The 923,899-nt window shown below is 51.2% G+C and overlaps 26 protein-coding genes and 4 long non-coding RNA genes across 71 annotated transcripts; 13 read left to right on the plus strand and 17 right to left on the minus strand.

Annotated features, from left to right (window-relative positions):
• The first annotated feature begins 127,359 nt into the window (after positions 1-127,359).
• On the plus strand, positions 127,360-140,959 carry LOC138730675 (polymeric immunoglobulin receptor-like). 4 transcript variants are annotated; one of them, XM_069876084.1, is made up of 12 exons: positions 127,360-127,557; positions 127,908-128,255; positions 128,723-129,070; positions 129,517-129,864; positions 130,394-130,741; positions 135,150-135,497; positions 135,848-136,168; positions 136,655-136,984; positions 138,657-138,723; positions 139,467-139,582; positions 139,973-140,022; positions 140,476-140,959. In XM_069876084.1, exons 1-12 carry the CDS (start codon positions 127,515-127,517, stop codon positions 140,692-140,694), a joined length of 2,886 nt encoding a protein of 961 aa, XP_069732185.1. In that variant the 5' UTR covers positions 127,360-127,514; the 3' UTR covers positions 140,695-140,959. The 4 variants fall into 4 exon arrangements, with proteins under 4 accessions (XP_069732185.1, XP_069732187.1, XP_069732188.1 ...); XM_069876086.1 differs by lacking the exon at positions 130,394-130,741 and having other exon boundaries at positions 127,361-127,557; XM_069876087.1 differs by lacking the exon at positions 129,517-129,864 and having other exon boundaries at positions 127,364-127,557.
• A 1,682-nt stretch (positions 140,960-142,641) lies between these two features.
• LOC138730474 (triggering receptor expressed on myeloid cells 2-like) lies at positions 142,642-147,942 on the plus strand. The gene is made up of 4 exons (XM_069875679.1): positions 142,642-142,825; positions 145,335-145,679; positions 146,001-146,055; positions 146,483-147,942. Exons 1-4 carry the CDS (start codon positions 142,642-142,644, stop codon positions 146,697-146,699), a joined length of 801 nt encoding a protein of 266 aa, XP_069731780.1. The 3' UTR covers positions 146,700-147,942.
• An 8,326-nt stretch (positions 147,943-156,268) lies between these two features.
• LOC138730768 (nuclear transcription factor Y subunit alpha-like) lies at positions 156,269-161,729 on the minus strand. The gene is made up of 8 exons (XM_069876247.1): positions 161,607-161,729; positions 160,449-160,554; positions 160,077-160,243; positions 158,575-158,680; positions 158,221-158,387; positions 157,255-157,431; positions 156,804-156,906; positions 156,269-156,506 (listed from the first exon to the last, which is right to left on the minus strand). Exons 1-8 carry the CDS (start codon positions 161,727-161,729, stop codon positions 156,460-156,462), a joined length of 996 nt encoding a protein of 331 aa, XP_069732348.1. The 3' UTR covers positions 156,269-156,459.
• A 2,630-nt stretch (positions 161,730-164,359) lies between these two features.
• Positions 164,360-179,486, minus strand: LOC138730634 (nuclear transcription factor Y subunit alpha). 14 transcript variants are annotated; one of them, XM_069875977.1, is made up of 10 exons: positions 179,359-179,486; positions 175,208-175,329; positions 173,099-173,179; positions 170,604-170,750; positions 169,220-169,351; positions 168,501-168,606; positions 168,189-168,355; positions 167,251-167,424; positions 166,803-166,904; positions 164,360-166,047 (listed from the first exon to the last, which is right to left on the minus strand). In XM_069875977.1, the coding sequence occupies exons 2-10, from the start codon at positions 175,280-175,282 to the stop codon at positions 165,994-165,996; spliced, it is 1,038 nt and encodes a 345-aa protein (XP_069732078.1). In that variant the 5' UTR covers positions 175,283-175,329; positions 179,359-179,486; the 3' UTR covers positions 164,360-165,993. The 14 variants fall into 14 exon arrangements, with proteins under 14 accessions (XP_069732078.1, XP_069732076.1, XP_069732077.1 ...); XM_069875975.1 differs by having other exon boundaries at positions 173,096-173,179; XM_069875976.1 differs by having other exon boundaries at positions 173,099-173,182.
• A 319-nt stretch (positions 179,487-179,805) lies between these two features.
• On the plus strand, positions 179,806-182,933 carry OARD1 (O-acyl-ADP-ribose deacylase 1). 3 transcript variants are annotated; one of them, XM_069876000.1, is made up of 6 exons: positions 179,806-179,812; positions 180,515-180,582; positions 181,101-181,245; positions 181,398-181,456; positions 181,803-181,915; positions 182,245-182,933. In XM_069876000.1, exons 2-6 carry the CDS (start codon positions 180,547-180,549, stop codon positions 182,345-182,347), a joined length of 456 nt encoding a protein of 151 aa, XP_069732101.1. In that variant the 5' UTR covers positions 179,806-179,812; positions 180,515-180,546; the 3' UTR covers positions 182,348-182,933. The 3 variants fall into 3 exon arrangements, with proteins under 3 accessions (XP_069732101.1, XP_069732097.1, XP_069732100.1); XM_069875996.1 differs by lacking the exon at positions 179,806-179,812 and adding an exon at positions 179,836-179,944; XM_069875999.1 differs by lacking the exon at positions 179,806-179,812 and adding an exon at positions 179,868-179,940.
• Positions 182,934-184,738: 1,805 nt separating this feature from the next.
• Positions 184,739-194,225, minus strand: APOBEC2 (apolipoprotein B mRNA editing enzyme catalytic subunit 2). The gene is made up of 3 exons (XM_069875990.1): positions 193,824-194,225; positions 185,924-186,471; positions 184,739-185,364 (listed from the first exon to the last, which is right to left on the minus strand). Exons 1-2 carry the CDS (start codon positions 193,949-193,951, stop codon positions 185,931-185,933), a joined length of 669 nt encoding a protein of 222 aa, XP_069732091.1. The 5' UTR covers positions 193,952-194,225; the 3' UTR covers positions 184,739-185,364; positions 185,924-185,930.
• LOC138730649 (uncharacterized) lies at positions 192,321-201,225 on the plus strand. 2 transcript variants are annotated; one of them, XR_011339060.1, is made up of 6 exons: positions 192,321-192,615; positions 194,886-195,005; positions 197,412-197,607; positions 200,036-200,154; positions 200,376-200,540; positions 201,115-201,225. It is a non-coding gene; the product is annotated as an uncharacterized lncRNA (long non-coding RNA). The 2 variants fall into 2 exon arrangements; XR_011339059.1 differs by lacking the exons at positions 192,321-192,615; positions 194,886-195,005 and adding an exon at positions 195,194-196,129 and having other exon boundaries at positions 196,989-197,607.
• A 1,186-nt stretch (positions 201,226-202,411) lies between these two features.
• Positions 202,412-208,243, minus strand: LOC138730644 (translocator protein-like). The gene is made up of 4 exons (XM_069876003.1): positions 208,074-208,243; positions 206,001-206,207; positions 205,007-205,145; positions 202,412-203,619 (listed from the first exon to the last, which is right to left on the minus strand). Exons 2-4 carry the CDS (start codon positions 206,171-206,173, stop codon positions 203,437-203,439), a joined length of 495 nt encoding a protein of 164 aa, XP_069732104.1. The 5' UTR covers positions 206,174-206,207; positions 208,074-208,243; the 3' UTR covers positions 202,412-203,436.
• Positions 208,244-218,196: 9,953 nt separating this feature from the next.
• On the minus strand, positions 218,197-233,428 carry BAK1 (BCL2 antagonist/killer 1). Of its 2 annotated transcripts, none has more exons than XM_069875994.1 (5): positions 233,315-233,428; positions 226,187-226,319; positions 225,927-226,070; positions 223,648-223,828; positions 218,197-223,506 (listed from the first exon to the last, which is right to left on the minus strand). In XM_069875994.1, exons 1-5 carry the CDS (start codon positions 233,400-233,402, stop codon positions 223,402-223,404), a joined length of 651 nt encoding a protein of 216 aa, XP_069732095.1. In that variant the 5' UTR covers positions 233,403-233,428; the 3' UTR covers positions 218,197-223,401. The 2 variants fall into 2 exon arrangements, with proteins under 2 accessions (XP_069732095.1, XP_069732094.1); XM_069875993.1 differs by having other exon boundaries at positions 226,187-226,322; positions 233,315-233,424.
• A 26,930-nt stretch (positions 233,429-260,358) lies between these two features.
• ITPR3 (inositol 1,4,5-trisphosphate receptor type 3) lies at positions 260,359-308,768 on the plus strand. Its single transcript, XM_069875937.1, has 58 exons — positions 260,359-260,789; positions 269,762-269,832; positions 274,374-274,495; positions 278,036-278,122; positions 278,287-278,445; positions 278,564-278,662; positions 278,793-278,876; positions 279,799-279,945; positions 280,647-280,742; positions 281,952-282,002; positions 282,582-282,724; positions 283,036-283,135; positions 283,404-283,564; positions 284,934-285,075; positions 285,298-285,459; positions 285,909-286,081; positions 286,207-286,326; positions 286,474-286,656; positions 286,741-286,992; positions 287,266-287,410; positions 287,577-287,724; positions 288,042-288,238; positions 288,796-288,925; positions 289,210-289,267; positions 289,477-289,642; positions 289,808-289,972; positions 290,184-290,252; positions 290,713-290,838; positions 291,174-291,296; positions 291,470-291,670; positions 291,879-292,130; positions 292,224-292,349; positions 292,641-292,766; positions 292,882-293,002; positions 293,755-293,939; positions 294,076-294,224; positions 294,407-294,515; positions 294,653-294,743; positions 294,958-295,127; positions 295,790-295,964; positions 296,044-296,228; positions 296,731-296,931; positions 297,644-297,754; positions 298,029-298,124; positions 298,381-298,482; positions 299,647-299,733; positions 300,377-300,487; positions 300,933-301,125; positions 302,091-302,216; positions 302,737-302,909; positions 303,023-303,187; positions 303,684-303,876; positions 304,744-304,839; positions 305,026-305,150; positions 305,567-305,732; positions 306,441-306,601; positions 307,102-307,263; positions 307,908-308,768. Exons 1-58 carry the CDS (start codon positions 260,701-260,703, stop codon positions 307,974-307,976), a joined length of 7,995 nt encoding a protein of 2,664 aa, XP_069732038.1. The 5' UTR covers positions 260,359-260,700; the 3' UTR covers positions 307,977-308,768.
• Positions 308,769-309,821: 1,053 nt separating this feature from the next.
• UQCC2 (ubiquinol-cytochrome c reductase complex assembly factor 2) lies at positions 309,822-314,813 on the minus strand. The gene is made up of 4 exons (XM_069876005.1): positions 314,663-314,813; positions 311,132-311,206; positions 310,705-310,774; positions 309,822-310,001 (listed from the first exon to the last, which is right to left on the minus strand). The coding sequence occupies exons 1-4, from the start codon at positions 314,798-314,800 to the stop codon at positions 309,907-309,909; spliced, it is 378 nt and encodes a 125-aa protein (XP_069732106.1). The 5' UTR covers positions 314,801-314,813; the 3' UTR covers positions 309,822-309,906.
• Positions 314,814-316,331: 1,518 nt separating this feature from the next.
• IP6K3 (inositol hexakisphosphate kinase 3) lies at positions 316,332-335,185 on the minus strand. 2 transcript variants are annotated; one of them, XM_069875970.1, is made up of 6 exons: positions 334,956-335,185; positions 330,131-330,437; positions 323,394-323,610; positions 321,684-321,856; positions 320,121-320,296; positions 316,332-317,822 (listed from the first exon to the last, which is right to left on the minus strand). In XM_069875970.1, the coding sequence occupies exons 2-6, from the start codon at positions 330,327-330,329 to the stop codon at positions 317,373-317,375; spliced, it is 1,215 nt and encodes a 404-aa protein (XP_069732071.1). In that variant the 5' UTR covers positions 330,330-330,437; positions 334,956-335,185; the 3' UTR covers positions 316,332-317,372. The 2 variants fall into 2 exon arrangements, with proteins under 2 accessions (XP_069732071.1, XP_069732072.1); XM_069875971.1 differs by lacking the exon at positions 334,956-335,185 and adding an exon at positions 333,207-333,225.
• Positions 335,186-339,016: 3,831 nt separating this feature from the next.
• LOC138730651 (uncharacterized) lies at positions 339,017-340,180 on the plus strand. The gene is made up of 2 exons (XR_011339062.1): positions 339,017-339,252; positions 339,844-340,180. It is a non-coding gene; the product is annotated as an uncharacterized lncRNA (long non-coding RNA).
• Positions 340,181-342,599: 2,419 nt separating this feature from the next.
• Positions 342,600-355,657, minus strand: LEMD2 (LEM domain nuclear envelope protein 2). Its single transcript, XM_069875956.1, has 9 exons — positions 354,074-355,657; positions 352,690-352,730; positions 351,904-351,979; positions 350,563-350,639; positions 349,833-349,912; positions 347,368-347,513; positions 346,229-346,330; positions 346,037-346,139; positions 342,600-344,886 (listed from the first exon to the last, which is right to left on the minus strand). Exons 1-9 carry the CDS (start codon positions 355,614-355,616, stop codon positions 344,736-344,738), a joined length of 2,319 nt encoding a protein of 772 aa, XP_069732057.1. The 5' UTR covers positions 355,617-355,657; the 3' UTR covers positions 342,600-344,735.
• On the minus strand, positions 342,600-410,128 carry LOC138730650 (uncharacterized). The gene is made up of 2 exons (XR_011339061.1): positions 410,074-410,128; positions 342,600-343,406 (listed from the first exon to the last, which is right to left on the minus strand). It is a non-coding gene; the product is annotated as an uncharacterized lncRNA (long non-coding RNA).
• Positions 362,157-367,037, minus strand: MLN (motilin). Its single transcript, XM_069875827.1, has 4 exons — positions 366,860-367,037; positions 365,183-365,299; positions 363,822-363,930; positions 362,157-362,279 (listed from the first exon to the last, which is right to left on the minus strand). The coding sequence occupies exons 1-4, from the start codon at positions 366,977-366,979 to the stop codon at positions 362,272-362,274; spliced, it is 354 nt and encodes a 117-aa protein (XP_069731928.1). The 5' UTR covers positions 366,980-367,037; the 3' UTR covers positions 362,157-362,271.
• On the plus strand, positions 382,890-387,859 carry LOC138730432 (green-sensitive opsin). Its single transcript, XM_069875595.1, has 5 exons — positions 382,890-383,325; positions 385,154-385,322; positions 386,719-386,884; positions 386,998-387,237; positions 387,488-387,859. Exons 1-5 carry the CDS (start codon positions 382,965-382,967, stop codon positions 387,617-387,619), a joined length of 1,068 nt encoding a protein of 355 aa, XP_069731696.1. The 5' UTR covers positions 382,890-382,964; the 3' UTR covers positions 387,620-387,859.
• A 20,141-nt stretch (positions 410,129-430,269) lies between the features above and the next one.
• On the plus strand, positions 430,270-687,034 carry LOC138730648 (uncharacterized). Its single transcript, XR_011339058.1, has 3 exons — positions 430,270-430,430; positions 612,872-612,966; positions 687,025-687,034. It is a non-coding gene; the product is annotated as an uncharacterized lncRNA (long non-coding RNA).
• Positions 501,580-559,188, minus strand: GRM4 (glutamate metabotropic receptor 4). Its single transcript, XM_069875955.1, has 11 exons — positions 559,137-559,188; positions 549,673-550,443; positions 539,520-539,736; positions 527,140-527,275; positions 523,882-524,036; positions 523,002-523,142; positions 515,155-515,355; positions 513,858-513,994; positions 512,377-513,312; positions 505,571-505,817; positions 501,580-501,758 (listed from the first exon to the last, which is right to left on the minus strand). Exons 2-11 carry the CDS (start codon positions 550,189-550,191, stop codon positions 501,709-501,711), a joined length of 2,739 nt encoding a protein of 912 aa, XP_069732056.1. The 5' UTR covers positions 550,192-550,443; positions 559,137-559,188; the 3' UTR covers positions 501,580-501,708.
• On the plus strand, positions 581,134-593,299 carry HMGA1 (high mobility group AT-hook 1). 7 transcript variants are annotated; one of them, XM_069875926.1, is made up of 6 exons: positions 581,134-581,267; positions 581,502-581,657; positions 588,457-588,562; positions 589,420-589,507; positions 590,450-590,490; positions 592,219-593,299. In XM_069875926.1, exons 3-6 carry the CDS (start codon positions 588,461-588,463, stop codon positions 592,273-592,275), a joined length of 288 nt encoding a protein of 95 aa, XP_069732027.1. In that variant the 5' UTR covers positions 581,134-581,267; positions 581,502-581,657; positions 588,457-588,460; the 3' UTR covers positions 592,276-593,299. The 7 variants fall into 7 exon arrangements, with proteins under 7 accessions (XP_069732027.1, XP_069732025.1, XP_069732026.1 ...); XM_069875924.1 differs by having other exon boundaries at positions 581,136-581,267; positions 589,420-589,503; positions 590,440-590,490; positions 592,222-593,299; XM_069875925.1 differs by having other exon boundaries at positions 581,140-581,267; positions 589,423-589,503; positions 590,440-590,490; positions 592,222-593,299.
• On the minus strand, positions 593,774-600,978 carry SMIM29 (small integral membrane protein 29). The gene is made up of 4 exons (XM_069876241.1): positions 600,917-600,978; positions 600,626-600,779; positions 600,517-600,538; positions 593,774-593,876 (listed from the first exon to the last, which is right to left on the minus strand). Exons 2-4 carry the CDS (start codon positions 600,738-600,740, stop codon positions 593,774-593,776), a joined length of 240 nt encoding a protein of 79 aa, XP_069732342.1. The 5' UTR covers positions 600,741-600,779; positions 600,917-600,978.
• On the minus strand, positions 611,406-635,833 carry NUDT3 (nudix hydrolase 3). Its single transcript, XM_069876001.1, has 5 exons — positions 635,504-635,833; positions 622,334-622,444; positions 614,068-614,112; positions 613,350-613,434; positions 611,406-612,162 (listed from the first exon to the last, which is right to left on the minus strand). The coding sequence occupies exons 1-5, from the start codon at positions 635,600-635,602 to the stop codon at positions 611,993-611,995; spliced, it is 510 nt and encodes a 169-aa protein (XP_069732102.1). The 5' UTR covers positions 635,603-635,833; the 3' UTR covers positions 611,406-611,992.
• Positions 638,492-645,933, minus strand: RPS10 (ribosomal protein S10). Its single transcript, XM_069876002.1, has 6 exons — positions 645,836-645,933; positions 644,588-644,737; positions 643,964-644,135; positions 640,450-640,527; positions 639,620-639,675; positions 638,492-638,580 (listed from the first exon to the last, which is right to left on the minus strand). The coding sequence occupies exons 2-6, from the start codon at positions 644,735-644,737 to the stop codon at positions 638,539-638,541; spliced, it is 498 nt and encodes a 165-aa protein (XP_069732103.1). The 5' UTR covers positions 645,836-645,933; the 3' UTR covers positions 638,492-638,538.
• Positions 647,581-665,547, plus strand: PACSIN1 (protein kinase C and casein kinase substrate in neurons 1). 2 transcript variants are annotated; one of them, XM_069875963.1, is made up of 10 exons: positions 647,581-647,625; positions 661,444-661,576; positions 661,913-662,069; positions 662,203-662,438; positions 662,597-662,752; positions 663,019-663,194; positions 663,686-663,806; positions 663,889-664,013; positions 664,268-664,461; positions 665,068-665,547. In XM_069875963.1, exons 2-10 carry the CDS (start codon positions 661,514-661,516, stop codon positions 665,175-665,177), a joined length of 1,338 nt encoding a protein of 445 aa, XP_069732064.1. In that variant the 5' UTR covers positions 647,581-647,625; positions 661,444-661,513; the 3' UTR covers positions 665,178-665,547. The 2 variants fall into 2 exon arrangements, with proteins under 2 accessions (XP_069732064.1, XP_069732063.1); XM_069875962.1 differs by lacking the exon at positions 647,581-647,625 and adding an exon at positions 655,238-655,391.
• ILRUN (inflammation and lipid regulator with UBA-like and NBR1-like domains) lies at positions 647,837-729,501 on the minus strand. Of its 3 annotated transcripts, XR_011339057.1 has the most exons (6): positions 729,275-729,499; positions 712,990-713,144; positions 709,399-709,596; positions 706,133-706,461; positions 695,466-697,572; positions 647,837-647,851 (listed from the first exon to the last, which is right to left on the minus strand). XR_011339057.1 is itself a non-coding variant. In XM_069875988.1 (5 exons), the coding sequence occupies exons 1-5, from the start codon at positions 729,430-729,432 to the stop codon at positions 697,537-697,539; spliced, it is 876 nt and encodes a 291-aa protein (XP_069732089.1). In that variant the 5' UTR covers positions 729,433-729,499; the 3' UTR covers positions 695,290-697,536. The 3 variants fall into 3 exon arrangements, 2 of the variants coding, with proteins under 2 accessions (XP_069732089.1, XP_069732088.1); XM_069875988.1 differs by lacking the exon at positions 647,837-647,851 and having other exon boundaries at positions 695,290-697,572; XM_069875987.1 differs by lacking the exons at positions 647,837-647,851; positions 695,466-697,572 and adding an exon at positions 700,869-701,379 and having other exon boundaries at positions 729,275-729,501.
• Positions 669,042-677,430, minus strand: SPDEF (SAM pointed domain containing ETS transcription factor). Its single transcript, XM_069875879.1, has 6 exons — positions 677,323-677,430; positions 671,340-671,795; positions 670,591-670,788; positions 670,457-670,504; positions 669,923-670,063; positions 669,042-669,829 (listed from the first exon to the last, which is right to left on the minus strand). Exons 2-6 carry the CDS (start codon positions 671,767-671,769, stop codon positions 669,651-669,653), a joined length of 996 nt encoding a protein of 331 aa, XP_069731980.1. The 5' UTR covers positions 671,770-671,795; positions 677,323-677,430; the 3' UTR covers positions 669,042-669,650.
• A 2,233-nt stretch (positions 729,502-731,734) lies between the features above and the next one.
• SNRPC (small nuclear ribonucleoprotein polypeptide C) lies at positions 731,735-737,886 on the plus strand. The gene is made up of 6 exons (XM_069876004.1): positions 731,735-731,806; positions 732,870-732,912; positions 733,295-733,403; positions 734,727-734,816; positions 735,429-735,533; positions 737,508-737,886. The coding sequence occupies exons 1-6, from the start codon at positions 731,799-731,801 to the stop codon at positions 737,630-737,632; spliced, it is 480 nt and encodes a 159-aa protein (XP_069732105.1). The 5' UTR covers positions 731,735-731,798; the 3' UTR covers positions 737,633-737,886.
• Positions 737,887-739,727: 1,841 nt separating this feature from the next.
• On the plus strand, positions 739,728-775,283 carry BLTP3A (bridge-like lipid transfer protein family member 3A). 3 transcript variants are annotated; one of them, XR_011339053.1, is made up of 22 exons: positions 739,728-739,835; positions 753,327-753,489; positions 754,810-754,848; positions 755,275-755,366; positions 755,572-755,761; positions 756,111-756,251; positions 756,718-756,888; positions 758,366-758,543; positions 759,505-759,591; positions 760,339-760,503; positions 760,997-761,139; positions 761,886-762,027; positions 762,494-762,687; positions 763,402-764,951; positions 766,039-766,235; positions 766,734-766,885; positions 766,994-767,141; positions 768,358-768,629; positions 769,594-769,702; positions 770,458-770,573; positions 771,956-773,460; positions 773,817-775,283. XR_011339053.1 is itself a non-coding variant. In XM_069875939.1 (21 exons), the coding sequence occupies exons 1-21, from the start codon at positions 739,792-739,794 to the stop codon at positions 772,079-772,081; spliced, it is 4,419 nt and encodes a 1,472-aa protein (XP_069732040.1). In that variant the 5' UTR covers positions 739,728-739,791; the 3' UTR covers positions 772,082-775,283. The 3 variants fall into 3 exon arrangements, 1 of the variants encoding a protein (XP_069732040.1); XR_011339054.1 differs by having other exon boundaries at positions 771,956-772,556; XM_069875939.1 differs by having other exon boundaries at positions 771,956-775,283.
• A 277-nt stretch (positions 775,284-775,560) lies between these two features.
• On the minus strand, positions 775,561-780,329 carry TAF11 (TATA-box binding protein associated factor 11). The gene is made up of 5 exons (XM_069875991.1): positions 780,126-780,329; positions 778,257-778,393; positions 777,670-777,757; positions 777,014-777,110; positions 775,561-776,019 (listed from the first exon to the last, which is right to left on the minus strand). Exons 1-5 carry the CDS (start codon positions 780,327-780,329, stop codon positions 775,889-775,891), a joined length of 657 nt encoding a protein of 218 aa, XP_069732092.1. The 3' UTR covers positions 775,561-775,888.
• A 1,271-nt stretch (positions 780,330-781,600) lies between these two features.
• On the plus strand, positions 781,601-907,367 carry ANKS1A (ankyrin repeat and sterile alpha motif domain containing 1A). Of its 10 annotated transcripts, none has more exons than XM_069875942.1 (26): positions 781,601-781,815; positions 813,651-813,731; positions 814,485-814,641; positions 816,487-816,549; positions 821,927-822,223; positions 822,896-822,971; positions 823,279-823,380; positions 824,958-825,053; positions 825,210-825,406; positions 827,899-827,991; positions 835,856-835,973; positions 844,234-844,805; positions 867,700-867,766; positions 875,813-875,919; positions 892,969-893,067; positions 893,432-893,584; positions 893,734-893,841; positions 896,538-896,702; positions 897,078-897,203; positions 897,399-897,470; positions 898,397-898,483; positions 898,860-898,997; positions 900,176-900,346; positions 900,787-900,885; positions 901,542-901,639; positions 903,022-907,367. In XM_069875942.1, the coding sequence occupies exons 1-26, from the start codon at positions 781,619-781,621 to the stop codon at positions 903,029-903,031; spliced, it is 3,549 nt and encodes a 1,182-aa protein (XP_069732043.1). In that variant the 5' UTR covers positions 781,601-781,618; the 3' UTR covers positions 903,032-907,367. The 10 variants fall into 10 exon arrangements, 9 of the variants coding, with proteins under 9 accessions (XP_069732043.1, XP_069732044.1, XP_069732046.1 ...); XM_069875943.1 differs by having other exon boundaries at positions 904,265-907,367; XR_011339055.1 differs by having other exon boundaries at positions 900,787-901,639; positions 904,265-907,367.
• The last annotated feature ends 16,532 nt before the right edge of the window (positions 907,368-923,899 follow it).

Here is a 923,899-nt window from a genome sequence, read left to right on the forward strand (position 1 = left end):
TTGGGAGACACACACACACACACACACAATAACAGCCCCCCCCAGATTATTTGGGACACACACCTCCCCCCTGTGATTTTGGGACACACACATACCCCCCCCCCCTTACTCCCCCCCCAATTATTTGGGACACACACACATCATCTTCCCCCCCCCCCAATTATTTGGGAGACACACACACAATAACCCCCCCCCCCCAAATTATTTGGGACACACACCTTCCCCCTGTGATTTTGGGACACACACATACCCCCCCCCCCCCCAATTATTTGGGACACCCTCCCTCCCTTCCTTCCCCCCCCCCCCCAGATTATTTGGGAGAGACACACACTATTATCCACCCCCTTCCATTATTTGGGACACAAATATCTACCCCCCCTGTGATTTTGGGACACCCCCCCCTTTCTCCCCCCCCCCAATTATTGGGGACACACACACACGTATCTTCCTCCCTCCTAGATTATTTGGGAGGCACACACACTATTATGCCCCCCCAATTATTTGGGGAACACACACACTATTATCTATTATCCCCCCCACCAATTATTTGGGACACGCAAACATCTACAACCCCCCCACCTGTGATTTTGGGACACCCCCCCCTTTCTCCCCCCCCCCCCCAATTATTTGGGACACACAAACACCTACACACCCCCCCATGATTTTGGGACACCCCCCCCCTTTCTCCCCCCCCCCCCAATTATTGGGGATACACACACACGTATCTTCCTCCCCCCTAGATTATTTGGGAGGCACACACACTATTATGCCCCCCCCCAATTATTTGGGGGACACACACACTATTATCTATTATCCCCCCCACCAATTATTTGGGACACGCAAACATCTACAACCCCCCCCCGTGATTTTGGGACACCCCCCCCTTTCTCCCCCCCCCCCAATTATTGGGGACACACACACATATCTACCTCCACCCCCCCCCTCATGATTTTGGGGACACACACACATCTTCCTCCCACCCAGCTTATTTGGAAGGCACATGCACACAATTATCCCCCTCCCCAATTATTTGGGGTACACACACATCTCTCTGCCTGTGACTTTTGGGACACACCCTCCCCCCTTTCTCCCCCCTCCCTGCCCCCCCCCAGTTATTGGGGACACACACACATCTACACCCCCCCCCCCCCATTTTTTTGTGGGACATACACACAGACATCCCCCCCTCCCAATTATTTGGGACACAGATACATCTCCCCCCCAGCCCTTTTTTGGGGGGGACACACACATATCTCCCCCTGCTCTCCCATTTTGGGACACACACACTCACATACACCCCTTTTTGGGGGGGACAGACAGACACACACATATATACACATCCTCCCCCCCCATTTTTGGGACACCGCCCCCCCTCCTGCTCCAGTTCCACGTGCCCCAGTCTCTTCCCCTCTCCCCATCCACTTTTTTTGCTCATTAACACCTGTGTTAATTGGTTTCTGCTCTGTGATGAAGTGATGCCCTGGGGCTGGGTGGGGGTTCAAGGGGGGGAAACTGAGGGTTCCTTTTATTTTGGGGGGGGGGAAGCGTGTGTGTGTGTGTGTCCCTCCAGTGCAATGTGCCCCACTCTCCTCTCCCCTCCCCATCCACGTTGTGCTCATTAACGCCTGTGCTAATTGGTTTCTGCTGCAGCAAACTGGTGCCCTGGGGCTGGGTGGAGGTTTGCCAGAGGGAAACTGAGGCACAGGGTGGGGCAGGGGGGATGCCAGGATTGCTGGACCCAACCCAGCACCTGGATGTTGGATCCAGTGAGGATGCTGGACCCACACATCTGGATGGAGACCCTAAACCTCCACGAGGATGCTGGATGCACACATCTGGATGGAGACCCCAAACCTCCACGAGGATGCTGGACCCACACATCTGGATGGAGACCCTAAACCGCCACGAGGATGCTGGACCCACACATCTGGATGGAGACCCTAAACCTCCATGAGGATGCTGGACCCACACATCTGGATGGAGACCCTAAACTTCCATGAGGATGCTGGACCCACACATCTGGATGGAGACCCTAAACCGCCACGAGGATGCTGGACCCACACATCTGGATGGGGCCCTTGGCTGAGCAGAGCCTGTGTCAGGGTGCTGGACCCAAACCATCCCCCAGATACTGGACCCAAACATCTGGATGGAGACCCCAAACCTCCCCGCAGGGACCTGAGCAGTTGGGGATGGATGGTCCAAACCTCACATGGAAGGAGTGAAATAAAATTTTTGCCTCAAAGCCAGCATGTTCCAGTAGTGCTGAAGTGTGACCACTTCATATTTTTTACGTCAAAAAACTCTTTTTAAAAAAAATTTCCATTTTTATGGACAGATAAAATAGTTTTCAAAGGTGAAACTGGAATGAAAAGGATTTCAACACATTGGGATATTTTTCTATAACTTAATTTTTTATGGGAAAACTGTTTTCTTTTTTTAAAAAAGTAATCTTTTCTCTCATGAGAAGTCCATATCTGGGAATTCGTGTGTGATGGAAAAGCTGTTTCCTCCCTAGGTACAGGCTCTGGTGGCCCCAGTGAAGTTCCCAGCAAACCCATCAGATTTGCTCCTCAAAACTCTTTCTTTGAGGGGACAAAGAGGGGAGGGCAATGAAGCTGGGAAAGAGTCTGGAGAACAAGCCTTGTGAGGAGCAGTTGAGGGACCTGGGGGTGTTTAGCCTGGAGAAGAGGAGGCTGAGGGGAGACCTCATTGCTCTCTGGAGCTCCTGGAGAGGAGATTTGAGCCAGGCGACTGCTGAGCTCCTCAAGGCACCTTGAGTCACTGCCTGCCCTTGGCTGAGATGATGCTCTGAAGGGTTCAAGGAGTTTGGCTTCCCTCATGGATACGTAAAAGCTGTTTTCCAGTTCACTTCCCCAATTCTGTACCCTTATAACTGACTTTATGAGTTGTTCACCCAAATATCAGCCTACAAAACCCATAACACACAAGTTTTTAATCCCAAACTGGTGTTTTCCTGAGTGAAAAACAGCTTTGAGGGCCAAGCCTCATCAAACCTGCACTTGCTCTCTTTTCTCACCATAAGAATAGAATCATAGAATCATAGAATCATAGAATGGTTTGGGTTGGAAGGGACCTTAAAGATCATCCAGTTCCAACCCCCCTGGGATGGGCAGGGACACCTCCCACTAAATCAAGCTGCCCAAGGCCCCTTTGAAGACATCAAATAACATCTGAGTGTGAAGGATTTGGTCTTCCACCAAGACCAAGGGGAGTTGGAGAACTGAGTGTAGCCTGAAGATCCCTCTGTGTTCATCTGTGTCAGCCAGGAAAAAAAATAAAACTGGAGTGAGCAGATACGGTTTGACTGGGCTTCGGTCAGGGATTTGTATGGCATCTTGCATGGTGGGGTTTGGTCTCTGAGGGACCACCTTGCTCCTACCAATAGGAAAACTGATGGGGATATTAGGGAAGGCCAGGAGATCCCCAGGAGAGCAACAGCAAGAGAGGCCACGGATGCTCCAGGAATGCTGGGAGGGGCTCTGGATCAGGGAGGGCAGGGATGGGATGAGGGGGAATGGTTTTCAGATGAAAGAGGGGAGATGGAGATGAGACCTTGGGAAGAAATGTTTTGCTGTGAGGGTGGGGAGGCCCTGGAACAGGTTGCCCAGGGAAGATGTGGCTGCTCCATCCCTGGAGGGGTTCAAGGCCAGGTTGGATGGGGCTTGGAGCCCCTGATCCAGTGGGAGGTGTCCCTGCCTCCCAGGGTGGGACTGGATGGGCTTTGAGGTCCCTTCCAACCCAAACCATTCATGCTCATGACACAGCGCTGAACTCCTAAAAGACAGAGAGAAAGAAGGGGAAAAAACTTCCTTTATTTTGCAAGAGGCAACGCTTCGGGCGTGTATCATCTCCAAAAGGGGATAGCAGAGGCAGCGGGATTTATAGCCCTTGGATTAAACATTTCACATAACATCTGGTTATAAAGCACTGAGACACGTGGCTGAGGAGCAGGAGTTGGTGTGGGGTAAGCGCTGGGTGCCAAACGTAGTGTTTGTTGTCTCTTCTAGGACACTTACACCTTCCAGCTCTTCCCAGCTCATCCTCACTCTTCTGCAATAAATTCCCAAACTCTTATCTGTGGGAAATTGTTTTTCCTGGAGTACTTGGTTTTTTTTTTTTTAGTTTTTTTTCTCCTCCTTTTCTAACCAGAACACTGAAAACCTTTAAAAAGTGAAAATTTTCAACCAAAGGGTTTGGATCCTGGGGTTACCTGGAATGGAAACATTCTCAGTTGGCTGCAAGGTTGAAAGAAAGCTGAAATCTTCCATGGCAAAGATCAGTTTGGGTTTGTTCTAAATCCTACTTAAGGCAAAGCTGCTCTGAACCGGGCAGCATCCTCATCCTTGCAGAAAAATCCTCTCCAAACTGGATCCAAAGCCTGTTTGCCACAGGTTCTGGAGTGGCCATCTCTGGTGGAGAACATCAGACCTGAAGTCCATCTGCTTTCTGTTTTCCTTCCATGGGATGAGTAATTTCAAGAAGAAATCCTTTTCTGAAGAAGTTAATTTCAAAAAAACTTGTATTTGATGATGTGAACAATTCCCCTGAACTTCCCTGCTTCCTGCCCTGTCTAGGATTCTCTTCCTCCTTCTTTCAAGGCAAAGAAAAAGGAAAAAAAACATATGGGAGGAAGAGAGAGAAAGAGGAGAAAGAGGAGAAAGAGGAGAAAGAGGAGAAAGAGGAGAAAGAGGAGAAAGAGGAAAATCTGGAGTGTGAAAACAGGGAGAACAAGAGAAGAAATCAACTTTTTCCCTCCCAGAGTAGTGTCTTGGGGAGGGAGCTGTGCGCTGACACAGCTAAACCCAAGTTCCCAACCCCTCCATCGTGAAAATTTCATCAAATGAGCAGAAATACTGGGTTTTTCCACCCAAATTCCACACCAGCCACTTTCAGGTGGAACCCAGCCCTCTGTCTCACTCCCTTGCCTCCCCCAGGGTCCAGAGCTGAGCCCCCAGGGTTCATCTCAGCAGTGTTTGCACCCAGGGCATCCCTGTGCGATGTGGCAAGCAGAGAGGGATGCAGGATCCATCCTCTTTGGGATAAACCTACAGCTCTGGACGCTGCATCCACTGCCGGCACAGGGTTGCTGGAGCCGGGGGTCCCAAGGAGACCCCCAAACCCCCTGAAGGAGGATGCTGGCGTGGTCGCACGCCCCACTCAACCCATGCTCACAGGCCACTGAGCGCCCAGAGGAATCCAGCTTTGCCTGGACGTGCTGGCAGGAGCGTGGCCAAGATCTTGGACCCCGCGCTCGCCTCTTGCGTAAGGCAAAGAAATGATGCACCGAGTTACTGTAAGTGATGAGAGGCTCCTGGCTCCCTTTTAAAGCGACAGGCTGCTGTCTGCATGGGGTCCAGCATCATAGAATCATAGAATCACCAGGTTGGAAAAGACCCACCGGATCATCGAGTCCAACCATTCCCATCAAACACTAAACCATCGCTCCCCTCTGCCCCGGCCAGCGTGACCCCAAATCCCCCCAGAGAAGGGGGGATCCCGACACCCGCAGGGGCTGGTGGCTCCACGTCAGCCCTGAATGCGAAGAGGGAGATGAGGTGGGGAAAGTTACGGGGGGTGCAGCACCCCAATCACAGCCTCTGACCATGGACAGGGTGCAGCAGCCCCTCTGGCTTGTGTCTGTGCTGTGCCTCAGTTTCCCCTCCTTGCACAGACAGACGGGGGGCTCAACCAGGCTTTGATGAGCTTAAGCTCGTGTTTAAGGGAGAGACAGCGGAGAAGTGAAAACACCGATGCCTGGGCTCGCTGCTCCTACACAGGGAGGAAAGGATGTGGAGAGCTGGGTTCTCCAGTCAGAGACTGATTTTCCTTCGTGCCTGCAAAGCTTCGGTGCAGGAAAGAAAGGAGCCAGGGAGCGGAGGGGCCACAGATCATCCCTGATGGAGCTGAAACCCTTGGATCGCCTGCGTGCCGTGCCACCAGCACAGCAAGACACAGGGACACAGGACACCACCTTCTCTCTCCCCACCAGCATATGCCGTGGTTTGAGGGTTTTTTTCCCCTTTCCATTCTTCTCTCTTAATTTTTTTTTTTTTCACTTATCTGCTTTTCCAATAACGTTACTCATCCCGAGCAGGACGTCTGCGTTCACCACTCGCTGTGTTTGTCTGCATTGTTTCCTTCGGGGAGATGCTCACCCGCACACGGTGACTACTCGTCTGAGTCGTCACGGTGCCGAGCGTCGGGGATTACTCACAGCGTTAAGGTTTGAGAAAGGAGGGGAAGGGGGGGAGAGGCCAGATTTGGCACTTTGTCTGCAGTTGTTCATTTCTCACTCTTTGATATGTTTTTTTTCCCCTCCTCTCTTTCTTCTTCTGCCAATGCTCTCCATCCCAGCTCTTGGAGCTCCCTCCTCCTTTCCAGTGCATCTGGCTGAATCCCTGGATGTAAAACAGTTTCTGCTGTGCTGTCCCATGGGGGCAAAGAGGCTCCCTGTCCTCTCCCAGATGGGAGAACTGCTCCTTCCCTTTGGGACCCCTCCTGCCCATACTCCCCACTCCACAGTTGCCCATTTCTGCTCACTCTTAGCCTAATTTTCCCCATGTCTTTGCCACGATGTCGTCACACAGCACCAAACCACTGCAAGACAAACTGTTTTGCTCAAGCTGGACCAGAGCTGACCTCAAAATCCCCTCATTGATTCTTCCAAAGATTCAAACTCAATGTATGAAACCTTTCCTTCCAAAGAAGACCCAAACCCCGTGTGCAAATCCTCTTCTTCCAAAGAAGATCCAAACCCAATATATGTAACCTCTTCTTCCAAAGAAGACACAAACCCTGTGTGTAGAACCTCTTCTTCCAAAGAAGACTCAAACCCAACGTATGTAACCTCTTCTTCCAAAGACCCAAACCCAGTGTGTAGAACCTCTTCTTCCAAAGAAGATCCAAACCCAATGTATATAACCTCTTCTTCCAAGGAAGACCCAAACCCAATGTATATAACCTCTTCTTCCAAAGAAGACCCCAACCCAGTGTGTAAAACCTCTTCTTCCAAAGAAGACCCCAACCCAGTGTGTAAAACCTCTTCTTCCAAAGAAGATCCAAACCCCACGTATAAAACCTCTCTGCCCAAAGAAGACCCAAACCCGATACATAAAACCTCAGCCATCGTTAGGCAGAATGGAGTGATAAAAAGGGGAAAAGCAGCACCCAAAACACCCTGGATCCATGTTTCTGCCCTCGGGCTGATGTATGAATTACCATGTTTGCAATGCTGGGTCACAACCTGCTGTTTTCAGTGCGTGCTTGGGCAGACTCAACAGAAAAGCATTTGGGACGCGGTCCTTCCCTTTTCTCTGTGCAAACCCGCGGCAGATCAATGAATATTTTAACAAAGAAATATTTCATTAAAAGAGTTGATTGCTTAATGAACTGTCCCTGTGAGCCATCAAAATGCAATGGTGTTTTTTTTTTTTTTTCCTCGCTTTAACGAAGGCGAAGATTCATATCACGAAGAACTGGCTTATCAAATTACCGTAATAGCCTGTGTAGACCAAGCCCGTGGAGCGATGCGGGGAGGCTGGGAACGCAGCTCTACGTGCTCCTCAGGTGTTTTTAGATGATGCTGAACAAGATGGGACCAGTCCAGAGTTCCTGGGCACTACTGCAACATGATCCGTAAGTAACAGCAGTTGGGATAGCATGAGGCAGGTCTGTTTTCCTTTGGGCTGCTGATATTTGAAGGGAAAGAATCATAGAATAGAATCATGGAATCACCAGGTTGGAAGAGACCCACCAGATCATGGAGTCCAACCATTCCCATCAAACACTAAACCATGTCCCTCAGCACCTCGTCCACCCGCCCCTTAAACCCCTCCAGGGAAGGTGACTCAACCCCCTCCCTGGGAAGCCTGTTAAGAGAATCATTCATTGTTGTTTTCCCATCTAAAGAACATCGTGATGAAGGGGACAGCATCTGGTTCATGAAAAGACAGTTCTGATGCCTGAGTTCACAAGTTTGTTGCTCAGAGCAGTGGTGGCTGCCCCATCCCTGGAGGGGTTCAAGGCCAGGTTGGATGGCGCTTGGAGCAACTTGATCCAGTGGGAGGTGTCCCTGCCCATGGCAGGGGGTGGAACTGGATGGGCTTTGAGGTGCCTTCCAATTCAAACCATTCCATGGTTCTATGGAATGGAAAAAAAGCTCAGCAAAGCTCTGCTGGATTTGCACCAAGGCTCCAGCCTTGCTGACCTGGCTGCATGAGAATCTTGGGTGATTAAAACAAGAAAGGCATCCGAAGGCGATTCCCCTGGTTCTTCTGGGCAGGATATCAGCTCACCTTTCTTGCTCCTTTTTCAAGTTTCCATTGCATTGCCTTTAGGAAGTTTATCAAGGAAAATATTCCTTTTCATCTCAGGTTCCAGAAGGGTTCTGCTTAGGGTGAGAGCTGCCAGGGCGTGATGCTCGCCGGGCTCCGGGCCGGGCACGGCTGGCAGCAGCAGAGTCATTAGCAGGCGGGAAATGAGCAATAACCTGACAAGAAACGACCAATTTTCCATCAATTAGAGCGAAGCCTCTTTTTGTCTTTTTGTAAAATTAAGTTTTGCTGCCTGGTGATTACTTTGGTCTGATGACAATTCATTAAAATTTACATGAGGAAGATGCTAGCGGCGCAGCTGGGAGGAGGAAAGGCAGAGAAGCAGCCAGAGCTCAGGTTGCGAGTGCACAGAGAGAAACGTGGGTTTGGAGGCAGGATCTAGAGGTCAGGATCTGGCCTGTTTAATGCTCCAGCAGCAGGACAGGACATGGAAGAAGAGGAATGCAGCCCCTAAAAGCAGAGTAACAGGAAGCCATCCCCACTCGATCTCTGGCTGGAGCACAAAAGCGCTTTGTTTGGGGCTGGACTTTGGCTCCTCTGCATCCTCGCTCTGGTTTAATGATGCTGCAGCATCACCAGGTCCAGCACCAGCTGGGGATCCTGGTTGGGGTCACAGAGCAGCTCCTGTGATCTTGGAGGCAACAGAGACCCAGCCCACGGCTGTGACCACTGTGCCCTGGGTCCAGCTCCTCAACATCTGCAGAGGTGTCACAGATGGGGATGGGATGGAAGCAGAGCTTTGAATTCAACACATGTTGGACCAGGAATGGGTAGCAGCAGGAGTGAGCTGGTCCTGCAGGAGCAGATGTGGAAATCACCGCCAGCACCTTGAGCAACTGCCCAAACGAGACCCAACTTAAAGAGTGAGGAGAAAATATGCACCAAGTTTTGCATTTACAGATAGAAATTTTGCAGATACTCACAGAGGGTGTACAGAGGAGGCTACAGAGATGACCTGAGGGCTGGAGCACCTCCCATACGAGGACAGGCTGAGAGAGTTGGAGTTGAGAGAAGTGAAGACTGCAGGGAGACCTTTGAGGAGCTTCTAGTACTGAAATGGGCTCCAGGAAAGTTGGGGAGGGGCTCTTGATCAGGGAGGGCAGGGAGAGGATGAGGGGAATGGTTTTCAGCTGAAAGAGGGGAGATTGAGATGAGATCTTAGGAAGAAATCTTTTCCTGTGAGAGTAGGGAGGCCCTGGGCCAGGTTTCATGGAGAAGTGGTGGCTGCCCCATCCCTGGAGGTGTTCAAGGCCAGGTTGGATGGGGCTTGGAGCAACCTGATCCAGCGAGGGTGAACCTAGATGGGTTTTGATGTCCCTTCTGAGCCAAACCATTCTATGATTATGTGATTCTGTGTGTGTGTGAGCACACAGGCACAGGATCCTTTAGAAATTAAGTCAAACAATGTGTCAGAGCCACCTCTGTGGCAGGATCATCCCTCCTTATCCCCCAATTCCCCAAAACCAAAGGCAGAAGGTTTTTAGGCTCAACTCGCACACATCCTATCTGTGCTTGAGCGGGCACTGGGGGCTCTAACACTACAGGAGCCCCCCTCAAGTATACTTTGCATTTCCAAAAACTTCCCTGTGAGAGCCTAACCCCAAGCTTTCGCTTTTCTTTGCCTACTTGTAATGTTTCCCAGTGATTCCAAGCCTGGCGCCCATCCATACTGGTTTTCTGCAGAAAGGAGCTGCCTGTGCAATCCCCTCCCAGAGAAATGGGCAGGGATTAGATCATCAGATGGTGATTGCGAAAGGCAAGTGAATATTTACTGTAAGAGGGCTTTGAATCAGCAAGGCGGGTGTTTAAGTGCTAAGTCAATGGGATGGGAGAACGCGTTGCTGTGTTGGGCTGAATCAGAGCTCTCCCTGCAGTCCCAGCTCTCTCGGGACATAAACCCAAATCCCCACCTTGCAGGAGGGTAGAAACATCCAGGTTTGAAGGTTACAAAACTTTAATGGGAATCATAGAATCATAAAACAATTCAGGTTGGAAGAGACCTTAAAGATCATCCAGTTCCAACCACCTGCTTCTCATCGACCAGCACCCCCAAATCCTTCTTGGCAGGGCTGCTCTAATAAAAATAAAATAAAAGTCAGGTTCTCATCAGATTCTTTCTTTTTTCTTCCCAAAACTCACTGCAAGATTAGAAAGGGTTGAATCTGCCGTTGTTTCGAGCTGGATACAGCACCCACTGAGTGTATGGGATGATTTGCTCCCTGCACTTTTTAATCCCTCTACTTCTAACTTGATTTGCATGAGGTTTCCTCACAAGCCATAAAAACTGGGGGTTCCCATTGAAAAACTTTTCATGTTCTTGCATGACCTCTGTTCAACAATGACCTAATTTTGCTCAAACTTCGGCAACTACTATTCCTGAGGTGGGAGGAGGAGTGGCAGTCAAAATTGGGTCAATTTTCATTAAAAATGCTTCCGTTTACTAATAATTTTTCATTTGTTGAAAGGGCTTGGATCTGCTCAAAACACCGCTCGGCACAGAGGGGATGGCAGCCGTTCCTGACTTGAGAAATGGGTTAATCTTCTTGGGAAATCACTCGTCACCACTGTTGATGCTCAAGGACTTTCTGGCTCTTTGCTAAGACACTGCAAGGCTCAGAAGGGCGCAGTGCCCCACGAGGGGACCTGAGGGTCCGGCATTGGGTACAAGGACAAGGATGGATGGGGCTTCTCGAAGCTTGGCTGTGGTGGTTGTACCCATGTCGCACGCGTAACTCACTCTTGGGTTCATGAACATGAGCTGCGCGTTGACCAGGGTGGTTTGAGTTCAGGAAAGATGCGGGAGGGAAACACGAAAGCAACCGGGAGGCTGAAGCATCCCATACTCTGACCTAATTCAGAGCCTAATCCCAAGCCTGCCCTAATCAGAGAGATCTGAATCTTCGAGTCTGATCCCCCTCCCAGTAACGCAAATGGGAATGTGCAGCGGGATTCGGGAGACGGGGGCCAGCTGCTGTGCATCCACAAAGGGAAGGAACCACAGCTCGGGGTGTGGGAAGGGATCGTGACCTTGGGTCAAGTCCCTGGAGAGGCCAGGGCTGCAAAACTTCACTTTTAGAATCATAGAATCACCAGGTTGGAAGAGACCCGCCGGATCATCAAGTCCAAACATCCCTATCAAACACTAAACCATGTCCCTCAGCATCTCGTCCACTCGTCCCTTAAACCCCTCCAGGGAAGGGGACTCAACCCCCTCCCTGGGAGCCTCTGCCAGGGACCAATGACACTTTCTGTGAAAAAGGGGGACAGAGCCCCCAGACTCTGTGGTGAAACCCTGTGCGGGCTACGGGGTGGGTGAAAGCTGGCAATAAAACCAGCTGAAAATGGAGCGAGGTGGAGAAGGAAGCAAAGCAAAGCGCTCGGCTCTCAGATGGTTCCTGCCGCCGCTTCTCAAATGTGCAAATTATGCAGCCATTTCACGGGACACTTAGGAGTCAATTTGCAACGCGGCTCAAGGGGGAAATTGGGCACATAATTCCCTTGAACAATAACCGGGAGCAGCCCCGCTTCATTGAACTCCAAGCCTGCACCTAGTTAGCGCTCGCCGAAGGGAGGATGCTGCGGGTGCTGGGGCCACGTGCCCACATCCCACCCAACCCTGGTGGCGAGGACGTAAGCTCCACCAGGAGAGGTTTAGGCTGAACATTAGGAAAAAAATTTTCACAGAAAGGGTGATTGGGCACTGGAACAGGCTGATCAGGGAGGGGGTTGAGTCCCCTTCCCTGGAGGGGTTTAAGGGACGGGTGGACGAGGTGCTGAGGGACATGGGTTAGTGATTGATGGGAATGGTTGGACTCGATGATCCGGTGGGTCTCTTCCAACCTGGTGATTCTATCTATGAAGGTGAGTTGAGGGTTTGGTCTCCTTTGGAAAGCAGCTGCTGGGGTGGCGCACGCCAGCTCGCACACACGCGCCATCGGGCTCCGGCAGCCCCGAGCACAGTGGCAGCAGGCTGTTCTCATTACAGCCCAATGAGGCTGTTTACTCACCCAGCTGGAGACAGTTAGAGAGTGATAAATAATGAAAGAGAAAACATGATTTTCCCCTCTGTGGTTTCTATTTGTGTAACCATATGTCACAGCTCAATACGGCAGCATTTTTTTCTGCTTTATTCAGGAAAGAGTGGATTTTTTCCATAGAGCGGCTATTTTTTTTCCCAACTTTTTTTTTCTTTCTGGTGCAGTGACAAAAGTATTTCTGTTTGTTCTCCTGTAATACTCACTCATATTCAGTCTCCTTAAAGTCTGGCTTGTCCCAGAAACTGCAGAGGTTTGATAGGACTGTACTCAGCTTCTTTTCAAATACCTGTCACAGGGCTGTAGGGAGAAGAAACAGCTGAGAACAGGCTGGGGGAGAAACAAAACCGAGCGAGGCCTGCGAGAAGAGTGAATCTCACATCTCTCAGGCTTCATACCAGAGGATAACACATATTTGAGTTCTCCCTGGCAAGGGAAGGAAGGTTTGATGAGTGATAACTGGGATATTTTTGCAAGCGAGGCTCTCTGAGAGCTTTGCAAGGGTCACAGAGCATCGCTCCTGCTGTTTCGCACACAGGGAAACTGAGGCAGGGCCCTGCAAAGGTGTGATCCAGGCAGAGACACGCACCCCAGGCATCTGCGCTCACTGCCCTTCCAGTGCTGAAAGGGGCTCCAGGAAAGCTGGAAAAAGCTCTGGATCAAGGTGGGCAGGGATGGGATGAGGGGGAATGGTTTTCAGCTGAAAGAGGAGAGATTGAGATGAGATTTTGAGAAGAAATGTTTTGCTGTGAGGGTGGGGAGGCCCTGGAACAGGTTTCTTGGAGGAGTGGTGGCTGCTCCATCCCTGGAGGGGTTCAAGGCCAGGTTGGATGGGGCTTGGAGCCCCTGATCCAGTGGGAGGTGTCCCTGCCCATAGCAGGGGTGGGAAGTGGATGGGTTTTGAGGTCCCTTCCACCCAAACCACTCCATGATTCTATGATGTGTCTGGTAGCGGCAGAAGTGGAGTTTTAACTGGGGGAGAAGCAGCTTGTTGAGGAAAGGAGGCAGCTGGGAGGGTGAAGGAGAAGATCTTAGACGAGCACAGCTCTTTCCCTGAGGAAAAGCCCTCCCAGCCGGGATTGGCATCAGGAAGAGCTCAGCATGCACCCCCAGCTCTGTGCGGGCCCTGGGGAGGGCAGGTCCCTGCAATGCCCCTCACCCTTCCCGCAAGGCACCACACATCTTCCTCCTGCAATTATCCCCCTGGCTTCCCCCAGCACCACAGCTTGGCTGCCAGTGTCTCTTCTCCTGCCATGGCCCTGGAGCCTGCAGCCTATTGTTCCGAGGTCTTGGCACTCTCTGCTGCTCAGTTTCCCCTCGGAATGCTCTCCTCCAGGGGCATGCGATGTATTCTTTTTTGCCCTAGCAAGTTCCCCGGCTTCATAACATCTTCTTCCCTCAAGATACATCGTTTTGGGAGAGCAATTATCCGAGTGACTTCATCCATGTCTGCGGCATGAGGTCACCAACGTTCAGGGAGCTGCGCACCTATCCTGGTCCAACGGGGTGTGCCGGGGAGCTCAGCTCATCCCCATCCAGCATCTGGGCTCCATCCAGAGCCCGATCCCATCACTGAGGAAATTAATTGTGGCACAATAATTGTTTAGCCTGGAGAAGAGGAGGCTGAGGGGAGACCTCATTGCTCTCTCCAACTCCCTGAAAGGAGGTTGTGGAGAGGAGGGAGCTGGCCTCTTCTCCCAAGTGACAGGGGACAGGATGAGAGGGAATGGCCTTAAGCTCCACCAGGGGAGGGTCAGGCTGGACATTAGGAAAAAATATTTCATGGGAAGGGTCATTGGTCCCTGGCAGAGGCTGCCCAGGGAGGGGCTTGAGTCACCTTCCCTGGAGGGGTTTAAGGGACGGGTGGACAAGGTGTTGAGGGACATGGTTTAGTGTTTGATAGGAATGGTTGGACTCAATGATCTGGTGGGTCTCTTCCAACCTGGTGATTCTATTCTATGCTAATTCCCAGAGGCCAAATCGGGTACTGATTGGAACTGGATGGGCTTTAAGGTCCCTACCAACTCAAACCATTCTATGATTCCTGCCTTATGCTCTGTCCTGGGCTTTGGTGGAGCCGTGCTGGGACTGAATGTGCCCCTTTGTCATGGAACGGCACTGAGTATTGTATCTCCTTCGCACAGACCTCTGAAACGAGACCCTCTGACCCACCGCTCCACCTGCCTTCGACGGGGTCCAAGTCCCACGACTCTGTGTGTAATCACGGCGTGTACACGATGTTAGTGGTGCTACCTAATCTCTGCGATCAGAATCCCAAAGCCTGGGCTGCGTTTGAATTATCTCAATTAAATTTAGCAAACACACCTCCTCATACAGCTGATCACTTTTTAAAAGGGCTGGAAAACATTTCTCCAGAGGTTTTCTCTGTAATAATCCCAGCCTGCCTGAAAGGGAGAAGATCATCTTCTGCTCCTCAAGCCCTGCACACCCACACAGGTACATGTGGACACATATTATGCGGGTGTTTACACAGCACTTCGCTTTGCTGGTTCCTCCATCTGCTCTAGTGATACCCAGCAGTGACTGGTTTATGTCGAGACTGGCATTTCCTCAACACCCTCCAGTTCTCAGAGGTGAGGTCACATCACGGTTGGCGAAAATGTCCTGAAATTCACTCAAATGCTGCAAAGCCAGCAATTACCCAGAGCAGAACCTTCACATTCCAGCAAAACCACCCAGCTCCAAGCCTGAACCACATGCTGAATGTCTGAACACTTCTAGTGTTGACAGAGCTGTCCTTCTTTAAAGCAGTTTAAATCAGTATCTTCTTACTTCAGGTCACGATGAGCTCTCACCACAGGGCTTGAGCTGGAGACCGGGGGGAGGATGGACCCTTCTGGTTCCCCTGACTCCCATTCTGCCCCAGCAATCTTTACAGCCTTCCACAAGCAACCCAAATCCTCTCCTCAGGCCACCAGGTCCTGCTCCTCCCTCGGCAAGCATCAAAAAATAAGAGCTGGGACTTTGTTGCAGGTTAATTGGGGTTATTTCTTATTAAAGGCTCTTAGCCTCTGTAAACCCAACCCTTGCTGCAGAGCATCAGTGGCTTCGACGTGCTTTCTTAATACCTCTTTTGGCACAGAGAGGGACTGTGCTCAGTAAAGGAGTTGTGGGTGCTTCCCTTATCATCTCCTGTGGCCCCAGGTGACTCTGCTGGCCAACGTGGGATGAGACAAGTCTTCATCCATGTCACCTCCTGCTGTGAATCACATCAGCCTGGAGGTGACAAAACACAAGGCAAGGATTTCCTTGTGTTGAACACCAGTGTAGGTGCCATCCTGGAGATCACCTAGATGGCATCTGGAGGGAGCTGTCAGCCTCTGGAGACGTTCTCCATCAGCTGGGAACTGCATCTAACACAATTGCATGGGAATATCACAACAGCTCCCTCCAGATAAGGTCTCTTCCTACAGGAAAGCTGGGGAGGGACTCTTGATCAAGGAGAGCAGGGACAGGATGAAGGGGAATGGTTTTCAGCTGAAAGAGGGGAGATGGAGTTGAGATCTTAGGAAGAAATGTTTTGCTGTGAGGGTGGAGAGAACCTGACCCATGTTGCCCAGAGCAGTGGTGGCTGCCCCATCCCTGGAGGGGTTCAGGGCCAGGTTGGATGGGGCTTGGAGCCCCTGATCCAGTGGGAGGTGTCCCTGCCCATGGCAGGGGTGGGAAGTGGATGGGCTTTGAGGTCCCTTCCAACCCAAAGCATTCCATGGTTCTATGATTCCACGATCTCACATCACCAAACTTCCAGCCCCAACCTCCACAGCTACATCAGATGGTGACTGTGCTAGGAAGCATAAAGACTCTCCATGGCTTTTTCCAGTCCTGGCTGTGCAAACTCCCCAACCCCTGCTCCTGCTGGCTGCGTTTTCCTCTGCATCCCCCTCCACCTTCCCACCGCCTGGGACAGCACCTCCTGGGTTAACAGGAGGGCGATTGGATGGAAAAGGCCCTTTTATATCGTAACAGAAGATACAGAGAAGAAAAAGCACTAGAATCATTTATCTGGCTCACAGTTTCACTCATGCCCTCGGCTTTAGGCCAACGCGAGATATTAAGAGGTAAATCGGCCAAGTCATGCTATACAAACAATTCAAAAAAGAAAGATATTTTGAAGCTCTTCAGGAATCCAGCCCTCCCTCCCTGAGCCCCTCTGGGTTACTGCTGGATTCAGCCAGGTTTGTAGCCCACTCTACAATGATCCATGGGCGTTCAAAAAAGCCGGAGAACCTAAACCAAACAACAGGGCTCAGGTTTCGCATGGGGAATGCTCAGTGGTGCAAGTGCCTCCGCACCAGCCAGGTACCTCACAGAGCATCCCTGGGGCAGCAGTGACAACCTGGACGCTCACTCCGTGTGCTCAAACCAGCTGGGATGCTCTGCCCTGGCCCATCAACCTACCTGTACGGAGCAGGGAAGAACAAGGGAAATTTCCCAGGGGAGAAAACGCCTTTATAGAATCACAGAATGTGCTGAGTTGGAAGGGACCGACCAAGAATTGAGTCCAACTCCTGCTCCTGCACAGAACAACCCCAACATTCACATGAGGGTGTTGGCCAAATGCTTCTGGCATATCGTAAGGCTCAGTGCTGTGGCTGCTTCTCCGGGAGCTTCTCCGGTGCTCCACCACCCTCTGGGAGAAGAATCTTTTCCTTCTGTCCAACCTAATCCTCACCTGGCTCATCTTCTTGGACAGACAGTTTGTTCCTCTTAACATTGCGGGATTTGTTGTAGTGGTGCTAAAAGATGGATCTCTCCAGCCACACCACACCGCTGGGCTGCTCCAAAGAGGGTGGTGGGCAAAGGCAGTTCCTCCAACACCTCCATTCCACCCTGGAGGGGTTCAAGGCCAGGTTGGATGGGGCTTGGAGCCCCTGATCCAGTGGGAGGTGTCCCTGCTCCTGGTAGGGGGTGGGAAGCAGATGGGCTTTAAGGTGCCTTCGAACCCAAACCATAACATGATTCTATGATTTTAACTTCCCAGGAACTAGGTATGTTCAACAACACAACTGTGTTTTATTGCTTACAACATCTAAATGAATGAGGTTTTGTTATTTATTAAAGGGCTACTGGAAATGTCTTTCCATTTGTGTTCCTGTGTCTTGAGCAGTTCATTAAAAAGCTCACCTTTCCCATCATAAAAGCCACGTACGCCGGCTAATAAAATCCAAACAGGTACTATTAAAGTCCCCACATACAGAATGGAAAACCCACCCACAGCCCAAGTGCCTACATAAAACACAGAGAAACCTTCCTGCCACTGCACTGACTGCTCAGATATGAGTGACAACAGTCTGGGGAGAGCACACCCGTGCCTGGGGGTCTCCTGGTTGGCTCTAGCAGGGAGATAGAATCTCTCCGTGAGATTATAACTGAGCATATTTTCCATCTTGAAGGTCCTACAGATGCTGTTCCTTTCCTTCCTGCAATGCCCAACAGGTTCAAATTTGGGGAGATACATCACCAGGAGTCCCAGGGGCTGCCAGCTTATTGCACAGGATGGAACTGGATGGGCTTTAATGTCCCTTCCCACCCAAACCATTTTATGATTCTATGACAGGTTGAGCAAAATAATCCAGCAAAATCAGAATACACCACCTCAGGGTGATGGTTTCGTCTCCCCACTGGGCACCAGTGCCAGGACCAGCAAGAGGCAGCATCATCCTTTCTCTTCATCACCCTTTGCTCTTGGCTGATCCCCACGAAATGGTCAGAGACCACAGCCACCTGCCCCAAACCCCGGCTGCTGCACTGGAACATCTGCCAGCAGAGCATCCCAACCCCAGTTCTCCCTCCGCCTGCATCCTCCTCCCGGGAATCCCAGCGCTTCGCTGGAGGGCACGGAGTGAATCAGCCAGTAACACAGAAATCTCCGAGTCCTCTTTAGACATCCCAGGAGGAGGCAGATCTGAGGGAAGGCAGCGGAGAAGACGCCTGCAGCAATGTCAGTGCTAGAACAGCCGGGCTGACAGGATTCAGAGCGGGGATTAAGGTTGGGATCAGGGATGTGGGGAAAATGAAAAAAGACTCTGGCTTTCAGACGCGCCTCCGCTGTGTTTGTCTTCTTGTTTGCTCGGGAGGAGGACGGGCTCCCGGCTTTAAAAGGCTCCCGATCGCCTTCCCGAAGAGGCCGGTGTTCACCTCAGATCGGCGAGGATGCTGTGGGCACCTTCTGCCATCGCTGGTGCAGCTGGACCAGTGGCAGCAGGGAGAGGCTGGGTGGATCGGACACTGTCCCATGGGAGGACGCATTAAGCAGCACGGAGCAGCCGTGGGTGCCCGAGGAGTATCTGCCTTCTCCTGGGGGCTTCTGAAATTTCATTTCCTGACCAAACTGTTCCCACTTCCATTCTCCACAGGGCTCCTCTGCCACGACGTCTCTGCTCCCCCCCCCCAGGCAGGGGCAGCGGGCACACCAGGGTGGTGACAACTTTCTTCCCAGCTGCAAATCCCTTTGCTCTAAGGTGGCATTTTATCGCAAATGCCTCTGCTAAAAAGCAGGACTGCGGGTCATGGAAACCTCAAGGAGAGCAAGAAAGGAGGAGAAAAAGCCAGGCTAATTACAGAGCTCAATTAGGTGCAGGAAACTGGGAGCTGCTGCAGGGAGCACCTCACTCCCCACGGCTGCTCACTTTCCACCTTGTCATCAAGAAAAGACGCAGCCACTTGTCACCCAGTGGCACAGCTTTGCTCTGCTTCCCCTGCCATGGATATCCACCCTGGCGAGCTGAATTGGAGGTCCCCCTTTCCAAAGGCTTCCTCCTCCCCCAGTTTCAGCCCTTCAAAAAAAATCACAGAGATCAGCCTCCAAAGGGCAAGCGCTGCTGCATTTTCCTTGGGCAAGCAGGGGAAGAGAGCAGACAGCAAAAGTTTGATGTTAGGGAAAGCAAAACCTACCCCAAAATTGCTTTTCTGAGAAGGTCCCACCCACCTCTGACCCAGATGGAGCAGGCTGAGGGTCCGTGCCTGGGCTCAGCCCTCCATCTCCCCCAGGTCTGCTATAGCAATCCCAGGCACAGGATGCTCCCAGCCCGCTCCTCCTGCTCTTATCTCAGGAGGAGGGAAGGGGCTGCAGGATCCCTGGGCCCCAAACACTCTCCAGAGCACCAGCAGGGATGCTTTAATCCACAGGCTCTGTGAACGCCTGCCGTCCAGGCAATATTCCCAGTCAAAGCAAAGCTGAACTCTCTTCCCTTTAGCCTATTTCTCTCCCTCTTGCCTTTTCCCCCCTTCTCTCTTATCTCCGCACAGACCATTAACTTTCTCCCCAGTGATTCCAACCCTCCTTGAGGCTTCTTCGCCTGCTGTTTTGGAGGTTTTCAGCCCTTGCTCGCGCCCAGTTGCGAAGCCCCACGCAGCCCCAGAGCTGCTCGCAAGACACCCGTACGGTTCGACCTACTCCAACATCCTTCTCCGCTTTACGACTCCAACTCTTTCATCTCAAAGCTCCCTCCTTTTCCCCATCGAGCTACAAAAGGCACCAAGTTATTCCTTAGCATCCCTCTTTCCCCTTCTCCCCTCTCTGTGATGCGCAGGATCCAACCCTCTGTTTTCCAAGGGGTTTTTTTCCTTCTTTCCTGCCCCTCTCCCCATCTTTTTTTTTTTTTTTTTGTATTTAAGTTTTTCTTTTAACTTTCAAGGTCAACACGGACAGACAATGCCACCAGTGCCTGTTTGATATGTGAGCGCTATTGGCGTCCATTGCCACGGTTTCCGTGGTAACACAGTAACCATTAATTTTCAATTAAAGTAGACAAAAAGCCCGATGACAGCTCCAGGTCTGCTGAAGATGTCAAGAATCCGTATTAATATACAGCAAGAGAGCATAATTGTGTGTCCATCTTCCCGAGCAACGAAAATGGAGGGATAATTACCAGCTAGAAAGCCACTCTGTAATTTTGTTCTTACTGTCACCACAACCCTACATATTAGCATAAATTAAAAGCAGGGTTTATTGTTACCAAAGTGCATTGATATTTCCAGCCTATTTTCTTCCTTTTAACTGTTTGTTGTTGATGAGTGACTCCTGGACACATGGTGGGTGAGCCCACAGGAGCATTCGAGATGCCAGAAAGTAATGGATGAAGCTTTGCGATGCCACCCAGGTGGAAAGAAGGGAAGAGGAGCACGATGATGCATGGAGGTGGGTAGAGAAATCCACATCAATCTCTTCCATCCTCTGGATCCTCCCTGGAGAGCTCCCGTCCCCAGCGTGGTCCATCCCAGCTCAGCTCCTCCACGTGTCCCCATTGCCACCTCGCTGGGCTTCGCCTTGGAGCTGGAAGGGGTGTAAGTCCCCGACTGCTGCGCGCTTGGTGACAGCCGCTGAATTCATGAATTTAAGTGAATGGAAAAAAGCGGGTTCCTTGTATCATATCCAGAGAAAGCTGTCCTTCAAAAGGAAATTTAGTGTAATTACCCTTAAGGGAGCGATCCTCACTCAGTCAGTCACAACACTGACCTGCTGCTAGGATCTGACAGGGAAATTACAGGCTGTGTACTCAACAAAAGGGGCTTCCTTCCTTCTTAGAGGAAAGATGAAATGCCGAGGTTTGAAAAGAAAAGTATTGGCTTTGCGGTTTTAAATCAGTATCTCACACAGGGCTTTCCTTTGCACAGAAAGGAGAAGGGGTGGAGGAGAACCAAGCCAGGAGGGGAACGGGTATTTTATAGGCGAGAAAAAGAACCAAGAAGCTCCAGACTCCATCTGAGCAAGAAAAGTGGTTTCTCAGGACTGGCTTTGTGGTTAGCAGCAAGGCGATGGGCATGGCAAAGAGGTGAGAAGGGCTTCGCAAGGGGTTTGCTGCAAGTAAGCCTGACACATCTCCATCCTTCTGCAGGACCAGCATCATTGTACGAGGCCAAGACAAGCCCTGTGCCTCTGCACTGTCACTGCCCCAGGATCTAACCCGAGGTTGCTTCACACAGACCCCCAGGACTGGGTAGGGGGGATCAAAACCTCCCCCTCAGGTGCTGCCACCACTCCAAGCAGTGCCTAGCTCAAAGAAACCTCTGTTGTTCCCTCTCACACGTAAGGAGTGACTAAAGCCCTCTCTGATCCACCCGTTCGCATCTACAGGGACTCAGATGATGAATTCCCAGAGGACTAGAAAAGACAATCATAACATCTATGATTAAAGGCGTGGGGATTAGTCGGAATAAATTGATACTCAGAAAAATACACAAATAGATTATTAAGCAATCAATTTGTAAGGAGCTAAAAGATAATGGCGAGGAGATGGCTTTGTCTAGAATGCCGCGCCAAGGCAATTTCTTTCTGCACCGAGGCAGCTGGCCCGGCACAAAGAGGAAGAGCAGCAGATGTGGTGCAGGCTGACTCCAGGGAGGCTTTGGTGTAGCCTCCCCAATATTCTTCTAAGCAAATAAAGGTAACATGGTCTGGAGATGAAATCCTCATCCTGGAGAAGAACAGCTGGGTGGGAAACCACACTAGGAGTTATCAGCTCACTATTGAACCAAGAGGGCTTTCTCAGGGCTTGGGTGGGAGGGATCATCCCCAGCCTGGTTAATATTTTTGGTGGTGAGTCAGTTTGCACGCAGAGAGTACGTGTGCAATGTCTGTGAGAACACCCTGAGAGGGGACAAGGTTGGCGTTCAAAACCATCTCGATAAGAGGAATGAATGACCTCACGAGTTGCAGTCAGACCAAAGGGGCAGGGAAGGAGAAGCAAAAAGCTGAACTTTTTTTTTACCAAAGGCTGGTGAGCCAGTGGTACAGAGATTTATATTTGATTGCAAGCTTGCTATGAACCATCAAATTGCCAAGCACAGACAGGATGAGAAGAGCTGCAGGGGGATGCTCCAAGGAGGGCTTGGCCAGGTACCCTGCTGCCCAACAGGAGGGAGACTGGCAAACCAGACAGAGCTCAAAAACTAGCAGAGAAGCAATGATAAGAGGTTTGGAAAACATGACCCACAGAGGAGAGGCTGGAGGAGCTTTGTCTGTTTAGTCTAGCCCGGAGAGAGCCCAGGAGGGCAGCTGATAACAGCCGTACACAATGAAAGGTTGCTGTGATGAGGAGAAAGATCAACTGCTCCCCATATTCCCAGCACTGCAGGAGCAGAAAGGGGCTTCACTTGCAGGGGAGAAGCTTTAGGATATGGAAAACTTCGTATGAAAGCACTCCAACATGCAACCAAGAAGGATCACAGTCTTCTCCATAGTAAGACTTAAGAGAATGGAAGGAGGTGTTGATGCCACCTGACCCTCTGAGCATCCTCTCCCAGGCAGCTCTGCCCTGACTCGCAGGAAACCAGAGGCTCCAGCCCTCACAAAGTGACAGAGGCTGCTCACCCCAAGCTCGTCTTGAACATTAATGTCCACAGTAGGACTGAAATGAGGATTTCTGTAACGAACTTTGAGGTGCCTCAGCAGCCAGGTGACCTGACCAAGCAGTTGGGTAAGGAGGGCACGTACAGAAACCACTGCTAGCTAGGGCCAAACAAACATCTCAAAAGCGGGTCAGCTTCAGCAATCTTTCAGAGTAGAAATCCAGAGCAGGCTGAGAGCATCTTATTTGTGCAGCTCAGAAGTGGTGGATGGGGGAGTTTCAAACGGGTTTATTTGGAGAACATTCAGAGCCTCTAAGATACAACAGCAGTTTTAAAAGCTCAAAACAGGATCATCTGATTTTCTGTAAACAAAACCATCCCTTGAAGTTATGGATTTTTTTTCATTCAAACCCCATTTCATGCTAATTAAAGTATGTTTCTAGTCTATTTGTGGATAGAATTTGTTTTAAACTGTGGGATTTACGCTGATTTTGGATCTAGACGATGCTTGTAAGACCTAGGGGTCACAACAGTGTGAATTCTCAAAACACAGCATGTTAGGGTAGCAGTCAGTATAAATTTCTGGCTATAAAACACTACATACAATTATTATGCCCATTTTCAGTCTTACCTGCAGCTCTGAGGAATCGTTACCCAAGTCAAGGCTCACCTTCCAGACCAAGTGCTCCTGGGATCACATTGTGATACGCACATGAACCTCATCCATCTTACGAGGAGCTAAAGACCACAGTGCTGACATAGTGCTCTAGAGAGCATAAATACCACTACAGGGAGAAACACTCTATCTCTCCAGAGAAACACAAAATTTGGACTGAGCCCCTTTTATCCAGTTGCCCCTGGGCTGCCCGAGCTGGAAGCTGCGAGCATTGGCTGGACTCAAAATGCCCTGGGTGAAATCAGCTGGTGTAAATTGGTGCTGCTCCACCAGCACCAGCGTTAAGATGCTGATTTAAACCAGCTGAAGGCTTAGCTCTCAGCATTTTATTTCCACCTGACAAAGCCAGCTGTTTGCAGCGCTTTCCCTTCCCGTACCCAGCAGATGTGTAGAACATTCTGATCCTGATGCCAGAATCTGTCCTAGGAGTGGCAGAAGGAGCATTGAGTACAGCTGGAAGGTTTGTAAGTGCTGCTGGGATCTCTCAGGACAAGGGAAGATGCTATAAGCATTATTCACGTGCCCAGCTCAGCTGATGGATATTGCACACTCTCCCAGTCTAGGAAACAGGCCAAATTCTGCTTCTCGTTACACAAGGGTAAATGTAGAGCAAGTCCCTTCTGGCTGCACCTCCTTCCCAGAGACAGGCTGCAAAGCATCCACGTTTTGTTTAGTTTGGTTGGGGGGAAAAATCCCATCAGATGATTTACAGGGGCAGGTCTGAAAGGGAAGGTGACAGAACCGGCTTGTCGCCAGGAAAGTCTTGGCTCCCCTCCTTGCTGGAATGTTCTCCCTGGTGGGTAGGTGAGGGCAGACAGACCCTTCAAACCTCCCCCTTGCAGGTGCTGAGCTGCGGTGCTGGGGTGCACACGTGGCTAGGATGGGCTGCAGGCAAAGTCCGCTCTTAGATCTTAAACCAGGGGAAGCAATGCCAGAAATCCGAGAGCTGGAGCACCTCCTATATGAGGACAGGCTGAGAGAGTTGGGTTTGTTCAGCTTGGAGATAAGAAGACCCCCAGGAGATCTTATAGTGACCTTCCAGTACCTGAAAGGAGCCTACAAGATAGCTGGAGAGGGACTATTCATAAAGGCTTGTGGTGATAGGAAGAGGGGGAATGAGTACAAACTGGAGAGGGGCAGATTTAGGCTGGATATAAGGAAGAATTTCTTCACCAGAGGAGTGGTGAGACACTGGCACAGGTTGCCCAGGGAAGTTGTGATTTCCCCAAGGCCGTTTCCAGCTGCAGCTGAAGGCTCTGCTGTTGACTTTGAGCTCCTGTGTCAGCTCCAGGCTGTCGCATGGCCAAGGGCGATGTGGGCTGAATTTCACTTGCCTGCTTCCAGGGGTTGCGCATCCTTCCTTAGAATCATGGAATCACCAGGTTGGAAGAGACCCACCGCATCATCGAGTCCAACCATTCCCATCAATCACTAAACCGTGTCCCTCAGCACTTCATCCACTCATCCCTTAAACCCCTCCAGGGAAGGGGACTCAACCCCCTCCCTGGGCAGCATCTTCCTTCGTCCCGTTCCCTCCCTGTGACTTATTTAGCTTGCAGGCTATCCAAGGCGAGGAATCCCTCACCAGACATTTATCTACGCGGTGCCTGGCACGGCGATCTCAGCCGGGACCTCAGCACAGCGGAGAAACACCGATGCTCACCCACCGCCCTCGCACACCCACTTGGCTTTGTCCTCAACCCCAGCCCAGCCCCTCAACACCAGCCCCTCCAGCTCTCAAAACACCCCAGTTCATAGCTAGTAAAGGGTCAAAAAACTCAGCTCTCCTTTCCCCCCCTCGATATAAATACCAGCCTACCAGTCGACACAGAGTACATACATCTTAAACAAACACTTGGCCAGGCTGTTTATCTCCACAGCCTTTAAACAAACTCTTTCAAAGGTTTCTGCTGATATGAGAGATTTACTGAAAACCATTCGCCCTTCTTAAAAGCCTCTCAGTTTATGCTGCTATGGGTGAAACGAATAGTGTTTTAGCCTGGAGTTTTCTATCTTCTGACCGCATGTTTATCCTAGGGGCCACTGCCGGCTTTGATAGGAGAGCAGCACGGACACAAATCTTTATGAGGGGAAAATATAAAATAAACCCAGAGACTGGGTGCGTGCGTGCGTATGCGCGCGTGTGTGTGGCACGGGTGGAGGGCACCGGCCAGGGAGGAGTGAATGACAAGTTTTATCTGTGTTAGTGTCATGTTCAGCATCTCCACTCCTTGGGTCCAGCATCCCACCTTGCTATCCCGTGGCGCACATGATGCCCATGAAATTTTTCATCCCAGCGGTCGTTGCGGGGCTCCCTGGGATTATATATTTGTCGGAGCTCTCTGCAGTGCCTGCGATAGGCAGCTCGGCATCTCCACGGGGCACGATGCTGCCGTCACGCGGATTGGTTTGCGGAGCAGGTTCCATTAAACCACCGGCCAAAACGGAGAGACAGCAGAGTTACTGCTAGAGCAGCGAGGGTGTCTGCACAGCCTGAGGCACTTTATAGCGTCTCAGTGCATTTTCAGCCCCATTTCACAGGTGGGGAACCTGAGACAGAGGGAAATTATGTGCTCAAGGACACTTGAGAAGTAAATGGGAGGAACTGGATCTGAGTTTAAGTACTAGATGGTCCTGCTCCAAGTGAGGCTGATCTGCTGCTTCTGATTCCAAAATATGAAGACGAAATGGGAGAAGACAGATTGGAAATGCTTTTGGAAGAGCTGAACCATTCAGTGGGAAAAGCTTTTGCCTACAGTGCTCAAAAATTACACCTTGATTTTAACTGGGGCCTTTCAAATCTTGCCGTGACTGCTCCAGGTTTCAACCAAATCCAGAGGTTCTCACACAAGTTAGAATCATAGAATAGTTTGGGTTGGAAGGGACCTTAAAGATCATCCAGTTCCAACCCCCTGCGATGGGCAGGGACACCTCCCGCTGGATCAGGGGCTCCAAGCTCCATCCAACCTGGCCTTGAACCCCTCCAGGGATGGGGCAGCCAGAACTTCTCTGGGCAACCTGTTCCAGGACCTCACTGCTCTCACAGTGAAGAAATTCCTGCTTATCCAGTCTAAATCTGCCCCTCTCCAGTTTATCCCCATTGCCCCTTGACCTACCGCCACAAGCCTTTGTGAACCATCCCATGCAGCTCTACCATGATGTCCCCATGAATAAAGACAGTCCCTGCCTCGACCCCCCTGCAGTCTAGCAGCAGGGTGAAACATTCTTTCTCCTTTCTTTCAAGTAGTTCACACCATTTTCTCCAGTGTTTTCCAAGGAGATGACCGAGCCTTCGATTTGCTTCTGCTGCAACGTGCCATGAAGGGAAGGAATCTGTTCCCTCGCTTCCAGCAGCCCTGGGCTTTGCAGCGTTACGTGTCATTTCTTATTTACCGTCCTCCCTCGCTTATGACACACTCAGGTAGAGACCTGTTTGTTGTCAGCATGACACCCACGTCGGTAAACAAGGCGAGTTTACCCAGCCATCAATCAGGGAGTTATCGACAGCAGGCACCGCTTTCCGATGGCGAGAGCAACCTCGGGGTGGGTGAGAGCTTGGAGCCAGCACAGGCGATGCTCTGTTATCCAATATCCTTGGGATCTCTGCCACACAGCCAGAGGACGAAGTTCTGCTCTTGGACCACAGAAACTCATCTCCCCGTGACGCAGGTCCTGCACAGAGAAGGCTACAATCAAGTCTTTGCTCCTAAAGGTTTTATTTTATTGCTCTGTGAGTATTTCCCCCTCTCCCGCCGTGGCTCTCTGGATCTCCCAGGGTTTTAGCAAGCCGGAGTGAACAAAGCCACACAACAGGGTTCAGAGTAAACACTGGCTACCATGAGACTCCTGATAACACGGCAAAAGCTCTGGCCACTCAGCCACACTTGGAGATACAACCTCACTGCTTGGAAAGCAGAAGAATAAAGAAAACCCCAACAAATTTATTTGGAACAGCCATTACAGCACCACAGCATGGTTTTTTAGCCCATCTCGGAATAAGCTAGAGGCCTCACCTGGGATTTGTGAGTGCTGACACTGGTGGTACCACTTTTCCATCCATCCTCCATCCCCTCAGCTCAATACAGGAGAAATTCAGATGCTTCTGGGTCTCCTGTGAGATCCAGGTCTCTCTGGCTCTCCCGGGGTCTGAGGCTGCTGGGAGGGAGGGGGATGAAGAAGACGGTTCCCAGATGTGTCTCTGCACCACCTCGCACAGAAAGACACGGAGACAGGGTGACCCTGGCTTCTCTGGGGATGAAAGGTGGTTTTGTATGCTCTGCATTTAGAAGAAACCCGGCAAAAGAGCAAAGGTCAGGGGAGAAATGCTGGTATTTATTTATACAGGAGAGCTTTGCGAACAACATGTATTTGGGAGCCTTTCAAAACAACAGAACTCGCCCTTCAGAGCTGCTAAACCAGTTTGGTAGCGACACTCCTGCACATACACACGCAGGGAGAGGCGTGGGCAGAGGGACACCAGCAGAGCATGTGGAAGGGCAGCTGGAAAAGCATCAACCCACCGGCGTACAAGAACTCGCCCCCAATCCTGGGGCTTCAGGGCAGCCAGATGGGACCCTCCAGTTTCCCTCTGTAGCACAGGATTAGCCCCATCCCCAGGGTGCTGGTTAACCCAGGCCTGACGCTGGGGTGAGGGGCAGGATAAGCTTAGCCCTACATGGAAACCAAGAGGAAAAGCAAAGAGCTGCCTGGTCCTGACCTCTCGTGCGCATGGAGAAACCTTGGAGTGCTGCCCCCGCAGCTTTTCAGACCCTGGATTTGCTTGGATGGGGTGGGCAGGTGTTTCTCCATGGGAATGGTCGGACTCAATGATCCAGTGGGTCTCTTCCAACCTGGTGATTCTATGATTCTATGAATCTGAGAGCCTGGGGTGCTCAGACTCTCTGCACCAAGCCCACAGTGCTCAGCCCTCAAATCAGTAGCCACTTCTGAGAACTGGTGGTCATAATGTAGAGCAAGGAGCCTTTGTGAGAGAGCAGAGCCCAGCCAGGGTCCCGGTGGAAGAAGGGGCCCCCAGCCCTTAACAACCACCTCCCTTCAAATGGCAACTCCCTTATTTTATCACCCTCTTACAGCTCTGGCCGAGCACCCAGTGAATCCCACAGCTGTGCAAATAGGAGCCTGTCTGCTAGCTCCGTTGTCCTGATGGTTTTTGTAGCTCAGAGAGAAGTCGTTTGATACAAGAAAAGCTTTCTCTGAAGCCTCTAGCTGCTGTCCTGAGGAGGATAAGGTGTGCACCCATCCGGATGGGTTCGCCTGTCGGTGTTTTGGTGAGCAGAGCTCTCTGTGGTGGCTGCCTCAGTGCCACCAGGGCATCATCGGTTGTTCCTGCTCTGTTTACCGCTTGCCCAGCTCCTGGGAAGGCAAAACCACACTGGTGGAGTCTTGAGGGGTTTCTGGGCACTCTGCGAATAAATGTAAGCTGGTAACAGCAGCATGAGCAGCAGCCTTCTCTGAGCTGTGACTATAACAGCTCAGATTTGCTCTCCCCATCTTTTTTTTGTGGGGATCCTACCCACTGAATGAATGGCCAACACCCCAATGACTCAGCCACAGCCAGGACTTCATAGAACCATAGAATCATAGAATCACCAGGTTGGAAGAGACCCACTGGATCATCGAGTCCAACCATTCCCATCAATCACTAAACCATGTCCCTCAGCACCTCGTCCACCTGTCCCTTAAACCCCTCCAGCGAAGGGGACTCAAACCCCTCCCTGGGCAGCCCCTGCCACTGCCCAATCACCCTTTCCATGAAAAATTTTTTCCTGATGTCCAATCTGAACCTCCCCTGTTGGAGCTTGAGGCCATTCCCTCTCGTCCTGTCCCCTGTCCCTTGGGAGAAGAGCCCAGCTCCCTCCTCTCCACAACCTCCTTTCAGGTAGTTGGAGAGAGCAACGAGGTCTTGAGATCAAAACAATAAATCCAGGCAAAAGCTTTGGCCAAAACATGGCGAGGCAGACTTGGAAGTGCTCCCGCAGCGCCGCTGGGGATCAGTAGCTCATTTATTTGCACACCCCTGCTCTCCCTGCTGGGATGCACACCCCGATGGGCAACTCAACCCCAAGAACATCCCTCTCGCACCACCATCCACACACAGTTCAGGGCTGGCGATGAGCAAAACCCATGGGTAGCAGCAAGGTGGCCGCGACGGTTCCCGGCACGAGCGCAACGGAGCCCCGCTGCCGGCGAAACGTGGGTAGCACAGACGGGCCCTTGAGCATAAACCGAAGAGAAGACTTTTTGTTCGCATGTGTTGGCTCAGCTCAAATAACTCATCGGGGACCCAAGCTGCAGGCTGGAAAGGGAAGAAACTCTCTCCAGATGAAAGGATGTCAGAAAATTGTATTTAGTCAACTGCGTGTGTGTGTTAGAAAGGGGCGGAGGGAGGAAGGGGCCGCGGAGGCTGTTACTGTGACTGACTTTCTGACTTCTTAACTTGTCAGCATATCCTAAAGTTAAAAATGCACATGCACACAGGACTGCAGCCAAAGAGGCTGTCTAGCCGCAAATCCAGATGTGGGGGCCACTGCGCAGCCAGCCAGCCCCGCTCTCCCTGAAACGACTTTCAGACTAAACAATTGTGACTTGGCTGTGAGAGGCAGCGCAATTCCAGATGCTGCTTTCCTTTCACGTTGTTTTAATTGGGCTGGCAGGCGCAAGGGCTCTTTCAGTGAGAGGAAAGCTTCCCCATGGGACCGCAATGTTTTGGCAAAGCTCCCACGCTGCTACCTTAAGAGAGAGAGGGAGAGAAGGAGGGAGAGGAGAGAAGGGGAGGCTGGGAGGTGGTGGTGGGGAGAAAAATTGAGAGTGACTTTCCAAGGTGTTTACTGCTGCGAACGGCTGCCGCTTTGCGTTTTTATCTGCTGAAATTCTCACCTTTTTTTTTTTTTTTTCCTTTCGGTTTGGTTTGTTTAACATCACCCTGGAAAAAATAAACCACACAGGACACGAGGCCGTGCTGGGAAATGGGGACTTGTCCCACGGTAGCCTGGCAGCAGTGCCAGGACAGCCTGACCATCCTGGGAAGGTGGTACCTGGGATTTGTGCAGAATCTGAGAGCTACAGAGGGTTTCCCTGCTGGCCATCCTCATGATGCTGTCCTGGGGCTGCTTGCCAGGAGTTTACAGTCACCACAACCCCAGCATCGAGCTGGATGGAGCCTTTGGGTTCGCCCTTCTTGCCCTGGCAGAGCAGGAAGTGATACAGGAGGTTAAGTCACAGCAAATCTCCTCCAAAGTAGAGTAGGTGCTGACATCCAGACTCTGCTCCATAGGGGAAAACCCACATCTGGGTGCTGAACACCCTCGTTCTGTCTTACCTTGACTCCCCCAGCAGCAAACCCACTTTATCTGGCATAAACAAGTCAAACAAACCTATTTGGATACCCCTCATCGCCATCCACACTGCTCCCCTTTTCATCCCCCTTCACCTGCTGCGCTCCCAAGGAAAAGGGCTTCATCCCTGAGGAAACAGGGCTCTGTCCTCACAGGGTTAACCCAGCACGGTCCTTCCTCTGTGGGGTGAGACCCCAAATGCTCTTTTAACTGCCTTGAAGTGGTGTGCCGGCCCCGCAGCCCGCTGCCAGTGGGTGAGTCAATAGCACAATTTTAGCCTGGGCCGGGCTCCTCTCCCAAAGCCAAGCTGAGCCAAGGGAGGCACAGCCGACACCGAGATGGGATTTTAAGGTGGAGTCTGGAAAAAAAAACCTAGGAGCCCCACAGGGAGCACGGGAGGCGAGAGAGGAGCGTGGAGCTGGAGCATCGTCCCCACTGGAGAATCATAGAATCGTAGAATCATGGAAGAGTTTGGGTTGGAAGGGACCTTAAAGATCATCCAGTCCCATCCCTGCCATGGGCAGGGACACCTCCCACTGGATCAGGGACTCCAAGCCCCATCCAACCTGGCCTTGAACACCTCCAGGGATGGGGCAGCCACCCTGTTCCAGGGCCTTCCCACCCTCAAAGTGAAGAAATTCCTGCTTAAGTCTAGTCTAAATCTGCCCCTCTCCAGTTTATCCCCATTGCCCCTTGTCCTATCACCACAAGCCTTTGTGGACAGTTCCTCCCCAGCTTTCCTGGAGCCCCTTCAGGTACTAGAAGGTCGCTATAAGGTCTCCTCAGAGCCTTCTCTCCTCCAGGCTGAACAACCCCAACTCCCTCAGACATGGTTGTGGCAAAAAGCACCTCCTGGCAGCACCCGGCCACTTGCGAAGCCCACAGGAATGCAAAAATATGACTTTGCTGTTTTTTGGGGAGACGCTAAAATCCTGGAGAACTCTGCCCAGCCATGAAAAAAGGGTTGGCATCCCCGTCCCCTTTGGTGGTGCCACAGGGATGCTGCTCTGGGGCTGCGCAGCTCCCCTGGCTTGTTTTCCTTCAAATCACGAGGTCTGGATTATAGAATCAGAAAATAATTTGGGTTGGAAGGGACCTCAAAGCCCATCCAGTCCCACCCCTGCCGTGGGCAGGGACACCTCCCACTGGATCAGGGGCTCCAAGCCCCATCCAACCTTGCCTTGAACATCTCTAGGGATGGGGCAGCCACCGCTGCTCTGGGTGACCAGTTCCAGTGTCTCTATTCCCACTGGATACTGTCGTTTGAGGTTCAGGAAAGGTCCATCATGGGCCTCCTCCATCCAGCGCTTCCAGGAGCGACAGGTACTTCTGAGTCATGAAATACAAGGCAAAAATAAAGAACCCTTTTGGGGTCGGGGGCTCTGACAACACAAACGGAGCGAGGAACTGGAATTGCTGTCCCAAATCCAGGCTGGCTCCTTGGCCAAGGGCGCTGGGAATGGTAAAAAATAATCAGGAAGGTTTTCTAGACAGGAAAAAAAAAAAGTCCCAAACACATCCTTAGCCTGCACTGTTACAAGTCCCTTAACTCTTCCCCCCCCAAAATGGGCAGGGAAATAAGGTGTTTTTTTGCTTTGGTTTGTTTGGGGGGGGTTGTTTGTTTTGTTTGTTTTAAAACTCTGGCCTCATTAATTTCCTACAAAAAAAAAAAAATTTCCCCCCCCAATAAAAAGCAAACATGGAAAGAAAAACAAACTATTAGAAAAGAGAGGAGGGAGGAAATGTTATTTAAAAGGTTACCAGACCACATCATTTTCCAATGATATTATATACTCCCTGCAGTATCCAAAATATATATGGGCCTTGGGCCAAGAATGTGAAAAAAAAAGAAGAAGAAGAAGAAAAAAGAAGAAAAAAAAAAAACCCCACCCAGCGCAGACACAACATCTGGACAGAGGCTGAACAAAACCTCCATTTATCACACTTAATCCTGCAATGAAGCAGTCAACAGTTTACTTCTCTTTTGCTAATTTAGCTGCTTTCATGCTTCCGAGGTGGAAAAGCCAGAGTAAAAGCTTTGAATTAAGTGTCACTTTACGAAGCTACTTCTCTTTTTTCTCTTCTTTATTTTTTTTTTTCATAAAACTCGATTTTCCCTTCTTTTTAAAATCCCATTCTTTTATTAATTCCACCTTCCCTGCCCCCTCCTGGTTTGTTTTTGCTGGGATCAGCCAAAAAATCCAGTGGCACAGCCCCTGAATCCTGCCCCGGTTCCCACCCAGACACACACAAACCCCACGAGGGTGGGATTTGGGTCCGGAATGGGTCCAGCACCAGTTGGATTTGCAGCTATTTGGTTAATCCAGAAGCCAGGGGACTGGTTCAGCTGCCCAAACTCAGCTGTGAGTGCCCAGAACCAGCCCCCAGGCTGGAAAAATGTGAGCCACGGAGTTTATATTGCCCACGAGGTGTGTGCACATAAAACTGTTCTCAGCTAGAAACCACCTCGGAGTGGGGTTTTCAATGGAAAATTGGGTTTCTCCCACACCAGTATGGGTGGCGAGGGCTTCTTGTGTGTGCAATGTGCCTTTTTCCTCGGGAATCGCTCAACTTCTCATTGAAAACCAAACCACACCAGGGCCCCCCGCTTCCCTTCCAAAAAGTTGGTGGCCGTTCTGGGAAATTCAGAGGCCGAGGTCCAGGTGCATCCCCCCACTGTTGAGTTTTGGGGTTGCTCTGAGATGGATTTGTCTTCTCCCCTGAAAACAACTCAAGCTTTCAGTAGAGACACCCCCTGCCCCCACGCATTTCCTGACCCACTGCGGTGCAAACACGAGTTCATACATCTGTCTGCCTGCTCTCTTCTACCCCCACGGCTCCTACAATTAATTACAGAGGCAGATTTGGCTGTTCTTGGAGAAGACGCTCTTCCTTCCGACGAGCTATAAAGTACCTGACACTTTGTTAGGGGGGTGGTGATGATAACAACAACCACGGCATTAACCACAGCACATCTCCATCCCCCCAGGAGTTATGGATTCCAGAGGATTCTTCTTCAGCTGCTTAAATACAACCGCATGAGCCCAAATTCAGGCTCTTGAGTTGGAAAAACATTGGCTGCTGAAACTCCATTGCCCTCCCTGGCCCAGGTTGCCCAGAGAACGGGTGGCTGCCCCATCCCTGGAGGTGTTCAAGGCCAGGTTGGATGGGGCTTGGAGCAACCTGATTCATAGACTCGTAGAACGGTTTGGGTTGGAAAGGACCTCAAAGTCCATCCAGTTCCACCCCCTGCCATGGGCAGGGACACCTCCCACTGGATCCATTCTATGATTCTATGAAAGGATGAGTGGTTTAGGGCTTGCAGGGAGGAGGCTGGATTGTCTCATCCCAATGGTTAATTAAACTTACAGAGCAAAGCCCAGTTGCCAAGAGAAACTGGGCTCCTTCCATCACCAGTATGGACTAGGCACAGTCTTTGCAGGAGAAGAGCGTAAAATATCCTTGCATATTGAGCTGGGCCAAGGTATTTACACATATTTAATAAACACAGTTATTTGTCTGCTCTTGTAGCTTCTTCAGATTATTTTTGTTGTGTCAAGAGCAAAAGATACAATAAATATCCACCCTCAGAGGCTTAATTAATATTTGTTAAGACCAAAATCTCATGAACTGCAGAGCGCCCTGCCTGTTTTGAGCTGAACATTATCAGACAGTGCTTAATGCAGCGTGGGGAATTAGGTTTATTTTGGGGGCTGTCTGGTTCTCTGCTGTTGTTACATATGTGGTGTTGCCATTGTTTCCCTCGACTTGATGTGGTTTCACGTGTGTGTCGAAGGCTGCCTTGTCTCTATAGACGCTCCTTATTACTGTTTTATAAACTGGAAGAATAATGAACCAACTAACAAAGTGAGAGCTTTAAGATCTGCTAAGAAAATGCCTCGTGTGGTGGGAAATGCACAAATAGGAACAGCTCATCCAGAGCAGCTTGCGGATCCTGAAGGCTGGTATGCAGCAGTGACACACGCTGCATACCTTGTCTAACAGACACATCAATACAAGATTAGATAAGGAACAGCACATCCAGGCTGTCTAGAGTGAAAAAAATATAAGCGATGTACCTGGCTTTGAAAAACAGAAGTGGAAAATTGCCGGCATAGAATAGTTTGGGTGGGAAGGGAGCTTAAAGATCATCCAGTTCCAACCCTCCTGCCATGAGCAGGGACACCTCCCACTGGATCAGGGGCTCCAAGCCCCATCCAACCTGGTCTTGAACCCCTCCAGGGATGGGGCAGCCACAGATTCCCTGGGCAAAGTCACAGAACTGAGTTCAGCCCTTTGGAATGGGAGGCACAAGTGATAACAGCCAGGCCTTTTCTCTTTGGAGATGTCAATCTCTGCTCCCAGCTCCCTCTCACAGCTAGAATTTAGTCCTCACTTCTTGTCCTGGACCCATACGGGAGGGAAGTCATCTCTACCAGCCTCAGCTTCCCCTGGTGCATGGTGTGGTCATGCCTCCAGCATACCAGCCCTGCACACGACCCCCCGAGTCCCTGCCTCCTTCAGAGCACAGCCATGTCCAGCTTTGGGTTGAGCTCCTGCGACACCCCCTTACAAAACCCACAAAATATTGAAGTGTGACAGAATGAACCCTGTCTGCTGCTTCCTGGACCCGCCTGTTAAGTTGAAGCGCAGGCATTTCCCATTTTTCTCCATCCCAGCAAACTTTTGCAAGGCTTCGAGCTATTTCCATGCAGGGTTTTCCCCATCTCTTTCCAGAAGCTTGCCTCAAATGGAAACAAGAAAGCCATCCTGCCCCACAAAACTTGTTTCCTTACATATCTTGCTCAATTCTGCCAGCTGTAGGCATTGAGATGAGTTATATTTTGATAGAACTTAGTGCATCTAAGCATCCTGTCACAAGCACAGCAATTGTCGGCTCAATGTGTCCCAGCCAGCTGACGATAATAAATAATCACATTATCTTTTCTTTTTTTTTGCAAACACAAAGTCTGGCAGCCTGCACGCTTTTTACCACCAAGGGCACGGCCGGACCAGGGACCCCCCAGCCCCGACTCGCAGAGGCCACGGCTGCGCTCGCCGTCCCCACGGCCTCCCCGGCATGACGTAACCGCCGCTGCATTCCCACGGCTCTCCAGTGCACAGACAGACTATTTCGACCCTAGCCTGTCGCTCTGGGGTCATCCGTTCATGTTTACTGTAGGGGAAGGAGGCTGCTGCAAACATTCCTCCTTGGTGCCTCACCCCGGTGGGAGCTCTCCCACCGCATCCGACAGCCCGGGTGCCCTGGGAAAGGCTTCTCCATGCGGCACCGAGCTCTGCCCACCTCGTGCAGGTGGGAAAAAGGCCTCAGATGGAGTTTCAGAGACCCTTTTGTTGCAATAAGGTTGGTGGGGTGCAGGATGGATTCAGGTGGCTGGCTGGGGTTCAGGTGGGGTTACAGACTAGGAGAAGTCTGGCTGGAAACTGCCTGGAGGAGAAGGACCTGGGGGTGTTGGTTGACAGCGACTGACCATGAGCCAGCAGGGGCCCAGGTGGCCAAGAAGGCCAATGGCATCTTGGCTTGGATCAGAAACGGCGTGGCCAGCAGGGCCAGGGAGGTTCTTCTCCCTCTGGACTCGGCACTGGGGAGACCGCTCCTCAAATCCTGTGTTCAGTTGTGGGCCCCTCACCACAAGAAGGATGTTGAGGCTCTGGAGCGAGTCCAGAGAAGAGCAACGAAGCTGGGGAGGGGGCTGGAGAACAGGCCTGATGAGGAACGGCTGAGAGAGCTGGGGGTGTTTAGCCTGGAGAAGAGGAGGCTGAGGGGAGACCTCATTGCTCTCTCCAACTGCCTGAGAGGAGGTTGTGGAGAGGAGGGAGCTGGGCTCTTTTCCCAAGGGACAGGGGACAGGACGAGAGGGAATGGCCTCAAGCTCCACCAGGGGAGGTTCAGGCTGGACATCAGGAAAAAATTTTTCACAGAAAGGGTGATTGGGCACTGGCAGAGGCTGCCCAGGGAGGGGGTTGAGTCACCTTCCCTGGAGGGGTTTAAGGGACGGGTGGACGAGGTGCTGAGGGACATGGGTTAGTGATTGATGGGAATGGTTGGACTCGATGATCCGGTGGGTCTCTTCCAACCTGGTGAGTCTATGATTCTATGATCAGACCCATGAGCCTTCATATGAAATGCCTGACCATGCTGTCTTCTTCCTACCTTGGAGTGGGCTGCGTTTCCTCAGAGCACGGCTGTGCCAGGAATGTGTCCCTGATCCTTTTGCATCCTCATGCTGAGGGTCCACTGCAGCAGCACCACTAGGCAGGGGGTTATGACCCTTAGCTCTGTCCCCAAACCATCTGGCAAACCCCCTCCTGGGGCATTCTCTCCCCTCCGTACATCCTGCCCCAGCATACAGATGGTCTGGGAAGCACAGCGAGCTGTGGCAATGATGCCCTGCTCTCAGCATCCCTTCCTCAGGGTGAGAAGCTCCCCCTGAACCTTTCCAGCAGGGAAACCCCCTCACCCATCCCTCAGGAGCTGCTGCCTGTCCTTGCTGTCCCTCACCCCCCACAGAGGAGCTGCGAAGGGAGGGCAGGAGGTGGATGGGAGAGGTCACCAAGGAGAGCAAACATCCCAGCTGTGCCAACCAAGCTGTGGGCTTGTTCTCCAGCTGCTGCACAAAGATCTCACTCGGACCCTCCTTTGCTAGACCTTGGTGTGCCGTTTCCATGCCCGGGTTTTGGCAGGAGGGTTGTGCTCCTTGTGAGCTTCGAGGAGTAAATTTGGCCCCACTGGAGAGAGAAGCTCAGTCCCTGAGCCAAGCTGGGAGCATCACTTCTTGGGCTGGTACAAAAGGGATGTTCGCTTGATGTTTGGTAACTCACTGACATGGACCCAGTCCCCAAATCCACTCATTCCCAAACCCACCCATTCCCTCCCATGCACAAAAATTGCCCCAGAATATCAGTCTGTCAAATCAAGGCAAAAATAAGCTTTCTGCTCAGATGGGAAGCTCCTCTCCCCAATTCTAGGAAGGGAATTGCTTCCCCTCCTGCTTAGCCAGGGTTCCTCGTGGGAGAGGGACCTCCGGAGCTGCCTGGCTGCTGTCTGCGCTGCGTGGCTGGTATTTACAGAGGCAGCGCGGGGCTGCTGGGGCGAACGCTGTGCAAACAGGCTCTGGGAGGATCTCCCACCCTGGAGAGCCTACGGACTAATTGGAACAAAGGAAACCTTTGCGGAAAGGGGACAAAGAGCCACCAAGTGCCTTTCCAAAGGCCACCTGTGGCAGGGATGGAGCTGAGGACACTCAGAGTCCAAGTCACGGTGGGGTTGGTGCTACCTGTCCCCCAGGCAGCCCGGTGACACGGGTGATGTGTGTCCAGACGTTCTGAGAGCAGAGAGGGCAAGTGCAGGGAGGGGAAACGGGGAGTGGGTTGTTCCATGTGCCCGTTTTTTTCTCCAGATTCCCCCTTTCCCTCTGCTGTGCCGTGCCAGGCTGTGCAAACACACTACTCCTTCTTTTCTGGCCTCCCTCTCAGCTGGGGGAGATCATAGAATCATGGAATCAGAATTTTCTGAGTTGGAAGAGACCCACAAGGATCATCGAGTCCAACTTCTGTCCATGCATAGAACAACTACGCCCCACGGCCTCATCCAGCAAAGCCCCCTTGAAGAGTCCAAGCAAGGCAAATCCCAGTTCCAGCTCCTCACACACCCCCGTGTATGCCACAACCCCCCAGTTTTCCTGCTTTCTGCTAAGAAAAGTAAGAAGAGACCCTCCGGGCCAGATAGTTTTGTTGCATCAAACGCTGTGGTCCAAGTGGACAACTTGCATCCAGACCAACTCCAGCTGAGCATCCCTGGAGAAACGCCTCCCACGAACCTTGATAGGAATGGTTGGACTCAATGATCCGGTGGGTCTCTTCCAACCTGGTTATTCTATGATTCTATGAATCCAGCCTGAGCCACCTCCATGGCCGCTGATGCTTTCGAGCAGCCTCTTTAAGGTTGTTGTCTCACGCAGTTTTCTTTTTCTCGTATTTAATATTAATAGTAATGACTGTGGCAGTAAGATAATAAGCTTCAGTCAGATTAGAAGGGGGTCGGCTCTTATCTGTGACTGCTGAAGACGCATGTCTTTCACCTGCTCCTTTAATATATCCCATCTTTCATTCCTACCGCCGAGCCCCCTCCCACTGTCCTAGAACAAAAGGGGTATTATTGTCCAGGGTCTTTTCAGGCTGGAGCCAGGAAGACCTCCTCCTCCCCCAGCCGCTCCCCGAATGTGCAGCAGTTTGAAATGAGCCTTTTTCCTTCCCCGGCAGGAGATTAGCTCGGTTTGACAAGGCGGTGAACTTTAGGCAGGGTGAAATAGGGTCTCCTTGGGGAGTGGAGGCAGTTCAGCCCTGACTAATTCTGACAAAGAGAGGCACCAGGAAAAAAAAAAATCCCTTCCAAAAAAAAAAAATTAAAATAAGAAAAACAACTGAGCTGGAGAGGAGGCAGAGAGGGGGAGGATTGGAGGGAGGGTGGAAGGAGGGATGGGAGGCCAGAGGGCACGTTCCCGAGTGGGGTTGGGCTGGAGCTCTGGGGTTTGCTTCCCCTGGGTCTGGTCTTGGAGGAGCGAATCTTACAGAACTTTGAGCAGCTTCCAGTAGGGAAAGGGGCTCCAGGAAAGCTGGGGAGGGGCTCTTGACCAGGGAGGGCAGGGATAGGATGAGGGGGAATGGTTTTCAGCTGGAAGAGGGGAGATTGCGATGAGATCTTAGGAAGAAATGTTTTGCTGTGAGGGTGGGGAGGCCCTGGAACAGGTTTCTTGGAGAAGTGGTGGCTGCCCCATCCCTGGAGGGGTTCAAGGCCAGGTTGGATGGGGCTTGGAGCCCCTGATCCCATGGGAGGCATCCCTGCCCGTGGCAAGGGATGGAACTGGATGGGCTTTGAGGTCCCTTCCAGCCCAAACCATTCTATGATCCTGTGATTCTATGATAATCACATCCCTATGACTCCCCAGCCAACTCTGACCCAGCACAGCATGAACGGCCACCACAGGGAACCCACGACTCTGGGCTGGTTTTCTTCTGAAATCCCCTTTTTTATATTTTTACAAGATCTTTGGAAACCCTGTAAAGTCAGCGCTGTGGTGGTGGTACCCAGACTCGCAGCTGCCTTTTAAAATGAAATGTCAGGCTGCTTTGGCTGAGGTAAATGGTTTAAACAAAAAAAGAAAAACAACAAAACCCAGAACCAAAAAGTGAAAATCAGAATTTGAAAAAAGAAACCAAACTGTTTTCATTTCCAAATGCTGTTTGTGCATCAGAGGCTGGAGTCTGTGCAGAGACTTGTGATCGTGACGTGCCCAGGGTGGAGAGGGTGTGGATGGAGCTGGGGAGTGACGTGGGTGAGGGATTAAAATGAAGAGACTGGAAGAGGAAAAAGCAAACCGTTTCATATCGCAGCCTAGTCCAGGGGTGTCTTCCATCACGAAAAAAGGTCCCATAGTGGTCCATGTCATATGGATGGGGCATGAAACCAGAAATAGCCTGGAGTGATTTCCTGGGTCAGAGGGACACAAGGGAGGGCACCGTGTTCTTCTGCAGTGGAGAAACTTTCAATTTTAATAGGCTTTTAATTTGCAAACATTTGCAGGCGAGAAGTTCTGTGTCAGTCTTCCCCACGCTGCCTTTAGATACACGCAAACATTGCTTCTGTGTGGATGTCCTCACGAACACGTGTGCATGCACATCTACTCTAACTAGAACAACAGGAACGTGGTATGAGGTCTCAGCACCTTGAAATCCCCCATCGAAGGGGAGAAGACAAGGAAGAGGCCACACAGACCATGCTGAGCGCAGGAGAGGTCTGACCCAGCTGCAGAGACCCGGACAAGGCTAAGTCTAGACCTCAGGTGCTGGATTATCTTGTCTCTCAAAATGCCTTTTTAGCCCCATGAAAAGGGACTCTCGTGCCAACTTGTCCCCGAACACGCCAGCGAACTGTCACTCGGGATGTTCCTCTGTGAGCTCTGAGTTTGGATTTAGGACCTAGACAGCAAACCACGGCTGCTGGTAGCAATTCTTGCAGATGTCCTGGCCCATTTGTGCAGAGAGATGTGCTGTCTGAGGACAGCCCCAGCCTTCCTCCCAGCCTGCTGCTGGCTCCCTTCGCCACCACTCGCCTCCGGACCCGTAGCACCCGTGTCCCATTGGTGCAGGGTGAGGAAACGACCTCCAGCACTGCATCCCTCCAGGAATCACCCCTCCACCCATCCTTTTGCTCCCAGCATCCCAGTCCCTGTCCTGCAAGATGTGCCGCATTGTGCAGGACATTTCCTGCCAGTGGCTCGGCAAACCCCCTGAAATCTCCCTGTCCTGCCAAGAGATTCCTCCCTAATGCTCATTAAGCCGCTTGCAAATCCCTGGCTGAACATGGCTGCACAAGTTTAATAAAGCAAAAGACAGATGCCATCAATCATGTGGACCCGCCACACATCTGGGGGAAATCCAGGGCCATTACTCTCCTTTCTTCTCCTCACCTTCATGTCCCAGCAGTCAATACCCTGGGAGTTACGCAGGGCAGGTCTGCTCCCCTCCTGGGTTTATTCCACCCGCTCTGCTCCTCCATCCCCTGGGGTCCTGCCCCTGCTCCCCATCAACTGAGACCCAAACCTTGCATGGGTGCTAAAGGGGTTTTAACGTGTCACATGAGGTGTTTTCCCCTGGGCAGTGGGGTTTCCATCTCACAGTCAAAGTTTCTGCCCTTTGAAATGAGCAGGGAAGCCCTCACGAAGGGCCAAGAGCAGAGGAAGGACCTCACCACCCCGCTTGGTTGTGCAAAGCAAGACAGGGGCCAAAGGAAGAAGAAGACTAGGGGAAAAAGGACAGGAGGAGGCAGAAGGAAAGCAGAGACTGGGGCTTTATCCATGCATTTTCACATTGCACTCTTTTTCATTTTCAGCGTTGCCTCCTGCTTGGAAGTGGCAGGAGCAGGGAGGAAGACAATCCCCTCAGCAGGGCACAACTCGCAGGTTTGTGGTTCAAATTCAGATGATGGCACTCACGCTCCCCATCTGGAACAAATCCACGCCTCTACTCAAATGCTTCCTTCAGGTGGGAGACAACATTTATGGAGCAGATGTTCCCTGTGGAGGAGTCAGGACCTCACTGGTGTCTGAGCAATGCTTGGCCCCAGTATGCACTTCATTTAGGAAACGCGGCTTTCTTTTAGCACAGCAAACCTCTGCTGCGCCTCAGACACAGACTTGCTAAGAAAAGCTTCTATTTATTTGTTTTATGAGTTCCTGCCTTTTAAAGATCTTTGTTTAAAAACACACATTGCAGCTAATCAGGTCATCACAGGCAACAGAGCTTCCCACACATTAGTCCAGACTCCAGTTTCTTTTTGCATTTGCAGCCCTGTAGTAAATTGAGAGGGCGGTGAGAGCAGTGAGGTTGGCTGGTGGATTGACTGATCCATCTACCCTGCTTTCTTTTTGAGCAATCAGAGATAACTTGGCATCTGAGGGTAGCCAAGCTGCACGCCTTGAAAATGTTGCAGTGTTGGTGTGTGGACGTGCATGGATGTGGATTCTGTAGGAGTCTCCGTGGTGGAAGATTGGTGAAGATCCAGCCATCACTTGCTTCTGAGTAGGTACTCTCAGCTGTGCAGATTTCTCCAGATCTCCAAGATGAGCTGGTGTCACCAGGAGGGCACAGAATCATAGAATCACCAGGTTGGAAGACACCCACCAGATCATCGAGTCCAACCATTCCTATCACACACTAAACCATGTCCTTCAGCCAGGTCTTCCCTATTTCCAAGTGTGGGTGGGAGCACAGCTTTGCAAGAAAAAAACATCACTTGGGATGGAGAAAGGGACACATAAAGATCCTCATTAGGCTAAAATCAGGCCAAGACACATAGTGGGATAGACACAACTTCCAAAGAACCTCAAGGCCACACCAAGCATAGTGAGAAGAACTACGGGACAATGGGCATGTCCTGCTTCTGCCCCAAACCTGCTTGAACACCTTCCCTGGAGGTGTTTATGGGATGGGCGGATGAGGTGCTGAGGGGCATGGTTTAGTGTTTGATGGGAATGGTTGGACTCGATGATCTGATGGGTCTTTTCCAACCTAGTGATTCTATGATTCTATGAAAGTGAGGGTTATACCTCTCTTCTCAGTGCACCCCTGGGCTGCGACGGGAAATTCCTGTCTATTTGCACGGTGTTGAGACCACAGGGAAGCCAGGAAAATAGCCCAGCAGGAGCTACTGCTTAACTAAGCTAAATGTTAACTAGAGTGGTCGTTAAAGATTTAGGGAGGCTCTTCCCCCACTGAGTCTCCAGGGCTGGCGCTGTCATCCATCCCCTGGGTGCCGACGGCATCGCCTTGACTGGCAGCTCCGAGTGATAGACAAATAGATCTGGCAGGCAGGACGGCACTTTGGCTCCCGCACAAAGTTCTGCCAACCGCCAAACACCCTTCTCATTGCTGTTTTGTGAAAGCCTCGATGTGTATTTATCAAAAAGGAAAAAAAAAAAACCACAACAGAGAAATGGAAGGATTTGATGAGTTGATCTTCTTATGCACGCCCGTGCTTACCATCGAGGATGTGTTATTGACTATTACAGCGTCATGGGACTGGAATAATGTACGGGGTTTACTTCATTTTTGTTTTCATCAGCCACAGAGGGGTCTAATGTTAGAGCTGAACAGTTTAGTGTATCCAGCTGGGATGTCAAGGTTCCAGGGTCCCTTTCCCAGCTTGTGGAGGGGGAATTCATGTGTGGTTGCAGAGCACACAAAAGCCAATCTCTTCTCTCAGCCCAGCAAAGGGAGCAGGGTGGATCTGGGAGAAGTCACGCCAAGTTGTGTTTCTTCAGCAGTCAATGGGGAAGATGATGCCCGTTTCCCAAGAGGTTGATAGAATCACAGAACGGTTTGAGTTGGAAGGGACTTTAAAGCCCATCCAGTTCCACCCCCTGCTATGGGCAGGGACACCTCCCACTGGATCAGGGGCTCCAAGCCCCATCCAACCTGGCCTTGAACACCTCCAGGGATGGGGCAGCCACAATTTGTCTGGGCTACCTGTTCCAGTGCCTCCCTGCTGTCATTGTGAAGAAATTCTTCCTTACATCTAGGTTTTTTTTGTTTTGTTTTGAGGGGCAGACTTAGGCTAGACATAAAAGAGGAGGTGGAAGCCTCCTCGCAGGCTTCCCCCTTGCTCCTTTGGCTCAGACCACACCATCAAACCGAGCATAAGGGAGTCATAGAATAGTTTGGGTTGGAAGGGACCCTAAAGATCATCTAGGAAGTTGATTAGAGGAGGGTGCTGGGCTCTTCTCCCAAGTGACAGGGGACAGGACGAGACGGAATGGCCTCAAGCTCTGCCAGGGGAAGTTCAGGCTGCACATAAGGAAAACTTTTTCATGGAAAGGGTCATTGGGCAGTGGCAGAGGCTGCCCAGGGAGGGGGTTGAGTCACCTTCCCTGGAGGGGTTTAAGGGATGAGTGGATGACGTGCTGAGGGACATGGTTTAGTGATTGATGGGAATGGTTGGACTCAATGATCCGGTGGGACTTTTCCAACCTGGTGATTCTATGATTGACTCTATTTCCAACCCCCCTACCATGGGCAGGGACACCTCCCACATGGGCAGGGACACGTCCCACAGAATACAGAAAAATAAAAAGACCTCGGTGCCCCGTTTTCTCCCCGCTCTCCGTGGGCGCAGGGAGGGAAGCGTTTGGGCCAGAGCCCATGAAGGACCAGGCTGATTTGAGCAGGAGCCACGCAGTCCGGTTGGGTAACGGCACGGGACGCCCGCCAAGTCGCACATGTGGGATAGATTAGGCACAGTGGCTTAGAAGGGCTCCTCTCGCTGCCACTCACCTATCCGCCCGTGTGGCAGAGGGGATGGCAGAAAGGTTTTCACAGCTGGAATAAATTGCAGGGAGGAGGAGGAGGAGGGGTTTGGGAGAGACAAAAAACAACATTGAACTCAAGATGGAAGAAAGACAGTATTAGCGGAGGTAATGGAGAAAATATGTGTGTGTGTGTGAGAGAGGGTATTTTATTTACAGTCTGTTTGTTTGGTGTTGCCCACACACGGTGAAAGCTGGGCAGCGGCTGGACTCCAAAATCCCAGCAGGCGCTTTGGCTTGGAGAGGTAAGGAAAAGTAGAAAGAGGGGAAAAGAAGGGAAGAGGAAAATACAGAAAGGAGAAAGAAGTGGGATTCGAAAAGGAAACACTCAAGTGACACTTGTTTGGACAGGGAAGGCATTTAGTGGATGGAGTGTTGGAAGATCGCTGGGGCTGCCTGTGCCTCTGCTCATAACGGAGATGGCTGGATGGGAAGATCTCTGGACATTTGCTCACCTCCTCCAGCAAACCTGAGTGGTTGGTGAGGCCTTCCTTAGGGGATTTCAAAGCAAGAATGCACTCTCCATCCTTCCAGAGCTGAGCCAGCCATGGTTTCTGGGCAGAAGTCTGCATTGCTGCCTGGCCTGTGAGCAGAGGCTGGGGAGCCCTCCCCTGAGCCCAACATCATGCTTAACATCAGGACATCCTGCAGCCCCTGCAGAGCCAGTATCCCAGCTCTCAGATCTTGGGTTTGGGAAGCCAGAGCTCAGTGTTACCCTCCCCAGGACTTCCCTGAATCCCATGGATGCTCCCAGCACAGTGAAAGTTACTCCTCCTCAAGACCTCTCCATGTGGTCCCCACTGAGGGTGACACTAGCTCTCAATTGCTGGTCATTAGCTGGCTTTACCCAGCCATTCCCTCCAAACTTGCCATAATTTAGAAGTGAAAAGAGGTCCAAGAGCTGCACCACCCACCAGAACCCTCAATATCTGCCTTGGGCTGAGGGAATGGGAGAGGAGAAGAGGAAAGTGCGCTTGGATGACAGTGGCATTGCCACCTGAGGAGCCCCAGCAGCCACCACCGACCCCTCTGTGCATCCCTGGGGGGGGATAAGACAACCTAGAACTCCCCAGTGAAAGGTTTTATTCTTCACCCTCTCCCCCATGTCATGAAATATCGGAATTAATATAATAACACACCTTAATAATATTATCCCTTGTCGAGTCCATAAAAGTCCCCTCTTGCATTATGGCATTTGAGAGACTATTAAGTTTTAAGGCCACGAGACCTCCGTGAAGGAGAGAAGTCATTTCCATATTTTTTTACTCTCTTTGGAGCGGGCTGGGGTTTATTGGGAAGTCAGCAATCGGGGATTGACGAGGCTCCTGCACGGTGGCATGTGAGCCACCACACTCACTGGGGAAAGCAGCACTCAAGGCAGTGCTGATGGGGGCAATGAGACCAGGGTTTGAGATCCTCTTGTGCCTTTCAAAGCCTCTACATGTCTGAGCAGTCAAATATCCCACCTGAGCACAATGTAACTGGATAAATGAAGCACCCTGTGCTCCAGAGCAGACCTGCTTGTTGTTTATTTTCTATCTCTCCAGCAGCAGGGATGGGGGAATGCTAAATATTTTCACTTATATCTCATAGGAAAACAGCTCACCTGTCCTGTGTGCCTCTGCTGGTTCTGCCCCCGTGTGAGAGCAGAAATAATGCCCCGATCACACAAATAGTCATAGAACCATAGACTCACCAGGTTGGAAAAGACCCACCGGATCATCGAGTCCAACCATTCCCATCAATCACTAAACCATGTCCCTCGTCCACCTGTCCCTTAAACCCCTCCAGGGAAGGGGACTCAACCCCCTCCCTGGGCAGCCTCTGCCACTGCCCAATGACCCTTTCCGTGAAAAATTTTTTCCTAATGTTTAGCCTGAACCTCCCCTGGTGGAGCTTGAGGCCATTCCCTCTCGTCCTGTCCCCTGTCCCTTGGGAGAAGAGCCCAGCTCCCTCTTCTCCACAACCTCCTTTCAGGTAGTTGGAGAGAGCAATGAGGTCTCCCCTCAGCCTCCTCTTCTTCCTGCACAGGCAGAGAGACCTTGTCCTCCGGAAGGCTTGGTGCATGCACAGATTGCAGGCACAGGCAGGGCTGAGACACTGCTTGTTTTTCCCAAAATTCATTCCAGAAGTGACCTGAGTATTCTCTAAAATCTAGAGCTCTAAGGATTTTGGATATGGTCAGCTCACTGCCGCTGGCTAGATTTGGGGGCTATTTGGCTTGAATCACTTACTGCTCAGCAATGAGGCACAGAACTAAGCAAGACAGAGGCTTGGTTCATGGGGTCATTTGCAAGCAGGTAGTTTGGCATGTGCACAGCCTCGCTGACAAGTGGATATCGCTGTTTATGAAGCCCAGAACTGCATTTGGTTTAGATGTAGCAAAGCACTTTGCTAAGCAGGGATGGACTTCACCCCACTCTCTGAGTTAAGCAGGTGCTTATGCACTTTGCTGCATTGGAGGCACAGAAATCATCATGAGCGCAGAGCAAACGCAGCCGTCTGTGTCCTCCCTCCAGCCCCAGGACACGAGCTGCCATCCAGGCAAGGGATCCCATCAATGCTGATCATCATCTGATGGTTGTGGGGCAGAAGGAGGGACAAGACTCTGTTCAGCAGTGCCCAGCGACAGGACAAGGTCAATGGGCATAAACTGGAGCCCAGGGAGTTCCACGTGGGCAGGAGGAAAAACATCTCTCCTGTGGGTGGCAGAGTGCTGGAACAGGCTGCCCTGGGAAGGTAGGGAGTCTCCTTCTCTGGAGATATTCAGAGGGTTGGAACTGGGTGATCTTTAAGGTCCCATCCAACCCAAACTATTCTATGATTCTCCAAACGCACCTGGACTTGTGCCTGTGCAGCTGGTGGCGGTGACCCTGATGCAGCCTGTATGTGCTCCAGAGGGTCCTTCCAATCCCAGCATCTCAGGATTCTGTGAAATGCAGCTGGAAGTGAACGCTCTTCCTCTGGGGCGGCTCTGCAAAAACACAGAGAAGGTGAGAAACTCAGCATTTTGCATCAAAACGAGTGCAGTGACTGCACTGGGGTCCCTTCTGCTGAGAGCAAGCAGCAAAACAGAAAGGGTGTGCTGTCCTCTGTTCCTTACCCTTTCATTTCTGCTCCCCTTAATTTAAAAGCAAAACCCCAGCAGGGTTAAAATGCAAAGATCTGGTCCTGCTCTGGTGACACAAAGCTGGTTTTTGAGGGGAGCTCTGGTGCAGCAAGAGGTGCTCAGACTGTGTGTGCCAGGAGAGAAAAGGGGTTTGCAGAGCTCACGGTTAATAACGTGCTGGCCTTTGGGGGTTTCCTTCCCAATTTTGATGCGCTGTAAGAATTTCAGGGATTCTCCCCAAAGAGAAGCAAGGGTTGGCAGCCTAAACCTGATGGCGCGGTGGGAAGCCAGGAGGACCTTCACTGAAAGGCAAAGGAGATAAAAAAGCCAAGTGAAAGGCGCACATCAGTAATAATGGTCCCTCGGTGAGCGCAAGCCAGAGGAAAGCCAAAGCGAATGATGAAAGGAAAGGAGGATGTAAAATTTTCCTTCCCTTTAGCAGAAGCATCACAGTGATTTTAAGCAGCCGATTCGATTCAGAGAACTCTGTACTCCAGATTTCTGACTCTGCTGAAGGCAGCAGAGTTTGTGATTTACCCCCAAGTTAAGGGGCTCTGAATCACACTATTTTACCTGCTCTTTCCTGGGTTGCTCTCTCAGCCTGTGCCATGCAGGGAATTCAGCATCAGCACTGGGATCTCAGAGCTGCAGTCTCCTCACCTCTGTTCGTGGTGTTGCCAAAGGAGGGGGTCTGGAGAAATGTGTCTTTTTATTCTCAAGCATAATTTTACAATTAAAAAATACCCTCCACCTTCACTAAAAAACAAATAAAACATCCTTCTGACTGCCAAGAAGACTTTGAAAATGTGACCAGCCTCAAAAAAAAAAAAAACCAACCCAGAAGGCCAATTAAAAAAAACCCTTTCACATTTATTATTATGTAAAATCTCATGCTCTTTAGGGCAATCTCATGATTATGAAGGGGTCAGGGGAACTGATTTATGATTAGAGAGCTCTTGGCATCGGCAATATTGTATATGTTTTAATTTTGAACCTTAATAATCCATCCAATATGCAGCACTTGATCATGACACTCATTTCTCACATATAATTTGCCAAGACTCTACGCATCACCTTCACCTTCTAACACCGACACCCGCCTGTGCCGCACCGAGGAGCCGTGAAACCCCTTCCCTGCACCAAAGTCAAATGCAAACCAACTTTTTCCTTCTGAATCAACCCTTCCTGATAAAAAAACCCAGCAGGACGCAGTGCTGCTGCCGTGCCGTGCAGCCCTAGGGTGGCTGTGAGCATCTCGCTCCCCTTTCATGCACCGCAAAAAGCTGCTTTCTGCAGCAGAGCTAGAGCAGCCAGTGCTCTCACCACCAAGCTGAAGGGATAACCAGGCATTTCCCTGGATTTTTTTGTGAATTCTTGTCCTGAAAGGGAATAAGGAAGCCTGAAGTCTTCTAAAAATCTTATACATGCAAAGATTTGTTGCTTTTGCTCATTGGTGTTGATCTCAAGGTGCCTCGTGTCTTGCACAGAAGCATCAAATACCAAGCGCAGCGAGCGAGCGCGTTGGGCAACAGTGCCCTGACGTGAATTGAATTACAACCGGGGTCTGTTGGAGTGAAAAAAGGGGAAATCAGGGCTGGTGGGTTACTACCAGGCTGAGGAAGAGACCCCACTTCCCTGGAAACCTCAATTGGTGAGGACACACGAAGTGTAGAGCTGGATGGAGGTGGCTCGAGGTCTGTCCTGCTCTGATTCACCAGGATTCCCTTTCAAACGAACCCGAGCTGTGACTTCCCTGCCCAGGATGCCCTCCTCGTCTCCGTGGCCGTCTCCCCTCTCCTTCTCCCATTCGAGGTGTTTATTTAATTGTTTTCCCTACTCCTCAGTGGCAGCGCTTTCCCTGCCATTAAACCCTGCCGTCCGCGTTCTGACTGTGTAATTTAAAGCTATAGTTAAATTATGACTTCTCTGAACCTGTTGTGGCACTGACGCATAACCCTAATTAAATGATCACATCCATTCTAAAGCCAGTCTTTTCTCCCCTCAAACGTTAATTACAACATAAGAGGCTTTAATGGCTCGCCTCACCTCCAGCTCCTCGAAAGAAAGGTCATGCGATTAATTTTCGTCATTAATCTTTTCCCAATGTGGACATTGTGCTGTCACTGGAGCCTATTAAACCCCCTTTGTCCCCCTCCCCTTCTTCTCCCTTCTCCCCCCTCCATTTCTCCCCCCAGCCCTACGTGAATGAGAGAACAAAAATATTTAAGCTCCACTTTGGCTCTGGTCCTCTCTCGGGGTGAGCGGGGCTTGGGATGGCGGCAGTAGAAGACTCGTTGGGAGATGTCCCACATCCCACCATTGACCTGAGAGCGAGCTGAGAACGGGGACGTGGATCTACTGCATAGGGGACAGTTTGGAGGTGGTGGGGACCCCCTCAAGAACCATACAAGGGTCCAGGTGTAGTAATGTGAGGGCATGGCCACCTCCTTGGTGGTGGAGATCTCCTCGAGAGCTGCACAAAACCCTGAGGTGGCAAATAGAGGGTATGGCCACCTCCTTGGTGGTGGAGATCTCCTCGAGAGCTGCACAAAACCCTGGGGTGGCAAATAGAGGGTATGGCCACCTCCTTGGTGGTGGAGATCTCCTCGAGAGCTGCACAAAGCCCTGGGGTGGCAACTTGAGGGTCTTGGTGGCGGAGGCCACTGAGGCAACTGCTGAACAGACCTCTGGCTAGAAAAACACGGAGAGTTTGAGGCAAGAGGGTTATGGGGCAGAAGGAGAGATTCAAAGAGGCTGCAGAGCCCGTCTGTGCCTGTCCAGAGTGGGCAAGGCACTGGGAGCAAAGCCCAGCCCCGCAGAAGAAGCCTCCTGGTGCACAGCAGCTGCTGAACCAGCATTGGCGGTGGGGCCTGCGTCAAGGCCCCCCTTTTTTTTGATTTTCCAAAGGAAATGGGCGTTTTTCTAAACTCCACAAAATTGCCTTCAGTGACTTAATCCCCCAAACCTCGGAGCAGGTTTTATTTCAACCTGCACCAGGCAGGCCCTTGTTCCTTGGAAGAGGGGTGGCTGGGGAGCAGAGCACACGTTTAGCTAATTTGCAGTATTGTTTCAGCTGAAACGAAGGTCTGAATAATTCCCTTTTATGCCGGGTGACGTAATCGGGGAACAAGTTGCTGCATGGAGGGGGCTGGCAGCGCACACGGCACCGTTTGAAATGGCTGCTTAAGGCAAGAAAAAACGCCCCGGGATCGATGGCGCAACCGAGTCCAAACGGCACCGTGTCCCTGGACTCGCAGCGTGCCCCAGTTTGGAGGGGCTGAGAACGTTCCTGAAGGGTATGACCCACTTCCCAGTCCTCCCTCCATCTCTCTGACATCCTTTCTTGCTATTCCCAAGGACGACGACTCATGGGGGAAAATCCTGGAGTATTTTAATAAAGAGGAGACAGATGGTAGTCACCTCGCTGGGTAAATATGTTAGTGGGAAGTGGTCCAATAGCACGGTGATGAAAATAGAATAGAAGAGAGACGAGATGATCCTTTTTTCTCCTGGCCTGTATTAGAAACAGCGTGGCCGGCAGGAGCAGGGAAGTTATTCTTCCCCTGTATTCAGCATTGGTGAGGACACACCTCGAATTCTGGGATCAATTTTGGGTCCCTCACTACAAGAAGGACATTGAAGGGCCAGAGCGCATCTGGCAAAGGGCAACGAAGCTCATGAAAGGTCTAGAGACCAGGTCTTGTGAGGAGTGGGTGAAGAGATTGGGGTTATTTAGCCTGGAGAAGAGAAGGCTGAGGGGAGACCTCACGCTCTCTGCAGCTCCTGAATAGGAGGTTGGAGCCACGTGGCTGTTGGTCAAGTAACAAGCCATATGACAAGAGGAAATGGCCTCAAGACGTGCCAGGGGAGGTTTAGATTGGATATTAGGAACAATTTCTTCCCTGAAAGGGTTCTCAGGCCCTGGCAGAAGCTGCCCAAGGCAGTGGTGGAGTCCCCATGCCTGGAGGTGTTTAAAAGACGAGTAGATGAGATGCTCAAGGATGTGGTTCAGTGGTGGACAGGTACGGTTGGACTCGATGATCTCAAAGGTTTTTTCCAAGAAAATGATTCTCTGATTCTACTATTTTGACCAGGATCCTGCTTTTGAATGTACTGCTAACTGCCTCCATCTCACCTTCCAGGGTCTCTGTGGATTTTGACATATATCAGCACACTTGCTGGATTCAAATCCCTCTCCCCACAAAGGGCAGGGTGCTCACAGCCTGACCCCCTGGCTGCACCTCACCAGCAGGTTTTGAGCTCTTTCTGCGCTCTGGGTTTGCGTGTGGCTAATCTCTCTTGCTCCAGACCCGGGCTGAGCAAGGCGAGGAAGCCTGGATGTGCTTTTGCCAGAGGATTTGTTGGCAGCAAGGGCAGAGCAAACATCTCGGGATGGAGCTGGCAAAACCCACCTGGATTTTGGAATTGCAAGGGTGAAGGCAGGATGCCAAACCTGTCTGAGTGTCTGTGGGTTGCAGCCACACAAATAGAAACCTCTGCTCCTCGTGAGACCTTTGGGCTCCTTCCCATGGGCATTAGGGATGGTGAAATTCCCAGAAAAGGGTAGTGAACAGCCTTGGGAAGGAGCAGACGCAGCAATATTCCTCTCTGGGTTGGGAACCCTGTCCTGTGGAAGCCCTTGGTGAGACGGGGATGAGCAAGGGGATCTCGGTGCCTCCCACATGGTGAGTTCAATTGGTAAATGCCTGATGTTGTGGGAGGGAGTTCACTGTGGGGCTCCCGGGCTAAAATTAGCTCCGCGAACTTCCAGAGGATCCTCTCCACTGAAACAAGCCATGTGCACATGCAGAGATATCAGGCAAGCATCTGCATGCACAGCTTTGCTGATGTCTCGGCACAGCCTGGGACTGACAACGGAGTTACAGGGAAAAGAGAGGATGGCAAGTGTGGAAACAGCATCCCCAGCCAGTGTAAATGACTCCAATTCTGCTGAGATCATCAGACCTACACTGATAGTCACCCACTGGGCCTTCTCACCTTGAATGATGCTGAACTTTAAAAAAAAAATTTTCACAGAAAGGGTCATTGGTCCCTGGCAGAGGCTGCCCAGGGAGGGGGTTGAGTCCCCTTCCCTGGAGGGGTTTAAGGGACGGGTGGACGAGGTGCTGAGGGACATGGGTTAGTGATTGATGGGAATGGTTGGACTCGATGATCTGGTGGGTCTCTTCCAACCTGGTGATTCTGTGATTCTAAATTGCTTGATAAGAGAACAACAGCAAAAATATGATCTCTGTGCAAGCCTCAGTCACTATAATAAAAATGATTAATACATTTCCGACTATCATTTTATTGTTAGAAAACAAACAGCTGATGGATAAAAGCCTTCCCATAGACTCTAGTGTACTGGAGCACAGGAACATTGCAGTGCACCGACAATAAATTTCACACCAACTACAGAAAATAACTGTGTTCTCCATCTAAAGAGGTGAAGAAAGCAATCTTTTACCCCTAGGCTAATTTTTGGTTGCTGATTCTCTCTATGCATTTCTCTCACCTAAGCAAGACGGGGCAGCTGGAGATGTGTCAGTAAGCACAAACCCTCTTTCAAGACACACCAGTGTCATGGACAAGGCTAGTTAGTTGGTGGCCTGAGGACTGGAGTTGATCCAGAGCTGGACCTGAACTGGGTGATTGATTTAGTGTTGTGAGCACTCGCTCCATAAATACAGGTGGTGGCAGCTCCAGGCTCAGGAAAGCCTGGGTGCTTGGTCAAGGGAAGTCTTTGTGGTCTCTGATGTAGGTGAATTTCTTTTTCCTGCTAACCAGCCAACAAGGGGAAAAGCAACATCCGTCAAAAGAGATTTGAGAATGCAGATTTTTTTCCAAGAAATTCACGGCTGAGTCGCTGTCAAGGGGTAGATTTCTTCATGGCTGGGCAAAACCGGCCAGCAGAATCAAAGGGAGATGTAGCCCCGACGGGGCACTACACGTGCGAATAACAACAGCATCAGCAGCGTAAGGTGCTACATTGACCCAGGAGGTCCCTGTCAGAGGCAGAAATCGCTGCTCCCCATAATCTTCATGTTGCAAAATTACAGCCTGGAGACCTGTGTCCCTCTTTTGCTGCAGAGATAGGTTTGTCACTATAAAATCCGCATCAGGCTTTCTGACACCCCGGGTGCTGAGGGCGTCTGCTACTTGCAGCTCAGATGATCATAATGGTTCTTTCTGGCTTTAAAAGCCAACGAGTAGGAAAATTCAGCTCTGAAGGCAGACCTGGTTCTCACAGGTGATGGTGCAGAACCCAGCCTGGCTCTGCTGGGAGCACTGGGACCCGTGTGCAGGTCTGAGTCTCTCCAGACACAGAAAGAATGATAAATGATGGAATCATAGAATCATGGAATGGTTTGGGTTGGAAGGCACCTCAAAGCCCATCCAGTTCCACCCCTGCCCTGGGCAGGGACACCTCCCACTGGATCAGGGGCTCCAAGCCCCATCCAACCTGGCCTTGAACCCCTCCAGGGATGGGGCAGCCACCCCTGCTCTGGGCGACTTGGGCCAGGGCCTCCCCACACTCACAGCAAAACATTTCTTCCTAAAATCTCATCTCAATCTCCCCTCTTTCAGCTTAAAATGTTCTCCCTCATCCTGTCCCCACACTCCCTGATCAAGAGCCCCTCTCCAGCTTTCCCGGAGCCCCTAATATATCTGGGCTCCTCTCTTAACTGGAGTTTGGGGATCAAGGCAGGCAGTAGGGTGACCCCGCTTTTCTTTTGTGCTCTCTCCCCCACAACCCCTCACCCCAGGACGTGGGCAGCAGCCAGCGGGGCAGCATGCATCAAGACACACCAGAATAAAAGCAAAGCTGCTGAGAATCATAGAATCACCAGGTTGGAAGAGACCCACCGGATCATCGAGTCCAACCATTCCCATCAATCACTAACCCATGTCCCTCAGCACCTCATCCACCCGTCCCTTAAACCCCTCCGGGGAAGGGGACTCAACCCCCTCCCTGGGCAGCCTCTGCCTGTACCCAATGACCCTTTCCGGGAAAAATTTTTTCCTAATGTTCAGCCTAAACCTCCCCTGGTGGAGCTTGAGGCCGTTCCCTCTCGTCCTGTCCCCTGTCCCTTGGGAGAAGAGCCCAGCTCCCTCCTCTCCACAACCTCCTCTCAGGGAGTTGGAGAGAGCAATGAGGTCTCCCCTCAGCCTCCTCTTCTCCAGGCTAAACACCCCCAGCTCTCTCAGCCGCTCCTGGCTGGCAGCAGATGGCAGCTGCAGCTCCTGCCAAAACCCTCTTGCACCAGCGACGGTGGCAAAACCCTTCTCACTCCAGACCTGCCAGGAGCCCGCCCCAGCTCGGACACCCGGCTTTTTTTTTCCCTCTTTGTCCCAAGGACATTGGGGACATCACGTCCGCAGTGCTCTGTGTAGCAGGATAATAATAATTAATAACCATTAGCAACAATAAGGATAATACCAGCGCCGGGCCGGACTGACTGTGCAGAAGAGCCACTTTTTTTTTTTCACTTTAATGAAAACAATGATTTGACTTTGAAGAAAGTGACTTTTTTTTTTTTAAGTGAAAGCTGAATCCTCTCTCCTGCCCCCCCTCCTTCTTCACCCCCTCCCTCCTTTTTTTTTTTTTTAACTCTCCTTTTTTCTTTTTCTTTTAATACTCTGCGTTCTATCATGCAAATCCCCTTTCAAATTATGAGAGTATTAGAGCCATCAGCGGTAATGTCACCGCCACAAAATGAGAGCAGGGACTTAAGCACCTAACGAACAATGAAATGTGCGAGCCCTGGGACAGGACAATTAAGAACTGGGCTTAGCCAGCCAGGGAAATTTATTGCTATCAAATCCATATTTCTATTTTCCCCCTGAACAGTAACCTATTTGAATATGATTAAAGGGTTTCATTAGAGCCGAGAGAAAGGCCCGTGTCCCGCCGTTCCCTGTGAGCTCACAAACACGCGCTCTGCAGACCGCGCTTCGGGGAGGAGGAGGATGGAGAAGGAGGGGAGGAAGGAGCGGAGACGTCCGTGGGATGGATGTCCGGGTCACCGGCTCCGGAGAGGGACAAGGGTTGGGAGCTGGACGGCTGGCACGGGGCCTTTGTGAGAGCAGCGACAACCAGAGATCACTCTTGTCATCCCTCGGTGTCCCCAAAGGTGCTGGAGCACTGAGAGGAGGAGAGCTCATGGTTGGAAGGCATGGGCTGCAGGAGACCATAGAATCATAGAATCATAGAATCATAGAATCATAGAATCACCAGGTTGGAAAAGACCCACTGGATCATCGAGTCCAACCATGGTGCCAGGGAAAGAGGGAGGTGAGGAAGGAGCCATGGGGCAGGCAGGACCCAACACCTGCTGCGCGTTGGAGGGACCCGGCATCACTGGGGGCTGCTGAATGAGGGATAAATCATCAGGGTGACCTCACATCCCCCAGAGCCGTGACTGTTCTCATGTCAGGAACGACAGGAACGTGGGGCAGTGCAGACCAGAAGATGGGGGCGCAGACCCGCCTTCCTCCCTTACCCACACCCAGGGTCAGTCTGAGCAGTCAGTCAGGAGCTGGTGGAGAAGACAATAAGGTCTGACCAGACGCAAAAGAGTATTGAGGAACACTAATAGTTTCAACGCTGTTTCCTTGGAGCACAGTGTCTGTGCCCTGGGCAAACCCCCAGCACCATCCAAACCCCTAAATGCAGCATCGCAACAGCTTTTCAGTCTAAACCTCCTGTCCTGCTTCTTAGCCCCCTATTACCACCTTGGAGCGTTCCCATCACTTCAGAGCCCCTAACGCTCACTCTTTTTGCCACGAGAGAAGTCTAGTCTCCTGCTTTACTATTTATTCACTCACCATTCCCACACTACAGTGTATTTATCAGAAAAGCCAAGTCCCAGCTCACCAAATCTTCTTTCAACTGGGCAATATTTCCAGGCTCGATTGAGCCAGTCATGTTTTGCACCTCAGCATTTGCTCTTGCTGCAGAGATTGTGTCACAGGAGCTGGGATGGACAGAAGTGAGATGGAGAGAGAAAAAAGGGAAGCTGTGCTGCTTTTTTCAGCTTAGCAAATTTGAGAAAATGAAGAACAAAACTTTTGGAGAGAAAGAAAGAAAGAAAGCAGGTCTGTCCCCTTGTGTAACAGCTTGAATTGTTCCATAAACGTGCTCTTTGCCATCGATATTTTGCTTGTAATTAGTCCAGAAAAGCAATAACAATATAAGAGTTTTTGATACTACTTTGCTGTTGTTATTTTTGGAAGAGCTTGGCCTCTACGAGTGCATTACACACCTTTCCAAGGCAGTTTATCCCAAGTCACTGTTCCACCAAGGCACCTGAAATCCCTGTCTGCCTCCCTCCCCTGCACCTGGAGAGCTGTTGATTTTACACACACGTATTTAATTCCAGACTACTGAGTGATCTGAATTGCCAGTATCTGTTTATATCATATGGTTTTAAAAGAAAAGAGAGGTTTGAACTCAGATTTGAATTTCTCTCTCTCTTCCTTTTTCGAGCAAATATGGATTAATTTCTCCTCGGTATTTCTCACCCAATTCCCCCTCCTGCATGTGCAAATCCCAGCAAGGGTTGGAGCCAGGGCTGGCATGGAGAGGATGGCCCCACTCCCATCCTTCGGATATCCCAGGAGAGGATCCTGGAGGCACAGGGCTGAGGATGACAAGCAGGGGTGTGTTCCCCTGTTCCTTCAGCCCATCCAACCCCTAGGGACAATCCTGCCATTAAAAAGGTGCGGGTGTTGCTGTCACAGGGTCCTTCTCCCTGACTGGAGAAGCACTGGAGGTGCTGCAAGCTTGGAAGCTGCAGGAAGGTGCTGCTGATATCTTGAACAGGAGGTGGCTGCACGTTGTGCTGGGTGATGGTGGTGGATGTTACGATCTTATAGTGACCTTCCAGTACCTGAAGGGGCTACAAGAAAGCTGGGGAGGGACTGTTCACAAAGGCTTGGAGCGATAGGACGAGGGGCAATGGGGATAAACTGGAGAGGGGCAGATTTAGACTAGACATAAGGAAGAATTTCTTCACGATGAGAGTGGGGAGGCCCTGGAACAGGTTGCCCAGGGAAATTGTGGCTGCCCCATCCCTGGAGGTGTTCAAGGCCAGGTTGGATGGGGCTTGGAGCCCCTGATCCAGTGGGAGGTGTCCCTTCCGGGGAAGGGAGGGAGGTTAGAACTGGATGGGCTTTAAGGTCCCTTCCAACCCAAACCATTCTATGATTCTATGATTCTGTGCTGCAGACACCCAGACAGATTCTGGGGGACTCGCTAATTTATTTTGAATACTCACTGATTTGGGAAAGCCTCACAGTTCAGGGCAGTGTTTAAGCATGTAGCTAAGTCCCATTAGAGTTACAGGGACTTACGGACACGCTTAAGTTAAGCATGCGTTTAAACATTTTCCTGACCAGATGCCAACGATAATAATTAGCGGACCTCCTGGCAATTACAGAACCCTAGGTTTTAAGGCCAGGAAGAAACCTGCCGTCTCTCTGCTGCGACCTCCTGCACTGCGCAGCCCCGAGGATGCAGCAGAGGGTTTCTGACACGGTACCCAACATGCAACACGTGTCGCATCCTTCCTCCCACACCCACGTCGCCTGGTCCCAACACCTCACCTCCCCGTGCAAGAGAAGAAGAGGAGCACGCTTCTTCTTTAACTACAGCTCCACAACGAGCTGACCCTTCGCCTTGCCGGGGGGATGGATGCTGGGCAGCAGGGAGGGTTGGCAGAGCCCCGCGGTCCCTCGGGAGCCGCTGCCAACCAAGCTGACGTGCGAGGTAGCTTTGTTCCTTCAGCAGGTCGCCCTGCACCGGAGCCCTCCTACCGCTGCCTCCCCCACCCCGGCGAGGCATCACAGCTCCTAACGAAACGGAACTGCTGCCAGATGAAATATATTACTATTAAATACTTAATTCTTCTAGTGAGCGGAGAGCAGCCAGTATGAATACGATTATTAAAGAAAATTACTTTGGCTGATCAGATATTTCTGCATACTAATTTCTGACCCTTCTTTCCTCTCTGCTTGCTTCTCATCCCTTAGAGACCAGGACAGATAAAATTCCATCACAAATAGCTGATTACTGGGGCTTGCATTAAAATCAAATTTTTTTTCCTCTCAGTGCTAATGTCCTTGCCTAAAGTAGAGGCAGCGGCTGTCAGAAAAAAAAAAAAAAAGCCTAGAGATTGGTCTAGATCTGAATATCCCTGAACTTTCAGGCTGCCAGTGTTATCGTCTAGATCCAAATCATAGAATAGAATCATAGAATAACCAGGTTGGAAGAGACCCACCAGATCATTGAGTCCAACCATAATGTTGGACCAAATATTGAAGTTGCCTCTCTTACCAGCTGGGCTGGGAGGTTTTGGCAGGGATGCCCACAGCTTGCAGGTTCAGTCCCTGCTGCCAGCTCCCCGCAGCCCTCACCCCTGCCCTGTTCCTGCTCCAGCCTGGCTTGCTGGGTTGTTTTCAGGCTGCTCCAGCCAACGTTACCTGGTCACTGGTGAACCAGGCAAAGGCTAAAGAGTGCTGATAGAAGTGGGTGGACTTCTAGTACCTGAAGGGGCTACAAGAAAGCTGGGGGGGGGACTGTTCACAAAGGCTTGTGGTGATAGGACAAGGAGCAACGGGTATAAACTGGAGAGCGGCAGATTTAGACTAGACATAAGGAAGAATTTCTTCACCATGAGAGTGGGGAGGCCCTGGGACAGGGCAGGGGGAAGTTGTGACTCCCCCATCCCTGGAGGTGTTCAAGGCCAGGTTGGATGAGGCTTTGATTCCCCTGATTTAGTGGGAGGTGTCCCTGCCCATTGCAGAGGGGTGGAACTGGATGATCTTTAAGGTCCCTTCCAACCCAAACTATTCTATGATTCTACGACTGAACAGGGCAGGCAATGGGACAAGCACTGTCTTAGTCCTTGATGGAGGGTTCAGATCCATGTGCTTTCACCCTCTTTCCCTGCTCCTTTCCCATTTCAACGGGCCGATAGATGTAGGACCTACACAAGTGTGTGCTCTGGGTGCAACCAGGCACAGGGTTAAAGCTCAGGAGGTGCAGCTGAGTCAGGTCCGTGGGCTGAATATTGCTGGGGACAAATGATGGCTCAGAGAAGCAGCATCCAGAAAGCAGGAGACCTGCTCCAACACAGCCTCGTGCATCGCTGCTTTGGGGGAGCTTCATCCCTTTTGCACGTTTTCATAGAATCATGGCATGGTTTGGTTTGGAAGGGACCTCAAAGATCATCCACACTTTCTCTTCTTATTGAGTTCAGCCAACTTCCTTCAAGTGTCTGCATCTCCCACCTATTACCCAGGCCACAGGCAACCTGTCACGACACAAGGATGCCACTAAAAATAATTCACTCCTGTCTCACGCCTTCCCCACCACCTCCCCCCGCTAACGTTACCCAACCTGGAAGGCTCCAATTTACCTGCTTTTAAATAAAGACACTTGTAAAGGTGTCACGGTGCTGAAGCCCTAATTACAGCCTGAGCATGTTAATTCCTGGCACTGGCTCCGCAAGCGCTTGTCGCAATGGGGGATCCTGTCTGCCCTCGTCCTCTCCCCCTGCAAAGTGCATGTGGGAGTGGGAAGGGAGCAGGCGCCTGCACGAGCCAGAGCAATCGAGAGAACCAAAGCTCAACTCCAACCTCCAGAGCTCGCTGGGAAGCGATCCCTTTGGGAGGGTGAATCCCACGAGGTTTAATTCCATGTCTGACCACGCTGGACTCACAACCAAGGATGTGTCGCTGCACTGGGGAAGGGGAAAGGGAAAATCCCTTTGCAGAGGGTCTCCTTTGCTTCCCAGCTGCACCAAAGCCAGGCTTGGGGCCATGCCTGTTGTCCCCAGCTTTGGGGACCATCTGGGAGCCCCTGGGCTGCCACGCACAGCGCTGTGGCGGCTCAGGGAAGTGTGTGCACAAGGACGAGAAATGTTTGTTTTTCCTTATTGACTTTCTCCGAATAAATGCGGGCCAGGCAGAAAGGGGCTCCGGCAGCAGCTGTTTACCAAGTGTTTGTGATAAAAAGCCTTCTCCATAGGAACAGGTGGCAACGGGACCGTCTGCAGGAAGCACCGAGAGGGGCCTCTGCAGCCGCCACTGCCAGCTCTTCACAGCAAAGGAGAAAATGTATTTTTAACCCAGCCCTGGGTGCAGCCAGGCACGGGGTTAAAGCTCGGGGGTGCACCCGAGTGAGGCACGTGGGCTGAATATTGCTAAGGACAAACGATGGCCCTGCTCCAACACAGCCATGTGCATCGCTGCTTGGGGGGCTTTGCCCCTTTTGCATGTTTTCACGGTATTGTGGAATGGTTTGGGTTGAAAGGGACCTCAAAGCCCATCCAGTTGCACCCCCTGCCATAGGCAGGGACACCTCCCACTGGATCAGGGGCTCCAAGCCCCATCCAACCTGGCCTTGAACCCCTCCAGGGATGGGGCAGCCACCACTGCTCTGGGCAGCCTGGGCCAGGGCCTCCTCAACCTCACAATAAAACATTTCTTCCTAAGATCTCATCTCAATCTCCCCTATTTCGGCTGAAAACTATTCCCCCTCATCATATCCCTGCACCTCATGATCCAGAGCCCCTCCCCAGCTTCCCCAGAGCCCCTTTCCATACTAGAAGCTGCTCTAAGGTCTCCCTTATGAACCTCTATGAATCTACGAATTGATATAATAAGTGCTGCCTGTTATTGCTGTTGTGATAAGAGATACAGAGAGCTGGGTTTCCACACCTTCTGCCTTTAAACCAGTCAATATTTTATCTATTATTTCCTCTATTAGCTACTATACGTAGGAATGTCATTGTTACCTCAGACCTACACTTGTTTTGGTGAGTTAGCAGCAAAGAGGGATGGTGGAATAATCATGAAGCGGGGGGTAGGAGACTGGAGAAAGGAGTTGGGGTAGGAGGAAAAAAAGGGAGTTATCAGAGGAGGAGAAAAGAAAGGAAAGTGTAGCTGTACCTTGGTACCATCCCTGGTCTGGGTCCTGCTGTAAAGGTAGAAAGAAGAAAGGGGAACAAATGCTGAAATGAGCAGGGAGAAGAGATAGGAAAAGAAATGAAGATAGGAGATGACATATGGAAGATACTGGCACCGCTCGGGAAAAGACAACAAACTTCAGCAGCTGATGGACGGGGCACTTGGAGAACAAGAAGAAGCCTTAGGAGCAAATAAACCTGACCCAGGGAACACGTTCCAGCCCTTGGAGCTCTTGGCCACAAGATCTCAAGAGCTTGGCAGGATTAAAACATAGTTTGGACATTTATGTGGATAACGAGAATGCCCAATGTCGTGGAAATGAGTCAAGAGGCTGGAAAGATGCTAATCCCCCCTCTTGCAAGCCAGATGAACTCTGAGGCTTGAATTTATCTTAAGTGATCCCTTTGCACTGATTTATTCCCCATTTCAGGCTGAAATGAGGGCCACCTAACCTGGAAAAAATGGTTTCCAGAAGATGCAGTGCTTTTCTTCCTTTGTACTGTTGAGGGGAAAGCGTAAGTTCCCAAACCCTTCTCTTCAGCAGCTCGATCTAGTTGGGAAATGCCATCTTTTTTTGTGCTTGGGGGGAAAAAAGAAGGCTAAAATAATAACAATAATAAAAAGGCTCTCATTTTTATGTGGTTTTGAGTGCACAAACATGAGGAACAGTCCTTGCAGAGAAAGATACTTTATCATTTAGCAATGAAGGCAAGGTTTATGTGCATAAAACCCAGCGATTTTGCTTCTTGTTCCGACAGGAGCTTCCACTAAACCTGAAAGTCTCTTTCCACCGAGGGTAGAAGAGAGATGAGGAAGAACAAAACCACATCACTGGGAAAGGACGAGCCCCATGGCTGGCACGGGGCCGTGGGCGCACGAGTGATGGGACCGCGGTGGAGATTTTTCCCAGGGCCCCTTCCCTGTGCCTCCGCGCAGACCGAGGTTTAAGCCTGTCACCTGCTTCCTTGCCAGGGAGCAGGACTGTTAACTTCTGCTGACACGGGCACGGAGCAGCCCCTCCCCGTGCTTGATAACTCATGGCAGCAACACTTGCACAAATCTTTAATTGTTTAGTTTAAAGAATTGTGTTTTGACCGCAAGGGGATTTTGGCTGGAGCTCAAGAACTGATAATGATATTTTGCTGCCAAGTTGTCTTCTTGGCTCTCCCTGTGTTAATGTTCAGTTACAAGGAGCTCCAATTAACTGCATCGGCTCGCACCGAGGGAGAGAAGCGAGAGCGGGAGACAGATCTTGTCTGTTTGTGAGAGACAGAGGAAGGAAGGAAGGAAGGAAGGAAGGAAGGAGAAAGAGAGGAAGGAAGGGAGGAAGGAAGGGACAAAGGGAGGGAGGAAGGGATGAAGGGAGGGAGGGAGGGTGGGAGGGAGGAAGGAAGGAAGGAAGGAAGGAAGGAAGGAAGGAAGGAAGGAAGGAAGGAAGGAAGGAAGGAAGGAAGGAAGGAAGGAAGGAAGGAAGAAAGGAAAGGAGGAAGGAAGGAAGGGAGGAAGGAAGGAAGGAAGGGAGGAAGGAAGGGAGGAAGGGAGGGAGGGAGGGAAAGGGAAGGAAGAGGGAGAGGGAAAGGAAAGGGAAAGGGAAAGGGAAAGGGAAAGGAAAAAAGGGAAAAAAGGGAAAAAAGGGAAAAAGGGAAAAGGGAAAAGGGAAAAGGGAAAAGGGAAAAGGGAAAAGGGAAGGGAAATGGAAAGGGAAGGGAGAGGAAAAAAGGGAAAAAAGGAAAAAAGGGAAAAGGGAAAAGGGAAAAGGGAAAAGGGAAAAGGGAAGGGAAATGGAAAGGAAAGGGGGGGGAGAGGGAGGGGAAGAGGGAAAGGGAAAGGGAAAGGGAAAGGGAAAGGGAAAGGGAAAGGAAAAAAGGGAAAAAGAAGGGAAATGGAAAGGAAAGGGAGAGGGAGAGGGAGAGGGAGAGGGAGAGGGAGAGGGAAAGGAAAAAAGGGAAATGGAAAGGGAAAGGAAAAGGGAAAGGGAAAGGGAAAGGGAAAGGGAAAGGAAAAAAGGGAAAGGGAAAGGGAAAGGGAAAGGGAAAAAGGGAAAGGGAAAGGGAAAGGGAAAGGGAAAGGGAAAGGGAAAGGGAAAGGGAAAGGGAAAGGGAAAGGGAAAGGGAAAGGGGAGGTTTGAACCTCACCCCGGGGCCCAAAGGCTGCAGCAGTGCTTTGGACCAGCTGCCTCCTCCGAGAGGACACGTTTCAGCTTGTTTGGGGGCTTTGGGAGATCCAAGGGGGGGATCTCTGGCCCGAGCCGAGGCTGTGCCCTGGACGGCTTGGGGAGAGGGTCAGATCCTGCCCTGCCGGCTCACGTTACACGAACCCGAAGACAGGAAGATTTAAGACTGGAGATGCCACACAGTACAGTGTGTTGTTTGTCTGCCTTTGAAATAGGAGTTAGCGGGAGCGGGAGGGAGGGAGGCACCAGCCTGTTCCCTGCCTCACAGTTCCTTTCTGGCATCGAGGGGAATTGCATTGACTCTCTTTGCCTCTGTTGCTTCAGGTGCAGCTATGTTTTCTTACATGTTAATTTTTTCCTGTTTTATTATCCTGTCCCTCAGCTGCTACCAGAAACCCTCCACCGGCTTGGGGAACGTTTCCTTCAGCCAGCAGCTGGGATGCATTTGGCCACTGCTGCCGGGGGGTTGGGTGCATCTTGGGGTGCAAGGATAGGTGGCTCCTGCTGCCACCAGCCCCGAGAGGGACTCAAGCAAAGAAAATCCCTTCCCAGCGGTGCTCAGGGTTGGCTCTGACCCCAGGAGCACCGGTGTGAGTAGGGATTTCCCCTGAAGCCCGTGTATTTGTCTGAGATGAGAACATCTCTTGGTGAGATGCCCGCTGCCCTGGGGACCTGTCCCAGCCGCTACAAACCACAAGCAGGATGGTGCCACCTCGAGAGGGCCCTCACACCCTCAGGTGTTTGTCATGTCAGCTGCTTTGCCCTGCCAAAATGGGTTGGAAAAGGAGCCATGCTTGGAAAAATGAGTCAGGAGCGAGACTGCTCATGTTGTCCCTGCATCCAGCCAGCGCATCGGAGATATCGCCATCCCTCAGACCCACCACGTCACCCCTCTCGTGGTCCCTTGGGTGCTCTGCGTTGCCTTTGGAAAAAAAAAATAACTCTTCCTAGTCATTAACTACACAAGAAGCATAAGCAGATTAAGGCTGAGTGCTGCGAATATCCCCCAGCAGGAACCTCTGAGCAATTCGTTCCTTCGCCGGGAAGCAGGAGCCCTTTCCCTGCCCTGACCTTTTCCTGGCCCAGGTCACAAATTCTCTGGGGCAGAGTCTCTCTGCTCCAACGCGTCCGTGCAGCACGGTGGGCTGGGAGGAGCGGGGTCGGCGCAGGAAAACGCTCCAGAGTGCAAAGGAGAAAGAGGTGGATGCAGTGCAATACCCAGCTCCAGGTCTGTAGCCCAGGGAAGGACAGAGCTGAGATCCCTACCTGCTCCCAGACAAGGATCCAGCTGCAGGCGGAGCCGGAGGCATGAGAAAAATCTTCCATTTACATTTTAATTTCAATAAACTTGTTTTATTTTGTGTTTTATTGCAGAGCTGGTGCAATAAAAGCATCCATTAGCCCCAGGGAAGCTCTCTTTGCATTAGGAGGTTTCTCAATCAGAGTTGGGGCAGGACAGCCACGTGGCATCCTGGTTTATCACCAAACCTGCTTAGCGCTCCACAAAAGAGAGGTCTCCGTGATGTAAACCCAATGCGTAAGCCTTGAAATGCAACTTAGGTTCCTTTAGTCAAACAAACCACAAGGATAAACCTCCTGCAGGTAAGCACTGGGTGTAGCCTCCTTAGTACAGCTCCAGACCCTCCCTTCAGCATTTCAAACCATGAGTCAGATTGAGCCCAAACCCAGAGACCAACTTTAAAAAGCATGTAGGGGATTTTTTTAAAAAGTAGAAACTGTTTATTCTGTGTGGTTTTTCTTATTTTACTTTTCTCCCTTTTAAAATGCAAAACTTCTGGGTGTGCTTTTTCAAGCTTTCCTCTTTATTTTAATGGAAGATGCTCTCCTTCCAAGTCAATAAAGACACCCAGGACACAGATTACCATTTGGCCCTCTGCTCGTCTGCTGGGTTAATTTCAGCTAAATTATAAGCAGAGAATGATTGATTATTGTGATGATTAAGAATTTATCCTCATATAATACCTTTCATCTGCAGAGGCACGCTAGATATTACAGCAATAGGTACAGGGAAAAGTCAGGGGTTGATTCCAATCGCAAGCCAGTGGGAAAGAGCACGAATATCCTGATTCTGCTTCAGAGAGGGCAAAGACACGGACAGAGGACAAAGTGGTGGAGGCAGCACGGATTTACTTGGAGTGAATGTCAAGGCAGCAATGAAGCAGGTACCATAGTCCTAACTAGGCATTTGCATCAGTTTTATTGATGGGAAGGTGTATAAAACCTCAGCTTGATCCTGCCAGAGCTAAATGCAGCGATCCCTCCATCCTGCTCTTGCACATTTGTCAGATTGCACAACGACACACGCATGGTCCACCCTTGTAGCCTCCACAAACATGAACGTGCTGGTCAACCCAGCAATGAATCATGGTGTTTTTTTCTCCAGGCTTGGTGGTACAGGAGAAACGACTGTTGGTTTGGGTCTGAAATGGATGGGAGGTGCTGGGTACCATGATGCAGGTCTTAGATGGTCAGGTCAGTCTTCATTCAAACCTCCTGAACCTGTCAGTCCAGGCTGTGAGTCTGCATGGACATCTCCCTCTTATTTATCTATCCTACTTTGTATTTCCAACCGGCTTATTTGTTAGCACCAGCTCAGCCACAAATGTGAGGCAGGAAGGCTCATCCCATGGAGGTGAAAAGGGGATTTTGCTGGGCAGCTCAGAAGAGTTAAGGCTCTGCTTGGAAATCCACCAGCAAGGACCAGCTGACATCATTGTCCTCACTGGAGGGAGATCCCTGGTGGTCCATGTTATGGAATAAGCTCACGTGTGGACAGCACTGAAAGATCCTGGACATGCCCACAACATTTAACAAGGCCAAATGCCAGGTCCTGCACTTGGGGCACAACAACCCTGAGCAGCTACAGACTAGGAGAAGTCTGGCTGGGAACTGCCTGGAGGAGAGGAACCTGGGGGTGTTGGTTGACAGCGACTGACCATGAGCCAGCAGGGGCCCAGGTGGCCAAGAAGGCCAATGGCATCTTGGCTTGGATCAGAAACGGCGTGGCCAGCAGGGCCAGGGAGGTTCTTGTCCCTCTGGACTCGGCACTGGTGAGACCAAATCTCAAATCCTGTGTTCAGTTCTGGGCCCCTCACCACAAGAAGGATGTTGAGGCTCTGGAGCGAGTCCAGAGAAGAGCAACAAAGCTGGTGAGGGGGCTGGAGAACAGGCCTGATGAGGAACGGCTGAGAGAGCTGGGGGTGTTTGGCCTGGAGAAGAGGAGGCTGAGGGGAGACCTCATTGCTCTCTGCAACTCCCTGAAAGGAGGTTGTGGAGAGGAGGGAGCTGGGCTCTTCTCCCAAGTGACAGGGGACAGGACGAGAGGGAATGGCCAGGGGAGGGTCAGGCTGAACATCAGGAAAAAATTTTCATGGAAAGGGTCATTGGGCACTGGCAGAGGCTGCCCAGGGAGGGGGTTGAGTCCCCTTCCCTGGAGGTGTTGAAGGGACGGGTGGATGAGGTGCTGAGGGACATGGTTTAGTGTTTGATGGGAATGGTTGGACTCAATGATCTGGTGGGTCTTTTCCAACCTGGTGATTCTATGACTCTATGATTTCAATTCCTCCCCAGCATCTCTGCTGCCCACCCGGGGTCTGGCAGAGTTTAATGGGTTGCAGCCAGCCTTTTGGGGGATCTCCCACCTTCCCCCCGTTCCTTCCCTTCCCACTGGTGATGGATTTATTTCTTGAGCGGAAAAGACAGTTGGGCTTTCACAAACGCATCTGATAGCGGCGCAGTAGGACAGGAAGATCCCACCCGCGGGGCCACTACGCTCCTCGAAGCCCCCTAAGCTGCCCCTCACTCCATCCTGGCCCATCGCCACCCCTTTCCCGGCCTCAGACAGTCCTCAAACAACAACTGTCTGCCTGCCCGGCTAATCCCTCACAGGTGACCTCAAGACAGCCGACGCCTCTCACTAAACTCTCACATTCCTCCGTGCCGCTTTAACCCCTCCGGCACCGCATCCCGACCCCCAGAGCTGGAGGCTGTGTTGGGATCCCATCTTGGGGGACCCTTCCCTACACACTCGCCTTCCCCATGGGGCTGGGAGACGCCCGATGCTGCCTGGATCATCCCCTTCCCAGAGCTCCCGGTCAGAGGTTAAAAGCCTAATGTATTATTATAAAGCCAAAAAGAAAAAGCCTCGCATTCTCCCCTATAAATCTTCCTAACAACCTCGGCACATGTGGGAGCCAGACCGTGCCCCAGCCTCTCCCCTCGGCTTCGCTCCCGTACCCGCTGCGCTGCATTTCATCGCCGCAGCGAGGGGCAGCCCTGCAACAGCATCTGCAGCCGGGAGCGAGGGACGGTTCCGTGGGCACGGTGGGCAGGAACAGCAGGCAGAGCTCTATCCTGACCCAGCCTGGTCCTTCTTCCACTGTCCCTGGCTCCCCGGGCAGCTGCTCCTTGCCTGTTGCTCTGGAAGAAGGAAGGATGCTTTTGCATCTTTGGCCAGCAATGATCATAGAATCATAGAATCACCAGGTTGGAAGAGACCCACCAGATCATTGAGTCCAACCATTCCTATCAATCACTAAACCATGTCCCTCAGCACCTCATCCACCCGTCCCTTAAACCCCTCCAGGGAAGGGGACTCAACCCCCTCCCTGGGCAGCCTCTGCCACTGCCCAGCGACCCTTTCTGTGAAAATTTTTTTCCTAATGTTCAGCCTAAACCTCCCCTGGTGGAGCTTGAGGCCATTCCCTCTCGTCCTGTCCCCTGTCCCTTGGGAGAAGAGCCCAGCTCCCTCCTCTCCACACCCTCCTTTTAGGTAGTTGTAGAGAGCAATGAGGTCCTCAGCAGGATGTCCCAGGCTAGGCAGGTCCTTCTGCACAGCTTTCTGATGTCTCAGCCACAGGGCAACGGGACTGCAGAAATTTCAAGGCTGGGGATGACAGGGAAGCTTAGAGGATCGAATGGAAGCAGGACTTGGTGGCACCATGCGGCGCTGCAGCCCTGCTCAGGTGCCTGGATAGAGCTGTCCTGGCCCACAGCATCCCCAGAGCATCCCTCTCCTCTATCTGAGCGGACAGCAGCTCTGCCATCTCTCCTCCCTATCACTCTGTGCTTTCATCTTTTTTTTCTCTTTAACTCAAGCAAGACCTCAGGAACCAAATGACTTCTAGTGTAAATAACCTGGCTTCAGCAGGTCCGTGCTGGTAACGCTGGACCACCGGCTGTTTGATCAATGGTGAGCGTTTAATACCTGTGTGGAGATTTGCTACAGCATGACAACAGCTGTGGGGAACAAAGGCTCGGCTTTTCTCTTCCTCTCCTCTTCTTTTTTTTTTTTTTCCTAATATATACATATATTTTTTAGGAGCGATGCCAAAGTTTCCAGAGATCAAAGTAAAAGCAGCGTCCAGAGATGATGGAGACAATAAAACGGAAGAAAGAAAGAGAAAGGGGGAAAGAGAAGCAGGCTGAGAGGGGAAGGTTGAGAGCGGAGGCTGTGCCGTGCCCTCTGCTGGCTGCGCTGGGGCGTGGGGTACCCCGTACCCCATCCCGTCTCCAGCAGGATACCCTGCGAGACCCCCTGACACAACCTCAGGAGGATGAGGGGTTTCCCTTCTTGTCCTGACCCGTCCTGCACCTACCCAAGGAGGTGATGGCGAGGGGATGCGACTCCTGCTTGTGCCTCTCAGTGCAACGTGTGCAGATAAGGGAGAAGAAACAAAGACAGGACCCCAAAACCAGGGCCCCAGGCTCTCCTCATGGATGCCAGCATGGGGAGATGAGTCAGGGCACAGAGCGCAGTGGGAACGGGGCGAGGGGAGGCTTTCAAAGCCAGACAAGGTTGACCTCACCAGCAGGGAGGATGAGGAGCCTGGGCAGCTTTGCCTGGCAGCTGGGGACAGTTGCTGCTGTCAGGTTTGTACCCAAAGACACGGTGGTTTCCTCCAGAGCAGAGCAATATTCTTTCCCCCTTCATGGACACCTTTCAGAGATGCCCCAAAAGTCAGCCCCAAGGCCCAGAGACCCCAGGAATGATCCGCAAACACAACACACGGCCCATCCCTGACAAACATCTCCGTTGGTTTCAATTAGCTGGGGTTTGTTTTTTAACTTCCTTCGTTGCATCCTCCACATTTTCCCCCAGACTTCAAGCAAGCCTGAAACTCCAACCAAACAGAGGTCTATAAATCATGGCCATTTCCCAAGCTTTTGCATCCCAGCCAAGAGGAGCCATTGATTTATTCTTATTTTTGAAGCAAACCGGTCCCTGGGCCAATACTTGTTGGAAAGCCGGAACAGATCCAGACCAGAGTAAACTGCTGTCATCCCCTCCAACACCCAAACTCCAGACCCAAGAACCCGTCACCTTCTCCAACCCAGGTCATGGTTTGGGGTCTTTAAGGAAACCGACAGAGTTGGGCAAGATTAGGGGAACTCTTTTACTCAGGTCCTCTGCCTTATTGGGGCAGGGCTGGACTCCTCCAGCATTGCACCAAGGAGCAAGTGACACCTCTACAGAAGTTATTCTTTCCCTTTGGAAGCCCTGTAGAAACAGCTTCCCCCGTATCATAGAACCATAGAATCACCAGTTGGAAGAGACCCACCAGACCATTGAGTCCAACCATTCCCATCAATCACTAACCCATGTCCCTCAGCACTTTGTCCACCCATCCCTTAAACCCCTCCAGGGAAGGTGACTCAACCCCCTCCCTGGGCAGCCTCTGCCACTGCCCAATGACCCTTTCCATGAAAAATTTCTTCCTCACGTTCAGACTGAACCTCCCCTGGTGGAGCTTGAGGCCGTTCCCTCTCGTCCTGTCCCCTGTCCCTTGGGAGAAGAGCCCAGCTCCCTCCTCTCCACAACCTCCTCTCAGGCAGTTGCAGAGAGCAATGAGGTCTCCCCTCAGCCTCCTCTTCTCCAGGCTAAACACCCCCAGCTCTCTCAGCCGTTCCTCATCAGGCCTGTTCTCCAGCCCCCTCACCAGCTTCGTTGATCTTCTCTGGACTCGCTCCAGAGCCTCAACATCCTTCTTGTGGTGAGGAGCCCAGAACTGAGCACAGGATTCGAGGTTTGGTCTCACCAGTGCCGAGTCCAGAGGGAGAATGACCTCCCTGGACCTGCTGGCCACGTCGTTTCTGATCCAAGCCAAGATGCCATTGGCCTTCTTGGCCACCTGGGCCCCTGCTGGCTCATGTTCAGTCGCTGTCAACCAACACCCCCAGGTCCCTCTCCTCCAGGCAGTTCCCAGCCAGACTTCTCCTAGTCTGTAGCTGCTCAGGGTTGTTGTGCCCCAAGTGCAGGACCTGGCATTTGGCCTTGTTAAACCTCATGCCGTTGGTCTCAGCCCAGCGGTCCAGCTTGAGCCAAACAAGAGAGCAGAGAAGCAATTCTTGTTACTGCTCAGCTCTTCCCTCCATCAGATCTGCCTTTAACTCCCCTGCTTTAAATTCTCAGAGTGGTGCGAAAGCAGCTTTCTCACCTGGACGTGCCGAGCAGGCTCTTTCTGAGAAGAAAGGCCCGCAAACAAACAAACCAGCAGGATTTGTCTGTGAACAAACTGTGAACTGCGACAGAGTGCCTTTCAACCTCCAAATCCACCTAAGCACCGAGTGCCAGCTGCGGATCGATCGTGCTGATCAAAAAAATGAATATTTGTTTCAAGGGCTCGCCCAGTATCCCCAAGACACTGGTTACTCGGTAACTTATTCTGTAAACATCCAAGGGTGGCTCACTCAACTTTCACAAGGTATTTGCTCTCGGCTCTACTTTCTTAAGGCTGTTTTTGAGCTCTGCCATCCAGCTCTTCCCTCCCCACCTTTGGCTTAGCCGGCTCAGCAGCTGCAGCCCAGCAGATATTTGGGTTGGGACAGAGGTTTGGTCCTGACTGCTTGATCTGGGCAGAAGGAGGACTTTAATCCTGACCATTAGGAAATCGTGGCTCACGTCTCCTCCACCTGAGATAGCAAGCTTCAAAACCATCAAGAAAAAACAGTGTTTACTTCCTGGGTTTCACATCGCTCCAGCTCATATTTTTAAGCTTTATCACAAGGACAAGAAAATATTTTTTTTATATAAAAAGGGAAAGAGAGGAGATTTTCACGTAACCACATGATTCCCGAGGCTTTAAAATCTCCAGATTTTGGGAGACTCACAATAAAAATCCTAAGGATTGGTAAGATCTTAGGCTGCTTAGTTTGGCTGGGCAATGTGGCCCCAAGCTCCAAAGAGCCCACAGGGAAAGGTTTGAGCCCAGGATTAATCCAAGGCACAGGACCCGTTTTCAGCTGAGTCTTTGGTGTTGGCTTGTTTCTTGGAAGAGCTGAAAAAACCCTATTGCAACAGCCTCTGTGAACGCCAGCGAGCTCTGGATTTGAGCAAATCAAACCCTGTGACGTTTTCCCTCCCAGCTTGCTTGTGTTGCACCGAGCAGCCATGCAGCACCCGGAAAGCAGGTCCCCAGCAGGTCAGACCAGCCTTGCCTGGGCAATCAGGCTCTGTGTACCTGAGCTGGCCCTGGACTGCTCAATAAGTGGAAGATTCAGCTCCTCTGACTCAAGCTCAAGCACATCTCCCTGCCTCTCCCCAGCCTGAGACACCCGCCACGACCTGCTCCTATGAGCGAGAGGTGATGGAGAGCAGTGATGCTGATGAACAGGCCACCGTCTACTGCCAGCGGCCAAGTCCCCAGCTGGTGGTGGCTTTGAGGGTCTGTCCATAGATTCATGGAATGGTTTGGGTTGGAAGGGATCTCAAAGCCCAGCCAGGTTCAACCCCCTGCCATGGGCAGGGACACCTCCTGCTGGATCAGAGGCTCCAAGCTCCAACCTGGCCTTGGACACCTCCAGGGATGGGGCAGCCAACACTGTTCTGGGCAACCTCACAGGCAAACATTTCTCCCTAAGATCTCATCTGAATCTCCCCTCTTTCAGCTGAAAGCTCTTCCTCTTCATCCTGTCCCTGCCCTCCCTCATCAAGAACCCCTCCCAGCATTCCTGTAGTCCTTTTGAAGCTCTGGAAGCTGCTCTAAGGTCTCCCCTCCCATCCCTGCAGCCACAGTGCCTGCGAGAGGACTGAAACTGAGGGCAAAAGGCTTATCGCCCTCTGAGCCTGGCGCAAAATCCATCGATATCAGTGTCTTGCCTTAGCCAATCCTGAGAGATAAGTGAATCCCCCGCGCTGTCTGACAGGCGGGTAGACATTAATAATTATGTACTATTTAAGGCTGATTGAAAATGAAGAGGTGGAGGTGTTGGGACAGATGTGGCAGTGCCAGATGGATTGTGATTAGATTAGCACCGTTCCATTTGACGGGATCTGAACCATGCTTTAATCATTTATTGTGAAAGCTCAGCTCTGCGCCGGCACACGGGCGTGCGTGGCCCTCTCCGTTGCTCTGCTCTTGCGACATTTGTTAGTTTGGATCACCCCGCTAGAAGTTGTCTTGACTCCAAACGTGTTGTGTTTACAGCCGGTATTTCAAACCCCGATCGCTCCCCTCTGCCTCTCATCTCCTTGTTTGTACAAAGCCTCCTGCAATTGCTGAGCTGAGCCTGTTAGTCACTGCCGTCGTATAAACAACCCAGGCAAGCAGTCATCTCCTCTGCCATGAAACGAGTCACGTAAGTGATGAGCAGGACCCTGACCAAAGAAGGGCCCAGCGGGCAAAACTCAAAGCAGAGCTGGACGTGCTCCTGGAGCAGCATTTACACCCCCTCTGCTGTCTCCACTCCCAGCTGGATTCCACCTTGTGCCATCCCCACGTCCTTTGGTGAGGATCCTGCTCCTCTATGAGCGCTCGGATACATCAAACAGCGCTTCGCCAGAGGATGCCGCGGGACCGAAGCCGTCGGCTGCATTACAGAACTACGCAGCGGCCCGGAAGGACAAGGGAAAAATAAAATAAAATGCCAGTATCCACTTGAGATCCCTGGAGCAATAAAAGGAGGCAGAACAGGATTACCTGGGTAACTGGAAACTCGCTCAAGACCCTCACTGGCGGTGTCATGCAATTTTAATTATCGTAAGTGGTCTGGATCTCAATGGATGGAAAAACTTATTATTGTTATTATTCCCGTCAAACGTGATAGGTTTTAGTTAAACACACATCCATATCTATTAATCATGCAACATTTAAGATGGAGCCAAAGTGATTAGCCAAGATTTAGACTGCAGGGATCACCTTAAAATAAGACATAATGCAGTAGCCTGCCTACAGTCCCCATTCAGCCATTTGTTTTTAGATTTTATTCTTCCTTCGATCTTAAACTCGGGTTATGCAGGGGATGAACAAACCCCTGAAAGGTTCCCGAAACTTTCAGATCCCAAAGTCCAGCTTCCCTGCATCCTGACAAGCAGTTCTGGCTGGATTTGTGTCTGATCCAATGTTACAGAGGTGGTTGCATCTCAGAGCCGATGAAAGAGGCTTCTGCATCTATGTGACGTTTGTGAAGCACGTCCAGATGAAAGGCAGACTAACTGTAAGCTATTATTATACTGTCTAATATAGTTTAATATGTGTGCACTACTTTCTATAGAGTGCAATACAATCAAAACCACATTACTTCTCCATGTGGGTAGTGTTCCTGCATTGACTTGTTTCCAAAACAGATGTGAATTCTTAGCGAGGTCTCCCGCCCCTCTCCTGAAAGAGGATAAAATGTCTTCTTAGCTGATGTATGCAAAACCAAATGGCCCATAGGAACAAAACTGCCATTTCCAAGTAGGGCAGGGGTTTGTGTGACCCAGTGTCCCATGCTGAACCTCAGCTGTTCCCACATGTTTCCAAAATGGGTACAAAGAGAGCTCATCATGAGTGAGAATGGGATAATTCAGCTAGCTGTTGGCCCTAGCCTCAGCCATCCATGCTGGTCCATGCCCCAAAGCACAGAGTTAGAGCCTGTTATTCCCTTTAATGCAGCTTGAGAAGTTTGGAGGTTGTTTTGGTGATGCTTTCTACTGTTTTCTAGACCTCTTTGTAGCCCTGGCCTCAAAACCTCAAAGTCTGCTCAGCTCTAGAAAGAGCAGTCAAATAACTGGAATCCCCTGCAGATCTACTCCCCATTTTCCAGAGTTTGGAGAGGACCATTCTGCCAGTCCTGCCCAAAAGGCTCAGGTAAAGCTGAAGAGGCTTCCCCTGAGGGTTTAGAGCTGGTGTCCTGGGTTGGGACCTCTCTCATCACACTGTGGTTCTTGCAGTGTCCATGGATGGCTCCAAACCATCAACAAAGCATCACGGGGGTCCGTGCCTGCTCTGATGGGTCTCTCTGAGGTTCTGTGCCTCATTGCCCAAAGAAGTTGTGGCTGCCCTGGCCCTGGAGGTGTTCAAGGCCAGGCTGGATGGGGCTTTCAGCAACCTAATTCATGGTATGGGGGATGGAACTGAATGATCTTTAAGGTTCTTTCCAACCCAAACCATCGCATGAGTCTATGATTCTATGATTTCAGGTGTCCTGGAGCTGGGGAGGGGGGGACTAGGGGGATCCAGGCTTGCCCCACTGTAGCTAAGCCCCCTGCTATCGTTTCCCAGGCAGCGTGCTCTTGGATCAGTGGAGGAGCACAGGATACATCCAATGGGGCAGAATTCCCAAGCAACCCAGCTGAAACCTGCTGCACACAGGCTACGGATGCCTCTGTTTTCACACAGCCTGGAAGGGGCTTTCCATCAGGAAATGCTGAGTTCCTGTCTAAAGGACACTCCCTTCTTCCAGGCTGGGTTGATAAATGAGAGATGGGGACTGGGTAGATCCCCGTGTAAGATTAGAGCATCCAAGGACCAGGGGTTGAGCAGCTGGTGTGAGCTCAGAGTCAGCAGCAGGGCAAGGAGAAGAGCTGGGCTCCAGCGAGCATCCCAGGAGAGAGCTCTGACGGAGGGAGGAGTTAGGATAACAGCAGTAGAAGGTGTAGGCAGTCCCAGGATGGGACAAGGAGACAGCCAAGCCCTACAATCCACCCTTTCCCATTCTCAGCAGCTGCACCTTGCACGGCTTCCCGCTCGCAGCTCGCTCCCCCTGCTCCGGCCACCTTCCCACCGGGCCCCGACGCGCTCCCCGCCACACGCTGGCTGCCAGCCCAGCCCAGCGGCTGCAAGCAGTGGGTCTCGCTGCTTTACTCCTGTTTACAGAAATGGGAATTTGCATGATGAAAATAACCTGGGACGGATTTTGATTTTACTGCCCTTGGCAGAAAGCTCGGAAAAAAACGGTGCATAGTCAATTACTGGAATTTTTAAACACAAATAATATTTTATGTGATCAGCAGGCTGGCTCAGGGCCTGGGCACAGCGCTCCAACGGCACTTATGAAAGGAACAAGCCATCAATTGTGCTGCCGCGCACAGGAGCCTGTGGGCAGGTGCAGCCTGTGTTGACCTTAGCGCACGCAGCCCTCTCGGCTCGCTTAACCCGTGCGGCATGGGACGGAGATTTGCAAGGCTCAAACTTGGCTCTTGCTGCCTTGTGTTGGCTGGAAATTCCTTCCCTCCCGCCCTTTTTCCATCAGAAACCCAAGGAAGCATCATCTCTTGGTAGACACGGAGAGGGGGGATGCACAAGGTTTGAGATGCTCATTCCTGAGGCTGGTGGCGCAGAGTGAGGCGCTGCCCATCGCTCCTCGCCAAAGCCATCCCAGAGAGCTGGGGCCCATCCCTGTGGCAGCTTCCGTACCTGTTGCTGGCAGGGAAGGGGTTAACCAAAGCAGGGGCCCCATGCATTTCCCCCAAATCCCCACCATCCTGGCAGGCTCCCCAAACCAACAGCCCTGGGACCTCATTCCCAGAAACGCTCGAGCCGCGAAGGCGGGTTCCGGGAAGAACCTGCACAAGCCAGCGAAGCCGTAACGTGGTGCAGGAACCTCCCTGGCAGCCACAGACCCTCCCGGGACGTGTTACTGGGATCAAGGGAATTAGGGGAATTACACTCCCCTCGCTGTTAGGCAGCTGGGGCGAGGACAAGCAGCAAAACCATATCAGCAAGGCTGAGAGTCCTGTTTATCCATTGAGGTACTTATATGGTTTCTATCCCCTGAGAGGGAAAGCGAGCGAGATGACTTAGGGAAGCAGAACAATATTAATTCATTAATTTATCACAAATACTTTTGAGTTTAAAGCGCTGGGCAGTGAAAGGGCTTTAAATTTCCAGGACTACTGCCAGTTTCCTCCTACTCTGCTGTACTCACTTTAAGACCTCGCCCCATGGGTCCCCTTGGCAAACGCTGGGCTGTGGGGTGCGTTCGGTATCGCTGCTTTCTGCAACTTCATTGTGCAAGTGCCTTGAGCTCCAGAGCCCCGAGCAGCCGGGGCTGGAGTGGAAGAGCTGCTGGCAGAGGCTGGAGGGTGTCATCCCTTGGAAAAGCCACTACTTCAAACAACTTCAGCTGAGGATGAGGAGAATTGCCTGCCTGCTTTCTTCAGAAATAGGCTTTCAGGAAAAAAAAAAAAAAGTGCTATTGTTGTTGTTCCAGGGCCAAGGGGAAGAAAAATTCCTTTCTGGTTTAAGGATCTCTAACACCTGGGTAGAGTTTCACTTCTCTCAGCTGCCTGCTTCAAGGTTTGATAGCTACTTCCTAATAACTCAGGGCTGGATCCAAAGCTCACTAAGTCAGCAAGATTCTTTCCATTCATCTAACGCTGATCAGACCTTTCTTGGCTGATTTGAAATCATTTGACACCCTGAGTGTGTGTGTGTACAGGTAAGAGCGAGAGACTGTTTTCAAGTGACTTCAGCAATGACTTTTTCATGTGCACGGCGCAAAGATCGATTGCAAAAGCAGCTCCCTGGGAGTTTCTGTGTGCCGGTCGCGCTGTGCAGGGGCTGTTGCGTTCGCCTCTCCCAGCTGGACACACGCACAAGTGTTTCCTGCCTGGCACACGGGCACTGCTGGCCCGCTCCCTGCCCTTGGGAAGGCTCTGCCCCTGGGTGAGGGCAGGAGGAGGCTCTCTGGCACAGGCAGGGTGTGCGACGCGCTCGTGGCCTCCGTCCAGTAGATTTCAGCTGTTTGTTCCCAGCTGGTGCAGGTGAAAGGGGTTGGGATGGAGAAGGCGCAGCTCTGCAGGAAGTGGTCTGGGTGACTAAGCTGGATGCTCTCCTCTGAGCCAGGGCCATCCCCAGGCCACAGGGACCGTGCAAGCCCTGTGCTCGCCGCGGCTTTCTCCACCCCATCTGCACTAACCCCGCTTGTTTCTTGGAAGGGATCTCTTGGCCAGCTGCAGCAATTGCAGAAGCTAGAAAAGCATCGCAGGAAGAGCTGTGTGAACCCCTGGCCTGGCTGAAACTGCATTCCTCTCTATCCCTCAACCAAATTGTTATGCCCGGTTGCTATGAGTTGCTAAACAGATGCTGCAGTGCCCCCAGCGAGGGCTGCATCTCATTAGGGAAAGAAATGAACCCTTTCAACAGTGGTCACAATCTGTAAAGGCTTTGGGATCTGTCCAGACCTCGGTGGTGGTCAGCAAGGGCTGACTCTACACCCATAAAAAAGGCTTTGGGTCCCAGAAATTCAACACAAGGCAGTCTTTGAGGGAGGATGGCAACATCTGAGCTGGGTTGGAGAAAACAGCTGGGAAGGAAGAAGCCTGAGCAAGAGGTCACAGACATTCCTTCCCCACTCCAAGAGGAGTCCTGGCAAAAGCATGACCTCTTGAGTGGGGTCTTTCACGTTGCACTGTCCCAGCCTTGATGGACTTCTGGAGACTTTGAGCAACCTGATCCAGTGGGAGGTGGAAGTTGGAGGCAGGGAGGTTGGAACTGGATGCGCTTGAAGGTCCCTTCCAACCCAAACCATTCTGCGATTCTACGACTCGTCCACAGCACAAAATCCATGCATTGACTGCTCTATACATGGATGAAAACATCTGCAGTCAGTCTGTGATCATTTATGCGCACAACACACCTGACGGGTACGCAAGGATTTGTGTCCAGAGGCACGAAGTGCATGAAGAAATTCATCTCCTGCACCGTGTGGGCTTGGCATGAGCAAATCCACCTGCGACACGCTCAGGGGGTCTGTTAGAGCAATGCTTGAGCAAGAAGAGAGTGGGGTGGACACTGAAACGCTGGCAGGTGATGGCACCCGGCGGCCTGCGAGAGGACGGTGCCGGCTCTGCGTGCACACTGACAAGCACACGTTCCCTGTGCACAAGCCCCTGTGTGTGCCCAAGGGCTGTTTGTGCCCGCACACGCGCGTGCGCAGAGCGTGTGAGCCTCCACGTATAAACACAGCAGCAGGGAGAGCGCTTGCAGCCCCCAAACTTGGCATTCCCCGCGCAGCGCAGTTGCAAGGTTAAGTAAATATCTGACTGCGAGCTGAGGAAATGAGTCAAAAAACATTGAGAAAGAAGAAACCCAGATCTCCGGAGAGACAAACTCTACGCACGGCCTGTCCTTATTGTGACTGCATATTCCCAGCTTTCCTCCTCCCAACCAAGCCTCCTTGACCTGCTTCTTTTCAAACCGCCACCAACTCTTCACGCCAAGGGAATGAGCAGAAGAGAAAAGAAAGCCCAGGCAGCTCCCAGCCCACCTCTGCCACCAACCCACCAGGGCTCTGCCTGCCTCTCGCATCCTTTTGCACCATCCTCTGTGCCCTGGCACAAAGAAGGGGCTGCACCTCTTCCCTGAATCTCACTTTCATCTGCAACATGTTACGGCAGGAGGAGTTCCCTCGTTTACCTGGGGAAATCCCAGAGCTGGGAAAACGTGCCCAGGTGATGACAACCCCCTCACACTCTCTGACAACCAAAGGGTGAGCGGTGAGCGCTCTTTGAGTGGCATCCAGAAAAGGAGATGCAGCGTCTCCAAGACGTCTAAAAAAAAGGCTGAGAATAAAACAAAAACAGCAATCACGCCTGATGGGAGAGGAATTGGATTCTGGCTTCCCCTCTGCTTCTCCCCTCCTCCCTCATCCTTCTGGAGGACCACGCTGAATGCAGCTGGCTTAGTTTGGCTAATTGGCTCTGCCAATCAAGTGTCAATCAGGCCAGCTCTCCCAGGCATTCCTGCCCGGATGAGAGGAGTGTTAAATCTGAGGGACTGCGGGCTGGGAAAGCAAAGGTGACCAGCAGCTTCTGATGTGGTTTGAGGAAGGCAGTAAGCCTGATGGGTTTGCAAAGGGCAAATGCTGGAGTTGCTCTCTAGTACTCATTTACTGTTTGAGCCTAGACAATTTGGTGCCTCAGTTTCCCCTTTCCTAATGGGACCAAGGCTGACTACAGGGACCACAGAGGAGCACTGCTGGCTGCCAAGACTAAAAACACAGGTCTGAAAAGCCCCACGTTTTCCTGAGCGTGCAGATTTAAGGATCTATTCTTTGTTCCACGCATGGCCCTGGGGTCACTGTCCCCTCCTCTGGCAAGGGCTACTAAGAAACCGGGTGCCAGATAAAAAGGAAACTTCCCCTTTCTCCTCTAGGAGGGTGAGTGAAGGGTTAATCCTAGGAAGTTTTTTGAGAGTAGATGGCAAAGGTTGGCAGAGATCCCCTTTCTGTGTCACAGCAAGGAAGCGGTTAAGCCGGAGGTGCCACCTGGGAAGTGGAGACAGGCCTGAAGATGCTTTGCCAGTTACTTCACTGTATAAACAGCTTTTCCTTTCTGTCCCCCACCACTACCTCTCGTGATACACTAATTATCCGAAGCACAAACCAGACAGGAAAGAAAAAAGAGAGAAAGGAAGAAAGAACGGATTCTGGTGCTGCTTTTCACTGCGCATCGAGAGATCTGGCAGCAGCGCGGGGAGGGGACAGATGCTGCTGCTCTGTTTGCCCGAAAACAAAGGACGAGAAGATTACACTTGGATTTTGAGTTTGTTTATGGTGAGATCAAACCCTCTGCAATCTCTTGTCTGGCTTTCAAGTGGCAAGAGCCTCAGGCTCCGGACTGCGGGGATACAGCCTCCTCACTGTGGGCTTTGTGGGAGCGTGGCCAGGTGGGTACCTGCCTGGACAACGGTAGCTCTGCCTCTGGCCACCCCCGAGGACCGAGTTCACGAGCTGGGCACTGCTTTCTGCTGCTGCTTTCTCAGGTTTCTCCCCATTTTCCAGCAGCGGAAACTCTTTTCTTGTGGGTACTTTTTCAGCTTTCTCCTCCTTTTATGGGAGGGGAAACTGAGGCACAGGGTAATTCAGCCCACGCATCCTGAGCAGTGGGTGGGGAAAAGATGCATGGGCATAGTGGGGAGGAAGCAGGGTAAGCAGGCAGGGCTGTGAGGACCTGCGGAAGGATGCTTTCCATTTAATTTGTTGATGCTTGGAATTAAGGGATGGCCTGACATGGCTGTGAAGGACCGCATAGTGGAAACCTCACATTTGCTGGTGCTGGTCCAAAGCCACCCTGCTTGGTCCACACACCAAATCCTTCTCCCCTAGGTGTCATCGGGCTCATGAGGAAAGCCTTGAACCCCTCCTTCTTTCAACCACTCCACAGAGCATCAGCCAGGGATCCCCTAAAGAGCCCTGCAGGACCAACTAGCCCCAGGAGGGTCCTCAGGGTCTCCTGCTCCCCAAACTAGAAGTGTGTGCACAAGCACTCAAGGAGGGCCAGCAGGGCTGCCACATCTCTCCTACAGCACTCAAGTGTCCTCACTTCGCTCCTCGCACTGGACGCAAAGAAAAAAGGCAACAGAATCAAGCTTTCCAGCAAAACTTTCTGATGCTTTAACCCCAAATTTCAGCCAAACATGTCTGGTGACGAAGGAGTTAAAAGCTCTGGGCCGAGCAGTTCTTTAGCCTGTGGCTTCTTTCCCCCCTTCTCCCTCCCTGGTTTACAAAAAAACCCACATTATCAAAAACCTGCCTGGAATCCTGTCAGCCAGTGACACAGAAAATTCACATTGCGGAGGCTGCCAGGGCGACAACAAATAGCAACAGTAAATACAGCTGCCTGGAGCTCCCGGCTGGTGCCCAGCCCGCGGGCTGCGGATCAGGAAGGGCGTCACGCTTCAACATGACATGCACTGCCTCCAGATTTCTAGAGGACGCTCTGCTTTCTTGTTGCCTCTCCTCTGGTCTCTGCTCGGGTGCCAGCAGCTCCCAAACTTGTCCTTTGGAAGCCTCCTGCCCCAGCAAGTGCAACCAGCTGGCTCCTTCCCTTTGAGGCACTTCAGATCCCTCCTTTGCTCTTTCATCCTACAGGAAAGCTGGGGAGGGCAGGGATAGGACGAGGGGGAATGGTTTTCAGCTGCAAGAGGGAAGATTGACATGAGATCTTAGGGAGAAATGCTTTTCTGTGAGGGTGGGGAGGCCCTGGCCCAGGTTGCCCAGAGCAGTGGTGGCTGCCCCATCCCTGGAGGGGTTCCAGGCCAGGTTGGATGGGGCTTGGAGCCCCTGATCCAGTGGGAGGTGTCCCTGCCCATGGCAGCAGCTTGGAACTGGACGGGCTTTGAGGTCCCTTCCAACCCAAACCATTCCATGGTGGTACTGCAGACCTTCCCCTCCTCAAGCAGCTGCCCAGCGAGATGTCCATCTGTGTAGGCCAGGGCAGTCCCTGGGGGCCAGAGGTCCCAGCCCCAGCAGGGTGCAGAGCCTTGGCAGCCCCTCCTGATCTTCTGAGGCTCTAGGCAGGATATAGAATGTTTACAGATATAGATATAGATTAGGATATAGATATGTTTACAGAGAAATCTCTGCCCTTTCCGCTGAGGAGCAGCTCAGCTATTCCTTTGCTTGATGCTGCATCTCTACCTACCACCTCTACCCGTGCATCCTCACTGCCTTCCCCTTCCTCCTTTTTGCATACTCCCTTTTCCTCCCCTCTCCAGCCATCCCTCAGCACTTCACACAGCTGCCACACTCACATTAGCAACAGGTAACGGGGCCACATCTGTCCTGAAACCAGTAATTCTAAAGGATATATATTTTTCCAGCATCACTTCTTTTCCAAGTCGTGGCAGGTTCCCGGCACCGCTCTGCAGATCTGATGTTTATTTTAAGTCAGTTGCCGGGTGGAAGCTGTATCCCTGCAGTTCCTGTTCTTAATCTCTGGTTTTTTCTCCTCTTTTGCTTTCTTTCCTCCCTCTTGCCCCGGGTTTACAAAGTTTAATTTGTCACCAGGGTCACTGAAGCAGCTGCAGGAGGAGGTATGGTGGGGATTGGGACCACATCGCTGCCTGTTGGAGTGAGAGAGGAGATGACCAGAGGACAGGGGCTGCAGAAGAAGGCTCCTGGAAGCTCCCAGCAAGCGCTAAACTAGGTTCCTGCTGCTCCCCACCTCCTCGGTGCAGCCCCAGATTGCTGAGATGGAGGAGCCTGTCCTGGTGCTGCTTTAACTGCTCATCTTTCCCATGCTTTACACCTTGAACCTCACCCATGGAAATGAACCTGACTCCACTTAAAATCAGCACCACAAACCCCACCATTGAATCAAAGCAATGAACACAGAGGTAGAATTAAAAGGCAATTACATAAAAGTTGGGAAAGCTTCCTCTTGGCTTAGCAGGAGGGCGCGGAGCAAGCCTGGACATCCACACAAATAACTGCCTCCACTGGGTGATTTTATACCAAACTGCTAATTGCCGCGTTACCCAAAAGGGAATCCAGCAGGCGGCTGCGCGGGTTCCTTGTGTCTGAGAGGGGCTGGTTGTTATTAATTGCTTGTGTTACAGTAGCCCCAGGAAGATCCAGGACGGCCCCTCTAAGCCACGCTGCTCCCACAGGGAGACGCCACAACACAAGGGAGGAAGAAGCATTGCCAGATGCCACCAAGGTCACAGCAGGCGAGTGGCAGGGACAGAAAAACAAGGGTCTTCTGCCTCCCACCTCAGGCTCTTGGCATTACACGTCTGCCTCCCAGGCGGGGAAAGGAGAGGAAGATGGTGAGGATGCAGACAATGGGCTTCCTGAGGGGTTTGGGAGGTGAGATTTGTGAGGCTCTGTCTTGGAGAAGCTTGCAGGAAGGGTGAAAGAAGAATGAAACCCCTCCTTCAGTTGACTGGAAATCTGTCTTGCTGGTGATGGCAGAGATTTTCTTCTGCTGGTCCACAGAGAGGAGGGTCTCTTCTCTCAGAGACACTGCAGAGACCTTGGGAAGGTGCCCCATGCTGCTAAAAGTGGTGGAGTTTTGTGTCCCAAGCACAGGCAAGGGGATTTTCAGTGCTCATGGGGAAAATTTCTTGCAGGCACTGGTTACCCACCTTGGACATCGTGCTGCTGATGTGGCCGCTGGTGCGAACTGGGAGGAGAGGCGATGCTCTGAAGGGGACAAGCCCAGCATTACCAAAGGCACAATCCTCCCAGAAGAGCATCTACTGAACATCCCGTGTCTCCCAGGGCTCTGTGCCTGCTCTCAAGGCTTTGCATGGCAGCAATTCATCCCAAAAGCTAAGGACAGGGAGCAAGGCAAGCCCACAGGACAGTGGGGAGGCGATTACAAGGCCTCCCGGCTCATTCCCTGCCTAAGAGAGGGCTGAGCGCAGTGGAAGGAAGAAAGAGCAAAGCCAGGAAAACTCCTTCCCCATCATATTTACTGAACTGCTCTGAGTTATGACTGGAGGCCAAGATCTGGCTTCAGGCGATTGCCTAAATCATTTAGGAGCTGACAAGGTAGGGAGGGGGGAAAATGTTCTTGTAATTCTTCAGTCTGAGGTACATTAAGGAGCCATAAGCCATGTCGAGAGCTTGAATTACATTAGAGAGATTATCCTGTTACAGTTCATAATCCTGGATAATATACCATCCTGCAGCACACCTGCCAATGATAAATCTCGCCTCGTAATGGGGCAGTCGTGACCCCGGCGGTCCTGCAGCCCTCTTGGCATGGAGTGGTAGCACCATGCAGACAGATGGAGTCAAGAGGGAGAGCACCGAGGAATAACAGCCTGGCAGTGGTGTCTGCACTGAGGGAAATTCATAGCCGGGCAGCTCCTCGTGGTTCACAGGGAGCTGTGATTCACCAAGCTGCAGCAGGTCCTTGTCAGCCCGAGGACAACACAGGTATGGGGTGAGAGGGATCTATAAGGAAGGACACCTGGGGTCACCTGTCTCGAAAAGGCACACTGGGATCCAGGGATGGGGTTGGGGTGGTGCCCCATGCCAAATCCACAGGAGAAGGAGGGGAGCCTGGCAGCCAGATGGAGCACAGCACCTCAGGCCAGAGCCAGACACTGCCCTGAAAAGTGGGCATTTCTGTAACAAGGCATCATATGTTTTTCAGTGAGAAATGGGGAGGGATGTGGCTGAGTCCAAAGGGATGAGAGAGAAAATCAGCCCTATGAAACAGCCTCTCCTTTCGGAGCAGGCTGCCGCAAGGATTTAAGCTGTCCTGGTTCCTCTGGAAAAGTGGATCAGGAGTGGAATTGGCAGCTTGGAGATCTTAGGAGTGGTGGAGTCTCCCAGTGGGACACTGCCTCCAGGCTTTTAGCCCTTTCTGTCAGTGGCATTTGGCTGCCCAGAAAGGAGGAGCTGTGCCAGAGACCAAATGCTGCAAAGTGCCATCTTGGGGGTCCTTGGGCTGTGGGTTTGGGGGACAGCAGACACTGCTGGGTCTCTGGGATCTCCAGCTCTGCTGCAAGACATTTGCCCTTCTCCAGTATGTACAACTGCCATTCTCATGCATTAGAGAACTACCCCGAGACCTTTCCTCTTCTCTCTGCGGCACAAACCTGTCTGTAATCTTTTACAAGCAAGTCCCAGGCCACCTCGTGTCTCCTCTTTTAGCTTTTACACCCCCGACTGTTCAGCCTTGGGCATCTCCCACCTGTGCCGTCCTGCTTCACGGATTGCAGCTCCCAGGCTAACAAGCCCCTGTTATTTAGGATCTCCCAGCCCAAGCTACTTTTTTGCCCTCAAGACCATAAATCCTGCTGTCCACCTTGCTGTGAATGGATCATGCAAACACGACCAGGCAGCTCCTGCTTCTCTGCTAGGCAGCCTCTCCTTCCTGCAGCCCACGTTTCCCTGCACTGAAAACTGCAGCTGCTCCATTGAAGTCTCCCCACACATCCCAGGGGAAAATGCTCCATCCCTGAGGTCAGCCAGCTCCTGATTTTGCCAAGGGCTGCTCCTGTAACCTGCATCGACCCGCTGATTACAGAGGGATGACATCAATTTACGCTAAACCCCCAAAGGAAGGGAATGGGACCGTGTCCACCCACTCCTGGATGTCTCCTCTTCCCTTCTGCCCCTCTCCAGACCTGCCTCCTGCTCCCTCTACCCTTGATCTTTTCTTTAACAGCCGCTCACTTCCAGGCTGCTCCTCTCTGATCTGGGGTTAAGCAGCTCCCATGAATTACTGTCGGCTCTCTGCTGGCTGCCAGCCTCCAGCCAAGGTAAATCCCTCTTGCTCTCTCTTCCCCACCACCCATCACCTGCACTGGCCCCAGCTCTGGGGTCTGCACAGTGTAAAGAAAGAGCCCCTCTATCCTGCAGGGATTTGCAATCTCCCCTGTGGCCCTGGAGGATACTTGACAGAGCCTCTTCTCTCAGGCTTGTGTGTTTTGTTTAAGTGCTTTGAGATAAAGCCCTTTTATCGCTTAAGAGCTTGGTTGCCCTGGTTTCTTCCTCTGGCCTGAAGGCCATTCTTTTCCTCCCTCTTGTTTTTGACCTCAGGTTCAAGAGTGCTAGACCTCCCTGGTTTAGAGGAGACCTTGGCGGCCAGCGCAACAGCCACTGTGGGAAAAGGCAGGGCAAGAGTTGGAGAGAGCTGCCAAAGGCCCAGGTGGCTCCGGCAACGGTTCCCAAACTATTTAGGAAAGTAGGAAGGAAAGAAAAGCAAGAGCAGAGCAGACTTCCACACTTTTCCACTGTTCTCTCTTCCTTCTATCTCTTTTTCTCCCTCTTACTTCCTTTAGTGATTGATGGGAATGGTTGGACTCGATGATCCGGTGGGTCTCTTCCAACTTGGTGATTCTATGATTCTTTACACCTCCATCCTCTCTCACTCCTCCCACTTTCCTGCCCCTCCTTTCTCTGGCTGTGCCTCCCTTTCTCCCTTTTTCTCACCCTTGTTTTGCTTTCCTTCCCTCCTTCTCTCTCCTCTCTCTCCCCCTTCCCCTGCGGCTTGCCAACTGCCAGCAGATGACATCTCCTTTCATGTTTGGGGCTGAGCGGAGGCTCTGAATGTTCGTTTGATTCCGTTAAGATAATAGCTGGTTCACTGTCAGACGCAGACTGATCAGTTAAAACCTTAATCACTGCCTGTCTACTCACATGGCACTTATTTTTTAAGAGATTAATCCCCTAAGCACTGCACCAGCATACATTCAGGCTCAAAGAAAAGGGTGGGTTTTTATTATTATTTGATGCATTTACTGGGTTTTTTTTTGCTCTTTAAAAAAAAAAAAAAACCACAACAACCTGCATCCCCCTTCCCATCTTTTTTAATCTGATGCTCAGCAGACAACTGGGGTTGTTTAGCCTGGAGAAGAGGAGGCTGAGGGGAGACCTCATTGCTCTCTCCAACTCCCTGAGAGGAGGTTGTGGAGAGGAGGGAGCTGGGCTCTTCTCCCAAGGGACAGGGGACAGGACGAGAGGGAATGGCCTCAAGCTCCACCAGGGGAGGGTCAGGCTGGACATTAGGAAAAAACTTTTCACAGAAAGGGTCATTGGGCACTGGCAGAGGCTGCCCAGGGAGGGGGTTGAGTCCCCTTCCCTGGAGGGGTTTAAGGGACGGGTGGACGAGGTGCTGAGGGACATGGTTTAGTGATTGATGGGAATGGTTGGACTCGATGATCCAGTGGGTCTTTTCCAACCTGGTGATTCTATGATTCTATAAACTGACCTTTGCCACCCCAGCACGATGCCTCTCGCCTCCTGCCAGACACGCACAGAGGCTGGAGGTGCCAATGGGAGACGTAGGTGATGCCGCTCCTGCCTTGGCTTTTGGGAGCTGAAGGGATATTTGCAGGACTGTAGATTAAACCTAGTCAGGGACTCAGGAGAACTGGGCTCCATCCCCGCTTCCGCATTCAGCACCCGCGTCTCTTTTCCCTTCCTGACTGAGATGCAGGAAACGGCTCTGGATAAACATCGAAGACTCCACAGCTCAAGCAAGAGGCCTCCCTTAGCACATCAAAGGCGGCTGGGGAAGTTAGGTGTCCACGTCTGACTAGGATTTAGGTAAAGCTCCTTTAAAGCGCCTCGGCTTAGCACCTGCCTGCATTAAAGCAGAGCCTCCTCTCCAGGCAGGCTGTGCCACCGCGCGCCCAGCATTCCCAGCCACAGCACAACCACAGCCTGAAGCCGCTGCCAGCACTGCACTGGCACTACCAAGCCCTAACCACCAAAACCCAAGAGAACAGCCAGCTTCAACCTCCTCCTGAGCTAGGATTTTAATTAACGGAGAGCACCGCATCCCCCTCAACCCATTTGATGTTACAGTAGGTACAGAGAAAGAAATGGGATGGTGATAGGGGACCTGGCTCCCCAAATGCCCCAGGGCAGCAGCACCAACCTGCTCTTTGGCAGCATTTGGCTTTCAACATTTCACAAAGGAGGTTGCGATTTTCACCTCCTTCTTTGAAGGGAAACGGGTGCTGAAAGCCTCAGAACCACCCTGCAGGTGAGGACAGAGCTTGCCAGACGTGTTTCCCATATCACCCAGACACGATTCTGCTTTTCCTCCCTCTATGAGACCCAGTCCTGGAGCTGAGCTGGGCTGGGGAAGCAGGCGGTTGGGAAGGCAGTGGTTTTTCTTTACCCCTTCAACATCCCTGGAGAAGCAAGGCAATGTCTTCTGAGTGCTAAAGGTCTGTGAAAAGTTTTCTTTACGTTTGACTTGTGATCAAAGAAGGAAGATAAGTACCACCCCCAAGGCCAAGGTTTGCTTTAGCACTTGTAAAGAAAGTTCAAGAAAAGCAAATCCTTTACGAACTCGTAGCTAACAGTTTTCAGACTCCCACTCTCTGTAACAGCTTTAGAAATGACTGATTTCTGCATCCATCTCACTGTGGCCACCACACTCCTGAGTGCCCGGTGTCTTGACCTGCCTCTCGCTCGAGGTCATGGCTTTATTTGCATGATGTACAGCATTAGGGACATGGCAGTCCAGGCACACGCGAGGGGTCCCAGAGGTCAGTCCTTGGCTCAGAGGGTGCTGGTGGCCCCCATGCCCTGACCAGCACAGCAAGCGCAGCTCCCCCATGTGCTACCCCACACTTCCTATAGAAGGGCTTCTCTCCTGGGCCTCCTCGTGCTGGGCAAGGTCTGCAAAAGCTGCTTTTGTGACAAACCAGCTTCCAGAGAGCAACTTCTGCAAAAGGAGAAGCAACTTCTGCAGCCAGGGTTTTGCAGCCTCATTCTGCCCCTCTATTCCTCTCTTGTGAGACCCCATCTGGAGGACAGTGTCCAGATCTGGAATCCCCAACATAAGAAGGAGATGGAGCTGTTGGAACGGGTCCAGAGGAGGCTACAAGGATGATCCGAGGGCTGGAGCACCTCCCGTACGAGGACAGGCTGAGAGAGTTGGGGTTGTTCAGCCTGGAAGAGAAAAAGCTCCATGGAGACCTTCTAGCAACCTTCCAGTACCTGAAGAGGACCAACAAGAAAACTGGGGAGGGACTGTTCACAAAGGCTTGGAGTGATAGGACGAGGGGCAATGGGTAAAAACTGGAGAGGGGAACATTTAGACTAGACATAAGGAAGAATTTCTTCATCATGAGGGTGAGGAGGCCCTGGAACAGGTTGCCCAGAGAAGTTGTGGCTGCCCCATCCCTGGAGGGGTTCAAGGCCAGGTTGGATGGGGCTTGGAGCCCCTGACACAGGGGGAGGTGTCCCTGCCCATGGTAGGGGCGTGGAACTGGATGATCTTTGAGGTCCCTTCCAACTCAAATTATTCTATGATTCTATGATCCTGGAGCTTTCATTTCCATGTCCTCCTTCTAACCCCTCACCTGAAAATCCATTGCAGCAGCACCAGCAGTGTCACCAGCTCCTGGATAAAAGAGGTGAAATCACTGGCAGCAAGAGATGACTCAGAATTTGGTAAAATAAAATTGGAAATATATGAGATGAGGGTTTTTTCAACTGCCTTTGATGTTTCCTATTTAAAATGAAAATGTAGTGAGAGAACAGGCTCTGAGTGTATTTTGGCAATTTTTGGTGAAATAAAACTAAGCTGTCAAAAGGATCTGTATTCATATATAGAAGCAGAGTTCAACTGCAGACCTTATTCTGCTTATTCCCCAAGATATTCTTGAGGCCAGGGTTCGTTGGAGTTGGAAAAAAGCAGAAAGAAAAAAAATACATGGAAATTGAAATAAATGACACCCAGAATCATAGAGATCAAGTCAAAGAAAAGAAAAGAAAGTGATGCAAAGAGGAAAGCAGTCTCCAGCTAATGGAGATTAGGAGGAAACTCTCCCAAAGGACTGGTTGTCCCATAAATTAATCGAATCGATAGTGGCGCAGACCTCGGTCACAGGGTCCCGAATCATCGCACTAAGTGCTACAAGTGTGTGAGTGCCCTCCACGAAGCAGCTGGGGCTGCCCACTCCAGAGATTGCACCCCAGGCAGACGGAGCCCAGATCCAAACTGACCATCCACCCGTTTCAAAGCAATTCTGAAAAAAGGCTGTAGCAGCAAAAGAGTGAAACCACATGGATCTGCTCTTGGGGAAAGGGTGCTGGCTCTAACAAAAGCCTGACTCGACTTTGATCTTGTATCTTAGTCCTGGCAAGAGGTTTTCTAGGATGCGTACAAGTCTTCAGACACACCAGAAGCAATCACCAGTGTTCATTCAGGCCAGAAAGTTATTGCCACCACTGCCTGCGTAGAGAGGAGCAGCTGGGGTTCACAGTAAATGCTCTTCTCTGCAGGTTTGTGTTAACAGAACAGCCTGCAAAGTGGATTCATTCTTTTTTTTTTTGTGGGAGTAAGTGCTATTCTAAGCTACAGGTCCCATACCTTCAGGGTGAGCGTATCGCTGGGACCAGAGCTCCAGCTCTGCCCCATGGTGTGGTCTGGTGCGAAAACTGTTTGGGTTTGAGTCTCTTCTTCGGCAGCATCTAGCAGCAGGACGGTGAGTTCTGTGGTGGGGCGGACGTTTTGAGGCGGTGGGAGCTTCCCGGAGCCGGGAAAATCCCAGAAAAATAAAAAACCCAGGCGGGGGTCCTGACAGCCCCACACGCCGGTCCCGCGCGGTGCCTGACGGGAGGGGGCGGTCCCGGCAGCTACCGCGGGAGATTTAAACGCGGAGCAGCCATTAACACTGCTTCTTCGGCAGCATCTAGCAGCAGGACGGTGAGTTCTGTGGTGGGGCGGACGTTTTGAGGCGGTGGGAGCTTCCCGGAGCCGGGAAAATCCCAGAAAAATAAAAAACCCAGGCGGGGGTCCTGACAGCCCCACACGCCGGTCCCGCGCGGTGCCTGACGGGAGGGGGCGGTCCCGGCAGCTACCGCGGGAGATTTAAACGCGGAGCAGCCATTAACACTGCTTCTTCGGCAGCATCTAGCAGCAGGACGGTGAGTTCTGTGGTGGGGCGGACGTTTTGAGGCGGTGGGAGCTTCCCGGAGCCGGGAAAATCCCAGAAAAATAAAAAACCCAGGCGGGGGTCCTGACAGCCCCACACGCCGGTCCCGCGCGGTGCCTGACGGGAGGGGGCGGTCCCGGCAGCTACCGCGGGAGATTTAAACGCGGAGCAGCCATTAACACTGCTTCTTCGGCAGCATCTAGCAGCAGGACGGTGAGTTCTGTGGTGGGGCGGACGTTTTGAGGCGGTGGGAGCTTCCCGGAGCCGGGAAAATCCCAGAAAAATAAAAAACCCAGGCGGGGGTCCTGACAGCCCCACACGCCGGTCCCGCGCGGTGCCTGACGGGAGGGGGCGGTCCCGGCAGCTACCGCGGGAGATTTAAACGCGGAGCAGCCATTAACACTGCTTCTTCGGCAGCATCTAGCAGCAGGACGGTGAGTTCTGTGGTGGGGCGGACGTTTTGAGGCGGTGGGAGCTTCCCGGAGCCGGGAAAATCCCAGAAAAATAAAAAACCCAGGCGGGGGTCCTGACAGCCCCACACGCCGGTCCCGCGCGGTGCCTGACGGGAGGGGGCGGTCCCGGCAGCTACCGCGGGAGATTTAAACTGCGCCCCTGGGAGCACCGCGACCTGGAGCACGGCGAAGAGGAGCGTGGCAAAGAGGTGCGGGGCAGTTTGAGCGGCAGTTCGAGCGGGCAGGGCGAGAAGGCAGGGCGCAGAGAGGACCTAGAGAGAGGACACCGAAGACCATGGTGGCCACCCGTCAGAAGGTTAAAGCTGCTCCGTGTGCTGCAGCAGGCAGGGTGGATGCTGCCACCCAGACGGAGCCACAGTGGGTGCATGCAGCTACCCAGACCCTGGGCTGCAGGCAGTGCCCCCCTCCCACACTGGCTCGTGCCTCTGGTCCTGGCTCCACTTGTGAAAGCTGTGCTCGAGTGGGGGAACTCCTTCACATGGTGAAGGAGCTAAGAGAGGAGGTGAAGAGACTGAGGACCATCAGGGAGTGTGAGAGGGAGATTGACCAGTGGAGCAGGGCCCTCTCACAAACTCAGCAGCCTGCTGGGGCTGGGGTGTCCGAACATCATCCACCTGCAAACTGCAGGGTTGGGGGAACAAGAGATGGGGAATGGCAGCAAGTTCCTGCCAGAGGAAGGAAACCTACTCCCCTCACTCATACAGCAAAGCCCCAGATCCCCCTGGCGAACAAGTACCAGGTGCTGCAGGTGGAATCCAGCCCTGAGGATGAGGATGGTGGCTCCCACAGCCTAGAATCCTTCCCTAGGCTGCACCATTCTCAGAGAAAGATAAAAACATCCTCCATCAAGAAGAAGAGGAGGGTGATTGTTGTAGGGGACTCCCTCCTAAAAGGAACGGAGGGACCCATTTGCAGACCGGACCCGCTCCACAGAGAGGTCTGCTGCTTACCGGGTGCATCAGGGAAGGAGGTGGCTAGAAAACTTCCTTCCCTGGTTCACGAAACAGACTACTATCCTTTGATAGTGGTCCAAACTGGTAATGATGACCTAACAAACAAAAAAGCCAAAGCCATCAAGAATGGCTTCAGGGCAATTGGGAAAGTGATGGAGGGCTCTGGGGCACAAGTAGTATTCTGCTCCATCCCAATGCTAAATAGAGAGGAGGGGGAAGCCAGGATGAAGAATTCGATTAATACCTGGCTCCGAGCCTGGTGCGAGGAGAGGGGCTTTGGCTTTTTTGATCATGGGGGGGCTCACGCACCCCCAGGCTTTCTCGCTAAGGGCGGGACACATGGGTCTCCTGGGGGGGCTAAAGCCCTTGCCAGAAACCTAGCCAAGCTCATAAATCGAGCTTTAAACTAGATGTGAAGGGGGAGGGGGTTGAGCCCAGGCTAGACAGGAACGAGCCTGGATGTGGGGAATTGGTGATTGGGAGAGGGTGCGCGGGCGAGGACCACCAGTACCTCACCGCACAAAAAGTGGGGGAGAACACACCTCGGGGTGTTAAGGGAGATGCAGGCACTCTGGTGTCAACTACTCCAGTTACCAGGCAGTTGGGAACGAACCCTGTTCCCTCTAGGAGGGCTGAAGGCTCGGCAGCTCAGCTGAAGTGCATTTACACCAATGCACGCAGCATGGGAAATAAGAAGGAAGAGCTGGAAGCTGTCGTAGGGCAAGGGGCCTATGATGTCGTTGCCATCACGGAAACGTGGTGGGACGACTCATATAACTGGAGTACGGCTATGGTGGGGTATAAGCTTTTCAGACGGGACAGGAAGGGTAGGAGAGGAGGTGGGGTAGCCCTCTTTGTAAGGGAGGACTTGGACATCACTGAGATGGATTGTGGAGATGAGGAGGTTGAGTGCCTGTGGGTCAAAATCAGAGGAGCCCACCAGAAGGGAGATTTTGTGATGGGAGTCTGTTACAGACCACCCAACCAAGGAGAAGCAGCTGATGAGCTCTTCTATAAACAGCTGGGGTTAATCTCTAGATCGATGCCTCTCGTTCTGGTGGGTGACTTCAATCTGCCTGATATCTGCTGGGTGTACAACACAGCAGAAAGGAAGCAGTCTAGGAGGTTCCTGGAGTGCGTGGGAGATAACTTCCTTGCACAGTTGGTGAATGAACCAACCAGGGAAGGTGCCCTCCTGGACCTCCTGTTGGTGAACAGAGAAGGCCTTGTAGGGGATGTGGCGGTAGGTGGACGCCTAGGACTAAGCGATCATGAGATTATAAAATTTTCTGTTCTAGGTGAAGTGAAGAGGGTGGTTAGCAAGACCGTAACATTAAATTTCCAGAGGGCAGACTTTGATCTCTTCAGCAGGCTGGTTGGTGAAGTCTCATGGGAGACAGTACTCAAGGGCAAGGGAGCCCAGGAGGGCTGGGAGCTCTTCAAAGGGGTGGTCCTAGCAGCTCAGGAGAAAGCCATCCCTGTGGTCCGGAAAAAAAGCCGGCAGGGGAGAAAGCCAGCTTGGTTGAATAGAGAGATCTTGAGGGTTATCAAGAAGAAAAGAAATGTTTATGGCCTCTGGAAGAAGGGACAGGCCTCTTGGGTGGACTACAGGAGGGAAGTGAGATTGTGTAGGGAAAAAATCAGAAGGGCTAAGGCTCAGCTAGAAATTGGATTGGCCAAGTCAGTGAAAGATAACAAAAAATCTTTCTACAAATATATAAATAATAAAAGGAGGACTAGGGAGACCATACAGTCCCTATTGGACACAGAAGGGACAACAGTAACAGGGGATGAGGAAAAGGCTGAGGTACTTAATGCCTTCTTTGCCTCAGTCTTTAGTCGTAAGGAGGGTCGTTCCGTCTGTGTACAAACCCAGGAGCTAGAGGAGCATAATGAGGCTCCCGTGATCCAAGAGGAGGTGGTCAGAGCCTTGCTAGCCCGACTGGACAGTCACAAGTCTATGGGGCCGGACGGGATTCACCCTAGGGTACTGAAGGAGCTGGCGGATGTGCTGGCCAAACCCCTTTCCATCATCTTCCAACAGTCCTGGAAGACTGGGGAAGTCCCACTGGACTGGAGGCTGGCTGATGTTGTGCCCATCTACAAAAAGGGCCGCAGGGAGGACCCAGGAAACTACAGGCCTGTCAGTCTGACCTCAGTGCCAGGGAAAGTCATGGAACAGGTGATCTTGAGTGCTATCATGAAGCACATGCAAGAGAACCGGGTGATCAGGCCCAGTCAACATGGATTCACAAAAGGCAGGTCTTGCCAGACTAACCTGATCGCCTTCTATGACAAAGTGACCCGGCTACTGGATGAGGGAAAGGCTGTGGATGTGGTCTTCCTGGACTTCAGCAAAGCCTTTGACACAGTTTCTCACAGCGTTCTGCTTGAGAAACTGTCAGCCTCTGGGCTGGACAGGCACACACTCTCCTGGGTGGAAAACTGGTTGGATGGCCGGGCCCAGAGAGTGGTGGTAAATGGTGTGAAATCCAGCTGGAGGCCAGTGACAAGTGGGGTTCCCCAGGGCTCAGTGCTGGGTCCAGCCCTGTTCAATGTCTTCATCAATGATCTGGATGAAGGCATCGAGTGCACCCTGAGCAAGTTTGCGGACGACACTAAGCTGGGTGGAAGTGTCGATCTGCTGGAGGGTCGGGAGGCTCTGCAAAGGGATCTGAACAGGCTGGACCGCTGGGCAGAGTCCAACGGCATGAGGTTTAACAAGGCCAAATGCCGGGTCCTGCACTTGGGGCACAACAACCCTATGCAGTGCTACAGACTGGGAGAAGTCTGTCTAGAAAGCTGCCTGGAGGAGAGGGACCTGGGTGTGTTGGTTGACAGCCGACTGAATATGAGCCAGCAGTGTGCCCAGGTGGCCAAGAAGGCCAATGGCATCTTGGCTTGTATCAGAAACGGCGTGACCAGCAGGTCCAGGGAGGTTATCCTCCCTCTGTACTCGGCACTGGTGAGACCGCTCCTCGAATACTGTGTTCAGTTCTGGGCCCCTCACCACAAGAAGGATGTTGAGGCTCTGGAGAGAGTCCAGAGAAGAGCAACAAAGCTGGTGAAAGGGCTGGAGAACAGGCCTTATGAGGAGCGGCTGAGAGAGCTGGGGTTGTTTAGCCTGGAGAAGAGGAGGCTGAGGGGTGACCTCATTGCTCTCTACAACTACTTGAAAGGACGTTGTAGAGAGGAGGGTGCTGGCCTCTTCTCCCAAGTGACAGGGGACAGGACAAGAGGGAATGGCTTCAAGCTCCGCCAGGGGAGGTTTAGGCTAGACGTTAGGAAAAAATTCTTTACAGAAAGGGTCATTGGGCACTGGAACAGGCTGCCCAGGGAGGTGGTTGAGTCACCTTCCCTGGAGGTGTTTAAGGCACGGGTGGACGAGGTGCTGAGGGATATGGTTTAGTGTTTGGTAGGAACGGTTGGACTCGGTGATCCGGTGGGTCTCTTCCAACCTGGTTATTCTGTGATTCTGTGATTCTGTGATTCTGGCCTTAGGTATGTGAAGCCAGGCGGCTGCATTACTCTCTTCCTGACCTACAGTCTAAGAAAAGCTTGCTGCCCTGCAAACAACATCACAGGGTTATTTAGAGCGCTCCAGTACTCGATGACATTTTAGCACGCTATTTGTTAAAGAAATCCAGGTAGCTGTTTTATCCGAACAACTACACCTTTGCTCAGAGGTCTCTGCTCTGCAAGGCTAACACTGTTGCATAGCTGGAGTCTACAGAGATCCTTAATCCACCCTGGAAAGCAGATTAAACTTCCTCCTCCGTTATCAAACTGCAAGAGGATCCTGCTCTGCCTGACCCTAAAACACAGGGTGTTCGCCACGCTCAGAATAAGCAGCCTGGCACGCTCAGGCTGAGCTGCTCGCTAACGCAGAGCCACAGGGACTTTGCAGAGGCACTTCATTAATAAAAAATTCATACTCATCCAAATAAGCTCATGTTCTAAATTTGCCAGAATGAGAGAGAGCCAACTGCCCACGCCTCCCTCTGCCCACATCGCTCCGACAGAGGAAAGGCTGCAAAAAGCTTCTCTTTCTGCTGCCAGCATGGATCCTACGAGCCCCAGCTCCTAAAGCCGTGGCCGTAACGCCACGCTCACAACTGCAAACCCACAGCATCTCCCGCAGCGCTCGTCTTTCCCGTGGAATCTCTCCCTGTATGCAAACAGGGCTTTCTCCTCCATGCTTCAGAAAAGGAACATTTTAAAAGCAAACCTTCAACTTAAATGTTAAGATACCACGGAAACAACGATCCCGTTACTTTGGTGGTTATTTACTCGCGTTGCTCTGGCTGTGCTCATTGCTTCCCAGCTAGAGTTGAGCTTTGCATTTAAGGTTGGTATTAATAAATAATAGCTATGAAACAACAATACGCCTCTTGCCATCTTAATTATAGATGTGATCTCCATCCCAGGGCCTTCACATGCCTCCTTGCTCACACCACTGCTGGCCAGGGTTAACCAGCTCCTTCACACAGAGGGGAAATCACTGCACGTGGAGCTTACAGGAGCTTCCCAGGGATATTTAAGAGTTTAACTCCCACTGAAACTGCAAATTGCTCCAAGGCTCCCAGCCTAAGAGACTTGCCCAAGCCTGTGGAGTACAACAGTGTTTCCCTCATGTTCACACCCTAACTGCGAGAACCTCCTTTTGGTATCTCAGGATCTCGAGACCATTTAAAAGCATTAATAAACAAACTAAAGCAGAGAAGGGGCCATCTCTGCTCCTCAAAGGGGCACTGATGCAAAGAGACAGATGAAGTAACTCAGACAAGATCGCATTAAGATTTGCTGGAAGCTCTGAAATCTGAGCGCCTGTCTCCTTGTTCCCATCCCAGTGCCTTGACCTCCAGGACCATCTTTGCTCTCTCGGCAAATGAAAATAAGGCAGGGTATGACAGATTGACCAGCCAAGCTTCCTGGAGGTATTTCCCACAGATTGTTGCTCAGACATACAATGAAAGCGATAAATATCCCAGTGGGAAATATATGGCACCTCATCTCCCGCTTGTGTCGCTGTGAAGAGCTGGGGATAAATTTTAAAAAGGCCCTTTCCCTCTTAGGGGATAAATCCTTCAGGACCAATCCTCTGGTGGGAAGCAGAGAACAACTAGAAAACCCCATGACCCTGCGTGAAACCGTGGAGTCAACAAGTGGTCAAGCAGAGGTCAAGAGGCCAGAGCGGGGCCAAAAAAGGATGCTTTCTGCCAGGCCCATCTGCTGGTGAACAGACAGCAATCACCCAAAAGGTGCAGCCCGGATCAAGCTCCAGGACTCAACTGTTTCTTCCCCCAGACAGTAGCAATTCTCATAATCAAGCAGTTGACTCCAATTACGCCTTCCTCTCATTACAGCCGAGGGGATGGACGCAGCCACGGCAGCGAAGGGAAAGTTCGCAGCCATGTCGCCTTTGCATATCTTAATCTAAAATGACAGGGTGTGACACGGGGGGCCGGTGACCCTGCCAGCCTTCAGCTGTTCGTGTGGCAACAATTTCCAGCACCAAATTACTCCCAGGCAGGGCTTGATTGGAGGTTCAAGGCAGCAGGAGAGAGAAACCATTTAGGGGACTGAAACATTCTTCATAGCCCTATTTAAATACAATTTACATTCCAGGCTTTGCTGTTTGTGCATTGTTAATTGCACCTTGTACCTTAGTTTATTTTAGAGTTGAAGGGTTTTTTTCTTTGCTGTTGTTTTTCAAAGACATGCTTGCTTGCTTGCTTTTTTTCTTTTTTTCCTAAGGGGCTGTTGTTCTCAGAATATAGTTCTATTTCCTGGAAGGGAAAATAGATTAGTAGATTTAAAGGCCAGACGGGACAAACAGATCATCTAGGTGACCTCCGAGAGAAGACAGGCCAAGACATTTTACTTAGTAATTCCTGTGTCTTGAATTGTCCAGACTTAACCTAATACCTTACGTTGACTAAAATACCCTTCCAGAAAGGCAGTCTCGATCCAAAGACACAAAGAGTCATGTAAGTCACTAGTTCCTGGAGAAGCAAGTTCCAATGTTGCCTGGAGAAGGTACAGGCAGAGATAGGAACAGCTGGAGGGACAGCACGGGTGCTCAGATCCAGCCTGTTTCCATGGTGGCATCTCAGCTTCAGCTGAAATCTGGCACCCACTGTGCTTGAGAGAGAGAATCATAGAATCACTAGGTTGGAAAAGTCCTCTTAGGTCATTGAGTCCAACCATTCCTCTCTGCCACTAAACCATGTCCCCAAGCACCCAGAGAAGAACGCTAACCCAAGAGAGCTCACTAGCAAAAACAGGACAGGCTGGTGAGCCAGTAGAGGATGAGATTAAATGGTTAGACCTTGATAAATGGATAATTGTGAGCCATTTTCATCATCATCCACGGACCAAAGAGTTGTTGGTAGGAAATATAACAACATGGGAACAGAAAATGATTTAGATTTGGGGAAAAAATGCAACAGAGAGTGTTTCTGGTCTGAGAGGCTTTTTTCGTTCTATTGAAGTGGGATGTACAAACTAAAGTAAGAGCATCCACACAGCTTTTTGGATTATTAAAATATGGTGCAGACATCAGATTTAACTCCTAGTCCTAAAGCCTGTGGACACTTGCAATGAACCCTCTCTTCTGCGTGGTGCTAAAGAGCAGGTGAAATCCAGGCAATACAGCTGACTTTCCTAATTAAAATCCCATGTTTTTTCCCTAAGTATGCATTATTGCATGATACCACACATTGAGGAAGCTAAGAGAAGCCTCATTTTCCAATATTTTCTAATATTACTTTAAGATGTACAGTGTTAGTTGTCTTGTGTGAATTTGATTGAATGACAACATGAAGCTCTCTACACAGGAAGGACATGGATCTGTTTGAATCATAGAATCACCAGGTTGGAAGAGACCCACTGGATCATCGAGTCCAACCATTCCCATCAATCACTAAACCATGTCCCTCAGCACCTCGTCCCCCCGTCCCTTAAACCCCTCCAGGGAAGGTGACTCAACCCCCTCCCTGGGAAGCCTGTTCCAGTGCCCAATGACCCTTTCTGCCATTTGAGTGGGTCCAGAGAAGGCCATGGAGATGATACGAGGGCTGGAGCACCTCCTGTATGAGGACAGGCTGAGAGGGTTGGGGTTCTTCAGCCTGGAGAAGAGAAGGCTCCAGAGAGACCTTATAGCACTCTTCCAGTACTGAGAAGGGCTCCAGGAAAGCTGAGGAGGGGCTCTTGATTAAGGAGTGCAGGGATAGGATGAGGGGAATGGTTTTCAGCTGGAAGAGGGGAGATTGAGATGAGATCTTAGGAAGAAATGTTTTGCTGTGAGGGTGGGGAGGCCCTGGAACAGGTTGCCCAGAGCAGCGGTGGCTGCCCCATCCCTGGAGGGGTTCAAGGCCAGGTTGGATGGGGCTTGGAGCCCCTGATCCAGTGGGAGGTGTCCCTGCAGGGGGTGGAAGTGGATCAGCTTTGAGGTCCCTTCCAATCAAACCACTCCATGATGCTATGGACAGAAGATCCTACCTCTACCAGTGTAGATGTTTCAGTCTTCATATGAACAGTATGAACTGATCAAGAGCTGACTTCTAACCTGGTGATAACCTGAAGTAAAAAGTTGTCACTAGTTCCTTTTCCTCAGCTACGCAGAAGGAGTGATTGCAGAGGTGGAAAATGGATTCTGAATTTCCAAATGGGTGGAATTTCAGATCTCAGGTCTGCCTGCAGAAAACCCAACTCCAACCAAAACATCTGTTGGGGGACCAGAGGGGTAAAACACTGCAGAACTTCTCACTCCTCTTTTTCCAGCTTGTTCTATGGGGGTTGAAAAGTTGATGTCTTTTGCAAGCGTAGTGGATTATTTGTGACAGTGGGCTCTCCACCAGGTTAAGAGCCAACTCTGGATGCCTGGTAGCTGGACCCGGGACCCGTTCCTGAGCTTTGACTTAGTTGTACGACTCTGAAAACAAGGGATTGTCATGCAGGTGACAGCAAGGAGGAAGGCAAAAGTGCCCAATGAAATGCCCTGTCACTTGGGAAAGGTCGGATTCTGCCCTGAACGACACCACGGAGCAGTGTCAGCTCCCAGCTATTTTGGCATTCTTTTCTTTGAGCCCCATCTGCTGGAGTCCCATGATTTTATGGCAAGTTTTATCTTCTATTCGTTTGTTCATATTCAAAAAGCACATTTTTAGCTTTTGCAGCCAAGGGCAGAAGCCATAAACCCTAAAATCTGAATGAAAGAAAAATTATCAGATCTGAGGAGTTTCAGGATAGTCCCATAATTTCACAGTTTCTGGATGTTGGCAGCTGGGAGTATCTGGTGCTGCCACTGGTAAAAATAACCTCATGGGCCTGGTTCTCATTTACATGAAGGTCCCTCCACAGCTCAATCTGGCAGCGTTGGAAGCTGATGGGATATAAAAAGAGGTGTTGGTGTAAATGACAGCTAAGCCCACTTGACCCCATCGAGCCTACTCCTAATTTACTCCAGCTCTGGGGAGGTCCAAGTCAGACATCAGCTCAGGAAAGCTCGACGGAGAGACAGACAAATGTACGCCACAACCTGCTGCTGCTCCAGAGGCCTCCAAGCCAATTATTTTGGTGATCTCACTCCTCCCTTCCTTCTTCTTTCTCTCCCCCTTTTCCCATCACGTGCTTGCTTCCAGCACACGCACGTCCTTCTGCAACAAAAAGCAGCGCCGCAGAGGAATGTGGAGGGTTTGAAAGCCCCCTGAGAGCAGGTAGATCCATCTGAGCGAGAGCGCCTGCCTCCTCCAAGTCAGGAGGGAAAGGCGGGAGGAGATCGGTTTACATAAGTGCTTTGCCATATGAAGAAATAATTTAGTGGTATTAATAGAGGTTAAAGTTTCCCAGGAATCTAAAACAGGCCCTGCAGACACAGGTGGGTTCTTTCACTCACAAGGATGGGGAGAGTAACCCAACTCCCTCTGGTAAGGGGAGACCAGAGGGCAGTGAGGGGCAGAGGGTGCGGTGGGTCGCACTGCTGGCCGGCTGATTTACTGTGGGGTGGGATCATAGAATCATTTGGGTTGGAAGGGACCTCAAAGATCATCCAGTTCCAACCCTCCTGCCATAGGCAGGGACACCTCTCACTGGATCAGGGGCTCCAAGCCCCATCCAACCTGGTCTTGAACACCTCCAAGGATGAGGCAGCCACCACTGCTCTGGGCAACCTGTTCCAGGGCCTCCCCACCCTCACAATAAAGAGTTTCTTCCCAATATCTAACCTAAGACACTACAGACCAATCTGAGATCACCTCCCGCTTTGGCAGGAAGCCCCAGCTGACGCCCAGCTATGATTCATCTCCAGTGTCTCCTGTTGAGCAGGACTTCATCCCTACTAAATGGATAAAATGGCATTAAGCACAGAGGGGGCTACAAGCAAGAGGGTATTGAGCCTAAATCCCACTTTGTTTAGATTAGGATCTGAGATATCTTTGCTGCTTCTCAAACACAGAGCTTTGTACAACCCAGGAAGTTTTACACCACCCCAAAAATAATAATCTCTCAGAGCTCTAGTGATTATGGTGTTTTTACCCTACAAAACACATGGGACAAAGCTCCAGCCCAACCTACATCAGGTTGTGCTGCTTTGCACTGATTCGGGATGTGGCCCACAGCCTCCAGATCACAGACCTTCCCAGAACACGTGGCTGCTGTTCTGCTCCGGAAGGGACTCACAAAGAAATAAGAATTTGTTAATTTATCTTTTTCCACTGAAAAGCAGTTAAACCTCCTAAGACACTTTTTCCAGACATCTAAATCCTTTAAAAATATTCTCTAGACTCCATAAAACTTACATTTTCCCTGGGTTCTCCCGTGAGTTATTAAAAAACTGAAGTCCCCACCTTAAGAGCTTAGAGTTTGGTCATGATCAGAAAACCAACTATGCAGAATGGCACCTTCTTGTGCATTCAGAGAGACATGTGCTGATTTAGCAGGGAATATCAAAGGGAACTGCAGGACCAGCACAGCCAAAGGAGAACAGCCAAAACACTAAAAAGAGAGATAAGTGATTTTTGGGGTATCCAGGCTAAGACACATTGATGGATCCATGTTTGAGATGGCAAGCAGCTTAGTGCACTCTGAAAATGCAGGTGCTTTGACTGACACCCTGGATTGGCACAACAAGGTGTGTAGCCGTTGGAAATTATCATCACAGCGTTACTGTTACTGCTCTGGTGCAACGTGGAGCCACTCGGTCCCAGCAGAGGTACCTGTATGGAGCCTGTGCATGGACAACAGGTCACTCACACGTTGCTGGGGGAGGGCTCAAAGCCACCCCTGTGTAGCAGGACAAGCAAATAATAGATTCTGAATAGCTTGGGTTGGAAAGGACCTTAAAGATCATCTAGTTCCAACCCCCCTGCAATGGGAAGGGACACCTCCCACTGGATCAGGGGCTCCAAGCCCCATCCAACCTGGCCTTGAACCCCTCCAGGGATGGGGCAGCCACCACTGCTCTGGGCAACCTCTTCCAATACCTCACCACTCTCATAGTGAAGAAATTCCTCCTTATGTCTAGTCTAAATCTGCCCCTCTCCAGTTTATACCCATTGCCCCTCATCCTATGACAACAAGACTTTGTGAACAGTCCCTCCCCAGCTTTCCTGGAGCCCCTTCAGATACTGGAGGCTGCTATAAGGTCTCCTCGGAGCCTTCTCTTCTCCAAGCTGTACAACCCCAACTCTCTCAAATTGCCCTCGTACAGGAGATGCTCCAGCCCTTGGATCATCCTTGTAGCCTCCTCTGGACCCATTCCAACAGCTCCATCTCCTTCTTACGTTGGGGATTCCAGAACTGGACACAATCCTCCAGATGAGGTCTCACAAGCGAAGAACAGAGGGGCAGAATCCCCTCCCTCGCCCTGCTGGCCACGCTGCTTTGGATGCAGCCCAGGACACGGTTGGTTTCTGGGCTGCGAGCGCACATTGCCCACTCACTTTGAGCTTCTCGGTCGGCAATGACATGGTTCTCAAAGGACACCCAGCACAGAGCGACTTCAGCAAGTCAGAAGAGGGTGTTTTTTATTTTTCTTTAGCTGCTTTTCTAGACCAGAACCGTGCTCCAACGCTGCTGGAATCAAAGGGATCGCAATCCCTTCCCTGGTTCCCTTAAACATCAGTACGTCTGGGGCACGAACTCTGCCAACAGCAGCTCCTGCAAAGTGCTCCGCTCTTTATTTTTTTTCTCCTCCCTCGTTTAAAAGCTTTCTCTCTACCTCCTTGCTCTTCCTTCGCTCCCTGTCTGCCTCCCCGTAGCCTCCCAGAAGCACTGGCATGTTTTTAACCCAGGCATGAAACAATCCCACAGCCCCAGATTGTGATGTTTCAGATAACATACGGAGAATGTAAATCCTGTCAGCAAGTGCAACAGCCATAAAAGGCTAAAATGGATTCCTGTGGATTAGAAATAAAACACAGAAAGGGCCCTGTTCTCTCACTTTCCTCATCTCCCAACCTCCTCTGCCTCCCCCAGTTCTCCCTCTCCTCAGTCCCCTTAAAAAATTGCCTGGAAATGCAAGGGGCGAGTTTGGGGGTTTTGTTGTTTGGTGTTTTTTTTACATCAACTTAAAAGAAAAATAAAATACATTCCAGGAAAAGGACTGCTGCTAAGAAAACTAAAACCAGAAAATGCTTAAAGATGTTTTAATGACTTAAACACAGGGCCGGGATTGTGTCTAAAAGTTTCCACATTTGTAAAAGGGGGAAAAAAGAAAAAAAAAGGCAGCAAATTCAATATTAAATGTCCCCCTTCCCCAGTAGCAGGGCTGCTGTATTTCTTTCTTTCTCGAAGAGTCCAATTTAAGTGGCGGGTTATTAACACGGCCAGAACGAACAGACACGAACCTACATTTAAGCAAAGTCGATGCTTCAATTCCAACCCAGAAAGGCACAACGAAAAACACTCCTAAAAATAATGAAGGCCACGTGAGTGCGGGTCCGAGGGGCTGTTAACAAGCAGCTGACAAGTTTCTGCTCTAGGATTTAGACCCTCATTTAGGAGGAGATTAGCAGAAATCTTCCTTCTAATTACAGAACAAGCCCAGCGAGCTCGCCCGCCCCGAATTCGCTGTGTTGGGGGGAGGCATGTGGCCCGCTGGGTTGACAAAGCCACCCAACAGCCAGAGGTGCGGTTCGAGCGCCGCTTCAAAGCCTCGGGGTGAGGCGAGCGGGGTCAGTCCTCAGCTCCCTTCTGAAGGCAAGCCATGTAATTTGTCACGACCGGTAGCTTGTGTTGTGGAGGGGTCTGACCGCTGATCCAGCATGAAGGGCTGAATCGGATCCTTTCAGGGAGCAGACAGCGCGGTTCTTCTAGGTCACGGCAGAGGTTAGGGCAGGGCCCTCCAGCTGCCTGCCGTGGATTTGGCCTTCGGATACGTTCAAAGGGAGATGTGGGGAAAGATTTTGGCACTGGTGAGACCGCTCCTCGAATCCTGTGTTCAGTTGTGGGCCCCTCCCCACAAGAAGGATGTTGAGGCTCTGGAGCGAGTCCAGAGAAGAGCAACGAAGCTGGTGAGGGGGCTGGAGAACAGGCCTGATGAGGAACGGCTGAGAGAGCTGGGGGTGTTTAGCCTGGAGAAGAGGAGGCTGAGGGGAGACCTCATTGCTCTCTCCAACTCCCTGAAAGGAGGTTGTGGAGAGGAGGGAGCTGGGCTCTTCTTCCAAGTGGCAGGGGACAGGACAAGAGGGAATGGCCTCAAGCTCCACCAGGGGAGGGTCAGGCTGGACATCAGGAAAAAATTTTCACAGAAAGGGTCATTGGTCCCTGGCAGAGGCTGCCCAGGGAGGGGGTTGAGTCCCCTTCCCTGGAGGGGTTTAAGGGATGGGTGGACGAGGTGCTGAGGGACATGGGTTAGTGTTTGATGGGAATGGTTGGACTCAGTGATCTGGTGGGTCTTTTCCAACCTGGTGATTCTATGAAAACAACTCCAATCCCTAACAACAGTGGGGTAGGAAATTTTTCATTATTTCAGAGCATAAACATTCCCTAGGTAGGAGTTCTAGGAGGCTCCTGTGTCTCATCTAGAGCTTTCCTCTCCTGATTCCACATCCCATCCCTATGCCTCCCAGCTTCACTGTCAGCCTGTCTCCAGAGGGTGAGAGCCCGCTGAGAAGCCAGAACTGCCCAGAAGTGTCAGATGGACAAATCCTAGATAGGACAAGGACATGCTGACTGAGGTTGAAGAACCATCCAAAGGTGCATGTCCCTAAGGAATTCCTGAAGGAAAAAGAGAGGAACAAGGGGAGATTCTCATAGTTCATCACAGTTCTCCAGTGACTTCCACAGGGTCCAACCCTCCACTGGGGACAAAGAAAGGGGTTGAAATAAACCCCTCCTGGACAGAACACAGAAGTATGGTGAACTTGCCAGATCATGTGATTGTGTAACGCAGCCTTCAGCAGAGCCACACCAATTTATACCACTGAAAACCTCCCTTCCAATCTGCAGCGTGGCCAGGAAACCAGCTGCCACAGGAGCCATTCATGGTGAGAAAACTAAATGGGGTTGGTTTCTTTTTCCTGAAGTCAGACCTGATGGACCAAGGCTTTGAGAGGTGGAGTGTCCTCTCCTGCAGGGACTTTCTGGGAAAACAAGCCAGTGTGGGACCCAGAGATCTACCAAGGCTCTGCTGAAAGTGACCCCCCTGCTCTCCACCCCATTTCTCCACAGCAGGCAGGACCTGCTGAGTCTTGAGCCCCAAACTGCTCCTCAGTAGCCTCTCTGACCAACTCTTTCCATCTTCACCCAAAAGCCCATTTCTCTTTGCAATTCAGCGTTGGGGAAAGGTCGTTGGCTTTTTTTACTGAGAACGTGCGAGCGTGTTTCAAACCTAGATTTCCATCCAAAAGAGTAGGAGGCCGTAGTCAGACTTCCCAGACCACAAAGACACACAGCTCAATCTCTTTCCAACCTGAGTTTCCATTGTATTCTTCCCAGACGGACTTTTAAAACACATATATGCATGTGTGAGGATGTGTGTCAGCGCGTGAACGCGTGTGTTTTTCTCCTCTTAAAAAAAAAAAAAAGGAAGAATAGAATAAAAGGAGAGTGAGCGAGGGAGGCTTTTTGGAGGTTAATAAACCAACCTGCTGCCAAGTTGGATATGTGTGTGGAAGGGGGCAGTTGGGGGTTTTAATCCCAGTTTTTGATAAATAGAAGACATTCTAGTCATAATAAAACGTGTTTTACACTTGAGGAGGGGAACAAGGGGAGAAAAAAAAGGAAAGTTTTGGCCAGGCACTGCAAGCTCCTGAGCCCAAACAATGAGGTTAAGAAACATAACTGTAACGCATTAGTAAATTGACAATGAAATTGCAGTTACTTCACTGGCTCTTTATTAAATAAACACAGCCTGAAATGGACCTGTCTGCCCCGGAGGTATTTGTATAGGGTTCATATTACTAACTCAACAGTGCTGCTAAGGCGCTCTCGGGCACTACACACCCCGGAGTGCAAACACATTCCAGAGCAGACCCTGCAAGGTGGGGCCGACCTTGCTTTTCCCCTTGTCACTTTTTCCCTTTTGGTTAGACCCTGGATTTTATAGCCACTGGCTGCTACCATGACATTTTATCTCCAGTCGCTGCTCCTTTTGGGACCTGCTGAGAGAATGGTGCGAATACACACACGTAGACTCTCTCCCACACCCCATGCCCTTCTTCCTGCCCGTGGAAAAAGGTCTTCCTCTCCTAGGATTCATATTGCCCCCAGCTCCCTCAGTTCCTCATGAGTGATCAGCCCTTCCCATCTGTTCACAGTCCCAAGAAAAGCAAACCATACAGCCAGTGACAGCACGCACAGGTCAAGTCAACAGCATCAGAACAGCATCACAACCCAAAACCCTCCTGCCACGCGTCTCCACACAAGGGGCTTTCAAAAACACAGCTCCATCTTCATCCTCCTCTATACTGACCTAATCAACAGTCCTGATACTCATGCCATAGCCTTACCAGCAACCAAAGCCAACAAGAATCACAGAATCATGGAGTTGTTTGGGTTAGAAGGGACCTCAAAGCCCATCCAGTTCCATCCCTGCCATGGGCAGGGACACCTCCGACTGGATCAGGGGCTCCAAGCCCATCCAACCTGGCCTTGAACCCCTCCAGGGATGGGGCAGCCACCACTGCTCTGGGCAACCTAGGCCAGAGCCTCCCCACCCTCACAGCAAAACATTTCTTCCTAACATCTCATCTCAATCTCCCCTCTTTCAGCTGAAAACCATTCCCCCTCATCCTATCCCTGCCTTCTCTGATCAACAGCCCCTCCCCAGCTTTCCTGGAGCCCCTTTCAGTACTGGAAGAGTGCTATAAGATCTCCCCTTAATATTGTTGTAATCAACAATGAGAAGCTATTGCATTTGGAGATACAGCTGCAACTCACATGCAAGGTGAAAAGCCACCTTACAAAACCTTCACCTGCAGCTCTACCTAACCATCAATAGGTCTGAGCCCAGCCAAATCCCAGTCCCGCTCCCACAGGCGAGCTCCAGTAATCCATCCCCACACATGTATGTGCTGGAGACAATAGGAACTCCAGCATGCTCAGCACCTTCTGAGGCCTTGAACCGCTGCCAACATCCTTTGGAGATGCGCCAAACCCGTTCATAAGATGTGAAGGATAGAGATTCTCAGCAGCCCATGGGGTCTGTAGCAGGCTGTGCTACTGTTAGCTCGCATGGTCACGACACGCTTTCCCCCTTGTTCGAAGACATACCTCCTGTGGAGGCAGGTTTTCACAGTGAGGAATTCCATTCCTGTCTGCAAGCAGAGTGAAAGCACTCTACTCTTCTTTCATATGTGACCAAAACAAAAAAAAGCAGTGGGTTAAGCGTTTTCTTGCTCCCACTGTCATCAAGGGCTTTATGGGAAAACATGTGACTCGCAAAGGTAAAATACAGAGACAGGACAGAATCTTGTAGAACACAGAATTTATCTGTGACTAATCAGAATAGAACAGTTTGGGTTGGAAGGGACCTTAAAGATCATCCAGTTGCAACCCCTGCCATGGGCAGGGACACCTCCCACTAGATCAGGTTGCTCCAGGCCTCATCCAACCCGGCCTTGGACACCTCCAGGGATGGGGCAAGCCACAATTTCCCTGGACAACATGTTCCAGTTCCTCTCCACTCTCATTGTGAAGAAATTCCTCCTTATGTCTAGTCTAAATCTGCCCCTCTCCAGTTTATCCCCATTGCCCCTCGTCCTATCACTCCAAGCCTTTGTGAACAGTCCCTCCCCAGCTTTCTTGTAGCCCCTTTCAGCACTGGAAACTGCTCTAAGGTCTCCTCTGAGCCTTCTCATCTCTAGACTGAACAACCTCAACTCTCTCAGCCTGCCCTCTTATGGGAGGTGCTCCAGCCCTCTGATCATCTTTGTAACCTCCTCTGGACCCACTTTCCATCCAACCAGTCTTGACCTAGACTTGAAATTTCCCCAGAAGCTCGATGCTCATGTTTTCAAACCTTCGTGCAGGAGAAAAGTCTGATGTGATGAGGAAGTGTACTAAAATTCAGCATTTCTGGAGCAATTTCTTCAACACCTTCTACACAAACTTTAGCCTTGGAACTAGAGCAAGGCCACCCAGCCTGCAGAGAGCAGCCAAGTGGACAAAGAGAAAGCGGAGATGCAGCCACCAATGGGAATTTTAGTGATATGGAAGGAGAGTTGGATATTTTGTGAACACGCCTCACCAACACAGGGGACAGAACACTAAAGCACAGTACAATAACACAAGTGGCTTTACTAAACCTGAGTGCCAAAGACAAGGGTAGGGATGCTTTGCAGGTCACAGAGATGGATGTAGGGACCACTGGATTGTGATGATTTGGGCTCCATGTCTTTGTCCCTTCTCCTCAGGTGCCAAACTGCACTTAAATCCATCAGGATCAAACCCACACCAAGCATTTTCTTAGTCATCCTGTTTTTCCATATGAGCAAATGGTGTTGTTGGCACATCCAGCCTTTGGAAGGGCTTACCCAGGCAGGGAGAGGCAGTAAATTCTCAGACTGTTTGGGATCTTTAAAGCGAGACTAGATGTCTCTCCCTAACAGACAATGCCCCAGCTCCACCAGGGCCTGCTCGGAGTGCGCAGGAGCAGTGGGTGGAAATCCCTGGCCGGCTGGATGCCGGAGGTCAGCGCAGCCGCTCCAAGGGATTCCGTCTGGCCTCGCAGCTGAATGTGAAATCAAAGAGACGCCTCCACCCTTGCCAAAAGCAGTTTTAATTTTGCAAGGAGAACGAAAAGGAGAACTTTCTACTGAGCTCTTTCATTCATAGAGACTGGTGGATTTTTTAGTGGTTTCCCCCCCCCCCCCCCCCCCAATCATTGAAGCCTCCAAGTTTCCCTCTGGAAATTCCATCCTGGGATGGTTTTCTCTTTGAGTTACCTTTTACAAATTCCTCAGGTGCAACCTAAAGGCCTCCAGGGGCCAGGATGGAAAAGCTTTGTGGATTTAAGTGGATGCAAATAGGGAGATGCCCTAGTCATGCATTCCAGCTGCCTTTGACAGGAGTCAGCTATGGCTGTGGATGGGAGGGAAGGTGGCTCTGCCCAGCACTCACAGAAATATTGTTGAAATAAAAACTAAGAGTAAAGAAGTACCTTGGGTATCCAAAGATTGTTTAAAGCATACAAATATTGCACAAAGGTCCTGCGAGCCTTGTTTCCTGCTCCTGTTAAAACAGGAATCGCCAGAGCTGGGGAGCTGGAGCCAGCGAGCCCAGTACTTCTCTCCAGAGGCACGATGTTCGGACAAGCTATGGCAAGTGGTAGTGACATGGCAGCATTAGCTTCAGCTTTCGTGTTGGTTTACCTTAACTAAAAATATCCATCACTGGTGGCCAAATTGGGAGCCTTCAGCAATAAAACTAAGAGTTGAGGCAGCTTGGACTGATATCTTGTCTTCTCTTTCTACAAACAGAAAAGTATAACACCTGGGTTCAGCTCCCAGTCCTGGCACGGTGGAGAGCAGGTCCACAGCACATGGGGGCTAACCAGCTCTTTAAAGGGGTTCTAACCCTTTCCTAACTGGGACAGGATGAAGAGCTCAATTGTAAGAAATTCTTATCCTTTGTGGGCAAGTCATAGAATCACAGAATAGTTTGTGCTGGAAGGAACCTTAAAGACCATACGGTTCCAACCCCACTGTGATGGGCAGGGACACATCCCCTGGCCCAGGTTGCTCCAAGCCCCATCCAACCTGGCCTTGAACACCTCCAGGGATGAGGCAGCCACAACAAGTCATAAGAAATATTTTAAGACACACCTTACAGTGAGTAATACCAGTCACTTCTCATCATGTCCCGCTTTCCCCATCCATCCAGGTGGTTTTACACATCCTCTATTCCTCAGCGCGGTTTGTCCCTGCTCTCAAAAAGCCCCCACTACCCCCTCACCCATTTTCTAGGCATTCACTTGACATCTGGTAGAGAGGGCTATAAGCCTCCCCGCAATGAAATCTTACCCTGCCTCTTTTTCCAGCCTGTCTGACAGAGAACAAGTCAGCTGTGGGCCTCACCAACAATTTTAAACAAAAACCCACAATCCAGCAGGTCAGGCCATTTTAGCATATGTACCTTTTATTTGTAGCGGACTGTTAATAATTAAGTGATGCCTTTCATACAGACATTTACAATAATTTAACCTTGCCCTTGCTGTGTAATTTATTCTTTGCAGAAGCCAATAAAAATAAAGGCCCCATATTTCGTCTCTCTCTCATACATATATATTTATATATATATACACACACGCATATCCAGAATAGTGTAATAGGTTTCACATATTGTTCCATAGGTATCATTAGGGTAACGGAGCCAAGTGTCTCAGTTCATATGACTCTCTTTATGGGTGCCTTACAATCCACATAAAATTGAGTTTATGTTTCCTCTCCATCCATCGATTCCAAAACAAGAGGAGGAAGGGTTTTCTCTCTCTCTCTTTCTCTTTTTTCCTTCTTAGTTCCAGTCCTCATTGCATCAAATCCAAAATTTGCCCTTGGTGGTAAAGACCAAACTTTAAAAACCCAATAATTACCAGCTGGGCATCATTTACATCTCTTGCAATATCTTACCTCTGACTGTGACAAGTATTAAAAGCTTCAGGAAAGAGGTTTGAGTGATGCCCATGGTAGACGAGTATCAAATTGCCTGGTCAGGGAGCAAAACCCTCCCTAAGTTTGTGAGTCATTCGTCCTGTTTCTAAAGCCCCAGAACAGAGAACCCAGCAGGTAAGCGGAATAGGAGCAAGGGAAGGGACTAAAACCAGAGATTTATTTCCTCTCCAAAAAAAAAGAAAAAAAAAGGACAGGATAAAAAAAAAAAGAGCCAAAACTAGTACTATTGGCTCCGCTTCCCCAGAAAGTCCTAAAGAGGCTACACAGAGAAACAGAAGAAAAATATTTTCCCCTAAAGAAACATTAGTGAAAACACATTTATTAAAGCACAAAAAATTCCATAACACTTAAGAGACCTGATGCTCTGGAAAGCGCAGGGCTTACTGCTGTGCATAAGCCAGCGAGGCTGATACGCGGCTGCGAGCCATGCAGGCTTGGTGCTCCAGCAAGGAGGAGCTGCAGAGCCTGCTCTGCCAGTCCACACACCCCACACCCAACCAGGGCGACCAGCACAGCCCAGCTCAGCCTGATCCAGGCACCTATGGAATGGAAAGTCACCTGGACTATAGTGTTTCCAAGGAAGGATGAGCTCTACTGTCATTCCTGAGTTCTAACCTACTCTCACAAGGCTCCTGCATTAGACATTCCATCTTCATACAGGCAACAGTTCAATGTTTAGCAATCACGCTACAGAGGCGTAGCCAAGACACACACAAGCACTACGGATCTCCTAGAACCTACAGATCATATTTGCTTCCCCATACGCCCATAGTAACTCTGTAGAACGTTTCCATTCACTCTCAGCTACAGCCTTTTGCTGAAGTCCTTTAGAGCAGCAGCTCCTAAGGGACAGGAACAGAAAGGGTCATTGGGCAGTGGCAGAGGCTGCCCAGGGAGAGGGTTGAGTCCCCTTCCCTGGAGGGGTTTAAGGGAGGGGTGGACGAGGTGCTGAGGGACATGGTTTAGTGATTGATAGAAATGGTTGGACTCGATGATCCGATGGGTCTCTTCCAACCTGGTGATTCTATGATTCTATGTCAGGTCAGATGGGAGCGACCTTTCTCAAATGGGGAGGACAGTCTTTGCTCAGGAGCTTGCAGGGCTCCTAGAGAGGGCTTTAAACCAGATGTGAAGAGGGAATGGGATAATATCAGCCTCACCTATGACAAGCGGTGAGAGGACAGACAATAGTTGGAGGGATGGGGTGCTGCTATGGGCCCTCCACTTGCTGTTGGAGCTGTTGGGTTGGAACTAGATGATCTTTAAGGTCCCGTCCAACCCAAACTACTCTATGATTCCATGTCCATACCATTACTGTTATTATTGAGGTGGAGAAAGGGGCAGAGACAACACAGCTACCGGTCTGTGGTCAGCTTGTGGTGCATGGCAGCTCGGTCTGCATGAGGTGATGGAAAACTTTCTCCAGCATCAGGTGTTGCTGCTGAGTGTGAGCTACTCCGGTTACACCCTCGACAAGTGTTATAAACACACAGGCACAATCTAAATATTTATGGCACATGAAACCTCCCGTCTGCTGTTCCTCAGCAGAGAGAAGAGAGGAGGGAGGGGGAGTTAAGAGGTGATTATTGTGCAGGGCCTGTAAAATCAAAATATGGAATCAAGCTGTATTCAGTCCCCAGGAAGGGTCACCACAGAGAGGAGCCAGGTGTTGGTTCCTGGACATTGCTCCGAGAGGTTTGCCACAGGCTGGGCTCAGCTGGCAGAAAGCACCCAGCTCCCACTGGCTGAAACACTCCTATTTTACACCAGATGGAAATACGGCCCCGGTTTCGTGGTCTCTCTTTTCCTCTCAAGCACCTCCTGAGAGATTGATTGCCACACTTATAAAACCTTTCTGGGGCTGGGAAGGAGTGAAGCAGGCTGGGAAATTAGTTCTCTGCCCTTGACAAAAGTTATGCTAGCATTTGTTTTCTTATTCTTTCTCTTTTTTTTTTTTTTCCTCAAATCTCTGGGGGTTTTGTTAAAGACTGAAAAAGAGAAAAAAAAAAAAAAAGACCCAGACTAGGGTAGTTCAATGTGTGTCTGTAACACTTGCCCATTGATCCAGCCTGTGAAGCACTGAATATCTGAGGGAGATAGGACTGTCTTGCCAGAAAGAAGCTGCGTTAGGAGAAATGCTCGACTTCACAAACTTTGGGAAGTTAGTATGGATTGAAAAGGCCCCACCAACTGAAATCCTGTCTGTGCCGGTCTCTGGTGCCAGCAAACACCTTTTCAGCCCATCACATCACAACAGCAGGAATCGGGGACAAGGTGTTTACTGCTACACACAGATTTGGTTGGGTAGCTAGACAGCCCACCACCAACTATCTCCTCCAGGTCATCCCAGAGGGACTTGAGGAGGAGAACAGACTGCAAGTACATTTTCAGGACCATAACACACCACAGTTCCTCAGGATCTGTGTGCCCACAAGATGAAGAATGTGGAGGGCGAGAGCATCATCCTCTCTGATAACATAAATTCAACTGGGAACATCAACTTATGACTGGCTTGAGCACACAACCCCTTTGGAAGGGGGCCAGGAGAGCAGGCAGATAGGCTCCCAAGCTGCTGCCCAGAATCCTAGTTCAGATTTGCATTATAATTAGAAGAAAAAGGCAATATAGCATGCAGCTCCTCTACTGCAGTGTCAGTAACTATTTTGGTGGGTCTGACTGAAGGCTTGGCCATGGAAGTAAGGCGAGTCCTTCCTCCACATGTAGGAGCTGCCACTTGCTGCGTTCCAAAAGACCAATTGATTTCTATCAGGAAGAACGAGACCACAAAGAGTGATCGTTTCCCAGCTCCTGATGACTTTGGTTTCTGGTTGCCAGAGAACCAGCACATGGGAGTTTGCATTCTGCTCTGTTTTCAAGGGAGTGTGTTCAGTTAAGGTGGGGCCCCCAAAGTTATTTTTAGTTCAGCACAAATAACGGAGCAGAAAGCTTTGCAGTTTTTTCCTGAAAGAGTCCCATGATCAAAATAAAAAAAAAATCTAGGCTATTTAAGCTCTGATCGGGAATTTATACAACCTTTCACCTTGATTCATGCTGGCATTGGGGAGTTTGAGCACAAATCGGTGACAGCAGTGGGAGGATTAGCAGGAAGAAATGCATGGGGCACGGTTGAGGTGATACCAATTGAGACCTCAACTTTCTGACCCAAATACGGGCTCAGTTTCTTCTCAGATCTGCTCTGCAAAGTTGCTGAAGAGCAACTCTTGACTTCAAGGAAGAGCTCCAGTGCCTCAAAGGGCTGAGGGCTTGCTGTTGCCAAATGAGAGTAAACAAGCCAATTTCCACGTCCCCCGGAACTGCAAGCACTTCCATAATCACTCAGGAGAAAGTTGAAGTGGAGCCGGGCCTTAGGAATAACAAAGCCAGGGCACGTTCTAGTTGGCACACCCAGCTGGATGTTTACACTCACACCCACAGAGGCGCCAACCCCAATCTCCTTCCATTGCAATGACAGGCCTGGCTTTGCAGGGCTTCCTAAGGCATAACACCTCCTGCCCTGCAAAGGAATTTGACTCCCAGAAGGCTGAGAACGTTTTCTATAGCAATCTGCAGCTGAGCAAGACGCTATTTTCCGTGTTTCAAACACACAAAGTGAGACATCATCTCCTGCTTACATTCCATAAGCCACACACCACCTCTGTCAAAAGCTGGAACGAAGGTACCGACTTCTTATGGACTCACCAGGGTTGACTCAGTGAGACATGGGGTAGCTTTTGAATTCCTCTTATTCTGTACTTCTAGGGTCTCTCATTTAAATCTCTCCACAGTCATCCCAGGGAAACAAAGCGTCATCCTCCAGGGACAGCTCAGCTGACGACAGTAAAGCTACTGTGGACATTAAGAAGTCTCTGCGCTACCCCGTGTCTGAGTTCAAATCTCAAATAAGCCAAACCCCTCCAGCTCAAACTAACAGACACATCTGCCAACAGCTTCTTTTCATTTTTTGGAACTACTCTACAGATTATTTCATTGCCAAGAAAAAGAAGAGATATTTATGATGGGGACTGAAAAGCCTTGACATTCCAAGTCCGATACTCCAGGGTGTAAACTGGAGCCGCTCCAGTGACTCAAAGGGACACCGCCAATTTACACAGGTTAAGCAGGCTCTCCAGTTTTACCTGCCTGGCTCTCCAGCACACACAGACAATTCAAGGCAGCTTATTGAAATATTGCACAAATATCTGCTGCTTTTTCCTCCTGAGGCATGTGGTTGGAAAAGAAATATCAAGGTACAAATGGAAGTAAAACCAGACATTTTCACCTACCTTAAATATAGAGGTAGCCAGTCCTGCAGCTTTAGCACGAAGATGGAAAGCTGGATAGACAAAGCACACCTGCTGGTAGAGTCCTTCCTTGGAGACACTAGATCCATACTGTAAACCAGGAGAAACCAAATCTTTAGTCTGCGAGTATTAAACCCAGGTAAAGTAGGGTGGGGTTTCAATACCAAAGCAACAGGTGAATGGAGTTACACAGATAGAGAAAACCTGTGCTTAATGTTCTGCAGGTGCTTACATTTACATAAAGTGCAGCTCAGTGAGTTCCCTCACTTTCCTGTCCTGAGGTTCTTCACAAAGAGTTCCCCCAAGTGGGTCTCGTTTAGGATCAGGGCCTTATTTACCCTTCAGGGAGGTTCTTTTGATCTGTCAGTCTCCTGGCTTTCATTATGACCAAGACATCCTTTTGAGAAGGGTAAGGAAATGTGTATTAAATAATGACCTTTAGTCTTTGGCATTAAAAGAAGCAGCATGCAATCAACAGAAAATGTATGTGCACGACGACAACGTGCAGCTGAGGCCCCTCCTGGAGGTGTGCACCAACAAATACCGGATTGTGCGTTAGCAAACACGTACACGGATGAATAATGTTACTTGTGGTCATAGTCCCCATCATCCTGAATGATTCACGTGGGTATTGTGACCCCGTGACTGCTGCAGGATCACGCCCTGCGTGCTCCAAAGAGCAGTTTTAGAAATATCATAGAATCATGGAATGGTTTGGCTTGGAAGGGACCTTGAAGATCATGAAGTTCCTACCCCTGTGATAGGCAGGGACACCTCCTGCTAGATCAGGGGCTCCAAGCCTCATCCAGCCTGGCCTTGAACACCTTGAACAGGGATGGAGCAGCCACCACTGCTCTGGGCAACCTGTTCCAGAGCCTCCCCACTCTCATTGTGAAGAAACACATCCAATCCCTTAAAAAAATGCAAACCAGTTGTGACCTCCTGGCCTCCTGCGAGTTTAATGGGGAGTTTTGTCTGCACAAGGAACAATTCCTTTGTTAGATTGGAACATGCTGAATTTAATCTCAGAATGAATTTTTATGGCCAAGACATAACCCACCCTTGAAAAGAGAGAGAGAGTTTCTAATGGCAAGGCTGACACAATCTGAATTATAGAGCTATAAATGACAGCACTTTAATCATCCGATTAAAGTGACCAATCGCTTCTAACACGGAGGAGCTGGAGCCAGAGCTGGTGGAGCAGGTGGAAAGATCCTCCATTGGCTTCACATCAGGCCCAGAGTGTTCATAGATTTCAACTCTTTTATATTCCTTTCAAGCCTTATTCAGCTAGATATTTTAACACGTGCTAAATATTTATTGTTCGTGTGACCTGGAACTCTTCTCATGTTTCAGATTAGGTCTGGGTGTAACTATTTTGCCAACGGGTACTCGCAAGAGCTGGTTTAAAGAGGCTCTTACTTGAATTTCATCTCATATTTTACTGAGCTTTTTGGTGCTACCCTAGTTGCTTTAATGCAGTTTGCCACCTTTTGTTAAAACACACATTGCAGAGGTTTTAATTGTGTGGCTTAAAAAAAAGAAAAACTAGCTTTCCAGTTACTTGGGGTTTCATTTTCTTTTTTTTTCACATTTGGAGATGAGCAAAAGACACAAAAGAAGAGAAAAAAAATGGAAGGTTGAAAATTATTTGGTTTAAGGGAAAAAACCATATTTTTGGCAATGAAATCAGGAAAAGCAGCAGGGTTTTTGAATAGTGAAGCTCAGCAGCTAAGCCAGGGAAAAAAACCTGAGCTCTGAAACTTTACCTTCCTTTAATTATACAGGTGACATTTCAGACACTTAGTCTGATTTTTTTTTTGCATCTGCATATTGAAAACACCCTTTTAAAAATACTTTAAAAAAATAGCTGCTACAGAACATTTATTTAGTGAAAAGTAAATCTTATAAAAATTCAATTGCAAAGTAGTTAAGGTATTTGAATTTTTTTTAAAGAAGAAGAATCCCAAGAAAGCAAGTATTTGATGGCTAATAATCTCATTTCAATATAATAGGACCTTTCTTTTGCAAAGAGCAAGACAGGTTAAAAGATATAATTATGACTTTGCAAACTCTCCCAAGTGCTAGGAGATCATCTGACAGTTCTGATCCCGGGCTCAGCTCTCAAAGGGGAAAAGTCTTTGTCTAGTTAGAGAGTTAAAGAGACAGGATCCCTATTCCACCCTCTGCCTACATTGCAATTTAACTGTCAAAAAAATCCAAGCTGCAAAATTGTCTTATTCCAACACAGCACAAGAAAAAGAGGAGAGGTTTGAGACTGACCTGTCAAAAGCACCCTCTTTAAAAATGTATAATATATTTTAAATATTTTTTTTTCCGGAGGTACTTAAAGGTTAAAGATGTGCCAAAGAAGTAGGATGGATTTTTTTTTTTCCCCCCACTTCACTAAAGCTTTTTAAAACAATTAAAACAAAAAAAAATTGTTTCAAAATTAGGGATCATCAGTGTAAAAAAAAAATCCCCTGAAGATCAAAAGGAACACATTAGAATCACATTAATTCTGATTTAAAGGAAAAAAAAGGAGAATAAATCCCCTTTTTCAATGGAAAGAGAAACTTGGAGGACATTTAAATAGTGTTTTCATTGTCAAAATTTACAGGAAGGTGGAGCAGAGTGTTGGGAAGAGACAGAGACCAAGCAAGCACCGAGCCATGCGGGGAGATCCAGAGGGTGCTGCTGACAGCTCATCCTCGATATTCTTGGGCTCTTTACAGCTTTGCTTTTTTTAATGTTTCAAAATAGTGAAAGAAGGAGGGGAAAACATTTTTTCCCCCCGAGTAACCAAACAAAAGATGCCAGTTCTTTAGCAGGGGGGTTTCCAAGGAGCCACAAACAAACAATTCCAAACCTTTATAACCAAATATAGCTGGTAAACAGGCAGCTGGATGGGACCGAAGGCTTTGACACGGGGCCACCCGGCTGGCATTCTGCAGCGCTGGGAGCACGTGGCGTTGGACCAAAGCAGGAGAAATCTGTGGGACCTCAGCTGTGTTTCCCTCCTCCAGGGCAGCCTCAGCAGGATCAGGCCCTGAAGAGCGTTAGGAAAGCCAGTGGGAGCCTGGGGGCTGCAGGGATGGTGGGATCTATCAGCATGGGAGATGAGTGTTTATCTCTTGAGCAGGCAACATGCTACCCTGAGCAGGGGCCAAATTCCCTACTATTCATAGAATCAACAAGTTGGAAAAGTCCTCTTGGATCATTGAGTCCAACCATACTACCTGCCACTAACCCATGTCCCTCAGCACCTCGTCCACCCATCCCTTAAACCTCTCCAGGGATGGTGACTCAACCCCCTCCCTGGGCAGCCTCTGCCAGTGCCCAATGACCTTTTCCCTGAAAAATTGTTTCCTGATATCCAGTCTGAGCCTCTCCTGGCAGGGCTTGAGGCCATTCCCTCTCATCCTGTCCCCTGTCACTTGGGAGAAGAGCCCAGCTCCCTCCTCTCAACCTCCTTTCAGGGAGTTGGAGAGAGCAATGAGGTCTCCCCTCAGCCTCCTCTTCTCCAGGCTAAACACCCCCAGTTCCTTCAATTGCTCTTCTCTGGACACACTTACTGCAAGCCAGAAGGGAGCCCTTTATAAATCAGGAGTCAATTCCTTGGAGACAAAAGTTTCCCCATCTGACACAAAGCAAGAATGAGGGAGTTCAGGTCCGTTCATCCACCTCCATCAAGCCCCAGCAAACACCTCAATGAACTGGAACCACTGAAAAGGTTCTCCCCTCACCTTATAGTCTTTATTTGCTGCCAGGGGAGCTTATCCTCCAAGGAACCAGCTGGGTTTTTCTCCCTCCTAATCAGCAAATTGTAACCTGCTTCTTCCCACGTGTGGCTTGACTGATGGTCCTGGCCGGTTCACACCAGGAATTGCACACACCTGGCATGAACAGGTAAGGGCACCAGCAAGACAATTGGCATAAAATTCAACCTCCTCACCCCTTCACCTCTACAAAATGTTCTCCCTTTCCAGTCCTCTTCACTCTGTCATTTCCAGGTGGATGAGGAAATGGATGAGCTTTGCAACAACACTGAACGTCACCAACAGACTTGGGAACAGCACTTGCGTAGCGGTGCTTATCTGCAATATTTTAATATATATAAAACCGGTAAATTGAAGTGTGACCACACTAAAAAAAACCAAAATGGGTGGAGATCTCTTTAAAGCATCTTTGCAACTTGATTTGCATCCCTCCTGCTGCGTTAGGGAGCAAGTCGCAGTCTGATGTTTCCATAGGACCTGCAGGGTGACGGGGTTTTAAGTATTACTCACTAAAAATTAAAGCCAAACTGGACTCCCGCCCTAGGAAACTTGCCAGATTTCTGCTCTTAGAGGAATGATAAGCCTTTGGGATGCTGCTTTTCTGACTGTGCAAAATCAGGGTCAAGTCTGGGATAAGAGCTCCTCATTAAATAGCTCAAATCCGGCTTCCTTTAACCCAGAGGGAAGTCTTCCTCTAAGAGCAAGACCAGAACCAACCAGCAAGAGGAAGGGGTGCTCCTGGCAGCCCAAAGGGCTTATACTATGGCAGAGGGCTTTTCAGAAAGTGTTGCTTTCACATATGTTGATTATAGGAAGACAAGAAAGCCTTTCCCATCCTCCTCTTTAAGCTCTGGTCCCATATTCTCCTCAGTTTGCCCCAGCCTTTCAAGGGATGGTGTAACCAAGAGCAGGACCTGGGCCTCCTTGGTGAATGCGGGATGCTAAAGCTGGTTTCTTCATGCTGCTGGAAAGCTGCTATGCTTCTGTCCACACATGAACCAAATCTCATCCGCTTTGCACGTTTTCCCCTTAATCCAACCTGTTTTCTAGCTCATCTTTTCTTGTTTGTGACCATCTGGAAGAGCTTGTGCTTAGGGGACAGTCTAGTTGCTTGGTTATGACAGCACCAAGGTCGCTGTAGGTGTCAGAAGAGAATTCCTGCTGTGAAAATCAGGGATGTAGTTCTGAGGAGACATGGATAGTGGGGAATAAGACAGTTTGAGTGTTACCTGGTGAGGAAACATAGAATGGCAGAGAGCCATGCCCCCACCAACTCACTCAACACGTAGTAAATGTGTAGCAGGAGCAAAAACGTACACACAGAGGGAGAGGAAGTCAGCATGTATAACCCCATGAAGTCACAAAACGTGACCCGTGCTTCATAGAATCATAGAATCACCAGGTTGGAAAAGACCCACCGGATCATGGAGTCCAACTATTCCTACCAAACACTAAACCATGTCCCTCAGCACCTCGTCCACCCGTCCCTTAAACCCCTCCAGCGAAGGTGACTCAAGCCCCTCCCTGGGCAGCCTCTGCCAGGGCCCAATGACCCTTTCCATGAAAATTTTTTTCCTAATGTTCAGCCTAAACCTCCCCTGGTGGAGCTTGAGGCCATTCCCTCTCGTCCTGTCCCCTGTCCCTTGGGAGAAGAGCCCAGCTCCCTCCTCTCCACAACCGCCTTTCAGGTAGTTGGAGAGAGCAATGAGGTCTCCCCTCAGCCTCCTCTTCTCCAGGTCAAACCCAGTGCTTGGGTTTGGGTTTACCATTTTCACCACAATATCTTCCTTCTTTCCTTCCTCCCTATTGCTGCAGAAACCACCTTTATCATCTGAACATCCCCAACGCCCTTTTACAACTGGCACCATCTCCCTGGTGATCCAAACCAAAGACGGTGTTTCACATGGATAGCTTTGCCAGGATTTTGTTGGAGAAGGGGAATTTGCAGGTGGTGTGAAGCTAGCGATGCAGAGCGTGACCCTGCAGAAGCAGAGTTCCTGTCCTCGGAGCAATGTCTCACCAACAAACGAGACAATTTCAGCTGAGCCGTGAGCTGAGCTGCCTTCAGGCTGGGACGGGCTCAGGCGACGTCCCCTCTCTGCAGTCGGTCCCCCCTCAGCGCTCAGCACACGTTTCGGTTTGATTGATTTTGTAATTGCTCGTTTAATTGAACAGTTACAGCAACACTATCAGGAAAAGGTTTCAGGGCTGGGAAGGGGGGTGGGAAGGGTTGGGGGTGGAAGGGGAATTGGAGCTGGGGAATGAGCAAAATGGGTTTTTCCCTTTCTCTTAAGGCAAAACCAGAGAGAAGAGGCAGCGAGGAGCTGAGTTGCCTTTAGCAGGCACTGAGGAGAGGGAGGGCAGAAAACAATAAATTATTGAAAGAGAAGAAGAAAAATGAGAAGTGGGTTGAAAAGTGTGGCAGGGCCAGAGGGTCCCAGGGACTGCTTAGCCTCTAACTGACATCCTCTTCCTGCTAGCTGTGAATGCTGGCATGAGGAAAGCTGGGTTGCTGTGAGAGCTGGAAGGGGAGACGCAGGAGAAGGTGGGAGAAGATGCCTATGTGCCTAAATAAAAAATGTGGGAGCAAGATGGAGAGACAGTGAAGAACGTACCTTGGGTCAGAGATGCTGCGAAGAGCAGAGTGTATGAAAACAAAACAGATGTGTATGGGGTGGTCTGCATCTCAAGCACATAACAGGGGGTAAAGGGGGGGCTGGTGGTGTAGCACATCCTTGTGTGAGAGCTAAACCTCCAGGAAATGAGAGAATGGACCGGCAGGTATAGCTAGGAAAGCTGGAGAGCACAAGAGTGAAGGGAGAGTCCACTTAGAATCATATAGAATCATAGAATAACCAGGTTGGAAGAGACCCACTGGATCATCGACTCCACTTATTTCAAAGCCGAGTGAGAAAAGTGGTGAGAGAGATGGAAGATGAACAGAGACCTCTGCAAAAGGAGGTGAACATGAGAGAAATTGGGGCACACACTGTGATATGAGGCAGCCCCTTCTGTGCACATCTGGGGCCGCGTGGGCGCTGCTTCCACAAGCCTGCGCACTTTTCCAAGCGTTTCCACCTCTGATCTGCATAGAGCTGCCTAGAAGGGTTTCCGAGAGCGGGGCACAGCCTCTAGGAGTTGGCACGGTGGGTGTTGGCATCGCTTTTCAGAGCATGTTCATGTACATCCGTGGGCATGGATATGTGTAAACCCACTCTGAGTGGTGGGCATAGCCCACCTCTGCTTCCACGGGTCTGGATGTGACAGCGTCGCTGGGTGCCCCTCTGTGGTATGCGTGTGTCTGAGCGAGGAGCGTGTGCTTGTTGGGTGTGTGTCAGGAAAAGGACAGGAGAATCCAGACAGGGTCAGGGGGGAAGGTGCACGCAGAGGCCATGGTGCAGCTCCACAGCAAAGCAGATCAAGTTTCAGGAGAGCCTGGAGCTCGGGCTGGAGGGGGACAGGAGGTGGGCTCCGCTGCCTGCATTCCCTGGCAGGCAGCACAAGGCAGGTTTAAAGAATATCCTTCCATTTAGGAGTTTGTTTATTATTCTTAACTAAGCAGCTCAGACAGGCAAGCCGGCAACACCGTATCCACACTAACTTCCCAGGAAGGCAGGGAAGGGAGGGACAGGAAGGCAGATTTCCAGACTAGGGGACAAAGGGAGTTATGTACTGCTGGGCTAGGGAAGGGGGCAAAACCGCTTTGCCAAGTATTTAGAAAGAGAGTGGAAGAGACTTGGCTTTGGGATGTTGGAGTGGAGCCTGGGTGGGGTGCAGCTGGAGTGTGGCAAACAGGATAGCTGACTCGCTGTTCCAAAATCCAGCAGCACCTTTGGGTTGGCTGCTCCTCTTATGCTTAAGAACTTCAGATTTTTGTCTGAAATTCCTTAGAACCAGGAACAGAGCCTTGGCTGCATCTTTTCTAGGGAGGAGTGATCTCTCCTCTCTCCTGTTAAAATCCACTCATCCCATCAAGAACCAGAGGGCATAGGTGATCTGTCATAATATAAATTCCCTCACCTTGCAGGTGTGTCCATACGAGGGAGTTAATGCACATCACCCAGTTCTGTTTTGGCTTGTCTGGCCCATCTAAAATGTTTTCAGCTACTGCAGCGACGACCGAGAACACAGCAACCTAGACAGAAAGGAGAGATGTGTTGGTGTGAGTTTCTCATGGGGACAGACCACACGCATCTGTGGGCTCCCTGGAAGCACAGGTGATGGAGAAAGGAAGAGTTCTGCATGTCTACCCCCAGAGTTGTCCTCCACGCTGCTTGTGCACGTGTGCCAGCTCAGCCAAACACTGTCCAGATGTGCAGAGCTCCACGGATCAGCATTTTCCAGCCTGCAACTTCTATGTTTCTAGACTTCAGACACCCCAACCCTACCCCGGGTGTAAAAGGGAGAGTTGGCATCCTTGCAGCACAGGGCTGAAAAGCAAGGACTATTTTTGCCATTTGCCAAGTGCCGATGTGCGCGCTCACACTGTCATGAAAATGAGGTCAGGGAAGGGCATCCAGTTCGACAGCATAAATCAAGGACGAAAGTCGAGTGGAAGCCTGTGAATACTCAGGAGATCAGGGGGTGGCCGGGGGAGCAGAAGAAGGGCTAATGAGACCGAGAATGCCACACGCGGGTGAAGCGGGGAGTAACAGTGAATGAAAGCAGCCAAACGGTGGCAGCCAAAACAGAAGGCAGGAAAGCCCAGCCTCAGGTCCTTTATCCTGTGCTATAACCAATGCCTCGTGTTAACTCACAGGATTATTCTGCCAGAACAGGCAGAAAGGCTCCACACCCTCCAGGCCCAACCCGCTGACAGGAAACCTTTCACTGGAAAGTTGCTTGCATTCAGTGCAAAACGCCTCTCGCTTCTGTTAGCAATTTGTTCCCCATCACAAGCATTCCTGGGAGAAGCGTGGCGGGGTAGGAAACGGGCCAGGAGGGCTGCGTACAGGGTGCTTCCACCTGGCAACCTGGTTAATACCACAATGGAGCAGCCAGCCAGCCTTTCACCACCTCTCGCTCTCCTCCATGTCCCTCCTTCTGCCTTTCACCACCTCCCTCTCCATTTCTCTCCGTTCCCCTCCTTGTTGCCAGCCTCCTCTTTTCTTTTCTCTGCTTCCTTTCTTCTTTCATCCCTTTATTTTTCGGCTGCTGTGTGCTCTTGGCACACTTGGACCTCACGTTCTCCTCCGTGTCTGCAGGCCTCCCAAACTCATCACACCTGCGTTCCACCACACTCTCTGCTGGGGCAAAGCTCAGCACTTTCTCCCTGGGTTTGGTTTGAGCCTCCAAAATGCTTTTTGTGATCCATCTTTCCCCAGCGCTCTCTGGACAGAAGTCTCCCTTTCTCCCTCTTCCCTTCCCCCTTCTCTTTCTCTCCCTCACATAATATTTTCCATATGAAGAAGCCTTCCTGAAGCCGCACACTGCCCTCTCGGCGAGTCTTAGGCGGGTTAGAGGAGACCCTGGGAGCCTTTAATCCTCTCTCTCTCTCTCGCTTGCTTTCATCCTCAGCCACAGCTGGACGCCCCATTGATGTGGAACAGACCAAACACCAGGCCTCTTGCTAAGCTGCTGCTGTGGGGCCTCTTCTCCTTTAGAGCCAAGCGGAGCCATGGCCCATGTCCTGCTTGCAGAGTGCCTGTCCCCTGTGCCCAGCAGCCCCCGCACGCACAGACAATCATAGAACCATTTGGGTTGGAAGGGACCTTAAAGATCATCCAGTTCCACCCCCTGCCATGGGCAGTGACACCTCCCACTGGATCAGGGGCTCCAACCCCATCCAACCTGGCCTTGAACCCCTCCAGGGATGGGGCAGCCACAACTTCCCTGGACAACGTGTTAAAGGATGATGAGAGAATGAGAAGGAGCTGTTGGAATAGGTCCAGATCTACAGGGATGATCAGAAGGCTGCAGCACCTCCTGTACGAGGACAGGCTGAGAGAGTTGGGGTTCTTCAGCCTGGAGAAGAGAAGGCTCTGAGGAGACTTTCTAGTGACCTTCCAGCACCTGAAGGGGCTCCAGGAAAGCTGGGGAGGGACTGTTCACAAAGGCTTGTGGTGATAGGATGAGGGGCAATGGGGATAAACTGGAGAAGGGCAGGTTTAGGATAGATATAAGGAAGAATTTCTTCACTGTGAGAGAGGTGAGGCCCTGGAACAGGTTGCTCTGAGAACTGTGCAGCACACACTAGAGGGGCTCTCGTGGGCACCCGCATCCCAGAGCCAGGGGACACAGGGGCAGCTCCCGGCAGCTGGCAAGCAGGGATGGGGCTGGTTTGCTGAAGCCCCTTCCTGCAGCCCCCCCCGCCCTTCTCGGCCCCCCATTCCTGATCTTCCTGTGCCCTCTAGTGGCCCCGCGTGGCAAAACCAGCCGGGCCCACAGGAGGGGCTCTGGAGGGACAGGATGAGGGGGAATGGTTTTCAGCTGAAAGAGGAGAGATCCAGGTGGGATCTTAGGAAGAAATGTTTTCCTCTGAGGGTGGGGAGGCCCTGGTTGCCCAGGGAGGTTGTGGTTGCCCCATCCCTGGAAGTGTTTCAGGCTTTGAGCAACCTGGTCCAGTGAGAGGTGTCCCTGCCCGTGGCCGGGGATGGAACTGGGTGGGCTTGGAGGTCCCTTCCAACCCAAACCTTTCCATGATTCTGTGATTCAGCAATAAGAATAAATCATGATGAAGCAAGGAATTCTACAGGAGGTGACAGTAAAGCACATGGTTTCATCCAAAGGGATCTGAACAGGCTGGATCCATGGGCTGAGACCAATGGGATGAGGTTTAACAAGGCCAAATGCCGGGTCCTGCCCTTGGGGCACAACAACCCTGAGCAGCTCCAGACTAGGAGAAGTCTGGCTGGAAACTGCCTGGAGGAGAGGGACCTGGGGGTGTTGGTTGACAGCGACTGACCATGAGCCAGCAGGGGCCCAGGTGGCCAAGAAGGCCAATGGCATCTTGGCTTGGATCACAAACAGTGTGACCAGCAGGGCCAGGGAGGTTATTCTCGCTCTGTACTCGGCACTGGTGAGACCAAACCTCGAATCCTGGCTTGCAAATAAATCTTCCAAATAAAGGAAATTATGCTGGCTAGTTTCATAGGTGAGTGTCTCTCTCTTTTTTTTTTTTCTTACATGCAGAAACTCCTTTCTCCTCACATTCCTTGCAGAAGAAGTCACTTCCCAGGATGGTTGCCCCACACACTACACCTCTTATCTGCTCTCTGCACTCCACAGTTCATTTTACCCACCAGTCTGCTCCTGACTCCCGACATCATCTCCAGTTCCTGAATCATACTGAGGAACCAGATGGACAAGCAGAGCTAGGAAGTTGTGTTTAGCTGTCCACTTTCATAATGAACTGTCAGTCAGCTGGTGTGGTTCTGATGTGAGGGCAGAGCGTGGCAATGGCCAGGCGAGAGCAGCAAAGGGCCTTCGCCATCAGGACGGGCCAAGCTCTGCTCCCAGCCACTTCCCCAAATGCACTCTGAAATTATCTTACAATGTGTTGCAAAGCTCAGTGAAGCATTTCCGTAAAGTGACAAGACCTCAGCACTTCCTCCAGCAGCACGACTTGGATGTGGGAGCGCTCGCAAGGCAGACGCCTTCGACCGGGGCGGGTCGGGCACCCCCAGCAATGCCCCTGCCCTCGGCTTGAGGACGGTCATGGAGCTGAGAGCCCTCCTCCTGCTGCCGCTCTGCTTCCCAGGTAAGAGAAGGGCTGGGCACGCCTGGGGCTTCCCACACCCCCAGGGGCAGGGGGACACCCGTCCCACACTGGCAGGACTCTGAGCTGGGCAACTCGAGGCACGGATGGGGATGGAAGGGGCAGTCCCGGTTGCTCCACATCTCAACAACGCCCACCAGAAAGCCCAGAAACCAACCTCCCCCTGTCCCAGCAGGGGCTGTGAGCAGGGTAAATGGATCTCAGTTTTCAGAGCACCTCCAGACATAAATGCCTGAGGAGAAGGGCGAAGGCAGAGCTGCCTGTGCCCTTCACGAGCCTGTGGGCAGCCCTGCATCAGCCCCCGTCTCCCTCACCACGTCTGTTATTTACAGCTCTGCAAGCCCAAGCTCCTCATGATGAAGAGAGAAAACCAGAAGGAAGCACTCTGCAAATCCAGTGTCCTTACACACAAGAGGTTGACCAGAGGAGAAAAGCCTGGTGCCGCATGACAGAAGGACAATGTGAGGTCTTAGCGCTGACAAAGATCCCAATCTATTACCCATTCATAACACAGGACACAAAGGGGAAAGTAACCTTAAAGGACAACGGGACATATAGGATACTGTACGTCACCATGACCAACCTGCAGCCACAGGACTCAGGCACATACGCCTGTGTTTACGTTATTGGCAATTCCAATTACTTTTTACTAAAGACGATCTCACTGAATGTTTTCAGGGGTGAGTACCTGTTTCCCTACACAAACTCAAGTCCTGTCAGAAAGCAATGTCATTCTTTCCCTGGTCCATCCTCCCCTTCCACGTAGCTGAGCAGCTTCCCCCATCCCCACAGCCCCCAGAAGAAGAGAAGCTCAGCTCCAGACACTGTGCCATGCACGGCTCCTTTTAGGCTTGAAGCTCCGACACCTCGAGCATACATGTATCTGTAGGTTTTCAATCAAAGCTAGAGGGGGTTAAACCACAGCTGTGGTCCAGCTCCAAATTCATCAATGCCCACAAGAAACCAGCCTTCCCCTTTTCCAAGCAGGTGCTCTGAGCAGGGAAAATGCATCTCCATTTTTGGAGCATCTCCAGACACAAGTGCTCATGTGCTGGGGGAACCTCACCTGAGGCAGAGTTCACCTGTGCCTGTTGGGAGCCTCTGGGCAGCCCTGCACCCTCTCCCTTACCACGTCTGTTATTTACAGCTCTCCAAGCCCGACCACCTGATGCAGAAGAGAGATGGTCAGAAGGAAGCACTCTGCAAATCCAGTGTCCTTACATGGCATGGGCTGCTGAAAGGAAGAAAGGCTGGTGCCGCGTGAAAGATGATGAATGTGAGCTCCTAGGGGAGATGCTCGATCCAACACAACAACCAGACAGAACCCGTGCCACAAACGGGAAAGTTACCATAGCTGACATCAGCTGGAATACAAGCCTGTCCATCACCATGACCAACCTGCAGGTAGAGGACGCAGGCACATACTCCTGTGTTTACCATTCCAACAATTCCAGGTACATTCCACTAAAGATGATCTCACTGAAGGTTTTCAAAGGTGAGTACCTTTTTCCCCTCACAAACTCAAGTCTTGTCAGGAAGCAACATCATTCCTTCCCTGCTCCACCCCCCTCTCCCACATAGCTGAGCAGCTTCCCCAGAAGAAGAGAAGCTCAGCTCCAGACTCTGCACCATGCACGGCTCCTTTTAGGCTTGAAGTTCCAACACCTCTAGCATACATGTGTCTGTAGGTTTTCAATCAAAGCTAATGGGGGTTAAACTACAGCTCAAAACTCAACAATGCCCACAAGAAACCAGCCTTCCCCTTTCCAAGCAGGAGCTTTCAGCAGGGGGAATAGATCTCAGTTTTCAGAGCACCTCCAGACACAAGTGCCTGTGGAGGAAGGTTGAAGGCAGATGGCCCGTGATGGCCCGTGCCCATCACAAGCCTGTGGGCAGCACTGCATCGGCACCCCTCTCCCTCACCACGTCTGTTATTTACAGCTCTGCAAGCCCAAGCTTCTCATGACGAAGAGAGACAACCAGAAGGAAGCACTCTGCAACTCCAGTGTCCTTACACAGAACAGGCTGAACCGTGGAGAAAAGCCTGGTGCCGCATGACAGAAGGACAATGTGAGGTCTTAGTGCTGGTCAGACAAAAATATCCGTACCCATACAGAAGACCAGAATCGAACAGGAGAGTAACCATAGGGGACTACTGGGCCTATAGGACAGTGTTCGTCTGGATGACCAACCTGCAAGCAGAGGACTCGGGCACGTACTCCTGTGTTTACTTTATGGACAGTTCCACATACATTCCATTTAAGACGATCTCACTGAAAGTTTTCAGAGGTGAGTACCTGTTACCCTACACGAACTCACATCCTGTCAGAAAGCAACGTAGTTCCTCCCATGGTCCACCCTCCTCTCCCACACAGCTGAGCATCTTCCCCAAACCCCACGGCCCCCACGTTCCCCAGCCCCGCTCGCGCTGAGAAGGAGCCCCACAGCAAGGCCAGCTGGAGCACGGCATGGGGACAAAAGCCTGGTGTCAGAGGGAAGCTCAGCTCCAGACACTGCACCATGCATGAAGCCTTTTAGGCCTGAAGCTTCAACACCTCTAGCATAAATGTGTCAGTGGGTTTTCAATCAAGTAAGTGGGGATTAAACCACAGCTGTAGTCCCAGCTCAAATCTCAACAATGCCCACCACAAACCCTCCCCTTTCCAAGCACATGACACTGGATCTCAGTATTAAAGCATCTCCAGACACAAGTGCCCATGTGCTGGGGGAACCTCACCTGAGGCAGAGTTCACCTGTGCCTGTTGGGAGCCTCTGGGCAGCCCTGCATCCTCTCCCTCACCACGTCTGTTATTTACAGCTCTCCAAGCCCGAGCACCTGATGCAGAAGAGAGATGGTCAGAAGGAAGCACTCTGCAAATCCAGTGTCCTTACACGGCATGGGCTGCTGAGAGGAAGAAAGGCTGGTGCCGCGTGAAAGATGATGAATGTGAGCTCCTAGGGGAGATGCTCGATCCAACACAACAACCAAACAGAACCCGTGCCACAAACGGGAAAGTTACCATAGCTGACATCAGCTGGAATACAAGCCTGTCCATCACCATGACCAACCTGCAGGTAGAGGACTCAGGCACATACGCCTGTGCTTACCGTTCCAACCGTTCCAGGTACATTCCACTAAAGACGATCACTCTGAAGGTTTTCAAAGGTGAGTACCTGACTGGCCGCACCGCTTTGCTTTGTTTCCTGTCATTGCATGGGTCAGTCCTTTCTCTGAATGTATTTTACCTGCAGAGGGAACATCAAACAGCTTTCCTAATGCCTCTCCAATGAATCCCTTTAACTCCAGTGAAACAACTATCAATTGTGAGGAAGAAATGAAGCAAAACAGGTGAGTTGCCCCTCGCTGCTAAGTGAAAGAGGCAGCACAGGCTCCTCTGAACACTGGAGGGGACAAAAGGGCAGGATCTGCCCTCTCTGTCCCCAGGAGAGGAAAGAACCCCCTTTTTTATCAGCAAACAGACAGAATTTGGTAATCTCATTTATCTCACAGTTGCAAAAGAACTTGAGAAAGTCCTTCACCAAAAAGTGACCAAGAAGTTGTGACATCATGGGGCAAAGAGAAAACATTTCTCACTCTAGAAATTGGCAAGCAGAAAAGAACAGGTTAAAAAGAATAGGGAAAAAAAGAATAGGTGTCATTGCAATCCACATGGCAAAAGAAACAGCTGCAAAGATCCCATCCTAGACACATCACCAGGTGGAGCAGTTGGCTGGGTTTCTCTGTGCCTCCCCCTCAGATGAAAACAAAGGAGAACCCATAGAAACATATATCAGAAATGGAATCGATTCAAAATGGAAAAACAAATAGTTCTTGATCCTTATGTGGAACGTGGGCCTCTGAAACAGGAGGATATGGAGCTCTTTAACTTACAGCATGGCTAGCATCATCTTCCATCCTTCTTGCATCGTTGAGTCTTCACACATCTTACAGTCTGTGTAAAAAGATCCACACTCTTTCCAATTCTCCATCCTCGTCATGGACATGAGCTATTAAAGTGCTCCTTTCAGCAGTTTGCTGTGTTGGGAAGATACCTCAACAACAATCAATCTGCAGAATCCCAACTGCCCATGGTCAGGAGAGCTTAAGCTTCCATGGTGCCAAACAGGCACCAGTAGAATGGTGCTTAGGGCAGATTTGACCTCCTCTGTAAACTCATTTGAGTCTCCCTTAACCATGATCCCTGCTGGATTCCCTCTGGATGAAGAAAGTGCTACAATTCCATGAAGTTCTTTCGCTTCTTGTGGAATCACTCCATCTCTCTGGATATAGTCTGCTGCTCTGGTGGGTTTTTTAACCCGTGTGGGTTTAGAGGTGGTTTTATATAAAATTTGTTCATTTTTTCTAGCTTGCAGATGTTCACTTGGCCTGTCATTGGTCTCATGAGCAGCAAGATCTTGGCAGCAGCCATCCTAGTGATCCTCACCAGAATGAGGATGAGGAAATCCACAGTGGAGGCATCCAGTGGACAGTAAGCAGCAAAATCACAGTGCAAAAGAACAAGTCGTCTCCAGAAGGGGAACCCCCATCTCGGTGGGATGCAAGCCGTGTGGGTGCTTAGCCCAAAACAGGGCAAGTCCTTGCTCACCAAAGCGTTTCAACACGGGCAAGCGCACGTAATTGAATCCCGTGCAGGGAAACAATGAAAAACAGCAGGAGACAGACACCGACAGACACACTGAGATGCTGCCCTTGAGCTGATCAGGGAAGGAAAAGGAAGAAAGCAGTGAAGAGGCTGAGGAGGAAATATCCTGTGCTCTACAGAGACAGGTTTTCCCCTCTTTTTCCCTAATGTCTACTGCATTTCTCAAAAGCAACTCTTCCAACTGCACCTCTCTTGGTTGCTAGGGCTGATGTTCCACATCAGTTTAGACCTTGATGTGGTATAAATCTCACTGGGTCTAAAAGCAGGCAGGGAATTGTTTCTCGCCCTGTTTGCTCAGTAACAAGCACCCTGGTGTGAAATTCTACAACAGCCTAAATACCTCCTAACACATAAAGCCTCCCGTCCACAAGGCTCAGGGTTGGTCTCTGTGGGCAGTCCGTGTGTCTCTGGTTCCTGGATGTTCCAATGAACCTGCAAGGCACGGGGAGTGTTTTTCCCCACCAGGAAACATCAGCTGCTTCTCCCCTCGTGGGACTGAAGTCTCAACGCTTCCCGGCTAACGGATGTTTCATGAAAATCTTTTCCCTCTTTCTGTCCAGGGCGGGAGATAACTGGAGAGGAGGAAGTTAAGAGATGCGCTGAAGGGACACCCTGTGCCAAAGGCAGCTCTATTCCCCAGGTCAAAGAAGTCTCTTCCACCAAGCCAGAGCCCAAGCTACACCCGCTGCCAGCCTGCCAGGCTCTCCTCAGGCCAGGCCTCAAACATCTTCCAGCATGGAACAACACAAAGTCAAAAGGGACTTTGAGAGAGGGAAAACACAGTTTCCTATTGCCTCTATTAATGCTCCCTTTCCTCCTCCTCTTTCTACTCCTGCCATCCCCAGCCCAGCCTCAGCTCCTCATCTCCTCTTGGCCAGCACAGGCGGGACGAGGGCTGTAAGGACCCATGGAGCTGCCCCGGCAGCCTGGCCGCGCTCTGCCACCAGCACTCCCGTAGCGCCACAGCCCCTTGGGAGCAGCCCTGCTGGGGCCACAGAGCAAGGTCTCAGCCCAGAGCAACCACACTTCCCACAGAGCTCTGCCAACACTCTCAGCTTCCCCATGACCTCCTCCTGGGGCTCTACGAGCTTGCCCACAGCAAATAAAATGTGCAAAAGCCAAATGGTTCTGGTCTGGTCTCTCCCGGTGGGCGCTCTGGGGGTGGCACCCCTGGGGCTCCGTGCACGGCACAGCACAGGGCACAAGGGCACTGGCCAGCAGGGGAGAGATGGGGATCCCAAACGGCATGGCCCACGCAGACACAGTCCTGAACTCCTTGCCACCCTGGCTTGGAAGAGACCTTCAAGCAAGGGCCTGGGCAGAGGCGGCCTTGGGAGCCCAGAGAAAAGGGCTAGGTCAGGGCAAAGGACCTGCCCCATCTTTCGTGGCTCAGCACAACCAGGGGAGTGTCGTGCTGCTGCTGGCGTGAGGGCAGAGCGTGGCAATGGCCAGGCGAGAGCAGCAAAGGGCCTTCGCCATCAGGACGGGCCAAGCTCTGCGCCCAGCCACTTCCCCAAATGCACTCTGAAATTATCTTACAATGTGTTGCAAAGCTCAGTGAAGCATTTCCGTAAAGCGACAAGACCTCAGCACTTCCTCCAGCAGCACGACTTGGATGTGGGAGCGCTCACAAGGCAGACGCCTTCGACCGGGGCGGGTCGGGCACCCCCAGCAATGCCCCTGCCCTCGGCTTGAGGACGGTCATGGAGCTGAGAGCCCTCCTCCTGCTGCCGCTCTGCTTCCCAGGTAAGAGAAGGGCTGGGCACGCCTGGGGCTTCCCGCACCCCCGGGGCAGGGGGACACCCGTCCCACACTGGCAGGACTCTGAGCTGGGCAACTCGAGGCACGGATGGGGATGGAAGGGGCAGTCCCGGTTGCTCCACATCTCAACAACGCCCACCAGAAAGCCCAGAAACCAACCTCCTCCTGTCCCAGCAGGGGCTGTGAGCAGGGTAAATGGATCTCAGTTTTCAGAGCACCTCCAGACACAAATGCCTGTGGAGAAGGGTGAAGGCAGAGCTGCCTGTGCCCTTCATGAGCCTGTGGGCAGCCCTGCATCAGCCCCCGTCTCCCTCACCACGTCTGTTATTTACAGCTCTGCAAGCCCAAGCTCCTCATGATGAAGAGAGACGACGAGAAGGAAGCACTCTGGAAATCCAGTGTCCTTACACACATGAGGTTGACCAGAGGAGAAAAGCCTGGTGCCGCATAACAGAAGGACAATGTGAGGTCTTAGCGCTGACAATGATCCCAATCTATTACCCATTCATAACACAGGACACAAAGAGGAAAGTAACCTTAAAGGACAACGGGACATATAGGATACTGTACGTCACCATGACCAACCTGCAGCCAGAGGACTCAGGCACATACGCCTGTGTTTACCGTGCTGACAATTCCAATTACTTTCCACTAAGGACAATCTCACTGAATGTTTTCAGGGGTGAGTACCTGTTTCCCTACACAAACTCAAGTCCTGTCAGAAAGCAATGTCATTCTTTCCCTGGTCCATCCTCCCCTTCCACGTAGCTGAGCAGCTTCCCCCATCCCCACAGCCCCCAGAAGAAGAGAAGCTCAGCTCCAGACACTGTGCCATGCACGGCTCCTTTTAGGCTTGAAGCTCCGACACCTCGAGCATACATGTTTCTGTAGGTTTTCAATCAAAGCTAGAGGGGGTTAAACCACAGCTGTGGTCCAGCTCCAAATTCATCAATGCCCACAAGAAACCAGCCTTCCCCTTTTCCAAGCAGGTGCTCTGAGCAGGGGAAATGCATCTCCATTTTTGGAGCATCTCCAGACACAAGTGCCCATGTGCTGGGGGAACCTCACCTGAGGCAGAGTTCACCTGTGCCTGTTGGGAGCCTCTGGGCAGCCCTGCATCCTCTCCCTCACCACGTCTGTTATTTACAGCTCTCCAAGCCCGACCACCTGATGCAGAAGAGAGATGGTCAGAAGGAAGCACTCTGCAAATCCAGTGTCCTTACATGGCATGGGCTGCTGAGAGGAAGAAAGGCTGGTGCCGCGTGAAAGATGATGAATGTGAGCTCCTAGGGGAGATGCTCGATCCAACACAACAACCAAACAGAACCCGTGCCACAAACGGGAAAGTTACCATATCTGACATCAGGTGGAATACAAGCCTGTCCATCACCATGACCAACCTGCAGGTAGAGGACGCAGGCACATACTCCTGTGTTTACCGTTCTGACAATTCCAGGTACATTCCACTAAAGACGATCTCACTGCGGGTTTTCAAAGGTGAGTACCTTTTCCCCCTCACAAACTTAAGTCTCGTCAGGAAGCAACATCCTTAATTCCCTGCTCTGTCCCCCTCTCCCATACAGCTAAGAAGCTTCCCCGATCCCCACAGCCCCCACCCTCCCCAGCGCCACTCACGCAGGCACGCTGGGAAGGAGCCCCAGAGACATACCTGGCCCTGCTCTCAGCTCCCTCTCCTCCTGCCCCGTGTCAGCCCTGCCCTGGCTGACCGGCCGGCCCCGAGGCAGCTGCCCAGGGCAGAGTTTAGCCCAGGTGCCCAGCTCCGGGCAGGGGACGGTGCCCGTGTGCCCACAGCTCATGGGTCAGTGACCACACGTGCTGCTTTGCAGAGCTGTACAAGACAGAGCTGGACAGGCTCTCTGTGCGGTGCCCGTACAGCAAGCAGGAGTACGGCAGGAGGCCAAAAGCCTGGTGTCGGAGAGGTGGTCAGACTCCATGTACACCTGTAGCGAGGACAGATTTCCCTTCAACACGGCACAACATCAAAGATCTAAAAGCCAGATCAACGATCCAGGATGACACTCAGAATAGCACCATCACCATCACCATGGAGAAGCTGCAGGCACAGGACACCGGCATGTACTGGTGTGCACTCTACGAATACCCTGCTCCCACCTGGATAATGGAGGTCAGCCTCTCTGTGTCCAAGAGTGAGTACCAACTGGCCACCACCTGTGGGTATTGTTGTTTCAGCCCCACTTCCCCTCCTTGCTCTCCCTCCTGTCCAGTGCCGCAACACCGAGGAGCCTTGTGCTCCTTTCCAGGGATTCCAGGAGCATCTTCCCCAGCTCAGCACTTGGCTGGCCCAGGCTGGGTGCTGCTGGAAACCTCCCCCGCTGCCAGGCATTGTTCTCGCTCTGGCCCTGCAAATGCCACCTCTCCCAGGTCCTTGTCTCCCAAGCACTGCTGGCTCTGCTCCTGTGAGCATGTGGTCCTTGGGGGAACCAGAGTAAGGGGACAGTCTAGGACTCACCCCTGCAGGAGTTTTTCTGGGTCCAGTTCCCTTGTGCTCCTCATGTCTAGAGGGAGAAAGAGATCCAGGGAACGTTCAGCCCACAGCCCGTATTCCAGTGATGGGGAAGGGGTGCCACTGTGTCTGCTTCGGGATCTCACCAAACATGCCTGGTCTTTTCCAGGGATCCAACAACGCACAGCCAAGGAGATGGACGACGTCTCTGTCCAGTGTCGGTACAGCACCACAGACTACGGGGCTGTCAGCAAAGCCTGGTGCAAAGAGGGAGAGACAGAAGTATGCACCATACTGGTCACCACAAATAAGAAGTCCTACAGGAACCACCACGCACCTCAGCAAGACAGATTCAGGATCCAGGACGACACCCAGCAAGGGATTGTCACCATCACCATGGAGAAGCTGCAGGCACAGGACTCTGGCATCTACTGGTGTGCGCTTGATGAAAAGGGTCAGCTTTTCCGGATGGAGGAGGTTACGCTCAATATTTCCGAGGGTAAGCACAGACTTGTAGGGAAATAGGGTGGGTTGTAGATTCTAGACTCGCTTTCCTGCTCTCCCCCACTAGTCTGTGCACTGCCCAGCTTACACCACCTCCCACCTTACATCTGGATGGACCTCCAGGCCCAAACCCACCTCCTTGTACCTTCTCACACCGCCCATGCTATGGATTTGCACCAACCACTATCATGGGCTCTGGTGCTTCTTTTATCTGAGAGCAGCTTCATAGAATCATAGAATTTTCTGAGTTGGAAGAGACCTACAAGGTCATCAAGTCCAACTTCTGCCATGCATAGAACAACCCCAATATTCATACCATGTGTCCGAGGGCATTGTCCAAATGCTTCTGGAATATTGTCAGGCTTGGCACGGTGACTGCTTCCCTGGGAGCTGTTCCAGTGCTCCACCACCCTCTGGGTGAAGAATCTTTTCCTAATGTCCAACCTAACCCTCCTGTGGCATCTTCCTGCCATTTCCTTGGATGCTGTCATTTGTCACACGTCAGAAATGATCAGCACCTGTTCCTCCCCTGGAGAAGAAGCTGCAGACCGTAATGAGATCTCCCTTCAGTCTCTTCCAGGCTGAGCAGACTGAGTGACTTCAGCTGCCCCTCATACAGTTTCCCCTCTAAACCCCTCACCAACTCCATGTCCTTCTCTGGACACTTTCCAGTAACTTTTTACCCTTTTCATCCTATAACACCTTAAACTGCACCCAGTACTCAAGGTGGGGTCACACCACTGCGGAGCAGAGCAGGACAATCCTCTCCCTCACCCAGCTGGTGATGCTGTGCTGGATGCACCCCAGGATGCAGTTGCCCTCTTGGCTTCCAGGGCACGCTGCTGTCGACCAGAACCCCAAGATCCATTCCCATAGGGCTGCTCTCCAGCCTCTTGCTCCCCAGTCTGTCATCCAGTCTTCTTCGCAGAGGAGTTCTTGTCACTCACTCCCACAATAACGGTTCTGACCCTTTACAGTAACTCCTCCCTTGGATTTCAAAGCCTATTACGACCTTCATGTTTGGCTGCCAAGGGGCTAACCTTTAGATTTTTTAGTGTTAGGTTTCATTTCAGCACGATGTTTTAACAACAAGTGATAACTCTTGGGCACCTGATTGTGACAGAGCAGCACTGTGCTGCAGCCTGTTGGCCTGGACATTGGGAGGGCAGCGCTGAAGGGATCTGGCAATCCAGAAACAGAGAGAGAGGACAGTGTAATTCATCGTCTTAAAGACAATGCAGTTTCTAAGTGAGCAGGCTCATGCACACACAACTTTCCACGGGCACCGAAACAGTCCTGGAAGCAATTTTTACAGCTGAGTCCTCCACAGACAATGCTGTTCACTTCTGTTAACACACAGGGTTGTTAAATTCTTCATTGCTACCAGAAGATCTTGCATTTACACCACTTCCTTCTGCCACATCTTGGGGTGGATACACAGAAGAGGACTCCCGTTGAGCTCCTTGCACCTCCATCCCATGTTTAAACCTTTGTGTCACTCTGCTTGCTGCCAGCAGGTCTTAATGACGCAGGTTACAGGTGGGGCAGCTTGTCTGTGTTGGGTGTCACATCCATTTACACCCACGCTAGCAACAGCGGGGGAGTTTACTGGTAAATGCAAAGCAGCCCAGTAGTGACTGTTCTCCTCTCCATGTTTGTGACTGCAGCATTGCCGGAAACCACTTTGTCAAACACCAGTGAGTCAGTCCCTCCTGGCAGCACCCCAGCACCAAGGTAAGGCCTAGAGAAAGGCTCTGGATGTTCTGAAGACTCCTGATTAACAGGGGAATTAGGTATGACAGGTAACCTTTCCAGTGATGGCCTCTCCTCTTCCAGCTTCTGCCTAGAGTGCAACGACAAAGGGAGAAGCAGATTGATGAAATCCAGTCACAGCTTTCTGAGGAAGTAGATGCCTACTCACTTCTTCCTTTTTATCTCTTTGACCTGTGCTCTTTGCAGCAAGAAAAACCCCATGTTCTGCCCCTCTGCCTTTCTGTCTTGACTTTGCTCCCTCCTGGCCAGGGATAGTTAAGAGTGAGATAGTCCTTGGCTGCTATTTTATCCTTCTATTTACCAGGCTGTTAAAAGTAAAGGATTTTCTTCCCCTTTGGATGTTTGCTGTCACAAGCACTACAGCAGCAACCAAGAGTACAACCGTACACCAGCTCCCATTGCACCAGGTGAACGAAAACACAGGAGGAAAAGACAGCATCTCTTCCAGAGAGCCTGGAATTGTGCTCTGAACTTTGAACGGTGCCTTGTGTTTAAAGCCTAGAAAGTAGTTTAAGAAAAGCTCAGAAGGCATACACAGGTAGAAAAAGCAAGATAGAATTGCTGCAGGAGAACCAGACCCTCCTTCCACGTGCATAAAAGCTATTTCTGCCCCTTTTATTGGTCGCTGTTTGGTAATGAGCTGTGCCAGCGTCGTGCTGTGCTACCACCTAACACCAGAAACTCTTCTGCTCTATTGGCTTCAGCTCAGATGTAAACACCTTCATCCTGCTCTCTGTGGTCCTGAGCATCCTGTTCATCCTGGCACTCATCAGCTTGATAACACTGGGCATCAGGTGTCGCAAACAGCAGAAGAGAAGAGGTATGTGGAGAATGGTGATGCCTTGGGTTCTAGTCTGTACTAAACAAGGCCTTCTCCAGCCACCACTTTCCCATTCCAGTGCCCTGGAGAATATAAGGTGGGGTGCAGCCTCGGAAGCCTCAAGGAGGGCTCCTTGCTGTGTTCTTCTCTCACAATAAGTCAAATCCATTTTCCTCAGCATCTGCCAGAACATCTCCTAACATGTTAGAGGAGAAATAAAGTGAGCGCAACACGCTCACCAGCTTGAGGGTAGATGGGTCCCACTGACACCCCCATCGCTTCCCAAAGCAATCCCACAGCCTTCCTCAGAACTCTTGAAGCACAGGCAGTGCCCAGGCATTTAATGGACTTCCCTACTTCTAAAACCTCTGATTTTGACTCATTCCAAAGGTAACAGACAGGAAGAGGACACCTATAGCAAACCAGAGGACACAGCACAGGTGAGGAAAACAATAGATTTCCTATGCGGTACCCGAATCCCTTACCTGTCTGTGAGGAGGTGGCTGACCCATCTGATGAGGACCTTGGTGCTCATTTTTGGCTGTGAGCAGGAGGGGAGATGGTATTTAATGTCACCAGAGCCAAGAAGGTTCCTAGCCGGAGAGAGAGTTGGGGGTAATTAATGTAAGGAAACTCCAGTACAAAAAACCCACAGTGGACCAAATTCCAGAAATCTCTGAGAAATTACTCAAAAACTAGAATCCAGTTTAGATGCTGAGGTTGTAACCTGTATGAAGCAGAGGTGATGAAGGAAAAAGTTTTCTGTTCTTACCCCTCTGTCATGATCTTTTACATTGCTTCTCCTTTCCTCCTCTGGAAATCTTGTTCTTTGGATTAAACCTGCAGCCTGGCATTGCATCATACTGACAAGTGTTTTCCTTTTATTTTCACAGCTTTACAGCAGTGAAAGAAGGGAAAGTCCTAAGGATGACAGCAAAGACCTAAAATATGCTACCCTGGACTTTAAATCCAAACCCAAACCCAAACCCATCCCTGAGGATTCTCTCTACTGTAATGTTGAACCCAGTCAGGCTTGCAGAAAACCCCAAGATGAATATGTGGAATATGCCGTCATTGCACTCAAGCAGTTACCGACAAACAACAAAGGATGAAGCAAGGAATCCTAAACCAATACAGAAAAGGGAAAAAAGAACTGGAATACAAAGTAGGAATGGGGAGTAGAAGGTGTGTGGATGGACACTGAGGAAAGACCTAAGTTTTTGCTGCCTATGCATCTTAAGACCTCCTTCCTTTTAGAGGTCAGTAGAGAATTTTGCTGCAAGTGTGCAGATTCTCTCGGGTCAGACAAAGGTTGTTCTCAGGATCTTTTGTGTACCCGCTTTTTTTCAATCCCATTAAAATGCAGACTCTTCTGAAGAGGCAGGTGTGGAGGACTGACCTTTTGAAAAAGAGCAATATGTGTCTGGATGGGTTTGGTATCTTAATTATGTTCACTGGTAGAAACTATCCCACTCCTAAGGGTTCAGCTGCTACGGCCAAACTCATTCCAGTACTGTAGGGATAAAACTCTAACCTTACTATGACCGGGTTCATTTGCCATGCAATGAGTGAGGGATATGAGCACTGGACTAGAGGAGTAAGCAGAACCAGCATCTATCTGAAGACAAATAGCCTGAGGGCGTCTTGCAACATAATGATATGTTGTACTGCAAACTATGCAACTTGAGGGCTGTGCTGTAAGAATCTGAGCTCCAGAAGAAGTCTTGTAGCTACAAAACAACAGTGCATAACTAAGATGTATACTTTTTCAGACAAGGCAGACTCCCCTATAACCTAAATTTACTTGTCTGCTTAGGGAAGGAGTAAGATGGTAAGAGGCTTTCAAACTGAAGCTAAATGTTTAACTTTAGATGAAGAAATAGAGTGCGCATGCTGGAATTTGGGGTAGGAGGGAATGAAACTGTCTTATGCCCTCTGCTCCCCATAAACACACAAACTGGCTGCTTAAGCTGAGGTAGCGTGGAATCAAGATAAGGAGGAGGAACCAAACATGAGTATTTCTAGAGAAAGGGGAAAAGGAAACAACCTCTAGTATTGCACTAGAGGAGTAGACAGGGTGCTGGGATGTTTTTTGGGACAGAATTTGCCTTGCTGTGCTAGACACGAGGACAAGCCCCGAGACAGACACGAGGAAGGACAGTGGACAGTGGCACAGAGCAAGAAATGAGAGGCCGTGCAAAGGAGCTGCAGGAAGTATGACACAGAGAGCAGAGGAAGAAGAAGAATGAGCCTAAGAGGGCTGGTGTCAACATAAGCTGATAGAACAGAAGGGACATGTTAGTAATTAAGAGTGGATTATTTATAGATGTAAATGTCCCAGAAAGCCAGGGGCACAATATCTTTACGGTTCTACTTCTACCTTAGATCTTAGGAAAAAATGTTTTGCTTGTGAGGCCAGAGTCTATTGGCAATTGCAGGGAAGGTTTCCATGTAAAAAAAGATTCAAGTTCTAGCCCAGACACATCACACCAGTTTGCTAACACTAAAGGAGGCTCCCTTAACTGCTGTCCTGAACTGCTGCATCAGTCCAGCACTGACGTGCCCTGAACCAATGTCCCCAGCCCCTGATCTTGCACCCTTTCAGCTACCTACAAAATAAAGATGTCTGGTTTACTCATCTAAAGCACCTCACAGCTTCACCCAGCCCAGTGTTCTTGTCCTCAATTACACGTCAAATGGGACTGCTTCATGCACAGGCTCTTCTAAACCTTCTTTCACCTGAAGATAAACTCCAAGACTACGTCCTTCCCCTCCACCCTCACGATGCTGACTGAGCTACTGCAGAGCCCTGGTGAGAGCCACCCCATCTTTTGGGGCTTTCCAGCAATGCACCCCATGCAAAGCCTGCACATGAAACCCACTTGGGTAGACAGGCACCGTTCCTGAGCCGACAGGGGCTCCCAGCACCGTGGTTTCGGGCCATCACATGATGTTCTCTTTCAGGCTGTCTAGACTAAACTGTGGTTGTGAGTGGGCAATGCTGATGCCTGAATTTTCAGCCCATGAGAGAAATGCCCATCCCTGGTGAACTACTTAATATGCAGGATGACAAAGATGCCAAGTTCCTGTGCTCATTCCTTCCGGCAGAGCAAGGAGGCAAGGATAGCAAGCTGCTCTTGGGCAAGAGCCTTTTTCACTTTTCTCCAGAGTCCTCTTTTCCCCTTTTCTGCTCAGCTGACATGAAGAAGCTCGTGCACCTCATCTTCTTGGTCTTCTTGTCAGGTAAGAAAGCCTTGGGTTTCAGTGAAAGACAGGGTAAAGGATTAGGGCAGAACTTAGTCTCTACCTGCACCTCGTATGCAGTTACTGATAATGCTATAGGAAAAGGCTGCACAGGTCTGGAAACACATTAGCACTGGCTGGAGGCAAAGGCATCAGGGTTGTAGCTTGCAGTTCTTTGGAAGACAAATACAAGGAGTTATTATGGGTAGAGAGACTTACTGCCTGTCCATACGCTGCAAGGTCCAGTAGATTGCAAGTAAAGGGAACCCGGAGCTCTACAGCGTGTTCTGTCCTCTATTCTTCTTCCCCAGCTTTATTGCAGGGATGTCAGGCTCCTTCCTTGGAGTTTGTTTTTATCCCTCAATTTAAGGAAGGGCCACCAATGATCCAGGTACTCAGCTTTTCTCACAAGGATGCTTTCCAGTCAGGACAGGAGATGCTGCTGACAGGAGTCTTGTGTGCCTTCTCAGAATGCCATGTGAAATTGCAAAATCCTATGTGTTTACACTTGCAGAGCTTTGAAAGTAACTTGCAGCATCTAGGGCTCAGGAGGAAGCAAGGTTCATCTGAAATGAGAAACAAGGCACAGAACCCAGCCGATATTCCCAGCTAGCAGCCCTCTCTCTCCAGCCACATTTTGGAGATCCAGTACTTGCTGCAGCGCACAGAAAAGCAGCAGATTCAGGCTTTGGGAGCACAGAAATGTGTCTCAAAAACCTGAGTAAGTTTGGAAAAAATGTCCTCTATCCTTTTTTTTCAGTAGCACACAAGAAGGAAGGAGGAACCCAAACAGTAAATGGTTTGTCAGCAGAACTGATAGAAAAGAAAATGACACAAAGTTTTCCACAGGGGCATCAGCTAATCTTCACTGCTGTGATTCTGCTCAGAAGTGTTTTGGCCATTTTTTTCTATTTAAAACAAAGCAAAAACCCTAAACCCTAGGGTCATTCCAGAAACTGAAGGTGCAGAACTGGAGGTGAGAACTGGTCCGCAAGAGAAAGAGGACAGGGAATCAAAATGTTTAGCAGGATTGTCCAGGACTAGAGATGTAGATACATAAGCCTTCACTGAAACAACTGAGTGGAGCAAGACAGCATAAAGACTTGTAGGTGTTTGATACTTGGAGAGCACAGATCCATTTTTATGCTTACTTCTAGGCAATCCCAAAAGACCTTCAGATGTTTTAGTTTACAATTCACTTCAAATGGTTGATATTATGTTAAGAAGTATTATTTACAGGCTCAGCCAGCACAAAGTCCTCACAAGAGCCCATTTTTTTAATGTGCTTCTGTTCTATCATTACTTAGGTTTTCACAGAAGGTACTAGCCTCTGAATCTTTTCACTAGATATAAGAGATTTCCAAATACCACATTGCTCTGTTGCCTGCAAGTATTAATAGCTCCGACTGTTCCTGCTGCCTTTGCTTGGTAGAAAGAGGAATGAAAATTAGAAATAAGGATGTAAGACAAAACCAAAAAGGCAAGCAGCCAATGACCGGTTGTCAACATGATTAAGAATATTAGAAGATAGGGGGGGAAGAAAATTGCTAACCCCCTGGATTTGGATATTAGGAGTGGGATTAAGAAGTAAACTCCTAAAGAACTAGCTGGGCCCTGGTTTGTAGGCATCACTTTGATTCTAGTGTTTTCCTGGGCTGTGTCGCTTCTGTCTGGCTCTGTAAAAACAGCCTTAAAACGGACATTAACTTAATGGGTATTTACTGCAAAAGACCTTACCTACAGCAGTGGTTACTCCAGAGCCAAACCTGCATCTATGAATGTAAGTGGAAGGGCCAAGCTCAAGGCTAGAACCTGCTGCAAGCTGCCCTGCTGCAGCTGTACGCATGTAAGTGGGTTGGAGGTTGCAAAGTGGGGGTGTTACCGCAAGACCCATCAAATGAGATTTACACAGAAACCATTTGTCATTATTGGGTCAAGCTACGTTTTCATGAGCCGCCTTGTGAAAAGAGCTTTTAAAAACCAAGACAGCTTGCCTAGTGCCAACTCAATCGACCTGAATGCCCAGCTTCGTCCTCCTCAGGACCAGAGGAAAATCCAAGTTTATATTTATTTCGCTAATCATGCTGACAGACTGCTTTGCCTTACGAGCCCAGTGATCACACAAAGTGTGACGTGGTTGAGCTTCAGACTGCAGTCCAGACCAGTAACCATGGGGCCGGAAGGACCAACATATCCTGAGCTTCAGAAAATGTGCAAATACGAACGAACCTGATACCTCTTCCTTCCCTCAGTCCCCCCAACAAGAACGGCAACAGCTAAATAACAGCAGGCAGAGAGATCACTACAATTGTATTTCAGGGAAGCCTGAACCAAGACCCTGAGTCTGAGTACACTTTACCATTCACGGGGGAGCCAAACGAGGGAGCCAAACGGTTGACAACAGCCACCGCTGGACTTGGACAAGATGAGAATGACATTTAACTTCAGTATAGTGGTAAAGAATAGATATGAAAGAGTCTTGGCTCACCACTTCCTCCTTCTCTTCTAGCATTCTGTGGTGCAGATAACATCACTATGGTGTACGGAATGGAGGGGGGCACCATTTCTGTCAACTGCACCTATAACCCCTGGCAGCAGCGGTGGAGAGAAAAGAGCTGGTGCAAGCAGATCGATGAGACCAGGTGCCAACATGTGGTGAGCGCCCGACGCTTCTGGCTGCCTTTCTTAAAGAACAGGAACGGCACAACCTCCATCAGGGACAACGTCCACGAAGGGGTCCTGACGGTGACCATGAAGCAGCTCAAGAAGCAGGATGCTGGGTTGTACCAGTGCAAAACTCATTTCCTGGGGGAAACAAACAGCTTAAGGAAGGTGCAAGTGGAAGTGCTGACAGGTACGTCCTTTGGCTCTGAGTCTCATGAGTTCCTGGATTCCCAGTTAAATTTCACATGTGTCTGCAGATGCTAAGGATGTACTTTAATAAACGTCCACTTTTGTCCTGCTCTATAGAGGTACCGTGTTCCATTGCCTCTTTTTAGTTCCTGATTTACAGTAACATGACCTCAGTGTTATTGGACACATCATCCCCTTGTTGCTAGCAGCCCATTGCCTAACTTCACCTTGGTTATCTACGCCACACTGTGGAACTGGTGTTGGTGTCACCAATATCACCCAGGAACACCTGCAGACTAAACTGTTCTATTTCTGTCACCAGCTGTCCTGGACACCCAAGTGCCAGAGGAGCCTCGTGCTGTGCAGAGCATCTCCAGGTAAGCCATAAAACTCCTTCTCAAGCTGCGATCTTGCAAGGATTAAGCCAGATTAGCATCACCAACCCCATTTGAAGCTGAGGAACACCACCATGGGCATATTCTCTACCTGCCCCTTATCCACAACAACACTCAGAGCTGCTGCGTGGTTTCTGAACAGCAGCTAATCTGAACAGCTGCCTAATCCAGAAAAGGCAATGCTTCAATGCCAAGCAAAACAACTCATGTAGATCATAATTTATCCATATGCAAGATCTTGCATTTAAAACCTGTTATGGTCGTTCTAAGCTCCCAGGCTCTGTTGTGAACAGGCAGGGACTGCCTGTTGCAGGAGATCTTACCATCTTCACATTGCAAGAGTTGCTTTAAAGGTTTAACTACTCCCATCATGGCTAAGTTTTATTGTTGTATTTATGGCTACCCACAGCATCCCTCCTGAAGCTGATTTCACAGTCTTCTATAGCATCACTGGGATCCTGGTTGCTAAGTTCCTGGTGGCTGTGCTGATCTTTATCATGGGAAACATTTGGAAGAGCAGAGAAACAGAGCGAAAGAACCCAGGCTTGAACGAGCAACAGACTCTCTCTTTCACTGGTGGCCTCACATACGATGGAATCAGCCCTGTCTGGGAGAGCACTGCTTAGGGCCAAACCAAAGGGAACCAACATGGAAATAAATATCAGGAATTTGCAGGCAGTTTTGCCACCTGCCATAAGAAGATCACCTACTAGACATAGGTATTGATGAACCTATCCGTCTAGAGAGGGAACATCACCACCTCTTCTCATTGGTGATGACCAACTTTTACCAACACAACTGAACTGAAAAGATGCCGCCGGTAATACCTGATCCTAATGGAAGATGATGGGATTGAGGGCCGGGGAAGAGGAGGAATATGAAGTCTTTCTGTCAAGAGATCCAGCACAGACTTTGTGCAGAGATGCTTCCCTAGTCGCAGTAAAGCTGAGAGAGCTCTGCTCAGTTTTCCCCCATCTCATTGCTAAGCCAGAAAAAAATCTTTGCTGCTCCATACAGCTACTGGGAAATGCTTTGTCATAAATAAAACTACCAGTGAACATAAATAGAACTTCAGGTAATACATTGCAGTGAGCTCGTGTTGAACAACTCAGAAACACAGCCATAATGTAAAAATGGAAAGAATGTTTTGTCTCAAATCTCCAAGAAACTTCTCCTGATTCTTTGAAGAGTAGTGTTTAAGAACTCAGAGCTTTTTTTCAAGGTGTACTACACACCTCTACAAAACACTCAAACCATGAAGTATAACTAGAACTTGATAGTTTATATTGAAAGCTAATATTTTGTCTAGAAATCAGCTTTTTAACTCATAATCCACCCTGTAAAGCTTTTGACACACTTTTGGCAGTGCAGTGCTCTGCTATCTCTCCAGCAGCTGCACCAGCCACCAGGCAGAGTCAGTCTAACTCATTCCCAGCATCATCCCACCAGGGTCTGAATTCAGACTCATCAGCTTCACAGCATCTCAGAGCAGTGCCATGTGAGAGATTCTGTGTTTCCAAGACGATGGATGCTAAATCCCAAAGACTGCCTCAGACAGCGTGGATCCTTGTTGAATAGTCACTGTGGAAAACTGTAAGGAACTGCAGAATAGAAAAGAAAGGGATGTGAAGTCTACACCCAGGTCTGAGCCTGCTTCCTTATTTCTCAAATGATTTTGCAAGCAAAGAATAAACTGTCTCTCTGCAGTTCTCTCTGTATTTCTTCTACCCCCCCAAAGGGATGTTGCCAACATGTGATCGTTGTTCACCACTCCCCAAAGCGAAGCTGCATTTAGCTCTCCCAAGAAAATCCCAAACCCAAGAGCATTCACACTACTTTTTCTCACACAGCCTGCAGCACTCAATAAAATCAAATGGATTATCTGACTTGGTGTGGATTCATGATACAGGGCTGCTATAAAACAAGGGAAGGTGTTCAAGGCCAGGTTGGATGGGGCCTTGGGCAGCCTGATCCAGGGATGGGGCACCCACAACCTCCCTGGGCAACCTCACCACCCTCATAGTGAAGAAATTCCTCCTTATGCTTAGTCTAAATCTGCCCCTCTCCAGTTTATACCTATTGTCCCTAACCCTATCCCTACAAGCCTTTGTAAACAGCTACTCCCCAGCTTCCTTGTAGCCTCTTCAAGTACTGGAAGGTTGCTATAAGATCTCCTCGGAGCTTTGCCTCCTTGGAATCACCACTCCATGTTCTTTAGGACTTATAAGGTTATTTGCAAAAGAAGAAAGGAACTCCCTCTCCCTCCAGTGCTCCTATTCTACGACAGCCAAATCAGGAAACTTCAACATTTTATTTGGTGCAAATCGTGTCCTGAATTAGATGTCGACCTATTATCAGAGGTAGCTCTGATCAAAGCATCATTAAAGTAGGAAGGACTGAAATGATGAATTACTTCTCATGGAAAATTATTAGAGTGTGGCTGAAAAGGCTCCAACTTAATGACTCAGGGGAATATAATCCTGAGAGCCATTTCCAGGGGAGAAACAAACTACTGAATAGGATTATGCTGGAAGTTTGGGGGTAGTTAATCAAAAAATTAACTATCTTCTAGAAGTCAGCAATTTCTTACCACTTGACAAGAAAGATGGCAGGTCAATGTTAAAGAGCTCTCTTCTGAGCCTGGAAATTTCCTGAGGCACAGATAATTCCTGAATTTCTTTTTATTTTTAAACAGATTTTTGATACAGAGTAATGGTGCAAACACATTGCAGCCAATTTAGGGGAGGATGGCTTGGCTCCACTGCCTGATGAAGTTTTACATTTACATCAGCAGATAAAACAGACTCCAGGCAATGTGAATCTTTGCCTGAATTTCTACCTGAGTTCATCTCTCTGACACTGCTCCTTTGTGTTTGTTTTAACACTTTGTTTCCTTTTCTGCTTGTAGCCAGCATGGGAAGCAGGAGAAGAGAAGACACTTAGTGGAAGTTATTCTTTGATTTTTCTGATGTGACTGAAAAACAGGCATTTGAATCACAAGATGCATTTTTTCCTAAGATGCTGCCTTTCTAACAGCATTCAAGTGCCCAAATAAGTGATTTGGTTTTCGTATCATTCTCTAAATTGGTAAGAAATTTCATGGCTGGCCTGTACCTTCAACAAAACCTGCCTTCTGCAGGAGCTGTCTTTCCCCTTTGATCTGTCACAGGACCCAAACTTGTAAGGAAAGCAGAAAGCAAATATTCACTGACAGCTGTTGCTGCACCTTTCTACCTAATCCCTTAAAGGTGAGGAAGTAGAGTTTGTGTGAGAGAAGTTTCCTAAACTTCTCTGAGCACACATTCCTTTTTTCCCATGCATCCTCTCCCCTCTTTCCCAGTTTCGTGATGCAAGGAGGAAATACGTGGGTTTGTAGATGAACTAAGACTAATATTCGTAAGCAAAAAAAAATGCTGAAGTTCTTTTGAACTTCTCATTCTTTGTTGGTCTTCAGAAGAACGGAATAAACAAAGCCAGTAGAATATAAGGTGGGGAACTGAATGACAGTGGAATATAAGCTGTCATAGCGCACCTACCTCAGCCGAATCCTGAAGATGTTAGATATGTCAACACACAGCCTTCACCAGAAGTTTTCTTCCATGCTTGAGACCCACCAGGCAAATCCAGTTCCCTCAGAGGTTGCGGAATATGATGCTGTTACCTTCAGAGCCACAACTCCACATTCTGGAACTGAAAAGAGGGAAAAAAAGGTCCATCTAAACAAAGCAGCACAAAGCCTTGGGTGTATTCACAGAATTTTGCTGAATTACACTTAGGAACAATCCATTTGTCCAGAGGAGGCTACAAAGATGGAGCACCTCCCATTTGAGGACAGTCTGAGAGAGTCGGGGTTGTTCAGCCTGGAGAAGAGAAGTCTCCAAGGAGACCTTAGAGCAGCTTCCAATACCTGAAGGGGCTACAAGAAAGCTGGGGAGGGACTGTTCACAAATGTGTAGTGATAGGACGAGGGGCAATGGGGATAAACTGGAGAGGGGCAGATTTAGACTAGACATAAGGAAGAATTTCTTCACGATGAGAGTGGGGAGGCCCTGGGACAGGTCGCCCAGGGAAATTGTGGCTGCCCCATCCCTGGAGGGGTTCAAGGCCAGGTTGGATGGGGCTTGGAGCCCCTAATCCAGTGGGAGGTGTCCCTGCCCATCACAGGGGAGAGGAGCTGGATGGGCTTTAAGGTCCCTTCCAACCCAAACTTTTCTATGATTCTATGAATATGATACAAAAATGGTTTTAAATTTTGGTATTAAGATTGCAAGAAGACTCTAGCCTAGGGAGTACTGGATGACAAGGAAGAACAGGAATGTGAAAAGGCAGACAATATGTCCATGAATCACATGAACTGCCCTCTGCCTTTGGGTGCTTGTACAGTTCTGAAGGGTGAGGAGAGAGAGAAAGGGGAGAAAAGAAGGAATCTGTTGACTGATCTGATGAGGCTACAACACACCCATTTTTTTTGCCATTATATCTTATAACTCTTTGTTCTATTGCAATTTCTCTGAAAACACAGCTACATAATAAAGCCTATTAACAGCTAACGAAATCAGTTTCCAGCTTCCCGAAGAGGTTTGCATGATTGCATTCTTCGCTTCCTGTCCCAGCTTCCCATTTTCTGTTCTTGCATATTGCTATTTCCTTTTTTAATCTCTCCCATTTTTTTGATCACCACCACATTGACCAACTTGGGAAAGAATTAACGACTGACGTCTTTGTGTTTTGGGTCACTTTTTGAGACGTTACAAGTGTTGGTATGGGGACCATACCATTAAGGTCTAAAATGATACACATCAGGAAAGACAAATAGTGAACAGAAAAGGCTGCAGGATAAAAATTCAACTCCTTTTGTAGCCTGTTTGATTCTTTAAAAGCACAGTCCTTACTGAAGGTGATCTGTTCTCATATGAGGAATTTGAGGGTGTTTCTAGGGACAGCTTATCTCTATGAGAGGCATCAGGCCTCTGCCGCAAAATGTAGAAGTGGAACTGCCTGATTTCAAATAAAGAAGAAATAAACAAGAAACATTGTCAAGACCTTCAGAATTTGTAACATCTTACGGGTATTTTCCTTCTGTGCAAAGGGTGGAGATGTGCCAGTAACCTGAACTGCTTACAAGGAAGGAAGACTTGTCGTAAGACCTAGTTTAGATTGGCATGTTTAGTAATTAAGTCGGGAAAGCACCAGCAGCCCCTTCAGTCTCCTTCTGTTCTGCTGTGGACCCACGTTCAGGAAGGGTCTAACTTAGGTACAAGCAGCCTTGGGACACTTGGGACATTATGACCCTGGCCCTGTCTTCAGATAAGCTTGACAGACAGCTAGTTAGTGACCTAGTTCTACATCGGCTGTCGAACAGTGGTGAAGACATTCATCTGGCTAATGTTTCACACATCCTCCCAGCTTCTTTCAGTTTATGGTAGCAGGAAAATACATTATGGCATTTTCAGAACTGGGCATATCAGAAGGACAGGGCACAGATGACAGGATGTAAGAGGACAGGTGTGTTTTCTATGACTGAGGTTATAGAATCAGAATAATAGAATAACCAGGTTGGAAGAGACCCTCCGGATCATCGAGTCCAACCATTCCCATCAATCACTAAACCATGTCCCTGAGCACGTCGTCCACCCGTCCCTTAAACCCCTCCAGGGAAGGTGACACAACCCCCTCCCTGGGCAGCCTCTGCCAGGGACCAATGACCCTTTCCCTGAAAATTTTTTTCCTAATGTCCAGCCTAAACCTCCCCTGGTGGAGCTTGAGGCCATTCCCTCTCGTCCTGTCCCCTGTCCCTTGGGAGAAGAGCCCAGCTCCCTCCTCTCCACAACCTCCTCTCAGGGAGTTGGAGAGAGCAATGAGGTCTCCCCTCAGCCTCCTCTTCTCCAGGCTAAACACCCCCAGCTCTCTCAGCCGCTCCTCATAAGGCCTGTTCTCCAGCCCCCTCACCAGCTTTGTTGCTCTTCTCTGGACTTGTTCCAGTCAATACATTCTATTTCAGCGCCTCCAGACATCTCCTCTGTCCTTTTACAGGACTCCTAGTTAAAACTCACTCCAAACCTAAACATTCTCTGCAGCCTGTGCTGGAATAGTTATTTGCTTCTTTGTCACACTTCAAAAGTGGTAAACACCGAGCACTGTTTTAATCTCTAATAGGGAGAAAACGAATATTCACGTGACAAATAGCTGCACACCTTCATCTGTTACCTCCTGTTCACTGCCAGCAGCTCTCATCCTAAGTGTACTGTAACAACATAGCAGTTGTATAATAAACTATAAATTACAGAGATTCTTTTAATCATCACAGCATTGCACCATCTAAGTGCTCTCCCGTAGCAGCTTTCAAATTGGGGAAAATGTATCATATACAAAAGAAGCCACGGAGATTTGATCAAAAGGCAGAGATGAAAAGGACGATGTTTTATGAAGCATTACGTAAAACCATACAGTTCTGCTCCGTGTCTTGAAAGCCCCACAGAACGCAAAATGGGAAAGGAAAGTGAATTCTGGATATAATGCTTGAGTGCAAAACTACAGACACCAAGGAGTCTCCGCTAGGCCAGATGAAGCTGGCTCATTCATACCTTTCCTCCTTCGCTGCAAGTAACCGAAACGTGAGAACGTTTCTGGAACAAATGATTGTGTCTAACTTCTCCAAGTACAAAGGATCAGGGATTTGTTACATGAAGAACCTAAAGAAAGAAAAAACTCAGCATATCAACCTTATTCGCTTCACATTAGGAACACAAAATTATATTCATTCTATTCACTCCAGAATACTCATTCAATTCTTCTCAACTTCCTGCCCTACTTCTATTCCATGCCCTGCAGTTGCAAAATATGGATCATCACAAAGGAAAATTAAGTAAAACAGGACAAGACCCTGGCAACTGTAACTAGCCAAGATTAGCAGATAGAGGAACATCTCTCCAAAGTGAGGGATTATTTTAAATTAGCCTGTTCCTGTTCTTCTTCGGATTTGAAAAGAATTTCAAATTAAGAATAAAGGAAAAAGCTGCAAAAATCAATATCTGAGTGGTTCTGTTTTCATACCACTTTAACAATTCCACAATTCTATACTCAGGAGCTTCCCAGCTACAGATGGGACACAGTGTGACTACTGAGCACTTCCTCTCTACCAGACTCACCATGAAATTTCCACACACCTGAAGGAATAATAAACCAGCTGCCCAGCTTGGTGCTGCCTTCCTTCCCTGCCCCAGCTAAGGGAGGGTTAAAGCCATCCAGTTCCATGCCCCCTGCCATGGGCAGGGACACCTCTCGCTGGATCAGGGGCTCCAAGCCCCATCCAACCTGGCCTTGAACCCCTCCAGGGATGGGGCAGCCACCTCTACTCTGGCAACCTGGGCCAGGGCCTCCCCACCCTCACAGCAAAATATTTCTTCCTCCCAGTATCTAATCTAAACATCATCTTTTTATAAGACCCCTTTAAGTATTAAAAGGCCACAATAAGGTCTCCCCAGAGCCTTCTCTTCTCCAGGCTGAAAAACTCCAACTCTCAGCCTGTCCTCGTACAGCAGGTGCCCTTGGATAACTCCAGAGCCTCAACATCCTTCTTGTGGTGAGGGGGCCATAACCATTCCACCTGAACTGACAATGTTCCCAGCAACTGGCAGCGTCCCTGTGACTGTCCCTTGGCTGCTACTGGTGGTATTGGTGTTGGCTCCTGTTTGGACAATTTGGGCTCCAGCCAGGCTGGCTGCGGGAATGGTGATCGTGCCTGTAACAGGGACTGTAACTTTAAGAAAATAAAACAGAAAAGAAAAACAAAACAACCAAAAACACGCACACAGAAAGAAGGGAACACCATTAGTCCCACTTGTGGTTATTACTCACTCATCAGTCCACAATAGAAAAGGATCTAGAAACACTTTGGAAATCATTAACCGACTTTCTTTAACTCTCTTCCATTAACTCTCCTTTATCCTAATCCACTCTTCTATGCACTCCCAAAGTGGAGTTCTTGCTCAAGTATACTGAATCTATAAAAAATTCTCATTTAATTACTACAGGTTTGAATTGGAGGATGCCTCAATTCAACAGATTTACCCAGGACAAAGAGAGCAGACTTTTCTGGTAACAGCACGGCCAGTGACTCCAATCTCAACAAGCACACACTGCCTTTAGAGTGAACACACACAACCCAAAGCAACTGAAAAACTGAACGGCAGCACTCAGGCTTTCACATCACTATTTAAAGTAGCAACTAGAAAACTTCCTATATAACAAATCCATAGCTGTTAAAATGCGTTCTACAACCATGGATCGGAACCATGGAAGTGTATCCTGTATTGTTAAATACACAGACAGGAGTAAGCAAACGGAAACCATTTAATTGGAAATTGTTAAAAGAGATTCAAAAAGCCACAAAAGAGAACGAATTAACTGCTCCGGAGCCAAGCCACCCGGCAGAGGTTTTCACCCCCACCCCCCATTCCAGGTCCCACGGAGCGGCTCGCCGCGAGGGTCCACTGCCCTGGGCTGAGGGAGGGCCGCTCGCCACCGCTGCTGCCACGAAACCCACGCAGCTCCAGCATTACAGAAGGGGCTGTTAACAGATACAATAAGAAATAGTTTGATTAAACAACGTTGTAGCAGTTCAAGAATCGAGACAGTTTAAATAATGCAATTTTACAACAGATGCGGCTTTTTGTTTTATCAAACCCTTATAAAGATACCTGATTTTGAAAGTTGTAACAGGCATGACCTGGTGTTTATAGATAGTGTTTATATGTATATATATGTATATATTATGGTGTTTATAGATAGATCAAAGGATGTGCTTGACAAGCAAGTAGACAACTGAGCAGTTAAAGAAACCTTAATTTTACAATCAATCAGTGACAAAAAATCCTAATGACAAATACAGAAAGATATGGTGTGGTCTGAAAACCCCTACAACAACAGCTGGGATCACTACCTATCAAGCACAGCTGATGGCTACCGCCCTGACTGTACACCGGACAGAAAGGCTTTTGTTATAGATGCAAGTTTTACTGAAATAAATCAAGCAAGGGAAATTATATACGGGGGGATGGAAGTTTTAACTCAACTGACCAGTCCGTGATTAACTACAAAAATCATGAATTTGCAAACTACAGTACTCACAGAGCAAAGAAGAACAATATATTGCCATAAGTGAAATATTTGTTAGACAATCGATATAAGCCTTATTAGATAATGCATGTACATATTTTAAGTGCTGTATGTTCCCGGTACCGTGTGTAGTTTGAATATCCTTAGCATTGAAAAATTGTGGATCCAATAGTGATAACCAACAATTGCATGAATGTATTCAGCTGGCTTTGAAATGAGTGGTCGTGTGTGTGTGTTTGAAGCGCTTCAAACGTTTGTAAGACTTACAAATTGGTTTTGATTAATCTTGAAAATATATATCTGGGACCTTTCAATCTCAAATGTCCACTAAGCCAGCAAACAGGTAGATTTACCTGGGGATCTTTGGAATGAAAGGTTTCCGAAGGAAAAATTTTAAAATACCTAGCAAAACATAGCAGTTGTATGTGTGTGAGTGTCCATGTCCCCCCCCGCCTTTTCTCCTTCCTTTCTAAGTTTTTTTTTTCTTTTAGCTTTGCAGAAGTCCAGAGGAGTTAACAGTGTTATCTCTCTAGGGGAATGCCAATTTGTGAGAACACTCTGCATTCCAGTGTCCCTCTTCAGCAATTGCTGGGTCCTAGTGCAGACAACCGTTAGGGATAATTGAGCAAATGACAGAGGAAAATTCAAATGATTCATTATGAATTATTGAGTGGATATTCTTACCGTATCAACCAAAAAATACTATAACCACTAGACTCGAGCTGTTTGGTCAAATGATTATGAAAGGCAGAAAAAAAGTAAGGTATAAAATGTGTTGTGAACTTCGATTAAATGGCTTCACTTGGATCATACTGATCACTGCGTGTTGTCCCGTATTTTCTTCCGTCATGGGTCTATCGCATGCAGGTGATACACGGAGAGCCTGTGAAATGCATTCAAGATGGGAGGAGTTGGGCATGGGAGGATGCAAGCATCACCTGTTCAAATGCTTATGAACAACAGCTTCCGCCTCCAAATTTCAAATCAGTAAGAACGGAGTAAGCTTAAAATCTGTAACGAGATATGGAGTTAAAGACATGCTTTATCAACATACTCAGCCAAAAGCCAGCTAAAGTTTCTACTTGTTGAGAGAACTGCAGGGAAAACCTCCACCATGTATTGAAAACGTGGTGCTTGTTCTGTAGAAAGGGTAGGCTGTGACACAATGATTGTTGAATTGAAAGACGCACTCGGTGTACTGAGAAGGTAGGACAGGCTTGCAGAAGGGATGGGAATTTTATTCAGTTACCTTTTCTCTTTAAGCAGTGGCTAGGAGACTCCCATCATCTGCGTCATGGCTTCTTCTGAGTTGGATCCTACATGTACAAAGCACATATATCGTAACGGCAATATAACCATTCTCTGTTTGTAAAAGGAAGAGAATACATTTCTATCAATATCCCTATAATTTCATTACTCAAGGCAAACAGACACTTGCTCTCCACAAGAAACGAGACATGAGGTTTCTTTACAATGCTTGAAACAAATTCAAAGGCAGAAGGACAAAGACAAGCAGCCCCATACAGAACAAACAAAGCAGCACAAAGACACCTCTAAAGCTCATTCTGAAGGGCTGAACGTGGCACTTGTCCAACGAACACACAAAATTCTACTCGCCTGCATGTGAGGGCTGTCTTTCTCCTTTGAGATGAAACGTCCACCTTCTCCCCGCTCCCTGGCCATGGCATGACGGTGTCGGGATTCATGCAAGTATTTCTGCAACAACATGAAGGAGGCGATGAGAGACCAGCCCACTATTTCTAGTGCAGTTCTTCCAGTAGGGGACATTCCTGACTGCTAGAAAAGCCTCCCCAGCCCCTGACCTTCACCAAAGTTAAAATGCTTACAGTAAATGCCGATTTGTACTTCATCTACACACACTCTCTCAACAGTTAAAAGCACGAAAGGAAGAAGGACGACCATCAAGCTTAGAAATTTACTCTGATGTTGCTTATGAAAAACAACAACAACTAACAACTGAAGAACATTTTAAGATTCGAGTCCTCATTTTCCAGCACAGAGGGGTTTCAGCAACCCTGTATTAGATCCGAGTTGTACTCTCACCCTTCGTTGTACAGGAAGTTTTCCCTCTGCCTCCAGCTTAGCCCGTGCCTGCCTCCTCTTCAGGATCCGATGATACTGCTTGGGATTGACATAGGTGACGGGCTCTTCTCCCAGTGTTTCTGCTCCAGGCAAGAGTGTTCCCTGGAAAGCAGGGACCGATCCAGCTCCAGATACCATCTGGAAAATGGTACAAAAATAAGGCTTTAGTACTTGCAGCTTAGAATGCAAAGTGAAGGCCAAAAGTAATTATAAAAAAAAAAAGTTAAAATGGCAAGTGTTTGGGTTTTGTTCAGAAACTGCAGCAAACAAAACCGAAAGGAGTAATAAAGCCATTCTCAAACTGCAGAGCAGATTTAAACAAACCAATTACACATCAATTCTGCCTGCGTTTTTTCTGATAAAGGTAAATTTCATCACAATACACAATTCTATGACCACGTTACTGCTTCTTGTACAACACAGCACACAGGACATGCCAATTGCTTCCCTTTCTTTATGGACATCACTTATTTGATTTATATGAGAGTTTAGGAGCACTTCTTCAGCAAACGAGGCTCGCAGAGCTGCTGACACCTACTGCGGACAAACAGTAACAGTCAAGCCAAAGGCCTCACTGCAAAGAAACCAGAACTGGAAAAAAAGCCTTCTGCCGAGTCATTGAAACAAATACTGAGGGATCCTCAAGAACATCAAAGATCGAGTCACCCTTTTCAAAACTCTGCCTATCAGTTAACAGCTGATCTTGAATTTCAGTTACTAGATGTCTGACCTCAGGGATCTGCTCCAGGAGAGACAAAGTACAGAACACTGAGATCGCAATCACACACACGCCATCAGAACAGAAAACCTTTGAACCCATGGGAGTTACCAAGAAGACTGACCATGCTAAGGTGACATCAATCTCACACAACACTTTGTGTACGGGCACCTTAGGGCTCAACCACTAGTGGAAAGTTCAATACATACCATAACCATTCCACCTGAACTGACAACATTTCCAGCAACTGGCAGTGTCCCTGTGACTGTCCCTTGGCCGCTACTGGTGGTACTGGTGTTGGCTCCCATTAGGACAACTTGGGCTCCAGCCAGGCTGGCTGCGGGAATGGTGATCATGCCTGTAACAGGGACTATAACTTTAAGAAAATAAAACACAAAAGAAAAATAAAACACAAAAGAAAAACAAAAGAACCAAAAACACGCACACAGAAAGAAGGGAACACCATTAGTCCCACTTCTGGTTATTACTCACTCATCAGTCCACAATAGAAAAGGATCTAGAAACACTTTGGAAATCATTAACCGACTTCCACCACCTCATACCTTGTTGCAGAATGGTTCCATCAGCGTTAACTGGCTGATAGACTATGGTCTGGCCCTCAGTGGCTTGTGCTACCTGTTGGCTTTGAACTGCTATTTGCTGCTCTGTCTAAACAAAACAGGGAACATAAGAACTTCACAAACTGATGCTTTTTCAAGTTTTACAATTCCTGCAATAACACACGCTGCTTAAGGGAGTTCAGGCAACTATTTCTTTTGCTTTGTTACGAGCATCAAGAAATAGGATGGAGCACAAACCAACTTTGTTGCACCTAACGGTCTCTGAGCAAGGAGCCCAGAACCTGTACGTGCCACAGAGGAGAAAAGGCAGCTTCAGGGCGGCAGAGACCCCATCCCTGGAGGGGTTCAAAACCACATGGTCGTGGTGCTTGGGGACATGGTTTAGCAGGCATGGTGTGGTTGGGCTAACCGTTGGACTGGATGAGCTTAGAGGTCTTTCTCAACCTTAATGATTCCATGATCAGAGAATCACACTGTTGGAAAAGACCTCTATGATCACCAAGTACAACTATTCCTACCAAATACTAAACCACGTCCCTCAGCACCTCGTCCACCCATTCCTTAAACTCCTCCAGGGATGGTGACTCAACCACCTCCCTGGGCAGCCTCTGCCACTGCCCAATGACCCTTTCAGTGAATAATTTTTTCCTAATGTCCAATCTGAACCTCCCCAGCACAGCTTGAGGCCATTCCCTCTCATCCATCACCTGTCACTTGGGAGAAGGGACCAGCACCCTCCTCTACAACCTCCTCTCAGAGGTTCCTGTGCCGAGGGCTGAAAAGAGCAGAACATCTGCAAAAGGCAGCCAAACCTCATTCTTGGTTTGAACAATTTTATTAGCTGAATAGTGTAAACAGTACTTACAATCGCCTCTATTAAAGACCAAAATACACTTGAAAAAACGCATAGTATAAAAGAAACTGTAAACTTTTAACTATATACAAACTTTGTCTGACATGACATTACTCTTGGTACCTTCCCACAGCCATTCACAAAGAAGTTTTCCTTCTCCCCCTCTTTTTACAATGGAAGCATTTGAAACTATTTTGCATCACTGGAGGAGCATTTCCCACATCCCCTTCGCTATACTCATATAAAACTGGATGTCGATCTGTTCACTGCTCCAGGGCTTTTTGGGTCAATCAACCACACTTCTCCTTCTCCATGAGCCTCATTGAAACCAATACCGCGGGATCCTCAAGAAAATCAAAGATCGAGTCACCCTTTTCAAAACTCTGCCTATCAGTTAACAGCTGATCTTGAATTTCAGTTACTAGATGTCTGACCTCAGGGATCTGCTCCAGGAGAGACAAAGTACAGAACACTGAGATCGCAATCGCACACACGCCATCAGAACAGAAAACCTTTGAACCCATGGGAGTTACCAAGAAGACTGACCATGCTAAGGTGACATCAATCTCACACAACACTTTGTGTACGGGCACCTTAGGGCTCAACCACTAGTGGAAAGTTCAATACATACCATAACCATTCCACCTGAACTGACAACATTTCCAGCAACTGGAAGCGTCACTGTAACTGTCCTTTGGCCGCTACTGGTGGTACTGGTGTTGGCTCCTGTTTGGACAACTTGGGCTCCAGCCAAGCTGGCTGCGGGAATGGTGATCATGGATGTAACAGGGACTGTAACTTTAAGAAAATAAAACACAAAAGAAAAATAAAACACAAAAGAAAAATAAAACACAAAAGAAAAACAAAAGAACCAAAAACACGCACACAGAAAGAAGGGAACACCATTAGTCCCACTTCTGGTTATTACTCACTCATCAGTCCACAATAGAAAAAGATCTAGAAACACTTTGGAAATCAATAACCGACTTCCACCACCTCATACCTTGTTGCAGAATGGTTCCATCAGCGTTAACTGGCTGATAGACTATGGTCTGGCCCTCAGTGGCTTGTGCTACCTGTTGGCTTTGAACTGCTATTTGCTGCTGTGTCTAAACAAAACAGGGAACATAAGAGCTTCACAAACTGATGCTTTTTCAAGTTTTACAATTCCTGCAATAACACATGCTGCTTAAGGGAGTTCAGGCAACTATTTCTTTTGCTTTGTTACGAGCATCAAGAAATAGGATGGAGCACAAACCAACTTTGTTGCACCTAACGGTCTCTGAGCAAGGAGCCCAGAACCTGTACGTGCCACAGAGGAGAAAAGGCAGCTTCAGGGCGGCAGAGACCCCATCCCTGGAGGGGTTCAAAACCACATGGTCGTGGTGCTTGGGGACATGGTTTAGCAGGCATGGTGTGGTTGGGCTAACCGTTGGACTGGATGAGCTTAGAGGTCTTTCTCAACCTTAATGATTCCATGATCAGAGAATCACACTGTTGGAAAAGACCTCTTTGATCACCAAGTACACCTATTCCTACCAAATACTAAACCACGTCCCTCAGCACCTCGTCCACCCATTCCTTAAACTCCTCCAGGGATGGTGACTCAACCCCCTCCCTGGGCAGCCTCTGCCACTGCCCAATGACCCTTTCAGTGAATAATTTTTTCCTAATGTCCAATCTGAACCTCCCCAGCACAGCTTGAGGCCATTCCCTCTCATCCATCACCTGTCACTTGGGAGAAGGGACCAGCACCCTCCTCTACAACCTCCTTTCAGGTAGTTGGAGAGAGCAATGAGGTCTCCCCTCAGCCTCCTCTTCTCCAGGCTAAACACCCCCAGCTCTCTCAGCCGTTCCTCATCAGGCCTGTTCTCCAGCCCCTTCACCAGCCTTGTTGCTCTTCTCTGGACTCGCTCCAGAGCCTCAACATCCTTCTTGTGGTGAGGGGGCCAGAACTGAACCCAGGATTCAAGGTGCGGCCTCACCAGCGCAGAGTCCAAGGCAGAATCACCTCCCTGGATTCCCTGGATTCCCTACCCAGGAGCTGCCCAGATGGGACACAGTGTAACTACTGGGCACTTCATGTCCAGAACAGAAACTTTTCCTTTGAAGCACACTCTCTCTCCTCCCAGCCCAGACTCACCACACGCTTTTCACCCACCTGAAGGATACTCGAGGGCTGCGCTGCCCAGCGTGGCTCTGCCTTCCTTCCCTTTCCCAGCTCAGAGAGGTTGGCGGCAGCTGTCCCGGGCTCCGAGGGAAAAGGCAAATCCTTCTTTTCCATCCTGCCTACAGCCCTTCCTGAGGCAGCCCAGCCCCTGCCTGCAGAGTCCATCTTGAGGGAGGGAGAGCAGCAGGGCAAAATGGAGGCACCTGCACCAGCCAAGCAGAAGTGCCCCACAGCAACACCCGCCCAATCGGCACGCAGGGAGGGAAAGGCCAGCTCCCCACAGCCAATTGGTTTCCAGCTCTCTCCAGCAGCCAGAGTGAGGGGACCCATCCCCTCAGGTAGAGTGGGCTGAACACCAGCACTCTGAGCCCTTCCCCACAGTGGGTGCAGGGAAACTTGTCAGCTGCTCGGTGTTTCTCAGCAGTGCCAAAACTGCTGGCTGCCCTCACAGCTCCCTCCGCACTACCGCCTCACCTCTTCGCCTCATCATTCCCCCCTCTCACTTCTGCCATCTGATGAATCACAGAACAGTTTGGGTTGGAAGGGACCTCAAAACCCATCCAGTTCCAACCCCCTGCCATGGGCAGGGACACTTCCCACTGGATCAGGCTGACCAAACCCCCACCAACCTGGACTTGAACACCTCCAGGGATGGCACAGCCACCACTGCTCCGGGCAACCCCACCCTCACAGGAAAACATTTCTTCCTCCCTGTATCTAATCTAAACATCTTCTCTTTCAGTTTAAAACCATTTCTCTTTGTCTGATTGCTACAGGCCCTGCTAAAAAGATTTCCTATCCGTCTTTTACAAGCCCCATTTAAGTATTTAAGGGCCACAATAAGGTCTCCCCACAGCCTTAGCTTCTCCACGCTAAACAACCGCAACTCTCAGCCTGTCCTCGTACAGCAGGTGCTCCAGCTCTCGGATCATCTTTGCGGCCTCCTCTGCACACTCTCCAGCAGCTCCGTGTCCTTCCTGTGCCGAGGGCTGAAAAGAGCAGAACATCTGCAAAAGGCAGCCAAACCTCATTCTTGGTTTGAACATTTTTATTAGCTGAATAGTGTAAACAGTACTTACAATCGCCTCTATTAAAGACCAAAATACACTTGAAAAAATGCATAGTATAAAAGAAATTATAAACTTTTAACTATATACAAACTTTGTCTGACATGATGTTACTCTCTGTACCCTCCCACAGCCATTCACGAAGAAAAGATATTATTCCCCACCCCTCTTTTTACAATGGAAGGATTTGAAACTATTTTGCATCACGGGAGGAGCATTTTCCACATCTCCTTCTCTACACTCATAAAACTGGATTTCGATCTGTTCGCTGCTCCAGGGCTTTTTGGGTCAACCAACCACACTTTTCCTTCTCCGCAAGCTTCTCCTTTCTCCTCATCTACTCTTTCATGCACTGCCAAAGTGGAATTTTTGCTCCAAGTGTAGCAAATCCATAAAGAATTCTCATTTAATTACTACAGGTGTGAATTTGAGGATGCCTCAATTTAACAGATTTACCCAGGACAAAGAAAGCAGATTTTTTTTTTGGTAACACAGCACGACCAGTGACTCCAATCTCAACAAGCAAACACTGCTCTTAGAAATGAACACACATAACCCAAAGCAAATGAAAAACTGAATGGCAGCACTCAGGCTTTCAGATCAGTAATGAGAAAACTTATTATATAACAAATCCATAGGTCTAAATCAGAACCTATATATGAGGGGCTTAGCTGGGAAAAAAGTTCTAGCGATTTAGAAGTTTACAAGTTCTTTAAGAAAACTAAACGCTCATTAAAAAAAAATCAAAAACCAAACTGCAGCATATGAATATGGACTGACAAAATGTACATACGCTCTCAAGAACTATATACAAAAATGCTGCAAGTTCAACTAAAGCCAGTTTTTTGTTATTCCTTCACTAAGAGAGCTACACGTTTCCTGAAATGGGTGACCTCACGAGAAACATGAGGTAAGGATTTCACAGATGCCAACTGAAGAGAATAAGCACCATGCTCGAATTGGCCATGTATTTTAAGGCGGAAGCAACCAAAGGCACCAAAGATGCCACCAAAGCAATGGAGGTAAACAAACACCTTTTCAATCATTAGAAAAAAAATACAAATACTTGTGAGCAGAGTGATAGATTTTTAAGGTAATTTAAGTCAAAATGAAAAGTTTATTTGCACATCAAGAACCCAGGCTGCTTCTTCGAATTGCTTCAGGCGCCACCCATCATACACCAAGCAGGCTCTCCCTCACCACACCTCATCAGCTGCGTAAGGGGAAGGATACGGAGCTAAACATTCAGAAACATGAACTGAACTGCATTTAGAAAAGCCAGCTGCCTAACTACAAACACCCAATCTGTGCTGCTGCTTTGCTCTTTCACTGGCTACGCACCTCCACCCACAGCTCAGCTAAACACTGTCACCCTTCGTATGCAGGCAGGCGCTCTCTTCCTCAAGATTATCTGCTGCCAAGGGAGACTCTAGCGCTGCACGCTTCTGCTCTCTCCTCTCGCATTCCTTCCCATCTTCTCAGGCTCCTAACCACAATATTGGTCTCTTCTAGCCAAAGCAAACTCAGCTTTCAAGGCGCTGTCTTTTTATATCCTCCCAGGTCTTCTACAACTTGCTCTTTTGTCCTCCTTCTTGCATTTAGTCACAACCTTTCAACAAATGGAAAAGACATAGGAGAGAGATAGTACAGATTGCATTTTCCAAGCCGCATTTCCTCTTTTTGTCACTTGAAAACAGACTCCACTGAAATTAAACCCATCTCTCCCATCCTTGGATGCCTTCTCCAAATACACCCCATCCTCTGCTACTTTAGCACCTCCCTCACTGACAATGCCAGGTAGTATTTCCAATCCCACAATTAACTGTTGGGACGTAGTTTTGTGTTCTACAGAACACAAAGTGGAAGGGATGGGTCTATTGCATGCAGGTGATACACGGAGAGCCTGTGAAATGCATTCAAGATGGGAGGAGTTGGGCATGGGAGGATGCAAGCATCACCTGTTCAAATGCTTATGAACAACAGCTTCCGCCTCCAAATTTCAAATCAGTAAGAACGGAGTAAGCTTAAAATCTGTAATGAGCTACGGAGTTAAAGATATGTTTTGTCGAGTTACTCAGCAAAAAGCCAGCTAGAGGTGATGAAAATGCTTTTCAAATTGTAAGTACTGCTCCTTCATTAAGTGCTACTTTTTTTTTTTTTTCTCAAAGAGGATAGTCTATAAAAAGCCTGGAGAGTTCATCAATTTGTGCCTTTCTCCAGTCACATCAGGATGAGCTGAGTTGAGTCACCCGCTGCTTCTGCTGTCACTAAACAATCCCTCACTCTGTGCAGAACGAGAACTGCAGAACTGATTTAGGACAGACGTCAAGGAACACCGTCACAAAGCTGGTCAAATGCTGTCACTCTGAGACTGCAGATCTTGTCTTTTCTCGAGGAACCATGCACTGGACTGACAGGTTAGAAAGACGATTAAAAAAAAAATCCTTTGGAAGCGACTCCCTTCACAGTTTTAACCCTTTTTAGACTAGCATCCCCTTTTCTTCCAAAGCACTATATACTGGCAATAAACATACCAAAAAACACCACAAGATTGCTTTAACTAATCAAATCCTTATCCCTGCATCACCCTCTCCCCTCTTACTTCTTGGAACGGATACACAGCACATCAAGTCCTGTAATCATCCTGAAACATTTCTATCACTGGGACAGGCTGGCTGACCTTTTCCCAGAGAAGAGGTTGCTGTTTACACATCTTACAAGCTGGAACTTAAGAGAACCCCCCTTCAGTTTATGCCTGTTTCCAAAGTGCACGTTCAACAACAGGGAACAGTCCCAGTGACAATGAAGTCCAAAGGTGTAGGGAGCGGATGGAAACCAAATCTTTGCTGGGAAAACAAGAGAACTGTGGTGTAGCCACAGCCTGCAATAAACAGCATTGTGACTGTACAGAAGGCCCACCACTCCAAGAGGTCTCTGCTGGCCCTTCGGCATGTCAGTCTGTGCTGATCACCATGAGTGGCACACACTCATTCTCATCCATCCACGGCCAGTTAATGCAAAGGACGTTGAAGAGAGGGAAAAAAAAAAAGACATGAACAGTCAGACTCCGAAATCCCTGCGGTGGATCAGAAGAGTATATCAAGAATGTCGTTAAGTTCCTATTTGTTGAGTCAACTGCAGTTAAAATCTCAATCACGTTGTGAAAACGTGGCGCTTGTTCTGTAGAAAAGGGTAGGCTGTGATACGGCAATCGTCCCATTGAAAGACTCACTTCACACACTGGGAAGGTTGGACAGACTCGCAGAAGGGATGGGAACATTACTCAGTTACTTTTTCTCTTTCTGCAGTGGTTAGGAGACTCTGATCATCTGTGTCATGGCTTCTTCATTGGTCTGAGTTGGATCCTAAAGATACAAAGCACATATGTTGTAACTGCAACATTCTTCCGTAACACAAGAGAGGAACATGCACACAGTCAAGAGGAGATAGTCCCACCTGCTCCCTCTCTCTCTGAGCCTGACATTATTCCTGGATTTCACACAAGAGTAAAAGTTCCTAGTAACATGATGTTTCTGGTTATAGGGCAGACCCAGTAGTGGTCTGGAATTTGGGAAGGATTCCACTTCAGAATATCTTCCACTCAAGCCATATGACGGCTTTAAAGCACTAATCAACACCAAAATTTGCTAAATTCTACTCTATTGTGTCCCTTTCTTTGAAAATATGTCCTTACACGTTACGTAAAACAACAGGCAGCTAAGAATCAGAAAAACAATATTTAAATTTTTCATCAGATGTAAGATAAAGTGTTTCTACCTTTAATTCATACCCTAAAAAATACCTCCGGTATGCAACCAGAACAACTGCAGAGATGGCATTTCTTAAGGAGAAATATAAGCATTCACTATTGGCAAAAGGAAGAGAATACATTTCTATCAATATCCCTATAATTTCATTACTCAAGGCAAACAGACACTTGCTCTCCACAAGAAACGAGACATGAGGTTTCTTTACAATGCTTGAAACAAATTCAAAGGCAGAAGGACAAAGACAAGCAGCCCCATACAGAACAAACAAAGCAGCACAAAGACACCTCTAAAGCTCATTCTGAAGGGCTGAATGCGGCACTTGTCTAACGAACACACAAAATTCTACTCGCCTGCATGTGAGGGCTGTCTTTCTCCTTTGGTGAGAAGAAACGTCCACCTTCTCCCCGCTTCCTGGCCATGGCATGACGGTGTCGGGATTCATGCAAGTATTTCTGCAACAATATGAAGGAGGCGATGAGAGACCAGCCCACTATTTCTAGTGCAGTTCTTCCAGTAGGGGACATTCCTGACTGCTAGAAAAGCCTCACCAGTTCCCACCGTTCCCCAAACGTGAAAACCTAACAATAAATACCTATTTGCACTTCAGCTACACACACACGCACACCAGTTAAAAGCATGAAAGGAAGCAGGACGACCACCAAGCTTAAAAATTTACTCTGATGTTGCTTATGAAAAACAACAACTAATAACTGAGGAACACTTTAAGATTCAAGTCCTCAGTTTCCAGCAGAGAGAGGGTTTCAGCAACCCTGTATTAGATCCAAGTTGTAGTCTCACCCTTCTTTCTTTGGGAATTTTTCCCTCTGCTTCCAGCTTAGCCCGTGCCTGCCTCCTCTTCAGGATCCGATGATACTGCTTGGCATTTACATAAAGAGGCTCCTCTTCCAGCATTTCTGCTCCAGGCAAGGGTATTCTCTGGATAGCTGGGACTGATCCAGCCCCAGGTACCATCTGTACAGAGAAGAGTAAGGTTCTTGCAGCTCAGAATGCAAAGTGAAGGCAAAAAGTAATTACAAAGAGTTAAAATGGCAAGTATTTGGGTTTTGTTCAGAAACTGCAGCAAACAAATCCGAAAGGAGTAATAAAGCCATTCTCAAACTGCAGAGCAGATTTAAACAAACCAATTACACATCAATTCTGCCTGCGTTTTTTCTGATAAAGGTAAATACACAATTCTATGACCACATTACTGCTTCTTGTACAACACAGCACACAGGACATGCCAATTGCTTCCCTTTCTCTCTGGATATCACTTATTGGATTGTTATCATAGTTTCAGGGCACTTCTTCAGCAAATGCGGCTCGTAGAGCTGCTGACACCTACTGGGGACAAACAGTAACAGTCAAGTCAAAAGGTCTCACTGCAAAGAAACCAGAACTGGAAAAAAAAGCCTTCTGCCGAGTCACTGAAACAAATACTGAGGGATCCTCAAGAAAATCAAATATTGAGTCACCCTTTTCAAAACTCTGCCTATCAGTTAACAGCTCATCTTGAATTTCAGTTACTAGATGTCTGACCTCAGGGATCTGCTCCAGGAGAGACAAAGTACAGAACACTGAGATCGCAATCGCACACACGCCATCAGAACAGAAAACCTTTGAACCCATGGTAGTTACCAAGAAGACTGACCATGCTAAGGTGACATCAATCTCACACAACACTTTGTGTACGGGCACCTTAGGGCTCAACCACTAGTGGAAAGTTCAATACATACCATAACCATTCCACCTGAATTGACAACGTTCCCAGCAACTGGCAGCGTCACTGTGACTGTCCCTTGGCCGCTGCTGGTGGTATTGGTGTTGGCTCCTGTTTGGACAATTTGGGCTCCAGCCAGGCTGGCTGCGGGAATGGTGATCATGCCTGTAACAGGGACTGTAACTTTAAGAAAATAAAAGACAAAAGAAAAACAAAACAACCAAAAACACGCACACAGAAAGAAGGGAACACCATTAGTCCCACTTCTGGTTTTTATTCACTCATTCTTCTACAATATAAAAACATCTAGAAACCACCAAGTTCATACCTTGTTGCAGAATGGTTCCATCAGCGTTAACTGGCTGATAGACTATGGTCTGGCCCTCAGTGGCTTGTGCTACCTGTTGGCCTTGAACTGCTATTTGCTGCTGTGTCTAAACAAAACAGAGAACACAGGAACTTCACAAACTGATGTTTTTTCAAGTTTTACAATTCCTGCATTAACACATGGTGCTTAAGGGGGTTCAGGCATCTATTTCTTTCGCTTTGTTACCAGCATCAAGAAATAGGATGGAGCACAAACCAACTGAGCAGTAGAGAAAATACCTAAAGCACCTATTTCTTACAGTCATATTTAATACTGAAAGAAACTCGTTCTAGGTTTCCTGTCTGTCAATGAGAAACGAAGAACCATTCTGCACAGAAATTTAATTCTGCTCCTAAACAAAAGGATCAGCAGAAAACCTAGGTATGACTAAAGCACTTCACAAAGTGGTACAAGTATGGCAGTACTTCAGCATTTCAAACTTCAACAAACAGACAAAACCCACAAACCAATAAAATACAGAAACACAATGGATAGAGACATGCAATCTATCTAGTCTGCCCCAGAGTTAGGTATGCAAACTCTACAAAAACATGGAATTTATTCTCAAGTTCTCCTCAGTATTAATAATTCCTCCTTTTTTTTTTTTTTTCCCTTAAGTCATTTGTCAAGTTTCTCCTTCTCTTTCTCTCCAGAAAACCCTTCCATGCTGGTGCAGTTACCTGTGTCTGGCCAGCAGTAACTGCAGTCTGGGGCTGCTGTATAATGATCTGCTGGGTCTGGCCCTGCTGCCCCTGTACCTGCACAGCCTGCCCACCTTGAATCTGAATCTGACCTGGCTGGACCAACTGAATCTGTGGAAGAAAGAGTCAGAAAGGAACATTAACTATGCCTCTTATTTCTCCCTCCTTGGCCTCAGCATTACCAAAGCATCGCTGAGGATGATTGACTGTTGCAAAGAAAAAGAAAGTAGCAATTCTTCTCTTTTTCCATTTTAAAAGGAAGAGATTTCATTGATTCCTGTCTGTGACACTGCAGTCACAGTCATGCAAAAGAAGGAAACAGGGCACGCTGGCATCATCACGCCCAAGCACTTCTCCTCCGCTTACACAATGAAACATTCCAAAGATATAAATTATTCACATAAAACTAGGATTAACAACACCCAGGTGAAAGAAAAAGAGGCCTAAGATTTGAGGTGTCTGTAGATTGTTAATTATCCAGCATATAGAAGGACTCCTGGATATACAAAAAGTTGCCTCCAGGTTTGCTAAGTTGTCGGTCCACCAGTGTGGAACCTTTCATAGATTAAAAAAAGAGGAACTGGAATATGGTTCAAAGATTGTTCTTAAAAAACTAGGTACAGATTTTCCTCCAGCAGACTGTAAAGAACCTAGCACAAAATATATTGTCTTTCAATAAAAGAATTTTTTAATAAACACTAAATAAACTTCCCAGAACAACAAGACATCATGTGGCTTCCTGGACTGTGCTGAACTGCATCTCTAATCCCATTCTCAAATCACTACACCACCTCCATCACGCCACTGTTAGAGCTCTTCTTGCTTTTCAGAAACACACTCTTGAGTACTGGTTTGAATTTTAAGACCGTCTTTTAAACAAATGCTTCAAAATAATTTCTTCTATGCTTTCTACAGTATTACCTTCTGTGCAATCGAAATGTTTCAATTCAACTCCAGCCATCTCACATTAGATGAACTCAAGCATAAGTGCTGTTTTCAAGAAGTTTTCTTAAATAAAAAAAACCCTCTTCCTGTGCCATACATTGAGTAGGCACCAGATCAACTAAACTACAGAGGCCAGTTAGGATAAAAGTAACACCCAAAACCCTCAAAACCTACTCCAACTGTATTTTAACAGACTTCATTTAAAAGGTTTGCACCATCCCATAAACACAAAAATCAAATACAAACAGAATTTTCATTGTATTCTGAGCACAAAGCTCACTGCCACTCATAAGTGGCAAATAAAAGTCTTTACCCAGTTTATTTCAAGAATGCTGAAGCAAACATCTTATCTGACAAGGTGAGAACATTATAGTTCACTTGCTGCAATTAATCTTAAATAAAATGACGGTTATCTCACCTGCTGCAGCCCTTGCGTTCCAGACACCGGAACCTGCATGATTGTCTGGCCCTGACCCCCGGGCACAGCCTGCACCATGATTGGCTGGCCCGTGGATGTGATCAGCTGCCCTCCGCTTACTTGCACCATCAGGGGCTGACCCTGGACCTGGGAAAGAGGAGAAAAACAAACACAACAATGAAAAAATCTGGTGACACGAAGCCAGAAACTGAAGTGACACTAAATGCTTACCTATTTTCATGTGGTGACCAGAGAAACTGAGCAAGTCACTAACCTGGGTTCATAATCAGCATCAAATATCTTTAATTACAAAAGATTTTTCCATGATGGACTGCTGGCTTCAGTAAATTATCTTTTTCTGTTGCAGTCTAACCAAAACTTCCAAGTCTAATTGCAATAAAGCACGAAAAGCATGGCTAAGTTTTCCAGACACAATAACAATCTTCATGCACGGTTCGAGAGCAGAGAGTAATAAAAGAAACCTCATTATCTCACATCACTACTGTTAATCTTTAATTGGGGTTTCTAATGAGAAAAAGCTCTCACTAAGCTATTATTCATCTATTCTGATACTCTGAGGTAGCTTCAACTCTCTCCAATTAGAGGCTTATGTTTCTGTTTCCTACCTGGTACATTACGTGTGATGTTCTTAGAGAACCTTTTCATGGTTATTAAGCAAAATTATAAATGTAGCAACACAAAAACTAGTTCAGTAAGGAGGAGGGAAAGAAATAGAGCAGCAGTGACTGGTGGTGCTGGACTGACCGATCAGTGTACAACACTAGCCTGAACAGATTTTTCAGCACACACTGATCTACCTACAGTGTGTACAGAGTGAGCATTCAATATTGCATATTCTAGAAATCTGCAGGTAGAAAACCCCAAGAACTCAGCGACTTTTTACCATGTTGAGTTCTTCTTGTTTCTAAACAACCCAGAGCGTGGTAATGAGTGATTACCTAGTTCATAAGACGTACTTCACATTTAAGCCATAGAGGTATGGTATTTTCAGAACTATATTTTGGGTAGTTTGAGAGCTTAGCAGGTGAGGATGTTTAAATAGAGAGGTTTCTCCTTTTCTTCTCATAGGTCTTTTTCCTAGTGACCAGAGATGGACCTGGTCTAGGAATCCAGAGACTTGTTTCTTTTGCCAAATTTATAAATCTGCTGTAAGCCTTGTTGTGCTGTCATAGAATCATTGAGGTTGGAAAAGACCTCTGAAATCACCAAGTCCAACCATCACCCCAAGTACCTACTTTGCACAGTTCAAACATGTGAGTGAATTCTACACCAACACATCTACGAAACAATCACAGTTGTACCTCTGCGATCAACGCCCTGCAGAGAATACTGTGACTTCTCAGATCAGCTGTAGGCACTGTTCTACTCCTCAATCTTGTTAACTATCACTTTCAAGACCCTAGTATAATTTGGTCGTACTTGTTTTGAATTACAACAAAGAGAGAGAGATAAGCATGCTCCTGGCAGCCATAAAGCAGCACAGCCAGCAGTACAACAGCCAATAAGCAGAAAGAAAAATGACACATTCCAGGGTTCTTTTTAATATATTAGAGCAAGGCAGGAAAAAAAAAAAAAAAAAAAAGAGAAGAGGGACACACACAACGACAACCAGGCCAAAGTGACCCGGGCGATTCAGGTCAGCCAGCTTTTGTATTTTAACTCTGAACATAAAAAATGCTGTGTTCAATGTTACACCTGGCAAGACCCTCCCAGCCTCTTGGACCTCTGCTCCTCTGAAGGATTAAAAAGCAAAGAAAACCAAAATACTGAGTGAACAATGTGCTACTGAACTGCTACAGCTAGGTTTACCAACTCCTTTAACAGCCTCCTACATGAGCTAATGAAATGACGTTTCACACCAAAACACATCAGGGTTTGAAATAACCTTGCATTTCTTTCTTTCCAATTTGTGATGTATTTACTGTTAGGATAGAGACTTCTGGGTTTCCTTTTGTTGTTCACACATAAATAAGAAATCAGATCTCTTGGTCCCACAGAGGCCAATATTGTCCCCTTTTTAATCACAGATGGGAAAGTTTCACTCTTTAAACTGGTGGGTCATCCACCACCTCCCTGCCTTTCTCTGAGTAGAGAAGACTCAGAACTATCACAGTGGATGTCAGAAATACAGTCTCTTTGAAACTACAGAAGATCTTTGGATTATACCTCTTGACCGCTACTTCCTCGTCCTGGTGTTTTTTCAAGTCCCATTTCAACCACTATTCACTTTAAGAATTACAGCAGTAAGAATTCCTGAATGCATCAGGGTTTCTGGCATACACCTCAGATCCAATGAAAAGCTATAATCCCATACTCCTCACAGAAAACCCGATTGCTGGCATAAAGCACAGATATTACTGCTAACAAATTTTCCTGTTCCCATTTCAAACCCTGGAAAAAACACAGCATTAGATATGAGGCAATGGTGAGAGTCATGCAGTGCTCACAAACACAATCAGAGAGATCACCACTACCTGGAGGGTCTGGACTTGCTGGCCTGAGGCGGATGCCACCTGGGCCTCAGTCTGCAGCTGGACAGCAGTGACACCACCCTGCTGCTGGGAATAGGAACAGGAATAGCTTGAAACATGGAAACGCACAGCTCTGACAAGAGACAACGACACTTTGCTGGAAGAGGGTGAATTTAAAATTCATACAGACTGCTCTTGGAACATAAGGAACGTGAATACGTTAGGCCAACCTAAGGATGCAACCAACAAAACTGTGTGATATTGACGGGCTTCAGAATCCCAAAGAAAATATTTAGAAAAGAACACAAGAGATAATTTTGCAGAATTTAACATCTCAGCTTTGGTGGTTAACACTGCTACCTTTCTGCTTAACGCTTCATAGAATCATGGAAAGTTTTGGGTTGGAAGGGACCTCAGAGCTCATTCAGTTCCAACCCTTTGCCATGAGCAGGGACACATCCCACTGGATCAGGGGCTCCAAGCCCCATCCAGTCTGGCCCTGAACATCTCCAGGGATGGGGCCACCACCACTGCTCTGGGCAATCTGGGCCAAGGCCTCCCCACCCTCACAGGAAAACATTTCTCCCTAAGATCTCATGTCAGTCTCCCCTCTTTCAGCTCAAAACCGTCCCCCCTCGTCCTATCCCTGCCTTCCCTGATCAAGAGCCCCTCCCCAGCTTTCCTGGAACCCCTTTCAGTACTGGAAGGCTTCAATTACTTCAAGTACTGCAAGGCTGTTGCCTTTTTCCTTCCCAGGCTTCTCACTTTGAAGGGGCTCCAGACTTGTTCAGACTGCTTAGTGACAACAAAGACTATGAATTCCTTCCTGAGCAGAACAGCAGCACAGATGACTGAAGCCTAAGCTCCCTCTCAGGCACCCCTGCATCAACATCTTCCCACCACTGACCTTGAAGGACAATCTCGAGAGGTTGCAAGAGCAGTTAAATCTAAAAGCCTTGTCTATCTTTAGCCTCTTTAGTAAGAGTCCCAAAATAATCTGCATTAACTGTGTTAGCATTTTGGGAGGTGAAGGACATCTCCCTACTAAAACCTGTACAACAGGTGTATGAAAAACATTTATTTTAGAAAAATACTTCATGTTAAACAGGCTTTAAAATCAGGTAGTAAAAACGAAAGAAGCCAAGGTACGTTTTTACCTCCTTTTTACTTATAAAGTGTAAAGAAAACCAAATATAACTTTGGTTACTTGTCGGAAGCAGATATTTTTGGTAACTCTCAACATATTAATTTTTCAATCTCCAGTACAATCTTGTTCTTACTGAAAAAGCCAACTTCAATTGAATTCAATGGAAGAAGCTGGTCCTGCTACCAAACCCTCCAACAGGCTGATGACAAAGCAAAGCAAACCTCTCTGAAAAATAACGCAGTGGCTCGTTCATTTGCACGTCAGATTAAGAAACTCCTCCTGCCCTGAACCAGAACAAACACAAGGTGTGACAAAAACTCAGCAGCAGCACAACTCATCTAAAAATGCATTACTGGGTCTGAATGGGTGGCAACAAAAATCTGTAAAACCTTAAAAATCCCAGCCCTACTCATCTGCACATTATAAATTGAACTAGAAACTTCTTTCTGGAATGGATCAATTAATCCAAAGCTACACATTTTGTTGCAGTACATGCACTGTGTGTTCATTTTGGTCCACCTGTAGTTCTAAAACAAACGACCTCAATAAATACTTTTTTTCAGAAAGCTGGAGAGGCCTCTATGGCCTTGAACAAAACCTGTTTCAATTTTGGGCAGAATCTACATTTTTCCCTGTGTGACTATTCGGATTAATATTCCGTTTCATATATATTCAGAGAGGATTTGTTATTCTCATTATGTCACTATCGGTTTGCAAACTCCCAACTATGCTGAAATCTGGTAACTTGTATACCTGCAATTTTATTAACTTTATAAGTATTATTATAATAACATATTTACTTCACTTCAAGCCAAGTCAGATCACTGATCAAGTGGCACAATTCAGCTAAGCCCATACCCAGACAGTATCATGAAGCATTTTGCTGGTTCTGTGAAACTCTGAAAAGCACAGTTTGGTCCATCGGCCCCGGCAAAGCCAGCTCCCCCCCTCACCACCTTTCATACCTGCTGCTGAATCTGCCCAGCCTGCACAACGATCTGCTCTGTGGAACTGTTACTGTTGGCTGTGTACTGCTCCATAGCGCTCTGGCTCTGATACGGCGAAACGCACACCTCAGGCTGTGTATCTGGCAAGAGGACAAGTTAGAAAGGCATGTTATTATTGTCCCCAGGTTTGGAGATCAGCATTATCTTACCGTAGCTGAAAAGCGAGCCATCTGCTGATGCCGAGGTCAGAAGCACAGAGTGAGAACTGCTCTTTAATCAAAGACCTGCTTCTTTTGCAATGTCACCTCACTCTCATGGAGTAACAAAATGAGGATTGTAATTTCAAGAACACGTAACTTGACTTTTTGCTTCTCAGTATCTCAAGCTCAATGGTTGTCACTATCTGTAGTGAACTGAACAGCCTCTCTCCTCCCGTTTTACCCCTGAAGTGTGCATTCTCTGGGCTACACAGTTGCCTACACTACATATTGGTGGATGAGAGAGGTGCTATTGGTAAAAAAACCTCACAAAATACAGAGTTTAGGTGCAAAACCAAAGTACATTTGAAGGATTCAACAAAGGAAAGCGGATCTATTTCTCCTTCCCCAGCGACACCATGCTGCCTTCTCGTATCACTTTCTTCCCTCCTGGCTTTCATACATTTTGATAAATAGCCAGCAGCCATCTCACTGCTGCCATCCTTTCACCATCTCTCATTTCTTGGACCCTTGCCTACAGATATGAAGAACAGGCTGCTGAAATAAAATAGTTGGTTCCATTACCTCCTTCTCCCTCGCATCTCTTCAGCTCATCAACAAGGGAAGAATCCTTACTGCTACTTTTAATGAGGTATTTGATTTACGCTACAAAAGAGTACCTGCTAGAACAGTGGAAAAGCAGCCTATAACTTTGATCTTTGAAGTTTAAAGCAACAAAACCCCAGATACACATAAAATTTAGTCACAAGTGTAGCTGTTGCTGTGGTTACTACTGTAAGGACACCTCTCGCACTTCCCACTTGTACTTTGGCGTTTCGCATTTCTCTGAAGAACCCTTCACTTTTTCATCAAGTGACTCCTCGCTGTGACCTAAGAAAACACACAATGATTTTACATTGTGTGGTTTTCTTGCACATTAACACCAAACATTGCCTACCTACAAAAACGATTTACCAGCCCATATCAGGACAGACCACAAGAGTGATGATTACAGTGCCATTAACACTGTCATAATAACCTGAAAGCCTTCTCAGTCCCTATGAGATCTTTTGTTCAAATAAGGATGGAATAACACTAACCCTGAAGATCACAAAGCCAATCTGAGTCACTGCATTGAAAGGCATTAGTTTTTTTCAGAGATTTTAACTCCACCCTTGACCCATTTAGTAACACTTTTTTACAGCCTGCCAGAATAAAAGAAGATACTTATTCTAAAGATGATGCTGTCAACCAAGGTTCTCAGTTCCATTTTGCACTGTGTACTTAATTTCTGCCCTAAATGCCTGTGGGCTTGTTCAAAAACAGCTCCCACGTGTCATTCTCCAGGGAGGGTTTTCAACAGCAAGCACAGTATGCCAGTAAACTGTACTTGCCAGAAGATCCCTGGCTTCCTTAATACAACAACCAGTAGTCAAATGGAGGCATAATCCTACTTGGGAACGCCTCCTCACAGACCCCTGTCCTGTTTACCTTTCTGCTTAATGCTTTGTAGAATGATGGAATGATTTGGGTGCGAAAGGACCTTAAAGCCCACCCAGTTCCACCCTCCTGCCATGGGCAGGGACACCTCCCACTGGATCAGGGTGCTCAAAGCCCTATGCAACTGGATGAGGTTTAGCAGCACTCCAATCTCGACTCTGCTCAAGGTGTGGCTGGCTAAATTTACAGAGAACAGCCCTGTGCAGGACCACAGTTTTCCAAGGGATTATTCGCTTCTCTAAAAGGCCAAGCACCACTGTTCTGGCATGGCAGGTATATTTTAAAGCAGGGTGATGCGGTCCAGTGGCTCGCTCCTCCCACAGCTGACCGCACAGGCAGCTCCTCCGCACTATACCCTTGCCTGCACTGGGAATGACTTTGTGCTCTGGTTCTTTCAGCACATATTCCTGTATATACCCACACACTATAGAAGCTGCGTCAACACTTCCCATTAAGATAAACTATGTTGGAGCAAACCAGGGTGATAAAGCATCCTAGGACGTTACCCAGCCTGAAAGCATCATTTTAAGAAGTGTTGCACCCTGAAGCAACATCACTAAGGGAGCAGGGGTTTATAGGTTAGCTCCTGTCCTCAAGGACACCCAGGCAAAGGCAGGATTTAAGTAAACAACACGGCCAGGCAACGCTTCTATTGCCCACTGCTCAACACAGTCAAACATGTGGCACCCACATTTGTTTCCGACCTCCTTATCCAACACTCCAGGCACAAAGTTAAACCAGGGATAGTTTTATTTCACTGCAGAAAGGCTTGGACAAGGGAGCTTCCTCAGCATCATGCCCCACAGCTCCTGGGGAAGACAACTGGGGCTCCCCTCACTGAGGAATTGTAGAATTGTTTGGCTGGGAAAGACCTTTGAGATCATCGAGTCCAACCGCATCTGTCCACCGTCCACTAAACCACATCCCTGTGCATCTTATCAACCCATTTTTTAAAACCCCTCCAAGGATGGAGACTCAAAGACTGCCTTGGGCAGCCTCTGCCAGTGCCCTAGAACCCTTTCAGTGAAGAAACTGTTCCTAACACCCAGTCTAAACCACCCTGGCACGACTTGAAGCCATGTCTTCTCATTCTATCACTTGTCACTTGGGAGAAGAGCCCAGCACCCACCTCACCACAACCTCCTTTCTGGGAGCTGCAGAGAGCGAGGAGGTCTCCCCTTAGCCTCTTCTCCAGGCTAAACAGCCCCAGGGCCCCCAGCTGCTCCCAGAAGCCCTGGGCTCCAGCCCCGTCCTCAACTCTGTTCCCCTTCTCTAGATGCAGTCCAGCCCCTCAATGTCCTTCTTGGAGTGAGGGGCCCAAAACTGAACCTAGGATTTGAGATGTGGCCTCGCCAGGGTGTCGATCCCTTCCCTGCTCCTGCTGGCCACACCATGGCTGATACTGGCCAAGAGCAGGTGGCTGCCGGCGTTCCAGACGGGTTCACACCAGCAGCATCAGGAGGAGGAGGGAGCCCCGGGCAAAGAGAAGAGGGTGGAGGAGGAGGGGGCGGGAGGCTCCCAGCCGCACTCCCCCCGGCTCCAGGGCGGTGCTCTACCGGCTCCCATCCCTACCGAGCGCTGCCGGAGCGGCCTCCTCCTCCTTCTCCCCCTCCTCCCTCCCACGCCCATCCCCACTCCTCCCGGCATCCCCACCTGGAACTCCCGGTGTGTGACCCTTCATCCGCCCCGCCCGGAGCCCCCACAGCTCCCAATCGCACCTCGCCGGGCCCCGTTCCCCCAACCCTTCTATCACCGTTACTCCCCGCGGCGCTCCCACCGTTCCCGGAGCTCCCCGCCCGCACCCCTCCTGCCCTGAGCCCCCGTCGTTCCCGGTCGCTCCCCGCCACTATCAATGTGTCCTGCCTGCAATCCCCTACGCCCGAAGCCTCTGCTGTCCCCGGTCGCGTCCTATCGTTCTCAGTGTATCCTGCCTACACCCAGCCGTTCCCTATCCGGAGCCTCCGCTGTTCCCGGTAGCTCCCCAAAGCCCCCCCCCCGCAAGCACCCACCCCCGGACCCGCCGCTACCAGCGTGTCCCGCCTACACCCCCCGTCCAGAGCCCCAGGCCCGCCGTTCCCCGACCCTATTGCTACCGGTACGCCCTACCTATCGCCCCACTCCTCACCCCAGCCCAGCCCAGAGCCCCCACCGTTTCCAGTCATTCCCGGTGCTCCCCCCCTCAATCCTAGAGCCTCCGCCGTTCCCTGCCCGGAGCCTCCGTTGTTCCCGGTCGCGCTCTCCCACCCACCTCCGACCCCACCACTCCCGGTACGTCCTGCCTGCGCCCCCCTCGTCCCCCCCTCAGAGCCCGCACCGTTCCCCGGTGCGCCCCGCCGCTCCCGTCCCCCCCTCAGCCCCCAGCGTCCGCCCGGGCCCGTCCCCGCGCGCGGCCTCCTGACTGGTCACTCGGCCCCGCCAATCCCGGCGTTGGGGCCGGCGCTCGGGGGCTCCATATTGGCTGCTCGCACTCACCGTGCCTCGCTCCCCCGGTTCGGGTCCCGCGCTGATTGGCTCCGCCACCGGTACCCGAAACCCAATCAGCGCCTCCCCTCAGCCGCCGCGCAAAATGGCGCCCAACCCCGAACAAAGGCGAGCGAGGGGGCGGGGGGGGCGCGCGGCGCATGCGCGCGGCGCCGGCCACGCCCCCCACCGGCCGCGCCCCCCCTCCCCGCCGGGCCACGCCCACCCTCGTCCCCGCCCGCCCGCGGCTTCTGCGCCTGCGCGGGCGGGCACCTCCCGCAGTGCGCATGCGCCTCTCGAGGCCCCGCCCCCTTCGTCGGAGCGTTTTGCTTATGCGCGGGGCTGGATCGGCGGGCGGAATGTTCTGGGCGGGTACCATAGAGAGGGTGCGGCCGCCGGGCTGCCTAGAGCGGCGCGTAGGGGCCGCCATGTTAGTGTGACGCTGAGGGGGGCGGCCGCCATGTTGGTGTGACGCTGAGGGTACAGTGGCGGAGCCCGAGGAGGGTTGGGCCGGACTGGGTGATGTCGGCAGCGCTGAGGAGGCTCTTGGTGTTGCGAGCCCCAGCCCGGCGGGTTGTTCTTCCCACCGCCTCTGTGGGTGTGGATCCTGAAGGGGAAAGGGTGATGGTGATGAGGAGGGAAGGCCTGGGGATGCTGGCTGTGAGGTGACCCTGGGCTGGGGCCTCCTGGCACCTTGTGTAGCTGTAGCAGGGAAAGCTTGCACCACTCTTTTTAGGAGTGCTCCTTCTTTGCGTTTTGGGGGCTACAAGAAAGCTGGGGAGGGACTGTTCACAAAGGCTTTTAGTGATAGGATGAGGGGGCAATGGGGATAAACTGGAGAGGGGCAGATTTAGTCTAGACGTAAGGAAGAATTTCTTCACCATGAGAGTCGTGAGGCACTGGAACAGGTTGCCCAGAGAAGTGGCGTCTACCCCGTCCCTGGAGGTGTTCAAGGCTACGTTGGATGGGCCTTGGGAGCCTGATCCAGTGGGAGGTTGGAACTGAATGGTCTTTAAGGTCCTTTCCAACCCGAACCATTCTGTGACTTCTGCAGACTGTCCTGGTTGTTCTGGCTGTTGTATAAAGTAGTCTTAGGCTTGCACCTTCTGGCATACCAGATTATTGCCCAGTTTGGGATTCCTAATAACTTCCTTTCTCATCTTTCCAGCTGGAGGAGTCTTCAACATAGCACATGTTACCATGGCCTCCCACTCTTCCACGGATCAGGAGGAGAGAGTGCGTAGAATATGGTTTATGTGGGCTGTTGTTGTGATGTGGTCTCTGTTAAGTGGCCTTCGTGTTATTAGAAGCTTAATGACATGGGAGCTTGCTGTTCTCTGTAACTTTTTTGAAGAAAGTGGCTGGTAATTGCTTTATTTCTTGAGTTTTTGTTCTTGTATCAGTGATGCAGCTACTGTACACCAGCACAGAGCTAACTAAATGTCTGGAGATACCCAGCACAGATACAGATAGTGTGCTGAAGAGGTGTGCTAATACAGTTGTGCTATTACATAATTTTCCTTTCTTAGCTCTGTTGAGCTGGCACGTGATACTCATAACTGATCTTGCAGAAAAGATGGTTATGTGTATGTCGGGTTCATTATTCATGCCAACTTGTTTAGTTTCAAATTGCCTTTTAAACTGGATATCTATGCACTTTACTGCCCGGGCTTGCCAGATTCCCTGTTACCTGTTATCTCAGTCTGCATTCTGAGCTTACCCTTATTTCCCCTTCTGTTTGTGTTGTTTTCCAGATCAAGTGTGTTAAGGGGGACCTTTTCTCATGCCCCAAGACGGATGCGTTGGCTCATTGCATCAGCGAGGACTGTCGCATGGGTGCAGGCATAGCTGTTCTTTTTAAGAAAAAGTTTGGAGGAGTGCAAGAGCTGTTGGATCAACGTGAGTGATAACCCTGGGGTGGACATGCAGGAGCTGAAGGGAAAACCTTGATTTCCAGCTGAAAGGGTATTCCAAGCTACTTTGGGTGCAGGGGGCATTACGTAGTGGAGGGTAACTGTTTTAAAAATACCTTCTTTGTTTCAACACTTTAGAAAAGAAGACCGGTGAGGTGGCAGTTCTCCAAAGAGAGGACCGATACATTTACTACCTGGTAAGAGTGGAATGTCTCTCAGCACTTCACTGTAACTAAACTGTTAGATAAAATGATGAGCGCTGTAATAGTTGTGAGGTTTTTGTGTGTGTTCCTCTACACGAGCTGTGGGATGTAGTGCTCAAATGCTCCTAGCTGAGGAGAACTCTCTTGTATATCTATATTTAAACTGAAATTAACAGAACTGCCAAATTCTGTTTTGAGTTGTGAAACTTAGTTTCTTCCCCTTCACAGTAGCAAGTCTGGGAGTGGAGTTCCAGAGTGTAGTGGAATGTGTTTTTTAATAACAGACAAGTTTACAGTGGTCACACCAAAGGCAGAACTGACCTTTTCCGTTTATACTTAGATTACGAAGAAGAAAGTTTCTCACAAACCAACGTATGAGGATATGCGAAAGAGTTTAGAAGCCATGAAAGCTCACTGTCTGAACAATGGAGTTACTGACATTTCCATGCCTAGGTAAGGAAATTAGCTACTGCGGTGTAAATACTTGAGTGTTTGTGGCATAGAAGGATATTAGAGAGGTGTTACTTGCCGTGAAATAAGAGTTCGAGTATCCACTTCTACTCAGCTCTTCTGTTCAGTTGTGTAAATGAAACTTGAATTTCCCAGTCCTTAAATGTAAGGAAAACATACAGCCTTGGTTCTCTCCTTACTTCAACTGTATTATGTGGATTTATGGTGCGCTGAGGTAGTGCCACATAAAATTGTAGCTGCCTGAAGGGCTCGTTGTTCATCGAGTGCTCCACAAGAGGCCCTTACCGCTGCGTTGATGTCTTATTTTTCAGGATTGGATGTGGACTTGATCGCCTGGATTGGAATAAAGTTTCAGCAATACTTGAGGAAGTATTTGAAGGCACAGATATAAATATCACAGTTTACACTCTGTGAGCTAAAGAGTTTGAAGAGAGCCCCATTTCCCTGGGAACCCGTGAACCACTGAGGGGGGGAAACTGCATGCTGAGCACATTCTTTGTCTGAGCATAGCTCACTCACTCTTGTGTTGGCAGTGGTGGTGGGCTTTTAACTACAAGGACAACAAAAAACTCCTGAGCTGCTAATTTGGGATGTAGCATTCAGGGAAGCTGGTGAGGCAGCAGGGTGTTGTGGTAACCTGCTGGCGGTTACCAGTTTATCCCATCAAGCCACCAGATGTCACTGGTCCTCCATGGAGCAGCTGACTGCACTGCAGCTCCTCCTTGAAGTGACAGTTCCTGTGCAGAGTGAAACTGGAGCTGTCTGTAGCCTAGGTATTTGTTGGTTTGTCATGGTTGATAACGGTGAGCTGTGCGGCCCTGTCACTGTTTGTTTTTTGAAGTTCTGCAGTGTTCCTATGTGGCATACAGTTCACTGACTCGGTTCGTTACAGGATTAAACATTTAGTTTCCGCCTTCCGGCAGCACATACAATTTTTTTATTATGAGATTGTACTCAGGAAGAACCATGCTGTAACGATTAAATAAACAGTTCTTCAGTACCCTGCTGTCAGATCAGAACATGGTCCTTTTTGATAAACATACTCTTGTCTGTGTCGTGGCTGTATTCCAGAGGAAAGCTGGAGTTTGAAGGAAAAAGCTGGAGGTGGATAATGCATTTTATACCGCATAATTGGTATAGACTGCAGAACCTGGTGTTTGAGAATCCACGCATCTGAATGACAGATGTGCTTTAAATGTCAGTATGGAATTCAAGGTTTGTTTCTCATATCTCTTTTTGCATTTGTAGTTTAGCTGTTCTGTGTAGGTTGGTGTTTGATGTCACCTATAGCAAGAGCAAATCAGTAACACTGAGTTTGTTGGATCATTCGTAAATGTCTGATTTTTCAAAGTTTGGTTCCATTACTGAAGAATATTGTGTTCTCTACATTTCTTCGTGTTTGGTTTTCCCCACCCTCCCATAATAATAAATTTTCTTGTCTTCTCTTGTACTGAATGCCCAGAAAAATGCAAGATACATTGAATAAATCTAAAAGATGGAGTATAAGTTGAAGTTTGTAGCATAATATAATTGGTTTTCACTGTGTACTGAACAGGTGGAGCATTTTCTGTTCTCTACATTGTGGGTTGTATTTTGTGGTTTCTTTGCTGATGCAGATCTGTAAATCAGGTTTCTGAGTTTCATATTATTAATCTTTCTGTTGACCATCCTTTGTAAATATGTTTTTGGTGGATGATTACTGTAGCTAAATACATGACTGGAAAAAAAATAAACTCAGTAAGAGAAGTAAGAACTTGGAATTATTCAGCTCATCAGGAGTGGACATGAAGACTGCCTGTTGATTTAGTCCTTTCACTTATTTATGTTTGTTTCTTGAATCTAGTGGCAGAGAGATGAAATGCACAGTGGTTCCGCAAAGGTGTTCTCGTTGCCACTTGTTTTTATCTGCTTTGAAAATTTATGCCAGGATTTAGTGCAGCTGACAGAGGTAAGAGATGGTGCGGTCAGCAGTTTTGTGTGTATGATTCTAGCACCATTCCAGCTTGTGACAGGGTGGGAGAAACCAAGATGGAGAGCTGGGTGCCATGTGCCACCGTATAACAGGGAAGCTGGCCAGGGAGTGTGGGATTGTTGCTCTGGAACAGGCTGGGGGGTGTTGTCTGCGTGGTGGGCAAATGCACTGTGCAGTACTTGCCTTGTGTATGTTTGTTCCCTGCCTTTATCCCAGCTCACAAGCTTTACCTCTTTCATAGAATCATAGAATGGTTTGGGTTGGAAGGGACATGAAAGCTCATCCAGTCCCACCCCTGCCATGGGCAGGGACACCTCCCACTGGATCAGGGGCTTTAAGCCCCATCCAACCTGGCCTTGAACCCCTCCAGGGATGGGGCAGCCACCCCTGCTCTGGGCAACCTGGGCCAGGGCCTCCCCACCTTCACAGGAAAACATTTCTTCCTAACATTTCATCCCAATCTCCCCTGTTTCAGCTGGAGAGTGTTCCCCCTCACCCTGTCCCTTCACTCACTGAGGGAGAAGTGGCCGCGTGGTGCTTGTTTTCCAGCTGGGGCTAAACCAGGACACTGTTCTGTAGCTCCTGAGCATCCCTGTGACCCTGTCTGGTCTGTGTCTTGGTTTGTGTGGAAAGCAATATGCCCATATTCTCTCTCTCTGTCTCCCACACTTGTATGTACCCTAGAAATTTTTCTGGCATATAGTAATTCTCCCTTCTCATCATGCTGCGCTTCAGCGATGAAATATTTCATCAGTAGCTGTCCCAGGATGTCTCACTTGTCAGATTAAATTTAGGACCTCTTGCAAATAGAGAAGAAGGAATAAACAGAGCTATAGGTTTTGCAGTGACTTCCAGTTTTATTTCACTTTCTTTCCCAGTTTTATATTGCAAATGTTGTTGAACAGGGGGAGAAGGTATTTGATGTATTTGAAATCAAGTACTTAGGACTCACATCATAATTTAGAATAAACAAGTTAGCCCTAATTTGAATCACAGCTCTGATTACTGAGGAGGACAGAGAAAGAAGACCTTTTTTTGGTTTTTTCTTCATCTCAACCCCACCTTTCTTTTCACCATTTATGAAGTATGGACTTTCTGAATTGATTTACCTAATTTGCAGCTTTGTTCTAAGATCTTTTCTCATAACATAATTGCAGTTTGTGAGGCCTGCAGTCTTTCCTGTAGGTCCACTGTGATCCTTTTTATTCAGGGCTTGAACCGCACAGTACATCACCTTCTCTTTCCCTGTCAGCAGGGGCAGCATTGGTTTGTTTTAGGGGGAGGAACGAAATAAACCAAAACCATCCCAAACACCAAAGTTCTGTGTTGTAGTCCCTCTGGGTCTAGTCTTCCAGGAATTGATGCTCCATCCAGGTGGAATCAAAGCTACAGAAAGCGGGAGTGTTCCAGATGTCAAGGTCTGTCACATCTCTCTTAACAGACCTTTTCTGAATTGGTCCTGGGGAAGGAAGGAGAGAGGTGTTACAAGCTTCAAATACCTCATTTTATGGCCTAAATAGGAGACTCTTTAGTACTTCTTAACAAAAATAAGGGAATTCTGCAGTGATAACTGTGATTTCCTTCAGTGGTTGTTTTTTTTCCTAGAGGGGTAGGCTTTCGGGAGTGGGGAAATCTCCTTTTCTCTACATTCTTCTTACTGTTTACACACATGTCCTGAGTATCACGCATGTGGGGAACAATGTGTTCTTGTTGCACCTAGTGACCCTTGTACCTTTTTATTATTTATTCGTAGAGTTGTTTACTCTGAGAAGGGAAAAAAACCCTCCAGCTCTAAATCCCTCATGGGTCTGCTGTGGAGGAGCCCGCTGCAGTGTTGCTGCCCTTGAAGGGTAAGGTTCTGCTTAGGATTATTTTCACTAGTCAGGGGCAGGCAAAGCCAGCCAGGTACATATGAGAGTAACAGTAACTGAAATTGGCTCTGTGTTGTGTCTTTAACAACCTGAAAAAGGAGTCTGTAATACAAGGACATAAGTGACCAGGTGGAAATCCCCACTCACGTGAGCTTCATTGCAAAATCTCAAGCAGCTTTTCCTCGTAATACTGGAAGTTCTCTTGAATGTCCTCCCATGGCACGAAAGCCTTTGCTTCCTCTCCTTCCTCCTGTTCCACAAAGTTCTGCCAGACATACTCAAAGTCTTGAGGCTTCATAATCCTCAGCTTGCAGCCAGCTGACTTCATTTTTTTCAGGGCAGCCTGCATTTCTGGCTCTTCCCACATGAAGAGGCGCCCTACCATGATTGTCAGACGCAGGTTCTTGTTCTTCTTGAGGGTCTCGGTAATCCGGTCGGCACAGGTCACACAGGGGCTGGAGGAGACGTACCAGGTAACGTTGTAGCGGAGGCTCGATTCACACTTTGGTAAGATGGTGTTGAAGAAAGCCATTTCTGCATGGGCAGCCGCGTGCTCGTCTTCCAGGTAACCCCGAGAAGTCACTGACTCTCTGCCTTGGGTCTCGAGAACATAACACAGGAAGGTTTTGTTCCTGCCTGAGCTGTATTCCACGTTCCTGAACTGGAATTTGAAAAATATGGCTGGGAGGCGCTCCCTGTAGAGAGGGGAGAGGAGAGAAGCATCTCAGAGTCAGATAATAAAGGGCTACAGTTCCTGCATGATGTGGGGGAAGTTGCTGTGTCTATGATGGCTGAATTTCTCTGTGTATTAAAAGGAGATGCCTTTTAGTAGGAGGATAAAAATGCATCAACAATTACAAGATACAACAATTACAGCTAGTTTTGCCACGTGGTGAAGCTTCCAAGCCTGTTCTCATTACCTAGTGTTTTCCCCTTAATTTTAACAAACTTATACTGGGAACTTCTAGTGTCTGTATTGTGGTATTTGAAAAGGAACTTGGTTCTGCAAGGTATTTCTGAGACTATGGCATTTACTGTTGGACGGCAATTGGCATTTTCCCAGTCTTAACACACCTGTAGATCGCACTGTTCTACTGTTTTCTAGGCCATTAATGTAATTCTTTCAGTGTGATGTTGCACTATGCATCTGCGGGATATATTTTCCTAAATTGTTAGGGTGATAACTGTAGCATTGCTAATTAATATTTTACCTCCAGTGCTTTTGCAGTCTGGATTTCCTCTGAGTAGAGGCCTGACTGACAAGTTGCAGTTTTTATGTGTTCTAGTTTTACATTTCCTGTATGAATTGAATACTAATAGTCAGCAAGATTATTTTGTGACTTTGGTTTAGTAAAATATCTGAGATCAAATCTAACTTCACTATGAAAAAGTATATTTCCCACTGAAATTTGATAGCTGTCTCAGGGATCCTACTGATAAACTTCAGATACTGTTTTTAAATGTTCTGCACCTCTTCCCATCTGGGTTTCTAAATGAGCATCATCCGAAGTGAATCATTGCAGTGAGTAATGTGTTTGCAGTCCTCTCTCGCCCGAAGAAAGTAGTCTGCTCTTATTTAGGGAAGTTAAGGTTAGTCTTGTAGAATTCTGTATGTTGCTTTTACGTGTTGCTGACTAAAGAGGTGAAAAAGGAAAGCTGCATCATTGAATCATAGATTTGGGCTGTAAGGGCCCTCAAAGCCCATCCAGTTCCACCCCTGCCATGGGCAGGGACACCTCCCACTGGATCAGGGGCTCCAAGCCCCATCCAACCTGGCCTTGAACCCCTCCAGGGATGGGGCAGCCACTGCTGCTCTGGGCAACCTGGGCCAGGGCCTCCCCACCCTCACAGCAAAACATTTCTTCCTGAAATCTCATCTCCGTCTCCCCTCTTTCAGCTGAAAACCATTCCCCCTTGTCCTATCCCTGCACTCCCTGATCAAGAGCCCCTCCCCAGCTTTTCTGTAGGCGCAGGCTTCCTTGCTAAGTGCTACAGAGGATGGGAGTGAAGACTGCACAGAGTAGCCAAAGTGAAATAATGAAAAGCAGCAACACAACATTTCATTTATTAGACACTGGTAATCTTCTGGCACATTGTATTCCTCTCGTCTGAGCTTTAGGTAGACCTATAACCTTGATATTCCCATTGAGATGATAATGAATCTTTGTAAAACAGCAAGTGTTTTATCCACCCCTGTCTCATCTGCAGTAGGATGATAATGTCAGGGCTCTCCAGGGGGTGTCCTGAGCAAAGGTCAGGAGAGATTCTAACACTCACAGAAATTTTAATTGGGAAAAGCCATAAGGCTGTTGGAGTAAGTGGCAAAGCATCATTGTGCTGAGAGGAAGGAAAAATGTGTGATGCAGTGTGTCACAAGCTGTCTCCGAAGAGACTGGAAGGGAGGGGTATGGAAAAGAGGGAAGAGAATCAAGATCAGTATGTTACGCTCACTTAGTAATGTGGGAACCACAGGTGAGTGTACTGTCAGTTTGCTTGTGGGACGTGCCGGTATGGACCACAGTGAAAGTGTGAGATGGTGGCAAGGCAGGAATCACGGCTGTCCATGAAGAGCTGGATCTGATGCCTCTTAAAATTAGCAGATGTCTTCCTATAGTATGCAACAGATAAGGCTTTGCTAGGACTCCATGAAAGCCCCAAATAGCATGATATTCTATGCGGATCAGAGGGGCTGGAATGAGAATGTCTGAGCAGACAGGCCAGGGAACAGACATTTGGTAGTTCTTCATGTAATAACTGGCTGCAAATATTATATTATGTACTGTATTTTCTGCTTGGAAAAGAATTGGAAACGGTGTGCTCTCTAAATACTTAACTCAGTAAATTACAGCTATTGTCAAGCTGCTTTGGCTGTGTTATTTTAAAAGTTTAAATACAATTTTCCACAAATGTTTAATTCCATTTACAAAGTTTCAGAAATTCCTCTTTGCTGTGTGTATATTCCATGCTAGTCTTAATGCAGCCAGGAATTTTCTTGCTGCCAAAGTCCTGTGGCATTTTTGGCTTTTGAGAACATTAAAACATAAAAGGGCACTCTCTCTATTTAATTTTATATGATACTACAGTAGTATCGAGGGTCTGTTTGGGCCAGCTACACAATTTTGCAGTAAAAGGCCTGGAGTTACAGTTCCCACTTCTGGTTTGGATTTCCCAACAGTGTGATTTTACAGATGAACAACTTCACTTGGAATATCAGTGTGCTGTACCAGCCAAATGGTGGGAGAGCTGATGTGGCTGGGTTGGCACAGTTGTGCTTTGCAGAGAGAGAGAGAGAGGCACATCATTAGTCTTCCAAATGCAAAAGGATGTATGAATTCATTCAGGGAATAGCATCTACACTGGAATATCCATTGTTGCTGTCAGTCCAGGACCACTGCAGTTCTTTTCACATACCGATTCGTGACAGTGCGATCTTAGAGAACAAGTTTGGCTTTAAAAATTTTATTAGAAGCAGAATTTCAGCTGCTGCTTAAATGATATAATGAAGCCCTTACATTGTTCAATTCTACTTAGAGGAGATCTGCACAAGACAGGACTTAAACGATAGAGAAGCCCGTCTGGGAGCCTTCCATGCTACTACTGTTTTAGCTGGCAGTGTATTAATGAGGGATGGGAAGCCGCAGTGTAGACACAGACTTTTATTTTGATTAATGAGCAGATAAATCATGTTGTTTGGGTATGGTTTGGTCTGTGGTTCTCTGGTTTGCTTGGAGAGTTTGCACAAGCCTGTGTAAGGGGAACCAGCACAAGTCCTAAACTACCCAGAAGGACTATTTTGACTTCCTTTTCTTAGCATCTTGACCTCTGTTCGCTTACAGTAGGGACTTGAAGTTACCTGTTTAAGTGAGTCTTGTTTTCTTTAACATCAATTGTGAGACTTTCACTGATTTATTAAAGAGCATGATCAGACTCCAATTTAGCATAGTGCCTCTTATTCCCTGAATGCCTTTCTCTTGTTCTTTGAGACAAAAAAAAAAGAAAAAAACACATGCTTCAGAGAATAGGGCTTTTCCTGCTTTATATCCTAGATAATGAGTGGTTCTTTGGTTAACGAATCCTTAATTAATGATTTCTTTGGAGTCCAGCTATGTTGAGTCTGACACAAGCCACCCATTGCCTTGTTTCACAGCTAGGTTTGTAAGGCTACAATAAGTTGTTTTAAAGGAATGTCATGAATTTAAATGCAGCACATCAGAGTCACTTGTTCCTGATTTATCTCTCTTGACTGAGAAGCGGTTCCATCAGTGGTGAGATTGAGTCTGCGTGTTTTGATGGACTGTTCAAATAGCAATGATCTCCTCCAGGATGCATTGACTCAGAGGTGTGTTTAATCAGGCCTTCTAGATGGATTTTATTGCTTATCATCTCAGTATCTAACTAGGATTATCTGGGATGCTCGCCTAAATCTGTCCTCTTAGCAACATGGAATGTGCATCAGCTTAATTAATAAGTTTCTGATAAACAATATAAAAAAAAAAGCTAAGGGAATTTCCAAGCCTGTAAGTGGCTGACTGCGCTTGGAAAATCTGATCGTGGATACGCAGGCAGCCAGTGAGCTGTGTGTGTTACTTAGTGAGGATCAGCATAATCCCATGGAAACCAGAGCTGGGAGGACATTTCAGCATAAGTGCAAGTTGTAAACTTCTGTTCTGACAGGACTTGGCTGAGTCCTTGTTATGTGGCTCTGCCCAGCAGTGGGAACTTGGGCAAGGTGTCTCCAGTCCTGTGAGTAACTGGAAAGCCCCGTAGCAAGTGATTAAGCGGTGAATGACTGGGCAAGAACAAATTGTTAGTCTCTTAACACTGCGTGCATGCTTCAGTCCTGTTCGCTGCATAATCTCACCTCTGAGTTACAGCATGCTTGGCTGATGACCCTCGTACCTAGTTGCAAAGTGAAGTATCGTAATTGTGGTGTTTATTTGGGTAGATGAGAACTCTTCACAAAGAACTGAGCATCAAAACATGTCCCTGAAAAAGTTGCATGGACTGCTGCAACAGAGTAAACCAACTTCTTCGGAAACTCAAGTCCAGCTTTGAACAGACTGTTTCCGAGTCAATGACAAATTCCTAGCAAGCCAATTTTCCCATGTTTGAATGGCAGGTGGTGTGCAAATGTTAATATTATTTCTATTTTACCCTTTTTTCCTTTGTTCCAACATCGAGGAAAGATGATGCTAACAAAATATGCCTAGGAGGTGCGAGTTCCATTCTCATGATTTCTTATACAGGAAGCTGTACTGCTATAAATGCTGAACGTAAAAGTTGTGCCATCCTGAATGTGTTTTCATAATCTATTAGAACACACAGATATCAGATATTTCAGTGACTAGACTAATTGTTTTTCTGGTTTTGTTTTTTTTGCAATTAGTCACATTTTCTTGCCATTTACTCCTCCAGTGAAGGCATCGTATTCAGTGTAAGACTTGCAGGTAAGTTTCATGTACAGGAAAGGTTCTTTTAAAAATTGTTTACAGGCACTGAACTGTCACAATGCTCTTACTCATCACCTGCTCCAACAGGAGGATGCAGGAGGTCTCACAGCTTGGAAGAGAAAAGTTGAAATCATCATTCTTCTATTTCTTTGAAGATTCTCACTAACTGGTGATCTTTAGGGATTGTCTAAATGCCTCCAACATAACTTATTGAAGGGCTTGGCCCCGGGTAGCAAAGTGTTTTGCCATCTGTTAGATCATATCAAGATGAAAAAGGTTGAAACTTTGAGGCAGAAACCTCAGTCTGTAGGAATGGTACTGGACCAAACCAATAATGCGCTTTTAATTTAGGCTGGAGGAATTACAGAGGCTACCTGGCATGACCCCAGCACCACAGGATGCTGGGTGGGTGCAGAGAGTGAGGGCTTCTGGTGAGAGAATAAAACTGTGGGATTATCTAAAAGATGCTGTAAAGTGGTAGGACATATACTTTAGATTTAAATATTTGTTCAGTGATTATTAATACAATTGTCTCAGGCTATTTGAGCTGATAAAAGTGTGTCCCCTTGCTTGCTCTTTGACATTTATTCACAAATAAACATATTCATTGAATACAGGAAGTCTGTAATGATCAATAGTAACAAGAACAAAGAATTTCTCCCTGGTAGGAGGAACCTCCTTTACACCCTGGGCAAAGAGTAAATAAATGAGTCTACTTAAATGTCATGAAATGTACACAGATGGGGTTTGTATTTATCCAGGACCAACCAAGTGTTGACAAAAAAGAGGCTAATGTTCTTAAACGGAGTGAATAGGTTCCCAGCCCTTTTTGTGTAAACCAGGCTCCTTGGAGTTATGAGCAACAGCTTGAAAACTTGGCTGTGTGTCTTAAGATGTCCCTAATCCAAGGGCTAAAACTGAAATGCAATGTAATTGAATGTAAGTGCTTCTAGCATTGCAGTTATGTGTTCCCTCATAATTCACATTATTGGCTTTACTGGCTGAAAACTTGTAAACAATTAGAGAAATCCAAACAGTGATCACAGTGGGGTGAGACACCGACTGAGCTCACAGGATAATTCTTATAACAAATGTGAAAATTGCTGGATTTTTTTGTACCTTTTTCAGGGTCCTTCAGGATTTCTGCCGTATTTCTTCATTCTCACCTTTACTAGCCAGCACTTTAGTTATTTATGAATAATTAGAGGAGATGCCATGATTCCTGCAGGAATTCACCAGGTATTTATAAGCACGGGATGAGGACAGTGTGGATACTCACGTACTCGCAGCACTATGGGCCCTCACTAAATATCTGAATGCTTCTGTTTCGGAGCCTTAAACTTCTACCCTGCTTGGTATCAGGATATAGAAAGTGAAAATCAGCATAAGGTATGTAAATGCCACAGTACAGACCTTAACTGGTTACCTGAGGCTTCCCTACATCCCTACCTGCTCTTCCTCTGGTACCTCTCTTGGCGCAGCTCGCTCCGAAACCTCAGCAGGTTAAGTTTTCCTGTTGTTACGCTTCTCTGCAAGCACACATTATCCCTCAGATTCCTGCTGCAGCCTTTCCATAGTGGGGAGCCCTGTCAAATTCTGCAACGCCCTGGTTGTTTCAACTGCTGTCCTGCCTCGTGCATCGTTTTTAGAAATGCCAACCCAATTTTATTTGCAGAATCTTTCTTACCAGTGACCACATCACAGGCAGAAGGATTCCAAGTGGATTTTAGAGTCTGGCTTGAGCTTTACATTCGGGCACCTGGAGGAAATCGTGGGTTTAGTTTACATGGTGGGAGCACTGCTTTGGTGACTGCTGAGGGAAGAATGACACAGGGCTTCTTGCTACTGCTACAGTGAGCATTTTGAAGTGCTTGGAGATAGCAGATTACAGAGTTTTTTTCTAGTTGCAGCCATCAGTTATGTCTGACAGAGTTCAGCTTCCTAGTAGATCTCTGTTTTATCTGCCTTTTTCAAAAGCCAGGCTCACTGAAGCAAAAGGAGCTGCTTGCTGCTTTGTTGACTTGACAACTGTCTGTTGTTTTGCTAGCTTTCTGCGAGTTGGGCTTTTTTGAAAGTCAGGTTCCAGCTGTGGGTGAGGAGCCCTTGAAAATGTGGACTTTCAGCTCTCTTGAAAAATCTGTCCCGTAGGTCCATAAAGCAAATCAGCCATAGCAGGGGCATTTTTTTCTAACCCATAGATAGAGAAACTTTCAGACAAGAGCCATTGATCACACCAAGAAATCAATGTTCAGTGCTCATCAAGGGCCAATACTTTCCACCCCAGTATCATCAGGCAAGCCATCCCATCACAGGCAGTGGGACTGCTTGCACTGTAAGTCAACGCTATGGAAACAGACCCACTTGTAGAAAACAAACAGAATCGTCTGCCTGCTTGGTGTGAATCCATCCTCTATAAAGCTCAGCAAAACTTTTAACAAAATTCCCCAAAAGCCATTCTTACATCACTTGGGAATATTCAGAAGTGCACTGGCTGAAAACGCTGTCTTTAATTACTCAACATAAGAGCTGAGGGAGAGACCTGTGACCACCCGCACTTCACTCTCTTGCACCCTCATATTTATCTTTAAAACTCTTACCCCGTCACGATTTCAAATGGTGGCAGGTCTTCCCGCTTCAACTTCTTCTTCTTTTTCTCTTCGCCCTCCTCTGCGTTGTCAGGTTCACCATTCTGAGTGTTGCTGGGTTCCTCCTGCTTTTCTGCCATCTTCTTAAGTATAAGGGAATATATTAAGTTATGGACACCGGGAAAAAGAAAGCAATTTTTGAGTGCTCTAAGGGAGAGGAGACGGTAGAAGGAGGAGGGAAAAACAGAGCTGGGAGTTCCTGCACTCGGCACAGTTGTCGGGAGCTAAATATGGAACAAAGCAGCAATGATAGAGGCTGGATGGGGTAGGATAACCTAGGGCTCTCGGGTGTCACCTCCTTCTCTTGCTTTCTCTAGGTCTTTTTAACAATCCCTCTTGCTCCCCTTTTAATTTAAAATTAAGTGACGACTTCACTGTGGGCGGGTTAAGCAATGGATGGAAAATCCTGGAAGCATGAGTGTCTATTTATCTGTTAGTGTGACAGAAAGCTGGCAAGATGTGGAGTTGGCAGCTTTTCCATCTCTCTTCTTTTGCCAGTTTATTATCCTGCTGACCTTGAAGGACCAGTGTTTTGGCTTCGGCAAGAAGGGAAAGGGGCAGTCCCCATTTGGTTTACTGAAAAATCCCCTTTGTTGGTGGGTTTGGCCTCAGGGAGCCTTGCAGCAGGAGCTTGTGAAAGAGCAGGAGACCTTTCCTTCCACCCTATTCATCCATGCAGAGACAGAAAACAAGAGCTGAACAGGGTGAAGTCTTGCTTGTTGAAATTGATGTCAGATTGTACCGGTGTTCATGCAAGCCACAACCTTCTCCTAGATTTTTTAGTCAACCTGATATTTGACAGTGGGGCAGTATTCTGGTGCAGGGCAGTTCCAAGTGCATGTGCTGAGCATCTGCTCAGGGTTCCATGTTTTTTATCTCCATTACCTGAAGATTTGAGAAGTGCCCAGCACGTTGGGACTGATCACAGAGCTAGGTGAGAGTAAGTATTTGAAAACCTCTTGGTTTAGCGATTCTTGTAGTGTTTCTCATTTTCTTTCACCTTTACTGCTGCAGAAGATGCAGATATTGAATGAATGAATGATTGCACTGGAGCCAAAGAATGGGACAGGCAGGAGCAGTGGGACTGGTGTCAGCAGGGTGTCGAGGACAGAGTGCTGGACACATCCTGGAAAGGTACTTAATGGGAATTGCCTGAGCTAATGTGGGTGCGGTGTCTGCCTTTCATACAAAGAGAAATGAGAAGGACTTTAAAGGTTTTATTGACACGAGCCTGGGATGTTTGGTTTGCTTGGCGCTGTATCAAGTGGGTTTCTTGAAGCAGCTCTGGTAACTTAAAAGGGTGGTGGGGTGGGTAATGTGGCTTTCACATCACCTCTGAAAAGTTTTATGTGTTTGGGCTGGGGGAGTTGTCTCTTCCGTTTTTTTCTTCAGGATTATGTGGAATTCTTTCAATTTCTCACTCTAAATAATTCAAAGTTTATATAAATCCCATGTGAGTCAAGCCTAAGGAAAACCTGGGGACTCTTTTTCAAAGAGATTAATCCTGCTATGCCACAAGGGTGAAAGTACATGGCAAATGTGTGGCTGTGCAGAGCTCGTGTTTTAGCTAAGGCATATAGGAAATCAAATCTTCAGCATCTTGGGTTCTACACTCAATTCAGAACGCACCGTCATCAAGATTTAGATAAGTAGGAATATTGAGTATTCATTCTGTACTTAGTGGAAAACAGTTTGAGGAGGATAAACTGTGTTCTGTAGAAATCAAATGGGTGTGCATACCTGGTTTCAGGCCAAACTCGGTCTCTGTGACAGTTTTAGTCAGCTCTTTAGAGACTTTAGAGGAGCCTGCACTATCACTAAGGGAAATAAATCTATGCCATTGGGCAGATAATTTATTATAGTGGGAGCTGTCCCTGCTCATGGTAGTGGGGTTGGCACTGGATGATCTTAAAGGTCCCTACTGACCCAAACCATTCTGTGATTCTATGATCCTAATAAATAATATATTATCATAGATAATTAATTCTGGCTACTCTTTCAAGCCCCCTTGCTATCCACAGCATGCCTTTCCATGCTACGATATCCTTTGTAGCTTCTCCTTAGTGATACTGCTGAAATGCAATCATTCTGGGGACAGAGCACCCCCCTGTACTCCCGCACTGTTTGCTAGTGATGAGAAGTTGTTTATTTGATGACTGACACAGCTGGCACGGAGAGGATTGTGACAACGGTGTGATCAAGGATTTGACAAGTTCTAAGACATCCTATCTGTGGAACATGTACCTTCCATTTTCATGGTGCAGATTTTTATTTATTTTTAAGCTTTAAATTCTTTCCTGGAAGGCAGGTGTAGTGTTTTTCCTCTTGCATGGTAACTATGCTCAAATTCCAGCTCCCTTGTCCAATTACTTTCACCTTTGACATTTCAGGCAGCATTTTTGGGGATGGGAATCCTCTCTTAATGAGTGACAGCTTGTTTCCTTCTTACCCTTACAGTTTAAAGAAGCATTCCAGCCCCTCTGCAGTCCCTCTGACCCACTTTTCTTTATTTTTGGAAGCTCTTGATGGCCAGGGTCCCATCTTTCCTGCAGCCTTTAGCGTTCACTGGCCTGGCCCCTCTGCAGGGCCAGGCTCTAATCTAATCTCGGGAATGTAGCACTGAGACTCTGCCTCTTTCCAGCCCTTCCCCAGCTGCTTCACAGCTCCATTTAGGGCAGTGCACTAAATAGTCATGAGCCACCCCCCTGCAGCGTCTGCTTGCGCCAAAAATATAAAGGGACACCACCAAGTTGCTGTCAATCTAATATTTTGCGTTACAGCCATAGGGATAAAAGATTTGGTCCATTTTGTTTGGTTGGTTTTAAGTGATCCTACCTCTCCCAAAGTGCACACGTGTATAAATGAGCACGCGTGCATGGGCTGAAGAACTAAAGCCAGTGATGGAAACTTTTTTCCGTCAGCTCCTTCAGCTGGGGCACAGGTGCCGAGAGGTGCCTGGGATGTGACTACCCTCACGTAAGGACCTCCCAATGGCACTTAGGTTAACTAAAATAACTGTGCTTGCCAACCAGCACCTTTTATTGAGGCTTCCCTCCACCCTGCCTCTCTCTCCACTGATTTAATGGTTTATGACCATGAATTTTGTTCTGCTCGCAGAGACCTGCACAGCAGAATTGCTATTCAGCCACAGAAGAGGCATGAGAGATCTGCACACGTCGGGTCTTGCATCGGAAGAAAGAAAATAAGCCCACTGACTCTCCCTGTTTGCTTCCCCATGGCAAGAGCTAAACAATGCTCATTTCCAGCAGAGCCCCATGGCCTTTTCTTGTTCCCAGCACACTGAATGCAGCTGGTTGGTGCAGACTCTTCCCTCGTAAGTAATCCTCTTCAGCAGCTGCTCCTCTTGTGTGAGGAAGCCTCCAACAGAGTGACCACAACCCTGCACCACAGCCACGGGATCGGACACAGAGCTGACTCCATCTCAGTGGCACAGACCCAAGCTTTCCTGTCAGAGGCTGTTCATCCTTTGACAGATGTGTCCTGAAACATCTGGCAGTTTATTTCCCTGTGTTCTAACAGATCTGGCTGCAGTGTGTCAAGGCATTGAGACCAGAATGCCTGAACAGAGACAAAGAAAGCAATGGGAAGGAGTAGACCTAGAGACGTCAATGCTGCAGTAGGATTTGAAGACCTGTCTGCACTGCCAGCAAAGGCAAGGTTTAAGAAGGCAACCTGTTGTGGGAGAAGCTTTCTGGCTTTGCTGGAGCATTGAATGGTAAGATCTGATGCAGAAGAGTTTCTCCACTGACTTCAGAGGCATCTCTGAACAACTGACCAAAGTCTATTGACTTTTTTTCCTCATCTTAAACAGGGATCTCGCATAGACTTTACTGTATTCCCTCAACCTGTTTCTCAGACAGCTCGCATGCTGTTCCTCTAATTGCAGCAGGAATTACTTTCCTGAGTTTAATTGGCTGTTGCCATTTCCCAGTCACAGAAGGGACAATAGAAGAGACCTGACTGCAAAAGTCCTTGCTAGGAAAAGGAGGCTTTTATTGTGTTCTCAGGCTGGAGGAACATTTTTGGAGAGATGTGAGAGTGAAATAAGACCTGGCTGTGTGAGTCACGGCTCAGACTTGCTCTCTATTCCAAGGGGACAGCTGGTGGCACTAACAAAACATCTCCCTAGATACATTGTCTGGCAGCAATCCCCCTCTTGCTTTTTCCAGCTGTAACTACCGTTACATGATAAATAAATAAACGCTCTGACAGTGATGTGCAGAGGCAGCTTTCCTTCCCTCAGCTCAGCCCCTGCAGGCTCTCACCTGTCCCTCTCCTCCTGCTGCAGGACCACATTACTAAGAGTTAAAAGAAGGAGCAGGAAGCACTGTGTTAGCTGTGCAGAGCCCCAAAGGTTTGATCTTGACAGTGCCCACATCCCTCTGCTTGGGGTGGTAGCTCCTCACTGCACCAGAGCTGAAATGGAGCTGTGGTGGAGGCAGAGATAAGCGATGCTCTCCCCTCCTTGCCTGCTTTATCTTCATAGCTGAAGCCTGGGTCTTCCCAACCCTCACACACCCAGTACCATGCTGCCATGGAGCCCAGAAGAAGTCTGTTTTGTTGGTAGGTGCTGCTGGCTGTCCCATTAATTCAAAGCCCAATCAGAAGTTCATGACAGCTCCAAGCAGCACAACCTCCTTCCTGCTGGGCTTCTGCTGCGGCTTTGCTGGGAGCAGTTCAAGGGGAAGGTCAGCCCTAACCATGCTGCAGGTGCTCAAAAACCACAGGAATTCATATCCCACACCACCTCGCACTAATGAAGGGGTGGTGGGCAGAACTGCTGGCTCATCGTCAGCTCTCTGAAGTTTACACGTGCACAGCAGCAAATCCTCTCTGGCATTTCCTTCTGTATTTTAACATAGCTCCAGACATCAGCAAATCAATTAAAGTTCCTTACTCCTGAAGCCAGAGTGTTTTCTGGAACACCTGGTAAATTATTGAATGAGACAAGGCTTAGGCAAAGAGGCTGGCCTGAAAGGCAGGAAGATTTTGTTTACACAAAAAATACTGCGTATCCAACAGCTGGGGATATGCCCTTGGGGCTAAGATCAAGCCTAACCATCAGTTTAATATCAAATACATCTTTCTGGAAAGACTGGCTGGAGTCCAAAGAGAGGGATCATCGTTAGACACAGTGATCTGAGAGGTGGCTCCTCTCTCTAAATGCCACAACCCCATGAAAGCTCTCACCAATGCGCAGCCTTTGTCTGAGTCACCGCTTGACTCTTGTAGACCGCAACACATCCCGTCGTGGGTTGTGAATGTTCCTGACACCAGCTGGGAGATCATGTCCATTCCACAAGCTAATTTATGGACCAACACCTTGCATGCCTGCTAAGGGGATCCAGCCTGTCTGCCGCCTCGTTAATGCTGGCATAAGCTAAACTTCCCAGGACTTCTTCTGGATCCCCAGGGGGAAAAGGATCCCTCAGGAAGATGATGTGTGGTAGGGAGGAGAGCCCTGAGCTCATGCCCAACAGACCTCAAGTGAAATTCTCTTTCTTACTCAGAGGCAAAATTTTAATGGTTTTAACAAGTCAGATTGATGCTTTGATTTCTAGCACCTCTCTTGTTTTTTTTCCTCTGCCCCTCTACTCTGCTCTTGTGAGACTTCACCTGGAGCCCTGTGTCCAGTTCTGGAGTCCTCAGCACATGGAGGACATGGATCTGTTGGAGCAAGTCCAGAGGAGGCCACAGAGATGATCCGAGGGCTGGAGAACCTCCTGTATAAGAACAGGCTGAGAGAGTTGGGGTTGTTCAGCCTGGAGAAGAGAAGGCTCTGGGGAGACCTTAGAGCAGCTTCCAGTGCTGAAAGGGGCTCCAGGAAAGCCGAGAAGGGGCTCTGGATCGGGGAGGGCAGCAACAGGACAAGGGGGAATGGTTTTCAGCTGCAAGAGGGGAGATTGAGATGAGATTCTAGGTAGAAATGTTTTCCTGTGAGGGTGGGGAGGCCCCAGAACAGGTTGCCCAGAGCAGTGGCTGCTCCATCCCTGGAGGTGTTCAAGGCCAGGTTGGATGGGGCTTGGAGCCCTTGATCCAGTGGGAGGGGTCCCTGCCCATGGCAGGGGTGGAACTGGGTGGGCTTTGAGGTCCCTTCCAACACAAACCATTTTATAATTCCTTTTGGTCTGTTTGTAACACAGGGATGGATCCAGAAAAATCCTGTGAGGCTACATGCTTCTTCCAGCCATTGCATGGACCAGGAGCACAAACCCTGTTACACAGCGCTGATGGGAAACTAGGGCTCCTCTCAATTCACAAGGTCAGGGGCTGATTTTGGTTTGTGTTGCACAGGATAACTAAGAAATTTTCTAGATGACTGACTTTGGAATGTCATTAAAGTTATTTTTTTGCAAAGAGTTTTAGTCTATGTGTTTAAATAGCAAATATACTAAACGATGCTTTAAATATTAATAGAAGAGGGTGCTTTGGTGAATTTATCTCTGTCAAATGATTTAAAGCCATTATGTATGTTATGTGTAGGTACATTTGATATTTTTGCTGCCTGCTGGAAGGAAAGGAACTGAAATGAAGACAAGCACAAGTCAACGAGTCACAGCAGCTAGGAAAATGGAGAGGTAAACATGAAAAGATCAGAAGAAATCAATAGTCTTAATTCCAGATTTTCCTTTACCTGCAGAAAAAATGGTAAGAAGGGGGAAGAGATCTAATTTACAAAAGCTGATCAAAAGTGTGTCCATATATTTATATTAGGAAATGTTATTAAATGTCACAGGTTCGAACCACAGTCACTTACCAACACAAATGTGATTTAAATAACAGTTCTTTTCAAAAGCAGGAATCATTGTAAGGATTTGCTTTATCCCTCCTGGCTTCACTAGGTGGCTCTGCTCATCCCTATTCCTTCTGGCTTCCCCATGCTGCCTAGGAAAGGGCAGCAGTAATGATGCTCAGCTGCCTTAAATCATTCTGAACTCCACTGAATTAAATCTTCAGCCCAGATATCAGCTTCTTTTTAGGAAGAAATAATTTACATCTTCCTACTCTTTGGCATGCGGTTTTCTGGAAGACAGAGACGAGGCATCCCTCTAAATAAGCTCAGTGGTAACACACAGCTGTATTAAGCCCTGAAATATATAGCTTTTAGGTTGGTTTCATTTAAAGTAGCTTATGATCTTTCTGGTGCTGCTTGCAGTGCTCATGGTTTATGATCCTGCTCCTGCTGACAGACACATCTGTTCAATGGCTTGTTCTCATGCAGCTTTTACTCAGGACATCACAGCCATGTGCTTGCAGCAGCCCTGTACAAAGATGTCCTGGAGCTGGAAGGGGCAAATAATAGGTGACACAACAGGATATACGGCCAAATTTTAAAAAGGTACTAACGTGTTTCAGCTTCTCTCAGCTACCAGTATCTGTTTCTCTTGGCTTTCAGTCACACTGAGCACCCAGCTCTGCCATTGACAGGACCTAGGAACATTCAGCATCTCTGAAAATCAGGCTTGAGGTGACTCAGGAAGGACCCCAAAGCCAAAAATTTGCCTCCTTACTTTGATGTTGTGGATGCATAAAATGGAGCAGCCTGTCACAGGGAGGCATTGCCAAGTAAGGATGGCTCTGCTGTGCAGGGGCTGGAGGAACCGTTAGGGTCTTTAGGCTCATAACCAGGACAGGCTGAGAGAGTTGGGGTTGCTCAGCCTGGGGAAGAGAAGACGTTGGGGTGATCTTAGAGCAGCTTCCAGTACTGAAAAGGGCTCCAGGAGATCTGGGGAGGGACTCTGGATCAGGGAGTGCCGGGACAAGACAAAGGGGAATGGTTTTAATTTGAAAGAGGAGGGGCTGAGGTGAGATCTTAGGAGAAATGTTCTGCTGTGAGGGTGGGGAGGCCCTGGCCCAGGCTGCCCAGAGCAGGGGTGGCTGCCCCATCCCTGGAGGGGTTCAAGGCCAGGTTGGATGGGGCTTGGAGCCCCTGATCCAGTGGGAGGTGTCCCTGCCCATGGCAGGGGGTGTGGACCTGAATGGGCTTCGAGATCCCTTCCAACCCAAACCATTCCATGATTTTACGATTCTATGATTTATTCCTATCGTGCACCTAGGAATGAGTCTGGCTGCCAAACCCCTTCCCTTTGGACCTGCAGCACAAGCCATGGACTCCAGAAAGGATGCCTTGAGCTTTTGCAAACCTAGAGCCAAACCAGTAAAACAAGAACAACTTGGATTTATTTATTCTCCACACAGAAGTGGCTTGTTTTTATTAAAAGCAGATACAATTTATTTTACATCCTGAGCTAAGCCCTCTTACCCACCCTCCCCCTGCAAGTGTTACCGCGCATCCTAATCTGCAGTCAGCTGGAAGAAGACTCATCTCCCACATCCCTTCACGTATGGTGCTTCTATCGATTACAAAATAATAGTAAATATTCTCTGTAGGCAGCAACAGTCAAGATTCGGATTTATCAAAGGCAAGAGCCAGAATAAAGGATGGGGAAGGCTACTCTGTGCACCTTTTCTGTCTGATTCTGTCATGGCTCAGTCCCATTTCTCATCATCCATTGGACTTCATGATCTTAGAGGTCTTTTCCAGCTTTAATGATTCTAGAATTCTTTTGAATAACTTGTGTTTGAACCTTTCCTGATTAATTATATTCAGGAATGGGAAGACTATGCGATAAGGTGCCTGTACTGCACCTCACAGACTTGCCATGAGGCTTTTTGCCAGTCGTAATTACAAATTTCAAGGCAATGTGAGCAAGTTTTTAAATTTCAGGAAGGTTCTTGTGTTTCTGTACTTAAAAATAAAAAAAAACAGCAAACATTTAAAGTATTTTTTTTCAAAGGCACTGATGTTATTTTTTCTTTTCTGGTGAGAAATAGCACCGGGAGCTGGAAAAGAGAAATTTCCTCTTGGGAGAAGCATTTGCATTCTAATCATTGCTGCTTTATCTTGGAGTGTGAAACTCAAGAAGTGCGATACTCCACAAATAGAAGTCAAAGTGCCCAGTCTCCTTTCACCAGCAGAACAAGACAGATTACTGCTTGCTTGGTAGCTGACAGATAAAAAATTTAATGGTGCAAAGCACAAACCAGGTGATAGATGAAAATGAAGCAACAGCACAAATAGCAACAAATCAAGTAAGTTCTTAAAAAGTGGTGTGCAAGAGAGAAGGGCATTTTTGTTCTGTTCTAGGAGAGGGGATGGGATTTACCACATGCGTGAACAAGTTCTGCTCATTGGGTGAATGGTAGAGGCTCAAGGGGGGTCCAGGATCATTACTCTAAATTACACTGGTACCATGAAATCCTAGTTTGGCTGATGGAATTTGACCTGATAGCATTAAGGTCCTCACATAGCTGTGGCCCCCAAACCTGGACAGTGCTGGAGAAAACAGTTCTCAGGTTAAGGATGCATGGTTACTTTAAAGGAGCACAGTGCAAACCTTTCTTTTACACAACCACGATGCAGGTGGGAGGAGGAGGAAGCACTTTTTCACACCTGTCCCAGAATAAATCCCGCAAATGATTAGATCTTGATTCACATCAACATAGTTTAGTTTCACAAAATGCCTTCATTTCTGTTCTTCTCTTATTCGCTCTTTCCTGGTTTTTGCTCAGGGTTGTCCTTCCAGATGTGGATCGTGAGGCAAGTCGCCATGGCCAGCCAGCCCAGGTATGGCACCATCAGCAGCGCCGCTACCTTGTTGATGCGGTACCAGGAGCACGTCATGCCTATCGCCAGGCTGTCCAAGCACAGGATGTCAATCAAGGCCTGGAGAGCAGGAAGAAGACAATGACTCTGGTGCTCACTCTTGGGAACACGCAGTAGTTTTCCCTGGCATGACTTTAAACCATCCAACTAAAGGCAGAGAGATGGAATAGGAATGGGGGAGATTTAGCACTGAAAAGTCACTTGGAGTGATTCTAAACCCCAGGACCTTGGATCTAAACTCTCATCAATGAAATCTGAAAGTATCACACCAGGAGCCTAGGCTAACGTTAATTTTTTTTTGTTCATCAAGTTCCACAGATTAATTCATTCTTTGTGATGATCAGTGCCTGCTTCTGCTGATAATGCCTATGCAGACAGATCAGAAACATGCTTGTGTTAGAGCCAGCAGCTATCATTACCTAACAAACTTTCTAAAGTCTGTTAGAATGAGTCCAGAGGAGGCCACAGAGGTCTACAGCACCTTCCATATGAACACAAGCTGAGAAAGTTGGGGTTGTTCAGGCTGCGAGGAGACCTTAGAGCAGCTTCCAGTACTGAAAGGGGCTCCAGGAAAGCTGGGGAGGGGCTCTGGATCAGGGAGGGCAGAGATAGGGTGAGGGGCAGTGGTTTTCAGCTGTAAGAGGGGAGATTGAGATGAGATCTTGGGGAGAAATGTTTTGCTTTGAGGGTGGGGAGGCCCTGGAACAGGTTGCCCAGAGCAGGGGTGGCTGCCCCATCCCTGGAGGGGTTCAAGGCCAGGTTGGATGGGGCTTGGAGCCTCTGATCCAGTGGGAGGTGTCCCTGCTCATGGCAGGGGGTTGGAACTGGATGGGCTTTGAGGACCCTTCCAACACAAAATGTTTCATGATTCTAAATGTACCGTTCATCTACAGGCTGCAAAAATCCTGGAAACGTACGTGTCATCCTGCACCTCTGTCACCTCTGGGCCTTGGCACCTCGGTAAGTTTTTTTTGAATATACTGCAAGTCCACCTCTGCTGTACCTTCATGCACATTCTCCGACAGGCTCAATAGCGCACAGTGCATTGTATTTGTTCGATAAACTGCTCACAGCTAATATCCCCTGCCCAGGGATGCTAAGTTTGCTGTTTGCCACGCAGGGTGTGTCTCCCAGAAGGTCTTATCTGCAACCCAGAATCCTTAACTAGGAGATGCAGCAGCTGGACTATCATCTCCCTGATCTCCCGCCCTGCTCTGGCCGGACAAGCTATCTGCATGGCAAGAGCTGGGTGAGGGGTGCAAGGGACTGATACCATTGTCTAGAGCCACGTGCAGCATGAACCAGATCTGAGCAAAAGCTTTTCTCGCAGCTCTCTTTACAGTGGCATAATGCTTGTTAGAAAACCTCCAAGCAACCCTAAAACCTCTGTGGCAGGGACACGGGCAAACAAGCCTCCAGCAGATGAATGGATGGCAGCATACGTTACCATCTTCAAGTTACGTGCACCGAAGAAGAGAGGAGGCCAAGCCCAATTCAAGACCAGCTGAGCCCCGTAGAGGCCAAGCGGGATGATGGCTTTGCTGCTGCAGCCACCCAGGTCGTTCCATATCAGGTAGGAGGCGTAGCTGTGAAGAAAGGAAACACATGAGCGTTTGCAGTGAGTAGACCCCTCATACAGACAAACGCTTCTCATGTAAGTTCGGTTTTTGCAGGGCAGTTGTGTTTGCATAGGGGCTGCATCCATGTCCCTCACTGCTCTCAAACCCGTCGCCTGTGCCAGACCTGCACAGGTCATGTCATTTCTCCAGGGCAGCGGCTGTTTTTAGTGTCCATTTACAAAGCTGAGCATGAGCTGTGTCCTTGGCCAAAAGTATTGCCTGTAGTGTGAATCTGAGGAACTCAGCCCACAGTTTGGCTTAGTCTGTCCTTCATCTCCTGGGAATAAGCGACATCCCCTGCTGATTCAAGCACAAGGGATATCCCAAAAGCAAATAGGAGGGCCAGGAAGATGATCTGAGGGCTGGAGCAGCTCCCAGATGAGGAGAGGCTGAGAGAGTTGGGCTTGCTCAGCGTGGAGAAGAGAAGTCTATAGGGAAGACCTTAGAGCAGCTTCCAGTGCTGAAAGAGGCTCCAGGGGATCAGAGAGTGCAGGGATAGGGTGAGGGAGAACAGTTTTCAGCTGCAAGAGGGGAGATTGAGATGAAGTTTTAGGAAGAAATGTTTTCCTGTGAGGGTGGTGAAGCACTGGCTGAAGTTGCCCAGAGCAGTGGTGGCTGCCCCATCCCTGGAGGGGTTCAAGGCCAGGTTGGAGGGGGCTTGGAGCCCCTGATCCAGTGGGAGGTGTCCCTGCCCATGGCAGCAGCTTGGAATGGGGTGGGCTTTGAGGTCCCTTCCAACCCAAACCATTCCATGACTCTATGATTCTAAGAGTGTTTGAAATGTCCTTCTCTGAAACAGCAGTACAAGGAAGCAGAACTTACCCCATGCCGGTGTACAGGACAGTCCAAGCAACAGGGAATATTTTGCGGGATGGACACCACGAAGGTTTTTTCAGCTTCTCATACCAAAGAGGGATTTCTTTTCGATTAACGAACCAGCCAAGGAAACCTCCAACATGAGGCAGGACAGTAAAACCAGCAGTGTAAGCCCACATCCTTCCTTGGTGACTTGAAATAGCCTTTTGCCTTCTGTAAGTCAAAACCAATAATTATTTATCACTTTTAAAGGACATTTTTTTCCTACTTTGATCTTTCAAGCTGTTCCTCTAATTGCCCGTATTCCCCTGCAGTCTCTGAGGCAGAAGGCAAGTATTTACTATTGTGTTCAGCTCTGCTGCTGCCTCTCCTCTGCCCATCTCCCGATCTCTGAAATAGGGGTAATTATTTCTATCACGGTTACATTTTTCCCCTTGATCTACCCAGCAAAGTGGCTCCCCCCTGCCATTTCATACAATACTCGTGTGGCAGGGTTCAGCTGAGGTGGTTATATTTGCAGAAGACAAGACTGCAGTCACTTTTATCATTCCTCCTCTGCCTGCCCCAGCCAGACAGCATGCAAACTTTAATGTACGTTCACGAGGCTACGCGTCCCAGCAGAGCCGTTATCTCTCCTCTGCATGCTATTCTGAATATGAAAAACCAGACAGATCATGTCCAGAAACTCCTATCCTGACTAACTTCATCTAATTTTTCACCGTGGATTTTTATTTTAAATGAAGTCTATCACAAGGCAACACCCTTACAGCAAATTCTAAGTGCTCAACAAACCTTGCTGAACCCTCCCTGCAGCCCTAGCAGGCAGAGGTGGATCCTTACCTCTGAAAAGCTGAGGCATAAGAATAGTTTCTTGGTTGCTCATGGTCTTCCTTTTACAGAAGAGGAAGGTGCATTTACTTTAATAGTTACATGATGCTCCCACACATGACAGCTGTGATAAGGATAACATCTAGCATTTATTCTCTTGCCTCAAACCTCCTCTGCTGTTATCCTCAAGTGGACTCTGAACCTGACAGTCTTCATAGAATCATAGAAGAGACCTCAAAGCCCATCTAGTTCCACCCCCTGCCATGGGCAGGGACCCCTCCCACTGGATCAGGGGCTCCAAGCCCCATCCAACCTGGCCTTGAACCCCTCCAGGGATGGGGCAGCCACCCCTGCTCTGGGCAACCTGGGCCAGGGCCTCCCCACCCTCACCGGAAAGCATTTCTTCCCAATTATCCAATCTAAATCTCCCCTCTTTCAGTTTAAAACCATTACCACTCTGTCTCCTGTCCTTTTTCCCTTGGTCTTTATATTCACTTGCCCTTTGAATCCATTAAGGCATTAAAACCAAATTAGCATTCATTGGAGTTAACACAGAGGATTCACCAGAAGCAGAGCAGTACTGTGCTATCAGCACAAACACAAAATGCTCCGGAGCAAATGCACTCGGGAAACGTTGGTTTTAGCAATGCAAGAAGAGAGAAACAGGCACAGAAAATTCCCTCACCGAGGGAAATGTCCCTGGCACTCTGAGTGCTGGTCAGATAAAAAGGGAACATGAGGAGAGTTCTGATCTGCACAGGCATCTCTGTTTGGGATTTTAATTCACAATTACCACTTTGCTATGTCCTATGCTAATCGTCATTATTATCATCATGCTACAAAGCATTCGTCTTTCGAACCGCACGCCAGCAGCACAAGCCAATTTACACATCAGTAAGGAACAAATACCCCAGACACCATCTCTAACTAACAATTCCTTTACCAGACAATTTATAGCACTATTAAAGCGTCTATGGAACCAGAAAATCAACGCAACACTGAGAAAAATAATAGCAGTTAGTCCTGCTTTTAAAGTGTAAAACGGCACCAGCTGAGCTCCTCCACAGCACTTCAAAAAGAAGGAAAATGGCAAAAGTAGATTTTTCCCTCCCCCCAACGCCTTTGTAGTTGCCAGACAAACCTGATAGGCTGCAGAAGTAACCGAGGGCTGAAAACAACACAACGCTTATAAACCCATATTTTATCTCACAGACATTATAACTTAATGGGGTAGGAGCTGTAAAACCTTACCGTCTCTTATTGCCTGTCTTCTTCCTCTCAAAGACAAAGGGTTGGGCATCCAAGACCACCTCTGGCTCGGATGCTGGTGGTGCTGTACAATGAAGAAGTTGTCAGCTGAGTTTTACCTAAATAGCAGGAAAAAGGGTGTGTGTGCGTGGGGTGGTGGCTGGATCAGATTACACAAGAGAGCCCATGTTCTGCAAGAGTTAGAGGGGATCTGGTGGTGGTTGAGAAACCCTTCAGGGGACAGGACCGGCTGCTGAGTCCAGAGACACCAAGGTGTGACATCTGAGGCTGTGGGCTTGGTTTAAGGACAATCTTCTGGCCTCTGGAACCAAGGGTGGCTAAATGGACAGAGAAGAACCCTTTGATCTGTCTGGGAGTGCATTGGGCATGTGAAGTGTAATTAAAGTGTGTCACATAAATTAATGTGGTAATTGGATAAAAACGTATGCGTAAGGGATCAGCTCCATCATGGTAGGACTTGGTAACAGAGGATGCAAAGGCTGCATCGAAACCAGCCAGATCAGCAGGTGAGGGAGGGGATTCTGCCCCTCTATTCTACTCTTTCGAGACATCACCTGGAGCCCCGTGTCCAGCTCTGGAGCCCTCAGCACAGGGAGGACATGGAGCTGTTGGAGCGAGTGCAGAGGAGGCGACGGAGGTGATCTGAGGGCTGGAGAACCTCCTGTATGAGGACAGGCTGAGAGAGTTGGGGTTGTTCAGCCTGGAGAAGAGAAGGCTCCAGAGAGACCTTAGAGCAGCTTCCAATAGTGAAAGGGGCTCCAGGAAAGCTGGGGAGGGGCTCTTGATCAGGGAATGCAGGGATGGGACGAGGGGGAACAGTTTTCAGCTGCAAGAAGGGAGATTGAGATGCGATCTTAGGAAGAAATGTTTTTCCTGTGAGGGTGGGGAGGCCCTGGCCCAGGTTGCCCAGAGCAGGGGTGGCTGCCCCATCCCTGGAGGGGTTCAAGGCCAGGTTGGATGGGGCTTGGAGCCCCTGATCCAGTGGGAGGTGTCCCTGCCCATGGCAGAGAGTGGAACTGGCTGGGCTTTGAGATCTCTTCTGACCCAAACCATTCTATGGTTCTGGGACTTCTGTGTGTGCTATGTGGATGTGAGCTCTGATGATTTACTCTGCCTGAGGATCCATCCCTGTGCATGTCTGTCGGTGTGAGTTCAGGACTAGAGTCCATGTGTGCAGACTCCCTGCCCCTGCGGTCCCCCCAGCACCGTTTAACACAACATCCATTCACCAGATGCTTTCAGTGGTCGCCTGGCCGCTGGCCTTTTGGCTAAAATGTACTGGAAACGGCTTGAATCTAAAATAAAGACATTACACAAGCATGTTAAATGAAAAAGAAGAAAGCTAGAAATCAATTTCCATTAGAAAGCTGTCTGCAAGGGACGGGAAATTAAACACTAATTTACTTCAGTTACGGGTCATTACCTGAATTTCATGGCCAGGGGTAGAATTGCCGGTTCCTAGCAGAACGTGCTATTACTGTTATAACACGAGATCTTCTGTTTTATTGGGCTCACACGGAAATTATTTATGTGAGATGAGAACGAAAGAAAAAAAAAAAAACGGTGTAAAGGGACAGATTTTCAGCTCGAATAAATCAATGCACTGCTATTGCAGTGGTGTGTTTATGTAGTGTAAGTGCCACTTTGAAATAACAGATGCTGCACACATTAATCAAGCAGCAGCCACCTGCATATCCTTTCGGAATCTGGTGTTATTTGTGACTGGTAACTTCTGTCGTGCAACGATGCAGCTACTGTGCGTGATGGAATGATTTCCTTTGCAGGCAGCCCCTTCGCAGCCGACGCGGTCAATGTGCAGATTGCTGGGTAGCGTTGCCCCCACCAGGCTTTGGCAACTTGCTCCAAAAGCACACACTTTAACAGGTTTGAGTCGGTAGTGTTCCCTTCCCCAGGCTTGAGCACAAAAACATGATTACTGGTTTGCTAAGCATTTAGCAGTTGTATTCCCTGGCCGTTTTAGTGTGTAATATGCTGGAAGAATATGCAGAAAGGCAGCCGTCTCCTGGGCTGCATCCAACGCAGTGTGAGCAGCAGGGCAAGAGAGGGGATTCTGCCCCTCTGCTCTGCTTTTGTGAAGACCCCACCTGGATCTGAGCAGGGGTGGCTGCTCCATCCCTGGAGGGGTTCAAGGCCAGGTTGGATGGGGCTTGGAGCCCCGGATCTAGTGGGAGGTGTCCCTGCCCATGGCAGGTGGTTGGAACTGAATGAGCTTTAAGGTCCCTACCAACCCAAGCCATTCTATGATTCAAAGAATTGAAAACTAAGGGTCAGTCACAAGGTTTTCAGTAAATCTGGGATACTGTGCGATTTTAAATATGCTGTGCACACAGACACATGGAGATATGAGTGTTTCATGCCCCAAGCCTCCCCTCCAGGATGTGAGCAGATGCTGCCGGAGGGAACAGACTTGCAGAAAACCGGAAAGACTTTCTCTAACACAGTATTGGTTTTCCTCTGTTACTACAGATTTATGTCTCAATATTTCTGGTTTGAATCATTTTACAGTAATACGAGATGAGGTAACGCTACCTCTTAGTACGATCATTTCTATACCGCGTCTTGGTTTGCTTCTGATTACATTAAAGGAATGTTACTGCTGGGTTTCTGATCGCTGCCCTATCTCTGCAAAGTCTTTTTATGAAAGAAAAGACACAGGAGAGCTGAGTTACACAACCATGTTTGTTTTCCTCTTCTTAGCAACCTTTGCACGTTGTCCCAAGAGGTTCTCAGTCCATGCAAGATTAATTGCTCAAATATAAAAGCCCTGTTAACCTGAATATATTATTGAAAAACAGCATATTTCAATCTGCCCTAGTTTTGAAAATAGAGATGCCGGGTCAGCTCCCGGCATAAATCTGCAATGTTCCTTGGAAGCCAGAGGAGCTTCTCTGATTTACATCGGCAATAAAGGCGTCCTGGTTTGTCTGGCACTGATGGAAGCATGAGTGTGCTTGCCGAGCTGCCACAAGGACGCAGTGGCTGTAGAGGAACCTTCGTTGCAATCACCATCTTCTGAGCAACTCAAACCTGCCAGCCTTGACATTGCAAAATAAAACATTTAATTTTCAGTATGAAAAGTCATTACAAAAAAATCATAGAACAGTTTGGGTTGGAAGGGACCTCAAAGCCCAGCCAGTTCCACTCCCTGCCGTGGGCAGGGACACCTCCCACTGGCTCAGGGGCTCCAAGCCCCATCCAACCTGGCCTTGAACCCCTCCAGGGATGGGGCAGCCACCCCTGCTCTGGGCAACCTGGGCCAGGGCCTCCCCACCCTCACAGGAAAAACATTTCTCCCTAAGATCTCATCTCAATCTCCCTTCTTGCAGCTGAAAACTGTTCCCCCTCGTCCCATCCCTGCATTCCCTGATCCAGAGCCCCTCCCCAGCTTTCCTGGAGCCCCTTTCAGCACTGGAAGCTGCTCTACGGTCTCCTCAGAGCCTTCTCTTCTCCAGGTTGAACAACCCCAACTCAGCCTGTCTTCATATGGGAGGTTCTCCAGCCCTTAGATCATCTCCGTGGCCTCCTCTGGACTCATCTAATTTGAATGAAGAAAAGCTTGTCCTTAAAAGCTTTCAGTTATGTTGAAAAAAAATTCTGGATAATATGAAATGATACAGGAATTCCCAGCTTGCCGCTTGCTTTGTTTCCATATGAGCTGAGGTGTCTCTGGGCAGCAAGACCGTACAGCTCCTCAAAACTTGGATGTGGATTTCTGCGTCAGCTAAACCTTGCAGCTTGATTTTCCACCCTCTCTCCACTAGAGGGAATTTTAAATCATCTCTTTCTTAGGATTTAAGTCCAGTTTTCAGCGTGTTAGAAAGCCTTGCCTGCAGAACACTGCTGTAGCCAGAGGTGCTCCTCCTTCTGTGAGGCACAAGACCCTTTCCAATCCTAGCTGAGTATAATTGCAGAATAAACAACTCTGATTATGAGATGAACATCTGAAAAGGTTTATAATTTTGGGGGGGCTCAGCCCTGTCCCTCCTGACACCCCTGTGCCTGGAGTCTCTGCATCCCACCAGGTTCTGTTCCTGGCCAGCTCTGAGCCAGGCTGAGTTTCAGAGTGAATTTTGACAACTGGAGCCTCTCGTATCTCTGCTCCTTCATCAGCAGCAAAGCTGGTGAGGGCTGCTATACAGAGCTGCCCCCATTTGATAACCTTAAGGGGAATGGTTCAGTCTTATCTGCACGCAGATGTTGCACCTCAGTAGCCGAAAGAATCAATTTTAACGGACACAGCTCAACACCTGCTTTCACATTAGGAGCAGCTTAGCGTGGGGATAGGCAGATGATTGCAGGCAATTAAGTTATGCAGCTTAACAAATTACCGCTCTCTAGCTGAGCCTCTTTAATTAACCACATGCACAGACCCAGCCCAGCACTAATGCGACATTAAATATTTTGCCTTCGACTACCATGACCAGTTATACCTGCTGGACCAGAGTGCTTGGCAGCACTAATTTTGACCCACAGCAGTCAAATCTGTGAGAGCACAGAACCCTGGGACCCTGGACCATGCTGGGCTGTGTCATCCACTCATATTGCATGGTGCACGGTGGGGTGCTGGGCTTCTGAGGATGATCACAGTATCACAGAATCACCAGGTTGGAAAAGACCCATCGGATCATCGAGTCCAACCATTCCTATCAAATACTAAACCATGGCCCTCAGCGCCTCGTCCACCCGTCCCTCTAACCCCTCCAGGGAAGGTGACATTGATATTTGGGGATGGCTTCTTTTTTCTCAAAGGACTTTGCATCAGACAAAAAAAACCTGCAGTGATGATATAAAGTCCCTGGCAGGTTGTTTTATTGCAGTGGGTTGAGTGTTACCACAACTCGGCTGCTTAGTTGTGTCTACTAAGTCATGATTGCAACCCTTGTATTAATGTCAGGTTGGAGTATTGGATTTAAAGTGAGCCAGAATAGTTGTGTTCACAAAGGATTTTATCAAGCCTAAATATAGCAGTTTAAAATGCATTTCAAGGTCTTTCCTACATGCAGAGTTAATTGAGAAAAGCTATTGCAGTTTCAAGTGATGCTCTCACTTAAATCAAGTTCACTTTCATGTACCGATGTGTCCTAAATTACCCTGGTGCAGATCTCCAGCCAGGCAAGGCTTTTTAGTGAGGGTGCAAAGTTCACCAATTATGGAAAAACTGGGGAGAGGGTTTTCCTGCTGGGACTTTCAGAGGCAAACCAGAAACTTTGGGGCAGCACTCGCTTACCTGAGGTCCTAAAAACCCGCAGGAGGTCACCTCTGGCCCTGTAGTTGTGGTTTGTGCAGCTGTGAGAAAAGCTCTCAGACATTTTCCCACCCGGTTGGTTCAGGCAGTGAACTGGGAAGGTAGAACAAGCACCAGCAAAGGCAGTGAATGATGAACTCCAGCAGAGTGGATGCCTCTTATTCCTGGAGCAGGATGGTGTCACCCTTTCCTTCACACACCTTGTCTTGGAAACAAGCTTTCTCCAGGCATTAGGAAAGGCATAAATTAGCCTGCAAGGTTGCTATTGCTGGTGATTATGAAGAAGAAAAGAACAAACTGTCTTGGATTTTCAGTGGAAGGATTTTTCCACCATAATTTATTAATTCAATACTTCCCAAGACCTGAGAAGCACCAGTGCCTCTCAACCTGCATTAATTATACAGTTCAACTTGAGATTATATTGGCTGAGGAACTTATATCAAAGTGGTTTTGTTATTCTTTTAATGTGAATGCTCTTTGTAGTAGGAGGAAAAATTTTAGTGGCTGCTTCTTTTTGGTCTAAATATTTTTTTCTGAGAACTGTGAAGCTGTCAAAAGGATCAAAATGATGCTTTGAGAAGGTTTTGTTAGGATAAAAACTGTGTTTTTCTTCTGTGTTTCTTCAGTTGTAGCAGAAATAGAAAGTGAAAAGGTGAAGGCACACAGGGACCGGAGGGAATTCCTAGCAAAGGGACGATAAAGATAAAGATTCTCCAGAGAACCAAGATTTCATAAAAGGAAAAGAAACAGTAATGTTTGGAAGATATGACAAATGTGAGTTTTTCGTTTATTTGTTTTGAAGTGCACATCCTTTTCTGGAGTTAATAGCTCTCACCTTGCTGTTATTCTAATCATGGAACGGTTTGGGTTGGAAGGGACCTTAAAACCCATCCAGTTCCAACCTCTTGTCATGGGCAGGGACACCTTCCACTGGGTCAGGTTGCTCGTAGCCTCATCAAATCACCCCAAATACAGCTGAGCCATGGTCATTACATGCGTTGTCATTGTTTAGCTACAATTTTTTGCAAGAAGCTAGCAAGGAGAAAAGGGTTGTGAGAGATCTCGAGGTCCTTGTGCGCTGCCGTACGTTTCAAAGAGGGTGACATCTGAGCCAGGCAGACCTCATCCAATTTCAGCTTTCTGACCTTTTGTCCAGGTTCTGCAGAGCAAGTGTAGAACAACCCCACCTAAATCACGGGTGTAAATCCCCCCAGAGGAGCACAATCAGCACATGGTAAATGCCAGGGTGCTTCCCTGGACTATTCTGGTGAACAAGTTGATGGGCAGAGCCATGGCTCAAACAAATGCGAGGGCATTTTGGAGCGAGAGAGTTCTGAAGTAGAAATGCAACTTGTATAAAGACAGTGTTATGACTTGGTGTCCTTCAATGACTGGTGTAAGTAGAAAAGTGAATTTATTGCTTGCTTTGTGCTGAATCAAGTCTTCTAGCTTGAACAAAAGAGGTTTCTCCTTTTACAACAGAGACCCATCAAGGGCATTGAATTACTGCAGTATTCCCTGCAGCCATCTGATGAGAAGGGTATGTCTGAATGGTATATTGAGTGCAGACATGAAATTGCTCTGCCAGAGCTCTTCATCTGGACAGACTCCAGCTTTGATCCAGAAAGCTGTATGACTGCCAGGAAAGCAAAGCAGAGCAGAGCCCAGCTTCATCTGTGCGAGAACGGCCACGTCTGCTGGAACAAGCTCATGTCATGGTCTAACTGGTAGACATACCTCCGGGGCTGTCTTCTCCTGGCTGTGCCGAGACCACCATGATTTGTGAAGGGGGAAAGTCAGGGAGATCTGGGAATTAGGAATAAATTGGAGAAGAATCCACATCTCTGGCTGCTGGTTCACAGGAGAGAAAACCCACTGCAAGCTATTGTCACAGCACTGCCACAAGAGTGCTCCTTCTGCTGGAGGTGCTAGAGCCAGTTCATGTCCATCATCAGGTTTTACTGCTGCACATGCTCCCCTTTAGCTGGGAGATCAAAGTCCATTTCCTTCATTTCTGTCGATGCAGCCAGATCCTTTGTGGAATCCCAGATATTGGTGGATATGATGCGTGGGATGAATGGATGTGAACAAGCCCTTGGGAGGCAGCGTATCCCTGACATTGTAATGAGAGTGTGCTGAGTCCTAGCCAAGGGCTGCAAATCTTCAAACACATCCTGAATGAAGGAAAACCTGCCTGGGAGTGAGGGATTTGTTTCTATCATCTTTATTTCTTAAACACAATTGCGGTTTCCCAGCTCCTGCTTGCTCCCTTTTCTTATCCTGGAAACCAGAAAACCCTTAAGTTTCATAAAACTCTGGGTGGTTAAGAGTTTGACCTGGTTTTTGAGATAAGTTCATTGTCTCAAATACCAGATCTAGATCTCAATTGCCATCAGGTCTTGGATTCTGGTTTAGGGTCAACTCTATCTGAGTGGCCAAAGGCAAATACTTCAATAATATTGTGGCCTTAATTTATTTTTTTGGTAATTTAATTAGGAGCTTGATCTGGTTTGGGGGCAGGACGCAAAGTGGATTAGAGGAGCAGCTCTTTAATTAGGGCCATTTATCTCCTGTTAAAGTTTAACCTTTACTTGCACAGAGCACCAGTGACAGCAAGCAGCATGGGTTTGTGTGCGGCGTCAGGTCAGCCAGGTATGCACAGGATTGTGTGCTCGGGAATGCTCTCATCTTGCTCGAATCGCACTGCAGCGATCCCGAAGAACCAACTGGCAACGGTGTCATAAGGCTATTTATAGAGCCCAGGAACTAGAGGGTAAATATTTATTTAGATTCCGATGCTTAATCTGCTACTGGCTGATTGTGTGGAAAGCCTGAGCCCTAACTCTTTCTACAGCGATTTATAACCACAGCCTTCAGCTCCTCTCCTCCCAGGGCTCCCACACACATTCCCCAGGATTAATTCTGCAGAAAATGGACATGGCTTGGGTTCAGACCCTCCGGCACCTTCTGGTCCCGGACTATCTTGCCCTCCATCTCTCCTCCCTCATTTTAACTGACTGGCATTCAGATGTAGAAATTGCAAAGCCAGGCGCTCAGGGTGCAGGAAGGGGAATGGCACGAAGCTGTCCCTGGATAAACAAGACTCATTTTTGATGACGTGGGATGGGACAGAGCAATGGATGGGAGCTGCGGAGCCACTTGGATTCATCGCTAAGCTGGCTGAACGATGTTGGCTGTGCTGCTCTGCCTGCTGACAAGGCAAAGCCACCCATTGTAAAGCCACCGTGGAGTCCTACAGCAACCATTCATCCTACCACCACCTCCCCACCTCATTCTCTCCACCAGAACAGCAGATCCTTAGCAAGAGTGGGGACAGAGAAACTGGAAGGATGCTCCATGTTCATCAGCAAGGACCAATGGAGGCAGCATCTCTCCTGACCTCCCCCATGAAGTCACCGGGAGCTTCCCTGAGCTTGGTGCCTCCCAGCACAACCAGGGAACCAAGAAAAGCTTCCTCCCAGCCCCAGGCAGTGCTGGAGGTGGGAAGGCATCAGCAGAAGTGGCCACAGGCAGGGATGATTGGAAGCCAGTATAGCATAAGTGGAGTGTGTTTGAGCTTATTAGCGAGACATATGCTCATTTACAAGGCACATAGTCCTACACCCCACGCAGTGATGTTAAAACATCATTTCCCTGTAACATCTCCTGTCTCTTTTCCCCGTTACAGACACTGCTGGAGCTCCGTGGTGCCAGTAGGAACGGTGGCTGGAAGCTGGCATCCAGGCTGGTCCTGCGAGGGGTGAAAAGGCAGGTAAGTAGCAAGATTTATCTCTGAGCAATGGAGAATAGTGCAGGAAAGGCAGGGCAGCTGGGTACAAGCCCATGCTCTGTCTTGGCGTGTGAAAAGGGAGCAGCTGAAAGCAGCGTAGCCTGGGGATCTGGGCTGGTATTTAGGAAAGGTTAGCCAGGACAGTGGCTGCTCCAGAAGCCCCAGTTCTGCAATGTGAGCTCTCTGTGCAGTCAGCTGGAGCTGCGAACTACCAGAAGGCATCGCTGCCATCCCAGTGCAGGAAAGCGGTAACACCTACTTGCCTTGTATGTGTTATTTTTTCTGATAAGAACACTCATTTCCCTTTCATTTGCTGAAGTGTTTTACAGTGGTTGAGAACCCTGTTGTGCTTCTCTGTAATGGATTTTTTCCTTTGCAATTTCCTATCTTTATGGTTTCCTGCTAGGGAGGTGTGGATACATCAAAGATCCTTAACTTCTGAGCAGGTTGAGCAGCTGATCAGACCGCAGATTACTATAGTGGTCTCTTCTTCAACCCTGCAGCATTTGCTGTAAACGCACTATTTCTCATGGATGGCAAATCAAGCTTCAGCAGCAGATTTCTGTTCCCATCTAGGTCTTCAGGCTAGAAAAAGTCTGAGGTCTGGTATTCCTAAAGTAATGAAGCAACTGAGAATAGATAGTGCAAATTTATGCTATAACCCAACAAGCAACCCCCAGAACTCTGCAAAGGGGTGCAGCTTCTGGAAGAATCACAGAATGGTTTGGGTTGGAAGGGACCTTAAAACCCATACAGTTCCACCCCCTGCCATGGGCAGGGACACCTCCCATGGGATCAGGGGCTCCAAGCCCCATCCAACCTGGCCTTGAACCCCTCCAGGGATGGGGCAGCCACCACCGCGCTGGGCAACCTGCCTCCACACCCTCACAGCAAAATATTTCTCCCTAAAATCTCATCTCAATCTCCCCTCTTTCAGCTCAAAACCGCCCCCCCTCATCCCATCCCTGCCCTCCCTGATCCAGAGCCCCTCCCCAGCTTTCCTGGAGCCCCTTTCAGTACTGGAAGAAAACCCTCAACACAGTCAGGAGGAGTTTGCACTGCATGTACCATTTTTATTTTCAAATATATATATTATGTCATTTTAAAACAGGATATTTGTGAAGGGAATGTTTTTCTTTCAGGTAAAAACAGCCCACCGTGTCCCACACAGCCCCTTTGCCCGCTGTTCACAGATGACCTGCACTGAGAAAGGGCTTGAGCTCATTCCCCACCTCCCCACTGCTACTGGGACAACCTGTGGTCTTCTCCCCCTGGAAAGAAAAGGTGTTTATCAGTCCCACCCCTCCTGAGTCAGTGCAAAGCATGCTCTACTGCTCCATCATATGCCCTGTGCCCTTCCTGCAGTGCTAGGAGAGAGCTGGGGCTTCCTGGAGGGGCAAAGGGAGCTGGGGAAGGAGCTTCTTTCCCTTTGACACTGTGGAAAAAGGCAAGGAAGAACCAGAATGAAGTGACAGTGTGGTTTCAAGTATACGTGTAAAAACCCATCACACAGAGCTTCACAGAAGGCTGCCACCAGTCTCACCATCAAGAGACTGGTGTCTCTGGGGCAGCGCTGGCCCCTGCAGCACCTGGTGTTTGGCAGGGAGGGCTCAGGGTTTGGTTCACAGCGTGAGAGACAGCTAGAAGGGAGAGGTGGTTCTGACAAGGAAACTAATGGCTCAGGCATCCAGTAGGCAAGAGCTGAGAGAGGGTGGGAGTAAAAAATTCTCACATAGGCTCAGTAAATGAGACTCTTCCTTCAGACTCTCCCTCTTTTTCTTTGCACCCATTACAACCTTCTGAATGAAATTCCTCTGCCCACCCTCTCAAGCACACACACTTCTGCTTGAACTAAGAGTTTTCTGTCTGGACAACTCCCTGTGCTGTGTTCCCTTAAGGCCTCTCCTTGGATAGCCTCTGGCACAAAGAAATCCTCACCAAAATGCACCCCCTTTCCTTTCCTGCACCCCTTGATATGTAGGGAGCCAGCACAGAGCAGCACAAGGACCCAGGGTGCAGAGCTCACGGGCTGCACTCAGCTGCCCCAGTTTGCATCCACGTTCAGCTCCTGCAGCCCTGGGGACCAGCACCACTGCCTGGACAGCCTGCGCGCCTCTTTGCTACTTCTGGGGTGCATCTCAGCCTTCCCTGAGCCCTGGGATGCCAAATCCATCCCATCTGTTGCTCCTGGGGCTTGGTGGAGAAAGGAGACAGCACAAGCCTTTCTTAGATTCCTCTCCCTACAGTCTAGAAGTGAGCAGACCAGGCAGGCACTGGTACCAGTGGGTGCAGCTAGTCTGTAGGCACCGCAGCCAGCCAGATCTTCCTCAGACACAACCCCAGCTTGGTTCTCCAATGCTGGAAAAACCCTGCAGTGCTTAGGTAGCCTTGCTTTGAGTAGGGGTGAGACTTCCCTTCCAACCCACATGATACGATAAACAACCCTCTCCTTGTGAACAGTGTGGCAGAGCCTTCTCCTCATCTTCTGCCTTTATTTTCCCATTGAGGGCTTCCCACCCCAGTTTCTCTAGCTCAGCAGGGGAAGGAGCCAAAGCCTCGAGGCCAATCCTGCCCCAGTAGCACCATGGTAGCTAGGGAGGTGACATTCAGTGCATCAAATGGGCTTTGTACAAGGCACAACGTGGCTCTGTCGAGGGTTAAAATATTGTAGTTGATCAAGGCTTTATCCCTGCAGAATAAAGTGGCTGATCCAGCCCTGGAAGGGAACTTTGGAGTTGTTCTGAGAACATTCTTTTATTTACAGCTCTTGCTTTGACAGAAATGTTCTATTTTGTAAAAAAACCAAACAAAACCCAACACCCTAGCTCCTGGCACTGTCAGTTCCAGAGCAAAAACCTTCTGTACATGGTTGAGGTGCCTGTGGTACCATGTCCAGGCCCCCTGCCCAAACTGCTGAGCGGGGCTTCGAGGTAGATACCTGCTGCGGCTCTCTAGAGAGGGACCCTACAAACAGCATCAGCCGTCAAACCTTCTCACCTCGCTTTGCTTTGACCCCAGCCAATCCAACCCTGCTGCAGCCTGTTCCTGCCCCCCTAAAGCGTTCAGCGCTCTCCCCAACAGCAGTCCAGTACAAACCAGTAACGCCTTCCTGTGCTGTGAGTCAGAGCACGGGGCACACCCTCAGCTCTGCGTGTGCAGACCACAGCTGATGGATACTGAGGTCACCTGGAGAAAGAGGGAGAGCTGGAAGGTTTTTCCCCCTGTCTTTCCTGGGAGCTCAGCCCCCAGGTGGCTGTGCCTGCAGTGCTGTTGCCATCCAGTGACAGGACGCAGCACTACAGACCAGCTGCCCATTCACTGACCCAGCTGAAGCTTTTTCCCACCTGGTCAGGAAGGCTTGGAGAGGTCAGAGCAGAGGCAGACAACACGCCGCGATCCTGAGACAATCCTCCCTGCAAATCCCCTGAGTAAACAGATAAAATGGACTTTTTTCCTTTGCTACAGCACCTATTTTAGAAGTTCCTTTCTCTGCCCTGTTATCACAGATTTTACTAAGGCCTGGTCATCTACTATAAAGCTAAAAATTACTCTTGGCTTAGCATCTGCTGGCCTTACAGCTGAACATGGTTTGCAAAGTGAAACACCTTATCTGGAAGATGAGAATAAATTACAAGCTTTTGTACAAGCAGAAGATCCAGACTGTTAGAGTTCTTGGAGTGTGTCAGTGAAGTAGTGAATATAAGCTGATGTACTGTTTTCTTTCCAAGGTCCTCTGGAAAAAGTCCTGCTGGAGACTCAACCAAACCAGACAACCAGCCTAGAGGACAGTCATGGCTATGAAGTGAAAATAACAATTAGTAGTTCATCTTCATCGTGGCAAAAAGGCTCCATCTGGTGGTGTTTTCACCCAGAAAAGAAGGTAAAGGGTGGGGATGAGAAACAGTAGATGATACTGAGTTGATTAGAGTGGTTAACACCAAAGAAGACTCTTCAGCTCTCACTCAAGACACGGGGACAGGTGGCACGGTGGTAAATGAAGTTGTGTGTGGATAAATTCAAAGAAATACACTTGCAGGGGGACAAATGAGCTAGGTGGGCATTGAGCTGCTCAAGGAGAAGCCAGCACAGCTGCAAAACCTGAGCACAGACAATCCCCTGCAGATCTGTGCTGCTCAGCACAGGTAAAACCAATGCAGTAACTGAAACTGAGATATATAGGAGAGGAATATTAGAGCAAATATTTTAATGCATTTCTAGTAAGCATAGCTGGGCACCCCACCAGGGAAAGGGACACTGCAGGAACAGTCAGGGTCAAAATGATAAGCACAGAAAGACCCGAATAAGGAAATAAGCTGAAAAGTTTGCTATTCTAACATTAAAAGAAGCAGGAATGTGAGGGAAGTGAAGTGTTATAAAATTATGGCTGGTCCTGCTATGCTTCTGCAGCTGCAAGGAGAAAGGATGTTCAGGATGAGCAGCGACAAGCTTAAACTGCAGCAAGGGACTGGCATTGAGGGGAAAAACCTGTCTGAACGGGAAGATTAAGGTGGGAATCAGTGATACGGGAAGGCAATACTGGAGGCTTTTAAGAACAGGTTAGACAGATGTCAGAAATGCCTTTGTTCTGCTGGGGCACATGGGCTGCTCTCGATCTCTCTGCCCTCCTTGGGCTCTCGTGGTGGTCCCTGCAGGTGGTGACAGCAGGTAGGGCAGTGGGTGAGCTCGGCTCTGTCCTCGTTTGGTGACCCCCGTGCCACAGGGATGTCAGAGCACTGTCCATGAGGGTGACACAGCCTGTTTTGCGGTAGCAATACCAGGCGAGTCCCTCGCTGCAGCCACGGTGCAAGGGGGCTCAGCCCGTTTAGGGCTACAATACTGTGACTCCTGCTGGGCCAGGCCCCAGCCCAGAAGGGCTCTGTCTGCCACAGGAGAGGAGCCCAATCAACTGCTCTTTTCCTACCCCCGAGTCCCCTCTGGCTCCCTCAGCCAGCTGGCTGATCTGCTCTAGGAGATGCTGCAACAGGGTGAGTTTGGCTCAGATAGGGCCAGTCACAGTTTCAAGCTTTACGGAGTCATCTTGAGTAAAAAGAAGAGAGATAAACCACATGGTCCATGCTGAGTCACTCCCCCTGCTTTGCAGAAAGGTTTGGGATGGCAGAGTGGAGCCTGCTTCCCTCCCCTAAAAATCACACTAGAGAATTAGTCATGAATGGAACAAAGTCAAGTCACTTCCCAAAGACACTGTGCCAGAAGAGGGAGCGTTCCAGGCAGCTCAGACACTACAGCCCTGGGCTTAACTGGGTCATGCCTGCACCATCCTGTCCCGCTGAGCGCAGAAGGCTGAGAGCTGATGTAGGGATGGGATGCAACTCCAGTGCCTCCCACTGAGAGCAACTGGTGTCACTTGGGCTGCTCATTTCCCAGCATCCAAGTCAACTGGATTAGTCTGACCATTTGTCGTCCCACGGCTCTTTAGTGTTTGGAAACCTGCTGGTGCTTCCTAAGTCTGCCGGCACGCAGCCTTTGAGGGCTGTGAGGCTGCATCCCAGCACCAGCATCAGCCACCCGAGAGGTCTCCAAGCTCAGGCTGGGATAGGGAAAACCTGCCTGCCAGCCCTGCCACATGTCACCCTGGGTTGTCAGAGGCCAGGCAGTCAGCGTGTTTCTATAGAAAGGGGCAGGGATGCTTGTTAAAAAGAAAGAGAAGACTCAAATAATTGGGCTCAGGAGCAGAGAGGAGGTGAAAACAAGCCCCATACGGGTTGTCTAATGCTGGCTTGCCTCTCCACCGACTTTTAGATGACAACTGCAGCAAGCAGGGCTGCAATCCCTCCTCAAATGCAGGCACAGTCTGGGCTAGAGCCATTAGCAAACGAGGAGCTCTACACCTGCCCCAAGGAGAGGATGAGACCCACGTGCTTGCACACATACATGTGCTGCCGTTATCACAACACATTTGTTCCTCCAGACTCTTGACACCAGAAGAGCCTGCTCTGCCTCACTGCTGCGTGCTAGGAGTGTGGCAGCGATGCTCCGTCCTTAGCAGCTAAGCGAGGCAGAAAACAGACAACAAAGTTCAACCTCCCCCTGACTGCTTCTCTCCATAGCTCCTGGTGGTGTTTGCATGGATGGCAGAGACCGTGGGCCCTGTGGTGGGAGGGTCACAGGTCCAAGCTGCTCTCTCTCTCTCTCAGAGGTTCCTTGAATCCCCCCTCTCTTGGGAGACGTCAACGCAGAGCAAAGATTTGAGAGAGAGCTTGGCCGGACCCCTCCAGCCTCCGCCCCCACGTCAGTCAGGGTCTGAAGAAGTGTCGTACCACTAAATGTCCCACCATGACCAGGGCGGCCACCACCAGCATGTACTTCATGTAAACATTGTCCAGATTGAGCACAGCCGCCTAGCGGGAAACAGAGAATAACCAGAGCGTGTTAGATCTGCCTGCACCCAGGTGGCCCCACCAACCTGAGCAGTGCCACAAGCCGCACCTTCCACCTCCCCTCACCCCTCAATCCCCCCAGGACGGTCCCTGCTGGCTCACCCATCCTCCCTGCTGGGCGATCCACTGGGCGATGCGGTTCCGGAGCATGAACTCGGCGACGAAGCTTGCGATGCGGCGGAGAAAACCCGGTATGCCTTGCTGGTAGACGTGAATGGCCATGCGGTAGCCGAAGCCCAGCAGCGCTATCACCCGGCCCCAGTTAATGCCGCTCTCGAACAAGCTGAAACAAAGCCGGTGGTCTGGTTAAATCACCGCCGTGGCTCTGAACTCCTTACTTTCTGCATCCCTGTGTTGGCTCTGGAGCAATGGTGGCTGCAAAGCCAAGCTGGGGATGCTGTGCTGGTCCTCAAAGTGCATCCCATCCACACAGACAACATAATCATTTTGTAGCTGAGCCCATAACCAGGATGTGCTTTCAAACACGATCTCGGTCACAACAGCTGCCTCAGCCAGGTGGGTTAGGGATGTCCTAGGGAAAAGGGAGTTTGCAGATCCTGTCTATGCAGCTACAGTCCCTGAATTGCTGGAGGGGAAGCTTTGCAATGGTTGTTGCTGACCTACCACCTTCCTGCCTGTCCTGCTTTTCCCTCAGGTCTCCACCTGAATTCAGGGCATCGGCTGCCTCTGGAGTAGGTCCTGAGCTACCTGTGTTTTCACGGGCAAGGATATTAAACAAGGTAAGCTGGAACTGGTGGTGGTTCAAGCTCACAAGCTGCAGCAAGCTCAGTAGCAGCTACACATGCAGCCAGGAGCAGGAACTGCAACCCACTGGTCCCTTGCTTCTGCAGTCATAGCTGGAGGTAAGGAAATTCAATTACATCCAGGGACAAAGCACGTTAGAACAGCATTTTCCCTGTTTTTGCACAAACAAGCCCCTTCAGGACCAAAACCTGGTCTTTCCTTAGACTGATGCAGGGGCTGAAGGGGCTCCAAAATGTGCGTTCTCCATGCCTACTGCTCCTGATCCAGGTTTCAGTTGCTGTGGGCACAAACTGCATCGCTGTGGGCAGGTTTGGCACTGATTTATCTACACTAGTTTTTCAAGGTGTTTTTCCTGGTTTCCAGTAAGGCAAGAAAGAAGGAATACAAGGCAAAAAAAACAATAAAAAGAGTAGACTTGGGCCCTGTGGTTTAGTCTGCTGCCCTATCCTGCTGGCTCCTGTCTGCACAGTTGAAGGGAACTTCTCTGCAAGGCCTTGGCTTGGAGCGTGATGGTGCAGGTCACAGAGGGAGAGGGAAGTTAGAGCCCAGGAGGGAATAACAGAGAAACAGGTATCACAATGAGAGGGATAGAGATTAATTTACCTGTCTGCGGCGCGTTAACCGCCTCAGGCTGGCAAAGTGGTGAAAACAGCACAGCTTGGCTTCCCAAGGACAGGGGAGCAGGAAAAGGATAGAAGAGAGGCAGTTAGACAACAAACACCGAGCGGAGGGTGCGTGGGGATGGGGCTGTCCTGGAGCCAGGTGTACTCAGAGGAGTGATGGGACCTGGGAACCCAGAGACCCTGGCTCTGCCAGAGGTGTTCTGCGTGACCCTGGGCAAACCTATTAACATCTGGGTTTCCCTACAGGCAGAAGGGAGTGAGGACTGAACCCCTTGATGGCCACCTCAATCCAAGCCTGTACCTCAGACAATCAGGTAGTTAAGTTGTTCAGGTGTTTGCCCTTGCTCTTCACCCCGTTGCTGTGCTTTGAGTGGGACAGCTGGGCACGCATCGCCTACAGGAGATGGTTGCAGGCTCTGAAAGCCTGTGGAGCATCCTCCATCCTGAGTTAGTCCAAACCCGTTCCATGCAGACCACGCCATGGGCAGCGAGTACCTGCCCAGCCCCACAGCCATGTTTGCTTTATGTCTCCGAACGCTCGACTCATCAGGATTTCCCAGCTATGAAGCAAGCAGCAGTGGGCGTAGCAGCAGGTCCAGGGCTGCTTTCGTGGGACCTGGGACGTTTGCTTTGCTACTGCTGCGTGGATCATGCTTCCCAGGCACATCCACCAAACTTTCTGACCCCAGACAACCTGTGCAAGGACTACGATATGATTGTTATGTGAAGACTATCCAGACAGTGTGCAGGAGCAAGAGCAGACAGGCAGAAAACACAGGAACCATCACGGTGAGCTTGTTGGGACCTCAACGCAGGGACAGTGGGTGAAGCTTGAATGGACAGGGTCTGTGTGCTGGGGCAGAGCTGGAGAAGCAGCTGCTCTGGGTGGGGGCAAGGGTTTAACTGACTGCATTGCACCCCGTCTGGCCTTTCCTTCTGCGGTGTTCTCCAGGAGAAGGCATCCACTCACACCGAGAGAGCTGGTGGCCTTACCTGGAGGCTATTCTAGTGAAGTACTCGTAGGCGTTGTCTTTGGTGGGCTGCAAGGATTTCAGCATGCAGCGAAACTCCGCATCATACCGCTCGTTAATGTCATCCCCGATGATGGCCAGGCGCCTTCCCACCTGGCTCCCGGTGCTGCCCAGAGGGAAGACAGCATTATGGATGGGTTTGCCTTCCCAGCAAGCCCAGTAAGCAGGACCGAGGGGTGGGGCTCAGGATGGATGTGCATATGGCTGGTATTGGAGTTTTACCTGCCCAGCTCCTGCTGGATCTCCACGATCTCTGGGTCCATGGGCACTTCGTCCCCTCTCTCTTCTCTCTCCTGCTGGTAGCGGTAGAAGGCATAGCTCCGAAACACCTCCTCCGTTTCTTCCGCCACCTGGTCTTCTGAGAGAGAAAAGGGGAAGAAAAGTCAAGGGAGAAGCTCCTCTCCCCACTTTCCCAAGCTGGAAAGAGACCATTCCCTAAATCTGTGCTGTTTGTATCAACGCTGGCCTTTTGCAGTAAAACAAAAAGAATTCAACATCAATTAGTTCTCAGGAAACTAATTTTGACGGCAGTCTTTGTTCTCAGGGGCATAGTATCTATTTTTGGCCAGTGACAGCTACAGGGCTGTCAAAACACAAACCAGATGTTGTAGGGCTTGCACTTGGCAGCTCTCTCTTACCTCTCGATAAGGGCATCGCTCAGCATGGGCAAGTTCAGGAATCTTGGATCCAAACCCAAACCGTAGGCAAAGCTCCGTCCAGCACTGCCTGCCAAACCTCAGCAAACTATCTTGTCTTTCAGTGCCACCAACGATCATGCCCTTGCATGACATCAGCAATGATGTAGTGAGTAAAAGCTTAGCAGGACCCTTTGGTGGTTCAACCACACATCACTGGTTTCGCATCCACCCAGCAGCAGCAATGCCAGGGTAGGGTTTGCAACTTCTGCCTGGGCTGCTGGCAGGAACTGAAAGGAAAGGAGCTTTTGAATGACTTGTAGCCCAGAGAGGTGACTCCCCATCCTGTGCTTGAAAGCAGATAAACAGCCAGGTGATAAGGGTGAACTCAAGCTCCAGCACACCCATTGCCACCGTGCAAGGGCAGACACCCAAATCCCTCGCTTTGCTAACAAATCACGGAATCATAGAATGTCCTGAGTTGGAAGGGTCCCACAAGGGTCATCGAGTCCAACTCCTGTTCCTGCACAAGAAAACCCCAACATTCACACCATGTATCTCAGGGCGTTGGCTCAAAGGTTCTGGAAAATTGTCCAGCTTGCTGCCGGGACTGTTTCTCCGAGGAGCTGTTATAGAATCATAGAATCACCAGGTTGGAAAAGACCCACTGGATCATCGAGTCCAACCATTCCTACCAATCACTAAACCATGTCCCTCAGCACCTCGTCCACCTGTCCTTTAGGAAGGTGACTAAAGGAAGGTGACTCAACCCCCTCCCCGGGCAGCCTGTTCCACCACCCTCTGCATGAAGAACCTTTTCCTAATGTCCAACCTAACCCTCCTCTGGCCCATCCCCCTGCCATTCCCTTAGGTCCTATCACCGGTCACCGAAGAGAAGAGATCAGCACCTGTTCCTCAGCCCCTGGTGAGGAAGCTGTAGACCACAATGAGGTCTCCACCCCGTCTCCTCCGGGCTGAACAGACCCAGTGACTTCAGCCGTTCCTCTAAACCCGTCATGAACTTTGTGGTCTCCTTTGGATGCTCTCCAGTAGCTTCAGATCCTTTTTATGCTGTAGCACCTAAAACGGCACCCAGTGCTCAAGGTGGGGCTGCACCAGCGTGGAGCAGAGTGGGACGATCCCCTCCCTGGCAAGCATTAAGCCCATTGCGTGGGGAGCAGGAGGCTGCAGCCAGGCACGGGGGGAGCCAGGGCTCTTGTGGAGAGAGCTGAGGCTGGGTTTGGGTGCCACGGCTTCTTGTAAACACGCCGGGCTCGGCACACCAGCTATTCAGGGTTCAGCAGGGGAATGCGCCGGCACAGCAACGTCATCCAGCCCGACAGCGCGCGAAAACCGACCCAGCTCTGCGTGAGCAGGAAGAGAGTCAGAAACAACTGGTATCAACAAGCACACGCCTGTCTATAATTGGTTCAAGCTCTGCATGCGTGTCCCCCATCTCCACGCTGCTCAGGGTCTGGATGCAGCCAGGACCTGCCCCCTCCAGAGCAGGGAGCCCCCAGCAAGGCGTTTTAGTCCTGTAGGTACCATGGTGACTGACACCTTATCACGAGTGTCACATTGCTCTTGGGGAAAGTACACAGCCTATCACGGGATGTCTTTGATTAGAGCTCAGTTTCGGCTGGCTTGAGAAGCAATCTGGGCTAAAGCACAGGTTCCCAAACAGGCAGCAGCCCAGCTAAGTCACCCCGCAGGGCTCAGGGGGAGCTGGTTCTATGGTCCTGGTAACACAGATCTTCCCAGTTTCTTTTCTAAGATGCAAAATTTGCAGGGGAGAGAAATGGTGTGGATGGAGCAGAGCCCTGCTTCTCTGACAGGCTATCACTGTTCAGGGTGGAGATGCTCAGACATCCAACAAGGTGCAGATCCCAGCTAAATACGCTACTTGGGGAGGAATGTCAGAAAGGGTCACAGAAAGGGTCATTGGGCACTGGCAGAGGCTGCCCAGGGAGGGGGTTGATTCACCTTCCCTGGAGGTGCTTAAGGCATGGGTGGATGAGGTGCTGAGGGACATGGTTTAGTGTTTGATGGGAATGGTTGGACTCGATGATCCGGTGGGTCTCTTCCCACCTGGTTATTCTATGATTCTATGATTCTAAGTGCAGGACCTTGCAGACCTGTGGCTTTAGGAAATCGTCCTGCAAGCCACGCAGCAGATCAGCACATCCATACCATCAACTCCGTCTAGCAGCAGAGCAGCTCAACGCAACCATCCCAGCTAAAACCCTTTCCCAGCATCCAAATATAACCCCCGGTTTGACTGGCCCTGTGCTTCTCTGCCCACTGGAAATTGCATTTCCAATGCAGAGATGGTCCTGTCTGAGCAATGTCCTGGAGCTGGGATGTGCAGATCTGGTCTGGAAGACACAGCTGTCCTAGCAACACTGCCCCATAAAACTTATCTCCGTGTCTCCAAAACATGCCACGCACTTGGCATGGAGTTTTTATGGATGGACATACCTACACGGCCCATGTGGGGCTCTGGGGAGATGGACCCAGCCCCAGATGGGGTGCAGGGAAGGGAGAGGACCTGTCATGAAGAGACTTGGGTTACACTGAGTTCAGGTTGGGTAAATAAAGGTGAAGGGAAATGACAAGCCCTGGTTGCTGCGTTTTCAGAGGATTGGTTTTTGTTTTGCAGGACCGGGTTTATTTGGCGGTAAACAAATCCCACCTTATGGAGGAGCCCATGGAGCCAGCGAGCACCGAGAGCCAGAAAACGAAACCAACTGACTCACAGTTTCAGTGAGAGGCAGAGCAAACACTGCGGGAAAACAAAAGAGGAAATAAGAGCACCAAAAAATCCCTGATTTTAATCACCTCAGGTGCTGTTTTTAGTAACACAAGGACAGGACAACATGCATCTTTTTCCCCCAGGTGCTAACCCACAGCACCCACTGGGTCTCTCCCATTCAAAGGAAGAGGATCTGGATCAAGATTTGCCTTGTGGACTCCCAGTAGCAGGAGTGGAGAGCAGGCTGGAGCTCTTCTGGGATCTTTGGGCTGCATGTGGGATCATCGCGGCTACGCTACAGGCTCACGAGCTGCTGTGAACCCCACACTGCAAAGGAGGACCTTGCTTTGCTTCTGTTGAATGAATCACAGAACCATTAAGGTTGGAAAAGACCTCTAAGGTCATCCAGTCCAACTATTATCAACCTTGTCCTCGGGCTCCAGTGCACTCTGAGCGTCTAGACCAGACCTTACCCCAGCAGCATCTTGCCTGGATCCACACCGTACACAACACTGACCAGACTCCAGACAGTCTCAAACATTTACATTCTGTGCAAGATCCTTTGTTTCTCACTGTTTCTACCTCCCAGGAAGCATCTGAGCTATGGGAAAAACTGGCAGGTCTCACCGAAGTTATCCATCAGACCTTGTTACAACTAAATGAAATAGCCCTGCTACAGACTGTAATAATGACAGATGCAACCTGGCAGCATCCTTTTTGAGCTCAGGAGCCAGGCAGTAACTACAGGAAGAGATGGAGCTGTTTGCACAGGAGGAGATATCCAGCCTGGAAACAGCAACTAGCTCCAAAGGGAAGAGACCTCTCCAGGGGACCACGAATGGTCTCTGGAGATTTTTGCCTTGAGGGGAAGCTTGACTGCATCTCACAGTAGTTGCAATTCAAGAGTGGGATGAGCAGTAGCTGCGTTACTCACAGAATCATGGAATGGTTTGGGTTGGAAGGGACCTCAAAGCCCGACCAGTTCCACTCCTGCCATGGGCAGGGACAACTGGCACTGCACCGTGCTGGAACAATCCTTCACAGCTTGGACCTCAAAGCAGAGCTTCTTGATAGGTAAATGGAAAACTGCCTTCCCCAGAGGCATCTGCACAGCACAAAGCCCTTCCTTTTATTCTGCTCTTTAGAACAAATACCTTCCCACTATAAAGAGGAGCAATATTCTCAAGGAGCACCCCTACAGAGCTAATGGACAAACACCTTTGGGGTTTTTTTAGGACAGAAATTAATCTGCCAATAAGGGAGATCCTCTGGACTGAACTCAAAATATCTGCTTTAATTCTTATGTTCAATGATGTTCCACCAACGCACCCAGAGCCACAGTCTTGCTGCAGGGGCTGGGGCTGCAGCAAGGTTTTGCTCTGGTGTTTTGCTGCCCAGAACAGCCATCAAGAGGGAAACTGTTTTTTTTCCTTTCAAAAACAGAAATGACACATTGGTGGGAGATGCTGTTCAACAGGGAAATCCACTACTCTGTGTCTGAGCTGGAGACAGGAACTGCATGGGCACCAGACAAGAGAAAAGCAGCTTAAATGATCTCAATTGCTCTACAGAACGTATGGGACCTTAGTCTTAAACAGGCAGATCACATTTTTCCTACTCATTTTGCAGGTGGTCTTGGAGCTGAAGACACGGAGATGCTCACAGACGCATGACTAACGCCCCTAAGGAGCTATTTATCAGTTCATGACTTGCTTCACATGCAACGTCGAGTCCAGAGCTAAGACAAACAACCAAGGACCAAACCTCACACCTCTCTAGGTATGTTACGTGAGTACTAAACACACACAGACAGATGACAAAGCCCAAGTAAACTGAGGAAGAGAGAAGTTGCCAATCTGATGCTGCAAACTGTGAGTCAGGGTGGCTGGGCTTTCCACACACGACCTTGACACCTTGGATGCCCTTGCTGAGACTTGCAGCAAAGTTCTTTCCATCACCCTAGTGGTGGATGTAGCAATACATCACTTTCCTTAACAAAGTGCTTTGGATTCCACCTAACGTGGCCTGCGCAGGAGCTAAGTGTGACCAGACAAACTATTCTGTGTGCAGCAGAGTGGAACTGAGCTGCATTTGCATGGTTACCTGCAAGTGTGAGGATAGCCACATCTGTGGCTTGTCCCACAGATCCAAGCCTCAATATCATAGAATCACAGAATCATAGAATCATAGAATAACCAGGTTGGAAGAGACCCACTGGATCATCGAGTCCAACCATTCCTATCAAATATATAACCAAACCATTCTGGTAGCATCTTGAGCAGGGAGGCGCTGCCACCCCTGTGTTACAGCTGAGAACACAAGGTTAATTTTCAGAAGTATGAGATGTGTTTCCTGAGCACAGCTCCTTCTGTACTGCTCGCTCCCTTGCACATGACTCTTCCTGAGCTAAGCTTCTCCTCCTCTTCACCGCGTACAGCCAGGTGCGTGAAGCTCCTGCCTTCATCTACAACCTTAACACCACCACACGTGCAAACTGAAGACAGAACCAAGCCAGAAAACTGAAGAACTGAACCAAGCCAGACTGCAACGGCAGCGTCTTGTCCATGCCCTGCGCAACAACCTGTCCAAGGGCTCAGAACAACACTCAAGCCCATCCTTGAGCAGCAGGTAAATCTCTTCGCTCCCTATCTGCATCCAAAGATAAACAAAGAGAGCAAGCGAGCCCTAAATGAAAACTAGGCTTAATACCTGTTGAGAAAAACCTCCTCCCACCCCGTAATCCCTTGTCTTGGTGGAAGCTGCACATTTCTGCTTCTGCTAGAGCCCAGGAGGCTGCTGCCTAAGATGAGTGCCGAGATCCCACCTCCAAATTCCAGATGGACCCCCCTGATTTTCGGGAAGCAGAGGGATGCCAGTACGTGTCTGCAAGCGTACAGGAAGCGTGACGGTGAAGCAGTGTGGTTAGAGCTCAGGGCCTGATCCTCTCACTGGTTTTCAAATCAGCATCTCATTGGCCTCAACAGGAAATCCGCCTACGTAAACAACTGCTCTCATGTATTTATTTTCATTTTTGGAGCCTTTTGGTAAAGGAAGGATAGGGTTGGTTTTTTTTTTTCTTCCAGTGTATTTGTGCAGGATCTAGCACAAATGGTACTCTGAGATGGAGAGGAGTCCAGGCAATACCAGAATATAAATAAGATTATCAGGCCAATAAAACAGCTCTGAGCTGGATCTGAGCTCCAATACATAAACAGTCTGGTATAGCTCCTAATCTCCACTATTGACAGAGCTGCAGTGACTCAGCCTTATTTACAAGTCCACCTGCAGAACAGGTTAAGAAGTCACCCGTGTCTAACAGCTTTCTGTGCAGCGGCATTTTATTATTTTGGGATGAAACGGGAGCTGAGGTTTTTCCTGGGTCCCTTTCGGCCCCGTTCCCAGTTTCACCCATTAGTGTGAACCGCAATTACACAGTCTGCTGGGCTCGGCACAGACGAGAAATGGACTGAACTGCTTCTCGATGCTGGTGAGCTGTGGCTTTTCATCGTTGTGATACCAAGACATGCCAGAAACCGGATTGCATCCCACGGCCAGACTGAAACCAACTGCCTGAGCCCACGTGCTGCCCAGCAAGGTGTATTTTAAACATCAAGCGCTTTTCGCTCTCTTGTGCTTAGGGAAGGGAAAGTAAATGACAACAGGCACCAGCTGCACATCTTGCAGCCAGCATACGCCAACCCAGCAGCAATTTGCACACTATTTTCTCTGTGCCTTTCAAGCCCCCATCGCTGCCCACTGTGCTAATACGAGCATCTCCCAAAACCACTGAGCGTGTGCTCTCCCAGTTCAATTCACCATAGCTTTATGGAGCTGATTTGTTATCCCAGCCTTGCAAAAGGCCCCGGAGGTATGAAAATAAACATCTGTTCAAAGAAACACAGCAGGAAAACCCAGAATGGGTTGAAAATGCTTCCTCCTCTGAATACCATGCAAGCTTTTTACCTGCATTGAGCTCCTGTGACAGCCTGCGTCCGTTCCTTCCCTGGCGTCCGTGGGCCCTTGGGGGGTCCCTGTCGTTCCCTGAGGCCATCGCAGAGAGATGCTTGGGAGTATCAGCTTTACCTGGAGCAAGGAGAGACAGTAAATGAAGCAGGTTAGGAGCAGCCAGCAGGGACACTGGAGCCTTGCAGCTCCCTCAGCCCCGCCAGCCCAGCCTTAGGAAGCCCCCGTGGCAGAGCCAAGCGCTCGGAGGAGCAATGCTACCCGTTTTTATCTCTGCCAGTGACCTGGCTCCTCCCTTCCCGGCACTCTCGCTCCCTGATTCTTCCTGGCCACAGGAAGAACTTTGGAGGAGGAAGTCCCTTGGCTTCTCTTCTCTCGCTGACTCTTTCAGTAGCTCGTTACATGCCAGGAAAGTCAGCCAACTCCTTACCCCGTTTCATAACCTCCCCATCACTTTTGCATCGCAATGAGCCCGCCAGCTACCCTCTGACCCCCTCAGCGAGTGCCACGAGCTGCACCAGCTCTTCCTCAGCCCACACAGCGGCTTCACGCTGGCACGAAAGCAAAAATCACAGGCACAAAGGGCTGCACTCGGAGAACGTGCCTGGGAGACGAGCTGAGAGGCTCCACTGCTCCCCTGACCTGGTTCAAAAAGCAGCACGACAAACCAACCTGCGACCACACCGAGCTCCCGTTTCTCCTGGCAAGCACCTCTGACTTCTTTTCCACAACTTCTAAAAGAGATGAGCTCTGTTTTCCTGTATCCACAGGCTCCGATTCCCTCTGCTCTTTATGCTCCTTATTCTGAGCTCCTTTCAGAATAAGCAAATCAAATGAGAACCAAACACACAGCTCATGCTGCCCCTGCGGTATCCTAAGCCCAGAGCAGTGGTTTAGGGCTCATCGCAGCCCTCGGCTCCTTCACCCTCCGGCTTATCACACTGACCTCACTGCCTGGTTTTTGCAGAGAAGGAAGTGAGGCCACGCAGTTACCGTCAGGGTTAAAGAGAGTTGGCTGCAGCTCCCAGCCTGCTGCTGGCGTGCCAGTACATGTTCCCAGGCCAGAGCTCTACAGGGCTGAACTGGTGGCTTTGCTGATTTGCCCCGGGTCTAAATTCATAAAGACACACTGACACCTAAAAATTTAAATTGCATCATGGGCAAAAATTTAAACCAGCAAAGGGTACGGATAAATAACGATCCATCTCAAGGTTAGAAGCGTAACACGTGGCCCTAGCTTATAGCTTCACACTGAAGATTATTCAGAAGGAAAAATAAATTGAGAGTAAAAGTTTCTTAATGTGAAGTACAGCCTGAAGTCGAGGTGGGGATGGGGGCTGGAAATGCAAAGCTTACCAGCTTGGCTTAGAAAGCCGTCATGTATTTGCATAGCAGCTCTCAGGGAGCCTGAGCCCTAGTGACACACAGATGGAGATGCTGTTTTACTCCTATGTGCCTCTGAGGACAGGATTTCCCTTTTCCTCCCCAGCTACAAACATCCCCATGCAAGGACAAGCTGAAAATGCGATGGGGACCGAGGGTAAAGCTGGGAGGAGAGCTGGCTCCCACTTACTCCGATCTGCTCTTGGGCACATGGAGTCAGCTCAGGGAGTGCTCGCAGCGGATGCACGTGGCTCCATCCTCTCTTCCACAGAGGAAACGCTCCTGCTCTGTCACCCCCAGCCCCTCCTCAGGCACTCAGCGAGGCTCCAGCTGCAGCCCACCCTGCATAGGAAGGCACTGGTGCCTCTCAAGGGGAAGAGCAGCTCTCTGGAGGTCAGGGGTAAGTGCTGCAGTATGAATTTTTAGTGTTCTCTGCGCTGTTATAGCCCGAGGGTGCACTGAGCGCTGGGGAGGATGCGGATGCATCTGGCCATAGAGTTCGGCTGCCTCTGGAGTTTTTACAGTTTGGCTCTAGGTGCAACCAGCCGTGTTTCACATCACCCCGCTGCCTCTGACCCAGACCTCAGCCACGAGGAACAGGGAGTTTCCACTGCAGACCTGACTGCTCGGTATGAAGGATGGTGAGGACAGGAATCCAGCGCCCAAGAAGCAGCTGACTCATGTGATTTTTAACGTTCGCTGTCTGGCAAATTCTTAGGAAGCTGCAAGGCTGCGACATTTATGAGGAACTTTCGTTTTCGGTTTCCTTCTCAATATAGTTTCTCGCAGTGCTTTCTTCTCTTGCAAAACAGGACACCGCAGCTTTTTTGTACACACGTACATGTGGGACCAGCAGCCACACCAGTGTTGGCAGGCAGTCGGTCCCCAGTCTGCTCCCCAGGGAGGATCCTAAAATCCCACTCTTGGCAAAATGAGTGAACGCCCAAGATAGCTCCTGCCAGCCTCTGCTGCGGGTCCAAGTGCCTCAGCCCATCCTCTCCAGCATCAAGTGTGCTGCTGCCTGCATTTCTCCTGCTTTCCAACTGCCCCTTTGCTGTCACAGAATCATGAAATAGCTTGGGTTGGAAGGGACCTTAAAACCCATCCAGTTCCACCCCTGCCATGGGCAGGGACCCCTCCCACTGGATCAGGGGCTCCAAGCCACATCCAACCTGGCCTTGAACCCCTCCAGGGATGGGGCAGCCACCACTGCTCTGGGCAACCTGTTCAGTGCCTCCTCACCCTTCCTTTCTGTTCCGAGAATGTCAGGCTGGGAGAGAGCAGGGAGTGTGTGAAGGAGGATGTGACACCCATCTACTTAGAGCCAGTCCAAGGCTGCAGAAAATGAAGGCTCTCCAGGACTTCAAGCAGAGCTCAAGAAAGGGTTTGAGGAAGCTGCAGGTTACTGGGAGCAGCGTCTAATTCTCAGCAGCTGCTAAAAGATTCAGCTCCACCCTGAGTTTTTGTTCTTGTCGGAGGCTGCAAAGGGTTAAAACCAGCAGACAGCACCTCGGATAGTTTTAGCAAAACCTCCAAGACAGCACAGGAGTCTTGTCTTTATACAGAAGCAAATGCCTTGCAAAGAACCAGCCTTCCTGGAACCCGCCAGGCGTCCCTAATTAAAAAAAAAAAAAAAAAAAGACCTTTGCCTCAACTGTTTCTCATTTCACCCTTATCTCATTTCCTTAAAAGCCTCACACGTTTCCTGTGTGCCCTCACGACGTGCTCACCGCTTCTTCCAACTTTGATCCCAAGGAAAGTGCCTGGGTGCAGGGAGAGAGGCAGAACTGCAACCCGCAGGAGGAGAGAGGACCTGCAGGAGCAGCCGTAATCCTTATGAACAAGCCCAGCTCTGGGGTTCTGAAGTCACCTCGGTGAAGATCCTGTTCCAGAAAACCCATAGAGCATCCCCTGGGACGAGTATTTCACAGTTCTGGCCCTGGGCCCATGCACGGAAGCGATTCCACCATGTGGCATGAAGACCCTCTCCAGGCTGGAGATCCCAGCAGGATCCTGTGCCCTGTCCCGACACTGCGGAATCAGCCCTGCTCCTCCCAGTCCAGCCTAGAAGATCAAACTGGTGAGTTTGCCCATGTTGGTGTTTACCCACCCAGCATCCCGAGCCCCAGCAGACGCAGGCATCACACCTTAGGTCCCCCCCACAACCCTGAGCATCCTCGTCCCGGTGGTCCCCACCGCTGCTGGGTGAAAGCCGTGCAGGGGAGCCCACGAAGCCACGTGTGCCGTGGCCGTGTTTGAGGTCGCAGGATGATGCCACCCTGATCCTCAGCATGGTACAGCCCCTCCCAGCAACTACCAGCACACTCCTGTCCCCCTGGGAACCTCTTTGACCCCTACACTGACCGCTGGCACAGGGATGCTGAGCGGGGCTGACACCACCACAACATGCAAGGCAGGCAAAAAACCCCACCAATCAGTTGGAGGAAATATTCCTAACAGAGGCAATATTCCCTCTTTGGGGAGATGATCAGCTCCAACTGAGACTTTTCAGCCCTGGCACATACCAGAGTGCTGCTTGTGGGGGTAACCCTGTATACTTTAACCCTGCGTGGTGCAGGATGAGATCCCAGACCCTGCTGGCATCCCAGGATTCCCTGAACATCCCTCCCCCAGCTCACAGTGGGTAAAGATAACCCATCCTGGGGGTCGCTGGGTGGTGTGGGGGGAGACCCCGCAGCTCTGCCCACCTCTTCCACCTTGCCAGGAGCCTCCGGGACCCCCAGACCCTGCTGGCATCCCAGGATGCCTGCTGCATCCCTCCTCTGGCTCACAGGGGATAAAAATAACCCATCCTGGGGGTCGCTGGGTGGCGTGGGATGAGACCCCGCAGCTCTGCCCACCCTCCCACCTTTCCAGGAGCCCCCGGGACCCCTGGACCCTGCTGGCATCCCAGGATTCTCCGTGCATCCCTCCTCCGGCTCACAGGGGATAAAAATAACCCATCCCAGGGTGGGAAATGGGGCTGGGGAGGGGACGAAGGGGTCTCCCCGCTACTCACCGAGCACCAGGGGGACGGGGATGCCCCGGGGAATTAAAGCATCCCGGCTGGGAGCCGCTCCATCCCCGCTGCCTCCTTTCCTGCTCCGCGCGGGGGAAGGAAGCGAGCGGGGCCGGGGAGGAGGAGGGAAAAGACGAAGAGAGGAGAAGTGGGAAGGGAAAAAAAAAAAAAAAAAATATAGAAACCCAACCCCAGACCATAGATGCAGCCGCGAGGCCGGGCAGGGCTCAGCTCCCTCTAGAGGCTCCTTGTCCCGGGGCGTGGGAACGCGGCTGGGGATGAGGGCAGAGCATCCCGGGATGGGGGTTTGGCCGGGAGAGGGGCTGGGGCTGCTCTGCTGAGCCCAGCAGGGCAAAGGGAGCGTCCAAGAAGGGTTTGGGTGGAAAAGACCTTTGAGAACATCGAGTCCAACCAGCCTGTCCGCTGCTAAACCATCCCTGAGCACCTCGTCTGCCTGTCTCCTGAACACCCCCAGGGACTGGGGCTCAACCACTGCCCTGGGCAGCCTCTGCCAGTGCCCCAGAACCTTTTCGGTGAAGGAAATTCTCCTAATACCAATCTAAACCTCCCCTGATGCAACTTGAGGCCATTTCCTCTCATCCCACCTCTTGTTACCGGCACCCACCTCACCACGACCTCCTTTCCAGGAGCTGCAGAGAGCGATGAGGTCTCCCCTCAGCCTCCTCTTCTCCACACTAAACAGCGCCAGGTCCCTCATCTGCTTCCAGAAACCCCTGTTCTCCAGCCCCTTCCCCATCTCCGTTCCCTTCTCCGGACACGCTCCAGTCCCTCAAGGTCCTTCTTGGAGTGATGGACCCAAAACTGAACCCAGGATTTGAGGTGCAGCTTCACCAACAGAGTCCAGGGGTCGATCCCTTCCCTGCTCCTGCTGGCCACCCCATGGCTGATCCAAGCCAGGATGCTGTTGGCCTCCTTGGCCACCTGGGCCGCTGCTGGCTTGTGTTCAGCCAGCTATTGGCCAACACTCCCAGGTCCTTCACCAGGCACGTTTCCAGCCATCCCCAAACCCATACAGCCCAGTGTCCTGCTCAACACAATTCCCCAGGAAGCTTTGCCTTCTCTGTGGATTCTCCAGTGATTTTTCTGACCTTCTTCGTAAGGCTGCAGCCCCTCAGCACAATTGGTTTGCCCTCTGTCAGGTTCCTTGGCAGGCAGGACCGGGTTCAAGTCATTATTAGAACATTTCTGGTTTCTACTAGGAAATTTCTGCATTGATCTACCAGAAGAAATGTCGTCAGTGGCAGAGGTGGTCCACACCGAGTGACTTAGGGAATTTGAAATCCACTGAGATTAGAAAAAAATCATGGTAACTGGAGGGAAGGGTGTGATTCACATTAGAGAACAAGAGAGCTTCTGTGCTGGAGGTAGCCCCTGGGCTGAGCAAACTTCCCCGGCTGCTTTTCCTGTCCCACTCCCTGGGAGACTGCCAGGAAGGTCGTGCTGAAAAGTGCCAGCTAAACAGATAATTATCAAATTCCCTGTCTGCCAAATGTAGGAGCTCTGTTCGTGCCCTGGGATGACATGCAATGTGGGAGAGGATTCTGCTCTTCTACTCCACTCTTGTGAGACCTCACCTGGAGCAAGGCATTCAGTTCTAGGTTTCTCAGCACAGAGAGGACATGGATCTGTTGGAGCGAGTCCAGAGGAGGCCACAGAGGTGATCTGGGGGCTGGAGCACCTCCTGTATGAGGACACTCCACCCTAAACCATTCTCAAGCGCTGGCGGTGGCAAGGAAGTATTTAGATCATTTGATGAGTGGTCTAAATTCTGCATGTGGCTCCACTGGTGCAGAAACAGACTGTCTTCCTTTTGCAGTGGTTTTAAGATGTTGAGGTAATAGGGGAGGAATTCGCATCTGGCTCTGCTGCTTTGCCTTTGCGATCGCTGATGCTGACGTGATACGTTCCCTGCTTCCCCCCACAGCCCTTTTTGCAGGTGAAAATAAAGAGACATGTGTGCTAGTGTAAATAAGAAATGCACGGCAGCCACAGAGAAAGAGCCTCTGGTTTCAGGATTCATGTGGCATTTTAGGATGTGGTTGCACCGCTTGCTTGACACAGTCTAAATCTGTGCTGCTGCTGGGAAAGGGGGGGCTGCACTCAGCTGGGCACCCCCAGCCCCTCTTTTGTGCCAGCAAGAGCAAGGGGATGATGTGAAAACACCCTTCTTGCAGGGCTACGGGCTGCACCCAGCAATGACAGAGGAAAGGGAACCAGAGGATGCAGCTGGAGGGTGGGAGAATATTGGTTTCAACCTGTCACGATGACATGGCAGGTTTCAATGTGGGTTTTTTTTCTTTTGGAGGGGGGCTAGAACTCCTTTTTGCAGCCAGTAGCTTGTGGGGCTGAGCCAAGGATGAGCTGGGAGAAGCAGCCAGAAGAAACTCCCAGTGTAGAAGCAAAGCTGAAGTGCTAGCAGCAAACATCCATAAAGGATGTTACATAAGTGAGAGCTGCTTTATAGGATCATAGAATCACCAGGTTGGAAGAGACCCACCAGACCATCAAGTCCAACCATTCCCATCCATCACTAAACCATGTCCCTTAGCACCTCATCCACCCGTCCCTTAAAACACCTCCAGGGAAGGGGACTCAACCCCCTCCCTGGGCAGCCTCTGCCACTGCCCAATGACCCTTTCTGTGAAAAATTTTTTCCTTATGTTCAGCCTGACCCTCCCCTGGTGGAGCTTGAGGCCATTCCCTCTTGTCCTGTCACTTGGGAGAAGAGCCCAGCTCCCTCCTCTCCACAACCTCCTTTTTAGGTAGTTGCAGAGAACAATGAGCAGATGCAGACGCTGCTTTTAAAAGCTGTTTACTCCACTGCTGCCTGCTGAAGAAGTCGTTTTTTATCTTTCTCTCTTTGGCTGTGCTGCTGGAGGAGTTCCTATGTGTTTCCACGAGCCTTCTCCCTTCCTCCCAACCTCCTTTGCTGGTGCAAAAATTCAGGGTTAGGTCAAAACATGGCAGAGGTGAGGAATCTCCAAGAATCATGGAATGGTTTGGGTTGGAAGGGATCTCAAAGCCCAGCCAGTTCCACCCCTGCCATGGGCAGGGACACCTCTCACTGGATCAGGGGCTCCAAGCCCCATCCAACCTGGCCTTGAACCCCTCCAGGGATGGGGAGCCTGGGGAGGGTGCTGAGGGGAAGAGCACAAAGTGGCTGCTGGTGATGCTGGAGGGAATCAGCCTCACCAGCTCCTTAGGAAGCAGCACAAGCAGCAGAGTCCGGAGGGAGGGTGGACACCCCTGCCTGCAGCCCAGCCTCACAGCGTGCAGACAGTGGGGTGGTCAGCGCGGAGGGATCAGCTGTGCCTGAAGCTTTGAGAGACCAAGCTCTGGAGATGTAAGTGGGGGTGACATGGAGCCAAAAGGTGTCATGTCCTCGTAGACGCAGATGGGCTGCATCAGAAGAAGCTTGGCCAGCAGGGCGAGGGAGGGGATTCTGCTCCTCTATTCCTCTCTTGTGAGACCTCATCTGGAGTATTGTGTCCAGTTCTGGAATCCCCAACGTAAGAAGGAGATGGAGCTGTTGGAACAGGTCCAGAGTAGGCTACAAGGATGATTAGAGGGGCTGGAGAACCTTCCATACAAGGACAGGCTGAGCGAGTTGGGGTTGTTCAGCCTGGAGAAGAGAAGGCTCCGAGGAGACCTTATAGCAACATTCCAGTACCTGAAGGGGCTCCAGGAAAGCTGGGCAGGGACTGTTTACAAAGGCTTGTGATGATAGGTTGAGGGGGAATGTGTAGAAACCAGAGAGGGGCAGATTTAGGCTTGATATAAGGAAGAATTTCTTCACTCAGAGTGGGGAGGCCCTGGCCCAGGTTGCCCAGAGCAGTGGTGGCTGCCCCATCCCTGGAGGGGTTCAAGGCCAGGCTGGATGGGGCTTGGAGCCCCTGATCCAGTGGGAGGTGTCCCTGCCCATGGCAGGGGGCTGGAAATAGATGATCTTCGAGGTCCCTTCCAACCCAAACCATTTTATGATTCTATGTCCTAGAGGAATAGGTCCTGAGCAGCCAGTGTTTTGTGCTGCCATCCCTGCCAATCCTGTTGCAAGAGCTCCTGGACTTCCCTAACACGTTGATCCAAACCCAACAAGAGATGTCCCTGCAGTCTAGGTCATCTGAGACGGGGGTCAGCTCAGGGCTGCTGGTAATTCCCCCAGGTATCTGCAGGACAGCGTGATCAACCCCAACAGAACAAAGCAGGATGGGAGAATCCAACCCAAGCATCATAAAGAGGGCAGGTTTGCAGCAGCAAACCAAACCTGCAGTAGAGCAGAGGCTCCAGCTGCTCGGTCAGGGCTCTGAGAGGCACTGAAATAAGACTCAGGACCTGGTAGAGCTGCAGGAAGGAGCTGGGGTGGCGGAGGGGTTGGTGGTTTAATAAAGCCGTGCTGCCGGAGCGTGGGTGTGGGGTGTGAACGGAGCAGCATGTAGATCGGAGACAAATTAAGGCCCCCTCTCTGCTGGATGGTGCAGCACATTAAATCAGCTTTTTTTGAGATACGGTCAATAGTTTGTTCCAGACAGCGAGGAGGGACTCCAGGGCAGCGTTTTAACAGCGGTGTCGGGTTTTTTTTTTTTTTAAATACATTTCCTTTCTACATGGCATAACCGTGCTGCAGATCCTGCCCCTGCCTGGCCACATCAGTTAAAGGGTTTGGGAGCAGGTCTGACGGCTGCTGGGTTTTGTTTCTCGCTCCCTGGGTGACCCTGGGCCAACCTTTCCCCTCCCTGCCTCAGTTTCCCACCTGTGCCAGGGAAAATCCACCTAATTCCATGAATCACTCTGAGATCTCAGCATGATAAATGGGCTGGGCAGGGATGGGGAGCGGGGGAGAAGAGGTAGAGGTTTTTTTTCCAGATCAGCTACTGCACCTAGCAATGCATTACAATTTGTCAACACTGACAACATCTTTTTCTTTTTCCCTGCCGCAGCCTCATTCCCCTGGAAGGTTGATGGAGCTGGAAAGCAAAAAGGAGCCTCTTTGGAATGTAGTTGTTAATAGAATCACAACACTGGTTCTCCCCACTCCTGCCTGCAAACCCCTCTGATGTGGTCCTGGTCAAGAGGTGAGCTCCTCCACTCTCTCCTGCCAAGCATGGGAGCAGAATTCCCTCCCGGCTCTTCTAGGCATCTTCTAGGGAGAGACATCTCCTCGGAGCACCAGATGGCACTCTCCGACTTCCAGCCGAGCTTAGCCGAGTAGGCTCACCCAGCTGGGTGACAATGACACCCTAGGGGAGGTGTGGGGCCACCCTGGCTCCCTGCCCCATGCCTGGCTCCAGGGAGCCAGGGGGCAGTGGGTACAGGAGGATGAGGGGCAGCGAGGGACCATCTCTGCGTGGGCTAAAGAGGTTTCCATCATAGAATCACCAGGTTGGAAAAGACCCACCGGATCATCGAGTCCAACCATTCCCATCAATCACTAAACCATGTCCCTCAGTGCCTCGTCCACTTGTCCCTTAAACCCCTCCAGGGAAGGGGACTCAACCCCCTCCCTGGGCAGCCTCTGCCACTGCCCAATGACCCTTTCCATGAAAAATTTTTTCCTAATGTTCAGCCTGACCCTCCCCTGGTGGAGTTTGAGGCCATTCCCTCTCGTCCTGTCCCCTGTCCCTTGGGAGAAGAGCCCAGGTCCCTCCTCTCCACAACCTCCTTCCAGGGAGTTGGAGAGAGCAATGAGGTCTCCCCTCAGCCTCCTCTTCTCCAGGCTAAACACCCCCAGCTCTCTCAGCCGTTCCTCCTAAGACCTGCTCTCCAGCCCCCTCACCAGCTTCGTTGCTCTTCTCTGGACTCGCTCCAGAGCCTCAACATCCTTCTTGTGGTGAGGGGCCCACAACTGAACACAGGATTCGAGGAGCGGTCTCAGGTCTCCATCCCCTACTCTGAAGGTGCTGGAGGGTGGGTGGCCATGGGTCGCGTGGTCCATCTGCGGTGCTGGCAGCGTGCGCTGCCCGTGGCTCAGTCTGGCTCACCACAGCCTTGCTTTTACTGTCCGGAGGATGTGACTAAGAGAAATTGTTCTCTGCTCCCCTTGCTGCTCTGGAGATGGAGCAGAGGTAGGAGGGAGCTGGTCCAGCTCTGCTGGCTCTGCAGCACCCTGCTCTCCGGGGATGCTGCAGTACGGAGAACAATTGTAACTATGAAAAGGAACAGCAAAATCCCTGTTGTTAATCAGGTTTTATCCAGTTTCCTCCTGGGATTACTGGGGGAGGACTTTCCCAGTCGGGCAGGGTGGGAGGACACCGATGGTGGCAGCACCAAGTGCCCAGGTTGGAGCTGCGATGCCTCAGCTCCCCACGCTATCTCCTGGCTTTGCTGTCTCTGGGCTCTGGCTGAAGGGAGAATATGAGGCTCCAGGCAAAACACTTCTCACATGTACCAGATTTATCAAATTGATTAAAAAAAACCCCAACAGATCCAGGCTGTGTTCCTGTAATAGCTATTGGAGCATGCTGGACGTTAATCAAACCATCTGTTTGCCGTGTCCAGAGAAGCCAGCATCAGCCAGCTTGTGTTTTTCAGGCACTGGAAGAGCTGTCAAGATATAATCTGTTTAGGACAAAATAATTTATAAACACACCTTCTGATAATCTGTTCTATAAATATGGGAAGAGAGGGAGGTTCTGTGACCGCGTGTTTTTTTTGGAGGGCTGATGAAACTGTGCAGGGGCTGGGTGCCATCAGATGAGCTTCCAGCAAAAGAAGAGGGACTCCCAGACCTTCCTCCTTTTCACCTTTGTCCCCAGCAGAGAATTGTCCGTCCACACGGTTCCCTACAACTTTTTCCACTGGATTGTTTTGCTCATCAGCAATGGAGCTGGAGAAGGGTCTGAAACACAGGTCTTGTGAGGAGCAGCTGAGGGACCCAGGGCTGTTTAGCCTGGAGAAGAGGAGGCTGAGGGGAGACCTCATTGCTCTCTGCAGCTCCTGGAAAGGAGGTTGGATTGAGGTGGGTGCTGGGCTCTTCTCCCTGGTAACAAGTTACAGGATGAAAGGAAACGACCTCAAGTTGCACCAGGGGAAGTTTAGATTGGATATTGGGAACAATTTCTTTACTGAAAGAGTGGTGAAGCCCTGGCAGAGGCTGCCCAGGGCAGTGGTGGAGTCTCCATCCCTGGAGGAGGTTGAAAATGGTGTGGCCGTGGCAACTGGGGACCTGGTTTAGTGGGCACAGTGGGGTTGGGACTGGATGAGCTTAGAGGGGCTTTTCCAACCTCAATGATTCCATGATTCTATGATTTCTAATAACAGCGTTCCCATCCCTTCCTGCAGGGAGGCTCGCCATGGTCTACCAGGTAATTTCCTTAACCAGATAAGAAAGCTGACCCATCACATGAGGATGTGAGTCCTGAAGCACAGAGCTCCTGCGAGCGTGCTGAGGAGACGCTCAGACCCTCAGCATTTCAGCACAGGGAGTCCTCAAGAGTGGCAGCAAATCTCTGCAGGCAGGGAGGCTGGGACGACCTGCTTATAAGGTCCTGCAGGTCTGTGATGAAGTAGCCAAGCAGTCAGCATCTGGGGTGGGTTCCTGGCCGTGGGGACATGCTCAGGCTGTATTCCAGTTGGCTGTAGCACTCAAGGTGGCATCTCGGTGATGTATTTCTTTCTCTGACTGAGGTTTTCTGAAAACAGAGCAGGAGAAACCACTGTCTGCCTTAGGAGAAACTGGGCACAGCTGAGAGCACGTGGAGCAGGAAGGGGTTGAGGTCAGTCTAGACATGAAAAATGCGATGGCTGCAATGACATGGGACATCTCTCCTGGTGCCGTGTGCCACCATGGAGCTCTGTGGCTACAGCCGTAATACTACCTCCTCCACCAAGCCGCTGTGGGACCACAGGTCCAATATGCTTAAAATTGTAGAGTCAGACACATAAATCCATTTTAGACAAGCTGGTGGCTTCTGCAGAAAAAAGCCCAGCATGTTTTAGTGAGGGTCTGTATTAAACGAGCCCAGTTTGAGAAGACTGGCTTTGCGCTCCCTGCCTCAGTTTCCCCATTCATACAAGAGATTGCACACCAGCTCCTCCCCTCCAAAGCACCTTGTGGCTCAGTGCCATATTCCAAAATGTCTCTGAAATCTGGGGCTGGTACCAGAGAACTGGTTATGGAAACCCTCCAACCCCTGTGTGGAGGAAGCGTGGGGAGTTGCCATGCTTGGCTCTGTGGAGGCAGCTCCACACGCCGTTATCCCTCCTCCTTGGTGTGAGCCGAGGGCAGAGGCAGCCCAGGAGAGAGGAAAAAGCGACTTCCTTCGCTGTGTTTGCAGGAAGAGCGTGTCTGGGAGGTGGGAGAGGGGCGCTGGGGGGTTCCTGCTCTCACTACCCACCCTCACCTCCCACCCTTGCTGCCTGCTGGGTGTGTGCGCACAGGGGGTCACTTCTCAGCATCCCACCTTCTCCCTCGTGCAAAGCCCAGATGTCTTATCTTGTCTTCAGTAGCCTTGACGGAGGGGGTGGGAAGCTCCAAAATGGAAAATGGAGCGTGGAGGCGGTTTCTTTGTCTCGCGCCGTGCGGGCCAGGAGTTTTACCAGGTTGTTTGCTTGGTTATTTTTTCCCCTTCATGCTCGGCTCTCTCCGCAGCCACTGCGCTCTGCAATGTGTGGGCAGGCGCAGGCTCCCAGCGTTTAGGGAAGCACCCGGAGCTGAACAGGGATGCTTCTCTCTCTGAACTCATCTACCGTGAGCTCCAGGGTGCTGGTCTGATCCCAAGAGCTCTTTTTGGTGTCTGCAAACAGACACCGATCCGTAAGCCCAGTCTTCACGGGCAAATAAAGGCAAGGACACGCCTGGCGTGGCTCCCAGAGCTGCAGTTGGAGGGGAATTGTTGGTGTCCTGCTTCTCTGAGGCAGTAAATGGATCTGGAGGCCAGTGGGGCGTTGGAGCAGCCTTGCTTCATGCGCACGAAGCATGGATCCAGCTCTCCTAGCAAGAGATGCTGGAGGTGTGCAGGGTCCTGCACTGCCCAGCCGCCACAGGTACTGGGAGGGAAGAGCCTGTTTGGGGGCACCAGGCAGCACTGGGAGCTCCTTCCAGAGGTGTGAGTGGGCAGCAAGGCTGCTGGGAGGCAGAGCCACTCTGTGTTGGCCACTTCTGTCCCTGAGGTGCATCCTTCTCCTCCCTCCGTGCTCCTGGGAGAGGCGAGAAGCAGCCCCTGATGGATCATCCCTCCTCCTGGATCAGAGACCAACGCTCCGTCTCTGCTCCCCATTCCCAGCCAGGCTGTGAATAAGTTGTCCTCACTTCTCCCTCTGATTATTCGCTTTCCTTTATTAAATAGTTCTGCCTTAAATGACTCGTTTTCCTTTCCCAACCCTTCCACCCTTCAGCTTTTCCATGTTCTCCACATCAGTTATTCTGGGTGGCTTTTAAGGTTTTTATTTATTAATTTGGGGGTAAGAAGAGACGAGTCTCTGCCTCTGTTCCCCTCCCATGGCAAAGGGGCAGCGGGATCCGTGTGGCCAGTGATCCATCCTTGAGGCTAAAGCCAACCCCTTAGAGAGGTATCGGAGAGGGGTTGGGGGGTCCTGTCCCTGTGGGATGGAGAAGTGCCCCCTGCCCCTCTGTTCTCCCTTGGATGCACCGGAGGAGGTGACACATCCCCATATCCTCACCTCATCCCTGCATCCTGGCCTCATCCCATTCCCTGCCTCCACCCCAAGCTTCTCACCAGTGCCGAGCTCTTGAACCACTGACCTCGGCAGCAGTTCCCAGCCCCAGGCGGCTCATTCACAGCCAGGACAGAGTTGCTGCTGGCAGCCCAGCTCCTGCTAATCTGGGAATTGTATGCCAGGAAACACACACCCAGCCGACCTGACCGAGACAAAGCCTGCAGTGTACACCAGCTCTCCCCAAGCGTTCCTCTGCATGGCTCAGGGCTATTTCTGAGCAGCCTTCAGTGCTGGTTCCCTCCCTGGACTTGCCGGAGGGCCTGGCACCTGCTTTGGCTGCGATGCCAGAACTCGGTTTTCCTGCGAGCGAACAGGACTCCTGACCTGGCACAAAATGAGATGCTCTCACAGCCATCTCGTGCTCCTGCTGGTCCCTGGGGCACATCACAAAACGGGGCTGCAGCATCTAAACTCTGCTGGATAACCTGATAGCAGGGCTGTGAAGGAGAGGAACTAGCTGATCATCTCTGGGGTGTTTACTCTGGACCCTAACAACGGCAAATTAACCACAGCCATCCTTACTTTCTTGCTAGACTGGTTTAGCAGATCTGTCCTGGCAATAAATCCTTCCCACGCTGCCTTCCTGGGTACCAAAACTCCCTGTCCTTGACACATCCTTAGAAGCCTTGAGCTCCAAATAGACTTGACTTCTGTGTAAAACCATCTGAGATTTCCCAAAGAGAAGTGCTACACAAATGTATTATTAGCCCTCTCCATCAGCCGGGTTGTGTGTCGAGCACCAGCACAAGGCTAGGAGGTATTAGGAGGAAGGGTTTACCTTGGCTGAGTCATCTCATAGCTGCTTGTTTCAGGGTTACGGGCACCTCTTTGGGAAGCAGCTGGTGTCGTCTGCTAAATTGGCTCTGGCAGAGGCAGTGAGTCACTTCCACAGCATCCAAGCATCCCTGGTCAGCGTGGTCCTTGTCCCTCTGCTCTTCCCACTGCATAGGTGGAAAGTGGAGATGCCTGCGCTGAATCACAGAATCATCATAGAATCATAGAATCACCAGGTTGGAAGAGACCCATCGGATCATCGAGTCCAACCATTCCCATCAATCACTAACCCATGTCCCTCAGCACCTCGTCCACCTGTCCCTTAAACCCCTCCAGGGAAGGCAACTCAACCACCTCCCTGTTCCAGTGCCCAATGACCCTTTCCATGAAAATTTTTTTCCTAATGTTCAGCTGTCCTTGGCGATGTTCAGGGCAGGCTGGTGGAAATGAGCTCGGTGAGTTATTCTGCTCTGCTCTTTGAGGGCAGAGGCAGGTCCGTTGTCTTGACGAGAAGCTGCACGTTCACGTGATGCTCCCACATCCTGCTTGGTGTATTTTAAGCACGTTGTTTACAAACACTGTTATGGTGCTAGGGCAAGCGAGGCCGCTAACAAACCCTGTGAGATAGAAAAGCCTCTGCAAACCTTGTTGTCTTCCCAGGTACTGATGGAAGAAGATGATCCAGCTCTGTAGTAGAGTGCTGCAGTCTTCCACCAGTGCAGATGGATTGCCCGGTGGGATGGGATTGACACTGGGAGGCTTGATCCAATCAAGCACAGCATTGCCAGCCAGGTAAGGGAGAGGATTGTCCCGCTCTGCTCCACATCAGTGCGTCGCCACCTTGAGCACTGGGTGCAGTTTTGGGCACCACAGGAGCTGAAGCCACTGGAGAGCGTCCAGAGGAGGACACAAAGTTGGTGAAGCGTTTAGAAGTCAAGGCATATGAGGAAGGGTTGAAGTCACTTGGTCTGTTCAGCCTGGAGGAGACTGAGGGGAGACCTCATCATGGTTTAGTATTTGATAGGAATGGTTGGATTCAGTGATCCGATGGGTCTTTTCCAACCTGGTGATTCTATGATTCTTTGATTCTGTGGTCTAGAGCACCGGGAGGAGGAGCAGGTGCTGATCTCTCTCTCTGCTGACCCATGACAGAACCCGAGGGCATGGCAGGAAGATGCCAGGAGAGGATTAGGTTGAACATTAGGAAAAGTTTCTTCATGCAGAGGGTGGTGGAGCACCAGAACAGCTCCCCAGGGAAGCAGTCACGGCATCAAGCCTGAGAATATTCCAGAAGCCTTTGGCTAACACCTTCAGCCAAGTGGTGTGAATCTTGGGGGTGTCCTGTGCAGGGACAGGAGTTGGACTCGATGATCCTTGTGCGTCCCTTCCAACTCAGGACTTTCTATGAGTCTATGATTCCTGCATTGTCTTGCACTTTGGTGAAACCTGAGATATGTGGGATTGCTTTGCTTATTCTGCGTCTTCAGCAGCTCCATAAAGCCCTAGACGTGGACTCCTTCAGCTGCACCAACATGGAGTGAAATAGATGGCCAGTGCCTGAAATAATTTCCAGTCTGAGATTTCCAGGTCTCACAAAGCTGCTGTAAAGCTGCATTACAAATGCGAGACACTCAGATATTACAATGATATGAGCCAGCAGAATAGAATATGTTAAATGAAATATTCATCTGGATCCTGCGAGAGGGAGAGAGCTCTGCTGGCTTCTGTGGACTCACACTAATTTATTTTTTATTACGACCCATTTGTATTACGATGGCGGCTGGGAGGTTCTCGGAGATCGTCTCCAGCTTGAGATCCCATTATTTCAGGTGCTCTAAAAGCAGAGAACAGCTCGACAATCTGTGCCCCAAATTCAAAACCGCTAAGGATGTAGCCTGGTATTTTTAAAAACCCAACCTGTTGTCTAACACACAGTGAGCCCTTTCTCTGCATCCGCACACGCATCGACCCTTCCCTGGTGATTTCGGATGGCCCCAAAGTCCTTTTCTGCTGCTGCTGGTATTGCACTTGCTGAGAAAGAGCATCTCATTTCATCAACAAAGAGCGCCCACAGCCCCGCACCAGACGGCAGAAATATTTGCCAAACAAAGACTCTATTTTCAAGGAAATCCTCCGACTGCTGCCTCGAATGAGAGATATTATTCAAGCTCTGGAGGCAAGCAGCCGAGACAGCGGGGGTAGGAAAGTCTCATGTCATGGGCTGAGTGGTTCTCCTGCCTCAGCCACAAGGGCTGCTTTTAGAAGCAGATGTAATTCCTGCCTTACGTTCAGGAATGATTTGAATCCCTTTGCAGATGGAGGCTATGGAGGCACCTATTGTCTTTTCCAACCTTAATGATACTATGGTTCTGCGTAGGCACGGTGGTGTTGGGCTGATGGTTGGACTGGATGAGCTTAGAGGCCTTTTCCAATTTTAATGATTCCATGATTGTATTTTCTCTTCGCACCCACCAGAAGGATTCCTTGGGCTTGTGCAATGGGATGAAGCAGCAGAGACCTGGGGAAATCCTGATATGCTGCTGGTAGAGCCTAGAGATGCTTCTAGCTGGCATGAGGAACAACTGATCACCAGACCTCACAGGAGAAATCCAACACAGTCTTTCCAGCAAGTGTCCTGCATGGGTCCAGAGCCAGGAGTGGCTTCATGCTGCCCACACCCCGCTCCCAGCCACATCAGGGCATTTTGCTCATCAAAGCCACAATTTTGATCAAAGGAAACATTAGTCACTGGAGACTCGAGCTGTTGGTGTTAAAATGAAATGCTAGATGGTAAGTTGGCATCCACGATAAAGAAAACTCCACTTCACCAGCGTGAACATGCTTTGTGCCCCAGTTTAAGAGTCCAAGGAGGCGACTGCATCCTGCCTCCTGCCTCGGTGCTGGCTGTTCATTAGCGGCACTGAACCAGTGCTGCTCCTGGGACAGCCTGGATGGGTTTTTAAGCCATCAGCTGCCTGGTTACAGCTGCCTCTCCGCAGCTGAGATGCTGATGCCTTCAGAACTGGTGGCCCAGCTGCTGCTCTGAACGGGGTAGGAAGGAGCTGCGTCTGCCGCAGCGTATAAAACCACTTTGGGGTCTGTTGGTGGTATATAAAACGCAATATAATGTTACCTATAATTTTTAAAGCCAGCTCAGGTCCTGCAAATAAAATACCTCTATGGTTCCTTTTTCTTTTTCTTTAACAGCTATAAACTCTGCCCAATGATTCCTCTCCCCTCTCAGCTTGCGATTGTCCTGGTTTTACAGCATCGTCACAACCTCCTGATTGATTCACACGTGAAGTCAGTGAACAGTGGCTCCCACCCTCTCCAGTCCCTTATCCAGGCTCCGTGGCTGCTGGGTGACTCAGCAGCGCGAAGCACAAGCGTGACTAACTCTTCCCTCTACAACAAGCAAGGATTTTTTGGTCTTTGTTCAATGCATTCCTCCATGCTCGGTGGAAGCTGCCTAACAAACCACCCTGGCAAAGAAATGTGACCCATGCCAAGGAGGTGAGCACTGATCTCTGGGACGTGAGGATGTCCGGGTCCTCCAGTGCTGCTGCACATATCCTGCTGTGGGAGCTGGGGCTGGACCGATGCCTATAGCCGTGTCGGGCTAGAAACACGCAGAGCAGCCAACTTTCCCGAGCCTGGCGCTCCCTTGATCACACCCAGCAAATGTTCTTCTCAGAACTGGATGGGGCCAGATCTCAAGCTGGTTATTAGCAATCCTCCTGGTGCTGTTTGGGCTCTTTCCTCCCCAGCAGCTTTTGGACCTTCTGCAAAGCTGATGGCTGCTGGGATTGACATCCAGCCCCTCTTCAACCCCCTGGCGCGGTGGGATGGGTTTGTGTGGCCACTCAGGTGGGACATCCATCCCTGTCAGGGTGGAAATCCATCTGGTACTGCACACCCCACCTTTCCTTTCTCTCTTTGCAGAGCAAATTCCAAGCGAGAAGAAGCTGAAAGCTCAATTCCTTGGCCACCCAGGTGTCTGAGGGGAGTGAGCCCACCCCTTTAATTGCAGTGGTGGGCGGGGAGCCTTTAAAAGAGGGGGAAAAGGAGGTAGATGTTTCCTGTGGGGCTTGGGTGGGGCTTTCCTTCTGGGTTGATACAGTTCTGAGGTCAGTGGGCTCTGGGATGCTTGAGCACTGTAAGTACTCACGCTGGGAGGGGGGCTGTGGTAAGCAGTCCGTGCATTTGGAATTTGCTGTATTGGGGTGTGTGCAAGAGGAGGGTGAGCCTGGAGAGCCTCTTCCCTACCTTGTGGGGAGCTTGTGTGAAGGCAGAAGGAGAGAGGGAGCACACAGAGCTCTCCTGGGCTGGAAGGAAAAATAGGATTTGCAGCCTGGGCTGGTAAATCGTGTGCTGGCTGCCTTTGGAGTTGTCTCTATACACCCTGCCTTGGAGCTGGTCACCTCCTGTGCTCCAGCTGAGGGTTTGCTGCTGCGCCAGGCTGAGTTTAGCTGTGGTTGTACAGCTCTGCTCTCCACACTCGCCCCTGTGCGCACTGCCTGTGTCTGGGGTCATAGAATTATGGAATGGTTTGGCTTGGAAGGGACCTCAAAGCCCAGCCAGTTCCACCCCTGCCATGGGCAGGGACACCTCCCGCTGGATCAGGGGCTCCAAGCCCCACAGGGTGTGCAGCTGCCTGCACTGCAGCATCATTATTGCTCTCTACAACTATTTGAGAGGAGGTTGTAGAGAGGTGGGAGCTGGTCTTTTCTCCCAGCTGACAGGGGACAGGACGAGAGGGAATGGCCTCAAGCTGCACCAGGGGAGGTTCAGGTTGGATATCAGGAAAAAAAAATTCACAGAAAGGGTCATCGGGCACTGGAACAGCTGCCCAGGGTGGTGGTGGAGTCACCATTCTTGGAATTATTTAAAAAACAGGTAGATGAGGTGCTCAGGGACACAGTTTAGCGGCAGATAGGAATGGTTGGACTTGATGATCCAGGAGGTATTTTCCAACCTGGTGATTCTATGATCACCCAGCTCCCCCTGAGCATCTCTTTTGATCTCAGAGCTGTAACACCCATGCAGCAGCTCGGCTGCGCTCACAGCACGTTTCCTTTCATTGTCACATTAAGGGAGCCCATAAAACCCACAGCAAGCGTGGGCTGCGGTGGCTGAGCTCCTACAGACAGGGCTGCCTGCACGCTCCTGTTCTCAACACTCCTTCGCCCGAGGGGAGCCACGTCTGCTTGTCCCCCCATCCCTTGGGGACCTGACTGGTGTGATGGAGGCAGCTGGTCCTGGCCCTGAGCCACAGGGTAACCCAGCCTGTCATTCAGCAGGAAAGCATGTGGTTATCTCAGTGAAGACTGTAATTAGGCTGCCTGGCACTAACTTGTCTCAAAAAGCCGGGGAGGAGGAGGGAAGAAGCTCAGCTCAGCCATTTTATATGAAACTTTGCAGGGAGGAATGGAGGTTGGGGCAGGAGGGGTCTGTGATCCTCAGCATAAGAAGGATATGGAACTGATGGAATGAGCCCAGAAGAGGGCTGTGAAGATGATCAGAGGGCTGAGAGAATTGGAGTTGTGCAGCCTAGAGAAGAGAAGGCTCTGGGGAGACCTTAGAGCAGCTTCCAGTACCGAAAGGAGCTCCTGGAAAACTGGGAAGGGACTTTTTACAAGGGCCTGGAGTGATTGGATGAGGGAGAATGGTTATAAATTGAAGGGGGAAAGATTGAGATTAGACATTGGAAAGAAATTCTTTATGATGAGGGTGGGGAGACCCTGGCCAAGTTGCCCAGAGCAGTGGTGGCTGCCCCATCCCTGGAGGGGTTCAAGGCCAGGTTGGATGGGGCTTGGAGCCCCTGATCCAGCGGGAGGTGTCCCTGCCCATGGCAGGGGTGGGACTGGCTGGGATTTGAGGTCCCTTTCAACTCAAACTATTCTATGATTCTATTCTATGATGAGAAGCCAGGTTCTCTGTGCCCTGACCCTTTACTCCATGACATTTCCGTGTGTCTCTGTGCCCTCTAGAGCAGACCCACCTCAAGAGGAGCTGGACTGGCTGCAGGAGTGCACCTTAATTAAAACCAGCCTGGCAGGGCATCCCCATCCCCAGCTCAGAGGCTGCGGGATGACTCTGGAGCCCATCCTGCTGCCAGCAGCACGCAGAGGTGGGCATGGTGCCCATCCCAGGCTGTAGCTGGAGTGAATTTCCCGTCTGCTCTCTGATAAGATGTGTTGTTCATTCATCGCTGTGCGTTGACCGCAAGCCAGGCAAGAGGGCCTGCGTGGTCCACTTGGAGGCAGAGGAAATTCTTCTTGGCGTGGTAATCCATCTCCACAAGAGCTATTGAAAGAAGGGGCTGTGCGGCTGGCTTCTCTGTGCTGGAGCGTGGGTTGCAGCGGATCCCTCTGGATTTCTTCAGGGATTGAGACATGTTGGTGTGATCTGGTTCCAGTAGTGCTCGGGTTTGCTCCGGAGGAGCAGCTGAGGGAGCTGGGGGTGTTTAGCCTGGAGAAGAGGAGGCTGAGGGGCGACCTCATTGCTCTCTCCAACTACCTGAAAGGAGGTTGTGGAGAGGAGGGAGCTGGGCTCTTCTCCCAAGGGACAGGGGACAGGACAAGAGGGAATGGCCTCAAGCTCCACCAGGGGAGGTTCAGGCTGGACATTAGGAAAAATTTTTTCCCAGAAAGGGTGATTGGTCCCTGGCAGAGGCTGCCCAGGGAGGGGGTTGAGTCCCCTTCCCCGGAGGGGTTTAAGGGACGGGTGGACAAGGCGCTGAGGGACATGGTTTAGTGATTGATGGGAATGGTTGGACTCGATGATCTGGTGGGTCTCTTCCAACCTGGTGGTTCTGTGATTCTGAGGTGCCTGCTCCTCTTGAATATTTGCCCCTCAGTGGGCACTCAGCGAGGTGATCCACTCTGGGTCCCTGTCCTGGTTGGCAGGAGCAAGGAGAGCCCAGGGAAATAACAGGAGGCTTTGCCTGGAGTGTAAATCAGTGCGTGCCCTGGGAGATGAGCCAGCAAAGCCATTTGTGATGCTCTCACATGGGCATGACTCTAGTGGGCTGATTCAGAGCAAAACAGTTGAGCAACTGTGGAGGAGTTTGCATGGTAGCTGCAGGCAGGCGATGAGCAAAGTGCGGGGCAGCGGGTGCCCAGCAGAGCCAGGGAAGGTTGTGCAATGCCAGATCTCCTGGGAGATGCTCTGGAAGGGATGGGAAATGGGCAACGGGGCTCTTCCCTCACCCCCTTCTCCTTCTGGCCCACAGGGAGGGTAAGGCTGGCAGCTCCAGCCCCTGTTCCACCCCACAATTAACCTCTGTTTGCTTATTAGGGAAGCTACAAGCCTGTGCAAACACTTCCATTTGTTTTTGATAAAGTGATGGTAGAAAAAAAACCCTGATGCCTGTGAGGTGTGGCCAGTCCTGGCGGGCTGCTCTGTGGCTCTGGGTCACGCTGGGTCCTGGCTCTCGAGAACCACCTGCCAAGGACCAGGAGTTCCCTCCTTGCTGAGGTACCTGCCCCGTTCCCGTGTCACCCAGCTGTCCCCAGCCCTGCTGCTCTCCACACAACCGCGGTGTTTGTCCTAAACTTGGCCTGGTATCGCTAACGGCAACCGCTAATTGTTCTCTCCTTCTGTACTATATTTAATTCCCCACTATTATTTTTTCCCCTTTTAATCATAAAAAGCCTAAATTTCCCTCGGGGAAGGTTATTGGCTCAAGTGTGGAAATATACCTGCAGCTTGCACGGAGCTGAGCCGCTGGGACATCGGCTGTATTTTTAAATCCAAGTACAAAGTGTCTTCCACGGGAGCATCACTTAACCCTTCTTTGGAAGAGAGGGAGGGTGGGTGGGTGAGAGCAAGAGGGTCCTGTTCTCAGCTCCCACTGCTCATCCTGCCCATCCTCAGGGCAGGATGCACCCAGCCGTGGGCTTGGAGGCAGGAGCGTGGGTGAGGAGCAAGTGTGGGACGTGAGGAATTGCTCTATTTTGCTCTGGTTTCCTGTGGTATCCTGCTTGCCATCTTGCCAGGGTGAGCTGAGCGTGTGGGCATCCTCCCACGCACGGGGAGGGTGAGTCTGAGCCACGCGTGCACCAGCGTCTTCTCCTTCCCAGGCCACCTCCTGCCACCCGCGCAGGGATGGAGGCTCAGGTTCTCCGAGATAACCTGGACTCTTCATACCTTTGAGGATGTGGGCCAAAGTCATCCAGTCTGAGAGCTATTTTGGGGGAACCGTGGCTGCTCCCATGAGACCCTTGGCGCAGCCACAGTTGGAGACAGCCAGGCGCGAGCGAAGGCACAGATGGGACAGGCAGGAGGGAACCAGCCCTCCCCTCTGCCACTTAATGAAGTTGCCTGAGGGGGTTTCAGCCCTGCCCTGGCAGACCTTGAGCTGCCTTTCAAAAGATTTGGGTTCATGGCTCAAGCAAAGCAGATTTCAGTCTGACCCTGGTCAGTGGGGAAGCACACAGCATCTTATGCACCAAATGAATGAATTTTAAATTTTGGTTTTTTTCAGTGGTGGTTACTCTGGGCTCTGAACCTCACCCAGAAAGAGAAACAAGGTTGAAACAACCCCTTTTTTTGATAGCTGTAGCCTGGAGTTGGTCCTGGTCCAACTCTGGCTGGGCTGGGAGGGTGGCAGAGCAGCATGAGAAGTGCCGTACAGAGCGTGGAGAGCTTTTGCATCGTGTCTGTGGGCAGCACTGGGGTCAGGGCACACTCAGAGCCAGCGTGATGAGGGGGCAAAGCTGCCTCCTGGCCAAAGAATCCCCCTTTTATGCGTGTCCTTTGGCAGAGCCTTCCTGCTCCCTGCTCTGCTCCCACACAAGGGACCGAGTGTCTCCCTTCCTCCTCCTCGAACAAAGAAGTCTATAGTTTCATGGTTTTTTTTTTTCCTTTCTTCTTCCAAGTGGCTTCACCCTTGAGTTCCCAGCTGGAAAGCTGGAGGAGACCTATGCAAGACCCAGATGGAGGCTCTGCAGTGTGGTGGGATGCTGCTTGGGTACCAAGCTATGGCCCCAGGCAGCATCCTTGCTCACCATCCTCTCCATCAGTGATACATTCGCTTCCAAAGCATCTGGACAAATTTAAGCTCCTCTTAGGCTCCTGTCCAACCCCGATCCTGGCTGACCTGTTGGAGGGTTGCAGCATGGTTTGGACCTCTTGCGTCGGGAAGAGCTTGGAGCTGAAGGTCATCATGGAAAGGGTGTGCAGGTAGAGGGGAGTGGGCAAGGCTGGGGGCCTGGGAAGGGAGGTGGCCCTAGAGTCTGAGCAGTTGCCTGCAAAGGAGCAATTTCCACATGTGAAAGGAATGTGGCTCCATCCCTGCCAGAGACTGAGGCTCTGCCTTAGGGATGGGATGACTTGCTGCTGGACTGACTCACCAGCTGCCTCTCCACAGCCGCTTCATCTCCAGGAGGCAGAAACTCCCAGTTTTTACTTATCACGTGGCTTAAAGTAGGGGGTAAGGAAGGAAACACACTTATTTTTAACTCCTCTATCTCGCTGGGGCTTGGGAGAGCGAGCGCTGGCACAGCGAGGTGGCCACCCTGCTGCATGTACCTACGAGCGTCCTCATGGCCAGGGGCTGCTCGCTCACCTGCTCCCCACGGTATTTTGGGGTCTAAATCTGTCAAAGAACATCTCTGTGGGTTGGGAGCAGCCCAGAGGCCCCGTACAGAGTCGGGACGTACAGAGTGGAAGGGTTGGGGGGGTTCAGTGTGGTCGTAGCTGTGTTGAGAGCAACTCAGAAAGGCACTTTTATTCTCCTAGAAACCACGTAGTCATGTTGTTGCCTGGGTGCTGGCAAACCTTGGGTGGGTGATGCTGGGGGGGTCCCTGTTTTTCCCACCGCTGGGACAGAGCTGTTGTATCCCAGCCACGGGGAGCTAGAACTGCACATTGCCCTCCCAGGCCTGGGAGGTGGGGAGGGTTTCATCCACCCCGGTTCCATCCAGGGGGGATTTGGAGACCTGACGATGTGGTGTCACCACCTCCACCAGGGTACAGGGTAGGCTGAGGTGCACTCATGAAATAATTTGCGTTCCCTATCCTCAAGTGAGGTGTTCAGCCCCAAGCATGGGCTGGATGTGGTGTCCACCACCCCAGCATGGGGAGGGAGACTTCTGGGATGGGAAGGAGACTTCAGGAGGCTTCATCTTGCTGCTCCTCATTCTCCTGCGTGGGAGAAACCAGGTCAGACCCCTGTTTGTTTAATGCAATTGGTTTGTTTAGTGCATCCCTGGAGCTGAGGGAGGACAGTGACATGAGGAGCCTGCTTTGGGCCAGGCTGGGAGATGTGGTGCCCAGTCCAGCTGGTGTGACTGGTGGAAGCACCAGCATGTGCACACCACGCTGCCCCTCCGTTGAGATGCTGCTTGTGCCTCTGATCAAAGCGCCTGATCTGTGCATGAAATTTTGGTCTTTGACTCCTTGGGGGCTTTCTTTGAGTTCCTGTTGTGAAACCTTCATTTGCTTGTAACAGCAGCAAGTTTTTGGTTTTTTTTTTCATGTGATCTTCTCTTTTCCCCCTCTGTTGCCCTGAGATAAAGGTTTCTAAATTTGTCCTGTGCTGAAAACACAGCTAATCCTGATGGACCTCAATTCACATCTACCCCCGGAGGAATTGCACTAATTTTTTTTCCCCTTTGTTCTGCCAGGGGACCTGTCCATTTCCTAGTGGAAAAAAAAAATATCACTATTTAGGGCAAGGTTTATTCCTGAAACCTGTGTGTTTGTTTGCGAGAAAAGAGGACAGGAGGGAAATAAATGAGAAAAGCATCATGCTGTTTTTTTTTTTTTTTAAATTCCCCTTCCGATATTGTTTTTACAGCAGGCAAGTTTTAATTAAAGTGAGGAACTAGGGCACTTGTGCTGTCCAGAAGATGCTCTGAGGACATGGTCCTGTTCCACCTCGTCCTCACCTGGGGCTTTCCCTGCTCCAGGTGAGCAGGATCCATCCCTGTGCCAGCCCCTGGATGGGGAAGCGCTGGCCAAGGGGCAGCTCTTGGGTATAGGAGTTGGGGACAGGGAGAGAGCTTGTGGCTCCTAGTTTTTGGTCCTGCAGCCAAGTGAGGAGGGGGGTGACTCAACTGGTGGGAGCAGGACCGGGGCTATGGGGTCCTGGGGTGGCAGGAGAGGGGCTCGGTGGCACAGGGACCGGTTGCAGGAGCTGGCAGCCTCAGTTTCCCTCTGCCACGTGCGGGAGGGGCTGGGGCAACGGGTGCATCCCAACTGCATCATCGGCCACTTGCTTTTTGCTAAGGCTGAGGGTGGGTGGCTGGGCAGCTCCTGGCTGCTGGACCGTTGCATCCCCTGTTTTGCTTTGTTGATGCAGGGAAAAACATCCCTTGACACCCTGTGGCCCCCATAGACCCCTACTGGCACCCCATAGTCCCCATAAAGCCCAATGACCCCTATCGACACTGCATGCCCCCCACTGACACCCTGTGGCCCCCATTGACCTCGTCAATACTGCACAGCCCCCACAGATGCCACCCCCATCACCCCATGCCCCCCCCCATCAACCTCATTGACTCTGCATGGCCCCCACAGACCCCCCATTGACCCCTATTGACTTCCATGCCCCATCAATCCTTGTCAACACTGCATGGCCCTCATAGACCCCCATAAAGCCCAATGACCCCTACTGACACCCCAAGCCCCCCCTATAAAGCCCAGTGACCCCCATTAACACTGCATCCCCCCCACTGACACCCCGTGGCCTCTATTGACCTCATCAACACTGCACGGCCCCCACAGACCCCCCCCATGGCACCCATAGACCCCCTGACACCCCATGCCCCCCATAAAGCCCTATGACCCCCATTGACACCCTATCACCCCCATCGATCCCCACTGACACCTCATGCCCCCCATTCACCCCCCGCTCCCAAAACAGCATCCTGGGCTGTTCCAAGCGAGGACAGCGAGCTGGAGAGCCCCTGCTGGGGTGGGGGGCTCAGTGCTGGGGTGCAGGGGCTGAGCACCCCAAGAAGTTGTCCATGGAGGGGGGGACACTAAGACCACCACTCCAGGGCAGAGGGCTTCGCACCTCAAGGCTGGGGGTGGGAGGAGGAGGGTGGGACTTCATTTCAGGCATCCCCCCCCCACCTCCTCCTCCTCCTCCTCCCCAGGCGGCTCTTTCTTCTTCTCCTCCCAGGCCAAAAACTATTTGCATGCTTTTTTCGAGCAAGACTTCCTGATCGCTCTCCATTGGCTGCAGGTAGAGAGCTGTGCAGAGACAGACACACGGACAGCCGGACAGATCTCATGCAAACCTCTCCTTGAGCTTCATCCCCACCTCCTCTTTCCTCCTCCTCCTCCTCCTCGCTGCACGCCCCTGGCTCCCCTCTTGCACAGCCCATGTAAAAGTTGTGCGTGGGGCTCTCGCTGCCGTCCTGCTCCCCTTTGCAAGACTGGGATAAGAACCCCTCCTGGAAAAGGGTTTTTTCCCCAAGCTCCACTCGCCCCATGGTGGATTTCGGCACGGGAAGGTGACTCTGGGAAGAAGCGGGAGTCGAGAGCTGAGTCGCGAGCAACCATGAATGAGATGTCAAGTTTCCTGCACATCGGGGACATCGTCTCCCTGTACGCCGAGGGCTCCGTCAATGGTTTCATCAGCACTTTGGGGTGAGTGTGATGTTCCTGCGTCTGCTCAGGGAGCAGCTGGAAATGAGAGCGGGATGGGACGGGATGGGATGGGAAAGGAAAGTGATGCTGAGCCTGAGCCTGGTGGAAAAAGGGGCTGGCAAGCCCTGGGTGCTGTGGCAGGATGGGTGCAGGTGCTGGGGAGGTGCTGTGTGCCTCCAGGCTTTCCTCCAGCTCTGGTCACGCAGGGATGGACCCCGATGTGCTGGTGCTGTGACATCCCCGTGCCAGCGTCGCGGCAAGGCAGTGAGCTCCTTCCCAGGGCACTGCCAGGATCTCCGGGGTGTCCTGACTTATTCGGGAGTGAATACTAAAGTATTTAAAGCTAAATACTAAGGCACTGGTCACTGCTCAGGTCAGGATGGGACCCTGCAGCCCACCCCCTCTGCCAGCCACAGCCAGAAACTGTTTTCACTCCCCCCACTGGGGACTAGGAGGAGATGAAATGGGCTTAAGCAGCAAGAGGTGTTGGTGGACTCGGGAAGGGGCTCTGTGTGTGGCTTGGGCAGCTGGGATCCCTCCAGGGACACAGGGGGATGAAGTGCTCGCAGCCGTGTTTGGTGTGGCAGGAGACCGCTGGCCCCTGGGACAGGCAGCAGTGGCTCTCACTGCCCCCCTCCAAGGTTCCACATGTGTGGTGGTCAGCAGGAATCACTGCAGGGTCACCAAGGCTGAACATTAGGAAAAAATTTCTCATGGAAAGGATCATTGGGCACTGGCAGAGGCTGCCCAGGGAGGGGGTTGAGTCCCCTTCCCTGGAGGGGTTTAAGGGACGGGTGGATGAGGCACTGAGGGACATGGTTTAGTGTTTGATAGGAATGGTTGGACTCGATGATCTGATGGGTCTTTTCCAACCTGGTGATTCTATGAAGTGCTGCTCAGGGCCGGGGGGGGTCCAGGGCATTGCCAGGTCCAGGCTCAACCAAGTCCTTGCAGCCCCCTGGGCACGTCAGTGTGGGCAAGGGGATCTCAGAGCTTGATAGGAGAAAAGCAGAGAGCTTGGGGACCTGCCCTTGTCCCCAGTGTTCTCCACTCAAGCTCACGGTGCTGGTAAATCAGCATCCAAGCAAAGCCAGGCCAAGACTGTCAGAGATGCCCTTCTTCATCCAGCTGGGGAACAGCACAGGGAGGGCTCTGGTGGGGCTGCTCGATGCCTCAGGGCATGGGTGGGTTTCTTCCTTACCCTAAAGCCGGCACCCAAACCTTGCACGCAGCCCCAGGCGGGTGGACGTGGGTCTGTGCCAGTCCTCCTGCCCCGTGCTGTGTGGAGGAGAGGCTGAGCTCAGCCAGGAATGCTGACTTGGATGGGATTCCTGGGGCAGGAGCTGCCCGGCTCTATAATCTGCGATGAATGCACTTGTTCCCACATGCCTACGTATAACCGGAGCTGTGCGCACCTTCGCCTACACGTGTTTCGAACCCACCGCTGGGCACATACAGCCTCCAGGATAGTGCCCACCAAAACCTTCTTCCACCTGGCTGCAGGATCCTGTCTCAAAATGGGCTGCTGGGCACAAAATCCAGAGGGAATGGCCTCAAGCTCCACCAGGGGAGGTTCAGGCTGGACATTAGGAAAGAATTTTTTATGGAAAGGGTCATTGGGCAGTGGCAGAGGCTGCCCAGGGAGTGGGTTGAGTCCCCTTCCCTGATGGGGTTTAAGGGACGGGTGGACGAGGCGCTGAGGGACATGGTTTAGTGATTGATAGGAATGGTTGGACTCGATCCGGTGGGTCTCTTCCAACCTGGTGATTCTGTGTCTGTGAAAATCCTCGTGCATGCAGCTCCGTGGTGTTGGGCAGAAGGTCTTGCATGTGCAGGATGCACCTTGGCCATGCCCAGCCCTCCCTGAGCAGATAGAAGGATGTCCCCGAGGTCGTTTTTGGAAAGATCTCCTTGTAGCTGGGCTGTTCTTCCAGTGCCAGAGGTGGCTCGTGGGGCTGCAGGCTCAGTACCGAGTGTCCCTCCAGTGAAATTGGGTCCAGAGGAGGCTCTGCCATGCCCCAGTGCTGGTTATTAGCCCACACTGCACATGCCAACAGCTCACCAGGAGCTGAATTAAGAGACGTTTAGACTCTTTGGAGCTCTGATCCCTTTGCAGCTCTGGACTCCAGGTCCCTCTTTTTGCAGGGTGCTTCTCTAGACCTAAGCAGCTGAAAAGCAGGGTTTGTTTGGAGAGCCTCTTCTCCCAGGCCCCAGCATGGCTTTTGCTGGGCAGCCCCACTTTCCCAAGGTTTTGCTTCATCTGGGTTGTTTCCCACCCTCTGAATTTTTTTGCCTTGTGCCCCACAATCTGGGAGACCCAACCACACCTTAAATCACTCTTGCGATAAGGGGCGGGTGACTCACCGAGAGTGCTTCCCTAGCCCTCCTGCCACAGCTTGGGACCTTATTTAGCTGATTTGCATGGCAAATAACTCTGCCAGCCCCACGCTGGGTGCTGGGTGCCCGGCTGAGAACCCTGCCAGAAGCTCTTCCTCCATCCTTCCTTGCGGAAGGGGCTGGTTATAGCTGTGGGATTGCTGAAGGTCTGTAGTGGGATTGTCTGTTTATACTGGATGGTGCAGAGTGTCTCCAGGTGCTGACCCCAAGTATCACTTGAAGGGATGGACCCCAAGGCTGGAAAGCTGCCTGGAGGAGGAGGACCTGGGGGTGTTGGTTGACAGCGACTGACCGTGAGCCAGCAGGGGCCCAGGTGGCCAAGAAGGCCAATGGCATCTTGGCTTGGATCAGACACGGCGTGGCCAGCAGGGCCAGGGAGGTTCTTCTCCCTGTGGACTTGGCACTGGTGAGACCGCTCCTCGAATCCTGTGTTCAGTTGTGGGCCCCTCACCACAAGAAGGATGTTGAGGCTCTGGAGCGAGTCCAGAGAAGAGCAACGAAGCTGGTGAGGGGGCTGGAGAACAAGAGGAGCGGCTGAGAGAGCTGGGGGTGTTTAGCCTGGAGAAGAGGAGGCTGAGGGGAGACCTCATTGCTCTCCGCAACTCCCTGAAAGGAGGTTGTGGAGAGGAGGGAGCTGGGCTCTTCTCCCAAGTGACAGGGGACAGGACGAGAGGGAATGGCCTCAAGCTCCACCAGGGGAGGTTCAGGCTGGACATTAGGAAGAAATATTTCATGGAAAGGGTCATTGGGCAGTGGCAGAGGCTGCCCAGGGAGGGGGTTGAGTCCCCTTCCCTGGAGGGGTTTAAGGGACGGGTGGACAAGGTGAGCACAAACACTTCTTCTGCACGTCCTCTTTGCAGTGGGTGTTTGCTTTTCAGGAGGAAAAACATCCCGACGAAGGGTGGGGAGCCTGCCTGTGTGCTCAAGCGCTGGGCTAGGTGGGAGAACACTGAGCCAAAATACCCAAACTAGTTAAAAAGCTAAAGATGGCCAAAAAGGAGGAGGTTACTTCAGTCCTACGGGAGGGCAGCGTGAGACCGAGCCACCATCCAGCAGCAGCACCCTGAGGTGTTGAGGGAACGGGGCAGAAGGCACCCACGCTGCTGGTTGCATCCCTTGGCGCTGCTGCTTGGCACCCTGGGACCGACAGAGTCCCTTGGGGGAGATAGAGGCATGGGCTGGGATGTATTGAAGACGCCAAAAATGTGTTTGAGGACATGGGAAGGTGCTCAGGAGAAGTTTGTGGGATGCAGGGATCCAAGGATGGCTTGGTCTTCCCTCTTGACTCAATGCTGCTCCCGGCTAGGAGGTGGGGAAAGGCTCCGCAGGGCTGCCTGACTTCACTGCTGTGGCTTTGCTGCTGCAAATTAAAGGTGTCTGAGGAAATGGCAGCTTGAAACTGTTTGGGATGAAAGCAGCTGTGCGGGTCAGGGATGTGGGTTGGAGCTGAGCGGTGGCTTTGCCAGGGCATGGTGCCTCACCGTAGGGAGCTTGTGTGTTGGCTGCATGTGCAGCTGCTTTGCTGCTTAGGTTCTATCGCTGGGAACTCCTGGGAGGTCTGTGCTTGGGGACCGGGAACTTTTAGGACCAGTTCTGAAACGGAAGGAACAGTCACTGACATGAGCAGCTCTCTGGGGCTGCAAACCAGTGGCCAAGCAGAGAAAGGAGACCTTGACTTGGTTCTTGCTCCAGGGCGATGGATGGGGTGATGCCGTGAGCCCTGGGAGATGCTGCTATCCTGAACGTCCCCATCTTATCTTGTGTCCCTGACCAGCCAGCACCAAATTCCCAGTGCTGTAGAGAAGTAGAAATGCAGTGTAGGCACCTGCCCTTGCCGGGTGCGTGTGCTGCCCCATCCCTGGGGACTCCCAGGACCTGCTGACCGCTTGGGGAGGCAGGCGCACGGGTTGCAGATGGGAAGGGCAGGTGGGAAACCTGCCTGGATGGCAGTTGGTTGGCTGTTTAGGGTGAAATAATACCTCTGATAGCTGTAATTGTGATTGCAGGTGGATTTGCAGGGTGGAGCATTTCAGGGAAACACAGCTGGTTAAACGGTAACTCCGGCTCTGTTGGGTCAGGATGAACTTGTCTCTGCAGGGAGGAAAAGCACAGGAGGCCAAAAGCACCTTCCTCCTCCTCCTCCTGGCACTGGGACAACAGGGAAAAACTGCATTGTTGTGGCTGCCTTGCATTCGTTCCCTTTATTTTCATTGCTCTCCGTGGCCTCAGTGCCATCCTGCACCCCAAGACCTGTGCCCAACAGTGAGCTCTCCTCATCATCATCCTCTTCCTCACCCCCAGGGGTTGGTGGGCTTTGCAGCGGGGTGCTCCTGGCTGAGTTGGGACTCCCGTTCTTTCGGACAACTCCTTCTCTGTGCCCCCTGGCCCATGACATGCTGGAGCTGCCCTAGGCATTGCGGGCACCGTAGTCAGGGAAGACTCTCTCCTCTTCTCCAGCTCAGGTTCGTGTTGCAGGACCAGTGCCTCCACGTCAGCCCCAGCTGGCCCTGCAGAGGCTCGGGGTGTCCGACTGCTGAGGTTTGCAGCGCTGGATGAGCTGCTTTTCCCCTGACCTCCAGCAAAGGCTCTGCCTTGTGCGAGGCCAAGCGTGCCGGCCCCGGGCCAAGGAATCACTTTGTGCTCAATATTTTTTTTATGAAGCACGCAGCCAGCCCCACTGGAACCACTGCAATGACTTGCAGGGCTTAAAACTAACCAGATGCTTGCTGGTTTTGCTGGGCTGCGGGCAGCAGGCTCGTGGATGCTCAGGATCTGGCTCCTTGTGCTCCCTAGGGGTAATTTGAAAAGACAAAGCGTGAAGTTTTCATCAGCGCATCCAACCTGCTGCTTCACCCAGGTACTTCCTCCAGGTGCTTGGATGGCAACAGCCTGTTTTCTCATTAACACCTGAGGAATGAAAGCCGCTCGCTGTGTGCTTCACATCCTCCCTGCAGCTCCGTGCGTGCATCCCTGCTTCTCTAATAGCAGAGGGAGCTCCTCTTTGCCCCATCCCACCGTGATAATTCCAGGTATTAGTGGAAATCCATCCCGGTCCCAGCAGTCAGCCAGGTGACTTGTGTCCATCCTGTCAGCATCCTTTTATTTTAACCAATTTTGAACTGAAGAATGTTAGTCTGGAGTATCAGGTTAATAAAAATAACACTTTGCATTCCTCCGGAGCGGGTAATCGTAGGATTAAAGATGCTGAAACTGCCTTGAGATCATTAACTAATTAAGACTCGCAGCCTGGCAAGCCAGTATCCCTAATCCTGCCTGGTGGAGCCCTAACACCAGGCATGGAGAAGGCAGGAAAATGCTGCAGGCAGAGGTGCTGCTTATTTCGGCACTGAAAATGGGCCATGCAAGTCTGATGCTTCCTCAGAGACCCTGAGCCGCAGTGATGGAAGGGTTTTATTTTCTTAAGTGCACAGATGAATCAAAACCTCTGCTTTTGTAGGCACTGGGGGGAACTGACTGTGTGCCCGAGGGTTGAGCTTGACTTATGGGTCAACCAGGGCTCAGCCTTTCATGGTCTTCACTCCCCGATGCATTGGAGGTGTTTATTCCTCCCTGTCCCCCATACTAATAGAACCCAAAACCACCTACACGTGGCATCGGGGCTGGGCTGAGGCTTTGCAGATCTTCCACGGGGTGAGATGTGTGGTACAGCCCCTGTTGGCAGCTGCTTCTGCTCCGCTCTCATTTTCACCTTCCACCTCTCTCCCTGCCCCTCAGGAGTTTGGGAACATGCCCAACTCCTTCCCTGCTCTCACAGGCCATGGACAAGGCTTTGTGTTTGGGCAGCTGCTGGTTGGGACCCCAAAGCCCCCTGTGCTGCCGATCACGGGCGTTTGCAAAGTCGAGGCAACCCTGTGTGGCAAACAGCTCGCTGTGTGTTTTCTGAAGCCTCGTGGGTTGTTTTACAGCCTTCTAGGTCTCTGCTAATTGTTTTTAAGCTTCTGCAGCCACCAAAAAAAAAAAAAAAAAATTGTTAAAGAAATCACTTTTCTGTCTGTTTGAAACCTAAGGTTAATCTCCCCCAACCCTGGGGAGCTCTAAAGAGAGCAGGGAGCTGGAGGCAGGAGCAGAGCTGGGTGTTGAGAGCACCCTGCCAGCTCGCACCTCTGCTGCCAAGGACGTAGCAGCGCTGTGTTCCCTGGGGTCCCAATCCATCAACGCGGAGGCCAAATTCCTCTCTACCGAGCTATTGAAAGGAATTTTCCCCTCCTCCGGAGAGCGGCTGGGCTGGGGGAAGGAGGCTGGCTCTGCAAACGTAATATCTGTCTCTCTTTGCAACACAGCATGTCCATCCCCAGCAAGGTTTTGGCTGTTGGGTTTGTTGAGGGGATCGAGAGTCTCTTGGGGAGCGGAGGGGTTGGCATGAGCTCCTCTGGGCCCTTTGCTGCCACGCCATGTGCACGTAGCTCATTTCTCCAGGCTGCATCTTCCCTCCTGTCCCAGAGACAGAGCCGTCCCCACGATGGATGCTCCCTGCTGGGATGATGCCGTGGGTGCATTCCTGATCCACTCACTGGCTGCATGAATTCAGCCTCCGCAGGTGGGGACACGCTTCTCATTTCCTCGCCTAGGGCAGGAGCGTAGATTCTCTTGCTGCATCACTTCCCAGGGGTTGGGAGCAAGCGGGTGAGCGGGTACAGCCTGTCTCGCTGGAGCACTGGGTTCCCTTGAAAGCCTCGCGGGGCTGGTGCAGACGAGCTCCGAGCTCCGGTGTCTGCGACGCCGTGAGCCCCTAGGGTGATGCTCTTCCCTTGGCTTTTGGGGGGTTGAACCAGTTTATACTTCTCTGGTCTTGGTCATTTTGAAAAGAAAATGTGGAGAAATGTGTAAACCACATGGACACATAATGCAATCTCATTTTTATGTGATCACTGCTGAGCCATTTGCCTCAGTCCGTCACATAGTCAAATGCACCTCGAATCCTGTGTTCAGCTCTGGGCCCCTCACCACAAGAAGGATGTTGAGGCTCTGGAGTGAGTCCAGAGAAGAGCAACGAAGCTGGTGAGGGGGCTGGAGAGCAAGTCTTATGAGGAGCAGCTGAGGGAACTGGGGTGTTTAGCCTGGAGAAGAGGAGGCTGAGGGGAGACCTCATTGCTCTCTCCAACTCCCTGAAAGGAGGTTGTGGAGGGGAGGGAGCTGGGCTCTTCTCCCAAGGGACAGGGGACAGGACGAGAGGGAATGGCCTCAAGCTCCACCAGGGGAGGTTCAGGCTGGACATCAGGAAAAAGTTTTTCCCTGAAAGGGTCATTGGTCCCTGGCAGAGGCTGCCCAGGGAGGGGGTTGAGTCCCCTTCCCTGGAGGGGTTTAAGGGACGGGTGGATGAGGTGCTGAGGGACATGGGTTAGTGGTTGATAGGAATGGTTGGACTCAATGATCCTGAAGGTCTCCTCCAACCTTGTGTTTCTGTGATCCCATCCATCCCCAAACCAGTCCTCAGCACCCAAGGCCAAACCTGTAAAGCATGGAAAACAAGGAGGTGGGCAGGGAGGAGACACAAAGCCTGTTGCACGTGATGGGCAGAGCCAGCACCTCTGATCAGATAATAATTAATAACCGGTTTCAGGGGGCCCTGCTGCCTCCATCCACAGCAGCTACACCCTCTGTGTGCCAGACCTCCCAGGAGAGGAGAACCATTGAATGAAAGTCAAACTGGTCCTATTTTTACTAGGTTAACAGTGATATAACGTGACAGGCAGCTCCCTGCACCAGGGATGGATTTGGCTCAGCTGGGAAGGAAGGTTGTGCTCCAGCAGGATGCTCCATCACAGCTGCCCACATGCCTCCCTGAGCAAAGGCCCTGGGAGTGTGACTGACACGAAGCACTGTGTTTCTTTGCTATTGTTTTGTATCTGCTGCTGTTCGACCCAAGGAACTGGGATGAAAAATCATAGAATCACCAGGTTGGAAAAGACCCACCGGATCATCGAGTCCAACCATTCCCATCAATCACTAAACCATGTCCCTCAACACCTCATCCACCCATCCCTTAAACCCCTCCAGGGAAGGGGACTCAACCCCCTCCCTGGGCAGCCTCTGCCAGGGCCCAATGACCCTTTCCATGAAAAATTTTTCCTAATGTCCAACCTGAACCTCCCCTGGTGGAGCTTGAGGCCATTCCCTCTCATCCTGTCCCCTGTCCCTTGGGAGAAGAGCCCAGCTCCCTCCTCTCCACAACCTCCTTTCAGGGAGTTGCAGAGAGCAATGAGGTCTCCCCTCAGCCTCCTCTTCTCCAGGCTAAACACCCCCAGCTCTCTCAGCCGTTCCTCATCAGGCCTGTAGAAATGCCTGAGAAAACATGGCAAGGTGGCAAACGAGGGCCACCATGTTCCGAGCAAGCATATTGCTTGCTGCAGGAGCTGAGTGTTGTTGTGCTAAATATTTATTGAGTGCAAATGAGTGGGAACCAGGAGCTGCAGCTTTTGATGTTGTTGCTTTGGGCCAGGTGATGGTGGGGCGTCTGCCCTCGCTGCGCTGTGGTTTGTGGTGAAGCCGTTCCGCTCGCTCGGGCCTCGCTGTCACCTCGTTGCTGCTGACACCCTGTTTTTGTCCCCGTGCAGGCTGGTGGATGATCGGTGCGTGGTGGAGCCGGCTGCTGGTGACCTGGACAACCCACCCAAGAAATTTCGAGGTGAGACTGGGGCTGGGGAAGCTCCATCATTGCCATGAGGAGCGGCTGAGGGAGCTGGGGGTGTTTAGCCTGGAGAAGAGGAGACTGAGGGGAGACCTCATTGCTCTCTCCAACTCCCTGAAAGGAGGTTGTGGAGAGGAGGGAGCTGGGCTCTTCTGCCAAGGGACAGGGGACAGGACGAGAGGGAATGGCCTCAAGCTCCACCAGGGGAGGTTCAGTCTGGACATTAGGAAAAAATATTTCACAGAAAGGGTCACTGGGCAGTGGCAGAGGCTGCCCAGGGAGGGGGTTGAGTCCCCTTCCCTGGAGGGGTTTAAGGGACGGGTGGATGAGGTGCTGAGGGACATGGTTTAAGTATTTGACAGGAATGGTTGGACTTGATGATCCGATGGGTCTTTTCCAACCTGGTGATTCTATGATTCTATGAGCAGCCTTGGGGACGATGCTGGATCTAAGCATTCATGCTCAGGAATCAGTCTCGGGCATCAATCTCGGGCATCCCAGCTCACCTGGGGCTGGGAGGTTCTGCTTGTCCTTTGCAGAGGAGCCTGGAGGGATCTTGGACAGCCTCTATGGACTTGTTGCTGTGGCTTGGCCAAAGCTCAGACTCTCCTCTGTTTGCCTCTGGGAGCATCTATGCATTTATTGCAACCGCCTCCACAATGGGATGGTCCTTGGGACCCCTTAGCCCAGCCCTAAGGAGCAGGGTTGGCTGGGAACCATCCTCTGCACACGTGGGTCCAACCATCCCAAAACTCATCCCTAGGGATGCTGTCAGATGGGTGGCTACCCAACAGGAGCCAGGGGCAGGAGGAGACAGATGCGGGGGCAGTTGCAACAGGCAAACATTTCAAGGCAAGCCTGTTAGCGCTCAGCGTTAATTACATCTGTTGTGCCTCACTGCACCTCAGAGAGAGCCGGGGGATTAAGCCACCCATTTACGAGGCAGGCAGGGCTTAGGGAGAGAGGCAGTAAATCCTGATCTGTCCTTGACCGTCACGTTTTTGGCCCTGTCATCTCCTCTAGTGCTTGGGGCTATGCTCGTTATTTCCCCTTTGCGTGAGGGGCAGCCCTAGGCAGGAGCAACCAGATCCAGGAGGAAAAGAGGATGAGTCGATGGAAGCTGGGGCGGGGATCCCATCTCTGCCCTGTGCTGCATCGACCTGGGAAATTCTGGGTTTCTGCCTGACTCCCATGTGTGCTGAGCACGCTGCAAAATGCAGAGGAAGGGTTGTGTCCCAAGGAGCATCCCGGTTGGATTTGAGTGCCTGGTGCATGGAGCTGTACACTGAGAATTTTCCCCAAAGTAGTCATTGCATTGTTGGATTGTTGATCCAGTGTCCCTGCCCATCTCACAGGGGCTGGAACTAGATGATCTTTAAGGTTCCTTCCAACCCAAACTATCCTATGATTCTGTGATTTGAAATTTGGTTTAGGGCAGGTGTTCCTTTCATCCCAGCAACTATAATTCTAGGCCGTCTTAAAATATTGGTTCTCCACTTTGTCTTGTGCCTCTACCCCTTTCTGAGGTTGGCTTTAACATCCTGCAGTGGGATCCCCTGCAAGCACCCTTCGTAGAATCATAGAATCACTAGATTGGAAAAGATCTTTGAGATCATCAAGCCCAACTGTACCTGTCCACTACTAAACCCAAACACTCCATCTGCCTGTCTTTTGAATACCTCCAGGGATGAGGATTCAACCACCTCCCTGGGCAGCCTCTGGCAGTGCCTGAGAACCTTTTTGGTGAAGAAATTTTTCCTAATATCCAATCTGGACCTTCCCAGCCCCTCTGGGCCGCCCTTCCCCCAGGCAGCGACCTGCCTTTTGGTGGGAGCAGTTGCTAATTTGTATACAGGGCTGATTAACAAGCCATCCAACAGATTCATGCAGCATCCTGCTCCCAGACATCTTCAGATTTACACCAACGGTGGGATGGGAAGAGCTGGAAGCAGCCGCAGGGCAGCTGGTGTCCCAGCAGCCGCTCCGTCTCCCTGCTTGGACATGGGTGGGTGTAGAATCACTTTTCCAGCCGAAGGTCTGGTCTAGACTCAGCCCTGCTCCATGCAAATCCTATCAGGATATCCAGGCGCTTGTTTTAATGGCCGGAAAAGTAGCGGTCTGCCTTCTTGATAGCTATCACCGCGAGGGAGGTAAAAACAACAGGCTGTTGCTGTTTCCCTGCAGCAGCAGCAAGAGGTTTAAGGGGATTTTCATGTGCTGTTGCCGTCCCCGTATCCTGTGGCCGGACCCTGCCCTACCTTGTGCACGCAGGTCGATCCGGGGCTTTTCAGTGTGGAGACAGGACCCTTCTCCTGGAGACAGGTCCAAATGGCTTTTTGGAAGTGCCAAAATCCACTTAGGAGCCTGTCCGTGCGGCGAGGGACGCCCGGCTCGGCTGTCAGCGTTGCACCGGGGCTCAGCCCTCCGAGAGATGCCTGGCACCTCTCAATTATTTGCTTTTCTTTGTGGTTTCTTTTTTTTCCCCCTCAAGGCTCTTCCCAGCCCTGTGTTGGGGCACGTCAGGCATAACGCAAATAAAGCGCTTCAATCCCGCGCTGTGCAGGCGCCGCGGTGGCTGTGAGGTGGGCAGCGAGACCCCCGGCCGTGCCACCGCTTCCCAACATCTGCAAGAGGTTTTGCCTGCTCAGCTGAGCATCGCCCTGCTGGGTTGCTCTGACCAGGCAGTTCTGACATGGAAACCTTTCTCAGCTTCCTTCTTTTCCACCCACCATCCGTCTTGCAAAAAAAATTCCCGGTGCTGAGCCCTGGGTGCCAAAATCTTCAGCTTCCAGTGCAAGCTTGGCAGGGGGGTTGGAACTGGATGATCTTTAAGGTCCCTTCCAACCCAAACTATTCTATGATTAGAATATCTTAGATGAGATCTTAGGAAGAAATATTGTCCTTTGAGGGTGAGGAGGCCCAAGTTGCCCAGAGCGGTGGTGGCTGCCCCCTCCCTAGATGGGTTCAAGGCCAGGTTGGATGGAGTTTGGAGCTCCTGATCCAGTGGAAGGTGTCCCTACCCATGGCAGGGGTGGAACTGGATGGGCTCTCGGATCCTTTCCAATCCAACCCAAACAATTCTCTGTTTCTACAATTCTATGACTCCGTGCCTCAGTTTCCCTCCTTGGAAAAGAAGGGTCACCATTGAGATGGGGATGTTAGGCATCTCCTCCAGCCATGGGTTTTGTTCGCACCCTTCTCCTAATAGCTATGTTGCTTTATTTGACTTCCCTCTCAGTTTCTACTGGATTCTTTTGCAGCTTAATTAGCAATTTAATGAAAACGAGTTAAGGTGCTGCAGGTGGCCTGAGTGTGTCTGCAGCCCCTGCTCAGAGGCGGTGGGAGAAGGCAGCCAGGCATTGCAGGAGCTCTGCTCGGGCCCTGATTACAAACCCGGCGTCACGGCCTCCTTGGCACAGGATGGGCGATTAGCAAATAAACCTGTAAAAAGAAATGTGAAACTTGGCCTTTGCCCAGAAGCCGGAGCCGGTGAGAACTGTGCTCTGTGCCTGTTTGTTCGTCACTCCCAGGTAAATAAATACGTGCTTGCCAGCAACTCGGGACCAGAGCCAGAGATGGAAGTGATTTTTTTTTTTTTTCTTGTTGGTTTTTTTATGTCTGAAGTTTCTGGGCTGCTATTTCAGGCATAATTAGGGTGCTTTGGGCTGCAGAGCCCTCCCTGCCCTCACCCCATACAGCTTCTAGCCTTGGATGAGGGTTTGGGAGGTGTAAATGCCTCCTCTTTTCCAGGCATCTGCTCTTGTGCTTCAGTTCCCAAAGCTTGGACCTGAGCGGCTGTACCTTCCAACCCATCCCAGCCACAACAGCCTGGGGAAAAATGGGAAATTGGGGCAATCTGCAGAGCTGGAAGCGTTGGAGGGAGCTGGGATGCAAACCTGTGCCTTTCAGGCCCCCAAAATGTTTTGTTTAGGACTTGAAATGCTGTTGACATACAGATTTTAGGAGTGGTAGCTCCCGTAATTGAGGCTCCCTGGGAGCAGACAGGGGAGAACAGCAGCAAAACCAGCTTCTCCTGCTGTTATTGGTGCCCTGGAGTGGCTACCTGTGGTCCTGCTGCTCAGGGTGTCCAGTGGGGAGGGTAACAAGGGACATGTGGCAACATCTGCTTGTGTCCTGCTGGCTTCTCTCCCTCTCAACGGGTTCCTCTCCCTCTTTGATACAGCTGGGTTTCATCAGTACTTTTTCTCCCTCTAAAGTTTCCCATTCCCAGTTGTGCAGCTGTTTCCAGTGGGAACGCTTCTCATCACAAGTCCAAGAAGTGGACTCACTCCTGGACTCAGTATTGACCCTCATTTGAAACTAATCCACCAACCTAATCCACCTGACCTTCCACCAGTCCCAGCCACGTCTCCCTTGGACCCCTGGCAACCGAGGGGGTGGTTGTGGGATAGGAGGTCCATCTCCCAGGGATGCTGCTGGGATGGAAGCAGTGTTCCTGCCTCCTGGAGATGTTAACCACACTGGGCTGGTGACTGCCTGGCTTCTGCAGCCTCGTGCTTTTCTTCCTCTCGTTCCAGATTGCCTCTTCAAAGTATGTCCCATGAACCGCTACTCGGCCCAGAAGCAGTACTGGAAGGCCAAGCAGACCAAGCAGGACAAGGAGAAGATCGCAGATGTGGTGCTGCTGCAGAAACTGCAGGTGAGCTTGCAGGAGGGACCATCCTACCCAGAGCAAACAGTCCCCATGGCTTGGTTGAGTGATGACATCCAAACCTCTCACCGTGCAAATCCTGACGTGTTTTGCTTCCCTAAAAACAGCCTGCGTGGAGACGAGGACCTGCTCTGGGTTTTGCTGTACTCAGTATCCCTCTGCTCAGCTCTGTTGTCTCCCATCCCACTGCTCTTCTCTCACCATGGACCGTTAGCCACAGCCACCTTTCCTAGCGGAATGGCTCTTGTAGCCATCAGCTCTTAATTAATCATGGCATATGGTGTCTAATTAGTGGGTTAAGATAGGAGCTGTGTAAGGTCCTTTGCAGGACTGAGGGTTGCAGCCTCCAGATGGACTGTCCCCAGGGGAGTACTGCACCTCTTCTTATGAGATGCTCTTATCTGGCCTCTGATGTGAGAGGCAATTGAACCTTGGCTCCTGCCACAGGCTCCTGAAGGAGCTTTCATGCCGTGCTTGCACGTGTGGCCTTGACACAGCAGGGACATCTAGGCAGTGTGGCATTGCCAGGCTTGGTCCACACCGTGACTCTGCAGGGTGAATACAGAAGCAACCAAGGAGCCACAGATGATTTTGTTGCTCCCAGGGTGAGGGAGGTGTCCCAAGGAAAACCTGCAGAGAAGGATCCAGAGAACTGAGCAGGCAGGGAGTGGAAGGGAGGCATGTCACGCTGCGTTTGGGATGAGAGGTGAGGTCCACTTGCCTGTCCATCCTCACCACTGTGCCCACACTTTGCTGTCTCAGCCCTTCTGATGCTTCTTGTGCAGAGGAGCCTATGGATGATCCAAGGGCTGGAGCACATCCCATACGAGGACAGGCTGAGAGAGTTGGGCATGTTCTGCCTGGAGAAGAGAAGGCTACAGGGAGAACTCAGAGCAGCTTCCAGTGCTGAAAGGGGCTCCAGGAAAGCTGGGGAGGGGCTCTGGATCAGGGAGGGCAGGGACAGGACGAGGGGGAACAGGTTTGAGCTGAAAGAGGGGAGATTGAGATGAGGTCTTAGGAAGAAACGTTTTCCGGTGAGGAGGTCCTGGCCCAGGTTGCCCAGAGCAGGGGTGGCTGCCCCATCCCTGGAGGGGTTCAAGGCCAGGTTGGATGGGGCTTGGAGCCCCTGATCCAGTGGGAGGTGTCTCTGCCCATGGCAGGGGTGGAACTGGATGGGCTTTGAGGTCCCTTCCAACCTAAACCGTTCTAGAATTCTGTGGCAGAGCAGGGAGGGGTGCTCTGGGCACAGCACCCAGGGTGCCTGGCACGGAGCAGGAGGCTGCTGCAAGCAGGACCTGCTCCAAAGGGCTGTGGAAGAGAAAGGCTCCTGTTGACTTCCATGAGGTTTGGAAAAGGCCCATGTTAAACATTGCATAATCGCCTCAGACAGTTGGCGAGGCCCCGAGGATGATTCATAAAACCGAAGCTCGGGAGGGATTCATTAAATCATCTCATCAGGCTTCAAGCCCAGCCCCACAGGTCCCCCAGTTTTGCCTTTGGGGAGCAAGATCTGATGCAGTGTCCGGACAGGGTGTCCTGGCTTGATCTGGAGGTGCTGGGACAGGGTCGGTGTCTCCTGCCATATCCAGCCGTACGTGATCGCTGGCTGATAGAAACGCTATTTTCCTGCTCCAGTTAGGCTGTAACTTGTAACATTGACAGCTGTGCTGGCCACGACTGGACAGAGAGGCTCATTTCTGAGCCTGATTGATTGCACCTTGGTTAAGATTTGTCTTAAAGAGATTCTGTGTCATTTCCTTGCTCCTTTCCGCTGCTGCTGGTGTTGCCCTTTTGGCAAACACTCTCGTGCATCCGGAGCTGAGTGCTGGGGGAGCCTAGGCAGGGAAGGAGCTCTTTGCAAAGCACTGCCCCATGCTGCTGCAAAACCCCTGGGTGCCTGGCAGGGTGCTGGGCTCCAGGCTGGGATGTATCAGTGTCTCCTGCAGGCAGAAAACATCTTCTAACCCATGGAGATAGTTTCGTGAAGCAGAAGCAGCCTGGATCTCAAGCAGAGAATCCCTGCCCAGCCATTTACGATGCTTCGCTGCTGCTTTTGCAAGTTTGAGCTCTCGTGCCGTTATTTTTAAGTGGATTTAAGGCTTGGTGGTTTCTTGGGTGACTAATTCTACCTGCAGACGTGGCATGGAGACTTCCCTCCTGCTCTGCTGATGTCTCCCCACCCTTCCTGCACCCTCTGGGGCTGCCCAGCCCCACGTGCATCCCTGACACCCCATCTGCTGTGGCTTGAGGACAGACCCTGTCCCATCCTAGGGATGTGCTGGGAACATCAGCCCCTGTGGTTTGCGTGCTCGGTGCAGCTGATTCCCATTCCCAGCCTCACCAGCTTTCACCAAGGGAGGTGCTCAGATCTGGATGCAGATTTAGGACACGCCACGGTGCTGGATCTCTCACTAGAGCTGTGTTGCTCCATGGGGTTGTTATTAAATTCCCAGCTCTGCATCCATGTGGGATTTCTTGGCAGCACGTTTATTTTCCTGATGGCAGCAGCCGCTACTGCGGTGCTCCCAACCCCCAGGTGGAACCCAGGCCTGCATGGGAACGGAGGGTGGCAACATTCGAAAGAGAGTTTGAGCTGCTGCAATGCATATCGGGCACATCCAAAGCCCTGGAATTGCCTGCTTGGGCACTCACGGACCACCTGCCCCCATCCTCCTGCAGGGTGTGGAGCCACAATTCCAGCTGTGCTTCCTTCTTCTGTTAAGTGAAAGGAGGGGAAAGCAAGATGGGAAAGGGTAGATGCTCTCCCAGTTCCACCCATCCCCGCTCTTTCCCATCGTGGCTGCAGGGGAGCATTGAGCTGGGCTGTGCCTAGGCTGGCGCCGGGGTTGTCATCACCCTCTCCGTTCCCAGACTTTTCCCTTGATGGAGCGAGTTCCTGCCTTGCTCCATGTCCATCAGCATCCCTCACCTGTCTGCCAGAGCCACTGCATGGAAAATGCCTGTGGTTTCGGAGAGAGGGGCTGCGAGAGGTGCTGAGCAATCCATTCATGGGGCGTCTTCGCCAGCAGGGACGCATCCTGCTACATCCACTGCAGCAGGTTTGGGCCTGCAGCCATCTCCAAGCATGGCACTGCCATCACAGAGCCTTTTATTCTTCGCAGTCAGTGCTGCTGGGGTGCCCTGCGCCCCACGGCCCTGCTGCAGTGGGGCTGAGATGGGTGCATTACCCATCCTTTTAGTGCTGCCCCGTAAGACCTTCTGGGGGCCTTAGGGGGAATTTCAGTGCCATTTTATCACTGTCCTAATCTTTAAGTCCTCTATTTAAAGCTCATATGGGCTTTATACAGCTGCTCAGGGCCACACCAGGGTCCTGGGCTGAGCTCTCAGACGCTGAAGGTCATTTTATGCCTCTGGACCATCTTGTCTATAGCAGAGAGGGATGCTGATGCTGCATCCTAACCTGTCCCACCCTCCACAGAGTTGAGGGAGCAGGTGGCTCCTTTGGGACTTGCTCCAGGGGGTGAGAAGGGTGCTATTACACTCAGCTCTTCTCCTTTTGGTGTTCAGCATGCAGCCCAGATGGAGCAGAAGCAGAATGAGACGGAGAACAAGAAAGTGCATGGCGACGTGGTGAAATATGGCAGTGTCATACAGGTATGGGCTCCTTCTCTCTTCTTGTCTGCGCTCAGCTTGGTGGGTTTGGGAGGTAGATGCAAAGATCCAGCCCATCTGAGTCAGGCAGCTGCTGGGAAGGGTCGCTTCTGGGTACGACCAGCCCTGAGGACCTCGACACCTCACCCTGGCATTCACCTTTCCAGCTCCTCCACATGAAGAGCAACAAGTACCTGACAGTGAACAAGCGGCTGCCAGCCCTGCTCGAGAAAAATGCCATGCGGGTGACGTTGGATGCCACGGGCAATGAGGGATCCTGGCTCTTCATCCAGCCCTTCTGGAAGCTGAGGAGCAACGGGGATAATGTGAGCGTGGGGCCAAAAAGTCCCCACGTCAAGCTGTGCAGAAAGCACCGTGTGTGCTGCCTGCTCACCTCCCCACCTGGCTCATCCTGGCTCCCTCCTTTTCCATTTTGCTCCCCAGGTAGTCGTGGGAGACAAAGTCATCCTGAACCCTGTCAACGCCGGGCAGCCGCTGCACGCCAGCAACTACGAGCTTGCAGACAACGCCGGCTGCAAGGAGGTAGGGTTGGGGCTGAGCTGCCTGTGCAGGGTCTGGCTTTTGGTGCTTGCTTTGGTTTTGGGTTTTTTTTTCCCTCTTTCTTCCTTTTTTCCCCCTCGTCTCAGATGTCTTGACCTCTTTCGCTCCTTAGGTGAACTCGGTCAATTGTAACACCAGCTGGAAAATCAACCTTTTCATGCAGTTCTGCGACCACATGGAAGAAGTGCTGAAAGGGGTAAGGAAGGAGGTTTGGCTGCTGCCCGCTGCCCAGGACGTGGTGGGCTCTGGGGATCCAGCCCTGGTCCCCTGGCTGGGACAGGACGTGTGAGCAGCCATCTGGCTTTGTGACAAGAGCAGAGGAAAGAGATCTTGCCTTGAGGACCTTGATTTCTAGAATTCAGCACTTGGAGAACTTAACAGCAAGCTAGAATCAGATATTTTAGTATCTCCTGGCTGCAGGTATCTAGGGGGGCATGAAATTACTCTCCATCTTACTGTGTTAAGTTGGCTCTCAAGGAGAATATAAGGCACATGTAGTGCCAGCAGTGGCTTCTCGCTGTGAGGACAATTTTCAGCTGTTTTGCTGTGCAGCAGGGCAGGCTGTTGCCTGGGAAAGGAACTTTCCCTACAGAGCTATTGTTCGGGGCTGAGGTCCTCCAGGAAGCAGCTGGATGGATATTGATTGTTAGGATCTTACAGCCCCTTGTCCCCAGGCGCCACGCTTATCCCAGGCTTCCCGCATCCACTGCATCCTCCTCCCTGGGGTGTTAATGCTTTAAACATATTGGTGAGCAGAGTCTCTGCCTGCTCTGGGGGTGGGAAGTGATGGGTTTGCACCCATTTTTCAGCTCAGGGAGGGGAAGCAGAGAGACGGGGTTTGCAGGAGTAAGTGGAGTGAAGGAGTGTAGAGTGCAGGGTGCCCCCAAGGTGCCCTGCCCTGTGTTGGAAGGAGCATTTGTGCACCTAAGGTGGGTTTCAGCACAACTCAGGTAGGGAGGACTAGAAGAGATGATGATGTCTGGGCTCCCACAGTCCTGCTCTGCACCAGGTACGGGAGGAATCCCATCCTCTTTGCAAGGTTGGGGGGTCACAGGAGGAGCTATGTTGGCTCGGAGGAGAGGCACATCCCTGGGTCTCATCACTATGTCCTGGTCCAGGGGGATGTGGTGAGGCTCTTCCACGCTGAGCAGGAGAAGTTTCTCACCTGTGATGAGTACAAAGGAAAGCTGCACGTCTTCCTGCGCACCACCCTCAGGCTGTCGGCCACCTCAGCCACCAGCTCCAACGCCCTGTGGGAGGTGGAGGTGAGCAACGAGGGGATGGAGCGTGTGTCCACAGGCTTTCAGGGTACTTTCTGCACTTTCACCAGGGGTAGTTGCTAGAAGCAGTAGTTTTTTCTATACGTTTCCACCTCTGGTAGCCTGGCTGTTCTGGTTAAAGCAAGTGAGGCTCAAGCTCTGTGAGAGCACTGAGAACTGTGGCTGCTGAGTCATAGAACCATAAAACGTTTTGGCTTGGAAGGGACCTTAAAGATGAGCTAGTTCCAACCCCCCTGCCATGAGCAGGGTCACCTCCCACTGGATCAGGGTGATCAAAGCTCCATCCAGCCTGGCCTTGAACCCCTCCAGGGATGGGGCAGCCACAACGTCCCTGGGCAACCTGTTCCGGGGCCTCCCCACTCTCAGAGTGAAGAAATTCTTCCTTATGTCCAGTCTAAATCTGCCCCTCTCCAGTTTATCCCCATTGCCCTTTATCCTATCACTCCAAGCCTTTGTGAACAGCCCCTCCCCAGCTTTTCTGTAGCCCCTTCAGGTACTAGAAGCTGCTCTAAGGTCTCCTTGGAGCCTTCTCTTCTCCAGGCTGAACAACCAGAACTCTCTCAGCCTGTCCTCTCATGGGAGGTGCTCCAGCCTTCTAAGTCAGCAGAAGCTCAGAGACAGGACTGGCATCCCAGTTCCTCACAGCTCCATGAGCCACCAGCTGATCTCTCCTCTGCTTCTCCCAGGTGGTCCACCACGACCCATGCCGGGGGGGAGCTGGGCACTGGAACGGCTTGTACCGCTTCAAGCACCTCGCCACGGGCAACTACCTGGCAGCAGAGGTAAGGAGGCGAGCAGGGAGATGCGGAAACCCACCCCATCCTCGAGAGGCTGGTACCATCCCTTGCAAAGGCAGCGCCCACCTCCTCTTAGGCAGAGCAGTGATGCCCACGATTGCTTCTGGCCCCACTCCAGTTTGTTTTCAGAGATGTCCTGCCCTGGCAGCTCCTCCTCGCTCCCAGGAGGCTTTGGCACCAGGGCTGTGAGCATCATCATCACTTGCCTGTTTGCAGGGCTCAGCTTTTCCCCCTGAATTTCCCCACTCTACAGTTTTCTTACCCAAAATGCTGTTCCCACCTCCTTCTTCTTCTGGCTCAGAGGAGGGGTGGCTGGGGCTTTCCTCTCTTTGCTCACTCTGGGCCAAGGGACTGAACCAACACAACCTCTAGGTGCGATGGAAGCCAGAAAAAAAATTCCTCCTGCTGTGTTTAACTCTTCCCCATCAGGTTTTGCCCATCCTTATCCTCTGCTCCACAGCAACATCCAGGGCTGTCCTTGCCCAGGGGAGGTGCAGGCAAAATCTGAGCCTGGGAACATCATTTGTTAAGTTATTTTTGCTCCCATTTAAGGCCGGCTCAAGGCCTCCTGCTAGAGGCACAAAGAGATTTCCGCACTTAGACAATGTGGCTTATGTGACACAAATGAGCTGCTGGGACCAAGGAAATGATGAGTTACACCCTCCTACCAGGGAAGCAGGGAAGTACCAGGGGGAATCTTGGTGCACCACGTGCCAAAGGTGCTTTCTAGCTGGAGAAGACAACCAAAGGTAGCTCCCAGGGCCCCTTCCAGCACTGGTAGGATGGGATGTAGCAAATACTGGGACTCTGAAATGGCTGCTTTAAACCAAAAAATGCTCAGGTGACACCTTCTGCAAAGGAAAGAAGATCCCAGGTGTTCCCTATCCTGGGTTGGTGCTGCCTGGCTTGTGTTGCTCACTGAGACCTCAGCCTGGGGCCTCAGCAAGACCTTATCTTGCTGTAATGAAAAGCTTTGGGTTTCCTCACCAGGGCTCACCCCGTCCCACTCCTCAGGGATGGAGCACTCTGCCCTGGGGATGGGTCATGTCCTCCAGCCCCATCCGAGCAGGATTCCTCTCCCTGTGAAGTCCTCGAGGAAGGCAGGAATAGAGACAACACCCCATGCTCAGGGTTTTGCAGGGACCGAGTGGGAGGGCTGATAGCTGTCTTTCATCTCCCTCTTTAACTTTTCAGGAAAACCCAAGTTATAAAGGAGACGTGGCTGAGCCCAAAGCAGCGCCCACGGTGAGCTGTGTGCAGCCTCGCTAGTAGAAATGCTGCTGCCGCTGCCTGAAATCACGCCGTCTCTTAGATTCTGCCTGAAAGCAGGGAAATGCCCCGAAACAGAGCCCACCGCGGGGACAGTGCTCGTGCCGTGCTGCCGGGTCCCACCTGGTGCCAAGGCTGTGGCTGGAGGGCTTGTTCTGCTGCCCAGCAGAGCATCCCCGCATCCCGCATCCATCTAGAGCACCATCCTATGTCCTGCTGGAATCTGTTGGAGGGGTCCCAGTGCATGTTGGATCCCCAGGCCATGGGGAAGTGCTCTTAGACAAGAGATTTGGACTTTCAGGGGGTTTTTCTCTTCGCTGTTGGCGAGATTTGGAGAAGGGGTGGCCTTGTAGCTCAGATTTCATCACGCCGCGCTTGTGCTCTTGCAGCCCCTCGTGCGTCTCCACGCTGCGAGGCTCAGCCTGGTGTCCGAGCAAAAGCTTCTGCTCTGAGCGTAGCCACTGTGTGTCTCCTCCGCTGCCGTGTGCGTGGGGAGGCTCGGCTCGGCGGGGCAACCAGCCCACGCTGGGCTCAAAGCCGCTTTCCCTGGTGCAGGGGGGCAGCAGCCGCGCCAGCCGCAGGAACACGGGGGAGAAGATCAAATACCGGCTCGTGGCTGTGCCCCATGGCAATGACATTGCCTCCCTCTTCGAGCTGGACCCTACCACGCTGCAGAAGACGGACTCCTTCGTCCCACGGTACGTAAGCACGTGCTGCCATGGAGAGACTGAAATAAAGAAGGGTGGGTTAATGAAGTGAAATTTCAGCAAGTCTGTTCTTGCTGGATACTAGAAGAATCATAGAATCGCTAGGTTGGAAAAGACCTTTGAGATCATCAAGCCCCAACCATACCTGTCCACTACTAAATCATTTCCCTAAGCACTTCATCTACCTGTCGTTTAAACACCTCCAGGGATGGGGACTCCACCACCCTGGGCAGCCTCTGCCAGTGGTCAGTGCTAACGTGTGCACGTGAGGATCGCTCACAGGGACTCTGTGCCGTTTGCAGGAACTCCTACGTGAGGCTGCGCCACCTCTGCACCAACACCTGGATCCAGAGCACCAACGTGCCCATTGACATCGATGAGGAGAGGCCCATTCGCCTCATGGTACGGCCCTGCTCCCTCCTTCTGTGCATGGATTTATCCCCCGGGCCCCAGTAGGTCTTGGCATGCTACTTCCCACCAAGTACCCAGGGACTAAAATACCCTGGTGATCCAAGGGGGTGGCTGGACACCTGCCCAGAGCCCATCCCAGTAACCTAGAGCCTATCGGAGTCTTTCCAGTTGGGATGAACTGGGTCACTGACTTCACCTGGGTTGGTAAGAGGTGGTGGGGACGTGCTTGGTGGGATGATGCTTTCCCATTGCTTCCCAGCTGGGCACATGTCCCACCAAAGAAGACAAAGAAGCTTTCGCCATTGTCTCTGTGCCTGTGTCTGAGATCCGGGACCTGGACTTTGCTAATGATGCCAGCTCAATGCTGGCCAACGTGGTGGAGAAGATGAACGAAGGTTTTCTCAGCCAAAATGACCGGAGGTAGGATGTCATTTCCCTTGGGAGATGGGGCTGTGCTGGGCACCTCCAAGGGCTCTGCAGCATCATAGAATCATGGAATCACCAGGTTGGAAAAGGCCCACTGGATCATCAAGTCCAACCATTCCTATCACTAAACCATGTCCCTCAGCACCTCATCCACCCGTCCCTTCAACACCTCCAAGGAAGGGGACTCAACCCCCTCCCTGGGCAGCCTCTGCCACTGCCCAATGACCCTTTCCCTGAAAAATTTTTTCCTAATGTTCAGCCTGACCCTCCCCTGGTGGAGCTTGAGGCCATTCCCTCTCGTCCTGTGCCCTGTCCCTTGGGAGAAGAGCCCAGCTCCCTCCTCTCCACAACCTCCTTTCAGGTAGTTGCAGAGAGCAATGAGGTCTCCCCTCAGCCTCCTCTTCTCCAGGCTAAACACCCCCAGCTCTCTCAGCCGTTCCTCATCAGGCCTGTTCTCCAGCCCCCTCACCAGCTTCGTTGCTCTTCTCTGGACTCACTCCAGAGCCTCAACATCCTTCTTGTGGTGAGGGGCCCAGAACTGAACACAGGATTTGAGGTTTGGTCTCATCAGTGCCGAGTCCAGAGGGAGAAGAACCTCCCTGGCCCTGCTGGCCACGCCGTTTCTGATCCAAGCCAAGATGCCATTGGCCTTCTTGGCCACCTGGGCCCCTGCTGGCTCATGGTCAGTCACTGTCAACCAACACCCCCACGTGCAGGATGGGGCCCCTGCCTGGGTCTTGGTGCCAGCGCCGTCTTACTTTCCTGCCCACAACCCGAATCCACGCCTGCTTCTCCCAGGGGTCTGGCGAGGAAACCAGATAACGCCGCAGCCCCGCTCTGGCCCCTCCTTTGCTGCTAGAAAAATATCCGAGGGGCTGAGAGATGGCCCCACGATAGGGGCAGCCGGGTTAGTCACGGTGTTATTTTTAGGTGGGTGGGTTCTTGGTGCTTCCTGAGCAAACACAGATACCCTGTGGGACAGAGCGAGCCGCTTCCGCCCTGCCAGCCCGCCCCGCGCGGGTCCTGCAAAGGTGACGAAGGGGGCAGAGGCGTTCCATGCAAAATCTTCAGCGTGAATTGCGAGCTAAAGGCTCCAATTTTACCTTGGCACGTGCTCACAGCTCTAGTTTCCTTAGGAACCACAAGGGGCTGTAAAACCTCTTGCTCCAGGGCAGTCATCAACCTCCAGTAGGAGGTGGAGGGGACAATCCTTTCTCTTGCAGCGTTTTGTGCTCTGGACATAGGCTCCTTGGTCCTCCAAAATGCGCTGGCGTCCTTGCAGGGAACTGAGTCTGGGTGGGCTCCATGTGGTGGGTGAGCAACCTCTCAGCCAGTCCCAGCACCGTGCTGTGCCCCTTTGTAGGTTTGTGATCCAGCTGCTGGAGGACTTGGTGTTTTTCGTCAGTGATGTCCCCAACAATGGCCAGAACGTGCTGGACATCGTGGTGACCAAACCCAACCGGGAGCGGCAGAAGTTGATGCGAGAGCAGAACATCTTGAAGCAGGTGAGTGGCCCTGTGGCTCTGCATCTGAGTAGACCGAGGTCCTGTGGAGATGTCCTGCTCTGTCCAGGGCCACCCTGGAGTCCAGGGATCCAGAAAACCCCACAGAGGAGGTGTAGCTGGTCAGTGGTGCACTAAGGCCTCCTAGCAAGCATGGCTGATGTCCAGCCAAGCACGGTGGAGGCAGCATGGAACACAGCACTTAAAATCTTTGCTTTTGGACAGATCTTTGGGATCCTGAAAGCCCCCTTCAAGGACAAGGGCGGGGAAGGGCCCCTGGTGCGGCTAGAAGAGCTGTCGGACCAGAAGAACGCTCCCTACCAGTACATGTTTCGGCTGTGCTACCGTGTGCTCCGGCATTCCCAGGAGGACTATCGCAAGAACCAGGTGCATGAGGGGTGACCAGTGCTGCCATGGTTGGCTATAAACTCCTTTGGCAAGATAGGCAAAGGAAGAGAGGTGGTGGGGTAGCCCTTGATGTTTGTGAGTGTTCTGATTTCGTTGAGCTCAGTGATGGTGATGATAGGGTTGAGTGTCTATGGGTAAAAATGAGTGGAACACCCAATAATGCAGATATCATGGTGAGGGTCTGCTGTAAACTACCCAGCCAGGAAGAAGAGGCTGATGAGTTAATCTGCAAGGAACTGGGAGAAGTCTCACAATCACTAGCTCTTCATTGGTGGGAATGGTTGGACTCGATGATCCAGTGGGTCCTTTCCAACCTAGTGATTCTATGATATGTTGCAAAGCCCTGAGGGGCTGCCCAGGTCTCAGTAGGACAGGAGGCATTGCCAAACCCCAAGGCAGCTCCGTGTGCTCCTCTCTGCCCACTCCAGGAGCACATCGCCAAGCAATTCGGCATGATGCAGTCCCAGATCGGCTACGACATCCTGGCCGAGGACACCATCACGGCCCTGCTGCACAACAACCGCAAGCTGCTGGAGAAGCACATCACAAAAACAGAGGTGGAGACCTTTGTCAGCTTGGTGCGCAAGAACCGTGAGCCACGGTGCGTGTCTGGAAAAGCCTCATCCCAAAGGGCTTTGCGCTGCATGATGGGTGGGATGTGCCTCAGCCAGAGGTGGAGAGAGCTCCTGTGGACCCCGATTTCGCAGCAAGCTGTCTGCTTTGTAGGTTTTTGGACTACCTCTCAGACCTCTGCGTGTCCAACCACATCGCCATCCCTGTCACCCAGGAGCTGATCTGCAAGTGCGTGCTGGACCCAAAGAACAGTGACATCCTCATCAAAACAGAGTGAGTAGCCAAGGGGAGAGATTTTCTGGGGTTTGGTGCCTGGCCCTGCCATCCACCAGCTCCCACAGTGCCCTGATAAAACCCCTTGAGGTGCAGGTGCTCCATGTCCACAGGAGCATCTCCAGTTTTACCTCTTTTCTATCCTAGGCTGCGGCCGGTGAAGGAGATGTCCCAGACCCATGAGTACCTGAGCATTGAGTACTCGGAGGAGGAGGTCTGGCTCACCTGGACAGACAAGAACAATGACCACCACGAGAAAAGCATCCGGCAGCTGGCGCAGGAGGCCCGGGCTGGCAATGCCCATGATGAGAATGTTCTCAGCTACTACAGGTGATGATCCTGCAGCAGCTTCTCCCCAGATGAGAACATAAGGGTTGCAGATACTCACTCCCTCTCCCCATTGTCCCGGGGCAGGTACCAGCTGAAGCTCTTTGCCCGTATGTGCCTGGATCGCCAGTACTTGGCCATCAAGGAGATCTCCCAGCAGCTGGGGGTGGACCTGATCTTCCTCTGCATGGCAGATGAGATGCTGCCCTTCGATCTCCGGGCATCCTTCTGCCACCTCATGTTGCACGTGCACGTGGACAGAGACCCTCAGGAGCTGGTGATGCCGGTGAAGTTTGCGCGGCTCTGGACCGAGATCCCTACAGCCATCACGATCAAAGAGTGAGACGCTGGGGCTCATGGTGGCGTTGAGGGACAGGGCAGAAGGTGGGATGGCAGGTGCCATCTCTTGTAGGGACTGACTTGCTTTAGCAGGGACCGGGAGGGGGACATTTGTGGAGTGAATTTGGCAGGTCTCAGCCTTCAGAAAGAAGCAGGCTCCACCACAGTCATCATTTCTGGCCATGATGGCTCAGCAGCTGCCTGGAGAGCTTCCAGGCTGGGTGCAAGGACACTTGCTGCCCTCCAGCTCACTTCCACCATCTCTCCTCACAGTTACGACTCCAACCTCAATGTCTCACGTGATGACAAGAAGAACAAGTTTGCCAGCACCATGGAGTTCGTGGAGGACTACCTCAACAACGTGGTGAGCGAGGCGGTGCCCTTTGCCAATGAGGAGAAGAACAAGCTCACCTTTGAGGTGCGGGTCCTGCCAACATCGCTGGTACATTGCAGGCTGCAGCACCGTTTGGCTGCAACAGCTTCTGCAACGAGGGTGGCCACATGGGCGTCCCTCTCCCCCATGTCTGCTTGTCCTACTCAGCCCTGAGCACGACGAGGTCTGGAGTTGCCTTGTCCTTCCCCAGGTCGTCAGCCTTGCCCACAACCTCATCTACTTCGGCTTCTACAGCTTCAGTGAGCTGCTGCGCCTGACACGGACACTGCTGGGCATCATCGACTGCGTCCAAAACCCTCAGCTGATGATGCAGACAGTCTACAATGATGAGGTGACAGGTGAGTCCCTGCTTCATAACCAGGCATGGTCCTGTGGAAGGGTGTTTTGCATGGTCTACCCAGTGCTTTCCTGTTTTGGCTCCAAGAAAACAAGCCACCAGTTTGTTGACATGGAAGCTTTGGCTGGTTCTGCACTGGGAGGTAGGAGGTGTTGAGGTGTTGAGCCCTTGGCTGTGTCAGAGATATGTCCAGTCCCTCCTACTCATCCTCTAATTAGTATCTGCAGCATTTTGCAGTCTAAGCGGGTCCTTCTGTTGGTCTTCTGCCACCTCCACTTCCATCTGCATTAACTCTTCCCTCTGTGGCTGCCTTTGTAGGGAAGAATGTGCGGAGGTCGATCCAGGGTGTTGGGCAGATGATGTCTACCATGGTGCTGAGCAGGAAACAGTCCATCTTCAGCCCTCCGAGCCTCAGTACTGGGTCTGCCCCCGAACAAGTGGACAGAGGGAGGAATGTTGAGAATGAGAACATTGTGGTGATGGAGACCAAGCTGAAGATCCTGGAGATCTTGCAGGTTTGAGCTGGTGGGGAGGGAGAAGCATTGTGAAGCTGTGGGTGGGACCCATGGGGATGGGGTGCTGTAGGGAAGACCTGGTTTCTGATGCAAATAGGCACCTGGCATGAGTCATAGAATCATAGAATCACCAGGTTGGAAAAGACCCACCAGATCATGGAGTCCAACCATTCCTATGAGTCACTAAACCACGTCCCTCAGCACCTCGTCCACCCATCCCTTAAACCCCCCCAGGGAAGGGGACTCAACCCCCTCCCTGGGCAGCCTCTGCCACTGCCCAATGACCCTTTCCAGGAAAAATTTTTTCCTAATGTCCAGCCTGACCCTTCCCTGGTGGAGCTTGAGGCCATTCCCTCTCGTCCTGTCCCCTGTCACTTGGGAGAAGAGCCCAGCTCCCTCCTCTCCACAACCTCCTTTCAGGGAGTTGCAGAGAGCAATGAGGTCTCCCCTCAGCCTCCTCTTCTCCAGGCTAAACACCCCCAGCTCTCTCAGCCGCTCCTCATAAGGCCTGTTCTCCAGGGGACTTACTTTTGCTTTCTGCTCTTTGCTGCTGCCAGTTCATCCTGAACGTGCGGCTGGACTACAGGATTTCCTACCTGCTTTCCGTCTTCAAGAAGGAGTTTGTAGAAGTCTACCCCATGCAGGACAGTGCGGCTGACGGGACGGCTCCAGCTTTTGACTCCACAAGTAACTCTTCCATTTTGCTCCTGGTACAATTCCAACTCAGCAGACCCCACAGGCTGGGGACACGCAGGCGGTGGAGGTGACAACTCCAGCAGCTCTCCATCTGCCGCCACCGCTGGCAGGGACCGTGGGGGCCTGGAGTTTGTGCAGGAGGCATGAGATGTCTTGTGTCCATCGTGGACAATCGGAGCAGGGGCCAGGAAGCTGGCTGGCTTCCTGTAGGGTTTCTTCCAGTACAGAAGGAGCACGTTGGCCAAGCTTTTCATCTTCTTTTCCTCTCTCTTCAGCTGCAGCCATGAACCTGGATCGGATCGGCGAGCACGCAGAAGCCATGTTCGGTGTGGGGTGAGTCCCTGCCCCCTCCGGTGCGTAGTTAGCCTGGCCATAGGGCTCTTCCTCTCCTGTCCACACTGCCAAGGCTGAAAGCTGCAGGTGATGAGGAAGACCAGGGTCCACAGGCTAATGCAGCTGTCCTCATCAGCCCCGAGGGGTGGCTGAGTGCACGCGAGCTCCCACGTGGCCTCTAACACCACACGCTTTCATCCCGGCTTCAGGAAGACGAGCAGCATGTTAGAGGTGGATGACGAGGGAGGGAGGATGTTTCTGCGGGTGCTGATCCACCTGACCATGCACGACTACCCGCCGCTCATCTCGGGCTCCCTGCAGCTCCTCTTCAAGCATTTCAGCCAGAGGCAGGAGGTCTTGCACACCTTCAAACAGGTAACCCCGGTGGGACGTTGGCCTGGAGCACCTCTAAGACGGCACTCAGCTGTGGGTGCAAGACGTGGGATGGCTCCTAGCCCCTTTCCTGGGGAGAGGGGCATGGATGAGGAGGGGAATGAGGTTTGTGCCCCAAACTGGAAGCTCCTGGGGTTGTCGCTGCAGGTTCAGCTCCTCATCTCGGCCCAGGATGTCGAGAACTACAAGGTGATCAAGTCAGAGCTGGACAAACTCCGCACCATGGTGGAGAAATCGGAGCTCTGGGTGGATAAGAAGGGCAGCAACAAAGGGGACAGCACAGTGGAGGGGAACAAGAAGGAGAAGAAAGAGGTGAGAGCCCTGAGAAGACCCCTGGGAACCACAGCAAGATAGCTGGGAGCAGAGGTGCAGCTTGCTTCAGTCCAACACCTTAACGCCTCTTGATGGGTCAAGCACCCTCTCCCTGGAAGAGGAGGGTCAAGGAGGTCCCTGCGTGGTGTAGTGATGCCCCAGGCTTCGGAGAAGTGCAGTGTTACCTCATGCTGTTTCTGTTCCCTTGCAGCACGCCGCTGACGAAGAGGTCATTGCTCCAGGAGAGAAGAGCAGTGAGAACTATCAGATAGTCAAGGGGGTAAGTGACACCAAATCCTGTCCCTGGGGGCATGGCCAGCAATATCTGCCTGGCCTGGGTTGGCACTGGAGCACCGGAGAGGAGGGAAGGGGTTAAATTATAGGAGGGATTTCCAATCTTTCCTGTGGTTCAGTAGAAATGAGTCGGAGCCAGGGCTTGTTCCTACCAGCTTAGCATGACAAGGAGCCCTGTTACATCCCCAGGGCTCACCAGCGAGCCTTGCACTGTGGGGACCAGAGGGAAGGAGGTTGGTGATGGGAACAAGATCTCTCTGAGTGGCACTGGAAGGAGGGTTTGAGTGGGATACCAAGATTTGTGAGCAACTCACAAAGCTGGGCGTGCAGGGAGAACCTGGGCTTGTGGAGGGCACATCTAGATTACAAGCAAGCCCCCAGCTCTGGTGGCCATCCTGATGGACTCCAAGGCTCAATCCCTTCTGCCATGGTCCTTCTCTCCCCAGATCCTGGAACGGCTGAATAAGATGTGTGGGGTCGGAGAGCAAGTGCGCAAGAAGCAGCAACGCCTGCTGAAGAACATGGATGCCCACAAAGTGATGCTGGATCTGCTGCAGATCCCTTATGAGAAGGTGCGTGGGTGGAAGTCAGTTGGTCCTAAAGTGCTCGGGGCAAGGGATGAGGGATTTGGGCACCACCCTGCAGAGCTGGGTAGGACACGAGGGGCAGCAGCCTGCTCCTTCTCTCCATCCCTCGCCAACTCTGGGCATTCACTGGGCAGTGGCAGAGGCTGCCCAGGGAGGGGATTGAGTCCCCTTCCTTGGAGGGGTTTAAGGGACGGGTGGACGAGGTGCTGAGGGACATGGTTTAGTGTTTGATAGGAATGGTTGGACTCGATGATCCGGTGAGTCTTTTCCAACCTGGTGATTCTATGATTCTATGATTTCTCTTCTCTACCCTTCCTCAGGGTGATGCCAAGATGATGGAGATCCTGAAATTCACCCACCAGTTCCTGCAGAAGTTTTGTGCTGGCAATCAGGAAAACCAAGCTCTGCTGCACAAACACCTCAACCTGTTCCTGACCCCGGGGGTAAGGAGAGGGGACTGAAGGATGGTCAAACAAGAGACTTTGGTTCCACTCTGGGCCTGAGAGAAGGAGTCAGAAAAGCCAGGAAGAGACCCTGGGAGAGGAAGGGTCAAGACAGGAGGGAAGGCTGTTCCTCGCAGCCCCCCAAGCCTCATTCTGCTCCCCTGGTCCCACAGCTCCTGGAGGCTGAGACGATGCAGCACATCTTCCTCAACAACTACCAGCTCTGCTCAGAGATCAACGAGACGGTGCTGCAGCACTTCATCCACTGCGTGGCCACCCACGGCCGCCACGTGCAGTACCTCGACTTCCTACACACTATCATCAAGGCCGAGGGCAAGTACGTCAAGAAGTGCCAGGACATGATCATGACCGAGGTGAGCGCCTCTACCTCCAGCTCGTGGGGCATGAGCGTGGGGTGTTAGCAGGACACAGCCCCTAGTAGGCGTGTAGTTGGCTTCTTCCTTGAGGAAGAGCCTTGCCAGCCATGCTGGCTTCTTCCTGGAGTAGGAGGCATCTCCAGGGGCTCAATGCAAGGTCCAAAGCTCCTTCTCCAGAGCGGTAACCGCTGACCCTTCCCTGCAGCTCACCAATGCCGGGGACGACGTGGTGGTTTTCTACAATGACAAGGCTTCACTGGCCACCCTTCTGGAGATGATGACGGCGGCCAGGGATGGGGTGGAAGAGAACAGCCCGCTGATGTACCACATCTCACTGGTAGACCTGCTGGCTGCCTGCGCTGAGGGCAAGAACGTCTACACGGAGATCAAGTGCACGTCCCTGCTGCCCTTGGAGGACGTGGTGCGTGTGGTGACACACGAGGACTGCATCACAGAGGTATGGGTTGTTCAGTGAGGAGGCTGCTGGTGGCTTTGCGCTGATTATTTTCCCCTGACGGTGCCTGTGCCTCTCTCCTTCCCTCCCTGGCAGGTGAAGATGGCCTACGTGAACTTTGTCAACCACTGCTATGTGGACACGGAGGTGGAGATGAAGGAGATCTACACCAGCAACCACATCTGGACTCTTTTTGAGAACTTCACCCTGGACATGGCCCGGGTGTGTGAGGAGGGTTGGGTGGGAGGAAGGTGACAGCAACAGCTTTTGCATCAGATGGGGACAGGCTGGTGTCATCAAGGCTTCCTTTAAGCCTGGGAAGCGAACTGTGGGTCATGGGCACCATGGGAACTTGCGTAGGTGCCACATTATGGATTGAGGAGTAGTCAGGGCTCTGTGGCATTGGTGTAAACCCAGGAGCTGTATCACTGGCCGTATCCCCTGGCACAGCAAGGTCCAGGACACATGCTCACCTTGCCCTGGTGCCATCAGGGTCCTCCCTTGTCCTCGCAGGTGTGCAAGAAGCGAGAGAAACGCCTGCCAGACCCCACACTGGAGAAGTATGTGCTGACGGTGGTGCTGGACACCATCAACGCGTTCTTCAGCTCCCCCTTCTCAGAGAACAGCACCTCACTGCAGGTAATAAGGGGCTGCATGGACAGGCCATGGCTGGGGGAGGAAAGTGGCTCACCAAGACCCTCCCAACAAGTTCTGGACACACCTTGCACTGATACATACTTTTTCTCTCCCTCAGACCCACCAGACCATTGTGGTGCAGCTTCTCCAGTCCACCATGAGGCTGCTGGAGTGCCCCTGGCTGCAGCAGCAGCACAAGAGCTCGGTGGAAGCCTGCATCCGCACGCTGGCCATGGTCGGTAAGGAGAAATATCAGAGGGTTGCTCTGTTCCCCACCAACCAGGAGGATGAAGCCCTCCTTGGCACCATCCACTGCAGCAGCGAGCAAGAGCCATCATCCCTCCTGCGGGTCTTGGCTGACGAGAGGCTGCTGGCTGGGAATCGGGAGGTTTGGCTCTGGGATGTGGTTTCTTTTTTTTTTTTTTGAGCTACATCTCGGGGCGTGACCAGGGTGGTGCAGGGATAACCAAAGCCTGGGCTTGGTCGGGAAATCCCTGGTGTGTCCTCGCTGGAGAAGGACCTGGAAACAAAGCCAGCATTTATGGTGGTTTTCCCTCGCTAGGACTTTGCCCTCAGCCCGCCTGTGGCTGCCTGACTCAGGATGAGGGTTGTGAGCCCTGAGTCACAGTGTGGAAAGGATGGCTTGGTGGTTAGAGGCTGGGTGGGGATTTCCCTTTCTCATTTAAGGCAGGGTGCTTGCAACATCTCCGTGCTGGGCTTTCCCAGATGAAAACTGGAAGTGGGGCCTCTTTCCATCCTACGTTGAGCTGGAGGAGCTGTAGGCAATCTTGTGCTGCAGTGGGGAGGGCTGGATGGAAATATCCCAGCTCTCGCTAGCCTGGAGGGCTTTATTCTTGTTTTTAACCCAAGTCGTCTCTGCTGCAAATGAAGAGCTGGGGAATGGTGCCTGGCGTAAGGCAGTGAGGTGGGACCCAGCCAGTGACGTGGGCTGGGTCATGGTTGTCCCCAACCCTGGCTCCATCTCCTGCAGCCAAGAGCCGCTCCATCGCGCTGCCTATGGATCTGGATGCCCATGTCAGCTCCCTGCTCAACAGCAGCTCCATCAACACCGTGCAGAGGAACACGTCCAGCTACAAGACAGCCACGCGCACCTTCCCCCGTGTCTCCACCACCCCCAACCAGTGGGACTACAAGAACATCATAGAGAAGCTGCAGGTACGGGGCAGGGAAGCAGCAGTGGCGTGGATCAGTGCATGATACCAAGAAGGTGCTGGCGTTGCAGGGGTCCCTTTCCCATCCTTGTGTCTCCTAGGCATGCATTGGCCCTAAAGGTGTGTGCTGTGACTTGTAGGACATCATCAGTGCCCTGGAGGATCGCTTGAAACCGCTGGTGGAGGCTGAGCTGTCTGTCCTGGTGGATGTCCTCCACCGGCCAGAGCTGCTTTTCATGGAGGGGACGGAGGCATTTCAGCGATGCGAGAGCGGAGGTTTCCTGTCCAAGTGAGGATGCTTTGCAATCACCTGGGGATTGCTGGGAGTGCTGGGAAGGGCTGGTGACCTTCATCCTTTGTGAGTTTTGTGCATCTCAGTGTGTGCTTGCAGCCTGGAGGGATGGTGGGGTTGGTTCCCTCAGGGATCCACTTGTCCCTCTGGGCTGTGTGACGGTGGCTCTGCTGTGCCAGGCTGGTGCAGCACACCAAGGACCTCATGGAGACCGAGGAGAAGCTGTGCATCAAGGTACTGAGGACGCTGCAGCAGATGCTGGTGAAGAGGAACAAGTACGGCGAGAGGGTGAGCACCACGGTCCAATGATGTGTCCTCAGCCGTGCCTCTCATCATGCCCTCCCCACTGCAGCCCACGGGTGCTCAGTCTTGTTCTGCTCTAGCGCTGGCCCTGGTTGACTCATGACATTTATTTGTCTTGGCAGGGCAACCTGCTGCGGAAAATGCTCCTGAACAATTACCTGCAGAACAAGAAGTCCAGTTCCAAAGGAGAAGTTGTGGATGCTGCTGGGGCAGGTGAGTGTCCCTCTCCTGCACCTTCTCTGTCTCTCTGCGCTGCTCACACACCTTGAATGCCCAAGTCACATCCGTAGCTGGTCTCCATGCTCCCACTTCCATAGGAGTAAAGGATCTAGACAAACGAAGGGATGGGACCAAGATTTAGTGATTTAGGTGTGTTCATCCTTCTGCACCACCACAGCATCACATCCATCCATGTCCTCTCGCACAGGCCAAGACCAGGACTGGTCTGCTATTGCTGCTGTCCAGTGCCGGCTGGACCGAGAAGGAGCCACGAAGTTGGTGGCTGACCTCATCATGAACACTAAGAACGAGAAGATCTTCCAGGAGAGCATCCTGCTTGCCATCCGCCTGCTGGATGGAGGCAACACCGAGATCCAGGTGCTGAGACCCGGGGGGGACTGGGGCGACCACAGTTCAATGTGTGCAGTGTCGCAGTCCCAGCACTTGGAAGAAGGGGGTGCAGGGCAGTTCTTAGTCCTGGGTTGGCCAAAATACTGTTTGGTTGCATGTGTTTGCTGACCTTGCAGAGGAGGAGCTGCAGAAATCTGCCTGGTTTTGAGTTTTCCAGCTTTGAGACTGGATTTTGCTGGGTGCTGGGCCAGGGCAGGTTGCTGCAGGTTGTTTCTGGAGTAATGCTGATGCCCTCTGCCGGGTATTGCTAAAACAGCTCAGGGCTGCAGCTTCTGGGTGATAACTCCTTGGTTATCTCAGAACCTTTATCACAGGAAAGTCAAAACAATGTGCATGCAAAAACCAGTAGGGTTCCAGGACTGGAGCTGCTGTGCTCACTGCTTGCTCTGACCCTAACCCAGTTTAGGGTAGAGGAGAGGACAGCAGCTGGGGACAATCCACCCCTGTCAAGAGGACTTTAAAAAGTCCTCTCTGAAGTCCAAGAGGACTGTGATGTCCAGGGCTCTTGTATGGAAGGAAACCTGCTCACCAGGTTATCTTAGTCTTGAGTGCTTCCAAACCAGTGGGAAAGGCAGAGACAATTTGGACCCATGATGGAGACACGAACCTGCTGTCCTCTCCTCTCCTAGAAATCCTTTTACAACCTCATGACAAGTGACAAGAAGTCTGAGAAGTTCTTCAAAGTGTTGCACGACCGGATGAAGAAGGCCCAGCAGGAGACCAAGTCTACGGTGTCTGTGAACATGAGTGACATCGGGAACAAGCCTCGAGAGGACAAAGATGAGCCTGACCCTGGCACCAAAGGTATGAAGCCGTGTCCCCTGGTAGAACTCATGTTTGTCACTGGGTAGCCTGATCCTAACGAGGTTGGATTGCCCTCTAGGACGAGGAGACACCTTCATGATGCCAGGCACCCCCACCCGATACCCCATGGGCCTAGGATTCCGGAAGGGCCATGACGCCGGGGAGCAAGGTCAGAACAATGAGATGGGGGTGACGGTCCTGATCATGGAGCCGATTCTGCGATTCCTGCAACTGCTCTGTGAGAACCACAACCGGGACCTGCAGGTTGGTTACGGGGCTGCTGGGGTTTGGGATCTGGGATCTGGGCAAAGGCCACAGGACTGGGGCATGGCAAGGCTGGGCTTTGCCCTACTTTGGTCCCAAAAGTCATTGCATCAACCACTCTGTGCCTCAGTTTCCCCATCTTGGTGGCCAAGAAGGCCAATGGCATCTTGGCTTGGATCAGAAACGGCGTGGCCAGCAGGGCCAGGGAGGTTCTTCTCCCTCTGGACTTGGCACTGGGGAGACCAAACCTCGAATCCTGTGTTCAGTTCTGGGCCCCTCACCACAAGAAGGATGTTGAGGCTCTGGAGCGAGTCCAGAGAAGAGCAATGAAGCTGGTGAGGGGGCTGGAGAACAGGCCTGATGAGGAGCAGCTGAGAGAGCTGTGGCCCCAGGCCAGTTTTCCATCAAGCTGCAGCTGGAGAGGGTGTTGGGAGGGGGAGCAGGACTGCCTCCCATCATGGGGATGCTGCTCAGCCCCATAACTGCAGGTTTTGCTCGACAGAACTTCCTCCGGTGCCAGAACAACAAGACCAACTACAACCTGGTGTGTGAGACACTGCAGTTCCTCGACATCATGTGCGGCAGCACCACAGGAGGGCTGGGGCTGCTGGGCCTCTACATCAATGAGTACAACGTGGCCCTCATCACCCAGACCCTGGAGACCCTGACCGAGTACTGCCAAGGTCCCTGCCACGAGAACCAGGTCTGTGGGTATCACTGCAAGTCGGGGTCGTTCCTGGTGTGTTTGGGGCATTTCAGTTCAGTTCTGGAATCCTTGGCACAGGAAGGACAAGGATCTGTTGGAGTGAGTCCAGAGGAGGACATGCAGATGATCTGAGGGCTGGAGAGAGCTAGGGTTGCTCAGGCTGGAGAAGAGAAGGCTGCGGGGAGACCTTAGAGCAATTTCCAGTGGTGAAAGGGGCTCCAGGAAAGCTGGGGAGGGGCTGTTGATCAGGGAGGGCAGGGATGGGATGAGGGGGAATGGTTTTCAGCTGCAAGCAGGGAGATTGAGATGAGATCTTAGGGAGAAATGTTCTATGAGGGTGGGGAGGCCCTGGCCCATGTTGCCCAGAGCAGTGGTAGCTGCCCCATCCCTGGAGGGGTTCAAGGCCAGGTTGGATGGGGCTTGGAGCAACCTGGTCCAGTGGGAGGTGTCCCTGCCCATGGCAGGGGGTGGAATGGATGGGCTTTGAGGTCCCTTCCAAGCCAAACCATTCTGTTTGGCTAGAAGCAAGCAGCAGTTAAATAATATAGTGAGACAAATGGTGCCCTAATCAGACAGAGAGAAGATTTGGGGCTCCTGGGGTGATCAGGCAGGGTCGGTGCTGCAGGCAGGGCAATGTTTCAGATCTGGGCTGTGTTGGAGGATGAAGCTGGGAGAACTGGCAGGATAACACAATGCATTGAACTCTCAGAGCTGCATCGTGACCCATGAGTCCAACGGCATCGACATCATCACAGCCCTCATCCTTAACGACATTAGCCCTCTCTGCAAGTATCGGATGGACCTGGTCCTGCAGCTGAAGGTAGGCAGAGCCATGGGCTGGGGTGGTGGGCAGGTCTGTGGGGTGCGGTGTGGGGTGAGGTGAGGTGGCTCCTGTAGTCAAGACTCTGCCTGGGCCAGGTCCTTATGCATGGTAGCATTTGGGTTTGGTGGGATAGGGCTGGTGTGTCTCCACCGCGTGAAGCTCAGATGCTTCTAGGATGGGAGACTTGCAGCTGACATGGGTACAGGGGTTTCTGCCCACCTTGGGCAGAGGCAGGGAGCAACTCCCTTCAACGAGGGCTTCTCCTCACCAGGACAATGCCTCCAAGCTCCTCTTGGCCCTTATGGAGAGCAGACACGACAGCGAAAATGCTGAGCGGATCCTCATCAGCCTCCGCCCGCAGGAGCTGGTAAGAGCTGATATGAAACACCTTTTGTCTTGCCCCAGGGAGTCCCCAGCCTTCCCCACCCCATTGCTGGACTTTCTGCCCATGGGTCCTGATAGAGCTCCTGGTTTGCAATCCAATAAACCTCTCAGCTGCCACAATTCTGGTCCTACACCCACAAAGCCGCCTTGCCTAAGGGCCCTCCCAGAGCCACTTGTGGCTGGAGGAGGAAAATGAGGCAAGGAGGTGGGGAGTTCACTGTCCCTTTACTGCCTTCTAGGTGGATGTGATTAAGAAGGCCTATCTGCAGGAGGAGGAGTGTGAAAACGCCGAGGTTTCCCCCCGGGAAGTTGGCCACAACATTTATATACTGGCACTGCAGGTACTGGGTGGTGACGGCAGGATCCCTGACCATGCTGGGCTCCCACTCACCAACCTGCACAGGGCTCAGGGCTGGGTCCAGCCCTGTTCAATGTCTTTATCAATGACCTGGATGAAGGCATCGAGGGCACCCTGAGCAAGTTTGCGGATGACAATAAGCTGGGTGGAAGTTTCGATCTGCTGGAGGGTAGGGAGGCTCCAAAGGGATCTGAACAGGCTGGATCCATGGGCTGAGACCAACGGCAGGAGGTTTAACAAGGCCAAATGCCGGGTCCTGCACCTGGGGCACAACAACCCTGAGCAGCTCCAGACTGGGAGAAGTCTGGCTGGAAACTGCCTGGAGGAGAGGGACCTGGGGGTGTTGGTTGACAGCGACTGACCATGAGCCAGCAGGGGCCCAGGTGGCCAAGAAGGCCAATGGCATCTTGGCTTGGATCACAAACAGTATGGCCAGCAGGACCAGGGAGGTTCTTCTCCCTCTGGACTCGGCACTGGGGAGACCAAACCTCGAATCCTGGGTTCAGTTCTGGGCCCCTCACCACAAGAAGGATGTTGAGGCTCTGGAGCGAGTCCAGAGAAGAGCAACGAAGCTGGTGAGGGGGCTGGAGAACAGGCCTGATGAGGAGCGGCTGAGAGAGCTGGGGGTGTTTAGCCTGGAGAAGAGGAGGCTGAGGGGAGACCTCATTGCTCTCTCCAACTCCCTGAAAGGAGGTTGTGGAGAGGAGGGAGCTGGGCTCTTCTCCCAAGGGACAGGGGACAGGACAAGAGGGAATGGCCTCAAGCTCCACCAGGGGAGGTTCAGGCTGAACATTAGGGAAAAATTTTTCACGGAAAGGGTCATTGGTCCCTGGCAGAGGCTGCCCAGGGAGGGGGTTGAGTCCCCTTCCCTGGAGGGGTTTAAGGGACGGGTGGACGAGGTGCTGAGGGACATGGTTTAGTGATTGATGGGAATGGTTGGACTCGATGATCCGGTGGGTCTTTTCCAACCTGGTGATTCTATGATTCCCCCCAGCCAGGCCAGTCTCCTTGAGGAGGCATGGATGGAAATGTGCTTTTGGCTCATGTGAAAAGCCAGCTCCCAGGCTTGCTGGCCACCCCCCTCCCCTGTGCACTGGTGGTTGCTCACCAGCCTGTGCTCATTTGGCTTTCACTGTTCTTCTTTCAGCTGTCCCGACACAATAAGTCTCTGCAGCAGCTCCTGAAGCCGGTGAAGCGAATCCAGGAGGAGGAGGAGGAAGGCATCTCATCCATGGTATGGAGAGGCCTCGGGAATGAAGGCAGAGCCCCTCCAAACCCTGACGAGAGACTCTAAAGAGTCTCCCACCCTTGCTGAGCCACCTTGGGTTTTGTTGTTGAAGATTTGATGGGGTTCAGTATTCCCTGGAGGGGATTAAAGAAAGAAAGACTTATCAGTGCCCTCGTAGCCCAAACTACAAGCCCAAAGGCATGTGCACCAAGCTACAGAGAGAGGTATTTGTGGGACTCAGCCGTAGGGTCATCTGGCCACACGCTGGTGGCCCTGGTGGGGTCATGCTGGGACCCATTTTCTCCCCTTTCCTTCAGAAAAGGAAAGGCTGAGTCCTTCACTGTCATTTGTTGTCTGTGTACCTTAGATCCTGAATAAGATCCAGCAGTAATATGATTTCCCTGGGGTTTTACGGGCATTGATTTGTAATTTGTGGATTAGCAGCGTTTGGATGTAATTATTGCAGGGAATCGAATGTCTGTCACCTCAGGGAGGCCTCGTACCCCTTTAGGAAGCTTTAATTCATTTGCTTCTCCCTGAAATCTCATCAGCTTTGGTAGATTTTAAGGAATGCTGTTGTCAGTGCAGAGTTAGACCTGACTGCCCTGGCTGAGGCCACTCTCACCCTCTGCCTCTCCCCGCATCCCAGCTCAGCCTGAACAACAAGCAGCTGACGCAGATGCTGAAGTCGTCGGCCCCAGTCCAGGAGGAAGAGGAGGACCCGCTGGCCTATTACGAGAAGCACACCTCCCAGATTGAGGCAAGACCTATTGAGCTCTTGGGTTGCCGTTATTATGCACATGGTCAGTGAATCCCACGTGTGCTCCAGCTGCCTCGTGCCTGTTTTTTTTGTACTTCCCATGCCTGTGCCAGCAAAACAGCAGACAGTCCCTTGGTTCTGCAGAGTCGGTGGTGTTAGCAGAGCCCATGGAGAGCTAGGGGAATGAGCTGACCCTTCCTTTCTCCAACATGGATGTCCTTGAGATAGGTCAGCAAGGCTTCACGCAATCTCAGCTTTCCTCCAGCAGAGCCAGAGCTGCCTTTGCTGGGTCTTTTTGTAGCATTAGAAGAGTGGCTGGTCATATTTGGATCCCAGTGGAGTGAAAAGGAGGAGGGGAAGGCACAGCTGGGTCTAGAAAGGAGGAAACCAAAGCCTGGCAGGGGCAGGATCTGACACCACCCTCCCTTTTCTCCGCTTCTTGCAGATTGTGCGCCTGGACCGAAGCATGGAGCAGATAATCTTCCCCGTGCCGGGCATCTGCGAGTTCCTCACCAAGGAGACCAAGTACCGTCTTTTCACCACCACGGAGCAGGACGAGCAGGGCAGCAAAGTCAGTGATTTCTTCGACCAGTCGTCCTTCCTCCACAACGAGATGGAATGGCAGAAGAAACTGCGCAGTAAGAGCAAGGCAGACGATCCTTTCAGGCTTCCCGTGGCCAGCACGGGCACCTTGAATAGTCCTGTGTTGTGAAAAAGGGGGGAGGCAGCCCTGCTTTGATTTCCAGCAGCCTGGAAATCACATCTCTCAGCTGCCTGTGCCCCTCGCTGTGTAGAGCACAACACACTTGGCAGTTTGTAGGGACTGGAGGTTAATCAAGGTCCCAGGGATTTATTTCCTCCACGCCTGTTAGTGCAGTTCCTCGGTAGTTTGAAATGCATCTTGCAGCACATTCCTGGGATTTACACCTGCAGGTGTTTTCCCCTGGAAAGCCCTCGCTTCATCTGTTTTCGGTTGCCTTCTCCTAAGCCAGAATCTAGCAGCTACATATGGGGAAATAAAACCTGTCTCTCTGCACCCTGCAGACCCGTTTAGGTGCTTTCACGGCTACCTCAGGATGGAAATCCTGACTTTAAATAACAGGAGCTCAGTGAAGAGTCACACTGTAAATACTGCCACGCAGCTAAGGGGTAGAGTAACAGCTCAGAAAACACTTGCAGATCCAGTCAAAACTATCTTAGGAATTCAGCAGGAAACAAGTTTAACAATATGGGTGGGAAATTGCTGGCTGGGGCTCTGCTGGAACAAGAACCAGGACTGAAAACACAAAGACCGTGTTGTTTGGAAGGGTGCGAGGCTGTAGGAGGTGGGGGGTGAGGAGGATAACGGAGTTGATCCGATTCCAAGGTGCCAGAGCAGGTCAAAGGGCCAAGAAGCCCAAAAATGCGAGCAGTTACATTTTGAACTTGCACTCCCATTTCAGCAGATGAGGAGGGAGCTCTTATTAACCTTTTTGAAGGAAATGGGAGGGAAGGATCCGTGGGCTGCGCTGCGCTGAGCCCTTGGGATGTCTGGGAGGACAAAGGCTTCCCTGGCTGGCGCGAGGTTGGCTGAGGTTTGTGTGTCTGCCTCCTCTCCCCCCAGGCATGCCGCTGATGTACTGGTTCTCCCGCAGAATGACGCTCTGGGGAAGCATTTCCTTCAACCTGGCCGTCTTCATCAACATAATCATTGCTTTCTTCTACCCCTATGTCGAAGCCACTTCCATGGGTAAGTGCCCAGCATCTGCTGCTCCTCAAGGTGGAAGAAAAAGGGACCGTCATATGCAGGAAAACTGGTCCCTTTACCTGTTCTCTCCTCACTCTCAGTCTCCTTTTGACTCCCAAAGCTCCAAGTCCTTTACTGTGGTCGAAGGAAGGGATTGAATCAAGATCTCAGTTGCCAGCCCTACTGCTTCTTTCTTAGGGAAAAGTCTCTTCTCCTTGGGCTGGGCTGTCCCTGTTTGTAAAATGAGGGAAGCAATGTCAGAACACGTCCCTGCTGTCAGGCAAAGCCCCCATCATTTACGGTGGTTTTTGAGGTCTCAGATAAAAGAGGTTAGAAAAATGTATCAGTAAGAACCATCTTAGTCAATACAGGTCTTTGTAGTCAAGCATAAATCCTCTCTTTCTTCCCTCTGATAATCAGCACGTTAGTTTTTCTGGACGATCTCGACAGCAGCACCGTGTCTGATTGGCAGCATGCATTTCATCTCGTGCCATTTAATTACTGGGGGATCTTCTCTTCCCAGGAGTGCTGGATTCCCCGCTGATCTCGCTGCTCTTCTGGATTCTGGTCTGCTTCTCCATCATGGCCCTGTTCACTAAGCGCTACGGGGTCAGACCGCTCCTCGTGGCGCTGATCCTGCGCTCAATTTATTACTTGGGGATTGGACTCACTCTGAATATCCTGGGAGCTCTAAACGTAAGTTCTGGGTACGCTGGAAAAACAACGTAGCAGCCCAAAGCCCAGGAGGCTGTTCTGCACACATGAAGTGCAGCAAAGCCCACTCTCTCCCATTTCTGGTTGTTCCCCAGCTGACCAACAAGATTGTGTTTGTGGTGAGCTTCGTGGGCAATCGTGGGACCTTCATCCGAGGCTACAAGGCCATGATCATGGATGTGGAGTTTCTTTACCACGTTGGCTACATCGTGACGAGCGTCCTGGGGCTCTTTGTGCACGAACTCTTCTACAGCATCCTGGTACAATCAATGCAGCTGTCTGGGATGCAGAGGTAGCCAGGCTGCCCTGGTGGAATCTAGAAGGTTCCTGTGACACCTTTCAGGGGCTGATTGATAACGGCAGCGAGAACAATTCACTGTGCTCTAATCTTTGCGTAGGCTGAGCTTTCTGCCTTCCGACAGCATCTATTACTGTCTTTCTCCTGGCCTTTTGCTATCTCTCTCTCTTTCTAATCTCCCCTGTGTACTCTATCTGGGTCAGCTGGGAGACAACGTGAGCTGGGGAGGGCAGAGGCAGGGTGCATGTGTCCTATTCTTGGCTCTCCTGCTGTGTATAAGTCACTTCATTCTTCTCTGCTTCCCTAGAATAAGCTGGGAAACTTAAAAGCTTTATGTGAAAGTTAGTCAAGGTCTGCTGAGCGATCCAAGATCTCGGGATAAAAGGGGATGTAGGTAGGGCAGGAATATTATCAAGAAAAACACCCCACAGCATTTCTTTCCTCCTGGATCCTTTCAGCTGTTTGATTTGATCTACCGTGAGGAGACCTTGTTTAATGTCATCAAAAGCGTGACACGGAACGGGCGCTCCATCCTGCTGACGGCCCTCCTGGCTCTCATCCTCGTCTACCTCTTCTCCATCGTGGGTTTCCTGTTCCTGAAGGATGATTTCATCCTGGAGGTGGACCGGCTGCCGGACAGCAAGGCCAGAGGTTGGTCAGCCCTTGTCTTCTTTGGCTGAGGTGCTTGGGTAGAGGGGGGCAAGGCAGAGTGTGGGTCTCCTTCTGCAGCTGGACCATTGCATAGAATCATGGAATGGTTTGGGTTGCAAGGGACCTTAAAGCCCACTCAGTTCCACTCCTGCTATGGGGACAACTCCCACTGGATCAGGGGCTCCAAGCCCCATCCAACCTGGCCTTGAACCCCTCCAGGGATGGGGCAGCCACCACTGCTCTGGGAAACCTGGGCCAGGGCCTCCTCAGCCTCACAGCAAAACATTTCTCCCTAAGATCTCATCTCAATCTCCCCTCTTTCAGCTCAAAATCATTCCCCCTCTTCCCATCCCTGCCCTCCCTGATCCAGAGCCCCTCCCCAGCTTTCCTGGAGCCCCTTTCAGTGCTGGAGGCAGCTCTGAGTTCTCCCCAGAGCCTTCTCTAGGCTGAACAAGACACCCTGCTCCCTCCCCACTGCAAACTCACACGTGTGTCTGTGCATGCCCGTGCATCCCGGGTTTTATACCCTTGGCACAAACTCCTGGTAGTGTTTGGTTTGGGGCTGGCAGAGAAGACAGCTGCCTGCGTCAACTTTGGGATCTTGTGCTGCAGAGCACAGGATTTGGGGGCTAGAAGTGCTGCAGAGACGGGGTGGACAGCAACAACTTGAGTTTTAGCATGGTGGAGGCCTCACTGAAACTCGAGCAGAACAGTTAAAGCCTGGAAAAGGCTAGAACACCAAACTTTTTTTCTAAGAAGCTTGGAAGCTATGAAAAGAGGCAGTTGTAAAGCACGCGTGACAGCAGTGAAGAGCTTTACTAAGGCAAAGGGATGCTTTGACGAGGCTGTGGTCGCTTTTACTTGCAGATGACCCCTTGGGGATGCAAAGGAACATGGAATCCTTCATGGAGTCATGCAGTGGTGACAAAATTAGCTGCTCAGCTGTGCCCACTGCTTTGGAAGGTAAGCGAGCTCATTAGAAAGGTTGATTCTGTTAGTGGCAGAGTGGGTTGGCTGCCTGCTTTGTCAAAAAGCTCAGAAAAGTCAGGGGAGTCATCCCTGCAGCTCTGAATTCTTTGTAATGGTCTGGTATTTAAGCCCACTGTGTGCACTGGGTTTTTGCTTTTGGTTTCCCCTCTGGTGCTCCAGAAACAGTCACTGACCAGTGGGAACGTGCCTGCGACACGCTTCTCATGTGCATCGTCACTGTCCTGAACCACGGCCTGAGGAACGGAGGGGGCGTGGGGGACATCCTGCGGAAGCCATCGAAGGATGTGAGTTTAGGCAGCACCCAGGGAGCCCTTTCTTCCACTGAGTCCTGCTGTGTTTACTGAGGTGCAGCTGCCCTTTCTCCCTGGAAACCATGACAGTTGCATTGAGCCATGGACCTCACAGTCCATCCAGTTCCAACCCCTGCCATGGGCAGGGACACCTCCCACTGGATCAGGGGCTCCAAGCCCCATCCAACCTGGCCTTGAACACCTCCAGGGATGGGGCGGCCACCACTGCTCTGGGTGACTTGTTCCAGTGCCTCAGCTCTATCCCCTACACTGTCCTCCAGCGCTTTTCTCCTTTCTTCCCCATCACACCTTCTATTCCTCCTCCCCTGTGTCCCGTGTATCGAGACAGCATGGTTGGAGCAGCTAGAGATGTGCAAGAGACATCCATTTATCTCTTTCATCCATTACAGGAGTCTTTGTTTCCTGCTCGGGTTGTCTATGACCTCCTCTTCTTCTTTATTGTCATTATCATCGTCCTCAACCTCATCTTTGGGGTCATTATTGACACTTTCGCTGATCTGAGGAGCGAGAAGCAGAAGAAGGAAGAGATACTGAAAACAACTTGCTTCATCTGTGGTGAGTGCTGGGACCTCGGTGTTGAGGAACTGCCCCAAAGCTCCTCCTGTCTTCTGAGGCTGAGGGAAGGGAAGGACTTTCAGCTGGTTTCTGGTTTTCCTTTGGTTCACAGCAGAACTGAAACCTGCTCCTCCCTGCAGTGGGAGGAAGCTTAAACGAGGACACAAACCAAGAGGGGAAATTATCTGTATTGCTCCTTGCCTTCTGTTAGTGGGGTGTTAAACCGAAATGGCCTGTTAAGCAGGGCTCGTTGCTGTGCATCTATCACTCCTGAAAACATCACTGAGCCAGTGGGGGAAAAAAAATAAAAAAGCACCATATTACGAAGGAAATAAAATACAGAAAATGTTCTGGAATGCTTTCAGTCATAGGAAGGCATCCAAAAAATGGGGAAAAAACAAGTCTAGCTGTTCTGTGGTTTTTTTTCTAAGAGATCCACTGGGTGCATTTTATGCTTTTAGATACCTAGGCAGGGAGCATACGTATCTAAATACTTTAAATAGAAGCCTCCTGAATACACAAGTGGGTTATTCTCCCCCATTTTGGATGCTTGGAGTGTCTAAACGCCAACTAATTATTAAAAGCACTTCTTGAAAGTCACACCTGGGAGAGGATGCAATTCTCTGTACTTCCTTTCACATTTGTTTGCTTGCTCACCTTCTCCTCCCCTCCCCATCTCCTCTGTCCACCTTCTCCTGCCTTTCCCAGGACTCGAAAGGGACAAGTTTGACAACAAGACAGTGTCCTTTGAGGAGCATATTAAATACGAGCACAATATGTGGAACTACTTGTACTTCATCGTGCTGGTGCGAGTGAAGAACAAGACAGACTACACGGGGCCAGAGAGTTACGTGGCGCAGATGATAAAGGTACGTGTCCTCTCAGAGCAGCTTCTCTGCTATCACAACCTGCCTCCCCTGGGGAAAGAGTTGAGAACACCAGGCTTGCCAAAGAAAAACTGTTCTGAGAAGGAGCTTTTGGAAAATACTTAGTAACATTGCTGAGCCTTAGTTCTTTCTGAGCTGGTTGTTTCCACTTTGCAATCTCAGCCAACAACGCATTGTCTGTTTGATGTTTTGTACTGTGTATTTAAGGATAGCAGCAAGCAGTAGAGAGTGTGACTTCAAGGTGATTTCAAGAAGGGAGGGAAAAGAAATATAGAAAAACTTCTGAACTTGAGCCCAGAAAGCTGTAAGAGGAAAAACAACCAACTGGAAACGGACCATTTGTGGAAAATTTGCAGATACAGACAAGAAGAGCCTTTGAGAATTTCTTTAGTTCCAGGCAGGCTTCCTGTGAGATCCTCCCAGGTCTCTTCCTTCCCTGTCATCCCCTCTCCAACTTCCCTTCTCCATGGTTGCCTTTCCAGAACAAGAACCTTGACTGGTTCCCCCGGATGCGAGCCATGTCCCTGGTCAGCAATGAAGGGGAAGGGGAGCAGAATGAGATCCGAAACCTTCAAGACAAACTCAACACCACCATGAAGCTGGTGTCCCATCTCACCTCCCAGCTGAACGAGCTGAAGGAACAGGTACCAAACGCTCTAAAACAAGAGCACCTGAGGAACACCTGTAGAAACTGTAGAAAGTTTCTACTGTAGGACTGTAGAAACTCACTGTCCTTATTAAAATAATAATAGGGGACAGGACGAGAGGGAATGGCCTCAAGCTCCACCAGGGGAGGTTCAGGCTGAACATTAGGAAAAAATTTTTCAGGGAAAGGTTCATTGGGCACTGGCAGAGGCTGCCCAGGGAGGGAGTTGAGTCCCCTTCCCTGGAGGGGTTTAAGGGACGGGTGGATGAGGTGCTGAGGGACATGGGTTAGTGATTGATGGGAATGGTTGGACTCGATGATCCAGTGGGTCTCTTCCATCCTGGTGATTCTATGATTCTATTCTATGATTCTATGAAATAGTAAAGAGGAGGAGGTGAAGCCAGCCCAAGCCAGTACAACTTCAGATACAAAGCAAAGAGCTCCTGCAGCTCTTTTGGGGGAATCGGGGACACTTAGGACGAGTGCATTTTGATAAACTTAACTTCCTTATCAGCTAAAGTCCAACTCACAGGGGTTTCTGGCAGACGTTAGAGCTGCTGAATCAGTCACACTAGAGGAGCGTGTTAAGTGAACAGAAAGGGCTGGTTTCCTACCTCACTTGTGTCCTTGTTTGACCTCTAGATGACAGAGCAACGGAAGCGCAGACAAAGGATGGGGTTTGTGGATGTCCAGAACAGCATGAACCACTAAAACACAGCGGCATCGGCTTCACCCACCGAGGGATGACACACATGTATCAGCTAAGGAGGCTGCTTACGCCTGGGTTCCACGCGTGGCCGTCGCTGGCAGAGAAAGATGAACCATGCGCAAGGGCTTCACAGTCAACATTTTCCTTAGATCGCTTGTAAGCAATTCAGGAACCAGGGACTGGCCAGGATTCCTCACAATACCTGGACCCACACGTTACCCTAATGCCCTTGTAGGAAGATAAATTATCCAGGACTTTTATTCCTCGTTGCAATAACTCTTTCATTTTGCAAAGGCGGAGGGTTGTACCTTTATCTCTGCACTGCATTTGGACGGCCCCCACCTCAGGTGTAGTGTAACTAGCTGTAGGGCTGCGATATTTAACTTATTCCAAGAGCAGCACTAGTACACGTGGATCTTGGCAAGCCAGCCCTCGTGTTTTCTGTACCTGCTCCAAGCTGATCCCTCTCCAGTTAAAGAGTTTTTTCATCACTGTGGTGCAGGAAAGAGGAGCTAAACTCAAGGAGATGGATTTGTTAATTTAACTCACCAGATGAGTTACAAGCTTGTACTAGTGTGAACTTTTGCCTTGTGAGGACCAAGAGTGTCTGGGCGGTAGGAGGAGGAGACTGCAGGTTTCCAGGAGTTCACTGTGAAGGGGTGTCCTGTGTTTTAGTTTCATCTCATTTTACTTTTTTTTGTTAGTGTTGTTACTTAAGGACGGAAATGTAAATTGCCTTAACTAAATTAAATACAAAATCATGTTATAATAAAAACTTAAACATGGTAAAGAAAGCTCCCTTCCTGTGCACTCTGGTATCTAATGGGGCTGTTCTAAATAAAAATACAGAACAATCCAAGGATCTGAAGCCAAACCAGGGCTGTATTACACAAGGGGCTCCGCAACCCAGTGCTCTCAGCTCCAGATGTTAAATGTTATAATGTAGTATGGCGCTCCAGTCAGAAGATGAAGAATGCTACCATGAAGAAGTACCTTGAAAGCCAGCCTTGTTTTCTAAAGCTCTGGATTAGAGCCTGCGGCAAAGTTTCAAATTCTTTCACTACTTGCCAGGAAAACACTGTTCAAATAGATAAAAAGGAGCAGCTGTTGGTGCTGCCTGGAGCCAAGCGGAGTCCTGGCATAGCTGTGCTCTAGACACATCCCTCCCAAGCCAAGCAGAGCTGCAGCCACCCCCAGCTCCAGTCCTGTGCCTCTGCCTCCCAAGAACAGACACTGATGCAAGCATTAAAGCATTAGAAAGGAATAAAATTAGGCCACGGCAATGGACTAATCACACTTGAAATTTGTTTATGGCCCTACATGCCACCACGCCATCGAAACCTGTTTATCTTTCAGATACGCAGTAACCTGCATGGAACCTTCTCTTCCTGCTGAGGGAAATCTGCATCCAGCTAGCTCGACCAGCACCCCACTGCTGCTGCCTTTGACTGAAATCTCAATTAAACCCTTACACTGCTTCACTGTCCCCATGACAAAGTCGCCCTCAGTCCTATGTCTTCTCAAAAGGAAAAGAAATGTGATGATTAAAGTTATCCCTCTCTGTTTCCCTGTTCCCAGTGCTAACACGCAGAAACACAAGTACAGTGATATCACATCATCTTCACAACCAAATTTAAAGCATGTACTTGCTCTGTGCACTTCCTGGTTGTTCCATTTCTTGTAATACAAAGCAGAAGGTCTAACACCACCAAGTTCTTTACACTACGTGGCTCCAATATGGTTTCGGCACAGATGCATTGAGCTATGCCCTAGATTTTCAGGAAAAAAAAGAGGGGGCACTAAATACGAAGGCTGGAAAGTGTAGGTCTGAACAAAAATGCTGTTGCTAAGAGCAATAAATGGTTTTATTCATCATGGCAACATACTGTGCTTTAGGAATATATACAGTGGGGGGAGCTGGGAGTGAGCCTGTCACTTCGAGTCCTCTTCAGGTTTCTTGGCATAAAACTTTTCTCGCAGTTTTCTCCATGTCCCTTTTTTCATGTCTTCCATCTGTTTCAAGATGTCTGTGAAAGGAGAAGAGAGAGGGAGATGCGGAAAGGGGAAGAGCAGAAGAGCAAAGGAATGAAAGCCCTCCTATAACAGCTTTCCCTCAAATATATTGTCCTTTCTTGACTTTTCATCTTAATGAATTTCTGTTTCAGTGCCTGAGGCAAGTTAGTTTTCCCTTCCAATCAATTGTGCGGGGAGTCCCTTATCACTAACAACTAATATTCAGTTTCCACGCACTGCAATCAAAGTTAGGAACTGGAGCAGAACAAACTGTGCTGACTTCCTACATTGCACTTGATAAATGATCTGGCTGAGAGTATTTCTGCATTGTGGTGCCCTGTTTTCTCTCCAAGTCTAATACAAAATGAGAAGCACCGAAGGGAATTGGAACATGATGAAACAGAAGCTGAGAATTTTTTGGACTGACGGAGCAAATGTGTGTTTCCTTCATACAGGACTTGCAATCTGATCTGAAAGAGCCCTCATCAACCCACTGCTGGTCTAGCCTGGTGCAAGATAGAATTGATTTTTTGCCCTGGTAGATTCCTGAAGATTTCCTCAATTATTGCTGAACTTAATCGTCACTAAACACCCTCATATCCTTGCACGACAGTCCTGCTCTGTCCTTTAGCCACAAGTATTTAGTAGAAATAATGCAGGGAACACCACAAAGAATACTTTATCTCCTTGTTGTCAAATCAAGCACAGTATTAGTACCTGTGGATAGTATCATCTTGCAGTCTTCTACTGTCACTCCAGTGAAGTTTGTGTCTTTCAGGCGCGGATACTTAACAAACAAGTAGGTGAGAAAAGGAGAGAAAGAAAAAGCTGTTACTTGTACTGCATTAAACAGGTTAAAATGTCCCCATATGGTAGAATCTGAGCTCATTTTCAGTCAAGCTCTTAGAATTCTGTTCACCCATACCAAGAACTGTCATCTGCATTGTTCACAGATGTCACAGAGGCCAAGTTCTCCGTAGCATTCTCAGAGCGACCAAAGGCACCAGGAATTGCTGCATGCACTCGACAGCTCATTTGTCTGTTCGACAACCCCACAAACCCTGCTGGGATGCGGCAGCCTTACTGCAGCAAGCAGTGACTCACCCTCCAAAAGAAGCAGGATGATGCTAATGCCAAAGCTCACCTTGTTTTTGTAGTAGTTGGTGTGGATTCTGACTAAGCTCTCGTACATTTGGTCACAGGCCTCAGGGTCAGCAATCTGGAAAGGGATAAAAGTGTCACGCAAGTCTTCACTTAAACCTCTGTGGAAAACCCCACCTTGTTTCAAGGCTTGGGAGCAGGACAGTCAAAGAGCAGCTCAGGTGGATTCTCAATGTTGTGTAGGATGCTGGTGACCCCTCTTATGCTGCTCCAGAATGCAGATCCTTGTCTTTCCCTTCCACTTCTCACCAGCTTGGCCTACAAGAATAACGAGGCACATGGCAAGGCCCTGGCCCAGGTTGCCCAGAGCAGCGGTGGCTGCCCCATCCCTGGAGGGGTTCAAGGCCAGGCTGGATGGGCTGGGAGCCCCTGATCCAGTGGGAGGTGTCCCTGCCCATGGCAAGGATTGAAACTGGATAGGCTTTGAGGTCCCTTCCAACCCAAACCATTCTATGAATTCCAGAACGGACCTTAAAACTCTGCTCAAATAGATGTCACAGATCAACTGTGAATACACAGTTAATGAGAGCACTGCTGGACAGTTTTCTTATCGTGTTTATCGGCCACTGCTGCGAAATCTGCAAGACTTCTCGCCCAAAGGTCAATTTTGCCACCTGTTTTATTCTGAAGCAGCGAACAGGATAACATACTAGGATGGAAGTTAGAAAATCCCAGGGCAGGCTAAAAATAGTTTATAATTGATTAGGGAAAAGCTGCATGAAAGAGACTGGGCAGCTTCTGAAGGGTAAATGGATTTCTATTTTGGTCTAGTAAGTTGGAAAGATTTTGCTAATACCTAAACCTCTGCCAGGTGCCTCAGACAGGAGCATATGCCTTGCAGAGCTGTCTATTTAGCAGCATGGATGTCACATCATCTTGGGTTTGTATTGTACAACGGGGGCCAAGTCGATCAGAATGCTGCGTTGCTGCTCCGTGATATCAAAGATCAGTGACTAAAATGGATCCATGGATAAGAACAGCATTAACAATAACATGTGAGGATAAAATGACGTGGCTCGTCTGTCCCTGGGACACTGATACAAGTGCAGCACAAAGCTGGGGAAAGCCTGATCTACTGGGATGTCCCTGCCCATGGCAAGGGGGTTGGAACCAGATGATCTTTAAGGTCCCTTCCAACCCAAACCAATCTATGATTCTAAGGCTTTCCTCATCCAGCAAGAACGGCTGCTGCAGGAGAGAGGACACAGGGACAGGCAGACTGTCAAGAGTAAGCACCGTCACACCACAGGTGATCAGCTGAACACACCTCGCAGCCACGTTTCAAATGACCCTGCTGATGTTTTAGTGATGACAGCAGAAAGAGCTGCTGAATGAGAAGCAGAAACACTATCAGCCCACCCCATAAAATCAGCAGATATCATTCCATGTGAATAAAACCGACATTAGACTGATGAAGGATCCTTTATGGTTCCCGTTTTTTTCTCAGATGCTCCTCCTGCTGTCTGCCAGGACGTTTCCCTTTGCTGTATTAAACCTTTATCCACACAAACTGACATCAGTGTTGCAGGCATCAGTTTAGATTTTCAGCATGAGTGGCAGCTTTGGGATCTTGCAGCCAATTGGTGCGGCACACTCGGCTGTCCTCAGCATACGAAAAAGCAATACACACCTCCTGAAACGGCTGCTGCAGACTATTCTGGTGACCAATACAGAACTAGGTGCCCCTTGAAGTAGAAAGCATGTGTCTGGAACAATGTTTTTATGCAAATTAAAAACACATTCACGTTCCACAGCAACACCGGCAAGCCCGTAAAGGTCTATACCCCAAGTCAGCCTTAGCTTCTCTGACTTATTCCAGCACCAAAGCCTAAATTCCAACATAATTATAGCTCTACTCAGAAAAGGGGGGTCCAGGAAAGCTGGGGAGGGACTCTGGATCAGGGAGGGCAGGAACAGGATGAGGGGGGTTGGTTTTAAGCCGCCTGGCACTGTCAAGATGCAGTTATAAAATTGGATTAGAAACTTAGAACGGTTTGGGTTGGAAGGGACCTCAAAGCCCATCCAGTTCCACCCCCTGCCCTGGGCAGGAACACCTCCTACTGCATCAGAAGCTCCAAGCCCCATCCAACCTCGCCTTGAACCCCTCCAGGGATAGGGCAGCCACCACTGCTCTGGGCAATCTGGGCCAGGGCCTCACCATCCTCATTGTAAGGAATTTCTTCCTGTTTAATCTAAGCCTTCCCCTTTCCTCTTTAAAGCCATTCCCGCTCATCCTATCACTACATACCTTTGTAAAAAGTCCCTCCACAGCTTTCTCAACCCGTCCCAGAAGCCCTGGGTTCCAGACCCTTCCCTAGCTCTGTTCCCTTCTCCAGACGCACACTAGCCCTTCAATGTCTTTCTTGGAGTGAGGGGCCCAAAACTGAACCCAGGATTCGAGGTGTGGCCTTGCCAGCACCAAGTACACAAACCCTTTCCTGCTCCTGCTGGCTACACCATGACTGATCCAAGCTAGGATGCTGTTGGCCACCTCGCCCACCTGGGCCACTGCTGGCTCACGTTCAGCTGCTGTTGACCAGCACTTCCAAATCTCTCTGATCTCCTCAACCACCAGATTACAGCTTGATTTGAGCTAGTCTGATGCTCTCTTTGGGCTCGTTTGGAGCTCACCAGGGGGATCCCTATTCCTTGGGTGTTGGATGGGATTTCCTCCATCAGCTGGGGATGCGAAGGCAGATTCACATGCACAGGGGTCCAACCCTTCCCTGCTCCCACTGGCCACCCCATGGCTGATCCAAGCCAGGATGCTGTTGGCCACCTCGCCCACCTGGGCCACTGCTGGCTCACGTTCAGCTGCTGTTGATCAGCATCCCCATATACCTCTGATTTCCTAAACAGCCAGTCTGCAGCTTGATTTGAGCTAGTTTGATGCTCGGTTTGGGCTCATTTGCTGCTCAATTTGAGCTGGTTTGCTGCTCGGTTTGGGCTTGTGTGCGATTCAGCAGGGCTCTCCCCATTGTCTGCGTGTTGGGATTTGTCCATGGGCTGGGGACGGGAAAGCAGACGCACAGAGCTCCCCAAGAACAGGGGACAATCCCTTCCCTGCTCCTGCTGGCCACCCCATGGCTGAGCCAAACCAGGATACAGGTGCCCACCTCACCCACCTGGGTGACATTCAGCAGGCTCACGTTCAGCTGCTGTTGCTCAGCATCCCCACATACCTCTGATTTCCTAAACAGCCACTCTACAGCTCGATTTGAGCTGGTTTGCTGCTTGGTTTGGGCTCGTTTTCTGCTCGCTTTGAGCCGGTTTGCCGCTCGCTTTGGGCTCGTTTGCTGCTCAGCAGGGTTCTCCCCGTTCCCTGAGTGTTGGGATTCCTCCACGGGCTGGGGAGGGGAAGGCAGACGCACAGAGCCCCCCGAGCCCCAAGCACAGGGGTCGATGCCTTCCCCGCTGGCCACACCGCGTCTGAGCCAGGGCGCCATCCCCCACCTCGGCCGCCGCCGCCGACCGGCGCCTCCCAGGCCGCGTCCCTCCCTTCTCCCGCCCTCACCGGCGTGTTCTCCCCCTCGCGAAAGGCCTGCGCCACCCGCTGCCGCAGGAACACGCCCAGGTCCCGCTGCCGCTTCGTCTCTTCCACCGGCCACTCCTCGCAGAGCTTCAGGAACCGCCGGTACCTGGTGGCCGCCATTGGCGGGGGGGGGGGGGGGGAGGGCGGGAAGGAGGGCGGTGTCACGTGACCTACGGCAGCCGAGATGGGGCGGGCGGGGGCGAAGATCACGTGACCCTCGGCCGCTAATAAAGGGAGGGCGGGGTCACGTGACCTGCAGAGAGGCTGGGGATGGGGAGGGAGATGAAGGTGGGGATGGGGATGAGGATGAAGATGAAGATGAAGATGGGGTGGGAGATGGGGATGAGGATGGGGAGGGAGATGAGGGTGGGGAGGGTAGATGGGGGTGGGGATGAGGATGAAGATGAAGATGAGGATGGGGAGGGAGGGGATGAGGATGGGGAAGGTAGATGGGGATGGGGATGAGGATGGGGATGAAGATGAGGATAGGGAGGGAGATGGGGATGAGGATGGGGAAGGTAGATGGGGATGGGGATGAAGATGAGGATAGGGAGGGAGATGGGGATGAGGATGGGGAAGGTGGATGGGGATGAAGATGAGGATGAGGATGTGGAGAGAGATGGGGATGAGGATGAGGAGGGAGATGGGAGTGAGGATGAGGAGGGAGATGGGAATGGGGATGTGGATATGGTTCAGAGCTCCTCTTCTTGGCAGGAAAATAAATCATTAGAATCATAGAATCACCAGGTTGGAAGAGAACCACCGGATCATCGAGTCCAACCATTCCCATCAATCACTAAACCATGTCCCTCAGCGCCTCGTCCACCCGTCCCTTAAACCCCTCCAGGGAAGGTGACTCAACCCCCTCCCTGGGCAGCCTCTGCCAGGGACCAATGACCCTTTGCATGAAATTTTTTTCCTAATGTCCAGCCTGAACCTCCCCTGGCGGAGCTTGAGGCCATTCCCTCTTGTCCTGTCCCCTGTCACTTGGGGAAACAGTTAAAAACTTGAACATTTTGTGTTCCTGTCTAAGGGGAGGGAGCAAGCAACAGGTTGCCATTTTCCAGGAGCAAAAGCAGGTGAGGCCTGAGGCCAAGAGGAGCGTTTGGCTCTGCTGACAAGAAGGCCGGGTTGACGATGTTACCCTGAGAACCTTCACCGTCCTTCCTTTCGCTCAAACCCAACCTCCCCGTGTGGGCATCCAGCAAGAAGCTGTGCAGACGCTAAGGTGGGTCTGTCAAAATCCATCAGCAGAGTCGTTACCAGCCGCAATTAGCACTGGTCAGAGGACCACAGTGTGTGAGCCAAGGCAATTGATGACTCTCCATTCGCATTTGTGGCTTTCTTTATAGTCGTTTGTGGGCCATAAATATGCAACACTGTAAAGAATATCCAATAAAATAATGAGGCCTTCCCAGATGAACTTTAGGCCAAGTGAAATAATGCAACTGGGCCTGATGACTTAAATTTTCCGGCTGTAAATTGTAGCGATTCACCAGCTGTCTGCAGTAAAATACGAGTGAAGGGGTCTCCCTGGAGGTCTGGTGTTTAAACCTGTGGAAATAATGGCACTCTTCAAAACATACAGCTCGAAACAGAACGTAACGTAAGTTAAGGATGCTCTGGAAGTGAAAAAAAAATGGGCAATAGGTGAGACTTACTTAGACAATTTTATTTATATCCCCATTCCCCGGTAATGGGGTTCTGTAGCTCTGTTCCTTGCATAAGGATTTGTCTTTCAGGTTTCCCACACCATGCAGGAAGGAATTATATTTGTTCCATAATAATAAAATCTGTCCACAAAAGCTGTAAACATTAGTTTGAGTCTTTTGTTATTGTTTCATTCAAACACACACACAATATTTGTATCAAAGCATTTCTAGGTGACCTTTAGTGTCAGTTACTGACTCAATCTCACACTTTTTTTCCCCTTTTATTTCTTTTTTTAAGCAAAAATGTCTTGATGTGAATGCTTTTTGTGACTGGTATCTACCAGAATTCATCGCATGCTCATACTTCAAGCTTAGAAAGTTTCTGAAACATGCCCTGTTACAATCCCGCAGGGATATTAAATGTTGGTGAGGTCCAGTTCTTGGTCTGAGGTCCCCCTTAAGCAGCAGAGAACCCCTGCAGCATCTCATACACCTGCACGTCCACACCTGCGCTGTACAGACAACGCCTGCCTGCCTTGCAGTGCTGGGCATGTGGAGTGTGAACGTCAGGGTGTGCAGTTTGCTCTCCTTATTATGTCTTTGCGTTGAGCTCGTCGTGCGGAAAGCAACCCTGCCATCTCTTCAGCCCTGCCAGCTCATTTTAATAGTCTCACTCACTGCACAGCATCTCTGGCTTCGCAAGCGTAGAGGTGAGCAGGTCCTGTTTTATCATTAAGACTCTTTTCAAGTAACGCTTTCTTTTGGCTCACAAATAAATCGAGGACAGCAGTAAAACACGAAAGGAAAATAAATCTTCTGATTGATTGCAGGCACGACAGATTCTTTCAGCTCTTTGCTTTTTACGCTTGAGTCCAGCGTAGCTTTTTTTTTTTTGCGTTACCCTAGCAAGCCGTCCGTGCTCTCCTTCCAGGTGGTGCACGTGGCATCCAGCAGCTGTGAGGGTCCTGTCCAACCGACCCAACGCGGTGCTTCTCAGGGCTATCGGTCACTCGTAAATCCAGGCTGTTTCACAGAATTTGTCATTTTCCTTCGGAGATATTCTGAAGGATTTTGATGAGATTCTCCAGGCCAAAAATATAGCCGTGGTCTGGCCCATCGTACATGGTGTGATTGCATTTGGAGCCTTTGAACGTGGTGTGAGCAAAGTCAATCATCCTGACATCAACTCTGGTGTGTGAGGTGAGGCAGTTTGATTTGCAGAAGTGAAGGTGATTATCCATGTTCTCCTTGTGCTCCTGTCCTTCATAAATGATGAGAAGAGAGCTGGAGTAGAACCTGTAAGAACTTTGCTTCCTGATGACAGAAAGCAGAGCTTTGAGCCGCAGGATGATGGGCTCCAGGAGATCTGTCCGGAGGTGGTTACCGTTGCACAGGAACTGGCGCAAGGTTTGCTTGAATCCCTCCGGGGAGAGTTTCCTGCCATAATACTTGTCCTTGCAGAGAAAATGGCCAGTGTCTGCTTGGTAAACCTTGAGGAAAGATGGACACAAAAGGACATGGGTATGTTAGAGTCCAGAGTGGGCCACAGAGATGATCTGAGGGCTGGAGAACCTCCCACACAAGGACAGGCTGAGAGAGTCGAGGTTGTTCAGCCTGGAGAAGAGAAGGCTCCGAGGAGACCTCAGAGCAGCTTCCAGTGCTGAAAGGGGCTCCAGGAAAGCTGGGGAGGGGCTCTTGATCAGGAAATGCAGGGGTAGGATGAGGGGGAACAGTTTTCAGCTGCAAGAGGGGAGATGGAGATGAGATCTTAGGTAGAAATGTTTTCCTGTGAGGGTGGGGAGGCCCTGGCCCAGGTTGCCCAGAGCAGTGGTGGCTGCCCCATCCCTGGAGGGGTTCAAGGCCAGGTTGGATGGGGCTTGGAGCCCCTGATCCAGTGGGAGGTGTCCCTGCCCATGGCAGGGGGTGGAACTGGATGGGCTTTGAGGTCCCTTCCAGCCCAAACCATTTCATGATTCTACAATAATCCAGATTCAATTCTTCAGTTTTCCCGGATTTCCCCCAAATCAAAGAAGTTCAGACCCAAGCAGAGGAACGGGGCACAAATCCTCTGCAGCCTGGCAATGTCTAGCGATGCAGTGTGCTGCCGACTGCTCCCCGAATCCCACCTCCTGTCTTTTCTGGAGATTTAAACTGTTCAGTTTAAACCACTAGTACAAATTCTTGTTGTACTGCTATAAATTATCCCTTTGTGAAACCCAAATAGCTGTAAGTCATAGCCGCGTCACCGGTAATTTACAGCATTTTCCCTCTGGCTATGGTAGGAGTTTGCAGCAGTGCAGGAAAACCCTGGCTTTGCACCATCTCAACATACATAATGCACGGGTAGAATAATCTTGCTTTCTTAAACACAGAGAGACAAGATTGAAACAGAATTTTGTATGTGAGGCTCTGGTAGCTCTGAGTAAGAAACGAGGGAGTGCGTTTAGAATTAGATCACGTACCAGTTGTAATTTAAAGGATCATCTGCTCAACAGAAGGATGTCAGAGAGCAGGAAGGGACACAGGTTTTGACACCAATTGCTTGTACTGCTCTATGTGTGTCTTATAATCATCATTGTCACAATTATCCTTCCAGCACAGCAGAACAGCATTTTGAAACCTGATTGAGAAGTGTAAGTGAAACAAATGCGTGGTTTTGGTTTCTATGGGGAAGGGCAGCAACCAGGAGCAAGAGGAACCATAATGTTTAGCACAAAATAAACCCCTTGCTCTTGCGGAGACGTGAGGAGGCAGCTCTGCGAAGGCATGAGCAGGGCAACAGGATGTTTGTGTGTTGTTCTTTTTTGTGCAGCAGCCAAGAGCTGCGCACAAGAGGGGAATCTGTGTTCGTGTACAGAATCATAGCATCATGGAATCATTAACGTTGGAAGAGACCTCTAAGCTCCAACTGTCAGTCCTACCCCACCGTGCCTGCTAAACCATGTCCTAAAGTGCCATGGCCACATGGTTTTTTAGCTCCTCCAGGGATGGAAGCTCCACCACTGCCCTGGGCAGCTGGTTCCAATGCCTCACCACTCTTTTGGTAAAGATATATTTCCTAATATCCAATCTAAACTTCCCCTGGTGCAGCTTGAGGCCATTTCCTCTCATCCTGTCACTTGTCACCTGGGAGAAGGGACCAACCACCTTGCTCCAACCTCCTTTCTGGGAACTGTAAAGCAATGAGGTCTCCCCTCAGCCTCCTCTTCTCCACATTAAGCAGACCAGGTCCCCCAGCCGCTCCCACAACCCCTGGGTTCCAGACCCTTCCCAGCTCTGTTCTCTTCTCCAGACACACTCCAGCCCCTCAATGTCCTTCTTGGAGTGAGAAGCCCAAAACTGAACCCAGGATTCAAGGTGCAGCTTCACCAGCACCAAGTCCAGGGGTCGATCCCTTCCCTGCTCCTGCTGGCCACCCCACGGCTGATCCAAGCCAGGATGCTGTTGGCCTTCTTGGCCACCTGAGCACACTCCAGGCATATTCTCCACTGGGCTAAACTGGTTCCAGCTGCTCATACTGGGTGACTGTAAGCAGCCAAGTCTCCCGAAACCAAAGAAGGGAGATGAGCAAGGTAACTCTCTATGTGCCACATTCCTTACTCTTCCCTAAGCATCCTGTCCCGTTTAAGGATAGGACACAATGCCAAGTAGTTAGCCTGCATTTGGAGGGAGACAGGAATGAAACCGCTTCAGTTTACACCTCTAAAGGAAAAAGTCTCTTTAGATTTCCAGCTTAGTTTCAAGTTGTGTGTTGGGCAAACACCAAAAGGACTCAGGCTCTGTCTTACCTGCATCCCACAGATGCGGACGCCCAGAGACGCAGAGGTGCTTTGTTCACACTTCTTGATGTGCCGGGCTTTCTTCTCTTCGGAGGCATCATCACCGTGCTGCCGGGTTCCCATCTTTAAATCCAGGATGCAGGGATAATTGTATTTTGATACCACATTTTCCAGCAATAGAAACTCTGCACATGAGTTAAGGAAAACCCAATACTTTTAAATTCCAATTGAAAGAGGTCTTAAATCACAGCAACTGCTGATGCTTTCCATAATAGCTCACAACTGTAATGAGACTTTCTGAGCCAATTTTACCAACATGTCATCGCTATAGGCCCCTTGCTGCCAATTTCAGTTAATTTACTGTAGTACAGTCCTACCAATTAAAGCACCAACAGCTCCATTCTCTAGTGACACGATAGCCCTGGGCTGTCAATCCGACACTTGCCTCCGTGCTGTACTCACTCCAGTGGGTGTGGGGCAAGTTGTTAAACCGTATTACTCACATGACTGGTGGGTAATGAAGTGTAATAGGAAAATAAAAGGTGAGGCAGCTGCTAATTCCTAGAGTTGTGGTTTTAAATGTATGCCAAGGGGATTCTTGACTTACATTGAATCGCCTTTATGGGAACTAGGTGTTTTTTTTTCCTTTTTTAATAAAATATTTAAGTTGCAAGGGACCTATAATGATCATCTTATGCAACTGAATAGTGGGAGAAGGGAATGGATTGAGAGCAGCCCTGACAAGAAGGACTTAGGGGTTCTGGGAGATGAAAAGCTCAACATGAGCTGGCAATGGGCACTCACTGCCCAAAAAAACAATCGTGTCCTGGGCTGCATCCAAAGCAGTGGAACCAGCAGGCGAGGGAAGGGATTCTGTCTCTCTGCTCTGCTCTCATGAGACCCCAACTAGAGTCCTGTGTCCAGTTCTGGAGCCCTCAGCACAGGAAGGACATGGAGCTGTGGGAGCGAGTCCAGAGGAAGCCACGGAGATGATCCAAGGGCTGGAGAACCTCCTGTATGAAGACAGGCTGAGAGTTGGGGTTGTTCAGCCTAGAGAAGAGAAAGCTCCAGGGAGACCTTAGAGCAGCTTCCAGCACTGAAAGAGACTCCAGGAAAGCTGGGGAGGGGCTCTGGATGAGGGACTGCAGGGATGGGACAAGGGGGGACAGTTTTAAGCTGAAAGAGAGGAGATTGAGATGAGATCTTAGGAAGAAATGTTTTGCTATGAGGGTGAGGAGGCCCTGGACCAGGTTGTCCCGAGCAGAGGTGGCTGCCCCATCCCTGGAGGGGTCCAAGGCCAGGTTGGATGGGGCTTGGAGCCCCTGATCCCATGGGAGGTGTCCCTGCCCATGGCAGAGGGGGTGGAACTGGATGGGCTTTGAGGTCCCTTGCAACCCAAACCATTCTATGATTCTATAACAGAGCGACTATATTCTGTATATTCTCCATATCCTGCGTACTCTCTGTTTTCCCACGGGAGGGATGCGTACCCCGTGCAATAAAACATACATTGATTACCAGCTGTTATTTGTCACCAAGACTCTGCTGTAGGGGGGAAAGGCAAAAGGATACGATGAAGTTTGTTCTCATTATGCTTGGAGGACATGCGGTTCAGGTGCTGCCTGTGACAGTGCAGTCCCCAGGGGTTGTAGCTGTTTCTTTCTGCCTCGTTTCCGTTGGCATCTTCCAAAAGTGAATCTGTGTGGTACTGAAGGTCTGTCCTCAATAACATCTTCCCCGGGCAGCTAGACAAAACACACAAAAGAACACGCTGGGTTTCTAAGCTGCAGAAGAGAATATTCCTCCCCTTCTCTTTTGTAGAGCCTCAAACTTGATAAGGTAAATTTTTGAGGGGCACTAGAAGGAAACATATTCATCATGCTCAGGCTGCAGAGATCCTTTGTTACTCTGCAAGAGTAATTTTCAGAAAGGCAGCGATTGCTGGGTGCCAATATTTTCTTTCGTTATAATTTCAAAGCTTGCTTGGCTCCTATGAAAAGTCCCGTTCACGGCGTCAATGACCGAGAATCTTTATTTATCTGCCTAACAGGTACAACACAAGCAATTCATCCAAGAGCAGTGATTCCCAATTTAGAGGGGCTGGCTTTGTGGAGGGGGAGGAGGGAGGGAGTGCTGAAGACATTTTTCTCCTTAGAGGGTCATTCCCTGATCTCACACATCCAAAAACCATAACTCCCTTCTGCCCAGGGCAGCGGTTTCACGGTCGCAATATTGCACCCTTCAGTCATCGCTGACCTAGGTCTTTTCTGAACCTGTTTGAGATGAAAGATGTCTTGATAAAGCTTCTGCAAGCCCTAGGGTTGCAATGTGCTTGCAAACACCACGATGCCTCTCAGAGACAGCTCTCTCCTGGGATGGGGACAGCATCGACCCACCTCAAAGCTGCTGCTTCTGGCTGGTTACCAGCAGAAGGGCATATGTGCTGTGTGCTTGGTGGTGGCTGTTCTCCTGGGGCCTCTCCTCCTTTTTGAGCGTGCTGTGCTCCGAGGAATTAGGTTTAAAGCAGAGTTTGAGGCATAAATTTGAGCAACAGCATCGCAGCGATAGCCAGGTCTGCCCTGCTCCATCCACTGCAGAAGAGATGAACCATGAAGCCACCAGAAACGGTGTGACCAGCAGGGCCAGGGAGGTTATTCTCCCTCTGGACTCGGCACTGGTGAGACCAAACCTCGAATCCTGTGTTCAGTTCTGGGCCCCTCACCACAAGAAGGATGTTGAGGCTCTGGAGCGAGTCCAGAGAAGAGCAACGAAGCTGGTGAGGGGGCTGGAGAACAGGCCTGATGAGGAGCGGCTGAGAGAGCTGGGGGTGTTTAGCCTGGAGAAGAGGAGGCTGAGGGGAGACCTCATTGCTCTCTCCAACTCCCTGAAAGGAGCTTGTAGAGAGGAGGGAGCTGGGCTCTTCTCCCAAGGGACAGGACGAGAGGGAATGGCCTCAAGCTCCACCAGGGGAGGTTCAGATTGGACATCAGGAAAAAATTTTTCATGGAAAGGGTCATTGGTCCTTGGCAGAGGCTGCCCAGGGAGGGGGTTGAGTCCCCTTCCCTGGAGGGGTTTAAGGGACGGGTGGATGAGGTGTTGAGGGACATGGTTTAGTGATTGATGGGAATGGTTGGACTTGATGATCCAGTGGGTCTTTTCCAACCTGGTGATTCTATGATTCTAACTTTGCCTTAAACCAGGACTTGTGCCACCAACCCCATCCTGATTGACCCTGCTCAAAGATGATGAGGAGGGGGTTTACAGAGAGCAGCAGACCCTCACCTGTCTTTGAAGGTCTTGGTGAGCTGTGTGTGACTCCACTTGACGAGAGGGCGCTCGCTGCCATTGCTAGTAGCCCACTTGCATTTGTGCCAGATGGTCACTGAGGAGTCACCGATGGGGTTATCCCGCCGGCCGCAGCTCTCGGTCTGCAGGCTGGGGCTGGCGATCAGGGTCAGGTTGCCGAGGCTGTCCTTTTTGAGGTGCACGGAAACAACACCTGGATAAATAAAGGGGAAAAACAAAACCAGAATAAGATTAACCAGTGTGTTACCACACGGGCTTGGCCACCATCTGCACCACCTCGAGGGGGTAGTCATAGAATCATGAGATCATTAAGGTTGGGAAAGACCTCTAAGCTCATCCAGTCCAACCATCACCCCAACCCCACCGTGCCTGCTAAACCATGTCCCAAGGTGCAACAGCCACGTGTTTTTTTAACCTTTCCAGGGATGGAACCCCACCACTTCCCTGGGCAGGAGTTCCAGCCTTCCTGAGAGAGCCAGTGCTTTGCAGGACAGGTGCCTTCTCATGTTTTAGTGGCTTCTAACACTGATCCCACTCTGATTTGAAGCCCAGTAAACACCATTAGTCTGAGACCCTGGAAAACAGCCACAGGCATTTCTAATGATCCCTCAGCTCCTCTGAACATCATGTTCCTTCATCCTCCATCCCTCCAGGCTCTGCTGTGCCTTGAGTGACTCAGCAAGGACCCCCATGCTGGACCCAGAGCTCCTGGCTTTTATCTCCCAAGGGATTTAGGTCTCACTTTTCAAGACAACAGCAAAGCTGGCAATACTTTTCATTGGAAGGAAGCAAAGGGAAGGTTGGGGAGCAGGAATTTTCCAAAGACAACCAGCATGCCAACTCTTTCCTTTCACTGGAAAGCACCCAGGAGCAAGGGCAGCGGCATGCGAGGGGCTGGCAGTGCTGCTTGCGGACGTGCTGTCTGTCCATCCTCATGGTCATGTCCTTGCTCAAGCACCAGCCCCCAAATGGCTGATGTGGGACACCAGACCCTCATGTGTCCGGTGTTTGCGCACAAGGAGGAGCACGACTATGAACAGGGATTATTACTTTCCACTCTAAGTGTTTAAAACGCCACTGTGTATTTCCACATTGCAATTTTCCCTGACTCTAACAGGAATCCCAGGGCTCAGATGACATTCAGCTCATCACGTATTTAGCCCATCCCTGGCACGGAGACGGCTGCCTCCACGTCTCAAATGACAGAGCAGGAATGGCTCGTGTACCAGACAGCTCTGACCTTTCTGGGAATGGCTGATAACCACGCTTCTGCTCCTGCTTCTTCTGCCAGGGCTGCCTGAGCCTCTCGAGGCAGCAGGGGCATATCTAGAGCATCATCCTTTGGGGCTCTGAGGGGATGCCAGCTGCATGAGTTGCCCACGGTGATACTCAAGTAGCTGCTTTCAAAACTAGCTGTGGTAAAGCCCATCCAAAAGAGGATGGTCAAGGCTGTTGGACCAGCAAAACTCACCACTGCAAAGAGTCCTCACCACAGGAAGGATGTTGAGGCTCTGGAGCGAGTCCAGAGAACAGCAACGAAGCTGGTGAAGGGGCTGGAGAACAGGCCTGATGAGGAACGGCTGAGAGAGCTGGGGGTGTTTAGGCTGGAGAAGAGGAGGCTGAGGGGAGACCTCATTGCTCTCTCCAACTACCTGAAAGGAGGTTGTGGAGAGGAGGGAGCTGGGCTCTTCTCCCAAGGGACAGGGGACAGGACGAGAGGGAATGGCCTCAAGCTCCACCAGGGGAGGTTTAGGCTGGACATTAGGAAAAAATTTTTCACAGAAAGGGTCATTGGTCCTTGGCAGAGGCTGCCCAGGGAGGGGGTTGAGTCCCCTTCCCTGGAGGGGTTTAAGGGACGGGTGGACGAGGTGCTGAGGGACATGGGTTAGTGATTGATGGGAATGGTTGGACTCGATGATCCAGTGGGTCTTTTCCAACCTGGTGATTCTATTAGCCCCCATGAGTAACACGTGGAGCTGGGTTTCATCTGGCTGTCCCCAGGGTCTTTTGGGCGTGGAGAGGAGATGCATTTCAGCAGCTCTGTTCTCCCAAACAAATTCGCCAAAGCAAATAAATATGCAAAATCCCTTCTCTCCATTTAAAGTCAAATTATATAAGTAAACACAGACCCAAGGATTTGCCCTCTGTTTGTGTGTGCAGTCCTGCCTCCTGAGTTTTGCTGCCTGAGGGAGGCTTTTACTACTTGATTTGCAGCAGCCCAGGGTGTCTGCAGCCATCGGCCACCTCCTTTAGATCTGGGACACCCATCCCTCCCTGGGTCCTGCACCCTGTAACCTTCCAAGCCCAGCTGTGTTTGGATGCACTTCCCTGCACACAGCCCCTCTGCTCAGCTACCACAACCATTTCTCATCCCTTTAGCTGTAAAATTAGCATTAATCCAAGCAGCGTGCTGTGCAGGTTTGGTTAAGTCAGCTAATTTATATACACAAGCTGCTCCCAAGAGAGCTGGAAACCTTCAGGAGGGGGTAAATAATATTTTTAGCCATCTCACTCCTTTGCTTATGGTGATTATAGAGAGCCCCATCTTTCTCAGACTCCAACATTTCCCAGCTGATCGATCTTTCACCGAGTCCCCTTTGTAAAAATTCCACATTGCAGATACCTGAGAGCAAGTGAAATCCCTGTCAGCTTGGATGCCTGCTTTAAATTTTCAAGGAAAAAAAAAAAAAAAAAGCCAGCGTATCTCTTGCCTAAATCAAAGCCTTTTCAGTTTTAAAAAGTCACTGCAAGGCGAAACGAGTCCTCGTTTCCAAATCTAGCGCTTCACCTCGGTTACGGCACTAGAGCAGCCTGTAACCTTAAAAACTGTCCCAATTACATATCTGCGAGTCAGTGGTGCTGTGCTGATTTGCATAGTGCTGACAAGCTGGCCCTAAAACCGTTATATATAGCGTGAAATGAAGAGTTCTTAAGTATCTCACATTAATAGGAAAATTAATGGGGAGATTTTCAAAGGTAAAAATGAGCAGTTAAATTGCAAGGGAACGGGATCCTCTCCCTCCTTCCAGTTGAAAACTTTGCCTTCATAAACCTACATCTCAGCCTTTAATTACTTGTGTTTCCTGGTGTGCTCCCATATAGGTTTTGCCTGTGCCCTGAGTTACCTGTCTGCACATAACAAGGATGAGCTGAGAGAGTTGGGGTTGTTCAGCCTGGAGAAGAGAAGATTCTGAGGAGACCTTAGAGCAGCTTCCAGTGCTGAAAGGGGCTCCAGGAAAGCTGGGGAGAGGTTTTGGATCAGGGAGAGCAGGGGTAGGATGAAGGGAAATGGTTTTCAGCTGCAAGCAGGGAGACTGAGATGAAATCTTAGGAAGAAATGTTTTCCTGTGAGGAGGGGGAGACCCTGGACCAGGTTTCTTGGAGAAGTGGTGGCTGCCCCATCCCTGGAGGGGTTCAAGGCCAGGTTGGATGGGGCTTGGAGCCCCTGATCCAGTGGGAGGTGTCCCTGCCCATGGCAGGGGTGGGACTGGATGGGCTTTGAGGTCCCTTCCAACCCAAACCATTCTGTGGTTCTATGAAATCTGTAACACGTGGCTACCGACCTTCGCTTTTATTGCAACAAGAAACCATCCATCTGGGAGCAAAGGTGCCTTTAGGTGCTTATCTTTGCTGGCCTTTTAGTGTCACCAAATCACAAGTCCATCCCCAGCAAGTATTTATGGGTGCTGTCACCATGCTAGTGCCATCCCAGTGACCCTCAGGAGCGGTTTACTCTGCACCTCTACCCTTCTGGATTTATTTTTAACTTTACATGTGCATTTATTTCCTGCCACATGCAGTTGGATTCCGAGCAGACCCAGACTCGAAAACAAGTCCAGCATCCTCGTGCAAGCTCAGCTCGGGACAGGCAGAGCTTTGCATAAGGTTGGTGGGGGGAAAAGCCGGTCCCAAGGTCACCAACCTGCCTGAAATGGATAAGCAGGCATTAGGCGTTTTGCAAGCAGCCAGCTGGGTGTTAGATTCGAACGATGATATTTGATCAACACCGCACATAGTGTCAGCATTACATAATGGTCCCTCCTCGCAGCCTAAGAATAGAGATGAGGAACATGGACACGTGTGAACGGGTGATGAAGACCTCAGGATTATTCCCTTTTGATGCTCATCACCCTCATGGGAAAATGTTCCACCTCTTTAATTTCCTTGGCATTCAGGGCTGGGATGGCTATAATCAGAATAAAAAAGAGCGTGTGCCCAATGACAAAGTGCAGAAGAATTGCTATTTAATTACCCCTCGTCACAAAACTCACTGGGATTTGCGAGAGAAAAGAAAAAGAAGACAAAAGGGTATTTGGTTATTAAACCAGGCCAGCCTTGAATTGATAAAGATGTTAAGCAGTCCCAAGTTATTAGAGACAGAGCTGGGTCCAGCTCTCCGGCACCAAACCCTGGCCCCTGCTAAGGAGAATTATTTTCTTTCTTAAGCATCTTTTTAATATTGTCCTGTAAATCTGCAAAGGCTCCTGACTTTCTGGGAAAGGGAGAGATTGGATTGGAGGCACATCGAAACTGCAGCTAGCACTTTTTAGCTCTTTTTCTGTTAACGCTGAAGGACCAAAAGATATTTTAAGTTTTTAGGTGACAGCTGAGCTTCTTGCCTCTCGCAAAAATCCAGGGTCAGGAGCTTTATGAGCAGCACAAGTCTGGCAGTAAAAGCAGAAATAGGGAGGGAATAAGAAAGGGAAGGAGGGAGGGAGGATGACTTTAGAAAATAGGACCCCCACAGACACCAAGTGCTGATTTTTGATAGCTAGGGTGAGAAACTCAGCTATGAACGTGGTTCAGGGCAAGGAGAGTTGGGGACAGGGAAACTAAAGGGAGGTACCGAGCAGAGGGGCAGGTAAGAGGTTCTCCCCTGTCCCAGGAGGATCTCGCCTGTGGCTGTCTGGATGTGATCTTTAAGAGGTTAAGTGGTCTGTGCCTCTGGTTTTCCAAGGACCTGGGGGAAGAAGGGCTCAGCTAAGGTGGAACACCCAGCTAACCCGATGTTCGCTACCTCCCTGGGCAGTTTTTTCAGGCTGGGTATTTCACACTTGGCCCAAGGACCATCTCCTCTCCAGGTCATGACAACCTTGACTCTCTCTCTTGCCCTCACCAGCTCCTCCTCTGCCTCTGACACAAACCTTCCCCTCTTCTACAATCAAAGCATGCGGGGCATAGGCGTCCCTGAGCTCTGCCTCTGGTACAGAAAAACCTCCCTTGCCAGGGATGCTCATCCAAAAGCTCTACTGATCCAAACACACAAGGTGTCAGAACTTGGAAACCCTGTTTTGAACAAGACTGTCCCAGTCTGCTTTTCTGCACCAACTCAGTGCCTCATGCCATCAGACCACAACCTGCAAAATCCTCAAAGCAAACACTGATGGAAAATTCCATCATTCCTGCCCCTTGTTTGGTGTTTGTGCCGTGTTTGCCCTCTCTGTTCTGCTCTTTTGCTGCGCACATTCCCAGCTCCCTGGGAAGAGATCCCGTTCATGCTCTCAGTTTCCATCTTCTCCTGCCTGTCCCCCTCGGAATGAGACCAATTTCATCCCTATCTGACATAACAGGAGTCCCCTGTGCTACCAAGGGCAACCATAGCAGCAAGGGGGTGGGAAGAGGAGGGGATATCCTGGTGCCACCAACCAGCGCTCAACCCTTAGTAGACATCAGAGACTCAACCCCAGGCACAGAGATCCAGGAAACCCTCCCAGTCTCACAGACCTGAGCCTGTGCACACACTCACCCGGGAAGCGTCCTTGCTTAGCAAAACCTACAAGTACAAGTGATGGGGCTGCGCGGCTCAGCCCCAGCCCGGACCAAGCCAGCCAGTACTTCTCGTGCTCACCTCACCAGACTTCACCCCCATCTCAGGACTAGTCCTGGTGACACTTTCATGGAGAACTTAAAGCAGCTTCCAGGAGTGAAAGGGGCTCCAGAAAAGCTGGGGAGGGGCTCTGGATCAGGCAGAGCAAGGATGGGGTGAGAGGGAACATCCCTGGAGGTGTTCGAGGCCAGGTTGGATGAGGCTTGGAGGCCCTGATGCAGTGGGAGGTGTCCCTGCCCGTCGCAGGTCTCCCTCTGGACTCAGCACTGGTGAGACCAAACCTCAAATCCTGTGTTCAGTTGTGGGCCCCTCACCACAAGAAGGATGTTGAGGCTCTGGAGCGAGTCCAGAGAAGAGCAACGAAGCTGGTGAGGGGGCTGGAGAACAGGCCTGATGAGGAACGGCTGAGAGAGCTGGGGGTGTTTAGCCTGGAGAAGAGGAGGCTGAGGGGAGACCTCATTGCTCTCTCCAACTCCCTGGAAGGAGGTTGTGGAGAGGAGGGAGCTGGGCTCTTCTCCCAAGGGACAGGGGACAGGACCAGGGGGAATGGCCTCAAGCTCCACCAGCGGAGGGTCAGGCTGGACATTAGGAAAAAATATTTCCCGGGAAGGGTCATTGGTCCCTGGCAGAGGCTGCCCAGGGAGGGGGTTGAGTCACCTTCCCTATGGAGGGGTTTAAGGGACGGGTGGACGAGGTGCTGAGGGACATGGGTTAGTGATTGATGGGAATGGTTGGACTCGATGATTCAGTGGGTCTTTTCCAACCTGATGATTCTATGATTCTATGAACTAGACGGGCTTTGAGGTCCCTTCCAACCCAAACCATTCCCTGTTTCTATAACACCAGCCCCACCCTCAGCCCCTTCCCCAGCACCCCCTCCCTTTACCTTTGTACTGGGGGGTGAACTGCCTCATGGCCAAGGGCAGTGACTCGTAGAAGCTCAGCTCCTGCAAGACCAGGGGTTTGCACACCGTGTGCTCGTCGTACTTCATCATGCTCATGTGGCCGCCCACCTGATGGACAAAGGGCTCCAGGAGGACAGCGGTCCTGCTCTCGCTCGGTTCCAAGGGGCTCTGCCCCACCATGGTGCTGGACAAAAGGCGGCTGGGGGCTTCAGTAGCAGCGAAGGGGCATCAAGAGGAGAGTTCGGGACATACTGTGCTGGGCTGACAATGGGTTTGCACTGAGGGTGTCTGCAAAGAAAGAGAATACAGGGACCATGAGGAATGGGGATGGCAAAGCCACTATCTGCATCAGCATCCTGGCAGGGCTAGGGGTGAGATCTTCAGATGCTTGGGGCTGGCAGCCCCAGCCTGAAATGCAAAGTCTAAGAAAATTATAGAATCACTGGGTTGGAAGAGATCCACTGGATCATCGAGTCCAACCATTCCCATCAAACACTAAACCACGTCCCTCAATGCCTTTTCCACCCGTCCCTTAAACCCCTCCAGGGAAGGGGACTCAACCCCCTCCCTGGGCAGCCTCTGCCACTGCCCAATGACCCTTTTTGTGAAAATTTTCTTCCTAATATTCAGCCTAAAAAGCCCCAATTTATATCTGTTGGGGGCAAAAGAAACAGAGGGGAACGATCGAGAAGAGCTATCAAGTTCATGTGGTGGCCTCGTCGAAGGACCAAAATGGATCAAGGCATTCCTTGGATGGGTAATGCCGGGTTATTAATACACTGTATTCATGACACCTCTTGCTATGAAACAACCCCAGTTCCCCTTACAAGACAGCGCTAATGATGGTCTTAAGTTTTTCCAAAGCTAGGACATGCCTTGCAAAGGAAGTTTATTAATAAAGCCCCTCCAGTCTGATGTCCCTGGGCAGTCCCTGGCCTCTTAGCACTGCTGACAGAGTTAGCAGCGTTTTCTGCACCCTCTGAAGACACCTTAGTTTGGGACATTCCTGACATTTAACAGCAGAGCACTAGCAGGACCGTTTCCTCCACCACTCTAACGTGCCACAAGGACACATCAAACCCTCATCAAGATGGTTCATGCTCAAGCACCAGCTCCCCTGAGCTCTCCAGCCCTGCCCTCTGCTACAGCCCAATGGAGCAGCTCTCAAAAGGCGTGTTCAGAGCCCTGGTTTGCCTGCCTCTGTGAGCACAAATGACTTTCTCCCTCTTCTTCCAGCTTCAGCCGAGCTCGGAGAGTTTTGCATCCTGCTTTTGCTAGAAGGAAACCAGTGCAGTTGATAATAATGACTTTGGAAGAGCCATTTCTCTCTAGCAGAGCCTCCAGAACGTGCTGCTGCATGTGAGCGACACCACCTCTGCCAACCCCAAGCCCTGGTGGGACCAGGGCAGCACCATCACCCCCTCGTTAACCAGGAGACACTGACAGAAGGATGGTGGGACCTCCCTGCTCATGCCAGGAATAAACCTGGAGTTTCCCATCATGGGCAGCCAGCTGCCAGGCTGCTCTTGGGTCATAGAATCGTTTGGTTGGAAAAGACCTTTGAGATCATCGAGTCCAACCAACCTGTCCACTACTATTCCGTATCCCCATATCTTCTCTACCCATCTTTCAAACCTCTCCATGGATGGTGAATTAACCACTGCCCTGGGCAGTCTCTGCCAGTGCCTGAGAACCCTTTCAGTGAAGAAATTGTTCCTAATATCCAATCTAAATCTCCCCTGGTGGATCTTGAGGCCATTTCCTCTCATCCTCTCCCTTATAACTTGGGAGAAGAGATAAGCATCCACCTGGCTCCAGCCTCCTTTTAGGTCTAACATCTCTATGAGGGTCTCTGCAAGGAGGACGGGCTCAGCCTTTCCTCTGCTGCCAGCACTTACAGCCCAAACCTGAAAGCTTTAACCACTACAATGCAACATATTCCTCATGCTACAACAAAGAGCCAAAGCTCTGCTGCTTTAATTTCCCCTTCACGCTCCTCCTGCTGCAATTAAACCGCCGAGCAAACAAGCACTCGGCGCAGGTGCCTGCTTTGTTTTGCGCCTGGAGGAGTGCGATGAAGTGGGTTGAAGGCAGAGAAGGGGCAGGAGAAACCCTCCTACCTCCAAAACACACAGAGCAGCTCCTTTACCTTCCCCTAAGGTGGCTTTTCATGCTCCCCACCTTCCCATTTTCTTATTCTTCCATCACCACACACTTTGGAGAAGGATTCCTACTCTACAATTACCAGAGGGAACAAAGCCAGGCCACTTCGATGAGTGCTTTTCAGTCAGGGAAGAACGCGGCTCTTCAGAGCTTTTTCTACAAGTTAATAAAAGCATTTAGCATTTTGTTAGCTCACGGCAACTTTTAAAGAGGATTTCTCCCTTGAAAGCTGTAGGTTTGATGTGGGGTTTGGGTTTGTAACCCCCCTCCTTAATAAAACTAAAAAGCGAAAAGCGAAAAGCAAGCGGATTTGTCATAACACCTCTTTGGAGGAGAGCTCACAACATGACTTCAATCCAGTATTTATTGCCTCAGAGACAGTCCAAGGCTGAAACTCGGCTGATATAACACACAATTCTAGCAACCTTGGCACCGCAAAGAGAGTTGGGGAGAAAATAACCCCACAATTGGATAAAGCTCTTGTTATTTTCTCTTAAGCAAAACTCAGAGCGAGCTCTGCAGTGAGAGAACTGGCTCTTTTCATTCTGGTTTTGTTCTGAAGCAGCTCGCCCGTTCGGAGCAGATAAATGCTACCGCAAACACGTACCGAGCTGCTCTGAAACAAGACACTCTTGAAATAAATCACCTCTGCCGGCTCAAGTCATCGCGAATGTCAGAAGATATTTATGTCACTAAAAATATACGGAATTACAGATAAATCTATATCCTCAAAAACAAAACCAGAAACCTTGAATATGTTTCCCCTAGCTAAAAAAAAAAAAAAGAAAAAAAAAGCAGCAAGCAGGCACTGCGGATGAAGATGAGTCAGAAAATATTGGGGAAGGAGAACACTTCTCTGTATAGAGAAATCTCCTCTCCAGAAAAAAACCAAACCTTGGAGATACTTCAAAGCATCCACAAGCAGGCATCTCCCTGGCTTTTCTCCTTTGTGACTGTCCTATCACACCAAGGTCCCATCACAGCAACATCCATGGCCTGAGAGAGACTCACTTTTCTGATGATCACATCGATGTCCTGATGGCACTGGCCATCCCAGCTGGAGCTCCCGGGGGCATCGATTGCCGGGTACCATTCCCCATTTAGAGCCAAATATCAAGAGTCTGAGCTGAACGGGTTATTTACTCTCAACTCTAAGCAAAGCCAAAAGAAATCAAGCAGATTAAATTCTCTCATCTTTAATTAGTGCCTATTCCATCCCAAGCATCTTGGCTCTGACCCTAAGAAACCCACACCTCAGAAAGAGCTGGGGTCCTCTGAGTGGGAAAATTTTGGAGTGCTGAAAAGCAAAATCACTTTAAAAACAAGTGCTCTGTCAGCACAGGACCAAGGTCTTCATCTTCTATATCACGGTCAGCTCCTTCACCTCTGGAAGACCCAGCTCCCTGGAGCATCTCAGTGCATCCTGCTGCAAAGTTGGCTTTCAAGCACTGCATGAGGCTGATAATTTCTTTTGTCTCTATTAACAGGCAATAAAATAACATAGCTGTTAATTTGAAGAGCTCTGCATGCCTGTAGCTCTTGGTAAAGGAGTTGACTTGGATTCAAAGGCAGCTCCTGCACCAAGTATCAGCTCAGCCCTGGAGGAAGGTGATGGCAAAGCCACCCAGTTCCCCCATTTCCCTCCAGCCTTTGGCCTCGTGCCTCCAAAACTCCACAATTCCTTGGCCATAAGGAAAATCTGACCGGTTCCAGCTCAGTGCCCACCCCAGAGGGCTCGAAGCAGACTCGGGCTGTTTGCATGGGCAGGCGAGTGGCTGCAACACTCAATGAACCTTCAAACCTGCCTTTCCTGCTCTTCCCTCAGCTGCAGCCCAGTCACCAGGCAGCATCACGCTGGGAGGGAAAAAGCTCAGCTCTCAGCATGAAACCCAGTTACAACCATCCTGTGATAAATCCTTACGTGCAGAAACCCTCAGCTCTTTTCTCTTATGTTTCCTTTCCTAAGAGAAAATGATGTTCGTAAAGTTGATGACCGGCCCCTGCGTCCCTCGTGAAGAAGATGCAAAGATTCACTCGGCTGCGCCCAAGGATTTATTTGCCTGCATTGTGGGAAGCAGCAGGATTGATGGGGACATAAGGGACCCACATTTCCTGGGGCTGCCAGGCTGCTAACAGCCCCGTGCCCACCCTGAGGCTGGCACGGGCATCAGGAGATGGTGCAGGGGGGCAGTGGCGAGGGCTGCGTTTCTTGCTGGGACTTGAGAAAGTGCTTTTCAACCCCAGAAGGGAGCTTGGGGCTGCCAGCAGTGCCACAGGCTGGGGGGACATGGTACCACTGCAAGAAAAGACCACGGTTCCCCTCAACCCCCTGCCCAGCTTCTGCCTTTCACACCAGCAAACAGCATCTTCTCCTCCGCTAACCAGTTTCTGGTGATGCCACAAGCGCAACAAAGAACCAAAAAGCCACCAAGCTCAACAAAGAACCAAAAGCCACCAAGCTCATTTTTTTGGGCTAGTCCAGAGGTTCACAGCAGTGCCACCGGGTACCGGCTGTCCCCCTCACTCCCATCCCTTCGCACAAGCCTTCCTGATAACATCCCACCCTCTCTCCAAAACCAGGTCCTTGTTGCCCCTGCCCTGGAAGGTGGATGAAGCTGATGCAGGAGCCGCTCGTGACCTCACCTGCTGGGTGTTTGTGGCCAGTCCGGGCTCGGCGATGAGCATGGATTCAGAGCGCTGCCTTGGCTGGGTTTCTTGTTGCTTCTTGGAGCGGTTCGAGTGTGAGAAATGAGGGAGCAGGGGGGGAGTCCATGGGCATTTGGGCCATCAGCTGACTGCCACTGCGCTGGCAAGCACCTGATATGTCCCGCTGACAGCTGAGCTTTCAAGGGGGGAGAGACACCCTTGGGTGTTAAAGGAAAACAAAGCCACATGTGCAAGAAGGTTAAGGATGGAAGGAGCTGGTTGAGCGCATGGCTTTCCAGAAAGTTTGGTCGTGCTCCAGCTCCCTTGTGCAATCGTCTCACCAGTAAAACAACTGTTGTTTTGTTCCAGGTTGTTTTCTGCCATACTGGTCAAACTCCCCCCCCAGCTCAGCCCCACTGGTGTTTATCACCTCACTATGGGAGCAGGCTGGGAGCTCAGCTGCTCCCCAACAGGGTGGTGGGAGCAGGATGGACACCACATTCCTGGTTTTCCAGCAAAGAATCCCACTGGTTGGTGCCAGCCAATGCCAGCCCCACGCAGCCGAAGAAGACAGGACCCATATATCTGACAGGCTGAGGGAGCTGGGGTTGTTCAGCCTGGAGAAGAAAAGGATCCATGGAGACCTTAGAGCAGCTTCCAGTGCTGAAAGGGGCTCCGGGAGAGCTGGGGAGGGACTCTGGATCAGTGGGGACAGGGATAGGATGAGGGGGAATGGTTTTCAGCTGCAAGAGGGGAAATAGTTTGCAGCTGCAAGAGAGGAGATTGAGATGAGATCTTAGGGAGAAATGCTTTCCTGTGAGGGTGGTTGCCCAGAGCAGTGGGGGCTGCCCCATCCCTGGAGGGGTTCAAGGCCAGGTTGGATGGAGCTTGGAGCCCCTGATCCAGTGGGAGGTGTCCCTGCCCATGGCAGGGGGTGGAACTGGATGTGCTTTGAGGTCCCTTCCAACCCATTCCATGGTTCTATGATGCTTTAGGGGATCCGTGCATCCCCCAGGGCCAGCACGGGCAGCCGTGACTCGAGGGACGTGAGCAAACCAGTGCCCACGACTGGGACCCCGTGCACTGTGATGGAGGAGGCACTGGGAGGTCTTTGCAGCAAAACAGCAGGAGGCTGGGAAGAGAATGTTGCTGTTGAGATAACGATTGATGCATGTGGTAATTCTCACTAACTGGAGGGGAGAAAACAGTCTCACGAAGGCCAGGGAGATCGAACTGATGGTTGGGAGCAGAGGGTGAGATTAAAGACAAGGATGAAACAAAGATCCTGAATTCCCAAACCCTGACTTCACTCTGCTTTATGCTGCTATTTTATCTCAGGAAAGTGCTTTTTTTTTGTTTGTTTGTTTTTTAAACCATGATTTCTGAAGGCCAAAAAAGCTGAGACGGGTTCTCTGCGAAGCAGCCGTGCTGCATCCCCCACCAACACCTTCTGAATCATCGGCCAAGTTCACCAAATGCAACCGTGGCATCAAAAATTCAAGGTGTAATTTACCTAAGGTACCTCTTAGATTTCCAGTGATGGGGTGACAAGTCCCCTGGCTGCAAATCGGCTCTGCTCGGCATCACCTGCACCACGATGGTCCTGGAGAACCAGGGGAGATGAGAGGCTGGGAGTAAAACACACAGGGCTGGGGGAGACCGAGTGACCTTGCCAGCCAGGTTGCCTTCCTCGGATGTTTAGAACACTGTCCCCTCTTCTTCTTCCCCACAACATCATCCCCGATCACACCCCACTGGCCAAACAGCCGAGCTGTGGGTTATTCTTAAGTATCGCTGCCATGGGGCTGAGAACTCGCACTCGATAATGTATCCTGGGGGAGAGGTGGAGGGTTTTGGTGGGTTCAGGGGCAGCACCATGAGCGAGGACCAGCCCAGACCTAGGGCTGTGCGCAAGGCTGGGGATGGTATTTGATAAGAATGGTTGGACTCGATGATCCGATGGGTCTTTTCCAACCTGGTGATTCTATGATGCTGGTGTGGACAAGGACCCAGCTGCTGCCTTCCCCATCCCACCAGGACAGTGGTCCTCGCTGGGGTTACCTAGACCAGGCTTAGCACCAAAGCCCCTGGCTCTCCCAAGATGGGGGGACACACACGGCTCAGAGCTGAAGCATCTCTTGCCCTTCATCACACCAGGGGTGATCGCTACCGGCACCAGCTGCCTCTCCTGTGTGGCTGGAAAGGGCTCAGCAGCACAGGATGGGGTCCCACGCATCACTGCACAGCATCACAGACCATCCCAGCAGCAGAAACACGCTGGTTCCCTGCATCTGTCCCCTAAGTCAGGCTGGTCTTGGCATTTCCTCCTCCTTTTCCAGGACAGGGCAGGTCTCCCCCTCAAGGTGCCTGTGACACGGGCAAGCAGCGAGTCCCTCCATCCTTTATTCTCCCCTTCAAGCACCCCAGCACATTGCTCCAAAAGCCTTCAAAAGAGAAGCCAAGCCTGTCTGCAACCCCCAAACGAGTCACGCTTTAAACCTAATCATTACTGAGCTGGTGGGAGAAGCCTGGGACCACGCTGGGGGGTCATTTGGACTCAGGACCGAGTGCCAAGGTTGGTCCAGTGGCCCCAGTTTGCCCAGTGGCCCCAGTTTGCCCAGCACGGGTGCCCGGCTGCTGCAGCCCCTCCCCAGCTCACACCTTTCTCCTTGGCAGAAGCCCGTGCTGCTGGATACCAGATATATTTTTGATGTCTGTGTTAATTTTGGAGGTGGTTGAGTCACCTTCCCTGGAGGTGTTTAAGGCACGGGTGGACGAGGTGCTGAGGGACATGGTTTAGTGTTTGATAGGAATGGTTGGACTCGATGATCCGATGGGTCTCTTCCAACCTGGTGGTTCTATGATTCTATGATAATTGAAGCAATCTCATTTTTATGTCGGGCGGATGGCTGGGCTGGGAGAAATGTCCTTTGCAGTTATCGCTCCACTAAAACAAGCGCACGGAGGGTGCCCGAGCCCGGGAGCGGCTGCAGGGTCCCTGCGCAGGCAGCGGGGCTGATCGGTGCTGCCAAACGGCCACAGAGGCAATTACTCAGCCTCTTGTAAAAAGCAGAGCGCTCTAAGGAGAGAGCAAGCCTGGCTTATATTAAAACTATGCTAATCAGGAACTAATTACGGGCATAAAGATATTATTACCCTTGGCTAGCCTGCAGGCTGCAGCCCGGGTCCTGACTCCAAACCTCGCCCAGCCCTGGACTCGGAACACGCTGTCACGAACAAAAGGGGAGGCCAAACCTCGAGCGAGCCAGGCGCCTGCTTCCCAGCTCCCGGGTAACCTCAGCACGACTCAACCTCATCCTGACATGACCCGTGTGGGGCTCCTCTCATGAGAAGAGACTAAATTTATCTCTACAGGAGAGCTGGAGCGGAACTGTGTGGCTGAGGCTTGCTTGCTTGGAAGAAAAAGCAGCTAAAGAGCAACAAAACCTGCTGTGGACACACGGGGAGGTGACACCAGCTCTGCTGGGCCCATCATTTCCCCTCCAGCACAGATGCCTACAGTGCAGGTTTTTTCCTTTCCATCCCCAAAGGATTTGGACCATCCTTACATCTTTGCTGCTGTTTTATTCTCCACTCTCTCCCCGGGCAGGCAGCGGTGCCAGACACCAGGATGTCCCCCCACACCAGACAGAGTCACTGCCTCACCCAGAGCCAACCCCAGGGCTGGAAACACCCTTCCTGCTGCTGTGTGACGGATGATGAATCAGGGACGGGCGCTGGAGCCACGCTGGCAAACTCATGGAACCCCTTGTCAAGGCGTCATTGCTTCTGGTGGCACCTTTGGGACTCCAGCTGGGAGCAAAGAGGAGCTGATCTCCCAAAGAGAGGAGAGGGACTTCCAGCTCCCTGCCAGCCGCCTCTCACCTCCCAGGAGTGTTTTCCTCTGCTGTTGTTGTTTGGATGCCAGGAGCTGTTTTGGAGTTACGAAGTAAACACCGAACGTAGCCCTCCAAGAGGTCGCTGCGAATTGACACAGGGCAGGTGCTCTCCTGCATCAGCAAGGAGGTCAGTGGAGGCTCCGGTGTCCTCCTGCCACCCAACAGCACATTCCTGGGGAGCTGCTGCCGTGCCAGGAGCTGGGGAAGGGAGAGGGTGGTTGGGGGTCCCACAGTGCAAAGCCCCTGGGCGAGACAAGCTTGAAGCCAAGCAAGGTTTCTACAACAAACTGGGAGTCTCCTCGTCTTGGAGAGCCAATTGAAAGACCTGCGGGCTTTGCCCCAGACCTCAGCAGCATCGCAGAAGTGCCTCTACAAAAATAATTTGCTACTTCGAGGTTAGTGCTGAGGTCTGGTCCCCGTGTTCGGAGGCTGCTCTGCAACTCCTGGCCACTCTCTGAGGCCAGGAGTTCATTTCTCGTGAGACCTCACCTGGAGTCCCGTGTCCAGCCCTGGAGCCCTCAGCACAGGAAGGACATGGATCTGTTGGAGCGAGTCCAGAGGAGGCCACAGAGATGATCCAGGGGCTGGAGCACCTCCCATACAAGGACAGGCTGAAGGAGCTGGGGTTGTTCAGACTGGAGAAGGCTCCAGGGAGACATCAGAGCTGCTTCCAGTGCTGAAAGGGGCTCCAGGAAAGCTGGGGAGGGGCTCTGGATCAGGGAGGGCAGGGACAGAGCAAGTGGGGAAGGTTTTAAGCTTCAAAAGGGGAGATTGAGATGAGATCTTGGGAAGAAATGTTTTGCTGTGAGGGTGGGGAGGCCCTGGCCCAGGTTGCCCAAAGCAGGGGTGGCTGCCCCATCCCTGGAGGGGTTCAAGGCCAGGTTGGATGGGGCTTGGAGCAACCTGGTCCAGTGGGAGGTGTCCCTGCCCATGGAACTGGATGGGCTTTGAGTTTCCTTCCAACCCAAACCATTCTATGCTTCTAGGATTAACGTGTACAAAACCCTTTTCCAACCTCTACCTGGAGGCGCTCTTGAAAGGCTGGATGAAGTCACAGTGAAATCCCACGGGAAGCGTTGGGGAGTGATTGTTTGGGACAGGACCTGTGCTGCAGGGATGCCCCTCAGGCAGGACTTGCTGGCCATGCTGTTTCTTCTCCGGTTCACGTTGATCCTTCCTGGAGAACTGGCACAGCGCCTCGACTCCGCACCCCATAAATAAGGCGCAGCATCAGCTGTCATGGCAGCAGGAGACAAAACATTTAATGTGAAAGGCTTTAAATGGAAGCAGGAAATGAAAAGATAAAGGGCAAATTTTATTTTAGATTCCTTGTTGGTATATATTTTCTTTTCTGACAGTAAGGGGATGCGATGGCTTTATCAGCCCACCGGTGGAGAACTTATTTATAGAAACTTAATACTTGGCAAGGGAGCGGGAGGGGGATGTTAGCAGCTCTGGTTGAGCGAAGGCAAACTGTAAGGAGAGCAGGGCAGGGGGATGAAGAACCCAGCTATTCCCTCTTCTTTGAACAGACCTGGGGTTCTGGGAAAATTGCTGCTGCCACAGGAATTATCAATGCAGTTTGTGCAGAGCAAGCAGGAGCTCGGCAGTGAGCGCGGCATGAAACCGGGCTTCCCTGCTTTCAAGAGAGCACATGAAAGGAGGGACACGGGGGAAGAGTATCGCAGAGAACACCACGGCAGCTCGGTTCAAAGCAAACACCCTCTGGCACGTGGAATTACACCAAACGGAAGAGTATTTCCTAACCTTGAATATATTTCAGCCGTAACTTAGCAACTTGGACTGGGTAAAAGCATCTGAAGAGGAATGCAGGTTCAGGGCAAGGATTGAGCCCTGCATTCCCTTTTGTTCCACTACCTTAGCAACACCTCGGTGAGGACACAGCCAGATCCCACCGAGTGCCACGGAGCCACATCCTGCTGTGCCAGGGGAAATCTCCCCCTTTGCCATCCAGACCCGTGTTATGAATTAAACATTCCTCCGACCAAACACGAGTGAGTCAACCCTGTCCCCAGCAGTTACACAACGATGATTCACGGACTACTCGTGCCATTTCAGGAGCAGACTTGGAAGGAGCTGAAACGCGTGGTGGCGCACGTTCTGAGTCACGGACACTCAGGTGAGGGAGGAATCGAGAACTCTGAGGAAACGGACACTAAAGACAATGCAGACTGGCCAGCAAGAGGTGTTTATGAGTTATCTACGCACCAAGCAACCTCGGCTATCGGGTAAATGGTTTCAGCCTTGACTTTTTGCCTTTACACTTGACATAAATATCCCCCCCCTTCAAAGCGATGTGGAACATGCTTGCTTAAAGAGTATTAATCTTTGGGACACAAGGAGGGAAGCGATGTGTGCAGTGGCAAGCAACAGCTGGGAGCAAAAGCAAGAAGGGACATCCATCCCACCTCACCATGTACCCAACACTTCCCTCATTACTTCTCAGTCGCCTGGCACTTCATAGAATCATAGAATCGCTAGGTTGGAAAAGACCCATCAGATCATCAAGTCCAACCATTCCTATCAAACACTAACCCATGTCCCTCAGCATCTCGTCCACCCATCCCTTAAACCCCTCCAGGGAAGGGGACTCAACCCCCTCCCTGGGCAGCCTCTGCCAGGGACCAATCACCCTTTCTGTGAAAAATTTATTCCTAATGTCCAGCCTAAATCTCCCCTGGTGGAGCTTGAGGCCATTCCCTCTCGTCCTGTCCCCTGTCCCTTGGGAGAAGAGCCCAGCTCCCTCCTCTCCACAACCTCCTCTCAGGGAGTTGGAGAGAGCAATGAGGTCTCCCCTCAGCCTCCTCTTCTCCAGGCTAAACACCCCCAGCTCTCTCAGCCGTTCCTCATAAGGCCTGTTCTCCAGCCCCCTCACCAGCTTCGTTGCTCTTCTCTGGACTCGCTCCAGAGCCTCAACATCCTTCTTGTGGTGAGGGGCCCACAACTGAACAGAGGATTCGAGGAGCGGTCTCACCGCATCCCACCCCAAAGGCAGGTGAGCTAGGCACAGCCCGAGGATGCAACAGCACACAGGATCAGCCACTTGGACCAGTGCAAAGACTTCCTGGGTGGACTTCAGACACCCAGCAGGCAAGGGATCTGCCTTCTGGAGAACAAGAGCAAAGCACACGAAGCTTGAGGCAACCTTAGAATCATAGAATCACCAGGTTGGAAAAGACCCACCGGATCGAGTCCAACCATTCCTATCAAATACTAAGCCTTGCTCAGTTACTATGCACCATCCCATTCCCTGCTTTAAATAACTCTGTTATTACAGGCTGCAAGAAGACTCAACAACCTGCTCAACTAATATTTACAGTTTCACAACCCTCCAAGCTGTCAATCTCTACAAAATGCAGCTGAACAAGCTAACTGCTTTCCATACACACCTTTGCTTAATGCCAACTGCTCCCAAAGCACAGGTTTAATTTGCAAACCAAACACTTTGAGACTCCTGGCTATTGCGCTGAGATCACTGCCTGTCACAAGGATCCACGCTGTCTCATTAGGCTGTCACGCAATCCCCATGCTGTCTTATTCCTAGAAACCGTGAGCTCCCTCGAGCAGGATCTATTTGATCTGCATGAGTGAAAGCAGTTGGAACAATCTGTGCCTCCTCAATGAAAATAAAGGTAACAAATTACTTGTAATAAATTCATTTTATATATTGGTTTACAGAGCTAAATTGAACATGTAATAAACAGCACCAAGCCAGAGAAACTTATTCTACAAAAACAAGTTTAATACAAAAAAAAGAACTGTAATGCAACTCTTCACTCCTGGATTTGGATGGTTGAAAAAAAAAACCCCAAACCCCACAAATATTTTAAAAAGGCTTAAGAACGAAGGCACCAGTGTTTGCAAAAATTGCTATGGCAGCAGCGAAGATCTTGTTACAACATTTCAGAAGAATCAAGGCTGCCTTCAGTCTATTTTATTAACAGTGGAAGAAGCTGGTCAGTGTCTTGAAGACAGCTTTGAGTCTCCTCTTCTGTTCAACCACCCTCCCTTTGCAACCAAAAAGAAAATACAGGCTAAAAGCTAACTCCACGCAGGATATTTCCCATTTAATGGTGTAAAGACTGAGTCCTTTACTTATATTTTTTGTGTCTTAAACATTGACTGAGTGCAGGGCAGCGGCTGCCACAAAGGAGGGGAGAGAGGTGCAGCAGCAGGCCGTGTCCTCCCCACCTGACTGTGCACGTGAACTCAAAGGGTTCACACATCCCCAACTCCAGAACCTTCCCAAAGGAGCTTCTGCGCGGAGAATTTTCACAGCAAGACACCCCATCACCCGCTAATGGGGCACGGACTTGCCCTATAACTCGAGCCTGCCAAGAAGGCACAGTGTGCACCCGCCACCCCACGGAACCAGTTTGAAGTGCTGCTGAGGAACCACCGGACTGCATTTTCCTGAAGAACTGCTACCAGACAGACCACGTTTTCCAGAGGAATTGCTGTGCCCCACGGGAGTGGTGACTATTTTTTCTTTTCACAGAATCATAGAATGGTTTGGGTTGGAAGCGACCTTAAAGCCCATTCAGTTCCATCCCCGCTGCCCTGGGTAGGGACACCTCCCACTGGATCAGGTTGCTCAAGGCATCACTATTTTTCTTTTCCTCTCTCTTTCTTACTTATTTTATCGTTCCTTCTTTTTTCCTGGCAGTATCGGATCAAATCCGAGCTGTGTTGCAGTTTGTTTAGCAACCTTGGCTAGGTTCACGGTATCACAGATTGTGACCGGACCAGACTGTGATCTGGTTTTCTAACTTTGGGAAGTTGCGACTCAGAGCAGACACACAAGTATCTGGTTTGTTATTCTGGCTGCATCCAAAATAAATCCTGCATTTGAATTTACCCTGGGAGATCTGTTGGTCTCCAGTTTGCCACATAGATACCAAAAGACCCTCCTTCTTTGACACTGCATGTCAGGGGGGGAGAAGAACAGTGCTGGTGTCAGGAGTGGGCACTGACAAAAGGGAAAGACTTTCCTATGTTTTGATCCTGGAGAATTCTGCTCTCTCCACTCATCGCTGACCACCAGTGGAAGGTACGCAAGGAGCCTCTGCAGTCTTTCTGTGTGGGTGGAAAGCCCCACTGAAGCCAGCAGTGGGGTAGAGAAGTGCAGGGTTAATACTGGGAAGTGAGCATTTGTGGTGATGCCATGAAGATAAGAACAACATCTCCAGGTTACACAGACTCAAATCAACGCTACCTTCTTTCTGCAGGTTTTTATGCTAGAAATGAATCTGATCTCTGCTGTCCCGGTGGCGAGCTGGACGGCTGTCTGACAATACTGGGAAGAGCAGATTAGCAGCCTAGCCTGAACTGCCACACACTGGTGCTGTTTTCTTTGTAACAAACACTCCTTTGCTGGACATTAAAAGAAACTTGAGTAACCAAATGTTTATAGATAGCAAAACACAATGAACAACATGAATATTAATCTTCTTTAAACACATTCCCTGATGGACGTTGCCACCAGTTGGCCTTTGCAGAACTGAGGTCAAATTTTAAACACCTAAGCTTTGTCAGAGAGATCCCAAGTCCCTCAATATTAGGTACGCATTTTACTTCTTAAAAAGCCGCTTTAAGTTTACCGGCCTGCGGAAGCCAGATACCTGCTGGAAGGCTACCTTTGGTGCAATTCTAGCTTCCCACCAGCTCATCTTCTTTCCAAGCCAACATTATTGCCTTGAATTTTTGTGTGTGAAGGTTTTCAGAAAGAAGAGCAAACAGATACGTGCACTCCCCAGCCCCAGAGATCAGGACCGTGCCCTGCTCTTTCCCACCACCAGAGAAGGGACTCTCCCCACACAGAGGACCATATCAACACTTGCTCAAATTCTGCTCCTCTTCAGTGCTCTGAATCCGAGACGTAAGAAGGCTGAGTCCATCTCCACACTAGCATATCTTCTCCTGCTATTCTGTGCGACTCTGTTTGAATCCGTGACTCATTTGAAGCCAGAAAGTCCACAGCTCTCTCCCACACCCGCTTCATTTTTTTCCTGCGAGAAACAGCAAGAAAAAGAAAATAAATCAGAATCATATCCTCATTGTGCTTTCCTGCTTACAGCAATTGTGGCTGCTGATCAAGCTATCGCTAGCTGCCTCCTGTTCCCTGTGCAACAGTAAAGGAGATTAAACCAGAATTCTGGTTTAGAGGCAATTTCAGGCCAGGACATGAAATCACAGGTCCTGCCTGGGGGAGAAGAGGAGACCCTCTGTCAGCACCAGTAATTGATGGCTGCCCCGAGTTTCAAGCTCAATTTGTACTGCGAAGAGACTCAATTAGCAAACTGCCCTCAGTCTTCCTGCACACAGATCCCTCAGTCCAGGGAGGACAAACTGAACGGTGTCTGGTAATTCTGGGCACAACTCACACACAGATAGGTTCAAAACAGCTGAAATTACCACAAGTAGGAAAAGGAGTTTTGTGGCTGATAAAGAGTGAGGATGTTTAAGACTTGGCAGCGCACGTAGCATTCTGTGCCATCAGGAAAATAAAGTAGCTCCATTTAACCAAAACATAAGGAACAGTCTTGCAGAGACAGAGCAAGCGGCACATAAGCCTAGGACAACCAAGTCCCCCTGGCGCCACCACGGATGGAGCAATCATCTCGATCACAATTCCTTTTCTAAAAAGCACCGGAACCAGCCATCTCGTCGTATCTCCCTTCCAAAGCTGCCCAACTCCAACTGGTAACTTTCCAGGCAGCAATAAGCACAACCACTTCAGAAGAGCCTCCCAACAGCCCGTTTGACTCATGGGAAGGCTTGCTCTGAAAAGCACTGCACCTGCCTGGAGAATAAGGTACGATGGCTGAGAAAGAGGACAGCATCCTACACGTTAGATGAAGGAGAGAAAATCAGATGTTCCACGCCCCAGCAAAACAAAATCCAATTATTGTTTGATAGAACAATGACAACACACCTCTGTGACTGCACAAAACACCAGCTCTGCAACTGTCACATTAATCTGCAGCAGGTTAAGGCCTGAGTTTTGTCAAAACCCTTTACAAACTGAAAAGTCAGATTCTTCTCGTAGCCCAGCTTCCCATCAATTGTCTACTCATGGGCCATTGCCCCGTAACTGGATTTTTGAGCTGTGCTCAATAACATCATGCTGAATACATTAATGAATACAATTCAGCTCACCTGCTCTGCGGAGGGATGAGGCTGTCCCGAACGTGGACAATGCCGACGTAGGGGTAACGCTCCAAATTCCGTTCCCATTCCTTGTAGTGGTCCTGGACAACAGCTGGAGGGCAGGAGGAGAAAACAGTGAGACTTCAACATTGCAGAGAGGAAAACAGGGCTACTTGCATTTACAGAGCTACTGGATTCTACCTATGATCTTCTTCACCATTTCATACATGGCTTGTTCCTCTTCCTCCATCTTCCGCCAGCGATACCTAAGGAAGATCAGGATCCCCCAAAGAGTTATCAGACCTAGAATAGAAAGAAACGGAATTCAGTAACTGACAGATGTGTACTTGCTGGATGCCAGCAGTTTTATTTTCAACATTGCCTCTCCCCAGAGGCAGCTTTCACTCCCTGCTACCCAGGCTTGCTTGGAACTGAATCCAAGCAATTCATTTTGTTCACTGGTGCAGCTGCGCCCCGCAAAAAACCTTGGTGCTGACAACACCTGCAGCAGAACCGCACATGTGGATGTGTGAAGAGGTGGTCAGAAGGCCTCATTACAGAGGCTTTTTCACCCACCAGAAACCTAGGCACAACCACAGGGCTTCAATTCTCTAAGTCCCAGAGCTCTTTCTTCGCTAGAGGCCTCCCCCACAATAATCACTTAGGAAGTCTGTCAGGCTTCGCTGCTCCGAAGATAGCTGCTTGATAAGGAAATAAAGCCCGGGGCTCCAGCGCCAGCCTGAAATTCAGGAGATCTATATTGAAGGTTTAGCATTGACAAATGCCCCTGTTACTACGTGAGCTAACTTTAGTATCTGAGTCTCTACAATAAACATTACTTTCCCCTTTCACCCCTACCTTGTCTGGCTGGAACTCTTCTAGTCAACACTCGTCTCTCATTATCACCTCACTCAGGAAGACCTCTGTCTCAAATGGGGCATGACAGACTATTCCAATAAAACCTCTAACACTGAAATGCTACAAGTCATTATTAAAGAGTCCAGAAGACGTTTCAGCTTAGTGCCAGAAAAGGAAGAAAACCCAAATCTTTTAGGTAGGTTAACATACTTATTTTGCGGACCATAGTAATGGGTACTCTGGAATACCCAGCAAGCCAATCAGCAGGCTGATTTAAAGCAAACGTTAAGCACTCACAGCACAAGAGCAGGTCTACAGGTCTCCCTCTGCTGCCAGAACAAAGGTTAAATAGAAATTAGCTCATCAGCAGATTTATTTCAGCTGTTAGTAACTTCATACAGCTGGGAGAACGCGTGTGTGCACACAAGTTCAAGTCTACAGGTAGTGAGGGGAGAAGCCAATTACTGACAGCAATGACTTACTCCAGAAAAAGAGGAAAACGTTCATAATGGCCGTGATCACTGCCCGACGGAAACGGCAGCCGAGCCCCATCTGAGGATGGGCTGATTCAAGACAGAACACTTCCTCCACGCTGGTAACTGGTTTCGAAAGGTCTCTGCTTTTCAACCTGATGGGAAGAGGCAGAAAATCTTCACTGAAGAGAGCAGACACTCCAACTGCAGTCTTTAATCAAGACAGAGAGAACAAACAGACTGCAGATGCAGTAACTCGTTCTGTACAGAACACAGAAAATAAACCAACATCCTTGGAGCTCCTCTTTCCAGAACATTTTGGGACTGGCTGCTTAGCAAGGAATGGATATGGCTTTAGAAAAGGCAGCAGGGCTGGAACTCCCACTGGTAAACTGAAGTCTCCCTCTGCAGACTCTTTGACAGCACCTCTCAGCGTGCAGAAGATTAAACTTTAAATTGGATTCCCACCTCCCAGCACAGAGAAATGGAAATGTTTACTGAGTCACTCATCAGCAATTGCAGAGAGAGCAGTTGAGGGAGACTGCGAATGTCCACAGAGGTTGCGCTGTTTTCCTCGGTACAGATGAGCATAAATAGTTTAGCTAGAGAAGTGACAACACATCAACTGTATCTGCAGTGAGACCAGACGCACCCTCGGAAAGCATTCCTGGCGAAGTCAGGAACACATCCTCCTGCAGCATCACTTCTACACACCCACTGTGCATTCCAATTCACTGTGAACTCACTGCTTCATACACAGATCTACACTGATGCACTTTCCTTATTACTCTAAGCCAACAGGCACCATGTAATCCAAGTGAGAGCCATCAGGAATTGGACTAATGGGGATTTTATCTTTTTAAGCTACTAATTCATTCTAGGTTTGCAATGAATAACCTATTAGACAAAGATACTTCCTCAATTTCCTAGTGCACAGCTCACGAACTGCTGACAGCTTGCATTTGGTTACTGGATTCTACAGTAGCTGGAGACACACAGTTGTTTTCCACCCCCTTGTCTTATTTACAACCCAAACTCCATGAAAATATTTAAAACAGGCAGCAGAATCACCCAGTGCAGAGCTCATTTTCAGTTCTGCCTCTCAGACTAGCACCTAGAAAAATAATCTCACGTAGTGCTTGCTAAAAATGCCACCCGCAGGTTTTTAAGCGTGCAGAACATTCATCCTGCACGCTGTGCAGGCTTAGTGAAAGCGGATCCACTTAGCAGAGACACTAATTATGAAAACAAAAAAATGGGAGTATATTGTACCACACGGCTCCTGACATGAGCAGTGCTCCGGTTTAAAACTATGAATTTAAACATTCTGGATCTCAGCCCACCTACAAATCCAACCCCACTGCTAAGAAAATTCTGTCCTGTCCTGGGAATCTGCTGCACAGCAATAATCAAAGCAGTAGACGCTGTCTGATCCTTAGATCACAGCAGCAGCTGCAGAGATATTGCAGAGAAAAATCGAGCGATGGGAATTCATACCAGCTATGCCCACCAACTCCAGTGTTACTACTGCTACAACTCATTTAATCAGAGATACATTTAGAATGTTAAAATGCAAACAAATGTAAGGCTTCAGAGCTAACACAGACTGAAGGCAGCCCACACTTCCCAGAGGAAGATAACGATGTCTACGGATAACAGTCTTGCATTAGGTTATGGGCTGAATTATGTATTTTTTATGGGAAAACCTAATATTTCTGCTATTTCTCATGTACTGAAGGGACCGCTGGCTGAGAAACCCAGGAGAAAAAAGCCCTAGCGATGACTGACCAACATCTTACAGAGGCAGTCAGACAATTCATTCGTTTTAACATGTACGGTGTGTTCTGCCAGACAGAAAACTGACACTGAGGCAAAGATACCATGCAAGAACGCATCTTCCTCTCCTCCTCATCGGGACTGGCTCCAAAGTATCCCAAGGGATGGCTGATGTTACCTACTGCAGAGAATGCCCTGCTGTCCAACAGACCTTTTGGTCAAAGGATGCAGCTTCACAAAATACTGAAGCTCCATCTACAGTAACTGTGCTGAAGAGAAGTTATCTTAGGAGAGGTGATTATAGACACGTTTAACGAGTGTGCCAGTCACAGGACCATGGCAGGACACCACGACCACCTCTGCCAAGCCCTTCAGGACGCCCAACGTAACCGTTCACAACCACAAGCAGCCCTGACCCAGATTTATGCCTCATCTGCAAGACAGCGTGTTCGTGAACGCAATGTCCCCCAGTGCAAAGGCTGGGAAACAGCCTCCCAAGGAATGAGCTCAGCTGCCAGTTCTTGCTGTGGGGCTGTACTTATCCTTGGGAAGTTTGCCCAGCAAGCACCAACAAAGCCAATTCCATATTATTTCCTGAAATCTGTCGAGGTGCAGGAGCTTTTAGGGCACTTCACAGACGCTGTCAAATTACAGATCAGCCAACACCAAGAAACATGACTTGGTGGGCTTCCACTTACCATATTCCTAAATCCTTGTTACTGTTCAGTATCCAGTGCAGGGCAGCTTCAAACTTCTGTGCGGAACTGCCAGTTATATTCTGTTCAGAAAAACCCATAAGAAGATTACTTCTCCATTCGTTTAAAATACCAAACAACGTTATTTCGTTACAGCAGTGAGGGAATTCATTCTATACAGTCTGTCCCTAGGTTAATCCTAATCATAATTCTGCAAACCAGAGGAAGGAAAACGAAATCTGAAGGTCTGTCTGAACTAAAGTCTTCTGACTGTGGGAGATGATGCATGAAGCACTCTGTAAAATAACACTATTCCAGACTGTTAAGGCTAACCACTAACTACAACATAATCTTGCTGACAGTTTACCATGAAAGAAATGGAATTCTAGATCCAAGTAGTCTGTCTTCTGACACTTTAAGGTATAGAAAAATCCTTCTTCTGCCCAGCCTTCAATCCAGGGAAATTTCTGGTTTCAGAAGACTGATGACTACGGTGAACCAACAAACCATTACGTTAGATTTACAGGGGCTGAATCAGAGATGTAGGAGAAGATTATTTCCAAAAGAACTGCTGAGAACAGGGCTGGCCAAAGGGGAAGCCAGAGATATGGGAAAGAATCAAAACAGGATGAGGAAGTAAAACAGATGGTGAATCGCTTCAGTATCTATTATTTATTACCTGGTAAGAGACTAAGCACTACATTACAACAATAGCTGTTCACAGCCTACTCACCACCACATGATCCTTTGCTTCAGTAACCCAAATGCATTTGCTTTTTAGATTCTCAGGGTTTCCACATTCAAAATTACCTGGTTAAAAAAAAAAAAAAGTCAAATAGAAATGTTTTGGCAGGGAAAAAAAAAAAGCCCTTGAACAGTTCAGAAATACACCGAACTGTCTGGAAATGCTCTCCTTTAAAATTGGCTCTAGCTCTGGGCAAAATGCTTATAAGGTAAGATTTATACTGTAGGCAGGTAAGATTATGACTATTAATAAAACGCTCAGCCGCTGCACACAGGTTGGATAAGGGCAATCAAACCTCATACTTCAGTATGTGAGCAACTCAAGAAAGAATGAGTGGAAAAAATGCTGTTTCTCCTCCTTGCAGAGTACTTAACCACCTCTCTGACCTAATGCCCTGCAGAGGGGCTCCTTCCATCAGGTATCAAAGACTGCGGTGTTCAAGTTAATGATCCGCACTGAAAATGCTTCTAAGGAGCCTAAATCACAGCTCTAGCTGCTAGCCAGGCAGAGAAATGCTGGTGAGGAACTAAATCTTCTAAATCTAGCTTTACAAAGCTGACTAAACAAATATTCTAAGAGACTCTGTAAAACTGGTGGGAATTTCACAGGTGCCGAAGTTGGATTTGAAAAGATTTACAAGTTCCATGAAGCTTAAGTATCTAAGGATTTAGCCTTACTGAGGTCCAAAATCTAGAAAATGGAATTTAAGTGTTTTTATTGATTATTATACATCTTGCTGAACAAGTTTTCACTCGTCCACTGAATTTCTAGCAGCCTCCTCCAACACAAAATACCAGTTATGGACTGGATTTGCACATACACAGTAGAGATTGGTTAAACGACTGGTTGGCTCCTCAGCTAAGAGAGCCTGCTTCTCTGCACTGAGGAAAGAAAGAGAGGCGCTCACATCATCAGCTGCCACATTTCAGCAGAGAGCTGGCAATTTCTCAAGTCGCCTTAACTTTATTTGTAAGAGCATATCAGCTTACACTTACTGGCTCCAAGTGTCTTGAAGACAATTTCAAGACTCTGGTAGGAAAGAACCAGAAAGCTGAATATTTCTACCTCAAATTCCCACTGTATCAAGTGCAAATAAGGACCACTCTACAAGAGCACAGTGATGTGTTGCATTAGCTAAGCACTATTCAGAATGAAAATAAACACATCTTTTGCTATTTTTCTATTATCTGACTTTCTCAGAGGTCTTCAGGTGGAACTGACTGTTCCATAAACTCTTCTCTTTAAACAGAGGTTAAAAATGTCCAGACAGCTGGCAGAGGCAGTTTGCTGCGTGCTCCCAAATGCTTTATAATGACAATTGGAACTTACCAGCTTGTACAGACAAGTAGTTATAGAGCTCGTGCAGCACATTCATTATTACGTCCTTCTGTTTAGCTTGACAGAACTGAAAGACAGAAACAGGTAACAAACATGAATAGACCAGCAGCAACCAGACAGTCGTTACAGTAGCTACAAACACCAAATCAAAACACCAGCAATGGGGTTTGTGTCCCTGAGTTGTGTCCTGCTAGTTTGAATTAAACACTCCTGCAGCAAAGATCTATAGTTTCGGAGTCAAAAATAAGCTAGTGCATCTTCCAAAAGAGCCACCGACTACCCTAGTCCAGACCACACCACTGCACACCCCCTCTGACCGACCACAGATGGATTCTTGGCCTCCAGAACATCACAGGAGAGCAACCGTAATGGTGAAACTGATAGCAAAATTTTTCTCTCCTGATAATACATCATGATAAAGGCAATAGGGCTGTACAAACACTTCATGATGGAGTCCAGGGAATCAGCTGGATTAAATCTTGCATTGTTAAAGCTGAACACAGCTTTATTGCACGCCAATATCACTGCTGTTACAACTACTAAAGAAATTGATTCCTACGATTGGGAATTTAAATTTTTATCTTTCAGAGACTCATACACAGTCCTAATTTAATCTGGCCCATTAATTCCAACTCATCGAGTCATCGTTTGTCTGTAAAATGACAGAACTAATGATTTTACAGTGAAACTGATATTTGCGGGAGCTACCTAGAATAATTACTCTTCTGTGAGAATCTCCTTCCCGCAATACTTGAAGATAAATAAATATAAGCTTACATCATCCGTTCTTCTGTCACAATCCACAGGCAAGAGATTAACTGTGAGAGAGAAGGGGAGGGTGAGTTAGCTGGCTGCGAAACAAGAGCTTCGATCAAGAAAGTAATTATCTTTTTAAAAGAAGGCTCTGCTTTAAAGCCTGATTCTGCTGTTGTTAATCTCACTCCACATGGCACCTTGCTATGCAGAGAGCACATTCAAAGCCCTGCTTTGGTAGGCAGCACTGAAAGGAAAACAAATAAAATGAGTGCAAATGATAAACCCTGGAAAATAAAAACTGGGGTCTGAGTGTTTTAACAGCTCCCGTTTAAGTAGCTGTTTTGTGCTCATCTACCACCCACTGCTTTGCACTGATCTTTTACAATCTCGCAACGCCATTCGCTGCACACCATGGTCACCTGAAATATCACGGTGATAACAGGGGTTTCAATCAAGCCTCCTCAAGGCAAAAGCAGAGGATTTATTTTAGTGGGAGCTGTTAGCTCTGCAGATTATGGCCTCTGCTTTAACAGCTCCCTTCCTCCCGACAATTGCATATACACCGGCGACCTGTCCACACTGCAGTACTTCCTAGCAATCTTAACTACCCAAGGATTTAAAGTACTTCCAGCTGTGCTGCAAGGTTGTTTGCTCCAAAATTCCACTGGTTTTGAAACATCGAACAGGGCTGTAAAGGGCGCATCAGAAATTCACTGACATTGGACAGTTGTATTCTGACTTTGAGAAAGCCGGGAGCAGCTTTCCCAGCCCACGTAAAGTGCACAAGCACCTACAGGCACAGGGTGCTGAGTTTTGGGGCTCGTGCCTTCCCAATCACACTCTAAACCTCTCCTTTCAGTTCCAAGCCATGAAGTGAAAGCAATTCTATCTGCTGGGGAGCTCTGCTTTAAAAACTGGGTGAAGGGGAAGGCGCTTTTCCTTTCTCAGCAAAGCTCTGCCCCATTCAAAGTGCCAAAGCACAAATCCAACTGCTACACTCCCAGGTAACCAGGATAAAGGCTAGGAAGGGCTGAGCTTTGCAAAGGCCAACACTAAAAACAGCGTGCAATCACAGTAATATTATGGTACGCAACAGACAAGTATAAAATACATCCTTGCCCTAGCAGGAATGTCACTCTCCATAAAACCTGTGGCTTTGGAGAACCGAAGGCCAAACTCATTTGAAATAAAGCACCCACTTGACTTACTTTCCATGACTAACAAGGTTTCCCACGAGCAAGGGGAGATGGAAATGAGGAGGAAATAGTAACAAGGAGAAGCAGCGATGCGCCAGGTTACAGCAATGAGAATGATAAATGTGATGGCGATGGAAGTAATAAAGGGAAAGCAGAAAAGAAAGGCAAACAATAAAGTTTAAAAGACAGGATCAAACCAGTGCACGTACAGTTCTCCTCTGTGCTGTCAAGCCAGCCTGACCCAATCATCTTCACCATGAGGATGCCAAGAAAAACTATCAGCAGCACAAAGCTGGCGAGGCAAAGGAACTGGGAGAGGTAGTATTCGAGGCCTTTGCTCTTTCTTTCCATCGGCTGCTTTGGGGCTGACCGCAACAAGTGAGTGCGGGGGGTTACCCCCTGTCCTGCTCCTGACGTTTCCCATCGTCTCCCCGAGGGCGGCCCTGCATTGCTTGGAGTCCTCCACGGAAACCGCCGGATCAAACCCCCTCCCCAGCTGCTGGGGTTCTGCTCCCTGTCTGCCTCATTCCGAACACTGGAAGCCAAGTCTTCTTTCCCTCTCCCAAACTGGTGACTCAACCCCCCCAGTCCTGCTGAGGTGCCCCAGTGTGTGCTGGGTCTCACCTCACTTTCCTGACTCCACAAGCTGTTGGAGAACCCTTTCCTTTCCCCAGCAGTATCCCAGTGAGCTCGGGAGCTCTGTCCCCGAATCCCTCCTCCTGACATACCCCAGTGGCTCCTGGACTTCAGACCCCCACTGTCATCGCTGGAAAGGGGTTGGGAGCTGAGCCCCCCACTCCTGCCCCAAGAGGATGCGGAGCTCAGTCCCCCAGCCCCATCCAGGGATGTCCCCAACCCAGCCCTAATGCCCATCTCCCCACTCCTCTCTGCACTCCACTGGGACTCTGACCCCCACAACCTGTCCGCAGACGGCTTCAACCCAGTGCTGAGCCCCCCACTTCTCTCCATCGATGCACCCCACTGCAATGAGGACCCCGAGCCCCGAAACCCATCTAGGGCTGGCTCTGATCCAGCACTGAGCTCCTCCCTTCTCTCTGTAAACGTGCTCCACTGGGACGGGGCGCTCAGCCCCGCAGATCTACCCAGGGACACCCCCAGCCCACCTGCATCCCCCTGACCCCTTGACGCGTCCCACTGGGACGGGCTGCTCAGCCCCCCAAGCCCACCCACGGCCCTGAGCCCCCCACCCCTCTCCACAGACGTGTCCCAGTGCGCTGTGGGGCTCTGCCCACTCAGGGGCGCCCCTAACCCGGCCTTAAGCCCCCCACCCCTCTCCACAGACGTGTCCCACTGCACTGTGGGGCTCTGCCCCCCCACGGGCACCCCCAGGCCCCCACCCCTCTGTATCGAGGTGTCCCACTGGGGAGGGGAGCTCAGCCTCCCCTCAGCCCTGGCGCCCAGCCCTGCCCCTCGGGACCCGCGCGATAGCCCAGACGTCCCCCAGTGGGCTCTGCCCTCTTCTTCCTCCTCCTCCTCCTCCTCGTCTTCGCTGTCGGGGCTGGGCTGGAGCCCGGGGCGCTGCCGCGAGGGCGAGGCCTGCTGCGGCCTGGCCGGGGCGCGGGCCGGGCTGGGCTGGGAGGCGCGGCCGCTGCGTTTGGCCGCCGCCGCCTCGGCCCTCAGGGTGTCCAGCTTCTTCGTGTAGACCTTGCGGGTGGTGGCGGTGATGGGACCCGGGCGGAAACCGAGCGCGATCAGCTCCTTCCGTAGCTCGGCGTCTGTCAGCTCCGCCATGGCGGCACCGCCGACACCAGGCCGCACCGGAAGTGGCGCCGCCATCTCGGGAGGGAGCAGCGGCACATCCGCTCCGTCGGCCATCTTGGGAAGGGCAAACGGGCTGTTTAAGAGGCCTCTTCGGCTCGCAGGGTGGGCGCCATATTGAGGGGGTCGCGGGAAAGCGCGGCTTCGCTCCCGCCATCTCGTGAAGGCGGTGCCGCTGGTTCCGCCATGTTGGGGAGGTCAGGGCGAGACCTGGTGTGAGAGCGAAAATGCCTGCGAACAAACCCTCTACGGCTCGTTTTGGAGTTTTAGAAAGCAAACACCGTTTAACCAGGCCTGGGCAATACGAGGGAGTGATCTCCATCAGCCGTGTGCAGCGAGACCAGAGCTGGGACAGAAGAGATTTCCCACTTATATGCACATGGATACATTTTCCCAGAAATCTTAATGCATATTCAATTCCTTCCCAAAGCAGCGTGGACAGCAGGGTGAGGGAGGGTTTCTGCCCCTCTATTCCTCTCCTTTGAGACTTCATCTAGAGTATCGTGTCTAGTTCGGGAATTCTCAACATACGAAGGAGACGGAGCTGTTGGATCAGTTCAGAGGAGGCTACAAGGATGATCTTGGGGCTGGAGCATCTCCCACACGAGGACAGGCTGAGGTTTGTTCAGCCTGGAGAAGAGAAGGCTCCGAGGAGACCTTAGAGTGACCTTCCAGTACCTCAAGGGGCTACAAGAAAGCTGGGGAGGGACTGTTCATAAAGACATGGAGTGACAAGCCTAGGGGCCAGCGTCACCTCCCCATCGCTCTGTGGGACCCTGCTCAGGAGCAAACAGGGTTGAGCATCTCTCACTTCACTCCCACCAAGCCATGCTGGCATTTTGACACTTCTAATGTTCATTTCTGAGGAGAAAGAAGTGTCTTTCCCAGCCACCTGCTGACCACCACATACATTTTTCCTCATCCCTCTCATCAGCGCCAAGTTACAGGCATTTAACCAGCACCCGTCGAGCGGGCTGGAGCTTCACCACCACATTCAGTGGGATCAGGATCAGGGTCCTCGGGATATTTGCCAGGAAAGGAGGTTACTTGCATACTTTGCAGCCTAAAAAGGCAAAACCAAGCATCGACTTGAAAATTTATTTTGGCAAGGCAGCGATGTACAGTAATTGCTTTTTCCTGCTGCTGCCTATAAAGAAAGTAATGAAAGTGGCTGAAATACTGTGGTGTAAGGTCAGAATTTAATTAAAGATAATGAAAAAGTAGTGATGAATGCATGCAGACTGTCTGTGCATCACGGTTTTTATGATCAACGCGTGATATCAGGGTGGTGGGAACTTGGCGGTTCCACGAGTGGGACCTGCAGCAAGTGGGAGTTGCTGGGGACTCTAGGAGAGCTCAGTGTGACTCCCACTGCTGGCTACTGCGAGGCTGGAGATGCTAAACTGTGCCTTCATGGCACAAAGACTTCATAGAGTCATAGAATCATAGAATGTCCTGAGCTGGAAGGGTCCCATAAGGATCATTGAGTCCAACTCCTGTCCCTGCACAGAACAAGCTCAACATTCACACCATGTGTCTGAAGGCGTTGGCTCAATGCTTCTGGAATATTGTCAGGCTTGGTGCTCTGACTGATTCCCTGGGAGCTGTTCCAGTGCTCCACCACCCTCTGGGTGAAGAACATTTTCCAACCTAACCCTCCCCTGGCACATCTTCCTGCCATTCCCTCAGGTACTATCATTGGTCACCACAGAGAAGACATCAGCATCTGCTCCTCCTCCTCCCTTTGATAGGAATGGTTGGACTCAATGATCCGATGGGTCTTTTCCAACCTGGTGATTCTATGATTCTATGAAAATCTGGCACTTGCCCTTGTTAAACTTCATGTGGTTGGTGATCGCCCTGCTCTCCAGCCCACCCAGATCCCTCTGCAGGGTCTCTGCCCTCAGGAGTGTCAACAGCTCCCTGCAATTTCATCATCATCTGCAAGCTTACATATTAAACCTGCATTCAGGTCATTTATGAAGATGTTAAAGAGTATTGGCTCTGAGATGGATCCCTGCAGGACACCGTTAGTGACTGGTAGCCACCCCGATGTCACCCCATCTACTATAACCCTTTGAACCTGGTCCATCAGCAAACTGCCCACCAACAACTTCTTTAGGGTTACCCCTCCTTCCACTCTCTCTTTGCTGCCATGCCCTTCTTGTTTAGGGCACCAGACAAATCATAGAATCAGAATCATAGAATCATAGAATCATAGAATCATCAGGTTGAAAAAGACCCATCGGATCATCGAGTCCAACCATTCCTATCAAATACTAAACCAAATCTTGCCTGGCTCTTCTTAATTTAAATAAGAAACCAGCACCAAGGTGCTGAGGTTTGTTAATCTGGTTAGCAGCAACCAAGAAATGCTTCGTAGAGGCCAGGGAGCCCATTAGAAGAGCATACCGAGTTCCGATGGGAAGCATGAATATGCTAAGTGGAGCCTCCCCTGCTCACTAAGTGGAAAGCACGACTGACAGCTAATCATTTGGAGCAGTGTCTAATGTAAATACAGAATTAGAATCTGCTCTTAGTACCCAGTTTGTATAAGCTCACAGCTTTCAGTTTGAAGCAGCTCTGCCTAGGCATGCAGATGTTTGCTGGCATTTAAGCCTGAGCAGATAGAAACTCATGAATTGAGCAAACTCCTCTTTTTTTTTTTTTTTTTTTGGAGAAAAAGCACAACAGCAACAAAAACTCTCCCCATTTTTTTCAACTTCTTGTGTTTTAGGGACAGAGTTTGGCCCAGCAGCCTCATTTTGTGACCTTTAGAGTGGAGAACATGGGAGTGGCATTTGGGAACCAGAGGGCTGGGGAAAAGCTGTGATTCCTTTACAGAAGGGAGGTTGGCAGCGCTGATCCTCAGCAGGAACAGATGCTTCTTCTTGGTGCAGACAAATCCCCAACCCCTCTCCATTCCTCCTTGGGAAGGATTCCTGCTTTCCCTGGAAAGTACCTACACATCACGGAGAAGGCAGCAGAAGGCAGCCCTCTGTCTCTCAGACATACCAGAGCTCATATCCCTGTGAATGATCACCTCTTTGTTCCCATCACCCTGCCCACAACTCCGATGAGGAGGCTGATAGTGGATTTTCTGCTTTTTGCAGCCCCTTCATCGTCCTCGCGGCTCTGGGCAGCAGCAAAGGCTGCCAGGGCGAGCACAGACCTGCTGATGCTGCAGATGGGCTGCGATGTTCAGAGATGCTCAGCTGTGAAAAGCCAGTTTCCCAGCCCACGGTGCAGCTCTTGAATATCTTGGCTCTAAATATCTTGAGCAGGATGTGAGAAGATGGGACAGCAAGGAGGGGAGAGCCTGCAGCTTCCCTGCTAGCTCCAAACCTGCCTCAGACCCGCTGGCAGTGACTCAGATAGCAAATGGGAAGAGCAGGCGTGCCACGCCGTCTGCTTTTCCTCTTGAAGTATCGAGACAGGATTAGTGTAAGCAGAGGGGTAGAAATAGATCTGCTCCATCTTCACAAGGTGCCTGAAGAGGGGAGCGTGCTGCACCCCAAAAAGCATGAGCAGCAGACAAACCCTTCCACCCCTGACTGAGAGGCTGCTGAGAAGAACCCGCCAGCCCACCCCCTCTTGCTTATCCCCGTGGTATCTGGGTGACAGGGCTGCATATGTCACCAAGGGAAGTGTCAAACCTTCCTCGGGAGCCAACAGTGCCAATCTAACACCCTGTCACTCACAGCCACGGCACAGGTGTGACCCAAGAACACCGCTTCTCATCCTCCCGATCATATGTCAAGTCCTCAGCCTGCCCAGCTTCTTACAAGCTCAGAAAGTCAGTGGTGATTTCATTCTTTTCTCTCTTCCTTCTCCTTTCCCTGCCAGTTTCCCTCAACTATTCATCTGCTCATCCTGCCACAAAACTCTTGGTCGTCTTCTGGAGCAGCGAGATCTTCCTACCTGCTTGCAAGCATGGACTTTGGTGCTGTTGGCTCCCAAAGCAGCTTTCCAGAACACTGGGGATACAGATCTGTCCTGCAGCTTGGAGACCCTTTTGCTTCTTAACAAGCGGGATAGTCCTGACGATGGGAGTCCTGCCTAGGAGGATGGTAGGGATCCATCCATCTTCTCCTTCCAGCAGAAGAATCATAGAATCACCAGGTTGGAAAAGACCCACCAGATCATCGAGTCCAATCATCCCTATCAAACACTAAACCATGTCCCTCAGCATCTCGTCCACCCATCCCTTAAACCCCTCCAGGGAAGGTGGCTCAACCCCCTCCCTGGGCAGCCTCTGCCAGTGCCCAATGACCCTTTCCATGATTTTTTTTTCCCTAATGTCCAGCCTGAACCTCCCCTGGAGGAGCTTGAGGCCATTCCCTCTCGTCCTGTCCCCTGTCACTTGGGAGAAGAGCCCAGCTCCCTCCTCTCCACAACCTCCTTTCAGGGATTTGGAGAGAGCAATGAGGTCTCCCCTCAGCCTCCTCTTCTCCAGGCTAACCACCCCCAGCTCTCTCAGCCGTTCCTCATCAGGCCTGTTCTCCAGCCCCCTCACCAGCTTCGTTGCTCTTCTCTGGACTCACTCCAGAGCCTCAACATCCTTCTTGTGGTGAGGGGCCCACAACTGAACACAGAACATCTGCTTCTTTCCCACTACTCAAGGCCCTGATGCTGGAAGGGATTTACTTCCAAAAATTGAACAGCATGATTCTTGCTGCAAGGCAAGACAGAGGGTTCTCTGTTCCTGTCACAACCAACCACGTACATCCCTGAAGTCAGTTATAGCTGGGAAGAGCCATTGGCAGAACCAACAAAACTTTGCTGCTGCACCTTGTCTGGGTCAAAACTTAAGAGTAGAGTTTGATATCCCTGCAAAGTCGCATTGGTGGATCTTCTTACAGAAACCTCCACAGCACATCCAAGGGGCTCATGTTCACTTTATTTCTTGCTGTCACTGGGAAATTTTCCTTCCCAGATACGGCACCGTGGAGCTGTCAGCCTGCAAAACCACTTGGGTGAAAGAGCTGGGCAAACAGACAGCTCTGACCTGCAGCAAGGCTCACGTAGGGTTTTTAGGAGCAGTTTGCCCCTCATGTTTTGCTGTAGTAGAGCCAAATTAGACCTGGGGTGAAGGTTTGGGTTTTCCAGAAATAACAAGTTAATGTTATTAATGTTATTAAGGGCCTCCTTTGAAGCACCCAGTTTTCTCTCCGATCTTACCAGTGTAAATGTGGTATGGCTTCTCCGGTGATTTCCATGCCAGATCTTCCATGGATACCTCTCCACTGCAGACTGATTTGCACTGGCTGAGCTCCTAGACCCCAGCAGTACATGCAGTTGCTTTCACTGTCAGCCTAACAGAATGCATTATTTTCTATCTTCCTCCCGCTCAAACTCATTTATAGCGATTTCATAGCTCAATTTGCCTCATCGATAATCCCTGCAAACTTTGAGTAGCACTGAGCAGCTCAGCCCATGGACTAGGAGAGTGCCTTTGAATCAAATGTTAAAGCTGGAATCTACTTCATGCTGGATGTTGCATTATACATTAGGAAATTTCTTTTCTCCTAAGGGATGGCTTGCAGCAGAGAGCATAGCAAGGAGTGTTGTTCTAGCACAAACACGGCTATTTAAATGAACCACAGTGAGAACAGAATTTGTGTTAGGTTGGGAGAATAAAATTGGATTGAAATTGGATAGACTCACATACATACCGTTGATCTCATCTGTCCTTACTTTACATATGCTGGATTTCCTGCTGCCAGTATAGAGGAGCAGCTCTAAAATAAGCCAAAGGTATGTAAATGGAGAGCAATATGTTCAAGCGGAGTTATGATGTCACCTCGAGGGTTGTTTGAGCGGCAGAAATAAGGCTGGAGCTCTGCCTGGTTTCACACGCGCTGTGCCAGGTCACAGCATGGTTGTAGGAGAGGCGCTCCTCACGATGTTACTCAGATTTACATCTCCTGAGTGAGTACCAGGGTGTGGAGAGCACAGGTATGATCTGCAAACTGGGGTTCCTGCTCAGTCCCAGTGGTGTGGGAAGCCTGGGTCCCAGCTTCCCCCCAAAACATTCCTCATCCTACACTTGCACCATCAGTTTGGAGATCCAGTAAGTGTTTGCCTCAGTTTCCCTCACTGCCAAAAGGGAGGGCTTAAACTTATTGGTCCACAAAGATTCATTTCTTAGCCAGGGGAGCTTTAGGCTGAATATTAGGAAAAATTTTTCACAGAAAGGGTCATTGGAACAGGCTGCCCAGGGAGGGGGTTGAGTCCCCTTCCCTGGAGGGGTTTAAGGGATGGGTGGATGAGGTGCTGAGGGACATGGTTTAATGATTGATGGGAATGGTTGGACTTGATAATCCGGTGGGTCTCTTCCAACCTGGTGATTCTATGATTCTTTGCAACAAGCTTTGTGCTTCTCAGAAGGCTGGTGATGTTCTCTAGAACTGGAAGCCCTCCCTCCCTCCCTCCCTACACTTGCTGCTTGCCATCTGGCTGAGAGGCATGCGGAGAAGGAGGCACAAATCCTCTCTTTAATTATACTGCGCATTTTATTATCTCACCTCAGATTTTGTTGTTAATCTCTCTTACAGATTTCGTTTACATAAGTGGAGGCTTTTAGCTTTAGCGAGCTCCATCGCTTTTTCTTCTGATTTTGCAGATATCAGTCAGCTATAAAGAAAAAAGAGGAGAGAACAAGTGTCCTTAAATTTGTCATTCAGTCTTTCCTAGGCTTTATAAATTGTTTCCTCCTCCTCAGCTCCTCAACTAAAATGCTGGGAGGCAAAGTGATATCAGCACAGCCAAAGTGGAAAAACTGCTCCCACAGGGATAGAGGGGACCCTTTTGTTTGGGATATTTAAGCCCGGATCATGGAATCATAGAATCCTGGAATGGTTTGGGTTGGCAGGAACCTCAAAACCCATCTAGTTCCATGGGCAGGGACACCTCCCACTGGATCAGGGGCTCCAAGCCCCATCCAACCTGGCCTTGAACCCCTCCAGGGATGGGGCAGCCACCACTGCTCTGGGCAACCTGTTCCAGGATCTCCCCACCTTCACAGCAAAACATTTCTTCCTTAGATCTCATCCCAATCTCCCTTCTTTCAACTGAAACTCCTTCCCCCTCATCATGGATTGACACATCCCTGTACCCCCTGTGCTGAGGGCTCCAGAACCAAACACAAAGATCCATAAATAACACTAGCGAGACCCATTCTCCCACCCCCAAGTCTGCAGGCAGGAAAAGCTGCATCGCATACTGCCCCTGGACACTTCCTTGTGCAATTCCCATACGCTAAGAGCAAAGCCCAGGGCTGGATTCATTCAATTTGTTCACACTCAACACCTTGTATTGCAGCTCCTTCTAGCTGTGTCCAGAGAAGAGCAACAAAGCTGGGGAGGGGGCTGGAGAACAGGCCTGATGAGGAACGGCTGAGAGAGCTGGGGGTGTTTAGCCTGGAGAAGAGGAGGCTGAGGGGAGACCTCATTGCTCTCTCCAACTCCCTGGAAGGAGGTTGTGGAGAGGAGGGAGCTGGGCTCTTCTCCCAAGGGACAGGGGACAGGACGAGAGGGAATGGCCTCAAGCTCCTCCAGGGGAGGTTCAGGCTGGACATTAGGAAAAAATTTTTCAGGGAAAGGGTGATTGGTCCCTGGCAGAGGCTGCCCAGGGAGGGGGTTGAGTCCCCTTCCCTGGAGGGGTTTAAGGGACGGGTGGACAAGGTGCTGAGGGACATGGTTTAGTGATTGATAGGGATGGTTGGACTCAATGATCCTGTAGGTCTCTTCCAACCTGGTGAGTCTATGATTCTATTAGCATTAAGCCCCTGTGCAGGGAGCAAGGTGTTCAGGTCTGGCTGCAGGTGCTGAGCTGCCTCGCAGGTGTAGCTTGCATTGCACACTCTGTCGGAAATTGCTCCCTGAAGGCTGAGGACCTTTTTAGAAGAGGAGTGGGGAAATAGGAAGCCAAGGAGAGCTGCTGGGAAGCGTTGCAATACTGTATTGGCTCTAAGGCACAGGCAGCACCCTAAGAGAGGGAATAACCTTCCCAGAAGAATGTGTACACGAGGGCGGGTGGGGTATCTGAGGACTCTGTAGAGTGAGCAAACATGACACAAAAGCCCTTCTGAGGAATATAAATATCTCTGTGATGATGAGTTGGTGAGAGGAGGGAGAGGCAGAATTCCCAAGGCAGAAATCAACCTCCCGACAGTACCGTCTGGGGTGTCCTGTGACATCTCTGCTAGCAGTTTCTTCAGGACATCTTGGTATTTTTCCAGCTGCTTTGGAGTGAGCCACATCCCAGCTCTGACAGGAACAGCTAGCTGGGGAGGAAGCCAGAAAGTCAGAAGCAAAGGCCAACGGGAGCAGGTAGAAGCAGGTTGAGGTGCTTTAACCCCACTTTGCTTTACTCAATAGAGGGGTTAGGACTGATTTGAAGGGAAGAGAGCGATCCCTATACAGGGAAAAGTAACATTTTAAAGTCAGAGCAATCTAGTGCTGTTCGGAGTGCCTTGGATCATCTATAGGCTGACTCAGAAACACAGATAAAGGTACCTCCTGGCAACAGAGTCTGTAAAGAAGAAAATAATTTCTGAACCTTATAATCCTCCACTATCTCACACCTTGACCCTTCGAGCCATCAGCTTTACTGCTGCTGGTGAAGAACCCTGCTATACTAAAGGCTGAGGATGAGACATCATCCTGCCTCCAGACTGGCTGACTGAGCCAGCTGTGCCTCAGATGTACCCAAAGTAAATAAGAGTTTTTCCAGTCATGGCTGGAGGCACAGGAGAGCTTGTAGTTGGTGCTGGAGGGAGGGGAGCATTAGATATTGGGATGTGCCAGTTATTTAATGCTTTGAACTGTGAATCCTTGCTGTTTAAATCCTATTATTGATTGTTGGTGAACCACATTTGTGACAGCAGTTGCACATGAACCTGTGTCTTGGCCAAATTCCAGTCTAGCTCGTCCCACTACCTGTCCTGCTCAGTCTCTCCTGCAGTTTGCTTGGACCCACACACTCCTGCCAAGCTCATCGCAGGAGCGGCTGCGCAGACAGGTAAAGAATTCCCTGTATTCAAGTGGAAAAGCACAATTTTCAGATTGGCTAACCAGGTAAGCATGCCTTTGAGGGCTTACACTGGCACTTAAATCCCTAAAATTGGCAATTTTCTGCTCTGTATACAGACTTCAGGGAGGTGGGGCTCTATGGGCCCAAGTTTATAATAAGCTCTCACCAGTGCAGAGGACCATGAGATCAGAGGTGACTCTGGGCAGCTGATCTGGAACTGGCTGAAAAAGTGACAGATTTAAACCTAGAGCTGAAGCAGAGCTGTAAACTCCTGCCTTGCAGTTGGCTGGTGCTCACTGAATGGCAAAGAAAGACCTCGCGTTGGTTCCATCTTCCCTAAGAAGGAGGGAAGAGCTAGGTGGGTCTGAGGGGCAACCAGGGTGGTATTTCTTTATATTGACTGTCAGCTCCATGGTAACAGTCACTGAATTATCATGCAGCATCACCAAACACTCCTCTGTGTCCAAGCTGTGGGCTCCTTAGTATCGCACAGTTCAACATACCTGGATGGTCTTGAGCTTGTGGACGTCTGCACCAGATTGCTGAGAGAAGCCTTCTTCTTCCAGCTGCTGCAGGGAGGTCAGGGATTTCTTCTGCGCTCCTCTGTTCCTCTCCTTTTCCTGTAATTCCACAGTAGAGAGCAAATAGGGCAGTGATGCTGGGATGCAGCATCATACGGGTACCAAACTCACTGTGCACCATATAAAGTGTGATGCCAGGAGCCTGTGGAGCTGGGCACAAAACCAGAGGGGCTAGAGGTCTAACTGCTGCCTGGAGCCAATGTAGCCACCTTCCTAGGATCATATCTGACTGGAGAAGGACCCAGCAGCTGTGGTCAGAGTGGCCTTGGGGACTGTAGCTCTGACACGCAGCAGAGGACGCAATATTGGGTGTTAAGGTTGAGTTACAGGATTGTGTGTAAAGATCTGTGGCAAACCTGACATTCTCAGATAACTCATTCCATCCGTGCAAGGTAACACTGTTGGTTTTGACCAAGTATACTGACTCTGTAGAGTTATTCCAGTGGCCCAGACCTGGTTCTGTTCTGTAGCAATGGCAATTAAATTTAATAAAAGCCTGCAGAGTCTCATTGCAGGTGGAAAGCTCTGTGCAGACGTTACGTATTTCCAGCTTTTATTGCAGGTCTGTAATGTCAGCCCTTTCCCATTTATGGGGCTAACTTGGCATCAGGACCCTCCCTTTCTTCCCAGCCCAAAGAGAAAAGCCAAAGTTGCTTTGGGACACGACAGGACATGTGAAACGTAGTGAAGTCTGTGCTCTTTACCAAACTGACTGCTTACTGTATGCTTGCTTTGGTTTGAATGTGTGTTCTGAGGAGGAGAGGCAGCCTTTCGATGACCGATTTCACCCACATATACCTACAAGACCCTCAATCTCTAGCAGACACATAGCTACAAGAGTTATGATGTATAAACAATAGATCTGGGGACAGCACACGGGTCCCGATCATCTTCCTCAACAAGGCTGAAGGATGATTGTACTCCCCACGAAACCAATTGCTATCCAGTGACTGGAAAGGTGTTGGAAATAAGATTTCTCCCCAATATCGATGGGTTGCATCATGCAGGGGAAGCTCACTCTGGCTGTGTTTAAGAAGATGCAGTCTCTGAGGCTGCCTGACACCTTTCAACAGTATTAGTTTCACATCAAAAGAGAAAAAAGCATTCTCCTCTCTGCGCATCCCAGAGGTGACAGCCATCTGGAGGATGGTTAATTATTTGTTACAACAAAAAGACCCATCCGTATGGTGATGGGAGGCTGCAGCTTCTCTATAAAAATCACAGCCACTGTTGGGGAGGAAATGAAACTGAGACCCACTAAGCTGCAACTGGGAATTCACAAAGGTCTTTTAGCTCTTTTGTAAAGGAGTCCAGACTCTTTCTTTCTAGTCTCGCATCTTAAAAGTTGTTTCTGCCCTCTCCCATAGCCCTTAAATTCAGGATGAGCGAGGGACTGCCAATATCATAGCACCTCGATGACCTGGTGGGTCTCTTCCAACCTGGTGATTCTATGATTCTACCTGCTCTTTGAAGAGAAGGGGCAGGCGATGGCAATGACAGTGGCGCAATGTGCACTGGAAGAGCTCGGGGATGAGGAAGGAAGAAACACCTTCCCTGGTTTATTCAGGGCTCCAGCCCTTGCAGTTTCTCAGGAGTTACCTGCATTTTCTGGAAGTCGCTTTGAGTGAAAAAGGGTACGAAGCCTTCAATCTGTTCTGCCAGCATGGACACCACATACACCAAGAGCAAACTGGCCACCACCTTCTTTGAAACCATCATGCGAGTCTGAGAGACACAGGAAAGAAGATACCAGGGTGACAATGGAGAGGGTTATTTGACAAGAAATCCCTTTGGCTTTTGATCAGCTGCAATCTAATTTAGCCACCAGCTAACTAGACATATATTTACTCTTCCAGTTGCCCATGAGCTGAGCCTAGAAGTGTCTTGACTGACAATTCTCCTCTCAAACCTTTTTCTCTAAAGAGGTTTGTTCTTGAGCAACATCTCCAGAGACTTCAAGCCCAACCCTTCAGTGTCGTTAAAGACTCCCTCTGTTCTGCAAGCTTTAACCCTCCAGCTCTACTCGTTTAAGACCCACACACATCCAGAGCAAAATGGTCCCATCAGTCCCACTGACAGCAAGGGAGAAAGAGTGATGCCATAAAAGAGAAAACCCTTAAGACAGCTGTTTAGTTAAATTTTGTTTTCATATTCCTCACCCCTGAAAACCTGCCTTGATGGGCTGAATCATTTAGTAAAGCCTCACTGGGTCCACGAGAGCTGGGAAGGGCATTTGCCAGCCTGAGTCCCTAGAAGCTGAGTATAAAGAGCTTTAAAAATGACTTTCTGAAGTGATTTAACAGTGACTTCACATCAGAAGAGGACTTACGTAAACATTAAGTGTTCTCTTTAAATATTAAAATATTCTCTCTGGACGAATTTAATGAAGTCTGGTCCCACAGCTCGACTACTCTACCTGATTGGACCCTGATCCTTAATTAGTTTCAGAAACCTCTTGGTTTGGACGTTATTGAAAAGACATTGTTAGGTCAAATTTGACCCCTAAATTAGATTTCCCGTAAATATCAGCGAGTATTGAACCAAAGGCCAGTGGAAGTTAATAAATATTCTCTTTCTGCAGTGCTTGCCAGTCACATCTCTCCGCTGAGAGCCAGGAGGGCTGGCAGCAACCACAGGCGGCTGTAGCTCCTCTCCCCTCCCTTGGCACCACCTAGAGCAGCACGAGTGGCAGCTCTGCCCACCCATGCTGGGTCCTCAAAGCCGTCAGTGGTGATGTGGTGCCAGCTAATGTTGGCTACAGTGATCAAAAGGAGATTTCTCAGGCTTGCCCCTTGTAATACAGCGTGTTGATATGCATATGGGCTGATAACACGGTGCTATCTCAGCAGCATCAATCTTTTGAGCCTTTTCATTTGTTCTGCCACAGCAATAAAACACTGCCACGTGCAACGAAATAAACCCAGTCACCTCTTCCATCTCTTATTGACTAACCCTTTAAGAACTGATTCTCTTCCCCCGGAGGAACAGCCCCATTCCACTTAAAAAAATGTCATTTCTGAACGCCCCTTCCTTATTTTGTAAGCAGGATGTGTCTTCCAGACCTAAGATCTCTAGCTCAATGTCTCTCCAGGCAGATAGGCACTTTGTTGTGAATTTGCTTCCCAGCTACAAAGAGAAAGCACAAAGCGGGAGGATCCCAAGTTCAGCATCAGCACAACAAAGTCCTGCGGTCGCAGCGGTGCCCTGTTTCACTTATTCCTGTGTAAAATGGGGTGAAGGAGGGGTGAGCATCCACCTGGTACTGGGGTGAGCATGGTGACAAGACAGTAGGTTTATCTACCAAGCTGTCTTGCAGCAAAAAAAAAAAAAAAAAAAAAAAAATCAAATCGTTGCTGTCAATTGGAACTGTCTGTGACTCATTTTCTGTCTGTTCAAAGCAGCTCCCCGAGCGCAGAGGGCACCCCGAGCGCCCTGCGCCTCTGCTGCACGCGGCGCTGTCTGCTGGGTGCTCGCAACAAGCGGGGAGGCAGGAGTTGGTGGAATCGATTCTCTACCATGGGGGATGAGCAGAAAGCACCTTTCCCCCTTGCTTAAGCATCGATTTTGTTTCCTCTTTCTTGTCAGAGCTCGCTCTTCTGAAGTCAACACATGCTGGTAGCACCAGCGCCTATCTGAGTGCTCCCGAAGAGCCCACCCCACCGAGCTGAGTCCTACCTGGCTAGTGCAGCCACGGGATGCTGGAGGTCAGAGCTCTTCTCGCTCCTGTTCACACCTGGATGCTCCCCACTGGCTTTCCTACCCTTTATATACGTGCAGAGGCACCGGTGCGCAATCACTTACCTGCGCAGGTATCCACATGTCCAGCAGAGCTGGCAAACACCTACCTGGTGTGCATGGAAACGCGTTTATCAGGTAGAGAATGCCCTTATATGCATTGGATTTTTAAGAGTTTCTTGTTTCCAGGAAGATCCCCTTTCCTCCATCACCAGGCTGGCAACTGTTCCCGAGAGGTCCCACAGCTGGACAGGGATCTCTGCCTCAGTTTCCCAACCTATAAGATGGAAAAATTCCTCTCTCCCAGCAGCTTGTCTATTTAAATCATGAGCCCTCCAGGATAAAGCATTTCTAATGTGACTGCATCAGCAGTAAAACGATGCCTGTGTCTTAATTATATTCCTACTGTAACGTGGACAAATCACAATAATAACAATGATGCCATGAAACGAGCATAGTGCAGAATGAAGTTTGACCCACCAGCATTACTAAAAGATCACTTTATGGTAATAAATTCCCTGGCAGGATCTAGGGCTAAATATTAAAATTATAAATAAAATTATACATGTGAAAGCTATCTCCAAAGGGCTTTATAAACTGAGAAGGCAAGTGGGAAGATACTGCAGCAGCCCAGGGGGGATTTATCTGTCCATTTGGAGCTTCTGTATGGCTCCTTTTACCATCCTAACAGAGCAACTCTCGCAGTCCTGGACACACCAATCCTCCTCGGGGACACAAAACTGTGCACTGACACCTCTCTCCAGACAAATGAGGTGCAGAGGGAGCGAGTGATTTGCCTGAGATGTCATCTGTGGTCTCCCAAGACCATCAGAAAGGCGCTGATGCTGGAGGCTTTGGGATCAGGCCAGAAACATCCTGGTGCTTCTCACAGACAGGTGGCTACGTGCGAGGAAACCTGAGAGCACCCAGGCGAGATGAAAGAGAAAAAAAATGCATCGGGGAAGCAATGAAAACCTCCTGCATCAAATGGCTTTATGGGGTGGAATAGCAGGATGTACAGGGACATTCCTGCCTGGCTGGTTGAAAACTAAGCACTGGCAATATTTGCTGGAGACAAGGGGCAAAAAGCTATTGGCAAAGCTGGTAAAATCACTTTTCTCACCTAGCCCCATCGCAGCCAGTCAATACGTGTACACACTGCACTGCACGCTGGTCCTCGGAAGGGACTTAGTGCTCTCACCACAGTCAATAACGCTCGATGTGGACCAAACTCCTCCTAAAAATATGTGCTGGTCACTAAGATGCTTCCCAGATCCCTGTGCATTTACTGCAGCTTATCAGCAGGCGACCAAATGGTCTGAGCTATAAAACTTCTAGAGAGGTCACCGTAGTTTTTCTCCCCAGGACCACGTGTAGGTGCCTTGATGAAAAGGACGTTACACCGCAGGTTATTTTTTCCCCACTCTTTCCCTTTGCTAAAGAATTTGCGCAAAGCCCATTTGACACTGGTTCTCATTTTAATTGACTTTTCCAGTATCTTTCGCGTGGTTATGATGGATGCGGCTGACGAGTCAGCAGATGGTGTTGGGAAGTGACAAATTAATTACCAAGAAAGGTCATTTTTTTCAAAGCACTAAACTTTCCCATGTCTTGTCCCCTTTTACCTCAAAAATGTGGCTGGCTGGCAGGATTCCCATCCATCTGCGATGAAGCCTGCTGCATTGGAAAGGACAACCTGCAAAATAAAAAGGGAAGATGAAAATTAATCATATCTGTATTAGCTGGATGCTGTCTGCCAGGTTCACCTCTTAATTATGCAAGAGGGCTCAAGAAGGAAAGGAAAGGGAGAGCTGAAAATAAGGGATCTGACCCCAAGGCTTCTTCTGCAGAAGCATCAGTGTGGGTGGGAGCAACAGGCACCTTTTTTCTTGAGGTTTGCCTGGTCCATAAGAGCAGCTTTTGGCACATCCCCATCGCCAATGCAAAATGAAGGTAAATGCAAATAAAAATCACAGCTGGAAAGCTCGCTCTCTAGCATTATGATGCAAAAAAAAAAAAAAAAAAAAAAATCTGTCCTGCTGCAGTCCTCGTAACCATTTGCAATCTGCAGGCAACTGAAACCCTCTTTGTTTTATGAAGCAAAAATTGCAGCGGAGGTTAGAAGCTTCACAAAAAGATGATGTGCAAAATGGAGTCGCTCGCAGTTGCACTCGTAGCTGAAGTTAAGCGTTTTGCCATAATTGGGAGTAATTTCAGCAGGAAACTGGCAGTCGGAGTAGAGCCCATTAAGCCGCGCATCAATTGCCATGTCAAGGAATCAAGGGAAAATGAGCTCCCTGCGCCAGCGACACTGAACATTTGTCTCCATGTCCTGTACTTTTCCCTCCAAGTTGCTCTGCGCTCAGGGTATTTTGGCAACTGGGTTGCATAAAAACAGGAGGTAGAAGCCAGCGTGAGTCTGAAACTGAATTTCAGCCCGAGGCTAACGGAGCGGGTGGAGAGCACACGGGGAGATTGTGAAGGACTGAAATCCTGCACTGATTCTTGGTCAGGCACTGGGCTATCCCCCCACAAAGCTTCCTGTTTGGAGGCAAGTGGCAGAGCCGTAGAACTCACCTTAGAATCACAGAATGATAGAATCACCAGGTTGTAAGAGACCCATCGGATCATTGAGTCCAACCATTCCCATCAATCACTAAACCATGTCCCTCAGCACCTCATCCACCCGTCCCTTAAACCCCTCCAGGGAAGGGGACTCAACCCCCTCCCTGGGCAGCCTCTGCCAGGGACCAATGACCCTTTCTGTGAAATTTTTTTCCTAATATCCAGCCTGAACCTCCCCTGGTGGAGCTTGAGGCCATTCCCTCTGGTCCTGTCCCCTGTCCCTTGGGAGAAGAGCCCAGCTCCCTCCTCTCCACAACCTCCTTTCAGGTAGTTGCAGAGAGCAATGAGGTCTCCCCTCAGCCTCCTCTTCTCCAGGCTAAACACCCCCAGCTCTCTCAGCCGTTCCTCATCAGGCCTGTTCTCCAGCCCCCTCACCAGCTTCGTTGCTCTTCTCTGGACTCGCTCCAGAGCCTCAACATCCTTCTTGTGGTGAGGGGCCCACAACTGAACCCAGGATTCGAGGTTTGGTCTCACCAGTGCCGAGTCCAGAGGGAGAAGAACCTCCCTGGCCCTTCTGGCCACGCCGTTCCTGATCCAAGCCAAGATGCCAGCCAGCATGGGCCAAACCACCCTCGCTTCCCCCATAGCTGACAACCTCCTTGGATGGGGCTGGCACAGGTGAGAAAGGAGGCTTTGAGCAACCTGCCCCAGTGGGAGGTGTCCCTGCCCATGGCACGGAGGTTGGAATTGGATGGGTTTAAGGTCCCTTCCCACCCCAACCAGCTTTATGCACGTCCAGTTTACTCTCGCAGCCCCACCAGACCCCCAGGAGCCACCAGGCTTGGAGAAGATGCATCCCCCAACCTTCCTTCCCCTTCCCAATACCCACAGAAATCTCTCTCTCTCACCCAGCTCACATTAAATTCTTTTTGCTTGGAGCCAGATGGGTCAAAAAAGTGGCGCATGCTCTGCTGAACTGAACGTCTGCAGCCACACAGCTGAAGTCGATGTGGGTAAGGAGCTCATTTTAGACTCCCTACTTTGGAAGGAGAAGCAGAAAGCACTTTGTCCCAGCCCAGGCACCATCCTCCAGCTGCTGTCTCTGCACGGCCGCATTACAGATTTAGCAGGCGCTGCTGTCTGGGGCTGCCGAACGCTCCTAATGAATAAAGCACCGGTGGCAAATTTTAATGCGGTTTTCAAAATATTAATGCTAGATAAATATTTGAAGAATCACAGGCTTAAAACACATGTTAATTTGCAGCATAAATATTTTAAGGGCACAGGCTTCCCTCTCCCATCCCCACGCTTGCCTTGTGCCCACTTCAATTTTTTCCCTGCCGCTTGTGGTCTAATTCATGGTAATTCACAGGATGGGTGAGAAGCAACAGCAAGGATTTAACTCCTGCTGAGTCCCAAAACCAGCTCACCCTCCTGCTTCTACTGCAAATAATGATCTCTTAGATTAATAGTTGTTTCTCTCTCCTCCTGCTCCGGCTCCAACCCAGAGAGCTTTCCTGGTGATGGCAGCAAGATGAGGAGAAGGTGCAGGTCAGGCACGGGGAGGGAGATTGAGGTCTGGATGTGCAGCAGAGAGCAAGGAGCATCCCACTACTCACCTTTCAAAGGCAGCGATCCCAGTTTTAACTGCAAATGCAGAGCTCTGTAGCTCAACACCAACATCTCCGAGAGACCTCAGATGGAGCAGTGTCTTCACAGGAGACCCATCTCCAGTGGGATCATAGAATGATTTGGAACCTCAAAGCCCATCTTGCTTCAACTCCCTGCCATGGGCAGGGACACCTCCCACTGGATCAGGGGCTCCAAGCCCCATCCAACCTGGCCTTGAACCCCTCCAGGGATGGGGCAGCCACAGCTTCCCTGAGCAACCTGGGCCAGGTCCTCCCCGCCCTCACAGCGAAACATTTCTTCTCAAAATCTCATCTCAATCTCCCCTCTTTCAGCTGAAAACTATTCCCCCTTGTCCAATCCCTGCCCTCCCTGATCCAGAGCCCCTCCCCAGCTTTCCTGGAGCCTCATGGGGATTTGCATCCTCAGCAACTCAAGGAGCTCCTCTGGGTCTGGAGAGCACCTGGAAGAGCTTCTTGCAGGCATTTGAAGCCTGACAATTGAGTGCTGCGTCCTGTAACACCACAGCCTCACTGGAAACCAGGGCTGAGGTGACCTGGACACCCCAAAAATGGGGAACAGCTGGAAATTCTTCCTGCTGCCTCAGTTTCTCCATGGAAAGACAATAAAAAAAAGGTGGGAAAGCACATATATTTGCCAGTGTTTGATAGGAATGGTTGGACTTAATGATCTAATGGGTCTCTTCCAACCTAGTGATTTTATGATTCTATGATTCATCGGAATCAAATAAAAAAATACAAATATAAATCAACATTTTCATATAAAACTGATTTCTATGCTTATAAAAACTCCATAATCCGTCAAACAAGGAGAAAAATAAACAAGAGAAAAATGTTTCTCCATTTTTGGTCCATCCTTTGCCATTCTCTCCCCAATCTGGAACAAGCGACTAGAGAAAGGAGAGGAGGTGAGAAATCGAGATGGGATGCATCTCAGTTGTTTCCATTTTGGTTTTCAAATCCAAACCACTTCAAGGCTCAGGAATATTTTTAGGAATGGTAGGAAAAAAAAAAAAAAGCAGTTTCATGCGCAGTGAGGGGCTGCGGGCGGCTCAGACCTCGCGGACGCCTGCTCTCCCTTCACACCCAGCTGCCTCTTGGGATGCTGCAGGCACAGGGCTTGGCTGGTGGTGACCTAGGAGCAAACAAGGTGCTATGGCAGCGATGAGAGACCCTGCCTGCATCCGATAATCCCGAGCTGAGGCTCTGAGGCAGGGAAATCACTTAGAAAAGGAGCTCCCTACCCTATTCACAGGGAATATTTATTAGATTTGATGAAAGAGCAATTTAGCCTTCACACACACCAGGCACCCACTGACCTTTTATTTTCTTATTACTTCCTTTTACCCCCCCTGCCGCTCCCGTATCAAACAACAATATATCAGGTTAAGCACAGCAAGACGAAACGTTAAGGCACTGAGAAGTGCATTAAATCGCTGCTTTGCGGGGCTGCTTGCAGTGTCAAATCAGCAGAGGAATGATGTATGGTGTTCTTGCTCACATCCAGGATGCAAAATTCAGTGCTGTGGTCACCGCTGGAGATGAAACCTGCAGGTCTCGCTGCAGAAGGCAGCCGGCGTTTAGCTGAGAAGGAAAAGGGAGGCGAGAGCCAACAGGATCCAACCTCCAGCGTTTGCAGTTGTTCTCCCTGGAGATTATCTGTTCATGGGAGAACTGTAGCATGAAAAAGCATTGCTATGCTCCACGCTGCCAGCTCCCAAGAGATTGCCTGATCCAGTGGGCTGGATTCTGCTGGGGGCCCAGGATCTATCAGTGCTTTCAATGGAGAGTTGCCCTTCTCAGTCCAGAAACCCTCAGCAGTTGGTAGCATCTGCAACATATGAGATCTTGCTGCTGCTTTGTCTCCTTTCAGGCTCTCGAGGCACTAATTTGTTCCTTGAGGCAACAAGGAAACAGGGTCAGATGCCTTCAGGGTGAAAAAGAGCCGGGTGAGTAAACGTGCTTAGTGATGAGTGATTCTCATGGGAGAAACCTGGTGGTGAAACAGCAGCACATCCAGCCAGCTGAGACATAGAATGGGTTGGGTTGGAAGGGATCTTAAAGATCATCTAGTTGCAACTCCTGCCATGGGCAGGGACACCTCCCACTGGATCAGGGGCTCCAAACCCCATCCAAGCTGGCCTTGAACCCCTCCAGGGACGGGGCAGCCACCACTGCTCTGGGCAACCTGTTCCAGGGCCTCCCCACCCTCACAGCAAAACATTTCTCCCTAAGATCTCATCTCAATCTCCCCTCTTGCAGCTGGAAACCATTCCCTTTCATCCTATCCCTGCCCTCCCTGACCAAGAGCCCCTCATGAGCTTTCCTGGATTCCCTTCAGTTACTGGAAGGTTGCTATAAGGTCTCCTCAGAGCCTTCTCTTCTCCAGGCTGAACAAGCCCAACTCTCTCAGCCTGTCCTCATATAGGAGGTGCCATCAGATCCTCTCCGTGGCCTCCTCTGGTCCTGCTCCAGCAGATCCATGTTCTAGTGCTGAAGACTCCAGAGTTGGATGCAGGGCTCTAGGTGAGGTCTCACAAGAGCAAAGCAGAGAGGGAGAATCACCTCCCTCGACATGGGGCTGGGAAAACCAAATGGAAACCTCAGACATCAGCAGAAAGATCTGCAGACGCATTTAAGCCTGTTCAGGCAAATCTGATTCTAGCACAGGGCTCATATTTGATAAAATGCTCATTTAATCAATGAATGTTTTGCTTATGTGACGAATAGCCTCTCTCAGCGAGAGCCTCTCATCCCCAGAGGCTTTGGAGAGCTAAAGAGTAAAGATTGGGAATTAAGGAGAATAAGTATTAACGAAAGGAGCCCGAAAATCAATCATTTTTCCAGACAATCCTGCCATTGCTTTGCTTATTTGCGTGGGGCTGCTGCATTTATCCCTTCTCTTGTCCTGTAGGACAGGGGGTTCATGCAGAGATGCACGAGCAATGAAGAGGCAGAAGGGAGCACATATTGCCTGTGGGAAGAAAACGGGAGGCAGCAAATGGGAAGGGAGCAAAAGGAAAGGGTCATTGTACCAGTGCACGATTCCACGTGCAACAGGAATTGGTGCAAACCCCTCCACTGGTTTCAGTGGATGCTGGTCAAGCCCCAGGCACCGGGGCTTGGCAAAGCCTAGAGCATCGTTACATAAAGGGATGGGGAGAAGCCCGGGGTGGGCTGGATGGAAGAAATGAATCCAATTACAGGATGAAGGGCAAAGGGAGAGATAGGACACTTTTGGTCTGGAGAAAATCCCTAGGAGGCTTTAAAGCAGGGACAGGAAGAAGAGGACAAAAATGAATTGCAGTGCAGGACACGGAAAGCTGGAAAGGGGCTCTGTATTAGGGAGTGCAGGGATAGGACGAGGGGGAACAGTTTTCAGCTGAAAGAGGGGAGATGGAGATGAGATCTTAGGAAGAAATGTTTGCCTGTGAGGTTGCCCAGAGCAGGGGTGGCTGCCCCATCCCTGGAGGGGTTCAAGGCCAGGTTGGATGGGGCTTGGAGCCCCTGATCCAGTGGGAGGTGTCCCTTCCCATGGCAGGGAGTGGGACTGGGTGAGCTTTGAGGTCCCTTCCAACCCACCCCATTCTATGTTTCTCTATCACCCAGCTGCCACCAAGAGGAATAGGGACCCCAAAATGGGGCAAAAGGCAGGGGATGGGGCTCTTCAGCTGGCTGAGTGTGTAGTCAGGGCAGTGGCATGAGAGTTTCTCCCTGGAAGACCTAAAGTACCTCCAGGATGTGGCTTCCCTGGGAGCTACCATACCAGTTTGGCTGTTTATCATCTTGTAGGAAGAGTGGAGCAAGGAGCCAGCCCAGCTCAGTACCAGGGAGCAGCCCTGCTGGAAAGCAGAAAATAAGCATGCAACCCCCAAATTTCCCCTGCGCTGCTTCCCGAAAGATTATAACCTGGTTGGCCATGTCACAGCAGTCTTCAGGCTTCCACAGAGAAAAGCAAGGGCTGAACACTAGAAATAAAAAAAAAATAATAAAAAAATTGACCCAGTTATGACAAAACGAGACAGCTTGTATAAAGCATCGCTGCAGAGGGCTACGAACATCCACAATAAGGCCTTCAGGAATAAAAGGGTTCCAATTCAAATTATGTTTACAAATTAAAAATAAACGAACTGGATTATTCCTATTTGCCTAAACCGCCTTTTCTTGCTCAGCCGTTCTCAAAGCTGGGCCACGGCAGGCACTGCTGAACACTTCAGGATGAAGGTGGTGGTGCAGCACTCTTGCTTCTTGTGGAATGAAGCGAAAGCCTTTTTTGCCTCTCTGAGTTTGCAGTTAAGCACCTTGGGCAAAGCAGAGCTCGGAGAGAAGAGCTGGACATCAATCCTTGCCTCTCTGTTAACTCCTGCCTAACACTTACCTGGCTCGAACAGCCCATAAACCACAAAAAAATCCAGCGAGGGATCGACTGCACTTTGAAGACAGGAAAATCTTACAGGAGCAAACAGTGTCTTCTCCCTGGTGTTGACCATCATCTTCATCAGAGGATGGCTTGCTCTTTGCAGAGCTGCTTATATATAGAGAAACCTGCTTGTGCTGCTTGGATTTGCTGGGCTGGCTGCTTGTCCCGTGGTGCCGCGTGGCCGGTGAGACCGTCTTGCGAACCTGCCTACTCTGCTACAGCCCTGGTTTATCACTTAGTTAGAAGTGTTGACAGCACCACACGGAGCCGTGCAGGTTCCCAGCTGAGCTGGGATTGCTCAGCTCCTCAGCAAGAAAATGACAGGTCCCAAAGACTTTCTCTCCAAGGAAATCCTACGGTGCTTGCAGGGATGCTACCTGCATCAGCAGCAGGAGGAAAACCTGGGAGGTGATGGGGGCCTGCGTGCTTGAGAACACCATGCGCATGAATCATAGAATCACCAGGTTGGAAGAGACCCACCGGATCATTGAGTCCAACCATTCCCATCAATCACTAACCCATGTCCCTCAGCACCTTGTCCACCCGTCCCTTAAACCCCTCCAGGGAAGGGGACTCAACCCCCTCCCTGGGCAGCCTCTGCCAGTGCCCAATCACCCTTTCTGTAAAAAAGGGATGAGATTGGCAGTGGTGAAGCTCTTTCCACTTCCCAGCTGCCTTGTGGCTCTGGTGCATCCACCCCCTGCAAAATTGTGCTGGTGGGGAGAGCCTGGAGAAGGAGGTGTGATGGGGAATCCGCACGGTAAACAGGAGCTGGGGTTCCTCCTGCCTAAAGCCCATGGATTCAGCCTGCGAGGCAGGAGATAGCTCGCTGTGCACCCTTATTTTTTGGACAAGAATCAAGGGCATGGCAGAAAAAATCATCTTCTGCACCACCATCTCCTTATCCTGGATGGATGTGACCATGCAAGGCAGAGGAGCAGCTGCCGGCAGAGGGCACGGCTGCCTCCTTGGAGCCACCAGTCATGGCTGAGTTAATCCCTGCTGGGGGAGGAACAGCCCACCGAACAAAATTGTAAATACATCTGTGTCCTCCTTCTCCCTGCCACACATTTAAATCTATTTGATCCACTCTAATGGATTGATCTACAAGTTTGTGCACACACATCCTGCTTTGGACGGGGCGGCTGGCAGCGCCTCACCCATCACGACCTGTCAGCTCCACTCAGCCTCACCTCTGCCGGGAACGAATCCAATTACAGGATAAAGGGTTTTCTTCCCCTCCATATGGTCTCTATAACGCTCCAGCTTTATCTTTCTTTAACCCCTTTCCTGGCGAGGGAGCTCACAAGCTAGGCGTAAGCAGCTCAGCGCAGCGGCCACGGGTGGCTGCTATCTGATATGGGGAAATGAGGTCTTTCCAGGCCAACTGGGGGTACTGGGAGGCACTGGGGTATATTTGCACCTTCACAGAATCATAGAATAACCAGGTTGGACAAGACCCACCGGATCATCAAGTCCAACCATTCCCATCAATCACTAACCCATGTCCCTCAGCACCTCGTCCACCCATCCCTTAAACCCCTCCAGGGAAGGGGACTCAACCCCCTCCCTGGGCAGCCTCTGCCACTGCCCAATGACCCTTTCTGTGAAAAATTTTTCCTAATGACCAGGGAGGAATGAGCCCTTCCAGAAGGGAGATTTGGGGCAGCACATTATGAAACAAGGCAAAAGTGCATGAGCGAGCTCAGCACTGGTTTGCATTCAGCATTGGTGCTCAGGGCCAAGGTTCAGGGTCCTGTGCATTGGTCCATCACCAAAATTTAAGCACAGATGTTCGCTTTGGGACTGATTCCTGTTGCTTCTGCATTTCTCTACACCTTTCTCTGCAAGTCATGCCCTGTGTGCCCTCAGGTAAATCGCTCCCGTGCCTTTCACAGGGATGGAGAGAAGAACCATAAAGGGCTCCCAGCTGCCACTGCTCCAGGAAACCCAGACATCCGCACGGTTTGCTCTCCCTGTTGCTCGAGCCCAGTGAACCAACCATATCAGCTCAGTGCCAGTTAGTTATTTGATTATAATTATCGTTTCTTGCTTTACACAGGACATGAAAGCCCAGAGCAGCTCAGGGCTCCGTCACGCAATGTGCTGACAAACAATGAACAAGAGACAATCTCGTCTCAAAGAGCTTAGCAAAGCAGAAAAAAAAAAATCCTACAAGAAGGAAGAAAACCCTTCTTTTTTTCTGAAGGAGAAACACAAAGAGAGCAAATCTCTCTTCTGACATTAAACAGGGTCTGAATTTTACTATTGCCTTCTGTGTCTGAGAGTCAGCGTTGGGAGCTCTCCGAGACAGCCTGTAAAGTTTCCCTGCTAAGAGACACCAAATTAAAGCCATCACTTTCCATTTCTGTGACAGGGACACAGAGGGAACCGAGGTTGCATTCAGGACATGTCCTGGAGGAACCAGCTATCCTCTCTGGTGTCATTTTCTTCTGCTGAGTTTATTCGAGGCCTTCGACATCGCTCCGGCTGTCACTGACCTGCGGAGAGCTCTAAATCCATCAGCCCCCTGGTAGCACGATAGAGGCCACTCAGGGTTACCTGCTCCACATTCAGCTCCCCAAAAGGGGAAGGTCCTGGTCCAGATCTTGTTGGAAGTGAGGTGAAAGCCCTCTTGGTCTAGTTGTTGGCAATCCCTGCCATGAAAGGTCTCTGGGTACCATGCATGAAGGCAAAGTTGCACCACAGCTCGGTTGAAAGAGGGAGCGGAGAGTGTTTGCACTGATCAAGGGAAAAATCTCTGTGCAAAATACACTGCTCAGCCTTTCCCCCACTCATTTCATATCTTCTCCCCATTTCTCCTCTTCTGCCCTTAGCTGTGCTTCATTTGCACAGCTCTTCACTCTTTAAGAGAAGACGGGACACTGCAAACCTACACCAGAAAGTCTCGCACAGATGCAAGGTGGAAATTACTTTCTGGGAGATGAAAATTAACTTTCCCATGAGATAAGTGTGTTTGTAAACCAAACCTCAGAGAAACACCAGAGCTTTCAGATGCCACGGCCAGCAAGGTCTGACTCTTTTGAAGGTGGAACATCACAGTGAAGACTTTCAGCTGCATTGAGTTGCTTTCTACTGTGGACACACTGGAACTGAGATGTGCACCTATACATTCAGGTGTAACAGCTTTTCTGGTTTCTCCTTTAATACTCGATTCTACAAAAAACACACCCAACTTCTGTGTGCCCAGAAGCCTGATCATGGTCAGGAAAGGCATGAAATACCTCCAAGGAAAGCTTTGTGAGAAGTAAGGCTATGGGTCTTCACAAAATACTCTTCCCCTCACGGAAGAGCTTATGGAAAGCCCTAGATTGGGAACTTAATGACTGGTGGTTTCACAGGATGTGCAGTGAGATACTTCCGACAGGCACAGACATCCCATGGGAATTCCTTGTGCAAGGGCACTTGAGGCTGATGTGACCCACTTACTCTTGCCATGTCCTAGTTCTGCTCCTCTTGGACCCATTCAGACGGATCAGTGGGTCAGCAATTAGACTATCATTCATCCCACCCACCCCCCTTAGCCTTCCGCTTCTGCTCTCTAGCTCTGAGACACTCCAGTCTTGCAGAAGACCTCATTCATCCAGCAAGACAGCATTGACTTTTTCCATCCTCCTTGTCTTGATGGAGGGCAGTGGTGGGAAAGAGGCTAGCAGCTTACCGCATTAACAGATCAGGGCCATTAATGCCACCAGATGTCAGAGATTAATAGGAGAGCTTCATTAAGGCGCCTTAGGCAGGTCCCCTGAAGAAGGAGCACCCATGACCCAGAAGGAAAAAATAAGGAAAGAGCTTGGGATGGAGCATTGGTGCTCCAAGCTGGCACTGACCCTGCTGAGAAAGATTTCATAGTCTCCTATGTGCTGGAGTGGGGATCCCACGTCCCAGCTGAGCGGTAAGAGACCAGGAGAAGCTTCTTTCCATGCTGCTTGGTCTCCCAGTACAGCCACCAGCTCATACTGGTGACTTCGTGCCATCTCTGGAGGGAAATCAGCATCACAGAGACTTTCTCTTGTCTTTCCCGGGGCACTCAAGCACCAAGAAGTGCCACTTTGTCAGGCTGATTTTAGAGCCCTAGCTAAGGGCCATCCCTAAACCCCACCAAGCCTTGCAAAGCTGCAACTTGGATTGGCATCCCACTTGCTGGAATGGGGAAGAGATTCCAGTGGGAAACACTAACCAGCATCACTGGTGGGAGACAGGGACCCCTGGGCTCGTTTAGCCACATCCATTCCCGCTGGGGTGTTCTCCCTCCTGTCCTGCCAGAGATCCCTGAAGGACACATTGAATAACGTGGATCCTTCAGCCCAGAGACGAGGCAAAGTGGAGGATGAAGGTCACAGCCCTTTGCTCTCCAGCACAACCAGGCTGTAAAACAGCCAAGACACCTGCCCCAAAATACTGTGTTTACCAAGATTACAGCCTCAGGGATGGAAGCGGCTTCCCCTCCTGCCTTTGCAGAGCTCCACGCACACAGGTGACCCTTGGCCGTGCCACCTGAGCCTGGTTTTGCTCCATGATGAAGATGCATCCATCCCAGGCAGCACCCACATTGAACCAAGCACCCAAAGCACAGGGCAGCCAAGCAGCAAGAGCCAAACCCAGGGCTCAGACCCGCAGAGCTCGGTCCACTCTCACTTCAAGCAACCTCCCCAGGATCAGTGGAACAGAGCTGGGCACTCCCCAGTCCCCAAATACTTTTTCATGGAGTCTTTCAGCTGCCCAGGGCCACCCCGAAGGCTGTGATCCACCACAATCCTAAGCATGGGCCAATTTCCCCATCAATCACCCAAAGCCGCCGCTCCCCACCTCCTCACCACTTTTTCTACCTTTGCCTCTCATCCAAAGGGCTCCCCACCTCTTCCCGTCCTCCCCCCTACTCCTTAAACAATATTAAACACTTAATGGCAATTAATACGCTTTAATGCAGGTTTTGGGGCCAACTGGCTGCTTAGAGGGTGCTTAAACCATCAACCCCTCTCAATCCCGTTGCCCTTGACATATGAAGTTAGCCGAGCCCCTAATCCGGACTCCCCCCGCGCTCCCTTGGGGAGGCCGAAGGGTATAAAACCTCCCCTGGCACGCGGGCACCGCCAGCCCTCGACGCGAGGCAGGGGCAGCGCACCACCTCCCGTCCCCTTGGGATTTACCGTTCTTCATTCATTCATTCATTCATATTTTTTTGAAGGCAGGGTGGGGCTTCTTTTTTTTTTTTTTATTGGGATTGAAGCAAAATTAATTTTAAAAAAAACCAAATATTTGATTTCAAAAGACCACCCTTTAGAAGCAAAGCAGCTGCCTTAACGTTGGCAGCATGAATGGGACGGAAGGTATCAATTTTTACGTGCCTATGTCCAACAAGACCGGGGTGGTGCGAAGCCCCTTCGAGTACCCCCAGTACTACTTAGCCGAGCCCTGGCAATTCCGCCTTGTGTGTTGTTACATCTTCTTCCTCATCTCCACCGGTTTGCCCATCAACCTCCTCACTCTCTTGGTCACCTTCAAACACAAGAAGCTCCGGCAGCCGCTCAACTACATCTTGGTCAACTTGGCGGTGGCCGATCTCTTCATGGCTTGTTTTGGCTTCACTGTCACCTTCTACACCGCCTGGAACGGCTACTTCGTCTTCGGACCCGTTGGCTGCGCCATAGAGGGCTTCTTCGCCACGCTAGGAGGTAAGCGCTGTGGGGTGGGAGGTTGGCTCCCCACGCAAGGCACTGCTTTCTCGAGGCTTAAAGACAGGAATTAAAAAAGAGGAATTTATGCAAGTTTGGTCTTGATGCCAACAAGTGCTCAGCTCAGAAGCAGCGGGTCAGCTGCAAGGGAATGAACATCAGGAAGGGATCCAGGATCAAGCCTGGAGTCACCTGGCCACGCTGCTCAGCCTGCGTTCATACAACCAAGGTTGTATGGCAAGCAGAGACCTGATGGGGATCCCATATTATTGAATCAGCGCCAACATCTTTGCCATAAGCCTTTTCTTGGGGAAAGGAGAAGCATTTGGAAGGGGAAACGTTCTTTGAGAAAGGGACAGCTCAGCAGAGACCCCACAGAAGGGATAAGGGCATGGAGAGGAGGGGTTCAAGACAACGAGAGGGGTCACAGCTTATCCAGAGGCAGCTCTTAACCAGAATGGAGGGGAATGAGGATTCAGGGTTGCACAGAGCTAGGGAAACCAGGCCCAGGCTTTCATAGAATCATAGAATCACCAGGTTGGAAGAGACCCACCGGGTCATCGAGTCCAACCATTCCTATGAAACACTTAACCATGCAGCAATTGCTCTTGTCCCAGTTGCACTCAAGTTGGAAGCCCTTGAGAGCTTCTTTATTTCATTTCTCAGGGACATGAGAGCCTCTAATGCTTCACCCTGCAGAAAGCCCCGTGAAAAACGGGGAAAATTCATTTTGCACCCAATGCCCACGCAGCCGGCCAGGCCCACACAACACCTTGTGATGGATCTGACAGCCACTAATCCTTGCTGCAGAGATCCACAACCACTGCAAGGACTTCACTGGGTTGTTTTTTTTCCCCTAAATGGGGCCATTTCCCACAATGATGCTAAAAAAAAAAAAAATAGAAAAATGATGGATATAGTGCCAGGCAAAAGCAACGCTAAACATCCTGATCCAAGCCAAGGACTGAAGAAGGGCTTGGTCTTGGGGTCAGAATCATAGAATAACAGAACCATAGATTGGTTTGAGTTGGAAGGAATGTTAAAGACCTGCCACAGGGCAGGGACACCTCCTGCTGGACCAGGCTGCCCGAGGCTCCATCCAACCTGGCCTCGAAAACCAAAGATCAGGGTCTGTACCATTTCTGATCATCAAGCAAGCTCTAGGCTTTCAGGCAGCATTATTTGCCCCTCTAGTTTTTGCATCTGAGAAGGGACAAGGAGACTCCTGTTCACAGGGAAGGAAGTTTGATGGGAAGCATTCAGTGTGCGAGCAGCAGGTCTCCAGTGAATCCTAGCGCAGGGTGTAGTTATCAGCAGATTATCACAGCTGGGGGCATTAGCAGGCTTACAGCACTGACTAAGCGCTCCCAATCCCCTGAAGTTTAATTATCCCTTATAAATACATGTGCACGCATGCCCACCCACACAGCCTCTCCCATACACCTCCTCCTGATCCAGCTCACAAAACACACATTTAAAGGCATCAACAGGTTTGGAGGCATCTGGCATCTTTGCTGGAATCTGTGGTTCCTCACACCCAGGAGGAATTCACCCTCTTGGTTTATAAATTATTAAAGAAAGCGATGGTCCCTTCCTCCATCACCAGCATCCCACTGCAGCATGGATGTTCTCCTCAGCTTCCAAACCTTTTGCACGTTACAGACAGGAGATTCCCAGTTATTCAATAAGATGCTGGTTGCCCCTTGCTGATCCCCAACCCCTTGAACCCTTCTGCTCCTTGCTGCAACCACAAGACCATGAAGGGAAGATCAAGGCCAGAGGAGCCCTTACCACCACCGTACACTCTCGTTTTCTCTTCCTCCCCCAGGCCAAGTCGCCCTGTGGTCCCTGGTTGTCTTGGCCATCGAGCGCTACATCGTCGTCTGCAAACCCATGGGAAACTTCCGCTTCTCCGCCACCCATGCCATGATGGGCATCGGTTTTACCTGGATAATGGCTTTTTCCTGTGCTGCTCCACCCCTCTTCGGCTGGTCCAGGTGAGTCAAAGGATGCGCAAACACCCTGGTGGGACAGGAGATGCACTCGTGGCTCAGATGCGAAAATCCCTGCTGAGAGAAGCATTGGGGAAAGTCAGAACAGAAATGGGACCTCAGCTAGCAGCCTTACGATGGCTTAACGTCCCCTAACCAAAGGCAACCACGGGCTCTGCACCTCCTGATGCAACAGCCTTCTGTGCTCCTGCAGAGAAAGAGGGGATTTGATAGACACGGCTCTCCATTTCTCTCTGCAGACCACAAAGAGCATTTAGGTGACCAGACCAGCAGGCAAGGCTGCTCTGGGGACAGAAACCTGGCCTTGCTCATGTGCTGCCCTGCCTGCATTGCTCCTGGAAGCTCTACAGCACCTTGCCCAGCAGCTCTGTCCCATCCCCTGCCCATCTGTCCTCCTCCCAGCATGGCAGCACATTTCAGACACCCCCAAACAAACGTCCCCCAGCAAAATAGAGGCAGCACTGGCCGCTCGCACCACAGGCTGCTCACTAGGCTCCAGCGAGTGTGACCACCAGGCAGCTGAAGGCCATGTCGGGCTCTTTCACACACCTACATCCCTGGCCAGGACCTGAACAGCAGCCAAAAGCCACCTGGAGTGTAAGGGAGGAGCTGAGGAGATGGAGGCAATTTCTCCAAGGCTGCAGCTCCAGCCCCTCCTGACACCTCGCTGCAGAGCTGCCCTGGGGGGTCACAACAACACCTTCCAGCCCTTTGGGCATGTGCAAGAGGTGGCTTTGGGGAAGCAAAGTGCCTTTACCTGTGATCTACCTGCAATGAGGCAGAGCCAGATGGTCTCTCTCCAACCCTGAATTGGGATCCCTGCCCATATAGAATCATAGAATCACCAGGTTGGAAAAGACCCATTGGATCATTGAGTCCAACCTTTATAACCAGTCCTTGGCTCCCAAGCAGACCCGAGTTGCCCCCCTTTGAGCCAGGGCCCCTCCAGCCAGGCTGTGCATCCCTCCACCCCACGCAGAAGTGGAGACGAAGCCCTTAAAAGCTGGGACCCACCAAGCTGGGAGCTCTCATCCCTGCTCAGCATCCCTCTGTCTGCAGAGGGAGAGCAGGTGGCTCCCAGCAGACAAGTGCTCAGCTACGTAGGAAGGAAATAAATATCCTGTTCTTCGTGGCAGGGAGCGAGTGTCACAACAAACCAGTTCTGTGCGCCCAAGTGCAAAGTGTCAGCAGGGCTCATTGCTGACCCCCAAGGAGTAGTGAGGCCAGGAGCACAGGGCGCAGAAGAGAAGCTAAGGAGGAAGTCACCCCAAACACCTCACAGAGCATCCTCCATCCTTGGGGAATTTGGTTCCTAGGTTGAGCCCCTCCCATTCTCCCCACAGAGGGTTCTGGTGAAGCTCCTAACCTTTCTCCCTGGCAGATACATGCCGGAGGGGATGCAGTGTTCCTGTGGCCCCGACTACTACACGCACAACCCAGACTACCACAACGAGTCCTACGTCCTCTACATGTTCGTCATCCACTTCGTGATCCCAGTCGTGGTCATTTTCTTCTCCTATGGGCGCCTCATTTGCAAAGTCCGAGAGGTAACGTTGGGATGAGGTGTGTGGGGATGGTGGGGACAGGATGGGCAGCTCGGGCTGAGAGGAGGGAGATGTAGAAAGCTTGAAGTGTCCCTCACCACCCTCCCTGCCCACAGGCAGCTGCCCAGCAGCAGGAGTCTGCCACGACCCAGAAGGCTGAGAAGGAGGTGACGCGGATGGTGATCCTCATGGTGCTGGGGTTTATGCTGGCCTGGACACCCTACGCCGTGGTGGCATTCTGGATCTTCACCAACAAGGGAGCGGACTTCTCTGCCACGCTCATGTCAGTGCCTGCCTTCTTCTCCAAGAGCTCCTCTCTTTACAACCCCATCATCTACGTCCTCATGAACAAACAGGTGAGATGCTCCACGTCCCACTGGCTGAGCCCCTGCCCTTGGCTTACCTGCATGCACCTTGCTCCTCCCCATAAGGACAGGAACGGTTGGACTCGATCATCCGGTGGGACTTTTCCAACCTGGTGATTCTATGATTCTATAACTGATTGCACCTCAGCCTGGGAGGAGCAGCAAGCTCGGGGTATCTCAGTGCGGCAGCACATCCCTGCTGGTCCCCAGTGCCATTGTTCTGTTTTTCTCCCTCCTTCAGTTCCGTAACTGCATGATCACCACAATCTGCTGTGGCAAGAACCCATTTGGGGATGAAGAAGTCTCCTCTGCCGTATCCCAGAGCAAGACCGAGGTCTCCTCCGTCTCCTCCAGCCAAGTATCACCTGCATAGAGCACGGACAGTTTGAACTGGGGCGACCTGCCGAGCTCGGGGAAATCGAGACAGACACCCGCGTACCTACAGACTCATTCCACACAGTCACTCCCCTGTGCACCAGCCCCCTGCTCTGCTCCAGCCCTTCACTCTGCACCTTCTGCTGTAGCTGCCCCACCACACACAGCCCCCCAAGCCCCAGGAATGCTCTCTGGGGCTCCCCCCTGCACCCACAGTGCAAACACAGCGTGCTGAGCTATTCCATAAGACACAGCCCAGCTCCCTTCCCCAGCTCCCAGGAACCAACCAGCTTTTGGGGATCATTCGTGTATCAGCGACCCCTCTTCTTGGTTTATATCATGTTAAAATCACCAGCAGCCAGTAGGAAACCCCAAAGTGCAGCGTTTTCCTCCCTGCTAGCATCCCCTCCTTTCCCTGGTGCTCAAGGAAATGTCGTGGAAGGATTTGGCCCTTATTTGCAAAAACTAAGCAAAGCAACAAAGCACCAAAAACCCCAGAAGAAGGAACCCAGGGCTGGAGCGGTGCTGGCTGCTCTTGAGCCTGGGACTCGCCAGAGCTGCGCACCCCGCTGCCGGCACAGCTGATGGAAATCAATACCTGTAGTCTTTATAAATCAATATAACAAATGGAGCCGTGAGCAGGCTCCGCTTCAAGCCCAGCTCCGTGTATCCCCAAGACATACTTCTTTTTTTTTTTTTTGTCTTGGAACCTGTAAATATTTGCTCACATACTTTGAAGTCTCTATCTCTCTCAGCCCTTTCCTTCCTCGTCTTCCTTCTCCCAGCTCCAAGGCAGAGAAATTGTCTTTCACCTCCACTCCTTCCACCCAACGCTGGAGGGTGGGACCGGTACCCGAGCGCTTTCCTGTACATATTTTATACATAAATCATCTCGTGACAGCACAAGGACTTCGACGATCAGGAAGTAGGGATTAAAAAAAAAAGAAATAAAGAGAAGCAGCACAGAGAACAACACAGATGCTCAGACCTTGTCCTTTCTCTTGGGCTCTCAAAAGCCATGGCAAAGGGGATCAGTGGGTTAGACCAGCCTAGATCACTGAGGAAAGAGCAGTGACCATCCCCAGTAAGGTGACAACTCCATTATTTGGGGCACCAAGGGGGTTTAGAAGCAAAAAGAGACACACTCAGGGCAGCTGGTGCCACGGCTTGTACCACAGCCCTTTTTATTTTGGCCTTTAATATTTAAGCATCCCTCCACGTAGCCTTAAATAAAGCTTCAGCAGAGAGCATTTTGCAGAGTTCAAGTTCCCCTCCCCACGGGACCATTCAAGTCAGCGTCGTTAAGGAATTGGCAGAGTCAGGGAAAAATTGTTCCCTGTGTCAGTGAATTTGTTACTGAGCCGGCTAGAGAGCAATCCCGCACGCGTTCGCTGCCGGGGCTCTTCCCTCTTCACCACCAGCACACGTGGGCCCCTTTTCCGAGGCATTTTTCCTCCTCTTGGTCCAAAGCAACCAGAAGTAGTGGAAAGCCCCCAGAGTTTGCCCCTGGGTTGGGGATCATAGAATCACCAGGTTGGAAAAGACCCACCAGATCATCGAGTCCAACCATTCCCATCAATCACTAAACTTCTCCTAGTCTGGAGCTGCTCAGGGTTGTTGTACCCCAAGTGCAGGACCCGGCATTTGGCCTTGTTAAACCTCATGCTGTTGGTCTCAGCCCATGGATCCAGCCTGTTCAGATCCCTTTGCAGAGCCTCCCTACCCTCCAGCAGATCCACGCTTCCACCCAGCTTAGTGTCATCCGCAAACTTGCTCAGGGTGCGCTCGATGCCTTCATCCAGGTCATTGATAAAGACATTGAACAGGGAATAGAAACCATCTTTGGCTCCAAACCACCAGCACAGCTGTGTCTGTGGGAGGGGTAGAAGGATGCTGCCCCTACTCTCTAGGCATCCTCCTGCCTCCGCACCCACCAAACCCACATCTGCATTCGTCCAAATCCAGTGCTCCCAGCCAGGGCCACGATGCTGGAGTCACCGCTGGAGCAGCTCTTGGCACCATTCCTGCACCGCCAGCTACCCTGAATAATTCATGCCCCGCTCTCCCCAGGTCTCAGGAGCCTCCTTTCCTTCGCCTACAAAGCAACAAACCCATTTCCTTTTGTTCTTTGAAGCAAGGGAGAAGCAGAGGAGCAGCGGAGGCACGGAGGCTTTTTTTTTTTTTTATAGCGAGTGATTGAGCGTGCCGCCCGCGAAGGAGGCCTCCTCGGCTTTGCTTATCTCACCCCCTAGACTTTTGAGCGTGATATATTGACGGGAACACAACCTTTGAGAGCTGCGCACCCCACGCGGTGCCCGGCTGCGTATCCCCCCCCCCACTTTAAATGCTGCAGTTACAGGTGAGGGATGTCATGCAGTGATGCTGGAAGAATTCACAATGATGTAGGAGACCTTGGAGAGGGATAACAGCAGCTTGTGACCCCTAATGGGGAGCTCTGGAGAGCTGAGAACCACCTCAGGCTGGGCTGAGGCTTCGCAGCTGGATTCGCCAGGGCTGTAAGAGGGATGGTGAGGGCTGTGGTTCGCTGAGCAGAGACAGACACTGGCAGTGATGCCTTCTGGCTGCCCCTACCTGCACTCAGCACCTGCCTCACCAGATGTGTCACCCTACGTGACACCACAGCAGCCGAGCCCAGCGCTGTTTGCAAAGCCAGCAGAGGTCCTGCAGCCCCAGGGATGATTTGCAGAGGGAATTACCTCCAGCAGAATGGTTTTACCTCCTTGGTGCATCCACCCTGCTGCAAGGAGCAGGCTCGAGGTGGTTGTTGCCTAGATAGGATCCCGAGCGCGGCTGGTCAGTGATGCTCCGAGGTGCAGAGAGCTTGAAGTCATCCACATGCAAAGGAGGAGTCGCTTTAGTCCAGGTCAAGGCTGCAGGTGGAAATAAAAAGTAACCAAGTAACAGGAGGAGAGGAAGCATCTTCATATTGCACAAGGGGAAGTTTAGACTGGATATTAGGAAAAACTTCTTTATTGACAGAATGGTGAAGCCCTAGCAGAGGCTGCTCAGGGCAGTGAGGGAGTCTCCATCCCTGGAGTGGTTAAAAAAACATGTGGCTGTGGCACTTGGGGACATGGTTTATAGCAGGGACAGAGGGGGTGTCCGACAGTTGGACTGGATAAGCTGAGAGATCTTTTCTGACCTTCATGACTATGAGAAAGATAAACCCATCCCATTCCCTCTGGCTTCTGCCTCCATCCAGCCTCTCTTCAAACAAGGCGGCAGCAGCGCGTGATGCTCCCCTTCTCCTTGAAGAAATCCCAGCAAGAAATTCAAGCATCCACGTTGCAGCAGGGCCAGGCAGGGAGAGAGGAGGAGAGCAGCAGCCAGGCGCTCTGCAACCAAAAGCTAAAACCCCATCCAGCCCTCATCGATTCAACCTTTCAGCAGCAGAAAGCATCTCATTGAATGGGTTTTCTTTTTTTTTTGTCCCCCTTCCTTGTTCAAAACGCTGCTTTTCGGAAGTATGAAGCCATAATTTTCTTGCAACTGCCTGCCAGGCCATGCTCCCCTCGTTTTTCAAATCCGGGGGCTTTTAAAGATGTTCTTTATTGATCCAACACTTATTTATATGCGAACAATAGGAGAAGATGGTTAGTTCAGTTATTAAATTTAGAGAGCTGACAAAAGCAATCAGAAGATACATCACTTAATAGGAGATTAAGAGGGAAGCAGCAGGAGCACAGATTTCTGACCCAGTGTTTCAGACTGGTTTATAAGTGTATATCTATGTATTTTACTGCTTAGACAGCAACATAATAAAATGATACAATCGTGCGCTTACCCACAGGGTTTTTATCACTAATTGATTTTGCAACAGCTCATCCAGTCTCAGTTCCAAAGGCTTTTGCATGGGCTGCAATGAAGGGGACTGTCCTGTCCAGGGGTATCTCCTGGCAGAGGGCAACCAAGGGCTGCAGGGCTCCGGCTAAACTGGGATCATGATGGACACAGAGAAAACCTTGAGCTTGATCCGTCTGTCCTTGGTGAGATAGAGCCTGGGCACCACCCTTCCCATGAACAAGTCATGTCCAACCTCTTCTTTGGCTCAGCCTGGGGTGTCTGCGTACCGAGGGCTCAGACTTAAGCAGCAGCGCAGTGTTCAGCCTGTCCTCACAGAATCACCAGGTTGGAAGAGACTCACCAGATCATCATGTCCAACCATTCCCATCAATCACTAAACCATATCCCTCAGCACCTCATCCACCCATCCCTTAAACCCCTCCAGGGAAGGGGACTCAACCCCCTCCCTGGGCAGCCTCTGCCAGGGACCAATCACCCTTTCTGGGAAAAATTTTTTCCTAATGTCCAGCCTGAACCTCCTCTGGTGGAGCTTGAGGCCATTCCCTCTCATCCTGTCCCCTGTCCCTTGGGAGAAGAGCCCAGCTCCCTCCTCTCCACAACCTCCTTTCAGGGAGTTGGAGAGAGCAATGAGGTCTCCCCTCAGCCTCCTCTTCTCCAGGCTAAACACCCCCAGCTCTCTCAGCCACTCCTCATCAGGCCTGTTCTCCAGCCCCCTCACCAGCTTCGTTGCTCTTCTCTGGACTCTCTCCAGAGCCTCAACATCCTTCTTGTGGTGAGGGGCCCACAACTGAACACAGGATTCGAGGAGCAGTCTCCCCAGTGCCGAGTCCAGAGGGAGAAGAACCTCCCTGGCCCTGCTGGCCACGCCGTGTCTGATCCAAGCCAAGATGCCATTGGCCTTCTTGGCCACCTGGGCCACTGCTGGCTCATGGTCAGTCGCTGTCAACCAACACCCCCAGGTCCCTCTCCACCAGGCAGTTTCCAGCCAGGCTTCTCCTAGTCTGGAGCTGCTCAGAGTTGTTGTGCCCCAATGGCAGAAAGCACTGGCACACGTCACTCCTCACCTTCTCCGCTGGGACCATGGCGTGGTGTCACTGCTGCTGGCACAAAGAAATCAATATTTCTCATGACATGGAAAGGCAGACAAATGGGAACCCGATTTCAGGATTCTTTAACTCATTTTCACACAGTTAAGCTTTAATCCATCTTCATTACATTTCCTTTTCATTAAAGCTCCTCATACTCCAAGGACAAGACATCCAGTGACAATTATTTGTTCTTTAAAGTTTGATGAATCTCAGATGCAGATTGGATCTGGGCATAATAAGCATTCAGTCAAATATCCTGGGGCAGGAGCTACTCTTCAGGAGCCCAGGGACAACCCACCCCTTTCCCATTGGAGAAATCACCCCTCTGCACTATCCCCAAGGAACTGGCCCATCCCCAAACCCAGCCCGAGGTCACATCTTTGACAAATCATCCAGGAGTTATTGCCTTCCACTTTTCCAGAAATACATCAGTGTTTTCCAGCACTGTTTGTTCGCAATCTGCAATAGTCATCCCAGCATCACTCGCAGAGCAGGTTCTATCACCTCCACCAGCATCACTGACCTGAGGTTGCTCAGCATCCCTGGCTGCTACCACCTAAATTCCCATACAATTGAGGGAAGCAGCCAGCCTTTGCCAGGAAACAGCTGGGAACTCGGACCCAAAGGGCATTTGAGTGTCTAACTCCTCTCCCTGCTGCAGCTGGGATTGCTCCTCCTTCCCCAAGCATTGCCATCATCTGTTTTAGGAAAACTGCAGTAATTGGCTCAATTCATTTTAAATCAGTTATCATTTGTGCAAGCAGCAGTCAGGGGAAAAGCAGCTTGTAGTTAATAACATCCTTAATTTGGAGACATCCGCAGGGATAAGGTGGGAGAGCTCCACAAGGGGCCATCCTTTGGTCCTTGCCCCGCGGTGGCTGAGGCTGCAGGGCACAAACCGAGCTCCTGCCCCAAAATGCAGAGATGAGCACGGGGAGGTGAGGCTGCAAAGTTTGAGATGGGATCCCACATCATACAGCACTCATCCTGCCCCGGGGCTGACCCCCCTTCAGGCTGGGCCATTGCTTTCTGCGCTTTCTCCTGGGACGTGTTTATCACATCTGAGTGCAGAAGCAGCAGCCGGGATGCCCGAGGGTCTGGCTCTGTCTATTTGTCTCTGCCAAAGAGAAAAAGCAACTCTTCGTCCAGCCACGCCAGCAGCTCTGCAAGCCAAAAGAGAAAATTAAAAACTCCCCTTCTTCCCTCTGTACCATCACACTGACCGGGGTGGGGGGTCCATATCTCAGCCCAGCCCCTCTCTGGAGGGCAGGGACCCTGGAACCATGGGGCAAAACTGCCCTTCAGGGGAAAAAAAGCTTGGGAGAGGCTAAGATTTCCCCCTTACCAGTGCCAGGGGTGCAGGGCACAGCCCCAACAGCCTCTCCTCTGCCTGGTTGAACCCAGGGAGACCCAGGCAAGTGTTTGCACCCCACAAGAAGATGCACGAGCACCCACAATTATGCTGTTTCCCAGCATGGACATCCCCAGCCTGTGCAAAAGCTCCCTGAACGCCTCACTGCTGCCTGTATCACGTTAGCAGCCATAAAAAGATTCAGACTGCAATTCCTTACTTTTATGAACAAATGGCCCTGGATGGATGATTCAGGCAGCAGTCAATTCCCAGCAAGAAAGTGTCAGCAAAAAGCCAGCCTCTTTCACATAGCTGGATAACGGCAAATAAAAGTAGGGAATTATTAGCACTTAATACTTGGTGGTTCTTCCACTCCCGAGTGCTCTTCTCTAGTAGATGCCAAGTGCTTCACATAAACTAACAGGCAGGGGGGTGGTTGTTGCTTAGGGGCAGATGGATGTGGTGATGGCTATGGACACTGAGACCATCCCCACCCTGCAGCCAGCGTGCTCTCCTCCAGCCTATCCCCTCCAGAGCCTCTTTTCCCCCCATCCATCCTCCTTCTCACCCCATCCATCCTCTCCTCATCCCTGTTCCTATTCACAGCCTCCAACGTGGGAGCACTGGATCCCCCAAACCTTCCACAGCACCTGAGAGGGTCCAGGGCATCTTCCCCCTGAACCCAGGGCTGCTCATGGCAGTGAACGACCACGGAGACACGCACCAGCCTCCTCCTCCAGACTCTCTCTTTCTCCTTCATCAAAACCACCTCTATTTTTCTTGTTCATCAGACTGACAAATGGGCAGAAAACAGACTTCTGGCTATTTCCTGCTCAAGCTGCCCACTCCTCCTCTCCCCTCGGCGATGACTGAGAGCTGAGGAAGCAGGAATAGCATATAAATTTCCTCCCTGCTTTAATAAATACCTCTATTACCTAGCGCTCCCTCCCAGCTCTCTCTGGTTAGCTGCTGCAGGCTCCTTCTCGCTCACTTTGGTGGCTTGCTGCCCGCCAGGCAGACGTGATAAACTGGAATTCTCATTTCTATAGGGAATAAACAGCGAGATGGAGCCAGGCAGGCAGCAAAGGGCTGGGGGCTGCTCAGGAGGGGAGAAAACCCCTCTCTGGAGTCTGATTGCAGTTTCGCATCAGCACATGGGGAGATAAATGGATTAATTTACTAGGGAAGGTGGAGTTGGGGCTTGTCTGTGTGCACAGCAGCAGCTCGTGTCCTCTCTTTGGACACTGTGGTCTGATCCTGAGAGGGAGGAAGGTTCCAGGGTGCATCCAGGCTTGTCCTGAGCATCACCACGCACCTAGGAGTGGTCCTGAGATTTAATGCAGGAAGGGAATAAGGGCAAATCATGCTTAAATACCTCACCAAGATGATGCAGAGGGAGCAGGAGGGTTTGATGGCAGAGGGAAAGCTGTCACAAAAGTGATTTGCACCGTGGTCAGCAGCAAAATCAGTCTCCTGAGGCAGCTGCTCTGAAGCAGAAGCGATACAGGTGGCTCCTGCCAGAAAACCACTGATTGCAGACAAAGTCATGATGTCTCAGGAAAGGTGAAATGCCTGTCTGCCAGCCCTGCAGAAGGTTCCTGCATGGGATAAATCACAGGAGCCAAGGAAAAAGGCATCGTTGGGGTAGGGGCCACGAATGAAGACCCTGCACCCACACAGAGGGGACACTGAGAGCCCCATCAGCATGGCTCGGAGAGCAGGGGATGCTGTTTTCATGGCCCTGCAGCCAAGCAGCCTCCTCCTGGAAACCCAGGCTGCTCCGAGCTCCCAAATCCATGTATCCCCCCCGCTCCTGCTGGGGGCACGGAGCAGGAAAGGAGAGACGCCCTCAACTCACATTCACAACACAATCAGTAACATTCGGACAGTGCAAGGCATACAGGGAGCCATAAAAATCCAGAAGCCACACGAAACGAGCTGCAGACCTCGGGGGCACAGGGCAATCTGTGTGATTTTCAGCAAGATGGGAATGTCCTTGCGCGGAGCTTCCCATGGGCGTCTCTTGGCATCATCGCAGCTCTGCAGGCACCGCTAAATCTCTGCCACCGAGAGCTCCCTGCCCGGGATGTGGCAGCACCGCTTGACAGCTCCAACTGACAGGCCCTGTGCAGAGGTGACTCCTAAAAAACATTTCACTCCAGTGATGCTGCAAAGAGACCTAAGAGGGCCAGGATTTGTCCCTGCCTTGCCTTTACTGAACAGCTACTGCCTGCATGCCTGAGCAGGCTGCTCCCTTGCTCCAGTCCAGCCAGGGCTGCAACCTGTGCCTGAAAGCATCTTGTGCAAAACCTAATGCGCCACCCTGGCTTCCCATCCTCAGCTCAGCTCTGGTGCATGACTGAAAAGCCACGAGGCTGGCAGCCTGATCGCTTGCTGTGCTTCCTTTTACTCCTAACCCTTTCCCGCAGCTTTCGGGGGCACCCAGGACAAGCCTCGTGATGTCAAATGAAGAATCTTAGAATCACTAGGTTGGAAAAGAGCCCTTAGATCGAGTCCAGCTGCCCGTGCACAGACAGCCTGAGTGGCTCAAGTATCTCAGGAGGATCGCAGAGACCTCACTCCATCCCTACCCCATCCCGGGCTGTAAGTACAACAGGGAAAAGCCAGCAGATTTTTACATACCCAGCATCACCGACAGCCCCGCTGGCGGATCAGGCTACCCCGACTCTGAACCAGGCACATCCCCTGTGCGTTATCCTAGAATCATAGAATCACCAGGTTGGAAAAGACCCACTAGATCATCAAGTCCAACCGTTCCTATCAGAGCTGCTGCAGCCCCACCACCCCCCACCCACCAAGCAGGCAGCATTGCAGTCCCCGTTCCCTCCAGCCCATGAGCAGCTCTCACCCTCACTTGTGGATTGACAGCAGTGCTTTACAAAGCCTGAAAAAAACCTCACCTTAAAAAGGAGTATTAGAGGGTGGCAGTCACCCAATTTCCCCTCATAGCCAGCACTTGGTGCGTCTCATTCGTTTCCTGGAGTCTATTTAACTTCTACATTTAACAAGCTCCTAAACAAGCGATAGCAGCAAGTGGCAGTGCCCAGCTCCCAACCTGCAAGTGGCATTTCAGGGGCCAGGCCGCCAGCAGCATGAGCAATGGGAAATTTCTCAAATGTCTCTTTGATTTATGGCTCTCGTTAATTCTCCAGGAGGTGCACGAGCTGCCCCGAGTGCACAAAACCTCAGAGGGATAAATAATTTACCAGGTGGTTAAATATTCTTTAAGGTCTAAAGAACATCAGCGGGAGCACAGATTTCAGGGGATAAAATAAAACTACAAATTGAGCATAAAAGGGGGGGATGACCCGAAGTGGGCACTGCCATCACCTTAGAGCTGAAGAATTACTAAGATACAGCAGCAAAGCCGATGCCAGGGGAGGCAAAAGACTAGAATGTCCCATCACTGATGCCTTTCCATCAGGCTTGGCTAGAGGGGAATAGCTCACCCAGATGTGCTCTGCCAGATGTGCAGCATGGGGTGCCCTACCTGTGCCAAAAAAAACATATTAAATGGGGACCAGGGAGGGAAGCAAATGCCCAGGGCACACAGGCAGGGGAGGCTGCCTTGCCTGGCAGGGCTCGAGGAAAGCCACATCTTACTTTGGATGATGCTGATGCTCAGAGCAGCTCCACCACATGCCTGGTACCCTCAGAGGCCGCACTGGAAGGACACAACATTTTAATATCACATGCAAGGGGATGTTTTCCCCCTTCTTGCTCTTTCTACCCCCATGAAATCCTACCAAGGCACCGAAATCAGGGAGGCAATTCCACCCTGTGCTGAGGAAAACCACGGTGCCAGGGCCACCACTGATCCAAGCAGAGGGATGGAAAGGAGAACCCAAATGCTCCAGCTGCAAGGTCCCCAGCAGCATTCCAGCCTCAGGTCAGGGTGTTTTGGGAATCCCAAGAGCAACAGGGCAGCCTCAAGCCTCACTGGCAGCCCCCGGTACGTGGTAACACCCCACAGCACCCACAATCTCCCCACAGCAGCAGCTGCCAGGGAGCCTGGGAGAGGTAGATGGCAGCAAAGCCTATTTCTTGCTGCAGCTGGGATGTGACAGCCTGGTCCCTGCTCAGACACCATCCAACCCCACCAGGCACCGCACAGACTGGGGGTTTCCAGACCATCCAGTCCTTCGCTTTATCCATCATCCGATTTTTCCACCGCAGCTTCTTATTGCCAGGTTTCTCTCCTTAAGCACGATTCAGAATTGAGGATGGATCTTAATTTCTCCCCGGCTAGGATGTATCAAGCAAATTAGCCAGCCAGGTGTATTTAAAAAGCCTCTGTGCCTGGCAATTGGCTCCTTGCCTGCCTCTCCTTCCTTCCCTGCATCCCTGGGTGCCCCTGCAGCAGCAGCCAAGCTGCCACCTTGAATTCAAGTTGCAGGGGACAGGATGGTCCCTGTCCTTTCAGGGAATGAACTGTGTTTCACTGTGGATGACCTGCCTTGCTCTCCCCTTTCAGGGTGATGACTGCCACCCCCCACCCCCTCCTACATCTCCAACCCCGCTTCTCCAGCCCTTTCCCAATTTTTAGGTCCCTGGTGTAGCTCAGTGCATGAGCGAACAAGCTGAGCAATGCTCTAATGAACAGGTACCCCCTAAATCCCTCCCTGGAGGAGCTCTGTGGGATCCCTGCCTCTGTGGGTCCCACAATGACGGGGAAGATTAATGGATTGAGAGCTGGAAAGGGGAGCCCACGCTCAGTCCCTGTCCCAGATGGTTTATCATCGCTGCCCCTGATAAATGGATAATGAATAATTCACTGTTGGCTTTTGCTTTATGAAGTATTCATTGCATTCGAGGTTTCCAAAGTAATTAACTATCCTATGAGCCCCGTGTAATGCAAGCCGGCCACAATCCATCTTCAACACTTCATTAACAGGTTCCCACACCACTTCCATAAATTAAAGCGGAACAAACATACAAACAAAACTTTCCCCTCCCTGGGATCTCCCAACCCCCAGGAGACTGAGCCATCGCATCCCCAGAGTGGGGCAGTTCCACAAGGGTGGGATCCAGGATTGGACCAGCACAGGGACACCTCCCACTGGATCAGGGGCTCCAAGCCCCATCCAGCCTGGCCTTGAACCCCTCCAGGGATGGGGCAGCCACCACTGCTCTGGGCAACCTGGGCCAGGGCCTCCCCACCCCCACAGCAAAACATTTCTTCCTAATGTCTAATGTATATCTTCCCCCTTCCGATTTAAAACCATTCCTTGTAAAGAGTTCCTCCCCAGCTTTCCTGGAGCCCCTTCCAGCATTGGAAGCTGCTCTAAGGTCTCCCCAGAGCCTTCTCTTCTCCAGGCTGAACAACCCCAACTCTCTCAGCCTCTCCTCGCACAGGAGGTGCTCCAGCCCTTAAATCATCTCCTTGGCCTCCTCTGGACCTGTTCCAACAGTTCCATATCCTTCTTGTGTTAGGGATTCCAGAGCTGGACAAAGGATTCCAGGCAGAGTCTCACGAGAGTGAAATGGAGGGGGAGAATCACCTCCCACACCCTGAAAGCCACACTTTCAACCCAGCCCAGGATCACAGAATCATAGAATCACCAGGTTGGAAAAGACCCACTGGATCATCAAGTCCAACTATTCCTATCAAAAACTGGAGGATACCTCCTCCAGCTTCCCAACTCATCCATGCTCATAAATCCAGCATTCCAGGCTGTCATCCCCACTCCAGACCCATCCCAACCCACACCCAAAAGGCACAACTTGAGCTGGTACCTGCTGCAGAGCTGGATCCAAACATCACGCTTCACCCCGCTTTGCACAGCCCCAGAGAGACACAAGTCACTGGTGGAGCCCCTGCCACCACCAGCCTGAGCCCAGAGGTGAGCGCCCTGCAAGGTGACACAGCCAGCGATAAACACAGACAGGAGTGGGACTCGTCACCTTGATGAATGCGTAAAAATTCCCTCCAGCCTCTGCTGCTGAGTCAGCCTTTCTGACTTCAACAATTTACAGCAATAAACAGCGAGATAAGAGCAGACGCGCGTGGGACAACTAACCCGGGCGAGATGAGTGATGGCTCTGCCGACAGCCCTGCTTGCAGGGATGGCACTAAGCACGGCAAATAATTAAAGCCAACTTGTGGAACCAACCTCAGTTTGCATCCAAATGCTCAATCACAGCTCCTGGCTGCAGGAAAAGCTCAGCAGAAGGGGCAAGAGCCAAACCTCATTACTAGGTTCTCCTGCATGGGTTGTCCCAGAGCTCAGAAGAGCATCCCACCAGCCCCAAGGCCCCCACAAAACTTCACCAGCTCCTCTTCCTCCAAAGCTTTTCCACAGCCCAACCAACCCTTTATCAAGGGCAGAGCCCTGGGTGCGCCCTGCCTCCTGCTAATCCCTAAATCATCCCAGCTGGGGCTCAGCCCCCAGGGCTCCCAGCCCCTTCTCTTGCCCACTGACCCCTCCAGCTGGGCTTTCTCCACTCCCTGCCTTCCTTGTGCCCTTCCCTATTGGCTTCCTATTGGCTCTTCCCATAGGCTGAGAGAGCTGGGGGTGTTTAGCCTGGAGAAGAGGAGGCTGAGGGGAGACCTCATTGCTCTCTGCAACTGCCTGAGAGGAGGTTGTGGAGAGGAGGGAGCTGGGCTCTTCTCCCAAGAGACAGGGGACAGGACGAGAGGGAATGGCCTCAAGCTCCTCCAGGGGAGGTTCAGGCTGAACATTAGGAAAAAATTCTTCACGGAAAGGGTCATTGGTCCCTGGCAGAGGCTGCCCAGGGAGGGGGTTGAGTCCCCTTCCCTGGAGGGGTTTAAGGGACGGGTGGACGAGGTGCTGAGGGACATGGTTTAGTGACTGATGGGAATGGTTGGACTCGATGATCTGATGGGTCTTTTCCAACCTGGTGATTCTATGTTTCTATGTGACCTCCCAACCATGGATACAAAGCACGTGCTGGTGTTCCTTCCATAAGGACTGGGTTACGGCACGATACCCTTTGCTAAGAGCGACGGTGAAAGAGACTGATATCCCTGAGCTGGAAAACTGATAGGGTTTGATCTAAAAGTAATCAAGCGGCTTGTGGGAGGGCATCTGCTGAGTCAGCAGAAACAGGGCCCCTCTCCATCGCTGAGGAGACGGGTTCTCCCCAGGGAGCCACTTCCACAGCGGCTCAAACAAATATTGCCTTAATGGGCAGAGCACGTGCGCTAAATCTGGAACCGTGTATTGTGGCCCTAGGCTAGGCCATAATATACCTTCCAAGTCCAGGTACACATGTCCTATTTTGCTATAAGCCTTGTTAAAGAAAAAAAAATTTTAATAAAACTACTATATTGCAAAGAAAAAGCAGCGTGCTTGATGAAGATGTCTGCCCAGGCAGTGCAGCCTTGAGCGGAAGGGCTGGGCTCTACATCACGGTGGGGATGCGGGATCACAGAATCATAGAATGGTTTGGAAGGGACCTTAAAGCCCATCCAGTTCCATCCTCTCCGGAGGAGCAGGGACAGCTCCCACACGACCAGGTTGCTCCAAACCCCATCCAACCTGGCCCTGAAGACCTCCAAGAGTGGAGAAGCCACTGCTTCCCTGGGCACATCCCATGGAGGAGGATGCTGTGGGTGAAAGAGGGAGAGGAACTTGAAGCAGGGATGGCTCTGGATTTTCCAGCAATAAAAGGAAGACAGGGACCTGCCAGTCCCACCAGAGCAGGCACAGGCTGGGGACTGACAGGCAGCGACTGGGACACCTGAATAGGCTGCGATAGAGCATCCTGCACCCTCAGCCTGTACCCCCAGTCTAGGTGACACCCCCCTGCCTCCACCCCACAGCCAAACTTGGGGCTGTGATGCTCTTTTCAGGGGGTTCTTTCACTCCCGAGCCTCTTTTCCTCCTACCTGGGCTGCGGCGATGGGGCTGTCGCCTCCCTCACTGCGGTGCAGATGGCCCAGCATATGGGCAACCTCCCCTCGCGCTCGCACCTTGTAAGCAGATTCTGCCAGGTTTAAAGAGGAAAAGCTTAATTAAGCAGTTGCGTGTGTACAATTACATCTTTAATTATCTCTGCATTTCACTTCTTTGTTGTTCCGCATTTGCAAGAAGTTTGGTAACAATCAGAGGCAACCGTTCCCCGATGCAGGAGCTTTTCGTTCCCTTGTTTTCTCTTCCTCTGCCTTGGTTTTTTGGATGATTTTCTGGTCTGAACTGACCTGCAGAGCCTCTGGCCATGCAATACCCTTCAAGCTCCAAACCCTTCTTGCTCGAGAGCCAGAGCTGGGATTCATTGCCATAGAATCATAGAATGGTTTGGGTTGGAAGGGACCTTGAAGATCATCCAGTTCCACCCCCTGCCATGGGCTGGGACACCTCCCACTGGATCAGGGGCTCCAAGCCCCATCCAACCTGGCCTTGAACACCTCCAGGGATGGGGAAGCCACCCTGTTCCAGGGCCTCCCCACTCTCATAGTGAAGAAATTCCTCCTAATATCCAGTCTGAATCTGCTCCTCTCCAGTTTATCCCCATTGCCCCTTGTCCTATCAATCCAAGCGTTTGTGAACAGCCCCTCCCCAGCTTTCTTGTAGCCCCTTCAGGTACTGGAAGGTTCCTATAAGGTCTCCTTGGAGCCTTCTCTTCTCCAGGCTGAACAATCTCAACTCTCCCTGCCTGTCCTCGTATGAGACCCAAACCAGCAGCACGTTTCTAAAGGTGCTGCATACACAAAGTGCAAGCCTAGCTGGTAAAAAGCTGCTTTAGCTGATTTTTATTATTTTCACATTTCCATTTCAGCATCAGCAACACTAACAGCCCAGCCGCAACACAGGGCTCACTCCAAACACCCTCAAGTATAAACATCCCCGTGAGAGCATCATCAGGGATGATGCTTAATTGCACCCACGCCCAGGGATTTGCATCCAAGGGACAGCCCTACCTAATTAATTCCTGTAATTACTCTCTTCCACCCCATTTCCCAGCCTGTGCCACCTCTCCATCCCTCGCATGCAGCGAGCCAGGCATCAGCCTCAGGGACGTGCCAATGTCCTCTTGCTGCATCCTCAATCCCGAGGTTTAGAGCCTCCTGCAGAGATCAGGGACAAGAGGTAGAAAGCAACCGGTTTAATTTGTGGCGGTGCTTTTGTTTTATGCGAGGAGCACTAAACAGTCATAAACATCAGTTAGGCATTGGAGCTGGGGATATTTTTATTGTTTGTAAGTCCTTGAAATTTTGCCATGTTTATGAAGCTCTTATTAAAAACAACCCCAAACTCTCGCTCCTCTAATTGAGTGTATTTTAAAAAACACATGCCCGCTTTTAATGCAGGGATATATTTATACCACCATCAGTTAATTTTTATTTACCTTGTAGTGAAACTCATCTTCATCCTTAATTCCCAAGCCCATATTTGCTTTGAAGTCGGAATTGGACCTAACAATCAGCTGTATATTTAACGTGCCATTAAATTCTCAGTTCTGCTTTCATAGCTTTCAAACCAGTCGGTTTAAAATACAGCAGCGATCCCCTTTTTCCTGCTGTACCGGCAGGCCAGGCAGCAGAAATGAATCTTCATGTGGCTGAAAGATGTCAAGTGCTGGGAACGAGCCCAGAGAGAGCACCAGAAATGACTTGGGGAGGGGGGGGCTGCAAAGTGAGGGCTGCAGGAAGGGATGGAGAACGTCAGGGCTGAGAGGTTCGAAGAAGATAGAGGGGAGACACGACCACAGTTTGCAAAGGAGCAAGGGAGCAAGATAGCACCTGTCCCCTGGGTGCACAGAAATGAAAAATGGGTGTCAGAGATGGAGAGATTTAGGCTGGGTGGGAGGAGAAGCTCTGCAGAGAGTTAAGCACCAGCGATAGAGGTGGATGGAGAAACTTCAGATCTTTGAGAAGAGGTGGGACACACGAGCAGAAGCGTTGAGCAATACTCAACTTCATCCCATCCCTCTGACCCCTGTGGGGCTGCAGCTGAGTCTGGAGCTGCAAACAGGGTTGTGGAGTTGGCCAGCCAGCAGGAAGGAGCAGGAGAAACTGGGGACGACTCGGTTTTCCCTATTGCCAAGATTCCATGAACCTGCTTTGAGGACCCACCCCACTCCCCATTTTTGGAGCATGGTGGGGCACCAGCCTGTTCCTCCTGCCCACCCATCTCACATCTCCAAATGGTGCTTGGGGCAGCTCTGCTCCCACCCCTGCCCCGCAGGAACCACAGCGACGGAGACCCAGATCCCAGGCACCCGGGTAAGCGGCGCCTTGATGTTGGAGAAGAGAAGATTAGGAGACAAGTGGATCACAGCCTGTAATTAAACACCCAGGGAGGGGGCCTGTGATGCTGGAGAAGCCTTTCATCCAGCAGTCAAAGCGCAGCTTCCCAAGGGATGCAGCGAAAGCACCAGCGCTTGGAGGCTTTCATTGATGTCTCATCCTAACCTGGCTCCAGTCCTGGGGTGCCAGCAGGGAGAGGCTTTGCAAGGGCACAGCAGCATCGGCATCAGGATAACACAGCAAAGCATCTGCTGCCTTCAGCATCACCATGCAAGGGCGGCTCAGGGCACCAGAGATGCTCACAACTGGAGCACAGGGTGGAGAAATACATCTACACCCCTAAACCACGTCCCCAAGGATGCCGAGGAGCTGAATTCAGGGAAATCAGAGTCTTTGTGACCCTGCCGTCTTGCTTTTGCTCCAACACTTGCTGCCCAGGCACCACTGTGCTCTCTGGCTGAGCACGCTGCAGAAATTAAACCAGGCAGGGCGGACAGCAAAAAGCAAACGCAATATTTTAAAGCCCTTCCCAGCATAACAATATCTCGGGTACTATTAATAACACTTGTAAGGAGTTGTTCTTGAATAGATATGATTTTTATCTTGACGGCGTCTCTTTAAATCATTTTTATCCCCACGAAGTTTGGAAGAAGCATATTTTTCTCTGCACCATTCATCTTGCCAAGTGTCCACCAGCCCTGTTTATTACTCGCTCCCTCTTTAACCGTTACCGATGGGACTGGTCTCCACCCTCCTCTTTGGCGCTGGTTCCCCGCTCATGATGCTTCTCTTCCCTCCCTCCATCTGCCCCACAATTCCCTTTCAACGTGTGTTCTATTGGAGGCAGCAAAATGAAATCAAGTGCTCGAATATCTGTGGCTGAAAAGCCATCGGGAGGTAGGAAGGGATGTGCGCTTGGTTGCCCATTATCCTTCGTATCTCTTCTCCTCTCATTTCTTCAGCTAAAATCCAAGTTAATTAAAAACGTAGAAAAGTATCAATTTTTATTTTCTGCAGGAAAGGGGCCACAGGCCAGTTGCTGCAGCAAGGAGCTCTTGCCAAGAGCATCACATCACGCTGTCCCTGCCACGTCCCTTGGCTGCTCTGCTCCTTCAACATCAATTTTAGAGCCTCCAGAGCCCAGGAAGGGGTCCCCAGGGTTATGACAAGCTGTAGGCATGGGGAGTTTGGGCACCTTCTTACTAACTTCTATGCAAAGGCAGCCTCATGGCTCTTAAATCAGCCCCTAAGGGGTGCACCCCATGGGGATACAGCCCTGAAAGCAGAGAAGGGGGTTGATAGGAATGGTTGGACTCGATGATCCGGTGGGTCTTTTCCAACCTGGTGATTCTATGATCACTGGCTGTCCCCAACAGCATCCTCGGAGTAACAGATGGACAAAGGCACGCAAAAAACCTTGGGCAGAGAGGGGAGCAGGAGGGGTGGCAGCAAGGGGTATTCCTGCTGTCACATCCATCACTTGCTTGCAAATAAACACATTTGTAGTGGAGAACTGCAGAGAAAGGAGCAGATTCTCCGGGGCAACATAGAAAACACCAATTCTGCTTTCAGGTAGCCCACTTTACTGAACTCACCTCAATGCTTGGGCTGGCACAGGGAGCCCAAGGATGGGTGACAGCACCGGGACCCTCGTGGTTTTAAATGCCTAAGAGGAGAGCATCCCCACCAGGGAGCATGGCCTGGAGGCCACAACACAGCCCCTTTCTCTGCCCCAGGCACCCCACGCTGGGCAGCATCAGATGCTGAGACAGAGGAGGAGGCAGAGCAGAAGGTGGAGCAGCCCCGGGCGAAAGCGATGGGTTGCAGCGCCTAATTTAATTGGAGCGAGAAGGGAGGAGGGAAGAAGGAGCACCACACAGAACAAAAAGCAGATGAGAGCCGGGAGTAATAAAATATTCTGAAACTAGATTAAGAAATTACAAGTAGGGAAGCCAGAGCGCTGGCTGGGCACGCCGTCCTGCTGCAGCTGGGACTGGAGCACACACCTCCCCACGGTATTGTGTGTTTTTATCGGATGAGGCAGCTTGCCATCCTGCTGTGAAAATGAATCTGCTTTTGGTGTATGATTAAAGCCAAGCACTCCCGCTCCCCTTGTTTCTGAAGGCTTTCGAGGCCTTTTTAAAGGAACACCTGTTACCAGGACCTGGTTAATAACTCATTTGGGGAATACTTGAGGCTTTTCTACGCTTAATAGGTTTTGCATGAAGAGAGGAGGAGACCCAGAAGAGACCAGGGTGCCTGGAAGCAGTGGGGCTTGTCAATCCCTACAACTATTTGCTGCTTGAAGCAACTGCCTTCTCCCCGAGTTCCACTTTGCCTTGCAGGGACAGGGACCATGTCATGCAGCGAGGCTTTAGCTGGAGCACCAGGGAGGTGTTCCCAGCCCGCTGGCAGTGCAGGAGCTGGCTGCCTTGCCAATGAGCTTGGGAAAATCTGGAACTTTCCAGGTGCCGACCAAGCCCAAGCGGGTGGATCAGCCAGCTGACAGCTCGTGACCTTTGCAGCGCTCGACTGCACTTGGGGCACAACCCTGGGCAGCTACAGACTAGGAGAAGCCTGGCTGGAAACTGCCTGGAGGAGAAGGACCTGGGGGTGTTGGTTGACAGCGACTGACCATGAGCCAGCAGGGGCCCAGGTGGCCAAGAAGGCCGATGGCATCTTGGCTTGGATCAGAAACGGCGTGGCCAGCAGGGCCAGGGAGGTTCTTCTCCCTCTGGACTCGGCACTGGGGAGACCAAACCTCGAATCCTGTGTTCAGTTCTGGGCCCCTCACCACAAGAAGGATGTTGAGGCTCTGGAGCGAGTCCAGAGAAGAGCAACGAAGCTGGTGAAGGGGCTGGAGAACAGGCCTTATGAGGAACGGCTGAGAGAGCTGGGGGTGTTTAGCCTGGAGAAGAGGAGGCTGAGGGGAGACCTCATTGCTCTCTACAACTACCTGAAAGGAGGTTGTGGAGAGGTGGGTATTGGTCTTCTTACAAGTGACAGGTGATAGGACAAAAGGGAATGGACTTAAGCTGTGTCAGGGGAAGTTCAGATTGGACATTCAGAAAAATTTCTTCACTGAAAGCATTCTCAAGCACTGGCAGAGGCTGCACAGGGAGGTGGTTGAGTCTCCATCCCTGAAGGGGTTTAAAAGACGGGTAGATTAAGTACTTAGCGATATGATTTGTGGTGGACAGGTACCGTTAGACTTGATGATCTCAAAGGTCTTTTCCAACCTAATGATTTTATGATTCTATGATTATAAAGAGCTGCTTGTGGCTGGAAGACCACAAACCCCTCACCTCAGCCATGCAAGGAGCTGTGCAAACCACTCTGCTGCAGCCACATCCTTCAGGAAAGACAAGAAAGCACTCAAGAGGTGGGAGAGAGTGAAGAGAGGGAAACCACCTCCCTGGAAAATGCATCCTGGAGGTGTAGAGGGCCAAGCACAGGCTCTGCCCACAGGCTCCAGAGCAGCGGGCGGAGGAGCGGACGCTTCTGCACATGAAATGGGAACGGTTCCTTTTGTAGGAAGCTTTTGCTTCCCAAGGTGTGGGCAGAAGGCACCTCCCTGCTGTCAGCAGTGCTGCCGGTGCCTGGCAGTGGCTAATTAAAGCCTTTTATTCAGCGCCTGGAGGCACGGAGGCATCAAGGGCTCTTATCAGAGAAGAAACCCAGCTGGCTGGCTTTGTGCAGAGGGGAGGGAAGAGATGCCAAGGCTGCTTGTACCGGTTTAAAGAAAGTTTTGGCTTCATTTTCCTCTCCTGACTCTTAAAATCCACCTTGTGAACAACTAATCCACATTAACACAGTGCTCCGCAGTGTTCAGCTGGGTAGAGGCCAACTCCTCCTGCGGCAGTCGGGGCCAACCCCAAGGTCCATCACCCAATATTAGTCCTCACCCACCTCTTGCTCCAGATCCCTGTCTGGGGTCAAAGGCTCCATGGCTTTATGTGACAAAAGGAATTTCTCCCGCTGACCCCAACCACGCACCCTGCATGAGATGGTGATCCAGGAGCTCCTCCAATGGGCTCTGCCATGGCATCTGGAGACACTCGGACACCACGTGCACCACGGATGCAGGAGGATCTGTGTCTGGGGATGGGAGGCCCCCAAAAGCATTGGCAGAAGTTCTGGTTGCAGCCCTGTAAAACACACACAGACACACAAAACACTACGTCCGCACACAATTCAGTGCATCAGGTGAGCAGATGCCTGTAGCACCCCAGGCACAGCACCCCGAGAGCAGTGTCCCCAACCCGGGTCTGGGGGACACGCATGCTCAACAACCCTCGTCCTTTGTGGAGCACAGAGACATGGACAGAGCTCCAAGGAGGAGTGAATTCCCCAGCTCTCAGATATAAGGAGGAATCATAATGTCATTTATCATCTTTAAAGATACACGGAGTTGGCGAGAGAATGAATTCTTCTTAATAACCCAGTTCCCAGGATATTTTTACTGTGCATCATAAATTATAATACCTTTTTATTTTTGCTTTATGGCCTGTCCCTTGCCAATTCTGGTGATCTACATCCTCATTTCTCCCCTAGTGCTCTAGGAACAATCCCTACCCGTCTGTCTCCTCCTCCCAACAGCTCCCCAGTCTCTCCCATTTCAGCATCACTTTTTCCCTTTGTCCACCCATGCAGGAGGAGAGAGACCACTGCCAGCTCCTGGTTGCACTGCACCAGCCCAGCAGCTCAATTAGGGACTCCCTGGATTGCTGCAACAGCCTCAAACATTCCCTACCCAACTTTTTTATAGCACAACTCTGTGTGTTTTGAAGACAGGGACAGCTCTGAGCTTGCTTTGCTTGGCCCAGCACAGTCTTAGAATCATAGAATCACCAGGTTGGAAGAGAGCCACTGGATCGTTGAGTCCAACCATTGCTAGCAAACACTAAACGATGTCTTCTCTCTGTTTTGCACGGTTTTCAAGTCCTGTTTGGTTTTCTGCACCAGCAGCAGCTCAGGAAGAGGCAGCGGTGTTGGCCAGCATGGGGATTTCAGCTCCATTCGCATCTGAAATTCAAAAAGGGAGCACCAGCAATGCAGGTGAATTAGTGTAAAACCAAGCAGCTCCTGCCTGAGGCGGCACAAGTAATTCCAAACCCTCAGTATGAACCTCAGAGGAGTTGCAACCCACTCAGGACTTTCACACCACCACTGATGGTTGGACGGGGCTCTGAGCAGCCTGATCTTGTTAAAGATGTCCCAGTTCCTACAGAGGGGTTGAACTGGGTGATCTTTGAGGTCCCTTCCAAGCCAAAGCATTCTGCGAAAGGCTCTTGGAGGTATTTCCCCCAGCTCCTTTTTTTTGTAAAACCCTCCTCCTTAAAGAAAGAGCTGTCTGCAAACCACTCTGCGTGGGTAAATGCCCTGCAAGAGAGGGGGTACAATAAAACAAAGAGACATTTGGGGTGGCTTCAGCATCCTTTGAGAAATTACAGCCCAATGCCAAAACCACAGTGGAAAATCAGTCATAAAGCAGAAGACAGAGGGAGGAGAGGTGAGTGTTTATCCCTGAGAAATATGGAGATTTGCCATGATGAGGCTGGCTAAGAACATTACATTCGGTATGCTAAGCCAGAGAGTTTCAGCAGGTTTATTCAGGGCTCAGGCGTTAGGCTCCCTATCAGGAGAGAGGCTTTAAGCGTGTCGGGGATTTACAGGCAACAAGAGAATCAAACAGCCGGCTCCTTGGGAATAGCCCAGCAAGGCTGACGTCTTCGACAGGACTGTATTTTCCTTGCACTATAAGATGTTTAGGGGCAGTGACCGCCTTCCTGAGGCCGATGCGGGATTTCTTGGACTGATGCAAAACCCCCAGTCACTGTCATTCACATTTTCCATCCTTTTTCATTGAAATTTGTAGCCTCAGCCAAGCACCCAGCAATGGAAAGTCTGCCTTAGAACCATAGAAGCAGAGAATGGTTTGGGTTGGAAGGGACCTCAAAGCCCATCCCGTTCCATTCTTTTACCACGGGCAGGGACACCTCCCACTGGAACAGGGTGATAAAAGCTCCATCCAACCTGGCCTTGAACACCTCCAGGGATGGTGCAGCCGCCACCACTCTGGGCAACCTGGGCCAGGGTCTCCTCACCCTCACAGGAGAACATTTCTTCCCAAGATCTCATCTCAATCTCCCATCTTGCAGCTAAAAAATATTCCTCCTCATCCTATCCCTGCACTCTCTGATCAAGAGCCCCTCCCCAGCTTTCTTGGAGCTCCTTTCAGTGCTGGAACTTTCCCTGGAGCCTTCTTTTCTCCAGGCTAACCAACCCCAACTCTCAGCCTGTCAAAAAGGTGCTCCAGCCCTCGGATCATCTAGACTCACCTCAACAGCTCCATCTCTGTCCTGTGCTGAGGACTCTAGAGCTGGATGCAGGGTTCCAGGTGTGTCTCACCAGAGCAGAGCAGAGGGGCAGAATCCCCTCCCTCACCTGCTGGTCCCACAGTTTTGGATGCAGCCCAGGACTCTGTTGGCTTTCTGGGCTGTGAGCACACGTTGCTGGCTCCTGTTGAGCTTCTCATTCATCAGCACCTCCAAGTCCTTCTCCATTCTCTGCCCAGCCTGGATTTGTGCTTGGAATTGCCCCAACCTAGGGGCAGAACTTTGCACTTGCAGAAGGATGCACCCTCCATTCCCTTAAAAAGAGCACATGGGATGGGCAGGGAGGAAGAACAACGATGAAATTCTTGGAGGTGGCAGCTGGCAGCAAGTCAGTGGCAGGATCGGAGCCGCACTTGGCTCCCATCCCTCCCCACTGCATCTGGGCCTTCGCAGAGAAAAATTAGAGCATGGGAGCAGGTTAATAGCCAGGAAAATTATTGTTAACAATGCGACCAGGGGCTTGTTCCTTCCCTTTTTATTGGAGAGTGAGTGATTACTTGTAGGTAGTTAAAAGGCAGGAGCTGTGTGTTATTGCAGGGGATGCTCGGGAGTAACGAGAGGCTAATTAACGAGCAGCTCTTGCTCACTGCTGGGGGAACATTCCCGAGGGTTGTGCTGCGAGTTGGAGAGCGATGCCGGCTTGAGGGAGCGTGTCGAGGTAGCAGAGCATGGGGAGATGGAGGAGGCTGGAATGAACCTCTTACTCTGCGAGCAAAGCTCCCAGAGGAGGCTTCGCATGGGGCTGAGATGCTCGGGGCTGGGACTGCAGACCAACTCAGGCCAAATTCCCAGTGCAGCCCTGGGAAAGGGAGGACCTAAGAGGCTCGTTAGCATCTGCTGGTGGGTTTTGGTGCAGCAAGCAGGTCGTTTCTGCCTCGCTCAGCCCTGGTGCGTTGGCACCAGAAAGTGCCGGGCTCAGGGGCTGCCTCTGAACATAGAATCAAAGAATCACCAGGTTGGAAAAGACCCCCAGGATCATCGAGTCTGACCATTCCTATCAAACACTAAACCACATCCCTCAGCATCTTGTCCACCCATCCCTTAAACCCCTCCAGGGAAGGTGACTTAACCCCCTCCCTGGGCAGCCTCTGCCAGTGCCCGATGACCCTTTCTGTGAAAACAGAATCATCGAAACGGCCAGTTCTGAGGGGTCCCGAATTGTGATGGGGCTGTAGAGGTAGGATCCAGAAGAAATGGCTCTGTACACACCCTAGGATGTTTTTAAGTAGATGAAGACAGGTCTGTGGTGCCTGAGGACACCAGGACACACAGGCAGCAATGCTGCCACTAGCAACCGACCCTGTGACATGAGCGTTCTGGGAGAGGGGCAGGTGGGAACAGGGCAGCAGAGACAAATGAGTTTAATTCCTGGGCAGACACCAATGGGAGGGGGTGATTAATGGGAGGAGGACCTCCTCTCAGCCTCAGGAGCTCACAGACCTGTTTTGGAAGAGGATGGAGCAGCAGGGACCAATGCTTGGAGGCAACAGGCTGTGAACTGAGTTTGAGACCAGCCTCACATTTAGAGGACAGAAGATATCAGCCTGCCAGGGTTCATGGGCAGGATTGAGACCTTTCACTCATTTCTCCTGCTCTCCTCTCTCCCTCTTCCCCCCATCAAACACAAGCTGAGCCACAAGAAGAACAACAGAAAATACGGAAGGCAAAATATTTCATGTGGGGAGCTGCGCAGAGGGCCATAAAGAGCCTGATTAACACTGCAATCATCGGCCACTATTTCACGCTAACCATAAACCACCCCAGATGCTGCTGCTGGGTTTGGGTGGCCTCACAGTGCAGCAATGACCAGGTTTGAACAAGAAGGTCCACGTGTGCAACAAGGAAACCTCTATGCAAGCAACACTGCGTGGCCAAGAGGTGGTTTGGGAAGTCTTGTCCCCACAACCCATGGCAGAGCACTCAGCCCTTGGATGTTCCATCTGTCTGGGGGAAAGTATCCTCTAGGCTGGGGAGGGAAGGGCAATGTGCTTTGAACCAAGTTTTTAAAGGAGTAAACTTGATTCTTGCTAATTCAGCTGAAAGGCAATGGCAGCTGGAGCCGATGGGAGCATGGATTGTGGGGAGAAACTGGAGGGGAGGATTGGATTTGACCCCAGAGGAGGAATTTAGGAGATGCTGCCCAGGATGTGGCTCTGCAGCACAGGGCTGGGACAGCAGCAAAGCCATCAGAGCAGCAGTCAAACTGAGTAACTCATTACTGCAGCAAGTCAGACCCTTCACAGCGCCAGCCAGCTCTGCCCACAACCTACAGCTCGTTCATGCCCCTCAGCACCCACCTGCTCCCCCATCTGCAGCGGGGGAACTGAAACCAGCCCTGGAGGATGCAGCAGGACAAGCTGCACCAGGGCACCCATCACCTTCCCCCAGCACCCGGTGGCTCACCTGGACCAGTGCTCCACTTCTCACCTGCCTTTGCCCCATCCAGCTTTATCCCTGCCTGCAAAACCAGTACAGAACCGGCTAAACTGGGAGCTGGGCAGCTTCTCCTGATGCATCCACAATGAAGGATTTGCATTCCCAGTGACAGAGCGATGCCGTCAGTGCTGACTCAGCCTGAGGACCACGAGCAGCCTGGTTGGGTACCAGTGGGCCCATCCCTCATCCCTGTCCCTTCGTTTGGCATTGCTGGTGCTCCCCAGTCCCCCCCAGTGCGTTACTCACTCTCAGCCTTGGTCTGACTCCAGCTGGCTCCTCCAACTGGTTGGGGAGATGCTCATCGGCTGGCAGCTCACGACGAGTGCCAGGAGTAGCCCCTCGTGCATTGGGCACAGCAGCTGTTAGCACTGAGGAAAAAAAAAAGGAGAAACCAAATAATTATCAGCCTGTGACAGCCAGGTCTGCTTCCCAGAGCCAGGGCTGCCAGAGGCAACGTGAGGGGTGTCTGGGCAGGGGGGCTGGGTATCTGCTTCAACCCTAGGATCTTCTTCTTAAGATCTCACCTCAATCTCCCCTCTTGCAGCTGAAAACCGTTCCCCCTCATCCTATCCCTGCCCTCCCTGATCCAGAGCCCCTCCCCAGCTTTCCTGGAGCCCCTTTCAGTGCTGGTAGCTTCTCTAAGGTCTCCCCGGAGCCTTCTCTTCTCCAGGCTGAACAACACCAACTCTCTCAACCTGTCTTCATACGGGAGGTGCTCCAACCCTCGGATCATCTCTGTGGCCTCCTCTGGTCCTGCTCCAACAGCTCCATGTCCTTCTTTTGCTGAGGACTCCAGAGCTGGACACAGGGCTCCAGGTGGGTCTCACCAGAGCTGAGCAGAGGGGCAGAATTCCCTCTCTCCCTGCTGGTCCCACCACTCTGGATGCAGCCCAGGATATACGGATGTAAATCCACAAGGACACAGCACCACGTAGGCTACACTCAAGGATCAGGTTGTGCCGTGCTTGGTGTGGGCTGTCAGTGCCAAGCACGTGTGCACACGGGCAGGTACACGCTAAGCACACGGGCAGGTACACGCTAAGCACACGCATGCCACCTGCATGCACCTGGCTGCAAAGCTTCTCCTCCCTACAATCGTATCTGTGCCAGTCTGGACAGGGCTGGACACGCGTGGTGCTGTCACACAGACACTGAACCCCTAGAAAAGCACACGGACACGTCTGCAGCACCAGCCGCGGCTCTGGCTCGTGGTTCTTGGCAGCCCTGTGTCTCCACGGGGTTTCTGAGCAGCCTTCTCTCCCACCATGCCCGGCCTCCTCATTAATATCTACCGGTTGAATTATTTATTACAAACAGATGTTAGAGTTTAAAGAGTGTTAAGAGGATATCCTTGGCTAATCAATTTATTTTTAACTAGTTTATGTATTTATTACAGACAGAGTTTGGACTTCAGCTGCTGTTTTAATTTATCCCCCATTCATCCCAGCGCTTCATGCACTGCTTGGATGCTCGTGCTGTGTCCTTGGGGACCACGAGGGAGCCACAAATCTGGTCTTTGCTGTCCAGGGAGTGAGCTTCGTTATTCCCTCTTGTTTCCAAACACTACAGAACATTCAGACACCGAATTGAAAATCAACTGTGTCCTGGGCTGCATCCAAAGCAGTGGGACCAGCAGGGAGGGAGGGGATTCTGCCCCTCTGCTCTGCTCTGGTGAGACCAAACCTGGAGCCCTGTGTCCAGCTCCAGAGTCCTCAGCACAGGAAGGATGTGGAGCTGTTGAAGCAAGTCCAGAGGAGGCCACGGAGGTAATCCAAGGGTTGGAGCACCTCCTGTACAAGAACAGGCTAAGAGAGTTGGAATTGTTCAGCCTCGAGAAGGATTTGGGGAGACCTTAGATGCTCCGGATTCATGCCACTGAGACTCTGACCCTGGGAATACCCTGAAGGTGGTTCTGGGATGAGACCAAGCAGAAGCCAAGACAAATTAAGTGGGTGCATTTTGTGCACCACAGTTGCCACACTCAAAGCTGATGTCCACAAACTCCATGTGGTCCCCAACCCCTTGAAGATACTGAGAGCAACTGGGAAACAGGAGCAGGGATGGGGGAGCATCCTCCAGGCTCTATCCATGCCCAGGAGCTCTCAGGCCCTGTTACAGCCTCTGTAGAGATTCATAGAATCACAGAATGGTTTGGGTTGGAAGGGACCTCAAAGTCCATCCAATTCCACCCCCTGCCATGGGCAGGGACACCTCCCGCTGGATCAGGAGCTCCAAGCCCCATCCAACCTGGCCTTGAACCCCTCCAGGGATGGGGCAGCCACCACTTTCCTGGGCCAGAGCCTCACCAACCACATCACGAAGAATTTCTTCCCAGTGTCTAGTCTAAATCTTCCCCCTCTCCAATTTAAAGCCATTTATGAGATGCCAGACCCAAAGCACACAGGCAAGAAGGTGACTCATGCGGAAACCCAGGCTGCATCCCACCACCTCACCGAAGAGCACACAACCAGCAACAGATGCTTTGCTGCTCACTTCTGCAGCTGTTGCAAACCCCCTGGGAGAATCCAAAGCATCTCTGCACCAGTTCATCACCCTGGGGGAAGCACCAAAGCCTTAAAGAACCTGTCAGCAGTGAGGGACTCGAACAGCATTTCAGCTTTTAGCTTGTCACTATTTCCAAGAGATATTGGGGGAAAAAACAAGAAGGGGAGATGCTGGAAGAGGAGAAAGGTAAATGGTGCTGGGAAGGAGGAGGGGGAAGGCGACACATGGGAGACAAAGCAGAGGGGAAGGGGTGAAGCTGTGCTTTGAGCATAGCAATTAAAGCCACCCTGAGCTCACCCAATTAAACTGACTGGAGAAGAGGGATCCCAAAGGATGATTTCCTGACAAATGGTTATTTCTTCTCTCTCAATCTCTGATGCTGGAATGCTTTCGTGTCAGTCAAGCCATGGAGTTGAGCCCTGGGGAGAGAAGAGAGAGATGTTGGCAATTTAGTGGGCAAAAGGCATCTCTTCCTAGAATGCTCCTCAAAAGTGCCATGAATCTGAGTAAAACTTATCCATAGCTACCACAAAGCAGCAAGAAAGGGCATAACCAGGAGGGATAGGGATGGATGGGGCATCCTACCACCCCTTGGTCTGCTGGAGGGGATTTCTGCCCTTGCTCCTCATCTGTGCTGGTATCCTCGGTGGCAATGCCCCTCTTGCTTGGGTCTTCCTCCCCCCAGCTCAAAAGCTGAGCTTCCTACTGGCCTTGTAAGGACTCGGTACCCACTTATGAAAGAGCAAACGTCTTTATGACTATGGGAAAGACAGAAAGGAGCCAGGGAATTAATGCAGAAGGAGAAGTGCCAGGCAAATCAACCATACAGCAGCCTGTCCCAGCATGGCAAATGCCAGGCTAGTCTTGCTCTTCTCCTTGGCACATCCATAATTGTTCAGTGAAGTGGTGGCTGCCCCATCCCTGGAAGGGTTCAAGGCCAGGTTGGATGGGGCTTGGAGCCCCTGATCCAGTGGGAGGTGTCCCTGCCCATGGCAGGGGGTGGATCTGGGTGGGCTTTGAGGTCCCTTCTGACCCAAACCATTCCAAGATTCTGTAATTCACAGTGACTTTGAGAAGCCACAGTGGAAGAGCATAGTCTCCGTGGCTGGGCTGCTCCAGCCTGTGGAAACACCAGGAACATGCTAGGGGTGGGAGGCAAGGAGGCTGGCTGGGAAGGGACATAGGATTTCACGGGAGTTTCTGCTGAGCTGCATCGAGAACCATGTGTCCAATTCCTGCAGGACAAGATGGACATTGCAGGGGAGACATCAGAGCATCCAGCCTCATTTGTACAGCAGTCCTACAAATGCACAGTCCTAGTTCTATCCCTTTCCCCAAAACAGAGCAGAAATTTGCTCTCCAACTGCTGGAAAAATCCTCCCCTGTGTGGCTGATGCTACTGTGCCTCTGCCCTTCTGGCACAGCAGCATCGAGCAGGCAGCACTGAATACTCAACTCCCTAAATCTGGAGCACGTGGTGGAAAGAACCCATTGCATTCACCTTTTGGGAGGATCTAAAGAGGAAAAAAACCCATCCAGTGAGCAAGGGTTGGGCAAGGTCCTGCTCCTGCGTTTGCCACCCAAGGCAGAAGCTAAACCCTTCCAGGGAGCAGCAGAACAGCGTCCCAAGACCTAAACGAACCTCTGCACTGAGCTCCTCAGACATCTTCATTCCTTGCACATGGCCCTGGCTGTTCATCCGTGCTGCCGGTAAAGCCAGAGGCAAACAAGGACCTGGAGATTTACTGCTCTTCAGCGCTAAGGGCCATGCTGGGTGCTTAAGCCCTGGAGTTATGGGAATCAGTGGAGTGCTGTAATACCTGGCTAGACACAGATGAGCAGCTGCCGTGGCGAACAGTTCTGCCTCAGAAAGCACCCAGAGAGTCAGAGGAGATTCAGAATCCCACAGCATCCAGAGACAAAGCCCAAACCATGGACCAAATGGAGGAGGCAGAGCTCACAGGAGCAGCTTAGAATTATAGGATTATATAAGTGTTAAGGTTGGAAAAGACCTTGAAGCTCATCCAGTCCAGCCACCAACACAACCCCACTGTGCACACTAAATCATGTCCCCAGGTGCCACAGCCACACAGGTTTTGAACCTCTCCAGGGATGGAGACTCCACCACTGCCCTGGGCAACCTCTGCCAGGGCTTCACCACTGTCAGTAAAGAAATTACTCCCAATATCCAATCTAAACCTCCCCTGATGCAACTTGAGGCCATTTCCTCTTGTCCCATCCCTTGTCACTTGGGAGAAGAGCCCAGAACTCACCTCACCACAACCTCCTTCCCAGGAGCTGCAGAGAGCAATGAGGTCTCCCCTCAGTCTCCTCTTCTCCAGACTAAACAGCCCCAGGTCCCTCAGCTGCTCCCAGAACCCTTGGGCTTCAGATCTTCCCCTAGCTGTTCCCTTCTCCAGATGTGCTCCGGCCCCTCGATGTCCTTCTTGGAGTGAGGGGCCCAAAACTGAACCCAGGATTCAAGGTGTGACCTCACCAGCACTGAATATAGGGGTGCAATCCCTTCCCTGCTCCTGCTAGCCATGCCATTTTTACCTCCAAGAAAACCCAAAACCACTCATAAATCAGACCTGCAAAGCCTTTGAGGGACTTCACAGCAGGGGGCTGAGGAGCTGCTCAACAGTTTTAGCTCTTGGACATACATGGGACGGGTGGGAGCTGGGTTAGACCCTGAGCCTCACACAGCACATCAAGGTCCCCCCAGCAGCTCAACCAGCAACGAGGGGCGCCCCACGCAGGCATCATCCCCTCCCCAACCCTCCAGGCACCAGCAATCAGAGGGCTCCAGCGGCTCTGAGGTTCAGGTAGTCAATCAAAACATCAGCTTGAAAGTGTTAAAGGCCCGTGTCTGTCTTTATTACAATCCCAGCACTACACCTTGTCGCCGCGTGTGCCCTAACGCTGCAATATTTCGCGCATGATTTCACCAGCTGATGCTGGAAGCATTAGGGAGCTGATGCTCCTTTTGCGGCTCTGGGTGTTTTGCTAGCTTGTTTGCGGTGAAGTCTCTTTTTATACTCGCCTGTATTTATCCTCCTTTTGCTTTACGCAGCGGTCGCCCTCTCCGTGGCTGGTAGCACCTTTACCAGCACACTCAGCCAAAAAGGGCACCAAACGTCAAAAAAAAACAGGCTTGGACCCAGGGCAGGGAGGCTCAGAGCTGTGCTGCAGGGGGCGTGAGTTAACCTGCACAGACTTAACAGGAGGATTCAGCCTTGTTGCTGGATCCATGGGCTGAGACCAACGGCATGAGGTCTAACAAGGCCAAATGGCGGGTCCTGCACTTGGGGCACAACAACCCTGAGCAGCTCCAGACTAGGAGAAGTCTGTCTAGAAAGCTGCCTGGAGGAGAGGGACCTGGGGGTGTTGGTTGACAGCGACTGACCATGAGCCAGCAGGGGCCCAGGTGGCCAAGAAGGCCAATGGCATCTTGGCTTGGATCAGAAACGGCGTGGCCAGCAGGGCCAGGGAGGTTCTTCTCCCTCTGGACTCGGCACTGGTGAGACCAAACCTTGAATCCTGTGTTCAGTTCTGGCCCCTCACCACAAGAAGGATGTTGAGGCTCTGGAGCGAGTCCAGAGAAGAGCAACGAAGCTGGTGAGGGGGCTGGGCTGATGAACAGGCCTGATGAGGAGCGGCTGAGAGAGCTGGGGGTGTTTAGCCTGGAGAAGAGGAGGCTGAGGGGAGACCTCATTGCTCTCTCCAACTACCTGAAAGGAGGTTGTGGAGAGGAGGGAACTGGGCTCTTCTCCCAAGGGACAGGGGACAGGACGAGAGGGAATGGCCTCAAGCTCCACCAGGGGAGGTTCAGGCTGGACATTAGGAAAAGATTTTTCCCGGAAAGGGTGATTGGTCCCTGGCAGAGGCTGCCCAGGGAGGGGGTTGAGTCACCTTCCCTGGAGGGGTTTAAGGGACGGGTGGACGAGGTGCTGAGGGACATGGTTTAGTGATTGATGGGAATGGTTGGACTGGATGATCCAATGGGTCTTTTCCAATCTGGTGATTCTATGATTCTATTATTAAAGCAAGATAGCACCCAACTGAGAGCTCCACAAACACCAGGCTTTTCTGCCTGACCCTGATGCAGAAAGATCTTGCAGGCAGCCCATGCACCTAGGGGTGGAGGATGCCCATCCAAGGATGGGCACCCACAGATGGAGTGCACAGCAAAACAAAAATATCTCACCCTTTATTCACTTCCCCTAAATGCCACCACTGTCCCCTGATGGGCTGTCCCTCCAAACTGCCCCCACTCTGGCCATCGGATGCAAAACCGAATATTGGAGGAGATTAATGACCTTAGAAAAATGTAATTACACAACAGGGCTCTGCTCTTAATAACTGCGTATTTTACTTGTCAATGTGCCTTAATTGAAAATGAGTAGGCGATACAAGTTGCAGTGGAGTTGGCTGGCAAGCCTTTAACGCTATATTAATTGTAGTAATTAGCAGTCACTTTATGTTGGAGTCATCTATAAATAGGGGGTCCATTAGTTTAGCAGAGAGTGTGATTTAAAATGCAAATAAAATCCCAACTATATGTATAAATCACTTCTTTCCCCCTGCCCCCCAAATTTACAGTCATGAAAGGGCCGTGATGCTGCTCTGGATGAGCTCTGGTGAGTTTGCCTTTTGGAAGGGAAGTGATTTGGTTGTTTACCTTTGCAGAAGCAGCAGAGATGATCTCAGCAGCACAAGGAGATCCCAGCAGAGGGCTTTGCCAATCAAAGTGACTTTGTTTGGTGCTCCCAGAGCTGTGGACCTTTGCCAGGCTGCTGGATGATGGGCAACACCTAAACCAGCACCCAGGCACTCACCATCCCACACCTCCAGCTGGGATACCTCCCACTGGATCAGGGGTTCCAAGCCCCATCCAACCTGGCCTTGAACCCCTCCAGGGATGGGGCAGCCACCACTGCTCTGGGCAACCTGGGCCAGGGCCTCCCCACTCTCATGGTGAAGAAATTCTTCCTTATGTCCAGTCTAAATCTGCCCCTCTCTGGTTTATCCCCATTGCCCTTCGTCCTATCACTCCAAACCTTTGTAAACAGCCCCTCCCCAGCTTTCTTGTAGGTTCCTTCAGGTACTGGAAGAGAACTTCTCCAGGCTGAACAACCCCAACTCTCTCAGCCTGTCCTCGTACGGGAGGTGCTCCAGCCCTTGGATCATCTTGGTAGCCTCCTCTAGACCCATTCCAACAGCTCCATATCAACAATTACAACATCTCTAAAGACACAAGAAAAGGGAATGCAAGCACCATCCAGAGTGAGCATCGCACCAGGGGTGAGGCTGCATCACACCCAAGCACATTCTGGTGCTCACAGCCTGTTAGTGACACGATCCACTTATTTGATCGCTACCAAAGGAAGAAGAAGTAAGAGAGGAAGAAGGATTATTCTTTTATTAACACCAAATCACATTAAATTACAGCCTGTGCTGCCAGGGACAATGTAACATGCTCAAAAAAAAAAAAAAATGGCTCCAAAATTCAAAAAAGCAGAGCTATTAAAAATTAAAAAACAAATACAAAAAAGAAATCTTTTTCACTGCTGACCAGTTCTTGGTTTAAAAGAAAGCATCTGTTTCCCCCCGCTGGCACGGCTCCTGCCTGCTGCAGGGGTGCTGATCTATTCCTGCACAGCTCTTCCCGAGCAGGAAAGAAACAACTATCCTGGGGAGAAAAAAAAAGGAGGGAGGAGGGAAGAGGAGGAAAAAAAAAGCAAAGGCAAAGGAGCTGGGGTCTGTCTGCTGCAGGAGCATCTCCCATACAGGTTCTGGAAAAAGCCCCAGCACAGTCTAATTGAAGATACATTTTTATTACTTTTCACAGAAGATTTCACCCATTCAATAATTTATCTTCCTCAAAAGTGACTGTATCGCTGAGATAAGAGAGGGGAAAGGAGCAGTCAGCTCCGTGTCCTCTCTGCAGATACTACAAGGCTGAGAGAGGAAATGAGTGGGAACCTCTAAGCCCCCAGCTCTGCTCAACCTCCCTGCACCCTGACCCAAAACCTGCAAGAGGGTCTGTGCTCCTGCCACCCACACCAGCTCCTAAATCACAGGACTGAATGAATGAGCTGAAAGAATCCCTCCAGCTCTCCTCCCATGGTCCCCACCACCTCCACCCTTGTCCCTCTCTTCCAATGCCCCAAGAAGCTCCAACCAAGCAGGAGGAGGTGAGCGAACCTCAGGGCACCCTCACCCCTCTGCACGGCACAGCTCTGCGACCAGCAGAGCCCATCTGGGAGGGGAAATCCTGCAGTGTGCAAAGGGGAAGAGGGATAAAGCTTCTCCATCCACATAATGAAAGGCTTCTGGAGATGTAACAGACAGCAAAAGCCCCTCGGTCCCAGCCTTTGCAATGAGCTCCTGCTAATTATGGCTTTAGCTCTGAGTGCACTCCCCTCCTGCCAGCACTGGGGAAGGAGCCACGAGCACCAGGGCCATGCTGGTAAGGAAAGGGGAGGTTTTCATCTGCCACAATGACTCACCGGTGATGCCAGGTCAGGACATGGTCCCCCTTTTCCCACAGAAGGAGATGCACAAAGCCACAGAGCAGCTGCAGCACAAGTCTGGTAGGGCAGGAGGAGAGACTGCTCGGCTTCAGCTTGGTGAGGGGAAAGCTCCATGTGCCCAAACTACAGAAATTATGGTATCTCCAAATCCACCGAACCAGGAGGAGCAGAGTGAAAAGAAAGTGGAAGAGCTCACGCAGTTGCTTTTGAGCCCATATTCCCAAGGCACAGCAGATCAAGAGTCCTTCACTCCAGCAAATTCCCATTCTGCTGCTTGACAGAGGTGCAGGAGTTCTTGCTGCTGAGCAAAAGCTGAGGGAGCAGAAACCAGAGCAAGGAACTGGGCTCCAGTTCTGGCCCAGTGTATCCAGCAGCACAATCAAGCTCCCCAGTGTCACTGCTGTGAATTGCCATTGTCTTCCCAGGGAAGGACCCGGCACTGATGGTGTATCAGGCACAGGGAAACCTCAGCACCTCCAGCTCACTGGGTTCATGGTTCAAGATCTGCTTGGAGCCACAAAACACCTTATCTCAGCCTTCCCCATGTGCTGAGGCTCACCAGCCTGGCTCTGTGCTCTCCTTCAAACCACAGGTGATCCCCTTTATGGGTGTGTGGGGATGCCACCTACTTCTCACTTAAGCAAGACCAGAAGCGAAGTCTTCAAGCCTGTGGAGACCAGAATTTCTTATCAAGATTCTTGCTAAAAAAAACCACTCAGAGTGTGTCTTGCTGTTTACTCACAGAGCAACTGGACACATAGCTGTGATTTGCCTTCAAACTCTTTCCTCGGGCCACGCATCAGCTGTGTCCACAGGATCTCTTCAAAGCATTCACGGGAAAGGCCAGAGTCGAGCTGAATTTGTAGATCCATCACAGTTGCCAGCTCGAATCATCATATGCTGAAGAGGCAGGAGGAAACAATCAATCAACAGGATAGTTTTTCCCCAGAAAAACCTTCCCAAGACGTGGAAGAGCAACTCAAAGTTCATCAGACACAGATACTCAAAGGAGGTGACAAGTCTTCTGCTGCAAACTGCCTTCTCTGGAAGAGTCGAATAGAGAACCTGTGATTTACGCTGCTCAACGCAGCCTCAGGTGTGAGTCCATCCAGAAAATGGCTTTCCTCAAGCCTTCTGCAAGCGCATCCTCTCCAAGGCCTGAAGGAAGGGAGTGATGTGAGTGGAGTGAGCTGAGCTCTGACTGCTGCCTCTCAGTGACATGCTTATCATAAGAGGGACAGGAGAAAAAAAGACAAAATAACATAAAAATAAATTCAGAAGCAACTTTGGCATGGAAGGCAAAACAGGATTGATCTTTTGCTTGACTTACTCCGAAAATTGCTTCTCCACTGCCCGCTTATGCACATTAATTGAACGTCTGGCCTGGCTACACGTCTGTTTAAGTCCTCAATCAATCCGCTTTCGGATGACTGCTAGATCAATAGGGTGGTAATTTAATAAAGGACATTTTCAGTTGGCTTTTGAAAGCCACTGATGGGATTTAATTTTTTCATATTTTTTAAGAAGAAAAGGGGCAGTGGGAGAGGAGAACGGGGGGTCAAGCCACGATCTGGCACTTTGCCCTCCAGCAGCATTCTTTGCAGACAAGGCTTGTGGTGAACTTCTCAGCTCTAGTCGTTCATCCACAGCCACCTGCGATCAACACAACAGCACCAGTGTGGTGCTGCCTCTGTTAGGGGTTTCTAGGAAGCAAGTTCCCCCAGAAACAGCAGCAATGAGCTAGAGAGCACCCAAAAGCCCATCTCATCTTGTCCCTCAATATGCATACATCTGCCAGCACTGCTAGGACATGCCAGAGCATCCTCAACTGTCTCCAAATTCCAATTCTTCTGCACTTGAAGGATCAGTCTGGCATCTTCAGAGGTCCTAGGGCAGGACAAGCTTCAAGCCAGCGCTCCAAAGTACTGAAGGCGACGCACTCATCCTCCGTGGCAGCTGAAGAAGCTGCTGGGTTCAAGTTGACTAATGATGCCTCAAGTTGTCTGTCACATGCAGCAGGTTTGTCCAAGGGAAGAAGCGTGTAGACCTTTCATCACTAGGTTGAAAAATCAGAGGCAGAAGCGCTCTACCAAAAGCTCCTTTGACTTCGTGAAGTGTAGACATCAGAGCTTCACCAGGCAGGCGTTAACATCTTCCTGCCTCTTCCAGCCCTCTTGCTTTTGTGCTGCTTGCTTTCAGGCCAGAACTGGTCCCAGTGTGCTCGGCTGGCTTTTGATGCACATAAGCCTCCTGCTCTGATTAATGCCATTCTCCCTTTCCAGCGCCTGCACAGTTCAGTGATGAGAGCAACTCCCCCTCTATGCAATGTGCCCTCACACCAGCACGACCAGATTCCCTCTCCCCAGACTCCATCTCCAGCCTGTCCACATTTAATTTCCTCTAATCGCTTTCTTCACAGCCATTCTCCTGAAACCCTTTATCTTCCTCCAGACTTCAATTCCCTCCCTTTGCTGCTTCTCCATTTCCTTTCTATGATGCTTTGCCCGCAGCTGTCTGCGTTACAGTGCTTTAACTAGCTCTGCCCTGGGAGAAAAGATTGTGCTCCTGTCCTTCTGCTTCAGTGCCCCTGGCCACACAACCCAGGAATGCATTTCCCTGCTAACAAGTGTCCATCCCAGAGGGCACACCAGAGACAGCTCTGCCCACCTTGTTTCTCTCCAGCATCACCCGATCATTTTTGTCATCGCTATTTGGCTTTTAGATCATAGAATCATGGAGTGGTTTGGGTTGGAAGGGACCTTAAAGATCATCCAATTTCAACTCCCCTGCCATGGGCAGGGACACCTCCCACTGGATCAGGGGCTCCAAGCCCCATCCAACCTGGCCTTGAACCCCTCCAGGGATGGGGCAGCCACCCCTGCTCTGGGCAACCTGGGCCAGGGCCTCCCCACCCTCACAGGAAAACATTTTTTCCTAAGATCTCATCTCAATTTCCCCTCTTGCAGCTGAAAATCCTTCTCCTTCATCCTCTCCCTTCCCTCCCTGTTCCAGAGCCCCTCCCCAGCTTTCCTGGAGCCCCTTTCAGTGCTGGAAGCTGCTCTCAGGTATCCCCGCAGCCTTCTCTTCTCCAGGCTGAACAACCCCAACTCTCTCAGCCTGGCCTCCAGCCCTCAGATCATCTCCGTGGCCTCCTCTGGACTCACTCCAACAGCTCCATGTCCTCCCTGTGCTGAGGACACTGTGGGGCTGGGGGGAGGGTGAAGGACAGGGAGACGTGGCTCCCTTCCTCCCGATCTTGCTGGGCTGGTCTCTTGGAGGGACTTGCCTGATGATGATACCACTAGAAAACCCTTGATGTGATGGCAGGCAAGTGGGGTAGCAAGCTGTGGTTGCTCCACCAAAAACATCCACGTGATTTGGCTGCAAAACTTCCAGTATTTATTGTTTTACAAGCGATCATCAGCCTGCAGGGAGCTGACGCGGTGCCTGATCATGTTCCCACCACAGCGTGGTCCTGGAGGTTGTTCCTCGAGAGAGGCTCTGGCCAACACCCTCCCTCTGCTCCGCATCACAGCAGAGAAACCAGAGGAGCCCAAATCTATAAATAAAAGGCATGAATTAAACATGACTCTTGCATTTTCAAGGGTCAAGTGAATATTCGGTCACTTAGCAATATCATCTACTCCCACAGAGGGGAAGAAAAAAAAGGGAGAATAACAATAAGTGTTTATCATTACTTGTTGTTTATCAAGTGACATTTTGAAGGACCAAATCTCACTGTGCTACGAGCGTGGGAGCAAAATTCAGTGCCATGCACCGTTCCTTTTAAACACACAAACCTCCTCTCAAAAAGGCAGGTGATGACTGTCCCTGTTATAAGGAAGGTGCTAAACAGATTAATTTGAAATACTTCAGCAGAGACAGGAACGCAGATCATCCTCCTGGATGTCCAGCCTGCTTTCCAGGCAAGGAGATAATGAGCCCCACACGTGTCCCAAGGCGACAGGTGCTCTTCTGAAATATCTAAAACCCCTCATTGTTCTCTACTCTGCCCAAAGAGTTTGCAAACCTCATGGTGCTACTGGTGGAGCTGAATAGGTCCCACACACACCAACCAACTCTCCAAATTCTCATTTGCCAGTCATTTCAGGGAGCACAGGAAAAAAAGGGAACGGCGATGGATAGGAGGTGTCAACAGCTTTTCTGCTTTATCGCAACCGCTACAAAGCACAGCCGGATTTTTCATTTCCAGCCTGGTAATAGATGAGAGGGGACCCAAGCCAAGCTCCCGGCACCTCGGACTCTCCCCATCTTGCTGGAACAAAATAACTTCCCACAACCCCATCCAAGCTCATCAGTGGAGAATGAAGCCGTAAAAGTCAGAGCTGCAGACCCAGCCTCGCATTCCTGGTGTTTGTATTTCAGGAGCCTCTCAAGCACGAGAAACTCCTTCTCGTGATGCTGAGATGTGCATGATGAGCCTCACCTGGAGGGAGCTGAGCTGGGGCTCCTGGAAGCAGACAGCACTTCCCACTCCGATGCCCAACACCATCAGCTACAGCTGCACCAGTGACGAGTCCTAATTGGTTTTAACACAGGACGAGGTCAGATAACGAAAGGAAACACCTATTTATCTGCTCACAGGGATGCTTTATCCATATGCCACTCCCCATGTAGCAGAAATTTCAATCAGCATCATACTTCCTTTGGGTTAATTTACTTACAGGTGTCAGATTGACTTAATTCCTGGTCCCCCTAATTGGCCCTCCTGTTAATACCATCTTGCATGCTTCTGCTTCTCCAATGACCCTGTTGTTCTTGCTGTAGCTGCTGCCACCTCCTTCTCCTTTGCCTGCCAAATATATCCCAGCACCGGAGCTGACCTGCAGAAGGTGAATCCTCTCGTGTGCGTCACCCATCAGCAGTGACCTGCGACTGAAGCTGCAATTAAGACGAGCAAAGGTGCGATGAGATGTTCAGCAACCTGGTGCTTTGGGAGTCTGACACTCGGGAGCAGAGTCAGGAATGCACCCGGGGTGTGCTCTGAGTGACAAAGGTTTTTTTCTGTGTTTTTAAAACAATAAATATACTGCTAAAATGGATATAATCAAGAAGAAGGTGCACATCAATCTTGAGCAAGAATTAAGCCTCTGACCCTGAGAAATCCTCACTCAGGCACTGCAAATGCTCCCGAACTTTGCAGCTGCTTCCAGCCCCTTCCTGCTTCCAGGAATTTCATGACCCAGGTGTCTCTCAGGAGTCCAGTGTCAGCCTCACAACACAGCACATCCTTCTCTTCCAGGGTACCAGCTTTGGTTTTGCAGATGCTTTGAGCACAAACCCAGAGGTACGTGAGGTTTTCCAGTCTCAGACTCCTGAAAAGACCTTTGGAGTGAGCAGCGCTGTCAACAAACGTATTTAAATAGAAAAAAACCCAACACCCTAAGCAAACTTGATGTGCTTTTAAATTGGAAAATAAATGAATTGCACAGAAGACAGAACAAAAAATTATTAAAATCTATGTAGTCTTCCATATTTTCCAAATAAAATTAGGAGGGTGGATGCTCAGCTGGTGTAAATCTCTGTTAAGTGGCATTTATGTTAATGACTGTACCCAGATTTACACCACTGGAGAAATTAGTTTCCTCTATGCCTGGGTCTCTGTGCACATCTGTCCTTTGAGAATCAATAAATAAAACTTGAAAATAATATTCATCCACCATTTATTCTGCTTAATTATTTAAACCTCGGATTCTGGAAATAATAAAGGAGTAATAAAGCAGAGATTTACCATCCACTACAATTGCTGGAAGCATCCCATATTATTTCCTCCTTTACTTTTTAATCTTTTTCCTCCTCTTCTTTTTTTTTTTTTGGCTCACCAAATTGAATCAATTTATTAAAGTTGTTGCAAAACTGATTTGCTCTGATCTAGTGGTGGTGATGAAGAGAAATGGGCTGCTCCGCTCTCCCGTATCCCCCAAGTCCTCCTCATTAAGAAGGATAAGGCTTTTGCCATCTAGGGAGCAGTCGGCAGCATGCCTGGATGGTGAAGACTGATTAAAAGCAAGATGTGACTCGGGAGGGGAAATGATACTTGTGATGACGAATTGCTAAGAGGATCTAGCCAAGAGATCCCAGCTCCTACAACACAGGCTGCAGAAAATTCCCTGCAGAAGGCTGAGTTTCCACAATAGCTTTGGAAATTTGGAATGGACAAAGCCAACTTATTTTAAAGATGAGACTTTACATAGAAGCATAGAATGTGCTGAGTTGGAAGGGACCCATAAGGATCATCAAGCTTAACTCCTGTCCCTGCACAGGACACCCCAACATTCACACCGTGTGTCTACTGGAATATTGTCAGGCTGTGACTGCTTCCCTGGGAGCCGTTCCAGTGCTCCACTGCCTTCTGGGTGAAGAAACTTCTCCTAATGTCCAACCCTTCCCTGGCACATCTTCCTGCATTCCCTCGGGTGCTATCGTTGGCCACCAGAGAGAAGAGTTCAGCACCCACTCCTCCTTCCCTGGTGATGAAGCTGCAGACCACAATGAGGTTTCTCCTCAGTCTCCCTTTCTCCAGGCTGAACAGACCAAGTGATTTAGCTGCCCCTTATATGGCTTTCCCTCCAAACCCTTCACCAACTTTGTTGGCTCCTCTGGATGTCTCCCGATCCTCATCTTGATCTCTGGCCTCCCTAGAGCAGCTGGACCCGTGGAAGGAGGCAAATCACCCTCCCCACTGTCCAGCAAGTGGCTGGATTTTTGGAGCTCTGGGTTTGATAGTCTTTGACTGACACATTTCTCCAGGTTCGACAAGGACCTTGCAACCCAGACCAAACCACACCTGGAAAATCATAGAATCAGAGAATCACCAGGTTGGAAAAGACACACTGAATCATCGAGTCCAACCATTCCTATCAATCACTAAACTGTGTCCCTCAGCACCTTGTCCACCCGTCCCTCAAACCCCTCCAGGGAAGGTGACTCAACCCCCTCCCTGGGCAGCCTCTGACAGTGCCCAATTACACTTTCTGTGAAAAATTTTTCCTGATGTCCAGCCTGAACCTCCCCTGGTGGAGCTTGAGGCCATTCCCTCTCGTCCTGTCCCCTGTCCCCTGGGAGAAGAGCCCAGCTCCCTCCTCTCCACAACCTCCTTTCAGGGAGTTGGAGAGAGCAATGAGGTCTCCCCTCAGCCTCCTCTTCTCCAGGCTAAACACCCCCAGCTCTCTCAGCCGTTCCTCATCAGGCCTGTTCTCCAGCCCCCTCACCAGCTTCGTTGCTCTTCTCTGGACTCGCTCCAGAGCCTCAACATCCTTCCTGTGGTGAGGGGCCCACAACTGAACACAGGATTCGAGGTTTGGTCTCACCAGTGCTGAGTCCAGAGGGAGAAGAACCTCCCTGGCCCTGCTGGCCACGCCGTGTCTGATCCAAGCCAAGATGCCATTGGCCTTCTTGGCCACCTGGGCCCCTGCTGGCTCATGGTCAGTCGCTGTCAACCAACACCCCCGGGTCCCTCTCCTCCAGGCAGGTTCCAGCCAGACTTCTCCTAGTCTGTAGCACCGCACAGGGTTGTTGTGCCCCAAGTGCAGGACCCACCATTTGGCCTTGTTAGACCTCATGCCGTGCTTCAGCTGCTGGAGGATTAATGGACCTGCCACCAGCGTCAGATAAAAAGGAAAAAATCAACCAATAACACAGAAGCTGGAAGAGCCAAGTTACTAAGAAATACAGGGTCTTGGATGAGGGGAGGGTCCTGTCCTGCCCCCATGGACAGGGGGGCTGTGGAGCAGGGACAGCACACAACGTGCCACCCCACTCCTGGGAGAGCCGTCTCCCCGGGGCTGCGAGCAGGAGCGGTGGGTGGCTGTCTGAAATGAAAACATCAAGGCGCTGGCTGTGACGGGCTCTAATCCCAAGCGCTCTGACAGACCTGTCGCCTGCCATGTTCTCTCTGCGCCCCGCCGGGATGAGTCGGGCGTCCTCATCGCAACACGATGCGGTACAAGTGCCCCAAAGCGCTGTGACAGCTCAGAGGAAGGAGCTGCAGAAGGGTAGGGAGGAGAGGACTGGTGTTGGGCATCTGGGTCTACCATGGCTCCTACATCTTCATTAGCAAGTGGGGACGTTAGCATGCACAGTGCACGGTGTATTTCCCCGAGGCTTCATGCATGCAGGAAGGACATGGATCTGCTGGAGTGACTCCAGAGGAGGACACAGGGATGATCCAAGGACAAGCTGAGAGAGTTGGGGTTGTTCAGCCTGGAGAAGAGAAGGCCCCAAGGAGACCTTAGAGCAGCTTCCAGTGCTGAGAGGGACTCCAGGAGAGCTGGAGAGGGGCTCTTGATCAGGGAGGGCAGGGAGAGGACAAGGGGGAACAGTTTTGAGCCAAAAGAGAGGAGACTGATATGAGATCTGAGGAAGAAATGTTTTCCTATGAGGGTGGGGAGGCCCTGGCCCAGGTTGCCCAGAGCAGTGGTGGCTGCTGCATCCCTGGAGGGGTTCAAGGCCAGGTTGGATGGGGCTTGGAGCCCCTGACCCAGTGGGAAGTGTCCCTGCCCATGGCAGGGGGTGGAACTGGATGGGCTTTAAGGTTCTTCTCCCTCTGGACTCGGCACTGGTGAGACCGCTCCTCGAATCCTGTGTTCAGTTGTGGGCCCCTCACCACAAGAAGGATGTTGAGACTCTGGAGTGAGTCCAGAGAAGAGCAACGAAGCTGGTGAGGGGGCTGGAGAACAGGACATTGTTTAGTGATTGATGGAAATGCTTGGACTCAATGATCCTGGATGTCTTTTCCAGCCTGGTGATTCTATGATTCCAACCCAAACCATTCCGTGATGCTATGATTCTATCCTACAACCTATCAGAACCCCAAGAGGGTTTTGCTGTTGCTGGTCCCAGGGTCTCACACCTCACTTACCCCAACAACCACCAGCTTGGTCAGCACATCACCAGCATCAGCCCAGAACCACAGAGAGCAGGATTTAGTCCACGCACCTCCTGCCACTTCCCAGCCAGCTTCACACTGCTGGGTGCCTCCTCTCTCCCCCGATTCTATTTCCAGCCACCTGCTCATCTGCGTGCAAAGCCCCAGCTCCTGCCAGCATCTGCTTTGCCAGATGGGCCAGCAGCTGTGTCATCGCCGCCACCACCACGCTTGGCACCGACCTGCCGGCAGCCCCCATCCCACCACACTCCCTCACCAAGATGACACTGATCCTCCACACCACAGCAGATACAGCTCTTGCAGACAGAATTGCTGCAGAGGCTGTGGGACCTCGTGACAGAAAGAGTGCCTGGATCGGGTGGTTTCGAATATTAGAATCACTAGTTTGGAAAAGACCTCTGAGATCATCAAGTCCAACCACACCTGTCCACTACTAAATCATAGAATCATTTGGGTTGGAATGGACTTTAAAGATCACGCAGTTCCACCCCCTGCCATGGGCAGGGACACCTCCCACTGCATCAGGGTCACCAAAGCCCCATCCAACCTGGCCTTGAACCCCTCCAGGGATGGGGCAGCCACCACTGCTCTGGGCAACCTGTTCCAGGGCCTCCTCACTCTCATAGTGAAGAAATTCCTCAGGTCTAGTCTAAATCAGCCCCTCTCCAGTTTATCCCCATTGCCCCTCATCCTATCACTACGATCATTTCCCTAAGCATTTCATCTACCCGTCTTTTAAATACCTCCAGGGACAGGGACTCTACTCAACGTTGAGTCTTGGTTGCCCTCTGTTGAAAGGGCAAGTCATGCTGCTCTGTCTGTGAGGTGGAATGCACTGAGATATTGTCCTCAACTGTCCCCCCTTGCAAGAATGGGGACATTGCAGCACCCAGAGGTACTGTGCTGGTAGCTCCTAGCACGTGGTCAGCGATGGTGACCAGCACCCATCACCCAGGTGTGTTCCAACCCCAGGGACTTAGCTCTGCCAGGGGAGGTTCAGGCTGAATGTTAGGAAAAAAATTTCCATGGAAGGGGTCATTGGGCAGTGGCAGAGGCTGCCCAGGGAGGGGGTTGATTCACCTTCCCTGGAGGGGTTTAAGGGACGGGTGGACGAGGTGCTGAGGGACATGGTTTAGTGATTGATGGGAATGGTTGGACTCGATGATCCTGGGGGTCTTTTCCAACCTGGTGATTCTATGATTCTATAGCGATGCACAGCCCAGCCCCTGTGCTGAACCCACCAAGCAACCCCCTTCGCACTCCCTGCCTGGCTGAGTTACCGCATTGCTCCCTGGAGGCGGCTGCCAGCGGGACGGCTCCGGCAGCACTGGCACCGCTTCCCTCCTCCTCCGCTCCCCGACCCATTTCCCCGAGGCTGCTTTTGCTGGGTGCACTCGGAGTGACTTGCACCATATGTTGCGGATCTGAGCGCCCACCAGGTTCTGCCGGCTTTTGAGAAGCAGGCAGCGAAGTGTCAGGACTCGCTTGTCTTAAGAAGAGCTTCAATAGCAGAAAAAGAGGGCAAAGCTGCCACGCGCCTCCCGGCAGGCTGCCCAGGGTCCTTCCTGCATGGATGCTCGAGCCAAGGAGGATGCCAGGAGAGACAGCAGCTCTCAGGACACATTCCAAAAGGGAAAGACACCCATTCCTGTCCCTCTTGAACTCATGATGGCCCTCCCAGTGCTCAGCACCTTCCTGACTCCATGGGAAAAGAAGTTAAGCCCCTTCCAGCAAGAAAGGCACACGGAATAGAGCAGCTTCCAGCACTGAAAGGGGCTCCAGGAAAGCTGGGGAAGGGCTCTGGATTAGGACAGGCAGGGATAGGATGAGGAGGAATAGTTTTCAGCTGAAAGGGGAGAGATGGAGATGAGATCTGAGGAAGAAATGTTTTGCTGTGAGGGTGGGGAGGCCCTGGCCCAGGTTGCCCAGAGCAGGGGTGGCTGCCCCATCCCTGGAGGGGTTCAAGGCCAGGTTGGATGGGGCTTTGATCACCCTGATCCAGTGGGAGGTGTCCCTGCCCATGGCAGGGGTGGAACCGAATGGGCTTTGAGGTCCCTTCTACCCTAAACCATTCTATGATTTAGTAGTGGACAGAGTCTGGAGTCCTACTCTCCATACATTGGAGATGTTGGCTGGAGGAGGAGCTAAGACTAGGCTTTTGGGGCTCAGCACTTCCTGCAAGGCAGGTGGCAGAGCTTTCCGAGGCTGTAAATCCCACCCAGCATTCATTCTTGCTGTGCTGAAGGAATCAGCACAAGCATGATATCTCTATTTTGCAGAGTTTCATCAAACATCAACCAATCACACAGTTCGAAAGAGCAATGAGGCAGTCCTAGGTGACAGATATGAGCTAAAGAAAGAGATCAAAAACTATTCATAAGATCACAGACCCTAATTCCTCAAGATTCCAGCAATGAAGGTTAAACAACTACGCCACTGCCCAGCCAAGGGTGAGCCACAGCCAGGGACTCCCAGACAACCACCTTGACACAAGGTCCCCATAAGGTCACCTTTCCTCTCCCTGGAGCCACAGAAATAGTTTTAAAACAAAACAGCAAAAAAAAAAGATGGGAAATTATTCATCGTGGAGATTTTGAGAGCCAGCAATTAATTAATAAAAATAAGTATTGCTAATATCAAGCTTCTATACAGCACTTCAAATTGCAAATCACTCTTGAAGCGTGCATTATTAATTACATCATTTGCATCGACTATGGTGCTAATATATAATTATTTACCCTGATAAATAATTTGTGGAGAAACGCAAGGCTGCACTAGACTTGCAATAAGATCTTTTCAGCGACTGGACTGAGCCTGCTCACCGCAAAGCCTTGTTCCGTGTTTATAACCACTTGGTCCCCTCCGAAAGGTAGGCTGTGGTCCCTGGTACATGGGAACCTCGGGAAACTTCACAGAGTCCTGATGGAACCTCTAAGGGTTTGGTTGGTTCGTGCAATTCAGGTTAGGTAGCCCTGGCACTGGGCAGGAAGGAAAAGGAATTGCCATATCAAGCTCTACTACCAAACTCTCGTAGCAGCAGCTGCTCCAGCAGAGAAAGCTACCTGAATCCTTTCAGAATCATAGAATCATAGAATCACTGGGTTGGAAAAGACCCCCAGGATCATCGAGTCCAACCATTCCCATCAATCACTAAACCATGTCCCTCAGCACCTCATCCACCCGTCCCTTAAACCCCTCCAGGGAAGGGGACTCAACCCCCTCCCTGGGCAGCCTCTGCCAGGGACCAATCACCCTTTCCATGAAAAATTTTTTCCTGATGTCCAGCCTGAACCTCCCCTGGTGGAGCTTGAGGCCATTCCCTCTCGTCCTGTCCCCTGTCCCTTGGGAGAAGAGCCCAGCTCCCTCCTCTCCACAACCTCCTTTCAGGTAGTTGCAGAGAGCAATGAGGTCTCCCCTCAGCCTCCTCTTCTCCAGGCTAAACACCCCCAGCTCTCTCAGTAGTTCCTCATAAGCCCTGTAAAGGATGCTTCTGCAATCCTTTCTCCCTCTGCCAGCGCTGCCCTGAGCAATGCGGCTGGTTTGTGGCTCAGAGCATCTGATCTCCAGCTTCTGTGAACACAAACAACAATTTTCCATCCCACGCGCCTGTCACAAAAATGCCTTGTTTTCCAAGGTGCCAAGGCCGGAGGCGTTTGGAGGGTTGGGCGACGGTGGCGAGCTCACGGCCAGATGGATATTTGGACTCTGTCCTTCCAAATCCCTTCAGAGGCCCCAAATCTGTCATCCTCATCCCCTGCAAGATGATAAACGGCTGGAGGAAGGACACTGTCCTGGCTCGCTGCTGGCTGGCTTGAGAGGATAGACTGGAGGCACGGGTGGGCTCTGCAGTCGCTCAAGCTCTTGCAAGACCCCAGACACACCTGAGGCAAAAATAAGAGGTACTCAACTATCTGAAACCAAGGATAAAGCTCAAATGGGGGGCTGGAGGCAAGAAAAAAAGAAGAATGGGGCTACATGAGCCCTTGGGATGGAGCTATATGAGAACCCAGCATCCTGTACTGGGGGCTCCAGCCAGGGCATGAGCTCTCCCTCGAAGAGGAGGACCTGGCAGCCCTCCCTAGGAGAGATGCAGGCTCACATTTTGCTTTGGAAAATCAATCCTTTCAGCAGATCCGTCCCCTCCGCAGAGGTTAATTTATTAGCAGGGGAGGGAGGAGCCCCGTTGTTTTAATGAAACGTTTTGGCTGGGTGCACAGCAAATGTATTCACCTAATAGACCTATTATTCCTCCCGTACAGCAGACCAACTTCCCCATTGTGTTTTATCCTTTACCGCATTAGAAATTTAGTCTTTTATTCCGCCTTCAAAGCAGAGGCTGCCAGGCAAATGAATGTACGGGAAGGTTTCAATGGATATAAAGTGCAAGGCATCCCCCCGTGCAGCAGGCAGATCTGCCAGGCAGCCCAGAGAGGCACACGGGCTGCATTCACCACAAACCTGTGCTCCTTTTCCCTGCACTCTTCCCCCAAAATCCATCTCAGCAGCCTCCCCCCTAATATACCCATCCCTGAGGCAGCTCCACGTGACAGCTGCAGTTAATATTTTCCTGCCACAAGATGTTCCAGCGTATCTGTCCCTTTGGTGTGTAAATTACAATTATTTTCGGTGCACGGGGAAGGGAGATGAAGTTAGTTCTGTTTTCCAAGCTTGGAGAGCCTGGCTGAGAAATCACGCTCTGCTTTCACCGCTGTTTCTCATCTATTAGCTTTATCTATTTTAAAGCAGTCCTCACCAGGAGCGATCGCTCACGGGGGGATTTTCCTCTTCCTCCTGTCCCAGCTTGCTGGATGGGGAGTCAGGATTCCTGTCCAGGAGGCTGGTGCAGAGGAAAACTGCAAACAAGGCTCCTTGCCTCCACTCCCCAACCTGCAAAATGGGAAGACTGATCTAAATTCCCAAAGGTGAACACAGATCAGGGTAGGGGACAAAGTGCTTCAAGACGTGGTATCTCCAGAGCACTGGGGTCCTTGGCACAGGAAGGACACGGAGCTGTTGGAGCAGGACCAGTGGAGGCCACAGAGATGATCTGAGGGCTGGAGAACCTCCTGTATGAGGACAGGTTGAGAGAGTTGGGAGAAGAAAAGGCTCTGGGGGGACCTTAGAGCAGCTTCCAGTGCTGAAAGGGGCTCAAGGAAAGCTGGGGAGGGGCTCTGGATCAGGGGGTGCAGGGACAGGATGAGGGGAATGGTTTTCAGCTGAAAGAGGGGAGATTGAGATGAGATCTTGGGTAGAAATGTTTTCTTGTGAGGGCAGGGAGGCCCTGGGACAGATTGCCCAGAGCAGTGGTGGTTGCCCCATCCCTGGAGATGTTCAGGACCAGGTTGGATGGGGCTTGGAGCCCCTGAACCAGTGGGAGATGGCATGGTTGGAACTGGATGGGCTTTGAGGTCCCTTCCAACCCAAACCATTCTAAATTATATAATTCTAATACCAGGGCAGCTCTATTTCCCAGACCAGAAAGGCAGAGTTAGGGGATTTTGTGAAAGCTGCAGAAATCAAGACAGACAGGAAAATAGGAGAGTATTTAGCATCTGCTCTTGCTTTTGTAGCACCACTGCAGCCACCTCCAAGAAATATCAGGGTTAAATCAACATATGCTTGCAAAATTCTTCACAAATTGCACAGTGCCAGGTATCATTGAATATTTGTTCTGGACATCAGAAATACAGCTCTGATTGGAGGTTGTATCCCCTTCAGCTCCTAACCCATAAGAAACCTCTGCTGGCCATCAATAGGTTTTTAACTCCCTCTGTCTGGGAAAAAAGAAACCACACACACAAAAAAAACCAACCCAAGAACTAACAGATTAATCCTGTCAAAAGGAGAGGGGAAAAGCCACCTAACAGAATCACAGACTGAAAAGTTACAAACTAGCAATAGGTGACAAGTAATTATAGAGCAGGAAAATGTATAGGGAACTCATTTGAGTGAGCAGCGACTGATTAACAGTCGCAACATTCATTTTCTTTATTTATGGCCTGGCATCGCAGAAAATTGATACGAAACACCCCATATACTACACGGCTGGTGACACATTCAGCAAATGAAGAGTCTGGGAAGAAATCAACCTGAATTATACCCACTGTTACTCAAACTCCCCTTCGCGCCTCTCCCATCCTTTATAGAAAGGGAGCGGTGGTGACACAGAGCTGCTGGGGCATCTCGGCATCCCCCGACTCAGCGCTACATGGGGAGCAGCCAGGTCACAACTTCGTGGCCATCACCTCCCGGAGACCCTGCAGCTCCTCAGCTAGCAAACACGTTGTCAGCAGCACCACTTACACCCCGAGCAGGTGATGCTGTAAGAGCTACCTGTGCTTGGCTCAGCAGCTGCACTCCCTAACCTCCTCTGAACCCATCTCCCTGGCTCATTCTGAGCGTGGAAGTTAATTGGGGTGGGATTTAGCCCTCCCACCTAAACACCTTGGCATCTGACAGCAGTGAAAAGCATAAAAATAGAATCATAGAATCATAGAATCACCAGGTTGGAAGAGACCCATCGGATCATCGAGTCCAACCATTCCCATCAAACACTAAACCATGTCCCTCAGCACCTCGTCCACCCATCCCTTAAACACCTCCAGGGAAGGTGACTCAACCACCTCCCTGGGCAGCCTGTTCAAAAACTAACATTTGAGCTTTTTGCCCTTTGATGAATGATTACCAGCAGCTCGTTACAGGCAGGTTCTTCTCCAAAGGGAAGAGCATGAAGGTGCTGTAGCCCATAATCGTGATACCAGTTGCTGGAGCATCCAGGGGGCAGGACAAAATCCACACCCCATCAGTCCCTCCCTCTCCAAGCACTCAAATCCACGTCCTACAAGGAAAGCCACCCTATTCCCAAGATAAAAGGACGATGAAAGGCTCCCAGTCCCCTGAATCAACTGTGGCTACAAGGCTGTTATCACAGGCAGCTTCCCCCAGGGATGAAAGGCAGCAGCGGCTTTGATGGAAAACTCACTGTCTGCAAACAAAAGCGACTGCAAGCAAACAGCACCTTGCAGAGTGATCTCCTCGGGATGCAGAGGGGACCCCGGGCATCCCTGGGTGATCGGGAGGGCAGACGATGCTGCAGGTGGGCTCAGGAGGCAGAACTTCAGCTCCGTCACCTGGAGACCCAGCAAAACAAGCCTCCAGTGCAACGTTATTGTGTCAGAAAATAGCTTTCTATAGAAACTTCTCAACAGTGGTAAAAGTTCATTATGTCTGGACACAGAGAAGCTTTCCAGCATGCTCCAAACAGAACATCTCCTTCTTGTTTGCTTTCACAAGTGCCATCGCATTTCAAGTTCCTGTGTTTTGTGCTGGAGTATGATTAGTTTTCGCACAAAAACTAGTTGAAAGCTTCAAATTTGTTAAAAGCCAGGATAGAACAGGCCTTACGAGGAACGGCTGAGAGAGCTGGGGGTGTTTAGCCTGGAGAAGAGGAGGCTGAGGGGAGACCTCATTGCTCTCTCCAACTCCCTGAAAGGAGGTTGTGGAGAGGAGGGAGCTGGGCTCTTCTCCCAAGTGACAGGGGACAGGACGAGAGGGAATGGCCTCAAGCTCCACCAGGGGAGGTTCAGGCTGGACATTAGGAAAAAATTTCCACAGAAAGGGTCATTGGACACTGGCAGAGGCTGCCCAGGGAGGGGGTTGAGTCCCCTTCCCTGGAGGGGTTTAAGGGACGGGGGATGAGGTGCTGAGGGACATGGTTTGGTGATTGATGGGAATGGTTGGACTCAATGATCCGATGGGTCTTTTCCAACCTGGTGATTCTATGATCTAAAACAGTTTTAAAAGTTTAGAATTTCCTTACTTTCTCTGCACTACCAATGCTCCTCTCTGCTACTGTTTCCCACTTTCTGCGAAGTTAGAGCACACTTGTACCTACTTCTTTCTGCTTAGATTGCAAAAAGGGACCCCTCTCCTGTTCCCAGGCAAATCCCTTCATCTCCTTTTGCCTCCTCCACTCTGCCAGCTCATGCCAGGGCTGCTCAGATGCTGTCGGCACCACAGGGGACTCCAGGATGCTCTAGTAGATTGAAATACATGGGTGATGGTCAGTAGGTACCACCTCTGTGAGCAAAAAAAGTGACATCCTTAGCTTCCAGTTTCAGCAAGGCAAGTAAAAGCTTCTAACCTTCCCTCTGAGTTAGGAAAAGCTCAGAACATCCCTTTAAAGAACAATAGAATAGTTTGGGTTGGAAGGGACCTTAAAGATCATCCAGTTCCAAACCCCCTGCCATGGGCTGGGACACCTCCTGCTGGATCAGGGGCTCCAAGCCCCATCCAGCCTGGCCTTGAACACCTCATATTGAAGAAATTCCTCCTTATGTCTAGTCGAAATCTGCCCCTCTCCAGTTTATACCCATTGCCCCTCGTCCTACCACTCCAAGCCTTTGTAAAGAGGGATGCTCAATTATGAAACACAGTTGATTTAAATGCAAATGACTGAAAAAAAAATACAACTTACTTTATTAAAATGCAAATTGCACTTCAAGGCTGCTGCCTCCTGCATGTTTCCCTGGCTGCTCGACAACTGCTCCAGTTGAAGCCCCAGGACTCCCAGGTGCTGATGGCACCCGGTGCCTCGGCATTTTGGTGGAGGAGCTGGCATGGTGAGTGCCCTGGGGATGGGATGCTGTAGCTGGGCTGGTTTGGGTGAGCACGGCACAGAGGAAAGCGTTACCTTGCCACACGGCGCGTCTCCCAGCCCGACTGCTTCCCTCCAAGCTCTGTTGTGAAAGGTGTCAGTCTGCCAGAGCCTCATTTTCTAACAAGATGTGGAGATCAAGTGTCCCAGAACTGCTATTTTGAAGGGGATAATTATTGTTTTCACATTTCCCGAGATCTTTTCCGATAATTTGTTCCTATAGGAGCAGAAAAGAGGAGAGAAAAAAAAAAAAAAAAAGGTGACCAGGATAGATGGCAGGGAACACAGAGACACTCACATCTCATGGCAAGGTCTGTGGTCAGCACCAACCTTGGGACCAGGACCTTGGGTTTGATTCACTATTGCTGGATCACAGAGCCAACGAGGACAGATGTTACTGCTGGAAGAAGCCCACAAACCCAATGGGTTCCATCCTGCACAGGTCAGTGGAGCAATAGGGAGAGAGGAGAGTGGTCACACGCAGCAAACACCTCAGATGGAACCTACAGCAAGGGCACAGTGAGCGTCTCCAGCCCCACTGACACTGGGTTTTCTCCAATGACATACAAGAAGTGTCCCCCCCAATGCTCAAACCTACCCCGTGACTCCTCCAGAGGCTCACAGCGTCCATCACCCCGGTCACCTTGCACAGCGGTGCAGCCAGGCTCCCGGCATTGCGTGTGGAAAGTAAAACCCACAAATCCTCTTTGAAGGATCAGGAACCCCTTCTGAAGAGTGGTAGAGCCAGTACGTTCCATCCACTTGTCGCACAGCTTCACACAAGGTCATCACCTTGTTCTTCACCAGGACACTGTGGAATTAGGATTTTGAGGGCATTTAGGAACCAAGGCAGAGATTCATGAGGGAGTTCCTCCCTTGCAGTGCTTCTACCCCATCCCCACCAAGCTGTGCAGTACCAAACAACTTGCTTGCAACCCCAAAACTCACCCCTTTCCCCAACTCCTCCAGGATGTCCTGGCTGTTGCCTTCAGCCACCAGCTGGCTCAAGTTGCTGGAAGATTATTATATATAGCAGGGACTGGAAAAAGCCCAAAAGGGCTCATTCTTTCCAGTAAGCCCATTCCCCCAGGAAAGCATTTAATTGCTTTTTGAATGATCCCACAGCCTCTGCAAAGCCTCGCCCGACCACCCAACCATCCTGATATTTATTCCTCCACGGGGCCTGATTTGGATTTTGTTTTCCTTTCACTTCCTATTACTGTTCCCCTAATCCTCTCCTCCAGCCCTTTCCTGTCCTTCATCCTGCATCTCTTGCCCTGTCCTTCCTCGCTCTGGCTTTCAAACATCCTCGTTCTGATATTTAGCAAGGGAAATGTCACCACAAGACACTGCAAGGCTTAGAGATGGACCTGAAATCAAATCCCAACATGTAAACAGCCCGGAGCGTTGGCGGGGTGCAGCTAAGCAAACAAAGTCCACAAGATCACCACAGGACACGAGCAAACCTCTAATTACTGACCTGAGGAAGGGGCTGCCCTGGTTATGTCTTAACTCCCTGTTGCAAAACCACAGCGGCAGGGACTGACCACACAGCCTGGGCTTGAGGAAGGTCGGCTCCCATCGTGGTCACCTCTTCCATCCTGCAGGCTTTGTAGGAACAGGGATGGGGGAGAGAAGGTGGCGACGGGTTTCCCCATGACAGACAGGAACCTGAGCCAGCTGGTTTGGGATCCTAAAGAAACCAAAGCTGAGAGAGCACCTGTAGGAGGACAACTTTCTTACTTTCAGCTGCTTATGGAAATACCTCATTGCTCTCTACAACTGCCTGAGAGGAGGTTGTGGAGAGGAGGGAGCTGGGCTCTTCTCCCAAGCGACGCGGGACAGGACGAGAGGGAATGGCCTCAAGCTCCACCAGGGGAGGTTCAGGCTGGACATCAGGAAAAAATTTTTCGCAGGAAGGGTGATTGGTCCCTGGCAGAGGCTGCCCAGGGAGGGGGTTGAGTCACCTTCCCTGGAGGGGTTTAAGGGATGGGTGGACGAGGTGCTAAGGGACATGGTTTAGTGATTGGTGGGAATGATTGGAGTCAACGATCCAGTGGGTGTCCTCCAACCTGGTGATTCTATGATTCTAAGAAGCCTCTACACCTCCCTGCAAGACTGGAGGCATTTTTGCTGAGTGATGCCCCCCAGGAGCTGTGTGATGGGTCGCACTCCCTGTCCCTCTACCCCGTGCTATCCGCACCATCACCGTTTAACCACCATTTGGTATTTAGCAACCAGCATTAACAGCCTCAGCGTCGAGCATATGCCAGCTTCGTGAAGCATTGCTTCATCTATCATTGTCTCCCAGGCTGTCTCACCTACCTCCCAGGCATCGTTCCTGCACCTCCCAAAACCCTGTGCAAAGCCATCGGGTGGGCTCCGAGCCAGCGAAAAAGTTACAGCTCCTGAAGAATGAGCTGGACTTGCTGTTCCCTAAACAGGGCCCCGTCTGCTGCTAGCAGAGCCGATGAATTTATTTTCATTAAATTTAATCCAGGGATAGCCTTCTCCTGTCTCCCCTCCAGTTCGGTTGCTGAAGCAGCAGGGCTTGGGAAAGGAGCCACCTTCCAGTTGATTTCTTATTCAGAGAAGCCAGGTCTGTGTTCCTGTCCCATTTAATTAACATAGAGGGAGAATTGGGTTGCACTGGAAATCGCTGCGCTCTGCCTCACATTGCAGAAAGCTGCTGAGAGTCTGCTGCTCCCGGCCTCAACGCAGCAGCAGCAGCTCAGGGCAGAGGCTCCCCAGGCTCAGACCCTCACCGTGGGGCTCTTGCCTCTCCTTCCACCCAAAACCCCCCTGTACAAGCTGAGCCATCAACCCCAGCTGGAATGGAGATGCTCTAAACTCCTGCCACATGATTTCCTTTCAGGCTCCAGCTTCTCCCAGCCCAGGAGATGAATTACACCGACTCTCCCTACCTGTCACCCAGCCACTCCCAAGTGGCAGGATCCAAATCACAAATGAAATATGTCTCCATTCCCCCACTCTCCTGCACCTGGGTTGGAAACAATAGCTAAATAACCTCCCTCTCCTCGGCTGCATAAATCACCCAGACAGGCTGAAGTGACACAGGCAAACAGCTGAGGTTTGAGGTAGCTTTTTCTCTGGCCAGGTATAAGAATAATTAAAATAAGAGGTAGAGAAACTCTGTGATGAACTTGACTCCCAGTGCCAGGCTAGGGGTTAGTTGAGAGAAGAGACATTTCATAGAACAGTTTGGGTTGGTAGGTGACTTAAAGATCATCACCCCTGTGCCATGGGCAGTGACACCTCCCATTGGATCAGGGGCTCCAAGCCCCATCCAACCTGGCCTGGAACCCCTCCAGGGATGGGGCAGCCACAACATCCCTGGACAACCTGTTCCAGGGACTCACCTCTTCATCGTGAAGAAATTCCACCTTACATCTAGTCTAAATCTGCCCCTCTCCTATTTGCACCCATTGCCCCTCGTCCTATCACTACAACCCCTTTTGAACAGTCCCTCCTGCACCTGCAGCGTGCAACAACCCACAGCGCTGAGATAAAGTGGGTTAGGAAGGAGGAAAAGTTCTAGGGCTAACCAGCATAGGACACTTGTGTAATCAGTGCTAAATTATGTAGCGTAAGTTACAGGGGAAATATCCTTTCAGACTAAATCTCCCATTATGAAGAATTGCTCCATGTTCAGAAGCACACTAATTAGTCCCTTAAACAAAGATGAGCTATAAGTAATTTGAGGAGTTTATCACTCACACTTTGCAATAACATCATTGAGCAAGTGGCCATAAATAAATCCCAGAAGAAAATGAAGGTGGCAGACTCCCCTCTGAGAGCAAGGATGCAGGACCGCATCTCCCATGTTGCTATAGGCAGCGGTTTGGGAGGAGATCAGAGCGATCAGGGATACATCACCTGTGGAAAGCTGTCCCCAACATCAAGCTGCATAGAAGAGATATCAGGGTCCCATCCTGCTCATTGCTGTCATTCAGCCACCTTCTCCTTGCTGGGTCTGATGCTTTCCAGACCTGGCAAAGCTCTCCAGGGCAGAGCACCCCATGGGTCTGGATAGGAACTAAAGCAGCTCCTTGCTTCCAGACCGGTCCATCCCTCATGCCAGTAATTAGTTATCCTAGGCATGTGTTTAGGGTGATGGCTAGATTTCACCTGGTAAATGCTCCAGTTGCTCTCACAGTCAAAGCAAGGAGGTTCCTCCTGAGCTCCAGGTCAGGTCATGGTAAAGAACAAACACCTGATCCTGATCTTCTCGCCCTGTGCTCCACACACATTTCAGAGTGGTTTCTGCATTGACTTTCAGAGCCTTTGAATCCAGCTTTCTCACACTGGAGACACAGGCTGGAGCCACGCTTTTAACAAGAATGCGATAAACTGCGTCTTTCCTCTAGCAGTTAATTCTCATTCAATGCATTCTTAATATTCAATTACTATTTATGTAACACACAGTAAAGGATTATCCTATTAAACCTAAATTAAGTGCTCCGTTCATTAATTAATACATCTTATTTCAAGTGCTGCCAACGTTTATCCCTAGAAACGTAATATTTAAAACCAAAACGCACAAATGAAGGGAAAGGAGCTTGTTTGCTTGTTGCTTTTACAGTTGCTTAAGGATGCTAATGAGTTATGGAGCCTGTAAAGCATCCACCACCAGCTCTGCAGCTCTGCAGGAGGGGGACTTTCCCAGAAGAGCAAAAAAGCCAAGTACTTTGGAGATGGTGTGTTGTCTCCTTTGGTGAGGAGGGTCAGACCCTTCCAACTCCTTGTATATCCTCTGTTTCAGTTCCAACGCAAGAGGCAAAACTCTTCTTCCCAGCCCTATATCCATGCTCCACGAGGAAAACATGCATGCATCATCCAGCTCTGGTTTCCTTGAGGACCCCAGGTTGTCACCATCCCGTGGACACAGAGGCATCTCCGAGCTCCCAGCACTCGGCAGGCTCAGACCTCAACACGCTGCTGTTTGTGGCCAGCGGTGCCTGTGCTTGCATCCTGCATAGCGCTGCAGTTACTGCCAGGGGACCACTTGCTGGTTATTACATCCCTAAGCTCCTCGGAGAGCCACATCCCATCACCACTTGACCTCCGTGGAATTACCCCAGGGAGAAATTGGCCCACAAGACCTACCACACTGACAGCAAGCGCTAGGAAATTGCATGAAATCTAAATTAAGTCGAGAGCCTCTTTTCGAAACAAATTCCTCCGTGAAGAACCAAACCCAGACTTCATTACAACAACTCAATTATACACGAGGCTGAGCTCCAGCGCGCTCGCAGAGACAACAAGTTTGCCGCGAGTATTTCATGCTCTGCTCCAGTGATAACTTCCCCTCAATGCAAATGGGAGGTTCAGCAAACAACACACAGTTCCCCAACACCGCTTAGAAAACAAATTACAACAGCGTCTGTTCAGAAGCAGAACTGGAGATTCTAGGCTGGAAGAAGGGTGATGGACTGGCTGTGGATTGAGGATGGAAGATGCTCAGGGCTCTCCTAACCCCGAGGGTTCTCTGCAACCTGGAGAAACCTCTCTTAACACACAGCTCCCATCCCAAGGGAGGGATAATCCAGACACCAGGATTGCTCCTGGATAGGAAGAAATCCTGATGGATGTGATGTGTTTCAACCCAGAGGTGTTTCATGCTTAGCTCGGAGTGAAAAGTCCTGGATTTCTGTGAGCTCACACCAGGGCCGCTAAAGCGGAGTTTAATCCCAAATTCCCTAACTCTCAATAAAGGGAAGAGCAAATAGAAGGCATGAGAGCTGTAAATAAGTTTTTAAGGCCCCTGGGTCTCTCTCTGCCAAAGGAACTCAGAAGGATTAATTAAGCCACCTACCCTCCAACTGATGTCTTCTGAAATAAAACAGCACTTCTGGCACACTGCAGCTTTGCAAGAGGAGAAGCCACGTTTGCAGAGGTGTTTGGGGCAGGACAGCTGCCTTTGCCTGCTGCTCCCTACCAGGACCCTCCCCACCAGCACCAATCCCCATCTCCAAATCTCTCCTGCCAAGGGATGAAAGATCAGACCAGCAACATTGACCTCCCAGCAGAGACTGAGTGCCCTTCCAGCTCCAAAATCAAGCTTATTAAATACAAACATGTGGCTTCCTCCCTTTTTGGAAGCACCCAGGAACGTTCTTGTCTCCTTCCCTCCTGAGTTTCAAGCTGTCACTACCTGGGTTTCCATCAAAGCAGCAGCTACCCCTGAGCTCACAGTGAGGTCACCAGATTTCATGTTCTTTACAGAAATCCATCAAACCACCTCAGAAAAACAGAAAAAAACCTGCAGGAAATCTTCCTGCACATTATTTGCTGGGATGAAGGAATTAAAAAAACCCCACAAAACTAAAAAATAAGAATTTACAGGTAATTTCCTTGTCAAAAGTTCCTGTCTATAAATACAATCAAGATAAGACTGACATTGCAAATAGCTCCTTTTCTCTCCCAAATGAATTATTCAATTCACTGCTGATCCTCTCAAACTGTTTTATATTGCCTTCTGCTTTCCTTATTTATTTTACTTTATTTAGTTGGGTAGAGAAGGGCTGTCAATAATTGAAACGAATTCAGGCAAATGCAGGATTCAACAAATTCCTCCTGCAAGCCCCTGCGACTCAACCCAACTCCCCAAGCTCCTCGCCTGGCCCCTTCCTCACCTTTCTCTCCAAGCTACCAGGAGCAACGTCTGGGTTGAAGCACATGGCATCCATCAGAATTTCTTCTCACCCAGGAGCGATCCTTGCTGGAAGGAGCAGCGAGGCTGCTGTCTGGGTTATCCCTCCCCTGGGATGGGAGCTGTGGGTTGGGAGAGGTTTATCCAGGCTGCAGAGAGCCTGGGGGTTTAGGGGTAGCCCAATTCTAGCTGCAAACTAGCCCAATTCAAGCTGCAAACTAGCCCAATTCAAGCTGCAAACTAGCCCAGCCTCAAGCTACACCCTAGCCCAATTAAAGGTGCAAACTAGCCCACCCCAAGCTACACACTAGCCCAATTCAAGCTGCAAACTAGCCCACCCCCAAGCGACACACTAGCCCAGTTCAAGCTGCAAACTAGCCCACCCCAAGCTACACACTAGCCCAATTCAAGCTGCAAACTAGCCCACCCCCAAGCTGCAAACTAGCCCAATTCAAGCTGCAAACTAGCCCACCCCAAGCTACACACTAGCCCAATTCAAGCTGCAAACTAGCCCAATTCAAGCTGCAAACTAGCCCAGCCTCAAGCTACACCCTATCCCAATTAAAGGTGCAAACTAGCCCACCCCCAAGCTGCAAACTAGCCCAATTCAAGCTGCAAACTAGCCCTCCCCCAAGCTACACACTAGCCCAATTCAAGCTGCAAACTAGCCCTCCCCCAAGCTACACACTAGCCCAATTCAAGCTGCAAACTAGCCCAATTCAAGCTGCAAACTAGCCCACCCCAAGCTACACACTAGCCCAGTTCAAGCTGCAAACTAGCCCACCCCCGAGCTGCAAGCTAGTGGTTTAGGGGATCAGAGACATCTCAGTACAGGCAAATTCTCCTTAGTCATATCCCTTAATTTCTCATCCTTGGAGAGCTGACAGCCTTGCCTAGAGAGCGGGGCATTCACAGCTCCAAAGAGCGTTTCCTTCTCTTTTAGAGAGACAGAAATCCCAGTAACACATCAATAAAGAGCCCTGCTGCAGACAGCGTTTGAAAGCAAGGAAATAATATTACTACTGGAAAAAAAAAAAAACCAAACAAACAACCCCAAACACTCCACAACCCCACCAAAAGCTAATAAAAATATTACTGGAGAAACAGAACTGTTTTGAAGCAGCCAAATAATATCCACGATGATGATTCAATTGCACAGATTAGTGGCGGGCGGTCTGCGGAGCCAAAAGTTTCTCAGTGAGGTTTGGAACCGAGGAGAGGTTGATAACTTCATAAACCTGAGTATAATGGGGCAGGAGGGGGAGAAGAAGGACAGAAAAGGGGGAAAATCAACCCAGAAGGCAGACAAATAAAATCTCATTCTAATCACGAAACAAATCATGTGGGTTTTTATTTTGTCCTCAGGAGCAGGTTTCAGCCAGGGCAACATTTCTTTATGTTATTGATTAGCAATTAGAGAGGTGTTTTAGCTGCTTCGCTGCTGTGTTCCTGTTATTCCCTCCAGAATTTCAATTCCCACCCAGTGGCAGGGCCAGGAAAGCACCACCACCCGACCCCACAGCTCTATATCTGAGTCCTCTCTCCTGCCAAAAAGCCCCATGGAGGACTGGGGAAGAAGCCCAACCCCACCGTGTCGGCTAAACCAGGTCCCCAAGTGCCATGGCCACATGGTGTTTGAACCCCTCCAGGGATGGAGACTCCACCACTGCCCTGGGCAGCCTCTGCTAGAGCTTCCCCACTCTGTAAGTAAAGAATTTTTTTCGTAATATCCAATCTAAACCTCCCCTGGTGCAACTTGAGGCAGTTTCCTCTTGTCCCATCCCTTGTCACTTAGGAGAAGAGTCCAGCACCCACCAGGCTCCAACCTCCTTTCCAGGAGCTGCAGAGAGCAATGAGGTCTCCCCTCAGCCTCCTCTTCTCCAGGGTAAACAACCCCAGGTCCCTCAGCAGCTCCCTCAACCCCTGAGCTCCAGCCCCTTCCCGGCTCTGTTCCCTTCTCCAGATGTGCTCCAGCCCCTCAATGTCCTTCTCAGATTGAGGAGCTAAAACTGAACCCAGGATTCGAGGTGCAGCCTCACCAGCACCAAGTCCAGGGGGTGATCCTTTCGCTGCCACCCCATGGCTGATCCAAGCCAAGATGCTATTGGCCTTCTTGGCCACTTGGGCCACTGCTGGGTCATGTTCAGCCAGCAAAACCTGCTCTTAAAAGAGCATCCAGAAAGGCTGCTCTTTAGCAGGTGCCTCCCTAAATGAGGAGAGCGGTGCTAGGAATTGCAGGTGGTGGCTCCCCAAGGGTGCTGGGCATGGGGCCAGGATGTGGAGACCGCTCAGCTCCACGAGCCCACGCAGTTTAACGCGCCAGCGCCTCTATTTGCTGTCACCCACGCTGGGTGGCCTCATGAAATGCTGTGAAGGGCAGGCTCTGCAGAAAAGAGTGATGGAGACTCGCATTAAAAGCCATAAAACCCCAGAACATCCCTGCCAAGAATCGACAGAGGAAAACTGCCGGCATCTCCGAGGAAGGAGAGGCCAGACTCCTTCTTTAGCAGCAATTTTCAAACCTTTTTATTTGGTTCCTTGTAAAAAAAGGAGAGCTTAAAAGGAAAAAGAAATAACAAACTGATTTCTCTTCAGATAAATCGCAAGGGCTCCGAGTGCATTATAAATGTATGCCTTTATCCAACAGGCAATTTGATGAATTTCATAGAACGCTTTTGTATTGCTGTTTGCTGAGCAACATCCTCTGCGGAAATTGTCGTTGGCTTAATGTTCTCTTTAGCACACGGCATAATTGCCCCCTGCAATTTGTTGCCTGCAAAGGTTACCAAAAAAGAAAGGAAGGTAGAGAGGAACAACTCTGGCGGCTGGGGAGCAAGGGAAAAGAGAGAGAAAACCAGTGGCACTTGAAATGCAATTTATTCCAGGTCAAAGCATGCAATTGCAGAAGAGAGCAGGCCAGCCCTATTCCTTGCAGTGGAGGGGTTTCCCAGTGCAGATGAAGCCAGGGATGATGGGGATAGATCTAGCTCAGTTCCTGCATGGATAGGGTCAAACAAGCCCGAGGCAGCCTGTCCACCCACGGTGGCTTCGGCTCAACTCTGCATGAACCTCCAGCCCATGGGATGCACGGCAGAGCAGCTCATAGAGCCCTGGACTCTCGCCCTGCATGAACCTCCAGCCCATATAGAGCCATGGACTCTCACTCTACATGAACCTCCAGCCCATAGAGCTGTGGACTCTCACTCTACATGAACCTCCAGCCCACAGAGCCCTGGACTCTCACTCTACATGGACCTCCAAGCCCATATAGAGCATGGATTCTCACTCTGCATGAACCTCCAGCCCATAGAGCCATGGACTCTCACTCTCCATGAACCTCTAGCCTATAGAGGCACGGACTCTTACTCTGAATGAGCCTCTAGCCTACAGAGCCATGGACTCTCACCCTGCATGAACCTCCAGCCCATAGATCTATGGACTCACCCTGCATGAACCTCCAGCCCATACAGCCATGGACTCCTGCTCTGCGTGAACCTCTAGCCTATAGAGCCATGGACTCTCACGCTGCATGAACCTCCAGCCCAAAGAGCCCTGGACTCTCACTCTCCATGAACCTCCAGCTCACAGGTCACACAGGCAGAGCAGCTGAAACGCAAGGGGCTCCAGCCAAGGTTTGCCTTTCAACCAAGGGGCTAAAACATCGACACCGGAGCCAGGGGGAGCAGGAGGATGAATGGCAAAACCAAACAAGAAATCAGCAGAGGGAGGGAAGGAGGAAACCCCAGAGGAAAGGCTGGAGAAGGAGGTGGAGAGGGGGCGGCTGGCAGGAGGAGAGCATGCTGGAGTGGGAGGATGGCAGAGGGGAGCGCGGGAGACGTGGAGACGGCAGGCAGTGTTTATTAATTTTCTGCTTGGCTGCGTTTGGTGCCATAGCTCCAAGATCATGGAGCCGCTCCACACTCTATTAAATAATTCAATCTGCGAAGAATCCAAGTGTGTAAGCGAACACTCTTATGCGTCTTAAAATTTAATTGCAGAGCTAAACAAGATTAAGTGCAAGGAAGACATAAAAGATATGAAAATAGATGCTGCGGCTTTTGTTTCTCTCGCTGCCCGAGCCCTGCACAGGAACCTTTCCCCATTTTTCACACTATGCCGCTAAAGAGCCTGAGCCTCTTTTCATCCGCTCCCCCCTCCTCTTGTTCTATTTACAGCTGTGTTTGCAAGCAGTAGGCTCGCAAATCACTTAATATCCATTACAGCAGCTCCATTCACCCTGCTAGGCTCCTGCTCTGGCAGCCTTTCCATTATAAATCCCCATGTTCAAGGGTTTAGGGAACCAGCCACGAGCACTTGCTCCAGCAGCCCCCTCTGCCCGGCTGGAGCCCACCACATCCCTCAACTCAGACTGGTGATGGCTTCCTCGCTCCTGCAAAAGCTCTCCTTTTATCCCCCTGCAATTCCCTTCTGCCCTGAACACTCAGCACCCATAAACCAGCAGCTCTGGGGAGTAAACCCCAGCTACCTACAAGCCAGGGGGAACACAGAGCCTTCCCACATGGACTGGGTCAAGAGAATGGAAACATCTTCGTGCCATCACGATGCTGGAGCAGCCTATCCATGTGCCACCATCCAGCAATTCTGCATTGGCACAGCTCAAGCTCCACCAGGGGAGGTTTAGGCTGAAGATTAGGAAAAAATTTTTCACAGGAAGGGTCATTGGGCAGTGGCAGAGGCTGCCCAGGGAGGGGGTTGTGTCACCTTCCCTGGAGGGGTTTAAGGGACGGGTGGAGGTGCTGAGGGACATGGTTTCTTATTTGATAGGAATGGTTGGACTCGATGATCCAGTGGGTCTTTTCCAACCTGGTGATTCTATGATTCTATAGCTCCGAGATCATGGAGCCGCTCCACACTCTATTAAATAATCCAAATAGAAAGAGGTGGCAAGCCTGTCTCTTGGGATGGGGAGCAAAGGAGAACTCATTGCTCAAAGAGGCTCAAAACCCAAGACCCCAAAACCAAGCAGAAATGGTCATTAGTTCATTTCTGAGCCAGCCTCACGTCCAAGGTGCTGGTGACTAAGAAAAGCCTTCGAGGTTCAAAGCCCAGATGTGAGCATTAGAGATTATCTCACAACATCTGCAAGCACACAGAACAACTGTTCCTGCACCAAAACCAACCTGTCATGCTCTGAGCTTGCCCAGCAGTCCTGGCAGCTGGCCCAGTGATGCTCCTACCTGCTTTCAGAGTTCTCATTGCCGAGTTCTCAGTCACTGGTCCATGAAGACCCCACGAGAGGGGGTTTTGGGGTGCCGACGCAACCCCAGTGGGAATATGGAGTTGTGTATCTCCTTGCTTGCATGGGGTCTGTGGTTCCCATCTCTGTTTGCTCACAGCTACAATGGCATCACAGGGATGACAGAGTTGAGCATCATCTGGGAGGGCAGAGAGGGAAGTGGGAAGAAGGAAATACAGGATAATAACGGGAATAACGGAGGAGTGGAGAGCTGCCCTTGCACTCCTGTGGTTTAAAAGGAAGAGCCTTGTCCCTGCTCACCACACGTGCCATCCATCAGCCTCCAGTGCAGGAAAGCGCCTTTAAGCATTTTTATGGAGAAGAGAATAAAACCACAAGGCCAGAAAAACCAGTGTCACCACAGAGGAACAAAGGAAAATTTCACCCCATGTAGCAGACAGGGAGTCGGAGACCCACTGAAGCCACAATCAAACTCCTGAAGGTCAGAGGAGAAAGAGGAGAGCTTGTTGGGTCCTGAATCACAGGATTTCCCCAGTGTTTCACCCAGGAGCTTGCCATGATGCCCAGGCAGCAGCCAGAGCTCTCCTGGGGGAAGGGGGCTGCTCCAGGGAGACAAAGCAGCAAGAGATTTCTGCAGATGTGAGTTTAGAGGCAATTAGTATTTCATTAACTTAGAATCATAGAATAGTTCGGGTTGGAAGGGAACTTGAAGATCATCCAGTACGATCTTCTGCGATAGGCAGGGGCACAGCCCACTAGATCAGGCTGCCCAAGGTCCATCCAACCTGACCTTGAACACCTCCAGGGATGGGGCAGCCACAACTTCCCTGGGCAACCTGTTCCAGGGCCTCCCCACTCTCATTGTGAAGAAATTCTTCCTTAAGTCTAGTCTAAATCTGCCCCTCCAGTTTATCCCCATTGCCCCTCGTACTATCACTCCAAGTCTTTGTGAACAGCCCCTCCCCAGCTTTCCTGGAGCCCCTTTCAGCACTGGAAGCTGCTCTAAGGTCTCCCCAGAGCCTTCTCTTCTCCAGGCTGAACAACCCCAACTCTCTCAGCCTGTCCTCGCATGGGAGGTGCTCCAGCTACTCTTAATTAACTCCTCCATTCTTAATTAAGTAGTCATCAATAAAGAGCTTTGTGCAGAGGGGAAAGGAGCATTTGAAATATTTCCTTTGTTGAAGTCAGGAGAAGTCACTGAGCATTTATCTGTCACACTGGGCTCCTTTGCCCGCAGGACCCTGCTCCGATCTGCTTCTCCTGCCTTCACACCAGGCTTCTCCCAACGCCGGTTAGCTTGGCGTGGGTAGCCAGCCAGGATCCGCATCCGAATGCCATCGGTGCTGCAGGAAACGCCGAGTTCTAAGTGGATGTTTATAATGTCAGCGGCATCACCCCACGGAGTTATAGCCGTGTGCAGTGGGAATCATCGCCCGTCATTTATTTTACGCCAGCACACACGGGAGCCGTACAAAATGTCACCGCGAAAAGAAAGAGTCACACAAAGTTGGCGCATTTTCATCTTTGCTGAAAGATCAATCAAAATGCTGACTCTTTGCAGGATAAGCAAGCTCAAACATCTCCTGCCAGCCTGCCTTCACCCAAACAAAGCATCACTGGAATTTCATCTTTGCTATTACACAAGCTCGCAGATGTATTAATATAATTCCTTGCAAAGGGCAAGAAGTGAAACCCAAGGCTACTTTGTCTTCATTTGTCTTGCTGCTGGGCTTCTTGTTGTTGATGGTTGCTGTTACACGGGCTGTTGGGGATTCAAACTGCCACAAAACCACGTAAACTCACACTGCTTCAAGCCTCCTGCTTCCTAAAAGAGAGGAGTGTTTGCTAGGTGGGAGGATGGCAGCAGAGGCAGCAAATAAATAAGCTGCAAGCAAAGAAATATCTTGTTACACAAGCCCATTGCCGAGGTGGATGCGTTAACATGAGGACACCCAACAGGGCTGTCCCCAAGGGTTGTCCCCGCCCAAAATAAGTCAGAGGTGGCACGTTATTCCTCAGGCCCATCCAATACCCCACCAACATCCTCACGCACACCCCTCCGGTGATGGATTGCTGTTATAACACTTATAGTGATTGACGGATGGCATAGCAACAAGTGAATTAAACAGGCGCTCGCTCCGACGCGAGTGGTGGTAAATGTCATAAAAGATCAACCATTATATTCTGCACATGGCTTCCCTACCGCTGAGTGAAACCAATTTAGGTGATTTAATGGAAATGAAGACTGCAGAGAGCACACCGAGGAGAAAGGGAGGTTTGGAGCGGTGCTGAGCTCCACTCAGAGCCTTGCCAGGAGCAGCAGCTTCGGCATCCATCAGTTTGTATCTATCAGGTAGAGGTCGAAGGTCACCCCCTCAAGAGCAGAGGACTCTCTGAGCTCCCCAAACAGGAGAGCGACTCATGCACAGACACTTCTCATCTCATTTCATGTCAGCGCATCGTGTTTCCTTCCTTCCCTGTGTCATAAGCGTCAGAGTGGAAGCAGATGAGGCCAACAGAGCAGATGCGAGGTTCATCCGCTGGCTGCTTCCAGACTGCCATCCAAGACATCCCAACCCAACCAGCCTTCTGGGACATGCCTGCCTTGTATGATGTCAGGAGTGAGCTAAAAAACTTACTGCATTTCATAGAATCATAGCATTATAGAATAACCAGGTTGGAAGAGACCCACCAGATCATCAAGTCCAACCATTCCTATCAAACACTAAACCATGTCCCTCAGCACCTCGTCCACCCGTCCCTTAAACCCCTCCAGGGAAGGTGACTCAACCCCCTCCCTGGGCAGCCTCTGCCAGTGCACAAGGACCCTTTCCGTGAAGTATTTTTTCCTAATGTTCAGCCTAAACCTCCCCTGGTGGAGCTTGAGGCCATTCCCTCTTGTCCTGTCCCCTGTCACTTGGGAGAAGAGCCCAGCTCCCTCCTCTCCACAACCTCCTTTCAGAGAGTTGGAGAGAGCAATGAGGTCTCCCCTCAGCCTCCTCTTCTCCAGGCTAAACACCCCCAGCTCTCTCAGCCATTCCTCATAAGGCCTGTTCTCCAGCCCCCTCACCAGCTTCGTTGCTCTTCTCTGGACTCGCTCCAGAGCCTCAACATCCTTCTTGTGGGGAGGGGCCCAGAACTGAACCCAGGATTCGAGGTTTGGTCTCACCAGTGCCGAGTCCAGAGGGAGAAGAACCTCCCTGGCCCTGCTGGCCACGCCGTTTCTGATCCAAGCCAAGATGCCATTGGCCTTCTTGGCCACCTGGGCCCCTGCTGGCTCATGGTCAGTCGCTGTCAACCAACACCCCCAGGTCCTTCTCCTCCAGGCAGTTTCCAGCCAGACTTCTCCCAGTCTGGAGCTGCTCAGGGTTGTTGTGCCCCAAGTGCAGGACCTGGCATTTGGCCTTGTTAAACCTCATGCCGTTGGTCTCAGCCCATGGATCCAGCCTGTTCAGATCCCTTTGGAGCCTCCCTACCCTCCAGCAGATCGACACTTCCACCCAGCTTGGTGTTGTCTGCAAACTTGCTCAGGGTGCCCTCGATGCCTTCATCCAGGTCATTGATAAAGACATTGAACAGGGCTGGACCCAGCACTGAGCCCTGGGGACACCACTTGTCACTGGCCTCCAGCTGGATTTCACACCATTTACCAGCACTCTCTTGGCCCGGCCAGCCAACCAGTTTTCCACCCAGTTTTCCTTTGGCATCCCCAAAGAACCCAAGCTACGTGCCTTTCTCGACTCCCTCACCCTTCCTGCACAACACTCTCCTCCAAAACAACCCTCCTCCAAAAAAAATCTATATTCCAAAGGCACTTGCCCTAAAAATAATGTTATTTTGCAGTAGTGCCACTTTAAATCTTGCGCAATTGAAAAACCAATTTGCACTTAGAAACATTCAATTTGTTTGCAGGTGTTTTCCCCTTAAGCCGCGCTGGGTAATTGGGGCTGGCGGAGCGTGCAGGGGAGCCCCAGACAGGTGCCACAAACCTTGGCATCGGCTGATCCAGCGACGGTTTGCGAGACATGACAGGACAGTCAGGAGGCTGAAGCAGAGCTTCTGCGGCGGGGAAATTAATTTGTCATGTCAACCGAACGGGGTCAGACCCAGGCTGGGCTGAACAACGTGCCAGCACACAAGGGCTCCGGCACAGGGACATGCAAACCTTCCTTGGTGCACAAGGGAGAGCTTGGTCTTGTGGACACGAGGAGGAAGAAGAGGGACATAGAGGGATGGAAGGAGGAGGATGCAGAGGGAGGGAAGAAGAAGGATGCAGAGGGAGGGAGGAGAAGGATGCAGAGGGAGGGAGGAGAAGGATGCAGAGGGAGGGAGAAGAAGGATGCTGAGGAAGCGAAGGAGAAAGATGCTGAGGAAGCGAAGGAGAAGGATGCTGAGGAAGCGAAGGAGAAGGATGCTGAGGAAGCGAAGGAGAAGGATGCTGAGGAAGCGAAGGAGAAGGACACAGAGGGAGGGAAGGAGAAGGACGCAGAGGAAGGGAAGGAGAAGGACGCAGAGGAAGGGAAGGAGAAGGATGCAGAGGAAGGGAGGAGAAGGACGCAGAGGAAGGGAAGGAGAAGGATGCAGAGGGAGGGAAGGAGAAGGACGCAGAGAGAGGGAAGGAGAAGGACGCAGAGGGAGGGAAGGAGGAGGACACGGAGGGAGGGAAGGAGGAGGACACAGAGGGAGGGAGAAGAAGGATGCAGAGGGAGGGAAAGAGAAGGACGCAGAGGGAGGGAGGAGAAGGATGCTGAGGAAGCGGAGAAGGACGCAGAGGGAGGGAAGGAGAAGGATGCAGAGGGAGGGAGGAGATGGACGTGGAGGGAGGGAAGGAGAAGGACGCAGAGGGAGGGAAGGAGAAGGATGCGGAGGGAGGGAAGGAGAAGGACGCGGAGGGAGGGAGGAGAAGGACGCAGAGGAAGGGAAGGAGAAGGACGCAGAGGGAGCGAAGGAGAAGGACGCAGAGGGAGGGAGGAGAAGGACGCAGAGGAAGGGAAGGAGAAGGATGCAGAGGGAGGGAAGGAGAAGGACGCGGAGAGAGGGAGGAGAAGGACGCAGAGAGAGGGAGGAGAAGGACGCAGAGGAAGGGAAGGAGAAGGACGCAGAGGAAGGGAAGGAGAAGGACGCAGAGGAAGGGAAGGAGAAGGACGCAGAGGAAGCAAGGTTTCCTCAAAGGCTTGTAGTGATAGGACAAGGAGAAACAGGTAAAAACTGAAGAAGGGCAGATTTAGGCTAGGCATAAGGAAGAATTTCTTCACCATGAGGGTGGGGAGGCACTGGAACAGGTTGCCCAGGGAGGTTGTGGCTGCCCCATCCCTGGAGGTGTTCAGGACCAGGTTGGATGGGGCTTGGAGCCCCTGATCCAGTGGGAGGCGTCCCTGCCCATGGCAGGGGGTGGAACTGGATGATCTTTAAGGTCCCTTTCCAACACAAACTATTCTATGATTCTATGAAGGGAAGGAGAAGGACACAGAGGAAGTTCAGCCCTTTGCCCGTCTCAGAGACAGGAGGTGAGCAAGTTCAGAAAAGAGAAAGAGGCTAAAAAATCCTGCTGCAGGAGAGCTGCCCTGAGCAAGAGAGGGACAGGTCTGACAGCAGGACTGTGCTGAAGTAGAGCACACTCTAATGAGTAATCAATGGATATTTTAATTAACTGTTCATTAGTCACTAGAATTCGTGCCTAACACCATGAGTTTGAGCTGGAGGGAACGAGAACTCCAGGAACCTCAGCTCTTTGCAACAAGAGCTCAAATCAGTTATTCCCAAAGCTTGCTACAAGAAAACTCAGTGCAAATGCCAACTTCTTCTGTTTAAGAGTTTTCTCATTTGTGTTTTTCTCCCTCCCAATCGCAATAACACAAATCATCACTAGTTCTGCCTGTCTTCCAAGGGCAGCTCATGCAGTGTTGCACAAAACAGGGCAGCTCCATCCCACACAGATTCAGCGAGAACCCAGACAAGGGTCTGAAACTGGAGCTCCACCTGCTCCCTTCCATTGTTCACTCTCAGGCCAAAGACAAGACAACCCTGCAGCACCACAAGGATGTGGAGGTCTGGAACACAAGTCTAATGAGGAGTGGCTGTGGGACCATGGGCTGTTTAGCCTGGAGAAGGGGAGGCTGAAGGGAGACCTCATCGCTCTCTGCAGCTCCCAGAAAGGAGGCTGGAGCCTGGTGACAGTTGGACTGGATGGTCTTAGAGGTCTTTTCCAACCACAACAATTCTATGCTCCCTGTGCTGGCAGCATGGCCAGCAGCCATCTGTGTTTGCTGTGGGATGGACCTCAGCCAGTGGACACTGGTGTCATGCAGACTTTCCCTTACCAACAGCTATTTGCTGGCAGCATGAGGTGGCACATCTGGATCCGAGATGTTGCATTGCCAGTGAATCTGGGAGATGCTCTGCTGCATGATGAGGGTCACGGAGCATCCACAGCTGCTCATGACTACTGATCGGATGGAGAGGCTAAGACACAATCTACCCACAAGATTTCCTAGCAAGAAGGAAGAATGACTAACCCCAAACTCAATTCATAAATTAACATAGTCATCATCCCTGACACCCAGCACCCCAGTCCCTCACCTTCCACTCAGCTGTTTTAAGGTGTGCAGCTATTGATCCTCTGGCTGCCCGTGTGATTGGAGTCTAAAATCTAATGCCTGAGAAGTCCAGTGGAGCCCAAACCTCTCAAATCATGTTGACATGTTTAGGAGGTTCTGGGCGCTTCATCCTCCCTGGTCCGATATGTAATTATGTACGTGTCACCATGATGTAGGTGTTTGGCAGGGCAATAAAACCCCAGGGGCCCTGACAGCCGGCCGCTGCCATTCCACACTGCCCACGAGAGCGTTTGCTGCCAATTTCTTTCTGTAGTTAGACTGCAGGAAATAGAGCTCAATAAAGCAGCGTGTGGATTGCAGCGGAAAGTTTGTCTTGAGAAACAGGTGGAGAAGATGTCAGAGGGCTGCTGTCTCACACCTGGCCTGCACAGTTTTCAGCGTTATTCACTTTCTCTCCTTCCTGCTACAAGGTTCCAGCCAAGTAAGGGGAGGGGTAGCAGGTAAGAGATGGACAGGGCAGCCTGGAGATGCAGGATCTCCAGGAGAAGGCTTGGCTGCCCCATCCCTGGAGGTGTTCAAGGCCAGGTTGGATGGGGCTTGGAGCCCCTGATCCAGTGGGAGGTGTCCCTGCCCATGGCAGGGGGTGGAACTGGATGGGCTTTGAGGTCCCTTCCACCTAAACCACTCTCAGCACTGGCGAGACCGCTCCTTGAATCCTGTGTTCAGTTCTGGCCCCTCACCACAGGAAGGATGTTGAGGCTCTGGAGCGAGTCCAGAGAAGAGCAACGAAGCTGGTGAGGGGGCTGGAGAACAGGCCTGATGAGGAACGGCTGAGAGAGCTGGGGGTGTTTAGCCTGGAGAAGAGGAGGCTGAGGGGAGACCTCATTGCTCTCTCCAACTCCCTGAAAGGAGGTTGTGAAAGGAGCCCAGCTGGCTCTTCTCCCAAGGGACAGGGGACAGGACGAGAGGGAATGGCCTCAAGCTCCACCAGGGGAGGTTTAGGCTGAACATTAGGAAAAAATTTTTCATGGAAAGGGTCATTGGTCCCTGGCAGAGGCTGCCCAGGGAGGGGGTTGAGTCCCCTTCCCTGGAGGGGTTTAAGGGATGGGTGGGCGAGGTGCTGAGGGACATGGTTTAGTGTTTGATAGGAATGGTTGGACTCGATGATCTGGTGGGTCTTTTCCAACCTGGTGATTCTATGATGCTATGATTCTATAATCTAACCTTTCATTTCTCTGTTTCAGACAACAGCAGTCTGATCCCACCAGACCCTGCTGTCATCCAGAGATTGCCTTCTCCTCCCTCTGCAGATGAAAAGGTGGGCATATCCTAGGACCAGCTGGGAATATGGTGCATCCCAGCCTCTCTCCATGGGCTCTGGGGCAGCCCAGGCACTGCGGGGTCATGGTGCGATGCCCTTCACTGCCTGTCACAGCCCATGGGGCTGGGAAGCGCATCCACGGCGTCGGGCATTCAACACATCCCAGCCAGATCCACCCCAGCCCTTTGGCCAGGTGCCTCACGCTGGGCTGCAGCAGCAGCCACAGCAAAATCCATCACCGATTCATTAATCCCTTCAAAGCCCTCAAAGGCTTTGCCGCTGCTTGGGAAGCCCCCTGCCAGCCGGTGCTGGGAGGCAGCAGAGCTGCTCTCCTGGCTGATGTTCCCCCAAAGAGCACAAACAGTTCCCAGCAGCTCAATTCCTCCCAGCAGAGCTCAGAAAGAATAATTTTTCTTCACTAATACTTCTTTTGCTTGATGAGCTGTCGATGGCAGGAGGATTTAATCTCCCATACCCTTGCTCTCTCCCAAATCCACTAAGGTGAAGGCACTTTATTACACAACTACTCGCCTGTCCGTTTCTATCGATCACGCCTTGGCATGGGTGACCTTGGATCGATAGGCTGCCGATTATTTAGCACCTGTTCACCCACATCAAATGCCAGCAGGGCAGGCACTGGGCTACCTGCACCCAGACTCCACCTGTGACAAGAGGAGCCCAGCCCAGCTCCATCCTCAAGAGCTCACAGAGAGCAGCAGGGACCCACAGCCAGTTGCGAACAGCAATTCAAGGTGCTATATCATAGAATCATAGAATATCCAGGTTGGAAGAGACCCATCGGATCATCGAGTCCAACCATCCCCATCAATCACTAAACCATGTCCCTCAGCACCTTGTCCACCCGTCCCTTAAACCCCTCCAAGGAAGGGGACTCAACCCCCTCCCTGGGCAGCCTCTGCCAGGGACCAATCATCCTTTCTGTGAAAAATTTTTTCCTGATGTCCAGCCTGAACCTCCCCTGGTGGAGCTTGAGGCCATTCCCTCTCATCCTGTCCCCTGTCACTTGGGGAACATTGGTCCCTTTCTCAAGTAGGTTCAGGGTTTGATGCTTTCAAGTTTAAACCCCCGTGTCCTGTTCCCAGAGTCCATCCCAAGCAGCATCACTCCGTTGTGGTACAGACCCACAGTCCCCCATGGCTTCACCTCTCCTACTGCAAGATTCCCATCAAGCAAAGGGCAGCAAGACCCACTACAAACTCAGCGCTGTGCACCACTGCTCCTCAGCCCAAGGGTGGAGGAGAGTCCCTTACTTTGCTCTCAAGCCCAAACTCCTCTCTGTAACTACTTGGTGATTCATCTCGCTCCAAGAGATGTCCCCTCCAACCAGCTACTGTCTTACTTTTTAATCAAATCCTTTGCTTCCCTTTAGGAGCCAGAGCCATTTTTCTATTACATACTGATTGATCAAGCCTTCGCGAGCAGGCTGTCAGCATCTTCTTGATACTTCATTTCCAATCCCCACACAGCAGGTTGCTGGGCTGCGCCCGCTCGTTCCAGCGGCAGCAAACAGATACATAAACGCACGCAATTAAGGAACGAAGGTGGGGGAAATATTGATCCTCCTTTTGATTTTATGCCCCCAGCTCAAAACCCCATATCAAAGAGAGGGAGCAGCCAGCATTAACCCCAAAACATGTGAGCAGAGGAGGAGGACGGAGAGGTGAGGCTGTAATTTTGCTCAGTGCCAGGAGAAAGACTCTCCATCCTTGCACTATGCAAAAAAAAAAAACAGGAGAATACGAAAGTCTCCAGGGCTCCAGCATATCTTGTGCTAATGAGTTGTTTTCCACTGTAAGAAACAAGAAGAACAAGCTCAGATTCTGCTAAACAAGGGCTGTGGCTACAACAGGCCAAAGATCAACCGCCCCTGAGGAAAACACTGACGAGATGGTAAAAAACGTGAAATGATACCCTCCTTTCCCTTCCTCCTTATTGCTTGGCAAATTAAATGGCACTGGTCTGTGCACGTGCAGCTGAAAAGGTACAGTGATCCCTCATCTGAGCTGGGATGCTTCCCCCGCTGCACCCCTCTGATGATCCAGGCCCCCGGGATGCAGGAATGGGGGGCCAGGGAGAAGGAAATACTGGTTTTCAGCCACTTGCCCCATGGTGGCTCTGGATGCCAGGAGAATGAAGATGGTTTTGCTCCCCCCAACGTGCCAGGAAAAGAGATGCAGAGGTGGCCAACGGTCCTGAGAAAGAAGCTGCCTGTACTGGAGTAGCTTGGATGCCCAGGGAAGAGTCAATGGTTGGACTCGATGATCCGGTGGGTCTTTTCCACCCTGGTGATTCTATGATTCTATGGTGGTGATTCTAAGACCTCCGGTAATTAATGCTGAAAGCAGCTCAGCAGCTCCCTCCTGCCCTTCTCCTGGCAGCAGTGAGCAAAACGGTATTGTAACAGTAAGGAGAGAGGAGAAAATGCATGTTTTCTCCCTTGCTCTCTCCATCCTTCCATTTCTTTTCAATTAGCCTCTGCTAAACTGCTGGCACTCGGTGGGACTCCATGCCCTGGCCCACTGCAAGTTCCTGGGAAGCTTCTTCAAGAGGGTGGGTTGTGCCCATGCTGTGCAGGATGGACCCAGGACATGAGCCCACCTGCTGAAGCAACGCAAAACCCCCGAGTCCAGCTAAGATAGACGCTGGACCAGTTAAACTTCATTACTCTGTAATCCAGTCATTGGCATCTTGGCTTGGATCAGAAACGGCGTGGCCAGCAGGTCCAGGGAGGTTCTTCTCCCTCTGGACTCGGCACTGGGGAGAACAAACCTCGAATCCTGTGTTCAGTTCTGGGCCCCTCACCACAAGAAGGATGTTGAGGCTCTGGAGCGAGTCCAGAGAAGAGCAACAAAGCTGGTGAGGGGGCTGGAGAACAGGCCTGATGAGGAACGGCTGAGAGAGCTGGGGGTGTTTAGCCTGGAGAAGAGGAGGCTGAGGGGAGACCTCATTGCTCTCTCCAACTACCTGAGAGGAGGTTGTGGAGAGGAGGGAGCTGGGCTCTTCTCCCAAGGGACAGGGGACAGGACGAGAGGGAATGGCCTCAAGCTCCACCAGGGGAGGTTCAGGCTGGACATTAGGAAAAAAATTTTCATGGAAAGGGTCCTTGTGCACTGGCAGAGGCTGCCCAGGGAGGGGGTTGAGTCCCCTTCCCTGGAGGGGTTTAAGGGACGGGTGGATGAGGTGCTGAGGGACATGGTTTAGTGATTGATGGGAATGGTTGGACTCGATGATCCGATGGGTCTCTTCCAATTTAGTGATTCTATGATCCTATGATTCTATGAAGTCCCATCTCCCCTCCAAGCACAAGCCAGCAGCGTGCTGGATTGGGCCACACGTTCCCCCCAAGCCCTGCTGCTGGTGATCATCTCCTTGCTCCACAAGCTGCTGCTGGATCACCCGCTGCCCGCTGGCAAAGAGCTGCCTTATCTGTGCAGGCACGGGAGAGCAGGGCTGCCCTGCCTATCAGCGATCAGCGGATTACCAGGAGCTTATCAGTTTATTAGGGGACAAAAGACACTTAGCAGAAGGGTTCTGAGACAGTGCGAACAGCTGATAAGAAACAGCCCAGCTTCTTAGACACGCCACGTCTGGCACATCAGAGGCTGCGGGACGCTGTTACAAAAATAAGTAAGTGCACCAGGCACTCCGGGCAAGCGATAGCGCTCATGAAAGTCTAACAGCATTGCCTTGATGTATGGGGGAACAGACGGCTCCCTCGCAGCACCACTCACTCAGCCCTCCAGCACCTCAGCTGCAGGACTGGGGAGCTCCAAACCTGGGCTGGCTGCCTCCTCCACGGCTCCTCCGTGGTCATCCCTGCCCCACTTCGATGCTCAGCCCTGTTACCCCTCTCTGGGCCCCCCTACAGACCCTGCTGGGCTTCAGCCAGGGTCATAGGGGTTCCCCAGGTGGGGTGGCAGTGGGACAGGTGAGCACTGGTGATGCTCAAGTGCAAAAGAACCCAGGGAAGACAAAGGGACCAAGGCAAGGCACATGAACTCATTATAGTGAAGTGGGTGCTGGGCTCTTCTCCCAGGTAACAAGTGACAGGATGAGAGGAAATGGCCTCAAGTTGTGCCAGGGAAGGTTTCGATTGGATATTAGGAACAATTTTTTTATTGAAAGAGTGGTGAAGCCCTGGCAGAGGCTGCACAGGGCTGTGGTGGGGTCTCCATCCCTCGAGGGGTTCAAAAACTACATGGCTGTGGCACTTGGGGACATGGTTTAGCCGGCACGGTGGGGTTGGGCTGACAGGTCTTTTCCAACCTCAATGATTCTATGCTTCTAATGCATCAGTGGAAAATACCCAAGGGGCTTTAATTTTCCTTCCAAAGTTTCAGACAACTCTATTACTTCTTCTCTTCCCTCCTCTTTTTTTTTTTGTTTTTAATTCTATTCCTTTTAATTAACAACATAATGGAACTCAATCCATTTGCAATCTCTTCTGGCAAGAAACAACCCTCCCTGGACTCCAAATGGCCTGACTAATAGGGTTAGAGGCTGTAAAAAGTACAAGACAAAATTTTTAGCTTCCTCATATTAATTATCTTCCCTGAGCAACACAACCACAATGCTACATGGAGCCGCACAGGTTGTTGAGAGGACACGCAGGGCTGGGTGGAGGTTGGCTGCCGAGGGGGAACACGCTTCACCTGGTCACACTCAGCAGGTTTCAAGGCTTCAAAATGAAATATCTGACTTTCCCCTGCAGCACAGGATGGATTGAACCCAGGGCATAGTCTGGCTTTGTGCTCCTCAAGCTTCCATAACACACAGACCAGTATGACCAGTGTTGCTGGGCATTGGAAATAGGGAGGGAGGAGATGCAGAGAGGCTGAGAGACTGGGCAAGCTGGTGTTTTGCCACTATAATGTGAGAGGGGAACATGAATAAATAGGCTGAAAGTTAACACTATTTAGAGACAGACAGACACAGCAGGTAAATAATGATAATGATCTTCTAACGAGCTTGCATCTGTGGAGCACCTTGCCTCCAACTGCATCCCAAAATGCTTTACAGAAAATAAAAGCCTTCCCAACACAACCCCTCACTCAGCCCTTTACTCTTCTGTCTCTCGATCTGGAGGTGCGGTGAGGAAATGCTGACTCCTCCTGATGTTTAGCTGTACCCTGCTCTAGGCAGAGGACCCCTGAACCCCCACACCACATACCAAGACACAGGTTCCAACCAGCCCCAGAAGCTCCTGCCTTTAGGAAAAGCCACCCCTGCTCCGTATCCTCTGATTATTTCCAGTCAGTTGCCACCAATTAGGAACCATCATTTAGGACCTCTTGAGCCGTTTCTTTTGTTATATGACCTAAAAATGAATGCGCTGACCCAGCCCTTGGTTTTCTCCCCCTAGACTCAGAGAAGAAGCTTTCAACTTTTCTGTTTTAAGGCCACCTCCAGATCCTGATCATCCTAGAGGTTAATCACCATTGTAAACCTGAGCTGATATTACCTCTCTGTAGGCTGGGAATATATGTGTTCCCCCAGGCTGTGTTCTCCAAGCACTTATCTCCATAGACCTCTGGGGTAAGAGGAAAGCATTCAAGATTATTTCTTCCAGTCCAGCTCTGCTTTAATTTCCAACTCTATTTGTTCTATTGAGTGGTTATCAAGTTAAAAATGCAAGGACTATAAATTTCTTTCCAGCTTAAATATCTGAAAACAAGTGTGCTAATGAGCAATCTGACCACCATAAAAATGATTACTGACAGCACTTCAAGGTCCCTACATTACTGCTTTTAAAAGCACTAACAGCAGCAGAATACAACTTATTGTCCCAGAGCCATCAATGCAACCTTGGCCAAGGGGAATTACTAGGTGAACGCTTATAGGAGAGGAAAACAAGCAGTGAGGAAGAAAGAAAAGCCAGGAATCAAATCATCTCTTGCCAAAATGGCTCAAATCCTTCTGCAACTATTTTGTGGGAGGTGTCCCTGCCCATGGTAGGGGGTTGGAGCTAGATGGGCTTTAAGGTCCCTTCCAACCCAAACCATTCCACAATTCTATGACTTTCAAATCTCTTCTACTACTACAGCTCGATATGGCAGAGAACAATACTCCAGCTTCTTCCAAAGGCCGTTGTCATCCTTACAACATTCAAAGCATCCTCTAACAACAGCCAGCACAGAATCCCAGGGTCTCATATCAGCTGTGGGTTTTACCGACCCCAGCACAGGAGGGTCTTCAAACCATGGGGTCACTCTCCTTTCATGTGTCTGATAAGGGGAAGGAGACCTGAGAACTTTGTGTTAATGGGAAGCTACATTAAAACCCATGGAGGGCTTGCTAAGCCTCTGTTCGCATTGCCAGGAGAGAGGTTTCCACAAATCCACATCCATGCACACAAAATTTGGATCTACTTTGGAGATTAGCCACACTCTGTGAGCACATGCAAGCTGGGATTTATGAAGTCACTCCCTCCAAGGCAGATGAACATCTTAATCTTTTAGTCCACTTTTAATAAAAGCTTGACATTAAAACATGTTTACACATTGTTTTGTGTTTGCTGGGGACTTGTGGCTTCAGTCCCTGGCTGCTGTTCCCCTCAGTCACAGAAACGACCCAGCTCTTGTCTGGAAAAGCAGATTCCCTCTTGCAGCAATGCAAATGTCAATGGGCTGCGATGGAAGATGGGACAGGAGGCAAAGGGCTAACAGAAACCAGAGTACTGAGTTTGAGGATTTACTGTGGAGATTCAGAGCAGATGCTTCACACAGCTAAGGATGGGGAGGAGGTGGTTACAGGCGATACACGGACAAGGCAAGACCACTTCCACCTCCTTGATGCTCTGAGCTCACTCTAACCCAACAGGACTGGATGAAAGCCATGGTCTCCAAAAACCAAAGACAAATTACCTGCTCCTCACAGCCAAGGGCTCCCATGCAGATCTGGGAAAACAGTGGAGGAAGACATTGGCTTCATTCCCACCCCTAAATTCACATGACTCTCTATTCAAATGAAGGATGAAGATGTCAGAGCTGCTCTCTCAAGTGTCAGCTGTCCTGTCCCATCCAAGGATGAGCTCTGCATCCTCCCAGTACCCAGGACAACAGGGGTTTGAATGTCTTTCTCGTAATAAACCCAAGCCTTGAGTTTCTTCTCTGTTCATACAGGCAGGAGGAGAAGGGTGCAGATCACCAGAGATTGCCATCAGCAACACCTTCTCTAGCTTCATATTGGAAAAAAAAACACTTAAACTGAACAAGATCAGCCCCAGTGGTGCTGAGAGCATCAGGCCACAGCATCTGCAGCTCTTGGCATCTTAAAGTCAACCCTAACTCTGTCCCAACCACAGCCTAAGCTGCTTCCTCAGCACAGACAGGGCACTTCACAGCCTCCAACACCCTCCTTTCAAAAAGAAATTCACAGGCTGGCATTTTAATCTATAATAAGCCATCTAGAGTCTTTCTTGTTTCAAATCCTACCAGGCTGACAGAGGTATAACATAACCAGAGGTCGATAAGGAAAGCTCGTAGCCCTTTGAGGCTCCTGGAGTCAGACAAGGAACCTAATTGGAAAGGCTGCTTTGAATGGCCTGACAGCAGTGACAGGCATAATGCAGGTTCTTGCTGCTTCCAGGGAGGGAGGAGCAGAGATAAGACAAAAGTCAGGCACCAATGTCGATCCCAAAGAAAACTGGGGTGATGGAGGTCCATCACCTTCTTGCATACTGAGCAGGAGCAGGGCCTTACTCCATCACTGACCCAGCTACAGCCCCAACCTCAACCAGGGCTTTTTCCTGCTGCAGATGTCCTCCTATACCCTCCCACACCCATCAGGCAACCAAGCTAGGCTTGGCATGGCAAGTCCCAAAGAAAAAGAAAATATCACAGAAGCTACTAGAACACAGACTTCAACGTTGAGGTATTTATCCTGCCCTTCTCCAGTGCCTGATGAGTGATGTTCCAGTTTATGCTGCCCATCTGTCAGGACATAATCCTTGCTAGGAAAAGAGAGGGGCATTAAAAAGAGTCCTGTACCATTTAAACACAGTATGCAGATTTATTGGCATTTCATATGCCCTTTGCTCCTCGAGTGATTGCACAGTTTAGGGTGCTGCTTTGTTTTTGCAGCCAACCACCTATTCCCTCTCTGCCATCATTTTACAGCCAATAGAAGGGAGAGGGGCCAAAGACAAAGTTATTTAACATGTAGTTCTAACATCATCTGGAAAAGACAGTCTGGAGGGACAGAGCTATCACGAAGCTGCCATCCGAGCACAGATGGGAACCTCTCCTGTGCCCTGGCATGATCAGCAGCTCCTGTGCTGGCATGAGCTGTGCTGGCTTTGTCCAGCACCGGGAAGGGCTGCCATGAGGATTCTCCTAGGGACAGCAGAGCATTTTTAGACCTGTAGCTGGAGACTACTCACAGGGTGGGAGTTTTCCCAGGACGGACCTTGGCTGGCGAATCAAGTTGGTGTTCACACAGGGAGAGAGTGGAGACATGCACTCTCCCCTCTCTATCTGGCTAGGCACTGCTGCCAGGACTATATTAGGACCAGAGTTCTTAGAATCATAGAATCACCAGGTTGGAAAAGACCCACAGGATCATCGAGTCCAACCATTCCTATCAAACACTAAACCATGTCCCTCAGCACCTCATCCACCTGTCCCTTAAACCCCTCCAGGGAAGGGGACTCAACCCCCTCCCTGGGCAGCCTCTGCCAGGGACCAATGACCCTTTCTGTGAAAAATTTTTTCCTAATGTTCAGCCTGACCCTCCCCTGGTGGAGCTTGAGGCCATTCCCTCTTGTCCTGTCCCCTGTCCCTTGGGAGAAGAGCCCAGCTCCCTCCTCTCCACAACCTCCTTTCAGGGAGTTGGAGAGAGCAATGAGGTCTCCCCTCAGCCTCCTCTTCTCCAGGCTAAACAACCCCAGCTCCTCCTCTTTTTACTACTTTACCTAGCAAGAGGGAGGAATCAGTTCTGCCTTCTCCTACCTATTTTCCCAGTGTCAAGGTACCTAGATGTCCCATCCCACCCCACTAGCCTGGAATGCAAGGAGACCCCTGGGCTGGTGGGGAAAGCAAAGACGCATCCTACAGTCTTTAGGGAATCCACTGGCCTCATCCTCCTGTCCCAGGCACCCCAGGGCAGGGGACAGCACTGCCAATGCCCATGTCCCCAGGGAGGTCCCTGCCAGATCCTCTCACTGCAAGAGGAGGTCAAGGAGGCAGATGTGAAGGATGCGAGAGAGCGGTCAGAGATGGCACCAGTGACTCAGCCGCCTCCTGCAGCCACACGCAGCATGAGCTCTCATTCCGCTCCAGTGCCAAAGGGACTCTCTCGCCTTGCTGACAGCGTGAACGTGCCACAACAGCACAGACACATGCACTATTTAAAAGGTTTCTCTTCTGGGTAAGACTGAACGCGGCCACAACTGCAGGAGGATGATGAAGCCAGCTTAACCCCACATTCGAGGCGTAAGCAATGGATTTCCACACTGGCATCTGGGCCACAGACAACAGATGGAAGCAGAGCTGGTTTGAGACACAGTTCAGGGTCACATCCTGGGTTTGTCACTGATCTGCTGTCCCTTGGCTTCACTCTTATGCTTACCAACCCATCTTGTCTGTTTAGATTGTAGCATCTTTCTCACCTACAAAGAGTGCATCCCCCCCAGCTCCAGTTTAAGATGCTCTTCTTGCTGTTAGACTGCAGGAGTGGAATCATTAGTACAAATAAAAAAAGGAAAGGAAAAGGAAAGATGAAGAGCAAGAATATCCCACTGGTTTCCTACCCATCCTCAAGAGCCCTGCACCCGCAGCAGCCAGGCAAAGGGTCCCGGTCTCTCTGCAGAACCTGGAGGTTTCTGACCTGTGTAATCAGCCAGAAAGTTTCTGAACCTAGAGAAGCAGCAGCACACGGCGATGCAGCCTGACTCAGAGGACACGCTAGGATACAGAACACACACCCCTGGCTTCAGATGAATTAGAAGTGCACCACAAATTGCTAAAACCATTGCAGGGGATGAAAGCAACTTCACCACTGACTTAATTGGCATTCAAAAGCAGCCCAGCTCTGAGGGTAGGTTTTTGCAAGAGCCACACCATGGGCATTCTTGGCCTGGCAATTCCAAATCAGATTTGCTGTAAAACCCTCCTGCATTTGTAAGCCTTGCTGCCCAAGCCCTGCGCTCCTGCTGGGATCTGAAAGCAAAGGCTGATCTTGCTGGTTCCGATCAGCCACCGGTAATGGGTATCCTGCGATGTGAAAGCAAGTTCCTCTGGCTGCTTTGCAGAAGGCATGCAGGGAGCCAGCTCCTCTGCTCGCCCCTACGGCTGCCTCAGCAGGGCCAGGAGGACCGACAAATTGCAGCCACTGGTCCTGGCTGACACACGTACAGAGGAGCCCACACTGATGAAGCAAGAAAGGGCTATTTTTAGACAGTCACCCTCCTGTCCCCAAAGGCTGAGAATCCAATCCTAGCAGCTTTTCAAATGCTGGATAAATCCTGCCCTCAAGTCGAGCACAATTCTTGCTCAGCACACAGGGCAAGGAAAATTTAAGTGCTAGGGAGGTTAAAGCATTTCCCCTGGGTCCCAGCAAGCAGGAGGAATCGCCCTGCTGCACTGAACAGGGCTAATCCAATTGCTCCTCCTCTCCTGTCTTTACCCAGGTCCATAGCTTCCTGCAAGCTAGGAGAGAGGATGTATCAAGGAGCTGCACAGCACCTCACAGTGTTCTACAAGTCCAAACTCTTTGTCTTTCTGCAGCTGGGTTGTGCAGAGGGAGGACAGTGCGTGATGGGGGAGCAACCCATGCCTACCAGCAGAGCAAGGCTTGAAGCCCTCCAGGGGCTCTGGTCCAGGCCACAGGGAAGAGAGGAGGGACAGAGACAAAGAGGGAGAACTCCACACTTCTAGCTAATACAATCTATGTTTTATGAGAAGGAAAAGTCAAATGGCTTTGCAGGAGAATGAAAACGAAGGAAAGCTGCCCACGCTGACCAGCCGTAAACTACAGGCTGCAAAAGCACCTTGACTCACTTCCCAAGCAGATGCACAAGATCCTTCTTCTGCTCATCCCAGCAGCTTCTTTCAGTTTAAATTATCCAATCTCAGTCCAAGAGGATGTAAATATGCTTCAGTTATACAGCCAAGGCTGTATACGTAAATACTGTACACTGGCATCCTTGGGAGAACGCTAGGAGCGGGTCACCAAGAGCAACCCAAGTCTGTGTTTATCCAACTCAAAAGCCCTCCAACCTACGCAGAGATCATTTCCACCAAGAAGCTTCACACAGAGCTGCAGGCTGATCCACATGTAGTAAAAACTCAAGCTTGGTGGCCCTTTTGTGCATAACACTGCGTGGCACTGAGCAAACAGCAGCTTAGAAAGGGGATTGAAGCAAAAGCCAGTGAATCTAGAGGGATCACTACAACTCCACGCTCTCTCTTGACTCTTTTGAGCACTGGTTTCTAACAACTTCCGTCTCCACCTCACCCCAGAGCAATTCTCACCTCTGTTCGTGGTGTCGCAGGCTCCAACAGGCTCCAAGTTATGTGCAGCAACCAAAAGAAATCGATTAGTGATGAATCAGGTGGTTCACAGGCGACACGGATTGCCACTTTTCACAAGTACGGCTGGGAGATCACACAAATACAGCCACCAAGCAAAACACTTCAGAGAGCTTTCACAAGCAATTAACATTCCCGGACTCCCATAGGGGAGTGTGGGACATTAAAGAAAGTCTCTTTGCTCCCAGTTCCCAGGAAGGGCCAGAGAAGCCTGATGAAGAAGGAGCTGGATTTACTCCAGTTACACTGTCCTTCTCGCAAGATTCCTTCTGCTCTTTGCTTTTGCTAAAAGAAGGACCCATCTTTAATTCTCAGAGCCCCAGGACATCCTTTCTTAACCTCCATCAGCTGTTTTACACCCCTCTCTACATTCCTGGAGAGGTGACCTGAAGCAAGCTGGTGCAGGATGCCCTGCTCCCCCACAGGGATGGGGTAACCACACCAAAACTAACACTAGGCTGTATCATTAAAGCATATTTACATCCTAAAGCTTGCACAGCGTTGAATTAAACAATTTCATTTAAATCAGCAATAGGTCAACCCTCCGTCAGACCTGGTGGAAGGACCAGGGAGAGTTGTGGGAGGAAGAGAAGGAAGCCCTTTCATCCTAATTAAAGCACAACCCAGCAAAGCTCATCTACCACCTTTCCAACACCTTCCAAACGGCTTAATCACAGACAAATGAGTTTCTGTAATTACAGCAGGAAGTGATTTATCTTGGGGTCTAGAGGTTTAGTAACATGACCTGGAGAGAAAGCTGGTGTCAGCAAAGAGGATAGCTTACTTGCAGCGGGGTCTCCAAGACATGCAGCTGAGCTCTGAGTCTCTAAATCCCTCCCCAATTCATTCCAGAGACAGTAAACATGATATTTAGGTGTGCAGAGCAGACCCCTCTGGGGATTGTGTGTTGTGTGCTGTCTGACATCAGACAACTTCTCCAGGAGAGATTGGGAACATACTTGGGAAGGATCAGTGGCAGATAGGTAGCTGCCTTCTTCATGCACAGACACTTCTGCCCTGGCTGAACAGCCCAGTCCAAGGGCTGTCTATTCATAGAGTCATAGACTAACCAGGTTGGAAAAGACCCACCGGATCATCGAGTCCAACCATTCCCATCAATCACTAAACCATGTCCCTCAGCACCTCGCCCACCCGTCCCTTAAACTCCTCCAGGGAAGGGGACTCAACCCCCTCCCTGGGCAGCCTCTGCCAGGGACCAATGACCCTTTCCATGAAAAATTTATTCCTAATGTTCAGCCTAAACCTCACCTGGCAGAGCTTGAGGCCATTCCCTCTCATCCTGTCCCCTGTCACCTGGGAGAAGAGCCCAGCTCCCTCCTCTCCACAACCTCCTCTCAGGGAGTTGCAGAGAGCAATGAGGTCTCCCCTCAGCCTCCTCTTCTCCAGGCTAAACACCCCCAGCTCTCTCAGCTGTTCCTCATCAGGCCTGTTCTCCAGCCCCTCCCCAGCTTCGTTGCTCTTCTCTGGACTCGCTCCAGAGCCTCAACATCCTTCTTGTGGTGAGGGGCCCACAACTGAACACAGGATTCGAGGTTTGGTCTCACCAGTGCCGAGTCCAGAGGGAGAAGAACCTCCCTGGCCCTGCTGGCCACGCTGTGTCTGATCCAAGCCAAGATGCCATTGGCCTTCTTGGCCACCTGGGCCCCTGCTGGCTCCTGGTCAGTCACTGTCAACCAACACCCCCAGGTCCTTCTCCTCCAGGCAGTTTCCAGCCAGACTTCTCCTAGTCTGTAGCTGCTCAGGGTTGTTGTGCCCCAAGTGCAGGACCCGGCATTTGGCCTTGTTAAACCTCCTGCCGTTGGTCTCAGCCCAATTTTTGACCCATATCAAGACAAATGAAGATGTTTCCTCTGAGCTGGATGGGGATTTGACCACTGGTCTATCCCAGCTTAAACTTCTCCATGTGGTATTTTTTAGTCAGAGCAGCAGTTCCCCCTTCTCTATAGTCCTTGCCTGCTTCTGCAAACAGCTGGAAAAGGAATTCCTCAGCTTTGCTAGGGTCTTAGCGACTGCATTTAAGTCAATATTCATTTGCTGTACCTGGCAACTTGAGGCAAGTACTCAAGAAAACAAACACTCCTGCATCGCAGTGTCTGAGAAAAGTGGGTTTTGTCTTAGCAGTGTCTCCAGTGACTTGCAATGGGAAGGTTTGGAGCACGTGCTGCTATCGCTAGCGGTTCAGGGATTTGCTGCTATTGGCTCGAGTCAGTAGGATCAACACAATGTTTGTTTCTGTGCACAGGGCTGGCAATTTAGACTGAACAAAAGGGTCTGAAGCCAGCAGCCCTAGCTCAGTCCTGCTCAATGCTTTATACATGCAAATAGGCACAATGGCTTCATTTGAAAGCTCAGCATGAATTTTCCATCTCTAAAGCATCTCCAAGGAAAACAGAGCACGGAATTCATTCTTGACAGGCCATCACGGAGTCTATTTCCCAGTCCCTGGCTCAAGGTCCCTCAAAAATCAAGAGGAAAATAATTTCCCTCAAGCTTTGGGTTTGGAATTAAGTGCCAGATCAGAATCTGGAGCAAATGCAGGGGGCTGAGCAGTCCCAAAAGCCGCCTGTCCAAAGAGTGCCCCAGGCAGACTGGCTGCTCGAAGTCACCATCGCCTTCACTGGCTGCCACACTCCAACCTTCCACTACAGTCTTGCCTGTTTCACTCTGAGCCTCTTCCTACGTAACTTTTCAAGTTACAAGTGAAGAACAATATGCCCTGAACCCAGCCCTGGCTGAGCCAGCTGTTATTGCTCAGAGCAGCTCCTACTTTCCAGTTAAAATTGGAGAGAAAAAGAGAATTCACGCTAAAAAAAAAAACCCAGAATGTTGTCAGCATCAGGCCAACAAACGCTCATGAAGACAAGATGCTGCTCTCACAGCTACAGCAGGTGAGGAAGGGAGCAGAGGCCAACAGAGCCCAAACTATCTCACACACTGAACATCTCTGCTCATCAGTGATGAGTTCCGAGGGAGACCTTAGAGTAGCTTCCAGAGCTGAAAGGGGCTCCAGGAATGCTGGGGAGGGGCTCTGGATCAGGGAATGCAGGGATAGAATGAGGGGGAACAATTCTGAGCTGAAAGAGGGGAGATTGAGATGAGATTTTTGGAAGAGATATTTTGCTGTGAGAGCCAGACACTGGCCCAGGTTGCCCAGAGCAGTGGTGGCTGCCCCATCCCTGGAGGGGTTCAGGACCAGGTTGGATGGGGCTTGGAGCCCCCGATCCAGTGGGAGGTGTCCCTGCCTGTGGCAGGGGGTGGAACTGGATGGGCTTTAAGGTCCCTTCCAACCCGAACCTTTTTGCAATCCTATGCTGACGGTTGTTACTGCCTACCAGAAGTTGGGTCTGTGGTCTTGAGCTCAACCCAGCTCCCAGTAACAGCGCCTGTTCCAAATGCAGATAAGAGATGAGATCAGAAGAAAACAGAGCTGAAACAACTTGACAGACGGTGCAGGCAAAGGCAGGGCTAGAGCCAAAGGCTCCCGGCCCCCAGCCCAGCCCCACGCGGCTGCTGTCAGCCAAGTGCCAGGAGGCAAGAGTTCAAGAAGGATGTTTCTGAAGCACCTTTATCCAAGCAAGCTGGATAAACCCTGCTGCTGCTTAAAAGTCCTCTCGCAGGCATTTACAAACCCAGGCACTCAAACACAAGGAATTCATCTGGCAAAGGGCTTTCTCTTTCACTGGACGCTGCTGGGAGTTTTACAACACGAGCCGCAGGCGGCGAGTCAAAATCCAGCTCGGAGGCTCTGCCAGATGCAGAGCAACAAGCAGAGCAAAACCCGACACCAACACCACTCACAGAGCCTGTGTAGGGGCATTACTGGCATCCACCCCACTCCCTGGGAGATGGATAAACCCCAGGTTCACAGCAGGAAGGGAGAAGCAGCTTGCGCAGAAGTAGGATTAGAGCTGCAGAGCACCTCTCCTGGCAGGTTCATGCGAAGGGCTGAGCAGCATCTTGGCTGCACACCCTGGAAATCCCTGCAAGTGGCAACCCACGTGCCCGGCAGGAAGCAGCTCCGTCCTTTGGATTAAATTAACAGAAGTGTTAAAAAAAAAGAAATCAGAAGCCTCTGTTACACTGAAAACCAGCTGATTTATGCACTTTTGGAAACTCTTCCTCTGAAGAGCAGACTAAGATCAATAGTCAGATAGAAAGCACAAGCAAAGTACAGTCTGTAGTCCCTTGTCTTCTTCCACACAAGATCACACACAAAAACCCAAGCAAAAACAACATTACAGACAGAAAAGCAGGGGAGGAACAATGAATTCTTGATTTCCTGTAGTTTATTTTCCCCACCAGCAACTTCCACATCAAAACGACTCAGTTTACAAGCAACAGCAAAGTGCCTTTTGACCCCCAGCCTGAGCTGGGGTCTGCAAGTCAAGCTGAGCTCTCTCTCCACTTCATACACCACCAAACCCCAAGTACGAGAACCTCGCAGCAGAGCTGCGTTTGCAACTGCTCTGTTACCACGCAGGGCAGGGGAGGCTCCGGCTCCCTCCTCTGCCGCTGCAAAGAAGAAAAAAATCTAAAAGATAAAAAAGCTTCATTATTTCTCACTCAGAAGCTATGAGATCTTGCTACCTAGTCAGTCCTGGGAACGCCAGCAATGACCCCTGCACCCGGTGCCTCAGCCTCTATGCGGTAGGGAGGATAACACCTACCTCAATGTTTTGTCCAGAGCTGGGACCTGTACGTTAATTAAAGGTTAATGAAGAGGATCAGAGTACAGACATCGGTGCCCTCTACTGGGACCAGTCAGAAGGGCTTGTGGGGGAGCACTGGGCACCCAGCAGAAGGGCTGAGAATCATAGAATCATAGAATCACCAGGTTGGAAAAGACCCACTGGATCATCGTGTGCAACCATTCCCATCAATCACTAACCCGTGTCCCTCAGCACCTCATCCACCCGTCCCTTAAACCCCTCCAGGGAAGGGGACTCAACCCCCTCCCTGGGCAGCCTCTGCCACTGCCCAGTGACCCTTTCTGTGAAAAATTTTTTCCTAATGTCCAATGTCCAATGTGAACCTCCCCTGGCAGAGTTTGAGGCCATTCCCTCTCGTCCTGTGCCCTGTCCCTTGGGAGAAGAGCCCAGCTCCCTCCTCTCCACAACCTCCTTTTAGGGAGTTGGAGAGAGCAATGAGGTCTCCCCTCAGCCTCCTCTTCTCCAGGCTAAACACCCCCAGCAGGACAGGGGCGATACCCACTCCGGAGCTTGGCAAGCAGCGTCCTCTCCCCAGCTCCGTACCTCCCATCATCATCCCACCGCACCGCCTCCCATTCCCCATCCCTAAAAGTCTCTGTTTTAGACTTCTGCCATCAAGCAGGAGGAAATCAAATGGTCTTATCAGAGTGCATTAGGGCTAACATGCCTTGGCCCGCTGCCGCGCTACCGAGCCGTGCGCCAGCCGGGCTCAGCGCCTCCAATCTCCTCAGCAAGGCACCTCTGTGGCTCTGAGCTGAATCGAGTTTGACAGTGCTCAGGAAAAAGAAGATCCCGAGGGAAAGGAGAGGAAGGGGGAAGGTGGGCTTTACAATTTATAAAACCACTTTCAGTTTGACTGCATTAGCTTCGCCTTAGGCTTTCAAACATGATGGAAACCAGGCAGCAAGAGAAAGGAGAGGCGAATGGGGGAGGGAGAGAGGGGATGGCAATGAAGGAGAAAGCTGTAATTGCAATTGCTGGAATTCACTTTTAATGCTAGCTGCTGAATACAGTAAACACACTCTGGAGTCCAGGGAATAGGCATTGATTTTTTTATTTTTTTTTTTTTTGCAAGTGTTCCAGTGAAAAGCTTCAAATCAATCCTGTTCTGTCAGACACTTTTGCCTCTTGGCCTCCAATTACTCTCTCTCCACATCCACCCTTCCCTTCCCTCACCTTCACCAGGCACACCTAACGCTGAAGGAAAACTGTTTCACTGGGCATCCCACTCTGCACCAGCTGAGAGGAGCCAAGGGGGTCCACAGAGCACACATGGGAGTGACGGACAGCCAGAGGCGTGGAAAGAGCGTGCAAGTGTTTCTTCCTCACAGCTCCATACACATCATGAGAAATACTTTGAAGGTTCAGTCAGTGCTTCGTTTTTCTCTTTGCCTCTTTAAATCACACAGGGATACCTCACAGCGAGGTGCTGGGCACAGGGCACACAGGAACTTGTTGGTTTTTGAACCGAACCATCAGAGACTTCTACACAGAAACACCAAGGACTCGGTACCAGTGGGAGCCTCCTCTCCCACCCACCTCCCAAGAAGCCCTCAAGCTCTCTGTGTGTCACAATCTCAAGTACATTCCCAAAGCTTTATTTTTCAGTGACAGCTGAGTCAAGGCAAGAGCCTGGATTTTCATTCCAAACACATTTGTAGGCTTGCTGGTAAGGTTTGGTCTCTCCTAGGTTTCTCGGAGGCAGAAGCTGAGGGGAAGAGCCGTGCATGGTAACACAAGCGTGGCCAGCACGTCCCCTGCTCAGGCTGTACAGATTCCAGCACGTCCTACCAGCTACAGAGTCTCAGCTGGCAAGCTTCAAAGCAATGGGAAAAAAAAACCTACCCTAAGTCAGGGACAGCTCAACGCTCCTATTGTAACTTCTGCAGAGACACGGTGTAATGATTTTACAATAAGCGTGGCATTGGCTTTGATTGTCTCACTGTGTCTAATACGAGCAGATAAGATGTATGAGAGAAGAACCGCTCATCAGCTGTTTGTTGTAAGGTTTTTGATGCTTCCTAGGACTGTCCCCTGGATTGCAGCGTTCTATTAATCTGCTGCAAGAACAGAGGAATGATTATTAGGTAGAAAACAAATCTAGATGGTGGGATAGGGACAGCGAGCCCCATCAGCACACTAGAGATGACACATGCAGTCCCCTGTAAATTCAAGGTGAGGCAAAGCTGGTTATGTGTCATGTTTTAATTTCGGGTGAGCCTCAAACAACTGCTCCTCTGCCCCCACAGGAAACAATCAAGTGCATCCCACTAGAAAGCAATGGCTGAAGCTTCCCAGGACAACACTGGGCTTCATACTTCTCCAAAACACTGATGGAAGCAGACACTCCCATTGCATGCTCTCCTTTTTCCTGCCTACCTCTGTCACACACAGATCGAGACCTCCTGGTATAAAGGATTTGCATTCACACACCTAACTAAGCGTGAGGAAGAGCTACCATTGTAGTGACATGACCTTCAGCTCTTCCCAGGCTAGACGTTTCCTTCTGACAGCTCCCACATTCACCCTCAAATTATATGTACTGTACATGACTGTTAAGAATAATCACAGTGTTTGTAGTGGTATGTTAGGCACCAAATTATGTATAGGCAAAGCGATTAGAGAGCAGAACAAAGTGATTGTTCATGCAGCTAATGGCCAAAGTACCACTATTTTCTATCAAGACAATTTGCAGCAAGCATAGCATCTTCTCACTCCCCAGCCATGAGCAGCATTGCGTGAAATCTTCAAAAAACAAATGTTATCAGAAGTCTCAACAGCAGAGCTCAGGGGGGGTTGTAACAGCCTTGATAGGTTTTAATTCTTCTCACCCTGACGCCTTTCCTCTCTGTCCCAAGTGCCTTCTACTTTGAGCTTGGCACAGCGCTGCAGCTTAGTTGTGTACCGAGCACTTAATGGCATGAAAACTTCTGCTACACCATTTTCAGAGAAAAACCTACTCTTTAAGCTTGTTTACTAAAACTGTGAATCAGCTATCCATCTCAGTTCCCTGTCCTACAAGCCTTCAGTCACAGTCTCACATTCAGAGCGCTGTTTTTCCCAGGAGGAAGCTGGAAGATGCTCAGAACATACACAAAATCCATGCCTTTCGTTGTTGCCGGTCTTGTCATCATCGGTAAAGACCTCGGGGTCCAGGTCCACTCAGTATTTCACACAGCTCAGTGCTGCAAGCAGGTCCCACACGGTCCCAAACCTCTGGCCCATCTGGGTTAACTTCTTTGCCTCCTTTTATCTACGGGTCTTCTCCAAAAGGCCAAGCACTTGCCTTCTAAAGCCTGCCCAGGTTTCAGCTGGAAGGCACTCTGTGCTGTGCCCTTTGGGAATAACAGATCTAACACTGTAATCAGCACAGCCAGACCAAGAAGGAGGTTACTTTAATCACAGATTGTCCCACGAGGTAGGAAGGAAACACCAGAACTTCTTCTAGAAAGAAGAATCTCAGTCTGGAGGCTGATGAGCAGCTCGTACGATTGATAGAGAAGAGGGGATACAGCAACTGCAGGGAAGGAAGGGATGAAGCTTTGGAAGTAGGCGAACAGGAATGCTGGTGCCCTTGCTACCTCTCCCTCCAAGGTTGATGGAGCTGCCAGGAGGTACAGCATGTTCTCTCCTATTGATCTATCAATGTCTGCTTTACAGAGAAGGGATTACTCACTTCTGATAGCATAGCAAGGTTGCCACTGATGAAAATCAATGGGTTGGAGCTACCCAGCCTTCATTTAATTAGATTGCACTGTAAACACATCGGGAGCAGAGGAGAGATTCTCCATGACCACCTCTGCTCCGTGTTCCTCTCCCCAGTTTTAGACAAGTACCTTCCTGGTATTATCAAGATAAATTGACTTAACCAACTGACTTGTACTGTCTATTCTGTAGCCAAAGAAAGGCAGAGAGTAGTTCTCCATCACCTTGGCCCATAGCTGGGAACACCAGCCATGAAGAGAAGGATGCTAGAGACATGCAAGCAAATTACTGGCAATTAGCTTTGTGGAAAAGTGGATTGGATTAAGACTGAGTGTGAGATCAGGCAGCTTTTTACAAGCTAAATAAGCAACAAGCAGTTCAAGAGAGATTTCTCCCCCTGTTTACAAGGCCAGCCAAGGCCAGGTTAATTAATCTCTCTTTCCCATTGCCCTTCTCACTAGGGCTTGTTCTCCACTTTGAGCAAAGCACCCGAGACAGCTGCTCAGATCTCTCACATTGCAGGGTGATGAAAACAAAGGCACACATGAAAATTGCTTTAGAGCTTAGCCTCTCAGAGAAAACAAACGCTTCCATGCTGTAATTAGGACTAGGCATGCAAAAAAGAACCAGATCTTTGACTGCTGCTTAACCAGGGATAGTAAATAAAAATAACAGCAATCCCTTCCCACATACGCACACACACAAAACCAGGCAAAGAAAAAGGCAAGACTGTTTTTCTGAAGCTCACATAAGAGGCTGGTTCATCTCTCTTGATCCTCATACAAAGGCAGATCCCAGACTGTGGGTCTGTGCATGCTTAAAAACCAGCAGCAATGCCATATCAAAAACAAGGCATTCAAACACACACTTCTCCCCCTGGGGAGAGCTTATACACAGCACAGACACGCAGTTATGGTGTTTCATGAATTGCTCAGAGCTATTCAGATCCAACAACCAGGGCTACAATACAGAACATCATCTTAAAGTGGTGGCACAGCCCCCCGCAAAGCTCCCAGCCAGCAGCAAGCAGCTGGGTTAGTGACATGCCAACACTTCCATTTGGAAGCTGCCCTCCCTGCTCCTCCTCCAGACATGTTTTAAGGCATTTAGCAACAGTGACAAATTCTCACGCGTTTATTTTAATGCAAAGTTTCCTAGCGATATTAACTTTAACTTGCCATTAGCAGCACAATTAGAGGCTGAGCTGAACCGCGCCTCAACCAGTCCTCTCTGCACAAACACTGCCTCCATCGTCTTTTCGTGATGAGGCAGCACATCTCAGCTCCTTTCCTAATATTTATGCAGGAAACAGAAGGCAAAAATGCAGCAGACACCAGTGCTAAGCATTTCCATAGACCTGCAGTAAGTCAGAAGTTAAACTCATGAGCTCTGCTGCTCTTTTAAACAGAGCTCATGTGCAAGTCTTCCATCTATGAAGACTTTGGAGAGCTAAAAGTCTCTGAATTTACTGGTGCTTTGGCAATGGGGTTGATGGGCAGCGTGATCTAACTGGCTGTCTAGAAACATCAGTCAGCATCAGGATTTGCCCCATCCCAGAAGAACGTCTGCTCGCACAAAAACCTCTTAAGGACATAATCCGCAAAAGGACAAACAAAAGCTGTGGAGCAGAGGGCTGCAAGAGCTCTCCTGGCACAGCTCCGTCAGTAGCAGAAGAGTCTATAGATAAAACAGGGCTGGCAAACCTTCTCTCACAAGAGACGGGCTACCAACCCTGCTGTCTTCCACCTCTTCCAAAGTTTCCTTTCCAAGCATGCCTTATCATCTCTCAGCCCCAGCACAGCTCTGCAGCACTGTGCAGTCAAATCTTCCCTTGTGCAAGAGGCAGGTGCCAAAGTCTTGAGTCACTGGGCTTGTAGCCTAGAAGATTCCTGCAAGATGGGGACACATGGAAGGAGCACAATCTCCATCCATGCTCGGATCCAGGCATGATCTCCAAGCCACTTGCTGAAAGAGCAATAGATTCCAGGTAGGAATAAGACACCCTTCGAGACAGTTCTTCCTCTTCAGCAGATGTGACCTGGAGGAATTGCTAAAATACACTTTTCTCTGGGTTTTTGAGAGAGTTCTGCTAATAAAAGGACATGCCCAGGGACAGAGGCTGTGGAGTGAGGCATTCATCCTACAAAGAGGCATGAGGTGAAGGTGGCTTGATCAGCAGCTATCATCAGCTTTTAGTTGGAAAGATTATGGCAGTTATTATTGTGGTAAGGGCTCTCTATGAAAAATGGACGAGGGAAGGAAAAAACTACTCTTATTTCTAGATTATCTCATTTCTTAGACCTCTTGTTATGAATTGCTTTCAGGTATCACCATGGATTTCAGTAGGCAACTCGGACTCCTTCATCCTGGCTGCAGAACAACTGTGGAACAGGAACACTGAGGTGACTGGGGCAGGGACAGCGACCGATTTTTCTTTTTCTATGGCTCTTTATCAGAGATAGAGTAAGAGTAAATGGAGCATGCACTGAAAAAAAAAAAGAACAAAAGTCAACAGAAAGACCGAGTTAAGTTACAAAATAGCACATCTTCAAGACCTCCATTCTTCTCTCAAATGTGGTTCAAATTGGTTAATGTGTTAAAAGATTACTGGGGTAGAAAGAGCAGGATAGATGGACAGAACACAATCACAAGTGCCTCATTTCTCTTGGAAGCTCTATTAATGGACACGAAGCCCTTTTGCACACAGATAAGCCCGAAGCAAAGTGTAGCAGTAAGGAAGACAGAAGGAAAACGCCCTCCAGGGTCGATGTCTCCCTGTTTTGCTGGCAGCTTGTCCAAGGCCTCCTTTAGGCTCCCCTGCAGCAGCGAGCACACAGCGCTCTGCAACGGAGAAGAGCTTCTCTAGCAACAGCTTCTCCGCAGTTAATCATAATGCAAGCTCAGCCCTCAACCTTTTCCACTCCTCCCATGTTAATTTTCTTTAATTTATTTCTGCAATATATTGTCGCTCTCGTGACTTAACTTTTCTCCCAGCGATGGTGAAGGAAGGATTGTAAAGGATCTGGAAATACTTGTAGAGCCGTGTAAGACAGGAAATCATTTCACACGTCAAGTCCCAAAGCCCACTTTGATCTGGGGCTGCTCATGTAAAAGAGCACAAATCAATCAGCAGTGGTATTGACACAGTAGGTGGGATACAGGTATTTTTCTCCTGTTTCAGGCAGTTCCTCAGCCACAGATCCTGAAGCCCCTGGACTGGGAAACGCATCCCTTCTCGCTGCCTTTGATAGAGGAATGCCAGCTGGCAACAGGGGAAGATATATTTCCCTTGCCACACAAGTCCTGCACGCAGCTCCACAGCAGCTCTAGGAACACTAACACGCAGCAGCAGAGTTTCCATAAGTGGATTCAGCAGACCTGGGCTCAATTCTCAGCTTTAACAGCCGCTGGCCTGGGACAGCCGAGCCCAAAACATGACACAACCCAGTCTGACTAAATTTAGTTCAGGGCTCCACACTAGCACCCTCCCCGATGCCGCTTTCTCCCTCTGAGCCCTTCCAGCCAATGCTTGTTAAGCCTCATCACAAACTGTAAAGCTCAACGGAGCTCCCATCACCGCCTCAAGCACGCCACCCAAGCGTTGTTATATCTTCTGCGCGACTCAAGCAAATCATTTAATTTCAGTACCTCGCTTCCTCTAAGGGATCATTCCTCCTTTTTCTTCTACCCCAGCTTTAGGGACGGCTTTTAACACCGAAGGTCCCAGGCCATGCAGAGGGGCTCTAGCTGTGATGGTGATTCAAATGCTCTCCCTGCTCCCAAGCCCAGACAAGCCACCTCCACCACAGGAGCTGCACCAGCAGACGATTCATTCCCAAGTGACTTTTACATGAGATCCAGCTTCTAAAGGCTAATGACAGCACACGTGCCGCTGCAGCACGCGGAGCTGACCGAATAGCTTATCGCCTTTCCCCTCGGCTTATTACACCTCGGCAGCTTTGTATCTGGGAAAAAGGAGCGCAGAGAAACCATTTCACTCGGAGCTCTCTAGCAGGGCCCAGCATGGCTTTGAAAGGAAAAAAGCTCAGATAGACACAAGCACGGTTTCTTCTGGGTCAGGTGGCTGCTTTATCTCCCCGAGAGGTCTGTGCAGGCAGTGGCAGTGCAGAAGCCCCACACGCATCTTGCCAGTGCAGTCACCGGGCCATTCGGTTCAGCTTTTCAGAGTGAAAACAGTGCCTTAGAAAGATTTCCGATTACCAGAAAGAAAAAAATATATACTCTGAGGGGGCATGATCCGGGGAGCCAGGCAGATGCTCCCTGTGCACCCCACGAGAGGAGCAAGCATCCCTGCTTGCACGGATGCTCCCCCGTGCACCCCACGGGAGGAGCCAGCATCCCCACTTGCACGGATGCTCCTCCATGCACCCCACAAGAGGAGCCAGCATCCCCGCTTGCACGGATGCTCCCCCGTGCACCCCACAAGAGGAACCAGCATCCCCGCTTGCACAGAATGGACACAGAACCCCTCCACTGCTTCCAGTTTCTCCAAAGCACCATCACGAGTTGCACGGTGGTGCAGGCACAAGGGGAGACTCAGTCCTGGTGAGGCAAAAAGAGAGGGCAAAGCTGGGGCATGGCAGTTTGGCTCAGGGGAGTCGGGAGCGCGATCGGGTCCCTCCACTGCCCACAGGGCACCAGGCAGGGAGCAAAGCCTGGCCTGTCGCATCCAGCATCGGCTCCTCGGTGCAGCGGAGCTGTGCTCTCTCAGGCGGAAGAGACTGCAGCTCCTTTCCGCACGCTGAAACCAGCTCTGTTGCCAGTTCCTTCCAGTATGTAAAACAAAGAGATGTCAGCTCCCAGTGACAATGAAATTACAGTTTAAGGGAGTTCTGTACCTGCCAGGAAACAAAGCCCTGACCCTCCAGGCTGTCTACAGATTGCTTGGGCACTGTTGTTAGAGGGTTTGTTTCTTCTTCTTGTGAACATGGGAAGAGAGAATCATAGAATCACCAGGTTGGAAAAGACCCATCAGATCATTGAGTCCAACCATTCCTACCAAATACTAAACCATGTCCCTCAGCACCTCGTCCACCCATCTTTTAAACCCCTCCAGGGAAGGGGACTCAACCCCCTCCCTGGGCAGCCTCTGCCACTGCCCAATGACCCTTTCCGTGAAGAATTTTTTCCTAATGTTCAGCCTAATCGTCCTCAGCCACCAGCAACAGACACAGACGTGGTGGAAAGAGCCTGTGAATTTAATGGAAATGGCTACTTCCAAAGCAGAGGAGCCTTTGGGAAGAGGGCTGGAAACCCAGAGAGGCTCCTGCCTTCTTCAGCAACCTCCAGCACGGTGGGAGAGAAGAGGCTGAGCTGACATGGTGTCAGCCCCGCGTCCTGACCTCCAGCTCTGCAGGTCCCCACAGGACATGGTGCACACGCCAAAGGAGAGGAAGGTGAGCACTGCAGTGCCATGGCAGGCAGAGCCGAGAGACCTTCTGACCCAGGGCTGCCCCGAGAAAACATCCGAGTACAGGCCAGCAGCAGGATTGGCCAGGAAGGCTTTTGGGGAAAAACATTTTAGCAGGGCTTGTAGCAATAGGACAAGGGGTAGTGCCTTTAAACTAAAAGGAGAGAAGTTTCATCTAGGTATTAAGAGGAAATGTTCTGTGAGGGTGGGGAGGCCCTGGCCCAGGTTGCCCAGAGCAGGGGTGGCTGCCCCATCCCTGGAGGTGTCCAAGGCCAGGTTGGATGGGGCTTGGAGCCCCTGATCCAGTGGGAGGTGTCCCTGCCCATGGCAGGGGGTGAAATGGATGGGCTTTAAGGTCCCTTCCAACCCAAACCATTCCATCAACCTATGAAAATGAGCTGGGGAGGCAAACCCCAAGATTTAACTCATGTAGGCAGCAAAATTTCCACGCTGTTCAGTCCTCAGTGGGGTGAACTCCAGTTGCCAGCTCAAGCTCAGCCTTGGGGGGAACAGGGGGCTGCCTTTCCTATTCTTTTAGCTCAAACTCAGCACAGGCTTCTTTTTTTTTTCCTCTCTCTAGTGCAGATCAATCTATGGAAATGAGCTCAAAGACAGGATTGCGTTGTTTGCATGTGCTTTTAAGATACAATATAAGGCAACTAACAGCAGCCTGGAGCCTCAGGCAAACTCCCTGCAGAGAAAACACCAACGTGTTGCAAAGCAGCTTATTCCCTTCGCCGTGCAGACCTGCTTTGGGCTGAAGGAAAGCTGAGCAGATCACCAGGTAGCTCCCCTGCTCTGCACAAGCAAAATGGCTGTGGCATCAGGTGGGCTTCCCTGCATCAACAGCAAGAAGCTGGGAGGCTGTGGAGCACACAGAGGGAGAGTTGCTAATTAAAAGCCCCCAGGAAACCACTTTGGAAAAGGGATGAAAAAAAAAATAGAAGGAAAAAAAAAATCACAATTGCAAAATTCCTGACTGAACCATTTAATTTTCGTTTTCTACTACAGTAGGAGGAATGCAAACAATAGCTGAAAGGAAACACTCCGATTGTCATGAAGCAGAGTGCCACGTTCATTTTCCATCAAACACGGATGAACCCTATTAAAAATATACACATACATATATATAATCTCTATTTCCTCACTTCATTATCTCCCCCTTGCAAAAAAACCCCACATTCCCTCAGGACAGCTCGTTGCCAGCTCTATTCCCAGCCCTGCACCCTCTTCTGCTGCCCCAAAGCTGCTCCAGCCACTCTCCTTCTGTTTCCTACCCCAGACCTGAGAGACTTGGGAAGGAAAGGGGGATCTGGACAGGCTGGATCAGGATTCAACAAGACCCAGTGCCAGGTCCTGCACTTTGGTCCTAAAAACTCTATGCAATGCTCCTGGCTTAGGGGAGAGCAGCTGGAAAGTTGCCTGGTGAAAAAGGACCCGATGGCGCTGGTTGACAGTAGCTGAACATGAGCCAGCACTGGCCCAGGTGGCCAGGAGGCCACCAGCATCCTGGCTTGGATCAGCCATGGGGTGGTCAGCAGGAGCAGGGAAGGGATCAACCCCTGGACTCAACACTGGTGAGGCCACACCTCAAATCCTGGGTTCAGTTTTGGGCTCCTCACTCCAAGAAGGACATTGAGGGGGTGGAGCATGTCCAGAGAAGGGAACAATGCTGGGAAGGGTCTGGAGAACAGGGGTTGTGTGAGCAGCTGAGAGGCCTGGGGCTGTTTAGTGTGGAGAAGAGGAGGCTGAGGAGAGACCTGAGGAGGTTGTGGTAAGGTGAGTGCTGGTCTCTTCTCCCAGGTCACAATGGCATCTTGGCTTGGATCAGAAACAGCATGGCCAGCAGGGCCAGGGAGGTTCTTCTCCCTCTGGACTCGGCACTGGTGAGACCAAACCTCGAATCCTGTGTTCAGTTGTGGGCCCCTCACCACAAGAAGGATGTTGAGGCTCTGGAGCGAGTCCAGAGAAGAGCAACGAAGCTGGTGAGGGGGCTGGAGAACAGGCCTGATGAGGAACGGCTGAGAGAGCTGGGGGTGTTTAGCCTGGAGAAGAGGAGGCTGAGGGGAGACCTCATTGCTCTCTGCAACTCCCTGAAAGGAGGTTGTGGAGAGGAGGGAGCTGGGCTCTTCTCCCAAGGGACAGGGGACAGGACGAGAGGGAATGGCCTCAAGCTCCACCAGGGGAGGTTCAGGCTGGACATTAGGAAAAAAATTTTCCTGGAAAGGGTGATTGGTCCCTGGCAGAGGCTGCCCAGGGAGGGGGTTGAGTCCCCTTCCCTGGAGGGGTTTAAGGGACGGGTGGACGAGGTGCTGAGGGACATGGTTTAGTGATTGATGGGACTGGTTGGACTCAATGATGCAGTGGGTCTTTTCCAACCTGGTGATTCTATGATTCACAAGGGATGGGAGAAAAGGAAATGTCCTCAAGTTATGCCACATCAACACAGGCCTCATTCCCCTCCATGGCAAAGAAATGAAGAATATTTTGGCCAGCATCAGTGTCACAAAGCTCAGGAGATCCTCCCTTCCCACCGTGGCACCTGCTTGGGGCAGCCCTCACCGGGGGGCCGGGATGGGTGACAGGGCCAGGTGACACCCATTCAAGGGGGGATTCACCGGCCATGCTCGCTTACACTGTTTCCGTGGTAACCCCCGCTCGGTACAGCATGTGAAACACTCCATTCGCTTATTGATTGAGCCGCCGTCAAATTCAATCACAAGTGAAAATGGATTTTTTAATGCGACTATTAGCTGCTTTTGAAAGGCAAATTGGAGTTCAGTTATACCGAGTCAGCCATCAAAAAACAATTTGCCGTCAGCCAGACTGCCCAGCGAGGTGCCGAACCCCGGGAGAGTCTTGGGGAAGAGAAGAAGCTGCTTGGGAGAGGGAGGCACCTCGTTTGCTCACGTTTTGGGATGCCCAAGCCTGGAATAGAAGGAAAGCAAGACTTTTTCTGGACGAGGAATCATAGAATCATAGAATAACCAGGTTGGAAGAGACCCACCGGATCATCGAGTCCAACCATTCAAAAAATAGCACTGGCTAGGATTTGAAGAGCTAGCAGAGATGCTGCCCCACATCTCTGCAATGAAACACGGATGAAGAGCCATCACCTGCCATGGGGTTTCAAAGATAGCAACATGAACGATGAGGTTCATCACAAAAACCTCAAGCTAAGCTTTGGATCAGCCAGGAAGAGGTTCTCCCCAAAAATCAAGGTGTACAAACCAAGGTGAGAAGGACGCCCAACCCAAGCGATCACCACAGGTTCCTGCCCGTGCTGAGAAGACCGAGCCAGCACCACCCACCCCAAACCACCTCAACACGATTCAACAAAGCTTATTTCCTTCTAGCAGCTGGAAAACAAGATTTTTCCCTCGCTGATTAGGGAAACAGATTCTCATTACTGTGTTAAGTGAGGATCAATATTGCAGCCAAGTCTGAAATCAGCCCTGTTTGTCAAGGTGCTGAGCACACCAGTTCCCCCAGTTTGGGCTTGGGTACCATCCCTGGGGGGCACGAGCAGCTCTGCTCCAGGAAGGCTTCACAGGGATAAGAGGTGGTGGTGGAGGAAGGTGGTGGGACACAACAGAGCAGCTTTTTGATAAAACTTAGTTTGGACAAAACTACACTGGATGTGGCTGGATTTGCCTGTATACGCACAAAAAAACCCTCCTATGTGTAAAAAACTGTATATATACTGTATATATTTTTCTACAGGGTTTGAGGACTGTAGATATACTCCATTCATTATAAACTCAGTTTTTTGGAAGCCCTGAGAACATAAAGCAGGCCTCAAATAAATAACTAAAAATGCAGCTTCACTTTGAGGTGCTGGCCTTTCTGGTTCTCCTCACAATCCCAGGAAAAAACTTACTCACAAGCATTATTAAACACTGGCAAAAGCAGGCCAGGAATTTCTATTGCAGCATAATCCAAAGAGATCTGTTTTCAAAGAGTATGTGCTTCCTGCAAAGCTCGTAGTCTCAGCTAATAAGAGCTTAACCACATGTTTGTGGCAGACGAAATAGTATCATTTTGCAATTATTATCATTCAAGCATTATTTATTTAACCTGCAGCCACATTATATTGACTGCAGAATTGCTGTCATTTTTACTTTTGATGGCTCTCTTATTGAGCTGAGCTTGAGAAATTGTGCTTGGTGTTTCCAGCATGGGAAACGTTTTTTTCCCCCCTGCATGTTCGCCTTCTCCCCAGCTAAACCCAAGTCTCTGCTCCGGGGCTGGTCGCATTTGGTGTTGGCATCATAGAATCACAGAATCACCAGGTTGGAAGAGACCCACTGGATCATCGAGTCCAACCATCCTGAACACAGGGCCATTTACAGACCTTTCACATCTTTTCCTCTCCCCTGTCTTCCTCCACTGGTCCTATCTGGACAATGAATCCATTCCCTTCTCACCATCAATACAAAGCACCATAAACCAAAGAGTCGCAGATGCCAAAGAACAGAAAGTGGACTTTATGCCACCTTTGCATCCTCCCCAGCTACTCTGAAACCCTGTAGATAAAAGCTGTGGAGATGTGGCAGCAGCCCAGGGGTTCTGTGCACCCCAGAAAGTCAAAACGTGGAGCTAATAACCTGTTTTGTGCCAAAAACCCTTCTCCAAGGGAGGCAGCAAGATGGGTCACGGCCACCATTCCCATTTTTTGCAGCAAAATAAGTACCAAGGGGTGCATTTCTCAAGATTTGAATGCCAGCAGGGTGAAAAAAAAAAACTGCTCTCCCGCTCTCTCTCTTAGTCCTGGTTCTTCTCTCACACATCCCTGCCCTGAAGCCTAGTGAGATGCAATCACGCAACAGGAAATCCAACAGTCTCCTTTGCCTTTTTCATTTTTTCCTCTTTTTTAATTTTCCCCAAATGTAAAGGATGAAGTCATCTCTCCTCCGGTGATGAAACATCTGCCTGGAGAAGCTTGCACTGCAACGCAACATATTTTGATCACTGCTACATCTAATTACAGAGAAGAGAAAAATCACAAAGCACGGTTTGGGATTTTATTTTCCCCAAAAAAAACACAAGGCATCTGAAAAAAAATAATAGAAAAGCAGCAGCACTAACAATCAGACCAGAGGCATCTTCCCCTCAGCCTTGAAAAACAGCACCAGAATAAAGAACTCACTTGGAAAGGGAAGGACTTTAAAAGAGCAAGATGAGGGAAAGATGGATTTTCCATGTCAAGATTTCACGGGTATCAAATCAGAATCTCAGTATCCTCCAAGCTGAGGATCATTCAAGCCAGGACATGGTAATAAACGTACGTGTCCATCCTTTTGGATTCACCAACATTTACTCAAGGTCAAGTTCTTACAGACACCTCACACCAACTCTAATGCAGAAGGAAAGAGAGGAGCATGGTGGGGGAAAGACATCTGCGAGGACAACATGAGCATGACTGACTCATGTTCACAAGTTTCAAGACCAACCAAATACTTGATCTTCAAGAGCCAAGATGCAGAGGGAGCAAAATCTGGCTCTCCAAAGTGAGAAATTTACTTCAAACAGAAGCAGTGATGCTCCAGCTCCAGGAGGCAGTCTAGGTCACTGTAGAGAAGGTCTGAAGGCTTTCATATAAATATTAAAGCAGGCAACGGCAGTGGCAGAGCCACCACATTGGCCTTAATTCCTGAAGAAAGCATGGGGAGGTCTTGAAGGCACGGCAGGGATCACCACCCACATCCCCTTCATATTCAGGAGGGGCTGATTGCCTCCCTTGTTTATCGCCTTGCAAATACCACTGTGACATTCATGGGGTGCAGCCTCCAGCCGCTCCGGGATGTTCTTCGCTGCAAGAAATGGAGAGTTTTAGCAGTTCAAAATAAAGCCCTAATCACAATTGTTGCCGTTTCCCTGTCTTGCTCTTCAAGCTCAATGGGAGTCCATGGCTAACCAGAAACAAACACCACCTCTAACAAGACCTCGCATGGCAAAGAACCAAACGCAGACGCCTGGGGAGCCTGCTCAACTGCTTCACTGGAGATATGATGACAGATTGTTTATAGCAGCTTACAGAAAGGCAGCACAAAATAAACAGAAGGCTACCTTCTCTCCACCCCTCTCCCCACTGAATTTCAAGGGAAAACTTGATTTCTTTCTAAATGTTTCAGGTTTCTAGAAGAGGAAAACAAAATGCTGTCTGTGATGAATGGAGTTTGGCAGCTGTTTGGGACAGGTATGGCACTTAAAGCTGTGGGAAACTGGCCCAAAATCTTCAGATGCTGCAAGGAAACAAAGAGTTGATGGGAAAGGTGCCTGCAGACACGCACGGGGAGGTCCCAAGTCCCCATTTTCCTTCACAGATCTTTGTCACCAGTGTTGTGCTGGCAAACCATCGATTTCGCCAGCAAGCTCTCTTCTGAAACAATCACTCAAGGGATCGTATTTGCTGCTTCTTAATCTGCTTGAGCATGAAGACGCACAAGTGAGCAGCAGGTGCCTCTCTCAAGCAAACAACCGATTTAATCCCAGTCCATGCACACATGAAGATCAGGCTGAAATAGCTGGAGCACACAGATCTCATGACCACATCAAGGGAAAAAAAAAAACATTTAGAAATCACACCTGTCATAAATGATAGAACCATAGAATGTCCTGAGTTGGAAGGGACCCACAAGGATCACAGGTTGAACTCCTGTCCCTGCACAGGACAACCCCAACGGTCACATCATGTGTTTGAGGGCGTTATCCAAATGCCTCTTGAAATGTTCTGGGCTGTTCCTGAAAGGTCAAGCCCCACCACATTGTAGGTTTTCACTATGTCACATCCACCAGAAAGAGGGAGAAAAATATGACCCTAGGGCTCTCTAAGATGGAATGAGTCCTCCAAATTCTCCTCTTTGATCACACGCATCTGTGCATGGAGGGAGCGCGTAGTCATCTTTGCAGAGCACCCGTTCCCCAAGCAGCCCAGATCTAGTGTTGACAAGGTCAAAAGCAAGAAGAAAGCTCACCCAGGGCTAAACGAGAGGCAGAGAGTTGGAAGATTAGTCACCATCCAGATGTCTGCGTTTGCAGAGAAAGAGAGAAGTGCTGGAGAAAAAAAAAAGACCAGCTGACAAGGGGTGGAGGATGCGAGAGATGCACGATGGTGTGGGATTCAGAGTCTGGTATTCAGTTGCTGGCTCTGCCTCCAAACCACACAGCATCTGCTTTCCTCTCTGCATGCCCCCAGTTCACCTCTTGGTTTCCGTCTCCTCTTGGGGCACTGGAAGCTCTGGGCTTGCAAGGGCAAGTTCTTCCAAGCACAACCCAAGTCCCAGAGTCCCCAGTAAGCAAGGTCAAAGGAAGAACTGGTTGTCCTGACCCTCAGCAGGACAGCCTGGAGAGAAAGAGATGTTTCTTCTCAGCTATTTCTGCTGTATTGCAGGACACAGGAGAGCGTTCCCAAGTCTATTTGGAACATCAATGTTTGGCTAAGCAAATAGCTCGGAAAGCTCCACAAATAGCAGGAGAGTTGGTTAATTAGGAAGAAGTCGGAAAACTACAGAGGAAAACACAAGCAGGCAGTACCAAAGGCAGCAAAGAGTATGGCTGAAGGGGTCTGCACGCCCCAAGGGCACATTCGCCCTCCCTAAATTGTTATGCTTGGTCCCAGTTCCTCTGTCAACATCACTTTCTGCATTTGCAAATAGGACCATACTCCTGCAATTACATTGCAATCAGAGGCAAATTACATTCTTGCTGTTTACTTTCACTGTCCTTAATTAATCCGGTTATTAGACGATTAATGAAGCTTGTTTGGTGAAAAACTCATAGCATTTACAGTCAGAGCTCACATACACACCCAGCTGGCATCTGGCTCTGCAAAACTGGCACGCTGGGCTGGAGGCAACAAGTCCAACCCCAATCCCTGAAGCCAGCAGAGCCAGGGTAACACTGCGACCTGTCCCACAGCTTGGAGGGGCTCAGGGTTTGGGTCTTCCAGCCAGCCCTCCACTCCACCACTGCCCCACAGCGAGACAAAGAGCTCAGTCCTTCTGCTCAAGCTCAACACATCATCTCAGCCTATGTGCAACCTCACTGCTGAGACCCCCGCATCAGGACCGCCCTCTCCAAGAAAGCTGGAGCAGCTTGGAGACACAGACCCATTCTCGCTCACTGCTCCTCTCCAAGGGCAGCAGAAACCACACTGATAGCTCCTGCCAGTACAAAAGCCTGTAGAGAAGACTCCCAGCTCCATGGAACCACTGACCTTCATCCTCCTACTGCTTCCAGCCAGCTCCCAAGACACCTTGCCCTCCCCAAAGGTCACCCCAGCTTGTGTTTGGTTAAGCTGCTAATAATTAAGTGGCATGTTCATCTAATGATCAAACCGCTGCACCAGGAGCATGAAAGGCTGAGGAGAACTAATTAAGAAGCTCATTTGCATACTCCAGCATTTCCGGTGCATGTATAGGGTTCCCATAGCAACCAGTACAAAAGCTGATGATGGTGTGTGGGTTTTATTGGGTTTTAAGTGCTGTTCCTTCCCTTTGTTATCCTCAGCAGATAACAAAGGCTCTGCAAGGAAGGTGGTGTGACACCCAACTTGAGAGGGGGATTTCTGCACAGCAAGGAGGAAAACAAACGTGCTGCAAGTGCAGTGGGGGACTGATCCTGCTCACAGTGCCATTCAACTCAGACACCTGGAGAGCAGGTACCTTTGGGTTGGATGCACAGCCTGAGGACACACTCAAACATAAATCCCCAACCTGGTGGCTCCTTTATCAATGAGCCTTTTCATGAGTCGCTTTGGCCTCAGCTCCAGAGAGAAGTTCTGCAGGGGATTGCACCGAGTTTCACAGCATCCCAGTGCACAAGCTCCCTGCGTTAGGAGCCGCTGCAGGGACCCTGGGTGCTGGTTGCACCACAAGGACATATTGAACACCCCCCAAAGGCTGCTTCCCAGTATGGGCACGCACCAGTGAGGATGTCAGCTCAGGTCACACTGTGTTCCCAGCACTGGAATGCAGTCCAGTCCCTGCTCCCTTCATCACACCCGTCCTCCCTTCATCACATCCCTCCTCCCTTCATCACGTCACTTTTTCTAAGCAGCAGGATTTTTTTTTTTTTTCTGCTCTGCATTTCTAGCAAGAAACCTCTGCATTTAGAAAAGGAATAAAGCCTGGGATCAGTTCTGAACTCTGCAACGGAGAAGATCAATGTTTTAATGAATTAAATATATTCTAAACTAAATGTAACCTCTTAGCGCTCAAATTTTTGAGCGAGAATAACTTAAAGAAAAAGCCGACAATCCAACTCATTTCAGCTCCCGCTGGCTGTGAACTGGCCACAGGCCAATCAATTATCTTGAATTTATTCGTTATTCAGCTTCCCTCCAACAGCCAATTTCCCGGCTCTGAATTGTAGGTCAGCAGTTCCTCGTGCGGTGGCCACACTCTCATTTCAGACGGGTTTGCAGGGAAGCAGCTTTGCTGGGCTGCCTGCGAGCGGTGCTTGGCCCATGTCCACACCAGGGATGGAGCAAAGCAGGGAGCTCGAGCTGAGACGTTCGGCATCCAACAGTGCCGAGGGGAGATATCGGGGGACATGGGCTCTTTGACATCCAGCAGCAGCGCTTACAGCTGCAAGGAGCAGCCCCCAGAGGCTGCACGGTCCTGCCAGGCCTGGGAAAGGACATTTAATTCCTCCCTATTCATTCGTCATTGCGATAGTTACATACATTATACATAAGAGCGCGTAGCCCTGCATCAGCAAAGCGTGTTTGTCACAGAACGCAGATGCCTGCGATTGAAACGTGAAGACCCAGTGCCAGATGTTCGCTGGGCTTGGCTGGGCGATGGTGGGAGTGGGAGGCTGCAGGGACGAGCCCTCAGCTGCTCTGCTCCAAATTAAGCTCATCCTGGGCTGCCCCCACGTCATCAGGCTGAGATGGAGATGGGGCAGGGCTGCTCCCGTCTCCCAGGGCGCTGGAAGGAGAACGATGCTGGAGACTACAGACAAGGCAGCAGAGGAAGCAGCGTTGATGCTTCATGCAGCCCACACGCACATACCACAATTGTGCTGCAGCTCGACCACGTGCAGGGCTTGCAGACACCCAAAGCTCTCACATCTCCACTTGAAACCTTGCACCTTGTTTTACCCATGCTAAAATACAAACTCTTCCTCTGTCCCCAGTCTACCCAGCATCCTGGAAAGATCTCCTAAGCCTTCTAGCTGGAAGAAGTCCCCCCTGCCCATCTGAAGTCTTCTCCTCCCCTAACATTGTTTTCCTTTCCCCCTCCCCCCCCGTCTTTTTTATTCTCAATAAAAACATAATTACAGGCTTTTAAAAAAAGCAAATTATAGTGACATACTTTAATTATCTCCAAGCAATGGAGGACTAAATTACACAGTCAGGGAATTGGAGGTTACCTAAAAATAAAAGCAAGAAGCTTCAATAAATGCTAATTGCAGCTTTCTCCGCTGAAGTGAGATTTCGACACAATCTGCCATTGACTCGCTCGGCCATACAAGAGAACATTGCTGTGGGGAAGAGACCTTTGCCTACACACGACACGCGTGGCTGCAGGCTCCAGCCTCAGAGACTGCTTCACCAAGTGGAAACCAGGCAGTAAGCACGTCCAGCTTGACTTTGTCACTGGTCCTTCCCCAACCATAGAGCTGGGGTGCTTCCACCTCCCTCTGGGGCACCCGCTGCCCACCCTAAGACCACTCAGAAGCATCACCCATCTTCTCAGCAGCTCAGATGTACCCAGCACAGCTCTCCACCCTCCTTGCTGGCTTCCCACAACCCAGGAATATTAAGGACCAAGTCCTGATGCTCCAGGCCAAAGGCTTTGGTTGGCAGCAGGTCTTGTTGGGAAAAGTGACAGGGGACAGGACGAGAGGGAATGGCCTCAAGCTCCACCAGGGGAGGTTCAGGCTGAACATGAGGAAAAAAAATTTCACGGAAAGGGTCATTGGGCACTGGCAGAGGCTGCCCAGGGACGGGGTTGAGTCACTTTCCCTGGAGGGGTTTAAGGGACGGGTGGACAAGGTGCTGAGGGACATGGGTTAGTGATTGATGGGAATGGTTGGACTCGATGATCCGGTGGGTCTTTTCCAACCTCGTGATTCTATGATTCTATGATTCTACAATTCTAAATGCTTCCTCACACAGAAATTAGCATGACTTGCTTGCTGCAGAGCTGGTTCCCCACTGCGTAATGAACCGCAACAGCTGTCACAGGATTTGCTGCCTTCTGCTCTAAATGCAGGTCATACCTTGCTCTGAGTAGTGCTCGGCTCTCCTGGGGCCAAAACAGGACTCTCTGGTTCTCCCTGTGGGAGAGAAGCTGGATGGAGACCTGTCTTAGAGCAAGGAACTAACCACTTTCTACTTCTCTAGCCCTGCTCTTTCCATCCCCTTAGAATCATAGAATCACCAGGTTGGAAGAGACCTACCAGATCATCGAGTCCAACCATTCCTATCAAACACTAAACCTTCCTCCAGACTTGCTCACTAAGGAGCTTTTCCATGGTCCCACCAGGAGATTTCCAGAAGCCGGTGGTGCTCAGTTTTTCCTGAGCTATGGAGGAGCCAGGGAAAAGGTGGCAGGCAGGGAAATCCACCGAAGTTATTTTGTTTTTCCATTTCCTACCAAGCTGACCTAATTGTGTCGCTAAAGTCTGTAATTTGCTTCTCAAAGAAGAGAGTTAATGGCAGGCTCCACGCTGCTGTCGCTCCGCACAGGGCTGGGGAGATGAGCCAACACACAGCACCCCAAATCCAACCCAGCAGGACCCCAAAAACTCCTGCTTGGCCCTCAGAGGACCTCGGGATGGGGAAGGGCAGCCAAGACCAGCAGAAAGTTTGGGGACAGCGGGAGACACGAGTGCTGGGGATGGAGGGAGAAGACACGAGCTGGGATTTATCTCCCCTATTTCTCAGCTTCCCAGGAAAAGTGAAAAACACGCAGGTCAACCACTCAGGGAACTCAGGCAATTATCGCCATTTAAATTCAACAACTCTTCACAGAAATAAGGGGAAAATTAGACAAGTGCTTTTAAGCTGTAAGGGAGGCAAGGAGGAGAAGCAGCAGCGATTTCAGAACAGGCACCTTATTTACAAAAAAACCCAACATACTAGGAATTCCCTGAGCAGATCCCACAGTATCTCCTCTGCTCTTCCGCTCAGCCACAGGCAGAGCTGCCCTCAAAAGTATTAAGCAAAGCAGAAACCTGATCCTAACAGACACCAGCGAGCTCCTGAAACTGCCCTGAGAAGCAATCGCCTCTCCGCAGAGATCAGCACCAGAGCCTGCCCGGATCCGCGTCGCTCTCCATCCATCTCAATTGCTTACCGACTGCTCCCTTTTAATTAGCTTCCATAATCAAATAAGTGTCTAGAATTAAACAGCACTGTATCATGAAACGCCGTATAAAATTAACCAGCCGTGTTCAGGGGTCACTGCATCTGCCGCTGAACCGCATCCAGCAGCGGGAGAGCTACGGGTCTATTTAGCGACACACACGAGCACTTCCAGCGACTGTGGGTTTTAGCGGAATAAAAATGGGGCCAATTAAAATTCCGTTTCGAGGCCGGCGAGGTTGGATTTGTGCAAATATTTTGCATATCTGTTTAAGAGCATCTTTATATCGTTTAAGTTAAAGTCTGCGAGGAATAAGACTGAATCACTGTAAAGCACACTTACACCAAAATAAGTACCCACATGAGGACTCTTTTGATTTAACACTCCACCAGATCCATCAAGAAATCAGGGGAGCTATTGTGTTTAAATAGGCCCTGATGCAAGAGGGGAATGTGTATCTACTTGAAACCACTTTGAAGTTTAGCCAAGAGATTTCTTCTCCAAACACCAAGCAAGCATAAAAAGCACCCCTTGGCGATGTGCTGTCCCAGCCGGTGAAGCCCAGACCCCACCACCCAGGTTTTGGGGCTACTGTACATCGCTGGCTGCTAAAAGCAGCAGCACAGCTCTCATTTCTGCTCATCTTTCTGCTCTACCACCCTGCAGCAGCACAGCCCAAGCGGGACACGCTCCAGAGCTGGCTGCATTCCTGAGGTGGCAGTTGGAAGCTTGAAATGTTTTGAGAACAAGACAGACACGGAGCAACACCTTGAAGAAGTATTTGCAAGTGAATAAAATAGTGTGTTCAGCTCCTGAAGCACAGCAGTTTGATCAGCACAGCTCTCTGTATCCTGCCTGGATAGAAAGCATCAGCCCAGGTAGACCACCTCGTCACCATGGGTCTCCCCATTCCCAGACCACCTTGTCACCACAAGGTCTCCTCCTTCCGAGACCCCATCCAGCTCCAGTGTCTGCTCCATCCAGGCCTTATGAGGAGCAGCTGAGGGAGCTGGGGTTGTTCAGCCTGGAGAAGAGGAGGCTGAGGGGAGACCTCATTGCTCTCTCCAACTCCCTGAAAGGAGGTTGTGGAGAGGAGGGAGCTGGGCTCTTCTCCCAAGGGACAGGGGACAGGACGAGAGGGAATGGCCTCAAGCTCCACCAGGGGAGGGTCAGGCTGAATATTAGGAAAAAATTTTTCACAGAAAGGGTCACTGGGCACTGGCAGAGGCTGCCCAGGGAGGGGGTTGAGTCCCCTTCCCTGGAGGGGTTTAAGGGATGGGTGGACGAGTTGCTGAGGGACATGGTTTAGTGATTGATGGGAATGGTTGGACTCGATGATCCAGTGGGTCTCTTCCAACCTGGCAGTGATTCTATGATCCCCTGCAGAACCACCCAGGCCATCAGAGAACACGCAAGCCTGCAAGATCTGTTCAGTGGCAGCACAGTCAGCCCCTAGCCACAGCCTCTCTGGAGCATTCAGAGCATCCCTCCTCACAGACACTGCAAGACGAGGGAGTGGATGCTGTAATTAAAGTAGAATTGGCCTTCCCCATCATTACCAGGCAGAGTTTGGGGTGGAAGGCTGCTTGTGAAAACAGCAAAGCAGTATCTCAGAGGTAGAAACAGCACCAGAGACATCAACACAGGTTTTCTGGGAGCCCTCTGAACCAAGCGGCATTTCACATGCAATCCGACAGTGATGGATGCGACGGGAACAGAGGAGGTTTTTTCTCCCGAGAAGCTCTTTTGACAAGTATGATCTTATCAGAGCTTCAAGCTTTTCATTACATTTCTTCTTTCTTTTTTTTTTAATCCCCCGTCTTCAAGCTGTGCTCTGTCCTCTCCCTGCTGGCAGGGAACAGTTGCATTTTCTTTCTGGCACTGATCAAGGGCTGAAGCTCCCTGCAGTTCTCCAAGAGGCACCAAGGCCTCCCCTCCCTTCCCCAGGTCACAGAGCCTGCATGACCCACCAGAGCAACAGCCAAGCCATGATTAATACACAAATAGGTCTAGAAATGCATTAAACACAGCAGTAACATCACTCAGGCTCAGGGAAGGCAATACATGAGCACCTTTGGGGTAGGAGGAACATGTGCAAAGGGTCAGGGAGACTTCCCAGCACCCCCATGCCTGCGCGAGGTCAGGACATCACCACCAGCTCCAACACTCTTGCTGGGCATCTAAAACAGCAACCGGCCCAAACGCTGGGGGCAGCCCACCTCCCCAGGGCAGGCAGCAGCACCTTCTCCTGCCTCTTTTCCCCACCTCCCATCGGTTTTCCAGAAGAAACACAACTTCATAGAATGATTTGGGTTGGAAGGAACCTCAAAGCCCATCCAGTTCCACTCCCTGCCATGGGCAGGGACACCTCCTTCTGGATCAGGTGCTCCAAGCCCCATCCAACCTGGCCTTGAACCCCTCCAGGGATGGGGCAGCCACCTCTGCTCTGGGCAACCTGTTCCAGGGCCTCCCCATCCTCACAGGAAAAACATTTCTTCCCAAGATCTCATCTCAGTCTCCTCCCTTTCAGCTGAAAACTTTTCTCCCTCATCCTGTCCCTGCCCCCCCTGATCCAGAGCCCCTCCCCAGCTTTCCTGGAGCCCCTTTCAGCACTGAAATCTGCTCTAAGGTCTCCCCAGAGCCTTCTCTCCTCCCGGCTGGACAACCCCAGCTCCCTCAGCCTGTCCTCACAGAGGAGATGCCTCAGCACTCAGATCATCTTCATGTCTTCCTCTGCACTCACTCCAACGCATCCATGTCCTTCTTGAACCATCCTTTCCCTACCCAGCAGGAAACAAACCCAGCCACTCCCTGGTGCTGAGGGCCATGGTTTAGTGATTGATAGGAGTGGTTGGACTCGATGATCCAATGGGTCTTTTCCAACCTGGTGATTCTATGATTCTATGAAAGAAAACCAGTCCTGGAAAGTTTCATCCTCTGTGCTTCATCCCTCCAGCCTCAGCCCACACTTTGAGGGAACAGTAAGCCAGGAGGAATCAGGAGGTCCTGCCCCATCCCCTGAGCACTGGGGCAGTACAGGCTCCAGCACGTGCCCCAGTGCATTGTGCTGGGGTGATGCTGAGGTTTCCTCTCCCTGTCCCAGCCCTTGTTACAAGGAACCCATTTCATAGACTCCTAGAACGTCCCGAGCTGGAAGGGACCCCCAAGGATCATTGAGTCCAACTCCAATATTCACTCTGTGTGTCTGAGTGTGTTGGCTAAACGCTTGTGGAATATAATCCGAGGGTTGGAGCACCTCCTATACGAGGACAGGCTGGGAGAGTTGGGGTTGTTCAGCTTGGTGAAGAGAAGGACTCAAGGAGACCTTAGAGCAGCTTCCAGTGCTGAAAGGGGCTCCAGGAAAGCTGGGGAGAGACTGTTCACAAAGAGTTGTGGTGATAGGACAGGGGGCAATGGGGATAAACTGGAGAGGGGCAGATTTAGACTAGACATAAGGAAGAATTTCTTCACTCTGAGAGTGGGGAGGCCCTGGAACACGTTGCCCAGAGCAGTGGTGGCTGCCCCATCCCTGGAGGTGTTCAAGGCCAGGTTGGATGGGGCTTGGAGCCCCTGATCCAGTGGGAGGTGTCCCTGCCCATGGCAGAGGTGGAACTGGCTGGGATTTGAGGTCCCTTCCAACCCAAACCATTACATGATTGTCAGGCTTGGCAGCAGCAGGATGGCCTGGAGAGGAAGGACACCAAGCCCCCTCCTTTCCTGGAGCACTCAGCCACCCAAACCCTTCCCCATCAGCCCAGCCCCAGTCACCTCCTAGAGCCTGGAACGAAGTCACCAAGAGACAGCAAACGCTGAGTGCAAAACCATGGTCTTTTATTAGAAATCTCCTTGTATAAAAATGATCATGCTCTACACAGTCATCGAATAATTCATAAACATCCAGGCACTGAACTTTGTTTTTTTGTGTGTGTTTTTGTTTTTTCACTGGTCAGTACATAAAGCAGACATATTTCAATCCATATGGTCATCACATACATTAAGTAACCACCTATAGAAATCAGCACTTTGAACACAGTCTAGGTTTTATTTTATTTTATTTTGTTGTCTGTTTTTTTTCTTTAGATTTTATGCATTTTTATTTATTTTTCCTTTTTGCAACATATAGAATTTGGTAGGATACGGGAGAGAGAGTGAAGAGGGACAGAAGAAGACAGAAACAAAAGAAAATGGAGGATTAACAAAAAAAATAAAGAGAAAACAGAAGGTTCTACACAACCACAAACAATCTCACAAATTCCAGAAAAGGGAAAATGTTGGGTTTCTCTTTTTTTTTTTGCCAAGATACAGAAATAAAAACCCCAAAGACTTGCCGAAGTCCATCACCTCTTCCCTGCTCTACGTCCTCCCCTCTCAACTGTCCCTCTTCCTCCATGGGGAGGCATGCGTTGTCACGGTGGTCGGTTGCTCAGTGGTTTATTTTTATTGTTTCTTTAATTTTTTTTGCTGCTGTTGATCTTCCCAGACTGCTCAGCTCCTGGCCAGGAGCGTGTTCCCCCACCCTGCTGCCACCTCCCCATCCCATCCAGCTCCCCCTCCAGCATCCTGCGACGAGCGATGCGATTCAGCTCCCTCCCGCGTCGTGGCCTCCGCAGCCTCGCTCTGTGCCGGGCAGTTGGGAATCGCTGGAGCTAAATCGCGTGGTTGCTATAGCTGACGTAGGTCTGTTTGGTAGCCAGTGCTGGAAAAAAAGACGAACCTCACATGTATCATTAATGAAGTCCAACCTCCCCTTCTGGCTCCCATCCCATGGCCCTTCACGGGGACCCTTAGTTACCTTCCAGCACCTGAAGGGGCTATAAGAAAGCTGGGGAGGGTCCGTTCACAAAGGCTTGGAGTGATAGGATGAGGGGCAATGGGGATAAACTGGAGAGGGACAGATTTAGACTGGACATACGGAGAAACTTCTTCACCCTGAGAGCACTGAGGCACTGGAATACGTTGCCCAGGAAAGTTGTGGCTGCCCCATCCCTGGGGGTGTTCAAGGCCAGGTTGGATGGACCTTGGGCAGCCTTATCTAGTAGGAGGTGTCCCATCGCAGAGGGGTTGGAACTGGATGATGTTTAAGGTCCCTTCCAATCCAAACTGTTCTATGATTCTACGGCTTTGACCCGACCATCATGCCAGAAGATGCTGGTGGGGACGTGACATGGGCTTTGCTCATAGATGCAGCCAGTGCTGACACTCAGAATTGTTCCCACTGAGTAGTGGCCGAGGGGCTGAGCCCTTCAACCCAAAAAGAGACCCCAGAATGTGACATGAGCCACAGAGGTTGTGTTCTCGGGCTCCTGCTTACTTCTCTCAGCAACTTCTTAGAGACAAACCGCAGGTGCTCCACATTCCCACAAGCTCAGCTTGTCCCAGCCCTGCAAGGGCACAATTTGAGGTCCAAGCTGGGCACCCACACCTCAGCACGCTGCTCCATGGCAGCTGGGAGCAGAGTAGCAGGGCACTACCAGCACCAGCAGCAGGTTCCACAAAGCCAGACAACCTCACTGTGTCCCTTAGCAAGAATCCCTGTGCCCATGCTCAGGTGCTGGAGAAGCAGAGCCCGGATACTGCTGCCACCTTCAAGGTTCCCCAAATGAACCAGCCCTCAGGATGGGGTCGAACACATGAGATGAGGCAGCAATGGCTACAAAGCCACCACATGTCCCAGATTGACACTGGGGGAGCCACAGCCAAGCCCAGCACCAGGAAAATGCCAGATAGCAATAAATCCTCCTGCTCCCCGCGGGGCTGCACGGCTGCCTTCGAGCTCGGAGGCTGCAACACGTCACTTGCTTTTAGCAGCAACCACAGCTCAGCGAGAGGTGGAAGCAGCAGCTCGCAATGCCCTGACCTGTCTCAGCGCTTTGGCCAGACACGATGCTCTGCGGAGATCCCACCAGGAGGTCCCCAGATACCAGCAGACACACAGACACCTTCCAGCCAAGGACGCGGACAAGCATCGGGACAGACAGCAAAGCCCAAGACACCACGAGCAGCACAAACGTGTCCTCTGCAGCGAGCGGCACCGCGCAGAGGGGCTGCCCAGCAGCTCGCTCTCCTTCTCAGTGCCTCGCTGACAAATGAACCTTGTTGTGGATCTCAGACTGGTATTCCCAGATAACAATTAGATAGGCCATAAGAAATTAGAGCTGACAGAGCTATTTGTTAGCTGCAATGTTTTCCTAGCCAATCTGCCCATATCAAAGCCCTGTGAATTATTTATTCTGTTGTTTATTTAAGGATACGTGACCCGCCGGTGACAGAGTGAAAAACAGCCCCTCGGTCCTGCGCTGACACCCCCACGGTGCCTCCTACCCCCAGCAGCGATGCTGTGCCCGGCTCCTCGCCCTGTTCACGCCAAGCTCCTGTATTCCCCATGCGAGACACATCGGAGCCAGAGATGCAGCAGACGGAAAGCTCAGCTCTCCCTGCTCCCGGCACGCACGATCCTCAGAGGCTCCTGCTGTGAGTCCCGTGGGGGTGAAGGATGCTCAGCGCGGCAGAGAGCATATGGGAATGTTTGGGTTCGGGTTGCAGACAAGGTGCTGGCTGCATCTAGGCATCATAGAATCATAGAATAACCAGGTTGGAAGAGACCCACCGGATCATCGAGTCCAACCATTATCAGCACTTTGTGTGGCCAGGAGCCGTGTGTGGCTGGAGGGAGAGAAGGTCACACATGCCCAGCACCATGGGCTGTGACACCGATGCTGTGGGGAGTCTGGAGTTGCTCCCCAGGACAGGGCTGGAGCCCACAGGTACCCTTAGATTTGCCTGGAGCATCTCTTGTGGGGTGACAGAGGGATCCCTCCCCACTGCCACGCTGGTATAGGACTACAGACCATGGAGATCGGTGATAGCAGCTAGCAAAAGCACCTCCATCAGAGGCAGCAAGAGGGTCTGACCATGAAGGTGTCCTTCACAATGACAGGTAGATGAAAGGATTGATTCTGCAGAGCCTGCTTATGGAGAGCCACCACATACTGAGCTACCAAGAGCCGTTCCACAGAGCGATGTGGATACAGAGGTTACACAGAGATGCCAATGAATGTTGGATAGCTCAGGCTAGAAAGTGTGGGATTATGAAGACAATCACAGCTTTCCACAGAAATGCTGATTGGTCTCCATCCCACTGATGCTGGAACCCAGAAACTCTGCTGGTTCATGAGGAACATTTGTATTTCCACAGGGTTTTTCTTCAGACTGAGATTTCCCCTCTTAAAGGACCCCAGCAGCAGTGGCTCCAACCATTTCTTCCTCCTGCAAGGCACTAGTTTTGGAAACCCAGATGCCGAAGAGGTACGGACCCACTTTCCCAGAGGAGACTGGTGGCTCTGTCCCCATGTCAGCCTTAGCTCCAGCCTGGCCCCCAGGAACGAACCACAGGCAGACACCAAACAACTTTTCCCATCAGCCACACCAGAGCCTTCCTGGGAGCAGCTCCAGGCATTGAGGGTGGGCTGACACTAGGGTCCTTCTCTGGGTGTTCAAGCAGATTTCCATGTGCCCCAGCTGGCATCTCGCCCAATGACCACACGAGCACGTCCCCAGCATATTTCCCACACGATATTTCCCATGGAATAACGTAAACAAGCCAACAGAAGGATGAGAGTGCCAGGAGCAATCCTGATCAGAGGGAGGCAGGACATATCCCATCTCAGCTACATAGCTGCCTGGAGGAGAAAGACCTGGAGAAAGACCTGGGGGTGTTGGTTGACAGCGACTGACCATAAGCCAGCAGTGGCCCAGGTGACCAAGAAGGCCAATGGCATCTTGGCTTGGATCAGAAACAGCGTGACCAGCAGGGCCAGGGAGGTTCTTCTCCCTCTGGACTCAGCACTGGTGAGACCAAACCTCGAATCCTGTGTTCAGTTGTGGGCTCCTCACCACAAGAAGGATGTTGAGGCTCTGGAGCGAGTCCAGAGAAGAGCAGCAAAGCTGGTGAAGGGGCTGGAGAACAGGCCTTATGAGGAACGGCTGAGAGAGCTGGGGGTGTTTAGCCTGGAGAAGAGGAGGCTGAGGGGAGACCTCATTGCTCTCTGCAACTCCCTGGAAGGAGGTTGTGGAGAGGAGGGAGCTGGGCTCTTCTCCCAAGGGACAGAACGAGAGGGAACGGCCTCAGGCTCTGCCAGGGGAGGTTCAGGCTGGACATTAGGAAGAAATTTTTCATGGAAAGGGTGATTGGGCACTGGCAGAGGCTGCCCAGGGAGGGGGTTGAGTCACCTTCCCTGGAGGGGTTTAAGGGATGGGTGGACGAGGTGCTGAGGGACGTGGTTTAGTGTTTGATAGGAATGGTTGGACTTGATGATCCAGTGGGCCTTTTCCATCCTGGTGATTCTATGATTCTATGCCCCTCTGCCAAGGAGCAGTGCTGCCAGCATTGCTTGCACCCACAGAGGACGGGATGGCTATGACCTGCCAGTGAGCCAGGGCATTGGGCTTCCAGCATCACACTGGGACCCAGCAGGACCAGCTTCTCAACCCTATGGGAAACCACATTACCTTGTGTTTCCAGATTTTCACAGAGCTCCGATTTGGCCTCTCCATTGGGGCGGAAACCTCCCTTCTGAGAGAACTTGTTGGACATGGTGGCTGCTGTCACCACTGCCTTGAGGCTCCGCTTGCGCTTGGGGACGTTCTGCTCCGGGTGGAAGAGGATGATGTACACCTTAGGCATGTAGAGCATGCCCAGGGACACCGAGGCACTCAGACTCACCGAGATGGTGAGCGTCGTGGTCTGGATGTACATCTGCAAGACACAAGAAAACAAGCTGAGACCCACTATGGCTCTGTAGGATCTAGAAAAGGTCAGATGGGGAAGAACGAGAGGGAGCGGAAGGAGGTCAGTGAGAACATGTGGGTTAAATAAATGAAGTGGTGGGAAGCCAGGGTTGGAAATGTTGGCAGTATTGGATCACGCTTGACTTGTTGCATGGCTCAAGGTGCACCCAAAGGACCACTGGCTCACTTTTGATGGTTTTGGTGCCTCTCTGCACCAAGCCCTCCCAGCACCCATCCATGCTCCAGCAGCAACCAGCCAGCACCCCAACTCAAAAACATCATCAGATATGGAGTCTCTACACCCTCTTCACCCTCCCTCTGTCCTCCCCAGCACCCACAGCACACTCCACCTCCCAGGGTGATGCCACAGTGATGGGCACACGCTTACCCATCTCCCTTCAACAGGTAATTCCCATTCCCCAGCCGGCTCTCCGGGCCGTTGTCATGTAAGTCACATATTACACACCGACGTTGCCTTTCTGCAGTCAAAACTAATTTCACGCTCACTGTCCAGGACTAACAGTGACAGATGTTTTGCAAAATGAAAGCCCATTAATCTGACTGCAGAATAATCCATTTTTCTATGGAAAGCGTTTGGCAGGTTCCTCACAAGCCAGGGGCACCTGAAGCAGGCAGCAATGGGAGGTGAAGAGACCCCCTCTTTCCACCCATCCCCATCTCCCACTCCCAAGTGACATGGGAGGTCGGGTGGACAAGCCTCTCTCCATGAGCATCCCTGCTCCATAAACATCCCTGCTCCAGACACAGGGCTCCATCCTCTCCTCTGCCATGCAGCTCACTTGTTGGGTCTCTCCAGGCTGAGCAGGGAAAGGGCTCTGGGTCTTCACGTGCCTTTGCACGCACCTTTGTTTCTTTTCCAGCTGTGCTCAGATGCCTGGGCTGGTTTGCATGTTGCTAACGAGGTTTAAGAAAGAGGCTTATGGCAGTTTCTGAACTTTATCCTGTGGCTCAGTCACAGCGTGGTGTCCAAGATTTCTTCTGCAGCTGTTTCACACGTAGGATTTATCATTGTGCAGGTGGGCAGGACCTGGAGGAGTCAGGAGAAGCCTGGACGCTGCAGCGTTGGTGAGGGCAAGGTATCCCCACCTCTCCAGCTGCACATGAGGCTCACTTTCTGGAATCAGGAGAGCACATTGGATCTACAGGTCTCACTTCAGAGAAGATGCATGGATGCAGCTCTGATCCACGAGCAAGAGCCAGCGAGAAGCAACAGCTCCTGGACGGGGCCGTCACCCCACCCCAGGACCTGTGGTCCCAGGTATGACCATGCAAAGAAACAATTCACTCTCTTCTCCGGCTTCAGAAAGAAATGCACGGGGCTAAAAGTGGTTTAACTCAACCCAAAAAGAAAAAAAAATAAAAAGCAACAAAGCTTGTTCTGAGTCACTCAAAAAGTTTTGTTTGTCCCCAGAATAAAACCCATTGCTGTCACATGCGCTGGTTTGTTTGTTCCACTTCTCTCTATCTGCACGCAGAGTCAAGCAAGGCAGTTTTTGGAAATAAAAATGTCATTTCATCAAGAATGTCAAAACATATCTCTGTGCCAGAATATCTGCTTTTTTTTTCTCTCTCTCTCTTTTTTTTTTCCCTTCCTTTCTCCAAATTCTTTTCCTCTGATGAAACTCTCCAAACGTTGCTGCAGGTGTCCTGGACTGCAAGGACTTGCTGGAATGAGAGCGGTGTTAGGAATTCAACTCCAGACACCCTAACGTGGGGTCGGACAACTCACTTCGGCACCCGTGTGACACCCTGTGGGATACGGCTGAGGCTCAGCAGCCCTTCACCTCCCCATCTCTCCCTCCTGCCCACCCTCCTGGTCCTCAGCAATGCTTTGTGGAGCATTTGCACTCCAGCTATTTTCATATTTCCTGCCTCTGCAGCGACTCCCACCCATGCCTCGGGACTTGGAGGTGTTTTGGTGAAGAGGGAGAGAGCAGCTAAACTTGAGCTCAGGCATCTCCACGAATGCTTCCCCCGACGCGCCTGGGTTGGTGCTCCAGCCCCCAGCACCACTGGGGACTTTCCTCCACCGAGAGCCTGGGCAGCCCCAGTGGCACCAGGTCCAGGCTCCCCATGCCCTCTTAGCCCTCCTCAAACCCCTGCAGAACTTTTAGGGGCTCATAGGGCCACCGTGACTACCTTCACCCTAAAGATGCTTGGCAGGAACAGCTCCGCTTCCTGCAGCCCACGCTAACCTCCACAGCTTTGCATCGCGCCACCGCAAGCCCCTTTACAGCTCAGAAAGAAATATTTTTAGCCTGGAGTCTAAACATAACCATGAAGCTCCACACGGTTAACCTTTCGCCACATCAAAAAAAATGGCCATTGCTCAAGATTTTGGTTCCTACTCTCTTAATTGGTTTCCAAGCCAAGACCTCACTTTGCCCCTCCGTCAATGATGCTTGAGCTTCTGCCAGAGCCATTTGAGGTGTGGGCTGCTGTTCCGAAAGAAGTTAGAGCTCCTTGTTCAGCAGCATCTGCTGCTTCGTGAATAGGATCAAAGAACTTCACTCTGACTCCAAACAATGAAGCTGCATCGAGGGACCACAGCAACCCTAAATCATAGAATAGACTAGACTAGAATAACCAGGTTGGAAAAGACCCATCAGATCATCGAGTCCAACCATTCCCATCAATCACTAAACTGTGTCCCTCAGCACCTTGTCCACCTGTCCCTTAAACCCCTCCAGGGAAGGTGACCCAACCCCCTCCCTGGGCAGCCTCTGCCAGGGACCAATGACCCTTTCCGGGAAAAATTTTTCCTGATGTCCAGCCTGAACCTCCCCTGGTGGAACTTGAGGCCATTCCCTCTCGTCCTGTCCCCTGTCCCTTGGGAGAAGAGCCCAGCTCCCTCCTCTCCACAACCTCCTTTCAGGTATTTGGAGAGAGCAATGAGGTCTCCCTTCAGCCTCCTCTGAAGCTACTGGAGAGAGTCCAGAGGAGACCACAAAGTTGGTGAAGGTTTGAGAGCCGTATGAGGAACGGCTGAAGTCATTGGGTCTGTTCAGCCTGGAGGAGACTGAGGGGAGACCTCATCATTGTCTGCAGCTTCCTCACAAGGGGAGGAGAAGGAGCAGGCACTGAGCTCTTCTCTACTGCTGACCAATGCTAGGACCTGAGGGAATGGCAGGAAGCTGTTCCAGGGTAGGGTTAGGTTGGACATTAGGAAAAGGTTCTTCACGCAGAGAGTGGTGGAGCACCAAAACAGCTCCTCAGGGAAGCAGTCACATCACCAAGCCTGACAATATTCCAGAAGCCTTTGAATAACTCCCTCAGACATCCAGTGTGAATGTTGGGGGGATCCTGTGCAGGGACAGGAGTGGGACTCGATGATCCTTGCGGGTTCCTTCCAACTCAGGACATTCTATGATTCTATAACTCTGCCATTATTTGGCAAACCTCCTTCTAAACCCAGGCCTGACCCAGCTACGAGAGATTTTGCACCACCAAGGGTGTAGGGAAGGGAAAACACACTCAACCCTCATCCAGCACTGCTAAACGAACCACTGGACAGTCCTTCTCATTTCTTCAGCTCGCTCTTTTCCCTCGCTGAAAGCAAATGTGATAAACAGAGAAGCAGACAATGACACCGCTGTTCAGCTGCCGCCTTATCAGCACAGGAAATTGTCTCTTTCTTTAGATCCTCTGTTATTGCTATTTCTGTAATCCGCTGGGATCGGCAGGGATAAGAGGTTCTTTTGAGAAAAGGCTTGAGGGACTTGTTATAATAATATGCCACCTCCATGCAAAGTTGTAGGCACAAGTCAAAGCAAAATAAAATAAAACTGAAGATTTTTTAACCTGCTCCTCCAGACCGGGAGTCTGCAGGCTCAGAAGGGGTCGGGAGAGAGGTGCTGGGTAGCATTTGGAGGTGGGTGTCTGCCCAGTGACATCCTCAGCACTCCAGTGAAACTCCAGCCACGCGTGATGGGGACAAGGGCCCAACTGACTTTGCTGGCTTTTCTTTTCCCAGGTGCTCTGACCTTGCATGGAGCACAAAGGGGCCTTAATCTTCACAGCAACAGGGCGAAAGCAAAGGGATCCCTCCCCCCGGTGACCTGGGGGTGCCCCACGGAGCATTCCAGGTAGCACCAGCACCACTGCAGGGTGATGCCAATGCCAGCATCCCTGGTTTTCATCCCAGGGTCATGCTCAGAGACAGATCCACCTTTTTCACCTTAGAATCGTAGAATAGTTTGGGTTGGAAGGGAACTCAAAGCCCACCCAGTTCCACACCCTGCCATGGGCAGGAACACCTCCCACTGGATCAGGGGCTCCAAGCCCCATCCAACCTGGCCTTGGACACCTCCAGCGATGGGGCAGCCACCACTGCTCTGGGCAGCCTGGGCCAGGGCCTCCCCACCCTCACAGGAAAACATTTCTTGCTACGATCTCATCTCAATCTCCCCTCTTGCAGCTGAAAACTGTTCCCCTTCATCCTATCCCTGCCACCCCTGATCCAGAGCCCCTCACCAGCTTTCCTGGAGCCCCTTTCAGTACTGGAAGATGCTCTAAGGTCTCCTCAGAGCCTTCTCTTCTCTAGGCTGAACAATCCCAACCCTCAGCCACCTCCTCCCTAAGACTGCAAAGCAGCAGCTGAAGCATAAATGCAAACACTGAGCACCCGATTCCTTCAGCTGCCCCTTTAAGTGCATCCGTCACCCTTCAACCACAGCCTGGAGATGCTCAGAGCTCACATCCCACAGCACCACGGCCAAGCCCCAAGCTGAAACACCACAACCCCCTCCAGGTATTGCTCAGTGGATGCCGTGGCAGCAGTAGGCTTTGAGAAAGAGAGCTGCGTCCAAGGGGAGTTGGGAACATCACTTTTTCTGCCTCTAATCAGCTTGTTAGCAGCCTAATAACAGAGAAGACCTGCACATTACAAGCCCCCAAAGTGAGGCACAGCCTATTGTCGAGTTGCTGCTTGACAGCCAGCTTTCGGCAGCCCTAAATTATCCCATGACAAGCTGCAGTGAAGAGGTGAGCAACCTTGCGCATAATCTACAATCATTATCATTTCCATCTTTATTACCCACAGTATGCCGAGCACATTAAGGAGGCTTTAAGGGAGCTTTTGTTTTGCAATAATTTCTTAAAAAACCTGCTTTCTTGTTAGTATCTCCCCTGCCATCTCATCAAAATGGAAATGCTGCAAAAGGCTCCATTTATTTCCTTTAATTTTCCTTCACGCTTCTAGCCAGCACAGGCTGCTTCGGTGCAGACTTTTTGGTTGAGCCAACATTAAAAGTGCTTGTGCAGCCTCCACGAGCTCCAGGGTTTCATGCTTTGAGCAGCTCTCCAGGACACGCGTCAAACTCTGGTGTCCACAGCAAAAGATCTCGTGGTCTTTCCCACTAAATTATCCACAGCCCCTTTGCAATAGGTGTTTCCAAAATCCAAGGCTTCAGCGGCTCAGCATCCCAGTTGTGATGGGTCCAGAGAGGGAATCCAGGCACTGGGTCACCCTGGGGATTTCCAGGGAATAGCAGCACTGACGTTTATTTGTCACAGGCAGCTCCGGGCTGGCAGGCGTGAGCTGTTCACAGTTAACATAAACGCGATTCTTGTTTTGGCTGGCAGGCAAAGGGGATTTGGGTCTCATTCATGAAATTTTTCTTCTTTTGTTGTCGCTCTCTCTCACTTGAGCACGGAGCTTCATCTGGGCTGGCCTCACTCCCATGGGTACTGGCACCAGGACCACCATCCACACCAAGCCCAGGGTGGGCCAGGAGGAGGACAGACAGACAGACAGGTCGGTTTACAGCACGAATCCATCTCTGGGATTATCTGGTGCAGCCTCGTGTACACCCTGTGCAAAGTGATGTTTGGAGATGCAAGGGATGCTCACTCCCCGAGACCCTCCCTGCCCACAGCAGCTCAGCGGAGCAATTTGTTGTCAGTTCCACGTTGCCAAACACAGAGGTGTTAATTAAAACCAACAGCAAAATGATAACTGAGTGAGAAGCAGCAAGGAAGGAGACATGCTGAGGGGTTGCTCTGCTCCCTCTCCTTTGCCCTTTCCCAGCTCCCAGGGATTTTGGAGGGCAGGTCTGCCTCTCCAGGCTCCATCACAGACTCGGCACTAGGAAAAGGTGCCAGCTGGGCAGAGCCCAGTCCCTTTTTTCCAGGTAGAAATGGTGCTAGTGACACCTCGATCTGCCCTGGGGAGTCATCCTCCCTTAGCAAATACAACTGCAGCCTGTGCTGCCCACTGCTACCCAGTCCGGAGAGGGGCAGCGGGACCAGAAAACCAGGAGAGGGAGGAAATAAAACAGGAAAGCAAGGAAGGGAAGAGTGAGGAAAACCCACAAAAAAAATGGGAAAAGGAAAATGAGAATGGAGGCAGCGGTCTCTGCTCCCCAGTAGGTTTTCAAACCAACTCTTCCCAAGCTGGCAAGACCTCAAAGAAGCACCTCCCCTTGCTTAGGACATGCCAGTCCCTCTAAACCCCCTTCCCCGCAGCCCACAGGGTCACCAGTCACACCTCTCCCTTCCTTCCTTACCTTTTCCGCCGACTGCGATGTCCCAAAAAATATAGGGATGAAGGCTAACCACACAATGCAAGTAGTGTACATGGTGAACCCGATGGGTTTGGCTTCGTTAAAGGTCTCTGGGACCCCGCGGGTCTTAATAGCATACACAGTGCAGGTGACCATGAGAAGCATGCTGTACCCAAGCAAACAGATGAGGGACAGGTCCGAAATGTCACATTTGAGGATGCCCCGGGCAAAGTGGGGGTTTGTAGTCCGCTGGTCCTCGTAGTCAATGACAGAATGGGACGGGTCCACGATGAACCAGATGCAGACGCCCACGAGCTGCAGCGAGATGAGGCTGAAGGTGATGACCAGCTGGGAAGCAGGGCTGATGAACCGGGGGGCGCTCACCGACTTCTTGCCCTGCTCGAAAATGCGGTAGATGCGATTGGTTTTGGTGAGCAGAGCAGCGTAGCTGATGCTCATGCCGAGCCCAAGGAAGATGCGGCGCAAGGCGCACGTGCTCAGGTCGGGCTCGGCGATCATGAGGAAGGTGGTGGCATAGCAGAGGAAGATGCCCGTCAGCAGGACGTAGCTCAGCTCCCTCCCTGACGCCTTGACGATGGGCGTATCGTTGTAGCGCACGAAGGTGATGACCACGAAGAGGGTGGCGATGATGCCCACGATGGCGATGAAGACGGGCACCACTGCCCAGGGCGAGCTCCACTCCAGCTTGATGATGGGGATGGGGGTGCAGCTGGTGTGGTTCTCGTTGGGCCGCTCGTTGAAGTGGCACCGCTTGCAGTGGAATTCATCCAGCTGGTACTGGTAGCCATCGCAGCGCTCGCAGTGCCAGCAGCAGGGAATGCCTTTCACCAACTTCTTCCTCTCACCCGGCTTGCAGGGCAGGCTGCAGATGGAGCTGGGGAGCTGGTTCCCACCCCCTGGCCACAGCATGCTCTCCACCTGCGGAGCAACATCACAACAGCCCCACTGACACTCAAACTGGGCACCTGCTGAGTGTCCCTGGGGCACAGGGGGGATGCCTGCCCTCTGCTCACAGAACTATTGCCTGGATCCTGTTCCTCATCCCATCCCATGAAGAATTCCAGCCCTACCCAGGGAGGCAATGAAGGTTTCCATCAGCCTTTGGGGAAGATTCAACCCAAAACAAAGTTTCTCCTTCTGTGGGAACACCCCCTCCTGTCCTCTGTTCTGGTTTCTCCTTCCCTCATCAGAGCCACAAAGTTGGACGCCCAGAGCCCATGGGATGCAGTCACGCACATTGGTGGAAGATCACCATGGCTGAACCTCAAGTACGTACTGAGGGGACACCCTTCCCTTTGATACCACCCTCTGGTTTGGCTCCTTAACTTTGCACCGCGGGCTCCCAGCCAGGTTTCCTACACCCACCGTGGCCTCGATGGGTGCTGGAGAAATCTACAGGACCTTCCCATTGGCACAGACCATGCACAGCTCCACCAGAGACACCAGCCAACCCCCAGCCTTACTTTGAGGTGGAGGTGGTCGGTCCATTGCCCGATGACTTTGTACTCGGGAGTGGAGTTCCTGATCTGGTACTGGTAGATGTCGTAACGCCCTGGTGCGTCTCCGTTCTCGTTGAACGTCACGGGAGTCCCAGCAATGCCTGCAAAAGGGAAGACTCAGTCCCCGCAGCACCTGGCAACACGAGGTGCTCTGGGTGATAGTGTCAAAGCAGGGTCTGGTTTGATTTTTCCCCCTTGGCGCTGGGTTTCTTGCTGCTGGGAATGCTGCGAGCCACCAGGACAATACCAGCACGGGCACAGGGTGGAGGAAGAAAATCATAGAATGGTTTGAGATGGAAGGGATCTTAAAGATCACGTAAATCCAATCCCCCTTCTACAGGCAGGGGGGTTCCTTCCACTGGATCAGGGGCTCCAAGCCCCATCCAACCTGGCCTTGAACACCTCCAGGGATGGGGCAGCCACCACTGCTCTGAGCAACCTGTTCCAGTGCCTCCTACTCTCATTGTGTAGAATTTCCGCCTAAACCTTCCCCTCTCCAATTTATAGCCAGTCCCCCTCATCCTATCACACCTTTGTAAATGAAGAAAAGCAAACCAACCCCAAACCCAAGTTGGTGCAGGCAACTTATGGTATCAACCCACCAACCCTCCCCAGGAGCCAGAGCGCTCAGGGCGACGTCGGGCGCCAAGCGCTGTTACACCAGCTGGTTTACTGCTTCTTATAAGGAAGAGGGAAAAGCAGCTTTAAAGTTAAATCAAGTGAACTGTGCAGATAAACACTAATGAAAGGAAGGAAGGGGAAAATCAAGCAAGAGGGAAAAATAAATAAAAGAGACACTGCAGAGGAGATCACAGAGTGGAGATAAATAGAAGTAATAAGGAGGACAAGATAGAAAATGTTTATTAAGGAGATAGAGCAGAGGAAAAGATGCATTTCCAGAGGAGATGTGGAGGCAAACAAGAACACAGGAGCGTGATTCAGTGGGAACTCTGCCAGCCACGACGCGAGGAGGTGGCAGAGGAGAATGGGCAAGGGGAGCCCAGGGCAGGCAGGATGCAGGGTGTGGGGCAGGATTGCTGCTGAGTTACTTTCCAAAGGCTCCCAAGAAGATATGGAAGTTTGGTCCTCCTCATTTGCTGATCTGATGCAAAACCAACCCATCCCTGCACCCAGCATCTACAGTGCCCAACAGGGACATGAAGGAATTGTGGGTGCTGCTGAGTGACCCATAGTGGGAGACAACCTGAGACACCCATCCCTGTTGGGCCGTTCCTCCCCACCAACCCAGGGATGGACAGACCTGAGAAGTTGACATTGCGGATGTATTTGAGCAGCTCCACACCATCCACCGGGTCCATCTTGGGGCACAGCCCCACCTTGCCAGGGCAGAGGTTCTTGTGCATGTTGTGCAGAGCGTGTCCCATGGCATAAACAGCGTCGATGACAAACTGAACTTTGCCCTCCTGTTCATACGAGGAGTCCTGGCCGATCCGTTCTCGGTCTGTGGATACACGCAAAAAGGGGCTGCTATCTCCCTGCCATCCCAACCATGTCCCATAGGGATATTTCTGCTGCAGCTGAACCCTTGCAAAGAAAGCCACTCAACTCCAACCCCATGCCCAAAACTACAAACCCATCAGTCAGCTAGAGCACCTCTTTCCCAGCGGGAAGTTTATGCTACTCAAGCATAGAATCATAGAATCACCAGGTTGGAAAAGACTCAGCAATTAATCAAGACCAACCATTCCTATCAAATACTAAACCATGTCCCTCAGCACCTCGTCCACCCACCCCTTAAACCCCTCCAGGGAAGGGGACTCAACCCCCTCCCTGGGCAGCCTCTGCCACTGCCCAATGACCCTTTCCGGGAAAAATTTATTCCTAATGTCGAGCCAGAACCTCCCCTGGTGGAGCTTGAGGCCATTCCCTCTCGTCCTGTCCCCTGTCACTTGGGAGAAGAGCCCAGCTCCCTCCTCTCCACAACCTCCTTTCAGGGAGTTGGAGAGAGCAATGAGGTCTCCCCTCAGCCTCCTCTTCTCCAGGCTAAACACCCCCAGCTCTCTCAGCCGTTCCTCATAAGGCCTGTTCTCCAGCCCCCTCACCAGCTTCGTTGCTCTTCTCTGGACTCGCTCCAGAGCCTCAACATCCTTCTTGTGGTGAGGGGCCCAGAAGGAGCAGCAGGGCACAAATGCATCTCAAACAACCCCAAACTCCTCCCAAGACAAAACCCACACTGCAGATGCGTTTTGCCAGCCCAAGGCATTGCCTGTGTCTGTGCTGCCAGGGCTTGGGGCTAGAGCCTCTTCGCCAGCTGAGAATCATAGAATCATTAAGGCTGGAAAAGTCCTCCAAGCTCATCCAGTCCAGCCATCAGCCCAGCCCCACCACGCCTGCTAAACCATGTCACCAAGTGCCACAGCCACACGGTTTTTAATCCCTCCAGGGATGGAGACTCCACCATTGCCCTGGGCAGCCTCTGCTAAGGCTTCACCGGTCCTGCTGTTGGCTGTCTCCTGTCCAGAAGGGTCAGCAGGGACAGGCAGGGTAACCCTGTGGCTTTCCAGCATGCTGGGAAGGTTTGGAGTACATGAAGTGGCCTCTGCAGGCAGGAGCATGATGTACAGCCAAGAAATGCATTCACTGGGGAAAAAACAACCCCCCCTATAATGCAGTTTTTAAAATGTGGATGCTGGCACCTCAGCTGTGCTTCCAAGAGCCCTTGGGGTGTCACATCTCAGTGACATCCCTGTACAGGACACAGGCTGTGATTGACATCTCATCCTCACCCCTGTGGGCTGATCTCCTTCGTCTTGCTAGGAGCTCCGTCTCTGGCAGCAGCACCACGGGACCGCCCAGGCAGTACCCATCACTGGCTGTGTCCCCTTCATCTCATTCCCAAAGCCTCCTGTCACCCCACTCCCCTCGTCACCTCCAGCCACCCTCCTATCCCGCTGACCCCACAGCTCTTCGCAGCCTCCCCGGCCATCCCAGCTTGATCCTGCAACAATCCAATAATTACCAGTGACAGCTGCCTGCCTCTCCTGTCACAACCACCCTTAATGGGTCTAGGAACGTGTTTATCATGTAGCACAAGACACCGATTAATGCAGCACATTGTTAATTACAGCTAAGAAAGCATCTCCCATGGGACCTCTGCACCTTCATCTCTGTCTCAGTGGCACAGCCAGGCACCTCGCCAGGCCACAGCTCCATCAGCATCGGTGAAAGGGAAGAAGTGTTCCTCAGAGAGCCGAAGGCACAGCTTTAGAATCACCGAATCATAAAGCTTCGGTGAAAAAGACCTCTAAGCTCATCGAGTCCAACCACCAGCCCAACCCCACCATGCCTGCTAAATCACGTCCCCAAGTACCACAGCCACATAGGTTTTGAACCCCTCTAGGGATGGAGACTCCCCCACCGCCCTGGGCAGCCTCTATCGGTAAAGAAATCTTTCTTAATATCCAATCTAAACCTCCCGTGGTGCAACTTGAGGTCTTCATTCTCCAGAGAGGCAGAGACATCCTAGAAAACCATCCAAGGGTGTGTAAAACTAATTCTGGCTCCACCATGCACGGATGCTCCCTGATGCAAGGTGGGGATTTACAGTGACTGCAGGCGACCAGGGTGCGGAGCCTGTGCAGATGGGGACAGAAAAGACACAAAAGCAAGACACGGTTGCTGATCCCCTCCCTCCCTGCTGCGGGAAGGTGAGATGAAGCCAGCACTGGATGCGGAGCCAACCTCTGCTGAGCAGAAACAGCCCCGAAAGCCACAGACCTGGAGGTCCCTGTGCCGGGATGGAGAGCAAAACGTGCTGCTGACAAGACATTAAAGCAAATTGATAGCGAGCTGACCAACAAGAAAAGATGATATTAAGGAGATGAATTTATAGCACATCCTTCAAAGTTATAAAAATGCTTTCGGACTACGTGCAGATTACTCATGCGAAACCCGTCAAGTTATGCTTTCTTCCACTTTATTGACAAGGGCTATTAATCTTCTCCCTCAACTTCAGGCCTTTCCCTGCATTCATCTCTCAAGGCACAGACAAGCCACTCTATCTTGTCAAGATAATTACCCATTAAAAAAAACGGTGTCATAAACTGTCCAGACGAGCTGAGTCTGCGGGGATGTCCCAGCCCTGCTATCATCCCCACCGTCTTGCCACCCTACAGAGGCTGCTGAGCCCAGGGGACACATGGGACTCAGGACTTGTCCGTGCCCAGCAGGCACCTCAAATGCCACACTGGTCCTAGCAAGGAAAACACAACATGCTCTGATAACACAGGCTGGGGAGGCTCAAGAAGGGTTTGGGTTGGAAGGGACCTCAAAGCCCATCCAGTCCCACCCCTGCCATGGGCAGGGACACCTCCCACTGGATCAGGTTCCACCAAGCCCCATCCAACCTGGCCTTCAACCCCTCCAGGGATGGGGCAGCCACCACTGCTCTGGGCAACCTGGGCCAGGGCCTCCCAACCTCACAGCAAAACATTTCTTGCTAGGATCTCATTTCAATCTCCCCTCTTGCAGCTGAAAACCATTCCCCTTCATTCTATCCCTGCCCTCCCTGATCCAGAGCCCCTCACCAGCTTTCCTGGAGCCCCTTTCAGTACTGGAAGATGCTCTAAGGTCTCCTCAGAGCCTTCTCTTCTCCAGGCTGAACACCCCCAACTCTCTCAGCCCATCCTACAGGAGATGCTCCAGCCCGGTGTGGTAGGAGAAGCTGCAGTGCTGCAGATAAGCAGACATCGCCCTAGCCGCCCGTCGGGCACCTTCCCCAGGTGGCAGCTGCTTTTTGCAGCTGGGAATTTGGGTGCTGCACAGGAGGGCAACGCGGAGCAGAAAGCCAAGGCTCACGGTGGCACATCCCGACATGGAGACAATAAATCTCCGCTAAACTCACAGTAGATCGCAGCCACAAAACGGATGTGACCCCGCTGATTATAATAGCTGGGTTGTGCGTCGTTCTACAGGGCTGATAATTAATTTTCAAGTGCGTGATGAGCCTCTGTGGGCACCCCTCAGAGGACAGACTATCTTCTCGAGCGGTGGATGAGACGGGATTAGCATCAATTCCCATCACATCGCTGGCGCCGGCTTTCACCAGGAGTTAATCAAAATCACTCACAGGGAGTGAGCCAGGGGATGGTGTCACCTCTGAGTGTCCACATCTCCACGGGTGAACCCAGCAGCACCCAGCACCTCATTTTTGGGCTTGCGTGAGCCCATCCAGAGAGCAGGGACTCGTTCACCCATGAGGGATGCTCGCTGCAAACATCTCTGCAACCACAGCTTGAGCCGCCCCCAGGAGCAAGGCTGGCGATGCCTGTTTGGAAAGCCAGTGGGTCTGAAGGGAAGCAGAGCAGAGGCATTGCCTGGATGCTCCTGCTTGCTCAGACCTGGCCTCGGTCAACAGGAGCTTTTTATTATCTTAACTACCAGGCAAGCAGTGCAAATCCTCCCCCGTTGGCCCGGCTGGGGCGTGCTGTGCTGGAAAAGAGCCAGCACCACAAAAAAACAACTCTATATGAAGAAGAGAGCAGAGAGGAGTAAAACAGAAAGGGAAAAGAATACGAGGAATCCCAAATAAAGACGGAAAAACAAATCAAAGCTTCTCTCCCCACGGCCCACGTTGCTGCTCCGCACCTCTCTGCAGCCTGGTCAGGTGGAGGTGAGAGCGCAGAGAAATCTCCAGCCCTGCTTCAAAGCAGAGTTACCAGCCAGCCCTGCTAAACGAAGGCCATTAATTAGCTCTCCTGGCAAAGGAGTAGCCCGTAGGGCTTGGGAGCATCCTGCAGTCCCCGTGTGGGTTACAGAGGGAGGACACAGCCTGAAGTCCTCCTGCCTTTGCCACCTCATCAGCTCAGCAAGCCCCGCGCTGCCGTTGGCTCCTCTGTCTTCTCTCACAGCACCCCAGCACTTCCCCGTCTGCATCCGCACGTGTGTGAGTTATTAACGAAGCGGCGGCTGGCAGGATCCTCTCCTGCCCTGCTGGACGGGAGGGAGCAAGGACTGGCTCCCCCAACCCAGGAGGGTCAGGGATGCAGCCTGCTAGAGGGAGCTTGGAGAAGAAGAAGGATGCTGAGGAGATCCTACTGCAAAAGTAGCTGGGAAATGGGTCCTAGCCAGATCCTGGTTGCAGCAGGAGAGCGTGGGGAGGGAGCACGCAGCTCCTGATGGGTGTGAGGGCTGGTCTCAAGGATAATATGATTCTACGATTCTATAACGCAAGCAGCCGCCAGCAGGAATTGCCCAAAACTTAGTGCCCACCCCAGCTCTTGCTCCTCAGCTCCCTCCCTCCTCAGCTCCCTCCCAGCTCTCCCATACACGAACAAGATCCATGAGTTGCCTGTTGGATGGCGGGACCCTTTGGTCTGATTTTTGCGATGCAAAAGCAAGCAAAAGCCAGCATTTCTCTCTGCTTGGTGGGGTCTACCTAAACCTGAAGCTTTTGGGGCAATTCCCTCTAAAAACCAGCCCCAAACAGGACATTTATATAAGCCGTGCAAAGCAGGAGTGCGTGGAACCACACAAGCAGGTTATTTGCTTCCCTGTACATTATTTCCCCTCTCCGTTTATCTGCCAAGCAAACATCCAGGACATAATTTATTTGCTGACAAATTCACATAATTTAAAGACAGTTCCTAGGACATTTGCCACGTCGGGGTTTCAGCTGCCTCCACTAATACCTTGGCCCTGTGAAATATTGCTTGTTTAAACGCTACATTACTATGAAGATGAAGAGATCAGCGGTTTGCAGGATCTGTTCATGCATTTCCTTGTGCCAGGGATTTCTTTATGCAGTCAGGAAAGATGAGGAGCTCTCAGCTACCCAAGGGCATGGCCACAGGCGAGTTTTCCTGCACGCCCTTGGCTGCTGACCAAGCTCACGCCTATGCAAGCAGCCACGAGGCTACTCATGGAAGCTACAGCTCTGGGAAGCCCTTGCAGAGACAGAGAGGTGTCCGCAAATCATCAGCTGAACATTTCATAGAATCATAATCACTAGGTTGGAAGAGACCCACCGGATCATTGAGTCCAACCATTCCTATCAAACACTAAACCATGTCCCTCAGCACCTCGTCCACCCGTCCCTTAAACCCCTCCAGGGAAGGTGACTCAACCCCCTCCCCGGGCAGCCTCTGCCACTGCCCAGTGACCCTTTCCGTGGAAATTTTTTCCTAATGTCCAGCCTGAACCTCCCCTGGTGGAGCTTGAGGCCATTCCCTCTCGTCCTGTCCCCTGTCCCTTGGGAGAAGAGCCCAGCTCCCTCCTCTCCACAACCTCCTTTCAGGGAGTTGGAGAGAGCAATGAGGTCTCCCCTCAGCCTCCTCTTCTCCAGGCTAAACACCCCCAGCTCTCTCAGCCCTTCCTCATATCCTCCCATTTGGAGGATACCTGCATGGGAGAGGATATGGAAGCACCACCCCTCTCATCTTTAATGATCAATCTTTCCGGGCACATCCAGTCCATCTGCCTGCCAGCACACAACACTTCCAGTAACGTCTCTCCCAGGGGGGCAGGGGGGACAGTCAAATGTCCCCGAGTCCTGCCACGTCGCAGCCTCCGAGCTGCCGCATCGTTATCTGTCTTCAGCCGGTGCCAGGCGGGCAGGACATCTCTGCCATCACTCAGTAAACATGTCACCTCCTTGAGCCTCCAACCATCACCTTGGCAGCAGCGCTGTCAGCAAGACAGATCCCCTGCTCACCCTGTTTACTGCAATAATCCCTACAAGCCTTTTTTAGATGGAAGTGGCTAAAAATGCAGAGTAGAGGGCGAGGAGGGGGCCTGGGTTAAGCTCTGTGGGGACAAGGTTCCCTGCCTGGAGTGACGCAGAGGCACATCAGGGGGATAAATCTCTGGGATGGCAGAGAGATGCTCAACATAGCCTGAGAATCTCTAATGTGCAACAAGACCTGGGCAAACACCACTCCAGAACGTGCCCTGGGGTGATCACCTCTAGGAGAGCCCCTGCACCATCCCACAGGGCGCCCGGCAGGTCCCTCGCTGCGGGGATGGACACGCTGCAGCTGCAGCCTCAATGCTGGCTAAGCAAGAGCTGGATCCTGAGCCTGCGCTACCCACTGGCTTCATTTCTCTGCAGCCACCCCAGATTTTAGCCTGTCCGGGTGAACCAGGAGCAGCTTGCACGAGAGCAAGGGTGCGCTGGGGGCTTTACGCCTTTCACGGGACAACGTTGCTACTACCAAACATACAATGAGGAGAAGGTAGTGGTCCAGATGCTGTGAAATAAGGCAGAATTCAGCCCCAAATTCCCCAAATCTGGGTGGGTTTCATAGAATCACAGAATCATCAGTTTGGAAGAGACCCACCGGATCATCGAGTCCAACCATTCCCATCAATCACTAAACCATGTCCCTCAGTACCTCGTCCACCCGTCCCTTAAACCCCTCCAGGGAAGGGGACTCAACCCCCTCCCTGGGCAGCCTCTGCCAGTGCCCAATGACCCTTTCTGTTAAAAATTTCTTCCTAATGTCCAGCCTGAACCTCCCCTGGTGGAGCCTGAGGCCATTCCCTCTCATCCTGTCCCCCGTCACTTGGGAGAAGAGGCCAGCTCCCTCCTCACTGTGGTTTGTAGCCACAGAAGAAAAGGCAAAGGGGACGGAGATATACAAGAAGTGTGCATGAGATGAAGCAGCGCTGAGAGATTTGCACAGGGACTATGGCTTCACACACACAAACCAAGCAGGCTTTTCCTGGATCATACACAGCACATCGAGATGCAAAAAACATTTTATATGATGCTTCTGTCCACTTTTAAGCCACTGCCACAAGCCCCGCAGACACCCGAGTGCCTGTGCAGGTGAGCAGCTCTGCATCACCCACATTGCCAGCGTTTCTCCAGCCTTCCCTAAATTCCCACCTTGCTTTGATTCTTAAAAAACATGCTCACAACCAAGACCGATGCACACAGAGCATTAATTGCCACAAGGCTGCCTTGAGCTGGGCTGGCAGATCCAGAGCAATGAGGATGTGGCAGAGCTGAAAGGCCATCAAGGGGAAGCAAGCAAAACCTTTCAAACACCTGCCTTGGGCTCCCTTCACATCCCTGCGCACCCCGTGCAATGGAGCAACACACACCAACAAGCCTTTTGTCGCCCAAAGCATCCCCACAGCTCTTACTGGTGCACTTCTTGATGTTGCTGCCCTTCTTCAGCGCGTGCCGGCTCAGCTTGCAGTGGAAATTCTCCTCCCAAAACTCCGCAAACCAGATGTTTCGGCGGTTGTTGTCCAGCGTCCTGCTGGAGAAGTAGCGATCGAAACCTGCCCAGGGAAGAAGGGGCAGAGGGGATAAACCTCTAGGATGGCAGAATGATGCTTAACATGGCCCAAAATCATAGAATCATAGAATCACCAGGTTGGAAGAGACCCACCGGATCATCGAGTCCAACCATTCCCATCAATCACTAAACCATGTCCCTCAGCACCCCACCCACCCATCCCTTAAACCCCTCCAGGGAAGGGGACTCAACCCCCTCCCTGGGCAGCCTCTGCCAGTGCCCAGTGACCCTTTCCATGAAAAATTTTTTCCTGATGTCCAGCCTAAACCTCCCCTGGTGGAGCTTGAGGCCATTCCCTCTCGTCCTGTCCCCTGCCACTTGGGAGAAGAGCCCAGCTCCCTCCTCCCCACAACTTCCTTTTAGGTTGTTGTGCCCCAAGTGCAGGACCCGGCATTTGCCCTTGTTAAACCTCATGCCATTGGTCTCAGCCCAGCGGTCCAGGCTGTTCAGATCCCTTTGGAGCCTCCCTACCCTCCAGCAGATCCACAAAAAGTCCTTAGACAGAGCGGAAGGAGAGTCTGGCGAGTGACGGGGTCTAGGGACAGATGAGACTGAGGTGGGTTTGTGCCTGAGTTGCCCCTCGGGCAAAGCTGCAGGCTGGAAAATGCACTCGAGGAAGGCTCATCGCAAAACACAGCCCCTTTCCCAGCTAAATCCTTGTAGTTAAGGGGATGCAGCCAACCCAGGATGGAGATGAGGGACTCACCAAGACAACCCCTTACCTTTGACCGAGACCCGCTTGGGCAGGATGGTGACGGAGCCCTCGGCCACCTCCTCCAGGTGCAGGACCGGGGAGATTTTGGAGCCCCAGCTGTCCGAGCCCATCCAGATGAAGTGTCCCGTCTGGTTCGCCCTCTTGGCTGCCTCCAGCACCCTTCTGTGGAGAGAAGCAACAGGAGCTGGTGCTCACCAGCACCATGGGGCCAGGGCACCAGCTTCACGTCTGGCCCCATGGAAGCAGGGACATTGACTCAGGAAAGGGCTGAGCTGTTTGCATCTCCTGCTCTGGACACTCGGTTGGCACCAGGCATCCGGCGTGAGCCGGTGCATATGGATACACGAGAGCAAACTGTGCCACTCAGCTCCTGCACCCTCCACCCTCCCCACCCCAGGCACACAGGCTGCTTCTCCCACCTCATCTGCATATTTGCTGACTGGTAATTGAATTTCCCTCTTAATTACCCAACATTAGGGGAAAAAAATCAGGTTATGCCGCAGCAAGCAGGAAAAGCAGCAGTAGCAGAGAACGTGCGTGTGTTCTCTGCTCCAATCAGCATTGCAAACCATGGGAGAGAGCCAACCAGTGCTGCCAGTGCCCAGGCTAGAGCTAAACTGGGCTCTGCTGGGCTCAACTGGTGCCATTGGGGCAGTTAAGCAGCAGTGGGGAGCTAGCGATGCTATCGGTCCTGCTGAGCATTCCTCATTCTGACCAGACACTCATCCCTGCATGCTTGCACGCTCCACCAGTGCCAGCCAGCTCAGAAAAAGATACCCAGCTCCCAGTAGGTGGATGTGACCCTCGGGGTTCTTTATCCTGCAGGGCTCGCTGTCCCCTCGGGGGCTTGTGTAGGTCCCCAGCCCTGTGGGGCTTTATCTCCCCATCTCCCCGTGCAGCGAGGAGGCAAGGTCTGCAACTCAGCCCCTGCCATCAGGAGCTGATCATTTCAAGTCCAGATGGTGTTTGAAACACGTAATAAGGAATAAAAAAACCACATACAAATCGAGCAGAGTGTGGAGACAAGAAAGGAAGGGGCAGGCATGCACTGGGAGCCATGGGGCTGTGCCGGCTGCTCCGTGTTCATCCCAGGCTGCCCCAAGCTCTGGGCTCATCCCAAGCTCATCTCTATCTGCTCCAGGCTCATCCCAGGCTGCCCCAGCCTCCAGGCACATCTCAGGCTCATCCCAAGCTTGCTCCAGGCTCATCCCAGTCTCTGAGTGCATCCCAGGCTGCCCCAGGCTCTGGGTGCACCCCAGGCTCATCCCAGGCTCTGCGCGCATCCCAGGCTGCCCCAGGCACATCCAGGCTTGTCCCAGGCTCGTCCCAAGCTCCCTCAGGCTCGTCCCAAGCTCCCCCAGGCTCCGGGCGCATCCTTCTTCGAGAAGGTCACATCCTGCTCTGAGCACAAGCAGCATCTCCTTGCAGTCCTCCTGCAGGACAGGAGCTCCCCAGGGCAAATCCAGTGAGACTAGTGATTTCCACCTGACCTGAGCCAGGCAGAAATTCAAGCAACAACCTTTCCTGGCCCTGCACTTCTCGGGAGAGGCAGCACATGGTGTTCCAGGCTCCACAACTCAAGCTGGCAAGAGGATCGATCACGGGAACCCCCATGCCTGGGCTAAACCCATGCATACCCAGTGCAAGGTGGGTGTGCACAAAGCACCATTAATGGGCTGTAATCCTATTTGGGTGGGTAAATGTTTACAAACCCCAGTTAATGGGGTTTGCCATTTACACAGCGAGGTAAATCCCCCGTTTCTCACCACACACCCGCATAAATGTCAGGTTTGCAGACATTTCTATTAAGGAAGGCAAAAAGAAACTCGGAGCGTTTGCACATCTGATGTAAACTGATTTAAAATCGCAGTTTACTCACATTTACATAATGTTTGCTGATTAATAAATTAGATACTTAGGAAATGAGGGGTAGTTCCATGTGAATCATTCTGCTCCATAAACAACAGAGGCTGCAAGACGTCACCTTGCCAGCCGAGCAGCTCATCATCCCGAAGGGTAACCGCATCCTCAGCCCTGCTGGGTGGGCAACGCAGCAAGGGGTGTCCCCAAAATGCATCCCTGGACCCATTTCTCTTCCACAGTGAGGCTGAGGCAGCTCAGTGAGGCCCCACATCAGCTCTGAGCCCCCCATGAGCAGTGTGAAACAGCCAGATGACGACAGCAGGGGCTCCAAAAGGTGGTGGAGAGCTGATTTTGTCCTCCTCTGAGCTCTGTGTTGCTGTGATTTGACAGCAGCAACACACCAGGCAGCTCTGGTGGGTCCCTGATGCAGACCTGTCCCTGTCACAATATAAGGTGCATCCTCACCCCACTGCAGACCTGTCCCTGCCACGCTGCAAGGTGCATCATAGAATCACCAGGTTGGAAAAGACCCACCGGATCATTGAGTCCAACCCTTCCCATCAATCACTAAACCATGTCCCTCAGCACCTCGTCCACCCATCCCTTAAACACCTCCAGGGAAGGGGACTCAACCCCCTCCCTGGGCAGCCTCCGCCAGGGACCAATGACCCTTTCCGGGAAAAAATTTTTCCTGATGTCCAGCCTAAACCTCCCCTGGTGGAGCTTGAGGCCATTCCCTCTCATCCTGTCCCCTGTCCCTTGGGAGAAGAGCCCAGCTCCCTCCTCTCCACAACCTCCTTTCAGGGAGTTGGAGAGAGCAATGAGGTCTCCCCTCAGCCTCCTCTTCTCCAGGCTAAACACCCCCAGCTCTCTCAGCCGTTCCTCATCAGGCCTGTTCTCCAGCCCCTTCACCAGCTTCATTGCTCTTCTCTGGACTCGCTCCAGAGCCTCAACATCCTTCTTGTGGTGAGGGGCCCAGAACTGAACACAGGATTCGAGGTTTGGTCTCCCCAGTGCCGAGTCCAGAGGGAGAAGAACCTCCCTGGCCCTGCTGGCCACGCCGTTTCTGATCCAAGCCAAGATGCCATTGGCCTTCTTGGCCACCTGGGCCCCTGCTGGCTCATGGTCAGTCACTGTCAACAAACACCCCCAGGTCCTTTTCTCCTCCAGGCAGTTTCCAGCCAGACTTTCCCTAGTCTGTAGCTGCCCAGGGTTGTTGTGACATCCATGTCACACTGCAGACACATCTCCGTGCTGCAGACACACCTGCACGCTGCAGGCCTGGCTCCTGTTGCACGGCTCTTGCCATTAGCATCCCGCATCCCACACCCCCTGCCAGCAGCAAGCATGGAGCACCTGCCAGCCCCAGCCTCCCCTCCCAGTCAGGCCAGCCCCTCCGCACCTGATATCGTCTTCGTTAGCAAAGATGATGACAGCCCGCGCGTGAGAGGTCTCCAGGAGGCGGCGGATGATCTTGTCGAACTCTCCTGGCTTGGGCTCTCGTGGGATCTTGACCGACTGGGCCACGCACACACCCCCTGCACAGAGAGAGCCCCAGGACTGAGATATCCTCTCTCCCAGGCTCCTCAGCCCCACAACAGGCACATGGGGGTCTCCCACCTCAGTGAGGGGCTCGGCATCACGCCATTTCCACAGCCCACCACCCCCAGAGCCTCCTTCCCTCCACATATCCCCCTGGACACTTACCCAAGCCCTTCTTCTTACACCTCCTCTCCCAGGTCACTGCCTTCACTCCCCTTCTCCCTCAGAGCTCAGCCCTTCCACATCGCCTTCCCTCACATTCCACATCTCCATAGCTCATCTTTGCCTTCCACCCACTCCTTTTAGCATCATCTCGAGCCCAAACCACATCAAACTCCATTCCCCTGATGGACAAACTGTCCCATCGCAGCAGCTCAGAGAGGGTTTTCCAGCCAGCTCCAAGCACCAGCCCCTCACCAGCCCAGGACTGGGTTTTGCAAAGTCCTCTCACCACATGCAATGGTCAAACACTGGCAAAAAAATTGTATGGGAAGAGGAGATGATGGGCTGCAGCCCCAGCACGAGCCCTTCAGCCTGGAGACAGCAGCCTGGCCCTGCAAAAGGTTTTATTTCCATCCCTACAGGACCAAGTCAGCTCCCAGCTCAGCTTTCCACGGGTCGATTGCAAAGGCAGCTAATTAAAATTAAAAGAGACAAGAGGAAGCTGGCAATTGGAAGAATCTCCACACACGGCTGCTGGGCTCCCAGCCTCCCGCTCCGAAAAGCCAGGGCCCTCCTGTTCTTGCATTTTTGCAGATGCCAATAAAAAGAGAGATGGGAGAGCAAATTAAACATCGCTGGACCTTCTGGATGTAATTGATGGTCTCAATTTGCATAGTAAATGACACGGCTGATACCTCGCCTGCCACTAAAAGATCCCCACTTAAGCAAAGGTCAGAGTAATTAGCACATGGTGGTAGGGAGAGATTTCCCAGCTCACAGCCCTGGAGAGGCGCAGAGAGAGGATGGGACGGGGAGAGATGTCAAGGTGGAAGCCTCTGGGAAGGGAGAGCTCGCTCCCTCCCGCAGGTCAGGAAGAAAATTGGAGTAATTTGGCCCCTTGCAGCCAAAGGACAGAGAGAAGCGGGGGATCCGATGGGTGCTGAGCAACGGGAGGCTGCAGGGATGAGGATAACAGCATCCCCGAGGAAACACCTGCCAGCTGGCCCCGCGCAGCCCAGCCACAGAAAGGGGGTTTTCTTCTTCTTCTTTTTCTTCCCTCTGGTAAGAAATTGGGCCAATTTGCTGTTTATTTCCCATATGGGGAGCCAGATGGATGGAGAGGAGGGAGTTGGATAAACAGACTCCCGGACAGACAGATCAGCCAGGCGAGACGGGTAGCAGCAGGCGGTGCCAGCAGGACGATGGGGATGCTCAGCCAGGGGATGCTCAGCCCCTGTCACCGCCGAGCCCCCAGCCAGGCCAGGGCAGCACCGGCTGCGCTGCCAGAGACAGCGGCCCTGGCCAAGGAGCCAGTGCAGCTTAATTACAGTTTCCATGGCAATAAAAGGAGAAAAATCCAACAAACGCAGCAGTTTGCAAACACAAGAGCCTTCCAAAAGCCCCTTCGCAGTCGGGTGGATACGTGCACATGCGAGTGACAGCTCGGGGCTGGCACAAACGCACAACCACGTGCCACAGGGCACCCACACCGTGCAGGCTCTTCTCCTGCTCACGTGAGCACGGGAAGGCACTTGCTGGGACACACATCCCACTGCAACGCATAGAATCATAGAATGGGTTGGGTTGGAAGGGACCTTAAAGCCCATCCAGTTCCACCCCCGCTGCCATGGGCAGGGACACCTCCCACTGGATCAGGGGCTCCAAGCCCCATCCAACCTGGCCTTGGACACCTCCAGGGATGAGGCAGCCCCAACTTCCCGGCGCAACCTGTTCCGGGGCCTCCCCACTCTCACAGTGAAGAAATTCCTCCTTATGTCCAGCCTAAACCTGCCCCTCCCCAGTTTATCCCCATTGCCCCTCGTCCCATCACTCCAAACCTTTGTGAACAGTCCCTCTCCAGCTTTCTTGTAGCCCCTTCAGGTACTGGAAGGTCACTCTAAGGTCTCCTCAGAGCCTTCTCTTCTCCAGGCTGAACAACCCCAACTCTCTCAGCCCGTCCTCCTACGGGAGGTGGCCACAGCTTGGAGACAGGCACCTGATTTAAGGCTGCTCAGATGAGATCCCTGTTACAGCAGTGCAGGATGCTGGGCACTTGCAGCAAGAAACAGCCTTGAAAATCCAGCTTGAGCTCATTTTCAAGTCTTCCACAGGCTGGAGCATCAATTGCGCTCCAGGAGCTGCTGCCCCAGGTTCTGGGAGCACCTAGAGCTGCTTTTGGCTGTTGGCCTGAGCCCCTGCCGTGGTGGCAACCCAATCCCATGGTGGCAGAGCCAGAAGCTTCACAGGGAAGCTGCTGGGAAGAGCTGGAGGTGAAATATTCAGCAGCCCACGTCCAAGAAAGTGGAGACAGATAGGGAGTGAAATGGTGGGGATGTAATAACAGGAGGTGACCAAGCGTGCCCAGCACTGCTGCTTGCAGCCCTTTCTCTGCTGTAACAAGCCCAACCTGGTTAATAAGCAGCAGCTACCCCATCCCACTCAGGTGGGTCTTGGCTCATCAGGGCAAGAGGGAAAATCTGTTCAAAACCAGGCTGTGCAGCAAAATCAGCTCTGCAAAGAGAAGGGTTTGCCACAGGATTCATCCTCTGGCCAAAACCACTCTCCTGCCAGGAGAACCAAGCCAGCAGGGACACGGCTTCACCCAGATAGAATCATAGAATCACCAGGTTGGAAAAGACCCACCGGATCATCGAGTCCAACCATTCCTATCAAACACTAAACCATGTCCCTCAGCGCCTCGTCCACCCGTCCCTTAAACCCCTCCAGGGAAGGTGAGCAAAACCACGGGGGTCTGCATCCAGAGCACCCAACAGCTCCGTGAACCCACCCCAGCCATCCTGTGAGCATATCAGCAGGACCACAGGATATGGAAAAGCCCTCCAGGAGCAAACCGCTGCCTGCGCCATCCTCAGACACATGGTTATGTTCCTCCCACTGGCATCACCCCCAGCCTGGTGGGATCTCAGCCTCCCCTGGCACCCCTGCAGCTCCGTTGGCCGCTCGCCGGGAGCCTTGGGAACTCTCCTCATTAAGGTGGGGTTAACGCGTGTTGTCAAACACGGGTCAGGGTTTAATCTCCCCCATTATGGGCTCAGTGGGAGCGCAGCTGCTCCGGGAAGCTCACGCTGAAGTGCCCTCTTGATTGCAGGTAGATAATAAGCTTTTGCTGTCGCTAACGTACACCATCAATCAGGGAGCACTCGGCGGGGGCTTCCCGCAGAGCCCACGGCTGCCGAGCACAGCTCCAGCACCTCAGAGCCTGGCTCATCCATACCGGGAACAGGGACGTGCATGTTCTCTGCGATGCGCACCCCGGGCACCCCGAGGAGGGCTCTGCACAGCTCATCTTCTGCAAACAGTGCCTGCACATCTCCTCTGCAAGCCCCTGGCCTTCCCTTCCCAACCCGAGCCATTTAAATGGGATTTCCAAGCCCAGAGTTTTAATTGGCAAGTGGCCGGCTGCTCCCCTGCCCCAGGATTCCTTATTCATGCCACTTCAAAGCCTCCAGGAGCCGATTCAGTAGAGGAGAATCATAAAACCATAGAATCACCAGGTTGGAAGAGACCCACCGGATCATTGAGTCCAACCATTCCCATCAATCACTAAACCATGTCCCTCAGCACCTCATCCACCCATCCCTTAAACCCCTCCAGGGAAGGTGACTCAATGTCATTAGGGATGTGGCTTTGTGGCCTCTCAGGGGCAAAGGTCCTGTGCCATCGCAGGATGGGTGTGCTTTGGTCTAACCACGGAGCATGGGATGTCCTGCACAGGTGAGGGCAAGGCACAAACCAAGGGAGAAAGGTGGCACCAGTGAGCTGCCCCAGGACCCATCATAGATGGCCCTGATCCCTCCTGTGTGGTGGCAGAGCCCTAATGAGAGCAACACCCAGATTCATAGAATAGTTTGGGTCGCAAGGGACCTCAAAGACCATCCAGTTCCAACCCCTGCCATGGGCAGGGACACCTCCCACTGGATCAGGGGCTCCAAGCCCCATCCAACCTGGCCTTGAACACCTCCAGGAATGGGGCAGCCACCACTGCTCTGGGCAACCTGTTATTTTGCACGAAGGCTACGATATCGCACACGTCGGACAGCTGGAAAAGTACCTTCACTGCCAGTTTGTGTGTCCTGGGGACACCAATCGTCCTTTGTCACCCAAAACCAGCCCCAGCGCATCCCCTGGTGCAGCCAGATCTCACCTCGTGCCCCGGGCTCTGCATCACACGTCCCCGTCACCGGAGGCTCCTGGCACTTGTCCCTGGAACCGGCTCAAATGCTGCTCTTCAGTGTTTTGAAATCTCATCAGACATTATGAATCTGAGCAATTTGCGCCTGCTTTCAACTGCCTGTGCTGCCAGGCTAAATCAGTAATTAATGAATTTACAGTGGGGAAAAGAAGAGGGGGAAAAAAAAAAAAAGCAAGTCTTCAGCTGAAATCTCGGGCCTTGAGTGGGCTGACAGGGAGCAGAAAATTCAAGTTTCTCAATAACACCACAGGTTGTGTCCCTGGGAAGGATCTTTTGCCAAAGACCTAATCAGGGACTTGTGCAAGTCAAGACCCTTGGGCTGCATCTCCTTCCCATGCTCAAGCCCTGAACCAGAAGAAGCCAGGAGACTCTGGGAATTTTGGGGAGGTTTATAGCATAATTTTGCAGTCTTTTCCTCATCTACCACTCTGCAAAGGGAACATTGCTCTGTAGACAGAGGCTGGAGTTTATTCTCTGCAGCAGAGACACCTACCCACCACAGGGTTCCAGGAGCTGGGGCTTGAAGCGCTGGATGAGTCCTGAAAGCAAAGGTGGCTTTGTCCTTCATTTCTCGTAATAATTTAGCTCACCCCTCCAAGCCCAAGTCCACATCATGGAAACAACATGGGGTCGTTCAGCCTGGAGAAGAGGAGGCTGAGGGGAGACCTCATTGCTCTCTCCAACTACCTGAAAGGAGGTTGTGGAGAGGAGGGAGCTGGGCTCTTCTCCCAAGGGACAGGGGACAGGACGAGAGGGAATGGCCTCAAGCTCCACCAGGGGAGGTTCAGGCTGGACATTAGGAAATAATTTTTCGTGGAAAGGGTCACTGGGCAGTGGCAGAGGCTGCCCAGGGAGGGGGTTGAGTCACCTTCCCTGGAAGGGTTTAAGGGACGGGTGGATGAGGCGCTGAGGGACATGGTTTAGTGATTGATGGGAATGGTTGGACTCAATGATCCAGTGGGTCTCTTCCAACCTGGTGATTCTATGAAAACAGACATGCTCTCTGCCTCCCTCATCCCCAGGACTGTGTCTCCCACCTCACCCCATCTCAGACCAGACCTCACCAGGAGCTCCATGGAGCATTGACCTGTCACAATCCAGCCCGGGTTTCCAGCCCACGGGCACCTCAAACACACACTGAAAATACTAAAGAGCATTATATCGACTCAAGCTGCCACCAAAGCCCAAGTCTGGGCTCCAAGCCAGAGCCCATGTGCCAGCCTCAACCAAGCAAGAGCTCCTCCTCATCCAACCCTGCTCGCCTCCCTCCCTGCTTCCACCGCACAAAGGGAGCCCTGCAAGAGGTGAAAACAAGGAGTGGAGTTAAGAGGTCTGGAGAGCAGTATTTACAGGCAGATTGCAGCCACCAAACCAAGCAAGCAGTTGGAGGGAGCGTTTTCCCAGCCCAGCAGCCCCAGTCCAGCTCTGCCTCGTCCCAGTCCCAGCCTGAAGGACACTTTGCATCCACCAGCAAGCAGCACGAGGGCAAGGAAGGTTTATAGGTGGGGAAACTGAGGCACACCCCTCCCATCAGACTGCGTTGGGGTACTGGGTTAACAGCAGCAAAAAGAAAAGAAGAGGGGAAAGAAATAGTAAAATAACCCAGGAAATGTGGTTGGTGCCTCTGAGGAGCCAGCAAGAATTTCAGGATCCAAAGTGGTGATGGCAGCAGAGCCTCAGTGACCAGACCTGTCCCTCCCTGTCCAGCACAAAGAGGTGCTGCACCCAGCAAGAGCCAGCACTGATTTTTGAGCAAGGAGTGGAATGATTGAGACCAGCACAGAGTCTCAGGGGATGGGTCTAACCATCATTTTAGCCCATGGGTGCCAAGGAGACACACTGTGTAAGGACCTGCTCAGAGATGCCCTGTCCGAGCCCCCCAGGGAAAAGAGATGCCACCATCCTCATGTTATTGGCCAGAAAACACCAGTAGGAAAGGATTCACCCAAAACTGAGAGCAGGGACCCTTCAGGCTCTTGGCATCGTGCCATGAAAAAATCTCCAGCTCCATGCTGGCTGCTGAATTGGAGGATTTGGCTGGGGAGCCGAGACGCCAGCAGCAAATAAGAGCCCTCCGGTGAGCCGCAGTAATTGAGTGCTGACTGCACAAGAAAACCGTCCTCGGGGATGAAAGGGAGCCGGATCGCCAGCCTTGCTCTTCCTGCCCTACCGCTCATCACACCTCGCCGTCACAGGGATGAAGGTCACCTGTTTTGTCTCCTGAACACTTTGCTGGGAGGAAAAAACTCCCTGCGAACACTACCAGGAGGTACCAGGGGCAGGTACCCACCAGCATCATCCTCCCCTCCATCCTAGCCCCACAGGGTCGGCATCCACGGGGCACAGGATCCCCAAGGCCAGCAAATAAAGCAGGAGTAGCAACCTCCAACTTTGTGTGTATAAATCTGCTGTAAAGTCATATTCGATGCTCGCTTATGCCTCAAGACTTGGGAGCAGCTCTTTGGGGGTGACATCGCGATGCATCAACCAAAAGTAATGAACCCGGCGAAATCCAGAAAGAGACGGCCACGAATGTCACGTGGGGATGAACAAAAGCAACACAAATACATATCAGCCTCTTAACTAAAAATACAGAGAACTCAGTGAAGGGTAAAACAACAGAGGGAGGAAATGACAGTGTAAAATTGATCCAGACACATGACTAAGGAGTCCTGCGTTTGGCTGGAAATATTGCCCTCTTCAGAAAAGTGAGTGCTGCACATTACGACGTGTGGCATAACATGCCGTGCTCACCAGCTAAATTACATAAACATAAATCTAACCCTCCCTCTCCAAGAGCTCGGCGGCAGCGGAGATATCAACGCATACAAAGCCAAAGGACCGTGGATGGCTCTGTCCATCCAGTGGAACGATGCCACGGATCAGGGTCAGGGGAAGATGCACGATGAGATGGGGATGGCTGGGGACACCCTGCTGCTGGCCCTGCCTTGCGTTTCAGTTCCAAGGAGTAAATGTAGCTGGCATCCACTGCCTTTGCAGGATGCTTTGGGGAGTGCTTAATCATAGAATTATGGAATAGGTTGGGTTGGAAGGGACCTCAAAGATCATCCAGTTCCACCACTGCCATGCGCAGGGACACCTCCCACTGGATCAGGGGCTCCAAGCCCCATCCAACCTGGCCTTGAACCCCTCCAGGGATGGGGCAGCCACAGCTTCTCTGGGTAATCTGGGCCAGGGCCTCCCCAACCTTGCAGCAAAACCTTTCTACCTAGAATCTCATCTCCATCTCCTCACTTCCAGCTGAAAATCAGCGAGTCCAATCATACCTGTCCACTACTAAACCATAACTCTGAGCACCTCATCAACCCATCTTTTAAACATCTCTGGCGATGGTGACTCCACCACTTCCCTGGGCAGCCCCTGCCAGTGCCCAAGAACCCTTTCAATGAAGAAGTTTTCCCTAAAATCTAACCTGAACCTCCCCTGGCACAACTTGAGGCCAAAAACTTGACTTTAAAATGTAAACTCAATATCTCTGCAGTGCTGGCACCCAAAAAACCAGCTCTGTAGTAAATAAGGACTGTCCAGCCACCACCAGCAATCACCAGGGGCCAACAGCGTAATTGCAAGAGTAATTGCAGTAAGTAAACCATAATCACCCTCCTGGTCAGTCTGTCTCAGGAGGGCACAGCCAGACCCTGTGGCAAGAATTATGTGTGCCCAGGGTGAGTTTTTTCTCCCCCACCACCGGCGGAGGAGGTCGCTTTGTGCCTTGAGCAGAAATCCTTTCCACTGCGCTGGCGAAGGCTTTCACATGAGGCTTTGCTAAAAATTGAAACTGAAGGTCAAGTTGATAATGCATCAGAAAGCAAACAGCTTGAATGCTAACTGCTAACTACAGCAATGAGCATTATTGCCTGATGGAAATAAAAACCGACTCCAAAGACTCAGGCTTGGCATGAGAAATGAAGTGGAGAGCTGTTCTGGAGGAGAGCAGGGAGAGGCTCACCCTGATCCCAGGGCTGCGTGGGAAACCCACAGGGGTGGGTGCTGGCTCTTTCCCCCACAATAAACACCCTGGGATGGGTAAACCCCATCGCTTAGCAAACTGCCGGCAAGCCCTGGGCAGGGGCCAGATCCTGAGCCAACCACCAGCTCGTTTACATCACTCTGACAGGCTGCAGGCACCTTGAAGCAGCAATAAATCGCAGGACCCTTTACGCTGCCAGAGATGTGCAAATGAGAGCCAGGCATGTACAAAAAGGCTCTAAAAGAAGGGGACGGATCCTTCACCTCTTCCCAGCAGCTCTGTGCTGGCGTAAAGCCTTTTGGTGTCCCTGTTTATGGGGGAATCGTCGAATCATAGAATCACAAGGTTGGAAAAGAAACATCAGATCATCGAGTCCAACCAGAAAAGCAAAGCAGGTGCAGCCCAGTTCCTTCCTCCAACCTTGCGGCAGCCACCAAAGGGGAAAAGGCTGGAAGATTTGAAAATAAAAGAGTAAGGGGACAGGGGGGGCACAGAGTAGAGAAGAAAAAATCACGTTCTTGCTCCAAGTACACCGTCTGCACGGCTGCAGAGCTGCCTTCCATGGGAAAAAGAAGCCAGGCTCACCCCAGCAGTCCCTCCCAGGCAAGATGCTTTAGGAAGAAGCTTGGAGCCCACCCTGGCACCCAAGGGAGAAACACTTCCCCGGGTCCCCATGCTCAAGCAGATACACAACAGCTCTTATAAATAAATATATTCCTGCAGCGCGAGCAAGGGAGCGGTGTTACTGCTGATAATGCACAGGCTGCACTTATGCTGCTGTTATACCGCAATTACAGTGGAATTATGCTTTTTGATAACTAAATTATCACTAATGCACATAATCGTTGGGTTATGTGGATACACAATTACAGGACTGCCTCAGCCCCAGATTAATACGCATGCATTTTGACTCCATGTACACTCGTTTACTCTGCAATTACGCCGTCATATCATTAACCATCTGGTTAGAGGGATTGGCGGTAACCACAGGTATCTCAAAGCAGAAGTGCTCGTGCGGCAGTGGGACCACCAGTCACGACAACTGATCCTTACTGGTGCTTAATGGAGGAGGAGCGTGGGTTAGAATCGTGCCTGTGCATCAACCTGCTCCTCTCCACCACGTGTATCCCAGCACCCGGACTCACCAAGGGAGCAGCAACCCTGGATGGGGCAGGAGAGCATCTTCCAGCCTCCTCCTGCAGGATACGGGCACCCCAGGACCAGGCGGCGTCTATCAAAGCTGCTTAGCCCAGTATTGCTGTCACCTCTCTGTGTTACTTAGCAGTTCCATCGTGGCAGCGTGCCCAGGGCAGGACCTGCCAGCCCAAGGCAGGCAAAAAAATTCCCTTTTTGGGGTGAAAGAACACTCACACTAATGCAGAAATGCCACCCCACACCCATAAAAGTCTGCTTTCCTTTACTCTTGTAGTCAGATGAGAATCTCGTTATCACCACTAGCCAGACAGGGCTGCAGTTCGCATTTCCAAACCCAGGTAGGGTTTGCGGCAAAGCTGGCTAGCAATGAAGCTGTTAACAGAGCCATAAACACAGCCCTTTGCTCACAGTCCTCGAGCCCTTCCCCAGGACACCCCATCCCACGGGGCACCCTATCCCACTCCTCTAGAATTAGAATCATGGAATCATAGAATCACCAGGTTGGAAAAGACCCACCGGATCATCAAGTCCAACCATTCCTATCAAACACTAAACCATGTCCCTCAGCACCTCGTCCACCCGTCCCTTAAACCCCTCCAGGGAAGGGGACTCAACCCCCTCCCTGGGCAGCCTCTGCCAGGGACCAATCACCCTTTCCTGGAAAAAATTTTTCCTAGTGTCCGGCCTGAACCTCCCCTGGCAGAGCTTGAGGCCATTCCCTCTCGTCCTGTCCCCTGTCACTTGGGAGAAGAGCCCAGCTCCCTCCTCTCCACAACCTCCTTTCAGGGAGTTGGAGAGAGCAATGAGGTCTCCCCTCAGCCTCCTCTTCTCCAGGCTAAACACCCCCAGCTCTCTCAGCCGTTCCTTATCAGGCCTGTTCTCCAGCCCCCTCACCAGCTTTGTTGCTCTTCTCTGGACTCGCTCCAGAGCCTCAACATCCTTCTTGTGGTGAGGGGGCCAGAACCGAACACAGGATTCGAGAAGCGGTCTCACCAGTCCTGAGTCCAGAGGGAGAAGAACCTCCCTGGACCTGCTGGCCACGCCGTGTCTGATCCAAGCCAAGATGCCATTGGCCTTCTTGGCCACCTGGGCCACTGCTGGCTCATGTTCAACCAACACCCCCAGGTCCCTCTCCTCCAGGCAGTTTCCAGCCAGACTTCTCCTAGTCCGTAGCTGCTCAGGGTTGTTGTGCCCCAAGAGCAGGACCCAAGCACCACCACACCTGTTGGCACCTTTGCATCTGCAGATCCACGTATCCCTTGCAGCAAACCCACCATCACCCCCAGCTGCAAACAGACACAACCCCAGCCCAGCGCAGGCACCCCAGCTCCGCTCCCACCCGCACCCCATCCCGGGGCATGCAGGCAGCAAGCACACCCTGCAAGTACAACAAGCATCGTGCCAGCCTACTCCAAAGCATCCCCACGCGCTCCTCCTTGCAAAACTGCAGCCCCGTGAAAAGATTCTGCTTTTCAAGTGAAAAATCCTGAAGAGCAGATTCCAGGTTGAATCCCCAGATGGGTTTCTCTGCATATTAAAAGCACAGCCGGTTCCCAGTGCCAGGGCGCGCGCGCGAGACAGAATTAACGCTGTTCCTATTTATAGGGCTTTGATTAGGAGCTTGTCACCTAGAAGTTTTTATTCCCTTTATCCATTTATAAGGCCATAACACAGTTTGACTAGCTCCAGATAGGCTGGTGTCCCACCGATTTTGCCAGAACTTAATGTGCCATTCAGATACAGTTAAGCCAGTAATAGGCAGCAGCCTGTGCGCTGCAGGGTTTTAACTGCCTCGGAAGACACTCTTTAGCCCCCGTCTCACCCCGTACACGCGATGCTGCGGAGGCAAAGCAATCCCGGAGAGAGGAGAGATCCCAACACTGTGTGTGAGACCCAGCAGTGTCTCAGGGCATTTGGGAACAGCACACACAACAGCAACATCCAGGGATGCTCACCATCCCAACCGGTCCTGGGACTGATGCTCAGCCACCAGTGGGTACCCACGAGCTACTCCATTGCTCCTGAGGCTGCTAATCCCCGCTAAGCATCCCAGCGCTCCTGTCAGCAAAACATTTTTGGGCTCCAGACAAATCCTCCCAAAGAGTTTTGCTGAGCACGGACTTTCCGCCTGTCCAAAGCCTATAGACAAGTTAAAGAACCTGCCCTCAGGGATAATTCCATTAAAACTGGGTAAAGCGCATGTTGATGCCAAATTTATTTTCTATTAAAACCTGGGAGCATTTGTAAAATCTCTTCTTCTGAAATGCACCCAGTGCCGTGCCTCAACCACAGAGGGAGGTGGTTAGATCAGCTTGGCAGCCACCAGCTCAGTGGATCCAAAGTCTCCTGGTGAGCAGGGAACAGGATCTTAAGTTGCTTTCTAAAAGGAGCTGGCAGCAATAAAGCAGCCTGACCTGCAGAGGCAGCTTAGGATTGCTGGTCCCGATCCTTACTGGAAAGCTTGGATCCTTGCTGGGCATCACATTGTCTTTGCAATCAGTAGGGTAGCCCCAAAACCCACACTACCCCGAGATCATCCCCCAGAATGATCCATCCCCCAGCATCATCCATCCCTGCTCATGCACCACAAAGCACCCCAGCTTGGGCCAAGAAACCCAACCAGGCAAATCCCTCCAACCCCATCCACTGCCTTCTCTTGCCCAGCCCCAGCTGCTCTAAAGCCCACACCAAACTTCCACCCTGGGAGAAACCCACTCACCATCCTCCCTAGACTTCTGGATGAAGGCCTCCACGCCGCTTTCACCATAGCTGCCCTCAGAGGCCAAGGTGGAGACGTAGTTCCACTTGAGGGCTTTGACGATGTCCACCATGGCTTGGGCCTGGTAGGTGTCAGACGGGACAACGCGGGAGAAGAAGTCATAGCGGCTGTTGTCACTCAGGTCTGGTGCGGTGGAGGCATAGCTGATCTGGGGGATCTAGGATGGAAGGCGGAAAGAAATGCATCAGGAGAAGGAGGTGATCTCCACCCCACAGCAATGCCTTTCACCTTGCCCGTGTTCCTAAAGCCCAGCTCTGGAGGAGAGGGAGGTGGAAATCAAGACTATGGGTTAGGTGGGAGCACGTGGGGTGCTCCACAGCTCCCAGAACCAGCAACACATGGAGGGGAGACCACAAACTGGAGGCTGATCAGCTCTACTGGGTCTTGGTGGCAACCCAAAGGCTTTGATCTGGCCATTTCCATCCATACTTGAGCAGGTGAGACATAAAACCACCCTAGCCCATGCTGGGACACACATCTCCTCTGTGCCCTCCAGATAGGGCTAAACCCACACACACTGGGGAGAAATAAAACCATGAGGAAGTGCAGAGCTGCTGGTTTACATAGAAGTGCCTGGCTGGGCAGAACCCAGCAGGTCAAATGGACTCCAGGATCTCCCAAGGAAGAACAGAAAGCAGCCCAAGGACAGAGCAGCCACCAGAAAATCCCTTTGAGTTCCTCCAAGGAGCTGAGCAGCCCTGGGCTTTGCAAGGAGAAGTTCAGAGCATCCCAGGCTTCATTTCTGTGTGTAACACGCCTGCCTGCCTACTTTGATCTTCTCTCCGTGCTCCCTGGGTGCCAGCCAGGAGAGCTGAGGGTGCCTCTGGGTGCTGCCTGGGTGAAGGTGACCAGCATCATTCAGGGAAAGAAGGTACCAAGCCTTGACCACACAGGCTGGCCTGGTTCCTGGAGACATCAGAGCCCTGATGATCAGGGACACCCAGCAGGACCCCAAGCATTTGATGGGAGAAGCCAAAACAAAAATCTTTCTTCTTCCTCTGACAGCACTGCTAAGGTCTCCCTTCACCTTCCTGCCCCAGGAAGGACAGATTCAGCCCCACTCCACCAGGTCCTGTCCACTCAAGCCATAAATAAGCTTTTAAATTAACCAGACCCGCCACACCTTGCACAGTACATTAGAATGATTTAGCACCAGAGGATCATGACATACCTAACAATTACAGAGCACTGTAAAACACACCACAGATCATAGAACGATGGAATCGTTAAGGTTGGAAAAGGCCTTGAAGCTCATCCAGTCCAACCATCAGCCCAGACCTACCGTGTCTTCTAAACCATGTCCCCAAGTGCCACGGCCACACATCCCTGCAGGGACGGAGACTCCCCCACTGTCCTGGGCAGCCTCTGCCAGGGCTTCACCGCTCTGTCAGTGAAGAAGTTGTTCCCAATATCCATTCTAAACCTCCCCTGGTGCAACTTGAGTCTATTTCCTCTCATCCCATCCCTTGTGACTTGGGAGAAGAGCCCAGCACCTGCCTGGCTCCAACCTCCTTTCCAGGAGCTGCAGAGAGCGATGGGGTCTCTCCTCAGCCTCCTCTTCTCCAGGACAAACAGCCCCAGGTCACTCAGCCGCGCCTGGATCCTTCCCAGCTCTGTTCCCCTTCTCTGGACACACTCCAGCCCCTCAATGTCCTTCTTGGAGTGAGGGGCCCAAAACTGAACCCAGGATTCAAGGTGCAGCCTCACCAGCATCAAGTTGAGGGGGTCGATCCCTTCCCTGCTCCTGCTGGCCAGACGTTATTTTACCTTGAAGATGTTAAAGAATCATTAAATTATCAAACCTGGACTTTCCTCACTAGCAAGAAGCGCCCTATCAAAGATGCTCTAAACACCCAGACAGCCCCAACCAGTCCCACAGCCAGGCAGGCACCACTCACCTCCCTGGGGTGCAGTCTGACGCCTCCCTCGCACACAGCAAGAGCTGGCAGAGCCCTTCCCAAAGCCTGGGGAAGGGTCCAGCTAATCCAGTTTAACCTCTAATCCAGTTTAGGAATAATTCAGCAACCACACTTTGCAGGAGCACAACCGCTGGTGGAGCCACGGAGGACTGCAATGAATCCCAGCAATCCCCCAGCTCAGCAGGCACCTGGGTCATGCTAGATGATCAAATCAGCTCAGGTTGCCTTTGGCCTCGCCCATCACCTCCTCTCATTAAGGAATTAGCCACTTCTCAGCAGCTGAAACACCTGGGTGGGCTTGGAGGGGCCGGGGAGAGGTTTGGGGTCTGTGGGAATCCTAGTTTGTGTTCTAACATCAAGGCACTTTGCTGGGAGCCCAAGGTACCCCAAGGATGGGGAGACTTGGGTTGGAGCCACCACCCCGTGGACCCTCCTGGGTCTCCCAATCCTCACAACCCACTCCATCCTCCTCCACTTCTTCTCCCAGGCTGCATCTCCCAGTTTTTCCTTTGTTTCTCCATTATTTTCCCCTGTTCCACTCCCCTCCGTCTCTCTATTAAATGCGGTACCGGTGTTATAATCCCACGACTCTACCTGAATGCTAAAAGGCCCCTGGAAAGGAGCAGCCACTCTTTCCCCCTACCTGCAAAATAAAAGATGAAAAAAAAAGGAGAGATGGAGAAGGAGTGGGAGAGGGAAGAGAAAGAATCTTTATCAAGGCACAAATAGGATTACTCTCTGTGACAATCTGCTTTGTGCTCCTTTCCGAGGGGCTGTGATCTGCTCCTTGGGTATCTGTGACCGGGAGACGGTGCAGGAGACTCGATTAAAATTCTGCTCAGCAGGCAAGGCGCTCATCTGGCAATCATTCATCCTGGGGAGGGAATGGGGAGGGGGGCTGCTCCGTGCCTCTCTCCCTGCCTCCTCCCTCACAGCCGTGGTGGCCAAAGGATGCTTGGGATGGACGCAGTGTGGCCGTGGGATGAGGGTGACTGAAAGGAGGTTGTGGAGAGGAGGGAGCTGGGCTCTTCTCCCAAGGGACAGGGGACAGGACGAGAGGGAATGGCCTCAAGCTCCACCAGAGGAGGTTCAGGCTGGACATTAGGAAGAAATTTTTAACAGAAAGGGTCATTGGTCCCTGGCAGAGGCTGCCCAGGGAGGGGGTTGAGTCCCCTTCCCTGGAGGGGTTTAAGGGATGGGTGGACGAGGTGCTGAGGGACATGGTTTAGTGATTGATGGGAATGGTTGGACTCGATGATCCAGTGGGTCTTTTCCAACCTGATGATTCTATGATTAAGACTGGGGAGTAACTGCAGGGCAGGGGGGAGAAACCTCCTCCCTTCTTTTTTTTTGTATGAAAGAACAGAGTCAGCATCATCCAGAAGCACCTCCCACCTAGAGAAACATCCCTCAGGGTGAAAGAGCAGACAGGAGCTGGGGGTGGGGGTGTTAACCTCAAATGTACAGCAAACACACCTTGATTCTGGACCTATTTTGTGACAGCCAGCTTCCAAGCTGCTCTCCCTGCTTGGCCTGCAGCAGAGCTGGAAAAAGTATGAATACAGGGGCATGGATAGAGGCCATGGATGCAGGATGTCCACATCACAAGAGCAATGGACGTGGAAAGCAGTGGTGCCCACATCCAAGATTTGGGATGCAACCTTCCAGAGCATCCTATCCCCAGTGGTTCAATTTAATCAGATCCCTGTCTTCTCAGCCGGGCACTAGAGATGGAGACTTCTCAGCTATCCAAGCTCAGACAGCTGGAGCACATCTCGGCTTAACCCCCCTGAGCTGCCTATCCTGCAGGAAAAAAGAAGCCTAGAAAATACCTGTTGATCTACAGGCTATGAACTAGAAGCTGTATTTTAACAAACAAGCGGAAAGAGCTCTTCTCTTTCACTTCTCTGCCTTGGATGGAAGTGAAAATAAAATACGAGTTCCCAAATGACCATTTCATAGACTTCTTTTACCTTTTTCCCCTTCCGTCTTTTTGATCTCCTGATCTACAATAGCCCAACTCCTGGCACCAGCTATTTTCTCAGATAAAAGACAGAAGTCCTTTTAGGTCCAAAAAAGCAAAATGTAGGCAGGAAATTCAAGGTTCTTAGAAAGAAGGATGCGGTGGAAAGGGGGAGCTGGAAACTCGTCTCAGCTGTGTATTTGGGCACCAGAAGTACCTTGCTGGGCTCATCACCAGCCTGGGATAACATCGGGGTGGGGGCTGTGGAAATCATCAGGACCAGCTCTCCTGCACCCCAAAGGGTCCCTTGTCCTCTTGATCAGGGAGGGCAGGGATAGGACAAGGGGGAAAGGTTTCCAGATGCAAGAAGGGAGATGGAGATGAGATCTCAGGAAGAAATGTTCTCCTGTGAGGGTGGGGAGGCCCAGGTTGCCCAGGGAAGTGGTGGTTGCTCCATCCCTGGAGGTGTCCAAGGCCAGGTTGGATGGGGCTTGGAGCCCCTGATCCAGTGGGAGGTGTCCCTGCCCATGGCAGGGGTGGAACTAGATGGGCTTTGAGGTCCCTTCCAACCCAAACCATTCCATGATTCAATGGTTCTACAGAGAGTGGGGAGTAACTGTGGGGCGGGAACCCCCTTTCTTCCTTTTATTGAGCCAAAAACCAGAATCAGCATCACCCCCAACCTGGAGAAACATCCTTCAGGATAGGAAAGCTGGCAGGAGGCAGAGTTGGGGCTGTCATCCTGCTTCCCCCAGCCCCTGGCTCAATGCACCTGTGTGATCAACCTCAAATTCACAGGAAACACACCTTGATTTCATATCTATTTAATTACCACCAGCTTACAAGCTGCTGCAGCATCTTCTCTACCAGTAGTGGACAGAATCCCCTCCAGACTGGGGAGTCAAGGTCTGTGGGGCTGCAATGCTCCAAATTAAAGCATCAACGTGAACATCAACCTAAGCAACTAGGAGGGAAGGAGCCAAAAACCAAACAGGCCACTGCACACACAGCCAGAGCTACACACACCAGTCAGGAGCATCCCCAGAAAAGGGGGCTCCTGCACCAACCCCCTGCTCCCAGCACCAACCCCCTCGCACCAGAAATGGGGTTGGGAGCAGCTAACCCCCTAACCATAATTCTTAATTTCATGCATATCTTATGCAAACCTCTGGTTCACCAGCAAGATGGAATTGATTTAATTAGAATTTCCATCATTGAGCCATTTGGATGGCAGCTTTTAATTAGGGAGAGCGTAAAACACCGCAGGGGCTGGAGGAGCGAGCAGGGGCTGGGTGGATCTTGTCATCGGAGCAGAGTGAGCTTGCAGCACCCATCCCACGGCCCCTTTCCTAGGGCCATAGGATCAGGCACAGCACAAAGACAGGATCCAACGCTCGGTATCTCCTCAGAGAGCAATAAAGACCCCACAGCCCGCAGACCCTGCTCACCAGGTCTCCATGCCTCAGTTTCCCCAACTGAGAACGGGGAGAGGGCAAGCAAATCGCTCAGGCAGCACAATGCACAGGCACGATACAGAGCCAATAATAAATTCCTCCATTTCCCAGCTCCAACACTACCGAAAAGCAGCTGCTTCAGGGTGACACACGACAGCCACGCTCGGTGGGACACAGCTTGAGGCAGGGAGCATGGACTCCCCACCCTGGCCACTCCTTTGCTGTCACCTGTTAAAACAAGTGTGTAAATCAGGCAGCTCTGACACTGGCTGGGCATGAGGTGCTTGGTCCCTTCAATAAGTCTGACTCTTGTCAAGACAGAAAGCTCTGGGAAGCCTGGCAGCTGCGGGAGGATCTTCCAGCCAGCCCTGGCACGGGCTTGCACCGAAAGGCTGGAGGCAGACATAAAAACAGCGATGAGAAAGAAAACTTTTTCTTAATGTCCATGGACCCAGCTAGCCGCGCCAGGGAAGCGGCTCCAGCACAAACCCCCAGCGCTGCCAGAGGATGGTTGCATCTCTTTTTCCAGAACCAGGCTCCTATCCCAGCGGAGAGCAAAGCACGGGGCACAGAAAGCCCCTCAGCACACTCCTCACCAGACCTGCCACCCCCTCTGCCTTCGGCATCCCACTCTTCCTCACCGAGCCATGCCCAGGGACCAAGCTGGGAGCTGCTGGGGGCTGCAGGGTTGGGGCAGCCAGGCAGCTGCAATTTGTTTTAATAAACCCAGTGAGGAACAAAGAAACCAAGTGGCAGGAACGGGTGATTAATCAGAGCGTCCCCCAGCCGATTTCCACCTTCCCGGCTTCGTGAAGGTTATTTACGCACTAAGTAGGGAAGGAAGCTTAGTGCCAAGTGCAGCATCCATCCCCTCGTTTCTCACCCCTAAAGCCTTGGGGCATCCCTGGTGGTGTAATGATGCCACACAGGGAGCCTGGGGGGCTCAGCGCCAGGGGGCTGATCCAGCTCCAGGGAGCAAAACCTCGCACGCCTGCAGGTGCTGAGCACCCCCAGCTCCAGCCACGAACACAACGGGCATCGCTCTCCATGAGGTGAATTATTCATGCTGTACAACACCCCTGTGCTAAAGAAAGCTTCTCTACTCGCTGCCGTGAAGAAAAGAAGCACCTCAAAGTGTCCGGCACATGTTGAGTCAGTCCTCTTGCCAGGGATGCTCAGCTGAGCACCTGAGCTTCATCAAATCCCAGCTCTTTCTGGATGGGGTTGAGAAATGCAGCCTAGACCCTGACGCAGCTTTTCAAGCATCACATCTGCAGGAGATGGACCTGGTTCTTTTTACTCCATCATTGCTGTGGTGGCTCAGGAGAAATCGGGTAGAGCTGGAGCTGGAAAGCCAGCGGAAAGAGGTGGGAAGGAGCTGGAGCGTGCCAGAAAGCTCTCACAGTGACGCCAGAGAGATGCTATCGCAAGGAACCGAGACCAGGAATATGGGGGAAGGTTTTTCTCCAGGCAGAGCTGCAAGGAGTGATGAAACCAGCTTGGACAGAGGATGCCGCATCTGCAAGTTGTTCCACTGATGTACAGCTTTAATTAGGCAGTGGCAGCTAATGAAGGACATGTTATTTATTTATGTAGCACGGGAGCGACAAAATCCGTGGCAGGGAGGGGCAAGGCTCCTGCTGGTGTGGGATGGAGCAGGGATGGAGGGGAGAGGGGAGCAGGGATGGAGGGGAGAGGGGAGCAGGGATGGAGGGGAGAGGGGAGCTGGGATGGAGCAGCAAGGGGATCTGGGACGGAGCAGAGAGGGGAGCAGAGAGGGGAGCTGGGACGGAGCAGAGAGGGGAGCTGGGATGGAGCAGAGAGGGGAGCAGAGAGGGGAGCTGGGATGGAGCAAAGAGAGGAGCAGAGAGGAGTGTGTGGGAAGGGAACTGGAATAGGGCAAGGGGCCACAGAGAGGGACAGCATCAACCTGGTGCAGGATTGGCCTGTGATGTGAGGGGGAAAGGGGCTGCTCCAGTCTCTGAGGGATAAACTCAGGGGGCTGCTGTGACCCCCTCCCAGTGAGGGTTCTGCAGCATCACTGCAAACATGCAGACCCGCTGCAACCCACCCACCGCTGCTGGACAGTGAGGAGCAGTGAGAGGAGCCATCAAACTCAGCTCAGCGAAGGGAGGGGATGGCTGCTGCCTGCAATCCGATGGGTGCACGGACGTGAGCGCACAGCCAGGTGCTGGGGCAGGCAGGGGGGAAGCTCTTTACTCCTCACCTTGTTGGACTTTCTAATTGATTTCATGCCTGTGCTGCTTGCTGGAAAGGCTACGACCCTCCTGGAGAACCACTTCAGCAATTTCAAAATCAAAGTACTCAGAGGGCACTTGAAATGCCTCCATCCTTCCCCTGCGGTAGCTGCCTGCTAGGACAGGGCACGGAGCCCCAGTCTCAGAGCATCCCTGCAGCAAATCCCCTCCATTTCATCTCCCAGTGCTTTACACCAGCATCTCCTTGAGGGGGGAACACGGAGGGTTCCTGGCATGGGTGATGCGGGTGGTGGTGCCACAAAACCAAGGCAGGAGGCACGCGTGTCATTCCCAAGGGAACGGGCAAAGGCGCCCGGGAAGGCAAACGCTTTGCTGAACCTCAGAGAAAAGTCACCCGCGCTTAAAGGTCAGCAGCAGAGTGAAATGGAAGTTGCCTTATTTTCATTTTAAGCATGTCCTTGCCATAAACCCACTATTTGAATAACAAAGAGCGGCAGCAGCTCACAGGTCGTGACCGGAGGAGTGGGAGTAAGTCCTCCCGAGCCCCTGACTCTGCAGGAATGTGAGATACGATGTCCTAGAGGGATGCTGTTCCTCTGTTGAGGACCACCGAGGAGCACGCACTCACCTGCACACCCCATCACCTCCACACAGGGATTCATGGCTACCTAGGAATCACTGAGCTCACCCAGCATCCTTCCCTCCTAGGGGTTTGAAGGGCTCCATCCTCTACCCACCCATCCACCCCCTCATCGCTGCGCTGGGCTGAGATCAACCCCGCGTTTCCAAGCTGCTGGGGACACCCAGGGCGCTAGACGTGCCCTCACTGAGCCACCAGCGGCACCAGCGCCCGGGTGCACGGCTGAGATGTGGCTGCATCTGGGCTCAGCGACATCCTTCCTGCACACATCCCAGCAGCTTTGCCCAAGGCTCAAAATCAGAGGAGAAAGGGGAGAAAAAAATAACCTAGAAAGGATGTAGGTACCCCCACTCCCCTGACTGTCACTCTCCTGCCTGCTTTCCCACTGCCTGCCTCCCTCCTCCTCCTTTCCCAAGCAAGCATTCAGTCTTTTTTGTCTCAGCAAATAGCTTTTAAGTTCCTCCCGCTCCCTTTAATTTATATTATTTTAATTATTGAATAGCCCTCTCACTCGTCGCCTGGAACATTAACACGTTTTTTTTTTAAAAAAAAAAAAAAAGGGGGACCCAGAAAAATCAAACTCCATCAGCAATCTGGTTTCTCCGTCTTCGCTAACAGCTTCCAGCCCTCCCAGGAGGGCACCCGGCGCTCTCAGCTTGCCGAGCCGGTGGAGGAAAAGGGAAGGAGGGGGGAGAGAAAGGAAAACAGCATCAGCCTTGCAGAAGTGGGGGTGGGGGTTTGGGGTGCTGGGAGGGGAGGCAGAGCTGGGATGCTGCTCCCACTGCTGCTAGGGGTGCGGGGTATTTACATTGCTCTCTGGAATTTGCTGTGGAGGGGGCTCTTGTTTAAACGCTGGTGCCAGCTCAGGGATATCACTGCGGATAAATAAACGCACGGCAAGGGAGAAAGTAATTATAAACTCCTTGGCTTTGCTGCGGCTGACACGGAGAAGGAGAGGGAGAGCCAGCCCTCATCCCACTGCAGCCCTGAGCAACCTGCTCCCCTGCACACCTGGGCATAGGACAAGTGTCCCCAGCCCAGCTGATGTCCCCTGTGATGGAAAAAGAGTGGTCACAGCCATCCTTGCACCCCTTCATGATAGCTGCCTCCACCCAGCAGCGAATGCAGCATCCCTGTGGCTCCCCAGCCATTCGGTTCAGGTGTGACCTTACATTTCGGGGGTCTAACCCACAACCCTTACCCCGTCATCCCCCAAAACCGGGGCCAGGGCGATCTATCTTGAAATGCTCCCCACCTTCAGCTGCTTGGAGGTGGGCAAGTCGAGATAGTCAGTCTACAGGTGACAGCACAGCGATGCTCAGTGTTATCTTATAGGATAATAAAGGTTATCTTATAGGATAATAAAGGTTATCTTACACCCCAGGTGATGCTGCTCCTCCAGGCTGGCCAAGCCCCTTCAAGTAACAGCCAGCAACAGGGGTAAGTGCTGCACCCCAGAAACCCTCAGGGAGCTCTGAGGGAGGCTGAACCCTCTCCAGCCTGAGAGGTTTACAAAAGCCACCACAACCCAGTCTGACACCAGCGCAACCTGGTGCAACTCCAGAGCGGGCACCACACGGCGCAGGCAGCAGGCTCAGTCCTCCCACCACCCTCACCCACCTCTCACCCCTCCCCTGCAAGGTAACCAGGAGCATCAGCATCTCCCATCACCACAAAGCTGGGGGAGAAGAGACAAAAATCCTGCTACAAGTGTCGTCACAGGCGGGGGATGGAGGAAGGGATCCCTGGGGACTCGGGGGAGGCAGGAGACGGGTTTTAAAGACATTCAGCTCCTGCCTACCCCCAGCTGTGGGGGAAGAGGCACGTGCGGAAAAACGCTGCAAGAACACCCGTGGTGGTGTCACCAAGTGGTTCTTTTCACCCTCGTCAAGCCCTACCTTGAAGAGCCGCAGGATGTTGGCTACCATGATGGAGACGGAGCTGCCCGAGGCCCCAATGACACCAACCACCCGCTCCGGCTTGGTGATGATGGGGGGGCCACCGTTGACGCAGCGCACCTCGGTGCTGTCCTTCTCGATGAGGGCTTGCACGAAGGTCAGCGACTGCTCCAGGGCGTGCGTGTCCCTCGAGCACGTGTCCAGGATGCGGGCTCCCAGGGTGATGTTGGGGAGCAGGTCAGGGTCGTTGTTGATGCGGTCCAGGGCGAAGAGCATGGCCTCCAGGCGATGGATGCCCTTCTCCTTCTTCAGCTCCCCGCAGGCTTTGCCCTCCACGCCCCGTCCGTGCACGGGGAAGAGCCCTCCAAGCGTGATGTCCCCGTCGATGCGGATGGAGTTCATGTGCGGGTAGCCCTGGCCCTTGGGCTTGGCGGCACCAGCAGGCGCCCACCCCCAGCTCCAGGCACTCAGGAGGAGGCAGAAGGAGAGACGCTCCATGCAAAAATAACCCCCGCTCATCGCCGAAGCCGTGCTGGGGCAGAGCTAGCGGCTCAAAACCCAGAGGTGGTCAGGGAGCGAGGCTGGTGGAGGAGGGCGGCATGGCTCTCGGCGAGCTCCCGGCACTGTCAGCGGCTCCCGGCGGTGATGCCGGCGCCCGGGGAGCCGCGGGTGTCCGGGCTGCAGGACGGTGCCAGGGTCTGCATGGCTACGTCAGGAAGAAGTGGCTGAGATGCGAGTCCAAGCAAAGCTTCGGGTCCTTCCTCTGGAGACCTTGGGGCAGGGGGTGGGACAGGAGGGAGGGAGAGAGAGAGAGAAAAAATTAAGCTTGATCAGCTATTCTCAGCTTTCATTAGGAAGCCTGGTAGAAATTAGCACTGGGGGTTATTGCAAAGGGAAAAAAAGAAAAAAATAGGATTGGGGATTCACTTGATTTTTTTATTCACACCAGCAGCTTTGGCTCAGCCCAAACTGCATTGAAGTGGAGGGGCTGGTGCAGAGGCCCCTAGTTCAGTCCATCCTCAGGAGGAGAATAAGGTCAGTGGCCACCTTGGTGCTGAAGGGAGTCCCCAGGACCCATCCTATCCCCCCACCCTCTTCTGGGAGCTGTCAGGGTGGGACGAGCCCAAGAGAGTGCTCAGAGAGGGGCAAACCCCACATGCAGCCCTGGTCCCTGCCCAGCCTGGAGCATCCATCCTGCTCCAGGGGCACAGCTGAGCTGAATTTACACCCCAAGCTGATTTGAGGAGAAGCAGCTCTTCAAACAGCCCTTCTATTGAGTGACAAGTCTCCTCCTCTCCCGGGCTGCATCCCAACCAGCCCTTTCCTTGTCCCATCCACGGTCCAGCCAGACACAAGCTCCTGCTTGAGCCTGAAGATCTTCCCAAGACTCTTCCCACGTCTGCCAGGCAGGGGTCAGGACACGAGCCGTCCCGTGACCCCTGCACCACCGAGCTCAAGCAAGGGAATCGCTGAAGAATCTGGGGGCTGTTTCCCAACAGGCTTTTCAATCCCCTGCCATGAGTTCCCCGGCCTCGAATGCCGCGCTGCACACCAAGCAGACTGGAAGCTGATCTGTGCCTTAAAGCGAGAGCCGACGTGGCCAGGCACTGCTAAAATGTAGTGTTATGGATCCGAATCATAGAATCATCAGGTTGGAAGAGACCCACTGGATCATCGAGTCCAACCATTCCTATCAAACCACCTTAAGCACCGTGGCTCCTGCCGCTCTTCCTTCAGACCACTGATTTTTGAACCAGCAGCTGCTTCCTTGCAAGCATCCGTTATCGACAGCTTCCAGCAGCAAATATTGACAGCACCGAACGCTCACCCAAGCCGTGAGGGGAGTTTGGCTTTCTGGCTGCCCCTGGGTCCGCTCAAATTAAAACGGCAAGGATGGATGTTTAGCTTTGTGCTGAGAGCATCAGAGCCCAAGCTGGGTGCCCATGGGGGAGGAAGGACAGAGCGAACAGTCCCGTGGGAAAGGGGGGGCAAAACTGGTGGCGAAGGCGCTGGGTGATGCCCGGATCACCTGCTGAATCCCAATCCACATCCCCAAGGGCCACAGGGTATCAGCAACCCTGGCACCAAGCAGGGAGCATTTCAGCATCGCCAGCTGCTCTTCCCCAAGATGCAGCAATCGAAGATTAGCCCTGCCCTGCAGCGCAGTGAGGAGGCACCCTGGGGTCTCAATGAACCATCCAACAGCACAAGGTGAGACTTGGTCCTTTCTCCAGGTGGAAAAACCAACCTGCTCTTGCTCATTGCCACCTTGCCTCACTGCCCCAGCACACCGGTGCCTGCACGGTGTCCCAGAGGTGTCAGCTCCTCCAGAGCTGGAGCTGGCAGAGAGGACACAGCCCACCCCGGGCTCTCCATCCCAGCCCCACACCTAGCAAGCCTGGGGAGCTTCACCTCTCCGCAGCATCCTGCAAGCCCCTGCACCCTCGCCTTGTCTCTTCCACCACAGAGCCCCTCAAGTCCTGCAGGACAGCCCTTCGTTCCTCTTCCCATGCCCCAGATCTGCTCAAGCAGCACGGCTCCGTGCCTCAGTTTCCCCTACAGGGAAAGGCTCTGCCCTGCTGCTGTCTCCAAGCAGCCGCTGACGGATGCTGCGAGGGCAGCCCATGATTAATGCAAGGAACCACAAAAGCAGAGGAGAGCCAGGGAGGCAAATGCATTCCCTGAGCAGGGCAGGCTCCAACAGAGAGACCGAAGGAACAGTTTGAATTAATTTTAGCTCAAGTGCAGAGCCCAGCATGCAAACCCACGTCTGCTGGGTCGGATCCTCAGCCAGCCTCGAGGAGCGCTGCCCATCACCACCAGCTCTGCTGAGCCCCTTTACACCACAGAAGAGGTTCCCAGCTCTGCCCCAGCCAGGAGGGCCCTTGCCTGAACTCACCTCCATAAATTATGTACAGCCCTGCCCGTCGGAGCCACTTGAAGGCCCATCTCCAAAGCGTTTCTGACAGCCGGGGCTTTTAAGCAACCAGAATTACCCAGCGCCGAACTCTTTGCTTCAAAAAGCAGGAGCTTGGGATGCTGCGGTACAACCCCCACCAGCCCCAGCCTGTCCCACCACTGGGAGAGTCCCCGCAAGCACAATCCCCCTCGGCTGGAATCAAGGACAAGGATCAACCTCCACATGGTCCCATCTCCTTTCCAAGAAGCATCTCCGTGTGTCAGCAGTGGGAGCGGAGCAGGGGAAGGTGGCTCCTGCTGCAGCCTGGAAGCGGGTCAGGAGGCAGATGAGGGGAAGCCCCAGAGATGCTCAAACCCCACGCCAGCTGAAATCAGCTCATTTCTTGCATCCTGCCCCGGGGGCCGTGACATTTCTGCCCATCTGAGAAGGTGCGATAGGGTCACCACGTCGACCAGCTCCCAGGAAAATCCTCCGAGCCCACGCAGCTCCCACGGAGCTGGCGGCGTCCCCAGAGCCCACAGCCTCTCCCTTTCTTCTTTTAAGCTTTTTCCTCTCTGTTCTCTCCCCTTTGTGCCTCCTTTGATCATATAATCTAAACGAACCGAAGGTAAAAATATCACGGCAGGCAAGAAGAAAGCGCAAATAATGGGGAAGGGAGGAGGGGGAGAGCTGGTTTGAATCCCTCGCTGAATCACTAGAGGAGAAGCTGCTTGAATTATCCAGTGAGCCTGTGCTGCAAATGGCCTGAGCCCTCGACAGGAGATGAGAACACCCTTGTCCCCACCACCTTCCCCCTACCTCGAGCATCCCTAGAGCTGCACACAAGCTCAAATCCTTGTCCCCCTGCTATGCCAGGGATGTGCCCAGCCCTGTGGTGCTGCCCGGAGGGGTAGTCAGGGTGCAGGGTGGGTGAGGAATCCCGGTCTTAATGCTCAAGGGCAAGAAGAAGGGGAAACCATCCTTCCTCCAAAGTGCAGACCCAGCCTCTGCATCCCCAGGGAGCTCAGCTCCCCTGTGCAGATGCCCCTCCTGCACATCTGGAGGGTGATGCACATCTGGAAGGAGCTGCCTGCCTACAGCAGATGCTCACAGAGCAGGGAACAGCCCTGCCCACATGCTATGGGTGCCACCCTCCTGCCCCACCTGCACAGCTCTGCAGGGAGAGCGTCACCTCCGGGGAAGAAATCGCTGCAGGTTTGCAACAAGTCAGGTGCAGGTACGCACCCCTGAGGGTGGAGATAAATGCAGTGGGAGAAATGCCCGGCGTGGCTTTTCTCACAGCACCAAAGGCAGGAGCAACGCTGCTTCTTCGCACTTCCCACAAGCACATCACCAGTGAGAAACAAGCCTTTTCATCGCCCGCATCCCAGCCAGGCAACGGCCAGATCCGTGAGCTGGAAAGCGGCGTAAGGACCATGGAAACCAAGGGGCTCTCCACAAGTCAGGGCTCAGGTCATTGCCCAGCCTGAGCCAGGAAGATCTAACAAGGGCCAGGAATTGCAGAAGGAGATGCCGGGGCTGCTGATGCACTGGGACAGGGATAGCCAAGGGGACCACGAGCAGCACTCAGCTCCTAGGATGCACCCCTGGGAACCCAGCAGGCAGAATTGGTGCTGCACGGTGGCATCCTGCTCCCCTCTAGTGGTGGCCAAGCCACCAAGACACTGGCCAGCACCAACATCTCCATCCACCAAGGCTCGAGGATGGGGCAGGATGAGGGCTCAGCTGGGCAGAAGAAAACAAACGCCAATTAAAAATTCCTCTGTGCTACGCAGAGCTCCTGCTGCAAAACGATCTTCCATGCTTGGAGCAGGGACCGCGTCCTAGAGGCAGGGATTGACCACACCAGGCTCCATCCCTGCATCTCCTTCCGTGCATCCCTGCAAGTACTGCACCAGCTAGGACTGCACCAGGATCACAGGGCTGCAGCGAGACACAGTTTGGGTTCTCCACATCCCGCGCAGCCCAGAGGCAGCTGGGACACATCTCCAGCTGCATCGTCACCTGCTGCTGCTGCTTCCAGACACACAACCCCGGTGTGGGCAGCCTGTCCCACTACAGGGGTCTGCACTCCTGCTTTGAAGCCAAAGCAAGCGCTCGCAGCCACTCCTGGGGCTGATGCGACTCCAGCAGAGGCAGCTGGAGCTCCTCTGCATGTATCACATGAGACTTGTTTGAGAAATTTCCCATCCCCAGCCCGGTGCTGCCGCAGCCCTGGGAACAGGCAGCTCAGAGGGACCCCCAAAGCGCACTCGATGCCGAGAGAGCAGGCTCCCAGCCTGACCCCCAGCCCTGCCGGAGGAGGAGACCTGGCCCATGGCAGCAGAGCTCTTTGCTGGAGCCCCCCAGACCTGCCCCTCCACGCAGGGATTTTGCAGCAACAAAAAAGCTCCTTCATGGGGGGAAATAAATCCATAAGGAAGAAAATGGCCCATCTCTCTCCCTGTTCCGCTCGCTGCACTACTCCCAGTCGTGACCAAGTCATTTTGCTGCCATTAGCTCCGTGGAGCCCGTGCTGCTGCAGGCAGGCGAGCTCACATCTCCTGTGCCATCAGCCCGAGCGCTGGCTAAGCGCTCATCATCACAGCTTCAGCACTGCCAGCAGCGGGCAAAGCTGAGAGGAGAGTTAGTCAGACCTCAAACTGGGTTTTCTGCAGGGCAGCCCGAGCATCCCACCCCTCTCTGCTCAGACTCTGCTCCCACAGACCACAGAGCTCTGCCCGCAGCGGGACCGGGGGCTGCTTTGGCTGTGCAGGACCCGTTGGCTCCCAGTTCGGAGCCAGGGCCCTTACTGGTTTTGCGCTAAGCCCACCCAGTCGCATCAGGACTTCTTAAACCAAAGGCTTGAGCAGGTGACACAGCCCAGGAGATGCAGGAACAAGCAATCAAGATGCTGTGCCCAGCACTCACCTACACGATTCCATCCCACCACCAAGGAGACCTCCCCAGCCCAGCCCCGGCACCATGAGCTCACCAGCATCTTTTTGAAAATCAGGGCTGTTTCTTTCCCCACCTGCTATTCCTTCCGCAAGCGGGGCCAGCCGGCACACAGCACAATATCCCAATTAGCGCACGCTCGCTCTTCCCTGCTTGCAAGCGCTTACAGGGAACTTTGCTTTGGCTCCTGGTTTTTTTTTAATTGCAAAACCCCTGTGAAGTACAGCCGAATTTAGACACGGAGCCAGGTTAAGTTATTTCTCGACAGGCAAAAACTTAAGTATTCAGGTCAAGCAGCCGAGCATTCACTCGGAGGAAAAGCAAGGCCACAGCTCAGCAGGCAGCGGGTGAGCAGAGACCCCAGATTTTACCATCAAAACCCACTCGACGTGCTCCAAGATGCCTCAATCGATGCACGAAGCGATATCGCAGCGCTTGCACACGTCCCAGCCCTTTGCCAGGGTGCTGACTCGACCTCTCTGCAACCGGAGTCCCCTGGGGGAAAAAGCTGGGTACCACCATCCCTCCTCGCTGCCCCAGAGCATCCTCTGAAGGATGCTGAAGGCTGAAGGAAAAGGCTCCCAACGGGTGTGGATCAGACCCAGGGAATATTTATCGTTTTATTTATATATATCTGTCTCCTTAACTGCAGGCAAGCTCTCTCCTTCCCCCTCCCTCCCTGCTGCCAAGCAAGCCAGGGCTAATCCCTCACTTTGAAGGATTGGATGGCACGGGGAGAGGAAGACAAGCAGGATCCGGCCACGGAGCAAGCAGGGAGCAAGCAGAGATCGCAGCGTCTCACCTCGCAGGAGGCAGCGCACGGTGCCTGCCTGCAGCCAACGCACAGAGGGAGGGAAGGAGCCAACACTCATCGCTGCTCTTGCGAAATCCCACAATTAATTTTTGATCACCTTCTGCAAATTGGGACGATGCTGGTTCGGAGCAGGAAAGCGGTCTGAGTGCCGGGTGCCTGCAGCACTGCCTGGCATTTTTTGCTCCCCGTTGCATCTACGCCCCAACCCTGTGGTCTGAGAGCATGAACTCCAGCCTGGAAAAGTCCTTGGGGGGGCACAGAGACCCCTGTCCTGAGCCAGGCATTAGCCAGGGCCATCCACAGCAAAGGCACACGAAGAACCAGACAACCCTGCAGAGGAAACCCCTCCACTAGACCCAAAGCCCAAGAGACGGTGCCCGCCGCGGGCACGAAGCCGGAGAGGGTGGCAGGAGCGGGTTCGCATATGTTATAATTAGGACCTGCCACATCGTCAAGCCGCTGCCTTTCAGGGAAGAGCTGGAAGGGGGTGGCTGAGCTGACAAATCCAGCCTCCTCCTGTCTAATGCCAAAGTTGAAGCACGTGACACCCTTTTTTAGGGAGCCAGCAGGCTCCTCCGCAGGGCGACGCTGGCCCCCGGGATGCAAGGCTGGACCACAACTGCACCTGAGCTGCTGTCTCCCCCTGTAAAATCCCCTCAAAGCTCCCCAACAGCCAGCTCAGCGCCTGCTGTGCTCCCCAAAACAGCTTTGCCTACGCTCCCCCTCCACCTGGGGCAGATGGAGCCCGCTGCTGCCCGCAGGGACCCCCCATCCTCTCAAAGATATTGCACCCTCGCTGCAGCCCCCGATGCTGCAGCCCCCGATGCTGCAGCCCCCAGCTCGGCCCCGCTGGCCAGAAGCAAACGGGATTTCTGCACATCCCATCGGATCGCGGCTCTCGGCACCGAGACAGCAGGACACACGCAGCAGGGTCTCCCCCCAGCTCTCTCCTCAGATGGAATCATGCCCAGCACATTCCCCTGCACCACCCACCGCCCCGGTGCGGATAAAGTCCTGCTTGCAGGGAGCGAAGGGAGGGAAGGAAATGAGCTTTTTCTTTTTTTTTTGTCTTTTGGCACTTCTCTTGGCATTTTTCCGAGCTCCTCGCTGCATTCAACAGATCGGTTCAGTTCCCTCCCTCCCTCCCTGGGCCCTGCCACGGGCAAGCAGCCAGCGCCGGTGAGCTTCTCCGCTCACCCCAGCTCAGCTTCATCCTCTCCCCGTCAAGCCCCAAGCCCCAGGTCACCCGGCGATGGCACCGGTGGTGGCATTGACTCACTCTGCAGTCTCCGCGTCGCAGCCACCGCCGAAGGCAGTGGGCATCCCCCCCAAACCTGAAGCAGCCAAGGGAAAAATAACCCAGCTGGCAGAGCACGGCAAACTCATCACACCAGGAGGAGGAGGAGGAGGTGGAAGAGGAGGAGGAGGAAGGCAGCAGGGCTGTGCCCAGGCAGGCGGTGGGAGACTTCTCTGTTTTTTTTCCCACGGCTGCCAACTTCCCCAGCGGCTCCTGAAGCGAAGCAGATCCGCTCTTCCAAAAAGCAAAAGAGCGCTCCGGTGAGGAAAACAAACCCAGGAGCGTGTGTCCGCACACAGAGCGAGGCTCCCTGCCCGGAGCTTCTGATGCCTCTGCTGCTCTGTGGAAGGGTTTACCCATCAAAGCCCCCCCAAGCTGGAAGGAGAAGCGCCTTCCGCACTCGCTGGGCAAGGCAGTGGCTCCCTGTCCCCCCGCTCTGCCCTGCAGCGGGCTCTGCAGCCCCTGCCCGCTGCGGCGAGGCGAGATGAGGGCACCCACCTGCCTGCGGCTCGGCCACAGCCACCAGCCCCTGCCCAGTGCCTCCTGCCCCAAACCCCCCTCCCAGCCACACCAGCCCCCCAGCTCCCCTCCTGCAGACCACGGGCACCTGGGGGGACAAAGGCTTCGGGAATGAGGGGGCGGGGGTGTCACCCTGTGCTCCTCACCGTGGGATGCAGCGGGGTGCAGGCGATGCCATGGGGCACAGTTGATGCTGAGGGGAGCACAGGTGATGCTGGGGGGGGCGCAGGCGATGCTGAGGGGTGCAGGGGATGCTGTGGGGGTGCAGGGGGTCACAGGTGATGCTGCGGGGGGTGCAGGCGATGCTGGGGGGGCACAGGCGATGCCATGGGGTGCAGGTGATGCCCTGAGGTGCAGGCGATGCCGTGGGGTGCAGGTGATGCTGTGGGGTGCAGGGGATGCCGTGGGGTGCAGGGGATGCCGTGGGGGTGCAGGGGATGCTGAGGAGCACAGGCGATGCCGTGGGGTGCGGGCAACCCTCGGGGGGGGTGCAGGTGGTGCCGTGGGATTCAGGGGATGCTGTGGGATGCAGGGGATGCCGTGGGGGTGCAGGGGATGCTGAGGAGCACAGGCGATGCCGTGGGGTGCGGGCAACCCTGGGGGGGGTGCAGGTGGTGCCGTGGGATGCAGGGGATGCTGTGGGATGCAGGGGATGCCATGGGGCAGTGAGGGGCAGCGAGGGGCAGCGCTCCGCAGCCCCCCAGTTATGAATGATGCAAGAAGTGGGAGGGGGGAGCTGCTACAGAAGGGGGGAGCGCGCAGGCTGGGCTTTGGGGGGGTCCCCTGCTGCGCAGCCCCCCTGAGAAATTAAAAAAAAAAAAATGGAAAGGAGGAAAATTGGCTGGAGCGTTGCGGGAGGGATGGAAGGGGGAGCAGCGGGGATGTAAGGAGGGGGAGAAAGGCGCCCCCCATTCCCTCCGGGAAGGGTCGGGGGGCCCGGGGAGCCCCGGGGATGCTCCGCGCCGTCCCGCACTTACCCGCGGGCAGCGCGAAGTTGCCGGCGCCGCCGCCCCCGCCTCCTCCCCCGGCCCCGGCGGGGCGAGGGTACCCCGGGGGGGCCCCGCTGCATGCGGTGGGGGCTGCCCCGGCCCCCCCCCCAGCCCCGGCCCCGGCCCGGGGAGCCGAGCGAGCCGCAGCCGGGCGGGACCCGCCGCGCTCCGAGCTCCGCAGCCGCGACCGGGAGGAGGTGGAGGAGGAGGAGGAGGAGAAGGAGGAGGAAGAGGAGGAGGGCCGGGGATGGGGTAGTTTTGCATGAAGAGGCGCCGGGAAGCCCGCCGCGGGCTTTGCCAGCCTTTTAAAGCACTAGCGCACGGCGGGGGGGACCCCCCGCATCCCCCCTGCATCCCCCCCTACATCCCCTCCTGTATCCCCATCTCCATCCCCCCCTACATCCCCTCCTGTATCTCCATCTCCATCCCCCCCTACATCCCCTCCTGTATCTCCATCTCCATCCACCCCTGCATCCCCTCCTGTATCTCCATCTCCATCCACCCCTGCATCCCCTCCTGTATCCCCATCTCCATCCCCCGCTGCATCCCCTCCTGTATCCCCATCTCCATCCCCCCCTGCATTCCCTCCTGTATCCCCATCTCCATCCCCTCCTGCGTTCTCTCCTGTATCCCACTCTCCATCCCTCCCTGCATCCCACGCTGCATCCCACCCTGCATCCCACCCCTGCATCCCCTCCTGCATTCCCCTCTCCATCCCCTCCTGTATCCCCCCCTGCATCCCCCCCTGCATCCCATACCTGCATCCCTCCCTGCATCCCCTCCTGCATTCCCCTCTCCATCCCCTCCTGTATCCCCCCCTGCATCCCCCCCTGCATCCCATACCTGCATCCCTCCCTGCATCCCACTCTGCATACCCCTCTCCATCCCCCCCTGTATCCCCTTCTCCATCCCCCCTGTATCCGCCTCTGCATCCCCATAAGCCCCTTCCAGCAATCGAAGAGGGATGGACCTGACCCCTCTGGCACCCTGCTGCCCCCCTGGTCCCCTCCTGGTCCCTAGCATCGAGAAGGATTTCACTCATACTTGTCTTCCTCTCCCTGCCCATCACCTACAGCTACGAACACAGCGGCAGGACTGAGAGGAGCTGGGGCCTCCAGCCCCAACTCTGCTAAAGAGCTTCCCGTGGGTCACATCCTTGTAATTTCAACATTTCAAAAAAAACGGAGGCTCCTGACAGCTCCCATGGGTGCAAACCCACAGCCCTGCAAGACCCTGCACGGCACGGGTGTGGGAAGGATCCCCCACACCAGTCTGTGTGAGCTGCTCCAGCTCTTTCTCTAACAGCCAGCCCCAAATTTCCCCTCCTTCTGGTGGGGGCAGCGATGGGGGACAAGGCTCTTCACCCCCAAGCCATCGCCCTTCTCTTCAGCATCCCACAAAATGATGCCACCAGCTCGCTGCATGCAGGCACCTGTGGAGCGCGGCTCCCGCGTCGCCTCCTTTTGCCATCAAACCTCCACCCCCCGGGTCCCGGCAGCTCCGTCGTGGTGTGTCGATTCATTAATCTAGAGAAAACACAGCCCCCTAGTAATGGCCATTGACACATTAACTGCTCCGATCCATCACGGTAATGACTGCGAGATAATCGGTCAGCGGAGCGATTAGAGAGTACATCTGCCAACACGCAGAGAGCACCCAGCCCATGCAGAGACCCCCATCACCTAAAACCAAAGCACAGTGCTTCCAACACAGATTTCCAACCTCCTCTTCCCCAAGGATTGGTTTTGGTGGCTTGTTTGGAACAACAAACTAGCAGTCCTGGTGCAGGGATAGCTGGGTCCTAGGCAGGAGAGGAGCTGGTGTGAAGGGCTCGGCGCTGACAGCTCTGTTGCCCAGATCCTCTTTAAGAGGTTGGAGACAAGCTGGTTTTCTAGAAGCACTCAGGACCGCTCGGCTCAGGTCAGGCCTTTGAAGGAGCTACGTGCTCTCCAGTGAAATGCACTCATCGGAAAGCCTGGCCAGCTGCCCTCCTGCCATTAAAATAAGTGGTGATATTCCTGTGGATTCGGATACTCACGGGATCATGCCCAGAGCACAGTCTCCTGCGGAGACATCAGGCTGTTGCAGGGATTTCTTTACAGCAAGAGGAGGAATAGCTCTCATTATCGTTCTCCTGTGCAGGGGTGGAAAGCCCCATCCAAGCACACATGGGGTGCAACCTTCATCCGCACCAGCATCGGTGCCACCTCCCCAGGAATCGCAGCTAAAGGACCTCTGCCCTGTGGCTGATGGGGACCCAGGGATGCGTGATGGTGACAGCCAGCTTTTATCTGTACTTTGTGTCACCAAGACCAACTTTCTCTCCCTGAGAGGGGCTCCAAGGCAGCAGCTTTCACCCGGTGTCTTGGGGGTCTGTGAATATTCCCCCCTCTCAGGAGGATGAGGACTCAGCCAGGCCCTTCTGCGCAAGGAAGGTCTGAATGTCAAAAAGCCACCTTGTCTGCACCACAGGCAGGTGCTGAAATGCCACATCACAGCTGGGAGACCAGGACCCCCATCTGGGCTCACCTGGTGACCCAAGGGAGCTATTTGAACCAAGGTGATGTAGGGCAGAGATTCATGAACAGGACAGGGGTCTGCACCTATCGGTACCCAGGGACACCAAGCCCGTGAGAGGAGTGCAGCTTCTCACCTGTCCCAAGCCCAAAAGAGCCTCAGGGCACCCCGCAGGCACCAGCCAGTGCCCCACACTTGTGGGTCACACCTGAGCCAGGGCTGAGGGGGATGCAGCCACTGAGGGATGAGCCAGGTGTAAAGCTCTTTGCCAAAAAGAGCTCTCGGAGTCACCCTGAGGTCAAGTTCTGCACTCCAGATTGGGTGAAACCCTCAATTCCTGGGGGATTCCTCTGCCTTTGAGGAGGAATGAGGGCATCCCGTTCACATCCTGGGGTCTTGCAGCACCGGAGCAGGGCTGTGCCCCAGGCACAAGGACACCGGGACAGCCTGCTTCGCTTCACCCAGGTCCCAAGGAATCACCAGGGGAAGCTGTCTGAGCTAAATTGTGCAGAAGGTTGAGCTGAAGCATCACCTGAACTGCTCCAGCAACCTGCTACCCCAGCTCTGAAAATAATCCTTCTCCTCCCAGCCTTGGGGAGAAGAGTCCTGGGGGGTTGGGAGATGCTCTTGCTGCCGTGGCTGCAGCTGGCAGCATCTCGTTTCCTTTCTCCAGCCTCATGGACTGCCTTGTCTCCTCTTTTCATGCATCTCTCCTCACCGTCAGCTAGAAGCCAAAACATCATCAGGGCTCCTGTCACCATCGAGAACATCAAAATACAATTAACCTTTGGAAACCCATCGCAGGCCAGCGCTGCTGAGCTTCCCCGAGCACAACAGGAAAAGCCACGCTGTGGCGGCTGAGCAGGAGAGCGTGGGAAGGGACAGGAGATGCCTCAGCGATGCCAGGGAAGCAGCCCCTGCGAGGGTTACCCTGAGCAGCTCAGCAAATCCTGCAGAGGTCAGGGCTCCTCCTGGGCACGTGGGTCAAAAGATAATCAAATACTCCAGGGTAGTTCGATACCGTCAGCAAATGGATGCGGTTCCATCCTCCGTGGGATCAATAACACTTCATCAGGCTCAAAACAAGAGGAACCGAACAAGTCACTGCCTCATGCCAGAGGCATGGTTGGAGGGGGATGCCCTGAGCCAGCTCCCAGCTCCGTGTTTGCATCCAGCTAGGGATTGCAGGGTGCTCCAGCATCTCCAGGGCCACCAGCAGCCTTTCCCTGAACCTCCAGAGCTCGCAAACCCCTGAGCAGGAGGCTCTGGTGTGCCCAGACATCTCCCACATGGGCTCAACTCCAGCCCTGTAGCATCCAGCTTCCCAAGACCCTGGCCCTCATCCAGCCACGAAGGTCACTCCGTCCACCGCTAAAGCCACCGAGCAGTCAAGCTGCTTGCAATTTTTATTTTATCTCATTTTTTTTTCAATAGAGGAAAACATGAAACCGCGTTTTATGGAGTCGACTTCCCAGCTTGGCTCTTCGGAAGGGCTTTGAATATTTTATGGCCAAGCCACCGCCTCCTCTTTTCTCTTCACGGGTCACTCACATCAGAGACACAGGCACGGGAACCACACACAGTCCTTTTTATCTGTGAGTTGTATTTCCAGCGCCTGCTATTGCCTTGGGTGTGGGTTTAATTCCCTCTTGGATAGAAGGGTGTGGAAAATAAATCTTTAATTCAAAGTGAAATATTAATAGAACTGTAATTAGCTGTAATATCAGCACAATTAAAAAGCAGGAGTCCCAGCAAGGAGTTGGGTTTTTTTAGTGTGTATTTAAAGAAAAATAAGTTTTCAGGGTGAGAGGGGAGTGGAGCTGGGGATGTTTTTTCTGGTGTCCCACTTGTCTGGAGGAAAAACGCAGCTGGAAGGAGCAGCAGCGAAGGGACACAGACTCCAGCAGGTCAGGGGCTGCTGCTCAGTGACAGCGACACAGGAGGAAGCAAGAAGCTGGTTTGCAAGAAAATAAAAGAGGAGAAGATTTTAAGGAGGAAAAAAGAAAGAAATAAGAACATGTCGACACTTTTGTCCCACTCCCTGGAGTTTTTCTTTGTAGCAAAGGGAAGGTTTTCACTGACGTCAGGCAGAGAAGAGCCTCAGTGAGAGGATGGGGAGTGGAAAAAGTCCTTGCTGGAAGGTTTGCAGAGTATTTCAGGCTGGTTATCGAGCAGAGTGACCCGGGCTCAGCCCCCACATCCATTTGCCAGCAGAAATCACACGACTTGCTTGCAAAAAACCATCGAGCGTTCCTGCTTTGGGCAATTAGAGATGGGATTTATGAAAGGAAGGAGGAATAAACAACAAGCGACAAAATAATTCAGCTTGCCCCCCCAAAAAATACCCAAATAACAGAGCCAAAGCAAAAAAAGAGTCTCACCTTGGATTTCTTTCTACAAGAAAGAGACTCCTACACACAAACAGCACATGAATATGGGTAATAGATACGGATATTTCAGAGAGCAAAAATGGTACTGACTGCGCTCTTATTGGATCAACATTCATACATCGAGTCCATGTTTCTCTCGAGGAGTGAGGATAATGGGATGCCGAATGTCAGATCATTTTAAATATATATAAAACTCATTATATGCTCCATGACTAACCAGATTTCGATGGAAAGAGTTGCATTTTAAAGAAATGTAGAGGGGGGGAAAGCCCATCCGGGCTTGTGGGGAGGAATTAGGAATGAAAAAGGGATGATTTGGCGGCAGGCTGTGAGTGACAACTCCTCCTCGAAGGAGGAAAAGGCTTCTTGGCATCAACCCTGGTTGCCCCTTGCCTTGGGGGCCACCAAACCCCCACAAGTGGCTTCCCTGCACCTCCGAATCCTGCTCGCGTCCCACCTCTCTGATGCAGGATCCCCAGAAAAACCCTGTCTGAGGCTGAGGTGCTTCTTGGAGGCCACCCAGGAGGGGACTTTGTGTAGGCTCGTGGGTTTTTCACACAAAAAAACCACCCCATGCAAGCACTGGAGGGGATGGAGCGAGCGCTGGGGACCCAGCCCCAATCCTCAAGGACACGATTTAGATAAGAATGGTTGAACTCAATGACCTAAGAGGTCTTTTCCAACCTAGTGATTCTATGATTCCTCCATGAGCAGCCAAAAGCAGAATCAGGAGCCCCTATCTCAGGGTCATTCCCATCCCTGGCCAAACCTCCTCCAGCTGCAACATCAGAGCCTCTTGTTGGGGGTTTATTCCACTCTGAGTGTATCCAACCTAAAAATTCCTTTTTGTACCTCCCTGCCTCCGTGTTTCATGAGGACAAAGGACTCTTGTCTGGCTTTTGCCGCTCTCTGAGCCTGGAATCGGGCAGCATCATCTCTCTTCTCCTCTGCAACACTTCCACCTAACGGCAAGGAGACAACCCTCAGCACCAGGGACACCCCCAATGCTCCCTCAGCACCCACATCGCACCCCCAGGTACTCAGCATCACTTGGGTTGCATTTATCCCACACAAAACCCATAATTTGTATAGAATAATAGAAGGGTTTGGGTTGGAAGGGACCTCAAAGCCCATCCAGTTCCAACACCTCCCACTGGATCAGGGGCTCCAAGCCCCATCCAACCTGACCTTGAACCCCTCCAGGGATGGGGCAGCCACAACTTCCCTGGGCAACCTGGGCCAGGGTCGCCCCATCCTCATTGTGAAGAATTTCTTTCTAATGTCTAATCTAAATCTTCCCCCTCCAATTTAAAGCCATCCTCATGGCTTTATCCCCATGTCATCCGGGGCCCAAGTCCTGCAGCCCTTTCCCAGGGAGCCACATCAAAGCCATAACCCACATAACTGGGGGGGATTCCACCCCGCTGCTCCAGCTCTCAGCCAGCTCCTTCCTCCTGGTGATGTCCTGCCTCCCTCTTGTGGCTGCTGGGAAGGGAGATGAGATGTGGGAACCTTGCTCCCTAAGCTCCCTAATTTACTGCTTGCTGGAGAGCACAAGGTGCTCCAAACTGCCTGGAGGAGAAGGACCTGGGGGTGTTGGTTGACAGCGACTGACCATGAGCCAGCAGGGGCCCAGGTGGCCAAGAAGGCCAAGAATGGCATCTTGGCTTGGATCAGACACGACGTGGCCAGCAGGGCCAGGGAGGTCATTCTCCCTCTGGACTCGGCACTGGTGAGACCGCTCCTCGAATCCTGGGGTCAGTTGTGGGCCCCTCACCACAAGAAGGATGTTGAGGCTCTGGAGCGAGTCCAGAGAAGAGCAACGAAGCTGGTGATGGGGCTGGAGAACAGGCCTGATGAGGAACGGCTGAGAGAGCTGGGGAGAAGACAAGTTTTTCATCCCATGAGCAGGATCTGGCCCTGGCACAAAGCATCCTCAGTGCTTCTCCAGCTAACGCCAACAGCGAACACCCCACAGCACCTTCCTGCTCTCACCTCCCGCTGACACCCAACCATCTCTCCTCAACACTGAAACCCTTTAAAGAGTCCTTAAAAATGCAAGAGCTCTGAGAGGAGTTTTGGAGGAGTCTCTCACTGTTGAAGAACACGGGCTCACGTGGCCCCGGCCCAGGGACACGGCTGAGCAGCAAGAGGCTATTTTGGGCAAGCGATTACTCTGGATTTTGAGTCTAAACAATACAGAAACATCAAAAGCTGAGGCACAGCGTTACATTGGAAACCTCTCATTATGCACCTTCAGCACTTGTTTTCTGCTAGTGCTCCAGAGAGCACAGGACCAACCCCTGAGCTGGTGCAGAGACGGCTCAAACTCGTCACATCCATGCTCAGATCACCCTGCAGGACCATGGTTTGGGGAATGTTGGTGTTGCAGCTTCATCTGAAGCTGTTGTCCTGCTGCCATGGCAAAGACACGTGGCCAAGAAGGGTCCTGGGGGCGCTCCTGGGGGTCATGTGGGCCTCTAGGGGGATGCTGGGGTCCCTAAAGGGGTCCACGGATGTTCTTGAGGGGTCCTGGGGGTATCAAAATGGGTTCTAGAGGGGTTCAGGGGGCACTAGAGAGGTCCTTGGGGTCCCTTGAGGGATCTTGGGGGACTCTAGAGGGGTCCTGGAGGGCTCTAGAGGGGAACACAGGGCAGGACCCAAGACACGGAGCTGCCTAGCGGTGCCATTAGCACAGTTGTGCATTTTACGCTAAATATTGCACCGAGTAGAAGCCTCATGCATCTGTGTTTGGGGGCAGTGAGGTGGGGGGTTGGCATTTATTCCCACCCAATTTTTAAAGCTTCATCTTGCAGCAAGAGCCTGGCACGGTGTAGAAGTCACCCCCACACACACACGGAGCCTCAGAGCCACCAAGGTCCCACCGATGCCCTCCTGGAGCAACCTTCGTTGTCCCACCTTGCTCGACTTTGTCTGTGAAGCTGGGGATATCGCTCTGTTCCCAGTGCAACATCCCGAGGACACGGTCCCGTTCCCAAGCCCTGGCATGAGGAGGGGGGAGTCACAAGGAAAGGGGAGCAGACAGCTCTGTCCGCATTTCCATTCGGATGCAGGAAGGGGTCTTCCTCCTGCAGGGATCATGAGCAGCTGGAAATGCTTTCTTTAGAGGAAAAAAAATGGAAAGACCCTCCCCTCCAGGACCCCTTTAGGGATCCCCAGGAACCCTTGAGGAACACTCAGAACCCCTCTGTAGCCCCAGAGGACCCCTCTAGCACCCCCAATGACCTCTATAGAGCCTCCCAGGACCCTTTTAGGGACATCCAGGACCCCTTTATGGACCCCTCAGAACCCCTCTAGGGACCCCCCCAGGACACCCTTAGGGACCATCCAGGACCACCTCCAGAGATCCATCTAGGGACTCTAGGGACCCATTGGACTCCTCTTGGGACCCCCAGGACCCTCTGGGAACACCCAGGACACCCAGGATGCAGGACAGTGCTGGCTGGAGAGCAGCACATCACCGTCTCCCAGCCAAAACCAGCCCCCAAGCCATCGGGGAGGGACCAGTGCTGGAAAATCATGGGATGCTGGAGTGGTCCAGCACTAAGCATCAGCAGCCAGGCATGAGAATACACAGGAGAAGGGGGAAAGCAAGAAGGAGAGCATGGAGCAAGCCAGAAAACCCACCAGCACCTTGCTTCACTCCTCCAAGCACCCAGGGAAGCCACCGTATCCCTCTCAAAGGCCACCAAGCCAGCAGCCAAGGGACTCATCCTGCATCCAACCCCATGCTAAAATTGCCCCGTGCACCCTTCTGGAAAGGAAAGCATCCCAAATTGAGATGGATTTGCACCAAGGGCTCCCCCAGCATCCCCTGCCTGCTGCTGCAGTGAGAAGCGAGGGGCAGATCTTGTCCTCACCCAGGGAAAGGGACCTTGGGTGAGCAAAGCCCCATGGCACCAGGTCGGGCTCCACCACTGAGCCACTCCCATCGAAAGAACAACCGCCTTCTCCTCCCAGCTTCTTCATAATTCATGCAACAACCTTCTGAAAGAAGTATCCTCCTCAGGCATAAAATATTCATGGCCTCATACTTTGCAAGGAAACACTGTCTTCCTTGGAGTGCAACCAAACAGTCAAGGCTGGCATAGATTTGCCTTTGCAAGAGGAATTATGCTCCTCATCGACCGGGTGCTGCAACGAGAGGGGCTGCACCAGGAAAGGCCCCTCATCCAGTATCAGTTGAGTCCCCCGTGCAAGAAAACAGCTTTTGGTAAAGGCATTAAAGGGCTCAGGAAGAGGCAAGACGGATGCTGCACCATGAAGTGGCATCTCAAGAGATTCCCCATCCTCACAGCTGCAACTCTGCACCAGCAAAACCACGCCAGAAAGGATCCAGCATCACCCTGGATCTGATCCAGTCCCACCTCAGTCGTGTTTTCAGCTGAAAAAGGGGTGTTTGAGGTGAGATCTTAGGGAGAAATGTTTTGCTGTGAGGGTGGGGAGGCCCTGGCCCAGGTTGCCCAGAGCAGTGGTGGCTGCCCCAACCCTGGAGGGGTTCAAGGCCAGGTTGGATGGGGCTTGGAGCCCCTGATCCAGTGGGAAGTGTCCCTGCCCATGGCAGAGAAACCATTCTGACCTTGCTATTATCATTGAATGGTTGGACTCGATGATCCTGCGGGTCTTTTCCAACCTTGTGATTCTATGATTAAAATTAACTAATAATGAATTCTTACCCATGACCCGATCTCTTCCCAGGTAATAAAGCAAACCTCTGCTCTGGCCGGGCTGCAGAGGAGGCTCTGGCACCCAGATATGCTCAGCAGCTGTTGGGTACCAGACTCCAGGTATCACTAGCATCGAAGGTGACATCTCCCTGGCCTTGGGCAGGGGACGCTGGGGCACTTGGGGACACCCACGCTGAAGCCGAGCCCCCAGCCTGGTGACAGAGCGGTCCATTAAACCCACGCTCAAGCAGCAGCATGCGTTTAATTATTCCATCTTGTCCAGTGCAAGATGTGTTGTAATAAAACACAGCCCAGATTTTACGGTTCCTCACACCAATTAAAGAAAAAAAAAAAAAAAGCCTTTGCCAGCAAGCCTGCTCTCAGCAACCAAACCTCATCCTGGGCAGGGTTCTCTGGCCATACCAAGGCAGCACAGCTCCTGGTGCTCCCAGAGAGGTTCTTCCACGCGCTGGTGAAGCCCAGCAAAGCCCCCAGGGACAAGAGAGAAGATGACAGTGGGTGCATCGCTCAGGTCCAAGGGGTCTCAGCCGTGGCAATGGAGAGGAGGGGGCTGCAGGGGGACAGGGCACCCCTGGAGGTGTTTGAGGCCAGGTTGGATGGGGCTTGGAGCCTCTGATCCAGTGGGAGGTGTCCCTGCCCATGGCAGGGGGTGGAACTGGATGGGCCTTGAGGTCCCTTCCAACACAAGCCGTTCTATGATTCTGTGATTCCAAACTTCCAGCAAAAGCCACCAGTGCCTTCGTGTGGCAGCCGTCCTCACTGCAGCCGTGCAGAGGGATTGATCCAACCAGATCAGACTGAAAACACAAATCACATCCTGAACATCCTCCCAGGAGCCTTCCCTAAATCTTCAGCGAAAAAAATCCCCCCCTCAACTAATGTCCCTGAGCACCCTCCCCACAGATGCTGCGGAGCAGGGACCCTCCAGGCACCCATTAAATACATCCTTCTATTTAAGGGTGATGTGTGGGTGCTGGTGAGAAGGTAAGTAGGTTCTGGGGGGAGCGATAAATAGGTTCTGGGGTGAGAGATAAGTAGGTTCTGGGGTGTTGTCCCCCTGCATGGACTCTGGGACCACTCGTCAGGAACAGGAACGCTGCTGTCCTCCCCCAGCTCCATCACACCGAGCCACCCCCAGCCTGAGCCATCGTGACGTTCCCTTCCGAGGGGAGACAGGCGTGCGCCTCTTTGGGCTTCAGCACCTACATACAAATTAGCAGTTGCTAAGCGAGCAATTAATCAGGCCCCAGAGCCGGCTGGGAAAGAGGGTGACAGCCTCGCAAACTCCCACCAAGCTGCTCTCGTGATGGATGGGTGGAGGAGAAGCGAAGCACAGGAGAAGCCGTCTGCCTGCTGCAACGAAGCCGTGAAGGCAGCAGGCACCATGCGGGACCCTCATCCTGGGCAGGAGCCTTGGAGGGGATGCAGCATCCCCTCCATCCCCTCCATCCCATCCAGCATCCCCTGGAATGCAGGTGATGAGCATCCCCTAGGATCCTGCCCTGGGTGGGAGGATGAGCTCACGACACGTCTTTAATTTGAACACGTCACCAATTTGGGTGCCCAGACCTCCCTGTGGGTCTGGGGGCACCGAGAGGTATGATGCTCAGCCCCAGGGTGACTTCCAGCTTAATGGAATAGCCCCCAGGTCCCTCACCCCTTCGCTTTCTGCTCCTCCCTCCCCAGAGACCCCCAGTCAGTGCGTCTCTCCCTCTGGACTCGGCACCGGTGAGACCAAACCTCAAATCCTGGGTTCAGTTGTGGGCCCCTCACCACAAGAAGGATGTTGAGGCTCTGGAGTGAGTCTAGAGAAGAGCAATGAAGCTGGTGAGGGGGCTGGAGAACAGGCCTGATGAGGAACGGCTGAGAGAGCTGGGGGTGTTCAGCCTGGAGAAGAGGAGGCTGAGGGGAGACCTCATTGCTCTCTCCAACTCCCTGAAAGGAGGTTGTGGAGAGGAGGGAGCTGGGCTCTTCTCCCAAGGGACAGGGGACAGGACGAGAGGGAATGGCCTCAAGCTCCACCAGGGGAGGTTTACGCTGAACATTAGGAAAAAAATTTTCACAGAAAGGGTCATTGGTCCTTGGCAGAGGCTGCCCAGGGAGGGAGTTGAGTCCCCTTCCCTGGAGGTGTTTAAGGGGCAGGTGGACGAGGTGCTGAGGGACATGGTTTAGTGATTGGTGGGAATGGTTGGACTCGATGATCCGGTGGGTCTTTTCCAACCTGGTGATTCTATGATTCTGTGATTTGAAAGCTGACCCCTTGGCATCACAGCAGAGCGCTCAGGCCAAGCGCCGTGTAACCAGAGCTGGGAACGACCAGTGACCACCCAGCCCATTATAGCCAGCTCTAATCCTCCGGCCGAGCTGGATATCACATTCTCCCTGGCATGACAAAAGCATCTCGGGGTCAGGAACACAGCAGGTGCCTGGGTGCCCCCTGCAAGGGATGAAAACGCTGGCCCTGTGGTCCTCGGGGTGGGGCAAAGCAACCAGCTTGGGGAGGTCCCAGCCCCGCAGCCCAGGTCACCAGTGGCCCCCTGTCCATCCCCTCGCCAGGGGACAGAGCAAGCCCACACGGGGACCGCCTGCTGGGAGAAGCGAGGAGGCATTTCAGCTCTGTTTTACCCCAAGCCCACCCCGGCAGCTCCCCACCATCCTGCACCCCGGAGAGGGATGCTGAGACTCACCGTGGGGACACGTAGATCGCACCTGCGGGCAGTGGGAGGATGCAAAGCCCTACAGGACAGAGCGTGGGGAAAGGACTGGCCAGGCTTGGCCCCTGCTCACCCTGATAAGCAGGCACAGCCCCCGCTCACACCCCCCAGCTGAGCTCAATCTGCTGCCTCCAATCCTGAGCCAGCCAGAGGGAGCCCAGCAGCACCTGTACGTGGGCTGAGAGAAGCACCAGGACACCTGGAGCCCTCTCCAGCCCTTCAGTGCCTCAGTTTCCCCTCCCTGCACAAGGACGGATTCCCCATAGCTCCAAGGTGATGCTCCCTTCGCCCCGGCGTGACTGACCGGTGCAGGGAGGATGCACCCATCTAGGGTTACCCGCACCCCACGGCGCAGTGGGCTCCCCCCACGGGCCAGGAGGGTCCCGGGAAGGGTCCTCCACCTTCCTCAGCCCTCCCTGCTGCCGAGAAGTCGCTCCCCGTTAGGTGGCAGCAGGGACCCGCCGAGCCACCCGCTGGATGATGCTGGATGCTCCGGGATGCTGCGGGGATCCCTGCATCCCACCCCAACCCCTCCCGCTGGCGCTGGGGCCACCGGTTCGGTGGGCATCCAGGTTTTCCTTCTGCCAGAAAACAGTTTTCCAGCCCGTTTTGATACAAGAAATATTTAGTATTTGATAGGAATGGTTGGACTTGATGAGCCGGTGGGTCTTTTCCAACCTGGTGATTCTATGATTCTGTGATATCAATTTCTCCCCCAAAGACCCACTCTGGCAAGGTGGGAGAGTTCTCCCCGCAGGAAAAATTGCTGTTTACACCTCAGGACACCCTGTCCCACCCAGCCCTGCTGCCTCTTGGGTCATTTATTGATCCATAAGGTGCTGCACCCACTGCCCAGCATCAGCCACCTCCCTAAAAGTCCTTTAATTAAATACCCCAGCGCATGGCAAGGGACATGACCCACAGCATCCGCAGCAGATTAGTGCTGCTCCGGCTCTCTCCTTTACACCAGCAGCCAGCTTGGCCCCATTCCCTGTTCCCATCACCTCCGGCATCGCCTCTCCCTCCTTTGCCGTCACCCCGCGTGCCTCCGGAGCGGGGGACACTGCCAGCGGCTGAGTCACGGGTGACCACCACCTGAGTCACCGGGACGGAGGGAAGTCCCTCGGTCCCCAATGCTTTTTTCCAACCGGAGCTGAGTAAAAAAGGAAAATGCCAAGGAATTTGGCTGGAAAAAGCGTTTTCTTGGAGCCCCGACAAGGAGCAGCCTCTCCGGTAAATCCCCTTTGCCACAGTGAACTCAGGGTCACCGACAGCGAGCACAACCCAGGGCAAACAAGTCCACGGTGCCTGCATCCACACACGCATTGGGGAAACCCTGGAGATGCCCCTCTTGAGGGGAAATATGGAGGTGACAGCAAAGAGATGCCCTCCTTGGGGGGAAATGTGGAGGTGACAGCAAAGAGATGCTCCTCTTGGAGGAAAATGTGGAGGTGACAGCAAATGGCAGCAGCTCTGGACACAACCATCCCCTGGGCTGCATCTCCTGTCCCAGAGGTACCTGGAATACAGGTCCTGAGCATCCCCTGGGGTCCTGCCCCAGGTGGGAGGATGAGCTCAGGGCATGTCCCCAACCCAAAAGCGGGTGCCCAGCAGGGACATCTTGGAGTGGCCTTTGCACATGGGAGCTGCCAGCTCTCCAGGGAGCTGGAGGATTCCTTCCCCACCACACAGGGCTTGTGGAGGTGCCAGGACACAGAGGAGCCAGCCCTTTGACTGGGAAAGGCAGGAAAAGCATAGAATGGTTTGGGCTGGAGAGGACCTTAAAGATCATCTAGTTCCATGTCCCATGATCCTTGCATTTTTTTCCCCCCCATCCCCTTGCACTGCTCATCCTCCAGCCCCCCGCAAACCCCTTGCAGCATCTCCCCCACCCCTTGCTGCACCTCCAGCCCCTCTGGCCTGGCTGCCACCAGCTTCTTTGCTCCCTTGTTTAGTTTTGCAATAAAATACCTTGGTTAAAAAATAAAAAATAAGGCAGACAGGCTCCCCTGTGAGCCAAGCAGCAAGTCCTCAATTAATGACCCTTCTCATTCTGCTCCACCACATTCCCACTAATGATTTACAGCAGTTCCTTCCCAGCCCTGTTCCCCCACCTTTGATATCCCTCAGCCCCAGAGCAGGCTGGGCTGGAGCCGCAGTGGGGAAAGGGGCTCCAAGGAGGTTTTTTCTCACTCGGGGAGGATTGGGGAGCAACAGTGAGGAGCTCTTGTTCTGCTGAAGAGCCCCAGGGTGAGGATGGTGATGAAGACCTCACCATGGGTCAGCCACATCCTCGCTTGTAGGGCTCCCATGGGCACAAGGAAGGTGCCTGGCTCTGTTCCTGGTGTCCCCCTGATTTATGCCACCCCTTTTCTTGCAAGAGCGAGGTGATGCAGGACCCCAGCTGGGCTGACAGTCACCCACCACCCACTTGAGTCCCAACGCGCTCAGTGCATGAGTGCCAAAGCATGGGGGGAGCTGGGAATGGGGCTGGGAACGGGGCTGGAGCTGTGTCCCCCTCCCCAGCAACCCCAGGCTTTGTGCTCTCGCAGGCAGCCCCGAGGAGGTTTCATGTTACTGGGAAAGTGGGATGGTTGGATGTTCCCGGGGCAGCCTAGCAGACAAAAGGCCATTGTGCACCACGGGGATGGCTGCAACCCCAGAGCATCCCAGCTCCCCTGCCAGGGCCAGAGCCCAGCAGCCCAGCCCAGGTCTCAGGAGGAGGCACAGGGCACCCATCTCCAGGACACTGAGCTAGTGGGATGCTTCACCTTGGGGTGCTAGACCCAAAGCAGCCCCCCTACGCACCCCGTTCCCATCCCACCACCAGCAGCTCCCAAAACACGTCCTCAGCATCCTGGGGGCACAAGAGGCACATATTTAATTCAAGTGCATAAACTGGACCCTGCCACAGCCAAGCAGGAGTGACAGGCAAGGACACTCTGCCTGAGCCAGAGCTGCTTTCCAGCTCATCCTGCTGTCCCTGTGCCATGCAGGCTGCCACAGCTCCCCCAGCGCTCTCTAGGAGCTGCGTCTTAGGGTTTCATGTATATATTTCTGTATATGGGGTTACAAGTATTACAAAGCCCAGGGCAGGGAGTTGCTCCAAACCTGGCTTCTGCTGGCCAGGGATTAAAAGCAAATCCCAATTTTTGTTTAAAGAAGAGGGGAGAATTGAATCTGGCTTCTGGGCTCAAGAGAAGATGAAGCCCAGGTCGCTCCAGAGCCTCAACATCCTTCTTGTGGTGAGGGGCCCACAACTGAACACAGGATTCGAGGTTTGGTCTCACCAGTGCCGAGTCCAGAGGGAGAAGAACCTCCCTGGCCCTGCTGGCCACGCCGTTTCTGATCCAAGCCAAGATGCCATTGGCCTTCTTGGCCACCTGGCCACTGCTGGCTCATGGTCAGTCGCTGTCAACTAAAACACTTCCTTCCAGGCACAAAGCGCATCCATGCTGTTTGCCAGCCTCCCTCATCACAGGATGGCTGGGAAAGGCATAAGTCATAATTTTCCTTTCCATCCACTCCAAATTTGCCCCAAGGCAAGCTCCATGGAAATCCACAGCAACTTTTTTCCCCTCTGGCCAGCCCCCCATTTCCAGCCTATTTTCCCCTGAGGTGTGACTGGGGCACAGGTGCTCAGCGACCCACATACCTCAGTCCTGAACTGCCTTCTGAAGGCAAGGGGAGGAGCTGCTGCCAGAAATGTCTTTTCCTGGGGGGTAATTATTGATTGCAGCCAGTAATAAATATTTCAGCAGGGATTTGCACGCAAGCTCTGAGGTAACAGCAGCGGGAGGAAAGGATGGGACTCGTATGCTCTGCTCCACTACTACCTCTCCTGCCTGGACCTAAGCAAGTCTCTCTGCTTTTTGGAAGGGAAAGTATTCTCTTGTCTGCTGGAAACCCTTCAGGACATGGAGAATCTCAGGAAAGCCCTTCCCAAGGGTTGCAGCCTCTGAATGCTCCACAACAGAGATTAATTTGGGTCAGAAGGGACCTTAAAACCCATCCAGTTCCACCCCTGCCATGGGCAGGGACACCTCCCACGGGATCAGGGGCTCCAAGCCCCATCCAACCTGGCCTTGAACCCCTCCAGGGATGGGGCAGCCACAACTTCCCTGGACAATCTCCCAGGAGGAGGAGTTCAGCCCTGTGGTGTCTCCAGAAAGTCAGAAACACGGAGCACGGTGAATGCGATGCTCGCTGTATTGTACTGGGTGAGAATTAATGAAGGCAGTTAATCACCTTGGAGGCATCTGCAGAGCCTTCTTGTTTGCGCAGCCATCACTTACGCTGCAGAGAAAGTGCAGAAACAGGGGAAACCTCACTGTTCTCCATCAATCCCTGAAGCAGCTGGAGGGATACTGAGTCCTGCACTGCCAAGAATGTTGATCCCAGCTTGACATCAGGAAAAAATTTTTCACAGAAAGGGTCATTGGTCCCTGGCAGAGGCTGCCCAGGGAGGGGGTTGAGTCCCCTTCCCTGGAGGGGTTTAAGAGACAGGTGGACGAGGTGCTGAGGGACATGGTTTAGTGATTGATGGGAATGGTTGGACTCGATGATCCGGTGGGTCCTTTCCAACCTGGTGATTCTATGATTCTAAGCCATCTATACAGAGATAGAGCCTTGCCTCCAGGAAGCCAAGGATGCTAGAAATGAGAAGACTCAGCCCCAGAGGAAGCCAGGTCCTGCCTGTGGGTCTCCTGCCCCAGAAGGAGAGGGAACGTGGCTGCGTTTCTTCAGCAAACGCTCCTCGTGATGCAGCTGGAGACCAGGGCGGTCCAAGGGGATGCTCCAAGCACACGGAACCTCCCTGGCCGGCACAACCCAGCACCACTGACTAAAGGCACCTTAGAGGGACACGGTGCACCCCGAGTGCTGGACTGGACTCTAACAGTGAAACATTCTCATCCCTGGCCTCAAACAAGTCACTCCACCTCTGATCACCACACTCCTCCATCTGCAAGGCCCAGAACCACACGGGTTAATTAACAGTTGTTCAAGAGGGCTTGGGAGGTGACAAACACCCCAGCTCTTAATTAGCTGGGTAGCCTTTCCAATTACCTAAAACCTGCCCTGAGATTTTTTTTTTCCCCAGAGCTGCCTTAGAGGATCCGGTTTCCCCTTTCCCAGGGAAATTAGCAGGAATTAGGCACCCAAATCCCAAACACAGCTTTGTGGGGCTTGGTGGCAGTCACCAGGATGCAGGGAGATGTGGGATGAGATGTCCTCCTCCGTGGACCTTCCTCTGGCTCCCTGCAACCCCCACATCCCCTTCAGAGGTGGCAACCAGCACCTTGCAGTTTTGCAGAGTCCTGCTGAGCTGAAGAAGCAGGGAATGATTTCAAGCGCTTTCTTTTCATGTAGCTTTCACCAAGCACCCATTTCCCCATCAAATCTCCTCCCAGGTCAGCAGCATCAGCTAAGAAAATATAGGGATACCCGATAATTCATGTGTACACCCCACATCTGCAGCACATGAATCGCTGTGTTCTGCAAACCCAGGGCTCGTGCTCTCGAAAGGGGCAGCATTAAGTCTATAATTTATCAGGTGATTTAGGAATTTGTCCCTGGAACGGGGCTACAGGAAAATGCGGCACTGGTGAGTGTTAAATCTACTCAGCGAGTGCTAAACCTGCTCGAGGGGTGAGAAGGAAGGAGGGTGAGAAGGAAGGAGCTGTGAGAAGGAAGGAGCTGTTTAATCAAATTAAAAGGACAGTTTCGGGGTGGGTTCAGGGCTGTTTGGCCACATGGGGCTTCATCAATGGGGCTGTCGGGGAAACAAAGACTGGAAGGGAAACAAAGGCCCCCGTCCCTGTCCCCATCTCCTCCCAGCATGGCCATGCAGCCCTGCAAACACAACAGCCTGAGCAGGGACATCCCTACTGGTGTCCTAGTGGTTTTCCCAGCTTGTTTGACTCATTGGGATTCCCAGATTCTTTGCTTCACCAGGATAACGTGGGGCAGCACCCGCCAGGCTCAGCCGCATGGAAGGGGGGGCCAATAAATCACTTCTTGTTTCCTTATTTCCAGCCGCTTTCACTTTCTGGAGCTGAGCTGCAGGTCGGGTGAGCCTCGCTGGTCCTGCTCCCAAACCCACACAGTCCACAGGCTTTAACTCTGCAAAAACAAAAGCAAGAATGATTTTCATGAGCTGAAATCCCAGTACCAGTACTGGGCTTTGCTTGGATCCGAGCAGCCTCGCATCGCTTTGCATCTCACCTTGCATTACATCTCTCTCACCTTGCACTACATCTCTCTCACCTTGCAGAGCACACGCACAGATTTCTTTCGATTTAAAGCGGGGGGCACAGCCCCCTCACCAGGGGCTCAAACCTCACTGCTGCACATTGCAAGGCTGTTTCCAAAATCCCCTGCATCCTCCCATCCTTTGAGCATCAAAACAAATCCCTTTCCCCTAAATCTCATTTTTTTTCCCCCTCTATTTTCCCCCCTTGCATGCAGTCCTGTGCTGGTTTCCCAGAACCATCAGGTTGTTTCTGGGAGCATCTCACCCCCTCAGCTCTGCTTTGCTTTAAATGGTGACCCCACACGGGTGAATCCGGCTTGGGGAGGCTCCAACGTGGTCTCAGCAAGCAGGGAATTGCCAAAAGTTTCAGGGTTCAAAGCAAGAAAAAGCAGCCCCGGTTCTTGCAGCTCTCCAGTTACAACCATCCACTGCCACCGCAGAATAAATAACGAGGGATATTAATAACAACGAGCCTCTACTAGAGTCAGAAACCAAATTCCTCACCAGGGTTTTGGCCTAGAAGGGGAGTCCAAGCACGGCTGTCGGCAAGAAGGACTTGGGGTGCTGGTGGATGAGGAGCTCAATGTGTTCATCCAGCCCAGAAAGCCAAATGTGTCCTGGGCTGCATCCTAGGGAGCAGCAGGGAGGGAGGGGATTCTGCCCCTCTGCTCCTCTCCGGTGAGACCTACCTGGAACCCTGTGTCCAGCTCTGGAGCCCTCAGCACAGGGAGGACATGGAGCTGCTGGAGGGAGACCAGAGGAGGCCACGGAGATAATCTGAGGGCTGGAGAACCTCCTATATGAGGACAGGCTGAGAGAGTTGGGGTTGTTCAGCCTGGAGAAGAGAAGGCTCCGGGGAAACCTTAGAGCAGTTTCCAGTGTTGAAAGGGGCTCCAGGAAAGCTGGGGAGGGGGTCTGGATCAGGGAGGGCAGGGATGGGATGAAGGGAAATGGTTTTCAGCTGCAAGAGGGGAGATTGAGATGAGATTTTAGGAAGAAATGTTTTGCTGTGAGGGTGGGGAGGCCCTGGCCCAGGTTGCCCCGAGCAGGGGTGGCTGCCCCATCCCTGGAGGGATTCAAGGCCAGGTTGGATGGGGCTTGGAGCCCCTGATCCAGTGGGAGGTGTCCCTGCCCATGGCAGGGGTGGGACTGGCTGGGCTTTGAGGTCCCTTCCAACCTAAACCATTCCATGAAGACTCTGGCTTGGCCCCGGAGCACAACGTGCAAGCAGGGTGATGCCTCACTTTTCGCAGGAGTTTGAAAACAGGTCAGCCTCTTACGGCGTGTTTTTCCCTCTTTTGCTTTCAGTTTTCAATCATCAGAAAGGGACAATTGTGTTCCAGTCAGGGGAATTTGCAGGGGATTTTAAAAATCCAAATAATAATGAAGAAAAAAATAAGTGCCACGAGCCTTGCTCACTTTGATTTGTTTCTTTTTACGGCATCATTTCCTGCTGAAGAAGTTTTGCACATGCAGGTATCGATACTGCCAAGATTCATATTTTTAAAGGTGCTTTTTTAAAACAGAAACTTGCCTGAAACTTAAATCCAGCATCGACTGCTCTGAAGTTTGGCTCCTAACTCTGGATTTCGAATTTCAGCATCAGGATGGTCAAAAGCACCTAAATCGGAGTTTCTACTAAATTTGCAGTTGGAGATCCTGCTGGAGTCCAGGGGAATTCAGCACAGTCCTGTCACTGAGTGGATGCCGAGTGCTGGATTTCCTTGATCCCATCAAAAAAACTCACCCTGAAATCCCAAATGCCTGACATGCCTTGGAAATCATTGCCCCCAGCACAACGAGGTTGTTTTTTGGGGTGCTTACCTGGAGAGCTGATCTCTGCTCCTATTCCAGATGGACCCCAGCCACCAAAACAAATTGCAGGAATTCAGAATAAAGGTATTCTTTTCACTGCAGACTGAGCAAACTGCTTGCTTAAACCCCAAGGGAGCCTTAGGGGCACTCAGCAGCTCCCAAAATCCCACTGTGCTGAGTTTCCATGCCAGCCTCCTGTTCCTGCAGTGGTGCTGCAATAAAAAAATGAAATAAATATCATGAAAAAAGCTGGCCTTGGGAGGTTAAACAAGCCAGCACCCCTGGTGATGCCTCAGGTGGTGACCAAAGGCTCTTTTTGGGGCAGGGAGGCAGCGAGAAGAAGGAGCACGGTGCTTTGCCCATCAGTGTACGCAGTATATGGCAAAACTCCAGCTAGTGTTTGCCCTCACGGTGATGCCAACCCCCTCCATCCCAGCCCTAAACGCAGCTGCTCTGTGGGGAGGGGGCAGCCAGGGGGCTACACAGCAGTGAAGGATAGAGGGGTACCCACCAGGAGCATCCCTGCAGCGTCTCAGGGGGGTCTCCATCCTCACCTAGGGCTGCCTCCTTTTGGCCTGGGGCAGGGGCCGGGGGGGGTCCCCTCCTGCCACTCCCAGCCAGGAGCATCCCTGAGTGGGTTGAGTGTCTCCATCCTTCCCCAAGAGCACCCCTGCAACATCTCAGGACGGGTTGGGTGCCTCCATTCCCACCCAGGAGCATTCCTGGAGCATTCCTACAGCATCTCAGGATGGGTTGGGTGCCTCCATCCTCCCCCAGGAGCACCCCTGGAGCACTTCAGGACGGGTTGGGTGCCTCCATCCCCCTCAGGAGCATCCCTGGGTGGGTGTCTCCACCCTCCCCCAGGGTCCCCCAGGAGCATCCCTGCAGCATCCCAGAATGGGTTGGGTGCCTCCATACTCCCCCAGGAGCATCCCTGGAGCATCTCTGGGTGGGTATGTGCCTCCATCCCTCCCAGGAGCATCCCTACAACATCTCAGGATGGGCTGGGTGCCTCCATCCCCTCCCAGGAGCATCCCTGGGTGGGTGGGTATCTCCATCCTCCTCCAGGGCCCCCCAGGAGCATCCCTGCAGCATCCCAGAACGGGTTGGGTGCCTCCATCCTCCCCCAGGAGCATCCCTGGAGCATCTCTAGGCGGGTATGTGCCTCCATCCCTCCCAGGAGCATCCCTACAACATCCCAAGACGGGTGTGTGCCTCCATCCCCACTAGGAGCATCCCTAGAGCATCTCAGGATGGGTCGGGTGCCTCCATCCCCTCCCAGGAGCATCCCTGGGTGGGTGGGTACCTCCATCCTTCCCCACGCCCCCCCAGGAGCGTGATCCCTAGAGCATCTCAGGATGGGTTGGGTGCCTCCATCCCCCTCAGGAGCATCCTTGGGTGGGTGTTTTTCTCCATCCCCCCTCCCGACCCCCCGCAGGAGCATCCCTGGAGCATCCCTGGGCGGGCGCTGCGCCTGCCCCGGGGGTCCCTCCCCCGATCCCCTCGCTGTGGGGCGGGGGCCGCCGGGTCCCCCCCTCCCTCCGCAGCCCTTTCGAACGGCCCCATCGCCCGGGGCGCCGCCGCCGCCCGCCCCCAGCGCCGTGATGCAGCCGGGCTCCTCCTCTCCCCGCTCGGCCAGGGCTGGAAGCTCCCCTTAGCCTGTTTGCCCTTATTTAATTTCGAGTGTGATTTTCCTATTTTTAGCAGCTGGATCCCCTCCAGTAAGGCTGGGAGCTCTCTCCTTCCCCTTCCCCACCTTCTCCCCTCCTTTTCCTATATATATATATTTTTTTTTTTCCTCCCCTCTCTCTCCCCGCAAATTATTTTGACCCGGCTTCCTTCCTCCTGGAGCAATTCCCCCCCCCTCTTTATTATTTATATAAATAAGAGGGGGGCCTGGCTGAGCTGTGAATGCGTGAGTCGCAGCCTCTTTTCTCTCTCTCTTCTCCTTTCAGATCCGCATTTGCGAGCAGCACCAGCCGCCGGGAGCCGGGGCGGGGAGGGGGGTTATTTAATTCGCTTCACAACACAGACCCGGCGGGGGAGAGGAAAAAAAAAAAAAAAATAATACCATCATCACCTAAAAACCCCACCCCGAGAGCAAGTTGACTGTGAGTGCCGGCTTTCCTCTTTTATTTCTGGGGAGGTGGGAGGGGGGGGAAAGGGGAATAAGGGGTATTGGGGGTCGGGTTTTACCCCCCCCCCCCCACATTAGTGTGTGCGTGCGGCGAGCAGGCTCCGCAATGCCTCTCTCTTTATTATTCTGGTTGTTAATTAGGCTTATTAATAGGGGGGATGCACCTGGCGGGGCCAAAGAGGGGGAAAAAAAGCTAAAGAGGGGGGGAAAAAAACCAAAGGGGGGGATCCCGGTGTCCCATTCCCGGTGGCTCCCGGCGGGGTGAGACTTTTCTCTTCCACTTGCTCGGGGTCGGGGGATGCGAACGCCGAGGGGATCGCGTGGGTCGGGGGCGTTTTAGGGGGCGTGGGGTCGGTGCAAGGTGCGTGGGGGTCGTTTTAGGGTTCGTGGGGTCGTTTTAGGGGGTGTGGGGAGCGTTTCAGGGTTCGTGGGGGCGGTGCAAGGCACGGGGGGAGTCGTTCTAGGGTGCTTGGGGTCGATGCAAGGAGCACAGGGGTCATTCTAGGGGGTGTGAGGTCGATAGAAGGTGCGTGGGGGTCGTTTTAAGGTTCTTCGGGGGCTTTTTAGGGGCGTGAGGTCGGTGCAAGGCACGTCGGATCCATACAAGGTGCGTGGGGGCAGTTTTACGGTTCGTAAGGTCAATACAAGGTGTGGAGGGGGTCCTTTTAGGGTTTGTGGGGTCACTGCAAGGCATGGGGGTTCGTTTTAGGGTTCGTAAGGGGTGTTTTAGGGGGCGTGGGGTCGGTGCAAGGCATGTGAGGTCGATACAAGATGAGTGGGTGTCTTTTTAGGGTTCACAAGGTCAATGCAAGGTGCATGGGGGTCCTTTTAGGGTTCATGGGGTCAGTGCAAGGCACGTGGTGGTCATTTTAGGGTGCTTGGAGTCGATGCAAGGAGCATGGGGGTCGTTCTAGGGTGTGTGAAGTCAATGCAAGGCACGTGAGGTCGATACAAGGTGTGTGGAGGTGGGTTTAGGGTTGACGGGGTCAGTGCAGGGGATGTGGGGGACGTTTTAGGGTGCGTGAGGTCGATGGAAGGCGCGTGGGGTCAGGACGGGGGGCAGGGGGCCAAGAGCCGTGCTCGGGGATGTGGCCATGCAGGAGGTGTGGGGGTGGTACGAGGTGAAGGGGATAAATGTAGGGTGCGTGGGGTCGGCGCAGGATGGTTGGAGTCAGTGTAAGGTGCATTGGTTTGGGAAGGGTGCATAGAGCTGGGATCACACTTGGAGATCATAGAATCATAGAATAACCAGGTTGGAAGAGACCCACCGGATCATCGAGTCCAACCATTCATGGGGCTGGAACTACACGTGTGGCTGGAACTACACGTGTGGCTGGAAGCACGCTTGGAGATGTGACCACCCACAGTGTGTAGAGCTGGAACCACACATGTGGCTGGTACCATGCTTGGAGATATGACCATGCAAGGTGCATAGAGCTGGAATCGTGTGTGGGATGTGTGGGGCTGGAACCATGCTTGGAGATGTGACCGTGCAGGGTGCATAGAGCTGGAACCATGCGTGTGGCTGGAACCACGCTTGGGTATATGACCATGTAGGGTATGTAGGGCTGGAACCATGCTTGGAGATGTGACCATGCAGAGTGCACAGGGCTGGAACCATGTGTGTGGCTGGAACCACACTTGGAGATGTGATCATGTAGGGCATGTAGATTTGGAACCATGTGTGAGGCTGGAACCGCATTTGGAGATGTGACTGTGCAGGGTGTGTAGAGCTGGAACCACCTTGGAGATGTGACCGTGCAGGCTGTATAGTGCTGGAATCATGCTTGGAGATGTGACCACGCAGAGTGCGTGGGGCTGGAACCATGCATGTAGCTGGAACTATGCTTGGAGATGTGACCATGCAGGGTGCATAGAGCTGGAACCACACTTGGAGATGTGACCATGGAGGGTATGTAGAGCTGGAGCCATGTGTGTGGCTGGAACCATGCTTGGAGATGTGACCGTGCAGGGTGCGTAGAGCTGGAATCATGCTTGGAGATGTGACCGTGCAAGGTACATGGAGCCTGAACCATGCTTGGAGATGTGTCCATGTAGGGTGCGTAGGGGTTAGTGCAGGGTACATAGAGCTGGAACCACACTTGGAGATGTGACCATGCAGAGTGTGTGGGGCTGGAACCATGCGTGTAGCTGGAACCACACTTGGAGATGTGACCATGCAGGGTATGTAGACCTGGAACCACACTTGGAGCTGGAACCATGTGTGGGGCTGGCCTCACACTAGGGAGATGTGACCCTGCGAGGTGCGAGGGGCCGGGTTGGGGGGTGGGGGCACAGGTCGGTGCAGAGCTGCAGCCCCCCCAGCCCAGCCCCCAGCCCTCCCCGGGGCAGGGGTGATGCCACACAGCGCTGGCTCCCCCCGGGGTTTTATTACACCCCGCAGGACAGGGGCTACACAAAGCCGGTGATGGTGCCCTTCCTGCCTCTTTTCTTTCTCCCCCACCTCCCTCCTTCCTTTCTTTTATCACTTCCTTTTATTATGCATGCCCAGGAAGGAAGGGGGGGTGGGCTTTCCTTAATAGCCGGCCGGGGGGGGGCTTCAAAGCAGCCCCACGGAGGGTTTCTCCTAATGAGGAGCTGCGCACATCCCTTCCCAGCCCTCGCACCCCCGCCGAACAGGCTCTTCAACTTTTGCTCCACTCTTCCTTCCCCTCCTCCCTCTCCAGTCCTCCCTCTGCCAGGAGGTGCGGCCGGGATCCTTCCCCAGCTGCAATCAGGCTGGGTTTCCTGGGCGTGAAGAGGCTTTTTACTTTTTTTTTTTTTCATTATTATTATTATTTAAGATCTAAGCCACCGCCTGCCTCCCCGCTTCTCCTGGGCTGGTTTGTTTAATCTAAGAGTAGGTGGTAGGAGCGGGGGATTTATGGGGTTATTTGCACTGGGAGGTGTAAGCCAGGGAGTGGAGCGGGGTGGAAAAGCAGGAGCAGGTCCAGGGGCAGCCGGGAGCATCGCTCCGAGCAGCCAGGTTGCCTCTTTAGCAACCCAACCCACGCTTTGTGCAAGAGGTGGGTGCTGAGAACGGCACAGCTCGTGTCACGGAGAGTCCTGGGAGAGGGATTGAGGAGGTTTTCATCCTTCAGCTCCATCGATCGAGGGGCAGTTGCAGCCCCTCCACCTCCAAACCTTGCAGAGATTTATCCCTCCCAGCCTCGGGGAGCCTGGCAGTGCCTTGCCCTCATCTCCCACCGGTTCCTCCCTGTGTGGAAAGGTTTCTCGCTCAGCTGCTTCCTTCCCTCCATGGCAACACAGCTACTCCCTGCCTCCCGTACGGCTTTGATGCAGGCGAGCAGGGCCAGAGATGCTGCCCGCGGCGTGCCTGGCACATCCCACCGGCTTGGGATGCTCCTGGGGCCAGGCAGGAGCTGCCAAGCTCAGGAGCATCGCGCCAAGCTGGGGCCACGCTTGAGAAGAGAAGGGTTGGCTGGGGATGGGGAGAGGAGCATCCCCCATCTCCCAGCCTGGAGAAAATGAGGCTTTGAGGGGAGACCTCCTCGCTCTCCACAACTCCCTGAGAGGAGGTTGTGGTGAGGTGGGTGCTGGGCTCTTCTCCCAAGTGAAGGATGAGAGGGAATGGCCTCAAGTGGCACCAGGGTAGGTTCAGATTGGACATCAGGAAAAAATTCTTCACCAAAAAGGTTCTCAGGCCCCAGCAGATGCTGTGCAGGGAGGTGGTGGAGTCCCCATCCCTGGAGGGGTTTAAAAGATCTTGAGATGAGGTACTTGGGGTTGGTTTAGTAGTGGAGAGGTGCTTTGGGGCTTGATGATCTCAAAGGTCTTTTCCTACCTAGGGATTCTTTGATTCTAAGACCTCCTCTGCCCATGCGGGCGATGGAGCCCTTGGTTCCCCAGGGTGGTTTCGGCTCTGGAGCCCATCGGGAGAGCTCAGAGGTGGCAGAGGGTGGATGGGGAGGGTGGATGGGCTACGCGTGCATTTTCCCCAAGAGCTTCATGGCAGCAGGCTCTGGTTCGGGGCAGAAGGGGATGTACCCAGTAGCATCTCCATCACTGAGGGGTCCCCTCAGCATCCCTGGCCAGAGTCACCGCATGGGACCCGTGCCTGCTCCGGAGCACAGGAGAGGGATATACTGGGCCCATGAGTTTCCAGCTCCAGGATGGGGTACAGCTGGGCTTGGAAACTGCCTTTCCTCCAACAAAGACTGACTTAAAATGAGACAAACCCATCCCAGCCCCTGGTCAGCTGGCCAGCATTTTCATTCCTAAACCCAAACCGTGCTTTTTTTTTTTTTCTTACTGAGTGACTTGCAGGGCTCTGGGATGCTGTGAGTAATATTTTCAGGGTGTTTACACTACAGCGTGGTTTCTGTTTCTCAAAAAAAAAAAAAGAATCTGAGGGTGGGTTTTGTTGTTGTTGTTTTGCACTCGTGAGTCACTTCCAGAGGGGAGTGGAGCTGCTGCGTGGTTTTTAAAAAGCCTCAAAGGTCTGAGCGTGGCTCCTTGCACTGTACAGGTCACCCGTGCCTGCTCCAGCATCCCCTGGTGGGGGCTCAGCATCCCCTGGGGGGGGACTCAGCATCCCTAGAGAGGCTTGGCAGAATCTAGGGGCTGCTCAGCATCCCTAGAGAGGGTCCGCATTCCCTGGTGGGGTTGTCTCAGCATCCCTGGGGGGGTGCTCAGCATCCCTAGAGAGGCTCAGCATTGCCTGTGTGGGGGTCTCAGCATCCTTGCCGGGGCGGGGGGGGAGAGGCTTAGCATCCCAGAAGGCTTAGCATCCCCTGGGGGGGATTCTCAGCATCCCTAGAGATGCTCAGCATCCCTGGGGGCTCAGCACTCCAGCTACCCCAGCTCTCCATGGTAGCACCATCCCAGCCACTCTGGCACCATCCAAACTGAAGGTAGTTGCTCAGAACTACGAGTTATTAACCCTGGAGGCAAAGGTGAGGAGGGTGCCTCCACCTTCGCATGCAGACGGGACACACACAATGTCGTATATGCAGAAGAAGCTGTGCCGGGGGTGGGGGGGGTTGCCATGCTCCAGAGCCATGGATCAAAGCCAAGGCAGGGGTGCAGGACCCCAGCGGGGTTGCAGCAACATCCCAGCAGCACTGGGAGTTTCTAGCTGTCTCCCAGGCAGCTCCAAACCCTGTGCTTACGGGCAGCGAGAGCGGGATGCTGCTCTCACAGCCCTATTTCTGCTGGGAACCATCGTATCGCTGCTCCCCTCTCCTCTGGCGCTTGGTTGAGGAGCAGAGCAAGCACCTCGTGCTCAGGGTCACCCTAAACACCGAGGCTGTGGGAGCAATCCTGCTTCCTCCCAGCCTGGAGCCCATCCTCCTGGCTCCTGGGCTGGGAGTTGGGTGTGGAACCAGCCCCACAGCTCTGGAAAAGCAGGTTTTCCCTGTGTCTCTTGGGAAGCACCGAGGTGGAGAGGGGAAGATGGAGCCGGTACCTCCCTAGGGTTTCCCCATGAGCCAAGAAAGCCATGAAGCACAGGGGACAGGACAAGCCGGTGTCCCTGGGACAAGTGCCAGGTGTCCCTAAACCCAAACGGAGTGGCAGGAGCGGGGTCAGGGGTGCAGCAGTGCTGGGTGTCGAGGTGGGATGGGAGAAGAAGGGCTGGGAGAACCTGCACCACCCTCCCCGGGCTCTGGGGACCCGCAGGGGGATGCCCGGAGGCCCCTGGTGCCACCGCTCATATTCCAACTTGCCGGTGCCAACAGGGATTTAAAGCACTCCAGATTAAATCTGGAGCCACTCTCTTTTTTGGGGAAAGGGGACAGGCTCTGCAGGAAGGGCCAGCTGAGCTGCCGCTCCCAAATACCTGCTGGGCACCCCCGGAGCTGGCTCAGCACCAGGATGCTGGCTTAATTCTGTGCCCTGGGCTTGGGGCAGGACTCTGCACAGCAGCCAGTTCGTTTTTTCTCCTCCAGCTGCTGACGGGAGGGATGTGGCTGCAAACCCACCCTGGAGGGAAGACGGGGAGCAGGGCTGGGTGAGCCAAGGGTGTTTGAGCACCCAGAGCAGCGGCTGCCGCGCGGGGCTGGTCATCCCAGCCACGAGAGTGAGAAGAAGCTGGTCCTGCAGCCTCAGACACGTCGCTCCATCCCCCTTGGGCTGCGGGGAGCGGCTGTTGGAGGGGATGGAGCAACGTGTCTGAGGCCAGCGCGGACCAAAGGTCTGTTTGCAGGAGGGCCACGAGTGCAGCAGGGGTGGTTCTGCTGATACCAGCATCGCAGCAGCAGGAGGAAGGGTCACGCCTGCCCGAGGTGCTCGGCATTTTAGGGCAGAAAAACCCTGCCCTTCACCTCATGGTGCTGCCCATGGGGTTAAAAAGTACAGGTGTGGGGCTTTTGTTGGCATAAGTAGTAGTGATGCTTTTGGTTTCTCCACCACTGGGCGTGGACTGGTCCTCACTGCATGCCAGGAGACGAACAGGAGGCAGGCGAGACTCTGGGAAGGGTTGGAGTAGGGCAGAGGCTGCTCATTTCAGCTGAATTTTAGTTCTAAGAGGCATTCCTAGAGGAGGGACCCTGGTCTTTGTTACCTCCTGTCTGTGCTGAACCCCCACCGACCACCTCCATCCCCACCGAGGGGCCAGGGAGCAGCTGGGGGAGCTGAGCATCCTTATCCCAGGGGGAGCGGGTGGCACGGCTGGGCTGAGCCCACGGGAGGCTCCGTTGATCCTTCAAAGCTCCGTGAGTGGCTTCCGTGGCCAGGACGAGGGCTGGGGGGAGCGGCACCCGGCAGGGCGAGCCATGACTGACTGACCTTCCTCTTCCTCCCGCTCCTGGAAGGACGATGAGCGAATCCAGTGCCAAATCCAGCCAACCCCTGGCCTCCAAGGGGGAGAAGGACGTGTCGGAGAAGAGGGGTCGGGGGCGGCCCAGGAAGAAGCCACAGGTACGTGGGGTCCCCTGGGAGGAAAGAGGGTGGGAACACCACGCTGGGCAGCTCTGGACACCCCCATGATGTGTGGCAGCGAGAAACCCTTCCACTCCATCCTGCCAGGGACAGGGATGGGGATGCCCATGGCTGCAGCCCCTGTTACCTCCCTTTGGGCACCATCCCCGAGTGCAAATCCAGGCTTCACAGCCCCCCCAACCCTGCAGCAGCCCAGAGCTCTCCACACCCAAGGAAGGGCTGAGGGCCTTCCCCCTGCACCTCCCCAGGCTCCTAGAATCACCAGGTTGGAAAAGACCTCTTGGCTCATCGAGTCCAACCATTCCTATCTGCCCCCATCTTCCCAGGCTGCAGCTGAACCTGCCTCTGCAGACAAGCTAATTAAAGCCCCATTAGCAAAAGCTGCTCAGAGGGATAAGATGCTGGCGAGCCTTTGTGGTGCCAAACTCCTCCTCCTCCTCCCCCTCCCCAGGGCAGGTGGGGTTCACACATATCATTTTCCCCACAGAAAAGGCAATTTGTTGCTTCCCTGATGCTTCGCCAGGCAGCGGTGCTGGCAGCGATTTGGGGTCTGGAGCTAAGAAACCAGCGGGGTCCGCGTGGCTAAGCCGAGCGATTAATGCTGGGTTGGGACGGGTCACATCCAAGCCTGGCTGAAGGACACACAGGAGCCTGTGCCTGGCAGCTGACCACAAATTCCAGTGCTCCCAGTCCTGTGCGTGAGGGCTGTGCTGGGGAGAATGGGGCCCCCAGCCCGGAGCATCCCGGTGTGCACTGCTGCACCAGGAGCCCCTCCAGGCACACGTCCCTCACCGAGGACCCCCAGACTGCAGTGACCCCCTCTGCTCTTCCTCCAGCAGGAGCCCAGCGAGGCCCCGACCCCGAAGAGACCCCGTGGACGGCCGAAGGGCAGTAAAAACAAGGCCACCCCAAAAGGCAGGGTAGGTGGCTGGGGATGTGCTCTGCTCGGCCGAGCAGCCGTGTGCTGGGACAACAGGTCTGATTTGAGCTCGGTTACTGGAGCCCTCAGCACAGGGGGAACATGGAGCTGCTGGAGCGAGTCCAGAGGAGGCCACGGAGATGATCCGAGGGCTGGAGAACCTTCCCATATGAGGACAGGCTGAGAGAGTTGGGGTTGTTCAGCTTGGAGAAGAAAAGGCTCTGGGGAGACCTTAGAGCAGCTTCCAGTGCTGAAAGGGGCTGCAGGAGAGCTGGGGAGGGCCTCTGAATCAGGGAGGGCAGGGATGGGATGAGGGGGAACGGTTTTCAGCTCCAAGAAGGGAGATTGAGATGAGATCTCAGGAAGAAATGTTCTCCTGTGAGGGTGGGGAGGCCCTGTAAATGTTGCCCAGGGAAGCTGTGGCTGCCCCATCCCTGGAGGGGTTCAAGGCCAGGTTGGATGGGGCTTGGAGCCCCTGATCCAGTGGGAGGTGTCCCTGCCCATGGCAGGAGGTTGGAACTAGATGGGCTTTGAGGTCCCAACCCAACCCATTCCATGATCCTGTGAGTCAATTTTAGACAATTCGGGGTGGTTATGCACCGGGGGGCGAGTCTTGGCACTGGCCAAGGAAGGTTGGGGGGGAGCTGGGGGCCTCTGTGTCAGCGTGTGGACACCCTCCATAAACCTGTTTGCAAAACAGGCGACTCACATCCTGCGCCCGCCTCGTGAGTCACAGGGCCAGGGCCATCCTGGTGCTGGGAGCCAGTGGCAAGGGGAGCAGGGAGGGCTTGGGTGCAGCAGCCCAGGAGATGCCACTGGGGTGATGAATTCAGCCGTTGTGGGTGGGAGGAAGGCGAACGCTGCCCCCTCCCCAGCAGCATCCTGGGGATAAGGGCATGACCTGACCAAAATAACTGTGGGGTTTTTTTTGTTTCAGAAAGCCGCAGTCACACCAGGGAGAAAACCTCGAGGCCGACCCAAAAAAACAGTGAGTGGGCTTTTCTCTTCCTCCTCCATCCTGGCAGGGGGCCGGGCACTTTGGGGATACAGCAGCCACTGGTTGAACCCACAAACGTGGGGCAGATGCTGAAGGAGAGCTAAAAAGGGGACATTTGGCACGGGACAGGCTCTGAATCACCCCAACTCCCTCACAGCCTCAGTTGTGGTGCTCAGGAGGGCTGGTCTTGTCTCCACAGTGTGGTGGCACATGCCTGCCCAGGCGCCCACTGCATCACCAGCGCAGCATTCCTGCAAACCCTCTGCTCCCACACACTCTGGCCACCTTCCTAGTTTGTGTTTTCCCTTCTCAGTTTCATTTCTCCCCTCGGTTTGCAGTCCCGTGGGAGCTTGGGTGGCTGCTGGGCACCCACGAGCATCACCTGATTGGGAGCGATCCTTTCCCACGCACATCCCACTGTCCTTGGTCTGCATCCCCCACTCAGGAGCTGCCACCAGGCTTTGGGATACAAGAACCACCCATGAGTGTCCTCAGGGTGCAGCTGCTCTGCCCCATGTGGGGTTTTGCCCCCTGGGACATGAGCATCCTCAGGGTTTCGTCCCTTTAGCCACAAGAACCACCCATGAGCATCCTCAGGGTTTCCTCCCTATGGACACAAGAGCCACCCATGTGCATCCTCAGGATTTTCTTCCTATGGACACAGGAGTCACCCATGAGCATCCTTGGGATGCAGCTGCTCTGCCCCATGCGGGATTTTGTCCCTATGGACATGAGAACCACCCATGAGCATCCTCAGGGTTTTGTCCCTATGGACATGAGAACCACCCATGAGAATCCTCAAGATTTTGTCCCTGTGGACACAGCAGCCGCCCATGAGCAGCCTCAGGGTTTTGTCCCTATGGCCACAAGAGCCACCTGTGAGTATCCTCAGGGTTTCGTCCCTATGGACATGAGAACCACCCATAAGAATCCTCAGGGTTTCGTCCCTATGGACATGAGAACCACCCATGAGCATCCTCAGGGTTTTGTCCCTATGGATACAAGAGCCATCCACGAGCATCCTTGGGATGCAGCGGCTCTGCCCCACGCAGGGTTTTGCCCCTTTTCCCACTTAAATTCCTTTTGGAGGGTGAGAAGCTGAGCCCAGCTCAGGCTGCAAACCCCAGGAGGCACCATCCTAGCACGTCCTGCCCCGGTGTCACAGCACCGGGGGCTGTTTTGGGGACCCTAGGGAGGGGGGAGCTGATTCAGTGGAGGAGGGGACGGAGCCAGGGCCACACAGGGGACACCGTGTCCGGCTTCGGCAGCCGCGGTGGCTTTTTTATGAATGAAGCGGGAGGAAGCGGGGGCCGGTGCTGAGTCACACTCACACTCAGCCCTGAGTCACCGCCGCACGCAGGGCTGAGCTGCTCCCGGCCGCTGCGCAGTGCCAGACACGGACACCCGCGCCTGCTGCCACCGGCTCCCCTCTGGTGGCAACTGGGGACACCGCAGTGACACTGGGGACTGGTTGACACTGGGGACTGGTCATGCTCTTGCGGGGTGTGCAGACACCCGGGGCGTGTCACTCCCTCCTCATCACTTTGAACGCACCCAAGGTGGGTTCTTACCTGGGATTTAACCCGTAACAAGGGCTGATCCCCAAATCCAGCAGGATGCTGGTGCCTCAGTTTCTCTCTTTGCACAAGGGGTGCAATTCCCAGTCAGATCTTCGTGGTGCCCCCAGCAGCCCCCAACCCACGCTCCTTTCCTCCACAGCAGCAGGACGAGGAGGAGGTAAACATTTCCCAGGAGTCATCCGAGGAGGATCAGTGAAACCTCCTGAACCGGCGCTACCTCATCGCCCGACGGTCCCACGTCCTCGGCGGCTGGGGAAGAGGGACGGGGAGAAACCCACCGCGCCGCCCTGGCTTTTTCCTCCTCCCTCCTCCCTCAGACAACGGCAGCACTGGAAAACAGCCCAACCCTGGCTCCCCCAGGCTCCCCGACGCTGGGATTTAGGGCAGCCCCACTGACAAAGGGGGTGCCTGGGGCTGGGATCCCCCTCTTTTTGCTGCCCCTCTCCTTTTGCTGCCTCCTCCCAAACTCCTGCTGCCCCACAACCCAGTGATCTCACGCATCCGCAGCGGGTGCCGCTTGTCCCCCATCACCGGGCTTCGCCCCGGCTCCTCTGCAGGGAAGGGACAAGGAGGGGGCAGCGAAGGTGAGACCCCCCCAAACGCATTAGACTTTCGCTCTGACCTGCTGCTACCCCAGGCAACCCCCCAGACTCCCTCTCCCTGGTCCTGGGTGGCTGCACAGCACGCGGGGAGCAGCTCCTGCAGTGATGCCGGCGCTCAGTGACGATGCCCGTCTGGGGCCGGCTCGGGGCAGCCTGTTCCTCCTCGGTTCTGGTATATATATATATTTTTTTTTAGTACTTGGGTTTTTTCTTTCATTCACAACTACCTCTGGATATTTAAGTTCCACTCTCTGAACTCACTGACGTGCTGCTGCTGTGCCAGCTGCCGGGGCATCGTTGGCTCAGTGTTTCTTTTCTCGGGGTGTCGCTGGGGTGGTTTATTTTTTCCCTCCCCTTTTTTTTTGGCTTTTTTTTAATTGTTATTTTAAGGTCTGCATTGCTCTGCTGCTCCAAGGGATGGAGGCTGGTGGGGTAGGGGGGACTATGGGATGCTCCCCCCGCCCCACCGCTCTCTGCATGACGGCTGCAGCGGGACTGGAGGTCGGTGCCGGGCGGCCCCGGCGGGAGAAAACGAGGGTTTGGGGTTGGTTTTTGGTCCACTGTTAAACGACCTTTTGGTTTCCTATTTGCAGTTACTTGAATAAAACGTTTTATGGATGTTGGATGCCTCTGTCCTGGGGTCCAGCCCCTGCCTGCGGGGTGGGTGCAGGTTTTCTCTGTGTTTGGAGAGCCTGCAGGACCATCCGTGATGGTGCCAGCCGCCCTTCACAGGGATGGAAACGCAAAACCGTGATGCCCACCTCGCACTCCCATCCTCGGTGCCTTTTTATTAGCAAACCAAGCCAGGATGGTGCCAAGGGACATGTGGTGCCGATCCCCTCGATGTCGGGATGCTCTGCGGAGCGGCAGCGCTCACTGGAAACCCTCCCTGCCCGACACGGAAGGCTCTTGGTCGAATGTAGAGAAACAAGGTTTATTTCCTCCAGAAAGGCTCTTGCTCGAATGCAGAGAACCAGTGGGTATTCTCCAACGTAGCGATTCTGTCATTCTGAAACTGAACTCTGGGCCCCAAACCTGAACCCCTTTCCCAAAACCCAAACTCTCAGCCCCGACACGCAGCAGCTCACCCACCTAGAAAACCGTCTCCGCCAGCAGCTCCTCCTCACAATCCTCCAGCTCCTCGGCTGGGTCACAGATGTACCTGGATAGCAGGAGGTGCCGCAGGCGGTCAAACCTGGCAGCAGGATGGGGGCTGAGCAGTGACCGGTCCCCTACTCCCCAAACCCACCGTGCATCCCCTCGCTCACCTCCGCTTCTTGTGGATGTACATCATCTGCAAGGAGAGCAGGGGATGCTGTGAGCATGTGGGGGGCTCAGGATGGTGTTTTGAGCCCCCCCGAGACTCGGTTCACCCACTCATCATGGCCAGGGCGGCACCAAGGAGGGTGACAAGGAGGAAGGGTTCGAGGATGAGCCACACCAGCAAGTTGCCCGCCGTGCCCAGGGCCGTGGGGGCCGTGGTGTTCCTCATGGCTGGCTCCTCTCCGCAGGGGGACAGCTACCCCATCCCCCTCGCTGCCCACCACTGCCTCTCGTGCCCCCACTGCCATGTGTCCCTATCCCCCCATTTCCCTCATCACCCCCAGTACCCCCATTGCCCCCCAGTACCTCCCATTCCCTCTATATGCACCCCACACCCCTCATTCTCCATCACCCCCACTTCCCCCGTGCTGCCCCATTGCCCCCCAAACCCCAATTGCCCCTCACGCTGCCCCATTCCCCCATATGCCCCCCATTCCCCCACTGCCCCCCGTGCCCCTCATTGCCCCCCATGCTGCCCCATACCCCCCCGTACCCCCCCATACATCCCATTCCCCCATTGCCCCCATGTATTCCATTTCCCCACTACCCCTCACGCTCCCCATTCCCCCTCACGCATCCCACTGCCTCATTCCCCCATTTCCCCCCCCAAGCCCCCCATTGATGTACATCCATTGATGATGGATGTACGTCATCTGCAAGGAGAGCAGGGGATGCTGTGAGCGTGTGGGGGGGCTCAGGATGGTGTTTTGAGCCCCCCGAGACTCGGTTCACCCACTCATCATGGCCAGGGCGGCACCAAGGAGGGTGACAAGGAGGAAGGGTTCGAGGATGAGCCACACCAGCAAGTTGCCCGCCGTGCCGGGGGCCATGGGGGCCGTGGTGTTCCTCATGGCTGGCTCCTCTCCGCAGGGAGACACGGGTGTCCAGCCCTGCTATAAACCAACAACCTCCCTGGTAAATAACACACCATGCCAGTAATAACCAACTACCCAGGCAATAACCCATCACCCTGGTAATAGCCACTGAGGCAGGGCAGGAAATGGAATGGGGGGGCTGGTACACACACCCCAGCCAGGAGGATACTCTTTGGGAGGTGGGAACCCCCAGGATGCAGCAGAGGGGTACCCAGAGCGCAGCAACCCCCACTTTGGGCTGGGGCAGCCACCCTGCAGAGCTGGGGCTGGGGGGGCTTTGAATACATGAAGAGGAGGTATGGGGTGAGGTGGGAAAGATGGGCCAAGCCAGGCCAGTGGCAACCTGCTCCCTAATTCCAGCTGCCCCCGCTGCTGCCTCCACCCCCATCCCACCTGTGCATGCTGCACCCCTGCTGCATCCCGTGCACCCCCTGCCTCCCCACCACATCCTCATATTCACTCCCATTGCACCCCCCGTCCTCCATGTGCCCCGACTGCTCTTGCCCCCCACTTTTCACCTGTTCCCCTCCGCTACCCCATCCCCCTCGCTGCCCACCGCTGCCTCTCGTGCCCCCACTGCCATGTGTCCCTATCCCCCCATTTCCCTCATCACCCCCAGTACCCCCATTGCCCCCCAGTACCTCCCATTCCCCCTATATGCACCCCACACCCCTCATTCTCCATCACCCCCACTTCCCCCGTGCTGCCCCATTGCCCCCCAAACCCCAATTGCCCCTCACGCTGCCTCATTCCCCCATATGCCCATTCCCCCACTGCCCCCCGTGCCCCTCATTGCCCACCATGCTGCCCCATACCCCCCCGTACCCCCCCATGCATCCCATTCCCCCATTGCCCCCCATGTATTCCATTTCCTCACTACCCCTCACGCTCCCCATTCCCCCTCACGCATCCCACTGCCTCATTCCCCCATTTCCCCCCCCAAGCCCCCCATTGATGTACATCCATTGATGATGGATGTACATCATCTGATGTACATCATCCATTGATGATGGATGTACATCATCTGATGTACATCATCCATTGATGATGGATGTACATCATCTGCAAGGAGAGCAGGGGATGCTGTGAGCGTGTGGGGGGGCTCAGGATGGTGTTTTGAGCCCCCCGAGACTCAGTTCACCCACTCATCATGGCCAGGGTGGCACCAAGGAGGGTGACAAGGAGGAAGGGCTCGAGGATGAGCCACACCAGCAAGTTGCCCGCCGTGCCCGGGGCCGTGGGGGCCGTGGTGTTGCTCATGGCTGGCTCCTCTCCGCAGGGGGACACGGGTGTCCAGCCCTGCTATAAACCAACAACCTCCCTGGTAAATAACACACCACACCAGTAATAACCAACTACCCAGGCAATAACCCATCACCCTGGTAGGGGTGAGGAAAATTGATGGAGGGCAGGAAATGGAATGGCATTAAAGCTGCTGTGGATGTTGACACGCCAGGCCCCAACATGGCTAAGCAAAGCCTGGCCACGAACATCGAGTCAGTCACTATGTTGAGGTGTTCCATTGGGAACAGTCCGCACGCTACTACTACGGCCGTCGCTTCTAGCTGCTGGACTGAAAGCACACGATCGGTCATTCTAATGCAGTGCCATTCTCCTTCCGATTGCCATACTGCTGCTGCACTTGAGGTCGCTGAGGATGCGTCTGTGAAGATCGTTGGTCCTTGTTGGGGTCGGTCCATGATTTTCCGTGGGAGGTCGATGTTGACAATTGCCAGCATTTGAGTCCAGGGGGGCTTTGTAGCATACCGGACTTCTCCGCCGAATCCGACAAGGGCTATGGCCAGATACTCTGACATCGCTACCGATTGCGTTGGGAGCTGTTTGCGGAAGGGTAGGTGTATCCTGGCGGGTTCGATGCCTAGGTGTCTTAGGGCGAGTTTTCTGCCTTTCATGATGAGGTTACCAAGCCACTCGATTCCTGGAGAGAATGCACGTGACGGTTTTCCTAGGACTATCCATTGTATAGGTTGAGCTTTTTCAGGGGGGCCCTGGGCTAGTGCCCCTACTCCCCCTCCTTCCGTGAAATGTACATACAGGTCAAGTGGTAAATTCGGGTTCCATCTGGCGAGCTTGCTTGACGATACCTGTTGTTTGATGAAGTCGAGAGAGTTCATTGCTTCCGTCTTCAGTGTTTTTTGCTCCCATGGGTGCTTTCCTTTTAGAAGATCATGCAGAAGGGCCATGGTTTCAGGAGGGATCAGGACAATATTACGGAGCCATTGCAAAGACCCCACTAGCTGTTGCATATCATGGAGCGTTTTGATGCGTCGACAGATTTTTATTTGGGGGGGGTCACATAAGAACTTGTGATCCCCACTCCCAAAAAACTGACACATGGCCCTCTTTTAATTTTCGCGCTCGCAATTTCGAACCCGTTTATTTTTAGAGTTTCTGAGACTGTCGACACTAGCTGGTCCACCTGACTTTCTGACGGCGCAGCGATCAGAATATCGTCCATGTATTGAATGATTGTCGTGGTCGGGTCGCTGCGCCGAACCGGTGCCAACGCCCGATCCACTGTAATTTGGCAAATAGTAGGCGAGTTGATCATTCCCTGAGGCAGCACTTTCCACTGAAAGCACAAATTGGGGCGTTGGCTATTTGGGAACACGACAGAAAAAGCAAACTGCTCCTTATCTGCCTCATGTAGAGGTATTGAGAAAAAACAGTCCTTAATATCAAGGACAGCACAAGGTTGTCCTTCCGGTATCATAGAGTTCATGGGCAACAGCGTTTGGACAGGACCCATTGGTTGAATTTTCTTGTTTACTTCACGCAGGTCATGGAGGAGACGAAACCCCTCGCCGGTTCGTTTGGGTATTACGAAAACTGGGGTGTTCCATGGGCTAGTGGAAGGCTCTATATGACCTCGTTGTAGTTCACGGTCAATTAGCTCAAGAAGAGCATCCATTCGAGGCTTCGACAGGGGCCACTGCTCGACCCACACTGGGTCGGACGATTTCCACTTCAGTTTAATTGGTGGAAGTGGGTACACGGCAGTGGCCCTTATGGTAAATTTGTCACTCTGGCTTCTAATGGGGATAGAGCGTCCCTTCCCAGCAGGGGTGGGACTCCCGACACAACATATGGGAAGAGGGTAATAGTTTTCTCCGGCCCCTTTTCAGTGTGAAGTGTTATTGCTATCGGTTGAGCGCTCTTCCGAGCTCGGGTTAATCCCCCAACTCCACCCACCATAGGGGCGTCTTCCAATTTCCAACGTGGGGGCCAACTCGTCTTGGGAATAACTGTAATGTCTGCTCCGGTATCGATCAAAAAGGGGACACTAATGGTGGTGCCATTTAAGGTATTATAAAGGGAACAAGTCCCCCACACCACTGGCGGGTTATCACACTTCACTGCCAGGGCCACCCTAGGGTCTCGCCCCCAGAGGGTGGTCCTTGCTGTCCCTGAGATAAGGGCAGGTTTGACTGGACCGCTGGTTGAGCCATAAAGTTGGTTGCTTCTCGGGGGGGCAGCAGGTTCGGGAGCGCTTCGCCCCATTCGGGGTTGGCAAGTTGGGCCGCCTGGTGTCCCAAGTGGGAGAGGGCCGTGCGCGGCCCAGGTGCCCTCTCCCCCTCTCGTTTCCCTGAGTTTTAGATCTGCATTCCTTGGCAAAATGCCCTTTATCCGCAACGGCTTTAACAATTGCTTGTACGTCCTGAGGGTTTATTGGCGAGTGGCCCCTCTGTCCCGTCCGTCACCCGGGCCGGGAACGCCAGCGTGGCCCATGGGGCCCAGTCGGCACACGCTGGCTTTATTCTCCTCCAATCCGTGAGAGGGATTCGTCTCCCTCTCGGCTTTTCTTTAATTCGAGTGGGGATATTTCGGCTTTTAACTCTACCCACCCCCACTCCCTCCTCCTCTGAGCTGGAGTCGCTTGTGACCCACCCGCCCCAACCACCGCCTCAGCCTCAGCCGTTACTCGACTGACCGGTCACCTCCGGGCCCCGAGCTCCTTTTGTTGGGCCCCAGCCCCGCCCCTTCCCTTGCGGAGGGGCCGCTCCCTCCCCCCGGCTCGCCCCGCCTGCCGCTCGGAGCAGACGGACGCTGACTGGCTCTCCGCCCCTCGCCCCCCGCCCTTCTCTCTCACGTTCTCCTCCCCTTCCCACTCGCGCGCTGTTCAGTTCCCGCGCTTCCTCCCTGTTCCCGCCGGGAACATTCCCGCCCCGCCTTTCCCTTTCCCGCCCGGCGCCATCTTGGGGCTCAGGAGGTGCCGCTCTCCCCGAGATTTCCTCGGGCTCCGCTTTTCCAGCGGCGCCCCTGGCCTCCTCGGCCAACCCCCCCAGAAGGATTCCGCTCGTTTCTGCCCCTCCGCGAGCGAGTCGGGGTTTGGGGACTGAGGGGACCTATCACCCTCTCACAAACATTTAGACTCGGCATGATCATCACCACGTGGGGGGTGCAGAGTCCGCGTGGCCACCCCGACCCCCAATCCCGGGGTGGCCGGCAAACAGTCCCTTGCCGCCCTCCAGGTCTCCTGCTCCTGCGTGGCCTCCTGCAGGGCCTGTACGACTTTCCCCCACGACTTAAGGCTTTTTGCACAACCCGAGGACATCGCCCCCTCACCTAACGCTTCGGTGCATTCATCCCGCACCTCGGGGTGGAGAATATCCACTGGCTGGTCAATGACCTCAAGCTCTAAAAGCCTCGCAATGAAGAGAATAAAATCTTTAGGCTTACAATATGAAACGCAAAACCGTGATGCCCACCTCGCATTCCCATCCTCGGTGCCTTTTTATTAACAAACCAAGCCAGGATGGTGCCAAGGGACACGCGGTGCCGAACCCCTCGACATTGGGATGCTCCATGGTGCGGCAGCGCTCGCTGGAAACCCTCCCTGCCTGACACGGAAGGCTCTTGCTCGAATGCAGAGAAACAAGGTTTATTTGCTCCAGAAAGGCTCTTGCTCGAATGCAGAGAAACAAGGTTTATTTGCTCCAGAAAGGCTCTTGCTCGAATGCAGAGAAACAAGGTTTATTTGCTCCAGAAAGGCTCTTGCTCGAATGCAGAGAAACAAGGTTTATTTGCTCCAGATCTGTGCCGCATCCTGCCCTGCAAAGCCCCGGAGCCCGGCTGCTCCGGTGCCAGGGTGCCAGCCCCGGCCGTCCTCAGTGCATTCAAAGCGGCTGGGAGGCTTCTTCAAGCAAAAACAGGGGTGTTCCATCCCTGAAACCAAACTCCTGACCCCAAAACACAACTGCCCCGCTCCTGAAACCAGACTCCAGTCCCCAAAACCCGACTCCCATGCCTGAAACCAAATTCCCATCCCCAAAAACCAAAGACCCTTCCCCTGAGGGACATGGTTCAGTGACTGATGGGAATGGTTGAACTCTGATCCAGTGGCTTTTCTCCAACCTAGCGATTCTGTCATTCTGAAATTGAACTCCGGGCCCCAAAGCTGAACCCCCTTCCCCAAACCCAAACTCTCAGCCGCGACGCGCAGCAGCTCACCCACCTAGACATCACCCTCCATCAGCAGCTCCTCCTCGGCTGAGTCGTAGGTGTAGCTGGACAGCAGGCGGTGCAGCAGGCGGTCCAACCTGGCAGCAAGATGGGGGCTGAGCAGCGACCAGTCCCCTACTCCTCCCCAAACCCACCGTGCATCCCCTCGCTCACCTCCGCTTCTTGTGGATGTACATCATCTGCAAGGAGAGCAGGGGATGCTGTGAGCGTGTGGGGGGGCTCAGGATGGTGTTTTGAGCCCCCCGAGACTCGGTTCACCCACTCATCATGGCCAGGGCAGCACCGAGGAGGGTGACAAGGAGGAAGGGTTCGAGGACGAGGCACACCAGCAAGTTGCCCGCCGTGCCCGGGGCCGTGGGGGCCGTGGTGTTGCTCATGGCTGGCTCCTCTCCGCAGGGGGACACGGGTGTCCAGCCCTGCTGTAAACCAACAACCTCCCTGGTAAATAACACACCACACCAGTAATAACCAACTACCTAGGTAATAACCCATCACCCTGGTAATAACCACTGAGGCAGGGCAGGAAATGGAATGGGGGGGCTGGTACACACACCCCAGGCAGGAGGATGCTCCTTGGGAGGTGGGAACCCCCAGGATGCAGCAGAGGGGTACCCAGAGCGCAGCAACCCCCACTTTGGGCTGGGGCAGCCACCCTGCAGAGCTGGGGCTGGGGGGGCTTTGAATACACGAAGAGGAGGAGTATGGGGTGAGGTGGGAAAGATGGGCCAAGCCAGGCCAGTGGGAGGGGAGGGGAGGGAAAGTGGGGAGAAAAGCAGGGAAAATCGGAAAAAATGAACACGAGGGGAAAGGTGGGAGAAAGGGAAAAGAGAAAAAGGAGGGAGAGAGCACGGGGAGTGTGCAGGTGCAGTTGTGGGTGAAGAAAGAGGGGTGGGGGCGGAGGCGGACAGAGAGAAGGCCAGAGGGATGGACAGATGGACAGAAGGGCAGATGAACAGGTGGAGGGATGGACAGGTGGATGGACAGGTGGATGGGCGGGTAGGCAGGTGGAAGGATGGACTGGTGGAAGGATGGATGGATGGATGGATGGATGGATGGACGGACGGACGGACGGACAAAAGGATGATGGACAGACAGACACAAGGACTGACAGATGGATGCATGGACAGATGGAAGGACAGGTAGACAGACAGAAGGGTGGATGGATGGACAGGAGGACTATGGGTGGACAGACAGAAGAATGGATGGATGGATGGATGGATGGACGGACGGACGGATGGAAGGACAGGTAGACAGACAGAATGGTGGATGGATGGACAGGAGGACTGTGGGTGGACAGACAGAAGGATGGATGGACGGATGGATGCTCACCAGGGTGGGTAGTCGCATCCCTGCACCATTAGTCAGGTGGAGGGGCAGACAGATGGATGGACAGAGGGATGGACGCAGAGAAGGATGAGCGGACAGAGGGACAGTGGTGTTGGCTCAGGGCGGGACGATGGACCCACGGTGCCCAGGGGAGGCTGGGGCACAGGGTCTGGTTGGTCCCTGGCTGGGAGCTCATGCTGGGGCTGCTCGGGCAGGACCCACGGTGTCACCCGCGGTGTCACCCACGCTGGAGCCCCGGGGTGGTGGCAGCATCCCAGCCCTGATCCCAGCCGCAGGGCTAATCCGCTTTGCCCGTGCGGGGACCAGATGGCCCCGCTAAGTGGGTCAAGCAGGAGCAGGGGGACAGCGGGGGCGAGGAACCCCATTTTGCTTCCCGATAGCTAAAAAAAACCCTAATAATTGAGTGAAACGAGGTGGACAAGGGGAACCCAGCGCTGGTAGTGCTGGGGGGACATGGCCCCCGGAGTCCAGGCTGCTGGTGGGATGGGGCTCTGTGCCGCCGCAGAGCATCCTGCGACAGCAGGAAGGCAGCATCAGGGAAAAGCAGCTCCTGCTCTGCAGTCCCCAAGATGAACCTGTGCGGCAAGTCCTCCTCCTGCCCGACCCCCTGCCCAGCCTCATTGATCACAGCATCCTCTCGTGGAAGACCTCGATCCGCTTTTTATCTAAATATGAGTTTTATCAAAAAAAAACCCCACTCATTTGGGACAAATCCCTGCTGACCCCACTGTTCCCAGGGTTCCTGATTTCCCTGGTGACCCTCCCTGCCCCACACAGCCCAGGGCAGTGGTTAAATCCCCATCCCTGGAGGGGTTTAAAAGGCAGGAGGTGCTCAGAGACGTGACCTAGTAGTGGACAGGTATGGTTGGACTCAATGATCTCAAAGGTCTTTTCTAACCAAGCAATTCTACGATCGCAGCACCCATCTGGCTGAACCAGCCACAGCCTCAGCTCCCCCCAAATTCCTTCATGGAGCCAGAGGAGCAGCATCTGCATCCCAATATCCTCTCACTGAACCAGCCGCAGCCCCCCGAGATTCCTTCACGGAGCCAGAGGAGCAGCATCTCCATCCCAAAACCCTCTCACTGAACCAGTCAGAGACCCCACATTCCTTCACGGAGCCAGAGGAGCAGCATCTCTATCCCCAAACACTTGCACCGAACCAGCCACAGACTCATCCCTCAACATTCCCACACAGAGCCAGAGGAGCAGCATCTCCATCCCAAAACCCTCTTGCTGAACCAGCCTCAGCCCTCCGAATTCCTTCACAGAGCCAGAGGAGCAGCATCTCCATCTCAACATCCTCTCACTGAAACAGCCACAGGCCCCACATTCCTTCATGAAGCCAGAGGAGCAGCATCTCCATCCCCAAACGCTTGCACTGAACCAGCCACAGCCTCATCCCACAACGTTCCCACGCGAAGCCAGAGGAGCAGCGTCTCCATCCCAAAATCTTCTCACTGAACCAGCCACAGCCTCAGTCCCCCCCAATCCTTCACAGAGCCAGAGGAGCAGCATCTCCATCCCAGCGCCCCTCTAGCTGCAGGATCCAGGGCTCTGGTAGGATAGAGAGGGTCAGATCTTGGGGTTCAGCACCAGCAAGAGAGGTCTGGGGAGGCATCACCCCTGCGCGAGCAGCAGCAGCAGCTCCCCTCACACCCCAACTCCTTCATGCCCAAAGGGGCCAAGATCCACCAGCACCACTCGCAACGGGGAAAAAGCACCGTGGGGCTGGACCCCGTGACCCACTTCTGGGGTGGGAGCCGAGGCGATGGCACCACACGGATGGGCATCCTGCTCCTCCACCTCCCGCTGCTGCCCGTCCCCTCCCAGCCTCCGCTAAAAATAAATCCAGTAATTTCTAGGAAAGATCCTTGGAGAGAGCTGGAGTGCGTGGCCAGCACAGCCCGGCCAGAGGAGTGTGTGGATGCTGGGGACACAGGGTGTGTGGGAGCAGGCTGGGGGGTCACAGCCACCCCTCAGCCCTTGCAGCACTCCCAAATCCCAAGTGAATGTTTTTCCCCATCCACTGCAGCCCAAAGAATCCAAATAGCGAAAAAGTTGAGGCTGAGGCTGCACAAGGGCTGCTCATCTCTGGGGAAACCTCATCATTTCTCAGCCCGGGGTGGGGTACGGATGCTGGGGGGCTGAGCATCACCACTGGTCCTGGGGATGGGGCATCCTCGTCACTGGGATGGGATGGAGAACAGCCAAGGGAGGCAAATTTTTGGCAAATGATGAGAGCTGGAATAGCAACACAAGGTATTTCTACTCCAAAACCACCCTGAGAGATATCCCCACCTCCTGTGAGCCGCTCGACCCCAGCAGATAACTGGGGACAGTTTGCTGAGCCGCTAAGCTCCTGTTTAAGCAGCTAAGGGCAAGTGGCCGGATTTCCAGCCAGCACATCCCTCCGGCTGCTCACCCGGCCAGAAATACCGGTATGGGGGTAGGAAACCTGGGAACCCACCCCGCGGGGGCACAGCTCGCTCTGGCTCTGCCGCACCATCGCCCACGAAGGCATGAACTCCACCGTCAGCAAAGATTAATTTCCCCCTCGGCTCCGTGCTGCAGCTGTGACTTTATCACCAATCCCCATGTTCACATACATGGGCAACAGCACCAGGAAGAATCATAGCATCATAGAATCACCAGGCTGAAAAAGACCCACCGGATCATTGAGTCCAACCATTCCCATCAATCACTAACCCATGTCACTCAGCACCTCGTCCACCCGTCCCTTAAACCCCTCCAGGGAAGGGGACTCAACCCCCTCCCTGGGCAGCCTCTGCCACTGCCCAATGACCCTTTCTGTGAAGAATTTTTTCCTAATGTCCAGCCTGACCCTCCCCTGGTGGAGCTTGAGGCCATTCCCTCTCGTCCTGTCCCCTGTCCCTTGGGAGAAGAGCCCAGCTCCCTCCTCTCCACAACCTCCTTTCAGGTAGCTGGAGAGAGCAATGAGGTCTCCCCTCAGCCTCCTCTTCTCCAGGCTAAACACCCCCAGCTCTCTCAGCCGTTCCTCATCAGGCCTGTTCTCCAGCCCCCTCCCCAGCTTTGTTGCTCTTCTCTGGACTCGCTCCAGAGCCTCAACATCCTTCTTGTGGTGAGGGGCCCACAACTGAACACAGGATTCGAGGTTTGGTCTCCCCTGTGCCGAGTCCAGAGGGAGAAGAACCTCCCTGGACCTGCTGGTCACGCCGTGTCTGATCCAAGCCAAGATGCCATTGGCCTTCGTGGCCCCCTGGGCCCCTGCTGGCTCATGTTCAGTCGCTGTCAACCAACACCCCCAGGTCCTTCTCCTCCAGGCAGTTTCCAGCCAGACTTCTCCTAGTCTGGAGCTGCTCAGGGTTGTTGTGCCCCAAGTGCAGGACCCGGCATTTGGCCTTGTTAAACCTCATCCCATTGGTCTCAGCCCATGGATCCAGCCTGTTCAGATCCCTTTGGAGCCTCCCGACCCTCCAGCAGATCCACGCTTCCACCCAGCTTAGTGTTGTCCCCAAACTTGCTCAGGGTGTCCTCGATGCCTTCATCCAGGTCATTGATAAAGACATTGAACAGGGCTGGACCCAGCACTGAGCCCTGGGGACACCACTTGTCACTGGCCTCCAGCTGGATTTCACACCATTTCCCACCACTCTCTGGGCCCTCCAGCCAACCAGTTTTCCACCCAGGAGAGTGTGCGCCTGTCCAGCCCAGAGGTGACAGTTTCTAAGAAGAGAGAGACCACACAAGAAGCAGAGCTGTGTGTGAAATACTGGCGTGTTTATTGGTTGGCACTAGATTATAGCCTACACTCTTGTCAAACTTGCATCCACGGATTGATTATTATTATTATTTTCTCTTATAAAGACAATGATGATCTCCCTCTTGCACACAGAGGAAACAGCTTGAGCAAGGAACCAGATTGCACATCAGTGCAACCTCGATATCTGCCTCAAAGCACCCCAGACTCACTGCAGAAACCTCAATATCTGGCTCAATCACCCCAGACTCATTGCAGAAGAGGGATGAGATTCGGAGCGACACCGGAGCCAAGTGGATAGCGAGCCCTCTGGTCCTTCTGGAAACATTATGGATGCAAAGAATTCTGTACCTCATGCTATACCCGCAGCCCAGGACTCAGTCAGAGCAAGAGGGCATTTATTTATGGCTCAAGCTCAGATCTGACCCTCAAATAAAACAAAATATGTTTTCTACCAAATGCATTTAACACTGGATTGAGGTGGTGTAAGTAAGAACGAGTCCGAGGAGGCAGTAAGAAAAAGCATCAGCTGAAATGCTAGATTTCCAAAGTGCCCTTGCAGTTGTAAAGTGGTTTTGCAAACCATTTTGACTTAATACATCATAAAAAACCCATGTTAACTTTACCAGAAGATTAGAAACACAAAGCACTGGAGTGAGGAACAGAAGCCTGCAGCCAGAAAGTAAACCAAAACAGATGATGGGAATTACAAGTCCAAAACCATCTTGAATCCACAGAGAACTGAGTATTTAACTTACATTGAAAAAGCACTGAGAATCTCAGGCTTCTTCTACTTCCAATAAATGAGCAGGTTTGTTCCCTAGGTCAGTTTTTCCTCCTCCAAAATTCACAGATGTTTCCATCCCATCAGCACAGGAGCCTCCCTGGAGTCATCCCGGCTGACCCCAACGGTCACGCAGGAGCAGGAACCCCTGGCCGTATCGGCTGCTGCCTTCAGCCCCTCCTCAAGCTTGGATTCCATTGACTCTGAAAAGTTTCAGCAAGGTTCAAACCCTATTTTTCCTACAGGGACTGTTCATGCTGGTAGGAGAGGTTGGAACCTGGATCGGTATCACAGCCTTACCCTTGAGTTCGAACGCACCAGCTCAGACACGAAGAGAAGAGACAAAGCCCTGCAGCTTTGATCTCGGAGGTATCGTGGTTGGATAAGGAATGGAAGAGCCCAAGGCAGATCTGCTCACTGACATCCAGTGATGCTCCCTGGTTCTTTATCCTGTCGCTGGGTACACGCTCCGACAGGGTCCAGGACCCTGTTAGCCCAGCACAGTGCAGCTGCCAGGGAGTCTCGGGGACAGAGAGGTCAGGAAACACTAAGTGGTCGTTCCATATCTTCTGATTTAATAAATAGGACACACAGGAAGCTCAGCAAACACTCTTGGACATCCCAAGATTAACTGGAGGCAATTCTAGAGCCTATTTCTCAAGTACAACTTCAAAATTCTCGCTTTCCCATGAAAAAAAAAAAAAAGAAAAAAAACTCTATCAACTAGCACCAAAAAGAGACTTTATAAATCTCCTAAATACATCTTCAATCCAGTTAAGTGTTCTTTGTCACCAATCTACACCTCTCTCTGTTATGTACGGACCCCATGACCCTATATCCAGTAAAACACTACGTGTATCTCCACACACCAGAGCCAGGAGTCCGCTCCAACCGTATGGAATTCATTCCAGCACTGAGAAGAACAAGGAAACTATTTCTATGTGTGTGTTGTAGCCTCCAACACTGAGACAGGACGGGAGAATACATCAGGAGCAAGGCGACCTGCATCACCAGGCTGTGGTGTAGCCACTAGATGATGCTGTCTTGTTGAGCAAGAACAGAGCCAAGAGGGAAAACCCAGCCCTTCCAAAGCAAGAGAAGAACAGCTGGTGAATTACATGAATTAGATAATACGAAGTTCTTGGGTACCTTTATAAAGTAAGAGCTCTTCACGCCAACAAGCATCTGCAACAACATCATTCCTTGGTTTGGCTAAAGGGACTGGCAGGTTTCAATCCTCTCCCCAGAATCGGTAGCTTCTCCTCCGGGCAAGTTAAATATTCGCTCCTACCTTTCACAAACCTCTTGGGTCATCCCAGTTTCCTCTCACTGGAAACCCTGCATAGGTATAAATACAGCGGCTGGCTGTTGGAAAAGCACAAACATCCCATTTTTTTATATAATGCAGCATTTCTGAAAATGAGCAAGAAAACCTAAACTTGTAACTGGGAAAGACAAACGTTTGATCTGTGCAGCTTCCACTATTTTGCTCTTCTGGAGCAGTCAGCACATTGTAAAATGGTGAGTGCGTTTTCTGCATGGAAACGCTCAGGCAGAGGTTCTGGGAAGGGGATTGAGGATTCCTGACATTCCCTGCCCACATCGTCAGCCAGGGAGCACTTTGTGTCTGCACAAGGGGAAATGCAACACCAGCGTTTGGGATCCCTTTTAATTTTGAAGTTAGTTTGCTTTAAGGCACATTCCTGGTCCTGCTGAATTCAGCTGACTTCTTGCCCAACAGAAAACTGGGAAGTGCACAAAAGCTGATGGGAATGCTTGATGTTTCTTTTCAGCCCCAAAGCAGAGCTCTCGCCTTTGGAAACCACAGGAGCAGACCCAGCCGGTTGCTGGGTGCAGCCACCCATGGGTGGGGGGCTCTGAATTGCAATCCCTCCCCCCAGGGAGGCTCTGCCAGCAGCGTGAAGCTTTGGCACCTCACAGGATGGTGTGGGAGAACGCTCCTGCCTTACCAAGCTCAAACCAAACCAACCCAAGAAGGAGCCACCACCCCAGAACTGAAGAAAGATGAAATAAAAGACACAGCGAGAGCACCTGGCCATGCCACCAGCCCATGGCAAAGCTCAGCAAGGATTGTTATCCGCAGAGAGCCCCGGCTGGGCTCCCTTTCCCTGTAAATCTAACAGCTCCCTACAGCTTAACGTACAGATAAATCATAGATTTGCTACCAGGAACCAACCCAAGCATTTCTGCCCTCTCAACGTACAGAGCACGAGCACGGCACAGGGGAGGAATAGCCGGACTTTATCAAGCCAAGCTCACTCTCCCCGTGTGCTCCACGCAGCAGCTTAAAACTTGCCACTAAAGCCCAAAATTTTATCCTTTCTATTTGGTTTTAATTAGTTACCAGCTAATAGGGTTCATCAGTAACACCGGTCTATGACTTCAGCTCTGTTTAGCAGCATTCAACACCCATAACTCCAGTGTTTCAAGGGCCAACAACTTCCTCACTCCTCCTCACAGCACAGACTTGCTCCTCGATATATCCAGTGAGGTGTCCTTACCTATACCATGTATGGAAAGTGGCAAGGAGGAAAGTAATCTAATTAGCAGAATAACTCTACCCCTAAAAAGTTGCAGGGGACACTGGAAGATTCTCATGAGACCCTGGGGTTCAGGGCATGCCCAAAAGGTAAAAGCAGCCCTTCCGAGCTGGAGGCTGCACAGATCAACACGCCTGGCGTTTATCCCGAACAGGATTTCAGGGAATCAAGAAAAGCATCTGAAACCTGCAGCTTGAGAGAGACTTGATGGATTAGGTGCAAACTTGCTGCATGGAGAAATGAAGCACTGGTATTCCTCTGTTCCACCTACAAAAACTCCAGTGCCAGGGAAGATCAAAGCTCTGCTGAAAGCTGAACTACAAACATTATTCTTCAAAAGGAAGCTGCGACATGACACACAGTAATGCTCAATTGAAGGGGTCAGGCTAGACACTACATCGTTTGAGGTAAGAATCCCACTATCTCCACCACTAGGTCAGTATAGCACCAGTTTTAGCAATGCTGGAAGTCTGGGTCTAATCCTACAGGGCTTTAGCGGTTGGTCATGAGAGCAGCCCTAAGCAGTTTGATCACACAGGCACGAGCGTGCTCTGTGAACCCAGAGCACGTGCTGTCCTCCGAACAACCGCTCTGTCACTAATAAAGGTAGTTTGATTGTCGGTCCCAAACCAATTTAACTCCATTTTGGATAAAACCGCTTCCACTGCTGGGACACGCAGCTGCATCCGTTACTAAAGAACCTCAGATGCTGAGGAAGATGGGAAGTGGTGTGGTGCAGGGAGGGATCCAGGCAGCACAAGACTAAGGCCTGTTTTGAAACCCACATCTGCTGAATAAAGGCGGTTTCTACCCCAGGAGCTATTTCCAATTAAGAACGCTTAATATCAGCCACTCCATGTTACTGTGTTAACAGCATCAATTCATGCCACATTAAACCACTTTCTTGGCACAATTTATTTTTCTGACCCAAACAAATAAGCCATTAGCAAGTCATTAACAACATTCTACCCTAAATTGTCAGTTTAACAGCCCTGTAAAAACATTTTTTTAGTTTAGAAACAAAAGTGTGCATGCTGTTGATATTAAAACTGCAGTTACTCTTTCAGGAGTACCAGCTGTTTTGTCGCAAAGTGTTTCCACCATACTGATCCGTACAGGAAAGACAACAACTCAGTCGAAGGCAGTAGATGGCTGCGTTAGTGCCACCAGCGGCTCGGTATCAGCGGACTGTTGGAATTCCTTGTACGCTTCCAGATACAACATTCAAGCCCTTTTGAGAGTTTGGTTCAGGCCGATCAGCACAGAGTAAGAAAGTATTGTACATTCGTCTCTAAGTTGAAGTGAACTGAACTGGTGTAATTCAGGCTTGGTTCCAGACGCTTGGTTTCGAGCTACTTCTTGAATAATGCCTCCCAGCTTTTCCTTACGCGTGGTTTTTCATGTTAGCGATCACTGGCACTGCTTTTGGCCTTGCTCCTCCACACCGATGAAAGCAGGGAGAACAAACAAAGGAACAGAACAGGGTCTTAAAACGAACAGCTTCTTGCCAAAGCAGCAAGGATACCATTCCCTCTTGTCCCGGGCTCCATGGATATTTCTATCAGATTTTCATACTGTAAGCACTTCTTGGGAAGAGAGAACACTCCAGAACAGTGAGTATTTATTAGAATATTTTTTGTTAAATAAAGAGGGAGAGGGAGGGAAGGAAAAAGAAAAATAATAATAAAAAAAAAGAGTACTGCAGATTTAATTTCACATCTTGGCTCTGCTCTGACGAAGGAGAAGTTGCTGAATGCAGCAACTACTTCTTGTCCCAAGCCAGGGATTAATTAATGCCCCTCCCAAAACTTGTACCTGTCCCAGCCCACCCCCCAGCCCCGACCCTTCCCATTTTATTTCCCAACCAGACAACACTGTTGGCAAATCGAGACAGCATGAAACTTACAGCGATAAAAACAACAACAACAACAAAAGGTGAAGTGTGCCAATGCACCAGGGAACCTATGCCATCCAACGGTGTACTTGTCCTGCTCGGAAGTCAGCTGTACCTGTCGCAGAGGGAGCGTTTCAACGCTTCGAGTACGCTCCACGGTGCAACTGGAAGTGCTGCAGAACCACAGAACAAGAGATTGAACACCTGAGCTTTCCCCCCAAGACTTCTTTTCAGGGCCACTCACGATTCTCCCACTGAGGGTTCGTGCAGTAACACTCAGTAAGTACAATCCGATGCTTTAGCACAAATTACAAGTATCCAGTTCAGTACGGAATAAGGCATGTGGACAAGAAGAGACATCAGCAGAGCGCAGCAGGATCAGTGGGACAGTATTGGTGATGAACACTCCAGTTTGTCAAGACCCCACTCTAAATCCCTGATTCCTACCACAATGAAATTCCTTTTCTATCGTAGCGTTTCTGAGGCTATTCATTTTTGGCCAAGTGTTAAAAGACCAACTCCTTTTTTTGTTTCATATGGATGTAAATGCAGAAACATTGGCAGAAGCTGTAGGAGAAGCAATGGAGCAGCAGGGAAGTCTGCAGGTGATCAAAACTGCCCTCAACTTCAAGTGTCACTGCACTAAATCGAGAGATACTGTATGGGGAATAAACTGGCCCAGCCACCAGCACTGTCACAGAATGTGTATTTAAAAAAAAAAAAAGAACAAAAGGCAAACAGATTAATTATGAACCCTTCTCTTCAGAAGCAGACCAGGATTGAAAAAAAATTCCCGCAAAATTAAAATGTTAGATTCTCCATCTAAAAAAAGTTCATACGTATGCGCTGAAAGCGACCACCACGCAGGTCTGAACAGCACCTTACAGTACAGACTAAGACTTGAAGAGCTGATCTCACATTTGAAGTCTTTTAATTAAAAAAAAAAAAGAAAAGTGGCTATGGCCAGGATGACACAAACGGGACACTTCAGAACACAAGGCAGAGGCAAAACTGGCAGCCTCGCTCACCAGGCCATGGAAGCGGTGTAACGGGAAAGGGGCACTTCATGCACAAAATGTATTTTACAAAATACATATCCAAAAAAAGCAAAAAAAAAAAAAAGCCAACAACAACAAAAAAATCCCACCTTGCACTAAATTGCAGCACTCTGAACACTTGCTCTGCCACAGGCTGCTGCCCATGCCTTGTCTGAGAGAGGAGGCATGTGAAAAAGGGGAGGGGGCAGGGAAATCCAGGTTTCAGTCTGTTTTGCAAAATTTCTCTCCTTGGGTTGTCTTCAGTCATCTGATGTCAGACACGGAGCTCCCGGAGTACGTTGTGGTCATGACGGGAGTGCCGTTGTTTGCCAGGCAACCTTGCCTCAAGGTTTCAAAATACGAGGCTTGCACCGGTTTATGATACTGCAGAACTTTGATGGCATCTTCTATCTTGAACCATTCCCTTTTCCTTCCTGCAGGCAAAAAGAAAAATCAGTGGTTGCATTGCTATCCTTTTCAAAATCAAATTATGTTTCAACATTTCAGTCATTAGCTTTCAATCATTATCACATGCACTAATGCTGCAGGGATTATTTCACTGTGTTGCAAAGCATCAGTTCAAAAGACACTGGAAAGTTTTCCCTCAGTCTTCTCCAATCCTGAGGCCCACCAAACACTCCACTAATGGCTTCTCTATCCCTACCACACGTAATTGTTTAGGGCAGCGCATCCACTGCCCAAACACACCCTCCTTGTTCAGACAAACTGAACATTTATTTTACTATTTCTGCAATTTCTATTCAGTCGGATACTCGTTTTAAGACAATGAACCATAACACACACCAACCACCACCCAATTTCCATCAGTCTGCAAGTGCCCTTCAGTTTTTGGTGGGCAGCACCCATTTCTCACTCTTCTTACAAAATCTCTTCTGTGCTCAGCCTGAGGAAAGTCAAGTTCCAGGTGGTACACTGCTACAGACAACCATCACACAGAACAGCAGGTTCGCTTTCATTTGCGAATCCAATTTAAATGCAGAGATTTCAAAACATAGTGGGGAATGCAGCGATAGGACGAGGGGAATGGTTTTCAGCTTAAAGAGGTGAGATTGATATGAGATCTTAGGAAGAAATGTTTTGCTGTGAGGGTAGGGAGGCCCTGGAACAGGTTGCCCAGAGCAGTGGTGGCTGCCCCATCCCTGGAGGGGTTCAAGGCCAGGTTGGATGGGGTTTGGAGCCCCTGATCCAGTGGGAGGTGTCCCTGCCTGTGGCAGGGTGTTGGAACTGGATGGGCTTTAGAGTCCCTTCCGATCAAAACCATTCCACGATTCTATGATTAATGATTAAACTGCAATCCCTAGATATATCTTCTTCCAGTTTTAGAAAGCACAGCTCTTCACACTCTTTGCTGAGTTTCCCAAAGAACAAGAACTAAATAAAAAAAATCAGTGCAGAGGCAGTTGTAGAGCCAAATTAACTCCTCTTGGGCCACAGAGGTAACAACAAAAACATCAGTTTGACCATGTTTTTTGTTCCCAAGCAACTGAAGGACACAGCAGTGCAACTTCTCTTGCCCACTCTTACAAGGATTCCAGCTCCTAGAGGGATGCTAAAGCGAATCAGTTTGACATGAACAAACACATCAACACATGGAACTTACCAATATTGACAGAGTCCTCCCAGTCTTCCAATACTTCTGTGACAATAAGTACGTAAACATATGTCCTGTGTTTCCTGTCCCGATTCTGGAAGGCAAAGGGAACAGAATAACGACAAATTAACCAAGGGAGAAAAGGCAGGTGGGCACATGGTGACTAAAAGTTGCAGGCTGCCTCACTAGGATACTGCGGTACCTTATGTGCAGTTTCTCTCACACTGCAGTTTGTTCTTAGCTATTAAAAGTTGCTGCATTTTAAATGAGAGGTCTGAAAGCATTAATTAAAGCGATTGCAGCCAAAATGTCTAGTTCCTAATCTGTAGGGCAGTCTTTGGGAGATGGATATGCTTATAAATCAGTTCCTCAGTTGGAAAAGAACCACAGGAAAGACTTATATCTATTTCACACAACTCTGAAATACTCAGTGACACAACAACTGTACAAAGAGCAGTCTGGTGCCTGTTATCTGTTATCACACAGGCTTCACCACGTTGCAGCAAGAGAGGTGCAAAGGCACTGGAATATCCCTTGCTGTACTGGCTTATCACTTCTGATTTCAAACAAAGTGGAAATTTCAGGTGATCAAGCTCAATGGAAGGAGCAGCATTTAAACAACAAGTTTTAAGTTTCCCTTCAAAGAAGTTATTTAGTTACTTCACAAGAAACTAGAAAGTGATTTTTACTCCAAGACAATTTTTTGCACCAAAATTTCAAAGCTTACCTCAAAAATTCCCACTAATCTTCCTAATGTCCCTTTCACTCCAGCCTATGAAAAGTTCAAAGAGAAAAAAACATGCGTTAACAACACGTCAGTACACATTTCCTTACTTGTACAGGAGTGGTTCCTTCAGAACAGGAAGCAAATGCTGTGAAATTCTGTAAATCTGAAAAAAACATGTTTACAAGACAAATGACACAAACACATTGTGAGCTCTAACCCTGGGTGCATTCCCAGGAACGTTTTCTTCTTTTCCTGCATTCAAACCATTTTGGATTCAACCTGAAAATAATTATTTGATGAGTTACTTGTTGCATACGAATACACCCTGACTGCCCAGAACCTCCTCTTATGGTCCAAGCATGGATTAAATCTGCTTTCGGGTTTAGCAGTTTTACCTCTTTAAAATTACAGCTTAAGAAAATGCCTTTAAAGTGCGTATAAGACACCCACTTAAACCATCAAAGCAACATGACAACCACCAGGTATTTCAGGGCTGGCCCACAGACGTTTGAAGCAAGCTAATATAAACACAAAACACTTTTCGATGTTGTAATGCAGCCTCCGCAACAGAACAAGACTATTTCTGATAGAGCACAAAATGCAGATGCACATTGAAAGACTTTTGAATCAAGCCCAGACACAGCTCAAGAGAAGATCTAAGCAGCAGTTTTGTCTTCTATTTGAATGCTACCGAGGCTCTACCCCCTCCACCTGATGTGCTGTCACTTTTTATACATCCACTCACTGCTGCAGCTCAGTTGTTTTCCCAAAGCACTTTCTCACCTCTGCTCTCATGCATGAGTGCAAAACGCCAACCCACTCTCCTGCCTCTAGACCTCCTTCTTCTTTCCCCCTGTAATTTATATTCCCTTCTTTTTACAACTGTAAATGGTTGGAACTCAAGTGCTATGGCCAAGATAAAAATCTTGCTCCATGACTTAACTGGTTTAAAACACCACACACAATCTGGTACCCAACCCAGCCAGGTTTTCAAGATAAATTCAGCTGCCACCTCTGGCTGCTGGAACACAAACAGTTCAGGAAACAGCTCTTTGCTCCAGAGCTGAGGCACAGAGATCCAATTATCGCAGGCTTCGTCCTCTATAAAAGTAAAAAAGAAGTTTGGGTGGGGGCTATGAAGTATTTATAAAGACAAATTCTCTGTCCTGAGCAGCTGTTTCCTGCTGGTTCAGCTACTCACCAGACGGACAGTCACACTTTTAGAAAGGAAGGACTCTTATGAATTAAAAGATCTTACTGGTTAAGCTCCCAGCCTACTGAACAAACACACACAGATAAACCATATAGAGCACCCCTCGCTATTGCAGGACTGCCCCAAGAGAAAGGATTTGTAGCTCCTCTACCACAAGCATTCACAGAGATCTACAACTCTTTCAGTAGCGTGCTCCCTGACCTCTGCTTCTAGGAAGGAGCTTTTCTGCTGAATCTTTTATGTTGGTTTTGGATGCAGAGTTTATTGTCTTATCAGCCCATAGGTGGACCACTGGCTATGAACCACGCGGCTATTTCTGGAGTCCAACAGCAATTCCGTGAAGGTCAACGTACGCCTGTCTGCACACACCAGTGTAGCTTGGACAGATAACTGGTTTGACCTTTGCGGGTGAGTGATTTACCTCATCTGCAAAACCGTTGCTGCTAACCCGGACTCATCTCTCTCAGAAGTGAACTGGAAAGCAAATACTCCAAATTATTTTCATTCAAAGAACTCCTTAGCAGCCTCAAACAGGTTTTTTTTTCATTTGTATCCAACTATATCCATCAGCCAGCGATAACAGAGAGGAACACAAGGTATCCACCTTCACAACATGCATACATAAATATATTAAAAGGTGAAGTGCAATCGAATGTCTCAGGTAAATCATAGAATCATGGAAAGGTTCGAGTTAGAAGGGACCTCAAAGCCCATCCAGTCCCACCCCTGCCATGGGCAGGGACACCTCCCCTGGATCAGGTTCCTCCAAGCCCCATCCAACCTGGCCTTGAACCCCTCCAGGGATGGGGCAGCCACCACTGCTCTGGGCAAGCTGGGCCACCCTCACAACAAAACATTTCTTCCTAAGATCTCATCTCAGCCTCCCCTCGTGCGGCTTAAAACCATTCCCCCTTGTCCCATCTCTGCCCTCCCTGATCAAGAGCCCCTCCCCAGCTTTCCTGGAGCCCCTTTCGGTACCAGAAGCTGCTCTAAGGTCTCCCCAGAGGCCTTCTCTTCTCTTCTCTAGGCTGAACACCCCCAACTCTCTCAGCCTGTCCTTGGCTGGGAGGTTCTCCAGCCCTCAGATCATCTCTGTGGCCTCCTCTGGACTCACTCCAACAGCTCCATGTCCCTCCTGTGCTGAGGACTCCAGAGCTGGAGGCAGGGCTCCAGGTTTGGTCTCATGAGTGCAGAGATGCTGATTTTCTTCACTTGCTCCTGCAGAAGACTAATGAATTTCTGCTCTCCTCACTCACCTGCAGAGGCACTGAAGCAAAAGCCAGGGATGGTGTTGTGATGGTTTAGCAAATTCTCAAGCCTGACTAGAAACAAATTTATCTACTGGCAACTATCCAGCCTAGAAACCAAGCGTGGCTACTGCATAACCAGCCTCCAAGCACTTTATCCCCAGATCCAAAACTGTGCTTGCAGTTCTACAGGCAGGTGAGCAGCCCTTCCTTCTGTTCTGGCCAAAAAAGAGGCAACAGAAATATCACTCTGCCTGCACACTACAATCATCCTTCTCTACTCTCCCTAGTTTTATTCACCCACAAAGGCAAAAAAAGCAACGCCAAGACAAACACGCTGTAGCAAAACCAAATTATTAGACAACTCAAAAAAGTGCTAAGGTTTTCTTCATGTAAGAATTTATCACATATTTCAGTAAATGGTGACATAAATTAATGGCTTGATTCAAAAAAAATATTGGGCTGATTTTATAGAGATTTCTTACCAACAACTGCAAAACCCACCAACCGCTACATCCCGGAGACCAGTGGTGCTCTCATCCTACCTGACTAGCAGAGAGGGTTTTAAAGACAACCTATAGGACATCAAACACAGACCGATCGGATCATTATACACCAATTTTTGATAAAGTATTTAATTCACACACAAAGAGGAAAGTCCGTCTCCATACAAGCATGTACTTCATCTAATGGAAGTGGAATTCAGTGTCACACAAGACTCTAAAATAAAAGTTGCCAAAGACATCTGAGAAAATAATCTATAGTTGTTATCACTAACGAAGCAAGCTAGATAATGAGCAACACCACTGCCAGGCTCCTCTCTGGGCAAGCTCCAGACTTCTTGACTTCCTACAGGCCAACCCCTCAGCACCTTCCCAGCTTATCTTCACCGCAGGACAATGAGCGTTTTCTTGGAAAGTTAAAAGCACAGGCACAGGCTCATCCCGGGCTGAAGCTGGATCTAAATCTTAATTTGCACCAGATGACTCAGGAATTTTCTCCTCTGTAGTAAATGGATTGAGAATCCTCCGCCCTCGTGGGCCACAGTGTCTGCCAGAGGCAGCACGATTTATTCGGGCACATGTTCCCTGCCAGGCACTGGAAGTGCTGCACACGGAGCCTGGGCTGCAATCCTCATCCTAGGAGGACGCCGTTAAACCTGTCAACAAGGAGTAGGAGAGCACCAGCACCAACTGTTCCATCCGCAGGTGTGAAAACAAAGCAAATCAACCCAATGGCTGCATTCCCCAGGAAGAGAAACACTCGAGTATAAAAGAGGGCAGGCAGAGCTTAAAAATGAGCTTTTCTTTCCACTGCTCTGCAGACCCAAATCAGTATCCAGTGCCTGAGGAACTCCTCACCAGAGGAAAACGAGCTCTACAAGACTGCATCGTGTCACAGCCAGCTGCCCCCAAAACAGCCCAGGACTTCACACCACCACGTGCCCCGAGGGGTGGGCCAGGCATCCAGGACAAGGAACAAAAATCCGGAGGAAATGAAGCTTTACTAGTTCTGCCGCTCATGGAACAACTTGTTTTAATAAAGAAAAACTACTGAAGACATCCAAGAACAGCAGGTTCAGGTTTCAAAGCTGAAAATAAGTTCGGGTCAGATGCAAAAAGCAGCCTGCAGCAACACCATCTGTTCCTAGGGACAGCTTTTATTTGCTTCCATCTGAGCTAAGGAAAATGTGGGTTGGAATTTCAGCTATTTTACTTTGCTCTATTAGCCTCAAAGCCTGTGTCTACTCCAGATTACTGCTGGGCAAGAGAAACGTGGTAAAACACCGAAATCTTTGCCCTAATACTGAAGGGAGTAAATCACACCCATGACTGCTAGCTTAGACAAGTTCTAAAGACACCCATTACAGACCTGCCAGGCAGGCGTTCCTGCTGCCTCTGCTGCGTCTCAGCGAGGGTTACGCTTTTTCATCTCGTTCTTTACTGTATTACAACCAATATTTGCTTTTACATTTGTGCAACAGAAATGGAATACAGCGACAGAGCCAAGAACTTGAAGACGCTGCACTCATTTTGATGCAGTTTGCGCACGGAGAGTAACAGACGGCAGTGAACTTGGTCTACTATTTGCACTGGATGTTACTAAATCTCGCAAGAGTTCGAGGTCATCACCTCAGTCATTCATCCACAGTCCTTGCAATGCTTAAAAAGCCTTCCTATTTTAGCACTGAAAGCAAAATAGTGATACTGTAAATCACTAACAAAACACACCAAATAGAAAAGATTATTTATAAAGCGTGTTTAGGAGAGGAAAAGAAACAAAAAAAAGAGGTATAGAAACCAGACCAAAGTACCATCACATCATGATGGACTCTTTGCTATTGGCATCAATTGCCTGTTTGATCACAGATCAAGCACAACTTCTCTGGCTTTGGATTCCCATGAAGAAAGCACAACTAACACTCCCATAATTGTACAGGGCTTGACATTTATCGAGTATTTTAAAGGTCAGCATATGAAAGATGCTCTAAGTGCAAAATGAAATGCCTTTGGGTGTAACAGATGAGCGTGGAGGCTTTTTTCAAAGTCGCTCTATGATAAGTTAAATTTAAGGCATCTATTTCTAAAACATGTTCTTCACCAGTTGCTCACACCCATAAAAAACCCTTATCCCTAACAGAAAATTCATTTTGTGAGAGAACGCAACAGCAAAAAAAACCCCTAAGAGTAAAGAAGCAAAAAATACACTACATTGGTGCTAAAGACTGTTTTAGAAAGACACGGTTCTTCTAGAAGGTGAAGCTCAAAACTTACTGAGGTTTTCAGCTGTGCAAGACCGACTACACCATTTTTACAACAATCTATGAGAAGTAAGTGCGTTTATTCTGAAAAGGCTGCTCTCACTTGGAGCCAGTGTGCTTGTCTACCGCCTCCATGCCTAAAAACAATGCCTGAGAACTCAAGTCACTTCAAATTTCATGCAGACAACAGCAAGCGTGACAAGTGTTGGTACCTGTCTACTTTAATACTTCTGCTGGTACAGATAAATATAGAGAAGGACTACCTCAAACTAGGACAAGGACTTCTAACTCAAACTGGGACAGAAGGATCACAGTTTTCACTCAGAATCAACATTGCATTTCAGAACAGTCTTCTCAAATTTGGAGAATCGGAAAGAGGGAAAAGTCATGTTTCTTTATACGACAACTATTCCAGCAATAACATGGATGAACTCACACACATACGTGGTAAAATTAGAACAGTGACTACAGAAGTTAAAAATCTTTGTTTAGGGAAGCACATTTTTAAAAAACAAATGCATACCATGCAAAAAAAGAATGGATTGAGAAAAAACAGTCTATTGTCATCTTCAAAGCCCACAAGCAACTGAGAGGGGAACGAGTCCTTCCAGCTCTTCCAACTGTCTCTTATTAAAATGGAAAAGGCATACAAGTCCACAAACATTTTCCATAACTTTGCCCAGCACGCAAACCACCTTCTTCTAGGACAAAAATGGCTTCATCTTTATCAACACAGAGGGAATCAGACCATCCTTCTCCCAGCAGAAGCAGCAGACCCTACCCGCTCAGCTCAATTCTTGCTGCCTGGCGAGGGCCATACACGCCTGTCCCAGTAGAGGAGCAGACATCACACCTACACACAAATCAGCACCAGCTACAACCGACCCAAAAAAAGCTTCAATTCACATGAAAGGATGAGTAAGGATTCCCAGCCAGCACGCACACCAGCTGCCCAGCAGTCTCCTGAACCACCTCCTCTGCCAAATCAACAGCACAAGCTGGGGAACTGGGTGCACAAGTACTTTTCAGCATTACAGCCATAATATAACAAGCATTCCTCACCAGTGTTCCACAATAAATAGCTTGCTGAGCTCAAGAGAGTTGATGTACATCATAACTTTGTGTGCAGAGGGTAAGCAGCGTATAGGATCACAAATCTATTTGGGGAAGGCCTTGCACACCTACAAGCTTGCCTGCGATTTCCACCCGCACCAGCAAGCCTCATCGTTAGCTGCAGAAGTGCTCAAGCAATTTCATACACAACAGGCTGCTCTTTTGCAGAGAAAGCCTTCATTGTAATGGCATCCAAGAGCTCCACCTCAGATCCCCACCCTGCATTCCCATCACACACTGCTTGGTGGCATGGAGGGAGCCATCAGGGTCGTCCTGCTTCCACCCTGCATTCCCACACACGCTGCTCTGTGCTGTGGAGGTAGCTCTTGGGGTCATCCTGCCGCTTTTAGAGCTTTGAATGTTTACTGCTTGCCGAGCAGATAGGTGCTTGGCTGGGAATGACTCACCCCTGCCAGGCTGCCACAGTTTGAATTACATTCCCACTCGGCACCGGTCCACGTGAGCGAGGGAACACCAGCTGAGCGAGAGGGGATTATCTCAGCCAGCCCAAACCAGTTTCTTCGCTGCAGACTGAGCCCGTGCCAAGGCTTCCTTTCAGCCACCGAGCTGTCATGGAAAGAGAGGGACACTTCCAAGGCGCTGCACTGCCCAAGGAATGGAGGGTTGATACAGATTTATTTTAAGGATTTGAAAGGTGAAGCCACGCATCTCCTGAATAAACCTTTGACTTCTGTATCAAATAACTTAATTATTAATAACGATGGGGTTGTAAAGCAGGAGTCTGCAGCTCAAATATTTCTATTGTTCCCGTTAAACGTCCTTGGGCTTGTAATGTGTTTGAAAGATTGCCCAGTTACTGAAAAAGCAGCTCTACTACAGGCTGGAAACAGAGTTTGCAAGCAACAATCCCAGTACCAGAGCAACCCTGAGGCTGCTGAAAATATAAACTTTGACAATATAATCTTTCATATCTTTCTGATAAACAGATTATAAAAACATCCAAAGAGAAACAAACAACTCAGGAACTGCCATATCAGATCAGTCCAGAGGCAGAGACATTCAGCATTTCATTAGACAGCAGCAGGTACTTCAAAAATGCTTCAGAGAAAAATCTTCATACACCAGACAATTAAATACAGCAACTCCTGGAGAAGCTTCCTCCCAAGAACCATCAATCCGATTTCTGTTCTGCAGCACAAAGATTTATAACCCTCAGGAAAGCATTTGCAGTCCTGCCTTATGTAATTGTGAACCTACTTGGTCATCCATACATAATCATTTAATCATTTCTGAATCCAAGCATCTCTCCAGTTGGATAATATCCAGAAGTGAATTCTAAAGACAAATTTTACATACAATGCAGTCAACTGCCATTTGCTGGCTTTAAATTCCTTATGAAGAACATAACTATTCTTCCAGCTTTAAGAGAAGAATGCACCTTCTCAAAAAAACAAAATCATAAACACATTACGAAGTGTTGCTTGTGATCAATCTCTCTTATTCACATAAAACTCAAAATACGTAATGACCATGGTGTACTGAGGTCCCTGTATTTGGGGTGTCCTTAGGGGCTCATAAGGTCTTATTTCTACCTTCTGCCAAAGCATGCGATAGCTCCACAAAGGAACAGCTGGTTTTTGAAGTTCTCTTAAGAAATCGTTCTTCGTACAGAGTATACAAAATGTAGAGAATCATCAAATGTACGGCAATGACTACAGCTTAATTTTACCCATTTTCAGTGAACGGTATCAGGCGAGGAGAAGTTCATTCCAAGAGCCTTAATTACATTCCTACACTATCTTTATTTAGGACTCGGGTTTCCCTCCCACGCACGATGTGGATATCACTGGTGACCCTATATTCTTCTTCACCTTAAGGAAAACAAGCAAGAGTGATAAAAACAGATTTCCAGAGCCTTGGCCAAGAACCAGCAGCAAAGAGCCAGGAGCTCTGTTCTCGTCAAACACTCACCTCTTCGCAGACTTCTCGCACAGCAGCCACGTTGGGCTCCTCCTCGGGCTCCATGCCACCCCCAGGGACAATCCATCGGTCAGGATGGCGACTACTGCTCACCAGAAGCACCTGCGGAGAGCAGAGCACAGTTGATGGGCAAACTCATGGTAAGGCTCTTTTTCAAAGCCCAGCTGAAGAGGAGAAGTTGTCTTCGCATTTCTCACATGCCAAACATGAGCAATCCAACACAAGCCCTAGAAAATACTCTTAGATTAGTCCCTTGCAGACAGCTGTGCAAGCTACATTATCAGTGACACTGAGGCACTCCAAGACTCCAAATTACTTCAGTCATTACCTCCTCTCTGCTCCAACAGAACAAGTTATGCCTCTGCATACCACACCATGGTTTGCTGTTTAATCCAGACTCGCAATACTTACATTGGAAGAGGCCGCTGCTGTACTCAAAGTCACTACATAGTCCTGACAGCTTGGGATCATAGCACATCATACATACTACAACAGAATACAGCACAGGAGCTGCTCAGCACCTTCAACCTTTGCAGAAGTAGCTCAATTTGACTTTACCAGTACCTTAGGCCTTGCCTGTCTCTATAGTGACACTACTGACATACACACGTTGGGTAACTGCCCGTTACAATACTTCATAGACTCATGGAATGATTTGGGTTGGAAGAGACTCTAGAGCCCATCCAGTGATGGATGGTTACAAACGAGAGGACATTTACTGAGCACCCCAAGCACTAAGCAGCTTATGCTAAATGAAACAAAGGCACCTTAGCATAAGGCCTCACAGCTTTTGCACCAGAATTAAAGCTAACTTTGCAGAAGAAGCAGCTGCTGTAACTAACACACAGTCTTCAAGGTTTTTCTTTGCAACAATAGAGAGTTGTTCTGCCTTACACTCCTCTCATTTCTCACGGGAAGCTTTCCTCGGTAGTCCTTGACTTGTTGCTTTGTAATCTATCAATTTGTAGACTGAAATGCTCACATAGCTGTTTTTCATGGGAAAATAGAATAATGTATTGTAACTAATGATTACTTGTTACTAATGAAGAATTGTCAAATCAGCTTGTAAAACAATGGCTTGCTTCAGCAAATAAGGTGTAAAATGTGTTGTGAACTTCGATTAAATGGCTTCACTTGGATCATATTGATCACTGCGTGTTGTCCCATGTTTTCTTCCGTCAATCCAGTTCCTCTTCCTGCCATGGGCAGGACACCTGCCACCGGATCAGGATGCTCCAAGCCTCCAACCTGGCCTCGAACACCTCCAGGGATGGGGCAGCCACCACTGCTCCGGGCAACCTTGGCCAGGGCCTCCCCGCCCTCACAGGAAAATTACTTTTCCTAAAATATCATCTCGGTCTTGTCTCTTTCAGCTTACCTCATGCGCAGTTGTTTTTAACAAAGATTTTCAACCTCCCTGCCTGCCGCCTCTTACACAGCATGCACCACAGAGCTCAGCGCTAGAGTCAGCACTTGGTTCCTTTTACTTTAGATGAGGTTGTTCAGTGAGATAATGGCTAAAGATAAGACTACATTAAATCATTTAAAAACCCTAGGGAAAGGCTGCAGAGAAGGACAGATTTTTTTAAATGAGGAAAATGGTTTATCCATTTTCACGGGAATAATTTTTCATGAGCGTGCTTGGTGGCTGGTTTTCTAGAAACACATTTCATTGCAGCATCATTCCGCACTGTACGAGTTCAGTTTTTGTTTTCTCATCTTCTGGAAACAAAACACTAACTAACAATCTCAACTGGCCAAAAATTTCCCCAAAGAACACCAAGACACTGCGCTTATTAAATCTACTTGTGATACATCCGTGAACAGAGACGGAAACTCAAAAAAAAATTAATACTGTTTTTCAGCTCTCCAAACAAAGCTCGTTCATTAGAGTCATCGTGCTACACTTCATCATTTCCCTGGCACAAAGCTCAGAGCCACAGCGACTTGCTCCAGAAACTTTCCAACATACCAGTCCAATTAGGTTACAGGCCAGCTGTAACAGTTTCAATCAGACATTTCAAAGTTAAACTGTGCGAGATGCTAAAATCCCGGGCTTTACTGTGCAAATGTTGATTTACCAGTAGGATATGAAAAGATTTGCACTAATTACCAAGAGGAAACCTACCTACAGAATTCAAAATTAAACTGCTGAAACAAAAACAGGCATAAGGTTTCCAGCGTTTCCAAGTTCTTTTTCTCCTCTGTCAACAGACCACCTAGCACAATGATTTGTCATTCTCCAAGGCCACCCAAACAACACCTGCTCAGCACAGGGAAGAGGGTGGCCTAGGGACTGCGACATGCCAAGGTGAGGAGACACGGATCAGCTGGAGTCCAAAACAACAGCTCCCAAAGCAGGAGTAGCACAGCTTAAGGCAGAAACTGAAGAGGGGTCACGAAAAGCGTTTTGGCAATTGCTGGTCTAACCTTTCCTAAGCCTGGAACTAAACTCTGTGTTCTCAAGTGTCTGCTATTTTCTGTGGATCCCGTCAACAGCAACGCCTCAGAGCTTCCTCTTCCTGCTTTGGTCAGAACCCACATCTCAGTCTTGTAACGCCTGAAGAAACACCATTGTTGGAGTTAGTCCAGAGGAGGTCCTGGAGATGATCTGAGAGCTGAAGCACCTCTGCTATGAGGACAGGCTGAGAGAGTTGGGGTTGTTCAGCCTGGAGAAGAGAAGGCTCCAGGGAGACCTTAGAGCAGCTTCCAGTGCCGAAAGGGGCTCCAGGAAAGCTGGGGAGGGGCTCTAGATCAGGGATAGCAGGGACAGGATGAGAAGGAACAGCTCTAAACTAAGGAAGAGTAGGTTTAGACTGGATATATGGAAGACATTTTTCACAATGAGGGTGGGGAGGCCCTGGCCTGGGTTGCCCAGGAAAGTGATGGCTGCCCCGTCCCTGGAGGTGTTTAAGGCCACGTTGGATAGAGCTTGGAGCAACCTGATCCAGTGAAAGGTGTCCTTGCTTCTGCAGGTGGGGTTGAACTGGATGACCTGTAAAGGTCCATTCTAACCCAAAGCATTCTATGATTCTATGATCATTTGTCAACCAGTCTCATTTCAACCCCAGTCTGTATCCTGAATTAAGACAATTACAATCCATGCTAGGAACAAACTGAGCTGAATGAGCTGCCTTCATTCTGCGGTTTCCTACGGGAGACGCTCACCGCTTGACCCATTCTCTGGCTGAGGTTGCAATGGAATGGCGTTTACGTTATAGTAACATCCCATGGTGTTTGGCCTTCTTCAAGAGGAAGAATAAATTCCCTTCCCCCAGACATCCAATCCATATAGAACACAACCAGTAAGTCATGCCTAAATAGGGAATGCAGACTTCCTCCATCCACCGAGCCCTCCAGGCTCGGGACCGCAGCCAGGTACTGTAGGCTGCGAAGGGAAGGCCGTCACCAGCAACCACCTTTGGTTTGCCAATACTCAGCCCCTGCAGCCTTGTCACGCAGCACACTCCGTTGCCCTGTGCCTCTGATCATGGACTTCCACTTCATCCTGACTCATTATGGCTATGGTAGACAGGAGTGCTTGGACTGAAATTTCCAGCTTCAGGTCAGCAGGTGACTCTGAGGACAGAGTTAAAAGAAGAGCAATAGACATTTCAAGTGCACATTTTCTTGCTGGATAAGGAAGCATCATCTTTCTCCGTTCCCACTACAATTCTGAGTCCCAGCTCAAAGGGAAAAAGGAAAGATTAAAAGAGGCTCTGGAACTCAGCACAGCACACTGCGTGCCACTGAACTCCTTCCTTCCACTTGGGAAAAAAAGGTACCTGCTAAGAAAATCCCCATGCAGGAAAGCCTGCTGGACTGTTCAGGCTAAGACAATGCTTTAGAGCACACTAGTAGGAACTTTGAGGTGTAAACAGCAGGTTTGGGCAAAGTAAATTAACTTCAGCTGCTCTGGCTGTTGAGAGTTTTCTGAATAGAATTAACATGAACAGCTCTCGGTGGGAAGGAAAACCCTGTCATTCTCACACTTTTATGCAATCGGACTATTTCCTGTTTAATAAAAAGGAAATCCCATCAAGGGAGAGCAGGAAACGTGCCCTACGAGGTCATTCTTTTACAACAGCTTTAAACAGGATATTGCTACCAGTGAGCGCTCCCCAGACAAAGGGGCCTGGGCCAAAAGAGAAGGGAGAGACGCTGTTGCGTTGTAAAAAACCGCATGGCTAAAGAAGTCCCAATACATGCAACCCATTCAAAGGGATCAAGTGGAAAGGACATTAACATCCAAATCTGTATTTTCACAAGGCAATTTAGTCCAATATTTCACAAAATGCCCCAACGCCACCAAAATGAGACCTGTTGAAAGCCCACCTCTCGCTGAAACCAATTCATATTTGGGTGGGACAGCTTGAACGCTGTCTCCACGATAAGAAATCATTCCCCAGCACAAACTTCTCCTCTCCGATAGCGCGATGGGTGAACACAAAACACCTGCGGAAGCAAAGATACCAGCTGAGCAGGCCACAGATGAGGGAAGTAACAGTTTGTACTTCTGTCATGACGAGGTCAGAATTATTCTCTAAGTTTCAGAACAAACCTGGTGTAGCAGAAGGCCAACTTACACCAAAAGGCCAAACAGAGAACAGCAACTACAACTTCATTTACAACATAAGATAACAAAAATGTTACTCAACTGCTTAGTTAGACTGAATATTTTCCAACACTGCTGAATTCTATAAAATAAAGAGTACAGGTTTTTGTTTTTTTCCTTAAAGGACCATTTGGCAGCTCCTATGTCCATGACACCTAAATTTTTGTTCATTAACTTCTTTATTACACAAAAACATTCAATTGACTACTGGGATTGAGGGAAGGAATCGCACCACCAAAACCAAAGAGGAGATTTTAATCAAAACAGTCATAAAAAATACACCACAAATTACTTCTTTTCTTTTTTTTGAATGAGGCCAAAACACGAAGGAAGGCTGACATTTACATTTTATTCTTGCCAGGGAACTGTGTTTGTTATAAGATGGCTGCTGAGACTCTTGACCTACCAAGGATTCTGGGAGCAGATTTTGCAGCCAAGTCTTGCGGCCTTTTGGAAAACCACTTGCAGGTATCCCACCACATGGCCAAGTTCTGTTTTCCAGGACTTGAATGACAATTATGTCATTTCAAAGCAGGGAAAAGAGCAACGAGCAAGACAATCCTCTCTGGCACCACACAGGGCAGCTCTTAAGCAGCTCTCCCACAATCAATGAAGTAAGAGAAAGGTTAGGAAAATAAGCAAAGTTTGAAGCCTACAGGAGAGGTTCTGAAACAGTGCTAGATCGCAGCCCCCATAGTAAGAAACCTTCAAAGCAGCCTGCAATCAAACAAACAAAACAACCCAAACAAATCCAGAGCAGCCTACCAGCTTGCCTTGGAGGAGACAGGAAACACATGGAGACATCTAAGGCTGCCTGGCCCGCCACACGCGGAGCTAGGAGCTCCATGGGAAAAGGGGAAAAGAGTTTGTCACCAGGATAAATCTGGAAGTCCTGATACACAATGCCGACCTTAAAACTACCTAATTACAAACAGATCTGTTGTATTCACAACAGTCTTTTTTTCCTCCCAGAAATAACAGCGCTCTACAAAGCCAAAACTGGGCAACCAAAATAAGACAGAGAATTAACTCTCAGTTAACAGAGCAGAGACTGAGGGATTCCCAGGTTCTTTCATGCTATAGTGGATTTAAAGAACTACCACCATAAATAAACCAGGAGTAGCTACGCCATAAGGAACACAGTTCTTAGAAAGAGGCTCTGCAGAAGCACGACAGCAAAGACGAACAAGGCTACAGCATTATCGGGTGCTGGGCTACAATGCCATTAGAAAATGAGCTGTGAACCTTCCAGGAAGAGACAGTCCTACCCACAAGCACCAGCCTAAGGACAACCAAGCTGGCAGAGTCAATAGGAAACAGCAGAGATGATGTTAAATACGTGGGGTTTGGTCCAGTTGGCATTCTGCTGGCAGCAGCCAGTCTATAGCTACCGGCTACTGAGACAGCCCCTCCACTCTGTCACGTTTTCTATCCAGATTAAGCCACAAATTCATGTATTTTGCACAGTGACTAAAGCACAAACCTCTCAACATTTGAACCCCTTTTACGCTTCAGCATTATTTATCAGAACATAGACTGCACGGATAGAACACGTCTCGTAAGGCGCTGCAGCGGGGCCAATGGAGATGGCTGATTTCAGTGACTCTGGCCTGTACAATCTGTCTTTGTTTGAAAGTTTCAGTTTAAGAAGAGTCTCTGTGTTCAGGAATTGGGAGTCGAGCTGTGCTAGCAGCTCTCCGCCCTGCCCTGTGACCAGGCAGGACACTGCAGCCGGTGCAGCTCTGTGTCCAGCATAATAAAGACCTTTTATGCTGTGCTCAAAGTTAACAAATGTTCTCACAATCCCAATATATTATTATTACCGTACTTAACGCTTTGATATCTAACAAAGCTGGGATCTCGATTCAACCACATCAAACCACCTTTAAGCAAGAAGAAAAGCTTATGCTGACAAGAAGGGCGCAGGAGGGGAAAAGAGACCCTGGAGTTAGCAGTTTAATGCAAAAATCAATCTCATTTAACCAGCAGAAACACAGCCTCAACTACACCACAAGAGAACATGCATTTAGCCAAACGATTACCGCAGGACAGTCTAAACAAGCCAGTTAAGGCTCACAGGAGGCTTCTCCACCCTCTCGCTTTTCGGGGCATGTCATGAAGTTAGCACACAGCAGTAGTAACAAGCACAGCCTGCGGTCAGCAAGGCCAGCTTCAAACACAATGAGGGCTTCAAGTGAGACAAGAACACAACCGCAACAGCAAGGCACATAAAAACCCTCTCCCGACCACAACAGCACATCCTCACAGGAGTATTACTGCTCCTCAGCAGCATACACCTCCTCAGACAAGCGTTATTTCTGCACACACCCACACCTCGCTCTGTGGCACGATGGGTTTCATCTACAAGCGGTCCCTGGAACCTGGGAGTGGGACATTAATGACAGGAAACTGGAAGGGGAGAGCACAAGTCTTGAAAGAGGCAAGAGGGAAACTGGAAGAAGTTCAAGTCACTTCAAGCACGTGGATCGCACCTACGGTACTGTAACTATAGAGGAAAAAAGAAATAATTCTGTTGGGTTTTCAGCTGTTTCTTAGAATAACGATACTAAATCACCACGTCCCGCACTGTGACTCGGGCTTCAAAATACCAAGGGTCACATCACTGTTGCTAGTTTTCTCGTGACTTTAGAGTGACTGCATACCTTACCCAAGAAGAACACAGGCCGGCATCCCCTCCCTCCATCAACATTATGGTTTAGGCAGCCACACAAGTTATCTGTGCTGTGCCTTTCGCAGCAGGGATGGGACAGAGACAACAGCTGAAGAGCTGGATCCAGCCGGTGTTAGTTGCTGCCACAAAGGGCTGATAAGGCAGCACACACAGGGAAAGACCCCAAACTGATAACCCATTGCTGCCTGTCAAAGCCAGCTTGTTGGCCGTTTGGTACTCAAAAAACTTGTCCAGGCAGACTTTTTCCAGAAGGAATGCTAGCTTTTAAACTGTCTTTTTTTTTTTTTTTCCTAAGGGGAAAGGGAGTATTTTGGTCTTTTTGCACAGACCAAATGACTCTGGGTGTCAGTAGCTGCATGTGTATATGCTTACTGTTCTGATTAATGAGTTCTATTCATAAAACAAAGCATGCAAAACCCCTACAGCCATGAAAACTGGAGAAGCTTTGCAAATATAAGTAGTTACTTCTATGTAACCTATCATGAGGTTAAAAAAAGGGGGTGGGATGGGACACAGAGCAAGGAGAGAAAGGCAGAAAAAACAGCTACAGGCTCTGGTCAGGCAATAAACAGATGCAAGAGGAAAAGGATTCCAGAGAAGTGTTATGCAGAGGAGAAGAAATGAGAACCACCACTGTTGGATCCTTCTGAACCAACCTAGGGCTGGAGCACACTCCCTTCTCTTTCCCTGTCCATCACTTTCCCTGAGCTGCAGCAGAACTAAACAGACTCAGTCCCTCCATTTCACAACGGCTTACAGAGCTTCCAAGTGAAAATTCAACAATTTGAATTGTTTGTACTTTGGGAAAGTACACAAGATGGTGGAATTGCTTGTAAAAGCATTTATGAAAAGGCAGAAAACACTTTTTAAGATCAAAGCTAGGTTTTGAAGAGGCTCATACTCTTAATCTTGGAGAAAAAGCACAGTGGAGAGGGACAGGAAAAGCACAAGCAAGAGCACTATTCCTAAACTGTCCTTTATCCTACTGGAGATGCAGAAACGTTTTAGAAACAGACATGGAGAACTCTACTTGGTTTCAACCACAACCCTTCTATGTAGCTGAAAGGAACGTACAGAGCCAAGCTGAGCCATCAGAACAGAGATTCTGAGGCTATATTCCATGGAAAGTACGATGATCATATGATGCTGGGCTCCTTTTACATCCCAACAGTGAAGCACTCCAAGTGGTTTCAGCTATTATTCTTTTCATATGGAAGCAAGCGCACAAAGGAAGGTCCAGGAACACTGTGTGATCATCAACGCTGCCTACAGTTAAAATTTTAAGAACTGCTGTGTTACACCATAGCCTGGCTTAAAACTGACCCAGGAGAAGCAAGAAGAAAAAGGTTCGTTTGCATTCAAATGACTGTCCTGTTGTGGGGCTACACAAACGTAGCTTTTGGTGACCGGCTTGGCGAGCTCACAGAGGGCAGAGCTCCCCGGCCGCTGTGTGAAAGTTCTGCTTTCTCCTCTCAAGTTAAAGCTTCATTCACAATTAAGAAAAGGCGACCAATCCTGGATCCTATTCTTCCCGAAGCATTTCCTCCAAAAAGTCTTTAAAAATACCAGTTGGTAACGAGCAGCTTGTCCTTTCACCAGATACAATGCCGGCATGCTTAAACCTGCAGCTACACCAGTGCAGGACTTAAAGCCAAACGGTTCCTTTTATTGCTGTTAAAATATAACACAGAAATGCTGCTGCCAAACAGGCTCCCATCTGCTTCGAAAGAGTAAAACATTAGTGAATTTTTCTGGAACATTTCCTCATTGAAACAGCTGGTCTACACAAAAACCACTTGTGTTATTTAAAAATAACCCCATAACAGCAATATTGAGAGGCACTGACATCGCAAGCAACAAAACAGAGGTAACACCAGACCAGGGATGTCTCGATCCGCAGGCTCCCCCTCCCCGCTTCCGCAGAAGCAGCAAATATCAAGGGAGTTCACTCCCCTGGAAAAGATGAAAATAGCAGAGTCCTGGCACTCAGCTGCTGAAGGGTCCTTTGAAGTCTGTTCACACTTGCTTTGAATTAATCCTGTAGATTCCCTGCTCCCCCTCCACTCTGCGGTGCCTCCCTGTTTGCTGAGCAATACACACACAGATTGCTCCACGCAGCACAATTAAGAAATGTATTTTTTGCTCTGTTTGAGATTCATGTTTAACTCAGTTCTCCCTGTACTGCTTTTTAAAGGAATATGAAACAAAGGCGGATTTTCAGCCAATGTTCCAGCTTCCAATAATGTTCCAGAACTTCTTTCACATCCAAAAGTAGAGGCTTCCCAATGGAATACAGAAAATGTGCAACCTCAAGCAGCATAAGGAAAAATAAATCACTTTAAAAACTAGAAAAGATACAAAGTACTAAGCCTTCTTATTCACAGCAGGACTGACCAAAGACACTCCTGTCGTAGCATCCTCCATTGATTACTAAGACTCTGAAGAAAAATAAAAGAATGAGTCGAGGAGTCAGTAGTAAACACCTAAAGAGAAAAATGTTGCCTCCTCTATAAGTGCAAATGGAATTTTTCTTTTCTTTTTCATTGTCAAAATTGTTTAACTCAGGAACTAATCAGGGGGTCAAAAAGGGAGAAAACCCCTTTTTTTTTTTTTTTTTTAATTCATAGCAGGAAATGAAGAAATTTGAGAGCTAAGATCTAAAATCGCTTAAGAGAAACAGTGACCAGAAACAGCCAGTCCTAGAAAAATACCTACTACTTTAATACAGCAGGTTTAAATTATTTATCAAAACATGCTTTTCTTTTCTTTTTAAACAGTGAGCTGCTAATAGAGCTTTAACTAACACACTTCTGGCTCCCCCCACTCCTCCCTGGAGAGGCCTTTTAAACAGATCTCAATTTCCATTTAAATAGAAGTAATCAATAATAAAATATAGCAGCAGAACAACAAAACTGTATTGTTCACCAAGAGAAAAAGACAAGAAATCTTTCACAGGCAGGTTAAACTCTAAGATCTTAAAGGAGACTGTTCTGCCACGCAGGTGTGATGGTGTGACTTGGGAATAACCTTCCCAAATGCATCTGTGGAAAAGCCCACCTCATGCCTGGCTACAGCAGCAGGTAAATAGATGCGAATGCAGGACGCTGTTTCAGCTCTGCATTAAATACACAGACACCATCAATAAATACAGGGTTTGAAAGGCTGTGCGACGTCCTCAGGAGGCTGATTCGAAATAATATAGAACCGGAATTCACTGCTTCACTATTTCTGCGGCTCGCTTACACATCCATGTACTTGAGGGAATCAGTGTCATACACATCCATGTACTTGCCATGCTGCAGCACCTCCAACACAATTAGTGCTCCTCAAGGTGTCACAGGGTACAACCACCCACCTGATTTCACCAGGGACAGCACAGGTGAGGCCAAACACCAACAGGGATCAAAGCTCCACTGAGAGCTTCTAATGCCCTGATATGAGAGTTTTCCAGTGATTCATTTGCCGCCTCCATATCAGACCCATCGGAACACCAAGGTACAAGAAGGCAGCTACTTCAACTCCCACCCTGGAAACTGGAAACAAATTTTACTACTCCAGGTCTTGCCTAGAAACTAAAGCCTGAAATTGTACTAGCTTAAATTAAACGAAATTTCCAATTCACTGCTGCAAACCACAACACAGACAGCTCTGACATTACAACGGCTTTAAAGTTCAACCTTTAACAAACCTAACAAGCTTAACCAACACTGTCAGAAACTGGTCACAGGTGAGCCTGCCCCTACAACTTCCAGTACTTACAGAGGCCTCCAGGAAAGCTGCGGAGGGGCTCTGGATCAGGGAGGGCAGGGATGAGATGAGGGGGAACAGTTTTTAGCTAAAAGAGGGGAGATTGAGATGAGATCTTGGGGAGAAATGTTTTCCTAAGAGGGTGGGGAGGCCCTGGCCCAGGATGTCCCGAGCAGTGGTGGCTGCCCCATCCCTGGAGGTGTTCAAGGCCAGGTTGGATGGGGCTTGGAGCCCCTGATCCAGTGGGAGGTGTCTCCCTGCTTTTTGGGGTTGGAACCAGATGCACTTTAAGGTCCCCTCCAAACCAAACCATTCCATGATTCTAGAATGAGTTTACTTTCCCTTCTTCAACCATTTCACGTTAGTATTGTAGAGTTGCCACATTAATGAACCTTTGTGTCACTGACACCGCAAGAGTTCCAGACACTCTTTCCCACCGGGCAAATGTAAAAACCGCAGCTGCTGGACCTGTCAGACACCACCAACCACCAGTCAGAAGCCGACTGCATTGGGTAGCTGTTAAAAATATATTTCCATCTTCAACCACGCTGTAACCAAACCTGGTCAAGTACCCAGCTCTTGAGAAGAATTGCCACAAGGGCCCCACCAATTGTGCAAAACTGCATCAGGAAACTCGGAAGCCTTCAACCACCCAGGCTGATCAGCCCCACTGTCATTACACAACACCATCACATTCTTCTTCATCGTTAGCTCACAGTATCACACATTTCCTAAAAGTCTGTGGGAAGGAGCAGCTAGGAGGAACACTTCACCAAAACACAAACTGTTTCCGTTTCAGATCGTTCATGCTGGAAATGTTGACACCCTTCACCATGACAGCACAGCTACAAAGGGTTTGTCAACCCTCCTTCACCATGTTAAATAATAACTGAACTCTATGCTAATTCACTTTCCTCCTGTCTGCATTCCCTTCCGATTTCCTGTAGCTACAAATATGATAATTAGGAGAACAAAGACATTAGCACAGCAACTCAGGAGCCAGTAAATGGAATTAAGTATCCCTAACTCCAGAAGAAGCAAAAACCAACAAGGCAGGCTAGGCTGCAGGAATCCCTCAAGCCTGTGTGAAGAAGATATTAAAAAAGAAGAGTGAAAAATTGCACCTCTGAGTAAGTTTCTCCTCATGGACAACACAACCACTTCCAAGAGGGCTGTTCTCAAACCAACCAATCTACCTTTAATTCCCACTTCCTCCTAAGCCTTTCTGGACAGCAGCTCCTGGCACTCCATCAGTCCCCTTTTATCCCAGTTTCTTTTTATAAATCCAAGGTCAGGTTTCCTCTCCCATCTCATGTGATGTGCTGGACTGAAGTTCTGCCAGCGTGGTGGCTCCACTCCACCACCAAACCCCATCTGTGCCACAAACCAGATTCTTCCACAGCCCCATTCTGGGTGGTTTTTTCCTCGTGAAATAAAGCCAGGGGGCAAACACCAACTTTCAAGGCCAGGCTGGATGGAGCTTTGAGCAGCCTGATCCAGTGGGAGGTGTCCCTGCCCACGGCAGCAGGTTGGAACTGGATGGGCTTTATGGTCCCCTTCAGCCCAAAACATTCCACGATTTTATGATGATTTAGGAAACATATTTTCCTTTCCTCGCTCAGGAGGCAGATGGGAGCAGGCTGTGCTGGAACCCACCCCCTTATTCGTGCTAAGGCTGCTGCTTGCAGCCAGGTGATGTCCAGAGGGGCTGACAGCAGGGGGATGGAACTGGATGGGCTCTGAGATCCCTTCCAACCCGAACCATTCTATGATTTTATGTTCAAGGCTTCTCGACTGGCGCTCCGTCTCCCACCGTCTCCCGTCGTGGAGCGCAGCCCAGGCTGCGGAAGCCAAACTGGCGCTGTGCAAACCTTTCTTGGGAGAGACTCCCAAGTCTTCTTGGGAGAGACTCAACCCTTTCCCAAGGCTTTTCCTCCTGGAGGAGCACCCAAGCCCCTGCCTGGGGTGGCCGGCGTCACCCCTCTACCTGCAGCCACCACCACAACCCCCTGACACGGTTCCGTGAGTCCCCAGCGCTGCCGAACCCCCCCCGGCAATAAACCCTCCGGGATGGGGGGGCCCGGGGGGCGATGCCCGCCTCCCTCACCTCCTCCTCGCTCTCGCTGCGGAAGCAGAGACAGGCCGCCCGCTTCTTGTAGCCGTCCCCGTCGTAGGTGCGCGTCTGGTTGGACTTGAGCTTCATCATCCTCCGCTCCCAGGGGCGGCGGGGCCTGCAGGGGGGGGGAAGGACGGCGGGGGCGGAGAGGGCGGGGGGCCGCCTCCCCGCCACAGTCTCTCTCTGTGTCTCCTCTCTGGGTCCCCGCGAGGCCCGCTACGCGCTGCCGCCTTTCGCCCGCCTCATCCCTCCCTTCACTTCCAGCCGCTCCGCCGCCGCTCCGGCCACCGCCGACGACCGCGACGCCATCTTGGGGCACGTTACGCAAACGGCGTAAGAGCCGCCGCCTCCCCCCACCGCACCTCCCCGTGCCTGACGCCGCTTGGCGCCCGCCACGCCAACAGCGTAAGGCGCCTTCCAGAATCCCTCCTCCCCTCCGCGCCACCCGCGCGAACAGCGCCACCACGCCTCCGCCCCGCCGCGAGGCCTTCGCGCCGGCGGCGGCGCAGCTCGCCTTCGAGAATAGGGCAGCCGTTCGTAAGCGTGCTGGGGGCGCCCTGGCAGTTACGCAAAATGCGCAGGTGGTAGGTGAGCCTTGCGGCTCCGCTTTGACAGCGGCGCTACGCAAAGAGCGTAAAGGGCGGCGAGGGAAGAATGCCCGTCTAGCGTAAGGCGGGGCGGGCGGCTTACGCCAATAGCGGAGAGAGGGGTGTAGGGGGGCCCCATTGTACCCTGGGGGGTGGGGGGGATAAGGAGTGGGGCAGGGGGTCCGTGCACACCAAGGGGGGGGGTGGGAAGCAGGGGTGTCTGTGCACGCCGAAGTAGGAAGGGGGATCCCCTGCATCCCAGGAAGGGGGGGGAAAGGCTGTGCCTGCACCCCAGAGTGTTGAGGGGCTCTCTGCACCCCAAGGTGGGATGGGGGGAGGGTGTCTCTGCACCCTGGGGCGGGGCAGGGGGGGGTGTCTGCACCCCAGGGGGGTGGTGGGTGGTTGTCCTGCACCCCAGAGAGGGGGTTTCTGCAAGCCGTGTGGGCTCAGGTCAGCAGGCATCAGCGTGGACCTACCCCCCACGGGTTACTAGGGCTGCAACCCCAGTGCAGACGCTCCTTGCTCCTACAGGTTCACCATGTGAGCCCCTAAACTGCACCCCATCATCAGTGTCACCCCACCGCAAAGACACCTGCGTGAAGAGCTTGGCTTGTTCACACAGCAGCTGCAGGTAGAGGGGAGCCACCGGACACCTCAGCCGGGATTTGGTGTGCTCCTCCAGGAGGAAAATCCTAGGAAAGGGTCGAAAGCTTCTCCAAGAAGCGTTTGCACAGGACTGGTTCGGCTTCCTCCACAGCCTGGTCTTCACTCCACAGCTGGACACAGCAGAAAATAGAGGGTGAGCCAAGAAGCCTTAAATGTAGAATCACAGAAGTCTGAGTTGGAAGGGACATCCAGTTCCAAACGCCTCCCTCCCACTGGATCAGGTTGCTCAAAGCCCCATCCAACCTGGCCTGGAACACCTCTAGGAGTTGAGATCTTCTAAGCCTGTTCACCAGCAGAAAGCTCTTTGCCAGGTGTGGATCCAGGGAGCACCCAAGGGCAGGCACCATCCAGAACAGAGACGCTGGAGCAGCTGCTTCCCACCTCATCCTACAGCTCAGGCACCTGAATGCTGAAAAGCTTCGAGGAGGAGGAGGGTGGGATCCATTCCCTACTGCACACGGAGCTCCCATCACAGCCTGGACGGATGGGTTAGGAGACCAGGATGAGATTAAAAACGTTGGGGCAATACTTCCCTGGGGAAGAGCAGAGGCTGGCGCTCACCCTAAAACAAATACAATTTTTATTGCTCATCTAGATGTTCCCTTTCAGGAATCAAAGGTTCTTGTAGAAGAAAGCATTTACCACCTCAGACCATCATTTGGGTACTCCAAGGGATTTGAAATAGCTGCTTAATTCCACATGAAGCTGAATGTTTCGCTAAACACCTGAGTGCTTCCCAAACAGAATCCCAACTATAAACACACAGCAGCAAGTGTAAACATTTTCGCTGCGCTATAGGATAAAATAAGCAGAAACTTGAACAAAAAGCTCCAGTACATGCAGACAACCCAGAAACTTAAGACCATCACTAGCAAACCTAAAAAAGGAGTCGGTTTAATGCACATTCCCATTAAGAACAAGGCTGGGAAGGGCATCTTGGATAAATCCTTGGGATTCAGCAGAGCAGTCGATGAGGTTTAATCAAATCACAGCCTGCAGAGGCAATGGATCAGTTAAAGATGTGAAACCCTTGGTCTCTTCCTGCAGCACCAGCTCCTTCAGAAGTAAAATACCCTCATCTCACCATTTCCCTCACCCCAAACCAGGACAGGAATTAACTCCTTTCCCCAGACTAGCTCTGCTGTGATATGAAGGCTGCTCTGAAGACACCATTTCCCTGTAGAAACAAGATCCCGTTATTAGTTGGCGGGTGACATCTGCTGGTGAGACACTGCAGGGGAACCCGAGCTCTGCTCCCTGTCCCAGCTCTGCTCAGCTCCAGGTGCTGTCAAAAACGTTCCGTGGTTAATTTAATTAGCCCAGTGACTTCCCAACCTGGATCAAGGAAATGCTCACCTGTCTGTACTGGTGGTGTCCCACTCACAGAGGGCCTCAGGCCAACACAGCTGAACTTGCTGAATTTTCTGTCTACAGAGCAGAAGCACCTCTCCTCCAGCTTTACTGCATTTCTGGGAATGACTAGAAATTAGCATGTTCCTGGGCAGTTCTTCTGTGAACCAATGCTCCTCATTCCTCCCTAAGAATCACCTCTGCACACTAGGAAACCCCAGGTCAGTAACCACCAAACTACAAAGTTCCTTCTCATAACCTTTCTAATCCCAAGTTATCCCACTGCTGTTGTTAACCGTGCTAAACAGTTGAGCCACCTCTCTGCTGCACGAGCTCTGGATTTATGCACTTCAATAACACAGTGAGGCAACCCAGGTGGCATTTTCACCTATTTTATTATACACAAAACATGAGCAGGACGTTCTACTGAGGAGGCTGACCACGTCCACGACCAAATCCACCTCTCTGCAACAGAAAGGGAAAAGCATTAGAAGTCATCGTATTAAGCAAGTGACAGGGGTAAATACCCAACAGCAAGACCCACCAACATAGAATCACCAGGTTGGAAAAGACCCACCAGATCATCGAGTCCAACCATTCCCATCAATCACTAAACCATGTCCCTCAGCACCTCGTCCACCCGTCCCTTAAACCCCTCCAGGGAAGGGGACTCAACCCCCTCCCTGGGCAGCCTCTGACAGGGACCAATGACCCTTTCCAGGAAAGATTTTTTCCTAATGTTCAGCCTGAACCTCCCCTGGTGGAGCTTGAGGCCATTCCCTCTTGTCCTGTCCCCTGTCCCTTGGGAGAAGAGCCCAGCTCCCTCCTCTCCACAACCTCCTTTCAGGGAGTTGGAGAGAGCAATGAGGTCTCCCCTCAGCCTCCTCTTCTCCAGGCTAAACACCCCCAGCTCTCTCAGCCGTTCCTCATAAGGCCTGTTCTCCAGCCCCCTCACCAGCTTCGTTGCTCTTCTCTGGACTCGCTCCAGAGCCTCAACATCCTTCTTGTGGTGAGGGGCCCACAACTGAACACAGCATTCGAGGAGCGGTCTCTCCAGAGAGCTCACTGTCCTTCCTCAACTTCACACTGCTTTGATACACACCCCCTGCTTCAAGCACAGCCCAACCTGATCTGTTTGAGACCAGGGGTTGGCCAGAAGCAACCCATCCTAGCCAGTTCTGTGGATCATGTCCTAAACTCTTCCATTTCTGACATATAAAATCTCCCCTGGAGAGCTCAACTTGCTTCTTAAACAAGCTGCTGGCTTCCCTTTATGGTGGCAGCAACGCTACCATATAGTTTCCTCAACAGGAATGTAGCGGGCGAGCTGGGTATAGAGGGCGAGAGCTGCCAGCCTCTCCGACACAATCGCAGCCAAGTACCAAGCCCCAGTTGGCAACCCAAGCAGCAGCACGCTGAAGAGCAAGCACGCAGATATCACCCAGCCGCTCTCTCCTAACCAAAGCCTTGGTAAAGGAAGGAAATCTCAAAAGCGAATACTCACGAACTGGAATTCGGTGGCAGCTCCAGCACCAGCCTCAGCCTTCTTGTCAGCACCAGCTAGAGAGAGAGGGGAACGAGTTACCAATCCGAGAATATGCGCCCCAAGTACAGCTCAGCTTTGAATCAAAGGTTTACGATCAAAGTAAACCGAGGCCAGAGGCAGCAAAGTAACACACCTGTTACCGAGGCTGTTAAGAGAGTTACTGAACCCATCCCAGAGAAAACCCCACAGTCCATCTTGGCAAGACCCAAGAACAAAGTCATCGAATGGCTTGTGTTGAAAGGGACCTTAAAACCCATCCAGTTCCACCCCTGCCATGGGCAGGGACACCTCCCACTGGATCAGGGGCTCCAAGCCCCATCCAACCTGGCCTTGAACCCCTCCAGGGATGGGGCAGCCACCACTGCGCTGGGCAACCTGGGCCAGAGCCTCCCCACCCTCACAGGAGAACATTTCTCATCAAGATCTCATCTCAATCTCCCCTCTTGCAGCTCAAAATTATTCCCCCTCATCCTATCCCTGCACTCCCTGATCCAGAGCCTCACCCCATCTCCCCAGTACAGGGAGGTATAGGTTCCAGGAACCCCTTTTAAGTACTGGAAGGCCTCTCTAAGGTCTCCCCAGAGGGGATATCATATCCTTAAGGATCTTATCCACCAGCAGATACAGATGATCTCTGTGGCATAAATGCCTCTGCTATGCCAAGAGCATAATTTTCCCCTTTTCTTCTTGAAAGGAGGCCAACACTGAGGACAACTGTCCCAAAGAGATAACCTGCTCAAAGAGCAAGGTCAGCTTGCTATTTCCACAGCAGCACGATGGACACTCACGTGGAACAGCGCTGCGTCTGTACGTATCCCTGTCAGCTTCTCCCCGAGTGAGACGCGCAGGACGTTCACCTTCCAGACCTAAGAGAAAAAACAGCATCGGTAAATGCATCCATTACACAGACAATTCATACCACAGACAGTGACCCTGCAGCTCCAGTGACCCTGCCGTTCAGTTAAAGAGCTAGATCCACCTGCAGAGCTGCACCTTAGGCAGCTCAGTGTGTACAAACCTCAACAAAAAAAGTGATGTTATAAGGAAAAATACACTTTAAGGCTGAAATCTGCTTACGGAATCAGTTTGGGCTTGGGTTGAAGTTAAATAATGTGAAAAATGGATTTACAGCATCACTTTCTGGCCTTCAAACAAGAGTCAAAAATTCATAATAAAAAAACCCCTGAAATACAGGGAATCTGTCCCGTCTGACAAGCTCATTCATCGCTAAGTCATAAACTGCATGACACTGATCCCAACACTATCAGTATTACAAATCCTCCACCAGAGAATAGATTAATAAAACTAAGAGCAGATTATCAATGTAACATCAGGTTAATATCAGAGAGAAAGAAGCAGATGTGGTGGGGCTGCCAGCCTCTGCATGACTCTTCGGGGGTCCCCAGAGCACCAAAGGGAAACATGCTCCCACAGAACCAGGCTGAGGTCTTCACTTCTAGGCAGGAGGGCAGATTTAGGAGCAGCTGCTGTCTGGTGCTCAAAAGCAGCCTCGAATACGTTGCAAGAAACACAAATCACGCACTTCTACAGGCTTGATTTATACTATACATACTGATTTTCCATATAATCCCAGTTCTGAGAACAGATGCTTTTATTAAAAAGAGAAACACATCCCACTGGTACATAAACAGATTAACTTATCCCACCAGCGCTTCTATATCCTCCCTTTCTGTCACGTTAAACCATTACAGGACCACCCCTCAATAGCAGATTATATTTTAAACTTCGGATCCGTAATTTCTAACAGTTCAATCACATCTGTTGCAGAAAGAAACTGCAAACATCAAATACACTGTAGTGTTAAATCTGCTTTAGACTAACTGCTCCAGCCTTTGTACCGAGCTTGTTGAGAAAGCCAGAAGCACTAGGAAAGGCCCCAAAACCCCAAGCAAGACCCATAAGCTTGGATTTCACACACAAACCTCTGCAATGCCTGTTCTGCTGCAGTCTGAGGCATGTAACCCACAGAGAAAATACCCAGGGACAGTCAATCTGTGTAGCCTCACCCTGCCAAGGTGAGGATTGAAGTCACCAGCACTGCACAGGAAAAGCTCAAGATGCTTCCAAGCGAAGCTTTCTTGCCACAGAAACCTTAGCATGTCTTAGCCGGGGGCTGTAAGCCCCACGCTCCCATTAGGTATGCAGCTTCTTCAGCTCGCTCGATAAACACGACATCTAAAGAATAAATCCGGTAACACCCAAAGCTATTCAGAGATCAAAGAAACCATCATTTTCCCAGTTCCAATGCAATTCTTGCCTTTGAAGCAGACGGTGCTGCCGTTTTGTTAGGCTAAAAGACAAGCTGCAGGAGATGGCGGTGAACTCCTCAGTGCCCCATGCCCGCAGCCTCTGTCTCCAGTGCAGTGCCTAGTACTTGGGGATGGGATAGAATGCAGCTCTGGGGCAGGACGAGCGTATTCCAGCCATATCCCAGAAAAACCTCTGTCCCACAGCACCTCTCTTTGCAGAGCGAGCCCTTCTCCAAGAGGAGGACGGCATCCTACAGCGTTATTTGTGGTAAACACAAGGGCAGCTCCACGCATGGTAGACAGACCCACCACCTCCTACCACGAGGGAGAAGCAGCATTTCTTGCCCCTGGAGACCTGGCAATGCTGTTCTGCCAACCGTGGCTGCAGCCATTTTCTCTCTCCTTTCTACAAAAGCTTCCAGGAGTTTTGATGTCCCCAGAGATCAAATTTTACAATTTTACTGGGCAATTTTACAACCCATGTTCTGCACTATGGTGTTTCTTCTCTACTGTCACACAGGAAACCACGGAAACAAAATAGAAGGGATTTGGCAGAGCATTTTGAAACGCGAACAAGCAGCATAAGCATGCTTTATATTCTAAAGTACCCACTTGGAACTCAGTAACCTTTCCAGAGCTGAACTGAGGGGGCTGGTGGCTTCAGCACATTCACCTCAAGCTTATTTATACCACACTATTGCCCAACATCGCTCACGACAAAGGACATCAAAATGGTTCATAAGCCAATACCACAAGGAAAACACGTAGCTTCTGCCTCACCTGGACTGAACAGGCAGATCTGCAACCCCAACTCTACTATTTAACAACACTATTTGCAACGGAGGAATTCCTTCTGGAAACAGGTCTCTGCTATCTGAAGGTTTGTTGGACATACGTGACAAATAAAAAGCTGTGAGTATCCAACCTGACCACAGGTACCACAGCTGAGCCCCAATGCGAAGCACATCCCACATCCAGACTCAGCTTTCCCTTTCAGCCATCCCTTCCTGTGCCCACGTGCTACATTCACGCTCATGTTTCATAGAATCATAGAATCACCAGGCTGGAAAAGACCCACTGGATCATCGAGTCCAACCATTCCCATCAATCACTAAACCATGCCCCTCAGCGCCTCGTCCACCCGTCCCTTAAACCCCTCCAGGGAAGGTGAGTCAACCCCCTCCCTGGGCAGCCTCTGCCAGGGACCAATGACCCTTTCCGGGAAAAAATTTTTCCTTATGTTCAGCCTGAACCTCCCCTGGTGGAGCTTGAGGCCATTCCCTCTCGTCCTGTCCCCTGTCCCTTGGGAGAAGAGCCCAGCTCCCTCCTCTCCACAACCTCCTCTCAGGTAGAGTTGGAGAGAGCAATGAGGTCTCCCCTCAGCCTCCTCTTCTCCAGGCTAAACACCTCCAGCTCTCTCAGCTGCTCCTCACAAGGCCTGTTTGCTCCCTATCTCAGCAACCCTAGCCAAGGCCACTCAGCTTTCACACAACAGCCTCCCAGATGATTCTCCAAAGGATAATCCAGCCAGACAAGGTTCTCTGTACCTGCTGGATGAGAAAGGCAGTGCCTACGATGCCTTCCCAATGGAGAACTGCCCAACTGCTGCAGGCTTGTCCCAGAAGACAGGAATAGTTTGTCAAGAGCCCTGTTGGCCAGGGACACGCCTTGTCTCAGACTCCACCAGGGCTGGACACCACCCAGTACCGATACAGCCTGTGGTGTCAGCGGGCTGGCTCTCAGCAATCCCAGGTGCTCGTGCGATGGAGAAAGCTGAACTTCATAATAAAATGTTCCTCCCAGGCCCTCTTCCAGCTGGCTTCAGCAGGCCAGCGGCCATCAGACTAGCACCAAATACAAAAACAAGAAAACCTACCTGTACCTCTTTGATCTATTAACAATTACGCATCCAAAACTCACAGCAGCTCGCAGCAGTGCGCACTGGAAGCTGCCTCTCAGCTGACTGTGCACTGCCTCACACACACAACCTCCTTCCCTGCTCCCTCCTGCTGATTCAGCCGCCACCGCTTACCTTTGGGTCTCGGTCTGCCTGTTTCCGGGCGGCTGCGGCGCAAGGTTGCGGGGACGATCTCAGGAGGGAGGTGAAGGTAATCACGCAGGTACTGGATGCCCTCGTTGGTCAGATACCAGTAGAAATGCCTCCACGCAAACTGCTCTTTCACATACCCACGGGATTTCAGAGACTGGGGAGAGAATTCTCAGTTAATTCACGTCCAATCCTTATCATCCAACATCGCTAATCAATACCCCCACCAGATGCTTCTGTGAACATAAGAGCTGATCAGTGGTATGCAGGGAATAGAAATGCAGAATCAGATAAAAGCTCACAGGCACAGGATGGAATTACAGCATCACTCCCATTTTGTGAGAAAATACAAGGCTACCACACACAGAGACATCACAGCTTTAAAACCAGAGCTAGAGGTGGGGGTCAGCAAAAGACTAACCCTCTATGGGAAACAATAATTCAAAGAGGACCAAAAAAAATCAGGAAAATGGTAACAAGTCAGTAACAGTAAAGAAATAACAAATGCAAGGTACTGTCTGAGAGCGTTTGATAGCGGCAGACACACTGCAGTCTCAGCTTTGCTGCAACCCCCCATGCCCACAGCCCAGCCCGGCCTCTCCTCCGCACCTGCATGGCTTTCATGACATGGAGGTTGGGCACGTTCTTGTCGACCAGCTCGGGGTGCTTCGGCATGTGGACATCTTTCTTGGCCACCATCACTCCCTCCTTAAAAAGGAGCTCGTAGATGGCAATTCGGTTCTTCTTGGGCATCAACATCTAAGTTGGAAGTGAGAGGCAGGCATTTAGGCTGGACATAAGGAAGAATTTCTCATGATGAGAGCGAGGAGACACTGAACAGGTTGCCCAGAGCAGTGGTGGCTGCCCCATCTCTGGAGGCGTTCAAGGTCAGGCTGGATGGGGCTTGGAGCCCCTGATCCAGTGGGAGGTGTGATGGGAGGGGGATGGAACTAGATGATTTTTAAGGACTCTTCCAACCCAAGCTATTCCATGATATTCCATGATTGCTCCAGTTTTCCCCATTCTCCCAAAAGACCTTCTCTCCTTACAGAAACGCAGGCTCACACCAAAACCAAGTCAGGCGGTCATTGGGGAACAATAATCCCATTTCCAAGGTTGTAGGGAAACCCTAACGCTTAACTGCCACACCAGCCCCCTGCCTCTTCTAAGACCCTGCAGAACCACTTTTCAACACCTGAGCTGCTGGGTAGCGACCCTTTCCTCTGGTATTCCTGTGAGCGAAAACCAAGCAGTCCAAATTTTTGCTTTTTAACCTTCAACCATATCAAAGGCTACAAACTAGTTGATGTCAGCGAAAACGAGTGACAAGGGCAGAGGCCCACGGGAGGCAGATACAGCTCAGGGTGAGGCGCGTTCTGGCCCCACTGCCAATGCCTCAGGCCTGAGGGCACTCGTGCTGCCGGGGCGAATTCACACTTCACTCGGGAGCATGGAAAGGCTCCCCCACTGCCCTCGGAGCCGGGAGCGGAACACGGGAACCTCGCCGCCCCCGGGATTCACCCCCAACCGGAGCCCCCCGGAGCGGAAGGGCCCGGTACCACCGCTGGGTAGACAAACAGGGCTGCCCCCACGTCTCCTCCCTGCAGCTTCGGGGGAAACCCGGAGCAGCCGCCCGGGTCCCGCACCCCGAGGCCTGGCCCCCGGTAACGGGTTCTCTGCGCGGCCCAATACCCGCCCCCCCCGCCGCAAACTCGGGCCTAGATCTCCGCCACCCCGGGAATCCCGCCGCGGAGGGGCCGGGTCAGGGCTGCCCGTCGCTGCCGAGCAGCGTCCCCGGGCCGCGGGCCCGCGATGGCGCCGATGCGAGGTGGATGCGGGCGCGGAGCGCGGCCTCACCGTGGCGGCAGCGGCGGGCCCGGGAGCGGAAAGGAGCGCGCCTGCGCCGCGCCGCCACTTCCGGCCTCCCGAAGGCCCCTTGGCCGCTCGGGGCTGCCCGCCGCGCTGCCTGACAGCAGCGCCAGGACCCCGCCCCCCCAACCCCCTTCCCCAAGCCCAGGCGCGGGGCTGTCCGGGGCGATGCCTGATGGGAGCTGTGACGCTGCTTGGTGGCAGCGGCGACCCCCCGACATCCCCCGACTCAGTCCCCACCACACCCGTGTCCCCTCCACGTCCCCAACATGCCATCCCTTTCATGTCCCCACATCCCCACTCCTGTCACCCCTCCGTGTCCCCCCTCCTGTCACCCCTCCGTGTCCCAGACACAGACATCCCCCCATACCCCCACTCACAACATCCCTTCCATGTCCCCAATCACGTCACCCCCTCCTGTCACCCTCTCTGTGTCCCAAACATAGACAATCTCCCTCCATACCCCCACTCACAACATCCCTTCCGTGTCCCCACTCCTGTCACCCCTTCCTCGTCCCCACCGGTGACATCCCCCTCCACGTCCCCCTGCTCACAACATCCATTCCATGTCCCCACTCCTGTCACCTGCTCCATGTCCCCACCACAGGCGTGTCCTCTCCAAGACAGGTGGGAGCTGGCTCCTGTGGCCAGTGGAGGGTGGCATCCCTGCTGCCCCCAAGACACCCCAAATCCAGAGAGGCTGCCCCATACGACACCCCCAATCCCTCATGGATAGAAGAAAGGGGGGAGAAGCTGCTCCATACGACAGCCCCAAATCCCTGATGGATAGAGGAGAGGGGGGGAGAAGCTGCTCCATAAGACACCCCCAAATCCTGATGGATAGAGGAGAGTGGAGAAAGGCTGCCCCATATGACACCCCCAATTCCTGATGGATAGTGGAGAGGGGAGAGAAGCTGCCCCGTACAACACCCCCAATTCCTGATGGATAGAGGAGAGGGGAGAGAGGCTGCCACATGCAACACCCCCAAATCCCTGATGGATAGAGGAGAGTGGAGAAAGGATGCCCCATATGACACCCCCAATTCCTGATGGATAGAGGAGAGAGGAGAGTGGCTGATCCATATGACACCCCCAATTCCTGATGCATAGAGGAAAGGGGGGAAAAGCTGCCCCATACAACAGCCCCAAAATCCCTGATGGATAGAGGAGAGGGGAGAGAGGATGCCCCATATGACACCCCCAATCCCTGATGGATAGAGGAGGGGGGGGAGAAGCTGCCCCGTACAACACCCCCAAATCCCTGATGGATAGAGGAAAGGGGGGAGAAGCTGCTCCATATGGCACCCCCAAATCCCTGATGGATAGAGGAGAGTGGAGAAAGGATGCCCCATATGACACCCCCAATTCCTGATGGATAGTGGAGAGGGGAGAGAAGCTGCCCCGTACAACACCCCCAAATCCCTGATGGATAGAGGAGGGGGGGGAGAAGCTGCTCCATATGGCACCCCCAATTCCTGATGGATAGAGGAGAGGGCAGAGTGTCTGCCTGCCAACACTGGGGGATGAAAGAAGGGGGACTCGGGGAGGCTGGCAACCCCCCCACGGCCACCGCCTTGCCCACGCCAGGCTCCCAGCTTATTCCCCTCGGTGCCCGCGGTTGTGTTTTCACCTTGAGTCCTTACGCTGGGGCGGCGATTGGTTGGCTAAAAATGCCTCCCTAATCTCCGCGCTGATCTTTACCCCCCTCCACCCCATCTGCCGTGACCTTCCCATGCAGCCCAGCCTGGGCGAGAGGCAGCCGGCCCCGCGTCCCAAAGGTACGGCCACGCGGCTCCCGCGGGACAACATGGTCCCACGCGGCTCCCGCTTGGATTTGGGACCAAGCTGGCAGCCGACGAGGCGGGAGGTTGGCGTTGGTGGGTTGGCCGGGGCGAGCGGCAGCGAGGGTTGCCGGCGTACGGCGGGGACGGTGGCTGCGTCTGCGGGCGGTGAATGGGATGCTGCGATGGTGCCGTCACCCCAAGTCCCCTCCGGTGGTCCCCACTTGGTGGTAGCGGGGTGGGGGGTTGAAATGGAATCCCCTCCTTCAGCTGGTGGTTGCTCGCTAGGAAATGAAACCCTTTTGGCTGAGCAGATCCCTGACCCATTTTAAGCGATTCCCAACTTCTGCTGGATTGATCCGACTGGGGCTTGCCATCCGACTCAGGTTTCCCCCAAAGTTTTGGGCTCAGCCGTCTTTCCTGGCCTCAGAGCATCTCTGGCAGGGTGGGAAGGTGCTGTGGGTCCTGCAGGGAGCTGGTGGGAAGCAGCAAGGGGCAGGGGGCTGGGCAGACAGGGGGCTGGGTGAGGGTCTGGGAGGGATGTGAGAGGGATCTAGGCAGAACTATGGGCTGGGGGTCTGGCAGGAGTCTGGAGAAGCAGAGATCTGAGCAGGAGTCTGGGCAAGCAGGGATCTGGGTGGGGGTCTGGCAGGGGGCAGAGCTTCTAGGGGCTCACAAGATATGGTGCTGGTGGGATGCAGCCCACACCAGCCCTCGCAGAGCCCTGCTTCGCACCCCGTGCCCATCACCCACCCAGGCTCCCACCGCATCCAGGGCTCCTGGGGGTCGCCACATGCCACCTGTGGGGCCAGGGATGCTCTGGGACCATGCTCACCCTAACAAGCAGGGGGCTGGCACTGCCTGTGGTCCCTCCAATCCCCCATGGTTGCACAAGGGAGGGCATCTTTTCTTCCCCCTCACCTCCCTGAGATGCAGTTGGCATCACCTTACCCGGTGAGCAGCACCAAGCACTGCGGTTGAAGGGGTTCAGCCTGCTCCAGCAGCCCTTGCCCACATCCCGGATGCTCTGGGGCCAAGCTCGGGGCAGAGCCCCCCCAGAGCCCCCTAATCCCGTCAGCCGCAGGGACACGGCTGGGCGCTGCGACTCCAGAGCAGCTGGCGAGGAGCTGAGGCTCTGCAAGGCGGCTTAGGCTGAGCTTGGGCGCTGCCGGGGGGCTCTTGCCTTCCCAGCTGCAAGCAGGGGCTCACATTTACCCCCAGAAAAATCTCAACCCACATTTACCCCCCCCGAATGTGAGCTCTGGAGGCACAGGGGACAATGAGGCCAAGATTTTGGGGCTGCGCTAGGGTGAGCAGGGTGGATGGAGGGGTGATCCCGTCTCGAGAAACTGGAGGGAGCAGTGGGGTCTCCACAAGGTACACAGGGCTGGGGGATGCTCATACCCACACAGGGGCTGTGTCTGCATGTTTAAGGTTCTGTGCACAGAGCCAGAGGCTGGGGCAGCCCCGGGGCAGGAGGGGCTGAGGGATGCATCATGTTCTGAGGTGCCTGGAGATGATTGGTGCCATCCTGGGGCTTTGCTACCATTTTATCACCTTATTTCTTCCTCGCTGGGAGAGCAGGGATGGAGCTGGGGGAGGATCCCCCCCCCCAATACAGGACAGCAACTGGGTTGCTGCGATGATCGCAGCAAATCCCCAGAGAAACACATCTCCTGGCTCATCTCGCGGAGCAGAACTGCCCTTGCCTTCCTCATCCTGCCCGCTTCTGCCTGCTTCTCCTCTTCGCCGTGCTCTCGTCTGCCTTGGAAATGGCAAAACAAGCGCTTTGCTAAATGGATTAGAGCTTCCCTGGCAGCCTCTTGGGCTGCTCCCGCTCCCCTCGGCCACTGCGCCACCTTCCCTGGGCAAACCCCATCCCTACGCCAAATATTCAGCACAAGATCGCTGCTGCAGCACAGCTGGCCTGGCCTGGGGACCACAGTGCCAGCCCCAAACGAGGAGTCAGTATCCTTGCGGCTCCCATCACCCCTGACCCCAAAACCCCAGCCAAAGCCCTGCTGGTCCTTCCTACCTCCTAGGATTTTTTTCTTTCCCTTCACAGGAGCCCAGGGCAAACTGAGAGGGATTTTTCAGCCACGGTTGCTGCTGCTGCCCCAGGGGTTGCACCGATTCACGACCCCCTGGCCAGCACTGGCCCCATCCTCGCAGCCCTGCCGTGGGGCACCCAGCTGCCGACAGGGCTGCAGCAGCATGGGAGCTGGATTTAGCTGTAAAAGGATTGAGGAAATCAAGCCTGGGCGGCTGGCAGGCATCGATTAGTGACGTGAACAGGGGCAGGGCGAGAAAGGGAAGGGGATATCAGGGCTGGCAAAGAGCCTGCAGCTTTTTGCAGATGATACTAAGCTGGGTGGAAGCGTGGATCTGCTGAAGGGTTGGGAGGCTCCAAAGGGGTCTGAACAGGCTGGATCCATGGGCTGAGACCAACGGCATGAGGTTCAACAAGGCCAAATGCCGGGTCCTGCACTTGGGCACAACAGCTCTGGGCAGCTACAGACCAGGAGAAGTCTGGCTGGAAACTGCCTGGAGGAGAAGGACCTGGGGGTGTTGGTTGACAGCAACTGACCATGAGCCAGCAGGAGTCCAGGTGGCCAAGAAGGCCAATGGCATCTTGGCTTGGATCAGAAACGGCGTGGCCAGCAGGGCCAGGGAGGTTCTTCTCCCTCTGGACTCGGCACTGGGGAGACCAAACCTCGAATCCTGTGTTCAGTTGTGGGCCCCTCACCACAAGAAGGATGTTGAGGCTCTGGAGCGAGTCCAGAGAAGAGCAATGAAGCTGGTGAGGCGGCTGGAGAACAAGAGGAGCGGCTGAGAGAGCTGGGGGTGTTTAGCCTGGAGAAGAGGAGGCTGAGGGGAGACCTCATTGCTCTCTGCAACCTACCTGAAAGGAGGTTGTGGAGAGGAGGGAACTGGGCTCTTCTCCCAGGGGACAGGGCACAGGACGAGAGGGAATGGCCTCAAGCTCCACCAGGGGAGGGTCAGGCTGGACATTAGGAAAAAATGTTTCATGGAAAGGGTGATTGGGGACTGGCAGAGGCTGCCCAGGGAGGGGGTTGAATCACTTTCCCTGGAGGGGTTTAAGGGACAGGTGGATGAGGTGCTGAGGGACATGGTTTAGTGATTGATGGGAATGGTTGGACTCGATGATCCGGTGGGTCTTTTCCAACCTGGTGATTCTGTGATTCTATGACTCTAAGCCAAAGCCTGGGTTTGGCTCCAGTGGGGATCCCCCTTGCTGGAAATTCTGTGTCCCCAACACTGCTGGTCCCTCTGGCTGGGCTGGGAGGTGATGCTGTTGGTGCCAGGATGGAGCTCGGCGAGCGGCTCTGCCCAGGGACAGACTTTGTTCCCCACGGGGCAGCCAGCCTGGCGGTTGTGCAACACCTCGAAGGCAAACACTAGGGCTTCTGCAGAGGAGCCTCGGAGAAGGAGAGGCCTCATCCAGCTGGCACCTTCCCAGTAGGACTGAACCATCCCAGCTGGCTCCGTGTGGCAAGGAGGGAAGGAGGCAGCAGGGCCCCGGCATGGCCATTGCTGAGGCCGTGGGTAACGGGTATGGGGTCCTTTGAGGCAGCTGCCTGCACCCATGTCCATGCAGTTTTCCAGGAAAAATGGAGCCTTTATGTCCCATCCCCGGCCCCTTCCCCAGAAGGCTTGGAGGATGCGCCCAGGGCCCGTTAGGAGCAGACAAAAAGGGGATTGTTTCAGTGGGAGCTGGGCTTCTGGCAGCACCTGCTCCGTGCTGGGACCTCCACAATGGCTGCCTTTCTGTGTAATTGCAGCCAATTATCCTCCCCTGCTAATTAAAGATGCAAACCAGCCTTGGCTTGCGTTCTCCCAGCAAGCCTGAGAGGGCTCCTGGGACCATGGCGCATCCACAGCAGCATTGGGGCACTGGCCTTGAAACCGCAGCTCTTGTTCCTCCCATGGAACAGGGGAGGAACCCACGGACGGGGAGACTCTCCAGATGCTCCCTGCACCCTGCAGCTCGCCACAGAGCATCATAACTTGGGGCTCGGCCGTGATGGTCCCTAGAGGTGTTCAAGGCCAGGCTGGATGGGGCTTTGAGCACCCTTATCCAGCGCCCCTGCCCATGACATAGGGTTGGAACCAGATGGGCTTTAAGGTCCCCTTCAACCCAAACCGTTCCCCAGTTCTATGATGGTTTAGGAGATGTATTTTCCTTTCCTTGCTCGGGAGGGAGATGGGAGCAGGCTCTGCTGGAAAATCCCCCCCTTATTCGTGCAAAAGCTGGAGCTCGCAGCCGGGTGACGGGCAGAGCGGCTGATAGCTGGTGGCATTTCTCTCCTCTTGCTGCTGGCAGCCGTGGGAACACGGCGTGGACTAATTTGCTTTGCTTCTCGGTTTGTCGTGGCGGTCGAAGAGCCGTAATTTCAGAGTGGCAAGTGGCCCGATAAATCAAGGCTTATTTCCTGCCAATATTGGCTGCTGCTTCCCACAAGGAAACTCATTTTACAGGAGGGGAAATGACTTACCACAGGAAATAGTAAGCGGTGGGGTAGCAAGAGCCAGGGAAAAGTTTGTTGTGGCCACGTTTTTGGCAAAAGAACCTGGCTGACACTCATCCTGAGAGCTTTGTGCCATGGAGGCAGTGTAGACCCACGTCTACCACAAGGCTGGAGGCAATGGACTTATCTCTGGGTCACTGAGGACCCCCTGACACCTCCCTGGAGAGTGTTGCGCAGTGCTTAACATCAAGAACATTTGCTCCTCCGCAGCATGGATGCTGCCGGGGCAGGAGGCACCTGGGACAGCCCGGCAGCGCCCCTGTGAACAGCCAACTCCTTGGGTCCAGCCCTGTTCATTGTCTTGATAAAGACAATGAACCTGGATGAAGGCATCGAGTGCACCCTGAGCAAGTTTGCGGATGACACTAAGCTGGGTGGAAGCGTGGATCTGCTGGAGGGTTGGGAGGCTCCAAAGGGATCTGAACAGGCTGGATCCATGGGCTGAGACCAATGGGATGAGGTTTAACAAGGCCAAATGCCGGGTCCTGCACTTGGGGCACAACAACCCTGTGCAGTGCTATAGACTAGGAGAAGTCTGGCTGGAAACTGCCTGGAGGAGAGGGACCTGGGGGTGTTGGTTGACAGTGACTGACCATGAGCCAGCAGAGGCCCAGGTGGCCAAGAAGGCCAATGGCATCTTGGCTTGGATCAGAAACGGCGTGGCCAGCAGGGCCAGGGAGGTTCTTCTCCCTCGGGACTCAGCACTGGTGAGACCAAACCTCGAATCCTGTGTTCAGTTGTGGGCCCCTCACCACAAGAAGGATGTTGAGGCTCTGGAGCGAGTCCAGAGAAGAGCAACGAAGCTGGTGAGGGGGCTGGAGAACAGGCCTGATGAGGAACGGCTGAGAGAGCTGGGGGTGTTTAGCCTGGAGAAGAGGAGGCTGAGGGGAGACCTCATTGCTCTCTGCAACTACCTGAAAGGAGGTTGTGGAGAGGAGGGAGCTGGGCTCTTCTCCCAAGGGACAGGGGACAGGACGAGAGGGAATGGCCTCAAGCTCCACCAGGGGAGGTTCAGGCTGAACATTAGGAAAAAATCTTTCCTGGAAAGGGTGATTGGTCCCTGGCAGAGGCTGCCCAGGGAGGGGGTTGAGTCCCCTTCCCTGGAGGGGTTTAAGGTACGGGTGGATGAGGTGCTGAGGGACATGGTTTAGTGATTGATGGGAATGGTTGGACTCGATGACCTGGTGGGTCTTTTCCAACCTGGTGATTCTATGATTCTATGATTCTATGACTATCAGCACTGGGAACCCCCAGGTCATTGAGGAGCCCCCACCGCCCCCGTTGGGGGCTTTTCTGTCTGGCTGTGAGCTGGGAAGACAGGCTCACGTGGCTCAAAGCTGGAAGGAGCCGGAAGGTGGGTAGGATGGAGAACCCCACCAAGCTTCATTAAGCAGTCAAAGGTGCTCATTAGGGGAAAGTTGAGCCGGCATCGGAGGCCAGCTGAGCCTCCCGGGACTGGGTCACATTCTCCGGGCAACCCGATCCCGGCGGCAGCAGCCTGGCAGCCTCATTACTGCAGCTTCTGTGGGCAGCTTCGGTTACTTGGCTGGAAGGGCTCGTCTCCTGCTGGCTTTTAATTTCCCTGACATCACCCGCGAGCTGGGGGGAACGCAGGCACCGTGCATTGGGGCAGCTGAGAGAGAGAGAGCCTGTCTCCATCCCAACCCGCATCCTCCTGGCTCCCTGACAGCCCCGGCTGTGGAGCAGGAGGGTTCCAACCTCCTTCTCCCCCTGGGACCCACAGTCTGCAATATTCCCAGTGACCTCAGGCACAGCCACAGGGCGCTGGACGAGGCAGGCAGCGACACAGAGGGAGCTCCCCAGCTTCAAAGAAGCCTTACGGCGGTGCAGCCCAGCTCCCCAGCTTCTAAGAAGCCTTACTGGGGTGCAGCCCAGCTCCCCAGCTTCAAAGAAGCCTTACTGGGTGCAGCCCCCATCACCCCCTTTCCCCAGCTCAGCCCTGCCTGGTGGGAAGGACAGTTTCTGCTTCTCCTGCCAGCTTGTTCCTAGCTGGCACATTTGGCAAAGAGGCGGCACCAGCTGCCTCTCCGAACGCATATTTTGGGGTGTTTGTTTCTGCAAAAGCTGCAGCTCAGCCCTAAAACCCTCCCTTGGCACACACAGCAGAGCTCCTGGGGAAGAGAGGGAAAGTGATACTCCCTGCAGGAGGGACAAAGACCCAGGGAGCAGCAGGATGAGGACTCCTGGGGCATCCTCCTCGCTCAGCCTCCTGGCAGCAGAGCCTAAGGGGAAGGAGCCCATTCAGTGGGTGCCGAGCACCCTGGTGTCTGGGGACTGTGCCCTGGGTGAGGGTCTCAGGATGGCCCCGGTGGGGACGGCAGCGGGGGGCTGGAATCATAGAATCACAGAATCCCTAGGTTAGAAAAGACCTTTGAGATTATCAAGCCAAACCATACCATTCCACTACTAAACCATATTCCTGAGCACATCATCTACCCATCTTTTAAATCCCTCCAGGGATGGGGACTCCACCACCTCCCTGGGCAGCTTCTGCCAGTCCCTGAGAGCCCTTTGGGTGAAGAAATGGTTCCTAATGTCCAGCCTGAACCTGCCCTGGTGCTGCTTGAGGCCATTCCCTTGCATCCTATCACCTATCGCTTGGGAGAAAAGCCCAGCTCCCTCCTCTCCACAACCTCCTTTCAGGGAGCTGGAGAGAGCAATGAGGTCTCCCCTCAGCCTCCTCTTCTCCAGGCTAAACACCCCCAGCTCTCTCAGCCGTTCCTCACCAGGCCTGCTCTCCAGCCCCCTCACCAGCTTCGTTGCTCTTCTCTGGACTCGCTCCAGAGCCTCAACATCCTTCTTGAGGTGAGGGGCCCAGAACTGAACACAGGATTCAAGGTTTGGTCTCACCAATGCCGAGTCCAGGGGCACAATCACTTCCCTGGAAGGGGCTGGCAGCAGGATGAGGAGGATGCAGGGGGATCCATCCATCCATCCATCCACCCATCCATCCATCCATCCATCCATCCTCCCCCTGGATGATTTTTGCAACCTTTTCCCAGGCTCCATCCCCCGGTTGCCATGGCAACGGGTGGCTGCAGGCAGGGCGCGCTCCCACAGCCGCGCGCGCCACCGCTGCTGCTGCTGCACGGCTGGTGCGGAGAGCAGCGCAGAGCAGTGCAGGGCAGCCTGCCCCGTCCCACCGTGCCCGGGGGAGCCCCCGGGGCCCGCGGCCCCCGCCGCTTGGCCCAGGTAAGCACCTGCTCCTGCGGGGCTTTGCTGGGGGCAGCTGATTCCCAAGGTCCCTGGTGGGGATGGAGGTGCGGGATGCGAGTGGGGATGCGGATGCGGGATGTGAGTTGGGATGGGGATGCGGGATGTGAGTGGGGATGCAGGATGCACGGGTTCCTTGCAGGGACGGGAGCAAACCAGGTAGCGACCAGGCTAGCAAGACCAGGCAGCACAGAGTGGATTTGCAACCCCTCCGGCAGGACATGGTGTCCCCTGATCCCATCTGCAAGCCAAGGAGCCTGGGGAGTTGGGGGGGGGATGACCTTCACCCCCACTGTGCACCAGAGGGAATGCGCTAGGGAAGGGGACCCCTCGTCTGCGACGCTGCTGCACTCCTGTGGTTGTGCCTCAGTTTCCCCAGTTGCGCATGATGAGGGAGACTTTTGCTGTTCATGGCATTGCTGTTCCCCTGTCCTGCCGTCCGTCCCACCTCACCGCCAGCACCTCTCCTTTTGCAGCTTCTCCCCTGCTCCCCCACTTTCGCCATCCTCCTGCTTTCCTACCCCTCTCTGAGCCCCCTCCAGCTCCAAGTCTCCTTCCCCTACTGGAAATTCTGCTGCCCCTCCACACCACCCTGCTCCTGGCAGCCCCATTCGCCTCCGGTCACCACCAGCCCCAGGTCCATCCTGATGAGGTACAGGACACGGGACTCCCCAGAGCCAGCGCGTGATGCTCTGGTTCCCCCCCCTCCCTGATGCGGAAGGGAAGGGATAGCACCACCATCTCCTCCACCACCGTCGCTTGCTTCTTCGCGCTTTAATTGCAAGCCTCATATTTGGATTTCTGCCTAAACCCGGCTCCTGGGACCACAAAAATCCCTGCTCAAGCATCCTTGTTTACAGTGGCTGAGAGAAGCTGCAGAGCTGGAAGGCAAGTTGAAAACCCACGAGCTGGGGGTGTCCCCATCTCCCTTCCCCAGGCCTGAGCACACGCGTGGGGCTGAAAATCCTGCTCCCGCACCCCTGCTTATCCTCATTCCTGGCACATCCTGGCATATCTGCTGCACCTAAGCCCGGCTGCAGGCTCCCCTGGAGAAAAACACTTGCGTTAACTGCAAATACCATGCATATTTCTGGAAGTCTTTGCGTAAGGCTGGTAAAATCCCTAGAAGATTTTGATGGATGTCCTGCAGTCTGAGCAGGGTAACTTTGAGAAGCACAGGAGGAAGGGGAAGGTTTCTGCAAAGCCCTTTGGTGCCAGGGCTTGGAGCAAACGCATCTTTTTCCCCCTGCCCCCTGGCTACCGCAGCCTGGCAGCACCCATGGCACATGGCACAGGAGGTGGGCATCCTCCTGTCTACACGTGGCTCCTGGTAACGTTCCAGGGTCCTTGAATCTTCTTTGCAAATGCTCTGGTTTTGGGGAGCCTCCAAACCCTGCCCCAATGGGGTCCTGTGGCTGCTTGAGCTCCCCCCTCAATCTTCAAATGCCCCAGTCAATGACTTTAATTGCAGTAAGGCAGCTGCCACAGGCACATCCCACACAGGATTCATTGGAAAAGTGGCTCCCAGAAGAAGTTTCCCATCGTTACCGACATGTCACCTCGTGCACTGCTCCAGCGACCACATGCGCTGGGTCCAAGCCAGCCCCATGGCACTGCCCTGGCCCCAGTCCCATGGAGAAGCATCTTCTGTATGGGGAGCACTGGTCTGCTCTGGTCCAGCCACAATTCTGATGTTTGTCCTGGGGCTCCAACCCCCGATGCTGGCCAGAGGGCATTTGCCAAGGGATGGAGGACCCTGTTTGCAGGTGGCTTGGGAAGGGCTCACCTCCTGCCTGGCCCTGGGCTCAGTTTAATAATGAGAGGGGAGGACGTGTGCTCAGGCAGCTCAGCTCCAAGCCCTGGGCTTGTTCTGCTCCTGCCTCCTCACCCAGCGCCTGGTGCAGAGCCATCTGCCAGCGTGAATCAGCAGCACCCGCTTAACCGTTTCCTTGCAGGGTTCACGTTGGCTCTGGAATGGGGGGACAGTCCAGCCACGCCACAGCCAAACTCCTCGCAAACCCCTTGTGACCCTCGCCAGCCCCACGGGAGCATTTCCTGGCCCTGGGGGTTGCAAGGATCCCCTCTGATCCTGTGGGAAACCCACAGCCGGGTCAAAGCCCAGCATCAAACCAGCCTGCAGCTCCTCCAGCTGCAAAGCCTCTTGCAAAGCACATCACTGGGCTCTGCACCAGGACCTGCTGTCACGCTGGGGGCATCTCCCCCTGCTTTGCCAGAGCAGAAGCAGCCCGTGGGCACCGATGCCCGCGCTGGATGCGGTGCCGAGGTCGGGTACCACTGGCGGCCACAGCAGCAGCCCCAGTGCAGCCGTGGCACGATGGGAGATGCTGCTGCCAGGCTCCACGGAGGGTTTGTGGGCAGTTGGGCTGCGCTCCTGGGCTTTCTCAGCCGTTTCTAGTCCATCTGTCTTTGCTGTGTGTGGTTTTCCTGTGGCTATGGCAGTGGTGTGTCACGGGGGGATTTGGTGCTGTACCCCCTAACTGTGCCGTGACCAGCCCCGTGCTGAGATAAGGGAAGGCAAATCATCTCCCCCATGGCCAAAACTCCAATCCCCAGCCTGATTTCTTGCCTCTAAACCTCTGCACTCGCCTCCAGCCTCATCTGCTTACAGAAGATGCCAAAACAGAGCAGCTGTTTCACGTTGCAGCCCCAGGGTTGTTTGTGATTTAACGCGTCAGGTCGGTGTTAGTGTTTAATTGCAACAAAACTGGCTCAGACCGTTGGGTCCTTCCCAATTACTGAGCTTCAGCTTTACTGCCTAGAGCCCCCCGAGTAATCGCAAGGCTGCAGCAAGCAGTGAATTATCATCTCATCTCCAGCTCGTGCTCCAGCAAATAAGGGTGCTGGGCTACGACTCTGTGCTGCGATGCTGCGGCTGCAGAAGGGCTTTGCACCAGGGAAACCTCGTGCGTCGCATGGGTTTGTGCTCGGGGTTGGCCTCAGGGAGCTCCCCACTTGCTCTGATTCCTGCAGATGGAGCGCAGCTGCCAGCTTGGCTCCCCCCTTCCCTGGATGCTTTGACCAATAATTAGTCGCTGACTCCCCTTCCCAGCCCATCAGCTCCCTCAGCCCAGCTCACCCCCAGCCCTCTCCCACCCTCCTGCTCCAGGACAGGATGGGGACAGGGATGGGGACACAGGCTCGCTCTGTGCTCCGCTTCCCTCCTTGCTTTCATCCACCACCCTCCGGCCTTGGCAAAGGGCTCTCTGCAGCAGGAGATCCAGCACCAAGAGGCTCTGCAGCCCCTCCTGACCCCCGATCCCCACCGTGCTCAACCTCTGTGGGTGCAGGCAGGATGGCAGCCCTGTGTCACATCTTCCTCCCTTGCTCCTTGGCTGCAGCAGCCGTGCTGGGGCCAGGACAGCTAAGAAAAATATGCTGGAAGCAGAGCAACCTGCCCTGGGATGCAGCTTCTCCTGGCACCAAGAGCCCAGGATGGGGCACCCCCATCCGACAGTGCACCCCGAGGCGTTACAGCAAAGGTGAAGCAAGTGGAGGGGAGTCAGGGGTCTGGATCCCCCTCCTCAAGGCACCCGCTTTGTCCCTCTCACCCTTCCTGAGCGCTGGGAAGCTGCAGGAGGCAGGCAGGCAGTGTGGATGCTGGAGCAGCGCTGAACCCAAAGCTCTGCGGCCCCTTTGCTAGGGGCAGGGGACAGAAAAGGGGGTGTGCAGCTGCCTGCGTGGGGCTGGGGCGCTGCTGGCGAGGGCTGCTGGCTGCAGATGCCCCTGCCCGCAGCGTCGGCAGCGCCAGCCCTCTGCATTGCAGCAGCCTCCTGCTTCTTCTGGGTGCCCGGTTGCATCCCTGGCCCCCGCAGAGGGCAGAGACCCCCCCTACACCCTGTAATGCCGGTGGGTGAGATGAGTTGTGACAGTGCTCAGCACCGAGCAGGCTGCTGGGGAGAGAGATGCAGCGGGGGGAGCTGCCGCGGGAGCAACCCAAGGGCACGCAGGGGTAGGAACTGGGACAAACGTCACCGTCACTCAATGCCAAATGCTCTGCTGGTTCATTCCAGCAATTGGAGGGGTTGAGGGGAGCCAAGTGGAGCCCCCTCAGCCGAGGGGACCCAAGCAGCGGCGTGTGCCTGGCAGCTCTCCCCGTCGGGGCTGGGCTCAGCCGGCAGCGCTGCGGGCGCTGGGCATCACCGCCAGCCACCCTGATGCGAAGCGATGGGCTGCGCTGCCAGCGCGGCGGGCACGGGGCTGACGTCTGCCGGGCAAGGCAGAGAGAACAGTCCCAGCGTGGCGGGGGACGAGAGGATGGGGGTGCGAGGACGGTTGTGCATGGCAGGAGAGCGGCAAGGAGGCAGCAGCCTTAGCTGGGAAGTGATGCAGAGCCAAAAATAAACCCCGAGCTGCGGCTCGGACCAGGGAATGGCGAGGAGTGGGAGCTGCAGCAGCCACATAGAATCATAGAACCACCAGGTTGGAAAAGACCCACTGGATCATCGAGTCCAACCATTCCTATCAATCACTAAACCATGTCCCTCAGCACCTCATCCACCCGTCCCTTAAACCCCTCCAGGGAAGGGGACTCAACCCCCTCCCTGGGCAGCCTCTGCCAGTGCCCAATGACCCTTTCTGGGAAAAATTTTTCCCTAATGTTCAGCCTAAACCTCCCCTGGTGGAGCTTGAGGCCATATCTCACAGCTCCCCATGGCCTTGGCCGCTGGTGGCTTGGTGGGGGCACTTGGGGCTGGCTCGGTGGTCCTAGGGATGCTCTTGAAACAAAGACCCCAGAGGCACAAGCAAAGTCCCCGGTGCTGAGCACTGCGCCACGGCCAACGCTTGCAGTGGGGACAGCCTTGAGGTCCCTTGGGGGTTCAGCCACTGCCGGGGGTGCCCGAGGCTGCTCGGATGGGGAGGGCAGTGGTTGTGCTGGGGTTCTGCTGGCTGCCGGGGAACAGTTCTGTCTGCGCTGCGCGTCGCCGCGGTCCCCCATCCGTCTGCATCTCAGCGGCTGAGCGAGGGACAGTCACGCGTTTATTTTTAACCGGCTGGGGAGGGCGGCGGGGATTGGTGCCTCCTTGGTTATATCACTAAATCCCTGCCAGGCCCTGTTAGTTCCAGCACAGCGAGCCCTGCGCCGTGCTCCGCTAACCATTTCAGCCCCCCGTCCTCCCGGGCTGTGCCTCGCTGCTGCCCTGCCCCATCCCGTGGGCTCCTCGAAGCCAGATGTGAGCACAGCTGGAGCGCTCAGGTGCCTTCCAAATGCTCCCTAGGGGTGCGCGACTGGGCCACCAGGATTCCAGCCACCCTCGCCCTGCCCTGCCACCCCATTCCCCATCCCAAACGGGGGATGGGACGCAGGCAGCCAAGTTTCCCACCGCCTGCTCCTTGTTCCCAGGTGAAATCGTTCATGGCCACGTCCCGCTCCCACAGCTTTTCTGGAATGTAGCAGGAGGAAACTGAGGCAGTTCCTGGAGACTCTGTCCCCATCCTGGTGGCAGATGCCGTATGGGATGGGTCCAACGCTTCCCTGGGGGATCACTGCCCGGAGCCAAGGGAGGATGGGGATGCTCACGGCCACCACGGTCCCCTCTCCATCCTCATTTGATGCCAACCCCGCATCCCATCCCCAGCCAAGGCCCTGGGCAACGCGGCAAAGGGTTAAGCCATGCAGCGGGGCCACGTGATGCTCCGGGGATGCCGTTTTTCTGAAGATCAGGACGGATTAGAGTGGAATATCAGGACGAGGATTTCTTTGCCCAGTGAATCCCCCCATCCCCATCCCTGGCCTGGCCTCTTGCCCCTCACCACGACTCCCTGGGGACATGCAGTGCTGAGTTGAGCCCTGGCCAGTGAGCTCCCCAGAATCGTCTTTCCCAGCTCCGCGGGCTTTGGGGGCTTAGATGGCACCAAGCGGGTGCGTGGCATCCACTGGAAGGGTCTGTGGGTCCAGAGATGGAACAGGCACCTTCCTCGTCCCCATATCCTACAGCCAGATGCGGACAGGAGAGATGGGGGTCCCCTTGGTCACCCCCCTCGTGACTCCTTCTTCTTCTTCTCCCCTCAGTGCATGAGGCTGGTCTTTGCCCAGGAGCCACCCAGCGCCCGCACTGACACCCGAGGCTGCGCCGGGAACCATGTCGGGTTCCTATGATGAGTCGGCAGCGGCCGCTGAGGAAACAACCGACAGCTTCTGGGAGGTGAGCCCCAGCCACCCCTTTTCTCCCACGGTGTCCCTGCTGCTGTCACTGCTTCCCAGAGTGTCTCCCGGGCTGGGAGGGTGGCACTGCCCTCTCTTCTCGCAGCGAGCCCTGCCTGCAGTGACTTGGGAGTCCAAGCAGGCTCTGCTGGAGGTCTCAACCCTAGGTTGAGGGGTGCAGAGCGATGGAAGGGACCGAAAGGAGTTGAGTTGGAGCAGCCCCAAGGCAAAAGTTCCATCCCTGCATCCCCACATTGCCTGGTGCTCCCCCCATCCTAATCCCAGAGCAGCTAGGGCTGAACCGGGCAGCTGGAACCCATCCCTGTCCCCCTCCCAGGTGGGGAACTACAAGCGGACGGTGAAGCGGATCGACGACGGGCACCGTCTCTGCAATGACCTCATGAACTGCGTGCACGAGCGGGCCAAGATCGAGAAGTCCTACGCCCAGCAGCTCACCGACTGGTCCAAGCGGTGGAGGCAGCTCATTGAGAAAGGTACCGTGGCTCCCCAAGTGCACCAGGATGGCTGGGTCTCGTGGGTCCCCGTGCACCATCGCAACTTCATCTGGTAAAGGTGGAGGGGGAAAGGGCTGTGGAGTGACCCTCAGATGTCCCCTCTGTCCCCCAGGTCCCCAGTATGGGAGCTTGGAGAAGGCGTGGGGGGCCATCATGACGGAGGCGGACAAGGTGAGCGAACTGCACCAGGAGGTGAAGAACAGCTTGCTGAATGATGACTTTGAAAAGGTCAAGAACTGGCAGAAGGATGCCTACCACAAGCAGATCATGGGAGGCTTCAAGGAAGCCAAGGAGGCAGAGGATGGCTTCCGGAAAGCCCAGAAACCCTGGGCCAAGAAGCTTAAGGAGGTGAGAGAAGTGCAGCATGTCCTTGGGCACCATCTCCCAGCTCTGCTCTGGGTGCCTGGTCCAGGCTGGGAGAGCCAGGTGGCACCTCCCTGCAGGTAGAGGGATGGGTAGAGGGCTGTGACTACTGCTGTGATGTCCCTTCTCTCTGCTCTCCGCAGCTGGAGACAGCCAAGAAAGCCTACCACCTGGCATGCAAGGAGGAGAAGCTGGCCATGACGCGGGAAGCCAACAGCAAGGCAGATCAGTCCAACACTCCGGAGCAGCAGAAGAAGCTCCAGGACAAAGTGGAAAAGTGCAAGCAAGATGTGCAAAAGGTGCGAGCCACTGCCCTCCCCTGGGCTCACAAGGCATCAGGCTGGGAAAACGAGGCCACCATGTCCCTTTTCACCCATGGGGAGCGTGAGCAGGGCAGAGATTGACCTCTCTTGCTGGGGCAAAACCCCTCCAGCAACCAGATTTACTTCACTCACATTGCCTCTTGGCTCTATTTGGGCTCCCTAGCATAGTGGCCCCCAAGCCAGAATTTCTCAGCACCCAGAAAAGGTCTCTATAACCAAGGTACCCTCCTGCACCTTTGCAGACTCAGGAGAAGTACGAGAAGGTGCTGGATGAGCTGAACAAGTGCACCCCGCAGTACATCGAGAGCATGGAGCAGGTCTTTGAGCAGTGCCAGCAGTTTGAGGAGAAGAGGCTCAACTTCCTCAAGGAAGTGCTTCTGGACATCAAGAGGCACCTGAACCTGGCCGAGAACAGCAGGTAGGTGCCTCCTGCAATGGCTGGGTGGGAAGTGCCCACACAAGGTCTCCTCACGCTGTTTGGAAAGCAAACCAGGCTCTGGAGGGACCAAGCGCTTGCAGGGAAACCATTCCCTGCAATACACGGGAGAGGGGTTTCTGGCCAATGCAATGCTCAAGAGTCATTGGAACAGGCTACCCAGGGAAACGCTGGAGTTTCCTTCCCTGGAGGGGTTAAAAACCTGTGTAGATGTGGCTCTTGGGGACATGGTTTAGCAGGCATGGTTGTGCTGGGCTGGTGTTGGGCTGGATGAGCTTAGAGGTCCTTTCCAACCTTAGTGATTCCATGATTCTAAGAGGTACCAGAGTGACAACAGGGCTTTGTGGGAGTCTGGTGCCCTCCAGTGCCTCAAAGAACGTGGTACAACCTGTGTGTGTCCCCATCCCACCCCATACCCGGGGCACCCCACTGGGGTCCCCCCCCAGCACCCTCACCCGTGTCTCTCCTCGCAGCTACGCCAACGTCTACCGGGAGCTGGAACAGACCATCCGCATCTCGGACGCGCAGGAGGATCTCCGGTGGTTCCGCAGCACCAGCGGCCCCGGGATGCCCATGAACTGGCCCCAGTTTGAGGTGAGACTGGGAACGCTGGCTGGGGCGCTGGCAGCCCCGTGGGGCCGCTGGGCGCTCAGGGCCGGTTGCTTTGTGCTCGCAGGAGTGGAACCCAGACCTGACGCACACGATAACGAGGAAGGAGAAGCAGAAGAAGGGCGATGGGGTTGCCATGACCAACGCCAGCAGCACGGGCGAGACAGGGGCATCAGCAGGAGAGCGCGGGAGGTGAGATGTCCCAGGATTTGCCTGTACAAACATCTCCAGCGCGGTGGGGACACCCAAAAGGATGCGACATGTCCTCAATGAGGTCTTGCTGGACATGTGATGAGCTGTAGGACCTGCTACCTGCAGCCTCTGCTTCTCTGTAACCTCAGGAATGTCACAGCATCCTCCCAGATGCTAGCAGCACGCGATGCCTGCCCATCCCACCATCCCACCACCCCCTCTGATGGTTCCTTTCCCTCCTTCCCCCCCTGCAGCGTGAGCAGCCACGACCGCGGGCAGACCTACAGCGCTGAGTGGTCCGACGACGAAGGCAGCAACTCCTTCAACACCAGTGAGGCCAACGGCGGCACCAACCCCTTCGATGAGGAGTCGGCGGGGAAGGGCGTGCGGGTGCGGGCTCTGTACGACTACGATGGGCAGGAGCAGGATGAGCTCAGCTTCAAAGCAGGTATTGTCCATCACCGGAGCCAAGTGGGCTTGGGATTCATCTGCTGGAGTTGCAAGTCCCACACTGCTTTGCTTTTTGGTGTAAAATCCTTAGAATCATAGAATCATTGAATGTCTTGAGCTGGAAGGGACCCACAAGGATCATTGAGTCCAACTCCTGTCCCTGCACAGGACATCCCAACATTCATACTGTGTGTCTGAGGGTGTTGGTCAAATGCTTCTGGAATATCATAAGGCTCAGCGCTGTGACTGCTTTCCTGGGGAGCTGTTCCAGTGCTCCACCACCCTCTGAGGGAAGATCCCTTTCCTACTACCCAGCCTAACCCTGCCCTGGCATCTTCCTGCCATCCCCTTGGGTCCTCGAATAATTCCTGGGCTATCCTAGTCCTTCAAACCGTTGAACTGGCAGAAAGGGGAAGGCACAAATGGAGCCCAAACCCAGAGAGTTGGTGGGATGGGGAGAAAGAAGTCTCATGAGTCACCCCTTGCCTTTCTACCTTACAAACCCAGTCAGGGTCAGTCCTAGAAACCCCCATCAGCTCCATAGCGGGACAGAAGCGGCTCCATCACCTGCAATGAGCTCTCCCTTTCCCACCTTCCTCTCCAGGTGATGAACTAACCAAACTCGGTGAAGAGGACGAGCAAGGATGGTGCAAAGGGCGCTTAGACAACGGGCAGCTAGGTCTCTACCCCGCCAACTATGTGGAGGCAATCTAAGTCTTGTGGTGTGCTCCTCGTCGCCGTCAGCAGATAAATCCACCCTCCGTTGTCTCCATCTCTCCACCAGCCAACCAGCCATTTTGCCGTCTGGTCCTTCACTCCTCACACTTAGAGATTCAGACATATTTTCCGACCAAGCTTTTATTTTTTTAAGAGTTGTCTCCGAAGAGTATTTTGCATAGTCGCTTTCTTCTTCTTCTTCTAAGATAACGTGAAGCGAAAGATGACGTTGTCCGTTCGTCTACATTAGTTGATTTTTTTTTCCAAGCGAAAAGCCAATACCTCAAGATCTTAAAGCCCAACCAGTGAGAGCTCCTGATTGGTTGGTTTTTAAAGATACTGAAATCATGAGCCGCCTTCTGATTGGCTGGAACTGTTCCAAAATGCACAAGCTCCTGGGACCAATCAAATTCATCCCAGAAAAAAACAAGAGGGCATGGAGTTTGACTCCATTTTATTTTCTTTTTTTTGGTGTTTCCACATTCTTCTCCCCGACTCATCCTCCCTCCCCAAAGGAAGGGGAACGTCCCCTCCTGGCCCCATCCGTTCTGGTGGTATGCTCGGTGAGGTGAGCACTGATGTGGAGGTTGGTGGCATCTCCTCAGCTTTCTCCTCCTGGCCTCCAACATGCCTGGAGCAGGTGGAGGCTCCCAAGGTGATGCAGGGAGCAGCGTCGCCCTTCATGAAGGAAGGCACCCAGCAGACCCAGGGAGACATGACCCTAAAATGAGAAGGACCCACCACAACCCAGTGCTGCGAAAACGGGGACCAGCTGGGATGCTGCTGGGGCTGGTCCATGGCTGCTTGAAGAGAAGCTGGAGCAGCCCAGGATGGAGAATAAGCAGCGTCCAGCCTTGCATGGAGCCAGCAGGAGCTGCGTCCAGCAGGAGGATGAAGAGGGCTTGGTGCAGGCAGCAGATTCCAGCTTGAGCAGCAAAGCAGCTGCCTGGGGGAGACAAATGGAAACAACAAGCCAAAGCAGGGGAACGGCTGCAGGCTTTGCCCTTTGCTTCCTCCCGTGGGGCTCTCCAACCACCTCTGGTGTGGACGTGACCCCCTCAGCACCATCACCCCAACCCCTCTGCCCTGGGCACGTCTGCCACCCTACAGTCATCTCCATCTTTTTTCATCTTAGCAGCATCGATGCCATCATTTTTCCTGCACGTTCCTCCCTCTCCTGCCCTCCTCTGTAGAATTTTTTTGGCCCCAGGGATCGAGCGTTCTCGGGGAGGCAGGAGATGCCCCACGGGCTGCGCACGGTGGGCAAGAACCACCCAGCCCTGCCTGGTCCACAAACAGAGAAAAAAAAAAACCCACAGAAAAAGTCAGAAAAAAACCCAACCAACCACCTGTCTCAGCAATGCACCCCGGTTTTTTGTACATTGATTGTGTAATTTAAGAAGTATATATATAATATATATATATATATCTTGTGATTGTATTACCGTGGATACAGCAACAAAAAAAAAAGCAGCAACCGAAAACAACTGAGCTCTGTAAGCGTCCTCCGGGTCTGGGTCCTCGTTCGCCTCCGTGCGCCGGTCTCATCCCCCCCGTGGAGGCAGAAGTTGGGGTTACAGCCCCCCTGGTTGGGGCAGGGGAGCCACTGTCACAGCCCTAGGTAGGGACACCCCCACCCTGAGGCTTTGGGGTGCAGTGGGTGCGTTGCTGGGGTCCCGGGGATGAGGGGAGCAGCCGCTGACTTTGGGGACACCCCCCCCCCCATGCCAACACGGCAGGCAAAACCAGGTAAAGCCCACAAGATAAATGAGTTTGGGGGCAATTCCCAGGGTCAGGAAAAGCAGCAGCTCCCAATCCAGAGCTCCCCAGTACCCTGGCAAGGGGAGTTGATGCTAAGAGAGTGGATGGAGCTTCCCTGGCTGCTCAAGAGCCTCGAAACCTTGGGGAAACCAATTTTCAGATTGTCCACCCCTCTCCCTTCCCTGGCAAGCAGGGGCAGCCCCAGGAGAAGGCAGAGGCTGAGGGGATGGGGTGGAGGGACTGGGACCTGCTGGGATGTGGGGGAGCACTCTGCTGGGCTCCTCCTGGAGAAGAGAGATTTATTTTCCCCTATTTAAGGGCTGAAGGTGCCAGGGGTTTAGGGAGAAACCTTGTGTGCGAGCCCTGCTGTTCTGGTTGCCCATCCCACCCCCACAGGCATGTGCTGGGTCAGGTCCTGGCATCCCTGGGGACACCATGACTTTGGGGACACCATGACTTTGGGGACACCATGACTTTGGGTGCACCCCCCAACCCAGCCGGTAGTATCTTTCCTCACCATTTAACCCCCTTCTGCCTCACTTCTCCTGCAGGGACGTGCAACCACCTACCTTCACCCACCCCACCAAGTGATGGACCTGCATGATGGACATGACATCTGGGGCACCAGCACCCCCAGCCCATCCTCCTGCTGCTCCCCGCATCCCTCACACACAGGAAATCACAAGACACATCTTTCTTCTTTCCCCTCCCCTCCTCATTTCTACTTTTTCCCCCCTTTTTCCAGAGGCCAAGGCACTTTTTCTCCTCCTGCTCCTCCCTCCAGCCAAGATGCATCCACACCTCTGCCATGTAAAAGGTGTGAAACAGGCAGAATGGAAAGAAAAAGGCAGGAGCCGTCCCAGGCAGCTGTTTTAAGTTAAAAAAAAAACAAAACAAAAGACAACCAGGTGGGTTTTTTTCCTCCCACAAAGCATCTCATGGGTACCCGGGCCACCCATCTGCCCTCATCATTTGAACCTAAACCACAACTTGCCACCAGCCAAAACCGTAAAGCAAATAAACAAATAAAAAAAAATTAATATATAAAAGATTGATGGCGCCAGGTAACTCAGACTTTGGTGAATTGTGCAGTTTAAGCAGTCCCTGGGTTTCTGTCCCCGTCTGGGTTCAGCAGGTTGCGTTTCAGATTTAGAGTCCGGAGGGAAATGGTGAAGCTGCCATCTCCCTTCTCCCAAACACAGTAATCCAGATAAAATCTAAATTAAGGGAAGAGCCTTGTGCCAGGGCCAAGGACCTGGGGGCTTTGGGAGCTCTGGGTGTCTCCGTGCCCAAGGATGGGGGACCTGGCTCAGGGTGCCCCTACACCTGCAGGGATGCCTGGGTACACGCAGTCCCACGTTTTACAGCTGCTTCCTTTCCAAAAGATCCCTCTCAGCCCCACATCCCAGCATAGGGGAGAAGCTGAGCCTGTCCCCAGGTGGCAGGCAAAGGGGGGGTGCAGGGTTACCCCACACCCAGCTCCCACCACAGGCAGCATCCCGGGTGCTGCTGGTGTCAGGCTGCTCCCGCAGCTGCCCTTGTCCCTGTGGGTGTCATTGTCCCCGGGCTTTGTCCTCCCTGAACAATGGCCTGGGCGAAGCCACCCACAGACAGCAGCCAGGAGGGATGGAGGAGGCAGGGACGAGCCCAGCCACCAAAATTCAGGCAGCCCCTTTCTCTGCAGCTGAGGGTTGGGGTGCTGCAAAAGGCAGAGCCCCTGCCACGCTGGCCCCTTCCTTGGACAGAGCTACTGGATGGGGTGAATCCAGAGCTGCTGCATGAGGTGAATGCAAAGTGGCTGGATGGGGCAAATCCAGGGCTGCTGCTGGAGTGGATCCAGAGCTGCTGGATGGGGTGAATCCGGAACTGCTGCTGAGGTGAATCCAGACCTGCTGCTGGAAGGGGTGAATCCAGAGCTGCTGCTGGATGGGGTGAATCCAGGGCTGCTGGATAGGGTGAATCCAGAGCTGCTGCTGAGGTGAATCCAGAGCTGCTGGATGGGGTGAATCCAGAGCGGCTGCAGCACCCAGGGTGACTCCTAACGGGCACCGCGGGCCATGGGTCCCACCGGCAGGCATGGGGACAGGGATCTGGCTGGAGGGGAACTGTCCCCCTGGCACAGCAACCCTGGGGAATGGTGACAGGGGGATATTGAGGTCTCCTGCTGCGATGTGCCCTTGGACTCTGTGTCCGGATGACGCCCTGGGTCTACACCGTGAGAGGAACGCATGCTGGGGGGCGAGAGACCTGAGGGCAGGGACTCCTCAATCCCCCAGTTCCTCCCTTCGGTTACCCCAGAGACCCTCCCACCTTCAATCCCTGCCAAAAGGCTCCAAGGTTGTGTCCTGTGCCAGCCACAGATTCATTTGCCTTGATCTCACCCTGACCAACCCCACATCTCCTCTGCCGGCACTGAAATCCATCCCCACCCTCCCCCGGGAGCGCTGCTGGGAGACGAGGGCTCTGCACGGTCCTTGCCCCACTCCTGGGCACACTGGTGGTGGTCCCTCAGCTGGGGGGCTCATCCCTCCCCTCCAAGGCTGGGAGAAAGCTGGGGGGTCCCACGGTCCGTCACCAGCAGGTCCTGAGGAGATTGAGCCTCTCGGCACCCCAGCCACGGTCCTTTGGCGTTGGAAGATGGTTTCTGTGGCTGGGAGGCAGAGGGAGGCAGTAAAGGTCCCCTGTCCCTCCTGGAGCCACCGCCACCACTCAGACCGGGTGGACAAACTGGTAGACGAGGCGCTGGGAGATGTCGGGTTTGCGGATGATGCCTTTCTTGTAATACTGGCGGATGGAGCGGCTCAGCTTGTCGTAGTTCATGGCCGGGCGGTTCTTGCGGATGCCCCACAGACGAGCCACCTGCGCCGAGTCCTCAATCTTGAAGATGCCTGGGAGGGGAGCAGGGAACGAAAGGGTTTAAAGCCTCACCAGCCACCCCCACCCCCGGCGCCCACCCCAGGGCTGCCAGAGCCCCCACCCACCTTTCTCCTTGTTGAGCCAGCGGATGAAGCGGCCGTAGTTGTGGGGTTTCAGCAGGAGCTCTTTGAGGAACTGCCAGAGGTGGATGGGTTGGCCGGCACAGGATGAGTCCACCTTGCTGTCTGCCCAGCTGGCATCACCTCCTGCCACGGGAAAGGGATGGGATGGGGGAGAGAGACCTCACTGCTTTGCACCACCTCAAGGAATCACTCGAGTCCTTGTCTGGGGAACCCCAGCTTGATGCCCAGACGCTGGGTCTGGAAGCATGACTTTCTCCTCTCTTTCTTGGAGCAGAGAGAACAACTCAGTTCTGCCTTTGTGCCGCCCTGCAGGGATGCGCAGGGTGCAGGAAAAGACTGGAGAGGGTCCCACAGCCTTTTCCCCTTGGCTGCACCTTGCAAACAGCCCGGGGGCTGCTCCAGGAATGAGGGAGTGCAACAACGCCGCAGCAGCCGCTCCAACACACCACGTAACTGCAGTTATGCAGGGAGACCCAGACCTGCCTGAGGCAGAAGCTGAGCCCCTACAGAACTCACCACAATATCTCACGTCTCCTGGGGCGATTTTTTCCTTCATCCACGTGGCTGGAAGGAAGGAGCAGGCGGTCAATGGGGCATCTCCCCCTGCACAGCGTCACCCACTCAACTCCCTCCCAGTCCCTGGCACCCACCAGACTTCCAGATGTCGAGGTGGGCGTGCAGGATGTCACCGCAGGCAGGCGAGCGCTGGCAGAACTGCTCCTCGGACATTGCACACAGGTCCTTTCCCGACAGCTCCTGGAAGGACTTCCCGATCTGCGGGAGCCGGTACTGGTGCTCCGTCCACAGGATCCACTTCTGCACGTTGCTGGGGCTCCAGTCTGCGGGGTCTGGAGGCAGCGGGAGAGCGAAGGACACTCAGATCACCCCATAGACCTCACTGAACTCTACAACTGCCTGAAAGGAGGTTGTGGAGAGGAGGGAGCTGGGCTCTTCTCCCAGGGGACAGGACGAGAGGGAATGGCCTCAAGCTCCACCAGGGGAGGTTCAGGCTGGACTTTAGGAAAAATTTTTCATGGGAAGGGTCATTGGGCACTGGCAGAGGCTGCCCAGGGAGGGGGTTGAGTCCCCTTCCCTGGAGGGGTTTAAGGGATGGGTGGACAAGGTGCTGAGGGACATGGTTTAGTGATTGATGGGATAGTTGGAATCAATGATCCAGTGGTTCTCTTCCAACCTAGTTATTCTATGATTCTATGATTCTGCTGGCATCCCTGGGTGTTAGCAATGCCCAGACCCCAGCTCCTGGTTGCACAACCCTGAGCTGCAGGAGAGCTTCAGTCCATGCACTGGTGCATCCCTCCCTCCCTCCCTCCCTCCCCAGATCCCATGGCAGCACCCAGGTCACCCGCTTTGCCCCAGGGAGAGCTGTGCAGGCACCCACCTGCGGCGATGTTGAGGAGCTTGCAAGCCGTCTCGATGTCCTTGAGCACTTCTCCCAGCACCATGCTCTGCACCTGCTCCAGCGAGTGCTCCTCCAGGTCCCCCTCGGCCCCCAGCCCAAAGCCCTGGCTGTCGATGATGGGACATTGCTCCGGCTCCTTCTGGGGCTCCCCTCGCCCTCCCTGGGTGCCGCTTTGGGACGGTTCCCCCGCGCCCTTGGTGGCCCAGGCGATGTCCTCGGAGTAGAGCATGTCGAAGTAGTGGAGGCAGAAGGCAGGCAGGGGCTGCTCGGGGGTGGCAGGGGGGCTGGGGCTCTCCGGACAGCCCCAGCTCCGCGGGTTGGGGTCCCTCAGGAGGGGCAGGAGAGCAGCGTCCGGCCGGGCGAGGCGGCTGTGGGGCAGAGCTGTCAGCCCAGGGCTGGCACTGCCCATCCCTCCGCTCGGCACCAGCTCCGAACCTGGAGAGGAGGAGAGAAGAGACTCGCTCAGGCACCGATCCCTGCCTTCCCACCCAGCAGGCAGGCACAAAAGGAGGAATTAAGCCTGTTAGAGGGGGAAAAAACCTCCAAAGAGACCCACGGTGCCCTGCGAGCCCTCGGATAAAGGCAGGCTGGGGATCAGCTGTGGGACTGGGGGGGCTGTCCTGTTTTTGGGGGGCTGCAGCAGCCAGCAGGGAGAAGGAGCCCCCAGGCATGGGGGTTCCTGAATATTGCAGGGGTTTAGGGTCTTCCCCTGAGCTGCACACTGGGTTGGCAGCTGTTTAGTCCCAGCTAGGGCTGAACGTCCTTGCGGGAGGCAGTGGAGCACGCGGGAGCGTATCCAAGGCATCTTTGCAGGGAGATCCATGGGTATCGAAGGCTCCAGGATGCCTGAACCACTCCAGTGTGTTTTTGTGCATGGAAACATCACCCACAGCTTTCACATGAGGATGCTCCAGCAGTGACAGCACCCAAACTCAACTGGGAACAAGCTCAGCTCTCGGCCGCTGCTACCAGCACCCAGAGAACTTTCCTTTTTTACTCTTTTGCAAGAAAAACTACCCAAAAATTAGCCCATCCCCATCTGTCTCTGGTACCCGGGGGTCCTAGAGGCCACCGAGAAGAGGATGAGCCTGCTGAATTGCCATGGCAACACTAGGAAACAGCTCCATCCGTGGAGAACCCCCCTCAAGAGCCATCCTCAGGCTTTGGGAAGAGAAAGCCCCTGCCAGGAGAGATGCTGGTGACCAGAGCACTGCTGAGCTCCTTGCCTGCCTCCGACATTGCTCTTTACAAGAAGTGAAAAAAAGCTTACCCCAAATTCAAAGCAGAAAACCTAGTGATTTTTGCAATGGAGCCTGCAATAAAAAAGGAGCGAGCAAAGCCTGAATGAACCCCAAATTCCTCTACGGAAGCCAGGCAGCTCCTAAAGGGACATGGAGGGCAGTGGCCAGGGAAAGGGGGTGCCCTGTTTGCTCTAAATCCCAACTTGGGGGGGAAAAAAGGGTTTTAAAAAGGGGAAAATACACCACGGGGTGGGTACCAGTGGGGATGAGCTTAGAGCACACGCTGAGGCTCTTAACACTCCCAGAAGTATGATTTTTTAGGCTTGGCATCACCTGCACCATGAGGAACCTCTGCCCAACTTTTCACTCTTGGAAAAATCCATAAAGCTTGGAAAAAATTCATGGAGAAACCATGGCCACCTAAGCAGGACCCGTGCCAGCCTGATCCCACAGGGACCCTGGGAGGGTCACAGGTTCAGAAGCTGGAGCCCAAGGGGTTTTGGTGGCACCACAGTGAAGAGAAGGAGGAAGAGATGCCTGCATCTCCAAGCTAACCTCGTTGCCCAAACAGTCTCCCCGAGAGATGGCATCGGCTTCCAAAGCTCTCCTTGATTTACTCTAGATTAAAAGAAGAGCTTTAGGAGATCAGCCCTAAATCCAGCCTCACGCTGCTCCCAGCACAAAAGGAAAGAGGTAACAGCTTGCCCAGCTCCAGCCCCACTGCACAGCGCTGGCCGCGGGGGCTTTTTAGGCTGGGGATGAGGAGTCTCATCTCCAGCGCCTCCAGGATGCTCTGGGGTTTGTGGTGCAGCCTCTGTCGGGCTCCTCTCCTGCAGCCGTGAACCAGATAGATGGAGGAGAAGAGCTGCGGAGCTGTTCCTAGCACTGGGCAGGGTGGATGGATGGCCCCACTGCCATCTTCATCCCACCCCATCTTCACCTCAGTCCTATCCCCCATCCTCACCTCAATCCTATCCCCATCCAAATCCCGTCCCATCCTCATCCAAATCCCATCCCATCCTCATCCCACCCCATCGTCATCCTCATCCCAATCCCATCCCCATTCTCATCTCAATCCCATCCTCATCTTCATTCAAATCCAATCCCCATCCTCATCCAAATCCTATCCCCATCCCCATCCTCATCGCAATCCCATCCCCATCCTCATCCGAATCCCATCCTCATCCTCATCCCAATCCCATCCCCATCCTCATCCCAATCCCATCCCCATCCTCATCCTCATCTCAATCCCATTCCCATTCCCATCCCCATCCCCATCCTCATCTCAATCTTGTCCCCATCCTCATCTCAATTCCATCCCCATCCTCATCCCAATCCCATCCCCATCCCCATCCTCATCTCAATCTCGTCCCCATCCTCATCCTCATCCCACGCCATCCCCATCCTCATCTCAATTCCTTCCCCTATCCTCATCCCAATCCCATCCCCATCCTCATTCAAATCCCACCCCCATCCCCATCCTCATCCCAATCCCATCCTCGTCCTCATCCAAATCCCATCCCATCCTCATCCCATCCCCATCCTCATCCCACTCCTCCCAGTCAGGACCAGGAGGACCCAATCCCTTGGGCAAGCGGCCCCAGAAGCCCAAGCAATCACCTGCCAAGCGGTGCTGTAGTCTCAGGGCGGGGGCCTTTGTTTGACTTTCTCCCTCGCTGGCACGCAGGCGGCCAGGCTGGGTGGGGACCTGTTTGCTCTAAGAAACCGCTTTGGGTGGCTGTTTCCCTCTCCTTCTTCTTTTTTTTTTTTTTTTTGGCTTTTTCCTGGAAAAGGAGAGCTGGGAGGGCAACCTCGAGCCCATTGAGATGCTCATGGGGAGCACTGACGCACACGACAACCTAAAAACCTTCACGTTCCTCACTCGAGCCAAATAGGTTTGTGCTTGCGGTTGCATCAGCCCTGGGAAATGCTCTCCTCAATGCCAGGAGCTCAGCAGCCCGTGGGGATGGGTGGATGAGGTGCTGAGGGACATGGTTTAGTGATTGATGGGAGTGGTTGGACTCGATGATCCAGTGGGTCCTTTCCAACCTAGCAATTCTATGATTCTATGGGGAGGCTCCGAGCGAGAGTGGTGCCATCCCTGGGGTGCTGGGTGGAGCTGGGACACCCTCAGGACATCCACCCCAGCCCCCCCAACACGCCTGCAGAGCAGCGGAGGAGCAGACCCCAAACTCCCATGGAGCCATCAAGCCCCCAGAGGTGTTTTTCCACATCCTACAACAAAGCTCAATCACCACAAGGCACAGCCAGGAGGTACCTGCTGTCCTCAACTTCATAGACCCTGCATCACTCCCTAGTGCTCCATGAGCACGGAGCAGACACCCCAGCCAGCTGGGATGGGCACGAGGTGCCCCTGCTCTCAGGATGCTGCAGCAAAGTGCTGAGCTGCTGGCACGAGGGCTTACGGAGCAGAGCAAAGGAGGAAAAGGTAGAAGCCACCACCAAAGGGCACCAGGATATCTCAGCCCCAAGCAACTCCAACAAAAGCTGAGAGAATGAACCCAGACGTTGCCTTTAAGCAGGGCTGGGACGGGGAACCCAAGCTGTAGGACCAGCAGCAAGCCCAGGGGTTTGGGTGGTGCTGGGTCACGGCTCAGCTCCACAGGGTTGCAAGGACTCAGCCCCATCCAGAGCCTGGGGAAGCAGCAGATGCCGTGATCCAGGGAGATGAGGATGGGGACAAGGACCTCCTGTATCGCCCTGAGCTTTCCTGGCAAACCCAACCCACCATCAACTCAGGGAAGCAACGTGGGTGCCAGCACTGGGTAGAGCTGAGATCAGCCCTTGGGGAGCAAGAAAATCAAAATAAATAAGAAATCTACCCAACCACCACCCTCAAACAATGGGCCCGTTAATTCAAATTAAATCTGCGGTTAAACAGGTTGTGCCGGAGCACGGCTTGGGAAGCCCGTGGGACTGGTGGCTGTTGGCTCGCTGCGGGAGGAGGCTCCAGGGTGGCTCCCAAATCCCTGGGTGCTTCTGGAAGCCCTTCGCAGGCAGCCAGGGCAGGAGGCCAGGCTCCGGGGTCATCTCCAACCCCCAGGCTGGGGATGCGAACAGAGACAGGGATGGAGATGTGCTGTGCCATCCAGGGACTCAACGATCCAGTGGGTCTTTTCCAACCTGGTGATTCTATGATTCTATGATCTGGAGAGGTGTGGGATCCAAAGTTGTCCCAGATTTCCCGGAGCAGAGCCGTAGGCAGTGGGATTTATCTTGGACCTGGGGTCCCTGCATGAGCTGGGGCTGTTGAGGGCAGCCAGGTGCTCAGAGGTTGCTGAGATCTTAGGGTTCTGCCAACACGTCCCATCCACCCTGAGAGCCTCACCGTGCCACGTCCCTCCCAGCTACAAACCCTGCCCCTGTCTGTGCCACGCGCCCCTTTTATCTCTGGGTGGAGGACAGAAGGATACCACCCCACAGCCAGGGCAGGAGCTTGGGATGGGACAGCCCGGGGGTCTCGCTCCGATACGCTGCTTGGTGATGGAGTTGGGACCAGGGTGAGTCCAGGGACATCCAGGAGGAACACAGATCATCTCAGGGGTCCTGCACCCCTGCTCCCCCCCAGCTTCCTCCGACACCCTCGAGGCTCCCCCAGCTCCTCCTGCCGTTACCTGCATGGATGCTGGTGCGGGGACTGAGCGTCCCCGCGGGTCCCCACGCCCGGGGTCAGGCTGCCCTCTCCATCGGCGCGGGGAGGCAAACAGCAGCAGGGAGGGGTGTGGGCACGAGACGCCAGTGGCCTGAGCGAAGCCCCAGTGCTCGGTGTCCCCCAGGTGAGCAGCGGAGCTTGGTGTTCCCCATGCAGGGCCAGGGAGCCCCTATTTATAACAGCACCTTCCTCCCCCACGAGCTCCCTGCCCATGAGAAAGCCCCTATTGTGGGGGATTTGGCAGCCGGGCAGCGTTTGTATTTCACTAACCAAGCAGAACCATAAAAATCAAACCTAGAGCCAACGTGCCTGTCACAGTGACAAAAAAATCACCCAGCAGAAAAGCAGAGACGCGCTCAGACGGCACTAAAGGGGTTCAAAGTGTTTTATCAGAGAAACGTAGAATGGTTCGGGTTGGAAGGGACCTCAAAGCCCAGCCAGTTCCACACCTCCCACTGGATCAGGGGCTCCAAGCCCCATCCAACCTGGGCTTGAACCCCTCCAGGGATGGGGCAGCCACCACTGCTCTGGGCAACCTGGGCTGGTGTCTTAATAGAGACATCCCTGAGCTGGCAGGTCCTGGATGGCCACCCGGGACCTAGAATGCTCTGTAAAGAACCCCAGCTCCTCACTGGCCACACCATGCCCCAAAACACCTCATCCCACCAGCCACCGGACATCATGGGACCCTCCCCAGAGTCTCAGCTGGTACTGGGTGTGCTGGGAGAAGCCAGCCCCAGGAGCCCCGATTCCCACCCCACCCTCTTCTCCTGAGCCAGAGGGGGTTGCAAAGCCACAAAATCTGCAAATCTTATTTTATTTCAGGTGGCAACGTGCCAGGAGAGCCAGGAGCCTCACAGCGGGGGACAACCTATGCCTATTTTACCCAATGACACTTAGAGGTGTGAGGAGCCCTGGGATGTGATGCTCCCAGGGGTTGGCACCATGTCTGCCCCAAATCGGAGCCGAAAAGGCTGTAGAAGCCCCAGGAGGTAGAGAAGGTGATGCTGGAGCATCCAGAAGGTCATGGCAGCAGCATGGGGCTTACCTCGAGGGCGTGCAGGCGGCTCAGAAACCGCATGGGTCCCGGTGTAGGGTGGGAAGAGCCATCCCCGCGGCGCTCGGCACGACGGCCGGGGTGGGCATGGACCGAAGAAGGGTGTCCCGGCACTGATGGGGAGGGTGGCTCAACGCCAGCACCGCGGCAGCAGAGCCACCAGGCTGAGCCGCATGGGCTCTCGATGGGCACCAGCGGGATGGGGACGAGGACAGGGATGAGGACAGGGCACCCCGAGATGCTCCCAGGGCAGTGAAGGGGTGAAGCCAGGCAGCGGGAGGCTGTTTGGAGGAATGCGAGGGGGAAGCCGGCAGCCCAGAGGTGTGCAAGGTGCTCAGCAAGTGCCTGCTTTGCCCATTATATCGAATTCCTTCCTTATTTACCTGAACAAACAAGCTGGGTGCTTACCTCAGCTGGAGGTGTTTGAACAGCCCAAGCTGGGCTTAACCCTTGAAGGGTGCGTGGAGACATCAGGCTCAAACACAAACGTGCCCTGGGAGCCCAGTGGGACAAATCCAGGCACCGTTAACCCCTTCCCAGCCTCATCTGGGATGCCCATCCAAGAGATGGCGATGCCACGGGGGCCAAGACCAAAGCTCCTCCTGGTCTCTGCACCACAGAGACCTGTTGGATACATGAGAGACCCTGCAGCACAACATCGCTTCCCAGCACAGGCTGGGCTGCTGTGGGGCCAGGATCATCCCCGACTGATACCCCTGGAGCATCCCTGACTGATACCCTAGGAGAACCCCCAACCAATACCCCTGGAGCATCCCTGACCGATACCCCTGGATCATTCCCAACTGATACCCCAGGAGAACCTCCAACTGATAACCTAGGAGCACCCCGGACCAATATCCCAGGAGCATCCCCGACTGTTACCCTACGAGAACCCCCAATCAATACCCCTGGAGCACCCCTGATTGATACCCTAGGAGCATCCTCGACTGATACCCCTGGATCATTCCCAACTGATACCCTAGGAGCACCCCGGACCAATATCCCAGGAGCATCCCCGACTGATACCCTAGGAGAACCCCCAACCGATACCCCTGGAGCATCCCTGACCAATACCCTAGGAGCATCCTCGACTGATACCCCTGGATCATTCCCAACTGATACCCCAGGAGAACCTCCAACTGATACCCTAGGAGCACCCCGGACCAATATCCCCGGAGCATCCCCAACCGATACCCCTCGAGCATCACCTACACCAGCACTGTGACTACACGGGGCTTGCAGCAGAGACTGAAAGCGAAGATGCTCACAGCCTGTTGGGCACAGAAGGAGCCCTTCTCACCAACCAAACCATCCCACACACGAGGGATACGGCTCCATCTCCTCGAGGAGGGGGCAGGATGAGGTGCTGGGGACACGGCCGGAACGTGCAGGCCTGGGTTGTCTTCACCGGCATAAGCAGGAAAAAGCTGTTTTGACCGAGACAGACACCGAGTTGGTATTTATTGTCTCTTTTTTAACACGTGAAGAACGCAGGAGAGTTCAAGCAGTTCTCCCGTGCACGTAGCACTGCTGAAACCGAACTCCCCCGTGCCTTAAAAACCCACATCAGGCACCACCCCAGCCACAAACCGCTGTGATGCAACCCAGCTCAGACCCACATCGCTGCATCCTGGTGGCCACATGGTCACCACGTCTGGGCTTGGCATCCGCAGCCGTGGCAGAGCCGGCATCCCGCAGGTGTCCTGACCCCAGGGCTGGTGCACGGCGGCTGCACGGCACAGCCGATAAGCCATCGCATCAGAATTGTTTGCCTGGAGGACAATAAAACCCCATAGGATGGTGACCCCTGTGTTACGGCTTCCTTGGCGTGCCCGGCGCCTTGGCAAAGCGCTTCAGCCACACTATCGCCAGCACCAGGAGTTTCTGCCTCCCTTTTGAAATGGTTCAATGTTATCTTATCGGTGAGGAAAAAGTTCCCCCTGGATCGGGGTTCCTGCAGTGTGAGGGGAGGTTTTCTTCCCTGTTTTGGTAAACACAGCCAGGCCCATTGGACGTGGTGGCAGGTGGGGGAAGATGTGGGCTGGGGAGGACACATAGAATCATAGAATCATAGAATCACTAGGTTGGAAAAGACCCATCGGATCATCGAGTCCAACCATTCCCATCAAGCACTAAACCATGTCCCTCAGCACCTCGTCCACCCGTCCCTTAAACCCCTCCAGGGAAGGTGACTCAACCCCCTCCCTGGGCAGCCTCTGCCAGTGCCTGATGACCCTTCCTAAAATCTCATCTCAATCTCCCCTCTTGCAGCTGAAAACCATTTCCCTTCATCCTCCCCCTGCCCTCCCTGATCCAGAGCCCCTCCCCAGCTTTCCTGGAGCCCCTTTCAGCACTGGAAGCTGCTCTAAGGTCTCCCTGGAGCCTTCTCTTCTCCAGGCTGAACAACCCCAACAAGAACATCCCCTGCTCCAGAGCATCCCAGACCCAGGTCAGCCCCACCTGTTTTTGAACCAGTTGTCCAACTCACATCAGGGTCTGAAAAAGCTTTCCTGGCTCCTCTTCCATGTAGCACTGGGGATTTCAATAAACAAGAGGGATTAAAGGGAAAATCATTTGCTTTCTGAGCTGGGCACATGATATGGAGCTGGAAAACCAGGCAAAAGGCCCTAAAGTGAGATCTCTACTTCCCTCCCAGAGCAGGTTTGGTGGCTGCAGCCTCTCGGTGTCACCATCCTGGCTCTGCTCTTGCTGCCTTTCGCAATCCTGGGTCGGCACAGCTCTGCTTGCATATGCAAACCAGGAAAAGATGAGGTTGCAACACTGGAGAAACAACAAAAGAGGGGAAATAAAGTCTGGGTTTTCTTTCCTATGTGCGCAGTTCGTGATGATTTTTTCCTTGTCCTCCCTGTCAACCCACCAGCTCCGATTCCAGTGCCTTTTGCTACGGCTGAAACTTCAACGCTTGGGAACGCAGCCGGAGGGGATGGATGGAGAAAGGACTCATGAATCAGCCTGGAAGAATCTCTCTGCCCACCTGCCTGCAGCTAATCTCTGGCTCCATCACAAGAATAATAGATAAGCAGCTTGTAATATATAATAAAACTATTGAAGGCACTTGATGTCACTGCAGAAACCACAGAGGCCATGGAGCCTGATTTGTCCTCAAGCTGAGTGGTGCTTCCTTATCTCCTGCAGCAGCAGAATTTTCTCTGCGTCAGCTCCTGCGCAGCCTTTGGGGACAGCTGGGGTCCCCAAGCAAAGAAAAACCATGAGCTCAGGTCCCTCATCCTGTCTCCCGCGTCCATGCCTCCGAGCGATGCTCAGAGAAGAGATGGATCCCTGCTCCCAGGCTGCAGGACAGGCTCCCTCAGGCTTTTCTCCAGCCTGAAGAGACTGGAAATGGTTGGAATTCTTTTAACACAGCGCTCAACTCAGTCCTGCTCTGCAGGAGCCACATCAGCACCTCAGTCCATGCCAGCCCCAGATCTCATGGATAGTTTTATCCCGAGACACACACAGCACAGCTCCAGGCTGGAGCGTGAGGAGGACAGGGAGAGAGAACCTTGGGTTCCATCGTCCCTCGCACACGCAGCAGCTCTGGGCGCAGAGGGGTGCTCCCAGTGCTGGGCTGAGCCAAGGCAGCATCCAACCTCCAAATCAACCAGAAAGCAGTGGGAAAGCACCAGGACACAGGGAATCTGTGCAGAGGGAAAAGGCACAGCCCAGGGATCCTGGGGCTGAAGCCATCAGGGCAGAAGGAAGGTCCCAGCGGGAAGTGGCGGCTGCTCACTCCCCTCCTGCTGCCCGTAATCTTAATTACCCTTCACTGGCTGTTTGCTAACAGCAACTCGTTTCCTCCAGGCCCACACCGAGAGGGTTTATCGCCCTGGCTCGTGTGTATTTCCAGCTAACACATGCATGGAAGGTCAGAGCCTGGAGTGCTCCCTGCGATCCTAGAAAGAGTCTCGATGGTAGGAGCAAAGTGAGGAGGAGTGAGCAGAGGATCTGGGAGCCACTGGGACTCAGACACATCTTGCTCGCTGCTCCTCTTTCCCTGAAAAGGGCAGTGGGCTTGGCAGAAGGTGGGAATACCAGTTATATTTTCCATCCCAGCTCCCACCTGCTTTACAGTCACACCTTAGTGCCACCCTTGGAGAGGTCCCTTTGCTTCTGCACAGCTCACCAGTCAAACTGGGTGTCCTGCTCTCCAGGAAGATGTGATGGGCAGGCTGACTCTGCAGAGAAGCTTTAAAAGCGCTCCGGTGCCTTCCCGTGCCACCAAACCAGAGCAAAGAGCAGACAGCACTGTGGGGGCATCCAGATGAGCTGCTGCCCACGGGATCTCCCCCTAGAATCCCTGCGGAACGGCACAAACAGCCACCTCCGCAGGGAAAGGGAGCCGAGCGCTGGCTCAGATGCTCAGACCAGGTGCTCCTGTTGCAAAGCAGGGCTGAGCACACCCTCACGAGTTGGGGATGAGCCAATGTTTCCACCTCCCTTGGAGGGGAGAAGGGCTTTCCAAGCAGAGCTGCAGCCCCAGAGTTAACCACAGGGCCAGAGACTGCAAAAGAAATAGCTCAGGGGTGGGCATGGAGAAGCTTGCAGGCTTTTTGTTTGTGCAGCAACCCTGCACACATCTTGGGGAGCATCCTCGGAGCTCTCAACCCACTAAGGTTGCTCCAGAACAGGGACCAACCAAATCCCCTTAAATTCCTCCTCCTCCCAGCCAAGGCACGATGAGGTTGGACTGGATGAGCTTAGAGATCTTCTACCAACCGTAACGATTCCATGATTTCCTGAGCAGCCCGTGCTGCAGGGCCGTTCCTCTTTATTGCCTGGCGCGAGCTGCCTTTGCCAGGCTTCCCCATCTCCCAGATGCTGCTATAAATCCTGTTTACAGGGGATACGTGCGTGCTCCAAGCAAACAGCCACGGTTATTGCTGCTGGCACCCGCCTGCGGGGCCCACCCTGATAAAAGAGCTGGAGCTCCAAGCCGTGGCCACTGTTCCCACGCTCGGTCCCTTCTGCACGAGGTGGCTTTGGGCATCCTCATGCTGTGGTGCGGAGGCCTGAATGAAAGAGAAAAGCAGCAGCAGGAGAGATAATGGCACCGTGACTCAGAGTCAGCCCTTGATGGTGCAAATGGAGGGTGTTGGAGAGCCCAGCTCCACCAGGGGTGCAGGGATAGTATCATAGAATGGTTTGGGTTGGAAGGGACCTTAAAGACCATCCAGTTCCACCCCTGCCATGGGCACGGACACCTCCCACTGGATCAGGGGCTCCAAGCCCCATCCAACCTGCCCTTGAACACCTCCAAGGATGGAGCAGCCACAACCCCGCCGGGAAACCTGTTCCAGGGCCTCCCCACTTTCAGAGCAAAGAAATTCCTCCTTATGACTAGTCTAAATCTGCCCCTCTCCAGTTTATCCCCATTGCCCCTCATCCTATCACTCCAAGCCTTTGTGACCAGCCCCACCCCAGCTTTCCTGGAGCCCCTTTCAGCACTGGAAGCTGCTCTAAGGTCTCCCCACAGCCTTCTCTTCTCCAGGCTGAACAACCCCAACTCTCTCAGCCTGTCCTCATACGGGAGGTGCTCCAGCCCTCTGACCTTTGTAGCCCGCAAACCCCAGGTGACGTTGGCAGGGAGGTCGCAGGGTGCCCAGCTGGGCTGGGAGCAGCGAGTTCCACCAGCATGTTTGCTGTTCCCTGCTCAAAGCCCTGCTCTTTTCTTCCTCCAGTCGCCTTAAGTTCCTGCTTTTGTCTCTCGGGATTAAAAGCCTGGAAATATCCGTGCATCGCCCAGTGGTGCCAGGAAGAGAGGGCTCAGCATAGCGTGGGTGCGCCCAGCTCCGTGGCAGGGAGGAGAGGAGGGTCATAGTCCCCCTGCAAGGGTGATTTGGGGTGCAGAGGGGGGAACCCCACCTGCTGGGGGCTTCCATACACCAGCCCTGTGGCTGCCACATCACCACAGAATTGGTTTAGTATTTGATAGGAATGGTTGGACTTGATGATCCGGTGGGTCTTTTCCAACCTGGTGATTCTACAATTCTATGATTCACCAAATCCCATAAAACCTTGACCCTCTGCTTCAGTCTTGCAAGACCTCACCTGGAGTCCTGTGTCCAGTTCTGGAATCCACACCATAAGGAGATGGAGCTGTTGGAGCAAGTCCAGAGGAGGCTGCAAAGATCATCCAAGGGCTGGAGCACCTCCTGCACGAGGACAGGCTGGGAGAGTTGGGGTTGTTCAGCCTGGAGAAGAGAAGGCTGTGGGGAGACCTTAGAGCAGCTTCTAGTGCTGAAAGGGGCTCCAGGAAAGCTGGGGAGGGGCTCTGGATTGGGGAGGGCAGGGATAGAATGAGGGAGAATGGTTTGAAGATGAAAGAGGGGAGATTGAGATGAGATCTTGGGAAGAAAAGTTTTGCTGTGAGGGTGGGAGGCCCTGGCCCAGGTTGCCCAGAGCAGTGGTGGCTGCCCCATCCCTGGAGGGGTTCAAGGCCAGGTTGGATGGGGCTTGGAGCAACTGGATCCCATGGGATGTGTCCCTGCCATGGCAGGGGTGGAACTGGCTGGGCTTTGAGGTCCCTTCCAACCCAACCCACTCCACGATTCAACCCCCACAAGCACTGTACCCCTTTTTCCTCACCACCACTCTCCTGCCCCACCAGCACGGGTTGCGTGACGGAGCCAGCATCCCCTCCTCGTGCCCCGAGCCCTTTGGTGGCCGCGGTTCCCAGGCACACACAGGCAGCCAGGTGAGACGGGGAGGGCTCGGTGCCAGCAGACGGGATGTTGTCTTTTCACACAGCTCCAGCGCGGGGCCGAGCGGCAGCAAAACCCTTGGTGGCTTTGTTTCCCACACGGGTTGACATTAAGAAATGCAAATTCATTTTTCTTCTGCTCCTGCTGCTTTTTCCCCCCCCTGCATGCAAAGTGATCCTTGGGCATAACGGCCCCACGGAGCGGCGGCCCCGGAGAGCGTGGGAGCTGCTGGGGCAGAGAAACCCATCCTGGGTGGGAGCAAGAGGCACGAGCAGCTCAAATGATCTCAAAGCCAAGGAGGGACAGGGCAGCACGCGATGCCCCAGAGAGCAGGAGAGGCTCTTGGCTGTGCTTTCCCCTTCAGTCCTGCCCTTCCCATCCCAGGAGATTTTGCTCCAGGGGGAAAATCCCTAAAAATAACCCTAAATCCCATAACTCATCCCCATCTCGGCTCAAAGCACGAGCTGGCTGCAGGGAGAAGGGAAGGCTCAGCAGGGACCAAAGCCACCCTGCTCCCATCACCCTTGGGATCAGAAAGCCCCAGCCCTGCTGAGCCAGGTTTGCAGCTCCTGGGGGAGCAGAGGGCAGGGACCCCATGAGAGATGAGGCTGCTCCATCCCCAGCAGCATCCCACAGCTCTGGAATGAAGGTACCAGCACCTCGCACGCTGTGGTGGGGCCAGAGAAAACCCCGCAGGGCTGGAAGAAAGCTGGGGATGGAAACTGTGTCGAGCTGTGCAGAGCGAGCTGTGACTCAGCCGTGAGTCACCCAGCTCCGAAGGAGACGTGGCCTTAGCGGGGAGCATCACCTGGGTCAGGCAACCCCATCCTGGGGGCCAGCAGGGAGCTCGCTTACGTAAAAAAGGGGCGCAGGAGGGGGACAGGACCCCAAACAAGATCCTGTGCGCCTGGGGTAGCCTTGAAGCTTGGGGAAATTTGCTTTTCCAGGCAAACACAAGCTGCTGGGAACAATCCATGGGCATCCACAGCCTGATCAGCCTCCCAGCATCACGAGGAGCCCCAGTTCTTCGAGTGCGGCTTGGGGAGAACAAAGCTCTCAGCAGACCTGGGCCACCAGCACACACCAAACCCTGGAGCCACGCAGCATTCCTCGGTCGCATCCCTGGTTTCGCAGGACAGGTTATTAAAGCAGAAAGCGATTAACGCTCTGCAAGAGAGCAGGAGCCAGGCTCCAGCCCCGGTGCGGGACGTGACCCGAAATGGCTCCAGCTCCAAGCACGGTTCTCCCCGTCCCAGCGCTGGCTCGGGGCACTGGTAGAGCGAGGACGTCGCTTCTCTCCTCGGTGGTGGATTTTGAGGGCAGCAAAATGTTTGTTCTGTCAACACGTGCCTAATCCCCAACCAAAACCCGATGAAAAAAGCCATAGAGGGGGAAGGATGGGAATGAGCTGCCCTTTGAAACAAAGCCCTGATGGTGACAGCCACAGCCCTGAAGCAGGGGACGGCATCTCCGGGGCGTTGGGCAGCTGGGGGGACAAGGAGAATGGGTTGTCCCCACCAGCACCCCGCTCCGTGCACACGCTTTGCAGCCCCAGCACCAAAGAATGGGGGTGGGAAGAGGGGATGGCTCTCCAGCTCTAGCTTGCCACCAATCCATGCGTCTTCTTAAACACGAGCAGGACTCCGAGAACCACGTGGAATCGTAGAACAGTTTGGGTTGGAAGGGACCTTAAGGATCATCCTTGCTCCAGAGCCGTTGCCTGGTGCCAGCAGCAAATCCAGACTTCACATTCTCTTCTTCTCATGAAGGTGGGGAGGTCCTGGAACAGGTTGCCCAGAGAATTGGTGGCTGCCCCATCCCTGGAGGGGTTCAAGGCCAGGTTGGATGGGGCTTGGAGCCCCTGATCCAGTGGGAGGTGTCCCTGCCCATGGCAGGGGTGGAACTGAGTGGGCTTTGAGGTCCCTTCCAACCCAAACCATTCCATGATTCTGCGATTCTTTTAAGCAAACCAAAGCCAACAGGGTTCCCTGCACAGCATGGTCCATCGTCCTGTCCCACGTCCCCACTCTCGGCTGCAACACTGGGAGCCCACCAGGAACGAGCTCACCTGAGGCATTTTCAGAGCCATAAGACCTTGTTCCTGGTGGGATGAAATAAAAATTGATCCTGATGAGGCTCGTACCCAGCTTGGCTGGGGCTGAAGGCTGAGCACTTCTCCTTGCTCCCCACCCCAGGGTGGCCAAGCCCCTGGCCACCACTAGCCCCACGGCCCAGCCCCTGCAGGGACCTGCTCCAGGCACTTGACGGCATCAGCCTTGCACCCTTCACCCGCAAGAAAAAAAAAAAAAAAAATAGAGAGTACATTTAGCAGTTTCCATTTGTTTGCTCTTTAAATAATTGTATCCTTATCGCTATTTATTTAGATCCCTTTAAAATTCTGACAAACCTGCTTCTCAGGCACCGTCACCCGCTTCCTCCCACCCTGCTCCCTGCGGGCAAGGCAGAGCACGGCCGGTCCCAGGAGGGGACACCCCTGCTCCAGGAGGTCCATGAGGAGCATTGAGCCTCCGCTTCCCCCCTCCTTTCCGAGATAGATGCTCCAAAGCCATGGTTTGAGGTGCTCATTCTCCTCTCCCCACCAGAGCAGCAAAGAGAGACGCCTTGGAGCTGCTCTGAGCCCTGCTGAGCTCTGGGGGGACCCCAGGAAGGGGGTGAGGAAGGGAGATGACATTACACACCCACTGCCCATCAGGGAGAGGTTTCAGAGTCACCGCTCAAGGCCTTTACCTGGTACTGGAGAGAGCAAGGATGAGCCCAGGGCTGCCCAAGCCTCCTTTCCCCCCACTGCCGCTCGGTGCCCAGGGGCTACAGGAGCGGTGGGTGCTCATCCAGGTAGCTGGAAACGATCTGGCCACGATTACCCAACACTCGGTGCAAAGTCCAGCCAAGCACGGCTCTCTGCTATTAGCAGCATCAACCCGAGCAGCACCCAGTGCTGCTGGAGGCGAAGGTGGGACGGGCTCAAGAGTCCCATGGCCATGGGGCATCCCTGCAGCCTTTCTGGGGACAAGAGCGTCTCTGCTGCTGAGTTTGGGAGCGTCGGTCCACGTGCGGCTCTCGCCATCCCCAACAAGAGGGGCTCGATGCTGGGGGCGAGGGGCTCGTCCCCGAGGTCCAACACCACCCAGGGCTTTGGGCTTTGCTGCCGCAGGTTGACGTCACAGCCCAGCCTGCAGCTGTCAGAATTAATTGAGGAAACCCAGCCACGGTAAACACCGAGGAGGGAAAACGGGCCAGATTAGATAACAAGGAATGCGAAGTTCTCGCTGCGTTTTCCCCCTGGATTACAAGCCTTGCCCACTTGGCCGCAGACGCTGCCGAGCCTGGACTGCTCCTTGCCAGCAGCGCAGGGAGCTCAGCCCCAGGAGAGGCTGAAATCCCTCTTCTGTGGGGCAGCTTTGCTCAAAAAGGGTCTGCGTACCCCAGCCTTTCAGTTTGGGTCTCTCCTCCGTCCTGCAGAGCCTTGCCCTGGGGTAGGCAGTGAGAGCAGAGCTCCTTTCCCCACTGCCCATCACTGCTGGAAGAGACACGAGGTACGAGGGGACAAAACCTGCTGCTTCAACCTGGGGAAGGTGGTCTTGGCCAGCAGGATCACCATCCACACTGCACTGTAACAGGCACAGGGTCCCAACGAAGGGAAAACTCTCACTGCACCCCAACTGGCTGCATCCGAGCCCCCTCACGAGAGCAACAGGTTGTGCTACCCAGACCCCTTGGCTCCTCAGCAGGACACCACTCTCCAAACGTAGAATCATAGAATCACCAGGTTGGAAAAGACCCATCAGATCATCGAGTCCAACCATTCCCATCAATCACTAAACCACGTCCCTCAGCACCTCGTCCACCCGTCCCTGAAACCCCTCCAGGGAAGGGGACTCAACCCCCTCCCTGGGCAGCCTCTGCCAGTGCACAATGAACCTTTCCACGAAAAATTTTTTCCTAATGTCCAGCCTGAACCTCCCCTGGCAGAGCTTGAGGCCATTCCCTCTCGTGCTGTCCCCTGTCACTAGGGAGAAGAGCCCAGCTCCCTCCTCTCCACAACCTCCTTTCAGGGAGTTGCAGAGAGCAATGAGGTCTCCCCTCAGCCTCCTCTTCTCCAGGCTAAACACCCCCAGGTCCCTCAGCCGTTCCTCATCAGGCCTGTTCTCCAGCCCCTCCCCAGCTTCGTTGCTCTTCTCTGGACTCGCTCCAGAGCCTCAACATCCTTCTTGTGGTGAGGGGCCCAGAACTGAACACAGGATTCGAGGTTTGGTCTCCCCAGTGCCAAGTCCAGAGGGAGAAGAACCTCCCTGGCCCTGCTGGCCACGCCGTTTCTGATCCAAGCCAAGATGCCATTGGCCTTCTTGGCCACCTGGGCCACTGCTGGCTCATGGTCAGTCGCTGTCAACCAACACCCCCAGGTCCCTCTCCTCCAGGCAGTTTCCAGCCAGACTTCTCCTAGTCTGGAGCTGCTCAGGGTTGTTGTGCCCCAAGTGCAGGACCCGGCATTTGGCCTTGTTAAACCTCATCCCATTGGCCTCAGCCCATGGATCTAGCCTGTTCAGATCCCTTGGACACAGCACAGACACATCAGCATCTAGACACCTTCCTCACACCCACCCATGGGACATCTCTGCTTTCAGGGCATCTCAGCCCTCTGGAGATCCTGCCTGTGCTCTGCTCGCCCAGCACACGCTCCTGCACGGCTCAGCAGCATCACTCCAGGTGGAGGACAAGCCAGATGACACCAGGCCACCCCACTGCCTAGAGAAACCAGTGTGGAACACAACCCAGAAACTGCGAACCCCTCCAAAGCCGAGCACCAAGCTTAGCAGCCCGATGGGGACATGGCTATATCTCACTGGCTGCCACGACCTGCAGGTCCCAAAGCCTGGAAAAGCCACATCCAGCAGCTCTGGAGGGTTTTGCAGATGAGGAACAACCTCAGCTCCCTCTGCTGGCACCTGCTCCAGGCCAGGCCCTTCCCCAGCAAACCCTGGTTGTAACTAAGATGACCGAGTACCTTCCAGCAGGACACGGTGCCACCCGGCCAGCCCAAAGCCAGGGAGATGCTCCCCAGCTCCTGCCACACGCTGTGACCGAGCACGAGCAGCCTGTTAAGCAGAAGGGCACACAACTTGCCCATCTAACTCACTTATGCTTGTCTTAGAGGTGAAGAAACTGCTTGCTAAAGGTCAGCTGGGGCAGAGCAGAGCTGGGGACAGCAGGGATGAGGTTGCACTGGATGCCTGCACAGACCTGAGGAGAATCACAGAGTAGTTTGGATTGGAAGGGACCTCAAAGCCCATCCAGTTCCTCCCCCTGCCATGGGAAGGGACACCTCGCACTGGATCAGGGGCTCCAAGCCCCATCCAACCTGGCCTTGAACCCCTCCAGGGATGGGGCAGCCACCGCTGCTCTGGGCAATCTGTTCCAGGGCCTCACCAGCCTCATAATGAAGAGATTTCTCCTTATGTCTAGTCTAAATCCGCCCCTCTCCAGTTTATACCCAATGCCCCTCATCCTATCCCCACAAGCCTTTATGAACAGCCCCTCCCCAGCTTTCTTGTAGCCCCTTCAGGTACTGGAAGGTCTCTATAAGGTCTCCTCGGAGTCTTCTCTTCTCCAGGCTGAACAATCCCAGCTCTCTCAGCCTGTCCTCACATGGGAGGTGCTCCAACCCTCCGACCTCTGTAGCCCACAAACTCTTTTCTTGGTATTACACGAGCCCTGTGGGACAGGGGATGGTTGCACAGCTGGAGACCTGGATGGGGACTCAGGACCTCCTGCCTCAGCCTCTCTCACCTATAAAACAATGAGTGCTGACCTCGCCGGGACCGAAGCAGCCTAGGCTGGGGTAAAGCATCCTCAGCCACCAGCAATGCACGTCACGCTTTAGCAGGGCAGAGGGGAAAGCACGCGAGGACAACGCTCAGATCCAACCCACCCTGCTCAACCCACGGCGGCCACAGTCCAGAGCAGCAGCTGGGAAGCAGGAGTCTTGGCTTTAAGTCAATAAATAGCGATTGCTATGGAGACAAGGCAGCCTCCAGCACGAGTGGCTCTGCGAGGCATCCCATGCTGCCTCCTCCACCCACGCACCTGCACTCTCAGCCATCCAAATTCAGGGTTTACTTGGAGTTTATGGACACTTCAACGGTGTTTTCAACAGCTGCCTGCAAAAGATGAGTGGCTCTTTAGGGTTTTACTGCAATTTAGGGGGTGCATCAGCAGCACTGGGATCATTCCTGGGACAGGATGGACACCTTAACCAGCATTTGGAGTCAGCCGAGCAAGCTCACACAGGGCTGAGTCCTGCCAGCAAGAGGGAAAGCTCTTGAGAAGGTTTTTATCCACATTTGTAGAGATCCTTAATGAATTGCCCTGAACAGCCCATCTAGCACAGCCCCAGAGATGAAGAATTGGCACTTGACTGCTGGAAAACACACACTGCTTGTTGAAGGAGAATAATTACATCCAATTTCCAGCCTCAGGCTTGTTCAAACACCCTCAACTTCCACGGTAGCGCACCTCGGCTGGGAGAAGAGCCCAAGCAGACTCTGGGAAGCTGGTTCTACAGCTGGTTTTATGCATGTGTTTTATGCCAGGACTGCTGCCTCTAGGAAACTGCAATGAGCTGCTCTTCCTCATCCAGAAAATACGCTGTCCACATCAAACCAACCCGCCAGGTCCCAGAATTGCCCTTTTCCCAAGCCAATCACTGTGGTAGAAGATGATTTCCATGGTGTCACCAGCTCACAGCCCAGCCGAGCTGTCCCGCAGGATGCTGCACTGCTTACTCCCTTCATAAATGGGGGTAAAAAGTGAGTTTTTCACCTACTTGAACCTTTTAAATCATAGTGAAGGTATCACATTTGCAGGGAAGACACAATCAGAACAAGGACACTCCACAAAGTGAGATGATTTTGAAGCCAGACCTGCTCAGCAGGGTCGAGCCCATGGTATTTCATGGGGCAAACAAGGCTGGTCCTTACCTGCACGTGCCATCTGCTGCCTCGCTCGGCTCCACTGCGTGCTCTGACTACTCAGCTGGCTCATGAATGGGGTAGGAAATATTTAAGACGAGATTTCCTTCAATAATTCCTGTTTAACCGGGTATTTTCCAACTAAATGCGCATGCGGAGCACACAGATTACAGGTTAGTGAATGCTTACACTAAGTAAGACCATGTCTCTGTATGCGCACACCCCATCCTCATTCCCCACAGACTCACAGCATCCCCTCCACCAGCATAGCCTGGTTTCCCACTTGGCCCTTTAATCTTTCACTGCGTACTCCCAAAGGATTTGTGGAGAAGGAAGAGGTGAAGCGAGCACAAACCTCTCCCTCAGCATCTTGCTTTGCACTGCACGCTTTGCGCCACATGATTTGGTGCACAGAGCAGATAAGAGAGCAGGGGGAAGCCCTAAAAATCACAAACCCTGCCCTTCTCCTCTCTGCAGCACTTACAGTAGATCTGGGAAGGCAGGGACCTGGGTTGGGGATGCTCTTGTTGGGGTTGTTCAGCCTGGAGGTGGCTCCAGGGAGTATTTGGAGGAGCTTCCAGTGCTGAAAGGGGCTCCAGGAAAGCTGGAGAGGGGCTCTGGATCAGGGAGGGCAGGGATAGAATGAGGGAGAAAGGTTTGAAGATGAAAGAGGGGAGATTGAGATGAGATCTGAGGAAGAAATGTTCTCCTGTGAGGGTGGGGAGGCCCTGGCCAAGGTTGCCCAGAGCAGTGGTGGCTGCCCCATCCCTGGAGGGGTTCAAGGCCAGGTTGGATGGGGCTTGGAGCCCCTGATCCAGTGGGAGGTGTCCCTGCCCATGGCTTTGAGGTCCTTCCCAAACCCAAACCATTCTATGATTCTCCCAGACTCAATCCACAACACATCCACGTGGCTTTTAACTCCCTCCAGGGATGGGGACTCCACCACTTCCCTGGGTGCCTGTTCCAACGCTAGAATCATAGAATAGAATCATAGAATAGAATCATAGAATAGAATCATAGAATAGAATCATAGAATAGAATCATAGAATAGAATCATAGAATAGTTCGGGTTGGAAGGGACCTTAAAGATCATCTCATTCCAACCCCTCTGCCATGGGCAGGGACACATCCCACTAGATCAGGCTACCCAAGGCTTGATAACTCTTTTGGGGAAGAAATTTTTCCCTCAAACCAGAGGCACGGGCCAAGAGGAGCACGGGCATCCTCCCCTGCTGCTTCAATCCTCACCTTCCTTGCTGTAATTCATCTCACAACCCACAGAGTGGGGAACATCCCCCTGCCTACCGCAACCAGTGCTTCAGGGACCCCAAAAAGCTCCTTAAGAACAGAACTATTTTTATAACTTTTAACGGACAGCGATCTGGTTCCTCATCAAAAATAAACAAGCCGGTAAAGCAAACCCATCAGTGACTGCAGAGCCGTTTGCCTTGGCCTCCTGCCTTGCCACCCGGCACCACACCCGGGGATCGCGGTGGTGGGATCACCTCCGTTAGAGCAATCCCTCGAATTATTTGCCTGCTCAGGAGACAGGAGGAGAAGGTGTGTTGGCATTGTGCTGCACTGGCAAACTTTGACAGGTTGCAACCCTAAAGACAAACAGATTCTTTCAAGCAAACAACCAGTAAATGAAAAGCTTGGGCAGGGAGACTGGGAGTCAATCCTCACCTACCCAAACAGGGTGATCTTAAAGACACCCATGAGCAGCAGGAGCTCAAGGGGTGCGTTTCTTTTCAAGGCACAAAATAAATACCTACAGGCACAGGTAGCAGGATGTCTGTTCGCAGTGAAGCTTAAACGGCACAGGAAAGCTCCAGGCATTCATTCAAATGTTCAAAAGCAAACCCAGCGCACACACATTGAGAATTCTTGCAAGGATTAGCAGCAAAGTCACATGTAAGCAAGAGAACGCCTTCAGCTCAACTGCCCCACAGTATAGTTTATATAGGCAAACCTTTGGGCTGGATGCCCGGAGCGGTCTGGTCTGGGAAATGGAATCAGCCCAAGATGACCATGCAAGCGCCCAGCAAAGCAGAGACCTGCACATGCCTCTTCCTGATCCACAGGAGCAGCAGATATTGCCTTAGAGATAGTAAGAAAAAAGAAAACAACAGAATTCCTCTATTGAAAATTCCTCTCCGAGAGCCTCACAAAACAGCAGGGCTGCTTCCATCTCGATCGCAGGTGCTGGCAGCTCATGCTGGGCTTACGTGGTGCTGACCTCCATCCACAGCCCCACTGTGGAGACATTACCTGTCCTTGTAAGAAAGGAAGCTCACTGCTGGCATCGGTGAATAGCTATAAATGCATCCACCGTGCACCCAGAGCAGGCCCTTCTTTTCTTTCTTCCCAGGCTCTCTGTCCCCAGCACCATAAAGAAAACCAGATGAGTCCCTCTGTCATCCTCGGACCCCGCTGCCTGGGCTGGAAAGGTTGTTTGATACACTCGGTAGGCACTGAATTTGTTTTGGTTTGAGATAAAGGCAGAGCTAAAAGTGGGTTTGAGTGCCCTAGTGCCTGAGAACACCCTGGAGACAGGAACAAGCTGGGTACATTTAACTGCAAGATGACAAGAAGGTTTTGCAGCTTGAATAAAACTCTCAAAAGCTATAGAACTTTTTTTTTTCTGTGTTAATTTAATCATACAAATATTCATTTATACATTAAGGAAAAAGCTTCCTTTATTTTTACCCCCAATGTGCTATCACAGGACTTCTCCCAGACTCAATGAGGCAACACACCAACCATCCTGCTCCACGCACGCGCTCCCCCCGGAGCCAACAGACAGGCTGCAGAACCACCCACGCAGCACTTGCACACGGAAAAAAATTAAAACACACAACAGAACCCAGAGGTGGGACAGCGTGCATTTCTGAACCCTGCACACTCCAGCTGCTCTCGTGCTCTCTGACCGTAACGGCTTTGCCCCTCGGTGGTGGAGTGGAAAAGCTTCTAAACCCTGGAGGGGTCTGAATCCAACTTTCCTGCGATGTGGACAGCAGCTTTGAGCTCTCTGCACTCCTTCACATGGCACTGCCAGTTTTGGGGTATCCCTGGGGATATCGTGCTCTGTTTTCAGGCTGAGAGGTGCGTGGTCTGTCACTGCTCAACTCTTACCAGTGATGTGACACGTCCTACGTGGCTCACAGTGACACAGGGATCCATTTAGACACAGATGTTCTGCATGACCTTTTTATTCCTGCAGGGTAAGGAAGATCTCCCTCTCAACCCTCAGAACCTCAAGGCAGGCGGGTGTTAATCAGAATGGAGCCACTTGCAGCCTCTCTGTCTCTGTACCAGCGGGTACCAGCCCCATCCCTGTCCCAGTCAGGAACACCAGCCTCACTCAGGGAACAGCCTCTTTCTTTACTGGTTCACCAGTCTCAACCCAGTAAGGGTTTCCCCATTTCTAACAGGCTTGAGTTCTGCGGGTATAACTCACCTGGATGAGGTTATCTGAGCAGCTGCACTTTAGGTTCACCAAAATATTTGGCATTTAGCACTCAGGAAAAATTGGGTCGTTATATTCCTGTATTTGATGTTAAGACTCCATGAGTTTGAAGGCATGAATCCTACAGAAACCAATACAATCACTGTACCATGTAGTCACTTGGGAAGAGCTTTGCTGAGCACATCTCACATCTTCCCATTTAAAAGCTGGAAACCTGACAGCCAGAGCAATTTGAGAGCTGGCTGCACAGCTAAGCTCCAAGGAACCACAGGAGATAAAACCACCTTTGGTCTCAGCAAAACAGTTTTTACTCAATGACAAACCCAGAGATAGAGCAACCATGAATTCAAACATTCACCTGCTGTCACGGCCAGGGTTACAGCCCCAGCTCTCAAAGCATCCAGAGCTCTGCGCAATCTTCTGCAGAGAGATCATTCCCACAGACAAGAGCGCTCACGCTCAGCCAGCCGGGGAAGAGGGGGGAGCAGCAAGAGGTTGCAGATTTCAGCAGCAACTCAGATCTGGCCCTGCTCTTCTTCACACCCTGCAGAAAGTGACTCTTGTCACAAGGACACCATCAACTGAAAACACTTGAGAGAATTCAAGGCTGTGCAGAACAAGCTGCCTTTTGAGTGGGAAAGCACACAGCTACTTGGGGTGCATGCAAGGGTGTTTTTTTCTAGCAAGGAACACGTCAGTCCAAGGAGGAGCACAGCAACATGAATGTGGCGGGCATTACACGCAGGAAAAGCACGTGTGGCTGGAAGCTTGGGGGTATCTGAGTTCAAGGGTCTCCAGATGCCTCAGCTGACACAAGGCAAAGGTTGCAGCATCAGCTATGACACACTCAGATCTTAATTTTCGCTCCCCTTCCGCTACACAGCTGATAAAAGGAACTAATAAAGATAAGGAATCACCTTGTCACTTGGACAAACAGCAGGCTCTGGTGTTTCCAACTCCTTCAAGAAGGGAAGCATCAGGATTGCAAGAGGTTTGATGGTCAGGCACGTGTTTGTGTCTTCAGAGCTGGTCACAACAGTCACCTGCTCGGAAAGGAGGGAGCGAAGAAAGGCTCCACTTGCCCAGGCTACTCTACGGCGATGCAAATCATTCCCTAAGCTGAAGGCTAAGAGGAGATAACCAATTCAAAGCAAAATGATCCTACAGGACAAGAACCAGACGCTATAGCTGCACTGAGCAGCACGGCATCACCTTCCACTGGTTTGCTCTGAATCTGAACACTCACCCAGCTCCAGTGAGCTGCAGAGATAGGCCCGAGTGCTCATCAAACTCCACGTGCTGATGACTAGCAGTCCAGATCCTGCAAAGCCTCTTCCACGCAGATAATGCCTCACATTAAACTTGTTTCTTCCAGCAAACAGATCTTAGAAGACAGACTTCAGATAACAGTGTCCTTTAAAACAGAACTTCTGAAATACAAACAAAATCTATCAAACAAAATCTGTTCTTCCTCTTTGCATACAAGGAACTCCCACTGTCCTCCACAAGATCCATCGCTCTACTCCAGCAAGGCCAATTGTCCTCCCTGAAGAGATTTGGAAGAAGATATTGGGAGCTTTGCATATTGGTGTATCTTTGGCAGACAACTCCAGTGTCCCCTCACCTCGGCCCCTCCACAGGATCTGCGGTGGATTAGAAATCCACCACACCACTCAAGGCCATTTGTCTTCACCTCACACTGGGCTTCCCAATTCATAACTGGAGGAAAACACACTGGAGGAACAGCAGAACAACCCGTGTCTTTAGAGAAGCAATGTCTCCTCTAACACCAAGCCCATTTGGAAGGCGAGAACCTCAATGAAGGTACAAGCCAAGACGATAAAGGCAAATGAATACAAGGGATAGCGTGGAATCCAGCTGATGATGCTAACTCTTGCACTGCATTCAGAAACACCAACAATCAGCCCCTAAGCTCATGCTTTATCACAGGAGAAATGAATTCAAACTCAAGACTCTATAAGAGAGAGATGAGGATTCAAAATTAAAAGGACATAACCTCTGTAAAGCTTTGCAGCTACTAGTAAGTGCATTACGGCTACAGAAGAAGTTTCCTCTTGGCACACGACTGATTCGCTTGCTTGGTTGCTCTAAGCACAGCTACTGTACATCAAGAGTTAACAAAAAGGTATTTTAAAATGCTAACCACACAGGACAGCTCTGGAGCTTTAATAGATCTGTTTCTTATTAATACGGGTGTGTATTTGTGTGTACTTTATATACAAGGGGAAGGGAAAATGAGCCCTCCACGTTATCCTAGAATTCCCAGAATCTTTCTCTCCAGCTTTCACACTGAGACCTGGTTCTCAGCCTGGTTTCCAGTGACACGCGGGACAACCAACAGCAACACTCAAACCAAAAAGGGAAAAAAGAGAAATGAGAGATTAAAAAGTTGGTAACTAAAACCAGCAGACGATATTAAAAACGCAGAGCTGGGTGCAGACCCAACCTGTCATTAAAAAAAAACATCCAACAGAAAGAAGTCACTGCATAAGCGCCAGAAGCTGCCAAGCAAATTCCCATTCGGTAACAAGCAAAACACGACAGTTCCCTTAAAATGCACGCTGTCCCTCAGTTAAAAAAAAGATGAACAAGAAACAAACAAATTAAACATTTGCTCAAGCTACAACCGCTCTGTAGGCAAAATATTTTTTTTAAAGATGGCTTTTTCATTGTCCTTGCTTCAACTTCTTTTTAAGCTACCTACTACATGTGAAAATGACTTCTAAAAAAACCCATGGTGTTGGTATATATTCTTTCTCATAGCACTGAACAACACTCCTGAAATCCAGCATTCACACATGCATCCTTAGGTTTCATATTCACTGGACACAGCTAGACTTAAGTTATTGGAATTTTGTATTTTTCTTCTTTATCCAAAACACAGAGGCAGAGAAGGGGGGTCCACGTTGTGTCTGTCTGCCACGTGAATCCCCTGTCTCCCTTTCCCTCAAAGTCAGTTCTTTGTTAAATTCTCCTCTTGCCGATACCCGTTTTGTGGTTTTGTGTTTTAAGACTGTCCGAAGGGATAAGGACCGTGGAAACCCTGAAAGAAAAGTTGGAGACAATCAATTTCAGCAGGCAAGAAATAAAATGGATCAGTGTACGCCTATAAACACGACCATCCCATCTAAGTACTTCTCAACTAAATACAATTTGTTACCCACCAGTGTGACGTTGGCTGTCCAGCCTTACAAAACACTCTTAAAATGTGGGTTTCAGTGTTTGTAGGTGGTTTCAGTGCTCGCAGCTGGCTTCTCCAGAGATGCCAGATGCCATCTACTTACCTCTTTCAGGTGCTATTGAGGCCAGGATACAGCCAAGGGTTACTGGGTCACACAGTAACTTATGGTTATTTTCTACACCAGAGCAAAAATCCCCTATAGATCTTAGAATTATAGAATAGCTTGGGTTGGAAGGGATCCTAAAGATCACCCAGTTCCAACCCCTCTGCCATGGGTAGGGACACCTCCCACTAGACCAGGCTGCTCAAGGCCCCATGATGCTGCAATACCCATGAAACCGCAGGTTCACCTAAAGATTCATGCTAAAGATTACAGCAAACAGTTCAATAAAGGGCTGAGAACGGATAAAAGAGACTGCTTAAGAATAAAAAACAAAGAGGACTTGGAAATCCACCTCCCACAACTGGTACTTCTGCTCTCTCAAGGTAACAATAAACATTCTACTCAAGTGAAAACCAACCACAACATTTAACCAAAAAATCGAACTGCTTACTATAGAATCCATTCTTCCTCCTGAGGTGAGTTGCCTAAGTGACAGATTGAGTTAAGAGGACTCAAACTACTGGGATTCCTTTCATTTCTCTTGTTCCAAACAGCCACTGGAGGTGTCATCAGGAAGAAAAAAAACTGACCAGCAGGCAGGCAAGAGGTTCCCCCAGATCACAGAGATATAAAGTTTGTTGTAACAGTGAAGGTACAAACCACACACAGAATCCTCCTGTCAGATCCAGATGCAGGGTCAGAAGTGAGAAGAAGGAGAAAAGCTCATTCTATTGCATTGTCAAAAGTTGGGAGACCATTATGCAAATGATTTTTAGACAGAGTCCAGCTTCTCTTGAGCATGGTGATGAGCAAGACAAAGACCCCATTTAGCATAAAGCTGCTCTCAGCCTTTAAGTGAAGCTCTGACTTGTTTTCAGCCTTTCGCCTTTAACAGCGCAATCTAAAAGCAGTTTCCTGCATGTTCTCCTACAGCTCTGTAACAACCTCACTGCAAGAGCCACAGAGCCACAAGGCTTCAACACAACTCGTATAAAGTAACAGCTTTATTAGCTCAAGCCCAATTGCAAAAACCTAAGTTCAAGAACTCTCTACAGCTGGTGAGAAAAAGTTAATTCTTCAGGATATAAGATGGCAAAACGCAAGACAATGGTAAAATGAAGCACCTATCAGCAGCTCTCCAAACTCAATCGAGAGAAGGACTAGCAGACAATTAAACAGGACATCTCATGAACTGTGTGGGAAGACAACTGGAAGCTTGGAAATTGCTTTTTGCAGGCAGAAACATAGGCAAGCAATGGAAAAACAAACACGCCTCTGCTGCAGCAATATGCTGCGCTCCCGGTTTGTAGAGCAAGCTTTTGAGAAGGCAACACCCAGCAGACTCCAGCACAATTCAGCAAGGAGAAGCTCCCACCAAAATCAGAGACCAAGATAAGCAACATGTCTGAAAAAATCAGGGGAATGGGTAGAGAAACATAAAGTAATGTGAAGAGGCAAACAAACAAAAAAAAAACCCTAAAGGACACAGAAGGAAAGCAATGTTATAAGCAAAATCCTAAGCAGCCTCACCTCCAAGGGGTTAAGCTGTTTCACTGCTTAAGCTCTGCAGAAGAAAACCAGCATTTGTTGCCGATTACCTGCACAGACACACTTGCCAGAATTTGCTTCATCATCTAGTTCCCTGCACATAAGGCTCTGTCTGCAGGTACCAACCGGCAACGCTCACCAGGCTCAGGAGAGCAGCTCAAACATCCCCTGCTCCCAGCTGCCCCGGCTCCGCAGAGCCAGCCTGGCACCAGTTATGTGTTTTACAGTTTATCTCACAGGCAAAACCTTGCTGATTTAATGTACGCTCACCCATGAGCCAAGACATCTGCATCACCCCATGACACAAACAATTAACAGTTAATCAGTACACGGTTCGGAGTCTTCAGCTGATGTCAGCCATGAGAACGGTTGACTGATCTTTTTGTATGCAGAGAAACTCAGCAAAAATGCATTAACCTTATTTTCAGGGAAACCCTCTGGAGCTGCAGATACTGTTTGCTGTAGCATCTAATTTAAAGCTACACCATTATGCTAATCACGTGCTAATTAAAACCAGAATTTAGCTCACCTTCAGAGTATCAAATTACCAAGCACATAGACCTTTGTACTGCTAGCTACACTGCCTTCCCAGGCTGACATCCCAGGACGAGCTTCTCTCTCCAGCCATTCCAAGACCAGTCCTGGAATCTGGGATCATGTTCAGCCTTCTCCTGGTGCAATGAATTTCACCAAGAAGAAAAAGCCCCAAATCTTTACTTTTGGGATAGCCTCTGCATTTCACTTACCCATGAGATTTATTAGCGTACAGGTGAACTTAAAGAAAAAGCGTCTTTTCATATTGTAAGATCAAGCATAGTCTTCATTTAATATCAGATCCTGGACAAGAAACTCTCAGTCCCCTTTGTGAAAGGAGAAAACTTTCTTCTTCCTTGGTAAGGTGTGAGCTGTCTGCAGAGCAAGCATTTCTCCTTACGTTTATTCAAGGTGCACAGTGTAGCAGTGTCTCGATACCTGAACACTCCGGTTCCTGCCGCAATGCAAACACCAAACTCCATTACATGACATTTTCCAGAATATCTACCCCTTGTATGCAACGTTTTACATCACCAACGTGCAAAAATAATTCTGCACACAACTGCAATTTGTCTGAGTTATTTCAGCTGAGAATTACTCACCCTATTTTTGGTGAATTCCCTTCTATATTCACAATGAGATCACTGTCCTTATGAAAAGCTCAGCTGCAGCTTTGCAAATTTACTTGCAGTTCTTCCGATATCTTCTACAGAAGTAATTGCTAACTCGCTAGTGAACGCACACGGGCTATTCATACAGATAAATACGTGAGAGCAGAGGACTGTTTTTTCAAGAAAAGCCTTTAAATGAAAATTAGTGGTACAAGTGATCATTTGACTTCTGTATCTAGACAGCGACAGAGACATTTCAGAAAGTTAAAGGCCTTTGTAAATACCGAGCTCTTTAAATGAAGGCACCTGTGCTAGAAATGAAAGGAAGATGAAGTTAATCTTTCATAAAGCATCACAAGGCAGGCTTTCAAACAGCTATCTTTATTTCAACTTGGTAACCGAGTCAGACCAACAAAAGGTACACTTTGAGAGAGAGGAGTTTCTGATGCGCGGCTGCAAAGCGATACAGGAGTCTCCCCGTGCACACCGACAGCGGCACAGACAGCGCTACAAGTCCCCGCTTCCTCGCCACCTCCAGGGCCGCTCCTAACCCAGCGCTTCTCCAAATTACGCTGAGCTCTCTTGACTAACTGACATGAACCCAACACAAACAAAGGAAATAAAGTACTGGGCGCTGGTTTTTAATTCCACACGTGCTGCGCCAACGCTGGGTGGTGGTTAAGACCCCCGGGAAGTTAAGAGCCTTCTCGCTGCGCAGCCGCTCGCGGGGCTGGTTCAGATGCAGAGAGCTGATGAAGAACACGAGGGCTCAGGTACGGGGTTAAGTTACCATGCAACAACTCAGCTCTTGTAACTTAATCAAGTGCGTGCTTTTAGTCCGCAGAGAGAAAAGAACAGGGGAACGCTGTTGGCCTGCAATGGAGCAAAGTTAAGCTGAAATCAGATTATCTCACATTTCCCACAGTCCAAAAGCACACGGACCGCCGGTTTTCATGGATGAGCTAACATGCAGCATCCAAACACATTAGTCTTTAACCGGAGAAGCAAACCAGCTCATGCAACACCAGTGTAGCCTGCAGATGCTGCGCAGCAGTGTGTCTGTCAGAGTGGTTACAGTGGATCGAGTCCAACCTTCTCCTACTTTGCTCTAAATGGATTTAACCACATGGTAACCAGCCCGGTTTCAAGCCCAGAGACAAGGATGGAAGGAGCTTCTCTTCTACACAGATGCAAACATTTCTGGGGCACCTTCCTTAACCACAAATGTAATTTAGTACCCAAATATCTTCCAGTGATAAGAATTCTGTCTAACATATATGGAGGTATTCAAAATAATGCAAATTGGCATGGCCTGGTTGGGAAGAAGCACGTATCTAACAGCAGCAACACTTAAACTCTGAGAGGGGAAGCCAGTTAAAGGCTCTAAGGATACCAAGAGGTCTGGTTTCCCCTTAGGTATAGAAAGCTGTCAAGTAGCATGGATGAGAGTTCAGCTCCACACAGATGTAAGATAGGGAGAATCAATACAGCGGGGAAAAAAGGTGTTAAGACTCTCATTCTGTTGAACTCTGAATATGCTTATATTTCATCGGACTTGTATGAGTAGCACAGTAGCAAATATTAGATTCACACCAGACGAAGTGCAGAATGTCCTTTGCTACAGCAGCAATGATGCAAATTGTTCTGTACGGGCAAATCTTTCAGAATCACTACTTCTACCTCTATTTTTCTCTACACGCAGCAATTCCTCAATTCATACAGGCAATAGATTCAGAGATATATATTTATATATATAGATGACAAGTACAATTCGAATGTCAGTATATGGCTATCCACTTCCGATTTTTTTAGACACTTTAAACCTGACTGGTTTTTTCCTTAGTTAAGAAATATAACTCTAACTCCCCAGGCACAGTAAGACTGCATCTTGTGCTTTTAATGTAAAAGACTGTCACAAGAGAGCAGCAGTGACCTCGGCAGCGTTGCTATGAGACAGGAGCGGGTAAATAGAAGGAAGCTGTATCAGCCTTATCTTTCTCAAGAATACAGAGAGAAAGTGATTGCCAATGAGAAGAATAAAATACCCGTGCATGGGCATATCTGGACTCTAATACAGCTCATCCCTATACTGAGATAAGCATCCTACCCTGCGCTTAAGCACATCTTTAATTCTAAGAGCATGCAAAACTCTGCTGGGACGAGATGTAACAACATGCTTGGAGCAACGCCCTGAACACAGACCCTTCCGGCAGTTTGTTTGATGAGGTGGGCAAGGTGGCCCCAGGGAGGGCATACACTACAGCAGGAATAAAGATCACGAGCCATTTGTTTCACCCACAGGTGCTTATAGGGAATTCAGTCTCTTATTTTGTTTGTTTTGCTTTCCTAGGACAGCTTATTTCACTGAGCAGAGCATCCAAACCATGCACTCCGCACTGCTGTATAAAAGCATTTTCAAAGTTTCCATGTGTGAAACACTGATATACTTGTCTAATCCAGCAGCAGATGGCACATACGTGTCACTGAGATCCTGACTCCACTGGGAATTTCAGAGGACGATTCACACCTGCTCAGCTGCACCAGAGGGAGAACCAACACAGACAAGGTCTGGCAGCTTCTGGTGTGTTTTACACCTGCAGATGCCAGAAACTGCTAGTTCTGTCTCAAAGATTTCATGACCTCATGTAACTACATCACTGGGGTTCTCCAAGATCTCCTGGTAATGAGGAAGCCTCCACGATGATTCAAGAAATATTTAAGGGCTTATATTGCATCTGAACAGGGGACGTAGGCCCTTCTGAACACCTCTACTAGACTTTACCCAACTCCACTGCTCTATCTCACTAAAGGGTGTGTCGAACACAACAAGGGACTCACTCCTTACTTTGGGTCCATGAAAGCAGACAACAATATTGGAGTTGCTGCCCAAGATAAGTAAAATCCAGGAATCCTCATGTCCAACTACGTAACCAACCCACAGTATCCTCCATCTGTTCCTAGAACTTGAAATAAAGCATTTCACATTAATATTAAATCACAAGACAACAGCTCCAGGCATCATAGCTTGCTTTCCCCCCTCTCAAGGAGCAGAGCACAGGTCTGGGAAAAGGCATGGGAAAGCAGGGAAGATGGGCAAGATGAGTTTTCCTAACAGATACAGGAACACCATCTGCTGAACAGGGGGTTTAATACTGCTGACATCACCCCCAATAAACTTCTTCCACTCATCCCCATCTGGGGCTCAGATTACTGCTACACTTGCCCCTTCTAAGGAAAAAAAAAGTCTTCTTCCAGAAGGATTTCCAGATTGGAGAAAGAAGGCGTGCATAGCACTAGACCCGCACCAGGAAAGGTGAGCGCATTCACCTGGTGATTTTCAACAAGACCAAATACCCAGGATGCCAAATCCACTCAAGCTTGCGCACTAAACAGCACTGTACCCACAGGAATGTTGTGCCTGTGGCAAAACGGCATCCTGACCTGGACAGGGGAGCAGGACTCTGATCTTCAGACCTGCCTTGTAACAACCTCCAAAGCAAAAGCTAACTTTTTATTATGTCACAAATGGAAACACTGCAACAGAGACAAAAAAAAAAAATAAAAATCAAAGCTCTGATATACCCCAACCCATCTGTGAAAAGGACCATAAAGCTCTTCCTTCTGAAGTAAGCAAGAAACCAAATTTCCACTTTTATCTCACAAGATCTACCTTAAATCCAACCAAGAATATTGTGTAGATACAAAAGGAAACAAAAATACCCCAAACAAATGAGAGAAAGGCCCCCTACACTACACCCGAGGTTCAACTGCAATGGCTCACAACTCCTGCAAGCACTGATCATGAACTTTGGGTTACTAGCGAAACCAGCATACTCAAATTTAGTGAAATCCTCTATAGCTGACCTTTGCCACATCCTCTGCATCTCCAATAGCTATTGAATTCTTACACCAGGTTCTTCCTTAGAAAAGGCAGAGGATCTGCTCCTCAGCTAGAGCCTGTTGGTGCCCACACCACATTCCTCTACGAGGAAGGGTAAGAAAAGCCACCACGGGGAGAGACCTAATGAAAACTGAAGGCCATGCTGCTGCCAAAGCTTCACATCCAGAACTTCTACACAAGAACTCTCAGAAAGGCATAGATCAGCAGTTCCATGTTTATCCACCTGCAAGGGCAAAACAACTACAAAGCAGTTGCCAAGCTCTGCAAGCAGAAAACAGGCAAAGGGGAAAAAAAAGCCTAGAGTTGACAACCAAAGGTGGAATTGAGTTTTTCCACTGAAATTAAACCTAGTATTTCAGCTCTGTAAGCTATTTCACCAAAGCTACGCTTGGTAACTGATTTTCCACCAGGTGACACCCAGAGATGTTACCAACTGTTGCTGTGTACAACAGAGCCGCCGTGCTCTTCACCTGAAGAACCTGAGATACAGTTTATGCAGAAGCTAAATCAGTAAAGGGACAGCCCCTGCAGTCAGACAACGCTGCCTCTTTGAGGAACACCACTACCCACCCAGCAACCACTAAGGGCAGTGACTCCCAGTCACGGCTAACTCAGACCGTATTCAAACCGATAGGTGAAAGGCTTTATTTTTTAATCATTTCCTAAGCCATCCATTTCACTTTTAGTGAGCGAGAATCTTGAAGCAGGAGCCAATACAGCTTTTATAGCAATTTATGTTGGGGGTGCAAAACACAAAAAGGGTGATGGGTAGTCTGTCAAACAGTTAATCCCGCGCATGCCATCAGTAAAAAAATGCATAGCCCTGGTGCAAAGTAGGACACTAAAATATGATCCACTGGCAGCAGACAGGCAGTTCATCCAGTTAGGAACTAAAGTGCTGTAGGTGAACTAACATTAGGGCTTTATTAAGTCATTCAGCAACCAAGTGTTATTGTCCTACACAGCCTGCTTAAAGTACAGTAAAGCGTTTTTAAAAGATTTTAAGAATTGAACTAGTTTGACATACGACAGTACACACCTACACATACTGGCTGCATTAACAGGTGGATTCTGGATTGTAAATAATCCTGCAAGTCATTTGTCACACACAAGCAAATAAAAACAGTCAAAATATCACTCAGACTCATATAGCATCCACCAAGCAAGCTTTTGAGAGATTTAAAGTAAAGGTAATTTAAAAGTCACCTACAATTATAAACAAGACAAGGACACAGACAGGAATAGTCCTTTGATTGACTGTTCCTGACAGCTCCTGGGATCAAAATGTTGAGCTCTAGTCTCCCCACATGAGCTAAAAAGAAGTTTATATGGTTAATCATAGGTTTTAGGGGTGTGGTGATTTTTTCCTCTTTTGCAAATGATGAAAAACTCAGGAGCACATCTAGAGAGATATTTTGACTTATTTGCACACGCAACCGGAGCAGGCTCCAGCCACTAATAGTTACAGCACCCAGACAAGAGTATATAAATTTTAAGAAGGACTTGAAGCAAAAACAAAAAAGTGGATCTGGTAGAGTCTATCAGAGGCAAAAGTACTGTAATATAACATGAGGAGTTGGCAGAGTCAGACAGTCAAATCCAAAACCTTCCTTAGCAGGTCTGGCGGAAGCAGAAGGGAAGGGCTTTGCAGTTTGTAACGAAGAGCTATTACACACACCACAGTCTCATCCCCTACCCGTTCTCCTGCTCGCCCAGGGCACCTACCTTACTGTACGTCACTACCGACAAGTTGTTCGAGTGACTGCTGGGGGAGAGATTTACAGAGTTTTGTGACAGTCCATTCTGATCTTGTTCGATTTGGTCAGGAACAGGCCCCCATGTGTTTTTGCCGATTGTGCCTAGCTCAGAACCCCCAGGGTCTTTTAGGTTGTTTTCATCTGCTTGCCTGTTCTTCTGCGGAGAGGCGAACGGGTTAAAGTTTCCTTCTACCTTGCGATGCGGTTGCGTGTTGAACTCCGTTTCAAAGGATGATAGCTGCTGCGTTACACCTAGAAGTCCTCCAACTTCCACGCTGAGGATCACCCAGATGACATCTGTGGAAAAAGTCAGACGTGCAGGTTGTCACTAGGTGGAGTTCATTGAAAAGAGGGCAGAAGAATTAAAACAGAATGATAATTCCATCCTTTGCGACTGCAAGAAAATAGACTGATTGTTTAAAATACATTTTTATAAACCGGTTAAACACTAATTGAGTGTTTCATTCCTTCAAGAAAACCCAGCCAATTTAACTCCTAGGGTAGATTTACTTAGATTAATCAGCTAAGAAGATATTAAAGCCAAACTGACACGACAACATGAAGCTCCATACTTCAGCTTACCAAGCAAATGCACTGAAAAAGGAAAACCTGAGGTGGCTTTATCCAAGGCTACACAGCAAGACTGAAATAACAGACAAAGTATTGCTGCCAGTTGTCTGCTCTGATAAGTAGAGGCGATGTTTTTTGTTCAGCTTTGAAAAGCTTGGCTATTAAAATAGAACAAAGATAATTATGTTTACAACAACTCACTGCAAAACATCTCCACTCCAGTTCCAAAACACTCGCAGCAGGTGGGTAAGATACCCAGGCTTGGTAGATTGTTACATGAGTTCGCAAACTACTTGTTAGAATAAGAAACATATTTACAGTTCTAACTAACATGCGTATGTCTCTCAGCAAGTAGAACAACAACCTTATCTGTGTACCATTTCATTCACACTCCATGCAAACACTAGAGCCTATTTACACACATACATTTCTTGGGATGTCTCCAAATTCAAGTCTACTACTTCTTTTTGTTTTTCTCGCCCCTCCACTGATTACATGGGGAGGGGCTCTTTATCAGAGAGCACAGGGATAGGACAAGGGAGAACAGTTTTCAGCTACAAGAGGGGAAGATTGAGATGAGATCTTAGAGAGAAATATTTTGCTGCGGGGGTGGGGAGGCCCTACCCCCAGGTTGCCCAGAGCAGGGGTGGCTGCCCCATCCCTGGAGGTGTTGAAGGCCAGGTTGGATGGGGCTTGGAGCCCCTGATCCAGCGGGAGGTGTCCCTGCCCATGGCAGGGGTGGGACTGGCTGGGCTTTAGGTCCCTTTCAATCCAAACCATTTCACAATTCCATAATCCATTAAACATGCTCCAGTTTTGTTTTGCTGCACGGAAGGGGAGATTTAAAAAGAGCAGCAGCACCTTATCTCATCCCAGCAGCTCCGATAACAGCACCTTGTGACCCATGTCATCATTTCCAGGCTCTCTGCAGCCAGCACTAACCTACACGGGGCTCCTCCGCAGCGCTGCTGGCCTGGGGGAGGAGGCAGCAGGTGCTTGTGCTGTTTCAGTTTCACCACCACTGCTTCCCAAGCAGCGTTAATCCCTAAAGCTCTCCAACCAGGCTCCCCCCGGGTTTAATGAGGCTGGGCTCATTAATTCGCATTGCGGACCCCCCCTCCTCGTGGCGCAGCGGCGCCCCCTGCTGCCCGCCTGCTCGCCACGGTGGCCACCGGGCAACCAAAGCCGTGATGGGATGGAAAAGCACCGGGAATAGGTCCCAGGCACTTGCCACGGTGGCCACAGCGCTACCAAAGCCGTTTGGGGATGCAAAACCACCGGGAAACAACCCTGGCTGCTTGCCACTGTAGCCACAGCGCTACCAAAGCCGTGTCAGGATGGAAAACCATCAGGAAACAGCCCCAGCCACTTGCCACGGTGGCCACAGCGCTACCAAAGCCATGTCAGGACGGAAACCCACTGGTAAACAGCCCCAGCAACTTGCCACGGTGGCCACAGCGCTATCAAAGCCGCGCTGGGATGCAAAACAACCAGGAAACAGCCCCAGCCACTTGCCACAGTGCTACCAAAGCTGTGTCAGGATGGAAAACCACCGGGAAACAGTCCTGACCACCTGCCAGTGGCCACCATGCTACCAAAGCCATGTTAGGATGAGAGAGATGTTTCCCAGAGCCACTGGGAAACAGCCCTGGCCACTCACCACGGTGATCGCAGTGCTACCAAAGCCGTGCCAGGACGGAAAACAGCAGCCCTGGCCGGTGGCTGGGCCCCCCCACAGCTGCCAGACCTCACCTCCGTGGATAACGAGCATTAAAGCAATTAATTACATGGCAGGGCAAAGACATCTTTGACTCAGGCTTGGCAGCCAACGGGACTTGGATTTGTATGTAGCGTTTTGGTTTTTTCTTTCTTTTTGGGAAAACCTCAACTCCATAAACGCAAAGGCAACTCAAGCTGAGCCTTTCCACCTCCGCGGAGGAATTGATGCCCGTTCTTCAGGGCCAGGGGACACCCACCTCAGCCGCCAAAGTCATCTCTTCACTGACAATCCTACACAAACCCCTGCACTGCTAGGCAAAGAGGTATTTTCAACTCTCACTCAGACACACGAATTTGGGATACTCCCAAGTGCCAACACAGGCACAAAGATGTTCCCGTTATAAACTAGAAGAGGCTTAAATTGACTGAAATGACTCCAAATGAACAAAGACGTTGGTGGCTTAGGCTGATGCACAAGGCAAACTTTGAAAAAGTGGTTTTTAAACACAGAAAAATGGTTCACTGAAGATGCACCAAGTTGCACAACTAAAACCTGTCCCTTAACTAAACATCTCAGATGAGGTTTTTGCCACTTAGATAGATTTTTACGCCTGTATCTAGTTCAGCACTAGAAAAACAGGAAGAATGCAACAGGGACTGACTGGGAAAGAGTCTGCTGGGGAACTGTGCAAGCCCCTTTGTTTTTCAGAGCTTTGTGCAATCTGCAGTTTGCTCTAGTGTTTATAAAACAGTTCTGTGCTGACCAGGACAACAAAGCAGCTCACTTGATGTTTTCTCTGTTCCATTTTCTATATTTAGCCCCGGCGCTGGCAGACCTCTGCCCTCACCATTCGGTTACAGGGAGAGTGTTCGCAAGGGGCCACTTCATCTGTGGTGGGAACATCCCAAAGGAGAGCTTGGAGTGCAGGAAAAGGGATCACTCACCTCCGTAATACAGTCCCGTGGCAGTGCACATTCGCCACTGTCCCTGATACATTCCTGCCGTGCTGGGGCTGCACATCTGAACGCTGACGTCCGCGATCTCCTGGGGCTCCAGGGACCTGACCATCACCATGTTGACGTGGCCAAACTGGTCTCCCCCAACGTACTTCAGGCAAACCCCTGGGGGCCAAGCCTCCGTCCCTGGGATTGAACGAGAGAAAGAATTACTGACAGTGCACCAGGAAAAGCTCCGTGTTTGTCTGGATGAAAGATGTTTATTAAAACTGTTATGCAACTGTTGAACAGCCTGGAATACCAAGACACACACAAAACAGCAGCAATGGATGTTGAAGACCAGCATAGTTTTCAGACAAGGCTTAACCGGCCCATTCTAAGACCAGCAGGACAAATTGTATTTCTGCTGGAATAATCTCTAGAACTCCTTTACACAGAAAAATTCTCAAAGTCACAGTGAGAGAGCTGCAAAAAAATAAGCCATGATAATCGACAGGCACGTCGATTGCTAAAGAGAAAGACAGACCTAGGTGGTTTTTTCCCCCCCTCATTTCTTTCTGCCTCCCTACACGAAGCTCCCAAGCCTTGTGACATCGAAATACAGGTTAATAATACAAAGTGCTGGAAACACTTTCTTTCAGGGATTCATTCTGTATAGCAATCTCAGGAGGAACTATTACTTCAAACCATAATTAGTACCAATAGTACTATTTTCTAAATGGATTTATTTCCCTTCTTGCTCCAATTTCTTCTCTCAGCCTCATGCAAATGTGGAAGGGATGGCGAACGTATGATTTATTGGTGGAGAACAGTGTTTAGACTGCAGACACTGGGACTGACAGCGTGACCTGGCAATCTGCAGAGATACAGAAACAGTTCCTGCACGCAGGCACAACCATCCCTGCCAAAGATAACAAGCACCAGGACTGACAGAGAAAAAGGTTTCTGAGACTCATGAAAAAACAGTTTAGCAGAATTTTCTTTTGCTGTTTCCCCAGTAACATGACAGGGCCACGTCAAGGACTTTAGAAATACCTCCTGCTTGGGCAGGGTCGACAGAAAGAGCTGAACCACCAAGCAGCTTGGAACCACTCTACGCTAGTCCAAGGTGAGAACAGTGGATGCTGATCTGACCTCAGTTTACCCCAAAGAGCATCCTTCACAACAGCTTGTCTGCTAATTTAATCCCTGTGGATACTTCAGAGACATGGCAGAGACTGGTTGTCTAGTCAAGTCCTTATTTGCGGAATTCTCAATCTAGGAGGGAAAGCGCAATGTGAACAAGTAACGTGGGGTATTCAGAGTGGGGGACGTATCGCTACAGTCGGAACAGTGCTGAGGTAGGGAGGTCTTTGGAACAGCAGATGAGTGATGAGCTGACCTCAGACTGTGGCACGTGGGAGCAGAGTATGAAGTCTCATCTGAAAATGTTGGCAGCCCAGCAACATGGTTCAGTTTAAATAATTTATGTGATTTTTATCGGTTTTAATGGCTTTAGGCTTGCAAGGTGCCTAGAACACTGAAACTGATAAGGCCCATAAAATGAAATGATGATTATGTCATCCTATTTCAGTATACTCATCTCTCAGGAGATGATAAATTGTAGTAACTGCCCTGCAGAGCCAGCAACAGCCGGAGGTAGAGTGGGAGGAGGAAATAAGCCTGTTAAATCCTGCTGCTCTTTCAGCAATGGGTCTACTACACAAACTGGTCTTTTGGCAGACAAGCCAAGCACTGTCCTGGAAGACATCAGAACAGGGTGCTTGTTTTTAATAACAGGTATGAAAACCTGACAGAACCTAGTTTACTCCTTGCATGCTTAGAATTGACAATCTCTCAGAGCTCTGCTTGTCATGCTTGTCAGACACTAAATGCTCCAGTGACACATGCCTCAGGTATTTCATGTTCTAGAACTGAAGTCATTTAATCAAGGGTTCCTGCAGAGCTGTTAAAACCTTGGCTTTGCTTCAGTTACCTACCTAACACACAGATATTAATCTGGAATCACTATAGTCCTTTGATACTATACCTCAATTAAACCATGAAATGGTTTTCAATGCTACAGTCCTCCTTAAACTGCAGTTGTAACAGTATGTGAAGCTGCATTTAGCTAACAGGTGCCTGAACAGCATGGTTTAACAAGATCTGGCCTACAGCATCACTGTTAGAGTACAGATGTACTTTTAAAGAAGCCAATCTTTAACCCACACAGCAGCCAGAACAAATGTTGGCCTTGCCAGGAACTCATAAGTCAAGATTAACTCCCTTTCCTCATTTGAGAGGACCCATAGATTTCAGAAGGTGAAACATTCCAAGAACAATGAAACACTGCTTGCACTAGGATGTTAAATTCGGGCTGAATACACATGCAGGAAAGAATATATCAAAGGAGCAACAGAAGAAGGAGTTTGAAAGGAGCAAGAGAGAGGTGTAGTCAGAACACACACAAATTAAGTTACTAATAGCGGAGAAACAAGATCTGTCAAACTTACTACATTTCTAAGACTTGTATTATAGACACAGTCATTAAAAAAAACTACAAGTCAATTTTTCACATTGCTGGAGTTTAAGCAAGCAATACATCTCACCCGTCCATTGTACTAGGTCAAACAAATGGAGGCATAAAAAGTAAAGCAAATAATTAATCCCTTTCTTTAGAAAAGATCTCTTTAAACTAGTGTCCTTAAACACACACAACCACACTCTTCTTGCCTCTCCTGTCTGGATTAAATACTCCTAGACTTCTAGTATGTTTTCAGTCTGTTATACTTTGATTTTTTAGCATAAACCTGCAATTATTGACAAGCAGAAATAACAACACAGATGAACTTTACTCACTATGATTCATGGTGATACACCCTGTTGTGCTATCATTCTTCTGCACAAAAGTGTAAGCAGCTCAATTAAATTCAGACACAGATGAAACACTCATGCAATGTCCTGTTATTGCAACACTTAAGACAAGGTATTTATTCTGCTTTGTATCCATGGATCTCACTTTTCTCTCTGATTACATCCCAAAAGATCAAGCACCAAGAATGTATTTTGCCCGGCCTCACTTCCTGGATTCCAGTCACTGTTTTGACTTATTTCGTACTGGAATGTGGTCTCCCCAGTCTTCCATCCTCCCAAAGCACAAAAAAGCAATTCTGACAAAGATCATAGAATCACCAGGCTGGAAAAGACCCACCGGATCATCAAGTCCAAACATCGATTTCAATCTATTGTTAGATCTAACTACTTCCATTAAAAAAAAACAACAACAAAATCAACCCAAAAAGCAACTTGTGTTTTCAATTCTTTCATCTAGAAGTTTCCTAGAGTTTCTGTTTGTGTGGTGGCACAGGGAACATGACCGGTGAACCAAGCAAGCTGCGCACCCAGCCACAAAATGTGTGCGCCGAGGTAAGACGGAAAATACGTGTAGACTGGCAGGTTGCCTCCTTCAGCAACAAGGAGGCTCAATTCCAGGTTCCACACACACAAACCTCCTACCTGAAGCCAGCGTCTCTTCTCTTAGATCCACCATCCTATAACATACATGCTGCCTGGGTTTTTCCTACTGTCTAAAAGACTCACCTGTGTTTTGTATCCTCCATGTTTTTGTAAACTGGGTATCAGGAGGGATGGACTCTCCTTCCCCTATGGTGACATCTTCAACAAAGGACATGGAGGGCACATTGATATTTGGACTCTCAAAATCGTAGTAGGCTCCAATGGCGGCTTGTAGATTCCTAGAAAGCAAAAGAGCAGTTTACAGCCAGAAGTACAGGCACGTCAGGTCCTTTCCATGGGTTTGTGTATGTCATCCTGAAAAGCTACACAAAAATATTATCCCGACCATATTAGCCCTGCTGCTCACACTTTTTTTGAAGCTTTTCTCTCTCTCACACAGGGATCCTCCAAAATAACAGAGCTCAAAATACAGCATTTCACTTGTCAGGGACACTGTTTCACATCACTTTTCTATCTACTCTGCTGCTTATTTTCACTGGAAATCTTGGGACTGATGAGTCTCAGAGACCTCTACTGCACCGGGGCATGGTTTAGTGGTTGATAGGAATGGCTGGACTCAATCCTGGAGGTCTTTTCCAACCTAGTGATTCTGTGATTAGCTCCTTATGAAGTTTGCTGGAGGATCCACAGATAGAGAGAAGTGCTACACAGCAGTGAGTAAACAATGGGGCAGGTTCCTTACACCGGCCTTGTTTCTGGAGCTAATTACAAAAGGACTGCACCTCTCCATTTTGTTTTGGTACAAAAGGTCCAAAAGGAGCACAAGATAAACCAAACACAAAGAATGCTTTTAGGATAACTCTCAGGGCCAAAGGGCATCAGTAGCCACAGATAATAGCTCAATCCTTGCTGCTTTTGAAAAAGCTCTGTATAAGTCACGAGTACTCTAAGACTATTTATCAATCATTAATGTATAAGCCATGAGTACTCTAAGACTATTTATCAATCATTAAAGTGCCTGCTCAACTCTGGAAAGTCACAACTCAAAGGAACATAGAGAACACCTGAGTCAGAAGTTGTTAGCAAATAGACAAATGACAATGTGATACGCTAAGGACGTTCAGAAAGCCACAAATGCTATTGATTCCTGACTCTCAGTGTAGCTGAAACACATACGCTAATTAATCTGAAAAGAGGCAGGGCAGTCAAACAGGAAGAGGATTCATGAGCAGGAGCTGCTGTTCCACGATATACTATTAAGTCATTATGTAAGTGTTTGGCAAGTCATGTAATTCCCCTGTTTACGCATGCCTGAGAGGTTGTGGCCCTAATTTACACGGTGTGAGTAGGTGCTGCGAGCATGGAGATGAGTAAAATCCCACCACGTGCAAGGGTATAACAGCAGTTTCTTATTCGTGATTACAAAAGTCAGCATCGCTTTTTTGAGCGGGACAGAAAAGAAAAGCAAAAACCTTTAAGAACTGGGAACCACTCCCTAAAACGAAGGCCAGTCAGAAGCTGCACCACACGGGTGCAGTGATATATTGAGGGTTTGTATTGTGTGCAGTGTCATGTGTCTAAACCAGAGCCAGAAAGGCAAGGTGAAAGCAAGAGAAACATTTGCAGCGTGACCCTGAGAAAGAGCAAACATAGGGCTTTTGGGACTGCTTGCCAGCTGGAAAGAGGCTCGAAACAGTGAGCAAAGAAACTACCTCCTGTTCAATTCCAACAGCGTTGAAGGGAAAAAAAAAATAAAACCAGACATTCTGGATAAAATCAGAATGCGAGGGACAAGTATCACTGCTTTCTCCTCACAGCAAACACAGAGGACCCAGACCGCAGAGGCTGACAGCGCTGGAGCTTGGGTCAGAGGGGGCAAAAGCAGCATTAGGCAGATCGGTCAGCCACCTGCAGGACCACAACAACAGATGTATCAGTTTGGTAATCCATCAGGAATGACAGAAGATAATCACGCTGCGCTAACGGCAGGAGTTACTGACATCCCGTTAAGTCTCCCGGAGCACAGAGGAGGCACTGGAGGAATGTCCCGCACAACACGGTCACCGAGAGCGATGGGCAAATGCGGCCAAGCGAGCCCTGCAGCGAGACCTTTTGCCATCAACACAGATGGACTTTGATACGAAAGGGAGACAAAAGAGCCACCGTGCAGGATTTCCACATTTAGAACAATGAATTCCAGACCAGAAACCATTATTCGGCTCGAGGCATTTTCTACTTAGGAGTGTCAGGGCTATATTTAATACAGCCAGCTCAGTCAAATGCTACAGGAAGGCTACATGTCACATTAGCCAATAAATAGAGACAAATGCTCAGTTTTACGTCACCAACCGCCTGTTGCTTATACACTGCACAAGATTTACATAACTCACAACGGGGCTGTGCCAAGAGACTCCTGTTCGCTCAACCAGCTAACACCATGATCTGGAGTTTAGTTTTCAAGAGGATTTCTTCCTGTATTACAGCAACCCAAGGCAAAAGGTATTCTAAGAGCTACAAAAGACAAGAAGAGAGCTCTTAGGAAAAGCCACTACTACATGAATACTTCTTTTAGACATACCACATCACCTTGTGAGTTATGACTCTGGAATCACTGGTAGTGATGTTTTCCTGACATTGAAAGGGAAAAATTAGAAGTTGCAAAGGGAGGACTTCTACTGTAATTCTTTCTAAGGCAGCCTGCACTGCTTTTTGTTTGCTTGGCTGTAAATACGCTTCAAAAGGTAGTGGGCTATTTGTGCACACAGGCTCTCTGCCAATTCCCTTCCCCTCCCTGTGTCATATTTCATTGCTTGCTTTGCCATTAGGAAACAACCCCAGTCCTCAGCAGCACTTGGTTAAAAACTAACTAAAGAAGAACACATGCTGAAAAACAGACCTGCCACCCTTTTGTGATCAAATAGTCCCAAAACAACCTTCCTACTCCCACATTTTTATCAATGTGCAGAGGGTTTTGTTTGGGGTGAGTCTTTTTGTGTGTTCGGGCATGTCTTGGCCTTCCCACTAGGGAAATAAAAAGAAGCTTCCAGAAACAGAAGAGAAATTGAAAGTGGCAAGAGCCAAAGTCAGGATGACAAAGCAAATCTGACTGAAGTTCAAGTTCTTTGACACAGACAACCCTAAGAGCCACCGAGAGGCCGTGCTGCTCCACGCAGCCGCGAGAGAGACACTCACACTCACATTTTAGTCATGTTCTCTGCTTACACAACCAGCAAAGCCAGCAACTTCTCCCTGCTAGTTTTGCTTCCACCCTTTCCAAGAGATGGGGCTCTCCCTCTTCCCGACCCCTAAGGTCCCAATATCGTTTTGAATGCAGAAAATGAGTGCCATGTGCAGAGGGAAACTATCTGCAACCTAATTATTTGCAGGCATTTGAAACTAAGGAGTGCACCCTACTGCTCTGCCTTTCTGCTGCAGGCACAACAGCAGTGGGGTTTACAAACACAAGGATTAAGGAGAAGTTGCTTCAAGGTCAAACACACTTTAGGCCCTAAAATTTGTGTTATTTTTCCCTTATATATGCACACACAGGTGTGACTTGCATCACACGTTGCTCTCTGCCGTATGAGATAAATTACCATTATAAACCAAACAACACAAACACAGATGAGCATGGCAAACCCAGTCAGGGTAATTTACCTGACTGATCTGCCCTAATTATAGAGATAGCCACACATCTCTTTCTTAAAACAGCCCTTCGGGTGTCAGGCCCTCCTCACATCTCCTGAATTAAGCAATTTTTCCATTTTTAGAGGAGTCCTGGACTGCAGCAGCCTGTCGCTGTTGTACTTACAGAGCAGGTCTGGCAGGATTCAGCCTCAAACTCCTGAAACAGCCTGCAATCAGCAACCCCCCAGCCACCAGGGAGCCTACTTCAAATCAAAACAGTGCTCGATTTTACTCCTAAGAGCAAGATTCTGGAAAGGGAGAGAGGAGAAGGCAGCAAATAAAGATTATAGCTCTGTATAACCTTATAGCAACCAAATCCATTCTAACTATGGGCATCCCATGACTCTGACGTGTCAAGTGCTTCAACAAAACACTACCCACAAAACCAGAGAAAGTGCTTCTTTTGAGATCAATGCTTTTGCTCTGCGCTTTGTTTCAAGCCTCAGGAGCTAAATTACAATAGTGAAGTTAAAGCCTCCTCTGCTAATAGCTCTGGAGATGTCCCTTAACAACTCTTAAGTGTTTGCAAGGAGGTGGTTTATCTCAAGCCATTCTTTCCCTCCCCGTTTTTTTTTTTTCCAGACAGCCTTTTGTTATGTTAAACAAATAGATTTAGACAGTAATTACTCCCAATTAACTAGGTCACCACGCAGGATTCGAAAAAATCAAAGAAACTCCTCCAAATCAATTCACACACTAGAGGCCTCCTTATACAACCTGACTGTTATGCAAACAAAAAGCAACATACAGGTAACTGGAAATAGTTTTGAATTAATTAAAACAGATTCTTTTTTAGGAAAATGAAGAAACCAAAGCCCTGATGCTTACTCACCACGGCCTTGCACAAAGCAGGGCACGAGCACAGCATCTAATGCTGCTGTTACCCATAAAACACATGATTCTTTCAACATACACAAGTGAAGCATCTTGGAAGGAAGGCAACACAAACAGGTTGTTCTAACATAGGAGACAAGGGACCTGAGAGCCTTGGCAAAGAGATAGTCTCACAACAGGTAGAAGGAAAAGGAACTGCAGGAACCGTCTCCCATTCAGCAGCTGCAACCCTCCCACACTTCGCTCCCACCAGCCAGCGCAGGGCTGACACAAGATTTGGTATCTTGGTTTTGTTTTCAATCCAGCAGCTTAAAGATCCGAACTTGGGGGAAAAAAAAGGCGTTATGATGCACAGGGTGGCTGGCTTAGGTGGTGACGCAGAAGAATTCCACTCCAAAATAACAGCAGAAAGTCACAACTTGAAAATTTTAACTACAGATGTTATAGGAAGATAAGTTTTTATTTATGGTCAAAATGTTTTATGTAAGACCTGAAGATTTTTTTTTTTTAAAGACAGATTGATTTTTTGGGGGGGTAAAAATCCAAACCAAAGCATAAGCTCACAACCCAGCACACAAAGTTTGCTCTTTGCCCCTGCCCGCCCCGCTGGCCACAACATCCATCGCCTACAGGGTGAAAGGGTTCAGTGGTCTGATCCTCCTCAGCTGGCCAAAAAATCAAAGGCCAGCCTTCTCTGAGCTAACCTTCAATTCAGCATTTCACCCAGGATGCAGATCATACACAGGCAGCAAGGAGAGGACATTTATTAAGTCAAGTAGAAACCACTTTGACAAATGGGCTCCTCTGGTTCATTGTGCGGAGCAACTGTAATGAAGTGAACGCCAAGGTACATTTTCCTCCCTCTCTGGAGGTGGAAAAAAGCCAGGCAAGTGTCCAATCTGCAAATGTATGTCTGGTGTGGCTTCAGCAGTCACACACAGTGCAATATTTTGTCGTGAGAAAAGCAACTTGGGTGTCATTCTCCTGGAATGTGCCAATGAGAAAACTGAGCAGCGGTATGAAAGTACAATAAAACCTCAAGCACACCACGCTGCACAGAACACCTTGTACTCTTTCTGTAACTGAATTCTCAACCTGTATGGACCTTTCTTTCATTCTCCAAATGAAATATTCCTGCGCCAGGCATCGCAATACCTCATAAGGTGCCTATTGTTAAAAACAGAAATAAAGATGCAAGAGAAACAGGGCAGCAGAAGGGTAATTTCTCACTCTTAAATAATAGAACATCTCTGCAAGGTTCAGGTGGGAGAGACTAAAAACATACATGGAGGACATCCAAATGAGGCAATCCTAAGTCCACCTTTTTTGTCTCAGTCTCCATGATTTGTCTGGATTTTATCTGCTCCAGCTGTTGGGGAATTGGATGAGCTAGGACATCTCTACATTGCTCTCTTACAACTACCTGAAAGGAAGTTGTGGAGAGGAGGGAGCTGGCCTCTTCTCCCAAGGGACAGGGGACAGGACGAGAGGGAATGGCCTCAAGCTCCACCAGGGGAGATTTAGGCTGGACATTAGGAAAAAATTTTTCGTGGAAAGGGTCATTGGGCACTGGCAGAGGCTGCCCAGGGAGGGGGTTGAGTCACCTTCCCTGGAGGGGTTTAAGGGACGGGTGGATGAGGTGCTGAGGGACATGGGTTAGTGATTGATGGGAATGGTTGGACTCGATGATCCAGTGGGTCTCTTCCAACCTGGTGATTCTATGATTCTATCTCCCACAGCTCTCCTGCTACGGAGTGGGAGACACCTCAGAAAGCACTGAAGGGGTAGGGGAAGTGAGGCACTCATTGCACCACAGGGAAGCACTTGTACCTGGAGTTTTCAATTCAAACGTTTTCAATAGAGATAATACGTGGCAATTAAGTGGAAAGTCTCAAGATGTTTTGAAGGGCTGGAATTTTAATCAGCAAACAGCTTTCAACAGGCATCATTTCAGAAAGCAAAATTTGGGTATCAGGTATCTTTATTCTTGACCGCTCTTATGTTAAACCCTGAGGTTGGGAAACTACGTTACAAGATGCAAGATGATCCAAAAGGACCTCTCAGGGAATCTGAAAGCTTTAAACTGAATTTACACAGCTGAAGGGGGGGAAGAAAACAGCTGCCTAATTCAAAGCTCATGTATTTTCTCACATGAAGCCACAGAAAACCATGCCATTGTCTTAGCTGAAAACAGCCAGTTCCAGATACAAGTGGGAAGTTCCAGGAAGGCAACAAAAAGCTGTGGTGACCAGAAGCAATACTGTGCTCTGTGCACGAGGAAAGAAACCGAGAGGCCACAGCAGAGGCACAACATTCTCAGTGCACCCCTCAAAAACCACCAAAGGAAATCATTTTCCTTTAGCAGGCTTTTAGCAGACACCCCCACCCCAGCAGCTTAACCGTTCCTGTACCCTGCAAACGACAGCAAATGAGGACAGAATCAATACTCCAATACTGCCATAAGCACCAATCCACAGAGCCCCCCCAGCAGCTGAGCCCTCCCAAAGCAGGTGGCCAGGAGCTTTAGGCTAGGGGGAAATATTCGGAGAACGTCCCAGCAGGAGCTGTGCTCTGCTCCCTGCCACTGAAAACAGACAATGCTTCTTCCCAGTGGGAATAAATGAAGAGGTGCCGGAACGCAAAAGAGTCTGTAATTGCTAATTCCTTAGTATAAACTATATCACCAATGTATAACTGTCTGCGTTAAAGTAAAGGGGGATTAAGCTATAGAAACTGTCTGAGCACAAGTTCAGGCATGTCAGGCAGTCCAGCTGGACTAAAATTATATTGGACCCAATTCCTCCTGCTACAGTTGTCCGCTTGCACTTCTATTTCACACACACCCAATGAATAAATGTTTTGTAACACAACTATAGCATGTGCCACAGTTAAAAATACAATATATTGAAAGTCTAGATTTCATTCGAAATAATCCCGTCAAGTATTCAAATTATTCTGGAGGGGGGGGTTTATGCACTAGATAAAAGCTGTCCAAGAAAACTATTTTTAATTAATTGTTATTTTGAGTAGCATCAGGGGCAGTTGTAGACACCAGAGATGCAACAATCTATAATAGTTCAAGTACTAAGATGACATCCACTGTGCTTTAAGTTAACCACAACAGATTAAACAGTTCAAGAACCACAGGGTATGAATGATCAGCTCAGGCTGCCAGGGTGTCGTGACATTTTGGCCACAGGACATCAAGAGCTACTAGACCTGTTTCTATGGTATCTGTTGTGCTTGTAAGGACAGCAGTTCATCAAACAGAGCAAGAATACCAAGTTCAAATCCTCCTCTTCCCTGATAAATTTTATCAAAAACCCAAAAGATGTTTTAAACCAAGCTCTTCGCCCTTCTCACCACATTCTGTTCAACCGGTCACCACCCACAAATGTTAATCTGATCAGAGTTGCATGAAGACCACAGTTACTTAAAAAGCTTCCTTAGCACTGAAACAAAAAACATGACTGTTTTGTTTTTATCACCTGATAAAGGATGAAGAAAAGCAAAAGCCATGCGTGTCACCCACCACTACCACTTCCCAGCAGATAACTGGATGAGTACTGAAGAAACCCACTTTTCCTGGGAAGCAGAAGGATTGTCTTGAAAGACCAGGTCTCAGGTGCCCTGCCCCTCCAAAACAGGAGGATTCCCCCTACTGTCCTCTCAAAAGGAAAGCAGCATCAGAACTAATTACACAGTTCAATGTGGAAGCTCTCTTCAGAAGTCACAGGAGCCCCAGGGACTGAGACAAAGAGCAGACAAAATGTGGATAGCAGGGACACTGGAACTCCTCTAAGGTAAAGCGCGCACATAACCCCCCACAGGTGATGGCACAGTAATCTTTGTGGCAAACCAAATTATGCCAACAGCAACATGAAAGAAGGGTTTATATTCATTAGTTCAGAACCACTAGGTTGGAAAAGACCCCCAGGATCATCGAGTCCAACCATTCCTATCAGCCATTAAACCATGCCCCTGAGCACCTCATCCACCCGGTCTTTTAAATACCTCCAGGGAAGGTGACTCAACCCCCTCCCTGGGCAGCCTCTGCCAGTGTCCAATGACCCCTTCTGTGAAAAATTTCTTCCTAATGTCCAGTCTGAACCTCCCCTGGTGGAGCTTGAGGCCATTCCCTCTCGTCCTGTCCCCTGTCACTTGGGAGAAGAGCCCAGCTCCCTCCTCTCCACAACCTCCTTTCAGGGAGTTGGAGAGAGCAATGAGGTCTCCCCTCAGCCTCCTCTTCTCCAGGCTAAACACCCCCAGCTCTCTCAGCCGCTCCTCATAAGGCCTGTTCTCCAGCCCCTTCCCCAGCTTCGTCACCCTTCTCTGGACTCGCTCCAAAGCCTCAACATCCTCACGTAGCAAGGGGCCCAGAACTGAACACAGCACTTGAAGTGCAGTCTCAGGGAAAGAGAAGATCCTACCATGTGTTGTTTTATCCTACACCTACCCTTTGACCTCTCATACATGGAGAAAAAGGAAAGCTCAGTAAATACAGCAAGACAGAACAACTGTTGAAAATCTGATGGAATTCTCCAATAGCAGTTGATTAGCTTACTGGACATCAAGAAAAACGTTGCCTTCAAACAGCAGAGGAAACCAAATTAACTCATTCACACTCCAGTCAGGATTTCCAAACAAAAACTAGATAAGAGATCTTGGTATAAGACCAGACAAGAACAGACTTTCTCCCCACAACAAATACCAGTCTAACACCATGTGAGGTCTGTAATCAGGAGTGTTTGATCAGTAAAGAGAGATGCATATTTGCATCTACAGAATGATATAAAACCTGTGTTTTGATTTAAGAGATGCACTAAACTCTTGAGGGGTTGCTGGTGTTTAAGGAAGGGCTGGAATAAAACCACAGGTATTTAAGGGCAGCAATTAGCTGCAGTGAACCCCTCTACCAGACTAACCACGTAGGGCTACGCTGTAATCAGTACAACTGGCTTTTGATACAACCCCACAATCAAAGGTATAGGCTTCATGTGCCACCTCAGTATTCGTATCTTGACAGGCAACGCCTGAAGACTCCACGGCTGAGCAGTCTGACTTTGCCTGTCCTTGTACCTGCCTTCTATAGATGGTTTTTCCATAGATCTTTGAAATGCAACACCCAACTATGTGAAGACTGGAAAATTACCATAGGATGGCTGGGTAGTTGGACGTGCAAACCCGCTAAACACAGCGAGCGCAGGGCAGCCAAGGGCACGGAGGCAAACAGCTTGTTGCCTGCACACTGGCACTATCCTCTGGCCAACACGTGGGAACCTGTCTGCATCCGAGCTGAGAGGGAGCATTTCAAACCCAATTTTTTCTTGACACACACCTGGAGAGCTTCTTTTGAAGAGCAGTCAAAAAAATCTGTTAACAGAGGACATTCACATGTGTTTTAACGGCAGTTCTACAAGGTTAAAAGTGATGACCAGGAGTACCAGCGTTACCCATCATGGAAGATGCATCATGTATGAGTGGACGCAAGTCTGCTAGGTTAAATCCTACATGTCCTGATGTCTCACCTAAATGTGCTTCAAGTTTTTCCCCAAATCGTACCTACACTCCAGCACTAGTATCAGGTATGAATAGATAGGCTTTCATCCATAGACTGAGTTTCATTTAAGTCGCACACAATCATCTTTGCTAGAAAGCAAAAATTAAACACTTACACAGTCAGAGTAAAAGCAATTAAAAAAACCTATTAGCCAAAACACGTCTTTAGCCTCCCAATCAAGCACATCCACTTCTGGGCAATACAGGTGCCTCTTCTGATATAAACAATTTAAACAGCCCACCCAGAGGGATAAAAATGTGCATTTATAAGGCAATTTTAATTTTTTTAGAAACCAATGATCTGTCTGTTCTCCAAGGCCACTAAAGCACTTGCACAAAAGCCTTCGATACGTTTTCCTTGCTACAAAGACTTCAGTCTCTGCTGTAGAAGTTGATCTCACCACTAGCTAATCCCTGCCTCGCTCACACAGAAATGCCCTGCGCCTCACACAATACAGAAAAAGGGTTTACGGGAGAGTTCCGCAGTATTTTCAGAGAAACTTAAAATATTCTCATGCAAAATGTCTTTATTGTATTAGTTAACCCCCAATACATCTACAAATTCTTCCAAGCATATGAAAAACATCAAGGGCCTCCAGAAGATATCCGACTGCCTTATAAACAATGACCTTAAAAAGACCTTTTTCACCAGAAAGCTAGATCAAAAAAAGCTAGGGTTTGCAACAATAAAACTTTTTTCCCCCCACACAAAGGAAACTTGCATTACCTGACACATTTCAATTAAATATCACGCCTACAAGACTAATAAAAATTCAGCTTTCTAAACAAAAGCTAAAAAGAGAACGTAAAGAAGTATTACATGTAAATTACTGAAATATACATACATTAAGTCTTCCAAATTAGGAATCCCTTCACAGCCAACTATGTTGAAATATGGATTTTAAATCCAGCACCACTAGCTGCCTCAAATCAAATTAATTCACTTTCTCACAGAATTAAAGAAGCTTCAAGGCTTATGCTGCAGCCGCTCAGCCTCAAAGTTGGGATACTCTGCAATTAGAAAAAACTCCTTTGTCACAACAGTTTCCATACCAGCTTTAGAGGAATCTAAAGACTTTCATGAAAAATGCCATGTCAATAAAAACTGAAATGTCTTCTGTGCAAAGTTTGCTCTGCTCTTACATATACATGAATCCCTGTTGCTGCAAACCAGTCAAGGCCAGGCTGACACTTCAGAACTTGTGTTGTGCAAGTGGTTTTGGGAAGTCCCATCTGCCTTGGTGCCATCTTCCCAGGGACCCACAACCATTCCTGCATTAGGAAGACTCCAACGAGGTATTGTGGCAGAGGCTCGTTAGCGTCAACTCGAACAATCACAATTTTTAAAACAGTAGCATAGAGGGTTCTGCAAAGGAGTTTCTTATGTAGGCAGAGTGAGGCTGGACAAGTTCAGACCCGTTGCTGGCCACACTATCACATAACCCTGCAGAGCTGCAGTCACACCTTGAAGGGCGCTCGCTCTCCCACAGCAAGGGCTCCCAGCAGCCCCCTCCCTCAAAACCTGCGGCGCTGGCTGCGTTCAGTGTGCGGGCAGCCGGGCTTCAGCATTGCATAACATCTGGAGGGGGGAAGGGAGCAGGGAGAGTTAAGAATGCCATTTAACAGAGAGTGGATTTTGATCCCAGACGCGATGGCAGCGGTACGCCCTCCCAACTACACTGCCTGGGTTCTCCTCCAGAGGAAACAACGCTTTGGTGCCAAAACATCTTTTGGAAAAGCTGGCTTTTGGGTTTAGGCCAAAAGCAAAAGCTCAACCTCTCACTCTAAAGCCTCACAACTTCTAATGAAAAATAAATACAGAAATACTAGAGAGGGACAACGTGTGCTGCCGTTACAGAAGGTAAAGCTCGGACTCGCAGCAAGAGTAAATTCAGATTTATGTAGCAGAAAGCTCAGAAGTTAGAACAGCCCACAAACAGAACTCAATGCGTAATTAAAAAGAGGCAGAACTCTAGGAAAGTGTTTATTAAATAACAGTGGAAAAGACAACTCAGTGTTTAACCTGTATTTCTTGAAGATCAAGGAACAGTCTCGGAGGCTTAGGATGCACATGTTCTACCTGAAGCAATTTGCAATACTGTTAATGAAAGCAGCTGGCAGTTCCTTAGTGCTGTCCCAGGTCTGCCAGAACCTTGAAAGCCCATCCAGCAATCCAAAGTAAACGGCAGAAATGGACAGACTTCTAAATGCTGCTTAAAAGTATCTGCATTGCTCCATAATCAACCACTAATTTTCTCCCCAAATTGGCTGAACAAGCTATTTTGACATAACTCCTCTATTCCAGCAGAACTGCAAATTCACTTTAAATACAACTACTAAGAATACTCTTGGAAATCTGTCTTTCAAAACACATGACAACTCAGATTATTTACTACACAATACGCGGAAGGTAGACCACAGCGAAGTCACTTCAGCTCTGGAGATGACAATTACATCAAAGAGCAGCCTGCCACACCTGTGCAAAGTTCTAGTGAAAATTATTTGTCTGCTAATTAATCCAGACATGGACATTGCTGAAAGAATCCAGTCTCCTGAGTAAGTGCACCCCTCTCACCTGCTGCTGTGAGCTCCAGCACCGTTTCCTGCAGGTGAAGGTTAATCCCGATGCAAAAAGAGACTGAAGGGATCATCACTGCAGAAAGATGTTGCAAAAAGTGACTTGACATGTCATCTCATGAGACATTTTTTCCAGGACAGACTGGCAGCAGAAGATGCTGAGCTTGATTCTAGGCCACAAAAACTAAACCTAGGCCACCGCCTACCATCACCTGGGGTAGCGTGGGTTACACAGGGTTGCACAGGGTCCCCTGACATAACAAAGGAAAAGTGTTTCCAGAAAAGGAAAATGTGCCTTTTTTGCAGATTTTTTTTTACAATGACTGCAGCAGGGTTAGGATATTCAAGCAGACAACCCGAAAGCCATACTGAGATGTGGGAGAATGGGACAGAAACACAGCAGCTAGAACTGCAAACTGCTCAAATCCAGGCACAACAAACGACGGGTCAGACAAGCAGCACCCTGGCTAAAGCACCCGAGAAACAGGCAGCACCTGTCAGCATTCCTAACCCAGCTCCCCACTGCTGAAAGGTTAAACGCACACAGGCTCTAAGCCCGCTCTCAGAGGAATCAGCCTGCAGCCTGCGCTAATTTTCATACACTCCCATATATATTACACCAACTTAACAGATCTCCTTTTTACACCCCCCCATCCATCGACAAGGCTTATCAACTAATGCTTCAAAACAAATGTGAAAACTGATGTTTTCAAAACCAAAGTAGCCACCAGAGCTGTGAAAATAAAGCTGTTTTCATCACCCAAGAGTTTCCTCAACTGTAATTAAAAGCTTTTTTAAAAAGACACTGGTTACAAGATTGTATTTTGAGATATTGTTACTTCAAAAAGAAATTAAACACTCTTGAAAAAGAAAGACCTTCTTCAACACAAACCAGGAATACTACAGTTCTACAGAGTACCTTCACCAGAACTCTCAGGTTCAGCTCTGGTAAGCTTTCTGCTCTCCCATGGAGCGTCACAGTTTAAAAAACAGTATAATGCTGCAGTGTCAGTAGTTTTACTCATATTATCAACAGAGGAATAAAGTGGGGAAGCATCTTCTGCTCTGATCCACTCCTCCAAATCAAACTCCTCGAAAGAGAGACCTATCTTCACATCATTGGATCAGCTTACAAAACACATGGTATTATTTGCTATTGCCTTACCCCCTCTGCAGATGCAGATTTGCCAATAAGGCTTAATACAGTGCTGTAAGAAGAGGGAAAGGTGAAAGGAAAAAGGTGACAAAATTGTCTCATTATTATTAGCTCAACGACTCTGTGCAAGTTTTTGCCCAACTGTTGATATCAAGACCTTGGATTTCAAGTTTCAAGCCTGAGGTTTCTGGATTTGACCTCATACTACTAAGACAAACACAGTAACTACAACCCAGCTACATAATCTCTGTTAAATATCTGAAACAAAGTACTTGGCTCTCCTGCGTCCATCCCCATGAAGAGACATAATCCTAACGAGAGGGTCGCATTCTGTTTAGCGCCCCATGCAACAGCAAAGCTGTCAGAGATGGGTTACAAGATGCAAGCGGTAACAAGTCCAACCCCACAATTCAGACAGTTCACAACATTCTTTCACAGTCACTGGGCTCACTGCACCACTACCACTCCCGATTTGTTTTTCACCGTTATATTGTTTCACACGTTTTTCCGTGGCTGCAGTTCCCCTGATAACCTGTATCTGTTTTTGGTCTGTTTTTTTTAGGGCAGTGACTTAGTCTTTACAAAGCGAAAACATACACCAAAAGCCAGAATATTTAGAGAGACCTCCAGTTTACAAGGAGATGCTAAGTTTTTACCAAACACCTAGGTAACTTTCACGTGGAAGCCATGGTAGCTTTAACTCTCCCGTGCAGCCTTTCTACTGGAGTTTTCCCTCCTGAAGCCTGTTTTAGGGTTCAGGGCACCATAACCAACCCTTAAATTCAGCTCATCTGCAGAGAAAGCGTCCTTTAAGAGCTCCTGGGTCCGCTGGATCACACGCCTCTCTTCCTATCAATTAGTCACTCTTTAACAGCTTCGTAGCCCTTTGACCGATGAGCTCTTCCAACTGGCAAAATTACAGCCCAGAGCAAGGGATGGGGAGACGAACCTGGCCCCTTCTCAGCCCCTGTCCTGCTCCTCTCCTCCTCCTCCTCCGCACTGGCAGGAGAGCGATAGCTCCCTCCCCAGGGCACACCCCCCCACCCCGCTCCACCACCGCCCAGGGGAAACGGGGGTCCAAAACAAACACCACCCCCCAGCCCATCACGGCTGGAAGGGGAGAAGGAAAAAAGGGGGGTGCTGAAATAGGAGAAGGAGAAAGGGGGTGGTTTAAGAGGGGAGGGGGACACCAAGGCAGCCGGTGCTCAACACCCCCCCAACCCTCCAAGCCCTACAACCCTTCGGAGGCCCCCCAGCCATCCAAGAGCCCCCTCCCCTCCTGCCCTTCCCCTCCCCAAGGTTTGTGACCCCACTCAGGGTCCCCCCAGCCTCCTAGGAGCCCCCACAACCACCTCCCCCGAGGTCTAAAAGCCCTCACATACCCCTCCCCAAGGCTTAGGACCCCTCAGAGCCTCCCAGACCCTCAACTAAGCCCTCTACAAGGCCCACAAGCCCTCAGTCCCTTACCTAGCCCCCTCAGAGCCCCCTCCAACTCGGCCCTCTCCAAGACTTGGGGCTCCTCAGGGGGCCCAGCTCTCCCACACCTTCCACGCCCTAGGGCCTAAGACCTCTCAGAGGCCCCCCAGTCCCCTCACCTCGACTCTCCCTAACACTCACGAGCCCTCAGAGCTCCCCAAACCCCTTCAGAGCCCCCAACCTCCCCCAGCTCGGCACTCCCCGAGGCCCACAAGCCCTCAGAGCCCCCCCAGTGACCCCTCAACCCAGTTCTCCCCTAGGCCCATAAACCCTCCGGGTCCCCCCAGCCCCTCCGAGGCCTCCCCAACCCCCGCAACTCGACCCTCCTCAAGACCCACAAGCCCTCAGAGACCCCCCCAACCCCCTCAGAGCCCCCCTAGCCTCCTCAGAGGCCCCACAACCCAGCCCTCCTTGAGCCACCCAATCCTCTCAGAGCTCCCTCCAGCCCCCTCAAGCCCCTCAGAGCCCCTCAATTCGACCCTCCAACCCCTTCACAGCTCCCCAACCTCCTCAGAGCACTCTCAGCCCCCTCAGATCCCCCCAACTCGGCCTTTCCCGAGGCCCCCAACGCCTTCACAGCCCCCCAACCCTCTCTAAGCACCCCCCCGGCTCCTCAGAGCCGCCCAACTCGGCCTTCCCCGAGGCCTCCAACGGCTTCACAACCCCCAACCCCCTCAAAGCTCCCCAACTCGGCCTTCCCCGAGGCCTCCAACGGCTTCACAACCCCCAACCCCCTCAAAGCTCCCCAACTCGGCCTTCCCCGAGGCCTCCAACGGCTTCACAACCCCCAACCCCCTCAAAGCTCCCCAACTCGGCCTTCCCCGAGGCCTCCAACGGCTTCACAGCCCCCCAGCCCTCTCTGAGCGCCCCCAGCCTCCTCAGAGCCGCCCAACTCGGCCCTCCCCGAGGCTCCCAACCCCTATGGTGCCCCCCAACCCCCTCAAAGCTCCCCAACTCAGCCTTCCCCGAGGCCTCCAACCCCCTCAGAGACCCCAACTCGGCCTTCCCAAGGCCCACAAGCCCTCTACCCGCCCCTAACCCCCTCAAGGCTCTCGGCTCTCCCACCTCTCGTTCCCCCCGAGGCCCAGGGCCCCTCGGCGCCCTTCCCCGTCCCCTCACCAGTTAGTCATGTCGAGGAAGAAGGCGCAGCCGGCGGGGCTGAGCTGGAAGCCGAGCAGGCGCTGGAACTCGCCGATGAGCACGTCCTTGTCGGTGGTGCCCAGGCAGCTGAACTTCTGCATCAGCTCCGCGTCCAGGTCCACGTCCATGCCCTCCATGGCGCTGCTCCGGCGGCGGGGGCCGCTGCCCTCAGTGCCTCATGGAGTGGAACGACGGGGGAGATAGCGAGGGGGGGGGTTGGGGAAGACAGTTGGGGGGGGGGGGGCGCGCGCGACGCCAACGGCCGCGGGCACCGCGCACGCGCCGCCGGGGGCACGCGGGCTGTGACGTCACCGCGCTGGCGCCGGGCGGGGCCGCGGCGCCTCGGCGCGAGGCGGGGGGCGGGGCTTAAGGGAGCACCGGGGGGTGTAACAGCGGGGGGGCGTGGTCTAATATGGAAAGGGGGCGTGGTTTAGAGGGAGAGGCGCGGCTTGGTGGGTGCGTCCAGCGCGGGCGGGCGGGGCTAAGGGTGGCGGGCGTGGTCTATGGGCTGGGGGCGTGGCTTGACTAGAGAGAGCGGGGATTAGCGAATGGTGGGGCGTGGCCTGCGGGGAAGAGGCGTGGCTTAAGAGACTGGGTACAGGGCGGTGGGCGGGGCTTAAATGAATGGGCGTGGTCTCATAGCAGTGTAGGCGGGGTATGTAGGTTATGACACCGAGAAGGGGGCGTGGCTTAATTGGTGGGCGTGGTTTTCTACTAAATGGGCGTGGTCTTCTCTCATAGGGCGGGGCTTTAGGCGGAAGTTGTATGACCAGTGGGCGTGGCCTCGTTAAAGGGGCGGGGCCTTAGAACGGGGGTGTGTGCGGTGTGGGCGTGGCCTAATATGCAAATCAGGTGTTTGTGCTGCTGGGGTCAGTGGAGCCAGGCCTTGGGTTGGGTGGGAGATTTAATTAACTGCATTAATTTGGGAGAAGGACTGGCGAGTGGTTAGGGGTTGAAATAGGACCAATTGACGAATGATCACGGAATCATGGTTTGAGTTGGAAAGGACCTCAAAGCCCATCCAGTTCCACCCCTGCCAGGGGCAGGGACACCTCCCACTGGATCAGGGGCTCCAAGCCCCATCCAAGCTGGCCTTGAACCCCTCCAGGGATGGGGCAGCCACCCCTGCTCTGGGAAACCTGGGCCTTGGCCTCCCCACCCTCACAGCAAAACATTTCTCCCCAAGATCTCATCTCAATTTCCTCTCTTGCAGCTGAAAACCGTTCTCCCTCATCCTATCCCTGCCCTCCCTGATCCAGAGCCCCTCACCAGCTTTCCTGGAGCCCTTTCCATTACTGGAAGCTGCTCTAAGTTCTCTCTGGAGCCTTCTCTTCTCCAGGCTGAACAACTCCAACTCTCTCAACCTGTGCTCCACTCCTCAATTCACCTCCGTGGCCTCCTCAGGTCCTGTCCCCACAGCTCCATGTCCTTCCTGTGCTGAGTACTCCAGAGCTCAAGGCAGGACCCCAGGTTTGGTCCAACCAGAGCAGAGGGGCAGAATCCCCTCCCTCGCCTGCAGGTCACACTGCTCTGGATGCAGCCCGGCACGCATTTGGTTTCTGGGCTGTGAATACACATACCCAGCTCATGTCCAGCATCTCATCAACCAGCACCCCAAGCCCTTCTCCTCAGGGCTGCTCTTAGCCCAGCCTGTCTTTGGGATTGCCCTGACCTAGATGTGGGACTTTGCCCTTGGCATTGTGGAACCTCAGGAAGCTCACAGAGTCCCAGCTCTCCAGCCTGCCCAGGTCCTTTTGGATGCCACCTCGTCCCTCAGAGGGTGCCAACGTCACCGCTCAGCTTGGCGTCACCACCGAGGGGCCACGGGCGCACTCCATCCTTCCGTCTGCATCGCAGTACACATGAGCCATGCCCCCATCGCGTCACTTAACGCATTTAGGGGCAGTTTCTGCTGCTGTAAAAGCCGTTTTGAAACCACGCAGCTCCCGCTTCACCCGCTCATTTGCACAGAGCTCATTAGCACACAGCTCGTTTGCACGCGTGGGCGGCGCCTCCGGGGGTGAAATTTGCATAGAGGGCGCGCGTTTTGTGTCACGTGACCTTACGTAAACTATCCCCGCGGGGTGGGCGTGGCTATGCCGCGTCACGTGACCTTACGCAAACTATCCCCGCGGGGGTGGGCGTGGCTATACCGCGTCACGTGACCGCACGCACCTAGCTCCCCCCTTCGCGGTGGGGGGGGCGCTGCTGCGTCACGTGACGCAATGCAACTCTCCCCTCCCTCGCTGCTGGGCGCGAGGCTCCGCTCCCTGGGCGAGAACAAGAGGTGGCGGCAAGGTGTCTGCTCCCCGCTGCGGTTTTAATGTCAATAAAGTGGGTTTTGGCGTCAATTGGCTGCTTTACGGGGGGGGGTGGGTGGGTTGATGGGGCGGGAGCTGCAGCGGTACGGAAGCCGCCGAGGGTCAAGCGGCGCGAGGTGTCGCCACGCTGTGCGTCGCTGCGTGATTGCGTCACTTCCGGGCGGTGGCGCGCGGGGAGAGCCATGCCTAAGTAAGGGGCGGCGGGACCGGGGCGGGGGGAGAGGCGAGAGGGGGCGCCGGGGAGGGGGACGAGGGCGAAGGGGAGTAGCTAGGATGAGGGGGATGAAGCGGGGGAGCCGGGCCGGGGGGAGGAAGGGGGCGCCGGGGCGGGGGTTGTCAGGGGGCTGGAGGGATGGGGGGGCAGCGAGGATGAAATAGGCCGAGACGGGGATGAGGGGGTGCTGGGTCAAGGGGAACCGGGCAGGAGGAGGAGCAGGGTGGGAGGTACTGGGGGGAAAGGAGCTGGGGCAGGGGAGAGCCGGGTCTGGTTCAGAAAAGGGTCAGTCGAGGTGAAGGGAGAGGGAAAAGTCGGGCCCGGGCCCGGGGGACACACCGGGGATGAAAGGAACCAGCATAGGGATGAGGGGGAGGATGGCCCAGGGCACGGCGGGGAGCCAGAAGGCAGGGGAGAGCAGGAATGAAAGCGGCTGGACCTGGGGTGAGGGGAGGGAGGGGGACGTGGGGCAACAGCTGGGGCAGGAGAGAGCTGGGGCTGAGGCCAGGGGTTAAACCAGGCAGGGGACAGCGGGACAGAAAGGAGTGGGGGTAGTCGGGGAGAGCAGGAGCAAAAGCAGCTGCGACTGGGATGGTGGGAGACAGTGGGGGTGGGAGGAACAAGGGCAGGGGAGAGCTGGGACGGGGACAAGGGGAGCTGAGCCCAGAAAGGAGGGTAGAAGTGGGAGCTGGGCCTGAAGGTAACAGGGATGGAGCAAGGGGAGTTGGGGCAAGGGGAGGACAAGGGCTGAGGACTGGAGCCAGGGCCAGGGGAGCTGGCTCTGGGATAAGCAGGTGCCCAGGCTGGGAGTTGAAGCTGAGGCGAGGGGTTGTGGTCTGGGTGGGGAGAGAGGGGGCCTGTTGCTCCCCAAGGCAGAGTTTGGTGACCCCGCCAGGCTGTTCAGACCTTGAGAGGTGTGGAAGGAGTGTGGGGTGTCCAGGGTGCAGCTGGGGTGCTGATAAGCAGAGCCCAGGGCATCAGCTTTTTTTTTTTTGTGTTTTAAAACAGTATCTTAATAATGAGAGTTTTCCCTCATCAGGTTTTACTGTGATTACTGTGATACATACCTCACCCATGACTCGGTAGGTGCTGAATCTCTTGCATTAGTTTTTCTATTGTATCAATAGCATTTAAATAAAACTTACATTGGCAAAAACCAGGTTACTTGAAATATTATGGCGTTCCACTTGTTCTCTCCAGCTTCTTCTCAAAAAACAATGAGAACAGGAGGAATTTGGGTGTCGGGGCAATCAGCAGCCAAGGGCAGCCCGTGCTCAGGGCTGCCAGTGAGTGTTGGAATGAGTTAGCAGGAGGCAGATGGCTTAATTTATATCTAAGGGTTTCATACATTACCCATTGTTTGACCACACACAGAAACCAGCCTCTTCTATACTGCTAAACAGCATGAGTTTAAAATTATATGGGAGTTCCCAGTAAACTTTGGGTTTACATGCACTTTTGCAGCCCTCTGTGAGAAAAACCCACTGCAGCGGGCGAAAACACAAAGAGAATGTGAAGGACTACTATCAAAAATGGATGGAAGAGCAAGCTCAGAGCCTGATTGATAAAACAAGTAAGGCTAATCTTTCTGTGATTGCTCTCCCATCTCTTTCTCCCTGTCGTTCCTCTTGCTGCTTTTCTTCCCTTCTCCCACACTGATTCTTCCCTGTTTCCTCGGCGAGTCCTTGCTCTGTGAATCCTGAGCAAAAGCTTCACTTGGAATTTGAATCTGGAATTTGTGGAGATGTGGGCTTCCCTGCGGGAGCCCGGGGGCTCTGCCTGAGGGGTTGTTGCAAGGCATTTGCTGCGTTGCTGTGGATGAGAGGGTTCAAGATGCCGCCTCCTTTAGTGCGGCTGGTGATGGCCTGTGTTCATGCAAGCTCATATAAAGAGCATAAATAGGAAATCCAAAGGCAGGAAAATAGACATTTAAATGTGTGAATTGTTCCTAATTTTTTTTAAATGTTCTCAGTTCTCTAGGGATATTGGTTTCCCCCCTCCCCTTTGCTATTAAAGGCTTGAATAAAGTACGAAGACTTTCCTCTGACAGTTTACAGCAGGGCTCTCCTCTCAGTTTTCCTCTGGATAACAGTTCTTTGCAAAAAGAAATACAAATGCCAGGTTAACTTTGTGGCACCTTTCTCTAGATTATAGAATCTTAGAATACCTTGGGTCAAAAGGGACCCAGAAGGATCATCAAGTCTAACTCCCTGCTTCTCACAGGACTAAAACCAAGCTGTATGAATAAGAGCCTTGTAGAGACACTCAGTGAGCTCTGGCAGGCCTGGGGCCACGACTGCTTCCCCACAGAGCCTGTTCAGTGACAAAGCAGCTTCTTCTCAGTGAAGAGCCTTTCCCTGATGTCCAATCTGAATTTCCCCTGATGTGGCTTCATCCCATTTCCTTTTGTCAGCCTTCCAACTTTCACAACTTTCCCTTCCTTCCAGTCAATTCCAGTCTTTTGAATTCCTCCTCCCTTTCACATAAAGTGGTTTTCATGCTTTTTGTTGCCTGTGTCATTCCCATTTCCACACAGCATGTCTTTACCAGTGATCCCAGGTGAAAGCTGCAGCTGCGAATCGCGCCATGTGTTTTCCCTGCCATCCGCCTTCCCGTGTGAAATTCATCAAGGAGCTCTCTAGCCTCAGCTGGAGTAATTACTATCATAATTGTCTTCAAGAATATCAGGTGCTTCCATCATGACAAGCAGGATAAACCAGGGATTTGTTCCGGAGTTAGAACACCTGAGCGCGCAGCATGACGTGGAGCGTTCACTGACCGCGTGGCATGAGAAGCAGGATTGACGCAGGAGCTTCCTCTGCCTAGTAACTGGTTTTTTTTTTTCCTGGGATTCTTTCTTTCCTTTTGTTTTTTTTTCTTTTCCCCCCCAATGTAGCGGCTGCATTTCAGCAAGGGAAAATTCCACCTACCCCGTTCTCGGCACCACCTCCCGCGGGAGCCATGATACCGCCTCCTCCCAGCATCCGTAAGTCTGAGCCAGACAGTTTGGGTTGGGATAGCAGCCGTCTCGAGCTGTGTTGCATGTTTCCTGGGCTTGTAAAGAAAATTCCTTTTGGTTTTCAAGCAAGCTAAGATATTTTGAGCTTGTGGATACCAACATGTAAGAGAATGCCTTGTGAGAGTGTTTCAGCAATCATCTAAATCTTTAGTTTGTTGTATTTTAGTCATGTGGAGCATGTTTATTGAAGTGTGTGCCTCTTCATCTCTTCATTTCTCAGTAGCTGCTGTGTAGAGAGCTTCATTAACACTTTCAGCATGGGGTTTATATTAAAACCAGAATAAGATTGATAACTTTCTTCCGCACTTCAGCTGGCAAATGGCTGAGCTCCTTTTCGGCTTGGAGCCTGGCTGCTGGCACTAGTTGTCATCTCCGTTCAGTGGGCAAAATTGGGAATAAGAGCAAGGATATTCCTGCTCTGCTTCGCTTTGTGGCACCCGGAGTCCAAACTGAAATGCAGGCAGGCAGTCACAAAGCAACCTGACACGCATTAATGACTAAAGTATCCTGTGAAGTTTAATAACTCCTTTGCTTTGTGCTTTGTGGCTGGATGTATAATGAGTTTGTGTTTGCTCTCAGCTGGCCCCCCTCGGCCTGGCATGATGCCGGCCCCTCATATGGGGGGACCACCCATGATGCCGATGATGGGCCCGCCGCCGCCGGGAATGATGCCAGTTGGGCCTGGTAAGTCTGGAAAGGGGAAGAGCTCGGACTCTGGTGCTGTGAGGTCTGGTTTGCAGGGTGTTTGGGTTCTATTTAACAAGGCCAAGGGCGAGGTTCTACACTTGGGTTGCAGCAATGCCAAGCACAGATCCCGGCTGGGCAGAGAATGCATTGATGTTAGCCCTGAGGAGGACTTGTGGGTGTGAGTGGATGAGAAGTTGGATGTGAACTGGCAATGTGCACATATCTTGGGCTGCATCCACAGCAGTGGGACCAGCAGGGAGGGAGGGGGTTCTGCCCCTCTGCTCCACTCTGGTGGGACCCCACCTGGAGCCCTGCATCCAGCTCTGGAGCCCTCAGCACAGGGAGAATATGGAGCTGTTAGCGGGGCCCAAGGAGGCTACAGAGATGATCTAAGGACTAGAGCGCCTCCTGTGCAGGAACAGGATGAGAGAGTTGGGGTTGTTCAGCCTGGAGAAGAGAAGGCTCTAGGGACCCTTTAGAGCAGCTTCCAGTACTGAAAGGGGCTCCAGGAAAGCTGGGGAGGGACTCTGAATCAGGGAGGGCGGGGGTAGGATGAAGGGAAACAGTTTTCAGCTGAAAGAGGGGAGATTGAGATGAAATCTTGGGAAGAAATGTTTTTTTCTGTGAGGGTGGGGAGGCCCTGGCCCAGGTTGCTCAGAGAAGTTGTGGCTGCCCCATCCTGGAGGTGTTCAAGGCCAGGTTGGATGGGGCTTGGAGCCCCTGATCCAGTGGGAGGTGTCCCTGCCCATGGCAGGGGGTGGAACTGTGGGCTCTAAGGTCCAACCCAATCCATGATTCCATGATATTTTCCATCTCACTGGGCCATAGTTGTGGAAGCAGCTGAGCAGAAGGTGTGAAGTGGCTGCGGTATTGGGTGTTGGTGATAGTGGTTCATATGAGGTTCTAGCTCGTGACACTTAAGCCGTTGTGTTAGACACAGCCTGCTGGACAGCCCCAAGCATCAGGCTGGGTAAATATTTCAGTTTGCATGTGCTACATACACATGGTGAGACATAAAAAATCGTACAACTGCTAATTCAAGCGCATTTACTACTTGCTGAGAGTTGCTGGTCCTTCCGTACAACTGAAATTATCGCTCTGGTTAATTGTAACTGTTCAGCCTCTGTTCTTAGCAGTACAATTTATAGTTGTTGAGGGATTCTGTGTCTGTAGTGCTTACGTTTTTGTACAAGGGTACATTTCAGCACTGAATGAGTTTTATTGTTTAAAGTGCCTCAAGATAATGTGTTCCAGAGAAATGACATGCCTTAAAAAGGCTTTTTTCAGCATTGTAAAGGCAAACTGAAATGTCTTTGATCCATTCTGCTTTGAGCTTACTGGCATTTGAAGGATTCTCTGAGGACATCTTACTGAAGCTTTTACTGGAACAAATCTAAAGGAACCCACACACGCACGCTAAAAGTAGTGAAGTGTCTTGGCAATTATTGTATTACTGGTAGAAACTCTTCTTTAGGTGTTTTTTAAAGGCATAAAATCCCTGATAATCTGTGATATTAGGCGGTGGTTTTGCTGCATGAAAATAATGGAGTTGGATGGACACAATTATTCCAACGGTTTTTAGCAGAACCCTTGCTTTGCTTTAATGCCATCACCCAGCTGTGAGGAGCACACCAGACTTTTTTGAACACACTCAGCTGGAGGATTTAACTCCTTTCCCAATGAATTCAGCAGTGTAAGCCAGGGTCTCTCTGAACAGTTGAAAATAATTTGCAGAGAATATTGTCGAAAGTGGGTAGATACCCCAGGATTCAATTCTTCCTCAACTAATTGTTAATATCCTTCAGGGAGGTGTAATCCATCTCAGCCCCAACTTCCAGATCAGAGCTTAGACACTTGTAGAATGGAAGTTCCTTGGAGAACGGGGGAGAGAACCGGCACGCTGCGTCGATGTGACTCGGCACTTGCTGCTCCTGAGGGCTCTTCCCTGACCTCCTCTCTTTCCCCTCACAGCTCCTGGGATGAGGCCACCCATGGGAGGACACATGCCGATGATGCCGGGGCCCCCGATGATGAGACCACCCTCCAGACCCATGATGGTGCCAACCAGGCCAGGAATGACCCGTCCAGACAGATAAAGGCGGAAACAGACCTACCCTTTCTTCTTTGTATTACGCTCCTTCCTGTTCTAAAATGCCACAGACCCGTGTCCCTAGGATGTTGTATTAAACCAGTGTGTAGATCTGCTGTTACTGCAGATGGTTTGACCTAGATGCGCACCGGACTGATGCTTTTGTACCTGCTCTGTGTTTTTTGGGGTGGGTTTCTTTGGTTTTTTTTCTCCCCAACGAGTTGTAAAACAATAAAACATAGAGGCTGGTTTACAGCCTTATTCTGTGTGTGGGTTTTCTGCCTGGCAGAAAGATGTTGGTGTCTGTTGCTCCCTCTCTACCTGTCTGGTGCAGAATTTTGTAGTTTTTTTTTCTCCTCAGTCCTTAAGTTCTCTCTTTTCCATGTCAGACCCCTGGAGGGGTGTTTTACCAGCTGCATTTTGAATTCTTGCTTCAAAACAGCAAGTATGCATGGGTTTAATTAAAAACAAAAACAGTGGCACCAGAAAAGACGGCAGCTGTATCTCTACTTGGAGATTCTGCAATATTAAGTGACTTCACTAGCACAAATCAGGTTTAATTTAATAAAATGTTGATTCTCCACTGAGGGAAGCAAAGTGATGCTGTTAAAAGGCTGCTTCTTGCAGTAACTTACTGGTTTGATGGTGCTGAAAGTATTTCTGCTTTTCCAATACAGCAATTCCCATTTTCTGGGACGTTGTGTGGATACATCCAATTCCGTTGTTGTGTCAGTAGATACTCACTCTTGGTTCCCTCCATAACACAAAGGGATGTGGTGTTGAAACCATATCCCATGCCCTTCAGTTTAAAAGGATTTTGCTTTCCACAAACTGTGTGTGGGGCAGGAGCACCATCCCAGCTGAATTAAAGGAATTTATTCTGTTTGAATAAGCAGCCATGCTGTGCGTTTTCGTTGCCATCCATTTGTCTGCAGAAGTGCTTGGCTCATTCTGGACGAGTTTGCATCTAAGATGGAAGCTTGGGTGTGATTTTCATCTTAAACTGTTCGGTTAGCAGGGCTGTGAGGGCTCTTTTTCCGAGTCGCTCTCTGCTATGGGATGGCATAGTCCAATTATTTGGAGGAGACTGTATTTTTAGGAGCTTGTGTGCTTTCCCTTGTCTCCTGCAGAGAATGCGGTGTCAAGACATCTGATAGTTGCCACACCAGAAGGACAGGAGGTCAGCCAGAGGGACCTGGACAGGCTGGAGAGGTGGGTCTGTGAGAGCCTCATGAGGTTCAACAAGGCTAAGTGCAAGGTCTTGCACCTGGGTCGGGACAATCCCTGGTTTCAGTACAGGCTGGGGGATGATGTGATTGAGAGCAGCCCTGAGGAGAAGGACTTGGGGTGCTGGTGGATGAGAAGCTCGACGTGAGCCGGCAACGTTGCTCACAGCCCAGAAACCAACCGTGTCCTGGGCTGCGTCCAAAGCAGCGTGGCCAGCAGGGCGAGCGAGGGGATTCTGCCCCTCTGCTCCTCTCTCGTGAGACCATCTGGAGGATTGTGTCCAGTTCTGGAATCCTCAACATAAGAAGACGATGGAGCTGTTGGAGCGGGTCCAGAGGAGGCTACAAAGATGATCAGAGGGCTGGAGAGCTTCCCATATGAGGACAGGCTGAGAGAGTTGGGGTTGTTCAGCCTGGAGAAGAGAAGGCTCTGAGGAGATCTTAAAGCGATCTTCCAGCACCTGAAGGGGCTCCAAGAAAGCTGAGGAGGGGCTGTTTACAAAAGCTTGTGGTGATGGGATGAGGGGCAATGGGTGTAAATGGAGAAGGGCAGATTTAGACTAGACATGAAGAAGATTTCTTCAGTATGAGGGTGGGGAGGCCCTGGAACAGGTTGCCCAGAGCAGTGGTGGCTGCCCCATCCCTGGAGGGGTTCAAGGCCAGGTTGGATGGGGCTGGGAGCCCCTGACCCAGTGGGAGGGGGTGGATCTGGCGTTTCAGCTCCAACTATATGATCTCAACCTCCCCTCCTTCAGCTCCAAACCACGCCCCTCGCCCTGTCCCTGCCCTCCCTGGTCCAGAGCCCCTCCCCAGCTTTCCTGGAGCCCCTTTTCAGCGCTGGAAGCTGCCTTGGGGCTCTCCCACTGCCCTCTCCCTCCCGGCCCGGGGCGGGGCCATGGCGAGGCCGTCCCCGCGGCTCTGAGCGCCGCCGCCTCGCGGCATGGCCGGCATCATCAAGAAGCAGATCCTCAAGCACCTTTCGCGGTGAGGGCCCTTCCTCCCCCTCTTTCCCCCCCCCTCCTCCTCCTCCTCTTCCTTCTCCTCCTCTGTGCGCAGCCGGGGGGGGCGGTGCTGGGGTCCGTGGGCTTTGAGTGTATGGGGGGGGGGGGAATATGGGTCTGGGGGGGGTCTTGGGGCTGAGGGAGGGGGTGTTTGAGGGTCTGGGGGGGAAAAGCAGGTCTGGGGGTGGGAACTGTGGGTCTGAGGCGGAGAAATGCAGGTTTGGGGGGGTCTTGGGGCCAAGGGAAGGGGTGTTTGAGCATCTGGGGGAGAAACTGTGGGTCTGAGGCGGAGAAATGCAGGGTATGGGGGGCTTGGGGCCAAGGGAAGGGGTGTTTGAGGGTCTGGGGGGGAACTGTGGGTCTAGGGGGGAAAAAACAGGTCTGAGGGGGGGAAATGCAGGTTTGGGGCGTCTTGGGGCCAAGGGAAGGGGTGTTTGAGGGCCCGGGAGGGGGGAAACTGCGTCCTGGTGTTCTTGGGGCCATGGGGGGGGCTGTGGGTTCAGGGGAGTGTTGGGGCCATGGGGGGGGGGTGCTTTGAAAGTCTGAGGGGGGAAACTATGGGTCTGGAGGGTCTTAGGGCAGTGGGGGGGTATCTTGGCATCATAGATGGTGAAAGTGTAGGCTTAGGGGGAGCTTTGAGGGTCTGTTGGGGGGGAACTGTGGGCCTGGGGGGTCTTGGGGCCATGGGTGGGGAGTGACTTGGGACCATGGATGAGAAACTGAGGGCCTGGGGGGATCTTGGGGCAATTGAAGGGGGAGCTGTGGGCCTGGGGAGGGTCTTGTGGTCCAAGGGTGTCTGAGGGCCTGGGGGCTGTGGAGCTGCCAGGCCTGGGGCCATTGCAGGGTGGTTCTTGGGACCTGGGAGGAAACCTGGAGGCTCTCAGCGCAGGGGGAAGGGCGGTCTTGGAGTCTGGAAGGGGGGCGTTGAGGGTCTAGGAGCCCTGTTTTGAAGTCTAGGGTGTCAGAGGGCCTGGGCACTGTGGAGCTGCCAGGTCTGGGGAGTCTTGGGGCTCGGAGAGGGGGGCTTTCTTGGAGTCTGGGGCCCTGGAGGGGCCTTGGGACCTGGGAAGGGGCTCTGAGGGCTTGAGGGGGGGTGTCTTGAGATCCAAGGATGTCTGAGGGTCTGGGGGCTGCAGAGCTCCTGGACACATGGGTGGGTCTTAGGGCCTTGGGGGGAGCCTGAGGGGGGCTCTGAGGGGGCTGCGGCTCTGCCACCAACCAGGGGGCTGACCTTGGGCAGAGGAGGCCCTGGGGGTGCTGGTCAACAGTGGCTGAACATAAGCCAGTAGTGGCCAAGGTGGCCAACGGCATCCTGGCTTGGATCAGCCATGGAGGAGCCGGAAGGGGATCGACCCCTGGACTTGGCGCTGGGGACGCTGCACCTCAAATCCTGGGTTCAGTTTTGGCCCCTCACTCCAAGAAGGACATTGAGGGGCTGGAGCATGTCTGGAGAAGGGAACACAGCTGGGGAAGGGGCTGGAACTCAGGGATTGTAGGAGCGGCTGAGGGCCCTGGGGCTGTTTAGCCTGGAGAAGAGGAGGCTGAGGGGAGACTTCATTGCTGTCTGCAGCTCCTGGAGAGGAAGCTGGAGCTAAGCAGGTGCTGGGCTCTTCTCCCCCCTAACAAGGGATGGGATGAGAGGAAATGGCCTCAAGTTGCGCCAGGGGAGGGTTAGATTGTGTATTAGGAAAGATGTCTTTATGGAAAGCATGGTGAGGCACTGGCAGAGGCTGCCGAGGGCAGTGGTGGAGTCCCCATCTCTGGAGGGGTTGAAAAACTGTGGCTGTGGCTCCTGGAGATAGCTGGCACAGTGGGGTCGGGCTGACGGTTGGACTGGATGCATTTAGAGGTCTTTTCCAACCTTAATGATCCTGTGATTCTGTAAAACTGTGGTGCCTTAGTTTCCCCACTCATTCAAAAGGAAAGAGCTGCATGAGAGGTAGTGGTTCTTGCGTTATCTCCTGGGTTCAGGCACATCCTCCTTCTGTGCTGCTGAAAGATCAGAAAAATATGATGAAATATGAAGGTGGCATGTCTCTGAGGACACTGGGGAAGGCACAGCAGTTCACAGTCCTTTATGAGCAGCAGACCTTTCCATTTTAACTGGTAGAGAAGCTCAGCTACAAAGCAAGGAGCCTGAGGTGAATTGTTTGAGCTTACGTGGTGTCAGTGCTGGAGCAAGGAGTTGAGACCCGTGCATCCTGGCTTTACGAGGCTGGTTGTAAATCTCAAGAGTTTCTAGAACTTCAGAAGAATTCCTGAAAACTTTGAGCGAGCAATCTCCTCAATGAAGTAACTGTGGCGGTTCTGAGTCACAGGTTTCTCAGCACTCCGGCTTTCGAGGCACTGTCACAAAAAGGAGCGTAATAAACCCCACTGCTTGATCTGCTCAGTGCTCTAATTTAAACGAATTTCCGCTAGACCTGACATCTCAAATCTTCAAGCTTTCTGTCTAGTTCCCCCTCAAATCGGCGCGTTGTACTCGTTATGGATTCAGTCTTCTTGTCAGGAAGCACTGAAGGATTTATAATGAGGAGTGATGGGTGAGAGCAGTTACTAATGGAGGCTGAAATAGAGCTGGGCTTTATTCCTAGGTACCACTCCTCCTAGGATGAAAGAGAGGGTGTTGTTCTTATGGATAATTTTCTTTATTTAAATACATTTGTTGTGCTGATTTTTACTTAATTCCTTTTCAGTTGCTCTCACCTTGGGCTTTTAGAATGTGTTCCTGCTCCAGGGCCCTCTTCCCCCCTCCAGTTGTGGCAGATGTTGGCGTTCAGCAGTGTCTCCTCTGTGCAGTTCCAGGCAGAACAGGGAGTCAGGAACATTTCTGGAGCTTTACCTGTTTTCTGACTATCTGGACTTCGTGATTCTGGGTGGTTGCTCTGGTTCTGCCCCTCTCTTGTGTACACATTGTGGATGTTTTTCAGAAAGGCATTTCCAACACAGGTTAATTTATAAAAAAGTTGTTTTCCATTCTGGTTTTGATTCCTCTCCACTCCTCAGCTTCATGCTCCTTTGGGTCTCTCAGTGATGCTCATTTGCTTGTAAGAATTTTGCTGCTGAATCAGGAAGCTGCCTTTATTTTCTGCTTTCCATTTGCATATGAAATAATTCCTTGTTTCTCTTGTTATATCTTCATTTGAAGCCTTTTAGCCGTTTTTGTTCCTTTTCTCTGTGGAAATTTGCGAGGAAGGGTCATGAGAGACAGCAAGATTGGGGAAATGTGAAAGGGTTATTTCACACCAGCTGTTCAGATTAAGCGCATCACATGTCTGATAGGATGACAGTGGTCGCTTGTGGTGAGCTGTAAAGCTGGGCTTTGCTGCCGGTGACACAGCGGAGTTATGAGTGGATTTCAGAAGGCTTAGCCTGTGTTGAGCCTCAGCAGCTTAAATTCCTAGAGCAGAAGAATCCAAAACTTGCGGTGTTTTCACCATCTGTGCTTTTCACTCTCTTGCCCTATATTTAGCTGTGAAAGGAAAACAGATGAGGTGGTTTCAGTTTTTGGTTCTTCTGCGCTGGTTCATGGTGGCAGTCGGCAGGAGGGTGTTTATTCCCAAACGTTGGCCACTGGTAGCTGGGGCAAAGGATTCTCCTTCCCAGCTGTCCAAAACCTCGGCTGCACGCTGTGTGTGAACCTCAACCTGACCTCTTCTCCCAAATGACAAGCAATAGGATAAGAGGAAATGGTCTCAAGTTGTGCCAGGGGAGGGTTAGTCTGGATATTTGGAACAATTTCTTTACTGCAAGAGTGGTGAAGCCCTGGCAGAGGCTGCCCAGGGCAGTGAGGGAGTCTCCATCCTTGGAGGAGTTCAAAAACCATGTGGCTATGGCGCTTCGGGACATGGCTTAGTAGACACGGTGGGGTTGGGCTGGGTGAATTTAAAGGTCTTTTCCAACCTTAACAATTCCATGATTCTGTGGTTTGAACTCCACCGAGGCTGTACAAGAGGAGCAGCACTTCAGCTGTGGTTTCCAGGCAGTCATTATTCATGGAAGTACATCTGTGCCTTAAAATAAGAAGTTACTTACCTTTCCTCTTCCTGGTTTTGTTTGAAAGTAGCCACTTTTTGTTCTCTCTTTCTCTTTAAATGGTTTGTGGTGCAGCCGTAGGAGATACTTGATCTCAGAGTATTGTGGAGGTGGGAAACTGGGAAACTGAGGCAAGGCAAACTGCCCAAACTTCCCTAATAGAACTCATTAGGATTTGAGTTCTCAGCATGGCAGTGTAAATCCTCATCAAAATAATGTTTATTGATTTTCATTAGCAAGTTGTTACTGCTGCATCTGACAGCTGCTTTGTGACATTTTCTGCTGTTAAGTGTGTCAAAACACATGAGCTTGTGGAGTAAGAGACGCTAACAGACCATTGGATTGTGCACATTGCATGGTTTCCAGAGGAAATGCCACGCATAGTCCTGTTTGGAAAGAAAGAATAAAAGCGAGGTGGAGAAAATAATCACATAATAGTTTTGTTTGTGCCAGTTCCAAAGGGCTGATGTGGGAGAGCCACTGAGTCAGAGCCTCTGGAAGGAGTAAAAGCTTGTGTCAGCGGAGGAGCTGGGGTTTGGGAACAGATTTGAGGCAGGAGAAGGAGCAACCGTCTGGTACCTGAAAGGGCTACAAGAAAGCTGGGGAGGGACTGTTCACAAAGGCTTGTGGTGATAGGACAAGGAGCAATGGGTTTAAACTGGAGAGGGGCAGATTTAGACTAGACATAAGGAGGAATTTCTTCACTATGAGAGTGAGGAGGCCCTGGCTGAGGTTCCCCAGAGCAGCGGTGGCTGCCCCATCCCTGGAGGGGTTCAAGGCCACGTTGGATGGGGCTTGGAGCCCCTGACCCAGTGGGAGGTGTCCCTGCCCATGGCAGGGGAGTTGGAACTGAATGATCTTTATGGTCCCTACCAACCCAAACTGTTATATGATTAGGTTATCCAGCTTTGAAAGGAGCCCTGGAGAAAGGAGCTGAGGAGGAATTTTTGAGCGAAGAGTGAGAAGGAAGCAAAGGAGAAATGGGAGAGGAAAAGCATCTGGGTAACACCTATGTTATAGTTGAGAAAATACAGAGTAAAACCAGTGTGGGAAAGGGCCTGTCTGCAGAGGGAGGAGTGCGACACTTCAGCCGCCAGGCAGCTGGCCGAGCTGATAACGACTCACAGAACACGAATGTGTGGATCTGGGGCTGGTGGCTTTATCTCTGCCAGAGCCGTGCTTGCAAACAGAGCCTGGTGTGCACTGGGGCCCTTCAGGTCTCAGCTCGTGAAGTGCGTGAGTGCTGCTGGGATTTCTCTCTGTTTCATTCCCAGCCTGTTGCACTGGGTTGCCAGATGCGTAGGACCATAGCTGCCATTCCCTGTGTTGGATGGGACAGTATCTGCAAGGTGCTTGTGGCTGCCCCATCCCTGGAGGTGTTCAAGGCCAGGTTGGATGGGGCTTGGAGCAACCTGATCCCGTGGGAGGTGTCCCTGCCCAGGGCAGAGGGTGGAACTGGATGGAATTTGAGGCTCCTTCCAACCCAAACCTTTCCATGATTCCATGATTGTGGAAGCAATTAAGGCAGCGTCTGTACCAGGGTTTTTGGTGTCATCCTATACTTTGCTTCTGGGTGCAAACCCTTTACTGTAGTAATTTGCGAGCCTCTTGTTTTTCTAGTACATGATGGCTTTTTACTCTTAAAATTTTAATATTGAGGAATTCTTGATGGACAAGAGGAACCCTGGGTTGTTATGGAGTAATGAACTGCTGCCACTTCTTTGTTCAAGGCGAAGGTGAGCAAAGGGAGTGCACACAGCAGGATGTGGCATTTTCCTTTCACAGAGTAATCTCTACGATCAGAGTTGCTGTGCTGCAGTTCACCACAGGAACCAAACTGTCGGTGTTCCGAAGCGTGTCAGCTGCTGGATGCGGGATCCAATTGCTGCTACTCGGCTCGAGAGGGAAGTCTGAGCTATTTCTGGAATGCTAAATAGACTCTCATTGCAGCAAAAATACATTGCACTTCAGCAGCTTGGGAGGAGAACGTGACTGGATATATCCTCGTGTCTAGGTTTAGCAGAGCTGCTGCAGCCACGTGGAACCTCTCCATGCTATTGCTGCTCTTCACACAAAGTGTTGAGTCAGGAAAAGGGCTGTTAAACAGGACCCTTCTCCCCTTGTCTCATTTCTCCCAGGCTCCTGGAGCTTTTCCCTCCTCTGCAGCCGCTCAGCTGAATCTCAGTTTTGCAACAACCTGTTATTTTTCTGCAGGTTGGAAACAAAAATGCAGATTGGATTGCAGGTTGAATAATCACAGATTGCAGGGCGAATAATTTTTTAAAATATGGGAAGTGAGACTTCTGACTGGTGCAGTTATTTATATCTTCCTTCCTAGTTGTCTTCCTTATGTTATTATTTGAGGTTTAGTCTTGGGAAATTCCCTGGCAGCTAATGAGGGTTTGCATTCCAGATTTCAGAGCGTGGGGCAGCTGGCATTTAAACTTTACTGAGCTTCCAGATGATGAGCTAGAAATAGTAAAACAGTTCCTCAGCGAGGTGGAGTTCAACCCCTGCCAAAAAAAAAAGGCTGCTTTTCCTTTCGGATTAACTCTGCAGTTACACCAAAAGCTTCAGTTAGTAAAACTCCTTTTCTTCCTGAAAAGGCTTTTAATTCTCCTTGCTATATGTCTTCAAGGCAGCTATTCTTCCCTTTTAACAGAAGTTTTGATCCTTTGCCCAGTTTTATTTCCTCCGAAACTATATTTCCATTTATTTGCAGACGTGTGTCATGCAGCTACAGTTTCTGCTGCTGTCTCTTGAAAGCCTTCCTGTATTTCAAAGCCAGCGACCTTTTCTTGTACCAGTCATGAACCCTTTTTCCAAATGAACATGCTCTTTGGCTTCCGAGATAAGAAGGTTTAATCTGAGGGGAAATGTCCTATCACAGAGATTTTGGGATTGTAGAAAGATCTTCCCAAGGAAGATGGAAATCCCATTAAATCACCTCTCCAAGACCTCACCAGACAAGGCTCTGGGAAAGATTTTAGGTAAGGAGCAAATCCATATTGGCCAGAATATAGTATTTTTCCATGTCTAATTTCTGTCCTTCTGCCATAGTTGCTTGGATTATTTATTTGTGTCCCAAATTAAGGCAGAAAATCTTCATCTCTTCCTTTTCTATTATCCTTACAGAGGCAAGAACAGTTTTCCTGGGCCTCTTAATATTGCTTGTCTGTTTTCAGGTTGCAGCTGACAAGTTCCCCTCTTTCCTGGCTTCCTTGGCTTTTGAGTATTTTTCCATCTGCTATCTGCAACAGAATTGCTTCTGCCAATAGATGATGTTTGTCATTAGGTAAAATCAAGGTCACTGGTGTACCGCTAATTAGTTCTCACACATAATAACCATAGTAACAACGATATTAATAGAAATAAATGCGCTAAGCTCTAGGTAGTGATTACATACAATAGACAGTGATTACTGAATAACAGCAGAAGCAGCTGAGGCAGAGAATCCTGGATCCACAGAATGGTTTGGGTTGGAAGGGACCTTAAAGCCCACCCAGTCCCACCCTCTGCCATGGGCAGGGACACTTCCCACTGGATCAGGGGCTCCCAGCCCCATCCAGCCTGGCCTTGAACCCCTCCAGGGATGGGGCAGCCACAACTTGCCTGGGCTGGAGTCTCCCCACCCTCCCAGGACAACATTTTTTTCCCTAAGATCTCACCTCAATCTCCCCTCTTTCAGCTGAAAACCATTCCCCTCAACTTGTCCCTGCCCTCCCTGATCCAGAGCCCCTCCCCAGCTTTTCTGGAGCTCCTTTCACTACTGGAAGCTGCTCTAAGGTCTCCTTGCAGCCTTCTCTTCTCCAGGCTGAACAACCCCAACTCTCTCAGCCTGTCCTTGTACAGGACGTGCTCCAGCCCTTGCATCATCTCTGCAGCCTCCTCTGGACTCGTCTAACTAACCCAAAGAAAATCTGGTTTGCGAATACAAAGCTATTGACAAGAGGATTCCTGTACCACGTGCAGTGAGATGACGATGGAGATGCATCTGACAAGAAGTTTTATGGTTTCAGATATTCTCTCTGACATTTTCAGTCTGTGTATTTGCTTGGTTGGAGACAGTGTGGCCAGGCGGCTGCAAATGTGAACATAAATTTATTATTTATGATTATTGCCTGGCTGCGGACCAGCAATCGGATTTGGCCCAACTCCCTCTTGCAGTCAGAGTTTGTGGCCTCTTGAAGCACAAGCTGATGAATTGGGCAGCCGTTCTTTTAGCAGTGACATCATTCTTTGATTTATATTCAAGCTGATGATTGAGGAAATAGACTGGCGCTCCTGTGCCTTCCTCATCTAAAACATGAAATGTGGCTTCAGAGAAATCAAATCACGGTCTCGGAAGAGGGTTTCTGTAAAGAGCATTGTTCTTTTAGGCCTCGCCCAAGCTGTCACTGGGGTTTAAATCACATGGGTGTTGTTGGCACTTACAGCAGACTGAGGGTCTCATCCTGAAATTAGGGCAGCGCTGTTAATGACTTTATCTATTGGCTTCTTATGAAGATTGATTGAGAGCCTGAATGCTCGTATCATCTGAGGGATATGGTTTAGTGTTTGGTAGGAACGGTTGGACTCGGTGATCCGGTGGGTCTCTTCCAACCTGGTTATTCTGTGATTCTGTGATTCTGTGATCTAAAGAGGAAAGAAACAGTGGAACATGGTGTGTAGAGAAAACTCTTCTCTGCAGACCTCTGGGCTCAGTGAGAGCCTTGACCTAGCAGGTCTTCCCTACCTATAGAATCATAGAATCACCAGGTTGGAAGAGACCCACCAGATCATTGAGTCCAACCATTCCCGTCAATCACTAAAGCACGTCCCTCAGCACCTCGTCTACCCGTCCCTTAAACTCCTCCAGGGAAGGTGACTCAACCACCTCCCTGGGCAGCCTCTGCCACTGCCCAATGACCCTTTCTGGGAAAAATTTCTTCCTAATGTCCAGCCTGAACCTCCCCTGGTGGAGCTTGAGGCCATTCCCTCTCGTCCTGTCCCCTGTCCCTTGGGAGAAGAGCCCAGCTCCCTCCTCTCCACAACCTCCTTTCAGGGAGTTGGAGAGAGCAATGAGGTCTCCCCTCAGCCTCCTCTTCTCCAGGCTAAACAACCCCAAGCGAGCTTCTGGCTCGTATTTCCTGCTGCCTTGATTATGGATGCACCAAGACCTTTTGAGCCACTTGAAGGCTTTTTGTGGATGTTGATGGTTGTGTTGGCCCATTTGGTTGTGGGGCAGCAGATAAGCTTCTGGCTGGGAGACTTCAGGAGGCAGAATGTGGATGTGCGGTGTTGTCCGTGTGGATGCATACGTGCTCCTCTAAGTGTATGCGGGTGCAAAATGCCCTTGTGACTCTGCGGGGACAATTCTACAGAACCCAGAAAAAGGTTCTCTGGTGTGACTTTTGTGGTGGTAATCCCGACTGGCTCAAAAGGAGTGCTGTCCTTTGGGTTTATTGGCTTAGTGCTGTGTGACTCCCGTTAGAGCTGCAGAAAGAAAAATGCATATGTCCCACACTGTCCGTTTTCCCAATAGCTGCCATTTTCATTCACTTTTCTCTAAGCCAGCAATCCGTGCTGCCAAAACTGTAACTGCTGATGAGTATGAATGGAGCCTGAGTGTGTCTGCCAACAAACATTTGAAATTGTCTGCTCTTGCTGCTTTTTCCTTCCCCTGGCAGTGACCGAAACTGTTCCTTTCAAGAAGTAATGAAGCTTTGGCATCTGTGAGCTCCTGAGTTCACAAGCGGGCTTCGTCTATTTTGCTCTCGTAAGCCCCATCTGATGTGCATTATATGTATTAAAATGTCTTAAAATTGAAGGTTATTCCGTTTGAAGATCTCCGATTCCTTTACAGGGGAGAAATTGAGAATGAGGAACTTGGCAGTAGGCATGACTTCAGGAATTTTGACTCTGTGGTTTTAAAAGAGAGATTTCGTTTCAGTTTTAGGCTTTTATTTACCAAACTTCCCTTGTCGTTCAGTCGTTGGTGGGGTCTGTAACCTGTCCTTTGGGGCTTCTGCAGAGAACACCTCATGAAAGGGGCTCTCCTGTAATGCCTGATGGTACTGGTGGTGGTTTGCATCCCTGCTCAGTGTGCTTTCTACAGCCTTTCCCTGCGGATGGTTCCACATAGCTATTTGGTTTTTGGTGGATCATGTTTCATACCACTCTCTCCACCCGTGTCCTGTTTCACAGCTTTACCATCCTTTCCCTGTTACTGTTTGGTGATACACACACGCTAAATGAAAGTAGTGCTTTGGTTTAGACATGCCCTTAAATTTTGCCTCTGAATTACCAGCCAAAAGCAGCTTCCCTGCATAAGCACGCTTAGCCTAGGATGAGGATTTGAGGCACCGGGGGTTTGATCCTTACTTTAGAAGTGTGAGAAAGCCCCTCTGTGCCGCGGCCGCTCCCCTGTAAGCTGATCGCTACCCCCAGCAGCCTAGGAGCTTAACAGTGCTAAGCTCTTTTGGTTCCCTACCTGTTCAGGCTGTATTTGTTTTATTTGTAGTATCCTATCACAAGTGGACGTGCTTACAGCTGCTTTCAGCAGAGCCGGTTCTCTCATGCAAGACAGGAGTCCTCATGTTTTGCCTCTGGAGCAGTGTCTGAGATGTTGGGTGCTTGCAATGGGACTCCAGGTGCAATCTGAGACACTCAGCATCTCCATGTGTCTCCCGTCTGATGAATCAGATGCTGTAACATGCTCTGGAAGGTGTTATTTCTTTGTACAGATGCTGAGAAGCAGCGTTGAACTTGGCAGCCTTTCCTGGATGTGTTTGAACAAGGAAGCCTCCAGTTAAAGGGAGTAACAAGCCTAAAGTGAACTTGTCAGCCTGAGATGCTGGCGAGTGTCATAAACTCAATCTTTTATCAGTTGTCAGTGTGTACCTTCAGCTCAGGGGAGGGAGGTGACGCAGTGGATGTCTGACTCAGGCTTCTGTGGCAGCAGCAGGGACCAAGGGTAGAAGTGATAGCAGGAGAATTCACAGCTCTTTGTGCCACCCCTGCTCTTCCAGGAGTTAGAGTGGTTTGGGCTGGCATGGGCCTCAAAGCCCATCCAGTCCCACCCCTGCCATGGGCAGGGACACCTCCCACTGGACCAGGGGCTCCAAGCCCCATCCAACCTGGCCTTGAACACTTCCAGGAATGGGGCAGCCACCACTGCTCTGGGCAGCCTAGGCCAGGGCCTCCCCACCCTCACAGGAGAACATTTCTTCCTAAGATCTCGCCTAAATCTCCCCTCTTTGAGCTGAAAACCGTTCTCCCTCATCCCATCCCTGCCCTCCCTGATCCAGAGCCCCTTCCCAGGTTTCCTGGAGCCCCTTTCAGCACTGGAAGCTGCTCTAAGGTGTCCCTGGAGCCTTCTCTTCTCCAGACTGAACAACCCCAACTCTCTCAGCCTGTCCTCATATGATCCAAGGGCTGGAGCACTTCCCATCTCTCCTGTGTGGTTGCATCTATAGCACGGGGTTGATGTCAGTGGCTCATCCCCACCCATCAGACCTTCTCCTAACAAAACCTTCTCTGTGGAGAGGCAATTCCATCCCAGGAAGCCCTCAGCTGCCTGACCAGCAGCTGCCTTTTATGTCTCAACCAGTTTTGTATCGCGCCTTACACTCCTGTGGTGGCCACGTCAACTCTTCCTGATTCCTCCTCCCCTCTTTTAGCAATGACTTTATTCAAGATGCCCTTTATTCTTCCACAGAGAAGTGACCCACGCTGCTGCTGCGGGGAAGGAGGGAGAATGGCAGCGTGTGACTGACCGTGAGACTAATCCTGCTTACGCTGACAATAGGGTCTTTCTTTCTCTTCCGCTTTCTGGACTACTGTACAGAATTAGAATTAGCATTAGCATGGAGGAATGTGTGGCATAAGCCCTGGTGTCAGTAGTGGCTGAGTTCTTTGGCAGGAGGTCTTCGGCTTTGAATCCTGTGAGTGCAGGGAGTGAGCTGCCTGGATCCCTTGGAGGCAGCTCCTTCGATGCAGAAGGGTGGTTTGATCATAGAATTACAGAATCACCAGGTTGGAAAAGATCTCTTAGGGCACTGAGTCCAATCATTCTTATCTGCCACTAAACCATGTCCCTAAGCACCTCATCCACCCGTCTTTTAAATACCTCCAGGAATGGTGACTCCACCACCTCCCTGGGCAGCCTCTGACAATACCCAAGAACCCTTTCTGTGAAAATTCTTTTCCTGGTGCTCATCTGACCCTCCCCTGGTGGAGCTTGAGGCCATTCCCTCTCGTCCTGTCCCCTGTCACTTGGGAGAGGAGCCCAGCTCCCTCCTCTCTACAACCTCCTTTCAGGTAGTTGCAGAGAGCAATGAGGTCTCCCCTCAGCCTCCTCTTCTCCAGGCTAAACACCCCCAGCTCTCTCAGCCGTTCCTCATCAGGCCTGTTCTCCAGCCCCCTCACCAGCTTTGTTGCTCTTCTCTGGACTCGCTCCAGAGCCTCAACATCCTTCTTGTGGTGAGGGGCCCACAACTGAACACAGGATTCGAAGTTTGGTCTCACCAGTGCCGAGTCCAGAGGGACAAGAACCTCCCTGGCCCTGCTGGCCACGCTGTTTCTGATCCAAGCCAAGATGCCATTGGCCTTCTTGGCCACCTGGGCCACTGCTGGCTCATGGTCAGTCACTGTCAACCAACACCCCCAGGTCCTTCTCTCCTGAAACGTTTTCTGGTTCCTTTCGGGGGCCATGGGAGTTTTAACGAAGCCAGAGGTTTTCAGGTCTTCTCCAGGATTGGTTTACTCCTGAGCAGTCCTGCTGGAACTCTTTCATCCATTGCATTTAAATACCAGCCACATGAGGGGTCTGAAGGTGCGAGGGAAACAACAGAAGCCCTTGGGAGGATGGATTCAAACAGCAAGAGCAGCAGCTGCTGGTTGCCAGAGGAGAGGAGGGCAGGAGCATGGGCTGGTCACCAGGGAGGGGAGTTGAGTTGTGTGCTTGGACCTGCTGACCGAAGAGCAGGCTGGATTGTGAGACTAGTTTTTAAATAGACAGCCACAGAAATGATTTATTAATTATCTTGCACTCGCATGTGACAAAAAAACTTCTGGGTAATTAAGTTTTACTGCTCCTGTGGCACTTTGGGGACTGTAAAATTGTTGACCTGGTGCTGTTTGGCTTTGGTTTTCTTTGGGCTTGTCCTAGGGCAAGTTTGCTGGTTTCCAGCTTCCTAGTGTTTTAGAAGGCGTTTTCAGTTTCTCGACCTTGAATTTGATTTAAAAGAAAACAAAAAAAAGCCCTTCAAATGTCAAAGTGGAAAAGCATTTTATTTTTTTCCAGAGTAACCAACATGCCCTGAGTTTAAAAAATGTCAGAAATGGTTTAACAAAACAGCTAGCAGATTCTCAGACTTAAAAATAGCTCCATTCAAGGCTCTGAGTCTCAGCAGCTTCGCTGGGGGTTGTTTTGAGTCTCCTCTTTCTTCTCTTGTAGGTTCACCAAGAATCTCTCTCCAGATAAAATCAACCTGAGCACGCTGAAGGGGCAGGGGCAGCTGACCAACCTGGAGCTGGATGAAGAGGTGCTGCAGAATGTGCTGGAGTTGCCCACCTGGCTCGCCATCACCCGTGTCTACTGTAACAAGGCATCCATCAGGGTGAGTGGGGGCTGCTTCTCTGTCACTTGGGGATTTCTCATGATGGATTGTGACGTGATTCGATCCACACATAGAATCATGGAATGGTTTGGGTTGAAAGGGACCTCAAAGCCCATCCAGTCCCACCCCCTGACATGAGCAGGGACACCTCCCACTGGATCAGAGGCTCCAAGCCCCATCCAACCTGGCCTTGAACCCCTCCAGGGATGGATGGGGCAGCCACCACTTCTCCGGACACTCCTTGTCACTTAGGATTTTACAGGCCTCTCTGGTCATTCCCTCCCATTTTGCTTCCGCTTTGATAGCGGAGGAGGTTTTCTTGTCTTCCCTCATCCCTGCTGATTTTAATTTTAATGCTAAAGTTGTAACACAGAGCTCCAACAGGAAAAGGAAGCAGACAGAAATGGCGTGTGGTTCTGTGAAAGCCTAATTATGTTTCAGGTATTGTAAAAATAAATTGAATTCAAGTCTTAGCTGTTGAGAATGCAATTAGTAAGAAATGTCTGGATAGTACATGTGAAAAGCTGCACTCCCTGTGCTCAGGCAGCCTTTGTGCTCACAGTTTTCCATTGACATGCATAACTGCTGAAATTGTGCATGCACTTGCAGTTGTACTTCCGTGACACTGAGCTCTCTTCCAAATTCTTCCTCTTTGTGCTTTTTAGAGCAAAAAATTAATATTTTTTCAGTTGATATGAAATACCAAATTGTTTGATTTCAGTTGCTACAGACCATAGTTGCCTTACATGATGCAAAAGCGTTCAGTATATTGAAGAGACCTGCTAGCAAAAATATGGTTCTACTCTGCCAAGTGACTATAAAAGTGAACCTGTCTTGCTCATCTGATCCCTTCTGTTTTTAGAGTCTGATCTGCTTAATTTAGTAACAAACATTTGTTGTTCCTCCTATGAGAACTGCAAAATAAGTGTTGCTGTAAGATCATAAAAGGGTCTTATAGGTTTGTGCAGTCTTCAAAAGAGCTACCTGACTTCCAGGAGCAGCAGCAATTAATTGTGAACTCTTTAAGGAGCGGAATGTTCTCCATGAAGGAGTAGGAAACATCAGCGTTTGAGCCACAGAGTATCTATTACTCATGATGATACGTGAGATCCAAAAGCTAAGCTCGGTTTATAGGTCTAGCAGCTGGAATGTCGTTCCACTTGTCTGAGTGAGCCTGTCTGACCTGGATTCAGTGAGGCTGGATGGGTTGCCACTGTGGTCATGTCTCAGAGAAGAGCTTTGGGCTCACGTGGTTCTTTGTGGTTTCTTAAACTTTCCAGTGCAAAAATAACTCTCGTAACCTCAACTTTGTTGTTGCAGATCCAGTGGACAAAACTGAAAACGCACCCGATCTGCCTGGTAATGTTTCCTCTCTTGTTCATTCCTTGTCTTCCTCGTGCTGTTTAATCTCTCCTACTTAAGAAACATTCCACAAAGGGAGACTGAAGTGCATACTTAAGTTTCCTTTTGACCTAAGTCCTCCAGGCCCTTAGCACACAGAGGGAGGGCAGTTCTGGGAATTGTCCTGTTTCGTGAGAAGCAGCTTCTCATGAGACCCACTGGGCTGAGTTCTCAAAGTCCAGCATGACCTTGTGCCTGCTTTTTGTTGTTTGTTTTCCCCGCACTTTTGGGGATTGGGGTTACCCAACGATCCTGGCACTGACAGTGTGACAGCTTTAACACATGAGACTCCAGAACTTGGTTACTCCTGGCATCTCAGACCTAAGGTAGGCTGAGCTTGAGACTTAGTCTGGTGTTCATTGCTCCCATGTTCTCTTTTTGCAGTACCTGGATAAAGTGGAGGTGGAGATGCGAACATGTGAAGAGCCACGGCCGCCCAACGGACAGTCACCCATCGCTCTGGCTGCAGGACAAAGGTCAGACCCTGAGCCCTGGGGCTTCTTTCTGACTCTTTACTGGGGTGTGGGTGGCTGTTGTTCTCCATGGTTAACCGTTGGCCTCTCCGTGTGTTTAAGTGGTTCTAATTTTGCTTATAAAACTTGGAGTCTCTCTGTATGGACCCTTGCCTTTACCAGGGCTTCTGTTGTAACAGCTGATGACTGAGGCATCTTCTTTTTGCAGCGAATATGGCTTTGCTGAAAAGGTCGTGGAGGGGATGTTTATTGTTGTCAATTCAATCACCATCAAGATTCACTCCAAGGCTTTTCACGCTTCTTTTGAGCTATGGCAGCTCCAAGGCTACAGCGTCAACCCGAACTGGCAACAGAGCGACTTGCGACTCACCCGCATTACTGATCCACAGAGAGGAGAGGTAAGGGGTCATCTTAGGTTGCTTGTCCTAGCACCCTGCTGCCTGAGCCCTCTGGGGTAACCAGGCTGGCGTCTGTGAGAGCTGACATGTGTTCAGAGCTTTCTCTGAGCTCTTCTGATATGAGAGAATGAAACTGGAGAAGCTCTGAACGCCCTTGTGGTTTGTCTGGTTTTAAAGTCATTGTGAGAGAGGGGGTTGGATGTTACCTGGGATGTGATTTTGGTTTTGTACTGGGACCACAGAATGATTTTCTGTGGCCTTGCTTCATTCCACATCTTTAAAGTGTTTCTTTTAATCCTTGATGTCATTGAAAATCTCAGCGTTCTCATGGTTTTCTCTTTCTTGTCAGGTTTTGACATTCAAGGAGCTCACCTGGCAGACACTTCGGATAGAAGCGGATGCCACTGACAATGGTGATCAGGATCCTATCACTACTCCTCTGAGACTCATTACCAACCAGGGGAGAATCCAGATCTCTCTCAAGAGGAGGGTGAGAGTTTCCTCTCTGCTTTGCAGGATGCAGTCTCACTGCAGGAGCGGCGATGATGTGTATTTCCTCTCACGTTCCTCAGCAACCGTTCTTTTCCTTTGCAAATGTTGAGCCCAGGCTGCTTTAAAGCTCTGTGTTTTCTGTTGGAGACAGATGCGTTCTTACCAAATGTCAAAGCAGTTTATTTCCCAGAGGAGAATATCATGTATGGAACAAGTTTTTAAATCCCTTTGAACATCTCAAGGAGAGCTGTCATCTCTTTGCTGGGAGATGACAGCCTGGTAGCCTTATTTTTAGCTGTCAGTGGAAATGTGATGATGATGACATCCACCAGATAAGTTGACTTCTCTGTCAGATGAGTTTCAGAACAGCATCTGTTGTTCCTGCTAGAGCTTCTATGTGTTATGACGAATCTATGTACATGATTGCAGTTCTTGAAGTCCCCAACTCCTCCTTGTTGTTTCAGACCAAGGATTGCAATGTGGTGGCATCCAAGCTGATGTTTCTCCTTGATGACCTGCTCTGGGTGCTGACAGACTCCCAGCTGAAAGCCATGATGAAATACGCAGAGTCTCTGAGTGAAGCCATGGAGAAATCTGCCCAGCAGAGGAAAAGCATGGCACCAGAGTCTGTACAGGTGAGTGAGCCGTGATTTGGATGTTGGCCTTCCAGGAAAAAAAGAAAAGATGAGGTGAAAGAGATGTTTCTGTTTGTGTGGCATGTCACTCGTGCTCACAGAGCATCTCCATGGCAGGAGCTGGTAGGCTTACCTGGTGTCTGTCAGCATCCTGTGGATTGTGGGCTTTTCTTGGGTAATGAAGTGACTGGATGAGTTGGATTAATTGCCCAGCAGCACTCGAGGATGTTTGTACATAGTCACGGGCCAGATTCAGCCTGATGGCTGAGAGAGTTGGGGGTGTTTAGCCTGGAGAAGAGGAGGCTGAGGGGAGACCTCATTGCTCTCTCCAACTCCCTGAGAGGAGGTTGTGGAGAGGAGGGAGCTGGGCTCTTCTCCCAAGTGACAGGGGACAGGATGAGAGGGAATGGCCTCAAGCTCCACCAGGGGAGGTTCAGGCTGGACATTAGGAAGAAATTTTTCGTGGAAAGGGTCATTGGTCCCTGGCAGAGGCTGCCCAGGGAGGGGGTTGATTCACCTTCCCTGGAGGGGTTTAAGGGACGGGTGGACGAGGCGCTGAGGGACATGGTTTAGTGTTTGATAGGAATGGTTGGACTTGATGATCCGGTGGGTCTCTTTCAACCTGGTGATTCTATGATTCTATGAAACAGTAGTGCTAAGTTGTATGGCTTTCTGGATTTGCCTGGCACATGGGATGTTGCAGAGGGTCCCACGAGGATTTGATTTGGTAATAAGCAAGAAATATGTTCTAGAAATAAGTTTTTCTGCCTCTGAATGACAATCTGCACGGGCCTGGGGGAAGGGTAACAAATCATGACTCAAAACCATAGTGAGCTGTGATGCTGGCAGCCAGTTTCACTGTTGTTGTTTGTGTTTCTTTTTTTCTCCCTAATACTCTGGAGAGAGCTCTTGATTTTTGCAATTGTTCTTTGCTTCACATTTAGCTTAGAGGCAACCTTAGAACAGCTGATTCTGCCAACAACCGTGACCTTCCCGTGCCGCTTTCCTTGTTTTCAAAATGCTGTGCTGAGTAGTTGTTTGACAAATGTCACAGAATAAATACGCAGGGCAGAGGACAAAAGATGTCTTCTGAGACAAGGACAAGAGGAGAGAAACATCGCTGCTGGTGGCGGAAGCTCTGGGGAAAGAGGGTTGTACATGTAGAGCAGTGAGATGACATAGAAGCTGGGATCAGGAATACTTAGCCCTTTGTCTCTAAGAGTCTTAAAGTGTATTTCAAGATAAGTGAGTGATAGCTTGATGTAGAGATGGCAGAACCACAAAACAAAGTGTTTTGCTCAGGAGAACATAGAATAGCATCCAGACTTCTGGGCTCCTAATTCAATTTCTATAAACTGTTGCCTCGCAGTCTGGAACACTGCATGAGTTTGCTTTGATTGCATTATTAACCCCTCTGTCTCTCTCTCTGTTTTTTTGCTTTCTATTAGTTCTTACTGAGCTTGTCTCTCTCTGACAGATCACCCCACCTGCTCCAAGTGCCCAGCAGTCCTGGTCTCAGCCGTTCGGAGTCAGCCCAAACGCAAGCAGCATCAGCCAATACTTTGATAAGCATGACATGAAAGAATCATCGTACCACCTCCTCATCTCACGCTTGGACCTGCATATCTGCGATGACAGCCACACTCGAGAGTCAGGTAACCGAGAGCAGCTTCAGGAGGACACTGCAGGAGGCAAACATGAATCCAATCACCACTTCTCTGCCTTGAGGGAAGATCTTCCTCTTGCAAACAGGCACCGTTCATGTTACTGTTTCTCAGCGAAGCAACAGGCAGTTGTTCATGCTGATGGAGGGATCGGTTCTGTATGTCTGAACTAGGTCAGGAGAAAATGTTTGTTTTGGCAGTGTTCAAGACTTTCACAGTAGCATAGCTACAAGGATTCCCTGCCACCTTTGGCAGACCATTCCCTTGCTACCACGTTCTCTTCAGGCAATGCTTTGCGAATTAGTGCCAGTTTTACTCTGAGCATCCTCCTCCTGAGCTGTACTTCTAAGTACTTTCTTCCTTTTTAAGGCAAATTTACCTCTGCACAGCCATCTCTGATCCTAGCTGCCGTGTTTGTTTTCACACATCCCTTCTAAAAGAGAAAAAAAATTCTCCTAGCCACATCCATTGCTTTTCCAGATATTGTGGAGCTGGTGTGTGTATCACCATCTCCTGAGCTGCTGTTATCAATATCCTGGCTTAATTTTGTTGTATTTATTTCACTGGCCCTACCAGCAAGTGCTGGAAACTTGGATCAGCCTGATCTGGTGGGTCTCTTCCAACCTGGTGATTCTATGATTCTGTGAGAAACAAGTGCTGGTTCTTGTAGTGGGAAATGTATTTGATAGCGGCCTGGGAAGCAATGGGGTCTTGCACTTTGGTATTTGAGGCTCTAGGTCTGGTTCTTACGATGTCAGCTGTTGGCCTGTTACATCCAGTTGTCCTTTGCCTTGCCCAGGACAACATTTTGATACAGCTTTTCAAAACATGGTGCGCTAATGCTGGCCACAGCGAATCGATCAGTGGTGGCAATCCAAGAACTGTGTTCTCCTGGGTCAGGGCTTGGATTGCAGAGCTGATTGTTCTGTTTTCTTTGTTCTGTTTTCCGCAGGTGCTTTGAAGCATGGGATGCTGGGAGGTGCCATACAGCTGACCTTCAGGAGGATGGCGTTTGACTATTATCCTTTCCACAGAGCAGGTAGGGCAGCGTGTGGCCTCCCAGCTTGAGGAGGGGGATAAAGAAGAGTTTGAAGAACAGTGATCATAGAATCACCAGGTTGGAAAAGACCCACCGGATCATCGAGTCCAACTATTCCCATTGATCACTAACCCATGTCCCTCAGCACCTCGTCCACCCGTCCCTTAAACCCCTCCAGGGAAGGGGACTCAACCCCCTCCCTGGGCAGCCTGTTCTGTATGGCAGGCAGGACTGGGAGAAAGGCTACACAAAGGTTTTCAGACTTAAATCCTCGTGGTCAGGGTTAATCTAATTTACCTGCTGATGGATGACCTGACAATATGCTGGCAGAGTACAAAGAGAGGAGTAAGCTGCTCTCTGTTGTAAACGTAAAGGTGAAAATTTGGATTCCTTTCCAGTTTCTTAAGCTCTAGATGTGGTTCTCACGTGAACCTAATCAATCTGGAAAGGTTATAGGATGTCTCCCAGGAGAAAATCTGTTTTTGTGGTTAACTGAAGAATCAAAGAAAAGTGGCTTTGGCATCCTTCCCAACACTAGAATTTGGAACACTGGCTGGTAGGACCAGCTCTGTTGTGTGAAAGCCTGCACTTGTTCTACAAGCACTCGATATGCTGTATGTTGCGTATCCTAGATCCGATGCTAATAAAGAGGAATGATGTTCAGATTTGCTTACATTTGAAAGGTACGGGAGGCTTGTGTGTATCCAGGAAGCTTTTTTTAAAGCCAGGATGTTTGCTTTCCTGCAGGAGATGCCTGCAAGCATTGGGTGAGGTACAGTGAAGCAATGGAAACTCGAGGACAGTGGGCAAAGAAGTTGGTCGGTGAATTTCAAAGCAAGATTGAGAAGCTTTATGAAGAAATGGACCCTGCGCTTGCCAGGACTCCACCTTCCCCCTTCCAAAGGAAACCAGGTAAGGGTATTTGATAAAACTCCAAGTTAAAGCAGGAGATGGGAACAATTGTGTTCCATCCAGCAATATCTCTAATTACCTCTCCCCAGTTTAATTGGCTGCTCTGTTAGTGCAGAAATCCAGAGCACACTAAAATCATAAATATAATGGCAAAAGAAGGTGGCTGTTGTAGTGGAAAAACACTGCAGCACAAATGAACAAACTGCGGTGTCAGTTTCCTAGCTTATTCATTGAGTTTCTCCGTGAGTATATGAGGAGTAGATGAAATACTTAAAGCTTGGCTGAAGCATGTGCTCTCTTGCTACAGAGCAGGCTCATCTTTCACAGGGTTCTTTCTTCAAAAGTCCTATTCTTTTTTTTTACCCTGAGCCCATTTGTTTCTAATTTTGGGGCTATTAATTCTGCTCTGTAAGCACATACGCGTTGCTATTGATGGTGAAGCTGCAAAGAGTGTGAGTAAAACCCTGCTGGTTCTGCTTTTCCATCCTCTCAGATTCTTCCTCGAGTCCTCAGAAAAGTCCCTTAGAGAAAGGCCGGGTACCTCCCACAAGTTTGCCACGACTCCGGCACCCTCCCTGGAACCGGCTTCGATCCAGCTGTGTGGTGGTTCGAGTGGATGACTTGGATGTTCACCAGGTGGGGATTTGAGCCATTTCTGTCATCATTAAAAAAGAAATTCAATCCGAGGGGATTCAAATCGTGCAAATCCTGCGTCATCCAAGACAATCAAAACTCTGCCAGGAGAACGTAAATGCCGTTACTATGTTGCATGTAAAATTTTAAGCTGAGTATGAACTGCTCATAGTTTTTATGTTCAGGGGAAATTTCAGGCGTAACTGCAGAGTTTCTGCACTCTGTGTCCAGATCCAAAATCGCATCAAGGGTTTGCAGGCTCAGGGTAAAAGATTTCATGCATTTGAGAAGTTAGTGAGGGTACGGATTTTTGACAGAGGAGGAATAAGCCTTACCTTGTGCTTTCTGACCCAGTACAGAAAGCATTACTAGATGGGATCAGACCCTGCATCCAAATGCCCTGTGACTACTGCGAGAGCATAATCGATGCCAGATGCTATCAGGGACTTACCAACGCGCCGTTAATCTTGAAGAAAGCTATAATAGATTTCAGTTCTGTTTACGCACGTCACCTAATTCTGATTGTTGGCTCTTGCTAGCAGTGACAGCAGACACAAAGAACTAAACTCCCTCAAAGGAGGGGAGCTGGCAACATAAGCAGATAGGAAAAAGGTTTATTTCTACTTGAAAGCAGAGTATGTTTGATGTGTAAATGAGATGGGTTGAATACAGGAGAGTGCAGGGTTACTGGGACACTTCATTTTGCCAGATCTGAATTCCGCACAACTGCACAGTGTTGTGTTTTTTAGGTTTCTACAGCTGGTCAACAAAGTAAGAAGCCCTCCACCTTGCTTTCATGTAGTAGGAAATCCTTCAAGCTTCCTGATCAGGTCTCTGCAATCCATATTGAATTCACAGAGTATTACTTCCCAGACAATCAGGACTTTCCAGGTAATACACCAAGGTTAGCACCTTCTTTCATAAGTTTCTTAAAGAATCGGTCAACTCTTAATTCTTTAGGCATGTTAACCCTGTTACATATTCTCTGGTTGCCCATTTTTGTTTGATTTTCTGATGTTTGCTTTTTAATATTGTTCTTTGGCCTCTGGGAAAGCAGGATAGCGTTTCCCTGATTCAAAATGTGGAGGTAGAGTTGTGCTTGCAAAATATATCCAGGAATGTGTTGAAGGAGCTGCTGGCTGCCCAGCTCTTGGGGTTCTGCTGTATTGATTAGTACAGGAACACCTCGTTTCTCTGGTGCACCTCAACATCTTCCTTTCTTCAAGAGATCTGTCTTCCAGTAGATGTTGGAGCCCTCTGCACTGGTGTGGTCAGCACGGGTTGGACACTGAGCTGCAGACCGCTCAAAGTGCCTTTTCTGCTGTTATTAATCCTTCTCGATTCTGTTTCATTGCAGTTCCGTGCCCAAATCTGTATGTACAGCTGAATGGCCTGATGCTTACCCTGGATGCAGCCAGCGTGCTCTGGATAAACCTCTTCTGTCTGGATCTTTATCGCAGCTTGGAGCAGTTCAAAGCCATCTACAAGCTGGAGGACTCAGGCAAACGAGATGAGCATGTTGATGTTCGACTGGATGGCTTCCGGATGAAGGTACCATTCATTTCCTTCCTTTCTCTGTCTTCAGTGTTCTCAGCCTCCCTGTTGTGGAAAGAACGTGAGACCAGGACATCGCTGGAGTCCAGGATGAGAGAAAACTTCCATCTTCTCCAGCTTTCTCCTGTCTACCACTTGTGGTTGTTTGGTTTTCATCTGTGGGCAGTGAAAGATGCGCTTGAGTTCTATTCTGGAATAGGCAGGCAAGTCAGTATTTATGAAAACAGCGTCAAGGAGAAATTGATGGTTCAAGTAGTCAAAAGTTGTTTCCTGGCCTTTGGAAACCACTTTGACTCTCAGACTATTCCCAACGGGCTGTGTTGGCTGCATTGATGTCCTGTGGTGTTTGCCGTTGGCTGCCCTTGTTAGCAGTTTCGTGAGGAGACTAAAGGGCCTGAACATGTAGTAAGTCCTTGTGGAGAAAGATCAAAGTGAGTGTTGTAAGCAGAGCTGCTACATAAACCACGAGTGGTAAAAGAACCTAATATAAAAATTGGTTTAAATTCTTTCTTCGCTAATGTGTAAATTGTATTTAATTTTTTGGGTAGGATAAGTTGAGAGTCCAGAGCAGCTCCTGAGATTTTAGCAGAGACCAAGACTTGTCAGTTGTTCATCTATCCCACAGGAGACATTCCCTGTAAATGGCCAGGATAAGCCCCTATCATTTCCCTACTCACTGCTTTACTTGTGCTGCCTTTCTCTTCCACATAGCTCAACGTCCCTGTGGAGAAGAAAGTCACTGACCATCAAGATCGTCCTCAGACACTCTGCATTTGCATGTCAGAGGTGACGGCCACCAACACCCGCCACGCTCCCTTCTGCAGCTGCCAGGACCTCCAGAGCCTCTTCCGTAAATTTGCCAGTTCAGAATTCTTCCACTCCAGCTACACGAAGTTCCCAAGAGCTCAGGACAGCTTCAGTCTCCTCCACACCCTTTTCTTGCGCCATGCCTATGAGGTGGATGATCGGCCTCGGAAGCATCAAGGCTTTCCCCGGCTGCTGCACAAAACCTCTGCCTCTGAAGATGTGTGGTCTGTGAATTTCACCGAGCTTTCCTTGGACTTCGAGGGGGCTGAAAGCTCGAAGGGCAGAGCCCTTAGCTTTATTGACCCTTTTCCCCTTACTGTTTGGGCCTGCCTTCCCAGGAGATGGAGGCAAGCTCAGATATCTAAACGAAAGGAACTGGCAGCCTCCAAGTTGAAAATCAAGCCTTCTGCCAGCTTTAGCAGTCACTTGAAGAATGAGAACCTTTCCAAAGAACATGGGGTTTGTCAAAGATCAAAGACTGACCAGGATCTGAAGAACATCTACCAGGTTCCAGAGACAATGGATGTCTTGGGAGAATCTGACTGTGAAATCAATGATGGAGTAGATGATAAAGAGCTGGAAGCCTCTGCTGATATCCATGTGCTTGTATCCTCCTCTGTTCATATCAAAGTTCGGCTCAACCACTACCAATACCTGGTGCTGCTCAGGATGAAAGAGGTTCTGCAGACACTACAAGAGCAGTTGGCCCAAGACACCCAGGAGGTAACTGGATCTCCTTTAGATCCCATGTCTGCCTGCATCGGAGTTGTGTTCCATAGTGCCGAAGTGGCCCTACTCATGAATCCTGCCCCAGGGTCTGTCTTGGAACCCAGATCCCTTGACTCGGACACAACAAGCCTGATAGAGTCTGAGCTCTCACCTTCAGACAGCAAGGAGGGGCTGGTGGCTGAAGAGAAGGAGCTGAAATCAGAGAGCGGTTCAGAGAAGGGAGCGTGCAGTACCTCGGAGGTACCTGAGCGCAGTGAGATTGAAAGTACAGGTGCCAGTGTCACCAACGTATCGTTGGAGAGACTCCCACGATCCGCAAGTGATGGAGCTCTGAGTACAGCTCCACGTGGTAAGAACGTAGAGGAGAGAGGTTTGATAGAGGAAGCACATGAAGCCGTGGAAGCCCTGGTTGCAGAGAGACCAGCAGAGAGCAGCAGCCATCCTCGGAGCCCTCCTGTTCTCCCTTCCAGCCCAACCTCAGACACGCAGCCTGTGGCGAGAGGGAACATCGCTCTCAATGGCCAGGCAGAGCTCATCCCTTTGAAGAACATAGAGGTGGAGCTGTCTAGCGCGCTGCACATCACGAAGGATGCCACGAAGGAAGCTTTGCACGTGACTATGGACCTCACCAAAGAAGCCATGTCTATCACGAAAGACGCCCTGAGCCTGAGCCGGGAGAAGATGACCTCCACCATGCAGAAGATGCTCTCTCTGCCCCCAGCCAAGTGAGTAGCCCATCCTCCTCCAGCAGCCAGGCTGTGGGGAAGCAGGGAAGTGTAGGCAGTTCCTTTTCTTTCCATGTCATCTGGAGTAGAGCTAGACTAGATCATAGAATCATAGAATAACCAGGTTGGAAGAGACCTATCGGATCATCGAGCCCAACCATTCCTATCAAGCACTAAACCATGCCCCTTAGCACATTGTCCACCCATCCCTTAAACCCCTCCAGGGAAGGTGAATCAACCCCCTCCCTGGGCAGCCTCTGCCAGTGCCCAATGACCCTTTCTGGGAAAAATTTTTTCCTAATGTCCAGCCTAAATCTCCCCTGTTAGAGCTTGAGGCCATTCCCTCTAATCCTGTGCCCTGTCACTCGGGAGAAGAGCCCAGCTCCCTCCTCTCCACAACCTCCTTTCAGGGAGTTGCAGAGAGCAATGAGGTCTCCCCTCAGCCTCCTCTTCTCCAGGCTAAACACCCCCAGCTCTCTCAGCCGTTCCTCGTAAGGCCTGTTCTCCAGCCCCCTCACCAGCTTTGTTGCTCTTCTCTGGACTCGCTGCAGAGCCTCAACATCCTTCTTGTGGTGAGGGGCCCAGAACTGAACACAGGATTCGAGGTTTGGTCTCCCCTGTGCCGAGTCCCGAGGGAGAAGAACCTCCCTGGCCCTGCTGGCCACGCCGTTTCTGATCCAAGCCAAGATGCCATTGGCCTTCTTGGCCACCTGGGCCCCTGCTGGCTCATGTTCAGTCGCTGTCAACCAACACCCCCAGGTCCTTCTCCTCCAGGCAGCTTTACAGCCAGACTTCTCCTAGTCTGTAGCTGCTCAGGGTTGTTGTGCCCCAAGTGCAGGACCCGGCATTTGGCCTTGTTAAACCTCCTGCCGTTGGTCTCAGCCCATGGATCCAGCCTGTTCAGATCCCTTTGGAGCCTCCCGACCCTCCAGCAGATCGACACTTCCACCCAGCTTAGTGTCGATCTTCATCTCCTGGGGTTGGTCTAAGTACACCCGTCTGACTTGCAAGCATTCGGAGTCCAGCCCCGTATCTGTATAACCTGGAGGCCGCGCTCTTTGCCTTTATCACTGTTGTCTTTTGATAGGGATTCTGTGCCCAAAGCAGAAGAGGGAGCGGTGACTCCGGGTGGGGGTGGCAGCAGCCGAATGCGTTTCTTCTCCATGAAGAGGACAGCGTCCCAGCATTCCTTTGACACCACGTCTGTGGACGGGAGCGGCCCAGAGGATGGGCTGTCGGTGGACAGCGATGGCAGTGACGGCTTTGTGATGCTCATGGACTCTGGTAAGAAGCGTTTGGCTTTGTCCTCCCTGTGCTCTTATTTCACGTCGGTGAACGCTTTCCTGCTGCGGGCAACCTAGTCACTTTGTGTTCACGTGGAGTTCACTTGCACCACTCCTTCCTTCCGAAGGTTGTGAGTAGTTCATCCACAGTGGCTCTTTCTGCTTTTATAGATGCCTTTTCTTCGAGATGAGGGGCATAAATGAGTGGGGAAGCTGGCTCCTGCACACAACTGTGATGTTTTGAGGCGTTTGACCGTACTGTAGATGTGTGCAGGCAGGGACATAACATTTAGGAAGAGTTTAGTAAGGGCTGGTTGGAAATACTGTGCACTGAACTCTTTTCATTTCAGCTCTGTATTGCTTAAGTTCATCTGAGGAGCTGGGGAAAGTTTCCTAGAGGATGGTGTAGGCTGAGAGGCCATGAGATTCAGGCAGCAGGACTTCCGAAAACCAAAAAAAACCCAACAGAATCGAGTTGGTTTTGTTACTTCCATTTCAGAACCCAGCCTGGACCCTCTTTCCTCGGGGAATCTTCCTCAGGTCCACAATGACACAGGCAGCAGAACAAGCCTGATGGCAGAGGACGAGGGTGGTGTGTCTCCTGAAATAAACAGCTCGACTTCACAGAGTGAAGACCCCAGTCTGCAGCTGGTCAGAGCTCTGTTCTTTTTTCACTGTGACGTTATCTCTGAGTGAATCTCAAGCAAACCGCACAGTGGTGTTTGCTTTAATAAGTGAGCTCATCGCTTGCTGTTTCAGGTGTCTGTCCTCGTGTTGAAGATGTATAAGTTGAACTGTGGCATAGAGGCACGAGGGGACGATTTGTCTGTTGCTTTACAAGTGATGAACGTGGTTCCAGAGCAACTGAACAATGTTGGAATGTGGCAGTATCTGCGTGGCTATCTGGGTAAGATGCTGCCTCTTGGAGTCTGCTGCTTCTGTAGCTGCACTTCGATAACTGATTTTTTTGCTGACCATCCTCAGGGAATCATCAAATCATGGAATGATTTAGGTTAGGAAGGACCTTAAAGCCCACCCAGTCCCACCCCTGCCATGGGCAGGGACACCTCCCACTGGATCAGGGGCTCCAAGCCCCATCCAGCCTGGCCTTGAACACCTCCAGGGATGGGGCAGCCACCACTGCTCTGGGCAACCTAGGGGTAGGGCCTCCCCACCCTCACAGCAAAACATTTCTTCCTAAGATCTCATCTCAATCTTCCCCCTTTGAGCTTAAAACCATTCCTTCTCTTCCTCTCCCTGCCCTCCCTGATCCAGAGCCCCTCCCCAGCTTTCCTGGAGCCCCTTTCAGCGTTACCGTTCAGTGAGTTTCGGGTTGAATACAACTTGTGAATGCTGAGAATTTTTCTGTTAGTGGTTCAAACCTGGTGTTTGAAAGATGTTTCCAAGGTGCCTACACAGTCAAACTCTGTGGTGCCTAATTATTGTCTGGGGCTTTTTTTTAGTGCTGCTAGGAGGCATGAAATGAATTCAAAGAGTGATTAAAGCTGTGTAGGGGAGACCCTGAGATTATTCCTGCCCCTGAGAATAGTGCTTCTGGGCTGGGTGCTTCCCCAGAGCTGATTATGAATTAAAAACAAACCATAAAAACCCCACCACATGAAAACCAACTGGAAAAAAAACCCCAACCCAACTGGAAAAAATGAAACCAAAAGCAACTGCAACCTGAAACCTGAAGTGAAAGCCTAGGCTTTCTCTGGCTGTTAGCCCTTCCCTCTGACAGTACTTGACTGTGGCCGCGAGGGGACATGCGAGGGGATACGGAGGCACCCGAGGCTGGGAGCGCTGAGGGCAGTGGAAAAGCTGAGCTCTGTCACCTCGGGTGTGAAATGAAGGCTCATTTACAGTGTGCTGAGGTGGTGAGAGGGGAGGGTGCGTCTCAGGGCTTAACTGCTCCAGTTCTGGCGCTCGCTCCTGTGAGGTGGGCTCTGTCGTTTGAAATTTGGATTCCTTTTGTGTGAAGGATGATTTCGGACTGATACCATTTGTGAACTTGACCCCATTCTGCATCTGGACAGCAGAGGGCTTTTCAAGATACCTGTTTTGCGTTCACATCTCGTTACCGATGCCGTCTTCTGCAGTGAGCTCTTTTCTTTCTCCTGTAGCTCTAGGAGAACCAGGGATAGAGAAGTCTCCAGTCCGTGAAGCTGATAAGACTCAGCCAGAAGTGTGTTTACGGCTGGAAGTAGGACCTGCTGCTGCTGCGCATTCACCTCTCGCTGTTCAGAACGGCTTCCTTCACATGCTGGTCCACAGCTACGCAGCAGAGCTCTTCATGTCCTCTCTCACCAACCTTGGCCCCTTCCTTGAGGATGAAATAATTCCAGAGGTGATCCCTATGGAGATAGAAGTTGTGGATGCCAAAATCACATTGAAGGTGAGTGTATTCATCCCCACAACTAGAAATTCCCTGCAGAATCATAGCCTGGGGGGCTCACTTGCAAGATTCTGCTTGGGAAACAACCTGATCCAGGGGAAAGTGTCCCTGCCTATGGCAGAGGGGTTGGAATTGGATGATCTTGAAGGATCCCTCCCAACCCAAACCGTTCTATGATTCTGTGAAAGGATACTCTGGGATTGCTCTAGGATTCTGCAGAGCTCCTGTTTTCCTGATGCTGTTTTATTTTGCTCCTAAAAGCTGCCTCAGGGATGAACAAGTAACACAATGGAATTGTTGAGTGATCAGATTGTGGAGAAATGGGAGCCTCCCCTTCGGATCCTCCCCCAGCTTTGTTGCTGCCCTGTTTGCAGACTCAAAGCAGAGAATTAAATACCTCTTCCTCCGAGTGCCTGTGTGAAATGGAAAAATTTTGACCTTTTCTGTAAGCATTTAGAGAATAAAGGATGAAAAACATTACGTGAGAGCAGGTTGATACTTGGGAGGGGGCACTGACAGAAGTTCTTGATTAAACCTTTTTGAAAGCAGTGCTCAGGCTCCACTGACAAATGGGAACCCGTCTTGCTGCACAGCAGCACGAGAATCTCCAGAATAAGGGATATAGGCTTTTTTTGGCCCAGGAATGTTGGCTAGGGCTTTGAAGCAGGAATTTGCTGGAGGACAACTGAAAGCAGCCTTTGGGGAGGTAGTTGCAGGCCTCTCCTCAACCTTTGTGATGGATGCAGCAGCACTTGGTTCTGGTCTGTAGAAGGGCTTTCCACATGGATTGAGACCCATGTGCAGCCTGGTGTGTAAGCCAGGCTTTTCCGTATGGTGGGTGACTTCGGTGAGCTCTGGCAGTCTGTGCCACTCCTCCCGTGAGGCTGGGGCCAAGGGGAATCCTTTGCAGAACTGCCAGAGCTGTCACAGCAGTTAATCTCTTTTTGGCTTTGTTTTTTTCCAGGATGACAGCCCCCGTGTCTACCCCACCTCCCCTGGCCCTGTTCCTATCACCCTGGCAGTAGATCACATTGTTGTGAAGCGCAGAGACGATGGGGTGTTCTACCTAACAGGTCAGCAACATCAGGAAACTTCTTTTACTCTCCCCCAGCACCCCCAGGCTGTGCTGGAAACAGAGTTTTCTGCTGTGCCTGGTGCTGGAGGAGGCTGGAGCTGAACTGTGGTGGTTGCTGCTGTGATGATGAGCTCTAGTGTGTCAGACTGTTCTCTGCAGTCGCTTCTTCACTGTGAGGGTGGGGAGGCCCTGGAAGAGGTTGCCCAGGGGAGCTGTGGCTGCCCCATCCCTGGAGGGGTTCAAGGCCAGGTTGGATGGGGCTTGGAGCCCCTGATCCAGTGGGAGGTGTCCCTGCCCATGGCAGGGGTGGAACTGGATGGGCTTTAAGGTGCCTCCCAACCCAAACCATTCTATGATTCTACCAGAACGGGCAAATCTGTCTTCAGTGCAAGGACCCAAGTGCTTTGGCTGCTCTGCTCTGTTCATCTCGGGATGGATGCATTCCTGTCCCTCTAGTTCAGGCCGCTTTTCTTGTTCAGTTTGGACAGCAAATGTAATACTTCAGGCACAAGAGTTAAATACCTAAAGCAATGAACAGGCAGCCTGAATTCATGCCTGACGTCTCCTTGAGGAGACATCAGTCTTCCCTTGCTTTGCTTTCTCCATTTTAAAATGGGAATGAAATTTTCCTTGTTTAAGAAGCAGGAAAAAAGAAGAAATCTGAAAAAAAAAAAAAGTCAGGTTATTCTTTTTGCCCTGAGATCCCTGCTGTATCAATATCCACTGCTGAGGGTTTTCTCTGCTGCTTTCCAGCTCCGCAAGACGAAGGCTCAGCGAAACAGGAGAAACCTGTGTCGGTTCTTCAGGAGCAGAAGGCCCCGGCAGAGTGTGTCTTGGCAGCCCCGGCAGCAGGAACACGCGGGCTGCAGGTGAGTCACTGCTGTCTGAGCAGCTGGAGAGCTGGCAAGGGGTGGAAAATGCAGCCCTTTGTCTTCATGTTTGTGGTTTCTGAGAGGTGTGGTGTGTTACAGATACCGGGTGCACACAAAAGCAGCCTGTGCCTCTTTTGACAGGCGCAAGGGTACCGTGCCCACCATAAACTCCCTTGTTCCCCTTCAGAAATCTGGTGTTTATTTTGTGATTGGCTCCATCTTCCCACTGTGTCCAGTCCCTTGCTAGAGAAATAGGAATTGGGGGGTTCCCAAAAAGAAAGAGACGTTTTCTCAGAGAAGAACAAGCCGTACAGACAGGGAGTTTTAGGTTCCTTAAAGTTTCTGCTATTCGGATTGAACTTTGTTTCCGTTTTGATCCATATATCTGGTATCCAGATGACTGGTTTGTTTTTAAATATGCAATGTTCTCTCATAATTCTTCCTGTTTGCTGCCGTGGTAAATTGATCACTTGCTATGGTTTAGTGGTTTAGTGGCAGGTAGGAATGGTCGGACTCTATGATCTAAGAGGTCTTTTCCAACCTGGTGATTTTATGATTCTATGGAAAAATAGATACCAAGGGAGCAGTGTGGCTGGCCAGATACAGAACTGGGACTTCGGCTTCTGTTTATTAGATGGGGACACATCATTCCTCATCTTTCCCTTTTCCATTTAGTGCAGAGACTTTCTCTTCTCCCCATCCACAGCACCTTGTGAAGCAGGGCCCTGACCAGAGCTGGAGCACGCAGACGTCACAGCAGCTTCAGTTAATTTTTTGGTGTTATTGAACTTCACGGGAACAAATGCAAAGGCTGAGTTATTGAGTAGAAGTATTCTGAGAGCCCAAGGAAAAACTTGTCCTGTGCTGTGAAACTGTAGTGGCAATGTTTGAGGGCAGAATTAACTTTGTTCACGGAGGGAATGTATTAATTTTGTTTATGGAGATAAGAAATAGGAATGCCAGGCATCTGCTTGCCTCGGGTATCGTATTGGGATATAAAAGCAGGGTGCCAATCAGAGCCCAAGTGGGATTTTTTTTCCCTTAATATGGTTACCTTCAGGCAGAATCAGCTGGCTGCTTTGCCGGAAAATCCTTGCCCACTGCAAGTCTTGTTCCTGTGCCTAGAAATACAGAGGAAAGACTTGGGAGAGGATAGTTGCTAGCCAGACGTCACTCACTGTAAGGACAGGTATGGCAGTCAGCAGGTATTTCTGCAACTCAAACTGGGTCACATCATCAGGGAGCTTTGTGGGCTTGTGTCACGATTCATCTCGGAAGCTTCCACACTGCTTTTCACCTCTGAGCAGAACAGTGGAGTCAGATCTGCCCTGCTTCCACCTTTGGAAACTTCAGGTTTGTTTCTCCTCTGTCTCTTGTAGCTGAAGGAGGTGCCAGAGTTACAAAGGGAGCTTCAGACCATGAAAATTGCCCTTGCAGAAGCCAACATGGACAAGGCTCGCCTCCTGCAGGAGATTAGGAAATACAATCCCCTCTTCCAGCTTTGACAGTCAAGGCACAGGCTGCGGCTGCTCCGGAGGAGTGGAGACCACCACCAGCACTAAGGCGGTCACTTGGATTCTGTCGCTGCTAGATGGCTCAGCTCCTGGAGACCGAGCACCTCTGAGAATGGAAACCAACCGTGACTGCAAAATGAACTTGAAAGAGGGAGAGAGGAAGGAACGAGGAGGAGTTACGTCTGCAGCCACTTCCCTCTGTCCTGGCAGTCCCTGAACCAGGGCAGTGGTCAGCGGGCACAGGAAAAGTCAGGAATTTGATGGGACACCCCATGTCTCTTCATCCGTGGGTGGCAGTGACAGCGTGCTTTCAGACCTCGCCCTCTGTGGTGGCATCTCGAGATGGTCCATCTTGGGGTTTCTGCTGCTCTCAACCTTCCTCACTATGTTCTTGCCCAACCATGCAGGCCAAAACACAGAAAGAGGAGGGCAGTTACTTCACCACATCAAGAGTGACAGAGAATAGGTACGTCAGGAAACACTGCTGGGATCTCTGGTGTGAAAATATATTCTTCCGCATGGAAAACAGAAATGTAGGAGGTCGGTGGGTGTGGGAGATGCAGAAGGGATTTCCCCACGCGGAGCTGTCGTGGTTTACCTGTTGTCAGCAACAAAGAACCACATGGCTGCTTCCTCGCTCCTCCCCCTGCCTCTGGTGGGATGGGGAGGGGAACTGGAAATAAAGAAGGTAAAATTCGTGGGTTGGGATAAGATAAGTTCAACAGGGAAGATAAAATACAACAGCAACGATAACAAAGGAATAGACAAGCTGGCTGATAAGGAATGCAAATCGCTTGCTGCCTGGAAACTCAGCCAGTGTGTTCCCAGAAATCCCCAGCTGAGCCACCCCACCACACTGCCACCCCCCTCAACATCCTGAGCAGGACGTACAGGTACCCAGTATCCCTTTGGTCAGCTTGTGTCACTATTCCATCAACAACAGGGTCAAGATAGTAAAGAAATTCCTTCAGACTTATTTTTTCCACTAGTAGTTTGATGTGTCAAGACAAGAGTTGGTGGTGGATTGGTTCCTGATGTGCAGGATCCTTAGCGCGTGTAAAGCAGGCGGTGATTGCTGCACCCCAAGTGCTCGGAAAAGGGACAGATTATCTGTGATCTTCCTTTATTAAGCAGATGGAAAGGTGGTTGTAAGACAGCCCTTGTGTTTTCAGCTCAACTCTCTCCCCAGATGTTTAACATAGTGGGTTTTTCTCTTTTCAATGTAAGCATTACTGCACTGGAATTAGTTCAGCCGAGGCAATCCAAGATCATAATCCCACTCGCTATGCAAGGAGCAGCTTCTCAGTGACAAGCCACGATGTGCTGAGGCCTGGAAACTACACAACGCAAGCCAATAACTTGGGAGTTAGGTGTGTTTTTCCCACTGTGCTCTTATCCCCCTGTCCCTCTGCTCAGCTCTGGAGCTGTCGGACGTCTCCCCTTAACTGGTGCTCCTGAGATCGCTTCAGTTCTTCGGTAGCTCCAGGGGAAACGAGGCTGTTTCCAGCGCTGGGCTGGATGCGGAGGCACTTGCTGCCTGTGGTTTGTGGAGAGCTGAGAGCGAATTCCTTGGGGTTGGTAGCTTTCACTGTGAAATAAGAGGGTTTGTAAGAGAGGGACAGCGATTGAAACAGCTGTCACACTGAAGAACATTGTCTTAGTTCTGTGTTTGGCTCCCTTAGAGTGAAGGGAGCTTTGAATAAGATCTGTTGGAATTGGTCCCCAGGCTGTGCCGCTGGAATCCAGCGTTCCTGCCACCATCTGATGATCCAGTGCCTAAAAGCAGATAAAACAGGGGCGGCGAGAGCCCAACCTTCCTCCTGCAACCCCTGGGAGGAGGTAGCCACAAATGAATTCGAAGGAGGCGCAGTCGCACGGGAGTGGAGCTGCAGGAATCTCTGCTGTGGTGCACAGTGCGCTCGAGCTCACCCCCCGGATGAATTTTGGGTGCTGTGACTTCTGCTTTCCCTCTTCCATGAGAGAGAATGACTCCTCCTCGTTCCTGTTGGACGCCTGTGACCTGTCCCTGCTCGAGGCAGCCTCTGCCAGGACAGATTGGAGGTGCTGCCTGCAATGGAGAGTGTCCTAGAGCAGCTTGTCAGGCCTGTTCGCTAGAGGAAAACGCACTTTAACTTTTCAACCATCAGCGGGCATTTCCTTCACCAATACTGCCTCGTGGGTGGAGTAATTCGGAGGTAAAAGCAGGGGATCTAAACTGCAAGTTCTCTTCCGTAGTGAATAAGTCTTGCTGTGAGCAGTCCTTATGGCAAGAAGGGAGGTGACAAAGCCTCTGTGCATCCAGACTCGCTGTGAATCCACCCCCCCTGCCAGCAGCTCACTGTAAGTACCATCCCCCGGCACAAAACCTACACGAGAAGTTGTTCAGCCAAACCTTTGTGCTTCTGTGGTTGCTCCCTCTTCCTGTGCGAAGCAAGAAATACAGGAATGCTTGCCTGCCTTGGCGGAATGCGATGATGTTCGTTCTTTATCTTCGCTAGTTGCTTGAAAACGGGAGGTTTGTTTCTTCTCTCTCACGTTTTCATGACTCTTGGAGTTGTCCAGCCTCACCTCCCACCAGGTTTGTTTCTTCTCTTTCATTTTCGTAAGTCTTTGAGGTGTCCAGCCTCATCTCTGGTAGGGAGCAGGGTGCCCTCTCACTGTGTCGCACAGCTCTGTTCTGCTCCCTCCCACGCTCGCAGACCCGACAGAGCTGGGGCCAGGCTGTTTACAGCAAATTCCTTGCTCCAGCAGCTCCCGTCAGCCGGGTTTGGTTAAGAATTAATGCACTTCCATTGTTTTAAGTACTAGTAAAAAGCACTGTAAAACAAAAATCTGCTTCCTTTCTATATAGCATCCGTGGGGGAGGACAAAAACTATCTCCACTGATGCTGATTAGCTGAGTTTATTGTTTGGAGCTTTTCATTTGAGGACTTTTTCTGTGTTATGATGAGAGCCACCTTAATCCTCTGTGTGACCGCGCTGCGGTTGCCCTAGGAAGAGCACATGGCCTCAGCCTCTGTTACCCTGTGTTAGGAGCCGTGAGCTCGCAGGGGACGACTGTATAGGGGGTAACATGCAGCTCTGAACCCCAGTTTGAGTTTTAGGCAGTATTGGAACTTTGTTGCAGTGTATTTCCACTCATGCATTTATTGGTTCTATGAACCATAATAAGAAATTAAACTTGTTAACCTCCTTACAGGCTCACGCAGGTTTTTTCTCCCCCTTTCCCTCGCCTTCACCTTGAGAATTGTCCTGTTTTCTAGAAGTAAAACTGGCTTTGGGAAGAGGAGCTGAGCGATGGCTTCAGACCTATCAATTCTCAGCGCGTTCCCTTGCTTATGCAAATGGAACAATGTGTGCCAGAGGCGAAGATTCGGGAACGGGTGTCTGGGGCGGCTGAGACAGATCATGCTGCTGCGCTGCCCCTGCTTTGAATCACACCATTACACGATTAATGCTTCCCAGCAACATCAAGCTGACAATAATGAGTTTAATGTATAAAAGAGAGACTTCTGTACACAGGCACCGCTCCATCACTGCCAGCAGGAACTGCGGCCTGGTGGGTAAACGCACTGAAGACTGTGAACTTTCCTACCCTTGTGCTGTTGCAGCGGAGGAGCCCAAGGCTCCAAGGCAGGGGTTGGGCTCCTGCTGAGTGCTTGGATGGCAGGAATCCCTCCTGCAATCCCTTAAGTCTATGCATGACGCTCCCGACAGTCCCATGGCTCTGCTGTAACTGCTGCGAGGTTCTCACAGCTTGCGGTAGCTTCTCTCTTGTGTGGCTGCCGCTGCGACGCCTCAGTGGAAGATGATCTTCTTGTACTTGGAATTCGGGATCTGGCCTCGTGACTTGAGCCTCCTGACTGCCTCTCGCATGTGTTTGGGCTGCAGGGGGGGCAGCTCCCCCCACTTTTCACACACGTCCAGTGCTGAAGGAGAGAAACCAGAGAGCTCAGTCAGTACCCACCCTGCCAGCTTTAAGGATAACTTTTTTGTGTAGGGTTTACAGCTCACATGTTGTTAACACACACCAATGAAACCACTTTGCACGCTTCTCTGAAAGAAAAGTCTCTTCGGGGGCCATTGATACCGGACCAACATAAACTGCTGTTTAAACCCCTCTGGTTACTGTGGAACGTGCTGGTTTGAGTCACACATGGACTTAAGATCCTAAATCTGCTCCAAGGCGGGCAGTGAGTTCTGGGGCTGTGGACTTAAGGGCAGGTTCTTTTTTATCATTTACAATAAGCATCATTCATGCCTCCTGCCAAGGACATGAAGCAATTAATGACACAAAGCAATTAACAACAGCAGTGAAGCTGCTTATCCAAACCACGCCAGGTAATGCAGTGGAGAAGCTGCATCTCCCCAGTGATGCTGATCCTGGCACATCCAGGCCACGTTTTGCCTGTACAAGCTCGCATCAAAATCGGAATCACTGCCTCCTCCAGCCCAAGTGGAGCAGGGACACAGCTGCGTCAGCCTCCCAAAACCCTGTCCCAGAGATCCCAGCGCATCCCAGAAAGGAGGAGAAATAACTGTTTCCTCTGGGCTGAGTTTGCCCACAGCAGGATTAACAGCAGATCCTCACTGCCTGCTCACAGGTTGACTTAGAGCAAGAACTTCCATGTTATCCTCATTGGAAAGGATAAAACAGGAGGGCATCACTGGCCTCTGCTGACTCGTGGGCAGCAACATGGATAGGATCAGGGGGACAAGGGCTGTGACACCGTGTTTCACCCCTCTGAGCGCTTCCCTTAGCGTTCTCTGCTGCTGGAAGGTCAGAGCCCCCTCCAAACAGCAGGGAAACAAGACTGGGAACCACGAGGTGTTCAGTCTTGTTTCACACCCTGCTCTGCTGTGAGCAACGCAGTTACCCCCCTATTCTTAACTTTATACTCAATAATGACCTCTGCCACTCACCTTCTTCCACCACCTCCCCAACAAAGACTTTGGAGATGCCAGACATGGCGATCACCACGTTCTGAGACACGGAGGTGCCGGTGATGGACTGGATCAGCTGGGTGAGAGAGAGATGAGTGAGCTGCGCACGGCGACCGTGACACATTTCAACTCATTTACCAGTTTAAGCCTGTCAAATATCAACCCCGTGCTGTTCTGCCCCTTCAGCTTTTGAATTCAATTGTGCAGCTTTGGGCCTGCGCTGGCTGGAAGATTTTAGGCTGTTCTCAGTCTGTTCTCAGTCAGCGGCAGCCCCTGTTCCTGCAATTCCTTCTCCTCTTGTCCCATGGCCACCCAGCCCACTGCTGGGTTAAGACAAGCTCCTATTTCATAGAATCGCAGAATGATTTGGGTTGGAAGGGACCTTAAAGTCCATCCAGTTCTGACCCCCGGCCATGGGCAGGGACACCTCCCACTGGGGCAGGTCGCTACCTCAACCCCATCAGCCCTGTGAGGGCACCGAGATGATCCAGGGAAAAGGATCTCAGCCCCAGCAGCTGAGGAACAGCTGGAGAAGGGCGCACACAGAGCCAGCTCGTGCTGTGCAGGGTTCAGTGAGGAGCAGCCGCTCGCTAAGCTCTGGTTGTGTTGGTGACGAGGTGTTATTGAAGCCTTACTCGTTTAATGGCAGCTTTGGGGAACGCAGACCGGCGATACATCTCGTATCGGTTGAGCTGTTCTTCGGAGAAGGAAGAAACCAGGATTCTGAACAGGAGAGAAGTGACGGATTACAGCAAAATGAAAACACAAGTCTGCAGCAGCCATCCTGGGAGGCTCTTCTACCACCCCAACACTGAGTGGGAAGGGGAAGGCAGCGCCGCAGCAGGGCACAAAATTATTAAGGTTGGAAAAGGCCTCTCAGCTCCTCCAGTCCAACTGCCAGCCCAACCCCACCACGTCCCCAAGTGCCATACAGTTTTCTAACCCCTCTAGGGATGAAGAATCCACCATTGTCCTGGGCAGCCTCTGCCAGTGTTTCACCACTCTGTCAGTGAAAAAATTGTTCCTAATATCCAATCTAAACCTCCCCTGGTGCAACTTGAGGCCATTTCCTCTTGTCCTACTGCTTGTTACATGGGAGGAGGTTTGTTAACGGCTGGGCCCGCTCAAGAGGGATCCGAGATGGAACCGCAACCAGCGTTACTCACAGGCTCACAAACCCATTGAACGTAGGCCCCCAAGTAGCAGCTCCCCCCATACTCACTGCATCTTCTGGATCTCGTCCTCATCCACCTTCTGCTTCTTCTCCTTCCTCTCCTTCAGCTCCAGCTTCACCCTCTTTGCCGCAGACTGCAGGCTGGGGTCCTCCCCATCCACCACCTCCCCCTCCGCGCTCCTCACCTGGGTGAGAGCACAGCGCTCCCTGCAGCCTCCCCACAGTCCCCTGGGCTCTGCAGACACTGTGGGTCTCGCTCACCATTCCCCACAGCCCCACCCCCGCTCCCCCAAGACCCCACTCCCTGCAGTCCCCCCCCCCATGCCTCACTCCCCGTTCTCCACAGCCCCCTGCTCCCCACAGTCTCCCCAGGCCCCACAGCACCCCTGGACCCTCCTGCTCCCCTCCCTGCCTGCACCCCCTCAGCCCTATTTCCTGCAGCCCCCCTGGACCCTGCTCTCTGGAGCTCCCCTGCTCCCCACAGACCCCCAGCCCTGCTCCCCCCAGCTCCCCGTGCCCCTCAGTCCCATTCCCCACAGCCCCTATTCCCCAGATCCCCCCAGGACCCCCAATTCCCCAGGGACCCCAGCCCCACGCCCTGCAGCCTCCTTGACTCTGCTTACCCCCTTCACTCCCCAGAGCCCCCCTGGGAACCCCTGCTCTCTCCAGCCCCCTGCTCCCACTCCCTTTGCCCCTTCTGTTCCCCCCCCCAATTCCCTGCTCCCCTCAGCACCTCTCCCCCCCCATTCTCCTCCATTACATCCTTCCCCTCGAATTCCCCCTCTCACTCCCCTCATTCCCTTCTCCCTTTGTTACCCCCGTTGCCCTCTACCGCCCTATTTCCTCTCACTCCCCTCTTTCCCCCTCATTCCCCCCACACCCCTCATTCCCCTTCTTCCCCCTCAGTCTCCCCCACTCCCCTCATTCCTCTTCTTCCCCCTCATTCCTCTTCTTCCCCCTCATTCCCCTTCTTCCCCCTCAGTCTCCCCCACTCCCCTCATTCCTCTTCTTCCCCCTCATTCCCCTCATTCCCCCTCATTCCCCTCCTTCCCCCTCAGTCTCCCCCACTCCCCTCATTCCTCTTCTTCCCCCTCAGTCTCCCCCACTCCCCTCCTTCCCCTCCTTCCCCCTCAGTCTCCCCCACTCCCCTCATTCCTCTTCTTCCCCCTCAGTCTCCCCCACTCCCCTCATTCCTCTTCTTCCCCCTCAGTCTCCCCCACTCCCCTCATTCCTCTTCTTCCCCCTCAGTCTCCCCCACTCCCCTCATTCCCCTTCTTCCCCCTCAGTCTCCCCCACTCCCCTCATTCCTCTTCTTCCCCCTCAGTCTCCCCCACTCCCCTCATTCCTCTTCTTCCCCCTCAGTCTCCCCCACTCCCCTCATTCCTCTTCTTCCCCCTCAGTCTCCCCCACTCCCCTCATTCCTCTTCTTCCCCCTCAGTCTCCCCCACTCCCCTCATTCCTCTTCTTCCCCCTCAGTCTTTCCCACTCCCCTCATTCCCCTTCTTCCCCCTCAGTCTCCCTCACTCCCCTTCTTCCCCCTCACTCCCCCTCAGTCTCCCCTTCTTCCCCCTCATTCCCCTTCTTTCCCCTCAATCTCCCCCACTCCCCTCATTCCCCTTCTTTCCCCTCACTCCCCTTCTTCCCCTTCACTCTCCCTCAGTCTCCCCTTCTTCCCCCTCATTCCTCTCCTTCCCCCTCAGTCTCCCCCACTCCCCTCATTCCTCTTCTTCCCCCTCATTCCCCTTTCTCCCCCGACCAGAGCCCCCTAATTTCCTTTCTCCCCCTCTCCCCTGATTCCCCCTTTCTCCCAGCAATTCCCCCCCTCTCTTTTCTTCCCTCACTCCCCCCATTCCCCTCACCCCCCCATTCCCCCCGCTCCCCTTTCTTCCCTCACTCCCCCCGCCCCCCCAGCCCCACCTCCCCATCGGCCACCGCCTCCGCTCCGCTCTCGCCGCCCCCGCCGGCCTCTCCCGCCTCCGCCAGCCCCTCGGGGGCCTTGGGCTCCTCCTGGGCTGCTGCTGCCGCCGCCGCAGGCCCGTCCTGCGCGGGGGCGGCGGGCGGCAGGGGCTGCTCGGAGCCGGGGCCGCGCTCCTCCCGGGCCGCCTCGCCCGGCGCCGCCATCACGGAGGGGGCGGGGCCACCGTGTGGGCGTGGCCAGAGAGGGCCGGTGGGCGGAGGGGGCGTGGCCAAGGGGAAGGGGGGCGTGGTCAGAGTGGATGGGCGGGGCCAGCCCCATAGGGGCGTGGTCACGTGGAGGGGCGGGGCCACAAGTAAATATTGATGCGAAGGGGGCGTGGCCAGATGAGGTGGGCGGGGCCATCACGGGTAGGTGTAGCTGGGAGGGGGCGGGGCTAAGTGGAGGGGGCGGAGTCAGAGGGGCGGGAAATGGGACCCGAGGAACTGAGGGGGGATCTCAGGGGACTCTGAGGGGCTGGGAGGATTCGGGGGGGCAATGGAGGCACTGAGGGGGGATCTCAGGGGACTCTGAGGGACTGGGAGGATCCGGGGGGGCAATGGGGGCACTGAGGGGGGATCTCAGGGGACTCTGAGGGGCTGGGAGGATCCGGGGGGGGCAATGGGGGCGCTGAGGGGGGATCTCAGGGGACTCTGAGGGACTGGGAGGATCCGGGGGGGCAATGGGGGCACTGGGGTGAACTCAGGCGATTGGGGGAACTGGGGGGAAGTCAAGAGGTGGGGGAAATGGAGGGACTGTGGAGAACGCAAGGGATAAGGGGTTAAAGGAACAGGGGGGATTGGGGCACTGGGGTGAATAGATGAACTGGAGAGAAACTGGGGGTGACTGGGAGAACTCAGGGGACTGGGGGGGAGCTGGAGGCGCTGGTAACTGAGTGGAACTGGGGTAACAGGGGTAACTGAGAGGGACTGGGGGGCCTCACGGGGTTGGGGAACTGAAGGGGACTGGAGGGACTGGGGGTGACCTGCTGGATCAGTTTACGGGGGACTGGGAGAACTGGTGGGGACTGAGGGCTCTGGGGTGAACTCAAGGGACTTGGGGGGACTAGAGGAGCTGGGGGGGCCTGGGGTGAACTCAAGGGGCTGGTGGGGACTGGGCCCAAAATGAAGTGGGGTCGAGGCTTCATTGAGAGAATAAGACGGCGGGGGGGCGGGGCCGGTGCGCGCGGGGGGCCCCGCCCCCCGCGCTCACCGGCCCCGCCCCCCCGCCGTAGAGAGCGTTTCCCATTGGCTACACCGCCCATTGACTCCGCCCACACGCGATCCCATTGGCTAATCTCACACTAGCCCCGCCCCCTAAGCCACCCGATTGGCTCCTCCCACACCGCCCCAGCAACGCCCACGTCTCGTCCCTATTGGCCCCGCCTCCCCCTCAGGCCCCGCCCCGGAAGCGCCTCTGAGGGGGCGGCTGAGGGCGGTCTCGGCGGGCGGCGGCGATGGGGAAGGAGCAGGAGCTCCTGGAGGCCGCCCGCACCGGCAATTTACCTGCTGTAGAGAAGCTGCTGTCGGGGAAACGGCTCAGCTCCGGGTTTGGGGGCTCAGGAGGAGGAGGGGGAAGCGGCTCCGCTGGGGGAAGCGGCGGAGGGAGCGGCGGGAGCGGCGGCGTGGGGCACCCGCTGTCCAGTTTGCTCAGGTGAGGGGGGTGTGGGGCGCGGGAGGCGGGAGGAGGGGCTGGAGAGGTTGGTGTGGGGTATGGGAGGGGGCTGAGGGGCTGGAGAGGGGCTTATGGGGAGTGGGAGGGAGGCTGAGGGGCTGGGGAGGGGGTTAGGAGGCGTGGGAGGGAGACTGAGGGGGTTATGGGGAGTGAGAGGGAGACTGGGGGGCTGAGGAGAGGTTTATGGGGCGTGGGAGGGGGACTGAGTGGCTGTAGAGGGGGTTACGGGTTGTGGGAAGGGGACTGCGTGGCTGTAGAGATTGTTGTGGAGCATGGGAAGGGGACTGAGTGGCTGTGGAGGGGGTTATGGATCATGGGAAGGGGACTGAGTGGCTGTAGAGGTTGTTGTGGGGCATGGGAGGGGGACTGAGTGGCTGTAGAGGAGGTTATGGGTCTTGGGAAGGGGACTGAGTGGCTGTAGAGGGGGTTATGGGTCTTGGGAAGGGGACTGAGTGGCTGTAGAGGGGGTTATGGGTCTTGGGAAGGGGACTGAGTGGCTGTAGAGGAGGTTATGGGTCTTGGGAAGGGGACTGAGTGGCTGTAGAGGGGGTTATGGGTCGTGGGAGGGGGGCTGAGGGGCTGGGGGGGGTTATGTGGTGTGTGAGGGAGACTGAGGGGCTGGGGAGGGGGTTATTGTGTTGTGGGAGGGGACTGAGTGTGTGGGAGGGGGTCTGAGGTGGAGCAAGGGGGTTATGGAGTGTGGGAAGGGGGCTGAGTGGCTGGGGAAGAGGTGTGGAGAGGGGTTTATAAGATGGGGGGCTGTGGGGGAGCTTGGGGTAGGGGAGACCTGTGTGGGGAGGGGGTCATAGGAATAGCCTGAGGGGATGTGTATGGAGGGGCTTATGTATAGCACAAGGGGATCTATAGGGCAGGGGGAGCGTGTGCAGGGCAAGGGGGGCATGTATATGGTGGGAGAACTTGTATAGGGTGGGAGGAGGTTCTATAGGGCAGGCAGTGGGGAGCGTGTATAGGGTCGGGGGACATGTGTGGGGTAGGAGAGGAGTGCGCGTAGAGTGTGAGGACTGAAAAACCACAGGGTTGTGGGGTCAGAGGTCGGGAAGGAGGTGGGGTCTGTGGAGGTTTGGAGTTGAGGATTGTGGGGCTGGGGGACCGTAGGGTCATGGGGCTGAAGGTGGGGTGTATGGGAGGGTTTAGGGTCTTAAGGGGAATGTGTAGGGTTGAGGGACCTATAGAGCCGTGCAGTGGGGCTGGGGGGTGCAGGAGGTTTGGGCTTTTGGGGCATTGTTGGACATGGGAAGGCAGGGAGCATGGAGCTGTGGATTGGGCTGGGGGTCTGCAGGGGGCGTGGGGCTGGGCGGTGTGTGCTGGGGGCTATGGGACAAGGGGCTAGGGGGGCAGCTGGAGGGGTCTGGATGCCCTCCTGGTGTGAGGGGGCTGTGGGATTGAAGGGCGTTGGGGTCCCGGGGGCTCAGCGGTGCGGGCTGGAGCCTTGGGGGATGCAGCTCTTGGCATGGAAAGGCTGTGAACGGCATCCCTGGGGGTGTGGGACAGCATGGGCCAAAGGATGAGAACATTGGATGAGAACTGGGGATCCGAGGGCTGGGGTGAGGTGTTACAACAGGCTGGGGTGGATGTGGGGCGTGCAGGGTGTGCGTGGATGGCTGGAGGAACCCTGAGGGGCTGGAGCTGCTTCTGGTGGGACCAGGGCTTCGAGGAGGCTGTGCCTGGAGGTGCGGAGCGGCTTGAGAGAGGAGATGATGCTCTCTAGGGCTGGGTGCTATGCCCTGCTGGGCGTTTTGGGTGCTGCTGGTTGCTGTTGGTAGCTGCTGACTGGTGTGACTGGGAGGTGTGTGGAGGAGAGCTCTGGGTCGGGGTGCTGGGCTCCCACGGTGAGGAAAACTGCTGGATGATTGCTCTGGGCCAGATGTGTGTGTGTCTGTCTGTCTGGCCAGGTGTCCTCTTGCTGCTCTTGCTCAGTCCATGCTCGCCCTTCCTCAGTGATCCATAATGCTCCTCTGCTGTCTTGTGTGGCCGGTGGGCTCCACAGCTGCGGCTGCTTTGGAGCTCTGAGACCTTTGTCAGGTTTTCCTCCTCCCCTTTTTTCTGGCACCTCCCAAGGAAACCACTCACTGGTGCGATTTTTGAGTCACATCTTTTTGCCGTTTCACCTTCGCTGCTGGAAATGCTGCTGTTCCTGTTCCCAGAGCAACTGGTTTCTAGCAGGGCAGGGGGAGGAGATGGGTGTCCAGCGCTGAGTGACACTGTCACTGTGCGACGTGGCTTTTGAGAGGGAGCTGCCTTGCTTGTTTCTAGCCAAATTTGTTCCATTTTTCCTTCCAGAACCGTATCAGGAGTCTCTTGCACACGGAGCTCAGTGGCAGAGATGTGCGGGCACGGGGAGCTTGTGCTTTCCCAGTGCTTGCATTTGCTTCTCTGAAATGTAAATCTGCTCTGGGATCTAGCTTTATTCTTCTCTGTTAATGTATCAAACACTCTGAGCCCTCGTTTCGAGTGGGAAATTGCTCTGGCCACTTCAGGCTTGTCCGTGTTCGAAGCTGGATGTACTTGCAGGGTGTTTAGATAAAGTGGAGAGGGTCAGCGAGTTAAATACACACCGTGAGTGCTATCAGCCTCTTGTTCTAACAACTCCGCTGCACTTTCCAGCAGTGCATGGTGATGATGATGACCTTTTTTTCCTGGGTAAGAGCTCCTTGAGATACCTGCTGGGCTGTGGAGTTGGGTGTTTGATCAGTTAGAGTTGAGAGGAGGCCACGGAGATGATCCGAGGGCTGGAGCACCTGCCGTATGAGGACAGGCTGAGAGAGTTTGGATTGTTCAGCCTGGAGATGAGAAGGCTGTGGGTGAAGAGAAAGCTCTGAGATACCTTAGAGCTGCTTCCAGTGCTGAAAGGGGCTCCAGGAAAGCTGCGGAGGGGCTCTGGATCAGGGAGTGTGGGGACAGGATTGCCTTCTGCCTGTGTGTCAGCCGGTGTCTGTTGTGGTCTGCGCTCACTCTGCAAGGTGTGAAATGAGCTCCTGCCCCAGTGCCAAGCCTGATTACGGGCTGCTTTGCTCCTCTCTGGAGGTGTGTAGTTCCTTTGGAGCACCTTCGCCTGCGGTTTCCCTGCTTCTCGGGGGCAGGGAGGGTGTCACAGCAGGTACGGTGTTTAATTATAGTGAACTTTGCCTTTCTGTACTCTTTTAAAAATGACTTCAAGGGTTTGGAAACGGCAAATATGAAGTTTTGTCTGCCTGACGCTTCATGAAAAGTTGGAGATCGACAAATTCAAGGGACTTGATGGTGTGGGAGGAGGGTGGAAAGGTAGAGATGACAGCAAAGAGTCTGCAATATCCACCCCTACCTTCTTTGGAGGGCTGCATCCAGAGGTGTGCAACAGGTCAAGAACAAAGTGGGTACAAAGTCAAAGGAATAACTTTAAAGTCAAAGTGTTTCCTCTTAAATCTTACCCTCATATCTTGATTTTTTTTTTTCCTAATGATGATTAGGTGCATTTTCTAAATTAAACACAGTAAATATGGACTGGATGTGTGCCCAGAGAAAGTCACGGGGCTAATTAAGTGGAAATGTTAATGGCAGCAGTAAGTTGATGGGGAAGGTGAAGGTGCCTCAGCTGGTTGACAAGGCTCTATGGTGCAAGAAAACTGCTTGAAAGATAGGTGTCTTTGGTGCTGGTGAGGGAATAAATCACAAAATAGGCATCTGGAGCAGGGATTTAGGTTTTTGTATGATTGATAAAGCTGTATCGGAAAGAATTGAGGTTACAGAGCTTTGTCTTTGAGGTTCAGAATCATTTAGAAAGGGGGTAAGGCGGCTTTTATCCTTGCTCAGAAGTGGGTCCTGCTGCAAGCTCCTGGCAAATGGGCCCTTGTGCCCTCTGTAAGAGCCACGCAACATTTCTTAGCTGGGACCTGTGAAAAGCATCTTTCGAGCCCACGCAAGTGCTTCACAAGAGCACCGTTGGCCTGCACGACAAGAAGGTGGCCGGGGTTGGTGGGGTCTTCTCTTCTCCAGGCAGAATAAATCCAACCCTCCCAGCCTGTCCTCGTATGGGAGGTGCTTCAGCCCTCAGGTCATCTTCATGGCCCCCTCTCATTGATGGTTTCTTACCCCTCGGTTGTGGTGGAGGAACATGTTGATGGTCAGTTCTGTACCTTTCATGTTTTCCCTTTTCCAGACAACTTTGCAGCCTCCCTCTGTTTGTCCAGTCATTCTGATTCCTGGTCCTGCAGAAGCTGCTCGTGTATTTAAAGAAACCTCCTGCTATGGAGCTGCTAAGCTGCCCTCTGAAGCTCATTCAAGAACAGGGTCGTAAACGCTTGGCTGGGCTGGCAGAGCTCCCTGCTTCCTTCCTCTCTCTGATGTCGGGTCCCTTTGATGTCTGCACGGTATTTAGTTCCTTGTTAAGTCCCAGGGCTTGGAGTACCTGTTGTCTAAAGAGCATCTGCAGCACTGGTCCGGGCTTTCTCTATACAGTTCCACAGCGTTTCAGATCTCTCAGATACTGGTTTGAATTGGGTACAGAATAGGTGTTTTCTGGAAACCAGTGTTCTTGTGGGTATGATGCAGGGAGCTGTCTTCCCACTGCTACACCTGGGAAGTGTTTGCGTTGAGCTTTCTGCTCTGAGCTTGGAAATAATGGGTTTATGCCCTTGTTTTTAACAAAAAGAGCAAATGCTGATCTGTAAAGCCACAGAGGATGCTCTCAGCAGTCAGTGCTGTGGAACCTGTTGTTTTAGCACGTCAACTTAACTGCCCACTATGTTTATTGTGGTTTAAATGTGAACTTTGTCATGGGCTGAGGATTTCATACTTCCTGCTTGGATCACAGATGTGCGCGAACTCTAAACGTAATCACCGGTTCCTGCAGGTAAGCAGGAAACGAGATGAGATAGATGTGGATAAGCCAGCCGAGAAGGAAAGGCAGAGGTAGAATTAAAGATAATGCCTCTCCCTAGGGAGTGAATGTGGAATGCTGAAAATATTGGGCAGGAAAATAAACCCCAATGGAAAGTTGATGGGTGTAAGGGAATTGAAAGGGCAGGCTGAGGAAATGAGAAGGATATGGAAGGACGAGGAGCAGTGGTGCAGGAGATGAGTTTCTGGCTCTTCCTGAAGAGGATGGTGGGGCTCATGAAGAGGTGGTGCCTTGCTAGTGTTTTGGGGGAGGCTCGGCTCCATGTGCTGTGCACTCGATCTCTGGGATCTGCTCACGGAATATGCTTGTTGGGATCTCCTCGTGAAATCCACCGAAAGCCAGGTCCACAAGTCTTCTCTCCCTGATTGTACCCTGGCTGCTCTATGTTCAGAATATCTCTCGTAGAGCAGGGACAAAAGCACTCCTGTAGGTACGTAGAGATACAGGAAAGCTGGGGAGGGTCTCTTAAATCAGGGACTGCAAGGACGGAATGAGGGGGAACGGTTTTCAGCTGCAAGAGGGGAGATTGAGATGAGATCTGAGGAAGAAATGTTTTCCTGTGAGGAGGGAGAGGCCCTGGAACAGGTTGCCCAGAGCAGTGGTGGCTGCCCCATCCCTGGAGGGGTTCAAGGCCAGGTTGGATGGGGCTTGGAGCCCCTGATCCAGTGGGAGGTGTCCCTGCCCATGGCAGGGGTGGAACTGGCTGGGCTTCGAGGTCCCTTCCAACCCAAACCATTCCATGATAATATCAGTTTAATGTAAACACTGATTAATGCTTATGAGCAAAAGCAAGCCCAGAAATCACAAATGCTCTGTGAATCCATGAGGTTTTAGGGGGCATTTCTGCAGAATTTGGTTATCATTTTTTTTCTGCTTTGCTATGAAGTTAAAGGCAGGAAGCAACAACACAATCTGTGGCCTGAAATATCAAGCTGCATTCAGAAGGTTTTGCCAGTAGCAGTAAGGGATGGATTGTGCTAAAGCCAAATCTGCAGAAAAAGCTTTTCATTTTCATCTATTGATGTGAAAAGACTGGATCTTTGTTGCTGTGAGGGGAAACTGAGGCTGCCGTTGAGCTCCAGATTGTATATGGAATCCTCTGGATGTGTAGGAAGGAGAAACTTCTGGGAATTGGGACCTTTTTTTTGCATACGTCTGTTGTGGGAAAGGATTTAGCTGTTGTTTCACAGGAGCCACAGCAAGTGTTGTAGGGAATCTGCAGCAGTTATTGCTGGTGAGGGGTTAGTTTGGTTTCGGAAATGACATGGTCTGATGGCCAAGCACTCAAAGCAGCTTTCAGTGTGGTTTGGAGTTGGAAACGTTATTTCTATCTATATAAAAGAAATAAAAGTGGGGGGTTTGTATTTGTTCTTGTGCAGCTGGATGGTTTAAAGAAATGGCATTAGTGGTGCGTGTTCTCTCAGTGGCTGGAGAATCTGGCTCCATCCTTTCTGCCTGCTGTGTTCCCATTGGGAAGGGAGCTCCTGCACTGGCGGTGCAGCTGCATGGGGGGAAAGTGGAATCATCCCATCCTTAGTGACGATAAGGTTGTTGGATCGTGTCTGTCTGCTCACAGGGGTGATGTTACTGCACTGCATGTGGCCAGGTCTCGTGATTTGGCTGAGATACTGGCCAGGAACAGCAGTTTGGCACCAAGGTCTTAGCTTCAGGAGTGGGTAAAGGTGCAAACAAACTATTTCCCCACTTTTTCACTGTTCCTCATAAAAAGGAATTGCTCCTGGTGCACTCCCATTAACCAGGGCTGCGTTAGAAATCCCAACTGGGTCTTTCCCTCCTCTGGGCGCTGTGATTAATAATCTCGCTCACTTTTAGGCTCTCCTATCCCACACCCTGTGTGCAAACAGCAACACAGTGCAGATCACTCTTTAATTAGATCCCTGCTTGCTGAAGGTGTTAGTGCCACGGGCAGTAGGTGTGCACTGGCTCCTTTTGGTGAATTGTTTTCGAAGCACTTTTTAAATCATTCAGGAAGGCTGTAACTATCAGCAGCGACTGTGAAGTGTTTTGCATCTGTGTGATCATCTAATCCAGCTTTAGAAGTTTTTATTTGCTAGCTTTGGTCAGTGTGACTCTGAGGAGAAGGCTGTGTCTGGGGAGGACTGGATTCACAGCTTGAACTCACTGCATGACCTCGAAGAAGCCACGCTGGCCGTGTCCTGCTTTGCCAACCAAAGCCTTGGATGCTCCCTGATTTCCTCTGCAGAGGACGACTTGCATTTTATGTTAGGCTTGCTTGGCGTACCCATGGAAGTCGGTATGTAGGTGGCTTCTCCGTCAGTGAAACTCCCTCTGAAGGGTTTTGTCCTGCTTCCTTCCACTCGGTGTGCAGCCCGAGGTTTTTGTGCTGTGGAATGACCTGCTGCTGCCTGGTTCTGCAGGTAGAGAGAGTGGTTGGAAGCAGAAAGGAGGGGCAGTTGTGCTGCGGAGGTGTGCAAGAGCTGGATTAAATGGGCAAGGAGTTGGGAGCATACGTGAATCGATGAAGTGGTGCAGCCTCCGAGCAAAATGCTCCAAGCGCAGCACATCAGATTGGAATCTCTCTGTTAATGCTGAGTAAAAGTATTTTAACTGTGTAGTCAGTGACTCAAAGCCTCTGTTGCTGATTAACCTAACATTGGTTCTATAAGATATGTGGGTGTCCGGGCCGGGGTGGATTCTTCTGGCTGTTGACCTCCCATCAGTCTCTGTCCACGTGTGAAGTTCTCTGCTGTCCTGGGATTTACTCTCTCGAGAGTGCCAATGTGTTTGTCTCAGGTGGAGGATGAGAACACAGGGGCTTAATTTCTGCCTTTTGTTGAGGGTTTCTCAGCAGAGCGTTTTGAAGTGCCAGATAGGTTTTGGGAACATCTGTATGCTCACACAGGTCACCTCAAATGCTCCGTGAGGGATTTGCTGTGGGCTAAGATTGGTGTGAGGGGGGTGAGGCAGGTTGGGATGCTGGGTGAGGGGCGTTGGGTGAGTCAGATGGTGTTTGAGGATGCTGAGGATGGCAGAACCAAGCTTGTTACCACATGCTGACAGAGACTAGGATTTAAACAGTTGCAGCATCTCCGTGGATTGCTGGGGGCAGGAGCTGAGCCAAGGAGATGCCACAATCCTAGGTTACCGTGCTTCCCTGGAGCATCGTCGTATGGCTCTTGGCATTCACAGGGCTCGCATAAGATTTGTGCTCTGCCCCATCATGAGAGGAAGAGTGAAATGTGTCCCTGATGTACAGTTTGCCTGTTTTCTGTGACCTGAACAAGACTGGCTCTGGAGCTGGCTAGAGCATTCCAAATATAGGTGGGAAGCCTGAGGACTGAGAAGGTGATTTGTGATCAAGGTGCCCTCATGAGTGGTTTGAGCTTGGTTCAAATGCTGAGGCAGCCTGAAATTTGCCCCTTGAAGACTTCAGCATTCATTTTATTGATGCTGGAATCATCAGCTGCATTCAGCACGTTCCTGTGAAGGGATTTCTGGGTTTGCCATGATGGCAAAGTGGACGCTAGTGAGACTTGAGTGGGCTGAGTGGATGTTTGTGAGATTCCGTGGTGGCTCTTTGATCTATATGCCCCAACCTCTTATCTTACCATTGAGCTGTGGGTAGGAATTTCAGGACCAAAGCCACAGCTATGCATGTAAACAAATATGTGAGATCCTGACACTTCCGTAGCCTCGCTCCCCTCTACTTTTGTCTGTGGTCCCGAAACCAAAGAAATGTCAATGTGGGTTTGAGTACTTCCAGCGTGCTCTGTGTTCCGAAGGCAGGAGCTGTGCAGAGTTCAGCTGGATGCTGAACGTTTAACAATGGGTTTTGGCATGAAATGTGAAGGTCAAAACTAAGCTTGTCCAGCAGTGTGAGCGGGGGGCTTGTCCCTCCCCTCTAGCCCTGATGTCCAAGGAGTCATGTGGCTGTGCCAGAGCAAATCCCTCCAGCTGGTGAATCTAATGGAAAATATGTTTCCTGAGGCTGCACAGTTCCTAGATCTGATGAGAAGGGTATGGCAGCAACCTGCAGGTGATGGTACTGAGGAGCAGGATCTCCCCTTCCCTTCTGTTTTCCTTGGAGAGCTGTTGTTCTGCCGCCACTCTCTGCATGCGGTGTTTTGCATCTGGATTTGGGCTACTTGAAGAGAATGTATTTATGGAAGTGGAGCTGCTCTGCTTGGTGACGTAGGTCCTGTGCTGCTCTGGCTGATTGAGGCTCTTTGGCAGAGAGCTGAACTTTCTAAAGATGAATGTATGGAACTGCTGGATACACTGGGAGCAGCTGAGCCAAGAAACAGTGTTCATCCTGCAGATTTTTTTTTTAATGTAATGCATTATAATGCCTTCAGGAAAGCTGGGGAGGGGCTCTTGATCAGGGAGTGCAGGGATAGGATGGGGGGGAATGGCTTTCAACTGAAAGAGGGGAGATTGAGATGACATATTAGGAAGAAATGTTTTCCTGTGAGGGTGAGGTGGCCCTGGCCGAGGTTACCCCATCCCTGGAGGTTCTCAAGGCCAGGTTGGATGGGGCTTGGAGCCCCTGATCCAGTGGGAGGTGTCCCTGCCCATGGCAGAGGGTGGAACTGGATGATCTTTGAGGTCCCTTCCAACCCAAACCATTCCATGATTCTATGATTGTTTTACCGAGATTGGAAGAGAGCAAGCAGGATGTAAAGACTATGTGAGAATCGTGATACAGAACAGAGGCGATACACACGCATTGCACCTGTGTTGATCCCAGACCAAAAGGGAAGGCTCCTTCCTGCTTGCTCTTGGACAAGGGTAAGACAAGTTCCTGGAGACAGAGCTCCTTCACAGAATCGCTAGGTTGGAAAAGACCTCTTAGATCAAGCCTAACCATTCCTATCAACCACTGAACCATGTCCCTTAGCACCTCATCCACTCCTCTTTTAAACACCTCCAGGGATGGTGACTCCACCACCTCCCTGGGCAGCCTCAGCCAGTGCCTGACGACCCTTCCTGGGAAATTTTTTTTTCTGATGTCCAGCCTGAACCTCCCCTGGCAGAGCTTGAGGCCATTGCCCTTTGTCCTGTCCCCTGTCACTTGGGAGAAGAGCCCAGCTCCCTCCTCTCTGCTACCTCTTTCAGGTAGTTAATGCCTCGATTCTCATGTGAGCCCTTTGCCTTTCACGAGGGGCTTACAGGGAGTTGGATTCTGCCTGCGGGCACAGCTCTTTGCAGGGACTCGCTGAAGGAGATCCATCTGCTGCACAGAGAGTGCTTGATGCCTGGTGGGTGCTCAGCCTTCTGGTGGATGCCCTGCTGAGCTTTCCCTGCATGTTTATGTGCTTCCACTCTCTGCCATCCGCTCCTCTGCCCTTTTCCGCTCCACAGATGCATCTCGGTTGCGCTCTGGCTAGGAGTGTCCTTTCAAGGTGAAGTGTCCTCTCGAAATGAAGAAGGTGCCTGTGGATAAAGGTGATGGCTATTTCCTCTTGTCCTTGACTCTGCGTATGAGGTCCTGTCCAATGCCGAGATGGCACCGTCTCTGTCCCAAAGAGCCACTCTGGAGTACAGCTTAGTCATGGAAATGAGATAAATCCTATTTCACAGAAACTGGTAAAAATAAAACTGTTGAGGATTGATTTGTTTCTATAGCAACAGACTCAAGAAGCTGGTACAGCTGTGGAAGGGAGAAAAACAGGCATGGAAGTGTTGGTCCACCTGGGACTGTCACTGTCAGCAAAGGGGAGACCTTCAATAGACCGATGAAGGGATGAGGTGCTTAATTAGAGACGGGGGACAGGAAGATGTGAGCTGCCCTCGGGGAGGCATTGGTGCTAGAATGTGTGAACGTGCCCTCTTTTCTGAGCAAAACCTGGAGAGCCCTTTATGTCCTCAGCTATTTATATCCTGTTTCCCAAAGGACTGCTTGTGGAACTTGCCTGCCACCCTCTCGTGGGTGGGAAGTGCCTTTTAATGCCCTTCAGGACCTGAGCGTTCATGTCAAGTGCATGCTTTTAAACCTGAATTTACAATGATTTTGTGTCCTGTGGCGTGTCACCACGGCTTGCTGGAGAAGCATCCAAGGTTTATCAGGGAATCTCCTTGTGGCATGAGCTGAGAGATGGCCCTGGAGAAGCCTGGATGGATTTCTGAGCTCAATTTTCTTTAGCTCCAGCATGACATGGAGCTGGATGTTCCATAACAATGTGTGCCAAGGCAGTTTTCCCTAAGTGTATCCTGGAAGAAAATCCTTTAAAGTACTCAGACTGCTGGATAAGGTGCTTGGATTTAAAACTATTTTTATCTATGTAGATTCGTGTAGGGTTTGGCTTTCCTTTTGCCAACGCCAAGCTCTGTAGCAAAGGAGGGACCTACAGTGGTGAGGAGGAGACTGTTTCCCCGTGGTTAGTACAGTCAAACTGCTGAAAGGTTTGTGATGCCAAGGGCAGGATGTTTGTGGAATTACAGAAAAAGTTTCTTTTTAAAACAGACGGGAGGCTTGTACTGGGCTCTCCAAGAGAGTCTGTGTTGTTTAGTTTAAGGAAAGCAAAGTGGGAGCTGAGTTGGTGGTGTTTGTAACCCCAGATTACATTAGCACTCTTCCCTTGTTATTTAAACACGTGGTTTCTTTTAAAGGGAAATTACATGTAAAAACAAACCTCAAGCTCTTTCCAGCTTAAAGGAAGTGTCTGGAGTGCTGTGTGCTAAGGATGCAAGAACTCAGCCCTCTAAAAGTGAGTGCCGTAAATATTATATAAATACATTATCTCATTAGATTTGTATCTAATCCCGTTGCCTGCTGGGTTTCAGACTTCTAGGGCAAGCAAGGCTGCAGATGTCACAGACAGTGTTCAGATCTAATATTTAAGTGGACTGGAAGTGAGGTGAAATGACTTTTGCCTCATCCCAGTTAAGTCACTATGAGAAAGCCTTTCGAGTTTGGCATCACGAAGGAAATTGCCTGGTTTTAAAGTGTAATCCGATTAAAGAAGCCCAGTGCCTGGGAAGGTCTGACGCCTGCCTGATGGCACAGATGGGCTCCCCAGACCCTTCCTTTACTGCTCTTGATTTCAGACATCAGCACAGTTTCTTTAGGAAGCAGGATCAGGATTATGGTTAAGCCTTGAACTCCAGAGATGTCAAAGCTTTTGCATTCTGATCTTGATTCTGTTGGAAGGTTTGTGGAGTCCATCAGATGGTTGAAAAATGGGATTTTATGTCCCAGGTTCTTGGTTTTTTTGCTAGTATTTCTTTCCAGTGTATTTTCAAGCTAGTGTTTCTTGCTGCCTGGTGTGAAGTCTGATAAAGTGTTGGCTGTCATGTAAGAGATGTTTAAACAACCCTGATTCATCCTGGGATCCCTGTGGATGATTTGGAGTGGTGTTAGTAACTACCTTTGTGTGATCTAAAATCACTTGCAGTCCTCGTGTGACGCTGGGCTCTTTACAGCCTGGTGGAGTCTGAACCCTGCGTCTGAACTCCTGTGGCTCCTCTCCGTTGAGTCAAATGGGTGAAAACACCCACAGCTTGGAGGATGTAAATAATTAGTGCTGAATTTGGCATTTTGGAAATATGTCCTTTAACCTCAATGGGAATTATTTCAGAGTGAAAATAATTCACTTGTTGGTTGACATCACCAGGGCAGATGCAAAGGTCAGGGGGGTGAATGCTCACTCTTCAGGTGTGGTTGACAAATAAGAGAAGTTGGAATCTCAAAGTAAACTTCTGAATATCAAATGTTACATTTACATTGTGTGTGCACAAATGTAGAGTGAGCTGTTTTTTTTTATTTTCTTGTGCACTGACCGTAACTGCTTCACAATAACTTAGTTTTTGGTCTATGACATTATCTGAGTTTGAGGTGAGGATGCTGGTTTTCTCCACAACTCACTCATGCTTGACTTATGCTTTTTATTCTGAATTTCTCAGGAAAGTTGGGTACAATTTAATGGTCCTCACCACTGCTCCAAGGCAGCAGCACAGCTGAGGAAAGAAGTTTGTGCTCTCCATCCCTGTTGGTGGTGGGGAAGCTTTTGAAGCCAGCTGAAATGCTGCAAGATTCTGGGAGCTAGAGGGGTATGAGCTGTTACAGCTGAGATATAATTATTTGCTGGGATGGAGTTGCATTGGCCTTGAAATCGTTTGAAGTAACGGAGAGTTTTATCCCTGCATAAGTTTATAATTTAGTAGCCTGACTTGCAGAAATATATTCGTTACAAATGTTAGGCTGGGAAAGGCTCTACTGCTGCTCCTGGCTGGGAGAACCGTATTTAACAGAGAAAAAGCCCGGAATTGGGTTTGTATCCTTTCAAATAAGTGGGCAGAAATAATTTAAGGGTTTGGAAACATGTTATCTTATGCTGTGTATGCTCCCCAAAGAGAATGTGTTTTTTCCTGGTGAGGAGAAAGCCTGTTGGAGGCTGGCTCGTCATCTTAGGCAAAATCAGATCTGGCAGGTGGATACAGACGCAGCTGGAAACTTAAGGTGTGCAGCAAAATCATAGAATCACCAGGTTGGAAAAGACCCACCGGATCATCGAGTCCAACCATTTCTATCAAACACTAAACCATGTCTCTCAGCACCTCGTCCACCCGTCCCTTAAACCCCTCCGGGGAAGGTGACTCAACCCCCTCCCTGGGCAGCCTCTGCCAGGGACCAATGACCCTTTCCATGAAAAATTTTTTCCTAATGTCCAGCCTAAACATGTAGGAAGGAGAACTCTGTTGCCTGGTCCATTATTTATTCAGTTTTCCACTGTTGGGGTTGCCTGCAGATGTCCCTGCTGGTTCTCTGAGGAGTGGTTCCTGCCCTTCTGGCCTTCCCCACAGCTCTTGACAAGCATTTAGCAGGGAAAGGACCTTAGTGTTTAATGGGTACCCTTCAGCTGGCTGACATGCACTTCTGTTTTTCAGCTCTAACCTTATCTCTGTTCCACAGATAGCGTAGACGAGTAATGACAGCTCTATAGGAGCTATCTCGAGGTTTGGAAATAATTTACTGCCTTGGCCATTCATTCTCATCCTGTTTTTTAAATCATGGAATGGTTTGCATTGGAGGGGACCTCAAAGCCCACACAGTCCCACCCCCTGCCATGGGCAGGGACACCTCCTTCTGGATCAGGGGCTCCAAGCCCCATCCAACCTGGCCTTGAACATCTGCAGGGATGGGGCAGCCACCACTGCTCTGGGCAACCTGGGCCAGGGCCTCCCCACCCTCATAGGAGAACGTTTCTTCCTTAGATCTCATCTCAATCTTCCCTCTTTCAGCTGAGATCTGTTCCTCCTTGTCCTGTCCCTGCCCTCCCTGATCCAGAGGCCCTCCCCAGCTTTCCTGGAGCCCCTTTCAGCACTGGAAGCTGCTCTGAGGTCTCCGTGGAGCCGTCTCTTTGCATTTGACAGATGCTGCTAGAGTAACAGGGTGTCCTACTGAATTTCCATCCTGCTTTTCTCAAGCTTTCTTAAGCCTTGTCTAAGTTGATAGACTCTGTTTGCTCAACGCATGCCACGAAAGCACCAGATCTTATTGCAGTGCTCTAGGAACGGTAACCGTTCAGGTGTCTCCTTAATGTTCCCATCACCTTTCTGTTTGCCTCCTTGCCCTTGCTGCCTTTACTCCTTCCTTTCCCTGTTTCCTGCTCTTTGGGCATCCAATTAAAAAGCTCATCAAGAAGGAATTCCAGTTGGAGTCAGTGCTGTGGTATGTAGCTGCCTTTTTTTTGCGTCCCGCGTTGTTGCCAGTTAATTCCTTGCTCGACCCTGTCTCTCTTGAGCCTTCAGGGACTTCTGATTAAGCCGGAGCGCTGGGATTTGGTACGTGCCGTGTGGGTGAAAGACTTGACTGCTGATGTGGGTCGTGTTGAAGGGCAAAGTCTGCTCTGATGGCTTCAGTGGAAGCTTTGTCGTGGCTCTGAATTCTCCAACGCTGTGTTCCCCTCCTTGAGGGCCTCTTCTCCCATCCCGTTGCGTTCAGTCTTCAATATCAGAGCAGCTAATTTCCTTTTTGAGCTTAATGTTTTTTCCCCACATCTTGATGTGCTGGGATGGGCACCCTGTGAGTCTCCCAGAGGCGCCCGGGCTCTCCCTGCAAGCGCTGTGCCCTCTCCCCGTCTGTCGGAACAATTCAGCACTTCAATGCCAGCACAAATTCAAAGCCCTCGTGTCACTGATGTTGGCAATGTCACCAGAGACATGGGATGTTCTGTTAGCCCCTGTCTCATTTTTATTTTCAGTCTCCCTAAGGCAAAAGTGCACTCTGGATGCAGTTATCGGTACAAAATAATTGCGTTTGCTTTTTAATTGACGTAGGGAGGGGTAATTTAGTCTTTCAATCTCTGTTTCTCTTGCTGTGTTCTACTTGACCTATTTACCTGCTTCTAATCTACGCCAGGTCAGACACAAGTGCCGTTGTTCAGTGTTCTGGGCATCGCTTCTAGGCAGCAGCCAGGCTGAAAAGGCAGAACGCGCTTTGCTGTGGAAGAGAGCGAGCTGGCGTGGTTTCCCAGTGATAAGGCATCAAGCGGAGACAGCTCTGCTGGGCTGGAGGGCACAGTGGCCACGTGGAGTGTCTGAGCTTCACTGTCATGGGCTGGAGCAGGGAGATGAGTTCTCTTTGGCACTGGGAGACAGGGAGTACGTGGAGGTGTATTTATCTTGTCTCTATAGAATCATAGAATGGTTTGGGTTGGAAGGGACCTTAAAGCTGGTTCCAACCCCCTGCCATGGGCAGGGACACCTCCCACTGGATCAGGGGCTCCAAGCCCTGTCCAATCTGGTCCTGAACCCCTCCAGGTATGGGGCAGCCACCACTGCTCTGGGCAACCTAGGCCAGGGCCTCCCCACCCTCATTAGCAAAACCCTAATATCTCATCTCAGTCTCCCGTCTTTCAGCTGAAAACCATTCTCCCTCATCCTATTGCTGCCCTCCCTGGTCAAGAGCCCCTCCCCAGCTTTCCTGGAGCCCCTTTCACTGTTGGAAGCTGCTCTGAGGTCACCCCGTAGCCTCTTCCAGGCTGAACAATGCCAACTCTCTCAGCCTGTCCTTGTACGGGAGGTGCTCCAGCCTTGGGATCATCTCCGTGGCCTCCTCTGGACTCGCTCCAACAGCTCCATGTCCTTCCTGGGCTGAGGGCTCCAGAACTGGATACAGGATTCGAGCTCTTGTCAGCCCATCTCACACTTAACCAAGAGGAATGTGTTCATATTTAAAACTTAACCTAGAAGCATGTAAGAAACATGATAGGCTCCCTGCTATAGAAATCTCAAATCCTACTGAGATGCGTATTGGTTCAGATCACTGTGGATGCTGGGAAAAAGCAGTAACTTTGCCTTGTTTTACTCCTATTATTTCATCTAACAGTGAAGATGTTGCCGTTTCACAGACTAAACGGCTCGGAGAGGGTAACACGTTTTGTGCCATCCTGAAATTCTTACTGGGTGCATCCATTCCCCCATACAAGGGGAATGACAGGAGCTGGGAATGAAATGCTCTCTGCCAGAATTCCTTTTGGCAACGTTTTTATTCCCACCTCGGCCCTTTTGTGTGTCCGTCAGAAGGGAACAGCGCAGATGGACATGGACACTTCAAGACGTGATATGCCGTTTCCGTTGGTTGACTGTCAAGTCTCTTGGGATTCTGTGGCTTGTTAAATCATCTCCCAGAAGCAAAAGGGGGAAGGAAAATACAGTGTGAGGCTGCCAGCTGTAGCCAGCTCGGCACTGCTTGGTATTTTTTGATTAGGAATTTATGGTTGCCCAGGCAGATTGCTTCCATTTCTCTGGAAGCACTAGCTGAAGGGAAGGCGAAGAGCAAGTCCTGCACCTTTCTGAGGAGTTGTGCTTCAACAGAACGTGCCTTGCTGATTTTCTCTGCATCTCATTATTTAAATACTACATTTTCTTCCACGTAGTTGCCTCTTCTCCAGCGCTGTGGAGAGAGTAGAGCTTCGCTTCATATGAAGAGCGAGGGATGCTTACCTGAGCAGTCACAAGCCCATGGTATTGTCCGCTCCAGGCTGTTTACTGTGACTTGCATAAAGCTGCTTGGTTTATTGAATTTCTGCAGGAATGTTTGGCTTCCTTTTGCTCATATTTCTCAACTCCCCATCTCCTTGGATGCAAAAGAGGAGAATGGAACACAAAATTGCTAGTTAGTCAGTCTCATTAAGGGCTCTGTAAGCTTTTTGTGAAAGTTGTCCAATTTCTCTCCTCTCTTAGAGGTTGGTTTCCCCACCTGGAAGAAACAAGGCAGTTTTTTCAGCTTCAGTGCTTCATGGACAATTGTACAGAAGCTGTTGAGTGATCAGGATTTGCTCACTGACAAACACAGGAGCTCCAGTGTGTGATTACTGTTATTGAGGTGCTGGTTTTGACTGCATCTCACGTTTAGTTATGTGCGTTAGGAGCTAAATTCAAACTTGCTTTTTAAAATTACTCCAGCGAGCATTTTCCGTTCTCCTCACCTCTTCTGAGTTTTGTTCTGTCAAGCTAACTTCAAACAGGGCAGTGGTGGAGTCTCCTTCCCTGGAGATGTTAAAAACCACATGGCCGAGGCACTTGGGGACACGGTTTAGTACACACAGTGGGGCTGGGCTGATGGACTGGAAGAGTTGAGGTCTTTTTCAATCTTAATGATTCTATGATTCCATGCAAGTCCTTGTGAGCTGAAAATGTGAAGGACCTTAGGCTGATGCTGTTTTGATGTCACCTTCTCATTTTCCTGTCTCTTTCCATACTGACACATTTCCCTTGGGACCATGCGTGGAGAGCAGGATGCTCCTGGCACCGTACATTTTGGAAACCAAAGCTCCTGACCCCTTTTCCCTGGAGAGCTTGGCTTTCCTCGTCTTGCTGACTGAAATCTCTTGCCCTTCTTCCACAGGGGCTTTGTTTGGCGCTGGCCCTGGTCATCGTGCCAGCGTGCAGAGCCCGTGTTGTATGTGAGCTCTGCTCTGTGGCATGTAATCAGCTGGAAACGCACCCGTAATGGGAGCAGATTGCAGAGCGAGCTCTGTAATGCTTTTAAGAATAAAGGGCAGCATATGCACTCAAACCAGACCGGTTTTCTTTCCTCTCCTCCAGCTATTTATTTTGCCTCCAGCTCTGTGAGATTCTTTGATGGAGTGTAATGTGCACGTGTGACCCATCCTTTCTGTCTTCCCCTCACATAATGCAGGTGACAGCACCCACTGTCACACCCCCCCCCATACATTAAGCTTAAAAAATGCATTTCCACTGCCAGGAGCCATCTGAAAGCGTAGTGCTGCCCTCTTCTTAGTGGGGAATTTTAGTTTGGGTGGATGCTTTTCTATTAGCGATGACAACCATATCTTGATCTGACAGAAGAAAATATGGGACAACACGCAGCAATAAATATGATCCAAGTGAAGCCATTTAATCAAAGTTCACAACGCATTTTATACCTTACTTGCTGAAGCAAACCATTGTTTTACAAGCTGATTTGACAATTCTCCATTAGCAACAAGTAATCATTGGTTACAATACATTATTCTATTTTCTCATGAGAAACAGCTATGTGAGCATTTCAGTCTACAAATTGATAGACTACAAAGTAACAACTAAAGGACTACTGAGGAAAGCTTCCTGTGAGAAATGAGAGGAGTATAAGGTAGAACAACTCTCTGTTATTGCAAAGAAAAACCTTGAAGACAGTGTGTTAGTTACAGCAGCTGCTTCTTCTGCAAAGTTAGCTTTAATTCTGGTGCAAAAGCTGTGAGGCCTTATGCTAAGGTGCCTTTGTTTCATTTAGCATAAGCTGCTCAGTGCTTGGGGTGCTCATCAAATGTCCTCTGGTTCGTAACCACCCATCATTGATCCTTTATGGTGTGAGCCTGCAAGCCCAGAGGTGAGACGTGTGGTTCATAGAATTGTGGAATCATTCAAGTTGGAAAAGCCCTCTAAGTTCATCCAGTCCAGTCGCCAGCCCAGCCCCACCCTGCCTGCTAAACTATGTCCCCAAGTGCCAAGGCCACATGGGTTTTGAACCCCTCCAGGGATGGAGACTCCCCCACTGCCCTGGGCAGCCTCTGCCAGGGCTTCACCACTCTGTCAGTGAAGGAATTGTTCCTAATATCCAATCTAAACCTCCACTGGTGCAACATGAGGCCGTTTCCTCTCATCCCATCCCTTGGCACTTGGGAGAAGAGCCCAGCACCCATCTCACTACAAACTCCTTTCAGGTAGTCATAGTTCTTGCACCAGCCTCCTTATGGAAATGAGGAGTTGGCAGGCTGATTTTGAGAGAAATAGATGAGCTTACCTTTTGCCTCTCGCAGTTCCTGAACTGATTGTTCACGTGGCTGTTGCCACTCGGAAAATCCACGCAGGTTTCCTGCACCCACTCGCTGCACCTCAGGAGTGAGTGGTTCTGCTCTCTTCATAAAGAGAAGGAACAGTGGCTGGTAGAGGACCGGTTGCTGCCTGGTGTTGTTGCCCTGGTTGACATGCTGGCTTTTTCGCTGTGTGCTGTCATGCTGAGCTGTCTGTCGGTGTTGGGCAATGAGGCTGTTAGCAATCATCTTTCTTCCTAACTATTGCTTCACCCTGCAAAAGAGCTGACAAAGTGGAAGGGCTGGAGGGGTGGGAGCTTGGGTCTTGTACTGTGCCTGTGCAGACGTTCAGGCACGCTTTCTGCCTGCTACAAAATCGGACTGTAGCCAAACATTTGCTCCCTGAATCCCTTGGCGTTAGCTCTGCTTTTGCTGCTGGGGACCTTGGAGCCGGAGTCCGACTGCAGAGCCTGAGCTCTGTGGCTCTGGGCTGGGTTGTGATGTTGTGCAATGTTAGCTGGGTCATTTTGGTTTAGTATTTGATAAGAATGGTTGGACTCGATGATCCGGTGGGTCTTTTCCAACCTGGTGATTCTATGATTCTGTTTTCATGTGTCCTGCCCTTATTAAGGTTCTCACTTTTCCCGGTCTAGTCTAGCATCATGTACTTGACCTTGAGATCCTATGACTGAGCTAAAATTGCCTTTTGGCTCTAATTTATCTGGTGGGATTTTGAGAAGAGGCTGAGCTTCATCCTCTTACTGTTTAGGTCTAACTTTTGTGCCATACCGAATATTAGCAACTACTAAAGGAGGAGCCTTGAGGCTTTCAGGATGGATTGGGTGAAGCTTGTTCTGATCCTGATGCTGGAGAGAAAAGGGAAGAGGTGTCCAGCAACTTGACATGGGCAGAGGTTTTAACTGCTGCTCAGACTTCACATGGTGTCAGTGTCCCCAGTAGCTGCTTTTCAGTTGTTCTTACTGCCTGCTCTGTTTTCTTGCAGGTATTAACGCATCCCTTCCATGCGAATTTCATTTAGTGCAATAGGATTAAGTCTTTTAATCTGTCTGCCCTGTGTGTTTGGTCTTGTGCTTCAGCATGCTTAGTCATATGGGAAGCGCTCTACAGGGGAGGGATAAATGTGAGCCTTAAATGTGATATTAGCCATAACTGTGAGCTATTCTTTCCCTAGATTTTGTGGTTCAGTGTCTTGTCTATGTTTCTGGTTTTTAAACATGATATAAACTGCATTGAAGTCCTGTGACGCCGGCAAGAGAAAGTCTGTGCCTTCCTCCTTGAAAAGCCAGTATTTGTTTTTTTTTCTAGATAGTTAGATGTGACCTAAGGCTGGAAATATAGAATATTTTGGGTTGGAAGGGACCTCAAAGCCCATCCAATTCCACCCCTGCCATGGGCAGGGACACCTCCCACTGGATCAGGGGCTCCAAGCCCCATCCAACCTGGCCTTGAACCCCTCCAGGGATGGGGCAGCCACAACTTCCCTGAGCAACTTGTTCCAGGGCCTCACCACCCTCATAGTGAAGAAATTCCTCCTTAGGACTAGTCTAAATCTGCCCCTCTCCAGTTTATACCTATTGCCCCTTGTCCTATCACTACAAACCTATGCAGGATTTCAGTGTGATGGTGCACACTGAAGAGTTTGCTGGAATCACTTGTTTCACTTGGAGTGAAAAAAGCCCAGGACAATTCCAGGAAAAATACATTTAAGCTTCTCCAACCGTTGGATGTCATTACCTAGCTGGTGTGCGTGATGGTTTGGGGGAGATGCGGATACAAATTAAGCAGCAGAAAAACCATCTTCTTGCTGGTATGATGATTGAAGAGGTCTCTGAAGAGCAAGAGGAAGAGAACCAAGTGGGACATTGGCCAGAATGCCGTCACAGCCTCATGCAGGTGGATGCTGCTGTGTTTGGAGTTGAATGTCCATGCTGGCTCTGAGGACTCTTGGTGATCACCCCAATGCTGTCATTCCTGGTGCATCTGGAGGTGCTTGGCTTCCTCTGCTGTGTTTGTCAAAGCCATGTTCCCACCATCGCGCCTTCCAAACACATGGATTCTCCACTCCTGGGGGAACTTCCTCGCTGCATCCCGCTTTTGGAAACTGGGCTGTGTGACAGCTTCGCTCTAGAGGAAGTTATGTTTTTCTCATGTGCCAAACCTGCTTCTTTTGGCCAAGATTTTGAAAGGGAAGAAATCCAGATGCATGTAGAAGATCAAAAAGTCACTCTAGGAAAAACTCACTCCCAGTTTTCCTTGGTTATTGTAATGTTACAGAGCTGTGCTGTGGTTTCTCCTTCCAAGCACACTCTTTCCTCTGAGAGAGCTGGTGGAGATGGGAGATGTATTCCCTTCTCTTTGAGTTATGTAAATATCCATGGATGATGAGGAAATTTGAGTCTCATACTCTCACTTAGGTGCCCCTCTCGAAAACTTGAGTGCCAGGAGATGCTGGGTGGTTGTTTCCATTAAAAGTTGCAGCTGCGTAGTTAAGATTGGCTGCTGCTGTTGAGTTCTTTGCCAAGATCCGGATCCAAACTTGATCTGAAATCTGATGGAACAAAGTCCACTGGGAGGTGTGAGTTGATACTGGAGGTACGAGATGAGATAACGCGTGTAGAGCTGTTCCTTGTATGCATGCAGATGGATATGTGAGAATTAAAGGGAGTTTTGTGGATACAGCTGTTGAAAACGCTTGTTACTCCCATAAAACTTAACTTGATATACAAATGCAGATAGAAAATAAACAAATTCTCTCTGCGAACATGTGCATAAATCTGGAAGTTTGTACAAGTCAGTGAATGCAGGGGTAGGACAAGGGGGAGCAGTTTTCAGCTGCAAGAGGGGAGATTGAGGTGAGATGGTGGGAGGTGGGAGGTGTCCCTGCCCATGGCAGGGGGCGGAATTGGATGGGCTTCTGGGCCCTTAGAGCTCCAACCATTCTATGTTTCTGTGAAATTGCTCTCAGGTGAGGTCACTACCTGTTCAAGGAGATTGTTTTATGCTGCAGTGTGATGCTTTCAGTTTAGTTGTCAGGATTTGTTAGGTGTTTGTCCAAGGAAATGCCTACACTGGGCAACTGTGTTCTTTTTCCTGCACTTGAAAGGAATTCTCTGGAAGGAGCTTTCTGCAATTAGAGTGGGAAAGGCACCTCAGCAGGCACCAAATTCTTCTTTGCATCATCTATACTGCATGTCCTCACCTGTTGGCTCTAATTGGAAACGCAATTGTTGTTCACTGATAGATGACTGTCTGACTCAGCTCTGGTGTAAGCCTGCCCTTCTGTAAAGAGAGAAGGTCTCTTCCGAGAATGGGGAAAACCAGAGGGAGTAAGATCATAGAACAGTTTGGGTTGGAAGGGACCTTAAAAATCATCCAGTTCCAACTCCCTGCCACAGGCAGGGACGCCTCCCACTGGATCAGGGTCTCCAAGCCCCATGCAACCTGGCCTTGAACCCCTCCAGGGATGGGGCAGCTGCAACTTCCCTGGGACAACCTGTTCCAGGGCCTCACCAGCCTCATAGTGAAGAAATTCTTCCTTATGTCTAGTCTAAATCTGCCCCTCTCCAGTTTACCCCCATTGCCCCTTGCCTTTTCACTCCAAGCCTTTCTGAACAGCCCCTCCCCAGCTTTCCTGTAGCCCCTTCAGGTACTGGAAGGTTGCTAGAAGGTCTCTTAGAGCCTTCTCTTCTCCAGGCTGAACAAGCCCAACTCTCTCAGCCTCTCCTCGTGTGGGACGTGCTCCAACCCTTTGTAGCCTCCATTGGACCCGTTCCAAGAAAGATCTCACATTGTTGCCGTGTGAATCCCTGAACACAGTTTGGTGACCTCTGCCGTTTCATCCCACGTTGCATGGGTGACACAATGTTAATCCCAGAGCTGTGAGACTGAGATTTCCATGGGTCGCAGGGTGTGAGTCGTCCCCACATTAACAGGGTCTCTTCCGTGGAGATGCTGCCGTACAGCTTCTATCTAAGAAGGAGCCCCAAGTGAGTGTGCTTTGTCGGTGCAGAAATGATGCTTACTGGGTTCAGCAGTCCTGGTAACTGCGCATTTAATGCATGTGCTCCTTCCCTTTGAGTTTAATCTACACTCCGTGTCACAAGTATCCAGATTTCCTGGAGTGTCGATGTTCAAATCCCAGTCAAATCAATTTGTCAGCTCTAGTGGTTCATATTTGAACACTGGATGCTTTGCACAGATGTTTGATCCCAGTGTTCTTTTCTTATAGGTGTTGCTTTCCTGCTCCTGTGGGTTAATTGCCAGGAACGTTTCTGCTTTGCAGCCCAGAACTAACAGCATTTCAGGGGGGATTTTTGATGTCACAGGTGCTTTCTGGAAGGGAGAGGCATTAAAAGCACCACGTAAATCCATGCTGATGCTGTAGCAGCTGGGAACTGCTGGACTCTTCAGTGTGTTGATTGTTGTGCATGGGCTCAGTTGTCTCCCGTTTCCTCTAATTTTAGGTTTCTAAGCACAACAGTGAGAAACTGCTGAGTTCCAGCAGGAGGAAGCGTGGGCAGCAATGCCTCGTAACTGGTTTAAGGTGGCATTGCACCTCGTGAGCTGTTTCTCCGCAGTGTCTGTGATCAGAAGGCTGGCAGCCCTGGCAGTCCAGATCCGCTCTTTAGTTCACCCATAATCATTCGAGCTCTTTAATTCTTTTCCGATTCGTTTTGCCATCTACATTTATCAATGCCACTTACAACTTGCAGTGTGAAGGATTTGTCCATGCTTCTCCTGACCACTTTGGGAATACATGCTGCAGTGAAATGGTGGTTGAATGCTTCAGCTCTTCTGAGTTCCACAGGCTGTATGATCCATGGATAGTAGCCTTGACAGTTCTTCCTGCCTGCTTTGAGTTGTGTTTTGTCGTAGAACCATGGAATGGTTTGAGTTAGAAGGGACCTCAAAGCCCAGCCAGTCACACTCCCTGCCATGGGCAGGGACACCTCCCACTGGATCAGGGGCTCCAAGCCCCATCCAACCTGGCCTTGAACCCCTCCAGGGATGGGGCAGCCACCACTGCTCTGGGCAGCCTGGGCCAGGGCCTCCCCACCCTCACAGGAGAACATTTCATCCTAAGATCTCATCTCAATCTCCCCTCTTTCAGCTGAAAACCATTCCCCTCGTCCTATCCCTGCACTCCCTGATCCAGAGCCTCATCCTACCTTTCTTATAGAACCCCTGGAAATACGAGGAAGAAGGCAGCCAAGGAGTATGGAGTGGGAGCAATCATCCTGCCTGCCTGCTTTTTTTATAGCAAAGGAAAATCTGGATGAAAACGTTGAGGAGTGTAGAAGCCAAAGAACACTGCTTTGCCTTCCTTTTTAGCCACTCTGATAGCTGGAATCTAACCGGACTGCTCTGCGCTGTCTTCCCTCAAGCCTCCCAAGAGGGGCTGAGAAAATAGTGCTTGGGATCCAACCATGTTCCCCCCCTGCCCCAGGAATACTCTGCTTTAATCTTCTCCAGCCGTGCATCAGCCGTTTATTCTTGGAAAGGCTGTTGTATTATCTCGTGGTTGAGGCACGCAAGGGAAGGGGTCGCAGCTCTGTTGTGAGCCCTGCCACACTATCCCCATCCCATCGGTGAGAACGCTGCCTTTCTCTCTTCGGAAGCATTTCAGTGCGCTTTCTAAACCACGAGCCTCACGCAAAGCGTTTGAGTTGTTTGTGTTACCAGTTTATAAGCAGGAAATACCAAAAGAGGGTTGCGTTCGCCTTGCAAGAGTTGAGCAGTTGTACGGATATGAACAGCAGAGATGTGTGTGTGGACTTGCTGGTGACATCCTCCAGCCAATGCACTAGGAGTCATTCTGCCTCCAGCCTTAACTGCCCTCACAGTGCTTTGTCCCTAAGGCGTTGAACTTAGTTTCTGAACATCTGGGACCAGTTCTTAGCTACTTTAAGCTTCCACTGTGACCTTGAGGCCAGTCACTCGTTCGTACTGGTTTCTTGTATCTGAAGCAGCAGCAGCGCTGCTGTTGTGCCCCTTGTCTCTGGTTTTGAGTACGTCAGTACAAGGTGGGTAGTGATGGCCTCTGCTCTGAGATCTGCACAAGTGATTACCGGTCCCTGAAGTCTCAGGTGCTTTTGCAATCCAGATATGTGAGACTATAAATTATAGAATAAACTATTCCAACCCAAACTGCCTAGGAGGGACCTCAAAGCCCCTGCAGTTCCACCCCCTGTCATGGGCAGGGACACCTCTCAATGGATTCGGTTGCTCCAAGCCCCATCCAACCTGGCCTTGAACCCCTCCAGGGATGGGGCAGCCACCACTGCTCTGGGCAACTAGGGCCAGGGCCTCCTCACCCTCATAGGAAAACATTTCTTCCTGATATCTCGTCTCGATCTCCCCTCTTGCAGCTCAAAACCGTTCCCCCTCATCCTATCCCTGCCCTCCCTGATCCAGAGCCCCTCCCCAGCTTTCCTGGAGCCCCTTTTCAGCACTGGAAGCTGCTCTAAGGTCTCTGTGGAGCCTTCTCTTCTCCAGGCTGAACAACCCCAACTCTCTCAGCCCGTCCTCGTACGGGAGCTGCTCCAGCCCTCAGATCATCTCCATGGCCTCCTCTGGACTCATTGATCCCTTGGCTTGAAAACTTATGTTTTGGGTGGCTTGCCCTTTGCTCGAGCCCCCTGCCCCACACAGTTCTGTGAATAAAGTTCATGCAGTCAGGAGGAAGCTGAAAAGCAAGAGGACAAATGTGGTCTTGTATAGGGGAACTGTTGGGTTGTACCATGACCTAAAGCAATGTGCTTTATTCAGCAATTTTTGCAAACAGGAAGCTGTATTTGCAAGGCTACAACTTGCTGAATCACGGAGCGAGAGAAAACAGCACAAGAATTAATTTGAACCGAGCGGGTTTTGCAGTTTTCCAAGCTCAGTCTCAGTTGCCTTAAACAGATCCATCAGAAACGTGGGGATGCGACCCTGGTGCAGCAGAAGGGAGGTGAAATCGAGGGAATTGTTATAGACGTTTGCTTTCATAACAGATGCTGCTCATATAAAAGCAAACCCTCTCCTTCATATGAAGGGGTTCTGGGGGACTGGGGAAGAAAAGAAAGCAAACAGTGGTGGGAGTTGAATTGGCTCCAGACCTTCTGGGAGCTTTATTGGGAGCTTGTATTTACAGCGTTCTCCTTCCTGTGCAGGGATCTGTTTAATCAGAAACAGCCCCACATCTCACTGCACATAGATAGCGCTTGGCATTGTCCTCTGCCTCTTTCTGTGCTGTATTTCCATTTCACAGATGGGGAAAACAGAGGTCTGGAAGTTGCTTTTCCCGAGGCTCCATAGAGCAGCGAGCAGCAAAGCCCTCGTGGCTTCCAGAGACATCACCTACACCCCGGCTCGCAAGGCTCGAAGGGTATCGCAGTGGTTTGGCATTGGGATTTCCTGAGTTCTGTTCTGTCTTGTCTCGTTTTGCTGAAGGGAAGGTTTATACTGTCCTGTTTGGAATTGCTTCTCCTCTGCCGTGCAAGATCAAGGCAGTTGGGTCTGCAAGCAGGCATTAAGGTGGTTCCTGCTTTACTGCTGCGTGATCTCACAGCACCATAAATCAGTGTTCATCTCTCTCGTTTCAATTCTTATTTGCAAGCCATCGAGGCGATGGATTCTAGGTGGAGATGCAGCCCCGAGCCTTGATGTGAGCATCTCTGCTTCAGTGCAGCAGGAGGGTGGTGATTTGGAGGGGAAACCACTCTAAAAGGAATCAATCCTGCCTGGCTGCTGGGTGCTCTGGATCTCCCTGCAGTGATTTTTGTGTTTAAACTCACTTACTTGATTCATAGAATCATAGAATCATCAGGTTGGAAGAGACCCGCCGGATCATCAAGTCCAACCATTCTTATCAAACACTAGACTATGCCCCTCAGCATCTTGGTGGATAATTTGTATTGCTTTCTGTGTTGTGAAAACCAAGAGGAGGTGGATGCTATTCCCAATTTATTTGTCTGATACAAATCCCCAAAATGGGGCTGGTTGGATGGGATTTCGTGGGCAGCTCTCCCACGTATCGATGAGCTCGACATCTCAAAGTCTTGCTGTTGTTCCTGTTGGCTTAAACCTCTTTTTATTTCCCTGTCGGGACTGAAAAGACCTCAATTCCAAAGGAGATTTTAATCCTGGAGTACCCTAGAGTGATCTGAGGGGGTTCCTAAGGCCTGGGGAGACCTTAGAGCCTTCCAGGACTTCAAGGGGACTCCAGGGAAGCTGGGGAGGGGCTCTGGATCATCAGGGAGTGCAGGAGTTAGATGAAGGGGAACGGTTTTGAGCCAGAGGAGAGGAGATTGAGGTGAGATTTTAGGAAGAAATGTTTTGCTGTGAGGGCAGGGAGGTCTTGGCCCAGGTTGCCCAGAGCAGTGGTGGCTGCCCCATCCCTCGAGGGGTTCAAGGCCAGGTTGGATGGGGCTTGGAGCCCCTGATCCAGTGGGAGGTGTCCCTGCCCATGGCAGGGGTGGAACTGGATGGGCTTTGAGGTCCCTTCCAACCCAAACCATTCCATGAGTCTAATATTTTAGATTAGAGCCTGGGATTTGTTTCCTGTGGTTCTGCCACAGTTCCTACAGGTTTTGCCTGAGATGTCATTCCAATCGGATGCATCAGGCGCTGCAATCAGTGCTCTGGAGGAATCGCCGTATCCTTTGGAAGTAACATCCTTGTGCTAATGTTTTTCCAGCTCGTAGTTTCTGCAGACTGTCGTGGAGTTATTTTCCTGTGTTTAGCTCTAACATGAGAAGTTTGGGTGCTTATCTTCATCTGTCACTTTAATGCTATGCATTGCATAAATAAAAATGGGATGAAAGGTTTGGTTTCCGTTCACTCGGGGGAGCTGTGTGGCCTTCCCAGCGGAGTGGAGAGGAAGAGGAGGGAAGGGGCAAATAGACTTCACTGCATCTAAATATAAATATTCTTCTCTTGGATCCTTTCAGACTGAACTGGGTGATTTGACCTTTCTTTGATAAAAGCTTTCTTTATTTGCAAGAAGAAAAGGGCAAAGGGGAGAAAAGGACACAGCAGATCTGTTTTTTGGGTTTTTTTTAGCATCTTCCAATCCTGGCTAATTTCTGCAGCACCAGCACTCGCTGTCGAGCCAGCTCTGTGTCCCGTGCTTCGACTTTTCTACTTCTCTGAGACTTTTAAGTGACTTTTGCATTTCTAAGGAGGTTTACGGAAGTGTTTTCTGACAAGGAGACAGCGCTGCGATGGGGACGGATACGCCTGGCTCCCTCCCAGCCGTGCTGCTGATAACACTGAGCAAGAGACTTGGTTTGTGCCCACTACACCGCTCACCTCAGTTTCCCTTACTTTATACCTTCAGCTGAAAGAAGTGTTTGCGTGAGATGCTGCTGGTTTTTTCATGTGTGCACCTGATGGGTGGTTACGAACCAGAGGACATTTGATGAGCACCCCAAGCACGGAGCAGCTTATGCTAAATGAAATAAAGGCACCTTAGCATAAGGCCTCACAGCTTTTGCACCAGAATTAAAGCTAACTTTGCAGAAGAAGCAGCTGCTGTAACTAACACACTGTCTTCAAGGTTTTTCTTTGCAATAATAGAGAGTTGTTCTACCTTATACTCCTCTCATTTCTCACAGGAAGCTTTCCTCGGTAGTCCTTTAGTTGTTGCTTTGTAGTCTATCAATTTGTAGACTGAGATGCTCACATAGCTGTTTCTCATGAGAAAATAGAATAATGTATTGTAACCAATGATTACTTGTTGCTAATGGAGAATTGTCAAATCAGCTTGTAAAACAATGGCTTGCTTCAGCAAGTAAGGTATAAAATGTGTTGTGAACTTCGATTAAATGGCTTCACTTGTATCATATTTATCACTGCGTGTTGTCCCATGTTTTCTTCCGTCAATAGGGCAGTGGTCATTGTAACAACACCACTTTGATAAGCCCATGTTAACATAGACTGCATCGCAGCTTTTTCGTAGGTAATTACTCTCACTGAGAGCATATGTTGGAGGAGCTTCTGCGCAGATTCTATCCGAGCCTTCTCCTCGGCAGAAAGCGCTGGCCCCAACTCCTCCCCGACCGCTCGCCTGGCCAGTGGCGAGTTTCCAAATTTCTAAGCTGCGCAGCCCTGGAAAACATTTTTTTCCCGAGTGCCGGGGACAGCACTCACCTACGGTCGGCTTTTCCGTACCCTCCGCTCTGCGTCTTCAGTCGTTCAAGGCAACTTCAGCAAGCAATCCGAGGGCCGCCCGTCCCTGTTCGGGCGCCAGTTGACGGAACAGGGTGCCAGTTGACGGAATTTAATCGAAGTTCACAACACATTTTATACCTTACTTGCTGAAGCAAGCCATTGTTTTACAAGCTGATTTGACAATTCTCCATTAGCAACAAGTAATCATTGGTTACAATACATTATTCTATTTTCTCATGAGAAATAGCTATGTGAGCATCTCAGTCTACAAACTGATAGACTACAAAGCAACAAGTCAAGGACTACCGAGGAAAGCTTCCTGTGAGAAATGAGAGGAGTATAAGGTAGAACAACTCTCTATTATTGCAAAGAAAAACCTTGAAGACGGTGTGTTAGTTACAGCAGCTGCTTCTTCTGCAAAGTTAGCTTTAATTCTGGTGCAAAAGCTGTGAGGCCTTATGCTAAGGTGCCTTTATTTCATTTAGCATAAGCTGCTCAGTGCTTGGGGTGCTCATCAAATGTCCTCTGGTTCATAACCACCCATCATGCACCCTGAAGGTTTTTTGAGCTCTGCACCAAAACCCGGCGCTGTTTCATGTGTAAAACCGCGGAGCTCTCTGGCTTTGGTGAGGGCAGCAGAGAATATGCAGGCATGGTGTTCGTAACCGCCCCAGACTACACACAAGTCTTCCTGGTACTCATTTTAACCATTAATTGCCACTTTAAATCCAGCAATAATTTATTTGGGCAACCACACTGCGTGAGCCCACTGCCAAAAATAAACCAGAGCCTGAGAATTACTCAGGTCCCCTTCATCCTTCAGGTCTGTTGCAACTGGATGGCGTAGGGCATCTCCTCAACTCAATCTGATCGGTTTTTGGGGTCTCCTACATCTTCTGGAGATGGTTTAAGCAGTCATCCTGCTAATGATCGCAGAAGGATGATGTGAGGAGCACTTGGAATGCGTTGCATGCATATGTTGGTTTGCCGGCGGTGTGGTGGTGTACGGGAATGCCTCTGGATAAGTCGTCTGATCCTTTAAAATTGGATTTTGTGGCTTACTTCTCTGTCCTCATGGATGAAGTTTCCTCTTACCTCCCTCTCCTCTGGTGGAGCTTGTGTCTGTCTCGGGACTCAAAGCCTTTTATAATGCTCTGCTGGATCAGGAGTCACTTGAGGGGACAGACTTTCCATTTCAGAGCGTGCACCCGAGTCCCACCTGGAACATGCCTGAGAGTAACCACGCTGCTTAGTTTGCTTCTGAAGTTCCACTATATGAGGTTCCTGTTGGTCTGGTGTCTTTCCTGCTGCTTTTATACGCTGTGGTATGGAGTTTTTTTCTGGCCAGCAGCCCTCTAGGAATGGCTGTTATTGTAGAAAACCTGGTTATTGCTTGGGCTGCTTCTGTTGTATGAGTCTCAGTGATTACATGCTGGGGAGGGAATAAAGTGATTGGGAAGGGTCTACTTTCTAAAGAGCAACAGCTGACTTCATTTCAAACCAGTTAAACTGAGAATTAGAGGGTGCTGTTAAGTTCTACCCCTGCTTAAAAAAAACAGTGCAGGAGAACGTTACTGTATTAGCAAACGTGCGATTGTCCAGGCTTCTAATAAATCCTGTATAATTCTTAAAGCACTGAGTTTAAAACAGACCAGCAAACGAGGAATGATGTTGTAACGAGAGTTGTAACAGAGAGAGCTGCCTTCAGGAGAGGTGAAGGTTTCAATATTGATTTGTGTTCCTGTGCTCTTTCTGGGAGAGGGAGGTAGTGCTGGTGGAACCAAACTGTTTTGGCAGCAGCTCAGGAGCAGTGCCAGCTCCTTACACATGGGTTTCTCCACTGGTTTAAATAGGACACCTTGCAGGGTTAGAGGGAAGATTAATCCTCTACAGGGTTAATCCTTAAATCCTTGGTGTTCAACTTGTGAACAAGGGAGGGAAGTTGTTCTCAGGGACCACCTACTTGTTCATAGGGACTGCCAGAAGCTGTCAGATGGAAATGATTTTGGGGCAGCAAGAAGTTAGGGTGGAATCCCACTGGTGATGCGGAGCAGGGTCTGTATCCCACAGCCTTTGGCTCTTGTCTTGGAGGAAAGAGGGTTTCCCAGACCCATCACAACCCTGTGAATTAGTGGCGGTTGATGGTTTGCTGTCTCTTGTGGTTCGCTTTAATAGCCCCGCGTCCTGCTGAAGATGCTTTTTGGCAAGCACGTGTGTGGGTGAAAGATGTCTGGTAGCAGGAGAACGCGGGAGCTCTGTTTTAAAGCCAGGATGGTCTGATAAAGCGTGGAGTAGTCAATCCCCATGTTGGCTCTGTGTGTTGTGACACTAACCCTTCTGCTCGATGCAGTGCTGTGTGGTCTGTTCTCTATATTACTGCTCTTAACCACAGCTTCCAGATAACCAGCTTGGTGTGAGAGCTCTGCTGAAACTTGTCCCTGCCAGCTAGTCCATCTGTTTGGTGTATGCTAAGTGTTCCCTGTCCGTTTTCTGTCTTGCAGCATCTGGAGAGGGCCAAATGTGAACTGCGTGGACAGTACTGGATACACTCCACTGCACCATGCTGCTTTGAATGGCCATAAGTGAGTCACCTTCTCATGCCTTTGATCGTAGAGAATGCTTTCTGCTTTACAAGCCACAGGTTCTGTGTAGTTTTACGCTGTTCCCACTGAAGATGTGGTGATGGTGCAGCACTACACCATCTTCAGGACAAGAGGTGAAGGACATCGATGCAGTGAAACATCAGTTGCTGTACGGTGTGATCAGACACCTCTAAAAATTAGGCAAAACACCAAGGTTTTCAACCACCCCGTTGTTTATAAGTAATTTGGTTAAGATCTAACAACATCTCAACGGTGGCTCCTCCAGTAACAGTCCTCTGCAGTCTGTCTGGTGTCTGATGTGTTGCTGTGCCTGCACCACTTAAAATTTGCTTCTGTGCATTATGATGCTTTTAAGTAACTCCAGTCTTCAGTGTGGTAAATCTGTTATTGTTCATTGCTACTTAAATTACTAAGAAACTGAATAGAGTTAAAATCCTTATTCATCATCATTGTGCTAGTGCAATTCACTTTTCACCAGCGTGGCTCACGGGCAACTTCAGTCCCTATTGAGCTCCACTGCTACGAAGGTAACAGATCTTTCCTGAGCTCATCTCAGCAGGCTCTAATTGTTTATTCCCTCGAGCAGCATTTAATAGGAATGCTTTAAAATCACGTTTCGAGAGTATCTCTGAAATTCTCCTGTTCAGATCTGCTTTTTCTAAAACACTGCAGAATGTAAGCTGTGAAACAAGGACTGAATATCTCACAGACTCGAGTTTCCTTCTCTTGCAGGGATGTTGTGGAAGTTCTGCTGAGGAACGACGCGCTAACCAACGTCGCGGACTGTAAAGGCTGTTACCCCCTTCACCTGGCAGCTTGGAAAGGCGATGCAGACATAGTGAAGCTCCTCATCCACCAGGGACCTTCGCATACTAAAGTGAATGAGCAGGTCTGCCTGTTTTTCTCTATTACATTGTTGAATCACTTCTCTGATGGAGAGAGACGCTACTTCAGCCGACTCCTGACCCTCCCCAGACCTGTAGCAGTTGGTATGAAGTCCTACTTGCTAATAAGATAAGAAGGGCACTGCCTAAAGCGACACCTCTAGTGCTGAGTTAGTGGTTGAATGAGTAAGGTATATATGTTTGTACAGAGATATATAAATATGAGAACCACTCAACACCTAGGAAGTGGTCTCCTGCTTTTGTCCTGGGCTTCTAAAACTAACCTGTAGTGTTTTCTTTCAGTTGCTAGACAGCTGAGAAGGTTTCTAGTTCTGTCAGAGGATACATTGGCTCCATTTCTTGGGAACTAATCAAAGCAGCTTTGTTTAGTCTTTGTTTGGCCATGCTCTCTTAGCTCCTCTCCTGGCTTGTCTCTAGCGCTTGCTCCAGTTAACTAATTTTTAAGCTGTAAGACAATTTTAGCCTGCTTGCCCCCAGGTAAAGCCGTAGCTTGGTCTCTAAGAATTATTTTCTCAATCAGACAAGAGAAAAATCATCTAGTGTATTTCTTCCCTTTGTCAAGCTGACAGTTTTCAGGATGCTGAGGGATCAATTTCTACCAGACAGTGGCTGCTGTGGCCATGTAGGACTGGCTTCCATGTAATTTCCCTGTGGAAGTCAGCAGGTATCTTACAATTCCAAGGAACTTCTGACATGTTGCTGCTGGAAAACCCAAAGATTTCTTTTGTTTAAGAGTTTTGGAGAAGGGAACTGGTTTGCTGGGTGAGGCCAGTGTTACTGAGCTGCTTATGGGTGAGTAAGCTTGAGCCGACGTGCAGCAACAGATCCACACAGATGGTTAAAGCTCCCGTAGCCCTTGGTTGTCCTGTCCCTGAGGCAGGAATATGCCTGCAGGAATAATGTCCCTGCGAATCAACTCCTAAACCACTCAGGTTTTCCTCCAGGAGGAGACGAGGGAACCAAAATAAGTTTGTCCGCCTTATTACCAGAAGGCTAAAAAAGTCTGTTAATTCAGAAGTTAATCCCCAGGGAGGTCAGGTACTCATGGCTTGAGTTTAGCAAAAGGAGCAGCTGGGAACTGTGAGTTTCTGCTGTTTAGTTTTGATCTGCAGGGGATACTTTGCAGAAGCTGAGGAGCGAGCTCCTTTCAGGATGGGTTTTAGGAGTCCTAATCCTGTTCCCAGCCATACTGTGGGGGACCGAGGTGCCTAATGATGCACAAGCTGCACAGCGGGCTAAATGGGTGCTTCGAAAGCATCACAAAGTGAAAAATAGGGAGTAATGCTATTCACTGTGACTCCTCAGTCACAGCAATAACTGAGAGTGTGTGTTTTAACGTCCTTGGTAGTTTGGGGCAGTGGTTAATGTCTTCAGGCACAGCTGCAGGCACCCAGTCTGTTTAAATAGGTTTGAGAAGCGTCTTTAGCTGTTTACAATCCATCTGATAAGAACTGACTGAGGGCCCTGTGTGTAAACTGTTCTGCTCCGAGTAGGACAGGACTGGGGTGAAACCTTTACAAAAGATTAAAAGCTCAGTGTAATCCTTTCAGGTAATGTTTCATTAATGTCTGCTTAGTGGGAGCCTTTTTAAACAAGGAAAGTCAGCGAATAGCCCGCGCTGCTTGTTTGGAGTCTGGTAAATGAAATGCCCAGTGGTTTAGGTTCCAGGAATCGCCGCTGGAATGGCTTCTGCTGTTAATGGCTCTGACTGGAACGAGATGCTGTGTGCTGTCATTCCCACCCCTTGGGAGTCACCCGTTGCTTTGTTGCTATATCTCACCCATTTCATGATCACATTTTTGTTTTCTTTTTCCTCTTCCTTTTTGTAGAATGCTCTTGAGATCAAAGAACTCAAAAAGTACGGCCCCTTTGACCCATATATCAATGCCAAGGTGTGTACTTTGCTGTCAGCATTCCACTGCATCATCACTCCAAGCTGCACTCGCGTGCTTCCAGGTGCAATGTCATCCACTTGCAGCAATACCTGTTCAGTTTGCAGCTGCTTGGGGAGAAGTAAAATGCGACCGTTTATTTACTGTGGGTTTCTTTCTTCAAAGCAGTTCTAGAAACATAATTTAAGGGAAGCTTTTCCTTACTTTCCTGGGGGCTCCTTCATTCCTTAGCCTTGTAGGATTCCTGCTGGTGGTCAGTTTGCTTGGTTTGGCTGGATGACTTCCAAAAGGTAACGTTATTTCCATTAAAATGCTTTAGGTTTTGTTTCGTGTGCTAATGTTGCTGATAAATGCAAAGACAAGGAATTTTCTTTTCCTGCTTAAACATGGATGCATTCTCTCTGTGGGCTGTTTGGAGTGAATTTCCGTGCCTTTTCCCCTACAAAACGCGTACTGCTGTGTTTGTCCTTTGAAGGGGCAGTTAATTCTTGTGGTGGTGGTGGGGAGAGGGGAAGGCAGTAGTGTCCACGCCTCCCTTCCCAAGTCCTTCATGTCCTGCTTATGGCGTCAGTCTCTCTTTTTCGATGTGAAGTCTGTTGTGTCGTCTGACCCTTCAGCCCTGGTCTCTGTTCCTGTTTTCTTGCCTGTTTTACTCCTCACTTGCTTTGAGTCGTTCTTGAGCTACAAAAGGTGCGACATCAGCACTTGACCACACACCAAGGCTGAGCAGTTGGGGAAGCAGATGAAGTTCCTGCTGATGTTTTCTCAGACACCGTTGTTCCTTGTTATTGATAGTGGAGCTGCAGGCCAGCAGTGGCATCCCAGTCCACTGAATTATTTCTCAATACTGCCGTAAGCCATCTCATCACAGTCATTTTCAGCTGATTATTTTGGGTCCAGCCGTCCGCAGCAGATTTCTGTCCCTCAGAGTTTGGTTAAAACTTTCCCTCTGCTTGATCTCCAGCTAAAAACACACGTTCAGAATTCCTGAGCTCGCTAACCGCTCAGAGCTCTGTTTGGTTTTGCAGCCTCCTGTTTCAGGAAATACTCGAGCGCATACCTCTAAGCACAAATGTGTTTTCATGAAGCTCATCCATATCGGCGATTTTTACAAAAATCCAGATGGGAGTTTTACAGCAACAAATGTCTTGGTGGAAACATCCTGTTCAGCTGCCTGAAAGGCGCTTTCTGAAACACTTTCAATAAGACTCCAGTCTTCACTCCAGCATTAAAGTGTTGAATGAAGAAGGAATATAAAGATGAAACATGTTGATTTTTGTTTTAAGTATTCTGTTTTGGATTTTATATTTTGTAATGCTCTCGGAAACAAAGCCAGTGGTTTTGAAATCTTTGTCTTGATTTTAAGAGGAGAAATGTGATTTATACACAACCTGTGAGGTTCAGCAGAAGTTCTGACCAGCTTCGCTTCAGTTTCTGACCAGATTTGAAGATGGAACCATATACCTGTGATGCAAAACTAGATATTTTCTCAGTAGCCTGGTTACAGGTGGGAGAACCAAACGAAGTCCAGGTGCAGAGCATAGGAGTCCTTTTTTGGTTGGTGCTTCCAGCCTCTCTGATCCCATACAGGATGGGATCTCATATAGACACGATTAAAGTGAGATATTAATCTTTCCAAATATTTTGGGATGTTTAGAAGAGAGGGAAACTGTTCATGTATAGCTGGACTAAAATTTAATATCCTGTTGAGGAAGAGATGAGAAAGCCAGAAGCTTCTTCCTCTCCTGAATGCTAGAGAAGTAGTTAACAACTTTTTTTTAATAAGGTATGCAAGGGTAGGACGAGAGGGAATGGATTTCAGCTGAAAGAGGGGAGATTGAGGTGAGATCTTGGGAAGAAATGTTTTGCTGTGAGGGTGGGGAGGCCCTGGCCCAGGTTGCCCAGAGCAGGGGTGGCTGCCCCATCCCTGGAGGGGTTCAAGGCCAGGTTGGATGGGGCTTGGAGACCCTGATCCAGTGGGAGGTGTCGCTGCCCATGGCAGGGGGTGGAACTGGATGGACTTTGAGGTCCCTTCCAACCCAAACCTTTCCATGGTTCTATGATTCTATGAAGTGACTGTGAATTCTCTAAGTGTCTCGTGAGGAGAGCAGGGGTGATGGTTTGTGGTATCTGGTTACCAGGGCTTGAGAAGTCTGATGGAGCCCATATGAAAGCAGAGGCATTTCTTCTTGTGTTTCCATTTTGTGGTTTGTAGGCAGGCATCGTACGAGCCCAGCTTCTCCCTCCCAGCTCTGGATTTGGAGGGGATGCTAGGATTCCTGCAGGAATGCAGCCCCTGGGCCCTATCAAGCGCTCTATTTTTCTAAGACATTTTGAAATTTGAACCTGTGGGCCTTCTGGCTGCTGGAAAGAAATTTTCTTTTTCCGTTTTTGATAAATATATATGCCTTGAGCACTCATGCTCGGTGTTCAGACTCCGTTCTGGTCTGTGCTGAGAGAAATGATGCAGGGAAGGGAGGCAAACTCCCTTGCCTGGAACGGCTCCGTGATTTTTGGCTGCTCAAAACTCTCCTGAATTGGAGACAATAAAGGCTTAGGCAACAGAGGGAGTTTCCAGTATGCAGTCTGTGATGGGGAAAGACTTGCTGTAAGAGTTTTCCACCTGGTGATCTCTGTTGCCGGAGGAAAGTCTGGGGATTTCACCCTGAGCATCACAGCCCTGACCTGCTTAAAGAAAATGAGACTAAATTGCTGTGAAGGTGGGGGAAGTCTCTGACAATTATGTTATTAAAGGATGTTATGTTCCCATTTCTGAGCCGTCAGGCAGGTGTTTGGAGTTGCTGCGTGCATTAAAGCACTCGTGAGGTCTCTGGGGCAGGGAGGGGAGAGAGGAGACAGTCCCAGCAGTGGGAATCACCCCTAGGCAGGGCTAGCGTGAGCTGTGTGTGCCCTGTGGCTCCTGGGCTCACAGCCACAGCTCCAGCGGGGCTGGGGTTATCTAGTTATCTGCAAACTCTGCCTGCGAGCCTCTCGGGGCTGCGGGGCTGGGGAGTGCATCAGGCTGGCGGTGCTGTGGGCTCACCGATGCCCAAGCTCCCTTCCCTCTCAAACGGCAATAATGCCATTTACCAATCTTTTAAATGCTTCAGGACCAGCAGCTTAAGTCGATCGACAGGTGTAATCTCTGTGGTTCTCTGTTTACTCCCCTTCTTACTCCGTATGTGTATTTTATGTGCAGATTTCTTTATTCCACAGTAACTTTGTCCACTTGTCTCTGCCTTCTGTCCCTGTGGCTGCCCCTGCCGCTCCACGTATCCAGCCTGTCGTTTGACTTTGAACTTCTGTGCTAACAGTGATGCTGTGCTTTCCTCCTCTTCCTAAAAACCTCCCTTCTGCATGAGGCTGTTGCTTCCTTTCTCCTCAGCCATTGCTTTTATACCAGCCGCAGCTGCAGAGAGCTCCTCCAGAGCTCCTCGCTTCGCTTGTGCTTTTCACGTGGCTGAAAAATGATGTAAATGCCAGATGAAAACAAATGGGAACTTGCATGCATGACTCCTGTAAGCCCTAGAATGACCGAACATGTTACTAGGATTGGCTTGTACAACAGAGCAAGTTCTGCAGCATGGCTGCAGAAATGGTGCAAAATACTGACTGCTCCTAAAAAGCAGCAAAAAGGAAGGCATTTTGATGAAATTCAGTTTCTAAAGTAGTACTTCCAACTCATAGAATCATGGAATGGTTTGGGTTGGAAGGGACCTCAAAGCCCACATAATCCCACCCCCTGCCATGGGCAGGGACCCCTCCCACTGGATCAGGGGCTCCAAGCCCCATCCAACCTGGCCTTGAACCCCTCCAGGGATGGGGCAGCCACCACTGCTCTGGGCAACCTGTTCCAGAGCCTCCCCACCCTCACAGGAAAACATTTCTTCCTTAGATCTCATCTCAGTCTCCCCTCTTGCAGCTGAGATCCATTCCCCGTTGTTCTATCCCTGCCCTCCCCGATCCAGAGCTCCTCTCCAGCTTTCCTGGAGCCCCTTTCAGCACTAGAAGCTGCTCTAAGTTCTCCCCAAAGCCTTCTTTTCTCCATCGTGAACAACCCCAACTCTCATAGTCTGTCATCCATCAGGAAAAGTATGTTCTCTTTTTTTTTTTTTTTTTAATGGGAACTGTTCTTAACATGATAAATTCTATGATCATTCTTTCAACTTAACTTGAAGCCTCTGACACTTTGTACTGAAGCTTCTTGGGTCAAATGGCCCTGGAACAGGCTGCCCAGAGCAGTGGTGGCTGCCCCATCCCTGGAGGTGTTCAAGGCCAGGTTGGATGGGGCTTGGAGCCCCTGATCCAGTGGGAGGTGTCCCTGCCCATGGCAGGGGTGGGACTGGATGGGCTTTGAGGTCCCTTCCAACCCAAACTCTTTGATGAGTATATTAAGTATTTATTTCTCGAGTCCTTTAACAGAAATCTCTCTGTATTATAACACAGTAGTAAAACAAGAAGCTTTGAGTTGAATTTAATTTGAGAAAAGGCTCTTTTAAGCCTGGCAAGGTTCCTATTTTGCACCTGCGAGTTTAATGTGTTGGGCTGCTTGTCTGTGCTTTGCATTGCTGATTTCTAACCTGGCAGGCAGTGCATGCATTAATTGGATCTGGCTTGCACTGTGGAGGTGTTCCGTTGTCTCTTGGACATCTCTTCCCTCGGTTGACCTGAGACCTTGACTACAAGGGCTTATTAGCCGAGTGATCTAATTGCACTGCTATCAGCCTCATGTCCTGCACGTAACTCGATGCACCCTGTCTCTAACCCAGCCAGCTTGAGAATTGCAAAGGCGGAATGACTGTTATAATCAGGATAAGTAGGATTTGAAACAATTGAAGTTTAAATCTAAAATGATGACGACGAGGTTACAGCAGAGAGAATTCACGCTGCAGTTTGCCTATCGTATATCGCAGCCTTTTGTTTTTGGGGAGCCCCAAAGTGTGGGATGCTGCCAAAAAATAACAGACTGCCTTCCCTAGCAGGATTAATGAGAATCCAGATACAGGTTGACAATCCCTTAAATGTAAGCATGGTCCTTTGATTTTGACCTCAGTGCTTTGGAAGCAGGCTGTTCCATGTATAGCACCTATTTCCCATAGAGCAGCTTTCCCAGATCCGAGTAAACCTTATTCTTCTGGATGGTTTTGATGCTTTTACCGAGTTGCTGAGTTCATGAGGGGATGCCTATGCCTGGTAAATGTCTTGTGAGATGGTGAAAACATTGCTCCAGGCTCTGTTTCGAACCAGGCTTTCTGCTTCCCAACTGCTTTTTTTTTGTGTCTTGTTTTTGCATTTAAACTTCAATGGTTTGAGCGAGACGTGGAGCAGCTCTGTTCTCCCCTGTTCTCACCCTCTGGCTTTTGTGATCCCCCCCTAGAACAACGACAACGAGACGGCGCTGCACTGTGCCGCGCAGTACGGCCACACGGAGGTGGTGAAGGTCCTTCTGGAGGAGCTGACCGACCCCACCATGCGCAATAACAAGTTTGAGACTCCGCTGGACCTGGCCGCGCTCTACGGGAGGCTGGAAGTGGTGAAGATGCTCTTGAACGCTCACCCCAATCTTTTAAGCTGCAACACTAAGAAACACACTCCCCTGCACTTGGCGGCTAGGAATGGCCACAAAACTGTAGTCCACGTCCTCCTGGATGCTGGAATGGATAGCAACTATCAGGTACCGAGCGTGTCTGTGCGTGGAGGGCTGCTCAGATCGCTGCGGGTGGAGAAGCCCTGTAGCTGTGATAGAGAGCTCCACCTTACCTTGCTCCAGAGGGATCGCTTCTGGAAGATGAGCGATGGCTTTGTTTTCCTCCAGGCTATTTGTTCAGCTCTTGGTTGCTCCGAGAAGCTGCTCAGGGAGATTCTGGTGCTGTGCATGCTTCACGCCTGCTTGTGAGTTGGGCCAAGAGCCCCAGACACACAGTGAGGGAGGAGATAAAAAGCCCTCTCACCAAAGCTGTTCTGCTCTGCAAATCCATCAGCTCTTGATAGCAATGGAGGCAAACTCTTTCTCTTCCTATCAAGCTGAATACACTGTTTTCACAGCAGGAGCTTGTATGTGGTGGTCTTGTCTTTCCTTCTCAGGACATGACCACTTGCTGAGCTGTAAAAAGTCCTTTTTTGGTCTCTAACCTGGACCCGCATGTGTTTCTGAACAGCCCATCCCATTTTCCATTGCAAATTCCAGCACTGTAGTAATGTTGATAGTTTGTCCTCAGCTGTAGATATTGTTACCCACACTTTCTATGTGGTGCTGTGTATTTATTGCTTCTATAACCTCCTAAAACATGCCTCCATCACCATTCCCCACTGTCCAGCTTCATGCGATTTTCCATTTAATTTGCAGACTGAAAAAGGCAGTGCTTTGCACGAAGCTGCTTTGTTTGGCAAGACAGATGTGGTACAAATATTGCTGGCTGCAGGTGAGAAGAATGATCCCCTTTTGAAGCAATAACATGGTTATCCCTTCACCCAGAACTTGAGGAAACCCCTTCATAGTGGCAGCATGTTTCTCCAACTGGCTATCCGAGTGTTTTTCCATGGAGAGGGTTAGAGGAGAGGTTTGTCTCTCGGTGTTTGGCTTTACGTTTGCCTCTCTAGAGCGTTTTTTTAGCTCCCTCCCCACCCAGTGATGCTTACAAGCGTACGATCTGACTTGATTAAAAGCATGAATTTGCACACAGGTAGAAAATATTCTTGGTTTTGCCTTCCCTGCGCCTCTTGCCACAGGTATTGATGTGAACATAAAGGATAACAGAGGTCTCACAGCTCTGGATATCGTGAGGGAGCTCCCTTCTCAGAAGAGCCAGCACATCGCAGCTCTCATCGAAGGTAAGCGGCGTAGCTCTGTATGTGGACAGGGGGAAAAGGGTTGCGGGGATAATTGTACCAGGGCAAGCATGGGATTTTGCTCTGTAGCCCTGGAAAGTGCTGAAAGCAAAGCAGCTTCAGGCCAGGTCCCTCAGTGAGAACCTCACAGGTGTTGGAAGGAATGATGCTCAAACGCTCGGGTGAGCTGTCTCGAGAGCAGGGAGACTCTGAGAGGGGAACTGGAGGAATTAGCTCCTTCACTGAAGGAGTGTGGTGTGACTTTTGCAGCTTAAGTGGGCTTAATTGAGCTTTGTTTAACTCACTTTAGAAGTTAATTAAAATTAAAGATAGCCTAAATCTGCTTGCAGAATGCAAAGTAATAGCTTTAAAAATGGGTTTGGATTAACTGTGCTTTATGCGTCTGTGTAGACAAGTCGTCATCCGTGGATCTTACAGCCAACTCCTCGCTTCATTGTGAAGCTCGGGTATGGATTTTGCAGATGAGATTTACAGAAAAGGCCTTGATTACTTGTGGTTTATAAAGGAGTTTGACCCATTGTCTTTCCAAGTTAGGGAATGAAATGTGGCATCTTAGCTGAATTCGTACCTTGTAATTACGTTGTCTGAGTTTCCTCTCAGCTGTGGGGGAAGATCAGAAGCCTATGCAACTGGTGTGTATTGCTCATGCTTAGTATTTGGGAGCTTTACAGGTTCAAAGCACTTTGCAGAGACTTTAATTAAGCTTTGCCTGTGAGGATGGAAGGTTTTTTCTTAGTTCTGAAATTGGAAACAAAGATGAGCTTTAAAATGAAAGTTCTTGCAGGTAAAGGAGGTTGGAGCCAGGTGGGTGCAGGTCTCTTCTCCCGAGTAACAAGTGATAGGATGAGAGGAAGCTGCTTTAAGTTATGCCAGGGGGAGGTTGGATTGGATATTAGGAAAAGTTTCTTCACTGACAGAGTGGGGAAGCCCTGGCAGAGGCTGCCCAGGGCGGTGATGGGGCCTCCATCCCTGGAGGGGTTCAAAAACTGTGTGGCTGTGGCCCCTGGGGACATGGTTTAGCAGGCATGGTGGGGTTGGGCTAACAGTTGGACTGGATGAGCTTAGGGGGCTTTTCCAACCTTAGTGATTCTATGATAAATGTTCATAGTTTGCTCCTGCACGTGAGCAGGCTGTGAGAATTTGCTGTCTGACTGTATTCAAGCGAGCTTAATATTTCTGGTTTTGCCTGTGGTTTGGGACCACAGCAGGAATTGCTTTCACTAAGTCTCCAGACGACCAGAACGCCTCTCTGTTCAGTGAGGTAGATTGTGTCTATGACATCCAAGTAATCTGCTCCATGATGTTGTGTCTGTACAGGAGCTTTGCAGCTTGTAAAAGTTCAAAGAATCATCCTTAGCCTTGTGGGTGTGATGAAAGAGGCCGCCTGCTTCTATTCTGGGAGCTGAGCTGCAAGTTTTAATAATGCACTTGGGTTGGTTTTTTGGAGAGTTAACAAGCTGAGGGTAACCCTTCCATCCATGAGGGAGGAAGCACCGTGTGTGGAAGTGGATGGAAAAAGGGACTGATATCGACTGACTCTGTCTCCCCCGTCATTGCAGATTACACCATCGGGAAGAAAAGTGCGAAAACTGTGGAGAAGACTGTTCAAGCACCGCTCCTTTCAGCCACTGATCCCGTGTGCCGGATATCTCAGGGTAGGCTCGATGATCCGATGGGTCTCTTCCAACCTGGTGATTCTATGATTCTATTCTACTCTATGATTCTATTCTATTCCACGTGACGCTGGCAAGTGCTGCCTTTCCGAGGGCAGAAACCCTGAGTGATGAGCTTGTCTCTCTCTTCCTCCCCAGGGGATGTGGAGAAAGCAGTGACAGAACTGATCATAGATTTTGATGTGAACCCAGAAGAGGAGAGCCCGTATGAAGCTTTGTACAACGCAACGTCTTGCCACTCCCTGGACAGCCTTGCCAGTGGGAGATCTTCGGATCGAGAGTCTGTGAATAAGGAAGCAGAATCAGCTGGTCTCAAAGCAGCAGGAGTCAGGCCTGTATGTAGCAATGTGTGTTCATCTCTGTTTGCCTTTAGAATGCTAGCAGACTTCTCTCCATCTCCATGGTTTTGCAGCAGGAGGTCAGTCCCCAGCTTGAGGAAATCTTGAAACCCAGCCTTACATTGATTAGAGCAGGCAGGTATCTCTCCTTTTTCACTGCCCTGTTCGCATAACCCCTCCTGTTGCACACAAGCAGACACTTCTTTGTGCCTGATTCTCACCTGGAGTTACATCCTTCAGTTTTCTGGCAGCTGAATGCTGGAGCCCGTGAATTTTGGTTTGTCAGGGTATTGTACTTAATGGAAAGGCTAACTTCTTGTCTAGAAGAAAGCTTTGGAAAGTTCTATGCAAAGTAATTTTGTCATCTTTCTCGCTCCCTGCTTTGTCCAGGAGCACCATGGAATGGTTTGAGTTAGAAGGGACCTCAAAGCCCACCCAGTTCCACCCCCTGCCATGGGCAGGGACACCTCCCACTGGATCAGGGGCTCCAAGCCCCATCCAACCTGGCCTTGAACCCCTCCAGGGATGAGGCAGCCACCACTGCTCTGGGCAACCTGTTCCGGGGCCTCTCCACCCTCACAGCAAAACATTTCTTCCTAAAATCTCATCTCAATCTCCCCTATTTCAGGTGAAAACCGTTGCCCCTCATCCCATCCCTGCCCTCCCTGATCCAGAGCCCCTCCCCAGCTTTCCTGGAGCCCCTTTCAGTACTGGAAGCTGCTCTAAGGTTTCCATGGAAGAAGGCTCTGAAGAAATTATCTTTTAAGAATATCCTGTTGGAAACTAGTTGGCAGTGGAAGCATTTTTTTCTGTATTACTTGCAGAGATCCATGGAGGGTTGTCGGAGCTTTCCAAGGCAATGCAGAGCTGCTGGAACTGTCTCCAAAGATACCTTCCTCCCCTTCTGTTAGCTGCATCTGCCTCCCCTTTAGGAATTGGAGGCAGCACAGCGATGGGGCAGATGGGATGCTGGCCTTGCTGCATGCTTTGTCAGCTTTCAGGGCTTGTTTTCTGGTTGTTTTTACAAAGCCTACTCCATAGATGGACAAAAGGCAAAGCAGCAACGAACAATTAAACTGCTGGTGGTGCTGTAACCATGCCTGCTCTTCCTCTGCAAAGAGGTGCATCCTTTTGCCTCTACGAGTAGCAAATATCATAGAAATGAGGCACAAGCTGTAGGAGACTGACCTCTCAGCGCGATCAGGTCTCTCTAGGGTTTACAATACGAGGTGCTCTGTCCTTTGTTAACTAAATTATGGTGCATCTCTGTGCTGTCCCGGGTTAATGGTGTCTGATGTGAAATAAGCTCAGTTCTGTCACACGTAAGCAAAGGTGAGAGAGGCTGAACAGCAGTGAAAAGGGAGAAGAAAGAGGGATATACTCCAGGAGCTTGCTGGAGTTCCTCCCCAAACTGGCTGGAGTGTTTTGTTGGGAGCGGTTCTCCTCTGCCGCCTTTCCTGGTGTCGTTAGATGGAGCTGTTGCAGGGCAGGAGATGACCTGGAGCTGTGTCGAGCTCTGCATGCAGGCAGTGCTGCTCTGGCTGCCCACAGGCAGGAGGGTGTGGAATGTGGTGCAGAGCTGCCTCTCCATGGGTAGGGTTCTCCACTATCAAAAGCGTCTTTGGCATCACTTATTCTGGTTTCATTAAGATGCAAACGAGGAGTCTTCCCTTTCTACCCTTTGCACGAGTTCGTTACTGACCTTCCCCATGCAAAGCTGGTGAGGGGGCTGGAGAACAGGACTGATGAGGAACGGCTGAGAGAGCTGGGGGTGTTTAGCCTGGAGAAGAGGAGGCTGAGGGGAGACCTCATTGCTCTCTCCAACTCCCTGAAAGGAGGTTGTGGAGAGGAGGGAGCTGGGCTCTTCTCCCAAGGGACAGGGGACAGGACGAGAGGGAATGGCCTCAGGCTCCACCAGGGGAGGTTCAGGCTGGACATTAGGAAAAAATTTTTCATGGAAAGGGTCATTGGTCCCTGGCAGAGGCTGCCCAGGGAGGGGGTTGAGTCCCCTTCCCTGGAGGGGTTTAAGGGACGGATGGACGAGGTGCTGAGGGACATGGTTTAGTGATTGATGGGAATGGTTGGACTTGGTGATCTGGTGGGTCTTTTCCAACCTGGTGATTCTATGAACGTGCTGCCGTCAAGAATTCCAGTCTGGGTCTGATGAACCTGCTTAAGTAATGAAGCAATAAACCTGTGTAAACAGCACCAGCAAGCAGTTTTAGTCTCCTTGAAGGCATAGCTGGTCCTGCTGTGTTATCAACAGCAAGGCTGCCGTGCAGTGAATCTGCAGAAAGGGCGCTCTGCCTGAGTAGGAGGGAGAGGAGGAGGAAAGCAGCAACCACTGCCAGGCTCTGTGCTGTTAGGATTGAACTTCTACTCCACCCAGATTAATTTGAGGAGGTCCTTACCATGAGCGTAGTGTTGGTGGGAGCAGGAGGGGACGTGCTTTCACACAATGCGGTTGACGTTGGTCTTCTAAACTGCAGAGGGAACGTCCACCGCCGCCTGCCAAGCCTCCGCCTGATGAAGAGGAGGATCAGCATATGGAGAAGAAGATCGGCCATGGTGCTGCTTGTGAGGTTCGTGGGGGCTTGGACTGGGATGTTTTCTATGAATGCGGTTTAAAGAACAGTTTTAATAATCTGAGAGCAGCTGTGATACTCCCTCTCTTACAAGTTGGATTGTGACTGTGAAGTTTTGTTTCACTCCAGCATTGCTGCTCTCACTTGCCATGGGAACATCCTTTGTGTGGTTCTTCCAGGGCACCTCTGTGTTGACCTTCAGCCTTACTGTCTTATTCTTGGCTTGGAATTCCCTTAGGAAGAGTTTTACTTTTGCATCATGTTGTGCTGTGGACTGTTGCCCACTAGTTATGGTCCCACCAAATGTATCTTCAGTGGAGACTGAAACCCAGAGGACCAGCGCTTCCTGCCTCCTCTGAGCTTACAGCTGTGAAGGAGACGTGTGGGCTTGTGAGTCCCACTGACGTGAACAGGGATCAGGGGCTTGAATTCAGCTGAGAATCTGGCCCAGCATATGTTCAAGCTGTCTTCTGCAGATGTCAGTGTGTGTGAGCTGCTTTTTGATGAAGCTACAGGTCTCCTGCATTGTTGTTCCGGGGCTTGTTTTTACTCACCTGTCTGTGAAGCTCAGGTGTGAAGGCTCTCCTGGAGATCCTGGTATGGGGGTGTGCGAAACCACAAATGGGTCTTGGCAACCTCTGCTGACACCCAGGAGAGTCTCCAAAGCAAAACCAAATCTTGTGGAGTTCCCTGCTTCTCCAAGTGCTGTAGGTTTAGTGTGAAACCCGTGGATGTTCAACCCCATGCAATGCTCCTGGCTCAGGGAAGAGCAGCTGGAAAGCTGCCCAGTGGAAAAGGACCCGAGGGTCTTGATCAACAGTGGCTGAACACAAGCCAGCAGTGGCCAAGGTGGCCACCAGCATCCTGGCTTGGATCAGCCATGGGGTGGCCAGCAGGAGCAGGGAAGGGATCAACCCCTGGAGTCAGTGCTGGGGAGGCCGCACCTTGAATCCTGGGTTCAGTTTTGGGCTTCTCACTCCAAGAAGGACAGTGAGGGGCTGGGGTGTGTCAGGAGGAGGGGAACGGAGCTTGGAAGGGTCTGGAGCCCAGGGGTTCTGGGAGCAGCTGAGGGACGTGGGGTTGTTTGGCCTGGAGAGGAGGAGGCTGAGGGGAGACCTCATCACCCTCTGGAGAGGGTGATTGGAGCCAGGCAGGTGCTGGGCTCTTCTCCCATGGGAAGTGACAGGATGAGAGGACATGGCCTCATGTTGTGCCAGGGGAGGTTTAGGTTGGATACAGTAGGCTGTAGCAGGTAGGAAGCTGGTTCTAGGAATAAGAGGTGCAGGGGGATGTGTGATGACTTCAGGGGACCTTAGGCTTGGAAGGAGGTTCTTTGAGAAACTCTTCAGGGAATACTGCTTGGACACCACTTAATGGAACTTTCCTTTAACAATTTTATTGTGAAAACAAGAAAACAACATGCAAGAACAGGGAACAACTAACAACAACTAGGAACAACTTACAACAACTAGGAACAACTTACAACAACTAGGAATAACTTACAACAACTAGGAATAACTTACAACAACTAGGAACAACGTGAAAAACCTTAACTATCCCTCCCGAACACCCCCCTGAACCTCTAACACTCTCCGTCCGCCACCCCGTACGCTTCCACTGCACCCCCAGTACCCTTTGTCTGCCCCCCGCGCTTTGTCCGCCCTCCTGCCCCCGGCCCCGTACTCTTCACTTGCCCCCCAAGATTGCCCCTCAAAGTTCGCAGGTGTTATCCATGCGGGAGCAGCTGTGGCTGCAGGAGCTGGATGAAGGTTCACCGATATAAGCTGCCCAGAACCCAGAAGCACAAGTTGTCCCATTGTGGTGTTGCAGAAGGTCCTCCCAGTGCCCTGGGGACCATCAGGTGCTTCAGCTGTTCCTTGGGTCCTGGGTTCCTCAGCTCCTGAGCCATTCTCCTACTTCTCCTCCCTGGGTGGTCTCTTCTTCAGTGGTAAGGTGGCCTCCAGACCGCTGGCTCTTCTTTTCTGGGCTCTCCGGGGCTGTGTGGTGGAGCTGGCCGAGGAGGGCCCTGCCCCAGCCACCTCCGGTTGCTCTTGCACCTCCTCTTGCTCCCCGTTGGCATTAGTGGGGGCCGAGCTGGTGGAAGCCCCAACAAGGGCAGGTGGTGGGGAGCTGGGGGGTTGTTGTGTCCCAGAGGTGCTAGAGCTGGTGGAGGCGGCTGGAGCAGGGGCAGGAGAAGCCGCTCGGGTGACATTGGGGACGGAGGCAGCTGGAGCAGGGGCAGGAGAAGCCGCTTGGGTGGCACTGGAGCTGGGGGCAGCTGGAGCAGGGGCAGGAGAAGCCGCTCGGGTGGCATTGGGGCTGGGGGCAGCTGGAGCAGGGGCAGGAGAAGCCGCTCGGGTGGCACTGGGGACGGAGGCAGCTGGAGCAGGGGCAGGAGAAGCCGCTCGCGTGGCACTGGGGCCAGGGGCAGCTAGGGGGCTGCCCTCTTGCTCCGGGGTGGGACAGGCAGCTCCTCTTCTTGGTTCATGCTCAGTCTCCCAGCCGAGCCGGACCCTGATGGTTTCGATCAGCCGGTCTACAAAGCCTCTTGTGTGTTCCCGCAGAGCATTGTGCAGCACGTGGCTCAAGATGTCCCTGTCTGGGCCAAAGTGGCGCAGGCTCAACAACACGAGGTGCTGGGCTTCCCTTGGTTCTCCGTGGCTGTCCCCAAGGAGCTGTCTCAACTCCTGCTGGAGCCACGACAGCATGGGGCGGAGAAGCCCTGGGTCTTGCCGGAATCTGAAGGCCCAGATGCGCGGGTGGAGGTAGCGCTGAGGACGTCTGAGCCGGGGTGCTCGGTGGAGTCGGCGTCTGGGGATGGCTGGGGTCCCCTGAGCCCCCTCTGCCAGGTGGAACACGGCTGGTGGTGTCTCAGGTGGTCGGATGCTGTGTTCCTCAAAGCGGTCATCTGCCTGCACAGAGTGGAGGATGGATACCACTCTCCTTCTGCAGAGGGGGCATTCGGGCTTCTGGAGAGCCCACTGCAGGATACAGGTGTAACAGAAGGTGTGGAGGCACGGCATCGCGTAGGCAGCTGCCTCCCGGGTGTCTAGGCAGATGGTACAATGCTCAGCTGCCTCCGCGGCCGTGCCTCCTGCCTGCAGTGGGCTGGCGGAGCTGGTGGTGGACGCAATCCGCCTCTGCTCCATCTACAGCAGCACGTGTTGGTCTAGAGAAGGAAGAGAGGTCTCTCTAAGTGGCTGGCTCGGGCAGAGGTGGGAGAAATGCATCGGACCCTCAGGAGGGAAACCCTTCCAGCTCCTCGGGGCCATGGTTCCCCACAAAGCTCACCTGTGCTGCTGCAAGTGTGTCTCCTGGCTGCTTTGAGTGCCTCTCGATAGTCTGGCTACGCAAAATGTTCTGTCAGGACCAAGGTCCAACAGGAGCTCAAGTCTAGGCCTCCAGCTTCGCGAGCTGCTCAGCTGGAGTCCAAGCGAGTGGCCTCGGTACCGTATCTAGGCAGCGAGGGCTGATGTTGACCACCCGTCGCTAGGTGACGATGGAACCCCTGCCTTGGGGACGTTGCTGTGGGCTACCCCTCCCATGTTGCTTGGCCCAGCACACGTGTCCGGGGCTACTGCAACGTCACTGCCCCTTCCATGCCCCAATCTCTTCTCTTGTGCTTGGTGTTGGTGTTGCCAGGCCAGTCACCGAGGCCTCAGCTTGAGTGGTGAAGCACCCAGGGCAGTGGTTGAATCTCCATCCTTGAAGGGGCTCAACAACCATGGCAGCTGGGGATGTGGTTTAGCAGGCACAGTTGTGCTGGGCTGATGGTTGGATTGGATAAGCTTAGAGGGCTTTTCCATCTTTAACGAGTCTGTGATTCTCTGAGACAAGTGGAATGGGTGCTGCCTCCAACTGTCAGAACGGACTCTGGTTCACCAGGTGCTTTGCTTTGAACGTATTGACCTGCTGAGGTTCCTACAAGGCATAAATATGATCTGTTTTCTGACATAATGGCAAATCTACACGAGAAGTGAATAAATGTTGCTTTAATAGAACTGACTGTTTATAGAGAGAGTTAATGCATAGACAGTAAAACTGAAGTGTAAAATTGCAGGCTGATGGCTCCGCTGCAGTTAAAATGGTTTTGTTGTGCTTTAGACTGGACATAAGGAAGAATTTCTTTGCCATAAGGGTGGGGAGGCTCTGGAACAGGTTGTCTGTGGAAGGTGTGGCTGCCCCATCCCTGGAGGTGTTGAAGGCCAGGTGTGATGGGGCTTGGAGCAACCTGATCCAGAGGGAGGTGTCCCTCCTGCCCATGGATGATCTAGATGATCTTTAAGGTCCCTTCCAACCCAAACTATTCTATGGTTCCATGATAACCAGTGCCGTGGCAGGCTCGGGGCAGAGGAGAGCTGAGGAGCAGGTCATGGTGTAACTGGGAAGCAGAACTCGTTCATGGTGCTAAACACGAGGCATTGACTACTCACAGTGAGTTATCTTGCCATATTTGATTATAAACCACCTGCTGTGTTGTCCTGCCATTAACAGCTTTGGAAACACGTTCCGTTACAGGAATCTTGCTGGCAGATAGATTTGTATGCAAAGTGGTTTGCAGGGGAGATCTTGATCTGCAGCCGCTTTTGTTGACAGGACTTAGAGGCAGAGAGTGTCGCTGCCTGGCAGTGACCTCTGGATAAAGCAGCTCTGGGTCTGATTTTTTCTGTTTGCTTGCTTTGTCCGGGTGCCCTACCTTGCTGATTTCTGCTCATTATTTATTAGCTCAGTATATGTTCCCTGTGGACTGGGGATTTGTGAACAGGAATGTGCTTTGGGAATGCTGTAGATGTCTCATCTCGTTGCAGCACCCTGGTCTGCCCTCCTCCAAACCTGCTCTGCCAGGACAGTTTGTCCTTGAGTATCCTGGGGTTGGGACAAACTCTCTCAGAGCAGATCTTTCACCTTTCATCGTAGAAAAACATGAGTACAAACAGGCTAAGAAGCTGGTTGTTTGGAGGTGCTCTGGTGCCTTCTTTGGCTCTCTGCAGAAACCTTCTGGGTTTGTAGCTGAATAAAAGTTGTGTTGTCACATGAAGCTTGAGTTTCATTTGTTTACAACTCATCTGGGAAAGGGAAGTGTTGCTGGGTCCCTCATAGGAAGACAAGTCCCGAGTAATGACAGTTCACTGATGCCATGCAAAATCATTCTCAACTTTATTGCTAAAGTACCACTTATTTATACACCTTGAAGCTGTCCACGCGCCACAGTGACACAACATCATTGGTTAAAGCAAGTTGTCCATGCCTCAGGGTTGCTTTTTACTGGTTATAAAACTCTTCCACAGGGAAGGGCAGACAAAAGACGAGGCACCAGGATTGTTCCAGCGGTTTGCTCTGCAGTTCTGGTGGGGCTGGAGAGAGAAACGAGATGAGTTACCCTTTAAAAAGTCTTTTGGAGTCGACTGCTGTGGATTAAGTGCACTTTAAAGAGCATCCCTGGAGGTGTTCAAGGCCAGGTTGGATGGGGCTTGGATCACCCTGATCCAGGGGGAGGTGTCCCTGCCCATGGCAGAGGGTTGGAACTGGATGGGCTTTGAGGTCCCTTCCAACCGAAACCATTCTGGGATTAACTACATCTTATTTTGGGGCTTTGTTAGTACACACGCTAACTGATCTGTATTGGTAAATGAAAGATAAACTAGAAGAAAGTTTGGTGGTGTTACTCCTGATTGCGGAGCCTCGTGGTTCTCCAGCACACCCTGGTCTTCATTTCGAGTGAATTTGAACCCAAAACTCTGTTTAAAAGCCTGGAAGGATGAGTGATGAAGAAAATGAAGTGTAACCAAGCTTGTAAAGGCACGTCTAAAGGTTTACTAAGCGAAAGCTGGGAGCCGTGGGCTGCCAGGGAGCCTTCAGGTTCAGAGAACAGCACGATAATCATCACCCGCAGGACTCTTAGGAGTACACGAAAGCCTGGCTGGAGGTCCAGGCTAGCACTGTTATGCCAGGCTGCTGCTGTGCAGCGTTGTTCCAAGATCTCTGGCGAGAGCCACTTCCCTACTGTTACGGTCTGAGGTTTCTGTGCCACCATCTGGTCAGAAACTTTTCTCCTTAATTTGCTCATTAGGAGCTCCTCCACCTGAAAAGGAGCAGATCTGCCTGGCAGCTCCATCTTGAAGCAGGTAGGATAAAGGCTTTCTTTGCCAGACGTGACCTGTTTCCTCCTATTGAGAGAGTTGGTTTAAAAGCCAGCTGGGCACACGCAGGAGCAGTACACGGATGCAGGACTCTGCTGCTGGCCCTGGGTGTCTTTCCAAGACTCCCGAAGCCTCTAGGGGTCTAACTTGCAGTCGGGTAGGTACCTGTTTGCCCTTGAAACAACTCTGATGCCTTCACTTTGGGGAAGAAATTGGAGGTGGTGCTTAAACTGCTATCAGTGTTAGTTCCCAGAGTCTGAGTAGTGTGAGAGCCCTCCTTGGGGGGTGTTTTTTTCAGACCTGTTCCGTGTTCAGTTCTGGGCCCCTCACCACGAGAAGGATGTTGAGGCTCTGGAGCGAGTCCAGAGAAGGGAAACGAAGCTGTTGAGGGGGCTGCAGAACAAGTCTGAGGGACCTGGGGGTGTTTAGGCTGGAGAAGAGGAGGCTGAGGGGAGACCTCATTGCTCTCTGCAACTCCCTGAAAGGAGGTTGTGGAGAGGAGGGAGCTGGGCTCTTCTCCCAAGGGACAGGGGACAGGACGAGAGGGAATGGCCTCAAGCTCCACCAGGGGAGGTTCACGCTGTACATTAGGAAAAAAAATTCATGGAAAGGGTGATTGGTCCCTGGCAGAGGCTGCCCAGGGAGGGGGTTGAGTCACCTTCCCTGGAGGGGTTTAAGGGAGGGGTGGACAAGGTGCTGAGGGACATGGTTTAGTGATTGATGGGAATGGTTGGACTCGATGATCCGGTGGGTCTCTTCCAACCTGGTGATTCTATGATTCTGCGATTTCCTGTCTTGGAATCAGGTAGGGATCTGCTTTTGGGCTTGAGTTGGACCCCACCGCGGCTGGCTGTAGGCACACAAGGTTGCATGAACCTGCCAGGAGATGGTGCTGAAAGGCAGCTGACCATGCAGGCAGGGTGCCTTGGAGCCCAGTATAGCCCCGTTAGTACTGGGATGGCACCTGCAGCTCTTTAAGGATGTCAAATGCCTGTTTTCCTTGGCACTGAGGTAGACTGACATGTGCGAGCCAGCAGCCAGACTCCTTTGGATCCTGCAGCAAGACCGCTTCCTCCACATGGATGGTGACTTTCCAAATCAGCTCGCTGGAGGGTTTCCCAATATCACAAACAAGCTCTAATCAGAGGCTTTTTGGGATTGAAACGAGCACAATTGCTGCTGCACATCCCGAGGTTAAACTGAGTTTCTACAGTGTTGCCCGAGGGCTCTTTAGTCCTAAATGCGCTGTGCAAGGTTAGAAACATCCCAAGGTTAGAAATGCCACATCTGAGACTTTGGAGAAGGTGGCAGGAATTTGAGCTTTTTACTTTTTCCAGCTGCGTCCTAGCGGGGCCAGCAGCTAAATAGTGAATGACGATGCAGATTCCAATAGCAACAGTAAATCCGAAATGGGATGAACAGGAATAACGGTCTCAGCTCTTTTTCCCCCTCCAGGCTGTCGGCAGCCCTGGTGCAGTGAATCAGTTGGTCAGTGCTAGAAAGCTGTCAGCAACCTTAAATACTAGGAAAAAAAGGGGGCTGGGGTGGTTTTTTTGAGGCTGGGGGGCAAGGAGTATTAAATTTTTGATCACACTCCGCAGTGAAGGTGCTGCCTCTGCCAATTCCTTGCTTAACCCATGGCATAAAGAGACCTTGTGCTTTATTGCCAGGATAAAGAGCGTTGCTTTTGTGGAGCGCTACATTATGCTGTTTTTCATTAGGCCTCTGGTGCACGAGGAAAAAGCAGGGGAAGTGGAGCTGAGGAAGAGGAACACCCTTACGAGTTGTTGCTGACAGCAGAAACTAAAAAGCCAGTTGCGGTGGACAGGAAAACAAAAGGTAAGTGACCGTCCAAAATGCTTAGATGCATTTAAGGAAAATAGAGAGGGCAGAGAGCAACTGGAACAATTGAACTCTTTGTTGGGTGGAGCGGTTGGGGTCTGGGTTGCAATTGTTTTGTTTCCTGGTAATCTTCACTTTGATAAAGGCAAGATCTAAACGTTCCTGTACAAAATGTACACAGAGGAAGGGCAACGCTGCTGTTTGGACAAGGGAGAGATTGTGAGGACTTGCTCTGTTAACTTCAGAAATAAGGGAATTTTGTGTAGAGTCAAGTAAATGCAGAGGGGTGGGAGGCTGTGCCGTGGTGTTAGAAGGGAGACGACCCAATATAAACATTGAAATGAGCAGTGCTCTCCATCCAGATGAAGCTGAAGACCTGCTGGTACCGCATGTTCATATCAGTGGGCGACTGGCCCTGCTATCCTGATCTTAAAAAGAACATCCCACTCTATATTAAAATGCATTCGAGGTCTAAACTAGCAGAGGAGGAGAACAAATGTGTAAAGCAAGCTCCACTCCAGAACTGGCTGAAAATCCGCTGCGTAGCCAGGTTAAGTGTCGGACCAGTCTCTCTTCTCCCAGAGGGACTTCTGTGCTTTACGGAGGATCTGGGAACACCTCGTCTCTTGTGTTTGGCTGTTGCTGGGTGTTTTGGCTTTCCTTGAACAACAACACAAGATTTGTTTCGAGGGAAAAACATCTCTTGCTTTATTCAAAAGTCCTGAACAGGAATTTGGAAGGATTTAATTTGGACTCTAAGCCTGGAAAGCATCTCCCTTTGAGGAGGAACAGAGGATAATGAGGACTCGATGTGATGCCCCAGTGACTGCCCTGTAAGACCTGCAGCTTCTTTTTCCCCTCCTTGCAGTGTGGTAGCTTTCATTCCGTGAGTCCCGCTGCACTCCTGGCTTGTCGAGGGTGGCACAAGAGGTCATTGTTTTCCCACCAGCATTTGCCAAAGCCACTTGCTGCCGGAGGCAAAGTTAAGATGGTTTTTAGGTTGGTGCTTTGAGGTCTCTGCCAGGAATAGTCCTTGGGCGACAGCCACTGAACCTGCAGCTTTCAGGCTGTCTTTTCTGTGCTGGGTATTCGAGTGTGAGCTCTTCCTGACTGCTTCCCTCCTCTTTTTGGCTGCCGTGTCTGGGCTTGATGAAAATGAGTGAAGGAGTGTCATAATTACGTGTCAGATTGATGAAAATCTCAAAGCAACACATCTGCTTGTTCTTGATGCAAATCTCTTGCCCTGAGCACCTGAAGCTGTTGGTACTGCAGGCCGAGTCCCATTTCATGGAGAGGTGGTAGGAAGCATCTTTGAAGCATCTTTGGCCCTTTAGGATCCAGAGCACAGTCCTTTCTTTTAGCGTACAGCCAGAAAGAAAATAGCTGTGACTTCAGGGTTTGCAGCCTAGGGGAAGTGTTACAGTGTTTGTAACAAACCTAGAGCCCTTTCAGTTGTCATAGTGGGAGAAATAGAATCAATGCTTTGGGTTGGAAGAAAACTTTTCAGGTCATCCAGTCCAACCCCGCGGCAGAAGCAGGGACATCTTTAATAAGATCAGCTTGCTGGAGGTTGCTGCATCCAAGGATGCGGTTGAGTTTTCTCATCTTCCAGTGCATCTCCGCTCTTTTAAATGCAAGTAGAGCTCAGTGGAGCCTTCGATTGAGTGGAGAGGAAGAGTGGCTCCTTGGGGAAGGCATCCAGCCATTGTATTTCTCATCTGTTCAGTTTCTTAAGCTTGCCAGGGCCATCTCCCATCGCTCTTCGTGGTGGACGTGGAGAAAGGGGCACAATCGTTTGTTCTCTTTCTCTAGAAGGTACCAGCTGTTTTCCAGACCATCTCAGAGTGATCCCTGTGGCACAAATGGACATGTGGCACTGTCCACACCTGGCTGCTCTCCGTGTGCTGCAGGAGCAGCTGATCCATGCCATCCTTCACTTGCTCCTCATCCTCTTGGGGACTCCAACCTTCTCAGCCCCAGCAGGAAATACAGCACTGACTCTTTTTCTGGTTGGGGTTCATCCTTGCTTTCTGTTGCAGCATTACAGATTTCTTCTTTGTGCACGAGCTTTGTAACAGCTCTGGAAGCTTTGAAATCTGCTTTATTGCACTGGGAACAAAAGCAAATGTTTCCGGCTCTCACAGCAGTTGAGGTCAGATGCCAGAAGGGGATGCAGAAGCGGAGGAAGCTGAGTATGAAATGTGAGGTATTTGCTGATAGGGAGGGAGAAGACGTGTTTAGGTTGTAGCAGAGTCATTTTGGAAAAAAACTAAACAAGGGCTGAGTCTAGGACTGAAGCCTTAATTGGAGTGTTGGAGAATCTTCCCACCTCTGGATCAGAAGGGTCTTACCTGAAAGAGGAGAAATTGAGATGAGATCTTGGGAGGAAATGTTTTGCTGTGAGGGTGAGGAGGCCCTGGAACAGGTTACCCAGAGCAGTGGTGGCTGCCCCATCCCTGGAGGGGTTCAAGGCCAGATTGGATGGGGCTTGGAGCCCCTGATCCACTGGGAGGTGTCTCTGCCTGTGACAGGGTGTGGAACTGGCTGGTCTTTGAGGTCCCTTCCAACCCAAACCATTCTATGATCAAAAGCAGCAGCTCAATCCCAAGATAAGGAGCAAGCTGAAGCATGGCTGTGAATCACTTCTTGGCCCTCGATCTGAGAGGCTGGGCTTCTAGATGTCACTTGATGTTCTGGAGGAGCTTTTGCTCAGAAGAGAAGGACTCAAATTCTTGATGTGCTGTTGCGAAGGGCTTTTCAGGGCAGCGGAAAGGCTGAATTTCAAGCCCACTGGCTTTAATGGTGCCTTTCATATGTGATAGCTGCCTTTGTTCCCCTTGCCGCAAGTTGTCTTGTGTCCAGCGAGTAGATGAATGTGGTATTATCCGCCTGGCTTTGGTCGCCTTTTGTGTACGTTATAGCCTCTTGCTGTCACATGCTGGAGCACTGGGAAAAGTTGGCCCCTTGTTCTGGGCAGAGAATCAGAAGCTGTTTGAAGCCAAATGCTTTCCCATCCCCTTTGGTAAGGAAACGCCGTGCGATCGCATGCGAGAAGTCAGGACATTCAGACTTCGTAATGGGAGTTGTAAATAGGCCAGGAGCGGTGAACTGACCGGGAGGAGCTTGTGCGACTCGTGCTGCATTTGGAGAGATCTGATGGAGGGTGAATATGGAAAACACTTCTGACTTTTGATGTCCATCTTGCTTCTCAGCAGAGTCATCCACAAGTGCTGTCAGCAGTAACCAGCTGCAGGTAGGGCTTGCTCGGTTCCTTCTGATGGTTTTTAGAAACTGATATTTGTTGATTCTGCTGTGCTGCTTCCATAGGAAGCCCAGCTTGAAGTCCCAGCCTTTGCCTCTCCTCCTGCTGGAGGTTTTCGTTATGGTTGCTCTACTAGATGTCTGGCTGTGCCCTGAACCAGATATTCTACCTGGTGATAAAAGACAAAACGTGCTGCTGGGAGATTTAAAGGATGTTTTCCCAGAGCCAGAGTATGGCTACGGTCGCAGTGGGAAAGGTATCGCTGGACGGGATCTGTGGGGACACATGGGTATCGCAGACCAAGGTTGGAAGCGACAGAAACCTCTTGGTTTGCTGTGAGATGGGTCATAGTGTGGAAGCACAGCCTGCATCCTCTCCCTTTATTTTGTCGTGGCTGGAGGATGGAGCATTTTCCCATGTCTCAGGCATGGGAAACTAGAGTAGTGGTTTATTGTCCTCTTTTAAAAGGGGAGCAGGGGAGAGAGCACGTATGAGCAGAAGTTCAGGGAGCTTTTGGAGGATGAAGTCTGCCTGAAGTGGCTGATCCTGATGAAACCAATACAGGAGTGAACTGAGCGGCTCTGGGTTCCTCGCTGTGAAAAGGAACCTTTGCTTTAGTTTTCCTGCAACCAAAGGTTATTTTTGCACCTCTAAAGTAGAATCATGGAATGGTTTGGGTTGGAAAGGACCTCAAAGCCCAGCCAGTTCCATCCCCTGCCATGGGCAGGGACACCTCCCACTGGATCAAGGGCTTCAAAGTCCCATCCAACCTGGCCTTGAACCCCTCCAGGGATGGGGCAGCCACCACTGCTCTGGGCAACCTGGGCCAGGGCCTCCCCATTCTTACAAGGAATCATTTCTTCCTAAAATCCAGTCTAAGAAGCACTCTAAAGACGAGCTTCCCTCTCTTCTCTGGGCTTCTCTGCCACAGGAGAGAGATTTTCACACTCCTCACTTGACAAATTCTGGCACGATGTGGCATGGGGAGCCTTTTCCATATGAAAGCTACAGGCTTGTGTATGCCCATGCTTGTTTTAAGGTTGGGGAGCTTGAGCAATAACCAGCTGCAATAACAGCTTCATTCTCCTAATCCAGGGGCATGAAACAAATCCTGCTGCTGATATATAGGGAAGGAAATTCGATCAAGGTGGGGCGGCTGCAGCTTAGCGTTAGGAGGTGAGGGATGTATCTGGAATCGTCAGGCGGCTGGCAGGGAAGCTCTTCATCAAATTCTCCCAGGGGAGCACACAGACGGTACCCACAAAGAGGTTCCTGTTTCCCAGTAGATGTTGGAAGTTCCTCCTGTCAGTGAAACCTGCAGCAGGCAGAAGTCAGGACCGGTCTGGTGTCTGTACCTGGCGGTAAAGTGAGCTGAGGGAGTTGAACAGAAGGCCCTGTGGCTAAGGATGACTCCCTGAGTTAAAAGGTGTGACTTTCAAAGGCGTGCTTTCAGATCCCTTGAAGTGCTGCAGGTGCATAGAACTGGGATTTTTTTGCTTTTCTAGCACCTAAATATTATTTTCCCTATTCCAAATTCACAACACCCCTGAAAAATGAGGACAGGTCATCATTTTGCCGTGAAAAAAGTGATCAGCACATCAGCTGAATCATGTCAGTAACCTATCCTAGGGAAGTACTGCTTCCTGAGATGGGCAGTGGCTGTCCTGGCCTCTCAGCTAGTCCTGAGGCACCTTTAGCTGAAACCCTCAAAAGGACTCTTCAAAACCCCAAAAGGACTCCTTGAAACCCCAGGATCCCCTGGGGAGCTCTGTGTTCCTGCCATGTGCACCTCTATGGTAAAGAGGAGTGGAATTGCTTTTCTCTGTTGGTTCTTCCCTTTGCAGCTTCCAGCTCTGAAATGTCTCCTTCGAGATGTTCCTCACATCTTCTGAGCGAGTGGTTGGAGGTGGTTGAGTCCCCTTCCCTGGAGGGGTTTAAGGGACGGGTGGACGAGGTGCTGAGGGACATGGGTTAGTGTTTGATAGGAATGGTTGGACTCGATGATCCAGTGGGTCTCTTCCAACCTGGTTGTTCTATGATTCTATGATTCTAAGTGCTGTTGTCCTTGCTGCCTTGTGTTTCGAAACCCTCCTTCGCTGGCTCGCGGATGAATGGGTGGCTGTGATTCCTTTCAACAGGACCCCTTTTGTCAGCCTCTGGAGCTGGGCTTGGAGCACTTTGTTCTGGCTGGACCCAAGCATTCCAGCACATGGCATAAACTTTCACCAACCGCCTCGCTGCCTTCAGCAGAAATGTCAGTAAAGGTTAAGCTGGACCATGGAAGAAATTATTTCCAAGGAAGCAAAGAGGTTGGGAAGAGAAGCTGTTGAGGCTCTGGAGCGAGTCCAGAGAAGAGCAACGAAGCTGGTGAGGGGGCTGGAGAACAGGCCTGATGAGGAACGGCTGAGAGAGCTGGGGGTGTTTAGCCTGGAGAAGAGGAGGCTGAGGGGAGACCTCATTGCTCTCTCCAACTACCTGAAAGGAGGTTGTGGAGAGGAGGGAGCTGGGCTCTTCTCCCAAGTGATAGGGGACAGGACGGGAGGGAATGGCCTCAAGCTCCACCAGGGGAGGTTCAGGCTGGACATCAGGAAAAAATTTTTCCTGGAAAGGGTCACTGGGCAGTGGCAGAGGCTGCCCAGGGAGGGGGTTGAGTCCCCTTCCCTGGAGGGGTTTGGGACAGGTGGACAAGGCGCTGAGGGACAGGGACATGGTTTATTGTTTGATAGGAATGGTTGGACTTGATGATCCGATGGGTCTTTTCCAACCTGGTGATTCTATGATTTTGCAAAGGTTTTTCCTTCCCTTTCAGGTTGCCCCGTCAGTGCTGTGTCCCTCGTGCAATGTTGGTAGCTTTTTCTTATTCATACCAGTCTGTCCCATGAATGCAGCATATCTGGTCTCCTCTAAGGTTTCTCTCCAGCGTTACAGCTTCATAACTCTATGCAAAGTTAACTGGACATAGTCTGGTTTTAAGCTCTTCCCGTCAGGTGCCGCTGCTGCCTCTCCCCACCGGCGCTGGGAATGATGCTGATGACACCACCTCCCCATGGGGAAAGTGCCTCCCCTTTGGCAGCTTCAGTTGCAGAACTTGTGGTTTCTGTGCCTGTACAATTTAATCAACAACTACTTCATTGTCCTGGAATCTTTAACTCATCGGATCCAGGATGAAATAAGCCCTCGTATCGCTTGATCCCAAGCGAGAAGCGAGGGCTGCCGGCGCGCTGCCCTGGCAGTTAACCTCCGTTCAGGCTTTTGCTGTTCCTGACTCAGCTGCCAGCTGAGCAAGCTGCTTTTAGCCTTTCAGTGGAGTAAACAAATGCCTGTGTGACGGACGAGCTACGCTCATCAAACACAGGGTGCAGGAGACCCCAGCATCCTTTTAGTGCTGAAAGGGGCTCCAAGAGAGCTGGAGAGGGGCTCTTGATCAGGGAGGGCAGGGACAGGGTGAGGGGGAATGGTTTTGAGCTGAAAGCCAGGAGATTGAGATGAGATCTGAGGAAGAAATGTTCTCCTGTGAGGGTGGGGAGGCCCAGGTTTCTCAGAGCAGTGGTGTCTGCCCCATCCCTGGAGGTGCTCAAGGCCAGGTTGGATGGGGCTTGGAGCCCCTGATCCAGTGGGAGGTGTCCCTGCCCCTGGCAGGGGTGGAACTGGTGGGTTTTGAGGTCCCTTCCAACCCAAACCATTCTATGGTTCTATGATCTGAAGCAGCTTGCAAAGACAAATGACCAATTTAGTCCTTTCCTGCCCTGTTTCTGCTGTGAGGACAGACTGCAGAACCAGACGGGTGGTAGTGTTTGAAAATGAATTGGTCAAGCCCAGCGCTGGAAAGGATACAGTGGGGGAAGGAGCTGATCTCCTGTTGTTGCTAATTGGCTGCTTTTAGTTAAAGATCAGTACAATTCATTAGTGCATTTTGCCTCACTGGAATGAGGGTTCCTTTGCCTTGGCTTCCGAGAGCTGCTGTTGTGCAGAGCGAGCTATTTCCTCTTCACATCTAAACATCCTCCTTGTACTTCAGAGCCGTGTTATCCATGTGCTTTCCTTTATCGCTCCTTTGCAGTGTCGATTTTTGCTCCTCAGACTGAAAAGCCTAAGTAGAAGTGGTTAAAATCTCCAAGCAAGTATGGACAGGTGTAGGAATCCTTGGTAAACAAAAGTTTTGCTGCTTAACTGTAGACAGTTTGGCTTTTAGAGTTCAAACGCTCGTGTGTAACCCGACCGAGGTGAGTACACGCGTGTCTCTGCACACGCTGGGCAATTGGGATCAGTCAATTATCCATGATTTATGCAGGACCCAGGTACCTGATATTAAAGTGGCAGCAGCTGAGTGACACCAGTGTCACATTTCTGGGGCAGCCAGGGCTCGCGCAGCTCGCTGTGGTGGTGGATCAGACCGTTCCGTGGTTCACTTGCAAGAGAGAGACTTCTTGGGCAGGTTTTTGATTGCATAAACTGTTTATTTCTCTCCCCTGGCTAAGGAGGAGAGGTTAAACTCAGAAACCGCTAGGGAGGAAAGCAGCGGGGTTTTTTTTGGGAACGGATTTTGGAACTCGCAGGTTGATTACAGTCCAGAAGTTTTCCCACCCTGCAGCTCGAGCCAAGAGCAGGGAGCGCTGCTCTAAATAACACTTTGGCCTTTATGGAAATGTATCAGATGTTCCAGGAGCCTCTGTGTCCGCTTCTCCTACCTCACTTGCTCTCTCTGCAGGATATAGTTAGCACTTCTCTTAGCCTTATATAGCAAGGCCTGATAGTTAGTGTTAACAGGAATAAAACAACAAGGAGAGCTGCCAGATTGCATAAATCAGGCCAGTGTTTGGAATCTTATAAATGCCATGACTTTGGGTACAAGTTGAGTGCTCGGAACAATACTGAACTGTTCTCTCTTTATCTCTCCTTCCTTCGCCGAGGGAGGGCAGGGGGAGAGCTGGAATTTTGCTGCTTCTTCCATGTTTTTAACTTCCCCCCCTCCTCCCCATTTCCATCTTCTTGAAGACCACAGGAGGAGCAGTGGCAGCCGCAGCCAGGACTCTGCCGATGGCCAGGACATCCAGGTTCCAGAGCAGTTTTCAGGCTTACTTCACGGTTCTTCCCCGATCTGCGAGATAAGTGAGGACCCTTTCAGGCTCGTTTCCTCCACGGAGAAGGGAGGTACGGAAGCTCCAAGCCACCCACCTGCTATGCAGCTGGAGGATGCTGACTTACCTGCCTCTGGATCAGTACGGACCAGCTCTCCGGACCAAAACCAGCAAGTGGTCTACGCAACCATCCAGCACACGCACGTCAACCGGGCGGATCCTGAAACTGTAGTCACGCCCCACGGGCTCCAGCACCCCGGCGGTGCTGAGGAAGAGGGGGACAGAGCTGTGGGCAGAGCCCACCCGGGGAACAAGCCCAAAGCCGAGCTTAAACTCAGCCGCAGCTTATCCAAATCGGACTCTGATCTTCTGACCTGCTCGCCAACAGAGGACGATGCCATGGGGAGCCGAAGCGAATCGCTCTCCAACTGTAGCACGGGGAAGAAGAGGCTGGAGAAGTCCCCGTCCTTTGCTTCGGAGTGGGATGAGGTAAGGCTGACTTTGCTTAAGAGTTTCTGTGCCAGGAGGGAATCTGTACAGCGTGAGCTCATCTCTACCTCGCTGGCCTCTGGAGGGGGTCCTGGGTGGCGTTCACTGCTTTTACTGACTCTCACATCACATTAACAGGCAAACGCTCACTCCTAAGTCTTTAAGGTGTTAAGTGACAACAGGTAGGCTTATCTGGAGTCAGGGAAAAGCAATATTACAAGAAATGAGGGGCTTTTCAAAGTTTAAGTTGCTCAAATACAGGGCTTGATTTCTTTTAGGCAAGCTGGATGAGTTTTTACATCCCCAAAATGAGGGGGAATTGATAGCAGTGCTCCTGACAGATCATTCTGTTGACCTTCTCTTTCCAGTTCTTCCCCTGTTGACTCTCCCAGCATCCAGAGACGTTTTGTTTCTGGGTCCCTGCTGCTGGGGGGTCAGCAGTGTTCTGGGTTCACGGGGATGGGAGGAAGGCAGCAATCGAGCTGTGTTTTGTGTATTTAACAGCTCCTGCTTTGCTCTTCACTTATTTATTTCAGGGGCTGGTTAGAAGTCTCTTTATTATAGCACAGGAGGCCCGTGGATAGTTAAATATTTCATGCTCAGAAAGTTGGCCCTAGTGAACCACTCAGGCAAGATTAAGTGTCCCTCTGAAATCCAGCACCGCAGCATTACTGAAACATTCTTTGGAGATGATTCTCTGCTGGTAGAGCAGCAGCGCTGCGAAGATAAGCTTGGACTAACCACTTTTTGTACACTGCAAGGAAACAAAACCCCCTGGCGTGGTGCTGGGGGTGTGGAGCTGCGTGTGCCGGGCGTGTAAACCCCTGGGATGGTTGTGCCCCTGCTCACCTCTCCTGTGCACTGACTCAGCTCAGCTGCCTCTGCTCCTGCCTTGGAGAAAAAACCATGCTTGGTGGATGAGGGACGCGTTCAAAGATGTTAAAAGCAAAGTGGGAATCCCTCCTCAGTAGGAGCTCGTCGTGCGGTTTACACACACACTCCCTGCGGTGTTTCAGGGTTGCAAATACATCTTTTTTCCCTCTGTAGCTGTTTTAATTGTGGAGGCTTTGCTGTTAATTACCTGGGTTGGTTGTGCTATGACTGTGAGTGAAGGATTCTGCAGCAGAAGGCTCATTAGAAAGGACTAGATAATTCTCGCTGGGCTTTTCATGCCTAAGTCAACGCTGAAAGGGAAGGAGCCTTTGGCTTTGCGTGACTTCACAGTAGCAGAGGGCAGGGGTTAGTTTGCTTGTGCTTCCTCTGCTCAGAGAATGAACCCCCGGATCTGCCTCCCTGCTTGTAAACAAAAAGCAGCATTTCCCCCCAGAGTCAGCTGAACAAGCCACAAGAGGAAAATCTGCGTTTCCGGCCCCTTATTCCGGTGAGGAAATTGGGGAAAGAATGTGAAAAATGCACATCTGTCTAAAATGGAGCAGGTCTGACATATAAAAATGTGTACTATCAAAACTTAATGAGTTTATTTGTCTTCCTGGCTTCTGGTGTAATTTAAACATTTTGTGGAATTGTTTTGAGCTGGCGTAACATCCTGTAGCACTGAGTCGCCTTGGGTCGCCTGGCTGTCACGGACCAGCTTGAATGATTCCGGACAAAGGTTTCTCCTCTCTGCCTCAGTTTCCCCATCTGTGGGATGGCAATAGCCTTCTTCTGTGGAATGTTTTTGTATGCACTGAAAGTCATAGAATCACGGAATGGTTTGGGTTGGAAGGGACCTTAAAGATCATCCAGTTCCACCCATGCCATGGGCAGGGACACCTCCCACTGGATCAGGGGCTCCAAGCCCCATCCAGCCTGGCCTTGAACCCCTCCAGGGATGGGGCAGCCACCACTGCTCTGGGCAACCTGGGCCAGGGCCTCCCCACCCTCACAGGAGAACATTTCTTCCTCAGATCTCATCTCAATCTCTCCTCTTTCAGTTGAAAACTGTTCCCCCTCATCCTATCACTCCATACCCTTGTAAAAAGTCCCTCCCCGGCTTTCCTGGAGCCCCTTTCAGTGCTGGAAGCTGCTCTAAGGTCTCCTTGGAGCCTTCTCTTCTGTAGGCTGAATAACCCCAACTCTCCCAGCCTGTCCTCATAGCACCATGTGAAGAGAAATATTCTTACAAGAAGAGTATCAAACCAGGATCTGGTGATCCACTGCCTTTATCTTGCTGTGCTCTTTAATCTCCAAAACCTGCACAGAGGCATTTGAGGTCTCATCCTGACTCCTGATGCAGCAGTTGCACTCTCTGTTGCCGTCGGCAAGAGGGGCAGAGCAATTTTCTCTAGGAGCAGTATGAAAGGGAGCTGCTGATAGTCAGGGATCACAGAATCATAGAATCACCAGGTTGGAAAAGAACCACCAGGTCATTGAGTCCAACCATTCCCATCAATCACTAAACCATGTCCCTCAGCACCTCATCCACCCGTCCCTTAAACCCCTCCAGGGAAGGGGACTCAACCCCCTCCCTGGGCAGCCTCTGCCAGGGACCAATGACCCTTTCCATGAAAAATTTTTTCCTAATGTCCATCCTGAACCTCCCCTGGTGGAGCTTGAGGCCATTCCCTCTCGTCCTGTCCCCTGTCACTTGGGAGAAGAGCCCAGCTCCCTCCTCTCCACAACCTCCTTTCAGGGAGTTGCAGAGAGCGATGAGGTCTCCCCTCAGCCTCCTCTTCTCCAGGCTAAACACCCCCAGCTCTCTCAGCCGTTCCTCATCAGGCCTGTTCTCCAGCCCCCTCACCAGCTTCGTTGCTCTTCTCTGGACTCACTCCAGGAGTTTGTGATCAGGCCTGTTCTAGCTATAAAATATCCTAACGCAGATAAGAAATGATAAAGATGCACCTGTGGGGAACACTTGGGGTCTTTTTGCACTGATTTGTATGGGCAGAAAGGGGCTGATGTGGCTGCTCATAATGACAACAATGAGACTGAAACGTGGCTGCGGTGCCGTTGCCGGAGGTTTAATTGGTTCCCTGAATGGGATAATGCAGCTGCTCTGAATTAGATGCAACTTCCAGCCTCCTGAATTCACCAGGCTGATCTAAAACCTTGTTGAGCCGCCCCTGTTAGCAGTGATTTGGCTCTTCCTCTGTGTTGAGGGGAAACAATGGCAGATTTATGGGCATTATTCTGTTAATTTTAATAGCCTTTATGCAGGGGAAAGCGATCCGTGTGCAGCTCTACGCGACGTGCAGCTGGAGCAGACGAGCCGAGGGGTTTGCCCACTGGCTTTGCCAGCAGTAGGTGTGTCTGTTCTGGGCGCGGGGGACACGGGGAGGGACCTGGTTGTGTCCCAGACAGATGGATCCGTGGCAGAGGCCGCGCTAGCGTTGCTGTGGCCCATGGGTGACTGTGCTGAGCGAGTCCCGCTGACCGGGAACAGCAAAAAAAAACAGCTGCTTGGAAGCCAAGGGTCACGTCCCGTCCCCAGCCAAGCGCAGCCAATGCCCTTTGTTGGAAGTGGAAGGTAGTGCTGGCCTTGCCAAAAGGGTGGGATGGGGAAGAAATGATTCACTTGGCAAAGCTCGTCCCTGTTCCCAATTGCAGCTCCACTGCTCCGAGGGCTTGGCCCAAAAAACCAGATGCTGACAGCTTTGCTTTGTGCTCTGTCCTGTGAAGGGTGTTCAGCATGCGTCCCGTCTGCCTCCTCACCCCACGGCTCCTTCACAGGAGCATGAACCCACACGTGGGCTTCCCCTCGGCTGCTGGTGGATAGCAATCAAGCAATCATAGAGTCATAGAATCACCAGGTTGGAGAAGACCCACCAGGTCATCGAGTCCAACCATCCCTATCAATCACTAAACCATGTCCCTCAGCACCTCGTCCACCCGTCCCTTAAACCCCTCCAGGGAAGGGGACTCAACCCCCTCCCTGGGCAGCCTCTGCCACTGCCCAGTGACCCTTTCTGTGAAACATTTTTTCCTAATGTCCAGCCTAAAACTCCCCTGGTGGAGCTTGAGGCCATTCCCTCTCGTCCTGTGCCCTGTCCCCTGGGAGAAGAGCCCAGCTCCCTCCTCTCCACAACCACCTCTCAGGGAGTTGGAGAGAGCAATGAGGTCTCCCCTCAGCCTCCTCTTCTCCAGGCTAAACACCCCCAGCTCTCTCAGCCGTTCCTCATCAGGCCTGTTCTCCAGCCCCTTCCCCAGCTTCGTTGCTCTTCTCTGGACTCGCTCCAGAGCCTCAACATCCTTCTTGTGGTGAGGGGCCCAGAACTGAACACAGGATTCGAGGTTTGGTCTCACCAGTGCCAAGTCCAGAGGGAGAAGAACCTCCCTGGCCCTGCTGGCCACGCCGTGTCTTATCCAAGCCAAGATGCCATTGGCCTTCTTGGCCACCTGGGCCCCTGCTGGCTCATGTTCAGTCACTGTCAACCAACACCCCCAGGTCCCTCTCCTCCAGGCAGCTTTCTAGACAGACTTCTCCTAGTCTGTAGCACTGCCCAGGGTTGTTGTGCCCCAAGTGCAGGACCCGGCATTTGCCCTTGTTAAACCTCCTGCTGTTGGTCTCACCCTGATGATGTATTGTCCAGGGAGAGGGTGGAAAATGCTTGATTCTGCGCTTGAGTGAGAAGCAAGGTGGGAGAGAGGAAGTGTGTGAGGGAGAAGAGCTCCCATTCAGCATAAATATTTGGATCCTTCAAATTTGGCTGAGGGCTAAAGTGATAAATTTGTTTTTTGTAATCGGCTCATAAATATTTAGCAGCTGGGAGATGAGCACCTGGCAGCCGCAGCTCGCTATGGATTTCGTACAGGAGGATGAACTGTGTTTGTACTCCTGCAGGAGGGGGGATCTTGGCACCCGGCTCGGCTACCAGCCCCCTTTCCGGGATGGATTAACCCACAGCTGCTCTGCTCTCCTGCTCCGGAGAGCAGTTCCAGCCCTGGGTATCTGCCCGGCTCCAGGCATCAGCTCTGCCGTGGGCAAGCATGTAAAATGGTACTAGAGTCCCTTGAGTTTGTTCAGCAACCCTCCCACCCCCAGGATGCGATCCAGGAGGGGCTGAACCCCTTTTTTATCTTGGTGATAAGCTATTCCAGGTCTCTTTGGGTGAAAGGCAACTTAAACCTGTGTAATGTGAATAGTAAGCTATGAAGGCTAAGGGTAGGGAACAACTCTGCTTTATTCTGAGCCTACGCTATCTGATCGTTCTTATCCAGGTTTAGGTGTTGAATGGTTCTTTCCCCCCCGCCCCAACTTCTGTTGCATGTTTTTTTGAGAGCTTTTTATCCCTTCTGTTATCCCATCATGGCCATTATCAACGTGAGCCAGCAATGTGCGCTCGCAGTCCAGAAACCAACCGTGTCCTGGGCTGCGTCCAGAGCAGTGGGAGCAGCAGGGAGGGAGGGGGTTCTGCCCCTGTGGTGAGACCAAACTTGGAGCCCTGTGTCCAGCTCTGGAGTCCTCAGCACAGGGAGGACATGGAGCTGTGGGAGTGGGATCAGAGGAGACCATGGAGATGATCCGAGGGCTGGAGCACCTCCTGTAAAAGAATGGGCTGAGAGAGTTGGGGTTGTTCAGCCTGGAGAAGACAAGGCTGCGCGTGGACCTTAGAGCAGCTTCCAGTGCTGAAAGGGGCTCCAGGAAAGCTAGGGAGGGGCTCTGGATCAGGGAGGGCAGGGATAGGATGAGGGGGAACGGTTTTGAGCTGCAAGAGGAGAGATTGAGATGAAATCTTGGGAAGAAATGTTTTGCTGTGAGGGTGGGGAGGCCCTGGCCCATGTTGCCCAGAGCAGTGGTGGCTGCCCCATCCCTGGAGGGGTTCAAGGCCAGGTTGGATGGGGCTTGGAGCCCCTGATCCAGTGGGAGGTGTCCCTGCCCATGGCAGGGGTGGGACTGCATGGGTTTTGAAGTCCTTTCCAACCCAAACTATTCCATGATTCTGTGATTTGAGAGAGCATCATGTCTGTGCTAAAGAAGAGAGCCCGGCCAAGACAAAGCAAAACTTCATCACAGTCATTCACTGAGCTGCCAGAGCTCCGCTGCAGGAGCAGCTTTCTGACAGTCAGTAATTAGCGGGATGTAATATCCTGGGGGAAGCAATAGAGGGAAGATGGCTGGGCTTGAGGATTTTGTAAAATAGTCATCTAAAAACAGTGCTGGCTTGAGAAGTAGAGCTGTGGCAAATGCTTTCCGATCCTTGGTGCTGTCAGGTTGATAAAAGCGCTGTCGGGTATTTGGAAGCCGCATCCTGTGCAGCTTTGCTTCCCACAGGACCAAGTGAAGTGATGCAGTGAAAACTCCTCCATGCAAAAAGCAGATAAGGAGGAGGGAGAAGGAGGAAATGCTGGGCAGCGTCTTGGTTTCAGGAATTGAGGTTTAGTGCCTTTTTAATAGGCTTCTGATATGCTGGTGCCCTTGCAGTGCTCTCTTGTTCCTTTCTGCTCCACAGGGCAGCCAGGATACCCTGCTCCAAGGATTTTGGTTTCGTGAGGGTTACGATGTGGTGGTGGTTGATGTGCATGATCCAGGAGATGCCTTGGTACAATCTGATGTCACCAGCCCATATCTGCCTCCACGCTCTGTGTGGAGGTGGAGTTTGAGGCACAGCAGTGTCTGAGTTTATCTCCTCTTCTGGGTTGTAGGTGTCGGTAAGAAAAATGATCTGTGAAGTGTTCAGGGGTGAGGAATGAGGCAGGGAAGGGAGAATTAGCCTCAAACCCAGCTCGTGACATCCCTTAATCCTCCACTTCCAGCTGTCTGCTATCAAGAAAGTGTTTCAGATGCTGAATTTGCAACGAATGCCAGGCTTGGAGGTTCCAGCATCTTTCCTCAAAGTGAGGCGGTCGCTTTGTGTTCTGTCTTCAGCTCTTTTAGGAAGAGATTAAACCTCCTTCAAAAGAAACTTAGGGAACTGAATAAAACATGCATTTTACTTTAGGTTTTTTTTAGAAAAAAGGAGAGGCACAGTCCACCATTTTGATGCTTTTTTTTTTTTCTCCAAATGGATTACTTGAATTAATGAAAATGCTGTAGCTAATTATAGAATCACAGAATCGTTCGGATTGGAAAAGCCCTCCAAGCTCATCCAGTCCAACCATCACCCCAGCCCCACTGTGCCTGCTAAACCATGTCCCCAAGTGCCACAGCCACGTGGGTTTTGAACCCCTCCAGGGATGGAGACTCTTCCACTCGCAGCCTCTGCCAGGGCTTCACCACTCTGTCAGTGAAGGAATTGTTCCTAATATCCAATCTAAACCTCCCCTGGTGTGACCTGAGGCCATTTCCTCTCATTCTATCTGTTGTTCCTTGGGACAAGAGCCCAGCACCCTCCTGGCTCCAGCCTCCTTTCAGGGATCTGCAGAGTGATGAGGTCTCTACAAGTGGCACTGGACAAGCACCATCTATGAGAACTTGCAGTGCTGCTCCATGTTTCACTCTTGCCACAGGAGGAATTCTTTCCCATTTGTGGTAACCGTGGATGTGGCACGTTTCTGACCCATATTTTGGGGTCTTTATGTCACAGAAGGATGGAAGCCAGGAGCAAATGGGTCCTTTCCATCACAGGGTTTGAAGTGCTGGGGCACAACTCCTTGGAGGTTGCTGCTATGGGTGACTTTAAATACCTGAGCTCCATTAACCTTGTCAGGACTGCTTGGATGCTTAAGTACTGAGTGGAATTAGTGCCTTAATTACAGGCTCACAGTTGAGGATTAGGAACATTTGCATTGAAATGTGAAACTTTGAGGAAAGCTCTTGATGCAAAATCTTAAAATGACACACAGAAGTTGAAAATCAGACAGCCAGAAGTTGAAATTCAGAGCTGCGAGCTGGTATTGAAAGAAAATGCAAATATTCCCCTTGTTATCCAAGGGGAGAGCTGCTATTTTTGTGCCTGCTGCAACTGCATCTTGTAAAAGCTCAGTGGTTTTTGTTCTGACAAGCCCATGCAGCTTCCCTGCTGGTAACGGCTCCCGAATGGCCCACGCTGGAGGTCAAAGTGCTGGAGTTTCAAGGGAGAAATGAGAAAAAAATATATATATTCAGCCTCTCCATGTTTGTACTGCCCATCGCATCGCTTGCTTGTGTGGTCCTGCTGGCCCAAGGACATCCCTGCCACACGGGTCGTGGGGCTCCTTCCTTGCTTGCCAGCAGCCTGTGCTTCCTAAAACATTTAATTTGTTAATTAGCTGTTGGAGGGAGACCAGAGGAGGCCACTGAGATGATCTGAGGGCTGGAGCACCTCCTGTATGAGGACAGGCTGAGAGAGTTGGGGTTGTTCAGCCTGGAGAAGACAAGGCTACAGGGCAAGCTTAGAGCAGCTTCCAGTGCTGAAAGGGGCTCCAGGAGAGCTGGGGAGGGGCTCTGGATCAGGGAGGGCAGGGATGGGATGAGGAGGAAACATTCTGAGCTGCAAGAGGCGAGATGGAGATGAGATCTTGGGAAGAAATGTTTTGCTGTGAGGGTGGGGAGGCCCTGGAACAGGTTGCCCAGAGCAGTGGTGGCTGCCCCATCCCTGGAAGTGTTCAAGGCCAGGTTGGATGGGGCTTGGAGCCCCTGATCCAGTGGGAGGTGGAACTGGATGGGCTTTGAGGTCCCTTCCAACCCAAGCCATTCCATGATTCTATGATTCTCTTGGCTCAGGTGGTTCAATACGAAGGCTCCACTTGTCCCGTGTGTGGCTTGTGGGAGCAGGCAGACCCGGTTTGAGAAGCAAGGTGTGCTTGGCGTGCTTTCTGGCTGACCTCCCTTGCCTGGAGCTGGCCCTCATCTCTGAGCTCTCATTCCAGTTTCCCCTTTGCCTGTTTAAGATATTTTATAGTTTAGGGGAAAAGCAGTAGTGTGGTCAGTATTTTTGTTCTGATTCCTGCTACTCTAAACACTACGTTCATCAGGATCTCAATCCACCTAATTATCGGGCTAATTATCCCATTATCTCCAGATCCCAACGTTTCCTCTTGTTTTTCCTGTGCTAAGGTCAAGAATTCTTACATCAACCCTTGTGTTGTATCTCTTCTCCCTTTGCCCCAGTGGTGAGATTTCCTTTATCCTGAAGCATTTTTGGAAGTGAAAGTTTTTGTGTTCCCATGTCACAAGTTTGCTTTGTCTCTGCTGCGGGTGGCCAGCCTGTTAAAATTATAAATTAGTGTTGAACTCAGCGAAACTATGACAATTTATCAGTATTGTCAGTAAAATTGGCCAATGTTCTGGTCGGAAAGGTAGATACCAAGACTAAGCGTATTTATCCCTGTATTTAGCAGCAAGGTTTTGAATTAGAGAGTCATGGATTGGTTTGGGTTGGAAGGGACCTCAAAGCCCATCCAGTTCCACCCCTGCCATAGGGACACCTCCCACTGGATCAGGGGCTCCAAGCCCCATCCAACCTGGCCTTGAACCCCTCCAGGGATGGGGCAGCCGCCACTGCTCTGGGCAGCCTGGGCCAGGGCCTCCTCAACCTCACAGGAAAACGTTTCTTCCTGAAATCTCATCTCAATCTCACTTCTTGCAGCTCAAAACCATTCCCCCTCCTCCTGTCCCTGCCCTCCCTGATCCAGAGCCCCTCCCCAGCTGTCCTGGAGCCCCTTTCAGCACTGGAAGCTGCTCTAAGGTCTCCTCGGAGCCTTCTCTTCTCCAGGCTGAACAACCCCAGCTATCTCAGCCTGGCCTCGTACAGGAGGTGCTCCAGCCGCCAGATCATCTTTGTGGCCCTTTAGACATAACAAGGATTCTATTTGCCAGCTCTTTGAGTCGTATCAATTCATAGAATCATTATGGTTGGAACAGACCTCTAAGCCCGTCAAGTCCAACTGTCATTCATCTGGAACGAGACGTGTATCTGGGGCAGCTCTCCCGAAGGCAGGTTTGCAAAATTCAGTGAGACATCTTGCTTTATTGGCTGCCTTGTGTGTGGAAGAAGTTTTATTTGGAAGGGTTTGCGAAGGTGCCTTCGCTACAGATCGAAATGAGCAATGACTTCTTCCTCCCTTAAGTTGTAGGTCACCAGTTTCAGGCTGAACGTGGATCTGAATTAGTGTGAGCGCGTCCAGTGAAAAATGGAACGATCTCAGTCCACTGCCATTATGTTTCTGTGATGCATATTAGATCAGTATTTCTGAATCAGAAGATTTTCATGGTTTTATGTAAATTATCTGTGCTCTGATGGATATTTTGTTTGCATAATGATCTTGTGATCATTAGCGTGTTTGGGAGGCTTTTTCAGGAACAGAAATGTCTGGCCTCAGTGTCCTTACTAAATTCAGGTTTTTGTTATGTTCTTTTCTACTTCAGATCCCATCTTCTAGCACTTCAGCAGCTTTGATTTATAGAAAAACCCTTCTGTAGCTCTATCCAAAGTCTCCAAGAGGGCATCTCCACCCTGCTCTGCATCCTGCCCCGAGCAGAACTAATCATTTTTGGCTTTGCCTGTTAGGATACGAAGAGTCGAGACTGTAGCTGTGCAGGCAGTGAATCAATTCCACGTTCTTAAAGGGTTTTGCCTTTCTATTGTGAGTTCAAAATAACCAGCACCCAGCTATTTCATGGTTGTGAGCAGGTTATTGTCACGTTTGGCCATCTTTCTTGTCGTGTAAAAGTTGAATTTTACTGGGGGTTTGATTGCTGCCTGCAGGAGAGCTGGGAGGGGCTCTTGGTTAGGGAGGGCAGGGATGGGATGAGGAGAAATGGTTTTGAGCTGCAAGAGGGGAGATTGAGATGAGATCTTAGGAGGAAATGTTCTCCTGTGAGGGTGGAGAAGCCCTGGTCCAGGTTGCCCCATCCCTGGAGGGGTTCAAGGCCAGGCTGGATGGGGCTTGGAGCCCCTGATCCAGTGGGAGGTGTCCCTGCCCATGGCAGGGGGTGGGACTGGATGGACTTTGAGGTCCCTTCCAACCCAACCCATTCCATGATTCTATGATTTGACCATCTTTCCTGCCATGTTAATGTTGAATTTGACTGAGTGTTTGATATTTGGAGGGCTCTGAAACTGCAGATCCGCCACACACTGGTTGAGAAATACAAGTTTATCCCCTAAATTCCTTTCCTTTTGCTGTGTGCTCAGGTTTGTAATGTTGGGATTTGTACAGAAACACAGACTGGAAAGTGATATGAGGCAACAGCCCCTGATCCCGATCCAAATGGATTCTCGGAGACTGTATTAAGCCAGGAAATGTGTGTGGCTTTATCACTAATGAACAGTTGTAGAAGGTCTTGAGATAAATAACAAAGTCAGGGAGTCCTCACCTTGTGTGTGGAAGCACATGTTGCTGGAGGAGACATTGTGGGAACTCTGAAGTTCGAATGCTGAAATGTGCTTCAAACAACCAGCTTGCTGCTGTAGTTTAGGTTTGACTTAATAAATTGAGCATTATATTTCCCAGGCCTTTGGTATTTGTTACGCTGAGTTCATAACACAGGCTGGTATCTGTGGAATACACAGAATATATTAAGCGATGAAATACGAGGCTCTGCTCTGTGGGATGATGGAAAAGAAGCCTAAGTGGCATAAACCAAACCAGCAGTGGTTTATGTGCTGTCACCAACCTAGAAATGAGATTCCTGGCCCAGACTCTTAAGTTCTCAGCATTACATTGGTGCTAAGGAGCCAGCAGGTATTGTCCTGTGTCCTTGTCTTAATATTCTGTCACATTGGAAGGATGGGATGTCATCCAGAGGCACCTGGACAGGCTGGAGAGGTGGGTCTGTGAAAGCCTCATGAGGTTCAACAAGGCCAAGTGCAAGGTCCTACACCTGGGTTGGGGCAATCCCCAGTTTCAGTACAGGATGGGGGATGATGTGATGGAGAGCAGCCCTGAGGAGAAGGACTTGGGGTCGATGAGAAGCTCGACATGAGCCAGCAATGTGCACTCGCAGCCCAGAAGGCCGACTGTGTCCTGGGCTGCGTCCAAAGCAGCGTGGCCAGCAGGTGAGGGAGGGGATTCTGCCCCTCTGTTCCTCTCTTGTGAGACCATCTGGAGGATTGTGTCCAGTTCTGGAATCCTCAACATAAGAAGGAGATGGAGCTGCTGGAACGGGTTGAGAGGAGGCTACAAAGATGATCAAAGGGCTGGAGCACCTCCCATACAAGAACAGGCTGAGAGAGTTGGGGTTGTTCAGCCTGGAGAAGAGAAGGCTCCAAGGAGACCTTACACAGACCTTCCAGTACCTGAAAGGAGCCTACAAGAAAGTTGGAGAGGGGCTATTCATAAAAGCTTGTGGTGGTAGGACAAGGGGGGACAGATGTAAGCTGGAGAAGGGCAGATTTAAACTAGACATTAGGAAGAATTTCTTCATGGTGAGGGTGGGGAGGCCCTGGAACAGGTTGCCCAGAGCAGTGGTGGCTGCCCCATCCCTGGAGGTGTTCAAGGCCAGGTTGGATGAGCCTTGGGTAACCTGATCTAGTGGGAGGTGTCCCTGCCCATGGCAGGAGGGGTTGGAATTGGTTGATCTTTAAGGTCCTGTCCAACCCAAACTATTCTATGATTTGCAACTCCATCTGTTTCAGAGATGCTGGTGGGTGCTGATTCAGCCTTCCCTCTTCTCCAAGGACGTATCCCAGCTGTGTCTGAGCAGCCTTGCTTCCAACTATCCATTTATAATATCAGGTATCCATTAGCCAAAGAGTTTTCTGGGAGTCTCCCATGTGTCTCCCATCAGCAGGACGAGGAGGGAGGCAGGCAGGAGCTAATTGCTTGTTAAAGCAGCACCTGCTCTATTGTCTCCCAGATGAACGGCTGCAGCACAGCATCTTCTTGGCTTGCAGACCATCTCCTCAGCTTGCCCACCACCTGTGCTGTTTGGAGCCTGGGTAGCGTTGGCCTTTAGAAAAGCTGCCTGGCTGTTGGCTTCAGCCCCTCTATTGTTATCTGGGCTGTTGTCACGTCAAGCCTCAATTATCTTGGATCTGCAGAATGCTCGGAAGCTGCAGCGGGGTCAGCGTGTGACCGGGACGCTCGCCGGGCTGTGGAGCAGCCAGCGTTGAGAGAGACGGCGGAGAAACGTGGAGCAGCACATCCTGTGCAGTTTTGGGTCCCTCACTCCAAGAAGGACATTGAGGGGCTGGAGCGTGTCTGGAGAAGGGGAACAGAGCTGGAAGGGTCTGGAGAACAGGGGTTCTGGGAGTGGATGAGCAGGATGAGGCTGTTTAGCCTGGAGAAGAGGAGGCTGAAGGAAACCTCATCGCTCTCTGCAGCTCCTGGAAAGGAGGTTGGAGCCAGGCAGGTGCTGGGCTCTTCTCCCCACAACAAAGGAAGGGATGAGAGGAAATGGCCTTAGGTTGTGCCAGGGGAGGTTTAGATTGGATGTTGGGAAAATTTTCTTTACTGAAAGAGTGTTGAGGCACTGGCAGAGGCTGTCCAGGGCAGTGGTGGAGTCTTCATCCCTGGAGAGATTCAAAAACCACGTGGCTGTGGCACTTGCAAACATGGTTTAGCAGGCACGGTGGGGCTGGGCTGGTGGTGGGACTGGATGAGTTTAGAGGTCTCTTCCAATCTTAATGATTCCATGATTTACAGATCTTGTGGTTTAAATGGGTTATTAATTTTGAGGTGTTTAGAAAGGCAAGTTAGAGCTAGTTTTGTTCCGTCCGTTGGTCTCATGCATGTGTTTGTGTCCAGGACCATTATGCAGTTGCCACTTTAGTCGTTTGCTCATGCTGACCTTTTCCAGCCCCTCCAGACCACTTACTGCATCTCCTGAGAGATGATTTCACAAGTCAACAATTAAAGAAGAAAATCCTGAATCTCAATTCAATTGTTCTGCTTGCTTTTTCCTCCCAGCGACTCCAAAATAACTTGCTCTTGTTGGCTAAAAATCTATAAACCAGTGGGAAACATAGATGATTAGAAGGGCCACGAAGATGATCTGAGGGGTACAAGGACAGGCTGTGAGAGTTGGGGATGTTTAGTGTGGAGAAGAGAAAGCTCTGGGAAGACCTTAAAGCAGCTTCCAGCACTGAAAGGGGCTCCAGGAAAGCTGGGGAGGGGCTCTGGATCAGGGAGGGCAGGGACAGGATGAGGAGGAAAGGTTTTCACCTGAAAGAGGGGAGAATGAGATGAGATCTTAGGAAGAAATATTTTCCTGTGAGAGTGGGGAGGCCCTGGCCCAGGTTGCCTCATCCCTGGAGGTGTTCAAGGCCAGGTTGGATGAGGCTTGGAGCCCCTGACAGGGGTGGAACTGGATGGGCTTTGAGGTCCCTTCAACCCAAACCGCTTGAGGATTCTAAGAAACAATGAGCAGCATCGTGTGTTCAGCTGGAGTCACCTCCTACCTGTCGGACATGAACTTTCAACCATGGTATTGAAGTTCTAGAATCAGGCTTTGTGTGCAGGATCCCCATCTTTCTCAGGCAACCGTATAGCTCATTGCTGATCCTCCCTTGGCTGTATTTGGGTTTTTCACTGTGGTATTGGAAATGGAAGCATCAGATGGAGCCATTCCGAGCTTTCCCGGCATTGTCCACTGACCTAATGCCCCCCTGGTTTTCTCCCCTGCTTTTTCTAGTGAGCCCATTAGGCTGTAATGAGCCTGGTCACTCTGTAGTTGGAGATGTTTGTGTTCAAAGGAGTTTTTAAACTGTAGAAGCAGCTTGTCTGGTTTTTTAATAATTGTAAACCAAATCTTCTCCATCCCTCAGTTGTAGAAGCTGAGAAATAAGGAAGTCTTAACCCCTGACACTCACTTGGAATTGCAGAAATGTAAAATACTGATAACCTTTCAACCTGAATTAGTAAGTAGCTTTCAAAACTAAAATATGCTGCTGGAACTGCTATCTCCTCTGCCAAGCTGCAGCCCCAGGCGAGTGTGTACAATGGGTTATGAACCCCTTAATAATGAGGATTTATAATGGGAATCCTGATATATTCTTAATTATGCTTCTGCTGCAGGGTGTCATTACAATGCACTAATACTCTACATATGCTGCGGAGTCTGCCGTTTGTTTCTGCCTGTTTTTATTTAATTATAGACTTTTATCTGAATAACTTTATTGCTCAGTGTTTCTCTTTCGTGACGCGTGTCCCAGCCGCGCTGTAGCTTCTCTTCCTCATCTCCAGGCTTCTGGACTGATGGTTTTAAGCTGCTGGTTTGGAAAGGGGCCACGGTGGAAGCAGAAGGCGTTGACCCTACGTAGGGTTTTTGCATCCGATGTGCAGAGCTTGGAAAGAGATGGGCAGAACCCCTCTTCTCCAGCCCCTTCCCCAGCTCCGTTCCCTTCTCCAGACATGCTCCAGCCCCTCAATGTCCGTCTTGGAGTGAGGGGCCAAAACTGAACCCAGGATTCAAGGTGCGGCCTCACCAACGCTGATTCCAGGGGTCGATCCCTTCCCTGCTCCTGCTGGCCACCCCATGGCTGATCCAAGCCAGAATGCTGTTGGCCACCTTGGCCACCTGGGTCACTGCTGGCTCGTGTTCACCTGCTGTTGACCTGCACCCCCAGGTCCTTTTCCACCAGGCAGCTTTCCAGCTGCTCTTCCCCAAGCCTGGAGCGTTGCATGAGGTTGTTGTGACCCAAGGGCAGGACCTGGCTGTTGGCTTTGTTACACATAAGCTCTCGGAATATCTGGTCATCTGGATGCTGGCAGACCGTGTGCATATATATTGTTTTTTTCCTTCTCCCAGAACAACCTTGCTGTGTCCTTGGGAATCACTGATGCTGCACGCAGAGGCTGAGAACAAAACTTCTGCCTTTAGCTTGATGGTAAATGTAAAGGCTTCTCAGCTATAGGGGAGGTTTTACTAAGCCCCTTCCAGAAAGCTCTGGTAACATAAAGATGCCCCTGAAACCTGGGTGAGTGTCACACTGATGGAGCCCTGCTCTGTTTTGTGGTTTGTGAATGAAGCTTCCTTTCCCTGCATGCAAATGAGTCACTGCAGACAGCTCGCGCTGCATGAAGCTGTCTTTTATTTCGGTGATAAAAGACCCTGGGACTTGTTTAATCGTCCTCTTTCTCTCTCGATGGACTTGCTGGCTGCAAACTTCAGCGTTGGATCTAGGGAGGAAAAACTGGAGAGATTAATAGGGGCACCACAGCATCACATCCATCAGGGCAGGGGAGGGGAAAGGAAACATGTTGGGGCTGGCTGTGGAGTGGGGCCATGCGTGCCCTCCAGGGAGAATCATGGAAAGGTTTGGGTTGGAAGGGACCTCAAAGCCCATCCAGTCCCACCCCTGCCATGGGCAGGGACACCTCCCACTGGATCAGGGGCTCCAAGCCCCATCCAACCTGGCCTTGAACCCCTCCAGGGATGGGGCAGCCACCGCTGCTCTGGACAACCTGGGCCAGGACCTCTCCACCCTCACAGCAAAACATTTCTTCCTAAAATCTCATTTCAATCACCCCTCTTTGAGCTAAAGACCATTCCCCCTTGTCCTGTCCCTGCCCTCCCTGATCCAGAGCCCCTCCCCAGCTTTCCTGGAGCCCCTTTCAGCACTGGAAAGGGCTCTAAGGTCTCCTCAGAGACTTCTCTTCTCCAGGCTGAGCAAACCCATCTCCCTCCACCTGTCCTCGTATGGGAGGTGCTCCAGACCTTGGATCATCTCCGTGGTCTCCTCTGGACTTGCTCCAACAGCTCCATGGCCTTCCTGTGCTGAGGACTCCAGAGCTGAAGTCAGGAATCCAGGTTTGGTCTCACCAGAGCAGAGCAGAGGGGCAGAATCCCCTCCCTCCCTTCTGATCCCGCTGCTTTGGATGCAGCCCAGGACACGGTTGATTTCTGGACCGTGAGCACGTTGCCAGCTCGTGTTGTGCATCTCATCCACCAGCACCCTGAGTCCTTCTCCTCAGGGCTGCTCTCAGTCCATTCTCTGCCCAGCCTGGGTTTGTGCTTGGAATTGCCCCCACCCAGGGGCAGGACCTTCCCCTTGCTCTTGTTGGACTCCTTAAGGTTTGCATGATTCGTCTCTCCAGCCTGTTCAGGTCCAGGGCAAGGGTGTACTTGATCTCACTGTCCCCATGGGGAGAGTCCCTGAGCGCTTCGATGCCCTGTATTTGGTTTCACAGAAGATGTGGGACCTGCCAGTCTCTGGATCTCCTGCTGCTCGTGCTGGGTGGGATCAAATACCAGGCAATATTTTACATCCTAACATTAAAAGCCGTTCCATACTTCTGCCACGAGCACTGAGGTGGAGAATTACTTTATCTTTGTCCTGCCAGCAGAACAGACCTGAGCACCCAGACTGTCCTCCAACCTGGCTTTGCTTTACTGGCCTTCCACAAACAAATACCTTCTTCTCTGTTAATCAGGACGCAGTCGCCTGGGATAATTTGTTTTAAGATAAAGTTCTGTTTTGGAGTAAATTGCTGGTTGCTATGTTTTCGTGGCCGTCTGCCTGTGTGGAAGAGCTGACCGCTTCCCAGTCCCAGGATGACTCGCAGCCGCACCCAGCTCTGTTTTTTTCAGGATATTTTTATTTTTCAGGCAAATATGAAAATAAGTCAGTGTGTTTCAATCCCAGTAATGGCTCTGTAGCTGCTTCCCATCACACTCCTTGCCTTAGAGGTTGCTGAAGGGCGCTTTTTCATCCTCGCAGCCTTTCCTTCTCCTAAAGTAATTTAGATATGCAATAGTTTGTCTTCTTTCCTGGTAGGTTCTCATGGAATGAGTTGGGTTGGAGGGGACCATGAAGGACATGCAGTTCCAACCCTCCTGCCATGGGCAGGGTCACCTCCCACTGGATCAGGGGCTCCAAGCCCCATCCAACCTGGCCTTGAGCCCCTCCAGGGATGGGGCAGCCACCAATTCTCTGGGCAACCTGGGCCAGGGCCTCCCCACCCTCAGCGTAAAAAAACCTTCTTCCTAATATCTAGTTTCAGGGCTCTTTGTCCAAGATATCTTTATATTGTGGAGCCAGCTACACCTCCAGGTTAAGAATAACAGAAATGATTTTATCCATGTAGGAGGCAATGGGATTTTGTGGGTTTTTTTTTCTGTGGTTGTAAAAAAATAACCAACTGAAGAGAAAAAAAAAACATTTAAACCCCTTACTCCAAGCCCACACCCCAACCTGTTTGCAAATGGATGCGTGGTACTGGAGTGGAAAAAAACAGGTTAAGGCAAACTAAATCAGAACTGAGTGTTCTGGCTACAACTAAGTCTGAACTGCAGCGCTATATTTAAACATGGTATTTTTATATTTTAATAATTAACCACTGGGAAAGAGCAGCCTAAAAAACTGTAGCGTAGGCTGTTTTTAAGGTATCTTCTTGTCCAGCCCCATCCTGGTGCCGCGAGGACTGGTTGCAGAGGACAGGGATGCTTTAGGGTGTTCATTCCCTCTCTAGGTTTGCATCCTTCCCCTGTAGTCTCATCTTTCCAACCTCTTAACGGTTAAATCCAGATGATCAGCAGTGTTTGAGTTGGTGTGTGACTTGGGAGGGTGTTTTCTTTTCATGGAGAGCTGAGGGCACGGAGCAGGATTTCCCTTTGTGTTATTTGTAATAGAGCTTTGAGGGTGCGTAGCCGTGACCGCCCCCGGCTCCAGCTGGTGTTTAGCCAAGGATGGGTTGTGAAAGGTAATCTCTTGCCGTGTGACTGTTTCATTACCATTTAGTTTTAGCACAAGGCAATTCCGTGCTTTTGAGGAAAGGTTCCTGGGTGTTTTAGTGCTGAAGAACCTCCTGCGAGTCCTCATTGCTGTGTTTTGACTGGTGGTGCTGGGCACTGAACCTTGAAAAGCATCAAATTCCTCTTGTATTTGGTGGGAGCAAGGGAACTTGGCCTGGCACCCAGAGTTAATTTGCTCTTGGAATCCAGCTACGGCAAAGGGATGGAGGGAAGGAAGCAAATTTGTCGCAGTGTCAGACCGTGGCGACCTGCCCTTGGCTGGGAAAACTCATCCAGGCTGTTGAGAGCAGGGTGGGTGTGATCGGGATTCACGGTGTCCTCTCATCTGATGCCTTTGGGCACCCGTTACCTCCATGTGTGGGGGAGAAATTGTTTTTAGAAAGCTCTTATCGATGTTTAGAGGAAGTGAAAAGCTGGAGAGAGTCTCCAGGGTCACGGCACTGCTGTAGGCATTGCTGTTCCCTGGTGAGAAACACAGCGGAGGAGCCCACCTTTCCTAAAACTGAGTGAAAACTTTCTCTTATCCTTCACGCTGCATCGTGAAAGAGCGAAACCGCCAGTGGGTAAGGGTGGAAGAGGGCGTCCAAGCATGGAGTGTGGCGGGGAAGGTGGAACGCTGGCTCTGCTGATGCAAAAACGCAATGAATGGCATTTCTTTTGGAACGAGCAGCTGATGGGAAGGAACTTGCTCTTGCCAAAAAGCATTTGGAGTTGCGGCTCTGACCAGAGAGGGGCTGCGAACGTGGGGTTTGAGTCTGCCATGGGAACACGCTGTCGTGCTCTTTGCCTTTCCCAGCAGCACCGGCCGCAGTCCCCGCACGTCTCCAGAGCTCGGCCCCAGCACAGCGTAAGAGATCCACCAAGCACTTTGCCTCTGTTGCTGGGAGACAGTCCGAGGGAGCTGGGGCTGCTTAAACAATCAGGCTTTTCTCCTTGCCTCCTCTTTCCCTTCCTCCCCACCGATTTGTTTCTTTTCCCTCTTGGTGACTGGTTATAAGAAAAGCTTGGCTGGAACCGAGTGATCCTTCCTCCAAATGATCCGGTGGGACTAAAGAACCTTGCAGGCTTCCAGACCCGCTGTAGTAAACATCTTCTAGATAAAGATCAGAGAATCATGGAATGGTTTGGATTGGAAGGGACCTCAAAGCCCATCCAGTTCCAACGCTCCTGCCATGGGCTGGGACATGTCCCACTGCATCCCGTTGCCAGATCCCAGACTGTATGTACAAGAGCAGCTCCAGTTTAGAAATCTACCTCGTAATGAAGCTGATTGACATAAGTCTTCAAAGTTTAATGCCCTTCAGCTTCTGGAGCTTGAACTGAATTGACCTCAAGACCCAAATTCTGCAGCAAGCCCTCCAGGTTGTGGCGTTATCCCAGCAGTCCTGCTGCAGCTCCGGTTTGGTGCCTGCCTGTGGAAGTGAATTAAACAATCGGTACCAAACCCTTTGGTCTTATTTGGACACTAGGCTTGTTCTGCATCATCCCTGTATTTTCCTCCGGTCCTGCACGGCCTTCACGTACTGGTGATGTGTATGAAATTCCAAGGCTTTGCCGGGGAGCACTGGCTGCTTCGGAGAGGTGAAAGGAGATAAAGCGAGTGGTCCTGGCTGGAATGATGACTGGCAAACCCGTGCATCGTGAGACCTAGGATTCCTCTGGGTTCCAGGCAGTGACCCGTGGTGAGAAATAGGAGGCAATTAATGCTTTTCAGTTATTTCACATTGTCTGCAGGCTTGAGCAGAAGCTGCTGCATCGCTCCCGCGTTCTTCAGGCTCCATCACAACTATGAGAAATGGAAACGGCTCTTTAAAACTGAGCCCGTGCAGAGGAGCGGGGCTGATGGAGCTAATGCAACTGCCTTTGGTGGACGGAAGCAGTTAAAAACCATAACGAGGCTAGGAGAAAAATTCAGCGTCACGGGGCAGGCTTCAAACACACAACAAACCACCCTGTCTGTGTCTGGTTTTTGTCTTTTATGTGGCCTCAACCTATTTTAGCACATCCTTTTAAACTTGAGCTTAAAACACACACTCCCTTTCCTTGCGTGGGTAGCTTGCAGGTTTTGATTCAAGTTCGGACTGACCTGTCTTCTCTAAGCACCAGCTTTCGTGTCCCAGGCTGTCATACCTGTTCTCTTCGTCATTTTGACCCTCCTGTGAAGCAAGGGATCTGATCGCTCATCCTGCCACCCCGTTAATGACTCTGTTAACCCTGGTGGCAGCGTTTGATGGCATCTGGCCTTTGGTGGAGAGCCTGGTGTTGGCGTCAGGTATCTTCCAGCTGCTTTAGCAGATGTCACGTTGGAGATCTGGTGGTGCCTGAGGCAGATGCTTTTGCTTTACACACTGCAGGGCAGCGTGCTGATGGCAGGACCCGTGTGTCCAGCGACTTCAGAGCCCTTTCTTTAACCTAAAGCTCTTATTAGAACATACTTCACTTCTATATGTGTTTGAATTTTGAATTCTGATTATGTTTTTTCAGGCTGGCATTCAAAGCTCCCACTAAGTATGCATTAACTGTGGTTCAAGCCCAATCCTTGTGATTTTCTAGGGGCAAAGGACCCATGTATTTTAATGATTCCTCTATAGATCACATGAACCCCTTCTCCTTGGGGAGATTTAATGCCACAAGTGCGCTGTCTGCCCGCTCCCCACAGACGGGAAGGACTTCACTGGAGATCTGACTTGGCAGGAGCCTTCTAAAACTGTATTCTTGTTTTGTTTCACCAAAAATACACCCTCCACAGTGGAATCCACCTTCGAGCTGCTGTTGATTTTGAATGGAAGCTGAGCTCCCGGCTCCCTGCAGCGTTTCCAGGAGCCCCACTCGCCAGCTGGGGACTTTTGGGAACTCCTGCTGCTGCCCCAAGCAAAGCATCGCGCTGGGATGCAGGCAGTGTGAGGCTGGCTGGGGGGTGAGGTCAAGGAGAACTTGGACTCCTTCCCCAAATCTGTCCTGAAAGGACCAAGGAAACAAAAACTTGTGTAGGAATTGAAGTTTATTTCCCCAGCACTCTGTTGTCGGTCGATGAATTGGCTTTACATTCAGCAGCAACTGCTCTGAAGTGCCTCGCAGGAATATTTTCTTGGAGATTTCTGTTTAGAAATCGCTGGCTCGGGGTTCTTTTTTTAATGTTTTAATTTTGTTTTTAATTCTTTGTTCAGTTATAGACCAAAGTCTGGTGTAACAACCAGACCTGAGCCTCTCGAGCATCTCATTGCTCTTTGGAAAATGGTGCACATGAGTGCTCTAGGTTATTGGAAATTCTGAGCTGACTAACAGAGGTGCTATTCATCAGTCTTTCTTCTTAATGGAATTAACTGAGTAACTGCAACTGTCAGGTTTCCCTTTGCAGCATCGCATGAGAAAGCCTGGACTTACAAATTCTGCACTCGTTTCTGTGCAACTCTTAAGCGGTTTTGATAAGACACCATCTCAGGCAGTAGATTTTACCTTTTTTATTAATTGCATGAGGTTTGCCTTGAGCTCGTGACTGCGAACCACTTCAATCAGAGGATGAAAGTGTCTTCAGCTCCCTCTCCTGGGTAGTTCAGGCGTTTGCCCCCATGCTGCTGCTGCTTTTGCAAACTTGATTTTCAAACTCTTTCTAGGTATCTCTGCTCTAGGTGGGAATGAAGAACAGCTCAGCACAGAATCCTAGAATGGTTTGGGTGGAAGGGACCTCAAAGCCCATCCAGTTCCACCTCAGCCATGGGCAGGGACACCTCCCACTGGATCAGGGGCTCCAAGCCCCATCCAGCCTGGCCTTGAACCCCTCCAGGGATGGGGCAGCCACCACTGCTCTGGGCAACCTGTTCCAGGGCCTCCCCACCCTCAGAGGAGAACATTTCTTCCCAAGATCTCATCTCAATCTCCCCTCTTGCAGCTTAAATGCATCCCTGCCTGGGATTGGGAGATGTGACATTTTGAAAAAAACCTAAATCAAACAAAAAATACCCAAGAAAGCCCAGAGTGAGGTGAAGCCGAGTTCAGCCTCTGCATGCTGGGAAAGAGTTTGAGAGCTGCGTTTCTCCGGCTTTGCTGCTGCTGGTGGAGGTGGGGCTGCATGTTTGTACTGTGTGAGCTGAGGAGTCTGGGGTTCTTTTCCTTCACCTGAACTTTGTGTGCCAGAGGGATGGTTCTGTTTGTTCTCAGGCACTGGTGAGTTGTGGAAGGGAAGGGTCCATGAGTCCCAGCCTCTCCACAACTCCTCGGAGTCATCTAACCTTTTTTTCCAGGCAAGATGTTAAAGGCACCTTTGCTGGATCAGAGGTACCTTAACATCCTTTCCTGGATTTCTTTGGCAGTCACGTAGCAGGTGGAATCCTGGGGCTGCCTTTAACTTTTCTGGAGGCTTTGTGAATAATGCAGCATGTGCTTTTTTTATCTTTTCAGATTGAGAAAATCATGAGTTCCATCGGCGAAGGCATTGACTTTTCGCAGGAGCAGCAGAGGATCTCAGGTACCGTTCCCAGCCGCGTGTGTGTCTCTCTCTTAACTGTGCTCTGTACAAACACAAGGTGCTGGCTCCTGCCCGCAGAGCTCTGTGGTGGCTCCCAGAAGGGACCTCGGCTCCCCAGCGTGATGCTCAGTACTGCTACCAGCAATTTTAATTCAATACTCACCTAGGTAGATTCAATTGATTTTATATAATGCAGGTGTCCATCCCTCCCTGAGGGCTTTGGGGGAGCCTTGCAGCTGGTACCTCCAGCCTGATGGAAAGGGGGGACCCTGCTTGCCCCGGGGTTGGTTAATACTCACCCAGTGCCAGCCGCGTGTGTGTAGGGGATCTTGTTTCTTCTCAAATGAACATTAGGAAAATGATGTTCAAATGAACATTAGGAAAAAAAATTTCACAGAAAGGATCATTGGGCACCGGCAGAGGCTGCCCAGGGAGGGGGTTGAGTCCCCTTCCCTGGAGGGGTTTAAGGGACGGGTGGAGGAGGTGCTGAGGGACATGGGTTAGTGATTGATGGGAATGGTTGGACTCGATGATCCGGTGGTTCTTTTCCAACCTGGTGATTCTATGATTCAAATCCTCAGAAACAGGTGGACTTTGAGGTTATGGGGACTCCTGACTAGTTTGGAATCACACTCACTTACCACCTGTAACACTCCAGATGCCCTGATGTTGCTTCAAATCCGATAAAACCCACCACAAGTCCTTTTTTCTATATATTTTTCTGTGTATTTCTGTGACCTTGCCGTATGGAGTTCCGTTAATTTGACAATATAACTTTGTAAACAGAGTGTGAGATGGTTTAGTTGTGGGTTTTCTCTTTGCCTTTCCTCATTTCCTTAAGAGAGGGTGATGAAGGAATCGCAGCGTCATTTAGCACATTGATTTTCCTCAAACAGAGCAGCATCCTCCTCCAGCCACGTTTGCAACTCTTATAACTCTTATCTCCGCAATGCAGCAGTGGACCAAGGGGAGACGGTCCTGGCTTAAACATCCTCATTTCCATACACGTTGTCAGTTGACGCAGCTGGGCTGCAGGGATTCTCTCTGGTGACCAACAGTAGGACCTGAGGGGATGGCAGAAAGATGCCAGGAGAGGGTTAGGTTGGACATTAGGGAAAGGTTCTTCATCCAGAGGGTGGTGGAACACCGGAACAGCTCCCGGGGAAGCAGTCACAGCACCGAGCCTGACAATATTCCAGAAGCATTTGGCCAACGCCCTCAGGCACGTGGTGTGTTGGGGTTGTTCTGTGCAGGGACAGGAGTTGGACTTAATGATCCTTGTGGATCCCTTCCAACTTAGGACATTCTACGATTCTATGAATAGCGATCCCTCTGCCAAGTGTGTTCAGGGTCTGGACTGGAACAGCAGAAGGAACCAAGTCTCAGTTAAAACTCTTGCTCTGCTGCTTCTGCAGTGACCTTAAGACATACCTCAAATAGGAGCATTTTGCCATTTTCCCAGCTGTTTTCATATACATTTTGTGCTTTCTTCTGAGGAAATTAGGGAGGTGGAACTCATAGAAGGAAGAGGCTTTGCTAAGGGTGCAATCATCCCTCAGCTTCTTTCAATGCTGTTTACAGAGCCAAGGAATAACCTACCCCTTTCCCCGCCGTCTGTCTCAACACATCTCCATTTCTGAGCTGCTCAGGAGATTTATTCTAATTCTTCTCTTCCTGGGATGCAGTGGAAAGCAGCAGCTTAAGGAACTTGTCCCCCCTGCTGCCGCAGGCCCAGACACGGGTCCTCGGGAGCGTTGTATGAAGCTGAGTCTGTGGCCTTCAAAGAGGAGATAATTGCTTGGCTTTAGAGGTGCCTTTTGAAAGGGAGCTGTTTGTAGTGAGACACGGCGAACAGAGCGTGATGAAACGGATGCCGATGAACTCTGCCGTCTGGGGACTGAAGGTGCTGAAATATCTTGTACTGCTCAAGGGCTTTAGAAAAACCTACGTCTCAAAAATGTTGTTGCAGGAAACGCTTTCTGATGGTGAGAGAGGTTCAGGATCGTCCTCCCCAGCCGCTTCTGCTGAGGCAGTGGCTGTGTTGGGGTGATGCTGGTTGCAGGTCAGCACGGGTGTCGTAGAATCACAGCATCTTTAGGATTGGAAAAGCCCTCCAAGCTCATCCAGTCCAACCATCACCCCAACCCCACCGTGCCGGCTTAAACCATGTCCCCAAGTGCCACGGCCACATGGTTTTTGGACCCCTCCATGGACGGAGACTCCCCCACTGCCCTGGGCAGCCTCTGCCAGGGCTTCTCCACTCTTTCAGTAATGAAATTGTTCCTAATATCCAACCTAAACCTGCCCTGGTTCAACTTGAGGCCATTTCCTCTCATCCTAAAGTCCTAGTGTCGTGAAGGCCATGCCCTTTGGATGTGGTTTACCAGCCATGTGCCTCAACTCAGGTGAAGCTGGGCTTTTTCCAAGTGTTGCTGCAGGTATTTACATCTTTCCTCCCCCTGCTTTGAACATGAATTTCCTTCTCTGCCTTTAAATCAGGGGCAAAGACAAAAGCAGAACTCTGAAGCTTCTTGGCTTTACTGCAGCGTGACGGAGGCTGCTGGAGAGCTGCCACCGTGAGGGATTCTGTCCTTTTAAATCCTTCACCTCCAAACCGCTGCATCCGAGCCGCTCCGGGTGGGCAGCGTCTCCTCTTGATGAGATGCTAATGCTCATCTGCACACGCAGCTCGTGCTTGCCGTAATAAACCTGATCTCATAGCCATTTGTCACTTGGGTTTTTGCTTTGGCGAGGAGGCATCCACTGTGCGTTCCCAGTGGGAATTTACCCTCCGCCTGCCCTAGATGCTACATACTGATTCATGTTTATGCTTTTTTGGGGTCTAGTGGCCCTGCAGAGGGGTGTGAAATGCTCTGTGGGTTTTGGTCTGTTCCAACAGTGACAAGCCCTCCCCTCCCTGAGCTGCTCTGTGGCTGCACGAGTGATGGATCGATAGCGTTAGTGAAGACATGGAGGGGAGAGGAGGAGCCAGCACTTCTGCAAAAGCTGCCGTTGTGCAAGGAGTTTCCAGCAAAATGGACACTCGTCTGAAAGCAGGAGGACCCAGGAGCTGCCTTTTCCTTAAGCCGCGTGCTTTCCTTGTGCTTGGCTTGGGATCCCTCGAGCACAGATCAACTGCTGGGCATAGTCCCTATTTCTCCTGCTTCTCCTACGAGTTCAGAGAGCAGGCAGGGCTGTGCGAGCCCCTTGCTGCGAGGACGCAGGGTGTCCTGGGCTGCCTGCACCTTGACATCTTTGTTTCATAGCAGCGTTTTGCTTTTGCTCCTCAGAACTTTGCTTGGGCTGTTCTAACGCCACAGACCCTACCCCAAACGTGCAGGAAGCTGCAGGGAACCTCCCAAATATCCTCAAGTGACAGGGGACAGGATGAGAGGGAATGGCCTCAAGCTCCACCAGGGGAGGTTCAGGCTGGACATTAGGAAAAAATTTTTCACAGAAAGGGTGATTGGTCCCTGGCAGAGGCTGCCCAGGGAGGGGGTTGAGTCCCCTTCCCTGGAGGGGTTTAAGGGACGGGTGGATGAGGTGCTGAGGGACATGGTTTAGCGATTGATGGGAATGGTTGGACTCGATGATCCGGTAGGTCTTTTCCAACCTCGTGATTCTATGATTCTGTGATCTAAGTGCTTCTCAGCAGTTAGAGACTCAAGGAACACCATCTCTTAAAGGATACCAGATTCCAAAGCTTTTGCCTTAAAGGGTTTTTTGGCCCGGGGGTGGACATTTATATTCAGTTTGTGTCTCTCTGCATGTATGTTTTGCAGTGATACGTGTCTTTAGCTCCAGCAACCTGCTCCTGACCATCCCTTCCTTCCAGTTATGGGTCGGTAGGGGAGCACGGGTCTCCAGCCTCTTGTCTCACTGCGGGCTTTGGACAAGGAACCCATGTGGTGCTCACTGGGTTGCAGCGATCTGTAAGACAATGCTTGTTTCCCCAAAAATAAAGGAAAGGAGAGGTCTCTGCTCAATGAACCTGCTTGGTGTGGGTTGGTGGCGTGGCTGCACTGGACGGGGAATGTGTTTGGGGCTCTTTGAACTGCCCTGAGATGTGAGAAACCGTGCTTGGCGTTTCACTCGATGGAAGGGGAAGAAGTTTGCTAGCCATCTGCATCGGGTTAATTGATCTTAGTTCCAGGAAAGTCAGATGCTGGCTGTATTTCTTGCGTCTGATGGCACTAATGACTCCATCGTCCTTGCCTCTCCGTCTCGCCTAATGCACTGCCTGAGTTACAGCCCCCTCGGTGGATTTAAGGGCTCTCAGCTGGCAATCGTCTCGAGGGCTCCGTTTGTGCGTGGGCAGTGCTTTCGTCAACCCTTGCTTGGACTTGCAGTTCTTTCTTCAGGTGAAGCTGGGCCACAGGGCTTCAGGTCACACCGGGTCACATTAAACTGTGATGGGAAAATGCTGCTTGTCCAGCCCAACTACTCGCTTCTTCCTCTAGACCTCTAATGAGGTCTCTAGACCTCATTGCTCTCTCCAACTACCTGAGAGGAGGTTGTGGAGAGGAGGGAGCTGGACTCTTCTCCCAAGTGACAGGGGACAGGACGACAGGGAATGGCCTCAAGCTCCGCCAGGGGAGGGTCAGGCTGAACATTAAGAAAAATTTTTTCATGGAAAGGGTCATTGGTCCCTGGCAGAGGCTGCCCAGGGAGGGGGTTGAGTCCCCTTCCCTGGAGGGGTTTAAGGGATGGGTGGACGAGGTGCTGAGGGACATGGGTTAGTGATTGATGGGAATGGTTGGACTCGATGATCCGGTGGGTCTTTTCCAACCTGGTGATTCTATGATTCTATGATTGATTCCTCCAAACAGACCCAAACTTTGCACTAATGGTCTTTATTGAAACAGTAACTTGGAAAAGGACTTTTCTGAGCCTGGTAGCTCTCTCCCTTCCCTGTTTACTTTGAAGCATGCTGTGTTACTTGAGAAATGTAATTGCAAGAGGAACTGAAATGCTTGACTTGCCTTTTTTTGCAGCTTTTAAATACTCTAATTATTTCTAACTACATTCTGTTGACTGTTTCATAGCATCGTAGAATCATGGAATGGTTTGGGTTGGAAGGGACCTCAAAGCCCATCCAGTCCCACCCCTGCCACGGGCAGGGACACCTCCCACTGGATCAGGGGCTCCAAGCCCCATCCAACCTGGCCTTGAACCCCTCCAGGGATGGGGCAGCCACCACTGCTCTGGGCAACCTGGGCCAGGGCCTCCCTACCCTCACAGGAAAACATTTCTTCCTAAGATCGCATCTCAATCTCCCCTCTTGCGGCTGAAAACCATTCCCTATCACTACACTCTGCCATCCACAGTCCTTTTAAAGGCAGGAATCCTAAAGTCTGGACGTAAGGAGGAGGATGAAGCTGAGCATTAGGAGTTTGCTACACTCAGAAGTTGTGACTGGGCTCTTGTTGGGGGGCAGAGTGGCTGGAATTCTTTGGCTCACGTGTCATGCAAATATTAAGTGAATTTTGGACTCCCTTATTTTCAGTCTAGGATGGTTTTTGGCATTTGTTCCCTTTCTTAGTAAAGAAAATCCCTCCGTTCTTCTCTCTCCAAATACCCTCCTCTTAATTTTGTCTTGATTCGAAGTGGTTTTAAAACCAGAAAACCTGCACGTGGCCTCACTGCAGGTTCCCTCTTTGAAAGGAGCAATACATTTAGGAGTGTACAAAAGGCTGAGTAGAGTAAATAATTATATAAAATGCAATTCAGGACCTTGGAGGATGAAACTGCTGTGGTTTTATTCCCCCTGCCAATACTCAGCTGCTTCCAGAGATGCTGTAGTAGGCAACAAGCAGCTTGCTCACCTTTCTCTCGATAAATTAATTCTGAGCCAGCCACGAATCACTCAGAACTGTCAAAGCAGACCGGGAAGCTAATTTTTTGAAGACCCGAGCTGTGTAGTCCATCATCGGGTAAATATTGAGGAGTCAGTGATTTCCACTGGAGGGTTACGAAGCCGCTGCCTCCCTCCCCTCTCCTGCAGCTTCTGCTGGGGAGGCTGCTCGCGTGCAGCAGCTGGAAAAGCTGGGAGGGGTAGGAGGATGGAGAGAAGGGAGGGACAGGAGGAGCAGGAGACAGGACTGCGAGTGGAACGGCAAGCGTGGAGCCGGCTGCCTTCAGACAAAGCCCGTCGCTGCGGCGCTCTGCGAGAACACACCGGCGCTCGGTGAGGAGCCACGGCTGCTGGATCCAGCCAGGATCGACGGGAGGGAAGGATGGAGACCCCGGGCGAGTGGGAGCTTGTTGCGTTGATTCCAGTTTCCATGCTGCCCTTCTGCACAGGCTGCGTTAGGGGAGGGAGATGGAAGCTTTTTGTGAGCCCTGCGTTTCTCGTGCTGCAGTGAAGGAGGACTGGCCAGCTCGCCAAGTCGCCCAGCTCTCCTGTGGACTGGAGCAGCAGGATCCTTACCCCAAGAATTCCCAGATGGCACCGTGAGCTCTGTGTGTGCAGCCGTTGCAGCGGGAGGGGGGAAGGATTGCGTGGAAGGTACCGAGCAGCTTCAGCTGACCTGCAGGCTCAAAGAAGGCAAACTTGCTTTTCCTCATCATCTTTTTGTTTGCATAAACCCTTGTAACAGATGTGATAAGAAGCCTGAAAGATTCTGCCTGGCTTCTCTAGGGGATTCCCTGATGAAAAGGAGACCTCTGAACTTATTTTTGTCATATTTAAGGTCTCGAGCTTCTCTAGAGGGGAGTAACAAGTCCCTGGAAGGGAGAGCTTGTCTGCACAGCTTCCATAGGGCACTGGGAAGAATCTCATTTATCAGAGGCTGAGAGGAGGTGCCAGGGCATGTCTGGGACTTGAGAAGCTGCAGGAAGAGGAGAGAGTGTGCTCGCGTTTGCTTTCTTTTTGTTTTGAAGTGATTTGGAAGCAAGGAGCTCAAATACCTCCTCCTCCTCTAGAACTGCTCTTTGTTTGAGGGATGCAGCAGCCGCGCTCTAGCTGAAGAAAATGAAGGAAGGACAAATGCCAACAGGCACCGAACACCCAGCAGGACTGGATGTGTTGGGTGAAAACCTTACCGATTCCTCTGTCTCTCATGCTGTCACTTCGTGTAGTTCGAGTTTGCGGTGTAGCCAGCCGGCTCCGAGCAGCGTGCTGAGATGCCGTGCGTCGGGATAGGTGGTAAAATGCCAGTGCCAGGAGTCTTGGACTCATGCTTGGAGTCACTCACAGCTCCGCTCCTCTTAACACCGTAACGGAGAGCAAAAACCCCTTACCATGGTTTGCCTCTTTCAGGACTGCTTAGGGAAAAAAAGTATAAGCCCTTCTTTTCTTCTGCTGCAGTTTGTGTGCTTTCTTTGTCTTGCATGTGGACAGCTTTGTCTTCCTGTGGAGAGCTGCTCTAGCCTGGCTTCTGCTGCTTTTCTGACAGTGCTCCCTGTCTGTTCTGTGTCTCGGCTGCATGAAGATGTTTTTTCTCTCTAGCTGCTTTGTGCCTCCGCTGTGCCCGGCCCTCTCCGCTGCTCCGCCGAGCAGGGTGGCGCATCCGAACTTGCACGGACGAGAGGACCTGCCCAGCTCTGTGCGTTCGTGAGCAGCTCCCGCTCCTGTTCCCTCACACCTACGACTGGCTGCCAATGCCTTGGGTGAAAGTTTGCTGCCCTCCTCCCGCCCCCTTCAGACGAGCCAAGGAGTGGATCCGCAGCCCTCTGGGGTTGGGCTTCTCAGGTTTGCCTGGCAAGAAGCTCACCCAAGCCCTGAATACAGTGCATGCCATGTCCTGCTCCCAGGAGGGCTTCTAAACTCTTTACCTGAGCAAGGTTTTCCTTTTTCTGAGCGTTAACTGGGATATAAAATTAAACCCGGAGCTTGCAGAGGCGCTGGAAGCTCATTGTCCATGGTCTGTGCACACAAGAGGAATTGTCTGCCAGCTGATTTGTTGCACTCTGAGCCTAATTTTTTGAGTTTCTTTATGGTAATGACTATGATGTGGCAATGCCATCTGTCTTCCTCAGAGTGCCGCTGCTACCGCCTTAACGGTTTCTCCCTTTTCAAGCGTCTGCCGATTCCTCTCTCGTCAGGTTCGCGGATGCTGGAGCAGAGCGTCGGGGAGTGGCTGGAGTCCATTGGCCTGCAGCAATATGAGAGTAAGCTGCTTTTGAACGGCTTTGATGATGTCCGCTTCCTGGTAAGTCGCTGAGTGGGATCCACGGGCTCTAAGGAATGTCTTGGTATCTGTACCCCATCCGCAGCGGGGCTTGGGTTCCCCAGCCCAGCAGCCCAGTCCTGGGGAGATGTAGAAGGTTGGACAAGAGGAGGAAATGAGGGTCGCGTCGGGTCATTCATCTTCACGTTTCATAGAATCATTGAATCACCAGGTTGGAAGAGACCCACCGGATCGTTGAGTCCAGCCATTCCCATCCATCACTAAACCATGTCCCTCAGCACCTCATCCACCCGTCCCTTAAACCCCTCCAGGGAAGGGGACTCAACCCCCTCCCTGGGCAGCCTGTTTAATTCAAGTGTTATAGTTTCTTCACTGTATTTTGATATAAAGATTTATTTACACTGCCTCCTAAATCTTCACTACTCAGTTTACTCCAGAAATGGGAGCTGGAGTTCTCTAGTGTGGGGAAGAAATCCCCGAGCAGTTTGTGTTGTGGACTGTGAAGGACGTGGTGGACCTCTTGTTGGAAGTCTCCATCCTCCTGGAGGTGTTTAAAAGATGGGTAGACGAGGTGCTCAGGGACATGGTTCAGGGGCAGATGGGAATGGTTGGACTCGATGATCCAAGAGGTCTTTTCCAACCTGGCGATTCTATGATTCTATGGTTCTATGATTCTATGAAAGTGTGCAGGCAGGATGCCAGGGAGCTGAACTTAGCCCTGTTGACACTGTTGGCTCTGAAACCTAATGATGACAGTGTTGAGAGGCTTTTTTTAATAACCAGTGTCTAGAAACTTAAAGGTGCATGGTATAAAAATCTGAGCATCAGTATGGAACGATGAACTGCAAAACAGAAACTCATGGTCCTGCAGGAGGGTTCTTTCTGCATGGCTAGAGGAAATGCTTTCTGAGAGTGGACTCCAAATTTTGCAAATGAAGGGTTTCTAAAAATGGGTGTAAACCTTTGGAGAAGTCATTTGGGCTGATGTAATTCCTAATGTAATGTAGTTCCTAATGTAATGGAATATCCTGCCTTGGAAAGGGAGTGGAGGCATCTCTTCGGTACCATGGATGGTGCGGAGAGAGGATATCCAGGAGGATATGGGCTTGACAGATGAATTATCAGCTGGGTGAAGGGCGTTCAGAAAGCACAGTGGCCGTTTGACCCTTGTGAGGGTCTGGGGGGTCTGATGGAAAGAAGGGAAGACTGGAGAGGGCATGGATGGAGGGGAAGGAAGCACATCTGAGCGGCGTCAGTAGGGGAATGTAAAGGCAGGATGTAATGATGCTTCTATAAATGACCAGGCCAACAGGATCGGTGTCCCTGTGAATGCTGAGGGGTCTCCAGGCACTGCTGAAAGCTGAACTCAGTGGCAGCTTAGCCTGGCAGGGCCAGCGCTCCCCGATGGAGCTGGGTTTTGCTGTGGTTTGTGCACCTTCAGGAGAGGAAATGCTGGTGACAGGTGATGCTCTTGCCATGCACCCTTCTCCCTCTGTTCCCACAGCGATGTGTGGTACCGTCCCTCTTCCCTGGGAAGGATTTGGGGTGAGCTGCCCCTGCAGCAGCTCTGGGTGCCCTCACCGGTCTGCAGCACCGCTCGCAGACGTGCAGGGCCAGGGACATCTTCTGCTGGTCCTTCCCAGGGTCTCCAGTTTCCCCTGTTTTCCACCCAGCTGGTCCCAACCTTTCAGTGGACCTTGGGACTGTTGTGCTTCAGGCAGAGGTGTTCAACTTTCTGTGAGGTTTCAGCATCCCCTGCACGCTGGGGCGCTCTGATCCAACTTCTGGGATGCTCTGGAGATGGTACAAAGAATTTAAGTAATCGTGGAATCACAGAATCATGGAATGGGTTGTGTTGGAAGGGACCTCAAAGCCCATCCAGTTACAGTGCCATGGACAGGGACACCTCCCACTGGGTCAGGGGCTCAAAGCCTCATCCAACCTGGCCTTGAACATCTCCAGGGATGGAGCAACCACCACAGATCCCTGCTTGGGATGCTCTGCTGATGGATCTTTGCTCTTTGTGGTACCAGCAGGCTGCTCCCACTCCAGCAGTCAGCGGATAAATGCCTCTGCTCCAGCTGGCCCTGCTTGCAAGGATGATGAGAGACCTCTCCCAGCACAGAACTTTAATAATGAAGGAAATTAACTTTCCTCTTGTCCCCAGAGGGGCAGGAGCTGGAGGCTTGGGAGCAGGGATTTTTATTGCCGGTGTTTATTTGCGGTAAACAGCAACACTTGGTGCAAACCGTCCGATGGAGGATTTTGTCATTTCTAGGGTGAAAGCAAAGGCTCCCTGTACGTGCCTTATAACGTGATTTTATGCAGTATGTGGTAGGAGTTGCTTTTTAATGTTCTTTGTGGATGTTTTTCATCCCCATCTACTGCTGGGTAACTGGTCCCGGTATAGGAAATGGGCTTCTGCTGGTGCCGGGAGGTGGGATGCTCTCCTCGCTCCTTCCTCTCATTTTTAAAAGGTCAAATAATTTCACAAAGCTTTCCTGCATCTCTGGCTTGTTTCCATTTTGCTGCTTATCCCTTTTACTGGGGAGCTCGTTCTGGCACCCATGCCAAGCCTGGCTTTAAATCCTTTCATCCAAGTCCTGGGAACTCGAAGCTGATGGAGTCAGCGCAGTGTGGAAGTTTAATTATTTAGACTCTTTTCCACTCTGGTGTTGCTTTCCTTCAGCTTCTGGTGTGGGAGTAGAACCTTCAGATTCGGTACAAATGAGGAACGACTGCTTAATGTGGATTTAGCAGTGATTTTGATGTTCTCGGATTAATTATTGACATTGTTGTAGACACTGAAGCCGGCCAGTACAGCGAGTGTGGAACAGCCCTGGGTTCAGGGCTCTTAGTAGGGCAGGATCTGTCCTTTTTCTTTCTTAATGTAACAATTTCTTTATTAACTGCCACTTTCAATCACTAATGAAGAATATTCCCAGCTAAGCGGCATTATTTTCCTGGCCTTGGGTGGTTTCTGTGAATGGATTAGTCCCTATTGTGGTCTCATGATGTTAAATATTTCAAGGTCTAGCGAAGGCCGGGTAGTGGTTTACAAATTGTCAGATGGGCTAGGAGGCTAATTAAGATTTAGTAGCAAAAATTAAAAAGTTGGAGTGATTTGATAGGGAAACGCGCTTGGTTTTGGTATAAGGTTTCATGTCATATTACTCCCTTCATACAGGGCTGTGGGGTTTTCAAGTTTGGGAGGATGCTCCCTTGGCTGCAGGAGTCTCCAGGTGCCCCTTGGAGAGCGACCAAGGAGCTTGGGTAGAGAAGAAATGTGTTGCAAGAGGAAACTTAAGTGTGAGTGATAGTGCAGCTGTAAAACAGGCAGTGTCCTCGAAGAAGAGCTCTTTTGTGCAGTTGTGAGGAATGCTCGGCGTGTATTAGATAATAAATTAAGGTAGGATTAAGAGAACAGCCTAACAGGGAGCAGTCAGGACGGAGTGGGATGCCGTCTTTACTGGTGCAGTGGCATTGGATGCTGTTCTTGGCTTACAAAGAGATGTTTACCACGGACTGTATCAGAAACGGCGTGGGCAGCAGGGCCAGGGAGCTTCTTCTCCCTCTGGTCTTTGCACTGGTGAGACCAAACCTCGATTCCTGTGTTCAGTTGTGGGCCCCTCACCACAAGAAGGATGTTGAGGCTCTGGAGCGAGTCCAGAGAAGAGCAACGAAGCTGGTGAGGGGGCTGGAGAACAGGCCTGATGAGGAAGGGCTGAGAGAGCTGGGGGTGTTTAGCCTGGAGAAGAGGAGGCTGAGGGGAGACCTCATTGCTCTCTGCAACTCCCTGAAAGGAGGTTGTGGAGAGGAGGGAGCTGGGCTCTTCTCCCAAGGGACAGGGGACAGGACGAGAGGGAATGGCCTCAAGCTCCACCAGGGGAGGTTCAGGCTGGACATTAGGAAAAAATTTTTCGTGGAAAGGTTCATTGGGCAGTGGCAGAGGCTGCCCAGGGAGGGGGTTGAGTCCCCTTCCCTGGAGGGGTTTAAGGGATGGGCGGACAAAGCACTGAGGGACATGGGTTAGTGATTGATGGGAATGGTTGGACTCAATGATCCTGCGGGTCTCTTCCAACCTGGTTATTCTATGATTCTATGATTCTATGACTGTCCATGTAGATAGTGCCGAGCTGGGCAGAGGCAAAGACCAGAGGATGGAGAAGCCAGTCTGGTGCTTTTCAGTGCTCTTGTACCCTTAGTTCAGCCAGTTCTGATTTCAGGAATCTCTGCCTTGGTATTTCCAGGTGGCTCTTGTGTTAATTCACCCCCTGCATTCCAAAAGCCTTTACCCCCCAGATAGGGGAAAGAATTCCTGAGCGTGCTGTGTGGTAACGGGACTTTGAAAAGTGCTCTGTAAATATATTTGGCTTCTTAGTTTGATGTTAATGTAGAAAGGAAGAAACGTGTTGTTTCCAAGAGTAGGAATTCCATTATTTGCAGAAATCATAGAATCATGGAGTGATTTGGGTTGGAAAGGACATCAAGGATCATTTAGTTCCAACCCCCCTGCCATGGGCAGGGACACCTCCCACTGGATCAGGTGCTCCAAGCCCCATCGAACCTGGCTTTGAACCCCTCCAGGGATGGAGCAGCCACCACTGCGCTGGGCAACCTGGGCCAGGGTCTCTCCACCCTCACAGCAAAACATTTCTTCAGTCAATTTGAGGTGATGTTACAGCATGCTCGCCAACATATGTGTTTCTGGGAAGGGACTTGGTCCGCCTGGAGAAGAGAAGGCTCCAAGGAGATCTTAGAGCGACCTTCCAGTGCGTGAAGGGGCTACAAGAAAGCTGGGGAGGGGCTGTTCACAAAGGCTTGTGGTGATAGAACGAGGGGCAATGGGGATAAACTGGAGAGGTGCAGATTTAGACTAGACTTAAGGAGGAATTTCTTCGCTGTGAGAGTGATGAGGCCCTGGAACAGGTTGCCCAGGGAGGTTGTGGCTGCCCCATCCCTGGAGGGGTTCCAGGCCAGGTTGGATGGGGCTTGAAGCCCCTGATCCAGTGGGAGGTGTCCCTGCCCATGGCAGGGGGCTTGGAACTGGATGATCTTTAAGGTCCCTTCCAACCTAAACTATTCAATGATTCTATGACTGAAGTCTAGGCTCATTCCAGATTGTGTAGTCATTTGTCTCCATTGAGGAAAGAAACAGGCTATAAAAGATCGACTTAGGTAGCTTAGTTTTCAAAAAAACTGAGTTCTCTTTCCAAACCCTGACATCCCCATATTGGGCTGCATTTCTGAGGAATTATGATGTTCCCTTTAAGGTGAGCACAACAGCTCTGTTTGGTGTTGATGTGCGATGCTCGGGAAGGGGCTATCCCTGAATTTCTTGCCGTTACACTCCAGCACGAACCCCGCAAACGGCTTCTCTCACTCCCCTTCTCCATGGCTGTGGAGTGACCTTCACTGCCAGCCTTCCTGGCTCGAGGCGATCGAACCGTGACACTCAGCTTCTGCTTCTCAGATGGGTCTTTAATTCAACGAGCAGCCTGTTCAGCCAGCTGGGGATTAAAAAAAAAACTTAAAATGGAGATGGCGCTTCAAATTCTCCTTGTCTGCTTCGCAGCCTACTGGAATTCTTTCATTTTATTTGTGCGATGGGTAAACATAACCGAGTTGGAGCTGTTGGCTGAGATTCACCAGCGTTGGCTGGGCTGTCCTTGACTTAGCAAAAATCCAGTTTTGCAAGGAGAATAAAATCCTCAGCAGATTTGCCTGCCAAACGTTAATGAACCAAGGACACCCCACCACCCAGGAGCAGCCGGTCCTGCTGCCTCCCACGTGGAGGAGTGCGGCTCTGGAGCCTGCGAGGGGTTTCAGGAGACCCATTGCCTTCTTCTCCACTGGAGGAGGAAAAGAAAAGGTCACACAAAACCATAGCAATGAGTGAGCGGTGTCGGTCAGGAAAAATGCACTGTAAATCGACTTAATTGTCCTTGACCGGCAATGAGCTGTAGGAGAAGGGACAACATTGCAAGAATATGAACCAAGAGGGGTTCGTCTGCTCTTGGAGCTCAGTCCCATCCTGTCTGCTGGACAGGAGGCCCCAGGGCATCGGCAGCAGATACTCCCCTTGGGAGGTCCCTGGGAAACTGGTTTTATACTGGATCCCAGATCCCTGTTGCAAACACAGGCAGGACCTAGAGGGAATCATAGAATCATAGAATGATAGAATCACCAGGTTGTAAAAGAACCACCGGATCATCGAGTCCAACCATTCCCATCAAACACTAAACCATGTCCCTCAGCACCTCGTCCACCCGTCCCTTAAACCCCTCCAGGGAAGGGGACTCAACCCCCTCCCTGGGCAGCCTCTGCCAGGGACCAATGACCCTTTCCATGAAACATTTTTTCCTGATGTCCAGCCTGAACCTCCCCTGGCGGAGCTTGAGGCCATGTCCTCTCGTCCTGTCCCCTGTCCCTTGGGAGAAGAGCCCAGCTCCCTCCTCTCCACAACCTCCTCTCAGGGAGTTGGAGAGAGCAATGAGGTCTCCCCTCAGCCTCCTCTTCTCCAGGCTAAACACCCCCAGCTCTCTCAGCCGCTCCTCATCAGGCCTGTTCTCCAGCCCCCTCACCAGCTTCGTTGCTCTTCTCTGGACTCGCTCCAGAGCCTCAACATCCTTCTTGTGGTGAGGGGCCCAGAACTGAACACAGGATTCAAGGTGCAGCCTTGCCGGTGCCGAGTACAGAGGGAGAATGTTTCTATTTTGTTATCCCACAAATCCCATAAATGTGTCGGAGATGCTTGCAAAAGCTTTTCCCTTCCCTTGGAGGGCTGAATGTCTGCTGCTACAGAATCACAGAATCTTTAGAGTGGAAAAGACCTTTAAGATCATTGAGCACAGCCGTAAATCTCACACTGCCAGGTCCCTAAGCACCACATCCACACGACTTCTAAATCCCTCCAGGGATGGCACACTCAGCCTCTTCCCTAGGCAGCCTGTTCCACTGCTTGACAACCCTTTTCTGGAAAGTAATATTCCCTAAAATCCAATCTAAACTGCCCCCAGACAACGTTTCAAGCTGACATCTGAGAAGGGCAAACCTCTCACGCTCTCGCATTTGTGTGATTATTCTGTAGTTGAACTTTTTATTCAGTCCAGAGATATTTTGATTCACAAATGAGCAGGTAAAACAGAACATAAACCATTTTTTATGGCTTTTTTTTGTATTGTTCAAGCCTGGATTCCCATGGAGTGCGTGGAAAGCAGCTAATGCTGATTCAATGAGACAGCGTCAGAAAGGGAAATCTGTTCTCCCTGTGTAGTGCCCTGGGCTCCTCTGGGCGCTTGGTAATTTGTATTTTGTAACTGGGCAGAAGAAACATGAAGGCTGTGGAAGAGCGAGGTGTCCACAAACAATTAAGACTACTGACGTTAATTTGATTAAATGTAATTCAGTGCCATGTTCTATTAGTCTGCAGTGGTCTTCATTACGAAAGAGCCTTCCTCTTCCATGTGTGTGCAGGCAAACGGTTGATAAAAAGAGGAGCCGAGGCATTGGGTTGGTGTGTGAGCATCTGCCAGGCTGGGATGAGAACAGCCCCCGCTGTTTCTGAGGGACGGGATGTGCACGGAGCTGGCTTTGGATGCTGGCTGGCACCTGCATCATCTTTGTCTTCACCTGGTACCTGTCCTGCTGGGGCAGGGGGCATCTCCTGGTGTCCTCAGTGAACTCTTAGCTCTGCTTTGCATGAGCGGCTTCCTAACTGCCCAGCTTGGCTCGCAGATGCTGGTCCCCTGGGCAGCAGCCAGGCTTTTAGCATGCTCGGAGGATGTGTGTGCCCCTGAGCTTTTTTCTATTTTCATGAAAAAACATGTCATTTTGTAACAGGCATCTGGGGAAAACCTAACTGACATATTCCAGTAGCAGTTTGCACCCGGTAATGATCTATCAAGAGCAGTGACCTACCAGAGATCCCACAGACAAGGTTTTACTGCTTCTACACTTGGGGAAATGAAGAGAAAACTCGGCATGATTGCAGCAGTTGGGGATTATTTTAGTGTAGACCCAGGTAACCCGCATGTAGGTTGTGCCTGGGCAGGGAGGCTTGGGTTCAAGCTGAAGCAAGCTCTGTACATCCAGGCAGAAGCTCTTAGAATCATGGAATGGTTTGGGTTGGAAGGGACCTCAAAGCCCATCCAGCTCCACCCCTGCCATGGGCAGGGACACCTCCCGCTGGATCAGGGGCTCCAAGCCCCATCCAACCTGGCCTTGAACCCCTCCAGGGATGGGGCAGCCACCACTGCTCTGGGCAACCTGTTCCAGGGCCTCCCCACCCTCACAGGAAAGCATTTCTTCCTAAGATATCATCTCAAGCTCCCCTGTTTCAGCTTAGAACCATTTTTCCTCGTCCCATCTCTGCCCTCCCTGATCCAGAGCCCCTCCCCAGCTTTCCTGGAGCCCCTTTCAGTGCTGGAAGCGGCTCTAAGTTCTCCTCAGAGCCTTCTCTGGGCTGAACCTAACTCTCTCAGCCTGTCCTCATACAGGAGGTGCTGCAGCCCTCAGATTACCTCCGTGGCCTCCTCTGGGCTCCCTCCAATAGATCCTTGTCCTCCCTGTGCTGAGGACTCTTGAGTGGATGGTTCTGGATTTGCTCTTCCCAAAGCCCGTGCTGCAAAGCTTTCCCCTGCAGCAGCATTTGGTGACTGAGCTTGTAAATTGGTGTGTGTGAGCTGCTGCGGGTGGAAACAAACACTGCTAATACCTCAACGCGCTGGCAATCTACCCATTAGTGATGCTAATCAGATTTGGGGATCTCTTTGGTGTGGTTCGTGCCGGCTGCAGATCCATTACTGTAGTGTCTTTCCTTTATGGCATAAGCAGGGAGCATCTCAGCCACGTTCCGTGGTGTTGTCCCCTGTTCCTCAGTGCTTCCAGCCTACTGGAAATTCATTCCTTCCTTGCTCCCTGGACTGATTTTGATGCCTTGGATGAACATCCTGTTAGAGTGGAATTGGACCCTCATGTGAGGGTTTCTGCCAAGCCTCTGAGTAGGACTCATGCAATGAAACGAGAGTTTCTGACAGCTCTCCAGCATGTTTCGGATCCTACTTGGGTGGTTCACGCGGGCTGTGCTTTGTCTGTGATGTATGGCTTTGGGGTTTTCCTTGGAAGAGAACGTTGAGAGCGGAGACGCGCAGTGATCCAAGGTCTGAAGGAGAGTTTTGGCTGCTCACCCGCGGCTCCGAGCAGGGAAACACGGTGGAGCTGCACCAAAGCTCCTCAGATGGTAGAAATGGACTTTATGGAGAGCAGTGGGTTTGGAGTGGATTTTGTGGAGCAAAGTGGGTGGACCAGAACTGGCAATTTAGAGGGTACTTACATTTGATTCATTAGTAGCTCCAGGCCCAATAAACATTAAAAAAGCCATTAAAGTAGCAGTTAATTTATTTTTCTTTCAATAAAATTGCCTGAACTTGACAACCATGACCGATTCCCTCCGTTGCCATTGTCACGCTGCCAGTCGACATGGGGAAGAGAATTAAAGAGAAACGAAGCGGCTGTGTGCTAATCGCGGATTTCTTGTAGGTTTTTGTATGTGACCACCTTCCCCAACCAAAAAGCAAGAGCTCTGTGGTCCTGCCTTTAGCTGAACAATAATTTCTTTACCTCTGGTTTCCACTGAACTGTCTCGAACTGCAGATTCCATGAACAGAAAGGAAGACACCCTGTAGATCACAAATCTAAGTATGGATTTGCATCCAAATATGCATCCAAATAAGCATCCAAATCCATATTTGTGTGACCAAGAGTTGGTCCTGTGCCTCTGAAATCGGGGTGTGCAGGTCTGGTTTGGGGGTCAGCAGCCTGCTTGGAGATAACGAAGCTGCTGGTGCAGGTTTCTTGGAAGGGCTGTGCAGCCAGGGGTGGCTGATGGAGCTGTAGGGGTGCAGCCTGCAATCCAAGCTCTGGTTTGGGAGGTTTTAGCTTTGTTTGTAGAAGAGAGCAATGCTCTGTGCTGTCACTGGTATGAAAAGCCCCCAAGTGCAAATCAAGCAGAGCATAGAATCATGGAACGATTTAGGTTGGAAAGGACCTCAAAGCCCATCCAGTTCCACCCCTGCCACGGGCAGGGACACCTCCCACTGGATCAGGGGCTCCAAGCCCCATCCAACCTGGCCCTGAACACCTCCAGGGATGGGGCAGCCACGAATTCTCTGGGCAGCCTGTTCCAGGTCCTCCCTACCCTGACAGCAAAACATTTCTTCCTAGAAGTTTTAATGTCCCTTCCAACCTGAACTATGATTCTATCGTTATCCCTGTTTAGGCTGGGTCTGTGGTGAGCTGGCTGCATCTCTGTTTTGCACATCCAGACTTTTGGTTGCCAAAAGGAAAGCAACAGCAGTGGCAGCAAAATCCTTGACTAGATGCAAATTGTCTCGAATGTACTGAGGGGAAAAAGAAAAAGAGCTTTGTATGCATTAATCTAAGAAAAAAACTGGATGTATTGGCTCACCCAGCTGAAGCCTCTCTGCTGTAGCTGGTTGCAGAAGCCTTTGTAGTCGGGAAAAGCTGTGTTTGGGTTTTGCATCTGTTGCTTTTAATAGCAAACACATTCTGGTCCCTGTCTTCCCTGCAGCCTGTCTTTAACCCAGGCTTTAGGAGCAGGGCTTAGCGGGGCGGGCGGGATTCATTAAACTGCATCCCTGGCTGGATGAGAATCTGTGTCCTGGATGAAACTTTCTTTGCCTCAGGCCCTTCTTTAGCTGGAAAGAGAGGATGGAGCGAAGCCAGGCTCCGTGTGGCTGAAAATTGGGTAGTTAAGTGCCTGCGGAGTGTCCTGCTGGAGCAAGGATGCTGGAAGGTTTCACAGCCCTGCTCTTGGCACGCTTGCCTTTGGGGTCACCTAACCAGCAGGAGGGGACTCAGCCTCCCTCCAACAGAACCTCTGACTGCGCTTTCCTTTTCCCTTAATGAGAAACCTGGAGCCTCGCAGGCTGTTTAATTACAGGGCAAGATGTGAAGCGTGACTAAAGCAGCCTCCGTTCTCTGCAAGCTTGTGTTCCCGCAGGTGAGTTGGCTGCAGCCGCTGAGGACGCGGGTCTCCAGCAGATCCGCACAGAGGGCACAGACGGGGTGTCAGAGGGGCCCCTCAAGGTCCTGTGTGTTTGTGCCTTTGTTCAGAGGGAGCTCTGGTCGGCTCTGAGGAAGCTGAAGGGCAAATTGGGGAGCAAAAGCCCCTCCAGACTGTCTGGCAGCCAGTCTCTGGCCCTTTGGACCTGGGGAGTGGGATTCACCTTGCCCAGTTTCCAGTGCCTGCAGCCAGACTGATCGTTCAGACTCTTTGGTTGCTTGAGGAAAGATTTACCTGGGGTGATGCATTCCCAGTGCATCCCAGTTCAGATTCTCCCTCCCTCGAACTGACGCATGTGGGTGCAGCTGAAGCTCCAGGGAGAAATTTTGCACCTGTGTCCATTGCAAAAATATTCCAGCCTCTGCTTCCTGGTAGATTTTTTTTTTTTTAGGGATCATCCCAGCTCTTCTGGGAATAAAAAATCACCAAAGATTTTCAAGCCAGACTGATTAATGTGTGCGCATCGTGCTGGATTAACGCAAGGGTGTGTGTTGTAGGAAGAAAGCACCTGCAGCGCAGGGAATGCTGAGAACTGGTTCCTGAGGGAAGCAAGGAGGAGATGGTGAGATGCTGGGATGAACAGGGTTTTTGGATGTCCCCAGCTCCCCTGGTGTGGCTGAAAGTGCTTGGGTGCAGCCCTGAGCCGCACTCGCTCCACTCAGCCCCGCAGCTGGGAGAAAGACACAAGGTAAAAAGCACTTGTCACACCAAATAAAGTCTGAAATATGTCTTTGGAAAAATCTTATTTGATTCTAATCGGTGTTGTGGAGGCTGCTGCTGGATCGTAGAGGACCAGGCAACAGCAGAGCCAAGCCCCTGGAAGCAGGGACCAGTACCCCAAGTCCTTCTTGGGCATTTCTTGAATCTGTCCTCAGAGGACATGGAGAGGGGCCAGCAAGCATGAACCAGGGCTTGGGCTCCAGGCTCTGCAGCCGTCAGCAGGATTCTTGGGAGGTGGCTAAGGGAGAAGCCTGAGGAGAAAGACGTGGGGTGCTGGTGGATGAGAAGCTCGACATGAGTTGGCATATGCGCTCGCAGCCCAGAAAGCCAATTGCGTCCTGGGCTGCATCCAGAGCAGTGGGAGCAGCAGGGAGGGAGGGGATTCTGCCCCTCTGCTCTGCTCTGGTGAGACCCAGCCTGGAGCCCTGTGTCCAGTTTTGGAGCCCTCAGCACAGGGAGGACATGGAGCTGTTGGAACAGGACAAGAAAAGGCCATGGAGATGATCTGAGGGCTGGAGCACCTCTTGTATGAGGACAGGCTGAGAGAGTTGGGGTTGTTCAGCCTGGAGAAGAGAAGGCTCTGGGGAGACCTTAGGGCATCTTCCAGTACTGAAAGGGTCTCCAGGAAAGCTCGGGAGGGGCTCTGGATCAGGGAAGGCAGGGATAGGATGAGGGGGGATGGTTTTCAGCTGAAAGAGGGGAGGTTGAGATGAGATCTTGGGGAGAAACATTCTGCTCTGAGGGTGGAGAGGCCCTGGCCCAGGTTGCCCAGAGCAGGGGTGGCTGCCCCATCCCTGGAGGTGTTCAGGACCAGGTTGGATGGGGCTTGGAGCCCCTGATCCAGTGGGAGGTGTCCCTGCCCATGGCAGGAGTGGGACTGGGTGGGCTTTGAGGTCTTTCCAGCCCAAAGCATTCTGTGATTCTGTGGTCCCCTGACCTGGTTACAAACCACTGTCAGCACCAAACGGCACCTTTGTTTAAAAAAGCCCCAGGCAACCCAACCACCACCCCCACTGCAAAAAAAACCCCAAATCAAAACCTACATTGGGGTATTGTTTAAAAAACAATTTCCCCCAACAATCCCTCACAAGGCCTCACAGCAGTTATTCTGAAATTTTGCAGCCCTCCCTCCAGGCAGTCTCCCTTGGAGCAGCCCTTGGTAAGGAAGAGGCTTTGTTTCATCTCAGTGATGAATGCTTCATTCCCTTTTCCTCCGCAAGCTGCTGGGTGTCGATGTGTCTCTGGTCACCCTCTCGGTACAGCCAAGAAACAGCTTTTTCCTGCTGCAGGATCAGAGCTTCCAGCAGCCCCGTGCCTGACGTGAGCCGGTGCTGTCGAGGTGAGGAAGGATGAGGCTGGCCCTGAGAAGCTTAGGGAGCTTTTTTTGCAAGGTCATTAGTTTCTGGTTGGCCAGAAGTGGTTTTGCAGCCACAGGAGCCCTAGCAGAACGCAGGGCACTAGCCTAACCCAGACAATTCTGGTGCTGGAGGAGAGTGGCTTGAAGGCTGGTGGCCTCAGTGGCCCAGACAGAGCATCTCTGCCCCTCACCCTTTGCCTGCAAGTTCATTGAGTTTGAAAGTCTGGTTTAAACAGCTCATCTCTTTGGTTGGCAAAGGTTAAAAGACCTCTGGTGTGTTTGCATTTAATAGGCTATTTCAGTGGCAGATTATGTTCTTTCCTAGGAGATGAAATCCGGCTGGGTTTAAGGATGTTTCTCTACGTGGAGGCTCACGCACAATAGGCTGCAGTGATTTATTCGGAGCTGCTATGCTTTGTCTCTCCTTGTTACGTACCCTGAGAATACGGACTGGCACTGAGCGAATTTAATGTGACACGTAAGAATAAGGAGTGGTGGAGAGAGCTGAAGGCTTTGCAGTGCTTAACCAACTTGTATCCTTGCTACATAGCGAGCAATTTGCTTTGGGTTTAAGATGCCAGGAGTGAGAGAACTGGCTGTGTCAGCATAAAATGGGGTGAGCTGCTGGTTTGGGAGCGTGGCCGGGCTAGCCAGGCTTTGCTGTGCAAAAGGGGATTAGCACCGAAACAGCTCAACACTGGAAAAGATGTGTGAGTGAAAATGGAAATAGGATCGGCAAGCTTGTTTGATTTTTATAAGTGAAAATTCCACCATTGTCACAGCTCGTTCAGGTGTAAATTGTCTTTGGTGTCCTGGTCGGTGCGTGAAGCATCGGATGAACATTGGATGCTGTGAGCATCCGCCCCCTGCCCTCGCTGGTCCCCAGCTCTTCGCAGGGGAGTGAAGCAGCAAAGCACCAAGATGGGCAGGTTGGGGGTTGAAGTGTTGGGAAGTGCAGGTCTCGGTGACTCCGGTGAGTCAGCCCCTTCCTAAGCTTCCCTTTGCCTCCCCCAGGCAGGACAGGAACGCTTTGCTCTCCAGCCTTACAGGAGAAATCCCACCACGGGCTCTAGCCCTCTTCTGACCCTTTACAAAAGCCCTTTCAAAGCCACCTCCCGCTAGGAGATGAATTCCCCACACATGTTTGCCCTCCCAAAGACCTTCTGGCAACCCCTGTAGCAAGGCTTAGCCTGCAAAAGCGCTTCTGCCAGGTAAGGTGCATGGCAGGAGAGTTAAGCTGCCTTTAATCCTTTTCCTTTTCCCCTGAGCCGAGCACGCAATCTCCCACTGTTACAGAAAAGCACGTTAAACGTGGCTGTTTGGCTTAAGATTTGTGAGCAAGAAAGGGGAGGGATGTTTTCTCTTTTTTTTGTGGGATGCTGCTGCTACCAAGCCGCGGTGATCGCTGCTTTACTCATGCAGGGGGTTTGCTCTCGATGCAGCGGAGCTTGCTGCTGCTCTCGGACCCAGTGGGCACCCTCTGAACCTTCAGCCCTTCTGTGCAATCCTGGGGGGCAGAGAACGACTTATATAAGAGAATCACATCCTCACACTGAGCTCTGAGTAGCTTTACTGCTCAGGTGAGAGCCGGGGCTTTCACATGGTGTTGCTTGCAGGCGGTGGGGTGCAAGCCACGAAAGGCAAGGGACATAGCGATGTGTCCCTGTGCCCCTGCAGGGCTGTCACCCACCTGCGGTGCCATCTCGAGCGGTGGCAGCGGCTTTTTCCAGCTGGCGGTGGGCAGAGTCACTGCAGATGAGCGCTGCAGCCTGCAGATCTCATAGGATCATCATGGATCATCATGGAATCGTGGAATGGGTTGGGTTGGAAGGGACCTCAAAGCCCAACCAGTTCCACCCCTGCCATGGGCAGGGACACCTCCCACTGGATCAGGGGCTCCAAGCCCCATCCAACCTGACCTTGAACCCCTCCAGGGATGGGGCAGCCACCACTCTATCTCCCTTCTTTCAGTTCATATAAGCTGACCTTTTGGAAAGCAGGGGGCAAACCACCCTAATTGGGTTGGAAGGGGCTTTGAGCGACCTGATCCAGTGGGATTTGTCCCTGCCCGTGGCAGGTGGCGTGGAACTGGACGGGCTTTAAGGTCCTTTGCAACCCAAACCACACTGTGATTCTATGATAATCAGCTGAAAGGTCTTCAATCCCGGCTCTTCCTGCTGTTTAAACAATTCTTAGACAAATGCTTTTGTATTGCAGCTGTCTGCTCGAGATCCATGGTCTCCAGCCCCACATAGCCTGCCAGGAACTGAGGGCCTTGGGCATCCCTGCCTGCCAAGGGCGGATGGAGGCAGAGGAGCCTCCGCCTTGGTGCTGTGGGTGCCGACGGTCACGGAGTGTCTGCAGGGCCCTGTTTCCCTGCCACCCGCTGCTTTAATTTGCCACTGTCATTTGCTAAATAATTGTTTCTCTGCAGCCTGGCCTCTGAGGGCAGCTCTCCCAGCGCCAGCTGCTTCAGGCGCCTCTTATCTGTAGCGTTAATTCTCTGTTTCTCTGCCCACTTATCTCTGCGGCCAAGGGGAAGAGCAGCTCCCCGGGATGGAGCCATGAGGCGTCCTACCCAGCATCATCACACCAGCCCGTGGAGGTGGTGGGAGCCCTGCTGGCCATATAATAGTTTGGGTTGGAAGGGACCTTAAATATCAGCCAGTTCCACCCCCTGCCATGGGCAGGGACACCTCCCACTGGATCAGGGGCTCCAAGCCCCATCCAACCTGGCCTTGAACCCCTCCAGGGATGGGGCAGCCGCCCCTGCTCTGGAAAACCTGTTCCAGGGCCTCCCCACCCTCACAGCAAAACATTTCTTCCTAATATCTCATCTCAATCTCCCCTCTTGCAGCTCAAAACCATTCCTCCTCATCCTATCCCTGCCCTCCCTGATCCAGAGTCCCTCCCCAGCTTTCCTGGAGCCCCTTTCAGTGCTGGAAGCTGCTCTAAGGTCTCCCTGGAGCCTTCTCTTCTCCAGGCTGAATAACCCCTACTTTGCTGCCCTTCAAAGCGGATACTTGGCGATCTTCCCCTCTCCTTCCCCTCCTGAAGCCCTGGCTGCTCAGCCCGCTGTTCCTGCAGCCTGTGTGCCCGACAGCCAATTTTAATTAGGTTTCTCTTATAAAACCAAAATGTGGAACAGCGAAGCGCTGTCAGCTCAGACCTTCAGCTGTGCCTCTCCTGAGAGCAGGGGGAGGCAGGTCCGTGGAGGGGGGAGGTCCAGGCTTGAGCCGAAGCCCTCGGTCCAACCGTGGGGTGGTTCTACCAGCCATGGGGAGACGGTTCCGGGCTTCCCGCTGAGCTCTCCCCAGGTACAAGGGGCAGGGAAGCAGGTTGGGATGGATGCTGTGGAGATGGGGATGAAGTCAGCATGCTCTGCTTGCTCTGCAGGGGAAAGAGGAGCAGAAAATGGGCTTTAACAGAGCTCTGTGTGGCAACCAGAGCGACTCTGCCCTAGCAGGGTGGGCTGCTTCCTTGCCTGGGAGAGGGAGGGGAAATCTGACCTTCACCAGGTTGCTTGCTCTTATGGAAAGAGATTTAGATTTCCTTGTGTGGAGGGAGGTTGAGCAGAGCCTCATGGCTTTTCTTGGGCAACGTGTGTGGAGCTGGGGTTCACTTGGGGGTTATTCCGCAGGGATCTAACAGCTGGAAGAGGGAGGAAGGGGATGGCAGTGCTCTGCCCCACCGATGCCGTGGGAGCTGCAGCCTGTCTCGGTGCCTGAGGTTGATACATGAGGTCTTTAGAAGCCTTTCTCCTCCTCCTTTTCCTCCTCCTCCTCCTCCTCCTCCGTGCTGGGAGGTGAGGTCAGGAGTGGGCTGTAAGGAGCATCATCTCTGCTCCCACACCCCATGTGGCTTCTGTTGCCCTCTGCTCCCATGTCGCTCCATCCTGTCCCCACAGGGCTGTAATGTCATGGAAGACCAGGACCTTCGGGACATTGGGATCGGTGACCCGCAGCACCGTCGGAAGCTCCTCCAGGCAGCTCGCTCCCTCCCGAAGGTCAGCACCGATGTCCCTCACGGGAAGCAGGGATGGGGCATTGCCCGCCATGGCTGTGAAAGCAGAGGAAACAAAAGCCAGTCCCTGTGACTCCATCCATGTCCTTGTGACCCACGAAGGAATCACAGAGCTGTGGGAAGGAGTTTGGGGACAGCAGGGAGGGCGTGGAGTACACTGATCCACCAAGCTGTGTGGACGGGATGACTCTGTGCTGGGGAGAGGGTGGCTGTCCCTCCTGCCAGTCTTGATCCCAAGTGCATTCCCTGCTGATACAGTGATTTTTTTTACCTTAAAGCTGCTAGTGGAGATGACCTTTAAACTGATTTTAATTGATGCTTTTAACCCCTTTCTTGTGCTATTTCAGTTGAAACCCCTGGGCTGCGATGGCAACAGCCAGCCTTCGGTTCCCGCATGGCTCGACTCTTTGGGGCTGCAGGATTACATTCAATCCTTCCTCTCGAGTGGCTACAGCTCTATTGACACTGTGAAAAACCTCTGGGAGCTTGAAATAGTGAACGTGAGTATTGCCTTTCTCCTGCCACGGCACCAAGCTCCTGCCTGCGTTCCCTCCGGGGCTGTGACTTGCAGGGGGTTGTGACAAATGTGAGCAGCTTTGCTTCGTGCTCAGGGCAGAAACCCAGCAGTGACCATGGTCTCTCTCTGCAGGTGTTGAAAGTGAATCTGCTCGGCCATCGGAAGAGGATCATCGCCTCCCTGGCAGACAGACCGTACGAGGAGCCACCGGCAAAGCCGCCGCGGTTCTCGCAGCTGAGAGTGAGTCACTGTTTGTGTTCCCTGCCTGGCTGCTAGGTCTGTGCGAAGCACACTCAGTAGTGGCCAGGGTGCTTTCTTCCGCACCGGCTCTCCTTCACTTCCCTCCCTTTCCTTCAAAGAACTAAACCCAGCTCTGTCAGGAAAAATTGTCCCTTTTCTGTTTAGCAGCTGTCTCATCTGGGTTGCTTGCCCAGGTGGCCAAGAAGGCCAATGGCATCTTGGCTTGGATCAGACACGGCGTGGCCAGCAGGGCCAGGGAGGTTCTTCTCCCTCTGGACTCGGCACTGGTGAGAACAAACCTCGAATCCTGTGTTCAGTTCTGGGCCCCTCACCACAAGAAGGATGTTGAGGCTCTGGAGCGAGTCCAGAGAAGAGCAACAAAGCTGGGGAAGGGGCTGGAGAACAAGAGGAACGGCTGAGAGAGCTGGGGGTTTTTAGCCTGGAGAAGAGGAGGCTGAGGGGAGACCTCATTGCTCTCTCCAACTCCCTGAAAGGAGGTTGTGGAGAGGAGAGAGCTGGGCTCTTCTCCCAAGGGACAGGGGACAGGACGAGAGGGAATGGCCTCAAGCTCCACCAGGGGAGGTTCAGGCTGGACATTAGGAAACAAATTTCCTGGCAAGGGTCATTGGGCCCTGGCAGAGGCTGCCCAGGGAGGGGGTTGAGTCCCCTTCCCTGGAGGGGTTTAAGGGGCTGGTGGACGAGGTGCTGAAGGACATGGTTTAGTGATTGATGGGAATGGTTGGACTCAATGATCTGGTGGGTCTTTTCTGGATGCCTGCCCCATGGGAAATATCAAGCAGCTCATTTGGAGCAGGTGCCTCTGTGCAAGGTGGGTGCCTGCACTGATCGGGTAGCAGGGTGCTCCTCCCACCTCTGTGCCCTGCACTGAAGGGGAATTCTGAGCTGATTTTCTCCCCCTTGTTTCCCTTCCTGCATTCCCGCAGGCAGGAGTGTGACACGGCTCAGCTGGTGCGATGGGAAGCAGCTGGGACCTGGGGGTTTGATTGCACCGGTTGGGAGTCTGAGGTCTGTCTCCCTGGGCTCCTCTCGAGCTCTTACTCTCGCAGCCAAATAGCACTCAACGTGATTTGTGGATGTTGATTTTCTGCAGCGGGAGAGGGAGCGTTAGCATGTCAGGCCCTTCGTTATCGGGTTGGCTGGGAAGGAAGCCATCGCGTTCGCTGTTCTTCCTGAAAAGCAACATTTGAAAGCTGAGTTTGGCAAAACCCCTTGAGTTTGAAGCTAACCTGGGAGTTCGGGAGCAGGGCAGCGTGTCATGGTCGTGCTGCTTCCTCACAGTGTTTGCAAATTGGCTTCGTGGAGCTGGAATGGGGAGAGACTGGAGATTCCCCATCCCCAACATCTGATCTTGCCCTGCTGCAGAGCTCTTCCCAAGGCTTTTCAGCCAAAAGTCTTCGCTGAAGTGAGTTGAGCTGCTGGGCTCTGCTTGCTTGTGCTGGATCTTTCAGGAACTGGTGTTCAGATGTTAAAAAAAGATGAAGTTCATGCTCCTGTGTGCGCTCAGGAGCTGGGAGGCTGCCAGACACAGACTCTGCACCCGGAGTGTGTGCTTAGGAGCTGGAGGCTGCTTGGTACAAACCCTGCACCTTCTCCTCACTGCTCAACCACCTCGTTTTCCAAGAGCAAAAGCCCAGGCGAGCAACTGCCGTCTGAGGATCTGCGCTCCTCTGAAAGGTCCTCTTGGACCTGCTGAGGCTGAAGGCGAGGTTGTCGAGGGTGGAGAGGAGTCCTTTGGTGCCGCATCCACTGATTGATATGCTGGATGGAGAGGCCGTGGAAGAGAATGGGCCATTTGCAGCGTTTTCTGGTGCTACAGCTGGTGCCATCCAGCCCTGGCTTCGGCGCGGGGAGCGGAAGGACGTCAATGGCAAATTAAGCGAGTCCGTTGAATAGGACTAATGCGCGTTGCAGCTGCGAGCTCCCCGCATTGTCTGCCGGGCGGTTGGCACGTACAGGCAGCGAATCTTGCCTGCAGGAAGAGCCAGGCTGTCAGGCAGCTGGGCTGATCTCTCGCTGGGCTCCCCGAGTCTCTCTTCTGGGGTGGCTGAGCATCAGTGGCTTGGAGGGCTTTGCTCAGTGCTTTAGTGGAGCCTGTTCCTCTCTCTATACCATCCCATGGCTCTGTGTGTCTCTTGCCCTGCTGGGATGAGCTCCCAGGAGGCGTGCTCGGCAGAAAGGGCTCCATACCTACCAGAAACCTGGAGTGAGTCAGAGTATCGCGTGGAAAATACATGATGTGGTGGATGGCACTGAGGCCAGAGCCTGCGGAGATGAGCTGACCCTGTTAACTGTGCTCAGTCATAGAATCGTAGAATGGTTTGAGTTGGAAGGGACCTCGAAGCCCATCCAGTTCCACCCCTACCATGGGCAGGGACACCTCCCGCTGGATCAGGGGCTCCAAGCCCCATCCAACCTGGCCTTGAACACCTCCAGGGATGGGGCAGCCACAACTTCTCTGAGTAACCTGGGCCAGGGCCTCCCCACCCTCACAGGAAAACATTTCTTCCTCAGATCTCATCTCAATCTCCTCTCTTGCAGCTGAAAACCATCCCCCTCATCCTGTCCCTGCCCTGATAATTGCAGCCCTCGTGTCGGATGCTGTGAAGGGGACCGAGGGGTGGGCGCAGCTCCAGCACGGGCTGACCAGGACGGTTTGTGGTGTCTGCTTGTTTCAGTGCCAGGACTTGATGTCCCAGACGTCGTCCCCCCTGAGCCAGAACGACTCCTGCACGGGCAGATCTGCCGATCTCCTGCTGCCATCTGGGGACACGGGGAAGAGGCAACATGATCGTGGCACTGAGGTTACTCCGTATTCCAGAGTAGATCGCTACAAAGCACAGGTCAGTGGGTGTTTTTGTCTGTCCTGGGTGCCTTTCTGCACTCCTCAGGGCAGGATTCTTCCTCTCTGGAGCCAGCAAGGAGTTAGGGCAATGGCTGGCGAGCCAAGGAGATGACCTGGCACAGCTTCCCATGCTGTTACTGCTCAAGCAGTAGAGCCAGCGGCTCGTTTATGCCTCAGTCTCACCTTGAAAATGGGTGACTCACACTTCCATGAGTGCTGGCACCTTCACCCGTGGCGTGCTGCCTCCTCAGCTCCTGTGGGATTTGGCCATTGCGAACCTCAATTGTTCCTGCCCCAAGAGAACTCCTAGAATACATGTTTCAATCCAGACCGGCCCTGCTGTGGCTTCACATCCAGGTTTTTTCCCTTCCAGGAGGACCGTCGGGAGTCAAAGCTGACCCTGCGCCCCCCCAGCCTGGCTGCCCCCTACGCCCCAGTCCAAAACTGGCAGCACCAGCCGGAGAAGCTCATCTTCGAGTCCTGCGGGTACGAGGCCAACGTAAGTGGCTTTTGGAGAGGATGAGGAGGCTCTGGGGTCAGATGGGTGTGTTTGGAGTCGTCCTGCTTCCTCCCTGCTCTTTGGGGGCCCTGTCCCTCCCCAGCCACAGCTGCTGGCTGCCTGAGGGGCCGTGGCCTTTGAGACTGGCAAGAATTCCTGCCTGAAGCCTTTGGCATCTCTCCCTCTTCCAAACAGTATTTGGGCTCCATGTTGATCAAAGACCTCCGAGGGACAGAGTCGACGCAGGACGCCTGTGCCAAGATGAGGGTACGGAGGCCACGGGGACAAGGGGGGATTTTCTCACAGCCTGTGGCGGATGATGCGGAGAGGAAAACGGGAGGATCGCAGTGAAGCTGTGGTTCCCAAGCCCTGCAGGCTGCCTGGGAGCAGCGTGGAGAGCCAGGCCACTCTACAGGCTGTGCTGCTGGTGAATTGCCCCTCTCCAGCACTTTTCCACGTAGCTGGATGTATGGATTCTCCCTAGGGGAAGGGGTGCAGGGTTTACTTCGGGTCCTGTCCCTTCCCCTCTGCTTCTACCAAGAGCAGGCTTTGCTCTTCCTCTTTCAAGACCTCCAAGGTCTTTGTCAGGCAGCGGGCTGGGGTGGTCATCAAGTGATTCTCCCCCTCAACTCTGCTCTCCTGAGCCCTCACCTGGACTCTGTGTCCACCTCTGGTGTCCTCAGCACAAGAGGGATCTGTTAGAGTGAGTGCAGAGGAGGCCACGTGGATGATCTGAGGGCTGGAGCACCTCCTGTATGAGGACAGGCTGAGAGAGTTGGGGTTGTTCAGCCTGGAGAAGAGAAGGCTCGGGGGAGACCTTAGAGCAGCTTCCAGCACTGCAAGGGGCTCCAGGAAAGCTGGGGAGGGGCTCTTGATCAGGGAGTGCAGGGGGATGATGAGGGGAAATGGTTTTCAGCTGCAAGAGGGGAGATTGAGATGAGATTTTATGGAGAAACATTTTGCTGTGAGGGTGGGGAGGCCCTGGCCCTAGTTGCCCAGAGCAGGGGTGGCTGCCCCATCCCTGGAGGTGTTCAAGGCCAGGTTGGATGGGGCTTGGAGCCCCTGATCCAGCGGGAGGTGTCCCTGCCCATGGTAGGGTTGGAACTGGATGTTCTTTAAGGTCCCTTCCAACCCAAACGGTTCTCTGATTCTATGATTCACCACTGATCACTTTAATGTTGTTGTTTCTGAAGAAATCTACAGAGCATATGAAGAAGATCCCGACCATTATCCTGTCCATCACGTATAAGGGGGTGAAGTTCATCGATGCCTCTAACAAGGTGAGCTCCAAATGCACCGAAGTTTGTGTCTGGAGGGACGAGACCAGTGGTCCCACCTGTCTGTGGGTCTGCAACTCACATTTAGTGGCTCCAGAAGCCTCGTCTGTTCCTGAGGAGCCGCCAAGGCTGTGGGAAAGCACCAAGGTGGTGATGGTTACCTCAGTGCCAAAGTCCTAGCAAACTGGCTGCTTGTGGATCATGCTGCCATTTATTCCTGCTATGGGAGGGAGCTAGGACTGGTCTGACTGGGAGACCCCCTCCCTCCCAGTAGGTGTTTTGCTCCCTGCCTTCAGTACACGCTTGCTACGACCACCGTTTGCCGGGTGTATTTGCCATCCCCAGAAGGGTGACGGGTGCTTGTGGTTGACCCCGGCAGAATGTCATTGCTGAGCATGAGATCCGGAACATCTCCTGCGCTGCTCAGGACCCCGAGGATCTTTGCACCTTTGCTTACATCACCAAGGACCTGCAGACCAGCCACCACTACTGCCATGTCTTCAGCACTGTGGATGTGGTGAGTGGGTTATCGCACCTTGTCTCCCTGCGTGCTGCAGGACTTTGATTGCATAGAATCGTTAAGGTTGGAAAAGACCTCTTAAGATCTAAGAATAGGTTGCCTGGAGCAGTGGTGGCTCCCCCATCCCTGGAGGTGTTCAAGGCCAGGTTGGATGGGGCTTGGAGCCCCTGATCCAGTGGGAGGGGTCCCTGCCCATGGCAGAAGGGTTGGAACTGGATGGGCTTTGAGGTCCTTTCCAATCCAAGCCATTCCATGATTCTATGATTATCAAGTCCAACCGTCAGCCACTTGTTCCATCAGTCAGTTTCATTTCATAGAATCATAGAATCACCAGGTTGGAAAAGACCCATCGGATCCTTGAGTCCAACCATTCCCATCAATCACTAACCCATGTCCCTCAGCACCTCGTCCACCCGTCCCTTAAACCCCTCCAGGGAAGGTGACTCAACCCCCTCCCTGGGCAGCCTCTGCCACTGCCCAATGACCCTTTCCCTGAAATTTTTTTTCCTAATGTCCAGCCTGAACCTCCCCTGGTGGAGCTTGAAGCCATTCCCTCTCGTCCTGTGCCCTGTCACTTGGGAGAAGAGGCACAGAGGAGGATCTGCTTCGTTCCAGGGCTCTCGTACCTGTTTTTACCTGAAAATATTCCTTTCAAAGTCCCAGCTCAAAATGGTTTTACTTTGGAGGTCTGTCAACAAAGAGAATATTTGTCTGGCTTCATTACTGCAGCCTCCAGTGTGGAATAAAGCAGGGCAGGAGTTTGTCCCTCCTGGGGAATATGCCATGAACAAAACCCTAATACGCTTTCAATTATATTGAGTGTAATAGGCTGATTTAACAGCCTTTTAATTCACCGAGAGTGTGGAAGCAGAACTTGCTTTCATTCTTGGGCAGAATCGGCCGTACAAGATGTTTGGACTTTTTTTTTTTTTCTCTTTACAATACAGAACGCTGCTAAACTGTGATGCTCGTGGGGCTGTAGCAGCCTCACCGGTGGTCGCTGTGTGAGTGTGGAAGCAGCTCAGTGCCAGCTCCACCACAGGGCAGGAGCTCAGCGCAGCCTTGAGTGTGCAGAAGGGCTTTGCCAGGATGAGCTCCGCAGAGGTCTGTGTCTCTAAAGAGATGGACAAGGTATGTTACCTAACAGCTTTGTGTTTTCTCTGCTCTCCCTAAAGAACTTGACGTACGAGATCATCCTCACGTTGGGGCAGGCGTTTGAGGTCGCCTATCAGCTGGCTCTCCAAGCCCAGAGAGCGAAACCCTTGGGTGCTGCGGCAGGAGAAACGATCGAAACGAAATCTTCCAAACCGGTGCCTAAACCACGAGCTGGCGTGAGGAAATCCGCAGTACGTATGTGCGAGGCAGCGCGCGGCCGGGTGCCACCTGCGTGGTCCCAGCTGGGATTTCTCTTGGGTGCTGCGCACTTGAACCTCTCCATTCAGAGCAGGGAGAGCCCAGTTGAGGACACGGCGCCTGATATTGAGGTGTCTGTGGCTCTGCTGCAGTCCTACTGCGGGTTTAAGGTTTCCCTTGATAGGATGAGGGTGAGCAGAGGTGGAAATAGCTGGGGAGAGGTGGGGGTTAAGCGCTTTGCTGGGTCCAGCACGGCTTCTGTGCACAAACCTGCAGAGCCACAGTACAATCACTGATGCAGCCTGCAGTTTGCAGCCCAGAAGTGCCCCTGTAGCCCAACCTGGCCCAAAGTGAGGAGCAGGGATGCTGCCTAAGCCATTGCCTTCCTTTAATGTCTCCTTTTGTCTGTGTTCTGCTTGCTCCCCCCGCTCAGGTGCCGCACCCTCCCGACACTCGCTGTTGTTACTGTCAAACCTGCACAACACACCGCCCCTCCTACCTGCCGCTGCAGTCTGTTAGTCCCGGAGCTAAGGTCTTTACCCTTTTTCCTGCCGTCTTCCATTCCGAACCGACCCGGGCTGCCTGCCTCCCCGCTCCCCCCAAGTCTCTCGCTGTGGTCCCGTGTCCTGCCTCGCTGCTGTCTTCCCTCCCTGCTCGTTCCATGGGCTCAGATGAACCGGGGGGACAAACCGCTCGTATCCATCCCCGCTGATGTGGAGTGGCAGTTCTCAACTCGCTGCGTTGCTCGTTCTGGTGTAGTTAACCTTCCTGTAGGATCCTGATTTAGGAGGACAAGATGAAAGAGCCGTGCTTGGTCAGGAGAGTAAATCACGTGGGAGCTCACCTGCCTGGAGCTGCCTCCCTCTCTCCCCCTCTGCCTCTTTTTTTAGTGCCAACTTTTTAGCGCTCGGTTCTTCACGCTCATTTGTGAGATGAAGTGGAGCTGTCGCAATCGGGGCTTGCAGGCCTGATGCAGGAGGTCATCTCAGGGTGCCGGGTTGAGGCTGAGGTGGCTTCAGCTTGGAAGGACTCAAATGCCTCCCCAGCGGGAGCTGCTTCCCCACACACCCGCACATTTTTGGGATGGGCTCTAGGCAGAGCATCAGCCTCTCTGTTCTTTGCATCCCCACACGTTCTGTCCCAGAAGCTCAGGTGACCTAAGGTGCCTTTTCTCTCCTTATTCTCTAGCTGGACCCCCCTGAAGCGGACCAAGACTCCCAGTCTCATGCCAGCGTCTCCTGGGTCGTGGACCCCAAACAGGACTCCAAGCGGACCCTCAGCACTAAGTATGAGACCACTATCTTCTAAAAGCAAACACACCCCGTCTCACCGTGTCTAACCGTGCCTTTGCGATCTGATCTGTCTGCTCTTCTAAACTCCCTCTTCCTCCAGCTGCTCGCGCTGAGCCCCGCGTAGGCACTACGGCCAAGGCAGCAGCGCTTAGGAGACTGTAGACTTAAACGGCTTTTGTACCTGATCACTGCTGAACACTGTGAATCCTCCTTACTCGGAAACAGGGGTAACGCGCTGTTAGATACGTGGGAGGTGGGAGGTGCAGAGGGATGCAGGCTGGGGGAATCGGAGATGCGGATCCGGGAAGCCGCCTGCCGTTTTCACGTCTTTCCCCTCGCTCTGGCACTGTGAATCCCTGGGGCAACGTGACACTCCCCAGGCCTTTTTTTTTTTTTGGGGTTTTTTTCCTATTTCACCTTCTTATCCTTGGACTGATGGAGACTCTTGTCTCTGCGGTGCACGCACTCCCTCCTCGATCTTCCTCTTCCCAACTGAGCCACGGCTGCGTACTGTTCCAGTGAACTCACCCCTCTTCTTACCTGCCGTTCGAATTGACACTAACCACTGTGATGCTGTCTGCAAATAACACACATTCACTAGATTCCCTCCCGGGAACCCTGCCCACAGCCTCTCCCCTCAAAGCCTGGAGCAAAAAACTTGCTCTGATGGGGAGCACTGGTTGGGGTGGGGGTGATCGTTCCCACTGTGAGCTCTGTCCCCTCTCGGCAATGAGGTGCAGTTTTGCTTGCATGCGGTTTATTTCTTGTAGGATTTTGCCCTCCCCGTAGTCCTGTTTACACTCACCAAACTCCTCGTGAGCTACGGGCGTAGTTCTCACTTGGCAGATTGTATAGAGGTTAAACTTTTGAAGGCACATACCCTTAGCCACGCGTTGGGAAGGAAAGAGGTGTGAGAGGGGCTGGGTTCCGTGCTGTTGGAGGGCTGGCAAAGCAGGTGGAGCTCTGCTGTGCGCAGCAGCCTTGCTGCAGTTGTTCTTGGCTTTGCTGAAGGGAGAAACGTGATTGAAATCAGTCTGCTGCCAATCCCAAAGCTTGTTTGCAGTCTACAAACCATTGCATGACGAGGGCTATAGGGATCTTGGAACATCAGTCGCCTTCCATCCTCGGGAATGAGAATTCCACTTAGAAGTGGCCCTGCAGTGGCCTTTTCTGGCTGTTTCTCGAGGAAAACGTTGCCATTTCTGTGCATCTCAGCAGGAGCGGCTTTCAATTCCAGCGTATGACTGGGAATGGTCGGCAGGAGATGGCAGGGTGCTCGGCACAGGTCAGAGCAGAGCTGGGACAGGTCTGGGAATGCCGTTCACAACCCTGTGGAAGTCCCAGTCCCCACCTGATTCCTTCCCTTGTGTTTGCAGCTCTCACTGAGATGAAGCTGAGGAGGAGGATCGCATGAATAACAGCACTGGGAAGCAGGACTCCTGCCCCCCAGTGCTGCTTCCCCCTGACTTGCTGTGTCTTCGTGCAATTTGCCCTCGTTTCACCTCAGTTTCCCCACGTACAGGATGGGGATGTGAGTGTCTGAATTCACTGTAGGTTTCGCATCTTTGCAAAATCCCATTTTGGAGAGTGACTCTGTTAGAGAGCCATGAAGAGAGCTGGGGGGGCAACTACCCACTCACCTCTGTGTGATGAGTCTGAGTGGACGTCCTGGGTACAAGTGAGGGAGGGAGTGCACCCAGATCTCCAGGAAAGCTCCATTTCCAAAATAGCTTTTAGAATTTACCCCAGATTTTCCAGTTGGCATCAGCGGGGAGCGGTCTGTACAGTGGCCCTGAGTTATTTGCACCTGATATATAGGGACTTGAAGCAGCTTGTTTGAGTTTTGCTGGGGATTTAGAGCCATCACCTCAAAGCTTCTGCTTCCCTAGATTTGCGGTGAAATCTGATGTTTCAAAATCTTTATTTAGCTCTTTCTTGGGAATGGGTTGGATCTCCCAAGTGGTTTGTGGCTTAATGGCACTGAGCGGCAAACTGACTTCAAACGAAGGGCTAGGCTGGTAGGAACCCAAACGAGAGGACTGAAAGGGTTGTCTTAAAGCCAAAACCCAAAGGAAAGCTCGGTTTAATACATGTATTTCCTATACCATGGAGCCAGCACTCCTCGGCTCGAAGGCCCCGAGGCAGAGGCTGGAGCGTTGTGGTCAGCAGGATATTGCTGTGCTTGAGGTGCTCTGGGAAGCTAGAGGTGGGTTCCATCAACATCTTTCCAAGCTGTACGAGTGCCCTGAGGGTTTCTATATATCCTTCAAAGAGGAACCGAATTAAAAGCGGTGGTGGAATGGTTTCTATGAGTAAGCCCACGTGTATTCCCGACTCCAGAGGGCTCTTGCATCTCCCTCTGCCTCCAGCTGGGATGGGCAGGTTCCTCAGCACCTCCCAAAACCAGGTCCCTAGAGCACGTGCCTTTCCAAGGGTGCCCGTCCAAACCCAGCTGCGTCCCAGGCAACCCTGTGAGCTACAGAGCTTCTGCTGTGTCCGTAACCCTCCCGGTTGTGTCCCATCTCCTGGCCGTACGCCTCGTCTTCCCCGGCGCTTGTTTTTGATATGACTCAGAAATCATTCATTCCATTATCTCCCTTTCTGTTTGCCTCTGCAAAGCTGATCTCCGGGCAGCTGTCTCCTACCACGGAAATGTAGTAACGGGGCAGAGACCTAAGAAGCAGTGGCCTGCTGACACGAAGATCATCTCCATCTGAGCCGAGGGGCTGCGAGGCTGCTCAGTGAGGGCTCCCAAAGCAGAGGGGGGAGAGGGATCCCAGCCCCCAGCTGGGAAAAGCAGCTCTCTCCATTTCTAGAAAGCTGAGACTTCCGAGGCCGAGAGCAATGTCACCTTTTCTAGTGTGAGCCAAACGTCTTTCGACCTGTTTCTTTTTATAATTTTTTTTTTAAACGTGCGAACTGATAACAGAGCAAATCCAGTTCACGGTTTAAGTGTAGCACTGCAGGTTTTTTGGTGAGGAAAAAAAAAAATATATATATATATAACCTTATTTACTGAGAATCCACACAGTCCGGTAAGGAGAACAGTAGAAAGTCTTAGCAGTGGGAGTGGTGTGAGCATCTCTAACGGTACTTAAACTTGCTTCGATTCTGGGTGAACAGTAGAGAATGCCAAATTCTTGGAAATAACTTCCTCCAGGGTAAGTCCGTGTCCTTTTGTTTCCAAAGCTACCCCGTGCTTTTATAGCAAGTGGAAATAACTTAAGGAAAAAAGAGTCTGCAAAGGATCTTTCACCCCAGAGTGGCTGTGGCCAAGCGTTACTGATGGTACAAAACTTGCTTCCCTACAGAGAACTCTTGCAATACTTGACATTTCTATAGCAAGGACACAATTTCTTCCCATTTACGCACTGAAAACCTGGAGACGACTCCCTTCTCCAGCCTCTTGTGCACCTGTCTTGTTTTTAAATGCAGTTCTGCCCTGAAGGGTTGGGTTGTTTGTCTTTTTTTTTTTTTTTTTTAAGTATATTCAATTGTGATTTAGCACTTTTTTGATACTAGCTCATTATTTAATTCGTGTGACAGTTTCAGAAGGTGAACAAATACGGAGTTAAACTGTGGGCATTACGCAGAAACAGTCCATACCTGGGGATAAATCAAATCAACCTGAGGATGGCTTGGCCCCCGTTTAAGCCTGGTGTCCCCAGATGCCACCATCTCGAAGGTGCTGTGTGCTTTTCTTTCGCATTAACAGAGTATTTAACTTACTTTTAGCTGTGACTGATGTGTTTTCACAGCACCGCTCCCCTCGAGGGGGGAGATGGTTAAGAGGGTTGTGATTTTCATTCTTCAGATGCAAAAACTCTAGCGCAGCACGTTCGTTAGAAGCTCGAGAGGCATCGGAAGGGTCGGGGCTGTGCTCCCTTGCTGCTTGACGAGAACGATATGCTCAAATAATTCCTGTTTAACTCCACTTGCTGCTGTATGTCAAGATTTCATTTAATCTCTCCAGCCAGCCAGGCTGGGCGAGAAGTGAACCCTAATCCCGAGGGCATCGACCTGTAAATGATTAGGAGGGGGAAGCGGAGATGTTTTGTTTGGTTTTTTTTTTATATTGAGTTGATGAATTTAGGAAACCTAACATTCCTTGTTATGCATATGTTGCAATTCATACTGGTGTAAGTGTAAATATTTGGTGTGTTGGCAACAAGTCTGTTTCGGAGAGATTGCAAATTGAACCTCTGCTTGGGAGGAGGAACAACACCTTTCTGTATTCCATGCAGGAGCTTTGAGAAGGTTGGCTTGGAGGTGTCGTGGTGATGAAGACTCCAATCTGAAGGGAGCTGGTGGCCCTGGTGGCTCTTCCCAGTCCCACGTGTAATCCTATGGTTGTCTTTAGTGATCCAACAGTTCTTTAGCCAGATACTCTCGTTCTCATTTCATAGGCGAAGCAATCGTATTGGCAGTGCATCCCCCCTTTTATTTCGATGGGTTTTTCTCAAGGTACTTGCGTGCTGGAGCCTGACCCTGGACCACGTCAGTCACTGCCTCCCAGTGATCTCTTAACCAACCCATCCATCCATCGCACGCATCCTGCCTCTTCCTCCAGACAAGGTTTCTTGATGTCTGGAGGAAAACTCCCTAAATTTTTGGTGCTGAATCTGACTTTGACTCAAAATGCATCAGCGGTTTTACCTGCCTGGGGGTCCTTGCTCCCCTTTCTAAGTCCAGGTTGGTTTGCGCATGGCGTGAGTCCAGGCTGAGAACTCTAGGCAGGTAAACCAAGATGCGTAGTCGTTGTCTTTTTTTTCATACAGGAAGGGATGATTTTTATTCTTTGGGTTGTTTTTTTTTCTCAAATCGAAGCTGCTTAATCCTTGTAATTTTGTATTTACAAAAAAAAAAAAAAAGCCAATTGTAGCTGTCTTTGAACTCGCTTGGGATTGTTCTTTTTGGAGGAAATCATGCAACTCTTGCGGGGTACGTGCCTGTCCCCCTCCCAGGGAGGAGATAGGGCACCTCCCAGGACGTTCCTCTGGGGATCAGTCTGTACCTCCACGAGGCTGCGGAGCCACAGACCAGATGCCAAATAGTCCCTCCCAACACGTCCAGTTCTGTGCGCAGCTCAAGTGGAGCCGGTTGCTTTAATGCTCCTTCCACCCCGCTTCAGGAGTTCCTAGAAGCAGGATTTCCCCCTGACTTGCTTCTGCTCGCATCACTTCCGTGCGATCCCATCTTTATTTTCGAGCAAGCATGGTGCTTGCAGCGCTGTCTTGTTGCAAAACGCGTCCCTTTTAGGTCTCATCTTTTTTTATGTTGGTTTTTTTTTGGTTTTTTTTTCCCATGCTGCTCTTGCAAAGTCAATCTAGCTCAAACATTTTTCTTACCCATGGAAGAATAACCTGAGATTCCCTAACAGGGCAGAGAACAGTCGAGTTCAGTTTGCAATGTAGACATTTTTTGCTAATTGTGATGTATGGCAGTGGGACTGATTTGTAATACAAATGTTATTTAATCTGTCTGTATTTTGATACTTGAATTTCCTTTTATTTCCTGTATATACAATTGTTAATCTGTTCAAATTTGTTGGAATTTTAAGCATCTTGTGGTACCAAACGTAACCGATCTGTGCAAGAACATAGACTGACCTCACTACAACAAGGCGAGATTGTAAATATTCCTGGGCTTCCAGCAGTCGTTTTGTTGTTTTCATAATTGTACAACTTAGAACAGACTGAATTAATAAACAGACTTAGAAACACCCTCGCCTCGGTCTTACTCTGGAGTCTCCTGGAGTCTCCTGAGTTCAAGCGATGCTGTTCTCGTCCGACAGACCTTGGAAAGGTGAGATGAAAGGGTGAGGGCAGCTTCGTGGGGTTTAACTAGCTCAGCCCAGCGCTCTGCCAGCCCTCTCTGCTTGAGGAATCCGAGGAGCAAGAAAATAAAAAGCCAGAGCTACCTGTAGCACGATGTCTCCAAGCGCTTTGGGTACGTTCTCCATGTGGTGGTGAGAAAAGCTCGTGTTTAGCCCCACAAATGTTCATAGAATCATAGAATTGTAGAGTCATAATCATGGAATAATGGAATTATAGAATGGTTTGGGTTGGAAAGGACCTTAAAGATCATCTAGTTTGAACCTGGCCATGGGCAGGGACACCTCCCACTGGATCAGGGTTATCAAACTCCATCCAACCTGGCCTTGAACACCTCCAGGGATGGAGCAGCCACGACTTCCCTGGGCAACCTGTTCCAGGGCCTCCCCACTCTCATCGTGAAGAAATTCCTCCTTCTGTCTAGACTAAATCTGCCCCTCTCCAGTTTATCCCCATTGCCCCTCGTCCTATCACTACGAGCCTTCATGAACAGCCCCTCCGCACCTGCAAGGATTGTTCCACTGGTCACTGTCCAAACCCTAATAATAAAACACTAAAATCACTTTTCAGCAGCAAGTGGTTCATGTAACAACTTAACAGTTGGAGCATCATTGTACATTTATCCAGCAAAGATTTTTGGCTTGCCAAGAAGTAGGACATTTTCATTACATAAAATCAGAGCAAGAAATCCAACCATTTAAATACAGGTTAAAGTTCACATTTTCATGTCAAGTAAAATCTGGTGGATGTAAAATACTAAATACACCAGGGATTGCTAAATTTATACCATATGTTCCATTTCTAATAATTCAGTAAGTCAGGTTTTCGAGCTAACATTGAAATATATTGAGCAGTTTTAATGATTTTTAAACACCATGTGGCTTTATCAAAAGCAAACAGCGTCCCTGGGCAGCGACTAATATTTCAGCTAAGTAAGTTACAGGCCCATGGCAGAATTAACACCTTGAATTAAAAAAGCCTAAGCTGCACTGCAGTTTTATGAGCTCCACATCCCGTTGCCTTCCCCAGCAAACAGTGGCAGGGGGTATTACTAGGGGAAAAAAAAGCCACACTCTTTTGTGGTTGAGCAGTTGATTCAGGTTGCCCAGGGAAGCTGTGGCTGCCCCATCCCTGGAGGGGTTCAAGGCCAGGTTGGATGGGGCTTGGTGCCCCTGATCCAGTGGGAGGTGTCCCAGCCCATGGCAGGGGTGGAACTGGATGGACTTTGAGGTCCCTTCCAACCCAAACCATTTCATGCTTCTATGATCAGAAGAAATCCATCCCGGCGCTTGAGTCTGGTTCTGTGTTTGGGAGAAGCACCTTCTTGAGGATTTCCAGGTCCAAACACCAGTCTGTTGTGGTGGATCACGCATCCAAACCTGCGCCCAACTTCTTGCAGCTCTTCCTGAATGGGATCAAGACCCTTTGGGAAAGAGTTTCTGGCCACCCAGGGAAATGAAAAGTCTGAGGAAGGAATGTTTATCCACTGCTCTGCAGGCAACAAAAGAAAGAAAACAGGCTTTCATCACCTTAATCCAGTGGGAGGTGTCCCTGCCCATGGCAGGGGGGGTGGAACTGGATGATCTTTAAGGCCCTTCCAACCCAAAGTATTTTGTCATTCTATGATTCTATGATTCTATGAGTCTACTTGAGTGTCGAGTGTTGCCTTGTTTTCCCTTTGTCCAGGATAGCTGCTTCCAACGATGTCTCGCTGGGGTTTGGGGCTGAACAAGTGGTCAAATCCATCACACCTAACGTTAAAGTGGAGCAAATCAACTGCAAGTCACCCACTCAGTCTTGAGAGTTTTTGAAGTGTCGATAGGAATGGTTGGACTCGATGATCCGGTGGGTCTCTTCCAACCTGGTGTTTCTATGATCTCAAAATCATAATGGAACACACACGACTTCAGAGCCTGGGATTTATCTTGCCTACCACAGCGGTGTTTTCAAGCTGAAGGCATTCAAGAAGCCTCTCTGAGGAACAGAGTTGAGACTCACCTACCCGGCTGCTTCAGATGTTCTTGCGCTTGAAGGGAGCGTGTGGAAAATGTTGATAGTGGCCAAGAGCGCCGGTGAGACGTGGGGTTGATTTTTAGACGGGGAGCGGGGGCGGCTGTCTAGTTCTCCTGCCGCACCACCGGTGAGTCACTGCCCTCATGCTGGGGCTTATCGAGGTCTGGTTTGGGCTGTTAATTCAGCCTTCTGAATGACATCAAACCTAAACAGCCCGACATGGAAAGGATAATCCCAAATAAACAGTGTGGTGGAATCCACAGGGGCCATGAAGGATGCTTGGCTGGATGAAGCAGTGAGCACGAAGAACCTCACCTTGGTCTCCTAGCTGATAAAAGCTAGTTTTCCACGTGGAAATAATCTCTCCCGTAGCGTACTCTGATGCGGAGTTAGCGTCCGGAGTACGAATGAAAGTTCAAAATAACCAGCTCTTATCCAAACCATTTGAATAAATATTTTGATGGAGCGGCATCATCGGGCAGCTGGTTAGCTGAATACCAAGCAGCGCGATCCCTAGGGATAAATATTATTTAAAGATCTTAACGTGGTGCCTTCTGCAGCCAGTGACTAAGCTCCCGCTCTGCATCCCAGCCTGCAGATTGCAACACGACCGAGGAACGCTTGGGCCTGTTTAGGTTTTAGCAAGGATGGGAGGATTTGAGATGGTTTTCCAAGGAAGAGGGGGAATGGGTATAAACTGGAGAGGGGCAGATTTAGACTAGATATAAGGAGGAATTTCATTGCTATGAGAGTGGGGAGGAACTGGAACAGGTTGCCCAGAGCAGTGGTGGCTGCTCCATCCCTGGAGGGTTCAAGGCCAGGCTGGATGGGGCTTGGAGCAGGTCCCTTCCAACCCAAACTATTCTTTGATTCTATGACCTGTGTTGCCTGTTTCACCTACAAACCCAGGTGAGCCAAACAAGGCACTTTCACCCATACCACTGGTTGCTAGCAGGACTGATAAGATGGAATCAAGTCAGAGAATCTGAATTCCCCTTTCTCAGCATTCTAAAACGCCTCAATTACAGCATTTACTGCAGTATAAAACCTTCAGTTCACCATATCTCATCCCAGAGAGATTTTCTGGGTGTTGGGCTTGACAAAAATGGATATGCTGAATTTAACCATCCAGAGCCTCCACACCCAGTATGAAAGGAAGAAACTCCAGGTCCTCTTGGATAAGCTGCCTAGTAAGTCAATGGGGAAGGGAGAGGAGAACTGTTATTTCTATGGGAGTTATTAAGGCACTAAAAGGGAGCTTTTATTATTCCAAAGCTGGTGCTTTCACCACATGCTCAGTAACAGATGACAGAAATACCTCTAAAAGCTGGAGGACTCCAGGGTCCCTTCCTCAGGGCTCTTCACTAACACACCTTGCAGAAAAGAAGCTACTTAGTGTGTTTTGGTTTCTGCATGCGTAAGGCAGAGCTAATAGCTGTCTTATGAGGAACTATAAGTTCTCACGAGTTTAAAGTGTTCTGAGATCCTCAGAGGAATGAGCAAACTGTTGTTAGGAGGCATATCTAAAGAGGAACGCCTGCATTTGATGTAGAAATCTCTTTTTGCAAGGCTGGAGAGGCTGCAAGGCTGCCTCTCTCCTTCACGAGTGCATTAAAGGTGCTTCCTGGGGACTGAAATCCTCAATGAAATATAATGTTTTCCAGACAGCAGTTACCTAACCCTGTGCCCTGGCAACGGGACATTAATATTGAATGTTAGTGATGGTGTAAGCCGTTCCCCACTGTTCCAGAAGCCAGTACCACACCTTTGTCTACCAAACACACATCCCCTTCACCCTGAAGCATAACATACAACCAAAGAATAGTTTGGGTTCGAAAGGACCTTAAAGATCATCCAGTTCCAACCCCCCTGCCATGGGCAGGGACACCTCCCACTGGATCAGGGGCTCCAAGCCCCATCCAACCTGGCCTTGAACCCCTCCAGGGATGGGGCAGCCACAACCTCCCTGGGCAACTTGTGCCAGGGCCTCATCACTCTCATAGCGAAGAAATTCCTCCTTATGTCTAGTCTAAATCTGCCCCCTCCAGTTTATCCCCATTGCCCCTCGTCCTATCACTCCAAACTTTTGTGAACAGTCCCTCCCCAGCTTTCTTGTAGCCCCTTCAGGTGCTGGAAGGTCTCTGTAAGATCTCCTCAGAGCCTTCTCTTCTCCAGGCTGAACAACCCCAACTCTCTCAGCCTGTCCTCGTACGGGAGATGCTCCAGCCCCTCTGATCATCCTTGTAGCCTCCTCTGGACCTGTTCCAACAGCTCCATCTCCTTCTTAGGTTGGGGATTCCAGAACTGGACACAATCCTCCAGATTGAGGTCTCACGAGAGAGGAACAGAGGGGCAGAATCCCCTCCCTCGCCCTGCTGGCCACGCTGCTTTGGATGCAGTCCGGGACACGGTCGGTTTCTGGGCTGCGAGCACCCACTGCTGGATCGTATCAAGCTTCTTATCAACCAGCCCCCCAAGTCCTTCTCTGCAGGACTTATGATATCAGGGCTTGTCCAAAGAAGCAGCAGCCTCTTTGTGGTCAAGCAACTTGACAGTTGTCCAGAGTTGCTCAACAAGAATTGAGGACGGCCTTGTATGGAGACGAAACAAACTGTTCAGTACACAAATTCTGGGACACACAATTGCTTGCTTGTCTCTAATGAGTCACTTCAGCATGTCTGGGTACTGCTTCATACCCTACAAAACCTCCTTTACTGTTGAGGATGAAAGAAGGGAGTTATCTGTCTGGAGCCTGACGGGAAGCATAGGCTGAAAGAGAAAACTAAGGACAACCTCATGCCCTGCTAAGAACGTATTTGTTTTAGTGCTAAACCATGTTCTTATTTGCTAATTGTACACTTAAATAGTAGCTACATCTTCTCATACAGCTAAAGAGATGCCTTTGTACAGAGAACTGCAGGTGTTGCCTGGCTGTTCCTATCGCTAACAGTTCAAAGGCTTTCCATCCTGTTTTTTCCATCCTGTTTTAGAGACCTGGGACCAGAGACTTGAGTTTCCTCTCAAACAGGTCTTAGAAGGTGCAGTTGTGTAGTTTGTGACTCCCTATGAACTAAAGGGAACCTATTTTCTGCTCCTTCTTATGTGTTCACATAGGAATATTGGATGGAAGGGGTGAGGTGATGATTCAGGGAAGACTTATTCTAAGGTGGCCTTCTTCCCTGGCTTGGGAACAGCTCACCTCCTTTATCTCCTGCAGCAGGAATGGTTGGACTAGATGATCCAGTGGGTCTTTTCCAACCTGGTGATTCTATGATTCTATGATCTTACGTAGCCGAAGCCTCTAAATCTTTCAGCGTTAGCCAGTCGTATCTGATGCTCTCCGTATTTAAGAACTCCTTAGTAAATCATGAAGCAATGAATAAATAAAACAAGCTCCAATGCTTTTTTTTATTCCAGGAGCTGTCTTATTATCTCATTACTTCTATAGTGGGGTCCAAGCCCCGCACTTTCCCCCATTCTCACGTGTTTTCTGTGATGTGATGGGAAGATGCCAACCCTGAATATAGAATCATAGAATCACCAGGTTGGAAAAGACCCACCGGATCATCGAGTCCAACCATTCCTATCAAATACTAAACCATAATACATATATACCCACATATATATAAAGTATATATATAGGAACATCTTTCTGGGGAAAAGTTTGCAGTTTGAAGTCTCTGTTAACTACAACTTCACGTGCACAGACCAGTTTGGAAACATCATCCGTTATGTCTTGCCCATGGTGAGAGCTCGTGGAAGGCTGGTGTAGAAAAGCAGAACAGAAGTGAGCAGGAGGAGGAACGCTGAGCACAGTCTGCCAAGAGAAAAGGGTGTAAAAAATCACTGGACAGCTTTGGAGGTGTCTCTGCGAAGAGTAAGCGGGGCTCCAGCGGAGCGGGGCTGACCTCTGCTGGCTGGGAACACCACTGCTCCCTCCTTCCCTGAGAGTCCAACATCAACACTCAACCCCGCTTTAAAATAAAGTCATGGAATCATTAAGGTTGGAAAAGCCCTCAAAGTTCATCCAGTCCAACCGTCAACCCAACCGCATCGTGCCCAATAAACCATGTCCCTGAGTGCCACGGCTACGGAGATGATCCAAGGGCTGGAGCACCTCCCATACAAGGACAGGCTGAGAGAGTTGGGATTGTTCAGCCTGGAGAAGAGAAGGCTCCAAGGAGACCTTAGAGCAGCTTCCAGCACTGAAAGGGGCTCCAGGAAAGCTGGAGAAGGGCTTTTTCAAGGGCCTGGATTGATAGGATGATGGTGAATGTCTTTAAATTGGAAGGGGGAAGATATAGACTAGGAATTATGAAGAAATTCTTCACAATGAGGGTGGGGAGGCCCTGGAACAGGTTGCCCAGAGCAACCTGCCCTGGCACAGCTCTGCCCTCCAAAGCCTGCGAGACGCATCAGATGTTTCCAGCTGTGGCTGGAGAAGCACAGAGGATGAAAGGCACAGGGCTGGCACACACCATGTGGGGATGGACAACCCCGTTACCACCCGTAATTAATTAACCCAGCGCTCTCAGCCTGCTGCCCTGGCAAAGGGAAGTATCCCAGGTGGGTTTAAAGGTAGTTGGAGCTGCCACCGTTGTCCTGGGTTTGCAGCAAGCTACGAGTGCAATTAATGCAACCAGTTGGAAGTTGGAACTGGTTTGGGTGTCATAAACGCTGGCCATACACATGTCTGTGTCAGAGGGATCTCCTTAAACCATGGGTGATTTCCTCAAGCCCCCAGGGAGCTGGGAAAATCACCTCATCAAAAAGCAACAAGGGAAAACTTCTTGGCTTGGGCAACTTGGCAGCGACCTCGGACGGCGGCTGGTCTCTGGCTTGGGGGTGGACACGGCTCCGAAATGACCTGGGAAAACCCTCCATCCCAAAGTGCACACGGCTCTTTCATTCCAAGGCTCATCTGGCACACGGGGTTTGCCAGCCCAGGGTGGGAATTCACCTCCTCTCGAATTGAGGGCTGTGCAGTCGAGCGGCACAGGCTTAGCACTCGTTTCTGTGCACTCTGCAGGCAGGTGAACACAGGTTTGAGAATGTTTTTTTTTGGTATAACTCTTTTTTTCCCCAAGAGAAAACATGTGTCAGCACAACAGAGACCCGGGCAGGAGCAGGGCTGGTTGCTCACCGTGTGCAAGATGATGATTGTTGTGTGAAACTCCCCAAAAATACAGCGTGTGATGGCTCAGAGAGGCAACTGGAGCCGTTCTTGATGGAAAACTCAACACCAGGAGAAGTGGGGAGCAAGGCACTTGGTGCAAAGGAGGATCCGTTCTATGGGTTCATCCCAAAGAGCTCCTGCACCTACAAACAGGAGCACAAAGAGGCTTGAGGTGGGGGATTGCTCTGCTCAAAGCCACAGAAAGGAGCAGGCAGGCAGCTTGTGTGCAGGAAAGCAAGTGGACACGAGAAATAAAAGCAGTAAAGCTCATCATGGGATCAGTCTGGCTCAAAGGGTCATTGGTCCCTGGCAGAGGCTGCCCAGGGAGGGGGTTGAGTCCCCTTCCCTGGAGGGGTTTAAGGGAAGGGTGGACGAGGTGCTGAGGGACATGGGTTAGTGATTGATGGGAATGGTTGGACTCAATGATCTGGTGGGTCTCTTCCAACCTGATGATTCTAGGATTCTAAATCCTGCCACTGTTCCCTGTTCAGCTTCAGGCAGTGCCAGACCTGGCTTCTGCCTCTTATTGATCCTCAGCTGAGCGTGAGGAAGCTGAAAGCGGGGAAACAGCATTTCTCGAGACTAAACCAGCACAGCTCTTGAGGTGACTTCAATTTGCTCTTGTCTCTCTCTTTCAGAGCAGGACCCGCTGCTCCCAGCCCATAAATTCTGGTCCCAGAGGAGGCAATTGTATGTATTTAAAATATATGTGCATTTGCCTGGCACTCATTTCCTTCCCCAAGTGACTGGTGACATGAAGAATTGTAATGGTAGAATGTATTTTTAATGCATTTCCTGGAGATTTCTGCAAGGCAATCCAATTCCTGGGTGGCTTTCACTTGCCACAAAGGCAAAAAGACCTCAGGAGCACTGGTAATGGGCAGGGTGGGGTTTTTTAATCTACTTCTTTAATGAGCTCCATCCATTTCTCTGATGAGATTAATCTCGTTTCTTTTAGCCAAGCCATCTAGCTGAAATCCCAACAGAGGAAATTGGGATTTTGAGTCTTTCAGGGTGAGTGCTTGAGTGTCAGGCAGCGAGCTCCATGGGGACATTTCCAATTTGCCCTTTGGTCAGCTCAGAAATTTGTAACCTTGATGATCCTGTTGGAAAGGCACCATCCAAGCTGCAAACCTGTCTGCACCTGTCTGAATCATAGAATCACCGAGTCACCAGATTGGAAAAGACCCATCAGATCATCGAGTCCAACCATTCCCATCAATCACTAACCCATGTCCCTCAGCACCTCGTCCACCCGTCCCTTAAACCCCTCCAGGGAAGGGGACTCAACCCCCTCCCTGGGCAGCCTCTGCCAGTGCCCAGTGACCCTTTCCATGAAAAATTCTTTCCTAATGTCCAGCCTGAACCTCCCCTGGTGGAGCTTGAGGCCATTCCCTCTCGTCCTGTCCCCTGTCACTTGGGAGAAGAGCCCAGCATCCTTGCTGGTGGGACGGCCACACTTTTACAAACCCACCAGCCGCGATGGATCTGAAGGTTTTTCAAACAGAAATATCTTTGACAGCGGGTGCAGCCGATGGAGGGGAAATACGTTTATTTTATTTTTTATTTTTATTTAAAAGATGCTGTTGTTTTTTCAAGCCTAATGAATGTGAAAGTCCCCATTTAAAAGAGTCGGACTGGCAGTGAAGCTGGTGACTGTTTGCACACCCACGCGCTGACAGAGGCAGCGGAAAGCAAACTTTCTGGCGTATCCTGATCCAAATCACCTGGGACTGACGCTGAGCAAGCAGAGTGCACCAAGCTGGGAGCAGCCAGAAGACTCTCTCTGCAAAGAAGGAAAGTCTGTCCAAAGAGGAGAGGCAAAGCCCGGTTGGTGTCAGCCCCTGCTTCCAAAAAAATGAGGGAAATTGGAGCTTGGAAGCTCCAGCTTTGGCTCTGTTAGAAATTCTAGGAGGAAGGCAATCAGGGCGGAGGGGAGAAAGCATTAGCAGGTGTTTTTGGAGGGGGTGGAGAGCAGGGCTGGGGAAGGCAGGAGTTTTCCTCAGCCTCATCAGCCAGGAAAGCTATTTTTACAGGAGATCCTGGGGCACCAGACAAGGTCAGGATTGTTTCTGTGCTGGATGCTGGTGCAAGTATGTGGGCAGGCAGCCGGCTCCTGAGGTCATAGAATCATAGAATCACCAGGTTGGAAGAGACCCACCAGATCATCAAGTCCAACCATTCCCATCAAACACTAAACCATGTCCCTCAGCACCTCGTCCACCCGTCCCTTAAACCCCTCCAGGGAAGGTGACTCAACCCCCTCCCTGGGCAGCCTCTGCCAGTGCCCAGTGACCCTTTCCCTGAAAAATTTTTTCCTAATGTCCAGCCTGAACCTCCCCTGGTGGAGCCTGAGGCCATTTCCTCGCAGCTTGAGGCCAGGTCCTCGCAGCTTCCCTGCAGGGAATGACGTGGTGGTGTCCACCTTGTCCGGGTGAGCAGATCTCTCAGGGCTGGGTCTGCTGTAGTCGCTGAGTTTGGTTTGGGGCTCCTTGGGAGAGGAGAGCGCCTGCTTCAGTGCTGCCTCTGGGGTGTACAAGGTGTGTACGTGCTGTGCCCCACCACATGCTTCACCGATGACTATGGAATTTATTAATTGCCTCCTACTAAGCCGGTATGTGACCTTTTCCATGAGACATCCCATCTGCATGAGCTGGCTGCTGCCACCTTGGTCCAAGCTGCGGACACTGGTCAGTTCGAGCAAACCATCCTTCGTCCTGTCCAGCCTCCTGTGGCCAGCGCCCTGTCCCGAAGCATTTTGGAAGGATCCTGTCATCCACGTACTTAGGGAATGGGTTGGTGCTGGGTAAACTGAGGCTTGGAGGGGTTTGGCTCGTGGCCACGTAGGCCACCTGGCTAGAGCTCAGGTGTCATAGCTGGGAGGTGTGCACAGAGCCAAGATGCTCCTTGTGCTGTCTCGCCCCGTTGGACACCCCTGGACACAGATTCAGCTCTAGGCTCCACATACAAGACACCTTTTTGCTTCCAGTGCTGCTGGCTCTGGGTTATCTTTGTATTTAGTGACTTCACTTAATTATCACTCGATGGAGAGCTCGGCTCTGGTGATGCTGTAGCATGGGGGGAGGGAGGGGAAACCACACACAGCGCTTGGGGAGGGATTTTGATCCGAAAAAAAAAAAAAAAGTTCAAAGGTGTTTTTGGCTTAATGCGGTTTATCTAAATTGCTTTATGTTTGTTAATCTGGATTAACACAAATGCTTTTGGAATGGCTGGCTGGGGAAGGGTTTGCTCAGCTATTCTGATGAGGACAGACTTTTCCAAAAGTGAAAAGTTTGAGCTGGAGAAGAAAAATAGAAAAAAAAAAAAAGCCAGGTTCTTTCTCCTGTTGAATATGTGTGAGCCCTGCGATCACAGCAAGGCTGGGTTTAGCCCTCCTACCTAAATCCTACGCTTTGAGGGTTTTCCTTGGCACTCACGTAGCCTAATGATCGGCTTCCCCTGCTGATGGTGGAGGATTCACCCCCCTGTTCCGCTCTGGAGCGATACTAGTCCCTTTTTCAGCTGGCGTGCCAAAACAGTTGGCACAATTCGTTAGTGAACTTGAAGGTAAATTGGAGGTCAAGCCCAGATTTGAAGGTGGTGGTGGTGGGCGCGAGCATGACCCAGGGACCCATGTGATGTGGACGGCGTCCTGGAGAAGCAGGTGATCTCCCTGTCCTCTCCTTTCCCCAGCGCTGGGATTAGGAGAGATTTTACAGCTGAGTGGCTGGCCTCACGTTAAGATTTGGGTTGCAATGGCTCAGGCTCCCTGGCCTTTTGTCAGAAAGGACATTTTAGGTCTTTTATGGCCATTTTCATAGAATCATAGAATAGAATCATAGAATTATCAGGGTGGAAGAGACCCACTGGATCATTGAGTCCAACCATTCCTATCAATCACTAAGCCATGTCCCTCAGCACCTCGTCCACCCGTCCCTTAAACCCCTCCAGGGAAGGGGACTCAACCCCCTCCCCGGGCAGCCTCTGCCAGGGACCAATGACCCTTTCCATGAAAATTTTTTCCTGATGTCCAGCCTGACCCTCCCCTGGTGGAGCTTGAGGCCATTCCCTCTCGTCCTGTCCCCTGTCACTTGGGAGAAGAGCCCAGCTCCCTCATCTCCACAACCTCCTTCCAGGGAGTTGGAGAGAGCAATGAGGTCTCCCCTCAGCCTCCTCTTCTCCAGGCTAAACACCCCCAGCTCTCTCAGCCCTTCCTCATAGCCCAGAGCTTTGGAGAGGGTGTCTCATGCTTGTGCATCCACCTGGGATCTGGATGCTCTTTCTTGCCTTGCAAAAGGCTTCTTGGGCAGCCTCTTTGGCACCTTGGAGCATGATTCCTTCGTGCATTGGGGAGAGTGACTCTTTCCACAAGCTGTCTGCACGTGATCGAGGAGGCTTGGGTGCCACAGGGAGGGAGCTGGAGACCCACTGGGGACTGATGGATCGGCTCCACGAAGGACCCAGCTCCAGCTCTCAGCAGCCAGAAGTAGCAGCGGGTGAAGTGATGTTCTCCTCCTGAGCTGAAATGGAAGTTGTAACAGGGACCTGGGCGCTGCCCAAAAACCAGAGGACTCCCTCCTCCCCCGGCCCCAGTGCAAACAGCAGATTAACAATTTATTTGACATGTTGCGGCTGGTTAGTCTCTTCGCCTGCTCCCCTGATCAGAGGGAATAAATGTTGCAGTGTGCAATAATGTTCATTTCAGGTGAGGGTAAATATAGAAAGGAAAACCTGCTGAGAGAGAGCCATTTATTTCTGCGTTTGGAAGCCTCTGCTCATAAACAGTCAGTCATAGCCATTTGGAAAATCCCAACGTGGTTTTCTTGGCCATCCTAAAAGTATGTTTACTTTCCTGTAGGTTAAGAAGTTCATTTTAAACTTTAAAAAAATAATAATGACATCTCGCTTCCAGCTGCCCTCGGGTGTTTAGGGCTCGTTGCCACACTAAGGCTGCTCTGTTCTAGCGTAGAACTGGTCGTGGGCAGGAGGACGGTGGAGATCCTGGAGGGTTTTCCCAGCTGGTGGTGCCGGGGGAACCTCGTTCTTAGGTTTCTCCTTGTCCTCCCCTGCCTTGTGCTGGGCTTGGGGTCTTGCTAGACCTCTTGGCTCTGTGCAGGGTTAAAATCATAGAATCATAGAATCACCAGGTTGGAAAAGACCCACCAGATCATCGAGTCCAACCATTCCCACCAATCACTAAACCATGCCCCTCAGCACCTCATCCACCTGTGCCCTAAAAACCTCCAGGGGAGGTGATTCAACCCCCTTCCTGGGCAGCCTGTTAAAATACTCCAGTTTTGGGGTTGTTGGTGGATGAAGATGCAGGGAGGCTCTTGGAGGAACCTTGATAGATCCACGGCTCAGGAGCCGTACTTGGGAGTGGGTCCATCAGGAGGCTGGGGCGGAGGAATGAACCTACCGTGCTGAGCTCATGCTGGACCTGAAAAGCCATGGGATTTTTGGGGAGAGCGTGCCAAAGGCAACAGGACAGCGCGGTCTGCAGGAACATCCACCAAACAAGCCAAGAGCCAGGGTGAGCCCGTGCCCTGCCGCGGCACAGGAGAGACCCCTCAAGGCAGCATCATAGGAGGGGGCTGAACATTAGGAAAATTTTTTTCATGGAAAGGGTCATTGGGCACTGGCAGAGGCTGCCCAGGGAGAGGGTTGAGTCCCCTTCCCTGGAGGGGTTTAAGGGGCTGGTGGATGAGGTGCTGAGGGACATGGGTTAGTGATTGATAGGAATGGTTGGACTCGATGATCCGGTGGGTCTCTTCCAACCTGGTGATTCTATGATTCTAAGGTGAGGACCCCATCTCAGCCAAGCCATCTGCGTTCATCCTCTCTCCTGAAAGCAGCGCTGAGGACCCATGTGGGAGAAAGCAGAACTTCCAGCTTGAATTGGACGGGTGCCTCACGCCGGCTCTCCGCGACCAGCACCGGCTGAGCGGGAGCCAGTTCCCAGCTCTGAACTTCTCTGCAGTCAATAAGGGTCTCTCCGTGTTTTCTGACAGGCTTTGGATTTGGCTCGCGTTTGCCTTGGTTTCCCACGGCAAGAGGCAGTTAAGTCTCTTGGAAGAATGAATTAATTAGCAAATGCCTTTGGTCAGGTCAGTGCCCTCGAGTAGTGTGTGTCACCCTTTAAAGCGATGCCTCTGCGCCCAGGTAAGCCGCTCAGAAAGGCTTAGATCACCTCTAGTATTTTAAGAGCTCTCCATACATCATCCCCGAGGAGCTCTTTTGATTTAAATAAAACCATATTTCACCCCCCCGTCCCCATCCCGAACGTGGTGTTGACTCGAACGGTGGCATTTAAGCAACAAAATATTGACGCAGTTGGCTGGGGGCTGGCTGGGGCTTCTGGAAATAAACTGCTGCCTTGTTAAATCAGAGATGGAAATGCGAGTGGGAAAATGACTGACATCGTACACAAGGCGGGCACATAAAATCGCTGCTTTACTACGGCGTGAAAAAACTTGGGAATTAATAGGTCTCCTTCTGCTCGGGGGTGTTGGATTTATACCCGAGTGAGATTCATAAACTATTTTAAGGAGAGAAGTGCTACTTTTAAACGCGCACATCTGCGTCCTGGAGTTAAAAGCGGTGTCACCAGGTTAACCCTTGCCTCCTCGCAGCATTCCGGTCCCGGCATCGAGGGAAGGCAGAGCAGGCAGCCCTGCTCTTGGCAGATGATGCTTTAATCCAATATATGGAGAGAGCAACACTTGATAAATGCTGGGGGTTTACGTTTCCACCTAGAGCCCTGCGTCCGGGTTTGGGGTCCTCAGCAAAAGGACGTGGATCTGTTTGAGTGGGTCCAGAGGAGGCCATGGAGATGATCTGAGGGCTGGAGCACCTTCATATGAGGACAAGCTGAGAGAGGTGGGGTTGTTCAGCCTGGAGAAGAGAAGGCTCCGAGGAGACCTTAGAGCAGCTTCCAGTGCTGAAAGGGGCTCCAGGACAGCTGGACAGGGGCTCTGGATCAGGGAATGGAGGAATAGGATGAGGGGAACAGTTTTGAGCTGAAAGAGAGGAGATGGAAGAGGATGAGATCCTAAGTGGAAATATTTTCCTATGAGGGTGGGAAGGCCCTGACCCAGGTTGCCCAGAGCAGTGGTGGCTGCCCCATCCCTGGAGGTGTTCAAGGCCAGGTTGGATGGGGCTTGGAGCCCCTGATCCAGTGGGAAGTGTCCTTCCCCATGGCAGGGGTGGAACTGGTTGGGCTTTGAGGTCCCTTCCAACCCAACCCATTCTCTGATTCCATGACTGTTGAAGGGTATTGAGTACGATGTGTTCCAACAGCTGCTCTCAGAAATGCAATGTGGACCTCAGCCTGAACTCCAAGGTGGATTTTACTTGTGTGGGACATAAAAGGCATTTAAAGAAAACACCTGCTCCAAAGCAGGATGAACCTGGATGCCCCTAGGATCATCTTGTGCTGTGGTGAGCTTGAAGCAGATCATAGAATCATAGAATCATAGAATCATAGAATAACCAGGTTGGAAGAGACCCACCGGATCATCGAGTCCAACCATTCCTATCAAATACTAAACCATGCCCCTTAATGCACAGGGTGTTGCTGAATCTGTGTGAGGCGTGATCCAGTGCTCCCCAAAGGCTCCAGTAGCAGTAAGAAATTCTGGAGATACAATTAATGGAGCTTTCAGGAGGGATGTATCGCTTCCCTTTCTACCCAAGGCCCCTTCCTTCTCCACCTGCATCCCCATGATCTTCCACTTGATGTAGACGTGCTCATGGAAATGTAAATTGAGATAAAGCCGTAAGGAGCGTGCAGCAAGTCTCACCGACAGCAACACCACCAGTGTAATTATACACGCTCCAGTATGATTTCCCAGTAATTATTCTGGAATAAAAGCCTGCCTATTTCTGTAAGAGCTTATGTCACTTGGAAAGCTGTTATAAATTCAGCTGGAAAAAGGGACCCTTATTCTGGGATAAGTGTGGTTAGTGGTTAGCTGGGAATGGGGCTATTCCTGGCGCAGCCATTGACCTTCCCGGTGACGCCAAGTAAGTCACCTCAGCGTGTGTCACCTTCTCCTGCTGCAACCTGGGAATTACAAACAAGGCTTTTCTCCACACGCAGCATTTGGGGAAGCTCCGTGACACTGGAAAAAAGGTGTCATGGGGGGACAAGCAGTCATTTAGTAAGACTCAGTGCTTTTTTACCCGCCTTGGAGGCATCTTGATGAAATTGTAGGTTGGGGAAAGGAGGGATGTAGCCAGGAGCTGGGTGATGGGGACTGGCTGAGTCGCTCGAGCCTGGGCTGTTGCAGTATTATTGGGAATACAGTGTTTTCCTCTCTGATTCTTTAAAAATAGTCTATTCTGTTCTGAGGTTTAGACCGCACCCCTCGCTGGGGCATCAAAATGTCTTGGCTGCTGTGTTCTCGAGCCAGCAACCTCCCGCGTGAAGCATCAGGGTGTGGGACCAGCATGGATCACCCCAGCTCCCGGGTGCCCTGGATGCAGCGCAGAGGTCGCATCCTGCCCAGGGCTGGCAGGGTTGTGCTCCTGGTCCTCATGGACCACAAGGGGAAGGGAATTCTCTCATTTCACACCATTGTGGCCTCTTCTTTCTCCAGCATCCCTGCCTGATTCAGAGCTGCTTCTGCTAGCCCTGGGGTCCCTCTGCAAGCCCATGGGTCCCCTCTGTGAGCCCATGGGTCCCCTCTGCTAGCCCTGGGGTCCTCTCTTCACGTTTTGCTTCTGCCAGCTACTTCTCAGCAGCTTCTTGCACAGCCTCGGAAAACCCTTTTGGCTCTGGCATCACACACAGAGCTAAAGATGTGGCTCGTTCATAGCATGTGGCATTAAACTTGTGCTGGAGACGGCAAAGTCTGGTTTCAAAGGGTTTTTTCATGCTCATGGATAGCGCAGGGTGGCTCACAAGCGAAGAACTTCTCTGCTTTGCCGAAGGGGTTGGTGGCCATGGAGCAGCTGGACCAAAGCGCTGATGCTGAGAGGTGCAGGGAGAGTGTTCCCGCGATCTCCGTCCCCAAGCGAGTGCCTGAGCGGGGCTCACCGCTGCTCGGAGTTGGGCTCCAGCCAAGGAGGCAGAGGGGAAAAAAAAGCATTTTACAGCCCATTAGTGCTCCCCAGAGCCGTTCAGCCCCTCTCCTAATAAAAGTGGTGGAAGCCACAGAAGCATTAAGGGCAGGCTGCAGAAGATGCCAGCCTGCCTCCCGGCTCCGCGTGCCTTCCCAGCGACTTTTC

The sequence above is a fragment of the Phaenicophaeus curvirostris genome, chromosome 24 (genome assembly GCF_032191515.1).
Source record: "Phaenicophaeus curvirostris isolate KB17595 chromosome 24, BPBGC_Pcur_1.0, whole genome shotgun sequence".
In the NCBI taxonomy this organism is placed as follows: domain Eukaryota; kingdom Metazoa; phylum Chordata; class Aves; order Cuculiformes; family Cuculidae; genus Phaenicophaeus; species Phaenicophaeus curvirostris.

Bases quoted from the DNA above. Each gene is read 5' to 3' on its own strand.
- LOC138730432 (XM_069875595.1), top strand. From the start codon at position 382,965: ATGAATGGGACGGAAGGTATCAATTTTTACGTGCCTATGTCCAACAAG. The intron at 385,323-386,718 runs GTGAGTCAAAGG...TCTCCCTGGCAG, and splicing joins CCCCTCTTCGGCTGGTCCAG to ATACATGCCGGAGGGGATGC. The intron at 386,885-386,997 runs GTAACGTTGGGA...CCCTGCCCACAG, and splicing joins TCATTTGCAAAGTCCGAGAG to GCAGCTGCCCAGCAGCAGGA.
- MLN (XM_069875827.1), bottom strand. From the start codon at position 366,979: ATGATGGTTTCAAAGAAGGTGGTGGCCAGTTTGCTCTTGGTGTATGTG. The intron at 365,300-366,859 runs GTAACTCCTGAG...GTGGAATTACAG, and splicing joins GCGACTTCCAGAAAATGCAG to GAAAAGGAGAGGAACAGAGG. The intron at 363,931-365,182 runs GTATGTTGAACT...CTTCCTCCCCAG, and splicing joins ACAAGCTCAAGACCATCCAG to CTAGCTGTTCCTGTCAGAGC.
- GRM4 (XM_069875955.1), bottom strand. From the start codon at position 550,191: ATGAGCGGGGGTTATTTTTGCATGGAGCGTCTCTCCTTCTGCCTCCTC. The intron at 539,737-549,672 runs GTAGGGCTTGAC...CTTCCATCCTAG, and splicing joins ACATCCTGCGGCTCTTCAAG to ATCCCCCAGATCAGCTATGC. The intron at 501,759-505,570 runs GTAATGTGGTTT...CTTTTTTTCCAG, and splicing joins TGAAAATCTGGAAACACAAG to CACTGGCTACCAAACAGACC.
- OARD1 (XM_069875996.1), top strand. From the start codon at position 179,869: ATGTCGGCAGCGCTGAGGAGGCTCTTGGTGTTGCGAGCCCCAGCCCGG. The intron at 179,945-180,514 runs GTGTGGATCCTG...TCATCTTTCCAG, and splicing joins TCTTCCCACCGCCTCTGTGG to CTGGAGGAGTCTTCAACATA. The intron at 181,916-182,244 runs GTAAGGAAATTA...CTTATTTTTCAG, and splicing joins ACTGACATTTCCATGCCTAG to GATTGGATGTGGACTTGATC.
- RPS10 (XM_069876002.1), bottom strand. From the start codon at position 644,737: ATGTTGATGCCCAAGAAGAACCGAATTGCCATCTACGAGCTCCTTTTT. The intron at 644,136-644,587 runs GTGCGGAGGAGA...TTCTCTCCCCAG, and splicing joins ATGTCATGAAAGCCATGCAG to TCTCTGAAATCCCGTGGGTA. The intron at 638,581-639,619 runs GTGAGTATTCGC...TTTCTGTTGCAG, and splicing joins CTGCCACCGAATTCCAGTTC to AGAGGTGGATTTGGTCGTGG.
- LOC138730634 (XM_069875972.1), bottom strand. From the start codon at position 175,282: ATGGAGCAGTACACAGCCAACAGTAACAGTTCCACAGAGCAGATCGTT. The intron at 173,183-175,207 runs GTATGAAAGGTG...TCCTATTCCCAG, and splicing joins CTGGGCAGATTCAGCAGCAG to CAGCAGGGTGGTGTCACTGC. The intron at 170,751-173,095 runs GTGGTGATCTCT...CCTCTTTCCCAG, and splicing joins AAGTCCAGACCCTCCAGGTA to GTCCAGGGTCAGCCCCTGAT.
- BAK1 (XM_069875993.1), bottom strand. From the start codon at position 233,402: ATGGCCTCAGGGAACGACAGGGACCCCCCAAGGGCCCACGGACGCCAG. The intron at 226,323-233,314 runs GTAAAAAGCTTG...TTTCTCTCTCAG, and splicing joins GTCACAGGAGCTCAATGCAG to AAGACCAGGTGGCGGAAGAA. The intron at 226,071-226,186 runs GTAAAACTCCAA...CCCTCTGGGCAG, and splicing joins ATCCAGCAGGAGCTGGGCAG to CACCGGGAGCCAGGTGGGAA.
- NUDT3 (XM_069876001.1), bottom strand. From the start codon at position 635,602: ATGATGAAGCTCAAGTCCAACCAGACGCGCACCTACGACGGGGACGGC. The intron at 614,113-622,333 runs GTGAGTGTTTGA...AACTTTTCATAG, and splicing joins TGCGAGAAGTCTGCGAAGAG to GCTGGAGTGAAAGGGACATT. The intron at 613,435-614,067 runs GTAAGCTTTGAA...TTTGCCTTCCAG, and splicing joins GATTAGTGGGAATTTTTGAG to AATCGGGACAGGAAACACAG.
- APOBEC2 (XM_069875990.1), bottom strand. From the start codon at position 193,951: ATGGCAGAAAAGCAGGAGGAACCCAGCAACACTCAGAATGGTGAACCT. The intron at 186,472-193,823 runs GTAAGAGTTTTA...CCCTCTCTACAG, and splicing joins CCATTTGAAATCGTGACGGG to GGAGCGCCTCCCAGCCATAT.
- TAF11 (XM_069875991.1), bottom strand. From the start codon at position 780,329: ATGGCGGCGCCGGGCGAGGCGGCCCGGGAGGAGCGCGGCCCCGGCTCC. The intron at 777,758-778,256 runs GTGAGTATGGGG...TCTCCTGTTCAG, and splicing joins GACGAGATCCAGAAGATGCA to AATCCTGGTTTCTTCCTTCT. The intron at 777,111-777,669 runs GTAAGGCTTCAA...TCTCTCACCCAG, and splicing joins CCAAAGCTGCCATTAAACGA to CTGATCCAGTCCATCACCGG.
- LOC138730675 (XM_069876084.1), top strand. From the start codon at position 127,515: ATGGAGCTGAGAGCCCTCCTCCTGCTGCCGCTCTGCTTCCCAG. The intron at 129,071-129,516 runs GTGAGTACCTTT...TGTTATTTACAG, and splicing joins CTCACTGAAGGTTTTCAAAG to CTCTGCAAGCCCAAGCTTCT. The intron at 130,742-135,149 runs GTGAGTACCTGA...TGTTATTTACAG, and splicing joins CACTCTGAAGGTTTTCAAAG to CTCTCCAAGCCCGACCACCT.
- IP6K3 (XM_069875970.1), bottom strand. From the start codon at position 330,329: ATGGTGGGGCAGAGCCCCTTGGAACCGAGCGAGAGCAGGACCGCTGTC. The intron at 323,611-330,130 runs GTAAAGGGAGGG...TTATTTATCCAG, and splicing joins GTTCACCCCCCAGTACAAAG to GTGTTGTTTCCGTGCACCTC. The intron at 320,297-321,683 runs GTATCCTTTTGC...ACTCATGTGCAG, and splicing joins TAATGAGAACAAACTTCATC to AGTTTCTATTGCTGGAAAAT.
- ANKS1A (XM_069875940.1), top strand. From the start codon at position 781,619: ATGGGGAAGGAGCAGGAGCTCCTGGAGGCCGCCCGCACCGGCAATTTA. The intron at 781,816-813,650 runs GTGAGGGGGGTG...TCTGTCTTGCAG, and splicing joins CCGCTGTCCAGTTTGCTCAG to CATCTGGAGAGGGCCAAATG. The intron at 822,224-822,895 runs GTACCGAGCGTG...TTTAATTTGCAG, and splicing joins GAATGGATAGCAACTATCAG to ACTGAAAAAGGCAGTGCTTT.
- ILRUN (XM_069875987.1), bottom strand. From the start codon at position 729,432: ATGGAGGGCATGGACGTGGACCTGGACGCGGAGCTGATGCAGAAGTTC. The intron at 713,145-729,274 runs GTGAGGGGACGG...TTTGCTTTCTAG, and splicing joins TTCCTCGACATGACTAACTG to GAATCTACAAGCCGCCATTG. The intron at 709,597-712,989 runs GTGAGTCTTTTA...GTTCAATCCCAG, and splicing joins ATGGAGGATACAAAACACAG to GGACGGAGGCTTGGCCCCCA.
- LOC138730474 (XM_069875679.1), top strand. From the start codon at position 142,642: ATGCAGGATGACAAAGATGCCAAGTTCCTGTGCTCATTCCTTCCGGCA. The intron at 142,826-145,334 runs GTAAGAAAGCCT...CTTCTCTTCTAG, and splicing joins CTTCTTGGTCTTCTTGTCAG to CATTCTGTGGTGCAGATAAC. The intron at 145,680-146,000 runs GTACGTCCTTTG...TTCTGTCACCAG, and splicing joins GCAAGTGGAAGTGCTGACAG to CTGTCCTGGACACCCAAGTG.
- BLTP3A (XM_069875939.1), top strand. From the start codon at position 739,792: ATGGCCGGCATCATCAAGAAGCAGATCCTCAAGCACCTTTCGCG. The intron at 767,142-768,357 runs GTAAGATGCTGC...TTTCTCCTGTAG, and splicing joins GTATCTGCGTGGCTATCTGG to CTCTAGGAGAACCAGGGATA. The intron at 768,630-769,593 runs GTGAGTGTATTC...GTTTTTTTCCAG, and splicing joins ATGCCAAAATCACATTGAAG to GATGACAGCCCCCGTGTCTA.
- UQCC2 (XM_069876005.1), bottom strand. From the start codon at position 314,800: ATGGCGGCCACCAGGTACCGGCGGTTCCTGAAGCTCTGCGAGGAGTGG. The intron at 310,775-311,131 runs GTGAGCTTTGGC...TTGTTTGTTAAG, and splicing joins CCAACTACTACAAAAACAAG to TATCCGCGCCTGAAAGACAC. The intron at 310,002-310,704 runs GTACTAATACTG...CTCCTTTCACAG, and splicing joins CAAGATGATACTATCCACAG to ACATCTTGAAACAGATGGAA.
- SPDEF (XM_069875879.1), bottom strand. From the start codon at position 671,769: ATGGGCAGTGCCAGCCCTGGGCTGACAGCTCTGCCCCACAGCCGCCTC. The intron at 670,505-670,590 runs GTGGGTGCCAGG...CCTTCCTTCCAG, and splicing joins CCTCGACATCTGGAAGTCTG to CCACGTGGATGAAGGAAAAA. The intron at 669,830-669,922 runs GTGGGTGGGGGC...CTCCCCTCCCAG, and splicing joins CTGGCTCAACAAGGAGAAAG to GCATCTTCAAGATTGAGGAC.
- SNRPC (XM_069876004.1), top strand. The intron at 733,404-734,726 runs GTAAGGCTAATC...CCCCCAATGTAG, and splicing joins GAGCCTGATTGATAAAACAA to CGGCTGCATTTCAGCAAGGG. The intron at 735,534-737,507 runs GTAAGTCTGGAA...TTCCCCTCACAG, and splicing joins AATGATGCCAGTTGGGCCTG to CTCCTGGGATGAGGCCACCC.
- LOC138730768 (XM_069876247.1), bottom strand. From the start codon at position 161,729: ATGGAAAAGAAGGATTTGCCTTTTCCCTCGGAGCCCGGGACAGCTGCC. The intron at 160,244-160,448 runs GTATGAGGTGGT...ATTTTCTTAAAG, and splicing joins TGGAACCATTCTGCAACAAG to TTACAGTCCCTGTTACATCC. The intron at 158,388-158,574 runs GTATGAGGTGGT...ATTTTCTTAAAG, and splicing joins TGGAACCATTCTGCAACAAG to TTATAGTCCCTGTTACAGGC.
- SMIM29 (XM_069876241.1), bottom strand. From the start codon at position 600,740: ATGAGCAACACCACGGCCCCCACGGCCCCGGGCACGGCGGGCAACTTG. The intron at 600,539-600,625 runs GTGGGTGAACCG...CCTTGCAGATGA, and splicing joins TGCTGCCCTGGCCATGATGA to TGTACATCCACAAGAAGCGG. The intron at 593,877-600,516 runs GTGAGCGAGGGG...TCCTGCTGCCAG, and splicing joins TACATCCACAAGAAGCGGAG to GTTTGACCGCCTGCGGCACC.
- HMGA1 (XM_069875920.1), top strand. From the start codon at position 588,461: ATGAGCGAATCCAGTGCCAAATCCAGCCAACCCCTGGCCTCCAAGGGG. The intron at 588,563-589,419 runs GTACGTGGGGTC...CTCTTCCTCCAG, and splicing joins GGCCCAGGAAGAAGCCACAG to CAGGAGCCCAGCGAGGCCCC. The intron at 590,491-592,218 runs GTGAGTGGGCTT...TTTCCTCCACAG, and splicing joins GAGGCCGACCCAAAAAAACA to CAGCAGGACGAGGAGGAGGT.
- LOC138730644 (XM_069876003.1), bottom strand. From the start codon at position 206,173: ATGTGGGCTTACACTGCTGGTTTTACTGTCCTGCCTCATGTTGGAGGT. The intron at 205,146-206,000 runs GTAAGTTCTGCT...CTTTCTTCACAG, and splicing joins GTCCTGTACACCGGCATGGG to CTACGCCTCCTACCTGATAT. The intron at 203,620-205,006 runs GTAACGTATGCT...CCTGCTCTCCAG, and splicing joins GTGCACGTAACTTGAAGATG to GCCTTGATTGACATCCTGTG.
- LEMD2 (XM_069875956.1), bottom strand. From the start codon at position 355,616: ATGGCGGAGCTGACAGACGCCGAGCTACGGAAGGAGCTGATCGCGCTC. The intron at 349,913-350,562 runs GTGAGTAGGCTG...TTTTCTGAACAG, and splicing joins AAGCAAAGGATCATGTGGTG to AATATAACTGGCAGTTCCGC. The intron at 347,514-349,832 runs GTAAGTGGAAGC...TCTTCCCATCAG, and splicing joins AACAAGGATTTAGGAATATG to GTTGAAAAGCAGAGACCTTT.
- ITPR3 (XM_069875937.1), top strand. From the start codon at position 260,701: ATGAATGAGATGTCAAGTTTCCTGCACATCGGGGACATCGTCTCCCTG. The intron at 288,239-288,795 runs GTTTGAGCTGGT...TGCTGCTGCCAG, and splicing joins AGATCCTGGAGATCTTGCAG to TTCATCCTGAACGTGCGGCT. The intron at 289,973-290,183 runs GTGAGAGCCCTG...GTTCCCTTGCAG, and splicing joins ACAAGAAGGAGAAGAAAGAG to CACGCCGCTGACGAAGAGGT.
- PACSIN1 (XM_069875963.1), top strand. From the start codon at position 661,514: ATGTCGGGTTCCTATGATGAGTCGGCAGCGGCCGCTGAGGAAACAACC. The intron at 663,807-663,888 runs GTGAGACTGGGA...TTGTGCTCGCAG, and splicing joins TGAACTGGCCCCAGTTTGAG to GAGTGGAACCCAGACCTGAC. The intron at 664,462-665,067 runs GTATTGTCCATC...CTTCCTCTCCAG, and splicing joins TGAGCTCAGCTTCAAAGCAG to GTGATGAACTAACCAAACTC.